The sequence below is a fragment of the Vulpes lagopus genome, chromosome 4, assembly GCF_018345385.1.
Source record: "Vulpes lagopus strain Blue_001 chromosome 4, ASM1834538v1, whole genome shotgun sequence".
In the NCBI taxonomy this organism is placed as follows: Eukaryota; Metazoa; Chordata; class Mammalia; order Carnivora; family Canidae; genus Vulpes; species Vulpes lagopus.
In genome coordinates this window covers 38,602,549-39,728,808 of record NC_054827.1, presented here as the reverse complement: position 1 = coordinate 39,728,808, position 1,126,260 = coordinate 38,602,549, and the positions used below count along the sequence as shown (strand labels likewise).

Sequence of the window (1,126,260 nt, the reverse complement as noted above, 5' to 3'; positions counted from 1 at the left end):
CGTGTGCCGTCCATGGGGTCCACCTGCCCGCTGCTCTCCCTGTGCCTCCTGAGGGACACTCCACTACGCTTGCTGCTGCTCTGTGGCCCTGGTGACCTTGTACTCTGAGGACGAAAGTGCAGGGAAGGAAAGGGTTCATAGGCTGTGGGAAGTACCCCATCCCTTGTCCCTCCCACGATGCCCCGGGGACAGAGCTGGCCCCAAGGGGGTGGGCAGGCGGGGCCAGGCTAGAGGAGCAGGTGGTGGCCAGATCTGGGGTTTGCCCTTCCAGTGGGAGGGAGAGAGGGGGCATCGCCTGATCCCAGGGCCCCGGAGCTGCGCGGGGCAGGGGGGGGGGTGTGCAGTGACAGGGGCGGGGGGCTGGGACCGATTCTGCAGCCGGGGTTTCTAGGAGGAAGGGGACGAGGACTGGAGGCCTGTGACGCTGATGAGATGGGCACAAGCTCGGGGGACCCCACGCGGACATTTTGAACTTGGGTCTCTGGAGCCTCTGGGACCCAGGGCTGCGGGAGCAGCCTGGGGCATAGGGAGGGGGCTCGTTGTCCCATCTATGTCTCTTCTGGCCCCTGGCTACCCATCCCCAACTTGCTCTGCTTCTCCAGGGCCAATCAGCGCCATCCACCCTGTGTCTTTGCTTGCTCCTGTTGTGCCCAAGATCGTGAATCCGAGAAACCACCAAGGAGCCGACACCGATGCAAACACACGAGGGTTTATTTACAAGCTCGAGCTTGGGTCCAAGTGTACCCGACACAGCCGAGCAGGGACTTGGACCCCGAGGTGGGTTCCAGCTTAGTTTTAAGGGCTGGTCTAGGGGACCTCCAGAAGGGCTGGAGCAATTCCTCAAGTTCTGTTTACATTCTGATATGGGGCTTTCAAGGGCATTGAGCTCTGTTCTCATTCGAATATGGGGCTTCCTGCCACTGGCTTGGGCTCTGTTCTCATTCTAATATGGGGCTTTCTAGGACGTCCAGCTGTAAGCTGTTTCTTCCTGTAACTGAAGTAAGGTAAAGTTCAGCTTATTCACAGGGGCCTGGGATGGCTGTACTTGTGCTAACGCTGAACTTAAAGTGGAATGGCCTTAATTTCCTCGGCCTCCACAGCTCCGACTGTCACCATCCTCCGGTTTCATTCCTCAGGAATGCACCTGTGCCCTCCCATGCAGGACTGGATGGAGGAGCCCCAACAAGAGCCCTGGGTCTAACCCATGGAGACCTGGGGCTCATGGGGAAGCAGGGCCGTGCCAGAGCACGAGCCAAGCGGGGGACACAGGGAGGCAGGAAGGAGCAGGTGCCGAAAGGACCCTGTCTCAGGAAGCTGGGGTGGGGGGCACCCGAGGGCCTGCCCAACATGGCCCCTCACTGATGGCACCGTAGTCCTTCCCCTCCGCACATGGAACCTGATCCCAGGACCATGACCTGAGTGAAGGCAGAGGCTTCCCCGACGGAGCCCCCCAGGTGCCCCCAGAAATCAAAATGTTTTTATTACATGAAGGAGCAGACATGCAGGGCTGGAACCAGGCAGTTCGGAGCAGCCGCTCAGGCCTGGGGCTCCCTGGGCACCCCCAAGTGAGGCAGGGCTGCAGCTGGCGGGGAGCCGTGGGCTCAGTGACCTATGGCACCCTGTCTGATGGCTCCCCCACCTGGGCCGTGCTCTGCGGATGGTGGGGGCGGGGAAGAGCGTGTGGCATGTGTGGCCCACCCGGCGTGTCCCCACCCTGGGCCCCAGCCAGGTGCGCCCACCCTGTTGTAGCCGCCCCCACCGCACCTGCATGTCCTCCTGCAGGAAGGCCCGCTCCGCGCACCACCTGCACACACCTGCACACACCCGCACTCGCCCAGGCCACACCCTACGGCCTCCCCCCCCCCCCCCCCCCCCCCCCCCCCCCCCCCCCCGCCAAACACAGGGCCCGCGGGGCCAGGGAGGTGGCAGGAATGGAGGCAGTGAGGACCTGACAGGTGCTCATGGTCCAGATCCGGGAAGAAGTCGGAATCTCTGCCCCGTGCCTTCCCGGAATCACGTTCTGGGGCGTTTTCACTATCCCCCTATTTCCCTGCCTTAAGCACTGCTGGTTGCCCATAACAATAAGGCACCATTTTTCTGTGATAGGGTCATGGGAAACATTTGAGGCTTTCTGTTTTGAAGATGCGACACTGAACACCTGGCTCCCTGTGGATGGTTCCCTTAGGTCTCCCACAGTCATGCCAGCATCTCTCAGACGCCTGACTCCGCATCGTGGAAAATCTAAAAAGTTTGGTCTAATAATGAACGTTGTGTTACTGGCGCATCAGAGGACCTGCGGCTGACACTCCAACCCGGGGGCCCTGGTCACAGGGTAGGCTCTGGCCACCAGGGGATGGTCTCCCAGCACGGGACCCTCCCTCCCACACCACAGGACCTGGAGGCCAGGGGTTCGTGGGGGGCGGGGGTCCCCCCTCGGAGTCAGGCTAGCCAGGGCTGCTGTGGGCAGGCATGACTCACAGTGGCAGCATCCAGGCCCCATCAGGCATATCATGACGACAGCGGCTCCCGGGGAGGGTGCCCATGTCACTCCCACTCCCACACCCACACCCAGTTCCCCAACTCATCCCCACCATGCCTGCCATTTCCACTCCAGCCTGTGCGTCGGCACCAGGGGTGTCCCCAGCCAGCCCATCCTTACGCTGAGCTTAGGCTCTAATTGTCCTAAGGGAATCACAGTCCTTTTTCCTGTCTTACTGGTTTCTCAAATGATGATTCTTGGGATTCCGAGAAACATCTGTATTTCCCCAGAACCGGGAAGGAATTGCAGGCAGCGCCACTGGTGGGCCAGTCCCAGAGGGCGGTGTGGGCAGCACACCACAGGCCTCACCGCACACCCGCGGGAATGGCCGTTCACGGAGACGGTGCCAAGGCGGATCCGGCCACCCACCCCAGTCCCGGTCCCACCTTCCCAGGATCTTAAAGGTCCTCTCCGCGGGCTCCATGGAGCCAGTGGACCTTAAGGTCGACTCCACAGGGAGAAATGAAGGGTTCTGTGTTGATTTATTTTTCATTAAAAAATAAAGGAGGGGCAGCCCCGGTGGCTCAGCGGTTTAGTGCCACCTTTGGCTTGGGGTGTGATCCTGGAGACCCGGGATCGAGTCCCGCATCGGGGTCCCTGCATGGAGCCTGCTTCTCCCTCTGCCTGTGTCTCTGCCTCTCTCTCTCTCTCTCTCTGTCATGAATAAATAAATAAAATCTTAAAAAATAAAAATAAAGGAGGAACACCTGGGTGGCTCAGTGGTGGAGCATCTGCCTTCGGCTCCGGGTGTGACCCCAGGGTCCTGGCATCAAGTCCCGCATCAGGCTCCTCAAAGGGAGCCTGCTTCCCCCTCTATCTCTATCTGTGTCTCTGCCTCTCTGTGTCTCATGAATAAATAAGATCTTAGAAAAAAAACAAATAAAAGAATACGTAAGCCTGATGCGTATTTAATGTACAAAATGACCTTTCTTGGCGCCTTAGCCCAGGTCTTGAACCCTCAGCAGGAAACACTGCTCCCTCACAGAGCTGGTGACGTCCTCCGCCGGGGTGAAGACTTTGCACCTGGTGGATATGCGAGTGCTTCCGGCCACCTGGGCACCCAATCCAGGTTGGGGCCCACTCGATGTACAAGGAGCCGAGGAGGTGTACCCCGGGTCCACAGGGGCACCCAGCTAAGGGATGGGGCTCGACAAGCTGCAGGGGATCCCAGGCCCCCCACCCTCCTGGGGCCTCACTCTCTGGGGACTGGTTTAGGTCAGGACAGTGGGTGTCCCTGGGGGGCATCCTGGGTCTGGGCAGGGCAGCGGCCTTCGCAGGGCTTGCCGGGAAGGGGAAGCTGTCACAGAGACCCAGCTCCCACAGAAGCGGAGGGACTGGGTGCTCCCTCGCCTGCCGCCCTCCCACCCCCCGCTGCGGGTGCCCCCCTCACTGGGCGGCTCTCCCAGCTATGCTATGCTCCAGCATCCACTGCGGGAAGAGTGTTGTCCACACAACCAGGCCACTGCAGGACCCCCCTGCCCCCCAACGTGGGCCCCCAGCCTGCACACTGTTGCTCCATTCAGCTGAGGGCCTCGGTTCGGGGTCTGCTGAGCACAGCAAGGGGTGAAGCCTGCTCTGGGCCCAGGAGTCTCTATCCTCTTCTAGAACTTTCTGCAGGTGGATGCTGCCCATGCCCCTGCTTGCCCAGCCCCTTCAGGAGAAGGCTGCCCTGCTCTCTCCCCGGACATGTCTGCCCTTTGGGAGCATGAATGGACAATGCTTCACCCACAGTGACAAGAGCCAGGTAGCCAGCCTGGTTTCTAGATGCAGGCAGAAGAGAGGCCCTGGGTCCAAGCCAGGGTCTGTGTTCCTGCTGGCAGTGGCAGGGGACCCAGCACCAGGTGGGTCTGGCAGCTTGCCTCCCTGCTCCCTGCCCCGGGGACAGGAAGGGCACTGGGCACTGCCCTGCAGGATGGAGCTGACCAGACAGCAGGAGTGCACACCTGACCTTCACAGCCTGGGGTGCTCGTGGGTCTCCAGGGAGAAATAACCTGAACCGAGGCAGCTGGTATCCCTGCTCCTGCTGGCAGCACCTGCAGGTGTGCAGTCATGGGGCCCGGCTCCCAATGGGGCCAGCAGTGGAAGGGGAGCCTGGGAGCAGGGCCAGGAGTGGGCAGTGCTGGGCCGAGGTGGGACAGACGCCCCCGGGCCGCATGGAGGAGGTACTATGCCCCATTGAGGGACCGCCCTGGACAGAATGTGCTGGAAGTGGGTTCTGAGGCTGGCTGGCGGTAGAAGCACCACAGGGAGCAGAGACCTGACCTCTAGCCCCCTCCTTGCCTCCCCCAAGTGTGTCTGTGGGCAACCTGGGGCACTGTGCCCCCGCCGTTGCTCCCCTCTTCTGGGGTAGCCTCCTCCCTGGATGGGTCCCTGCATCCCAGCCCGAGAACAAACCAGCTACTTGGAACCAACAAGGGTGTCAGTGACAGCCTCCCAGGCAAAGGGACGCCCACAGGGCAGGGACAGGTTTCTTTAGGGGCTGGGGAGGTGGGGGTGGCTCCCCTCCAGGCCTGGGCTGCAGGAATGAGGGGCAGGGGCAGCTAACTAGGGCGCCGTGAACAGCTCCTGTGTGGGGGCAGCGGGAGGGGCAGGAGAGGCCAATGCAGTGAGTCAGGGCAGGGACGGCAAGCTGGTTCGCCTGGCCATTCCAGAAGCAAGTGTGGCGGGCGTGTCATTCAGCAGAACTGGGCTTTGAAGCCCAGGGCCTCCCAGAAGGGCTTCTGTCCCCAGCTCTGGGCCTGACTCCACCAGCCCTGCACCCAGGGCTCCCGAGGCCCCAGTTACCGTGCACGTGGGCACACCCAGTTTCCCCAGATCCCGGCAGCCAGGAGGCCATCTCTGAGGGGACAGGTCAGGCCGGGCGGAGGCCACTCACTGGGCACCCAGGACCCTTCCTGGAGCTGCGGTGCAAGGTCACAGCCTCTGCCTTGGCTTGGGGGGAGGGGCCAGAGGCCTTGACCCCCAGGAATCCTGGTCTCTGTGGGATGAGGGGGCGGGACACACCTGCGGCACCTGCAGGGCTCCCTCCCCCACCAGCAGCTGAGTGGTGCTCAAGCGTCACCAGGTGTGAGCCATTGCTTTGAGTGTCCCCTGAGCTGATCCGCAGGCCCAGGACATCTGGGAGGGAGGGGATGGGGGGAGTGAAGGAGGAGAGGATCCCTGGGCCTGGGTCCAGGTCCAGAGGGGTGGGGGGCCAAGAAGGAAGAACAGTGAGAGCACACGCGGGTGGGTCATCAGCCAGAGCAGGACGGGGCCTCTGACACACTCCGGACATCAGGCCTGAGGTCTGGACTCCCTCTGAGTGACCCGGGCCAGGCCCAGGACAGCGACGCCATGTGTGACCACGGCCAAACCATCCTTGGAGGAGCCAGGGTCACACACAGGTGAGCGTTCACCGGGGCAGAGGTTCCACTTGGGACCAGGGAGATGTTCCGTGGTGGGTGGTGGCCATGCAACAACGTAAGTGTCCTTATCGCCCCTGAAACGTGCACATGAAAATGTCACAGGGGTAAATGTTATGTGTATTTTACTACAGTCAAAGCGAAAGGAAAAAGAAAAAAAATCCTAAATAAAGATACAAGTTAGCAGGAGGAGGGCATGTGTCCCGACCCCCTGAGAGCTCCTGGAAGGCAGTGCCTGGCTCCGTTGTTGTCCCCACTCGCTGCCCCCACCCTCACCCCTCAACCTGGGCACCTGCTCTGGGGGACCGGCAGGCGTGTCCAAGCAGCAGGAGGCCCTCCCACCAGGAGGGTAACAGGACACCACCTCTCAGAGGGCTTCCAGGAGATGGCATGGCCCACCCCCGCGGCAGCAAGGACATGCACACTCGCCGTGCCCCCTTTGTGACAGGAAAAATCCCAGAGCTTGTTCCCGTTCCCGAGTCGTGTGTGAGACATTTTCAGACGGACAGTGACTGCCTTTGGGGTATAGGATGCACCTGTCGCATCTGCATGTTTACTTTGGGCTCACGTTACTGTCACATCTCAAAGCATTACTGTTAAAAGGATGTTATGTAGAGTCGCACCTTAGGCTGCTGCTATGCGGACCCCACTGTCCCCAAACCGCAGTGATGAGCCACGCAGTTCACTGTTGAGTGCTAGTGTTACTTATTCATCTGTTTGTACATGTGTATGCATGTGTGTTTGAATGTTGTGATTATGTGTGAAAGCACATGTGTACAGGGGTATGCATGGGTGGGTGTGTGCTGCTGTGTGTGCATCGTGTGTATTTATGTGTGTGCACCAATGTGTACATGTGAGTGTGCCTCTGTGTGTGTACACATGTGTGAGTGTGCCTGTGTGTGCACCACTAGGTACATGACTGTGTGTGCTGATCTGTGTACACGTGTGTGTATGAACACTTGTGAGTATGTGCTTGTGCATGTGAATGTGTGCTAGTGTGTGCGCGTGTCAGTGTGTATACATGCGTGGGTGTGTGTACGTGTGTGTGAGTGTGGGGAGTGTGTGGGTGTCAGCATTTGCCAGTGTGTGTATGTGTGTAGGTGTGTCTGTGGGTGTCAGCATGTGCATGTTCCAGTGCATGTACATGTGTGGGCGTGAGTGTGCGTGCATGTGACAGCCCTAGGCTCCTTGGTCTGCCCAGGCCCATGGGACACCAGCCGGGGAGTCCTGGACAGAGGCACCCATAAGGCCTTAGGCCATCACCCTGACCTCGGGCCCAGAGCTTCAACCTTGGCTGCCCCTGCAGAGACCATGGCCCCAAGGCAACAGTCCGTGTCCGACCGGCCACCCAGCTGGCCCCCCAGCCACCCACAGGTCAAGGACCTGGCGGAGGTCACCGCTGTGTCACCCTTGCTCGGGCCTGGGAGGGGTGCGTGTGACCCCGCAGGTAATTCCCAGTCCAGTCCCAGAAGCCCTGCCCCTGCCCGGACTCTGGCCGGTCCCCGTGCGGGAAGGTCGGCCATCCCTGGGGAGCCCCGTGCTCCGGGCAGCAGGAGACTCGCTCTGCGCTGGGGCTGCCAACTCACCGTGGGTGCAGCACCCACACCCCCACGGGAGAGGCTCTGAGTCAACGGTTGGGTGGGGGCCCGGTGAGCTCATCCTCCCTGGGCTCTGAACAGGGAGGGCCGGGCTCATGGAGCTGGTGCTGGACTCCCTGCCCCCAGCGCCGTCTCCTGGTCCTGAGGGTGTGTGGTCCGCCCCCAGGAAACATCTGGAGGGCCCTTCTGTGAGGGGTCACCCCTGTGGATCCCCGGGAGCAGACTGAGAAGTCGCAAAGACCAGCCTTTGGTCGTGGTGAGTGTCCTGCTCAGCTGTCAACAAGACCTTCCGTCAGGTTCCCTCCCGTCATTTGCTCAGTGCACAGCCCTAGTGGCAGCATGTGGGGGTCCGCAGTGTGCCCCTGGCTGCCAGGACACACGGACGCTGAGCACATGGTCCCACATCAACTGTCGAATGACATGTGTTAAGTGCCACGGGTTGTAGTGTGGACGGTGCATGGGGCCAGCCTGTGGCAGTGATAGGAATTTGGGGGGTGGAGGGAAGCCACAGGGAGGGACAGGGGGATGGTGCTGGAAGTGACCTGTGGTCGGGAGGTGGTGATGCCCAGGTGGGTCGCAGGGGCCCTGCCTGGCTGCCTGGGACCTAGGACCCTTGGATGAGGACCAGATCCTGAGCCACAGGGCCGCTGTGACACAGTAACCAGTGTTGGACCCCGGAGCCCTCAGATGACTGCTGTGCCCTCTCACGCTGCAGGAGACATCATAGGGACCGTCGTTTCCAACCAGTCGGCAGTGGCAGGGCTTGGGAAGGGCACTTGCCCACCCCAAACCCTTGATCTTCCAAGGAGACACTTGGGCTCCTGTGGCACTCCCTCAGTCCCCCAGGCCAAGCCCACCTTACACAGGGGCCCCGACTCCAAGATCTGCCCCTTGGCTGCAGGTGCAGGTCCTGGTCCCTGAATCAGTGACACCCCCCCCCCCCCCCGCCCACTGCCCCAGGAAGATCCTCAAGCCCCTGGTGCTTCTTTCTGGGGGGAGGGGCACCGAGGTGCTGTGCTCTCTGCTCACTGACTGAGGTTATGACTCACTCCTGGGAAAGCCCCCAGTAACCCCAGCCCAGGGCACGATGCCTCCCGTCTCCCTGCTGGCACGCTGGGATTCCCAGAGATCCCCATTTCCATGCCCCGCAAAACTCAGAGACCTGTTCCAGCCCAAATCCCCTAAAGGTCATAATACACAAGAGTAGCTCTGCCAGGGTCGTTTTATGGGAGCAAGACACACCCCTCCCCGGCGGGGCATCCATTCGGGCCAGAGGTGCCTGTAACCTGTTACCTGTGGGTCATCCTGATGCGGCAGGACTTCTAGTTGCAACCATGGTGAGAGACGGGCTACTGGCCAGGAGTACCCCCATGGGAAGTGGCTGGGTTGTCATCACAGTTTGCCCTCTGGGTCCAGGGTCCCACAGGAGCCCATCTCACTGAGCTAGAGCATCCCATGTTTACCTTAGAGGTTGTGGGACACAGGGAGTGCGGCTCATGCAGTGTTCGAGTACGGAGTCGGAGTCCGTGTTTAACATCAGGAATTGTCATGGCCTGTCAGGTAGATGCAGCTGTAATCTGGTCATTTATGGAAGGAGAAAGTTCCGAGGGACCCAAACTCCACTATAAATTCAGTAACATTTAAAAATGAGTTTGGGGGGGATCCCTGGGTGGCTCAGCGGTTTGGCTCCTGCCTTTGGCCCAGGGCATGATCTCAGAGACCCGGGATCAAGTCCCACATCAGGCTCCCAGCATGGAGCCTGCTTCTCCCTCTGCCTGTGTCTTTGCCTCTCTCTCTCTCTGTGTCTTTCATGAATGAATGAATGAATAAATAAAATCTTAAAAAAAAAATAAAAATAAAAATGAGTTTGGGGACACCTGGGTGGCTCAGCGGTTGAGCATCTGTCTGCCTTTGGCTCAGGGCTCGATCTCGGGGTGCTGGGATCAAGTCCCACATCGGGTTCCCCGCAGGGAGTCTATTTCTCCCTCTGCCTATATCTCTGCCTCTCTCTGTCTCTCATGAGTAAATTAAAATATTAAATAAATAAATAAAATAACATACAATGAGTTTGTAGGGAGGGGCGCCTGGGTGGTTGAGCATCTGACTGCTGCCTTGGGCTCAGGTCACAACCTCGGTGTCATGGGATTGAGCCCCGCGCTTCCTGGGGAGTCTGCTTCTCCCCCCCACGCGGGCCCCCTGACTCTGCCCCTCCTCCATCCCCATCTCTGAAGAGATGTGAGTTTGCATCTTGTCCATCAGAATAGCCGACACATTTTGCATCATGCATTTACAGGACACGTTCTATTCATCTACAGCCAAGTCCAGTCCGCTGTGTGCACGAATTTGCATGACTTAGGCAGACTCCGGGCCCAGGGCTGTGCACCACCAGGAGCAGCCTCTGATCTGCAAGGATAGAGCCTGGGAGGGACAACAGGCCATTTTAAATGGGTACATATGCCCCTGGCACCAGTTGTCAGGGGTTGAATGCTGCCCCCTCAGGAGGATATGGTGAAGATCCAACCCGTGAATGGCACTTCATTTGAGAATAAGGTCTGTGCGGATGCAATTAAATTAAGGTCACACTGGATGAGCTCAGGCCCTAAATCCAACGGCGGCCGGTGACCTTGGTAGGCGGGAGAGAGATGAGCTGCAGACACACAGGCAGAGGCAGAGGCAGAGGCAGAGATTGGGGCCCGATCCAAGGTCTCCCGGCCAAGCAGAAGCTGAGGACAACCTTGGGATACGGACCCTATGGGAATCCTAGAGACTGACCTCACATGTGCATGGATTTCCAACACCTGCCCTGGGACCGAAGAAAATCCATTGTGTTGTTCCAAACCCCCCAGCTGCAGTACTTGGCTGTGGCAGCCCCTGGGGACCTCATGCAATGGTTTTGTGGGTTTTGCTTTTTTATAGAAATAATTGTATCTTCACATGCAGTCATGACAATAACCCAGGGGTGCCTGGGAGGCTCAGTCAGAGGAGCGCACGACTTCCTCTTGGGTCCTGAGTTCGAGCCCTACATTGGAGGTAGAGTTTACCTAAAAAAAAGTTTTAGTTGGGGCGCCTGGGTGGCTCAGTGGGTTAAGTGTCTGACTCTTGATTTCAGCTCAGGTCCTGGTCTCTGGGTCATGGGTTTGAAACCCTACATTAGTTATAGAAATTATTTAAGTAAACTTAAAAAGATAATAATACCAAGATGCCCGTCCCCTTGGCCCAGTTTCCCGCAGTGGCAACACCTTGCGACTGTCACCACACAGTACGCTGACCCGGAACGCAGCCGCCACCGCCACGGCCCAGGTGGGCGCTTGGCTGCTCTCCAGTGAGTGTGCCTGCACGTGTGTGTCCGCACATGTGTGCGGCCGTGCTGCCCTCTGACCCTCGAGTAGGCTCACCTTCCACCAGCACAGAGTGTGTGTGCAGCCCCTGCAGGGCCCTGCCGGGGCCTCTTCGGCCTCCCCACCTCCTCCCTCATCCTCTCCGCACCCCCAGTCCTTGTCCATCTCCAAAGTGGTGTCACTTCGAGACCGTTACACGGAGCATTCGGCACATAACCTCCCAGGACCGCGTCTGCGACTCCACTGAGCTTTGCGGGATCCAGGGTTCGAGTCCCGCTACTGCCGAGCCACGCTGGGCGAGGGGCTGGCTGCGCGCAGGTGTTGCGTTGAGGGCTCTGCGGCCGCTGCTGTGAGCATCCGGGGAGCTGCCTGTGTTTCTCTGCAGTCGGTGTCCGGGACAGCTCAGTTCTGGGCCCCCGAGTGTCTCCGCGTGGATGAGTCCCTCCCGGAGAGGCTGGAGAGCCCTGCCCGGGGGCCCGCGCCTGGCTCCGCACCAGCTCCGCACCCGGCCCTGGGGCTGGCAGCCGGGGCTTTGCTGGGTGGCCTGCAGGCCAAGCTCCATCTGGGCTGGAAGCCTCCTCGGCTGCCTCCGAAGGACACCCCAGCTGCAACCCTGCGCCTCCCCTTTCCGGTCCTTCCCAAACCCAAATTCCAGGGGGAAGCCTCCCATCTGCGCTCTGGCCAGAGGGCCAGGAGGCCTGGGAGCCTCGGAACGTCGTCGGAAGGTCGTCGTAGTTTTTATAAAGGGTTGCAGAACATGAACCAACAAGAACATACGAGACCGAATGTGAGCCGAGCCCGGACAGCTGTAAACCCCGTGGGGCCCCCGCCTGAGGGTCCCGGGCAGGGGGTGGGCAGGGGGGAGGCGGTGCGAGTGAGCCGCCCACCAGCCCGACCCTCAACCGCCCGGACCCGCAGGTGCAGAGGGAGCCCGTGGTTCGGGCGCAAGGGGAAGATGGCCCGGCCCTACTGGCAGGAAGGGCCCGCTCTGTCCCTGGAGGAGCACAGCTGCGCGCCGGTGAGCACAGCCCCGTCCGGTGGTCCTGTGAGCCCCGAGGGCACGGGCTTGTCTGCAGGTGGGGCCGGGGCACCTGCCCACCCCCGCGCAGACACTGGCCCAGGCGCCTCCCACAGCGACAGATGCAGCTACGGCCCGAGACCCTGCATGGAGAGGGCTGGCTCCCGAGGCCGGGCGACAGTGGGTGCAGGCCTGTCATGGTCGGGACAGCCGCCTCCACCGGGGGCCTCGCAGCGCCCTCCCACAGCTGGCGCCTCCCTGCCCGCGCCCCGTGTGTAAGGCAAGTGGTCGTGCAGGATTAGACCCTCAGTGATGACCAAGTGACCCTACCGACGTCCCTTCACCCTGGCCCCCCTGTAGGGACCTGCTCCACGGTGGTTGGTGGTTAGATTCCAACGTGTGACATGGTCTAGGGGACACGGTTTGGTCCCCAACACAAGGTTCTCCATGGGAAGGTTTGGGGTTTTGTCCTACAAGAGTGGGGTGAGGGGCGCCTGGGTGGCTCAAAGGTTGAATGTCTGCCTTCAGCTCAGGTCATGCCCCCGGAGTCCTGGGATGGAGTCAGGCATCGGGCTCCCCACAAGGAGCCTGCTTCTCCCTTTGCCTGGGTCTCTGCCTCTCTCTGGGTCTCTCATGAATAAATAAATAAATAAAATCTTAAAAAAAAAAAAAAAGAGGATTCCATTTTTAAAAAAGAAGAGTGGGGGTGCTCTTCAAGTCCCGAAGGGAGCTGGGGCAGCCCATGAGCTTCTGGGTCCTACCCAGTGCCAGGGGTAGCCGAGGCTCCATGGGCGGTGAATCCATCACCACCCTCCCTGCCTGCAGAGGAAGCTGCTTGGTCCTGGAGACCAAACACACTCCTTAGTGACAGTCACCAGAACCTCACACTCCTGCCTGCTGGCAGTTGTGATCACCCAGCACCGGGACCCACTGATGCTCTGGCGGCCCTGGGGCGCACAGGGAAGCATCCCCGGTGGTCTTACAGATCTTTCTGCCTGTGGGTTGTTGGACCCTGGTTCACGGGTGCCAACGTGTCCTGGTGGACGCCCCAGAGACTCAGACCCCAGACAGGCAGATGCAATTAGCAAGAGGGTTTATTGAACGTTTGCACAAACGGGCTCTCCGCCTCCGAGGAGGAAGAGAGAGGAAGAGAGCCCCGATTAGCAATTACAGGTATCTTTTAAAGGCAAAAAAACCGCTTAAAGACAAAAGAATCGCGGGAGTCACATAGCATTCAGGTTATTGATTTCTCAGAAGGTCAACATGAACCTATTCAGGGACATTTCAATCAGGGCGTGGGGGGAAATGGTTTTATCACAAACAGAATGCTTTTTGTTGCTAAAATTCCAGGAAGGCACCTGGATGGGCTGCCTCCGGATTAGGGTTGGTCCTACTCACGGGGGGGTGGGGGGGGTGGGGGTGGGGGGGTGTCTTCAGGGTCTCTGTTTCTTTCTGTTTGCTTTGGTTTTTATTCTAGTTTGTAAAATATGTTCCTGTTCCTATGACACATAACTACATGATCCTTATGACAGTCAGACAACGTCCCCAGTCAGAGCATTGTGATCTACGTTCTTTCCAAGGGCCACACATACTCCCATCACTTAGCCCTTCGAGATCGTTCTGTGGATTCCTCAGTAGCGAGTTCTTACTGTTGTGCCCAAGATTGCGAACCCGAGAACCACCAAGGAGCCGACACCGATGCAAACACAAGAGGGTTTATTTACAAGCTCGAGCTTGGGTCCAAGTGTACCCGACACAGCCGAGCAGGGACTTGGACCCCGAGGTGGGTTCTAGCTGAGTTTTATGGGCTGGTCTAGGGGACCTCCAGAAGGGGGGGAGGAATTTCTCAAGTTCTGTTTACATTCTGATAGGGGGCTTTCAAGGGCATTGAGCTCTGTTCTCATTCTAATCTGGGGCTTTCAAAGGCGTTAGGCTGTTTTTTCCTGTAACTGAAGCAAGGTGAAGTTCAGCTCTTATTCACAGGGGCCTGGGATAGCTGTGCTTGTGCTAACGCTGAACTTAAAGTGGAATGGCCTTAATTTTCTCGGCCTCCACACTTCCGGATTCCAGTTTTTGCTGCTGTGATGTCTCAGCACACGTGCAGCACATGCAACAGAGTCCCCTTGTGTGGATGTGTGAGCAGTGAGCCCCAGACCTGCTGGGTCAAAGGCTGTGTATACTTTTCTTTTTCTTTTTTTTTTTTTTTAAATTTTATTTATTTATGATAGGCACACAGTGAGAGAGAGAGAGAGAGGCAGAGACACAGGCAGAGGGAGAAGCAGGCTCCATGCACCGGGAGCCCGACGTGGGATTCGATCCCGGGTCTCCAGGATCGCGCCCTGGGCCAAAGGCAGGCGCCAAACCGCTGCGCCACCCAGGGATCCCTGTGTATACTTTTCTGAGTAACACATCACCCGCTGATGTGAGCTAGTGATTCACATGCATGGTGATGCTGTCGTGCCTAACAAAATTTAAATTGGTTTAAAAGGGAGAAAAAAGGGGATCCCTGTGGTTCAGTGGTTTGGCGCCTGCCTTCAGCCCAAGGAATGATCCTATGGTCCCCGGATCGAGTCCCACATCAGGCTCCGGGTGCATGGAGCCTGCTTCTCCCCCTGCCTGTGTCTCTGCCTCTCTCTCTCTCTCTCTCTCTCTCTCTCTGTTTCTCTCATGAATAAATAAATAAAATCTTTTTTAAAAAATATTTTATAAATAAATAAATAAATAAATAAATAAATAAATAAATAGGAGAAAAAAGAGATTTCTTTCATATGAACTGTCCAGGAAGAGGCAAAAGTACAGACACAAAGTCTATGTATGTTTGCCAGGGGGGAGGTAGGACACGGTGGGGAAGCTCTGTACCTGGACAGGTGTTATTTATTTGAGAGAGAGAGAGAGAGAGAGAAAGAAAGAAAGAGCAGGAGCTGGGGCTAGGGGGAGAGGCAGAGAGAGAAGGAGAAGCAGACTCCCTGCTAAGCAGAGAACCCAATGCAGGGCTCGACCCCAGAACCCCAAGATCATGACTTGAGCCGAAATCAAGAGTTAGATGCTCAACAAACTGAGCCCCCCAGGTTCTTCAAGGATAGACTTTATTTTTTTTAAGGATAGACTTTTTAAAAAGAGCCTCAGACATGCAGAGTATTCCAACATTGTTCTAGATAATGTTTTATAAAACTACAAGTCATCTCTGGCAGCCCCGGTGGTGCAGCAGTTTAGCGCCGCCTGCAGCCCGGGGTGTGATCCTGGAGACCCGGGATCGAATCCCACGTCGGGCTCCCTGCATGGAGCCTGCTTCTCTCTCTGCCTGTGTCTCTGCCTCTCTTTCATTCTCTCTGAATAAATAAATAAATACATCTTAAAAAAAAAAAAAACTACAAATCATCTCAATTATGAAGCTTCTAGAACGTATTTGTTGGTAATATGGGATTTGGATTGGCAAGTAAAAAATTTGGGAGAAGGGCACCTGGGTGAGTCAGGCATCTGCATTTGGCTCTGGTCGTGATCCTGGGGTCCTGGAATCAAGCCCCATGTCAGGCTCCCTGCTCAGTGGGGAGTCTGCTTCTCTGTCTGCCCCATGTTCATTCTTTCTCTGTCTGAAATGAATGAATAGGGGCACCTGGGTGGCTCAGTGGTTGAACATCTGCCTCCATCCCAGGTCGTGATCCCGGGGTCCTGAGATCTGTTCCCATGTCAGGCTCCCTGCATGGAGCCTGCTTCTCCCTCTGCCTGTGTCTCTGCCTCTCTCTCTCTCTCTCTCTCTCTGTCTCTCATGAATACATAAATAAGATCTTTAAAAAAAAAAAATGAAATGAATGAATAAAAAAAAAGAATTTGGAAGAAGAGGATTTGGTCAATGGGAGAATGATACAGATAAGGATGGTGTCTACATTCTCCTCTTAGTTCCTGGGAATTTGCTAGAAGAGGCCCCATTAACTGCTCATGTAGGGGTGCACTGTGGGAACCTGGTGGGATGTGAGAGGAAAGGCTGCTTTGTGTACAGAGCAGTAGCAAGGCACCAGGCTTGGTGTTCCTTCTGTTGGGTCATGAGTTCCTGGCACCAGGCAGAAGGAAGAGGAAGTCAGCCCCCCTGGGGGCCCACACCCCTGCCCCCAGGCACTTCGGGGAAAGCAAGAGCCCTTGGTTCTGCAGGCCTGGCCCCTCCCCCCTTTCCCTGAGGGAGGCCTCCACCTGCCTTCTTCCAACTCAGCTTGTGAGGGACTGAGGACGGGGAGGCTGCTGCCTCCAAGCCTGCGGCCCCTTGGGCAGCCCCTTAGTCAGAGGGCCGACAGATGAAGCCTTCATAAAATGGGAGGAGGCAAGAACGCAACCCCTAAGATCCTGCGTCCCCAGGCCCAGACTGAGTGGGTGTGCAAGCTCCTGCAAGACAAGCCTCATCCCAGGGAGCTCTGCATCTGTGTCTCCAGGACTCAGCAGAATCGAGAAATGCCTGGACCTCCAAATATGACCATCAATTCGGGGTTCTAGAAGGGGTGAGAATATGGATGCTGTGAGGTGACCCCTCCAGCCTGGGCTGGTCTGGGCCTCCTGACAAGCTCCCTCAAAGATGTTGCCAGTCACTGCTCTCACCCACCCTCCAGGAGGAACTGCACTTTTTGTTAATTGAGTTGCGGGATATGAGTTCCCTTAGGGAAGGGACCATGATCTTACATGTCAGCACCCTCCTCAAGGCTTTTCAGGATGGGGTTTTAGGCAGGTGTGCATGATGCTAATTAAAATCTGACCATGGCCCATGAGCTCAAGTTCTTGATCTTGGGGAGGAGGAAGAAAACTTTTACCTCTACCCTCTCAGGCTCAGTCCTTGGGGCACAGCAAATTAAACTGACAAAGGAGATTAACAAGAAGAAAAAAAAAAACTCTTTTATTTCCCTGTGCAACAAACACACGTACCCACAGGAGAACTCAGACATGAGTAACACAAAGGGGGTGATTAGAACTGGGGGCTTACTTTCCATGTCAGTATGTGGAGGGGAGAAGGAAGAAGGCACGTATGGGGCAACAAATGCCTCTCTGGAGAGAGAAATGATTTTCAGGAGAATGAACGGGAGACAGTGTGTGACAATGTCTATCTACGTGGCTGTGAGTAGGCTTCCATCTCCCTTCAAGGCCATACAACTCTTCTGGGAAAGGATTTGGCAGAGGTTTTGCTCTCCTTTCTGGGGGTAGATCTGCCCGGAGGAGGAGTTTCTGGCAGCCTTATTTCTGAGAGGTCACCCCTCGTCGTTGGATAAGGAAAGCTCCAAGAAGGCCTTTCTCTTTCCATCTCTTGTGTCTCAAATGTCTTTCAGCTTAGTGTAGCAAATGTCTTAGTTTGGTGTCTGATCCCATCAACCTCCATCTCGGTCCCAAACAAACTCCCGGCCTGCCCAGCCCATTGGCCCACTTCCCAAGAGGCTGTGTCTTACACCCCAGTCACTCCCCATCCAGAACACTGAGAACTGTGGTTCTCAACATGAGGTTCCCTGGACCAGCAACCTCGGGGAGAGCTGCCAGAAATGTACGTCTCAGGCCCCACCCCAGACCCCACTCAGTCAGAAACTCTGGAGGTTGGAAGGCCAGAAAGTCATGTTTTTACAACTCCCTGGGTGATTCCAATTTACATTTACAGTTTGAGAACCACCAATAAAGCCTATGGGAGAAATGTCTGGCACTTGGAGCTAAGAAAATACTCTCTGATGTAGGAAAGATGTTGAGGTTCGAAGCCGATGGCCAAGAAAGATTTCTGGACACGTCTTTGAGGCAACAAAGTTGATTTTATTAAAGCACAGGAACAGGACCCGTAGGCAGAAAGAGCCACATCCAGGTCCTGAGGAGGGGCTGTTATATACTTTCAAACTGGGGGGGGGGGGGGGCGGTAGGGAGGGTATGGCTCTAAGGAATTTGGAAGCAAGGTTTCCATGACCATGAGGGGGCTAGCTGCAGTTGGGAAAAGGTCATTTGTTATCCTCTAATAAAACCTGAAGCATGAGACCCTTCCGATGGCTATGGGCGCCCATATGCCTGGAGGATGGTTGTCAACACTATCCTGGGGGATTTAGAGATAAAGGAAATTTCTAAAGGAATGTCTACACCTTAAAGGACATGTACAGGATCCTGGGGGGTGGGCTAAGATTGCCTGTTGTCGCTCTCAGCAGAGTATTAACACGGAGGCAGTATCCCCTTCAAGGAGGATCCCGCTGCCTATCTCAAGGACTTGTCAGTGGGCTGCAGGCAGTAAGGACATCTAATAATTCCTCTTCTGTGTTTGTTTCCCACATCACTTTCCATTAAGAAAAAAAAAGTACCACAATCATAACAATATAAGCAGTGGCATTCTTTACCTATCAGACTGCAGAGAGTAAAGCAAAGAGTGGGAGGGAACAGGCTTTCTCCTCATTGTTTGGTGGGGGTGTGAAGCAGAGCTATTTGCAGGGAAGGCAATATGGTGACATGAATTAAGATGCAAAATGTGTTTGTTTTCCTCCAACAATTCTATTTTAGAAGTGAACCCTTAGGAGATAGTAAAAGATAATTTTTAAGAGGATATAATCATATATAGATATAAAGTGAATATGTGTCAACATTTTTTTTCACTCACGAATTAAGCTGCTATAGCTGGTTCAGAAGAGTTCCAAGAACGGTGCACAGTAGAGAAAGGAGGAATTCTGGTATGAATTTGCAGGTGGAGGTTTAACAACAAGCAGCAGAGTTCCCCTGGGCACCATTAATCTACATTTCTATGGACCGGCCGCTGTATTATCAGCTTTCCACAATCCGAGTCACAAAGTATCTCACAATAAAAGGCCTAACTGTGGCCTGTGCTCCCCCTTAGAGAGCCTGCAATCCGCTTTCCACCCCTTTCAGGACCGTTCAGGATCTCACTGACCTCAAAAGGTGGATCTAGAACATATTACAATGGAAGAAAAGCTAAAAACACCTGAAATGTCTGAAAACAAGAAGTGGCTTCAGTCGATGCTGGGGTGGGCTTAGAGCAGCGGCCACCACTGGCGCCAGAGGTGACAATGTAGGAAAAATATAGGTGGGATGCGGGCAAGGAAGAATTCCCGGGATCCAGTCCCACATCGGGCTCCCTGCATGGAGCCTGCTTCTCCCTCTGTCTCTGTCTCTCTTGTTGTCTCTCATGAATAAATAAATAAAATCTTTTTTAAAAAAGAAATAAACAAAAAATAAATAAAACTTAACAGTGGGAATATAAAGTGAAGGGAAAGAAAAGACCTCAGTGGCCCGAGTGTATCAAGGTCAACCTAGATCTCTAGAACCGCGGCACCAGGCAGGTGGAGGCAACCTGGCTCTTTCTGGGGCTGTGAGGCTGGTGATGTGCTTGTTGCGTACCTGTGGGCCTCGAGGTCCTGAATCCAAGCCCCACACTGGGCGTGGAGCCTCCTTAGGAAGAAAGAAAGAAAGAAAAGAAAGAAAGAAAGAAAGAAAGAAAGAAAGAAAGAAAGAAAGAAAGAAAGAGAAAAGAAGAAAAGAAAAAAAGAAAAGAAAAGAAAAGAAAAGAAAAGAAAAGAAAAGAAAAGAAAAGAAAAAAGAAAAGAAAGAAAAAAGAAAAAAGAAAAGAAAAGAAAAGCCGGGATCAGGGGTCAGGGCTTACCCTGCTGCATCCTGGTCTCTCTCCCCTGGTCCTCGTGACACCCTCATGGGCTTGCAGTGTTGGGGTGCGTGTGCGTGTGCGTGTGCGTGTCTCTATGATCATGTACTTGCGACGGTGAAAGCCAGAAAGCTCTGACGTGTAAAATGTTTTCTCACAGCTCATCGGTCGTGGAACCTGCCCAGGTGACCCGAGGCTGTTTATAGCCGGTGTAGACGTTCAGACATGTTGCCACAGACTGCCCGGGCATGGAGTAATCTTTCTAAAGTGTGGGAAAAGTCAGAATTCCAAACCATGTTTGGGCCCAAGAGGTTCACAAGAGTGTGCGGACCCACAGTGTGTACCGCGTTCACCAGATCTGGGGTCTGAGGCTCCAGGTGGCCGCCCGTGTCCCGGCCCCGAGCTCTCCCTCCTCACCGGTCTGGCAGGGCTGCGCAGGGTCCCGGGATTCATGGGCAGCCAGGGCCTCCGAATGGGAGCTTATCTGGACATGGGCTCTTTGCAGATATAAATGTTTTTTTTTTGTTTTTTGTTTTTTTTTTTTTTTTAATTTTTTTTATTATTTATTTATGATAGAGAGAGAGAGAGAGGCAGAGACACAGGCAGAGGGAGAAGCAGGCTCCATGCACCGGGAGCCCGACGTGGGACTCGATCCTGGGTCTCCAGGATCGCGCCCTGGGCCAAAGGCAGGCGCCAAACCACTGCGCCACCCAGGGATCCCTGCAGATATAAATGTTGAGGTGAGGTCACACTGGGTTAGAGCGCGTCCTAAATCTGGGGGACTGGCGTTGTAAAGAGAAGCTATCGTTTTCACTCCTGTCACACACAACACTCTGATGACTGCTGGCCCTTCTGTCCACCTCACTCCCCAACACTCCTGTTGATGTGGGAAACAGAGGCAGAAGAGGAATTATTAAACGTCCTTCCTGCCTGTAGCCCATTGGCATGTCCTTGAAATGGGCAGAGGGACCCTCCTTGAGGGACTCAGGTGCCTCAATGTCCAAACTCTGCTGAGGGCAACAGGCAACCTCAGTCTACCCCTCAGGATCCTGTATGTCTCCTCTTACATATAAACATTCCTTTAGAAATTTCCTTTATCCCTCAACCCCCGAAGATAGTGTTGGCGATCATCTCCCAAGCACATGATCCACCAGTACACATCTGAGGGGTCTCAGACCTCAGAGTTTATTAGACAGTAATAACCTTACCAGGGACACCTGGGTGGCTCAGCAGTTGAGCGTCTGCCTTTGGCTCAGGGCATGATCCTGAAGTCCCAGGGTTGAGTCCCACATCGGGCTTCCTGCATGGAGCCTGCTTTTCTCTCTGCCTATGTCTCTGCCTCTTTCTCTGTGTGTCTCTCATGAATAAATAAATAAAATCTTTAAAAAAAAATATTTCCCAGCAATAGCTAGCCCCCTCCGGGTCCTGGGAACCTTGCTTCCAAATCCCTTACCCTCTCCCTCATCCCCTCCCAACTTGAAAGCCTATAATGGGCCCCAGGATCCTGTGAGTCTTCTTTAGCATATGAAAATCCTTTTGGAACTTCATCTTTACTTCCCACAACCCCAAAGTATATAATCAGCTGCCCCTCATCGTCCAGGGCAGCAGGTCTTCCTGCCCACGAGGACTCTCTGCTTTAATAAAACCACCTCTTTGCACCAAAAACATCTCAAGAATTCTCTCTTGGCTGTTGGCCTCGAACCCTAAAAGTCTCTCCCACATCATGGTCACCAAACGTTGCGGCGGAAATTGGGGGAGGGGTTCCCACACATCAAGCAATTCTCTGACCCCAGCTAGGTGTCCTACAGTTTAACCCAATTTTGACATCATTTACCCGGAGATAGTGTTATATCACAAAAGGTTAAAGGCTCAGTCTGAACTCAGTTTCACCCCTTCCAGGGAGGTGGAGGCAAAACTAAAGTTCCAACCCTCAAATTACAAGGCCCCCATCCCCACCCCTATCTTTAGGGGCTTTCCAAATTCACCTCTTAACAGGAAGCTCAGTTGTGACTGGCAGGAGCTTTGTTTTGCAGATCTAAAATCACCTGTCGCCTTAAAATCACTTAGGAAATCCGGGAGGGGGTGGTTGTTCTGGAGCTCTGTGTGCCACAAAAGGAGGAAGATCAGATATCTACTTATTTTTTTTTTTAAGATTTTATTTATTCATGAGAATACACTGAGGGGAGAGAGAGGGGCAGAGACACAGGCAGAGGGAGAAGCAGGCTCCATGCAGGGAGCCTGATGTGGGACTTGATCCTCGGTCTCCAGGATCACGCCCTGGGCTGAAGGCGGCGCTAAACCGCTGGGCCACCCCGGCTGCCCCAGATATCTACTTATTGTAAGTCAGAGAGGACAAGTCAGAAGGCAAAGCACCCGGATAGGAAACCTCCTAAACTGACATTCTCATCTTCTTTGCTGTCTATTCTCCTACAGGCCCACTTATCTTTCCCAGAACTCTGTGTTTTCCTGGAGGTGGACCTCCTCTCCACCTAGTAAGATAGCAGATTACCCCCAAATTCTAACCACCTCCTGGGGGCCAGTTTTTCCATAAACTCTCTTGGAGTTACTTACACGGATGGATAAAAGTCTATCATTTCTTTGGCTTGTCTCATTGGTTTAATTGGCAGTTTCCCTGAACAGGAACTAAGAGGGTAGAGGAAAAGTTTTCCTTCCCCAGCAGATATATTTGTTTTGTAAGCAAAGAGATAAAGCAGGAGGGATGCTCATCACAATGTTAATGGTGGTTTCATTTGGCACAACTAATGATACTCTGATGACTGGTTTCCTCTCCTCTTTGTATTTTAGTGGATTATTTGAATTTAAAAATTAACTGTCATAAGTAGATTGACACCTTTAGATCCTGGAGATGAGAGTGTTGCAGGAGGTTTCTGGGGGCACCTGGGTGGTGATTGCAGGTGTGGTGCAGCTCATCGGCAGCAGTGCAGTGACAGGTGTCTGTGTTAGCATAGTTCTGGGTGAATCAGTGCTCATACACTTTGTCTCATGACTTGGTACAGAATATAGACTATTTAAAGTTTGGCTTAAACAAAAACATACTTAGGGGTGCCTGGGTGGCTCAGTGGTTGAGCATCTGCCTTTGGCTCAGGGATTGAGTCCCGGATTAAGTCCCACATTGGGCTCCCTGCAGGGAGCCTGCTTCTCCCTTCCCTGGGTCTCTCAGAATAAATAAATAAAATCTTTTAAATAAATAAATAATAAAAATTTAAAAAGTCATACTTAAATTTTAGTCACTATATATTAGGTTGAACCCAATGAAATTGCCAACGTTTGATGGTTTTTGATGTCTAAAATGGCAAATGTATTTGGCAGATTTTTACCATCATTTGAGTTTTCACATAATAAAATAGCAATTTCATACAATTAAAGATAGCTCCTGTATGAGCATCTCATGTCTCACTGTATCAGACCCTGGGGCCGTGCTCTGAGACAGCTTGTGTCCTAGAGGAGGAGTGGTGACAGACCCTGGCTCTGCAGGCCACTGGGGTGGGAAGGAACACTCAGCAAGTCCCTATGCAGGAACATATTCAAGAGCAAAAACCAAGTTAGAAATCCATGCATTTGGGTAAATTGCTTCTGCCTCAACCACAGGTGCACAAAGGAAATTCTCAAAACTCAGTCCCCAGCCCCTGTGTGGGGCTGGGCACAGCCTGTGGGGGGCCTGCAGATGAGGCCTAGGGCAAGTGCCAAGGTGTCCCAGCTAGATCCCGCCCTCTATGGGCCAAGCCTTCTGGGGGAGACTGTAAGCTCCTGTGCTAGCTCCAGCACCACCGGGATGCCTGGGGCAGCAGAACTTCTACCCCTGGCAGTTCTGAGCCCAAGTTGCGGGGCCCAGAGCAGAATCCTTGCCTCCTCCATGTTCGCCTGGGCCTTCCAGGACTCGTGGCTGCACCCGCCTGCCTCCCCGGTTCTCACCCTGCAACCCTGGAGGAGTCTGTCCCTTCCTCCAAGGACTCTAGCCGCGGGCCAAGCTCACTGACCCAGCACGACCTCACTGTAACCAGTCCCAGGTGCAGCCAGCTTGCTTTCTTTTCTTTTCTTTTTTTTTTTTTTTTGCCAGCTTGTTTTCAAATAAGACCCTGATCAGGACCCCCGAGGACCCTCCCCTCAGCCCTGTCCCAGCTGCCCTTGCCTTCAGAGTGTGTGCACCCAGGATGCTGCTTTCCCACGCTAGGATGCTTGGCTTGGAGTCCACAGAGGTGTCCTCGGGGCACAGGGTCATCTCGGCCAGGGTCACCCACTGTCCCTGTGTTCATGAACTCAGTGATGGTCCCAGAACCACACAGAGCCAGGTTCTCTCACTCTCAGGCTGCCCCCTTCCTGTCCCCTGTGACCCCTACTCCCACCTGCCCCATCCCCCATCCTTCCTGTCCTCCCCCACATCCCCCCCATGCCTCCATTCAACCACAAGACAACCTCTTACCATCTACAGACATTAACTGAGTTGAATTGAACTGAACAATTCTGAATTGGACTTAATGTATTTCGAGGATTTCCTGCTGATGTATATTTGCCCTTTTGGGACACTGACCTTCCATAAAGTGCTCCCTATATTTTATTTTATTTTTATTTTTTAAAGATTTTATTTATTTATTTATGAGAGAGAGAGAGAGAGAGAGAGAGAGAAAGAGGCAGAGACACAGGCAGAGGGAGAAGCAGGCTCCATGCAAGGAGCCCGATGGGGGACTTGATCCCGGGAATCTGGGATCATGCCCTGAGCCAAAGGCAGATGCTCAAACACTGAGCCACCCAGGTGTCCCTACTTTTCTATTTTTAAGACATCTCTACGCCCAATGTGGGCCTAAAACTCACAACCCCAAGATCAAGAGTCACAGGCTCCATGGACTGAGCAAGCTGACTGTCCTATGCTTTAAATTGCCATCACCAGTTGGGATTCATTTCTACGGATGGACAGAAGGACTAAGTCGCCAGCACAGCTGCATTCATTAAAGGGAACTGAGATTTTAGGATGACAGAGAGTTGGGCAGAAAGTTTGGCTTAAATGGCATCACCTGCAGGGTCTCTAGTCCCTAGGCCACAGGAAGAGCCTGACAAGAGGCAGGATGGCGACTCTGGGGACTTCTGGAGGTGAGGGCAAGGACAGACTGTCACGCAGTTGTCCTGCCTCTGCGGTCATGTCCCTCTCCTGAGCACCACCAGGTACTGGTCCTCTTGGGTGGTCTGGGACACCTCCACTCTGGGCTCCCTCCAGCCTGGGACTGCTCCCACCCCACGGCCTCGCTTGGCTGCCCGCCCTTGTCTGCCTCCTAGCTACCTTTTAATTTATTTTTTATTTATTTTTTAAAGATTTAAAAATTTTTTATTCATTTGACAAAGAGGGAGCACAAGCAGGGGAGAGGCAGAGGCAGAGGGAGAGGGACCAGCAGGCACCCCGCTGAGTGGAGAGCCTGATGTGGGGCTCAACCCCAGGACCCCAGAATCATGGCCTGAGACAAAGGCAGTTTCTTAACTGACTGAGCCACCCAGGTGCCCCTTTTTTTTTAATTAAAATAAAATGTTTTTTAAGTTTTTATTTAAATTCCAGTTAGCATGCAGTGTAATATTAGTTTCAGGTGTACAATACAGAGATTCAACACTTCCAAGTAACACCCAGTGTTCATCACAAGTGCCCGCCTTAATCCCTATTAATCACCTATTTATTAATCCCTATTAATTAATTAAATTAATTAATTTAAATTAATTGATTTATCAATCCCTATTAATCACCTATTTAACCCACCCCCTAGCCTCCTGCACTCATTGTGATTTTCATTTGCATTTCTCTGCAGATTAGTGACAGTCGAGTATTTTTGCGTATGTCTGTTGGCTATCTCTAGGTCTTCTTTGGAACAATTATCTATTCACATCCTCTGCCCAATTTTTATTTTATTTTATTTTATTTTATTTTATTTTATTTTATTTTATTTATTTTCTCTGCCCAATTTTTTTTTTTTTCTGCCCAATTTTTAATTGAAAGTTTTTGTTGTTATTTAATGGAATGAGTTCTTTATATATTTAGGATATTAACCCCTTATGAGATCTCACATGATTTCCAGATATTTTCTCTCATTTGGTAGGTTGCCTTTTCATTTTCTTGATCATTTCCTTTGCTGCGTGGAAGGTTTTTAGTTTGATATGGTCCCACTTGTTTATTTTTGCCTTTGCTTTTGAGGCTGGATCCAAAAAATCATCACCAAGACCCAGGTCAAGGAGCTTCTCACCAATGTTTTCTTTTAGGAGTTTTTATGGTTTCTGGTTTTACATTCAGGTCTTTAATCCATTTTGAGTTCATTTTTGGGTATGGTGTGAGATAGCGGTCTAGTTTTATTTTTGTATATGTGGCTGTCCAGTTTTTCTGACACCATCTACTAAAGAGATTATCCTTTCCCCACTGTCTATTCTTGGTTTCATTGTCATAAATTAACTGACTCCGTAATGCACGGGTTTATTTCTGGGCTCTCAAATGTCTTTAATAATCAGAAAGAATGTCCTGTCGATGTTACCTTTTAAAGAAAGTGCTAAGCCTCATCCCATTGGCCTGAGCTCGGCGCCAGGGATGCTGGGCTGCAGGCTTCATTCTCCCTGGGTTTAATTCTGTGCACAAAGGGACAATGGTCACTGGGGGACACAGCAGTCCCAAACAGATCCACTCTGGAAACAATGATCACCCAAACCCAGTGGGCTGAGGTCTCCAGCCCAGTCCCCTGGGCTCCCTAGTGGCCAGAGAGAACCCTGCCAGGAGGCAGGAGTGGCCCACCAGTGGATGGAGAGCTTGGAGGGCCGTCCGGCTCTGCCAACTGTCCAGGGAAGCCAGCCCCGCCTTCCTACAAAGGCCTGACTTCCTTCATGGCCTCAACTGCAACTCCTGTGCTCGCAAATTATTTAAATGTCATCCAACCGGAATTTGGTCCTCTGATTTTATTGTCCTGACCCTTGAGCCCTGCTAATGCCACAAATATTTGCCAAGTGAGCAAGGAGATTGGCCGAGGAAGGTGAAGACAGTGCAGCTGGTTTGGGTGCTGCTGAGCCTTGTGCAGTTGCGGCTGAAGATAAGAAAGAAAGGAAGGTGCTGTCCCGCGTCGCTGTGGGTAACTGGGCCCAGTGAGAGCACCTACGTGGCCTGGAGAGAGTGGCAGCCACTCTGACAAAGTAACAGCAAGAATATTATAACTTCATGTCTTGTGAATGAGTGGCATAATTGCCATGAGTTTCCAGTTTTGAAACTCTTGTTACTCTGCAGAAAAAGTATCAGATTAAGAAAATGAGAGTTCTTCTTAAAGCACAGCTGCCCTGAATTGCAATTCTTGTTTGTTTGACGATGTCCATTTTTCTGCTGTCATCGTGTCTGATAAACCATCAGTGACATTCACAGATTAGGCCTTTTTGGAATGGCTCTGGATGTCTGATGGTATTGTTAGGAGGGCAGATGGATGTGCACAGTCCCTAGCCCCTTGCCATTTCTTTTTTTTTTCCTTGCCATTTCTATAAATAACAAAGGCCGTGTCGATGGTTCACGCTGGTGATGTCCAGCAGGTGCACCACAGACTGTTAACAGCTTGCAGGACGGGGTGAGCCAACGCTGTGAGGTGCACTCACCCACATTGGGGTTCTATCTGGGAGGCTTTTGGGGCCCAACTGTCAAGGCCCAACCAGAGAAGTTTGATCTCTGCACATCTTTAAACCACTGGAAGCTGATGTCCGGCTGCTTCTTCCCTATCCCCACACCGTCTGGGCATCCGAGGGCACAGAACGAGAGGATCCCGCAGACATGAGTGGTCAGGTGCACTTGCAGGGACACACGTCTGTGCATCCGAGAGCAGGAAAGCCGAGAACAAAGAAATGACCTGGCCCTGGAAGACCGTGCAGTGTCTCTGGCAGGCACTCCCTTCCCTGCCCACACCAGGGGCTGACACTGGGCAGGAAGGCGGGGCCTGGGTCCTGCACGCCCCATGGGAGCGCCCCTGATGGCCTGCCCTGCCCACAGGCCCATTGGTCCTCTCAGCAGCTGCACCCTGGCCCTCATATCCTGGACCCCCCATCCCCATGCTGCACAAGCCCATCCTCTTGGCCCCATGCGGGCTGTCAGTATTCCCCAAATGGTAAGGAGCTCCCCAAGGCTCTTGCACAAGAAACTAGCCTCTTTGTCCATCCAAGAATGGATCCATCCACATTTTCACCCCATCGAGCTACTGATGCTCACGGAGCGCCCACTCTGTGTCTGGCTGTGAAGGCCCAGAGGTTCCCTGGGGATCGGGTCCACGTGGTGTGTCTCTGGCCAGAGGGGCAGCCAACCCTGCAGAGCTTGGGCTGCACCAGGCAGGAGGAGAGTCTGGTTCCATCAGTGTCCCACGAGGAAAGGCTTGCTGCAGTGACAAGAAGCCCAGGAGGATTTATTTACACAGGGGCCAAGGAGCAGGGCAGCTCTGGGCTCAGGCACAAGACAACTGCCACACCTCTAGGCTGAAGGGACAGGACTGGTATTGGCTGAGGTGACTGTGGTGTGGGCGCCCCCGCAGTAAATGCCCACTCGTACCCCAAGCCCGGCATCCACTGTGGACCTAGGGGCTTCTCCTTCTCCTTTCTTCTCTCTTTGAAACTTTTGGAAACATCTCCCTCAGAATTATAAAAGCAGGACCTGTTGATTGCAGAAGATCTAGGAAACACCAAGCATGGTAAACAAGAAAGTAAAAATCAGCCACACCCTCCCAAACTTGTACTTTTGCAATCAGGAGTGTCTTCTGGTCACCAGCCACCCACCAAGGGGTCACTCTGGGCTCTCCTTAGCAGAAGAACAAGATGGGTCCCAGTAGGCCCATGTCACATCTATAAGCTGCTCTTGCGGAACAATATTTATCTAAGTCTAGGTGGAAGTGATTAGACAAATCCTGAGTGTGTGGCATCCTGCAGCCTGTAAGGCTGCAAAACTCAATGTCATGGAAAACAAAAGAAGGGGAGGAGACTTGGGGGACTGTTCTAGAGTAAAAAGACAGAAGAGATGAAACCAAGTACTATGCATGGATCTTGCCTGGATCCTACATATAAAACCAAACTGAAAGACATTTTGAGACAAAGGGGAACATCTATAAATGGATTCTGCAGGGGAGGGGGACATTTTCCTTATTCTCTTCCAAGTTCTTTGGCTGGTCTAATAATAAAATTGACGTAGGACAGATTAACAGAGAAAAACCAGTTTTGTACATGCAGGTGCCCCCACCAGCATAGGAGACTCATGGCAGTCAGACAATCATGGCTTCTATACCATCCTGAGGGAAAGTGTGGGGAGTGAGGGCCTGGGGCTTCCAAGGAAAGCAGATCCTTTCCTCAGTGTCTCTGAAGCCCGGCATCCTTGTCTAGATCTGGATCTGGATCTGCTGGTGTCTACTGCCCCATCTGGCTAGAAATCTGATGGCCCTGCTGGGTGGGGCAGCATCATCACAGAGCTGGCTCTTTATGGTCCCCGGAAGAGAGAGAACGGAACTGACCAGGGCCTCTGCAGAACTTTAGGTCTTATGTCAGAATCCAGGTCCTGAGTGTGCACGCATCTGTCGGTCACAATTCCCTTCAGGAGGTACTTCCAAAGCTGGAGAACAGTGTATCCAGAGGTGGCTCTATGCAGCAGAATCAGGATTGTGTCCTACTTGGTTGTGATCATGACTATGGGTGCTGAGCTAGGTGCTTCATGTCACTAATCCAAAAAATGGGCTTTCCACAAACAGCAGAGATGGCTTTCTGAAAGTGCAAGCCTGACGGCTTTCTCTCATGCTCACGGAGCTGTGAATACGTCCCCTGCAGGAGATGTACTCTTCGAAAGTCCTTATCAGTTGCCTGACTCTGCCATTCAGCGGTTCTGCTTGGCTTGGCACACGTGGGAAAGAGGAAATGTTGGTCATGTAAAGAAATGCAGAGCGGAAAAGGATCCTAGCTGGGGGGATCCCTGGGTGGCTCAGCGGTTTAGCGCCTGCCTTTGGCCCAGGGAGCGATCCTGGAGTCCCGGGATCAAGTCCCATGTCCGGCTCCTGGAATGGAGCCTGCTTCCCTCTCCTCCTGTGTCTCTGCCTCTCTCTCTCTCTCTCTCTCTCTCTGTCCATCATAAATAAATTAATTAATTAATTAATTAATAAAAAAAAGGAACCTAGCTGGTTGTGTTGGGGCTCTGGGAACCCACGGATGGAGGTTATCACCCACAGAATCCTGCATTTTCAAGATGTTTGGCTTCCTTCCAGTGCAGTCCTCATTGCTTCAATATCCTCTCAAATTTCCTGACAAATGTCAGTTTGCTGTTTGAATGTTTCCAATGATGGGGATCTCACTACTCCATAGGCAGCTGTAACTCATTTTGGCAATGCCTTGCCTCCTCTGTGAGTCCTGCCTGGCTCTGCCTCCCCTGCTGACTTTCTGGGGCCAGGATAGGGTCTGGCGGGCTGTTCATGGGGCCAGCTCCAGAGTGAAGACTGAAATCTGTGAGAGGGACAAAGCCTCATGATTGCCTGTGGGCAAACCTGAAAGATCACACATTAGATTTTTTTCTCCATTTTTTTTTTTGTGGTAAAATACACATAATATAAAATTTACCATTTTAACCATTTCGAAGCCTACAGCTCAGCAGCATTAAATACATCCCCTTGCTGTGCAACCATCACCACCACCAGCTCCAGGACTCTTTCCATCTTGTAAAACTGAAACTCTGTTCCCATGAAACACTAACTCCATCCTCTCCCCAAGCCCCCCAGGGCCAACCCTCTACTCTCTGTCTCTGGAGATCTGATGGCTCCAGGGACCTCCTAGAAGTGAAATCATAGAGTATTTGTTGTTTTGTTTCACTGAGCATAAAGTCTGAATTTCATCCGTGCCGTAGCATGCTGCAGGGTTTTCTTCCTTCCTTTTTTTTTTTTTTTTTTTTAAAGATTTTATTTATTTACTCATGGGAGACAGAGAGAGAGGCAGAGACACAGGCAGAGGGAGAAGCAGGCTCCATGCAGGGAGCCTGAGTGGGACTCTATCCCGGGACTCCAATATCACACCCTGGGTCAAAGGCAGGCGCTAAGCTGCTGAGCCACCCAGGGATCCCAGATTCCATGTACGGATGGACCACTTTTGCTTCTCTATTTATGTGTCAGTGGACGCTTGGGTTGCTCCCCCGTCTTGGCTACTGTGACCATTGTTGCATGAACACGGATGTGCACATTATCGTAGAGAGCCTGACTTCCATTCGCTGGGTTCGCACCCAGAAGTGCAATGGCTGGGTCACAGGGTAATTCTATTTTTAACTTTTTGAGGGAGGAGGTTCCTGTTTTCCACAGCAGCTACTCCCATTGCCCATTCCCACCCAATGCACAAGGGGTCGGCTCTCCCCACGGCCCCACCAACACCCACTTTCTGGTTTTTTGATAGCTATCCCAGTGGGCATGAGGTGGGAAACAATGTGGATTTTTGTCCTGGAGGTGGACTTCTCAGCAACTGGTTTGTCTTCTTAATTTTGTCATAACTGAGGTTTTTGAACAAAAGTTTTAAATTTTAATAAAGTCCAAAATATCTTTTTTTTTCTTTTATGACAAATGCTTTTAGTGTCCTGCACAATCTCTGCTGATGAAAGTCTTAAAGACTTTCCTTGTATTGTCTTCCAGAAGTTTTCTGTTTCAAATTGACGTCTAGGTCTTCAAGGCACTCCAATGTATAAATATGGTGCATCTTCTGAGAATGTCACTGTAGCTGCACATAGTGTGCAGGCCAACCACTTAGCAAGATGAACCAAATAATGAAGCAATTAATGGACATTTTCACCACTTGAATTCCTCGAATGCATGGTTTGGTGATGTGACTGCTGTAGTATTAGCACACAGGGATCAAAGAAAGCAATTGGAATTAATAAGAACCTACAGAGAGGGATCCCTGGGGCGGCTCAGCGGTTTAGTGCCTGCCTTTGGCCCAGGGTGCGATCCTGGATTACTGGGATCGAGTTACACGTCGGGCTCCCTGCATGGAGCCTGCTTCTCCCTCTGCCTGTGTCTCTGCCTCTCTCTCTCTCTCTCTCTCTCTGTGTCTCTCATGAATAAATAAATAAAATCTTAAAAAAAAAAGTATCAGGAAATACGCAACCACCTCCAGCTAATACTTAGCATGACCACATGCAGGACTCCTCATGAGGAGATTACTCAGCTCCTCTTTTCCTGGGCCTACTGACTCCGTGTGGGTACCTTCCCACAGTACAGGACTCAGACAATAAGCATCAGCAACCAGCTTCACATCTCACCCACATTTACTCAGCTTCTCGGGCCCAAGCCGCCACTCATTTTCTACTCCTGTGTATCTGCCGGCTGCCTCCCTCTGCCCGCCCCATAACTTTTTTGAAAAATATTAAAGCTATAGAACAGTAGAATGAATATTTTATATCTTTCACTTAGACCCATGAATTAGTAACATTTTCCCACATTTTCTCTTTTTATATATCCAGACAGGCATCATGTCTGAGGCTCACTTTAGATGACTCAGGACGTGTGTGTGTTTGCTGGATGTGTGTGAACACTTCACAAATGTCACAACTCTTTACTTGCAATGTGTAGCACCTGGGAATAAGGACAGTACTCTTAATTTTTGTAGAATTGTAACCAGCACATGGTCATGAATCCTAAGCAATCCAGGAGAAAAGCTTTCTCTTTTTTTATGTTATTTTTTAAAGATTATTTATTTATTTATTATTTATTTATTCATAGAGACACACAGAGAGAGAGAGAGGCAGAGACACAGGCAGAGGGAGAAGCAGGCACCATGCAGAGAGCCTGACGTGGGACTCGATCCTGGGTCTCCAGGATCATGCCCTAGGCTGCAGGCGGCACTAAACCATTGCGCCACTGGGGCTGCCGGAGAAAAGCTTTCTAAAGGTATAAGTTTTTATTTTTAATCCTTGAACAAAATACACATAAAAATCTCCAACAAAATCTAAATATAAATGAAAACCCCCGTTGCCCCAACCCCAGCTGTCCCCAAATACTTCTTTTTTTTCTTTTTTAAAAGATTTTATTTATTTATTCATGAGAGACACACACACACACAGAGGGAGAGAGAGAGGCAGAGACACAGGCAGAGGGAGAAGCAGGCTCCATGCAGGGAGCCCCATGTGGGACTCGATCCCAGGTCTCCAGGATCACACCCTGGGCTGAAGGCAGAGCTAAACTGCTGAGCCACCCGGGCTGCCCCCCATATACTCCTTGTACACAATGGCATCATATGGCACATTCTGTTCTGAGCTAGACGATGTGTGTTGGAGCTCCTGTGGTTACATACAGATCTATCCCGTTAATGTTTTATTTTTAAAATGGTTTTGGAAAAGTTTCAATAGGTGATATGTTCACTAGTTTAACAGTGTAACTAGAGAAAATGTTCAGGAAGAAGTCTCATTACCATCCTTGGTCCCTCCCTCCCCCACCCCCTCCCCTATGTTTAGGGTTTGATCTCAGAGCTCCCTAAGCCAACTGGAGCTCTGGTTCTTCCTTTCTCTTTTCACACAAAAGGTAGCAGGGCACACACACTGGCCACTCTTTTGGCTTTTTTTCCAGTTAGCAATATCTTTTTTTTTCTTTTTAATTCATGAGAGACACACAGAGAGAGGCAGGGACACAGGTGGAGGGAGAAACAGGCTCCATGCAGGAAGCCCGATGTGGGACTCGATTCCAGGACCCAGTCTCTTCAGGGCACGGAGTAAATTCAGGTGTCACACCACTGTGGCCACCACTTGGCAGCTGGCTTTCCTTCTCTGGCTTCTGGGTTAGTCCTTGCTCTCTCCCGCCCCTGAAAAACCAGCTGGCCCAGACACATGGCAGTATGAGCGCTTCAAGACCCACTGAGTTCCTCTCTATTCCTGTTTCCTTCCAGAATACCAGGGAACTTTTCTACTGCCCGACTGTCACGCCTGTTCCTCGGTCTGGCGCCCCCAGCACCCCTGATGATTGTCCCCTGCCTGTCGTCACCAGGAGTCCCACCTCTGTGTCCACCTTTCCTCATTCCTGGCTGCTTTGAAGGAACAGATGTCAGTCCCTCTTTTCCAAGGTTAATCATCCTGCACCTGAGACCTCCTCTGAGAAGGAACTCCTTTACCTATTGCTTCTCTCTCCAGCATCTTCCTGTCCACTGGCTTTGGTTGTGGGTGAGGGACAGATAGGCCTGAGGCCTGGGAGGGAGAGATAGGTGGGGGCTGTATGATCAGGCTCACAGAAATCCCCCCAATGTCAAGGCATAAGGACACCAGAGATAAGGGAACACTCTAAACCACCCTGCCCCAGGTGTGGGTGGGGATGATGTCTTTGTATGACAGTCATGTGTGAGGGACAAAGAACAACCAGATCCCAAAGAAGACATAAGCCATTGAAGATGTTATCACCAGTCCCTACTCAGTGGTGATATCAGCATATAATGTTTGGGTTCCCTGGTTGGCTTTCAAAGAGAGCTGACCCTAAAAGCCCCCGGTGGCAACCGTGTGGGGCCCTCTCCCTCCTGAGAGCTGTCTCTGTGTCTCTGCTTAACGAAGGTCTGTCACTTTGCTCACGCTCCTGTGTCCACAAGATCCATTCTTTGGCTCCGTGAGATAGCACCTCGCTGTCCTGTACCAACCTGATAATATTAACCAAGCCTTTCTCTGGGGAGATCTCCTCTTGTCTGAGGGCCTTCCTCGTCTTCCCAGTGAGGAGGCTCTCAGACCTCTACTCTGTTGCAGGAAGTGTCTGCCTTTGGTGCCCGCGGTTCTTGGTCCAGCTGCTTCCAGGAATGAAAGGTTGGCCCACCCAACAGCAGTGGCGGGGGTGGGGGTGGGAGTGGGAGACGGTGGCCACTGGAGTTTCTAAGTTTATGTTTTTTATTATTATTATTTATTTTTTTATTTTTTATTTTATTTTATTTTTTTTTAATTTTTTAAATTTATTTATGATAGTCACAGAGAGAGAGAGAGAGGCAGAGACACAGGTGGAGGGAGAAGCAGGCTCCATGCACCGGGAGCCTGATGTGGGATTCGATCCCGGGTCTCCAGGATCGCGCCCTGGGCCAAAGGCAGGCGCCAAACCGCTGCGCCACCCAGGGATCCCTTATTTTTTAATATTTTATTCATTTATCCATGAGACACACACACACACACACACACACACACACAGAGGCAGGGATACAGGAGAGGGAGAAGCAGGCTCCAGGCAGGGAGCCGGATGTGGGACTCGATCCCGGGTCTCCAGGATCAGGCCCTGGGCTGCAGGTGGCGCTAAACCTCTGAGCCATTCGGACTGCCCCTGTTTCGGGGTTTTTATGAGCTCTCTGTGGAACTGTCTTAAGCAACCAGGGTGTACGGGATCGTGCCAATCAGGGCTTTGGTCACTATTAGTTTAACATCTATGTGCTGCTGGTCTTTCCTTTGCTGCCCCCCTCCCCCCGGGGGGGCTTATGTCTTCACTGCCCCTTGCCCATCCAGGATTGGTGATGTCACTTTTCAACGTGTTTAGGTGAGGTTTGGTGGGGTCTGGAGCCGACGGCCAAAGAAGTATTCCTGAGCCATCTTTGGTGCAAAAAGGTGGTTCTGTTGAAGCACAGGGGATGGGACCCCGGGCAGAAGGAGCTGCTACTGCCCCGAGCTGGCGAGGGTCCCCTGATTATAGATTTTTGGGGTTGGGAAAGTAAAGATGAGGGGAGTTCCAAAAGGACTTTCTTTTTTTTTTTTTAAACTTTTGTTTATTTATGATAGTCACACAGAGAGAGAGAGAGAGAGGCAGAGACACAGGCAGAGGGAGAAGCAGGTTCCATGCACCGGGAGCCCGACGTGGGATTCGATCCCGGGTCTCCAGGATCGCGCCCTGGGCCAAAGGCAGGCGCCAAACCTCTGCGCCACCCAGGGATCCCCAAAAGGACTTTCATATGCTAAAGAAGACTCACAGGATCCCAGAGGCCTTGCTGTGGGCTAACTGAGGCTGCTCTTCCCTCTAGCTAGGCATCAGCCTGAAGAGAGGAGCTTCCTGGGAGAAGCTTATACTCTGCCTGTCTCGAGTATTCGTCAGTGGGCAGCAGTTTCTTTCTTTCTTTTTTTTTTGGGCGGCAGCAGTTTTGTTTTTTTTTTTTAAATATTTTATTTATTTATTCATGAGAGACACAGAGAGAGAGAGCAAGGCAGAGACACAGGCAGAGGGAGAAGCAGGCTCCATGCAGAAGCCTGATGTGGGACTCGATCCCGGGACTCCAGGATCATGCCTTGGACCGAAGGCAGACGCTAAACCGCTGAGCCACCCAGGGATCCCCGCAGCAGCAGTTTCTAAGGACATTTAATTCTGCCCTGTTTCCCACATCAATATGGACAAATGCCCTGTGGTTAATTGTCTTATTTAAGGGTGTTTTGCAGAAGTCATTTCTGCAAAGGCTGCAAAACAGAATGCTCGTGTGTGCGGTGCCGTCTAAGATGTAAAACAGGATGTCTGTGCTGTTTTGTCTTAGCTGTCCCCCTTCCATATTGTCTTGCTGGGGACCCTGGCCCTACCTCACTCACTGTCCTGCTGACTCCGAACGGTTTCAGTCTTCGAAGCCCCAGGTGATAACTGGTGACACAGTCTTCCACCGCTCCCTCCTCAGGGCCCATATCTTAACTCTCTTCTCCCGCGAAACTGGCTCTTCCCCTCAATGACCCATGTCAACTATGGTACCTCCTCCTGGTGACTTTGACTTGATTTCCCTTTCCTTGGCCCGACCACATCCGGGCAAGCACTAAGCCTCACCGTTGCCCTCACGGAGTCCTGAAGCATCTCCACGGCTGTCGGCATCGTGGTTTCTTCTGGTTGTCTCAACCCGCCCTGAGTCTCCTCCACAGAGGCTGGCCGCCTTCTAGGGACCCCGGGCAGGCGTCCTTTGCTCGCACGGTACAAACCCTGGCTCTCGCCCATCCCTCAAAGCCCCTTACGTTGCAAAGGGAACCATAGGCTGCAGAGGTAATACTGTTCCGGGACTTCTTGAGATGCCACAGAAGGAATGAAGTCTGGAAACATCATATCATGGCCCCTGCCCGTTCTGCAAGGTGCCCACCGTCAGCCTCCGTCCTTGGCTGCCCACTGCCACCAGGGAAGCCTGTGAACTTCCGCACCGTGCTCTTCTCCTCAAGGTGGCCTCTTAACCGAAACAGAGCTGGGGCGCAGGGGGCGGGAGTACCTGGTTCCGGAGGCCCCAACATACCATGCTTGGCCACGTGACGCTGGCAAAACCCAAAGGCAGAGACGATGGTGGCAAAACAAGAACTTATTTCAGTGGAGGCCCACGCTGGGCCTCAATGCGCCAGGGTCCCAAAGACTCAGCAAAATGCTGGAAGTGCTTCTGGGTTTGTAGAAGGGAAATACGGGGGAAAGGAGGGTGGTCCGTGCAGGCAGCAGCGAGGATCAGAGGGTCCCTGTCTGGGAGTCAATTCTGCAAGGGGCCCGCTGGCCCAGGGCAGGCCTTAGGATCCAGGGGATAGTTTCGGGGGCTCCCACCGGAGGATGCTTTGCTCTAGGGCCTCCCGCCTGAGCTGAGGACCAGCTGGAAGGTTTGAGGTGAAAATGGAGGCCACTAAAGTCCACTTTCATCCTCTGTCACACACACACACACACACACACACACACGGATATAATCTTGTAAAGATGGTACCACATTTTACCCGCTATCTTCATGTATCTTGGGAATGTTATATTTGTTATCAAGAAATAGAATGACATTGTTATTTTTATGGCTGGGCCTGGCATTTCCTGGTGAGGAGGAGCTGGTTGTCCGCAAAGCTGTGATCAAAAACGTTGTATGTATACTTTTTTTTTCTTTCTTTCCCAAATATATCACTTTAGGGAAATTCCTATGGAATGTTGTTCTGGAATAGAATGTACATTTTAGTTTGATAAAAATTGCCAGCGGTCATTCAGGACCTTGGGCTAGGGTTCTCAGACTCCTGAGTGCGCGGGGCAGGGTGTGTGTGTGGGGGGGCGTGGCGGGAGCCTGACATTTGTTGATTCCCTGCTATCACTTGCATGTTTCTTCTGGGAAGTTTGGACTTTCTATTAGTTTCTCAAAGAGGGCGTGACACAGAAGAGCCATCATTTACTGAGTATTACTGTGTGCTAGGCTGAAATGCGCACATACCATCAACTCTCACCACAAGCCTATTAGCTCCATTTTACAGATGAGACAACAAAGTCACGGAAGTCTCCCCACTCTCTTCTACTCATCTTGCAAACCACAGTACAGGAGGGCTTGGGTACCCTTTCCCACCAGATAAGGAGTAAAGCCCTTGTCCTGTTGTCCACTCTGGCAATTACTTCCCATCCTCGGGGGTTAAAGTCCATGTGCACCATCCCCGCAGGCCGACTTTGTGCTTCTGCACTTTGCCTCTTCATTCTGTTCTTTTTTTTTTTTTTTTTTTTTTTTAATTTTTTATTTATTTATGATAGTCACAGAGAGAGAGAGAGAGGCAGAGACACAGGCGGAGGGAGAAGCAGGCTCCATGCACCGGGAGCCTGATGTGGGATTCGATCCCGGGTCTCCAGGATCGCGCCCTGGGCCAAAGGCAGGCGCCAAACCGCTGCGCCACCCAGGGATCCCCTCTTCATTCTGTTCTAAATGTCCTTCGCCCCAATTTAAATCCTGATCGTCCCCTGGACTGGACTTTCCAGTAGCACCACCATCTGGGGTAACATTAATGTTGGAATAAATCCTCCATCTTATTCTGAAAGATCCTTCCTCTTGTTTACTTAAAATAGTTTTTTTTTTTTTCTTTTAAGGGTCACTTAAATATTGCCGTGTCGTTTAATGTTCAGGGTGTTTATTCCTGTTCAGCCAGAGCACCATGTGATCCCATCAGGGCAGGAGCCTTGTTTGGTCTTACTTGGTTTTTCTGATAATACAGCTCACTGCAATGACAGATGGTTTTGGTTTTTGTTTTAAAGATTTTATTTATTTAAAAAAAATATTTTATTTATTTATTCATGAGAGACACACACACACACACACACACACAGAGGCAGAGACACAGCCAGAGGGAGAAGCAGGCTCCATGCAGGGAGCCCGACATGGGACTTGACCCTGGGACTTCAGGATCACTCCCCGGGCCTAAGGCAGGCGCCAAATGGCTGAGCCACCTGGGCTGCCCAATGACAGATGTTTCATTTTTATTTTTTAAATATTTTATTTATTTATTCATAGAGACAGAGGCAGAGACACAGGGAGAAGCAGGCATCATACAGAGAGCCTGACGTGGGACTCGATTCAGGGTCTCCAGGATCACCCCCTGGGCTGCAGGCGGCGCTAAACTGCTGAGCCACTAGGGCTGCCCGACAGATGTTTTAATAAATATATATATATATTTGGAGGGAGGATGAAAAAGTTATTTGTGGCTAGCCTGCCACTTACTATTTAAAATTCATGCTTCTGTCCTGTCTGCATTTCAAGATGAGCTCATACTTGCTGTAGGGACTTATTTAAATGTGAAATGTCATGTGATAGTACCACCAGCACTGGAGGGGACAGGAGACTCCTGCCAGCAGGCTGGTGTATAGTTACAGTGACAGTGCCAAACTGTGCACACACCTGAATGAAATTCCAGTCTTAAAGATTATCTTTTATCACCAGGTGTCAGTACCAAAAGCAAATACCATGTGATTCCTTCCTTTTGACCGTTTATATTACTTTACCTTCTAAAAGAAAGAATAGGAAATTGACTCAGAGGAATTCTTTTGTTTTCTTATGCTAACTGGTCACTTAATAAAAACTATAAGTGATACAAGGAGTGTTTAAGAAACACAAGAAAACTGGGATCCCTGGGTGGCGCTGCGGTTTGGCGCCTGCCTTTGGCCCAGGGCACAATCCTGGAGACCTGGGATCGAATCCCACATGGGGCTCCTGGTGCATGGAGCCTGCTTCTCCCTCTGCCTGTGTCTCTGCCTCTCTCTCTCCCTGTGTGACTATCATAAATAAATTAAAAAAAATTAAAAAAAAAAAAAAGAAACACAAGAAAATATAAAGCAATCTTTTAAAATTCCTGTTCTCTTCAAGGTCCTTCTACCTGGATGAAGGATCAAATTAACATGAGGTAGATTAGCAGGAAAAACCCACATTGAGTAGCTTACACACTGGGAAGCCACAGAGACATGGAGGTTCCAGGCAGTTGGACAAAATGAGGTCTATACATCATCCTGTGCAAGATGGGGGGGGGGGGCTGGACTTTGAAGGGAAGAAATAAGAGCACACCTTTTGCTAAATAGACATTTGTTCTGCCATTTCACGGGTCACTCAGATAAAGCTGATGTCTGGTAACAACCAGTGTTCAGTCCCAATATAGATTCTTCCCTGTAGATGGCCAAAAAGCTCTGTTGAGCTATAGGGTCTCCAAGGCCTTCAGCTCAATGATCTCCAGGGCCAACTGGCCATCTGGGGGCAGCCTGCCCTGAGCCTCTCCAGAGTAGCAACAACTAGAGCCACTGCTCCTTCATTAAGCCTTCCAGATGCCTATAGTGAAGATTATTAATCAGATGTTACAAATTAAAAGTGTTGAAAATTAAAGGATCTCAAAGGCTTAGATCAGCTAGGGGAGGAGCGGTTGCCCTTCTTCCCTGTGTTCTTGCTCCTTTAGTAACAGGAAGAAAGCAAACACAAGTCTAACAATGTGTGTACCTCCCACACCTACAGGAGACACCCAGGAAAATGGAGGCGCTCCCTGAGATGGCCCAAGGCACTGCCTTGGATGAAAGCCAGAGGATGCTGGGGTGGGGGATCAGTTCCAGGAGGGGAGAAGCTGAGGCTCTGCAGGTGGGGGTGGGGGTCAGTTCCAGGAGGGGGGAGGGGAGGGTCTGCAGGTGGGGGTGGAGGTCAGTTCCAGGAGGGGGGAGGGGAGGGTCTGCAGGTGGGGGTGGAGGTCAGTTCCAGGAGGGGGGGGGCAGGGGAAGCTCTGCAGGTGGGGGTGCGGGTCAGGGAGGGCAGCTGAGGCTCTGCAGGTGGGGGTGGGGGTCAGTTCCAGGAGGGGGGCAGGGGAGGGTCTGCAGGTGGGGGTGGGGGTCAGGGAGGGCAGCTGAGGCTCTGCAGGTGGGGGTGGAGGTCAGTTCCAGGAGGGGGTCAGGGGAGGCTCTGCAGGTGGGGGTGGAGGTCAGTTCCAGGAGGGGGGCAGGGGAGGGTCTGCAGGTGGGGGTGGGGGTCAGGGAGGGCAGCTGAGGCTCTGCAGGTGGGGGTGGAGGTCAGTTCCAGGAGGGGGGCAGGGGAGGGTCTGCAGGTGAGGGTGGAGGTCAGTTCCAGGAGGGGGGGCAGGGGAAGCTCTGCAGGTGGGGGTGGGGGTCAGGGAGGGCAGCTGAGGCTCTGCAGGTGGGGGTGGGGGTCAGTTCCAGGAGGGGGGCAGGGGAGGCTCTGCAGGTGGGGGTGGAGGTCAGTTCCAGGAGGGGGGCAGGGGAGGGTCTGCAGGTGGGGGTGGAGGTCAGTTCCAGGAGGGGGGCAGGGGAGGCTCTGCAGGTGAGGGTGGGGGTCATGGAGGGCAGCTGAGGCTCTGCAGGTGGGGGTGGGGGGTCAGTTCCAGGAGGGGGGCAGCGGAGGCTCTGCAGGTGGGGGTGGGGGTCAGGGAAGGCAGCTGAGGCTCTGCAGGTGGGGGTGGAGGTCAGTTCCAGGAGGGGGGCTGGGGAGGCTCTGCAGGTGGGGGTGGGGGTCAGGGAGGGCAGCTGAGGCTCTGCAGGTGGGGGTGGGGGGTCAGTTCCAGGAGGGGGGCAGCGGAGGCTCTGCAGGTGGGGGTGGGGGTCAGGGAAGGCAGCTGAGGCTCTGCAGGTGGGGGTGGAGGTCAGTTCCAGGAGGGGGGCTGGGGAGGCTCTGCAGGTGGGGGTGGGGGTCAGGGAGGGCAGCTGAGGCTCTGCAGGTGGGGGTGGGGGTCAGTTCCAGGAGGGGGGCAGGGGAGGCTCTGCAGGTGGGGGTGGAGGTCAGTTCCAGGAGGGGGGCAGGGGAGGCTCTGCAGGTGGGGGTGGAGGTCAGTTCCAGGAGGGGGGCAGGGGAGGCTCTGCAGGTGGGGGAGGGGCTCTGCGGTCCCTGGAGCCGCGGTCACCTTGTTTTCCTGCTACTAGAGGGGACACGACAAAGAGGACTGTCGCGGGGGGCGGCGGGCGCGGGCCCGGCCTCCTGACCGGCCGCCCAGGCTGAGTGTGTGTGACGGCCGCCGCTAGGCGGGGTGGGCGCGGGACAGCACCCCCGGGGGCGCCGGGACGCCGCGGCTGGCCCTTCCCTTCCACCCCCGCCCAGGCCGGGCCTCGACGAACCTTCGGGAACGCGGGCGGGGCGGGGCGCATGCGCGGCGTCAGGGCCGGGCGGAAGTGTACGTCGCCGTGCCGCCGCCGCGTGACGCACTTCCTGTTTGTTGTCGGAGAAAGGAGAGAAAGGAAAGCGCGAGGAGCCGCCGCCGCCTCCGCCGCCGCCGCTGCCAGCGCCGCCGTGCCGGAGCCGAGGGGACCCGGGCCGCCGCCCCGCCGCGCCTCCTGCCCGCCGCCGGCTCCCTGTCCTGGGTGAGCGTCGCCCTCGGGCGGGGGGCGGGCCTGGGACCGGTGTGGGGCCGGGCCGGGGCGGGGGGCTCGGGCCGGGGTCGGGGATCTGGGGCCTGCCGTGGGGCCGGCCTTCGAGGTGAGCGTCGGGCTGGGGTGTCTGCGGGCGGCCGGGGCCGGGGGCGCGGCGGGTGGGGGTGGGGGTGGGGGTGGCGGGGCCCGGGCGGGCGGTGAGGCCGGGGCGGCGGGGGCCGGCGGCGGGCGTGGGCGGCGGGCTGGGTGCACGGGGGCCCGGGGCGGGGTCGGGGGTCGGGGCCCGGGGCGGGGGCGGGGTCGGGGCCCGGGCCCGGGGCGGGGGCGGGGGCGGGGGCGGGCCCCGGGGTCGGGGCGGCCTTCGCCCTTGGTTCGCCCCGCGCCGGCGGTTGGGCCGGGGCTCGGGCGGAGGGCGGGCAGGGCGGGCTCGGCGGGGGCCCCGCCGCGGGAAGGCAGGTTTTTACTCTTCATGAAGCCCCACGTGCATGACTCCAAAGCCAGAGACGAGGTAGGTCTGCAGAGGGTGGCAGTCGGGGGGAGGAGCGCCCCGAACACGGAGACCAGGAAGCGGCTCCGGGAGACGCGAAGCCGCGTTCCCGGAACTTCCCACTAATTATTTAAAAGTTTTCGGATGAGCAAAACGCCCGGATCTCACCCAAACAGCCGGTTTGGTCTGTTGCTTCAGAGTGTGTCATGATTTATAGGGGCGAAGTTTACGTCAGCCTGTGCCCAAGGAAGGGGGTAATGGAGGCACGGGGGGTACGTGGCCTACTGTGTGGTCCCGGAAGGTCTTCCGAGCGAGCCCGGGGTTGGCTGGGGGCGAGGTTCGGCTCTGCCCGGGGCTAGTCGGCTGCCAGCGAGAGGAGAGGTTAGCAAGCCCGTGGAACTTGTTGCTGCTTTTCTGCTGTAATCGTGTCGAATAATGATGCGGGTCCAAAAGTTCCCGCGTCTCCCAGATACCCCAACCCCCGGTTCGCTGGGAAGTTCATAATGTACACTTTAAACTACTTTGGGGTTAGTACTTGCGTGTTTGTGTAACAAAAGGGTGTGTGGTTTTTATGCATAGTAGCCGGTAAGCGGTGGAATGTTCTGGATAAGGCTCATGGGAGTTGGGGAAGTACATGGGCTTGGTGGAGTGGGCTGAGCCGCCTCAACTTGTTGCTTAGGGTTTGGGACTTAAGGAGCCGTTAGGGGATTTCACAGGAGTTAAGCACCCACTTAAAAATCTGTGTTTTAAATTTGTTTCCTTGATTTGAGATTGGTGTATTTGAGAGGTTTTTCTGGTTGCGGGACAGACTTATCCGGAGGGCTGGGTGGAGAGCGGTGTTTAATATTCTGAAGACTAAATTATGGACGAGGAATGATAGTACACCTGCAATTAAGTGGCACACAATAGCTTTTGTCTTTCAGCAAGCCCTTTAGTTTTCGTAGGTGTAAATATTAAGAGTAGAACCATTTCCCTCTGTATTCACTTTGTTTTTGGACACCTTTATTATTTATTTTAAAGGATGTATGTTTTTTAAGATTTTATTTATTCATGAGAGAGAGGCAGAGGGAGAAGCAGGCTCCATGCAGGGAACCTGATGCGGGACTCGATCCCAGGACTCCAGGATCACACGCTGGGCCGAAGGCAGACGCTAAACCGCTGAGCCACCCAGGGCTCCCCTGTTTTGGACACTTTTAAAACGATTCTACTCCCTACCATTAGTAGTTTCTGACTCGCAAACTCAAAAACCAGGTTGGGGCAGGGGATGGTATTTGCTTTATTTAAGAGGGCACTTTAAAATTCAGTAAGTTTAGAATTTTATTTATTTAACTTATTTTAAAGGCTTTATTTATTGGAGAGAGTGAGCTCAGCAAGGGCAGAGGGAGAAGCAGAGTAGGGAGCCTGCCCTGGGGCTCCATCCCAGATCTCAGGACCCTGGGATCTTGACCTGAGCCATCCAACTGCTCTTAGTGAGTTATTTTAAATTCACTTTTCAGGGTTGCAGTGTACTACTGTTACCTTGGTGATATTCTGTTACCTTCCACAGTTGCTGGGACTGCCCATTACAGGTCATCTGCTGTGTTAGTTAATGGTTGAGGGTGATTGCATGCCTTTTCTGTTGCAGGTTGGTAAGGATTAAGTGAATGGAATCAGCCTCTATTTGTAAATTAGAAAGGCTTTTTTTCTTGGAAATGAATCTAAAATTTAGAGTGGGGGTGGTCTGAGAACTCTGGTTTGCTTTAAATTTGTTCGGAACACCACCTAGTGGTGAAATAGGCCTAATTGCAGGTTTATTAGGGAGTTAGGATGGGGACAGTGGCCAACAGGAATTAACAAATGCTGTCGTTTCCCTTTGATAAATAAGATTTGTGAGAACTTGAAATTCAGGAGGTAAATGAGAAGAACAGCAAGGTTGGTGAAGATAAGAATAGTTGTAGAATTTATAAGGTAGGAATGGAAGGACGATTGACTAATTGTAATCTCTACCTTGAACTCGGCGCTTGAACTCACAACTTTAAGATCAGGAGTCACATGTTCTACCAATTGAGCTAGCCAGGTGCCCTGGAAAGACTATTTTATTTTATTTTTTAAAAGATTTTATTTATTTATTCATGGCGGTGGGGGGGGGAGGCAGAGACACAGGCAGAGGGAGAAACAGGCTCCATGCAGGGAGCCCGACGTGGTACTCGATCCCAGGTCTCCAGGATCACATCCCAGGCTGAAGGCGGCGCTACACTGCTGGGCCACAGTGGCTGCCCTGGAAAGACTATTTATTTATTTATTTATTTTTAAAGATTTTATTTATTTATTCACGAGAGACACAGAGAGAGAGCAAGAGAGGCAGAGGCACAGGCAGAGGGAGAAGCAGGCTCCATGCAGGGAGCCTGACGTGGGACTCGATCCTGGGACCCCAGGATCACGCCCCGGGGCCGAAGGCAGGTAGTAAACCCACTGAGCCACTCAGGGATCCCCTGGAAAGACTATTTTAAAGCCTAAATGGAGAAAATGACTTATGGATAACTCCGTTTGGAGAAAAAATTTTTTTAACCATTTATTTTTTTTAAAGATTTTATTTATTTATTCATGAGACACACAGAGAGAGAGGCAGAGACAGGCAGAGGGAGAAGCAGGCTCCCTGCAGGGAGCCCGATGTGGGACTCAATCCTGGGACTCCAGGACTAGGACCATGCCCCCGGCCAAAGGCAGGCACTAAACCACTGAGCCACCCAGGGATCCCCCCTTGTATTAATATCCTGCTTAGGAAAAGTAAGTTTAAAAAAATACTTCACTATTACTATTTTTTCACTTCATATTTAAGGTGGGGAAAATTAATTTCTGAAAAAAATTATAAACGGGGCACCTGGCTAGTTCCATCAGTGGTGTGCACAACTTTTGGTCTCAGTTGTGAGTTGGAGCTGTGTTGGATGTAGAGATTACTGAAAAATGTTGAAAAAAATTATAAAGTAGTTAGGTTTCTTTTTTTTTTTTTAAGATTTTATTTATTCATGAGAGACACAGAAGAGAGGCAGAGACACAGATAGAGGGAGGAGAAGCAGGCTCCATTCAAGGAGCCCGACATGGGACTTGATCCCAGGAATTCAGGATCACATCCTGAGCCAAAGGCAGACGCTCAACCCTTGAGCCACCCAGGCGTCCCGGTAGTTAGGTTTCTAAGGGTTGCATTTTATGTCGTAATGGAGAGGAGTCTTTTATTTATATACCTCTAATACCTTATTTCAAAAGTTGTCTCTTACTTGGGCATAGCTTGGTTTTCTCTGAAAACTGTTACCCTGACATCAGTCTTTTTTTTTTTTTTATTTTTTTTTTAATTTTTTTTTTTTATTTATTTATGATAGTCACAGAGAGAGAGAGAGAGAGGCAGAGACACAGGCGGAGGGAGAAGCAGGCTCCGTGCATCGGGAGCCCGATGTGGGATTCGATCCCGGGCCTCCAGGATCGCGCCCTGGGCCAAAGGCAGGCGCCAAACCGCTGCGCCACCCAGGGATCCCCTGACATCAGTCTTAAGTAAAAAACAAAACAAAACAAAACAATAGCCATTGCGAAAGACTGTGAGGTAGTAGAGCTGCATGGAGTTTTTGTGTTTGTTTGTGTGTATTTGTTTATCAAAATACTCCAGTTATTTTAGGATTCTTAAGTTCAGTTGCAAGGATTAGTTGTATTTGGAAAGCTAATTTCTTCAGGTAGCATGTGATTTGTATCCTTTAATTCTCATTCTACTTTTCACCAGCACAGGTGGTTATAGAGCCTTCTGTGTGTTTCTTTAGGGTAGGCCTGGAATTGCCACTTCTGTGCTCCCTTTGTGCCTAAGGCCCACAGTGCTGAGAAAACATGATTTGGGGTGGATCTTTGTCCTGCTTACTCTTCGTGTGTCATAATGGAATCCAGACTTCAGGAGAGTTGGGGGCGAAAGTACTCCATTTGAGTTCACAGGTACCAGGACTGTGTACTTGCTATGTGTCCTGTTTATTTTAACAAGAAGAGCTTAGTTATGTCTGTGAGGGTCTAATAGTTGTTGATTACTGGTTTTGGCGATCAGTGGTCTCAGATCTTGAGTTGAATGGAAATAGTGTCCTTGCTTATTTCAGGAATAGCTGATGGCATATTGGCTCCCTAGGTAAGTAGATGGCCTGTGATAAGCAGTGATAGTTCACGACTGTGTCCCATCTCATGTGTGCAACCCAGTTCCCTCCCCTCTCCCGTCCCCCAGCCATGTATTCTGGGAATTCTCATGTAACAAAGTGACATATAGGAAACTTCTCCAGATTTATTAATTTATTATTAAAGGTCTTGCCTGCTTCCATTCTATTAAGCAAATTGCATTGCCCTAAATTAGCTTGATGCTATACAAGAATTAAACATTTAAAAAGACGGTTTCTTGGGGCGCCTGGCTGGCTCAGTCCATAGGGCATGTGACTGTTAGTCTTGGATTGGTTGTAAGTTCAAGCCCCATGTTGGGTATAGAGATTACTTAAAATCTTAAGAAAGAAATGAGAATGTTCTTTTAATTTTTTTTTTTTTTAAAGATTTTACTTATTTGAGAGAGAGTGCAGGAGTGGGGAGGAGAGGGTGAAGCAGGCTCCCTGCTGAGCTCGATCCCAGGACCCCGACCTGAACTGAAGGCAGACACCCAACCAACTGAGCCACTCAGATGCCCCATAAAAATGGTTTCTTTACAGTTAGCTCTTTTTTGAGTTAATAGAAGTAATGAGTATTTTGATTTGCTGGGTTTTTAGGCTACAGCTAGGAAATGTGTTCAGTGGATATATATGACCTTTCGCTGGAATTCTGTTATAACAATGTATAATGAGAGGCAGTCTGTGGGTGGATAAGAAGAAAAGGCATTGTGCAAGGAGGGTTTTCTCCCTTCTCGAACATTTTCAGCATTTAGTCTCATAGGTTGGAAAGGAACAAAGGAGGTTTTTGTTTTGCAAGCAGAGCAAGGTTTCTTAGATGTTAGGTGAAGAGGTATTTGCGAAAGGTCTTATGGAAAGATGGTCACTTCTGCCCAGTAACATCTTATGGTAGGTGGCCAGTATTTGGGGTATGGAATAACAACATCCTGGGCTGTGGAGAGGTCGTTTTTTTTTTTTATTGTGGAGGGGTCAAGTCATCCACCAGGCTTGAGGATCTTGACTCAGGGATAGTCTGTAGAGGTCTGAGAGGCTAATATATAGCAGTCATGTTGGGCACATACTTTTTTTTTTTTTTTTTTAAAGATTTTATTCATTTACTCATGACAGACACAGAGAGGCAGAGACACAGGCAGAGGGAGAAGCAGGCTCCATGCAGGGAGCCTGACGTGGGACTCGATCCGGAGTCTCCAGGATCACACCCTGGGCTGAAGGCGGCACTAAACCGCTGGGCCACCAGGGCAAGGCACATACATTCTTGAGGTTTTTTTTCTCCTTTAGAAAAAGCAAAACCAAGGTTTCGTAACTGAAGGGGGCCAACTAGGCTGTGCAGAAAACTTGCTTTTTTAGAGCTAACTCATCCTGGAGCATCTCACATAGCTCATCAGATAACTGATGTATTTATAGTCAAAGCTGATAGTAGAGAAGTTTCAGGGACGAGAGTACAGGGAGGCCAAGCAGTGCCTCCTAAATCACATGAAGCTCTTTGGGTAAAGGGGCTGGGTAAAGGGGATATCGAGATGGATCTGATCCCACCTTTTCTCTGAGGCCAACCTTCATTGCTGTTTCCTCATCTTTGCCTTATCCCCTACAGATCATTTGTTTCTGCAGCTAGTTTCTGGGGCCAGGTGGGGGAAGGTGGTATTTGGAGAGGGGTAGTAATTTTGTACTGGCTTAGCTGTGTCCTTGAATAATCTGTTATATTTCACTTACATCTTTGTTGTGGAGCAAGAGTGTTCTTTCTGTAGTTAGAACTTTTCTTTTTCTGCAGACTGTTTTGCCTGCAGTTGAGTATTTTTTTTAAAGATTTTCTTTTATTTATTCATGAGAGACAGAGAGAGGCAGGCAGAGACATAGGCAGAGGGAGAAGCAGGTTCCATGCAGGGAGCCTGATATGGGACTCGATCCGGGGACCGTGGGATCATGCCCTGAGCCAAAGGCAGATGCTCAACCGCTGAGCCACCCAGGCATCCCAGTTGAGGAGTATTTGATTCAAGGGGCTGTATCAGATCATCCATGTATTTAGAGAAGAATGAAGTGGTTAGATTGATCAGAGGAAGTCTTAAAGTGGATAAGGTGAGTTTTTGAAGGTAACCAAGAGGTTCGAGAACCTGTAAAGTGCCTTTCTGGTATTTTTTCAATGATTCATAGGAATAGAAGTCAGTAAAGGCAGTTTGGATGGATATTCTATGTAATTTTTTCTCTTGATAGTAAAGGGGAAATTTCAGACACTTAGGAAAAATGACCAGACTTATTTTACCCAGAATTCTGCTTGTAGTCAAGAATGCTCTAGTAATAAAACTTGTAAATAAAGATGGCTTAATTCTTCTGTAGAGTAATTGTAAGAGATGATGGTAGCTGACTTCACTTTGGGAATCAGACCTGTGTTTTGGTATCAAGGTTATGGTACGTGGGTTCAAGTAGCAAGCAACTATAGGCAAGTGGGTACTTGAGCTACTAGCCTTCACTCCGAGGAAGCATCTTGGGTACTGAGTATGTTTATGCTCTCATTCATTTGTTGTGATTGTAGTCTCCATGGAAAAAGTGAGAGTCTTAATGGGCAGGCTTGGACACTTAGGAGTTAGATGAGAGTGACCCTTAATCCAAAAGCTGAAAGGAGAAGGTGTTCACACTTAGTGGGCTGGTATGTTGTGAGGACTGATTTTACTCCGCAGCCGTATCCTCAGAGGAGCCAAAGACCAGAACTCGTCTCTTGTTGACAGGACTGTGGACACATAACCTAGGTGACATGGGAAGTCCTCTTTCCAGAGAGAAACTAGTCCATGATCATTTGGGTACAGTGAATTGGGTGAGAAGATGAGATTAGAATGTATGATACCTGGCATATGTTGAGTATGCAATAACATTTTATTTTTTATTTTTTATATATATTTTTAAGATTTTATTTTATTTATTCATGGGAGACACAGAGAGGGAGAAGCAGGCTCCATTCAGGGAGCCCGACATGGGACTCGATCCCGGGTCTCCAGGATCACGCCCTGGGCTGAAGGCGGCGCTAAACCACTGAGCCATCCAGGGATCCCCCTCAATAACATTTTAATATTTTGCTAATTTGGTTTAGTCAGAATTCATTCTGGTAAGTAGACTGGCAACCTTGGATTCACATTCTGTTTCTTTTTTTTTTTTTTTTTTTTAAGATTTTAAAATTTATTTCAGAGAGCATGGGGGGGGGGCAGAGGGAGAAGCAGAGTCCCCGCTGAGCAGGGACTCCCCCATCTCCCCAGTAGAGAGTTCTGATCTCTGGGATCCCTGGATCACAACTGGATTCAGCAGATGCCTCACCGACTGAGCCCCCCCAGGTTTGCATTCTATGTGAGTATTTGTATGGATCATCTACCTGAGGTACTTTTTTTAAAGTGCAAATTCACGGGCTCATGTAGTATTAGGGGAGATAGCATCTTCTGGATCAGGCCTAAGAATCCTCAATTAGATGTTTTTCTTTCGCCACGAATATGAGGTCACAGTGGACTGCAGTACTGCTGCTTGGGGCCCCTGTGTGGCTGGTTCTGGTGCCTGCCCTGTGCTTTCCCTGACTCATTTCAGAGTCTGAGTTGCCCTCCATCTCACGTGGGTAGGAGCACTCTGTGTTGACTGACCACTTTTTTCAGCCCTAGCAACATGTACCCAGTTGACGAGTATTCCCATGTTGAAGCAACGGATATTAGGAGACAAAGCTTGGCTTCTAGTGGTCTCTATGATTTGGTTTAAAAAAAAAAAAAAGGTCACAAACACCAACCATTAGGTAGAAAAATGGGCAAAGGATGCAGATCCAGTCGTTCAGTGGAACCACATCAGATAGCTCTTGAATATGAAAAGTTGCTTCATTTTGTGGGTGCAGAACAGAGCGGGCTTCACTTAATCGGTTGGAAAGGTGTTTCTGAGCTCCTGACCCCGGGTAGGGTGTAAATTGGTGCAGCCTCCCCAGAACCCAGATAGGCAGTGTCTTACACATTTTTCTGAGGTAGAAATTCCTACACCGGACCTCGTGAGATACTTGTGTGGCACTGTGGTGGTGACGAGGGCGGCCTCTGCATGGTGTGGGCCTGGGGCTGATTTGGACTCCTGGTGCGCCACCACTGTGGTGCATGACTCTGGACCTCAGGCTTCCTGACGCAGCAACAGGGACAGCGGTCCTGGCCTTCTGGTGCTTGAGCACGTGCTGGACACAGGATGGGCTCAAGTGTTAGCTGTGTCAGGGTGTTTGCGTATCCACAGTGCCTGTTGCCCTGTAAAAGGGGAAACTGTGGCCTGTACGTGTTTGTTCTGAAACTGCCCTGCCAGTATCTGAGCCACTGTAGGGCCTCTTCCCTGGAAGCTGGGTGTACAGGCCTGTGGCCTGCTTTCCAGCTGACCCTTAATTCTGCTATTGTTGCCTCTGCTTCCATATTTTTTTCTTTCTTGTACTACATATATATATATATTTTTTATTTTGGTGATTTAATCCTGAATTTTTTTTTGAGATAAAATTGGTATATAATGTATGTTTTTGGTGTATGTGTAGGTGTTGCACATTTGTATAGTGCACTGTGATTATAGCTGTGTAGTTAATACCTTTATGAGGATACATTGTTACCTTTGTATATTTTTATACCTTATAATGTTCTCCTCAGATTCAACTTGGGGTGCTTTATGTAAAGTTTAAATAGATGCTATTTTAAATGGCTTTCACTGCTTCAGTTTAGCCTTGTAGGCAGCAGGTGCATTCAAGTCATACGCATGTTGTTTGGCTGAACACAGATTGGGAAGAAATGGTTTTAGAAATGCCTTTCCAGCTTTAGCACAAAAATTGACCTTAGGCAAGTAGGTAGTGATGGTCTCTGTAGAGTCCTCAGTGTGTTACGGACCCACGGAATGTGAAAAAGATCATATCATGGTCATAGACTAAGTGGCAGCCAATCAGAATGTTTGCTAATTTGCTAATAAGTCTCCCTAAAAATGAAACCGTTGGAAGATTTAATTAGGGAATACAAACTCTTTATGCACCAGCATTTATATTACTAAGTATAAGATACTGAGTTTTCAGCTTACTCACCTGTTGGAATGTGAAGGAACTTTGGTAGTTCCCTGAGGTAGTGCAGAGTAACTCTGTACCCTTTCAGTAAGCCTCGTAATTTGCTGGGGACTGGATTACTGAGCTCACAAAGGTAACATGGTGTGGGTTCTGCCCTCAAGGAGCCTATGGATATGATAAAGTGATAAATGTTATATAAGATCCAATCCAGGGTCAAGAGGGCTACTCATAAGTGTGTCCTCAGGTGAGGAGGTAACCTTGACTTCAGATATGGATGAGGAGTGCACCTGTGAGGGGCACAGAGCAAGAGTTCCAGGCAGAGGATACACTCAGGCCAGAGTGCAGACAGGAAGTGAAGTCTGCTTTGCACAGAGGATGAAATCTGGATGCCAGCCTTTGATGCCTTTTTCCATCTAAGATGATGGGTGTGATGGTTTTTGCTACTGAAGTAATGAAACTTACTGCATCCAAGTTGTTTTAGAAAAAATAATTAGCATTTTTAACTTCTGGGTTTTGTGGATATTACATGTACCCACTTGCAAATCAATTTTTAAAAATGTTAAAAAAAGTAAAGATGATAGGCATGAAAAGTACAAATCAGACCAGAAATTGGTAAAATGGGAACCCTTGAAGGGTTTGTATGGGGCTCAGCCCTGCCCACTGTGGTTATAGCTGTATAGCTGTGGTGGTTCTGTGGTGGGCTCAAGGGCAGGTGGGGAGAGGTGAAAGGGGGGAGGGGATGGGGTGGGGAGGCAGGGGTGGTAACTGGTGGCTCTTGGTGATTGGTTAAGGCGGGCTGAGAATGGAATGGGTCAGTCAGTAACACAGGAGATTGTGTCCAGATTTGAGAGTGCTTTGTTCAGGCCATTGAGGTCCACAGTGACTGTTGATTCAGTTGGATTAACCTCTAAAATTGTCACTGTTCATCTTTTTTGCCTCATATGTTGCTGCTTTTGTACACATTTTCTGCATTTTGTAGTTTTAATTGAACATTTTATGTGATTCCATTTACTTTCCTTTTTAGCATTCTTCCTGGTTGCCCTGGAGTCTGCAGTGTATATTTACAACTAACAAGTGCACAGTCACGTGACCCTACAATGCTGTGGTAGTGTAGGTGCCTTAGGACTGCAGCTCCTAATTCCCTCCTGCCTTGTGGAGTTGTGTTCATTTCATTTAGATAGCACAGTTTGCACAGAAGCATACATAATATGTTGTTGCTGTTACTTGAACTGTTCTCTTTTGCACCAATTAAGAATAAGAAAAAGTTGGGAAGTCTGGGTGGCTCAGTGGTTGAGCCCTAGTGGTTGAGCATCTGCCTTTGGCTCAGGTCCTGATCCCAGGGATGAGTCTCGCATTGGGCTCCGTACCAGGAGCCTACTTCTCTCTCTGCCTGTGTCTCTGCCTCTCTCTATGTGTCTCTCATGAATAAATAAGTGAAATCTTAACAAAAAACAGGGGATCCCTGGGTGGCTCAGCGGTTTAGCACCTGCCTTGGTTTGGCCCGGGGTGTGATCATGGAGTCCCTGTATCGAGTCCCACATTGGGCTCCCTGCATGGAGCCTGCTTCTCCCTCTGCCTGTGTCTCTGCCCGCGCCCCCCCCCCCCCCCCGCGTGCTTCTCATGAATAAATAAAGTCTTAAAAAAAAGTCAAAAAACAAAAAATAACCAAAAAACACCCAACCATTTAAAAAATTTATTTTATATCCACTTTAAAAAATATTTATTTATTAATGAGAGACTTAGAGAGGCAGAGACACAGGCAGAGGAAGAAGCAGGCTCCACGCATGGAGCCCGATGTGGGACTCGATCCTGAGTCTCCAGGATCAGGCCCTGGGCTGAAGGCGGTGCTAAACCACTGAGCCACCCGGGCTGCCCCTATATCCACTTTTTTCTGATGCTCATTACATAGATCTGCATTGATCAGTTTTTGTCCTATCCTTTTCCTTCTCTTTGGAGGACTTCAAATATTTCTTGTTAGGCAGATCTACTGGCAACAAGTTCCCTCAATTGTTGGTCAGAGAAAGTCTTCACTTTTGAAGGGTGGTTTTACAGGCTGCAGCACTGGAGGTTGGTCCCCTACCCCTGGTAAAAATACTTCACTCCTTTCTTTCTTGCATGGATGCCATTCTTACAGTTTTTTCCTTAGAGGTAAGGTGTTTTTTTAAATCTGGCTTCTTTCAAGATTTTTTGGTCTTTTATTTTCTGAAGTTTCAGTGCGATATGTGGATGCATAGCGTTTTGGCATTTATCCCACATGGTGTTATCTCATCTCAGATGTGTGGTTTGGTGCCTGATGTGAATTTGGAGAAAATTGTCAGTCATTTATTGCTTTAGGGTTGATTGATGCCTCAGAGCACTGTCTCCACTTCTTCCTTCTGCTCTGGCACTCCCTCGACCTGTCCTGCACCCTGCTAAGCTGTCCCACAGCTTGTTGGTATCCTGTTGCCTGCTTTCCCCCTTGTTTTCCAGTGTTCTAAGTTTTTAACCTTCTGTTGTATTCCCCAGCCAGGTCCAGTTTACTAATGATAATGAGCTCACCTAATTTCTACTGGGCTTTTGGTCCCTGGCATTTTTGACTCCTAGAATTTTCACCTCTGCCTGCATTCCTCATCTGTTCTAGCATAGGTTCTACATTTGGCATTTAAGCTTTTAGTGTAATAATCCTAGTTTTACCAAATTCTTGGTTTGATGATTCCAGTGTTTCTGCTGTGTCTGCTTAGGCTTGTCAAGACTGGGTCTCACTGTTTAGTGTGCCTTGTAATGTTTAAGGGTGGGCATGATGTACCAGCCCAAGGAGGACCGCCCACCCACAGGCCTTTCCCAGGTGGGGGAAGGGGGTGGTTTCCGTCCCCCCCCCCCCATAGGTGTCAGTCTATTGTCGGCCCACTTCAGGCCCACTTCACTGGTGCTTTCCAGTCCGCACCCCCCTCATGTCCCACCCAGGCCAGACAGGAGGCCAGGACCACAGTCGGGTATTTCCCCTCATGTCCCACCCAGGCCAGACAGGAGGCCAGGACCACAGTCGGGTATTTCCCCAGGTGGGTTGGGCTTTGGTAAAATGGTTTCCTCTGATGGTAGATCTCTAGAAGAACAGGAAATTTTGGTATTTTTAAATGGTTCTTTCCCCCTTCCCTTGCCTAAAGCATCAGCGTGTTTTTGTTCCTATGTTTCCTGGGAGGGCTTGGTAGAGCTCCTGGATGTGAAACTTCAGAGGGCATATTAACTCAGCCTTGTCCTCCTGTCCACCCGAAGCTGCTAGCAGTCCACCCTAATGACACTTCAATGTCCCTACCCTTCACTGCTTCCTGTGGAGGGGTCTCCTGTGCAAATTGTGGTCCTGTCTACCTGTGTTTCTAGTGTGGGGACATACTTTTGTTGGCAGATGTCAAAGGAGCTATTGATTTCTCAGTTGAACCTTTTACTCATGAGGATGGCTTGGTGACTACTTTGGTTCTTATGTGCTGGGCTGGAAACTAGAAGTTCTTGTATTTTTTTTTTTTAATATTCTTTTAAAAATCATTTAAATTCATTTTGCTTAGTTCTTTTTTTATTTTTTTAAATTTTTTTAATTTTTATTTATTTATGATAGTCACACAGAGAGAGAGAGAGGCAGAGACACAGGCGGAGGGAGAAGCAGGTTCCATGCACTGGGAGCCCGATGTGGGATTCGATCCCGGGTCTCCAGGATCGCGCCCTGGGCCAAAGGCAGGTGCCAAACCGCTGCGCCACCCAGGGATCCCCATTTTGCTTAGTTCTGTGTGTGTGTGTGTGTGTGTGTGTGTGTGTTTTAAAGATTTTATTTATTCATGAGAGAGCGACCGAGAGAGAGACAGAGAGAGAGAGGCAGAAACAGGCAGAGGGAGAAGCAGGCTCCATGCAGGGAGCCCGACGTGGGACTCAATCCCCGGTCTCCAGGATCACACCCCAGGCTGCAGGCGGCACTAAACCACTGAGCCACCCGGGCTGCCCAGTTCTTGTGTTTTTAAGCAAAATTTTTATGTATGTTTCAGGAGGAGAGAAAGTAAAATATGTCTGTTTTATGTATGAAACCTATATGTTTATCTCAAGATGTTGACCTTATGGATTTATCCTGACACCCTCACATACCCATTGAGATGAACTGGGCACAGAGAGACACAGTCCGCTTGGTGCAGGCACAGCCATCATCTCCATATATAGATTTTGCAGCATTTGTAGTGTAGGTGCTGGGGCAAGAACACTTTCATAGTAACTTGCTTCAACTGTTTTGTTAGTCTGATACTGGTAAACTGGTCAAGGGGCTGAAAGACTTAGGGATGACGTCTACACTTATAACTCCACCCCGTCTCCTATGCTGTAGATACATTCACCATAGATGTACCTTGAGATATTCATAATTACTGTATGAAACCGTACTGATGGGCAAGCACCTACAAATATTTTTAATCCTGTCATTGGAAACGCACATGCATGTATTTATTTATTTATTTATTTATTTATTTATTTATTTATTTAGATTTTATTTATCTATCATGAGAGACACACAGAGAGGCAGAGACACAGGCAGAGGGAGAAGCAGGCTCCATGCAGGGAGCCTGATGTGGGACTCGATCCTGGGTCTCCAGGATCATGCCCTGGGCTGGAGGCAGTGCTAAATGGCAAAGCCACCCTAGCTGCCTGGAAACTTTATTTATTTATTTAAGATTTTAATTATTTGTGTGAGAGAGGCAGAGACATAGGCAGAAGGAGAAGCAGTCTCCCCTCAGGGAGCCTGATGGGGGGCTTGATCCCAGGACCCCGGGATCACGACCTGAGCCAAAGGCAGGGGCTCAACCACTGAGCCACCCAGGTGTCCCTATTTTTGGTTTTAATGTACATAATAGTTTAGGTATGTAATTTTTAATACATATCATGGTGTGTATTGGGGAGGTATAACTGAATTTTCCTACTGATGTGGTACTTAACTTGTGTTTTGGTACCAATGATCTAGACTTCTGAAAGTCTTGACATTGAGGGTTATTAAGTTTATTAGAAGTAGTTCCTTTGAGGGACTAGTTTCTTTTTTTTTTTTTTTTAATTTTTATTTATTTATGATAGGCACACAGTGAGAGAGAGAGGCAGAGACACAGGCAGAGGGAGAAGCAGGCTCCATGCACCGGGAGCCCGACGTGGGATTCGATCCCGGGTCTCCAGGATCGCGCCCCGGGCCAAAGGCAGGCGCCAAACCGCTGCGCCACCCAGGGATCCCGAGGGACTAGTTTCTTAATGAGGATTAGGTTAGTGGGTTTTCTAAAGAGATGGAGTTAATTTTTTTCACTTAACATGTTTTGTTGGGCATTTAAACAGATTAACAAACTGGTTGTTTTAAGCATTTTTTAAGTTTTTATTCATTTAAGTAATGTATGCCCAACATGGGCTCGAACACAAAACTCCAAGATCAAGTTGAATGCTCTTTCCGCTGAGCCAGCCCTACACCCCAGAAGCATTTGTTCTTAACTGAAAGAGTAGAAAGTGTTGATTTTCTTTAGCTTCCTTAAAATACAGTAGTAGGTCCTGTTAGTGGGTCATGAGAGAAGTTTCAGAATATCCACTAGGAAAGATGTAGTGAGAGAATTGAATTATCTTCCCATTCCTCATCTGACTTCCCTTTAAGCTTGAATTGATTTCTGTTAGGCAGCTTTAGACCAGCCCTGTGCCTTGTAGAGCTCTGTTCTCTGCCAATGCTTTCCATAACGGAGGTCAGTAGCCACATGGGGCTGCGGGGCCCTTGAAATGTGGCCAGTGTGATCAAGGGACTGAGTTTCTTTTTTATTTATTATTTATTTTTAAGGGACTGAGTTTCTAATTGTATTGAATCATAATGACGTCAGAGTTAATGGCTGCCTGTTGGGAACAGTTTGCGCCGTGAGGCAGTGTGGTTTCAGGGTTTTCCTGGGCCCAGTGGAACCTGCCTAAGGCCTTTGTGGGTACCTGTGCTTTTAGTGTACATGGTCTGCTCTTTCACGTGATACATGCTTCCTTTTTGGCACTTGGATGCAGGAGAGAAGCCGCTTTCTCCAGGTAGCATCTGTAGGTAGTGGAAGGCGGTGGGTAGGCACCATGTTCCTCCCTGGTCCTTGGGTACCCCTGTGAAGAGAAGGCACATGAGGGGGCATGTGTCACACACACATCCCCCCACCCCCAGGACTTCCATTTTTCTGGTGTTGCCTGGCCTCTGTAATGGCAGTTGCACATGGGAGATGGGATGGGGAAGGTGGGACTCTGGTGTGTGTGTGTGTGCGCGTCCGTGTGTGTCCTAGGTGACAGCCCAACAGCGAGGCCTTACTGCCCCTCTCACACTCCCTGGCAGTTGTAGCTGGGGAGCAGGGATGGTTGGCTGATTTTAGGAGAGAGGTGAAGGTCATTTTGTTTGTGTATTATTAATTATTCAAGAGAGACAGAGAGAGAGAGAGGCAGAGACACAGGCAGAGGGAGAAGCAGGCTCCATGCAGGGAGCCCGATGTGGGACTTGATTCCGGGACTCCAGGATCACGCCCTGGGCTGACGGCAGGCGCTAAACCGCTGAGCCAGCCAGGGATCCCTATTTATTTTATTTTATTAAAGATTTTATTCATGAGAGAGACAGAGCCAGAGAGAGACAGAGACCTAGGCAGAGGGTGGAGAAGCAGGCTCCCTGCAAGGAGCCCGATGTGGGACTCTGATCCCAGGATTCTGGGATCACGACCTGAGCCAAAGGCAGGCAGTCAACTGCTGAGCCACCTAGGCATCCTGGTGAAGGCCATTTTAAAGGTTTTGTTCCCACGCACATATTTTTTTTTTTGAGAATAAATGGATGTATTTGATGTTTTAGGAAAAATGGATTAAAGATTCAAATTAGTTTATCTGTGGGTAGGGAAATTGTATATAAAATCTACTTTATCTGCACATCCCGTGATTAAGCAGTAAAGTTGTTTTGGAATTAGATAGTATTTCTAATTTTCCAGATTTCTTTTATCCTGTATTATACAGTCAGCCATATGTTTAGTGTATGGATTTATCATTGTCTTAGAAAAGGCTGTTAATATTTTGAAATACCGTGTTCTGTAGGGAAATTACAGATACAAATTTGTATGTGGCATTTATATATATAGTCACAGATAATCTGTGGATGTTGTTAAATTTAACTTAATCCTCTTACCCTTACTTGCTCTGAAGCTGTGAGCAGGGGGTGGGTTACACAGCCTGTGGCTGATGCTGCATGCTGCATGCTGGATGCTGTGGTGTCAGGACCTGAGTCTACTCTGCAGGTTCCTAGGAGATGCCCAGGGTCTAAGTGGCTTCTTGGATCTTTATTTATTTTATTTTAATTTTATTTTAATTTTTTATTTTTATTTATGATAGTCACACACAGAGAGAGAGAGAGAGAGAGAGAGAGAGGCAGAGACATAGGCAGAGGGAGAAGCAGGCCCCGTGCACCGGGAGCCCGACGTGGGATTTGATCCCGGGTCTCCAGGATCGCGCCCTGGGCCAAAGGCAGGCGCCAAACCGCTGTGCCACCCAGGGATCCCTTGGATCTTTATTTATAGGCCTTAGGGTATTTTCATTTTTATTGTCTTTATAGAGCATATTTTTGAGTTTTTTTTTTTTTTTAAGATTTTATTTATTCATGGGAGAGACATAGAGGCAGAGACACAGGCAGAGGTAGAAGCAGGCTCCATGTGGGAGGAGCCTCCTCCATGTGTGCAGGGAGCTCGATGTGGGACTTGATCCTGGGACTTCAGGATCATGACCTGGGCCAAAGGCAGGTGCTAAACCGCTGAGCCACCCAGGGATCCCATATTTTTGAGTTTATGGTAAAACTGGTTGGTCTTTTTGGCATTTGATAGAAACGGAAAAGGTAGTGTTGATGTAAGAAATGTCCTTCTAGCATCAAGTGTTTGGCTCCCACACTCACAGCACAGTTTGACATAGGCGGGAGAATTCTACCCTCAAACTTGGGGATGTGAACTGATGGAAACCTTGGGCAATTGACTGTGTTCCTTTGAGCTGCTCACGGCTGTGGTCGTGACTCCATAGGTACTTGTAATGCCTGGCACAAGACAGGGACATATTTCCTCCTGATTAGGCTAATGATTCAGCCTGAATTATTACTAAACCAAATGCAGCATCACTAGTACAAACATGTGGATGAAAAAGTTTTTAAAATTCTGTTTTCAGTAGAAGTTGAAGAAAACCTTTCATGAGATGTTAGTGGTTGTGCATGGAATCCTATTAATGAAATCCTGCTGCTTTAGAGGGTAACAGGTTCCTGAATCTCACTTCCCTTGACTACTTTACTCCATTCCTACTGTCGTTTTTCTGATTCAGAAAATGCATTTCATTTGGAATACTTTTTTAATGATCTCCCCAACACTACACAATCATATTTTCTTTAGAAGTTTACTCATCTCGTACTTAAAAGTGATTTTTCTCAAATACACCTCTAATATACCATTTCTTTCTTTTCTTTTTTTCCCCTTAGATTTTTCTTTATTCATGAAAGGCAGGCTCCTCAGGGAGCCTGATGTGGGACTTGATCCCCGGACGGGCATCACGCCCTGAGCCAAAGGCAGATGCTCAAACTGCTGAGCCACCCAGGCATCCCCCTAATATACCATTTCTTAAAAACTCCTTTGCTTATAGTCAAAATGACCTATTTCTTTGGCGTGTTCTTTTTTTTTTTTTAAGATTTTATTTATTTATTCATGAGAGACGCACACAGAGAGAGAGCGGCAGAGACATAGGCAGAGGGAGGAGCAGGCTCCCTGCATAGAGCCGGACGGGACTCGATCCCCGGTCTCCAGGATCACGCCCTGGGCTGAAGGCAGGCTAAAGCACTGGGCCACCCGGGCTGCCCTCTTTGGCATGCTCTAAAATTATTCTTGAATAGTGTCTTCTTCTTGAGCCCCAGAGGTAAACTTTGTACTAAAAGTCTTGCCTTACTAAATTGTCACTTCACAAGTGGGCCGTGTGCTTTCATAGTTTCGTCACTGCATATGCTGCTGCTTCAGCTGGAGATAATTTTGCCTCTGCACAGGGAGCTGCTTTCTGTTTCCAGTTTTTCAGGAAGTGGCAGTATTCTTTTACACTTTTGCCTGCACTCTCCATACCCTCTCTTCCATGCTCCTCGCATGTTTATGTGAACTGTCCATGACTAACTTGTTCATGCATCTGTCTGCTAAACTTGGTGACTTATTCCCAGAGCTAGTGTACAATTGTTTTAAATAGTAAATTTGTATGATTAAATTCATTCAGAATTACATCATTGTTTTCCTTGAAAGTAAATATGTTGGTGGTAGAATTGGTATCAAAAAGGTTTTGATTAAAAGAAAAAAAGGTTTTGATTGATTAGAACAATGGGCCAATGTCACCAAGGTGGAATTTATGGGGCAAGCTGTGAAGCTCATGTGTCTGAAGAACCACAGTTGCACAGCGGCCATGATGGGAGGCAGGACAGTGAACACATACTCACAGGGACATAGCTCAACTTACGTTGATCATTGAGTTCAGGTATGTTTCCTAGGAGAGTTGATGATCTGATGATCCGGGTTCAGAGGAGAAGTGCAGTAGTCTCCTTACATTTTTGTTGGTGACATTTGGACCGTGTCTGCATCATCTTGCTGGATTCTGGGTACTCAGAAATTGCAGCCTTGGAGCTTGCTCAAGGAGGAACTGCCAAGAAATGTAAATCTGTATTAGTTGAGAGTGAAAAATTGAAGATAAAGCCCCTGAATGTTTGAAGACCTCTGTGTGGAAAAGAAATTGAGCATGCGTTGTGTAACCTGAACCAGGGACCAAAGGGTGACACTCCCCGGAGGCCCCATCTTTCAGTGTAAAGAATCCAGTAACTGTTGACAGTTGAGGGCTGCTCCCTGGAATTTGTTCAGGCAGAGAAAGTTTGGGCTTCTTAGTAGTTATTGTAGTAGGGATGCCTTTTTTTTTTTTTTTTTTAAGATTTTTATTTATTCATGAGAGATACAGAAACAGAGAGAAGGCAGAGAGAGAGGCAGAGGGAGAAGCAGGTTCCATGCAGGGAGCCTGACGTGGGACTCTATCCTGGGTCTCCAGGATTACACCCTGGGCCGAAGGCGGTGCTAAACCGCTGAGCCACCGGGGCTGCCCCATGTAGTAGGGATGCTTTGAGGCAGAGTTGAAACTAGGTTACTTTAAAAGTCCTTTTGGGGCACTTGGGTAGCTCAGTGGTTGAGAGTCTGTCTTCAGCTCAGGTTGTGATCCTGGGGTCCTGGGATCGAGTCGCATACTGGGCTCCCTGCAAGGAGCCTGCATCTCCCTTTGCCTATGTCTTGCCCCTTTCTCTGTGTCTCTCTCTTTTTAAATAAAATCTAAAAAAAAAAAAATAAGTCTTTTTATTTAACAAGAATATACTGGTTCTGCTGGCCCAAGTCTATGCTTTGAAAAGCACTAGGTTATTTTTAGAATGATAGTTTTTTAATTCTAGCATTTTTTCTGTATTTGTTAGGTGGAATTCTTTTTTTTTTTTTTTTTTTAAGATTTTATTTATTTATTTGAGACTGAGCATGAGCAGGGGGAGGGACAGAGGGAGAAGCAGGCTACCTGCTGAGCAGGGAGCCTCACAGGGGACTTGATTCTAGGACTCTAGGATCTTGACCTGAGCTGGAGGCAGAAGCTTCATGGCTTCATTGACTGAGCCCTCCAGGTGCCCCCAGAATTCTTTAAAAAAGAATGTTGCTCTGCAATTACTTTGTTGCCAGTGTAGTTTGTACAGGACATGTAGCATAGGAAATCCTTGATTCTTTTACTGGTATGTGTATTTTATTTTATTTTTTTATTTTTTATAAAATCTTTTTTTAAAAAATTTTTTATTTTATGATAGTCACACACACACACAGAGAGAGAGAGGCAGAGACATAGGCAGAGGGAGAAGCAGGCTCCATGCACTGGGAGCCCGACGTGGGATTCGATCCTGGGTCTCCAGGGTCGCGCCCTGGGCCAAAGGCAGGCGCTAAACCGCTGCGCCATCCAGGGATCCCTGTTATGTGTATTTTAAATGCATGGTAGTCATTCTGATGGTCAGATTCCCGTCTGGTCTGTGAGTTCTCCAATTTTGTTCTGAGGTCTTTTTGACCTGGCCTTACTTTCCTTTGACCTTTTTTCTTTTAACTTTAGAGTGATTTGAGGTTTACAGCAGAGTCTTCAAGACAGTATGGGCATTTTCTTTTTACTTTTCATCTGACTTTCCTTAATCATGTAACTACAGTACTGTCCACTGAAACGAAGAGGTCAGCATTGCTACAATACTATTAACTCTGATCTCTATTCACATCCTGCCTATAATCCACTAATGTCCCTTCCCTGCTCCACACACCAATCCCAGAGCCCAGGTAGTGTTTAGTTGCCATTTATTCTTAGTCACCTCAAGATGTTATAGTTCTAGTCTTTCCTGTGGTTTTTGTTTTTTGTTTTTGTTTTTTATTTTTGTTTTTTTGTGACCAGGCCTATAATTTTTGCTAGCATTTGTACTTGAAGAGCTCAGTAGGATGTCTTAGGCTTGTCTTGTCCTTTTCCTGCCCCGGAGTTAGTATTAGCCAGTGAAGTAAAGTCTCACTCCATGTAATCCCCAGTGGAGCCGACCATGTCCTTATAGTTGGTTATGTCCAGTGCTGGACACCATATTGTGTCTGCTCTGATAGCTCCTGTGTATTTATAGCTTACCTTGGCTGTGAGAGAAGAGGATATGATTAAGAGGCTCAAGCAGTAGGAGAGGCTGGTGCCATTAAAGATAGAGAAAAGTTGAAGGGGTTTGAGATAGCTCCAGACACACCAGACAGAACTGTGGTTACTTTGTGTGGGTGTGTGTGTGTTGGGAGGTGAAGGGGGTGGATAGCAGTGATGAGGGGAGCAAAACTTTCCAGTTAACAGCGTGGAAGTGGGAGGCAGAATTTACTAGAGAATGACAAGGAGTAGGGTAGGGAGCATCCAGTGAAATTTGGTCCTGTTCTATTTGGGATGTCTGTCATAAGGCCAAGTAGCTATGTCGAGTAGTCATCTGTCTATTCATGTCTGAAGTGCCAAACAGAGACCTAGGATTGGAGCTTATATTTGGGAATCATTGCGAAACAGATGGTATTTGCACAATAGGAGTGGATGAAAAGACATGAGTAGCAGAAGTTTTGAACCCTAGCTTCCCCGCTCTGTGTTCACAAGGCTTGTTGGGAGAGCAAACCAGAACTGGGACAGGACTGGAAAGCCTCTGTGTGCTGAGGGCTTTGGAGAGTCAAACTGCACGAGCTCTGAAAATGTCTGCTAGGTGTTAACGGGGATTTTTCTCTTGACCTTCCTAAGTGAGCTGCTAGTCCTGCTACTGGTGTTGGGCGGGAGCTAGACAGGGCTGGGCGGAGGTACCAACAGCCACCTGCTGAAGGGACAGTGGAGCTGAGGCTTTGGACTCCGGATGATTGGTCTCATTCAGTTCATTTGCATTTTCTTTAAGGGGTAGCTTTCTTTTTGGAGGGACAAATAGCTGTCATTCAAGTGGTGTTTCCCAGGTCCTGTTAACTGCTGGGGTTCATGTGCTCTCCCTGTCCCAGTGACTGCCCTGGGGGATGTTAGGTAAAGTAACCAGGGCCTATACCAACTAGCAGGTTGAGGCCATGTTCCCACTCACATCTGCATGACGCCTTGGCGATCCTGCTGCCACACTACCGTCCTCATTTGCACAAAGACCACCACATCAGTGCAAATAAAGAGAAACTGCCGAACTTGAATCCCAGCTTTGAAGCAGTACCAAGGACATCTTAGCAGTGGCATCTGACACACCAGATGACCTCTGACCACGTGTGGCTCTGGTGATGGTTCAGCTGTTACAGAGTGGGAGCCTAGTCTCATTCCACGTTGGGAACGGTGGATTGACAAGTCCTGTCCCTGCTGGCCACTCTCGGGGTGCCCCGCAGATGGTCACAGCAGCAGCTGGAGCTTAGAGGGGATCGGGATCTGGCAGAGTTATTTACTCGCTCTTGGAAGTAGAGATGCTAGGGGCTGACTGCTTCCTCTGCTCTTTCCGACTGCTCTTGCTGTGTTGTGGCTGGTGGTCAGGTTTTTACTTCCTGGAGGTGGATGCTTGCTGTGCTTCTTGGTCTTTTGGAGCTGGGAATTTTGAGCCTGAGCTTGGCTGCTGTCACTGGCCAACTGGTGTGCTTTGAATGTTGAAACTGCCAGAGAGGAAACTTTTAAAATTGGGTGCTCACTCCTATATTGTGTAACTGATTGCCTTTCAAACAAATACCTTATGTTTTATGTTGAACATGTTCAAACAGAACAGCAGAAGCTGTGTTGCAGTGAACAATGTTCTCGGTACATTCTCCAGTTAATACCGAGGGGCTCATGGCAGGCTGCCCCAAGGTGGGCCACTTTGGCATTACCTTATATTGGAGTCCTCAAAACCCAGCAGATGCCCGGGGTGGGGGTGGGGTGGGGTGGTGGTGGTGGTGGTGGTGGTGGTGGTGGTGGTGGTGGGGAAGCCCCCTGCCTCCCCCTCTGTGGCCTAAATTTACATAGAAAAGGAGAGCCTGCACCAGGCTGAGCCCGTTAGGGACCCTCCCCCCTTTTTAAAATATTTTATTTATTTATTCATGAGAGACACACAGGCAGAGACATAGGTAGAGGGGGAGCAGGCTCCCTGTAGGGAGCCTGATGTGGGACTCGATTCCAGGACCCTGGGATCACGACCTGAGCCAAAGGTAGAGACTCAACCACTGAGCCACCCAGGTGCCCCAGGGACTCCCCTTCAACTAAGCAACTCCGTGGGCACCGGTGACCTTGGGCTTCCAAACCTTCTCTCCTCCTTGCTTGTCGCCTTCCTCCCCCTTGTGCCCTCAGACCTGCCCCTCTCCTGAGCTCCTACAAGCTTCCTGCTGCCTTACTAGTCTTTGGAATTTCCTACCCACGCCTATGACAATGGATTTTCTCCTGTTGACCTGGCTCCTGTCTCTGTGGCTCTTAGGCCCTCCTAAAGGACCATAGGGCAGAGGCAGCCTTTCCTCCCCCGCAATATCCTATTTTACGTGTCTGGCAAAGCTAATTGGGGTTTTCAGGTTAAGTCGCAGGAATTGCAAGAAAATAGTCACAATATAATTTTCTCTAATTTGTAATTAAAAAAAAATTCTGGAAATCTATTTGAGAAAAGTACATATTTTGATGTTCTAAATGGCAAGTCGAGTTCAAAAGTCTCTTCTGAGTTCTTAACCTTCCAACCTCTAGAACTGTTACTGCTGTATTTGAGGTTATACTTTACCTTGTAAATTTTTTTTTCATTACGTGATCAAGTTGATATATTTCACCTAAACACATCCTAATTTCCTATATGAGATCTTTGACCCAAGGGCTTTCTGAAAACTAGTTTTGTTTCCCCAGTCTTTTGTTTCTGGTTTTGTGATAATGTTTTCCATTTTTCCATTGTTTTTGTAAGCATTCCAAAGCTTAGATGTTTAAGCTTTGCCAAATGGGCACATGTTTGATAAAAAACATGGATTCTCTTTTCTTTTTTAAAAATTTTTCAATTTTATTTCTTAAAAATATTTTATTTATTTATTCATGACAGAGAGAGGCAGAGACGTAGACAGAGGGAGAAGCAGGCTCCATGCAGGGAGCCCAACGTGGGACTTTATCCTGGGACTCCAGGATCATTCCCTGGGCCAAAAGCAGGCGCTAAACTGCTGAGCCCCACAGGGATCCATCCCCTCTTTTTTTTTTTTTTTTATAGATTTTAAAATTTATTCATTTGAGAGAACAGACAGTGCAAGTAGGGGGAGCAGCAGAGGGAGAGGGTGAAGCAGACTCCCTGCTGAGTAGGGAGCCTGATATGGGGCTCTATCCCAGGACCCTGAGATCCTGAGATAATGACCTGAGCCACCTAGGTGCCCCTGGATTTTCTTTTCAAAAAGTTTTTTAATAAGAATTTTATTTTATTTTATTTTTTAAAGATTTATTTATTCAGAGAGAGAGAGAGGGGCAGAGACACAGGCAGAGGGAGAAGCAAGCTCCATGCAGGGAGCCCGACGTGGGACTCGATCCCAGGTCCCTAGGATCACACCCTAGGCTGCAGGTGGCGCTAAACTGCTGCGCCACCAGGGGTGCCCAGGAATTCTATTATTATTATTATTATTATTATTTTTTTTTTTTTATTGATTTATGATAGAGGCAGAGACATAGGCAGAGGGAGAATCAGGCTCCATGCACCGGGAGCCCAACGTGGGATTCGATCCCGGGTTTCCAGGATCGCGCCCTGGGCCAAAGGCAGGCGCCAAACCGCTGTGCCACCCAGGGATCCCAGGAATTTTATTTTTAAGTAATATCTACACCCAGTGTGGGACTCGAACTTAAGAGGTTGAGATCTGGGCAGCTGGGGTGGCTCAGCGGTTTGGTGCCTGCTGGGGTGGTCCCGCGTCGGGCTCCCTGCATGGAGCCTGCTTCTCCCTCTGCCTGTGTCTCTGCCTCTCTCTTCGTGTCTCATGAATAAATAAATAAATCTTAAAAAAAAAAAAAGTCACATGCTCTACCGAATTAGCCAGCCAGCTGCCTCAAGAACGTGGATCTTCTTTTTCTTTCTTTTTTTCTTTTAAAATTTTATTTTTTTTATTCATGAGAGGGCACAGAGACACAGGCAGAGGGAGAAGGGGGCTTCCTGCAAGGATCCTGATGTGGGACTCAATCCCAGATTCTGGGATCACACACTGAGCCAAAGGCAGACGCTCAACCGCAGAGCTTACCCAGGTGTCCTGCATGTGTCTTTTTTAAAAAACGTTTTTATTTGGGGTGCCTGGCTGGGTCAGTCTGTAGAGCATATGACTCTTGATCTCTCAGGGTCGTGAGTTCGAGCCCCACGTTGGGGGTAGAGTTTACTTAAACTTCTGGCATGCCTGGCTCAGTTGGTTAAGCATCTGACTCTTGACTTTGGCTCAGGTCATGATCTCAGGGTTGTTGGATGGAGCCCTGTGGTCAGGCTCCGTGTTGGGTGTGGATCCTGCTTGGGAGTCTGCCTGTATCTCTGTCCCCCCTCCCCCATAAAAAGGAGGAGGTTTTATTTATTTTTTATTTTTTAAAAGGATTTTTTGTTTTTAAAGATTTTTATTTATTTATTCATGAGAGACACACAGGGAGAGGGGCAGAGACACAGGTAGAGGGAGAAGCAGGCTCCAGGCAGGGAGCCCGACATGGGACTCGATCCTGGGTTTCCAGGATCACACCCTGGGCTGAAGGGCGGCGCTCAACCCCTGAGCCACCCGGGCTGCCCAGAAGGTTTTATTTATAAAAACAATATGTAAATAAATAACATCTATAAAAACCTAATTTTATTTGTAAATCTTAACATCATTTATGTTTTACAAAACCTAAAATGTACCTTGTTAACCATTTCTCAGTGCACTCATCATCAGCATTAAAGGGCACAGTGTCGAGCCTCCAGTGCCACGTCTTCTCTCCTGCATCAGAACTCTGTACCCATTTCACGTTAGTTCCTCCTCCCCAGCCTCCATCCTGAAAGTTCTGTTTGCCTCGATGCTCTTTTCGTTTTGGATGTTTTGAGGCTGTGTTTATGGCAGTATTGCAATTTTATCCTTTCGAAGTTCTTGTTCCCAATAATCTCTTATCCCAGTGGATCCTTCCTAGAGTCCAGGTGCTGTGCGAACTTTCCTAGTGTCTGCCTTGTGTACCCTTCATGTCATGGGAGTTTGAATTCTTCTCTTGGAACAATGGAGATTTTAAAAGAATTCAGTGAAATTAAGGTGCACAGTGTATACCTTAAACTGTGGTATGTTTGGTTGTATCTTACTAAAACTTGAAAATCAAAATTCAATTTTAGGATGTCTTTGATTTTTTTGTTTACAGTTACTGTGTTTACTGAAGTATTTAAATGAGTTAATGTTTGTAGAACACTTAGACTTTTTAGTCTATTGAGATGTGGTTGACTGGAGACATTCTGTATCACAGTATGGTCACCAGCCACTTTGTCACATCACAGTTACCAGGTCTTCCTGTGCTGAGAACGTGTGGTTGTTTTTTTTTTTTTTTTTTTTTTAATTTTTATTTATTCACGAGGGACACAGAGAGAGGCAGAGACATAAGTGGAGGGAGAAGCAGGCTCCGTGCAGGGAGCCTGGTGTGGGACTTGATCCTGGGACTCTGGAATCACACCCTGGGCTGAAGACAGATGCCCAACCACTGAGCCACCCAGGCATCCAGAGAACGTTTTTTAAGATGGAGTTTTCTGGCGGCCCTGAAGTATTCACCACAGTGTTGGCTCCAGAACAGAATCCTCACTGCGAGTCTGTGCCCCTCGAGCAGCATTTCCCCACTTGTCCCAGTCCCTGCCCCTCGTGGCCAGCACTCTGCTCTGTTTTTGTGAGCTGGGACTTGCCGGGACTTGCTTCATGGACCCCTGAGCTGCTCTGGGATGTGTTCCTTGCTGGGACTTGCTTCATGGACCCCTGAGCTGCTCTGGGATGTGTTCCTTTCTATGCCTTCCATACTCCTGGGATGGGGGGCTTCTGTTGGCTCTCTCAGTGCCCCTCTGCTCTTGTTGCCCAAGCCACAGCGTGCAGCTTGGCTTGCCTCCCATAGAACCAGGGGACCCTGTGGAACCAAATAGTAGTTGGTCTTGAGAAGGAAGGAAACACTGGTGGTGTTGACAACATGGGTGGACCTGGAGGGTGTTAGGCTAAGCAAAATAAGCCAGACACAAATAGTGCATGATCTTATGTGTGGAATCTACGAGTGTTGAGCTCCCCAAGAAACATGGGTCGGGGAAGGGAAGTGGGGAGCTGTGTCTGTCAACAGGTACGGCCTTTAAGTTACAAGTACATTCTGGAGACTGGTGCAGCCAGGGTGGCTAGTAACCTGCCGAATGCTTGGCATTTGCTGACAGAGCTCTTCCTATCCTCACTTCTCAAAGGAAGTGGTATCTGTTTGAGGCGATGGGTATGTGAGTTCACTTGACTGTAATCATTTTACAGTGTCTGCATGTATCAGAACCTCCTGTTGTGCGCCTTAGACAATTTGTCATACTTTAGTTCCAGCTGGGAGACAGAGTCGAGCATGCTGTGGGTTTGTCAGCTCTGGAGATGAGGAGCCAGGTTCAGCATCACGTGATCTTCGTCTCCTCTCCGCTCTCGGCCTGCTTGTCCTTAGAATTGTGTTTTACCTTCCGACTCTGTGTGCGAGCCTGTATGGCTTCCTCACGCCACACTTCCACTACACCAACTCTCTTTAGCTCGATTTAATTTGTTTTTAAATTGCAGCAGCCAGGCTAATGATTTCATCATTTGCAGAACAGATTTGACCTCCTCTCCAGTGTGGTTTCCACTGGTTACTGTGATTATTTTATGAATGCCTTTTTTTCTATGTTCCATTTCAAGCTCTTAGCTTCAGATTCTGGGAGGTGTTCTCACTCCTGCTGCTTTCCTGGTCAGCTCCTGTTGAGCAGGGGTTGTGTTTTCTGCTGGGATCTCTGACTTAGCTTTTAAAGCTGTAGTGTGAGGTGCTCGTGTTTGCCTCATTATCTCAGGGTCACACTTGGTGGTTCTGCAGTGTGTGGAGCATCACAGGATAGCAAAGGGGAATCCTTTCTGTGCCTCTCTCTGAGTCCTAGGGCTTCACTGCCGGGGGGGGGGGGGGGGGCGCCACCTCTTTGTAGCAGGTTGGAGGCGGTTTCTCTCCTCCCCGTTTCTTGTAATTACAGCCCTTTGGGAGCCACAATATAAGGGTGGGGGCTGGATCTTCAGTGCAGCCACTCCTTCCGGTGCCTCAAAAGCAAATCCTGTCCTGCAGACACAGGCCTCCTCATCCCCCCACTCAGGATTATCACTTTTGGTGTCAACTCCATGGTTGTTTCTGGCACTTGAGCCGCCTCTTTCTGGCAGCTCAGCTTTCTTCTTCAACTCTGTTTGTTGGATTTTAACATTTCTAGGTATGAGGGGGCAACTATTATATATCCTCTGTGGCATTTTTCAGTTATTTCATGTGTTGAGCTCCTGGGCTAGTAGTGAGGAGATTTCATGTGCTGCTTCTATTTATTTTATTTTTATATTTTTTAAAGATTTTATTTATTCATGAGAGACAGAGAGGCAGAGACACAGGCAGGGAGCCCGATGCGGGACTTGATCCAAGGACTCCAGGATCATGCCCTGATTTAAAGGCAGATGCTCAACCGCCACCCAGGCATCCCTGCTTCTATTTATTTTTAGATTATTTATTTATTAGAGTGAATATGAGCGAGGGGGAGGGGCAGAAGGAGAAGGCCAAGCAGATTCTCTGCTGAGCTGGCTAAAGAGGAAGTGGAAGCAGGGCTCAACCCCACGACCCTGAGCTCATGATCTGAGCCAGAACCAAGAAACTCAAGAGGCAGGATACTCAACTAGCTGAGCCACCCAGGCGCTACCTTCTGACCAATTAAATACAGTTTCTCTGTAATTGCTTGACTTGTACATGTCAGTTATGATGTAATACCAGGTACTTTTTTTTTTGCTATGAGTTGCTACCCAAACATTGGACACAACTGTGTATGCATCTTGTTTTGAGCAGTGGGAATGATTGCTAGTTGACCTCGTTCAGCCTCAGGAAGACTAACTGCAGATACTCGCTTGGAGTCAGAATGTCTCTGAAGTCTGATAGTACAGTTTCTGGGGATGCCACAGAGCCCAGCTTCTCTTGTGGGCAGGGTAGCCTGACTGTAGGGCCTGTTTTCCTGGGTGATGGTAGCGTGACCATCAGAGGATAGGCCTGTTCTTGGTAGGTGTCTGGTCAGTGGCTGAATGAATTGCTTTAGCCAGAGTTAAAGAAGTAAGCTCATCAGCTTTCACTTAGAGGCAGCATGTCCTTGGTTTCTGGGCTCCAGGGCCCAGCCCTATTAGAGGTGGCACAGGCAGAGTCGACTGTCACTGTCCTGCCCTGTGAAGTGATGTGGATAACAGTGAGGCCAATCTCTGCTGCTAGTTTGCCACCGAAGGCGTGATCTGTATGGATGCTTTTTTTTTTTAAAATAGATTTTATTTATTTATTTATTCATGTGAGGCAGAGACACAGGCAGAGGGAGAAGCAGGCTCCACACAGGGAGCCTGATGTGGGACTCGATCCCTGGTCTCCAGGATCACACCCCGGGCTATAGGCGGTGTTAAATCGTTGCACCACCAGGGTTGTCCCTCCCCCCCCCTTTTTTAAGGATTTTATTTGAGAAAGAGAGCATGAGTAGGAGAAGGAGCAGAGGAGGAGGGAGAAACAGGCTCCCCGCTTAACAGGGGGCCCAATGTGGGGCTTGATCCCAGGAACCCGAGATCATGACCTGAGCCAAAGGCACATGCTTTTCTCACTGAGCCACCCAAGCACCCTACCCTGTAAGGCTACCTTCTAATTAGTGTTGACAACAGGGCAGCAATCTATGTGTGTGGTGGATGGCTGGGACTTGGAAGCCAGGGGATAAAGCTGTGTTGTCAGACATTTTTTTTTTCTTTCCCTGGAACTTTGGGATGGGGGGTTACTGTTCCTCATCCCCAGTCTTTGTGTGGGTCCCATATCGCTGAGACAGTGTGTTCATTCTGGTGGCTGTGCAGTCTTGCCCAATGGCTGGCTTGGGAATGCACTGAATGAAGGAGGTAACCAAAGCTCCCTGAGCACAGCTCTTGTCAGGAAAACAAGATACTCACACAGGGCCTGTCAGCTGGTGATCAAGTGGGCCCTGAGTGTCTGCCTCAGAGTCCTCTGTTTTAGTGTAGGCAGCTATTATTAGGCTATTTCAGGGCTTTTTATTCTATATCTAGAAGGGTCTTAGGGCACAAGTCTTGGAATCTGTTCCCAGTCAAGGGCCCAGTCTGACAGGCTAGTGGTTAGTGCTCAGGTGAGGTGATGTCTTCCCTCCAGCCCCGCCCCCCCAACCCCATGGAGTTCCTTCCCCCCACAATGAACCCAGCCTTGGCAGTCCTGTCATTGACCCTGGATTTCTAATTGCAGGACTCACTCCAACAGCCTGTTAAAACATGGTGGATTACTATGAAGTTCTAGGCGTGCAGAGACATGCCTCTGCTGAGGATATTAAAAAGGCGTAAGTAATTATATTTATGAAGTAATAAATCTGTTGTGCACTGGTACTTGGGTATTGTAACTTTTTATCTATCGAAATGGACCATGTAGTATAACACTCTTTCAATGCTGCTGTGTAATTTTACCTCCAGACAGAGTAGTTAACAAATTAACTCTTGCTTTCTGAGACCTAGGCCATCCTGTCACTTGTCATTGAGGAATAAGAAGGTCGCCTGGTTTCCTGTTACTTTGCCTTGAGACATGGATTCTGTTGGCTGCTTAAAGTAGATCAGACTTACTGAGGATGTGAGATAATCCTGGAGAACTCTGACATTGGATTTTTGGAATGGAGTTGAGTTGGCACCTGGCACTCTTCAGAGTATGGTGTTATAACCACCTTGGTGTAGTTGCTTTAAAAAATCATTGTCATGTGGTCCCTGACTGTACCACTAGAACCCATCTGGTCCATGGTACGGTTTGTCAGCCTTACCCATGCCTTTGTGACCGGCCTGGCGCCTGTACAGGGCAAGGCTGAGGGCACAGGTGGCCAAGGTGAACTGGATCTAATTCATTTGACCTTCATGTGTAGCAAGAAATGTTATGAAACAGATTTTAGCTTGGAGAGACTAATAAAACTCAGCTTGGAATAATTCCAATTTGTTATAGGAACCAACATTTTTATTTATTTATTTATTTATTTATTTATTTTTTTTAAATTTTTTTTATTATTTATTTATGATAGTCACACAGAGAGAGAGAGAGAGAGAGAGAGGCAGAGACACAGGCAGAGGGAGAAACAGGCCCCATGCACCGGGAGCCCGACGTGGGATTCGATCCCGGGTCCCCAGGATCGCGCCCTGGCCCAAAGGCAGGCGCCAAACCGCTGCACCACCCAGGGATCCCCAACATTTTTATTTATAAAAAAAACTTTTAAAAAAGATTTTATTTATTCATGAGAGAGAGAGAGAGAGGCAGAGACACAGGCAGAGGGAGAAGCAGGCTCCCTGCAGGGAGCCCAATGTGGGACTCCATCCCAGGATCCCGGGGTCACGCCCTGAGCCGAAGGCAGACGCTCAACCGCTGAGCCATCCAGGCGTCCCAAACATTTTTATTAATACACAAGTCTATGCTACTGGACTTCATAGATCTCAGATGGAAATTAAGGGTTTTTATTTGAAGATTTATTTATTTGGTAGCAAGCAAGAGTGAGAGAGCCCGTATGCAGGGAGGAGGGAGAGGGACAGGCAGAGCCCAATACGGGGCTTGGTCCTGTGACCCTGGGATCATGACCTGAGCCAAAATGGAGAGCAGATGCTTAACTGAGCCAATTGAATAGTTCATTGAAAAATGCTAAAGATAGTAGCCTGACTGCTACAGCCGGCCTACCTGAAGCTGTTTGCAGAATATCCTTGTGTTAAACCTCAGCCAGGAAATTCAAGTAGGTGGGCCCCCAGGAAGTGCCTTTGGGCTGTCACCAGTGGGCCTTGGGGCTTCTCACTTCTGTTAACAGTTCTGCTCACAGCTCGCGGGCAACAGTGGCTAGTTGGAAATAATCGTATTCTTCCTGAATAGTATGTCCACAGTATTTTTATTTTTATTAACCACTGGAAAAACATGCCTTTGTTACTCTAAACACAGAAAGTAGTTGGTTTAGTTACCTATGAGAATAGGGGTCGATCGGCGTCTTCAGGATGCTTTGAAGTATGAACTTAGGAAATGCTATTTCCTGTAAATAGAGTAAGAGTTTCCCATTAAGTGTGCAGTTAAATTAATACTAACTTAGGCTGGATTTAGCTTTATTTATTTTTAATGAGAACTGGACCTGTGAGTGGTGCATGTTTTTAGTCCATTTTGTGGATTCTAGGCTTTGTTCATGCGTAGTGACCAGAAAAGCTTCTATTGGAGGAGTAACCGTGTGTGGCTGCTTTCACTCACCATTTCTCCTGAGGAACCTACAATCTTACCTGGCTCTGTGTCCCAGGCCCTGTGCTTTTCCTCGCTCCACGGGTTAGCCTGCCTGCGTTGGTGCTCAAGTACTGCTGTGAAGTCACACTTCAGTCCAGAGGCTGATGCTAAAAGACATCCGATACTCTTCCCATTTCATGGATTGTGCCTGGAATCCAAAGAAGATTGAGTAGTCTTTCATAAAACCTGTACAGATAAAGCTACCCTGGATTCTGCTACATTTCTTTGTTTTCAAAGAGCACACTAGTGCAAATGAACCGTTCTTTCTCCTTGGTCTTTTACATGGTCTGTCAATTTTTGCCCAGGATCTGTTGCATTTCAGGGGTTTTGGTCTGCTTATTGCATGTTGAGGTCCATGGTGATAGAAAGATAAAATATTGTTTTAGTGTTGTAGAGTCCAGTGTTAATCAGATTTTAAGAAGTTCAAGCCAAGGTTTTTGTTTAAAATGTTAAATTGAACCACAATAGCCTTATGTTAACAACTTGCAGGTGTGAAGAGGACTGCCTGGTTCCTCATGTTAGGTTTTGCAGGGCCTATCCCTCCCCCGCTAGCCCGCCCCCACCTCATATCATATGTGGTGCTGATGTTAAGTAGAAGAGATTTTTTTTTATTGTATTTATAAAGGATTTTTTTAAAAAAATAAATCCCTGTAATTGTTACTGTTAACCGGAGGCTTCAGTGAGTCTTGAGCACAGAATGGGGTGGCTTTATAAATGGAGTTGCTACAGCCCACCCCTGCCACACTGCTGTGGGAGGCGACAGGCTGGGGACCAGGGCTGTGGTGCTGGACCCTTGGCCCCTTACCAAGGCTGCCTTCTGCCTCTGCTCTCTCAGCTGCACGACCAGGAGTTCACCTGCACACATTGATCCTCAAATGTTGTCATTTTTTTGTATCTCTTGGTTTTGTATTGTGCTGTGTGGATTTTAGAACTTGTTTGTCTTGTGGTGGGGGAAAGGGAGATTTTACTCCTGAATTGACCCTCATCTCACAGATTTATGAACCTCATGATGTTTCATAGCCGTTGGATTTCTGCACATGGAAGTGACCTGCACGTGGAAGTGACCAGTGCCCTTTTACTCTTTCCAAGGTACCGGAAATTGGCCCTAAAGTGGCATCCAGATAAAAACCCTGAAAATAAAGAAGAAGCAGAGAGGAAATTCAAGCAAGTAGCTGAGGCGTATGAGGTGTTATCAGATGGTAAGTTAACCTACCCAGAGCTCGGACTCTCCCCAGGGCTTAGTGAAGTATGGATTTGGCTGATTGAGGTTTGGGCACGGAGAAAAGTTTCTTTCCTTGTGAAGCTTTGACCCATGTCCCTGGCAGATACTTGATACAGTTACCCGTCAGTGCTGTGGGGTACCCTGCTTCTAGCAGTTTCTTTCAGGATGGCTATTTTAAACAATTACTCACACTGATCTGAGGACTGACAGGATGGATCAGGGCGTAGGACTCCATCTGGGTCATTGCGTCTCCAGACTTTGAGGTGTTGCTTCCCTCGCCCCTGGGTCTAGAGCATAGATACTGGAAAGTGTAGGCTTTTGAAAAGTCCGATCCATTAGTCTGGTTTCACGAATCAAGTGGAAGGTGAGCTGTTAGATTCAATCAGCAGGTTCTTGGTGAAGAAAAGTGTGTGTGGGCCCTGGGTTTGGGAGAGCAGTGTGGAGCTTTGTTAGAAGACTGGAAATGTACTGACATTGCTTTGCCAGGAAGGAGCACTGAATGACCTGGTATGAGTCAAGGCAGGTACCAGAAGGTTGGAGTAGGGTTCACTGGCTGCAGGGCGTCAGTGCTTCCTTCAAGTGTATCCACAGGGGGTCAGGGTCACCAGTGAGGTTTACTGGCTGCAGGGTGTGGGTGCTTCCTCCAAGTATATCCGTCGGGCAGGATCTTCAGTGAGAGGCAGTTCTGAGTTTAGAGGAACTCCGTTTAACTGCCACTTGCCTTCCACTGCTGCTAATAACACGTGGAGCATCTTTGTTTTATTTGTGAATACGTCTCTTCTATTTTAAAGAAAGTCCCAGATGTTTTATTTCATGAGCAGCTTGTTATTAGGAAACACATAGAGACTGATAATTGCAGTCTTTTAAAAATGTGGCATTTAAGATCTTAAACTGATAGCAGGTTTATCTTCTTTTAAGATTTAAAAAATTTAGGGACGCTTGGGTGGCTCAGCAGTTTAGTGCCTGCCTTTGGTCCAAGGGCGTGATCCTGGGGTTCTGGGATGGAGTCCCTCCCACATCAGGCTTCCTGCGTGGAGCCTGCTTCTTCCTCTGCCTGTGTCTCTGCCTTTCTTTCTCTCTCATGAATAAATAAAATCTTTAAATTAAAAAAATTAAAAATATTTGAGGGAGCATGAGCAGAGAGGACAGGGAGAGTGGACTCCCTGCTCAGCAGGGAGCCCGATGCAGGGCTGGATCCCTCGACCCTGGGATCATGACCTGAGCTGAGGGCAGATGCTCAACTGCCGAGTCCCCCAGGCACCCTGATTGCAGCTTCTAAACAGACTGACTTGGAGCACTGTGGGACCTCAGTGTTATTATTGTCTTGTTTGGTCCTTGTTTGTGCTGATCAACACTTCCGGATTTGTGGATTCACAGACCAGGAATGATTAAAAGCAATGGAGGAGGAAACCTAAACTGTTTTTGTTATTTTAGTCAGCTGATTCTCTATTTTTAGGTTGAACCCAGACTTGATTTTTATCAGGAAGAGAACGTTTAAATTCTCATAAAGACGCTGTTGTTTCCTCCTACTCCCCCTTTCTGAGGGAGAGTGTATTTTCATGTCTCTTATGCAGCCTCCAGCATAGGAGTTACCTTCACAGGTGTGCTTACCATTCTTACTAGTGCTCTGGTTACCCCGAACTGACTTTCAGTGGTTTGTTTGTACACCTGTTCTCCTCTATAACTCTTATTATTTTATACCACATGGTAAAATAAATTATACTTTGGGGGGAAGTATCAAAAAAAGGTGTCTGTCTCTAAGAGCTGCAGTTGCAGTTCTTTGTTTTAGAAGGTAGAGAGTCAAGAGGACAGAGGACAGTAGAGCATCCTCAAGGCTTGGTTGGGCTGTTGCTCTTCCAAGGGGATTAAGCCTGCGGGGTTGGGGTTGGCTCTTCATCTGGCTTTTACAAGTACCACACGCTAACAGATTGTGCCACTGGAGCACCTATCATCTGGCCTTTTTTTTTTTTTTTTTAATTTTTATTTATTTATGATAGTCACACAGAGAGAGGGAGAGGCAGAGACACAGGCAGAGGGAGAAGCAGGCTCCATGCACTGGGAGCCTGACGTGGGATTCGATCCCGGGTCTCTAGGATCGCGCCCTGGGCCAAGGGCAGGTGCCAAACCGCTGCGCCACCCAGGGATCCCTATCATCTGGCTTTTAAGTACATCTGTTTCCTGCCCCACCAAGGCCCCATCCTGTCCAATGTGTGCCACAGATCTTAGTCCCCCTCCAAATGGACTTGGTTGTAAGACGGTATACGTTGAGAGTTGGAATAGTTTTATAACTTGTGTGATTTTAATGTATGTGTGAGCCACATCTCTGCATAGTAGGCTGAAAGAAGTACTATTTTATTTTATTTTATTTTATTTTATTTTATATTTTATTTTATTTTATTTTATTTTATTTTATTTTATTATTATTTTTAATTTTTAGAAGTACTTTTTTATAATCACATTTTAAACTTCACACTATTTAAAAATTTTTCTGAGTTTGTAAGGAGATATATTTTGTTTTTTCTTCCCCCTTTTTGTGTAAAGTAAGGGAGGCCTAACTCCTTAACACTGAAACCCTGAAAACTGCATTGTTTTGTTGGTTTATAGCTTTGGAAATAATGTGAATTCTGAGGGAAAAAGACCTTGGTCTTGTCTTATGCTCTTTCCTTTTTAAATTTATAGCAAAAAAACGGGACATCTATGACAGATACGGCAAAGAAGGACTAAATGGTGGAGGTGGAGGTAGGTAAAAGTTGACTTTTCTCTTGGCTTTGTAGTGAGCAAAGGAAGCCATCTGGCCACCGAAGGTCTTGGTCTCTACAAGGGGTTGGACTTTGCATTTTCCTTGCATCGGGCGGGCGTGTTCACCATGTGACAGGGTGTCACACCAACGGAAGGGGAGGACTGGCCGTGTGTAGCGGCCGCATGAATGCTGACCTCCCTTCTGTAGCCCTGGAGGCCGCTACAGCCCTGCTCCAACGCACTGAGTTTGTGCACCCACATCACTTACCTGACCCTGTGTCAGAATGTCCTCAGGGCATAACAAACACACATACCCACAGACCTGCTGCCTGTTGTGGCGGCCTCACACAGGTGCATGTGTCAGGAGATGTCCCATGATGGCCCGCATCCTCAGCCCCACAGCGGGCCTTGGGAGGTCAGTGCTGCAGATTAATTAAGCACAGACCCGGGTGATGAGTGCAAGTGAATGTTTCTTTGCTTGGTGTGCATGGCGCTTCTTGACAGAAGAGAAAACCATGTTATCCGTGTGCAGGTGGCGGTTGTAGAGATGGTGCGAAAGTGCTGGTGGCCATGCTGCTCTGACCTCCCCGTCAGCCACTGGCAGTCTTTGTGTGGCAAAACAGATCCATGAATGGATGAGCCATTTTCTTTTACATTAAGGTCCCAATTTTATAGAATGTTCTGTAGATAAGTGACTGCATATTAAACACCAGAATTCATAAACTAAAAGTTGTGCTTGTATCATGTAGGTGGAATTCATTTTGACACTCCATTTGAGTTTGGCTTCACATTCCGTAACCCAGATGATGTCTTCAGGGAATTTTTTGGTGGAAGGGACCCGTTTTCCTTTGACTTCTTTGGTAAGTTCATTGTTCCTTTGGCGTGTCCATGACTCTGATGAGATGGATAGCCTTTTCTGTTCCATCATCGTGGCACTGTATTTGCCTTTGTTTAAGCAGTGTGGGTTTCTAACATCCTGTTCCTCCTCTCTGGAAGATGATTCTCAATACCATGCGCATTGCAATAATAAAGGTTTGAACATACTCATTTTCTTCACTATGTATGGCCCTAATTAACTGCCGTTTTTCCCCTCAGACAATGGTAAGGATGCAGATGCTGGGGCCTTGGAAGTGCCGTTGGCTGTTGAGCATGGAATTGTGTGTGAATTTGCCCCGAGTTGCTCTGGGGAGTCACTGGGTATTGTAGCAGATCTTGTTCAGAGGACACTGGCTCTTTCCTCCCACTGTGGTATGTTGTGACTGTTGAGTTCACAGTTTGTGTGAAAAGACGTCTTTAGAACAAGGCAGCATAGATACTCTTTGCCAAGAGTAGTTTTTGCGAAAGGAGATCGTGGTGTTCCAGCTGATGATTCGTTGCAGAATGGATTTTCCCATCAACTGCACATCTTGGCACTGATGCCCGATGCCAGGTTTTCATCTGCGGCGTAGGCAGGATGTGGAGCGGGTGTGCGCCGCCTGTTGAGAGAGCTCTGTCCGTCTCCAGAGCTGTCTGGGGTGCTGGGAAACACAGGAGGCCAGGGCTCGCTGTGTCCGGCGCAGCCATTTCTGTCTTGGTTCCCTGTGGGGGACCCAACCTGTGTTTTTGTCTGTTGTGGTCTGGAGCCTGGTCAGAGAGCCCGAGCACCACCTGCACCCCTCCAGGAGGGAAATGAGAAGAGAGGTTCTGTCTACACATAATGGGGGAGAAACCGGTGGACCCTTGCCCATCCTAAGCATGAAGGAGAGTAATTCACTGCCATATCTGGTAGGTATGGGGCCCTTTCAGTGGTGTGGCCCTTGAGTTTATTTCAGGTGGGGGTTCATAGAGATTTTCCTTATCTTTTACCGCGGTATGGCCTGACTTGAAGAGTAGCTGATGGAGGGAGATGGGTAGTAGTATAACACATATCAGCATAGATGAGCATTTTCATCCACAGACGTTGTAATGAGGCTAAAGTAGGGGTGGAAAGGAGATTGGTCTTTTGAAGACTTCTGCTTTCATACTGCTACCATAGACATGAGAGAGGATGGATCGGGAAGGCTCCCCTTTAACTTATGAAATGTATGATATTTCTTAGGTATATCCTTGACTTGGCTTTTGTGTATGTAGGAAATCTTACTGTAAGGAAAATACAAAGAATTTAATGTTTCCTGTTTTAAAATTATTTCTGTGGGGCAGCCCAGGTGGCTCGGCGGTTTAGTCACGGAGCCTGCTTCTCCCTGTGCCTGTGTCTCTGCCTGCCACCGCCCCCCCCCCCCCCCATCTAATGAATAAATCTTTAAAAAAAATATTATTTCTGTGTCTCATCACAATCTTTAGCCAACTTCACATGTGGTATTTTCGGGGAGCCAGGGCAGTGTGGGGTGAAATCCTGTTTGGATAGGGTGAATCTCCTGGTGGTCAAGTGAGGATCTTCTGCCCCTGAGGGTTTTGGTTCTCCTTCCGTCAGCAGTGTGGGGTGGGGGTGGCAAAGTAGGCTGACCTTGGAGCTTGAGGCCACGCATGCTTTATATTCTCATGACTTATTTTGAGGAAGAGTCCCTTAGTGATTGAATTATAACCAGATTTTGCTTTCCTTGGGAAAATGGTCTGACAGGCCAAGCTTTCTCAGTAAAAATGACTTTCATTGAGCAGTTCTCTCTAGAGTGAAGATTGTAATTAGGTGTAAATGAGGAAGTAATTGTGTTTTTTTTTTTTAACCCACTATCAGCTATTTAAATCTCCTGACTTTCACATCTTCTAAATTGAGATGTGTGTGTGTGTATGTCTATATATAGATACAGATATAAAGTGTGCCCCTCACCATCACTATATCTATATATACACACACACACATACACACACATGTATAGATCTTTATGTACGTGTGAACTTCGTGGAGATTGTGAACACAAGGAACATTTTGGTGGAAATTTCTTGTTTTGGACTCAGTCCTGTTTAAGAGGTAACTAGTCTTACTGTAGTTCTAGCCTCTGGGACCTCTGGTTTAGATACTGAGATGTTCTGGTTTAGATTCTGATATTTTAACAGTAGGCATTTCCTGTATATTGCCCATGATTAGTGTGGCAGTGATACTTTTTCAATCCGTTCTTGTAGGTGTTCTAGGGGACTTCCATTTTCAGGCTCTAAGGATTTCCACACAGGAAAAGAAGCTTCTCCACGGCTACTACATGTATGAAGTTACGGTACAGCCTGCGGGGGGTATGTGTAGTCTGGGTCTCCATGTAGGGCTGGGGGCTTCGGCTTTGGCAGTAGTTTACTTGGCGTGAACCAGCATCTACATGCTACTTACTCAGCTCTGTTGTGATGTCCATTTGTAGTAGCACATTGTTTTTAGTCTTAATTTTTCACACTTGTCCCCCCTCCTCTCCTTGTGCCTTCCAAGAAAAGTAGGTCAAAATCTAAGCCCTTTGCCAGTATCAGAATATAAAATTCCGTGTCTGACTTCAGACTCCCTAAACCAAACTTGAGAGAGCTAGTGAACGAGCACATGGGAAGGATTGAGGTGTAGAGGGTGTTGGATGGAGTATAAGCAGTTCTGTGCTGAAGGACCAGCCGCTGAGAATTGTCGCATGCTGGGGGTGCACTTGGGCCTGGGGCCTGGCTGACTCCGAAGCCCTGGTGACCACAACTGCCCCCCACCTCCCCAACCAGAGAGGCAGTGACGGGGCTTCCAGAACCTGCACGCAGTGCTGACCCTGAGATCCAGGGAGCAAGCCGTACCTTTGCGGGCAGCCGATTCTAATCCTTTCCCAAATCCTGAGCATGCCAGAGCTAGCTCTCGTCCAAATGTGAATTGGAAGGGATTGCATTAATCTGAGTTAGGGTGATCTGTTCATCGTTTACTTCTTTCAGGGCACTGTTACTCAACACTCTCAGATGGATGAGTAACTAGTATTAGTATCTCATAGTTATTAGAGCCCCAGAAGGAATACTGTTGGGAAGAATCGTCTGGGTATAATTTCACATTTTTATTTACTCTTATTCTCATGGTGGATAGCGAGGGGCACACTTTAAAACCTGAAACCATGTCCAGAGAGCCCATTCAGGTTAGCCTGTTTTCCTTTCATAACGGCATCAGTCTCGTAAGCCTTGTCTGTGAAAAAATCCTTGGCCACGGAGAAAGGATCATGCAGGTCACCTCAGGGAAAGCGGGCTTTTGGAGGGAAGTGGAATTTTATTGAGGAGGGAAATAGCTAAGTGTTGAGAACCAGCTCTGACTTTAACGTAGTGAGCCCGTCATTTTGCTCTCCCAGGGTTCGAGGAGGTGGCGAGTGAGGACTTGGACCCCGGGTTTGAGGACTCGGCCGAAGACTCCCAGAGCGAAGAGAACAGCGAGGTTTTGGATGTGATCTCTATCGAGGAGCTTGATACCTATAGTGAAGATGAGCCAAGTGAAGGCTGTAGCCGGGGCCAGGGCGAGCTGCTGAGTGAGGAGCTGGAATTTGTGTCCAGCGAGGATGAGGCGAGCCCAGGGGATGAGGAAGAGCTGAGCGAGGAGTGCGAGGAGCTGCTGAGTGAGGACAGCGGGCCAGAGCTGGAGGGGCTGCCTGCGCAGCATTGAGGCAGGGTGGCCGGCTAGAAGTGCATATGGAATAAAATGTTTGTGCCCACTGACTAGTGTCTGAGATGGTCCTTGTTCAGGCACCGGGGCTGGCCTGGAGGGAGTGGAGGCAGGGGGTGGGGGGTGGGTAGCTCTAGGAGGAATGACGCTGACCGGGATCCAGGAGCCAGTGCTTTCAGGCCCGGATGGTGTCCTGGGGTGGCTGCAGCAGTCCCACAGGCCAGGGACTGACAACAGGAGCCCATGCCTCCTGGTCCTGTAGGCGTGGGGGTGGCTAGGACCAGGTCCCAGGGCAGAGCTTGTCTGTTCCACCAGGCTCTCTGTCTGGTGTCTGATGGCCTCAGATGGTCCTTGCGTGTGAGCATTACCTCCCTGTGTCTTCACACTGTGCCCCCTGTGTTTGTGTCCCTGTCCATATCCCCCCCCCCCCTTGTGGAGACCCTTATGATGCTGGATTTGGACCCCCCCCCCCCCCCCCCCGAGCTCATCTTTACCCCGTCATCCACCAAGACCCTGTTTTCTTTCTAAAGAAGGTCACGGTCAGGGGGCCTGGGGCTCAGGGGACCTACATCATTTTGAGGGGCCACAATCCATCCTATAATGTTGTTTCTCCATAAAGAGTTGTCTGCTTTAGAAGCAGCACATTTTGGAAGGAGAAAGGAGGAGGAAGTGTTTGAAGTGAAATGTGCTAAGAGAACGTCAAAGTCAGAGGTGGGAGAGGTGCAGGTGCCCCCTCTAGTTACTCAGGGGCAGACTCCACCCTTGGGCATCCCTGCACACGCATAACTTGACTGAAGGCAAGGAATTAGACTTAAAAATCCACATAAATACATCGTGTTAGTTAGACTGGTTTCCTGCTATAGTTGGTGTCATGACCACAGAGCCCATGGTCCTAAGGAGTGATGGAGGAGGCCTAGTGCTCTGGTCAGATTAGTAACAGTGTATGGTTCTGTACTTATTTGAGAACTTTTGCTCTTAGTATATGGAACTGGCGTTTGGAAATAGTCCATCTTCACTTAAAATTATGCTGGCGAGTGAGGGTGGATGCTCTGCTCATGATCCTTGGCTTTTCACTTGTTTACTGTGTGCTTTGTAGGGATTTGGAGTCTTTTATTCCTGTGACTGCCTTCAGTCTCTTAGCCCTACCCCCTGGCAGGGAGCAGGAATGGCTGGCTTCTGGAGAAGGGGGCTCTGGGCCATGAGAACAGCAGGGCTGGCCATCCCATCACAGGTGTGGACCCTGTAAGGAGATCTGCATGTCGTGTTTGAGTCACACTCCCCGGGAGGCCCCCTGTGTTCAGCTTCCTTTTCCAGGGGAAGCTAGTGTCTTGACTCTGTTGATCCTTAGCTTTAATGTAGTTTGTTGGGCTGGCCTGGGTCGTAGAGCTGCGTCTGAGTTGGAGTCCAAAGGCCATGAGGCCGGAAAAACCAGTTGAAAACCCATCAGTCTGTAGAATTCTCTTTCTTACTTTGTTCCCTTCAGCCTTTGAACAGATTGGACGAGGCCCACCCTTGCAGGGGAGGCCAGTATGTGCTGCTCACTCTGCTGATCTGTTAACCTCATCAGAAACACACTCAGAGACACTCAGCGTAATAACTAACCAAAGACCTGATCATCCTGGGCCGCTTCAGGTTGCCATGTGAAATTAATTTCATCACCTCTGAATTTAGCGCCCCCCACCCCCAACTTGATACCTGTGCTCATTGCCTTAAGTTATGACACTTAAACTCCAGATAAAGACAATAGCACAGGCTGACTTCTTTGCCCAACATGATAGCTATCCTGTCTGTGCCCGAAAATACACTTTTTCCCCTTATAGGGAGGTGAGATCCTGAAATACTATAACAGGTGTGTGTCTTAGGTTACATGGTAGGGGATAGGAAAGGCGAGAAAACAAAGATGTTTGCTTAACATATTAAAACATGTGCACAGACCTCCATAACAAAATAAAAAGGGGACACTCCTGGCGGTCTACTAAGGAGTCGCATGTGGTTGAAACGGATGTTTGTAAGTATAGGTCTGAATTGCGCAGGTCCACTTTTGTAGGTTTTTTTCAATAGATTACAACAGTATTGTAAATCTAGGATTTTCTTAACATTTGGTTTTCTCTAGCTTACATTATTGAAAGAATACGGGGTGTAACACAACATACAGAATCTGAATCCGCTGTGTTCTAGGCTAGTGTTCTAGTCTTCCTGTCAATGGTAGGCTATCAGCAGATAAGCGTTTGGAGAGTCAGGGGCGCCTGGGTGGCTCAGTAGTTAAGCATTTGCTTTTGGCTCAGGGCGTGATCCCGGGGTCCTGGGTTCGAGACCTGCATTGGGTTCTCTGCAGGGAGCCTGCTTCTCCCTTTCCCTCTCAGTGTGTCTCATGAGTAAATAAATAAAATATATATTTTAAAAGATTTTGTTTATTTATTCATAGAGACACACAGGGGCAGAGAGACACAGACAGAGGGAGAAGCAGGCTCCATGCAGGAAGCCTGATGTGGGACTCAATTCCGGGTCTCCAGGATCACACCCCAGGCTGCAGGCAGCGCTAAACCGCTATGCCACCGGGGCTGCCCATAAATAAATAAAATCTTAAAAAAAAAAAAAAAAGTTAAACTCAGATTTTTGACTGTGTGAGGGAGTCAGCGCCCCTAACCCTTCATCCTTCAGGGGTCTGTTCCTCCTCTGCATGCTCCACATTTCCTTGGCCTTGAGCAGACACCTCAGCAGGCTGTGGTTTATATGCCCACTGGCTGAAAGGGAAATCATACTTGATAGTGTATATGATTATGTTACATTGTCTTAACTACAATTTATTTCTAAAATATAAATAAAATACTTAGGCTTTTTAATCTGAAAAATAATATACTCAAGAATTTGGGAAATGTAAGGAGGGATAATCAACATTTGTCTCGCTACCAATAAAAAAATCCACTTTAACATTTTTCACGTATTATAATTGTAGTGTGTTACATAAATATTCTCTTCTGCCTTTTTCTAAAGCCCAAACTTTAATGACCATTTAAAAATGTGCATATAAATGTGCATTTAAAATGCTCTATTTTACCACCTCCTCTTTTGGAAAATTTGGTTATTTTCAAATTTTAGTACATAATTAATGCTTTGAATTCTCTTAGTGCAGTGACGTATTTCCATGTTTGAGATGAGTGATGTTCTCTGAAATAGAATTGCTGGGTTGAAGAGTTTTTAAAAATTGATTGTATTTAATTTGGGGTTGAAGATTTTGTTTTTTGTTTTTTTTTTTTTGTTTTTTGTTTTTTTTTTTTTTGGGTTGAAGATTTTGAAAGGTCATGGTTACATACTCCTTAACTGCTTTTTAAAAGAGAACAAGAAAAAAAAATGAAAGAGAAGATAATCTCTTAATAAAGATTTGTCTAATTTCACAGTGGTAACTTGTAACAACATCTGCATGATATTAAAAATATGTTTCTTCAGGTCACCATGACTGTTGTAACTGAGGCTTTGCATTTCCAGGGTTAAACTTGTGTAACTTTAATATTTGAAAGATGGTAAAGTTTACAGACTAAAATGACTACCTGAATTGTAGAAAAGCATTAGGCTGTATTAATAGAAACAACAAAATAAGATAAAAGATACATTTTTATTTTTAAAAGATTTATTTATTTATTCATGAGAGACACAGAAAGAGAGAGAGGAGCAGAGACATAGGCAGAGGGAGAAGCAGGCTCCTCAGCCTCCATGCAGGGAGCCCGATGTGGGACTCGATCCAGGGACTGCAGGATCATGCCCTAAGCTAAAGGCAGATGCTCAACCGTGGAGCCACCCAGGCATCCCAAGATAAAATATCAAAAAAAAAAAAAAAAAGAAAAGAAAAGAAAAGAAAATACAAACTGAAAAGTGACCAGCCTTACCCCTCCTTCTAAACCAGCTTTTGAAGTAGCTTCAGAAGAATGGGCTCATGTACTGGTGGCAGGCCTTCATTTAGCAGTGTGTGTTTGGGCCCATGTGTTTGGTGGTGGTTCCACGTGGCCCCTGAACAGTGAACAATGCTGAGAGTTTGATTGCTGATACTATGACTGAGTTTGTTAGGAGGACAAACCTGGTAGGATTTATTGTGAATGAAGTCTCGGGGTGCAGAGCAGCGTAGTTTTGGGGATTCCTGCATGGGCCCTGGAAATCTGAAACAGGCTGCATACATCGTTTTTGGTGTTCACTTCACTTCTTCTTCTTCTTCTTTTTTTTTTTTTTTGGTGTTCATTTCTAAGTGAGAGTCAGAAATTACACAATGAGCTTAAATTGCATTTGTCATGTTTCTGTTTCTCCATGTGAGTGGTGGACATCAGGGTAACTGACAAAATGTGGCATTGCGGGTGTTTAAGCTGTGGTATTAAGGAAAAGAGTGCTTTCTAAAGACTGCTTGGGTTTTTTTGAATAAGGTCTCCGGAGAAATTCACAGTATTACTGCTTTAGTAAAGTTTGGTGATGAACTTCTATTCATACTTACGTTACGGGGAACTGTAAGTGTGGCCCCATTTACAAAGTAGGTTATAAATGGTTTTCAAAAAATTATTTTGTGAAGGGCAGCATTTAGTTGTGCAAGGTGGGAATGAAGTTGCCACCCCAGGGGTCTGGGGTTGACTTGCCAGCAGTTAGCCCCTCTAACCCCGTACCCTCTGTGACTCCCGCTGTCTCTTTGGGGGCCGATGGGGCCATGTCTCTGTACTGGGATTGCACATAGGCCATCCTCCTGCCCCTGACATCTCCTTTCTAGAGCTTTCAGGATGGCAGTAGTAAGCAGTTTCTCTAAATGTGTCTTCAGGCCCATCTCCCTAGATGTGTAGTGTTAAATAAAGTAGACCAGCCAACATCTGCCGAGAACAAGGTTTTTGTATTCACACTCTTTCCTTGGCCTTATCCTGACCTGCTGGAAGCTGCCTTGCCCAGCCATCTGTTCTTACCCTGGCTCTCCTCAGCCATCTGTTCTTACCCTGGCTCTCCTGTGCATCTTTGCGGATCGAGGCAGTGTTCCCTGAGGGGCCACATCTGTGTTTGTGCCCTCTTGCATCGTGAACCTCCATTTCTGCGTGGGGCCAGTCCTCATTACCTGGTGCCTGGTCATGTGGACTCTCGTTTTCCTTCATTTTTCCACCCCACTGTATGAGCTTTCATGCTTCGGTCACTCTTGCCGGATGGATCAGAACACACCACCCTGATTCTGTAGTTTCTGTGCTGCCTGGGGTGTGTTTCTGTTTGGCATGCATTTTTTTTCCTTACCCTCCACTGGGGTTCCTTGTTTTATTTCATGCAGAATTACTTTATTTCTCTGAAAATCCACCAATGAATTCACAGAGCTGCAGTGTATTTTTTAAAAGTTTGTATAATTTCTTTGTTTTTAGCTCACTAACTGATAACCAGAAAAATATCAGGGCTAATCTTATTTTTATTTTCAGGAGCATTTTGGTATCTCTAATAAGAACACGGTGCCTAGCTGTTTTATTTTTATTTTAAAAAATTTTTTAAAAAGTTTTATTTATTTATTCATGAGAGAGAGAGAGAGGCAAAGACATAGGCAGAGGGAGAAGCAGGCTCCATGCAGGAAGCTTGATGTGGGACTTATCTGGGTCTCCAGGATCATGCCCTGGGCTGAAGGCAGACACTCAACTACTGAGTCACCCAGGCGTCCCAGTCTTCTGTTTAAATAGAGCACATTGTTGATAATGTCTGCCAATTAAGATTTATTCAGATTTGACTTTAATTCTTTTTTTTTTTCAAAAAATATTTATCTATTATTTACTTTTATTTATTTATTTATTTGTTTGTTTGTTTATTTATTTATTTATTTATGAATGATAGAGAGGCGGGCTCCATGCTGGGAGCCCGACGCAGGCCCCGATCCTAGGACTCCAGGATCACGCCCTGAGCCAAAGGCAGGCGCTAAACCGCCGAGCCACCCCAGGGATTCCCTTGACTTTAATTCTTTTTAAAATGTTTTTGAGGGATCCCTGGGTGGCGTAGCGGTTTGGCGCCTGCCTTTGACCCAGGGCACGATCCTGGAGACCCGGGATCGAGTCCCACGTCAGGCTCCCAGTGCATGGAGCCTGCTTCTCCCTCTGCCTGTGTCTCTGCCTTGCTCTCTCTCTCTCTGTGACTATCATAAATAAATAAAAATTAAAAAAAAAAAGTTTTTGAGTCTTCTGTCTTACAAGAAAGTAAATGGAATTCTTAAACCCTTTGACTCAGCTGTCAAATTTTGCCTCACTTGCTATAACCTCCATGTGTTATGTAAACAAATGTTAGAATAATCCATTTTTGTTTTTATTTCTGAATTATGTTGAGTAAGGCAGCCCAGGTTCCATGAAACCAACAGTATGATATATATGTGCTAACTTGAATTTAAATAAAATCTTGAAAGAAAAAACCCCACAGCTCTCTGAGTTTGATATGCACTTTAGTGATCCGATTTTTATATTTGTATATAGAGTGATTATATCAATAGTCTGGTTATTTACTCCTTTAATGTATTCTAGCTGTAGTTGAATTAATGAGTAAAGCTGCTGATTATTTAGATGAACTTTGGTTTCTCTTTAGCTAAGCTTCTGATGGAATAATGTGTTATAAGGCATTAACCCATTTCTCCTTACTGCAGCGCTCCTATGAAAAAAATATAAAGATTTTACAAACTATGTCTTTGTGTTTAGAAGATCCATTTGAGGACTTCTTTGGGAGCCGAAGAGGCCCCCGTGGGAGCAGGAACCGAGGCACGGGGTCGTTCTTCTCCGCCTTCAGTGGATTTCCGTCTTTTGGAGGAGGGTTTTCTTCTTTTGATACAGGTATTAAATCCTTAGATTTAGTGTCCAATATCTGAACAGACATTAATACTGATAAATTTTCAGAGCAGTTTGAGTTTATTCCTTTGTAGAATAGTCATGGTGTAGTTTTATGTGTATATAGTCTGTGCTTTGTTAACCTACATCCCCCCCCCCCCCCCCCCCCGCCATGTTCCCAGGAATGTTTTACCTGAAAATCCACTTCTAAGGTCAACATTTAATGAAATTTCTGTTTAAAAGGAATTGATTTGGGGTAAATACCTGAAAAAACCCACTTGTACACAGTCTCTCTGAATTCCTTTTTTGTCTAACCTTGGCAGCTATCAAAACAGTGGTATTCTAAGAGAGTCCAGGGTGATGTGATCAGAAGGTAGGTCTATAACACAGCCCTTCTGGCCACTCCCCCACCACCCAGTCTGTGGGTGTCTGTGGCCACGTGGAGTCCACTGGTGGGGGATTTACAATCGTTTGTGTGTGTGTGTGAGAGAGAGAGAGAGAGAGAGATTGCCCTGCCCACACACAGTGGCCAGTGGTCTTTTTAAAAACAGCTCACCTGGGTACCTGGCTGTCTTAGTAGAGCATGTGACTTGGGGTTGTGATTGTGAGCCCTACGTTTGGTATAGAGATTACTTAAGAAAAATAAAATCTTTAAAAAGAAAAGGCAGCTTATCAGAGCAACATACATGTGGCATAATATATAAATATTTTACCTGAAGATTAAGGATCTTTTCTTTGCATTTTGTATAGTTCCTCTCAAGAGGAGCTCTTGTTTTTTCTGATGCTCTGATTCTTATTTCAAGTGCTACATGGTAGGAATTGGCAGTGCTTCTTAAGGAAGGCTGCCCTGCAACACAAAGTTCACAGTTTTCTTCCCCTTCAAGTGCTGTGTTAGCACCATGGATGTAAATGGTTGGTTTGATTGGACTTGGGTAGGGAGGGCTACTGTAGGTGGCCTCTACAGCGGACCCTTTTGTTAGGGAACATCTGTGGTATGCTGAAGGTGGACTTGGCTCAGGCTTAAGGGGGAGTCAAAGAAAGCTGGTTTAAAATAACAACATAGTACGTGATTTAAGAAATGTGTGGCTGATGGGTCATGAGGTATGTGTGGGTGCAGACCTTCCAGCCTTGTTGAGGGAGTATGGGGATTTTTTTTTTTTTTATAGATTTTATTTATTTATTCATGAGAGACACAGAGAGAGAGAGAGAGACAGAAACACAGCAGAGGGAGAAGCAGGCTCCACTCAGCCTGATGGGGGACTCAATCCCGGGTCCCAAGGATCACACCCCAGGCTGCAGGTGGCGCTAAATCGCTGTGCCACCGGGGCTGCCCCGGGGATTTGTTCTTAGGTAAATATTTTCAAAGTGGGACAAGTAGTAAGCTCTTGAAATAAGTAAAACAGTCTCAGTATGTTGGTTAGCTTTAGTGTAACTTGTGGAAATCAGGGATTTTTTTTAGCATCGTAGTGTGATTGCCATAAATGAGAATGTTGTCCACAAATGAATTATGTAGATCTGTACTTTTTCAGTAATGGTTGGCAATATTCTTTCTAAAATTACTTGAGGTTTTTAATAATTCAGAGTTTGACCCCTTACATGGTCCCATTGCAAGGAGAAGGTAAGCAGGTTGGGTTGGCATTCTGTGCTGGCGAAGCTGCTCTGTCCTGCAACATAACACATATTGCCATCCTACTCTGTGGTGCGTAGTGCCGAGTTGGTCGCCTGTAACTAGGGTGAGATGCCAGTGGGCTCAGGACAGTGCTGGGTAAGGGAGACAGGAGAGGAAATAGAACCCAGGAATGCCTGGGGGGTGGGGGGTTATCCTGTTATCCAACATCCAGAGGAGCACCTGCCCTCCTCCCTCCTCCTCATGGTTCTGTGGCCGCTCTGCTTCGGCTCAGCTCTCCTTGGTTTGCTCTGTTGCCCTGTGGTTTTCCTGTTACTCATACTTGCGTTATATTAGTAATGGACATATTGGTCTCTAATCTTCCTGTCTTCCCACAGGATTTACTTCCTTCGCATCACCAGGTCACGGGGGCCTCACTTCATTCTCTTCCACGACATTTGGTGGTAGTGGGATGGGCAACTTCAAATCTATATCCACTTCTACTAAAATGGTTAATGGCAGAAAAATCACTACAAAGAGGTACAGTGGTTATCTAGATACACTTTTTAAATAAGTAGGTAGAATGTTTCATGGTGCCATGTTTCCTTTGCCAACCCCTCCCGCCCCCGAGTGCGAAGTACAGGTTGTATGTTAAATCTGGCACCGGTGGGATCTTTTATTTTCAATGTCTGAATTAGAGCTTTCCCTTTTAAACTGCTGCTTAATGTTACATATGAGAAGTAATCTTTATTTAGAGCCACATTTAAAATATGCAGTAACAGTAATACCTAGTAATTTTGGTTTAGCACTGCTAGAATGATAAAATCAAAAACCAGTAAACATTTACTGTTTTCATTATTGGTACATGTGCACGTATGTAGTGTTCAGTTGTGTAGTATCTGAGACAGAGCTTTTATCTGTTAGAATAAATGTATTTTAAGAAAGAAGTCTTATCAGTAGGTTGCTTTTAGCTGTGTATTTTAACCCTCAAAATTTGTGGTTTGATCTACGTCAGTGGGAATTATGCTTTTTTAAAACAGTTTGTGTGTACTGACTTTAAAAACAGTTTGAAATGCAATTTATCTTTCAGAATTGTGGAGAATGGTGAAGAAAGAGTAGAAGTTGAAGAGAACGGCCAGTTAAAGTCCTTAACGATAAATGGTAAGGAGCAGCTGCTACGCTTGGATAGCAAGTAACAACGCACGCGTGTAGCAGAAATGTTAGCTGTAACGGGCACCATTGAGGACTGACAGGAACGCTTTTTTTTGAAGATTTCAAACGAACTCAACTTTCAGTATAACTGTACCTAATCTAAAGTATTTATACACAGCTCATCGGAGCCCTATTTGTCATAGACTTTTGAGTTTATTGTTGGGACCACATAATAGGACCATTGTTTGGGGGTTTTTTTTGTTTTGTTTTGTTTTTGTTTTTGTTTTTGTTTTTTTTGTCTTTAAAAATTGTTGTAAATCTCTGTATGCACTTTGCTTTTTTATTAAACATAATCCAAGGTGGCCGTGACTCTTTCGTACACTAACACCAGCACGGACCTGCTTTTCCATTGTGTTTGAAACGTGAGCCAAGTAGAGTCAGCCTGCTGTGAAATTAACATTGCCAGGATGAATCTTCCACAAAAATAATTTCAAATTTTTTCAGTATTTAGTAGTGAGAGATATTAATGCATTAATGGTAATACATTTCTCGTTTAATATAAATTGAGGATGTTTTTCTAGTCGTGCATGAACGCTGGCAACTTAGTAAGATTTGACAATTGTTTAAATATGTAATGTTAAGCTTAGGTTTAAAAAAAAGTAAAGCTGGTAAACTGGGTCTTTGTCATTTGCTTAAAAAAAAAATAAATGCGAATGTGTTTGGTGCATTCTTTTCTGAGTGGGGCCTGTAGCCTTCTTGTGTCTGTGTATGATTTTGTTCCTGGGCTTCCAGTGTCACTTCATTATTGTTATTTCTGTTCCTCGAGGTGGATGCCAAAACAAAGTTACATGTATTTCTTTTCCTCAGTATATTTGGAGGGTTTATGAAGATTTTTCTATTTATGTTATATAATGATTAGCAATTTATTGAAGCTTCTCCTATGGTAACATTTTTATGGGGAAGGAAGAAATAGCTATATAACTTTTTCATTCCTTCCAAGTAGTTTCTAGTTTTTTGGGGTAAGTTTGATGGTGGCTCATTTAAAAATGTGATACATGTGGCAAAGTAATGGGGTGACATAGATGTGAACAAAAATAAAGGTCTTCTTTGTTTTTCAACGTGTAAAATCTGTCATAGCCAACCATTGACAACTAGAATTCCAGCCAGAGGAATGTTAAACTGGACTTGAGTAGCTTTGTTTTGGGTAAAGCAGTATGGTCCTGCCAGAAGGACAGGAGCAAGGGTAGTTCCTTCACGACAGACACATTTCTCTGCGGGCCCATTCGGAAGGCATATGGAAATTGCCCAACTACCATACAGTCTTTACAGAATCAAATGTATTTTTGTTGACAACAAATAATATTTTAGAAGATTCATAGAAATTTATTCTAAAGAAAGCACTACAGAATTAAGTATAAGTTCTCAAAGACAGTTGTACTAAGGGAAGCCATGAAAGGTAGAGTGTGCTGTCCTAGCTCTCCGCCTCTAGATAAGAGAGGCATGGAGGTATGTCACACAGAAAGGGCCCCTGTAAAATGGAAGTTTACAAACTGAAATTCTGATATTTGAAAGCTTATTTCTGTTTATGCTGTTAGAATAGATGATCTCTCTGTCATTGAGAAACTGCAGTAAGTATTTGGAACTAAACATGTGGAATTTTATAGTTGTCATTAAAGGGTTGTGGGGTGGAGCAGGTTGATGGTCCCGTAGGGACACCAGGTGCTTGATGAGAAGTCTTGTCTAATCCTCCAGTAGAGCTTCCTGGGAGGCATTGCACTGGGACTGTGGTTTGCCATTGTCAGCCTCTTGGGGGGGGGGTGGGTACTGGAGACTGTTGGGTGCGCTTCTTCCCTCACTATGAATGGTACAGACACGAGGTTCCTGGCTTCCAAAGGGGCTTTCTGCTGAAATTTCTTTGTGGGGAGCATCCCAGTCAAATGTTCATTGGCATTTGAGAACATGACCTTTGTTTTGCACTTGTGTTGTTGCTGGGAGTGTTCATTTTATAAATTTGTGGATAGGGTGAAGAACTTGGCTGTTGCTGAGGTATTTAAGGTAGTCACTGACCCCTGAGCCTGGAGCCACGAGGCATCTTCCCGGCATCAATCAGCAACATCACTCACATGAGGAATGATGCTCAAGAAGAGCTTGTGATGCACATTTTGCTGGTTTGGTCACGTGCTGGTCTCTGCACTTCTTTGTGTTTCTGGAGTCTTGGGTGCCTCTGTAAACAGGAGGGCGGAGTGCCTGCCTTGAAGGGCCTGCATCCAGTGTGCACAGTCTGTTTCACATGATCTATGTCCTGTTTTGTGTGTGCTTCATGTTTTGGGGGACAGGAATCCTTAGGGTCTTTGAAGATGGGACATCTTTGGTTTTAATTCTCCAAAGCAAAGTTTTGAGGGGATGTCAAGGCTGCTGTATTTCCCTTTAGCTCCACATGGTATTCCTCTGTTGGTTTGATTGAGTTCAGATGGATTTTGCCTCCTGTTCCTGCCCTTTACAGCTCCAGAGGACCCAGATGTGAGTTTGGAAAACCCAGTAACTTTATAATGCAGTGTTATATGAATGGTGATTTGTGTGTCCTCTTTTTCTTTTCTTTTCTTTTCTTTTCTTTTCTTTTCTTTTCTTTTCTTTTCTTTTCTTTTCTTTTCTTTTCTTTTCTTTCTTTTCTTTCTCTCTCTTTCGTTCTTTTTCTTTCTCTCTCTTTTTTGTGAAGTTCTTTCAAGGATAGATTGTGGAAGTTTGTAGAGTTAGCTTTTTTTTTTTTTAAAGATTTTATTTATTGACTCATGAGAGACCCGCAGAGGGAGAAGGCGGCTTCCTGTGGGGAGCCCAATGTTGGATCCGATCCTAGGACCATTGAGATCACACCCAGAGCCAAAGGCAGACACTCAACCACTGAGCCACCCAGGCTCTAACTCTATAGAGTTAGCTTTAGATTTTACTAAAGTTACTCTTAGAATTTGTGTACCTAGTCTGTTGAAGTCTGTTCCATACAGAATGGCAAAGCTTGGGGGGGGGATAGCATGTTTCCAATCAATTGTCATTTCTGTTTATTATCTTCTAAACATTTAAAATTGCTCCTTGAATGACCTACCTACTAGCTATCACTACCTTCTTCAGGGACTGCTATTCTTGTTTTTCTTTGAAGCATTACTTAAGTTACTGAATATGCTTTTATTTTAAGAGAATCCAGTAATTTACAATTGGTTTTATTGTGTCTGCTGTTGCTTCTCGGTAGTGACAAAAGTTAGCCATCCGCACGCTCAGTAACAGGGTGGAGGTAGTTGTTACCATCTCTGGAGGTATTCAAGCACAGAATAGCTTAGTAAATTTGAACACTTGATACTGTGTGGTCAAGAGGGGTTGACCTATGTATGATCTCAATGGCTTATATTAAAAAAAATGCAGATACGCGATTCTGTTACATCTTAGGTGTTTTTGAGGTGGTCAGTACTTGAACATTGGGTGATTAAATGATGCAGGTCCTTAAAGAAACACTGGCCTAAATTATTCTCCAAGATTTCCTGTGTCCTTATATTCAATGTAATAATGCTTCACTTTGGTTTTCGATCCTTTTCCCAGTCTGGTCACGTGGATGACTTTCTGTTCTTGCTTCATCAGTGGTGAGTTGAGTTGTGAGTTTCATTAATTAGATGTAGACCTTGGCTCTCTAGTATGACTAACAGTTGGGGCTGCTATAGGCCAGATACTTTTCTTTTGGCTCAGTTACTACACCTTGAGATTTGAGAGGGTCGGGGGAGGGAAAATTACAAGTTCTTTTTTTTTTTTTTTTTTAACTGTTCTTAACAGTATAATCAAATCTGGAAGTCACAGTGATCACTGATTTCCAGAGACCAGAACTAGCTGGGACTTCAGAGTTTTGCTTGTTAGGGAGAAGCGGATGTCTACCAAGAGGCCCATCAGCCTGCTCTTCACCCTTGGGTGGCACATACTGTCTTTTTTTTTTTTTTTTTTTTAAATTTTTTTTTTTTTTTTTTTTTTTTTTTTAATTTATTTATGATAGGCACACAGTGAGAGAGAGAGAGGCAGAGACACAGGCAGAGGGAGAAGCAGGCTCCATGCACCGGGAGCCTGATGTGGGATTCGATCCCGGGTCTCCAGGATCGCGCCCTGGGCCAAAGGCAGGGGCTAAACCGCTGCGCCACCCAGGGATCCCCTTTTTTTTTTTTAAATTAAAAAACTTTTTAAAAATTTTTATTTATTTATGATAGTCACAGAGAGAGAGAGAGGCAGAGGGAGAAGCAGGCTCCATGCACCGGGAGCCCGATGTGGGATTCGATCCCGGGTCTCCAGGATCACGCCCTGGGCCAAAGGCAGACGCCAAACCGCTGCGCCACCCAGGGATCCCACATACTGTCTTCTTGCCCTTGTGTTAGGCAATCTCAGACTACCTGGGTGGGTGAGTCATTTATTGGGGAACCCCGACTGCACTCTTGACCCTTTCCTGCTGTTGGAACACAGTGCAACCACCACGAGAATCGCGGCCCTTGGGGGCACTGCTTCCTGAGCCTGATGTGGGGTTGCTGTCCCTCTCCGTTCCTCCTTTTTGACCTGGGGAGCATCGTCCCTTGGTCCTTCATGCCAAGGAATGACCAGGTCTGGTTTGGTAGGGCTTGGGGTGCATCTTGGTTTATGATATTTCTTTGCCGTGTGGACCCCTGAATAGTAAACGTTGAGTTTCCTTATCTAGTAAACTGCAGTTTATTACAGACGGGCTTGATGTGTGTCAGGAGAGTGGGTCTTGCCATCATGCTCCATCTCACCACCCCACCCTCCTCTTTGACCGCTGGAGTTTGCATCCTGATACTGAAAGCACTCCACACAAAGATAGAACGTGGAGAACACAGGCCTTTCCTAGCAGGTAGCAGGGAGCCTTGCCAAAGCCCCTTTGAGCTGGAGTGATGTTGCAGAGTCTGATTGGTTCCTTTTTCCTGCTTTGGGAAGACCACCTTACTTGCTAACCCTGGGGCATGACCCTCTGCTCTGCACCCTTGTCTCCCTCACCCGCGCCCACCTCCTGCCCATAGACACAACTGAGTGCACCAGCTGCTTCGGCAGCGCTGGGTGGGTCATAGGATATTGGTTAGATTTCTGTCTTTAATGGAGGCTGCCGGACATGTTGGCGGAATGACAGCCTAAGCAGATGGCTCCTGGCACTGTCCTCCTGCTGTCCCCAGACAAGCACTTGGTGACATAGTACTTGGAGTCTAAAGCCTGCGTGAGGCTTCTCAGGGATTTTCCCCATTTTGTTTTTCATAATAATAGAGTTAATGATGGTTTTGAGTATTAGTACACCAATATTCCTGTATGTATAGAATTCTCAACATATGTGCTAAGTCATAGTTGTGTTTCTTTCCTAAACAATTCTTTTTTTTTTTAATTCGTTTTTATTTTTTTTTAAATTTGTTTGAGAGTGAGAGGTGAGCACAGAGAGAGAGGGAAAAGCAGGCCTCCCCCAACCCCCTGCTGAGCAGGGAGCTGGATACTGGACTCATCCCAGGACCAGGAGATCAGGACCTGAGCTGAAAGCAGTCAGCTGAACCACCCACGCACCTCTTTTTTCAAGGTAGTTAACTAGGTAGTTACTAAACTAGTATTAGTTTCAGGGGTAGAGTTGAGTGATTCTTCAGTTGCATATAACACCCAGTGCTCATCGCATCACCTAGTTACTCCCCCCTGCCCGCCCCCCCCCCCCCCAACTCTCAGTTTCCTAGAGTTAAGAGTCTCTTACAGTTTGTCTTTTTCTGTTTTTGTCTTATTTTTCCTTCCTTTCCCTTGGGTTCATTGAACTACGGAGCACTTTACGAATCTGCATGTCCTCCTTGATCAGGGGCCATGTTAATCTTCTCTGTGTCATTCCAGTCTTAGTCTGTGTGCTGCTGAAGTGAGCATCTAGTGACTTTACAGCCTATCATTCAGCGGTAAATTTCCTTGAGAAGGTACTAAGTACTAGTATTTTCCAGTATCGATCGGTTGTTCCATCCTGAATGTTATGAATACACAATGTTATATGCACCATATACTTACATATGTTAACAAAGATACTAGAGAAATTGGAACCACCGGAACAAAGGTGTTCAGTCAACATCTCCTCCAACTGCCCCCGTGGCATACTTGACCCTCTTTGGCATTGAGGTGGCAGGGAGGACGTGCTGAGGGCTTCGTGAAGACAGGCTGCCGAGCCACTGTGCCCGCCCCTAGGTTAGGAACGTGGCTGCTCATCAACCCCAAGCCTGAGCAGATGACCTCTTATCTGAGACTTAGGGGTTGTTTGATAGGTTGCCAGAGCACTGATAACATTAAATCCAAAGCTGGAAGAGAATGAGCAGTGGGCTCAGTGTGTCCTGTCCACCATCTCTCCTTGTCTCTCTCTCATCCGTGTCCCGTGGACCACTTGAAGGGTCCATGCAAAGTCTGTTGAGCTGCAATCATGTGTTTGAGGGCATTGGGAAGGCATGAGGAAATGTTCCCATGGTCCTCTGTCAAGCAGGGGTTGGACAGTTGAGCCTACGCGTGGTATGTGCTGGTGTGCCTCTTGAGCCCCTTGTGGTCTTGGCCTGATTGTCTTGTGAACCCCAGCAGAATGTGGCTGTATTTTCTCCCCATAAGGTTTGCGGTTCTTAACCCAAACTTCCAGTAGGAGTAGTTACACTAAATTAGGTTTCTAGAAGTTGAATATTTGGGTTGAAATGTGTGCATGAAAAATGGCATCACTTTACACAGAGACCACTTTTCCGTCGTCCGTGGCTTCCTCACATAACTTATAAAGACTGTTAATGATTTCTGAAATGTGCATTTCTTCAGTTAATTGGCTGGAGTATAAGGTGTGCTCTTCCAGGTGGGGGGGGTTCTGGAGGTTCCCATTGTGGTGCTTGCTTCGTCCTTGGCCTGCTCCGTTGAGGGGATGGTTCCTTGCAGGGCCTGTGGTTCATCGGCCTTACTGTGTAGTCACTTTGTTCTTCCCCAGAAAGGTGTCTCTGTTTTGGCCTCGGTTTAACAGCACGGTTTTTTGTTGTTTTCTTGTGCTTTCACACATATTTCTGCTCCTTTAGTTTACATGGACTTTGCCCCAGGTTTCTTTCTTTCTTTCTTTTTTTTTTTTTTTTAAGATTTTATTTATTCACGAGAGACACACACACACAGAGGGGCAGAGGAAGAAGCAGGCTCCATGCAGGGAGCCCAATGTGGGACTTGATCCCGGGACTCCAGGATCACGCCCTGGACCAAAGGCAGGTGCCAAACCACTGAGCCACCCAGGGACCCCCTTTCTCCAGGTTTCTTTCCGTATTCCGCTCTTGCGCATTCTGTTAGACGTGTGGCTGTTATGGGATTCCTCTCTCCTTCTGGTATTTTATGCCAGGAGTACCCTGTATCGGTTGCTGTGGTTACCGGCAAGGGCAGCTCCTCCTCCAAACCTGTCTTGGGTGAAAGGCAGTCAACGCCAGCTCCTCCCCATCCTTTCCTAATTGGTTGTTGTCTTTGAGAAAATAAGTTCTTATATTGCCTTTCATCTGGTCGCTTCACTGTACTCTTGGGTTATTCTATTTTAGAGGTGGGAGAAAGGCAGAAGGAGAGGCCATCTCAAGTTGCCTCCATGCTCAGCGCCGAGCCAAACAACGGGCTCAACCCCACCACCCTGAGATCATGACCTGGACTGAAACCAAGAGTCGGATGCTTCACCGACTGAGCCCCACAGGCGTCCATTAGCTTACTCTTTTTTTAAAGGTACCTATTTTTTATAGATAGAAAGCCCTACTAGTTTTCTCTTAGCCCCTGTCCCCCCATTTTGTCTTATTTAATTATGAATACTGACAGGGGTGGTTCGTCTAGTAGGCTGGTTTTAGTGGTTGGCTTTGTGGGGTTATGTGCTGCTATTCCATCCTGTTGAAGGAGAAAGCTGGCTGCTGATGCAGGATTCTGTGACTTGAAGTCCCCAGGGTCCAGCGTGTGCAGGACAGTGTGGCCTGGATCTTTGTTTCACTGAGAAGCAGTCTGTGCTCTTCTGTCCCCACGAGAATCAGTGCCTTGCCTGTCAAGTCCTCTGGTCCTGGCAGGTTTTCCAGTTACTGAGGTCTTGAAAATTTTCCGCTGTTTGATTTGTTTTTCTCCTTGTCGGTTGAGTGAGTTGTGTTTGCATTGAGCATGTCCATCCCGTTGAGGCTAGGGAGGGGTGGTCCACTTGAGCTGAGAGACTTTTTTTTTCCCCGTGAGTGCTTACCTGTTTTATTTTAGTCCTTCTAGAAATAGTAGCTTTTAGAGTTTTCCTGTTTATTAACAGATACTTAATTTTTAAAAGATTTTATTTATTAATTCATGAGAGACAGAGAGAGGCAGAGACAGGCAGAGGGAGAAGCAGGCTCCCTGCAGTGAGCCTGATGTGGGACTGTATCTCGGGACCCCGGAATCAGACCCTGAGCTAAAGGCAGATGCTCCTGCATGGAGCCACCCGGGTATCCCCAGATACTTAGTTTTTTTTTTTTTTTTTAAAGATTTTATTTATTCATTCATAGAGAGAGACACACACACACACACAAACACACACACAGGCAGAGAGACACAGGCAGAGGGAGAAGCAGGCTCCATGCAGGGAGCCCGACACGGGACTCGATCCCGGGTCTCCAGGATCATGCCCTGGGCTGCAGGCGGCGCTAAACCGCTGCGCCACCAGAGCTGCCCCAGATACCTAATTTTAATCGTTTTTCTTCCCATTCTCTTTGTGAGTTGCATGTCTGAATTTTTCTTTACAGCTTTTTTCACAAATGTGAGTTTTTAAGTTGACTTCTGAGTTCAATGTATAAAACAGTCTTCATTTTTGCTGATTTTAAGTCTATTGTGCTTTTATTTCCATTCAAAACACAGCCTGGAAAATATGAAACACCTGTTTGGGAGGAAGTGTTCAGAAACTGCAAGTTTTTGCCTAGTCGATTCTGTGAACTTTATTTTGCTGGGGTTTTTCCTTTTCTGGTTTAGTTATTTCTGTCCCTGTATTATTCACCTTCTATAGACGTTTAAAATATTAACCCATCTAGAATTTTCAAGTGAAGTTATGGAGTCTCATTTTTATTTTCTCACATGAAAGTCTTCTGTCCTTTCTCCACTGTGAGTTGTGATTTCTTAATAATTTGCCTTCGGGTTTTTTTTTTTTTTTTTAAGATCACAGATCACAATTCTCCCTATAGTGAATAACTCCATTAAGGACGAATTTTTAAAGAGGGAATACCTTGGCTCTCAACTCAGTTACAGCGTGACAGGGCAGACCAGGGATGGGCCTGCCCGTGGGCCATGCTAGGGTTGGAAGTGCAATTGAAAGGCTCAGCCTTCTGAGCGGCATGGCCTGGGGTGGACTTCGACCTGAGAGAAGTGCCTCAGTGCCTCCAGTGTGCCATACTGTGCACAGCAGGGCCCAGTGCAACGCCTGTAACACGCATTCATGGTCCTCTGTGTAACCGACTTTTAAAATTCGTATGTCCTTTAGTTTTGCTTTACATTTTCTCTTATAGAGAATCTCATGGGAATGTTACTAGTGAGTCATGTTCACTCACGGCTGGTGTGGTGTGGACACAGGAGCCGAGTTTGGGCCCCCGGCACCGCAGTGATGCCCTGGCGAAGGGAGACTTTGCTGGGGACTGGTGCCACTTGAGCCTTTTCCTATTGGGCGGGGTGGGGGTGGGAGTGCTTTGTAGCCCCTGGGGGCTACTCATGGTGTGAGATGTGATGAAAACAACTGCAGGAGTCTGTGGCACAGACGCTTCATCTAAAATAGGCTTTTGAAAGATGTAACAGATGTATTTCATAGAACACTGAGTCACTTTGAGTAGAAACTAGGAATTTGTGGCTTGAACTGCATGTCTTCAGGGAAACCAGATTTTATGAATATGCAAACCTGTGGAAATAGAATGTTCATTGTGTCGTATAAGGTGTCTTTCCAGGATCGACTTTAGTTACTGTTAATCAAGTCCGCTGCCTTCGTCTTGGCAGGAGGCCTGCTCTAGACCCATGGTTAATGAGGCCAGGCCCGCGCGTGGTCCAGCCTGGTGGGGAGGGTAGCGTTTATAGCTCCTTCCACATGAGTCACCGCTTAGGTGGCAGGTTCCTTCCCTTTGCCCACACGGACCCCGTCCTCTGGAGTCCCTGCTGCAGCTAGAGTTAGGGCAGTGTGGCCCCGAGACCTCCACCAGGGTCACTGCAGGGGCCTCAGGGTGGCTGGGCACAGCTGGCCTTCCACCTTCCACACTGCTTGCTTTCTGCACATCGTCTCCATCTTCTGCCCTGGGCAGGGTGTACATGGGGCCTGGCAGCCTCCTGCAGCGGGGGTTTAGGCAGGATCCCCTCGAGAGGGGGTGGGCTCCAGGGAGGAGGCTGAGTTGACTCCAGATGAGCCCAGATAGTGAAGAAGCCCTAGCATGCCCCTGTATTCTTCAGTGTCCATCACAATTGTCCTCTGACCCCCTGGACACCACAGGGTGTGGTGATGGGGTAATCGTGACGACCCCGTGTTTAGGCCCTGCAGCCCTGTCGGGTGGACCTGTGACACGCACGCTTGCTGCTGGGGCTGTGGGTTCCAGCCCAGTCCTCCCTGACCCGCATGTGCGTGCCCCAGGGGGCACTTCTGCTAGTGGAGGGATCCAGAGCTGGAGCTGCGTGGGCCTCAGGAGGCTGCTAAGCTGCCCTGTGCCGTAACCGACGTCATCAGGCCTACACTGCTGCCGAGCATCTGAGGTCCCAGCAGAGGCCCGTCGAGGACCCTCCGCTGCTTGCCAGGCCCTGCGGCCACACGGCCCGGCAGGTCATGGAGGCCGGTGTGGGGATATGGGGACACGGTCAGGAGTTCTGATACGTGCTCAGAGCTGGAGGGAAGCCCGTGGCACTGGGGCCTCCACACCCTCATAGGCTGCCTCGTTGTGGCCCCTGGCGTGGGGTCCCATGCACTCTTCATCTTCTGTGCCGGGGCCCCAGCAGGAACTTCCTGTGTGTGCTCCTGGCCTTAGCCCCGGACCCGTGGGCACCTCCCTGCTCCTGGCACCGCAGCCCCCCCAGCCAGGGCTGGGCATCCCCGTGATGGTTTCCCTTCATGGAATCGGGGTCCCATTACTTTGACAAGTAGTCCTTGCCTCCCCTAATGAGCCAGCACACCTGTCTGCCTCCTGGGTGTGGCCTGCACATTGTCTCTGTGTCATGTGTCCACCTGTTGGCTGGTGCTCAGGCTGCGTTGGCTTAGGAGGCCTTGTAGAATCTGTCTTGTGCCTCTGGTCCACTTGGTACCGTGTCCCGGTCACATCACAGTCTGTGCTGCTCCCTGTGGCGTTCCCTCATCTCTTTTTGCCTTCCTCGGGGCTGTTGCCCACTGGCCGGTGGTCCTCTGTGCTATGGATTTGCAGGGCACGAGGTTGGCGGCCCTGACCTCATCATGGCACCGTGTTCTGAGGCTGTAATAACAGGAGCTGCGTCCCACGCTGGTCCCCAGGCCCTGAGCTTTGAAGGAGTCCCCCAATGGGCCAGAGGTACATTTTTGGATGTTTGTGTAATCTCACGTTATGTTGGCAGTATTCATGATTTGAGTAAGTATGGGATTGACACGCTGCCCTTGCAAGAAAGCGGCCAGCACCAAGGCCTCTTGGATTGTACTTATTTGGGAAAAGTGATCCTGTTTTTATCTATGGAAGTTTGTTTTCATTTGCATATTATCAAGCCAGCTTGCCGCTCACTGTATCTGGACTCCATTTGGGGAAAGAACGGAGGCATTTGACAGGACGGCTGTGTACACGGAGCAGCTGCCGAACATTCCTTTCATAGCTTCCCGATGATTTCAGTGTGCTTTGGCCTGGGACACTGGCAGCCCGTGTGTTTGTTTTCAAATTTTATAACTTGGTGCTAGGGGCAGGACTGATTCTGGTATATATTTAGTTTTCCAAATGAAAAAAGATGCTTGGACTGTCAGGAGCAACATAAAGGTCAGTTAATTCATGCACAAGAAAAAAGGCATGCAGAGCGTCTACCAAAATGGGATGTGAAACTAGATGTGACTTACTATTTTTTTCCAACTAATTTGTTATTACCTTCATTCAGCACAAACCGACCAGCTCAAGTTGTTTGAACAGTGGTCATAAATGCCACAGAAGAGGAAGAGTTTAGCGAATAATGAGCTAGTACAGAGCGTGTGGGAAACGGCGTGGGAAGAAGTCAAAGCCGTGGCTTTCAGGAAGCATGACACTGGCTTAGGGGGTGAGGTAGGGATGCAGTGATCACCCGTTTTATCTCGGAGGGTTGTAGGGTTGTGCCAGGGCACTGTGGGGATTCGTGCTTGTCATCATGGCTTGGGTGAGTGACCCCTCCCCAGGCCACCTGACCCAGCGGCTGCTGCCTGAGGACCTGGCCTGGCAGTGGGAACTCCCCCGACCTGGCTCTTCAGCGTCACTGGGCTTTGGTCTGGGTTTTGGTCAGCCTTGCTGGAGCAGACCCTCTGAAGAGGGGGCTGGGGGGAGGTGTGCTCTCACCCAGGCACTGATTTCCATGGCAGGTGCTGGGTCTAGGTCTAGTGTGTAGGGGGAGGAGATGAGGCTGCTTTAAAATTGGGGTGAGGTAAGGCTGGGTCCAATCCTGTAGGACCACCCCTCCCTCAGAAGCTCCCTATTTTGTCACCACGAGGCCAGGACAGTTGGGGTCCTGATGGTCCATCTGACCCTGGGCATGGACATTCCTCCAGATGTTCGTCTGTCCCTCTCCTTCCTGTGTCTTGTTGGCTCCCCCTCCCCATGGTCCAGCCCTAGCAGTAGGAGGGTGGTGGGTGGGAGGCAGGCGGCACAGGTCAGGGCACTGAGGGACACTGGGGAGTTTGCAGCGCTCAGCCTGAGAAGTGCGGGCTTCCCACCTTGGGAGGACCAGAGCCTCCACCAGGAGGGATGGCCTGGCCCTGGGTCAAAGTCCATCGTAGCCTTGGTTCTAACCAAACCTAACTCAACCTTGGGGGAAAGGAGGGGGGAATGTCTTCCCACCAGCAGGTGGGGGATGGTGGCCTCCTGTTGCAGATGCCTGTCCATACCCACGGTGGCGTTCCTTGCACGTGGTGGGTTGAGTGCGTCCTTGCAGGAAGTACCCAGTGAAGACTTTTGGGTGAGACCATGATTGAGTCTTTGCTTCTCGTTTCCTTCCTCCATCCTCTTTCCCTAAATTATTTTTCCTGGTACCTGATCCCCTATAAAGTTTTGTGGGAACTTTGTGGGGTCAGTGACTCATTCGTCTCTGTTCCAGACCAAGGACTTCAGGAGCCCACGGTGTGTGGGACCTGGGGGCACATGGTGGTCACTGTGTCCCTGGAAGGGTCAGGAAGACTGTGACACGTGGGTCAGCAGCACATCCTACCACGGTTTCCGAAAGGGTCCCTGTGGCCCGGGCATGCCCTGATCACACAGTGGTTCCCGACGCAGGGGCTGTGTCCAGGGCTGCAGGGCAGGAGCATCGTGGGGCAAGGTCCCAGCTGCAGGGGCCCTCGGGTGTGCCCGAGGGGGCAAGGCAGAGAGGCGCAGGCCTCTGGCGGAGCTGGCGGGCAGACGGGGCAGCTAGGGTGGTGGCCTCATCCCTGGGACCGTCCCCGGGTCCCCGGGGTCCGCCCTGAGCGGTCAGAGCCCAAGAGACCCTGGACCCACGGCGCCTTCACCCACCTGGGGCTGTCCACGTGCTATGCCTGCCCCGGGAGCTGCATGTTGGACACGTTCTCAGGATGTTCTTGAGCTTAACGCCAACACTGAGCATCACGTGGCCCTGGAGTGCGGTGTGAGCGCTCGTCCTGGGGCTGGGGTGGGCACAACGGCCCTGGACTGAGGGGCACGACTGGCCTGCCCTGGGGGAGCCTGGCCTGTCTCCACGAGCTAGTGTCCCCCCTGCACCATAAGTGAGGGAAGCCCGGCCGGCGGTCTGCACCCAGACAGGTTCCCTGCTCTTCATGGGGAGGTGGCCCATGGTGGCAGTGGGTGCTTCTAGGGGCGGCAGGAGAAATGCCACTCTTGTCTCCATCGCGTGGTTGAACCACTCGGATCTGAGCATTCCCGAGGTGCGGTAAGTGAGCTGGGCAGGCGGTGGCTCCCCTCATGCTTCCCGGTGCCCTCTTCGCCAACCCCGGGCTCGCCGCTTATGAAGCCAAGCCCGCACGGAGAGGTCAGTGACCCCAACTGGGGCGGACAGTGCGCAGCACTTCACTGTGGGCTGTGGGCGATGGGGCATTAGGGGTGATGGGATGGGGCCAGGGCCAGGAGGGGGCAGTTGGCCTGCAGAGGTTTCCCACCTCTTTCCAAGCTGGACATAGCTGAGCCTGTGCCTTGGGTGACATCCAGGGGCCAGGGGTTACCCCGTGGCCACCAGCCCCTCCCTGAGGGTGGCTCACAGTTGGGGTGCACACCCTATGCCACTTGCCCCCTCAGATGCTTTGAAGTCAAGCCACTGTCCAGCGGTGATTCCTTAACACCAGCTCCGCAGCTCCTACTGCATGTGTTTACAAGTCATAATTTTGTTTTATTTGCCAAAAAAACAGTACCAGACATCAAACCACAGACCCCTGAGAGGTGGGCTCCGCATGAGGGCTCTCTGGCCTTGACCTTGGCCCTGCTCATGGATGCCCCACTGACTACCCTCCTGTGGCAGACACAGGGTGCTCCAGAGCATCTGTGTCCCCTCGGTGACTGGATTAACTCTGAGGCTTAGAGGTCCTCACTGGAAACATCTGTCCAGGCCACGTGCTCGGGGCCGCCAGGTGCCCTCTCCCCACTTGGATGATGGCTTGCTTAAACGGCTCCAGAACCTTCGGGTTTGTCTAGCAGGTGGGCTGTGTGTGGTGCCCAAGCGAGAGCTGGATGTGGGCCCTTGGCCAGGCCTGGCTGTGGGGCGGGGGTTCCAGGTGCCAGAGGACACGGAGTGCACCTGTGTGGCACCACTGTGTCCAGAGCTGTTGGGCGTTTTCAGATCCCCCCGGGGAACCCAAATCTGATTTTGGAGAACCTCTAAAACAGAAGCTGCATGGCATGGGCTTCCCCAAGACCTCATGTTTCTCAAGTGATTTCTGTGCTTGGTGTGGGTGGGGACACCCTAGAGCCCACCATCTCTCACCAGCATGGCTCTGGTGCCCCGGGTGTGGGCACAATTGGCGCCAGGGCTTGGGGGCTAGTCCTGGCAGCTCAGAAGTTGGGTCCGTGAGAAGTGCCTTCGTGTGCTGCAGGATAACCTTGGTGGGCTGTGGGGGAGGTGCCCAGCCTGGCACCTGGGTGTGAGTGTGTGACCGTGAGGCCCGTGTGCCCGTGTGCAGCCCTGACCCTGCACTTCAGGACCGTCCTGGAACGTGCTCCCCAGCATGGGAAGGGGGAAACAAGGGATGAGACTGTGTTGTGCTTAGGGAGGCACCCGGGGTTTGCCCTGGATGGGGGTGGCCTCTCTTTATTTCTCGGGACTCAGGGTGTTTGGTGGCAGTTGCCCCCTGGATGGTAGATGTCCCCTCTTCCCTCTAAGGGGCAGGGTGGGTATGAGGCGCAGGGGAGGACCTCCCCAGGCCCATTGTTGGAGAGACGGCGACCCTGACATCGTCGTCCTTCCTTGCTCTCAGGTGCTCGCCTGCTCCTCAAAAGCTTTCAGACAGTGAAACTTGGAATCATTCAGTGACTATTACAATTTGTTTTCTGATTTTATTCCTGGTATTTAACTAATGTGCAAAACTGTTTTCCACTTTTTTAAAGGACCGGGGGCTCAGTGAAGCATCTGCCTCTGGCTCAGGTCGTAATCTTGGGGTCCTGAGGTGGGGTCCTGAGGTCGAGCCCCGTGTCGTGTCGGGCTCCCTGCCCTGCGTGTGTCTGCTTCTCCCCCTCCCTCTGCCGCACCCCCCTGCTTGTGCTTGGTCGGTCTCTTTCTCAAATACATAAAGTCTTTTAAAAAGACCAGTGGCTACACAACCTTGAGAGCAGTGAGACCTGTCCCACGTCGGATGCATCCCTGAGGTGACCAATGGCCAGTGCAGGGCAGAGAACTGGGCCTGCCAGGCCCCTTCCTCCATCTGGGTGTATGGGCAGTGTCTCGGGTGCACAGATTCCAGAACTCAGGTTGCCCGGGAGTGGGTTGGGAGGCTGCATCTGGCACCCTTTCCTTGCAGGGTGATAACCTTGGGTTGATTCAGACGAATTTGTTGTGGGCAGTCGGGCCCCTGACAGACCTGATGCGCCCTGTGCGTGGAGGCACGGCGTGGCCCGTTGGCTCCTCTCTGAGGTTGGGTGGCATCTTCCCTCTCCTCTGGCGGAAGCACGAAGGCTGCAGCTCTGGTGGCCCCAAGGTGGGGCCACAGGTCGGGGCAGAGGGTGGCGCAGCGTGAGCTCACGGCCGCCCCGTCCTCTGCTTTCAGGTGTGGCGGACGAGCTCGCGTTCCTGGAGGAGTGCCAGCGCAGAGGCCAGAGTGCGCTGCCCTCCCAGCCCGCCGGCAGCAGCGGCCAGTCGCCGAGGGCACAGAGGCCGGCCTCCCTGCCCAAACCCGAGCCTCATGACATCGCTGAAGAGGACGAGCCGGGCCGACAGCGAGCCACCCACAGCCTCTGGGACCCCTCACTGCTCTCTGCAGGTGTGCAAAGGGAAACCGAGGCAGAGCTTCCCCGCAGGGACGCCTCCTTGCCCTCCCGGGACCAGAGAGGACAGAAATCGCTCCTGTGCTGTTGTGTACTGACCTGATGATGGGATGGGCTGGGCGGGGGCATGGGGGCTGCTTGGAGCGCGGCGGCAGTGGTTGGGGCCCCTGCAAGGTTCCTCAATTAAAACGGGGTGCCAGTCCTCCACGACGGTACGGAGTGTGTTGTCTTGGCAGAGGATGCCAGGCGCTGCTTCTACTTTCCATGTTCCTTTTTGTCACTTCCCACTTGGTGCTTGGGCTCTTGCAATGTGGCCGGGACACAGGCCCCTGGCCCCCCCCTTAAACCTCACAGCGCTTCCTGCCGCTCGTGCCTTCACCCATGCTTGGTTCCCGGGTTGCAGACAGAACGGAGCGCCCCCACCCTGGGCATCCTGCGCCACCTTCCCCTGGGGCGTTGGCTGGGATTCCTCTCCCACCTCTGACACTCTGGATGCTAATGACCCCATCTTTCCAGAGCCCTGGCTCTGCTCTCCCCCAGCTTCTTGGCCTGTAATTTCTTATAAAGCCCCAAAGGGTCTTCAAAGAGTCTTTCCCCCATTGAAAGTTCTGGATGGTTTCTGAGAGGTTGGCTGTGCTTGTGGCTTCGACCTGTGTTCTGAGGTCCGGTCTGTTTATTTGGACTTTTTCATGAGTGGGAAGCACCTGCGCCCATGTTTGCTGACATCCCCCCCCCACCCCCGGGAGTGGCCATGGTGACCCTCGTGCACTAGGCGGTAGGAGACATCGGGGTGATGGCGAGGTATGTGGCAAGGCTGCTTCTGGGTATTGGCGGAGCACCCCAGTGCAGCCGGGGATAAGGCCGAAGTCTGTCGGACCCTTCCTCCCCTAGAACCTTCTCCTGGGAAGTTGGCCCCTCACGCTTCTTCTGTTCTTAGGGACAGACAGATACGTGGTGGGTTTTGCTGAGGACGGAAGGCAGGTGTCCCCTGCCTGATACTGGGCGTCCTGGGGCTTTGAACCCTAGCCAGAGCGTCCTCGGGGCTGTGCTCTCACAGAGTGGTGCTGAGCAAACACATGGATCACAGTTTGGAGGCATTGGCCTTCTCGTCGTGGGGTGAAACATTGGGGGGTTGCAGGGTCGTGCAAGTTCAGAGGATGTGTTCCATCTTGAGTGGGCACGTGGACATTTCCCCAGTTGATTGTCAGCTCCTGGCACTGTGTGGTTTGGGTAAGGGGCCGCGTGGTACCCAGGGGTCTTGGTAAGGGACACGTGGTGGATTCAGTTTGCCTGAACCAATCACCATTTGGACGATGGTCTTTAATGAGCAGTGTCTGGTTGGAAGGACGCCGTCAACCTGCGTACCTGGTCCGAACCCCGTTCCTGAGAACAAGGAGTGTGGCCAGGCCTCCGACCCTCCCTGGTGGTCTTGCTCAGGGATGGCCAGGATCTGGGGCAGGACCTGGGCCCGTCACCAGCGCCATGTGCCCAGAGGGCACATCCCGAGTCCAGCGCGGGGCTGGGGCTTCCTGATGAGGCCGCTTGTTGGCTCGAGGTCCCCAGTACGTGGCCCCAAATCACAAAGTGGGATGCAAAGCTGGTGAATGCCTTCCCAGGCGGTGGGAGCACCCCCCTCAGGGCATTCTTCCTGCCAGCAGGGTGCTTCACTTCTCTGCACCAACCATTTGCAGCTCTTGATTCTGCTTTGCAGATCCGGGCACCAGGCAGCAGTAAAATGGTGCTGGGGCTCCCCCCGGGAGCTCCGCCCGAGCTGGGTCCCTGGAGACCTGGACAGTGCCAACCCCGGGCAGGATGGCCCATGGGCCCCAGGGTGGTCAGTAGGGGCCTCACGCCTCCAGCTTGGGGGTGGATTCTTCTGGAGAACAGTGTGCATGGAGGAGCTCCGTTCCCAGCTGCTCAGGTGCCTCCCGCTCGTGCCTCAGCACTGGAGCTGCCACTAGATGGAGGGGCCCCACCCACGGAGCCCAACGGGGGGGGGGGCTGTTGGGACACAGGGGGCACGGGAGGAGGGGGCAGCGGAGGCAGGTGGTGGCAGCGGCTCGGCTCCCAGTGCCCTCGGCTTCGTGGGCTGTCCCTCTAGTGCTACTACCTGATGAACCTAACATGCTTCTCTGCCCAGAACTTTCACCGAGTCTTTCCAGTGTTTCCTTCTGTGAGCGATGCTTGGTGCGTGAGCCTGTTGGAAGACGGCCAGTGGACCTGGTGATCCCAGTGACGGCTGACAGGGGGCATGGCCTTGTCCCGGTCGCAGACTCTGAAGGAACCTGCTTCCCTGTGGAGCCGCCCCTGTGCCCGCTGGTGCCCCATGGCCCTTCGGAGGCCTGGCCTTGGCGCTGCCATCCTGTTGGCTTGTAGTTTTAGATCGTTAACATCCGACGGGCATTTCTGTCCCCTTAGTCACGTTACCACCTTGTCGTGTGGGAAGGGGGCCCTGGGTGAAGGTTTGCTTTGCCGCCGCACTGTCAGGGGCAGAGCAGGTGACCCTGGGTTTGTGCCATGGGTGTGGCAGGGGCAGGGACCTGGGAATTGGGCTGCCTGCTTTCGGACAGGCATCCCCGGCCAGATTGCGATGGAGCCCCTGCTCCTGGCCGTCCGCGAGCACCAGGCATTTGGCTCCCTCGGTTGGAGCCCTGGGTGCGCATGCAGCCCCCTGAGGGGTGTGCCGGCTCAGGTGCAGGATTGCTTATTCAGCACCTGTTTCCTTGTGTGGTTTTGAAGACCATCCCAGGCCGTCAGAGCTGCCTCTTGGGGCAAATCAAACTTCCGGGAACTTGCGTCTGTCGTGACCAGAGAGCCCTGGGCCTCTGAGGGCACAAGCAGGAGGGGTGGTTGCAGGTGGTGCTGGAGTGTGGTCCTGTGGCCGCAGGCTGGTTGGCGTCCCCCACATGCCCCAGCTGCAGAGGACCTGCTGGGGGGGTGTGCATCAGCTCCACACCCCCAGAATCTTGCCATTGGTGCTGGAATTCCTTTAGTTTGTCCCAAGTTATTTTTTGGTCATCATAAAATTAAAAATGTCTTGTAGCAGAAGTGGTATTTTATTTATTTATTTATTTTATTTTTTAAAAGGTTTATTTATTTATTTGTTCATGAGACCCACAGAGAGAGAGTGAAGCAGGTTCCACGCAGGGAGCCCAATGTGGGACTTGATCCCGGGACTCCAGGATCACGCCCTGGGCCGAAGGCAGGCGCTAAACCGCTGAGCCACCCAGGGATCCCCTAGAAGTGGTATTTTAATGAGAAATGTATTTCCTGGCCCTGTGCTGGGCAGCGGGTGCTCCCTGGGGAGGGGCCAGGGTGGTGGTGACCATGGCTGGAGCCCAGCTCTGCCTGACGTGTGCTTGGGGGCTTCGGGGTCCCTTCAGGGTCAGGGGTTAGGATCTCATGACCAGACAAGGGCACTCAGGCCAGGCCAGGCAGGCCTCCCGTGCTCTGTCCTGGAGGCAGGACGGGGTCCTGGGCCCCCCGTGCTCCTCTGGGTCCATCTGTTCCTCCTCCTGGTTGTCATAGTCGGGCCAGGAGATGACAGCTCGGTAAAGCCAGGGGAGTGCAGGGGCGTGCAGGAAGTCAGCAGGTTTTTCTTTTTCTTCTTGGGTTATTTTACGCGTAATTGGATCTGGTAGGGGGAGAGGGGGCTGCCCTCCCTCTAAGAAATTATGCCTCAGCCCCACAGTCGGCCACACCCCCAGAAGGCACCCGTGAAGCCTCTGAACCCCACTCCCTGTGTGTCCTTGAACCCCACTGGCACTTGGCTGCCCTGCTCACAGCCGGCCTGGGAGCCCATCCTGGGAAGAATCCCCTCTGGAGGTTTCTCCACAGAAGACCCTCCCAGGACCGAATGGCCCATCCTGATGTCACCTCACACCTCCCGTGTGTAATCACATCTGAGAAAGGACCCAGGGACATGTCCCCAAACTAGCTCTGGTTCCCTGTTTGGTGCCTTGGAGGCTGTTCTTGTGCCCCCATTGTGGCTGTTTGGGTCTGTTCACCGGATTCGCCCCTGGGTGCGGCTGTGGGTGAGCCCTCTGCATGCCCACGCCCTCACCTGCCGGGTGGGTTAGCCCTCTGTCTTCTCCCTCCTGTTCAGAACTCTGAGGCAGCTTTCCTAAACACACAGCCTTGGATGACTTAGCATCTGGCAGGTGTCACAGTCTCCGGGTGAGACAGGCAGGCCACGTGGAACCTCAGGTGCACGGGCTACAAGGGAAAGTGGCCGGTTGCCTCAGGGGGTGAAGGAGTGGGGCACGTAGGGCCTCCTGTGTCACTTGCGTGAGGACCAAGTGGATCGGAGGCCTGTTGTCTTCGAGGTGTGTGTGGTCTCTGGTGCTGTCACGGGGTCAGCAGACTGTCCACCTGGCAGTAGGTGGTGAGGCCATTAGCCAGGCCTGGGGCAGGTGTTGGGGATCCTTGTGCATTGGCTGAAGGTCCGCGTCTGAGGAACTGAGCCCACGTGTCTGGGACTGTGGTTCTGCAGACAGACAAGTGTCGTGCCCCTGTGGCATCTGATGACTGCGTCTGTGTCCCATATGGATGGGAAGTGATGCTCCAGAACATGGCCTCGTAGTTAAAAATCCTGAGGTGCTTCCAGGTGATCTTTGAGCAGGCTCGGGGGCGTGCATGAGTCCCAGCCTCACAGCGACGGGGCTGGTTCGGTCCCTTGTCCCATCAAACACGGCTCTTTGCCCTGCAACCAGCACCCAGCCCATCTGCTGGCTCATCATTCAGCACGCTGTTGAGACAAGTGAGCACAGGGCCCTAAGTTATTTCTGCACAACTGGAGCCGGGGCTGTTGGATGAACCCTCTGGGGGGTGAGCGGGTGCACATTTACCTGTCTCTCCTCCGCCTTCAGCCAAGCACAGGCTAAACATACAGCATGGGGAAAGTGAAAGGTTCTTGTCCTTATATGAGAAATGGGAATGGAGAGCCCAGAACCTGCAGAGGGGACTCTGGACTGGCCAGGGCTGCAGGGAGCACCCGGGGTGGGGGGTGGGGTGTCCAGGGGGCGCGGGGTGGGGTTGCAAAGGGCAGATGTGAGAACTCAGCAGCGTGAGCAGAGGGGCGTGTGAGCTGCACGTTGCCGCCTGCATGGCTGTGACGCCCTTTGAATAATGTCAGAGGCTCCTCTGCAATTTAAAAAGTCAGCTCATGGTTTTGTTGAGCTTCAGACGTGGACTGGAGACGAGTGGAGGCACCTGTGCTCACTGTGTCTTTTTTTAAACACGGGGGAGAATTTGGAAACCTGTTTGCCTCTTAGTGGGGAAGCAGCCGCTGTTGTGCACAGTGTTTCACGAGCCGTGTTTCCTTAGGGTTCAAAGAAGGTGGCAAGAGGAAGAAGCAGAAGCAGAGAGAGGAGTCCAAGAAGAAGAAGGCGACCAAAGGCAACCACTAGACGGACTCGCGGCCTCGCTGGCGCCCAGGCTGGCTCCGTGCGGCAGTGCGCACGCGTTAGGTAGCGGCACCTGCTTGGCCACTGTCCCAAGACCACACCTTCTCTGCACGGGGACGCTGGTGATGATCAGTCAGCGTAGGGACGGCAGGAGATGGGAGTGATGGCTGTGGGTGGCGGTGGCACGGGCGTGGAGCCTGCCTGGATTGTCCCTGCTTGTCTCCGCACTAAATCCGATAGTGTCTCCTCAGGAGTGGTTAAGAACCCAGCTCCTTTTCAACTCTTCAACCACGACACCAGCTCCTGAGGCGCGTAGAGCTTTAGAGCTGCGACGGTGCAGGCAGATAAGCGAGTGTGTGTTCACGGAATGACTTGTGGCGGTAGAGTTCCTGGAGCTAGCGCGTGGTGAAGGGCAGGGTGACTGGGCGGGGATCGCACTGGCACGTCAGGGCGCAGCTGCCAGGTGCTCGTCCTTCACACAGGGGGGCGGGGGGGATGGGGGTTAGGCTTCGAAGCAGCTCTGCACAGGGCCCTGGCCATACCCGTGGGGTCCCTGGGGGTGAATCACTTAGATATAAAGTCATTCCTTATATTTATTGTGGTTTTAATCTCTAGCCCAAACTTGACTTCAAATATGCTTTGATTTTTGCTGAACCCCATCTTCTTTCTTCGGACCCATAGTTCATCTTAGTGTCTGCACAGGAGCCTACAGAGTTTTGTTGGGTCGTGCCGTCTCGGCGCCTGGCTGGGTGGTGCCGGGGAAGGCCAGGCGAGGTTCTTAGGGCCACGCGCCCTCTCACGGTGAGACGTGAACCAGGAAGGGGAACGAAATGCTTCAGTCTGTCAACATTGACACCTTTACAAACATCGGTTTTTTTTTTTAAACGATTTTTTAAAATTCTCTCCTGCTGCCCCCCCCCGGCCCCGCCCCCCCTCCCCCCGCCGCCCAGCAAGACTCTGTGCGGTTTTTGTGCTTATGCCTCTGCATGATCAGCTGCTGCTCAACCCCTTCTACTGACTAGATCCTGAGCTGCCTCAACCCTCCTGCACGCACCCTGCCTGGCCCGCTTCCGCAGCACGCGGGCCTGCTCACGCCACTCGGCTTAGGGGCCCTGGGGCAGAGCTTGCACGGGATCCAGGGGTGCTGGTGACTTGGGTCTGGTGGTGTCTAGCCCGCCCAGCCCCCTGTGGCCGTGTCATGGGCGTGTGAGCCAGAGATGAGTGCAGCCTTCGTGGTCTTCAGGTGACTGTTATAGGGAAATTTGCTTTGCTTGGCTTTGGTGGGGTGGCGGTGTGGACTGCTGTGGACTGCTTACCGTGGGACACGTGCCCTGGAAGGTGTGATGTATTTTAAGTGTTACCTACATAAATAAAATGTCAACGCAACATGGTCCCGCTCACTTGACATTGTTCCTCACATCTGCAAGTTGCACTGTTGTTAGGAATTAAAAGTAAAGACCGTTGCTGTCTGTCATTTCAACGGTGAAAGATAAAGTGATACATGGGGCAAGAGGCTGGACTCGGAGGTCACCGTGAGATGCGGTGTTGTGTTCGGGCCATCCTCCCACCAAACCAAGCTCTGTGAGCCCAGGAGCCTGGCTGGTGGTGCGGGAGCTGCTGGAGGAGGCGGGACATGTCTGGGCCGTGTGTGTCCCGGGCCCCAGGACACACCATAACAGGGCCACAGGAAAGAGCCTCTCCCAAGGGGACGTCTGGTTTGGGGGTTCATGGCAGATCCTCACATGGGGAGTCTGCTGTCGGCACCGGGGAAGGGGGGAAGCCCAGTCCTGGCCCGTGACCCTCCCTGTGCTCCACGGCTGGTCTCGTCGGGACAAGTGTCCCTGAGAGTGTGTCCTCCAGTCATCCCAGAGCGAGCTGCCATCGGCCATCGGGCCCCTGGTCCTCACCAGGCCTGCAGCGGGGCGGGCAGCTTACGACCGCGCTTCCCTCTGGACAGAGGCCCTACGGGCCTGGAGAGCAAGATAGGTGCTGCTTCCCAGGCTGCGAGGGGAGCATGGGACAACCCGGCCCCCAGCCTGTGCTGAGAGCGTGTGCGCTCACCCCGTCAGCCCTGCCCGTGTGGTGTGTGCCCCACCCCCTCAGAGTGGGGCTGCTGTGTAGAGGCTGGGAAGCCAGCGCCCAGGCTGACCCAATTCTCTTCAGGGCAGCTGCTGAAGGCCCGGTGCCTGGTGGCCTCTCGGAGGGGCTGCATGGGTGCTGGGCAGACATGACGGTGCTGGAGGGCAGGACCCAGCCAGCCTCCTCCTGCTGCACCCTCACCCGGAGGGCCACGTGGGGCTGGCTGGAGCTTGTGGGTGTGGGCTGGGAGGTGGTCCCAGCAAAGGCCCCCACATGTACCCACGGCTGTCCGCCAGCCCATGCCCCTGGGTTAGGACGATCACTGCCTGCAAACTCCCTTTTTTTTCAAGCCATGGAAAGCATTTTAATGACAACTGGCATCACAGGTATAAGTAAATAGCTCCTGTCCGTCTATAATATGTGCTAGAAATATCTTTTTAAAAGGTCCAGCTAAGGTTACGAGGCTTCAGGGACCCTTTCTTAGCTACCAACTCCCTTTTAACAGGGATTTTCACACATTTATGTTGAAGTTCTTGCACAGACAGGCCCAGGGTGGCTACACCCAGTGCCTGGAGAGTGACACGGTGCCATCTGAGACAGGTAGGGCCGTGACCTTAATAATCACATGCCCGGGGCTCCTTTGAGGGCCACCTACCCTGCCCCTAGGAACCTGCTGCCGGGCCCGGCCCCTCGGGCTGTGTTACTCCCATGTTGCCACAGTAAGAATGAGGCTGGGCCTGGCTGCCCCTCCAAGGAGGCCACTGGTGCAGGTGCCTGAGGTCCCCTGGCCCCTACTGAGCCCATAGCCGATGACCAGCGCAGGTCACCCCTGGTGTCACGCTCTCTCCTGTCTGCACCTGGGGTGCCACCTGGTGCCCCCACATTCCCATCCTCGTCTCATCCAAGTGTGTGGGTGACCTGGTTCCTGGCAGACATCGAGTGGTGGGTGGCCAGGAGCCCTGCCAGGGCCGTGCCCACTGAGGATGTGTGGGGAGGCGTGAGGACAGAGCCTTGGCATGGCATGGGTGCTGAGGTGGGTGCTTGGTGCCGGTGTGGGCTTGGGCGGGCTCTGGGCATGCCTCAACAGGTGTGTCTGTGCCTCTGACCCATGGCTCCTTGGAGAAACCTCAGCACCAGCTCCAGGCGGCAAGTGGCCCCAGCATCTTGTCACCAATTAGGAAGTAATCCCGTAGCTATGATGTGTCCCAGACCTGCACGGACTGTTCCTCTGGGGACACCGAAGCAGCAGGGAGCCCCCTTCCTGGATACTGGACTGTGGCCACATTAGGAGGGATGGGCCGTGTCACTGGAGCCACTATGCTGCCTTCTCTGCGGTGGCTCTCCACCCGGCCCTGCCTGGCCTGCTGCACCCTGGGCTGTCTACAGGCACACCAACCACAGCCTGGCAGCAGCTGGCGTTAACCCTTCACCTTTTGCTTCGGGTTTTTATAGGTTTTGCTTGATCAGCACCATTCATTCTTAGTGAACAAACAGAATTCAGTTTTTATGGCATGAAAATTATTGTTTCTCTGACTGACTAGCCATTACGCAGTGACACGGGGCGACCCTGGATGACACAGGATGATGAATCTTCCCGTTCCTGAGAAATGAGTGTGATATACGGGACAGCAGTCAATCATCTGGCTCTAGGAGGATGGGGTGGGGCTTCCAGAGATCCTGGGCTTTTTCCTGGCCAAGGGCCTGGTTTGGGGAGGACCGTACATCCCCCTGCCTACCCCTGGGGGTACCTGCCACCTGGCTGTGTCCTGTGTCCCTCCTAATCCCAGGGCAGCAGGCCCGGGCCCAGTGGGTGGAGGGCAGGGAGGGCAGAGCCTGCCCCTCCTGGGGCAGTCGTGTGGGCTGCGATACCATGTTTCTTAGGGAGGCCTATGGCACGGGGGCATGGAGGACGCTCTGCTTCTCCTGTCCCTTTACAGAGGAGAGCCCAGACTCCAGGATGTCATGTTGGTTTCCTGGAGTCCACAGAGCTGGGCCTGATGGGAGCCGGCCGTTCTGCTCCTGCGGAGCAACCCGCATGCTGCAATCTCTCCCCGTGCGCGTCCAGTGTCTCTCCCTCTGCTTTCTCGCTTGGGATCTTGTAAAGATGAATTTTCCTGGGTCCACTCTGGGTCCATGAAGTGCACTTTGTACAGAAAAGCCTAATAAATGCGTCTTTCCTTCCCAGGTCTCTGAGGAACCACTTGGTGCTCTGTGTACCCCCCCAACCCCCTGCTGGGGACGGCGTGACAGCCAACTACTTCCTCTTTCCAACCCCCCAATGAATGTGCAGACTTTAAGATCTTTCTTGTGTTGCATCCAGTGTAGTCAGTCCCAGACACTCTGAATCTAGGCTACCTAATCTGTCCAGAGGGGTGTGGATACCGGTGATCGTGAGGAGTGTGTGTACTTAATGAGGGTTACCCAGGACTTGGGGTAGCTGTGTGTGCCGGGCTGGCCTGGTGGGCCTGAGAGGCTCAGCGAAAGCTCTGGCCTTTGCGCACCCCATCCCATAGGAGGGCATGGAGGGCCCCAGTGGTGACAACAGAGTGTGGGCTGAGCCATGAAAGGGATATCAGTTTGCTCTCAGGGACCAGAGATGTTAAAAGCCTTTGGGAAAAACTCAGGGGTGATACAAGTAAAATGAAAAAGCAACATAGCTGCCCCCACGTTCTCATTTCCCAGGGTAGCTGTAGGCCCGAGGAACTGCAGGCCTGATTTCTGGATGCCTAACAAAGGCTGGAAACCAGCTCACCCTTCTCTCTTCTGCCAGCTTCTGCCACCAGCTCTTTCTAGAGCCCCACTGTCATTGGTCTAGTGGAGGAGAGGCCACCAACAGTGGGTCAGTCCACCCATCCACCCATGTACCCATCCATGGAGGCCGCCTGCCTGCCCTCCCTCCCTCTAACCCTCCCTCTATCCACTTATCCATTATCCATCCATCTATCCATTCATCTACCTGTTCATCCATCTATCCATCCACCTATGCATTTATCCACTCATCCATGTACCCATCCATCCACTTATCCACCTACCCACACACTCATCCATTCACCAATACATACCCATTCGTCTACCCATCCACCTATCCACCCATCCACTATCCATTCATCCACTCATCCACCCACCCACACATCCACACATCCACCTACCCATCCATCCACCCTCCATCCATTGATGCATCCATCCATCAGTTCATCTCATCTATCATCCATCCACCAATCCATCTACTATCCATACACCCACCCATTGTCCACCCATTTATCTATTCATCCAACCGACTACCACCCACCAACCCACATGTATGCTCATTCATTCACCCATCCATCTATCCATCTACCCTTCTGTCCTTCCATCCATCCATCCATCCATCCATCCATCCATCCATCCATCAATTTACGCACCCATCTACCCATCCACCCATCCACCTATCTGTCCATCCATCCATCCACTCATCTACCCATCTATCTGTCCATCTATCTACCCAACCATCCATCTACTTATCTACCTACCCACCCACCCACACATCCATCCATCCACCAATCCATACTCATCCATCCACTCATCCACCCACCCATCCATATCCATCCATCCATGCACTCATCCATCATCCATCCACCAGTTCATCTACCCATCCATATACCCACCCATTGTCCATCCATCCATCTACCTACCCACTGACCTAGCTACTCATCCATCCATCCATCCATCCATCCATCCATCCATCCATCCATCCATCCATATATCCACCCATCCACTCACTCATCCAGCTGTTCATCTACCCATCCATCTACCTAACCATCCTTCCATCCATCCATTCATCCACCCACCCATTGTCCATCCATTGTCTAATGCACACTATGTGTCCAACATGTGTCAAGCACAACTGTATGTGTTGCAGCCCCACCCTGCAGAGGGGACAAGAGGTGATGTCCACAGGCAGGATAAGTCACCTCCAGCCCTACCCTTGTGCTCTGGCCATGGGCTCAGACAGCACAGGAGGAATTCAGAGGAGCTCATGCTGGTGGGGTTATTGAGGAGCTTCACAGGTGGGTTTTGGAGGGCAGAGGCAGCCAGACCTGTGTGCAGGCAAGGGGAAGCCTAAGCCAAGGCCTGGGGTGCAGGCTGGAGGTAGAGAGGTAAACCTGCAGAAGGGGAGGGGATTGGGCGAAACAGGAGGAGGTGAAGCTGGCAGGAGTGTGGGCCAGGTTGGGCAGCCTCCAGCAACAGCTAGAGCTTGGAGTGGGTGCTGAATACAGCACGTGGTGTGGCTGGAGCCCAGCAGAGCCAGCCTGGCCTAGGCGCAGACTGTTCCAAGGAGAGGATGGCGGGCTGCTGCTTTCCTGCCAGGCCCAGGGGCTCGACTGAGTGAGCAGTGGAGAACGAGCCTAGCCTGAGGATCACATCTGTGGTGAACAGTGGTCACCTGTCACTCAGCAGATCTTTCCGCCTGATGATTGACTGTCACTGAGAGGCTCTCCTGTCACGTTTGGCTCTGGGAGTCCCAAGTCCTTCCTTCCTGTCCCTCATCCCTCAGGACCGTGACCTGGGGAGCAGCCAGTGAGGAACCAGCCCAGAGTCATCGGCCTGTTAGAGTGGGGACAGCCCCTTGCTTGTCACCTTGTGAAGACAGACCTTGACCTACACAAGGCAGTCTGTTCTCCCTGTTTCAGGCGAGTCCCATGTTGCCCACCTCAGGTGGGCCCTGAACAGGGCCTGGGGTCTTGATAGAGGCAGTGAGGAGGGTCTGCTCTGCAGAGAAGGGCCCTGACAGCAGAGTGGTTGGAGGGAGGAATCAATAGCTCCCTGGGCAGAGGACCAGACCAGTTGGGCCACAGAGGTGCCCTCCTCCCGCCCCCCTTCCACCCCAGCTGCCTGCTTGCCCAGCCCCTCCCTGAGATCCCATGTCACCTGCAGGGGTTGATGGTGGCCCCAGAAACGTACATCCCCTTCCTACCCTGGGACCTGTGAGGGTCACCTTGTGTGAAACCTGGGTCTTTGCAGGCACGTTCAGCCAAGGATCTTGAGATCACGAGGATTAAGGTGGCCCTAAATCCAGTGATGGGTGTCCTAAGGTGAGGAGAGGAAGACATGAGACACAGATACAGATAGGAGGAGGCCATGCGGAGACTGAGGCCACGCCTGGGGTCACACAGCCATGAGCCCTGAGGTGCCTGGCGCCAGCGGAGCCAAAAGAGGTGGGAAGGGGGAGCCTCAGCAGGCCTGGACCTCAGACCTCAGTGCTCCAGACCTGCTTTAGGGACCTCAGGGGGACGGGCGTCAGCATTATGAGCACTTGGTGCCTGGAGATGTGTTCAGGGCCGAACAGATGGCATGCGGACCCTGCTCTCAGAACTTCCTCTTAAAACGTGGGTTCCCTGGCTTAATACTTGAGCATCCTAACGTTTAAAACCCCAAGTCGGGTATTTTCGGAGAAACTTCCCTGTATTTCTGTAGCTCAGTGTTGGAATTCCTCTTTACCGAAGGTGCTCACGAAGGTGCTCACAAGGGAGGTCAGCCTGCAGGTGTGTTGTGGCTCGGGGTTTTGTGGTGCAATGTTTCCTGTGGCCACAGGAGGGCGCCTCCATAAAAGAAACTGGGACTGGGCAGCTGCCACCATCACCCTGACGGGTGTGTGTGTGCACATGCGTGCACGCATGCTCACACGCATGCTCACACGCATGCACATACACTGCACACACGCATGCACACACGCAGCAGAGTAGGTTAGTCTCAACCTTTCATGTTCCAATTAATCAAGACTAAAATGGGCTGGAGGGGGTGGAGGCCTGAGCCCGTGTGCGGTCCCCTAGGTGAAGTAAAATAATTGGTTTGATTAGAGAGCGGGGAGTTATTTTTGTTGGACATTTACCACCTATTCTCATAACCGTATAAATAACGCATCAAAGGACTCACAAGAACACAGTTTGAGAAGATAAAATTAGGCTGTACCAAAAGTTTGGGATTTTTTTTCCCTACGCCCACATGCCAATAATATTTTCAGTTTTCACTCCAGTGACATCTGACAAATGGTAATTCGTGTGGCTTCCTGGGCTAACGGGGAAAAATAAAATCTATTGTTAATATTTCCAGCGCCCCCAGAGCTGGGCGCCTGCCCCTTGCTAAGTGGTGGTAGGGAGGAGATGTCAAATCTCCCCAATGGGAACCAGAGCCCTGCCCGCACCCCAGAGCAGATGCAGGGGCCCTTCCATCCTTGTGCTTGACAAGACCCGTCCAGGAGTTGTTCAGAAACCCCTGGTGTGAAATGGGGCTGGTTCACAACCCGGGCTTTACGATTAGTAATATCCTAGTAACAGTGGAAGTCTGCTTGTGTCTGTCCTCATTTGGGCACGCCGACGCTGCGGGACATCAGAGACGCTCCACATGTCCTCTACCGTCCTTCACTTCCTGCCAAATCGTCATTGAAACTGAGGCAAAACCTGACGCCGATGGAAGACATAAATAAGGGGAAAGAAACCGAGGTCAAGACCCAAGCTGCCCTGTCCTGGTCACACTCAGGGGAGAGCTGCTTGGCCTCCCCCACCCCACACTTGTAGAGGACGTGGAGCGCCCACTCTCAGGCACCTGCTGGGGCCTCTCGCTCTCAGAACAGGATCCCCATCTAAGCAGAGACAGGACCTGACACCCAAGAAAACTGTCCGTGGACGCCCACCAGGCCAGGAGAACACATACCTCTTATTATTGGTTTCAGCTTTATTAACTGAAGGCATTTTACCTAAAACTGTTGAAATTGAAAGTAGGAATAGGTATGGGAGTAACGCCCGGACTTCCAGCGTCACAAAAGGCAGGCTTCGTTTGGGTGAGGGCAGCCCTGGGCCATGTGCACACTCCGCACTGTGCTCCCCCCGTCGGCGTTTGTGTTCTCAATGGGTTCGGGATAGAGAGGCCATCGTAGTCGCAGTGAACCTCGCCATCCAGAGTAGGAGCCAGGAAATAGAAACATGGTCTAGGATGCCCAGGGGGCTCATTGGTGGAGCACCTGCCTTCAGCCCAGGGCGTGATGCCGGGGTCCTGGGATCAAGTCCTGCATCGGGCTCCCCGCAGGGAGCCTGCTTCTCCCTCTGCCTGTGTCCCTGCCTCTCTCTGTGTGTCTCAGAATAAATAAATAAAATCCTAAAAAAAATGAAAGCGTGGTCTGGAAAGAAATTAATCTTTCTACCCCCTTTATGGGCTCTTAAATATGCTTTCTTTACGTTTTTAGCTGCATTGACAAACCTGTAAGTACTGAGTGTCCAGGGACATGTCAGCATGCATCAGATTTGCCAGCTAAATATATCTCCTTAGAGCTGGACAACCGATGTTATTCCGGATCTGGAGGCTGCCTATGGATTTAGGGGGTTTCAGTGTTTGCACAGCGTCCCCACAGTTTACAGGTGTTTGAGCTACCGTCTGCTGTCAGATGAGGGCAACAGGGCTGGCCCCGTGCTGATCACTGGGCGAATGTAGAATTCCTCACGTGGGCCTCTCTCCCGGACAGTGCTACAGATCAAATCTGCCAGAAGTGACCCTGCAATCTCTGCACTGGTTATATTTATCACAGCTGGGTTAGGAAGAGTTGGAATCAGTCAGAGAACATCTCAAATGTCAGATCTTAGATGAAACAGCAGAAAGTAAATGGTAGTCATTAGCATGGAAGCATTTCAGAGTCTAAGATCCCTTGAATGAGATGGTCATGCTCCGAAATATAGAATTTATCACTGCTTTTAGGGACCCAGGTTAACACTCTAAAAGTTTTATTTATTTATTTTTAAAAGATTTTATTTATTCATGACAGACACACAGAGAGAGAGGCAGAGACACAGGCAGAGGGAGAAGCAGGCTCCATGCAGGGAGCCCAACACGGGACTCGATTCTGGGTCTCCAGGATCACACCCTGGGCTGCAGGCGGCCCTAAACCGCTGGGTCACCAGGTCTGCCCCGTTCTTTGAATTTTAAAAACCATTTACTAAGAACTCACTATGATCACGTGCAAGATATTGAAATCTGATTTTAAAATGCAGGAATCTTCCTCAAATTGAGCAGCCACGCGGGCATGACGCAGCCCGGGCAGCCAGCGCAGTGACACGGCAGTGGCGGCAGCAGCAGAGGGCTCCTCATCCATCACACACCATCTGCAGAGATGCGCGGGAAAGGGTGACCAGTGATTTCAGAAATGTCCCCAGACTGAGAATCTCGTCTCTTCTCTCTGCATTCGATTCCGATGACACAGTTTCCGTCTCGATGCTCTGATGTCTGCAAGCAACGAACTGTGGCGAGCATGCCCAGGACGGCGTGTATGCAGAGCATGTGTGCTTGCCCCCCTCCTTTTGTCCAGTCGTCGTAGGTGAAAACACTCCTTTTTCAGGGTGGAAGGAGTTGGTGCAGGACGTATGAGACACATGCGTCTATAGCAGAGTCTGCCAATTTGGAGTCATCGAGCGCTGGTGCTAACACACCAGCCTGCGGGGTGCGCACACTCGGGGGCTCAGGCCTGGTCGTGTGCAGGAGCCCGGTGATGGTGCCAGACACCTCTTGCCCCTCTGCTGGTGACAGGGCCCTTCTGGGGCTGTGCAGATGATGCCAATGTCCAGAAACCATCCTCATGACGAGGGAGGAGTTCCTGCTCCCGGTGGAACAGTACAGACTTTCCTGGGGGAACTGTAGAGCCCAGGGTGCTGTCACACGGACACCGCTGAGTCTGTGTGGCTGGTGTGCGGCCTCCCTGCCCTCAGGCATCAGCCTGAAGCCCAGCAGTTCATCTGCACAAAGGGAGCAGGGTTAGGAAACTTGGGGCCACGACAGGTCATCACTGCCATACATCTCCCGCAGTCTGGTGGCCGTTGGGGAAGAAGGCGCACCCTGGATGCTGCTAGATGTTTCATGTTTTTAGAAATTATTTTTTTTTAATTTTAAAAAAGATTTTATTTGACTGAGAGAGTGAGAGAGCATAAGGAGGGGAGCAGGGAGAGGGAGAGGGAGGAGGTTACCCACTAAGCAGGGAGCCCGATCCCAACTTGATCCCAGGACCCCAAGGTCATGACCTGAGCCCAAAACAGATGCCTCCCTGACTGAGCCTCTCAGGTGACCCCGCTGGAGGTTTCAGGAAGGAATTCCCTTCGTGAAACGGTCAGATGGGTCCCTTGCCGGGCCTCCTGGTTCCTGGGGAGGCTCTCAGGAGCTGCTGTCCAGGGCATGCACTTGGGGATGCAGCTCCCACAACCCCCTGGATGCTCGTGTCCTGTGAGCCCCAGTGCATGCCAGAGCCACAGTCTGAGCATCTCACACACACGCGTGGCATCCAGGCTGACCTATACTCTCCAGTGTGCTACTCTCCCAAGCTGTTGCCTCCGGAGGGGTATGATGAGCTAGGCCCAGGCCCTGGAGGAGGAATGGAATCAGGCAGGGCCAGTCTGAGCTCTGTGGGAGAGTCCAAGCCTGGGAGCTTGGAGGCCACCAGATGGGGCAGCGAGCAGAGCCAAGGGCCCCGGGCCCCTGCCTGGCCTGCCACCAGGTGTGTGAGGTTCGTGAGCAGCTTACAGCAGCATAACCGGCCACGCCCTGAGTGGGGAGTGCAGCCGGTGACGATGAGATGTTCTGGGTCTTCAGGGCCGGAAGTGGTCTGACGGGTGGACCTCCTCTCACAAGGCCCAGGTCAGAGCGGGCCTTCAATGCCCGGGGCCTCTGCTGTGTGTCCTGGGAGTGGGATTGTTTCTGGTCTCCTGGTGGTGGTGGGGCACATCTTGTCCTCCAGGAAGATTGGGTGACACCCTCACCCCAAGAATTTGAATGTGGCCTTAGATGGAATAAGAGTGACAGAACCGCAGACGTCACAGCAGGGTGGCCCCAGCTCCCCCAGGACGACAGAGGCACAGGCTGGTGCCATACACTGCACCCAAGGGTTGCCACCACCACCACCAGACACCAGGACGTGGGGAAGGCCGCCACCGTACCCCTCACCCCCTGAGCCTCCAAGGGCCTCCAGACTGAGCAGGACATTTCTGAGCTGTGGTGGCCACGTGGCAACCAGCCTGGGGCTGCAACACCACACTGGGCCTCTCTCTCTGGTGTCCTGAAGGGATGCAGCATGTGGGGTAAGCCCCTGACAGCCATAGGGGCAGGGCTCAGGGTGCAGGGCTCAGGGTGCAGGACTCAGGTTCTGGGTGCAGGGCTCAGGCTCAGGGCTCAGGGTGTAGGGTGCAGGGCTCAGTGCTCAGGGCTCAGTTCCCAGTTCTTAGGGCTCAACGCTCAGGGCTCAGTGCTCAGGCTCAATGCTCAGTGATTGGTGATCAGTGCTCAGGGCTCATCTCCAGAGGCTCTGCTCCAGCTGGCACGTATCCCTGGGGGAAGCCAGTGTCCTTTCCTTCGTGACTCTGCTCACTGTGCAGTATGGGTGGTGCTGTCACAGCTCTTCCCTGGCTTCTCACACTGCCGCGAGGCTTCCTGTCTCCTGCGGAGCCCATGCCCTGGAAAAAGTGCAGCCAAGGGCATGGGACTGTGCATCAGAGTCCAGGCCACACTCCGCAGACTGGGGCTGAGTGGGGCCAGGTGGGCAGGCAGTGTGGCCATCCCGGGGCTATACACTCCTCCCTGCGCGCTCGGCTGGGTCGCCCTGGTGGCTGCTCCACGGTGTCGGTGACAGGACAACAGGGAGTGTCTCCTGAGGCTGCGGGGTCCTGTCAGGGGTGCGCAGATGGCCATGGGAGGGAATACCTGCCTCCAGGACTGCTTAGGTCGCCAGAACCTAACCCTTGGCCTCATGTCGACTGTCAGCATGATGCAGGCACAACGTGTTAGGCAATGGGGGACGTGCCTGTTTGAGACTTAACGGACTTAGGCTGCTGTAGATGTTGTAGGGAAGTGGAACAGTGTGATTTTCTTCTTTGGTTGTAACTTACATTCTTTTTAAAAAAGATATGTATTTGTTTATTTATTTATTTTAAAAAAGATTTTATTCATTTATTCGTGAAAGACACACACACACACACACAGAGGCAGAGACGCAGGCAGAGGGAGGAGCAGGGTCCATGGAGGGAGCCCACAGCGTGGGACTCGATCCCGGGATTCCAGGATCACGCCCTGAGCCAAAGGCAGGTGCTAAACCACTGAGCCACCCAGGGATCCCCTGTTTATTTATTTTTAAAGAGAGAGAGAGAGAGTACACCTGGAGGAGGGGCATAGCGAAAAGCAGACAACCCACTGAGCAGGGTGCCCAATGTTGGGCTCTACCCCAGGACCCTGGGGTCCTGACCTGAGCCAAAATTGAGAGTTGGCCACCCAACCGAGCCCCCAGGCAGACACCCCTTAACTTATGTTTTTTTTTCTTTTAGATTTTATTTATTTATTCATGAGAGACAAAGAGAGAGAGGCAGTCACAGGCAGAGGGAGAAGCAGGCTCCATGCAGGGAGCCCGATGTGGGACTCGATCCCGGGACCCCAGGATCATGGCCTGGGCCAAAGGCAGGTGCTCAACTGCTGAGCCACCCAGGCATCCCAGAGCACTGTTTTCCTGTCTGGGAATAACTTGACCTTCAGGGATTCCATCCTGTAGGGATTCACCCAGTGGTTCGCTTGCTTCCTTCCTTTTCTCCAGGTTTCTCTCTGTGTTGTGGGGATGGTGGAGGCCCTGCGCACCCCTGGCATCTGCTACTGTCATATTGGGGACAAGAGTGGGCTGAGGGCCGGGGAGCGGCCCATCCAGTGGCTGCGGCCTCTGGGAGCCCTCGGCGTGGGGAGAACCAGGCTTGGGCGAGCTGTGCGCCCTGGTGGCAGTGATGGGTGGGGGATGCAGACCTTGGGGGAGCCCCTGGCCCATGTCTTCTAGAGAATTCCTTATGGATGCACAGCACACACACCAGGCAGTACACCTACCGGCCCCAGGACCGGAGCAGACGCCGCAGCTGCTGTGACTGCTGCTCCCACCACAGCATGTGTGAGCTTTGTGCGCGTTTGTTCTTTCGGGGCATTGTGGGTGGTGTGGGCCTCTCATCCGGCGTCCTCTGTTCACCTTCTGTGGGATCCCGCGCTGCTGGGCTCACCTGCCGCTTCTAGCCCTGTGGGGTCTGCAGGTCCCAGGGCTGACGGCCGGGGTCCCAACCTCGTGGGTGGACCGTGCTTTCTGGGCAGCCCCTCTGGCAGTGGTGGCCTCACTTCCCCTGGCCTCTCCTGCCACGTCTCTGCCAGCCCAGCATGGACCATCCTAGGCTTCCATGGGCTCTGCGATGGGATCTGATGGGATCCAGCCCCCAGTGGTCGGGACCCCTGTTCACACTGGTGACGCACCTTCTGCCCAGAGCCTGCTGTGTCCCTAGGTTCCAGGGGTGGGGTGACGTCCCTGGGGTGCTGCTCCATCTCCACAGGTTTCCCCAGGGTTGGGCTACAGCAGACATGCTGCCACCGAGGTCCTAGGAGGTGGCGCTTGGTGGAGACGGGAGCTCCTCTCCAAGGTCGGGCGCCCCAGAGGGGGTGTTTGTGTGGCGGTTCGTTGCCAAATGTCATCCAAAGCCGCGGGGACAGCCCCTACTTGGGGCTGGGGCCCTGGCTCCGATGGGAAGTGGGAGCCTGCCTGGAGCAGCGAGGGGGCCTGGAGCCGTCCTGCCCCAGCGTGGGTGGGGGATCAGCGTGAACAAATCCCAGGGGCGTGAGTGGGAGGCAGCTTGTGGGCGCCGCCTCCCGCCTGCCCATGGGTGCTGTGATCATCCCGCGGTTATCCTTCCTGGCACAAGTCTGAACTTTGCATTTCCCTACACGCTTCTTTGTGCTGGTCCGTCCAGTTGCTCAGGGGTGCGCACACGTGTTCCCTCGGAGGCAGGTGCCCCCTTTTATTGTCCTTTATCCAGGACCCAGGGAGCAGGGCCTAAGTGTGAACTTACCAGCGTCGAAATGAACAGCTGGCTGCACTTCCCACCCGGATGCCCGCAAGTTCACGCTCAACACTTCGGTGATTGGGGTGATTGGGGGTCATGACTTCAGGTCCTGAGGCTTTGTGCCTCAGTGGGTTTGGGAGGGTGGCTAGTTGCGTGCGCAGCCATGGGAGCCACGTGTGGGTGCAGCGAGACCTCGGTCCTGCCCTCTGGGCCCCAGGAGTGCGGGCGAGCCTGCATCAGGGTGGGACCTGTGGTGACAGCCCCCTCACTCGGTGCTGTGGCCACACTTCTGTAAGGGGGCATTGCGGAGCTCTCTGAGGTCCCATGGGCACAGAGAGGGTCCTGTCTGCCAACCCCCCCCCCCCAGGAGCCAGGGTCCCAGAGGGAGGCTGTTGATCCATAGGTGGGCAGAGCAAACCATCCACAGTCGGAAGCTCTTGGGAGTGCCAGAGGTGAGGGGCACCTGGGATTTGGGTGGTGGAGAAGCAGCGTGAATGTCCCTGGGAGGCTGGACTGGCGGCATGGAGCCTGCAGGGGTAAGAGGTGCCGCCAGGAGACAGGTGCCAATAGGATGGAACATGGGAGGGGTGAACAGGATTGAATAGGCTGAAACGTTGGAGCCCTGTGTTATAGACGATGCAAGGCCGTGAATGGTTCTGGAACCAGGGTGCAGCTCACTCCCCTCCCTGGATTTAGTGGTTCAGAATATCCTGGAAGCTTTCACGTGTCTCTTAGCTCAGGCACGTGGATGGTCCTAGGAGGCTGTAGGCCATAGGGATGTCACCTCTGCTCAGCAGCAAAGGCCAGTGTCAGTAAAACTAGCCGAGCTGTGGGCGCAGCATCTCCTGGGCCAAGAGGTCCCCGGAGTCCCATGTTCCTGTCAGCCAGTGTCCCCCTTCCTGTGGGGTGCCTCTGCCTATATCCCCTCTTCCCCCAGAGTGTGCCCCTGCCAGCCTCCTCCTCTTATGGGAATCCTGGGGGCCATTCAGAATTCCAGATGCAGGGGATGGGTGGTCAGTGAAGCTGTCGGAGCCCCAGGGTGGGTCTGTGGGGAAGAAGTGGGGCTTAGAGATCCAGGTGACCAACTGTGCAGGTGAAGCTGAACTCACCCTGTGCAGTGGGGGTTATGGGCTGAACTGTGTCCCCCGATTCATGGGTTGGGGCCCTGAACCCCCCCATGCTGATGTAATGGATGTGATTAAGGTTACTGGGGTCCCAGTGTGGGTCCTCCACAGGTTCAGTGTCCCTCTGAGGAGAGAGACACCAGGGCACACAGGGGTAGGCCACCATCCTGGAGCCAGGATAGCAGCCTCAGGGGGTGCCCCTGCCCTGGCCCTGCTTCCAGCCTTCAGACCCCAACGAGGGACCTCAGGGGTTGGTGGGCCTGTGAGCCCTGGCTGTGCTGTCTGACTAGTGCGGGCCGGTCTGAGCCAGTGGAGCTGAGGCCTGGGGGCCGGGGCAGGTGCCGTCCAGGGGAAGAACCACCTCAGGCCTTGTCTCCACTTGAGCTCCTGCTGTGTGAGCCCTGAAACCCCAGAGTGGATGGAAGGAGAGATTTGAATATTTTCAATTATTTAAAATTTTCTTTTTTAAAAAAATATTTTATTTATTTATTTATTCATGAGAGACAGAGAGAGAGAGGCAGAGGCACAGGCAGAGGGAGAAGCAGGCTCCATGCAGGGAGCCCGACGTGGGACTGGATCCCGGGTCTCCAGGATCAGGCCCTGGGCTGAAGGCGGCGCTAAACCACTGCGCCACCCAGGGACCCCAAAATTTTCTTTTTAAAGCTGATGCTGTTCAATAACGGAACATCATCAGATGTTTTCCACACAAAGGTGGAAAAGAAGGCAGATCCCCCCTGCCCCCTGTAGGGCCCTGCACCAACCCCACGGGGGTCCCTGGCACCATGAAGCTCGCTCTCTGGTCAGGCTGGGCCTTTACCTGCCAGGTTCTCCTGAGGAATCCAGGTGGGTGGGGCCTTGGCGGCTGCAGAGCAGGGGCAGGAGCAGGGACCCTGGGGGACAGCAGACCCGACTGTGGCTGTGCACCTGTGCCCACATACCCTGTCCCCTTGTCTGGGCTGCAGGTGAGGATGGTGGTTCGTTGACCCTCCACGCTGGGTGCCCGGGCCTTACATGTTGGCTTTGGGATACACCCAGTGGCGGGTAAGCTCTGTCACTGTGAGGGGCTGGGCCTGGCATCCCATCCAGCAGACCCTGAAGCCTAGAGCGTCTGTCGCAAGGGACAGGCCGTCTCCATGGAAGTTAAAGTACTGTTCCCTCGCTTGTGGTATCATGGCATCTGGTATACTGAATACATACATTTTTGTTTTTTTTTCTGGAAAGGTTTGAACCGGTCAGATATGACCGTCTGGCTGTGGTGTCAGCCAGTCCTTAAGTCCCGTTGCAGTCACTGACCTCGGAGGCCAGGCTGGAGCTCTGCCACGGGCCTGCGGTATTTCTTTCTTTCTTTTTTTTTTTTAAATATTTTATTTATTTATTCATGAGAGACACACAGAGAGAGAGAGAGAGAGAGGCAGAGACACAGGCAGAGGGAGCAGCAGGCTCCATGCAAGGAGCCTGATATGGGACTCGATCCGGGGTCTTCAGGATCACGCCCCGGGCTGAAGGCAGACGCCAAACCACTGAGCCACCCGGGCTGCCCCCTGCAGTATTTATAGCCCGGGATGGGGACAGGGCGCTGGGTGAGCACCAATGGACCCGAGACGGTGAGTGAAGAGCTGGGGGGAGTGGGCGGGCGGTGGGCCACGACCCCACACCTGGGCCAGTCTGTCCTGGGCCAGCTGTCTGACTGTCCTCAGTCCAGGAGAGGGGCTCTGAGCTGCGAGCTCCTCTCATGCCCCATCTGGGCATCAGGCAGCTCTCCATGCCCAGCCTCCTGATCCTGGTCCGTGGGGTCAAATATATCCCCTCATGCCCCCCCAGGACTTCATGGCCCCTCTGGCTGTGCGGTAACAGCTAACCCCGTGCCTCTCAGGGTCTTGGCCCTCCTGCATATGGAAGTGCTCCCCCTACGGGAATGCTCTCCCCTATGGTGTGCCCCCTATAATGTATTCCCCTTGAGGATAGGCTCCCCCCAAGGATGTGCTCCCCTCAAGGACATGTTCCCCCAAGGATGTGCTCCCCTTGAGGATGTACTCCCCCCTGAGGACATGCTCCCCCCGAGGACATGGTCCCCCTACAGACCCAATCCCCCCATGGACATGCTCCCTACACCTCCCATGCTCTGGCGTCCGTGCCCCTCTGGTCTTGTGCCGTGTCACCCCCACCTCATGTGCTCAGGATGCCCCTCCCTCTGCCCAGCAGGCCAGCGCCACCCTTGCTGGGGAAGCCTGGCCGCAGGTGGGTTTGGCTCTTTGAGGACAGTGGCCTGTACCCACCATGTGCTTCAGCGCCGGGCATGGAGCCGCCACAGGGCAGGAATTCCGTATGTGGAGACTGTGCCTGAGCCCTGAGGCTCAGGTGTCTGCTGGGTCTTCCTCCTGTAGCTCAAGGTGGAAGGAATCGTGCAGGTGGCTTGGCCCACCCTCTGTGTCCCCCAGTGTCCCTGGTTCTGTCCTTGGGCCAGCTCACCCGGCCCCACCGTGGTCCAGAAGCCGCAGTCCCGGCGAGGCCCTCTGTCTCCTATCTGTGCCTTTGTCTGTACAGGTCTGCACCAGAGATGTCCTGTTCATGCCTGGCGCATGTCCCCGATGGTTAGGATGAGTGGGACATGGACTTGGTGGTAAATTGTCCCTGACCCTGAAGATGCTCCTGGCACAACCTGCCAGAAAGGGGGGTGCGACTGGGAGGCTCCAACATGCCCCCTGCGGGCAGCTGTCCCCCTGGAACCTGAGTCCCTGGGCTCGTGGGGGGTTTTGTGTTTCCAAGGTGGGGGATGGAGGTGGCTGCCCCCTGGGTTTTGCTCATCATGTGTCACCCCTCGTTTGCTTGGTGCTGGGAGCCGCTGGGAGGAAAATTGCAGCACTTGGGGGAAGGAGGAGCCCAGAAGCTCCTTAAACATACTTTGGCAATTTGTTCCTTAATCAAAACCTTCCTGATCTGTGGCTCAGAGTCTTGATTACGCCTCTCCAGTGGGTGCCCCTGATTCTGTGCCATGTCCTGATTTGTTTAATTTAATTTCTCCACTTTCCTTTCTGATTTCTGGGTCAGGAAGTCGAGACTCATCTTGTTGCATGTGAGCTGGGCCCTGTCGTTTGTTGTGTGCTTTCAGGGGCAGGCGACAGGACTCAGATCCACTCGATGGCACTCCCAAGCCTCACGGGGAAGGTGCAGGCTCAAAGGCTCAGGGCTCTTCTTCCTGACCTCTCCTGACCCTGAGCTCCTGCCGAGCCTGGGGGCAAGGGTCATTTTCCCAGCATCCCCCTGGCTGGCAGCAAGAACTAGAGGTCAGAGCAGAACACCCCCCCCCCCCCCCCCCCCCCCCCCCGCCCTGTTTGAGACACTTTCTGAGTCCTAGCGTCTTTGGAAAAGGTCCCTGGGGCTGAGGCGGGGGCGCACAGCAGGCAGTCTCCTAGGGGCAGGCCCTGGTGCTCTAGGAAAGGGCATGGGGAAGAATGAGAGCAGGAGGATGGGGAGGATGGAGAGGAAGGGGAGGACAGGGAAGAAGGGGAGGAAGGAGAGGGAGGCTGGCTCTGGGATGCATGGCCTGCCCTGGGCCTGGGGAGGAAGAAAAGTCTGCATTTGGATCAGTGGTGACCTGGTCACCTGCAGGAACAGGGCCAGCAAGGCCACTTCCTTTAGTGCCAACCGTGCATGTGCATGAGGCCCCCACCGTAGGCGGTCCTCCTGCAAGGGGGAGGCCTTGAGGCCAGACACTCCCCGCCACCCCGATTCTGGGAGGAGGTGCAGACGGGCAGCCGTGCCCAGCCTCTCTCTCCAACGGGCTTCTCCTCAGAACATATGACTTGAGATCATGGAGCAAGGCCTGTGGGGTCAGCCCCACCCGTGAGGCACCTGCCACTGGGATGGTGGACCATGTGCCAGGTTCCCAGCTCCTCTGCAAGCTTCTGTTGGCTTCTGTCCTGGCTGCTCATGTCTAGAACTTTCTGACTGAAGGTGAAGGTCCGACACTCCAGCTCTTGCTAATGGCACTTCCACGATAGTGCAGATGCTTGTTTCAGAAAAGCTGGGAAGCAGGGAAGTTGAGCAGTTGTAGGAACCATGGGTCACCTCGCCAGCCAGGGAGCACTGTGGGAAATGCATGGGGACAGTCGCATCCCCTGCCGACTAGTTGGCGTATTTCCCATGTGTGCAAGTTCATTACACACGAAGGTGGAACCCTACACACAGCGGGCGTTCCGTCTCACCTGCCGTGGAGGTCCTGCTCTTCAGAGGTGTCACAGTAGAGTGAGTCGGGGGACACATGCCCCACTTGTCCCCCTCATGCCTGGGGCAGCAATACTCTCTGTGTGTGACAAAGCCAGCTGATAGAGAAGTACACGCTTGTGTGTACTTCTGCACATACATGTGTGCAAGTGTGCATGTGTGCATGCGGTGTATGCATGCATGTGTTCATATGCGCGTGTACGTGTGTGAGTGTGCATGGTATGTGTGTGCATGCAGTGTGTGTGTGCATGCATGAGTGTGCATGTGTGCGGTGTGTGTGCATGTGCGTGTGTGTGCACGAGCTCAGACAGGCATGTGGCGAGGACATGGAAGTCCTTGGAGAGCTTCTCTGGAAGACTGGCACTTGGGGACACCCTCTCTGGGAGGGTTCCATGCTTGACGGGGGCTCCCGAGGTGCTGACCCAGCCCTACGTCATGGTCACAAAAAGCCTACTGACGTGACCCGGTGGGGACCCAGAGTCCACGTGGGCTGCTGGTCATGGCTGGGCAGCAGTTGTGCCTCCAGAATGCCTCCTGTGGTTTCCTGCTTCTTGTCCCATGGCTAGAAAGAGGCCGTGGGGACGGCTGAGAGCATTCAGGCGACGTGGTTCATGTTTCCCGAGCGGCCGCGGCCCCAATCTGCCGGTGCTCATACTCATACCTTTCATCGTGGAGTCAGCGTGTCCAAACTCTCTTCACCATGGTGACGTGCACGATGGCTGGTTAGGAATTAGGTTCCTGCCTGTTTCAGGGCTTTTTGGTCGTTTTTAAGGGAGCACAGAGCGTGATAACAAGAAATGTACAATTACTTAAAAAGCAAATAATCTTTGCAGCACCTGGGTGGCTCAGTCAGTTGGGCACCTACCTTTGGCTCAAGTCATGACCTCGGGGTCCTGGGATTGAGTCCCACACGGGCCTCCCTGCTCAGTGGGGGTCTGCTTCTCCCCCTCCTTCTACCCCCACCCCCTACTCCTCTCTTTCTTTTTATCCCAAATAAATAAAAAAATTTTTAAAGCTGATATCTTTGGGTTTCTGCTATACTGTTTTATTGATAGGAGTGGAAAAGCACTGCATTAGCTTTAGTGATGCTAGTGGCCGTGTGACAGTGAGGGCTTCTCTCCAGCGCTTGTGTGAAGGTGTCCCTGACCGACCCTGCAAGGCCACAGTTGCTCCGGCCCCACAAACCAGAGGGATTTTCATGCAGACATCCAGGGCAGAGAAGCAGAGTCGCATCCTTGTGTTTCAGAACCCAGTAGCTTGTTGCATGCCCGTGTTCAGGACCACCTTTGGGCTATGCTTGTTTGTCTGGGCGTCTTTAAGGCTGGGTGAGCTCTGTGGGGCCCACGTGGACCCTGCAGAAATGTAAGAGTGGTCTTCACTCTCAATTGTCGCCACAGGCGATGGCTCCATGGGACTTGAGGAGAAAGTACCCATTTCAGACAAAGGAGAAAGCACTGGGTTTTCAGAGATGAGAGGATTTTTCCAGCAGGATTGGAAGGACCGTCAGTATGAGTCTGAAGGAGGGGATACTCTCTCACACAATCTACTTTCAAGAAGGCTCGGCAGGTGGACCCTGCCCGGGAGGGTGTTGGGGGCGGGAGGCGGACCCTAAGGACATTGCCTTTTCCTTCTCGTTCTTGGCAGCTTGCCCGTGCTCCCGCTGATCCAGGTTCAGGACAGCTCAGAACTGGGCAGTGGGTCCCCAGATGTAGCATGAAGGGTCTGTAAAGCACGTTGTCAGCTTCGCTCTCGCTGTCTGCACCACGTGGGCCGTGAAGGGACATGGAGGGCTTGGCGGGGCGGGGGGGGGGGGCGCTGTGCAGAGGCCAAGTTCCCCCCGCCCCAGGGCAGACCAGCAAGCTCTTCATTTACCTGGAAGATGAATGCAGCCCTACCACGAGCTGCTCTGGCCACCGGCTCGCGTCTATGTCCGGGGAGGTGAGTGCGGCTCCGCCTCGTGTGGCCTGGCTGCCGAAGAGCTGCGTCTTTGGAAGTCTTCACGGCGACTGACGCATGGCCTGCTCCGGCCACAGCGGACGAGGTGTCATCTCATTACTTTGGCATGAAAGCAGGAAAAGGTGGTGCCGTGTGTCACTGCATGTTCTTGCGTGTCACCATGTGTCACCGTGTGTTCCCATGTGTCACCGTGTGTTCTTGTGTGTCACTGCATGTTCCCATGTGTTCCTGTGTGTCACTGCATGTGCTACAGCAGAATTCAGAACCGCAGACAGGATAGGCCAGCTGAGTGTGGGCAGAGTGGCACCTGGAAGCCCGGCCTAAACTGCTCGTGGGTGCGTGCCTCATGGGGTGGAGGCTGGAGGCTCAGACAGTGCTCTTCCTGGGGCACAGGGTGGGGGGGGCGGGGCTGGGGAGGCAGCTTAGCAGAGGAGGCCCAAGATTGGAAGGCTGCCGGAAGGAGTCTTTCTAAAGACAAAATGAATCCATTATTTCAAAAGCAAGACTCCACCTTTTCTATTCATGGAAGTCAGTGGCATCCAGGGTGGTGTGGGGGGGGGCGTGAGGGGCATTCAGGGGGGCCTTCAAGGGAGGGCTCCATGGGAGGGTTGGGGGGGCCCTTTCGGGAGGTGTGGGGGTGCTTCCAGGGGGTCCAAGGGGTTCTGGGGCCCCTCGCCTGGGTGTCCTCTGTGGTGGCAGGGCTGGGGGTCCATGGGGCAGGCTCTGCTCACACCGCTTTGTGCCCCGGCCTGATAAAACGTGAGGACTGGGGGGCTGTTGGTGCGATGGGGAGGCTGCCGGCGCCTGGGGCACATGGAGGACGCTTCTGGGCGGAGCTCTCCAGGCCGGGCGCCCAGGACGCCGGTTCCCACCGCCCCTGGAGGCCCCTGCAGGCCAGGCCCTGGGACGGGATGGGGCGCCGGGGGCCTCGTCTTCACGCCGCGGCTCTCGAGAGCCGGCCTGGCCCTGGCCTCTGGATCAGCTTCTCGGGCTGCCATCCCTCCTCGGGCGAGCCCGGGCCCACCCACGGAATCGCTCATGAAAAGGCCTGTGCAGATGCCCAGGCGGCGCGGGCTGCAGGCGGCCCCTCCCGGCGGCGGAGCCCAGGCCCCCGCGGATTGGCTGCGCCGCGTTGCCAGGACTCTGTTGCTAGGCTCAGGCCGTCTGCAGCCCCTGCAGGAACACGTAATGAATTATGGATGGTTGATTTTCTCCAAGAGGCCTGATCTGTAATGCAGATGAGCTCCGAGTGCCCCCTTTTCTTCTGGCTTCTTAAGAAGAAAAAAAAAATTCCAAGTTTTAAATCAGAAGCTGGCATTTATGAAGCCCGGTTGCTGCTAGTGAGGCTGGGCTTGCTGATGTTAATTCTCATGCAAAGAGGGGCCAGGGGTCAGTGTCTGTTATTTGTTCTGGAAAAGCTTGTAGGATTTTCACTGAACTCCATGACCCTTTGGGGGCATTCTTGTTTGCGTGCGATCAGAGACAAAGTGGGATAGAAACATGAGGAATGGCATTTTCTGAGTATTGGGCACTTTCCCTCTAGGCCTGCTGTGCTAGGGGCTGGGGGCCCAGATGGGACCCTCCCTCTGCTCCCTGGCACCCTCTGCTGCCCCCTGCGCCCCCAGAGGCAAAAAACTACTTGGCTGAGAAAGGCCAGGCGCGCAGTGTGCACAGTGCTCCCCGTGGAGCCCCCGAGTCTTCGGGTGCAGGGGCCTGTGTGCTCCTTCTCTGGGGGGCCTGGTTCCCCACCGCCCGTGTTGCCATCATGTACGTGGATGCCGCGCCACCTTGATCTCAGGGGGTGGGGGGCCAAGTCCCCTGCCTGCCCTTTCCCTTCTCAGTACCTGCTGGTTCATGTCCACCTCGGCAGGGCTGGGCAGGGGGCCGTGCTGCCTTCCCCTTGGCACAGAGGGTGGGCATCTCCACCAGGACGACCCAGGCCCCCCAGGAGGGCTGCGGGCCAGAGGCAAGGCCGGGCACTGTCCCGACAGCCTCGCCACCACCACAGTAACCAAGCCAGGAAGCAGGAGGGCCAAGTCAGAGCCGGAGGTAACATGGGTGCTGATGAGCATGGGCGAGTGCCGGGCAGAGCTGCGCGCCCCAAGCACTTCAGCCCTGCCTTCACAGGGGGACAGAGCCACAAGTGTCAGCTCTGGGGCTCAAACGCCACTAAACCAACAAGCCAGCTTTCTGGAGAAACGCTGAGCTCGGTGTCAGGACCATCAGAAACACCTGTTATTACCTGCCTCGGCCGTGGGGAACTTCTTGCAGCTGCCAGGGGCCCACAGTTATTAAAAGAGAGGAAGGGGAGAGAAAGAGCTTCATCTCAAAGATGCAAAGTGTTTATTCCAGAATGTGAAGAAGCACGTTGGGTGAAAACATGTGTCACCCCAGTGGGAACATTGCCGGAGTCGCGGCTGGGGCAGGAGGGAGGCGCTGCCGGGATCGGCTCCTTCCCAGGCTGCCCGGCTGTGTCTGACCTCCCCTCTTTCCCTCCATTCTCTGGAGGGAAAGTCCGGGTGTTCATTTCCAGAATCTCGGGTGCTGTTCTCGCAAAGAACCCCGGTGGCCTTCTCTGTTCAGGTCCTGCCCCGATGGTGATCTGTGGTCGGCTATGGGCAGCCACCCTCTGGGAATTTAAAAGGCAGCAAAAGAGAAGAGCCCGGAGGACTCGCTTCCCGGAGTCTGTGCCTCGAGGGTGGCGTGAGACAAGGACGGCTCCCCCAGGGCAGTGGCAAATCCCAGGGAGGGGACTGGGCGGTGCGGGGTGCCCGGTTCTGCCTGGCATCTGCCTTCCCTGCCCTGCACAACCCCACCCCACGAGGTGGGCCACTGAGGCGGGGCTTCTGAGGCTTGGGGTGACTGTGCTCGCTCACGACGCTGCACGTCGGGTGAGCGCCAGTGCGTCTGCTAGACACGGCGTGCAGGGAAGTGATGTTGTAAGAAACAAGCCTTGTGCCTCATAGTTTTCTTTTTGTGAAAATAAGACAAAGAAAAGTCAGGTTTAATTCATCCAGGCCGCGGATTGTGACTGTCCTGCAGGTGTTGAGTGTCCCCTCCGGCTCACCTGAACACCTGGCATGTGCCTGCATTCCTGTATTTGCCAGAACAAGCAGGCGGCACGTCAAGGAGCCGTGATCCTCTTACAGAAACGCGGCCTGTTAGTTTATCAGACCATCACGCTTATTAACCGTTGTTAATTCTGTGTCAGCTCTGGCCTGTCAGACCCATCAGGCAGAGGGATGGCGCTGGAAGGAAGGGACCTGTGTTGCCCGCCGCCGCCCCGACGGAGGGAAGCTGGAAGGAAGCTGCGTGGGGCGACCGGGGCCGGCCACGCGTGGTGGTGATGGTCACATGGCCGAGGCCGCAGAGCGTCTTCAGCGGAGCAGAGAGACAAAGATCGGACTCGGACGAGGGGTGTTTCTGGTGGAGACTTTGCCATGTTTGGGGCCATTTATTTTTAAAGATTTATTTATTTATTTATTATTCATTCATTCATTCATTCATTCAGAGAGAGCAAATGCCCTCTGTGTCTCTGCCTCTCTCAGAGGCAGAGAGAGAGGCAGAGGCACAGGCAGAGGGAGAAGCAGGCTCCATGCAGGAAGCCCGATGTGGGACTCGATCCTGGGTCTCCAGGATCACACCCCGGGCTACAGGCGGCGCTAAACCGCTGCGCCACCGGGGCTGTTTGGGGCCATTTTTAGTCGCGTTTATGAAAAACATCCAAAGACAAATGCTTTTCCAACCGCCCAGATGCTGTTCCTGGGATCGTGTGACCACCAGGAGACAGAGGTGTCAGGAGCAGGGTCAGGTGGCAGGCATGAGCCAAGGTGAGGGGGGCCCAATGGCACCCGGAGGGGGGTGCAGGGCTGGAGGCTCTGCTTGGAGGGCCCGCCACCTCAGCGCCCAGCGTCCTTCCGGGGGGACAGGACGACCTACTGGGTCTGATTTGCTTCAGTTGCTTGGGTTCTTGCTGTCTTTCTGTACGTTCATTCCCTTTGCTGCGATTCAGCGTGGCGATCCAGGCTGAGCGAGGGACTGGGTCTGCCCCCCAGACGATGCTGGCTCGCCCCCCCCCATGCGGGGTCTACAGAGGACTGAGGGGGGTGAGTGGGCCCCTGGGGCTTGCATCCCTCTCCGGCCTCAGCCCATCTGTGCAGAGGTGGGTCAGCAAGAGCTACGGCTGACACTCCTGCCGGTGTGTCAGGGTCCTTGGAGCTGCCCTGGGTTTCCCATAATGGGACCCCCCACGCTGCCCAGCAGGCACAAACCCAAACTGAATGCCATGACTGCAAAGCCCGAGGACGGGTCATCCTGGGGACAGTGCACTGCAGGCCAGGCCATGCTAACTGTGCGTGGGGAGCGCAGGATCCGAGACCCACTGTGGTCAACACCTCCTCCCATGGAGCCCGCTCTGCTCTCTGTGGTGCCTTGCCAGCTTCGGGGCACTCACTATGGGGACACACAAGCTTGTGGTCTTCTGAGGCAACCAGAGCCTCCAGGACCGGCCTGCACTGAAGAGGGGCTCCCCGTGCCCCAGAGAGGGCATCCAAGGCTGGGGTGCTGTGGGAGGACAGGCACACAGTCCCACCACCTTGGCCCTTTGTGCTTCTCTCCCTGAGTCAAATTGGATGTTTGTTAACTGAAATCATGTTAACATAAACTGGCTCATGGGAGCAATCACTAGGTCTGCAAAAATCTGCAAAAGTCTCACCCAGAACCCAGCGAACTCTGTAAACCTCACAGCCGCAGACGATGTTACAGGGCCAGGGGCGGCAGGGCCCAGACGCTGCCCAGGGACGCCCGTGCTCCTTGCACTGGGAAGGGTGGGGGCGCACGCCCCTGGAAGCCGCCATTCCGTCTGGCACAATCATTCACAGATTATCCCCTTTGGTTGGATTTTGCAGAAGTGGGTCCATGACGAGTGGCTTGAGCTGCTTGGGTCCGATCTGCCCTTTGGTTTCCGAGGCCCCATGTCAGGCACCAGCGGGTGTGGTTTCACCCCCTGCAGTCAAGACACATTGCCACCCAGCGGTTCCTGCGAGGTTCCAGCACAAGTCCCGGCCATCCCTTACCTCTCTCCGCGCAGGAGGCAGCACCCATGCTCCCCAGCCGGGTTCAGTGATTGGGGCCCAGGGGTTAGGGCGGGCGTTGTCGGAGGCCCAGCTCTACGGGGCTGTTGTGAGGAGGACGGCTTCTCCTCAAGTGCCACCTGGGACCTACGGACACGGCTGTCTTGCCCGCAGCTCCTGATGGGGAAGGTGTACACCCCCGAAACTCCCGTGACACTGTGTGTGAATCACGTTGCACTAAAGTAAACTAACTTGAAAAAAGAAGGTAGGTCCCTGCACAGATTTGTGAGCCTCTAGCAGGAGACCCAGGCCGGGTGGACTCAGGACCCAAGACCCAGGTGCACCGGCACCTGCCGCCCTGGCTGGGGAGCACTTGGGGCACCTGCCCAAGCTCCTGCAGGCTCAGGGGCCAGGAGAAGGGGGCTTTCTGCACTTCTCAGAAGGTGCCGTCTGGACTGGCCACAGTCTGTGTGGTGCTGGTCAGCAGGTGGGGGATCCCTTTCAGATCCCCCCCAGGGAAGAGTCTGGTTTGAAGGAGGACGAGAGGCTAATGCGTGACTGACGGGAGATGAAGCCCAGGTCTGTGGCAACAGCAAGGACGCAGTTGGGGTCTGTGCCTCGGACGCTGAACCAATAGCATGGCCAGTGGGGGCTCTGTGCTGCCATCACCCCCGGCTCCCACACCGTCCCTCCCCACAGTTTTGCCCAGTGCTTTCCACTTGGCTTCTGTCCAACCCCTGGGCCACCCTTGCCCCATCCGCCCCCAGAACCTTTGCTTACATCTGCATGTGCGTGTGCGTGTGCAACAGGAGGCGGGGACACCAGCATTTCTGTGGCGTCCCCAGAAACCAGTCTCGGCAGGAACAGCAGTGTGTCCGTCCTCCCCTCTCACCTCCTGGCTCCTTCCTGGGAGCAGGGCCTGCACGCGGGCTCTCTGGGCAGCGCGGAAGGACAGGCCTGCGTGGTGGCCGGCACGGAGCTGGTGGGGGTCAGAGCCACCAGGCAGGGGGAGGAGTGGGGGGGGCTGGAGCCCGGTCAGGGGACAGGGCGAGGGAGAGTTCTGGTCCGTGGTCATGCTCTCCCCACCTGGAGGGATGGCTGCTTCAGCCCCCCTAGCCCCCCCAGGATCCGGGAAGTGAGGGCCAGACAGTAAGATTGGAAGGAAGGAAGGGCTGCCAGCCCCGGGGAGGAGCTAGGACATCTCCACGAGGGCACTCTGGGGGAGCGTGCGGGCTGCAGACACGCTGGTGCTGGTGTGCTGGGTGGCGAGTGTGGGGCGAATGTGGGGCTCCCTTTCTGGAATGTGGGCTCTTGACCCCCTGGGCAACACAGACTCAGTGTTTCCCGATTTATCTTTCGAGCCTCTGCTTTCAGTGTCTCAAATTATTTTCTTTTATACTTGTTTCTATAAACTATGCTTTTTAGAAACTTCTGATTGGAGATTCCATTTTACCTGATGATTCAATTCAGTGACCTTGCAGGCAGTAGTGGACGCCTGGGGTCTTTGTCTACAACCTTAGCTTGTGTGACCTGTTGTGGGCTTTCCTCCCAGGTGGCCAGGGCGTGCTCTCCGGCCTCCAGTCCCTGGACTCCTGTCCTGTTCACAGCTGCCTTGCATCTCCCGCCGCTGCCCCAGCGCCCTGGCTTCCTTCCAACACCATGAGGCCCGTGAGGCCCATGAGGCCCGTGGGGACGGTGAGACCTGTGAGGCTTGTGAGGCTTGTGAGGCTCTTGAGGCCGCGGCCGCGCTCGCCCCTCCCCCATGGTATGGGCCCTGACGTTGTTGTTGGTTATAAATCTGCCCCAGTCATCCTCATACGCACTGCTCTTGACCCTGAAGTCGTCACCTTACCCCACAGACTCAGGCAGGTTCTCTTTCTCCTCACAGGCTTCTTCCTTCCTGCTTATCTCCCCCCAGAAATGTCATCTATTTATTTGCATTCTTTTCTTCCAACTTTTATTTGGAAAAATTGCAAACCCACAGGAACATCTTAACTTCCACCTGGATTTGCTATTGCCATTTTGACGTGTGTCATCTGTCCAGTGTGCACACGCGTGTGCTCCTCTACATGTGTTTTACTGGCTGAGCCATTTGTGAGTGAGATGCAGATATTATGACACTTGTTGGTTTTTTTTTAAAGATTTTATTTAGCCTGGGTATCTGGCACCGCGGCTGCGCAGTGACACAGGAGCCCCGCTGGCTGGCGAGGCGGCGGCTGCAGCTATGGCAGGGAAAGAGTTGGAACGATGCCAGCGGCAGGCGGATGAGGTGACAGAAATCATGCTCAGCAACTTCGACAAGGTCCTGGAGTGCGATGGGAAACTGGCCGAGCTGGAGCTGCATTCAGACCAACTGCTGGACATGAGCTCAGCCTTCAGCAAGACAACCAAACACCTGGCCCAGAAGAAGAGCTGGGAGAATGTCCGTTGCTGGATCTACTTGGGGCTGGTGGTGGGCGTTGGCCTGCTCATCATCCTGATTGTGCTACTGGTCATCTTTCTCCCGTGGAGCAGTGGGGACAGCAGTACTCCACACGCCCAGGACGCCGGCGCTGCCTCAGGGCCTGGGGGCTGACCCAGCTGGGCCTTGAGGATAGGCCGAGGGGCCACACTGGCTGGTTCTGGTCTCCAGAGAACCCTGGCGTTTGCTCCCATCTGAGCCACCCAACTGAGCAATGAAGAGCAACTCTGATGTGTGCACTTTTGCATCTCCTATCACACCACAGACTGGCCCTTGAGGGCAGCCTGCTGCACTAGCTGTGCCAGGCCAGCCCTACCTGGAGCTCAGTAAAGGCTGCTGTTTGGTAAAAAAAAAAAAAAAAAAAGATTTTATTTATTCATGAGAGACACACAGAGAGAGGCAGAGACACAGGCAGAGGGAGAAGCAGGCTCCATGCAGGGAGCCCGATGTGGGACTCGATCCCAGGACCTTGGGATCACGCCCTGAGCCAAAGGCAGACACTCAACCACTGAGTCACCCAGGCATCCCGTGACGCTTGGAAATACTGTGTATCCTGAGAACAAAGGCGAACATCTATACGACCACAATGAAAATATCACATGTAGGAAATTTAAAATGATACTTTTATTTGTGATCCGGCAGTGTTCAAAGTTTTGCTGTTATGTCCGTAATCTCCTTTGTAGGAATTGCTCTAAATAATTTAAGATATTTTATTTATTTTATTTTTTTAAAATTCAAGATATTTTAAATATTTTAAACTATTTATTTTTTTAAAATTTTATTTATTTATAATAGTCACACAGAGAGAGAGAGAGAGAGAGAGAGAGAGGCAGAGACAACATAGGCAGAGGGAGAAGCAGGCTCCATGCACCTGGAGCCTGACGTGGGATTCGATCCCGGGTCTCCAGGATCACCCCCTGGGCCAGAGGCAGGCGCCAAACCGCTGCGCCACCCAGGGATCCCTATTTTAAGCTATTTAAATGTTTAAATCAAAGATCCCATGAACCATGTTACTGCTCGTGTCTCTTCTCCTTCCTTCCTTCCTTCCTTCCTTCCAGAATAGTCCTTCAGACTTCGTTTTGCTGCCTTTAGTGGTGGTGACATTTTGGGGGGTCCAGGTGGTGGATGGCTCACAGCAGGTCTCCGCGTCTTTCATGGGCCTGTGGTGACACCCTGAAGGCCTGGGAGCCCTGGTGCCTCGACTGCCCCTCTCCCTGACCCTGGCCTTAGGACGCTGAGGCTCGGCCCCTACCCTCCCACTCGTGCCCCCACATGGTCGCCTGCCCTTCCCACTGTGCCCACGTGCACTGCTCATTCTCCCCGGAGCAGGCACAACTCTGAGGGATGCCTTCGCTACCATGCAGGAGGGGGAGCCGAGGCAGGTGCCTCATTTCTCTGCTGCCCGGAGGCCCCGATGGCCCTGGGGAGGCCTCCATGAATGGCTTTCTCCTGCGGGCCGGTGTTCATCTGCAGGGCCGCGTAACAGATCCCACAGGCAGGGCCTTAATTGCGGGAAATTCATCCCTCTCGGTGCTGGAGGCGGGGTGGGGGGTGGGGGGGCCGTGGTGCAAGTGTCATGGGGGTGGTTTCTCCTGAGGCCTCTCTCCCCACCCCATGGACGGCCAGTGCTCCCTGCATTCCCACGTGTCCCCACAGGCTCCTCCCTGTGTGTGTGCTCATCCACCCCTCCAGCATTTCCTGAGCAGGCTGTGTACAGGCTGCCCTGCTGGCAGGGGGTCGTGGGGGTTGAGCGATATTGAGCTTGTGACACAGGATGGAATTCTGAGGCCGCCCTGGGCAGAGGCGAGGTAGGGGACTGCTCTCCGTGTGGACCTCGGTGTGGGTTGGGGCGCTGTCCCTCCCGCCCAGCTCCCCTCAGCTTCCCAACCCACTCCCATCCTCGTGGAACCAACTGGTCTCGCTGCATCTGTGCCGACACTCCTGGTCTCTACCCATGCGTCTCATCGTGAGTCGCTTCTCCCCTTTGCAGGTTGAGAGGACACCGGGTGAACATCCCATCAGGACCCATTCTGAGGCTCTGAGGCAGAAGTTCTACTACTTTAATTTCTTAAGTCATTACATTTTTTTTTTAATTAAATAAGGCAAAATTCACCTCTGTGGATGTGATCTGTCATGGATTTGGTTAGCAGACTTTTGTCATCGATGCAGCCAAGGCCAGCTGGTCCAGGCTGGGCAGGTTATTATTATTTTTTTTCAACAACTTTTTTTAAAAAATTTTTAAAATTTATTTATGATAGGCACACAGTGAGAGAGAGAGAGGCAGAGACATAGGCAGAGGGAGAAGCAGGCTCCATGCACTGGGAGCCCGACGTGGGATTCGATCCCGGGTCTCCAGGATCACGCCCTGGGCCAAAGGCAGGCGCCAAACCACTGCGCCACCCAGGGATCCCATGGGCAGGTTATTATAAGTCACTAGGGCTGGCCTGTGAGTTAACGCAGCCCAATGTGCCTTATGCTGAGGGGGCTGGGGACACTGTGCCGAGGGCGGCCACCCCCGCTGGAGGCCTGGCTACTACTGTGCCCTGCTCCGACTGTTTGCCAGCTTCTGGCATGCTGGTGGCCACTCGGAGGCGTCCCTACCAGGAATGTGCCTGCTGGCCGTGTGGACATGGCCACACACGCCTGGAGTGCCACTGTGTGGTTACAGCGTCTGCTGTGGGCTGGCTCACTGCTCGGCAGCGTGCCTCTCTGTCTTTCTAGACTCTATGTCTCCAGTAGATCCACCTGGACACACAGTGTTTAATTTTAATAAAGCTCATCTAACACATGGTTATTAGCATATATTTGCAAAGGGCCCCAGCATGACCTTTCCTCCAACGACTCAGTTCTTGAGGGAAACCGGCAGATTCCCATCTGCTTTTCCACTGTGACAAAGGTCCGTGCCGATCAGGTGACAGGGAAGGATGGGTGGGCTGGGCGGGAGCGAGACCTGGGCGAGCCTGGCACTCCTCCGCCAACAAACACCTGCCCTGCGGCCGGTTCTGCTTCTACTGTTGCTCGGACAAACAGGTGAGACAGGGTGACTAATGAGTGGTGGACATTCCCACTTGACTTCTGCGGCTCCCTGGTGAGGGAGGGATTCCGATGGGCCCTGCTCCGTGTTGGGTGCCCTGGTTGGTGCCCGCTGGGCGCCAGCGTGGGGAGGTGCAGCCTGTGCTCCACTGGGACTTCCAGGATGCACCTGCAGTGCACAGCTGTCTGCCTGCGTGTGCTTCCTGCACCTTCGCCGCCGTGGTGGACACTGCGTTGTGCCTGGCAGGACTCGGCTCCTCCGATGCTTTGTCTGGGAGGCGACCTGCCACCCTGGCCTTCCTCCGCCGCTCTTCCTCTCGCTGGATGCGGGGCCCCATGTGCACTGTGGCGCGTGGGCCGCTCCCGAGAGGCCCGGGCACTGTCCACCCGGGGGGCCATTCCTGCGCACGGCGTGGGGACTCCTGGCGCTGCCATTTCCCCGGTGGCCACAGAAACAGGAGGGAGAGCACAGAAGAGCCTGCCGATGGCCAAGGGGCCCCAGAAGCCCGTGTTCCTGAGCAGTGGAGGCTCCGGGGTAGGCAGCCAGGGGCGCATGCCCAGGGCTTCGGGGTGGAGAGTGCCGCCAGGCTTCCGAGGACGCGGACACAGACGTGTGGCCCGGCGGTGCCGAGCCAGCAGAGAGAATCACAGCAGTGACAGCTGCCCGTCTACGCCTCCTTGGGGACACTAAGCCCGGGCCAAATGAGTGTGGGGCAGACACAGAGAAATGACATCCGCCCCCACCTCCCATGGCTCCCTTGGGCCTCGAGGACGATGGGGTGACCCCATGCCAGTGTCCATTGGGAAAACCTGCTCCTGAGGGGTGGGCATGTGGTGGCCGTGGCTCCAGCAGCTCCCACGCCCAGGGGATGGCAGCAGGGGCAGAAGAAGGGGGGGTATGACCTGGTCTCCCCACCCCTGCTCCCCGGGGGCACCCTGCACCCCCGGCTGCCCCCAAATCTCTCCAGGTGATTTTTGACCTTGGCCACTTACTTTTTAATCAAAATAATTGACATAATTGACAGGGACATAGTTTCACAAAACCATCTTGCTTTACAACGAGGCAGGAAACTTTCCTTTCTCCTGCTATTTACTCTGTATTTGTAAATAACAAGCTTATGTTGCCATTCTTTTTTTTTAAAATTTATTTATGATAGTCACAGAGAGAGAGAGAGAGAGAGGCAGAGACACAGGCAGAGGGAGAAGCAGGTTCCATGCATCAGGAGCCCAACGTGGGATTCGATCCCGGGTCTCCAGGATCGCACCCTGGGCCAAAGGCAGGTACCAAACTGCTGCGCCACCCAGGGATCCCTTATGTTGCCATTCTTGAGTTTCCCTTATTGGCTCCTGTTATGAAGCCTTTGCTCTCACTTCCCTCCCTCTCCCTCCGACCCCCCCCCGCCCCCCGCCCTGGAGCCCACAACCATAGGATTCCTTGAGCTCACAGTATCACACTGTAAATATCACTCAGCGCTCAAGGCGCTTGACACACCAGGATTGTTTCATTCCCTGTATTAAATGTTGTTCTTTCATGGATACAATGAGTGCTCTCTTTTTAAAAAAACTTCATTTTTTGAGGAAGCCCAGGTGGCTCAGCGGTTGAGTGTCTGCCTTAGGCTCAGGGCTATGACCGCGGGGTCCTGGGACGGAGTCCCCCATTGGGCTCCTCGCATGGAGCCTGCTGTTCCCTCTGCCTGTGTCTCTGCCTCTCTCTCTGTGTCTCTCATGAATAAACAAAGAAAATCACCCACAGCACCCATGGCACCCACTGCACCCATGCTAACCACCTTCCGCATCTGTTCTGTTCTCTTCTTATGACTGATCCCTTATAAGAGCCCCCGTGGCGGCTGCAGTGGTTTGGAGCAGTGGAATTGAACGCCTGTGTGGATTCACCCTAGGGCATTGAGTGTCCTGGGTTTAGGGGCTCTGGGTGCGGGTGCTAACAGAAAGGAATCCTTGGGGACCACGGCGGGGTCTGGGGTCCTGCAGGCCAATACTTAGGGGAGCTGGATGGCGGCTTCATTTTGGGGACACTGCCCCAGACCCTGATGTGTGTGTCAGGGTTTCCCGGGAGGGATAACAAGGGGGTGTTACCATGGGGGCATCACATGGAAGGCGTCATGGGGTGCATCACAGTGGGGGTGTCATAGTTGGGACGTCACTGAGGGGCTGTCATGTGGAAGGTGTCACAGTGGATCTGGCATTCCCGGGTGTGGTGCGTCTCCTAAGCAAGAACTGAGATGTACTTGGGGTCACCCGCCCTGCTGTGTGGGTGGGAGTGGGGACAGCTGCTCCAGGGAGCCCCTGGCCATCCATCCTTGGGATGTGTCCTTGTCACACTGAGTCAGATGCAGCGGGGGAGGCACCTTGTAGTGTATAGGTGCACCCTCCCATCACACATACTCCTGGACTATCTTGTTCTGTGGGGTCAATGCGACATTGTCTTATTTATCCAGCGAGGCCAGATTCCGAAGGCAGGTGCTTCTCCCCCTTCTCCTGGTGGACTTCTGGATCCCGTGAATCTGGTGACATTTATTTCTGCACCTGCTGTGGAAATGCTGGGAACGAGCCTGATTCCCCCACCCACCCAAGGTTTCCCAAAGCCTTTGGGGGCAGGCCATTGGCGGGAGTGTGGCTAGCGCCCCACGGCGGAAGCAGATGAGGCCACACAGCCACCCGTGGGGGTGGGCGGGCAGGGATCCTCTCACACTCCCGGGGCAATGACAGTGGCTGGCACTCCACGCGGGCTGGCGGTGGATTCGGGAGGATGCAGCCTCCAGCACGGGCACCCAGAATGTAGCCCCTGAGCCCGACTTGGAGGTGTCCCTCCCATGGTGGGGTGTGGGGGCCCCAAACAGCCTCGCGTTTCCAAGGCAGTCACACGCTGCCACATGGGTGGAAAAATTATAGGAACTTTTTAAGGTGAGAACGTGCCAGTCAACTTTGTAGATATTCAATGGGAAAGGGGGTTAAGGATTATGTCACAGTATATGGATTTGTGTTTTAACAGGAGTGGAGGACCGTTTTCCTGAGGCTCTCAGATCATTGTGCTTCTCAGTGGCCGCCCCAGCGGTGGGAGTGGCTGTGATGCAGGCATCTGGGGGCTGCGGGGCTGTGGGGCCGAGGGGCTGGGGGGCTGCAGTCAGCCTCAGAGCCACTGGGGGCCTCTGACCCTCAAGTGTGTCACAGTGAAGTTGGGGAAGAGTGACAGCAGCAGGGGACAATGGTTTCTGTGGGCCCCACATGGACGCCATGTGTGGGTTAGGGCAGGAAGGACGCATCTCATTAAGGAGCCACATCGAAGCACAATCCCTGAACCGCTGTAATCAGATGTAAAATCTGGTTTCCGTCTGAATTATGTGTGGTGGACACTGGCTGTCCTTGGAAAAGCCTAGAACACACCCTGCTCTCATTTCTTCTCTGATGTGAAGAGTCCACACCCCAAGCGTCCTGGAGGGTCTTCCTTGCAGGGTTAAGCTGGTCGCTGACTTTTGTGCGGGGCGAGGGGGGGGGTGGTCACTGCAAGATTTTTTTTGACAAGCTGCTGTTCCTCTGCAGTACAGTAATAGCCTAATTAATTTTAATATTCGCCTGACTGTGCATCTAAACCAGTTGGAGGATGTGTCACAGGAGGAGGTACAAACAGGAGACATGCCAGCAGCAACGTGAGGGAGGTGGCCTCAGGTGGGGGCAGGGCCTTGGGTGGGGGTTGAAGGGCCTTGGGTGGGGGTTGGGGGGCCTTGAGTGGGGGCCTCGGGTGGGGATTGGGGAACCTCAGGTGGAGGCAGGGGGCCTCAGGTGGGGGACAGGAGCCCCAGGTGGGGGCAGGGGGCTCTGAGTTAACCCCCAGCACCAGAGAGCAGCCTCCAGACACGCTTTCAGCCCATTGAAATTCCAGGCATCTCCTCACACAATTCCCACCTATGTAATTGTCAACTGGACCTTATCATCATTTATTATGCAAAATTGAATTTTTTTGAAGCGTGAAGAATGAAGTAATTTCGTATGCAAACAGTTAAAACTCTCATGTGTATTCCGATTACGTACATGTTGATAAATTCACTTATGATGAGTGACAGTGTGAGATTTTTGGGGTCGGGCGGTCAATCCGTGGAAGACACTGATGAAAATGATAAACTGAACGCCAGAAGTGTCCCCAACGCATTGTGGAGGAAATGTGTGAAATGTCAGTGTCTAGCGAGTGTCTATTAATAACTAAAAATGATTGTGTGTAATGAGCAGAGGTTTTTGTGGTGATTGAAGTGTGATCTCTTCTGCTCTTCCAGATGCCGCTGCTTAGAAATTCCTATTGCTTCTTACTGACAAATGCTAATGACCCCTCCACCTTCTAACTGTTTTCCTTCGCCCCAGTCAAGCAGGGGCTGATGCTGGAACCCACAAGTCCTCTTTTCCTGCTGCCTACCGTGTCCCTTGGCGCGAGGCAGAGGCACCTGCTCAGGGGCCTTGGGGGCTCCTGGCCCCAGGGCTGGTTTGGCCTCTGGGGAGTGCAGGGTTCCAGGTGGCTCTTAGGGTCTGACCCCGTCTCCAGGATGCAGTGCCTGGTGACATGGTGGAGGGGTTGCATTCTGGAACCCCTGGGGAACCCCTCGGGTCCAAGAGCAGGAGTGGAGCTCACTGGGTTCAGCATGGCTTGTCTGGAATCAGAGCAGCCCAGGGTCCCGCAGGGATGAGGGGCGCTGAATGTGAGTCCTGGACGAGAGCAGAGGTGGGGGGTCTGCACATCTGAGGCAGAGGAGAGCCTCTGTGAGCTGTTCTGGGCATCTGGGAAGTAAATGTGATTGGTTCCAATCAGGAGCGTCTCATCCTCAAGGGGAGCAGACATGCAAGCAAGGAAAGGCGACGAAAGGTGGGCTGAGCTGGGGAGGGAGGGGCCGGTCTGCATGAAGTCCCTCCTGGGGGTGCTCAGAGGCTGCACAGCATTTGGGGTTGGCTGGCCTGGGGTGGGGAGCCCGCTTCATTCTGATTGTGCAAGTGCACAGGGGTCTGGGAAGCGATGTCCACGCTCTGGCCGTGGGCGTGGGGACTGTGGTCTCCCCTCCACATTGAGGGGTACTTGGCCCTTCAACCATCCTGTCTGAGGTGGATGCCCAGGTCAAAGCCATGATGACAAAGGAAGGAAACTATGTAGTAGTTCATAAACACTGTGCTTGTCTAGTGCTCTGTGTTTATAGAATGAAAACCTGAAGCAAAAACCCCCAAACCCTGAACAATTAAACACAAAATAAAATTAATGAAAACAAAGGAAATAATACTGGAAGCAATGAGGAACATAAGCCAGTTGGTCAGCAGGACCCTTGGAAGTGACACAGGCCACTGCTTCCCAGCCCTGCCTCCCCACGCCAAGAAGGTGTATTCAATGAAATGCGCCATAAAGGCAAATTCTTGTAGCCTGTTGGGGGGTGGATTTTGTGCCCCTAAAAGATACGTTCAAGTCCTAACCTCCATGCCTGTGTATTGGCCTTATTCAGAAATAGGGCCTTTGCAAGTGCCATCAAGCTTGTACTGGACCAGGTCCTAGGTCCAATGACTGACATCCTTAGAAGAGGAGGGACGTGGACACCCAGGGGGCACCACGTCACAGTGGAGGCAAGGGTTGGGGTGACATGTCTATGAGCCAGGGAACATCAAAGGTGGGAGCAGACACCAGAGGCCGGGGGGGCTCAGCCCTGCTGATGCCTCCCCTCTGTTTTGCGGCCCCAGGCTGTGGTGGAGATCTGGCCACCGTCCAGTGTCATGGCCGTCCCAGCAGCCCTGGGAATCGGGTGGGTCACCCTGTGGGTGGGTTCAGGTGCATTCTAACATTACCAGGTTGATTGGGATCTAATTCACACCCACCAGGTCACCCACTGCAAGCGCACAGCAGCTGGTCGCCGCTATCTTCTCAGACCTGTGCAGCTGCCACAAGTTGGGGGCATCTTCGTCTCCTCAAGGAGAACCCCGAATCCTGCGGCTGTCACCCCCGCCCACCTGTGCCCCTCAGTGCCGAGCACCTACCTCCTCCTCCTGGTCTCCGTAGTGTCCCCCCGCTGGGCCCTCAGTGTGCATGGAGTCACGCGGTCCTGGCCTTTGTGTCTGGCTCCCTTTGTCTGGGGTAATGTTTTCAAGATCCACGCACATGGTAGCAGGTGTCACTACTCTTCCATGCTGTTGTGCAGCCGGACCACGTTCTGCTCCTTTGCCCGAGTGGGCTGAAGGCTGGTCCACCTTTGGTTGTTATGAGTCATGTGGCTATAAATGTCGGAGCACCAGGTCGGGTGTGCACATGCTGCCATCCCTCCTGGTGTGTGCCTGAGTGTTATGGCGGGTCGGGGGGAGCACGGCCAGCTGCCCTCTGTTGTACACCGCCAGCGACACATGCAGCCTTTCCCTGTCAGGTGTGACATTGGCGGTGGCTCCCAGGGATGCCCTGCAGCAGGTGGAAGTTCCTCCTGTCCCTCGTCCCTCAGGGTGTCTATCATGAGAAGACCTTGGGATGTTGCCAGATGCCTTTTCTCTATGTACAGGGAGTGATCGTGTGATAGTTGTTTTTTTATTCTACTGATAGGAGATATTATTACGCTATTTGATGTTTGGGTGTTAAGCCAGCGTTGCCTCCTTGTGGTAAATCCCACTTGGTCATGGTGTGCAATGCCTGCGGTAGGCCGCTGGAGCCTGTGCTGGCATTTTGCTGAGAGCCAGTCCCTCCATATTCATAGGACAGATGGTTCTGTACTTGTCTTTTGTTGTGATGTCTTCACCCAGAGCTGCTACCAGGCAACACCATTCTCATAAAAGCTGCATATTCTTTAAGAATAAAGATGACTCCTGAGCCATCATTTAATGGAGTGCTCCAGCATCCAGCTAAGGACCGCCACGTAGGTGCTGAACGCCCCGTCCAGAGCACCAGGGGCAGCAGGGAAGCTGGGAACTGCCCTTGAAGTGTGTCAAAGCCACGGGCAGCTGCCACCAGCGGTGGCCTGCTGGGGGAGCCTGGGCTGTTCTGGGCTGTGGCTGGGCTCCCTTTGCTTGTGAGCAGTCCTGTGCCCAAAGTGTGAGGTGCACAGGCTGTGTGTCTTCTTCTGTCCAGCAGGGCCTGTTCATGTGGGTGTGGGCACGCTTCCACACCTTGCCACATCGCTTCTAGGAAATGCCGAGCAGCCCAGGACAGCTGGGAAGAGTCACTGAAGATGAGGAGAGTGGTGGGTTCAGGAAGCAGGACACAAACCTTGGACAAGGGGGGCTGAGCAGGACCACCAGGCCAGTCCAAGCCCTATGTTTGGCTTTTTCCCTGTGCCATTGGCACCCAGGATGAAGTATGGCTGGCTGTGGCAGGGCAGGGCCACCAAAGACCAAGTTTGCCTAATTTTCTTCTCCAGGGTGGATCCCACAGAGAGCAGGAGAAACCAGGAGGGCTGGTAAGTGTGGGCAGAGAGAACGGCAGCCTTTTTAATGGGAAAAGAAGGTGAACACGTGGAGTCATAGACTGTTCTAGAACAGGGCCTCCAGACCAGCGTTCCATCCTGACCCCATTCCCTGAGCTGCTCAAGATAAAGCTCTAGGAGACCTCCCTGCTCCTCCGTCTCCCACATGTAGCCACCACAGCACCCACACCCGCAGGACAGCCCCATGCTCCTGTCCTGGGTTGTGAAGCTCTCCCCATTCCCCACTCAGTCCTGCCCCAACCCTTCCCCAGAGAAGCCGCTGGTCCCCCAGCCCCACCTCCTCACCCTGCTTCGTGGCTCCCACAGCGCATGGTGGCCTGGCCTTGTGAAGAGCAGGTGTCTCCTGGCGCAGGAATGTGCCACGGCAGGAGTTCTGCTCCCCTGTCCATGGTTCTGCACCCCCGTCCTTATACAGTCTCACACGGGAGGGTCCAGGACACGTCTCCCAGCAAGGCCAGGACCAAAGCTTCCTTGGGGCCTTTCCGTGTGTGGCCTCCGCAGAGGTCTGAAGGGCTGGGGCTAAGGGCTCTGCGGGCCGGGTCCCACGCCGAATGCTTTTGGCAGTCTTTATTAATCTCGGGAACATCCTTGCCTCCCCCACGAGGTTTTCCTCAGTCCTCTTGTGTGAGCCGCAGCGTCAGGATTCCAGAATTCTGGAATTCCAGAGCTGAGACACACTTTGGCGGCATCCACTTCAACTTCCTCTTTAGGGTGACAGGTATGAGTCCCGAAGAAGCAGATTGCATTTCCCAGGTCCCAAGGTGGGGTGGCAGTCAGGGCCTCTGCATCCCCTCCCCCTGGACCCCGAGCCGTCTAAGTACAAGCTTGTGATCTGGACAGAGCAGCTCCTTTGAAGAGTGTTCTTAGGGTTAGGGCTGGGGAGGTGATATGGGGCCGGTGGGGGAATGGGTTCTCAGGGGATAGTGGCTACTCCCCACCTTCCTCCGGGGACCACATGCGAGCATGTTAGCTCACACCCACCCCCAGGGGCCTAGGGTGAAGCTAGACATGGAAACTCGTGGCCCCGTGTGGACTGAACCTGTTCTCAGCACTCAGAGCTGAATAAAATATTTGCTGATTGATTGAACGGGTGAATGTATAATTTTAAGCCTCTGGCTCTCAGCTAATCCAGGACTCTTGGGAAATCAGACTTTGTGAAGTTTCGATCGAAGTTACCTCAGATCCTTCTGGAACAGGCAGGATAGAATAACAGTTTTAAAGGTAGTGGATGCCAATGTGGGGGAAGGGCAGGACGGATGTGGCTCCCCACCTTCAGACATTCACTGGCCACCTACTACGTGCAGCACTGGGGTCCCACCATCAACAATGCAATCCCCACAGTTACAGCCCAGCAGGGCTGGGGGGATATGTGCCTCTGTGGGGGGCGGGTGTGCACAGGCGCCACCAGTGGTAGCCTGGGTGGCGCTGGCTGGGGCCCTGGAGGATTAGCACAGGGTTCCCACAGGTGCTGGGAAGACCTGCAGTGTGGGAACAGCCACGGAAGAGGCGGGTGGCTGGCTGGGGTCCAGCCTGGCTGGAGCAGGCTGAGCATGGGGAGCCCCCTGCCGGCCCATAGTCCCCTAAGCCATGCGGGCCTCAGTTGCCTGTTATCAGACAAGGGGGAGCCGCTGACAGCTAAGGTGATGTGCTCCGTTTGCCTTTGGGAGCCATGGCGTGGGACATGAATTGTGAATTAGGGGCAGAGGCCAGAGGGGAGGTTGGGAAGGTTGGGGGGTTGGGGAGCCGAGTGTTGAGGCCATGAGGTGTGGGGATGGGTGGAGGGGTAGATGGGGAGCCTTCCTGGGCACTTGGGATGTCCTTTATTTGGAACACAAGGCTTTGGGACGGCGAGTTCGTTTTGTCACAGCGAGTCTGCGGGGCAGTGGATTTCCGTGGAAGGTCTGCAGCTTTAGCTCCGAGACCAATGTTCAGGAAGGACGGCGTGAGGTGGGGGACACATTCCTCACCTCTAGCCACACAGAACGATCCCATAGATTTAAGTAACACTTCTCCGCTTGCACAGGGCCTCCTGTGATTTCCTTCCTGGTTATTTCACATGTGGTTGTAACACTGTATAGGAGTTTGCTCACTTCTGCTCACATCCTCCCCACACTGCTCCTGGTTAGCTGTCCATGCACCCCTCCGCGATGCCAGAGCCACATGCGCTCCGCAGGCTTCGTGCAGACCCCACGGGTGAGGCCCACCCAGTCTCCCTTGGTGCCTCCTGGGCCCACCACCACTACAGGCCTTCCTCTAGCCTTCCCACGAGCCGGCTTCTATAATTACCCAGAATGGTAACTTCCAGGGAAACAGGGCTAACCTTCCCCACAGCCCAGCGTCAGAAACAAGGTGGACTCCGTCGCCCAGGGAGGCAGAGCTTGTCGGGAAAGGGACAGGATTCCTTCCCTGTCTGCGACCTCGGGACAGCGAGGAAGTTAGTGTCTGTGCGGGCTCCAGGTCAGGGCAGGTGTAGGGCCTTGGGGCGCTCGCCCGAATGCAGAGCCCTAGGCCAGGAGGGGGGCCGCGGGGGCTGGGCCTGCAGCTCCCAGGAGGGCTCCCACGAGGGACGCACCGGCACCCTTGGCCTCCCTTGGCCAGGACGGCCCCCGCCCCCGTCACGCCCGCTTTACTGCGCGGCGGTCTCGGGTGACCCCTCCAGGGAGCTCCCAGGCTCCAGCACCTTCCTTCCCGGTGCAAGGGTGAGGCTGCCCTTCGCCGGCACCTGCGCCGCGGGAACTGCCCCCCCCCCCCCCGGGACGGACTTGCAGGCGGGGGCACGCGGGGGCACGCGGCAGGCCCCAGGCAGCGCAGGGGCAGCCCCCAGAGCCCCCCACGCCGCGCTCAGCTCACGGCGCGCTCCCTGCAGCGTGGGGCTCAGCCTTCGCAGGGCCTGGGCGCCGCCCACACTCTTTGTTCCGCGACGCGGAGGGTGCGGGCGATCCCCGCGGGGCGCGCGGGGAGGGGGAGGGGGAGGGGAGGGGAGGGGAGGGGCCGCGCTCGGCCGCGCGCGTTCGCGCCACAGCGGGGCGGTCCCAGTGCGCAGGCGCGGTCGGGGCCGGGGGCGCGGTCGGGGCTGGGGGACCCGGGCGGGGGAGCTCAGCCGGGAGCCAGGAGGCGCCCCCTCCGCGCCTGTCCGCGGGGCCAGTGCCGCTCCCCGCCTCCCGCCGCCCCGGGTCGGCACCGGGACGCCCCCGCGCAGCCCTGGCGCGCCCCTCCCTGCGCCCCCCGCCCGGTGGCCTCTCGGCAGACCTAGGAATCGGGGTGGGCGGCGTGGGGGGACGGTCCCGACAGCCTGTGGCATTAGGGAAGGTATTGGCCAGTGAGAGGCCACCCACGCTGCTGCCGCGCACCCCGCCAGGTGATCCCCCCTCCACCCTGGCCTTCCCCCGGCCTTCCTGCAGCACAGGACACACAGTGAGTGGAGCTACTGACCGCTCACATCAGGGCGGTCATATCCAGGTCATATCTGGGGGTCTGGAGGTGACCCCCAGAGTCAGCGGGGGAGCCAGCGGGGGCGGAGACCCGGCAGGATCCAGGCCCCGCGCCCAGACACCCAGCGGCTACGTCCGGGCGGAGGGGGCCGGTCCGCCAGGCGGGGCGCAGGGGCCGGAGGTCCGCGGTCCCTCCCCGCCAGCCCAGCGTGCTTTCGGGCAGAAGACAAAGGTTCAGCCGGGGCTTTAGCGTTCCACCCCCGGGGCGGCAGAAGCATTAGGTCTTCTGAAGCCCTGGAGTTTGCATGTTGCACAAAGTGAGATGGGGCTCCATGAGGATGTGAGCCGGGAAGCACATTCTTGGTTTCTTCCAAAAGAAAACACCACGAACCCGGATAGAAATGCTTCTGCCAGGAAGAGCGCACAGAGGGGGCAGTTCCGATGGAGAGGACGTGCCCCAGTTGCTCGAAGGGAAGGAGTGCAGTGAGCCACCCCATCTTCACTTCTCTCGGGTGTGAGAGGCACGCCTGGGAACTAAGTCACCAACCACCAGCGATGGGCGTGGATGGGCCAGGCCTCCCCGGGGACACACCCGAGTCCAGTGCTGGCACTGTGTGTTGCCACCTGCATGACCCAGACAGAGCTTCAGTGTTGCCATCTGTAAAGTGGCAACGGACTGGAAATGCCACCAGATGCTGCAGGTACTACGCAGTCCCCGATGGACCTTCTTGTGTTTGGTGGGTGACACGGTGCCTCCTGAGCCCAGGGGCTGTCTGGGGCAGCGAGCCAGGTGAGCTGGCATGGGGAAGAAGAGGCAGTTTGGAAGGGCCACTTGCACTGGCTGGTGGATGTGGCCACTTTTCCTTGGGGACGTGTGGCTGAGCTCTCTTGGTAGGAGCAAGTCTTTGGCTGAGCAGCCCTCTACCCCGTGAGCTGCTGTGTCGGACATGGGGTCCCAGGCCAGGCGAAAAGGCCATTGCACATCCATACAGTGTGCACGTGCTTGGGTACGTGGGATTCTAGTGATTTCTAGGTGAGATTTTCTCCCCTTCCCAGATAGCACCCAGATACAAGAAGTCTTGTAGCCCCTGTGGGCCCGCACGTTCCATTTGTGCACGTGTGTGTAGGTGTGCCATGTGTATGTATGTACATGTGCATGTGTGCATACATGTGTGCGTGTGTGTGTGTATGCACATGTGAGGTGGCAGAGGAAGACGTGGGCATAGATGGCCTCAGAAAGATCTTCTAGACCTAAAGTTCTCTGATTTCATCAGTCTTTTTAATCAACAAATTCTGATGCCTGCGTCTTCTGTACCTGACACTGTCCCAGGAGTGCCTGTGTCCCCTGTGCCATGCTCTGCCCACCCCGACTTCTGCATTATCTCACCTCTGTTTGCTGCCTTCCCTCCTGCTTGCTCATCCCCATTTCCTCTCTGTCCCTGGATCAACCTCTGTACTCCACGCCTGCCCTGCCTGCCTCCATCCAGTGACAGGGCTGCTCCAGGTATGTCCCCTCCTGCAGACAGTCACATGGCAAGCAGCCAACTGCAGCAGAGCCCACCCCCAGCTCGGGCGCATTCGCTCCACACACTCACGGACAAAGGTTCCCACTCTGGGGAGGCCACCAATTCCACAGCAGGAAGGAGAGCAGTGACCCGTTTCTGCCATCTCTTGGATTCTCTCCTCCACGTTGAAATATTCAGAGTTCCATCTTTTGTTAGCCAAGTGGAAACTCACTGTTAGAAAAAAGGTTGAGGTGCTTGGAGGACACCCAGAGATTCTACACCTTGTGCTTTATTTCAAGAAGCTTTACAGTTTGCCACAGATTCCATATATTTCAGACCTTTGTTAATTGGTGTGCTTTGAACCCAAGCCGTGACTTGAGAAGTAGCGGGCCCTCTGCGGGATTGTTGGGGATTGAAACCACTACTATACAACAGAACCTGGAAGCACATTATTCCCGAGCCTTTGAGGGGATGGAGCCTTTTGCGACAGTAGCTTCCACTGAGTGAAATGGTCAGGAAATGGGTTGTTTTAGTTAAATTAACATTTTGGGTAATCCCAAATTCTTACATGTACCACTTATGGAGTACAAGTTTCCAAAGAATTAAAATGCAGACAATGCTTACAAGCCAATATCCTTATGAATATAGAGGCCAAAGTCCTCAACAAAATATGAGTGAGCCAAATTCAAGAATACATCAACACACACACACACACAAAAGAATACATCAACATGATCATTCATCAGAATCGACTGGGATTTATTCCAGGGATGCAAAGATGTCTCAACACCCACACATCAGCCAGTGCGATGCACCACGTTGACAAAATGGAGCATAAAAAAAAATCATGGGATCATCTCTAGATGCAGGAAAAAAATCTGATAAAATTCAACATCCCTTTATGAAAAAAACCTCAATGGAGCAGGTATAGAGGGAATGTATCTCAACATGATGAAGGCCATATATGACACCCCCACAGCTAACGTCTTCTTCAAACGTGAAAAGCTGAAAGCTTCTCCTCTAAGATCAGGGACAGGATGAGGATGCCCAGACTCACCACTTCTATTCAACTGGAGGTCGCCCTGGAGCAATTAGGTGACAAACAGAAGGCATATCCCACTTGTAAAGGTCGAGGTAGCGCTGTCACTATTTGCAGATGACGTGGTATTATATAGAGAGAACTCTACAGACCCAAACAAAAACTGTGGGAATTGATGACTGAATTCAGCAAACCTGCAGCACACAAAACCAATGCAGAAAGAGCTCTTGCATTTCATTTTTTAAAGATTTATTTATGGGCAGCCTGGGTGGCTCAGAGGTTTAGCGCTGCCTTCAGCCCCAGGGCCTGATCCTGGAGACCCGGGATCAAGTCCCGCATCGGGTTCCCTCCCATGGAGCCTGCTTCTCCCTCTGCCTGTGTCTCTGCCTCTCTGTGTCTCTCATGAATAAATAAATAAAATCTTAAAAAAATATTTATTTATTTACTTAGGAAGAGAGAAAGGACATGAGTGGGGGGAGGGCCAGAGGGAGAAACAGATGGGAAAGGGAAGCAGAGTTCCCACTGAGCATGGACCCTGACATGGAGGTTGACCCTGTGACCCTGAGATCATGACCCCCCAGATCACAACCTGAGCCAAAACCAAGAGTTGGACATTTAACCAACTGTGCCACCCAGGTGCCCCTTGGTGATGATTTTTTTGAATCTGGCATCAAAAGCAAAAGCAACAAAAGTAAGAATAAACTATTGGGGCAACATCAGAATAAGAAAGCTTCTGTACAGTGAAGGGTACCATTCACAGCATGAGGAGGCAACCTACTGAATGGGAGAAAATATCTGCAAATCATATGTCTGGTGAGGGGTTTGTATCCAAAATACACAAAGAACTCATACAACTCAATAGCAAACCAAACAAAATTTGATTAAAAATGGGCAGAAGACATGAACAGACATTTCTGCAAAGAAGACCTCAGGTGGCCAGCAGACACATGGAAAGGTGCTTGACATCGCTCATCATCAGGGGAATGCAGATTGAACCATGATGAGCTATCATCTCACACCTGACAGAATGGCTAAAATGAACAAGGCAGGAAAAAACAGGTGCTGGCGAGGATGCAGAGAAAGGGGAACCCTCGTGCGCTGCTGGTGCAGCCGCTCTGGAGGACAGTATGGAGGTCGCTTAGAAAGTTAAAAATAGAACTACCCTATAAACCAGCAGTTGCAGTCCTGAGTCTTTAAAAGAAATGAAAACACGATCTAGGAAATATATCTGCACCCCATGTTCACTGCAGCATTGCTCACAATAGCCAAGATGTGGAGGTGACCCCAGCGCCCACTGATGGATGAAGATATAGATAACATGGAATGTTGCTCAGCCATAAAAAGAAGGAAAATGTCTGCCATTTGCAACGATACAGATGGACCCTGAGAACATTACACTCAGCAGAATAAGTCAGGGAAAGACAAACACTGTGTGGTCTCCCTTGTACGTGGAATCAAAGACCGAGCTCACAGATGTGGAGAGTGGACTGGTGATGGCAAGAGGCTTGGGCTGGAGGGCGGGAGAAATGGGTGAACCATAGGGTTAGTGGTTTTGTTTTAGCTTAAAGAATTTGAATTTATTTAGGCTTAAATACGTTTGAATAAAAATTTTAAAAATGTAAATGGCGTCTCGCGTCCCAGTGGGAAGTGTTGTCTGACAATTTAGAGCGTATTTTCCACAAATGCAATGTCACGGATGGTGTCGAGGTTCTGGCCGCTTGTGGAGAGCTCTAGTAGCAGCAGCAATGCTGCTGAACCGTCAGGAATGAGACAAAGCAGAACGCAGTGGCGGAGAATGAGACTGTTGGCCTGATTCTGGGCCCCATGGGTCAGAAGGAGGGATGTGTGAATGCAGGGTTCGTGGGGGCAGGTCGGGGGTGCTTCTGGGGGGACGTCCGAACCCCTCAAGGGCTCTCGAGGTGAAAGGCACTGGTTCATGTACACATCGCTTGCACTTTCAAATGTATGTGGCTTCACCTGTGAGGTTTTGTATAAATGTGTCTCTTGCTTTTTTTGTAGGCTTCTCAGCAGCAGTTCATGCTTTTAATTTTCAAAGAAGGAAAGAAAAAGGGACTGGGAGGAAACTGTCTAGGTGGGGATTTCCTGAAGTGTCAGGAAACGGTCAGTCTGGCTCCGGATGGCATCCGGCCCCGGGCAGCTTGGCGTGCTTCCTGGGCTCATGCCTGCCAGGTTGGTGGGGATCCTCACGGACTGTGTGGGTCCCGTTTCTCTTCGGGACCCCTCTCACTTCCCAGGGGCCTGGTAGCTCTGAGCGTGGGTAGGAGGCGCCCAGGGATGGACCCCAGGGACCAGGCTCACCTTGTGCTGCTCCCTCGCTCCTGGTGAAGGACGCCTGCTGCCCCTCGCCGACCCTGTCTTCAGGGAGGATCTTGGTTTGTCCCCAGAGCTTTGGCGTCTGCAGGGCAGTCAAGGGAGGAACTTACGTGGCCTGGGCAGACAGACAGATGGAACTTACTGACCCTGCTTTGCAGATGAGGCACCTGCAGCCCCAGCCTGCCCTCCCCCATCCTCCACACCTCCCTGCATGAGAGCCGCTTTAGGAAGTCTGGGCCCACATGCTCGCGTCTTCAGGCTGGTCACATGCGTGCTGCCGACTTGTCTAGTTTCCAGGGGATACGTCTTCGTTGCCGTGATTGCAATTGTGTAGTGCATGTCCTGTCCTCCTGTTGGCAGTGGCCCTGCTCACTTGCTGAAGGTCCCTCTTCCCCACTCCCTCCCCTGCTAACACCAGCCTCCAGCGAGCTGTCATTCATTCTGGAAGTCACATCCAACCTCACTTCTAGGGAAGGGGCCCCTAGTGCCCTTTAGTCCTGGCACTTACCCCTCCTGAGGCGCTTACTGTTGGACCACCTGGGAGTAGGATGATGTGTCTGGAGCAGGTGCCCCGAACACCTGTCCTCAGCAACTGGCCATGCGACCTGGGGTGTGCCCATCTCTTTGTGCTTCAGTGTCCCCCTAAGTCCCGTGGGACAGGCATGAGGGTCCTGGGCATAGAGCAGTGGACACGGGCGAGCGCTTGCTACTGTCATCACTGTGTTCCTGTTCCACCCCTCACCCACTGAAGTCAGGGCATCCACACACATCCACATGGCAGGTGGTGACAGGGCTGTGCTCCAGGCGGCTGTGACCCTGGTTGGGGGGGGCAGGCCCCCAGGCCTGTCACCATCTGCCCCCTAGGTCCCTCCCACAGCCACCTGTTCCTCCCTCGGGCCCTGAGGGCAGAGGCCATGCTCCTGCGGCCAGCGCACCACCCGGGCCTTTGTCGGCCCTGCCCACACAGGCCATGCACTGCCACCTCCAGGAGAGCCACTGCCACCGTGGAGGGGGTCTCACCTGATCCGTGCACAAATTTGACAAGGATTTTTTTTTTTTTTTGCTAATAAAACAGATTACTTATCATAGGCTTTCGTTGAAAATTACTCAGTCTAAAAATGTCTGGTGAACAAAGGCTTAATTTTAGCAAACAATTCTTGTGAAAGGCAACTTTTGTTCCCAAACCAAAAGGACGCCCTCCCCCTTCAGATAAAGAGAGAGCTTGCTCCTCCAGGAGAGATTACATCGGGTGACCACCTCCTCTTGCACAAGTCAGGGCTCCTCCTGGGCCTCTCCTGTGTGAGCTAGCCCCTGGAGGGGCCAGGGGGTCCCCAGCTGCTGGGTTGGGGAGTCCCACACCTGCTGGGCTGCAGCTTCTGAGGACAAAACTAGTGAGTGATGTGTATGTGCGGGAGACAGAGAGAGACAGGCAGAAAGACAGACAGAGAGAGACAGAGAGACAGAGACAAAGAGAAATACAGAAACAGAGACACAGAAACACAAAGACAGAGACACAGAAACAGAGACACACAGAGACAAAGACAGAGATACAGAGACAGATAGACATAGAGATACAAGAGACACAGAGAGACAGACACAGAGATACAGAGATTTAGAGACAGAAAGAGAGACATAGAGAGACAAAGAGACAGAGACAGAGAGAGGGAGCCATCAAATGCTCTACATGAAGGGGTGGCCAGGAGAGGGCTGCTGGGTCTCGGGGCACCCAGAGGGTGGCCAGTGCTGTGTCCTGGGATGCCCTGCAGGTGTCAGAGGTGGGCCTAAGTGGTTCAATCAGCACTTCTGAGAGGCTCACCACTTCGGAGGGGCCAGGTCCCGGGACTCCCACTGGATGAGTGAGCAGTAGCAGCCATGCCCAGGCTGGTGATGCAATCCTAGAAGACAATGGGAGTAGCACCACCAGCCCCTGAGGCCCGGCTAGGGAGAAAGTGCTACAGTGGGCTCAGAGGGCCTCGGGGAGTCAGGTGTGGGCAAAGCTCCATTCCGAGGCGGGTTGGAGTGGACGTTGTCACTCCCCTGCCTCCCAGGAGGATTTGGGATTGGGACTGGAGCAGGCTTGATGCTGAGTGGGGATATGGGAGAGGGGGTAGGCCACGGGTGGGGGGGTAGCCTGGGAAGGCACCGAGGGGCTAGCCTGGGTGGGTCAGAAGCAGCTCCCTACCCTGTTCCTGCGTGCATGATTTGGCATGTTGGGACCCATCTGGATGAAGCCTATGTTCCCATCACCTCCTAACCCAAGGACCCATGGGAGTGGCCCTGGTCTCCAGTAAGCTGGGTTGGGGTCGGCAGTGGGTCCATGTGTAACACCTCTTGTCACTTCTGAACCAGCCCAGGGGGTTCTGGTGGGAGTTCCAGTAGGATCCTGCTGTAGTTGCCACCCACGTGCTGGGTCCAGGGGGTCTCACGGTGACCACACACCTGCTTCTCCACTTTCCCTTCTTGTGCTAGCTGCCTAGTTTAGGGTGGTCACAGCAGGTGTCCATGCAAGCCACCCATCCCCTACCCCCAGCCTGGGGGGCCTGCCCCTGGGCTGCCACCGGAGCACACAGTCTGCTGCAGGAGGTCAAAGGCCAGGTTGTAACAGAGCCTGCGGGCGAACTGCTCCTGGACCAACTTTGCTGGTTGAATAAGTGCAAGGGACAGAAAATGAGACTGTGTAGGGAACGAGGGGCAGGAGGCACAAACACTCTGCGTAGTCGAAGAACAAAATGGGGCCACTTTTGCCAGGTGGGCAGTGGGCAGAGGGGCGCTCTGGGGCCAGGTGTCCAGGGAAAGGGAAGGCACGGCAGGCTGTGCTGGGGGCAGTGGGCAGGGCCTGTGGATTGGGGGGGGGGCATTGCCAGAGGGCAGAGCAACCCTCTCCCCCCACCTTACACACCCCCCCGGCCCCGCCAGGGCCCTCCAGGCAGTGGTTTGGTTCCAGTCCTTCCTTGGGGCCAAGGGCTGCAGGAGCTGCAGGCTGGAGGAGGCAGGGAGCGGCCTGTGGAGCAGGAAGCCTGGGAGCCGCCCTGCGGTGCCCGCATTCTCCAGGAAGCTGGCGCAGGGACCTTATACCAGGAATGATGCAGCGCTGTGCAGGGGAGGCACTCAGCGGTACCCCAGAGAGGCTTGGGGCCTGGAGCCCCTGCAGGGGACATCTCTGCTCCAGGTGATTGCATTAGATGGGCTGCCCTGTGTCTAAACCCCCAGGGGCGTGCGGGGGCGGGTGTGTACGGGTGTGAGCGCACCTGTTAGACGGCTGTGTGCAGGGCAGGTGTGTGTGAGGGGGTGGGGAGCAGGGGAGGGCAGGGCCCTGGGAGAGCAGAATCATCCCACCTGCCTCTTTCACCCTGACACCCTGGCAGCCCAAGAAGGTGCATGACGGACCCTGGAGGCTGCCAGGCCACCTGTGCCGGGTGGTTCTCAGGCCTGCAGATTCTCCTGGGGGCAGGGACCGGTCCCCATGCGTGTCCCCGTGTGTGTCCCTGTGCGTGTCCCCGTGCGTGTCTGTGCAGCGCGGCCCCCGCACACGCCCTGCGCCTGGCCGCAGTGTGAGCATCACCGGGGGCTGCCCTGCTCCAGGGGGCGGTGTCCGGGGAGCAGCGGGCTGCGTCCCTCCCTCACCCCCGCCCCAGGGAGCAGCACCGAGCAGGGGACGGCACCCCTGGTCGAGGGCACCTGCCCGAAATCGCCGTATGTCTAACAAACAGCCAAGGCCATTTCCTAAACAAATACCCTAAATAAAAGGAAACCCAGCCACTGTGTAGGAACAAAGGTCTCATCAAATTCTAATTTTCTATTCCAATAAACATCTTTGAATTAATGCCTATTCCACTAATTACGAAGGTTTTATTACTGTTCTACTTGATTAATAAAGCACACAACACAGATCACATAAAATATTACTGTCATTTCCCCACGGAGTGAATGTGAGAACAATGGCAAGAAAGACAGTGACAGAGCAGAGGGCTCGCAGAGCAGCTCTGAGAGCATGGAGACTACTTTCCTTTTTCTTTTTTGAAATATATTTTTAAAGATTTTATCTATTACTTTGAGAGAAAGTGTGCATGAAGTGGGGCGATGCAGATGCCCCACTGAGCAGGGAGCCCCTCGTGGGGCTGTGCCTCGGGACTCCAGCATAATGACTTGAGCCGTGGCAGCTGGCCAGTGACAGAGTCCCCGAGGAGCCCCTGAATGCACAAAGGTAACTTTCTAAGGAACATACAGCCTCCTACACTCAAACCTGAGGTCCCATTGGGGGAGTCCCCGAGCCTACCCCGATGCCTGGGAAGGGCCTGGCGACCTGTGGCGGTCACCTGGGACACTGCAGAAGCAGATGCTCCTGCCAGCCAGGGGGCAGCACATGGACTTGCCCCAGCCCCCCTACAGGACCTGGCCCTGGGTGGGTGCTGCGGCAAGTGGACTTGGGGTCAGTGGACAGGGCTGTGCCAGCCCCCATGACCATGGGTCTTTAGTGGAGGATGACAGACTGTGCCCGCAGTGACATGCCCCCGCTGCCTGTGAGACAAAGCTGCGTGGGTCCGGCCAGTGAGGGTGGAGTGCAGCTGGCCATGGGGGTGTGTGTGGAGCTCTGCTTCAGCAGGCCAGGCTGGAGCAGAGCTCAGTGTGGCATGAGACGGCCAGGCTGTGAGCCCAGTACCCTTACGGTCCTGGGACGTTACCCCGCAGCAGGTGTGCCTGTGAGCACACAGGTGAGTATTTCCAAGGACTCGCGGTGACCCTGGTTCCAGTACCCAGAGCACAGAGAAACGATGTGTTTCTCGAATTGCTCAGGTTATAGAATTGAAGCACACAGCTGTTCCATTTCCTTTCTATAAAATTTTTTTTTTTTAAGATTTTATTTATTTACTCATGATAGACACAGAGAGAGACAGAGACACAGACAGAGGGAGAAGCAGGCTCCATGCAGGGAGCCTGATATGGGACTCGATCCTGGGTCTCCAGGATCATGCCCTGGGCCAAAGACAGGTGCTTAAACCGCTGAGCCACCCAGGCTGCCCTCCTTTCTATAAAATTACATCTAACAGTTTTTATTTAAAAAAAAGTCTCAAGCAACAATTTCATAAAAATGCATCCCTGAATTGCTCAACGGTGAGGCCCACAGTGTGGAGAGGGGACTGGTTAGAACGCCCAGATGTAACGGGGTTGGGGGGAGGCGGGTGAATGCAGAGCCTCCTGGAAGGTGGGTGACTCAGTGCTCACTGTGCCCTGCCTGCTCCAGCACCGAGCTCACTGCCCCCTGGTGAGGGTCTGGGGCCAGGTGAGTGCACATATTGTTCTCTTTAGCTGCCCTCTGCCAGAGTATACACTTGGTGCACACTAAGTGCTGGATATGGTCAGGGGGAGGAAAGCGCTCCCCATGACCAAGATATGCACATCCCAGGTCAGTCCAGAAGGAAGTGCCATTGTGATCCCATGGACCCCAGCAGGTGTCGCAGCAGGGGGGGCTGGGCCCTGGGGTCACAGGGGCTTCTGTGGGGTCGCCTGCTGGCTGAGTGCTGGAGCAAAGGGTCTGCAGGGAGTCCTCACGCCCGTTCTGTTTCCTTCCAGAATGCCGGCTCCATCCCGTTTCATGACTTCTCTTGCATGTTTTCGTTTCACGAAGGGTCTCCGGCTCTGTCCTCTGCTGTTCCCAACCTGTTGCTACCCAGGCAGAGGTGTCTACCTCAGCTCGGACCACCTCAACGTGCCTTCCCCACTTTCTAAATGATCGCTGCTCTGGAGTTCACTTCCAGAAGCTGTTGGGGGGCACCTGGGCTGCTCGGTCAGCGAAGCGGCCGACTCATGGTTTTGGCACAGGTCCCGATTTCAGGGTCGTGGGATTGAGCCCCACAGGGGTGGAGGGGGGCCTCTGTGCTCAGTGTGGAGTCTGCTGGAGATTCTCTCCCTCTCCCTCTCCCTCTGCCCCTCCTCCCGCTCAAATAATCTTAAAAAAAGAAGTTGCATTGGATTCTTTTTCAAATCTGCTTCCTTTCCCCCGCACTATTCCCATGTGCCATTTGAAACATCCAAACTCCTTTTATGGCCTTTTTGTATTGTGTTATCTGCATCTCTCCCCCATCAGATGTCCCTGCATCTCTCCCCGTATCAGATGCTTCTGTTTCTGCTGCTGTGGTCCTGGTCCTCGTGTGTTTGTCATTGTGGGGAGCCATGCGATGCCCTGGGGCATGTCTGTCTGGGGACTTGGCTGTCCACCGAGTGGTTTTGCCTTCACTGGTGCTTGGCACCGAGGGCTCCACTGGGCTCACGTCACATTTAACCCTACTCATTCCGTGTGGGTTTTCCGTGCTGTAGGGGGCACCCCGGCCCTCACACCTTCTCATGGCACCCTTCTCTTCCAGCAGGACAGCTGCGCTGGCCACTGTCCAGAGTCCACCCTTGGTTGTCCGGCCCCAGGGCAGGGATGTGCCACCACTGACTGGTTCCAGCTGGAAGGGGTTTCACAACCTGGTTGTTAAATACAGCTGCTAAAATGACACTTAAAAAAAAAAAAGATTTTATTTATTTATTCATGAGAGACACACACACACATATACAGAGAGGCAGAGACACAGGCAGAGGGAGAAGCAGGCTCCATGTAGGAGCCTGATGTGGGACTTGATCCCGGGACTCCAGGATCATGCCCTAGGCTGAAGGCAGGTGCTAAACCGCTGAGCCACTCAGGGATCCTCCCAAAATGACACTGTGTTAAACAAAAATTTATATTCACACACGAGGGGCCACTTCCCAGTTACTCTGACTGCCTTCCCCTGTCTCCAGGAGCTGTGTTGGAGTCTCTGGCCACTCCGGCCACTCCCTGCCCTTCCCTTGTGGGAATCACTCTTCGGGAGGGTATTTCCATCACAGAGATCAGCAGGTACGACAGTCTGGGGATTCATCTCTCATTATGTTGACTTCCAGACAATCATCATGGGTGGTGGAGAAGACGGGGCTACATGGCCCTGATTGTGAAGGGGGCATGGTGTGTTACTACTCTGTGCTGGCAGGTGCAGATCTAGGACGAGCTCGGCACACCTCTGCAGTGGACACGTAGGGATGACACAGCTCTCGAACACGCCGCCTCCCAGGGCTGCCATGCAGGGTCTGAGTGGGCAGCTCTGAACCCTTAGCCCTGGTGCGGCTGGGTGTCCACACTCTGCCCACACCGATCCCCGGTCCCGGCTACGTCCTGTCTTTAGAGCTGGTGTGTGCCACGTATTAGTATTTTGTGCAGCATTCCTGCATGCTCCTGGTGGGAGGGAGCCGTTTCATGGCTCTGCAGCCTGCCACGTGCCCATTCAGACACGTGCTTGGCGTGAGCAGCCTCCCTTGTGTGACGCCTGCATCTGCGAAGCATCAGTGACCCCAGCGTCAGTAACTTACAGTGTGTGGGGAACATGAGTCTGCACCCAGGCAGGGTTTGAACGCGAGGCTGATTCAGGAAAGGGGAGCCTAAGAGGCCTTATAGCTGGGTGCTCCCCCAGCGAGACCTGGGGGGCTGATCTCTTGAGAAACACACACCAGTGCTTGGGTTGACGCGGAGAGCCTCACGCCGGCAGGCACAGTTAGCCGTTACCTAATTCCCGGACAAGCTGACACATGCAGCCCTGTGTCTTTGGGGTTGCTGAGGGGGGTAGAGGACCAGCCACAGCGCCCCGCCCATACCGCTGGCCCCTTTGTGGGGAGAAATGTCCCGAGCTACCAGTGTGTGTCCTTTGGGGGAGGCAGCCGCCTTGGTTTGCTGTGAGGGGTGGAGCCCGAGGCCAGGAGGGAAGGGTCCTTGGGGCTGCCCCTGCACTCACACTGCGCAGATGTGCATGAGAAGAGGACGCGAGGACACTGCGCACACCATGGCCCCGGCGTGTCACCAGGATCCTGCAATCACTCTTTGATGCTCTGGGCCTTGGTGCACAGCTCACCCCACAAAAGCGGAATATTCTCAGGCCTGGACTTGCTTCCCAACATCTGGGGGCAAAGGATGGGCAGGGAGAGTTGCTCTGTACTCCCCAAATGAAGACCACTCGAGTGTGAAATCAAAAGTTTAATCTGACACAATTAAATATATTCATATATCTCACGCTGGAGGATCTCTCTCGAAACATAAGGAGTTAGAAATTACAAGTAGGTATATGATTCCTATACTCAGATAAATTAGTTTCTATTCATTATTTAGATTCCAGATAGGGAGTAACAACTCTGGCAAAAACTATAGATCTATAGAGCAGATGACATGACGGTACCACTTAAAGACACAAACAGTATTTTGGCATCTTCCTCCCCAGGCACAGGCCGCTCTCCCAAGGCTACTGGTTTTTGGGACGTAGAATCTATTTAGGGTGGAGAGAATGTGCGCAGGAAGCAGGACGTGGAAAGGGACTGGGATGTGCTCATAACCACTCCTAAAACGGAAGCTGCAGCATCCGGAGCTATCTGCACGCCTTCTTGGAAAGTGTCGTCCCGATCCCAGAGAAATGAGTTCCTCCGTCTCTGGGGGGTGGGGGGCAAATCGGAATCACCCCTAGATGCTCGCGTCTGTGCGAGTTGCACAAGTGCCTGACCTAGGTGACTGGGGAGGAGGCCCGGGGCTGGCACTGCCATCTCCACTTTTCTCCCTGGTGCTATGATGTCACACCCAGCAAAGCAGAAAAATACATGTCACCCTGCGTCACCTCCTGGGAATGGGGTACCCAGGGTCTGCTCTGGAAGCCACAGGGCCCAGGACACACCCTGGGAGGGCAGCAGAAGTGCCTGATGGTGGCGGGGGTTCCTCATGCTCCTCGGGGCCATGGAGCTTCTGACCTGCCAGACCGGCTCCCCTGATTCTGGTTACTTACCCCCAAGGAAAGAGTTTGTTGGCTGCATCTGCTTTTGCAGTGTGGAAACCCATATTTTAAAGTTATAAGTGTGTCTCTAGACTGGCTGCCGATGTGAGGCCTCACTTGGGGTGGCTGGCCTGCGAGGCGGTGCCCTGGGGCCCCTGCCCATCCCGGGGCAGGTGTCAACAGTGCCGGGAGTGGGCGTCGGGGAGCGTGGGGAGCACGGGGGGAGCAGTGACGGTTTTATTATTATTTACCCCAGAGCAGCAGGGCAGTAACAGTCTGTTGCTCTAGTTCCTGAATAAGCCAGGGGTTCCTCCCAGTGATAAGTCGTCCTAAAGACAAGTGCCACGTCTTTGCGGTGCCCTCGGCCTTCAGGCGGTGCCCGGCCAGCTTTCCCTGGGTCCCCTCCCTGCACAGCTGACCCAACCTTCAGCGCTCCCTGGAGACAGTCCAGGGCACATAGGACTGCGTCATTGCTACGACACAGTTTGCAATTGAGAAGGTGAGTATGTGCTTTAAGGAAAAGTAATTTTTCTTTCAAGGAAGCGAACACAGAAAAAGTGACTGTCCCTGTGATTGGACGATCCTACAAACCTCTCCCAATTATGATTTGGCTGAACACAGATGCACATTGTACCCGGCAGACTGCATTGACGGTGATGGCGATGAGGCAGGGGCACCGAGGACACGGCCAGGGGTGTGGGGTCCTCCCGGCCAGTGGTGGAGGTGGACGCTCACTGTGGGAGGGCCCGGAGGATGGCGTTCACCTCCTCCGCCACGGCCGTCAGTGCAAACTCAAACTGCTCCTGGAGGGACAAGAAAGGGAAGAAGAGGTGAGTGGGGCCACTTTCCTCTCAGCTCCGCCCTTTAGCTCTGCTGTGTTATTTTGCAGAAAGAAATAGTTCAGAAAAACAAAAAACAACAAAAACAACATAGGTCATGTATCTCCACAGAAAGGAGAGGGCAGTGGTTTGCAAGATAAGGCCCCGGGTTGGACGTCTGGGGGGCTCAGTGATTGAGTGTCTCTCTTCAGCTCAGGGAGTGATCCCAGGATCCTGGGATCGAGTCCCATATCGGTCTCCCTGAATGGAGCCTGCTTCTCCTTCTGCCTGTGTCTCTACGTCTCTCATGAATAAATAAATAAATAAATAAAATCTTAAAAAAAAAATACCCCATGTTGATGGCGATTAGAATTCGTCACGTGGGAAAGGCTCATCTTTCATTACCGGGAGGAGCTGCCGAGGCCCCAGCAAGCAGGAGCCCCCACCTGGCACCCTCTGACTGTGCGGTGACAATGACCACGGTGGAGTGCAGGCCTGGGGCAGATGCCACATTGGCGCTCTGAGCTCCAGCCTCCCCTCCAGCTGCGTGCAAACCTGCCGTGGAACCCGCCATGCCACTGCCCCTCGGAAAGGGAGCAGGGTAGTGTCCTCGCTGTCACGGGCATCAGCCCCACCCTGTTCCATCTGCCAGGAGACCCCACCTCACCCGCAGCATGGCCAGCCTTAGACGTGCGTGTGCACATGCGTGCTCCTAGCCACACGCTGGACAGGGCAGCTGCCTCAGGCCAAACCCTGCAAGACCAGGAGGTAGACATGAGGGCAGTGTCAGGACTGTTCTGTCCTCTGGGAGCAGAGGCCTCAGCAACGGGAGGGTCACAGACCATTCCCCTGCACACACTTGCCACACGACACCCCTGACGCTGCTCGAGAAACTCCAGGTGGGCTGTGGGCACATCTCAATCGTACCAGCGAAGCCCAGGACTGGCAAATGATGGCCACCATCATCGATTGGGAGTTTCTGGGCAAGGAAAGCCCCACTGATGGCTCAATACTTGACAATTCAAGTGGCAGAGTAGCTCCAGATCCAAAAAATCATGACCAAAGTCCACTGTGGATACCCAGTAAGTAGCAGAAACAATAGAACGGTGGGGTAATTCAGTGCTCGCTCTGGGACAACAGGCTGTGTCCTCTGGCATGCTCCTTGCACTGGCATTGAAGCGATGACCTGCATGGACTAATACAGTGCCTCTACCAGGGGCTGGGGTGGCTGAGGGGGATAGAGGACCAGCCACAGCGCCCCGCCCATACCGCCAGCCCCTTTGTGGGGAGAAATGTCCCGAGCTACCAGTGTGTGTCCTTTGGGGGAGGCAGCCGCCTTGGTTTGCTGTGAGGGGTGGAGCCCGAGGCCAGGAGGGAAGGGTCCTCGGGGCTGCGCCTGCGCTCACACTGCGCAGATGTGCATGAGAAGAGGACGTGAGGACACTGCGCACACCATGGCCCCGGCGTGTCACCGGGATCCTGCAATCACTCTTTGACGCTCTGGGCCTTGGTGCACAGCTCACCCCACAAAAGCAGAATATTCTTGCCCCTCCCAGATCTAGTGGGGGGAAGGCTCCACAGGCTGAAGACTCTACTGTGCCTGTTTGTGCTGAAATGTGGTTGGTTGCTGGAAGCACTGGTCTCCCTCCCGGGAGGGGCCCTTGTGTCCTGCCTGGCACCTGCGTGTGGGAGACCCCTGTCCCCTTCTCTTGCCTTGCTCGGAAGCAACCTCAGAGAGATGCCCCACCGTCTCTCCAGCTAACAGCTCGTTCAATGGGATGTGTCCTTTGGAGGATCCGGGTTTGTTACGTGTGAACAGCCACACCAGACCATTTCTTCCCAAAACACTTGCTTGCCAATGGGTGGACCAAGGCTTTGTGATGATTTAAAATGTGAAAAAAATGAAGAGACCCCCTGGAACTCTCATGTCATATGTCATATGCCTGCTTCCAGCTTGAGACACACCGGAAGTCCATCCCAAGACAACGTTTATGGGAAAGTGGGTAAGCATGAAGACAGATGTGCGTTCACGCACTTGGAATCCTATGCAGCTGTCAAGAGTACCTGGTGGGGAGGCAGAGAGGCAATGTGTGTGCCACAAGGTCAAGTTGCAAAAGCAGATGGCAGACTTGCACCTGTGCCTTGACCATAATCATCCAGACACTGTGTGTTCGCAGGATGTGTGACACATGACAGGAGGCGTGGCTTAAATTGTTACAGTATTGATCGTGTGTCCCCTGGAGTGGATGGGCCTCTGGGATGCACAGGTTTCATGGCGCTGGGTCCTGCCACAGGAGGCGGCTCTGGGTGCATCGGCTGTTGGCGGGGGGCAGTTCCTGTGACAAAGGGCCTGCGGTAGAGGCGTGTGGTGCTCCTCAGGGCCGGTGGGCGATGAGTCAGGGCTCATCAGCCACCCTGCTCCTGCCTTGAGACATGTCCACGAGTGGTAGTTCCGAGGCGTGGTGGTGCCAGTGCCTCACTGGTCACAGGTGGAGACCAGGCACCCCCACTTTCGGTGGCACCACCTCCACTGACAGATCTGAGCTGGCCCCTCAGTTGTTTGGGTGGGCCTCGAAGAAAGGCTGGGCAGACGCCGCACCTGACGTGCTTTTGTGGTGGTGGCTGCGAGGGTCATTGGAGGTGTTGGGGGTGGCAGGCTGCGTGTGTGTGTGTTTGCATTTAGAGTTACACTCAGATTCCTGTTTGGATCCTCATGGCTCGCACAAAGGGCTGGCTGGACCCACAGTACTTTCATCGTTCCCAATTTCAAGGGGAGCCAGAGCAAGTGGCTGTTGCCTTCCATGGAGGGCCAACGACCCCTCAGGGGCAGCACTTCCTGCCTCTCCCATAAGGCCGGTCCAGACAGCATGCCCTCTGTTCCCCGGGGGCAGCCGTCCTCCACAGGGACCAGCCCTGGCTCCGTCCTTGACATGTGTTAGCACAGCAGGCCAGGGATAGGGTGCACGCGTCTGCACACGTGCATGGGTGTGCACGTGTGTATGCACGAGTACATACGTGTGCACATGTGCACACATGAGTGCGTACATGTACATGTGTGCATGTACATGACTGCACGCACATGCACATGTGTATGTGCATTACACACACGATGCACAACTGTGTATGCATGTGCACACCTGCATGCATGCACACATCTGTGCATGCATGAGTGTGTGCACACGTGTATGTACGTGCACATGAATGCAGGACTGTGTGTGCATACATGCAGGTGCGCACATGTGAATGCGCACATATATGCGCAAGTGCACACACATGTGTATGTCTATACAGTGCATCCATGTATGTATGCATGCAGGTATGTGTGCATATGTACGTCTACATGTACATGTAGGTGCACAGGGGAGACAGACACAAGGAGGGATGGAGGGGAATGATCTCAAAGTGATGAGGTGGGTTGTGATGGAGCAGGGGAGGGGCGGGGCCAAGGGCTCTGCACCGGATTACACTCATTTCCATTAGTACTTGCCGCTCCAGACTATGGGGAGGTGTGAACACATGTGGGACGGTGCCCTGTCTCCAGGAAGGTGAGTCCAGCCTTAGGGAGACGTGCTTGTGGAGTGGAACATGGACAGGGTGAAATCCAAATGCAGAAACAAGCCAGGGAGGTGCAGGGGGCATGGACATTGCCTGTATACACCGTGTGCATCCCCCCCCTGCCCCGGGCCAACCAGACATCACTGCTTCCTGGGGACACACAGGTCAATGAGCTTTCATTCTTAAGAGTGACCAACGTAAAAGAGGGAATGTTGTTACGGAGAGCGTTCAGGCCTTGATTAAGGAGGCACCTCTCCCGAGATGCCCTGCAGGGGGTCGGGGGAGCCTGTCCCGACACAGGCGGTGGACGATGGATGCTCAAGGCTGACAAATGCGTGGCGATGGGGACCGGGGGACACGTCCTTCTGCTGGAGTCTCATCCCTGTGACAGATGCCAGCTGCGTGGCCAGGGCCGTGTCTTCCGTGCCTGTCCTCAGGTAGACACGCGTGATATGTCCATGTTTTGTTCGGCCAAGGGTTTGTGTCCAGGGGGAAAAGCAGCTGTTGGTGGCTTCTCTGAACATATGGATGAGGCTGTGCAGTCAGGCTGTGTGCCGGGGTCGGGGCTCCGCTGGGTCCTGGTCCATGGAGCCCACCATCTGTCCTTCATGTGGGGCAACCTGACCACCGTGTTTGAATGAACGGCCCATGGGAGACCTTCTCTTGGCTTCTATGGAAGAGTGTTTGGGCCGTGCGGCACTATCGTTTCCCACAGAAATTCTCCTTTTGTTAAGTTGAACCTTAGGGAAAGTTCAGTGTCCTGGAGTCATGTTGGGTGAAGCTGTCATAAACTAGGATGGGATGTCAGCTTTGATGTGAAAATCTCGGGAACTACCTCTACGCGCACACCGTAGGACAACTTTTAAACCCCTACCTGTAGGAAGAGGGTGGGTTCCTGCAGGGAGGCTGGGGAGGCAGGTGCTCTGTCGTCTGGGCGACAAGCGACAGCTAAGTAATCTGACCCAAGGTGCTATAGCGCGAATGTTTGGTCATTCACTCAGTCACTAACCTGAGCAGCTCTGTGACACACAGTGGTCACGACTACAGCTTTATCTTCCTTCCCGGCAGGGCCTGGCGGCCCCCGCCCAGGGCACCAGAGTCCGTTTTATCAAACTGGACGCAGACCAGAGGCCTGAATGGCTTTTGTGCTGAGTCGGGCATCGTCCCTGTAGTTTGCTAGGCCCACCCCGGAGTGTGTTTGGGGCATCCTTGCACTGGCCGGGGTGTAGGAGGCCTGCTGGAGGTGCACCCCAGGGCGGGGAGCGCGAGGCACCTGAGGTTTCCTGCAGGTTGTCAGTAGAGCAGGAAACAGTCCCAGGCAGCACCAGGATCCAGGCAGATGCAGGATCTGTGGTTCACCCCTGCTGACAGGTGGCGCTGCTCTCCCACCACCATCTCAGCCACCAGGTGCGGCCAACCCTTCAGGGGTGGTGACCAGACCCTGCCGTGTTGGACCCCACTCCGCCAACTGGGTGGACCCTCCGTGAGCACAAGACCCAAAGGTTGTCACCGAGGCAGAGTCACTTGCTGAAGTCTGACAGCGAGACAGCAGAGAGACATGAGCGGCGCCCTTCAGGGGTGGTGACCAGACCCTGCCGTGCTAGACCCCACTCCGTGTACAGGGTGGACCCTCCGTGAGCACAAGACCCAAAGGTTGTCACCGAGGCAGAGTCACCTGCTGAAGTCTGACAGCGAGACAGCAGAGAGACATGAGCGGCGCCAAGCTTCTCCTGCAGGACACTGCCCATTACCAAGAGGAATAACTGGGTGGATGCCCCCTGAGCCGAGCAATCCAAGGAGAGAAAACAGGGTCATGTGCGACCTTCTGGGATGTTCCTGCCCAATAGGAACAACTGGAACGATCACAAGAACGTCAGATAAACCCAAGCAGGGCAGTCTACCAACCCCAAGCCATGCCTGCCCAGCTCTCCAAGACCTCTTGAGGCCACCGAGCCGTCCCACTAGGGAGATGCATTGGGGGGCAGAACATGACCACGGAATGCATGGGGGGGCGGTCCTGTCCAGCAAGGGCTCACTGGGGACACGGGTGAGCTGGGACATGGCCGATGCCTGAGTCAGTAGCTCATACTGATGATGGCTTCCTGGCCTCCATCTCCTGTGGTGACGCTGGCAGGGGGAGCCTGAGGGCGTCTGCCAATGACGCGGATTATTTCTGCAAGTGTTTTGCAGGTCTAAAATAATTACAAAATTGCAAATTAAAAAACAAACCCTAAGAAAACAAAATGTATCACCATCGATAAAGTCTTCACGCTAATCACATGTGATTCTCATAACAACCTGTGGGGGTGGGGATGGGGCAGGCACATGGTGCTGGGGAAGGCCCTGTGAGCTATGGTTCCAGTTCAAAATGCGCAGCGTAGCCCTATGAAGCGTGTGGCTTCGTTGTTCTCAGCAGAATGTGTGGATTTGGCTGTCTCCTCTCCCACCCAGCTCAGACTGGGTTATGTCTGATTTAGACAGAGGGGGGACTTGGGGGCCGCTGGTATGCTCCGGGGGGGAACAGTGAGACCCTGGGGGTGGGATAACCAGGCCAAAGCCCATCCTCGGGCCCTGAGGCCAGCTCCTCTTTCCGGAGCGCTTGTTTAAGGCTTCAAGTCCCCTTAGGCAGGAAGTAGCGGTTCTGCGAGGGCTTCTGCTACTGACTTTGGTCTTCTGTGCAGGTGTTAGCAGCACCAGGCGTCAGGAGTACCCTGAGGAAGACAAGACTGGTATCTTATGGCTCAGGCCTTTCAGGGAACAGACGTGGACGCTGGATTTTCCAAACGCTGGAGGAACATCATGCCACCCTTGCTGCTAGCTCTGCGTAACCCAAAGCCACCCCGCAATCTTGTGTTTACTCTCGTTGCACATAAGTCCTTTTCATTAAGTATACAGACCAGCTACTTTGAGGCATTGGAGGCCCTGAGGACCCCGCGGGGACCTCTGATGACCACACAGCAGAGCTGTGGTTCCGAGGGCCAGAGGTGGGGGAGGCTGGCGGGATGATGAGTGAATCTAGAACATTCCACGACAAGGTGCTGGGGTTTACCGCTGACCTCTTTTTTTTTTTTTTTTTAGATTTATTTATTTTAGAGAGAGAGAGAGAGAGCAAGAGGAGCAAGAGAGCGAGCGCATATAGGGGGAGGAGGGGCAAAGGGAGAGAGAATTCCAAGCAGACCCCGCATTCAGCACAGAGCCCAGTGTGGCTCGATCCCACGACCCTGAGATGCTGACCTGAGCCAAGACCAGGAGTCACTTACCCAACTGCACCATCCAGGTGCCCCGATCACCAACTTCTTTTTATAAAGATGTGATGCTCTCACCCCTCCCAGATCTGGTGGGGGGAAGGCTCCACAGGCTGAAGACTCTACTGTGTCTGTTTGTGCTGAAATGAGGGTGGTTGCTGGAACCACTGGTCTCCCTCCCAGGAGGGGCCCTTGTGTCCTGCCTGGGACCTGCGTGTGGGAGTCCCCTGTCCCCTTCTCTTGCCTTGCTCGGAAGGAACCTCAGAGAGATGCCCCTGACGCCCCCACAGTCCCTGAGGACTGGCTGCCCCTGGTGACCCCATAGTCCCTGAGGACGGGCCGCCCCTGACGGCCCTGCGGCCCCTGAGGACTGGTGAACAGTACCTTGGTCTGGACCATGCCTGGTCTCTGGTCTCTCAAGTGCTCCAGGGTCGCGGCGATATCAATCTCCTTAGCGCCTGCAACAGACAACACACAGATGGCGGTGAGCTCAGACACAAGGTGACCGCTCTAGGCTGTCCCACTCCTGTAGCCGGGCTCGCATTGGGCTAAGAGGCCAAGTCGAGGTGACTACACTCCTCCCTCAGCAGGCCTGACAGGCAGCAGTTCCCGCGTGCATCGGTTCAGGAGCGCGGCCTGAGATGTTGCTGTCAGGGGTCCATCTAGGTTACTGACCATGCTCATCACCATTAGAAGCTACAACTTACTGTTCTTTTTCTTTCTTTTTTTTTTTTTTGGTGGCGTTTTCTTTTTTTTCTTTTGAAGATTTTATTTATTTATTCATGAGAGACACAGAGAGAGAAGCAGGCTCCATGCAGGGAGCCCGATGCAGGACTCGATTCCGGGACTCCAGGATCATGCCCTGGGCTGAAGGCAGGCGCTAAACCACTGAGCCACCCAGGGATCCCCTTGTGGTGGTGTTTCCAAGAATGTTTTTGAAATAGGAAGCATATAAGCTTTAATTGTAACTGCACAGGATTTAAAAAAATTTTTGAGTCATGAGAAATTAGACTAATAAATGTTATATTACATTGGCCTTTAAAGACGAGGCATCCAATGAGGGTTTCAAACGCTAAGGAAAGGTAATGATGCCCTTGGATGCGTTCACTGGCCGAACGTCACTGACAGACCTTTCCCCAGAGAGCATCGTCTCACAACAGGGGATCTGAGCTTCACAGAAATAATACTATTTGGGTTTGAAATTTTGACCTTTTCATTAATTCAACGTGTGTTGTTTTTCTATTTCTAGGAGACAAAGAGTTGAGACACATCCACCAGTACAAAAATGCAAAATGTGGGAGTGGGTGGCTGCCTCCGAGGTAGACGAGGACCCACGTGCCACACGAGGTGCCACGTTCTGCGCATCATCTCAACTCACAGCAGGGTGGAGCTGCCCCTGCTCCTGCTTGTCTAGGCAGGACGGTGTATCCCTGGTCACCAGAGCAGGTGGCTGCCATCATCGGCAGCCAGGCTGCTCCAGGCGGAAGGGGCCCTGCTCGTCTGCACGATCTGAGTGAGTGCATCGCTGCCTTGGCACAGAGCCAGGAGATTAATGTGAAGATTTCCAAGGTTGTCATAAGTTTGAAAGTCCTGCGGTTCAGTGGCATATTCGGGTGGCGCCCGAGCTGCCAGTGATGTGTTCCCGGCGCGGCAGGTGAGACAGGTAGAGAGGGACAAAGGTGGGCAGGGGAGGTAGTGGGAGGAGACAAGGCTGAACCACACGTACCAGCACAAAGGGAACAGTTGTCTCTGGCAACGTGTCCCCTGGGGGAGGAGGGATGGCGGAATGGCCACCTGCACCCGTGTCAATCCCTAGTCCCCGTCCTTGAGCAGACAGGATGGAGCGCCTGCCCCTCCTGAGGCTGTGGGGATGGTGCTCAGCCCCTCGTGAGCTCCCAGCCAATATAGTGGCCTTACAGGAACCTTCCAGGTAAGGAATGCACCCTATGGGCGCAGGAGCGTTACACATTTCCCCCGTGTTACATCAGGGCCTTCGCAGGGAGGAGGAGAAAGCTCTCCCTGGAGCAGCCAGATGGACCCTCACGGAGCTGGGCAGGTGGGGTCCCCGGAGAAACTCATTCCAGGAAAAGACAGGACTCAAGTCCTGGGAAGCTGACAGCAAGGCCTCAACACATCTAATCTTGTTTTAAAGGGAGCCCACGTTTCCCCTGTTCTGTTCCGTTGCTCTGCGTGTTTTTGTGCCAGGACCACACTGTCTTGATGATCACAGCTGCTTCGTAATAGACCTTGGAGTCCAGTTCGTGATGCCTCCTGCTCGGCTGTTCAGGGTTGGCTCTGGTCCTGTACGCACTTTAGGATCATTCCTGCCCTGTGAACGAAGCTGGTGGTACGCCGATAGGGATTGCGTTAAATGTGCAGGTTGCTTTGGGTAGTATGGACGTTTTAACGGTGTTTTGTCAAAAGCAGATGAACACAGGGGAAGGGGAAGAAAAAGGAGAGCGGGAAGAGAGTCGTGAGACAGAGAACACCTGGAGGGCGGCTGGAGGAGGTGGCTGGGCTGGGCTGCATGGGGAACGGGCACGCATGAGGCACCTGTCAGAGGAGCACTGTGACAAATCCCTGATTTCTGCCCCTGGAGCCAACACTGTTCTGTGTGGTCACTGAAATCTAAATAAGAAAAATAAAGTTCAATGATGGATTGAAAACAGTAAATAGAAATAAAGGGAACCCGTGCCCCTGAGACAGCCTAGAACAAAGGGTGAGTTTGCCCCACTGCCCAGTGGGGAGATGGGGATGAGGGGGCGCTGGGCCAGCGGGTCCAGGGGTCATGGGGTGTGGGGTCCCCTACGGCGGCCAAGGACTGAGGCCCTGCTGCTTCCGGAGTAGGCCGGGCGTCTGGGGCCACATGCACACTTCGGGGGCAACGGCACACAGGACTTGGCCTCTTCCAGGAACGGGCTTGCAGTAGGAAGGTTAAAGCCTACATGGAGGGGGTGGGGAGACGGTTTGCAACACCCCACACTCGGCGCTGCCTCTCTCTAGCCAGTGTGGTCAGAAGCACCCTGGGGGCCATTGGGCGGAGGCCCCGAGTGTGGGCTCTGTGGGACTGTCCCCCACCCGTGGGCTGGTGATGGGGCTCAGGTGCTCTTCTTCCCCGGCCTGAGGCTCCTTGCAGGGTCTCACGCGGTGCCACACCAGCTGTTAGAATTCTCAGCACCGGGCCCTTTGGTGGCTCGGTGGTTGAGCGTCTGCCTTTGGCTCAGGGCGTGACCCCGGGGTCCTGGGATTGAGTCCCACGTCGGGCTTCCTGCGTGGAGCCTGCTTCTCCCTCTGTCTGTGTCTCTGCCTCTCTGTGTGTGTAAGAGTATGAATAAAAAAAAAAAAAAAAAAAAAAGAGAATTCTCAGCACCCATAGCATGTCAGGAGCTCTCGGATTCCGAGATTGGGCTCTCCCGAGGGAGAATCTGCTCATTTACGGTCTACACTGGCTTCCAGGCACGCCCATGGCTGCTCCCTCCTATGGCCGGAGTCGCAGATCCTGGAGCCTCTGGTGTGGGGTGGACCCTGGTGCAGCAGGCAGAGACCGAGGCCTAGTCCTTCCGGAAAGAAGTCTTGAGGGTTTAGTGTGGGATCCAGACTCTGATAAAACCTCTCTCATTTTAAGGCAGTTTAGGGCACTTTCTTTTAGTCCTTGAAGCTGTTTTTTTTTTTTTTTTTAAAGGTTATTTGAGAGAGAGATAGAGGAGAGAGAGAGCATGAGTAGGGGGTGGGCAGAGGCAGAGGGAGAAGGAGAAGCAGACTCTCCACTGAGCAGGGAGCCCGACATGGGGCTCCATCCCAGGACCCCAGGATCATGACCTGAGCCGAGGGCAGAGGCTCCACTGACTGACCCCCCCCCCCCTCCTTGGAGCTGTTAAAACCTCTTCCAGCAGCTCTTGTATCCTGAGGGCTGCTCTGTGTGCTGGGACCCTGTGGACCGTCCCTGCTGGAAGCCACAGGAGAGGGCTGGGGACATGCGCCCTCCCTCCTGGGTGGCCGCCCCAACCCGCCCCTTGGATGAAATGCTACGAGTAACGCCCTCTGGACCAGCACCTGAGAGGGGAAGGGTGGGAGAGGAGGGGACGTCTGATGGGCTGTCCTGGGACCAGGAGGGCGGCTAGCGCAGAGCCAGAGTCGGACACTCAGGAAAGTCAAACCGACGCTTAGAAACTTCCAGAATTAAATTCTGGGAAGCGATGTTGTCGGCATGGATGGCTCACAGTCCTCTGCTTGCTAGGATTGTGATACTAAGTCAGTCAGCGGTCGGTTGTGAGTGGTGGGGACACTCCGGAACGGCGCCACAGGGTCCCCGGCCCATCCCCGCTCTGGTCTCAGGGCTACCTCTGACTCAGAGCCGTGGCCACGGGGGGAGGGGGGGGAGGGGCTCTCAGAGCCACGGCCTGGGGTGGTGGGGGGGCGGGGTGCCAACGGTGAAGCACTGGGCCCTCTTCTGACTCCTTGCAGCCTCAGGAAGGAGATCAGATCCTTCGCCCCTCGGGAGAGAGCCTGGAGGTCGTCAGGACAGCGCGGGACTGTTAGCACTTATGGGGTGTGTCCTTCCTAGGTCAGCCAGCCAGCCCAGGGGACTGGGGGGAGGCCCTTAGAAAGAGTCGCTAATTCAGTGGGATAGAGCACTGTCCCCAGTACTGCAGCCCAGCCAGACAGCGCCCTTTCCCGTGAGAAGCCTCAGGATCCTACTGAGCACAGCACGTGAGCTGCCACTGCCCAACAACCCAGACAGCTGTGCTGGGGACTCCCTGCCACCAGGACGGGACACGCCCTGGCTGTGTGGGGAGGAAGTGAGCACGAGCTCCCAGAAGGGCTGGGCGCAGGCAGCCTCCCTGGGGCCGCTGGGGTCTCCAGGGAGAGGCTCCTGGCCGGGGGCAGACACCCAGGCCCCGCAGAGGGCGGGCCACGGCACCAGCAGGCTCTGTAGGTGCCCGTGGGGCTGGCAGGACAGACAGGTGGTGATGCCTGCAGGGACGGGGGTGGGGACAGGTGGATTGGCTGCTGGTGCCCATGGTCCCCAGAAGGGCTGGGCCTAAACACCAACTGAGTGAGGCTAGGCTGAGCTGGTCTGTGCTTTCTCACGTGCCCCCATGGACGGGCCGGCCTGGGCAGGGGACTGCGGGCGACTCCAGGAGCAGACCTGACCCAGGAGGGCTGGGGGAGCGGGCAATGCATCTACCCGCTGGCAGGTCTGTGCCCTGAGCTATCCACCCAGCCCCGCGCTGCTCGTCCATGCTGCCAGGCCCCTGGGCCAGAGACCAGTTAGGAGCCACCGTAGGATCTTGGGAGTACCCGACCCGTGGTGTCTCGTTCTCTCCCCTGCCCAGTCTGGCCAGGTCCCAGCTCCATGGCTGCCTCTGACCCTGTCTGACCCGTGTGCTGGCAGCTTGGTGTGGGAAGCGCGGAACATGTGGCGACAGCAGATGACGGAAGACTGCACACCCCAGCTCTCCTGTCCAGACCCTGCCTGCACTGTTGCTTCCCTGGTGGCTCCAGACTGACCCAGGTTGGGTGTCCTTTCACCCCGGGCCCTGTGCAGGCTCCTCGGGCCCCTCCCCTGCTCCCGCGTTCATGACCACTCCTGCTGCCTGAGTTTCTGCAGTGCTGACTCTGGGGCTCTGGCTGCCCTCTAGTGCCTCGACCTCGGCTCTGCCATTTGCAGAAAGACCAGGGATCTATGTTGACCTGGTCGGCTGGGGGGCCCTCTGGCCCATCACCAAACCTCTGAGCTCTGTTGCCTCAGTTTACAAGGTGTTGGAACGCAGGAGCCTCATATCCCATTCTGCTCCGAAGACAGGAGTCCACAGCCCTGCTCAAGGCTCTGCCCCGGGTGGGGAGTGAGGTACCTCCCAGGGCCCTGCAACCCAAGTGAGGGTACTCCTGGTGCTCATGGCCCTGCAGACCGCAGTTTTGGGCTCCGTCTGTTTCTCCCCATAGGGGAGAACCTCAGGGAGGATGACAGGGTTGTCCTGCCTTGTTCACCATCCCTTCCCTGACACCAACCCTGGCAAGGTGTTCAATAAATGCCAGGCTGAAACAACACTTCCGTGGCTTTGCCACGAGAGGGTCACCGTGGCATGGCGACCGTGGCCATGAGGTAGAGCAGGATCCATGAGAGGAGAAAGAAGCTGGGGAGCCATGGAGCAGTATGTGCAAAGGCCCCGAGCTCCACAGTCAGAGGCTGCAGTGGTGAGATGCGAGAGTCAGCAAGGCTTCTGAGGGCTTGCTCTTTCAGACACCAAGTAGATGCTGTGTGGATGTTGTGTGGAGAACAGATGAGGTCAGAACCCAGCTGGGGGATGAGTCCAGAGGCTGCTGCTGTGGGGCTGGAGAAAACGGGGTGGCGGGTACCTGGGGATGCCCACCTTCAGCGCAGTTCCCTAGAGCCCCATGGCCCCGGCCCCGTGAGGCTCCCTGTGACGAGGTGCTATGTCACCCTCTGTGGCAGCCACGAGTCATGTGTGGCATTGGGCGCGAGATGTGTGGCCAGCACGATGGAGGTACCGATTCCCAAACTTTAATTCACTTGAGTAGACACGTGGGGTTCATGGCTGCGTACTGCGCAGTGCATCTCTGGAGGAGCAGCAGCTTTCAAGAAGCTCAAGGAGCCATGAACTATTATTAGTCAGGAAAGGTATCTGGATAGCTCACAGCACGATTACATGCTTGACAGTCACTGAAGGAGCAGACCTTAAACGTTCTCGCCACAAACAGAATCACAACCATGTGAGGCAGACGAGGTGCTAACTAGCCTTACTTTGGCCATCGTTTCATAACACACACATTTGTCGATTCACCACGTGGTGTACCTTAAATTTATACAGTGTTTTACTCCAAGTATATCTCACTAAAGCTGGGAAAAGCTTAAAAGCTTTTTAAAAAAAGTCATCTTGATATCATTACTTATAAGAGTGAGTCATGGTGTACGGGCAGGATACTCAGCTAATCCGTTTAATCTTTCTGCTTGGTCATCTCTCATGGTTCCCAAAGCTAATATTCCACCTTCTACCTTTAACTGATATATTTTTTTAAAGATTTATTTACTTATTTGAGAGAGCGAGAGAGAGAAGGGGGAGGTAAAGAGGGAGAGGGAGAGAGAACCCCAAGCAGATTCTCTACTGAAGGTGGAGCCCAATGTGGGGCTTGATCCTGTGACCCTGAGATCATGACCTTAGCTGAAATCAAGAGTCAGAGGTTTAGCCAACTGAGCCCCCCAGATGGCCCTATTTTGACCTGCTATTAAAAGTTAACATCTCTTATGAGAAAATGTGGGGGGAAATTTTCTTTTCTTTTTCTTTCTTTTCTTCTCCCTTTCTTTTCTTTTTTCTTCTTTCTTTCTTTCTTTCTTTCTTTCTTTCTTTCTTCTTTCTCTTTCTCTCTTCTCTTCTCTTCTCTTCTCTTCTCTTCTTTCTCTTCTCCTCTTCTTCTCTTCTCCTCTTCCTTTCTTCCCTTTCTTTCCCTTCCTCCCTCCCTCCCTTCCTTCTTTTAAAGTAACAGCTACCCTAACAGGTATAAGATGATAGCTCATGGTGGGTTTGATCCGCGTTTCCTACACCAGACAATTTGCTGTGGGCTTTACAAATGGGGTGGGTCTGTTGGTTGGCAGGGAAGAGGCAACAGTACAGCATGGCTATCAAGGACACAGGCTGTGACATCACATCCCAGGGAGGTCACCTGATGCTGTGTGACATTGGGGGAGGTCAGCCCACTTGTCTGCACCTGGGAAATGGTAATCCAAGTGTTAGAGCACACAGAGCCATGGTACATCACCACTTTAAATGTAAGTGCATAAGAAACAAAGTTGGGGACAGGTTTTAAAAAATTATTCTCATGTGCATTTTCCATATTGGTCACAATGTGCTCTAGGGAAAATATCTCTAATCAAGCTAAATAAGTAAAAGTTGTACATGCTCATATACAAAGGTCTAAAGTGATGCACACTACAGACTTCAAGACTCATCCCGTCTGCAGATGAAGGCGAGGAGGTGAGAAAACTTGCCCTTTTTTGCTTTATATATTTCGGTGATTCTTTGACAGGCATGTGAATGTCACTGCTTTTATTTATTCCTGTGTTTATTTTGAATGTAAAACTATTTATTGACCCCCTGTGGGCCAGTATTTACAATAAACAATATACAGTTTGATACCATTCTGACTACAATGTTATTGTTTTTCCTGGTTTCTGCTGAACCAGTAGCTCAAATACTGAGAAGACAGCTCACATATCAGGAATGAGTTGGGGCCATGAAAAAACTTGGAGGTCAAGAACGTGGGTTCTAGAAGTCTGTCTGCCCATTTATTCCAGCAGGTGAAACTGCCAACGTTTCTAACCATCTGATTATGGTTGGGTTTCCATGTGCAACTCCTTGGGCGGTCCACGAATTGTGACTTTGTTGTCAACGCAGCACAGGGACTTTCAGCTTCTTGGGAAGGAATGGTTCACCAGAAGGAGGCTTTCAATGTCCATGCAACCAAGTTTGCTCACCTAATTAAAATACACCAGGACTTGTCTGGGTTTGTCCTTCAGGTGGGGAGGTTGTTGGTGGTGATAAAATGCTCCTTTAAGGGACTTTACAAATAAACTTGCACTTATATGACTGTAAATATGGATATGGGTTGACATGGCTGCTTTTAAATTGTTTGATTTAAACTGTCTACATTATATTTAAATTGGTTAATTACAAAATTTGAAAGGTTAGGGTTTCAGGAAAAATTTTAGTTTAACTGATTTATTTTTTTTCTTTTAATTTTTAAAAATATTTTATTTATTCATGAGAGACATAGAGAGAGGCAGAGGAGAAAACAGGCAGAAGGAGAAACAGGCTCCCCGTGGGGAGCCCAATGTGGGACTCCATCCCAGGACCCCAGGATGATGCCCTGAGCCAAAGGCAGACGCTTAACTGCTGAGCCACCCAGGTGCCCCTAAATAATTTATTTCTTAAGTCCCCGAAAATGATGGCATCCCAGAAACAACATGGGCTTGTCCCTGGTTATAAAATTCTTCTCATTCACTACACATCGTCCCAGCACTTTTTCCACCACAAATTCTTCAGGCTCTGCTGCTTCTACTTTTTCACTCTTTCCACTCTATTTCTTTTCCATCGTTTGTAATGGAGTTTTGCTGGAGGCCGTTTTTTATTGACTTGAGCTATTAGTCACCGCCTCCAGGCTGTCCTGGGTCTGCAGTGTCTCCTTATTTGTGTTTTTAAATTTTATTGTGTTTTAAATTTTAATTCCAGCATCGTTAACATACAGTGTTACATTTGTTTCAGGTGGACAGTATAGTGATCCACGTGGGGAAAATCTTCATGACATTGACTTTGGCAAAAGATTTCCTGGATAGGACACTAAATGCACAGGCAACGACAGGAAAAATAGACAAATGGGACTTCATAAAAACTAGATGCTTTCGTGCACCAAGGACATCATTAGGAGAATGAAAATATTTTCTCCCACAGAATTTCCCTGTTCTATGGGAGGAAATATTTGCAAATCACATATCTGTAAGGGATTAATATTCAGAATATATAAAGAACCTCTATAGCTCAGTAACAACAAAAAGCAAACAGTCTAATTAAAAAATGGGGAAACAACTTGGAAAAAAAAGGGAGAAATGACTTGAATAGACATTTCTTCAAAGAAAATATCCAAATAGCCAACAAACATGAAACGATGCTCAGCATCACACTCATTAGGAAAATGCAAATCAAAAACGCAACAAGACACCATTTCACACACATTAGGATGGTTACTTCCAAAACAAGAAAATAGTAAATGTTGGAAAAGACGCAGAGCAATTAGAGCCCTTGTATGTTGTTGTTGTTGGGGATGTAAAACGGTGCAGCCGCTGGTGAAAACGGTGTGGCACATCCTCAAAAAGTTAACCATACAATTGGTTCGTGATTTGGCAAGTCCACGCTGGGTCTGTACCCAGAAGAGGTGGAAGCCGAGGCTCCAAGGGTACTTGTGCGTCCACGCGGCAACATCACACATGATAGCTGCAGGTTGGAAGCAACCTGAGTGTACATCAGGGGGTGATGGGTAAACGAAATCCACACGACAGACTATGATCTGGCCTTGAAAAGGAAGGAAGTCCTGCCACTGGCGACCTGGTGAGCCTGAGGACATGATGCTAAGCAAGCCAATCCCGCCCCAAAAGGACACATGCCATGTGATGGCACTCGTGATGTCCCAGCACCAGGAGTTTTCAGCACAGCGGGCAGGAGGGAGACTATACATCCCCTCACATGAGCAGCTGTTGACTGAGGTGCCCCATGTGACACAGAACAGGACAGCAGGTCGGGCTGCTGAGGCCTACTGGGGTGCTAGACACATAGCTGCCTGGGCATGCACACCTGTCCACGTTCCCACGGCATGGTCACAGCACAGCACATCTGTGTGCACCGGCGGGGCAGGTGATACCTGTACTGTGAGGCCCCCAGGCCCAAGGCCCTTGACAGACAAAGGAACAGGCCTCTGTGAGCACACTCGGGGCCTTCCTGAATACCAGCCAAGGGGGCGATGCCACGAGTGCCTCAGGCTGCGAGTGCCTCAGTGCCCCACAGCTGAGGCTTGGGGGCCGGTTTCTGTAGTGGCCCCCTTGAGAGTGACATGGCCAACTAGCTGCGGCCGCCTGCGAACCAGCACACACGACTTCCCACCCACTACCATTCCTTTAAAAAATTGCGACGAAAAGAAAAAAAAAAAAAACCTGGCCGAGGAGATGTCACGGACACAGATTTCCAAGGCACAACTCTGGAAAACGTCTTGGCTGCAGAAGCATCACGGCTACACTTGAGCCACGTTCTCCCATGAGAGAGGAGCATACGAGCACACTCCCGGAAACGGTGCCCATGAAAATATCAACTGTGAGTGAGAAATGCACTCATGGCAACGGAAGAAATGTGCAGGAGGGTCTTATGGATTGGGCAGAGAGCATGAGCCCGTGGGCTTTGATTTCCGACTGCATTGTTGTCTGCTTGCTAATAAACTAGACAGCGGAGAAAGAGCCCGGATTACGCCTCGCTCACTCTCAGAGGCCTCTAAATAGGATGCAGGCCTTAATCCCCAAGAGCCTGTGTGAATGAGTGGGGTTTGCGTCTGTGGCAGCAGCTGGCCCAGTGAGCGATCTCGGCTTTCGGGGCAGGGCTGGAGGCTCGGCGGCCGTGCAGTCCGTGCAGGAGAGCTTTGGAAAGGCATTCTTTGGTCCTCATGCAATTCATTCCTTCTAAGAAAAGGAAATGGGAAGAAAGGTTTCGAGCCCAGACTTTGGGCCTTTGATCATTTGATGAACGAGGGGTCTGCGGCGCCAGAACAAAACCCTGGGCAGTGGCGCAGTGTGTCGGCCTGGGAAAGACCCACCTCAGCCGGCGAGGGGCCGCCTGCCCTTTGATCTCTCCTGAGACGGCCCAGGCCCTAGGTCAGAGGATTTCACACTGCACCCCCCCCCGGGCAGAGGGGAGCAGGTCAAGAACAGGATGGGGGTGACCCATCTCAGCTACAGCCTGGAGCCTGCCTTCTGGGGCTGGTTCCACACGGCTGCGCTCCATTGTTGGACGCTGCCCACACCCGAAGTGGAATCTGACATTCCATGTGACAGTGGAGCCAGTAAATGGCAGGCTAGGGCTCGGACAATGAAGTCAGCCCCGCCCCCAGCTAGCTCTTCGGGCCAGAACATTCTTCTGCACGGCTGCTTCTTGTGAAGCCGGCCTGCACCTCTGAAAATCCAGGACACCAAAGTGACCCCCACAGAACTGAGAAAGCAGCGGTGTCCACCCCGCTGCCAGCGGGGGAGCCGGTTCCATTCTGATGCAAATGCATACCCGGGGTTTATTGTGTCACATTGCTGGTCATCAACACAGGGGTCGTCTTAAAGACGAATGGCGGTCTGTGTCCTTCGGAAGGAATTTTGGTTTAACAGAAGGGAAAGATTACATGTGCAACAGGCAGAAGGGCCGGCAGGTATAGGGGGAGAAATACAAATTCCTGTGAGAGCTCCAAACTCCCAATAATTGGAAATTTGCCAAGGAAAAGATGCCATTTGACACAGACACAGAGGTATTAAATGGACAGGAAACTTGTAATTAAAAAGGTCAGGGTTGTGTTATGATCTAAAATCAAAGTACGTCACTGAAAACAGTTATCAGATCATTCGTCTTTCTGCTTTGGTTTCTTTGTTTGCGTGTTGCCAGCACTCAGCTAATTTAGGGTGCTTAAAATAAGATTTGATGGTGCAGAGCCAATGTCTTGCTGTCCCCAGTGGCCAGCCTGGGTGGCTGCACACACAAAGCAGGGTGTGGGCTGCACAGCTGGTCTGGTCCTGGTCCTCCAGTGGCTGCTTGGGTGGCGTTAGGTAGGTCAAGGGTGCTGGTCCTCAGGCATAAAGTGGTGGGCTAAGCTTGTATCTTCAAGCATGCAAATCCTCAGTCTAGAGATGTGTCCTACTTTTCTCCTTCTTTTCAACCAGAAAAAAGGGCAGTAAGGAAAATGCTTGAGAGTCGCCAACAGCTGTGCGAAAATGTACTGAATCTCATTTCTATAATCAGCATCTGCTTCTGGGCACAGGATGAAGGATGGGTATTCTGGAAGGCAGGGGCCTGTCTGTGAGGACGTGCAGCGGCGTGTGTTTGTATGTGTGTGCGTGTGTACGTGCATGTGTAGGTGGAGAGAACGTCATGTTTGTGGGTGAGAGAGATGGAAGGCGTGCCTACCTCGGCTGGATGTCCGTGCAAGTCCCATGGGATGCTGACGTGCACTGGGGAGAAGCAGTTTTCTCGGAGAGGCTTAGAAGTGCTGTGGGATTCCTTGGTTGCCATGGTAATTTGCGTGTGACTGTCCAAAATATGGGTTTTTCCCCGAATGTGACCGTGGAGCATGCTCCCTGTCTCTAAAGAGACACCTCACAGCTTTGGTCCAGGGACCACAATTGAGAGGCTGGATTAGCCCAGCATCCACACCTCCACGGAAGCAGAAGGGCCAGAGGGTGAGACTCTGCCCCAGGAGAAGCTCCCAGGCCAGCCCTGTGTGCACTGCTGCTGGACGTGCACCCTGTCTTCTCATTAGGATGTGTCCATGCAAGTGCCAGAGTGCCGTGCGCAGCAGGGAAGGCCTATTTGTGCAGAGGCTGCGTAGGTGCAAGTGTGCTTTACCAGGCTGTTCAGGGCTTTACCAGGCCATTCAGGGAGATAAGGCCGTGCCAGGTGTGCAGACACAGCCTTAGTAACAGGGAAGGCTCCTACCAAACGCCTGATGCCACAGCACCTAAAGATCCGAAGGCCGTCTTCGCCTTGACTGCGATGTGAGCCCTATGGATGCAGCGGGGACTCAGCTAGCACTTACCGTGCGCTTGGCCCAAGCGCCACACGGGCAGCAGAGGAGCAGCCTCGGAAATACCCTGCTCACTGCAAATAGTGCTCACGTGACCCAGGAAGGGGACAACAGTGGGCTAATTTCCTCCAAGGCCGAGAGGATCGCCCCCCCCCCAGGTTGCCACAGCAACGCCATCCCAGCTCAGCTGCAACAAAGCAGCCACGCTCTGCCCCTCACCTTTGGCCATCTTGTTGAGAACCATGTCGATCAGGACGTATGTGCCACTCCTGCCTGCGCCATCACTGCCAATGGAAGAGGAGAGGTGAGAACACCATCCACCACACGAACCCTACGCCCACCAAAGCCAGCGACAGTATGTGGCCCTCTGTGTTTAAGTGGGGCTCATGAGGGGAGAGGAAGGTGTAGTTTTGAGAGAAAGAGAGTGTGGGGTGAGGAAGGATCACAGGATGGGAGGGGGAGGGAAGGAGGAGGGGGAGGAGGAGGGGAGGGAGAAGAGGAAGGGGAGGAGAGGGAGAGGAGGAGGAGGAGGCGGAGGAGGGGAGGGGACCCAGCAGCAGCAGCAGCAGCAGCAGCAGCAGCAGCAGTGTGGATTAGCTATGGTGACCATGTCGATTTGCTCTGGTCTCCCGTTCTCTCCCTCTTTGGCAAATTTCATCAGAATAAAGAAAGGATGAGTCTGGCTATGTCTGTGTCCAGGCTTTGCGTTGGTGGGGTACGAGGTCATCGCAGCTGTGACTGCGGGGTCCCTGGGCAGAGGGCAGGGAGCCTCCTTTCTGGGAAGGCTATGTTTAGTGAGGCGTGTGAGAGCATGTGGCCTGTGTGAGAGCATGCCCCGTGAGAGCGTGCCCCGTGGGGGAGTGTGTCCCGTGGGGGAGTGTGCCCTGTGGCGGAGTGTGCCCTGTGGGGGAGTGTGCCCCGTGGAGGAGCATGCCCCATGTGAGAACATGTCCCGTGGGAGTGTGCCTGCCACCAGGCTGTGAGTCGCTGGGAGCTGGGGATACAATTGGTGCAGCTCCTGAGCTGGAGGGGCTCCATGTCAGGGTGGGGAAGGACATGAGCAGCACCCGGACACTCGGCAGAGGCTCACAGGCTTTACAGGGCCTTGGAGCAGTGGCTGTAGGAGCTCCCGGGACAGGCCCAACCTGTAGGTCCCTGTGCATAGCCCGCTTGCCACCCTGTCCCCGCCACCCGCCTCTATGGCCGCTGTGATGCCAACACACACCCAGCGACCGCCATGGCCACAGGGACACCTGTGCTCTAGGCTGGGTCCTCCACTCTCCCAGGGCCCGCAGCCTGCTTGGGTCCTTGGCACAGACCACGCAGGAGCACAGACAAATGCCCCAGCACACGGACACACACACACACGGACACACAGAGATACACACAGGGATACGGCACATGGACACACATACACAGACACACACAGACACATGGACACACACGGACACACGCCACATACCCCAGCACACGGACTCCCACATGGACACATATGGGCACACACCACATGCCCCAGCACATGGACACACACACACGGACACAGGCAGGGACATGACACACACACCATTGCACACGGACACACACAGACACACAAAGAGACATGCCACATGCCCCAGCACATGGACATACACATAGACACACACAAATGGACACACATGGACACACACCCACCAGATACACACACGGACACACACTGACAGACATATGGACACACACCCAACAGACACACAGTTACACCCCCACACATACTCACATACACACCTGATAGATACACACACCTGCAGTTACAGACACCGACACACACACCCCCTCCACAGATATAGTTCCATGCCGCACACCCTGACGCACAGGCCCTGGTGTCTGATCCTTGGAGACAGATTTCCTTTCTATCTCAGCAGGAAGTAACATATGCACAACTGTCCCACAGCACAGAGTGTGGCTCTCCACCCAAGCACAGTGGGTGTGAAGCGCGGTGGGGGTGATCCCCGGGGGAAGGGGGCACCTGGACAGGGAGTTATGAGCAGACCTCTGCTTATGGGTGTGGGTGCAACATGCCTGAGGAGCCCCCAGATTGTACCCAGAGGCCAGGCTCACGCACCACCTGGGGGCATCCCTGTGGCTAATGGGCCCCAAGCGTGCCTCGGCATCTGGGCTCTACACCTCAGCTGAGCCAGCTCGTGGCTGCCACTGCGCCACTTGTCAGCACTACCGTCTCAGGGCTCTGTGCGGGGGCAGCAGGAGGCCCGAGCAGGCACTCGGTGGGTGGACCGGAGCGCTGGGCAGCCAAGGGCAGTACCCTGTGGGCAGTACCCACGTGGTGTCTGGCCAGGCAGGTTGTGCAGGCCCAGCCTGCAGCATGCATGCGGCACGTACACGGCATGTGGCCAAACTGCCGCCAACACCCCATCTGTGTCCTTGCTTTCCCTCAGAAGTGCCAGGAAGGTGCATTTATGAAGCAGTGAGAAAGCTCGACGTGCATATTTAACTGTGGCTCCTTCTGAGGTAGCGAACACTGGTGAATCCACGTAAAAGTCGTACTTGCCTGCAGTGAACAATTATTGGACAAGAGCGGCCCCTGTAGCACTTGTTTACTTTTCTGAAACAGAAAGAGACAGAAATCACAGTCATGCACCACGACCCTTGTCTTCCTTGTCTTAACGTCTTGCAAAATAACTCCTAAGCCAAAACAAATAGATTGTATCTTTCACATTGTTTTGTAATAATAGCCTGTTTTGACAAAGCAAATCAAAATTACACACACATTTTCAGAGATTTATTTTTCTTTTTCGATATTAAAGTATTAAACAAAAAAAATAAAGTATTAAACAGAGCTTTAAAAACATTTCTGACATTTTCACAATTTCCCTTTCATTTTCCAGGCGAGAACCCGGGGCCTCCATCACCAGCCTCCCCGCCACCCCTCTACCCTAGGCTGCTGTTCCTGGGCTGCTGCTCCACTTGCTCGGCTGGGCTGTTGGGTGGTGACATGAGTATCTAGATGCTTTGCTACAATTGCTAAGTGTTGCAATTTATGCTCAAAATTTCTTACATTTGAGACATCCTACTGGAATGTAATATGACTCTATGGTCTCAAAACTGCATCTTAAAGGTCTGTTTGATCCTTTCTTTTGGTCGGAGCTCTGAATTGTGGAGAAGCCACAGAGATCCTTCCTTTGTATAAATCTGCATATGTTTACAAACAACTCTGTTATGCAGATTTTAGACCAGAATTTATGAAAATTAACAATAAGCATAGATTATTTTGTAAACAAGCCCCAAATCAAAACAAAGCACTGATTTAAAATTCACTGGATAAGCTCCAAAATGGTTTCTTTTTCCCAAAAATTTTTAAAGCCAGTGACACCAGTAAACACGTTTGCAATGTACATGAAAATTTTTGGTAAGATATTTCTGAATTGAAAAAAGTAAATGGAAAAAAAAAGTGTGCAAGGGCTGTGTTCTAAAATTCTCCATGTTAATTTCTACCATGTATGACACGAAGCAAAATTCAAAACTAGAATGACAGTGCAGAAAAAAATCTTTGTCCTTGCACCAGACACAAGAACATGTCCCATTTCTCTGTGGAGATTTGCCCACTCGGCACCGAGGGGTCTGCGGGAAGTGCACATGCTGTCATCGGTCTCGAAGGCCCAGAGCTGAGAGGGATGGCAGGCAGCAGGGAGGAGGGAGCTGGCAGTGGGCCTGGGCGCCCAGCGGGGACCGTCACGTCTGCCCCCAGAGCACGGCTGGTTGTTTCCAACTCTCCTACAGAGTGAGGTCCACACGCTCCCAAATGGCAGGACAGGAGCCTGGGTGTGAGTGCCCCTAAGATGGGCCACACTGTCGCCCCCCAGGGCGGCAGGCCATCCCTGGCTGCCTCCTGCAGCATCTGCAGCTTGCGGGCCACCCAAAATGTCTTAAAAATGAGCAGACCCAGAAATGTGGGTAAAACAAGCTGCTCTGTGTCCCTGCGGCCACATCACTATGTCTGTTGGAGCTTTCTCTTACTTCCAACGTACACCACGATGTTGGGGTTTGGGGGAAAAGTGAAGGAAGTACAAGCAAATTTGCTAAAATCAACGGTGTGCCAGAATGCTGTAAAGGTTCTGGGGCCTTGGAGAATAAAACAGATTGGAAAATACATCCATGAATTTCTCCTAAAACCTCCCATTCTTTGGGGCGCCTGGCTGGCTCAGTCCCTGGAGCGTGTGACTCTTGATCCCGGGGTTGTGAGTTCCAGTCCCAGGTTGGGGTAGAGATTACTTAAAAATTAAGGAAAAAAAAATCTTAAAACTCGCATTCTTGACTCACGTTGTAAAGGCAACATGAGCTTTCGGTCTGACAACATAGACGCCAGACCCCTAGGATGTACCTGATACATGGGTGGTCTGAGGCCCACCAGCTCAACCAAGGCCGTGTGTGCCCATGGGCTATCGCCCTGTGTGTGCCTGTGTGTACACGCACTGTGTGCCTATGCATGTGTGCTCGCCCTGTGTGTGCCTGTGTGTGCACACGCACTATTCTGTGTGCTTGCCTTCTGTGTGCCTGTGTGTGCACATGTGCTGTTTCTCTGCACGCTCACCCTGTGTGTGCTTATGTGTGTATATGCACTTGTGTGCATTCGCCCTGTATGTGCCTGTGTGTGTATATGCAGTGTGCCCGTACATGTGTGTGTTCACCCTATGTGTGCCTGTGTGTGCACACACTCATCCTGTGTGTGCCTTGTATGTACCTGCCATGCGTGTGTACATGTGCAGAATCCAGCAAGGTCAGGGGCAGACTAGATCAAGGGCGGCTTTATTTCTGTAGGGCCTTTGACATTCACACAGAAGACTTTACTAGAAAGCTGTCAGGCGCTGAAGGCTTTAGGTGAGCACCTCCACCATCCTGTTACATTCACTCTTGGCCATCCAGGCCACGTCCGGACTGGCTAACCTCAATGTGTGCCTGCTCGCACGCTGCTCAGTCCCTAGATTTTGGTCATTTTTGCTGATGGGGCCAAGCACAAAAGTAGCACAATAAAAAAAAAAGACCAGCCTGTGCACAGCCGGGCAGCCCCATTTCAGGTCAAGTGCATTAAGGGTCACCTTCCTGGCAAAGAGATTCGGCCCACAAAGGAGTCCTGGCATCTCTGGCTGCAAGCCACCCTCCTCTCCTGTGCTCCCTGCCCTTGCGTCACACAACATTTAAAACAGTATTTCCTCCAACACGCTGAGACTGGCTGCCTCGGCAGGACCCAGGGAGGCTCCACGCCAGCCCCGCCCCGGCTCAACCCATGTGCAGACAGCCACAGGCCATCCAGGACCCACGCGGTGCAAATACCATGTGCTGCCGGGGTTCAGAATTTAATTCACAAAGAATCAGGTGCTGGTATTTATTACAATGGAAACCATCACAAAGAGAAAAGAAAAAGCATCACATAGTCAACAAAAGCATTCACCTGGTTGACCCCAGATAGAGATGCAGATTATTCATGGAGATGAGCAATACACAGCTGTCTTGTTTTACGCGATTAGCACAAATCAGCAGTGAGCAAAAGGTTGAAAACATGAAGAGAAATGGATATTATATATATTTCAACAGGAGGAATTCACTGAGAAAGAACGGTTAGTAATACAAACCAACCCACGGGTCACTGAGTGAGAAGGACCGTCATGCAACCAACCGCAAGCAAAGGTCAGAGGTCGTTAGAGGCTCAGACAGGGGGCTTCCCACACTGCCCTGCAGCAGAGTCACAGCCTCCAATGATCACTTTTGTGACTATGCAACTGGGCTCATATTACTAGCTGCAACATCACAAAAATGACACTGGCCACCGCTCATTAGCTGGCAAAGTAAGGGTCTGTCCATGTCTACAGGGATCAGCGTTGTGAGTGCCGCTGCACACAGCAAGAAGTGAGAGAGAGAGAGGGAGAGAGAGAGAGAGAGACAGAAAGAGAGAATCCGTAAAAGCAAAGCCCTCACATGTGATGCTAATTATCTCTTGGCTTTAGCAGCTTCTCTTTAAAGTGTAAATATGCTCCCTCTGGGCTCCAGAAGTGTGTAATTACACGTCTCAATGCCTGACGCACACACTGGCCAGAGCACGGGGAGGCTGAGCGAGCGTTTGGGGCGGGGATGGAGGGAGAGACCTGCGGGGAGGGTGACCAGTGTCTTCGGAAGCCGATGCCCCTTTCCGATTGCTGGACTTTGGATGGCTCTTTTACACAGAAAACCGCAAAGCGGCAATCTGTGCCTGGGTGTGATGCTCCTGAGAACGCGCCTGCTCACGCCCGTTGTCCACGGCAGGCAGGCCGGCCTGGATGCTGGGCGTTGCCAAGTATGGCAAGCAAGCCAGGCTCTCGGTGCTAGCAGACTTGCAAATTCCAATTTAATAAAAATCTTTTGGAGTCTTATCTCCTAAGCCTCTGGGGAAAGGGAACTCGGGGAGTCCGTGTTTCTTCATGACAGGTTGTAAGCACAGAGGGTTGGTTGTGTATTGTTCAGATCCATATATGGATATGGGTTTCGGCGTCCACCCATATGCATATATGCACAAACACACTGGATGAGCGTAAAGACAGGGGTTAAGATGAACTGCTATCTTTGTAGCCGCATCCATTTTGCCAGTAATGACTGTTTCTTGAAGATTCTATCTCAGGAAATATGCCCTGGGTTAAGATTTTTAGATAGCGAGTCTTTGAAATAAATTTGTATCAAGAAAAGGTATACAATAGCCAGGACACTGCGATGGATTGAGAGGGAGCTCTGTGTAGTCAGTGTTTGGGGATGCGTTCAGGACTCGATGCATTGTGGGTGCTCTGCCTCTCCAGGCTGAGATGGTGGAGCAGGACTGGGGCCGGGGCGGGGGGGGGTTGTCACCGAACGTGCACCATGGCTGTGATGCCTCATGCATGTCTCTCCGTGAGCTCTTTCACATGCTTTATGATCCAAAAAACTATTCAAATAAAACATTTGTTTTGCTTTTCAAAGTAGACTAAAAGGCAAAAGAAACAGTATCACGATAACTTTGAGAATGTCTAACACACAAATTCCAGAAATCCAGAGAGAAGCCTGAACCCCCACTCCCTCGAGCGACACAGCTGCAGACTCAGGGATGGGTAACTGTTCACGCACACCTCACTTTGTGATTGCGCACAATACTGGATTAAGGTGAGTTCTATTTCCTCGTCCTTGTTTTGGGTATTTGCGTTTGTTATGGGGCAGGTTTCCATCGGTCAAACGTGAGAGAGGCTCTACAGGCCTTGCTGCCCAACACCTGCCCCCTCTCGGCGGTTGCTCATTCTTTACCATGTGCAACAGCCAACGCCGACCACTGTGATCACCGCATCCAACGGACAAACTTCCATCTTAACCCCCCCCCCCCTTTTTTTTGCCTGGTCAGTATCTTCCCGGAAGATGGAGCTCAGCATCCCTCTCAACAGTTCCATAAACCCACTTTAATCCAAGACAGCCTCTGGGGGTGATGGGCTGACCCTAGTGTGAACAGGGGTGGGATGTTTTCAATTGTCCGCTTTGATACTGCACTAAAATCTGCAGTCGTGCGCTAACTCCATACAGCTCTCCCCTGAGGTCTAAGGTCACCGAGGCTCGTTATCATGTCCAACCACATAGTATCCAAACTAAGAATCTGCCTTTTCCTCATCAGGCTACGAAGCATGAACTTTGAACTTTGGGACTCTACTGCTCAGATAATCTTATCAGAAATAATGACCACATTTATATAATTCTAAGGTATCTGCGCACTCCCCCCCCCATTTTAACGCCTGTACAACCAGAAAACATCTTGCAGTTAATATGCACCGTTAGTATACTCTCCTTCCCCTCCACTTTCCTATATATGATGTGGATACAGGTGACCCTCGAACAGCATGGCTTTGAGCCACACTGGTCCGCTTACATGGGAATTTTTTTCGACAAATACAGGATAGCACTGAAAATGTATTTTCTCTTCCTTGTGATTTTCTTCACAGTTTTTTTTCCTCCAGTGCACTTTATTGTAAGAATACAGCATATAATACAGAGAACACATAAAATACATGTCCACTGACTTTTGATGTTATTGGCAAGGCTTCCAGTTGACAGTAGGTTATTCGTAGTTAAGTTCTGGGGGAGTCGAAGGTTAAACATGCCTGTTCAGCTGTGTGTGGGGGGGTGGTGTCTCAACCCCGTGTTGTTCAAGGATCAGCTGTATAGTCACAACACGTAAATTTCAAACAGAGGGCGTTATCTTCCAGCAAATGGCCTCTCAGACATGGGAGGTCTGGTGACAGACCACATTCCCTCCTACCTGACGCCCACACTCTCATAAATGCATGACCCTGCCAAGCGTGCTGTTTGTCATACCTGCGGAAATCCAGGAGGGACCTCGCGGATGAAGGCACTCCCTGGTCATACCAGCTCAGGAAGTGGAACTGGGTCACGGTGCGTGTCTCATTGGTTTGAAGGTTCTTCAGATAGAAGCTCCTCACGAGGAAATCCTCACACCAGATGTGCTCAGACACCAGGTTTACCTGGGCAGGAGGATAGGGGGGCATCGGGAATGTAAAGCATTGTCTGAGTACAGGGGCCACATGGGGGAGCGGAGGGCGAGGGCTGCGAGGACGGCCTGAGGTTGGCCTGCGGGTCAGCAGCTGCTTAGTGGCCCTGCCCACTGTTTCCATTCCAACATGCTTTAAGCAAAAGATAACTGTGGTTTTTAATGTCACCTTGGTGCACCAGCCAAACTATTAGAAAACTGTTACCACCCACAACTACATCAGCTTTCATCTTTCGTACCTCTAAGCTATATAAACCTTCTAGAAAAGCTGCACTATTGAACAGAAACCCTAGTGGCTTCCACTGTAACCGAAATCCCACTGTAGGTGGTATCACTTAGAGGTGGAGGGGATACCACCGGATTCACACAGACGGGGGGGGGGGGGGGGCCCGGGCTGCTCAGGGTCTAGCCCGTTCTCAGCGGCCTAAAAGCCACGACTGCGTGATTTAGGATTAATCTTCACACTTCCACCCAGGGACTTTGGCATGCTGACTAATTTTTAATGCAAAACAGCGGATGCATGCTGGCGTGGGCTGAACTGCCCGAGCTCACTCAGGACATCATTGGTGTGGGTGGAAAGTCCAGCAGGAGCAGTAAGCTTGCCAGTGGGTGACCCTCGACGAAGGTCAGACCTACAGGCACACAGCCCTGAACGCCGCGGGAGGCATGGCACAGGTGGGGGCCCCAGAGTTCTCCACATGGCAGCAGGGCTCTTCCTAAAACAGACCCACTGATGGCCCATCACTCGGGGCCTGGCTCAGTGGGCCTCCCCATAAATGTAATATGAAGGTAAATGGTTTTTTTTTGGTTATTTCTGTCTGGATTTGGAATCATACAATTTAAAAAATGAAGACCACACTACTTCCACCAGAGCTGTTTGGAGGGTCTGGGTATCTACAGCCTTCCCAGGGTCGGGGGCAGCTCCAGGAGGGGACGCTCCTATTCTCTGCCATCCTACAGGCAGGCGATTTGGGGAGTACCTCGTAGACATGGTAGAGGTTGGAGCCTTCATCTGGCCAGTAGTGGTAGCACTGCCGGACACCGTTCTCCGAGAGGGGGGTCAGCATGACGATGACCACGCAGCCACTCTCCCACACCATCTGCAGACAGAGAAAGGCCCGCGGCCACAGTGTGATGGGTGGGTCCCCACACAGCACGTGTGCCCCCGTGCTCGCCATGCAGGCCGGCTGTGCTCCGCGCAAACAGCTCTTTCACCAGACAGCTTCCCTCCACAGCGGGCCCCACATCTCTGAATATGATGGCCCCAGAGTTTCCCCATCCCATGAGATGTTCAACCACCACCAGCACCACCACGGATTCGTCCCTTGCCTTTTAGGACCTTTTACAATCCCCACTCTGTGGCTTGGCTTCCCACCTTGGCGAAGGGAACTCTGTACAACAGACAACCCAGACTCTGGTGCTTGCCCAGCAGTGGGTGGGCAGTCAGGTGGGCACTGCTCTGGACACGGCCGCCCCTCTGCGCCTCTGTGCGGGCTGAACCTGGTCAATGTGATCGTCTTTTGGTCGTTGTCCTGATTCTGCATGACCGGAAAACCGTTTTGCTCTGTGAGGCTGCCATCCTACTGGAAGGCTTTCCTGCTACAGGGAGCAGTTTCAGGGTTGGGGTTTCACTTACATGCACACAACACAGCCGTGCCTTCTCTGAAAACAGAATCCAGTTAATAATTTGTGGTAGCTCCCTGCAGAGCATCTCCCGGACATGGTGAACTAATGGACGTGTATCCACAGGTAGACAGGGCAGCCACCGAGGCCTCCATGGGCCCTCCTTGCCAGTCTGACTCCTGGCCCTGGGGCTGCGGCCCTGCATACTCATACTTGGAGCATAACCCCCAACACCGTTCATCCTACAGGGCATGCTGAGGTGGCCCCACAGGCTCATATTAACGTATTAAATTATAGAGTGAAGAGGAGTCAGCTTTTCCGTGGCAGGTTATAGTGACTCCATGGCAATGTTTATAAGCAACCGCATTTAGATGTAAACTTAGGATCTAAGGGGCAGCATCTGTGTCTTTTAAAGACAGATATAACAATCCAATTAAAATCTTGTCATTAAAAAAAAAACCCACATCTCAAATATAAAATGCTTTTCCTTCATAGTTCACGTTATTAAATAACCCCCTTTAAATTATATTTTAAAGAGAGACACGTCTATGATGTTTTCCCCCTTGAATATTGATTTATACACCCATGTGATAGGAATAGTTGATGCCTTTTCGGCACCGCATCGTGTCCTGTTTGTGCTGGAATTTCATGGAGGTTGCTGGTGTTTATGAAACAGCCCGCAAATAAATACAAATTATGCCCAAACCCGTACACCTTCATTTATCCTTAGTGCAAAGCCAACGCCAAGATGAGAATTCAAAGCATGCGTCTCACTTGCAGCTTGCAGGCTGTCAAGCCAGCCCCACTAAATTGGCCCTTCCAGAACATAACAATTTAATGTGTCTTTAGAAGGTGGAGAAGCTCATTGAAGCCATTACGAAAATGAGGAGAAACACAGATTTTATGAGTGTAATAAAAATACAATGATCTAGACCATAAACTAATCATCTAACACTCTGCGTGTGCCACCCAAGTGTGACATTAGGAAGCCCCTCATTTGAAGAGGGGTCCTCCCAACCGGGCAGCCTGCCTCATTGGTCCGTGCACGCGGTCCCTCCATGTAGGAGCCCGCGCAGCTCTCTGAAGACTCAGTTAAGATTAAATCCAAATGAAAATTTAAACAAACAATCCCAAAGGCACTCCTGGGGATATTTCTTTTCAGGTCACTGTATCTAAGAGCAGAGAGGGGGATTTAGTAAATCAAACAAACAGGTGGCCCACTCGGGTGCCAACATTACAAGGCCAGGCACGGCTCTGAGTGTGACCACGTGCAGGGCCTGAGTGGGTGTGCAGGGCGCTGGGGGTGTCCTCGCTGCACTTCCCTCTGGCTGCCACCCATCTCGTGCCCCCAGCTGATCTTCACGACAGGCTGAGCAGTGACTGTGGGTTCTGGTGGGCTCCAGGATGCCACAGATCAGTTTATTGATTTATTTATTTTTTACAGATTTTATTTATTCATGAGAGACACACAGAGAGAGGCAGAGACACAGGCAGAGGGAGAATCAGGCTCCCTGTGGGGAGCCTGATATGGAATTTGATCCCAGGACCCCAGGGTCACACCCTGAGCTGAAGGCAGATGCCCAACCGCTGAGCCACCCAGGTGCCTCCACAGTTCAATTTCAAGACAGGGACAAGGTTCTCTGCTTCCTCTCCCCCAGGGCAGCATCCCCTCCAGGAAGGGCTGTTTGTGTGACTCGTCTTTGGGAAACCCCAATCCTTCTCTTCTAGGAAGCAGCTACCCACCCAGAGGCTCCACTGGATCTCAGAATGGAGGAGGTTTGCTGAGCGAATGAGCTAAATGTGTGAATGCCAGACATGGTGATTCCTACAGCACTTTTCTGGTCATCTCCTGGTTTCCAGAGTGCCCAGCACTGAGTCAGGAGACTCAGAGGTGAGTAAAGGTTGCTGCTGAGCATGGGGTGGGCACAAGCATCCTGCGGCCCTAGGAGTCTGCAGCCCTGCCCACAGCTCCCCTCATCGGGTGTCAAGTGGGTCAGTTCCCACCCAGGAAGCAGGTGCTCCCATCCCTGATGGAAACAAAGCCATCAACAGATTAGAAGTGAGCGGGATCCTGGGGCCCCGAAGCACACCAGTGCTGCACTCAGGGAAGCCCCGCCAGTCCCCCCTTTCTGCTGAGCATCCTCTCAGACGCACCAGTGCCATGCTTCAGGAGCCCCCCGGAAGGCCCAAATGCCTGGGGCAGGAGCCAAGGCGGCCTTTGGTGTTTCTGGTCCCTGGCAGCCTCTTTCTGGGTGACGGTATGCTGCAGGAATGGATGTGGTCTGCTTGGTGTCATACGCCACCACCTGCTGCCGATGCTCAGGAGCCCGCCCAGGACATACTCTCCATGCCAAATTGTTGCCCACAGGGACCCACGCATGGTTTTCAGCACCAAGCTGGAGGGTAAGTGAACACCCAGTGGCTCGGGTGCTTTGGCTGCTATTCGACCCAACTGAGTAAGTTTATGGACTTGAAAAGAAATGCCATATTGCTTGTTTTATGGGCTGAATTCTGTCCCCACCAAGAATATATGTTAAAGTCCTAACCCCTGGGCCCTGTGAATGTGACCTTATTTGGAAAGGGGGTTTCTGCTGATGTCGCTTAATCAGGAGTAGTGTGGCCCTAATCCAACATGACCAGGGTCCCTATAAGAAGAGGGAAACCCTGTGCCAAGACCCATACACAGTGGGAAGCCTTGGGGATGGAGGAGGCAGAAAGCCAGTGACACGGCCATGGCCCAGGCCTACGAGGGGCCCGAGACACTGAGAGGACAATGCCCCTCCCAGCACTCAGAGGAGGCACACCGCAGCCACCGCCACCTTGATTGCAGGCTTCTGGCCTCCAGAACTCTCAGAGAATACACACCTGGTGTTTGAAGCCCCCTGGCTTGTGGTAAATGGTTAGGGCAGCTTGAGGAAATCATACGGCTGACCCCTGGACAACGCGGGGATGAGGGCGTCGGCCCCTGCACGGCGCAGAATGCATGCTTAGCCTCTGACTCCCCAAAGCTGCACTGCTAAGAGCCAGAGGCGCTGGAAGTCTTACCAATAACATATGCAGCAGATTGACTAGTATCTGATCTGTTATACACGTGTTGTCTGCTATGTTCTTTCAGTATAAGCTGGAGAAAGAAAGTATCATTAATAAAATCGTACAGAAGAGATACTATGTTTGCAGAGCTCCCGGCAGACACGCCTGTAGAGACCCCAGGCAGCTCAGCCTTGCTGCCAGCGGTGCCCGAGCACAGGCCTGCCAGCTCCAGGGCACACACAAGAACTGGACTGAGGTAGGTGGAAAGAAACCTCGCTCTGCTCATCCAGAGTCTTTCTTGAGTGCTAACTATTCAACAAACCTGACTCTTTCAAAGGCCTGCTGAGACCTGATGAGAGGAAGGAGGACCCCTCTGAAATTGCCAGCGGCCCAGGCCATGTTCTGTGTCAGGCACCTTCCTTTACCTAGACCTCTTGTGATGCATCCCTTCCTCCCTCATACCGTCCTTATCATGTGCTCCTGTCGTTCTCCCACCAGGCTGGCATCTCCGAGAAGACCAGATGTTGGTCTGGGCACTGTTTCCACCTCCTACGGCAGCCAGGATGGTGATTTATTATAGTGGATGCTCAGTTGAAAACAATGCGTATGTTTAAAAGAGACTATTTGGGGCAGCCTGGGTGGCTCAGCAGTTTAGCACCGCCTTCAGCCCAGGGCGTGATTCTGGAGACCCAGGGTCGAGTCCCACGTCAGGCTCCTTGCATGGAGCCTGCTTCTTCTCCCTCTGCCTGTCTCTGTGTGTGTGTCAATAAATAAATAAAATCTTTTTTAAAAAAAGAGAGACTATTTGAATATTTCTTTAAAAAGAGAAAACTCAAAGAACATGCTGTCAAAGCATGCCTGGAAGTTCTCTCAGGACCTGCTTAATGGGCAGAAAAGCTTTTTTATTTTTTTAAGTTTTTTCTTTTTCTTTTTCTTTTTTTTAGCACATAAACCATTTGCGTTGTTGGAGCTGCTGGTATGTGAGGCAGCTGGCTCTTCCCTGGAGCAGGCTTTGCATCCCCCTGCAACCCTTACTGTACCGTGTGCTTCTGCGGAAGACTTATTTTTATAGGTTGAATGGAGATAATCTGAAGTCTGGCCCTGAGGAGGCTGACTCATATTTTAAAATAATAAGAAGTCAGTTAATGAGGTTTAATAACATTTGCATTTTGCTCCTTCTGAGCTCACTGACATCACTCTGCTCTCATGGGGTCGGAAATAGATCAAGTGAGGAGAGAACAAGTGTCTGTAATGCCTTTTGCAGTGGGGACCCCCAGCCTGCCCTCCCCCTGCCCCAAACACCCATTGGGTGCACTGTAGCAAGCCTCCTGAGGCTGCAGAGGGTCGTGGGCATGCATCAAACCACACACTCTGAGGAGGATGGTCGAACTGGGGATGGGTAAGGAAACCTCTGTTACGTCTTCTGCACACCCACCTGACCTGCTTTTTAGGACACAAGTATGTCAGCATGGGCTTCCCTTAGAGATGAGGTGATGGCAACAAGCGCATGTCCATGCAGGCTGTGCTGACTTCGGCTGCTGAGCAGACTAGGGCAGGGGTGAGGGCACCCAGCACCCAGACCAGTTGCACAGCCCACGAGTGGCACCTCCACCTGTGAAATCCTTTCCCACCAGAAGCATTTCTGCCCAGGGCAAGGAGGAAGCATCCACGTAAGAAATCCTTGTTGTGTCCCTGGAACTTGGTAGGAGCTCGCTTGAAAAGGTGTCTGGGCTTGCCGCACATCCAGCAGATTCCATGTGGCTGCATGTAAACACATCACTCAGGGGACTCCAGAGCCAGGCCATATACTTCCAGGCCGGATATGTTCACCTGGCCTCTGTGCAGTCACCGCAGGGCACTCGTCATAGGCCTTCACGTCCAGGAAGTTGCCCTGGTGCCAGGGAGCACTGCCACTTAGGGCCCCTCACAGTCCCTCGGCCTTGCCCACCTGTCAGGTTAAATATCCAGACATTTCCTTAGAGTGCACTCAGGCTGTCACTTGTCCTTCTGAGATGAGAACCTGATACCAATGCATCAGATGGAGCTATGAATCCCAGAGGAGGAGGAGGGAGGGAGGAAGGTGCAGGTGGGACAGGGAGGGAGGTTGGAGGGAGAGAGGAAGAGGGAGGAGGGAGGGAGGAGGGGGAATGGGAGAAGGAAGGGAGATGCCGCTTGCTTGGGCCTGTTACACCTACCCTCCTGCCCCTGCCCCTGCCTCTGCTCCCCGAGGAGGTGCCTGGTGCTTGTGCTCTTGGCATCCCCTCCCCTGCCGTGGGAGCTGGTCATCGAGGGACACAGAGATACAATCACTATTGAAACCAAGCCCGTCACCGTGGGAGAAGAGAAAGTGTGCTTCCTGGGAGCCTCCCAGCAGCACGCCTTTGGAAAGTGGGATGTGGAACCATGGGCGGCCTCTTCTTGGTGACATGCTGATAGTGGTGTCCATGAGGCGTCCCCAGGCAGTGGCTGGACCCCGGGACCGGGCCGAGGTTTCTATCCCAAAGAGCTCACCCGTCAAGCAGGATGGAAGCCCAGAGATCCATGAATTGTCTTGGCTTGTGGAGAACAGGGTATGGTGTCCTGTGCACGTCCAGTGGGGTGCGGCACGGTTCCTGGGCGGAGGTGCTGCTGTAACCTCCTGGGGACTTAGTACCCAGCTATACTCCGCATCTGTAAACAGCCCTCATGGACCCCAACCTGGTGCCCTGTTGCCTGAATTTCTGGGTTAGAAGCAACTGGTCTCCGCCTTGGAGGGACCCCTCCCCCTGTGCTGGTGATACAGTAAAGCTGCCACCGAGGGAAGCACATGGAATATGACAGGAGGGGTGACCTCCTTTCTCAGATAGGGTCCCTGAGGATGAGGTGGGTGACAGGGCATGACGGGGCCGCAGGAGGAGCTCCAGCTCTGTTCCGGGATATAGGAACCTGTGGCAGGAATGGCAGTGATGGGCCAAGTCCCCAGGGCTGTCCCTTCCTCCTGTAGCCCGGTCGTGGCCTGGCCATGGACCATGGTCCCTGCTATGCCTCACAGAGATGTCCATCCTCCATGGAGGCCGTCCTGGCAATGCCCTTGCCCCGTGGGCCTATAACCCTGGCAGGTGCACGGAGCTCACCCCGTGGCCGCTTGAGACAATGTCTACACTCCAGGCCCGGGGATGGCGCACAACACAGCTACCTGGTCAGGGACGGGGCGATCCTCTGTGCACGCGGACTGTCCCAGCCATCAGACCCTAGTGGGCATGCCCGCAAGCCACGCCTCCAGCACGGTGCTTCTCTCCTTTCTGAGGAATGTGCGGAGTAAAACGCACCTGAGTCCCACAGAGCTGAGGGGAGCCCTGGGCGGCCTGCAGCAGGCTGTGTAGATCTGGGACATCAGGAGGCCCCGCGCACCAGCCGTCAGTGGGATGCGGATGGTGATCTGCTTTTATTGCCGTAAAACACACACACCATGACATGAACCCTCTTCGGCATTTGTAAGTGCAGACTTGAGTGGCACTGGTCCACTGGCAACTATCACCACCTTCCTCCCACCTCCAGAACTCTGCTCCTCTGGCACCCACCCTGGACTTCCTGTCTGCCTGGATCTGATTCTGCTCAGACCTCGTGGGGGGGACCCTGGGGCTCAGGTCCTTGGGGGTTCTCAGGGGTACGGCCCAAGGTCCCCATACCCAAAGTGCCGGTGCAGGGGTCACATACAGTAAGTGCTCGGAGTTACTTCCTTCTCTTCCTGCTCCTTTCCTTGCATGACCTGGACAAAGACATCCTACCCCCCACCCCAACGTGTGCGTGTGTCTCTCAGGGCAGTTACACAGCACCCATTACACAGATGGGGACGTCTTCCCTGGTTCCAGCCTCAGGAGTGAGGCCCGTGGACAGATGACCTTCACCACTTCCTCCTCCTCCTCTGCCCTCCTGTCCTGACTTCCCCCACCCCCACGCAGCTCATGGAGGACGACAACTAGAGCTTCTGGGTGCCTGCAGGCAGCCCCAGGTGTCATCTCCTTCCTGGAAGTCAATGTAGAAGTACTGGAAGCCTCTGCATCTGGATGCGCCAGGCCTGGCTTGCTTCCCACTCCTGCCTGGCTCCTCACCCCCCTGCCCCAGCCCAGTGGCCTCTCTGGATCCCCACAATGCCCACGCGTCTGTCACAGCAGCAGAGTATTAGCCTCCATCAATGCTCTTTTCTGAGCCTCTGTAACAGGCAGGATCGTGTCCCCAAACGTCACATGCACCTGGAACCTGTGGCTGTGACCTATGGAAGCAGGGCCTTGCAGGTGCGCCCAAGAGGAGGCCACGCTGGCCAGAGGGACCATATGTTTAATGACCAGGACCTTCCAAGAGGAAGGGTGTTTGAGTACAGAACTGCAGACACCCTGTGGAGGGCCAGCATGCAGATGGGGGCAGAGGTAGGAGTGACGTGTCTGTGAACTAGGGGATGCTGAGCAGGGCTGGCCATGACCAGCAGCTGGAGACACATGCGCGAACAGGCTCTCCCGCGAAGCCTCTGGGTGGAGCCCCTCGACCCATGCCTGAATCTCAGGCTGCTGGCCTCCTGTGGTTACGGCAGGCAGCCGGGTGAGGTCGTGCCCCGCATTCCTCAAGGCTGTGGCGTCTGGGTCATGGGCATTTGGATGACACAAAGTTCCGATGGGACTCCTCAGCAGCCCCGGTGTGCTGTTGTGTATGATAACCCAGGAGGGCGAGGCTGTTGCCCGCAAAACCTTCTTGTCCCGGGACACTTGCTGCCATGTGGAAGGATGCCCGTGGTATCCTTCCAGGGCAGCGTGACCAATGCCGGGAGTGGCTCCCGATGTCCTGCACTTGGTCATTTTTCTCACCTTACTTCACTTAAAGATGGCTTCTTGCACCCATGGACGTGCGCCCCTCGACATCAGACCTCCAGACCCTCAGGAGGCCACCTTATGGACCGCAGACCCTGACCCGATGACTCACCCCAACAGCCACATCCGTCCATAACAAGTGGCAAGAAAAGCATTGCAGCCGTTGCACTCGCAAACCGCATGGCGTTGGGCAAAGCATGAGCCTCGATGTCTTGCAACGGCAAAGACTGTCAAAACACACACAGTCCTCAACATGGACCTGGTCTGCAGTTGGCGCTGGTGGATATGAGTAACCGTTCCACTGTCCAGTGTTTGAGTGCCCTAGAGAGCCCCATGCGTGCAAGGTGGTGGCTGGCCCCGACAGCTGGGAGAAGTGCCTGCCGTGTGATGGCCAGTGCTGGAATCCTGTGGGTCTCCCCTGCTCTGCCACACAGCTTGGAGCCCTCTGTGCCCTTTCCTCCTGAGTGTCAGAGGCCAGGGAAGCACAAGTGAGTGGCAGAGTATGCAGCGGGGTCTCTCGGTGGGCTCCTACAAGTGTCTGGAGAACCTCAGCACGAAAGTCCTACATGAACAGACGGCCCAGGGGTGCTGAGCTCCCCGGGCTGGGAGGGACAACCTGCTGGGTGTGACACAGAGGAAAGTCGGTGCCTTGAGGGTAATGGGACAGCCCGTCCCCACATGGCTCTAATGCCAGAGTTGAAGGGCTGTGAGCCACCATCACAGGTCTGGACAACGTAACGCTGAGGTTCGTTTTTTTTTTTTTTTTTTTTTTTTTCGGGAGTGTCAAGGCCATGAGGAAGAGCCAGGGGCTGGGCAGATGTGCCCCAACCTTGGTGTCTGCTTGTCCTGTATGCATGCATCGACACACTTAGATGGTCTTGGAGCCCTTCCCGACGTCTCTGGACCCCCCTCCTCCCCGCCCAGGCCGTCCACACAGTGGAGACAGGAACACTTGCCCTCTCATGGGTGGAGAGGCTTCAGAGGCCTGACTGGCAAGTTGGGGAATGGGAAGCAGGGGAGCACCTTCAGCTGGGTGAGGCATTTACTCTCAGAGCTGCCACACCAGATACTGGCATCACCACTGGGGATCTGGAACCACCTGGGCTTTATGCCTCACCCTGTGGCCATGGGTGTGGGGCTGGCTATCTTGGGCCTGACAGGTGCTCTGTCTGCATGGCCATGGGTGCAGGGCTGGCCGTCCTGGGCCTAACAGGTGCCCCACCCTACCTGTTGCTGCTCTCTCAGCCTTGTCCCCTGCTGGCTCTTCTGGGTGGAAGCCCAGCGGCGTGCCTGACACATGGGGGCAAGTGTGCAACCGTGCCACCTTCAAAGCCCATTCCCACTTGGCCCTGTGGCATGACTGAAGCCTGAGGAGGATGCGGGGGCAGGAAGGGAGGCCTCTTCCTCTCCCAGTTGTGCACCTAGTGGCTCATGCTCTTGGCGTCCCAGCCTCGGTCCAGGCGACCAGGACTGTGCCGGACAAAACACACTCGCTTGGCCTTTTGAATGCGTTAAAGAGCATCGACAAGGAACAGAAACTAACATGTGAGCACTGTTCTCTCCCCTCATAGGAGAGAACAACAGATAAGGACACATTTGAATGTAATACAATCATTTAAACGCTTATTAACTCCACTTCTTTACGTTTCATGAAAGAAAATTGTACAGTGGTTAGAAAAGCAAGAGTCTCTAGAGCATTCAATGTCTCGGAGGGGACGTTCATACTCCAGTTTTGAAAAACAAGAGACTGATAATAAAAAACATTAAAGGACTCCCATACATCCTGAGGTTGTAACATCTGATGAGCACCACCTATAAACAAGTTTAAACTTACATCACTGAACCCATGGCCTTACTCACGATCAATTTATCAAGATCCCATTTTCCGAAAAAGTTTTGATTACAAAAGACTCACCTGCCAGAAGTCGGTGACGGTAGCAGGCAGTGGGCCCTGGGTTGCGATGTAGGCAGGATTCCTAGGGTCGTGATCCATCTGTAGGGATTAGATGATAGGCACAAAGATCAGCTTAAAAACTAGTAAAAACCAGGAAAGAAAGCAGGGGCTATGGAGGAAGTGGAGGTGGCATGTCGCATATGCCAAGTGCCAGCCGCGTCAGCACCAGAGGCCTGCGGGCGTGACAAGGGCAGACTGGCCTTCCTGCTCTCCCTTGGGATTCCAACGGAGCTGGGCTTTGAGGCGGAGCCCCGGGGGCCCTGCACCTGGAGCCCTGGGACGGCACTGGCGAGCCTTCTTTATCCCTGATACTGGAGTGGCAGAGGCAGCACAAGCCAAGATGGAGACCAGGCCACTGAAGAGACCAGATGCCAGTAAACCAATAGGCTGGGCCGAGGCCGGGTGCGGGAGCACAGGGCAGGGTGCCACCAGGGGTCTGCAGCTGTAGAGCGCTCAGCTACAGCCAGCATGAGTGGCCTCCACCCCAGCCACTGGCCTCCCCCACGCCACAGGCCAGCATGAGCAACCTTCCCTCTGGACATGGGCTCCATCTTGGCCACAGGCCTCTACTCAGGGCACCTGCCAGCATGAGTGGCCTCCACTCTAGCTATGAACCTTGACCCCAGCTGCCTGCCAGTGTGAGCAGCCTGCATGCCCACTACAGGCCACGTGCAAGGTTCAAATCCACAGGACCTCTGGGACAGATGCAACCTCGGCTCTCTGTGGTCAAGGTCCAGGCCCCTGAACCACCCTTCGGGCTCCTGGAAGAATTAATGAACGAGTGCATTCGGCCTCCCACGAAGAGTTAGCTCCTCTCATACGGGAGCTTGTTTCTATTACCTGGAAAGGGGCGCTGGCTTGCCGGGTCACCCGGGGTCTGTGAACGTGGTGTGCGGGCACTCCAGGGGAGATGTGCCCACCTTCCAGCAGGTCGCACCTGATTCACTGCTGGGCAAGGGGCCAACAACGCACCAAAGGCAGCACGTGGTTGTGGGTTTCCTGGCTGGTTGATTACAAGCAGCCTGCGAGCCTTACAGGAGCTGGCCTTAAACACCTTAATTACAACATTCAACGCAAAGACCGTCTAAGCAGGGAAAAGAAGGAAAATGGGCCCAGGGACAGACCCTGGGCACGGCAGTAGGGTGGAAGTGTGGTCTGAGAGCCGTGAGATGGAGGGCACTGCCCCGCACGGCCCCGCCGTGGTCCGGAGTGCAGGGGCGTCAGCATCTCATCCCTATTGGGCAGCCTGGACAGGACCGCAGAACCCACCCCAGATGGGCAGATGGGGCCTCGTGCAGGAACCCCACCCGGGACCCTCCCCCCAGGTGCCAGGCAGCTGTCCACCTGTCAGACCAGATTCCTTCCCATCTGGCGCCGGAATCCACTCTGCTGCTAGTAGGTCTTGATTAAAAGTGTAAGACGCTCTGTACTTATTAAAGACACTTGTGGAGAACACATTTCCCAATACAGTGAAAGAGGAGGGGGTTTCAACCATGTGTGGTGTTACGGTGACACACGAGGACACGGGCTGTGCGCCCCGCAGCCACCTAAACCACATGGCCCTGCACCGCCTCGGGGGGCAGCCCGAAGAGGCGCCGTCTCTGGAACGCGAGTGTCCCACCAGCGCTTCCCGAGAGGATGGCTGTCAGCATAAAAGGGTGCGCGTCGCACCTTATAATTACGCACATTATGGGAAGAGCATCTAAGTCACTCCCACATGACAACGGTGGGACGCTGGCTGGTGAGGGGAGGAGGGAAATGCTTTCTCTGTCTCCAATTTAGCGACTCCCAATTAAAACTGGACCTCGCTTCCAAATGCACCACAACAAACACAATACAGGTAAAATTACGTTACTCTGGCTGAAAGCCCCAATTAAAATGTTTCAGGAGAAAAAGCTTAGCAGAAAGAAGGGAGTTTTGATTTTTCAAAATACGCATTTGGGGGCGACAGCTATTTACAACAACCCCATCTCTTTCTAGCAAACAATTCTGCATAAAGAGCAAAAACCCCACCTCCCTTTGAAATCTGGTTTTCTTCTTTCTCGCCCAGAGCAATCTGGAGAGCACCACACTTGAAAAATCGTTAGTGTGTTCATAGCAGCACACTTAGTCGCTTTCAAGCTGAGAAATATGTGATTAATAGTAAAAAAATGAGCAGGCCTTTGGGAGGGTAAGACAAGGCAGCCTAGTGTGGGGGGGTCTCAGCTGCGTGTGCCCGTTGGAGCCCAGGCAAGGCTGCTGCCCTCCCAGCCCCCTCGGCTGCAGCCCCCGGCGGCCACGTGTGGGGCGGTAGATACCTTAACGATCACAGAGCAGCCAAAGTGTCATCAATTTAACAATGATTCAAAGACAATTAGAATTATTCCATCCTGTGCACACTCTGTTGAACAGAAAATAACTCTGGGCAGAAGCACTCGGTGCACGTGGCCCTCTTGCTGTTTGGTGCAATCTTTGGCCGGAAAAAAGTAAAGCATATATTTAACTAAATGAACAGAGGCTTTATGGTTAAGATTTCCAAGGCAAGATGAGTGTAATGAAAGGCAATGAGATAAGCTTCTACCAACACCACCTGTTCCACCAGAAACCCCGGCCCGGGACCCCAGCACGTGGACCCTGGGCGGGGAACATGGGGCTGCAGCTCCCAGAGCCCCAGGCTGCCTCTCTCCCCACCCCCCATGGCTTTCCTGTTCTGCGTACAATGCTCTTTACTTGCACTTCCCTTACATCCCCAAACATAAACTCCTGTCGCTGGCCCTCAGTCCCAGTGCCTGTAGGGTGGAGCGGGGTGGGTGGGGGGACAGTTGCAGGACCTCTGGGGCCTGCTGGCTCTGAGACTCCATGTGCAGATATGTGCACACTCATCTGTATGCCTGTGGGAGTGTGTAACTCTGAAGCTCTCCGTGAAAGTCCATGCGGGTCCACGCCTCGCCCTGGGGAACTGCGTCAGACAGGACCCTCCCCATGGGACCACGTGTCATGCCAGGCCACAGGGTGCCGGGTCCCAAGTACGATGAAGACACAATTTTGCTTTTACTGTGTTTGTTTGTTTGTTTTACCCCCAGAAAAAGGGAAACTGTTGGTGTTGAATCCCATGTCCTGTGGCTGGCTGGTTCTTATGTGGCAGGTATGGGAAAAGGGTGTTCCTGTCAATGTTTAAACGCACCTACATAACACCTCACACCTAGCCGTCTGCTCTAAGTTGCGAATGGCATTTATTAAATAGGTATGAGTGGTTTTTAGAAACTCTGAACTGCATTAAAAACTCAGCAATAGGGATCCCTGGGTGGCGCAGCGGTTTAGCGCCTGCCTTTGGCCCAGGGCTCGATCCTGGAGACCCGAGATCGGATCCCACATCGGGCTCCCGGTGCATGGGGCCTGCTTCTCCCTCTGCCTGTGTCTCTGCCTCTCTCTCTCTCTCTCTCTGTGACTATCATACATAAATAAATAAAAATTTAAAAAAATAAAATAAAATAAAAACTCAGCAATAGGGACACCTGGGTAGCTCAGTGGTTGAGCATCTGCCTTGGGCTCAGAGCATGACCTCGGGTCCTGGGATCAAGTCCCACATCGGGCTCCCTGCATGGAGCCTGCTTCTCCCTCTGCCTGTGTCTGTCTCTCTCTGTGTTTCATGAATAAATAAAATCTTAAAAAAAAAACACTCAGCAATAATTTCCCCAGTAGTACAAAGAAAAAAAGGTTTTTAAACTTGAGCATTCATCATGTCAAGACCAGGGACCTGCGTCCTGAGGCTTAAAGAGCTCGGCAGAGAAGCAGGTGGGCTGCTGCCATGTCCTGTGGGGAGAGCAGCTCTGTCCAGCCCGATGGCCTCGCCATGACTGTGACCCCAGGAGGGGCACACATGCTCTTACTCTGAAATCTCGGGGAGTAAACGTGCATGTTTTCCTTCTCTCGTCTATCTGCCTGCCCCTGCACCTGCCTTTTCTGACACTTAGAGCAAATTTCACCAAACGTTTTCTTAAAAACAAGTGACTATCAAGCCAGAGGTTTCAAGTTACAAGTTATTTTCTAGATGTCCAGTCTTCCTATAGGAATTTACTGAGAAACGGTGGCTTCCGTAATCGACAGCAAAAGAGGCTGACTTAGGAGCTGAAGCTATTTTCATATTTTCTTCTGAGTTGAGATTTAAGTAAATTACAGAATGTAACACACACACACATAGATGCCTGCTTGCAAATACTTCCTGAGAACCAGAAAGCTGGCCCCCATATTTGGCCAATTTCTCCTGATATTTGGGACATCTAACCGGTCACCCTTTCGTGAGGAGCCCACGTACACCTACCCACATTCTGAATTAAAATGTCAAACCATTTTTTCCCCTCCCTCCATAAACAGAGGAATGAAGGAGAAGTGTGGTTTCAAGGGCTGGGGCCATCTCAGGCCTGTCCCCGGCAAGGACATTTGTGTGCTGCTTGGGGTGCCTGGATGCATCCTCAGGAACAGCCAGGCTGCAGGCCTGGGCGGTGCTGATGGGCTGCCCCACACACATGCTGTGCAGGAAAACAGAATTCCCATTTACTTTGGTGACCTTTGCTCACAAAGCAAAGACTGCACGTTATTTACCACTGGATGACTTCCCTGGAATTTAATGAGGACCTTGTACAAATATGACAGATGTAATTATTGTAGTTTTATTCCATGCAGCCAGGGTCTTCTTGGGCTATAATTGTTAGCTTTGCATTGGGAATGCTGCTAGGAAGCTTGTTATCACGGCACCTTCGGTTATTTCAGAAAGAGGATGTACCGCGGTTCATCCTCACAACCCAAATTAGGAAAAGAGAATTGTGGCATGAATGAAGGGGAAAGAAAGGTTGCCTTAAATCCCTTCTCTTCCCTGGCAGCGCCTCCGGACCGAGTGCCTGCCCGGTGGGGTTGGGGTGGGGGGCGCCATCCTGCGTTTCCCGTAAGGGAAGGGTGGCGGGGATGGCGGAAGGTTCCGGAGCACCCTCACTGCTGAATGGCTCCCGGGGAGGATGCGGCTCCTGCACTGATGATGCATTGCAGCTGGGGGTGACCGACAGCAGGAAGCTAGAGCCCATGAATGGGGGGTGGGGTGGGCATGCCCCAGCCTTGGACGTTCATCTTTTACACTTGAAAATAATTGCTTTGCTTCCCTTCCCAGCCCTGTCACATGGTTTGTGCCTGAGATGAGGCCGCCAGTAGGAGGGCATGGCTCTCTGGGCTGATCTGCAAGCCATCACCACGGCCCCGTGGGGACCCCATTGAGGCACATACAGTTCCCTGCCTCACCAGAGACGATGCCCTACCCATGGAATGAGGCTTTGGCTTGATTTCTGAATCAGAATTAATGGAAAAATACTAAGCACAGCAGGGCATTTATTGAGAAAGACAGGGCGGCTCTGGATGAGAGCTTCGGGAACACAGATGGGACTGGCTCTTGGGGTTTCCTATGCTGGACCTAATGGAGCCACTCCTTAAAAATCACTGCAGGAGCTGAGCTCTGGGCTCAGGGAGTGTGGAGGGGGCAGCCGACCAGCCCTTAACCCAGTTTCTGGCAGTGAGGATGCTACTGTGCTCTCGCTGTGCATGGGAGGGGCTGGGAGAAGGGATCCGACCCTGGCATACGGACTCCTAAGAACACACTTGATACAAATCTAACCAGTGGCTACAGGAATGTTCTAGTAGCAGCAGCAGCAGCAGCTGCTTGAGATCAGGTGGCGGATGTTCTCACAGAAAGCCTGCTCTGGGGCAGGTGGGGTTGTTGGGGCACTGCGGGGTATGACTCACTGCCTTACCCAGCCCCCCACGTGCCCCCAGCAAGCTCCCAGGGCTGGAACCCTCCACACCTGGCTCTACCACATGCAAACTTGAGATTTGGTGAGACATCCTGACACTTCTCTGATGACCAGGGTTGACATACACACTTTACAGGGTGTGGAGGGGGTGGGGGCACACCCAGCCTCCTGCAGAAGCCCCACCAGCTCCCTAAGTCTCTGCCACCAACCACGCTCCTTAACACACTCATCCTGTGGATGGACGCTCATTCCATGTACAGTCATTCTTGCCCCACGTGGAAGAGCCAGGCTGGCGCCTGGGTCTGACCTTGGAGATGGGATTGGTCACCTCAGGGTGCTCTGACTTTCCCTCCTATTGCTCTCCCGTGGGGTTCATGACAGGGGACACTGCTCCAGGTGTGGGCTGCAGGGGACTCTCTGGAAGCCAGTGCCTGGGGGTTATGGGTTCTTCTCCCGGGCTCTCTGTTCTCAGAAACAGAAAGCCCGGCCCCGGGAGGCATGGTCCTGTGCATGGCTGCTGCTTGTCTTGATGGGAAGGCCTGCCTGGAAACACCCCTGGGGACCGGCCCGTGCACTCTGCCTTGGACCCTCCAGGTCTTTAACAAGGGCACAGTTTGGGTCTCATTTCTTCCATTTCTCCTGAATACATAGGGAACCAGTGGGTCTAGAAAACAGGAATGCAACAAATGCAACCCACCACGGATTTTCCTAAAAGTCACGGGTTCCAGTCAGTAAAACAGCAGTAAACCAGCTGCAGCCATTGCTGGGCCCCTCAAGCCAGCGGACCTGGGGCTGCTCCCACCTGGGGAGGACCCAGCCCAGGTCAGCTGCTTAAAGCTGGTCACCTGGTTAAGACTAATTACCCGGTTCACTAGTTGCCTAGTTGAGACTAACCCGCAGTTGAGCCCAGTCACCTGCTGAGATCCCCCGGGCTCACGGCCCCAGGAGCGGGCCCGCCAGAAGGTACTCACGATGGGGCTGGCGTTGATATAGTCTGAGCTGCTGTGGCTGTTCTCTGACTTCAGCAGGACCCTGGAGTGATCATCTGCAAGCAACCCCAAAGGCATAAAGTTAGATCTGCATACAGGCCTGTGTCACGAGGTGCCACTCAGGGAAACAGCAGGTGTCAAATACGCTTCAAGGGCTGCTCGCTGTGACCCCAGTGGCCCTGCCCGGGACTCTGTGTCCCTGCCCTTCCATCCTCCATCCAGCTCCTTCCCCGTGACGGGCGGAGCAACAGGGCGCATAGGTTTCACCTGCAGAATTGAGGTATTGTTATGTTTTTTTTACACAGAATCCTCAAACCAGGATCAGGCGTTCCTCTACAGTATTTTATTTTATTTTTTTTAAAGATTTATGTATTTATTCATAAGAGACACGGAGAGAGGCAGAGACACAGGCAGAGGGAGAAGTAGACTCCCTGCGGGGAGCCGGATGTGGGACTTGATCCCTGGACTCCAGGATTACACCCTGAGCCAAAGGCAGATGCTTAAATGCTAAGCCACACAAGCATCCCATTTCTGCAGTATTTTATTTAGGGTTTCTCTGTAACCAGCAGACACGTGTGGAGGCATATAGCAAACGTATGAGTACTAAGATATCAGGCAACTGTTCTCCACATACACTCATGTGCTCTGGAAATGGTCAAATCAGGCGATTATAGGACTATTCAGGGGAGAACAGGAGAAAAAGACAACGCAGCTAAAGAAGGAAGAGAGATGGTGCAGGGGGGAGGCTCCACACCCACGTGCCTCCAACATGCATGACGGCTCAACTGAAGTGGCAACTGGATGCATTGGTGGGGGTGAAGGGAGTGGGGCTGTCAAAGCTTGGAGTTTGACACAGGAATTATTCTTAATTCTGGTTCTGGAACAACCACCTCCCCGTGGACAGTGACTTTGCCTATCTTCAGGAACTTTCTAAGCCGCATCCTGAGGGACGTTGAGGAGGGGCGCGGGGAGCAGGGCGGTGCTGGTTCCTCCTGCTGACAGGCTCGGGGTGGTGTGGGGGATGTCTTGACAGCCCCTCCTTCTTCCCATTGTCTCTGGGGCTGCGGTCACTGTCTCTGTCCTCTGTGAGGTGCAGCTGGGAACCAAGGGCCACCAAACATGGCAGCACGCCCAACTCTGCCCTCTGCTCTGGTCCCTGCCTTTGGGCGCCACACACAATACCCATTTCTTCTGAGACACTGAAGACAAGCTGGCTGGAGCCTAGGGAGCCAGGGAAGCACGGGGTCATGTCTCGCCCCCAACCCACATCTTAGCAGAGCATCCGCTTCTAGGCCCCCACCTGAGAGCAGCTTGGGCAGCAGGGGCAGGAAGGCATGGGGACATGGCTGTGCCTCAGGTTTCTTCCATTTCTCTTTCTCTAGGAGATTAAAAAAAATTTTTTTTTTAAACAACTCTGGGGCTTGGAAACTTGGGTGAGTCCACTGGCCTGGGGTCTTAGTGGGATACTGACGTTGGCTTTCTCCAGTAGAGGAGAAGCACCCAGAGATGAGCAGGAGCACACAGGTGCTCATATATGCATGTCCACCCCACCCAAAGGCAGTGCAAACACTCAGAAATCACAATGGCAGCTGCTGAGGCCTTCCCCTAAGGCGTCAATAGTGATACAGAATCCTACTGCTCAGGCAGTGAAAATTGGCACAATTTCCAGTGGCTGGAAATTGAGATAAGATTTACCAGAAAAGTTGGTCAACTCTGACATCCCCACACGCCACAAATGCTACCAAACGTACCGGGAGGGCTCCATGCACCTGGTTCCATGTTGCCCCCGGCTCCCTTGTTGCTGTGACCGGTAGCCTGGAAACTTTGGCTCAGCCCTGCATGCTGGCATGCTAGCCATGGAAGGGCTTCTGCTGAGACTTGGGCAAACCACCCCTACCCGAGATCCATGTTCCTCCAAGGAGATGTGGAAGTATGGAAGGCAGCTGCCCCATCCAAGTAACAGGAGCATCGCAGCTGGATTCCTCTTCCCAGAGATGAGGCGACCAAGGACAAAGAAGTTTCACCGTCCTCCCCGGACCCATTCTGGCTCCTGGATGTCTGCAGTCATCAGTCACTCGACTCCAGCCCTTCCCCTTCCCATGTCGGCATCTGTACTGAGGCTGGAGGGTTCTTCAGGACGCCAGGCTGTCATCTTGGTCTGCAGCTTTCCTTACCCCAACACCCTGCCTCTTGGCCTACTGGCCTGTTGTCCAGTGAGTGGAATGAGCTGGGACCCCATCACACTATCCCAAATGAAGTTCAGGAAGCCCAGTTCTTATGCATACCTCAAGATGGGAACCACGATGTGCTGCTCAGAAGCAGTTGCCTTCTAGCAGGATGCACCAGGTCTACTGTTGCGGCCTACACAGAATGCTGGAATAAAAAAAAGCAGAGCTTCTGGCTGCTTCCAGAGGGTTCCAGACGGCCTCCCGGGGGCCCTGCTCCATGGAATATAGTCAGCACAGCTAACTTCAGGCACTGCCGAGAGTGGCAATGGGGACCCGTCCTGACTGTCAGAGAACCTTTCACAAAGAACAGTCACTGGCCAAGGGACGGCAGGTGTATCGGGAGGAAGGACTGCAGCCACCAGCCTCTGGCTTCAGGGGCACGCCGAGATGGCGCCAACATCACCCCGTTGGACAGGTGCAGGCTTGGGGGCTGCTGGGCGCCCTCTACCTCCAAGGGGATGGATGGCACTGCCTGGCCTGAAAGCACCTGGCCAAGAGAACAAGTGCCAGTTGACTTTCCTAGTCAGAAAATTAAGAAAACACTTCACAAATTTGGGCATCTTGGTGAAATAAAAACGCAATCTAACATTTTTGTTTGGCACTCAGAGCTTGGCACTCTAGCGGCTGAGGGGATGGGCTGTTGGAGCACCTGAGCTTGGCTGTGAGGACAGCTATCCATGAAGCTCATGTCCTGCAGGCCTAGGACAAGGGCTTCCAGAGCTGCAGAGTTCTGGTGCCTTCCCATTATGTCCTTGATTTTGTGGCAACACGCCGATTTCAAAATTAACAGTGAATTTCTTTTGTTTTTAATATTGGTCCATCTGAACTTCCATCTGAAACACCTAGAAGGGTCGGAGCGTGGCAGAGGGACATTCACATGGCAGGGACGGCCCAGGGGGTGTTTCCATGGGGTGGGCAACTCTCGACTGTTTTGTGGTTCACTTGTCCTGTTCATCTTTTTCACAAAAGCTGATATGGAAGCCAACGAGCTGATGTCAGATTGAGTCTTTGTAAGGCAAAGGGTGGGCAGGGTGGCCTGGCAGGATTGCAGGTTCACTCAAGGTCGTCGGAGCAGGTTAGAGGTAAGGGTGGGGTGGGGCTCGGGAGCAAACTCTCCTCTCCCTTGCCTGTGCCCAGCAGACTAAGTGCTGTTCCTTGGGACGGCCAGTGTGAACACACACGCCTGCCTTGGCAGCAAATGACAATGACCCCAGCCACACAGCCAGGATTTGCAGCCACCTGGGTGCTTGCACTTCAGCTGAGGAGGGGGTGTGTCCTTCAGGGCCTTGGAGACTTTGCTGGGAAGCCGGGAAATGGCAACTTGGAATCTTCCTGTCTGCATCTGGGCCTCAGATGGAGTCATCTCTTGTGAGAGCCACGACTGTGAGTGTCACCAGGGGTGGGGGGAGCAGAAAAACACCCACCAGGAAGAAACTTGTTGGATTATGCGGCAGTGTGGTGCGGGGTCCTTTCCTCAACCCTTGTTTGAGGCGACATTCCAAGCATCTCCAGCACTCTACATGCCCTACAAGTAGTTTCACACATCTTCTTTCTTCCTGGAACGCTGTGCATTCAGAACAGGGGCCGTGTCCCCCTTTTAGATCGAAGAAACCAAGTCCCAGGAAGACCCACTGATTGTCTTGGCAAAGGCCATGCAGCCAGTAGCTAAGAACCCGGGGCTTGAATCTCAGCGCTGCCACCTGCTAGCCAGGTGGTATTTGGGTAAATTATTCAATATTTGGAAGTGTCAGAGGTGTCATCCAAAATGTAGGCTAAGGGTCTCTGGCCTGTGGGGTTGCCATGATGCTGCGTGCACTGTAATGTGGCATAAGTCCAAGACGACTGCTGGACACATACCTCACTGAGCAAAAGTCAGTTAAATTGGCAAAATTTATTTATGGTACGCTGTGTCATCAGTGAATATGAAAGGATTTTCATAAATGCCAACAGAAGACACAAGTTGTAGAATTTCTTCTTGATTATCAGTGGGACAAAGGACACGAGAAGATAGACTGGATGCTTCTGGATGGCTGTGGCTGAACCACGAGTGGGCACGTCCCCACATGTGCCGTCGTCTGGAACACGTCCCCCAAAACCCAAGGACGGAGCGTGGAGGCTCCCTTTGTCCCTAATGTGTCTGGTAACACGAAGGGTGGTGCTGTTTTAGGCGTCCTGGTTACATCATTCAAGCCACGTGAATTGATGGATATGGGTCAGCAATCTTTACCCCACCGGCAGATGAGTTCCTGGACGCTGTGTGCCTACGGATCGGGTGTGCATGGGTCTCTGGAGGACATGGGCTCCGCACGAGGGAAATCTTCACCTGAGCGCTTTGCTAATGTCCTCATGGGGCTTTCCAGGGGTCTTGACCCTCTCTCAGGCTGGCTGGATGCTGTTTCCTTTACTTTGATGGTGTGGTGAGTGACCCACTGGTGCTCTGTGCTGCGGGGTCAGAGTTCCGAGTCTTTAACTTCAGAGAAAGAAGCTCAGTGGTGTCTGCGACCACCATTTCTGACTTCATGGGTCCTCGGGTGGTTTGGTGTCCTGCAGGCATGTAGCCTGGAGCTCTCCGCTCCCATCAGTCTACCAGCTGTTGAGGTTGCTCTAATGATCCTCGCCGTCTACACACTTGATGGTCCTCACTGATTGGGACTCGTCATAGCAGAGCAAAGCCATACATTTCTGTACTGTTTGCTTCAGGACCGAGTGGCTTCACAGACAGTGGGACCCTCCATAGCTCTGGGAAGCTGAAGACCACAGTGAGATTAGGGCACATGCTTGCTCTGAAGCCTAAGTCCTCTCTGGGAGGGCCGGCTCAAGCTTCTCCCCATGGGCTTCCCTTCCTCAGTCAGTGAGCTGCTGGACATTCTCAGCTCAAATGACAGAGATCATCAAACCTCCAGGAGAGAAAGCAACAGGGCTCTGCTCGGTACCTCCTTGGACCAGCACATGGTATTGCATTTGGGGTCCAGCCTCACCGCACCCTCCTGCTTCCAGAGATGGTGAGAGTGTGATCCCTTCTGTCTCTCTGCCCGTCACCCAGCACAGAGGCTCATGTGGGCACCCATGGCCCCAGATGCAGCAGAAGGACGTCTGAGGGTCCCCCAACAGCCTGCAGTGGCTGGTCACCAGGGCCAGTCTCCCATCTCGTGGCTTCAACACTTTCACTCACACCTTGACAGAGCCCCAGAGATATCCCCAAATAGGACTGCCTGCATACTCTGCAGGTGAATAACTGTGCAGAGGATGAGGAGGTGCACAGCGGGACACCCATACCGGAGGCAGTTCCGACCACATGCTGGCCTCACCCTCCACTGTACAGCTTTGAGGAAGGGGCACAAATGGGCACGGCTGGTGTGCGGAGCATGGCATGAGCAGGAGCCGACTCCAGTGGTTCCAGTGTCCATGGCCTGGTGCTGCCCATCCAGCCCTGGTAGGCAAGAGTTGAGCCGTGTAACCCTGGTCTCCATGACAAAAGATACACTGGCATCCCTGCCCCCAGTACCTGAAACGGGGCCCCATGTGGAGGTGTCTGGTGTCCTCACAGGAAGAAGGAATTTGGACACAGACAGATGTGGAGGACAATGATGTGTGTGCACGCTGAGTAGAGAGGCTGGAGCGTCCCACTCCAGGACTGAGAATCAAAGCCTATCGTTTCCACTGAGGCCGGTGGTCTCACAGTGTCCGGGCCCCCCCACCTAGAGTTGGGTCTCCCTCCTGCTCTGGCTTCCTCATGACTGGCTGGCCTGCCCTGCACCAGGCTTATATCGCCTCCTCTGACCCAGGTTTTGAGAGAAGAACCCAGATGATTAAGATGGGTCCTGCCAGCAGGAAAGCATCAAGATTCGCTGGGAGCACTCAGTCAGCAGATGTCTGTGGCGCCCGTGAGCCGGGTCCCAGGGGAGGAGTGGGTGCTGTGTGAGTGCCCTTCCCATGCTGGTCATGGGGCCTCGTGTGCACAGCACCCACGCAGGGTGTCATGTTAGGCACGGAGACCAATGTGGAGGGAGGCGATGAGGCCAGCTTCTGGCGGGGATGGTCTACAAGCAGTTACAAGAGTACAGACACCACCCAGCACAGCCGGTGAGACCAGCAACTGGGGCACACAGATTTCACATCTACTCACACGAGGAACACATGTGGCTGAGCTGAGGAAATGCACAATCTACAGGTGGCAGAGTGAGCGGCTCCTGCAGCCTCTGGGCGATGGGTGATCACGTGTATTCAGAGTCGAGAGAGCTGTGTTTTGTTGAGAACACAGGCCATCCCACTTGCCTCTGTGCTGGCCGGGGTGGGGCAGGCACAAAAGCTGTCGTCCTCCAGGGATAGTCCTGACACCAGAAGGGGACCTGGGCTGGCACAGTGATCCCTGACCTTGGTAACACTGAGACATTATCACCCCCAGGCCTTGCCAACTAGGACACTTCTATGAAAGCGGAAGAAGAAGGCTCAGCAGGAAGCTCGCTGATAAGCACCACAGAAGATTAAAGCATGACGGGTAGTGGGGGGAGCATCCAGACGACCCACAGAACAAGCCCTCTATGAGGGACCAGGGGTGTGGCTCTGGGGTCGGAGGAACATGGAACAGATGCAGGAGTGGCTTCCTCCGTCCCTGTAGCAGGGCCTGAGTGGCCAGCACCCCACACCCACGGGAGCACCGTGGCTGGCCTAGTGCCACCAGGGAGAGTGAGCTGCCGGAAAGCAGGTGGATGTCGGGCAGGATGAGACTGTGTCTGGGTGGACGCTGCTCACTGGGGATATGGGGTGCCCTCCACGTCCCAAGGGACTGGCCTGGGTTCTCCCTGCAGGCCTGAGCTCAGCTGATACTGCTGCAGGTGACTGCTCTGTCAGGCACAAAGGTATCCCCCAGACCATCTACACCTGAGACCCTGGAAGAGCCCCTCAGGATGGGACCAGGCCATTGTCTGGGCCAGCAGACAGTTGTGCAGGTGGTGTGGCTGCTCCTTCAAGTCCATCACAAGCTCTGCACGGTTCCACGGTCCTCTGTGGGAGCTACGGCAGCTGGGTGAGGAGAGCATGGTGGGCAGAGGCATGGACAGGCCAGGTACATCTGGCTGCAGACACCTGACAGTCACTCATTACACGGCTGCAGTCAGAAGCCTAAAGTGAATTTTAATCGAGATTCAGGCAGGCTGGTCCTGAGGGTCCAGGGAGAAGGCGCCTCCTTGCCTTCTCTGGCTGAGATGCGCCCATGTTCCTGGCTTGCAGCCTCTCCCCTTGGCCTTCCTCCTGCACGCACCCCTGCCCTAAGTCAATGTCCACTGATCAGTAGACCCTTGTCCTGTCTGCCACGTAATCCTCCTCCCTCGCAAGGACACAGTAACAGCATCTGGGAGGCTGGAACATGGGCATCTTGGGGCCACTACTCTGCTGGCTACGCTCAGCAAACTGACATACAATCCATTGGAGACTCAGGGCCTCTCCTGAAAGCAAACGGGCTCTGTGATCCCAGGTTCCCCCGCCTGTTACGGACCGTGTGGCCAGGTGGGTGACGCTGTTCAGAAGGCACCGTGTGGGCGAGGTCAACCTCTGAGCTGAAGGAAGGCCATCGTTTGCTGGACACCTCATTGTGCTATGGGCATGGGGGCCCTCCAGGCCAATGGGAGTGACGTGGACAAGGAGCAGAGGTGGGGGGAAGCAGAGGGGGAAGGAAGGAGGGGAGCATGGGGTTAGGAAGGGGAAGTGCAGCTTTAAATCCAGACTCCCTGCTGACACCTGCATTCTAGAAGTCCACCAGGCACCGGTGCCACTTCTCACCTGCACTGAATTCTAATAAGGAAAAAGACCTGCTAAATGGATGGTGACCCTGAGTGCAGAGCGGCCGACTTCTCTGAAAGTGTTAGGCTGCCAAGAAAGAAAACACTGGCTGGACATTTCCTGTAAGCAGATAAGAGAACCTTGTGCCAGGGGCTCTGGAAGGGAGCCCGGCCATAGGGAGACGGAAATCCTCAGTATCACACTCTGAGGCACAACCGCCAATATCCCAAGTATGGAGAGGAGAGCCAGGCGCTGAGGAGAGGGAGCTGTGTGCAGACGCACGTCAGGACGGGGGCACATGCGGGCACAAACCTCACAGGATCAGCATCAGGCAGGCTGACGTCTTCAGTGGGTTGGTGACAGAAACAGTCTTCTTCACTGCGTTTGTTTAAAACCTAAAGATCTCACTGGGGACAGAACCTCTGTTGGTGTGAGTGAAGGCATCGTAACAGGCAGTGTAGACCAAACGGGTTGGATCATGGTTCTGCTGCGACCAGGAGGCACAGAGAAGGGGGCAGGGTTGGCAGGGGGTGGGTGGACACCACTCACTGACCGCCCGTCTTCCAGGAAAGGACACAGGAGCACGCTCACTGCTCATGTTCACGGCAGCCACGTGGAGACTGGCCCAGATGCTGTCAACCTCACGGTGTCCCTGGGCCTTGCGCCTTGGCTGTGTGGCCACAACGGGGGTGGGCAGGGGACAGCGGGCCTGCACCCTGGCAGGTGAGCTTCCCGCTGGCCTCCCAAAAGGCCCATCTGTGACACGGGAATGGGAATGTGGTCAGTAGGACAGCAGCTTCCTTCTGGACAAGTCACGTCAGGAAACAAACGGGGGTTTTTTCAAAGAGACTACGGAGGTGTAGAATCCAAAGGTGATGAGCCTCGGTCGGGTCATGGTAGTCCAACAAATGGCCGTTGGGAGGTGCCCGGGATGCGGGGGACCCTGAAGATGGGCAGGGATCGGGTGCTGTCGGGGAGCTACAGCTCACGTTCTTAGTTGTAACAACTGGTGGAGAAGGCGCTCACTTCTAGGAGGCGCAGACTAACGTTTTTACGTAGTGTCACGATGCCTAAAACTTTGAAATAGTTCAGCTAAAAAAAAACAAACAGAGGATACACACACGTTGAGCAGAATCAGCCATGTCCTGACTGGCAGCCAGGAGTCTGGGTGGGGGTGTGTCAGGGACCCTGCGGTCATTTCTCTCTGAGAGTTTCAGAACTTCCATAGCAACGCGTGTGGAGGAAAACCCTGCCATGCCTGTGACGTCCCTTGCTTGCAAAGGGCTGCAGGGCTGCCCACAGGAACCGCCCTGGTCAGTGTGGCTGCTGCGCAGTCGGCTGGCGGTCAGGAGGCCGGCCCCGAGCAAGCTGCTTCAGCTTCTCCAGCTCTGGCTCTTCTCCTGCCATGGGGAACATGCAACCAGAGCCTCCCCAGGCTCGTGAAGACAGAGTCTGCCGCGCGTTCCCCCGTGGCTGCTGTGTGAGCACTCGAGGAGCAGCACAAACGGCCACCGGCCACCGGCCGTCCAGCATGGGCCTGCGTCTGCATGATGGGGGCCTGTGTGGGGCAGCGCCCCTTGTGGACCTGCCGGAGGTGCTTTCACAGATGACTCAGAGACACATAAACGTTTATAAAATGTGTGGACAGCAGAAAGCCGAGACAGGGTTGCTTCTACATTGAGCCCAGAACCAAAATCTTCCTGTTTCTGAACAAGGATCTGCTGCCAGAGAGGAATGCAGAGCGTCTCTAAAGCACGTCTGCAAGGACGGGTGGGGCTTGGGGACCCGGTGACAGAAGACATGAGCCAACCTCGTGGCCTGTGATGCGAGCCCACACCTGCTGCCCTCGGCCCTCGGAGGAGCCACGGCGGATCGCTCTGGCCCAGGAAATGGCGCTTGTCCAGAGGAGGCTGGGCCAGCTGCCGGCCGTCGTCAAAGGCCCCGGCCCTGCACCTGCCCTGGGCCCCCCGACTCTGGGCCCTTATGCAGCACTGGGTGGCAAACGCTGAGCCGTGGGGGCGGCTGGGCTCTGCTCCAGGGAACGAGTAATGAGCTTTGAGGGGTTCACTGGTGCCGACAGTCACTGCCGCCCTGTTCTCAGAGGCAGTGGAGTTGGGGCAGGTGGGGACAGGGAGGAACACCCCTCCTAGGCCCCTCGGGACACGGCCCTGCCAGGACCATATCTTGTCTCCTGAAACACCATTTCTGCCTCTTCCTGGCATTCCTTAAAGACAAAGCTCCAAACCCCAAAAAGCCACTTCTGCCTCCTCTGGCCTGTGATGCAGCGGTTGGCCGGTCATCTTCTGTTCCGCACCAGCGGACTCGTGGCTCCGACACTCACAACGGCTGCTGTGTCAGGAGTGCAGGAGTGTCTTGGGCCCAGGAACCTCCTCATCGGGGTGACGTGTGTGCAGAGCCCTTCACATGAGGGCAGAGGTCCCACGTTAGACCCGGGAGGCATCCCTTGACCCCTGGTGACCGGCAGACCAGGGTCCCTGGCTGACCCAGGTCCCTCCTCCATGGGGAGACTGCAGAGACTCATTGAGAAAAACTCTTGTAAATCAAAGGGTTGTTTGGAAGGAAAGGACTTCCCGTGTGTTCTAAGGGAAGCAGGGCTCAAAGTTCTAGCGTCATGTGTGAATTTGGGGTATTCATCTCTGAGGAAGTTTGACATTTTTGCGCATTTTTTCCGACCCGGGTGAGGGCACAAGCACACATGGACCCCAGCAGCGGGCATGGGTTTAAGTCCCTGGGTTGTCATCTATGAAGTGCGGGGTGATGCCCACCTCCCCAGGGGCTCGGGACATAGGCCTCACACGGGTTCCCCAGGGAAGGAGCAGCACCTGCTCTGCTCAGGGGGCAGTGTTCACGAGTGGCTGAGCCTACTGCTGCCCTGCTCTCGTGGTCTGCCCTCACCCCCGCCTGGCCCCGCTGCCAGGCTGAGCAGGGGTCACTTAGCAACAAAGCCCCAAAAAGCCAAACTGGGGCAGTTCTGTGTGGGGTGTCCTTCACTCTGTCTCCACATCTCTGCGTCCTGAGCTACTCGCTCTGTGCTCTCCCCTCTACGTATTCCCAGGTCTCCACCTATTTCTTGGTCTTGTCTTTGTCACACAAAATTAAAAATATATATATACATATTTTTTGTTTAAGATGATGCACCAAAATAGCACCATATTCCCGTTCTTAATTTAAAGAGCAGATGAGCAGAATATTGCATAATCCTTGTTAAAAATTCAAACACATTTAGAAAGCGCCTGAGATTCTTTAAACTTCTGTGATGACACAGCGCCAGTTAATCGCCTCATAAATTCTCCTTTAAGAGATAGTTTGGAAGAAGTAGCTGGGAGGTCCAGGCTGTCGGGTTGGCAGGGTCCACGTCCTGGCCACTTTTGAGTTTCCACAGGACCTGCAGGGCTGAGCTCCAGGAGGCAGGAGAGGCATCTGAGGTGGGCACGGGGGCAGCGGGAAGCCCCGAGAGTCCAGCTGGTAGACTGTGGATGCCAATGGGCATGCATCGTGGATTCAAGCAGGCACTTTCCTGGGTGGAGGAACCACTGCAGGAGCGTGTCCTCGCAGGGGGAGGCATGGAAGCAGGAGGATGGGAGGCCCGGCCACGGAGGTCCTGGCCCAATGCATCCAAGGCCCCATACCAGGCAATGGGGGAGCTGAGGGTCTCAGCGCAGGAAGCAGCTGCAGGGGCAGCTGGCTCCCCCCCGCCAGCCCCAGGCAACAGCAGGGGGACACCGGGGAGGAGTACATTCTGTGCCGATGGACATCAGCACGGGCCTGTGGGGGCCGGGGGTACAGGGAGCCCACTCTTCTCAACACCTTGCACGTCCACTACGGAGCCGCTTCTGCACCACAGAGTGAGCGCCTGACCACGGGAAGCAGGATTTCAGAAAGGGCAGGCAGTGACCTCCGGTGGATCCTGGCGAGACCAAGAAGGTCTGAGCCGTGGGGGCAGCTCCAAGATCCTGGCGAGACCAAGAAGGTCCACGCCGTCCCCCTTGCGTCCCGCCTGGGAAGGGGCACAGCTGAAATCCGTGGGAAGGCTCCCCCTACAAGTGGACAGGGTGCAGGCGTGGAAGGCACAGGGGTCCCTGGGGGGCCCTGGGGGTCATCACGAGAATGCTTCTGAAGCCCTGACTTCCAGGACCGGCAGAAGGGTCCCTCCACGACCCCAGATGGTGAGGAGCCCTGGGCCAGGCCACTGTGGCGGGGGTGCCGGCCACCTCACCCCAGCATCACGAGGAGGAGAAGGAGGCTCTGGTCAAAGGGCGGGGGTCAGGGCTCCTGGGGCCATGGGGCAGGATGCTCTGCTGTCACTGAGGGCCTAGCCAGCGGGCACCTGCCACCGCCGCCTGGTCTGCGTTTGCACTGTTGGGGGAGAGGCTCTGAATTTTAACATTTAACCACAGGGCGCCTGACGGTCCCTGTATGCAACCGACCCAAGGAGATGCGCCAGCAAAGCCTGCTGCGCATCCATCTGCCCTGAACAGCAAGTGTTCAAGACACAGGTGGAGGCCTCCCCCTCACAGCCCAGGTCATCTGCAGGCCCATTAGATCATCACACAGCCCAGCATCTGTCAGTGCCCCCCCCCCCCAATGCACACAGTAGGTACTTAATAAATATGTCAGTCAACTGCAGGTTTTTGTTATTTTTTTTCTAGATATAAAAGCTCCTGTTTTCAAAGCTCTTCAGGGAAAACCCCCAGATCTCATGAAAGCAGAGGGCCTGGCCTGAATCCCCACTGAACTGTTAGAAAAAAATCATGCCCAGACATGCATTCAGCTTTCAAGGGTCTGCAGTGCCTCTTAGTGTCCAAGGCAACACAAGGGGCCAGCTTTTAATCTTGTGGACCTGTAAACTTGGATCAGATCCCTGCCATTTACCGTCAGAACATCCATCTTGGCCTCTGCGGGGCCAGGTGTGGGGGGTGGTCAGGAGAAGGTTTGCGCCCCGGCTCTGGGGGGGCACCAAGCTCTGAAGGGCCGGGACACAGCGTGTGGGACACAGCGGGCTCCCTTCCCCTCCGTGGATCCCAATCTTGCAGAGAGTGTGGCTTTGATGTGCCCTCCAAACTGTCAGCCAACAACAAACGTGTCGTGATGTTCAAGGCATGCACGAGTACGTGTTGTCTGCAGTCACTAGGATGGCCATGGGGTAACTCCGCATGCACTTTTGCTGCTCACTCAGTCAGCATTCGGTGAGTGTCTGTTGATGTCCAGCACTCGGGACATAAACACAGCTCACAACCCTTTCCTCTCTGCAGGGTGGGCTCGTGCACTAATCAGAGTGCAGGCCCGGCCTGGAACCTTCTAGAACAGAGGTTGCTGCGTTTAATCACTAAGCGACATGAGAGCGGAAGGAGCCCCGGTGGCTGGGGAGGTACAGGCTGAGCTGGTCTGTTTGCATCCTCTGTGGGCCTGTCCATCTGGATGTCATTTATGGAACACACCACACATGATATGAGCCTGTCTCCTACTCCATGCAGGTGGCCTCAGGCTTTAAAGAACTGGCGTCATTCTGTGTCTCTTTCTGTGGGTGATTCCCAGCTGGGGAGGGGGTCCTCCACATGCGTGTTGGGATAAGCGTGCGGCTGCAAGGTCACTGCTACCACCACCACTCATGTTGTGCCCGCAATGTGATAGGCGCTGTGCTTGCTGTCCTCAGGGCCTGAGGATCTCAAGGACAACGGGGGGGATCCTAATTACAGGCAGAGAGGAGGCTCAATGAGACTAAGAAATGACTCTCAAATTATGCAGTAATGGCAAACAGAGCAAGTGTTGGTTGGGATGTCGACATCCTCAACCCTGGGCTGTGCTACTGGACCACTACGGAAGAAACTGATTCCATTTTTAGGCTGGGGACAGCCTCACAGCCATGAGAACAGCAGCAGAGACACAAGAGAGAATGGGAAGGTACAGTCCAGCCCTACCCAGCACCCACCTCCCCATCTCCCACCCCACCATGGCCCAGGAGCCCCACACTGGCTACGTACAGGTCAGCACCGCCGGGCAGCGGTTCTTCGACACATTCTCCTCCCTCTGGGCCACGAGCGAGCTGTTGGGCTCGGCCTGGTAGGCACACAGCGCCTCCCACTCCTTCTCTAGCCGGTTCTTGTTGTTCAAGTGGTCCTCCATGTAGGCCTGAAATGGAAAGCAGAGGGTCAGGGATTGCTGCCTACAGCAACATCGGGTCCCTGGCGTGACCTGGGACATGCTTGCAGCCCACAGAGATCACAGCCCTCGCTCCCCTGAGTGCATGAGTTAGGAAGCTGCTTCCTTCCAGATCCAGGAAAGACACAGACTAGCCAGATGCACAAATGTGGGAAAGGCTCTTCACATATTTTGCTGTTTGGTTCACAGGTGTTTGTGACATGTTCATTCTGGGTACAGAGCCTGGGCGGCAAGAACACTGATATGGGGATGTGGCCTTGTCAGCAATTATGAGCTGACTGTGAAAAAGGAGGACACCGGGTAGACCAGATCCCAGCAACTCCCCCAAAGCTGGTGTAGGTAATGTGTCTACACAGAAGTCATCTTATAATTGACCCACTTTTCTGAATCCAGTGGGTGTGATGTATTTAATATACAGGACTGCTCAGATGTGTGCAAAATGCTAAACAGCTTGTAGTGGTAAAATAACAACACCAAAAACAATGGAACCCAATAGCCTGACTCCCAGCTGCACGGATCTTCATTTTTCTGGACGCTGGTCTATCAGTAGTGAGCACCAGAAGCAGACAAGGAAACACTTCCAGAGTGTTCCCTCCCACAAAGACCTCCATGCTGGCCAGCCCTGTCTGTGTGTCCCTGCCCATCCCCATCTGTGCAGCTGAGAAATGATCATTACTTTAAGGAAAAGCCAAACCCCAGCCTGATGGAAATGGTGGTCCTGCCCTGGGACACCTTGTTCGTGGGTCTTCAATGTGTTGGGTATGGACACAGGTGTTCAGCTATATCCACAAACAGAATAATACACGCATACATAGGCCCAGGTCCCTATGGTTAGGCACCTGTGTCAGGGACTGGTACCTGAGCCCCCTGAGCCCCTGCCGGCCCTCACTGTCCTCTCACTCTGAGGAGCACCTGGCCAGGTTGGGCCTGCCCCGTCTCTGCCCTGGCAGCTGCTCTGGGCTTGGTGGCACCGGAGATGGGAACGCACATCGGTCTCGTTGGCTTCCTGCTCTTACCACGGTTTGGACTAGAGTTGACTTGTTTTGTGTTTTTCACTTAACAAATACCAACTCTACCCATGCTGGTCTGCAAATCATGGAAAGCCGCTGCCCTGGGTGGGTGCTGTGGGTGAGAAGGCATCACCTGCAGGTTCTGCCTGGCTCAGCAGGTAGGGGGTGATGGGGACACCCTGCCCACATCACCAGGAGGGCCAGCAATGGGCTGTGACCAGGAGCCAGGCCCCGGGTTCTCTCACCTATCCTCTGTGGCCCCTGCTGGAGCCACGGAGGAAACCAGTGGATGGCCTTTTGTGTAGCTGGCAGAGAGCCACACGAGTCACTCACTGAATGCTTTTCTGTGACATACTCATGACCCTCTGAGGCACATGCCATCCTCAGGAACAGAGCCTCCAGCTGCTGTAAACTGAAGGAGAGGAGCCTGCCCACCCTCCTTGCCAGTGCCCTATGCTGTGACCTCCACCCAGACAGCCCCTCTGGGTTCTTCACAAGAGGAGGAAGTGAATTTAAGTGGCTCAAACCCAGAAAACATCAACTGTAAACTGCTTTTTGTTTGAGACAATCATTATGGAATATTGAATATAAATTTTTTTAAGATTTTATTTATTTATTCATGAGAGACACACAGAGAAAGGCAGAAATGTAGGCATAGGGAGAAGCAGGTTCCCTGCAGGGAGCCCGATGTGGGACTTGATCCCAGGACCCCGGGATCATGCCCTGAGCCAAAGGCAGACACTCAACCGCTGAGCCACCCAGGTGTCCCACAAAGTTATTCTAATAAGGACATTTTTGCATGATATAACACATTTAAGTTTTGTGAAATATCTGTCTAGCTAAGATATGCTGCGTGAGGGGTCTGGTGGGGAGGGATAGTTTTGGCTGAAGTGTATGGTTTCAGCATTTCTGTAGTTACTTTCCTCAAGATGGGCTATTGTTTGTAAAAGGGGCATTGGATGTCACCTTAATCCCTGTAAATGGCAGGTGTTTACATTTTCACATTTACCTCCACAATGGGAAGTGAAATCATGCTGCAAGCTCACTTGAATTTCTAAATTTATAGCAGTAAATGCAAAGTAGGGCTGTAGTAAGCAAGCTTGAGTGGTAAGAGGGAGGAAAGTAGATATGGGCTTTTTAAGATTGAGAACAAAGTCACGTAAAGATACACTTGATTGTGTTAAACTTGAGATGACTTTTTCTTTCTCTTGGCACGTGCTGCTCTGGTCATGTTCTGCTTATCTCAATTTGATCTGTTCTGTTAATATTTTATATCATTTATGATATTAAACTGATATAATTTCCCCATTCAAGGTTTTGGCGACTTTCCTTTTTCATGTTTGTGGATAAGATGCTTTCACCTGTGACATGAGAGTATATTTTCATGTTGTCTGTGGGGAAGCTAGGCCTTGGTTGTAAAATAATGTTTTAAACAAAAACAAAAACAACCTGCCACAATAGCTTAATCCTGGGAGGTCCTGCCTCTCCAGGGTGTGAGAAGTGTGAATTACAACAGGTATAGTACCATCCTCAGACATAGTCACCTTCTGGAATACTTAGGTAAATTAACATGTGATGAAACACTACTCATGTTTTTTCCCCCAGAGTGAGCATGTAGCTGGAGCTGTTTCAAAAACTGACATTCTAATACTTTTGTTTTATATATGTGTGTGTATGTGAGAGTGAGAATGGTGTTGATGGTGGGAGGGTATAGTTTTTAAAAAAATTTTATTTATTCATTCATGAGAGACACACAGAGAGAGAGAAGCAGAGACACAGGCAGAGGGAGAAGCAGGCTCCATGCAGGGAACCCGATGTGGGACTCGATCCCGGGACCCCAGGATCATGCCCTGGGCCGAAGGCAGGCGCTAAACCGCTAAACCACCCAGGGATCCCCGGGAGGGTATAGTTTTTAAATAAACTGCACATTTTTATTATACACATAGCATTCAGAGAAAAGAACAGAAAATGAAAGTAAGCAGAATGAAAACAAAAGCTACTAATAACTCCACTACCCAGAGCTAACCAAAAGGCTTCAATAAACCCTACTCTTCTTGGCACGTGTGTGGGCTGCTTTTCTTCTTTTTTTTTTTTCAGTGCTGATCACCAATCACTTCAGCTTTGGACAATATCCATATTATTAGGACATTCTTGTCTGAGTTGGAAAGAAACTGAGATGAAACTTTCATCTTATATTCAGAGGAGCCAAGGCCTAGATCTGTTAAACCATTAGCCTGAAGCCCCCAGCAGCAAGGTGCAGTACCAAAGCTTGTGTCTGCTGCCTGGGACACTGCTGTTTTGTCTTGACTCCCTGATGCAGCCTCCTCCCCAAACCCCTACCTTCACATCCGCCTCTCAATTCATTCACAAAGCAACCAGATCACCACTTCTGGTCCCGATACCATTGATTTGAAAAACTACCAATGGAGCCTAGACTAGCACAGTCCTTTGTCCAAGCTTTCACTAACCTGCTCCTTTCTATCTCAATAGGACTATTTGTCAATGTTTTGGGACACCCCCCCACCCCCACTGCACACCACTCCATCACCATCATCCTCTACACTTTGTTTATGCTGGTTCTTCAGTAATTAATCTATCCTGACTTTAAGGTCAGTGCAAATGCCACTTTTGTGAGTCTGGGATGTGCCTATTGCCAGCCTCTCTGATCCTCATTTCCTACAACCCCACCCTCTTTGTCGGACACTTACTATTTTAAAAACTATGTCTCTGTGACATTAATCACGTTTTGCTTTGCGCTATAGCTTGGGGGTGTCAGGATGTTCTTCCTCTCAAGAGATTAAGATTTTTGGGAATGGAGCCAATGTCTCATTGGCATGTGCTTTGGGCCCATAGTCAATATTTGTTAGATGACTGCTCATAACCTGGAAATTTCTAGAACTAATTTGTACTACAGATAAACATTTTATGTCAATGATGGCATCCAAAAAATTGCCTTCCAATCTTCTGAGGTTGGAAGGATTGCCCCAAAAGGTAACATAAGGACTTTGGAATGTTTCATTTTATATTTCCTCACCTCCTTCTTCCTTTCTGGGTTATCCAGCTAGCATCTTTATAATCCACGCCAAGTAGGTGCTGCCACATTCTAATGCCTTGTGGCACCCCTGATGTAATGCCACCCTTGGGAACTTGGAGGCACCACAACAGTTCAGAAAGCTCTTCCCCCCCCAACCCTCCTATTTTTCCTTCTGAGTGTAGGCTGCACACTGTCTCCTCCAGTCCTTCTCTGTCATCGTGTGAACTCTGTGCACTTGGCAAGTACCTCTTGTTTGGGATGTAATAGGTGTTGTCACTGGTGTGATGAGGGATGTTCTAGAACCTGTTGCACCAGGAGCTGTAAGCATCTGCTGGTTAGGTACCCACATTACTTTACACAGCCCCCATTCCAGGCTCTTGTACCTCTGAATTGAAACTTAAAGAAAAAAGCCCTGGGATACGAGAAATACTAGTTCATAGTACTAGTTTATAGTAGTAGAAGGGAACCGGCCACGTGCAGGTGGGATCCTGCCATGATGCACACTCTGAAAATGTAAATGAAATGAAGAGTTGGTGGTCAATATTGATTCAATTTGAAGAGCTTAGATCAATTAATTTTGATAGCTACTGCTGGTTTTTAAAGAATATTTGAAAGCATGTTTTTAATCTTTTAGAGTTGCTCACTATACCCTAATATTTTGTGGTGACAGAGGTAGAGGTTGTGCAAAGGTTCTTGGTTGGAAGAACTCCATCAGGGGGATTTTACTCAAGCTGGTTTTAGATGAGTCCTGAGTGGGGAGCTGACTAAACTTTCTTGAATTTTGATACTTCCCTGGAACCTAGAGTTAATGGGCTTGCAGAAAGGATAATCCCCAGATAAACTGTGGGGAAAAGCCCACAGGTCCCAGAATGTGGGTTTTCTGAGTTAGTAACTGGCACACACTGGCTGATAGTGGCCTCAGGCTCCATGGCATCAGCAATTACAGCAGGCTGAAGATGAACCAGCATTTCTTTTGATTTTTTTTTGCCCAGTAAGAATGACACCAGTTTTCATAAGCCCTATTTTATGAGATATTAACCCAGTCAGAGGTTCTGTTCAATCTCCCTCATATGAGTCCAGTTCCCCATCTTGTATCTGTTTTTCTAGCTCACGCTACTACACCGTTTGGTAGGGAGACTATAAGCACTTTCTAGGTCACAAGGACTATGTGCTACCAGATGACAGAGTGTCCGTGTGTCAGACAAACTGAGTGGCCTCTACATTTAATGGGATGATATTACACAGAATCCCAAACCTTTGGGACAAAAATGTTACTGCTTGGAGACATGTCCACAATTTGTCAAGATAGCTTAAATATTTTCTGCAGCATTTTCTGATCAAATTGTCAGCACTGTGAGGTTAAGAAAGCAATTTCTAGAACTATGGGGCATTTGGGATGCTCTGGAGCATGATGAGGTTTTATTAATAATCACAAGAGCACTTTGTATCTTCAGGAGATGATTTTAGCTACCGTCCACAAAGCCTTTATGAAAGCCTCAAGGAGCTTTTGCTGAATTGGAAAGCAGTAAAATGGAGCAGGTGCCAGACTTGATTTTGCAAGCCTTCTCAACAGTGTAATACACAAAGGGTCGCTCCCCACACAGCTACTTTTTGGCAAACCACCTCATCTCACTGACCCTTAGCTTACTGTTACTTAACATGGGGATCATAGTCTGTATTTCTGAAGGTGGTTCTGAGGGTTGACGGGGTCACTATGGGAAGTTGCTTTTGAACTATAAAGTGTATACAAGCAGGAAGGATGCTGATCATGGTGGGTCTCAGCTTTTCATCAGAAAAAGAGGGAATCTCTTAAATCCTCTTCTGTATTCTGTGACTTCACTGCGTGTTCTGGAGAATGCTTCCTGTTACCTAATGAAATATGACCAGTGAATCTCCAGAAATAGCAGCCATGTAGTGCAGCCTGAATGCAGAAGTCCAGGAGCAGCTGCAGAGGCGCCACTGCTGGGGATGCGCCATCGCTGTGAGTGTAGCGACACCACCGTAAATACTACCAAAGAGGTAAGTAACATGCAGCTCCATTGAAGCACGTAGTTCATAGCTTCACAGTTGTATTCTATTTACCAGGGACAGCGGTCTTCCTAAAAAACTCAGTTTCTGCATTGTGTGGATAGAGCCAACACGTGCTCAGATTGCCATGTTGAGTTTGCACCCACTCGACCATGAAATCATGGATGGTTCCAGAACTCGCCCCCTCCTCCTACGTGCTCCCTTTTGTTGATTACTGCTTGGAGAGGGAGGTATTTCATGGCCAGTCTTGAGGTGTCACTGGAAAACACCAGCCTAAGGGCAGGTGTGAAATCAAGCTGCTAATTAAAAAGATATTTTCCAGTGTGGAAAGAGGGTGCTAATCCTGTGGTGCTTCTGACTTGGCGCCCTCAGACCGCGGCCTGATTGGAGACTGTTTCATGGGAACCGTTTTATGTTTAGTGTCAACAGCAGGGACCAGTTTCCAGGATCACTAAGGAAATAATCCCACTTATTAAAACGATTCTGTTTCACCACCTGCGACAAGCCAATGTCCACCCTTCGGTGCCACGGTAACAGAGCATGCAGGCTTGTCAAGGGTTGTCTGTACCCAGGCCGCAGTGCCAGGGCCACACAGATTATAGCCTCCAAAGGCCCTCTGCCAAATCCACGTGGAGCGGCTGGCTGGGCCTGAGGCACAGCAAAGTTCAGCTCCGTTAAATGTCAGAGAATTGATATGCTACTTTGGCATCCCTTACCACCAGCAGTGGAGGGGTGAGGCGCTAGGAAGTGCAGGTGGATTCATCATCATTAAAGAGAACAGTAGAAACACGTCGCTTTCATGGAATACCAACACTCACGAGGATGGAGGACTACGTGGAAATAAGCAAAACGGCATCCGCTCAGCGTCACGTCCCCTCAGTCAATATCTACGAAAACTGTCAACATTAGCACAAAACAGTGTCCTCACAAGTGTCTGGAGACCTCTACTGCACTGTGGGTCCTCAGATATGAAGCAAATAGAAAGCATCCCAGTCAAACTTCATTTTACGACAACGCTGCCAGAAGGAAACACCTGGCCATTGTGGCAAAGGTATTGTAAAGAAAGCTGGGGTTTTGGAAGACCCGATTTTTATGAGGGAAGCTTTGTTCCCATTCCTTTCTTTACCTTGATGCCCATTACTACATGACTTTATGGATGTGACAATCAAACCTTTTGTCAGAGTGAAGAATACAACCCATTTACCTTTCCCTTCCTCATGAGAAGACCAGAAGGCTCGTGCTTTAAAATCAGGTAGAGGTAGATTAATGCCTTTAAAAGCAGGGAGTAAGCTGCTTCTGCTGCCATTTGGGGGAAAGGTGGGCCTTTTTTCTCTCTATAAAAATAAACATTGCCAGCTGTCTTCATTAATACATTAAAGGGAAATGTTTATGTTAAATGTTTGAATTCCCACAGTAAGAGGTTTGAATTCTGAGCAGAAAATATGAAAAGAGGAAAGGAGAACTCTGGTAGGGTCCACTGTCCTGACTTCGCTTCTACAGCCTGGGAGCCGCAGTGTCAGCTGGCGGCTTGGTAAGGAAAGAGGCTCTGCCCGTGTGCACAGCGCTGCATCTGACACGCTTTATATGTTACTCATTAACATTATGAGGGGGCATCTGAAGATACTTGAAATTCAAAATTAGGAATTCAAAACAGCACATTCAAACTCAGAGGAGGACAGATCTAGTTAAATGATCAGAGGGTAGTTTTCTCAGCTTAGAAAAGATTTGCTAGAAACAGGAATCATAAACCACACGATTATATTCAAATTGCCCCTGACTGTGAAATGACAGAGCCACGAGGTGAGGCCCCACGCCAAGGGCACTATCTGCCTGCCCAGCGTGTCTCTTCCACGTGCCCAACCTCTGCACTTCTTCTCACCTGCCACGGGGCTGCTGGTCTCACTAGGTGGTTACAATACGCATTGCTCCGGCTCTGCAAACATACAGCAGATAGACAATGTTTTGCCTTTAAAATGGCAAAAAACATAGACCCAGAAAAGGCCAACTCAAAGCATGTTCCTGTGTTGTCAAGACGGAGTTGACTCGGGAAAAGCAAACACAGTTTGGCATTCAGCCTCTGGGTCATGTGTACAAAAAACCTAAAGAAGTATGCGTGAGGAATAAATGAAAGGCCACGTGGTTCTCCTTTTTATTGCATTTTAAGAATCGTTTCCATGGAAATTCGTTTTGAGGAGGGAAATGTTCCACGCATATTTGCAGTGAGTAATTCGCCTTGTTTATCCTGGTGAAGTTGACCTGCAGGAGCATCATGTGAGCAGAACTAGCTTCACCAGCAAGTGTGAACTGACATCATTTCCCCCAAATTTTCCCTATGAAAGCTCCCTGGGTCACGCAGTCTCTGCAGCCCAGGAGTCCCTGAAAGCTGTTCTCAGGGCTCTCTCCCCATGACCTAGCCATGCACTCCCACGCTTCACAGGGTAACCAAGCAGACTGGGGTCTGGATGGGAAGATAAAATTGTGGACACAGTGGAGAAAAGTTCAAGGCTCGGAGAGGGAATGCCTGGCTCACACACTCAGCTCAGGCGCAGAGGGGAGTGGACATGGTGACAGAACGACGGGCAGAATGGACAGAAAATAAAACATGCTGGCTTTGAGGCTGTGAACACTGAATTCTCTGTTGTATTTAAATATCCTTCTTTGTAATTGAAAAATAAAACACATGCAAGAACTAGGAAAATAAAAGCTGTAAATAAAATGTCATGTTTTGTAAAGAACGACTGGGAAGCCCCCCTGGGCAGGAGTGTCCGGGGCCGGCATTCCCTGGGCTTTTGGAGGGTCAGAGAGAATGCAAGGTGCATCTCTGCAAAGCCACCAGGGAAAGGCACGTGACAACAAATTGAATCTGAGTTATGCAGACTTTAACTAATTGGGAGCTTTATTAGAGTCTCGGGTCTTGGTTTTCTACAGCTAGAACAAAGTCCAGAGTCACAAGAAATCGTATTAACAATACCGAGGTCTTGACCAGGGATGAAAGAGACTGCAGGGCATTTCCCGGAATCAGTGAGTGAGCAACCAAGCGGCAGGATGGGCTTCCTGGGTGCTGGATGGAGCCCGGCCTCCTTGGGAAGACCCCCTGCTTGCGGGAATGACACCCGCTCATCGAATACGTGCGTGACTTCCACTAAGCATCACTTGACAGAGGTGGAGAAAAAGAAAACCACAACTTTCTGAAGACTTATGACGGAAATCTCGATGGCAAGTGTTAATAACGAACACAATCTGTCCCGGACAGGTTCTGATGAATAATAAACTTCAAGAAATAAGCAGGTCGGTCCTTTGCACCTCCTCTTATTAAGCAGGACAGAGGGAGGAGGTTTGCTTCCTGCGGGGCGCCGTGCAGCATGACGCAGTGCTCCACGTGTGCATGCAGGCGCCTCGCTCTCTGCAGAGAGACCGAGGGGGGAGCCACATGCGGTAGCAGCAAGTGCGCTGCTCTGGGCTTCAGGATGTCACTCTCCAAGGAGCTCCACCAGCTTTATAAATAATTTTCTGAATCTTACCTCATTTAACATCTTAGAAATTAAGGTTATGTGTACACAGGTTAACATACAAAGATAAATACTTACAAGCAATGGAAAATAATCGAGAGAATTATACCGTATTTCCCACACTTGTATGGGTACTGATGTTTAAATTTAGGGCAAGGAGGGTCCTTGACATCATGAGTGAAAGCTGAAGTCCTCCTCTCACTGTAGAAGACAGACCCGAGCCACACTATTTCAGACTCCTGCCCCTGTGTTGGTGGGTTAGTGATTTATTCCTCTGTTATTCACGTAGTGAGCATGTCGGAAGAGCCAGGGCACTGGTGTGTTCAAGGACCCAGCAAAGACTCTGTCCTCATGGGGTTGGTTTGTTCAGGTGGAGAACATACACATACAAAATAAACACACACATTAGAAAGATAACAGTAACGCGGTAGGAACACACAACAAAGAAGTGAGGGGTGCGGGAAGCAGGGGGTCAGATCCCAGGAAGGGAGACCCCTCTGCAGGGCTGAGTCCTGAGGACATCCTGCAGGACAGGAAGGGCTCATGACACAAAGCCCCTGGGGGCATCACAGGGAGACAGAGCAGCCAGGTGGAGAGCCCGGGCGGGAATGGGTCTGGCACAGTCCAGAACCAGAGAGAAAGCCAGGGCAGCCTGAGCCAGGGGTGGGAGGCGGGGCAGTGGCCAGAGCCTGGGCCCCAGGTTGGGGGGCAGATTGCAGGCATCTGAGGCCTGCAGTGAGTGCAGTGGGAAGCCACCAGAGTGTTTTCAGCAAAGGGGCACATAATGGTGACAGCGATTTTGAAAGGTCATTGTCGCTCCAGGCAGAGGCCATCCACACATGAGCCTGGGGGCTGACATTCAGACATACCAGCGAGGGTGGGTGCGGGGGGGAGCTCGGAGATGCGGGTGGGGGTGTCATCTATTCTAGAGGCGGAACTGCCAGGATTCACTCACGGAGCAAATTAGAGGATTTTAGTCTATTTGATAGAGATTGCTCATTTGATTATCCAAGCTGTTCTCCCTTATATGCCTGAATTTCTATAATCATTCAGTCTGTAAAATATTCCACGACTGGCTCAACTGCAGTGGGGCAAGGGCCTATGGATCTGGTCTGAGAAGCAAGGTCATGGTCTTCATCTACCTCAAGTCAAAGGTTGAGGTAAAATCTGAGAAATTCCATCAACACTCCTGGTGTTTCCATTGACCTTTGTCCTTCTGTCGCCTGGACGAAATGCCCAGGTAGTTGATAGCACTACCTGGTTGTCGACATCACGGCAGTGCCTCCAAAGTACCGCAGAAAAGGGATCCCTGGGTGGCACAGCGGTTTAGCGCCTGCCTTTGGCCCAGGGCACGATCCTGGAGACCCAGGATCGAATCCCACATCGGGCTCCCGGTGCATGGAGCCTGCTTCTCCCTCTGCCTGTGTCTCTGCCTCTCTCTCTTTCTCTGTGTGACTATCATAAAAAAAAAAAAAAAAAAAAGTACCGCAGAAAATTAACAGCCAAGGGCTTAACCCAAAATTCAAAATGTAAAATCAAAAAACTATATTAACCTGGACTGCTCTGATGTATGTGTCCATGAGTAAGGCGTAAGTAAAACACAAAGGTGTGCAATCACGTGGCACCCATGGACGCCAGCATGGCAGTGCCAGCAGCCCACAAGGGCCCGCCATGGTGCCCTGGGTCATCACTGCCATTGTGACCTGCTTCCCCGATGACACTAAACAATTCCAGGGAGATCCGTAAACTGGAGCAGAACGATGGCATCAGTGCACCAAAACACATTTTTAAGAATATTTTAAAGGTGGAAACCAAGAAGGCAACAGGTTTGAGGAAATGAGACTTTTTAGGAAGCAAAGAGAGAACACCTCAGTATCACCGATCACCACCTGCCTGGGCTCCCTGGGCGCCGCATAGAGGGCAGCTCAGAGCTGTCCAGGAACGACAAGGGAGCCCCTGGGGGCCACCTGCCCGCCTGTCAGCACATGGCTCCAGCAGGGCCTGAAGCCCAGGGACCGTGCCTTCCACACCAAGCTTCCTGGGCTTCTAGAAACCTGAACATTGAACCTCCTGTTCATAGCGACACTGGGTCTAACCAGATGGTGCTATCAACTTAGTATTTTAGTCCATGCCATTAGCTCAGTGGGAAAAATCAGGACAAAGAAATAAATATAAGATACATCTTAGGTACTCCCAAGAGGCCAATTATTTCACTCCTTACAGTCTCTGCACTGCTGGCATGGAGCCTGGCACAGCCTTGGTGGTCAATAAATATTTGTTGTCTGAGTCCCAGGCTTGAGAATGGGCGACAGCTTGGCGAACCCTGGCATTAAGGCTGGCCCTGCATGGGGGGCACCTGAGTTGAAGGTGATAGAACCACGGCAGCATCTGGAGGAAATCCTCCTGGATGAATGGATACCAGAGCTCCATTTAACAATATTTACTATTTATAATCTTAAATGAGCACTCAGAAGTGGGGAAAGGCAGGTTTCTCTACTATTAGACAAGTTTCCATTTATTTTAGAATAGTCTCATATATTTTGATTTGTTTCAGCTGTGGCTCCTTTCCCTTGGCTGGCTTACAGACTCTCTCACCTTTGCTGGGATATTCGGAAGTATTACATAATCCATTCCTGGAATGCATGAGCAGCTCTGGAGCCTATAAAATATTCATTCACTTTCAAAAATATTTGCACCCTGCTGTCAACAGGGACAAATTCATACAGAGTAGCAGAAAGTGGCTGCTTTAATGGCACATGTGTCCCTCAAACCTCAAACCTCTCTTTCCACTAAAACATTTTCTTCGAAATTATTTTCATAAGAAAGATTAACAATTTCAACATTAGCTGCTAATCCCCTTTCATTTAAAACTCTGCTGATAAAATTCTTTGCTTGTCATTCAAATAGTAAGTAATAATTATAGATTTGAGGCTTCCATCTCTGGCTTCATTAATGGTAAATTGCATGCAAGTCTGAAGCATAAGTCCGCTTTGATACATCTCAAAATGCAATTTCCACAGCTTCCCTGGGCTATGTACAATTAATTATACAGTTAATAAGGGAAATATGTTAATGAAAGGAACATTATTCATCCAGACCACCTGCCTTTACCAAATATCTTTTGTGTGTTTCTCTTCTTTTTGTAATTTTGGTCTATAGACAGTAACAACAACTGCCACCCCCTCCCCACAACCCCACAACGGACAATGTGGTGATTTTTAAATGTCTGTCTGCTAGTCGGCAGCCCCTACAATTAACATAAGTGTAAAGAAAAAGATAATTCAATTTTATGGTATTTCTACTAATTTCTGATTTTTAGGAGTTTAAAATGTCTACCCATGGCATTTGGAACTCTCAAAACAACTGTAAGAATTCGCTGCTAAGGAGTCTAGCTTCTATCAACAACATGTTCACCTGACAGACAAATGGGCATCAGAGGATCTGCACGAAAGACAACGCGGCCCCCAGCTGCTCTCCACCCCTGTTCTCTCCTCACCCATCTCCTAAACCCCTGTGCTTGGCAGTAAGTAAATCGTTCGATCCATAAAATCCAAGCTTGACCACAGCCACCTTAGCACAGGAACTGATGCTAACTTTAACAAAGGAAGTTACTGTTTCTGACACTTTGATGTAGAACAGAAGTCAGAAGAGTTTAACTGGAAGAGCAAACTGTGGGACAAAGCTACCTTTCTGCTTATTTGTTTTAATTTTATTTATTCATTTAGGAGAGATGGAGAGACGCAGGCAGAGGGCGAAGCAGGCTCCCTATGGGGACTTGATCCCAGGAGCCCGGGATCATGCCCTGAGCTGAAGGCAGATGCTCAACCGCTAAGCCAGCCAGGCAACCCTCTACTTCTGTTTTATAAATTACTTGAACAACTTGAAAGAATGTGCTTGCAAATGGCTTCACAACAAATCGTTGTCAATATAAATTAATACGTGATCTTTAGAATGAGAAAAGAAGACTTTGATTTCAGCTGCAGCCATGTCCCTTTGACATATGAGAAATCCTTAAAGCCGCAGGGTATTTAGAAATTCCATTAAGATACAGAAGTCAACAAGAAACCAATGCTGGGTTCCAAAGAGCTGCCAGGAAAGGCAGGGATACAAGAGGAAACAAGTCACGGAAATGCAGCTCTAAGATAACCAAGCCCTGGAGTGGCCTCCTGTTAAATTCCAGCAGAGAAGCTGGGTCTCCAAAGCGGGCAGCACCCAGGGCCACCTGTGCACCCGCAGGTTCCTGAGGCCAACACTCAGCGCGGAGTGGTGAGATGGAGGAACCGGGGTCCCCCGTCTGCTCTGGCCACGCTGGCATCCATGACTCGGGCAGCACCATTGTCTTGAAGCCCTTGAGGAGCAGGTTTTGAAGAGCTACGGCCGCAGGCTGTGTGCCAGCAGGCCTGTGCGTGTGAGTGACCGGGCACCCCCTCCCCACGTGGATGGTCAACTACAAAATTCACATGGCCACTTCCAGGCCACTGTTACAGGAGCCGATTTTCTCAAAGGCCCAACACCATCGCCCTCCCCCTCCTGACAAGGCAGCCCTGGGGACAGCGTCTTCACTCAGAGACAACAATGGTGGGCTAACAGAAGACCCTGGAGAGGAGCAGGGTGGTTGCCTAGCAGCACAGGCCGCCGCCACCACCACAGGATGGCAGGTCTTCCCTGGGCAGTGCCTGGGCGCCCTGAACCAACAACAATGACTTTCCCGATGACTCCCTGCTGAGGGGCTTAGGAGAAGAGAGTTCCAGCGAGTGCAGCCTGGGCAATGTCTGCCGGCCCCACAGACACGAATTTTCTCTCCTAGAGTTTGGATGGGAGACGCTGGATCCTATAGCAGCGCGTTATCAGGACAGACTCACAAAAATTCTGAAAGTGCCCCTTGCATCCAGGACGTTTCAGGTTTTAATTGCCTAGAAACAACAGGCTACGTGCTGTGAGGAGTAAACAGGAATGGGGCAGAATCAATGGCACAAATGCCTGGAAAAGCTCATACAAGAGCCCGCATCTCTCATCCCCTCTCACTCAGAGGGACGAGGCCAGAGCCTCCTCTACTTTCCTGCAGCTTCCCAGCAGCGGGACCGCTGATGTGTGGGGAGGACACAGAGTGGGGCTTGGTCGTCAGCCACCACAGCCAGGCGCCGGGTGGCAAGTGTTCTTCATTCGATGCCTTTGACATGAGGCATGTGAGGTAGAAAAGAGAAGGGAGGCGATCTATCAGAAATTATCTTCACTTTCTTAGGGTGAACAGTTAGACATAAGACTATCAAATATATTTTTAACCTTTCTCCAGCTTAACTGCCAATCCTACGGCAGACTGCCCGCACCCTACACCCACGAGTCCTCAAGGTTTGATGGGTGAGGTGAGACTGTGCTGTCAGATGTCATCCCGCCTGCTCTTCTGTCCCCGTGCATGCAGCTCCAGCACCTGGGGCCACCCCTGCCAACAGCTGCTTTTGTTGTCGCCGCAACATGGATGCTATCTGGATCCTGTCCGCGGCTGCTGGCCATCGGCACTGAGGGTCCACTCGGCTGCCCACCCTGCCCACTGGCCAAGGCTCCTGGCAGTGCACACCTGCAGACAGCTCAACATGGACGCATGGGGCAGTGAGCACCTCCTGATGCAAGGTGACCCCTTCGCCTGCACACGGAAAGGGATGTGTGGGAACCAGTCTGAACGACGTCACTGCCTGGCTTCCTCTGATAAGAGCTTGCCACCGGTACAGGTCTCATGAAGCTGGCTCTCACGTGTGGCTGTCAAGATGATGCAAAATCAAAAGGCATCTCCCCTGTTCCCTTTGTTTAACTCTCTGTAAGTCTTCTATTCCCAGGGACGTGAGCAATGGGGTGACCTGAAGAGCCTCCCCCACAAGACGTGTAGAAACACTGATTAAGGGCACAGCCAGATTTTCATAAGATGAAGGGAAATCCTCTGAAATCCAGGATGAGGACGACAGTGACATGGGTAGCTTGTGACCTGAAGGCTCTCAAGCCCCCGAGAAAGGGAGGGCACACAACTTCCTGCACCTCAAACCCAGGTGTTGGCTTTCCTGTCCATGTGGGGTTTTGGGGGCAGAAGGTAGAAGGTGGATGTAGGAGTCCACACCCCCTACCCCTCCTTGCATACCAGAGCCCTGGTGAGACCCTGTCCCCAGGGAAAGGGCTTGCTTGCAGCACGAGAAAGAATGTCTGTTTCCACATGGATTCAGGATGGGAAAGTGTTTGCACCACAGGCCTCGTCTAGGACTGAGGCTCAACCGTACAATATGTGGGTAGTCTGAAGGCCTCCAGGAGAGGAACCAATATGAACATGGTCCGGCTCCACGGGAGCCCAAAGTGTCTGGCAAAGTAACCCGAGAACCTCTCTCGAGGTGATCACCCTCGGCATGGTTTCATGAAATTCTGGAAGTCACAGAACCTGCCAGAAACAAACTCCCATGAGCAACTCAGAAAACACATCAAAGAGCAGGATCAGATTGAGAAGAACCTAGATGACAGAGCATTAGGCAGAAACAGACAAATAATACATCTATGAAGACTGAAGATATTGCAATGGGGATCAACAGGAGAAGAACAGCATGGCGGGCAGATTCGAAAAAGAACGAAGAGATCAACCATAAATGAAAATGATGCTCCTTGCAATCATCCATGCAATGGGTGGATTGCATACCAATTAGACACTGCTGAAGAGAAACAGTGCAAACTGGACAACAGCCCCGAGGGAAGCCCCTGGAATGCAGGTGGGGGTACAAAAAGAGGACACGTGGAAGAGATGCGAGGGCACAGGAGCACACATGCCCCAGATGCTTCTACAAGAGCAGAGAGCACAGACGGTCACTTGTTGGCTGTGAATGGCCTGTCATTTCTGAGGACCAATGCATGGCGGTTTTTTCTTTTCTTTTCTTTTCTTTTTTTAAGATTTTATTTATTTATTCATGAGAAACACAGAGAGGAGAGAGGCAGAGACACAGGCATAGGGAGATGCAGGCTCTATGCAAGAAGCCCAATGTGGGACTCGATCCCAGGTCTCCAGGATCATGCCCTGGGCTGAAGGCAGTGCTAAACTGCTGAGCCACCTGGACTCCGAGGACCAATGCAAAACAGGGATTCTCTGATGGAGGAATTCAGTCAGGCTGGAGCGAAAGTAGGAATAGAACAGGTCTGCACCAAGACCGGGCCCAGGAAGACCCCAGGACAAGGGAGTGGGTTCTGGAGGAAAGTGGAAGGATGTGCATGGCAGCCGCTGTGCTGGTCACAAACTGCCTCCTCAATGGCTGCGGCATCACAGATAATGGGATTTTTAAAGTAATGAGAAACAGTTAACGAGTCTTGGACCACTGGCTAGTCTACTATGCCAGCAGGAGGATTTGCCAGAACATTTTCAGGCAAACACGTCAGAGTGCGGTGGTCTAGACCCTGTGGGTCCCCAGCTTGTTTGTCACATGTGCTCTCATCTCCTAGCAGACAAACATGGGTAAGTGGACAAGTGGATGCCGCTTTCCCTATTTTCCTGTTCAAGGAGCCACGGCCATCGTGTGAGGATCAGGCATGAGCCTGCACGTAGTGGCTCAGTCTGGCTTGGGTGTGGTCCGGGTTCACGCTACTTAGTCCTCCACAGACTGCGGCCCTAGGGACTGCTGCAGGGCTCCCAGGAGCTGTGCTGTTGCCTGCCCTGCCTCCCACTCACCCCAAACAGCTGCTCCTCTCTGACCAAGACTGTGCGCAGTCAGTACCCTCAGGGCCAGCTCCCCTCAGCCTCCCTGTCCACTGCACACCTTCACAGGGAATGAAGAAATCTTCCCAGCAAAAGAGCATGACTTGGCCTTCGGATGTTCCAGCGTTTTCTAGACGTCCACGCCTCCTCAGATGGACTGTAAACTTCTCCGGAGTGAAACACTCATCACTACTTCACTCAGGCATGTGGACGATTTTTATCCAATGCCGGCTGTGTGCTCGATGCCAAGGACATAAAGATGAGCAAACTCAATGGATGCTTGTCCGCGTATGAGTTATTTGTGGAACGACAGGCTCTGTGCAATTTCAAGAACCACGTTTTAGACAGCGTTAAATTTTTGCGTTCGTTTGCACAGACACAATCACATTGCTCCATCCTGGGCCGGGAACCGTGCTGCTGCTGGTGCATTCCTCTGCACCGTCTAGAGGCAACTGAACAGGCCAGGATGGGGATGGGGGGAGGTGTGTGCATCTCTCTGTGGCTTATCCTGTCAGGTTGACATCAGGGAAGCCCCAGTAGGTCCCTGGACGGTCAGAAAGTATTTCCTGCTCACATATATGTGAATGAACACTCTCCATGTCCTGTTTTGGGCACCGATTTTGATTTTTCATAGACATGAGCTCCTAGACCTGCTAACTACCAAATGCAGTGTTTGATTATTTAATTTAATTCAACGAATATAATTGTATGTCTGACTTCACTTATTCTGCTTTACCCAATTTACGTTCCACGAGAAGGTCTAACAAGCAGGGGAAATGTTCTAGCCTCATCCTAGCACTTTAAATAATAAAGCAGATGTTAAAAAACAACACAGCAGATCACACTCCTCCATCAAAAACACAATAAATAATCCACGCGTCCCTATAAAGACTGAACAACAGAAATGACACTCTTTGTCTTGTGTCAAGATCAAGCTGCTGAGAGTCACCATGTCCCAGCTGCCAAAGGAGCCTCGGGTGCCTCAGGAGCGGTTGTGGAGCAGGGGCAGCAGCACGGATACAGGGCACCGTCCCTCCTGTCCCCAGCAGCAGGGAACCTGGGGGTCGGGAACGTCTCTGGTGCAGAGCACCTGGCTCCAGGGCTCAGCTCCCAGAACATCCGGCTGGGTCAGGCCACCCCCCCCCCCCCCCCCGCCCCCGTGCCCCTTCCACTAAGGAGGTGCTCCTGGCCTGTCCCTCCTGCCCTGAGCACCTGTCCCCAGGGCCTAGCTCATGGGTAGAAACTGTCAGGCCCGATATAAGGGCGGCCACATGCTGTTACTGAATTAAAGCCCAGTGGCTACTTCCCTTCCCAGGTGGCCTCCTGCAGAGCTGCCTTCTCCCAGAGTAACAGTGACAGGCAGGGAGGTGGGGCCAGGGTGGGAGGTAGGGATTGGGGGCGGGAGGCAGGGAATGTGAGCCTGGAAGGAGCAGGAGCTGTGAATGCTTTGCCAGCCCATCTCTGGGGCCCTGCGCAGCTCTCAGGGTGCGGGGTGTGTAGGCTGCAGAGCCGGGCACAGGCAGTGTCATCGCTTGCTCAGGCCCTGCAGTGCATGGGAAACACGATGGGAAAGACCAGGGCCTGGCACCTGGGTCAGCTACAGAAGACATGGGGTAGTTCAGGCACCGGCACTTGTCACGGGCTCACAGCGTCCCCACCTTCCTGCGTGGAAGCCCCCACCCCTGGGACTCAGGGCATACCTGTATTTGGAGGTGGGTCTTGAAGAGGTAGCTAAGGTAAGATGAGGTCACTAGGATGGGCCCTGACCTGGGGTGCCCAGTGTCTTGGTAAGAAGGGGACATGAGGACACATACACATGGAGGGACACCCACTGAGGGTGTCCAGCCCTGTGGAGGAACCAGCCCTGTGCACGACTGGATCTTAGCACTGTGGCCTCCAGGACCATGAAGAAGTCCATCTCTGCTGTTCCAGCCCCCAGGACAGGTCCTTAGGGAGGAAGACCAAGCAGCAGCCAGGCACTCGGGACTTTTGGGGGCGCCCTCCCCACTCATGTCACCAGGGACATTGTTTTTAGAATAGGAAACGACACTCCTGGCCCACCTCACAACGCTGGTGTGCACGGGAAACATTGTGAGGCTTGGAGCCTGCCAGCCTCCCAACCTGGTGACGCATGTCTCTGTTCCAGTGGGACCTTGCAGAGGGTTCATTTTTGTGGTTCGTACTGAAACTTCCTCCAGATCCATCGCTAGCAGAGCCCCTCCCACAGGTGGAAGAGTCAGCCACACAGGGGACAAGAGCACCTCGGCTTCACTACAGTGCCGAGGTCGGTACACTGTCGTCAGCATGAATGCGCAGAACGTGTGCACATTCAGAGGCCCGTAGCCCTGCAGCCCCGAGGGGACACTTCTGAAGCCGTTCTCAGGAGGAACAGTAAGAGCTCCCAAATGTTGGAAGAGTTGCTCAGTCTTATGTACAATGAGAGAAATGTAAATTAAAACTGCTTTAGGGGCATCTGGATGGCTCAGTCAGTGAAGTGTCTGCCTTCCAGCCAGGTCGTGACCCCAGGGTCTTGGGATCGAGCCCCATGTTGGGCTCCCTGCTTCATGGAGGGCCTGCTTCTCCCTCTGCCTCTGCCGCTCCCCCTGCTTGTACTCTCTCTCTCTCAAATAAATAAATAAAATCTTAAAAAACCTGCTTTAAAATATCATTTCCACACACCAGCAGCAAAGATGAAGGCTGGCCATACCCAAGGCTGGGGAGCATCTGGGGTACAGGCACCGTGTTTTACCGAGCTGGTAGAATGTCCATCAGTCAAACGTTTGGCAGGAAGTTTGCTGATACCTCCCCAAATAAATGAAATTGCATCCTCAATGACCCAGGGTCTTCTAGACGTTTAGCCTGGGATTATTTTCACATATGCTGTGTTTGAAGTGGCAAAATTTGAAAACTGCCAAATCACCCCTAGCAGCATAGTTGACTGTAAATGGAGTAACAGAGAACTACGGGTCTGTCAAGACATGCAGAGCAGAGTCATGTACTCCTATGGAGTCCCCTTTCAGACCCTGGGTCCCATGAAGGACTGTGTTCCGCTCCAAGCAGCAAACACCTGACAATAATGTTCCGGGGTGGGGATTGAGGGGCAGTCACCTCACGGTGAGGATGGCGGCCAGAGTGCCATGATGCTCATTCAGGCCTCAGGGAGGGAAGGAGCCTCACAGAACTGCATCCTTTTAGAAAGACTATGAGGTCCTGGTTGTAAGCTGCCCGAGGCCATGCTGTGCCAGCCTGCAGTCGGAGCACCTGCCGCCAGCCTTCCCAGGTAAGCAGGGGACTCGGGGCCTGAGGAGTATGAAGGAGCACTCGACCCAGGAGGCCGCTGGGATGGAAATGGTTGGGGAGGCTGGAGAAGGAACGTGGGACACCCAGGAGGCAGAGACGTGGGCGAGGCAGGGCTCTGCCAGCGCCGGGGTCCCCACCGTGGGCACAGTGCTCGCCAGCCCTCGCAGGCCTTCCACAGCCCTCAGTCAGCTGCTGAGCTGACACCTGCTGCAGCTCACTCCCTCTGTTCTCGAAGACGCCAGGCCTTTCGTCTTTCTTCCTGGGGTTGGGACAGTCATTTGCATGTACCACTCAGTCCCGTGGTCTCCATCTGTGAAATGGGGTGCACGACGGCTCCCACTGCATGGCTTCCAAATGGCGGCTGTCCCCTAAACGGTCGGGATGCTCGTTCCTGCTGCATTGTGTCCAAGGATGCAGGGAAGGCAAGGGTGCTATGAGGTGAAATCCATACCTCCTACGGGGACCAAGACGCTCTCCAGCACCCACGTCCTGGGTTAGGTCATCTATCCTTACACCATAACTAACGGAGCCAGCAGCAAGCCAGCTTTTGCTCAATGTTCCCGCTCCCCGCACTCAGGAGAGAAGTGGAGAAGAGTGTGGCCGAGCCCTGTGGCTCCTCTGTGTCCACTCACTCTCACGGCACTTCTCCATAGGCTCCTGGCCATCAGCAACTCTCAGCAACTCGCAGGATGCTGACCTGATCTCAGCATCTACAGGGCCGCCACGCTCAACTTCTGAGGACAAGTGTGATGTGGAAACAGACTTCTTTAAAAATTAAACTCAGGGTGTCTGGGGGGGCTCAGTGGTTGAGCATCTGCCTTCGGCTCAGGGTGTGATCCCGGGGTGCTTGGATCAAGTCCCACATCAGGCTCCCTGCATGGAGCCTGCTTTTCCCTCTGCCTGTGTCTCTGCCTCTCTCTCTGGGTTTCTCATGAATAAATAAATAAAATCTTTAAAAAAAAACAAAAATACTAACCTCAAAGGTGATCCTTTACCTGCAGCTCTGCCCTCAGACACTCAAGGTATGAGGATGTTTGTAATGCTTCACAAGGTAGGCTGCATGGGGTTGCGTGTTTCAGACTTTGCCCTTGGCCCTGATTACACGCTACCGTGCTCCCTTGCAAATGTTCCTTCAGGCACCAGCCAGGCTACTGACACAGGTGTTTCCCCCCAGGGCCTGGCTCCCAGGGGTCCCAACCCTCCTGCAAACACTTCCCACCTGGCCCCACGCTCTGCAGGCTCCAGGAGTAGGTGGGCCCACATCCTCTGCCCCCTCCATCCCTGGGCTGAAGGTGGGGGTGTTCGTGACCCTCTCGGTGCCCCCGCAGGGCAGCTCTGATGCCCCTGGGAGCAGCCATGCCCCTCCCCACGTTCTCACCCCATGGCTGCCAGAGAATTCCCTCTACTTCCCTGCCCCAGCCTTTCCTCTCAACCCTGACCCTGTGGTGTCTCTGGGCCTCGGTCAGCATGTACTCCCCTGACTTACCTCTGGGTGGACCATCCATCCACCCTGGACCCCTTGAGCAGGGGTACTAATCCTTCCCCTGCTCAGCCTCTTCCCCAAGAAGGCTACCCAGGCCTAGCAGGCTAGTATCACCAGTGCTGTCACTGTAGAGTAGTAGGTGACCTGCAACCCCTGACCCCTGCTGACCCATCAGCCCTTGATCTCCCTTCTTCCATGCAAAGCCTCAGTGCCTGCTTCCTCTCTCTGGTCACTTTCTGGCTGCAACGTTTATTTCTAGAATTCCATTCCTGTGGCTTTCAGGCAGGAAACCCTGGATTCTACAGCAGAGTAACCAGACCAAGAGGGGGCTGGGGACTGGGAGGTGGGGGCTCCTTCCCCAGGTGACCCTCACCCTGGGTCAACCTGCTTCCCAGGTCAGCCCTGCCCCCAGATAAGCCCCACCTCTGGGTCAATCCTGCCTCCAGGTCACCTCTACCCCCAAGTCAGCCCTACACCCCCCCATCAGCCCCGCCCCTGGGTCACCTCTACCCCCAGGTCAGCCTTGCCTCTAGGTCAGCCCCACCCCAGGTCTGCTGCCCCTGCTCTAGCGTGTCAGGTCCATTTTGCCTTTCTTTCTTTTTTTCTTTTCCATTTTGCCTTTCTAACCTCGCACTTGTTCCTTCCAACACACTCTCCATCCTTTGCTAACGGAAACATTGCACTGTTGCGCACTGGCCACAGGTTTTGGTGAGGAGCGTGTTTTCCAGATAACTCGGCCATCTCCTCTCCACCTTATGGGATGCTCCTGCTGCCACCCTGCCCTGGACGCCATCACGTCTGTAAGTTGAGGTGTCACAGGTGCATGACGTCCATGGTGCAGCTGCATATCTGGAACAGCTGGTTCCTGGGATTCATCTGGACCTCGTGTATTTTATCTGATGGTCTTTGAATCCTTCGCATGTAGTTTGGGGAGATCATCATGTTGCTGTCTGATAAACATGAACGTTCCCTCACGGAGGGTTGGGCTGACTGATCACCGAAGAATTATCTCCCTTGTAGCCTTAATGAGGTAGAAGGTCAGGCATCGGCACATCCCTGGGGTTCTGACACACGCAGGTTTGCAGCGGCTGCCTCGGAGGACACGGCCAGGCAACATGGAATGGGCCCTGGGCCGGCCACACTGTGCCCGTGGCCTTCCCTGCGGGGACCCCGGGCCCAGGGCTCCCCACGAGGGGAGGTGCTTGAGGTGGTCAGCACAGGGTGGCCAGAGTGCCTGACGCCGCCCATCATGCTGGGTCAGAAGACAGAACGTCAGGACGGGTGCACAGGCAGGAAGTGCCTAGAGGCCCCCCAACGCATGTCACTGTGCAGACCGTGCTCCCGCCACGGGTCAGGATGTGAGACGCAAGGCTTGGGTGGCAAACCACCAAGTGGCCGCCCCGAGACCCCCCCAGGAGCCAGGAGGACGCAGCGAGAAGGGGGCAGCTATGCACAGGGAAGGGGCCTCCCCAGACTCCCACGCTGTGGTCCCTTGATCTTGGGCTTCAGCCTACAGGGCTCTGTGTGCGGTGTTCCCCTGATGGCGGCCTCAGGAGTGGGGAGACCACGCTCTGCCTATCACCCCAGGAAGCCTGTCTCCAGGAGGACAGTTGTGGCTAATAGCTTAGGGCTGTGCTTTACAAGCACCAACAGGAAGACGCGTGTGGCCCAAGGACCCAGGAGCCTTCAGGAGACAGCCAGTGACATGGACACCTCTTAGCATAACTCAAACAGCAACTGTGTAGCACGGCTATGCACCACCTCTCCACACGTGGCCCTCTGAAGTCAACATGCAGTTTGTGGAAAGATAGGATAGGGAGCCGGACAGGCAGGAGGGGGTGTCTACACCAGGGCCTCTGGAGGGCATGTCTACACCAGATCCCTCAGGGGGGCATGTCCACACCAGGAGCTCCAGGGGGCGTGTCTACACCAGGGCCTGGGGCGGGGTGTCTACACCAGATCCTCCAGGGGGTGTGTCCACACCAGGGCCTCCATGGGGGATGCATCTACACCAGATCCTCCAGGGGGCATGTCTACACCAGGGCCTGGGGGAGGGTGGCCTATCTACACCAGGGGCTCCAGGGGGTGTCTTGCCAACCAGCAAGGCTCTGAGCCCCTACCTCTGTCCCCCTCACTGTTAAGTAGAATCAGTGACACCCCCTTGCCTCCCCGACCACACCTGGTGATCTGCCTTGGAGGGGAAGACACCATGATTGTGTCCTGGTGGATCAGAGGTTGAGCGACAGCAGCACACACAGCAGGCGCTCACTGATGCAAATTCCACACTGAAAACAAAATGACCAGGGCAGAATCCCATGCGTGATTAGGTGTGTGCGGGTGCACATGCTCACCCTCCCCTGAGCCCAGAGGACCAAGCCTGAGGTGCTCTGACACTGGGTTTTATCTCGCCGGCAGCTGCCTGACCAGTTGGGTTCGGTGGCCAGCATGTTGTCACCGCGGCTTCTGACACGGCCTGGGTGTGTGATGGGAATCAGGGGACGTGTGTTGGCGGGAGCCCCCTCCCCACATGCCCACCCTTGCTCCCCCTCCTGCAGGCATGTGCCCTGCGGTTCCTGGTGGAGAGGACCGCAGCCCTTACCAGGACCATGTGGCCAGTGGAGATGTCCATGTGGGGCTGCACGGGCTCCTCGGACCAGGACGATGTGCTGCTCCTGGCAGAGGGGCTGGGCATCGGCCCATCACTGAACTGGGACGACACGCTGTTGATGCGCGATGTGTGCGGGGCCTCTGGGCGTTCGGATGGGCGCATGGCCATGCGCTGCCGGCACAGCTCCTGGGAGACGGGGAAGGCAGGTCAGTGCTGCTCCTGTGGCTACTGTGTGCCCCCAGCCCTGCCCCACCGAAGCGCTATGGGCCACACGGGTCTTTTGTGGCCATGCCCCCCCCCCCACAGATGTCACACACACACATGCACAGGTGTACATACACACGGATACACACATGTGTGCATGCACATACAATAGTAGACATGGATGCATGATACACACAGATATCTCACACATGGATATACACACACAGAGATGCACACATGTATATGCACACCATATACACAAATACACATGGATTTATACACACAGATACACACATGTATGTCCACACACAAAGATGTCACACACATGAATGTACGCCCCTAGCCGCACAGATACACACACGAATACCCATACACAGCACACACACACACACACACACACACAAACACACGCAGTGCACACACATAGACAGTGAAAAGGGCGCTGGACCCACCGGGGCGGGGATGCTACACTATCCTTGGAATGAGGCAACGTATGTGCAGGTGGGGCCGTCTTTCCTTCCGTGTTAGGATCGTGGTTGCGGAGGGAGAGATGGGGTTTACACGGTGCTCTGAAGTTGCTGCTGTGCTCGGGTGTTCAGGAGCAACCCTGCAACCTTTCTTTGGTTCTTCCCTTTTTTCCCCAACGACACCCGGACTGATGAGGGCCCACATGAAAGCGAGCAGAGAATGTCACGTATGGACAGGAAAGCATGTGCTTCAGTGTAAAGGATTAGTTCTCTGACAATATCCTAAAGACAAAGTGTCCAGGTTTAAAGGAAAACCCCAGCATGTCGGGTGAACGAAGCTACTGTCGGGTCACTGTGGGGTCGGGCCGTCCCCACGCAAGGCGGCGTGTGAACCCGGCGCTTGCAGGTGGCGGCGCTCAGACACAAGGGACCCAGCGGAGCTGCACACCAGCTGCCGCTGTCACCCAGGGTGGGTCGGCCGGGACCCCCCCATCTCACTAGCAAGACACCCTGGACATGCTCCTGCGTCATGACCTGATGAATTCCATCCTCCTGCCCCCTGAATCCACCGTGGGAACCTGAGCCACCAAAATAAAATGATAGCAAGAAAAACTTTGTAAGAGAAGCTGAGCCCAAGAGACGAATCAGAAATGCATTCCTGGGAAGAATCCTCTTCTTCCCAGCTTCCATGCTGGGGAGATGCATGGCTCCCGTGTCTGTGTCCTCCCCCGGGGGGTGCCCAGGGTCACCTGTGCCACCAGTTCAGGTGCCCCAGGGCAGGGTAAGGCCCGTGGAACCCTTCACGCAGCTGCCCTTTCCTTTGGCGTTGAAGACCCTCCTGAGGCGGCTGCCACCTTGGAGGAAAGACCCCGTTCAGCGCAGCTCCCCGGAGCCAGATGGTGCACACAGCCCAGCACAGGTACTCTCCGGGGACCCTCCTCCTGGCAGAGCAGCGGGTCTTGGGGAGCAGGGCTGTGGGCATTCAGAGGGCCGGGGGACTTCACATGATGGGTAGCGGAAGGGCAGGAGGAGGACACCGGGCTGCACGCCTGCGGCGCCCCCTTCATCCTTCTGCTTGCTGGCTCACACGTGGTTTTCAGACAATGAGGTTGTTTAACACTCCCACCTCCAACACAGTGGGGGTTCCAACAGGTGGGTGGCTCTGGTCACCACTTCTCTCTATGGACACACGCAGGATCCTACTGGATTTTGTTAGAAACACCCGAAATGCAATGTCTGCACTCACTACTGTGGTTTATTTAACACAGTTCACCTGCAAGAGTAAGCAGTGAGTCCAATGGAAGCAGAAGGACACCTGCAGCACAGCCAGAAGTGCTCAGAACATGTCCTCCAGGAAGGAGCACCTCTGGCGGAGGAAGGTTCCCGATGGCTGGGGTTTATTTACAGAAGCCGGGGTCACACCAGCTACGTGCCCACCCCACACCTGTGGAGGGAAAGAGGAGGACGACCACAAACCCTGGGAGGAGGATGTTCAGGGTGGGCCACCACACACAGCCCCGAGCCCGCCTGTTTCCACTTTGAAGATGCAGGTACCAGTCTCGTCCCCGAAGACGTGCGTGCTGCGCTGCCATGGGGAAAGTCCTCAGTCGATCATGGGAACAGTGCAGGTCTTCGCACAACAAAAATGAGAACAGCTCTCAGCCCACACGAGCATGCAAGCGCTCAGTGAGTTTGATGGTGTCTGTCGAGGGAGCACAGCATTGTGGGGTTGGGGAGGCATCTGGTTGTGTGCTCAGACTTCCTCGTGGGACAGGGGATGTGGCGGCGGCTGACTATGGACGCTCTGCGGGGCCCTGCAAGGCTGGGACCTGGGGCCCGGTGCTCTGATGCCTACTCAGTGCTTGTATGTCTTTCTTTAAACAAACAAAATGCTTAAAAACAGAGGAAAAGCTCCAAGAAGAAACGGTTCCCAGCCCATATCCAACAGCGTGCGTGCCCGAGAGTATGGCGGTGGCCTAGCGTGGCTGGGCAGGGGTGGGGGGTGGCATTTGCGGGGGCACCTCACCCGCAGAGCTGGAGCGTTCCTGGGCCAAGGAAGCCCACTGCCTCCCTGCAGAGGCTGGGCCTCATCCCCACATCCTTTACATTGTACAGCAGGTCACAGCTGGGGCCACCTGCTCAGGTGGACCTGGATTTTGGACTGACTGTGCATCCTGAACTTAGAGCCGCCAAAACGAGGAGTGTCCTGACACAAGGGTTCAGTTGGAAATGGGTTCTGGGGTTTGAAGCCAGTCTGCCTGTGCAGCCCCTGCAGCCCCGCTCTGTGGGCGGCCACCTGCAGCATGCTCCTGGGCTTCCCAAGGACGGGGAGGGGGCACATGCTGGGGGAGGGTCTGCGCCTTGGGGCATGTGTGGCAGGGCCCTGAGTGCAGTCTCAGGGGGAGGCTCTGCCTAGAAACCAGGGTTCCAGAGACCTGAGCTGATTCTTCTCCTTGGATTCCGGGAAATCATCCACCTGCTGATAGCACCTGAGTGACAGCCTAACTGTGGTTCTGGCTTTGGGACCTGAGGGCTGTGTGACCTGGGGGAAGCCACCTGGCCTCTCTGAGTCCTCATCTGAGGGCTCAGGTGCTCAGAACTTGCACAGCCCGTGAACAGCAAGCACTAATCACTCAGCTCCAGCGACGCATGCACTGTCCCTAGGTGCCAGGAAGACCCGTCTAGGAGGACCAGCTGAGTCCAAGCTCCCTGGCTCCTGGACCTGCGCACAGCACCAATGACATGGACACCATCTGCTGGGTCTTTCGGGGGGACAGGAGTCGGCAGGTGGGGGCCTCCAGGATGGGGCACGGTGGATCTGCCAGGTGTGCTGAGATGCGGGGGGCGCCGGAGAGGCTAAAGCATCCTGGCGGCCAGAGCACAGGGGAGAAGACCCCACCTGGAGCTCTGTGTTCTGCAGAGACTGCGCTTCAGGTCTTTGCTGGGCCTGCGGGTGGTGGCCCCTGCTGCAGTCAGCTCTCTCGGGAGCAGGAGGTGGACAGCGGGGTGAACGGTCCATCTGGTCGGAAATGCAGTCGGAGGCGTGGTTTTCTGTGCTGTGGAGGCTCCGAGGGACGCTGCTGTTCACATCAGCCCCCTCCCCCATACTCCTCAGTACCCCCAGGCTTTGCTTGTGTCCAAAGAGAACTCCACCTGCCCTTTGCACCTGCCTGCAACCCGCCGTGGCCGAGGCACCACTTCTCATGCCCGAGGTTCATCCGCGACCAGCCCCTCCTCTCAGGGGTTGCTCTGCCCTTTCTGTGGTCTGGGGTCTGCTCTCTGCCCTGAGGAGGCCACTCCTGTGACCTTGGGAAAACCGTGTTCCTCCCCCACCTCATCTTCTTAACCTAGGACTCTGGAAAGAATGGGAGGCTGGCCCCTCGTTACAGGGTTGCTGCAGCAGGTGTGAGCACGTGACAAGGTGGGGGTGCTGGCAACTCCGTGGCTGTGGGGGGCCAGCCCCAGCCCCTGGGGTCTCCCTCCAGGCCGGACACAACAACGCCATGCCTGTCCATCCACCAGGAGAGGACACCTGCCCGGCCTGCTGTCTCGGGGAGGGGGCGAGTGCGCGTCTTCGCAGGAGGAGACGGCACCCTCCTCTCCTGCTGCGCTCTCTGAGGGAATCACCATGTGTCCTCTAATTAGTGCTTGAGGCTGATTATGGTTTGTAAAAGAATAACAGAAATTCTGCATTCTAACCAGTCTCTGCACTGCTTTAAAATTAAAATTTCCTAAGGACAATGGAACTTCTTTTTAAAAGACAAGATACAGACTATGAGCTGACTTAGTCGTGGTCTGGCCAGGGTCAGGCTCAGGGTCAGTCTCAGGCTCAGGGTCAGTGTCAGGGTCAGGTCAGGCTCGGGCTCAGGATCCTGCGCTATGCAGATATGAGCCTCTCAGCAGAGCCGTCTGGCTTCCCCAGCCTCCCCTTTGACCAGAAAGTTCTGCTGGCCTCTGGACAATACCACACTCTTCATGTAAAAGTCTCATCTAAACCTAAAAAAGGCGATTGCGGTCACACAGAAACACCTGGGGATGTGATCCTTTGGACCCCATAGGCAGTGACCCAGCAATGGTTTAGGCACAAACACTGATTTAAACTGTACTTGAAGTCCGCAGCACTGTTCCCACTCCCTGTACTGCTTCCCTGCATTTACTGCCTTGTATTCACCATCAGCTTGCGGGGGGCCCATGTGGGACAGAGCAAAAACTCACGCAGCCGCTGACAAACACTGCATTCCCAGCCAACACTCTGTAAGGAACGATCTGGTGAGTGTAGAGCATAGGGCTGGGGCCATCTACAGGGAGCGTTTCATTTGTGTAAAGGAGGACGGGCAATGTTCCATAAATAATGCAAGTGCTCCCCGGAAGGAACCTGGGGACCCACCCAATGCCGCTCTGAAATCTGTATCATTCAGAATCCTGGCAGGAACGCAGGTTCCTGGGGCCGCGTTACACATGCCATGAACCGAGGGTGGGAGCAACGGGGGCATGGACCCCGCACAGTCTCAACTCCCTTCACCCTGGAGCCCAGCACTGCCTCTGGGACCCCAGCACGTGCTGTGTGGGTCACGCCTTATCCTCTGCACGGCACAGATTTTCCCCAAACGTACCTTCACTTGGCTGGAAAAGGATGTTCATGCAGGGCCTTCCAGGGCCTCACTAAAAAATAAACAACATTTAAGGTCCAGACCAAGTCCATTCTCATGTTTCAACGATGCTCGGGGTAGCACCACATTAATGAAATTGGGCCTGAGCATTCCGCTTGACCACCTCGTTTACGAGACAATTACCATCTTCACGTAGTAATTCATGGGATTCAACAACCAAGAGGCAGTTAATCACGAAGGAGGAAGAAAGGCAGGTCTCATCACATGGATCTTCAGGTCACAAACCCACACGTGGGGTCGACCCGCAAGTCACTTAATCCTCTTCAAATGGCTCTGTCGTTGGGCTGCCCCAAGCACCCAAGATCCAGACCTACTGCAGGCTGCATCCTATACGCACCTGGGGTGCGTCCCTCTGGCCCTGAGAGTGCTCAGTGAGGGTCCTGAGTCACTCCTCCAGGGGGCTTCACCAAAGCCGGTTTCTGTTGTCATCCGACACAGAAGGAAACGCCACTGCACGCGTGAATTAGAGATTCTAGGTAGCAAAGGGGAAGTCACTGGTTTTCGGAGCGTGCAGCTCTGTGCCTTCAGGACGTCTGCCTCTGGAGATGGGTGTCAGGTCTTCCTGGAGAGATCGACCATCTCCGCATCTTTGCTCTGTCCCTTCTTAGTTATCTACCCTCCCACCCCAGGTGTGAAGAAGGTTCTTGAGGAAACAACAGATGCAAATCATTTCATGTTCCTGTGGAGAAGGGTGCACGCACAATAATGAGAAGATGACATGGTTCTGCAGGTGACCTCCCCAGGGCAGCCGTACATGGTTAACAAGCACGTGTCCTAGACCACTCCCATCTTGGGGAAAATCCGTGGCAGAGAATACAGGTCCGACACAGACCCCAGTCCACATGAACCCCCCATTTGCCACAGCGACCAGGGGCCAATGGCCAGGACCGCACACCCAGAGCTGTGCAGTCTGGACTGCCCTCTGCCTCCAGCTGCGTGACTTGGATGAGGTGCTCGGCTCTGTGTCTCCGTTTCACGAACTGCAAGGTGGGGTAATGGAAGAGTCACGCAGAGCTGGCGGGCAGATCCTCGGGGCGGGTGTGGATGTGGCCCTGAACACTGCACCCCCTCACCACCGGGAGCAGAGTGGGTCAGGACACCAGGCCAGGCCCCACTGCCCGGATGCCACCCCTGCCGGGTCATGGCCCCACGGGCCAGGTGGAACCCAGCATGACCACTGACCACCGTCTTCAACAAGAGGACTCCCTCTCTACCCTTCCTGTAGCAACCAGAGTAACAGGATTTCTAAAACGGAAGGGTCAATCACCAATTAGACATGAGAAGCTTGTGCCGAGCTGTTTAAAGTGGCCAAAAGTTTCCTTATTTGTCAGGAGCAACGAGAACACTCGTGCCTGTGCCCGGGTGACCACAGACTCTCTGAGGAAACTCAAAACCTCAGCCTTTGTGCAGTACAGGGCTGCCTCCTGCATGTCTGGAGCCGGCGCACTCTTGGGCCCGGGGCAGGACCCCTCTGGGCAGGGTCAGCGTGGGGTCTGCTGGGGCCCAGACAGCCCCACATTTTCAGGGAACAGGCTAAGGAGACGGGCCTGCAGGCCACGTTTCAACCCCATGGCTGCCACCTCCTGTGAAGCCCTCGAAGCCCAGGCCCTGGGGTATCTCTGCAAGAGCCTCAAAGTATTTTCTACTTCTTTGTAACACAATTTGCAAAAAATAAGTTGAATAGGATTCTGGGGGCAGAAATCCATCCACACACATAATAATGCAAATGTCTCACTTCTCAAATCTTTATCTGATGGGGGAAAATTGCAGAGAGTGGGAATCGCTCCAAGAGAAAAGACCTGTCATTCCCAAATTCTGCCAAAAGAAAGACCAAGACGACAAAGGCTTAAGAAAAACCGCTTTGTACCTTTCAAGGAACAATCGGAACAAAGCCGCGCGCTGCCTAAGTGTGTACACAAAGGGTGGCTGGAGTTTTAGGGTTATTTGGAGAGCATAATTTGTGGTAACAGAGCAGAACTGAGGAGTGCTGCACAAAGCCGCCAGAGCAGGAGGGGTGGCTCATTAGGGTGTGCCGGGGAGGGGGAAGGCCAATTACTTTCCAGGCTGCATAAAACACTGAGCGAGCACGCTGAAAAGGAACCAGCCCTCTCTGGGGAGGGACCCTGTCTCCAGCTCAGAGGGCACTGCAGCCTCCCACAAATACAGCACCGACAATGGCGCACAAAGCACCCACAAGGCGGCCTCATGGGGGGCGGGGGTCCGCATGCTGTGATGAGGCGTGGGGGCTACAGAGCACACAGCACGGGGAGGTCTCTATCCAGACCCTCTGATTCCGGAGCAAACACACGGGATCCCCGGGAGGCACCGTGCACGCAGGATGGTCTGGACCTGCGGAGGCTCTGCTGGGGTGGGGGGGGGTGGGGAGGCAGGCAGTTTTGCTTTTCTTTTTTATTTTGCTCATTTTTCCCCCTAAATAAAGCATGTGTGACTTCTGTAGTAAAGAACACCAGAACAAGGTGCATTCAGAATCCATAAAATTCTTCATTCCATATGAAGAAGACTAAGTGAAATGGTTAGAAACTACGTGTAGGTTAAAGTGCAGGAGGAGACATCCCAGGTTGTCAAAGTGGCGATAAGGTTGCGTTAGAAAACCAGGCACATCGGGGAAATGTCCCGTGTGATCACCTGTGTCTGTCCATGGCGGTTTCATTGGTGGGTTGTTACCTCTTCGTGGATACGGATATGGCCTAGGAGGGACTGCTGCGCTCTGGGCCATGGGGCGATGGTGCTGACACTGGGACTTCCCAGATGGTTTACAAGAGCTGCTCGACACACGCCCCCCCACCCCCCGTAAATCACATACATCATTGGTGCTGCGGAGGAGGAGGAGGAACGTGAGCGCCAAGCCCAGTGCAGGCTGGAGAGGCTCTCCCAGCATCCCCTGCACACGGGGTAGGGGGCTCTGGGGGGCACACAGGGCACACACACGGCCACAGCCATTCCTGGGTGACAAACAGAGCCCTCCTGCCCCCTCCCTCGGAAGTCGGAGCCGTAGCAGAAACCCAGGGAGGCCCACCTCTCAAGCCCGGTGGGGGCTGAGCTGTCCTTGTCCTCTGTGGGTGCCCCTGGATGGCGCGTGCAGAGGACCGAGCTGGGGCTCGCCACAACTGTTCCTAGGATGGGGGCGCTCGGTTGGTTCACAGCTCACCCATGGGACCTGGCTTTGGGTGCATGGCCACCGCTGCTCATCCTGGAACATCCTGGAACGTCACCTCCCCACCCCCGGGGGGCTTCTCAGTGGTGTTGACGGAGGGAGTCCGGCCCAAGCCCCCCAGGAGGGATGCTCCTCCAGGGCCCCAGGCAGGACGGGCGCTCACTCTGCCCCACCACCGACACCCTCCTAATGCTCGGGCCGCAGACGGCGCTCCTCTGGTCCAATGTGCAGCTGCATTATTTTAAGTGCTGGGTTCCACAACATTCATAAACTAACCCAAACAGCTCCGCGATAAACGTTGTTTGCCAAGGAATAGCGAGTAATTTTATCCCATTTTGCAAGACGTCTTCTCAAAATAAAAAAGGCACATTTTAAGTTGGAGAAGTGAAAATACTTTTCAACACTCTTGTGAATTTAGAAGGGTCTTTGAGCCATCCAATGTCAGAAGGAAAAAAAAAAACGCTTTTTTCCACTCTTCTGCCCCCGGCCCTGGCGCCATGGCATCGTCCCTCTTCCCTCCACTCCTCCCTCCTTCCTCCCTCCACTCCTTGCCCCCATGCAGCCAGACCCCCCAGGGTGGCCCTAGGTAACAGCCATCACGCATCATTCTCCAGCTACCAGGACAAGAACTACACCTCACCTCCCAAACTTGAGAATGGAAGTCATTTTCCGGTGTTTTTCATCTCCTTCGGTGTCAAGCACAGGGGGGAGGCTGCAGAAGATGCCTGCTTGTGGGGTGCACCGTTGGTGTGCCGCCCTGGACAGAAGGGCCACCTGGGAGCCGGCATCATGTCCAGCTGCAGAGAGGGGAAGGTGGTATCCTACCCCCGGGTACTGACTACCACCGGCAGGCAGCAGCTCAAGAGCTTTAGTAAGTTCGGAAGGTTCCTACAGTCTTTTGACCCTGGCAGGTGGCACACAGCCCACAGAAGAGGCCCCAAAGGCAACTGGCGAGTGCGCGCCACTCTGTCCACCCACATGTGGTGGCCTGAACCGCACGGGGCTGCCAAACCCACTCTTCTTGGAGGCCGCTCTCCTTTAAGAGCAGAGGTATGCTCATTTCTCTCAGCTCTGCTCTTGATAAGCATCAGGCTCAAGTCAGAGGAAGGAAGCCATTGTTTCCATAAAACGTCTTTCTCCACCAGCACATAGGGACCGAGGGCTTCTGCCCCGACCGCTCGCGCTGTCACCTGGAGCTGGACAGGACCTGGAGATGGGCAGTTCCCGCCGGACGAGCCGCCCTCACAGCCCCGCACAGCCCCACCTGGCCACAGGTGTGTGGCAGGGCCGACCACAGACACGAAGCCCAGGCCTGGAGGCCGCTGCAGCCTGCCACCCTCCTACCATTAAGTTATCATCTTGCCCAGGAGTCTGCGATGCCTTCAGAGTTCACAGATCCAGTGCCACCTCCGTGAGCAGGGCCAGTCTTGGGTGGCCCACACGCACATCCCAATTTGGACCAGTTAGAGTAGCCAAGTCCATCCATCACCAATAAACCCTGAGAGCCTCCTGGCCTGGCCAGGCAGAGTGGGCTGCGAGCTGTTTTCTACAAGAAACGTCTGCCACTGTCCTTTCTTCTTGCTGAAAGGTAATGATGAATCATCATCCCTTGTCGTCATCGCCACCATCATGCTGGGCAACACCTGCAGGACCTGACCCCGGTGCTCCCCTGTGCGGGGCGCCCCCCCAGATGCTGCACATCACCAGGGACGGCTCACAGAGCCTCCAGCACACCCCGCACTGGCCCCGCTCACAACTGAAGCTTAGTGCAACATATGGATTAGCTTTTATTGAGCACCAGAAGGTCCCCTGCAGGGCGCTGTGCATTCATCACACAGATCTGGCATTTCAGGGAAACCAGGGTGTCCTCACATTCGCAGAGCATGTGATGGGGAGGGACAGGACCAGGCCTGCCAGCCCCCGTGCAGAAGGAAGCCCAGATGCAACCACCAGTGATGGAGAAGTGACCACGGACTCGTGCGGCAAGGTCAGGGGAAACAAAGGGTCCTGGTGCTGAGAACTGGGCAGGATGACCCAGGGCCAGGAGAGAAGGCTTGGTGAGGGTGTGGGGTCTGGGCAGGCTGACAGATGGGAGTGATCTGGAAGGATAAAGACGAGTGGGAGGGCTTTCAGTGTGAGGGGCATAGTCCGCACAAAGGTTCAGACACAGAAAAGCACAGGGGATATTCCAGGGGCTGTGAGGAGCTGGCCAGGGACACAAAAGGTATTCACGTCCATGCATTCTGCAGCGTTGCCTAATTAAGCCAAAGGGCAGGGTCTGGGGGCAGGGCCTGGGGGCGGGGCAAGCCCCCAGCAGCTGCCTCTCTGCTTAGGGGCTGCACATGTCCAGGGCCCAATTATTCCATGTGACACCACTCTGAATGGTGACCTGCCTGCACAAGGCCGAAGAGGGTCCTGAGGAGGCCTGGGCTGGGTGGCTTCAGGTGACCCCCACCAGCCCCTTCCCACCTCAGCTTCATCTCTGCCTCCTCCGGCATGATGCAGAGGAAGGGCGCTGGCCTCCGAGGGCTCATGAGGATCCGAGACAGGTCCAGGATGGGGACAGGTGCTGCCCTTCCGAGGAGGCTGGGGCTTCCAGTGGCTGTCGCATGAGTCCAGCCAGGGTGCCGGCCTGTGATTTGGGGCGAGAGCTGAGCAGAGCCAGTACCAGGGTTGGTGGGAGAAGAGGCACCGAGAGGCTCCAGGGCACCAGGCTCATGGGGGCAGCTCTGTGTCCCCCGGAGATGCACAGACTCACGATACACCAGGACCACAGAGCAATGGCTCAAAAGGCCAACAGGACGGTCTGAAGTTTCGTCCTGGTTTCCCCTCAGGTTTCAAAGTTTGGGGCCACTGAGCTCAGGATTTTCACTGTCCTTGACTGTGGTGGAGGACAGCAACACTGGGGAGAGGGAGACCATCCCAAGACATGCCAGCTGGGTGGGGCATCCCTTCCCACCCATTACTTGGTTTTGCAAACAAGTCCATACTGTACTTCCCCCCTCTTGGTTTCTGTGCTGGTTTATGAAAGGTGCAATTCTAGGCATACCCCCTTTTGGGTTATCCTTCTGCTCCATTGTCTTCACAGAAAACCAAAGTGACACGATGCTCACTTACAGAACAAATCCTGACTTCTGATGTTAATTCGAGAACCTTAGTCCTCTGGCTGCGCATGGGTGCTGACTTCCTGCACAGTTAGCAACCCCAGCATTTACCACCCAAACTCCGCCAGCCGTCAAGTCCATCCAAGCCCAACGCCGTCTCATGTTCGTATTCTCCAAACACCATATGGAATCACGCATTTTAAAACATTTGGCCTTCCTTGCTAATCGCAGCGTCTCTGAGTCGGCTTTCCCCTGTTTCCCAAATAATCATACACACAGACACACACAAACACACACCCAGACACATAATCAGGCTGGTTGCTTTATTCTTAAAGCTTAAATTTAAAAATCGTTCAATGTTCTTCAAGAAAGGTAGACTAAACACTGGCAGCACCTGGTTTGGATGTGTTGGAGTCTCGGGCCTGGACAGCCCTGTGTTCTCAAGCAAGCGCCACTGCCACGTGTGTGCCAGGGCCCGAGGTCCTCCTCTGTAGGGGAAGGGGGTCCCCTCCAGTCAGCGCGGCTTCAGGGAGGGAGGAAGGGGACACCTGCCTCAGCGGCCAGACCCACCGGATCAACCCAGCAGTCAGTGGGGTGGCAGGGGTCGTGGCCTCAGTGCCCTCACATCCTGGCTGTTTATTTTTCACCATCAAAAATCCCGACTGAATACTTTGCACAAGTCACCTTCCTACCTGGAGATCGTTTGTGTGAACATCTTGTCCTGGTTAATAGACAAATGACCTACCAAGATTCCATTCTTAATTATCAGCAAGATTCCCAAAGCAGAGAGCCCCAGTGGAGATTGGAATATTCTGAGGAACAAAGTTTAAGAATGACTAATTAGGCGGAGAAGAGAAATCCAATTATGCAGCTTCTCCAATGTAAGAGGAAAAGCTGATACTGCTCGCTGCCTAAGACACGACTGGGATGCTGCCCAGACCACATCACCGCCTGAGTGCCTCTCTCCCTCACCTCCTCTGAGAAGCCCTCCCAGGCCCCCCAGGCTCCCTGGGGACCCTCGCGGCACTTCCATCCCATGCACAGGCTTCACACAGGTATAATCTGGTCCTATGTGTGAGCAAGGTCTTCGCCAACCTTCTTGTGACAGAAAATGTGATTCTTTCATTAGAAGAAATGAGCGTTCTGGAGAGAGACCTATGGGGCCACTTCTGCGTTCGGCCATCCAGCCTTTCCCAGGCTTGGGCACTGTGTTCCTTGGGGGTGACCCACATGCCACCAACCCTGAATCTGCACGAAGGCAGGGTGGGAGGTGGGCAGTGGGGCACAGGGGGGCCGTGGAGGAGTGTGAGGTGAGGACGCATGCGCACCAGCGGGCCCTTGCCTCTGGGAGTCTGCGGGCTGACTGGATCCTTCCCTCATGACCTTGAATGTCCCTCCTTGACATATAGAGACGACAGTCATCGGCCCGAGTCTCCTGGGTGGGAGTGTAAACACATGGCCTGGGCCCTCTCAAGGGGCATTCCCGGGATGACAGGGATGGCATTCCCCCTCAGTGTCATCACGTGTGGTCTCAGTGTCATTCCTGTGGTCAGATGGCAGACTCCTTGCCTTGAAGAAGCCAGAGACTGAGCTGAGATGTGACTTTGACGTTCCCAAAGTCCCCGGGGCCACGTACACCCAGAGAGGCAGAGGGCCCTTCCCCACCCATACTTGCAGGATGGCTTCCCCTCGTCCCTGCCACGGGAGGGGCCCAACTGGGCTTGCCTATATTTGCCAGGTCATGCACTGCACTGCGGACAATGCCACTGGGCTTGGGACACACTTCCTCGTCCCCCTGGGGGCTTGGGTCAGAGTGCAGGTCCTTGCACCAGCCTCCTGGCGCATGCATGCAGGGCCCGACGGCCGGACTCTACGCCAGGTGGACTCTACGCCAGGTGGCCAAGCCCAGGATGTCCCTATGTCAGGCTGCAGGCCTGGGGGCATCATTCTCCCACAGGGAGGGCCTGACTATATGGAGCCATCCAGGCCCTGCCCCCTGCAGGCATCAGTCCTCCCAGCAGGGAAACCAGGCGACATAAGCCCCTCTGAAGGGGACGTGTGTGTGTGTGTGTGTGTGTGTGTGTGTGTGTGTGTATGTGTGTTCAGGGCCTGGACTGGGTGGTGCAACCTGGTCCCTGCGGTTGCCCTTGAGAATGCCTTCCCCCTGCTCCTGCCATCTTCGCCTCAATCCCCATGAAGCCCATTTTTCATCTTTCACTTGACTCTCCAGCTTCTCCTGCCAGCACCCCTGTGATTCAGGGCCTCGCCCCTGACAATGTGAGGGCAACACATCCATCCCTGGGCACACGCTGCTGCCTGCACGAGGACGGCTCCCCTGCACAGGGTCCCTGCGCTGGCCCGGGGGGCGGGAGGTGGGCAGGGTGGATGGAGGTGACCTGGGCCAGGCTTGCACCCCCATCCGCCTGTCGTCAGGGCTGTATCCGAGGGCTGGCCTTGCTGCTCACTGGTCCTGGGAAAATGGGGGAGAAGCAGAATAACCCCTTTTCACCCTACCCTAGCCACCTTCACAGACGTCTGGATGTCCCTGAAGCACATGATTCCTTTGCAGACTGTTTGTCTTCAGCTTTGGTGTAGATGATGTGCCCACCTCTCCGAATCGGGGCCAGGCACAGAGGACCAGGTAAGAAGTACACATCCAGAAGAGAGGCGTCCCTGCCAGGACCCTGGCGCTTAGGCCGAATCCCCAGCCGCCAGCAATGAGTCTGGGCACCACTAGCACCACAAGTAACCGCTCAGACCTGATATACATCCATACTCCTGTGACCTCCTGTGACCTCCTGTGACCTCGGGCAGCCCCCGAAGATCCCACAGCTCCTCTCATCCCATTCTGCAGGTAGGTGCAGGCAGGAGATCCAGGAGGAAGGGCAGCATCAGAGGATAGGCATGCAGGTGGCTCCCCCACAGGGCTGCCGCAGTGCAGGGGAGCCGGCCTGGCCCCAGGACGACAGACCTGGTCCCCCGTAGGAGCTCACGGGCTGGGGGCCTTCCTGGGCCAGGACTTGCCCCGTCCACACTGATCCTGCCTCCAGGATGCCCACAAAGGATGTCCTCCATGCCCTACTGTCCTTGTGGAGACGTGGCCACAGTGACAGGGATGGCATTCCCCCTCAGTGTCATCACGTGTGGTCTCAGTGTCATTCCTGTGGTCGGATGGCAGACTCCTTGCCTTGAAGAAGCCAGAGACTGAGCTGAGATGTGACTTTGACGTTCCCAAAGTCCCCGGGGCCACGTACACCCAGAGAGAGGCAGAGGGCCCATCAAGTCTGGGCCCAGGGACAGGTTCTGCGTGTGAGGGCCCCCCGGCCCATGACATAGTCTGGGCAGTGGGAAGAGCGCTGGCCTGGGGCCCAGAAGGTATAAATCACCCTAATTCAGCTGCACCACCCATCGGCGGTGGGACTGGGACAAGTCACAGCTGATCCGACGTTTGCTGTCAGAGCACCTCCCTGGGTGCTGGCAGGCAACTGTGAGCACCAGCTGGGAACCCCAGGGTCTGACCCCAGGAGCCCCCTGAGCACATAGGGTGCCCTCGAAGGAGCTCCCGCAGCCTCCGAGGGATGGAAGCAGCTTTGGCTTCCACAGAGACCAGCACTGGAGCAGGTTACCAGCGCCGACCTGGGCCCTCCCTCGGCAGCCCCGCCAGGACGTCCCTGGCCCCTCAGGGCCCCTTACAGACAGCATGACCCACGCTTGGGGACGTGGCCCGACGCAGTGGAGGTGAAGCTAGTGTGCCCTCCCCTCCCTCGCTTGCCTTCCTTAAAAGACAGTTATTCAAGCGACATCCAGATCCGCTAACCAGCCACCAACACGGCAACAGAACCCGGCAACACGGTGATGGAAGGAAGCCCTGAATCCAGGTCTTGGGATGCTGCGCACCAGCCATCCCAAGCTTTTGTCTTCCAAGCAGCTCACTGAGTGGTCTGTTATTTTCAATTAAGTCTGATCTAATTATTATCGTTTGATCAAGGGAGATGGCTTTGCTATATTAGGACAGAGACATATCTCAGTTTGGTGTTTAGATATGTTTTTGGCAATCTTTCCAGCCTTCCGCCTCCTCTAGACTTATTTCCAAATCTCAGGAGCTATTTCTGAGGAGACACGTTGGGCAGAGACTGGAGGATGGGCTCGCGCTTGCGGCTTTTGGAAACGGCATCTTTGAGAATTTCAGGTTTATGAGAAAGGCTGCACTAGAGATTCATGCCTTACGGAATGGCACTCAGACTCAGAGTGCAAAGGAATCTAGAAGATTCCGTGGGGCTTGCTGGCCCTCACTTGAAACTGCACACAGGCACAAAACGCACAGGCATTCCTCTCTGCAGAGCAAGGGCCTGCTTGGTTCCCTGAGGCTGGCACGTGACTGGGGCCGTGGCATGTGGCACCTTCAGGCAACAATACGGCTTTTACTTAATTTGCAGTGGAGCTCAGGCCTCTCTCTGGGATCACGGGGTGCACAGCACCCCAGCACAGGCCTTCCCCCTTAGGAGCCTAGCTTCTCCTTGACCAGATGAGCCATCGACTCTGTGTCTGGAAAGCTTCTAGAGAATTCTCCCTATAGACCCACAGGTGCTAACAGCTTCCTGCAAAGGCAAAATGAGCCAGAATCCCAATTCTCAGGCTTGCTTGGGTTGGGATAAAAACGTTAAGTTCTTTAATGATACTGGAGGGTACTTTTCTGTTTTTGAAGCAGGATAGACTTTGCTTGATGGGAAGTTGCAAAAAGAAAGAAAAGAGAAAGAAAAGAAAGAAAGAAAAGAAAGAAAAGAAAGAAAGAAAGAAAGAAAGAAAGAAAGAAAGAAAGAAAGAAGTTATTTTGACCTGAAAATTTAAATGTAAAGCAAAGAAAGGCCATGCTTTCAGACTGTAATGGGCTATTTCAGGAGTTTGTGGTGGGGGTCAGGGAAACGTCAGCAGACTCCCTGTTTTCTACTGAAATTGGACAACACTTCTCTAACTAGTGATTGCGCTACTTACAAAAGATTCAACTGCCTTAAAAAAAAGAAGGTCCCTTGATCCAATGTGCAGAGGAATAAGCCAGCTGGCAACATGCCCCCTCCTCTGTGAGGCACAAGCTCTCCCCTGGCCCTGGGCTGTGGAGTTAGGCTGGGGCCCCAGGGCACCTCAGCCCGGGCGGAGGGAGCACCCCAAGCAGCTGCCACCACGCACCTACTGCATAGCCAGCGGGGTGAGCACCGCAGCCAGTGTGCAGGCCGCCCTGCACCCAAACGCATGCTCTCCTCTGGGTCTGCTTCCAAAGGCCTCCCAGGGACAAGGAAGCCTGCTGGGTATTGTGAAGCGAACCATCAAAAGACGCTTGCTGGAACTTCCGCAGGGTTCTGTGCCCTCACTTGGGGACAGGCAGGGTGGGAGCATGGGGCTGCCCCAAGGTGATCAAAGCCTCAGAGAAACGGAGGCAACATTCAAAGAGACTCCAAGAGAGGAGGGGGATGTGTCCTAACCACCTCATCACTTCTTTCTGCAGTGTCACCCAACGGCCTTCCCCAGAATCAGGACTTCCCCACAAGGAGATGCCCATCCCATGCAGGACACAGCTCCACGCCTCCGTCCACACCGATCCGAACCCCACCAGCTTCGAGCAGGTGCCGTAGACGTGCACACACGTATACACATGACACCGATGTTATGTCCTAACATGCCAGTGTGTGTGTGCGTGTGGGGGGGTAATAAAAATAAGAAAATTATCTTTTTAAATAATGAAGTACAGATTTAATCCAAGCATGTTATGTTTTATATATTTAGGAGAAAAAATAACATGAAGTAACCACAACGGGGAAAAGTTGGCAGCCGTCGTTAAAAGAAATGTCCTTTCAAAATGTGCTTCCGTTTTTCTGAAAGTTAATACACCCAATTCTTTCAGGCTCAAGGAAATGAAACTTCAATAGATTATCTGATAAGACTGATCTCTGGGTAAGTGTCAAAGTGTAAGAGTCTATCAAGAAATACTTGATTTTCCAATAGGTAGAGTGACCAAAGTATCACACAAGTACACGTGTGTAAACTAAGCTTTGAGATGCTGACTCTGTCTATGAAATAGCTTCATGCTTAGGAAGAAGAGGAAGCATGTTTAAGCGTGTTTGCACTGGGACCTAATAATGCAAATGACTCACTGTTTTGAAACAATTTTAAGAGAAGCCCACTGATCATTCTGGAACAGTCTCTTGGATGCCCTGTAACTCACCCAAAGCCACAAACCGTGAATTATGAGCACGTGGGGGCTCTGCATCGGCTGCCAGGAGCCTGGGAGGGTAAAATCTAGAAGGTGTGCATTGTCAGGGATGGCAAGGACCAGGGCCTTCCAAAGGGTCTGCTGCATGGGGGGCCTCCCCACCTGAGCTCCCTTGCAATGAGGCCATTGTTGGCTGTTCACCTGGGCACATACGGACTCTTATCCTTGGCTCCCTGGGAAGAACTCCTGCTCCAGAGGCCACCAGCCCGGAGCTCCCCCCGTCTTCACTGCTGACCAGAGCCAGGCTCCTCATGTTCTGATAAGAACACTCAGTTCCTCTATTTAAAGGGTAAGTTGATAATCTGATGTAAGTAAAACTTATTGCGTTGCCACCCACAGCTCCTCACTCCCAGGCTTTTAACCTCTGTACACAATAACCTCTGTCTTAAACATGAGAGACTCCTGACTCTAGGAAACGAACAAGGGGTAGTGGCAGGGGAGGTAGGTGGGGGGGTTGGGTGACTAGGCACTGATGGGGGGCACTTGACGGGATGAGCACTGGGTGTTACAATATATGTTGGCAAATCAAGCTCCAGTAAAAAATTATACATACCAAAAAAACCCAACCTGTCTCTTGGAAAGTTTGAGTATGAAATAACGTATGATGTTAAATTGCCAGTTTTCCTCATCACCCGGTGTCGGGAATTAACAGGAGGTTTATCCAAATCTCACTTGCATTATAGGATTAGCAGAGCGCAGAAAAGTTCAATGGTTGAAAAATGAAGAAAGCGTCAAAGCAACTTCTCCTGAGACTGTTTTTATGTCTGCAATACTTTAAAAAACCCAGACGGTGGTAGCTCTAGAAAAGCCAGGGTTAGGGTGGATGCATTCCTGAGTTAATACCTGCTCCCTTCACAAATGTAAGCACCCTCTATTTCTAGTGACACTTTTGAGAGCCTTCATCCATGACTCAGCGAAATCTAGCGGTAAAAGTCCTGAAATCCCATCCCCATTTGCTGAGTCCTGCTCTGCGGCAAGCCACAAACCCAAACAACTCAACAGCTCAAGCAGTAACATCTCCCCAGCAGAGAATCCACTTTGGGTCAAACGTCTAGAGTTAACCAGAGTTGTTCCCTAAAAGTATTTCATGGTGATTTGGAAACTAAGCCCATCAGAAAATCTTTGTAATAATTTCATTTCCAAATTTTCCTAGATTGTATTTTTAAAGCAAAAGTTTTTTCTGTGCTTTCCCCCCTCTTTTTATTAATCTGGGTGGAAGAAAAGCACACATTTCATTTATTGTCTGGATTACAGATTCTTATTAAACAAACCAGAGCTCATTATAAAATCAATATCAACTTAACCACCATGCCCCCAGGAGGAACAGCAGAAAGGTCACTCTAAGAAATTCAAACAATTTTCCTGCTGGAAGGGCATGATTTTAATTACAGATACTATTAATTAGAGCTGTCACCGGGAAGATTTTTTTTCTGTTAATTATCACAAACTCGGTTCTAAGTATGCAATTTCAACCTGCATTCTTGCCAAACTTAGTCACTTTTGCATGCAAGCCCAACCTTTCCATTCTATCAATATTTTATATTTGAATTTCAAAGTATATCAAAGGATGCCATGCTTTCTAAAAATCCACCCCTGTGTGATCTCCCGTCTCTTGCACACAGAACAGAACTGGTGTGATAATTTATTTATGTCCTGGCACAGACACAGCCTAGAAACCCCGGCATCCTACACTGATGGTCTTGCTCAATAGAATTTCTGGATAAATTCTTACTAGTTTATGTGACTTTTTTTTTTTTCTGGGCTGCTTCTTCAAACGTGATTTTTTTTTTTTTTTGCTTTGAAGCAGAGCTGTGCACTGAGGCTGAAATGCCATCTCCCACACATTCGAAGGTGCCATTTCTTTATAAGAGAAGATCCTACTGACCTGCCTTGCGACCTCCTCCAGAAAACCAGAGTTTTTCTCTATTCAGTGGTGATACCAAGAACTTTCTAACAAGGGCCAGGGGGAAGCTATCTCTTGGTCTCTTTTAAGCATAGTGATTTTATAAATTCATCCAACTCCTTTTGTGGGCCAGCGCCAGGGTGGCCAGTGGAGCAAAAGCAGCCAGCTCGGACAAGCTCTGGGGGGGCACCTGGCAAGACAGTATGGGGGGAGGGTGGTTCTAGGAAGAGCTTGGGAGCCCCCTGTGTAACTGTGATACTGAATATTCAACTTATATGTTATTGTAAAATGCGATGCATTATTTACAAGACAGACGTGCCACACATCATAATCCCCAGACTAGAAAAAAAAAAAGAATCTGGCCCAATGAGAGAAGATATTTCACAAGTATATACTGATTGAATTTTCAAAATGATAATTAAGTATTTTACCTTCCCAAATGGGAACGATGCTGATTGTTGTCACCTGACTTGTATGTGCTGTGGGCTGGCCCATTCTCATTGCTTTAGGATGTCACTAAATGTGAAGTGCATGCTACAGAACTCCCAAACATTCTGTGAGTGTTTCCCTTCTGGGCTGCACCCGCCTTCCTCACACTCTCAGGGGCTTCCGAGTTGTTTCCAGGTGTGTGTGGAATGGTCGCATGTTTCAGCACACACCCGCCACCATTGCTCTCATGGAGACGTCCTTGGTGTACTTCCCACCGCTCAGCACTGGATTGCCCAAATAATAGTGGGGGGTGGTGATGGGCCAGGTCAAAGGGTCTTTTCGTATAAGACCTGAGGAAGTTGATGATCTAAGAGACATCTTCAAATGTCTACATAACCAATTTATCTTGCAACTTTGGCATCTTTCATGAATAGTGGCCAAACTAAGATAACAGGTCATACATAATTCATGTTTTGTACTTTTTTCCACATTTCTATTGAGCAACCTGTTCTCACGACTCATGGAGACTAGCCGAGAATAGAGTAGGATTCATACAAAGCAGTAAACCTGTGGTTATAGGGTGTTTACATGAATGCTGATGAGTAGCTGCAAACTATGAATAAATGAACCGCTGGGAACAGAGGGGACAAACAGAACCCATACCTGATAGGCAGCTGTAGCATCTGGGCCAGAGTGGTCCCCTACTCCCGAAAGCTTCTCTTGCAGCCTGGAGTGGGATGTGTGGCGCAGGCAGTAGATGACACTCGAGGCCAGCAGGACCCCAACCATGGCCACCACAGAGACCAGGGTGAGCACGATGAACGGGGTCGAGTCCTCTTGCTCTGCTCCTTGTGGTAGAAACTTGAGCTTGCTTTTCTGAAGAACAAAGAGAAGGTGCATGTTAGGACCTAACAAATTAGGACCTCCTAGAGACCACCCTTCTCCGAGGAGACATAAGTGTCAGGCTCAGCCCAGCACTATGCTACCATCAGACCATTCAGAACAGCAGCCCTCAAACTAGCACACTACAGACTGCAATGTTCTCAAAAGGACCTGGAAGCATCACTTGTTTCCCTTATGGACACCATTTTTCTAACCATAACAACGTCAAGCCTTTGGCAGCTGATTTGCTGCCTTAAGTAAAAGTGCACATCCCTTCCTCTAGACAAGTGTGAGGAAAATACAGCAGTTTATCCCGAGCACACACCACAAATGTTTGGGGGGGGGGGTGCCTAGAGCACAGAAAAGTCAAGGCGCACACAGCACACAGGGGAGGCAGGTTCTCCTAAGCTTCACATCTGCATTCTTGAAGACAACTGCAGGGGGGCCGCCTCCAGAGGAACCGGCTGCCGACACCCCCACCGACCTGCCCCTGCGAGCACTCGCGGGACACAGACCCCAAGGGCACCATGCACCGAGTGCTTTTCCCTGAGGGAGCTGCAGGGCTTTTGCAACCCGAAGGTCCCGAGTTCCCTTCTCATGGTGCGGACCCTGAGGAGACCAGCCATCAGATTCCCGTTGCCCTGGGGGCAGGGGAGAGCCTCCAGGTGTGCTTCCCTAGGCTCCACCGGCGACAGGGCGACAGGTGCCTGGCGCTCCCAGTCAGCTCGACGGCAGGTGTACGGGCCACAGTCAGGGCAGGGAGGAGGGCCCCTCGGGCAGCGCGCCCTCCAGCCTTCCTGGGGACCTGAATGGAGACGTGCGCCCCGCCTCATCCCAGCTTGCTACAAGCCGAGAACAATTAGCAAACTCCTTTCCACCACCTAATTTCGCGTGGTAACAAAATGGATTTTTCCCCATGAATGCCTGGTCGGCCTGTTCATTATGTGTCTTCTATTAGTAATCTTCTGCTCCGTATCCAGCCTCCCACCCGCTCGTTCGCTCCTGTCCCCGAGTGTACACAGGGCCTCCTATGTCAGGCCGGACCATTTTTATCTTGTAATCATAAAGGCCACCAAAGCAATTATCGCCGGTCTTGACTGGAAAAGCTGGTCATTAATTAGCCTCCTTTTGCCTTCCGTGCAGCGGATTAGCTGGTGCCGGGACTGAGTTAATGGAAACGCGGGTTAAATGAGAAAAAGCGCTGGATTTTCTTGCCTGGATGCGCGGCTCCGAGGACCGCGGCGAGGCTGGCAAGCGGCGGGAGGTGCACGGAGGGGGGGCTTGGGAGAGGGGAGGGCTGGCGGGGGAAGGGAGGCGGAGGGGGAGGGCGGAGGGGGAGGGCTGGGGGGGAGGGCGGGGGCGCGGGAGGCGCGGGCAGGGCTGCCGGAGGTCTGTGTGGCGGGTCCCGCGGTAGCCCCCGGCGGGGACCCCTCCCCTCCCCCCTCTCGCTCGCCCCTCCCTCCGCGCCCGCACGGCCGCCCCCAGAAGGTGGAGGCTCCAGGAGCCGCGGACCAGCCGCCCGCCCCGCCGACCCCGTCCCCTCCGCATCCCGTCCCCGCCCGGGCAAATAAACCGCGTGGACCCCGCCCGGCGCAGCGAGGCCCAGCAGTGCCGGAGGGAGCGCGGCCGCCCGGGTCCTGGCCTCCCCGGCCCCGGTCCCCGCGCCCCGGTCCCCGCGCCCCGGCCTCCCGCTCCCCAGCTCCCCAGCTCCCGGCCCCGGCCTCGGCCCCGGCCCCTCGATGCTTCGCTCGCGTCCCCGTCCCCTGTCCCGCAGCGGCTTAGCGCCCGAGGGCGCAGCGAGGCTCGGGCCAGGGTCCCCGCCGCCGCCCCGGGTCCGCGTTCCGCGGCTGGGGTGGCCGTCCCCTCTGCGCCCCGAAAGAGGCCGGAGGCACACCTCCGTGACGGGCGTCCCCAGTAGGACGGCTCGCCCCCTCCGCCCGCGCCCCCCGCGGGCAGCCTCGCCGCGGCAGACCAGCGCGCACAACAAAGGAGGCGGCGCGGCCGAGACGGGCGTCCGAGTCCCTCCGCCCCGGCTCGGTCCGCCTGGCCGTCGCGGCGCGTCCCCCCAGCCCGCCCGGGGCAGCCCCGGGAAGTCCCCGTGTCCCCGCTTGGGCCGGGCGCCAGCGCGGGGGATGCCAACCAGGCGGGAGGACCCCTCGCGCTCACGTGGTTGCCGGCGCCCGGGACGGGGACTTCTGGGCCTTCCTGCCTGGCGGCGCGGAGCGCACACGCGGGTGCTGGCCACCCGGCCTCTGGTGGACGCTCGGTGCGCGCCCGACAGGGGACCACCGGGCCGTGGGTGCCGGGCCCGGCCGCTCACCGTGTGAGGGGCACGGGGCGGGAGGCCACGGAGACAAGTGGCAGGCGCTGCCCACACACCAACCTGGCCCGGGTCGGGGGCAACGGAGAGACCCCAGGCTGGACCTGCAGCTTGGAGGCCGCCCCGAAGCTCTTCCCACCGTGGCCGGGGCACCGACGGGTCATCGGTCGTGGTGACCCAAGATGCGCTGGGCACGCACGGGGACTGGAACAGGGCCTGCCGGCTGCCCCTTCCTCAGCGCCAGAAACTGACTCAAAGGTCAAAGAAAAATGTCAAGGAGAGCGGCGGACTGTCCCTCCTGTGGAGATCCTGCTCTCCCTCCTCCCTGCTCGCCGCCCAGCTCCCCCCCCCCCACCCCTGCGGGTCCCAGGTGCTGCTGGGGGAGGAGGGGAGGCGGGGAGGAACAGGAAGCAACCCCTCTGCCCACAGAGTCTCATTTTCTCTGGTCCCCTCTACTTCCAAGCTGTCCTGCAAAGAAGGGTGACCGTGGTCCCGGGCAGGAGGGAGGCACCCTGGCTGACATCCCGCAGCTCATGGGGGATGGCTCCTCCTGCAGCCAGGAGAGGGGTCGCTGAGGCTGCTGATGGCAGAAGCGCTGGGTGACCCAAGCATGGGCTCGGGGTGGAGGGGGGTGGGGGCTCGGAGGGTGTGAGCCAGAGGGACACCATGCACCCTCCCTCCCGTCCTGGCTGTGATGCTGAGGTCGCCAGTCCCTGCGGGGCTCGGAACCCTCCCTCCTGCCGGCCTTGGGTGCCACCGCTGGAACCAAAAGTCTCTCTTCCTTGTCCCTCCCCGCTCCCAGCCCGCACCTCAGTGGGTGCCCACCTACCTAGCGCTGAGCTGCAGGGCCCAGTGAGAGGAAAAACTGGTGCTGGTTGCTAGCCTGGTCTTAAGAATCCCGGACGAAACGAAAATTTATACAAATTTTTCAAAAAAATAAAAATTAAGGAAAGTGAACTCTCCTTTTTGGCATAGTGATTGAGCTTAAATAACTTGATTATTTTATCTCCTTTCTTTTTGTGGAAGTAAGAAAACAAACAAAACTTGGAATCCCTGCTAACCACCAGCCTGATATGTGCTGGGAAGTGAGTTTGATCCTGTCCTGCTCCAAGTGTGACCTGGGTGGAGGGGGGTGCTCAGTGCTCCCCCCTCTTTGCCCCCCTCCCAAGGCTGTGAAACTTGAATTATTTGTGCCTTCCCCAAATTTTTTCCTGGGGCTGGGCCCTGCAGAGAGCCCACGACTAATTAGAGGTATCCTGTCAGTCTTGGCTTGGAATTGAAAGAAAATAATGCTCAAATATTTATGACTTTGACATTTATAGTCAGGCATCCTTTAAAAGCGGAACACCTCCTTCTGTACAGTGGCAGAGAGGTCACACAGGAGCACCGGTAGCTGTGTACCCCAGCATGCAGGAGTTACACACACAAGCACTTAATGCTAAGTTCCAGATGCAGGAAAAGTACGATTTTAAAAAATAATCAGGAATAATGAAGTCAACTTTAGATCAGGTTATATGTATCTTGGCAGAAAACTGCAGTACAATATTGCATATTTCTTCCACTCAAACATTTCTACCTGCAACTTCTTGAGTTTAGAATATAAAATATTGCAGAAGCTGTGATTTGAGATAAATGTGACCACAGAGACAATTTGTGGAGTTGCTCTTAGAAATTAGAATCTACAGATGTTGTCCTGACCTATTTAAACTATTTTGATCTGTGCTTGTAATGTGAAGCGTGCATGGAGCTTCCTTTACATTGTCTTCTGAGCCATTTATGGCAAAATATCTTCAAAACTTTTTTTCTTTAGCTGTCCATGTGGTAAGCTTAAAAGAGAGAGGAAAAAAAAGAGAGAGAGAGAGAGAGAGAGAGAGAACATTTTATGCTCAAATGCGGTTGTGAGGACTAAGGCAGCCACACAAACACAAAACTTCACAGTAACAAATATTTATGGACCAGGAGCTACATTGAGCATGTTTCCAAGCCTGTGCCCAGTGAACAGTTAACAATAGCAGTCCCTTACCTAAGCCACTGACTTCAATTGTAAAATACACTTGTATCCAAAACTTATGGGCACAGGCATTTAATTTCATTAATATGAAACTTCTAGTCTGTGCATGTTTTCATTTGTATCATTCCTAAGGACTTGGCTTTGCAAACCAAGCCTCATGCTGTGCTCCTCTGCACTTTGGTTACTATGATTGTAATGCTCTCTTTCCCTGTAAAATTTAGAATTTGATTTTAGACACTACTAATGAGTTGCTACAACAAATCTGTCTTTGCTTTCCCAGATGAAAAATTTTAGGATTATTTGGAAATTTCAAACAGATTTACTAAGATGTATTTACTAAAATATAGTAGCTATCACTTTAAGGCTGATCAAAAATTTTAATAGTTTTTGGGCCATGGGAATGACCAAACTTAAAAATATGGGGGAGGGGGGACGGTAATGTCTTAAAATATTTTAAAAGTATTTTTTAAAGCTGTTAACTGAACTATTTTTAATTTGGAATTTGCCACAGAATTCTCATAAATGAGAGAAGTCAGGCGGAAATAATCATGTATTAATTCTCTGCATTACAAAATCTTTTCAGAAGCTATTATCAGAGCAAGAGGCATTTCGGTCTGAATCCAGGGTGGGAGAAATCCTTTGTGCAAGTGAAAGCCATTGTTCCTAGCGCAGATGAAATTGTACTTGCAAATCTGCCATTCAAGTAGCCAAAAAAAAAAAAAAAAAAAAAAAAAAAAAAGGCCTATATAGGCAAGAGAAAAGAATGCCCAAGAAATAATTATTCCTAAATGAAAATAAGAGGGGATACCCTATTTTAAAATAAGCCATTTGTTTATTTTTTTTCAGGCACAGACACAAAAATAAATATGCAAAAGATAATAAATTATCTACTTGCCATCTTTAAGCACTCCTAGGACACCAGTTTTGGGGAACTACTCTGTTTTAAGACATCAGGGAAGATTTACGATATTTATGTTTAAAGGGGGAAAACCACCGTTGTGTGAACTAATTTTTAGTAGAGCTTGATACATAGCAAATTGTCTTGGGGAGAAGAGAGAGCTACCAGCTGAGAACAGACCAGGAACGCTGGGCCCCCAGAGGAACCCTGACCCTAGCCATCTTTCCCGTTTTCCGCGGCATTCCCACCGCAGACATCACACACGGCCAACACACTCGATGTGCCCGCTCCTGCTCCGTGTTTACCGCGGGCGGGTAGTCCGCTCCCGGAGGCCTGCTCCGACGCGCGCACTGGCGCGCCTTCGCGGTCAGGTGTTTCCCAGGAGCCGAGGTCTCCAGGAAGGAGTCCTCCCAGCAAGGACCAGACCCTCTCCAGGACTGGAGTTTCGCCCATCCTCTGGCTCCGAGGCCGAGAGGCTCCAGCCAGCGTACACGGCCTGGCCCCGGGATTGGGGGGGGGGGGGTTGTTGGTGGTCAGGACCCCACCGTGGTGGAGCGCAGCTGTGCTGCAGTTTCTCTCACCTCCCCTGCCGGGTCCCTGCCGCGATCTCATTTACAGGAATCCCGCAGAGGACCAAGGGATCAGGCTGCAGGGCCCCGACGAGGGCTCCTGGGAGCCACAAGCACTCGAGGCAGGAGGCTCTCCAAGAAGTCCCCAGCCCCCTTCCCCGGGGGACAATGCCGTGGCCCAGACTCCCTGCCACAAAGCACTTGGGCCGCTGGGCACCGGGTGGTGTCCCTAATGATGCCTGCATCCTTCCACCGGGAGCCGCAGAGGCTTGCCAGGCACCTCTCCGCTGTGGCCCCTGCCCCCCGCCACGGGCAATCCTGCTCCAGCTGAGTGGGTGTGCTTGCTTGGGTGGGGGGCGTTTCCTCTTGAGTTGATAAAAAGAAATGAGTGTCCCTCCCCCTCCTGCACACAACTCAGCACCACGACGCACTTTTGCTCGCGTCTAAATTCAGGGAACGCTGGCTGGGCAGAGACCACGTGGACACACCGCACCCTGGACCCCAGGAGGAGAGGCCGCCGGTGCCCAACAGGGACGGCCACATTTGGACTTAGCCCGGGGAACTGGGAGCCAGAGTGGGAGGACGCACAGGGGCAGGGGATCAGCAGCAAGGCCGGGACAGCAGGGCCAGCACCGTGGGGCAACCAGCGCCGAGAGGGTCCTTGCTGACCCCTGCGTGTGCATTTGGGAGCCCTGGCAACTGTGCCAGAGATCCCCCAACCTTCCAGCGGGCAGTGCGGTAGGTCAGTGCACTGGTGACACAAAAGGGCAGGAGACCCTTTCAGGTCCTAAAAAGCCAGTTCCGCTGTGGTTTCCACCTCTAATTTTGGGGTCCACCTGACTCCTCCAGGGAGACTTCTCTAGAACCTCGAGGAGGCTGCAGTTCAGAACCACACAGGTAGTTAAGGCAGGCAGGCGATGATGTCCCTCCTTGAGAAGTTTCTCTCTGCAAGCACGCAGCTGCCTCACCTAGGGGTGGGAGGGGGGGTGCTGAGAAAGCGCAGGTTCTGTTTTGGGGAGGGGAGGTGGCCACACCAAGGCGAGTCTCCAACCAGCGCGGGGTTGGGGGCAGTGCTGGGGGGGCAGTGCTCAGAATATCCTGCAGTCTTACCACGGCCCCACCTGCCCATTGCTTGCTCCTCCCTGCGACCCCATCCCAAACACCCCCAACTGCACACAGGCTTGCGCACTCACGGACCCAGAGAGGCAGTGAGCAGTGCCCAAAAATGGGCTGGGAGGGAAATGCCCCCCGGTGGTGCCCCTCCATCCTGGCTGCTCTTCCCTCAGTTTCCTCTCCTCTTCCCACACCTCTGCACATCAGCATGCGCTCCCCCTACCCCCACGCCCCTCTCTCTTGACGATCTGAACGGCCCAAGTGGCTCCCAGCAAGTCCAGGAGGGAAGGCCCCAGCCAATACTGCCGGTCTCCAAGGTGCGGATGTGTGTGGGGGGACGGGACAGCTGTCACCCCCCTCCCAATCCTTGCAGCACCAACCCGGTCACCCTGGGATGTCCCACCCAGACCCACTGAGGGGGATGACCTCAGACCTCCCCTGCCAGCCAGAGCCTTTGACAGGTGTCCTGCTTTGAGTCTGAGTTAGCCCTGCACTGGGCTCTCCGACGTCCAGGTTGCCCATCCAAGCCCCCAAGCGCACCCTCCACCCTCCACAGGCTCTGGTTCCGCACACACCCCCACCCCAGCTGCCCCGCTGCCGGCCGAGCCCTCCGTGGGTCCCTCCTGCCTCCTCCCTCCTTTCCCCCAGCCCCTCTCCTTTCTCCTACAACCTCACCGGTGCCTGCGCCCCGCTCCCGAGCTCCCGGTTACCTGTAGAGGGGCCGGTGCCCGGCGCCCAAGCCGGGGAGTGGGGGGGCGTGCTCCCGGCCGATCGGCCTCGGGGCGCGGCGGCCGCGGGCAGCGGCGGCGCCATCACCACTGCCAGCCGTTTCCCTGCGCCGGAGCCACAGACGAGCGGGTCCATCCTGCTTCCGACTTCAAACTTCTCGGGAGGCCGGCGTAGACAAAGGTGCGGTGCGCTGTTGGCTCCCGCGGCGGCTGCGGCACCAGCTCCGAGCCCGCGGGCGCCGGCAGCTCTGCGCGGCCGCTCCGCTGGGCTCCGAGCGCGCCGCTCTGGCCGGCCCCGGGACAAGGCGCTCCGGGCCGGGGCGCGGCGAGGACGGGCGCGGGGCCGACGCGGGACGGTCCCCGCAGGGCCACCGGCCGCGCGCGCAGCTCCATCCAGCGCGGCCGCCGCGCCCCGCCTTATATCCGGCCCCGCGCGCACCCGGCCGGCGGCGGCGCGGCTCGCGGCCCAGCCACCGGTTGCTATAGCGATGTCCCCCCCCCCACATGTTGCTGACAGCAATTGGCTAAGGGGCCGCGGCTCTCCGAACACCCTCTCCCGCCCGAGACTATGAATGGACATCGGCTTTGTCAGTCATTCGTACATCGCCCGGGCCTTCGCCGGCTCTTTCTTTTCAGCCGTCCTCCCTCGCACCGCTCGAGTGCACTCCAAACCCGGCAAGTTCGGGGGAGCGCCCGGGGCAGAGGGGGCCGGCCAGAACCGGCAGCCCCCATGGCCTGCGACCTCTGCCCGGGAAAGGCCGGGGGTCGAGACTGCAAGGGAAGCAGTCATGGCACCGCTCTTTCGAGTTAGTTTTTCCACTTCTGCCATGGTGGGGGGCGGGGGGCAGGTGGTTGCTGTCTCTCCAAATTGAAGCAGGCTGATCACGCTGGTGAAACAGGGGAGGAAATGCCCGCCCTCCCCCTTTACTCTCAAGTGTTTAGGTCTCCAGTTCCCGCACAAAGCACCTTGCAGGCCGGGCAAGGAGTGAGAACTTGGCCACCTCTTGATCCAGGCGCACTGCAGGCCACCAGCTCCAAAAGATGGTCTGAGGCGGAGGTGAAAACCGGGAGTCCACCTGCCCTCCTGCTCCCCAGGTCAAAGGCCTGGCCTGGATCACTGCTCGTGGGCCCTGCTGGAGTCTGGGGGCATCCAGGCCCTCTGAGCTCTAGGATGGCCTCCTGCATGCAGCCACCCCACTGCCCCCCTTCTTTCCCTCCAAGCCCTGGACCCCTGTCTCAGCTACAGGTTGGGGGACCCCAGTGTGCACCTCCCGGGGCGAGCAGCCGAGCCCCTGGAGCTGAAACCCAACATCTGTGTGTATAAAGCGTTCTCAGCGGCCTACAGCTGCAGGAACAAGGGGAAGAAAGAAAGGAGTGGGGAGAGACCTTGTCACATGCAGATGACAGTCTGCGCAGGGCTCTTTAGTTTCTCCTTTTCTGGAAACCCTGGCGCCCTCCCTGTCTCCCTCTCCCATTGCCTCACCATTGTTCCTGGGCTCGGGACAGCTGGAGACGGCAGCCCCTCCTCAGCCCACAGCCGGAGACCTCCCCCCCCCAGCCACACTCCCTCCCCTCCAGGGCACACCAGACACCCTCCCTGGGCCCTGCCCTCCCCTCCCGAGCACTGCCCCCAGACCTGCCCTGCTGTCACTCTTCTCTCCAGGGTTGCCTGGACTGGGGCTCAGGGGAAGGGGTTGTACACAGATGGGAGTGGAGTCCCCACTGGCCTCTAAGAGTGTCTGAAGGACTCACTTCCAACGACCCCAGGCCTGGGTTCTGCTTTGATTTGGTATTTACAGTGGCGGAGAGCCAGCGCTCAGAGAGGGCCTGGGCTAAGAGGTGGCGCTTCCACCCCAGCCCCTGCAGGCCACTGCCAACCCGCTGGTCGAAGGGCAGGGTGGCCCAGGCTTCCAGAATGAGGTCCAGGGGAGGCGGAATGGGCAGACTTGGGCTTCTCCTGGATTCCCCTCCCACAGTGCACCCCAACCGCCTCACACATCCAGTAGGGTGGGAGGTGCCGGGAGGCCCTGGCTTCCGCAGCCTCGAGCCAGGGCAAGGCCTGCAGACCCCCAGCAAATGCCCTCGGGCCTCGGGTCTCAGCCTGCCACCCCCCCCCCCCCCCTGGGCCTCCCGGTGGTCCAATCCCGACACCTGTGCCCCGGCACTGCGCCCTGGGCAAAGACCCGAGTAGTGGTGGCTCCCGTCTCTCCTCGCTGCCCTCCTCCGGGCTGGGGCGCACCCGAGGGCCCCAGGCCTCCACGCACTTCTCCAGCCTCCGGGGCGACCCCTGGCTCGGTCCTGGGAAGGGAAGAAGGAGCGGAGGGGTTGCAGGCAGGGGCCGCGGAGGAGGTGGGAGGGGCCCCGGAAGCTCCGGCGGGGCGAGGGTGGAGGTCGGCGGAGGGGGGCCGCAGGCAGGGAAGGGAGGCCCGGAGGAGGGGACCTGTCGCCCTCAGCCTCGCTGGTAACCGGCCTCTCCATAGCAACGGCCTGCGCGCGCGCCTGTGTGTGTGTGTGTGTGTGTGTGTGTGCACGCGCGCGCGTGTGCAGAGAGCTCCTGCGCCTCCCCAGTCCTGGGTGGGGGTCTCAGAGCCGGGGCGCGGAGGACAGGGAAGGCCCCTCCAGGACCGCAGGGCCGGCCTCCAAGGTGCTGGGGACGCCGCGCGGGGCGGGGGACGGGGGTAGCGCGCCCGGGCCCCGCGCTCCGCCGAGGTCTCCGGGCCCGCCCGCCCGGCTTCGGAGCCCTGGGACATCGGGGGAGTGGCGCTGACGACGCTGCCTTCACTGGGACTCCGCGCGGCGCCTCGCGGGGCGGACTCGGGGCCCGGCGGCTGCGCCTCCATCCTAGGCCGGCGGGCTCCGCGTGCAGCCTCAGGGGCGCCCGGCCCGGCCCGCGGGCACCGAGGGGAACCCACGCCTGCTGCCTACCCGCCGAGACGCGCACAGAGGCTCCGGGAAGCCGCCGCCGCTGGGCCGTGCGCGCTGCAGGCCAGCCGGGTCCCCAGGACGCGGCCTCGGCGGCCACCCTGCGCGCGGGCCACCCCGGGCCGATAGGCGCCTCGCGTTTCTCTCCCCGCCAGCAGGTGTGAAGCCCCGGGGTGTCCACCCCCCAGTCACCGAGGTGGTGGGACCCCAGCGCCACCCCGGCTCTCCCACGGCCACAGGAGGTGCTGGCTGCGTCGTCCAGGGCTCCCGGGGTGGCCAGAGTGTGGGCGATCCCAGGAGAAGCTGGAACCAGCACAGAGCGCAGCTCAAAGCCAGATGGACTGGTCTGTGCCCTGGCAAACATGACATGACGTAATACCCGAGGAGATGGCTACACTTATTTTCTCGAGCTAGTGTTTCACTTGTCCCAAAGGTTTCACTTGCAACATCAAAGCCCCGCATTCCTGACTTAATCTGAATTTAATGACCTACCTGTCTCTCTGGAGCTCTCAGGAAGGGTGGGTGGGCAGGTGGTACCCTGTGTGGGCGTCAGGTGGACCCTGACCTCTTCACGCAGGTGTCCACAGGGACAGAGGTATATCTCCTCCCTGACCTTGGGTCTTTTTGGGTGGGCCCCCTCCCCCCTCCCCCCTCGCCTCTGCCCTCCCCTCCCCCTCTCCGCCATTCTGCCTACCTCGTCGCAGGGCTGCTGATCCCGCGCTCAGAGCTCCGCCGTAAACGGATTCCCAGGGAATTCATTAAAGGAAGTATTTGTGTTTTAGGTACTGATCTTTTTAGTTCTACTGTTTCAGAAACTGATAGATTAATCCACCAGATTTTCATTCTATTTTCCTTTATTTTAAAATCCTTTCTTATTTCCAGGGCAGGAAAAAAATGTGTCTTTTAATTCTTGAAAATACTTTAGAAAAGTGTCCTTTCAGTCATGTGAGACTAGGTTCAGCTAATATTTTGGAGGATGAATGATGTTAGCTGGTGGGTTGGTTTGCTTTTTTTTCTTTCTTTTTTTTTTTTTTGGTCATGAGAGCTTAGATCTCATTTAATAATAAATTTCAATTTTCAATTTCAGTGACATTTACAGAGAAAACTTTTAAACATGATACAAAATGTTTTTGAGAGGCATGTTGATGGAAGTCATTTATACATGATAAATGAGTACATTATTCATACAGAAGTTAGGATTGTTTGGCTGATGAATAAAAAATATAGGATATGTAAAATTCCCCAAGATCTAAAAAATGTCTAAACAATATAAATAGTTTGAAATGATTTGTTGATCCTGCTAATACCTCTTTAAAAGAGCAGTTCACATTTGTTATGTGTAGAACCTAATGTTCTGTGGTAAGTATCTCATTTTCAATTTAGGAAACACCAAAATATTATATATCACATATTTAAGTGATTAGGATAAATTTCCAATGTACTAAATTATCAAAGAAAATGTACTTTTAAAGAAAATAGGGAAAGACAGTCATGGGAAACATGATTATTATAAAGCAAAACAACACCTATTTCAGGAATTTTAAATAATATGGTTAGATAGAAAATGATAAAAAAATACCTCTGGGATACCCACTTGACTTTGGAAAATCTAAACTAATTTTGTTTAAAAAATAAAACAATAATTTGTAATGATTATATGCAAATTATATTTAAAATATTTCCGATTTGTAAATCCATTTATAAAAATGACTTTAAATTATAAAAATGAAATTAGGTTCTTTTGAATACTGTAGTTATACATATATGGTATTTTCATGCATAGTAAAATGTTAAAATAACATTTCAAAAATATCAATGAGTGAATTTTGAAAAGCAAGATGTTTTAATTGGTCAGCTTCCTAGAGAAAATAGTCATTGGCATTGTGATAATTTTAAAAAGAAGATACTTGCACAGGTTAGTATAGATGACTCTAAATTGAAATTCATTAATTGTCAATAAATAGCTGTTTACAAGGGCAATATTTGTAAAAGGGTTAGGGCACTAATGGCAAGTCCTTATTCATCATGAAAGAAGACAAATCCACTGTGGGGAGAAGGACCTGCATGCCACCCACCCCTGTGTGCTGGAAGTAGGGACAATCAAATTCACCAACTGGAGAGATTCTTTAGGATAAGCTTTTGCTGCATTTCATATGTTACCAGCCTTAAGATATTTACCCTTCACTTTAAAATTGAGAGGAATTGAGAAATAGTAAAATTATTGGTTCAAATATTTTTACTTTATTTCCAAAAAATGTGAATTCTGTACTCTAAACAGAAAAATAGTCTTTTTATTTTTTTAAATTACCAAATTACTATGGCCTTATTATTAGTTCTCGTGTTGGCTCATATTCAGATTGACCTGGAAGTTTTAAAGTCCAAAAATAGGAAGTCTTTTACAAAATAGAGGTGACACCCTCTCCAATGGCCCTAACATGAAACTATTTTATTAAAGAACAACAACAACAAAACAACAAAATGTATGCAACAAAATGCAAAAAATAAAAAAATAAAAAAAATTATGCTTGAAAGAGCCGTTAACAAATATGTAGGAATTTTTAGACTTCCTCTCTCAAACTTTGAAATGACAATTCCTGTGAGAACAAGAGAAGCTGCAGAGACTAGTGTTGCTTTTGGTAGCTCCTGGGACAGCCGGAGCTGGGCTGTTCCTGAGGCCACATGTTTGCAGACAGCTGCCCTTCAGGTTAATCTGGTGCTTAACCCCCAGGCCCTACAATCTAGAAAGCCTATCACTTTCCATCCACCTCTTTGTAAAGATCTAACCTTAGTTATTTAAAAAATAATGCTATAAAATACATATTTAAGAGTTGGTGCTCAGTGTGTGTGTGTGTGTGTGTGTGTGTGTGTGTGTAGTATGTTCACGGTTAGGTTTTATTCTTCTTTACAAAATTGAGCTAAAATTCCTTAGAGTGAATGTTTGTAGGAAAAACTCATTCTGTGAATGAGAATCTGACTTTTTTTTGCCATTATCTCCAGATGATGGGAAACAAAATACTGCCATGGAGAGTGCCCAGGTTTGTGCTATTTTTCAGCCCAAAAGCTCTTCCATGAATTCTGTCAGTTGCATGCTGCTGGTCCATATAATTGTTTGGGAAAAGTTTTTTTTTTTCCCTTAAATGGGCTTGGAGTTAAAAGTAGAACAGCAGTTCAAGTGATGTTTATTTCAATTATGTAATTCAGCTTTGTGCTGTTTACATATACTTTCAGGAATGACTCTGATGTCTGCTTTTATGTGTGAAAACAGGCTGGGGTTAAAGGAGAGAGCGGCCCTGCCTGGCGGCCCGGGCCTTGCTACCTGGAGTCTACAGAGGGGGAACCACTGTAGAGTGCTGTCCCCTGATTTTGTATCGCAAATATATGTCCATGCATTTATTTTATTTTATTTTATTTTATTTTATTTTTTTAAAAGATTTTATTTATTTATTCATGAGACACACACACACACACACACACACACACACACACACACACAGAGGCAGAGAGAGAGAGAGGCAGAGACACAGGCAGAGGGAGAAGCAGGCTCCATGCAGGGAGCCTGATATGGGACTCGATTCCAGGTCTCCAAGGCCCTGGGCTGAAGGCGGAGCTTAAACTGCTGAGCTACCAGGGCTGCCCTAGCATTTAGATCTAACGGGGCATAAGCGCTGGAAACAGCTGGACGCTTCTTATTCTAATACAACGTGGAGCAATCCAGAAGGTTCAGGGTCAGCCACCCCCCTCAAAAAAGTTCGGTAGCGGTATTTCAGAATTCCGTATGAATTCACCCATAGTTACCAAATAGCCTAGTGAATAAAAAATACTCAGCTCTTCTCTGTAGATGCTGTATGTTGGCATTTTACCAAGGATGGTACAAAATTAGCATATAATCTTAAATAGGATGCTTTAGCGTACTGAGACAGCTTTTAAAGTTTCTTATAAACCTCTCTGATATATATATATATATTTTTTTTTTTGAAAAAAATTACCAAATTACTTGGCCTTTATTATTAGTTCTCATGTTGGCTCATATTCAGATTGACCTGGAAGTTTTAAAGTCCAAAAATTTGAAGTCTTTTACAAAATAGAGGTGACACCCTCTCCATTGGCCCTAACATGAAACTATTTTATTAAAAAACAACAAAATGTATTTCAGCAAAAAATTAAAAAATTATATATATATATATATATATATATATATATATATATATATATATATATCTCCCACCATCTTTCAATTCAAACCCTTTAGGAAGTTATTCTATGTTTACTTCAGCCTTTCTCCATCCTATCTAAAATTCCCATTAAAATTGTCTGGAATATGCCCAAACAAAACTAGAAATCTAGTCTCATATTTTCTAATAATGTTTTACTTCTGGTTTCCCGCAAACTCTGTTGCTTAACTGGATCACCCCGTGCCAGCATCCTGATCTCTCTAAAATACTTGAGTATTTTACTTATATATTTTTCAGACACACAGAGAGAGCGTGCGCACAGGTTCTGGGGGGGTGGACAGGGAGAGGGAGAGAGAGAGAAGGTCCAGCACACTCCCCACTGAGCACAGAGCCCGGCACGGGGCTCGATCCCATGACCTGAGATCACAACCTGAGATCACTGCTGGAGCCCAAACCCTAAGTTGGCCACTCAAACGACCAAGCCACCAAGGCACCCCTTCTTGAGAATTTAAAACAATAAAATAAGGCCTTTAAGGAAAGATCGCTGCTGACCACTAAATATTTCTTGCAAGGCTGTTCCACAACAGCGGTGCCCCAGGGGAGGCCTGGTCTCAGCTTGCTCACTGGCACACCAGTCACTCTTCCTCCCTGCACTACTCCCCCCACCCCATGTGCACCTTGGGGTGCAGCTTCAGCTTCCCTGCCCTCTGCCCCCTGTGGGGCAGTTCCTGCTGCTCAGCAGCCTTGATGCGCTCCACCCGGCCCGCGGGGGCCCCCCCAGCTGCTGTGCCCCGAGCTGCGGCCCCCCCCACCCGCGTCCCATCTCCTCGAGCCCCCTCTGCATCCATCTGCCTACATCTGCCTATGTCCCTTCTCTCACCACCAGCTCCACAGGCCTGCCCTCCTCACACCCACAGAAGGCTGGCTGCCCTCTTTCCGCTGACTCCCCCCCACCACACGTGGTCGTGCTTCCAGAGCACCCTTGCTTCTCTGCTGCCCCTGCTGCTCTGTCCCTGAATGCAGCCCAGTCTTGGGAGCAGGGGCGCTCAGAGTCCCTCACTCACCACTCACCAAAAACCCAGCACCAGGCCCCTTGGCTGCAGAGTGTAGAACGGTCCAGGTTTGTCCTCCCCTCACATGTATGCACGCACGCCATCACACAGGTGTGTACACATATCACCTACACACCAGTGAACAGTTTACACTCCCACATACATCCCATATCAATTACATGCAGACACCATTGTGATATTTTCCCACACGCGTATGTCCCATCTCACACACTCACCATCATACAGATATATATGCTGTCAACCTAGATGTACACACATGGCATACACACACACACACACACACCTTCACGCACAGCACCTCACACACAGGCTCTCACACACATACACACGGTGTAGGGGAGATGCCACATCTGGCCTCAGGCTCCTAGGCAGGCTCAGTCCCCTTCACCCCATGAGACCCTCCAAGCTTCCCCGTAAAGTAATAATAATCCTGCTTGAGTAACAATTCACAGTAATAATTGTGTTTGAAAAAAGACAGTTGGCTTTTGTTCTTTTTATCAGTTCCACACACCTGTGGTTTTAAAAATGGGTCTCTGCAGAATGAGTGCAACATGTGCACACCAGTGCCATCCACTCTAGGTCACTGGCCCCCTGTGGCCCTGCCCTGCTGAGCCCGTCCACGTGGTGACCACGGCCAGTCCCTGTCTCTGGGAGGGGTGCGTGTCCATGAGACGAGGATGGGGTGTCCGCAGGGGATCCAAGGGGCCCTTACTCTGGGAGCTGTTATTTTGGAATAGGACTGGTCCTGGGAGATGGCTGCTGATGGAACTCTTTGTGGAAAGCCTTAAACTAAAATTAAGGAAAAGAATGTAACTGCTTTTACACCCTGAATATATCCCAGAAAGTCTGGAAAACTGAGGAAACACAAAATACTCGTGAGTCCAGCCTGTGGCAAAGCCACCTGGGTGGCTCAGGGATTGATCGTGGGGTCCTGGAATCGAGTCTCACATCAGGCTCCCTGCCTGGAGCCTGCTCCTCCCTCTGCCTGTGTCTCTGCCTCTCTCTGTGTCTCTGATGAATCAATCAATCAATGAATCTTTAAAAAAATAAAAATACGAAGAGAATGAACAACCCCTGATAAAGGGAGTGTGCATTTGTGTTGGAGGGTCTGACGGCTGCTCAGGGAGGGGCTCCATCTGGGGACTTCCTGGCTCCTGGCACTGCTGGCCCACAGTCCCTCTGCTGGGAGCGCAGGCGGAGCAGTCAGTTCTCAGGTTGTCCCATCTGTCTGCCTACTGGCACCTCTTGGGAAGGCAGAGGACCAGGCGGGATGCAGTCAGGCGCTCTGCGGCGATCTCCAGGTCCTGTGGCTGAAGGGACCCATTTTGTCCTTTTGTCCTTTCCAGTGCAGACTCAGGGTCCTTCAGAACTGAGACATGTGCCTACTAGAGTGCTCCTCATGCACCTGGAGACCACCTAGGACTGCCCAGCCCTCCCCATGCACCTGGAGACCACTTAGGATGGCCTGGCTCTCCCCACATGCCCCTGGAGACCACCTAGGATGGCCCCCCCCCATGCACCTGGAGACTACCTAGCACAGCACAGCCTCCCATAGCCCCTGGAGACCACCTAGGATGGCCTGGCCCTCCCCATGCACCTGGAGACCACCTAGCATGGCCCTCTCTCCCTCCCCCATGGTCCTGGAGACCACCTAGGACGGCCCAGCCGTCCCAATGCACCTGGAGACCATCTAGGACGGCCTGGTCCCTACCCCCCCCATGGCCCTGGAGACCACCTAGGATGGCCTGGCCCTTCCCACACAGCCATGGAGACCACCTAGCATGGCCTGCCCCCCCCACCGCCACAGCCCTGGAGACCACCTAGGATGACCTGACCCTCCCCATGCATCTGGAGACCACCTAGGATGGCCTAGGATGGCCCACTCTCCCCACACAGCCCTGGGGACCACCTAGGATGGCCTGGTCCCCCAACACGCCCCTGGAGACCACCTAGGACAGCCCGGCCCTCCCCATACACCCCTAGAGACCACCTAGGATGGCCTGCCTCTCCCCGCCACACCCCTGGAGACTGCCGCCGAGGCAGCCGTGGTTCAAGAGTGGCTGAAAACCCCCCGGGGTCATCCATGAGCCCAGAGCACCCATGCCCCATGCCCCAACAGCTCTCAGCTGAGCCTGGACCGCTCATGGTCTTTGCTCCACGTCTGACGTGGCCGCAGCTGGCCCAGGCCCCCTGTGCTCAAAACTGTGCAAAGCCGCAGGACAGAGTCAGCTCTCTCCTGTTGCACGTTTTACAGCAAGTCAGTCTACATTTAAAGGTGGCTGTGATGGGTAATTCTCTCTGTGGGACTTTTTTCACTGAGGCTCATAAACCAAACAATGCAATATAATCACCCGTAGGCATATAATTCCTCTATCCTTTATATCAGACATAATATGGGTCCTGGTCACAACTTAATGACAAACCAAGTGCAGCTCAGTAGAAGTTATCATTAAGACCTGGAAACATTTTTCCATCAACTTTGCTTTACCAGCGCCTGGATGTCACACGTCGTCCCCTGCAAGCAACCCCCTTCCAGGGCAAGGGGAGTCCACCTGGGGCCCGAGGCTGCAACCTGGTCCCTCCACGCAGACACTGGCCTGGCAGCAACTGCAGCTTCCACATGCATCCTGTAGCGGGCAGGGGCCCCAGGGATGTGCTGTTGGGGCTGCTGGAGCCGTGGGCTGGATATGCACCTCGCGGTCAGCATGACACCCTCACGCTCCTGTTCTGTTCAGAAGTTCCCGGTGGGCGCATTGTCAGCAAGGAGCTGCTGACTTTTATGTCCAAGAAAAGCGCAAATGAGACCCTGACCTCCAACAGTCCTTCCAGCCACTCTCCCCTGCACCGCCCCCCTCCAGAAGGAACGAAAGCCCCGGCCATGAGAGGAAGCACATGGACTGGAAAGTATCTGCGGTAGACACTGCAGGGGGTTTGTCATGGTGCCAGACACGCAGCAACACGGAGGCTTTCAGTATTTTCACCCATGGGGCTGGGAGCCCAGGGCTTGACGCACCTGCTCTGAGGGCCCAGGGCACCTCACGCACTGCTCTGATCATCCTGATGTGCACGGAATTGGGAGTCCCAGACGGCAGGACCCCGCCGCCCCTAAGTGGCCTGGGACAGTGAATAACTGGGATACAGGGAAGAGCCTGGAAGCCCAGAGTGGCAAGTCACGACAAACAAACCGTACGATGATGTCTGGCATCAGCACCGGGGCTGCGTGGGAAAAGGAACTGCCTTCCTTACAAACGAGCCTGCCTGAGTTTTCCCTCAGTCACCCTCAGCTGGGAGCAAATTGGAGGAGCCTCAAAGAGGAGGCTGTGGCCTCCCTGAACACCTGCCTCATGGAGCCTCCTTTTGTGGGACCCAGGAAATTTTAACAAAAATCCCCTACCCCTGGACAAGCAGAGCAGGACTGATTCCATTTTGTGCTACACCTGCCACCTCCTGTGTGACCCCCACATGACCTGCTTATTGCTTAAGGCGTTGCCCCACCCTAGTCAAGCCCAGGGCACACCCTAATCGGAAATCGGCTCATAACAATGTAACCCCGCCTTGTGCCCGCCAAAACTGCGCGCCGATTCTGACCAAAGTAATAGGCCAGCTCAAATGGATACTATAGGGTAAGATGTAGTTCAATCGGCCACCTGCGTGTGGACCGACAGGGCTGTGCAAATATCTGCGTATCCCATTGGCCACTGGCCCCTATAAAGCTGCTACGCCTCTTAGTCTTGTCCAAGTCCCTGCTCCGCTGTGTTGGGTACACTTGGACCCAAGCTAGAGCTTGTAAATCAACCCTCGTGTGTTTGCATCAGTGTCGGCAACTTGGTGGTTTCTCGGATTCGCAATCTTGGGCACAACACTTTGAGGCCTCAGGTGTGCTCCTGGGCCTGGGCCTGCACCACTGTGGCGTCACATCACAAGAGGCAGTGGCAAGGCGCAGAGGAGGAGGGAGGGAGATTGCATGCAAGGTGAGTTCTGCTCTGGGCCCCAGAGGAGCCAAGGCAGGCGTGGCGGCAGCAGCCACGGGCAGGTGAGGAGTGTGAACCATGTGGACATTGAGCATCCCCGTGCCGGGTGGCTGGACATCGTCAGGGCCGGGGGCACCCAAGAAGCATCTCTACAGTGAGGCAAACATGGGCTTCTGCTTCTCTCACTCGTGGCTTTCGGAGGCACACCCCCCGGCCTTTCACACCTGTGAGCACATGACCAATCGTGCACCCACCTGCACTGATTTCCCTGCTGGGTCCCCTGACTCAGCACCATCTGCACCCGGTCCCCAGGGCTCTGGGCCTCAGCTGTGGTCCCTGCCCTGTCGGTGCCACGGGCCCAGGTCCTGCCTGCCACCTTGCTGCCGGTCTCCCCGAGGATGATGGTGGGCTCACACAACACCTCCCACCAAGGCCCCCTGAGAGAGCCCAGCTCAGGCTGCTGGAGGAATCGGGAAGGCGCTTGAGCCCCCTGGAAGCCGAGATCCCAGAGAAAATGGGCGCACACCGACCTCTCTGGGGACTGGAGGGATGGGGCCCCCCTGAGGCCAACATTCTGTTGCTCTTGCTTGACTTCCAAATGGGGGCGGGAAACAAGACTCCCGGGTGCAGCAATGTTACCACACCAAGCAGGTTAGGCTCTCTCTTTACCTGCGTGCTCATTAAGGGCTTCCCTGGGCAGAGTAAACACTGGTCATCCCCATCCCCTCGAACGTTAAACCAAGAGTATTGTTATTCTGCTTGATGTCTGTTGCCTCAGTACTGCTGACATTTCGTCCATTTCTCTTGGGTAAGAACAATGCCCAGGCCTCTTGGGCAACGTCCCACTGTGTTTGGTGGCAGTGACAGAGCTCTGACTTCCCACTTGTTCTCTGAGCCCCACTGCGCAGATGAACTACGGGGACCCCGTACAAGGTGCTGGCAGGGGCAGGGATCCTGACTGCTGGGCCAAAACCCGGTGCCGACTCACATGGACGGTTGGGTGCTTCTGCAGCTGCATGGGCATCTGCCATATGTGGGCACAGTTTTGGGGGCACCGCTGGTGTCCACGGGGTGGAGGATGCTGCTCACATCCTGCAAGGTCCAGGATGCCCCCTCCCCCCACAGGATGCATCACTTGGCCCTCAGAACTCCTGGCATCACCAAACTGGGCCTGGGGGGCTGTGTGCCATCTCGTAGGTAGACTTCTGAGCCTCGCAGGCTTCTGTCTCCTCCCGTGACCTCACAGACCCATTGGATTTTATCTTTTCTGGACACAACATCATCTGTTTAACCCCCACATCCATGCAAACACTGTCCCTGGGGCCCAGGCCACTCGGCCTGACCACTTCCAGTGAGTGGACGCCACAGGCACTTGTGTTATTACTTGAAACTCCAGACCCTAGAGAGCCCATATTTACGGTCCTGAAATGAGGCTTTTTTACCTGTGTGCACTGCGATCCTTCACCCTCTGCAGCCACCAGGAGGCTATGCCCTTGGCCACAAGTGGCCACCTGATGATGGGAAGGCCCTAATCCCGGCCCTTAACCTGCTCTTTTCCTTCCTGGGGTACACACGGCCCCTGTCTGCCCTCCCATTTGCCCTGCTCTACTTCTGATTCTCCTCTGCCTCCCAGGCTGCAGTGGACGGCAGGGCCTAGAGCTGAAGGCAAACCCACTGGTGCCAGGTTGCCCACCCTCCAGCAGGTCTCCCTCATTGAGACGCTGCAGTTTTGCCAGATGGCTTGGCTGCCTTGGCACCTTCCCGACTCCTGAGGGCATGGTTCTCTCCTCCTTTGACTATTTCATCCTGACATCAGTGCACATGATCTTTCTAAGAGATGCCTTAAATCCTTCTGGGGCAGAGCAGGGTGGAAATCAGGGTCTGGGACCACCTCACTCCCAGGGGCCTGGCCAGCCCCAGACATGTAGTGGTAGGACAAGGCAGGGTGAACTGGGGGTGTCTGCCTGCCCCAGGACCCCACCTCTGCTCGGCACAGATACCAGGAGGGCAGGCGGCCTGCAGCTGCTCACAACTTTTGATTTTATTTTTTTAAAGCGAGTGTCAGACATCCGGATTCTTTATGTAAAATTTCTCAATTTTGAAAACCTGCGCTTGCGCTACACTCTCCAGAGCCAGGATTGGAGCACGTGTGCTGGCTGGGGCTCCAGAGTCACCCCAAGCCGTTGCAAATGCATGCCTGGCCTGCTCTCCTGGTGGCCCTGCAATGCAGGCCCAGGGCTACATCCATGAGAGCAGGTGACAAAGCCATGCTGCCCATTTGAGGGCAACTGCCCTTCATGAAAGATGCAGAAATAGGTAGAACTCCATGTGCTGAGGGGTGTAAGTCCAAGAGGGTCTAAGACCAAAGCATTTCTTCTGATCCTGCTCCTGATGGCCAGATGGTGGCCGTCCTCCGGTGAGCTGGGAGTCTCGTGTCCTTCCCTCCGAGACATCTCACAAGTGACGCTATAGTGCTAAGAAAATAAAAATGGATAGCAATACTTTTAAAACCTATGTTCGTGACCGGGTCCCACTGAGGCACTACAGTGCCAGGATAGGACCATCGCTTCCACATACTCGTACCATCACTGACGACAGGCCTCAGGCCGCCTGACTCAGGCTGCTCCTCTATCTCAGGGGCTGGGCTGTGACCACAGGAGGCCCTGGGAACTGAGATGCGTGTTCCCGTTCCTGGGACCTGGAGGGCACCCGACAGGGCTTAAAAATAGAAAAGCTCATGAATTTAGAGATTGTGGTACATAATTGCTATTGAGTACAACTTCAAACTATTTTCTTCCTGAGAAAATCAATACCCTACAACCTCAAGAAAGCCGGCCTCCACTCTAACGGGAGTGCTCACCGGCAGCAGTGGTGTGAGAGCGCTGCGAGCCCGTTTCCCATGGAAACTCATCACCAGGCCTCGTGTGTTTCTCCTAAAAATACTCTGTGTGTCTAGCTTTCCAATAAGACATATCTGGTGTCTTTTGTGTCACCTTCATTCTGAATGAATGAAGTTTCGCTTTGCTTAATGTGATCTTTCTCGAGAAAAGCCTCACACGCAGGTGGGGAGAGAAACAAGTGAGAAGAGTGGGCGGGGGGAGCGGCCGGTGAGACGGAGGGGCCCCGGGTCCCAGGGAGCAGCCCTGCTGGCCAGGGAGCCCCAGGGAGCCCAAGCAGAGGAAACAGGAGGCCCTGGGGACAGGGATAGGGGACAGGGAGGGGGGAAGTGGGGAGGGTAGGGAGTTGGGGGGGCAGGGGTGAGGCTGCCATTGCCCGCTCCACTTGCCCATAGCCCTCCATGAAGTTGCTGCTTTTTGGCTCTGCGGGCTGCAAGTTTGACCGGAACCCACGACCCCTCCACTGACACTCCAGGATGGCAGCTGGTTGCCTGACCCCCCTGCATCTCAGCCATGGCAGAAACAGGCTGGCCCCGGCTCAATAGAAGGTTGATGGGTGACTGGGAGCAAATCCGCTCCAGGAGAGAGGGTAGGCTCTGGCACGTGGCACCCCATGCGCAGGGGAACGGTTTCCTTGACTCCCGCCAAGTTGGAAAGAAATGGGCCCCCCGACCCGGCTGTGCTGTGGTCACATCCTGGAGGGAAATGAGGGGCAGCCCAGGGAGGCTGGGCACCCCAGAGGGTGAAGCCAGGAGCCACAATGTGGTGACGCCCAAAGAGAGTGCTCATGAACTTTGGGGTTAAATACTCAGGTTTTCTCTCTTATTTTTTCAACCTAAAACAATCTGAGATACCAACTTCCAAGAGGACTTCTCCAAAAACTAGGGATGAAAAACAAAGCCCTGGAGCCTGCATGGGCCACACAGCCCTGTGACCTCCTGGCCTTGGGAGCCCTAGGTAGGGGGTAACCGCAGTGACCTTGAGGGGGGCCGAGGAGGGACACCCCAGGTCTCCTCCGAGGAAGTGCAGGTGATGGGTGGACACACGGGCCCAGGACACCTGCATGGAACACCAGAAGTCAGAGCCATGATCCACGGTGCCATCAGCCCGTGACCTTGAGAAGGCGCACACACACGTGTGTGTAAAACCGTGTGGTCTGTTTGATCACGACCGTGTGGAGCAGGAGGGCAGCTAGTGATCTGCACTCTGGCTCTGAGCTGGTGAGGCCCGCAGGGCAGGGTGGCCTCCACAAACCTGGGGGTTTGCCGCCCTGGACGTGGCCTGGAGCTGGCTCCCCAGAAACGGGAGCACGGAGGCCACCAGAGTCACTGGGTCACGAGCTCCCAGCAGGTGCCCGTGCTCAGACGCGAGTGCGAAGCCGGGGCTTCCTCCGAACGGAGGGAGAGCCCTCCTGCACCGCTCCCGGAGCCCGCAGCCTCTCCTCCGTGTGCTTCCCACCGGGCCGGGCTTTCCTGACGCCGACGCCGTGGCCCACTGCTCCGGGCCGCCCCCGCCGCGCTCGCCACACGGCGCCTGCTACGAAGCCTTCAGGAGTGCCGGGCATTCATCACGGCCCCGGCGGCCAGACCCTTCAGGACTGAAGACAATTAATCGCTCCTGCCACTGCGTGACTTTAGGATGTTAATATGAAGCCATTTGTCACTGTTCCTCCGAGTGACTGTGGAACACACGCAACCACTTCATTTCCAGCTCCGCGCCGGTGGCCACCAGCCCGCCCCCATTTCCCAGGAACCCGCCGAGCCCCTGGGCACAGGCCGCTGGGCCCTGACTCTTCCGCAGGCGGCTTCTCCTTCGTAACTACCAACCACTTAGCTTTTGGAACCCCTCCTGGGCCATTGTACAGAAGAGGGAGGAGGCGGCAAAAGATGAATCTGCAGTGGGTGTGGGATTTGGGAAGGGCGATAAGATCAGAGTAATTTGAATGAACTTGGCAAATAAATTTAGAGTTTCTGAGCTATCAGCTAATTCTGTAGATAATCACTTGGACAGAGAGAGAGAGGCTGTTTTAAAAACAACCCGTTTTCTCTGCTTTTGCGGCTGCTACATAAAACAAGAGATTAATGAAAGCCTTCTTTACATGCTCACTCCCCCAGGACCCACAGACCCGGCTGGAAGCTAAATGGCTCCACAGGCCGAGTACTGTTAGCTCTGGGGCTGCTCGGGCAAGGTTTTCTACAGACGCATGTTTCTTCTGGATCCACTCCAGGGAAGGAGGTGAGGGACCGGCCCCCCCAACCCCCTCTCTCCAGGCTTGGGGAGCAGAGCCCCCCCAGTGGGAGTGCAGGGAACGTGTGGGAGCACAGGCTGTCGTCTCCAACTCCAGCACTGCGCTGCCCGCATCCCACCGGGCAGCCCGGTACAGCCACCTCCACTGCCAGTCCCATCTGGGGGACCAACCTCTTGCTCTGGGGTGCAGGAGGACCTCCCACCTACTGCCTGGTTCTCAGCAGGTAAAAGCTTCGCAGAAAGGGTGGCAGAGAGAAGAGCGCACCTAGGGCTGTGCTGGCTACAGGAATGGGAGCCCCTCGCTGTGGGGGTAGGCTGCAGCAGGGAGGTAGGGGGGGCTGGTGGAAACGTTTTCCAGAATGCAAATGAGAGCTCTTTGGTCTTGGTGTCTCTTCTATGCCACGGACCGTGGTGGGGTCTCTGGACTGAACTTGTGCCTCGACGCTGAGAAGCAAACTCGCCAGGGTGAGTGGGCCACCTCCCATTCCTCCTTCCACGGGGCCTCGTGTGTCAGCCACGCTGGATGAGGCAGACAGGCGAGGTTGGGTGGGTGTCACGAACCTCCTTTCCCAAGAAAAACCTCCTTTACTAACTTGCCTTCTGGAAATTTCTACCTATTTCCCTCATTCCTCATTGTGACTGGATGAGAGATGTGTTGCCCATATCACACAGGAGGCAACACGTCAGCTGATTGGTTCACTGGTGCCTATTGATCAAACCTTTACTGATTCTGTATTTATTAGGCACGCAGGCTGTAAAAGTAAGTAAGACAGGGAAGCTGTTTCTGAGGATCTGTCTGTCCAGGGAGGCAGGCATATGGCCGTCTGTGTCAATGACCCTGAGGCGTGGGAAGCGGGAGCTAATGCTAGAGGAAACAAAATTCCTCTGGAACCCAGAAGAAAGAACAACACCTTTGTCTGGGGGGCAGAAAATCATTCCTATGATGGACTCTTTCCAGCGTGGTGGGGGCCAGTCCCAAACACCTTCAGTGTCGAGCAGGTCCAGTGCCCTGTGTGCATCCTTGTACTGTCTTAGGTCTGGTGTGGGACTCAGGTTAGGGGGCAGAAGTGGTGCTGGTGACTGCTGGCAGGTATTCCCTATCCGTTTGGAGACAATACTAAAATATCAGAATGTATTCCTGAATTTCTCTCCCCTGTACAAAAGCAGACAGCACTCTGAATTACTGTCATGGGTTGAGATGTGTCACCTCCAAGGGAGACGTAGGTTGAAGTCCTAACTTTCAAGTTGCAGACTGAGTTCGTGTCTCCCTAAGACTCATGGATTGAAATCCTTACCCCACCCCTCTGCCCTGGGGTGGTGGCATCGAGAAGCAGGTCTGCTGGGAGGTGATTAGGTCATGAGGTGGAGCCTCAGGAATTGGATGAGTGTCCTCATAGAGATCTGTTCCACTGGGCGGGGATACAGTAAGAGGATGCCGTCCATGAACCAGGAAGTGGACCCTCACCAGAAATGGATCTGCTGGGACCTGGGCCTCCAGAGTGTGAGGAGTAAATGCTGTTGTTGAAGCTCCAAGTCTGCGGTGTTTTGTTACTTATAAAACAGACTAAGACACCTCAGTACCTTACAACATGACCTTATCTGGAGTAAGATTGTGGCTGATGTAGCTGGTTAAGATCAGGTCATAGGATGGGTCCTGATCCAATATGACTAATGTCCTTATAAGAGGACAGAGGTGCTGGGAGAGCCCCATGTGAGGACAGAGGTAGGGACCGCAGGGGTACAGCCAAGGAACACCAGGTACTGCCAACCACCAGAACCCATGACACACAAGGAAGGTCCTTCTGAACAGACATGTTTCCAAAGGGGACACACAGATGGCCAACAGGAACATGAAAAGGTGTTTAACATCACCGATCATCAGGGAAGTGCGGATCAAGACCACGATGAAATATCACACTTGTTGGAATGGCTCTTATAAAAAAGACAAGAAATAACAAGTGTCGGTGACGATGTGCAGAAAAGGGAGCCCTTGGGCACTGATGGCAGGAGTGTAAATTGGTATGACCCCTATGGAAAACAGGATGGAGGGTCCTCAAGTAGTTAAAAATACGATGTCATCCAGCAATCTCACACTTCTGGGCATCTATTTGAAGGAACTGAAATCAGTATCTGGAAGAGACACCTGCACCCCAGTGTTCACTGCAGCATTATTCTCAACAAGCCAAGACATGGAACAACTTAAATGTCCAGGGATGGATGAATGCACAAAGAAAATGTAATGTGTATCCATACAGTGGAATATTACTCAGCCACAAAAAAGAAGGAAATCTTGCCATTTGCAATGATGTGGATGGACCTTAAGGTCATTATGTTCAGTGACATAAGTCAGACAAACAAAAAAAAAATACTGTGTGAACTCTCTTATATGTGGAATGTAAAAAAAAAGAAGTCAGACTCATAGAAATAATAGAATGGTGGTTGCCAGGGGCAGGTGGAGGGGGTAGGAACAGGGAGACATTGGTCAAAGTGTATAAAATCTCAGTTGTAAGATGAGCACGTCCTGGGTGTCATGTACTACATGATGACTGTAGTCAATAATACCGTGTTATATACTCGAAAGTTCCGAGAGGATAAATCTTAAATGATTTCACCAAAAAAAGAAACAAAACCCCAAAAAGATCATCTAGAACTTTTGAGGAGAGCGGGTCTTGCCAACACCTTGATTTCAGACTTCCCGATGGTGTCCAAACCATGAGAGGACACACGTGTGTGTGCACATGCTCAGTTGTGGCCGGGGCAGCGCCGGGGCCTAGTGCAGGCAGAGGAAAGTTCGCTAGGATGGGACTGTTGGCGAAGCAATTTCGTGATGCCTACGTGTATCTACAGCCAGCTAGAAATCCAGAGGGAGAATCAACAGGAAGTCCTCACTGGAAATGAGGTGTTGGGGGGATACAAGCCCCCCCCCAAGAGGTTTCTCCAGTTTGCAAAGCTCACAGGAGAAAACTGAAGAAAGAATCACCAAAAAGCAAGAAATAATCTGTTGGATGTTTTTTTTAGAACATTGACTTGGTTTTGGCCAATAAAAGTGAATCATACTCTATCGTTTTTGCGGGCATATGTCAAGTTTGTGCCTCGATGAGCTTTTACAATGGTGAGCACATTGGGGTCGGGGGCACGCAGGTCTGAAGGAGCACACCCCAACGGCTTGCGCTACACAGGCCTGCCCCGGGACAGCACCCTGCTTCCAGGAGGGCCAGGGCCTGGGGGTCTCCGGCTTCAACACTTTCCTGGATGGGCTGGGAATGCAGGCCTCGGCTGTCTGAGGGGCGGGGGAGAGTCTGCCTGGGACCCTTGGGGACTCCGAGGATGGCAGGGACACCGTGGCACTGAGAAGAGGGTGAGTCAACGGGGGTAAGGGGATGCTGCTGGGGCTGAGGTCTGACCACGGGAAGGGTGGCTGCCCTAGCAGGAAGAGAACCGGCCTTCTTGCATGTGGAGCAGGAAAGGCACTGGAGGGACAGACATGGGCATGGGTGGAACCCAATGCAGCAGGGATGGCAGGGGGCGAGTGTGTTTAGGCTTCTGTGGGGTGCCAGGCTGTGTCTCCGGTGAGGGGAGCATGGGGTCACCAGTGTCGGCAGGGAGCTCACACCTCGACCCAGAGCTTGTCCTGGAGAGGAGAAGTGGGGATGGGACAGGATCCGGAGGGGCTGCGGGGAGGTGGGTGCTTCTCTCCCTTGGGCCAGCATGTGACCTGCACGAGGTGCAGGGCTGAACGCTCTTTCCTGATGTGCAAGACCCCTGCAGGGGGCTAGGCAGACAGCCATGCATCACGCTGTACTCGCTCACACACACCACTCTATCAGACGGCTCACTAGGCACATGTCATGCCTCCGCTGCATCGCAGAGCATATCCCAAAGATCTCCATAAACCCGGATTTTTCCTCATTTGGATGGCCACCTGGTTCTGGTTAATGAGGGGAGATCTGCTGGAAATTCAAGGTTGAATTAAGGACTATTCAGATTAAAGGGGAAAGGAGAGAAAATGAGTGGGGAATATCAGAGAGGGTGACAGCACATGAGAGACTCCTAACTCTGGGACACGAACAAGGGGTAGTGGAAGGGGAGGTGGGCGGGGGGATGGGTGACTGGGTGACGGCACTGAGGGAGGCACTTGACGGGATGAGCACTGAGTGTTATACTATATGTTGGCAAATTGAACTCCAATAAAAAATATACAAAAATAAAATAAATTAAACAATACAATAAGGATTTCAAAAGAAAAGAAAAGAAATCCTCTTTAAAGAAGAGCTGCCTCTGTCAGGATGGAATATCAGGGCTGGGCCAGGCTGCAGGGGTCCCGGGTAGCAGAGGGCTGCTCTCCACTCTCTGTCCTGGTCCCTGGGCTCCCCCTACGCTGCGCTGGCTGCACGCCTCCCTCTGTGTCCCCTCCGCCTCTTAGGACACAGTCCCCACGGAGCTCACGGCAGTGTTACCCTGGCCCAGCCGCCCATGGGGGGTGGCACCTAGCCCAAACCAGCCCTTGGAGGCCCTTGACCTCTGCCCTCCTTCCCTTCGTCCTGTCCAGCAGTTGCCACACCTCGCAGCCTTTATTTCCCAGACAGTTGCTCCCACCCCCATTCCCTCCACTGCGAGCTCAGGCTTCTGAGTTTCTGGCCTTGAGCTCTGGGGCAGCAGCTCCCGGTGCCCCCAGCGCCGCCTGCCTGTGTTGGCTGGAGGATGCACGACAGGCCCAGGGTTATGTCGTGAAGTCAGCTCTTGCAAGGAGCACTGAGCGGATGCGGGGTAGGGGTAGAGCGGCCCGAGTGTGCTGGGTGAGATGGGAAGCAGCCCGCCTTCCTGCAGGCTCCCCACAGCTGTCGCGACCCACCTCGTTCTGCCTCGTCCCGCCTCATCCTGCCCCAGTGCATAAGGTGCACCCAGGTGATGCTCATGCTTCAAAACCAGCACTCAGGGCTGAAGAGTTAAAGGCGAATATATCCAAACGGGCTTCTAATTTAGTAAGGATTTAGATTTCCCATGACTGAAGTGTGTTTATTTGCAGAAGCTTACTCGCAAGTAGTTGCTAAAACTTCTCATTTTATAATTCATAAGCAAAATACAGGAATGATAAATATTAAAAATTTTCTGTTTGAAAAAGTAAGACATTTCAAGCATCAGATCATTAAAGTATCTTTTGTCTAATAGCGAGGCCATAACACCTAAATTTATTTATTTATTTATTTTTTAATTTATGATAGTCACAGAGAGAGAGAGAGAGGCAGAGACACAGGCGGAGGGAGAAGCAGGCTCCAAGCACTGGGAGCCCAATGTGGGATTCGATCCCGGGTCTCCAGGATCGCGCCCTGGGCCAAAGGCAGGCGCCAAACCGCTGCGCCACCCAGGGATCCCAACACCTAAATTTCAATTGACACGGTAATATGTATCCAGCTCCCAAACTAAACATGACATACCATTGGATTTACTTTTCATGAGTTGTGCTTTTTCCCACATTATTCATTTAAGACAAATTAGAAAGTACTCCTCATATGTTAAATGGGGCAAAGTCAATATTTGGCTTTATAGATTATCAATATTTTTAAGATCATCTAAAATGAACTTCATAATGTAATTTAAAAAATATACAGTCTGGGGGCACCTAGGTGGCTTAGTGGCTGAACATCTGCCTTCAGCTCAGGGTGTGACCCCGGAGTCCTGGGATTGAGTCCCACATTGGGATTCCCCCAGGGAGCCTGCTTCTCCCTGTGCCTGTGTCTCTGTCTCTCTCTGTCTCTCATGAATAAATAAAATCTTTAAAAAAAATATACAGTCTGAAACAAAACTTCCTTTTACTTAAAAATTACTTGTTTTTTCCATATACTATACAAAAATAAACTGACTTTGAAAAAACCTTTGAGGGGGAGAACCATCTTCTCTGTAGATGATACTGGGAAAATTGGACATTTGCATGCAACAGAAAGAAGCTAGACCCTACCTCATGCCAGAGACAAAAATCAACTCAAAGTGGATCAAGTACTTAAAGGTCAGAGGAAAAAATATAAAAATCTTAGAAGAAAACATAGGGAGGGAAAATCTTTGTAACATTGAATCTGATCATGATTTCTTGAATATGACACCAGAAGTACAAGCAATAAAAGGAAAAACAAAAGAGAAATTGGACATCATCAAACTTAAAAGCTTTAACGCATCAAAGGATACCATGGGAGAGAGAGAAAAGGCACACCACAGAATGGGTGAAAACAGTTATAAATGATATCCTTACTATGGGATTAGTATACAGAATATATAAAGAACTCCTATAATAAACAACCCAGCTCGAAAATGGACAGAGGACTCAAATAGACATTTCACCAAAGAAGATGTACAATTGGACAGAGAGCACAGGGATGAGATGCCCAAGTGAGGATGGTTGTCAGGGAAATGCAAATCAAAAGAGATACTGCTGACAGGATGAGGGTGGCTACTGGCAACTAAAGCAGAAAAAGACACTTGGGGGACAGTGTCTCAGCTGGGGACAATGACAACATCCTGGAGATGATGGTGGTGATGGTCGCACAACAATGCAAATGTTCTTAATACCCTGAACTTTACACTGAAAAATGGCTAAAATGGTAAATTTTAGGTCATGTATAATTTTACCAGAATAAAGACAAAAAAAAAAGAAAGATAGGATAGAAGAGTGGGAAAAACAGCAAGTAAGGGGCTTCTCCAGATTAGGCATTCCTGAGAGAGGGTTTGACAGGCGGAGAAGCAGACAGTGAGGTGGGGTGGTGCTGAGGGGCCTCAGGGCAGTCCTGCTGACCCAGCCTTTGCCCCACCCTCCAGCCAGCACCCCAGGGATGATCTCCAAGGTCTGCAGGGCAGCAGCCTGGGTCTCTGGCTGTGTCTAGTGCCCAGCAGGTCACCCCTCCCCATTCTGCTGGGGGCTCCACCCTGGGGATCCCATGGGCCCTTGTTCCACCTGGCTGGCCCCGTGGATGGGCCACAGGCTCATGCAGGCCCCCCATGTATGTCTTCAGTGCGGGAGCCTGTGTCGGGTGAGTGTGTTCTCTGCCCCGCACCCCTGTACCAAAGCTTGGGTGGCAAGAGTCCGCTTACTCCCAGGGGTCTTTCCAACGAGCAAGGCCAAGGTTGTGCATGTGTGCTTGACCCCACGGCTAGCTATTCAGATGTTAAGACTCCTCAAGTCCATGGGGAGGGAAGCTGAGAAAATCTTGTTTGAAAGGAGGCAAGAGCTGCAGCTTTCTGAAGTTGTGACATTTGCCTCTGGATGATTTTCCTGGCCTGCACCCATTGGGGGTCGGAGGGGAGGGATGGAGATCGCACAATGCTATGATGGTGTCACACGGTATCTTTTGGTTCGGTAGACAAAACAGCTTTAAAGTTCAAGGCTAATTCAAATTGGATTTTAGAAACACAAAGTCTTACAACATTTGTACCAAACTAAGGGATTACACTCTTATCTTATCCTCAGAAAAGCTTTTGAAGAAGTGAGGGGGGAAAAAAGAGGGAGCTCACATTTTAAATTGGGCCCTCAAAACTTGCCTGCGTGCAGCTCTCCCTCCGGCCGGTTGCCTATTATCAAAAGGTAAAAGTCTTAGACGATTGAAAAAAAGGATTTGCATAAATTGCTTTCACCTGCTTCTTGTATGAGGTTAATGAAATCGGGATAAATAGGACCGAATGCTCAGGCTAGTGCAGACCTCCAGGCCCCAGCACATGCTCTTGGGGGCTGCCGGGAAGCAGGTCCCGGGAGCAGGGGTGCCTTCATCATGGCTCTCCTGTCCCCCGTTCCCCTGGGAGCAGAGGGGGCTCAGCCCGGGGTGGACTCGGTGTGCACAGCCGCGGCTCAGCCAGTCCCCAGAGCACAGATGACAGGTCCCGGGTGTCACCTTACGAGGGCCATGGACACAGACAGGGAGGCACATGGGAGGGACGGGAGGCTTGGGCATCACCCTGACGCACAAGTCTTCCTGGGGTACAAGCTTCACTAGACACAACACAGAGTATTTCACTTTTCAAGTGCCCACCGCTGCCACTTCCAATGTTTGAAGGAGGGACTCTGGGCACTGATCTAGGTCCAGCCTGGGCAAGAGGCCTGCGGGGACCCCCCACACAGCCATCTGGGCAGCCCCCCACCTCAACCCTCCAGCACTCTCATCCTAGAAAGCTCCTCCCTGAGGAGCGGCTGCTACTGCTAAACCTGTGACCTCGGCCCTTGGCTAGAATGCCAAGCTCGGGAAATCTGAGTGTGGGACAGACTCTACCCCCTGTGACTGCAGTGGTCCCCGCAGGGGCGCCATGGGTTGGGATGGGTGGGCACTCTGCAGGAACAGGCTGCCCTGGGCCAGGGGGACACCCTGGAGGAGGCGCCAGGTCTCTCCCTCCCTCTCTCTCCTTTAGAAGAAAACAAAGTACATGCGTTACAAGACTGCAGGATGTATGTCTGACTCCTCAAGGCTCCTGAAGCCACCGGGTAAATGTGTCCACCGTCTTCGAGGGTCAGGTTATCAGAAGATTTGGGGAAATTATTTTTACGTCACACACATGACGTCACCCAGGGCAGGGGATGGTCCAGCAGTTCTAGGTTCTAGGTCTGTGGCGTCTGGGCCCTGCCCGCAGTGTAGGCCATGCAGACCCTGTGGAGCAGGCCATGTAGATGTTTGGGGCAGGCCATGTGGACCCCGTGGGGCAGGTCATGTGGACCCCATGAGGCAAGCTGTGTGGAGCCTGGGCATGGCTCTTCCTGGGGTCACAGCATCCTGGGGTCCAAGCGCCCAGAGCTCCCCTGGAACCAGGTCAGGCCTTCCTGCTTCTGCTGTGATTCTCTTACTCGGGATCAGAAATTCCCTCAACTTCCCTGCAAAGCTACAGACCGCTTCCAATAAAGGGTCCGACCCAGGGAATGCACACGAGGTAATCAGGCCTGGGAGGATCCGCAGGGTCCCTGGAAACAGCGCTGTCAGCCTGCTTGGAGCCAGGGATGGCCGCCTGAATCCCGCCCTGTGGCCATGCCCTGGCCTCCCCTTGGCATAGCCTCCCCTGGCATGGCCTCCCTGGGCATGGCCTCCCCTGGGCATAGCATCCCCTGGCATGGCCTCCCCTGGGCATGGCCTCCCCTGGGCATAGCCTCCCCTGGCATGGCCTCCCCTGGGCATGGCTTCCCCCGCCACTGTCTCCCGCCCTAACGGCTCCCAGAGCATCTCTCCCCTCAGGGCTTCTCCCAGGCTACCCTTGGGCGCCTGCTTCCTGATGGCGATCTCACCCCCTCTCCATCATCTTTTTGCTCCCCTGCAGCCCCGTAGTCTCCTCCCGCATGGAGCCCCCCCTCCCTACACGACATACAAACACCTTGGCTTGTGTAAAAACAAACTAGAACAAGTGCAGACAATCCAGGGCGTCGTGGGTTTTGCCCCTGGCAGGCCCCTGGACGGCTATGCAGACGCAGGAGACCGAGGCCAGGAAGCACGGCCCTCCCTCTGGGGCGCCTGGCCTATAGGTTGCCGGCCCAGAACTGTGTCGCTCTGGGCAGACTGGACCTCGTCTGCTGGGCTCGTGGCTGCACACGATGACTCGCAGGCCCGGTTGGTCAACCGTGTTACTCCACTGCGCTTCATCCTCACTTGTGTTTTGTTGATGCCGGTATCAGTTTGAGAGTTATGCCGGGGTGGACGTGGCCATCAGGGGCCTCCCCTCCCCTCCACGCTGCACGAGACTCAGCGGCTCTGGGCGGATGCATCGCTGTCGGGAGGTGAGGCTGGCTCGGTGGCTTGCGTGCTTCCTTCTGTGTCTTCTCTGTTCAGTACCACGGTGTTCTAGGCCGGCTTCACTCCTCCCTCCTACTTAGGACCATCACCCCGACTGGCCTCCTTGTGTCGGCCTCCCTGGTCTCTAGCTGATTCCCAAAGTTTTCCCAAGATGCCAGTCTGTTCATGTGCCTTTTTGAGCAAATTCCCCCCACCCCGCCCCCAGGCAGACACGTCTGAACTCCCAACGTGGCTGGACATCCTCGAGCCCACCTGAGAGTCGCCTCCCCAGCCTCTGGCCATCACGCCTCAACTGGGCACGCCTGCAAATCCACGTCCCCCTCAGGGTGGCACTGACAGTTCCCTGTGTCGCCTCATTCCTATGCGGCTCTTGCCAGCAACACCCACTCGTACATCACTTTTAACATTCGAGACCCTGCCCGTGGATCATCCTCCTTGCAGTCCACCCTGGAGCACGCCCGGCTGACCTTGGCAGCATCCTGCCATTTCTGTGCCATGGAGGAAGGCCTACGACTGCAGAGGGCATCCTGCGGCAGCTGCTTGTTTATGGTACAGACTGGGCAGCTGCCAGCTCAGCATCTGCATGTAACAGGTGCTCAATGAAACTTTGCCGAAGGAATGAATAAGTTAATTAATGGGGTGTCCTTGGGGACAGAGACTCTGTGTCACTCATCTCGGTGTCTCTAGCATTCAGCAATGTCATGGACAGAGGAGAATGCTCTGCAACGGTTTTCCTTTTTTTTCCCCCCAGGAAGATACAACTTAATCTTTATTTTTATTTATTTATTTTTTAAAGATTTTATTTTATTTATTCATGAGAGACAGAGGGAGAGAGAGAGAGAGAGAGAGAGAGAGAGAGAGAGAGAGGCAGAGACACAGGCAGAGGGAGGAGCAGGCTCCATGCAGGGAGCCCAAATGTGGGACTCAATCCCGGGACTCCAGGATCATGCCCTGGGCCGAAGGCAGGCGCTAAACTGCTGAGACACCCAGGGATCCCCCAACTTAATCTTTAAAAACCATTTCTAACCCACTTCAGCAACATGTGAACTTTAATAACTGGTATATCTTTGGAGTGGATTGCAGCTGCTTGGGTCTGCGGAGGAGAAAGGGGGAGAGAGACAAAGACCGCTCCAACATCTCCCACTCCCAGAGATGTACAAATATTTTAACAACATCCCAGTGACTAAACGGTGACTCAGCCGAGACTCCCCGAATACATAATTTTCTATTCTTAACTCTGTTCCTGTCTTATTGAAATGTTACGAGGCTGTACATACACAGGGAACAGACATTTGCACTTAGCTTTGAAACAGTAGTAAAGTGCCGTCATGATGACCCAGAGCCACGTGGGTTGCCAGCGATCACCCCCTAACCCCGCCAGGTAGGGGACGCTGAGCACAGGGCCAGGAGGTCAGCCGGCCACAGGGAACCCAAGGTGGTCGGCTGTCAGCCAATGTCCCTCCCCAGTCCGCGTTGGTATGGGAACCAGCCACGTGGCTTCCCAGGGGACACATATGCCCTGTTACCAAATAGAAGCCACACACTGGCCCATGAAGGAGTCATCTCCCCAAGGAAGCTCCAGACCTGATGCCAACCATGCCCCAGACGGTGTGCTGACTTAGTGCCTCGGGCATGCCAACCTTGATGGACCCAGCACAGAGCCCAGCACCCCGCCGACACTGGCCCCATCTCCAATGCTGCCAGTAGGCAGCACACGTGGGCATCACTTGAAGACGGCTTTGGTGGATGCAGGCACGCCTCTTGCGCAGTCGAGCCACCTCTACTGACCACTGCTCCCCGGGGCCCTGCCACCACAGGATGTGGAACATTTGCAGCGAGATTGGCTGTGGTGGCCAAACAGGCCAAGCAACTCTTGATGGAGTTTGGAGAATCCATCAAACTTGTCATTGGACCAATAGACCGACAAGTCAGTTAGGTGGAACCAATCCCCAGCCTGTGCCGGGGGCATCAGCTGCCTGGAAAGGGTTGCCAGGTCCCCAGCACGGCCGTTTGCATCTTGTCCGGGAGCTCGTGCTCCCACCAAGACGGTCGCCACGGAATGCACTCTGTGTGTGAGCTGGGTCTGCAGATGAGATTTTGAATCTGCCCCCAGAGATGCAGAGGGCGCTCCAAAGTGAGCTCTTCTAAAGGGGCAGCTGGAGCTAAAGTCGACGGACATCTATTAAAAAAAATATTTTTGAGAAACACAAAGAGATCCAATGGCCTCAAAACACTTGAAATGACAGAACCTGACGTGACTCCTGGGCTGGTTCTAAGGTCTGAGGGCAGGTGGTATATGTGGCGTGTGCCCATCTTGATGTCATCCCCACAGGAGACATGCAGTATGAGTCCTCCGCTCACCTGTCTACCCAGAAGCACCCGCTGGGGGGCTCCCAACACACATGTGGGTCAGAGGACTTTGGGGGACATGTGAACCCAGGACAGTATTGACATCGACCCTGATCACGATCAGCAAGAGTCAGGACATGATGGTCCGGAGTTCACACAGGCCTCATAGCAGGAGGTGGTGACAGCTGTGCAGGGTGGGGGCCTGGGACACTGCTGTCAGCGTGGTATGCTTGGTAGGCGACGTGGTGTCCTGGGTGTGCGGGGTGGGCCTCCTGCACTGTCCCAGCGTCTCTGGTGGGGGTGACTCCCATGACCCTGCGAGGCATGGATGGCCCATCTTCACCGGCCCCCTGGGCTCCCCTCAGCTGCTGCTGCCACCACTGCCAAGGGACGGCACGGTCAGCTGGAAGGCCAGCCTGTCAGCATGGGCCTTGCTGTTCTAGAAAGTGCTATGGACTGAGCTGTGTCCCCCAAGTCCTGATGACGAAACTCTGACCCCCTAACATGACTGTATTTGAAAATGGGCCTTTAAGGAGATCCTTAGGGTCAGATGAAGTCATTGGGTAGGCCCTCGATGTGGCAGGAAACACGGAGATGCCAGGGATGCTCACCCAGAGGGACGACCCTGTGGGGTCATGGCGGGGGGGATGACGGTTGCCTGCACATCAAGGAGAGAGGCTGCGGCGTGGGTGGGGGAGTGGGGAACAACCTGCGGCATGCTGGGGTGGGCCTCTTGCCCCTGGACTGCGGGCAAATCAGTGTGTGTTTGTTACGTGGCTGCCCAAGTGAAGACAGGGCATCAGCCTTGTGCATTTGGGTAATGCAGTGTCCACCTTCAGGTGAGGCACACATGGCCTCTTCCTGGGACCCCTGGCACCACGCTTCATGGAGCATCCAGCTTCCTGTTCTTTGTGTCTCCTCTGCTATTCATCTGCTTCAGTGTGGGCTCTCCACTTTTGGAGAAAAGAAGAGGGTCTGCCTGAGGTAGGGGAGGTGGACACACATGGTTCTGGAGCCACGTGGTAGTGGCTCTCCCAGGAACAACAGCTCCTCTCCCTCCTGGTGAGACTGGAGGTGGCATTTCTAGGTGATGGAGGGCATGTGCCTCAACCTCAGCTGCCCCTGGCAGAGGCTGCAGGACGCGTCCAGGGCGGCCCACCTGCTCCAGAACCACCACACCAGGCACCTGGGATGAACATAGGCCGGCTCAGGCCCGGTTCCAGCAGCATGAGCTCCACACAACCGCCTAAAAAGTTAACATGACGAGTATCTCCTGAGGCCCCGGCGCACACGTTCAGGCTGGCCCTGATGTTCATCTTTGTGCCTTTTCCCCTTCTGCGTCGTAGAAGTGCCAGGAAACCCGAGTCCCCCGCCACTGCCCCATACAGTTGGGTATTGGGGGTGGGTGCATCCCCCCATGACATCAGCCCTGCCCACACCCAGGGAGTCTGCAAGCATGAGGGAGAGCCAGAGGCACAGGGTAGTCGGCGATCACGTCCAGGCTGTGCCTGAGCTTTGGACCTGGCGGGGCTCTGGGGACGGCAGACTACCGGGGCTCAGCTTCTAGGAAGTGAAGATGCGACAGGCATGGGGGTCCCCAGGGAAAACAGGTCAGGGTGGAACCTGTTTCTTCCCACAGGGAGTCCGGGGTGGCAGACAGGGGACATGTGCGTTTATCTCCTGGTGCATCTAGAGTTTCCTGGCTGCAGAACTGGCCATAATGTCCAGGGTAAAAATGCATTGTGAGTCCTGCAGAGGCTACCTGGAATCTCTAGAAGGGCTCCTGCTCATGTGCCGAGGAACCATGCATCGACTGACCAACAGTACCGCGGACTCCAGCAGTTCCCTGCGTCTCAGGCGGTGCCAGAACTCTGAGAGGCTTCGATGCCGTGCGGCACCTGTGGCTCCAGCGGGCCAGGCTCGGCCAGCAGCCTCAGGGGAGCTGGCTCACATGACACCAGGCGAGAAAGGAGAAGGCCCTGCTCTTTACCCTCATGTGCGTGGCCCTAGTGAGGACCCTGCTCACACGTGCTGTTGGGGGGGGGGGGCTGGCCACCCAGGCCCTGGCCCAGCCTCCTGCATCTCCTATGCGAAAGGCCTCGCTTGTTCTTCCGGATTTTAAATTTCATTTCACCATAAAAGCTTTCCCTTTTACACACTATGAAGTCCTCTTAGTAACTGCATTACTTAAAAAAAAAAATCTATTAACTGCTCATTGCATCGGTTGGAACGAGGCCATCATCGCCAGCTGATGACGGACCCGTGGGAGTCCCACGCGTGAAGCACAGACGGTACACGCGTGGGCGCCAGGAAAGCCAGCACTTCCTCCTATTACCTTTGGGGTCTAAGTGTTTCTAGCACAAGGAGACGAGGGCACGGACGCACTGGGCATGAACAGCTGCTGCAGGAGGTTTGCCAGCAGAGCCACCAGAGGGCGGGGGAACACGCACATGTGGGGTTGGGGATACGGTGTGGGGTTTGGGGTTCTGAGGAAGGTCACTGGCGTGCCCTTTGCTCTGAGCCCAAACAGAAGATGGCTAGCCCAGCTGCGAAGACGGAAGGCTCGGTCTGCGGCGGCCCAGGGTCGCCTGGCGCAGCCAACGTGCAGGCCGCAGGAGACCCAGCTTGTGCTTGGGTACCCACGTTGTGCTATTTAAAATGACATAACTTGGTGTGTGGTGTTTTAGGCATCAGTGTGAGTCATCTTGGGCAAGAGGAGGGCTCTGCTCCTTCTAGACCCAGGTTCATGGTTTCGTGCGTGTCATTTTTAGTTTTGTGAAGGGGTCGGGGCAGACCCCTGAGGCATTCACAAGTCAAAGTGCGACTGTTTGTCCAGCTGTCCGCCGCCGCTGGTAGACCTTGGCGTCCGCTGAGGAGGACGGGGGGCGTCGGGAGCAGAAGGGGCAAGGGGAGGGCAGGGAGCCGCCTTCACCCCTTGGAACGAGCGGCTTCGCTTTGCACCAGGTTACTTTTTGTAGGCACGTCCTACTCAGGGAGGGACTCCCAGGATCTTGACCTTTACATGCCCCCCAGCCCCTGTGACCCAGGGATGTGTTTATTGCAAAGCCCTTTGGGGTGAAGGTGCGTGCCTTGCCCGGGGCCACACAGCTGAGCCACGCTGAGCTGGAGGTGGAGGTGCCCTGGGGCTGTCTGCCGGCCTTGTGCCCACGTCTCATCTCTGTGTGGCCCACACAATAGCAGCTCAAGACGAACATGAGAAGCAGCAGATGTCACGCCGGCCTGGGCCGACCCCAGGGACGGCTGTCAAACTTGTACCACTTGTGTCAGTGGCACGGCCGCCTGTGCTCAGTCCCCCTTGCTTCCTGATGCCTGCTTCCAGAGCCTTCCATGGCCCTACAGAGCGCAGTGCTGTGAGCTCTTCGCACCTGGGACTGCAGGCCGCTATGCTACCTCCCATGTTCCATCTCATTCTTTCCTAAGAGGAGGAGACAGGCATCCTGTGAAAGAGCTGAGGGTACCAGGTACCAGCAGGAAGCCGAGGGCGACATCTAGGAGCATGGGGACGATCATCTTTCCTCAATTCTGTGGATGCAGTGGACCCACTAACACCCCAGCCCTGGGTGGCTGACCCAATTCCCCGAGCTCTGGGACGTGGGCCTCTTCCTTCTCAAGCGCTGACCCCACAAGGCTGTTACCAGGTCAAATACCAAGTATTGGAGACGCTCACCTCCATCACCATGCAAACCCACCACCCCTAGTGCCACCATATTGGTGTTTGTGGGAAAACCAAAGATGGATGCACTTTGAGTGTTGATGACACAGAGCAGGGGGCACTCACAGAGCAGGGAGTCCAAGCCTGAGCTCTCACTCGCACACACATCCAATCTCTACATCCCTGTCCGGGTGGGGTACCCGCTGACAGAGCCCCCACCAGACAAATGGCTCTCCCCACTGACATTGCCTTGTTCAGGAATGAGGAAGCTTCCAGGTTGGGCTGCGGTGGCCCAGGGTTGCCTCTGGTGTGGCCGATGCTGCAGTCTGCCGGAGACCCAGCTCACACTCGGGCACCCACGCCTTGTTATTTTAAACGAAATGGTCTGATATTTGGTGTTTCAAGTGTCGGAGTCACCGTTGAGAATCACTATGGGAGAGATCAGAGCCCTGTGCTACGCTGGCTCCCACACTCTGCGTCGTTGGAAGTTTTTATTTACAATTGTTTAAACACATATTTTGAGTGCGCATTGAGGCCAACAGGACTCCCTTATTCCCGAAGGGTGCGGGAGACCACCCCTCTGCTGCAACTCGCTGTGCTACCTCGGCCAAAGGATCCACCCCTGGGCCCTGGCCTCTCCATGGTGCCTGAGACCTTGAGTCCCGCAGCTAGTGGCTCCCGTGGTTTGCAGCAAGGCGCTAAGTGGGCCCAGGTCCTGCCATGCGCTGAGCCCAGGGGAAGGGTTTCTGCCTTCAGGGGATGTGGCTTCCTCCCTACCTGCTGATGGTGCCTCCAGGTCCAGGGGAGGGAAGTGCTCAGCTGCGTGCAGGCAACCCTGCTCTGGGGACCCACTCCTCAGTCTGGATGAGTGACACTTGCAAATGAAGTAGGCTCCTGGCTGTGTCACCGCCAGTCCCACAAGGCCCAGTAAGAGGGCAATGGTGGAAGGAGGCCGCTGGGGGTCTCAGACCCTTGCCCACCCAACCCCAGGGCACACTCCATTTTATCCAGTGTCCGTTTATTGGGGTACGTCTTCATTTCTTTTGAAAACAGAATTTGAGAGACACCTAGGTGGCTCAGCGGGTGAGCATCTGCCTTTGCCCCAGGGCATGATCTTGGATTTCTGGGATCCAGTCTCACATTGGGCTCCCTGCAGGAATCCTGCTTCTCCCTCTGCCTGTGTCTCTGCCTCTGTCTCTGTGTCCCTGATGAATAAATAAATAAAATCCTAAAAAAAAAAAAAAAAAAAAAAGGAAAAAGAAAACAGAATCTGACAGCTGGAAATGCCTCTGGTGTCCAACTCCTGGAGTACCCCCCTTGGCTCCTGGCTGGTGTCCAGCCCACTGTTCCCAGTAGCCCGAGGTGTGCCAGGGTGTGGAGGTGCTCAGGGCAGAAGCAGCTACAACCCGAGCGTTCTAGAGTGTCTCTGAGATGACGGAGCCAAATGAAAACTCACTCGCAGAGGTGCCATGTGCTTGTGGTGCAAAACGCGACCGATCCAGGTCTGGGGCGCTGGGGGCTCGGGGCGCAAGGGTGCCTGACTGTCCTGCTGGACAGGATGGAGCCCACCCTCAGTGGCAGGGAGTCCTGGGCCCTGTCTCCTGCCTGCACAGAAAGGGTTACTGGGTCAGAGGTTCCCGAACACATCACTGGCAGCAGGCACCCAACCCCCAACCCGCATGGGGGCAGATCACCTGCCGCTGCGCCTGGCTGATCGTGGAGGTGGGAAGAGGAGCTGGCGTTCCAAACGCCTGGTAATGGGCTCGGGGGCTCTTGCGTGGCAGCAATACGGGTGGGTTGATTTCTTTCTCGGTTACAAATTGCAGATGGAGACATCCTGACATGCAGAGGGAAGCTCTGGGATGGGGGTGCATGGAGGTGACATCCAGCCTAAAGAGACGGCTGCGGCCCTGTGTGTGCGCACTGGGCAGGGGGAGGGTGGGGTCAACGAGGGAGACGGGCCAAAAGGAAAAATCCATACCGTGAGTGCCCTGTGCACAGCGGGGGCGGCTTTGAAGGAAGGCTCTGGGCATTTAAATTAAACGTCAGAAACAATTTATCACAGAGGCATCACGCAGCTGGGTGGGGGGGGGGGTGGTGCACCCTGCGGATGGCACTTCGGAGCCACTCCCTGCTGCCTCCACGGCCCACCACCCAGCCCCGCTTGGAGCTGGGCCCTGCGGCCTCTCCTAGGGCAGCCTCCATGGAGGTGAGGATCGGGGTGGGGGTGGGGAGTTGGGGGGCGGCTGCAGCAGGAGAGGCCGCCGCCCCCTCGCTCCCGACTGCTGCAGTTCTAGAGGCCCGCCCTGGCTCTGAGCCAAGTGAGCGGGTAGTGCAGCAGCACCGAGCCCTTCGTCACCCCACACAGAGGACTGGGGTGCCTGCGGGATGAGAAAGTCTTCCTGCATGTCCTCCTGGAGGAGCTGAGGACGAGAAAGGGAGGGCACACACATGGCTGCTGCAGCGAGCCCATCACACGTGTGCGGGGCTCTGAGTCCTGCTGGAAAACCTGGCCTCACAAGATTTCCAACCCCGTTTTGATGTGTACCAATGAACCCCAGTTCCCCGGCTCCCAGCAATGGCTCTGCCTCTCCCTCTTGGCCCCTGCCCCTGCCTGCACTCACTCAAGGACTTAACCCACCCACGTGGGGAGGCCGGGGGTCACCAGTAGGAGGACGGAGGCAGAGGGAGCCACAAGGGTGCTGCCCCCGCAGCGTGGTGATTCCCCTGAATCCCACCCTTTCCCGGGAGGATGGGGCAGCAGGTTCCTGTGAGTCCCAGAGGTCAGGCCCAGCACAGCAGCCTCTCCAGGGTTGCGCTTGGCCCTGCACCCCACCCCGCCCCCGGGGTCACTGCCTGACTCCTCCCCGCATGTAGCTCTTGCCCTGTCAGACCACATGGGCCCCTTAGGGGCAGTCGTGCTGCTTGCTCCCAGTTCCCCCTCTGCTCCTGCCACCAGCATCCAGCTCTGAGAGGACAAATGAGCAGGAAGGCAGTGAGCCAGCGGCCTGGGAACCATGGTAACCAGAGGCGGGTCTGTCTCCGGGGAGTGGGGGCAGCTGGACAGGCCTGGTTGTCACCCAGGAGTCCTGGGACCCCGACTGGGCTCCCGGGTCTGCATGGTCATGGCACCTGTGCACGGGGGAGGTGACAGCACACACAGTCTCTGCAGCTTCCTCTGGGGCCCAGGTGTTGGGCCCAGACTGCAGGATGGGCTCCTCGGTTCTCGGGGCCACCTCGGGGCACCCTGCCCGGGACTGTGCAGGGTACAGTGCAGATCCTCAAGAAAGGGGGGTGCTGAGAGGGTCCCTACAGATACGAAGGGTCCTGGAGGGGACTTGGACTGTCACGAATAAAGATGACTTTTTTACCGTGTATCAATTTATTTTTCCATCAGGATGTTTTCCCTCATGCCATTAGAATGTGGCTGTAGAAGGAAGCGCACCATAAACATGATCGGTACAGCAAGAGCTCCATTTCCACCAAAATCCGGGTTCGGATCCCAGTTCCAGGCCCTCACCACCTGAGCCCCTGCTTGCTGCGTGCTGACGGCAGAAGTCAACACTCACGCTGATGCCTTGTTACTGAGGCACCATCCATGCCAGGACGGGAGCACCTGTCCATTTAGTACAGCGTCCACACGTCCACCCTGGCCCAGCCCCACAGCCCTCCTGCCCACCCTCGCACTGGCCCACGCCTTGACCCACATCCTCGGAGAGCCGGCTGCTCCAGCCCCCGTCTGTCTCCCAGCAGGTGACCTGCGGGGTCAGGACAGTTGGCCATGCAGTAAGGAGTCATCCAGGGTTGTGAGGACACAGCAGGCGATGGTCCTATTCCCCGTGGGTCCCAGGAGAAGCATTCAGAACCAGCACCCGGAGGTCAGGCAGGCCCTGGAAACACTGCATGCCCTGCCTGCTGGTTCCCGGTCTCCTCCAGGATGCAGCCCCACTTCCTGGGGCACACGTGATGTGAGGCTGACCATAGTTGAGGATAAAACTTAGAACCACTCCTGACGTGGAATTCAAGGCCTGTGCTGAAGCCTGCAGTAGGTTTGCATCCACGCTAGCAACGTCTAACATTATAAAGTTTTACTGTGGAAGAATTCTTCCTGGAAATTGCAAACATTGACGTTTTCGATCCCACGAGCCAGGAAGATGATCCACAGGAGTCTGAGACCTTCTAGTCATTTGAGGAGACAAGAAAAGCTGTAATGGGAAGCGCTGACCTCTAACAGGTTTGTTATTTTTGAACTGGTTAGCCCTGAGCTGCCGACGAGCATTTCCAGAGAACCTTCCTTTGGGAAGCGGATCACTCGTCAGAGCTTCACAGTCACAGTGTCCGCGTCTCCGGGGGGTTTGGTAAACGCGCAATCGTTTCCATTTGTTTGGCAGAAAAACAGGAGCGTCTTTGACATCTGGGCAGCCCCCAACATGGCCCATGGCGGCAGAGTCAGATGCAGGCCTCCGGCAGTGCCAGGGTGGGGATTCGGGGGGCCCAGGTACACGGACGGCTGGCCCGACAGCTCTGACAGCTGGTGGGTAGATCGGCGTCACCACGGGACAGTAGCGTCAAGCAAAAACACGTAAAAAAACATTCAAAGCATCGTGCCAATGTAAGGCCTATTTAGGGTATGACATAGCTACGTGTGTCTTTTCTAGAGTGGAATTCTCTGGAACACCGGTATTTCCCAAAGGTGTTTCCACAGTGAGCACAGTGCTGGGGGATCACAGGTGTCCGCAGTGCAGTCCTGTCCCAAGCGGGACGCAGTGACCGTGACCTTAGACCCTCGTTCCTCAAGGTGGTGACAGAGTGGTGGGCGGTAAAGGAGAGTGTTCAGGGCGCGTAATGGGCACGCTGACCCACAGGCCGCACTTCTTCCTGTGTGCGGGAGCTCGGGAGAGGCCTCGGGTGGGGGGGGGGGGGCGGGAGGCAAACAGACAGATGGCTCTTGCCTCCCATCCTGCTGCTCCTGAGCTGACACAGAGGGACCAAGGAGGACCGCAGATTGCGGCTGCCGGAGGAGGTCGCCGTGGGCACACAACTGGGCTGCATGGACAGCCAGGGGCCGGGCGTGGGGGCAGGCCTGCAGCTCCTGGCAGGAAGTGGGGGGCGCCCAGCAGGGCATGTGGAGAAACCCAGGTGGGCAACTGGGCATGAACGGAGCCAGACCCCCAACCCTCCAGGAGGGACTGTCGCGCGCCCACTGCCAACGCGGCCTCCCCCGTGGTGGGCCAGGTGACATGGTGAGGCCAGGCAGGGGGAAGGACACCTAAGGAGACATGGGATCCCTGGGAGTGGAGAACACCCCCTCTAAGAGCTGAGGCCCTAGAGCCCGGAGGGAAGTTAGTGCCTGGGACGGATACCCCCAAGCAGCGGCGCGTCTAAGGGGTGACTGGCATGGAGTGGGCCTGCTGGAGGGAGGAAGGGCTCTGATTACCCGCTGACTGAGTGCTGACTGTGGACACGCAGACCGTGGCCCATGGTGCTTCATTGTGCTCTGGGAGCCTTCGCTTGTGCCGCCCAGGAGCATCCAGCCAGGAAGGATGGGCCCCAGAGGGCACACAGGGAGTCCACGGGTTTGTGGGGGTCACATGCCCGTGTCCCTGGCTGAGCTGGGCATCCCCCGGGGCCCTGTTTCCCCTGTGGGGCTGGTGCGGGTGGGCTCCTGGGATGGCGCACTGATGTGAGGGCAGTGGGCTCAGGTAGCACGACAGCCACGTCGGGGATGGCCAGAGAGCCCGGGTGTCCCTGCCTGAGGGCAGCTGCAGCCCCTGGGTCCCCACGATGCCCCCCTGCCCCGTTCAGCCCCTGGTCCTGGGCAGGTGTCCAGGACTCTGCCCCTCCACACCCTGTGTCTTCTGGTCGGGCCCATGGAGACAGTAGCCAGGCCCATGGCAGCTTCATCCAGGCTCCTCCCCACTGCCCGCCCGCTGCCGGCCAACCTGAGGGACGTGGGACCCATCTCCCTGACGCACACGCAGTGGCTTCTAGGGCTTCTCCACTCCCATGACCTCAACCGGCCCCAGAGATGTGGCTTTTGAGCGGCACGACCACGATCCCTACTGGACACCCTGCGTCACATCATGGGCAGTGGTTCTCCTGCCCTAGGGGCCTCGTGGCTGCACATGCTCAGCCCCGAACTTGGTCCCTGGCCCGCCAGCTCCCGCCTCATGCCGATGTGGGGAATAATCCAGGGGGTGATCCATTCCTCAGTCTTCATACTTAGCAGTTTCTCTCACTCTCAAAGTTTCATAGGTCACGCCAGCTGAGCTTCACAGGAGAGGGAAAGGCAGGTACCTGCTACTCTTCCTTGGCCTGTAAACCCATGACATGCAGCCTTCAGGCCACCTTGCGGTGCCCTTGCCCTCCCACGGCAGTCTCGTGGGTAGGTCTGGCCCACACTGTGTCCTCTCTGTGCAGCTCTCTGCCACCCGTGACAGGAGCCTGTCTCCTTGCTCCCTGCCTGCCTCTCCCAGGAAACTGTCCAAACACTGAATGTAGCCCAAGCAGCAGGACACACATTTCTAGGATGAAAGGGAGCAACTCAGGCCTCCACTCACAACTGTTTTCAGGCCCCTTGGGCCTGTCCTGTGTGTGGGGTGCAGACGTGTGGCCACTCCGGAGGGAGCTCTCATGCGCCTCGGGGCACTGACACCATCACAGACCTGGTCACCGATGCGGCTCCTCAGACCCAACTCCCAGCAGCGGAAACAAGGGAGCATGGACAGGCTCTGTGAGTGTCCTCTGCTCGGAGCCCAAGTCCCATCTCCAGGGCTGACTCACCTGTGCGTCCGATGGCAAGTGCAGCCACCAAGCTCCTACTATTTGCTTCTCCTGTGCTTATTTCAGGGCTAAATTGCATTGAAAGGCTCATGGCTACCAATGACTTGGCCATATTATTTATATTTTTAAGTTGGACGTTGTTTCATAAAGGCCAACAGGCAGCGTCCTGGAGTCTCTAGGGCGGGGGGAGGGAGGGTGCAGGGCCCCACTTGCCACACAGCTCGATGGTGCAGTGAGTGTGGGGAAATCCAGGTGCAGAGGGGCTCCTGAGTTGAGTCCTGGGGTCACAGTCACACAGGCACCAGTGCACTACCCATCCCATGGGCGCAGCGGGTTTGACTCCGTGGGCTGAGGAGGTTTCTAGGGCTGATGTGCTCTCATCTGGGATCGTGACTTCTCCTAGTTCTTGGCTGCGTGCAGTGTGCTGGGTGCCTGGTACCCAGACTGGACATGCCCCTGTGCCCATGGAGCACCAGGTGGAGCTGATCCTGTGCCCCGGGAAGGCTGCTCTCTGCCGAGTGTTCCGTCCTGTCCACAGCTACCGCGGGAATAGGAAAGGACTTGGAACAAGCAAGGAGCTCGCCCTTCAAATGGCTCCTTCCACCAGAAGCAGGGATGCCCAGCTCCAGGGGTGGGTGGGGGGCCCTTCGTCCTCAGCACTGATTCATTGGCCCATGACTTTCACGCTGAGGTCTGCATATGCTGGACTTGTGACTCAGAGGTTTAAAAAAACACTTTAAAATGACCTGCATGCCGAGATGGGCACCTGGGCCAGCCACTGTGCTGAAGGTCATCGTGTCCTTCAGAACATCCCCCCCACCCCTCCAGCCCCAGGGAGCACCGTCCTGACCTGCCCCACCCTCGGGGACCCAGGCACACCTGTCAGGCAGCTTTCAGGCCCCTGCAGGTCATGTACATCAAAGTGCCAGCATGAACGTCCATTCCTTTGGAAGCCAGGTGGGGCCCTGGGGATGAAGACCAGCTGCCACGCCGTGGGCTGTGGGCCGTGAGACATGGGCCATGAGCTGTGGGCCTTAGGCTGTGAGCCGTGGGCCTTGGGCTGTGAGCTGTGGGCCGTGGGCTTTGGGCCATGAGCTGTGGGCCGTGAGCTGTGAGCCCTGGGCCATGGGCTGTGTGCACGCACGAGTCCGCCCTCCAGGAACCGGAGGGGCTGTGGGGCTGGCTACCCCGTGCTGCCCCAGGGGTCTCCACATGGCCCCCGAGCTCCTGTGACTGCCCTGCCAACAGTGCTCATGCCCCACTTGCCCGGTGTCTCCTACGGCCGTGGGCACAGGGGGTCCCTCTAGGCCTGTCCACATGGGGCATGTGGCCGGGGGTGAGAACAGCACTCTCGCTCCTCCAGAGAGACACACACACAGGCCCTGCTCCACAAACGTGACCCCAGACTTCCCGAATGCTCACAATGCAGGCGGAACCGCGCGTGTGCCCTTGAACCCACCACTGTCCGGGCAGGGGCTGACTCCCAATCTCCTGAAGGAGAATAACCAAGGCTTTGCCGCCCCACCCTCTCAGTGCCCTCACTGTCCCCTGGCCTCGCTCCCGTCGTTCAGTGGTCCAAGCCCATGGCGACCTCCTGGGATACGTGCCTTCTAACATCTCAACTGCAATTTAGGAAAACCATTAAGAGCCCAGGAAGTGGACTGTGAGGGCAAGTCCAGGGGGTGGCGTGCCAGAGCACCTCCATAGGAGCAGGCCCCTCGGCCAGGCCTGAGGTGACAACCCTGCCCTTCCCCCGATCCTATGGCTGCCCAGTCATGCGACCAAGGAGGGGGTGCCACACGCTCGGAGTCAACAGCCTCACTCTGGTCTGCCTCTGCAGGCTGTGGCCTGAGTGGGTGCACCTTTGCCGTCCCTGTCCTCCCTCCCATTTTCCAATGAGAGAGCACCTACTGTGTGCTGAGCACCTGCTGTGTGCTAAGCACCTGCTGCTCAGTACAGAGATGGGGAGCAGCTTAGTGCTCAGCTCCCCAGAAGCCATAGGTCTGGACTGGAGGGGGTTCCCCAGCTGCTGGTCACTGTGGCTGTGGCTGTGGCTCTGGCTGTGCCAGGTCATAACCCCAGCTGTGTGGCCACCCCGGAGCACAGATCCTCGAGTGGGCCAGGCTGGGTGGAGTCAGTGCCCCTTGGGGGCTGGTTCCTGTCCTGCAGCAGCACAGCAGAGGCTCCCTCCAAACCTTCATCTCAGCCCCAGAGCTAGGAACAGGGCCCTCCATTACCCACCCAGGGGTGGGTGCCCCAGTGGCCCTGGGACGGCCATCTGCCCGCAGATTAAAATCTCTTAAAGCCTTAGTGGGCTTCATTGGTCGGTTTCTCCATCAGGAATTAGTTCTTCGCCTGGGTGGTGGGCCTGGCACACGTTCCTCCCCCCTCCCCTCCAGGGTCATGTACAAGAGCCGGCTGAAGGGCAGCCCCGGCCCTCATGTCCTGGGCAGGAAGGTGGCCTCCTGCCCGGCTTCTCGGCTGCGGGGTGGGGGGCCCTGCTGGGGGGCCTTGCATGCCCATGGAGGGCATGGCCCCTGATGTTCTCGTGCCCTGGTCATGCATGTGGATGGCGGCTACACAGGCACAATCCTGTGGCTCAGACCTCAGACAAACCACAGCACCTAACCTGTGACCTACCCCATGACCTTCCCAGGTTCCCCATGACCCAGGCACCGTGTGGCTTTAACTATAACCCTGTGAGATGGAGAAGCAGCCCCCCGCCCCAGAGGGCTGTTATTAAGAAACGAAAAATAGGAACAGGTGTTGGGGAGGATGTGGGGACATTGGATCCCTGCACACTATTGGCCGGAACACAAACAGGTGCAGCCACCCAGGAAAACACTGTGGAGGCTCCTCTAAAAATTTGAGAGAGAATTACCCCACGACCCAGTAATCCCACTTCTGGGCATTCACCCCAAAGAGTGGAGAGCAGGGATTCACGTAGATATTTGCTCGCCTATGTTCATAGCAGCCAGGAGGGAGAGACAACACGCGTGTCCACTGACCCATGCGTCTATTGCATACAGAGTATTACTCAGTATTATGCATCCTGACACCTGCTACCACATGAATGAACCCTGAGGACATGACACTGAGATAAGCCAGCCACACGGAGATGAATGCTGTGACTCCAGGTCTGCTGTCAGACCCACTGAGGCAGAGAGCAGAGGGTGGGGGCGCCTGGGGCGGGGAGGGGGCCGCACTTAGTGTCTTCAGGTGGGACAGTGGAAGGTTCTGGGGGTGATGGTTGTGGTGGTGGCACGACTGTGGACGTGCCTCCTGCTACACTCAGAGATGGCTGAGAGCACAGGTTTCATGTTACATGTTTTACCACAACAAAGAGACAGGAAGGGACAGGATCATGGTGGCTGACAGGGTGGGGAGGCTGGGACCTTGGTTCTTCTGTCTGAGGCTCTCCTGGGTTTGGAGCCCCAGGCCCCCCGATGCATTCCTGGGGTGGTAGGTCAGACCCTCTGGGGGATTCATGTCAGCAGCATGAGCCATGGGCCCAGGAGGCCACACCAGATGCCTTAATGGGAAAGCAGGGTGGCCAGCCACTCAGCAGGCTGTGCTTGTTTCCTCACTGTGACCCACAGGGAGCTATTCAGACTGTCCTCCCCAGAGAGTTTGGGAGGGTTAGAGAATCAACCTGTGTGACCTTCATGCCATCTCTGACCTGCCCTCTTGCCCCCTTTCTGGCCAGACATTGGCCAAGGGAATGGGTACCCGCTGCCTCTCTCAAGCCTCCACATCTCGGAGCTGTGAGGATGCTGGGGGGAGGGCCTTGGAGCATCCTGTGCCCTGGAGATCATCAGCGGGGAGGTGGGGAGCTTGCACCTGGACCCAGGAGGTCCTGTCCCCTGCCCCCGGGGAAGCTGAACCCCAGGCCTCACAACAGAACTGCACGGGGTGTGGGTGAGGCTGCTCTTGGACTTGGAGAACAGAGTCCGCTCTGACCCCCATGGTGTCACGGGGCTTGAGCTGCCCCCCAGCTAGCTACTCTCAGGAAAGGGTTGGATAGCCCCCATCTCCCTGAGGGCTGCACGCATGTCCTTAGGGCTCCCTTGGCTGCTGGTGAGCTGCTGGGTGAAGGGGAAGGGTTCTGGACCTGGGACGGGCAGTGACGTGGAGGAGGGCATCAGAGTGCTCCCAGCGCCCTCAGCCCTGGGACCCAGGAGAGAGGCAGGCTCGTCAGGAGTCATGGGTCTCCACAGAGGCTGTGGCCATTTGTAACATGTAACATGTAAGCCATCCATCCGTACATCCATCCGTCAGTCCATCCATTCATCTACCTGTCTGTCCATCTGTCCATCTATTCATCCATCTGTCCATCTGTCTGTCCATCCATCCATACCTCCGTCCATCCAATCATCTGTCAGTCCATCTCTGTCCATTCATCCATCTCTTCATCCATCCATCCAATCATCTGTCTCTCCATCCATCTGTCCATCCAATCATCTATCTGCCTGTCCATCTATTTGTCCATCCATCCATCCATCCATCCATCCATCCATCCGTCCGTCCATCCATCTGTCCATCCATCCAATCACTTATCTGTCCATCTGTCAGTCCATCCACCCATCCATCTGTCTGTCCATCCATCCAACCATCCATCCGTCTGTCCATCCAATCATCTATCTGTCCATCCGTCTGTCCGTCCATCCATCCGTCCGTCCATCCAGTCAGTTGGCATTTGCATGGCAGACACAGCAGTGGACACAACCACAGCTCTGCAGGGAGCTTCCACTCCAGGGAGATGTTGCGTCATGTGCAGAGTGTGTGTCTGTCCATGTAGCCTCATGCTGTGGGTCCTGTGCTTGCTGTGCTTCACAGCAGGCCAGCCATTCACACGAGATCCTCGGCATTTGGTTGTGACACAAGCTGAGCCCACAAAACCTCAGTGGCTTGTGACATTCTGCCCCCAACCCTCCGGGATCACCCCAGCTTCCTTCCCAGCTTTCTGAAGCATGTCCTCATGGACCCCACTGCAGCCAGAGTGACGCACAACCCGTCCCTTGCTCATCAGCTGATGGGGTCCCCAGCACGAGAAGAACCGTTTCTGGGTTACGTGTGCTGGAAGGAGCCCCCCTGTGTCCTGGGTTCTGTCTGCACCCCAGTGGGAAGCACCTGTCTGTCTCCTAAGCCCAACAACATTTGATGGTGGCACCATGCGCCCTTCCTCTTTCCTCTACTTGGTAACCAGCCAGGCCTTGGCACACAGCACCTGGATCCTTGCCACTTGCCCATGTAGACGAGGGCTCCAGGCAGGTGGCGGGGCCTCCCTTATTTACGGGGCAGGGGTGACAGGCACCCTGCTCTGCCTGATGCAGTGAGGCTCAGGTGACATCGGGCAGCAGGCGGCACCCAGTGAGCACTTGGCAGTTCAAAGATCACCTTCATGTTTGTTTACCACTGACCCGCACAAACACACGGTGCTGGCGTGTGAGCACAAGCGGGCTTCCCTTGTCTTCACAGTATCGTCGGTGAGCATGGGGCTGGCCACCCAGGGCCCACTTCCTCAGGGTGAGCACCTCCTGGGGTAGCTCACGCTTCATGCCTTTGCTTGAGTGCTTCTGCACATACACGACTGGGATGACCCCTCACAGGATGTGTGCAGGGAGTCATGAAGGCTTCCGGGTACCCGCCCGGGAGCACCGATGGCACCAAGTGGGTGCGTAAGCCAGGATCACCAGCTCCTCCAACTCAAGACAAGTCCTCCTTCCGCTCTCGCACACTAGCGCTCTGCTCCATTCTGTGTCTGGGACTCGGGGGTGCGCTGAGAAGTTCCTCACCCTTGCAGATTCCAGTTCCTTCTAGGAGCAGAATGGGGTGGAGGGAGTGGTGGCGAGCACGGTGCCCCCATGCCTAAGCAGCGGCTTCCAGCCGTGGATCCCTGGCCCTTGGCCATGCTGTAAGTGGGAAGGTGGGTGGACTTGGCAAGCGGGCTCCACGGAGGGGCGTCCAGGACTCGACAACACGGAGGGCGAGCCACGTGCCATTCCTGCCGGCCCGGAACAGGATGGCTCTGGCAACCACATGTGGCAGCGAGGCAGCCAGTCCCGCCCTTGCCAAAGGTGTACCACTGTGCATGTGCCCTCGTTTAACAAACCAACAACAAAAAGACCTCACGCGTGAGGCTCCCGCCTACATTTTTAAGGATTTGTATTTAAATTTCCATTAGTTCATATGCGGTGTCGTGTTGATTTCGGGTGTACAATAGTGAGTCAGCTCTTCCTTATACACCACCTGGCGCGTGACACAGCAGGTGCCCCCCTCCATCCCTACCCCCCTCCATCCCTGACCCCCCACCACCCTCCATCTGCACCTCTTCCATCTCCCCTCCATCCCCATCGCCCCTGCATCCCTGATCCCCCATGCCCCCTCCCCTCTGGTGTTAGCAGTGTGTTCTCCACAGTTAAGAGTCTGTTTCTTGGCTTCTTTCTCTCTCTTCTGTTTCCCCCTTTGCTCATCTGTTCTATTCCTTAAATTCCACATGAGTAGAATCGTCTGGTAATTGTCCTTCTCTCAGTGGCGTATTTCACTGAGCATGAGACCCTCTAGGTCCATCCACATCACTGCAACCAGCAAGATCTCACTCCTTTTGATGGCTGCGTAGTACTCCACACTGTGTCCCACCTGTTCTCTCTCTGCTCATCTGTTGGGGGCACCTGGGCTGCCTCTGTACCTTGGCTGTGGTAGACCACGTGGCCCTACATGTGGGCCCACCTGCCTGGCTGCTGGCTATGGCCTCTGTGTGCGGATCTGTACAACTTCTCCGAACCCTCAGAACCACAAGTCCAGCCCCTGGATGTGTGAGGAAAACGAGCCCTGCTAGTTCATTTTGCAGTAAATAAATTGTCATCAGTTCCCCTGAGCAGCTCATCTGCATTTATCTGCACCTCTTAGCACATCTACTCAGGCACGGCATGCACGTGCAGAGCGCACATGTGCTGCCTTCATCAGGACCCAGCGGGTGACCCCAGCAGGTGACCCCAGCATGGTGACAGCATGGTTCTGGCCTGGACACACTCTGTCCCTGGCACATGGCACCTGCGCCCCTCAGTTTAGTGGGGTCATCTTCCCAGGTGACGTGACCCACACATGCGGCACTCTCTTGGGCTCATGTGGAGCCACAGAGGCCAATGAGCCACAGAGGGTGGCTACCCTGTCCCAGCCCCGGCTGCACCCCTAATGTTTCAGTCAAGAGAAAAGCCACTAATAAAAAAAATAATCACTTGGAAATGGTACGTACTGATCCCTTTAACAATCTAAACAATCTAAAAACACTTCGATTCATCTTGTTCTCGCTCATTCTATCAAGGGGGGCGTTTTTGCCTTACTAGTGGTCTCTTCTCCGGTAAACAAGGAGACGTGGCTGGAGACGCTTCCTGGCACCCACAGTCTGATGCCACCTACCGAGGGTCCGGGGAACAAAGCAGGCACTCACTGGAAGGGATCGCTCAGCTCGCCCAACGCGCATGTCTGCGACTCAGACATCTCCCGGCATCCCGGCCCCATCTGTCAAGGCACAATTACTGTCACCACTGCATGGTGCCACTGGGTGCGAGGTTACGTGTGCCAGTCAGCACACAAGAAATGGCCATAATGTTGGCATAATTTTTCACGACCGTCTACATTAACCGCAGCTCGCGGGAGGAAGTTTGCCCATGCCCCGTCATCGTCATGACAACACTTTGAAAGCTCGCCTGCCCAGTGTCCACCCGAGAGGAGAGGCTGAATGTCCTCATTATTCTGCCTCCCGCAGGCCCTGCCCGTGCCAAGAGGGAGACGCTGTGCACGGGCCGGTGATTTATCCCCTGCGATCCCTCTTGACAGCCTGGTATGGTGTCTGGGCTTAAGGCACTGCTCTGATTTCACAGTTTAATTACTGCTAATCTGAAGGGGGGGGCAGTGCTAATGAGCTGCCAGCAATCCGAGCAACAATGGTGCCACTCGCCCTGTCGGGCCCCCAGCCATCCTTTCCTCCTGCAACCCCACCCCCAGCCACTCTGCTCAGGTCCCGGAAAGCTGCTTGTGTTGGTTTTGAGGTGTAATGGATGACGCAGCAGCTGCGGAGATGTGAAGGTCAGAAAACTAAACGCAAACGTGCATCCTGACCACGTCGAGGGCATGCTTACGAGTGCAGGCATCCAGGATGTTTGCTCCTACAAGCCCCCAAGGGGCCACATGGGTCAGGGGGGTTCTGGGTGCACCCTGAGGCTTCAGCAGAGGTCGGACAGAAGCAGGGCCTAGTCACATGTAGACACCGCTGCGGCTGGCATCTCCCCCCGAGCAGGGGGTAGACAGTGGCCGTTTGTTGAGTGAATAAACACCACTCATGGTCTTCATGCTGCCCTAGTTAACGCCCTTGCCAGGAAACATTACAGGCATGATGCATACCCAATGGCCAACTCCTCCAGCGGTCACCAACGTTAGGAGGCTTACTTACATACCCAGTTATCTGGGCACTAGTATTTGTTTATATCTTATTCTAAAAATATCACTTTCATGAATACATCCCATACATTGGAAAAGCATGTAATTAAAAAAAATCAGGTTTGGGGGAAACATTGATAAAAATAAGAAAGAAGGAGTTCCAGTGATTGCTTAGGCTGTGCACCCATCCCACGCAGCTGCCCAACCCTGGGCTGAGAACTTGAGCCTGAGCTCATGGCCAACATGATGAACCATCGCGCACGAGTCACAAGGTCTGGAGGAAATGTGCTCATCCCAGCTGTGATTCAGCAAGATCTCAGGGGCAGGCTCGTTTTCTTGAAGGCCCGTCAAAGGAGTTGGTGGGAAGGGAGGGGGCAGCGGCGCCATGATCGCAGGGGCCACAGGCTGACCGTGGGCGGGCCCCAGAGGCCGGCAGGCCCCCATCGGCTGCAGACACATCCTGCACCAGGTGAGCTGCACGGGGATCTCATGCAGACTGTGGCCTCGGTGGGTGCCTACTTTGGGGAAACGTCCTTGAGTCCCATGCAACCCGTCCTTTAGGCATGGAGCTCTGGCACCCTTGATGCTATTTGTCTAACCCATGAACTGAATTTCAGAGACATCCTGGAGCTGTGCTTGGCCTTCGAGCAGCGAGTCTGCAGGGAGAACTGGAGGCTTCTGCTGGCTCACGTGGATCTGTCACAGAACGCATCATGTCGTCACCGCCAACGTGGTAATGCTAATTAAGTATCCTTAACAGCAATATGGAGAGGAACCACATTTTCAATTAAGCATCTTCTGTGCTGAAGGAACAGCAGCTTTCCTCTTGCTCTGTCTGTTGAGCAGTGAGGTTCTGTGCTACTAGGCTCCGGGCTCCCCAAGAACGTGGGAATCATGGATGTGGGCAGCTCATTTCTCTCATTTTCTTTCACAGGAACCTCGAGCCTTGGGAGGTGGGACTCTCTCCTCCAGGGAAACGCTTTTCGTACAAGGTTGCAAACCCTGGGGGTGGAGGAGGTGCCTTCGGACAACAGGGGTTCTCTGGAACCGCTCCTCTTGCCCTCCACAGGCTACCCCAGAGCCACCACACCAGACTGATGTGTGTGGGGACAGCCGGCAGCCACCCCGATCCCGCGGCCACCCTAACCTGGTGGCCACCCTGACCCCATAGACACCCTGACCCCGTGGCCACCCCAACCCCATGGCCCAGCTGTATCGGCGTTGCTGAACGAAGGCAGAGGCGACTCATCCCAACTCTCCTGCCCCAAGCGGGACCTCTGTCCTCGCCAAGTAGCCACTGAGTCCCAGAAGTGCTGCACCCCCAGGCTCCGGGCCTCGAGAGGATGAAGGGTGGACCTGGACACCTGTTCCTGGATGCTCCTACCACCCTGGCAGGGAGTCCAGGCAGTCGCAGAGACAGCCGCCAGCCAGCCATGTAGATGGGCCACCCTGCAGCTGAGCCCTCCAGCCCCGGCCACACATGAGGAGCCATCCCCACCATCCCCGTGGAAACATCAGCTCTACAAGCGGCCCCTGAGCTTCAGGACCACCTGTCCGGCACCAGCAGATGCACTATGGGGACACGGCCTCCACCTCCCTGGCTCAGTGCTCCACCTGCACTACCCAGGATCCCATGGCTGGTCCAGCCCTCCCACTGGCCTGTGGTACCGCATCTTCCCTTCCTGCCTAGTTCCATCGGGCCTACTAGAGCCCCACAGCCTTGTGCTGCTTGGGGGCTCACGCTGAGCAAGATGTGGGCAGCCCTCCAGGAGCTCACAGCTGCAGGGAAGAGACATGGCAGGAGGCCCATCATGCGGCCAAGGTCAGGGTAGAGGCAGAGACAGAGAGAGAGATGGAGGGAGAGACGGAGAGAGAGACAGTGAGAGACAGAAATGGAGGGAGACAGAGAGAGAGAGAGACAGAGACACAGAGGGAGAGATAGAGGGAGAAAGAGAAACAGAGAATGGAATTCCCTCCGAGGAGACTCAAGAAGACTTTGTGTCTTGGAAAGAAGTAGGGTCTAGGGAGACAGAATAGTAATGACGGTGTGAGGCCTAGATGCTCCCGCCTGCATGCAGCACCCATGGGGGGTCACAATGCTCTCATGATGCAGTCTGTCCCCACATCCCCAGCCTGGATGAGGAGATGAGGCCTGGAGCCCGCAGGTACATCTGCTGATCCCCCACTCCCTACCCCACCAGCCCAGGTGCCTGGGAGGATGAGGTCTGTGAGGCTCTGGGGCAGGAGCAGCCAGTGAGCGTGTATAGGTGGAGGGCCCGGCCAGTGGAAGGTCCTGCTCTGCCCGTGGGGTGGGGGTGGGGCTGCTGTACAAGCCCCCCCGCCCCCCTCCGCCCCGCCCCGTGCTGCCACCATGCTCCCTGGGCTCTGCGCTGTAGGCTCCATGGTCTGTCCCCACGGACGGCCATGCTCAGACCTCCCGCGGCCATAGCCTGACATGCCCACCCTCCTGAGCATGTCTGTATTTTAAAAGAGAACAGTGTGCTTGAAACAGAACCTTCCAGGTGGCTGTGGTGGCCGGGCCCCAAGAGAGTGGAGAAACGGGACACATGATGTTGGGCAGCAGAGCCGCCAAGCACCAGGCTGTGGTGTCTAGAGCGCTCATGGCCGGGGGTCCTGGGACTGTGGGCTGGAGGGAGGTCAGAAGCTAAGACCAGCAGGAAGCTCTCGCATCAGCTCGCTGCAGTGGTGATGTGCTCCCTCCAGGAGGAGCAGGTGGAGATGAAGAGCACAGGAGCCAGAAAGCAGCACAGGTCTCCCCACCAGGTCTCCCAGGACTGGCTGACCATCTCTTCAGATGAATCCGTGAATCTCTGGCTGCTCCCTTGCATCACCTGCTGGAACTTCCTCGTCTGGTCTCCACTCTCTGGCCAGCTACGTTTGAGGCCCGTGCATTTCAGGGGGGCAGCGTGGCTCCCACCAAGCCAGCCCCCAACCTGGGGACCTGCATCACAGGCCGCAGGTTGGAGGTCACAGAGCCGACGCCAGTTCAGACTCAGCCGGAGGCTCTGTGCAGGACATCGGGTCTTCCTGGCAATTCCTGGTGAGGCCTCTGTCTGGTGTTTCTAGCAGAACAAAAACAGGCCCTGGATTCCCTCTTTTGTGGCTCTTGGGTCTTCAGAACGAACAGCTCCTGGTCACGCTCCAGGATGGCCTTCCCGGTGTCCGGGGTGGATGGCAGCGGCATGAGCAGGTACGGGGGACAGAGCACAGTCTGCAGAAGCTCTGAGGAGTCGTGAGCAAGGCAGACAGATGGCTCCTGCTTCCCCACGGGGATGCTGTGTCTCAGAAAGCGGGGGGCCTGAGGCTTCCTGGGTGGCTCAGTGGTTTAGCTCCTGCCTTCAGCCCAGGGAGTAATTCTGGAGACCGAGGATCGAGTCCCACATCGGGCTCCCTGCAGGGAGTCTGCTTCTCCCTCTGCCTGTGTCTCTGCCTCTCTCTGTGTCTCTCATGAATAAATTAAAAAAAAAAAAAAAGAAAGCTGGGGGCCTGCAGCCACAGGTCCTGCCCCTGCCCAACAGCCCACTCGGGCCCTGCTCCCGTCCCCACCCCCGCATTGCCCACGTTGTCTCTCAGAGGACGGGGCATCTGCTTGCCACAGGAGGGGCTGCAGCAGTTGGGCATCCTCACCCGGTGCCGCCGGCGTCATCCTCAACTAGCAGCTCCTGGTAGGCGGAGGCCTTGTCCGTCCTGCCCCTGGACGGTAGCGGCCATGACTGGGCTGGTCTGGGCCAAAGCCGGCGGCGGAAGACCTTGTTACCCCAACCCAGAGTTCCACGCAGCTCTTCCTAAGGGCCACATGGGGCGCTGGCGACTTGTTTCTCATTTATGCCTCAAGTTATTCCAGAAAGACGCATACAATACAGGAAAGTAGGACCCATAAAACTGGGTGAGGTGAAAATCAAACAACAAAGACAAGCAGGGACATGAGCAGCTACAAAGCATAACTATGCCTGTATTTTAAAAAGAACCACCCCAGGGGTCCCTGGGACCTCACTGGCGAGCCAAAAGGAGGCAGCAGGTCACGGCTTGCTGGCCACCCATAGCGGAGTAGCTCAGCCCTGTGGGTGCCCTCAAGACCTGGGCACATGCCTCAGAGGTGCGGGGAGCCCGGGCCCAGGGGTGCACCAGGGGTCAGCTGGGTTTGCTCAGGCTCCCTTGCATCAGTGTGACTCTGCTCAGCCAGATGCCACCAGAGCTCCAGGTGGGGTGACTTCAGCAGGACGGGGCCCCGTGGCCTCCAGGTCAGTGCCCAGCCCGGCGTTGGGGGCTCTGTGTCGGACACGGGGTGCACATGGGGTGCCCAACACCCCAGCTGTGGAAGCCGGCCTGCATCAGGAGAAATTGCCGAGGCCGAGATGTCGCAGAGGAGGTGGGCTGGCTGGACCTTGGCACAGGCAGGCATCCTTGGGACGGGTGGGTTGGGGGACAGGTCTTCTGGGAGGTGAGCAGCCCGGCTGACGGGGGCATTGTGGGCCGTGAGAGCCAACGGTCCTCCATGTAGCTGCCCAATACCGGGCTGTGCTTCATGGGCACCTGAGGGTCTCTGGAAGCTGTGATCAGAGGCGGCTCAGTGAAAACCGAGGTGGGGACCCCGAGGGGGTGACGGCGGCACTCTCTCACACGCCAGAGCCCCTTGGGCCTGGAGGGATGCCCCACGAAAACAGAAACGGCCTCTGCATGCTTCCATTTGTCAGGACAGAGACATCCTAGCTCATCCCACTTGGGGCAGGAACGCCGCTCCAAGGGGCCGAGTGGTGTCAGCCGCTCCTCTGCGCTGGTGGCTGCCGGGAGTGGGAGACTCGAGGTGTAAAATTCAGAGGATTTCACCTCCAGCAGAACCTCTGAGCTGTTTGCTTCTGCATGGACACCACCTTGTCCACCACGGGGATGCAACAGGCAGAGAAGGTACAATGCCCGAGACGCGTGCCCTAGGAGCTGGCCTGGTTCTGGGGGCACGGGTGACGGCTGATGGTGGCCCCATTTCCAGGACAGCTCCAGTGCCCAGACCGGAGAGTCCAGCAGCCCCAGGGACGGAGGGCACACTGGGTTTGCAGGACGTTAGTATGGGACGGACCCTCAGCTTGTCCCGCTTTCCAGGATGTCACACAGAGCCGCCTCTCTGAGGGGGGCTTCGCTGGGGGAGCACAGTCCTAGACAGGTGGGAAGGGGGCTTTGATTCCTCCCCCCTCCCCTGCTTGAACTGAACAAACCTCTCCTGAAAGGAGGAGGAATGGGGAGGGAGACGAGGGGAGAGGAGACAGAGAGGAGGAAGACGGGAAGGAGGAGATGGTGAGGGGACCATCCCGCCAATGGCCTGTATGCACACCCTGCCAGTCCTGACTCGGCCGGAAGGCACTGCCGGCAAGCACCTGCGCATCTGACCATGCAGATGTCGCACCCAGTGTCATCAGCTGGTCCGTGCTGGAGTCAGATCCAGGCCCCAGTGCTCCAACCAGCTGAGCAAGGGGGCGAGTTGGGCACCAGAGGCGGGGAGGGCAGGAGCCAGCGCCTGGAGGGGAGACGCAATCATGGGAGGTAGTGTCAGGACTGCACGCCGCCCGGCCCCCCTGGCCCCCGGCAGGGACAGTGGCTTGGTGACAGACACCAGGCTGTGTCCTGTGCAATCATCACAGCAACAGAAACACAGGGAGGAACTCATGCCCAGGTCACGTCCCCCTGAGAGACAGATTCTGGTTTCTGTCCCCAAAGAAACGACGCAGCAAGCGACTACCCCGGAAACAACCTCACAACACCTCGTCAGCTTTCAGCACGTCCTCTTCTCCAGCTCGGAGGAGTCAGAGGCCAGAACAGGAGGAAGGAAATGGAATCCTCTCCCTCAGGAGCAGGGCACCCAGTGGTGGAATCAGCTGGCTTCTCCACAGACGGAACGCAGTGTGTACCACCTCCTCCGCCTACAGGCAGTCAGTGTGACTTCTGTGACTGTGTCGCTGGGAAGTGTTACAACGAGAACTTCCAGTGAGATGCTTGGAAGCCTCGGAGCATTCTGGACATGCCTTGGGGCTGCGGCCCATGCAGTGGGGCTTGCTCAGCCTCAGGACTGGCTCAGCATGAAGGAGTGCACAGGTGCCGCTGCCGAGCGCCACTGCGTGGATGTAACGGAGTCCAAAACGATCCCTATGGTGGGCACTCTGCTAATTCAGAACTTACAGGGCCCGACAGGTCCACACCCAAGCTCACCGATCCAGTCAGTAACAGGTTTCCTCCAGGAAAATCTTTGTCATCAATAAGATTCTGGCAGCAGCTAAGGCTCGGACGGTACGTGGCTTCTGGCTTGAATGGCCCCCAGGCCCTCAACACACGTGGAAAGGGCAGCCTGGAGTGTATGAGGTAGGGGCCCTGGCACCCACCCCCCTGTGGGGTCCCAATGTCCTGACTGAGGGGGACAGGGTCGGGCGGTATGCTGAGAAGGCTCTGGGCACCACCATGGATGCAGCTGAGCCCCACTCACCCAGCAGGGACCCCTGGCCACATGTGGGTTCCCATCTTCCTCCTCTCTGTCTCCTCTCCCCCTCGTTCCCCTCCCCGTTCCTCCAGCCTCAGCCTGCTGACTCAGACCCGGAATCGGTGGGACCCCAGGGCCCCTGGGTCCCAAGCCGCATCTGGCAGGAGGAAGTACACAGGTTGGGCTGGCCCCGGTGCAGATGACGGCTCGGATGGCAGAGCAAGCCTGCAGGCCCGCCTCTGCTGTCCACAGGGAATGCTGCCGCAGGGTCGATGCCCCTGCCCCGTGTCGGTTCCAGGTGCCAAGGGCCAGACTGGTAATGGAGTCGGGATGTTTTTGAGAACCTGTCAAACTGACAGGTGACCCTTCTTTCAGAGCCAAGTACCACCTCCCCTGACACTAAATCAGGCAGCAGCCGGGCTGGCGAGGGGTGACCTGGGCAGCGGGGCCGGGGGATGGGAGCTGGCCTCTGACCTTGACTGATCAGGATGCGGACAGCGCAGAAGGGACCTCCTGCCTGTGTGAGTAAGCAGGGGCAGAGGGCAGGGTTAGCACACAGTGCAGGGAAGCATGTGCTCTGACCACCAGCCGGGGCTTCATGGTCAGCAGTGGGGGGCTGGTGAACTCTGCCCCTGGGTGGGGGGCAAGGGGAGCCAACAGCTGGGTCTGCCGCCACGGGGAAGCACCTTTAAGGAGCAGTGATGCCTGTGTGCCCAGCAAGGACCATGACAGAGGCTGCGCAGCTGACGTGATGGGGAGTTTTACATACAGGTGCAGTGGGACCTAGATAGTTGGTAAACCCCAGTTGAGATGTTGCCACGAAGGGGGTTTTTAGATGAGGTTAACACCGACATTAGTGAACTCAGGATAAAGTGGGCGGCCTTCCACACCATGGGTGGGCCTCATCTAATCAGGTGAAGTCATGAAGAGAAACAGGACCCACCTGCCCCGAAGAAGTGGGAGCTCTGTCTCCAGGTGGCCCTTGGACTCTGGTGGCAGCATCAACCTTGTTGGGGCATCCAGCCTGATGGGCAGCCCTGTGGATTCCAGCCTCGCTGCCCACTCGGCTGCAGGGACCAAGGCCTGATGACAGGCCTGTCCCCTGCCCCCGGCCCTGGATCTCTGGGGCACCTGTGCTCTGTGGCCTGTATTCCCAGGACGGGTGGCCGTGCCCACAGAAGGCGGCATCAGGGAAAGGGCTTTCCCAAAACCCAGAACAAGTCGTTTGTCCATGGGAACGTTTCTGTCATGAGAAGCCAGGCCAATAATAACTTCCTAATGTCAATAGTTAGGACACATGTCCAGGGAGATTCTAGAGCTGAGTGTGAGTGCATGACTTGGTACTTTGGTTCTGAAGAGCATTTGGATTTGGGTCCTGGAAGAATAAACATTTAGGATTGGCCTAAAGAAGTTGGGGGAAACAGAAAGAGCAACCCGTGCGCACAGATCTTGAGCTATGTGACAAAGCAGGAGGTGATGCGACATGAGGGATAGGACAGACGGCCAGGAGCGGAACCTGCACTCGAGTGTGGCCTTTCACACCCATGCGCGAAGAACCCACTCCCCAGTAAGTACAGCTGAGAAGTGAAAATGAGGTGAACCCCCCACCACATAAAACAATCGGATCAAAATCTAGATGTAAAGGGCTCCTTGGGGGCTCAGAGGGTCTGCCTTTGGCCCGGGGCATGGTCCTGGAGTCCGGGGATCGAGTCTCGCATCGGTCTCCATGTGGGGAGCCTGTTTCTCCCTCTGCCTGTGTCTCTGCCCCTAACTCTGTGTCTCTCATGAATAAATAAGTTAAAAAAAAATCTAACTGTAAAAAATAGCTATGAAATGCTTGGGAGGAAATATAAAATACTTGCTTATGTTGGGGCTCGATTATCACAATACCCAAGCTATCTGGAAAAATCCAGGAGTCTTAAACAGTGACTACAACTGCCGTACGAATGGTTCCTACAAATCGGTGGGGGGAAAAATTAAAAGAAAAATTGTGCGGAGTACAATCAGGTAAATCACAGAAGACGACACACAAACAGAAGTGAGTTTGTAGAGACGTGTGACTTTGTCATCATTACAAAATAAAAAATCAAGCATTGGGATCCCTGGGTGGCGCAGCGGTTTGGCACCTTCCGTTGGCCCAGGGCGCGATCCTGGAGACCCGGGATCGAATCCCACGTCGGGCTCCCGGTGCATGGAGCCTGCTTCTCCTCCCTCTGCCTGTGTCTCTGCCTCTCTCTCTCTCTGTGACTATCATAAATAAAATAAAATAAAATTCTTAAAAAAAAAATCAAGCATTGTTTTGCCTATGACGTTGGCAGAAGTTAAGAAGCCTGATGAGATCCTTTCTCCACACGCCACTATTAGGTGTTTGCATTGGGAAAGCCCTTCTGGGGGGGTGGGGAGCTGGCAATGAAACACATGCTCCTCACAGACCCACATTCCCTACGAGCCAACTCACAAAGATTACACACAGAAATAGCAACAGCGAACGAAACAGCCAACGAGCTACGTGAGGATATTTAAATGTCTCACATCATCGGCCGGGAGGTGGTCTCGGGGTTCTGATGGGAGGAGAGACCCCTGCTCTGTGGCGACTTGTCTGGTGTTTTAGGGACAATCACAGGACAGTGGCCAACAGCTGATTTCCTTCTGAAAACAACAAAGTCCAGTAAGAAATAAGATTCGAGCTGCTTGGAGCTGGTGTGGGGTGCCCGTGTGTGCCCCTGGGGCTGTGGGGGCCTGGGGCGGCCTCAGAGCGTGGCTGCGAAGCCCATCTCCTCTTTCTTTCTTTGGGTGCTTTTCCAATTCTTAAGAGGAGAGTGCATTTGCTTGCCAGCCTCGGCAGTGAGAAACTGACCCCAAATGAGCAGTGTGGACATGGGTCCCCCCCTTAGGGGCCAGGGAGATGCATGTTGATGGCTCTAGGCGGCACGGCGGACGCAGGGACTGTCCCCCTGAGGAACCTGGTCCCCAAGGCTTTGCAGGTGTGGTTGCGTGAAAACAGGCTCTCCCACTCTGAGGGAACGGCGGTCACCATGCTGGGGCCATGGCCCCAGCTCTCCAGCTGCCCTCCCCACACTGGGGTCTCATGTCTCCGTGGCTCAGATGCACACACAGTAAAAGCACGAAAGGGAAAAACCGATGCCCAATGCACTTTGGATTTTTTATTGTGTCATTTACTCCGAAGCAGCCTGAGGACCCTGGAAATCCCAGGACTTTTTGGTGGCGGCTGCGCCCATCTCACCAGCACGCCGTCCCAGGACCCCTCCTTCCCTGTGAACCTTTCCAGCGAAATGTCTCCCAATACTGCAGCAGGCGTCATGAGCGCTCACGCCCTGCCATCTGCCCCCGAGGAATTCCAGGCCGCGAGCTCACCTGGATGTCCGTGGGGCCTAGGCCTGGGCGCAGGCCTCACCTGGCTGCTGGAAGCCCCGAGTGCCACCTCCAGGACGGGGCCAGGCGGGTAGGTGTCACCTCCGGAGACGTGGCACAGCTCCAGACACCCTTGAACAAGCGCCTTCTGCCCATCCCCGAGGTCCACCCATCTCACATTTGTTCAGGGAACCCGGCTCCACGCAACTTTCACGATGTTACTAATGACAACGACGCCTCCCTTGTGGGGCCTGGCTTTCCACCACATAGCTGTCAAAGGAAATGCCGAGGGGTCCCCACCCACGAGCTCCTGGGCCAGGGGAGGAGGTGAGATGGGAGGCGCCGAGGCCCAAGGATGCTAGAGCACCCAGCCTGTCCAGCCATGGGACCCATGTGTCTCTCACACCTTGGAGGTCGGCACCTGTGACACTGAGGCCCCCTTCCTGTCCCTCTCCCTATCTTCTCAGTCTCCAAGACAGGTGAGACACAGCAGGACTGAAACATGTGCCCCCACCAGTGCCTGGCACAGAGATTTCAAGGGCTGCCTGTGTGTGTGTGGGGGGACACCGCCATCTGGACCCAGGTCCCTGCGTAGGTCGTAGGAACAACGCTGTCTGTGCAGCACCCAGCTGGTGGTGCTGACAGGCCTCACCTGCCCTGCAGTGTCCCTTTCCCCACAGGTGCCATGCCCAGGCCGAGTGGCCTCTCCCCCTCTGCTCACTTCTGCCCTGGTTGCTCCCCAGAGGAGGCTACCGGTCCAGACGGAGGGCTGAGCTCCGCTCAGGGGCTACCTGGCGCCGCATCTGTGTCCCACCCCTGGGAAGCCGGCGGGTATGGGAGGGCAGCCGCTGGAGTGGTGACCAGAGAGCATCAAGTCCACGTCCCATTGTGGGGCAGGGACTCCCTGTCCAGGGAGCAGGAGGGTGTGGTGGGCATGCACAAGACCTGGGGAGGACGGTCCTAAGTTGTTGGTGCATCTTCCTACAAGAGACCAGGGCTTTCATCTATGAAAGTTCCATGGCTTCCCTTTGCCCAAATTAGGACTCCAGACCCCACTGCCAGGAGCTCAGTGTCTGCCGCCCAAAGTCCCAGGGCTTCGTGGCTGCTGGTGACGCTTCTTCCTGATGCACAAATTATTTGAGGCCGATCATCCTTTTCCTTGCGTGAGAAGCAGCTGCCTGTCCTGCAAGTCCAGGCTTCCTGCCAGGGCCTCCCGCCACGGCCACATGCTGGCCACCCAGCTCAACCCACCCCCTTCTTCTGATCAGCACGCACACCATCAGACGGTCAGGTGCCAGCTCCTTCCAGACAACAGCATCTGCGCATCCCTGCACCTCAGGGGGTGAGGGTCTGGGGATCCGCTGAGGACTGAGACTCAGTCTCGGGTAGGCCCATCCTACCCTGGGGTGGTGACCATGTTGAGGGGCTGGAAATATGAGCTGCCCCCCCAATCACAAGGGTGAGAGAGGTTGTCGCTGAGATACCAATCGGCCTGAGTGGGCGAGGCTCCCGGGCGACTCATCTGCCCAGGTCAAAGGGCAAAAAGGGCAAAGGATGTGGGGCTCTCAGGGGCGTCACTGATGATGTGATGATGCTCCTGCAGCCATGATGCAGGGCTGAAGGTGGAGGCTGGCCTCTCCGTGAGGGTCCTACCCCCTTCCCCCCTGAAATCTCCTGCTTTGCCCTGGAAGCATCATGGCTTTGAACGGCACAGGGCACCACATGCTGGATGGGCCACTGCTGCACATAATCAGCACGCTGATGGGATGGGGGGGCAGCCTGTGGCAGGGCAGATGTGGATGGAGCCACACAGGCCTGTGTCCACCTGGCCTGGTTGTAGATAGTGCCCAACACGCTGAATGAGCAAATAAACACATGCCTTCCAGGCCTGGGAATACAGCTCCCATATAAATCAGAGGGGATGGCACATCCCATCACTTTCCATCAGAAAGACATGAATATCACCACCAGCTTCAGGACGGAGCCCTGGCCACTAGCTTCTCCGCAAGTGCTACGGCACTTCGCCTCCCCACAAACTTGCCTATCAACATGCGCGCCAAGCAAACCACTCTCCTCTCTGCTGATGGCTCAACATTTGACCAGCACAGCGGCATCGCTCATAGGGTTTCAGCCCGGGTGTATTTACGCTCCTGACAAATGGTGCTGCTCCTCCACGAGCGAGTGGTATTCCTGGGCTGGTGGCTCCAGGTCAGCTGGGTGGTTAGTCCCACACTCAGATGTGGAGGTCACCGCCCCGGCCCTGGGAAGGCACAGAAGGGTCCGAGAGACTCTCGCTCTCAAAAAAACTAGACGTGAGCACACATTTTCCCGAAGGAGACATCAGATGGCCAACAGACATATGGACAGATGCACAACATCTCTTAGCCTCAGGGAAATGCAGATCAAAACCACAGTGAGATCCCACCTCGCACCTGTCAGGATGGCCAACATCAAAACCCCAGGAAACAACAGGTGTTGGGAGGATGTGGAGAAGAAGGAAGGCGCCTGCCCTGTTGGTGGGGACGTAAAGTGGGGTGGCCTCTGTGGAGCACAGGAAGGAGGGGCTTCAGAAAGTTAGAAGTAGAGCTACTCTGTGATCCAGTAACCCTACGACTGGGTATCTACCCAAAGGGTACAAAAGATATGGATCCTAAGGGGTACATGCACCCAAAGTTTATAGCAGCGTTGTTCACAACAGCCACACCATGGAAGCAGCCCAGGTGTCCCCGGGCTGATGAACAGAGAGAGGATGCGACACATACACACACAGATGTGTCCACAACATACACACACTGGAACATCACTCAGCCGTGAGGAACAATGAGACCTTCCCACTCATGACCTGGATGGAGCGAGAGGGTATTGTGCTAAGTGAAATAAGTCACAGAAAGACAAATCCCACATGATCTCACTTGTGTGTGGAATGTAAGACACAAAACAGATGGACAAACAAGGGGAGAGAAAGACACCAACACAAACTCTTCACTCAGGATAATAAGAAAAGAAAAAGCCCCACAGAGGATGCCCATCCTCCAGCTTCTGTGTAACATGCAGGAGCAGTGAGACCCTCGGTATGAAACTGCACGTGTGACGCGGAATCAGCAAACGGGCAAGATGTAGAATCAGCCCCCAGAATGTCTCACTGAGGACGCGGTCAGGCCCTGGGAGGAAGGGTGTCCGGGCTCAGCATCCCTGCCGCACTTCCTATGAGCGACAGTACTGACCTCATGTTTGCTGAGTCACTGACAGAGGTTAAGAAGCCCAGCCTTGGAGCCCACCCCTGGGATGTCCAACAGCTGCCACCTGGCCACTGACCAGTGCTCGTTGGTCCTCCACCGGCTGCAAGGGGATGTGGTCCTACCCATGACTTTGTTTCCCTGCAGAACATAACAGCAGAGCTGCTGAGTGGGCCAGGGGTGAGGCTTGAGACCTGAAAACAGTGGAAGGAGCCCCCTGACGGGATGTATGCCCAGTGATCCCCTGGGCACCCTGAAGGGACATACGTCTGGTGACCCCCTTGGCGCCCTGAGCCCCCTGATGGGACATACACCCAGTGACCCCCTGGGCCCCCTGACGGGATGTATGACCAAGGACCCTGTGGGTCCCCCAACGGGACGTTCATCCAGTGACCCCCTGGGCACCCTGCGCCCCACGACGGGATGTACGCCCGGTATCCCCCTGGGCCCCCTGATGGAACATACACCTGGTGACCCCTGGGTGCCCTGGGCTCACACAGTTCTCCGAGTTCTCCTGCATGCCTGGCACAGGTGTTTCACTGGCTCACCTATTAGCTTGAGCTCTCAGGGGTGATTTTCCGAATTCCTTCCCTTGAAAATGAACCATCCCCACATCTGTCCCTGTGTGGCACCCCCTCTTTCCCACATCACCCAGAACAGGCCCCATATTTTAGGACGAGGTTACTGCAGTCCTGGGAATCCTGGCTCCTGGGCCTTCTGCAGTTGCACTTGCTTGCACCGCATGTGCACCTGCTGGCCGTGCTCCAGCCCCTGTGAGCCTCGTCTTCCTGGCAGAAGGAGTGGGCTGAACTGTCCCTGGGCGGGCGTCATGCTCATGCCTGCGGTGGAGGCGTCTCTCTGGCCCTCTTCTTGCTCTGGCCACAGACTTGGTACTTTCCTCAGGTCTCATTCTATTGGGGTTTCAGCCATAGCCAGAGGCAGCAGCTGGGTTCCAGACTTCCCTACTCCCTTTGGGACTGGGACCCCTAACCATCCCCTCGAGAGGTGCTGACCCCAGACCCGGTTAGCGTCAGGGATGAGGGTCCTCGTATGGGGAGTCGAGACCTTCCAGAAGGGTCATGCACGGAGCTATTTCACAAGAGGCACTGAGGGGCTGTCTGCTTTTCATACCCCTTCCAAGGCTGGGGGCTAGACACCTGCCTACCCCCCACCCCACTGCCACCAAGGGCGTGCCCGACGGCCCCATCTGATGTGCGGGGGAGGGGGTGACCCCATCTGATGTGTGAGGGAGGGGGTGCCTCACGGGCAGAGGATCCTTGGGGTCCCAGGGGACAGACACTCAGGCGTCGGCCAGGAACCGTGCTGGCCGGGGTGAGAGGAGGTCCCATCACCCTGACCCCTGAGAGCACAGCCTGGGGCCACACCCACCCGTGCTGGCCTCCTCATCGTTGTGCAAAAATGTTTCCACGTATCTCTGCTTCCTTCTTTGGGTCCAGTTCACCTCCATCCTCACTGGTCCCCTGTGCGGGTTTGTATTGCGAATGACCTTCAGGGGCCCCTCGAGCCTTCAGGACTGTGAACTCGGGGCCGTGACCCGAGGTCTGTGTTCCTGCCTTGTTTTTAGGAATTACCTTCCTGTCTCCGGAAAGTGAAACTGCCCCTGAGACAACCCTGCAATGTCGCCTCCGGGAGATGCGGGGTGGTGCGTCGGGGGAGTGCCTTTCCCCACCCTCGTGCCCTGGGGCCATATCCTCCTTCTGTGCCCCAGTTGGCGGCATCCTGTCCACGTGCCGGTGCACATCCCCACACACGCATCACATCCAGCTGGAGAACGTCCGCCCCGTCTCTCCCCCTCCTCACAAAACCCGTCCCTCATCTTAATGATGCCGAGGGGAAGTATTTACAGCTATAATCAGAGCTTCACGTTCCCCTTATTAATCACCTCCTTCCTGCTGCAGATATAGGAACGGAACCCAGGCTGTAAAGTACGACTCTTCCCCACCTGACGTTCCTGAAGACAAGACGTTGGACCAGCAGGCTGTGAGTCGAGGGGGGACTGTCGCCCTAATCCCTGTCTGCAGGGACACATCTTCTCACCCAGTGTCACCTTATCCCAAGCCTGTCTCCTGGGAATGCAGCCACGAAGCTGGCAGCCCACCACGCTGACCACGAGGCCCAGGTGCTCCCCAGGCCTCCTCTCTGCCCCATCCCCAATGACAACATGTCCAGAGATGTCACCCACAGCCCATGACCCCCAGCCCTTTGGGATCATGCTCCCCGTGATTGCCCCGGGTCCCAGGCGCTTGTTCCGTCCCATGTCTCAGATGGTGGCCTCCATGGCCAGCATGCTGGCTCTTCCCTCCGGAAGGCTACATAGGAGGAACGTCAGCTCAGCTGCACCCCTGCAGGGTCCCGCCTCTGGCATAACCTCCCTCCTTGCCCGCTGTGTGTAGGGACAGTGCTGCTCTTGCCCCGGAGACTTCCCACATAGAGGGTCCCCAAACCTCCCTCACCCTCCCACCCTTCTCCCCTGCGTGACCTGCCCTCAGCCCCGATTCTTCATCCCTTCAGAAGAGGCCTGTGATGGCTCGATGCCCCCAGGCCGGCCGACGGCATGGAAAGACTCACACGAAGCACAGCATGGTTTGGGCAGAAGGTCCTGTGATGGCACCAGACACACACGGGAAGAGGGGTAGTCAGTGTCTTGTCCAGAGGTGCACTGTGCACAGGGGCTGGGACCCAGCTGCCTGCTGGCCTGAGTTCTGGGGTCTCCCTGGGCTCCCAAGACAACTGGGGTGCACATCTTTGGCATCGAGTCTGTCCACTGTTCCCAGAGCCTGTGAGAATGTCCCAAAGGTGACAGTCCATGTGCAGCCACCCATGGCCCTTCCAGAGCTGACCGCAGCCCTCTCAGCATGTGGCATGGCCATCACTCACCCAGGGGGCTCAGCCTAAAACCCAGGGGCTTCTGGTTCCTCGTCCCCACCGCACAACAGCCAGTCCTGCCCCCTGCCCCTGGCTGACCTCTGAGCTCACTTATCCCTACTCGTTGCTGGCTCGGGTGGCAGAGCACGGCCTCTCCCTGCAGGGACAGCAGACATTGCTCCAGATCAGCACCTCGACCGTGGTGTGAACACCTGTCAGCTTCCCGGCCCGGGACGCGCAGCATCCGAGGTCACTCAGTGCCCAGCAAGTTCTGGTCATTGGCTTTGCCACGTCTGGCCCAGCTCTGTCTGTGTTCCGGGTGGGCCCCCTGCTATCTCGCCTGGTCAGTTCAGGCCAAAGAACTCTCTGGCTGGGGGTGTCCTGCCTGTGGGGCATTGGTGGCAGCTCCTTCACGCGCCATCGGTACCTTGTCCCTCTGCTTACTTGTGGTCTCAGCTCCGGGGTGAGCCAGGCCCCCCAGGGATGCCCCCAGTCCCCAGCCCCGGTGAGCACACCCAGATTACAGGCCCGTCATGAGGGAGCCCCGCGTGGAAAGAGTTTGGCTTCTCAGCTTACTTACTCCGTGTTCATTTAAAATTTAAGCAGTACTTTGTTCAAGAGAGAGGGTTTAAAAAATGACCTTAACATTCTAAGACCCAAGGCACAGCTGGCTCCTCATGGGGGTGTCCCTGGGCTGCTGGAGCATGTCCTGTGCATCTAACCCAATTAAGTGACACAGGTGGCAGTCACTTCTAAACCAGAGACTGAAACGCGACGGGGCAATGACTTCTGCTCAGCACCTCCCCAGACCCTCTGCTTCTCTTGTTCTGGGGTGATGGCAGCAAGTCGGATCAACCGCCCGGCCTCCTGGGTGCTCCTGTCTCTAGGAAGAACCGTGGTGATTTATGCACCAGGGCTCTCGACTTCCTGGGGATGTGGCGTGGGAGTCACTTGTTAATCCGTCAGAGGGAGGCCTTACGCTCCCCTGTGGGGGCAGCCGCACAGGTGTTTTTAAATGTCAGACTCCACATGAACGCAGCGCAAGTCCCCATCGCCGCCTCACTGGCTGGAGAAATCTGTGGGTGACGGGGTGCAGCACAAAACAAATGTTTTCCAGGCCGTTTGAAAACAAATGGTATCTCGGAAGAAGGGCAGAACCACCATCTCACAGGTATGTGACGATTACTTACTCCCGGCGAGCATTTGAGGGACTCGATCCTGTTTATTCCAGGTGAAGTGTGAGGGAGTCCACAGAAAGCAAGTGGCTGCTGGGTGCTCAAGGGGAAGCAAGGTCGGCGACACCAGGGACAGGAAGGAGGCCGCCGGCCTAGAAGGGTGCACGGGGAAGTGCTCGGCCCTTGGGCTCCATGGGGTCCCTCCAGAATGCTGTTACAACTCGCATGATCTTTTTCATTTTTTATAGCTAAAAATAAAAGCAGATTTGCTGTTTTACAGCTTTGGAGGCAAGAAGCCCAAGATGGCGTGGCTGGGCTGGCGTCGCGGTGCCGCAGGGGCGCAGTCCCTTGGAGCTTCTGGGGTTGGGTTCCGGGTCTGGGGCCTGAGCCTCTGTGTCACAGTGGGTCTGCTCCTTCCCTGGGGGTCCTCTGTGTGGCGAGGGCACATCCCGCGGGATCCATCCTCTTCCTGCTGCTGATTCTCAGCCCACCGGTGTGCAGTGGGTGCCTGGAAGTTACTCATCGCACCTGCTGAGGCCCAGTAACTCCCCACTTCCTCCCTGCAGCCCCGGGGGGCCATCCCCCTCTCTGCATCGACGGTGGGACCACTTCCGATGCCTCTCGTGTCCATTCCTTCACGCAGCCTTGGCCCTGGGGAGTGGCTTATTTCACTTGGCACCAAGTCCCCAAGCCTCACCCATACCATCCTCCTCAAGGCTGAATACTCTCTGGCCATGCATACAGGCCACGTCCTCTCCATGCAATGGTCCACGGTGGGCACCAGGGTCATCCCCATGTGCGGGTGCTGGTGAGTAATGCTGCAGGGTATGTGGGAGGGCCGAGAACTCTTCCAGATCCTAATTTCAGTTCTTTTGGGTAAACACCCAGAGCGGAATTGCTGGATCATACGGGAGGTCTATTTCTAGGTTTCTGAGATGCCACTGTGGGTTGCAGCAGTGCACACTCCCACCAGCAGTGCCTGAGGACCCCCTTCTCCGCACCCTCACCAACACTGCTGTCTCTTGTCGTCTTGCCACTAGCTGTCCTGACAGCTGTGAGGTTTTGACTTACGGTCCCTGATAAAGAGTGATGCTGAGCATCTTCTCAGTCACCTGTCAGCCATCAGGGTATTTTCTTTGAAGAAGGAATCTACCCAAATCCTTTGACCAATTTTAATCAGGTTATTTCTATTTATTTATTTATTTTTTTGCTTTTGATTGTAAAAGATCCTTATGCATTTTGGATACTGAGCCATGATCAGGTCTGTGGTTTGCAAATATCCCCTCCCACCCCGTAGGCTGCCTTTTACCCTATAGATCGTCTCCTTTGCTGTGCAGAAGCTTTTCAACTAGACATAGCTCACCACTTTCGCCAATTTTGTTGTTGTTGCTGGTGCTGTTGGGTGTCATGTCAAGAAATCATTACCAGATGGGAGTCATGAATTCTTTCCTCATGTTTTCTTCTAGGAGTTTTATAGACTTGGGTCTTATATTTATTTTATCTTATTTTATTCTATTTAAAATTTTACTTATTTATTCATGAGACATAGAGAGGCAGAGACACAGGCAGAGGGAGAAGCAGGCTCCCTGCAAGGAGCCCAATGTGGGACTCGATACTGGGATCCTGGGATCATGCCCTGAACTGTGGGTAGACGCTTCACCACTGAGCCACCCAGGCGTTCCAATTTGGGTCTTATATTTAAACCTTGACCCACTTTGAGTCGATTTTCATGTATGTTCAGTTTCCCCACCATTAACGGAAGACACTCTCCTTTCCTGGTGTATATTCCTGGCTCCTTTACAGAAGATTGGCCGTCCTATATGTGTGGATTTATACCTGGGCACCAGGGTCATCCGTTGTATCCCATTGGCCTATTGATCTGTTATTATTCGACTACTGTACTGTTTTAGTTACTGTAGCTTCAAAATAGGTTTTGAAATCAGGAAGCGTTGCGTGATTAATGGGCATCCTGGGCAGGTTTTTCATGACAGAAAAACAAGCCAACTTTTCCTTTTGGTGTGATTTCTTTATTGCCAATCACATTTTCCTCCTAAAAGCTACTTGAGGGAAGCTATTGACATTATTTGGTGTAAACATGCACGAGAGTGAGTGGTAAGCGTATCCTCAATGTAATTAAGAGTTGAAATAAAAGACCCCTGTTAATGGGAATAAGGAATTGTGTGGGCTGGGACTTGCTAAGACACAGGTGTAAGCCTGGGCTTTTCTTTCTTTTTTTTTTTTTTAAGCCTGGGTTTTTCAGTAGTGCGCATCCCTGATCATGCGGAGACAGCCTGCTGGAGATGCTCCCACTGTTAGGGTTTGCTAGTGCCTAGAAACACCAACTACCCCAACTCCCAAAACAATTTCATAACATTGGAATTTGCTCCTGGAGAGGATTTTAAGTTCCTAGCAAAACGGCTCTCAATGAGGCCGTGCTGCACACAGTGAGTGCTCAGGTGCATGTGTGTGCACACCCAATGCACACTCCTCCCCTCAAGCCCTTACCCCATCAGGTGGTCCATGGACATAGTTGAGACCAACAGCCCATCACCCAGTCACAATTTGGAGGCATCCTGACTCTTCACAGTGCTGTTTTTTTCAGACAGGTCTGGTGCCACCTTTCCCCTGCCCCAGCCAGCTCCATGTCTGAGCCCTGTCCTACCGCCAGCTCCATGTCTGAGCCCACCCAGGGGACAGGACTCATTTTCTCCCCACTGTGGGGCCCTGGCAGGACCTCCCTCTTCCCTGTGGGAGACGTTACTGGGATTCACATTCCTATTCCCATATTTGTTTCCATCGTCCCAGGCTCCAGAGGGACCAGGGGCTCCCGGTTATCCCAGGAGGTGAGGAGATCCCCTCTTCCAGCTCTTGAAAACCACCACAAATGGCACAGGACACAGTCCACAACCTGATCAATGCTCTCAGATACGTGCTCCCTAAAACCAGACACTTGCAGATTCCATAAGAAGGAACATCTTTGTTTCTCTAATGATGAAATCATTAATCTCCCTCCCCTGCAGTACTTTTACTATCCACCTGGAAGGTCTTTGTTAGGCCTTGTTTCTTTAAGAAGAAAAGGAAAAAAACCCAGCAATTCAAGGTTTGAAAGAAATAGATGTCAGCGCATCAGGAATGAAAGGTAGCTTATTCTTCAATAGCTTAGTTATAAGTTGAAGACAGATTTTTCCTACAAATTAGGCCAGAATAAAGTTCAGGAAAATGGGAAAAGGAGAAATAAGGTTTGAAAACATGCAGAGAATTTAAATGGACAACAGGGAGGAAAATCAGATGCAGGGAACAGGCACCAGACATGCAATCCCCGGCACACCAGGTGCGGCAGGATTATGCTTGGTGCCAGTGGGCGGCCTCCTGGCTTGTTTGCTAGTCAAGGGGCAGGACACAGTGAGTAGGAAGTAGGAGGTAAATCTTTGTTAATTAGCTCTACCACTTAACTTCAGTGAAAGGAGGATGTTTTGCAAAGCAGAGCAGAAGCCACTCCATCCTGGGAGAGGCAGAGACCCAGCCAGGCGGGGGACCCAGGCCGTCCCACTGTGGGTGGCCCCACATGTAGGATCCGGGGAGCCTGGCTCTGCTCGAGAGGGCGGCAGGGCCCAGGGCACTTGGTGTGCTCCTTCCAGTTCTGCCGCCACGTGAGGACACAGCGGGTCCCAGATGCTGGGGTTCTGAGGGCTCAGCGCCGAGAGCCTGCCCCACACGAGTGGAGGCTCCAGGGCTCAGTCCAGGCGGACCGTGAAGCCCATGTGGTTCTGTGTCAGTCCTGGTGCCATCCCAGTGCCCAGGAGGCACCCATGCACATGTCTAGACGGATGTCTGCATGTGCACGTGTGTATAAACATGTGGAAGTACATATGTGTGTGTGCATACATGTATACAATCTCTCAGTTTTAGCCCCAACAGCCCCCTATCCTGGGAACCTGCCCGGCCCCAGGCAGGCCAGGGCAGCTAGAGACAGCCACCCCCAGGGGGAGGGTCCTGGAGCTGCCCCCCAGGGGCCCCAGCTGCCAGATGGCCTGACCTCTGACTGTGGCAAGGCCCCAGGCAGCTTGGGCTCTTCTACCAGAGACTCCCCAGGTCCATGGCCCTAGCACCAGCGGCAGCCCCGAGGGCCTGACAGCAGGCAGCTGTGGCTCTGAAGTCATCTATTTTATTTTTAAAATTGGTGTGGTTTTTTGCGCTCTGCTTTCTATCAACCTCCGTTTTAGTAGATCTGGGGGTGTTTTAGTATCAAAGTAATTTTATCCCAAGTTTTAGCATTACATCGAGATTCCCATCATCCTCTGTTGTTCCTGGCCCTCACTGCATTCCCCAGGCAGGTGCGTCACTTTGGGGGTTGTGAGCAGAGGCAGGTCAGCCTGTGGCTGGCCCCAGGTCCCACATGCCACCTGCCTGCCATGCAGGTGCTCTGCGGGGATGCACTCAAAACACGTGTCAGATGACAGGTGCCCACACGCCGCCGAGCTCACAGAGCTCTGGTGCAAACCAGCATTCACATGCTCCGAGACAGCCACAGATCTGAGGAGAGGAACAGGCGATTTCGGCTTCTAGCCAGGCGCCTGTCCAGACAACGTCCCGAGGGTAGTTCGCTGCTTGGGACCTTATCACGGGGTTCCCTTTCCAACCCATTTTCTCCACTTGTGGGAGCCAAGTCCTGGGTCAGTCCTGATTTAATGCACCAAACGTCCAGTCTGCACCTGGGACTGCTGGCCACACGGCCACCTGCTTCTCTGTGGTCACCAGTGCCTTTGCTCCCCGCCCAAGGTGCCTGTGGCTGGCGGGGCCCACAGACCCTGGTGGGCGGGTGGGATGTACCATGTCCAGTCTGTCTCAGGGGCTTCCCTCTCTCCTTCCCAGATGAGCCCGAGGGTGCAGGGGCTGGCACTGGGGTAGCTTTGATGATGAGGATGGAGCCTGAGGAACATGAGCATTTGGGCACCGAGCACATCCCTGATGCTCCCTGCTGCAACTCCTCCTCCCATCAACTCTGCTAAACAAGCATCACGAAGTTTGTTTTTCACAGACAAAATATACCCGCTCTGGTCAGAAAGGTCTATAAACTGGCTCAAAGGTGGGTCATTTTTAAACTATTTGAACATTTAAACCTGGAGAAGCCGAGCTGGGCGGGAGAGCGGGTGCTCACTGCCCATGGGTGGTCTTTGCCGCGCGGTGTCCTCTGCTCTGGGAAGAGCCCCTGCATGTCACCACCGGGGGGTAGCTTGAACATGCTGAAACCACCCCCTTGGGAATGGGTCGGGGTCCTGAGAGGAAGCAGGGGCAGAACTATGTCCCCAGATCCCTCTGGTGGAAGCCCTGACTCCCAGCACCTCAGAACACGACCTAGTTTGGAAACAGGGCCGGCCCTTACAGGGGTGATTAGGGTGAAATGAGGTCACTGGGGTGACCCTGACCGGACTGGTGTCCTCGTGCAAGGAGCACAGGCACACGTGGCTGGACTACCACGTGAGGACACGGGAAAACACAGCCGTCCACATGCCCCAGAGGGAGGCCTTGGAGGAACCAGTTCCTCATGATCTGGGTTCCAGACACCCCCCGGGGGACCATCCGGGTCTTCACACCACCCAGCATTCTTGCAGTTTGGGAACACACCCAACAGCTAGTTTCTGCTGTTTGGCTAATTACCTGGTGCCATCCGTGTGTCCCCCTGCCCCCAGAAGGCAGACGTGTGAGTGCACCCTGCCACCCTCCCTTCATCTGCAGAGCGGGGTGCAGCTGTCAGGGTGCTCAGGGGGCCCTGAGGCATTGGAGGCCCTGTGAGCCTGGACCTGCCACAGCTTCACACACAGCACACCCAGCCAGCAGTGGAGCCTTGTGCGTTGACGGCTCTAGAGGCCCCTGCGGCGAGCGCACCTGCATCAGCGCGGGGACCTGAGGACAGGAGCTCTCCACTCTCCCAGTACATTCAGGACACAGACAACAGCCCCAGCCCCGGTCAGTGTGTCCACCAGGCGGCAAAGCTGTTCCTGAGCCCCCTGGCGGCCCCCACGGAGGTCTCAGACCCCCTCCCGCACCCCCCTCCCCACGGCCACGGGCCTTCCCTCGTCCGACTGCTATCCTGGCCCCAGCAAGCAGGGTCCTCCCCTGGACTGTGCGCCTCCCTTGGGGGTTCATCCACACTCCAAGCTTACCAGGTCTGACTGCAGCTCCCGATGCCCTCACCTGCCCCAACAGCTCCCCCTGTCCTCCTGGCAGACCCCAGAATCCAGAGCCCCCATCCTCCACAGCCCTGATGAGGGCCTGACCAGTCCTGAGCTCTGGCCTTCACTTGACTTTCCAGGACCTTCCAGGACCACGTGGAAAACAGCCCCCCCTCCACGAACCAGCAGAACACATGGTCTGCAAGTCTTTGTAAGCTTGTTTTGCAGCAGTGGCTGCCCCTCCAGGCATGGCTCCTCCATGGCCTGAGCGTGGAGGCACTCTCAACACTGGCCACACAGGAGGACCTGAGGTTGCCAGGGCCCTGGATGGCAGCGCGCAGCCTACATACACCCTGCGGCTTCCTGGAGGCAGCAGCCTTCCCCACCAGCCCAGCAGTGCCCCTCAGCACTCCCCGCACCAGGGCCCGAGGTTCTGGAGCAGGGGGCCCGGCAGTGGACGTGCGGTCCACCGTCCTCACTGCACTGGGGCAGAGATGCGAGCTGGCCTCATGCCCACACGTGAGGCTCCACTTCATGCCGCAGGGCGCATGCTGCCCATTCCTGGCCCCGAGGCCTGCACGTCACAGTGTCGCCGGAGGCCACGGGAAGTCTGCACCTGGGGTCATTCACCTGCAGCCTCTCACCTAGGGTGCAGGTCTTCCTGCCAACTTCCGTGTGTGCGCCCAGAGCTGCTAGAGTGCCACCGGCTGCCATGGACAGCAGCAGATGGGTGTCGCTGGGGTGTCGGGAGGGGGTAGAGGCGTGAGCAGGTCAGGGAGGTTGGCAGGGCTCCGGGAGCCTGGCCCGGGGGCCAGAGGGTGTCCACCACTGCCACAGCTTCCCCGTAAGAACACGCTCTGCTCTGAGGGGTACGTTTGTATACCTGAAAATTTATACAACGGACTTACATTGTTTCAGAGCAGGATCAGCTCCTTATAAAATGACATGTAATTTGTGGATGACCGAATTTGCACATTTTGACCGTAAATGCACCCAAGCTGTGACCTAAGGCTCTGCTTGCCTCCGAGACGGGAAATGCACTGAGCTCAGAGACGTCGAGTGGATTTCTTGGGTTGGGCCTCGGGGTAGCACATGGGCCGCGTCTACCCAGCCTAAGCCCATCTGCGACCCCGCGCACCACTGGCTGTTTGCGACAGGCTCCAGTGCCCGAGGATGGACTGAGGTGTGGAGACACTGGCGGGAGGTGGGGGGAGAGGGGCTCCAGGTGCAGGGAGCAGCCGGTCAGGACGCCAGTCTCCCACTGTCCTCCGCCCCTCAGCTTGGGCATTTCTGCTTTGTTCTTTGATCTTAAGAATCTGTGTCTAGATACCTTATTTAAGTAAAACCCCAAACTCTGAGCTGCCTCTTTGTGGGGAAAGGGTGTTAAGGCAAGGTGCCACCAACGAAGAACTGAACCGGTTGGAGGTGAGGATGGCTCCCCAGACCCACCAGGACCAGCTCTTGAGCAGCGCCTCCACTGTCTTTCTAGAAGGAGAGGCTGGCACAGAGCAGCTGCTCCCAAGACACGCCTTTGCCAGGCGGGGGCACACCAGGGCAACACAGGGCAGGCCCCTGTCGTGTACTGCCCAGGCCCAGGGGTAAGGGTTTGGGTGGAGGCACCCCTCCCTGCTCGCTGACAGGTCTCAGTGGAGCTCGGGGCAGCCGGGTGCTGGTTCAGTGGGTCACAGGGCCTCGGGCCTTGGACCTGCTCTTGCAGCTGGGAGCAGCGGCACGGCCCCCATCTTGGCTGAGGTTTGGTTTACAGAGGCTGGTGGGCGGGGCTCAGCCTGGGTCTCGTTCCTCCTGGTGCATGCAGCAGATGTGACACAAAGCACCAGAGAGTTGCTTAGGACTGCAAAGCAGGATGCGACGGGGAGAAGGGACATGGCACGTGGCAGTGGTGGCCCTGCTGGGTCACCTCTTGTGGAGACAACAGGCTGTCTTCATGCAGGTCCCACTCCTCATTGCCTAGCGAGTTCCTCATGGACCTAGGAGGTGACTGCAGGTACCTGTGAAGCCTGGGAGCCCAACTAGGAAACTCCACATGACACCAATGACTAGTGTGTGAGTGTCGCCCCAGAAGGCAGGGCAACCGGAAGGCTCAGGCAGGAATGTGCAGACGCCTGGGGTGAGGGGGGTGGCATCAACCATGCTGCCGGAACGGAGTGGACTGAGGGACACGGGTCAGCCAGGCGGACGGGAGGCCAGGGATGGCTCGGTGGGTGTTTCGAGAGGGGGAAGCTGACCCCAGATGGACATTGTGCTCCCTCAGAGGGGAGTGGCCACCAGGGAAGATGCAGTCCCCGGCTCCTGCAGTTACTGCACCATGGGCTGGGTCTGTCCCTGGGTAGCTCCTACACCTCAGGTGTGCTCTCCACTGATTCGGGCACCTGATCGTGAGTTGGGGGTCATGGAGGTTTGTTGGAATACCCCAGAGTTTCTGCACTGCCGTCAATCCCTGGGGGGTGCTGGTGGTGCTGGTCTGGGGACCCACAGTGAGAACCCCCACAAGCACCTGGCATGCTTGAGGGGCTGTGCCTCCCTGTGGGTGGGACCCAGCGTCCAGCCTTGGCACCACACAGGCAGGGCAGACAGGCCTTCTGACACCATTTCCAACCCCACACCTCCTCTGTTTGTCCCCAAATGCTTGAAGCCCTTTGTGCACCTTAAACACGCTTGTGCACGTGAGATGTGGCCACCCCCGTCGACAGGACCTAAACTCAGGCGCACTCACACGGCAAGCTCTCGGCCAGGATGATTTCCTCAGGCCCTGTGCAGAGGGAGTGTGGGGAAGAGGAGCCAGCACCCTGTGGGCTCATGGCTGTTGCACAGGCTAGACGACGTCTCTTCCTCCCAGGGCCTCTGATGGCCAAGCCTACCCACCCGCCCCATGCCTGGAGCAGCTCGCAGGTATGTGTGGAGGGACTGGCTGGCTGTGTGGGGTCCTGCCCAGCAGGGGACGGATGCGACCACCCTGCAGAGCGTCCAGGGAGAGAGGCTCTGGTGCCGGGCTCTCTGGGTCCCACGGCTGCATTTCTCCTGGTCCACGACCCCTCTGTGGTCCAGGTCAGCGAGGTGAAGGCCAAGGGCTCTGCTGTTCCAGTGATGTTTAGTGTTTGTGGAGTGATGTACAGAACTGTTACCACACAGGGAACGTCCAAGGCCTAGTAGGAGCTATGGGCTGAATCGTGGCCCCTCAAAATGATGTGGATCCTCTGAGCCCCAGGCCCCCTGAGCATGACATTCTTTGGAAAGAAACAGGGTCTTGGCAGATGACAGGGTGAAGATGAGCTCAGGAGGGGGGGGTCCAAATCCAGCATCATGAGGGTCCCCACAAGGGGGGGACATGGACAGGGACACACATGTGGGGGCACAGTGTAAAGACACAGGAAGGAAATGCCCACACGTAAGGACCATCTGAGGCCACCAGACACCAGACAGAAGGCCTGGCCGAGCTGCTCTGCCCTGGGACCCAGTTCCAGTCACCCCGCCTCCAGGACCAGGAGGGCTCCTTGTATGGCCTGAGTCACCAAGAGGGCTGTGGGCCCAGCTCAGGGCCTGTAAGGAGGGAGGTAGCAAGGAGCCTTCGGCACTGGGCCTCCAACACACAAACTGGAGCAGACCAGGTGCACCTGCCATCAGAAATTCTCTCTCTCCACGGTCTCTGGCAGCATTGACATGTATCAGGGCAGTTTGCTGGATGGGCAGAGAGGGAAGGGGGTGGGATGCCCTGTTCCCTGTGACCTGGATACGTGGGCTCACAAGAATACACATGCACACGCATATATATACATGCACCCCCCCACATGCATGTGCACATAAGCATGCACATATATACTTGCATGCACATATGTGCACACAGCATACATTCATATACAAAAACCTGCACACACAAACTGCTCACATATATGCATGCACACATACATGCACCCGCACACAAGCACACACACATGTGCACCTATACACACATGCATGCATACATGTATGCATTCATACACACATACCTGCTCGCATATATGCATGTACATGTACATGCACCCACACACATGCACTCACATAGACAAACCTGCACACACAAAGCACATTCATACACCTACACACACATTCATGTACCTGCACACACACACAGAACATTCATGCACCTGTTCATATTCATGCACCTGCACATACACATGCACACACATATAGGCACCTACATGCACGCATGCACACTCTGACCTGAAGCCAGGCCAACCCACATGGAGGAGATTTTGAGGTGTTCACAGAGACCCCATGGGGTATTCCTGCATTTGAGGTTTCCAAAATCCCTGAGTGCCGTCTTGGGGTAATTCATCGTTTCACATGTGGAACCAGGAAAGGTGAGAGCAAAGGTGTGTTCTGAGCAACTGTGTGCAGAGGCAGTGGCATCAGACGCTGTGTCTCAGGGCCATGTGGGAAGGAAGAGATCCCAACATGTAGTGAGCACCCACCACGCACCAGGAATATTTATACATGTGGCCTTGTCAGAGCCACACGACCCTGCATGAGAGGCATTGGTCAGCTCACCCGAGGCCATGAGGTGGGCAGGGACCCAGGCTCCACTCAGATGGTTGGGCTCCATCCACTACCTGCTTGATGCAGACACCCCGCCCAGAACTGGAGCCCCGGGCACCCCAGGGTGTCTGGAAGCAGGGTCCCAGGCACCTAACTCCCAAGGTTACCGGTTAGCGCATCAAGTTCCTATGACAGCTGAGGGCAGGTTATGTTTCTAGATTTTTCTTTCACTCCACGACTAGCATTCCATTGAATTTTTTGAAGCCTGGGTGTCCAGTGAGCCTTGAACCCTCAGCGGCCTGATGTCCTGAGACTTCAAGCTCTTTCTGATGGTGGAAATGGTCTGGTGGTTGAAGCGCTCACCAGCCTTCTCCTCCAGGGCCGAGGGTGTGCATCAGGCCCTCACTCCTCTGCTTCTTCCTGGGGGCCTGGGTGTAGGGCAGGGACAGGCGGCAGCACCACACTCTTCTCTCCCTGCCCTCTCTAGAGATGGACGGATGGACGGACCCAGCAATGCTGAGTAGATGGAGTCCACGGCCCTGCACTCCCGGGAACTGGGACGGCTCTGCCTCCCAGGGAGACTTTCCGTCCGTCCGTTCCCGGCATTTGTGCACAGCGCCCTGCCTTCCCAGCTGTGCTCGGAGTGGAAGCTGACCACCTGTCTGTCCAGCACAGGGATGGTCTTGGGGGGTGGCTCCCCATCAGGGTTATGGCTGGGTCTCTGCTTTGAATCTGAACATTACGCAGCAAGTCTGTCTTAAGACATTAAGGGCAGAGACACTGAGTGACCCTCCTGTTCCTGCAGGCGTGGGCTTCCTGGGGACAGGTGCACCCGGCAGGGTGAGTGCCACTTGGTCCTGACCCGGGGATTTGTCGCTGGCTTTGTGAGCATAGCCTCTTGGGCCCTGTAAGACTGCGGTGGGCTGAGGAGGCTGCCCTCTGTCCTGGATGGTGAGGGGAGGTCAGGGGTTCACAGGCCAGCAGCATGTCTGTGCCAGGATGGGGGCTCCCCAGGCCCGCCAATGAGCACCGAGTCCCAGATACCCCTCCACCTTGCCTGGAGTGGGTAGTGGTGGGGGGAAAACCTCTGGAGGACCCCCCCCGGGGCCGGGGCCACTCGGGCAGCAGACCATCAGGTGGCAGGTGTGTACAGGCCTTGGGGTCCTCCCCTCCTAGGAACCCCAGTCTCCAGCTGGCTTGCAAGCCTGGCATCAACACCTGCTGGTGCTCTCGTGGCTGATGTGAGCCTGGACTCCGGCCTGTGGGGTGCAGTGAGAACTGCACGCAGCGTCTTGTGGGAGGGAGGGAGGTGCTCTCTGTCCACCCCCTGCTAGTCCCGTGGGCAGGCGGCCCAGAGGGCAGGAGGTGGGAGCCGTGACCCGCAGGCTGGCATCTCTGGCTCTCAGATGCCACCCAGCTGCACGGCCTGCTGCAGGTTTCTTTCTCCCCGAGACGTGAACACAAACCTCTTGTTGTTCAAGCCACTATTACTTTGGATTTTGTGTCAGTCACATGATCGTGACTAAATCACGTGTTTGCTGGTAAATGGATTATCCTCTCAAATGCATCAAAACGCCAAGTTGGCTTCCAAACCAAATGTGCAAATGGCAAAGGCTTCCATGTCAAGAGCACAAGTGGAGAGACCGTCCCCACGCTGCCCATGATTCAGTTCACCCTGGGGGCAGATGCTCGCGGGGAGCTGGGAGCCCTTTGGGCCTCTAGGGGTTTACAGAGGAGTGCCTGGCTGGCGGCCCTGTCTCCCTCCCAGGCACGATCGCTAGGGCTCCCGGGGGTCTCCAGGTGCCAGGAAATGGAAAGTAGCCTCCCTGTGGAAAGCTCTGGGCCATCCACGGTTCGGGTGCGGACAGAAGGCACAGAATGGTACCCGTGCATACACCTCCCACGTGCACGAGGGCTAACGTAACCCTGACCTAGGGATCCCATGTGCTGGCGCTAAGGACGACGCCGTAGCAGGTGCGACAGCTGCACTTAGCTGTGTGCCTGCCAAAACCAGCACCACGTACACAATGTCCCGCCGTCCAGGTGACAGCCAGGAAGTGGAGCCTTGGGAGCCAGAACGGTGAGTCCCAACACAGCAGGGGGAGGACCGGGTGGCCTGCACACGGGCTGCGGCATGGCTTGAGCAGCAGGGCTCACCCCTGAGACCATGGGACATGGAGCAAGCCAAGGCTGGTTTGCAGGAAGCTTGGTGCCACATACACCCTATGTTTAAGACAGGCGACCCACCAGCAGCACCGAGGTCCGTGCCAGCCGGCCTGCCCCTCTGAGCATTTCAAAGACGAGATGCAGCTCCCACCATTGAGTACTTAGGCAGCGGCAGGCACCCTGCACTGAGGAGGACGCAGCCCAGGTCATCCCTCGAGGCTAGCCTTTGGTCTCGGCCAGCCTTTGGTCTTGACCGTGAGAGGCCACTGGTATCCTGAGGTCCCACCTCCCCTAGGTGAGCTGGCTGGCTCTTACTTTTCACACCTAAGTATTGCCCCAAATCCAACCTGAGCACATATCAATGTTTCCAAAGAGTGTAAACCAACGAAAGCCCACACATTGGTCAGGCCCATGGACCCCACAGTCGTCTGGAACCACCTTTCCCTGGGGAGTTTCGACAAGACCCTGTGTGTGGGGCTCAGCAGCCCCCACGGTGCCCCTGTAGCCTCTCTCATCCAGCAGACTGGAAGCAAGGTGCCATGGAGGGCGGGCACAGACAGATGCCACGGTGTGCCCCAGAGTGCCGAAGAAAGGCTCGGGTGGCGGCAAGGGCAGTGGGTTCGCGGACCTCCCCCAACACGAGAGCCCAGGGATATCAGTTCTGCGGGTGGTCCTCCCAGATGGCAGGCTGTGCGCCGGACCCCGGGGTGGGGCAGGGGAGCCATGGGGAGGAAGGCGGCACCTGTGACCCAGGGACCCTCCCTGACATTCCAGAACCTGTGACCCTGGGGCCCACAGCCCTGCTCTGCCCTCCCCCAAGCCATGATGCTCTGGTTGGGATCCCTACTTTCTCACCATTTCAGAGGGACAGTGGTGATCACGGCAGCCCCACGAGGCTCCTCCAGGGGGATCTTTTGCTGAGGTGAGCCCCAAGCACACAATATGATGTGAAAAGCTGTACCTAGACCCTCAGGGAGGCCAGGCGGCCTCAGAGCAGCCAGCTCATGCTCTCAGTTCACCCAGTGCCTGGCGTGAGCTGCTCGGGGTTCCCAGGCCTCGGTTTACCCCTCTGTAAAACGTGGCCACACCAGCTGCACCCAGGTCCCCGAGGAGGCTGAGACTCCACCTGGGGCATCAGCCTGCACACGCACCATACTTTCTATGTCCCACCAGGCAGGTGAGTGTGGATCCAGGGCTGGGAGTGCTTGTCCCAAGCCCACTGAGAACCACAGTGGGGTGGAGGGAGGAATGGGGAGGCAGCTTTCTAGAGCACGGCGTGGGGGGTCAGAAGGTGCCAGAGGACCCTGCACAGCGTGGAGACTGCTCCCAGAACCCCCACCCTGGGCTGTGGCCACCTGCAGCGAGGCTCCCAGGGCCAGGCTCTACCCGTGGGCGTGCTGCTGGGCACCAGCCAACCCTGGGCACTTGGGTCTCCTCTTCCCTGGAATGCAGGACGGGAGTGGCAACCTTCTGGGCACGTGGTGATCGTGCAGTGAGTGTGCAGAGGCAAGACCTGTAGGACGGGCCGCAGGGTGTGCACGGTTGGGTAACGCCACAGGACCAAGTCCACCTACTGCACTGTGCCGGTGCCGGCCCATGCCCCACGAAGCCCACGGGTTGACACACGGATGCTGTGCAGATCCCCTGTTAGAGCGCTGGTAGCCTGAGCTTGGCCACGAGGCAGTATTTACGCCGTGGACAGAGCCTCGTGCCAGGGCGAGGCCGCCATGCAGGGCTGGGGTCACCTCCACCGGGCCAGGCTATAGCCGTTTGTGTGGTGCCCAACCAGTGTGGGGCAGGGGGGCCAGGCACATGCTCGGGGGTGCTCTGAGAACCGAGGGTCCCGCTGGGTTGCTCCTGGGCCAACGCTAAGATGTTCTGTCCTGGGAGTTTGCCTCCTCCAGGCACGTGTGCCGGCGAGCGTTCCAGGGTGAGGCCCTGGCTGCCCCCCTGCCTTGCAGATACCCCAACCCCACATCTATGACCTTGGGAGCCTGCCCTTCCCATCCTACCTGCAGCGGGAAGCTCGAGCCTCAGGGGAAGGGTTGTGCTGGGCCTTTCTGGGAGACGTACCTCCCGCCCAGATGCAGCTGCTCTTCTCTGGCGACGGCTCTTGTCTTATCTGTGATCCAAGCATCCTTTGACCAGACTTCATACACAAAAAGTACTTTAAAATGAATAACCGAAGGGTTTTTACAGGGTCTTCCTAGGTACAAGGCCGTTACCTTCCTTAAGCAAAACATGAAAACACAGTCCAGCCTGGTCATCGCATGTCTTTTCTGGAAGAGGAAAGAAAGGCTGAAGGTTTGGGGAGGGACCCTGCGCTGATGCTCGTGGTCCCGGGGCAGGAGCACGGGGCAGAAGTGTGGGGCCAGATTCTGGAGGTGCCCACAGGAGGCCATTGGGCGGGCAGTCAACCTAGTAGGCAGGGAGGGCCCAGCACGCTGGTTCTGTGCCTTTGCCGCCTTGCTGGCTTCTGCACCGCTCCCAGGTCAGGGTGGGACTCGTGCCCCTGCAGGCCCGGTGTGCGTGTCACTCATGCAGGAAAAGCAAGGAGACTCACAGGGAAATGGAGGCTCGAGTAACACCCTGTGGTGAGGTACCTGCCCTATGTGAGCCCTGACTTCCTCCTTCCTCCGATGGTCTTCCCACATCCAGGTGGGAGCTGGGACTCCAACATCCTGGGTTCAAGGGAGACTTGGCATCTGCCATCCCAGTGGCTCACACAGAGAAGGACAGGATGTCCCGGCGCCTCCCTGGGTGTGGTCGCTGCCGGCTTGGGCACCGTGAGGCGGGGTGCACGTGGGGCCAGGTGGATGCACTCTAGGGTGTTCTTGCTAAAGGGAATGCAGAGCGACTCTGCCTTTTTAGGAGGAGAATCCCTGGCAGTGAAGATTGCATGATGAGCACAGATGCAACCCCCCTGCCGCCCCCCCGCCCGAGTGCCCCAGGGCGAGTGCACAGCTACCCACAGCCACAGGCTCCGCATCCAAGAAATGGGCATGACTCCACGGCCTTGTGACGAGGCCGTAGGTGGGACGGTGCCGTGGCATCCTGAGCTCAGGGCCTGGCTGATGCTGGCTGCAGCACCACTGCATGTGTCCTGCGCCACGATGCCAGGGGGAGCACAATGTGAACCTGGGAGCCTGGCACCACCCACGAGTGCTTCATGGCAGTGATGCAGGGACCACGAGTCAGAGGGCCAGCTGCCTCCCCCAGGGGCTCGGCTGCTTCCAGACCTGCAGGGAGACAGCAGCTGGTGGTCAAAGCACAGAGGGCTGCCCTGACACAGGGCGCCGGCCTGTCTCTCCGGGTATCAGGGCGCTGCTGTGGGTTGTGCACGCCAACAACCCATGACGTGTAAGTCCTGGTAAGTCCTTCTACCCACGATGTGCATCCACCCTTCTCACAGGATTAATTCTCGGCTCCCTCCCTATGCGGGGACAGAGCGGGGTCCTGGTCGGGGGACTCAGCCTCGCAGGGGCTCGGGGCAGCTGTGGGCATATGGTGCCCATCTGGACACTGCAGATCCTCTGAGCTTCAGATGGTGACCGTCCCTGGATGGGATGCCGATCTGGGTGCTGCCAGTCCCCTCCCATCACAGGCTGAGCACTGCAGGAAGCCAGCCCCTGGGCTCCTGACCCGCCTGCACAGCAGACGTCTGTGTGGTCAGCACCCCCAGGATGGAGGACGGGGCACGGGAAAGGCGCTCTAGTAGCTCATGCAGCTCCTGACAGGAGGCCCCACTTACTGCACACGTGAATAATTAAATACCTGCCATGAGAAGTCAAATGAAGCCTGGCCAACACACAACTAAGGCCAAGAACCACCTTCCTGCAAAATGGGTGACAAATTACCCAGGACCTGCTGGGGTCTCTGGGGGGTGGTGTCCCCGTCTGGACTGAAAGGCAGCCTTCGGTGGAAAGCTGACTGATAGGTCCCAGTTTCATCTGTGTGGCCCGCAGTGGAAAATGATCTGCAGGGTGAGTTGTTTTAAGTCATGAATTCAGGGATGCCTGGGTGGCTCGGTGGTTGAGCATCTGCCTTTGGCTCAGGTTGTGACCCTGGGGTCTTGGGATCGAGTCCCACATTGGGCTCCCTGCAGGGAGCCTGCTTCTTCTTCTGCCTGTGTCTCTGCCTCTCTCTCTCTGTGTCTCATGAATAAATAAATAAAATCATAAAAAAATAAAATAACGTCATGAATTCAGTAAAAAGATAGCATCACTATGTCTTCAAACCACATTTCTTTACGCGTTCCGGTTTTTATTATTTTCTAAAGGAAATTGATTACATCCTCGTCTTGAAACTAAACACAATTTTAATTTCAAATGCGTTCAGAGCACTTCCCGTCATGCTGTGTGCTGATGCCAGCATAAGATGCAGCCAGGCACAGCGTGCTCGTGAGCGGAGCTTTAATTTGAAATATGTGATACATTTTTAATAAGGGCGACTAAATTTGTTTCCCCAGAAACGTATTTTAGAGAGTCCGCAATAAACCATCTCCCACAAAGAGCAGCTGTTTAAAGCCAACATGAGCATCCCAGGACCCTGCCCAGCCCCTGTGGGCACCATGCTGCCCAGGCCCCTGTTCGGTCAATCGGTCGGCGCACAAAGCAAACACCCAGCTTACTGGTGGTTCGCAGAGTTGCTTGGGAAGAGGAATTGTAGGAATGAGGAACCTGGGTTCCCGCTGGGGTCAAACAGGTCAGCATTGGGAAGGAGTCCACACGTGTGAGCAGGGAGCTTGAATGCGGCGCTAAAGGCACGTGCGGGGAAAAAAAAAAAACCCCACCAGGGAAGCTCTGTCTTTAGAGGCTCCAGCAGGAACAACAAGGTCCAGTGGCGAGTCACTTTCACGGGGGACTCACGAAAAGGCGCAAACAGCAGCAGAGATTGGTCAGCGATGGTGTTTCTATGACAGACGGGACGAAGAAGGGGCCAGGCACACTTTCCTGCTGCCCCACAGGCCGGGGACAGGCTCTGTGCAGATCCTCCATGCGTGCCAGCCTGCGGTCGGGACCCTGGCCCCGGGCTGACGCGGCCTCACCCAGATGGGGGCCCCCCAGGCCACGGAACCACCACCACTCCCTGCCCCTCTCAGGGTGCACCCTGATTCTTGAGCACCGCTCCTCCAGAGATGCTGCAGGCTGGCCCCCTGGCGCCAGCCCTCTCCAGCAGCGATGGCTTCCTGGTCTGCAGGGTCTCTGCCGCCCCCCCCCCACCCCATGGAGAGCTCCCCTGGGTGCGAGGCCTGCCACTGACTTCTCTGTGTGTGCACATCGGCTGTCAGGTGCCTCAAGGTCCCTGCTGGTGGGTGGCCTCGCCCTGGGTGCCACAGTGCCACATGCCTGGCTTCCCTGCTCAGGCTGCCCTGGCTCCCTCTCCTTTCCAGCGGCTCCAACAGGCATGTGGGAAACGTTGCTGAGGGCAGGAGAGCCTCAAAGTCACTCCGAATGGTTCACTGACAACCCAGGAAAAAGGTCACCGTTGTAATGGAGTGAGGAGGTGTCGCTGCCCTCAGCACTGGGTGTGCCTCTGACATGACAGGAGGAGCCCATGAGAGACCAAAACCTTCCACCTGAGTGTGATCAGTGGGGGAATGGGCACACCTAGACCACGAGGAACGTGATAGGACCAGGGGCCTGGACTGGGGGGGGTCACTCGCGGCAGAACCAGTAGGCCAACCACAGAGCAAGACAGATGGGCAGGAGGCGTGCGGGGAGCAAACAGAGGCAGGAGAGGTGAAGACAAGAGCTCTGCCTCTGGCCTGGGACGTGGACGACACGCAGGAAGGCAGTGGGGGGACCCTGTGCCGAGTCTCCAGGCACATGGCGCCCTGCACTGACCTGTCCTGGGGGTGATGCAGCACATCTAGGTTCTTTGGAGACATGTACACGCAGATGTCCCACGCAGACCAATGGACAGATGATGGAGCATAAGACCAGGGAGCTGAAGGCTCACAGTGGGTGAGTCTAGCTGAGGAACAACGGATGTTTATTGTACTGTTCTTTCAACTCATTCAAAACTTTGGAATTTCCAAAGTAAATAAGGAGAAGGAAAGACCCATCCTTTCTGCGGTGAGCCCAACTGTGGGAGGAGGGTCGCCGGGGGCTCTGCCCCAGCATCGGTGACTGGGGGACAAGCATGAAGACAGGTGAGGCGCCCACTGAGCTGACCCGCTGCGCTGGGGCCTCCTGCGGGGTAAGGAGCCCTTTCTCCCCGGTGTGGCTGCTGTTTCCTCCGAGCGTCTCACTGGTGCGGGCTGATGTTTCCAGGGAAGAGCCAGACAGCCAGGGAGGGGTGGGCAGCTCGGGCGCGTGGGGTGAAGAAGGGACAGCAACGGTGATGAGGGCGCCGGGGGCGGGGGGGGGTGCTGCTACGGGGTGGGTTTCCAACAGCCTGCACCTGGTTGGACCCAGAGGGCATCGTGCTGTCCTACAGCCGCCTGTCAGGGGTTCTGCATCGGGGTCCTCCTGGCCCTGGGAGAACAGTGGCCAGGTGGAGCCCTCGGGCAGCCCGGGGTGTAGGGTGTGACCCAGGGCAGCCAGACGCCACTGCTCTGGTCAGGGTAGCCCCAGTCCTGCTCCCATGTTGGAGCCGCCTGCACCCCCGCGGGACTGGGGCAGGAATGTTCCCAGAGCTGAAAGACACCACGACCGGGAGGTTTGACACCCGGGCATCCCCGACGGGTGGGGGTGGCACCCACTCCCTGGAGTGGCGCAGGCTGACACGCGGGGGAGGAGACGTCTCCCCGGCTCCCAACCGCATCTGCCCGAGTCTGGATGGCGGCCGCCCAGCGCCCGCAGGATTATCAGTGGCGCTCGGCACATTCACGGCGTCTGGCGCCCCCGCTAATTCCCGGGGATGAGAGCTGCTCCTGTGACCGTGTGATTAATTCCTCGGCAGTTGCTCCCAGGCGGCACCGAGGGGCTGCACAGGCACGGCGGGCCCGCGCGGACGCCTGGCTGGCCCTCGGCTCGGCAGCCCGGGCCCCACTTTGAAACCGTGTTACCGGTGTAATTGGCGTCGGGCTCGGTGCGGTGACTCATGTTCTGTTTTATAAACAGGAGGATTATTTCAGATTGATCAGAGGCGACTGCATTTTGCAAATTACCTTGGGCTGCGACGGTTTCACGCGTTGCTAAGTGGGCTCCGCTGATGTAGGAGCGCTAATCCGTCTGGGCTTGTTAGGGATGGCTGCCTTTTAGTAAACGGGGGACAGAATAGTTTTGTTTTTATTTTAAATATGAATTTGAGGAGCAGGTGGGAGGCAAGAAAGTTCAGTGGTTCAGCTGAGTGGACAGATATGCCCACAAAGTCCAAGTTTTATCCTGGGTGATGGATGCATTCAAGCTCTCCTAAAACCCGGAGATTTGTGGCGTCCGTTCCCAGAAACCACAAAAATCGCCATTAAAAAAGGAATAATGGGGGATGGGTGGGTGGGGGATGCACAATCTGTCCTAGTTTTCAGTCGCGTGCATCTCATGCAGGCATCGGGCTGATTTAAGGGCTGGGTTGGGGCAATTTCTGTGGCTCCCTGCCCCCCAGCAGCAAAGGCAAGGAGAGAACCAGCTGGTTGGGGCCACGCCGACACTCACAGGGAGAAGAGCGACCATGGCCTCCCCTGACAGGACAGATGGACAACAGTCAGGAAAGGCTGCATCCGCCCAGATTCTGCAGAAGGGACGCAAGAAGACACTCACCCGAGTCTCTAGGGGTGGGGTGTCATGGCTGGGTCATAAAGATGACCGGACACGAGCAGCGGTATGGTGCTTGTGCAGCCCATGTTTTGGGGTCAGGCTGAGGGGCCACACATGAACCTAAGGAGCACATATAGGATTTCCTGCATATAAGCCAGTATTTTGCATTCCTTCTTATGCAGAAGTTTTAGGACCAAGTTGTTAGCTTCTCTGAAACTGCATGAGTCTGAGAAAGTCAGAGCAGAAAGGGGCTGGGGTGGGGAGGAGGAGGGAGGGCGGGCACACGACTCTGTGGCCATGCCCGGGGCCGTCACCAGGCCTCATAGCCAGTACTGTGGTCTGACACTTCGCAGTTGCCCACCAGCCAATTGGTGAACTTTAAGGAGAGTAACTCACACCCCAGTAAAGTGGATTGAAACACACTTTGGCTCGTGGGCATCTGCTGGGAGCTGTGACTGCTGAGCTGACCCTTGCTCCCCCAGTGGCCAGTCTGCGGAGAGGAGCCAGCGACATGGACAGATGGCTGAGAGGATGCCCCACGGCGGGAGGGCGTCATGAGCGGGGCTTCCCCACGGGCCTCAGGCACCAGGACACAGGTGGGTGCAAGGACTCACGACATGTGGAGAGGAACAGGTGGGGACATGGTGACGGGGCAAAGCCCTGCGGGGACCTGGACGTGACAACAGGGCAGGGAAACCCCAGGGGCAGAGTTCCAACCAGTCAGGGGAAGCCAAGCAGACTGCCACAGGGTCGGAGGTGAGCCTGGGGAGCTTCCAGGAGCTTCTGGAACAACATGGGATGAGCATCGGCATGGGGACACGCATCCCTGAGGGACCGGCATCTGGGGACATGTCAGGACAGCCAACGGGAATAATACGTCTCACAAGTGGAGTGAAAACCGAAAGGATTTAAAAAAAATATCCGGCACGTTCTCTCTACCTTCTTGAAGGTGTTTTAGGCAAAATCAGTGATGGGGCCACAGGCAACACTGAAACAGCGGGAGGACGCAGGTCTTCGTGGCACAACACATACCTGACCCTCACTGCACTGGCTGTGGCAGCCAGCGATGCTGTGGGTGTGTGAGACCGTGGAAGCGGGACAACGTGGGCTGTTGACGGGAAGGACGAAGAGTAGAATTTGTCTGCTTGAGTACAACCTGGACGCTCTAGACGTGAGAGCAGTCGGCAGGTCCCTGAGGAACGGCAGACACGGGGACACCAGAGCTCAGTGTCTGCAACTCCAAGCCTTGTGCAGGTGAGCCAAGGGCCCCGCACATCCACTGTAAGCAGCAACGCGTGAGGGTCACTCGCACACGTGGGGCAGGAAATGACAGAGTACGATAAATATGCTAACTCCATGCGAGATGAAAACCACAAATTCAAGCAATGATATGATGCCACGATTTACCCTGAAGAATCGCAGGAAGGGCAGCAAAGTCTGACCCCCGGTGCTGCTGAGGGTGTGTTCACAGGCCTGGGGGCAGGGTGGATGCTGCCCGTGGTCAGGGTGGACACAGCCCGCAGTCATGGTGGGTGCTGCCTGCGGTTGGGGTGGACGCTGCCCGCGGTTGGGGTGGGCACTGCCCATGGTCGGGGTGGACGTGCACTGGACTGGATGCTGAGGACGCAGAGACTTAGTAGAGTGGGCACATCTAGCAGGGTCCTTACGTCCTAGAGGCGACACCATGTAATAAGCCGTGTGTAAGTACAACTACAGCCAGATTTGAAACTGCAATCCTGGCAACACCCAGTAGTGGCAGGGGTTAGATAGCAGGGGACAATTGAACAGAGAACCACGCTCCTCCAGACAGCACGTGAGACTATCTGATGTGGCTGTGTGCTAAGAGCTAGATGGTACCCTCTGGTGCTCTGGTGTAGCTGCTGGAAGCACACACGTCTATGTGCGTCGATGTTCTGTAAGAATGACACTGGTTTTAAGTTTTTAGATTTTATTATTCTGCATTTCCCAAGTTTTCTATGTAAGTATTCCATAAAGCAAAATAAGCATTTTAACAGAACTATGCACTTCCTGACCCGAGATGCAGAAGGCAGCATGTGGTCACTATGGTGACACAGGTGCTGGTCTGGACCACTGGTCTAGCTCCACAGACTTCCCAATAAATGCCTCCAAATGTACGTTTGCATGGTCACCCCTTCCCCATCCACCCCTCAGTCACCTGCCCTCTACCTCGTCCCCACCCTCCTCCCTCTCTCCCACGAAATGGATGCTTCCTCGGGGTGTCCCTGGGCCAGGCTAAAGGACTGCGGGCAGTCAACCATGCCCTTGGGTAAGTGCAGGCTAATGGGTGCCAGCTGGAGGGAAAGCAGTCGGCTCTTCCCTATATGTACATCCCACGTCGGGCACGCCAGGCATGCTGGGCATCCACCACCCCAACCCCCCAGGTGCATACTCAGGGCCTTTCTTGTTCTTTGTTGGTGTCCTCTGTGCTGACTTAGCCAGGGACCTTGTACCCACCCCCCGGCACACGCAGCCGTCCCCCGTACATGCCCTCCTGCGACTCCCCAGGGCTATATCCATGCTCCCACTGCCCTGGGTCCCACTCACCTTATCCTCACTGCTCTGCCTGACGTAGGGCATGTGAGCCCCTTGGTGCTTGTCTGCCGAGCACTTGGATAAATCTGCCTGAAATGTGCCTCCTTCTCCATTATGTCTGTTCATACCCCTCTCCTCTTCCCAGCAGCCACTGAAACTGTAATGTCTTCATGGAGTTGCCTCTGATTACCCCAAGCTTTTCTGATTACACCCTCTCCAAAAGCCGGTGATTCCCACTCAGCACAGGCAGACTAGCACCTACCTAATTGTTGTTTAATTATTTAATTTGCGTGTGGCCATGGCAGTGCATGGACAAGTATGTGCGTGTGCAGGAGCACGCATGCTTTTACCAGCACAGGGCCTGCTCTGGGCACAGACAGTGCACTGTCTTTGCTGCAAACCCGCTTCAGCTGGAACACTGGATGTCCGTAGACCCTGGAGGGTGGGGTGCCAGCACGAGGGCCATTCCGGTTCACAGGCGATGCTGTTCCAGACAAACACCATGAGCCTGGCTGCTACTTGTCTCCAACCGCCCAGGGGCCAGCGAAGGAGAACTGGCCCCCAGGAAGGCTGTGGGGCAGAGGCCTGGCCTCTGACCCCTCCCTGCAATCAGAATGGGTCCCCTTCCTGATGCAGTGAGGGCCCAGGGTTGGCCGTCCTCTGTCCCCAGGGGAAGACCAACAACAGCTGGAGCGATGTCAGCCAAGCGGTGGGTGGCCAGCCAGGGCCCAGGTCCCCCCAGGAGCCGCTTCCCGTCTGCTTCTACAACAGGTGCCCCGGCTCACGCCCAGCCCCCCTTTGCTCCTTCTCACTGCCACTGCCGACCCCATGCCCAGGCGTGCAGGCCAGACAGGGTGCAGACAGCGGGCTCTCTGAGACCTAGTGACGCCCTTCTGCAGGAAACGGCCCAGGACGCTGGCCAGGACTAGGGGGCAGTACTTTTAAGTTCCCTTAGATACTGTCTGAACAGCACATAAGGTCCCAAAGTGTCATTGTCATATTTGTGCTTCCTCTGCTGTCACAGCCGGCAGGCAGGTGCCGCACAGAATCCACCAGGTGCAGGCAGACGTTCCCACTCAGGCAGTCACGCCTGGACACCCAAGGCCCATGTCACAGGGCAGTCCTCTCTTTCCCCATAGTTATTTTAAACTTACAATCTTGTATTTAGGTTTTATTTTATTTTTTTTAAATTTTTTTAAATTTTTATTTATTTATGATAGTCAGAGAGAGAGAGAGAGAGGCAGAGACACAGGCAGAGGGAGAAGCAGGCTCCATGCACCGGGAGCCCGACGTGGGATTCGATCCTGGGTCTCCAGGATTGCGCCCTGGGCCAAAGGCAGGTGCCAAACCGCTGCACCACCCAGGGATCCCTGTATTTAGGTTTTAAATGGAACTCAGGTGAGGGGCCCCCTCATCCCCCACAAGCACAAAGCTCTCCTAAAAAATCCCTAAATAAGCAGTTCAGAACACATATGCATCTGGGGCAGGGAACTGCCCCTTAGGAATGGTAATAACCTCTCCCCAGAGGCCCCTGAACCGACCCCTGGCTCTGGCTTGGGACTTTTGTGCCCTGGAGAGCAAGCCTGCTCATGCATTATTCAGGAGCCTGCGGGACAATGAGTCAGCAGCTTAACAGGAGAAAGGAAGTAAAGCTGAGAGTAAAAAAAGGGTGCTCAAGGAACCCCAGTATGTTTCCCACAAATTATGAAAAAGTTGTTGGCTTTTAGGGTGTGGGCCACTCTCTCGGTCACCACAGGCACCCCTTGCCCTGGGTCAGGCTGCAGGGTGCCCAGGACGCAGGGGGCACTGTGTGGATGTGCCCCCACCACCTTCTTCACCCTAACACGACGCTTTGTCAGGCCGATACTTTAAGGATCAACACTGAGATTGGAACTTTCTTTCTCTAGCCACATCCAATTAAAAGTATCTCAGACCTCGGAGCAGTGACCCCTCGGGAGCGGCATGGCTCTCAGGGCCCTGGAACCACACATATGTCTTAAATCAATGTGAAGGTCTCCAACCCATACACCGCATTATAACTGGCATTATTCACAGGCCCCTTTGTGCACGGAGCTGTGAATCGATGCCGCTAAATCACACGATTAAACTGCACCGCCGCCCGCACAGCCCCGTTTATGGAGTCGTTTCAGTGCAATCCAATTAGGCATCTCATCCACCTGACCATCTGTTGATTACAGATCTATTTGCTCTTATTTTTCCTGGGGGAAGAGAAGAGATCTTGGAACGTGAATGTACAGCAGGGCCTGAATGCCATTCTGTGAGCCATTCTGTGAGCCATGGTGGGAGGCTGGACGTTTGACGTCTGACCCACCCCCCCCCGCCCCCGCACCAGGGATGCAGGGAGAGGCCCCGCAGAGCGTTGCCCGGGTTGTCAGCGGCGGCATGCAGAGCCTCCCTCCTGCCCGGCAGGTGCCGGAGAGACATGTACGTGGGCACCCGCGGGGCCACGTTCCTCTTCGGGGGACGCAGGGCATACAGAAACCACGAGCAGAGTGTGTGCCAATGTCTTCCCCAGAGAAGGGGCTGTGATGACTCCATCCAAGCTAACCCAGGATCACCGCGTCTGGTTGGCGCTCCTCTCTAACATCATGTTCTGTGAACATCGTCATGACAGTGAAAAACAAGATTTTTCCCTGTAAAATTAAATGTCACTCTTGATAGTGTAATATCAGAAACATCACCTTCCCAGGTCCACACCAATACTTTGCACAGAAAATTAAACTCTCTCTGTTTATTGAGTGGATAATGTAGCCTTCCAACGTGTGAGAACCCCTGCTAGGTGAGAAATTAAAAACGGCACTATAAACTCTAATGGTATGTATGAAATACAAAAAAAAGGTGACTTAATTGGTAATCAGAAGAAATCATAAAACTAATCATGCAATTAATGTCTTCAAAAGCAAGCGTACGAGGTGTGTATAATTACAAGAAAACAATGCTGCGGTGGCTGGGAGCATTAATGAATTAATGGTCCCGAGGGGGCCATCGTGTGGGTTTTAGAGGCTGGTTTCCGGCTCAGGCACCCTGCCTCCTTGCTTTGCATCCCCACCTTCCTCCACCTGGAACCCTGACGAGCCAGAGCCCCCCCGCCCCACGCCATGAACTGGCACGCTCCCCCTTCCCGGCCGCTGGGATCCAGGTTCCCAGGGCAGAGCTAAGCCCATGACGCGCAGGTGTCAGAGAAGCAGCGAGGGCGCAGTAGCCGCCGTAAACACCTTTTGGGCTTTCCCCTCAATGCTCCACAACAAGCTAATAAACGCAGCTCCTTGTTCCGTAAGCCTCGTCCTGGGAAAACAGAAGCCTCTGCTGGGGTGTGACAGACCGCGGGCCGAGGTCTGATGCCAAGGGTGTTGGTGGCTGCTGAACTGGGTGGGAGTTACCGTACTCTTTCCAGGCAACCCCTGTAACCCGTTCCCTTGTCAGGGACCCTTTTGATCTGATGCTACTACTGTGGCTTCCCGGCGGGCCACAGGGAGGACCAGCAGGTGGGCTGAAAGGTGGGGAGCCTCCGCGGCCAGGGTGCTGGGAGGCAGGGCTGGGCAGGCAGGAGCTGGGCCACTGGGGCCATGTCCTTTCCACCACAAACGCAGCCAGATGAGGAAGGCATGCTCTTTGCCAGGACACAGCATCACTGTGTTATGATGAGTCCCAAGAGTGTCCTGTAGGGGACACTGGGCTCGGGGCCCCATTGGGGTTAGCCATTGTGCAGGGGCAGCCAGGTGCTGCTGGCTGGACCCACATGCCCCTTCGGGTTCTCCAGTCACTCCGAGGTCCTGGAAGCAACAGGGGGCCCGTTCCCATGTGCCCCTGATGACTCTGCTTCTTCAATTTATTAGTATTATTTCTGTGGGTTCCTGGGTGGTCTGACTGGTGGTTCCACGGGAGGCCTGGACACCTGGCTTCCTGGTCCACCAGTGGTCGGTGCTCTGTCCAAAATAGATGGAGGAGAAGCAGGGGCTGGGACACCAGGACATGCTGTCCTGACCCTACAGGGGCCATGCAGGGAGGGCAAGGAGCCCCAGGAGCCACAGCAGAGGTGCAGGTGAGGCCGCGTGTCCCTGGAAACTTGATGGCAGTGCTGGCAGCTCGGGCAGGGTGTCTGGGGGTCGGGGCCAGTGGGAAAGGCAGGAGCACACCCGTCAGGGTCCCTGTGCTGCAAAAGGTCAGACTGGACTGTGGTTCCCCACTTGGACACCAACCCCGGCACATGAAAGCCTAAATGGGAAACCAGGATCGTAAATGTTTCAGAGGAAATAGAGGAAAAGATGTAAATACCCCCTGAACCAAGGGCAGCACCGACCACCAAGGTATGGAGGGTAGGACGGACTAGGTCAGAGGGCGAGTCTTTGGTGCCACAAACTCATGCCCAGACATGGAGGGGGGTATCCCCAGCCAGGGGGAGGCGCTGGCTGACCTCGACCCCTGGGACAGTCACAGCCACTGTCCCTTGTCCTGGGGATGAGGTGAAGACACAGAGGCAGAGCGGCCAGTGTGTGGGAGACAAAGAGGAGGTGGCGGCCTGGGGACGGGTGGCCTTTAAGTTTGCACCATGGAAACCCAGACCTTCATCATCCGCCTGCCCTGAGCACACCGGACGCTGTCTGCCTCTGCCATTGCGATGCTCTGAGGACCTCAGCTTTTTAATCAGCAATGGGGACCCACCCCCGGCCTCCTCCAGGGACCTCGAGGGGCACCAGAGCAGGGTGGGCCTCCCCAGGGCGTCCTCCTGGGCCAGTCAAGGAGCTGTGTGGAGAGCCAGTCCCCAGGGCTGCTGTTGCCATGATGACTACACCAGCGGCCGTGTGCATGCTTGCAAAGTGCTTCCATGATACACTGGATTCAGCAGCCCCAGCGGAGCCCCAGAGCTTGCCCCGGGACTCTGGCCCCAGGGCAGGCGGTGCTGAGCCTTCTCTCCCAAAGGGTCACCCACAGGCTGCCTCTCCTGCCCAGGGCTCACACACCTGAGAGCTGCAGCGCTGGGCCAGGCCCCCGTAGGGCCCAGATCCATGCAGCCCTGGGGGCACCATCCAGGCCCCGCTCACCCTAGCGAGGCGTCCACAGCATGGGGCCCCGAGGTCGACCCCCACCCTGACCCCGACTCTGACCTGGCTGCGGTTCCTTGGGGCGAGGTCAGCGGATGGGCCAATGGCCAGCGTGGCTGGTCTCCAGAACCCTGCGACCTTGGACGGACAGAGGTCTCTGGGGTGATGGGTGACTCTCTGGGTCCTTTCACTGAGGCTGAACCTCATTCCCACTGGGCAGCCTGGAGACAAGGGTGGGCTAGGTTGGGGGTGTGCAGCAGGCACCCCTTCGTGTGAGAGCCAAGCCACTGGGAGCTCCTGAGACATTGCAGACCTGCCCCAGGTCATGGAGCTAAGTCGTCCAGAAGGCCAGTTGGCCCCCTGGTTATTGCCAAGTGGCTTCCCTGATGTTAGAACCCAACTTGGCACCGGGGACGGCCAGCCCGGGGTAGCCCTAGTACCTGCTGCCGGGAAGAAGCGTCATTTCAGAGGATCTCAGCTGTGTGTAGCAGGAGAGCTCTAATAATTCTGCCTTTTTCCTTCTGTTGCATGGTGCCAACCTGGAGGGGCAGCCAGGTACCGGGTCGCCTCCTGCTGCCCTCCAGCCTCAGCCCCCTGATGACTCACTGTCTCCTAAGTTCTAGCCATCGTCTGCCTTCCAGACCGCCCGGGGGAGTGGCAGGTGTCCATGTCCCTCCCGGAGCCGTCCACTTGGACGGGCAGTGCACCCACTGTTGTGTCCTCCTAGGTGCATGTTGGGCCCAAAAGGGTGGGGAGATGGCAGGGGTGGGGACAGTGTGAGGGCTGAAAGGGCCTCCTGGTGAGACCCGGCCCGGCTGCCTGTGCCTCCAACGGTCTTGCAGATCCAGGCGGGTGAACTTCCCTTACTTTAGTTCACACCACCTTCTGTTCAAATGCTCTTGGTTTAAATGAATTCCTTGATCAGGTGTGCTTGAAAGCACATAAGGTGGGGGGAATAGTAATAAACAGACGGTGCGTTCTCTCCACTCCAGGAGCAGGAGCTGCAAACTGTATCTGTAGGAATTTTCTGAGAAGCCACCGTGGGCCGCTCCCCACATGGGGCACCTCGTCCAGCTAAGGGTCTTGCCCTGCGCAGGGGCATGACTCTGAGTGGCACGCTGGGTGTCCTCACCTGCGCTCTGCAGGGAAGCTGTCATCCCACTACGTCTGGAGCCATCCCTGCCCAAACTGCCTGGGCTGGACTTCATCATATTTCTTTCCTGTGGGGGCTGTGGGGAGACCCTGGCCCTCATCCCCCCTCTGGGGGACCACATGGTCTGCATGCTGTGGGCTGCCAGGCGCACGGGGATTGGCAGGCTAGGTCTAGGTGGGGCCCAGGCAGCAGGAGGCTGCCTCCCAGGGTAGACGGGGGATCTGGGGTAAGCTCGCACAGCATCCGGGAGCAGCTCTGTGCTGGACCCGCCTGTAAGAAAGCACTTCTTCTTTTGGGAAAGGGAGCAGTCACCTCTGAAATACGCCTTCTACGTCAGGGTTTTGTAGCTCTTCATTCTTCTTGGTTTGCCCCTAGCTAGGGAAGTTCTTGCAGGGCCAGAGGTGGGGCTGGCAGGGGACAAAGCCAGGGACAGGACGTCCCGCAGGCTCCTCCCCTCGTCCCCATCCTCAGCTCAGCCTCCTGCACACACACACACACACACACACACACACACACCCCAGCAGCAGGCCTCTCCCTTCCCTTTTGCCTAATGAACGCCAGTGGTAATTACCAAGCCCTGGAAAGGGCCCTAAAGAGAGTCTTTTCATCATCCTCTTAATGAGGCCATTTTGGGTCCCCCCTCCACGGGGTGGTAGCTAATGCTTAATAAGCACATGCATTATTTAAATAATACAAAGAGCATTGACTGAGAATCCAAATTATCCCTTAACTTCTCAAAATATCGTAACATGTGTCTGAAAACTCCCACCAACACAGCTCACGAATGAATCCTGTACCGACATAGAATCCTTGAAGCCCACCTGCTGGGCATCCCCCCACCCCACCCCGCATTGGGTCCTGGCGACAGAGGGGCCATCCTTCCATCCCACCCACAGATCTGCTTGAGTCGAGTGTCCCTGGTGTTCTATAGTAGGCGGCAAACCCAGTCGGGGTCACAACCCCGTGAGTCCATCCTCAGGCAGGGCTGACAGGCTTGCCTGCTGTGTGGGCAGACCCACCGCATGGTGCCTCCTTGAGGCAGGTATGCGGAAGCAGCAGGGTGGGAGCCCGACACGGGGTGGGGGTGGTGGGGGGTGGTGTTATGGGGGCTCCATAAGGTACCCTCGGGGTTTGCTTTCTCCCACTGGGATGGAAGCAAAGGGTCTCTGTGGACACAGAGACCCTTTCAGGAAAGGCCTCTGCTGTGAACGCATCTCATGCTCACAAAAAGCAGACACCCGTGTTGCAGAGCTTCTTTTCTTTGGCACCAAACCTCAGTGCTCATGTATTTATAATTGAACGAAGTATTTTCCTCTTGTGCCTCTGGTATGCGTACCCGCCTCTGTCCGGACAACATCCGCTTCCCTAAAAGATTGGCCAGTGAGCTTGGTGCCAGACTGTAATTTAAACAGGACGTGTAACTGCTCAGTGAACAAACAAAACCTTCTGTGTTGGATGTTTTGTGTTGAAAACTATACCTTAAAGCTTCCAGATTTTATAGAGTCAGCTCTGCTTTGAATGCTGCCTGTCTGTGCATCTGGATTTTTGAATTATGCTAAAACTACCTCAGGGTTATGGCAAACAGAACCAAGGAAAGTTGTACTCACGTAGGAAGTATTTTGTTAAAATGGTTCTGAGACATCCGCTAATTCTTTGTCCGATTACCTGAGCTTTCACCCAAAGGCACTAACATGTTTTTAGAGAGTTACTCTGTGTATCTCTGTCGAAAATAATATGACAACAGGTGTCACGCAGCTGTCACTTCAAAGAGAAGGATGACAGCTGCTGGGCTGAGGCAGCCCTGCGGACGCACCCCTGACAGCTAGGCCTCAGACCAGCTCCCGAAATATTAATCCTGTGATTTCTGAACTGAGCCTCCTTTCCCCACCAAGATGATGACTCTCAAATGTTTAAATAACTATCTTAAAAAGCATATTTTCCCAGGCAGGGTTGGGGGTTCAAAAGAAGGGTTCAAGTGTTTTCTGAACGACCAGGGGGCCACCCACAGCCAAGCACTGAAATGTGGGGCTCAGGCGGTTGATGCTAAGCACCTGGTTTGCAAGGGTAGACACATCCCTGGATCCCTGGATGCCTTCTCTGTTCACCGTGACTGCGTCTGCTTTCAAGGGCACTCTCATCACTGTGAGGCCAGGTGGGGCAGCGATCCCCAGGCTTGTCCTCGGGAGCCCCCGGCCGACACGAGGCAAGAACAGGGCCGTGAACCCCCACCCCCCCCGCTGCCACAGACGCTGCTCTTCCCTCACCTGGGCCCATGAGTGCGCCCGCCCGCATCGCCCTGACCAGCTCCTGGGGGTGGGCCCGGACCACTCCTTTTGGCCAGCCTGAGGGGGATCCAAGGGGGACTTGAGGCAGAATCGGACCCCCCGACAGCCACTGCCCCCGACGAGGCTGTCTGCTGGGAGGGACCTCTCCCTGGAGAGAGGAGCTGGCCAACGGGGGGCTTGGCTGGGGTCCTAGAAGGGGAATTTGCTTCATCTGGCTTCCTCCTCATCCCCAAACACCTCAATGCACAGTTTTCTTTGTGGTTGCAGAAGTGGGAAAGCCTCGAGATCCATACCCTCCACCCCTTCCCAATGGGGTGGGGGCAGCCCTGTGTCACAGGTCACAGCTGAGCCACCTCCATGGGTGATGTGTCACTGGAGATAGGCCTGGAAGATGGGACAGAAGCAGCATGGGGCCCAAGCTCTGTGTCGGGACTCTCACGTGTCATGGCTGGTGGTCCCCCATGTCAGGGGCTGAGCCAGGTCCCTCAAACCTGGACCTCAGCATGTGATCTTAGGTGGAGACAAGGTCTCTACCGAGGCAGTCAGGTGAAAACGAGTCCACACAGGTGGCCCTAATACCCTGTGCCCGGGTCCTGGTAAGTAGAGGATGTCAGGGCACAAATAGGCACAGAGGAACGGGCACGCTAGGATATGGGGAGAAGACGGAGTCCACACGCCAGGGACAGCGGCCCCGGGAGGAACCAGGCCTGTGACACCTGGTCTGGGAGGTACCCCCCCTTCGCGTGCAGGATATGAGCAGATGAACATCTGCTATTAAGCTGCCCCTTCTGTGGTCACAGATACGTGGGGACTCATGCATGATGTCCTCTCTCCTGTCAGCCCACACCTGACACTGCTCACTGATGACCCGCATGGGGCCTGCGCCTGGTGTCCAGCAGCAGCTTGCAGGGCTGGGAGGCAGGGTACGAGCTATGGGATGATCCCCCTCCCCAGTCTGCCTGCGCCCATGTTTCTCCGGCTCTGCTGTCTACATGTTCACACCATCCCGGGAAGAAGCGGCTTGCGACAGGGCTGATCACGTACAAGTAAGGAAGTCAGTATCTCCGCGTCCAGCTGCTGCCTTATGGGCTGGACGCACGGAGTCCAACATGCAGGCTCTGGAAGGAAGAGGAGGTGACCAGTGTGGGCCTCAGGGCTTGTCTCTGGGCGGGAGGGAGACGAGGGGCACAGGGGCAGGCCAGCCCCCAGTCCCCAGGCAAAGCACTGGGGCTGCCGGCTGGCCCGCTGCTGTCCAGGGGCGCAGCGGTCGGCATGGTCTGCAGGCCTCTGAGCTCTGCCTCTCCCGTCACGGGGGGCGGGGGCTGCTGTGTCACCGTCACCAGGAGTGGCTTGTGGAAGGGACCGCAGAGCGGAGTGGCGTCGTTGCTGGGGAAGCACGAGAAGCAGACCAGGGGGATGGGTCAGGAGAGGAGCCCCAGGCATGGCTGTGGGGCCTGAAGGCTGTTCTTGAGGGTGAGGGTCGTGCAGTCGGAGCGCGTAGCGCCTCACAGCAGCAGGGCTGTGGTCAGCAGAGAGCGGGGGACGGCAGCCCGGGCTGCGCGGGCCCTGAGTGTGAGGAAGACCCGAGCACCCTGAGGGAGGTGTCCCCGGGCGCGCTCTACCAATGGTCCCCTGTCCTATCCGGGATGCAGCCTCAGCCTCGTCCACCTGCACCCCCACCCCCCGAAGCAGCAGAGACGACAGCTTCCAGAGCCCCACATCCTGATCTTGCAGTGCTGCTCGGGGCCCAGCGGAACAAGGGTGGGATGTGCGAGGGGCCACCTGGGTCCAGCCTGCCTACAGGGTCCCACACGTGGCTTCCTGGGATGGAGGATGGTTCCCCTGGGGCGCCGCTGTCTGCAAATGCTGAGCTGAGGGGAAGCCGAGGCTCCGGGGTCGAGCTTGCCGGAGGGGGTGGCCAGGAGATGGGGGTAGGTGGGCAGTGGAGGCCCGTCTCCGCCTCCTCCTCCAGTCTAGCTCAGACATGAAGTTGCACAAACAGCAGAGATATAAACATGAACAAGAAAAAATCCCAACCCTCAGTTAACTATAAATCATCTGTCTGGCTCAGTTTCAAATGCTTTCTACCTGTAACTTCTGAGCACTTGCTAATATTTATTGATTTATTGATAATGTATCTGCCTGCCACGGTACACACGTGTATGTTGTAGGACATCTAGGAAGTTGGCTTTACACGAGGAGAATAGGATGAAATAAGCAGCATTTAAAAATGTCATCATGTGATGGCAGAGAAGGCATTTTGCTCTAGGAACTACTTTAATAATCAGTATTTTAGCGAGAGTCATATGGTTGCGTGCGCTTCATTATTTTTGCAAAGGCTGGTTTGATAGTTTGTCCTCAAGACACTGAAGGTCTGCTCCTCCACCCTTGTGCTTCCAGGCTGGTGCTGGCGGCCCTGGCAGCTGCGGAGTGCCCCCAAAGTGCACGCGGACGTAGGTGGGACAAGTCAGCTGAGCCTCCTGAATTGTGGCATTCATCTGTCTCGTAGCCACCAGCTGTACAGATTTTTTTCTCCTTGTCTGATGTCCATTAATTATTTTTCTAAAGGACCAGAACTTCTTGTGTTTTCACTGTGATTTTAACACCTATTAAGCACAGTAAACACATCACTTGGGAAGATGCTGAACTAGAAAGTCCTGAGGTGCTTAGAAATGTAACTATGAACACTTTTTTAAAGGGCACAATCTGTTGTCAAGTGCCTCACACGGCAAGGAAAGTATCTCTGAACGACCCTCACTCGGGAAGTTCCTTTCACTCGGACGTGTCTGCTCAAGGACACCCATTCCATTTGTGGCCTGCGCCCCTGGACTGTGGCCTGCGTGGCTCGGCCACCCGTGTCTGCCGGACAAGCAGCCAACCTCTGTGTGGCACATGTTGTCTGGTTTCTTCCAATTTTATTACTAAACTTATTATAGGGGTTATTCAATGGCTCAAAGGTCTTGTTTATAATTGCTAAAAATAAAAATATATTGTCTAAAATAACTCTTTGCCGCATTCCCTAAACTAACGTAGGGAAGGGGCTTCACGTGTGGCGCTCCTTCTGCACTGTGCCCAGAACTGTCTCTCGTGTTCCATCAGAGCTGTCTCCTCACCCATGATGATTCTGCCCACAGAGAACTGCAGTTGCTGGAGAAGCCGGTCACTCTTTTTTAAAAGACATTTATTCATTTATGGGGTCCCTGGGGGACTCAGTCCATGAAGCGTCTGCCTTCAGCTCAGGTCCTAACCCTGGGGTCCTGGGATTGAGTCCCTGCTCAGTGGGGAGTCTGCTTCTTCCTCTGCCCTTCACCCCTGCTTGTGCTCTCCCTGTTCCTCTCTCTCTCCATCAAATAAGTAAATAAATAAATAAATAAATAAATAAATAAATAAATAAAATCTTCAAAGAATACATTTATTCATTTATCAGAAAAATATGTAGAAGGTTGTATACGAGGTAGAAAATCAGTGCATGAGATACTCAAAATCCTGCTTTCAGGAAGCTCACATCCTTCTCATTGTTGAGCAGAAAGAAGCACGGTGCCCTCAGCACCAGGCACAGCTCTAGGCACAAGCAGTGATCCTTTGATCACCACAAAGTCCTGAGATTTACTGTTATTATTATTCCATTGTCCACGTGTGGATGCGACTGAAGCCTTGATTCAGACCTCATCTGGGTCATTCCAGCAGGCTTCCAATGAATTCTGCTGTCTCCAGATCTGCCCCCAATCCATCGTCCACCACGCTGGGAACATGAGCCCTAAACTGAACTCACCAGCAGCTTTCCGGTACTTTCAGAGCGAAGTCCAGTTCTCGGGGTGGCAAGCATGGCCCCTTGCCCACTGACCCCCACCCACAAGGTCCGGATCCTTGGGGTGGCGAGCAGGTTCCCTTGCACACCCTCACCCCTAACCCACAGAGTCACAGGCCCTGACCCCCCACCCCACAAAGTCCGGGTCTGAGTGGAGATGTCTAGTAAAATGCCAATACTGAAAATGAGTTTATAAATCAAGAAAAGTCTGAATCACTTATGCATTCACACGACCATTTAGTAAATCCCCTCAATTTAGACTTTGAGAGCTGCTTCAAATCATTGCTAACATCTTCCATGCACTTTCTGAGTCTCTGCGAGCAGAAGGAGGTGGTTTGAACAACGAGCATGACGGCCTCGCTTCGGGGAAGGCACGGCGTGCTGGCCCGTCCCTGCTGGGGGGGAGTGAGGGACGCAGGAGGGCGTACGCCTGGACAGCTGGCCACTACAGGGACAGGAAGGTCAAGGTCAACATTTCCCTGAGTCCACACCACACGGGCCTCACGGTCACTGCTTTGCACACACTTGGGCTGGACCATGGCAGCATACCTCTCCTCCCCCTCCCCTCCCCCTCTAGGCTGCCGTCTTACCTCCCCAGCCCCCTGGCTCATGCTTCGGGGGAGCCTGCCCCACCACATAGGCCTGACCACTCTGCCCCTGCCTGTCCCAGCCCACCGGTGCCCAGGTCAACGTGACAACTACCTGCCCCTGTCCTAAGCATGAGAGAGATGCTGTTGACACTCTGAGTCCACTGGTGTCCCCCTAAATACAGCCTTGGTTGGGACAGCAGCTTGCAAATGACTCTTGTTGGCTCAGGCTTGAGGGCCCCCTGCTAGAGTGGGGGGTCTGTGTCCCATTGTGGCCCAGACAAGGTCCCAGAGAGGTCCCAGCCTTCGGGGGTGGTCTGTGGGATGGACAGCGGCTCTTCGCTGGGGGCTCCTCACATTGTGGAAGCTGCCTCACTGCTGACCCTATGAGGAAGGACTACCTGCCCAGTTCAGCACGTGCTCGACACCTGAGGCAGGGCAGCACCACACGGTTGGGCCATACACAGTCGGGCTGTTCAGAGTCAGGCTGTACAGAGTCGGGCTGTACACAGTCGGGCTGCATAGTCGGGTTGTACACAGTTGGGCTGTACAGTCAAGCTGTACAGAGCTGGGCTGTACTGCTCGGCTCGAGGGGCCCAGGGCCACGCACCACAGAGGCCTCTAGTGACGACACTAATGTGACCCCAGAGCCATGGCCCTGCCCCACGCCCTTCCTTCTCTCCCTATAGGAGGCCAGTACTATTTTGCAAAAGAATCACACATCAGTTATCATCACTCACGCACTTCTTGGAGATCTACAACACTGCATTTTTTTAAAAATGGAAGAGTTCATATTTTTTGGGCCTAGTAATGAATTTTTAACTTTGTTTTCCTATCTGGTTGTTTTAAGGCTGGGTCTCCAGATACCTAATTGTGTGCTCTGTGAGTGCATTTCTGGTTTCGAATTAGATACTGCTCTATGCAAATCTCATTTCTGTGCTGTAATGATGCCTTTTAATATCTAATCTTCTGCTTTAATATCTCACTCACTAATCGCATTGAGATAATTACATGGTAGACGTAGACAATTGCTCTGTGCACTGAGCACACAGTTTCTTACATTTATATAAATATACATCCTTTAAGTAAAATACAAACTGACTGCATTCATGGCCCTCTAATGCAGGTGGCTTGACAAATCATCTGCCGGCATGGGCCGATCGATTCAATCAGCAACTGGCTGGTTGGACTCATTTTTATTTTTATTTTTTCATGGAACTGACCAGGCAGTTCAGTCAATAGTTGTTGAAATTGGAGTCCAGAACTGGCTCAGCCGGATCAGCCTAAAGTTAATTAAAAATCAGAGATGGATACTTGAAGGTGGCTCCTTCAAGGGAGCTACAGGCAGGGGAACATAAGACCCATCTCTCCTTTTTAAGGGGGTTCAGCAGGCTCTGGGGAGTAGGAGGAGCATGGAGCCCTGGGACCTGGGGCCCGGCGCTGCCTCCTCATGGCAAGGAACGTGGCATGAGGCTCCCCAGGCCCCTGGCATCCCAAGAATCCTCACGCCTTCCTAACGAGCAAGTCAGGTAAGGACATGGACACCCGCTGCAGGGAGTCCTGTGCGAGCAGGTCCTGGCTGCTCCATGCCCACAGGTCCCTGCCTCCTACCCATCTGGCTTCTCACAGCCACGGGACTTCCTGAGGCACAGCCTGCACGACCTTTGGAAGCTGCTGCATCCCCTCCCTGTACCTGCCCCCTGTTCTGGGACAGGCCTGCTCACCTGCCTGCTGGGCCCCACGTGGTTTCCAAGCCCTGGTCCCACCATCTGCCCCCGCCTCTTCCAATGGGTGCTGTCAGCGTGGGAACATCCCGCTACTGCAGGGGCTGCCCTAACAGAATCCTTCAGACAACAGAAATCTGCTCAGTATGGATGCCCAACGTCTGAAACCTGGTGTTGGTGTGGCGCTCCCTCTGAGGCGCCACGGAGGTGCCTTCTTGCCCCGTTCTGCCCCTCCAGTGGTCAACCCTTGGAGAGCCCGGTCTGCAGGTGCATCTCCCAGTGAGTCTGGGTCCTTGTGTGGCCATGGCCTCTTAGGAACAAGGGCCCACCCATTCCAGCAGGCCCGTATCTCAACTCACTGACACCTGGAGCCACCCTGTCCCCAAATAAGGTCACATTCCAAGGTCAGGGGCTGGGATTTCAGCCTGTCTCTGGGGGGACATAAGGTAGTGACAGTGGCAGTGTAAGGATCTGCTCTGTCAGGAAGGCCCCAAGGCCACAGGCTCTCTTCTGAAAACAGAGACTTTCTTATTTAATTCCATGGGTATATTAGCTCATCACACACTCACTGCTTACCAATTTTTAAAAGGCATTTATTTTATTTCTTCCACTAGATTATAGACTAATGGGGGACAGGATCCAGGGATTTCCATTTTTGTTTTATATTCACCTCTATTTTTAGAACATGAATTGGCACCCAGATAGCTAACAGGTACCTGTCACCGTGCTTGAATGTGCTTGGAGAATGAACCCCCAGCATGTGCGTGGTTGGCACAGAAGCTGTTTACTCACCATTTTGTCAATCACGGTTCCCAAGGTTAACAATTAGATGCCTTATGGAACAGATGAATATTTAATACTCACAAATGGGCTAAAAAAAGCAGTGCAGAGCCTTCTGTGCACACAAAATGCTTTTTAAGAAGGGATCACAAAGCTTACACAGATGCGTAGCTTTAACCAGGTGGGAAGCACGTGGTTCAGACGTGGCCCCGGAAGGAAGTGTTGCTTGGTGATGCATAGGGGTGCTCACTGGCAGCATTGTGCAGACACAGCAGTCTCTTCCTTGAACAGGGAAAGCGGGGGGCAGGGACGGCCCCAGCCGAGCCATGTGTTCCCACGGTGGGCTATCTGTGAAAGCCTCAGAAGCAGACGCTGCCAGGAGGGAGCTCGGACTCGGGGCCCGGGCCCCAGACACAGGCTGCTTGCTTAGGAGATGGTAGGGTAGTCGTGTGCCCGAGTGGGCTGAGCTCCAGGCCTGCTCTGCTGTCCTCCAGGCCTGCTCTACACTCCCCAGTGCGTGACCCCAGAAATGTCACAGGAAAAGTAGGTTCTGGGGTCAGGGGAGCTTGAGCAGTCAGGTCACCACCGCTGTAAGTCCACCTGCACTGAGCTGTCCCACCAGGGCCTCCCCATGCTTCTGGTACCACGAGGCCCTCTTCCTGGAATGTTCCAGAGCTGGCACTCTGGAGAGCACATACGGGAAACGTCAGGATGCCTCTGACAATCTCCCTCCTCGTCTGGGCAGGGACCATTGTGGTCATGCTGGGCCAGTCCTCCCAGCATCTGACCTCTGGCCAGCTGGACTGGACCTGTTCCCAACACAGCTTTATACACGAAGTAGTTTCTAAAGGAAAATAATATTATCTAGAACTCTGATAATATTTTTAAGGCCTTATTTATTTATTCAGGAGATGCAGAGAGAGAGGCAGAGACAGGCAGAGGGAGAAGCAGGTTCCCTGTGGGGAGTCTAATGGGGGACTCAATCCCAGGATCCTGAGGTCACGCCCTGAGCCGAGGGCAGACGCTCAACCACTGAACCACCCAGTTGCCCCCAAAACTCTGATAACTTAAACACGATTCTTCCAAAGGCAAGTGTCAGGGCAGCCACAGCATGATCTGCAGCCCTGGTACGGTTGGTCCTTTCCCCACCGAAGCCCCTCAGGACGTGACTATATTTGGGGACGGGCTCTTCAGAGGTGACATAGGTGATGATGGGTCACTGGTGGACTGATGTCCTCACACATGCACTCAGGGAGCAGCACAAACACCCAGACCAGGGGTCTCCCACGCAGGCAGCCCCTGGAGGGAGTGGGCAGGTTAGCAGCCTGGTCCCTAGATGAGAATGCCACTGGTCTCCTGGATGCACGGCTGGCGGGTCCCAGCTCCCCAGACAGGTGGCGTGGCCCGGGACAACCTTCAGCCATGGGATGGGGGCCACATGCATCCTGCATGGCCCCCACACACCTCCTTCCTGCCGGGTCCTCGCAGCCGTTTCCCACCCTCTGCTGCCTGGAGGTGGTGACTCCAGGGCCAGGTGACAGCTGGGCCTTGGGGCTGGAGCAGGGGGTGAGGAGCTGCCTCCACAATGTGATTAAGCCCTGAGCTCAGATCTGGGCCGCCATCCTGGGGGGTCTGCAGCTGGGGTGCCCCCCCCAGAAGCCTCCCTCCTGGTTTGCGGATCAGGCTCTGGGGGCCCCAAAGCTGATGGGTGCTCTGGCTTCTAAGAACAAGTGTGATTTTTGGGTCCTGCACCATGTGGGGGCCTGGCCCTGCTGCACAGAGCCTTGTCAAGAGAAGACTAAGGGAGGCTTGCGTCGTATGCCCAGACATTGTCAGAACCACTCAGTTAAGGCTGGTGAGGTCCCTGTGCTACTGTCCTCCCAGCATCGCTGTGGGAACTCAGGCTTCACCTGTGTCTGTCCTCGTGCACCTGTCTCCTGCTCCTGGGCAGCCTGTGCATGGACTGTGGTGACCCGGAGCCGCAGCAGGACCGGAGGCTCAGAGCACGGGGCTGGTGGGGTGCCACTTGGCAGCTGGGCCATGGGCTGCAGGCCTCGCACATCCACCTCCTTCCCCTGTCTCTGCAGCAACCCGTGGGACAGGTGCTAGAAACTGAGTCAGAGGCTCTGCTTCTGCCATTTTTGTTTCCCTTCCTTTTATCCAAACGTGGTTTTGGTGACAGAGGCATTACAAGCAGCAGGACTAGTCATCTGTGGGTGCCCTCCCCGGCCAAGGCTCCCATCCCCCTGCACCTGCCGGGGCTCCCTACCCACACACCCAGTGCCAGAGAACAGCAGGTACACTGAGTGTGCATACACTTCACACCACATGTGTCACACGTGCATGTAAGACACAGACACATACTAATGCATAGCCCACGAGCACACATAGACATGCACCACACTCCCCTGCCGCACCACACACCATGTATACACACACACACCACACACCCACACACCCACATACACATACACACATTTGTTTACACACATGCATATGATACACCTGTGTAGGGACACAAACGTACAAACACGCACGGCGCAACTGCAGAGACACGCACATGTGCTCGCTCACACTCATGACCCGCTCTAATCTCTGTGGACCTTTCTCAGTGTTTGAGCAACCCCCCGCTCCCTGCAGCCACAGCACTGACCCGGAGGAGCTGAGATCAGGTCTCATACCCCAGAGGAGGTGCAGCCCGTGTGCCTGGAGACATGCGTCCACAGCCCTGCTCATAGCACAGTGGGTGGTATCCTCGTGGGGGAAAAGACAGAAAAGCTCACATCACCAGAGGTCACTTACACAAATCAACACGGAAAATCTCAAAAACATAAAGTGGATGGAGAGGCTGGGGAAGCCTGGGCGCTAGCACTCATGTGGACAGACAGACAGATTGCCAGACTCTCCCTAAATCTCACCCTGGGACCTATGCTCTCTACACCCCAGGGCAGCCAAAGGAAGGAGGAGCCCTGGAGGCACTGAGGGAGGGGTAGCTGGGGGCTAGACCCCAGGGCACAAACCACTGGTGCCACAGCCTCTGGGTGGCCACTTTGTGAATAGCACCCAGAGGCCCTCCTGGGGTCAGCTGGGTCTTGGCGACAACCATCACACATCCAGGAACGGTAGGATGTGCCCACCATCCCGGGCTTCAGAAGACAAGAGGATGCTCTGCACCTTCCCAACCATTGTGCGATGTAGTCAAACCAGGCAAGGTTCACTTGGTGCTTCAGATGCCAGTGACCCGAGCGCTCATGTGTGGGAACGTCTCCTCTCCAGATGCCACCAGGTGAGCGCTTTGGCACTGTACTGTGACCCACTCATGGCCAAGTGATGGGGGAGCATGGGACCCACAACTCCTCTGAACCGTGACTCCTGCAGGACATGTTGAGGGATGGAGTGTGCCGAGGGATGCTTCTTCTCAGGGTTACAGTGCACCTGTTTGTTCCCATGATGGGTTGTTTCCATGATAGAACCACATCTTTGCAGGGCAACACACTGAGGCCCGTGACTCCATGGGGTCCTCGGCTCCAGAGAAGTCCCTGCTTTCAGATGAGAGCCACCCCGAGAGGAAACTGGTCCCATGAGTTTCAGAGCTGCACTTGTCCAATACCTATATTCTCTCTGGTGTAATTCAGTAAAACTACCAATTTTAAGAAATTACTATAATTTTTTAAACGGAAGAAAAATATGGCATATAGAAAAAGATTTTAAGTTCAAGGATAGCTCTAGATAATGAACTCTGAGTCATCCAGATGAACAGCTCATTCACCCATCTAACCACACATCATTCATCCACCATCTACCATCCATCCATCAGCCTACCATCCACCCATCCATCATCGTCCGTCAGTCAATCCATCCACCATCTACCCATCTATCATCCATCCTTCCATCCACCAGCGTATCTATCATCTACCCTTCCATCCATCATTTATCCTTCCACCCACCTATCTATCCATCTACCCATCATCTATCCATCACCCACCAACCCATCCACCTATCCATCCATCCTTCCATCCAACCACCCATCCATCATCCATCATTCATCCTTCCACTGTCCCCTCATCCTTCCATTCTTTATCCATCCGTCACCCACCAACCCATGCATCCGTCCACCAATGCACTCATTCATTATACATCTATTATCTATCCATCCATTCATTCATCCATCCATTCATCATCCATTACCCACCAACCCACCCATCCATCTACCCATTGACCTATCTATCCATCCATCCATCCATCCACACATCAACTCATCCATCCGTCCATCCATCCATCTGTCATCTATCACCCATCATCTACCCATCCATCCAACAGATATTCATGGAGATCTTGGTGAGCATACATTGTGTTGGCTATGGTAGGACGGGTCAGCCTGGGCTCTGAGAATATGCCCTACCTAGGGGCTCATTCAGTGCAAGTGGGCAGGGGCAGCACACCTCTGTGTGTGTGTGGGGACTGTTCCCTTATGTGCCACATGGCACTGCTAACTACATAAGACATCACTGGACACAAGCAGCCTCTGAATTAGGCACCAATTTCTCTCTGTTTCACCAGGCAAGACCCAGATGTTCAGAGCAGGGGTTCTCAAAATAGGGGCCCAGGTCGCAACATCATGGAGAACTTTGGAAGAGCACATTCTTAGGCTCTGCCTCAGCCCTAACAAATCCGAGAGTCTGGTGGGCTGAACCCTGTGGAATGAAGGGTACAGAGTGTCCCTCCCATAGGCTGGCGAGCTAGTAGGTGACAGGACAGTCACACTCACCAAATGTCTGTCAGTGATGGTGTCCTGCACTTCACTCTGTCCTCAAACCGACTACCACCTCCTGCTTTCTGGGCACTGCGCTCTCCTCTACTCCTCACGTACTTACTCCCAGCCCCAGCTCCCTTCTCTGCTTCTGCTCGTCTGGCTCCCCCTGGAGTGTCTTCCTGCAGCTGATAACTTCACAACTCTCTTCTTTCAATGAGGCCCTATTTTTATCTTGGAAGCTTCTGGACTCACTCACAGGCGGGCTCTGGGGTCTGGGAGACAGGGAGAAAGGCATAGAATGTGGCCCTGTCGGAGTCCACTAGCAGCAGCTGGGTATGCTCGCAGAAGTAGAGCAATGCACTCTCATGCACACACACTCACACATGCGCTGACAAGCTTGTGCACACACGCTCACACATGCATGCTTGTACACACACTCATATACACACATGCGTACACACTCATGTGCTGACAGGTTCGTGCATGCATGCTTGCACACATTCATACATGCATACTCACACGCACACACACGTGCTGACAGGCTTGTGCACACATGCTCATACATGCATGCTTGCACACACACTCATATACACACTCACATGTGTAGACACTCACACTTGTGCTGATAGGCTCCTGCACACGTGCTCATACATGCACACTCACACAAACACACTCACACACACACATGCACACACATGTGCTGACAGGCTCGTGCACATATACTCATACATGCATGTTCACATATACACACACTTATATGCATACACCCTCACTCATGTGCTGACAGGCTTGTACATGCACACTCATACACACATGTACACACAAGCGTTCACATGCTCTTGCTCAGTCTTGTGTACACATGCCCATATACTTATGCTTGCGCACACACTCTTATACATGCACTCATACATACACTCATATGCTCATGCACATATGCTCATATACTCATGCACACAAGCTCATACACTCACACACACATGCACACATGCTCACAGGCTTATGCCCAGTGCTCACACACATGCACACAGGGTCATGCTCACAGGCTCATGCACACATGCACACATGTGCTCATACATGCGCACTGGCTCACATGTATACACATATATAGATAAGTAGAAAAACCTGCAGAAAATCCTCCTGCCAAGGGCAGGGTCCCTGGAAAATGAACAATCACTCCACTCATTTTTGAGATGAGGATTTTGGTCTTGGGATTTTCGTTGGGAGGCTGGTGATGAGTGCGGTCAGTGCTCTCCCAGGAGCTTCAGGGACTCCCCAGTTCCTCGAACAAGAGGAAACCAGAGAGTTTACAGGCTTCTGTGGGCCAGAGGGAGATGCTACTTCCTTCCTTTGGGCCTCAAGTACTTATAGCAGAAAATGGGGAGATCCCCGTCAGCAGTTTCTGATACCCTTCCTCCAGGCAGGGAACTCTCCTCCTGCTGGGGTGATGTGAGCCTGGTTGAGAGCAGCCGTCCAGGACTTCCAGAGTGTGGGGCCGCCCCACCAGGCTTTCCAGAGACTGGTGGTAAGTGTGTTCCTCCAGTTTCTGCACATCTTTCCCGTGGCCCCTTCTGTCCATCCTGGCAAACCCCTTGCCAATGTGTGGAGGTCCCACCACCCAACAGAGGCCCCCCAAGGGGGTAAGAGATGTCAGTGTGATCCTAGTGGCTGCAGCACACTGGCCTCTCAGGGAGCCTGGGGGTTCAGGGGTGGCGGGTCCTGCCTGGACCCAAGGAAGGCGGCGCCGCTGCCGGGGCTCCCTGTGGGGTCCAGGGGCTGCGTGGGGTCTGCACCGTGGCAAGCCGCAGCGAGCTGTGCTGGCTATTTCTCTCTCTGGGGATGCACTGGCTCAAGCTCCACTCAACAGGTCCCGATTCCCAGCCATTAACGTCCACTTCCAGCTGCCCTCGCCCGCCTCCCAGTCCCCCTCCTTCCACAGCCACACCCGGGGAGCCAGGCTGCAGGGATGAGTGCCCATGTGAGCTACGAGACAGTCCTGTGGGAAGACCCTCATGTCGAGGCCCCTCTTGGCCATGGCCTCGGATGCATTGCATGGGGTGGACGCTGAGGGAGGAATTGGCGCTGGAAACAATTCTCAGCACCAAGGACGCAGAATTCACTAGTGGCAGTCCCGGGACAGTTGCTTCATGTGTGTGTCTAAAACCTAACACTTTTCTGCTGTGGCGAATTACCCTTTTCCTTAAAATGATAGAACATTAGCTCCACTGCAGATAATCCCAGTTATTTAACTTAAATAAATATTTACTTAAATTCCCCTTCACGAGACTACACCTTCCACTCCCCACACAACCACGAGACCTTGGTCCTTCCATCCCTCATCCTTCTGCTCCTCCCTATACGGGGTCCCTCTCCCCACAGTCCTACACAGCCAGTGCAGGCCACAGGTGGGCCGGTGCACAGAGAGCCTGCAAGCACATGGACACCTGGGCGTGTGCACCCTCGTGAGTGAGTTCTCCGGCAGGAAAGAGGAAGCCAGGCTGTTGCAGGGAGCCCGCCAGCACCTCAGGCCCGGCTCCCTAGGGACGTGTCCCAGCCCTTGCACAGCTGTGGACGGTGTGAGCGCTGCCTGACCTCCACCCCCATAGCTGCTGTTCTCATTTGTGTGGAAGCAGGAGACACATGAAGCGACAGGCAGACACGGGAGGTTGTGGCGGGTGAGGCAGTGGGCCCGGTCCTGTGGGTGGTCTGTGTGCTGGTCCCACGCACACTGGCCATTGAGTCAAGAGTTGGAACAAAGTGTGGGGGAGGCCAACTGCTGTCCACGGACCTGGCCATGCATCCTCTGCACCGGGCATCCTGCTCCTAGGTTCGGGGCCCTGGACTCGGGTGGGACTCCGGGGCCTGCGGACGGTGCACGGGGCCTGGCTGGTGTCCACACGACAGGCCGGCCCACGGCTTTCCTCTCTTTCTCCCTCTATCCCCACATGCACACATCTGGTCTGACGTCTCTCAAGATGACACAGCACGATGCCCTGAGACAAGGGTGCAGCACACGTCTCACCTGCCACCTGTGGGGACGACCAGGGTCACATAGGGAAGGTCAGCACGAGGGGAGGTTGGGGCAGCCTGCACGGAGGCTCCAGGACACAGGCAGCTGGCTCTAGGGTGGAGGAGCATCTTGGGGGGAAAGTCGGGGACAGACATCAGCACCCCATACCTGAGGGGTAGCGTCTACATAGGCATGTGTGGAGCTGACTCCAGGGACCCCTGAGAACGACAGTGGTGGGCAGGGACACACACCAAACCTGACATCTAGGAGGAACGTTTTCTCCCAAAAAAGACTCATTAGTTCCCTGTCCATATGGGAAGGGATGTCGGCAAACCACAGGTGGAGCCCAGGAGACCTGAGCGTGCCCTCCGCCCCCTCTTCATGCCGCATCCCTACACGTGTCTAGGAATGAAGTATCTGTGGACCCCACATCAAGCCTCAGGTCCTGACGATGCAGGAAGAGGGCGGGAGGGAACAGGGTGCAGCTCTTGTAGGACTCAGACCTCTGTGTTAGGGACACGGTGAGGCACTGAGCAACACACACGGAAGGAAAGGGTTTCTGGTCTTCCTGACTTTCCTGCCCCAGTACAGAAGGAGCCGTGGGAGGAAACTTCTATCCAGAGAATGCTGTCCATGTGTTTCTCCAAAATAACCAGACTGTCCCCTAAATCAGCTCCCCCGAAAGGGTGGGGATACAAGTGAATGGGAAACAGAGGTCAGGGTTGTAATTGAAAACAACATTAACATATATGTTGAAAACAACATTAATATATGAATTCCCCGCTCTAATAGATCGCATTGATCTAAAGAAAGTCCCGTGTACGTAAGTAGGACACGTTGATACACAGTGAAGCCACACGGTTATCGTGTCCCTGCTGCGTTTAAGGGCATATTTGGTCCTTTGCTAAGGATGAGCCGGCACATCATTTTCCTGCTCTCTAGGAACTTCCATGAGGGCTGCAAATCGTTCTGCTTTGCTTGGGGCCTGCAGCCTCAGGACCACCCGGGTGCTAGGGGCTTGGTCGTGGCCTGGAGCACTCAGACCTGCTGAGGACAGGGTGACCCTGGCGGGGCCAGGATCGGGATGCCTTCATGGGCCGACCTGCCCCGTGTTTGCCAACGCATGGCCATTTTATTCAGATTTTCCACATGCTTGTTGACGTGTGGGGAAAAGTGTCGTCTTCAAGAAAGTATCAGGGACACACACACATACACAACATCCTGCAGCTACTATCTTTTCTTTTTAAAATCATACATATTTCATTAAGCTTCATGCAGAGTGTCTTCTGATTTATGGTAATTGTCAACAAAAGCAAAAACACAGATGATTTTAACCCTGCAGTAGCCAGAAGTTAACTGGCATGAAATCATATTGTGTTTTTCTTAAAAAACAAAGGGAGGGACCAGAACACTGCATCCTGTTCAATGCCTAGGACCCTGAGTTCTGCGAGGTGCTCATGTCCGATGCGGGTGCTGGCCGTGGTCAGCTGCAGTTACACCTGACCCCGTGGACGCCCCACCCCGTGATCCTCACGTGCTCATGGCCTGGAGGACTCCAGTGAGACTCATTTCCATATCAAACCCAATTTAGATAAAACATCTTGGTTTAAAAAAAAAAAAAGCCAGCGCATCAATAGCCCCTTGATTAGATTTTCATCTCCTGAGCAGACAAATATGAATATTTATTACCATGAATGCAGACTTTCCTCTTTCCATGGCTCTGATCTTGAATATTATCCACCGCTAATTTTTATGAAAATTTGGGCAACATAATGTTTTCACATAAACTGACAGTTCTTGAGATAATCCCGTTATTGTCTGGTTGAAAATGACAGCTTCCGCTTATTCATGTGTTAACGAGGGATTAAATATTGTTTTTCATCCCCATAATCTAAGATGGACTGGAAATTAAAAATTGAACATTGTATATTAGCAGGGCTTTGAGGACCAGAATTTGTTTGCATTCACTTAGAGAAGATCTGTAAATTAGCTGTTTCACAATCAGTCCCTTTTATGTCGCTGCCGAAGGCAGCATCATAAAACATCACTGACATTTCTAAAATAAATTCATTTCTCTACCTGCTGTATGCCAAAATGAAAAGGCTTCCATCAGTAAATAAGCCACAAAGAAACAGGCAACCCTTTGCCAAGGAAATAAAATCACAACACGATTTATATTGTTTTAATGTCAAGAATGTTTTGGGCCCCCATACCCCCCCCTCCCCCGCAAGCTAGCGGGGCGTGTCTACATCTCGCGCTGGAGGAAGGAGGCCAAGTATGGCCAAGCCACCCCGCTGCTTAGGTCAGCTGGCTCTTCCCACCTCAACACCACCACTGCTGAGACTTAATTTATTTGGGCCATGTGGTAATTTTTACTTAATGGCTACGGCTGGATGTTAGATCAAACTGCAGATTTGATGGGTTTGTGCACAAAACTATCTCATCGTGTTTCTAAAAATGCACACTCTTATTTATTTTTTATCTCCCTCATTGGCTTGGTACAATGTTTTCCTTTTCTGACAGTCATTCAACACTAGAAACACAGCATGGGATGTTTCTCCGAAGTCAGCTTATTGAAATGCTATCTTTTGGAGCGAATACGCACAAGGCACCCTAAGTTTAATCAGACACTCACGAAGCAGATCTGACTATGGGTTGGTGTTCCAGGCCCAGCTGCCCCCCACTCCCCAACCATACGTTGGACCTCAGAATGTGGCCGCTTTGGAGCTGGGGACTTAGATGACTAGGTTAGAATGAGCTCCCTCATTCTGTGTGGGGCACAGATCCCTCACGAGAGAAGATCAGGACACAGACACATTCAGATGGGGACCAGTGAGGACATGGTCACCCACACAGCAAAGGGGAGCTGCCTCAGAGCAAACCAACCCTGCCCATGCCCAGGTCTCAGGCTCCAGGCCTCCGGGCCGTGAGACAACGAGGGCCAGGTGTTGCAGGCACCCCACATGCGGTGTTGAGGCTGCTGCGGGAAACTAATAGGGTGGGAGGGGAACAACCCCTCAGGCTGATGTCCAGTATCTGTGGTACGTCCTGCCCAGGACAGGGCACGGTGCTGGCATATGACAGGAAAGATGTTTCTATTTCAGTGTGGCATTAAGTCCAAGTGCTTGTCAAAGGAATGAAGTTTCTTCTCAAGAATTATCTTTTTGGGGATGCCCAGGTAGATCAGCGGCTGAGTGTCTGCTCAGGGCATGATCCCGGGTCCTGGGATTGAGTCCCACATAGGGCTCCCTGCAGGGAGCCTGCTTCTCCCTCTGTCTGTGTCTCTCATGAATAATAAATAATATCTTTAAAAAAAAGAATATCCTTTTGCTTTATGTTCTCATGAAGAAAAACAGCTGTAATTCCATAAAAAGCCTTGTGAACTCAGAGGCCTAATTACCTGCTAACTCGGTGCTTCATTGCACAGGAAGAAAAGGCAAAGTTATGCCCATGCAAACTGAGGAGGAGTGGCTGGGGGCCGGGGCCTTGGGCCCCCCTTGTCCCCTGCCTGCTGGGTAGCTTGGTGCTGTGGCCCCAGCAAATTGGAGGAACCCTTGACACAGGATGATAAAGCACGTTGTGTAAACGGGGAGGGCAGCCCTCAGGCTGGGGCCCATATCCAGCGTCCAGGGAGCTGAGATGTCCTGTGGGAGCAGCAGGACGCACCCCTCCCTTCTTCATCCCTGGTTACTGGCCCACAGTTAGTGCACGGCAGGCCCAGACTGCATAGGGTGCCCGGGAAGAGGAATGTCCAGTTGGCACATGGACACACCTGCACAATACCAGATCAGCCCAAGGCTGCACTGCCAGCGCTCCTCCATCAGTTGCCCCACTTCCTAGTAGGGGCAGGTTGCTCAGAATCTGGGAAATTAGGGTTTTGCACTTGTAGCTCATGGACTTTGCAGGTGAAAATTTTATGTAAGCATTTACCCTACATTCCAGCTAAAAATTATTTCATATAAAAAAAAAGAAATTTCCTGTCATAGAGTACAGCAGGTACTCATATGCCCGAGGGGTAAACTAAGGAGATTATGACTTTTAAGAATCTTGACAAGAAAAGATAACAATAGGACAGTACAAGAATTCACTAATTTAATAAAAATAACATTAGATTTACTGCTCATGTTTACCTGAAAACATGGAATTATCAGAGGGCTCTGGGTATCTTTTCCTCCTTAAAGTTCCACAGGACAAGTGTCATCCATGAGGACCATCCATCCCCATGCGGGCCCTGGATCCCCCAGTTGTGTCAGCACCAGCAGACAGGAGTGGGTCTGGGGTGCGTGTGGTCTGGGGGTCAAACTGGATTAACAGGGAAATGTATTTAGCCAGAGAGGTGAGGTCTGTTCATACAATCAGAAGAGCAAAGTACTGTAGCCCCAAAAGGAGAAAAATTCAGTTGTAGGTCAGCCACGGATCAGTGCTGGGGCTTGGAGTCCAGAGGGTGGGGGACATCTGTGATTTCAGGGTGGTTTGGATCTAATATGTGTCCCCCCAACAAAGGTATGTACAACTCATAACTCTCAGTACCTGTGAGTGAGGCCTTACATAGAAACTAGTCTTTGGAAATGCATTTGAGTTAAGATGAGGTCCTTCTGGGGTAGGACAGGCACAGCCTGCAGTGATAGGCGTCCTTGTAGGGCAGACACACAGGGGGAGGGCTGGAGGGCTGGGTCTGTGAGCCAAGGGCCCCCCCAAGGCCGGCCAGCAGCACCAGGGGCAGCAGAGGCAGAGGCACTGGGTGCAGGGGCGGCAGGGGCAGGGGTGGTGGGGGCAGTGGGGGAAGGAAGGACCCTCCCAGAGCCCTAGGGAGCCAGCCCAGCCCACACCTGGATGGTGGGCTCTGGCCTCCACAACGGGCAGAGGTCAATTCGTCCATTAAGCCTCCAGTTTAGGGCCCTCTGTCACAGTGGTCCCAGGATACTGACCCTCAGGTCAGTGGGATCATGATCTGGCAAGAGCCCGGTGGGTGGCAGGATCTACCTGCCAGCTGTAGGTCCCATGCAGGACGGGAGCAGGTGAAAAGTCCCATCCTGCAGGCCAGCTGTGGGGGTGCCACATCAGGGGTGCCCAGGTGCCAGAGCTTGTTAACGAGGTTCCACCTTGGGGCACAGAGACAGAGCGGGACCGCCTGGCCCTGTGTGGATTTCGGGCCTGGAGTGGAACTGCGGACGCTGGTGTGGACGGTGCACCAGGACCCGGGGGAATGAGAGGAGAGGAGGCGTGCACCCTGCCCCCTGGATGCTGAGCACAACCCCACACGCGGGGACCCGTCATCCAGCCCTGGCCACCTCGCCCCCTTCATCACCGGTCAGATGCGGGTTCCTGCACTTACTGGTGGTGAACAGTTGTCAGCGTGGCTGGGGGGAGGCGCCTGGAGACGTGGGCCGTGCTCCGAGGGACCTCATCCTGGCCACGGGGACATGTGCTCACCTACCGATAAGCGGAGAACTGCGAGTCGTGTCCGCCTCGGCCATCCTCGACAGCCATCGCCTCGACTGCACGTATGTTTCGATAGAAGTGTTTGAAATTTCACATTTGATTATATTTTGTGTTATATGGATTACTAATTATTTCGTGTGGATGAAACGAACCTTTTTATAAAAAACAAAAAAACCCAAACCACCCGTGGATTAAGCATAGAGGAGGTATTCGAATCAGTTGTCATGGAGATGAAGCCCAGCTTAGCAGGAGAGAAGCTGTGGTGCAGCAGAGCGTCCTGTGCGATTCTGTGACAAGGGCCAGAGCGCACACAACAGGAGGGAGGAATCCTTCCAGGAGTCCTGTGTTTTCCGCGGAGGTTTCAAAGCCCTGAGAAGGGCAGCCTGGACGATGCACGGACGACGGAGCAGAAAGGCGCCAGGCGAGCTGACCAGGGCATCTACCCTGCAGCTGGGGTTCACGACTCAATCCCCCTCAAGGCATGGTTACGGAGTTTCTGCTGTGTGCCAGGCCTCGTGTGGCATGCTGGGGACACCGTTTTTACTCTCGAGTGCACAGTTACACGCCGCAGACATGAGATCACACAGCCACACTGTGCTCTGACAGCCCCCACGGGGAGGGGTAGCAGGAGGGGACGGGCGCCCTGCGCTCCGAGGCGCCAAGGGACCCTGTGTCCTTTCAGTGGGGTACGGACGGTGCGTGCCAGACCCTTCCTGACAGGAAAGCAGCTTCTTAAAGCCCAAGCCCTTGGGTGGAGTGGGGAGGGGGATTAGCAGCTTGTCAGGGACGACCTGTGTCCCTCCAGAGGGTGTGTCAGAGTCCCAACTCCCAGGGCACGGGGCGGGGCTGGCGTTGGACACAGGGTGGGTACAGACATCCTAACCCCATACGAGAGGCATCCCTGTGAACGGGGATGTGAACTGGACGTGAATAGCAGCGTGCAGGCCGAGGAGGCCATCCACGGGACGCGGACAAAGCACAAAGGGATCCCCCCCAGGGCCCCGGGTCAGGCCCCAGGGCCGTGGGAGCCACTGGTGCGTGGTGCTCTGTGGCAGCCGCCCCAGTATGCACGCACATGGCTCCTCTTCCGTTCCCACCTAAACCCCTGAGGGGCAGGATCTCAGGTGGACGCGGGTCTGTCTGCAGGGCCAGACGCCAGCGTGAAGCTGTCCGCCGTGGGGCTGGAGCCACCAGGTCCCTTTCACCAGAGGGCGAACCTGGGGCCTCTTGGGTCTCAGAGCCTGTGTGGCGCAGCCCAGGGTGCAGGACGCAGGTGTATGTGTGGGGCCGCCCGGCTCACCACCTCTGTCCCTTGGCCTCTCCCTGCCTTGCGTAGGAGCTGCATCCAGCTGGCGGCCGTGGGGCTGCCCTGAGGGGCCGGACGAGGCTCCGGTTGGTGGCCGTTCCCTCCCATCGTCTTCATTCTCCTCCAAGAATCTTACCTGTTGAGCCTTAGAAACGGTGTCTGAACTATTTCCTCCTGTGGACTCCCGGGAGTTTCTGCAGAGCTTAGTTTTTAAATGAAAAGTAACGTCTGAGGACACACTAACCGGCTCTGTAGATGCAGCTGCAGGGAAACTCTACGCTTTATTCAGACGGACCCTCCTTTCTTGCGGGGACCCCGTCAAATCAACAGCTCGGAGGAGCCCCGGGCCGGCCCACTTCCACTGCAGCCGGTGCGAGCCGAGGCCAAGCGCAGACTCGGGCTGGCCGAGGTGTGGGGCCGCCGCAGCCAGATGCCACCTACTTCACTTCAGGTGACTATTTACTCTGATATTCAATAAAAATTGAATGTGTCACTATAGCAACTGCCACATCACAGGGCGGCTCTCCTGCCTTTAAATCAGGGAAAGTATTGAAACGACATCCGTGGTCCACGTGACATGGTATTTACACGCATTTCAGAAGGAAAAGACATTCTTTCATGAGGAACTCGTATTTGTCAATGTGTCAGGTGCCGCTGATTATATTGAACACACATCTGTGTGGTTTTCCTCAGTTCTAAGAAAGATGAGGATGGGACGAGGAGCAGCAGTGAGGACAGGGTATGGGGGCAGCTGTGAAAGCCCCCGTGGCCCGTCCATGGAGTCGCAGGACACCTCATCCCGCGGGCTGGCAGAGAGGACCCCCGGGAGCTGTGGCACGTGCAGAGGAGGAGGAGGATCACGGACTCCTGAAAACACGTGAGCAGCATTGCAGAGTGAACTCCTAGCATCTCCCCGAGAGGCCCTGTCCACCCCGATGCCCCATTTTCTCACACTCGTTCCGCCCATCCTAAAATGCTACCATCTGTCCCTTCACAGGCCAGAGCCCGCAGCTCCTGCTCTTTCGACAGCAGCACCCCCAGAACCCACCGCCTCCACGTCAGGCTCCCGCTGCCTGGGTAGGTGCTTGCGGTCCACCCTGCTGGCCCCCAGCATGCACCCACACCCATGGCTCTGGCCCCTGGACTTCAAGCACGTGCCTCCATCCAAGCACCAGGGATACTTTAAATTACTCGTGGGGCCCCCCCTGTGCAGGATGCCGAGCAGACAAAGACATTGACAAACACGTGGTGACTTGGGTCACTATCAGTGTTCTCTGTGACAATCCACGAGGCTGACAGGTGAGGAGGGGCTGGCTCAGCCCTATGGAGCTGCTGGGGCATTCACGTATCTCTAAGCACAAACATGTTCTCATTTACTTTAGTCGCAGGTCTGTTCTTAATCAAATTTTTAAGAAGTGGCATCAAAGATAAAATGACACACACGCAAAAAAAAACTCTACGCACATGCTGAGCCACCATCTACCTTCTGGTTTTGCTACCAGCCCGCAGTGACGGGGGCGCTGGTGTGGGGAGACTCAAGGGCAATGGCACACATGGCATCTTGGCGCCGTCCTTCTGTCTCCCTGTGAACCCATAACAACTCAAACAGTCAAATGTCAGCCTGAAGAGCCTTCTAGAAAGGGGGAGGACTTGCCTGGAGTCCCAGCAGCTCTGCTCGATGCTGAGCCCCACACATGCACACACCCACAGCCGCTATGGTTAGGGATTCGAGTCCTCAGAACGAGTAAGGGAATCATCAGAGTCCGTTTGCCTGTTCCCATGTAATTAGTTACCTTCCTACGGTCTCATATTTGTTCAGTTTTAATTTTTTGCAAAGCTCCCATGAGATCAACTCTCATGATGGCAACCGCCCCACCCCGCGGAGGCACCCACTGTGTGGACGGCACAGACCTTCTACGGGGTGAGAGTAGGAGTCTTAGCACATTTGCCATTTACTACAGAAGCCAAACAGCGGCCCTTGAGCAACTCCATCAGTGCTCCTGATGGCGCTCTAGGATGCATCACAGCGCCACCACGACCCGCACCTCCCCACTCCCCACAGGGCCAAAGGTGGTGTGCTCATGGGGTTCCCAGCCACCCGCTGGCAAGGTCATGGCCAACATGCCAAGAGCTGGGTCAACCATCCTGCAAGTCAGTACCAGGAGTGATGAAGGCAGGTGCCTGTGCCACCAACGATGCAGAGGGTGACAGTTTCCCCTCAACCTGATGTCCCATGGAGATTTCCCCCACCTATTCTTGGGGGAAGCTGACCTGGTGCTCTCCTCACCCTGTGGGCAAAGGTCCCTCCACGTCAAGTTACCTCCTGAGTCCAATCAGAGCCCCTGAGCAGAGCCTCTGGGGGGTGGCCTGGACCAGGGGTTTGTGCCCACGTGCCTCCCATAGGACTTGGAGCAACTGGATGGCAATGGTGCAGGAGGGTTGTTGCACCATGCTGCACAGCACCGACTGTCATGTGGTGAGCGCACACTCACTCCAGCAGTGGGAGCACAACTATAGACTCACAGACTTCTAGGGAACTTTTAGAATCAACCTAGTCTTGGCCACAGAATCCTTCCTTGAACAAAATCGTGTCTGAGAAGCGACAGGAACAGGGGACACACACACAGTGGGGGCGACTGTCGGGTTGGGGTCCCTACCTCCCCACCTCACTCATCAAGGTGCTCACACTCCAGGTCTCTTTAAGATGTATATGGAAACCCCACGCCTAGGGGTACCCGGGTGGCTCAGTTAAGCGTCCAACTTGATTTCGACCTAGGTTGTGATCTCAGGGTCATGAGATTGAGCCCTGTGTCCGGCTCAATGCTGGGCGCAGAGCCTGCTTGAGATTCTGTCTCCCTGCCCCTCCCTTCCCCCACATCCACTCCTTTTATTTAAAATAAAATAAAATAATTAAAAAAAACCACACCTAACATCACAGCGCAGTGGGGATGGGGTTCAGGGCATGCTGCCCCAAAATACAGTGCCTGACATGTAAGTATTTGAAGCTGAAGGTGTTGGAGACGGTGCCAGAGCAGGACAGCTATGATCACCCTTCACCCTGAAGCAGGTCCCAAGACCCTCACGACACAGGTGCCCTCACTGCCCCACAGGAAGGGAGAGCCCATATCTCCTGGACCGAGGGACCCTGAGCAGCACCCCAGCCGACAGGCCTCCCTCGTCTCTCCACATCCTGCCCTCACCACACACTCCTGAACCTTCCGTGGGCCCCACACCTGTCTACCTTGCATCAAATCCAGCATCACAGACTCAGTTCTCGCCATTCTTTTGGGTTCTTTCCTATGTTCCCAAGTCACCTGAAAGTTGTCCTGAACATACTTGGGTGTTTTCTTCTGCTTACCTGTCTGTTGGTTACACCGTCAGACCCAGCCAGGGCCCCTGGGAGGTTGAGGAAAACTACCCCCCCATACGAGACGGAAAGACTTCCTTTTTTAGAATCTGAGCAGATGGCCATCCCTGTTTGGCCTAAATCTGCTGGGTGATGGGGTGCTTGTACCCCCCAGGGCAGTCAGGGCAGCCCCTTCTGTGGCTGACCCGCGGCACTTGGCGTGAACCAGGACCGTGGCGCGGTGACATGTGCTGCCTGGGAGCGATGCAGAGCCTCTTTGAGGGTCCGTCCTCTGCCTCTGAGATGTTGGGCAGGTTAATCTGGTAGCTGGATATCATCATACGACCAAGATCCAGAAAATGGCTCTTTATTTCAGATGCATTCATGAGCTGCCCTCCTGGTGACAACCTCCTATGTTATTTTTCTCCTAAATACTTCAGCTTTTCTTGTAACATGGTAGGTTTCCTTTGGAAGAAATACGACTTTGTAAATTTTTTTTTTAATAAATCACAAGATTTATTTATGGGATTTCTACATCACATTGTGGTTTAAAAGAAGTTCTATATGTGTGATATGAAGACAATGATGTACAATCAATATGAATCTTGTCAAATCTCTCTTCCACGGACTTTCTCCCATCTTCCTGCTTAGCAATAAAAGGCATTTTTAGGTTTATATAAACTTTCTTTACAATTGCCCTCTTAACAAAAATTAGTATATAAATAGCACTAGGCATTTAGTAAATAAATCACAGGCCAATAAGTTCAACTGTGCAGTTGTGAAATGTAATGTGAAAGAGTCTGAAACCTTAAGACTGGGTGATCTGCAGCGTTTCCAACATGTCTTCAACTGCCTTAAGAGAGTATTTAGCTTCCTTCTTACTTCGACCTGCAAACTGAAAAGCTCTGTTTATTTGACTAGCTGCCCAACTAGCATATTTCATGTTGCCCTTTTTTGTTTTTGCACTTGCCTTTGGATTAGAAGCAATATGACTTGCCGACATGTAAAGCCCAAACAAAGCTCTCATATTTCTGTTGTTCAGTTTCAGTGCCTGTGCAAAATACTTTCTTGAAAGTTCGAGGTTTTCAAGTCCACCCTGGGTATATTTAACTTCAGCATACTGCTGACAGTAGAAGTGGTTGTGTGGATTAGTCATCATTAGCTCCTCCAAACAAAAGGCTGCTTTAGCATAGTCGTGTTCATTGATATAAAGTTCTGCAAGTTCATGCCAGGCTTCTTGGTCCCCAACAAATTGTTCCAGATACTCATTCAGTTCCCGAATGGCCTCCACATTTTTCCCCTGGGCTTTTCGAATGGCAATCTTACGCTTTCTTGCAGCAGTGTTAGTTGGATCTTCTTGTAAAATTCGATCATATAGTTGTATAGCATCATCATATCTTTCCATGGCTTCAAATCTCATGCCTGTTAGTCTCTTGACTCTGTGGCTGCCAGGAAACTGTCTTCTCAACTCCTGAAGACAAAACAATGCCAAGTCATCTCGACCATAGTCTAGGGCTGCAATCATCACTTGTTCATATATGATCCAAATATCATCTCCAAGCTTAGAAGCATATTCATTAATTAATTCCTCTCCAACTCCCACAATTTGCTCACTGTTTCGTGAGTTTTCTCTCTCCATTTTCTCATTTTCTCTCTCATTTCTTCCCAAGTGACATCGTAAAGCTCTGAGACCTTCGCCATCTTCTCAGAACCTCCGACTTTGTAAATTTGAAGAAAATGCAAACACTTTCAAGATGTCAGAGATTAGATCTTGAAATACATCAAAATAGCCCCAGTCTATCAGGGTAGTGTGCGTGCATCTGTCCATTTCCGTTACATTTTGTTTTGAGATATTGCCATTTGGCTTAAAGGGCTCTTGTTCTGCTGTGATCGCATGTGTGAGTTGTGCACTTCAGAGTCAGGAAGCTGTGGAGATGCTCACGTTTGATAACACTCAAAAACCCAGAATCACCAAAATCAGGTTTAATGCTGCACGAGGTGGTTAACATCCAAGAAACACACATTGTTTGCTTTTTTAAAAAAATGTTTCCATTTGCCCCATTTGTTCCCATTTTCAGTTTCCAAAACTGGCTCCTGATCTCTGAGCACCTGTGTCTCTGTCAAGAGCGGCTTCTGAACACGGGTTGGTTTGACAGAAGCCCAGGGGGATGCAGGGGTCCTGGGCTGGAGACCCCACCCAGAGCTTTCTGGGTCAAGGTAGGGGAAAGCGTTTGGAGAAGTGGTCTCCAAAGCTCTGGCACACAGGAGGCCCTGGGGCTGCAGGGAGGACAAACGGCGCTCTCGGGGGTGGGGGGCCCTCACAGCCAGGTTCCAGTGCGTGGGCGTGGGTGTTTACGCCCCCGAAGATGGTGGGTCAGGCTTTGGCCACTCAGGGACCAGAGAAGGCAGCAGACCAGGTGGGTGGAAAGGAAGGAGGCAGCGCCATGGTGGTGGGCTCACTGGCCCTCCTCACCCCCACCCGCCAAATCTCCAGCAGCCCCCGACCTGGGCAAACCCCCACTGCCCCCTAGTGAGAAGGGCGGACATCCAGCATGAGTGGAGGGCAATTTCTGCAAGTTTGAACAGTCATCGTCACAAACAGTCCAAGTGCAAGTCCAGTTCCTGGAGTTGGGCTCAATCCAGTGCGTGGACAGTGCTAGTGACCAACGGTGATGCCGTGTCTGTCACCCAGTGGGGCCTGGGGCAGAGATGGCTGGTACCTTGTTTCATCCTCTAAGGACAAAAGTGTGGGGCTAAGAGACATAGTGATTGTGTCAGTCTGCAGAGCTACATTTGGGGCCAGCATCCCATGAAGGAGAATAAAGCCAAGGCCGGGACCCAGCGATCCCTCAGGGGGCAGTTCAGGGAAGACCGAGACAACTGTGCCTGGGACCCATCAGAGACCAGGGGTCAGAGCGGGGCCCTCAGCATGCTCACGGTTCCAAAAAGCAGGCTGAACGGCTAAGAGGACAGGAAGCTCAGTCTAAGAAGGGACGGTGGCTCTGGTGACTCCAAGTCAGAGGCCCAAAGATTCTGAGGGCAGAATTTTCCACTCCTGGTGGAGACCAGGTGGTGACGGGGGCACCAGGGCAAGCACGCAAGGTGCCACATGTGGGAAACGTGCACCAGCGATGTTGGGCTTTGCTGTGCAGGGATGTGGGGTCAGAGCTACCAGAGGGGCCTGGGGGCGGGGGGTGGTTCACATAGTGGCGGGGGAAATGCCCCCGCAAATCTGCACACTGATGGTAATGAGCCAGGAGCCCAGTGTTTGGCTGCAGAAAGCTGGTCTGCGGGAAGGCCGGAGCAGGTGCCTCTCACACGTCACAGTGAGTGCTTGGAGTTTGGGCACGTGAGCGTCCTTGGAAAGGACAGCTCGGCAGTGACCCTCCAGGGTCTGTGGCAGCAAGTTTGGTGAATCAGCAAGGAAGGGGCAGGAAAGCCAGGAGCTCACCTGCTTCCCAGAGACGTTGGGGGGGGGTGGCACACAGACGTGGGTGGGGGCCCGGGGATGTGGGCAGGGTCCTGGGGACGTGGGGGGTTATGGAGACGTGGGGGGAGCACAGAGATGTGGAGGGCGGGGTCCCGGGGATGTAGGGAGGGTCTTGGGGATGTGGGGGGCGATGCGCTGAGGTGTGGGGGGCGGGTCTCCAAGACATGGGCGGGGTCCCAGAGACATGGGGAGGGTCCCAGGGACGTGGGACATGGGCGCTGAAGAACACTGGCGCTGGCACTAACGCATGGACACTCCCGATGACACGCTGCCGTGCTCCACGTTTGCTGATGGGGTGAATGGACGGAGGAGGTCCTGACTCTGGTGGAGAGCTGTGCAAGTCACGGGAGGGGCCCCGGTAGGGATGGCCGGGTGTGGGGGCAGCGAGGAGGAAGCCCGAGGGACCGTTCAGACGAGGCCCGGTGTGAAGTCCGTCCAGGGAAGGGACAGAAGAGGCTGCTCACCCGAGACAGAACCCAGTAGATGTGATGGGAGACCCTCAGTGGACCCCAGCTCGGGGAGGGGTGAGCTCCACGGCTGGGAGGTGGGAGATGGAAGGTGGGAGGTGGTCCCTGCTCACTGTCCAGACCTGGTCCTGCACCGTGCCCAGCGCACAGGAGGCACTTGGCTCGTATCCTACGGATGAGTGGACTGTGCATTGGTTGGAGCTGCGTCGGCGCCTCTCTGTGGAAACGGGGAAGCACCAGAACAAGGGCAACCTGCACACCCCAGAGTGAACAGGGGAATAAAGACCTGGCGCGAGCAGGCACTGGTCACTGCGGATCGCAGGGGTCTGGTGCCTTCACACAGGCCCAGGTGTGGGTGGGCTGGAGGCCTGGGCTTCCGTGTCCACACGAGGGAGGACGTGCATAGCACCAGGGCGGTGGGGGCTCCACCTTGAGCCCGGAACCTGGGACGGTGGCCTTGTCTGGGAGTGGATATTGGGATGGCGCCCCTGGCTGGCCGTGGAAGCAGAGGGGCGGCGAGTAGGGGCGGTGAGTAGGCCTGCGCCTCAGCCACCCTTCCCAGTGACCCCAACCTCCTCTGAGACCAAGGACATGGAGTCGGGTGGTGAGAACAGAGACGGGAGAGGATGGGCATGACTGTGTGGGGCCAAAGCAGTCCGTCCAGTACTGGGCAGGAGGACGAGGCCCCAGGTCCCTCAGACGGGCAGGTCGTGTAGGGCAGATAGGTGAGCGGCGGGGGTGGGGGGACAGGGGCTGTTCACGGAGCAGGGTTCGGCCAAGATGCAGGGGAGGGGCAAGGACACGCAGCCACAGTGCCCAGATCCTCCGGGTCTGGGCAGCTCCTCCTTAACAGGCCTCGCGAGGGCTCAGGTGTTCCTCCCACCAAAGCGTGGGGGTCACGGTGTCCAGCAGCCAGTGCAACGGGCTCCCGGGAAAGCTGTGCTCACCTGGAGGAGCCCGTGGGCTCAGCCCTCACGTGGCCTCTCTCCTTCCCGATGCTGCAGGAGGCTGTGTTTCCCTCAGGAGAGGACCTCTGGGTGCCAGAACCCCCCAGGCTGGGGTCTGGGGCACTGCCGGAGCCCCACCCACACCACTCACCCTGCCCAGGCACACTACGAACTCCTCTATCTCGTGCCCACAGTCCGTCCCATTGGCCGGTTCCTCCCTGCCGCGCCTCGGCCCCTCACCACGTGCCAAGCCTGGAGCACAGGGGGATGAGATGTCCTGCCTGACACAGGCTCGCCTCCCGCCCAGGCGGGCAGGCTGGGAGAGAACCAGGCATGGGGTGGGTTGGTCCCACCACGCCTCTGTTGATGGGCTTCCACCAGACCCGCCTGACTCCTCGCCTCACGTAACTGGCACACCAGTGCCCGGCACCAGGTGCCTCCCTGCAAGGCTCTTCGACCTGCCTGCTGCCTGCGAGCACACGAGCCCATCTGTGAAGAAGTGCGTCCTTACTTCAAGACCAGGACTCCCGACCATGGAACAGATCTCCCTGGGGCTGTGGTTCACCATGGCTTTGTAAGCGACGGGCCCTCACAAATGAGCTGCCCGGGACAGCTAATCACCTGTAATCACGAGTGCCCTGAAATCTAAAATTTCAAATGCAATGGCCCATGTTGGTTCGGGTCCACACCGCCTGACGCGTGGCTGGTGCTTCTCCTGTGGGCAATCACGTCTGCCATTCCACCCACAATTCATTACACTGCCCCAAGACGGAGAGGGAGCGGGCAGTGGCCTGGGTTCCAGGGTTCCAGCGGCATTGCTACCAGCTCAGATGGCTGATGGAGTGTTTGGTCAAGCGACTCTTCCCAAAACCAACTCGGCCCCATGAGGGCACATCTGCCACGTCACAGACCAAGTCACATCCCAGAGGCAGCTACATGCGCACAGTGCCCTCACCCCAACGTGTCTTTAAACAACAACTCCCTGCGAGGAGAACCGCCCTCAGCTGGATTGTGTCCACACCCCAGCGGTCACTAAACCTCTGAAGGAGGAAGCCTGCGTTCTCTGCATTTCAGCGTTTTCTGACCCAGGACGGCTCCTGCTCAGGGACGCGCGGGATTATGGCTTCAAATGCAACCAGAACTGGCATTGCACACACTGGTGCTGTGGATCAGGGTGTTCAAGCAACGGGAGGCCCCCCAGCAGCTGGCCGCCTGCCGACCACGCACGTCTGAGAGGACAGCGCCTCTGCTACTCACCAACCCGCTTCCGACGTGAAGAATTTTCAGTCCGGATGCCGCTTCCAGTTTCTCCTTGTTGTTAACTGTTAGGAAAAGCCAAGAGGTACAGGGTCAGCGTGCAGAGCTCATGGTTCTCAAGACGCCCTGCACGTCCTCTCCACTGAGAAACACGCCATGGAGTTGCTGCAGGGACAGCCTAATCACCCGCAGAGCCAGCCTGCAGCCAGTCCCCCGGGGTGGACGCCGGTCAGCCTCCCCACGAACCTGCACCCCCGGCACTGAACGCCATCACGGGAACCCACGGGACTGTGGCGAGGACTGTGCATTATTTTAGGATGATGTGCTGGTTACTTGGTGTGTTATCACTGGGAAGCGTGCCCCGTGAGCCAGCGTCCCGAGCTCGCAGGGAAGGCTGCCTGGACTGTGTGCATGCACCCCGTGGCACCGGGGCAGCTCACTTCCCTAATCCGCAGCCTGACCAGGATCGTTCTGTGACAGTTTAGCTCCCACACAAGCTTTGTCTTCATGCGCTCCTGACTTAGAATGAGGCTGACTTGCAGTGGACGAATTACCCTCCAAATCAGCGCGAGAGAAAGTTGCTGCGGAAACCATTAGCAGATGTAAATGGAAATGCACTCATGCTCACGCCAACACCACAGACCCGGCCGCCCCCGCCTTGTCGAGAAGAAGTTGTGTCACCAAGCAGTTGACCTTGGTTTACGAATCTGTAGAAACTGTTTTTTAGGCAAAGCCCGTGTCATCTTGGAAACGAAAAGCAGGACAAATAGGATTTTACTGCAGACCCCCAGAACGAGGCGCGCCCTGCCACTGTGGTTAAGGCCGAACAGGAGTGAGACAACACCGATTACTTCCACCTGACTGTCCTCTGCCTACATTGATCTTGGTGACAGAATCATATCTCGCAGAATAAACGACCAAGATCCCGTCAGCCCGCCTGCCCCACCCAGGGGCCTCCCCTCGTCTCGCGTGGACAGTCTTTCCCTTTGAACAAACGAACGTTATTGTCACATGCAGGTGATCATCCGTGCACCAAGAGAATGAGGCAAACACAGACCCTCACATGGGTGTGCGGGAGCACAAGGGGTGGGTGGAGAGAGAGGCAGCAGTCCCAATGGAGGAGAACACCCCTTAAGAGAGTACAAAGCAATAGATTTTAATGTTCTTCTGTGAACAAAGGGAACATTTTACTGAATGGCAAGCTACTTTGGGGGGAATAATAGTGAACTCTTAAATAGGCTGAGGAACAGAAAATGCGTAAGAATGGAAAATCTGCTCCATTTATGGCCGCAGAGCAGTAACAGACATTAGGGGTCAGCCCCAGAGCAGTCATCCAACTGCAGCATGTTGGGCAACCCGACCTGCGACAGCAAAGCTCCCAGAGGGGCCGGGTGGTCAGTCTCCCCCAGCTGCGCAGGCCAAGGAGTGCATCTGCCCCAGGGTATGACGGTGACCAGGGACGTGCCCTGCAGGCCCCTCCCCACCCACACGAACAGGATGTCCCATGCTAGCCATTCTCTGCCTCAGTTCCTGCCCAGGCACCTGTCTGCAGGATGAAGAGCGGACCCTCCCTACTGCGGACCAGCCCTCCCCTCGTGTCTCTGGTGGATGCACAGCTTTGCCAGTCTGTCAGGCCCGGGTGCTCCTTGGGCCCCAGGCCATCGGGCAGGCCCTTTCCCTGTGCCAGAAATGCAGTGCTGACCTCAGGTCACTGAAAGCAAGATCACCTTCCAAGCAGGCTGAGACACCAGGTGCCGGGAGGCCTTCCCGAGGATGCCTGCCCATGTCTGTGTGCGTCTTCAAGCTGTGCTGGGTGGGGTTCCCACACGCCAGGAAACGTTGGGTGCCATGTCGTTACCATGTTCTCACTGCCTGGAAACAGTGATGCACATGTTCGAGTGGGCAGATAACAGGAAAACGTGGTGAACATGCGGGCACCTGGCCCCTTTGTTTTCAGTGTCACGTACATGTAAGTGTGTGGAATTTTATGCATCACAACTGGCTCACAGAACCACTGAGAACATGGCAGTGAAGCCCCAGTGAACAGAGAAAACAGGCTCCATCACAGGGGGGGAGAACTGTGTTCACATCCAGGCAAGGGCCTGATGCGTCACGATTCCCTGCCTCATGTCAGACCCATCACTGTGTCGTGGGCAGGTGTGGCCTGGGGAGCCGTTGCTGCCCACACTCTGGCCATTAGGGGTCACCGGGGAAGGGCTATGCGTTCCCATGCCTGCCAGCAGCCACCTACCAACCAGCTCCAGAACATTCTGGAAGGGGCGTCGGCCACCTGATGGGCTCTCAGTGAAATGCGGTGTCACTGAAACGGACGGAAAAGCACAGGCAGCGTGCGGGTGGGGGACAGTGAAACCTGACCTGGGGCTGTGCTCACGTGTGTGTCTGGCATCTGCGAAGCTGCCCCAGGTGATGGCTCTGAGCCAGCCCCACGTTCATACAAAGCTATCGGGTGATTGGAAAGTATCACGCTACGGTCCTTTTGCTTGGCTTTGTCCTAAAGCAAAGGAAGGGTGCCCGAGACCCAGTGGAACCGGGGGGGTGGGGTGGGCTGTGACACTCCAGAGGCTGCTGGGCAAAGCTCCCGCTTTTCAGACTCTGGGCAGCCTGCAGGTGCTCACACAGTGACTGTGGCGTACACAGGAGACCCGCTGGCCCAGAGTCTCTTGGAGCTGCCCCGACCTTGCCAAGTGGAGTTCACTTGGTTCAAACCAGTCGGCAAATGAGACAGACGACCTAGATTAGGTGAATCTGCTGCTTCCCGCGTGTTAAAGGTTCTCTAGAGGAGTGGGCTGCTTCGCTCTCCTGAACTAATCAACCTGAAGGCCAAACCATCAAGTCCGTGATAAACACAGTGGTGAGACCACCACTGCCAGCCCCCAGGCATGAGCGCTGCCCAGCCTCAGCTCATCCTCAGACCCACTGGGATCTAGATGGCTCGGTCTCCATCTGAGATGGGGAAACTGAAGAAGCCCTGAGTGTGGCATTGCCCAGAGCCACGGGCAGGTCAGACTCCAGCAGCGCAGGCTCACACCGGACACGTGGACCCCAAGCATCTCCCAGAGCCCAGGGGTGCTGCGTGTCTGGGTAGGGGACTGAGGGGTGGGTGTGGGCTGAGTGCCCTTCCCAGGGGTCTGCCCCAGCTGGAGGGGCTTCTCCCTCTTCCAGGGACTGCAGCCCTGCTGGCTTAGGCCCCACCCTGGTGACTTCATCTGACCCTTACTGTCCCCATATCTCCAAAGGGATACCTGCAGGCTGACCCACCTGGACCCCATGGCCTGAGAGGACCTGTCATCAGGGCCACCCGACACCGCAGCAGCACAGGCCGGCCACCTGTGGAGCCAGGGTACTGAGGTGTGGGGAGCCTCCCGGCAGGGCCCTCCTCAAGACCCTGGACACCCCTGCACCTGGCCATGGCACCCAGGAGCATCAGCCTCCCCACCCAGTGCCCCACTGGCACCACTTCCCTCCCCCTGCCCCTGAGGGGCTTGTGTCCTGGGATGTCCCCAACCTGCTGCCTCTGCTGGGCACCCGGCGCCGGCCTGACTGGTTCTGCGGTCCAGCATTGTCTCCAGCCTTAGAAGGACACTGAAGTCACCCAGAGCCGCTGCCCCAAACTGGGCGTGGACGGGACAGCTGCTCTTCATCCACCAGCATTTCCCTGGCCTCTGCCTTAAAGTCCAAGCAAAACCTGTTCAAGAAAGTTTCTCGCAGGGGCAGAGGCTGAGGCGACACCCATGGTTCTGGAGTGACCTACTGACCGCTCTTCATGGGCCATGGCTGGCCGTACCGCAGGGTGGGTCCCCAGGGAGAAGAGGGCAAAGGGCCTGCAGGCGAAGCCAGTGGTGGTCCGGAACCAGGGCTTCGCTGCGCACCCCCCCCAGCTCTGGTTCCCCTCACGGGATGGCCCTGGGACGCTCACATCCGGTGTCAGGGTCAGTGTGAGACAACAGTTCCACTATCGCGTTACAGAACCTGCCTGCTCATCGTTCTGAAACGCCAATAATCTCCGGCCTCCCGTCCTCAGCATGCCGATTGACACTGCTGTTGTTCACTGCCAAGGCCCAAGGCGAGCGAACATCCCTCCATGGGTGGCATGTCGGGTGACCAGTTTCAGGTGTGGCCAGTACAGCAGCAGCACGGTCTCTGGGACCCCTGGCCTGAGTGCCACCTGCTTTGAGAGCCGCCCTGGCCTCCTGCCCCACCCCGCCCACTGCAGGGTCCTCGCCTTGGGGTCCTGAGATGCTTCAACTTCAGGTCTTCACAAAAGTGTTGTTTCCTGGCCTCAGCAGACCTTTGAGTAAGAAAATCACGGGGTGGAGCTAGTAATTATATTTCCTAAAAATGTGCATCCCTCCCTATTACCAGCTGATCTTTAGGGTTAGCCAGCATGAGGTGTTGTGGGAGACAATCACTGTCTGTCCTCTAAACTTTGCCCCCAGCCGGCCACTTGGCACTCTGCATGTGTGGCCGGGCGGTGTGCCAGGGGCTGGGCAGGTGGTGAGTGGGCAAGCCTGGTGAGCTGACACTCTCGGAGGGCAGGATGCACGCGCCCAAGGTCCATGGACGGGCCTCCAGACATGACCACACTGCTTCCGGTGTGGCCTAGCCGGGGTCAGCCCTGCGGGATCGGGGTTGCTCAGGGGCTTCCTTGAAAGAGTCTGGGAGAGTCATGAGTGCGCCCTGCGGGCTGCGTACTCACAAAGGACGGGACAGGGGGTGTACCCATCACTGCCAACCCCGGTCATGCCATTACGTCTATCCCATTATAATTCACTTTGCGACATCCAGCCCATCCTTCCATCCTCCAGGCTCTTCACTCAGGATGTAGGAGGAGGTCACCCACCCCTGCTGCAGGCAGGCCTCCTGGCCTCTCCTCCGTGTGAGCATGTGTTCGGGGGTGCGTACGCAGACTCTACCAGGACAGGCCCAGGCACTGTGTCCTGCACTGTGGACCCATCTTTCCGGTTTATACTAACCCTCAGATTCTCTATTTGGCTCCGGTAGTTCAAGAAGAGGTGAATCTACCCCCAAATACTCCTCTGTGCACATTTTTGCACGTTTTCCACAAGCTATTACGAGCAGCGGGGTGTCCTGCTGATGCCGTCCTGGCCCCAGGGCCCTCAGGGCCATCATGATGCTGTGCCCAGAATCTGAGGCCGTGTATACCACCTGTTGCTGATTCCAGAACGTGGCAGCCTCCAGGGTTCACTTGGTCGTCGTCCAGAGCCAACAGCACCCTGCGGAGTCACCACCTTCCAGGGCCCTGTCCCCTGCGATTCCCAGGGGTGCCCTCGGGGTGGGTTTCCCACCAGGTCTGTGGGCCTCGGGGCGGCTAGGGGCTGTGCACCTGTATTCCAGTCTCTGTGCCCTCACGGTCTTGGGGTCAGTACCCGTCGACAACACTGGACTCACTCTGTCCTGTTGTTTGAAATCTCTCATTGGTGGAGATGATGGAGAAGTGGAGCCCCGCGGACCCTGCCTGTTTCCGGCACCTGCACAAGGCGCTCAAAGCATCCTGCACGTAGCCCTTCTCTGCCTCTTTTTAGCTCAGAAGGGCCTGAAGTGGGCAGACCCCGCAGTCTTCGGTGAGATCTGCACCCCCAGGCTCTCAACATCCTTCTCAATGCCGTCCGGGGGCATCTGCGGTCTCACGGGCTCCTTTTGGGTGCCCCCAGCCACGTGGATATCCTTCCAGAATCCCCTCTGCAGGGTCGATGGTGACATGAATATCCTCTGCCTCACGCCCGTGCTGCATCCCTGGGCACCTGCCCTACAGCCCCAGTGCTCCCTCCATGAGGCTGTGTACCCAAGGGACCATGTTCTGGGAATGCTGCAGTGACATTGCCATTTTTGTCAGTCTTTGGCTAGAGCTTTTTGATGGGAGAAAGAAAAGCCTCGCTTCCAGCAGATGCTCTGTCAAATGTCAGCTCCGAGTTATTTGGAGGGCCTGGCACAGACCCTGGGTGGGAGGGCAGGGCTGGCCAGGGGGCCGGGGGGCAGAGACCCTGGGCCAAGCCACTTTCATAAAGCCCAGAACGATGCACAAAGCCCATTTTTATCTTCACGGGAGACAAAAAGGGTTTCCAAACAAAAAAAGAAGTCCTTTAAAATTAAATTCGCTAGATGAAGGATATGCAAATTACCCAGAGAAGCCGAAGCCTACAATGTTCTCAAAATGCTGCAATAGCCTATTTAATTAGTGTTTTAATTTATCAGAACAGTTCCTTGTGCTGGACAATGTATGCAGCACTCCATGTAATTAAGCGCGTAGCGGCGGTGTGGTGATTTCGTCTTTCTCTTTGGCCCCTGATAGGGTGTGCAGGTGTCTCCTGTGATCCGAATGGGGACAGGAGGACCGGAGGGCTGCACTCCATGGGAAAGACGGGGCAGGGGTGGGAGCAGGATGGTGACCCCTTCAGGGAGCCCAGCAGCCCCTGAGGTGGAGTCCAGCTGCTGGCGGAGCTGAATCCCCTGCTCCAAGGCGCACATCTGCCCCCGGACCTACTTCCGCTTTTGAAACCCTCATTCCCTCTGTCACACGTTTTTAGCCATAGAGGTGTCATCGAAGGGGCCAAAGCATCGGGGTAGTTCAGGGCCCCTCCACCTGGGGGCCTGGCCCTGTGGAGCAGCACGGTCCGGCGGTCACTGTCCCCTTCCCTTAGGGCTGACTCCCTGCTCGGAACCCCTAGCTGGAGCCCAAGCCAGGAAGGGAGGGGACGAGGCCCGCCTGGCGCAGCAGGTGCCCCAACCACCCCCCAGGCACTCCCCACCTTGCACACACCCTCCTGTGCTCGATGGGGGCAGAGAAGTATCATGGGGTGAGGGGACCGCCCTGGAAATAGCTCTGCACCCAGTCTTCTCAGGCAGAGCATCTTCTTGTGCAGGAATCAGAAAAAAAATAGAAAACGTCAGTGCTTAACTACTGTCCATTCTTCTCCATGAATGCCCTTTCTGAGAAGCTGCCAGAGTCAGCTGTGGAGGCCCCATGGGCCATATTCCCCTCCTGCCTTAGGGCGCCGGCTGAGTGCCTCTGTGTGAGCTCCAGATCCCACGGGCGTGCCCCCGGATGGAAACGGGTGCTGGTGACAAGTGGCGTCTCAGATCACACAGGCTAGGGAAGTACACGTAAACACACCTGCTCGCCTTCTCAGGGCCTTTACAGTGCTTCTGTGCCCAGTGGTCCCCCGGAGGTGGATGCAGCGACCCTCACAAGTGAGGGACCAGTTAGACCACAGGGAGGAGAACCTCATCACCCTGACCTGCGTCTGGTTTGGGGCCCACAGTGTGCGCCTCCCGCAGGGCAGGGCCCAGTCCTCAGGCTCTGGTGCCAGGCCCCTGTTGCAGGAGCCCAGGGCTCTCCATCAGAGAGAAGAGCTGTGGCTTCAGCGTCGCCAGCCCTGCCCAGCCACTAAGGGCCTAGCGCCCAGGAAGGAGCATGACGGCAGAAGAAGGAAGCCCTGACATGTAGGGAAGGTGGGCAGCGGCCCCTGGGAGCAACCATGGGCCTGTGGGTCACTGTCCCTGTGGGAGGGCGGGAGAGGGGCCTGAAGGTAGGGCCAGGGCGCCGTGGGGCAGGGGAGGGCCGATGCCACAACAGACAGAGGAGGAGGGGCAGAGCAGGACAGCCTGCCCCCGGACCTGGATGCCAACCCCCGGCCTCACCCCTGGAGCTTTCTCGTGAGGAACCCTGTCTGGAGCACCCATGCTGTAATGAGCCCTGCAAACATGCTGCGTCCTGTCTCCGGTACCTGAGAGAGCTCTGGGGCTGAGCACATGTCCGTGGCTCATTCAGAGTCTTGGGTTGTTCTGACCTGAGCAGCAGACCCAGGCTGGGCCTCTCCCACTGAGGGGACGTGCGCATCCTCTCCCGCCCACAGGAAGCGAGCCCTGTGCTCCAGGAGGGGATCTTTCTCCTTTGCCCGCCAGGTGCCCTGGGGTGGGTGTGGGGCACAGGCTGGCTGCACCTGCTGCCCTCGCCCCGCCTCCCATTCCCGTGTGTCCCACTGTGGCCTGTGTGCCCTGGGATCCCTGGCTGTCCTGTCTCTGCTCGGCCCCACCAGGGGGGCTGGGGCTGGGGCTCGAGTCTGCCCTGTGAGGCCCCTGGGAGGGGTCAGACACACGGGCTCCCCATGTTCCCACCTCTGTCCTCTCAATGCAGCACGTGACTGCCGCCCAGTGCCGGGGCCTGGGGCTGGGGAGGGTCTAAGCCATAGAAACATTGGATGGAAAGAGACACACATTAATTAACTTGTCAAAGCTCTTGGAGCCAGAAAGCATCCAATTCTTGTCTAAAGAAGCGTCATTTCCCAGCCCTGCCGAGCATCCACATGCTCGTCTGCACATCTCAGTCTGTGGTTCCGAGATTTTCCATGGGTAAGCCACATGTTTGAGCCATTATACATGGTGGCAGAGAAGCCGCTGCACTACCAAATGATTCCTATCACTTACCACTTTGTATGTGTGTCTGTCTACACGTAACATGCACAAACCGTGCTCCTTTCCAATGGTTCCACTGGACGAAATTCTCAAAATACAGAATCAAAGATTCACCTTTATTAACATCTTTAAAGCTTTGTTATCTATTATTATATCTTGTTTTATACTTTTGTCCGTTATGAGTATTGTTAAGGAAAAAGAACCCTTTTGGAGATGGACACCCAATTTTAATTTCAGTTTCATAAGCATTTTGTATTTTTGATGAAAACACTTTCACGTTTCATACTTTTTGTAATTATGCTTGGATAGTTTCTGTCTAAATGCATAGATTTTACGAAATCTTGCTAAATAATATAATTAGTGATTTTCTGAAATAAGTGGAAGAAGAGACATTTATAAATAAATACGCACTAATTAGCAACTACACATGTTTAGGTTATTACCCACCAAACTCCGCTTGCGCGGTGAGAGAATAACCACACATGTGATAAGAGCATGATCCAGCTGTCTTTTATATTTGGTTGATTTTAAGAGATTAAAACTATACCTCTATGCACATTTAAACATCATTTTTTCATTCTGAATATATAATATATCACGAATACATATTTCAAAGTACAAAGATCAAACTTTAGTAACAGCTCACAGACTTGATGTAGACATTTAAATATTAGAAACCTGGCACGGGGCTTCCACGAGCAGGTGCCTGGGTCCCTCCAGCATGATGGTCCCTCTGACAGGCAGCGCCATGGACTCGTGGCCCCGGGACAGTGCAGGTCATTCCATTACTCCTCTGTACCTAGGGATCCCCACTCTCTAGGGTCCACACTGCAGGTGTGCTGTATGTTCCCAGGGCCCAGGACCCGCAGGGCACCCTCTTCTCATGTGAGCTGCTTGGATTGCCCACCCATCCCTTCTTCCTGCCTCCCTCGCTAGGATGTGAGCACAACAAAGGCAGGATCTGTTGTGTGTGTAGGACAGGCCAGGTGCCCAGAGCAGAGCAAGGCGCACAGGAGGATGCCAGTGACCACCTGCTGAGGAACTATCGTGTGATCTGTGGCATGGATGAGCAAGTGCACCATGACCATGACCATGCCTCACCGCTACTGTTGCTGTCACTGGCACCTGATTGCTCCCCTGCCATTCTAGTTCTGGAACCAATGCATCTGTCCAAAAAGGCACTGAGGATGTGCTTCTGGGATCCCCTCACTCTCTGATGGGAACTGCTGCTCCATCAGCTCTGGTTCAGGACTGAGTCCAGAGGCAAATGTGTCCTCATGTGCTGCTAGACCGTCAGGTCTCCCATCTCCCGCGCGGCCACACAGAACCGTCTGCGTACACAGCAAACCAGGGTGTCACCGTCCAAGCACTCCTGGACCACTGTGGGCACAGGGTGCTGGCTCTGGCCCTTGTGACCCGCCCGGTGGTTGGGGCATGTCTGTGTAACGTGAGGCACAGGAGAATGTTTTGATGCTGATTTCAACTCAAGTTGTCTGAAAGTAATGTGTTACCACAATATTTGGATATTTAATTTTGCAAACTGTCAGGAAGAATTAAAATAACCCTGAAAGCTAACTGCTGTCCTGACAATTATTTACCACAGGAGAAACCAGTTAAATCTTGATTCTAAGGAGAAAACAGAAAGGGTGGTGCTCCCTGTCCTGTCTTTGGCTAGAAACGGGTGCTCCCTCCACTTCTCGGCTCTCCAGGGAGAGGGAGCTGGGACTCATCCGTCCCAGGGAAAGATGACAGGTGGCCAGAGAGTCTGTGTCACCGAGTCCAACCCCAAGGAAGGGTGTCTGCAGAGCAGCTCATCTTCCTACACACTCACCTCCAGTTTGAAGACAAGCCCCCAGGGACCTGACTCCCCTCAATTCTGGGGTGACAGTTTCCTTTTGTGTAGACTTTTCTACATGTGTCTATTGATCAGTTTTGCTGGGTTTGAATATGGATATGGAATAATGACATGTATGTTCTCTTAGACTGGCTTTTTAAAAAAAGATTTTATTTATTTATTCATAAGAGACACACAGAGAGAGGCAGAGACACAGGCAGGGGGAGAAGCAGGCTCCCTGCGGGGAGCCCGATGTGGGACTTGGTCCCAGGACCCTGGGGTCATGCCCTGAGCCGAAGGCAGATGCTCCACTGCTGAGCCACCCAGGCGCCCCTTTCTGACCAGCTTTCTTTGCTAACTTGTTTCCCAGGCCACAGGCAACGCGATCTGCATTTCTATCCTGCCCCGGGGCTGCACTGTGTGCATGTGGTGCGCATGTGCTCCCTGCCGCGGGGCCACTCCAGGTGCACCCCGAGAACCATCATCTATGTTCATGCAAACATCGGATCCAATGGCCAACCCAGTTGTTCCTTCCTCTTCCCACCCGGGGCCACCGTGAACATTCTGATTCGCATTTCTAGCACTGGACAGGCTTTTCTACAGTGGAATCGCTGGAATACATGTCCCACTGTGACAGCATCAATCTACAGTCCCTTGGTCAGCTTGTAAGACTCTGCACCGCCCCAACCCAGCCAGCACGTGAGATTTCAACACCGTTGCCAGTTTGGTGGATGCAGCACTGTCTCACAGCGCTTACACAGAGCTTTCCTTTGATTACGTATCAGTGTCTTTTGTGTGCTATTTGCCATTCGTGCTTCCTCATGTGCAAAATCCTTGTTTGCCTCTTTGCCCATTTTCCTATTGAATTGTCTTTTTCTTCTAGCTTTGTGGGAGTCCTGTAGACATTCTGCATACTAACTCTTTGTCAGGTAAATGGGTTATTACTAGCTTATCTCAGTTTGTGGTTTGGCTTTATAAATTTCCCAGGTTTTTTAAAAGATTTTATTTATTTCACAGAGAGTGTGAACAAGCATGCGTGCAGGTCCACACACATGAGTGGAAGGAGGGGCAGAGGAATACGTAGACTCCCCACTGAGCAGGGAGCCTGATGTGGGACTCAATTCCAGGACCCTGAGATCATGGCCTGAGCTGAAGGCAGGTGCTTTACCCACTGAGCCACACTGGGTGCCCACACATATCCTAGTTTTAATACACTCTAATTTGTCATTTTCTTTATGGTTTGCACTTTGGGTACCTTGTTTAAATATTCTCCTGTATCCCAAGATCATAAACGTATTTTCTTGTAAAAGATTTTTTGTTTTGCCTTCATGTGTAATTCCAGGAACTGATCCTGTGTATGTCTTAACTGGACACCCAGTCCTCCCAGGACAATTTACCAAAATATCCTCTCTCATCTGCAATGCCAACCCCAATCAGTTCCTCAGCCTCAGGAAGGTGGGCTTCCCATCATCTGGGTCCTGAGTCTCCGTCCCCAGGCACCCACCACCTGCTGCCCTTCAGAGTAACGCCCCGTGTACAACCTCACAGCAGTGACAGCTCACATCCTTGGTGTATTTCTGCCATTGAAGGGAATATTTTCAATGTTTCACAATGAAGGAAGATGTTTCTGTAGGTTTTTTTTATATAAAGTTAACAAACTTGTCCTATTTTAAAGCATTTCTATTATGAATGAATATTTTCTAATCGAAATATATCACAAAACCTGATTATTCTGTAATCTATTAATGTGGTCAATTACATTAACTGTCTCATGTTAGAAATTCAATTGTTCAGGACATTTAAAAAAAATTTATTAATGATCGACAAAGAAAGAGAGAGAGAGAGAGACAGAGACAGAGACAGAGACAGAGAGGCAGAAACATAGAGAAGCAGGCTCCATGCGGGGAGCCCGATGTGGGACTCAATCCCGGGACTCCAGGATCACGCCCTGGGCCAAAGGCAGGTGCTAAACTGCTGAGCCACCCAGGGATGCCCAATGTGCATCTGTGTTTTTGCAGGAAATTGGTTTCTTCTTCTTTCCCCTCCTCTTTCCTCATTTTAGCCATCCTAACTGAAAGACAGCCCCTCCTGAACATCTCTGGGTTGATGACTGTTCCACCCTCAGTACACGAAGACATTGCTCTTCTGTCCCTGCTCCCACTTTGGCTGCTGAGAAACAGCCCTCCACTTGGACAGCCGTCTTTCTTCTCGGCTGCTGGGAAGTCTTTCTTTGACATCCTGCACTTACACTGTCTGAACCCTTTTCACTCCGACAGACTTCTTGAATCTGCAGATGGCTGTCTTCCATCCGCACAGACATTCTTCAGCTATTCTATCTTCAAATATGGCCTCAGCTCACTCCCCTCTCCTGAAACTCACATTCAATGTGTATTTGTCTGTCTATATTTTCCTTTTATCTCTCTCTCTGGTGCATTCTGGATAATTTCTCGGTTCTATCTACTGGTTCTTGTTCCCTCTTCAACTTTACCTAACTTGTCACTAAACTCACCTCCTGAATTTAGAATTTCTAGTATATCTTTCATTTTGAAAAATTCTATTGTTTTAAAAACATTTTTTTTTTTTTGCTATTTTGAGGACTCACTTTATCTCTTCCCTCTTGTATTTCTTTAGATGACTAAAATACATGAATTTATGTTCTGCATCTACTACTCACACCATCTGAGGTTTCATTTCTTTCATTCTCTCTGTTTTCTTCCCTCATGGTATCTTGTTCTCTGGCATGTTCCGAAATTGTTTATTGTGGACTCCTACTTCTTGGTATTTTAACTGTGGGAATCCTTTGCATTTCCTCCTTCTGGATTCTGGAAGCCCTGCCAACTCAAGACCACTTTAAATGAAATTCCTTGCTTGAGATTTTACAGACCATGCAGGAGGTGTACATGTGGTCAGCACATTGTTGTGAGTGCTGACTTGTGGTCAGTGCCATGAGGGCACACCCAGTGACAGCACTGCAACCTCACATCCTCCAGATCAGATGGAAGGTAGAAGGGGTCGCTATGGTTTCCCTATTAGGAAAATAGGGAGATGGTCCTAGCAGGATGTGGTATTTACTTGGTTTAGGATCTCTAAGAATTTGAATACTGCCAGATACCTATGATTAAAATGCTATCTATACCTTTGCATTCAGCATTTTGGGTTGTTTTTTTTTTTAAGTCTTTTTTTTTTTAAGATTTTATTTATTATTCATAGAGATGCAGAGAGAGAGAGAGAGAGAGAGAGAGAGAGGCAGAGACACAGGCAGAGGGAGAAGCAGGCTCCATGCAGAGAGCCCGACGTGGGACTCGATCCCGGGACTCCAGGATCATGCCCTGGGCTGCAGGCGGCGCTAAACCGCTGCACCACCGGGGCTGTCCTTTTGGTTGTTTTCTGAACAGGGGTCAGCTCCATATCTGTTCTTCTGTTAAGGCGATGGAAACAGGAAGACCCTAGCAATTCTCTGAGAAGCCCCCACCCCATCCTCAACCTCTATGCTTATGGAACAGCAACAACATTAATGCAGGTTCGAGCAAAACCTTGTGGGAAACTATAAGGTGTGTAAAACATTAAACAATTTGGCAATTTTATATTACACTAAACATAACTAAATAAATGTGCATGAAACTGTCAGATTATTTAGTGTTTTCATGCAATTTGTGTAGGAACTCTTGCTTGGACTGTGAAGAGGAAAAGCCAATACACCCTCTCTGCAGAGTACTGTGGTTGTGGACGCGGGTCTCTCCCTTGCTCACAATCTGCACTTCCCTCACACTCCGTCTATCTTCAACACCCCTGGGGCACGCTGCTGGATCTAAAGCCTGTACCCCAAAGTACCCACTTAACACACAAGCAAACTCATCTCCTCGGAGGGGCTGGCATTTGCCTGGTGCTGCCACGTTCTGCAGGAAGCAAAGTCAGGATGTCTGAGCTTGAGGCCACTTCTCGCCTCACTCCACCATGGATATGAAGGAGCGTGTGTGCCCATGTGACAATCCTTTCCTTTAATGATCTTTTATTCATGAAACAGATGTAAGGACAGTTCTCGAAGCAGATGTTAGAGAAGCATGAAAGGAGCATCGTCAGTGTCGCTACATTTGCATTCAGGAGGTGTGAGGGTGCCTCATTACAGACGCTCACCCCAACTTGCCGCACAGCTCCTGGGTGTGCACTTCTGCTGTCCCTGCATGGACCCTGCTGGGGAGCTGCTGGCCACACATCTGCCCACTTGCCACTGGTCACCACAGCAGGGAAGCTCCTGCTTCATTTTCTTTGCCATCCCAAACTTGATTTTATTTTTCTTTTTAATGCCTTGTATAAACGGAAGGCAGTGAGCACATTCCAGCCTCAAATGCAAAGAAAGGTACCTATTGGAGCAGAGGGTCTGGAAGGCACTCTCTCCTTGGAAACTGAAAGGTCAATTTGTCAAACTCCACACCTCGGGTCCCCAAGAAAGGTTCTTTCGCCCCCATCTTCCAGCCATAACTGAGTAAATAAATGAGACTTTTATCTGCCAGTGTCTTGTGAAGTCTCCCGAGAGCAGGCAGGGCTTCTGTGAAAACGCAGCATAGCTGTGCGGTAATAATAATGACAGGCTGGTAAAAGCTAATGTCAGCTTCAATTTCCAAGTCATTTTTCAAATTATTTTAATTAGATATTGTTTCAATCTCACTTACATTAATTTAATATCTGATATCAACATTTCAGTTTTCAATTTGTTCAAATGATTTTTTCCAGCCTGCCTGGTTGCCTGTAGTAATTTAAAATACAATGTTTATCTGCAGCAATTTTCAGCGTGTGGGTCCTGGCGAACTGCTATGTTCAATAAAAGTGACGGGGAAGGGAGGGACCGTGGTGCTTTGGAAAAATAGAAATTTATCTCCTTCTCATTTATCTCTAGACATTAAAGTAAGCAGGTAGAGCTGGGGTGAGGTGCTCCTAATAATAAGATTTTCCACCAATTTCACTGTGTAATTGACTTTCCCAATGCAAATCTCAGTGACATCTGATGAAGGTTTTTTATTATTATTATTATTAAAAGGTACCTGGATAAACAGCCACATCTCATCAATGCATTTTCTGACAATTTTCCCATAAGGCCTGGAACCTCCCCACCAGAGTCCTCTTTCCAAATTCGGAAAGCGTATGGTCCTGAGTTTTGTTTGCCTCCAAACTCATTATCAGCACAGACTTCGGAAAGACACCCTGTGATCACGGCAAACATGAGGTTAAACTCAGCCTCACATTACAAAGTACGGGAGGAGGCAGATACCCTCAAGGGCCCTTCTAAGATGAGAGAATCTGTTTCCTCTTGAAGTTCATAGTTAGAATATGTGGATCCAAACTGCTTGAAAAGTCTGAAGAGCTTACAACGGCAAATGCACATTCCAAATCACTTGAGAACAACCTGACACCCAACATGATCTACGTGACTGAAGACAAACACTACAAGAAACAGAAAAGAGGCACAGGCAGTGGAGAGCAGGAAGCAAGATGATGAATTAAAAACATGTGTAGTCATGAAAATAAATGTAAACAGGTTAAATTTTACTCCCAGGACAAAGTGTTTCTCAAAGTCAAAAGTATTATCTACAAGAAACAAATCTAAAACAAATCAGGTCAGAAAGGTTAAAAATTTAAGGAGTTGGGAAAAAATAAGTAAATATAAAGGAAGAAATAAAGGAAGGACCATGCTATTCATACCAAGACAACATACAATTATACAAAAAGTTATTTTTACGTGAAATAAATAGGGTAATTTTATATTAATGCTTAAAAAAATCTAAAATGAGGGATGCTTGGATGGCTCAGCAGTTGAACATCTGCCTTTGGCTATGGGGCGTGATCCTAGGGTCCTGCATCAGGCTCCTTGCAAGGAGCCTACTTCTCCCTCTGCCTGTGTCTCTGCCTCTCTCTCTGTGTCTCTCATGAATAAATAAATAAAATCTTTAAAAAAAAAAAACAAAATGAAGGTACACTGCATATGCCAAGAAATAAAACAAACTGTTGAAATGAGTAAAGAAGAACTTATGTGCTTCCCCTGGCTTGACAGACAGAAAACCCAATGGCAGCCAATATGCATGGCTTCCCATGTTCTGAGGACTGTGCCCAGCACTCTCATTGCCTTACACAACACACCCCTCAAGACAGGGCCTTTCATCTGTCCCATTGCATGAGGGAGGAAGACTGAGCTTTCTCCAGGAGAAAAGTACCTTCCCTAAAGCCACACAGCTAATAAATGGCAGACCATACTTGACATGAGTCTACTGAACCCACGTGGAGGATGTACAGAAGTGACTGTACAGTAGTGACAGATCAAACTCTATGGTGTAGAAACAAAATATAGATGATCGGGTATTGGGCTTCAAAGGAGGCCTTGAATTCCAAATAGTAAATCTTATATAGGTAATCTAATAAAATTAAAAATTAGTAATCATAGAAAATAAAGCTGTCCAAGCAGTTGGGTATTGAAAAATACATTCTTCAATAACTCTTAGGTTAAAGAAGAAATCAAAACTATGGTTTCAAAATATTCAGCAAATAATAATATGAAAATGGTAAATCTGAGCTATGGGAGGGAGGTAACCAAAGCTTCATCATGGTAGGGGTGGGATGGCAATGTTTCCATCATCACCGAAGAAACAAGGGAAACAAAGTAGGTGTTCAAACTAAGGAGTAGAACTTGAGGAAAGGAACAGAAATAAGTAAAAATAGCATGTATAAACTATAAAAGAAAACCAGAACTGATGAATAAATCCAAGAGCAAGATTTTAGGAGAAAAACATATAAACTCTTCCTAGAAGTCTAATCCAGAATCTTTTTTTTTTAATTTTTATTTATTTATGATAGTCACAGAGAGAGAGAGAGAGAAAGAGAGGCAGAGACACAGGCAGAGGGAGAAGCAGACTCCATGCACTGGGAGCCCGATGTGGGATTCGATCCCCGGTCTCCAGGATCGCGCCCTGGGCCAAAGGCAGGCGCCAAACTGTTACGCCACCCAGGGACCCCTAAAAGTCTAATTCAGAGAAAAATAAAACACCTCTAGTCCTAAAGTTACCAAAATTAATAGTGAAAAAGGAAATGTAACCAAAGATACAGTGAAAATTTTAGAGTTACAAGCTAATAATATTACTTATGTATAAATATTCAGAATTCTTAAGGAATTGAACTATAAACAAAGAAGACATAAATTATTAAACTGCCAAAGACTGAAGAAAGAATCTGAATAGATTATTATGAAGAAAGAGAAGAAACTGCTAAATCTCCTTCAGGAAAAATATGAGCCTGGCACCAAGTTCATCCAGGACGTCGAGGAGTCAGCAACCCCGTGTCAGCACCTCATAGGCCCGTGGCCAAGTGAGCGCACCCCAGGGGGTGTGGGGGTCAACGCTGGGGGCGTGTTCAGTGACCACAGTGGACTGAGAGCGGTTTGGGGTCCGGCTCTTCTTCCCTTCTTTCTTCTTCTTCTCTTCGAATGTTCAGGACCTGAAATGTTTGGAGCCTCCCATAACCTCTTGAGCAAGATACCCGTTTGATCAAGACATCTTCCTAAGTCAGAAGTTGAGTCTGCCACATACCTGGCCAGCTGGCCTAGGGCGGAGGGGCCATGACAAGTCACAGGGGGAAGAATGGTCTTCAGCAGATGGCATGGGACCAAGTAGATGTCCCCACATGGAGAACAAAACTAGGCACAGACCTCACCCCTTCCACAAAAACAAATTCATGATTAAATCCAGATGTGGAATGCCAAACTATGAAGGTCCTTGAGGAGAGGATGGGAAAAAATCCAGATGACCTGTGTTAGGGGTGGTGTTTAAATACAACACCAAAAGCATGATCCATAAAAGAAAACATTGGTCAGGGCAGTCCAGGTGGCTCAGCAGTTTAGCGCCACCTTCAGCCCAGGGCGTGATCCTGGACACCTGGGATCGAGTCCTGCATCCGGCTCCCTGAGTGGAGTCTGCTTCTCCCTCTGCCTGTGTCTCTGCCTCTGTCTCTATCTCTCTCTGTGTCTCTCATGAATAAATAAATAAATCTTAAAAAAAAAGAAAACATTGGTCAATGGGACTTTGCTAAAGTTAAAAACTGCTCTGCATGAGAAGTGGTCAGGAGAATAAAAAGACAAACTAGGGCAGCCCAGGTGGCTCAGTGGTTTAGTGCTGCCTTCAGCCCGGGGCCTGATCCTGGAGACCTGGGATTGAGTCCCACATCAGGTTCCCTGCATGGAGCCTGCTTCTCCCTCTGCCTGTGTCTCTCTGCCGCCCCCCCCCCTCTGTGTCTCTCATGAATAAATAAATAAAATCTTAAAAAGAAAAAAGAAGACAAATTAGAAGGTAGGAGAAAATGTTTGTAGAAGACACATCTGACAAAGGACTTGCATGTACACAAAATAAAAATCCTACAACATGTGCACAAGAAACCTCTTAAAACTCAACCATAAGAAAACAAACAACACAAGTGGAAAATGTGCTCATGATATGGACAGACCCATCACCAATGATGGCTCACAGATGGCAGATAAGCAGGTGGAAAGCTGCTCCACATCATGTGTCACCAGCAAGATGCGAATTAAACTAACGAGACACCACTATTGGGATGAGAAAAACAACTGTTTTTCTGAGTTCCTGTCTAGGCATTTTCCAGTGTGACAACCTGCCCACACTGAGTTGGGGCATTTACACAAGACCAAGGTTCTGCTTATTTCAAAATAAGCACTTAAAGCTGAGCCTCAAAGAATAAGTGACCTCCATCCCGGCCACCTTGTAGATGGAAGGCGCTTGCTAGCCTGCTCTCCATCTCCTGTTGCTGGCTACGGGGACCACCTGCCCTCCCTCCAGCACTGTACCTCCTGTTCTGGGACCTGTAAGTGTGGATGTACTGAAACTGTATCTTTAATCAACATGACCTCCTGGGTATCACTTCCCAAGGTAGAAGCTCGGATGCTAAGGGAGCCACCTGCCACCCCCATGTGGGGGGCTTGTGCCCTCATGTGGCAGGTCAGAATCTGCATGTTCCTGAGTTAGTATACCAGCTGTGGGCCCCCCAGCACAACCCACACCTATCAGAATGGCCAAAATCCAGAGAAATGACAACTACAAGTGCCAGTGAGGATGTGGAACTGCAGGAGCACTCACACATGGCGGCTGGGATGTGGAACAGGTGCTGGGAGTTACTGACAAAACTAAACACACGTGTACAACATGATCCAGCAACCATGTTCCTTGTCATTCGCCCAAAGGAGCTGAAAACATACCCACATAGACACCTGCATGTGGATATTTACAGGAGCTTTATTCATAATTGTCAAAACTTGGAAGCAACCGAGATGCGCTTCAGAAGATCCTGGATAAGGTGTCGTCCATCCAGACGACGGAATGTCATCCAGCATGATAAAGGAGTGAGCTGATATCAAGCCATGAAAAGACATGGAAGCACCTTAGACGCATATTACCAAGTGAAGGAAGCCAATCTGAAAAGACTACACGCTGTGTGATTCCAACTCTAAGACATTCTGGCAAAGGCAAAACCATGGAGATGGTAAAAAGACCGGAGTCACCAGAGATCAGGGGAGGGGGGATGAACATGCAGAGCATCAAGGATGTTTAGGGCAGCGACATTGTAATAGTGGACACTTCATTCCACATCTGATAAAACCCTCCGAACGTACAACAGCAAGACTGAACCTGGATGTATCCCTATGGACTTTTATCAATAATGATGCGTGATGATCGGCTTGTCCAGGCCAAACAATGTCCTACAGTAGGCAACAGGTCAGTGACAGGGAACCCATGAGCAGGTGGGAGGTACATCAGAGCACTTTCGACTTGCTGCTTGATCTTTCTGTAAACATAAAGCTACTCTGATAATAAAACCTATTTAACCCCCCCCCCCCCACAAACACAAGGGTTAAGAGTCTGTTGTTTCTATTTGAAGTTCAGATGCCCTGACACCTGCAGGTAAAGGGCATCCCATCGCACAAAGATCATTACTACAAAGGAATGGCCAGTAGGAGTTTGAAGCGTGATTATCATTTTCCTACTCAGCTGACTGGTGTTCTGTGTCTAACATCGTGTTATGGGATTTTTTAATTCTTAGAAACCAGGAGACAGGGTGCAGAGGAGGAGAGGCCACCTGCAGAAGGGCACAGCTGTGGCTGGCCCCCCTCTGCGGTGTCCTGGGGCCATACCTTGGGCCTCCAAAAAACACAGCAGGAAGAGAGGGGGCACCTGTCCATGGGCCTGTGGTGCTGAAGGTCAGCGGCGGTGCCAGGATGCCCCCGGGAAGTACTGGTGGGACCCACACAGGGACCTGTAGCCCTGCTAAGTACGGATTGGAGTGAGATGAACATGGTCTTTGGTGACAACAAACTGCCACGTGCAATTCTGCTTTGATGGCTCTCTGGCGGTGAGCTTTCTTCGCCGGGGGAGTGGGAGCAGCATGTGTGCTAAGATTAGGTTCTGTCCCTTCCAAACCATGTAAGGCATGTGGTCTTCCCTATTCATCAGGAGGGGCGATGTCATGCCCTCACACCCCACGCTGAAATCACACTGAGTTGGAAAAACATTTTCAATATTTCAACTGACTGCTTCACTGAGTCACAAATAACGCAGCTAATCCGTAAGGTCACTGGCTTACAAAAATCTATTTGCTCTGCTTCGGAGCAAAATGAAAATATACATTACAAATGATGGCACCAGTATCAAGCCAGCCCGGGACCAGCCATCCCCATGGATGCCTATCGCTGGCACGTAACACATTCCTCATCTCCTTAAAGCCATTTGAATAAAGACCCCAGAGACCGTTTACTCAGGTGAACACATTTATTTGTAACCAGGGTCTAATGTAAAGTTTTAGCCTAAACTGTGTGTTTCCATACAGGTCTATAAATAAAACATCATTCTGGGTTTTCATGTTTATCCTAACACTGTAAAGTGCACGACAGTACAGTGGCCCCCACCCCCCAGGACGTTTTCTAACCCAAACCGGAAATATCAGGGGAGTCACCCTGCAAGCTGGTGCAGGGGTGGGAGCTGCCGGCAATCCACTCCTGCTGCTGCTCAAGACCAAGGAATTGCCAGTGGGGTGCGTCTGGGGCAGGACAAGTTTTCCCCAGCACCTCAGAGACCATCCACACCTCAGGCTGGACCTGCCTGAGCTCTGGCATAGGCCGTGTGGAGCCAAGCTCATGTGTTATGGGAGGCGCAGTGTGGGACGTTCAAGCACACTGGATTGGAAAAAGCATAGAGGACGTTATCCATGTTCCTCTGCATGTGCCAGTCGGTCCCAACTGGGGCCAGAAAGTAACCTCTGAAGATCCTGCGCAAAATCCGGGGGCCAAAGTCAATGAACATCACACTTCTGAGGGTCTCACCCCTGATTCCTTCACCCAACAGATGAGAAGCCAGGAACACAGGTCATTTCTGTAAAATGGCCCTGACAGGTAGATCAGTGGATCCAAACAAACCAACAAGAGGGAACTGCAAAGGATGATGTGAAATCTATTGCTTTAAGTCAAGAAAACCACCTGAATATGGTTTCAATTCCATTTAGGGGCCCCCTGGCCTGTGGCAGGGAAGGACCACTAGGATGGAGAGCTGGACACCCCATCATTAAGGCTGTATGGGGGGGGGCCTCAGAGGGGCCAGCCATGACCACAGCAGGTCTGGCAGAGGCAGCTGCTCCCTCTGGACACTGCCTGACCCCGGAACCCCCATCCCGGGATGGCCTCAGACACCCCAGGGATCGGAGCTGGACACCGGGCAGCAGTCTGCTCAGGCCATGGTGGTTTCCACTCGGGAGCTCAGCAGGAAGATGGGCTCAAGTTCACATGGGCTGTGGGGAGGACTCCCTGGCTTGTCCCAGCAACGCCAGGGCAGGAAGCCTAATGGACCCTTGGCCGTGAGGCCTGCCCTGCCCGGCAGGAGCCTGCCACTCCACAGCTTACCATCCAGCTTGTCCAATTTTGCGTCATTAACATTTGTAATCCTCATGGCTCTTTAGGTGACAAAAACTTTGCAGTCCACCTTCTAATAGGCAAATGCAGCAGGCAACATAGTCAAGACGCAGGGCACCTGTGCCCATTGCCTCACTTTTAGGAGCTTAAACCTCTCCCAGAATCCCACAGGGTCCTGAGGAGGATGCCTCTATTTGCAGCACCCAAACTGCCCGAGCAGCTCAGGCCAGGCCCAGGCCAGCTAGGCCACATGCCCTCCAGTGGCTGAGCTCCCCCATGCCCCTGTGGCTGGACGGAGCCCCACCTGGGTGGGGAGGCAAGTGGAAGCCAGGGGGCACCTTGGGGGGGGTGCTTCTCGAGTGCACAGGAATGGCCTTGGACGTGGCAAAAGTGCAGATTCTGACCCGGGGGCAGGGGTTGCTGAGATCCCCCTGCGTTCCCAACCACTCTGACATCCCGGGGGGTGGGGGGAAGCCAGAGTGTGGTCAGCGCCAGGGAGGCATCAGAGGTGCTAGCCACCAGCTGTCACGCTCTGGAGCCACTGGGAAAACATGAAACGATGGTAAGAAGTGGGAAAGGGTGGAGGAGCAGGTAGGTGTCTGCAGCCTTCTGCACCCAGAGCACCCACAGATTGCTCCCTCGCTGCCTAATCTTAAAGCCTCTTCTCCCGGAGCTGGGAGCAGCATCTCATGATTGTCAGGACCCGCAGTGTAACCAGGACATCCTGGCATAGACTCTGCCGAGCTCTGGAGGACACGCAGCACCAACGGAGGGGTCTCTTCTCCTTTGTGTATCGCATGTACCGCCCATGGCGTGCTGTCCATCGTCGTCCAGCTGTCCGTGTATGTGCGGCAGGCCACGCCATTACCTCCCCCCACCGCAGCCACGGTAAGCAGAGGACGAGAAACCACTCGTATGCAGCATGTGCCAGGGACCGTGTCAGAGCCTTACACGCATTGCCTCAAACTCTGAATTCACAGGAGAGCCACAGCTCCATAGAAACAAGGAGAGAGCAAGAGGGGATTTTAGAAATCACCCAATTCAGTCCTCGTCCTACTATGGGTCTGGCCCCTGGCCATGGGTCTCTGGATAGCAGCCTTGGAGCACACTGCGCCCCCCTCTCTTGCCCACTCCTCAGCCCTGGAAAGGACATTCTCAGCCTCCCACCTTGGAGACCGTTTGTCCCATCTGTGGGCGAGAGGCCGGTGAGTGGTGCCTCCACTTGTGTCTGGAACTCTGGTTCCTGGGGTCCCGCTACCAGAGTGCTCCTGACGCGTTGCCCCAAGGACAGAGCACCCAGGGACGCCGAGTGACTGCATGCAGAGGCCCGGCTGTGGTGCGGGCAAGCTTGGTGGGTGGGATGTAAGGGGCAGGAAGCCAAATGCAAATGTTTACCCTGAGCACGAGCATTTCCTGCTCGGTTCTGCTGCGAGTTCATGGGGTTGTGATGAGGTTGGGCCCTTCCCAGTGTCTCCTGTGTGTGAAGGTGCTCTCAGCTCATGGCTTGCAGAGACCCCCTCACGCACACTGGGAACGAGAGTGTGGACCCCAGGAAGCAGGCACAAGCCCAGGCGGACATGCTCTGTGCCAGGACTGCTTGGGCATCACCCAAGCTACGTCTTACCACAGGCCCTGAGATCGTGAGCTCCTGGGGAGTGCACACCCCAGTGCAGGTCTGACCCGGACCTGCCCTCTGGTGCCTGCAGGGGGCAACAACCTGGTGGGGTGACCAAGCCCAGGCCTCCTGTCTCCCTGGATCACCCGCCCACCCACTAGTTGTGCCCCGCGATGCTGAGAAAGGGGCACCAGTCTGGTGTCATCTGCTCAGTTTAGGACACAAATGTGACGATTGATCTATTTAGGGGAGCCCCTTCCCCAGAAGCGGACCATCTGAGCCCATGGCTGCCAGTAGCACCGGCCCAGCACAGACACCATCCCTGATACACCCTGGGTCCTAAGCAGCTGGGGCTCCTGTGCCCTCTGGCAGGCACATCTCTGAGAAGGGCATGCGGGTTCAGGCCTGCTCAGGACACCAGGACAGGGGTGACTCTCATCTGCTTGTCTATGCGACATGCAGCGTTCCTCCAAATAAACACTAGGAAGGCAGCTCACCAAGGCCAGCTGGGCTGGGAGCTGATCTCAGTCCATCCTGTTTTCAGGAAGCATCTGCACTTGTGTGGGGCCCGAGCTCAACTCCTGCACAGTGCACATGGCTCCGGGGGCTCTGGGGGCTCGCGGGTGTGTGTGTGTGTGTGTGTGAATGAACCACGGATGAGACTCCTCCCCCTTTTGTTTTATGGGTGATTCTACGGACTCTTACTCTTACGTATGATGAGGGATTATTCCAGTAAGTCGTAAGACTGTTGAAAGTTTAAGCTTTAGCAAACTACGCTTCACAAGTGCCTGGAGCTTGCCATGGACTAACCCATGGAAAACCCATGGACTAAAAACCCAGGGTTTTTACCAGGATCTGGTAAAAACTGGCTGCAGGGCAGCGCTCGGCGCTATATACACACAAACCAGTTCTGGTAGGAAACTGCAGGGAGCCATGGTTCTCTATTGCTGCTCTAAGTGACTTTTTCACCTGATTTAAAAAAAAAAATGTTACTTTGACATATGTCAGATTTATAGAAAAGATGTAAGAATATTGTGCTAGCACCTTGCATGTCCTTCATCTGGATTTCCCAAATGTAACATTTTATTGCACTATGCTCTCTTCTGAATTCCCTCGATAATGATATTTACACTTTAACTTCATTACTCTGAAGCATGACATCCCTACAGAGGCATCTCTTGCATGACCCAGGACCTTCCCGAGGTCAGGAAATTGACATTGATATGCTACTAATACCCAATCAACATGACTTACTCATATCTGTCCAACTATCCCAGCACCATGGTTTATGACAAAACCAAAGCCAAGATCATGCCTTGCATTTGGTCCTCATGTCTTCCGATAGTTAAGATTTTATTTATTTATTCATGAGAAACGGAGAGAGGCAGAGACATAGGCAGAGGGAGAAGCAGGCTCCACGCAGGGAGCCCAACGCGGGACTCGATCCCGGGACTCCAGGATCATGACATGAGCCGAAGGCAGATGCTCAACTGCTGAGCCACCCAGACGTCCTGTAACATTGAAATTTTTTAAATGTGCTGATCAGTTATTTTGCAGTGTCCCTCACTTTGAGTTTGTCTCATTGCCTCCTATCAGATGCAGGGGTTGCACTTGGACAGAACAATGCAGAAGTGGGACATGTCACTCTCCATGCATCACATCAAGAGGCACAGGCTGACGGTCCCCCTGCAGGGGATGGGATTCCCGCCCTCGGAGGAAGCTGGCTGCCAGGTCTCTGTACCGTCAGTGTTATGTTCCCACTGTAGCTCACACATCTTGTGCTGGGACTCTCCCTGGTGCCCCTCAAGCTCTGACCCACTCGTCTCAGGACGCATTGATGATTCTTGCCTCAACCAAATATTATTTTTTTAAGATTCATGTATTTATTTTAGAGAGTGGGAGGGGCAGAAGAAGAGGTAGAACCTGAAGCAGACCATCCCCCCGAGGGTGACATCATGACCTGAGTGGAAACCAGGAGTCAGATGCTCAACTGACTGGGCCATCCAGGCGCCTCTCAACCAAATATTAAGATTTATTTGATTTTAATACAAAGGATATCAAATGTGAGAAGACTTTAAGTATGAAGGGCTATGGACAGTAAACATGAGAAACTCCTATGCTTATTGCAAAGAGTGATGGGATGGGGGTTGGGGAGTCTGAACAGAAGCATGCTGCACACGCAACTATCCTGCCATCATCTGCATGTAAACGAGCACTCGGAAGTCCTGGGCATGCAGGGTTCCTTTTCCACTGAAGTAAATACTCCACCTTTATTTTTGTTTCTTTAAAGGAATAAAGCTGAGCTTTTTCCTGTTTCTGCTCCTGTGTGCGCCCCCTCCCCCCCCCCCCGCCCCTCAGGTGTGGAGTCTTCTGCAGCCTGTTGGCTCAGTAGACGTGCACAGCATCACCCACACTGGGCGCCTTCCCAGGAGGATCACCTCACCTTCTTGCAGCCCAAAGCTCCACCTGCAGCCTGGTTCACCAGGCCATTGCCATTTCCCAAGCTCCTGACTGCGCCCCGTGGGTCCTGTTTGCACCTGCTGCATCCATCTGCCAGCGGAGCCCCCTGCAGCCTTGTGCATGGTGATGCTCTAAGGCTGCAGGTCCTCTCACTATGTGTGAACAAGACACCACTCACTCCACCCTTATTTGGAAGAAGAGCTTTGCTTCTTAACATTAGAGATGTTAAGCTATCTCCAGGCCTCTATGTTTCTGGGGAGAAGGGGAAGCTGCTGTCCCTGTTGCCGCTCCCTGGGAAGTAACGTGCGTCTCTCTGGGCGGTTTCTAGTTTCTAAGGGTTTCTGTCTTTGAGGCCACAGCAGCCTGAGGCGGATGTTCTCAGACCACTATCTTTTTGTCTGTCTGGCTCGGGGCTCCCCGGGGTTTGTCTCCCACCATTGGGGGCGGCCACACACCAGCTCTTTCCCTGGCCCCCAAGACCCCTGCTACCGGCACAGGAGTCTGCTTGCCACTCCTCAGGTCACTTGGGCTCCCTTTACGTTTTCTGTATTTTTCTCTGTTCATCAGGCTGGATGGTTTCTGACTGCCCGACGTGGAGTTTGCCAATCCCTTCTTTTGCCACATAGTCCACACAGTGAACCTTCCATCTGACACGTGCTGTTCCTTTCTAAGACCTCTGAGTCCCTCTGTGGAGTCTGCTCTTCTGCTCAGGTCCCATGCGCCCCCATATTTTCCTTTTACGTTCTTGGGCACATCTGTAAGAGTTGTTTTGAAGTCCAGAGTCTGTGTCTGTCGACCACTTTCTTTCTTTCTTTCTTTCTTTCTTTCTTTCTTTTTTTTTATGGATCACAGTTTCCTGCTTCTTCATATATTTAGTGTTTTTTGTTTTGTTTTGTTTTGTTTTGTTTGTTTTTGCATACTGGACATTTTGATCAGAACATCATAGGGACCTAGTGACACCTCATTAATTCTTTTAAAAATTAGAAATAACTGAGTTATTGGTGTCTACACTCATTAGTATCTATTTTTCCCCCTTTACACCTATTTGGTTATCCTGGCCGTGTGTGCCATCTACTTTAACACAGGCTTTGTCTTCCCAAAGCAAACCTGTTAACTACAGTAAATGCAAACATGCTCTCCTGCTTTAACTTACCCCACATTTTCTTACACGGAGGTGCTTAATAGTCGCTGGTGAATTTTACTGGAGCTACAACTACAGTATGTCAAAGTCAAATTGAGAGGAAAAGGTATTCTGCTTCAGCTAATTTAACAAGTCCTGAGAGTCACCAGCTTAGCTCTGTTTTGTTGAGGACACAACACACGAGATCATGGGCTCTCTGGGTGTCAATGCCGCCCACGCCTCCCAGACCAGAACCTGCCAGCTACGTGCCTTCCTTCCTCTGCACATCCAGTCATCCACAAGCCCTCCCGAGGGTCCCGCCAATAGCTCTCTGGTTACCCACCCTTCCTCTCTTCTCATGTGGAAGCCATGGGGGGTGGGGTGTAGTGTTTAAAATGTGGACCCACTCACATGAAACCCTGTGCAGAATCACCAGAGGCACAGCACGCACACCATCACACACTCCTCACCCCATCCTTCAGCAGCACCCACCACATGACTTTTCTTAAACACACCATGCTCCTATTCACTTATGGGTCTTTCTGCATACACCTGCCTCTTGCAGGGTGTCCTCCCACCTCCGTCACCCATGCTAACCCCCCATGCTAGGTGATCCCATGTCATTCTTCAGAATCCAGCCAGGCACCTTGTGGGAAGCATTTCTGGCACTTCCACGACCTGAGAGCAGATGCTGGTTCTTTGTGAAGGCCCCTGACAGCAGTCAGAACATGAGCTTGGATTAGTCATGTGTCAGTGACTGAAGCCCAAGAAGACTCTGAAGCGGGACGCAGGATCTCCTGTCACCTGGGCATGAGGGAACCCGAGGTCATTGATGATGAAAGGAAAAGGAGAGAGAAGACACTGATCCCTGATTTCTGGAGCAGATCGTGTGGGCTCCCATTCAGTTGGCATCATCTACCTTGGAACCCGATGAAGAGTGTTTGATGAGAGAATAAAACCATCGGCGCCCAGTGGCTTCACACCTCAAGTGCAATGCTCTGGGGTGACTCGGACACTGAGGCTTTCATCTTCTACTCTTGGGAGAAAATGCTTAAAAAGCCAGAGAGGAGCTGGACTCATTAGTCCAAAGGTTTTGTTCCTGTCACCAATCCTATTCATGGAGAGAAGGAGGCACAGCCCCCTGAGTTTCAGGGTAAGTCTTGGCTTGAAAGGGACTGACCACCCATCACCCTTGGAGCTAGAAGATGAGGGACTGATGTCTCAGGAAGCCGCAGAGTCTGTCTGCAAGTCCCATGCATCTCTAGCTCATCTTTACCCACATCCTCACAACCTGATGATGCGAGCCCAGCAGCAATCTTGCTCAGCAGCACCATTTACAACCGCTGTGACTTGGGCCTTAATAACTGTTTGACACATGTTCCTTCTCTCACTGGCTTGCTTTATTTTCCTCTGATGCTATCAAGCTAAAATTTGGAAACAGCGGTGATATATGGAATCTTCCAGATCTGAAGTGAAATGCACGGTAGGACTATTTTGATATGATTTTATTCATAACTTGACCCCAGCTGTTCAAAGACAAGAGCCATTCTCTGTGAGATAGAGCACTGTGGATGGAGGTGGTGGCCGTGGAGTGGGCCTGTCACGGGAGGACACCCAGCGTGTGGCAGACTGTGCCTTATGAAAGGTTTCCTTTGCTTTGAGGCATTGGCAGTCTCAGAAAAATTGGAGCACCCACGGGATTGAGGTTCCCATATCAACTAAAGTGAAAATGCGGGGAAACACAGAGGACAAACTGGGAACCACGATGAAGAGAAGGATGTGTGTGCAGCAATGGGCAGATGAGTGCCACCGGCGGCAGTTCTCAGGGACACTTGGGTCTGCCCAATGACTATGGCCACAAGTCCTAACATGACTGCTCAGCCATGTCAACAAGAAAGGTAGGTGGGGACAGATGTGAGACACAAGCCATTGTACGTGCAGACCACCTTCCATGCTCTGCCATGTGCTGGGCACGTAGCATAGGTGTTCCTCCTCCCCTTACAGATGGGGAAGGGAGACCCGGGGAGGTCATCTATCTTCTCACTGCCACTCGACAAAATGCAGAGGCAGGATCTGACCCTGGATCTGTCTTGCACCAAATACCACCATTTTCAATGGTAGACCTGCCATATCAATACATTAAAGATTAAATATTCAAGTTGTATCAAATTGACAGAATTATGGGTCACTCTCTTCCCCAAAGTTCTATTTAATATCAAAGATAGATATCTTTCTGATATGCCAAATGTGATAATATTTTAATAAAGCTAACTACCTTTTCGGGGGTTCAGCACTTAGGCAGAATGATTTCATTTCTAACAGTGAAACAAAGAGTTCGTACATCTGTGGGTGTGGCCCACAGAGAAGTGCCATGTCAGGATGGGCACAGGGCACTGAAGGCAATCGGGCTGGGCTCTCCAAGGCCACGATGACAGCGTGAGCACAACGTGAACCTTCCAAAGCTGCACTGCTATTTCTGCAGCCACATGGATCCACGTTAAATGAACTACAATGAAATAACATAAAAAATGTAGCCCCTCAGTTATATTAGAAACATCACAAGTGGCCAGTGGTTTGTCATATTAGATAGCAAAGATCTAGAACATTCCCATCATTGTGGAAGTTCCAGGCCAGGGCTGCCTTAAGGCACTTGGCACTGGTCCTTCCCTAAGTGCTAATGGGAATGTTGGGTGGAGCTCACCAAGGATCAGAAATCTCAGTGGGAGACACCTGGGTGGCTCAGTAGTTGAGCATCTTCCTTTGGCTCAGGGCATGACCCTGGGGTCCTGGGATTGAGTCCCATATCGGGCTTCCTGCAGGGAGCCTGCTTCTCCCTCTCCCTCTACCTCTCTCTCTGTGTCTCTCATGAATAAATAAATAAAATCTAAAAAAAAAAAAAAAGAAGAAAGGAAAACAAAAATATAAAATAAAATAAAATAAAATAAAATAAAATAAAATAAAATAAAATAAAATAAAATAAAATAAAATAAATCTCCATGGGCAGAGCTGCATCTGCAGTGAAGGGATGGTCATGAATCCAATTTACCAAAACCGATAATCACAGAATAGTGGAAGCAAGGTCCAGGGGCCTTGCATCTAGCACCAGTGTGACCTACAGCTTCTGGTAGAAATGGACATAGAATTTGACCTCTTGTCTCCTTGGCCCTGCATTCTTTCAGGGATAACCTGCAATTTACTTTTGTATCTGGGTGTTTAAAATGTGCTTGTACACCTCACACCTCTAATTATGGCAATTACCCCAAAAAAGACAAGTGTTGGCAAAGATGGAAAAACTGAAACCCTTGTGCACTGCTGGTAGGGATGTAAAATGACCAGGCCACTGGAAAAAACAGTGTGGAAGCTCCTTAACAAATTAAAAGTCAGATTAGCACACGACAGCAATTCCAATCCTGGCTATTTACCCAAAAGAATTGCAGTGAGAGTCTGGAAGGAGAATCTGCACCCCCACATTCTCCGCAGCATCATTCACAGCAGCCAAGATGGGGAAGCAAACAACGTGTCTGCCAACTGCGGAACGTATGGAGAAGACGCCGTACATGTCTATGTGCGCATCATACATGCCAGGGATTATCATTTAGTCTTAAAGAAGGAAATCCTGCCCCATGGGACAACGCAAATGAACCCTGAGGACATCACGCTGAGTGGTCTGTCATCATTGAGTGATGACAGCTTGTGTGACCTCACTTACGCGAAGTATCTATGGCAGTGAAGTTGTAGAGGTGGAGAGCGGAGTGGTGGTTACTGGCCAGCAGGCATAATCCTCAATCACGCCAGACACGTCGGTTTGAGCACCGCTGGGTACCCGGAAGCTGCAGTGATGGGCTACAGGGTGGGCTCGGCTTGCCACTCCTGCCGTCCATACCCAGACCGATGCCTACGGGCGCCAATCACAGCTCACCTTGCCTAGGGACCCTCCAGGACAGACAGGTCCCGTGAAGGGACTGCGGGCACCTCTGGGTCCTGGACTGCGGTCTCTCTGAGGCCTGTGCAGAGCTGGCGGGCAGTAGATGTGGCCCTCGGCCCACCTGGTGAATGGGGGGCGGAGACCACGCATGCCCTGAGTCTGGTTCCAGTGGGAGTCCAAGAACATGCTCATGTGGGCACCCCGAGGGAGGAGACCAGCTGTCTCCAGGGTGGAGCCCCTGGACCTGCCACGTGTCGGCGAGCTCCTACCCTGTCATTGATCAGGTGGGTGCTTTACTTTTCCATCCCTTCTACGCACTTCTTGGAGCCCTGCTGTCATCCTGCGGTTGCCTGCCCTGGCCTGGCCTGTGTTCTCTCCAGTCCGTGGCACCAAGGGCCAGCAGTCGATGTACTCCTGTCCCCTGGAACATGCTGATGAGCTCCCACGGACCACCAAGGCCACCGACTCGGGGACCGGGTCTGAAAACACACAACTCTTCCCAGAGACAAACAGCGAAGGAGAGCATTTGGCAAGAGCAATGAGCCTGTGAGGAGGGGCCCCTTAGCACCTGGGGACGCACCCACCCCGGCCTCTGCCACACGCCCATGACCTGTTCCCGGGCTCTGCACACTATTCCGGGCATGTAGGTACATGAGGCTCTTAGAGGCTTGCTTCTGTGGAGGAAGAGCAGAGAGCAGCTCCCTGTAGGGACCAGAGGCCACTTGAGAGCGAAGATAAATGTAGGAAGTGAGGGCTACCTGATCCAGGGGCACAGCGGTGGCAGGATGTGGGGCCCATGCACGGCCACCAGGGCAGCCCTGTCATGCACTCTCCCCAGTCAGACGTGGGCTGCATCTGCCCCAGTGTGCTGTCCAGGGCTCGAGAACGTCTCATGCAGCGTGGTATCTCCAGGGCTTGGCACTGAGCCCGGAGCACAACACGCTCTGTGACACGCACAGGCAGCCGAGCCCCCGATGGCCACCATAGTCCTTCTACAGAAAGGAGTGGGACGTGCTGCTGAGCAAGGGCCGCTGTGCCCAATTCCCTCAGCTCTGACCCAAATCCTGCCCCGGCTAAGGGGACCGCCATGTGCAGGACACATTGCTCTGGCTGTGCTCGAGGCATTGGGCTGGCGGCAGACAGAGCGGCTTCCCCAGTCCCCCTGGGAGCCCTGCTCTGCTCTCATGGACATGATGTGAGCCCCTCTTGAGGGGGCTCAATATGAGACTGAGGACCAGAGGTGACTACTTCCAATGTGTTTCAAGTCAGAGTCTCAGAAACTGTCTTCACCACACTTGGGCGACGTCATGGTTAGCTATCCTTCCAAATGCATGCTGGCTGTCTGGGTCCCCCGCCAGTGGCCGAGTGACACGGCATCCCAAGAAATGGAGAGGAGTCCCAGGCAAGGCTAGGGTGCCAGCTCCAGGTGACCAGGGCTCAGACACCATGGCTTCTGCTCTGGAAGTTGGGCTCTGCTGTCCCCTTGTCGTGCAACAACCCAGGCAGTGTCTGCTGTCTGCTATGGGGCCCCTGGGAAGCACGAGGCCATGGCCAGGCTGCAAGGGGACCCCATGTTCTCAGGGGTCCTCACAGGCCCTGTGGATGGGCTCGAACCGCCTCGGGAAAAGTCAGCTGTGAGGGACCCTGTGGAGCAACACGATGACATCCAGTGGCCCTTCAACCATTTCCAGACAGTTCTTCCTGTCACCCCAGCCCACAATCCAAAGGCCCCCAGCTCTATGGTAGAGGGCACATAGAGGGCAGGACCAGGGCCCTGATGCCTCCAGTCCTGCCCCAAGCTCTGGCTTCGCCACCGTGGCTGGTTGCAGGCCGGCTGGGCAGCTGACCTGAGTGTGTCCTGAGATGCTGCCACCTTGGGGGCACTTCTGCAGGGCAGGTCCACTTCCCACCTGGACTAAATGCGGGCAACGGAACTGGGACAGCCAAGTCCAGGGGCGCACGTAAACAGACACAGGGGAGACACAGCATCACACCAGGGTCCTGCACGCCCACGGGGTACTCTACACCCACGACCCCAGGGCCCAGTGGCTGCACCATCCCCAGAGAGCCACACACATGTGGCTCAGCTCAGCGTCTCGACCCCAAGCTCATGGCTCCTCCCCAGCTGTGCTCCTGTCCCAACAGGGAACCCACCACTCCCAGCCTCAGACAGGACACCGGACAGGAACTCCTGGCTGCCCCCTCCCTGGAAGTCTTGAGGCTCCAAAGAGCTTGCATTTCCAGGAAGCACTTGTCGTGTTAAGCTGGAGAAGAGAATGGAGACACGCTGGACTTCCCCAAGGAGATGGTGTTGTGACTCCTTGTGCAGCATCCTATTTCTCACCACAGAACCTGCACTTTATACTAGGAACTCAAGACCGCCCCCCAGCCTATCACCTCCGCCTGAGTAGTCCCTCAAAGCAGCCTTGTCCACCCTCCTCTCCAGCTCAAGATTCGGGGTGCTGACCACATCCAGGCTCACAGCCACCACCGGCCAGGCAGCCTGCTAGCTCCCCTCCCCGACACAGCCCACAGGCCCCCCTAGACCCCATGGGCCCTGAAACCATGCTCTTTTGCAGAGCTGTCCCTGCACCTGTGGAGTTCGCATTGCTCCAAGCTGTCCTCTCCCCACTCCCAGGTCCCAGCCCTGCTGATGCCCCCCCAGGCCCCACACTGCCCCACTGGCACCACATGGCCTGGCTTCAGGGGCTCCACCTGCAGAGGATGGCCTCTGTGAGGGGCGGCACTGCCAGGCTTCCCCCCAGGACCCAGGGCACCAGGCATGACCGTGGGAGGTAGGCTGACACATAGGAAGGGTCTTACTGCATTCTAGAAAGTTCTGCAATCTCGTTTCAGGCATGCATCCCAATGCTGTGTGCCAGCCCCAGGGCTTCATGGGTTGATCTGCTGGGAGTGATTCCCAGTCTGCCTCTTCCAGTTGCTGGCAGCCCTAGGAGCTCCTGATGCTCCCCCCCAACCCCCGGCCTCTGCCCTGGAGCCCGCAGAGAGCTGGTGTGATGCTCTTTGTCAGGAACAGAAACAGCTCCCGCGGCCACCTAGGCCACCTAACTTCCCCCGTGTCTCCTGTCCTACGATCCTGGCAGCCCGAACATCTGGACTCAGCTGGAGCGCTCACAGGCTCTACGACGATCTTTCTGCTCTCAGAGGCTCCTGTCAAGAGGAAAATTCACTAAGACACCGACTCCTGTCAAATCATAGCTGAACCGCCTTCTGCCGTGAGCCACCAGGAGAGCAGCCAGCCAGAACCAGTTTCCACGGGCCTCCAATTGGCAGCTCCCATAGCGAGGAGCACGCACACGGCTGGCGGAGGGTGTGAGATGTGCCAGAAGGGGGGGGACCAGGGAGAGGAGGCCCGGGAGCCCACTGGCACCACAGGTTCCCCCACACAAGCGTCTGCTACTGCTTCCCGACCTAGGCCTGCCCCCAGGTCCGGGGCCCTCACTCCCCATCTGGTCACTGCAGCCAGTAAACAGGTGGGAGCAAAGCCACGAAGAAGCTGTTTGCAGATGGGTGGCCTGTACCTTTACTGCCCACCTTGCCTGCTGTGGCCTCCTGCTTCCCGGTCCCTGGGTCACGAGGCTCAGCGCAGGGCACCGAAGCCCCAGCAGAGAGGAACCTTACCTCCCAGCAAGAGGCTAGAAGACGACAGGAAAGGTGAGGAGAGTCAGCCATGACATCTCAGAGGAACACGGTGAAGGAGCAGCTGCTCCCAATCTCAGGACTCACTTGGGAGATGTGAAAAAATCAACTTTTCTGCCCTTGTGAGGTAACCAAACCACTCAGCTGACGTCCCTCCAGTTGGCTTACACCTCCTGGGAGAGCTTATAGATCTTTCTCTCAGGAAGACATGCAAAAAAAAAAAAAAAAAAAAAAAAAGGTATGATCCAGTCAGTCCTTAGGGAGAAAGATTTCTTCAATCAGCAGGGAAAATATTGCTTATGTGCTGAGTGAAGCCGCAGAGACTAAGAATACTTCAAGTTATTTTTTCCACACCATTTCACACGGGCCTATTTTTGCCTGGAGGCAAGGATTATGACATATCTGTATACAAATGAGACACTTTTAATTATTAACACGTAACCCAGATGCCAAGGCCCACACACAGCAAGCAAGGGTTCGCAACCCTGAGAACCAGGCACAGGCCAACTGCTGCAGCTGCCCAGGCCCCTTGCATGAGTGCCTGCTCCACTGAGGGCTGCTGGTGAAGGGTGACCCGCAAGCCACAGGTATGGGGATGTCACCACTGGAGGATTCAACACGAAGGGCTGTAAGCAGAGGCTGCTTTAGTTTGTGTTTCCACATGAAACAGGGACATGGCCACAAGCGGTCTGTCGCAGGTGATCCCAGGAAGCACCCTGGCTGGGGCAGGGGGACACTATTGAAGGTGCATGGATAAGCACCTATAGGCAATGGGACCATCCTGATGCGTGCTGTGAGCCTGCAGAACGCACCCCAGACCATCCCGCATACCCTGGGGGCCTCTGTGAGGAAGGGAACTCCTGAGCAGCCCTGGCCATCTGTGGGCCTGGACCCGCTGTCCCTGTTGAGCCACGGAGATGCCAGGACCTGACCCAAGAGCTGCAGGTGGGCCGAGTGGGCTGTGGGGACGTGGGCAGGGCTTATGGGTCTGTTAGGAGTTCTTCTATCAACCCGATGGCACCATGGACCTGTCCCCCCACTGAAGTAATGATTTTGGTGACAAACATGGATAGGATCAACTCCTCAGAACATGGGGATCTAGTGGAAAAGGCAGACAGCAACCAAGGGAACGGTCATAAAAGGAAGTGATCACCGTAATCTGGCAGAAAGGGCCACAGTGTTTTGCTCACCCACCTACTCTCCACACCCTCACCAGCTCAGCAGTGGCCACGTGGACAGTGGCCTGTACTCCAGATGTTGCTGGCTGGGACCAGGGGTAATATTGACTTTGTTCTCAAGAAAAGTGGTGCATGTTTGCAGTGTCTGGTGGTTCCCCGAGGGACCAGTGCAGAGAGGAAGCTTTATTTTGCATCCTGTGGGCTGGATTGGCCTTCTGGGAAGTACATGTTGAGAGCACTGCTCCATCCAGAGCCAGAGATGGTGGAAGGCCAAGCAGCAGAGACCTAGAGGAGGAGGACCAAGCAGCAGAGACCTAGAGGAGGCAAGGAGGAGGCCGAGAGGAAGGTGCAGGGCAACCATACAGGTTTTGGAGGGCTGCTGCACACCCCGGGGAATTCGGAGTAGGACATGCATGCCCAGGGCCAATATGCACTCGGAGAGGCCTGGAGGGATCCTAGCCTTGGCCTCGCTTGACCTTTGGGCTCTAAACAATGGGACACAAAGGTGAAGGCAGAGTTTTGGGTGGCTGGGCACAGCGCTGAAGGAGTGACTAGCTCAGAACCAATCTGCAAAGGCTGGGAGAGTACTTCCCCCCTCCTGGCTCCAAGACTTTAAGGAAACCTCTTTCAGGTTCCTGGTTGATGATAGAAATAATGGACAACAGGGCACCTGGGTGGCTCAGTTGGTGAAGTGTCTGCCTTTGGCTCAGGTCATGACCCTAGGGTCCTGGGATTGAGCCCCGCATGGGGCTCTCTGCTCAATGGGGAGCCTGCATCTCTCTCTCTGCCCCTACCTGCAGCTCTGCCTATTTGTGTGTGCTCTCTCTCTCTCTTTCTCTGTCAAATAAAATAAATAAAATCTTTTAAAAATGGCCAATAATAGCTCAAATCTGATGATAGACATAAACATGCATATCCAAATAGCTCAACAAATTCAAGGATAAAATCAAAGAGATCCACACTGAATCATTATAATCAAACTGTCATAAGCCACAGACAAAAGAATCCTGAAGGCAGCAGGAAAGAAGTGGCTTGTCACTTCCAGGGGCCCAACCAGACTGACGGCTGCTTCCTCACCAGGGGCCATGTGGCCAGAGGCTCTGGGGGGAGCATATCTAATGTGCTAGAAGAAAGAAGCTCATCCAAGAATTCTGTATCTGGCAAAACCATTCTCCAGAAATGAAAGTGAAGTCAAGACATTCCTAGATAAAAACTGAAGGGATTTGTGGTCTCAATGATCTAAAAGACAAATGCATGACACACGAACTATGAATCTAAGTTAAATGCAGCTGGGGCAGTTAGTGTCTGGCTCTTGCTCTCGACTCAGGTTGTGATCTCAGGGCTGTGGGATCAAGCCTGCCCATCAAGCTCCTTGATCACCGCAAAATCTCCCTCTGGCCCTCACTCTCTTGCACTCTCTCTGTCAAATAAATAATCTTTTTTTTTTTTTAATGGGTGCACAGCTGATAAAGAGTTCACGTATCACAATAACAATATACAGCTGGGGGGACAGAGCCATGTAGGATTTAAATCTTTATAGGCTTTGAAGCTTTGGTATTAATTCCAACTAGGTCATTGTAAATTTGGGTTGTTAGTTTTAAGTCCCATGGTATTCACTTAAGAAAACAACTTTAACAAGTACAGAGAGTTTCCTGTACTGTTCACAATGAACAGACTGAGGACAGGTGTGAGGCAGAGGAGATCCAGCAGCATGGAGGGAGGGGCCGTCCTCACCTGAAATGTAAAGGGATCACCCCACCAATCAGAAGATAGACTGGCCAGGACAGATGTGAAGTACAATCCAACCACACACCATCTCTAAGACCCACCTTATTTTTATTTTTAACTGAAATTCTAGCTAGTGAACATGCAGTGCAGTATTGGTTTCTGGAGTAGAATTCAGGGATTTGTCACTTCCATATGACACCCAGTGCTCCTCACAACAGGTGTCTCCTTTGTCCCTATCCTCCATGAAGCCCATCCCCACCCACCTCCTGCCAGCAGCCCTCAGGGTGTTCTCCATCGTGAAGAGTCTCTTACAGTTTGTTTCCCTCTTTCTTTTTATCCCCCTCCCTGATGTCCATCTGTTTTGTTGCTTAAATTCCACATAGGAGTGAGATCATACTGGTTTTCTCTTACTGACTTATTTCACTTACCATAATACCTTCTACCTTCGTCCATGTGGTTGCAAATGGCAAGATCTTTCTTTTTTTTTTTTTTTTTTTGATGACTGTGTTACATTCCATTGTACATATACAGATCATATCTTCATTATCCATCCATGTGGCAGACATCTGCGCTCTTTCCACAGTTTGGCTGTTGTTGATACTGCTGCTGTAAACATCAGGTTGCATGTACCCCTTTAAATCTATATTTTTGCGTCCTTTGGGTAAATACCTAGCAGTACAATGGCTGGGGGTCACAGGGTAGCTCTATTTTTAGCTTCTTGAGGAACTTCCACAGTGTTCTCCAGAGTGGCTGCACCAGCCTGCATTCCCACCAACAGTGCAGGAGGGTTCTCCTTTTTCTGTATCCTCACCAATTATAGCCCTTCTGACAGGAGTGAGGTGGTATCTCATGTGGTTTTTATTTGTATTTCCCGGATGACAAGTGATGTTGAGTATTTTTTCATGTGTCTGTTGGCCATGTGGATGCCTTTGAAAAATATTTATTCATGTCTTGTGCCCGTTTCTTAACTAGTTATTTGGCTTTTGGGTGTGGAGTTTGATAAGTTATTTATAGATCTTGGACACCAGCCCTTTATCTGTCATTTGCAAATATCTCCTCCCACTCTGTAGGTTGACTTTTAGTTTTGCTGATTGCTGTGCAGAAGCTTTTTATCTTGCTGTAGTCACAATGGTCCATTTTTACTTGTGTTTCCCTTGTCTCTGGCCACATGTCTAATAAGAAGTTGCTCTGGAGTCAAGGTGAAAGAACTCTGTTGCCTGTGTTCTCCTCTAGGATTTTGATGGATTCCTGTCTCAGATTTAGGTCTTCCATCCATCTTGAGTTTATTTTTGTGTATGGTATAAGAGAGTGTTCCAGGTTCAGTCTTCTGCACGTGGCTACCCAATTTTCCCAACACCATTTGTTGAAGAGACTTTTTTCCATTGGATACTCTTTCCTGCTTTGTCAAATATTAGTTGACCATAGAGCTGAGGGCCCTTTTCTGGATTCTCTGTTCTGTTCCATTAATCTATGTGTCTCTATTTGTGCCAGCACCACACTGTCTTGATGACTAAAGCTTTATAATACAGATTGAAATCCAGAATTGTGATGCCTTCAGTTTTTTCTTTTTCAGAACTGCTTTGGCTATTTGGGGTCTTTTGTGGTTCCATACAAATTTTTAGGATTGTTTGTTCCTACTCTGTGAAAAATGCTGGTGGTATTTTGATGGGGATTGCATTGAATGTGTAGATCGCTTTGGGCAGTACAGACATTTTAACAATATTTGTTCTTCCAATCTGTGAGCATGGAATGAATGTTTTTCCATTTCTTCGTGTCCTCTTCAGTTTCCTTCATAAATGTTCTATAATTTTCAGAGTACAGATCTTTGGTTAGGTTTATTCCTAGGTATCTTATTTTTTTAAAAAATTTATTTATTTATTTATGAGTGACACATAGAGAGAGGCAGAGACACAGGCAGAGGGAGAAGCAGACCCCTTGCAGGAAGCCCAATGTGGGACTCGATCCCTGCACCTGGGATCATGCCCTGAGCTGAAGGCAGACACTCAACCACTGAGCCACCCAGGCATCCCGGTATCTTATTGTTTTTAGTTCAATTATAAATGGGATCAATTCCTTGATTTCTTTTTCTGCTGCCTGTTATTGGTGTATAGGAATGCAACAAATTTCTGTACGTTGATTTTATATCCTGTGACTTTGCTGATTCATGCATCAGTTCCAGCAATTTTTTGATGGAGTATTTTGGATTTTCTACATAGAGTATCATGTCATCTGCAAATAGTGAAACTATGGCATCTTCCTTGCTAATTTGGATGCCTTTCAGTTCTTGTTCTTGTGACCTGATTGCTGAGGCTAGGACTCTAGTACTATGTTAAATTGCAGTGGTGAGAGTGGACATCCCGTCCTGATCCTGACTGTAGGGGAAAGCTCTCAGTTTTTCCCACTGGGCATGATATTAGCTGTGGGTCTTTTGTATACAGCCTTTGTGACGTTGGGGTATGTTCCCTCCATCTCAACTTTGTTGAGGGTTTTTTATTTTTTAATTTTTTTTAATTTTTTTAAAATTTTATTTATTTTATGATAGGCACACAGTGAGAGAGAGAGAAGCAGAGACATAGGCAGAGGGAGAAGCAGGCTCCATGCACCGGGAGCCTGACGTGGGATTCGATCCCGGGTCTCCAGGATCGCGCCCCGGGCCAAAGGCAGGCGCCAAACCGCTGCGCCACCCAGGGATCCCTGTTGAGGGTTTTTATCAGGAAAGGATGCTGTATCTTGTCAAATGCTTTTTCTGCATCTATTGACAGGACCATATGGTTTTTATCCTTTCTTTTATTAATCTTATGTGTCACATTGAATGATTTGCAGATATTGAACCAGCCCTACAGCCCTTGATCATAGTGAATATTTCGTTTCATGTACTGTTGAAGTTGTTAGTATTTTATTGAGAATTTTTGCATCCATGTTCATCAGGGATATTGGTCTGCAATTCTCCCTTTTAGTGGAGTCTATTGTTTTGGAATTAAGGTAATGCTGGTTTCATAAAAGGGTTTGGAATTTTTCCTTCCATTTCTATTTTTTGGAACAGTTTCAGAAGAATAGGTATTAACTCTTTAAATATTTGGAAGAATTCCCATGGGAAATCATCTGGCCCTGGACTTCTGTTTCTTGGGAAAGTTTTGATCACAGATTCAATTTCATTGCTGGTTATGGGTCTGTTCAAATCTTCTGTTTCTTCCTGTTTCAGATCTGGTAGTTTGTAGGTTTCTAGGAATTTGTCAATTTCTTCCAGTTTGCCCAGTTTTTTGGCATATAATTTTTCATGGTATTCTCTTATAATTATTTCTATTTCTGTGGTATTGGTTATTTATCCTCTCTCATTTATGATTTTATTTGCATTCTTTCTCTTTTCTTTTTGATAAATCTGCCTAGAGTTTTATCAATTTTAATTCTTTCAAAGACCATCTCTTAGTTTTGATAACTCATCCTATTTTTTTTCTATATTGTTTATTTCTGCTCTCATATTTATTATATCCCTTCTTCTGCTGGCTTTAGGCTTTATTTGCTGTTCCTTTTCTAACTCCTTTAGATGTGAGGTTATGTTGTGTGTTTGAGGTCTTTCTTGCTTCTTGAAGTAGGCCTGTATTGCTATATATCTCCCTCTTAGGACCGACTTTGCTACATCCGAAAGGTTTCAGACTATCATGCTTTCATTTTTATTTACTTCCATGTATTTGTTTTATTTCTTCTTTGGTTTCCTGGTTAACCCAGTCATTCTTCAGTAGGATGGTCTTTAACCTCCATGTATTTGTGGTCTTTCCAGTTTTTTTCCTGTGGTTGACTTCACATTTCATAGTGTTGTTGGTTTAAAAGCACGCATGGTATGATCTCTATCTTTTTGTACCAATTGAGGCCTGATTTGTGACCCAGAATGCGATCTATTCTGGAGAATGTTCCATGTGCGCTGGAGAAGACTGTATATCCTGCTGCTTTAAGATGAAATGTTCTGAAGATATCTATTCAGTTCATCTGGTCCAGTGTTCTAAGATCCACTTTAGATCCAGAGATATAAGTAGGTTCAAAGTGAAAAGATGCATTTGGGAGAAATGTTTAGTAACTGGTTAGAGGTGCCAGCATTTAGCGGTACTAAATGCCGCTAAATTGTTCATTTTAAAATGGTCAATTTTATGTGATTCAAATTTCATCTCAAGTTTTTTTTTTTCTTAAAGCTCCACTGACTTAGTTGTGCTGCATTGTTTCCTATTTATTTGTTCCTCCAGATTCTAAGTTTTCTCAAACATGGACAGAGCCTTCCTCCTCTTCATGTGGTGCCTGGCACAGAGAATATGTGTTGAAGGCACTACTGAGCATGAGGCCAACATCACTGAATGACTCAGACACCAGTGGTGCAGACATTTCCATGAAACGAACAGCACAGATGACCTTGCTGAGGCTCAACCCTGCTTGGGTGCTCACAACTGCAGTCCCCAGAAGGATGCGGCTCGAGAGACCCAGGGTATGTCAGGGCAGGCTGGCTTCCTGCATAATGGGCTTGCCCAGCCCCTCTCTGCCTGTCTCCCTGTACCAGCTTGTCCACTAGCTGTGGTTCTGCCAGTCATGGCACAGACAGAAATGCACAATTGTGAGGAAGTTCTAGAATACCCATTTTCATGCTAAGTCTAACAAGTTTGTGAGCCCTGCTGGCTTTTGTTTCCTGTGCCATCCTCAGAGCACCAAGCACAGGGCCAAGGGTCTCCAAGCCCTCAGCAAACCAGTGAAGGAACAAGACGGTGCCCGGGCACCCCGCCCTCACTCCATTCTGTCTGTGACATAGGAGATTCTTAATTTCTCCTGCTGCTGTGACTGATTTTTGGTTGTAAAAACAAGACTGCAAAAGATCAAGTGTTTGGAAACCCAGAGGGCATGCAGACCTTCCTTCTCATAAATATCCACACACATTCACGGAAGGACGCACGTGGGGAGGAAGGGCTAGTGTACGTATCTGGAAAACAAAAAACTCGTGCACCTTTCCTACAAATTATATTCATTCGACAAGACTGTCTTTACTCAGAGTCAACATACTAGCTTTACTGGAAGCCACAGAGAGGTAGGGAAGGAGATGATGTTCAAAATACTCAGTTTTTCTTCTAACAGTATTTCTTACAAATACTAAGATTCATTCACAGCTTTTAAGTCTTAATATTCAAATATAAGAAAATGATTGGCCTGGTCGCTATAGAAACATGGCACCCAAAGAAAATAGAATATTTGACGTACTCGACAGGTTTTCCAAACAAGACTAATTGACCATTTTATTTTCCTGATTTCCTGATCGCTATCTATGTGCCAGGCACAGTTTTAGGGTCTGGGGCGTTGGTAGAGAACAAAATAGACAAAATATTGATCTCATGGTGGTGACATTTTAGCAGGGAAGGCAGATAATAAAATAAATAAAAATTCATGATGAACATAAAGAAAAAAATCAGATAGGAAATAGGCTAGGGGAAAGCTATTACCCTTCTGGGTAGAGTGGCCAGGGGAGCCCTTGCTAAGATGATGAGGCATGTACCGAGTGGATGTTTCAGGAGGAGGCTGTGGGCCATGTGGACATCTGGGGAGCAGGTTACGGGCCACGTTGACATCTGGGGAGGAGCCCCCCAGGTGAGTATAAGGATGACAACTGGGCCTTCTATGTTCCCAAATCAAGGTGGCCAGTGTGGCTGGAGAGGCCATGCAAGGTCTAAGAGGTGGGGACCCACGTCACTGGGCTTCAATCTCGGTAAAGAACTTGGCTTTGACTCTTGAGTGTACTGGGGAGTTGTGGATGATGGTGAGGCCATGTCCCCAGGCTGCTCATGTGGCTCTGATGGCCACTCTGTGGGGCTATGCATGTTGCAGAGTGACAGACAGTGTGGGTCTCACCTTGATGGAGCTTAGGGTTTGGTGGGGGAGGTGAGACAGGTGGTGAAGCAGACACGCAACAACACAAAATAGCAGAAAATGAACGCTGAGCAGACTCAGAGCAGGGAGGGCTCACCTGTCCTTGCAGTGGCCCAGGGTGGGAGGAGAAGTTGAACCCCAGCTGTGCGGCCAGAGAGGGACAGAACTCCCAGGCAAAGAGGAATGTGAGCAGAGGTGCAGAGGGGTGCGGGTGGATCTGATGGGCTTGGGGACCAGCAGGGCCACAGGGCAATCTGCAAGGAGGCAGGCAGGACAGACGGTGGCGAGAGCCCAGGTGCTCCCCTCACGGCCTGAGGGTAAGCTTCCAGCACCTCCTCCTCATGATCCAGCACCCATCCAGCCCCCAACCTGGCTGGCGGGGTCTCTCGGCAGGAGGCAGGACATCATCAAGGATCTCTCCCAGCTGATCCCACGAGTGATGGGGCCCCGGAGCCCCGCAAGCTCAGAAGTGTGGTGCTGTGGTGTCTAGGACAGGAGCAGGGATCATGGCACAGCCTGGGGCACCCACCCATTGCTCTGGGCCAGCTGCTCTATTATGTCTGCTGCCCAGGAGGTTCCCGGCACCCAGCATTTGGAGACAGGTACCGCTGGGGTGAGAGACGTATCCCACACTAATGCTATGTGGTTCCCAGGGACACATGGGAGCCCACAAGTCATTCTGGACTTCTTCCAGCCACCCACAAGGATGCAGGCGGGCCCATTCTCTGGGCCCATATCTAATCTTGCTACAGCTGAGGACATGGACTTGTGTATGCTCCACCAGCTGGCCTGCATTTCCACCTGCCTGAGAGCACACAGGGGATGCTTGGTCACGGTCATAGCTCATGGCTTGGCAGCTGGTTGACCACCGGGGCACGCGGGATGGAGAGACAGGTGAGATGGACACTGACCAAGGGGACAGAGAAACACACTGAGTCAGGGAGGGGAGGCTGAGGCAGACACAGGCTCGTCCTGACAAGAGGGCCTCATCGTGTCACATGGAAGACAGTGGGCAGCAGGCTGGGCCTGATGCTGCCACATGTCTGTCTGCCGTCACATCGGGGAAGCAGCCCTGCCTGCCTGACCCAGCTTGAAGGACAGCGTGGTGAAGAGAGCCGTCAACAAAGGATCTCAAGCCTGGCCTCCTGGGGCATCACCGGGGTCACACCCTGGTCAAGAAGCCCTTCGATCCCGGGGGAGCCCCCATGGCTGTGAGGGTGTGGCACCAACTCCATGCAGAGCTCACATGCGCCGGCCTTGATAACGAGTGCTCATCACATCAGATATGTGTGCACATGTTTTAGAAGATCTCTGGCTCAAAACCCAAGATTATACAGTGAATGTGGCCCCAGGGGTGCCCTAAGCTCAGATCCCAAACAGGTGGAAGAGCACGTTTCTGGTGCATGGTGGGCGTGGGCCGGTGCCGCAGCTCCTCCTAGGGCCATCTGCTTGGCATTGTGGCTGTGTGTCCGTCTCCACAGTGTGAGCCCCTGGGGGGCAGACAGACACGCTCTCCTCCCTTTTCCCCAGAGACCAGAGAGCTTGGGGGTCTTCTGCGGGCACCACACAGAATAGCTGCTCATGTTTTATAGAAAGAATACACATCTGGGAACAGCAGCCACAGTGTGGAGAGATACCTTCGGTGGAAACCGAGCCAGAGAAGAAAAGAACCAGTCACTTCTCTTCTGACCTCTCTCTGTTTTAGCAAGGAAGACCAGGAGCTTATAGGCTTGGGGCCGAACCCCAGATATGCTTGTAGGTGCAGCGGCCACGAGTGTCCATGGCAACACTGGAGGGATGGACGGATGGGGGGCCCAGAGCCAGGGCTCCTTCACCCAAGTAGGACAGGTCTGGGGGGCTCCTTCAGTGGCTGTTCTGTGGAGGCCCCATGCCCCAGGACAAACTGCATCTAAGCAAATCCAGTTGCTGGAAAACCAAACTCTTAAAACACTATTGAGGAGACGGGTTGCGTTCTCCCTGCCCGGTATAATTACAGCAGAAATGGAACATGTTGATGACTGCGCCACAGTCCATCCTGTGAGCTGGAAACAGGACAAACCCAGCGAAGGAGTCCTGCTTGCCGGTCATTGGTCAGGACCCCTTCCCTCTGTGTTGTTCCTGTGAGTGGGGCCAGCCAGCCACACGTGTGGACTCTGTGCACCCCACAGTTCCAGGGGCAGGTTGGGGGCTGGGTCTGTCTCCCACAGGCTGATGGTGCCTGACCCCATGTGTTTGTGGGGCCCTGAACGGGCCAGCCCCTGGGAGGAGGCGCCTCTGTCACAGGGTGGCCTCCACACCCTCTTGCGCGCTTTCCCCGAGTGGTTTCTGTGCGGACTCAAGCCCCCGTGGGCTGGGCAACCCCTCCGCCAGCCGAGGCCTCCCTGGCCCTCCCTACACACTGACGACAATGACGGCCGGGCAAGGAGGGCTTCCACGAGGCACTCGTATCCTGAGCCTGCTATCTCTTACTGCCGAGCGGAAGGTTTCCTTCTCTGCTTTAGGGGTCTCTGGAACTTTCAAGAAAACGAGACCACTTTGGTTCATGGTTTGGGGGACCTTCCAGTGTTTCTGAAAGTCACAGAGTCCTTGGATCAGAGCACGGACAGGGGTCTCCTTCTGGTGCCGGGCTGGATGTGCTATTGTGAGAGACTGTGCCCCAGATCCCAGGCCCACACTCCACATTCTTGAGCCCTTGCGACCCCTGGCACCTGTCCTGTGTCGTCCAGGCCTCTGCCTGTCACCGACACACCCTTACCTCTAGTGTGTTGTTTTGTTCGAAGCTTCTGCTTCCCAACCCCTTCCCCGGAGATGCCACTTGGGTCTTTCGGATATGGAGCCCATCATCTCCCCCGTGCCCTCCAAACCCCGTCAGGGCCTCTGCTGCCCACAGCTCCCTGGCCCTGGCTGCATGTTTGTCTGCTGCTGCCAAGCCCCTGAGGCTAATGGACACACACGTCCGATCTCCCGGGGTCGGGGTCACCTGTGCAGGAGGACCCCTGTAGCGGCCATGTGGACCACTCCCCCCTCGGGACCCTTGAACACAGACCTCACTTGTTCACGCATGTGCCGCCCGCTGGCCCAGAAGCTCCCAACCCGTGGCCCCCGAAGATCATGCATCCCGAAGTCCCCAACCGCGCGACCAAGCATGCTCCCAGACGCCTTTGCCACCAGCAGCCGGCCTCCTTGCCTCCCGGCCTCCAGGGCGCTGGCATCTCCTCAAGCGGCTGCTAGGATCACACTCCCTCCAGCACCTCCAGCCCCTCTCGGCTTCCTCACCAACTTTAAATTAGAGCAAAACTTTTAAAGAATTGAGCTAGAACCAGCCCTGATTCTCTAGTGTGTGGATCACCAACTTTTTATGCATTAGTGAAAAAAACTATATTTTTGAAGTTTATGTTTCCACAGATTAAGTATTTAACACTCCCCATGCCTATGTCAAGTGGAGTGATTTCCTCACCATCTTCCCCGAGGCCGTAAGGCCCGCGGGGTCGGGACCCAGTGTCCCTGCCGTGACCTCCAGCCCTGGGGGCGCCCAGCCCCTGAGCGTATGACATGCCACTGCTGGCTCAAGGCCCTCTCCTCGCCCGCAGCATTCACACTCACATTCGCTCACATTTGGCATCATTGGCTGTACTTCCGCTCTGGGACCTCCCACTTCTCCAGCATCTCTGTCTGCTCTGGGCCTCGTGACTCCAGTTCTGATGGTGACAACATCTGCCGCTAGCGTCACCCTCCTGTGTTCTCAGCTGCCATTCCCTGAGAGCTATTTTATAAAAGGCAAACCAGGTCCACGTTCACCGGAGCTCTCTGTTTTCCAGATGGGGTTCTAGAAATGATGGAGACCGTGTTGTGACAATGGCGCAGCCAGGCAGGCGGCCACGGTTACGGGAGACCCCCAGGTGGCCCCTCTGCATCCCCATTTCCATTTCCTGCCCATGGAGGGGCTCCTCATTTATTAGCAATAAAATAAAATAGAAAAGTGTCTTATCTGCCCTCCATGCACTCAGGCTCTGATTCCTCATGGGGACTATGCCCGTGTGCCTGACCTTGGCGGACCCCTTCGCCCAGGACAGCTGTATTGTGTGCAGTGGCCCACCTCCCAATGGGAGCACACATGGGTTTCAGAAGGGGCCCCCCAGAAGACCTTCCGGGGTCCTGAGCCCCAGGCTGGCCTGCCCCACATTCCAGCCTCATTCCTTAATCTGGGGACAAAACACACAGTTCAGGGACGGTAGCCTGTGGTCTGAAACGACTATGATAAAACCTTTTTTATTTAAGACGTTCGGGAAATTAGAATCTTACTCCTCACCAAGAATCTCTCTGGTCAAAAGAGGTAACTGCACAGTCACCGTGTCACTGAGGATTTGTAAAATCAGCAAAGCAAGCCCATGGGCTCCGTCCTGGGGTCAGTGCAGAGCCGGAGACCATGACCGCTGTGTGCAAAGATGGGCACGGCTCTGCGTGGCTCATCCTGGTGAGGATCCCACTCTGGTTTAACTACGGCCACACAACCTGCTCCTGGTGCCAGAATCAGGAGATGCACCTCCACAAGGACTGAAGCAGGAATGCTGGGCTGGCTTGACTCCTGTTTGGGCAAAGAGAGCTCCCGTAGGGTGCGTTTGGCCGCGCTGCCGGCCGCTGAGCTCGTCCACACCACTCGACGAGCCCACACTCGGCTTGGCCTCCCACAGTCTCCCCATCCACGCTTTCCCATCTCTGACCCCCATTCTCTCTGACCCGCAGGCTTGCCCTCCAGCCCCGGGGGACCGGAGCCTGGCGGAGGCGGCTTGCGGCCCAGCTCTTCCGAGGCGCTGGTGAAGTTCGGTGCCCTGTCCTCACCCGCACAGAGCGGCTGCGGGGCTGATCCTGTTTCTCCGGATGCCGTTTCATGTTGTCCGGGTCAGGTCTCGCTTTGTGACTTGCTGCCGTGTATCTTCAAAGCGCGAGCACTGGTGGCCGCAGGCCTGCCGTCCCGCTCTCCGGCGGCCTCAGCACGCCCTGCAACAGGCTACAGTCACGGTGCAGAGGGCAAACCAACCCCGGCCGGAGTCAAGGGAGGCGGCAGCGGCGCCAGCAAAGCCCGTCCACGAAGCTCCTCACGGGCCAGTCTGCTGCCTGGACCTCGCTCCACACCCACACCCACAGCAGCTCTGGCGCACTGAGGCCGGAAGCCTGGCAGGCAGAGGAGGGAGCAGGCGCCGCGTGCTGGAGGCCGGGGGGCGGGGGGCAGGGAGGGCTCGGTGACAAAGCCAGAGACCGAGAGAGAGGGGAGGGGACGAGAGACGGTGAGACTAACATGGAAGCGAATACTGGCGACCAGCCACGTGCCAGAGGATACACGAGGCCAGGCCCCTGCATGCTCTGATTTCTTTCTGGGTGGGGTCCCTGTGTCTCCTGCTTGGACACTGCAGCCAGACCTGACGCTGCATGTGCAGTTGCCCTGGGACAGATGTGCATGGGTCTGCAGTTTGCATGCTGCTGGATGCCACCTGCTCGGACCAGCCCTTCCAACCTGCATACAAAGCTGAGGGAGGAGGGGCAGGGAGACGGGACGCCCCTGGGTCTGGAGCTGCCCATGGCCATTCGGACCATGGGGAAAGCTAGGCAGGAGTGCTGGGCACACACATCCACATAGCCCAGCACCCCGCACATGGCCTGACCAGCTCATGCAGCTCCACTCCTCTGTGCGTCTCCCTTCCTATCAGGTTTGTTTGCAGCCGCACAGCCACCTTGGGTCCCTGCCTGACACCTGCAGTCACCACTGTCCCTGGAAACTTGGGGCACCCCAAGGGTCCCTCTGGATGCCAGGGTGGGGCCAGGTGCTCCTGCCTCCAGGGGGTACAGACCCAGGTTAAGGGGAGGAAGAATCACGTCCTGCCCAAGTGACCTTGTATCTCTCCTGCCACGTAGCTCTGCTTGAACGCCCCCCATGGGGCCCTGCTCTTTTAGGGGCAATGGACCTGTGTTGGCGCAGCCCAGAGCAGGACACCCTTCCCTGCACCAGGCAGTCCTCGGGGGTCTCTCTCCCTCTGTGACCACCAGCTTTGTTGTTTTCTGGGCCCCACCCAGTCCTCAGGAGGGTGCCCCACATTCTCCATGGCCCCCCAGGATTGACGGTCATCAGGGACTCCCAGTGCACATGGGACCCAGCGGCGGTAGGGGCAGCTCTGTTTAGCAGGGTCACCCAGGCAAGATCTGTTGTGAGGGGGAAAGGTAAGCGCGAGGATGGAAGGGACCGTGTTGTCACTGAGGGAACAGAGGAGGGTCGTGCTGGGGAAGCAGAAATCCCAGGTGTAAGTGCTCATCTGCGTCCCCTGTAACCCGGGATGTGTGTGCCCTTTGAAGACAAGCATGTGACACCAGTTTCATCTAGAGAATGCTCTTAAAAGGCAGTTCAAAGAGTTCTTATTTTTAAAAATGCCACATTAATGGGAGTTCCAGCAACAGTGAACAAGTTTTAGCAGCTGAGCTAAAAAGTGAATGTTGCACATTTGATCTTAAATTGTTATTTTATTCTTAATTGCCTAGAGGACCTTTAGACAAGGGTTGGGAGGGATGGCAACAGGAATAAACGAAATGCCCAGGCCCTGACCCGGCAGACGAGGCGTTTAGATGTCCCCTATGCTTGTCAGTTATTATTTTATTTCTGCAAAACTATATTTTAAAATAAAGTAAAAGAATAATAAATCACAGTATAGATTTAAAATCTAAACACTGGAGAATTCTCCTTGGCTTCACCAAGCACTGCATTTTTATCTTCATGTCTGCTGTGGGAGGAGGTGGCATGCCGCAGGGTCGTCACCGTAAGTCTCTTTTTTCAATGAGAAAACCACCCCTCTGGTGGTATATTCCAAAATATTGATTCACTGCAGCCAGCCTTGTGCACAAGAGCAGCACATGCATGAATGCTGCTCTGTCTTGCAACTAGAAATGAGCTGGAATGACGTGGTAGTCCAGAATCTTCTGTCCAGGCACATTGCTTCCCTGCCAATTAAACAACCCCCTTTTTGCCAAAAATGTCCTAAACTTATGCCAGATCACAAGTGGTTTGCTAGAGAAAAGCAATTCCAAGTACAACATCCAGAAGAATAGTTATGTTTGTGATTATTAAGATTTCTTGCAGCCGCGCGCCCTACACGAAAGGCTTTTACATCCTCCCTGGCTGGAGCTACCTCCAGGTCTAATCAGGTGATGGAAGCTCCATCAGCAAGTTTAAACCATCTCAACTCCTCTAAAGGCAAAGCCCAGGAAAGCATCCTGGGCCCCTCTCAGGTCCCTGGAAAAAGGGGGCCCTCAAGCCTGCCACGCATCTGGCTCTGGACACCATGCAGCGGGGGCATCCATGCATCCAAAGGAGCGGCCTCGGGACCACATCCCAGCTTTATACAACCCCTAATCATTTCTGTGTTAAGCACAGGGCCGAACTCAGAAGAGAAAGACAAGGGAGAGGAAGGTCAGTGCTGCAGCTCCGCACAGGGGCTGACTTGGGGGTTCGTGCAGCTCAGGGTCCCAAACAGCACCTCTGAGAAAGTCTAGAAGCTGGCACAATTTTTAGCAACTAAATTGGCCTCTGCAAAGTTCTAAGGAGTTCCAGGGGTCAGCAGAAACCCAGGAGACCACAGAGGACACATGCATATTTTGATAGCCACGTTCTCAGACAGTGGCATCTGCCATGGTCCTCCTGGCCCTACGAGCATCCCGCCGCCTGCGTGTGATGACTGGTCTTCCCCCATGCCAACAGCCTGCTACCTCATGAGAAGAACGGAGGAAGAGGCCTGGTTGTAAGCTGAGAGCATTTCTGGGAGTCCTCCGAGTACGGGGCATGGGGCAGCAGGGGCATCAGAGCAGAGAGGGCAGGTCCCGTGTTCGTGGACACGCAGGAGCTGGAAGACACATCTGCAGGGGCTGGGCTGGACCAGCTCCTGTCCACACCCGGGTTCATGTGCCGAGTCAGAACGGAGTCGATGGGGAGGGTCCTATGCGAGCTGGTGTAAGCAAGGCTGCACACCAGTCTCAGGCAGGTAGGGGGCCCACGAGGGCCCAGTGGCTGCTGAAGAACACAGCTCTCCTCGGACATGGACACATGCAAGGGCCCCGATGTGCGAGGATCAGGTGTGTGAAGACGGGGTCCCAGCAGGTCCTCAGGGTCCCATCAGTGTGCATCAGCCTGTTTCGGTCACTCGCCAGGACAGGCGTGTAACACAGCAAAGCACACAGAGGAGCCTCGGCGCCCTGACAGCAGCACGGCACTGAGCTGGCGCCCCTCCTGCCCCAGTGCACGTCCAGTTGGCAGCCCTGAGGATCGGAGGCTGACAGCCCAGGGTCAGGGGTCACTGTTTCAGTGTTTAATAAAAACCTTACTTTCCCAGAGCATGCATTTTTATATACAGGGCCTGATTTATCTCAGCTCCTTAGCCAGTGAGTTGGAATTAATTTGTGTGACTAATTTATGTCAAGGATTCACAAAAAGAATGTTTCCATTGCCACAAACCAAAAGGATTATTTAAATATGCTTCCTGGCTAAAACATCTGATTGATCCCTTTGTGAAAACCTGAATTTGAGCTTGTTCTGTTTTTAGTAATGGTTCCCTAAAAAGGAATGGGATGGAAAACAGGGAATATCCTGCCTGATGTAAGAAGGAGATAAGCAAACAACCCCTCAGAGAACACAAGTGTGTCTGAAACTGTTGTCTTGGCGAGTGAGAGCCTGCAGGGTTAGTGAATAGCTGTGGGGGTTCATCCTTCTAAGCCCGCTGGACATTTGTGCAGGAGACCAGAACAATGCAAGGCAACTTTAGATCCCACGAACTCACTGGACGTGTGCCCCAGAATCTGCAGTGTCCCCACACCAATCCCCACTCACTCTCCACAGCAGAACAGTGCATTCCAACCCTGTGCTCAGGAAATGCTTACATTTGGCATCTGGGACTTGAGTATTGATCCATATGGATGAATCCCATAAACCAAAGACTGGGCAGTGAGTGGGCAAGAGGTTTAAAGGGACGTATAGCTACGGGATAGAAAATGAATCAGACTATGGTGAAACAATCTCTGGAGAAAAACATTTATAATACACACAGATAAAAAATTAAAAATAATCAAATGATTAAGTAATATTTTAAAATAGTAATATTTGATACCTTCAAAGGTAGAGTAAAAAATAAATATTATAAGACAAAACCATGAACGTGTATATGTCAACAAATTGGACAACCTAGATAAAATGTATAAATTCCTGGAAATACAAAACCTATCCAGACAAAATCATGAAGAGACAGGAATCTGAACAGACTGGGGACTAGCAAGGAGATTGAATCAGTCATCAGGGACCTCTAAACCAACAAATAGCCGTGAATTAGATGGTTGCACAGGTGAACTCTACCAAACATTTAAAGCAGAATTAACATCAATCTTTCTCAAACTCTTTCAAAAATTGAAGAGGAGGGGACACTTTCTAACTCATTCTATGAGGCAAACACTGTCTTAATACCAAAGCCAGATAAAGACACTACAAGAAAAGAAAGCTATATATCAGTATCCTTCATAAATACTGATGTGGATAAAGAAGATGCAGTATATATACAAAGGAATATTACTCAGCCATCAGAAAGGATGAATACCCACCATTTACATTGGCATGGATGGAATTGGAGGGTATTATGCTGAGTAAAATAAATCAATTGGAGAAATACAATTATCATATGTGGAATATAAGAAAGTGCAAGAGACCATAAGGAAGGAGGGGAAACTGGAAAGATCAGAGAGGAAGATGAACCATGAGCGACTCCTAACTCTGGGAAACAAACTGAGGGTCGCTGGAGGGGAGAAGGGTGGGGTGGGACAGTGTAACTGGAGGATGAGCAGGAGGGACGGCATGTGATGGGATGAGCACTGGGTGTTATATGCACTTAATGAATTATTGAAAACTATATCTTAAACTAAGGTACTATATGTTGGCAAATTGAATTTAAATTAAAAAAAAATATCTCAACAAGATACCAGCAAACAAATGTCAGTAGTTTGTTAAAAGAACTCTACAGTATCACCAACTTCTTCTTGGCAATTTCTTCCTGGCATTCAAGGATGGCCAACGTATGAAAGGCTGATCAATGTACCACACCAGTTTGACAAAATGAAAAGGGGAAAGAACTCAACATAATCATTTCAATTAATGCATAAAAAACATTTGACAAATTCAACACCTTTCATGATCAAAAAACTCAGTAAGTTAGGAAGAGAAGGAGACTGTCACACACTACAGGTCACATATTATAAAGGTCACATAGAAAAACCTACAGTAGACATCACATTCAATGGGGGAAAACTGAGAACTTTTCCTCTGAGATCAGGAAAAAGACAAGAATGTCTATGTTTGCCACATCCATTCAACATAATATTGCAAGTGATTACCGGAGCGACTAAGCAAGAAAAGGAAAGAAGAGCATCTAAATTAGAAAGGAAGAAGTAAAATTATCTGTTTGCAGATGACCTGATCCTATATGTAGAAAACCCTAAAAACTCCACAAAGAAGACTATTAAAATTAATGAATGAATTCAGAAATGTTGCAGGATACAAAATTAATATGCAAAATGAGTTGTTTCTATACACTAACCATGAACAATTTGAAAAGGAAATTAAGAAAACTCCATTTACAATAACATCAAAAGTATTTGATGTAATTTATTTATAATTACATTTATAATTATTATAATAATTATTTATAATTACTTATTTATAAATAATTTATTTATTTAGGTTTATTTAAGTAAATAAACCTAGCCAAAGAAGTGAAATACTTGTACACTGAAAACTACAAAATTAGTCATTGCTGCAAGAATTAAAGAAGACCCAAATAAATGGAAAGATCCCATGTTCACGGATTGTAACACTGCATAGTGTTAAGATGTCAATACTACCCAAAGCAATCTGCAGATTCAGTGCAATCACTATCAAATTCTAAATAATGTTTTGCAGTTCCCCACTTTTTGCAGTGCCCCACTTAGGAAAAGTCTATCCTAAAATTCACATAAAATCTCAAAGGACCCTGAATAGAAAAAACAATCTCGGAAAAAAAGAACAAAGTTAAAATCACACTGATTTCAAAACTTACTACAAAATAACATTAACCAAAGCAGTGAGGTATTGGCATAAAGACAGATGATCAGAACAATGGAATATAATAGAGTGCAGAAATACTGTCACGTATAGGTCAAAAGACTTTTGACAAGGTGGCCAAGAATACTCAAAGGAGAAAGGACAGTCTTTTCAACAAATGGTGCTGGGATGACTGGATATCCACAAATAAAAGAATAAATCTCTACCTGTACCTTACACTGTATTAAAAAACAAACCCCAAATGGATCAAAGACTCAAATGTAAGAGGTAAAATTATAGCTCTTAAAAGAAAACATAGGAGGAAGGTCTCATGATGTCGGATTTGTCAATGATTCCTCGAATAGGACACCAAAAGCACAGGTAACAGAAGAATAAATAAGTAAATTGGACTTCATTAAAGTCAAAACCTTTTGTGTATAAAGGAACAATATCAAGAAAGTGAAAAGGCAACACACATAACGGGAGAAAATATTTTCAAATCACGTGTCTTACAGAACATGAAGACTCCTAACTCTGGTAAACAAACTAGGGTGGTGGAAGGGGAGGAGGGCAGGGGGTGGGGGTGACTGGGTGGCAGGCACTGAGGGGGCACTTGACGGGATGAGCACTGGGTGTTATTCTGTATGTTGGCAAATTGAACACCAATAAAAAATAAATTTATTATTAAAAAATCACGTGTCTTATAAAGGATTAATATATAAAGATTCTTAGATGCAACAACCACAAACAAACCCAAACAAGTCAATTTTAAAAATGGGCAAAGGGGATTTGAATAGATGTTTTTACAAAGAGGATATACAAATGGTCAACAAACACATAGATACTGAAAAGATACTGGACATCAGTAATCACTAGGTAAATGCAAATCATAACCACAATGAGATGCCCCTCAGGATAGATACTTTTTCTTAAAAAAAAAAACAGAAAAAAAATAAGTGTCAAAGGTGTGCAGAAACTGGACGCTTTGTGTATTGCTGGTGAGAATGCAAAATGGTGCAGCTACTGTGGAAAACAGGATGGCAGCTCTCCCCCCATTACACTCACTGCCACACGATCCAGCAATCGTACTTCTGAGTGTATACTCAAAAGAATGGAAAGCATGGACCCAAAAAGGTATTTGTACACATACGTCCCTATCAGCATTATTCACAACAGCTGCTGGTGGAAGCAATCCATGTGTTCATCATAGAGGAATAGATGAACAAAACGTGGTTTACACACAATGAAATACTATTCAGCCTTAAAAAAGAAAAGAAATCCTGACACCCACCTAAACATGGACAAACCTTGAGGACATTACACTGAGAGAGACTACCAAAGGACACCAAAGGACAACTACTGTAAAAATACGCTGATGTGAGGGGCCTGGAGTCCTCAAATCCATGGAGACAGATAGTGCAATGGTGGTACTGGGGACCTAAGGGAGGGGAAGGTGGAGCTAGCACTGAGTGGTTGTATTCCTGACAAAGAGGCCCATGGTGCCCTGTGGGCATAGACACTGTGTAGTGGGAATCCAGAGCCTTCAGCCTGCCCCAGTGGACACCTCATTCATGGGAGGATTTTATTAAATGGTTTAATAAATTAAGGAGAAAGATGTGGATCATTGTGTGTGTGTGTTTTTTTTAAATCATTATGTCTTCTATTTTTCTTGGTACTTGAGGGAGGAAAAAACACACTTTAAAATTTGTTGGTGCATTAGCATAAACAACCAAAAATATTTGTGTGTTTTCTGGTTGTGACTGGAAATCATGGTGTAAGTAGGATGAGATCTGAATTTAAATGTACACATTTAATAAGTCAGTCAGAGGAAGATAAATACCTTATGATCTCACTCATATGTGGAGTTTAAGACAAAAAAAAATGAACGAAAAAAGGGGAAAAAAAAGAGAGACAAAGCAGAAAACAGAGTCTTAACTACGGAGGACACAGGGTTGGTGACCAGAGGGGAGGTGGGGGATGGGTGAGACAGGTGACAGGCGCACATCTGTCGTGACTCATCTGGCGGTGTCCAGTAGTGCTGAATCCCCACACTGTACACCTGATGTGAATATTACAGTGCATTAACTATACTGGAATTAAAATTGTTTTTAAGTCACATGTGTACGAGTAGGGAGGTCATGACCTCCCAGCGCCCAGTCCCTCGGTGTTGGCTTTAATGCAATCGCAGAGGAATGCAGTGGAGTAACAGCAGAATGTTTAAGCTCCATCACCAGCAGGTTGGTTTTCAATAATAAGTTTTGTCCTTTGAAACCAGAGGGCAAACTGATGAAATGCTGACACTCAGGGGTGTTTACATTTCAGGCAGGATTTGATGCGTGGGTTATTTTACGTAAGTCGAGACTAAGCTCCTGGAATTTGGAGCCAGGTGTCTTTACAGATCCGTCCACATCTGGAGCCTGGCACAGCCTGCACATAGTAGGAACTCAACAAACGGGTGTTGACACGGTGAGGGAAGAACCCTCTGGGAAGGCTTTCAGATGGCAACCACTAGAATAGTAACGGCTCCTGAGGCCTGCCTTTTGACATCCCCATGACAAGGTCAAGGGAAAAGTTTGAAATAAGCAACCAGGGGAATCTCAACCACAGCCCAGGAAGGTCTGCAAGAGTTCACCTCACAGGCCTTGCTTCGGGCAATCTCTACTACCTGATCTGGGGACCACGGACTGCAGGGACTGTGCGGACACACAGACCCAACACCACTCCTGGTCCCACGTCGCACGGTTTGAATGACCTTGTGATTCTGACCCATTACTGAACCCATCCCTTCCGCAGTTTCCTGTCATGGGGATGATGTGCTCATGTCCTAGGATGGCGGAGGATACATGCATTCAATACCGACCACTTGGCCTGGTGCTCCACAGATACCCATGCTCACTGCCTGCGACCTGCTGACTGTTGTGTGTCCACGTGGGGAAAGTGGCAGCACAAGCAGCATGCCGTTCCCTACAGCGGGCTCCAGCGGGGGCGCCGACCAGAACAGAAGCAGATGATTCTGTCGTCTGGGATAGTGAGCTGGAGCACATCGGAACTAAAGACCATGTAAGATGTTTCTGCGATCTGCAGATTTTATGCATTGAGGGCGTCCCTGTGTTCTAGGACTACAATAATTAAGAGTTGATTCAGTTTTATTATTTCTCCCTAAGCAGAGACTTTGCTGTGGTTAAGACTCAGTTCTTAAGAAGAATTACACGGTCTATGTGTTATAGACATCAGTTCTGTTGCTAGATAGCCCATTAGCCTGGATTTAATTGCTTCATGTTTTCTCAGAGGACGTGCTCTGATGACACCTGGGCCATCTTAAGTGAAAACAGTTCCAGTTGGGGGCAGAAGTCCCAGGGACTGAGGCTGTGTTGGTCAGGTTCTCAAGCTCCTTCTGGAAGCACACCGACAGCTACTTGCACTGAGCACCACGGCACGGTGGGGCCACACTCAGGATGCCAAGTCAGGATTAACTCTAGTCACTAGGAGGCTTCCGTTTACCTTTCCAGTTGAGTGGTGACTGAGACACTGACGAACCATCATTTCTACTACTAAGTCCTATTTATATGTCGTGTGCTCTGGTTAAGTTCAAACTATATGTGTTTTTGGATGAAGATGATTCCCAGATCTTATTCCTGACCAGTAAGAGGCTGTTGAGGGACTCTCTGTGGCACCGTCTCCCTTGGGACTCAACCATCTACCCCGCACACTGTGGGGAGTGTGGGGGTAAAGTGCTGGGAGCTCTAGCTGGCTCCCCAGTGCCCACACTTGACTCCTGGTCCCTGGACATCCTCCCATTTGTAAGGAGTCCAGACCAGACAAGGGATCTTGCCCCTCTGTGCACAGTGCCCCTGGTACAGTGCCAGTTCCCACTGCCTGGAGTCTGATTCACTTGTTGGGGGTAGGACCTGGATCTCAACATTTAAAAAATCCTCCCAAATAATTCCTAAGTGCAGCAAGAGATGGAACTACTGGGTTGGGTGGTTATTAAGCTACAGAGATGGTTTTGGCCCTAACATCCTGTGGCTCTGCCACTAGGACAAATAGGAGGATCACTTGAATCCGTCAAGACAGCAAAACTTGAGGACAATTTGAAGTTGAGGTGAATTCATCAATCTGGATATAAACTGATGAAATCTGAAGCATCCCACTCTAAGGATCAATTAAGTTGGCCAACTGATCCCTTCAGGACCTGTGTGTAGGCCGTAGTGCAGGGGGCAGGTGCAGACGGCGTGGGGGACAGTCTACAGCACCAGCATCTGGGGCCGACCACCTTCGTTCGACACATGTTGCTGCCATCAGCACCAGCCTGGGGCAGACCTGTGAGCTGACCACGGCTCTTGCAGCCATGCAGTCCCCGGGCCTTGCTCTCTTCCTTGGGGAGCTACAGGGGCATGTCCTCCTCTTGCCCGTCTCCTAGCCACACTGTGGGTGTGAGATTTGGCAGCTGGCACTCTGTTCTCTGCAAATAGGGTCACAACACAATGTACCTTCCAAAGAGGGAAGCATTGAGAGTGGGTGCCAGCATCAGCCAGTGCTGCCCTGGGCAAACTGGGGCACATGGTCACCCCTAATGCCACATTTGCATTTAGTAGAAAATACCAGGATTTACCTCATCACCTCCAGACACAACTGAAATGCTGAAGCTGGCACTGGGATCAACACTAGCATGGAGGGAAAGCTCTGGGTCCCTTCCCACATAGTCAACTCCTACCCATACCCGGTCCCTGGGGGCCCAGGCAAGGTCAGAGCCCAACAGGGGTTGTGGTCTGAGGTCCTGTCTCTCCATATCTCTCTCTCCTAGATTGCTGCCAATCTCTGCTCACACCCAGCGCAGTGTCCCAATGCCCAAATAACATACTGCCTTTTTTTATGACTTTTAGAAGATCCTGTTGCTTTAAAAACAGGAGCCTCCCCCTTCCCCACCCCAGGGCACCTGTGTGGCTCAGTCAGTTAAGTGTCTGACTCTTGATTTCCACTCAGGTCATGACCTCAGGGTCATGGGATCAAGCCCCCTGTCGGGCTCCATGCAGGCCATGGAGTCTGCTTGAGATTCTGTCTCTGCCCCTCCCTGCCCCATTCTCTCTCTCTCTCTCTCTCAAAATAATGACGACTAGAGGAGCCCCCCTATTACCAACAAGTTAAAAAGTATGTTTCCAAAAACATCTCCAAAGAAAGACCATGGAGCCTCCACAACCCCTGAACACTCGCAGAGCCTCTGTCTTCTCCGCTGTGCCCAGCGCTTTGGCAACCCCGGGAGCCAGCCTGCTCTGGGTCATGTGTGAGGACACGGCCCTGTGGCTTTGCACACATGGGGACACAGACGCGGGGCTCCTGTCACACATGGGTCACAGGAAGATGGCAGCTTACCCCACGGGGTCCTCACAGCAGTGCTCTTCCAGGGTGACCTGCCCCATGGCCTAGAGCAACTTGACGAATTTCTCTGAAAGCATGTCCTTTCTCTGAAAGCACGTTCTTTCCTGGCAGATCCATTGTTCATGGCTTACTGCCTTCCCATGGGAGAGCAAGGTCTCACTTTGGTCCCTGGCAGCTCTTCCTCCTTCTTCTTCTGCGGCCCCTCCTCATCCTCATCAACATCAACATCGTTTTCTAAAAGGACTGAATTCTAAATGGTCCTGAGTTGAACGGGTCCTGGCTTTCCACGGCTGCCATGCCAAATCACCATAAACTCATGGGCCTGCAGGTGTCCGCAGGACGGGCTCCCCTCTGCAGGCTCAGGGAGACCCCGTGCCCTGCCCTGCCCTCCTCTGGATGCTTCCTGGTTGCCTTGGCTGCATCCTTCCCCCATGGTCATGTCTCCCACTATTGTCGGTTGCCCCCTCTCCCATCTTTATGGACCTGTGATCACACTAGGTCTGTGTGGACAATCTCCCCTCTCAAGGCCATTAATTGAGTCTCATTTGCAAAATCCCATTTACCATGTAAGGTGACACACTCACAGCTTCTGGCAGTGAGGATGAGGGCATGGGGTTGCTGCCCCCCTAATGTCAGGGGCCTGTGGTTAATAAAAGCAGATGAGGAGCTGAGCATGCATTACCAGGGCTGCTGCTTGTCACACGGCACTCAGGGCTCCTGGCCCTGCCAGCAAGGATATGGCATGACAGCCTGGTGCCCCCGATGCATCCTACAGCTGCCAAGGACTTTGGTTCACCGAGTGGTCTGGGTTCTGCAGCATTGCTCAGCACTTTGCCAGGTGTGAGACAGAAGGCAATGAATGCAGGTGACACTGAGGTGGGAAGGACCATGTCACATGGCTGTGCCCTGTGCTGTCGCCTGTGGTTATCCAGACGCCATTCAGGCCTCCAACACCTCAGGGCTTCTCCCCTGAACACAGATGATTATAAATAGGATGGGGCAGTGTGGGCGGATGTCTCTGCAGGGCGGTTTATACCTCACTTGAGGAGTTTGGATTTGTAAACAGCATTAGTTGCTCCTGTTGGTGAGACCTTAGGAAAACTGCAATTTGATGTTTCAGCCGAGGAGCAGTGTGTACCTGCCCTCGAGGGCCAAATGCACCCACGGTGGAGATACGTGCTTACTTGATCCCAAAGTGACCAGATGGTACAAGCTGAATATATGTCCTTCATGGGGTGTTAGTTCCCCCAGAAAGCTGTGAGCAATTAGAGAGAAAGCAGGACAAATCAACGAGCAAGAGAGTGGAAACTGAGAACAGTGGCTGTCTGGCCTGTCACTGAAGACAAATTGACCTTGGGATAAGTTATCAGGAAACACAAAGATAACTAGAGTGAAGATGCCACAGCTCCTCGCCCAGAGCACCGAAGCCAGCCGCTCCTGTGTTTGTTGAGGCCTGACAACCAGCAGCACCCAGAGCTATGAGGACGCGGGCTGCCTGAGTGACAGGTAAGTGGACGGCACATGGGGCGGGGGCTGCAGCAGTGACTCCACTGACCTTGGCAGTTTCTCCCCCTACGCAGGGAGGGGACGGCACACATGGTGGTACTGCAATGCCTTGTCATGTGCTCCCCCACGTGACGTCAGTGCTGCTGTCAGCCCTTCACACCCAGGGCCACCCAGCCGCAGGGCAGGGTGAGGAACCCTCTGCCTAGTGCTGTCCATGCTGGCGTCCCCTTCGAGTCAGCCTTAAATGACAGCCAGGTGGCAGTTCATGGTTTACGGTGTCTTTGCCTCCCTCACACCATTTGATTTCACAGTGAGAAGAGGCAGCGTGGTCTGGGCCCGGTGCAGAGCCCTGGAACAGCAACACTGCGGCTCAGAGCTTCCCTGGATGGCCCTCAGTCCAGTTACAGCCCAGCACGCCCAGGGGCGTCTCCGCTGACTTTCCCGCAGCAGAACAAGCGAGAAGTGACACTGTGAGCAGTGAGGGGTGCGTGGCAGCCATGGCCATCCAGGCGTGTTTGCTGCACACAGCTGGGAAGAGTCTCAGTGTCCCCAGGCTGCAGGGGTTCAGCGCTGCCCACGAGGACCGGGGCCAGCCTCCCACCCTGGCCCCCGGATGTCGGCACTCCTGCTCTGCATCTCCAGCAGCACCAGCGAGATGGAGGAGCCAGCCTGCCGGCCCAGGAGGAGGCTAGCAGTCGTGCTGGTGTCTTGTAGATGAATTCCTGGGGCCGTTGTACTTCCACATACACAATAAGAAGGTAAAGAAGGACAAAGTGAGAGGAAAATCTTAAGTGGATACTGGTGATCTGCGTACGTGGGAACTAATCCTGTGTCACAGGGAATGCCGAGGGGCTGAAAGTGGGGTCTCCCACATGCTCACCCCTGTGGGGCTGCCCTGTGAAGGTGGGTGCTTTCTTCAGCTCAATGGAAGCTGCCGGAGAAAAAACAGGACACCTCTTTGTCCCATGAGTCACGGAAGATCTCCTTTTAAATACACTGTTTAAGCTTTTGATCCAGGCTAGATTACAAGTCTGCGCTGCCCCCCCGCCCCCCCACCCCCACCCCCCGGCCAGAAGCTGCATGTGAAAGCAGAATGCCTTGTCTTGCCACCCAGTCACAATTTCCACCTCCTGCTCTGGGTTTGTCCACAGGTTCTCCCTCTCTTCTAAATCCTGAAATGAAATTGCCCTCGTTGTTGGAAAGGTCTGGAAGGGCAGGCGGGAGAGCTGACAGGCTCACCTGGGGAGGTCTGGGTTTGCCAGGCCTCAGGAGACCCACGGTAACCATGGCAACGTGGAGGCCCAGGAAGGGATTGCAGAGAGGTTGAGTGTGTGGTCTGAGCCTGGGTGTGGAGGGGAGGGAGGATTGACCTGGGGCTCCCGTCATCAAGGGCAGCAGGTGCCTGGGCAGCAGACGAACTGGGAAGCTTTGGCAGGGAGGTGTCCAAGTAGAAGTACAGGGAGCCCTGAGCTCCTCAGGGACAGAGAAGAAGGCTCTGGGGGGTGCCCGTGGGGTGGGGTGGAGGAGCAGCTCTGCAGTGTCACAGCCATGGGACCCCAGAGGGACAGGAATTAGGAAGTGAGTCCAGAGGCAGGGACAGGCCCAACCCAGGAGAGCACAGGCACCAAACAAACAAATTTTCTACAAGGTGAAGGCCCCCCAGCTCAGCTGTTGAGAGAACCGGCACCCACTCCAGTCCATGCATCGGCAGACCACTGTGCTCTAGGTCCTCTGCTCACAAGGACCAGGGAACCAGAGCCAACGAATACAGGGACAGACCAGGGAGGTGTCAACTCCCATCCAAGAGCTCAGTGTTGTGAAAGGAGAAGCACTGTGAACCGGGACAGCAATTGAGTCAGGAAAACAGAGGCCGGCCATCTCCAAGTGTGTCCACGTACCATTCATAGGCGCTCTCAACAGGCCCGAAGGACCAAGCATCTATCAACACCACACGTCTGGAGGGCCATGACACTGACAGCAAGCTTCCCTCCCCTTTACAACCAACTGGTTTCCAGAGTCTGGAAGCCACTTGGGGTCCACAGGTTGTCACCAGGACAGCTGCTTGCTGCGCTGGGTGCTGTTCCACTGGGTCTCTGACATGCAGGGACCCCCAGGCACTGCAGGGCTGACCATGTAGTGGGCAGGTGCACACGTGGCTCTGCCCCCCACGCACCCCTACTGCTGCTCCCACCGCGAGTAAAGGAGGCTCTGAGCCCACTCCATCCCTGGGGCTCCCTGTGTGGTCCCTCCTGGTCACACCTGTCTATGCACACAGCCTGGGCTCCAGACATACTCCAAGTCATCCTGTCTCCCAGGCATTCAACTCCACACCTCCTTCGGCTCTGTCTCTGGCAAACTCCTCATTTACAGGAGCAGCTGAGGTTTCCTGGCTCCCGTGAGCTCTCAGAGATGCTCCTATTCCTACCCGGGCCCCTGGGTGTCTCTGTTCCAGCTTTACCAACACATGCTTGTAATGCACCTTTTATGTGGGTGCCTCCCTGCCTGGCTCTTCAAGGAATGCAGCCACACTACATGTATCTTTGGTATCACCCTTGAATACATAACTCTAGGCCTTGTACACAGTACACATTTGTATTTGTACTATGTTTAAGAATGAATAAATGAAGCATCAATTCCTCAAAAAAAATAATAAAAAGAAGACTGAAAAAAATTTTAACCCATCACAAACCTGAATTCGAAAATCTTGGGAAGAAAAATGAACTGGAAAGCGAACATCACATGGCGAGTCCAGGGACCCGTTCCACAGAAGCCTACACGTCCAACAGGCACACATCACAGCAGAGAAGCCAACACGGGTGGATTTTCTTAAAGCTCTTGTTGTGATGAGTAAAGATCTCGGAATGTTCAACACCACTTGGAAGTAATGGCCTAATCATTATTAATTCCTTTGGTATTTCCTATGATAGCATTAATCACAGCAAACTCATTTGATGTAAATGGAAAATCACGCGTTCTTCTGCAACTTTCCGCATTAATTAACTGAAGCACCATGTAAAAGTGTCACCGTGTCTGACGATTAAGTACATTTCTTGCACACTTTGATTAAGACACAAATCCCAAGCCAATAAAGAAAAAAGGTGGGAAGGGAAAAAACAACACTTTATTGGAATGCAGTAATGAAAGCCTCCAGGAAGCGTCCGGGCCGTCGCTGCCGGCGGCAACACACGCTGCCACTTGAGCTGGAAAGGAAGGGAGCTCCCCCGGGAAGGTGCAAAGTGAAAATACCTTCTCTTGTACTTTAACTTATTAACTGCATGTGTACAGAAGCAATCTCAAAATGTGTTTTAAACACTCGAGTGAAATAAAAGGATAATTTGCAAAGATATGCGTTCCGTATACAGGAATTAGAAATATGGAGGCAGAGATTTATATGCAAACTTATATCAAGGTATAGAAAACACCTTTTTTACCACTTAAAGTAAATGTTCAATTTCTAGAGGGTAAATTGCATGCTACCTCATTCAGTCGCATAATTTTCTTCCCGATGATTGGCATTTGGTTATCAAGGTGGGAGAAAAGGGAGCGTGTGGCAAGATTGCACAGCTTGCAAGTGTAAAAGGCATTCATTAGAACAGGTTCTCCAGCAAATGGCAAGCCGAAGTCCTGACAAAAATCATGTCAAAAGTCACGTCAATCATGCTATTTTTTTCTCTGCTGGTTCAAATGTGCATCTTCTGAGGGATGACAGACACACAGAGAGACACCTAGAATGCAGCAAATAATGCCGCAGATCTTAAAGGCTGAAGCCGGAGCACCCAGGCGGTGCATTAAATTGCTGACTGACAAACGGTCAGGACAGGAGAACACTGACACCAGCCAAACAACAGAGGATGGTTGTGGTCCCTCTGGGGGAAACCACTAGAATTTCACAGCAGGAGAGCAGAGCACCCACGGCAGGACAACGGGGCCAAGCAGAGCCACCCGCTAGGCCAGGGCCAGAGGAACGCTCCTCGTGGGTGGCAGGCAAGGTTGCATCCAGAACTCCAGGCCTGGGGCTGGGGCTGGGGGACAAGGGAGGGGAAGCCACACCCCCAGAGAGGGGAGCAGGGGTGATGCCCCCAGAGAGGGGAGCAGGGGGGGAGAGACCGCAAGAGAGATGGAGCAGGGGGTAGATGCCCCAGAGTGGGGGAGCAGGGGGAGATGCTCCCAGAGGTGAACTCCCCACCCACAGCTGTTTCAGGGTCACAAACAGGGGAGCAGGTCCAAAGAAGACAGCCACACCTTGTGACAACGCAGAATGAAAAGTGGACTCGCGACGTGTGAACCTGCCAGAGACCCATTTCGGAGGTTTGCCAGTGAGCTTTTCCAGGGGATCAACACTGAGCGGCACATTCACTGTGAGGCCTGACAACCACTTCTCGCCCAGATACGGAGCTGGCACCAGGGTTTTGATGAAGAAGGTGTTCCCACAGGGCTTTCTCCTCAACTCCCAGAAAAACGTCCAGCATTTCAAACAGCAGGTTTCTGATGTGCTTGTGAGTCTGTAAGATAGCTCTGGGGTAGCGAGTGCTACAACCACAAGGCCCTACCATGGGAGCTCGGGGGGCTACCTTGAGAAGACAAAGACGGTGAAGTGAGGACGGAGCCCCCCACTGGCAGGGAGATGTGCAGGGCCTCCCAGTCTGCATGAGGCCCTGACGCTGTGGTGCAGGAGAGATGCCCTCCCATCCTCAGTGTGGACATGTCTGGATCCAGCCATCACAGACTTAGCTTGTTTGAGCAAGACCTCAGACCTCGGAGGCTCCTGGTCGGGGATGCAGGGGTAGGGGCCTGGAGTGAGCCTGACCAGGGAGGGGAGTGTGGAAAGAGCAGAGCTGCAGGTGGAAAATGATGTCCAGGAGGTGGGGGAGAGAACAGGTGAGAACAGGTGAGCACCTGGTAGTGGGGGAGATGAGGCCCGGGAGTGCCCAGGAAGCCCAGAGGCCCATGATCCGGCCACAGACAGGGCTCCCAGCAGCACAGAAACCCCCCCTCCATTCATTGCCTTGTTCCCTCATATGCTTTCACCCTCCCCGCGGAGTGGGAGGCGCTGAGGGAGACCAGAGGCAGGACAGATGGATCTGTGGAGAAGGTCTAGGGTGCGTAAAACTGTGGTCCGAAAACTGGAACACACAACCTTGGAACAGGGCTGGTGATGAGCCAGAGGCCGGGCTGGCTGAGGGCAGAGGGCACAGGTGTTTCTGGTTGAGCCCAGCACGTAAAGGCATGGACTTGGCCTTGACATCCTCCTAAACCTTGACCTGCAGGTTGCCTCAGTCCTGGCACTCCTCACGTTCTCTGCTTCCCCCCCTGCCCCCCTGCCTTGACCTTGGCATCTGTCCCCAAGGCCTGTCCACGGCTCCCCTTCTGCCTACACTGCTGTCCACACACCACTTCCAAGCACCTGCTCTCTTACTCACTTTCCTATCCCCAATTCCCTTCCGAGTTCCAGAGGAGGCACATCTGTCCTGACAGGTGGCAGGGAAAAGGTGGCAGTGGCTGAGGGACCCAGGAGCCAGTGCCTGGTAGTGATACAGCGGCACACTCCAGGTCCTCACTACCCTGAGCCATGGGGGTCCTCACTGACCTGACACTTGTCACCAGTGTCCTCGCCATCCTAAGGCTGGGTGGGAAGCAAAGCCACAACACCAACACACCGCCCGACATGACACCAGTCAGACCAATCCTCAGTCAGGGGCCAGCTCAGCTCAGCTTCTGCCACTTGACGGGTACACAGATGCTCCCTCCCCCCAGCAGAGCTCTGATGCCAAGGCTCTTCTGATCTGGAGTCCTCCATGGCTTCCCATCAGCTGCCGCTGCTTCTCAAGCTACGAGACCTGGAAACCAGGGTCCTCCAGGTTGGGCCTTTCCTGTACACACTGCCCCCTTTGAATTGGGCCATTTCTTGTCCCCAAACACGCTGTGCTGCTGTCTGTGCCTCTGTCCTTCTGTTTCTCCTGCCTGGGGCGTCAGACCCCAGCCATGAGCCCTCCCCAGGGCCACATCATCTTGCAGGGCCTCCCACGCAGTCTCTGGCGGTCCAGGTCTGCACCCAGCAGTTGGTGGGCATCCTCACGTGATGCCCCACATTCTGCTTTCGATGCTGTCCTCAGCACACTGACTCTCACCCCAACCAGGTCCTAAGGGCCCCAGGCTACCAACCACTTCACTTCTCCTGGGTCTCGCAGAGCAACGGGGTGGCGCCTCGCACACACGAGGCTCAAGCACTCAACAAATGTGTTGAGCTGAGCTGAGCCTCCAAGGAGCAGACAAGTATTCAGATAAAATGCTCAAGATAAAGTTAACAATAAAACTAAGTAATATTTTGTTTTTAATTGTATCTAAACCTATTTAATCTTGTTTAAACTATGTGACCGTGGTGGGAGCACCTTACTGTCACTAGAGCATAGGAAGGCTTTTGCTGAATCCCCAGAATCATCAGAGCCAGGTTTAGGAAAAGCTAGTTAAACCAAACCTGAGGTCTTTAACAAAGGTAACATACATTGTGAGTTGTTACAGATTTCACCAAACTTCAAAGGCATGTAATTATGAATATAGCAACAAATAGAGCAGTTATCCCCAAAACCACTTGTAGATATGGAAAATAAGGTAGATGCAAGGATACAAGCCAGGCTAACTGTCCTTGCATCTAATTAATAATTAATCAGTGGGATAAGTAATGAACTATGCATAACTGAAGCACATTCACAGAACCTGTGAGAGCAGGTGCTCTTCCAGGCACCGGGCCCAGTGGGGTCCCCAGGGGAAGTGGCTGCCCTCATGGAGCTTGCATGGAGTGTCTCATCTCTGGCAATACTGATCCTAGGCAAGCAGATGGATAAGTGAACAAGATAACTTCAGCTCATGACAGGGCTCTAAGTTGAGTAAGGGAGGTTGACATGCTAGGGGTATGTGGCAGGAGGTTGTTTGGGTCTGGAGGCCAGGAAAACCCTGCTGAGGGGCTCTCTGGCTGGCGTCTAAAGCACAAGGCCAACTGAGCAGATTCTGGGATATGCTCTGCAGTCCTGGAGCCCACGGTGGGGATGAGCTGACTGCCTATCCAAGAGTAGGTGCAGGGGGAGGGGGTGTCAAGGTATGTGCGTGCCGGGCTCGCTGTGGTACAGGGTCAGGGCTGGACGGCAGGATGGGAAGTGGTGAAAGGCGTCAGCATCCACAAGACCTGAGTATGCTCTAAAGCTCCCTGTGGCAGCAAGACCTGCTTCTCTGAGGTGGGGGGCGGGGGGCCCAGGCACAGCTGGGGCAGATGCAGCAGGGCAGCAGACCCCGGGTTCCCCATACTTTTGTAAGTAGGTTAAATGCCCCATCCTGACTCTCAGTGTTTCACATGAACAACCTGCAAGATTAAATCCCAAACAAGTTTAAAAAAACAAAGGTCAATGATAGGTCAGGCAGATCCCAATTCTTAGCACTACTTAAGCCAAGGGGGGCCACGGGGATGCCCTTGGGCACGGCGGCTCCCAGGAAGGCTGCAAGCAACATCACGTTGCCCTGTGCTGCCCATGCCATGCCCTCACAGGGAGGGGCTTTGAAGAGTCCCTTCTTGCTGTGCAAACCACTCTCCTTGACTTTACAACATCAGGCTTTATAATGGTCTTATGAAAACTTGTTACATTCTCACATTTTTCTTGACTTTCCTTTTTCGAGAGCCAAAACTCTCCTCGTGGATGATATGCATCAAAACATTTGATGTCCCCACGTCCCAAGCAAGGAACAATCACAGACTACTGAGGAAACTAGTCTCCAGAATGGAGTCTTTTCCTCCTGAGAAGGTTTTGATACCACCCACCGTGGCCTTGTTTCTGGCAAGGTGGCCCATTCATTCATTTGTGAAAATAATAAAAAGGTCTTAATTTTGGCCCCTTTAACAAACCCGTCCAGGTCACAAACCCAGGAAAATAGAAACCAGAGTTAAATGCCTCCAAGGTGAAAGCGGATCACATCTTACATATTTTCAAGGATTGGTACTTTAGAAAACAGGAACGACCCCACAGCTTCCTCCAGCTGGCCTTGGGACTACGGGACTATGTGCTCTTCCTTCCTTTCTTCACAACAGCCCTTCTGTCCTTTCCTCCATTCCTCCCTCAGGGTGTGATGCAATGCTGCCCCTGGTGAAGTGTGTCTGGGTTGCCTGAAGCCTAGCTCACGGTTCCCTGAAGGACCAATGTGCTTCCCCTGTCCCCCATAGCACAGCTGCTGTAGAAAGAACAGTCAGGTGTGCTGGGCTCTGTGCTTTGCGACAACCTAATCCTCACGACCGCTCTGTAGGGCCAGGTACTTTACCTCTATGATACACAGCAGGTCTGAACGTCAGAGAAGTACATTGACTTGCCTACCTACAGGCACCGAGGGTGCTATTAATAATATGCAGAATATGGACTGTGCTTGCTCGGGGTTAGTCCCTCCTGAGTCTCACAGGATGCTCATGTTGTCAGGGATACATGTTTCTCCCAATAGTGGGTATTTCTACGGGGTATTTCTTTCCTAATAGAGATACATGTTAACTACAAGGTACAGTTTAGAATTATCCTTACTTCCATGGTTTTCTCTGGAAAATTCACCACTCTTGAGAACTTTAAATATCTGGAAAAACACTCTTTGTACAATTGTCATTGCAGCAGCAATAACAATAGATACAGCAATGATGGTGATGGTGGCGATGGTGATGGTGATGATGGTGACGGTGATGATGTGATGATGATGGTGATGGCAGTGGTGATGAAAATGGTGGTGATGGTGATGATGGTGATGGTAAAGAAGAAGTAGTGGTGATGGTGATGATGATATCAGTAGCAACACTGTTTTTGCTGAGTGTTCACATCATTTCTCCAAGTTCTTATATCATACTTAAATTCATCATAATCCTATGAAGGAGGTTCTCTTATAACCCACATTTTACAGTTGAGGAATCTGACGTAAGCTGTCCGAGGTTATTTGGTTAACATGTAGAAAAGCCAGCATCTTAATCCTGATAGTCTCACTGCAGAGTAGTATTACCTTTCCAGTTCCCTTATCAATGGTATGCATGGTGGTTTTATGATGCCCACAAATTGCTTAAAACTGCTCTGATCAAGAAATGGAGTCAAATTCTCTGGGAACGTGGGCTGGACTTAATGACTAAAGTCCAATGAATAGAGTAACATGGAAAAGACTAGGTCATAAAAGGTCATATGGTTTCCTACTAGCTCTTCTCTCTTAGAGCACTTGTTTCTGGAGCAGCCAGCTATCCTGTCCTGGAGATCCCTCTGAAGAAGCTCACATGGTGAAGAACTGAGCCTTTGGCCAACAGATGTGTGAGGGCACTGCCTTGGAAGTGGCTTCTTCTGCTGTCAACCTTCGGATGAGATATCAGCCCACTCCTGCAGCCTGACAATAACCTGAGGAGGAACTCTCAGCTGGAACCATCCAACTGAGCAGCTCCTGGATTTCTGACCCTCAGAAATGCTGCGAGACATGAATATGCCTCTTGTTTTAAGCTGACAAGTTTTGGGGTAAATTGACATATAGCACTAGATAACTAATGCAGTACATCTCCTCAATGGATGAAAAGAGCTTCTGGAGAGTTCTGTGAATATCATCATTGGGTGCTTCTTAGCCTATGTGATATAATCCTACTTTCATTAAAGTTCAATGACCATCACATTTTGATAACCTGGTAAAAATTCAGCAGTGGTGGAAATGGTGAGAGTATTGCCACATCACTGAGATTTTTCTGCAAAAGATGAAACACTGTGGTCAGAGGATTCAATTTATGCAGTTGTGACTCTTACACCAATGGATGAGGCTGGACATTGAGACTTATCCCAGATCTCTGCCTCTGGGTAGGAAAATTCTTAAATGATTTGCTCTTTTTATTCCAACTCCTGGGGAAAATATTCTTCAAATATCTTAGAGTCTGTCAAATTTTCTCAAAAACCAAACTACATAACCCTGGCTCTTTGAGGAGGGGAAAGCAAGACTTGTAGGACTGAGGGGCACGTGAGGGCACTGGTATGGTGCCTCTGGGGACAGGTAACAGTCTCCCCTGCACTGATGGGGACGCCAGGGTACAGCCAGCCAACATCCACCTTCCCACAGAGCCCATCTCCCTCCTTTACACCAGACCCTCTCGTGTTTTGGTTAAAGCAGAGGGATGAGAGTTTTCTTCTACAAGGAGACCTGAACTGCATGAAATGTCAGTGCTGTATCTATATGAATAATGGAGACAAGAAAAACGTTCCCCCCATGAAGCCAGCCTAAGTGGCAGAAAGAGGTGTTGAGGTCAAAGCACTAGGGTTGGGGCAGCTCAAAGCCCCTACACTTACACCAGGGATGCACAGAGCCACCACCGACCATACCTTTCTGTAGCGTTGCCCTTAGACACCACAAGTTTAGATCAGTCATATGCAAGAAGGATTTCCCCACACCAAAGTCTAGGGGATAAATGGGCTCTTACCCCAAGGGTGACCTCAAAGTTTAAGAGAACCTCTATATCTCTTGGTCTTCACACAGATTCATAAGAGGACCTGGCAGGCAGTAGCATCCAGTGAGACCCCGTGAGGCAGTAATGTGTGCTGATGGAGGATGGGGAAACCTTCCAATGGTGTCAAGAGCTCTGTTCTAGTGCAGATGAAACTCATGCCAAAGAAACCAGCTTACAAATTTTATTTTATTTTTTAAATAGGCTCCATGCTTGGCATGGAGCCCTGTGTGGGGCTCAAACCTCAGATGCTCAACTGACTGAACCACCAGGTGCCCCTTTTTAAATTATTTTATTTATCTACCTCTCTATCTGTCATCTACTTAACTTTTAAGCAGGCTCCATGCCCAGCACAGAGCCCAACACAGGGCTTGATCTCACAACCCTGAGGATCATGACCCGAGCTGAAATCACGAGTTGGACACCTAACCAACTGAGCCACACAGGTGCCCCAAAACCATAAATTTAAAAATGTACAAAAAATCTGACTCTGGTCATAGATACAGTAGGAGATTTTAAAAAAACAATAATTTCTTTACTGTTTTAAAAGTAATCTTTCCCTTTTACTTTACTTACAAGGAGCTGTTCCATTTCTTTGTTTTTTTATTTAAATGTAGTTCACCCACATTAAAAATAAATTCAGAATATCAAATGATTTAATAATTCACTGCAATAAAATTCTATTGACTCCTAGCTTATCAGGACCTGTATCTACCACATAAGGCAAGACTTGCTCTAAAATTGCATTTGGTTGTCACGAGTGATCCATTTCCAAGTTAATTAATTCACAGCACTTTCAGAACAGCACAAGTTATGATTTGAAGACCTCAAGTTAATATAATTATAGCTCCTTCATCAAAGGAAGCAATTTAGGGTTTTGTGAAGCAGTGGTTCTCTGCAGGTCGCCCATAGACCAGGTGTCACCTGGGAGCTGTCAGAAATGCAAACAAGGAGGCCCCACCCCAGACCCATTGAGCCCTGGCCGGCAGAGGAAGGAGTCAAAGTCACTACTTCAACAAAACCTCCAGAAGTTTCTGATGCAGCAAAAGTTTGCAACTACTATTCTAAAGGCTGTGCCCGCTCTCCCGTTCAGTTACCTCCAGCCACACGTGGCCGTACAGCCCCTGGGTGGCCTGCAGCCCCGGACTGAGGGTTTGGAGCAGCCAGCCTGCATGGGTGGGGAGGGTGTTCGCGTGTGTGCACATGCGTGTGGGAGTTCATGCACGTACCCACGTGTGTGTGTGCGCCTCAGGACAAAACACCACCGGGTTACGGTACTGACCATTGGTCAGGGACGGAGACTGGATATAATGAAGTTCATTAACTCAAAAGGTGCAGGCTAGGCCCTGGTGCAAACAGTGTAGACGCTCTGCCACAGAGATGGGTTTTCTGGTACCGCCTCTGAGGCACTGCACAAGCATCCCCCCAGCTTGACGGGGACGCTAATGAGGTGCCAGGTCACTCCTCCTGACTCATGCAGGGCCTACGAGATCAGAAAACAGAGTTCGTGTCTGAGCACTTGTGAGTCCAGGTACAGAGGCAACGTGTGATTATCTGTGGACAGGCTCTAAGCCCCGTGTCTTATCTCCTCTTTACCCAGAAGACAATGTCTAGCTAATGATGACTTCGTCTAAAAAGCATCACCTGCCTCTGAGGACTCCTTATCCAAGGCCACCCTCCATACCCTCAGCTCCATCCGGACCTGGGCCCCAGCTGGGAATCTGGCGGCTTGGACTCGGGTTGCAGAGCACACGGCCCCCAAAGTGCCCAGGGGACCCGGCACTGTGATGGTGCTCCTTTTACATATCCCTACGGGTGTCTGACCTCCTGCCAGTTCCAGAGCACTTGACCATCCTCATCAGCAACAGCACCAGGTCCTCTGGCTGCTTCTCCACGAACTTGGTTTTCCTGCCAGCACGTCTCCACACACAGGCCCCACCTTCTTCCTCGATGAGGCAGGTGCCAGGGTGTACCAGGCACACAGGGCTGGCCTCACGCCCCATGTTGCCCTGCTCAGACCCCTGGACCTCTCTGCCGAGTCACAGCCTCATGTCCCCTGCCCTTGGCACCTCTGACCCCATTCCTGGTCTGTGGCCCCTCCTGAGCCCAGCTCTTCACTGCGATGCCTACATTTCCCTTCCCTTTGCCACGTCCTGCCCATCCACCCAGGTGCCCACACCATCCCTTTGCTCCAGGAGCCTCACCAAGAACCTACTACAATAATCCTTTCTGCATTTCTGAACCTCAGTATAAAAATAATACATTCTGAGCCCCCTTTACTTTAAAACCACACATTTATGCACAATCTGCATAAAAATCTTGCACCAAAGGAAACTAAATAACCACAATCCATCACTTCCCCATCAATGAGGCAAAAGCTGTCTTTTTATGGGTCTGTACCGGAGAGGCCAGCACCAGCCACTTGTCTCCTGCAAGTTCTAACACATCTGCCTGTTGACACCCACACTCGTGCAGAGAAAGTTATTCCGAGCACGTGGTGTGCTTTCACAGATAATTTCTATGGAAAACAGCAGTCAGACAGTAATACGGGCCCAAGGTGACCTCATTACCAGAATTTGTTCTAGTTGTCATTAGACATATCACACTGTGTCACTCAAAATGGGAAAGAAATAAGAGATACTGACAGGAAGCAGCCATGATTAGAGATGAGAAATGCGGTCATGCTACAGGACCCCTCGGTTAGACAGGAATATGCATTGTGTTTAAGATCCAATCGCCCTCAGATCCATCACTGTGGTCTCAGAGGCCCTATCCCTCTACTCACTTCAATTCTTCCTTCTGTGTGCGATGCAGCCAGTGGGGTTTCCACGCACCGCAAGGCTGCCTTCCAGGTCATGTGGGTGAGGCCACCAGGCCAAGTGCCAAGAGCAACTCAGGGCAGCAGACCTCCCACATGGTGAATGGGATGGCCGACCTCGGAGCCCAGACCCCTCCTGGAGGTCAGGAGCTGACCCGCGGCCCATGAAGCACCACTGGCAAGGGAGGTTGACCCCCAGGCCCCAGTCGGGTGGCAGCCAGGGGGCTGGTTGGCTGTGGCAGCTCCAGAACCACAGGCCCAGCAGCGGGGAAGGCCCAGGAGCCCCTTGACTTCAGAAATGTGGGGAGTGAGGCCTGCTGTGACCTCAGCAGGGGCCTGGGGATGTGCTGGCCGTGGCCACACTGCAACTCTGGGGCCCCGGCCGTCGTACACCTGTGGGGCTGCAGGTGATGCTCCTCATTGTGGTAGGAACATGTGTGCGTGAAGAGGGCATTGGATGGCATCACGTTCCTCAGCCACCACACAGCCACAGCCGTCCTTCCGCGTTCTCTGAACAGGGGAGTGAAGACAGGGTGGGAGGGGTGGTGCAAGCTCCCAGGGTGCCCTGTCGGTTCTTGCTTCGCCAGAGAGTCGGTGCCAGCCACCGAGCACTCAGGACCCGGACCCTAGTGCTCTGCCGAGCCACCCGCAGGGGCAAGGACAGGCAGGGGGGCCAATGGTCACCTTCACACATAGCAGAACAAAGAGCCCGGTCTGAATGTTCACCAAGAACCAGGGGCTTTCCCCTGAGGAGTGAGGAGGGACCCCAGAGCCTCTGGTCAATGACAGGAAGCTGCAGGTTTCAACTCTGTCTGTGGCCACTGAGCCCATCTGACAGTGGCAGGTGCCAAAGACACAAGCCGTGCATGGACCCCTGGGAGTCCAGGGAACCCCCTGGCTGTGGTGTGAGGGGCCCACAGTTATGAGGTGTGTGGATGCCTGCAGATGCCTGTAGGTGCCTGCAGTGTAGACACCTGGGTGCCCATGGCATAGATGCCTGACACCTGGGTGCCTGCATCAGACACCCCGGATGCTCAGTGTAGACACCTGGGTGCTCGCAGTGTAGACATCTGGGTGCCTGCAACATAGACACCCGGCTATGCGAGCCCTGGCCTTGTAGAGCCATCCGGGACAGGTCCCTCGCTCCTGGAGGACTGTGAGTCCCCACCAACGCATTCCTCAGAGGCACGGCTACCCCACTGGGAGGGCAGGTGCCCGTGCCTCTGTGTCCACCTGGCTTGACCACCTGGACCAAGGTGGCTGAGGCTCCCTCTGAGGACAACCTTGTGGGTCCCTGAAGAGCCCAGCACACAGCCAGGGGCACCTGACCAGGCTTGCCCTCCATCCCCTCTGTCATCCAAACACTGGAATTCTGACTGTGACCCCAGAGGCGGTTGTGCAAGGAACGCACTGGGCACCACTGAGGTCCAGGTGGAAACTGCCAGCCTTTCAGAGATACCGTCTCCTATGCAGAAACAGACTCTATTGGGTTCTGCTGCTGCAGGTTGTGGCGGCCCAGCCACTGAATGCAGGATCCCTTTTTCCGTGGCATCTCCATTGTCACCAGCTTTACGGGAAGCCTCCCGCTCAACCTCTGATCTTCCGTGGAAGCCCCCCAAGAAGTAGTGGCTCTTGTGCTGCTCTGCGTGTGCTCAGGGCCAGGGAGCCTCGGTCTCCTGAGCACCTGAGGCCTAGCGGGAGCCCGAGACAGCATGTGTCCTGGCTTCTGGGATGGACCTGGGGCTGCGCATGGATCCATTCGCAGGAGAGCCAGCGAGCGTCGTCTCACAAGGCCTGGACCAGGAGAGCAGGTTCCTGCAAGAGGGGACATAAGTGGGGCCCCTGGCCGGGGTGTGTGTGTGTGTGACCTTGCAGAGCTCCGTGCTGGCAGAAGGCTGCATCCCCTGTGTCCTGGAGAACAGAGGTGGCTTTCAGGATAAATGAGTGAACACAGTGCAGTGGTGGCTCAGGACGCTTCCATCCTACCCACACGCTACCCAAGATACCGTTTGTGACACGAGCCTCTGGAAGTCTCACTTTGAACGCCATACATTAACGTGATGGGCAAGATGCCTATCACGACTGTGATGGAAACTGTGTCACCGCCCCAAGAAGGCCACCATAAAGGTGGGAACGGTGAGCAGAAAGCACAGCGTTCTATTGATTTTAGCAGACAACACAACGCCGCAATACGGGCTCCCCAGCGAGCGTGGGCGCCTGCAGGGGACAGGGCCACGGAGGATGAAGTTCTGGGTCACTGGCTGGCCTGAGCGTGGGGTTGGGAGCAACTGCGGGCGGCAAGCCCTGGGCGGCCTCCGAGCTTCAGGGCAGTCCAGGGGAAGACCCGGTTCTCCAGCGTGGAAGACGTCCTCTTGGGATCTGCATCAGCAGGGCTTCATTCCAAAGGGCAGCACCTCCGAAACCGTGGCTCCCAATGTGAGGTTTTAGTAACATGTTAACACAGCACAGAGGAGCTGAAGTGAAAGCCCCTTGCCAGGGTCCTCCCTGGAAAAGACCGTTCAGGCGGCGTTTGTCTTGCTCAGGGCTCATGGTCCCCCAGCTGAGACCCTGAGGGGAGGCGTGGGCCCAGGCAGAGGCCAGGGGAAGCTGGGGCACCCTGGGTCAGGCATAGTAGCATCAGTGGGGTTCCTGGGTGGTCTCTCTGGACAGCTTGGGAGTTTGGGTCTCATAACTGCAAACAGCTCCACTTAGAAGCTCCTTTCCCGTCGTCACTTAGGAAGCATCAGAGTATCTTCTGTATAGTCCATGTGGATGCCTTCGGGGGGCTGTGCGGTGCAGGGGTGGCAGATGCATCCCTACAGCCCTCTGCATGTCAGGCGGAGCAGCCGGGGCCCAGGTCCCTGCCCTCCCGACTCCCGGGAAGATGGTTGCTGGGTGCCGAGCCTCCACTGCATGCTGCACCACACCTTCCACACCTGACAGCAGCTCAAACTCATTTTCCCACAAAGTAGGATGGTCTGCTCAAAGATTTTCTACCAAAACATAAATAGATTCAGATTTCTCTGGAGAGCAGCTTTCTGTATGGGCGGACCAGTCCCTGTGACGTCGCATCCGCAGAAGAAACCAGGTTTTCTACCCTAGGGGTATGACTTGGAGAAGTTACAAAAGTAGGATCTGAGCAGCAACGAGCATCTGCAGAAAAGACCTGCAAGCTCATCCCTGCTCCTGGTTGGAGCCGACGTGCTCACCATGGGCATCATTTTTGTTTTCCTTTCAGAAAAGGAATTTCTGTGATGTATCCACCCAGGACCAGGAAGCTGCAGATGGGAAGCACAGCAGGAAACCTGCAGCCTCCTGGCAAATGTGCAGGGGACACAGGAAGGACTGCACTCCATCATCTGCCTGGACGCGGAGTCGGAAGCCACCCAGCCAGGAGGGCTGACCTCTCCCACAGCCCTGCCTCTGCTCAGGGCCGTGTGGAGGTCCCCAGCCATCCTATAGGCCAGGACTTCCCCTGTTCAGGGCCACGTGGGGGTATGGGGGCTCCCTGGCCATCGGAGAGCATCTCCTTCCCCACCCCTGTAGGCCAGGCCTGCAGGTTCATACGGCCATGGGGAGACTAGTGTTGCCCACACACGGGAGTGAGCAGAAATCTCCAGAGCCAGAGGAAGAACCCTTAGACACTCATGGCCAGGAGAGGACTGTCCCGGCCGCCCTGTCAGCACTCAGTGATGAGCACCTGTCACATGCCTCCACACGCATGGACCTGGTTTTATCGCCACAAATGCACATGCATGCTACATGGTGATCTGCGTGATTTATCGTTAGGCTCACAATATTACTGAACCATGTGTGGGTATTTCTTTGAAACCAGCAGAACGAGCCTAACATATCAATGACATTTTCAGCCTCTTTAAGTATTTCCAGCACAGCAACGCTCTGCTACAGGCCACCAATAATCTGCTTCGAGAGGGAAATGTAATTATGCAGCATGAGGGCAGGCACCTGCTCCGAGCTCTCTCCCCTGGCTCTCCTGGCTGCAGTTATGGCCCACCGTGGTCTCCTTCCCAATTTATTTCAATAAGAAGCCCAGGGAAGCCTCCTAATATTTCTGTCCTTAAAACTGACAAAAACACAAACACGCTGATGGAAAACTAGCATTGTGTCCCTAGAGGGAACGTGAGATGGGAAGGCCCAGGGAGTCCCGAGAGGGTGCAGGGCCCACCTGCCCCGAGACGCTCCTGGGCCAATGGCTTCAGCTCTATGCACACACCTGACCCCTCGCTCTTAATGTTAATGGTCGTGCTCCCAACTCGACAGTGTGGGGCGGTCGGTCTCTGCCCTCACCACACTCTACCCTCTCCAGACTGTCCTGAGGCTGCCTGCCTTCCATGGACTCATGTCAGCCTGGCCACATCTGGGAGATGAACATGTCCCCTTGATTCAATCAGCATTTATTAGACACCCAGACATCTGGAACCAGGATCCCAAATTCCCACAGGGCAGCAACTCCCACACCTCAGGACGGGAGCTACTGCATGGTCTTAAGCCCCAGACCACCTGTGCCAACGCTGCGGGCGGTTCTCAGTCCGTGAAGCAGGAGCAGCCAGTGCGGGGCTCAGTCTGGGCTCACAGGTCCCTGCCTGACACCAGGACACACTCGACACGGAACACCCGCATGCACAGAGGCAAAGCCACCCCACAAAACCCAACTTCTGTGGCATGTACTCAAGTTCACGTAAAACAAACCCTTTAAAGTGGAACCTGTCCTTCAAAAGTATGACTAAGAAACACCTGTTGGTCTGTTGTTTGACGAAGCTCACCCAACACGGACACACACTTCCGTGCACAGTGGCTGTGTTTTCTCACTTGGCCTACATGCGTTCCCTCCCGCGGCCAAACCATGAGGAGCTGCACAGCACAGAGGGCGGGGCTACCCCCACGGGCCAGCAGCACCTGCCCCCCGTGTTTCACCCGGCCCTGCTCCACACTCCCAGACGCCCTGTGGGGCAGCCAGGACCTCCTTCCTGGGCCTGGTCCTACATCAGCCCCTGGGCTCCTGCGCTCTGAGGAAGGGGCAGCTCAGGCCCAGCCCTGCTGGGTTCCTGTCCAGCCTCCCTCTGCAAAGGGTGAGCAGACCCCCACAGCTGCTTTGTGCCACCCTGGGGAAAACCATGGTGAGGGGCCCCCTGAGGGTGGGGTGTGCACCTGCCCCTCCTCCCAGAGCCCCGTGCCCCCCCCCCTTTTTCCCCAGCACACACCTCTGCCAGATGAAGCTCATGCGATTGGTTCAGACGAGCACCTCGTGTCTGCCAGCAGGACCCCCAAGTGTCAGTGAGGCATCCAGTCAGCATATCTCTGGCGATTCTGCAGGCTGACAGTGTCTGCGTCCGTTACAAGGGTCAGTTGGGCGGTCCCGGAGTCCATCTGCTCCTGCCCCCCCCCCCGTCTTCCCTCCTGTGAAAGCCTGTGTTGTCTATCCTGTGCCATCAAACAGTGAACCCAGACACATGGACCTGGGGGAGGTAGGAAACGGCTACTCAGACAGCTAAGCGTGAAACCACCATCAGAGGATGTGGGAGGGAGGCCTGGGAGCTCCTTGTTGGGGCCATGAGGGGCCATGAGGAGTTCAGGAGGAAGGGGCCATCAGGCTGGGATGCAGAGGCCGAGGTGTTACTGAGGCTGCAGAAGTCGGGGCAGAGGGCAGGTGGGCAGTCAGCAGCCTTGGGAGGAGCACGTGCAAAGGCCGTGGGGTCAGGGGCAGGGCATGTCCTTTGTCACAGCCCCCTCCCATGATACTGCTCTGAGAAGCCCAGGGCACAACCCGCTGTGACCCCGACAGGGCCTAGGCACTGGCGCTCCAGCAGGGTATGGACCCTAGATGTGAGGTCCCCCGACAGGAACCACTCGGACTCCAGAAGGCCCTGCGTGGACTACGTGCCCAGGGACGCATCTCTGGCCTTCATAGCTTAAGTGCTTTCGGAACCTACTGTGTACGTCACTCCTTTTATTTCCATCTCCACCATTTACACCCTTCAAAACACGAGTGTTTGTATGTCTCTGCGCCTCAACCTCCTTACTAGCCATACTTCATGTTCAGGCAGTGGGCCACACGCTTCTGCCCGTGGCGTCAGAGAGCGCTGTACACCGGGCCTCCTGCGGTGGTGGAGTGTCACCCACGCCATCCTGTCCAGAACGGGCGTCTCCTGCCACAAGTGGCTATGAAGCACTTGGACTGTGACTGGCCCGGTGGACGGCCTGACTTTCTACTTTAAGTGGTTCAAATGGCTGGTGCTGCCATCCAGGCCGCGGCAGGTCTAGCACCTCGGGTCTGTGGCTCAGGTTGATACAATGATGTGTCTAAAGCTGAGACTGAGAACCATCTAGAAACCATCACGGCTTCCTCTTATCCTGAGGCCACTTTTCACGGCCACCTCCAGGAAACTACTCATTTGCTGTAAGAATCCTGTCAGTGGTCTCTGTGGGCAACGGACCCATGCTCCTCTCCTAGCCACCACTGGGTGAGGACAGCGGCCATAGGGCGGCTGCCTGCCTCTGGACTGAGGTTGCGGAAGAGGCAACCCAGGGCCAGAATATTGGCTGGGCTGGCAAAAAGGGGATGCCCCGCAGCACAGGGGACGGTGGGGGGAGGGTACTGTCCGAGGTCAGCTTCCCTCAAACAACACCCACCTGGGCAAGACCCCCGGGAATGACCTCCCACAACCAGAAGCAGCACGCAGCCCTGTGCATGGTACATGATGGTGCATGTGCTCACTTGCTCACAGGGCAGCTCTCATAATGGCAGCCTGGGGAAAGCCAGATGGCCTGGACAGTGCCCAGGGTGGATGGTGCAGGGGGTCGTGCAGTGGCCGCTTGACAGCACTGAGGAGAAACGGTGGACGCGAAACCCCTTGGTGCTGATCACCTTGTGTCCTAGGTCCCTAGCACTGTCGCTGGCATCTAGTGAGCTTAGTAATGCCAGCCCAGCATATGTGTGAGCAGATGAATAAAGAACCCAAATGACCACGTGGTGTATGAGGGCTCTGACCAAATGCACAGGAATCTGGGGGTGGAGCAAACACAGAATCTGCTTGCCCATCTCACCTCCTAGGAGCTCGTGGCCGATCCCAGGAGTGAACACAGGTCATAAAGGGCAGTGACACATGCTGGCAGGTTTGGGAGCCCAGTGCCAGCTCAGGGAGGGGCCTTTGGATCATGAGGGCTGGGCTGCAGGGAGATCTGAGGGTCAACGGGGAGCTGGATAGGGCCCCTCAGGGGCCTCTGCAAGTCCATCGACCTGGGCCTTGGCCACCATCCCTATGGAGATGCTCCACTGCAAGCCGCTGGTGCCAGCCCTCCTGGCACACAGGTGGCATGCCCTGGTCCGCCCCGCCTGGGTGCCTGCTGGCACCTGTGGGTTCCTATCCATGGGAGTCACCGGCACAGGCAGGATGGAGGACAGACGGTGGGCCACATCTAGGCTGTGCTGCGGGCTCAGCGGCATCCCCTCCCCAGGTCCATACGCTGAAGCTCTAACTCCCGATGCGATGGTGTTTGGAGATGGGGTCTTGAGAGAGGTCACGAAGGTTGAATGAGGTCATCAGGGTTGTGGCACAGGTGTCCTCATGAGCGCAGACACAGAGGGACGGGGACCACTGGCTGACCACATGCCAGGGAGTGCAGCCCCGGGGGGAACTGGCCTTGCTGGTGCCCAGACCTCCCAGCCTGAGAACGTAGGGCATAGATGTCTGTGGTTAAGTAGCCTTGTCCGTGGGACCCCGTCATGGGGTCCAGAAAGTCCAAGGCTGGGAGAGAAAGCCTTAACTAGGTCTGTCCATGCTCCACTGCGAAGGCCTCTTTCCTCAGTCACTGTAGCGTTTAATTTGTGCTTATCAGCCTCACCCCACCCAACACTTCTAAGGTCATTGATAAAGTGGAATAAAATTTCTCCAGGCTCGCTCGCACTCTTTAAGAATAGCTTGCTTGTCTAATTACTTTGAGAGGATCTATTAATTTCATCACCCTCGCCGACTTAATCAGCCAACTCCATTTACAATTCTATAAACTGCAAAAATCGTTTGCTGCCTTCATATCATTAGAGGAAAGTTGTCAGCACCTTGTAAAACCTGGTCCATGTTTCTCATTTTACCGAGTCCCAGAAAATCCATATGGAGCCGGAACAAATCAAGTCTGAAGGGAAACTGGTTTTTAGCTTCCTGTTTAAGATGCCTGGTGGCTTGGATCCTTGGAAAAATTACAGATTATTTTGTTAACGGTTCCAGTGTCCAATCAGGGGGGTGGGGAGTGGATTTTGTCACCAAAAAAAAAAGAGCGTGTTAGTGACATTTGTGCCTGAGAAGAGCATGCAGGGCTCTGGTGGGGTCCTCAGGGGTCGTAGTGGGGGATATGTCCGCTGATGCCGTTGGCCCGGGATGGAGCCCTGGCACTGTGTAAGCCACACTCAGAATGGCCCGTAACGGGACGCCCATCTGCACCTGTGTGCCGCCACTGTCCTCGTCCACGGAGAGGTGGCCACTTCTCTCAGCAGCAGGTACAGAGCCGACAGGTGTACGTCCATAAAGGGTTGTGAGCAGGTACCTCTTTGCCGTGAATGACATCTCACTTAACACAGGAAAAAAGCAACTAGAAACACCGACCATGGTTTTCCACATAGTTTTGCCACTCCTTTATATTTCTCCGAAACAACAGAAATAGGCAGATCTTACCGTTTCGCTGACACTTTAATTTTCAAGACCACATAACAAGCTATCCTTGTACGGGGAATGCTGCTTACATTCCGCTCTCCCTAAACGTGTTCTCATTTTTAAAAAATTCATGACAATCTTTGATCCGCAGAGGTTCAGTAAGCTGTGTCCTTCCAGCCAACTAATGTAAATCTCACTCTGGTGACCCTGAGCTCATTTTCAAGGAATGGTTCTAGAAGCATCATCACCCCAGCTACCAAGGTTTCCCTCTGAAACACCTCCTTCCATTCTTCCTGCAATGATGCTGATTATGTGAAGGCGTGTTTACAGCTCTCAGGTAGAAGACATGGCACGGACATGCCAGCTGCCCATGGTGCACAAGCAGCAGAGCAGAGACGCGAGGACGTGTGGCTTCCTGTTCACCCCCATGAGCCAGTGAACATCCAACCAGAGCAAACGGGTCCAGCGTCCAGCTGCCATTGAGCGCGGTACCTGGGGACCCACAGGTCCTGAAGGTTAGTGCAGCTTTATGATAACGAGCACAGCAAGTTGTCATCGTCCTGTGTAGCCTCCCCCTAGGACACACAGTGGGGGGATGGTCACTAAGCAGGGGCCTCTGCCAGTTTGGAATGCACTGATCCAGCACTGAGTGAAACAAAAGAGCAGGGCTAATGGAATCCACTTCAGATGCAGAAAATAAGACGAGAAGAGGCGTTCTGGTTTCCAGGCCATCCCCAGAGAGGTCAGAGGTGGGGCAGGTGTCAGGAGGGGAAGGAGGCTCCAAGTGCAGCCCCTGCGGAACAAGGCCGGGAACACGCACCAAGCAGCTGGGGAGCAGCCACAGGCACGGGGGCCGTCCTCATGCCTGTGCCACACATGCTGGGCCAGATGGCAGCGGCGGGTGGTGCCCGCACTCCGGAACAGTCCTGGGTACAAGTGTGGGTGACAGGAACACATGCAGCAGTGGGCCGCCTGAGTCGGACACTCATATCACTCTACGTACACATGCACGGACCCTGGGGGCTGAGACGGCCTTGTGCGGGACCTGAACTGGAGTTTCCTCTGAGCGCTCAGCACAAGGCTGGACGAGGATGGCCAGGTAAGCGCTTTCCACGTTCGTTCTCAGGTTCCTCTGCTGTTTCCGACATCAGGACTCGCTGCCCCCACAAACCCTCCCTGCTGAGGCAGCTTCCCTATGCATCCTCCTCACCCCTGGGCCCCGCACCAAGTGGCTGGCTGGTCTTCTCAGCTGCTGGGAGACAGTTGTGACAGGATGAGCGACCTATGGTCCACGTGAGGTTATTCATCACCGTTCTCCTTTTTGAAGCGAGATGGAGGTGACCTGGGCACCATGAATGGAAGTGACCAGGAATGTATAGCTTTTTACAAACTTCTCCAAGAACAGCCTGAGCCCCTGCCCTCCTGGGCGTGGTGTGGCTGGAGCGCCAAACCGGCCTGCGGTCAGACATAGAGGCACCACGACGTGAACCCGCCATCCCAGCCTGTTTCCCAGACACCAGGTGCCTGCAGGGGCTGCTCCCGGCAAATACAGCAAAAGGAAACGCTGTCTCTGCCACACCACTGACCCTCCTGTTCCCTCTCTGGACACTGCTTCTGTGTCCACTGTCTCTCCCAGTGGCTCCCTGAATGGGAGCGGAGGTGAGGGTGTGGCCGGGGGCTACTCCCAGGTCAGCAGGCTCTGGTCTGGTCTCACCAAGAGAAGGAGGCTGGACTCACTTCCTCAGGCAAAGACAGACGTGTAACCTGCCCGTGTGCCACCCGGCAGTCACTGCTGTCCAAGACGGAACACCAAGCTTGCAAGTTGTTCAGGACACAGCAGTGAAAATTCAAGGACTATCATGCAATCACGGTATCTTAGGGGAATATGACCTTCCAAGCAAGATCTACGGCGTGTGGATCGTTCCCTGCGTCATCCACTCACAAGCGTGTTACCAGCTTGGACCACCGCAACAGAGGGCCCGGACAGGGTGGCTCACCCAGCAGGCTCGCCTCTGTTCTCGGCAGGACATCCGAGACCAATGGGAGGGCCAGGCTGTCTCTCTGTCCCTGTGTCCTCACATGGTCTCTTCTGTCTGCATGGCCACATTCCTTCTTCTCAGGAGGAGGACATGGGTCAGATTGGCCTGCAGTCCATCCACATGGCCCTAACGTACCTCCCTGTTCAAAGCTTCCGTCTCCACGTATACCCGCTCCTGCACCTTGGAAGTCAGAGCTTTGACACAGGAATTCGGGGACATACCAGTCAGCCCATCACAGGGGGAACTCACAGGGAGCCGAATGACTTGTGCCGACCCTGGATGCGGGTGTGGGGCGGGGGGCGGGGACCCTCCCAGCGGGGGACGGGGCATAGGACATGGGGGTGGGGAGGAGCATGGGGCACGGGGAGGCAGGCGGTGTCCCATGTCCAAGTCTCCTTCTCCTCTCTCCAGCTGCACCTGGGCCCACAGCCTCACAGATGGGTACACAGGGAATGGTGACTCCAATGCTGTGTGTGGTGCTTCCAGGATTCACGGGTGCCAACACTTGTTGTCATCGAACGCTGTTCCCAGTGTCATGAAGGGATCAAACGGGAGCACAAGAGGAACAGGGACACTGGGCAGGAGACTCTTCAAACGTGATGTGTGTGGGCGTGTGTGCACAACTTCGCACGTTCGTGATGCTCAAGCACCTCTAGGTGACGAATAAATCCATGAGTCCAGGGCAACACTGACCGAATTGTGTGCTGGCCTCACGCCAGGTGACTACCCTGGAGCAGACGTGGGATGCCCCGGCCCATCATGCGCACCTTCACTCTCTCACCCACGGCACGTTTGCCCGACTTCACCGGGAGCACCAGGTCCAGATGCCTCAGGTGCCATCTTGTCCAAGGAAGGTTTAGAATCTTTTCGTCTTCCACTGATTTTTATTTATTTTGCAAATTGCACCCTAACAACAAAGGAAATCATTTTAAGGGAAGAAAAACACCATGCTGCCCTCCATGCAGTGCTGCTGTATCCCTCACGGCCGCGGGAGCCTCCTTCTCATCGGTCTGCAAGGCCTGGCCCATGGCAGGCACTCCCGATGTCTGTGGTCAGACCATGCCCCTCACGCACCCCCTCCCTGCCATGAGCACCTCTTCTCCTACGGTGCTCGGTGACTTTGTCAAGAACACTGACATTCCCAACCTTCTTCTGAAGGTGAAGACACAGATTTTCTCCCTTCACCGTGGTTTGTGAGCTCCTCCATCAGAGCTGGAGCCATCCGGAGGCTGAGGCCTGCAGACCCGCCCGTGTCGTCCACGGGTGCCCCCTGGATTCCAGGCCGCCCACGACATGTCCCCAGTCTGCGGTCAGCCGACTACGGGCCTCACACATCGCGTGGCCAGACTGCGGGCACCGTCCTTAACCACGGAGCGTGTCCCAACCTAACCAGAGTCTAGCATTTTGGAGGCACATGCAGTCTGTCCTGTGAGCGGCCACCGCGCCTCTGAGTCCAGCGCTGCTCAGGGATTTCTCCGTCCATAGCTGCTTGCTGTTACCTGTTCACTTCAAACGTAGATGAAGTCAGCTCGGCATTAGGGAGTGGAGCCCACTAGGTAACGCCACACTAACCATATAAAAGACAAATGGGTTTTCAGTGGTTATGAATGATTATTGACTGGGCAATCTTCACCAGATGTCTGAGGTGAGTCCAGTCTTCACATCTTACTGAAAGTCGGGGGACGATTAACGTCTGGCCAGAGGGCACACCCGCTCAGGGCCCAGCACTCCCCGAGCACCTCCCATGTGCCCGGGAGTCCTCTCTGTCGTCCCTGCAGCGCCTGCCCAGGTGCAGCCCACCACGCTGACAAGGCACCACCCAGAGATCTCTTGTCAAACTTCCAGGGGAGACCACAGCCCAGCACCAGGTGTTGGATCCCACTTTCCAGATTGGGATTAGGAATGCAGCTGACGACCCATCATGGTACACCTGACACGACCTTGACTTCTCACATTCTTTACTTAAGGGGCGCCACGGCCTTCTCTGACCTGGCCTCCTCCTACTGAGGGGGTGCTCTCCCTCTTCCGTGGCACGCCACTGACCCCCACCTGACCTTGAAGATGGCTTGCCGCCTGTGGGGCCTGGGCCGTCCCCTTCCTCTCCACTTCCTGCACCACCAGCCTCTGCAAGGGCAACTCTACTTGTTCGCGGCTCCATCTCTGAGTCCAGCTGCGGTCGGGAGGTGCAGGTGAGGGAGGGCCACCCTCTGCAGCACAGCATTGCCCGAGGCCCACACGGGTAAGTCTCGGGATGGCTGGAAAAGGATTGGGGTCTCCTTCTCTCACTGCTCCACCCCCCAGCTTGGCTCGTACCCTGTGCTTCTGCGGAGCCCAGGACAGGTCCCCAGACAGGCGAACCCCGTCTTCCTGAAGTCTGACAGCTCTGGATGCCTCCCAGGCGACGCACACATGGACTTTCTATCCTTGGAAAGAATCCCAAGGCCAGTAGTTCGGGTGGGGGTGCAGGGCGGAGCCTCACACAGAGGATTCACTCAAACCTCAGGGTGATGCCCACCAACGTCCAAGCTTGCTCCGGTCCACGGTCCATGGTGACCCTGGCCCATTGCCTCAACAACGAGTTTCATAAATACTGAAAACTTGCATTTTGGAGAAATGGCACCTCATTTATTTAGCGTCAATTAGGGAAAAGTTATTCCAGATCCATGAGTTTCCAGGGTAACTTGACATCCTTACCTAGGTGCCTGAGAGGCATATATGCTTTAACCTGAAGTCTGTATTTAAAAAGTATTTGCTGAATCACTGATGTCTGTGCTGCCCTAACTGTGGCGGAAAGAACAGATCCTGAGCATTCTCAAGGACTCAGAGTCCTCACTTCCAACATTGGCAAGGGGCCCTCTGGTGCCATGCTGAGGGTCTGGGGTGTGTTCAGACAGGAGGGCCAGCACCTCTAGCCCCAGATGGTCCCCCCTCGCCAGCCCCGAAAGGGGAGGACCAGCCCCACTTTCAAAACGTCTCTGAGTAAAAATCACTTCTATAGGCAGAAAATTTTAGGGGCTCATCGACTTGGGAACACAGACGCGATCATGGCAGATGATGGCCGTGGTATTCTCGAAAATGACCAAAGAGTGACCACTGTGGGGGTCCCCATGGTGTCGCCACGAAACGAAATGCCACTGCATGTCATCGCTCAAGGAAACGGGTGCCTCCGATGTCATAAACAACATTCAAGGTGGGCCTCTGCTTCTCCACGACACACGGAGAAGGGGGGACTCACAAAAGGATGGAGCTATTGTCTCTGCTGGGACATCATCTTTGCTCCATCATCTTTGTTTGGAAACCCTCTACTGCAAATAGTATTTGAAGGCACCGACGTCCTAAATTAGGGAGGCACGCGTGTTTGGTTCCACTCCAGTCTGAAGCATCCATCCAACCAGAAGAGGGAGCACGTGTTTAAAAGAAACTCGGAACAATTGTATCATCATCGGAACCTGAATAAGCGCCCTCAGCAATGGAAAACCGCAGGGACCGGGAAAGGAGCATAATGGCACTGGGGCTCTTCAGGAGACACAGGCAGGGAAAGAAATGAGACAAATGAGACAATAGGACCCAACGCAAAAACAAAAGTAGGACCCATGCCTTGCAGCCTGTCTGCTGTGCTCCTTACGGGAACTCACTTTCCAAAATGGTGACGGTGACACAGGGTAGGCCAGGCCCCGCAGTGTGAACAGACCACAGCCCTCTGTCTAACCTGGATCTTCTCCCCAAGAAGTTCCACTGAATCTCAAGAGAAAATGAAGATATGGGCAAGAATAATCTCCACCACCCCTCCCCCCCAGTTTTATTGTAACGAGGAGGTGGAGAAAAGTGAACCTTGTACATCGTTGGTGGAGGTGTGAACTGGTGCAGCCTTCACGGGAAGCAGGATGGAGTTTCCTCAGAAAATCAAGAGTGGAACTACCCAGCAATCCCACTGCCGGGTACTCGCCCTAAGGAAACGAAATTGCCATCTACAGGGGTGTCTGTGCCTACATTCACCGCAGCATTGGTCACAGCAGGTGAGAAAAGGAGATGGTCTGGACGTCTGTCAGTGAACGGAGGGATGAAGAAAATGTGGCTTCGTATAAATGGAGTATGACTCAGCCTTTAGAAAGCAAATCCCGCCATGCGCACTAACGTGGATGACCTTGGAGGATACGATGCCAAGAGAAATGATTTACCAAGGATTTCCAACCAAACCTGGGGCAGAGAACAGAAGCTTTTAACTGCTTGTGGATGAATTCGAGGCTCTAACGAAAGTCACTCCTGCTTCTGCTTCACGTAAGCTCACTTGTTACATGATTATTGGGTGACTGTTCTAGAACCTTCGCCCAGCGATTGCAGATGCGGGAGCCTGGGGCCCATGGCTCACGTATTCGTGTGTGTTCTCATAGTGTTTCCTATGCACTTTCCATAAAACAGATGTTTGAGAATTCTGCTAAGTGGGTGAGGGAAGAAGAGAAAGGATCCAAGAACGGACATGTGACCATGAGGCTGGGGTGACGGCACGCGGCATGCAGACGCCCCCAGAGTCAGCAGGCTGACGCAGGCATGCCTCCGTGATTTAGGTGGCACTGTTTCAAAGGCAGAAAGGCTACAATGCTCAGTAATCCACGGCAGAGGACTTTAAAGTAAGGGAGGAATTACCGAGATGCACAAAAAGCAGAGGGAGACTTTTTAAAGTATATCATGTACTTAAGCCGAGGTGCGGTGGGCAGGCTTCGGTGGGCAGGTGTGGCGCGGCCCCTGCGAGTGTTCGCTCTGGCTGCAAGCACAGGAGAGGCCGCAAAAACAACCACTGGGCCCATGCGGCAGTCTCGTGCATCTCACACGACATAGGAGGCTGGTTGTTAGCACAGGCCCCTTCCTGCCTGCCGACGGCCACCCTCTCATCATGCTCTTCCCTATGGGACAGCGCAGGGTCTTGTGTCTCTTCCTCTTTCTTAAGGACACGGATCCCATCACGAGGGCTCCACTCTTGAGACCTAATCATCTCCTTAAGGGCCCCCACTAATATCGTATCGGGAGTTCAACATTTGGCTCAGTCCATGGCAATCAGAGCTTTCAGACAGTCCACGCACCCAGCACCCCTCCTGCAAGCCATGCCAGGCACGCTCACGTCTGTCCTCTCAGCCATGATCCAGAAGGGACACACACATCCCTTAGAACCTGCAGATGACGCCCATCAGGGGAGCTCACTGTTCAGTCCATGACCAAGAGGCAGGATGCCCACTATGGGAGTATGGGTCCTATCCACCCTGGGGAGCCTCCCACCAGCCGGGAAGGACCCCACGGGGCTGGCAGAAACCAAGGAGGGCGAGTACTGGCACTGATGCTGGGCCCGGGTCTCCCCAGCTCATCCAGGCTCTCATCAGTCACCACCAAGCAGGATGGGCAAGCAGCCATGACGGCCACTGCCCACCGCCAAACATCTAGTGTTTCCTTTCTTCCAAGCACAGATTTGAGGCTGCCGTGTTCATGCAAAATTCAAAAATGTACTTTCACTTCCTAATTTTTAAGAGGACACAAACTCCAGAATAACTTTCTTCCTCTCTCATTTTTTTTTTTTTAAGATTTTATGTATTTATTCATGATAGAGAAAGAGAGGCAGAGACACAGGCAGAGGGAAAGCAGGCTCCATGCCGGGAGCCCGATGCAGGACTCGATCCCAGGGCTCCAGGATCACGCCCTGGGCCAAAGGCAGGCGCCAAACAGCTGAGCCACCCAGGGATCCCCTCTTCCTCTCTTATTTGTTCCTCTTCTCCTTCCCTTCTATCTTGCAAGTCACACTGAGGGAAGTCGAAAAGGGAGGCTCATACAGAGCAGAGGAAATCGTCCTTGGCCCCAAGGAGCCCAAGCAGGCAGCAGGCGGTTCCCTGCGGGCAGGGGCAGCTGGTGGCTCTGACCACTCCCTCCCCCCACCCCAGGTCTGTCCACTTCTTTAAGCTACAATACCTTCAGCTACCGTTTTTCCATTGGTGCTCATTGTTTTGTTTGCTCGTTTGGTTTGTAAGCCCAAATCCTAAATAAACAGATTTCTAGTCTAGTGATAAAAGAAAAAAAATCGAAGGTATTTGAGATAATTTGTGGTAAATGGGGCACGGCTCAGGATTGAAGCCAGGAGTGCGCGTCCCAGGATGAGGCCGGGGCGAGTGGCTGGAGCTGGAAGCACCTGCAGGTCTTCCTTGGAAGTCTGTCCCACTTCTGCATCCAGTACAATCAGGCTCTGTTTCACGCCGCTCTATATTACCCGCTGAGGACAGGTGAACACCCCCGCCCCCGGGTCCTTGCTCTCCAGGGACGTATTTGGAATCCAGTTTCAGAGGCCCCATTGCCATCTTCTCTGTACTCACCAGTGGTTCATTTTGTTATTTTTTAACTAAAAAGAGCTGTTGTGTTTGTTTTTGTTTTTGTTTTTGCCACTAGCATACAACATATGAGGGGGTTTTGGGCAATTAAGCAACTATCTATTTGTAGGAGTTCAAAACAGGAAACAAAGGTGTCCATCTATCACAGGGCGTCTGATAGTCCCCAACACGTTCAACACTGAGGTAGGCATGTCTGTTCAGTAGAGCCTGGTCATCTAGACAGAATGTACGCACCCTGGGGTCCAGGAGGAGGGGCAGGACGGGAGGAGGGGGAGGATGGGGAAGGAGGGGGAGGACAGGAGGGGGAGGAGGAGGACAGGCGATGGGGAAGAACAGGGAAAAACAAGTGTTTGGCTAGTGAAACCTTGTTCACATCACTGGACAAGCTCGGTCTCTGTCCTTGTGGGTCCCGGGGCGGCAGCTGAAGCAGTGTCGACGACACCAGCTCTGACCCAAGCCTCCCCAGGAGCCCTGTGGGGATGACACCCGGAACAGCAACCACATCCAGGAACGCTTTTATTCAAGCGAACAACCAACAAATCAGACAGTGTTGATTTCTCTAGAAAGGAAAGGCTCCTCTGCAGGCACCATGTGACTACGCCGAGGGCTCAGGAGTGGGAAGGGACGGGAAGGATGGTGCAGAGGTGGAGGAGGCTGGGTAGGCAGGCGTGGGAGGAGTTCCACGGTGACGTCTCCGCACCTCCACACGGAGCCCCTTGAATCTCCGCCACTTCCCCAGCCACACACATGGCTTGTGCGGGATGTGTGGCACCACAGCACTACCCGAGGCCGCACGAGGAGGGCTGGCGCGCAGGGCAGTGGCAGCAGGGCAGAGACGCGGAGCCCCAGTCTAGCGACTGTGAAGGGAGCTCCGAGTGCTGTGGCTCGGCCTCTGCCAGGGGCAAGAGAGTCTCTGCAGCCCACTTCCTCCCTGAAGGTCACCAGGGACGAGTCCCAGGGAACACACACACCCTCATCAGATTAGCAGGCAAAATGGTTTCCGTGGCAACGCCTGGACAGAGCAAGTTGCCGGCATTCGGCATTAATTTAAAATATTTTCCCTGGCCTCCTTGGAGTCGGTTCTGTGAAACACAAGTGCTCCAAGGCCTCCCAATCTGCGGCATCCTTTGAAATCCTACCCCGTGTGTGTTGGAGCTTAGCCAATTAACAGGAAGAGACTTGGGTGGATCCAGAGAAGCTGGCAAGACTGTGTTTACCAATTAGTTTTTTTTATGATGCAAATGTTGCGCAGCATGCAGCAGAAATAAAAGCTAGCTATGCTGAATATGAAACTGTTAATTGCATTTTCGGAGACACAGCTACAAGGTGAAACTAATCATACAAATGATAACTGAGTCTTACCACCTACGGAGCTCCTCTATCGCACTTCCACTAATCTGTATTAAAACAGCCCGACACGTCTTTACAGGAAAGGAAAACACAGCGTTTGGCATAACCTTCCATTTTAAACGGGGGGGGGGGGGGGGGGGGGGGAGAAGTGTGTATATATGCAAAGCAATACAAAGGATCATTTTCACTTAAATCAGATTAATAATGTGAACAAACACTATGGCAAAGAGCAGGATGGTTCTTCTTGAAATGCACTTCTTGCTTTGAAATCACAGAAGAATGCATCTGCAAAAGAACACAGGCACCTTCGGACAAGTGTATCCCAGAACCAACCGGCTCCTCAGAGAACAAAAGGGTTGTGATCTGAGCTGGCCAGAGCGATTCCCAAAGGGCTGTGGCCCTGTCCCGGTTCAGCTTTGGTTTAAGATGCCTGAGTGGGTGACAGGTACTGAGGGAGGCACTTGACAGGATGAGCACTGGGTGTTATGCTATATGTTGGCAAATTGAACTCCAATAAAACATAAATAAATAAATAAATAAATAAATAAATAAATAAATAAATAAATAAATAAAATGCCCCAGAGCAGTTTATGTTTTTCTTATTTCTGCAGTAACTGCCTCAATTCTGTGTGAGTTCACATTAAAATGCACGGACAGTAATCGAGCAACAGGGCATAGCTGGTAAAGGGCCAGACACAAGCATGGCCTGTCCCCCAGTCAGGCAGGCGTCCTTGGGGGAGCCCAAAGTGCAGACACCGGCGGGTTCTGTGTGGAGGTTCAGGGCGCTGCTTGACCCCTCGATGGTCGAACCGCAGGTGCCAGCCAGGTGGAGCTGTGTGTCCTCACACTTCCCTGCCCATCCCCTGTCCCTTCTTCCTCTAGAGTTAGGGGGCCTGGATGAGGGGCAGGTGGCTGCCCGCGGTCGGGGCCTGCACCAGGCATGCAGTCAGTGGTCAGTGGGTCCCACAACCACTAGAGGCAAGACCAGCACGGCATCGGGCCTTCTGATGCAGCTGGTGAGGTTCCCAGGCCTGGCCCGGCCAGTGTCCTGAGGACTGAGGCAGCCACGGATACTGGCTGGGGATCAGGGACGGAGACAGGTGCAGGCAGCCACCCTGAGTCTTGCCTGCTGACGGCAGGTGCGTTCCCTCTCAACACTGCAATTACCCCCTTCTCCCTTGCCTTCACTTCCTGCTGCATCTTGGGGTAGGGGTGGGGGCTTGCCTGTCTCTTCTCCTCCCCCTTCCCCCCCTCCACCCCGGGCTAGACCCAAAATCACCTGGAGGGATTCTTCCACCATGGACATCTGCACAATCAGCTCCTTTCTCTCCTGGTGATTCAATTTACTCTACAACTCTAAAATAATTCTCTGTCCTTGGGATTGCCACACTTAAAATTCTTGGCAGTGTCTCTACCCCGCCGTGGTCACCCCTTGGCCAAGGCTAATGCACTTGGCTCATTTACGCTTTTCTGGCAGATAAAATCCTCCAGCTTCTTAACTATTTCTGTGCTTTTCTCTAAATTTCCTCCAATTTGTTGACACCCTTTGGCTTCTCAGGTTTTAAATGCCTTGTATTTACTTTGTCAGAGTGCAGAAGGTGTGAGGACGGAGCTGGATGGGATCCACGCCACAGGAAGCATAACAGAAAACAAGTTTAAACAAATACCTTCAATGAAAACAGTATGTAAGTGGGGAAAGAAAAAGAAATTGTGATAATCACTGGTGGACATAACACTTTCTAATTTGGGACAAGACAGTGGGAAACTCAATCACGGATGTTGGTCAAAGCCAAGTATGTACATTCAAGGGAGAGACTGTCAGGAGGTGCCTACAGAAAGCAGGAGGACGTATTCCCAATGGTAGAGTGGAGGCTCTGAGGTTCCCCCTCCCCCCCACCGAATCTGAATGCTTTAGGGGGACACACACTCAATACTGAGTGTTGCATGGATGGACTGTTGTGGGTTCTGTTCTGAGCCCAAACCCTGGTCCTTGGGAGTCACTACAAGCTCCATATTCTTGCTTCCCAGGGTGGTGGCTTTCATATGGACACTCAAAGGACTTGAGATCAACCTCTGCACCTCAGCTTGGCCACTGATGCATGAAAATAGAGGCTAAAGATGCACAAGAGAAGTGACTATGTTCTCATCAGGGCGGCAAGATAAAGTGACATTTCCAGACAAACCACAATTTCATATGAGTAACAATTTTTTAAGATACGTATGTTCTGTTCTATGCATAACTTGCTGTTTAACTGAAATTCAACTTAATTGGCATCCCGTATTTTAATTTGCTAAAGTGACATTATGGGATGAATCGTGTCCCCCGCTAACCCAAAATTCATATGCCGAAGCACTAACCAGGACCCAATACACCAGGACGTGGCTATGTTTGGATACTGGGCCTCCAACAACAAGGGGGTTCAGGTCAAGTGAGGGTGGGCCCTAATCTAATCTGACTGGGGTCCTTCTAAGAAGGGGAAATGTGGACACACAAAAGGATATGAGGTCTTTGCATGCAGAGAAAAGACCCCAGGAGAACAGAGAGAGTATGGACACCCACATCCCAGGGGGCGAAGCCTCAGGAGAAGCTTGTGTCCACCCTGACACACCCTGTTCAGGACTTTCAGCCTTCAGGACTGTAAACAAGTTGTGTTCTCTGGTTCCAGCACCCAGAGTGGGCTCCTGCTCGGGCAGCCTTGGGAACACTATTTCCGATAGAGCTTTATTTCCCTAACAGGTGCCTGGCTTGTGGGCCAGGGTCTCCTAGCCTCCAGGTTGGAGACCATCTGAAGCCCAAGTGAGGCACTGTCTTGGGGTCCCCTTGGGGGAGGGAGACAGGCGTGCAGAGCAGGCTGGCAGTCAATGCCCCTGCCCCATCTGCAGGCCTAGCACGAACACCTGCTGGGCCTCCCACTCCGCAGGGGGACAGGTGATGGGAATCCCAGAGCACCAGTCCTGGTTTGCTGGCAGGAGAGCTACAGGCAGACTCGGGGAGACCAGCATGCTCTGGCACCGACCCACGGGGTGTGACCCTTTCACTGTGTGCATCCTCCAGAATGTGAGGACACGTTCCCCATGAGCTCTGAAGCTTCCATCCTCATGGCACCCTCTGTGGTCAGCCCGTGGCCAGGTGTGCTATGAACCCAAGAATACCTCCCCACTCAGCTCCATCGCCCCCCAGGGGCTTTAGCGATGGAGAGAGGTCAAGCCCGTCTGCGCAGATCGCCGAGCACTAGCGCCCAGCATTGGCGCAGAGGCAGCATCTGACTTTACTGACAGCACAGCAGCAAGGATGACCACATCCCACCTGCTTATGGAGCCCCCTGGGCCCTGGGGCCATCTGAAGGTTTGAGTCCCCCCAAAGCCATGTTCAGGTCCTAACCCACAGGGTTGAGGCAGTAGGAGGCAAGGCCTTGGGGCGATCAGATCATGGGGAGTGGCTTTCCTAAATGGGGCTGGCCCCCTTATGAAAACGACCCTGGATGCTCCCTCCTGCCAGGGGAGGGCCCAGGAAGAAGCTGTACCCGTGACCCTTGCCAGGCCACACTGCACCCCGATCTCCAGCTCCCAGCCTCCAGAACGTGAGAGCGAACGCCCGTGGTTGACAAGCCCCCATGTGCGGTCTGGTCACAGCAGCCGAGAGGCCTGACAGGGAACCTTGGCCCTCAGTAGCAGAGTTTGCTCCCTAGGTCTTTGCCACCATGGACAGCTGACCAGGAACCGCCATGCGAGAGCCCGCACAGCCCAGATTCCATCGACCCTGAGCATCTCCCATTCACAGTGGCATACCCTGCTTCCCAGGCATCGGTGGGAAGTTATCAGGGACTTCCTTCTCCACATAGGTTTATCTCTAGTAAGTAAAAAGGCATAAAGCATAAAGCACATGGTGATAAACTGAGGTCCACCTGCCAAAGCAACAGCTGTTTCCCCGTGATGCATTACTGATGAACAGACTCATCACTGGACAGCCAAGCCCTGGTTCCTGAGAGGATGATCCTGCCTCCCACGTCCACACTGTCAGCCCAGCACACTCTCAGACTCATGGGGACACCTCTCTGACGTCTTCTGGGGATGTTTGTTGTTGTTCTGTTTGTTTGTAGTAACTAATGTTTCTTTTTAATTTTTTAAGAACTTCTGTAATTTCAAATAAGTAGAACCTCTCCAACACACGGGCCTATCCCCTCCACCCACAGGGCAGAGGCACGCAGAGTGATTCCTCTCCATGCCCCGCCCACTGCCCTGGGATTTGCACCAATAGATGAGAGCATCTCCAAGGCTGCAGGAGTGAGGGCTGAGTTTCTCTGAAGTTGAACCTGGTGGGTATGTGTGCTCATAACACGAGCCAGTCTTGCAGTTAGTAAGAAGGCCTGGCTTCCCCATTTCCATCCCAGGACTGCCTTCCCCAAGTAATGCCACTCCCCGCGCAAGTGCACACACACGCTTACACGTGTGTGCATGCAGCAAGGTACTAGAGGTTTGTATTTGGCAGGTGCGGCCTGCACCTCTAATGGAACGGCTACATGCTCACACCCAGCAGTTCCCCTTGAAGCATAAGGGCCCCTTTCATCTTCTGTGAAAACACCCAAGAGTGTGCCAGCAAAGCAGGTGGTGATGGAGGAATACCTGCTGCCACCGGGTGCTCCTGCACCCAGAGCCCTTGAGTCTGGATGGGCTCTGGGCTTGGATATAACCGACCAGCCAGGTTGGGCACACCCCTAGTCAGCTCATTCCCAGAAGCAGATCAATTAGAGGAAGAGTTGGCTACATGGAACAGTCCACTCGACTGACATGTCTGCTTGCTGGTTCCTGAGTCCAAAGGTTCCTAGGGAGACACATGCATTTGATTTCTTTTTTAATTGCCAAAAGACTGCCAATGGCACTTGAAAGGGGCATAACGATGTGACCTGGACTCAGCATTTGAGCGGCACAAACACACCCCACATGGCCCACAGCCTTCATCCCTGCAGCCTTCATCCCTGCACATGCACCAGCATCTACGGGCACAACTGGGACAGATGTGCCTTCCCAGGCCCGGCTGATGGCCCCCGGGAGTGCCCGTCTGGGGGGCAGAGGCTAAGGCAACCATGACCAGTGGAAACCGGATTGCAGATCTCCTCGGCACCAGGCAGGGGATGAAACCCCTTGCTGGCAGCCAGGGCTGAGAAGGCCCCCAGGACTGAATGTCAGCAAACTCGGTCATTCTCAGACTTGACCCAAGTGGCTTTCCACTGTTTCCTTCATTCCTGCCATTGCCCTTACACACATTAGGTTCTCAATAAACAGCTTTTACCTAAAAGCAGAACGAGAACAAAGCGAGAACACAAAGCTTTAGTGGGGCCTGGGTGCTACAAGGCACCTGCTTGCCTTACTGGTGGCAGTTGTGTGGCTTTGAAACGACATGTTCTCTTCCCAGACACGCAGGGCAGCAGGGCCTGCCATGACTGTGCCCAGGGGTTGAGGGTGAGTGCTCTGGTTCCACTGGCAGGCGGAGAGACATGCCCAGCCTGCCACAGCCCAGCAGAACCCAGAGGAGGCATGATTCCAGAGGCAGAGATGTGCCTGCCCACAACCCACCGAGAGACGTCAGGCTGGTGGGTACTGGTCAGACTGACATGCAGAACAGCAGCCAGCCACACCCTCACCTGCCCTGCTACTGAAGGTCTAAAAAATATTTTTAACATATTAAGAAATGCAGACAAAAAATCTCAAAGGGACAATACACTTGGACTGGCTTTTGTTTCCAACTACCCCTTGGGATAGTGCACTGGTCACAAACTCACCCGCAAGTCTGAGGGCTTCTCGCCCACCCTGTGGCCACCACACCCCAGACAATGGTATTGGATATTCAGATCCTGGATTGTGCAGCCTGTGGGCTTGTCTGGTCACTGCAAGAGTGCAACTTGTACACGAGGCCTTGGGACACGGAACAAGCACAGCCTTCTCAGAACCTCACAGAAACTGAAGCATGTGCACACATGCAGACACGCTCTGGGAGGATGATGGTTTGCACATCTGCATCCCCTACTCAGAAGGTGAACCCTCAGGAAGGGTCAGGCTGGGTCTGCAATTCCAGGCCACACAAATGCATGGGCTGCACGTGAGGCACGTCCAGGGCAGGATTTGCGCCCTGGATTAGTCCTGTTGTCTGGGTCTTATTTTTACCTTCTATCACTTTCATAACAACGGCAGCAGCTGTTACTGACAGTGAGTATGAGTCTTCAAAGGTGGTCACTTTGTGAGGGGCAGCTTCCTGAGTCCCTGTCCACGGCCGCGGGAGCGCAGCTGTTTCTCTGTACCACACACGCACACACTGCGCACTGTCGAGGCCACTCATAGTGATTGAGGTGGGAACGGGGGCCAGGGTGGTGGGAGAAACTCCACTGGCTCTCCCAAGATGATACATTATTTAGACTTCGTGGTTCTATCTGGAGCAGTGTCTTTTTTAGGGAAAATGAGAATCCATATCCCTCCTATTGATGTATTTCCCAAAAATGTTAATTTGAGGTAAAATGCCAGGGATGATGGAATCTGCACATCCACATATTCGAGGGGAAGGGTCTGGTCTGATGAGTGGCCCTTTTGAAGATGGCACATAACACGGGGCACACGGAGAGGGTGAGCTGTTGGAAGACAGGGTGGGGCTGGCCTGGTCCTCAGACACCGGTGATGGGGACCACAGGGCACGGTGCCTGCAGGACGGAGTCATGCATGATCTCGGATTAAAGCCACCACAGTAGGGGTTTGACAACGGGACACCATGGACCTTCCCTACACAGTAACCACTGGTCACTCCACTTGCTGCCAGGGTCAGGCCCAAACCTCTGGGACGTGGGGCCAAAGCTGCCATGACCAGACTCTTCCCCACCCGTGTGCTTCCTGCTGAGGGCATCCCCACAGCTGCCCCAGCTCTCTGATGCCTGGAGCACCCTGGGCCCTTCCAGCCCGGCACCATCTCGCTGTGAGACCTTCCCGAGTACCCTCTACATCACCCCCCAGAAAGGCAGTCATGTTGTCCCCAGGACCCCACTGCAGCTGTGTCACATGCCTGCTTGTCATTCTCCTCGACCACCCCGTTAATCTTGTGAGCTTCTGTGTCTGGCTTCCACCATGTAACATCTGCCGCAGTCAGGTGTGTCTTTAGCACTTGGCTTGCAGTACCCACATTGGGGGCCTATGCCTTCAGGAGGGGCAACGTGGGTGACAGCAGGCTGCCATCCATGGGCACTTGGCGCTGCCCTCCACCCCACCTCCCCCTCAAGCAGACATGCCCAGGCCCAAGGTCCTTGAACAGCCCCAACAGGGCAACAGAACCAGGCCGGGGGTATAAAACCCTCAGGCGGCAGCCTGGGCAGCTAATTACAGGAGGTCGGCAGCTGCCCAGCAGCTCCCACAGTACCACAGCCCTGATCTGGGCTCCCCACAGGCCATCTGAACTGCTCATGGGCAAGCCTGGAACCCACAGCAACATGCAGGAGACAAATGAGTGATGCAGAAGAAGGACCCCGAGAAGCCAGTTCATCCACTGGTTCCACCAACAGTAACAGGAACTCAAGTAGAATGAACTCATGGGACACGACTTTCAACAGATAAGACATAAAAGGCCAGGTGTTTGTTAGACCTTGATAGGAGGAAGGAGAAGCAGCTGTGGGAAGTCTCAGGACTTTCTGTGGCCCCAGCAATGACCCCTGGGGCTCCAGGGACATAATATAAGAGCCATTGCTCTTGGTCAAACCCTGAGTTTCAGAGCTAAGGAAACAGGGTCAGAAACTTGAGCAACAAATTTGGAGGCAACTTGTTGTCATAGTTGCCAGTTGTTTGGAGGCAACTATGATCCAAACACACAGGCCCCTCACCACCACTTGGTGACCCCCTATACAGCTTGCGATCTCTCACATCACCTCCTTTTTGCTTAGTCCCATATTTTCACAGTTGTTGTGTTATTCTCTAAAGGTTCTTAGGTGTGTAAGTCAACCAGACACACTTTTTAAAAATACCATTTTGAAACCAAGGCTGTGAAGTGCATTTCTCCAATAAAACAAACAATGCTATTCCTGTGAAATATATCACGAGTGATTACAGCCCACAATACAAAACCATAATCTTATTATTAGAGAGGAAACAAATCCTACACCAAGATAACCAACTAGGATGTCCTAATTACCCAGGACGCCCTAACCACCAGGGATGTCCTAACTACATAAGGATATCCTAACTACCAAGGGCATCCTAACCACCTAGGATGCCCTAACTACCTAGGGATACTCTAACCACCAGGGGCATCCTAACCACCTAGCATGTCTTTACCACCAGGGATATCCTAATCACCAATGATATCCTAACTACCAGGGATGTCCTAACCACCAGGGGCATCGTAACTACCTATGGATGTCCTAACCACCTGGAATGTCCTAACCACCACGGATGTCCTAACTGCCTAGGGATGTCCTAACCACCCGGGATGTCCTAACTACCTGGAATGTTCTAACTACCTAGGGATGTCCTAACTACCTGGGGATGCCCTAACCGCTAGGGATGTCCTAACTACCTGGAATGTTCTAACTACCTAGGGATGTCCTAACTACCAGAGATGTCCTAATCACCTAGGGATCTCCTAACCACTCAAGTATTCCTAATTACCCAAGGATATCTAAGGCACACAGATGTCCTAATCACTGAAGATGTCCTAACCATAGGGTTGTCCTAACATCCTAGGGATGTTTTAACTCCTAGGGATGTCTGGCACATTTGTAACTCATCAAGAGAGCCAGATGTGACAGCACCCATAAAGTCAGGAGGAGGAGGATGTAGCCATGATCAGGATGGAAACCCCCCACCCCCACCCCATGGTGTTGTCTTTTTATTCAGACCCAAGAAATTTGCAGCATTTCTGAGCTGGTTACATTCAAAGCAGCATTAAAAATCTCAACTTTCCAGTAGTCCTAAGATTGGAAGCTTCAATTTTATTTTAAAAATTTAAACTAAACAGAGAATACATCCAATTTGAGCTTCTGGCAGAGAACATTTTGAGAAATAACTAGCATATCACAAAAACATGGCTGAATGAAGGAGTCCCTGTAGCCCCTCCTTACTTCCAGTGTTAGAGATCCACTGTACTAGCCAATGTGACCTGTGCTAATTCCTCCCTGTTAGGGTTCCAGGGTCCCAGGTGGGTCTGCCCCCCCTACTGTCTCCTCCCAGTGTTAGGATCTCAGGGTACCAGGTGGTCTGCCCATCCTTCCATCTTTCCCAAGTGTTAGAGTCCCAGGGTACAAGGTGGTCTGCCCCCCCTGCCATCTCCTCCCAGTGTTAGGGTCCCAGGATACAAGGTGGTCTGCCCATCCTGCCATCTCCTCCCAATGTTAGGGTCCCAGGATACCAGGTGGTCTGCCCATCCTGCCATCTCCTCCCAATGTTAGGGTCCCAGGATACCAGGTGGTCTGCCCATCCTGCCATCTTCCCCCAGTGTTAGAGTCCCCAAGATACCAGCTGGTCTGCCCATACTGCTGTCTCCTCCCACTGTTAGGGTCCCAGGGTACCAGCTGGTCTCCCCACTCAGACGTCTTCTCTCCTGATCATATTAAAATTCTCTTAACGTTTCTATGACTAGAAACCCCACGAAAACATCTGTCATTATTGGATTTTTTCCCCTAAAGTCTCCAGGGATCAGGTTATGTGGTACACTGTTTTGAAGGAGAGGCTCTTGAAAACCTACATGAACAAAAACAGGTGAAGAATGTGTTTGAAGGACAAAGGAGGAGGAGAATGGAATAAGTCAAAAACATGAAAACTAAGAAGCGAAGTGAAGAGAGGGAGCTGAAACATGAAGTGGCAGCAGGGCCTGCTGATCCACTTTCCACCCCAAATCCTTGAAGAGAGCCACCAGATGAGAGAGAAGAAAACAGGCAAAAAAACAACAGGCAGGATACCAACACAGCCTAGAAACACAAAGGATTGTGAGGCATAGGATGGAAATTAAAAACAAGAAAAAGAGAAGTGAATTAGATTAACTGATGCTATTTGGGGAAGAAAAGACTGGAGCTTTGGAAGGAACAAGGAGTTTTGAACATCTGCAGCCTTAGGAGGCAGGCCCTGAACTGGTGAAACACTGACTGAAGGGCTGCTCTTTCCCCAGAGCCCTGTGTCCTGCCCTGGGGCATCACCTGCGTGGAGGGAGGGGTGTCACCTGTGTGGAGGGAGGGGCATTACCTGGGTAGGAGGGAGGGGCATCACCTGGGTGGAGGGAGGGGCCAACCCTGCATGGAGCGAGGGGCAGCGGCAGCCAGTAGCACCAGCATGGAGTGAGCACCCGTGTAGGGGAAGCATCCAAAACCCACAACGGGGGATCCCTGGGTGGCGCAGCGGTTTGGCGCCTGCCTTTGGCCCAGGGCGTGATCCTGGAGACCCGGGATCGAATCCCACATCAGGCTCCCGGTGCATGGAGCCTGCTTCTTCCTCCGCCTGTGTCTCTGCCTCTCTCAATGTCTCTCTGTGACTATCATAAATAAAAATAAAAATTAAAAAAAAAAAAAAACCCAAAACGGGGAGTGAGCACAAACCATAAGAAAGCCACGCCTTTCCCTCTGCCTTAAGCGACCAGGACCTCTGAGAGGGATGAGGCTATAGCCCTGCCAACATGGCAAAGGTCACCTGTTGAAAATCAACCTAGTGAAAACAGCTATCGTAATATCCAAACCAGAGCATCGGGCTATGAATTCAAAGCAGTTGGCCCGTCCTCATCCCTTAAGAAGAGTCAAAAATGCTCCAGCAGAGGATGGAGAAGCCACACTGCACACTGACGGCCCTATCACAGCAGCCTCCGCTCCTGCTCAGGAGGGCAAATCACTGGGACCTACTGTCAGCTCAGGTCCAAGCAGAGGTGGACAAGCGGCACTGGACAACATGGCATGAACACTGGGAAGGGCGAGAGCTTGTGCCCACTGGCCCCCAGCAGACGCCTCCAGGGAGTGAGCATAAATCCCAGGGTTGGAGCTCAGTTCCCTGGGTCCACCCAGCAGTGAGCAATAACCAGACCACGTGGTTCTCCTCTGCACTCCCCCCAAAGCATAAAGTATCTGATGAAAATGGAAATATTCTGTTCCTTCTTACCTTCTAATTGAGGCCAGGTACTATCTAAAGGCAGAACAGTACAGAAAGGAATCCTCCCAGAGGCAAGTGGCATGAACAGGACAGAGCACAGTCCTGTGCCCTCTGTGACTACAGAGCTGAAGCTCTGCTTTGGGCTGAATGCTACCCCCCTCAAGAGGCACGCTGGACCCGAACATGCTGTTCCTGTCACCGAGGCTGCAAGAAAATTGGATCTTTACACAGGTGACAGGGTAAAGTGAGGTCATTGGGTGGGTCTGATCCAAGATGACTGGTGTCCGCATGAGCACGGGGTCAGGGACACATGGGGAAGATGGCCAGGTAAAGACAGGTACATCTACAAGAAAGAATCCAAGCCCTGTCAGCAACGAAAATCTCCTCCCCAAGAGCCCTACTGACACCCTAATGGCAGACCCACGGGCTTGGGAACTGTGACACAGGGCACCCCTGTGGCTCTCAGGCCCCGAGCATCCCAGCCCAGCACCTCAGCCATCTGGAGTCAGCAGTGCTGGGGACCGGCTAGGGGCACCCCGGGCCATCCCTATGACCCTCAGGTGCTCTTGGGCTGCAAGGCTTTCTTTCCTGCTCTGTGTGCACTGAAGTGGAGATGGAAGAGAAGGATGCGTGTTACATCACACCTTCAGGTCGTCTGCACCACATGCTGACCCCCCAAAGATGACGTTAAATCCCAAAGGCCACAGCAGGGGATGCAGAAACACCACCGTTCAGCCACAGGGGCCACTGCTGTCTTCAACATGCTCCTGGTTTTCCCAAATTTACTAACAGAAGCAAGTGTCCATTCTAGAAGACTCTCTGATGACAGACCACCATGGTCCTGGAGAGGAGAAGCTGTCCCGACACCTGTCCTGACACCTGTCTCATTCTTCCTCGTGCTCTGCGCTTACTAGTTCTCACATGTGATGTGCGGGGTCTGTGTTGTTTTCAAGGAAGGACAGGTCTCACCACAGGGTAGAGCAGCAAACAGTAACCCCCTCAGGAATGCCCTTCATTTTCGTAAGACAGGTGTTTACCGCCAGAGTGTCTGCAGCAGCCCTGCCTCTCTGGGCAGGAACTGTGTCCACGTGCTGTGAAGCTCTCTGCTGCCTTCTGTTTATCTTTGAAATGGAGAAATATAACGATGATGCATTTTAGGAATTGGGAAATTAATGCTTTTCCTGACTTCAGAAAAAAGAAATAAATGAAGGGCAAGCAGCAAAGGATTTTTTCTAGGAATAGCATTCTCACATAAACTTTTCAAAAGGCATTTTAATCTTCAGTGGATGTTACTATTCATTTGTTTAAAAAAAAAAAAGAAAGAAAGAAAAGGAAAAAGGTCAGGAGCCACTAAAAAGTGACAAAGCCGGAAAACAGTTTAAATCATTCAGGAGGACAGGGGGACCGAAATCAGAAGGTGAGCTGTTTATGGGACGGTATTTAAAATGTATTAATTATCGTTGGAGTAAAACTACAAAAGAGAGAGTCTGCTTTGAAGCTGGAAGCTCCGAAGGCCCCAGAAACCTTTGAAGTCTCTCCATGTCCTTTGTTTCCTACTCTTGATTCAGGAGGATGCTCTGAGCAGCTGAGCTTTCAATTTCAAGGGACCTTTGGATGTTTTCTGAGGCAGGATGTGCACAAAGATATGTTTCTGGAGATACAGGCCATGTGGAGCCTTGGGGCCCATCCCTAGACCCGGGGCCGACGCCGATGGGGCCTTCCTGCTCCCGCCAGGCTCCAGGACCCAGCTCCAGAGGAGCAAGGGGCACTTGTACCCATCGTAATCACATGCTCCCATGAGTAAAGGCCAGGGAGGGGGTGTGTGCACTCTGATGAAGGGTGGGTACGCCCCCTGGGACCCTCACTCGTTGGGGAGACACTACACCCAGGTGGGCCCTGATGAAGGGCGGGTACCCCCCCCAGTACCTTCCCTCCTGGGGGAGATGCTGCACTCAGGCGGGCCCTGATGAAGGGTGGGTACACCCCCCAGGACCCTCCCTCCTGGAGGAGATGCTGCACTCAGGTGGGCCCTGATGAAGGATGGGTACTGCCCCCTGGCACCCTCCCTCGTGGGAGAGATGCCGCACCCAGGTGGGCTCTGGTAGCTCACAACAGAATAGTGTGGGATGTCACCTCGAGGAAGCACAGCCTCTGCTAGTTCAGAGGGGACCCAGAGGGAGCCCAGGGCACCTCATAGCAGACCCTGTCCCAGGCTCCTCCTGCTCACCACCCTGGTCATAGCACACAGCTACACCACGGTTCATGGGGACACAGCCCCCACTGGATGCACCCCAAGATCAGGCAGGAAATCCCGTCTCACGTAGACATGATGTGATGGGGCCACATAACAGGTGACTTCTCTCAGCTCCCAAGGAGGTAACACCGGGCCGTTGAATAAACTCTCATAATCCACTTATTTATGTGTATAAAACGTAGCTCTATGAATCAATTAACCAAAAGCATATATTAGTATCTTTTAAACAAGGCCCTGTAAGTGCCTACGGTTGAAAATATTTATTGGACCAGTTCTTCCAAAACTGTCATGTAGACACTGGACAAGATACAAGGACCACAGAGCAGCAGGGCCTGTCGTGTCATCGGGCAGGTAGGGATCTTGGCACTCTGAATCTCCCTGCAGCACCGATGAGAAGCAAAAATCCCAGGATGACTTACAAGTTAACAGTTAGGGGCTTCCTGGTGCTGAGGTCACCTCGAAGTTAATTTGGGAACCCATAATTATTTCCAGAAAAAAACAGTGAGCGTTTCTAGTTCCATCATCAGGGGGATGCTGGGGAACCAAACCGGCTTCGGTTTCTGTGCCTCGGCTGCCAGGTACATTTGTGCGTGCACAGGTATGCACACCTCGGGTTAAAATAAAGTCTGAGGATGGCAGGGCACATCAGAATAATGGAAGAAAGTCTACAACAACAGTTCTTCTGTCTGAAAACATGAATGCAGAAGTGTCAGACACAGCTTACACAGCTTTGAGTTGTATGTACAGAGCACTCAAGGGCATATTTAGCATTTTTTGTGTGTGTTAGAATTAGTTCGGACCTGGTGGGGGTCATATTGGACACTTAAGACAGCGGGCAGCAAGTCTATACACCTGCAAGTGTACAGAACCCTGAGTGTGCATGGATGTAAACTCACAGGGTGGGGGCTGGCCTGCCAGTGGAACCCGGCACAGCCTTGTCGAATAGGGAACACGGAGTCACGTGTCTCCTTCTGTGGCTCGAGGTGGGGCAGCCACACCAGAGATACGGACCATGAGATGGAGGCTGGGGCTCTGAGCCACATGGTGGCAGCCTGGCCCCCAGGTAGGGGCCTGGAGACCACACTCATCCCCCCGGCTGCTGGTTCATGGGCAGGAGTCTGGTCACGGGTTCAAGTGAGCTTCCCTGGTGGGCAGGACCCTGCAAACCTCTGTGAGTCTACATGCTAGGCAAACAGGATGTCGGGCTCCACAGGGAGAGCACAAGGCAGCATCATGCCGAGACCCACCCAGACCTCATCCTCCACTGGTGGTGGAACCCCACCAGCTACAGCCGGTGTCTGAGTGGGGGTAGCCTTGTGGGGTTGGTGTCGTCACCCCTGAAGTTTGGCTAATTCTGAGTAGTTGGAGCCAGAATTGCCCTGCAGCCTCTGCAGTTTCTGATCTGTGATGTCCCCCATCCCCGAGGGGCTGGGACCCAGGGACCAGGAGTCAGGGTAGGTGGCTGGATTCCTGATCCCAGCTCCTTCGCCCTCCCAAACCCTGACGGGCCTGAATTGAGTCTGGGGTCACCGCAGAGGCTGGGCCTCCTGGGGGCTCTCACATCGATGGCAGTGGAGGCAGGATATCGACCGTGGGATGGTCAACATTTGGCACATAGAGGTCATTTCCAGGGAGGGGGCTTATATACCTACACCTGGAATCGACACAGAGCTCTTCTCTGCTGTCTCTGTCAAACAAAATGGCATCACTGAAAGCTGGGATCTATTTAGTGACTCTTGTTAAACTAGTCACCATTTCTTTTGGACTAAGAACACATGGCCCGGCTGACACAGTAAGCTCAGGAGAACCAGAAGGCTGAGATCAGACTGGAAAAATCTCAGATGCACAGGGGTCTTTTTAAGAATCCATGTGGTGAAAGTGTGTACCTTGAAATGCTCTAATTTTGTCATCAACAGGCATCCTAACTCTGAAATCACAGAGTCAAGAGGGACTCCAGATGGAAGCAAACAGCAAAAACAACATGAGTGTCAAATGCATCAATATGCCAAATCCAAATACAACACAACAAAGACTCTGATACACAAGTGAACTTGCAAGGAAGGGAGGGAATCCCCCAGATGCCCAACACAGAGCAAACCAAGGCTGGACTGATGAGCATGCACGGAGACAGGCTAGGGAGCAGGTGGTGTCTGCCCCAGTGGAGAGTCTATGTGCGCGGGGCTGACACCCGCTTGTGGGCAGCAGGCTCCATGGCAGCGAGCCAGGCCGACTCCCAACCACGGCCTCCAACCTGCCCTTCCCCTCCCATCTTTTCTTTAGCCTCTGGATCAAAATAAAAATATCGCCCATGAGAAAGAGAAACCTAGAGTCTGTACCACACGGGAGTGTCACACCCTAGTATGATAAAACCATCCTATACTCAACGTAATAGTCTAGTCAGAATCACTCCAATTAAAATCACTTTAAAGGAACATTTTCAATAATGAGGGTTCTTGGGACTTCCACAGGATTCTCATAAGAAAAGGCATCAAAGATAAAATTACAATTAAAAAAACCCATAAACATCATAAGGAACAACCCACAATGAAGAAGTTTCAGGAAAATTCAAAAGAACAAGCAAACAAGAGAATTAACACCATAAGAAATCGAGATGATATAATAATCTGAAAGAGACACTAATAGCAAAAAAGTAATAAAATGAAAAACAATAAAAAACACTGACAAACACATAAAAGCTGGTTATTTGAAAAGATAAGTAAAACACGGAAACAGCTTATCAAGATGATCATGAATGGAAACAGGTAGAAATAAGTACTTTAGGAATGAAGAAGGACATAACAGCTTCTACAGCAGGGACTTACAGACGGAAAGAATGCCATGAACAGCACAAATGTAATCAGGGAACAGAAATGAAATGCATGATTTTTAGGAGGGAAACACCAAAAATACCAAAATCGAATCAAAAAGAACAGAACCTGACTGTACAAAGCCACTAGCCAGGGACACCAGCATTCACGCCATAGCACCCGTGGAGGGCCACAGGCCCTGACAGCCAGCCTCAGAGCGACGGCCCCTCCCTGCTTTGGGCAGGGGTCTCCCAGCTGAAGGCACAAGGTACCCTATGGGGTTAGTGTTACCTTGTACTAAAACAGGACAAGAAAAATGAGTGAATTTCAATCCCCCCCAAAATATTATCAAACTGAATCCAATGAAGGAAAACAAAACTTCATGACCAAAAAGAGTCTGCCCCAGAAAGGCAAAAATCTGCATCAGATCGTCTGTCAATGTGGAGCGCTCAGATGGCTCAGTCAGTGAGGCACCTGCCTTCGGCTTGGGTCATGAGCCAGGGTCCTGGGGTGGAGCCCCATGTGGGGCTCCCTGCTCGGTGGAGTGTCTGCATCTCCCTCTCCCTCTGCCTCCTCCCCCTGCTCATGCTCTGTCTCTCTCTCTCACATAAATAAAAAATAAATAAAGTCTATCCATGTTATTCACTTTATTAAGAGATTAAAGAGAGGAAAACCCAAATAACATCTCAGGATTCAAGAATAAGCATTTCATCCATTCAAAAAAGCTTTTTTTAAATTTTAAGTTACTGGCAGTACAACATCCTTAATCTAGTAATGGTTATCTACTCAAGTCTTTCAGCAAAGATCGTCCTTTGTCAGGATGGAATACTGAAAGAGCTTTTCTTCAGGTCTGACACAGACACTGACACCTGCCATCACTCCTTCTATTTACAGAATCCTATGTAATTAAGAAAAAAAAAACCAGATATATAGGATTTGAAGGAACAAAAACAACTCTAAGCTGGAGATATGCTTTCCTACATATAGAACCTATAATCAAGCAATTATAACTAATAGGAATTTTCTTCATAGGTGCAAGACACAAGGTCAAAGCAGAAAACAATGTGCCTATCAGCCATGACTAATTATAAAATAATAATTGTACATTTCTTTTTTTAAAATTAAGCTGTTAAACTGTTTATTATCTCCCCAGCTTTATGGAGATATAATTGAAATATAATATTTTTTTAAAAAAAGAAATATAATATTTTGTAAGCTTAAGGTACACAATGTGAAGATTCAGTGCGCTGCAAGCTGTGAAATGATGGCCACAAGGTAAGTGAGCACTTCCATCACCTCACAGGTCACATTTTCATGTGGTGAGAACATTTAAGATCGACTGTCTATGCAACTTCCAAGCACATAACATGGTATTATTAACTACAGTCCCCACACTGTATATTAGATCCCCAAAACTTATTCATTTTATAACTGGAAGTTTGTACTCTTTGGCCAACATCTCCCCATTCCCAACCGCCCCTCCCAGCCCCTGGCAACCATCATTTTACTGTTCTATAAGTTTGGTTTTTAAAAATTACACATATAACTGAGATCATATGGCATTTGTCTTTCTCTGCCTAACTTATTTCACTTAGCATAGCACATTCAAACTTCACGTATATTGTTGCAAATGGCAGATTTCCCTATTTTAATGGCTGAGTAATATTCCATTGTGTGTGTAGACCAAATTTTCTTTATCCATTCATCCATCAACAGACACATGCTGTTTCCATGTCATGGCTATTACAAATAATGCTTCAATGAACACAGGGGTGAGTTATCTCTTCAACAATGCCATTTTGGGTTTTTTGGATAAATACCCAGACATGGGACTGCAGGATCATATGGAAGCTCTATTTTTAAAATTTAAAGAGCATCCATACTATTTTCCATAATTCCTGTACCAAAATAATTTTAGATTATTTTTAACAAATATTTAAAATTATTTTTAAATGACTAGAAATTAATTTAAAAACAATACACTCCATGTTATAGTACTTCAAAAAACTAAACAAAATATTTTAAGAATTTTATAGGGAAAATAATAAAGCTTTGTTGAATGACAAAGGAATAACTAAATAAATGGCAATATAAACCTAAATACACCATGTATATGGATAGGAAGACCTAATATTGTATATATGCCAATTCTGTCCAAACTAAGATATGCAATAAATAGAATTCTGATTAAAAAATCTAATCAGTCTTTCTTACAAACTTGATAAGCATGGTATTGGGAAGACTGATAAATACACCCAACAGAGTAAAACTCAGAAGCTAGGAAGATAGAACCTGCATGTGGGACTGGGGTACTCATCAGACGTGATGTCACATGTGATGTCACAGAACAGGTGTGATGTCACCAAAGGAAGGGAGGATATTTAAACCATTCAGGGAAAAGTGCCAGGAAAGTAGACTAAGTAGAAAGAGATAAAATTCTATTTCACATTAACAGCAAAAAAATTCCAGATGGATTAAAGACTAAAATTCTAGAAAAGAATACTGGCAAATATTTTTCTGACATCGCTGTAGAAAAAGTTACCTTAATGGAGACCCAAAAAGCCCAAACTCTAAAGAAAATACTGATCAATTTTGATAAGATTAATTTCTAACAAATTCTGTGCAATAAACGATACCATATAAAAAGAAAAAACATGAGCTGTATCTTTATTTTTGTAATATACATAATTTACTAACAAATGATTATTGTCCAAATATAATACTACATATTTATATGAAAAAATCTTATGCTATATGTAATGCAAAGTGTTTACATATACAGAGTGTGTATAAATGTATAACATTTAACACACCTTAAAAACACAAACACAAGGTCTTATCATTTATAACCTTACAGATGCTGCACACATGTGGCTCATTCCAGCCCCTGCAGCCCACCTGTATCCTCTCAGGGAGAGAGGCCCAAGAGGCACATGGGAAACTCACAGCCTCAGGGTGCTGGTCACTCAAAAGCTATGAGCCCTGGCTGCCCCACCCCCTCCCCCCACATCAGTGACCTTCCTGTACAGTTATGGGGAATCACAGCTACAAGAACCCCCAGCTCAGACCTAGGGAAACCCACAGGAAAGGAGGGAAACAAAATAAGGACCCAAGAAGAAATCCCAGCCTCTGCCACCATGGCCACAGCACACACAGCCGGATACACACACGCCTCAAGCCAAAGGCCCATGTATGTACCCATTACTTTGTCTGGTAGACCACGTCTGGCTTTAAACAAAAATCATAAGGTGTGCTAAAAGGCAAAGCCAAAACAACATTTTGAAGAGACAAAGCAAGCATCAGAATCAGACTCAGACATGGCAGAGATCTTGGAATCATCAGACCCGAAACTCACAATCACGGTGACTACTATGCTAACAGCTCTATTGGAAAGAGTGTGCAACCTGTAGAAACAATGAGTAATGTAAGCAGAGAAATGGAAAATCCGAGAAATAGTTGTTAAAATACTGGAAATCAAACATCAAACATGCTGCAGCAGAAACGATGACTGCCCTTGATGTGCTCATGGGTGGGCTTGGGCATGGCTGATAGAAGAGCCAGGGAGCTTGGAGAGACGTTGGCAGAAACTTCCACAAGTGCCTTTCAGGGAGGGGAGATATGAAGAGGACAGGGGGAGGTTACTGTGAGCTGTGGGGCAGGTTACTGGGAGTCTGCCCCACGTGTGATGGGACTACCAGGAGGACAAGGAAGGAAGGAGCAGGAGAAACACTTTGAATAACGATGGCTGAGAAATCCCAAAACTAATGACAGACACTCAACCACAGATGCCGGAAGCTCAGAGAACACCCTCCGAATAAATCTACCCCCCCACCCCCTGTCTATCCTGACATATTATATTCAAACTGCAGAAGATCAAAGAGAAAGTCTTGAATAAGCCAAAGGAGAACACACCTAACCTACCAAAATGCAAAGGTGGACTTCCAATGACTTTGTTTCAGAAACCATGCAAGATGAGAATGAAACTAAATATTGAAGGTGTTAAAAGACACGCACCAACCTAGCAAATCTGTATTCAGTGAAATCATCCTCCACAAGTAAAGGAGAAATATTTTTACAGATAAACAAAGAAATGATGGATTCTGTCAACAGTGGGTTTGCCTTGAAAGAAATGTTACAGGAAACTCTTCAGAGGGAAGGAAAACAGTATAGCTAAAAATCCAATCTATGTACAGAGCTATGCAAATATCTAAGGGGAGGCATCCCAGGCTTTGGGAAGAGCAGTGCAAAGGCCATGGGGCACTTGCTCGGAATGTTTCAGGAACAGCAGAAAAGCCGGGGTAGTTCAAATAGACCTATTCATTATTAGAGGAAGTTAAAAGTATGAATAAAAATACATTACCTGCATAAAAATTTATTCCCCCCCCCAAGTAGTTCTTAATACCACTGACATAAAGAAACAATTGAAAACTGCAAATAGGGATCCCTGGGTGGCTCAGCTATTAAGCACCTGCCTTCAGCTCAGAGCGTGATCCTGGAGTCTCAGGATCGAGTCTCACATCGGGCTGCCCACATGGAGCCTGCTTTTCCCTCTGCCTCTCTCTCTCTCTCTCTCATGAATAAATAAATAAAATCTTTAAAAAAAAAGAAAACTGCAAATAGTCAATATTTATCCTCTTGGGAAACCCATGGCCAAAGAGACACCTGAGGATATAATTGGGCCCAGAAAAAAGGATCTGAGTTTAGGTGGGTTCGGTTCTTATAAGGTCAGCATCCTCTCCCGTAACGCGCCCCCTCTGACAAATGATTAAGTCCATGTTTGAAGAGACAGACTTCTTTCAACCCACGTCTCGCTCCTTTATTAATTCTTGTGTCTTGCAGCGCTCTTATTAATCTCATAGTTCGAGTTCTTTGTATCTAGATATTACCTGTATTAAGCCTTCGAGAGATCAATGTGGAAACAAAGACATCTGTATTAGGAGGGGATGCCATTAAAACCCCGAGATTCTGACATTTTTTTGTATGTGTTAAAATAATTTAATTCTCCCTGTACATTTCTGTCCACGTGAGCCAACAGAAATCAAGAATGCGTACTTTTACAGCATTTACCTTTTCTGAGACATTCAAGTCAATTCAGATGGCAAAGTAGAATTCAATCACTAATGAAATGTTTAAAAAATATATATTAAACAAAAAAATGTTTTTACAAGATAAAAAATAATCTTCCACAATGCAATAAATTGCAGATCACCGAAATTTTAACTCTTTAGATGATTTCAGTTCAGTTTTTGGTTTCAAAATCTAGAGACAATCAAAAAGAAAAAGTGTTGGCAGAATTTCTGTTTTTACGTTTCTCTTTCTTGCTTCGACTACTTGTTACTCTGCCTAAAGAACATGATGAAGGTGCTCTTGCATGACCTGTGGCTTTCAGATGGTCGAAAAGTTTATTCCAGGATGGAAATCCACTATGGCAGGTTGTACAGCTGATAAGAACATCACCCACTGTCTGTGGTTCAGCAGGTACTTTGACAGATTTTTTTCGGATCTTTGGCTTTCCTTTGGGTTTAGGAGCATTCTCAGCTTCACTTTTTGGATCATCACAGAGTTGGACAGTCTCTGTGACACTGCTATTTGCTTGGGGACTACCTTCCAGTTCTTTGGCACGGTCTTGATTTAAATTGGTATCTTCTGATTCAACCTTAACTCCTTCTTCAGTTCCATTTTCATTAAAATTATCATAATTCTGTGCTGGTTTCTGTTTCTTTTTCTTCTGCTTTTTAGAAAGCTTTTGTTTTGGTACATCTTCTATTTCTTCCTCAGAATTGGCATTCAATGGATTTTCATCAGTTTGAGGTCCTGAAAAATTTTCTTCCTCCTCCTCCAACTGTTGTTTTAACAAAGCAACTATTTCCTGATGCTTCTTTGATTTTTCATGATTCCTCATAGCCTTTTCAGTATTGAAAGATTTGTCACATGCTGGGCAGTAAAGGTCATCGTACAGCTCAGCATCCTCAGCTTCATCACTGTCTTTACCTTCGTGCCCATCTTTGAGTTCAGATTCCTCCATCTCATCTTCATCTGATCCATCTCCAAACTCCTTCTCACACAGTGTCCCTGGAACCACATGCCAACATCCCTCTCTGCTGGCAGGATGCAGCCTAGCACACCCGCCAAGCACCTAAACTGCGCGGAGACGTCACATCCAGAGAAACAAGTGAGTGGATCTGCAAACCTGTGGCATGAAGAGGCCGGGGAGGAACAGCACACCCGCCGATACCGCACACGGTGATGTAGGAGCAGCTCTGGTCCGTTAAAGTTCCAGTTAGCAAGAAGTCACTGTAGACTGAGCCCAAGACACCTGCGACCATGTGGGTGCCAGGCGGGAGAGGCTAGGCCCTTCCCACGACGGGGATGACAAAGGCCAAAAGAAATGTAAGATTCGGGTGCTGTAAATGATACCGAACGTAACAGATACCAACACTTGGGTTTACGCAAACTGCTCTTAATACTTTCCTCACATCCTTTCACTGTGGACCACGTACTGCTCAACGGTTCCTTGCTGCTGCTCCTACCTCCTCAGGGAAAACTCACCGGGAACAGGGATGCTGCAGGCCCGCTGCTCCCTGTGCACCTGGCTGGCCGGGGCACACAGTAAGTGCTTAGGAAACACCTGCTGGTTGAGAATCCCAACGGACCTCTGACTGACGCCTTGGGTGACGGTGATGGACACCTGCTGCCACTCCACTAGACAAGGAGGAGGGTTGTGTGCAGATTGGTGGCTGACACAATACTGGAAAACATTCTAACAGACTACCTAGGCATGGATTTATATTATGCTCTATTATTTTTTTTTTTTAGATTTTATTTATTTATTCATCAGAGACTCAGAAAGAGACAGAGACACAAGCAGAAGGAGAAGCAGTCTCCATGCAGGGAGCCCAGTACAGGACTCGATTCCAGAACCCTGGGGTCATGAAGGCAGATGCTCAACCACTGAGCCCCCCAAGTGTCCCCTATGCTCTGTTATCATTACTGAAAGGAAAGCTTGTAGTTTCCACATTGGTAAATTCCATATGTCTGTATAAAAGAAACAAAAATATATACCCATGAAGTTTCTGGAAGGTCTGTGAATCATCTGGCCATTCCACAGCTGTGAGAAAGGTGGAAGACTGCGAGGGAAGCTACATTCTTCGTGGCCCCAGCGGGTTGAGATCAAGGCCCCAGAGTTAGGATCACCCACCCTGTAAGGGGAAAGCTCTCCTCTGATCTTCGTGAACAAATGCAAGGCTTTACTACCTTCTGCAGACAAGACTGTGGTCCTTCGTAATTGTGTCCAGGGTGTCCAGCTATGCAGGTTGGGGATGTGAGCAGGATTTTCACTCTTGCTGCCTGACATGAAGGTTGCTAAGCTTTTCCACAAAAACAATCAATCATCTGCAAGACTGTGTCCCCCACAGCAAACTCCACACAGGAGGAGTGGCGTCTGGGCAACGGGGACAGGGGTCTGACCTCGCCCCCACGCTGTCTACAATAGACACGGGCTCCAGAGCACAGCCAGGATCACCGGCAATGAAATGGGGCAGGTACAAACCTGCTCATGGAAGTCTGTCCCAAATCCCAGGGCAGCCGAGTGAGCAAGCCTTTCTACAATGCAGGCCACTCAGGATTGACTCCACGAGGACATTTCCCCGGGGGGGCAGGATGCACACGATGGGGTTGGTATTTCACTGTTATGTAAAACCTGCACTATTAATTCATTGTCACTCCCTCAGAAGGTGTGTGGAACACCTACTAGGTGCAGACATGGTGCAGCAGGTGGAGGATGGACCAGATCCCAGCACTGCTGGCAATGACAGGTCGGCAGAGTAGACCTGACCTTTTTATAGGACATCATGGCACCACAGTTATAAAAGTAATTAACCCTCAAAGCAACCCTGTGGGGTGCTTAAGATCAGGAAATGTAAAGTAACTTTATCTGAGTTATAGGATTTTACAAACCAAGAGCCAATGCCATGTGCATGGCAGCCTTTGGTTGAGTGGAAGATGACCGGAGGCAGAAATGCACAGGAAGGGAGGAAGAGGGCCTGGGAACTGAATGAGCTGGAGGACGGGAGGTGGGGTGGGGTGGGGTGGGGTGGGGTGGGGGGGCGGGAGGAGGGGGCAGGGGGATGAGGGGGCGGGGGTAGCAGGGGGTAGGGTAGGGGGGCAGGGGGTGGTCCTCTCCAAGGCTCCATCCGTCAGAGTCCTGCTCCCTCACCCTTCAGAGGCCTCACCTCCACAGACAGTAAAAACAGCAGCATCCGACACGTGTCCCGGTTCCTACTACAGAGGGAACACTCAGGAGCCAGTTCTACATTATTTGCACCCTGGGCGCAGATGGGGCAGCCACGGCAGGAGGGGCAGGGCACTCCAGTCCCTGTGAAAAGGCCCCGCACCCCATATTCCACAGGAACGCGTGGACCAGGCTGCAATGGGGCAGGAGGCTGTGCTTCCACAGGGACCCAGGGCCACTCTGGGACAAGCACAGGGACTCCCTCAGCCATGCGCCCAGGCTGCTCATGTCCCTGGTCACCAGCCTCAATGCGGCACAGATGACGTCCTCTTCTGCACACAGGTTGCCAATGTCCAGCCTGACCATGACAAGACACTAGGACTGGGCCTTCTCACAAGGACCACCTGGAAGCCACTCCAAGAAGCGTGCTAGCTGAGAAGATGGCAGGTGTGGAGGGTAGCCAGAGACGCTGAGTGAAACCCCACTGACCTCCTAGGACATGACTGAGATCCAGCTGGATGATCATTGGAGGGTTTTTCAGTAAATGTCCCTATTTGAAGAACAAAGCGAGGTCTGTGGTTCCACCAGGGGTGAACACACACACGGGTATCAGCCCCAAAGCGACCGGGGTCTCAGGCTAAACCCTCCAATGGCTGACACACAACTGGAGATCCCGGACATGACTCGGGCTTTCTAGAAATCAGTTACTTCATGTGCAGCAAGGGTGCATGTGTTTCTGGCAAAGATGCCACAAGTGAGTAAAGCTAAGCTAGTCCCCATGCCACGAGGCTCCACACGGCTGGAGAATTAAGGTTTTTATTAAAAAACATAAATTGGAAAGATGTTCAAATTCTTATTTCCTATTTTTCACTTTTTGGCAGTAAAGGTCCCAGCAACCTGGGTAACGCCACCTGCAGTATCCCAGCTCCTGGCCTGGGTCGATGGAAGAGGAGAGATGGGGATGCATGGGCACTTGGCACCACAGCCACTTGTTCAGGGGAGGGGGCGGGAGCAGGTGTCGGAGTCGGTGCAGTGAAATCTTCCTATTGATGCATCTTGAGCCTGACAAGCAAGAGAGTAAAGGCTCGCTGATGGTGGGCAGGCTGGTGGCGGCCAACCTGGAGCAGAGCATCAGGTCCCGGAGCCCTGGCACTGGCCCTGGGGACCTGGGGGTGGTCCCCCTGTGGCAGGTTCCTCCGGCTGACACTTCTGCGAGGGGTGCATCTCAGCTCTCGTGTGTCCTACAGCACATTTCCCAAACCCCCACCCCGGGAAGGTGGGGACGCACCTCTCAGCAGTAATCCCTCCACCGCCTCTGCCCTCCCGCCGTGTGCGCCCACCGTGTGCGCCCCCCGTGCCACGCCTGCCACCCACCTGCTGGGAGGTCCGTCTACATCTGTCACATGCTTCCTTTTAATTTATCCTTAATCCTTCCAGATCAGTTGCGGGGCAGTAAGCAGAGTAATAACGAGGGAGGGGAGTGGCAAGGAGGCCTGGTGCCCCTGCACGTGGAGCCTCCAGGGACACTCATCCCCCAGTGCTTGGTGGGTGCCTGCCCTACACAGAGCACACCCTGCACACTTGGGCGCTGTCTCTGAGGGACGCAGAGGGAGGCGTCGTGGCCACTGGAATCGGAGCCGGAAAACAAGCACCACACTTAGTAACGAGATGAGCCAAGGCAGGTGCTTTGTTTCCTTCCCCTCATGGGTGGGCCTCAGCCCAGGAAGAAAATGAGGGATGCACATAGCAGCTTTGTCTCTCCGGCCACACGGAGCTTCAGGGGGACGCACTATGTTCCCAGGGGCTGCCAGGTCTCTCCTGCCGACCCTCGTTTTCTCAGACCCAGTCCTTGTAGCGGCCTGGCAGCGTGCCTGGCTCCTGGCTCCGCAGATGTGACAGTTCACGTGTAGGCACGTTAGCGACCCGGTGTGACGTGCGCACCCCTCCCACTACTGGCAGCATCCCCGCCCTCACCTCAGGGATAGAAACCACTCTGCCTCGCTCTGCACGTGGTGGGGTGGCCCCTCTCCGTCTCTGGGGTCCAGTGTGAATCCAAAGCTCGTCTACTGGCCACCATGCTGATGATGACAGCTGGCGTGCCTAAGCCGCTGCCACGTGCAGACACTGTTCCTATCATGTTTGGAGGTGGAAGTGGGTGTGGAAAGGGGTAACAACTGCCAGCTCAGGTCTCCAATGCCAAGGCTCCATGGATGCCCCTCCATTCCCAGCACCCCAGGCCCGCCATCCTGTCACCCCTCCAGCCTTTCCTCCTGCTGCCTCCGGTCGAGAGCCCTCTGGCTCCACAGTGACTGGGCCTGCTGCACTTCACCTTCTGCCCTCCCGGCCCTGCTGTCCCCAGGCCCCATGTCCCTGGGCAGCCCAAGGGTGATCCCCATGGTGCCCTTGCAGAGACCGGAGACCCCTCTTGGGGAGGCTGCCCACACCCCGCCTTCTCCTGCCCTGTCTCCTTCCTTGCTCCTCCTGACCCATGGACCAGAAGCCAGGACTCACTGGCCCGGACCCTCTGCTGACCCTGAAGTTCCTCGGGGAGCTCGGCCAAGTCCATGGTTCCTACCACGCCACTGGCCAACCCTCTGTGCACCTCAGAGAGCGCTGCCTGTGGGTGGACACCCGGTGCTCAGTCATCACTGTCCACTTGCCTTCAGTGCCAGCAGGAGTTAAGAGAAGACAGTGGTCCAGGCACACAGCGCCCACTGTTAACCATCCCACCTTATTAGGCCAAAAAGAAGAAAGAGCAGAGGGCAGCCCAACTCCTAAAACAAGCACATTTCTGAAAAGATATGTCCAAGCCAATTTACTTCTTAAGTGGCCTAAGTTACCGTTTAAAACACTGTTGACAGAATTATGTTGAAAGAGCACAAGCATTCAACGGATGCAGACTTTCATGGGTCATTCACTTTAAAAGCAATTATGCTTTTATTTTTACATTCACTTAGACTCAGAGAAAACTGTAATTCACAGAACAAAAGCTGTACTAAATTGCGTGTCATCACTACTTGTGGACGGCTTCCTTCAACCTCTGGGCTCAGGCTCCTGTAGCCCTCGCAGTGGAAGCAAGCTCACGTCCACGTGGACACGTCTCTCCATGCTGACCTCAGAGGCTCATGCCGGCCGCCTCCAGGAAGTCCTCTGGCCGTGCACACAGGACGGCGAGTGCCGGCTCGCTTGTGGGCCGGGCTCCCGACTCCTCGCTCCAGGCCTTTCCAGTACCCACATGCTCCGTGCTTTGTACCCGGTGCCCGGCTCGCCCAGGCTCAGGTGGCACGGCCACACCTCGGCCCTGCGAGCGGTGCAGGTGACGGGACCCTCCCTCTGCGGCCGGGCTGGTAAGACCCGCCACCATGCCCTCCCTCCCGCGGCCCTGCTGGACTGGCTCGCTGGTGCCCCGCGGGCTGGCCCGCCGAGGGGAGGTCTCTCACGTTCGGCGGGAAGAGGACGCTGGGGACGCGGTCGCCGCCCACCGCATCGCTGCGCAGCTGCACCAGACCCGCCACTCACACCCACGGCTCCCTTCTGAGGAGCCTGCCGGGGTTCCACCCCTGCACAGGACGCGTGCTGCGCCTGCCACGTACACAGGCACGTGTGCTCATGGGGTGAAGAATCCAGGGTCGCTGAGCCCCCCACGCCCGTCGGGCACAACAGGGCCCAGGAGCTTGGCTGGTTCGCTTCCTGCTGCGGGTTTCTGGGCCGAGGCTCCAAAGGCGGGGTGAGCAGGGCACCGGGCAGCAGCCGTGTCGGAGGGGCGGGGGCTGGGCTGCCTGACCTCAGGCCCGCTCACGCTCCTAAGCCGAGACCGGACTTGGGGAGCGGCAGGGAGGGAGGCCCCTTCCTCCACACTTGGGCCTGCACGCACACTCACACACACCTATGAGTGCTCACTTACAAGCTCACGGGAGCTCACGTGCTTACACATTGCCACTCACACAGGGTACAAACATCCTTGCACACTCACACAGCTCACACACACCTATGAGTGCTCTCATACAAGCTCACAGGAGCTCATGTGCTTGTACATGTTCACTCACACCCACACAGTGTACAAACATTCTCACACACTCACACATGCTCACACACACACTACAAGTGCTCACGTACAAGCTCACGGGAGCTCATGTGCTTCTACGTGCTCATTCAGTGTACAGACATCCTCGCACACTCACATGCTCACCCACACACCTACGAGTGTTCATGTCAAGTTCACAAGAGCTCATGTACTTACACATGCTCACTCACAGTGTATAAACATCCTCACACACACATGCTCACACACACACCTACAAGTGTTCATGTACAAGCTCATGGGAGCTCATGTGCTTACACATGCTCACACCCACACAGTGAACAAACATGCTTGCACACAGATGCCTCCACAAACCTATACACACACCCACATACACTCAAACACATTGACACCAGGCTCACACTCACACGCCAGCACTCCCACATGCTTGCATGGCCACACACACTTGCCCGCACGTGTACACTCACAGCAGGCTCATGTGCTCTCGCACATGCTTGTACACTCAAATGTGCCCACATACACATGCCTCTGCACACACATGTGCACACAGTTGCAGACACATTCACAAACCGACAAATGCTTACGTACACACACATTTGTATGCACTCACACTCTTGCACACAAGCATGCTCACACTCGCACATATGTTCACATTCACTTACAGACTTACCCACATGCTTGTACATGCTTGCACACTCAATGGATTTACCAGTCGTTCTGGTGTAAAGTTATTCCGAGTGATCTTGAGGGCCAGCACCGAAAAGACCTATGACACGCCTGTTGTGGTCACTATGCACACACGGAACCCTGCCCATGTGCCAGGGCCACCAGAAAAGCTCACCTGAAGTAGGGCCAGCATGTTCCCCCCAGCAAATACCTGGCACCTTTATCTTCACATTTTGATGATTCACAGCACTGATTACAAAGTGCCTCAGCTGGTAATAAGGCACTTCATTTTTCTTCAAATGTGCTTTTTATTCAGTTCACAGATGAATCCAATTAGCATATCATTGTGACTGATTAAATATGCCTCATGTAAATTTACATGTCAAAACACTCTGAACTTAAACAGATAGACAAGCCTGCCAGGCGTCCATAAACAGCTTTGCAGGCACAGCCAGCTTGAAACACAAAAGCTGAAGTTTAAATTTGCAATGACGACCAGGTAGAGACAGAGGAAGAGGAAAGAGCTGGTGTTACTCATGCATGAGGAGAGAAAATGAATATAGACATTTGCCTCTCTTTGTCTCTGACGAAAAGCTATTGACAGGAGACTCCCCGTCTGCATCCAAGGCTGTCACATCAGATGAGCTCATCAGGTGATGGAAATTCAGCCTCTGATCCAGGAAAGGTCCCTGGGCACTAGAATTGAGGCTGTTTCAAAGAGATTATATTATCTTAGACAGCAGGATTAAATTAACATGGGAATGACTTCTACAAGAGGAAATTTTTTTGTTAAACATGTGCTAATGTTTATTATGCATAACATTTTCTTATCATAAGTGATCTCCTTTGATGTTTGATTCATTTGTTCGTTGGTTTCTGACACTCTTTTCAGAAGGGAGCAAAATCCTGAGGATGACGATGAGATCGTGAGCGTTGATGGAAAAGCCTTCCCTGAATTCCTCTAAAAGCCACGGTGGCCGCAGCTTTTGTGGGTGATTTGGGGGAATTTTTTTTAAATCACAAATGATATGAAGTTTGGTGAACAGCCAGAAACACTTCCTGGGGGAAGCCCTGGGTCTGTGGTCATGGGGTGGGTGTTGTCACTTCTCTGTCACACCTGGGTGCCTCCTGCAGAGAACTTGTCCCTGGCAGCACCGATGGCCGCCCCCCCCCGAGGCATGTCCCCTTGGGGCCACACCTTCCCAGGTAGCCACCAGCCAGGATGGAGGGCATGGACCGGGGGTCTGAGACCCGCCTGTGTCGGGGGCTGCACCTTCCTCTGCCTGATTCACAAACCCTGCAATCATTTGCTCCATCTGACCCCATACACACCTACTTCCCAGCATCCCAAGTGGCATGTCACCTGCTACAAACATGGCTCTGCTCTCTGGTTATCATCTTGTGGGTGGGTTACCCTTTCAATGACGAACAAGGTCAGTGAAAGTGATTTTCATGAACTAACCCAGGAAGGGGTTTGTGGCTGGGTAGACGTATGGTTGCTTGTGGGGGAACCTCAGAGAACACTAGGGCAGTAGGCTTCCAACCAGCAGGGGTGCAGGCAAGCTTGCGGCAGGCCAGACGCCCCACGGGTAAGTGCCAGGCGAGTGCCCGGCACTCAGGGCGGCCCTTCAGCTACGTCTGGGCTTAACTGGAGGACAAACGGGGAGGCCTCTGCGTCTCCTCTTCACGTCACTTTGCTGCCAAAGCTCAACTATTCAATCAGTGGAAACAGTACAGGAGGAGGGGATCATGTTCAGGGCCAACCGTGGCGTCTGACACCGAACAGGGAGCTCGGCAGAGGGATGAGCTTTAGGACAAAGCAGAAAACACATTTTCTTAGTGTGCCTTATCATAAACCAATAAAGAGATTAAATTTGATGAATGTGGTGAAAGAAAGGCATTAAACCTAATAGGCATGTTCCAGAAAGCTGCATATAAATAAGTCCCCTTTCACGGAAGGAGTGTTCCAGCCCACCAACGAAGACTGAAAGATGCCCCAGAGCAAGCAAGCAGGGGACCCCGTGAGACTCCCTTCCAAATTAGGCTGAGAGGGACCCCCAGCTGGGGTGCACGTGAAGGGGGTGGCCGCCGTCAGGGCATCCCCACTGGATCCTTCCTAGGCACCTGCCTCTATGGGCGTTACTCCCACCAAGGACAGTAGCACAGAAACCCATGTCCAGAGGGACTGGGTGGCCATGGGAGGGAGGGAAGGAGGATGCCTCCATGGGGAGTGTGGTCTGGGGATATGCACATGCTCTCCTCCAGGATGCAAGTGTTCAGACACCTTCAGGGGCCAGAGGGAGAGGCCCCTGCACAGGCCAGGCTGTGGGGTCTGATGTGTCCACCTGAACACACCAGGCCTCACACACAACCTGTGCCTCCAGAACAGATTCTTCTGCAGGCACCAAGGCCCTGACCCTTCCCATCCCTTCATGGGCTGAGGTATGGGCTTCCATACCTCAATGTGAATGGAGCTGGGGGCCTGGCAGCCACTCCTTCCTGATTGTACCCTCACTGCTGTCTTTTCCTCCATCCCCTCGATTACCAAATCCTACCGCTGTCACTTCCTGCCTGCGTTTGGAGCTCTGAGCCCCACCTGCCAGCACCCATTCAAGCCACACTCCTCCTGGGGTTCTCCAGCCCTGCCTGCCCTGTAGCTGTCCACAGAGGACAGCCATTGGCAGCCCGGCCTTCCCGCACCCCGTCGTGGCGCCTACCGCAGCCGGGACACCTGCCCACACTTGCACAGCTGTGCCGGCTCCCTCAAGCTGCTAATTGTACCCCCAAGTGGTGTCAGTCTCCCCCAGACTCAGGTGGATCCCCTTAACAATGCTCCATAAATATGGATTATCACATCTTAACAACTGACACCTTGGTGTGCAGTGGCGCAAAGTCTGTCTCCCACCAGCTAGCCATGCCTGCAGCTCCCCAGGATCATGGGAAACAGGGGCTCATTCCATCCACCTCCGTGGGCCACACGCAGGCACTGGGAAAACCACTTTATAAGAGTGCACCATTTCAACAGAACCACATCAGCCATGGGCCCAGGGCTGGGCTGGCCTGTAAAATGCTGTGAAGGGTCACAGGGGTCAGCTAGGGTACATTCACGAGCCACAGGTTGGGTCACTTCTCCACAAAACGAAGTACCGCAGGAGAAGGAGTCTGCCACATTGGTTTCTCTGCTCATTCAATTTTCCAGCATCACTATTAACCTCAGTTAAATCGTGTGGGCTGTTTTTAATTTGAAGGGTTGTTCCAGGACACCCAGTCACTCCGACAGTTGAGAACGTGGCCGACAGTGCTCACTGTATTAACACCCCCGGAACCATCACAGAGCTCCTCCTTTAATTGTTCACAGGCCAGAGTTTTCTCAAGTGAAGACATGAAACAACTGCCCAACATATGGAAAACCAGGAACGTCAGCACCTTTTGTTAAGATGGTGGCCGCGTGCCTCTGGCAAGTGCCATTTGGACACTCAGGGATTTCATGTTTATCTGGCATGTGTCTGTAGAACTGGTAATGCTCAGAAACAAAGACGAGCTGCAGACGGACACAGTGGCCATGACAGGACAGCTGCCCCCGCAGGGACAGCTCCGAGCCTGCAGCCTCTGGCTGGCTCAGGCCGGTCTGTCCGGTCTTATTGGGGCCACTAGGCACAGGAGCTGCCATCACCACTGCCCTCCATTTGCGATTCTATCTCCTCATTTAGGGGAAGGACAAGAAATGGCCACCAACCCGCTGACCCCCTCCCGCATCCAGGATGGGGTGCAGCCGACTGACTGTGAGGTGCCTGCATCCCTCCTGGTGGGTGAGGTCCGACCACCTCATGCACCTGGGCCTCGGGCCTGCCCCACCCTCCCTTTGTTCACACGTGGCTGTAATCCACACGTGTGTCTGCACCTTCGTTCTGCCCACAGAGAGATGCCGTCCACGGTGACCTGCTATGTGCTCCCAGAGCCCCCCTTCCTCCAGGGAGCCACTCCCAGATGCTGGGGCCACACTCTGGGTCTCTGCTTCCTGCGCCGCACATCCAGCCTCTTCCCGCCGATCCTGGGGGTCTCCACCCTGAGCATCTGTGCTGTCGCCCCAGTCAAGCCTACGGAGCCTGGGACCAGGACTGCCTCCCGGAGCTGTGACCTCCCTTCCCTCATGCCTGGTTGGCACATCACACAAACCAACCCTGTTCAGGTTTTCAGGTTCACGTCACACCCGCAGCTTCTCAGCTCATACGACATAAATGCCCAAGTCCCACTGGACACGCAGCCCTCGGATGTGGATCAGGAAGAGGCTCTAAAGGCCGTAGTGCGGGGGAGCACCCCAGGGCATCACCCGTCCAGGGAGGGCTGTGTCACAGAGCTGACTGGCGACACGCCTGGGTCACCTGTGCTGACACAGATTCGCCATAAAGTGCTCACCAGTGCCATCCTGACTGTCCACGATCAAACACTGCCCTCCGTTACAAATGCAGCAGCTGCAGTTCCCCATGGAGGGAAGAGAGGTCATCACAAGGATGGGCCGTGCTGGAGCTCGAGCAGGCCAGGCCGCCCTGTCTGACCCACCCTGCCCTGCGAGGCCAGTGTGCTCCCCATTTCACCAAGGGTACCTAGAAGCTAGGAATCTCCCAAACCGCCAGAGCTGGGAGGTGAGGCACCTTCTCCTGGACCCCATCCATGTCCATCCTGCTTTGGGGGTTTACACAACAGGATCAAGCTCTCACCCCACACACTGGGTTCCACATACACTCTGCTGGTTAAATTCGGCCACTTTCCACCAACAGGGTGAAGACTGGGGAGTAGGGTGGGCACATTTACTGAGCACTGTGTGTCTGGTGGGGAGGAGGGACCCCTGGGACCCACCCCTGCCACCTGGCCTGGGAAGCCCCCAGGTACCTGTTCGCAGCTGTGAGGGCAGACAGGGGCTTGCTGGGCCAGCGAGGTAGGTGGGCTGTTCTCACAGCCGTAGGTGGAGAGGCTGGGGCTCCAGTTCCCATCACCCTCCAAAGGGGTGGCAAGCACGCAGAAGCTGGAGCAACAGCAGGAAGCGTCCAGGACCGCCAATGCCCAGTGAGCACCACCGACCCCTGGGGACCTTGTGGCACAGAGCTGTGACCCACTCAGCCACCTGCAGGGGGCATGTGCTCCTCCCACAGAGCATACATGTCACTCTGTGTCGGCCTTTGTCTGGGAGGAAACGAGTGTGGATCGAACAGTATGGTTTGTCGTGTTTGGTCTACATGCCACCCCGGCCCTGCTGGAGCACTGTCCACAGATCCGAGCAGAGCTAACCACGCCTGTGACTGCCCACAGAACCCATGGAACCCCCGGCCACATCGACTCCCCTACGCTCAGGGTGACACCGTGAGGAGAACTGGCCTCTAATCAGAGAAACGCGGCTCTGGGAGGCTTGTCCAGTGGGGCTGCTGTGCTGTTGGCACCACCTCCTCCCGGTGAATGCTGGGAAGGTGCCAGAAGCAGTTACCTGGCTGTGCAGGACAAGGGAGGGGCCAATGCCCATCCCGCCCTCACCCAGTTGCCTCCTGGAGGCCGCAGCCAGCGGGCACTGGTTCTCAGGCCCCCCTTGCTAACCAGCCCTATGGCACCCCCCTGGCCCCACGGGGTCAGGTCCCCCAGCCCCCTCAGCCCACGAACAGCCCGGATTTCCAGGACAGGCCTGCACGCCTCCCGAGGTAGGATGGCTGGCTGCCTCGGCTGAGAGACACCCCTTCGCCTTTGCCCGGCTCCTTCTCAGAATGCTTGGTGCTTCCTGATGACGATGGGACAGGTCATGGGCATCACCCCATCGCGCTTCCATCCTTGCGCGGGAGGCATTCAGACTCAGCACCACATGGCAGGGGCACACGCTGGACTGGCTGTGCTGTGTTACCTGATGTAACACTGTCCCCTCAGCGTCCACTTTGCCACGTCACACTCAACATGTCACCCCCCCCCCCCATGATGCCATGTCCCATTACCGCTGGCTCACTCATCTTCCACCTTCCCTGGGGGAGCCTCTACAAGGGCAAAGTCACTTTCACTCAGCCAGTGGTGCTGCTGCTACACGGTTCCTGGTGCGAGGCTGACGTCCAGTAGGTGACACTTTGGGGGGCGAGTGCGCAGGAAACTGGACTCTGACTGCAAAGGCGACTCAGGGGATCTACTGACCCTGAGATGACGGGACTCACTAACCCTGGGTAAGTGTCTCACCGACAGGGCAGGTTCCTGCCTGGGTCCCATGCTGGCCCGCGGCCCAGGGAGGAAGCAGGGGCAGGGCCAGGACCTGGCCTGTGGCTGAGGTCGGGCCAGGTGTCCTGCACATGCACCCTGGGTGGCTCCTTGGGTTTCTGCCTGCCCCTGCTGCACCCCCAATGCACCCAACCCCCGAATCCACTTCTGCCTCCCCAGCACTCCCAGCCCCAGAAACACATTTCTGGATCTGCCCCACAGTGTGACCCTGCTGCGTCCCTGCGGTGGTTCCATGTCGGCACCCAAGTCCTGATGTGCCCAGGAAGCCAGGCGACCACCTGTGCATGTGCAGCTCACGAATCACTCCCAACACCACGCATCACCCCAGGTCTGCATAGGCCAGTCCCCGCGTCAGGAGGAAAGCCAGCCCCTACCATAAGCGAGGTCCCCGTCCACACCTGCTGGGTGGGCAGAGCGGCACGTGACAAAGCCAGCACAGGGGAGAGGGGCGTCTCTGACATCCCCGTGCACAGAAGCAGAGGTCGCTGTGCCCGCATGAAGAGGAGAGTATGCCCTGTTGTGACCACAGCAGGTTCCTGAGGCCCCAGACGACCCTGTGGCCGACTCCATGATCTCACTTCTCTGCAGCAACAGGAGGCCCATCATTCCCGTACCCCGTCCAGGCCCCCTCGCCCATCGCCCGCTCTGCACTCCCCAGGAACAAGGACTGGCGCCCCAACTCCATCTGTCTGCTCTCGTCCTCATGAAACAGTGGGAAGTCCTCATCAGGGCAGCACCCCAGGGAAAGCCGCCACTCCCAGCCTCACAAGTGCCCTGAAGGACACAATTCTGTTCTCCGGGCCCCACGAGACCAATGTGTCATCTCAGGATCTTCAAAGGGATGAGAGGCCTCTTCCTACATTTTGCTTTTGAAACTTGTGACCTGTCAGTTCCATGGATGCTCAGCACTTCCTGTAGAGCAGCAACCACATAGGACGGAGCGGCCAGAGCCAGAGCACAGGCTGCACCCCCTACCGCGAGGACCCTCTCCAGCTGCACAGTGCACCTCACTCTCTATGTCCTGCCTCCGGGCAGGCGCCCATCTCCCAGCATCACAGCTTCTGTGTCCTTGTCCGCCACCTGTGGCAACTCCCCCATGCCTCGTTCTGGAGTTCCACAGGCCTAGCAGATGCTGACACAGTGGCCTCACCCTCCCGTGCCATCCACCACCAGCAGCATGCTGCCTGCTAGCCTCACTGGCAGACCCTGACCACTACCTGGGACCCCACAGGCCAGCCAGGCCTTGCAACCCCTCAAGCTGGAACCTGCCAGAAGCCGCTGCACAAACAGGAGCACCCTCCCGCCCCTGAGTGCCCCTGGACCCTCAGCCAAGGCTGGTGTCTGAGCAGCAGTCCCACGTCACTAGAAATGACAGGTGAGCCTGTCCCATCCTTCCTGCTACGGGCACATCGGGCCTCTTTGGGAGCACCCCGCGGCACCTCAGAACCCCCACCCCGCCGGCTGCCATGACCTGGGGCTCTGCTCTGGGAGGAGTCACGTCTCAGAAACGTGCACAGTCCCTGAGAACTTTCTACCATCACAGATCTTTCACAGGGATCTCATTCACCTGCAGGCGAGCATAGATCTTCCTGGCACATGGGCCCCAGTATTTCCAGAGCACCCTGCCTGTTCCCTGGAGGAGTTCAGCCCCCCTCCCTGCCGAGGGCCACCAGCCCGTCTTACAGGGCATGCGATCCAGCCACAGTGGGACTGCAGCTACTGCAGACGGGTTCCCCCCAACCCCCGACCAGTGACACCTGCACCATGCAGCCCCGTGTGCTCACCGGGGCCCAGAGTGGATGGCACACGGTGTGTGTGCCACCCAGGGTCCCCCTCTCTGCCCGTGGGCCCTTGGCAAGCCCGCCATCACCGGGAGGAAAGCACATTCCCTCAGCCACAGGTAAGCCAAACTTGAGGGCTCCCTGTAGGTGCTAAGGACAACACCCCACACTACACAGCCTGATTCAGGACTGACCCTGGATTCCAGCCCCCACCCTGTCCCTGGCAGGTGGGCCCCGTGCATTGGCCCTGTCCCTCATGTGGCTGCCTGTCCTCACCTCCCCACCCACCTAAGAGCCAGGTTGCTCCTGGTCGCCCACCCGAGGCCAGCTTCTTTGGGTGGCCTTACCTGGTGAGGCCCCTCCCCTGGGCACCTGGCACTGCATCCAGGCCTCTGGAAGGCAGGCCGACTCCTCCTGAGGAGGCTTCTGTCCTCTGGGTGCTGACACGGCCTAGGCCTGTGCAGTGCCTCCCCTGGGAGAAAACCTAAGGAAGCCTGAAGCACAAGGCTCGCTTGGAAAGACAGTTTAGATGGTCAGACTAAGCATCTCAGAAGGGCTCCTTTCACTGGGCCAGGTGCGACTTCATTATCCTTTCCAAAATAAACATGCCCACCCCCTTTACCCAAATGCCAGAAGGCTGGGCAGCACTCACTGTGGACAGGGCTCTGGGGTCGAACACCCTGCACACAGGCACAGCTGCCTGACCTCCCACTCTGTAGCCCACATTTGATGTGTGTTAAAGCATTCCTGTATGGAGGCGAGCCCCCAACCTACGCTCCCGGAGCCTCAGAGTCCAGAGCTGAGCCACGAGCTAGTGTCCATGAGAGATGCCACAGGAGACACGGCCTTGCCCTCTTCTGTGCAGACGATGCATCCATCAGAAGCAGGACAGCAGCACAGCAGAGAGGAGACTCACTAACCCTACAGGTGCTCAACGGGAAAATGAGGGGGGCTGTAGGAACAGGTGATTTCAGAGGCAGGGCAGCCCACCAGGTGGCTCCCGGCAGGAAGATGGGGCCCAGGGTCACGGGGTGTGTTGTGCTGCTGCCGACGGGAAGGAAGCACTTCTCCTAGGATGGGACTTAACCAAACCTTCTCTCGAAGGAGAAATGCAAAAACCTATTAGAAATACACTACTTGGAGTAAAAGACCAAGGAAATGCGGGGTAGGAAGGGATTTCTCTGTCCTGCCCAAGACGCTGAGATGGCGTGGCTGGGAAGGTTACAGGGCACGACCAGGTGTGACGCCTCCACTTGCGACCGTTTCGTGGTACATACAGATGTTTGATTATAAACCCACATGCCCGACACACACATAGCACAACATGGGAACAGTGGGCGCTCCTGCACACCCGGCGACACAAGGGCGCCTCGCCAGGAGGCACCCACTGCCTTTGCACACCTCAGGCACACCATGTATTCATGCCCAGGTTCACAAATTCAGCAGAATGTCCAGAAGAGAATCACATCACTCACGGAAGGCCAGCTGCATCCACCCCTCAGGCACACAGCTTTCATGATTGACAGGAGCCATGTGGTGTTGATTGCACCCCTATTCATTCTGGTTTGTTCCATTCTGCACGAGATTAGCACAAGAACTCCCTGTACGTCCCCTCAGCAGGGCTGTGCCACCTCTGTGCCCCTGGTGCGGCTGTCGGGCCAGAGGGGACCAGACGTGGCGCTGGGTGTACAGGCAGCAGCCCACCACCACCACCACGGCCCCCAGCACACAGCGTCCACCCCATCAGTGCCACTGGGCCGCTCGCACCACCAAGGGCTCCATGCCGTCTTTGAAACAAGAAACTACCCAAAGTTCTTTTCCTGCTAACACGTGACTAAGCCTCATGCTTGGTGAGCTCGGTTCTCTTCCTGGGACCCATTTACTCCCCCAGGGACTTGGCACGTGGTACCTGCTATGCATTGGCATATCTACTACCAAACCACAGAACCCTGATAGTCACAAATGTACTTTCCATCCTCTTTCTCCTACGTGGCATCAGCTATGCTCTTAACATCATAAAAGGACTCACAACATAAGAGAACTAAGTTTTGAGACTAGATATATATGTCCTTTTGCACGTGGTTGATGAGCTACAGCTTGCACAGCTACGAGAGCCCATACAAGCACATGCTGTAATTCAGCTGATTCAAGTGTATGGAAAGTTGTTGCAATGATGTTCAAACATACAATCGATGGGGAACATCCCGTCAGCACACAGTACCTCGGTGCACATCACGAACACGTTTAAAATAACCGAGAAACTAGATTTTAGGTAACGGACCTTGTTTTCCCCAGAAAGCAATAAAATAAACAGAAGGCTGTTCAGTGAGTGCGCGTCACCATGGGTACCAAAGAGGAAAAGGCTTCCTTCTGCTGTGTTCTGCTCGTCACCGCAACGTGACGGGCCAGTGAATCCAATGTTGACAGCACAACTGCCCAGCGCTGGGAGGAATGGCCATGGACACAACAGCTGTGAATGTGTGTCTGTGTCTCTGCATGAAAATGCCGGTAACTGATTTGGCCTCAAACATGTTCAATAATCTCTTGTTGAGCAGCTAGGACCATAAAACGGATGCCGGAGGGAAGGAGGGAGCCCGTGGTCATGAGGGGTCGGAGCTGCTGACACCGAGTCCCACTCCCTGTTGGGAGGCAGCGTGTCTGCATGAATGTGGCTGGCCTCCCTTGCCGGGGCCACATCAAGCTGCCCCCATACTCCTAGTCAGTTAGCCCGACACCCGCGGCCTGATGGTCACACAGGACCCTAGAGGGAAGCCTGGGGCCCTCGGCGCTCCACAGAGCCTCCTGGAGGAAAGGCAACTTGGTAAGAATCCTCCCTCTACCAGACGGGACTGGGACCCAACATCATCACTTTCAGGAAAAGAGCTATGAAGGGCACCAAGACGTCTGGCAAGTCAAGTTCACCAGCAACCAAAGCAGGTGAGACAGCCCGACTTCTAGCAGCCGGAGCCCCCCAGCTGCCCACACCCCGGCCGACACCATCCCACTGGAGGTGGCTTGCTGGGTCTCAAGGCAGGTGCGCAGGAATCTCCAGGGCCTCGAGGGCGAAGCTGGAACACAGCTCCCTGTTTAAACCGTCCTTCCTGCCCCGTGCAGGTCCCTGACAGAAGATGCACCGGTGGGACACCAGGGACATGGGGTTAAAGCAAATGCATGTGTTCTGTTCACACAGGGCCGCCGCGGCCCCTGCTCCCCCACCCTTGCCCCTCCATCTCAGAGGGCCCACATGGTCTTCATTACACACACCCCCGCCCCGCAGCCAGGCCTGTGGACGGTGGCAATGGGGATCTGGGGAGACTGGGCCTCCCTGTCCACAGGGTGCGTGGAGCAGCCTTACCTGTAGCCTGCACCACGTCTGCTGTCGTCAGGTTCCAGATGCTGGCGCTCACCCTGAAGGTCACCGCTGGGCCCAGAACACTGAAAGAGAGGAGGAGAGAGGAGCTCAGAACAGCCCCAGCATCCTGAGCTGCTCCCAGCGCAACATGGCACACATGTGTCAGAGCCACCGCTCACACCACGCGTGACCTCGGCCAGGCTCCAGAGTCCTGGGCACCGTGACTCTCCCCCCTACGTTCCAGCAACTCCACCGGTAAGTGGTGCTTCTCAGACCCACACACAGCAACTTACAAAACATTCAGATCACCCTCAACAAACCACCAAGAACAAGCAGAAAAGGGAAAATTGCGATGGAAACAGATTTGAGTATTCGGCCCCATGGGAGTGGCAGGGATGAAAAGCAGGAAGGAAAGACACTGGGGTTTTTAAATTTCTCTTGACAGGAACCATTTAAAAACCTATCAGTCATTAAGAACTATTTACTATAAAAATAACTAGCAGGGAATTGCCAGATAGGGATGATTAAAATTTTCAAAGCTCCTTAAATACTATGTTGCACATGAGCTTAAAAAATATATTACTTTTTAAGTAATTTTATTCATCTGAAGAGAAGAGGGAAGGAGGGAGGAGAACAGGAAGGGGCAGGGTGGGAGGGGAGGGGATGGAAAGGGAGGGGGAAGGGCAGGGAAGAGGAGGGGAGGGGGGGGGGAGGGAGACCGGAGGAAGAGGATGTCCTGCCCTCCCCACCAGCCCTGCTCTGGCCTCGGGAACCACCCCCAGGTCATCGTGGTCCCTGCCCTGCACCTGCTCCTCCCGGGGTCCGGCTCACATCCCCGTGCCCAGCCTGCCGCCCAAGGCCCTGCCCCTGGAAGACCCTCTGCTGCCCATTCGCCACCAGCATGGCCCTAGGATGCATCTTCCCACAGAAGGCCCAGTGTGGCTTCAGGCCCACGAGACCTGGGATGGGCCCCTGGCACCGTTCCCGCAGCTCCGGGTCCACCTATTCCAGCCCACAGATCTTCTCTTCCACCTCCTTGCACAAGAAAGGTCTGCATGGTCACAAAGCGCTGACGACCACATCCCTCCTCCCCGCGTGTCCCCGGCACCAACAACTGGACCCTGGCTCGCGTCTTGGCGGAGCCACGTCCTGGCCCCACACATCCCCATGGCCATCCCTGCCCTCCGGCACATGGGGTCCCAGGCCCCTCTGGAGCCCCCAGTCGCCAGGCTGCCCTCCTCCCATTCCCAGTGGGAGCCCCAGGCCCTGGAACCATGGCTGCTTCTGCCTCCGTGGCTCACGTGGGTAGTTTTCCTGCCGCCTCTCCCGCTGCCCGGTGAGTGAGGCCCCAGCGCCCCTCAGCACCTCTTGTGGCCTGACCATCATCATGCTGACTGCGGCCTGATCACTGTCAGGCCCTGACCACCATCACGCCCTGACCTCAGCAGACCCTCCCCAAGACCGCCTGGCAGGTATGGCCGCACTGAGCATCTAGCACCAGGGATCTTATAGGATGCTCCCGGCTTCCTGGCACGGTTGGCTCTGGGGGCTGTGGGGAGTTTGTGGCAGCACCTCACACCCAAGTGGGAGGACAGACCATGGCTGTGCCTGAGTCATGATGGCATATACCTGCTTCTACATGGAGGTTGGGAGGGGCCTCGGTGACTTGAACAGGCCTCACCTGCCATCTCAGCGGCCTCACAACCTGACCTCAGTTTACACCTCAAGTGGGGGGGACATCTCTAATCCATCGTACACATTTGAGAAATCCCGAGCAATCATCTGGACCTAAATCCTCCCCCAGCTGCCAGGAGGCCTCTCTCAAGACCCCAGAGGCTGCAGGTCAGGGAGCAGTGTGCAGTCACACCCTCCTCTCCCTGCACAGCAGGAGGACACCCCTGCCCCTGCGAATGCATCTAGGACTCTCGGGAGCACTCCCACATGTTGGCATCATTGTCACCAAGGCTGTTACAAAAGTGCTGGTGATGATTGCTGCCCCCCCCCCCACCCGCCCAGCCCTGGCCCATCACCTCTGGGGCTTGTGAGAATCTTGGGATGGAAGGAAACCTACCGTGCAGAGCAGGTTCAGAGAGGCTCCGCAGTCCAGCCCAATGGCACGACAGGGCCTTGCACCCTCCCCAACACCCTCCCCAACACCCCCATTGACATGGAAATGGCAGTCTCTTTCCAGACCCCTCAACCACACCTCTATGTCCTGTGTCACTCTTGTCCCCCCCCCCCCCCGCCCTCTAAAGCTCTGGCCTCCATTCCCTCGGACATATGGGGAGGCATGTTCTGGCCAAGGGGCTCCGGACCTGCCTGCAGCAGCTGCCGTGAGAAGCCTGACTGCGCCAGGGCGGGGAGCGCATCCTGCAGCACCAGGAAGGGAAGAGAGGGAGGGTGTCCAGGGCTGAGCACGGACCACTGTCCTCGGCCGTGGTCAGTTGCTCCACACGTGTCCCCATGGCCCTCTGACCCCACTGCCCACCACACAGGAGCACACCAAGCTTCCCTTCTAAAATGTGAAGCCCTTGAAGGAGTGCAGCCGGGCCCCAGGGGCAGTCATGTGCCAGGGACCCGTAGCCAGAGAGTGTCTGATCCTCAAACAAAAGTTTGTGTGGTAGACGTTGGCCAGAGCCCACAATCCCCCGCAGCAGCGCCTGGAGGGCCTGCAGGATCCAGCAGGGAGCGCCAGTCCTCCCAGTGGTCCCCCCCTTTCTGCTCTGTGACTCTGGGAACTCCCATCAGTCCAGTGCTTCCTGGGTGCTTTCTGAGCCTGTTTGCAAATAGCGGGTGGAGACACAGGCTTCATCCCAGCCCCAAGGGCGCAGAGGCTCTCTCCTTGGGGAAGGGTGGGGGAACTCCTCGGCCCTGGGGTGCAGGCTGAAGGCCCAGGAAACAGGCCGAGGAGAAGGAGGACTGTGTTGGGAAAGGGCTTAAAATATCAGACACAGAAATGGTAAGAATGCTGCCGCCCGGCTCTGCTGGGCTTCCTCCGTCAAGGTGAGCGGGTGGAGGTGCCCCCCACAACGTGCCAGTGCCACACTAGACCCTGGGGGGGGGGCGCTGCTGCAGCTCAGTACTTCTGCTGCTATTTTTTATGAGCCTTACATTGCTCTCAGCCATAAAAAGCAACATACTGCCGACGGTCACCCTCTCTATCCTGTGTGTGGGGATGAGGCAGCAGCCAGATGACGCAGAAATGACTTGGTGACTAATTCCTGAAGGGATGCCTTGCCTACCCTTCCCCCCCAAGCACAGGCCCATCCCGGCGGAGGGTGGACAGAGCGCACAGACGTGGTGGCTGAGAGAGGAACACGGTGAGACTGGTGGGCAGGGTCGAGGGGTGAGGGCGAGCGGGAGTGCACCTAAGTGTGAGCCCCTGGGCATGCTCCTCTCTGGCCGTCAGGGCTCCCGTACTACCCGGGGCTCAGCTGAGGAGCAGGTACAGCTTGAGGCCAGCTCGGCGTCCCTGGGCAGGCAGCGACAAGGAACAAAGAGATCAGCGACCTTCTAGGTGACAGGAGGGAAAGGAAGATGGTGTCAAGAAACAACGGAAGAGCTCAGAGTGGGTGCAGCGCGTCAGGGATACGTCCTGGGGGAGCTAGCGCCTTGGGCTACGCCATGCCAAGTGCTGCGTCGCCCCAAGGATGGAGTACGCATCCCCTGGGTGAGGTGCTCCATGTCCTTCCTGGGAGCCAGAGGATAGACTCTGAGGTGCCCCGGGGGGCTCCGTCGGTGAAGCATCACCCTTCAGCTCAGGTCATAATCCCACGTCCTGGAATCGAGCCCCATGTTGGGTGCCCTGCTCAGCAGGGAGTCTGCTTCTCCCTCTGCCCCTTGCCTCTGCTCATTCATTTTCTCTCAAATACATAAAATCTTAAAAAAAAAAAAAAAAAAAGATGAACTCAGAAGCAAACAGTGAACCTCCTGGAACCTTGCTGTCACAGCAGCCACTCGGGGGCAGCCTATTGGCTGTGCTGTGGGCCCCCGTGCCCTCCAGGGACAGAGACAGAGAGGGTGTGGCGTCCTTTCCAGATCCTGGCACCAGCAGGGACACCAGCCGCCAGCACGGCCCAGCCTCCTCGTACACGGTACGTAAGACGCACTATGTGCACGTGGGGGCCGTTTCCAACAGGAAATCACCCACAGAAGGCACGATGACAAGGAGAATGTGGCAGTAACAGTGACAAGTGTGTGTTTACGGTGTGGGCTGACACAGAAATGTGGGTGCTGCAGTTCAAACTCAGCCGGGAGTGTATGAGACAGTAGGGCTCTTCCCTGCCCCCCTGTGCCTGTCCTCATGTGACCACGGGAGCACTGCACAGATTTCGGGGTTACCATATATCCGCAAAGATGGGATCACAAACAGTGGGGGAGCACCGTGTCTTCTGGGGTCTGTGTTCACACACATCCGTGACCTTGTTCTTGTCATATCCTACACAGACTGTTGTAGAGAGAGCCGGGGCCTGAGACCCCCTTGGCACCTGCCCTTCCTTGCTGTGTGCTCTCAGCACTGGACACTCGATAACCTGCAAGGTGAGGATATTAGTACATACCTAGAGGGGTGTTTGGGTGTCCTCTAAACCGACCCTCTCACCCTCTGCCCTATCCGTCTAGAGCGGTCTGCTGCTCCCCCAGACCCTCTGGAGAGGTCCACACCTTGGGCCTTCGTGGGCTCACAGCACTGCTATTGGCCATGGAGCCTCACAACCCAGGAGGTCATCCTCCATCTGGAACGACAGGGTGGATACAAGGAAGGTCAGCCACTTCTCACCTGACCCTCCGGCTCCAGGATGGCAAGCTCGTGATGGGTCTGGTGGGGTTGCCACGTGCAGAGTGGGCAGGTGCACTGTACATCAGCTATATGAGGTGCTTTGCTCTGACAGCACACGTGCCACTGGAGGCCATTTTCCTGTAGGACCACAGGCTTTCTGGCCGCCCAACTCACTTCCTGTGACAGGGGCTCCCATTTGTGGTGGAAGAGATGCCACAGGTGGAACCTGCCTGCCCAGACACAAACCCTTCCCACTCTAGTGAGAGAGAGTCTCCATGGTCTCAGCCTAGGAAACCATAGGGGGTATGCGGGTCCCCAGGGATGCTGCCCAGGCCCCTCCCAGAGAAACATCTTTATGAGGAGTTAATTCCCCATCAAGCTGGAAACAAGATGAAAAGGTATCTATCTCCCTGGGACACCTGGGTGGCTCAGTGGTTGAGCATCTGCCTTTGGCCCAGGGCGTGACCCTGGGGTCCTGGGATGGAGTCCCATATCGGGCTCCCTGTAGGGAGCCTACTTCTCCCTCTGCCTGTGTCTCTGCCTCTCTCTCTGTGTCTCTCATAAATGAATAAGTCTTTATTCCCTTTCACTATTTTTTATATTCCCCAAATGAATGAGACCATATAATGTTTGTCCTTCTCCAATTGACTTATTTCACTCAGCATAATAAAGGGGAAAGGAGAAAAAATGAGTGGGAAATATCAGAAAGGGAGACAGAACATGAAAGACTCCTAACTCTGGGAAACAAACTAGGGGTGGTGGAAGGGGAGGTGGGCGGGGGGTGGGGGTGACTGGGTGACAGGCACTGAGGTGGGCACTTGACGGGATGAGCACTGGGTGTTATTCTAATGTTGGCAAATTGAACACCAATAAAAAATAAATTTATAAGAAAAAAAAAAAGAATAAGTCTTTAAAAAAAGAAAGAGGGATCCCTGGGTGGCGCAGCCGTTTGGCGCCTGCCTTTGGCCCAGGGCGCAACCCTGGAGACCCGGGATCGAATCCCACGTCGGGCTCCCGGTGCATGGAGCCTGCTTCTCCCTCTGCCTGTGACTCTGCCTCTGTCTCTATCTCTCTTTCTCTGTGACTATCATAAATAAATAAAAATTTAAAAAAATAAAATAAAATAAATAAAAAAAGAAAGAAAAGGTATCTTCCTGAGATCTTGCACCATTCACTGATTCAAAATTCATTCACTGATTCAAAACTCCCTCTAACCAATTCAAGCCCAGCACGTGCGTGTGCAGAGATGAAGGAAGTCTCATCACCACCATTCCAGCTGGAGTCACCTCTGTGTTAGAGGGAAGTCCAAGGGGCCCTGAGGCTGTGTAAGACTCAATGTTTCTACTTGACAGTTACTATAATTTCAATCATATGTGATGTTTATGTATTTATAACACGTGGTTATGTATTTGTAAGATCATATATGCAATCATGCATCAGTCATAACACTGACAATCACTCCTGTTTCATGGTCCCAGGACAGGCTAACAAAGAACAGAAGTAACTTTGAGCATCTTAATATTGACATATTTTGCTGGTTTTCTGGTGTTTCCACCTGATCATTTGAAGAGGATGGAACGAACAAAACCCCCGCTAACCCGAGTGCTGGGGGTGAGAGCTCTGCCTACATGGTGTTTTCTTTACATGGAGACTTCAGAAATCCTCTTTTCCTGCTTTTATTGCTGGAGTCGTTTTGCATACTCGGGTGTTCTGCCTTTATGGTGTCAACATGCTGACAGACACGTCTTCTTGAGGATCCTGTGTCTTGAAGAGATCGTCCACCTGCTCATTGTAATTACATGAGACCCTAGTCACACGAGTCAGAGGACCCTGTGCTCACACCAATGTTTCAGTGGAGAATGAGGAAGGCAAGTGATTCCCTGATGAGATCTTATCTCTCTCTCTCTCTCTCTCTTTTTAAACACCATTTCCAAAACGTAGAACTCAAAAATTCCCATCAATTAATGATTCTGCTTGCTTTGCTTGATCTGGGTGTTGCTTCTCCTGTGCAGCAATAGGTTATACATGAACGGGATTTTTTTTTAAGATTTATTTATTTATTCATGAGAGACACAGACTGAGAGAGAGAGAGAGAAACAGAGGGAGAAGCAGGCTCCATGCAGGGAGCACGATGTGGGACTTGATCCCAGGTCCCTGGGATCACGCCCTGGGCTGAAGGCTGACACTCAACAACTGAGCCACCCAGATGTCCCTGTGAACAGGATTATTTGCATCAGGTTGACCTTCATGGTCTACCGTGAATACAACAAATATGATGACAGTTTTCCTTGTAAAGATGGGCTAAACAGCCCTTTGTACTTAAATTTAAATAGAGACAAGCCTCAGGAAACTGGGCCCTCTCAACGTTGGGGGATTATAGAAGATGGCAAATCCTGTTTGACACCAAAAAAACAGTTATAGAGTTAATGTTGAAGCTTTTACAACTAACATAAAAGTAAATGCTGCATCTTCAACTAATGCACTTTCCTGAAAGATGTTTAGAAATTTAAAAAAAATACTCCTGATGGAATATTTAATTAAACATTTTTTACTATCATGCTCCACCTTGGCTTGTGCTTTGTCTGTTTGATTCTGGATTTGGAGCAAAACCCATAACATGGATAGGTGGACAGGATGGAGGAAAGGCAGGATGGAGGGACCGTGGCTGATGGATAATGGATAATGGATACATGACAGATGGATTTTATATATTCATATATACAGAGAGAGGGAGCACCCCGATAGCAATGCAAACATAAGACATTTCCTCAAAATCCTATCTATGGCTTAAGAATCCTTTTACATTAACTTTTCTCATCCACAGGTGATACATTTGGTAAGTTGCTCATTCTGTACCTTATTATTAATTAAAAAACAAAAAAAAAAAACAAAATGCTAACACAGGTCCCAAAGTCAGCAAACAAAATCAGTCATCTAGGAGATTGGCTGTGTCTGACCGAACACCAACTGAGGCCACGTAAGAGTAAGAAGATCTCTGCGTCTACACACACAGGTCTGAGGGGCTTCTTAAACCAGCCCGTCAACCAGCCTCCATGCTCAGGCACCGGAGAGGCACCCCCGTGCCACTGCTGGCCTCACGCGTGTACACAGAGGGAGGGTGTGTTGGTGGAGAGCTGAGCACCGTGATGGCATAATTTAGACCCAAAGCAATTCACCTGCAATGCCCTCAGTCTATAGATGAATTAAAACCATGGGTTTTTAAGGACTTGCCCCAGAGTCCAGTTCTAACAGAGATGCCTCCGTGGGAAAAGAGATTCCTGGATTCTCCCCTGAGAGCTTGTAGAGAACCACTAATAATCCCACCCTGCTGTGGTGCCTCCGCCAGGGCCCCTCCTGCCTCCTGGGTCCAGACCCACATTGCTTGCCCTCTTTCCCTGAGGCCTGTACTGACCCTCAACTGTTTCTGAGAATAACCTTGCTCATCCTCCTCTGCTGCCCCTAACCCCAGAGAAGCCCGCAGTCCGGTCCTGGACTGACCCAAGCCGCCAAGAGAAAACCAACAGAAAAATGTCTGGTGGCTACGGCATCATCCTCACATAGCTCATCCCTTCCCTGTCAGATTGCAAAAGCTCTAGAATTCCATGAAATAGCAAAGTAATCCACGCGAATGTTCCAAAAGCATACTTTCCATTACTGTATTTTCTGCACACACATTAAGCCATTGCTTTCCAAAATATCTGATTTGAGGGCTGACCAGGAGGGAAGACAAGAGAACAGGTCATTTCCTCTCTGCATGAGGAGGTGGAGGCTTAGGAGTCATTGCACGACGACGTGATACGAGCCTTCACCGAAACATACCATCACGATGCTCCATCTTTTCTAAGGCCCAAGCAGCTGCTTTGCTGCACAGATCGCCTCTTATGTGCAATCACATGTGGTCACGTGAAACTTGGGAATTCCTCTTTGTGGTCAGAGAATGCCTCACATTGCACTCCCATGAAGTATTTGGAAGAAAACAGAAATATTCCATATTCACGTTGTGACTTTGGACTCCTAAAGCATTTAGTCTGTAAATCCCAGGACAATTTACTGCTTTCCAATTGGGAGATGTGGGACGTGATATGTTTGGTCACAGGAAGTGGAGCTCCAGCAGCAGAGCTGTGGTGGCCGCTGGGCCCGGGTGACCCGAGGGAGCATGGCCTGCGAGCCTGTGGGGCCCAGGGCCTGTGGGGATGGACCTCCCATTGCACCTCGACTCCCACGGTGCTTAAGGATTCATGAATTAAACAAACAAATAAACAACTGAATTATTAGTGACAAACATTCAGAAACCAAGGCAGCACCTGAAAATCTGGACAGAGGCTTTTGGCCCCAGGAACCAGGCCAAGGGCCAGCAGCGCTGCGGGAAATCCTGACCCGACACACAGGGTTGCCAGCCTGCTGCACCCCGCCCTGACCCGCAGCACCTCCTGGTGCCGACGACGCTCACTCTGCTCCGTTCCTTGGTTCAGTTTTGTTTCTCTGGGCACCAAAGCCGCTGGCTGCCCAGCCTTCACCTGAGCATCAGCTCCTAATCCACGAAGTGATGCGACACTGGGGCTGGTTTCCATGCGGGAAAGAGTCCCTGCATTCGTCACTTAGGAGAGGCCACACTGTGTTCTCCTCCCATCCTTCCTCACGGAGATTAGTTCCCGAGTAGAAGGTTGGCCTCCTGCCAGATGCTAATGTGTCTTCTCAGGACACATCCTGACCTGCCTCCTGCACAGCCTCGGGGACATCAGCAGGCCCAAAGCATCTCTGACTCAAGAGTGGAAAGCAGGAGAGCAAAAATAAGTTTTACTTTGTCCTCCTGAGAGAAATAAGGGTGAAGCTGAGCAGAGATAACGGCCACTCACAGCACAGGCAATAAGTAAAATCCATAAAATCCATATTTTACCACGGTGTTTAGTTTTATTTCAGTATAAGTACAACTGCTTTCACGTGCTTACACATTTCATGGTTTAAACATAATTTTCATGTCTTTTAGCATATTGTACACAGAGCACCCTTCCCCCCAGTGCTGGGCACCTGCACATGCCTAGCGCTCATCCCACAGCTCTCTGCAGGGGCCACAACGCCCAGCCTGCAGGCAAGCCAGTGGAGGCAGGGCAACTTCAGCAGCTCGCCCATCATCTCAGGGCAGCGGAAAGATGGCTAAACACTCAGCCCACACTGATAGACTGGCTCATTCATCCACTGCTCGCTCAGTGACTGAGCAACTACTGAGCGCCTGTCACATACTTGACACCACTGTAGACACTAAAGATACATCACGGAGTCTCAGAGGCCCAGGCCTCGCCATCAAGGAGAGCATCATCTCCTGGGGCAGATGAAGGCTCAACGCTTCCAGGTCAGAGGATCATTAGAAGGAACCACGGTGTCTCTTAAGAAGCCCCGAACACTGAGACATGCAGTCCAACACATGATTCCACCACCTACCCAACGCTTCACACTCGAAGTGTTAGCACAAGCCTGGGAAATGGGATTGAGTGGGTTCTTCTTGACAACCGAATCTTTTTTTTTTTTAAAGATTTTATTTATTTATTCATTCGTGATAGTCACACACAGAGAGAGAGAGAGAGAGAGAGAGAGAGAGAGAGAGGCAGAGACACAGGCAGAGAAGCAGGCTCCATGCACCGGGAGCCCGACGTGGGATTTGATCCTGGGTCCCCAGGATCGCGCCCTGGGCCAAAGGCAGGCGCTAAACCGCTGCGCCACCCAGGGATCCCTTGACAACCGAATCTATTCACAGTTAGGAGTTTGGGAAGTTTAATAACAATGGAGATAATGTTAGCAAAACGGTACAGGCCTGTCAAGCCGAATGCTTACATGCAGGCAGGGCCTATGGCTCTGGGATCGCTTCTAGGATCTGCACAGAGACCCTGCCAGCCTTAGAACCGGTTATGCAATTCGTGGGGGCCTCCTCAGAGCAGGACTGCACATCACAGCCCACGGGACACCCTGACCATCCGTATTTTACAGGGAGGGAGGCTGAGGTTTAGAAAGGTGAAGCATTTTAACTCTTCTCCCGAAAGCTGTGATGTCATTTCTCAATAGGAAAGATGCTCCACCAATCCTTTAATTATAAACATCTTTACCTGAAGCACAGGGATTTACTGAAGATGAGAAAAGGCCCTCTGTCACCCGACAACTGCCAGCTGTGAACACACCTGCCCATGCGCCCTGCCCACACTCTCATCTTCAGTCTAACAAGGGGGACAGGGCAGCTCTGACACACCATGACATTCCCCAGGGCCCATGGGGCACCATGTGTAGCACTCTGAGGGACCCTGGCGGTCTTGTGGCGTGTACACAGGGCACAGCCCGTGCTCCTGCTCCGGGAAGACCAGACTCCAGAACAGGAGGCCCTCCATCTCTGCTTTCTTAAGGTAGCATCCCGGAAAACACCCTGGAGCAAGCGGAGCAAGGTGAGAATGTCCCCCTGCAATCAGCAGTGCAGGCAGGCAGCGGGCAGTTGGCAGGGCTTCAATCCCCTCCCCTGGGCCTCCCATGGGGCTGCAGGCCTTACTGCAGGGGACTTGGCTGTGGGTGATCTTCGTTTATCCCAAGCACTGCCTCTGTCACTGCAGTGCCCTGTAAACTCCCCAAAGTATCCAAAACTTTGTCATCACTTGGGCCGCAACACAGTGGGGTCAAGGCCAACCTGACCCTTTCTCTGAAGGCTTCACTCATCAGAGACAAGATGGCAGGCAAATAAGCCGAGTTCTGCCCTGGGGAACAGAAACTCCCACGGATCCTCTCACCAGTGGATGGGTGTGTGTGTGTGTGGGGGGGCGGCTTGGGAAGGAAGGACTAAGAGGACTTGCATGGCTGGGACTTGGGCCCGACCTGGGCTGACACCCACCCTGGCCCTGTGCACCAAGGCCCTAACCAGAAGGCTCAAGGCTGTGCGTCCCCACTACCGCTCCTACAGCAACCATCTTGAACAACAAGAATGCCATGTCTTCCTCAAGTCCATGGATCATGCAGATGAGAAACTAAACTGCTTCCTGCACCAAGAGATGGAGGAAGATTGATCACAGGATTAGGCTGTTCTCCCGCAGTGCCCCAGGCTGATCCGAGCCTTCTTGGGGCTGATTGAGGGCTCTGCTGAGCCCCTGAGGAGGAGTGTGGACACCTCACCGCACCCCCCCGACAACGGAGCCTCCTTATGGATCCCCGAGGCACCGCCCACCCAACGAGCCTGGAGGGAGCGGACCGCCATCCATCAGAACCGCCTTGGACAGCTATGATTAGATTATAAAATTATAAGTGAGATTGTGGTGTGTCTGCTGGCGTAATTACATCAGCATGCTAATGCTGTTTTAATGGTCTCTAATGATGTAATAAGAAATAATGGAATTTACTTGACAGCTACATAACCATTAACAAAACATATTAAGTATCACTGGTGCTTCCATAAAAATGCAGACGGTCTCTGAAAGCGCCAACTTGCGCAGCAGCCCCTCTCCTCTCCTGGAATGGCCGGCAGCCCTGAGAACGTGTCCGTGGATGCCCCAGTGTGGGCCATGCAGTGGCCCCTCCCCGAGGCCCCAGGCCCCCTCTGGCCTGTGCACTGAGCCCAGGAGCACAGCTGGTACCAAGCACACGCATGTGCATGTGCATGTACAGTAAGGACAGGCCAGAGCTGTGGCACCCACAGTAACGGGGAGAACTAGGGCTGCAGAGAAGCCCCTGGCACCTGGAGGACCCGTGATGGGTGAGAGACACGATGGCAGGGGACACTGGGGACTCCCTGTGCTGGGCGGGGCTGGGGAAAGGATCCCTGGGCATCTTGCTCACCCGAGAGCTACGGAACTATCTCACACAAGCTCAAAGACCGGGTGATGCTGTCAGGTCCCCATGGGAAGGAGGAAGCCCCCTGTTTTCTGACGAGGGAGAGACTGTGGCAGGAGACCTGCTGGGTCACCAGCTCCACCCAAAAGTGCTCCCTGGAAGCCTGTGTCCCCATCATCCTCAGACATGACACAGGTGCAGGGGGAAGGGGCTGAGACATGTAAGAGACATGTAAGCAAGCAGCAGACCCAGTTACGGGCCAGGGACAGATGGAGTGCAGCCAGCTCCCACCAGATGTGCCACAGGGCACCCCCCACCAGATGCCCTACAGGACACACTCCACAGGGTGCCCCTGCCCTAGGCACCCCCCACTGGATACCCCACAGGACACCCCATGGGGTACCCCCCACCAGACACCCCACAGGGCACCCCCCACCCCCCAGCCTGCATCGGAAGCCCCTCCAGGAGCCTGACTTGCCCTCCTGACCTCCGGCTGCTGCCCTGAGGCTCTGGCTAAGTACACGAGGACAGGGAGGTGGCAGGTGGGTCGTGTAGAATCAGGAGGGATCCAGACCCCATCCAGGGCTAAATGTCCTCTGGACCTTGGACACTGCGTCTCCTTGTCTGTGGTGACCCCTTCCTTCAGTGGGAAACGCCCAACTGCTGCTGCCCTAGGGGCATAGACACATGGCTACCACCTGGACCTGGGCTGTTCAGCGGCTGACCTGACCCGACTCCCAGCCTGGCCCCAGCGCGGTGGCCCTCCCCGGCCTGGAGAGCTGCACGTCCAGAGACCCCCAGCCCACACGCTCCCGCCTGTTCTGCACACACCTCCCCACCCCCCCAACCTGCGACACCTGCAGCACAGGGCTGGGCCACTGCATGAACATACGGCCATGTCTAAGGAATGAGCAGCGGCAAGGCGCCGCCTCCAGGAGGCACCAGGCCTGGCACAGCTGGCACCGATGGCAAAGGGAAAATAATGATGGTTCAACGAATCCCCTCCCTGGCAGCCTCACCAAGTCAGCCCTGCCAAAGCTCACACTAACGCCTCTCTGCCCGATTACTTTGCATCAAACGTTCTCGATCGTGGCCTAAGCTGTAGCAATATTGTCCAAATGCTTGGGCTACCCTGGCTGCTCCCTGAGCTCCTCCTGGAGACGTGTCTTGTTACCCCTTCTCCTGGCTCCCACGACCTCTGTCCCTTTGATGGTGGTGGCTCTCATTCGTTTGCCTGCTTCCTCCGTGGCAGCTGCATTTCCTGAGCCCATGGAGGCAGGGGCCAGACCTGGCGTCTCCTACTCATGGACCAAGGGGTGAGCAGCGCCCCCCTACTTGGGGAGGCCAGTCCTGGCTCCACAAGTCCTCACTCTGCTGCAGGCACAGTCATGGCGCTAGGTGCCCGATGTGAACACGTGCCGGGGTTGCCGTGACCCCTGACCTCAGGTCACCAGTGGACGCTATAGACGACTGGCCATGTGGGAGGTACAGGCACACTCTGGAGACCTCCCTCTGCTTCTCTGCAGGGAACAGCCAGCCAGTGCCACCAGGTCAGGCCTGGCTCTGCCTGTGCAATCCTGTTCACCGCACACTGTAGAGACCATGCCCCGGGCACAGGACCTGTATGTGCCGCCAAGGGCTGCAAGCCGCCAAGTGCCCATGTCCAACGGCCAAGCCCCTTCCACAGGGTCGGATGGGGATGGGCAGTGCCTAGATGCATGAGTGCACCTGGCAGGGACTTCTGCATGGAAAGGAGCACACGTTGACACAGGGTGTTCTCGAGGGCATCAGGGAGGACAGGTGGGAATACGAGTGGCTCCCACGCGCCTGGCATGCAGTGTTACCAGACAGGGTAATGGATGTCTCCCAACCTCACAGCTACTGCCCACACCCACAGTGTCTACCTGGTATGGGGTCAGCATCACTAGCCCTCAGCTAGAAGTCCCTGGGCCTCCGCTGCATCCTTGTAATCCACTGTTCACATAGCTGGACACATGCTCCCCTGGTGGGTGCTCCTGGTGGCTTCCCAGCCCACAGAAGGACGGGCTCACAAAGGACCAGGGGCCACCTGAGCTGCCCTGCTTGTCCGCACAGAGCACCTGTCCCTCCTGCCTGTGGGTGGCCTTCCTGGCCGCGCACCCGCTCCCCAGGCCCCGCAGCCTCTATCCCTTGTTTCCACGAGGACTAGGGCTGCCTGACCTTTCCCAGCTCCACTCTGCATGTTTTTGCTAGAATGTCAGCTCTCTGCTCCACCTTGGCATGGTGCTCCATGAATGTTTGTTGAATCAAAGTATGCAGATGGTCATGTTTGCCAGGGCAGACGTGGGCCAACCGCCCTCAGTAGGTGGACATGGGCTGGACAGTTGTCGGCTGCAAGGAGCCCAAGACGTGAAGCTGGGGTCCTGTTCAGTCCAGGACTGGCCTTGGCTCCTCTCTCCCAGCTTCTGGCTCCTTCCTACTCAAAGGGGATGAACCACACAGGAGCTGATGGCAGCAGGGAAGGGTGTGCGGAGGCCCCGGCGGCGAGGTGGGTGGGCAAGACTTGTTGACGGTCAGATGAACCTCCAGGACTGAAGGCCCCAGGCCAGCCATCCACATCAACAGACAACTCAGCTGAGCCTCTTCTTTCCAGGTCTGAGTGGTCCTGGCTCACACACAGATCCATCCCCACGCTCCCCTCTGGACTGACCTCCACATCCAGAACCCCCCTTCCCCTACCTGGGACATGCGGATCTGTCCACACCTGCACTCACTTATGCACCAACCTGCTCCTCTCCCAGGCACCTGCTCCTATTCTGTGCATTCCTCAAGAAATGTGGAGGCAGTGGCCCCTCATGGCTGATGTGCCACGGGCCAGCACCCCAAGCCTCCAGTGTCATCAAATCTGCCTACAACCTGTGCGCTGATGACCAGAGAGGCTGGTCGTGCTCCGGTGACCCGGTACAGGGAGCACATGGCAGGGTCCATACACTGTAGATACTCCATAGTGCTGACTTCTCGTGGACATGTGCCATTCCCTGGGTTGACTCATCTGCAGTGGGGTGGGGCCCAGGCTGGAAAGTTCTAGAGCCTCCCAGGCAATTCTAGGTGCAGCAGAGCTGAGAACCACAGCTCCGGTGGGCACTGCCCCTCCAGATTATAGTTTTTACAATTATGCTCCTGTATCATCTGTGCTCAAATAACTCACCAAACCCACCTAGAATTCTCCTTCTGGTTCTCTCCTGAACAGCTTCTCTGATATAATTAACAAGAACCCCAGGCACACAGTTCTTTCTCTTGCAAACCAATTTATGAAACAGAACCTGATGCGCGTGGAGAATAAAACCCCAAGACCCCGTGCCCGGCACTCACGTGATGTCTGCGAAGACGCTCATCGGCACCTCCAGGAGACGCGCGACGCTCACCAGCAGCTCCTTCCCATCTCCTGGGCTCAGGGGGCTGTGGACAGAGCGGGGGCAGCATCACAGAATGGAACTCATCAACACTTGAGAAGCCGCGTGCCCCCGCGCCCCCCGCCTCAGCGCCTATGGCATTCCTGTCACATAGTGACCAGGCTCCTGGGGCAGCTGGGATCAGGTGCTTCTTCAGGCATGATGAATCACCTGAATTTCCAAGCAATGAGACAAACAATACAGTGCAAATGGAATTGTTAGGGGCGTAATGGGCCCATGATCCTGCAATGGCTCAGCTCGGCCTTCAATAAAAAATATAATGGGGGGGAGAGGGGGAGGGGAAAGGAGATGGAAGGGAAGCAGGTGCTGAGAATCCAGGGTGGGCTTCAAAGATACAAAGGAAACACAATTTTAAATGGACTTGTTTCTAAAATGAGTGATGTCCTGAGGACAGAGACCTGATGGGATACATTTAGAGGTAAACGGGGAGACCAGGGGACACTCTGCAGGGACCCTGTTGAGGGGAGCAGGTGTGCTCTGGGAGGATGAGCCCCAGGCCCCAGAGCCTCAGGAAGCCGTGCAGGGGGAGAGCTGTATGATGTGTGGGGACTCAGAGAGGGGGTCAGCAGTGTCACCCGGGTTACAACAAGTCCCACCCACAGCCACACCAAGCCCTCCTCTATGATGTCGGCATTGGCAGCACCAGCAGGGCCAGAGCGAGGCCACAGCTCCAGTGCCCCTGCCCACAGCACCTCTGAAGGCTGTTGTCCCCAGGACCAAGTCCAGCACAGGGTGGGTGGACAGCATCTGCAGAAGAGAGTGAATGGGCCTGACGAGGCCAGTGGGCACTCCTGAGCACACATCCCCCAGGCCAGACGCCCACGCAGGACCTGGCCTGGCCTCAGGGACCCCCACTCCAACCCCACCCCCTCAGTTCCCAGCTTGCCCCCAGAGGCCCGGCCCCACCACACTCTGACAGCCAAGCCTGCCGCCTGTGCCTACTGCATCTGCTGCCCACCTGGCGGCTCTCCGCTCCGGGCCCCGCTGACCTTGGGCATGAGGACAGCGGCCACTGAGGCCTTAGCATTGGGGCTCATCTTCCCTCCACAGCCCCCCAACCCAACTGAGAGGCCGGCTCCTGTATGGACTCATGGCAGCGCCGACAGTAAGGCTTTCATTTCATTGTGTGGGCTTCAGGCTTTAGTCACCGACACAAGCAGACGTGATGGATGTGTTAACAGCACAGATGTGTGAGTACACGAGAAAATGTCAAAAATTTGACATTTAAAATCATTAAAGTGGGGGTGCCTGGGTGACTCAGGGGTTAAGTGTCTGCCTTCAGCTCAGGTCATAACCCCAGGTCCTGGGATCGAGCCCCTTGTTGGGTCCCTATTCTGCGGGGAGCCTGCTTCTTCCTCTGCCTCTGCCCCTCCCCCTGCTTCTGCTCACTCATGCTCTCTCTCCCTCTCTCTCAAATAAATATAAATCTTTACAGAAAATAAAAAATAAATAAAATCATTAAAATGTAAGTTCTTAAAGGAGTCCCACGTAGCTGGCAAGAAGACAATCAAAAAATAATTGTCGCCCTTGGAGCAGGAGGACCTGCCGTATTCCTTTCCTGCCCATTCTCACTGCCTGTTCCCCAGGAAGGAGCGTGATCTGCACCCAGGCAGTGCCAGTCCCGAAACACTGTCCAGCCCGCAGTGGGCACGGGGCAGCAGGAGTCTGAGATGCAGCATTGACAGAAGGCCCTGCACATGTCGCCTTGACGATCACCCGAGAGACCACAGGGCCTGATGTGCTGCATCTGGGTGCTGTCCTCACAGTGACAGAGACGAGCAGGGTCATGCCCAGGGTCACTGTGTGAGCCCAGAGGGTTCCACCCGGGTCAGGCATGTGAACATTCCTGAATGAAATAGCTTAAGGTGCCGCCCGGAGAAATCCTGTCTGTGTGGAGGGGGTCGTGGCTGGGCAACGCCTGCGGAAGCTGTGGCTACCAGAATGTGCCCGGGTCCCCAGGCAGACACCCCGCAAATGCTCTCTGGCAGTGCCCCGAGTGACGTGCATGTGCTGGCTCCTGCTGATGGCCCACGCTTCACTTACTCCTTCCCGCCCCACCCCTGGATGTCCCCGGGGACTGGCAGGGCACCTCCCAGTGCTGGATGGAGGTTTGGGCCCCGAGCATCCAGCAAGCAGAGCACAGGTGTGCACAGAATACCGGGCTACAAGGTCTCAGCCCCATGCCCTCCTGTCTCCAGAAGTTTGAATGGAGGGGAGGAGTACCCGTATGTGGCCAAGCAAAGAGATTCAGTTAAGGGGTGGCAGCAGGTGCACAGCCCGGACATGAATGACAGGTGGGTCTAGGAAAATGGCCCACCAGGTGACAATTATTTGGTAAGGAGTAGGAGAAATGAGGCTCAGTTTGCTGCCGCATATGCCATGAGGGTGCCCCCGACAGGCCCATTCCTCCATGACACCCCTGCTCAACGGTTGTCAGGCCACCCTCTTCCTGTGGTCACTTCAGGACATGCTGTGCCTGCACATGTGCCTGCGTGTTGCCAAGGCCATGGTCAGTGGCTGGTGTGCAGGGGCCTCCCAGTGACTGTGAGGCCACAAACCCTGGTCACCCAGACAGCCTTACCCCCGAGCCTGCACTCGGAAAAGCAAGCCTGCACTGGCCCTGCACTGAAGACGAGCACGGCAGGCAGCTCCACATGGGCTGGGACAGTGGGCATCAATTGGTGAGACTCCTAGGACCCCAGGTCTGCGCACACACATGCACGGACCCAAGAGGCTGCAGCATACCTGAAGGGGGATGTGTGTGCGGCTGTGTGCAGGAAACAACGCACCTCTCACCAACAGGGGCATCAGCCCTAAAACCAGTGAGGTTGTGGGGATGACAGGCACTAGTAGGCCCACTTGCCTGCCCCCTCCTCCCAGGGATCCTCAGCTCCCCTCCTGCAGCCCCCTGCATGCTCCACACCCAAAATGCCACAGACTGCTTCCTCCCTTCATCCTGGCCAACATCCAGGCCTCACCAATTCTAACCACAGAGCCCTGGGGGACTCCCTCCTTTTCCTAAAATGCCTTCTGCTGCCATTCGGAAGCACCCAGGCCACCACTTACCATAGAAGGTCTCTCAACCACTTCCCGTGTTTTACTCCTACTCCACTGCAGATGCAGCAAAGGCGTTAATCACATCTGATCCACTGCCTACCACCCCACCCTGAACACGAACCAACCAGGTCGCCTACCGGATCCCATAAAGACTTCACTCTAGCCTGTTTTAAATCCAAGGGCGACATGATGTGGGGGGACGCCAGGCGCTCTACCATGAGTCCTAGCCCCACTCCAATCTCATGACCAGCTCCTGACCCCTATGTTCCTTCACTCCATAATGCACAGTTAGCACTCATTCTCGTAACAAGGTTATTTAAAACAGCCTTAAAGATGATGAAATTCACTGGTTCAGAGAACATGTATGAGCGCCCCCACCTCCACGACAAGGCCCTGGCCCTCTCCTGGGCTGCTGCTGCATGCTGTCAGGGCCGCAGCATGGAGCACAGATGGCTTACGACAATACAGGGTCTGGTCAATAATTAGACCACTAAGATGGTGCTGAGTGTCCTCAAAATGGGCATGCAGTTATTTCTATTTTATTTTTTTTTCTATTTTATTTTTAAAATACATGGCCATCATCTGTCATCTCATGATCTGAACTTCCTTAGAAAGCAGTTGGAGTTAATCTCAAAAATCAATGGACAGATATGGCCCACACAATTGCATCTGTGTGCCTGTGACAGCTGTCACCCTGATTACCTGGACACCTGACACTGCTGTGGAGGGAGAGACACATGCAGCACTGGTGGCTCAGGTCCTCACTGCCAGCCTCGACATCTAGTGGCAGAGAGGGTTCTCGAAATCTGGATGCAATCTCCTTTAAGGCTTTTTCACTGAGGCAGAGCAATGTGTTAATATGACTGTGGAATCAGATGCCCCTAGGGACCTACTAAATAAGCAAAATAGGAGAAAATCTAAAGCATTTACACCATTCACGTGATGGGACACCCAGATGAGAAGTGACCGTACACCCATTTTTCATGAGGGCCTTAATGCCACACACAGCAGGGGCCGTGGAAGTCTGTGAGGGTTCCCCCATGCTCACCCCTGTGCTAAGACCTCTCACCAGTGTCTCTTCATGCACAACAGACTCGTGATGAAGCTGTTGTCATTAACCTCATTCTGGAAATGATGGATGGAAACTGAGACTAGAGAAATTAAATTCATGCCCCGGGTCATGCCACCAGTAAGCCCCAAAGCCCACATGTTACTCATCAGTGAGTGCTGTGATGTGGGCTTCCAGGCTATGGGCAAGCCCAGGTGAGGGCCACATCCTCACCTGTGCTCTACCTTTTAACTAAACTGAGGAGTGCCTACACCCATCGTTTCTCCAGGTCCTGCTTTTGCAACGGTGTTCCCGTCTCCTCCTTATGGGCCCACACAGTCCTACCAACCACACATCCGTGCCTAGGACTCTACATTCAAAGGCTGACCTTTTATCCTTATGCTGCTTCACTTCCTGATTTCGGATTATTTTTATTATTCACTCAATAATTCACCCAAGGTAAGGAACCAGATGATGATGGATTGCAAAATGGTAACAGCCAAAAAAAAAAAAAAAAAAAAACCAAAATGATAACAGTCAACTTTCATACAATCTTTTTTGATGAGATATTTGAAACCAATGGATAGAATGAGGTTTTCATGGGATTCCCCAGTTATTCCAGCAATTCACATATATTGTTATTAATGAGTAATGATATTCATTCTATTTAAATAATCTTGTAAGCTAGTTATACTTTTACTAATCCATAACAATTCTCCCCAGTGCAGAAAAAAGATGTTTCTGATGAGGAGAAATGAGACAGGAGCTGTCATGATTCAAAATCCCAACTCTAATTCAGTACTACCTTTCTTTCCTGCAGAGAAATAAAGCCCAATGTTTTCTGGAGAATGAGTGAATGAGCTCATGGTCATTTGTGCAACCAAACGGATTCTTCTGACTGCTGAGCCTTCAGGCTTCTAGAGCACATTCAAATTCATGTGGTGGCACCAGTAACCCTGAATTATTCTTACTAGCAAAGCTTTTGATAGCTACCAACTCTTCATAGGTAAAAAAATCAATTGGTGAAAAACTGTTGTATTTCAACAACTTCAAGTATATTTATTTCTCTCAACCTTGGGGGGGGAAATTGCCAACAGCCTAACACAAATCTAAGTATACAATGTCTTAGTTAGTTTTACACAAAGTGTATTGACATCAAAAAGATAAAATGAGGGAGATAGCACAAAAATGTAGAGCTTTAGTATGTGTTCAAAGCTGTTATCAGCTTGAAACAGGCTGTTCTAGACATAGAGTATTTCATGTAAGCCTAATACTGACCAAAAAGCAAAAGCCTTTAATACGTACACAAAAGAAAAAGAAAGAAATGGAAGCACACACTACAGAAAATCATCAAATCACAGAGGAGGAAAGAAAGGAAAGGAACAAAGGAATTGCCAAACAGACAGAAAATAATTTACTAAATGGCAAAATGAAGCCCATACTTATCAGTAATTACTTTAAATGTAAATGGACTAAAATCTACGATCAAAAGACACAGGTGGCTGAATGGATAGGGAAAAAAAAACTCAACAGTGCCCAACTCCATGCAGCCTATAAGAGACTCCATTCAGCAATGAGGACACTGACAGACTTACAGTGAGGGGATGAAGGAAGACGGCCCACAACAAGGAAGCCAGAGGAGAGCAGGGTAGACAACATGAGGGGAAGGAAGATAGTCCATGATGAGGGAGCCAGAGGAGAGCAGGGTAAACAACAATATGAGGGAAAGGAAGATGGTCCATGATGGGGGAGCCAGAGGAGAGTAGGGTAGACAATGTGAGGGAAAGGAAGACAGTCCATGACAGGGGAGCCAGAGGAGAGCGGGACAGACAATGTGAGGGGACGAAGGAAGACGTTCCATGACAAGGGAGCCAGAGAAGAACGGGGTAGACAAACTTTCCTTACACAAAACAGACTATAAGCTAAAGTTTGTAACAAGACAAAAAAAGATTAGTATATAATAATAAAGAGGTCAGTTCATCAAGAGAATAAAACATGAAAAATATTTATGCACCCAGCCCAGGAGCCCCTAAATACATAACATATACCAACATATCTGATGAGAGAAACAGCAATATAATAGCAGGGACCAGGGACCTAAGAGAACATGAAGGACTTCCCACCCAGTAGCAACAGAATACACACTGTTCTCCAGCATGTGGAGCATTCTCCAGGACAGATTACATGACAGTCCACACACAAATACTACTAAGTTTAAGAAGATTGAGATCATACCACACAACTTTTCCAACCACAATGGTTCAAAACTAGAAATAAATAAGAGGAACTGCAACATTCGCAAATATATGGAGATTTAATGATATGCTGCTAAACAACCAATGGGTTAAAGCTGAAATAAAAAATACCCAAAACAAGTGAAACTGGAAATATGACACACCAAAATGGGTGGGAGGCAGAACAGAGTCCAAGAGGAATGTTTATGGTAACGAATCCAGCACTGTGAAAAAAGAAAGATCTCAAGTAAACAACCTGGGTTTACAATGCAAGGAAGTAGAAAAAGCAGCATAAATGAAGGCCAAAGTCAGCAGAAGGAAGGAAATAATGATCAGAACAGAAACAGATGAAACAGAGACTGAAAAGACAATCAAAAAGATAAATGCAACTTAGAGCTGTTTTTTTTAAAGATAAATAAAATAGACAAACCAAGGGAAAAAAGAACTCTCACAAAATCAGAAATGAAAGAAGAGACATAAATACAACAGGTCATAAGAAAACAACTAGGAACGATTATATGTGAACAGACCTCCCACCAAGAAGAAAGAATAAATTCCTGGAAACAGCCAACCAACCGAGCTTGAACCACAAAGAAAGAGAAAATCTAAAGATGCCAACAAGAGACTGAACCAGTACACCAACATCTCCCAACAGAGGAAAGCCCAGGACCAGATGGCCCCCTCCACAGGTGAGTTCCACCAAATGTCCAAAGAAGAATCAGCACCAAGCCTTCTCAAAGTCTTCCAAAAAACAGAAGAGGAAGGAGCACTTCTAAGCTCATCTTATGAGGCTACCATCATCCTGATACCAAAGTCAGAGGAGGACACCACAAGGAAAGAAAGCTCAGGACAAGATTCCCGATGCAGCACAGATGCAACATCTACAAATAAAATATTGGCAAAATGAGTTCAACAACACAGGAAGAAGGTCACACACCATGATGAAGTGGGGTTTATTCCAAGGATGCAAGGATGGTTCAACATCCGCAAATTGGACAAGGTGTCCCAGCACACCAGCAGGATGAGGGATGACAAGCCACGATCCTCCCAGTAGATGCAGGAATTGCACATGGCAAAATGCAACATCCATTCATGATAAAAACTCATCAGGGCAGGTAGGGGGGGGAAGGGCAGTGCAGCCCCTGGACCTCGCCTGAAGCCCCATTGGTAAAACTGTCTGGAAAGCCGTAGTGAGGCATCTGGGCCAGTTCGTAAGCGCAGGTGACATTTTGCAGATCAGCCTCATGGTGCAGAGAGCGTGAGGGGGGGGGGACAGAGCTGGGGGAGTGGCCCAAGCACGCCTGCTGTCCCTCCGTTCCTCTGCACCTTCCTCTCATACTCCCTTCTCCACTCGGCAGCAGAAGCATCTGGGACAGGGGACCCCAACCCCACCACTTGCTGGCGTGACCTCCAGCGGTGTCCTGCATCTGCGGGGGGCCAGGACCCAAACCCCTGCTGGGACCCCGCAGCCTCACCAGCCTCCCCCGCACTGACGGTGCCCACCTTCCCACGGCTGTAGTTCAGCTCCTCAGGTGTCCACGCTCCTCCTGACATGATTTCCTTCCCCCACCTGCCCCCCGCCCCTACAGAGCTTGCAGTAACAACCAGACAAGTCCATCAAAAGCTTGAAAAGGACCTTTACGTAACTAGAATCCGGGAGGTAGTGCTGGAATTCAATAACCCATGGCCAGCTCTTCCGAAAGACGTTCTTCTTTAATTTTTTTAAGTCATTAAAGTCCCAGGGAAGCCAATATTCCACAACTGAGCTACGTGAGGACACTACCTTCTCTAATTCTTCCTTTTCCTTCTGCCTTCATTCGTCATCTGCAGTTTACTTCAATTTTGACAGCCTAGCAAATCTCTTTTCATATGTTTCACCCTTTTTCCTCTCTCCCATATAGGAGTGATATTTAAACTGCTTAACTCAGACAGATTTAATTGGAGGTCAACTTATAAAGCAGATGACACTTTTCAAAAATCAATTGCTGTGGTTGAGCTCTGAAGGTCCCCGGGGATTCCTACTATGGATGCTTTTCCTGAATAGGAAAAGCAAAACTTCCCCAGCAATTATAGAAATCCGATACCAAACCAGGCCGTGCGGCTATAGACGGCAGACATGACTGCCTGCCACGGGGACGAGGCAGACATACGGGCAGAGGTGGAGCAGACACAGCTGAAAAAGATAACACAGATGTGAAGGTTAAGGGTAGATCAGGGGTGATACAGGTGTAGACACAGAGGGAGGTGCACGTGTGGATGTGGGTACTGATACCAACACACGTGATTAGGAGACACACGTGTTTGGATGAGGGCATAAATGTAGATACAGAAATCAGATGCTGATTGAGATCCGTGATGTAGATGGACACAGATATAGACCCAGGTAGACCATGTGGACCCGGTGTAGACACACGTGTCTATACCCGATGTAGGTATAGACATGCAGATGCTGACAGAGATACAGTTCAGTACAGACACAGGTATATGATGTGGATGTGGATGTGGATGCAGATATACCCTGGAGATGTAGGTGTAGACACAGATGTAGAGGCAAGTATTGGTGGTGACCCCCTTGCTGACCCATCAGATACGAGCATGGCCCATGGAGTCCCAGCATCACCAGAACCCTTTGAGGCCCTCTTGCATCTTAAGCCCCCAAGCAGAGCTGCAGAACCCACCAAGGACAACCCTGGAGTGGACAGTGTCCAGGTCCCAGGCTTGGTCAGAGTGGGCTGGGCGGTTCCAGTCGTTCCTTTTCCTCTGTGCAGCCTCCCCCCCCCCCATTTCACCTTTTGCCGTAACAGAGAGTGTCAGATGTGGGAAAGGGGGGTCCACAGTCTGGGACCATTAAAGAGCCCCTTCCTGGTGTGGTGTCACGTCTTCAGGCATCTCCTGACTGGCGAGACATGGCTAAGCCAAATCAGGAACCCATTTGGTCCAAGAGGCCCTGGACTTGTCTTTAACACCCATCGTATTTGCATTTCCATGGTATTTCCTCACTGTGCTTCCCACCATGGTCAGAGGTCAGACAGGTTTGAAATTCCCTCCAGTTCTAGGATCCCAGCCCATAACAGACATCAAAATCCAACACATCACCTGAACCTCGACAATGGGGCGAAAGCAGGCCTGTGAGTCAGGGGCACCAGAAAGCAGACCGCTGGGGCAGGGGGTGAAACGTATCTGGATCCGGTGTCAAATGCCAACCAATGAACAAAGCTGTGACACGGATGTGACACCGGAGCTAAACACGGGCTCTGCACCTGACGCTACTGAGGCATTGTGGTAGGTTAAAGGAGGCTCCTTATATTTCAGAGCTATTTCCCGAGATGCTTCCAAGAAAGTGGGGTTTGTTTGAAAGTGGCATGAGGGGCGGGAGCAAATGGGGGGCAGATGGGACAAGGATGGGCCTGGGTCGTTGTCTTCCTGCGCTGTTGGAAGTCCTGCATCATAAAGAGTGAGACATATGGCCATCTGTTGCCTCATGAAAAATATGAACCTGAATGGCCAGGGGAGCCATTGGATGACGTGCTTGGAGACAAGCCAGGCCCTAGGGACACGGTGGGTGGTTCCAGGATGGCTGCCTAGGCACCTGCAGCCAGCCTGTCAGAGGACTTCGTCACGATACCTGTGCTTCCATCAGGGTATGTGGTGGAAAGAAAACCCCAGGGAACATGTGGAACCAATGGGTCTCCTCATAACTGGCAGGTGCCTGGGGCCCCTCCACGAGGGCCACCCTCTTCACCACCCTCGCCGGACTTGGCACTCAGCCTGCAACCTTCTCCCCAGACTGAAGCTCCTTTATCTCCAGGCCAGCTGCATTCTCTGTTCCCTGCCACCAGGCTGCCACCCTCGGCCACGACCTGCTCGAAGCCAGGAGGCTCTCTGTGTCAACCACTCTTCCCAGAGGCCCTTGGGGCACCACCTGATAGGTGAGGGAGCTGCCCAGGGGCCACTGCCCTGCACCTCCCCCCAATCCCCACCCTGCCACCCCAGCAGCCGGGCCATCCCCACCCCTGGGGCTGAAGGGCAACTGCGGACCAAAGCTGGACCACGCAGCAGGCCCTCTGGTGCATCTGTGCAGGGCTTCTCATGGTCCCCACACGAGCTGCTGCCGCCCTGAGGACAGTAGTCACTGTCTCCTGCATCAGCCTGGCAGCCGCCTAGCCCCCACCCCCAACCCCACAGGCACTCGATTCCCCAAAGCCAGTCTTGTGCACGCAAATGTCCATCCACACGAATCCACCCCCAATACCAGAAGAGCCACACGCTCCCGAGCATCTCATCAGGCATAAAAAGTGGTTTCTCCTTTGCCAGGACCCAAATGGGTCCCTTGGCTTCAAGTTCGCCTTCCGTGTGCCATCTCTTCTGAATTCAGAGCACCTATAAAATCAGCCTTGGAGGACGGGGCGGCCGTTTGGACCTGCAGCCAGTCTGAAGGGTCCCCCGGGGGGTAGAGGGCAGGATCGTGCACAGCAGGAGAAGCGACGCTCTATCAGAAGGCGAAAGAGACAGCAGCGCAGAGCCAAGCCACTGCCCGGTCCAAGGGAAGCTGCTGCCCGGTCTGAGCCCCCACGGGGAGGACAGGGTCAGATGCAGATCATGGGTATGAGGACCACCAGGTGTACGGAGGTCCTTTTTTTAAAGAACAGCATCAAATTCTTGTCAATTAACAGCTGATTCATTAAGCTGAAGCTGAGATCTGGGAAATCTTGTCCCAGAGAATCCCACATCACCGACTGATATGATAACAGAGCGGAAACCGCAATCTGTCTCCACAGAAGGGAGGGAGCAAACAGAATTATTGATGTGAGGCCATGTTATCAGCACCGTATATCTTCCATCCAATTGAGGGTGCAAAAGAAAAGGGAAATGAGCCGCGATAATGATTTCTCTCTGACCCAGGCTTGTAGCAGGTAAGCGTCCAAGTCCCCAAGTTCTGGCCCAGGAGGACGCGACAGGAAAATAAACTCTGAATGCAAAGACAAACCTGCCCTGCCTGTGGCCTCATTCCCTCCAGGAAGCCAGGGAGCAAGAGGAAAGGCAGATGCGGTGGTCCCTCCACTTGAGAAGTGCTGGCACCTCTCACAACCCAGTCGTTATCCCTCTGAGAGTCACCTTGAGGTCCAGGGCTTGGACTGCTCTAAGGGCACCATCTGCTGTCGTCCGTGGCAACTTGCGGTTGCCACTTCGAAGAGTCTGACAGACTATGAGACCCCCTCTCCTGGCCCTGATGTGGGGCGTCTGCCGCCTTCATGAGGCCGCAGAGATCCCGGGCCCCAGATGTTGGAGCAGCAGCTACGCCTCCCTGCAAGCAACCTCCCTGCACAGTGGATGAGCCCTTGGGAGTCTGGAACATGGGGACCGGTGTCCTGGGGCAAGAAGACTCCCAGGGACGCTGTGCACACACACACGTACTGTAGTTCCCAAAGGAGGAAAATGTCCACAAAGGGCTTTTGACAGTTTAGAATAAGTAACTGTTGTTAGGATGGTTGGATTCACGAGGAGCCAAGGGGTGTTCTGCTGTGCCCCCCACAGGACATGCCCAAGCTCCCATCACACTTCCCTGGAAGGTACATGCACCCCCAAGATTTCCCACCCTGGAATGGGGGTGTGACCACGGAGATGGGTGCACGGAACTCCCCACCCAGGCAGAGAGCTCAGAGACTGGGGGGTGTGTACTCGGGAAAACGGAGTCGGTATTTGGTGCAAGCTTGAGGTGTCAGCTCTGAGGACTTCTGTCAACACACAAGTAAAAACACACCCAGAGCTCAGAAGTCTTGAGTTTTATGCTGGCTTTGATATGTGGTCTGTGGATTGAGCTGAAAATAAGATACTTCCCGCCCAGGAGCAGAACTCAGTTCTGGCTAATGATGAAACCTACCATCTGCACTGTGACCAGTGCTGCACATCAGTGGAGGGACTGGTCAGGAGGTGTGAGCACAGAACAAAGGTGTGCAGACCCAACATGAGAAACGAGGGACTGTGAGTGGGAGTCCTACGCTCTGTGTAGTCACTGACATGGGCAACTCAAAGCTGCTGAGGAGGACATGGCTGGACCACAGACACTGTCACGCAACTGCAGGATCTTACATAGCTATGTCTGTGCACATGCACACACTTGCACACCTGCACACATAAACAGCACCCACCACACATGTGCACACACATCACACACATGCCTGCACACGCACATGTGCATAACTGTGCACACATTCACATGCACATGTGTGTGTAAGCACAGCACCCACCACACACATGCACAGCACACAGTGCACTCATGCACAGCACCCAGCACATGTGTACTCACACATGAGCATGCACACACATCACACACATGCCTGCACATGCATATGCACACAAACACACATGCACGCACACGCACACACAAGCACATGTTCCCATGTGTACAGCCAGATATGTTTTTGTTTTGAAACAGTGTTTTCTGTTACTTGAAGAAAACATAGTTTTGTCTTTACCGAGTGTCAGAAGCCAGAGTCATTAGGGAGAGGACCCGAAAAACGGGGCTGAGCATGCGCCACCTGCTGGGTATGCAGTGTGGGGACGGGCCCTCAATACAAGCAGCTCAGAACCAAGAGGAGGAGGAGAACCCCATTACCGCGAGCAGGTCCTCCCAAGAGTGAGTCCCAGCGCCTGGGCAGCTCTCATGTGACACAGATAAAACTGGCTGGGGTTCCAAGAGGCATGGAGGCAGCACACGGGCATCAATCCCAGGCCCAGCCACAGCCAGGGGCAGCCGCGTCCACGGGCTCCACAGTCCAGGCTGCGGGTACAAGGCTGGGAGTGGCTTTGTTTTGTGGAGAATCCCCTCAAGCTGGGCTCATAGGTCGCACTCTAGTGATAGATGGGCTGGATCCCGGCTGCCCCCTGCCCCTATGACACCCGGAATGCATCCCGTGTCTCCAGATGAAGAGCCCCCCACCCCCCTGCCGTCATGGGTGCCAGGAAAGAACCAGAGCCTCCACTTACTCATTCCCAGTCACGATGTAGCCTAGCTCCTCCTGGGAGGGCCTGACCTCCAGCCGTAGGCCTTCACCAGGCCGCCCCTGGGCATCGAGGGGGGCATCATCCTGTGGGGGCCCCAGAATCCAGGGCTGGAGCTCGCTGGAGCTGCCCCATCTGGACTCTGCAGGATGAGGGCTCTCCAGCCGCTCCTTGGAGTAGGTCTGACTCCTCACGTCCTCCACCCCTGCGCCCTCCTCCTCCCATGTCGGGACTGTCTGTGGGGTCTCTGACTTCTTTGTCTCCGAGAGGAGGGGGGTGGCCAGAAAGAGTTGGGATCCAGGATCCAGCAGCTGGTCTCCGAGTTCAAGGCTCAAACGATGGACCTGCAGAAAGGAGGCTCAGTGAGGTGACATTCAGGAGTTGGTGGGTAGCCTGGGAGGGGGGCAGCGGGGCGGCAGGGCGGGGTGGCACCCTCATGGCCACATTCAGAGTCACATCTGGATGGGACATGTTCAGCTGAGGGGAGGACAAGGGCCTTGCATGTCTGCATTACTCTGCAGTGCATCTGCCAGTGGGTCTCTGCATCTCTGTCTGTGTCTGTCTCTGTCCCTATGTCTCTGTCTCTGTCCCTCCATCTCTGTCTCTGCTCCTCTGTCTCTCCATCTGTCTCCATCTCCATCTCTGTCTCTCCATCTCTGTCTCTCTGTCCCATCTCTGTATCTCTGTCTCAGTCTCTATCTGTCTCTCTGTTCCATCTCGGTCTCTGTCTCGCACACATATACACACACTTTCATAAAGAATCTCATTGTATAAAATCAGTGCAGGTGTTTGGCATCTATGTTTTCAAAGCCAGCCCACGTGGGGGCACCCGGGGGGCTACAGAGCTCAGGGGCTTGGGCGCCTGGCTCTTGCTTTTGGCTCAGGTCATGACCTCAGGGTCCTGGGATCCAGCCACACATTGGACTCCGCTCAGCTCTGTGGGGCTTCTGCGAGTGATTACCTCCCCTTCTGCCCCTTCCCCTGCTCCTACACTCTCTCTCTCTCTCCCCCCTCTCTCTTTCTGTCTCTCCCTCTCTCTCCCCTCTCTCCCTCTGCCTCTCTCTTTCCCTCTCTCTCTCCCTCTCTCCCCCTTTCTCCCTCCCTCTCTCCCCTCTGTCTGTCCCTCTCTCTTTCCCCCTCACTCAATCCTCTCTCTCTCTCCCTCCCTCTCCCTCTCCTTCTCTCTCCCCCTCCCTATCTACCTCCCTCCTCTCTCTCCCCCCCTCCCTCCCTCTCCCCCTCTGTCCCTCCCTCTCTCCCTATCTCTCTCTCTCTCCCCCTCCCTCCCTGTCTTCTCTTCCTTTCTCTCTCTCCCCATCTTGTCCCCTCTCCCTCTCTCTTTCCCTCTCTCCCCCTTTCTCCCTCCCTGTCTGTCCCTCTCTCTCTTTCCCTCGCTCAATCCTCTCTCTCTCTCTCTCTCTCTCTCTCTCTCTCTCGTTCTCTCCCTCCCTCTCCCTCTCCTTCTCTCTCCCCCTCCCTATCTATACCTCCCCCTTCTCTCTCCCTCCACCCTCTCTGTCCCTCCTTCTCCCCCTCTGTCCCTCCCTCTCTATCCCTCTCCCTATCTATCCCCCCTCCGTCCCCCTCCCTTTCTCTCCCTCCCCCTCTCTCTCTCCCTCTCCCCCTCTGTCCCTGTCTCCCTCTCTCTCTCTCTTCCCCCTCTCCCCCTCCTTCTCTCTCCCCCTCCCTCTCTCTCTTTAATAAATAAATAAAATCTGTAAACAAACACACAGAACACACCACCCAAAAGCAAAGTACCAAGGCCCTGAGGATCTGGAGCTGCTGTCCTCACCCGGAGACACAGGATCACGTCCCCCCAGTGCCATGGCTGCACAGACACCCCAGCCGTTGGCCCTCATGTCCCCCCAATGCCCTGTGCTAGGAGCTGGCTTGCCTGTCCCCCAAGGGCATGGACACGGTGACACGTGCATCCTTACGGCCCCTGGGGGACCTGAGTCCCTCCCCACAGCAGCTCCCTGCCTCACCTCCACTTCCTGCACAAGGGGACCGTTGTCCCGCATGCTTGGTGCAGACAGTGGTGCGCCAGGCTCTGTGCTCAGTGCACGTTCCCTCCCCACCTCAGCCACAGGCTCGTCCTGGACTCATGTCTAGTCCACAACCTCGGGGCTTACAGGGCCTCCTCGTCGGCCCCACATCACCGAGGCTGAGGCTGGCGGATCCGATGGTGAGCAGAGTTCTCACCGGGGTGCTACCTGGGCACAGCGCCCATGAGCCGAGCCTCCAGCGCTGCATCCCGGCAAGCAGGCAGTCATAGGGCCGCTACTACACAGGACAGAGACTTCCGGAGGCTAACGAGAGTGAGGCGTCATGCTTTTGGGCAGGTGCCTCCTTCCCATTGTGAGACCTCACCTCTGAAGTGAGGTTACACGGAGAGATGAGAGGATGATCCCCGGACCCTCACCAATCACAGGTTTTTAGGAAACAAGGAAGCACTAGAAAGGGAAATAAATTATTCCCTGCTCACTGGATATGGGACCTCATTCTTCCTTTTGTGTCTTGAAATATTTAAAGAAAATAGTATTTTGATAAAAACATTTGCTCCAATTTGGATCCTGAATGGTGCCAGTTAGCAGGGAGGGACAGAGCCCCGTCCTCAGGCTTTGGAAGGAAAGACAGTGGTGTTTTCACGCAAACTGTGCTCCATGAGATGAGGAAACAACAGGTGTTAATGAACAAACAAGAGCTCAGAAAATACGATGCTCAGATGCCCTTTCCAAAAAATTGCTTAAAAATGTACCCCAAGTAACAGAAAAATGAATCAAAATCTAACTCAGGATGTGAAGGTAGGGGCCTCAGACCCCCAAGATGTTCGCGGAATCAGTGTCGGCCGCAGCCCTGGCTCCTGCTGCTCAGCCAGCATGGCCCACGTCTCACCCTAACTGCCATGTCCCCTCCTCACTGAGACACAGCACCCCACTTCCGGGAGATGCTAAAGAGGACCAAAGAGCTCTTCTTTTGCTATGTACTCAAGGCACTAAACCAAAAACCCCTAAGATGACCTGGAAAGAGAAGTGCTCACCAGGACATGTTTCCCACACTACGAGAGAGGGGTTCGTGGAACCACATCACACACTGTCATTACTCCGCGTCCTTACCAAGGAGTGAAAGTTCCCAAGCAGGAAGCGCCCACAGAGCCCTGTGAGGGTGTCCCCCGTGATGGAGCACAGTTCTGTATGGCCTTCCTGACCAGTAGGAGACATCCCCTATCTGGACCATCCCACCCACGCGTTATGAAGAACACCTGAGTGCAGCCAGAGCATCGAAGGAACTGCATTTTTATTTACTTAATTTTAATGAATTTAAATTTAAATAGACACATGGGGCTGGTGGCTACCACATGAGACACTGCGGGTCTACATGACCCAGGGCCTGTGAAGGTCTGACCTAAATGAACTTCGGGTGTCAGAGCTCATGGGATGATCTCAAAGATGTAAGTGGGGATGCGATGGTCTCAGCCCATGTCCCCAGGGAGGAAAATTCTAAGGAATATTATTTTTTTCATTTGTATTAACCCTATTTTCCATATTTCTACAACAGGTAAATATTACTATACAATCTGAAAGTAGACATGAGTATAGATCGAAATGCACACAGCTTTTTATGCTCTTTTTATGCTTTTTCCCTAATTTAGAAATGTCCGAGTTTTTCCAAGGTTTTCTGAAAAAAACTCAACCAACTAACACACGTTTGAATCATGCACATGTCCGCAAAGCATGAACAGAAAGGTTACCAGGACAGCTCTAGGTCTAGGGTGAGCCCAACATGCAGACACGTGCCAGCATACCTCTTTGTAACGTGCATCTTCCCCGTCGGGCACTCGGTCACCTGTGAAAGACACAAGCATGTATCAGAACCCATGTGGAGAACACCACCGTCGGTGGAGCAGCACACTGCAGGACCCAACAGTCCGGGACAGAAGGGTGGGCAGAGCAATGCCAGCCAGGTTGCCACCAGGAAGGAGCACTTTCCTGTCGACAGCACAACCAGCACTCCATCAATGTCATGGATGGCGAGGGCCTCACCAGCTACAACACGTGGATTCACTGTGAGCTGCGTCCCCAGCAGCATACAGCTGTGCGCCACCCTCAGCGGTGGGTCTCCGCTGGTCCCCACGGCGCCCGCAGCCACCACGACTTACAGAAGAGCAGACCAAGGCATCTACACCAGACCCCGCAGGTTAGGACATCTTCAGAGCCCATTACTCTGCCATGACGGTTGTTTCTCTAAATATTCCATCAGCGGTGCCGTCGGTGCGGAACTTGTGTAGGTGAAGCCCCAGAGCCCGGGCACCGGTGAGATCCCCCCTACCAGCACAGAGGCACCCGTCTCCGTGTTTGTTGAGTGACTAGCAGTACCTGGTCCTGCTGGAGCTCTGGCTCCTCTCCACGCCCCGCCTCCAGCCCCAGGCCAGCCTGTCCCCAGGGGGAGGGATGGAGGACACAGCCATGCGCCATTCCACTTGTGCTTTGGCACACATGTTTGTGCGCCTACTGCGTGCCAGGCATTGAACAGATGCTTTCATTTGGTTCCTGTGACTCCAAGAAGCAATTAGGCAGAGACAAGGCCGTGCTCAGCCCTGCTCTGCCCTCAGCTCCAGGGATCCCACAGCTGTACAAGCGCTCGCGGGCATGGGGGACTGGGGTGGAGGGGCAGTCTCTGCTCTGCTCTGTCCCGGGAGCAGCCTCAGAGGCTGAGCCTCAAGCACACATTTGAATGAAGCCTTTTCACGTATTATTCAAATATTCGACTCTATCCACTCGCACAATCCAAACAGAAACACTTTCTATCACTCCCGTGTGTCCCTGACTCTGAGCCTCAGCACCAAAAGTGATTTGTCTTCCAATATAACTGCTTCACAGGCTGCACCTGTTATGACAGCTTTTGGAGGAGGACGTTCAAACAGGTAAACCCTGTTGCTACAGATCCATGTCCTGGCGGCAGAGGGAATGCTTCACGGCCTGGTGAGCCAGGCCCTGCATAATGCAGCCTCATGGCACACCCCCCAACCCCACCGACCACCATAACCCGGGCTGGGAGGCTCACCTGGCAGACCGTCTCCACCCTGCATGGCTTCTTCTGGCTTTCCTGGGGCTCCCTTCTCAGCACCATGAAGCTCTGGGTCAGTACCCACACCTTGCATGGCGGTAGCAATCATGTGGGCCATGTTGCCAAGGTCCAGGGGGCTCACACCCTCTGCACGCACTGGTGGCTTTCCCAGGTCCTTCAGGAGACTCTGGATCAGTGCTTCTGGGGACACAGAAAGGTGAGCACAGATGACACCAGCAAGGAACAGTCAGCACTGGAACCAGGAGGCAAGGAGATAAACGACTGATGCAAACAGCGGTGTTGGGGGCACTAGCCAGGTCAGCAGGGACACAGGGCTCGACCAGCAAGCGGCGGAGGTTCTATGCATGACGAGCACAGATGTGCGATTTAAACACTCGCTGGAGGGGCCCAGCCACAGACGGGCCTCAGAGGGCGATGGTCAGTGAATGTAGAGAAGAGACTGATTATCTAAGAACAGGGTGGAAAGGGAGTACCTGGGGGGCTCCGCAGTGAAGTGTCTGCCCTTGGCTCTGGTCATGACCTGGGGCCCTGGGATCCAGTCCCTGCTCAGCGGGAAGCCTGCTTCTCCCTCTGCCCCTCACCCTGCTTGTTCTTTCTCTCTCTCTCTCTCAAATAAATAAATAAAATCTTTATTAAAAGAATAAAAGAATCGAAGAAGACGGAGCAGAACATCAGCAGCCTGCAGAACCACATCAGGCATGACAGACAAATGGAGCAAGAAGGAAATGGGACAGAGAATGTGGCCAGAGAACTGAAGGGGAACAACCAACCCTGGCAAATCCCCAAACTGGTGAAGACCATGAACTTCAGAAGCTGCGGCTTGAATGCAGTTCAGAAAGAAGAGAAGGAAGGAGAAGCACAGGATGACTGTCAGAACAGCAGGTGGAGGAGACCCCCAATGGCAGCCAGGGCCCAGGACGCCAGGGAGGTGGGGGAGGAGGGTGCAGGGAGAGCGCGGGAAGGGCACTGGGAGGGCGGGAGGGAGGGCGCAGGGCAGGGCAGGGCAGGGGCAGGGGCAGGGTGCAGGCCATGGCTGACTTAAAGCAAAAGAGGGCCCGGGACAGTACACGTCCTGTGGGGATGGCGTCTTTGACATCATCTTGCCCACGTAGTTGACCATACACACACAAATGATGTATCTGAAGTGTCAAAGGAAAAAAAACATTTCATTCAGAAGTGGGTATCCAGTGAAAATGCCCTTCAAGCATAAGGGTGAGGGGAAGACGTGTCCACATGACAGGGGCTGAGCTGACCAGGAGGGTGATGCCCGCTGTAAACAGGCCTGGAGCAGGTGCAGAAAAGCTGCAGGGTGATGGCAGGTGCGGGGACCGTAGCCTGCCCTCCCTCAATGCCCCTGAGGGCAGCTGATGCCACAAGGAGGGGCAATCTCTTGAAGGTGGGCTTTATAGGACGTGTTGGTGTAAACTTCATGGCCCAGGAGGAGGACCTAACCACCTATTGTAAGGCTGGTCTGCACTTCCCATGCGGTGTGCAGCGGTGACTCTACACAGACTACTTCCAACGAGGTTCCCTAATTCAAAGGCATTTCAACGGAAAAAGGAAATGCGTTCTTAAAAGGTGATGAAACAAAAATCTCTGGCATAAGACTCTTGTCCAGAATGTGTATTTAAAGACTCCCATAACGACAATCAATAATAAAGAGGGAAACACCCCAAAAATAAGCAAAGAAAATACACAAGTGGCCCGGGAGTGCATGGCGAGTGCACAGGACTATGAGCAATCCCTGAGAGGCTAATTAAAACCATATTTCATGCCTGCTGATATGACTCGATTTTAAGAGACTGAGAACAAACTGTGGAGAAGACGTGGAGCCAAGGCCTCATTCGCCCCAGGTGGCGGGAGGTGGAAGCTTTACAGCCCCCAGGATGTCCTGTCCGCAGTTACTTAGTGAGCGTGGCCCTCCGTACACCTAGAAATGGGTTCAAGATCCATTGTCCACCAACGATGCCCAGGAGACCATGTCAAGCAGACTTCTTCACAACAGCTAAGCAAACAGAAAACCCTCTCAAAGCCCCTGAGTCCACCAACAGGAGAGAGGATGAATGGCCCGCCATCCATCTGCGTCAGCAACGATGAGCAACTGATGCGTGCAGAAACAGGGATGAGCCCAGAAGGGATTTCATCACCGAAGAGCACACATGATCCTCTCAGAAGAAGGGGACTTCAAGACTGGGTGGGGCCAGAGGGGGCGGGGGCAGGGACCCTCAGAGGTGACTGGGATGTCTCACGCGTCCATCACATGTACACACACCAACGCTCTTGGCATCTGCGCATCCCAGGGTACATACATCGCCCTCCGTAGCTTCTGGAATTACCTGGCTTGAGAAAGTGGACAAGAAGCCCCTGCCCGCAGCAATAGGGCTCATGACCAATGTCATCCACACAGAGAGCAGATGCGGCCTGCACTGTCCTCCTGTCTGCCTCCGTGGGCAAGGCCTCTGCTCACTCTTGCCTCCTTCCTGCGCCAGCCACTGTGCCCACCTGTCCCACACACCATGTTCTCCATATCCCTGTGTCCCCGCATTGCAGGAACGGGCAGGGGTTCATGTGGTGAGGGAGTGGGGTGTTCTGTGGCAGGATTTCTGTCAGGATTGTTATTGGCTACAGCTGTGGCTGAGACATTGGTTTCTCAGGACACATTCAAAATTCTCCTTGGTCTCATCACATTCATTGAGCTGGTGAGCTGGATTCACATGAAGAAATGTGGACTTCTTTCCGGTGGGGCGTGCACTGTGGCCACTTAGGAGAAAGAGCACTACACTGCACCCCAAACGTTCTTCAGGAAGCCAAGAGCTGATGGCGCTGCCATTGGATTCCTCTCTCCCCTAGTTCTTCCACTGTGTGGTCCTGGACAAGCCCCTAGATCTCCCTGGAGCTCAGGCCCCTTAAGTGTGACGGGGACAAGTAAGGCAGGCCTAGAAATCACTTATCCAGTGGTAGGCATACCATAAGTGCTTAACAGCCAGAACTATTATCATGATGATGAGGCGATGGTCAGGAATAACCTAGCCCTCCACTGGTTTTCATCCCTTACAGTCCACTGCACATACACAGCCTGGATGTCCATGGTGAGTGCTAGCTACAGTTCAGCATAATCCACACACAAAAAGCAGAGAACACATTCCCTGTCCATCAGAATGCTTAGTTGTGCCAGGTGACTACTGCCTCCCAGTTTCTTCAAGATTCAATTTAGGATTATGCTTTCTGAGATGGTTCTCTCCAAAGTATTAACCCTCATTTAAAAAACTGTTGACCTCAGTTATTAAAGTCAGATCCCAGGCTCCATCTACCCACCCATATACCCATCCATGTATCCATCCATCTACCCACCCATCCACCCATCCATTCATCCAGCCAGCCAGCCATCCGTCCAGCCATCCATTCAGCCATCCATCTGCCCACTCACCCATCTATCCATCATCCATCACCCATCCATTCATCCACCCACCCATCCATCCACCCACCCATCCATCTACCCATCCACTCAATTACTCATCCATTTACTCATCCACCCATCCACCCACTCATCTATCCATCCATGCATCCATGCATCCAACTACCCATCCACTCACCCATCCATACACCTGTCCATCTATTTAACCATCCATTCACCCATCCACCCATCCAGCCACCCATCCACCCATTTACCTATCCACTCACCCACCCATCCACTCTCCCATTCACCCATCCGTTCACCTTTTCACTTCACTAACTGGTACTGGGTACTTATTGTGTTCAGAACCTTGAGTAAGAATCACTATGAGAAAGGATAATGAATTAAAGCAGTTTGCTGCAGAGCTACAATAGGATTCACACATACATATCAAAATGTTTTAGAAGCCAGAGAGACTTGTCTACTGGAGAGTATTAAGCAAACTTAATATATGGGATAGACCAACCATAGAGACCATGTAAGAACATCAAAGGACAGCACAACTCAAGAAGTCATTTTACTTTCCTCCTAAAACAGACAAGTATTTGAAGTGACATGTTATTCAAACTGTCACTTATTACCCCATCTGTAGGCAAATGTCTTTCCTGAAATTCAACCAACCTCCAAACTTTAAATCTATGTTTAAATTTTACTCTCAGAAATCAATAATTAGGGATGCCTGGGTGGCACAGTGGTTGAGCATCTGCCTTCAGTTCAGGGTGTGATACTGGGGTCCAGGGATAGAGTCCTGCATCAGGCTCCCTGCATGGAACTTGCTTCTCCCTCTGCCTATGTCTCTGCCTCTCTCTCTGTCTCTCATAAATAAATAAATAAAATCTTTTTTTTAAAAGAAATCAACAATTAAATTGACAAACTTAGATCTGACAAAGTCATTTACAAAACTTGTAAAATATAAAAATATAAAACTTAGCTTTTGCTAAAATAAAATTTTAAAAATTCTTATTTATAATTTTTAAAATTTTATTTATTTGTTTGAGAGAGAGACAAAGAGAGAGAGAGAGAGAACGAGCACACAAGCAGGGGGAGTGGCAGAGGAAATGAGAGAAGACCCCCTGCTGAGCAGGGAGCCTGACATGGGGCTTGATCCCAGGACCCTGAGGTAATGACCTGAGCTGAAGGCAGATGCTTAGCTGACTGAGTCACTTAGGCACCTCTTATTATTTATAATTTCTAATGAAGGTAACCCAATTAATTTACTGATTTTTTTAAAAAAAGATAAACCCAAATCATGTCTTTTAAAAAAATTTTACAGTATAATTTTGGGGTCTGAATTACCCTGAGCAAAACTATTCCATTAAAAATGCCAAGAATGTATTTCAAATAGAAAGTCAATAAAAAACATGAAACAATAACCTAGACTAAAAAGGAAGCACAGGTCTTTGCTGTTTATTATATCTCTAGCAGTATCAACACATCCACTTTCAAGTGGCCTGCATTGTTGCAGTGATGGCATAGAAGGTGAGAAAAGGCAACACCTAAAATTAGAGACCATGCAGCAGGTGGCCAAGGCTTGTCACAGTGGGGTGATGCTCCCTGTGTGCCCCCCTCCTTTGAGGGGGGGCAGTGTGCTGAAGAACACACCACAATGCCCCCAGATATTCACCAAGGTGCAACACATTTATGAGAAACTTTTAACAGGTGTTGAATCAAAAATATGTTTCTGGTGAATGCAAACTCAATCAGAAAAATCACTGGATAAAAACATTCCATTCCCAAGCACCTTGTTTAATCGAGGATTCATGCCCAGTCTCTGTTAGACCACCCCCATCTATCCTAACAGGGCTCCTCAAGGTGGAATCCCTGCATACCCTCACTCTGCACCTAATGGCAGTGGGCAGAGGACATCACATACCTCCCCGTGGCAACACTGCAGACTAAATTAAGCCCCTGAATCAAAGTTTACTGTCTACCTGGGCAGAACATTTCCTCTCAGAGCCCTACTGTCTCCAGATGTAAGAACACACCCTGATGGGATTATTGGGCTGGAACTACCAGGTAAAGGGGCCAGAAGAATGATCACAATGATGATTCAGATCCTGGGTTGCAGCACATTGGCCTTGGATGAAGCTGTGAAGCAGGCTAGACTCTCACATCCCTGCCCGTGTGTGGCAAGGTTTGTACCCCTCACTCTGTGCATCTTCTGTGTAGGAGTCCAAGGTCTGGTCATGTCCCCAGGTGTCCAAACAGCCCCTCACTTTTGCCCTCACTGACCCACCCAGGTTGCTCTTCAGGCAGCCTCTCTCTGTGTTGCTCGTGGTATGGGTGACTCATTCCAGGTCTCACTAAAGTTATTGATAATCAGTGATATATGCCCCCCAGAGGTACTTGAATTTAAACAGAAGAGTTCAGGAGATCCTCTCTTTCCTTCTTCCCTTGCACATTTTGTATGCACAGCTACTTTTCAAGTGCAGGAATAAGGCAGTTAACAAAGCCCTAGCTTTCATGAAACATTCATCCACATCAGAAGAGAAAGAAAATAAGCAACTGAAAACACAAATACATAGAATATCTGGTGCTGACAGGAGCTATGGAAAAATAATCCAGGGTCTGGAAGATGGGGGAGGTGGGAAGCCAATAATTCCCACTTGAAAGGTTTACTGTAAAAACTAAAGTGTGTAGATTGTCTACCACATTTCTAATACACTGAATGTGAAATTGTGTCCCTCTTCTAATAATCTGTTCCAACATTTAAGAACTCAGAGAAATTCTTATTGTTACCATACATCTTTTTTTCTTCAGCTTCCTTCAGTCTGTTCTCATTATCTGGAGAAGAACAGGAATAGATCCCCACATGATAAAACTCATATTCTTTAAGATAAAGATCAGAGAACAGGGAAGACTTGTTATGGGTCTCTTAGAACGGCTATAATATGAAATATCTGTCTCCAAAATGGAATAATAAAATATAATTCCCAAAATTGTCTCCTCTCATCCAAAAAAGAAACCTTTCAGGTTTCATTAGTGAAAAACAACTTTAAAAACATTCAAAGTGGCTGACCAGCTTATGATGAGAACAATTAACACATATCAGAAGTCATCTCTCATGCCACCTCTGTAAACCACACTGAGTTATCTCAAAGGCATCCACTGTCAATCATTTGAAGATGAACAGAAATCAAAAATCCTTTTTAAAAAGTCCAGCTATCCCTGGTGGATTGAAGAGGGACCGTGGCCCAGAGCACAATCAAATACCACGTGCATCAAAGTGGAACATTCTTTTGTTCCATCAACTGCACCATATAATTCTGAGACCCGGGCAGCTAATAATGACATTTTAAGTAGCTTTCAATGCTCCAAGTGGGCTCTAGCAGAGCAATTACACAAATGTCAGGACATCAAATATGTAAGTCCTGGAGTAAGAGATCAACCCACAAGCACAACTGCTACAAGCCTGACCTACTGAAATTATATGTCTTAATAGGGTCCCTCAGACAAAATGTTATAAGCTTTAGCGAATAAGCAATGTTGTGTGGATAATCTCACTACAAAATTGCTTTAACAAGGAAGATGTGGTTCATGTATAACAGCTCTTGCTCTTAAATGCCTTTATCACCATGCATATATGCAAGTATACAATGTAGCCATGTCCAAACACACACCATCATCATCATCAGAATCATCTCTACCACCATCATCATTACCACTGTCATCATGATCATCATCATCACCACCACCATCATCCATCATTGCCACCACCATCATCATCCATCAACACCTCACCATCACCACCACCACCACCACCATCATCACCACCACCACTATCATCACCATCACCCAGTCTCTCTATTACATGTAATACTAAGACAAAGAACAAAAAAAATCAAATTAGGTTTGGATTAACTGTGTCACTTCAGTTGGTGGTGGAGTTGGTAGTCCGATTGCCTTCTTAAAGGATGCTTCATTGAAATTCCTACTAATAAAAACCTTCATACTCAAAATGGTAACTGACATGACAAGGGAAGGTGGCCTGGACATGTGCTGGATGGCAAATGCCAGACTAGGATATAAAACTGTACAGAGATGGCCAAGAGTACTAACTGAATTTTTTCTACATTAGCCAAATAAGCTAACCAGCAGAATATTTGGATCCCAGTCATAGAAACACCCTCTGAATGGCAAGAGTTGTTAATTCCCTCCTAGTAGCTCTATCTGGTGGAGGACCAGTGTGCACAGTTAATACATATCTGTAGCTAAGAACTCAACTTATGATCACATCCAAACCAGTCACTACCCCACAGTGCCCTGGGGACTCAACACCCTGGCTCCTCTCTGTGGGGGGCCACTGATATTCTCACATGAGAGAAAGGGAAGTTGCCTCTGACCCTTCAGCTCTTTCCTGAGACCCATTCTATGCCTTAGGAAGGTAAAAATCACTAGATTCAGTGGTCTCCACTAACCCAGAGTTTTCAGTTGGAAATGTGTCAGGAAGCTGACATTATATGTGAGGGTTGATAGGCAGCAAGGAGAGTGCACTTGTTCTGTGTTGTTCCAGGAGGCCTTCCTGGTGGAAAGCAACAGGAATAATGGTTGTAGTAAGTTATCTTTAGGTGCCCTACCCATTATCCATCTAAAAAGGCAAATTTTAACTCCATACTACTCTATATAAAGAACTTTCTAGAAAACACATCCGGTTCCTTATGGAATGACCTCCCAGGGAAGCAATGAGGTCACAAGTGCTTAAGGGAAGGCTGTAGGTTCATCTGCCAGATATGTTGTTATATGGGAGCAGAGTGTATGACTCCCCAGGCTCCTTTCAAATATGAGCAGTGAATCTTTGCTGGTGCAGAAGTCAAGGAAAGTGGTGTCTGAGGCAAGGAGGAAGGCATGGGATTGGGGCGATGTGGAGTTAGGATCTCTGGTCACACCAGCTGCTCTCCCTGCACAGCTGAGCACCCCCATTCAGGTGCCTCCCACTTCAAGGATACTGGGCAGGTTGGGTGGGATCAGAAGACAAGATAAGAGGAGCCATTTTCCTGCTGCATAAGCCACAGACTGATACCCAGAGACTCCCTTGCCCTGCTTCTGCTTCTCCTCCACCCTGGGAAAGAGTAGACTATTTGCTGGCCCCACAACATGGTGATAAGCTAAAATAAAAGCTTCAGGCATTTTATACCAAATGTGAGACTAAATTCCACTGAAATGAGAGGTATTTTGGTAACACAGGTGCCTTCTTCCTTGTGTCCTAGATAAACCCCAGGGAAAGGCATGTAGCCAGGATGAAGAATTTATTGACACTTCCTCATGGAGCAGGCTCCGAGAAGCAGACTCTTTACTCCAGTGACTAAGTGATCAATCTGGTCCTGTTTTTTGTTTTGTTTTGTTTGTGTTTTTTGTGTTTTTTTGTTTGTTTGTTTGTTTTTTTAATCAAAAGTTTAGAGCAACACTGGTCTTCACTCAAATGTGGATGGATTTTTTTTTTTTTTTTTAGAAAATGAAAAAGGCAGCAGTACTTCCTTTAAAGTGAAAATGACTGCAAAATTGTGGGCATATATTCTCCAGGGCAATAGAAGCACTTGAATCTGGTTTGTCAATATTATAATCTATGAAAAGACCTGGTTCAGTACTCTCCTGAGATTGAGGGATGCAGGGTATACTCTTTGCTCTATATGAATTTTCAGGTTGGGACTCCCACCATCAACACAAATAGAAAAGTTAACAATACAACTGGCAAATGCAGGACTTCAAAATCATGGGAAGTTCGAAGAGGCTTAAAAATATACTTATCATAACACTCTTATCTTGAATGAAGGAAGAGAATAAGGCTATGTGACTGGCTAGCACTCAGCAGGTGTTCTGCAAATGAGTGAATTCATGAGTAAACTTGCTAAGAGTCACATAGAAAACTGCACAGCCAGTAAAGAAAGGCCTTCAGACTTCCGCCCCAGTAAATGTTACATATCAGCACAACAGAATCCATTTTAGTACAGGTGGTGGTGGGGTGGAGAACTCATTACCTTGGCCATTCAAACTATAATGTAGTAAGACACCTGACTAGGAGAAACAACAAGGCATGCTGGGAAGAAGCTAGCATACAAAATACCTAGACCAAAAGTTCGTAGAGCAATACTCTGAATTAAATTATCCTATTTCGAGTGAGAAGAGTTCGCGCTTCTATCAAGGTAGGAAGACGGGGAAAAAGAAATAAAGACACAAAAGGCCTCCGAGGGGGAGGGGCCCCGCGAGGAGCCGGGCTGAGGCCGGGGCGAGTGTCCCCAGGACAGGAGAGCCCCGTCCCGGAGGAGCAGGAGCTGCACCGACCTTCCCCGAGGAAAGGGGCTCCCCGGGAATTGGAGCAGGATCCCCAGAAAGGCGGGGACGCCCTCGGGCTCCCTGGGACAGTAACAGAGGAACTGCGCCCCGGAGAGTGCGCCGAGCTCCCTAAGGGCTGCAGCGCTCGGCGGGGCCCGGAGCAGCTCGGAGGGGCTCGGGCGGCGGCTCCGCGGAGGGGGCTGCGCGGCTCCGGGAGCAGCTCGGAGGGGCTCGGGCGGCGGCTCCGCGGAGGGGGCTGCGCGGCTCCGGGAACAGCTCAGCGGCTCGGAGGGGCTCGGGCGGCGGCTCCGCGGAGGGGGCTGCACCGCCGGGAGCGCGAATCCAACAGCGCAGGCCCCGGAGCACAGGGCGCCGGAACACAGCCCAGGATCCGGCCTCCCCCGGGACAGGCAGAGGCCGGGAGGGCCCAGGACAGCAAGGACGCTCCTGCCTGGAACTGAGCAGATCAGCGGCCCCGCCCCGGAGCCCCCAGGCCCTGCAGACGGAGAGCCCCGGAGCTACTGCGGGGGCTGGATCCAGGGTCCCAGAGCTGCCCCCGCCACTGTGGCTTCCTCCCGGGGCCTCACGGGGTGAACAACCCCCACCGAGCCCTGCACCAGGCAGGGGCAGAGCAGCTCCCCCAAGTGCCAACACCTGAGAATCAGCACAGCAGGCCCCTCCCCCAGAAGACCAGCGAGACGGACCAGTTCCAAGGGAAGTCAAGGGACTTAAACTACACAGAATCGGAAGATACTCCCCCGTGGTTTTTTTTTTTGTTTTTTGTTTTTTTGTTTTTGTTTTTGTTTTTGTTTTTTTTGTTTTGTTTTGTTTTGCGCTTTTTTTTTCTCTCTTTCTTCTTGATTTCTGATTGCTTCCCCCACCCCCCCTTTTTTCTTTTTTCTCCTTTCTTTCTTTTTCTTTCTTTTTCTTCTTTTTCCCCTATTTTTTCTTCTTTCTCTTTTTTCTTTTTCTCTTTTCTTTCCTTCTCTCTCTTTTTCTCCTTTTCCCAATACAACTTGTTTTTGGCCACTCTGCACTGAGCAAAATGACTAGAAGGAAAACCCCTCAAAAAAAAGAATCAGAAACAGCCCACTCTCCCACAGAGTTACAAAATATGGATTACAATTCAATGTCAGAAAGCCAATTCAGAAGCACTATTTTACAGCTACTGGTGGCTCTAGAAAAAACCATAAAGGACTCAAGAGACTTCATGACTGCAGAATTTAGATCTAATCAGGCAGAAATTAAAAATCAATTAAATGAGATGCAATCCAAGCTAGAAGTCCTAACGACGAGGCTTGACGAGGTGGAAGAACGAGTGAGTGACATAGAAGACAAGTTGATGGCAAAGAGGGAAACTGAGGAAAAAAGAGACAGGCAATTAAAAGACCATGAGGATAGATTAAGGGAAATAAATGATAGCCTGAGGAAGAAAAACCTACGTTTAATTGGGGTTCCCGAGGGCGCGGAAAGGGACAGAGGGCCAGAATATGTATTTGAACAAATCCTAGCTGAAAACTTTCCGAATCTGGGAAGGGAAACAGGCATTCAGATCCAGGAAATAGAGAGATCCCCCCCTAAAATCAACAAAAACCGTTCAACACCTCGACATTTAATAGTGAAGCTTGCAAATTCCAAAGATAAGGAGAAGATCCTTAAAGCAGCAAGAGAAAAAAAGTCCCTGACTTTTATGGGGAGGAATATTAGGGTAACAGCAGACCTCTCCACAGAGACCTGGCAGGCCAGAAAGGGCTGGCAGGATATATTCAGGGTCCTAAGTGAAAAGAACATGCAACCAAGAATACTTTACCCCGCAAGGCTTTCATTCAAAATGGAAGGAGAGATAAAGAGCTTCCAAGACAGGCAGGAACTGAAAGAATATGTAACCTCCAAACCAGCTCTGCAAGAAATTTTAAGGGGGACTCTTAAAATTCCCCTTTAAGAAGAAGTTCAGTGGAACAATCCACAAAAACAAGGACTGAATAGATATGATGACACTAAACTCATATCTATCAATAGTAACTCTGAATGTGAACGGGCTTAATGACCCCATCAAAAGGCGCAGGGTTTCAGACTGGATAAAAAAGCAGGACCCATCTATTTGCTGTCTACAAGAGACTCATTTTAGACAGAAGGACACCTACAACCTGAAAATAAAAGGTTGGAGAACCATTTACCATTCAAATGGTCCTCAAAAGAAAGCAGGGGTTGCCATCCTTATATCAGATAAATTAAAATTTACCCCGAAGACTATAGTGAGAGATGAAGAGGGACACTATCTCATACTCAAAGGATCTATCCAACAAGAGGACTTAACACTCCTCAATATATATGCCCCGAATGTGGGAGCTGCCAAATATTTAAACCAATTAATAACCAAACTCAAGAAATACCTTGATAATAATACACTTATACTTGGTGACTTCAATCTAGCTCTTTCTACCCTGGATAGGTCTTCTAAGCATAATATCTCCAAAGAAACGAGAGCTTTAAATGATACACTGGACCAGATGGATTTCACAGATATCTACAGAACTTTACATCCAAACTCAACTGAACACACATTCTTCTCAAGTGCACATGGAACTTTCTCCAGAATAGACCACATACTGGGTCACAAATCGGGTCTGAACCGATACCAAAAGATCGGGATAGTCCCCTGTATATTCTCAGACCATAATGCCTTGAAATTAGAACTTAATCACAACAAGAAATATGGAAGGACCACAAACACGTGGAGGTTAAGGACCATCCTGCTAAAAGATGAAAAGGTCAACCAGGAAATTAAGGAAGAATTAAAAAGATTCATGGAAACTAATGAAAATGAAGATACAACCGTTCAAAATCTTTGGGATGCAGCAAAAGCAGTCCTGAGGGGGAAATACATCGCAATACAAGCATACATTCAAAAACTGGAAAGATCTCAAATTCAAAAGCTCACCTTACACATAAAGGAACTAGAGAAAAAGCAACAAATAGACCCCACCCCCAGCAGAAGAAGAGAGTTAATTAAAATTCGAGCAGAACTCAATGATATCGAGACCAAAAGAACTGTGGAACAGATCAACAGAACCAGGAGTTGGTTCTTTGAAAGAATTAATAAGATAGATAAACCATTAGCCAACCTTATTAAAAAGAAGAGAGAGAAGACTCAAATTAATAAAATCATGAATGAGAAAGGGGACATCACTACCAACACCAAGGAAATACAAACGATTTTAAAAACATATTATGAACAGCTGTACGCCAATAAATTAGGAAATCTAGAAGAAATGGACGCATTCCTGGAAAGCCACAAACTACCAAAACTGGAGCAGGAAGAAATAGAAAACCTGAACAGGCCAATAACCAGGGAGGAAATTGAAGCAGTCATCAAAAACCTCCCAAGACACAAGAGTCCAGGGCCAGATGGCTTCCCAGGGGAATTCTATCAAACGTTTAAAGAAGAAATCATACCTATTCTACTAAAGCTGTTTGGAAAGATAGAAAGAGATGGAGTACTTCCAAATTCGTTCTATGAGGCCAGCATCACCTTAATTCCGAAACCAGACAAAGACCCCACCAAAAAGGAGAATTACAGACCAATATCCCTGATGAACATGGATGCAAAAATTCTCAACAAGATACTAGCCAATAGGATCCAACAACACATTAAGAAAATTATTCACCATGACCAAGTAGGATTTATTCCCGGGACACAAGCCTGGTTCAACACTCGTAAAACCATCAATGTGATTCATCATATCAGCAAGAGAAAAACCAAGAACCATATGATACTCTCATTAGATGCAGAGAAAGCATTTGACAAAATACAGCATCCATTCCTGATCAAAACCCTTCAGAGTGTTGGGATAGAGGGAACTTTCCTCGACATCTTAAAAGCCATATACGAAAAGCCCACAGCAAATATCATTCTCAATGGGGAAGCACTGGGAGCCTTTCCCCTAAGATCAGGAACAAGACAGGGATGTCCACTCTCACCACTGCTGTTCAACATAGTTCTGGAAGTCCTCGCCTCAGCAATCAGACAACAAAAAGACATTAAAGGCATTCAAATTGGCAAAGAAGAAGTTAAACTCTCCCTCTTCGCCGATGACATGATACTCTACATAGAAAACCCAAAAGCCTCCACCCCCAGATTGCTAGAACTCATACAGCAATTTGGTAGCGTGGCAGGATACAAAATCAATGCCCAGAAATCAATGGCATTTCTATACACTAACAATGAGACTGAAGAAAGAGAAATTAAGGAGTCAATCCCATTTACAATTGCACCCAAAAGCATAAGATACCTAGGAATAAACCTAACCAAAGAGGTAAAAGATCTATACCCTAAAAACTATAGAACACTTCTGAAAGAAATTGAGGAAGACACAAAGAGATGGAAAAATATTCCATGCTCATGGATTGGCAGAATTAATATTGTAAAAATGTCAATGTTACCCAGGGCAATTTATACGTTTAATGCAATCCCTATCAAAATACCATGGACTTTCTTCAGAGAGTTAGAACAAATTATTTTAAGATTTGTGTGGAATCAGAAAAGACCCCGAATAGCCAGGGGAATTTTAAAAAAGAAAACCTTAGCTGGGGGCATCACAATGCCAGATTTCAGGTTGTATTACAAAGCTGTGGTCATCAAGACAGTGTGGTACTGGCACAAAAACAGACACATAGATCAATGGAACAGAATAGAGAACCCAGAAGTGGACCCTGAAATGTACGGCCATCTAATATTCGATAAAGGAGGAAAGACTATCCATTGGAAGAAAGACAGTCTCTTCAATAAATGGTGCTGGGAAAATTGGACATCCACATGCAGAAGAATGAAACTGGACCACTCTCTTTCACCATACACAAAGATAAACTCAAAATGGATGAGAGATCTAAATGTGAGACAAGATTCCATCAAAATCCTAGAGGAGAACACAGGCAACACCCTTTTTGAACTTGGCCACAGTAACTTCTTGCAAGATACATCCACGAAGGCAAAAGAAACAAAAGCAAAAATGAACTATTGGGACTTCATCAAGATAAGAAGCTTTTGCACAGCAAAGGATACAGTCAACAAAACTAAAAGACAACCTACAGAATGGGAGAAGATATTTGCAAATGACATATCAGATAAAGGGCTAGTTTCCAAAATCTATAAAGAACTTATTAAACTCAACACCAAAGAAACAAACAATCCAATCATGAAATGGGCAAAAGACATGAAGAGAAATCTCACAGAGGAAGACATGGACATGGCCAACATGCACATGAGAAAATGCTCTGCATCACTTGCCATCAGGGAAATACAAATCAAAACCACAATGAGATACCACCTCACACCAGTGAGAATGGGGAAAATTAACAAGGCAGGAAACAACAAATGTTGGAGAGGATGCGGAGAAAAGGGAACCCTCTTACACTGTTGGTGGGAATGTGAACTGGTGCAGCCACTCTGGAAAACTGTGTGGAGGTTCCTCAAAGAGTTAAAAATAGACCTGCCCTACGACCCAGCAATTGCACTGTTGGGGATTTACCCCAAAGATTCAGATGCAATGAAACGTCGGGACACCTGCACCCCGATGTTTCTAGCAGCAATGGCCACAATAGCCAAACTGTGGAAGGAGCCTCGGTGTCCATCGAAAGATGAATGGATAAAGAAGATGTGGTTTATGTATACAATGGAATATTACTCAGCAATTAGAAACGACAAATACCCACCATTTGCTTCAATGTGGATGGAACTGGAGGGTATTATGCTGAGTGAAATAAGTCAATCGGAGAAGGACAAACAGTGTATGTTCTCATTCATTTGGGGAATATGAATAATAGTGAAAGGGAATATAAAGGAAGGGAAAAGAAATGTTGGGAAATATCAGGAAGGGAGACAGAACATAAAGACTCCTAACTCGGGGAAACGAACTAGGGGTGGTGGAAGGGGAGGAGGGCGGGTGTTGGAGGGGAATGGGTGACGGGCACTGAGGTGGACACTTGACGGGATGAGCACTGGGTGTTTTTCTGTATGTTGGTAAATTAAACACCAATAAAAGTTAATTAAAAAAAAAAAACAAATGTAAAAGAGGAAAAACAATAAAAATGAGACCGGGAAAAAAAAAAATAAATAAATAAATTATCCTATTTCCTAGTCCAGGCTCCACAAGATGTAGACTCAAGATGATAAAGAAAAAATTCCAACAGATTGGTTAGAAGTTTTGTTTCTTATGTGGTTGTGTTTTGAGTATTATCAGTGAGCAAGAATTAGATTGGGAGCTTCTACCAGTGGACATACTGCATATTATTTGTCATTAGCTCCAGTTAACTGTTTAGAAAATTGTAGATGATGCATCATCATCCCCTCAGGTGGTTTGCATAATTATTTAGTTGTCATCATTGAGACTTGAGTTGGAAGAGTGACTTTAGCCAAAATGCTTATAAAACCCATATGAAGAAAACTACACAACTCTGACAAAAGAAGTCAAAGAACTAAATAAATGGAGAGATATTCCATGTTCATGGATAGGAAAACCCAATACTGTCAAGATGTCAGGTCTTCCCAACTGATCTATAATTCAATGCAATCCCAACCAAATACCAGCTAATTATTTTGTGGATATTTACAAACTGATTCCAAAGTTTATATGGAGAAGCAAAAGACCCAGAATAGCCACCCAATATTGAAGAAGAAAAAGGATGGAAGACTGACATTACTCAATTTCAAGAGTTACTATAAAGCTACAGTAATCCAGACAGTATGGTGCTGGTAAATGAACAGATGTATGGATCTGGAGAGCCCAGAAACAGACCCACATAAGACTAGTCAACTAATCTTTAACAAAGGAGCAAAGGCAATACAACGGAGCAAAGATAGTCTTTTCAACAAATGTTGCTGGAACAGCTGAACATACACATGCAAAAAAACTAAATCTAAACACAGGCCTTCATGCTTCACAAAAATTAACTCAAAATGTATTACAAGCCTAATTGTACAACACAAAAATATAAAACTCCTACATCCAGCAACCACATTCCTTGCCCAAAGGAGCTGAAAACTTATGTTCACACAAACACTCACACCTGAATGTTTGTATCACAGCAGCTTTATTTGTAACTGCCAATATTTGGAAGCAAACAAGATGTCCTTCAGTAGGTGAGTGGATAAAGTAAACTTTTGTACACTCAGACAATGGAATATTATTCAGTGCTAAAAAGAAATGAGATGTCAAGTCATGAAAAGACATGGAAGCACTTTAAATGCATATTACTAAGTCAAAGAAGCCAATCTAAAGAGACTACACACTGTGTGATTCCAACTCTAAGACATCCTGGAAAAGGCAAAACTATGGAGACAGAGACAGTAATAAGATCAGTGGTTGGGGATGGGGAGGGATGAACCAGGAGGCACAGAGGACTATTAGGGCAGTGACACTACTCTGTAGGATCCTATCATGATGGACATGTCAGTGTACATTTGTGCAAGCCCAAGGGTGTAAAACACCAAGAGTGAACCCTAATGAAACCCTAAACTACAGTGATAGTGATGTGTCAATGCAGGTTCCTCAGTTGTAACCAATTTAACACTGGTAGAGGATTAGAGGATGTTGTTTATGGGGGAGGCTCTGCATGTGTGAGGCCTGAATTTATATGGGAAATCTCTATACCTTCCACTTCACTTTGCTGTGAACCTAAAACAGTTCTAAAAAAAATAGTCTATTTAAAAAAAAGAAAAATAGTGACTTTAAAGGGCTTCATTAAAACTCAGTGACCAATGAGCCTGGTAAAAACCACAATCGAGGTTCTATGGTTTGAAAAGATTTATGCATGAGGATGTTAATTACAGCGTTATATGAAGAGCAAAGATCAACAACAATATATATTTAAATTTTTTTTTAATTTTTATTTATTTATGATAGTCACAGAGAGAGAGAGAGAGAGAGAGAGGCAGAGACATAGGCAGAGGGAGAAGCAGGCTCCATGCACCGGGAGCCTGATGTGGGATTCGATCCCGGGTCTCCAGGATCGCGCCCTGGGCCAAAGGCAAGCGCCAAACCACTGCGCCACCCAGGGATCCCAACAATATATATTTAATAGATATGCAGTTGACCCTTGAGCAACATAGCTTAGGCCTGGGCAGGTCCACCATCCATGGATTTTTTTATAGTACAGAGTACTGTAAATACATTTTCTCTTCCTCATGATTTTCTTAAGTAACATTTCCTTTTTTTTCTAGCTTACTTTATTGCAAAAATACAGTCTGTAATATACAGAACATACAAAATATGTGTTAATCAACTGTTGATGTGATGAGTAAGGCTTCTGGTCAACAATAAGCTATGAGTGGTTAAGGTCTTGGGAGTCAAAAGTTATGTGCAGATTTTCAACCACACAGAGGGGTGGCACCCCCAATCCCCACATGGTTCAAGGGTCAACAGCATAGATACAGAACCAATTTAAGTGTATTACGGTACATACATACAGAGACTGTGATGCCTCCATAAAAAGTATAATGGAAACACATTTAGAGATGCAGCAAAATGCTAACTAATATGTACAATGAAACAAGAATGCTCCAAGGTCATTAACTGGACAACGGAGCAGCGATATGAAGGACACTGCATCCTCCAGCAAGGAGGCAAGTCGAGAAATACTAACACAGAGGGACACCCAAACTATCCAAAACTCAAAGGGCAAGTTCCAGTATTCCAGTATGGAATCCAGTATTGGATTCCATTTGTGGAAACACAAATGTATGGGTACATGTATGGATCTTTGGTTTTGGGTGGGAAATCTGAAAGACACAGACACACAGGACAGGCATTTACATCTGAGCGTGGAGCAGTCATAGAAGGACCGGTTATGGGGAGGGACACTTCAGATTTCACTCTGTATACTCTGTACTATTTGGATCTTTCTGAAATATGCAAATTTTATAATGCAAAAGTTAGTTTAGAAATTCAAATATGTCATAGCAGCAGGATTCACGATAGCCAAAAGGTAGAAGCAGTCCAAGTGTCCGTAAGTAGACAGACAACATATGGTGTTATCCATACAATGGACTATCACTCAGCCTTAGATGGGAAGGAAATTCTCACACCTGCTACAACATGGAAGAACCCTGGGGACTTTATACTAAGTGAGATGAAACCGTCACAAAAGAATAAATACTGTGCAATTCCACTTCTACAAGGTCCCTGGAGTCATCAAACCCATAGAAACAGAAAGTAGAGGGTGGATGCCAGGGGCTGGGGGAGGAAGATAGGGAGTCATTGTTTAATGGGGACAGAGTCCAGTTTGGGGTGATGTAATGTTCTGGGGAGAGATGGTGGTGACAGTCGTACAACTACTTGAATACCTTTAATGCTGCTCAACTGTACACTTAAAATGGTTAAGATGGTCCATTTTTATCATGTAAGGATGTGCAGAGTTCCCAGGACCTGCCTGAGTGGTACTCTCTGGCTGGAGGAAGGACTAGCCCTGGGCACAAGTACACAGAGGTTAGAGGGGTGGACATACCATTGTGACGGCCCTCACCTCAGACGAGACACGGATGTGACTTTTGTCTTCTTTCTACACACCCATTATTCATACTCTGCACGGTAACCATTTGTTCTTTTGTAACGGGTGGAAAGCACAACAGATCATCTCTAACAAACCAATTTCCACAGCAAACTGATCATCACGGAAACACAGACGTCAGTCTATGGAGGAGTTCGCATGTGGGCGGCCACCAGGGCTCTGTCCCTCATGGCCAAGGCCAGACGAGGGAAGCTTGAACCCTGCTTGGGAGCCCTGCCCCATGCTGTCTCCTTTCCTTTCAGGCTTACCCCACCGTAAAGCTTTTTAAGAGGATAAGGTGTCGCTAACAAGTGACTGAAGGAAGAGAGCCTCTTTTCTACCCAAAATTTTTACCAAATGAGTATTTGCCACATAAATTAGGTGGATTTCTCCATCGCTTCCTTGGTGATGGGTATGTGGGGTCTTCCCCTGGTTCAATGCAAAACCTGAACTTGGTGTTGCGGTAGGACTAGACCGTGCTGCAGACAGCAGCCTTGTTGTGGGGTCACACAGGTGCTCCTGGCCCTCAGCACCACCCACTTCCAGGTAGCCACGTCCCAGGGCTCTGGGACACCCAGCCGGCCAGGCCGTACCACCCTGAGGGGTTGTGGAACCCTCCCCTCTGACGTGCCGGCAGTTGCTTCCAGAGAAACAGGGTTTCTGCTGAGAATGGCCCATAGAGACGCTGTGCCCAGAGGCACTGAATCCACCGGCACGCACGTTCTACGGGGCCACGGCTGTTTGGCCAGTGGCACCAGGGGTCTCCAGGCGGTCGGCTCCCTGAACACCAGCTAAATCCCAGGAGTGCGCTGAGGCAGAGAGTTACTTTCAGGAAGCCTCTGGACTGCAAATTTAGAGGAAAGTTGGTCTTTTCCACTAAATATGTAAGAAGAGAAATCTTTACCCTCCGACACTGGACACCTTGCCACGTGATCTTCTCTATGCTGCTCCCGCTAGAGGACACGCACACACTTTTTTTAAAAAATTCAATTAATTCAATATAGTACATACTTAGCTTCAATGCAGAGTTCAGTAATTATGAGGTACATGCTTCTGCACAGCAGAGAAAGCTAAACTGTGCAGCTGAAAGGTTATTTACAGCTTTAGAATCCAGGTACAATTAGCCAGAGAAACAAAGTAAACTGTGTTCAAATCTATATTTAATACAGTTGCCTCTTAGGAGACCCAACCCTGTCCTCAGTGACCTGATGTCGGGGTGACCCCAACTCTGTCTTTGGTGACTTGACCATGGGGGTGACCTCAACTCTGTTCTCAGTGACCTGATGTCAGGGTGACCCCAGTTCTGTCTTCCATGACCTGACATCGAGGTGGGTGCTACCATTTAGCCTCTGAGCTGCAGCTTCCTAAACAGCAAAATGAGGCTGAAAATAATACGGTATTTTAAGGGTGATATGAAAATCAAATGAGGCTGTTTACGTGGAAGAAACTACTGGCTCATTCACTCAACAAACAGGCTCCGGGTGCTGGGATGCAGACAGGGACAGGGGAGGGTGTGCCATCTTCCGAAGCTGACAGTCTACGAGGGGAGAGAAGCATTTATCAAATGACCGCACGCCACACCCTGTGAGATGTGTTCTGGGGAAGGTACGGTGCCACAAGCTCATCACGTTCAAACGGCCAAGCCAAAGTCTGCCAGCAAGGTCAGGCAGCCCTTGGCTACCGGTGCTAAAACAACCACAGAAGGGACGCCCAGGGAGCTCAGCAGGTGAGTGTCTGCCTTCAGCTCAGGGTGTGACCCCGGGGTCCTGGGATCAAGTTCCGCATCAGGCTCCCTGCATGGAGCCTGCTTCTCCCTTTGCCTATGTCTCTGTCTCTCTCTCTCTCTGTGTCTCTCATGAATAAATAAATTTAAAAATCTTAAAAAAAAAACACAGGAGACTGTGTCCTCCTCACAGAAGGGCACATTGTCATGGTCTCTGAAGCCTTCTTGCTGGGCAGTGAACACCACGGTCAAATCTCTGGGCTAGCCCCTACAGCTCCAGGTTCACACAAAGTACAAAGCAAAGGAACAAGGTACGTGTTATCTTCAGGACACAATCAGCAAAACCAGAATGTGAAAAACTCTACGAGAAAATGTGTTTTTAAAAAAATGTTGTTAGAAAAATAACTAGATAAATAAATAAAATAAATTTAAAAATGTTGTAAGGAAAGGAAGAAGGGAAGAACCCTTCTGCAGGGTTATAGACCTGCCACTTCAATGGCTCTCTTCTCTGGATCCTGCTTCAAAACCAAAACAAAACAACTGTGAAGAACATTCGTGACCACTAAGAAACATGACCGCTGATTGGGTAATGATATTAAGACACTAGTACTTATTTTCGTACATGGTAAGACTCTTGTGGTTAGGGTTGTACATGCATTCTCAGCTTCCTGCAATGTGGTACTGAGATACGGATGGGACCAGCTGAGGGGGGGATGGTGACTGGTGCACAGAAGTAGCAGGAGAGAGCAGGAGCTGCCCTTTGCTAAAGCCCCAGGATGCAGCACACAAGGTTCATCTTACGGTTCTCTATTCACATCATGATTGACACTTTACATGTCTCTTTTTAAAGCACACAGTGCAGCTGGGAAGACCGTGTACATAAGAAGATAACCAACATTGCAAGTCAGCATGGAAAAAAAATGCAGTTAATAAGGGTCAGAGGAGCATGGAGAGTGTTTTCAGAGACGATGTTCTCAAAGATTGGCACCTCTGGAGACACCAAGAAGAATGGAAGGTGCCAAAATAACAGGGAGGCAGGAAGCCCTCCCCCTCCCTGCCCCGGGCAGCAGCAGACACACAGAGTACGCCACGTTCCATGAACACATCTGGCTCTCTAATGGACTTAAGTCCCCTCGGTAGGGGCTCCCTATGTCCAGTAATTAGGACAGAAGTAGCTGATAAGTGGGGTTTTTTTGTCATAGGAGATAGAAAGGAGACAGAGAGGGGTGGTTACAGAGACAAGTAGCCCCTATCGGAAAGTCTGGAGCTCAAGAGCACACGGGTGGTCAGCACCACGGAGAGGGCCTAGACATGGGCGCAGAGGCCACTGCCTGGCCGGAGGGTGGCTGGTGGGTGGGTGGCCAGAGGGTGGCTGGGTGTGGGTGGCCAGAGGGTGGCTGGGTGTGACTTTCTGCAGCATGTTCACAGCAGAGGCATCAGGGGAGGCTGAGCCAGGGGGATGGAAGGTGCAATGACAATGGGAAAGCCAAATCAGCGGATGATGCCCGCGCGCCCCCCTCACCAAGAGAGTCTGGTTCTTAGGAGGGTGCAGAAGGCAGCAAGCCAGGGAAAGGGATTCCTCCGAGCAGTACACAGCTTAACGCAGAGGAGAAGCAGCCCCCAGAGGAGGGAGAGGTGCTGGTCCAGGTGGCAGCCTTCCTCAGAGAAGCACCTGTCGCACCAGCGGTGCATTCATGGGCAAACAAGTCATAAGCAAGTGCAGTCTGCATTCTTTCCCAAGACGAGTATGAGAAGAAAGCACTGGTAACGGCCACACACGCCTCCCTCTGATTATGACTTTGCATTCCTTCCATTTAGAAGGTGTCATCATGGCTTTGCGGACAGAGAGAGAGAGAGAACAAGGGACCTACTTAGCTGAAGAGCAGCCATAGGTTTAAAAGATGACTGCCAGAGCAAATCCAATTAAGGCGTCACTTAGAGAAAACCAACTGCTGGTGTTAATGTGATTCTCGATTCATTTTTTAGAAGTTTAGAAACCCTTCTCTCTGCTCAATTTTATTATTTGTGTATCTTCAAAGACAAAGACCTATATTATCAGTCTCATTTTCTATTTTTATGGTCTTAGAACAAGGCTGCTAGAAGATAAAGACACCAGAGATGGAGCCGTGGGAGCCAGTCCGTACCCCTTTCCTTGGACAGGGTGCAATGGCATAACCCGCATGACAGCCCTAAAGGAGCAGCATGGAAAGCTAGTCACTTTGAAAGCCTGAATGGTGCCCTCACTGCGGGTGGGTGGTGTTAGCTTCAGACTGGGTCCTTCTGGGGACAGGAAACAACCATAACTCTGTGAGGTGGCCAGCATTGGACCAGAAGGAGTGTGGGCATGACCTATGCTGAATCCAAACGCCGTCATGCTCCATTTTCCAAAACGTTCTGTGGCCAACATGGCCTGGGTGCCATATCTGGCCATGTTCCCCTGTTGCAGCACCTTCATCAGTGAAGCAATGAGACGGACACTGCAAGGCCAGGGCCCACACAGCCGTGCCTCAGCCACCCCGGAAGGGCCCTTTCCTGTCCCCTGTGCCCCCGCCACCCCGCCGGGTATGACTAGGTCCATCTTTTCTGCTATAGCAGCAGAGAACGGGAGGGTGGGTGGCCCTTCCTCACACCCCACTGGCTTCAGCCGGGACCCAGGGGGCAACGCTGCCACATCACAAGCCATTTCCAGGACGGGCAGAGTACAAAGGACTGGCCCTGGGCGGGTGCCAGAGGAACAGAAACAACAAAAACTCAGGGGGCTGGGAGGCTGACTTACCATCGCCCAAGGCAGGGGGGTTCTTGGGGTCTCCTGGAGGTGAAGGCCATTTCTGCAGGGCTTCCGGGGCCGAAAGGACCCTTGCTGCTTTCCAGGGTGCACGTGGCATGTTTTGGGGCCCCAGGTCGCCTTCACTGTGGGGTGCTGGGGACTTCCGAGCTGCAGAGGTGCTCAGTGCAGCAACCAGGCTCTGCCTGTCAGTACCACCATCCACCTTGGGGCTGAGCTCGTCAGGCTGCAGCTGGCCACGGGTCCACAAAGGGCGGCCCCCGGGGTGATTGGCTCGGGGCCCCGGAGCATAAGTCAGGGCAGAGGTCTGTGCCATGAAGGTCAGAACGCTGTCCGCACGGGGGTCCTCACCCTGCAGGGGCCAAGGATCAAACACAGCAGGTAAGCCTCCGGGTCAACCATATGAGAGGGCGTCTGACCTCAGTGCTCAAGGCTCCAGGTGGCACCAGCATCTCTGAAATGCCCACCCCAATCCTTAGGCCCAAAAGACCAAACTCCAAGGCCCGTATCCATCTGGCACTGGTTTTCTAACATCAGCTTTATGGAAACGGAATTCACAGACCACAAAATATACCCGACTCGGTGTTTTCAGTATATCCAGGTAGTGAGAGCACCACACGGTCATTCATTCCAGAATGTTTTGATCACCCCAGAAGAAACCTCGCACTTGTCCCCGTTCCCCCAGCCCAAGGCAACCACCTGTCCACTTTCTGTATCTACGGAGTCATCCATTTGGGACGGGTCATGTAAACGGACTTGTACACCATGTGGCCTTTCCCAGCACCCAGCACACCCAGTACTGCATCCCTTCCCGTGGCTGAAAAAACACTGTTGGACAGAGAAAGCACGTTTTCAATCAGTCGGGGTGATTTCTCACTGGGGGCCATTATGAATAATACTACTATGAACGTCCATCTACCAGTTTTGGGGGGGACACATGTTTCCAATTCTCTTGGATTTATGCCCAGACATGAAACTTCCAGGTAGTACGGCATCTCTGCATGCCAGGATGATTCCAACACGGTGCACCGCGTTACGCTCCCACTGGCAAAGTGTGAGGACTCGTCTCCCTTGCTCCTGGTCAGCACTTGTCATCAGCCATCTGCTTCCTTGCAGCCCTCAGTGGGGGCGATGGGGTGGCTTAATGAGGCTGTGGTTCACATTTCCCCAACAGTTAACGACGTGGAGCGTCTCTTCATGGCCTTCTCTCTTATGCAGAGAAAGGTTTCTCCAGGGCCTTCACCTGCCCTGGTGTTTGTTGTTGCTGCAAAAATAGCTCTCTATCCGTGACGGACTGTCTTTCAGTAGAAGCACCTACCTCTCTGTCTTATGGTCTTCACTTCACTCCAACTCCTTTCTGTCTCCCTTTTAACCACTAGATGTGATACGAAGTCCACGATCCAACCAGCAAGGCCTCTTACGGAGTCCCCACCTGTAGGTCCTCCTCATTCACTGAGTCCATTTTCCCAGGAAGGGACCTTCTCATCAGACTCTTGCTATTAGACAAATCCAGGCCTAGTGGTCCTCACCCTGGAACAGCCATAAACATGTTAGGAATTTCACTGTTCCACTTCCGACTATGAGACCATCAAAATCTCATAGACATTTCCAACATAGACATTTCCAACGTGAAGATTCTCAGGGAAGTTATAGCTGTCCCAGGATTATTCAGAGCCCCCTTTGTGGTCTGCAATGGCTCCATGAATCATACATTTTTAAAATCTTGCCCATTCACATTTTCTAAACACACCTCACTGGGGGGCCAAGATCAATGTCGAGTCAGTGGTGAGCAGACCTTGGGATCTAGTTAAGATGTGCGGCCATCACTGAATTTAAGCCACATGGTTCAGATTCCCAAGTCTGGGTATTTTCAAAGATATGTGGGTTCAGTCATCCGAGAGGGATTTAGGGGGTAGCAAGTCAAAAATCCGAAAACTAGGGTTGATAGGGGTTCTCGTTACTGTTCTCATATGTGAACTTGAGCAAATCTGTTGACCTCCTGAGACTCAATTTCCATCAAAGGAGCCTGGACATCACCTCTGAGATGGTTTTTATGTCTCAAGCAATGTCACTTTATTCATTGAAATGGTTTATTTTTTAATAATAAATTTATTTTTTATTGGTGTTCAATTTGCCAACATACAGAATAACACCCAATGCTCATCCCGTCAAGTGCCCCCCTCAGTGCCCATCACCCATTCACCCCCACCCCCCACCCTCCTCCCCTTCCACCACCCCTAGTTCGTTTTCCAGAGTTAGGAGTCTTTATGTTCTGTCTCCCTTTCTGATATTTCCTACCCATTTCTTCTCAATTCCCTTCTATTCTCTTTCACTATTATTTATATTCCCCAAATAAATGAGAACATATAATGTTTGTCCTTCTCCGATTGACTTACTTCACTCAGCATAATACCCTCCAGTTCCATCCACGTTGAAGCAAATGGTGGGTATTTGTCATTTCCAATGGCTGAGTAATATTCCATTGTATACATAGACCACATCTTCTTTATCCATTCATCTTTCGATGGACACCGAGGCTCCTTCCACAGTTTGGCTATTGTGGACATTGCTGCTAGAAACATTGGGGTGCAGGTGTCCTGGCGATTCACTGCATCTGTATCTTTGGGGTAAATCCCAAACAGTGCAATTGCTGGGTCGTAGGGCAGGTCTATTTTTAACTCTTTGAGGAACCTCCACACAGTTTTCCAGAGTGGCTGCACCAGTTCACATTTCCACCAACAGTGCAAGAGGGTTCTCCTTTCTCCGCATCCTCTCCAACATTTGTGGTTTCCTGCCTTGTTAATTTTCCCCATTCTCACTGGGGTGAGGTGGTATCTCATTGTGGTTTGGATTTGGATTTCCCTGATGGCAAGTGATGCAGAGCATTTTCTCATGTGCATGTTGGCCATGTCTATGTCTTCCTCTGTGAGATTTATGTTCATGTCTTTTGCCCATTTCATGATTGGATTGTTTGTTTCTTTGCTGCTGAGTTTAATAAGTTCCTTATAGATCTTGGAAACTAGCCCTTTACCTGATACGTCATTTGCAAGTATCTTCCCCCATGCTGTAGGTTGTCTTTTAGTTTTGCTGACTGTATCCTTTGCTATGCAAAAGCTTCTTATCTTGATGAAGCCCCAATAGTTCATTTTTGCTTTTGTTTCTTTTGCCTTCGTGGATGGATATTGCAAGAAGTTACTGTGGCCCAGTTCAAAAAGGGTGTTGCCTGTGTTCTCCTCTAGGATTTTGATGGAATCTTGTCTCACATTTAGATCTTTCATCCATTTTGAGTTTATCTTTGTGTATGGTGAAAGAGAGTGGTCTAGTTTCATTCTTCTGCATGTGGATGTCCAATTTTCCCAGCACCATTTATTGAAGAGGCTGTCTTTCTTCCAGTGGATAGTCTTTCCTCCTTTATCGAATATTAGATGACCATAAAGTTGAGGGTCCACTTCTGGATTCTCTATTCTGCTCCATTGATCTATGTGTCTGTTTTTGTGCCAGTATCACACTGTCTTGATGACCACAGCTTTGTAGTACAACCTGAAATCTGGCATTGTGATGCCCCCAACTATGGTTTTCTTTTTTAATATTCCCCTGGCTATTCGGGGTCTTTTCTGATTCCACACAAATCTTAAAATAATTTGTTCTAACTCTCTGAAGAAAGTCCATGGTATGTTGATAGGGATTGCATTAAATGTGTAAATTGCCCTGGGTAACATTGACATTTTCGCAATATTAATTCTGCCAATCCATGAGCATGGAATATTTTTCCATTTCTTTGTGTCTTCCTCAATGTCTTTCAGAAGTGTTCTGTAGTTTTTAGGGTATAGATCCTTTACCTCTTTGGTTAGGTTTATTCCTAGGTATCTTATGCTTTTGGGTGCAATTGTAAATGGGATTGACTCCTTAATTTCTCTTTCTTCAGTCTCATTGTTAGTGTATAGAAATGCCACTGACTTCTGGGCATTGATTTTGTATCCTGCCACGCTGCCAAATTGCTGTATGAGTTCTAGCAGTCTCGGGGTGGAGGCTTTTGGGTTTTCTATGTAGAGTATCATGTCATCGGCGAAGAGGGAGAGTTTGACTTCTTCTTTGCCAATTTGAATGCCTTTAATGTCTTTTTGTTGTCTGATTGCTGAGGCTAGGACTTCCAGTACTATGCTGAATAGCAGTGGTGAGAGTGGACATCCCTGTCTTGTTCCTGATCTGAGGGGAAAGGCTCCCAGTGCTTCCCCATTGAGAATATTTGCTGTGGGCTTTTTGTAGATGGCTTTTAAGATGTTGAGGAATGTTCCCTCTATCCCTACACTCTGAAGAGTTTTGATCAGGAATGGATGCTGTGTTTTGTCAAATGCTTTCTCTGCATCTAATGAGAGTATCATGTGGTTCTTGGTTTTTCTCTTGCTGATATGATGAATCACATTGATTGTTCTATGAGTGTTGAACCAGCCTTGTGTCCCGGGAATAAATCCTACTTGGTCATGGTGAATAATTTTCTTAATGTGTTGTTGGATCCTATTGGCTAGTATCTTGTTGAGAATTTTTGCATCCATGTTCATCAGGGATATTGGTCTGTAATTCTCCTTTTTGGTGGGGTCTTTGTCTGGTTTCGGAATTAAGGTGATGCTGGCCTCGTAGAACGAATTTGGAAGTACTCCATCTCTTTCTATCTTTCCAAACAGCTTTAGTAGAATAGGTATGATTTCTTCTTTAAATGTTTGATAGAATTCCCCTGGGAAGCCATCTGGCCCTGGACTCTTGTGTCTTGGAAGGTTTTTTATGACTGCTTCAATTTCCTCCCTGGTTATTGGCCTGTTCAGGTTTTCTATTTCTTCCTGTTCCAGTTTTGGTAGTTTGTGACTTTCCAGAAATGCGTCCATTTCTTCTAGATTGCCTAGTTTATTGGCGTATAGCTGTTCATAATATGTTTTTAAAATCGTTTGTATTTCCTTGGTGTTGGTCATCACAATGGTTTAAAGTTGTCCAAGTACCAGCTAAAATCAACTGCTTTTCCTTTAGAAAAGGGGGAAGTGAGATTCATTAGGGAAAGGGAGAGGAAAATAAAATGCTACCACACAAATAGCCCCTCCAGCAGTTTCCCACAAATTGGGTGCAAGTGTCAATCCTGAGCTCAGCCCGAGCTCCTGCTCAGAGAGGCTGCCTCTGAACACCCCATCAGGTCATGGTGCTGGGGGCCGCAGAGAGTGTCCAAGTGCCTCATTAATGTGCCCACCAGCATCTCTCCTCTTTGCTATGGGTGCAGCCTAACCCACAGCTTCCATTCAAAGGGCCTTTAATTATGGTCCAAGAGGAAGGCTCCAGGTAAGGGACAAACCAGGCTGAGCACCGTGCACAACAAATTGCTGAGAACGTCACCCATATAGTCGATGGGGACAAACAGTCTATTTTGGGGTCTGTTTATCCGTGAACCCAATTAGAAGTGGGGAAAAGAGTGTTTCCATGGGCAAGCTGTAGAAATAACAGAGAAACATCAGTTTCTACAGGTCATACCGGGTCTTCTGCAAAGGACAGGCAGCACGATGGTGTCCTCAGCGGAGCTCAGGGGACCCAGGGGCAGGGCCCCCAACACTACATGTAGGAGCGCCGGCAGCTGGGAGACTCACAGTAAGAGTAGGCTCACGCCAGTGGCAGGTCCTAGAGGAGAGAGCGGCGGGTGGGGCTGGACACCCAGGTATAAATCCCACCTCTGACCTCACAAGCCCCAAGAACCATGCTTGCGTGACTTATTTAACCTCTGGGTCATCTGCAAAACGGGGATGACCAGCACAGTGCCTGCCGGGAGAGCCAGTGGCAATCGCTCCTATTGTGATTACTGCTGTTACTCACTTTACCTTCTGGGACTTTCCTTTACTTTAAAACAGTAGGTATTATGCTGAGTGAAATAAGTCAATCAGAGAAGGACAAACATTATATGGTCTCATTCATTTGGGGAATATAAATAATAGTGAAAGGGAATATAAGGGAAGGGAGAAGAAATGGGTAGGAAATATCAGAAAAGGAGACGAACATGAAGATTCCTAACTCTGGGAAATGAACTAGGGGTGGTGGAAGGGGAGGAGGGCAGGGGGTGGGGGTGAATGGGTGACAGGCACTGAGGGAGGCACTTCACGGGATGAGCACTGGGTGTTATTCTGTATGTTGGCAAATTGAACACCAATAAAAAATAAATTTATTATTTAAAAAAAAAACAGTAGGAAGTCACGGACTGACTGAGCAGAAGCCACTCCCCCTTTTGAAGATGTTTTAAGTCTGAATTGAACAAACCGAAGATGTCAGGTTCCCTAAAATAATGCTGAAACCCCTTTAGGACCATAGTTGCCCAAACCTGGAAATCAGCAACATAAAGGGACAAAAGTTGGCCACTTCCTGGCACATGGTAGGGCCACTCCGGGTGCATTATTCTCTGTGTCACCCATTAGAGAAATCTTGCAGGGCATCCTTGGCACAGGACACGTTGATCAAGGCAGCTGAGGGGACCCTTGGGTGGCGCAGCGGTTTGGCACCTGCCTTTGGCCCAGGGTGCGATCCTGGAGGCCTGGGATCGAATCCCACATCGGGCTCCTGGTGCATGGAGCCTGCTTCTCCCTCTGCCTGTGTCTCTGCCTCTCTCTCTCTCTCTCTCTCTGTGACTATCATAAATAAATAAATTGAAAAAAAAAAAGGCAGCTGAGAACAGCCACCACAGCCCGGCAAATGTCGCCCTGAAATGACATTCATCCTGGCACGTCCTTTACCCACAGTGAGGCTGCAGGAGAGGAATAGAACCAACTTCTGAATAAACTGGGGGCATACTGCTCTTGTGGGACAGCCTGATCCACCAGCACAGTGGCTTCGGCATGCCACTCTGAGCCTCCCTCCCACTATGTCCAGCCCAGGAAACAGTTACTTTACTTCTTCCAGCAAGACCAAGGATTAGGGAGTGAACGGGTGGGTCCCCAGGCTCAGCACACAAATTGGAGGAGGTGATCCACACCACCACCACGGTTCATCACCTCTGAAAAACACGGTCCCCATAATGATCCCACCATCAGTACCATCACCACTCTCAGCACTGCGCCGTCATCACCTCCATCAGCACCGTCACCACCCTCAGGACTGTGCCTTCATCACCTACATCAGCAGCACCACCAACAGTGCGGTCATGACCCTCAGCATGACTATACCCCCATAACCTCCATCAACACCACCATCAGTACCATTACCACCTTCAGCACTGTGCTCCCACCACCTCCATAATTACCACCATCTGTACCAACACCACCCACAGTACTGCGTCCTCATCACCTCCAACACCATCATCAGTACCATCACCAGCCTCAGCACTGTGCCCTCATCACCTCCATCATCACCACCATCAGTACCATCTCCACCCTCAGCATCACTACACCCACATAACCTACATCAATACCACCATCAGTACCGTCACCATTCTCAGCACTGCGCCCTCGTCACCTACATCATCACCATCAGTACGAGCACCACCCTCAGCACTGTGCCCCCATCACCTCCATCAGCAGCACCACCATTAGCACCCTCAGCATGGCACCCTCATCATCTCCATCAGCAGCATCACCAGCACCAGGATGTGGTGCGTCATCTCTGGACTACCTTCTGGGGAAAGAAGGTCTCAGACAAACCGCAGACGGAAGTAAGAATTAGGTCACAGACTATGTAACATTCAAAATCTGTTTGTAAGGAGGCCCAGTCATATCGACTTGGATGTCAGAGGGAAATCAGAGCGGCTGTGAGGAGCCAGCTGATGCTCTTCCTAGAGCCACAGACCACCCGGCACCCCTCTGCCCACCCCTGAAATGGGCATGAAGCTCCCCTTCCTCCCAGCTTCACCAGTACCCGGGCACCAGAGCAGACATCAGTCCTCCCTCCTCTCCCGGCACCTGCCCACTCCAGGCCCAGTCAGTACAATTATGGATTCAGACAGCCAGGCAGGCCTGGAGGCTCTCAGCCACCCTCACGTTGCAAACCTGGAGTGCACGAGGTTCCTGTCTCTCCACTGGTCTCCAATGCTTTGCAGGTATGCTCATAGGCTGGGGACCCAAAACAAATTAGGAAATAGACTGGGCCTCCTCTGACCACACAGCAGTGTCCCCCATTTGTCTCACAGCCTGAAGGCAGCATTGACAAGCCCCTTGATCGAGATGAGCTCGCTGCTAGTAGCAAGGCCCACAACACTGGGACCATCCACAGGCTTCCTACTGAGGCGACCCATGATGCCACTGGATGGGCAAGATTTTGCATCCCCATGGGGGCCAGAGGCCCCCACCTCCAATTCATCAGTGTAAAGAAGGGATTACCCTGCTGTGCTTTTCTGTGCTCAGGCCTTAGAGGAAGATTGTGGTCTCTTCCTCCCTGTCAATGTCTCTGCTTCTATCTCTCTCCCTCATTGTCTTCTCCCCTCTCCTCCCCTCCCCTCCCTATCTCTCTCCTTCCCTCCCTCCCCCCCCTGCCACCTCTTCCTCCAACACAGAGAAGGCTATCCTGTCCAGGTCCTCAGGCTCCAAGCAGCCAGCCTGCCCCACGTAGGAGCACCATTGCCAGGACTAAAGAAACGTCTGCCTTTAGGGGAGACTCACACTGGTCTGTCTTTCTCTGCAGCTGAGACCCAGAGCTTTCACTTAAAAATATCGTCCCCAGGCACTTTTTACAGAGTTCACAATCTCCATGTGCTTGAAGAGATGTTTGGTTCTAAACTCAGGACCAGTGAATTCTGCAGAAAGTTGAGGGTAATATGAGCTATGGGTTTTAAATCGGGAGTGTGTGCGATGATCCTGCATCATGCCCGTGTGGGATGCTCCTAGAAACAGCAGGTGGTCCGAAGCCAACACCTCTGCTCCTCCTCCCTACCCCACCCACCCTGCTGCTCCCCCCTGTCACAGCCACTTTGCCTGCTGCCCAGTTTGTACCTTGTCCTTCCCAGCACCTGCCCAGACAGCCTCACACACAGCAGCTCACAGGTTACCTGGAGTGGACTGAGGCCGAAAGCTGCATCCCCAGTCCTGTCCCCAGGGATGAGCGTGAGGCATGGAGTCGGAGGCCTGCTGCTGGGGGTGACCACCAGGATACATCCAGGTCATCGCCAAGGGCTTTCTGCTCTTGGAGTGCTGCTGCCAGGCTGTTCTTTGGTTTTATGTGTTTTAATTCTTTTTGACCCTCTCAACAACCCTATGGTGTGGACACAGCCACAGCATTTTACGGAGACAAAGCTGATGTCCTGGCAAGTGAGGAGTGGGCCTGGGGCATAGCCCATGCACCTGGCTTCAGACTCACCCTCGTTCTGTCTGGAGGAAGGGACAGACCTGCTGTTCCATGGAGTATGGAGGAGGAAACCTGGTGACCTTATTGTTGGCTTAAAGACTAAACATGAAACTCTGGACGAGAGTTCAGGGCTCTGCCACCAGGTAAGAGTTTGAAAGTGGACATGTCACTCTGCCTCTTCGGCCTCCACGTCCCCCTCTATAAACCACGAAACATCCCTGGGAACTTCAATCCTCACAAAGAACAAGTCTACAGAAAGTGCAGTCAGCTTGACACTGCAAGGCTGAGGCTCTTCCGTCTGTCCAGTTGCTCCCAAGAGTCCAGACGAGAGAAGCAGACAAATGTCAGAGAACACTGGAGAAGCTTCTCTCACACGGTCACATGGGAAGTTAGATCAAAACTAAAGACAGAAAAAGAAGATCTTCTGCACACACAGATCCAACATGAAAGAATAGCAAGGACTAATGACCCCTCACAAAGCTGCTTCGTGGCTTCCTGCTCTGTCCTCTCCCACCAGCAGGGCAGCTGTGGGAGGGCTGGGCTGGCTGCCTCGCTCTAGGCAGGACCTGGCTTGGGGTCCTAAGGACAGAAGGTGGAAGCATGAGCCAGGATGGGGTCAGGCCACAGGTCTGGGAGAAATGGTGTGTGGGCAAACATACCACGTTGTGGCCACCACCTGGTCTCCCGCCCTGGTGACTGACGCCTCAGATGCTCCACACCTGCCAGGTGGGCAAATGTGCAGAGACAGGTAGGTTGTCTGCCCAAAGAGCTCAGGGCTGAGTGCGTGGGGTGGGCTGGCAGTCCTAGTAACTCTGCTTCACCCCTCCCGACACAGTAGGACAAACCTGGGAAGTGCTCCACCATGAGATCGCAGCTCCCTCTGCGATATATCCCTTCCTTCCCACTGTGTCCATCCCTCACCCTCGGGCAACCATCGATTTCCTTTCCGTCGCCCCTACACTACTTTGTATTTTCTCACACTGCGGACAAATAAAACTATAAGCATGTGCATGTTCTTTCTGTCTGTCAGCATAATGATCCGGAAAGTCACTGAGCTATGGCACACATCAATAATTCATCCATCTCAACTGCTGAGTCGCATGCCACTTGTTTCTTCACTCGCTGTTGATAGGCATTCAAGCTTCTCCAGCTGTTAGGAATTACTGTTACAGCGGCCGTGACTATTCACGTTCAGTTTTCTTTTTTTTTTTTTTAATTTTTTTTATTGGAGTTCAATTTGCCAACATATAACACCCAGTGCTCATCCCGCCAAGTGCCCCATTCAGTGCCCATCACCCAGTCACCCCAACCCCCCGCCCACCTCCCCTTCCACTGCCCCTTCTTCATTTCCCAGAGTTAGGTGTCTCTCCTGTTTTGTCACCCTCACTGATATTTTCACTCATTTTCTCTCCTTTCCCTTTCACATTTTTATATTCTCCAAATTAATGAGACCATATAATGTTTGTCCTTTTCCGATTGACTTACTTCACTCACATAATACCCTCCAGTTCCATCCACATCGAAGCAAATGGTGGGTATTTGTCGTTTCTAATGGCTGAGTAATAATCCATTGTATACATAAACCACATCTTCTTTATCCATTCATCTTCCGATGGACACCGAGGCTCCTTCCACACAGTTTGGCTATTGTGGACATTGCTGCTAGAAACATCGGGGTGCAGGTGTCCTGGCATTTCACTGCATCTGTGTCTTTGGGGTAAATCCCCAACAGTGCAATTGCTGGGTTGTAGGGAAGGTCTATTTTTAACTCTTTGAGGAACCTCCACACAGTTTTCCAGAGTGGCTGCACCAGTTCACATTCCCACCAACAGTGCAAGAGGGTTCCCCTCTCTCCACATCCTCTCCATCATTTGTGGTTTCCTGTCTTGTTAATTTTCACGTTCAGTTTTCAAATGGACAAAGCTCTGATGGCTCTTGGAGAGGAGTGTGACAGTGGCTGCATCATGGAGTGGGCATATCTCAGCCCGCAGTGGGTAACAGTTCCATGTCTCCACCGCCTGGCCAACACGTGGTATGAACACTCTTTTAAATTTCAACTGAAATTTAAATTCTAGCAGGTGCCTGGTGGCAGCTCCTTAGATAGTTTTATTTTATTTCCCTGATGGATAATGTTGAACATTCCACTCGAGTTTATTTGCTACCATTTATCTGCTTTGGTGAAGTCCCTTTTCAAACCTTTTGCTCAATTCATTACTTGCCTCCTCTTTTTCATTTTAATATGTTTTGAGAGCTCTTTATACATCTTAGAGAAAAGTACTTTTTCAGGTGTATTATTCACAAAGTTTTCCCCCCAGCCTATCCTGTATCTTTTCATTCTCTTATCAGGATCTTTCAAAGAAGAAAATTTTTAATTCTTTTGAAGTCCAACTTATGAATTCTTCTCTTATCGACTACACTTTTTGGTGCTGCATTTATACATCACTTAGGGGGACCTCAATAGTTTTGAGCTTTCTGACATATATTAATTATTTCCATTAATTCCATTAATTTAGAATTTCTCCAGGCACTCTTATCAATGTTTTTTTTAATTCTCAGTATACAAAGCCTTACACATACTCTGTTACATTTCTAATTGTTTCATAATCTCCATGCTACTGCAAATGACTTCTTATAATTTTAGTATCAAATTGTTTATGGATAGTATATAGAAATACAATTATTTTTGTACATTTACATTGCATTTTATGGCATTACCATTCTCATTTATTAGTTTTAGTTGTTTTGTAGATTCCACCAAATTTTCTGCAAAGATGGTCATGTAATCTGGATGCTTTTTATTTCTTTTTCTTGCTTTATTGCACTGGCTAAACTCTCCAATACAAAAGAGGCAAGAGCAGTCCTCCTTGTCTAATTCTCGATTTTAAGTAGAAAGTATTCAGTCCTCTTCATTTCATCAGAAATTGATGAAATTGATGACTTTTGTCAAATGCATCTTTTACAACTATTGGATAGTTTTCCTTTTCTTGTTAATGTGATTATACTGAATAACTTTCAAATGTAGACAACTTCCCTGTACCACCATGTATTATCCTTTCTTATATAATTTTGGATTTGATTTGCTAAAATTTGTCTAGAATTCTTGCTTCTGTATTTCTAAGGGATAATGATCTGAAGTTTTCTTTTCCTTTATCTTTCTTTGTATGATCTTAATCCTTTGGTATTTATTGATTTATTTTATGGCCTTGGACATGATCTACATTGGGAAATGTACTGTGTATACTTGAAATTAATGTGTATTTAGCAGTTTTTAGACACAAACATTTTATTAATATCAATTAGTTTAAGTTGCTTGATGGTATTGTTCAAATATTCTATATCCTTAATGTTAATTTATCTACTTGTATAAGAAGTTCTTGACGCCTGGGTTGCTCAGTGGTTAAGCACTTGCCTTTGGCCCAGGGCGTGATCCTGGAGTCCCAGGATTGAGTCCCATATTGGGCTCCCTGCATGGAGCCTGCTTCTCCCTCTGCCTGTGTCTTTGCCTCTCTCTCTCTCTGTCTCATGAATAAATAAAAATAAAAATAAAAATAAAAATCTTTTTTAAAAGGAAGTGCTTGAAAGAGGAGAGTTAAAATCTCTAAAAATGACTACGGGCATAGTCGTTTGATTTTCTTTTTGATTTTCTCATATTTTTGTTTTATGTATTTGAAGTGCTGACATTAGGTTCATAAAAAGATTTTTATGTCATTTAATGAATTGATCATTTAGTCATTCTTAACTGCTCTATCTCTGATTACGCTCTTGTCTTGAAGTGTTCTTTGATTAAAATTAACATAGTCATAGCAACTTTGATACTTAGATTTTCTATTGTACACATTTTCCATCTTTTACTTTCAACTTATATATGTCTTTCTAATTATATGTGCTTTAGCTTTAATAGAATACAGTTGTTTTCTGTTTTTATTAATTCTCTGCTTTTAATTTGGAGGGCTTAGTCCATTTGTATGATAAAATTACCAATATGGAAAAAAATTATCAATATGGGTGGACTTAAGTCTACCTTCTTGATATTTGTTTTATGTTCAGCTCATAAGGTCTTCATTTCTCTCTTCCTTTCTTTTCTTCATATGGATAAACAAAGCATTCCATTTTATCTCTGAATTGACTTTTAGGTATAACTATTTTTGCTTAAAGATGCTTCCTATGTAAGTTATAATGTATATATTTAATTTATTACAATGTACTTTCATATAATATTAGAGGACCTCAAAAATCACTCTTATGCTCCTGTTCCCATATATTTTTCTTCCACATAAGCTATAAAATCCACAATACAATTTTTAAAAGATTTTATCCATTTGAGAGAGAGTGAGAGCAAGAGAGCACATGAGCAGCAGGGAGAAGCAGAGAGGAGGGAGAAGCAGATTCCCCGTTGGGCAGGGAGCTTGCCGTGGGGCTCGGCCCCAGGACCCCAAGATTATGACCTGAGCTGAAGGCAGACATTTAACCGATTGAGCCACCCAGGTGCCCCAAACTTCACAATATTTTTTATTATTTTCTTTTAAATATCCAATAATCTTTATCAAAATTTTGTATATCTTATGTATTTATATCTTTTATATTTACTTGAAAATTTACCATTTCTGGTCATTTTCATTCTATTTTTTAGATATGGGCTTCTCTATGACATCATTTTTCTTAAAGCCAAGGCATACTTTTAGCATTTCTGTAGTAGGGGTCTTCCAGAGAAAGATTTTCCCTGTTTCACCTATAGTTCTGAACAACATAGAATTCTAAATTGACAGCTTTTTTCTTTTCTTTCAGTACTTTAAAGATGTTCTATTGTTTTCTGGTCTCCTAATGAGAAGTAAGACTTCATTCTTATAATTATTCTCCAAGATATAATATGTTTTTCTTCCCTTTGAAATACCCCTAGGATTATCTCTTAACTTTGGTTTTCCTTAGATTTTGTTTTCTGTTTACCCTCCTTGGGGTTCATTAAGCTTCTTGCATCTATGTTTTGCTATATTCTATCAATTTTGGGAAAATCCCAGGCATTATTTTTTCAAATACGTTTTCTATCCCATCTCTTTCTCTCTTTCCCTTCTGGGATTATAATTACACATGTTAGAGTATTTAATATTGCCCCATGTATCTTGGATGTTTTGTTTCATTTTTTTACCTTTTTTAGGATTATTTGTTTATTTATTTATCTGGCAGAGAGAGAGAGAGAGAGAGAGAGAGAGAGAGAGAGAGAGAAAACAAGTAGGCAGAGCAGCAGGAAGAGGGAGAGGGAGAAGAAAAGAAAGCTCCTTGTGGAGGAGGGAGCCTGATGCGGGACTTAATCCCAGGACTCCAGGGTCATGATCTGAGCCGAAGGCAGATGCTCGACTGACTGAGCCACCCAGGGACCTCTTATGTTTCTTATGTTTCATTTTCGATCATTCCTATTGATCTGACTTGAAATTCACAGACTCTTTCCTCTACTGTGTCTGGTCTGTTACTAAACTCATCAAATGAATTCTTTATTTCTGATCTTATTGCTTTCGATTCCAGCATTTCCATTTGGTGTTCTTTTTTTTTTTTTTTCAAGATTTTATTTATTTATTTATGAGACAGATAGAAAGAGAAAAAGAGAGGCAGAGACACAGGCAGAGGGAGAAGCAGGCTCCATGCAGGGAGCCCAATATGGGACTCGATCCCAGGACACCAGGATCATGCCCTGGGCCAAAGGCAGGCACTAAACCACTGAGCCACCCGGGCATCCCAATTTCGTGTTCTTTTATTGTTTCTATCTCTGCTGCAGTTTTCCACTTGTTCATTTATGTTTTTTTTTTTTTACCTTTCCCACTCAATCCTTTAATATATTTCATTATTAAAGCATCATTTCCTAATCATTACAACACCTGAGTCACATCTGGGTATTCTTTTATTGCCTCTTTCCTCTCTTGACCATGAGTCACATCTTGTCCCTTCACACGTCTCCCTGTTCTTGATTGTAAGCTGGGTTTTATATGAAGAATAATAGAGAATGAAGGAAGTAATATCTATCCCTGGGAAAGGGCAGATCCTTCTCCTGTTGGTCTGCTATTGTGGGGCTGAATTCATGTGAGATGTACTTGACAAAGGTGTTGGTTTTGTTGCAGAGTCAGATTCAGTAACCTACTGGTGATAGTTATGTTGAGGATGGAATCAGGCCTTTTCTTCAGCAGCGCTGGGACCTCAGCCCTAGTGTGACTCTGAGGATGGCTTTATGCTTTGCAGACAGCTGCCACTGTTATGACCATGGGAGCTATCTCTGATTTATAGCCAATACTGCTCTGTGGGCCCCACCTTTCTACTCCCCATCAGTGGAACTTATCCTACTACTCTGCCTTGTCCCAAGCCTCCAAAGGGCTACTGAAGAGTGCTCAGGAGGGTCTGGTGTTCCCAGTCTCCCCCTGCAGTATGCTGTCTTCTTGTACACCCAGTGTTCTGTGCAGCTGCTCCTGGGGCTCCTGCCCCTCATGCCAGTCTCCATGCACTGTCAGTGGTTCCTTAAAGTTGGGGCCATGCTCTTCCCATCCCTCCTACAGCTGGTTCCCCTCCTGCTGTTACAGCCAATATAAAAGTAGTGGGGCCTCTTCTCCCCCTAGAATGACCTCAATAGTTTTTGGAATTCAGTTCATTTTGGTTTCTTTGTATCATCAGCAATCCAAGAGGTTTTCTAAAAGCAGAGATTGGTCGCTCACTTGGCCTGTTCATGCTGTTCAGGTGGGACTGAGGGGTCTCCTGACATTCTGCACGTTGAGTCTATCCAGTGACTTCTAGTTGCTCCTCCAGTACCCATCCCAAGAAGCCCTCACTGACCCACTCATCGTCTGGTTCACAGGCCTTCTTTATTTTGAGTATTCCCTGCACTGCCTTGCTGCTCCACCTTTAACTGTACCTGCGTGTCTTTCCTTACCTAGGAGGACTTGTGAGGTCCCAGCAGCAGGACTAGGGTTTATCTTTCTAATCCCAGCTCCTAGCACAGCCTATAGAACATGAAAAATGCTGAGACAATGTTTACAAAATAAATCAATTTCAAAGTAATGATTTTAGGATTTAATCTCCTCTACAGCATAGTGTAAGTTAAGAATTTACTGTGTTCTCTAGAGTGACTTACAAGGACATTTAACCAATGCTGCTGTGGTCCATAAAGACAGGAGCTGCCTCCACCCCAACAACACCCAGGGAACAAGGATGCTGCTTGAGAAAACAGAGCAGCACTCCTGTTCTACTCCCTTTGCTTCTGTTATGAAGTAAAGAGTATTAATGCCTCTGAAGATAATAAATTCACAATGTTTCTCTCTCTATGCTAGAGTTAGATCTTTGAAGACACACAGAAAGAGGCCAGCCCTGGTGGCCCAGCAGTTTGGCGCCACCTTCGGCTTGGAGTCCCGCATTGGGCTCCCTGCGTGGAGCCTGCTTCTCCCTCTGCCTGGGTCTCTGCCTCTCCCTCTCCCTCTCTGTCTCTCATGAGTAAATAAATAAAATCTTAAAAAAAAAAAAGAAACACAGAAAGAAAAGACTATTTATAAAACAATTCATTGGAAATTGGTTGCACCTTGAAAGATCATGAGTGTATAAAGCTGAAATTTCCAACTAAGATTTTCAACACTTGAGAGGGCAGAAATCAGAAAACACTGCTCAAAGCCTTAACTGGGTATACTTTTGTGGCAAAAAAAAAAAAAAAGTGTGTTTTGTGTAGATGGGTAACATCTGATTATGGATTTCTCATACTTTATCCAGGCTTTCTTCATTAGAGAGATTACACTGGACAGAGAAAATAATAAGTTCTAAGTTTTCATGCATTTTTTAATACTGAAAAGCACTTATCTCAACATAGAAGAAAAAAGCCTACGCCAAAAATGCCACGAAGTACTCATTTTCTTTTCTTCTTCTTTTTTCCCCAAGTGCTCATTTTCTGAATAGTCCTTGTGACTGTGGTGCTAAAATGGCCATGTGGTAGGACAACCACTTATTCATGATTCACCCGGAGACATCTGTGAGGAAAAGTGCCCAGACAAACCATGGTATGTGGCCATCCTATTGGGTGGGTATTTGGGGACTGTGGAAGCCAAACTTGGCCATGTCAAATGGATGGAATGTGTGGTAAGACCAGCGCCAGCCCCTCTCTCCCATTTCTTTCTCCTGAGATGGAGCACAGGCAGGGATGGATACCACCCCTCCCTATGCCTTCAGTGGCCCTTGGGTAGAGTCAGAGGCAAGGGCCCCACAGTCTCAGAGCTCAGCCCACCCCACATCTTAGTCAGAGGCTCTCAAAGGAATTAGGGTCCATGCAAAGACACCAGTCACACATTCTTCTAGAACAGGAGCAATCCCAGGATATGCATCCAGACACTCAGTGGTGGAATCACAGCGTACATGAACCAGGCCTGGAGAGACACCACAGCAAATCCTACTGGCCAGTGTAAGGAAGCTACAGATTCACAGACACGCCCAGGCCTACCAGGACCCACTAGGCAGAGCTGGCAGTTATTTACTACCTGGGAGGTCACGCCCTGGGTCTACCCTGAGAGCCCCCAGGAGCTCCCATTGGGCACCTGCCATGGCATTGCCACAGCTGCTCCCAACACTTGTGGCACAGACCTTGCCACAGTCTCAGAAGCCCCACTTCCCAAGGCTCCACAGTTGGTGCAGTTTATCTGATCCTGACGTCATGCTCTCAGATCACTCGTAGCAGGTGCCAACAGCAAGACAAGATAGCAGAGAACCCAGGTGCTGCCCATGCCCCTCCACATCCAGGGAGCAAATTCTATTCTAAAAACTGGACTCTCCCCATTTTAGTGTGAGGCTAAGTGAGTAGATGACCACATTACAGAGGATCATGGTGCTGGGTTTAGAATGGACACTGAGGCTCCCACTGCACAGGGACAGCTGCACTGGACGGGGACAGCTGATGGGGCTTCACCAGGGTCCCAAGGCACAGAGGTGAGTGGCTGTCCTGGAGCCAGCAGAGAAGGTCCCAGAGAAGGTCAGGGGAACATGGTAAACCATCCCACAGGCAGATTTCAGCGGGTTCCTATCATTCAAGTGTCTTCTGAATCTTCTGGGTCTTGGGAACTTTTAATGAATGACTTCCTTGCCCTTCCATCTGCCACAGCCACGTCCATGTCTGACACACAGGCACACGCAGCAATGTCTCCATTGCAGCAGCCCAGGAACCCCAGCAGAAGCCAGGGCTGAGCGCGAAGGTCCATGTCCCTTTCAACGAAGACATGTCAAGGGGCAACAGGGCTGACAAAATGATGATTTTACATTTGTATGGACTTGAGTCACCCATGTTCAGGACTGGGGGGACACTGGAGGTCCAATGTGCGGTGGAGTCAACAAGCAAGACCCGCAGAGCTTGTGGGTTCTGCGTGCCAGGGTGCAGCTGGAAGCAGCCTTGTCGGCACAGCCGTGTCCTCAGCTCTCCTCAGGAGATGGGGGCCCCACCACGGAGCAGCTTATGCTTCCTAGACTCCTGACCACTTTCCCCATGGGTCTGAAGACCATTTATGATGAGAGGTAACGATGACCATTAGCTGAGGCCTTCCCTGTGAGCTCGACAGGTGCCATCTTGCTAAATCCTCACAATGACCATAGGATAGTTACAGCCTGACTTCCAAGCCAGGTCCTGGGGCAGAGAGGCCAAGCAGCAGCCCTGAGGCCACACCACACGGGTGGGATCCAGGTCTGAATCTGCTCCAGGGTGTCTGGCATCGCACCCGCCACGTCCACTGCCAACTTCCCCGGGAAGAGGTCCTAACAATCCCAACCTTCACCCAAGCCTTCAGTGGAGCACCTGGCTCATAGAAAGTATCAGTGAATTAATAAAAAATCTTAACATTTTAAAAAAGTGTTAAGTGGACCCAGCTTACTCAGCGTTAAGGTCCACATTGGGAAGCTGGCCAAGGGTCCAGGCTGTCAGGGGCTCACACCAGGCACAGTGGGCCCTCCCAGCTTCTCCTACTCTCTCTCGCCAGCAGCTCACCTGTGGGGACCCAAGGCCTCGCTATTACGGTGGAAGCTGGGCAAACACGTTCCCATGACCCAGCATAGAAACGTGACTCAGGAGGAACCCCCAGCCCACAATACCTTGACCTCACCCCACAGGCTCGCAGCACCCAGGAAAACATGCACCTGGTTTGGACATCCCCCCTCAGCAATCACTCCCACAAGAAGGCAACTCTGAGGCCTCATCAGCACTGCGCCCTCTATGAGGAACTTATGTGACCACTACCCAGAATCCCAGCCCCGGGTGGGCTTCAATCATTTCTGTGGCTTCTTGGCAGGAAAATCATCAACGAAGGTACCCATGTTGCTTCTCCCATGTTTTCCGGAGCCACGACCACCTTCTGATGAAGCCTCAGAGGAAGGGGACCTTTGTCCACCAAGCATCACTTGCGGGAAGGAAAACAGGTCAATCCCCAGTGGCCATCGCTGAAACCGGAAGGTGCACACTGCAGCAGATACCCTACATGCCCATGGTCACTCTAGACTTCAACATGCTGCCCAAACCCCCTCCTGGGATGCAGGAGGGTCGCGGGCTCTGAGGGTCGCCAGCACCCTGTGCCTGCTCTTTCCAGGTGAGTCAAAACCCGGCAACCCCAGTGTCACAGGCGGTAGTCTTCCAGCCTAGAAGCTAACTGAGAGTTGTCATTCTGTTTCTTCAAAATGATCTTTTGAAGACACTGAAATGGCTCAAGGGCAGTTTCAGTGTTGGGACAGAATGAACTTCTACCCAGGAACCTGGCGCCAGCCACTCCGCACCACATGGGATGCCTGCCCCGGTTGGTGTCCCCAGGACGGACATGCAGTGTGACCCAGCATGGCTCAAGGCACTCAGGGACAACCGGCCACCCCCACAGAGCTGTGTCCACTGCTGCCCAAGTCCAGGTGGTGAAGGTGGAAACACCCTCTCTGCTGTCTCCAGGGCTCACATCTGTGATTAGTGGTGAGCTTCCTACAGCTCCCTGGCTCATCCCGAAGAGGACACCCTGAGGAGCCTCCCCCCCAGGGGCCTGGACCACTGGCTGGCCCAGTGTTGATTGGGGGGTGGGGGAACAGCCACTGCTGGGCTCCTGATATGTGTGTGACTCACAAGGGTCCAGGACATGTCTGTGTGTGCCAGGCCCTCCGTGTACCACCTAAAGCCTGGGACATGGGAGAGAAACCCCGTGCATGCCAGAGGAACCTGCACATGCCCCAGACCGCAGAATAAGCCATGAGAGTCACCTGAGTCAGTGGTTGGTCGTGCTTTGTCCTGGGGCGCATGTTCAGAGCCACAGCCTGGGACAGGGCCTGTAGGTAGCGTTGGACGGCCTTGGCCAGAGCACGGTCATCCTCTAGGCCATACCACCTGTCCTGATCCACGCTCAGCTTTGACGTCCTGAAAAACAAAAGAGAACCACGAGCTGGTCATATGCTTGTTCACAATAATGAGCTGCCTGGGCCTTGGCTTCATGTGAAATGCACGCGGATGGTGTGGGGGCCGAGTGAGGACACTCACCTGGTGGCTAGAGAGCCAGTCCCTGCCCTCTTGGTGACCCCTGGCCATGGGCTTGGATCTGTCATGCGCCCCCCGAGCTGCTGTGGGGACCTGAGTGACCCCAAAGGCGGGTGAGGCCTGGAGCACATTCTCAACGTGGCCCCTCTGACCCACTGGACACGACACAAGCTGACAGACATCTCACTGTCAGTGCAACGGGAATCTGAGAAGCAGAGAGCAGGGCTTCGCGCAGCCACGGGCATGGACGTCTCCACGGAAGGGGGTTTGAGGTCTGAGTGTGGTTGAGGAAGAATGGACAGCTGACCCCCACTGACCTCATGACACACAGGGCAGGTGGGCCTTCCCCAGCCATGGAGGCATGCGTAGCGGTGCAGGAGAGCCCTGGGATGGAGCTCCCGGGTCCTGCCCAACACCCAGGGGAACACCCCACATGCACAGCCATCCAGGGGCGCCACAGCTACGGAGCAGGGTAAACCCCTGGACAGGGCTGGGTGCCCGCAGCTGCAACACAGCAAACCCAAGAGACCGTTCCCAGCCCTGCCAACAGTGGGGTGCCACAGCTCGGGGCCAGCAGGTGGCAGGACGTGCTGCTCCCAGACCTTGGGCTACCTAGTGACCCCATGTGATCACAGGGCATTAAAAGAGGCCGGGTGGGGGTCAGAGTAATGTCGGGGAGAGAGACATCCAGCCACAGAATGCACCAGGGAGAAAACATTCGTGGCCTGGCCCCAGAGAAGGTGTTGAGGCTATGATGCCCGGGCAGAGCCTCTGCCTCCAGAACTGAAAGGCAACAGATGTGCGCTGTGGAAGCAGCAGACTTGGGGCTGCAGGCTACACTGTTCCCCTTTCTCTTCTCCTTTCTGTGCTCACACATGGACACCGTCCTTCATGGGACCTGGAAACATGCCCTGTATCCACCCTTGGCTCCTGCCTGCACTGCTGCCTCCCTGGGTCACGTGTGGCCATGCGTGGGTGGCCGTGTGGCAGAGGGTGCAGGTGCTACTACTGTCACACCCCTGCCTGGAGCCCCGCAGCCTCTGCAGCAAGTGCACCAGGTCCCATCACTCATGGGGAAAAGCTCCAACCACGTCCTATGTCCCAGGCCATTCATGCCCTTTGTGGCCCACACATGCCTTTGCCAACCCTCCACGACGTCCTGGTCCCCGTCTAGTACGTCCCTGAAATCACGGTCTGGATCACATTTATTACCAGCTGGAAACACTTTCCTTATTTAACGTGTGCTTTTTGTTGCTATATGTCCTTAAACCAGAATGAAAGCTGCCTGAGGGGAAAGGTCACGTCCCTCCATGTGCTCTTGCTCTCTGCTCCAAGCCCAGAATTATGCAGAGCTTAACTCAGCAGCTGCTGTGAGTTCACATGGACCGAATGAGTGAGCACAGATACAGCCATTAACCTCTAAGTCCACGCAGGGGTAGCCCAAGACACCAGCACTTCACCTTACTAACCTATTAAATGACACTTGTCCTCTGAAATCTAAAAACTATTGTCAGTGAAAGTGAGTTCAGCATAACAGAACTGGTAATTGTGGTGTAGTGGGGGCGATCAAATTATGGACTGGTCTGAAAGGAGAATGTCTTATTTCCTTTCTTTTTTAAAGAAAATAAGTTTGGGGGGCACCTGAGTGTCTCAGTGGTTGAGCATCTGCCTTCGGCTCAGGGCGTGACCCCAGAGTTCTGGGATTGAGTCCCACATTGGGCTCCCTGCATGGAGCCTGCTTCTCCCTCTGTCACATGTGTCTCTGCCTCTCTCTGTGTCTCTCATGAATAAATAAATACAATCTTAAAAAAAAATCTTAAAAATATAGAAAATAATTTCCCAGCCTCTGTTAGGCACCTTTGACAACCAGAAGTCTGCTTTGTGTACAAAGAACTGGGCACATTTCCTATGGCAACTCTACACAACCTCAAACGTACCCTCTGTAGTGCATGCTCCCCAATGTGGCAGCTGATTTTTGAATAATAAACAATTGTAAGCAATTACAGCTTTGACATTTACGTAGCGATATACGTGGGTGGGTTTCTTCACATACTAAAATGCATTTGACCTTCACATAAGTAAATACCGGGTTTTAAAATTTGTATTGTTTTTAATTATCTGCCAGAAGTAGCCTTGACGTTGAACAAAAATATCCCCAGGCTGCTAGGAAGGCAGCACAGCTTACCCAACGTCCAGACGCAGTTTTAGAAAATCAGTGCACACAAGGGCATGGACTCACCTGCCATGTTTTTCATTTCTTCCTGTCCTTTCTGTGGAGATTTTTTTTTCATTTGGAGAGATTTAACTTTTATGTAATCATTTGATTTTCATTTTTATTTATACGTGTACCACCTATGATAACTGTCTCATGACGATCCTAGAAACAAGGTGTTCTGGTGTGCAGACAGGAGGGCCTTGGTTCCCCAGGCACAGGACATAGGCCTTCGAGCCCAAATCAGGAGAAGTGGGGGCACAGCTTGAAGCCTGAGAATGCAGGGGGTTTGTCCCACTCAGGGTCGTGTGTGTGTCTGTGTGTGTCTATGTGTCTGTACATGCATGTCTGTGTGTCTCAGGGTGTGTTCATGTGTGTGTCCATACCTGTGCATCAACACCTGTGCATCTGGTCTGTGTAGATGTCTTGCAGGCTGTGTTAGCACAAATAAAATGTTCAATGTGCTAATAACAGTATCTACCTTCAGGGACCAGGAAACAGTGTCTTGAGTAGTTTATATAAACATGACAGTCTGCTCCTTACATGTAGGTCTTTGGTGTGATTCTGACATACTTCAGGAAACGTGGCTTAAGGTGGGTGTGTAACTCATTATAGATTTTCCACTTAAAGTAATGGAGAGCAGGGTCCCAGCTAGTTTGTTCACATAGGAAGTCTGATTTCTAAGAGCGGATCACTGACATTAGGTGTGGTATTTGTCTATATTTCATAAAATCCGGGACTTACAGGGATGCCTGGGGGGCTCAGCGGTTAAGCATCTGCCTTCAGCTCAGGGCGTGATCCCAGGGTCAAGTCCCACATCCGGTTCCCCCACAGGGATCCTGTCCCTCTGCCTGTGTCTCTGCCTCTCTCTGTGTGTGTCATGAATAAACAAATAAAATCTTAAAAAAAAAAAAAGCTGGGACTCACAGAAAATCCTCTTATTTGCATTTAATTATCTCAATCAGATAAAGTTGTCCTACTTTTATTTCCCATGCCTTTTAAGTTACACGTAATCAGACCTCACAGGTGTGCCAATAAGGACGTCACAGGTCTTTGATCTCAAAGCATGGCTAGCATTTCTTGGGCCATCACTGCCTGGATGGATCCCATGTTCTGTGGGTCAGGGTAATTTTAACAGGTCAGTTCACTTCTCCGGTAGTTTGTCTTCCCCCAGGATGAGTTGCTAACCTCATAAACGTGCCTCTAACTTGTCTTGTTCATCTTCCTGGGGTGACTGTTGCTGGTGGGTTTGCTTACGACCCTGTGAGATGCAACACTGATGAGCACACCCGTTGTCAACCCTGGAGCAGTTAACTTACAAATGGGGCTCTCTTCTGTCCTTCAGCTTAAAGTCGGTCAAAACTACATAAGTACATATTTTCCACTTCAAGAAAAGTAAAAATATTTTACGTGTAGGACTTCACTACCCTCTTGCACTTGCAGGCACCGGCCTCTGGCTCCAAATAATAGAGAGGCTTTCAGCTGTCACCCAATTTGTTGAAGGAAAAAAACCCAAACCAGGAACAAAATCTTCACAGAGAGCACACGGTGAACCTGGTCGTCACTCCTCTCTCAGTCATGATAACTGTGGTTAACAACAGCCCCGTGGGAGCTCACCGGAGCTACATACACACTGGCCTCCTGCCCATGGGAGTGTCAGCAGAGGGCTAGCTTCCTTCCTATGTTCTCATGACTCCCAACGCTTCCTCTCAGTTCCTTAATTACCTCTGGGCCCACTCCCTGGCTTTCACTTGCTGTCAGCTTGAGTAGGGCTGGGCATTCAGAAGATGGTTCTAGCTTTATCCGAGCAAGCTCACTCCTCTAAAGGTCAGCTGTCTGGTAGGAAACATGCTGAGTGTGTTTCTGGCCAACTGCAGATACCCACAACCTATCCAGAATGCTCTGCAGAGTGTAAGCAGAATGCATTTGCCCTGTGCAGTAAAAAAAGCAAGGAAGGGCTCATGGGTGGCGGAGTTACCCATAAATAATTCAAAGTCACCAGTAGTTTTCATTCATTCTCTCCTTCCTTCACTGATTCAGCAAATATCGACCGAATGTCAACCTGGTGAAAGGCTTGGGCCAGGTACTGGAGCTCTGTGCCGGAAGCAGCACCGGCAGGGATGCCAGGGGGGCAGAAGGCAGCCATGCACACAGGGTGATAGACAGCAGTGACTTCTTTGCCAATAATGACTCAACCTGTGCTCTAAAAATATCTGCAAACCCAAACAGTGATGGTCACGAATTGAATGCAAACCCTGAAGACAAGAGAGGCACATTCATCCCGCCCCCCAGAGGAGAGATGCCAGGGCCCCCGGGGGCAGGAGGAACTGCCACCTGCCTTTCCCAGGAAGGCTGCATGGAAAAATGGAAGAATCCAAAGGGTGGACTTTTAAAGGGCAGCCAGATCAACGAAGCAGCAAATAAAAAGAGAGAAAACAGGAACGCAGCACTAATTTTAGAAAAACGGACTCCAAGACCAAAGGCATTAATGGCAGCCAAGGCAGGCTTCCGAAGTGACTGTGGGCATGGCTCGTGCCGATACAGCTGCAGTGTGGCAACCTCCATGTGCCTGACGTCAGAGCCTCTTCCAGGAGTGAGATCCCCCCAACATCAAATGGAGTAATGCTGGTACTGAGTACACTGTGGAGTCCACTGGGGTCTTCACCATCATGGAGAAGGCTGGGACTCACTTGAAGGGTGGAGCTGAGAGGGTCATCGTCTCTACCTCTTTTACTGAAGCCGCCATGTTTGCGATGGGCATGATTCATGAGAAGTATGACAACTCCCTCAAGACTGTCAGCGATGCCTCCTGCACCACCAACTGTTTGGCCCTCTAGCCAAGGTTATCCATGACAACTTTGGCATTGTGGAGAGACTCATGGCCATTGGTCCATGCCATCATTGCCACCCAGAAGACTGTGGACAGCCCCTCCAGGAAGATGTGGTGTGATGGCCGAGGGGCTGCCCAGAATATCATCCCTGCTTCTTCTGGCACCACCAAGGCTGTGGGCACAGTCATCCCTGAGCTGAATGGGAAGCTCACTGGCCTGGCCTTCTGTGTCCCCATCCCCCAACATGTCAATGGGCCTACAATGTCAGGGCTGGCACTGCTCTCAATATCACTTTGTCAAGCTCCTTTCCTGGTATGACAATGAATTTGACCACAGCACCTGAGTGGTAGACCCTATGGTCTACATGGCCTCCATGGAGTAAGAGGCCCCTTGACCACCAGCTCCAGCAGAGGCACAAGAAGAGGAGGCCCTCAGCTGCTGGGGAGTCCCTGCCCCGACTTAATCCCCCAACACACTGAGAATCTCCTGACCTCCAATTTACATCCCAGACCCCCCGAGGAAGGGGAGGGACTTGGGGAGCCCTACCTTGTCATGTAGCATCAATAAAGTATACTGTACCCAGCCAAAAAAAATCACAATATTGATGCCGGTAAGAAGGCAGCCCCTACGTGTCCATCCAGTGGCCTCACCTGTGTGCAAACACGGGTCCCTGAGTGACGCCCTATTCCTTGGTGGGATAGGGAGCCATTCTTTGTTCATTGTGGAGTTCAAGGTCACCCAGGACAATGCGCTTCACACTTAGTGAAGTTAAGCCCTCACAAGGAAGGAAGGAGCAGTGGGCAGCACAGAAACGCCCAAGTGAGATTTAAAGACCATGCAAAGAGCATGCAATCACACGAGACAGAAACAGAAATTCAAGACAGCCTGACTTTGGTTGGTGGTGGTTTCTTCTTACAGAGAGTCTTGCACACACCCATGGGCGGTCACGGCACATCCTCCGACAAAGGAGGCGCTCCAGTGGACAGGCTGGGCACAAGAAGCAGGATATGCCTTCTCCCCTCCAGGAGCTCGTCTGGCTAATGAGGGGGTCAAGACAATGAATGTGTCCTCGGTGCACATTAATTCTTCATGGGCATCCACTCACGTCATCTCACTGGTTTGCAAATGAACTTCTTGGCTTAGTTGCTTCACTTATGAGAAGAACATGAGCTACAGGCAGATACTCTCATTTCTGTGTTACTGAGATTTTTCTAACTAAACTTTCAGAATAGTCTCTGAAAACAATGGACCTTCCAAACTGCCCTAAGTGTCTGGGGAAGGCCCTTTTCCTTTTCCTTTTTCCCAGTGAAATGGGAGACGAGAAATCTTGACTTTTCTGCTTTTGGCCAAGTCTCTGAAGATGCAGGGCTTTCCAAGGGTCTTGGGAAAGGGAGGGGAAGGGCCCCTGGGACGTCCATCAGTGAGGATGGCATCTGAGTAAAGGGTCATGCCAGGGCAGGTTGCTCCCCAGGCTAGGACACGGTGAAGAGGGAAGCACCCATCAGCTCCTCTTTGGACTTTCCAACCCTCCGGACCCTCTACACCAGAAAGATAATAAATTCGAATAAAAATAAGCTTGATGAATGGATAAAGAAGATGTGGTCTATATATGCAACAAAATATTATTCAGCCATTAGAAACGACAAATACCATTTGCTTCAATGTGGATGGAACTGGAGGGTATTATGCTGAGTGAAGTAAGTCAATCAGAGAAGGACAAACATTATATGGTTTCATTCATACGGGGAATATAAAAAATAGTGAAAGGGACTAAAGGGGAAAGGAGAGAAAATGAGTGGGAAATATCAGAGAGGGAGACAAAACATAAGAGACTCCTAACTCTGGGAAACGAACAAGGAGTAGTGGAAGGGGAGGTGCGCAGGGGGATGGGGTGACTGGGTGATAGGCACTGAGGGCCGCACTTGACAGGATGAGCACTGGGTGTTATACTATATGTTGGCAAATCGAGCTCCAATAAAAAATATACCAAAAAAACCAAAATATACAAACAAGCAAAAAAAATGAATAAACTTGTAAAACAATAAAAAGAACACAAAAATTCACCAAAAAAACAAAAAAACAAAAACAAAAACAAAATAAGCTTGACAGATGCAGGCTGCAGGCAGAGAGCCTAGAGACATAACCACGTCTGCTTACCTGGCTGTGCTAGGGGCATCCAAGTGTCGCGGGTAGGTCTGGGGAAGATCTGAGAGCTCCTGGGCCATCATGTTCTGGGTGTAGTCGTCCTGCCACTTAAAGCCTGGCGGAAGTTGCAAAAGCTGTGTTATCAACCCAGAAGTTGAGCCAAAGGTCTTATTTCAGTCTCAGGATAAACTTCTGCCATTTCAAAGTTTGTCTTCAATGCCATCAACAACCCAGGGCTCCCTCTCACTGCAGTTTATTAAGAAAGTCTCTTCTCATACAAGTCCCCGTCTTCTGAGACATCTGGCCCAGAAACAAGACAGGCACTTTACTAGATGAACAACATGAGGCTCAGTAGTGTCCATGGCTGGGCAGCAAGGAGGCCTTGAGCAGGTGTCGTTTCATCTGCAAGATGAATGTACCCCAGCGAAAGACACAGACTTTCTCACAGAAAGGTTCCTAGCACATGTGCTCAGCCACTGTCCTGCCCACTCACGGCCAATCTCGGGCAATTCATTCTAACTCCATCCTGCCGAAGAGCCACACAATTGTGATGAAATAAGAATATTGTTACTGTGAAGGCAATTATCACAGGGCTTAATGTGCTGTATCTGGGAGCCAATTACATTATATTTATACGCAAATGTTATGACAAAGAGCTTTATAACAAGAGTGAAGTAGTTATGAAGGCAAAATCCATGTGATTATGCATTAATTACATGCACTGCAGATCACATGATAATTATGCTCAGAATTACCAAATAACTCCCAAGAATAATTATTATGCAATTTGTACATTTTAGATCTTATGGTAACACTTTAGCACTTAGAACTACCCCATGCAATTATCCATAATTATCTAATCACTAAATATCATGTAATTACAGAGATATATTTTTATGCCCTGTTCAAAAACACATTACCAAAATCTTCAGATCAGGACAGCTCAGTGCCTGTGTGTGTGAGTGCAGTGCAGGGAAGTCCAGAATTTGCTGAGAAACACATGTTCTGGGGAATAAAGGGAAGGAAGGACTCAGCAGATAGAAGCCGCCTTCACGAACACACTTGAATTCTTTTTTCAAATGTAAATCTAACATTTTTTTTCATACTTACAAATGGCAAGATTCAAACAGTTGGAACATTTCTAAGTCTCAAAGGCTCTGTGGCATTACCCAAAAGGGAAGCTGATGAGAAAATTCAGCAAACAGGCCGGCCTCCTATGGCAACTTGTTCCAAGCAGCTCTGCTTGAATATGGCATTTAGAGAACAGGTTGCTGCAGGGAGACCCAGCCCTACAATCACTGTTACGCTTACTTTGGGATTAAATGTACTTAATAATAAGCAAGAATCTTCCATTTGCCAAAAGCAACTTAAAAACCACCCATAAGAAATGCATGCTTATGTGGCTGTTAACCATTGGTTCCCTCCCAGGAGTATTCTCAATTGAAAGCACATTTGTAGTATTAGCATAATATTTAGCATTGTGGATTTAGAAAATAAGCATAGTTTAAACGTGCCATTCCCAAAAGGGTGGTCTTAATATCCATCAGGAAACCAAAAAAATCGAGAGCACAAAAAGGAAGTTCCTATAAAAAACCTTTAATTTTTAAATTTAAAATAACAAAACCTCAATGATATATATGTATGTTTTAAGAAGCACAGAAGTCTGAGCTGTGTCAATTCTGGGGTCCGTGAGGAGGGCTCAGTCACAACACTTGGCCAACTGACAAAGGTGTTACAGACAGGCAATCTGAGGGCAACCCCAAACCCCTAGACTGGCTTCTAAGCTTTCCTGGGAGCACGCAGAAACTGGGAATTTGGATTCCAAAGCAACGCGTAGGCTGGGGGTCAGATGCCCTCTCTGGACTCATCTCTAAGGCATACTGGGAAAAGACGACCTGCTTACAGGGAGATGGGAAGATGTACTTTCCCTGCCCTCCCCACCAGGCACGATGAGATCCCTGGAGATTTCGTGCACAGAGGGCTGTGAAGGGAGGACGGCAGATAGACTGCTGCACTCCCATGGAATCCGAGGAACCACACAGGCAGCATTCCCTGGGCTGCCCTCTGGCCCTCGTGCCTCCTCACACTGGAGCTGAGTCAGCAATCTGGGAGTACCAAGTGCAGGTGAAGCCCTGACAGGTCACCTCTCCCTAGCCAGTGGACCAGACCAACATGGCACATGTTAGATAATAACAGCTCTACTCCCATCAAACACCACCAAAAAAAGCAGAAGCCAACCCACAGCCAAGCTAACAAAGGCCAGGGGACCCTGGGCATCCTCTCGTATGAAGCTGGAATGAGGCCCTCTGACCCCCCCGACCCTGCCAGGGTCAGCAGAATGGCCAAGTATGGAAGGGATGGTATACCCACCCACCCCCATGTCAAGCCCCAGTGGAGACCACATACAGAGTTCAAACTCCCACCACCTACCCTGCCCAGCATATGGACAAGACCCCTTCCCTCAGATGTCAGCAGAAGTCTAGTGGAGAACCTAGACTTCCTTCTACCCCCATGTTAGTGACAGAGACCCCTTCCCCAGGCCTTGGCAGAGCAGTGTCAGAAAAAGCTATTAAAGCACAAGGCCTAAATGAGATCCAGAGTCTCATAATGGAATACAAAGAATGTTCAGGGTTCAAGAGAAAATCACTTGTCATACCAAAACCGGGGAATATCTCAATCTGTAGCCACAACACTGATGCTTGAAGATGTTAGCATTACCTGCCAAAGATCGTAAAGCAGCCATAATAAAAATGCTTCAATGAACAATTATGAACATACTTGAAAGAAATAAAAAACTAGAAGGCTTAACAAGGAAATAGAAAGTCTCAGTAAATACACAGATATAAAAAGAACCAAATGGAAATAATGTAACTGAAAAATATAATAACCAAAATAAGCAATGCAGCAGATGCACTAAATAGAAGGATGAGAGACAGAGGGAAAAATCCATAAACTAGAAGAGAGAATAACAGAAATTACCTAATTCCAACAACATAGAGAAAACAATCTGGAAAAGAAATGGACAGAGCCTCAGGGAGTGTGAGACTATAACAAAAGATCTAACATTCATATCATCAGTCTCAGGAGGGGAAACAAAGACAACAGGGCTGAAAGGGCATTCAAAAAGATGATGGCTAAAACTTCTCAACTACGGCAAGAGATATAAATCTAAGTATCCACAAAGCTGAGCACCTGAACAGAGTAAACTCAATCTCCTCGAAGACACACAGTTAAACTTCTGAAAACTAAATGTAAAGAAAGAATCTTGATGGCAGCCAGAGAAAAATGATACCTTACACCTTTGAGGGAAACACAATCCGAATGACAAAGGATTTCATTTCCCATCAGAAACCACAGAGGCCGCAAGGAAATCACACAACATCCTTCAAGCACTGGAAGAAAAGAACCACCAGCCCCAAATCCCAAAATCTACCCAGATACCCACCAAAAACATCCTTCAGAACTGACAAGGAAATTAGGACAGTCTCAAAAGAGGGAAAATGAGAGCATTGTTTGCAGCAGACCTGCCCAAAAACAATTGCTGAATGAACTTATTTAAACAGAAAGGCAAAGATGGAAGAAGGAAGTCTGGAACACGAGGAAGGAGAAAAGAATGAAAGTAAAGGCGATGAGTTTTCCTTCTCTGGACTTTTGTCAATTATGTGTGACAACTGAGGCAGACACAACAATACTGTCTGTTGTGCTTCTAAATATATGCAGAAGAAATATTCAAGATAATTATAATAAACAGGGGAAGAGCCATAAAGCGAACTGGTAAAACAATGATAGTATACTGTGATTAGTTTTGTATATATAATGCAATATCTTAACCAACCACTAAAAAGGCTATCAAGAGATACACTCAAAAACACTATAAATAAATATGGATTTCTTAAAAAAAAAAAAAAGTCAACATAACCCTAAAGGAGTGCAGAAAAAATAAAACAGAAAAAATAGAATAGTAAAATAGGAGATTTAAGCCTTAACATACCAATAATTATAAATGTAAAAGGACCAATGTATATCAATAATGTATAAACGTAAAAGGGCTAAATATACCAGTGAAAAGACATTGACTAGGTAGATTAAAAAAGTATGATCCAACTATATGTCGTTTATAAGAAACTCACTTCAAATATAATGCTACAGACAGGCTGAAAGTAAAGGCTGGAAAGAGATGTATCACACAAGCATCAATCAAAGGAAGTAGTAGAGGCTACAGTAATAACAGATAAATTACTCATCAAAACAAAATTATGAGGGACAGAGACACATTATATAATGATAAAAGAGTAAATCCACCAAGACGACATAGGAATCCTAAATACATATACACCAGACAACAAAGCTGCAAATATGTGAAGCAAAAACTGATGGAACTGAAAGGAGAAATAGGTAAACCCACATTTACAGTTGAGACTTCAGCATCACTTTTGCAGCAACTGAACAAATAAAGAGAAAATCAGTAAAGCTGGGGAAAAACTCAACAGCACCCTCAATCAATAGTTCTAATCGGCATTTATAGAACACTCCACCCAACAAGATCAGAACACACACTCTTTTCAAGTGCCCACAAAACACGGACTGAGACCATATCCTGGACCATAAAACAAATCACAGCAAAATTAAAAGAATCAGAATCATTTGAGGTGCATTCTTCTATCACAGTGGAGTCAAACTAGAAATCAATAACATATCTATAAGAAGAAAATTTCCAAATGCCTAGAAATTAAACCAAAAGCTTCTAAATAATCCACGGGCCAAAGAAAATCCAAGGGAAAAAATACACTAACCTGAATAAAAATGAAAATGCCAAACCAAAATTTTGCAGGACTCAGTAAAAGCTGTGGTAAGACTGAACTCTTTAGCACTAAATGTTTACATTAGAAAAAGTCTCAAATCAATCATCTGAATGTACAAATCAAGAAGCTAGAAAAAGGAGAGTAAAATAAACTCGAAAGCAGAATGAAGGCAATAATAAAGAACAGAAATTGGTATAACTCAAATCAGAAAAAAGAAAAACAGAGAAAGTCAGTGAAAACAAAAGCTGGTTCCCAGAAAAGATCAGTAAAATTGACAAATTTCTAGCAAGACCGACAAAGGAAAAAATGAAGCAATCCCAAATTACCAGTATCAGCAACCAAACCGATATCAATACAGACCCTGCAAGACCTCATAAGGGAACAAATAAGTCTATGCACATAAACATGGCAACTTACATGAACTGGACCAATTCCTCAAAAAACACAAACACCCACATCTCATCCAATATGAAATAGATAATTTGATAGCCCTACAACTATTAAGAAAATTGAATTCATAATTTAAAACCTCCCCAAAAAGAAATGTGTGGTCCCAGCTGATGTCACTGGATAATTCTACCAAATATTTAAGGAGCAATTAATATGAATTTTATGCAATCACTTCCAGAATATAAAAGAAGAAGAAATAATTCCCAATTAGTTTTGTGTAGTGAAGATTAACCTGATACCAAAAGCAGACAAAGACCAAAGAGGAGAGACAGAGAGAGAGACCCATAGAACAGTATCCCTCATGAATACAGATATAGAAATTCTTAAGGAAATTATTAGTATATAAAACCCCACAATATATAAAAATAATTATTAAGTCATGGGGTTTATTCCAGAAATGCAAAGCTGGTTCAAAATTCCAAAATAAATCAATGTAATCCACCATATTAATAAGCTAAAATAGAAGAAAAAAAAGCACATGATCCTATCAATGCAGAAAAAGTATTTGAAAAAAGTCAACACTCATTCAGGATGAAAACTCTCAGAAGAATAGGAAATGAGGGGAAATTGACCAACTTGATCATAAACATCTGCAGAAGCCCTACAGCTAAGATCATACCTACTGGTGAGAAACTGGCTTTCCACTTATGATCTGGAAAAGGCAAGGATGCCTCCTCTTCACTGCTCTTATTCAACATAGCTCAAAGTTCTATCCAGGACAACAGGGCAAGATAAGGAAAGAAAAGGCAAGCATATGAAAAAGGAAGAAATAAAATTCTCTATTTCCAGGTGATGTGATTTTCTACATGGAAAATCCCAATGAATCTTCAAAACACTCCTAGAACACATAAGCTATTTTTCTACATACCAGCTATGAACACACTGACAGTGAAATTAAAATACTATTCATAGTCCCTCAAGAAATTAAATACTCAGATGTAAATCTAACAAACATGTGCGGGACTTGAGTGCTAAAAACTCTACAATACGGATGAAAGAAATCAAAGATCTAAATGAATGATGGACATGCCATGTTCACAAGTCAGAAGTCTCAACATAATAACGATGAAAATCCTCCTCAAATTGGTATAGCAGTTCGACACAATTCCCATCAAAATCCTAGTAAGATTCTTTGCAGATACAGACAAGCAATTTATATGGAAGAGCCAGGAAGTCACAGTAGCCAGAACAATTTGGGAAAAGAAAAATAAAGCAGGAGGAATCATGCTACTAATTCCAAGTCTTGTTACGCAGGTACAGTAATCAAGACTGCATAGTATTGGGGAGGCAAACAGATCAATAGAACAAAATAACTCAGAAATAGACCCATACAAATATGCCCAATGGATTTTTGACAAAGGTGCAAAAGTAGCCTAATGTTTGACAGATTATCTTTTACAAAATGGTGTGGAGGCTACTGGACACCCAGGGGCAAAAACAGAAACCTCAACATCAGTCTCACAGTTTACACAAAAAAAGTAACCAAATAGATAATGGATGTAAATGTAAAACATAAAACAATGAACATTTCAGGGAACAAAAAGCAGAAAAATCTTTGGGACCAAGGGCAGGCAAAGCATCCTTTGGCTCAGCACCAAACAGGCGTGGACAAAGATGGCAGACCGGATGGACCACCCCAATATTCACACAAAGGACCAGGACAGGCCACGCAGCTGAGAAGCGACCAGGACCTGGAACACAGAGCTCTCAGAAGTGAACATTTTAAAAGGTCAATTAGAAAAAGAGTCAAAGACACAAAGAGACATTTCCCAAAAGATGGCAGATTAGCTCATGAAAAGTTGTCCAGCATTGTTGGCCATCAGGGAAATGCAAGCTTAAACCTAGAGCAAGACACCACATCACTCTACCAAGAAGGCTAAAAATAAAAGTAACACCACCAAATTCTGGCAAGGACGTGGAGAAATGGGGTCACTTCTTCATTTCAAGTGGGTCTGTAAAACAACATAGCTGTTCTAGAAAAGGGTTTGGTGGTTCTTTAAAAACTAAACATTTGTTTTTCGCACAAACCAGCAAATGACAGCTCGCCATTTACCCCAGAGACATGGTCACATACAACTTGTATATAAATGTCAGAAACAAACCAAATGTCCTTCCATGGGTAAGTGGGTCAAAAGACTACGGCTGCACCCACGGTGGAGTGGTCCTCAGCAACGAGACCAATAGCTACACTACCAATGCAGCCACAACTTGGACGGGTCCCCAGAACAGCGTGCTGAGTGAGAAAGCCAGTCCAGAGATGTCACACACCATGTGATTTCCCTCCTCCAGCCCCATTCTTCATGCTCTGTATCAGACACATGTCACCTGGGAAAGGACATGACTCCTGACCTCTTACCCGTCGTAGTGTAGTGCTGACACAGACAGGTACATAATTCATTCAGAACTCAGTCAGAGTGTGGCAATTACACAATAAAGTTACAAGTAAACAGTTGCAGGAAAATAGAGGAATGAAGAGATTCATTTGGGGTGCAAAGCCAGGAAAAGCTTCAAAGAGAAAAATGGTCTCTGAACCAAGGTAGGAAGGAGAAATAGGATTCTAACAGATGGCACGAGGCTGGGGGAGGATCGCAGAAGAACCGGAGAGCAAGAGAAGAGGTGAAGGTTAGGATGTCATGTGGTGTGCCCCGAGGACAGGGCGTGACATGGTGGGAAGGCTGTGAGTCTATTGAGGGCCAGAAGAGGGGTCAGGGGACAGTGTGCAGTCACAGGACGCCCTGTTTTCCAACCAGGAAGGGCTTCTGCTTTCTTGTGGAGCCACAAGAGCTTTCGACATAAATATCCAACTGTGTCCTGCAAGCGTGATAAAAATAACAATATGAACATAATAGAAATTGTAAAAAATAATAGTATCTACTGACTGAGCCTTAATGCTGGGCCAGGCCAGGCCCTGTGCTAAGTGTTTCTTGTTTAATCCTCATGATTTGTGAATAATGAATGGAAGGAAGTAGAGAGAAGGGAAGGGGGTGTAAACACACCCTGCCCCAGAGATGCTGTGGCTATAACTCAGAGTTCAAGAGTTTCCGGAAGCAAGACGGCCAAGCACGAACAATCCACTCCATGCAGGACTGAAGGAGGAGGGGTCAAGGCCGGTGGCTGCCCCACGGGAGATAGGGAATCCCAAAGGAGGACGAGGTAGGGGGCACACCAGCCTGTGCATAGACCCTGTGTTTGTTTTTCAACAGGATTGATTTGGGGATGGAGGCAAAGGACACAGAAGGGGGCAGGTGAGTCAACGGGGGCCAAGCGTGAAGCTGGCAGACCAGCAGGTTAGAGGAAGAGGCCCTGCTTCTGGGCAAGAAATAAGTCAGCCAATGACCAACAGAATACACAACAAAGATGTCTGAATTTCCCATGAAAAAGTAAGACCACAGCTTTCAACTCTCCTAGCCGTGTCAGGAGAAGGTGTGCATTTGACGGTGAGACCCAGTACAAGCACCTGTTATCACTCCCCCAACACTGGTTTGCAGTTCATATTTAGCTGGTCCTGCTTTCTCCTCTTCCCTCTATTTTACTTTACTTTCTAGAACTTCCAGCTGCAACACCCTAAAACTTTCACAGTCTTCACTGGGTCATGGCCTGCAGCCTGGCAAGTACGCCCACCAGTGGCAGGTCCCTTTGGAGGGATAGTGCCAGGCCAAGGAGCAGAGTGCAGAGAGGGGCAAACAAACAGCTTTGGAAGAATTATCATAGTTCCACTAGGAACTTCCAGGAGGTGTCACCCACCCCAAGCAAACGCCCAGAGAGAGAGAGCCTGCCCCCAACATCATGTGACAAGCACAGCCTTCGAAAGCACTCCTCAAACCATGTAGAAAAACAAGAGTCCCAGAGAGTGATGAGGAGGGAGATATGGAAGGATGGAGAGAGGAGATATGGGAAAACAGAGAGGGGAGGAGCTATGAGAGGACGGAGAGGGGAGCTATGGGAGGACGGAGAGGGGAGCTATGGGAGGATGGAGAGGGGAGCGTCTGTCCAAGGAAAGAGGCATGGATGGTCCTCTGTCAGTGTTGGGAGAAGGATCTAGAGGGCTCTGCCAGCATGAGGAGAGGGTGCAGGGTGGAGGAGGAAACCAAAGACAGAGACAACTGGGAGGAGGAGACTGTCCGGGGGGTGAGGGAGAGGAGTTACTTCTAGCTCGATAAAACCCAGGGAGAAATAAAAAATGGAGACAGTTGGCATTTTATTTCACAAGGGATACTGCTAGTTGGTCAGTCAGCAGAGCGTGAACACAGTCGGGGCTATAATATGAGGTGGGGGATGTGCAGCACATCTGAGGACATGGCTAGGAAGACCACAGAGTGACACCAGTGAACAACACCAGAGTGTGCGTCCTTCAACCTCCACTAAGGAGGGTCCTGGTGAGCGGCAGCACGAGGAGGGCTGGCAGCAGAGAGAGGTCCTCTCAACATGGTGGTGTGAAGAGGAAGACCAGGGGTCAGCAGGGCTCTCCTCGAGCAGGCCGTCCCTGAGGCCCAGCACATGAGCCCCGTGTAGAGGCCAGGGCACCAGGTGCCCGGGTAGGGCTGACTCGCCGTTCACAGCCCCTGGAACACACTGAAGCATCACTGTGAGGCACGGAGACTTGTTTGTAAGTCACGTCGGAACCTACACACCCAACACTTCCAAACACAGAGCCCCAGCCTCTTTGGAAAATGTTTTCAAAGACAGTTTACAAACCACGCAAGAAACCAGTGCGGCTGGCACACGTTCACAGCTATCTCCAGATGGGAAGCAGTGTGACAAGCAGCCTGCGGAGCTGGGGTGCACACCTTGGGCCCCACCTGGCACCAGAGAGCTTGACGCCACTGCCCACAGACTTGCCACCCACGAGCAGAGGCCCCGTGCCTGGGAGATGCAGAGACACCCATGTCAGTGAAGAAAGAGCCCAGAGAAGGCTCATAAGTGTTCTGAGCAAGACACATCTTTTCCAGGGCAAACTCTGAAAACTAAAGTATGTTACATGAATACATTGCATACTCAGGTATGTTTGTTTAAAATTCCAGTGCAGGGGTGCCTGTGGGGCTCAGGCAATAAAGCACCTACCTCCAGCTCAGGGCAAGATCCTGGGGTCCTGGGGTCGAGTCCCACACTGGGCTGGGGGCTGGGGAGAGGCCCCTGCTCAAGGGGGAGCCTGATTTTCCCTCTGCCCCTCCCCCCATGCTCACTCTCAAATAAATGAAATCATTTTTTAAAAAGCCAATTAATTAAACATCCAGGGTGCCCACTCTGCTGTAATACGCACTTTGCAAGATGCCAGATCTCAACAGAATGTGAATTCACTTTGGACCCCCGCAGCAGCAGAGTAAATGCCATCACTGTTACTGGTCACCGCTAGAACATCAGGTTCATCAAAAAAGGAACCCCCTGAAGCAGCATTAGGAGATTTAAACTTGATGTCCACCCTGTGTGCTCGTGACCTGCACCAGCCCTTTATACCTGATGGGAATTTGCTAAATATTTGGAAATAAATGGATAAAGTAGAGGGAGTCAGGTGTGTATTCAGCACTCAGTGCTCCCATTGGCGGAGACCAGAGTGTGAAGGAGGATCCAATTCCTACTCCTGTTGATGAACGTACATTCCCACAGAGGAAGACACAATAATCATAAACTCACAGATAAGAAAATATTGGTCTGTGGTAAGTGCTGAAAAGAAAGCAAACTGGTAGTGGGTAAAGAAAGATGGGCAGTGGCAGACCATGGCAGACCATGGCAGACAGGTGAGGATGTGGACAGGTGAGCACAGTGGACAGGTGAGTATGGTGGACAGGTGAGAGTGTAGACAGGTGAGCACAGTGGACAGGTGAGTGGGTGCACAGGTAAGGGTGTGGACAGGTAAGTGTAGTGGACAGGTGAGAGTGTGGATAGGTGAGCACGGTGGAAGGGTGAGTGTGGTGGACAGGTGAGCACAGTGGACAGACAAGGGCAGTGGACAGGTGAGCACAGTAGACAGACAAGGGCGGTGGACAGGTGAGCACAGTGGATAGGCGAGCACAGTGGACAGGACCCATTAAGAAGACAGCAGGAACGGCTGGAGTGTGAGGGGCAGGGAGCAAGCAGGGCGGGGGCTTCAAGGCAGAAGCAAGCCAGGCTAATCACCCTGGAACCATAAGGCGGTGAGGGGTGGGCATAGAGCATGGGAAGGGGCCAACATTTCAGGCTGGAGACGCGAGGCCCGAGGCAACACCCTGGACCCAGGCAGGGCGGTCATCAGGGTTGAAGAGGGGACGTGCCGGGATGGGGCGCAAGGCCGTCCCCAGAGAGAAGACAGGCCCCTTGCCCCGCTGGCTGCACTGTGACACGAACCTGACTGCCAGGCTCTGGGAAGGCGCCGTAGGTGACTGCAGGCCTCCAGGAGGTGGACGATGGGTCGGGCCGGGTGGTCGGTGCAGGAAGGCCCTGGAACTGCCCATGCAGTGCAGCCTCCTTCCTGATGCAGCCTTCATCCCGGCAGGGCCTCCTTCCTGGTGCGGCCTCTGTCCCTGCACAACCTCCTTCCCTGTGCAGCCTCCTTCCCCGCACAGCCATCAAAGCTTCCCCAGCTGTTATCTCTCATAAATCTTTCCAACGCCAGGTCGATTCTCAACCTCCCCCCGACTGTGCCCCCGCAGCCCCAGCTTTAGCAATATTTCCCCTCAGATGTGTTGACAAACTTTATGTTTTCATTAAAATCTCTCACCTCCCCTGCTACAGCCTCGGAAGGACGGATCATCTCAGCACACTTGGCCTGAATGATCTCATGTCCTGAAATCCTTGCTCCCTCTGGCTTTGCTCCACCTGGAAAGGAAGCCCTGTCTGCCTCTGTCTGTCATGCCTCAGCCTAGAAGGGACTCAGGTAAACGTCTGCCCACCCTCGGCACTCCCGGTGACACGTCACTGCCTGACTCCCTCCCCCAGCTAACTAAGGAAATATATGTGGACACTTTTCGAGCGTCCAGGGAATGATCCATATGGCTCCCATGATCCTACAAAAGCACAGTGATCTGAGAAAGGAGAGGCCCGCGGGGCTCCAGCGTCTGACCCACCCCTTTCCTGTCATGGTCTAGACATGAGACGTGGTCTCACAGGGACCCTGTGTTCTCCTCCTGCCAAGCTGGTTGCTTGTTTTGGCTGCTGTTTGTTTTCAGATCTTCATTGATTCTGATTGGACCCAAACTACATCCTAAGGCCTGGGGGCCCCGGTGACCCCCAAGCCCACGGAGATGCAGGGCTGCCCACTGAGCCTCCATGGCCTTCCCCAGCCCTGTCGTTGCCTCACCCCAGCTAACTGCACACACATCTCCCCAGCTGCAATTGGAGCCAAACCCCCCACCTGCTTGGCTCAAGGTCCTATGCAGCCCAGATGTCCGCACAACGGTTACTCAGGAGATGGGTTCAGCCCCATGGGTCAGAAGTGGAGTAGACACCAGGGTTCAACTCCCTACAGGAAACAAGACCTGTTGGCCCCGGAGGTGGGGCCGGAACGTTCCACCATGCAGCACGGGCTGCTACAATAGAAGCCCAGCCTCCAAGGAGAGCTGAGCGCCAGCAAAGTTCTGGGCTTTCACACACCAGAGTCAGAGCACAAAAAGTGTCTCCTCCTCAGAATTAAAGCAAGAGGAAAACACGGTTCAGTGTCTACACCAGCGCAGCTCAACGGGCTCTCCTGCCCGGTCTGTGTGAAAGCTCTCCACAGCGTGGCCTCCCATATGATCTGTGTCCAGCCTCAGCCCTGTAATGAGAGAGCAAAGAACACGGAAAGCCATTGCTGCTGCTTCGTGAGAGGAAAAGCCCCATGGAGAGCTGGTTCCTCATGTGTCCAGGTCATGCTGTAGCCCAGGCCAGGCCACAGCCATACTCGCCACAGAGGCCTTGGGGTCTCAGCTGGGGAACCCAGGAGGCCAGGTCCCTGCACAGAGAGAGCAAGCTTACTTAAGTCTAGGTCTGAGTACTTCTGAGTACTGAGTACCTCCTAAGTAGCAGATTCAGCTGAGGACCAAGTACTGCTGAGTCCTAAGCACCTCCTATGTAGCACTCTGTACTCAGCACGAAGCAGTCCTGAGTCATAAGTACCTCCTGAGCAGCCGCTGTTGCATAGTACTAAGCACCTCCTATGCAGCACTCTGTACTTGGCATGAAGCAGTACTGAGTCATGAGTACCTCCTACACAGCACTCTGTACTTGGCATGAGGCAGTACTGAGTCTTAAGTACCTTCTGAGCAGCTGTCTCTCCTTAGGACTGAGTACTGAGTACCTCCTACAGCACTCTGTACTTGGCATGAAGCAGTACTGAGTCATGAGTACCTCCTACACAGCACTCTGTACTTGGCATGAAGCAGTACTGAGTCATGAGTACCTCCTACACAGCACTCTGTACTTGGCATGAAGCAGTACTGAGTCATGAGTACCTCCTACACAGCACTCTGTACTTGGCATGAAGCAGTACTGAGTCATGAGTACCTCCTACACAGCACTCTGTACTTGGCATGAAGCAGTACTGAGTCATGAGTACCTCCTACACAGCACTCTGTACTTGGCATGAAGCAGTACTGAGTCATGAGTACCTCCTACACAGCACTCTGTACTTGGCATGAAGCAGTACTGAGTCATGAGTACCTCCTACACAGCACTCTGTACTTGGCATGAAGCAGTACTGAGTCATGAGTACCTCCTACACAGCACTCTGTACTTGGCATGAAGCAGTACTGAGTCATGAGTACCTCCTACACAGCACTCTGTACTTGGCATGAAGCAGTACTGAGTCATGAGTACCTCCTACACAGCACTCTGTACTTGGCATGAAGCAGTACTGAGTCATGAGTACCTCCTACACAGCACTCTGTACTTGGCATGAAGCAGTACTGAGTCATGAGTACCTCCTACACAGCACTCTGTACTTGGCATGAAGCAGTACTGAGTCATGAGTACCTCCTACACAGCACTCTGTACTTGGCATGAAGCAGTACTGAGTCATGAGTACCTCCTACACAGCACTCTGTACTTGGCATGAAGCAGTACTGAGTCATGAGTACCTCCTACACAGCACTCTGTACTTGGCATGAAGCAGTACTGAGTCATGAGTACCTCCTACACAGCACTCTGTACTTGGCATGAAGCAGTACTGAGTCATGAGTACCTCCTACACAGCACTCTGTACTTGGCATGAAGCAGTACTGAGTCATGAGTACCTCCTACACAGCACTCTGTACTTGGCATGAAGCAGTACTGAGTCATGAGTACCTCCTACACAGCACTCTGTACTTGGCATGAAGCAGTACTGAGTCATGAGTACCTCCTACACAGCACTCTGTACTTGGCATGAAGCAGTACTGAGTCATGAGTACCTCCTACACAGCACTCTGTACTTGGCATGAAGCAGTACTGAGTCATGAGTACCTCCTACACAGCACTCTGTACTTGGCATGAAGCAGTACTGAGTCATGAGTACCTCCTACACAGCACTCTGTACTTGGCATGAAGCAGTACTGAGTCATGAGTACCTCCTACACAGCACTCTGTACTTGGCATGAAGCAGTACTGAGTCATGAGTACCTCCTACACAGCACTCTGTACTTGGCATGAAGCAGTACTGAGTCATGAGTACCTCCTACACAGCACTCTGTACTTGGCATGAAGCAGTACTGAGTCATGAGTACCTCCTACACAGCACTCTGTACTTGGCATGAAGCAGTACTGAGTCATGAGTACCTCCTACACAGCACTCTGTACTTGGCATGAAGCAGTACTGAGTCATGAGTACACCCCTGGACCTGGCCATCTCTGTTAGACTGAAAAGGCTTCCCTGGAAAGTGGTTCCCCATTACATGACTTCCAGGTACGTCAGGGCACCATGCGGGACTGTGAGACGCCTTCTCCACCTGCTGCAATGAATGCCATGTGATGTCATCGTCCAGTAATGACGCAAGATGGTGCGGTATTAAAACACATTGAGTATTCCGGCCAAGGTTGCATTTGCAGGCAATCGATGTATTTATTAGACTTACTTAAAATACACGTTTTCTAAGCCTCTGGGTCTGTGCAGCAAAACACAAACGCTTCACGTGAGCTGAATTCAGATCTTCTAGGAAGGGACAAGTGTTGGTACATAAACGCCATCGTGAAGCTGGGGTGAGTCTGCTGGTGCCTGAGAGGTGCGTTGAGTGGTGCCCCAGACCCACACGAGAGAGCACAGCAGGTAGCAGTACTGAGTCATGAGTACCTCCTACACAGCACTCTGTACTTGGCATGAAGCAGTACTGAGTCATGAGTACCTCCTACACAGCACTCTGTACTTGGCATGAAGCAGTACTGAGTCATGAGTACCTCCTACACAGCACTCTGTACTTGGCATGAAGCAGTACTGAGTCATGAGTACCTCCTACACAGCACTCTGTACTTGGCATGAAGCAGTACTGAGTCATGAGTACCTCCTACACAGCACTCTGTACTTGGCATGAAGCAGTACTGAGTCATGAGTACCTCCTACACAGCACTCTGTACTTGGCATGAAGCAGTACTGAGTCATGAGTACCTCCTACACAGCACTCTGTACTTGGCATGAAGCAGTACTGAGTCATGAGTACCTCCTACACAGCACTCTGTACTTGGCATGAAGCAGTACTGAGTCATGAGTACCTCCTACACAGCACTCTGTACTTGGCATGAAGCAGTACTGAGTCATGAGTACCTCCTACACAGCACTCTGTACTTGGCATGAAGCAGTACTGAGTCATGAGTACCTCCTACACAGCACTCTGTACTTGGCATGAAGCAGTACTGAGTCATGAGTACCTCCTACACAGCACTCTGTACTTGGCATGAAGCAGTACTGAGTCATGAGTACCTCCTACACAGCACTCTGTACTTGGCATGAAGCAGTACTGAGTCATGAGTACCTCCTACACAGCACTCTGTACTTGGCATGAAGCAGTACTGAGTCATGAGTACCTCCTACACAGCACTCTGTACTTGGCATGAAGCAGTACTGAGTCATGAGTACCTCCTACACAGCACTCTGTACTTGGCATGAAGCAGTACTGAGTCATGAGTACCTCCTACACAGCACTCTGTACTTGGCATGAAGCAGTACTGAGTCATGAGTACCTCCTACACAGCACTCTGTACTTGGCATGAAGCAGTACTGAGTCATGAGTACCTCCTACACAGCACTCTGTACTTGGCATGAAGCAGTACTGAGTGACCCACTGCAGCCCCTGGCATGCCACTGCTGCTGCTCGGTGGCTGGAGCACCTGCCAGCAAGTACCCGCAAAGAGAAACGCTCTCAGGGGCCAAGACATGGATGGCCTCCGAGGCAAATGTGGACTTTGTCTGGGGCTGAGGTGGGAAGAAGCCGTGTAGGCACCACTCCGGAGGGCGGTGCCCATGACCCGTAGAGTTTCCTTCAAGGGAGGGCTGCGTGGCACAAAGGGGCAGACACTGGCAGCCTCCCCAGGAAATGCAAAGGAAGCTCCAAGGGGACAGCAGGAGAGCGGGCCCATCACACAGGACATGCGCATCGCACCTGCGCCATCCCACAGTTCCGACACGCCTTTCGGGGCACCCACTGCACAGGACGAACATGAGCTGCCTAGATGGGCACCCTGGGACCCTCGCCTAGGAAGCAACATGCCCAAAGGCTCACGGCTTGGAACGGCAGTGCAACAACATGCCCCGGGGTGGGCGCACGAGATGCCCACCCAGAAACGAGCACCAGGGGAAAGGGAGAAAAACTATAGTATCATCACAACTACTACCAGCAGAGGAAACTATGAACTTACTTCGTAAAATGACAACACATTGTTCCCAAGGATACAGGATGAGGGATCATCGCAAGGGGAGAAAAGGAACAATGCCCTGACATGCTTCTAAGGTAAAATCTTGAATCCAGAGCCCAAGTCAAGAGCCTGTAGAGGCTAAGAGGCACAGGGCGTTGTGGGGTGGGACCTGCACCTCCTCCCGACTCAGGCACCTGGTCTGTGAGGTCAGCCTGGCTTGGTGCCGCATCTGCCAGCATCTACACCCACCTCCTGCATCTTGGGGCTCAAGCACATCCTGCTAAAAGCAAAGGTGGAATATTGATTCCCTTTCTGGCTCTCACCAAGACGGGGCCAGGGCCACCAGCTCCCGACAGCGGGAAGCCAACACGTGTGTACCTCCCCAGCTCCCGACAGCGGGAAGCCAACACGTGTGTGCCTCGGAGCTACGGTCATCAGGCAGCAGTGAGGCTCAGGCTGGGGAGGGCCACCTCCTTTGTCCAGAGGAGCACAGGCTCAGTGGGCCAGGCCTCTGCCTTCTCCAGAGAACCCATGAGTTATTTCTGTTTGAACGATTTAATATGTTTGCAATGAACTCAAAATTCCTAAAACACTATGTAAGATCAAATAAAACAAAACAAAAACATATGCATGCACATGCATGCACACAAATGCACCCTTGTGCACATATACATAGGTGCCCTTGCATGCATGCTTGCACACATACACACATGCACACATATATACATGTGCCCTTGCACACACACACACATGCACACATATACCCACATGGCCTTACACACACACGTACACATATATGCATGTGCCCTTGCGCACACACACATGCACGCATATACACATATATCATTGTATGCATGCTTGCACACATACACACATGCATGCATGTATGTGTATGTCCCTTGCACATATGCTTGCACACACACGTGCACACCACCACCTGTGATTTGGGTCGGCCTGCAAGCCTCTGGTTTGTAACTTGTGCACAACTGAAAACCTGAAGAGGGTTCTCTTGGGCCAGCTGGGCTGTGGTTTAGGAGCAGAACTACCAGAGTCCTCGGGGCTGGGAAGGGCCCAGCACAGCCTGTTGCAAGCCCTCTGTGACGTCCCCACCAGGCGGCTGGTCAGCGGTGACCAACATGCATTCGTTAGCAGTCGCTCATTACTGAGTTGTAAACAATTCTACCCTAATTTGACAAGACACGCCAAGAGCCTCCCATGCAGTGTGGGGTAAACAGGAAACACACACACATGCACACATTCTCTAAACTTAATGTTGAGAAGTGTAGTGAATATTATTTATAAAAGTAAAAAAATTGTTTCTATGCCTGACAGTAAATAAAATATTACATGAACTATCATACGTCAACTCAAAATGTCTCACAATCATTAAAATATTCATGAAAATGCTATAATAACACGGAACATGCTCACCCCGTCAGGTGAGTTAAACAGATAGTGTCCAAGGCAGCTGTGGCGGGCCCCAGCTCTGCATCAAGGTGCAGACAAGGTGAGGTGCCAGGAGCCTTTACCTTTGGGAGAAGTCCATGCAGACATTCTCTAGTTTCCACTTATCTGTAGTTTCCAATGATCATGGATTATTTTCCTTTATTTTCATATGTTGAAGGCATAATGCATGTGTATTGAACAAAACTAAAACCAAAGCAATGCAGAAGTTCTATAAAACAGAGAGGGCTATGTTCTGCTCTTTCCTGCATGCACACAGCACACATGCATGCACAGTATATATACACACGCATGCATGGTATACATACACACAGAGCACATGCACACGACATAGACACAGCAACATGCATGGCACATCCCACACATATGCATTGCACACACCACACGCATGCATAGCATGCACACACACATAGCACACATGCGCACACACAAACACTCATGCATCTGCAAAGAAAGAGAAAACAAAAGATTCTCATAGAAAAAAAATCTTTATTTTTTTAAGATTTTTAAAAAATATTTTAATTTATTTATTCATGAGAGAGAGAGAGAGGCAGAGACACAGGCAGAGGGAGAAGCAGGCTCCACGCAGGGAGCCCAACGCAGGACCCGATCCCGGGATACCAGGATCACGCCCTGGGCAAAAGGCAGGCACTCAAACTGCTGAGCCACCCAGGCTGCCCAAAAAAAGAAGTTTCAGGGCACCTGGGGGGCTCCGTCAGTGAAGCGTCTGCCTTGGGCTCAGGTCATGATCCTGGGGCCCCAGGTTCAGGCTCACTACCTAGTGGGGAGTCTGCTTCTCGATGCTCCTCCCCCTGCTCTTGCTCACTTGCTCTCTCTCTCTCAGATACATAAACAAAATCTTTAAAAAGAAATAAATTAAAAATAAGAGAGAAGCTTATCTTTATGACTCTAACTGAATTCTTACAGTTTTCACTCTCTTGTTTCTTTCTGGATGTGACACAAAACACATTTAATTTTTGAGCTGTACTCCTGATATTTTCTTACAACTTGACACCACTATTTTGTATCATTTTTCAGCCACTTATAAATTTGCCTTGTGAACTGTGTGGTTTAGGAAAGACAATTTCTGTGAAATGCTATCTGGTAGGGGAAAAATTAACAATTCACTTGTTAATAAAATGCTTGTGGGAAATTTTCCTGAAAGAAGACAAAATATTGACAGTGATGTGAATACTTTGTGACTGGATTATAACAGGTACAGAGATTAAAGCAGCGCTGAAATCTTGGTGAAAATCGAGTTCGACTACAGTAGAGGCATGAGGGCAGAGCAGCGGTAACGAGGCCCGGGTGGTGTGGTGTCATTTCGTGGACACCCGGGACCTCGAGGCACGGCAGGGACACAGACCCGGGGCAGAAGGAAATCCCGCACGTGGGGAGGGAGGACCCCAGTCACTGTCACTGGGACCTCACAGTCACCAGCAGTGAACTGGGAAATAACTGCCTTTCCTTCACGTGGGCATTATTGCTGTCACTGTGTGTAGACACTGACAGACTCAGAACATGGCCTGTGAGTGTAGGAGCACGGGACTCCTGGGCTCTGGCACCTCTGCCCACACATGATGAATACCCAGGAGGAGGTGAGGAGACCTGCCCCCATGGTGAGGATGGCAGCTTCCCCACCTGCAAACACTCATCCTCGACCAAGCAGTCTGGCCACCTCTCACTTCCCATCATGCTCTTATTTCACAAAACATAAAAGACTGATGGAGAGTGAGGCTTGCTGTATTGTTTGGCTGAGCAGCGGCTTCCCTAGTGCCATGGCAGCCCAGCATCCCTGGGCCCAACATGCCCGGCCTCAGCATCCCTGGGTTCAGCATCCTCGGGCCCAGCATCCCCGGCTCTCAATATCCCTGGGCCAAGGATCCCCGGGCCCAGCATCCCTGGGGTCAGTATCCCCAGGCTCAGTATCCTCGGACTCAGCATCCCTGACTCTTAGCATCCCCGGGCCCAGCATGCCCAGGCCCAGCATCCCCAGGCTCAGTATCCCTGCACTCAGCATCCCAAGGCCCAACATCTCCAGGCTCAATACCCCCAGGCTTCCCACATGGAGCCATGGGAGCCATGTGGGAAGCTCAATGTGGGACTCGATCTCAGGACCTAGGATCACAACCTGAACTGAAGGCAGAATTTAGAACAGGCATGTCATGGGGGGCGCTGGACTCCCATTCTCCCGGGACCCAGGCTTCATGCTTGCGAATATGCGCAGAGGGATGCCCACCACCATCTGCCAGCCCAGCTTGCGATATGATGCGCTGATGCAACAATACATCCACTGGCAACGCCGGGTCCCGACACAGGCGTCCTCTGGCCTGGCCACCCAGGTGCCCATGGCATAGGGACGCCAGCTTGTCACTCACTTCCTGCCTGTGTCAGCTCCATGGACCCTGAAAGTCTTATCCTGCAGAGCTTCGCCTCTGTCCTCAGAGTCCAGGGGCTGAAAGCATCTGCCCGGCATGCCGGGTGTGGGCCATGCACTCTAGCCTCGGCAGGATCCATTCCTGTTTTGTCCCCGGAGATCCTGCCCAAACATGATCTGGGAAGGCCCTTTGCAGCAGGTCGGCAGGCTCCCAGGACACCAGACCCAGCCACCCCCCACCCCCAGCTCACCAGGCAGCCTGGGTCTATGGTCTCCTCCCTTCCCTGCCCACTCCAGCGCCGCCCATCATTGTTGTCTCTGGGCCCTTGGTAACCTGGAGGAAGGCATCCCCTGAATTTCACTCCATCGCAGCCCCTCCCACCTGGGGTCTCGGACTAGCCTGAGATCTCCAGGGTGACACTGACTAACCTGGGGTTTCTGGGGAACGTCGACTAGCCTGCTGCCTCCCCAGCCCCTGCCCAGCCCCTGCCCAGCCCACGCAGCCCTCCCGGGAGCCGAGGCTGCCCAAGGACCCACTCCCACCACTGATGTCCTGCCCAAACACAGGTCGGCTCCAGCCAAGAGCGAGTTTGTCAAAGGGGACTCTCCGGCTCCACATGTACACAAAGTAGACCCTATGTGTCCTTCCTGTTCAGCGTGTCCCAGAGATCCATGAGCAGGAGCACAGGCCCTGCCCTTCCCTTAGGAATGCCTGGATGAGGCCCCAAATGGGATCTGCACCCTGACACTGTCTACACCACAGGCAGTTCTAAATTCCAGTAGCTTATGGGTGGGAAATGGTGCAAGTCAGAATACAGACAGAAACAGGAACGGGCAAACAAAGGGACGGGGGCTCATGGAATGAGAAAGACAGGGTCTGCACATGCAGGGGCGGTCCACCCCATGCCTCGGGCACCCAGGCAGCTACTCGCAGCAGGATGGGCTGCAGGGTGAGGGGTGCTCCCTCAGGACTGAAGTGTCCAAACTGTTGGGAGGGATCTGAGATAACCCCCCTCCCCTCGCCCCCCGAAGGGAGCACAAAGGTGAGACCCTTGGACAGTGAGCTAGGGCATCCAGGCAGAAAGAGAACACAGGCCAAGGGAGGGAGCCTCGCATGGGGCCTCGTATGGGTGGGAGGAAAGGGGATCCATCCAGAGCGGCTGAGGGGACCCAGATGGCAGGGCAGAAGGCAAGGGGACAGAGGGAAAGAAGAACACAATGAAGGCTGGGGCTGTGCTCTGGATTGCGGCCCCTAGGGATCTGCAATCATGGATGGACGCCACGCCCACCGCCAGCTCTTGGCCACATGGCAATGCTGGGAGGTCCCCACCAGGATATCCTGGTTACCAGCAGGTAGCACAGGTGGACTCCTGGTGGAGGCATACGAGGTCAGGTGCCAGGGAGACTCACACTGAACAGGGAAGAGCCTCCTCTGGGAGTTGCCGGCTCAGCCTCACCAGTGGCGGGTGGACTATTGGACCTCCCTCCCCCCAGCACCGGGCAGAACCCCAAGTCTTCCTTTTGTTGATCTGTTATGTAAACGCTCGTATCTCATGGTTGTTTGGTCTGTTTCTCTTCCGTTATGAGTGAGGCTGAATGTCTTATGTATGTACAGGTGACTCAGGTCCTGTTTCTGAAAACCGCCTGCTGGTGCTCGGCCACGTTCTGACTGCCTTGTCCTGCTTTTCACGTCTGTTGGTATAAGGCACCCTTGCTTGAAAGGCTGCATTGTTGCCAGTCCTCTACTCTTGCAGCTTTTTATATAAAGCCTCCTTCTGTTCAATTTTTTTTTTTAAGTTTTGTATCATCAAATGCACTGGTCTTTCCATTGATGGCTTCTCACTTCTGGGTCACAATTATAAAGCCCCCCCCAATACATCGAATGCATACTTTCTACTACAACAGTCATCCATTTAAGTTATTGGTCCAATTAAAACTCATTTTTGCTTAAAAAAAAAATAAGAACTCGGATACTTTCCCCCAAAACAATTACAACCCAATTTATTGAACAATTTGTCTTCTTCCTATAGATCTAAAAATCCATCCTTCTCATACTCGAATTCTATGTGTATTTGAGTCTGTTTCTGGATTCTGCTGTTTTACCAAAACAGTATGAAACAAAAGTGCTTGACTTTAAAATTTCCAATATCTATCTATCACCTGGAATACTTTCAATGGCACTGAAATTACCAATTTCTTGAAGACCTGAAATAATTTACCTGTAGGACTGACAGGCCCAGTGGGCCACGGGGCAAATCCAGCAGCTGTGGTCGCTCAGGCAGCCTATGTGGTCTCCACTGAGATTTTATGACTTGTTTCTTTAAAACAAGAATTTATTTCATTCAAACTTTTTAAATGCATCTTCATGTGCTTACAAAGTACTCAGTTGCAATCATCTTCTTTAATACTATTACGCTATTCTATTTTTAATAACGTTTTGCACCTAATTTTATGTATTTGTGTCATCTCTCTCTCTTTTTTTTTTTTATTAGGCTGACAGTTTATTTGTTTTCTTGTTTTTTCCTCCTAAAGAATCCTAAAGGACTGGCTTTTATCATTATTCATTAATTCTACTGAGTCTCTATAACTAACTCATCCATTAATTTGTTTATTATTTCATTTTTTTAGAGAAAGAGAGAGAGAGCAAGGGAGATGAGTGGGGAGCGAGCAGTAGAAGGAAAGGGGATCCCAAGCAGGCTCCACACTCAGCGCAGAGCCTGATGCAGGGACTCGATCCCAGAACCTTGAGATCACCTGAGATGACCTGAGTCCAACGAAATCAAGAGTCAGACACTCAACTGACTGAGCCACCCAGGCGCCCTTTTATGCTTTCCTCAAGTGCATCTCATTCTTTTTCCAAGTTCTTGACTCGTACACGTCACCCACACACTACTAACCTGCGTGTCTCAGGTAATGTGGAGACAACTCTTGACAGCTAACCTCTACCATCACTGTCTCAGCCCTTATTTCCCCAACACGGTTGGATGCCCACCTGGGGGTCAGCGGCGACCCGACCTGGCTGCTGAAAAGGACAGTAGTTTCAGGGGACAGATGTGCTTTGTCTCTGCACTTCCCTCGTTTGTCACAAATGTGATGCGAGAACAGCACAGACATTCAGGAATGACATTCCTGACATTCCAGACATTCAGGAATGACATTCCTGACATTCCAGACATTCAGGGTCATTAGGTAACAGGAATAAGGATGAGAAGCTTGAAGAAGAGCTGATATGCTTAGGGCTATGGACCACGGGAGCATGCGTGGGGTCTTCGCTGACCTCGCCGGGCCACAGAACACCGGGGCCTTAGTGGGTCTTCGCTGACCTCGCCGGGCCTGGCCTGGTCAGCGGGCATCACCCGCAACTTCCTGCTGGGGCAGCGATGACTCTTTCTCCACTGGTAGTCCCTGACTGTGCTGAGAACATCCCTGCCCAGAAAGCAGTGTCGGCAATAAAGGCCACGGCCCTTCCTCTGAGCCCTGCTTTAGCCAAAGCCCAGCAGTTGCCAGGACAAATCTTTTATCACAGCCACCTCATTCCTTTCTACCTGGAGCCGTTCATGAGAAAGCTTTTACTCTGCAGGCAGGGCAGGGGCCCCAGGTCAGGCACCAGCTGTCCATGAGGACCGTCCTTGAGGCCCTTCTCACTCAGAATTCCCCTGTGACTCTGCTGAGCATCCATGCTCCATGTCTCACCCACTCACTGCTGGGGGCCCGTTCCCAAAACTCCACCGAAGACCTCAGTCCCTGCCCCCAGGGATGGCTTCCTCACGGTGCCCCTGACCTCAGCCCTGGGTCCCCGTCAGCCTCCCAGCCTCCCACATGCAGCCTGGTAGAGAGCCCCTGGGGAGGCTGTCCTTGGGTGCCCTGGTCTAGGGAGGCCTCCTCCCTGCCCTGGTTCTCAAAGAAGACCTTCTCTGCTTCCCATGGTCCACACCCTGATGAAACTTCCTGCATGGTGGAAATGGATCTGCTGTCCACTGGGCTTCTGCTCTGCGCCCCCATGGGGACTTCCTGGTGACCACATACAGAAGACGGTCCTGCATCCTGTTGGGAGGATGAGGAGTGGCCCAAGTGGACTGTGGGTCTATCCTTCCTAGGACCGGTTTTCCTTATTCCTATGTACTTGTCTGTTCCAGCCTGCCTGTCCTGCATCTTGTGAAACTTTGGGGAAATGCTCTGAGACGTGGTTTCACATGCCGTGTGAACCAGAAGCTCCCACCACAAGGGTTCTCCCACGATCAGGCGCCAGCAGCCCCACATGGAGCACCCTGCTGGTCTTTGCAGTCGGGAAGGAAATGGCATGGGATGCAGTAAAGGGCACGCAATAATTCCAACACGGTAAGCAGGACGCGGCAGGAGTGGGGTACCCGGGAAGGCCTCCGGGAAGCAGCTCTGTGCACACTGCGCTCTGGAAGGCCCCCTCTGTGCCTGCTCCTTCCAAGGCAGAGCACTTCTACAATCACGGGCTTCAGTTGGGTGGACACAGAACTTCCAGGGGAACTCAGGGAAGTAGAGGATGGCCCACAGTGCACCAGGACAGTAGATGGCTGACACACTGAGAAGCAGATGCGGGGAACGCAGGGAGGGTGAGCAGTCTGTGACCCCGTGCCCTCCATCGCCCCCACCACGTGCTGCAGGAAGCAGTACGAAGCTCAGGACACCCCATAGGAGGCAAGAGGAAGAACCTACGTTGGCTTTGAGAATGTCGGCATCAGGCTCTTCACCAAGAGCAGAGATACCCCCGTGGGAAGTCAGAGCAGAACATTTCTGTCACCTCAGAAACTGCATAATGAGAAATACTTCATGGCTTGGAAAGTCTGCGAGGAGGACCCCCCCAAGAGTCCCAAGAGGAGTGGCAACCCCCTTCCTGCTGATCCCACCTCCTCCCAAGCTGGGATGAGGGTGATGCACTCCCTCAACCTCCACCAAAGAGCAGCATGTGTGTGCATGCATTTGCATGTGTACATGTGTTTGTGCATGCATGTGTCTGTTATATACATGTACATTGTGTGAGCATGTGTGTGGCTGCACATGTGTGCATTTGTCTTCATGTGTGTATGCCTGTGCATGTGTGCTTGTTGTCCATATATTGTCTTGTGTGTGCAGGGGCATATATGTGTGCATCTCTGTACACATCTGTTTGTTGCATGCTATCTGTGTGAGTGCATGTAAGCATGTGTGCATTTGTGTGTGACATACATGTGCATTTGTGTGTTCATGCTATCTGCATGAGTATGGACTGCATGAGGGTCTTTGTGTCTGCAGGTTTGTGCATTTGTATGTGCATGGGCATGCATGTATGTGTGTTTTATGCATGTGTGTGCATGTGTTGAATGCATGTGCATTTGTGTCTGTCTGCATGGGGGTGTGTCTTTGTGTGTGAATGCACATGCATGTGCACACATGTGTAGGAGACTATAATGTGCCCAAGAGATTTGGAATGCCTACATGTCTACCAGGCAAATGCCTTTCTTCCATCTGTGGGCTCCCAGGCACACATCAGGGCAGCCCCCAGAGGTCCCAAAACTCACCAAAGTGGATTCTCAATACCACGGGCTCTGAAGCAAGGGCATTGCCCGGAACTGCCCTCCCATTTTTGCTGCTGGCTTGGCTCAAGATTTCCTGTGGCTTCCCCTGAGATTGTCTCCTCAGCACACAGCTCAAGTGTAATAAATAATTCCATGGGGGAATAAGGTTTTATATACAAAACTTTGCTTCATAAATAATTTGTCAGTAATGTGTAGGAACATGTACTGTCATAAATCACAGATGAGGGAAGCCATGGCCCCGGCAGGATATAGCTCTTCCTGAAAACCTGAAGAAACAGTCTGCTGACCGAAGCCCAGAAGGGCTGTGAAGCTGACACGTGAGCTCTCAGGATTTCCACGCAAAGGTGACCCTGACATTCCCTCTTACGTGTTCTTACACTGAGGTTCAAATCCCCGCACTCCTAACACACTCACGCACAAATACACATCAGCTGTCCCACTGCAGCATTGGGAGTCGATCACAGCGAGATAGCCCTGACCCAGGGCAGGGTCTGCGGGGATGCCCAGCCACCACCACTGGACACCCCACCCTCATGGCACCGGTACACGGGGTCGTCGTCCTGACTGTGGGAGAAGGCAGGCGTGGAAACCCACAGCCCAGACCAGCACAGAAGGTGCTCAGCGGCATGGGCAGGGAGGGGACAGAAGGCCGTGGATCCCCACCATTGCCTCCCTGAACACAAGTGCAGCAGCCAGGAGGCGGCCGGTGGGCCCTGCAGGATGCCCCACAGCCCCGGGCCAGCCCACACCCACAGCCCTTGCTGCATGCCCCAGAGAAGCTGCCCGCACACAACGTGCACGCCCGCACTTCCATGAGCCGCGGACAGTGGGTTCCTCCCTGATGGCGCTGGTACTCAGTGGGCCAGCAGGGTGGCTTCGGTGGGCGGAGATGCCTCTGGGAGGGCACCGAGGACAGGGGGCTGTGACAGGGGATGAGGACCCCGGGAAGCAGTGGCAGTGGAACCAGGGGCGGCTCCTCCCTCCCCCAGGGCAACTGGAGGGAAGGCTGTCCAAATCCTACCAGCGTCCGGCAAGGACGAGAGGGTGCTGGGGGGGGGTGTTGAGGCACGTGAGGGACACTGAGGTACAGGGGGGACACTGAGGCACGTAGGGACACTGAAGCACGGGGGACATTGAGGTACACGGGGGACACTGAGGTACAGGGGGGACACTGAGGCACATGGGGGGATACTGAGGCACATGGGGATACTGAGGCATGGGGGATACTGAGGCATGGGGTGGACACTGACACATGGGGGGGTCACTGAGGCACAGCAGGTACATCATACCCACACCATTGACACACAAATACATGTACACACTCGTTCACATGGCTTGACGTACTCAGTCATGTGCACACATGCCTCCACATGTACTTTTACACAAAAGCACATGTGTGCACGCACACCCACACACACACACCACCTGCCAAGGTGAGGTTAGGGCAGTGGGGCTGCGGGGGCCTCAGGGCAGTAGGCAGGCCCTGCAGCCACGGCTGGTGCTCTCTCACCCTGTGACCCCTGTGACCCCATGACCCCGGCCTGGGCATCCTCAGAGCTGCTGTCAGGAAGGACCCTGCCCACCCACAGGCAGGTGGGCAGGGCCGAGCTGCCCATATGCAGGTCTCCTTCACCTGGGCAGCTCCAGCGCTGTCGCTGGCTGTCCCTCCACTCCAAGTGGCATCTGGGCTTTGCACCTGCGAGCTCTAGCTCTGGTCGCAGGTGGGCGAAGCTGTGGGCTGCTCAGCGCCATGTGTGGCTTGGCTCCCCCGGGCCCTGCCCTCCCAGAGGCCCAGTGGTGCCCGTGGTCAAAGCCCAGTCTCCAGAGGACCAACAGCGTTCAGACATGTGGGAACAACCGGGAAGCCTGAGGACACGCGGTAGGGACACTGGTGTGGCGCCAGCACCTCTGCCCGCATGCACTCAGTGTCCGGTGCTGGCCTTGCAGGTCATTCCCAACCCTCCTGAACCCCGTCCAGCCCTGCCATCAGCCTCCTTGCCCCGTGTCCTGGGGAGGGCCCTCCCAGCAAGGCCTCAGGCCAGAATGTCAGCCTCCCTGCCTGCGGAAGTCCCTCGGGGCAGGCGTGCAGGGCGGTATGCGGCACATAGGGACCTCCAGGGTCAGGCGGAGCTGTGGTGGGGGAGCAGGGCTGGGACGTCCAGGGCGGGCCTCCCAGCCTTCTGCTCATGCTCCCCTCACAGTGATGGGGCATCGAGGCACTCACGCACTGGGCACCACTTGCACACTCTAAGGTCCCCACAACCTGACGCTTCTCAGGACGTTGCAGCAGCCTCCTCAGCCTGGCCCCCGTCGCCCCATGCACCGCCCACCACAAGGGCTGCCACCACACATCCCACGGGCATCTGTGCCAGCCACAGGTGGGCCTTCTTCCCTCCCTGCTGCCCTGGCACCTGATCCTGCTGTAGCCGTGCCGTCCGTCCACCGTGGGGGCCCCAGGGCTCCCACCATCCCCTCACACGTGCTCCTGGAGCAGGCAGCCTGAACTGCACACATGTTGCCCACGAGGGCCCCGCCTGCAGCCTGGTCTCACGAGCATGGGGGACAGGAATGAAGGGACGACAGGCAGGAGGAGGGCTGGGCTCCACAGGAGCCACGCACACCCCCAGACAAGCGCCACGTCAAGACCTCCAAAGCCTAGCACATGTAGCCGAGAACCAGAGTGCCTGCTGTGGGGCATGGCTGCCCGGCTCCTCCCCAGGGGCTGGCTGTTAGGCCCAGAGGGGGCAGAGGTGCCCTGCCCGAGGGGGACAGCACGCAGGAAGCATCCTTCCAGAGGACATATCACGGCCTCTCGAAGGTGTCTACAGCCTGTTCACTGGAATCTCAGTTCTCTCATGTCTGTTCCTTGCTCCAGCCTCACCAAGCCCATGAGCCCCCAGGCCCTGCTCCAGCTCTAGAACCAAGACCTCAAGGAAGAAACAGGAGAGAGGCGTGTGTCCCTCTCCTTCCTCCTAGGGGGTACAGGGCTGGGTTCTGAGGACAGGGAGACTCCTTGGCTGTTAGACCCGGCAGGAGTGACATGGGGCCGGTGGGGGGGGGGCACCCACAAGGACGCAGCGGCACAGGTACGCCCCCCCCACACACCCCCCTGGGCCTCAGGCGGGCACTGACTTGCTGTGCAGCTCAGTGGACCCTCACAGGGCAGCAACGCTTACCCTCCCCTCCAAGGGCCTGTCCAGGGCTCCCAGACCATCTACCTCCTCTTCTGACCTATAAGCTGCCCCATTGGCCTCCCCGTGGCTTCTCCCCATGAAGAGCAGCTGTGACTTTAACCCACCGTGTCTACGTACTCCTTCATGGAAGCCTTCAAAACGCTGTACCCAGCAGGCCTCGTGTGCAAGGAGGATGCTCTGTAAACTCTGATTTTAAAGCTATTTGAGCAAATTCAAATTGGGTTTTTCAGTCCCTGAGAGAAGGGAGAGAACAGGAGAGCAGCTGGTGCTTTAATGAGAAAACGTTCTGTCCTGGAAGTGAAAAAAGTGGCAAAACAGCCACTGGCAGGACGAGCCGACAGGATACGAGAGAACACAGCCGGCCGGGCAGCAAGAGCCCGTGGGTGAGCTTCCCACACAGAGCGGGGGACGCAGTCTGCGGGCGGCGTACACAACGGCCTCTTCTTGTCCTTCTCTGTCTCGGGCCCAAGTGGCAGAGCTCTGAGCATGGGAGGCGACGGGCTTCCCCTGAGGAGGCTGTGACCGTTCTGTGCTGACATGAGATGGACCCAGGGCTGCAGCTGCGGCCTGTGTGTGGCCTCATAGGACCTTTGGCCCTGCCCACATGCCCTGGACCAGGACCTGCCATGGGCAGGAAGGCTGTCACCCATGGACAACAGTGCAGGGTGAGACCCTTGGATACCCAGGACACACAGGGGGCGAGCTGGGGCCAACACAACAGGAGACAAGGGGCCAGCCTGCAGGAGGGATGCTCAGGAGGCCTGTGACAGGAGGCCAGGCTGTGGTGTGTGCTGCCCGGGCTGATCCCACAGGCCAGCGGCAGGGGACGGACCGGGGCGAGACCCATGGAGCACAGCACCACACTCCCCAGAGGTGACGGTCAGAGCTGCCCTCCTGTAGGGACGTGGGTGCTCCTCTCAGACACCACCCCAGTCCACGGGCTCACTGCCACAGGGGCCTGAGTTCATCAGAGCAGCAGCGCTGGGAGTCCTGGCCACGACTGGCTGCATAAGGGCCAATCCCTGGGCCCCTGTCCCTCCCAGAAGAGGGGTCCATGATAAAGCCGCCAGCCAACCTCACAGGACAGAGGACCTGCCCCATCCACCTGGACCTCCAGCCAGGATTCTACGACCACATGTGCTTTCTGAACACACCTGCGTCCCAGCACTCTGCCTGTCCCTACTGAACAGCCGGGAGAGCTGGCCTCACAGCAACGTCACAAGGAAGCGGGTCGAGGTATAACTGGCTGTGAGGAGCCTGGACCAACCAGGGCAGCCCTCAGGAGACCTGACAGATCAAAGTCCGGGCCCCTCTGCAGCCTGCAGGGGGTGACCGTGGATGGCAGGTGCTCAGGCGTCTCTGCAGACGTTGAGGGTGGGTCCTTGCATGTCAAGTTCCACAAACGTTAATGGCTCAGTTGGACTGTTCACACACGTAGGTACCTTTTATTTAATTTATTTATTTATTTATTTATTTATTTATTTATTTATTTATTTTAAAGATTTATTTATTTATGATAGACACAGATAAGAGAGAGAGAGGCAGAGATACAGGCAGAGGGAGAAGCAGGCTCCATGCAGGGAGCCTGATGCGGGACTCAATCCCGGGACTCCAGGATCGCACCCTGGGCCAAAGGTAGGCGCCGAACTCCTGAGCCACCCAGGAATCCCCACGTAGGTACCTTTTAAGGATATGCCCAGTGAATTTCTTGAACTTCTTGAAAGGTCACAGAATGCACATCCATCGACTGGACATGTCACAGCCCAGAATGATCCGTCCAAGAGCACAGCTCATGGCCTCTCAGGCACAGGCCTCTGCTCGGCCCGCTAATGACATTCAAACACAAGCAAGGGGGATCCCTGGGTAGCACAGCGGTTTGGCGCCTGCCTTTGGCCCAGGGCATGATCCTGGAGACCCGGGATCGAATCCCACGTCAGGCTCCCGGTGCATGGAACCTGCTTCTCCCTCTGCCTGTGTCTCTGCCTCTCTCTCTCTCTCTGTGACTATCATAAATAAATAAAAATTAAAAACAAACAAACAAACAAACACAAGCAAGGAGGGGAGCGAGTGTCCGGGAGCAGCTACAAGCATGAGAGGACTGGCCGCTCCCCGGGCCCTCCTCACTGTGTCCTCCAGGAATGACTCTGGGGACAGGTCTGAACACCCACATCCACCACCAGCACTGCTGACACCCCCCTACACACATGTATCAGAGGTGTTCTGATGCCGGCGCAGCCCAGGGACTGAGGTCTGTCACTGTCCTGTCTGCTGGCCTGAAGGGGTACGGGCATCTGACAGCTGTGGGAGCGTTTCCACCTGTGACGGCCAGCTTGGTGCACGGGGCTCTGACGCTCAGCTCTTATGAGTAGATTGTTGGACCAATTGCACTATCTGTCCTGGAGTCCTGGGTGCACGTATAGGAGACTCATGCTGGGGGAGGGAAGGATCTAGGCTGAGACACATCTGCAGCCAGAGGTCAGGGGCCCCTGGACACTGAAGCCTGGGGAACATCACGGCCTGGGGATGAGCCTGCCCAGCTCGGGGGCCAGTGTTAAGTCCTACTCTATAAAACTATCCAATGATCCCAAATTTCCCTTAACTTCTCACATCACACTACAGCCACTAAGGAACAGAGTACACAGCCTCAGTGTGAATTCACAAATTCTGGGGATCTCTGAGGACAGCTCCCTCATGAATGCCAAGCTTCTGCTCTAATCGCCCTGCAGTGCCATCACAATGTGTTGTAAGTCAGCCTCCCTTAGACTGTGAGTTTCCTCCGTGTCAGGTTTGGGTGACACTATGGCAACAAATTAACCCCAACACTTCCGCGGTTTAACACAAGGCTTCGCACCTGGTCCACGCGAGCCTGTATGGGCCGGGCAGCTCCCGGGATGCCTCCTTCCATGGCCTGTATCTCAGCATCCTCACCGGACAGAGGAGGATGGCGGGGTGGTGGTGGTAGTGGTGGTGGTGGTGGTTTAATGCTTTGCCCCAAGACACCATGGGACCAGAAGGAGCCCCGCCAGCCCAAGGTCACCTTTCCTTAGCCCACTTCAAGGACTGGCATGCAAGGTGGGCACACGGTGGCAGTGAGCAAACATCTGCTGGAAAAAATGAGATGCAACTGCGTGCTTAGCATTTGTGGAGAGAATGGTGGAAGGGTTGTGGGCCTTTCCACAGGCTCTTACCTCTTCTTTCTTTCTTTTTTAAAAGATTTTACTTATTTATTCATGAAAGACACATTACCTCTTCTTTTTTGTCTTTGCTTCGTTTCTATGTTGAGAGCACAGGCTGGTCCTTGATCTTCAGTCTTTACCTTTGCTTTCTCTGCTCAACTCTGTAGAAGGGGAGTCTACTGCCCTTTGCTAGCCTTGCACCCCCCTAACTGTTTTGCGTGAAGAGACGTTGGCAGGTGCAATTGCTGTTTCTACTCAAAGACCGAGTCAACAGATACTGAAAAGGTCAGAGCCTGCCCAAGCTCCCAGGCTGCCGCACAGAACTGCCCTTAACAAAGGATCCAAGACAGGGAGCACCACACCTGCGGCCTTTCCGGGGCGGGAGGACCCCTCTTGCTGCAGTAATTCATGGAGCGGACTTGCCCAGTGAAACTAGCTTGGCTTCCTGGTGGCCCTGTGGCGTCCCCATCACTGCCTGCCGGCAGCCCAGCCACAAACATGAGCGGAGGAAGGAAGGGCTCCTGGTGGTGGGAGGAAGCACATCACAGGGAGGACACACACAGGCCCTGGTGCGCACCCAGAATCCAGTCCCCACGTGGAATCTCAAGCAGGACTGCAGCCTCCAGGACACAGATCCCTCCTCCCCATCGTCCTGTACCAAGTATGCATCACAGCCCAGAAATGGTGCTGGGCCCTCAGCACGCTCGGGAATCATTTTGCGTTGAGTCTGCCATCCCCTGGGATCCCAGGCCAGCATCTCGTTCCAGCCGAGACCATGTCTACACAGTGCATGCACGTGCCCGAGATGCATGCTGGCCTACGCTCATTTGTCTTCCTTCCAGCTCTCTTTACATCCTAGCAATATATTCATTTTTTTTAAATCATCGCATGTTGGGAATTCTGTTATTAATTTCATATTAAAGCAGGAGAGGAGGCATTCCAAGTGTTTGCTATAAATAGGATCCTAGTCCTGAGGAAGTGAGACTCACCGCAGGAGCCAACGTGAGATCCTGGGGAGACTTTCGGAAGCCGCCATGGACTTGAGCCTTGAGGAGCTCAGGCCAGGGGCCGGGAGGGAACTTCGGAGTTGGCAGAGGATCCCAGGCAACAGGAGGAAGACAGTGCAGGGGAGCCCTGAGGGCACAGCGATCCTGGGGGCAGGGGTGGGGACGGGACCCCCAGGGACACACATGCCACCCTCGCTGGCCCAGGGACTGGGAGGGGCTGGGTGCACAACCCCGTCCACCTAGGGGACAGGGCTGCTGCCCAGGAAGTCCTGGACCACCCCCCAAGAAGCCAGCATCGCGCACAGAGGCAAGGGCAACACTCGAACCGTTCCAACAGAAGATAAATACAGGAAGGCCGTTCACTCTCCGGTTTCAATTACTACCCTGGGCAGTGGGCAGTCGTTGTGCGTGGTTAAAAGGACTAATTTGCAAGGGGAATAAAGCACATTCCCAGATATACCAAGTCATTTCATTTCTGAAGAATTTAGTCGGAACATTTATTTGCTACTTGACAAAGGAGATGACAAACTTCATGGGGTAAGATCCCCTCGGGTGGAAGACAAAGACAGTCTCTGGGCTGCTTTTCACATGCAAATCTGCTGTGATTAGGTTAACTCACTGGTCCAGCCCTCCCAGCACACCTGCCCCCAGAGCTCAGGGGGGAAGTCACGAGGGTCCACCCCAGGCAGCATGGTGTCCAGCCACTGCCCTCTCTCCCAGGCCCAGCCCCCAGCGCGGGCCACCTGCTGCCCCAGCCAGCTCACTGCAACCCCGCGCCCTGATGGACAAGTGGGCTCCTCACAGGGGTGACCCTGCAAGTCAGCAGAGGGGTGGCAGCTCTGGCAGGGGTGGGGGGGGGGAAGGCCTGGGCCCCCCAATGGCACACGGTCCTACCCACAAGCCAAGCGCAGTGCTGGGGCCTCGGCCCGTGGCAGTTCTGGATTTCCGCCGTACTTCCAAGATTTGGTTACTTCACTCGCCCCAAATATCCCACCCGGCGCATTTTCCTGAACAAAGTGCCTGGAGAAAAGCGCCCAGTGGTACAATCAGACGCACCCCCTGGAACAAGGGTATCACCCAGAAAATGCACTAAATTGGGATTTAATTGCTAGAAATTACTTTCAATTACTAAAAATTACAACAAATTACTTGTTGAATAGACACATTCTTTTACCACCATTAATAATTTAAAATTGCTAATTGCATGTAATAGTGAGTAATTTTTGTTCTTTGGTAAGAGGCAAGGTGCTGTTTTCCACCAGCCTCTGAGCTGCCCCCCCTCAGGCACCACCAGGGGCACAGCCACCCACCAGCCAGACCACCCAGCAGGAAAGCCTCTGGGCTCAGGGGGTCCGCCACTGCCTCCGACGTCACATGAGGCAGGGCACAGCAGTGTCCCAGGGAGCCGTCCATCCACGTCCTGAGAAGGGTGGACCTGGGCTTTCACCTGAATCCAGAGACTCCAGGACACATGGCCTCACCCGCCCACATCGCCCTGACCTTAGCCCTAGAACCGCCCCTCTGACTCTGCTACTCTTGTTCTCAGAGAGCAGAGTCCCCAGGATTGCTGTGGGATCCCCAGAACACCGCTCTCCTCCCCCCTCAGAGCTCCTGCAGCCTGGAAGGCACAGCTCCTCCCCAGGGGCCTCCCAGTCTCTCGTGCCCTAGGAGATCCTCACCCAGGCCCAGTTCCCTTCCACGCTGTCCCCACTGCAGGCCTCTCGGTTCCCCTCCTCCTTTTAAACCACCCCCACAGCCACTTGAAGCTCCTGCTGTCCTGGCACAAAGTGTGCTCAGAGCTCCAGGGACTTGATGCTCGCCAGGTTCTGATCCGGGGCACAGGGAGCCAGCTGCGGGGGGCCCACACTGACTGCCGCCCACAGGGGCCCAGCAGCCTCTATGGCAGCCCCAGCCTCCCACACACACACATGCAGTACCCCGCAGTCTGGCGTTGAAACAGTGCCCCCCAAACCCACTGGCCCTAGTGCCTGTGTGGCTCCTGGGACACATGTGCACAGGAGCAACCAGAGCCATGAGAAGCCCAAGCCCCACCCCCAGGTGGGGCGGCTACGTGGTGACCGTGTCCTGGGTCAGGGGACCCACTCAGTGCCCAGCCTGGACATGCACGTCATCCCCCAGGTCCACCTGAGTCCGCGAAGCCCATGCTGCTCTCCAGAGGAGACGGACCTGGTAACCACAGCGCAGGACCCCAGGAGGGGCGAGCGGGAGTGCGATGGGACGGGCACTGTGGGCTCCACGTGTCATCTCAACACAGCAGGCCCCCCGCCCAACCAGAAACACCACCAGGCGGCACCTCTGAGTGACTTCGAAGGACAACATAGCCGGCCCTGCAGCCGGCCCCACCCGGGCACTTGGCGTGTGCACCGGCAGGTTCCCACAGCACCCCTACCCCATGCCCAGACATCTGGCTCCAACACTGAGCTGGAAAAAATAAACAAATATTCTCTCCTCCTCAGGTCTCTAATTTTTTGCCCCTCCCAGCATCCATTTGCCCCTCCTCGCTGACCTGTGGGGTCACGTCCCATGAGGCCCTGACCCGGGGACACACGCATGCAGGGAGGGCCGCACCTGTCAGCCCCCTTCCCCTCTGGCCTGTTCCCCCTCCCACTGTAGCTCCAACAGCTCGTCCCTGGATGGCGTCCCCCCACAGAGTCCTTGCGGGGGGATCGCCCATGTGAGGAGAGCAGGGTGGTCCCCACGCCTTCTCTTCAGGTTCAGCAAAGGGAAAGGAAGCCCAGTGTTGGAGAGAGCCCCATGTCCCGCTCAAAGGCACCTTCCTGCGGGGTCCCCGGGCAGCCAGAGGAAGCCCCCTGCTCCCCCAGCCTCCCCGTGATGATTCCTGAAAGACAGAGCAGGGGTGCCTGGGGGGTTCTGCGATGAAGTATCTGCCTCCAGCTCAGGGCATGATCCCAGAGTCCTACGTCGGGCTCCCTATAGTGAGCCTGCTTCTCTCTCTGCCTGTGTCTCTGCCTCTCTCTGTGTCTCTCACAAATAAATAAATAAAATCAAGAAAGAAAAGAAAAGAAAAGAAAAGAAAAGAAAAGAAAAGAAAAGAAAAGAAAGAAAAGAAAAGAAAAGAAAAGAAAAGAAAAGAAAAGAAAAGAAAAGAAAAGAAAAAAGAAAAGGAAAGGAAAGGAAAGGAAAGGAAAGGAAAGGAAAGGAAAGGAAAGGAAAGAAAGAAAGAAAGAAAGAAAGATAGATAGGGGAGCACCCTTCCAGAAGGCAATTCCTCACAAATAAAACAGTGGGACCGAGTAGTGCGGGGACCACCTGCCTCCTATAGGTGACCTCCCACCTCGCTCCTGAAGATGAGGGTCAAGGTCAAATCACAATAATTGATGCAATCAGTGACCAAAACCATGCCACTCGCTGCCCGACTGGAGCTGACCTGCGTGCTTGACTTCCCCAGCATACCCAGCTGCACAAGCCCCCGCGTGACCTGACAGCCCGAGCTGCCCACGTCACCAAACAATAAGGTGTTTGCAAACAGCTGAAGGTGTCTGAGGCTGGGTTTGTCAGTCAGTCTGCTCTCCACAGATGGTATATGTGCACACGTGAGAACGCCACACACCCGAGGCCCGCATGCCCCGTGTGTGCCTGCCTTGTGTCCGATGCGGGGGCCCTGCCAGAAGCTGGAGCTCCGCGTGCAAAAGCCCAAGCTCTAAAACCAGCCAAGTGACACTAAGAGTGGCGCAGCCTGGAAGGAGGAGGGGCATGCTGTGGGCGGCCCCGTGGGGATGGGGTCCCCAGCCTGTGGCGTGAGGACAGTCTGCAGAGCAGGACCCGGGAGGGTGAGGCCAGGAGGGCGCAGCAGGGGCCCTCCACCTGCAAACTCAAGATAATCTTGTGACCCTGAAGACTCCAGTCTTTGCACACGGACCATCTTTATGTGTTTAATTGGCCCTCTCTGGGGGATGTGTTTTGAAACTCAGCCTTTGAAGGCCTTTCATTCTGGTTTTGAGATAAAGGGAGAACAGAGCAGATGAAAAGAGGAGCAGCAGATGAAAGGAGTGTGGGAACAACAAAGGAGGAAGAGCAGGCAGGCAGGAGGCCCGCGGAGGCCAGGCCGGCCTCTGGTGTTTCTACCCTGCTGGATCCTCCCGGCCACTTGACTAATGGAACAGGAGGAAAATCATAAGCCTCTTGCTTTCTGAGGATGACATTATCAATCTTTAAATTTGCCCAAACGTGAACAACGGAAGAAGTGCTTTCTACAGAGAGAGTTTAACTACCAGGTTCAAACTACAGAAATAAAAGCCTGTGGGGGTGAGAGGGAACACGGGGGCGTGGGGATGCCCAGAGAACCTGCTGCCCAGCCCTTCCTGTGGCGAGTGCCTGCCAGGACCCCAGGCCTCCAAAACCCCCGGCTCCCATGCCCCCAGGCCTCCAGCCTCCAGGCTCCCAGATCCCCAGGACCCCAGGCCCCCAGACTCCAGGCCCACAGGTCGCCAGACCCCCAGGTCCCCAGGCCCCCAGAACCCAAGGCCCCCAGACTGCCAGACCCCCAGGCCCCCAGAACCCCAGGTCCCCAGGCCCCCGAGGGAGTGCCCTGAACCAGGCATTAATGTAAGGACACAACCAGTGCTCACACCCGTTGTTTCTACCCTGCATCCCATGTTTCTGGGATTTGGAAACACAAAGGACATGGCAGTACGCATTCCTAAACACTGAGGTCCAGTGAGAACACTGAGTGCATCCCGGAAGGTTCGTTCAGGGAGGATGGGTCACCAACAAACCCAGAGGTCGGCCACAGCCATGTGCACAGAGATACCTGTAGGAAAGCCCTGTAATGCCCTCATCTCCCACAATCCCCCAACCACGTAAGTTTAATTTTCAATTCTCCTAATTTGACAGAGGAAGCAACAGATCCAGACTGGCAGGCCAGGGAGCAGGGGGTCCTGGAGCTGGGCTCCCCTGACCTGAGAGTCTGCCCTAGTTCCTTCCTCTGAGCCACACAGGTGCCAGATGAGCAGTGCATCCTGGCAGCACGTCCTCAAGGGGCCACGTCCCCATCTAGGCTCCTGGCAGAAGCGCATCTCCATCAAGGCTTTGGGTCAACGACATATAAACCAGAGTAAATCCTAATTCTCCTGAGACGTAAAGGGTCTCTGACGGCCCTGTGGACTCGCCTCTCCTGGGGAGAGAAGCGGGGCTCCTGGGTCATACCCGGCCACTGGCAGTAACTCCAAATTCGTGGCCTCGTGGAAACTCACCTTTTTTAAGAGACCTATGTGAGGTGAGGTTTAGACGAGGTCAGGGGCGCCGAGTCTGAGCCGTGGCTCTGGCCTCTGGGCCCATCCCTGCGAAGCCTGCGGAAGATCCCAATGAGCCTGCAACTACCGTCCCATCATGGGCGGTCCAAGTGCCCCCAGGACTGGCTCCGTCTGTGTACACCCATGGAGCACAAGGGTTGGGATCTGCCCCACGAAGCTTCAGGTACATTTTCTGTTTGTAAACAAAAATTCCCACCCACATCATAAGCACATCATCCCAAAAAACAAACCAACTCACTAGCCTTTCTCTGTGTCTTGGGAAAAGTGACTTATTACCCAAAGTCACAGGGAAAGGGAATATCTCATATTTGACATCAAGGGTGGGGCAGACGTGGGGCTATAGGGCAGGCGTGGAAGAGTCAGCACCATGCTGGGGGCAAAGGCGGCTGCCTGGGGTCCCTGGCCACATCCGTAAAGCTCAGACTTTGACACGCGATGACACAGGTGGCCCGTCCAGTGACCAGAGCCTCCCTTCTCTACCCCCCCCCCCCGAGCACGGCTTTGGCCCCCGGAAGGAAAAGACTCGGAAATCAAGGGGAGATGGGTGTGCCCTCCCCTGGAGGCTGTATTCACCGTGTATGCAGAGGAGACCACATCAGCTCCTACCGTTTACAATCCTATGTTCGTCCCTACAAGACTCTTCATCACAGTGCTGCCTCCACAGCAGGACAGCGAGCCCGTCTCAGGGGATGGAGCTGGCAGCCCAGACCCCCAGGCGGGAGGACAAAGCAGTGGGCAGGGGGCCAGCTGGCAGCGGGCACTCAGGGATGGCACCAGGGCACACATGGGCTCAGCCACAGTCTCCCTGACACCAGGGCGGAACCAGGGAGAGACGTGGACCGAAATGCAGCTCAAGCAGCTACCTCGACCAACTGCGTCCTTGAGTCCACATCACAGAGAAGCAAAAACTGAAACAGCACTTTCTGCAGAATGACTGTTCTGCTTTTAAAACATTCTTTCATTTAAGGAAATGAAAATCAGGTCATATGTTAATCAATCACATGTTTAAAATATGCTCTAGACAGATGATCCCAGGGCACCTGGGGCTCCGTGGTGTGTGCCTGACTTTGGCTCAGGGCATGACCCTGGGGTCCTGAGATCCAGTCCTGTCTTGGGGCCCCTGCTCAGTGGGGAGCCTGCATCCCTCTCTGCCTCTGCCCCCGGTTTGTGCTTGCTCTGTCTCTAAAAGCTCTTTCTCTCTAAAAAATAAATAAAATCTTTTTTTTAAAAAAAGAGCCAATCCAAACTGTGTTTCCGTGACAGACATTCTGGACTCTCCCCAGCACATGGACACACGTGTGCATGTGTGTTCATCGGTGTTATGTGTACAATCCACGTGTAAGCTGAGCCCACAGGACTCAAGACCAGCTACCGCCTTAAAGGAGTAATAATCCCAACAAATGGCCAGCCGACAGATTGCCGCACTTCTTGCACGTTCCTGCAAGTCCCGCTCCTACTGAGCGGACGGCAGCGGCGCAGGACAGTGCCTGCAAGCCCAGCATCACACGGGCAGCTAGGACGGAGAGGGGACTTGACCCCAGCAGTCTCCGGGCCCCTGGTCACCACACCACAGACACACTGAAGATCCTTATACCTGTCAGCACATTTCCTCACGACCGCATAGGGGACGCAGCTTGGCAGCCCTCCTCAGGTTTGGATCTTCGGCCCCAATTCCCAGCCCCCCGCAGAGTGCCCTGACCCCCCTGCCCACAGTGGTCACTGATTCCCGCCTCTCCCCATACACGCTCCCCGAGGAGCTCACGTCCTCTCCCGCTGCTCCAGCACAATGTCCCCAAGCAACTCGGAGAGGGCCCAGGCCGGCACACAGGAATGATTTTGAAGGCTTCATAGCACCTGTATATGTATGGCACCTGTGTATATATGGCACTAGCATACATATGGCATCTGTGTACATACGTCACCTGTGCATATGTGACATCTGTAAACACAGGGCACCTGTGCATGTATGGTATGCACATATAGCACCTGTATACACACACAGCACCTATACACATGGCACCTGTGCACACATGGCACCTGTATATGTATGGCACCTGTATACATACAGCACCTGTATACACATGGCACCCGTGCACACATAGCAGCCCTGAATAGGCTACCAGAGGAGTCTATACCTCATTCATGCCTGGCCTCCTTACCATGCCCTCTCTGTGCACCTGCCTCCACACCATCTTCCGTGCCCACTGCCAACCTAACCCTCCTGGACAGCCAAGCAGTGATGACACCTCCTCGCCAGCACTCGCCACTTCAGGTGTGCTTGCCCCGTGTCCTGCTGTCCTGGCGAGGCTCCCCGCTGCCACACTCAGCCCGCTGTCACACCCCCGTCGAGATGCTGAGGAACAAGACCAAGGACCAGGCGTCACCGGGTAATGAAAGGTGGCAAGAAACGGCAGCCGACGGCATGGCCTGGGGACCAGGGGCCTCCTGAGGAGCCCTACAGGCCGAGGTGGGACCAGCCCCTCTCTGCCCTCCTCGGGACCCCTGCCCTCTCCCTATCTCTGCACATGGCATGACAGCTGTTGTGACCCTGTCAGTATGAGCAGGATGCTGGCACCACATAAGAACGGGGCACCTCGCCCCCCCCGTCTGCATGGCACCAGCCCTTGGGAGGTGCCGCCGGGGGACACCGGGCTTTATGCCAGGAAGCCCAGCCAACATTAGGCTGATCTGCTGTGGCCTCTGGAGGATGCATGTAGTCACTGCTGCGGCCGTGCACTCAGCCGCCGTCTGCCCTCCGTACCGTCACACAGAAGCCACTCCTAGCGGTCAGGGAAACCAAGAGCATGAACATGCCCTGATGACGTTCAGGACCCACTGCGACCACTCCACGCCCTGACCAGTGAGCCCCTTCCACGTGGCCCGGTGGAGCACTGTACCCTCCTGCTCCTGACATCCATGATTGTCCTTCCCCCATCCAGGAACAGCGGGAGCATCCCCTAAATGCTTCACATCGACTAGACGGGGTTTACTGGGAAGTGTTTAGGGGAAGGGGCATCTGACCCCTAAGGAAGCTGGAGGATAAACTGTAGGACACTTGGCCAGGAGTGGTGACCACAGAGCCAGGAGCGGGAAGCGTGTCCACTTGCGGGGGGGGGGGGTGTCCATCCCCATCCTGTTGTTAGGTCACATAGCAGCTTCCCTCTATATGCGTTCTGGAATTCTCCTCCTGCAGCCACCCAGCCGGCCTGCTGACCTCCACAAGGACCTCCTTGGCGAGGACCTAGCTCTGTCACTGGTACTGTGGACGACTGCCTTCAAGCTCGAGGATTTTGGATAGTCAAGGACGAAACTGCACTTACCTACAGGTGTGCGTGTGCTTCTGTTTTGTGTTGTCTTAATTCCCTGAGGTCTGGGGACCCTCTGCTCTGAGTCTTGGTGAACAAACCAAGTTTTGGGTAGTTTCTAGTATTTTCCCTAAGGTGCTCATGCACCTGCCCTTTGTCTTGAGATGTGAGATCCTGGAGGGGCCTGGTGACTGCTCTTCACAGGAGATCCCGGCGCTGCGAGCATTCCATCCACACCGCATGTCTGCTCTTCATAACTCTCCTCATGGCCTCTTCATATAGCCTCACATCCACGCCTGCGACCAGAGATCACCCCCAGAAACCGACAAAATCACAAGAGGTTTAGTCCAGATGAGAGAGGTAAATGAGGGAGAGAAAGAAGATGAATAAAACCCTTTCCACCAAGAGGTCCAGAGTCCGTGGTGATTCTCTGCCACCTGAGTCCAAGGCTTTTGTCCCATGAGATAGGTAACCCCGCACCTGAGGCTCCAACTACCTCACAAAGGCCTGATTGGCTCCATGGCTGCCGGCCCCTGACACATGTAACACGTAAGCAGCCCATTGGCCCCCTGCTTCCTGCTTCTCCACATGCAGAGTGTGCTACCCGCCGGGGGTGGGGGGGCTCCCAGGCTGCCCAGGCCTCAACCGCTGTCCCAAGGGTGCATCTAATCCTCTTGGGGGTGGGGCCCAAGGCAGAGACGGTCCTCACCCAGGGGTGCATCTAACTCTCCTGGCAGGGGAGCCCTGAGGCAGAGATGGTCCCCACCCAGGGATGCATCTAACCCTCCTGGGGGGGCCCAAGGCAGAGATGGCCCCCACCCAGGGATGCATCTAATCCTTCTGGGGGGGGCGAGGCAGAGACAGTCCTCACCTGGAGGGTGCATCTAACACTCCTCAGGGGGGCCTGAGGCAGAAACGGTCCTCACCCGGGGGTGCATTTAACCCTCGCCGGCGGGTGGGGAGCGAGGCAGAAACAGTCCTCACAGGGGTGCATCTAACCCTCCTGCGGGATGGGGCCGAGGCAGAGACGGTCCTCACCCAGGGTTTCTAAAGCAGATGCCAGCAGCTTCCTGAGGTCGTTTCCATTAATGCTCAAGAGCACCCTCAACGAAACTTTCACTTTCATAGTTTTAACAGGGATGAGGCTATCTGGCTTCATGCATTAAAATTAAAAAGCAAAATCTCTAGCTTATATGAGAAAAAAATGCAAGCCTTCACAGTGTCCAAAGTTAAGAAATCTACTTTTTAATCATAGCAAAGGATTATTTCTTGATATCCATTATCTTTTAAAAGGCAAAACCCTGATTCTCAAATACGTGTAAAGAATGACTCTGGTTTGCCCCCTAAGGACAAGCAGGTCCTCGTTCTCTCTCCATTCCCACATGTGTGGTACGTCTTCCAAGTAATGAAAGGTTCCGTCCAGTGTCAGCGAAGTGCATCCAAGCCCAGGAAGACTGATTCCTGTCTCCTGCATCTATTCTGCCCGGAGAGTCAGTCATGCAGTTATCCACTATCAGCTCCCAAATGCGCAACATCGCAGGTTTGTGTAGACGAGCCCTTGCGGGGATGCCACCACACAGGATGGGACGGCAGGCTGGAGTTGAGAACCAGGGGGATGAAAGGAGAGTGGGAGAAGACAAACTCTGACAGGTCATGGAACCCAGCTCCTTCCACATCCCCCCTCTCCTTACTGAGAACCAGGTGCGTGCCCACTGACCCCTGCCTGCCTGTGTGCATGTGCCACTGCACCTCCACTGTAACACGGACTGGGGCCAGGTCTGCTGGTAGTCATCAAATCCCACCAGCTTTCTTCAGCAACTATCAGATACCACGGAGGAGGTGACTCCACAGTCCCACATGTGGAAGATGAATCCATCAGCTACTCCAAGCCCTCCTAACCCATCGTCTGGAATTAGCTGTGTCTACCTTCTGGAGGCCGCCAACAGGGCATGCAGTGGTACATGGGCACCGAGGTCGATCCCCAGGGCACCCAATGCTCCTGGGAGGACAGCAGCCCCCTGGACAAAACAGGGAGAGCCGTGGGGGGGGGGGGCAGGTGCACAGCTGGAGTGTGGCCAGCAGCAACATTCTGGATGCCCTAGAATAGCACAGAAAATATGAGCTCTCTGCCCCCAAAGACACACATTTCCCAGTTACTCTGCTCCTCCAGAGACCATGGTGGAAATGCGGCAGGCGGAGAAAGGCAGATTCTCTGAAAATGGAGTTCCTAGAGGAATGGGCTCAAACCATGTAGTTTCTGGCATCACAGCTCTAAGGAGCTGAGGAAAAATGAAGCTTTAAAAATCTATCATATTATCCCTTCTGACTATAGAACTGTTTTCTCTTTATTTCCAAATAATCAACATTTAGAAGTGGCTGCTAAGTCTTCAGCTGTCCCAAGTTTGTCCTGGTATCAATAATCTGGAAACCAACACTGACATGTACCAGGGGAGCCCTTTGTTCACAGGAAATCCACCAAGAATGCTTCGGGAAAGTGGAGAGGCCGTGTGAATGACACTGCGGGCCGTGCATCTGACGCTGCATTTCCTCTTAGCTTGGCCAACCTTGGCCCACCATGCACCAAGCTCCCTTGGACTATTATTTCTACTTCTTTAGAGAGAAAATGTTTGTCTCGGAAGGACTTTCCATTGAATGAAGACCCCTCACTTCGCCTCTGATCGCAGAGCCCTCCAAGAGGGAGGGGTGCATGAGAGACAAGGAGGAGAGGCTGCAAGGAAATACGGACTTGGGAGAAAAATGTGGTTCAGGAGGATTCTCACCCAACAGGAGAGGATGGTCAGTGTTGGATTGCACGAAGGCTGTGGCGGACTCCGGGCTGCTACCTGCATATTTAAAGGAACACAGGCTGGGGACAGCTGGGTGGCTAAGTGGTTGAGCATCTGCCTTCCGCCCAGGGCATGATCCTGGAGTCCCGAAATCAAGTCCCACATCTGGCTCCCTGCATGGAGCTCAGTTCTCCCTCTTCTTGTGTCTTTGCCTCTCTCTGGGTCTCTCATGAATAAATAAATAAAATCTTTTAATAAATAAATAAAATCTTTTAAAAAATAAATAAAATAAAGGAACACAGACTGGAGGCTGTGTGTGTCTACAGCATGCGCCCTCTTCTACATGTGGCTGGTCCTCTGTCATGAGAGGATAGTTTGTGAACAGAATGGATTCCCCACAATATAGATAATGTTCACTGAATTCACAAAACCAACTTCTTGAAAATGTACATATGTGACTTTTTAAGCGATTTTAGGCCTGTCAGGTGTTGTGCATCATTCTGAGTCACTCTTACTGGTTTTTGAGGCTGTTTTTTTCACACACTTAGAGCAAAGCAATTGAGCCCATCCTCCTGTCACGTCCACATTCAGCCCACCTACCCTGACGCCTCTTTCTCCGTTGTCGGGCACCTACTCCTGATCCTGGTCAAACGGGGGTCTCTCTGCTTTATAAGTCATGTCGAAGACCCCAGCTGTTTATCTCCTTGATGTTTTTTTTTTTTTTTCTCCTTGATGTTTTTATGATTTCTTTAGCCCTTCCTTGTTTTCTGCTGTTTCCCTCATCGGTTCCTGGTCTGTAATATCTTCTGTGCGCTGTCAGCCTTGTTAGTTATTGTATCGCCAAGTGTTTCGTGCACACAAACAGGAATAAAATAACCTCATAACTGGCCTGTGCTCACCACTGTTTCAGGTAAGATGGAAAGCTCTGTATTCAAGACCCTTGCCTGCCCAAACCTCTCTCTTTGCCTCACCCCAGAGGAGACAGCTGTCCTCACGTTGTACTTGGCCTCGTGTTTCCTCCCTTCCACACGGGCCACATGTGTGACTTCTCCTAAACACTGATGGTGCGGTTCTCCTCTGTCCGCTTCACATAGTCTTAGGCTCTGCATGTCTGGTACAACCTCGCTTTACTTGCTCAACATGTTTGTGCGATGCAGGGATGCTGATACATGTGCTTCCGGTCTGTTGGCCCTGGTTACATATAGCGTGGAATCGCATCCTGACTGATGGGTGCTCGGGTAGGTTACCTCCATCGGTCCATATCACCACTGAGGTGGCAATGACCGGTGCAGATGGAGCAGATATATAATCTGAGTGCATAACTAGAGGCAGACAGCCGGGATGCAGGACATTCACTTCATCACTTCTGCTGCTGCCAAAACAGCTTCCAAACTGGCTGCAATCCACTGTGCCTAAGAATTTCCAATGGGCCCTAGATTCTGGCCAATACTTGGGATTGTCAGGTTCTTTCATTTTTGCCATCTTATAGTTAATGAAACAACCTCTTACGATCTGACCGTCCATTTTTCTGATTACTAGTGAGGCTGAGTGGACTTTATTTCTTCCTGACTTAGGAGTATTCTCTACATCCTGGGCCTAACAGTCCAGCTGCCCCTCTGTCCCCTTGGCCCTCTCATGGCCTCTCCCTTCACCTCCTGTCGTTCACACTCAGGGGCCCCTCCACCAGCTTCTCACCATGTGCGGATGTCCTGGGAAGAACAAGTATCAGCTCTGCAACTGTACGTGCCTTGCATGGGCACGTCTCCATCTCCCTGCCCCGCATCTGCCTGGAACATGGGGTGGCGGGCCTTAGCTGGGCCTCAGAAAGGTCTCTGCACTCTGCAGAAAGGAACCTGCACTCTGCCCCAACCACTGGGGCAGAGTGCAGATTCCCGAACAAGACAGGACGGGTTAGTAAGTGGGGGTTGGCTGCACACAGAGATGGATCAAGGAGGAAAATGAAGAAGCCAGCCAAAGCTCAGCTTAACTGACTTGCTGCACAAAGCAACCTGGTGTAGAGCGTGCATGTAACGCAGGGCCAGCAGCCAGCTCCTCCGATGGTCATCAAGTGTGGCCATCACAGTGATCCACACCATTACATGATCTCTCTTCCTTCTCTCTTAAGGAATTATAAAACTGAATTAGATTTTTTTTTTAATTTTCTTTTTGGTTTTGACGTACAGCTCAATACAACAGGAGATTCTTGCCAGGAAATAAATCCATAGTTGTTTTCATGACAGCAAATTATGTGCCAACGAGTGACATTTAAATGCTGGATTTTAATGGGCTTGTCAAAAGAAGTGAAATGTATTTTTTTAAAATTTAATACATGAGAGAACAAGGAAAAGAACCCTTCTTGTAGGACACAAGAATGGTAAGCAGAAAGTGAACATATTTTTTCCTTGATGTATGTATTTACATGGAAAAGGAAAATTACACAATTAAATCACATCTTCCCTTCCTTCTTCATGAGGAAGGCTCCCCAAAGGCACTGCAAGCAGCTATCAATGAGACCGGCAAAACCATGTCACCAAACAGCAGCCTTAATGTGTAAAACTTGCAACCCGCTCTACTTCAAAGGCACCTGCCTGGGTAGAATGATCTTAAGGGATTCTCAGAAAGCTCCCTCCCTAAAAACCATCTCATATCAGGCTAACCAAGTTCAGGAAACCAGCAGGATTAAAGGTTGTTTCCTTCCTAAACTCCCCAACACCTCCAGAGTGTCATCCCATAGTGAGCCTTTCATTACCAGGGTGAGAAACCCAAAACAGCCAAAGAACATTTGGAGAAGACAGTAGACACCACTGATCGAAAAAAATCAGAGAAAGAGTCCAGATTATATGGTGCTGCTGGAAGCAAGCAGTAGATGAGGGATTCCAAAGTGGTGGGGGCACATACATGTGTGCATGTGTGTGTACGTGTGTGCACATGTAGGTGACCATACCAGTGTTCGTGTGCAGCCATGTGTGTGCAGATGGATGTGTGGGCGTGCGTGTGTGCATGTGAGTGCATTAGCCCATGTCGTGGTACATGTGTGCACACGTAGGTGACCATGTGTGCACATGCCAGTGCTCATGTGTGTGGTTGTGGTCGTGTGTGCACATGGATGTGTGTGCGTTAGTTCATGTCGTGGTACATGTGTGCACACACGTATGCGTGACTATACTCACACATGCGTGTACATGGATGTGTGTGTGTGCACACAGGTGTCGATGGGAGAGGAGGTGGTGACCCCCACTGAGCAGCAGCGAACTGCATTCACACTAAGGTTTGTTGTAGGACAAACATCAGGCAAAACAATCCAGGGTCACAATTACCCAACTTTAAATTCATGCTGGAAAAAAAAAATTTTTTTAAATAATAATAAATAAATAAATTCATGCTGGTCGGGTTGACATGGACCTGTCCCCATTCATGTGCAGGAGCAGCAGGGGGGCCCTCGGACATGGTCTAGGCAGAAGGCTAAGACACGGCAAAGGGCCAGGGAGGACCAAGCCATCCGGGCACAGGTTGTCCCCATGCTCACTGAAGACAGACTCCCAGGCCCTGCTCAGAACCACTGGGATGGGGGCCCTTAAACCTGCATTTTCCAAGTTCCAAGGATGAGTTTTCCGTCTAGGGAAACCAACAGCCACAGGAAAGAGAGGTCACAAGTGGGAGGCCGACGGTGCTGGGAGAGCAGGCCTAGGTCAGGGCCATCCCCAAAGGCCTGGCTGTCCGGCCACTGTGCTCATGTCCTATTGTCTGTGACACAGCAGGGCTGATGTTCAGTGGGTGTAGCTCTGCACCCCGCTTGGCTGCTGTGCCCTCTGGCTCCAAGGAGAAGCCCCTTGTCTCCAAGAGCCTCCACTGGCGATACAGGAACAGTTGAAGCCAATCTCAAGGCTCACACGGCATCAGGAAGGTCAGATGGTCCACGGTGTAGACCGAGCAGGTAGGCAGGCCCCAAGCAAGATAGTGAAGAGTATGTGCCACCCGGCCTCCCGGGGCCACTTCCCTGTCGGCTGCCAGAGCCAGGCCTTGGCTGGGCAGGGGGCTGAGACGAAGCCAGGGGCGCCCAGTCACATAAGGGAGCAGAGCCAGAGGGGCCTCAGCCTGGGGCAGGGCAACATCCTGCCACCTGGAAGTGCCGTTCCTCTGTCTCCCTGTCCCTCCTGGGTCTGCTAAAGGAAGAGACAGGACTCAGAGTGAAGGGGGGCAGCTCCTAGGGAGACGGCCTGTGGAAATTTCCCAGTCTTGCCCCGAAGCAGGACTCCAACTCCAGCTCCTCATGAAGAGCAACTGAGATGCATGCCCACACCTCACCCTCTCCAGTTGCATTGTGATTTTCCCAGAGAGCCCTCATCCGACGTGTGAGAACTGCAGGCCCAGCCCAAGGCCTGGGGCCACACCCACCTGCCACAGTTCGGAGGCAAGTCCACCCCAAGCCCCGTGGGCCACGGTTCCCCAGGGCACTGACCGGGGAGGCTGGAAGCACAGAGGAGAATCCAGCCATCAGCGGGAAGGCGGGCAGGGGGTAAACCAGCTGGGGTGAGAAGCTGCCAGGGAGCCCAAAGGGACTACAAAATCATTCCAGAAATTTCTAGGACAGTGTGCTTCAGAAAAGCACAAGGACACTCCCAGGAGGCTAGACCATAAGCCCACTTCATACTCACGCCCTGGCCCTACTGGGACATGACTCCCAAGCCAACAAAAAGAGATGCAATGTGCCACCCAAGAACAAGCTAATGGAGGGAGGGGTACCTCCATGACCCAGTCCATCACTTGACTGCCCTCTGGTGACACCTGCCGCAGAAGCAACCTACCACCTCCAACACAGAACCCTATCCCCACCAGACCTCTCCCAGCCTCTATGGGCAGCGCCAGGTGGCTCCGGAGGAATCTGCGCACCTGCTCCAGGACCCACCAGAGGGGTTCAACTTGGAACCGGGGAAGGGGTTCTAAAGCAAGACAGATGTCACAGGGCAGAACTAAGTGTCATAGCATGGGGCGGGGCAGGGCGACCTGGGGCGGGGCCAGGTGACCTAGGGGAGGATTTTGAGGATTTTGTGACCCAGGGGAGGGCTGGGCAATCTAGACTGTCCATTACCAGATGGAGAAATTGAGCCTCCAGGAGGTTTAGTGACCCCCCGCCCCCTGCCGCCCACCACCCCTCCACATCTTCCTCTGGAAGACAGTTTGGTGGTTTCTTATAGAAGTAAATCTACCCTTATATGAACCAGAAATGTACCCCTTGGTATTGACCCAAAGGAGCTGAAAACACGTCCACATCAGACACTTCAGAGATTTATTCACAACTGCCAAACACGGAAGGAAGCAGGATGCCCTGAGCTAGGTGGACAGATTACCAAGGCCACTCCTCCAGACAACTGGATATTGCTCAGAACTAAAAAGACATGAGCTGTCAAACCATGAAAATGGAGGCACACGAGGAACTTTAGACACACAGGACGAAGTGAAAAAAATTGAGTCTGAAGAGGCCTCGTACACGTGTGACTCCAACTCCATGACGCTCGGGACAGAGCAACACTAGGGAGACAGCATAGAGATCAGCCGCCAGAGGACTGGAGGGGATTGGGGGTGGGGGGAACGAACAGGGCAGACTTTTAGGGCAGTGACACTACTCTGTAGGGTCCTCATGATGCTCATGTCACTGGACACTCGTGCAAACCTGCAGAGCGTACAAAACAAAAAGCCAACCCTAATGTCAACCACGGACACTAGTTAATTATATCAGCACAGACTCATCGATTGCATCAAACACACCGCGTCAAGGCAAGATGCTAGAAACGGGGAAATCTCCCGGGAGTGGGGCTAAGGGAGTATATTCCGACTGTTTAACCTTTCTGCAACTCTAAACTGGCTCTAAAAAAAAGAAAATCCACTAATTAAAAAGCTATTTGCCTCCATGTTTAACCACGTCCACAAAGTAGCATCTGTGTGGCTCCTACTCACGTGGACATTAAAGACACAGTCCAGCCCCTAGGGGACTGAGCTGCAAGGCCAGTGGGTCCCCAGCTTCACAGGTCTTCCGCACACTGCTTGAGGGGGGACATTGAGACCCAACCTTTCACTGTTACACAGGAACAGATAGATGGTCTCCTGGAGTCTTAACGACTTGCATGAACAGGAAGGTTCTAGATCTACTCAACTGAGGCCTGGCTTGAATCACCAAGACAGAGTCATAGCTCTTCCAGCTATTTCCAGACTTGGCAACCCCATCTCACAGACCAGAGCCCATGGATGATGGGGAGCTGAGGACAGGTCCCCTGAAGGCTACACGAGCCATACATTCCCACTGTTATCCTTCTCCCAACCTTGTCCAAAAGGACCTGTGGCCTCCGCCAGGATGACTGTGCACACGGGAGAAGGAAAGAATGAGAATTTTCCATGGTTGTCAAGCACCAACTCCGAACTGACACCAAGAGCAGAAAACCCAAATCGTCGCCCTGGTCTACCGGTCAGAGCAGAGGCTTACAGGGGTCAGGTGACCAAATCCACCCTGTAGTTATTTCCCCAGTTCTGCAACATGTAATGGTCACAGACACCCTTGGCAGCTGGCGGGATCCCCAGGCTCATTCCTTGACCTGTGGAGCCAAGGCCCTTCTGGTGGGAAAGGTGGTAGGACTGCCTGGACTTACAAAACCACAGGCTTCACCAGTGGAGCCCCCCGAGTGCATCTGGATGAACATAACCCTTTCCCGCAGAACTTTCCAGCATCTTACCCGGCCAGCGTACGTTATGAACAGAGCAAGTCCTGTTTCCCAAACTTACTGGACCACAGATTGTCTTCATTATGGAGCCACAGATAAGCCCCATAGGACGTGATGCAGAAGGAAAGCAGACTCAAGGGCACGGCCGTGGCTCTCCTGGCCCCCAACCGCGAGATGGGCAACCTCGCCTTACAGGAGCTGTGCCCCCACCGCTCTCCCGTCGACCTCCTGCCCCAGCTCTTGGGGCCCAGGAGGGAGGCCGCACAGAGTAGGAACAGATCCCAGTAACGTACGGATACAACGTGGCTTCCCCTCCACTTTACAGATGACATACATGATATAAATTATACATGTTATAAACATGCATGATAATCTTTAGATTATTGTCATTTTTAAAATTATCTTCTTAGCAGGCCCTGAAGTTAACAGGGAACAGGTATCTCCTGTGACAAAATCATGTAACAAAAACCTGCATAATCACTGTACTTGGGGGCAAACTGGTTTTCTGGAGGCTGAGGAGCCACAGGGTGGGGCGCCGTCTAGCAGCACTGAACAGGCTGCCAGCCCGTCCCCTGAAGCATGACAGAATCACCATGGTTCCTCTCCATACAGCAGCCCATGGGGCCTCCTCCAACTCCTGCCGGAACCTTCCATGAACAAGCTGGCCTGCTCCCAGCCCTCTCTTCTCCATTGCAACCTTGTAGAGTCAGTCCTTGTAATTCCTCATCACCTACGAGGCCCACTAGGTGCGCCCGGGCGCTTGGCCCAGTCCCAGGGCACGGTTTGGGCCAGGCCAGCCTACCTGTGTGGGAGAGCCTCTGCAGGGTGGCTGTCAGGCGCTGCAGGACCACCGGCGGCACTTCATACTGGTCCGTGTCTAGTGCTGGAACCTTCTGGCATCTTCCGAACACTCCGTCTGCGGAGAAGGGAAGCAGAGAAGAAAGGGAAAGTGACATTTCATTTTCAGGGAGAAGAAAGGTATTAAACACATCCTTGCAATATATCTAATTATGCACGGCAGCGAGGCCCCAGAAAGTCACCACAACTCATTAAGAATTCAGAGCACTGGGAAGGTGATGGTTTACTTCAATAAGAGACCATCGTGGAAAACACAACTGCAAAGGTAGAGAGAAGAGGACATGCATTCGGGAGAGTTTGCGTTTTCTCTTCAACTTTCCCGTCCCTTCCCCCTGGCCCTCCCCACCATTCATGTTTTATCATTTCTTGCCCCTGGCTGTCCCCTCTCTGACCCGAAGCTTTGCTGCTGACAATCCCATGACAAAAAAAATCAATAACATTCAGGGCCGGTTTTCCAGATGAGAAACAGGACACCCAGGAAATATAAATATTAATCTGCAGAAGCTGTGAGGACCGGGGTGGAAGGGCTGTCTGCCATGCAGGAGTGGGCGGGGGCAACCTGGGGACAGCAGCGAGGTCAGTTCCCAGGGAACCTTTTTTTGCAAGGTGGCCAAGGAGAGGTGCTCCAGGACGGGGACACATTTATCTAGCTCTCTTCCATTTGTCTAAAATGACAGACTCTGCTCACCATCTTTTCAAGCCACACCTTCTAATTAATTTAGGCCCCAATTAGTCTTTATTCGGCAAATTGTTCACTTTGAAATAAGCTTCCTGTAGGGGGTTCAAACTTCCTAATTACTGTCTTTCATACACACAAAAGACTAATTCAAGGGCCAGTGCTTCATCCACAGGGCAGCCATCTGCAGTTTCAGGCCTGGATGGAAGGGGAAACACATCTTTATTGTTTACCACGGTCTCATTGCACCAAGTAGAGCCGAAGAAAGCCATTCAAATGCAACAAGTTTAATTAGCAGAAACACATTTGCCCAACGCCAGGCTGACTGGGTAATTACTGGTCTGATATTACGTGTGTGCTCAGGGCGGTCAGGGCTGTGGAATTAGCAGGAAATCACCTCAACTATTGGACGCACGTCGTGGATTTCTAAGGGGACTCTGCAAAACCCAGTGGCTCTGGGAGGACGACCGCTGGGCGCAGGCAGACAATGGCCGTGGAGGGAAGTCAAAGCTCCTGCAGCCACCTCCGCCACGCTGGGGTCAACGGCGCCACCCTCTGCCTCAGGGACTCGCTTCCACCACCAGGATGGCCACCGTGAGCCAGAGGGAGTCCCAGCCCTCGTTATCTCGGAGGAAGGGCCCTGTCCTCCTGCCATCACCCATGACAGGCAACCTGCTCCGCACAAACACAGCACGTGTCTCTGGTCCTTGATTTTACCTTGTGCAAAGAACTCTGTGCCTGTGGATGGCACATTTATGAGAGAAAAACGAAGAACTCTTTAGAATGCACCTGACATGTTTTCTTCCCTTTGCAGATGGAGGGTCTCCAGGGCAGAACCACAGCACATGGGGACTAGACCAGTAAGATGGCCTGACCCCACTTTCACAGGTGGGCATCCTGACCAAGGCCTCGGGGGCAAGAGAAATCCGGCTCCGGATATGCAGTGGCCGTCCTCACCGGAGAAGAACCGCCACAGACATTGCCTATTTCGGGGTATCCCAAGCGGATGAACTCCCTTCTGAATTATAAAGGCATCATTTGTTCAATTTGGTCTGTGCTGCACAATGTTGTAAATATGTTCTCAGAAAAATATTTTTTGGATGTCCTTGAAATCTTTCTCTTAAATAGGTATTTAAAACACACACATATATATAATGTAATACATAGGATCTTTTCGTGCTTTTAAAATTAGTTTTAGCTAAAAATTTGGTTTTAATGATTTGAACATTGAAACTAAACTATTAATTCTCTTTGCTGCTAGACCACAGCCTAGCTGAGGAGGTAGGTCACACCTTTCCCTGGTACATTTAAAAAAATTTTTCTTTTAAACTTCTTTAAAATTAATTAATTTATTTATTTGACAGAGAGCCAGTGCATGTGTCTGAGTGCAGGGAGGGGCAGAGGGAGAGGGAGCCCAAGACGGGGATCCATCCCATGACCCTGAGGTCACAACCTGAGCCAAAATCACAAGTTGGACGTTCAACTGATTAAGCCACCCAGGTGCCCCGAATGAACGTTATTTTTTTTTTTTTTAAAGCAGTTTTAGGTTCACAATGAAATTGAAGGGAAGGTACAGAGATTTCCCATATGCCTCCTGCTCTCACGTATGCACCCCTTCCCCATAATCAGCAGCCCCTGCCAGGGATGTACCTCAGCCACAGCTGATAAGCCCACATTGATTCGCCACCATCACCCGAAGTCTGCAGCTTTTAGCAGGGTCGTTCTATGTGGTGTACATTCTATGGACAGATGCACGATGGCGCGTGTTCACCACTGCGGTGTCATACAGCATGACTCCCTGAAAGTGCTCTGTGCGCCACCTATTTATCCCTGTAACCCCTTCACCCCCCAACAGCCACTGATCAGTTCACTATCTCCACTAGCATCTTTTCCAGAACGTCCTGGACAGTTGACCCTTGAACAACAGTAGTTAGAACTTTCTAGGTCCACTTTTACACAAAGATGATTTTCTTTAGAAATACAGCACAGTGTAGACGCACACGTGTGGATGTGTTTGTGTGTGCATGCGTGCATCTACATGTGCATATACAGTGTATTGTGACCTGCATACATGTGTGCGTTATTTTCATGAGCATGTAAGTTTGCATCTGCACATGTATACGTGTGTGCACATTGCCTACATATGTATTGCATGGATGTGTCTGTTTCCATGTTTTGTGCTGTGCACATGTGACATGTATTTACAGATGTGTGTGCGCACATACACACATGGGCCACCTCTACCAATTTTTTAATTGCCAAACCGCATGTAAGAACCAAGGATACTACTATTCCAACATCATGAGTACATCTGAGAATCAGATATTGTTAATACTTCCCTACTTTGAAACCGGATTTCCATATTTACTTCTCAACAAACAACTCCACGAGCTTTCTCTGTGTCCTCGGGATGACTGTGCACACTCTCAACATACTTCTCATTACCTCCAGGCCCCCATCTGCTGCGCATTGCAACACTTCCTCCCCTTCCAAAGGGTAGATCCTGTCCCTCCCCACACAGCTCTTACTGGTACTCCGGCCCCAGGAAACGTACAGCCCTGCTCCCACCTCCCATCTGCTGGACAGATGAACAGCTGCAAGTCTTGCATCTGGGGCGGAAGCAGACATGCAAACTATCTGCCTGTAACTGCGATACCAGCTATAGAGGGATGCGCCAGAGGGCAGCATGCGGCAGGGGCCCTGACCTCACCCTAGAAAGTGGCATCTGGCTGAGCTTTAACCTCCGCAGAGCAGGGCTGCCTGTGTGGGGCTGGGAGGATGCGAGATAGGCAGCAGGCTCTGGGGGGGGTGGGCAAGAAGCACCCAGTCCCTCGGCCTCCGGGACCAAGGGACAGAGCTCCAGGTGTGAAGCAGGTCAAGCAGGGTCCACAAGGCCTGAGGGCATGGGGCAGTATCAGCCCCCCACCTCCGCCAGCTGCTGAGGCCTGACGGCTTGTTTTGCACTTTGTCAGGAGTCATGGGGTCACAGGAGCTGCCTGTCCAGGGGAGCATGGGTCAGCGAGGGTGGCCGCCAGAGAACAAGAGAGCAGGACAGATCCACAGCCCCATCAGAGATGAACCCAGAGGATGCCAATGCGCCCAGCCACAGGACAGTCCCTTCCATGCGTCCGTGGTGCAGACAGGTTCCGGGGCTCAAGGGGACACCCTGACGATGGCCCACACAACGTGAGTTCTTCCAAATTAGTAATCTGTCTCGCTGCCACCTAGAGAGCTGAGGAAGCTGACGACCCAACAGCCCCTGGGCAGGGGAGGGGGTGACTGCATCCTTCCTTGGGGCGTCACCTCCAGACCTGCGTGGGCAACGACCACATGAACCACAGATCGGGACACATACTCTTAACCCCCAAACCTGCTGACCTCAGTGGAATTCTAAGGCCATGCTCCCAAGTCCAAATTTCTGGAATGGTGATCCCCCCTTGGTTTCACAGAGCAGAAGACTGGGCCTCACTGCTTCCAGACACCGGAGAATACACGGTCTTAAACACCAATAAAGAGGGGATGTGGTGGTGCTAAGAAAGTGGGTGCTACTCCCCCCCACTAAGCATCACTGACCACAACTGGGTAGCTAGCATCTTCCATTAGAAAGAGAAACCTCAATGGGGGTTTTTGCTGGATTTCTGGAAAAATGGGAGAAAACAGCTCGTATAATATTGTCTGTACGTTTGTCGTAACCAGTGTTCCTGGGGCATTAGTCCCACTGCCAAATGTCATTTTCACTCATAAACATCAATGTCCCTTAAATACTGTTGGGGGCCTGGGGCAGTGCCTTCATCCCAGACCGCTTCTCCCTTGATGTGCGGGGCTGAGCATCTCCAGGCTGCACGCACAGGCTGCATGCACAGGCTGCACAAACAGATACACACACAGGTGCATGCACAGGTGCACACAGAGGCCGCACACACAGGTACACACACAAGCTGCATGCACAGGCTGCACGCACAGGTGCATGCACAGGCTGCACACACAGGTACACACACAAGCTGCACACACAGGCGCATGCACAGGCTACACACACAGGTGCATACATATGCACACAGGTGCACGCACAGGCTGCACACACAGGTGCATGCATTGGTACATGCATAGGCTGCACACACAGGTGTACACACAGGCTGCATGTACAGGTGCACACACAGCTGCATGCATAGGTACACACACAAGTGCACACATATGCTGCAAGCACAGGTGCATGCACAGGTGCACACACATGCTACATGCATAGGCTGCACACACAGGTGCACACACACGTGCACACACAAGCTGCACGCACAGACTGTATACACAGATGCACACACAGATGCTCATGCAGGTGTACACACAGATGGCTCACACCGGTGCACACACAGGTGCACACACATTGCACATCCCTCTGGCACTAACACTCTCCTCTACCCCAGGGCTCTATGGGATCCTGCAGGCAGGCATCGCAGCTCCACCTCTTACAGCTCCCACATCTGATACCATAGTCTGTACCCACTGCAGGCTCAATAACTAATTGTGACTGATTAACTGGTGTTTTTCCATCTGCCTGAGAAGAAGCTGAGATGCCCACAGAAACTTATAACACCATTAGCTAGCTCTATAATTTTCTGAAATCTCGCACTGATTTAGATGTCTACATCTCCCAGCAGATGACCAGGCTGGACGAAGGACCAGGGATAGCTGAGACCAAGCCCAGGAGGCTCATGGTGGGGCCTGCAAATGAGGGCATGCGCCTCTACCTTTCCTCAGCAAACACACAAACCCTGTTCCTCCTCCTCTGTGAACTCTGGGTTCAGGGCACTGGTTCTCCCCAGCACGTCCATTCCCAATCTCATATGTGGAGGAGGCGGTCCTAGTGTACTCCTGCTCTGGGGAAGGGCCTTCACGCCCAGAGACCCTGGGCCTTTGCTCTCAGGACGCTGTGGCTGTGGGGGCTGCTGAGTGTCAGGCCTCCAGGTGGCCATGGGCATGAAGAGACTGGTTTAGGTCTCTACAGGAGGGAACACTTCTATTCACTTTCCCTTATGCAATTCGCCTCAGGCTTACATTAAAGGACATTCTAGAAAAAAAAAGCCTAGGAGCCTAAATTGTACACCTGCTGAGATGCCCCTCACAGTATCATCAGAGACTCATTCAAAAAGACCCATCCCAGGAAGAACCCCCAGCCCCAGGCCCACAGGCACCCACCCTCTGCCTCCTGGGGCCTCACTGCCTGCTCTCGCCTCATTGCTGACCCTTCTCACCATGCGGGCTCCGGCAGTATTTTTTCAAGGAAGTAACCGTGTTCTTTGCACCCATGATACTTAATCCTCTCTTCTTCTTTTTCTAAAGTCTTTACCTGTTTTTATTTTTTATACACTTTTGTTACATTCCTCTAGGAAGAAATAACAAGACCAGCTAATTCAGAAACACAATGTGATCACTGTATTTAGAGGTTCAGGGTGGGATAATTCGTTTAGGGCACATTTAGAAATGTTTGCAATGCATATACCTGTTCAATAATTTGTGTAAATAGTTTATTCATGTAAACAATACACATGTGTAAATTTATTATCTCAGTTTCCTGGAAACCTTAAGAACAATGTTCTTGGAATAAGAAGGGAGGGGCAGAAAAGGTGTCACAATTATAAAGCCTTTGCAAGTGAGGGTGTACCGGAGGTGGTATTCAAAACATTATGGGTCTATAAGTTGTACCAAAACATCTACTTCTTTCGTTTGTATCATTCCTTCAAATAAAGTAATTTGGTACCCAAAAAAAAAAAAAAAAAAAAAAAAAAAACATTATGGGGCAGGGGCACCTGGGGGGCTCAGCCAGTTAAGTTTCCGACTCTTGAACTCAGCTCAAGTCTTGATCTTGGGGTCGTAAGTTCAAGCCCTGTGTGAGGCTCCACGTTGAGTGTAGAGACTACTTTTTAAAAATTATTATTATTGGGATCCCTAGCTGGCTTAGCGGTTTAGGGTTTGCCTTCGGCCCAGGGCGTGATCCTGGAGTCCCAGGATCGAGTCCCACATCAGGTTCCCTGCATGGAGCCTGCTTCTCCCTCTACCTGAGTCTCTGCCTCAATCTGTGTATATCTCATGAATAAATAAAGTCTTTTTAAAAAATTATTATTATTATTATTATTATTATTATTATTATTGGGCAAGGGGGAACATTACATAAATCCTCCATATGCAGAATTCCTTGCAGGGGTGAAAACAAGAGCTTTCAGGGGTCTAGTGAAGGGACCAGCCTGGCTTCTTTCCACAATCACAGAAATGATGGCCTGTGACATGCATTCAGGTTCTCAACATACTATATCCAGTAAACACCAAATGCGTTCATTCACCTTATGACATGGTGGCCACCCCCGCGGAACAAAAGGTGCAAGAGGGCTCTGTCTAGAACAGCTCCCGTGAGCTTGCATGGGAAGCCCAGGAAGCAGGCCCAGGTCTGACCATGGGACCTCCTGGAACATTCCAGGGATTCACAAAGGCTGAGAGATGTGCTCCAGGGAGCCCCATCCCCATGCCTGACCCCGTGGCCGTAACTACCATATCTGGTATCCGAGTGCCCACAGCCGCCATCTAGGGAGTACAGTGTATCTCACACCTTGTTCACCGCAACCTGCACCCCCCCCCCCATCCCACTTGGCACCAGGCGGCCTCGAGGATGAAGCAGCAACAGTGACCCCTCGTGGCCACCTCCCCACAGCACCGCGTCCTCATCAGCCACGGCCGCCTGGGGAGCTCCAGAGAAGCCACAATGGCCCAGACCCTGTGTGCACCCAGTGGGGCAGCCCCACGAGCTGGCTGGAGCCCCGCCGAGAGACGGTGGTGGTGTCCCCCAAGGCAGGGGCAGGGTGAACACGTTCCTGCACACCTGCATGTGTACATGCTCACACCCACACAGGCCCATGCGCTTGCACTCTTACACAGGTGCACACAGGTTCACAACCAGGCCAAGGGCCTCCATCTGCAGGCAGATACCTCACCCAGCTCAGAGACCCCGGCATGGGTGTGCTGCTGGGGCGTGCCCACGCATCCCTCTTCTCTGGCCTGCACTCCAAGGCCCCTTCAGACCCCAGCCTTCCTCCCCCTCCAGGTAAACCTGGCTTCCCCAGTGCGCTGCCCAGTGGTCTCCTGCCCTGGTCAGAAAAACCAGGGCCCAGAGAGGCTGAGTGACTTGCTGCAGGTCACACAGTCTGTGGTAGGCTGGCCTAGGGCTGCTCACCATCTGTTACTAAAACGGCGTGACTCTTGTGCAGCTGAGCCAGCCGGCCCCCAGCCTGGGCAGAGGAAGCAGGACCAGACACCTAAGCCCATATCAGAAAAACATAACCCACTGAGGTCCTGAGGAAGGAGTTGGAAGGACCAGCACACAGCTGTTTTTAGCCAAACGATGCCAGCAGTAGTTTGGGGTGGACTTCTCTGCACCGTGACAGGCCACCCCGGCCAGAGAGTTCAGGGCCCTCCCAAAAGTGGTCCCCACCCCCACACCAGCTGTGGGGTCAGTTCCCCTAGGGTCTCCCAGAGCTCCTCTTGGCAGCCTGGAGCCCAAACGCGCAATGCGGATGGGTGTGAGCAGGAGTCCCGGACTTTCTCTGGCAGCGGTGAGCCACCCTGAGTAACTGATGCACAGACCACACGGGAACCCCCCCAGGTGCTCGGGCCAAGCCTGCTGCTCAGACCTGGGTCGGCACAGCTTGCAGCCTAGACACTGCCAGCTCTGCTCAAGGCAGAGAATGAGACAAGGGCCGAGAACTTGTGTCACATATGCCCCGACAAGTGTCTGAAAGAACCAAGAGCTGTAAGGAAGCCCAGAGTGCAAGAGGCTAACAATCTTGGTAAAGCATCTAGACAAATGTGATTTTTCCTTAAAAAGCAAATAATTAGGAGCAGCTGGGGGCTCAGTCTATTGTATGTTCGGCTCAGGTCGTGACCTCAGGGTCCTGGGATGGAACCCCCCTGCTCAGCAGGGCGTCTGCTCGACCCTCCCCCTCAGCCACGCCCAGCTCACACTCATGCACACTCGCTCTCTCCAGAAACGAATGAATGAATCTTTAAAGTAAATAAATAAAAAGCAATTAAAAAAACAAAAATCCTCGCATACTGTTGGAGGGGATATAAGTGGTGCGGCTGCTGAGAGACAGCATTTCGCATTTCCTAAAAAAAATCAAACCACATGACCCAGCAATTCTACTTCTGAGTTTACACTCAGGAGAATTAAGAGGAGGGACTGCAGACTGACTTGTTTCCCCCACAGCACTATTCACAGTAGCCAAGAGGCAGGAGCGGTCCAGGTGTCCAGCAACAGGAGAACAGTTGTCTGTTGTCAAAGCGTGGTCCGTCCACAAAATGGAACATTATTCAGGCTGTGAAGGGAGCAAATCCTGCCACCTGCCACCCAGTGAGCATCACAAGAGGTCAGATGCTGTGCCATTTGACCCGAGGCCCTCGGAGTGTCAGACTCACAGACGCAGCAGAGGAGCTGGGGCAGGAGGATGTGGGCCGGGGGGACACAGAGGGGTCAGTGTTTAATGATGACAGAGCCTGGGCTGGGGGAGACGGAAGGAGTTCTGAAGAGGAAAGTCAGCGGCAGCTGTGGAACAGCAGTAGGAATGTCCTTAGCACCGTGAGTTGTAGATTTCAAAAAGGTTGATGTGGTGAAATTTAAATTATGTTACAGGAAAATAACTTAAAAATTCCACAAAAAACACAACTGGAAATAAGAGTTAAACGAGCCCGTGCTCAGAGAGGAACAGGGTGAAGCCAGCCCACTTGGCAAGGGCCACGTCCACAGGGAGCAGTTGCGTGGGCTCCTGAGACCAGTTACACCTGCTGCCAGTGCCACCCCCACAACCCGCCTGGCGATAGGTGCGCCTGGGGGCAGTGTGCACGTCCAATCACCAGACGAGTTCGAATTAACTGTAGCTTAGACCATGAGCATAGGTTTTGCGCCCACCTATGCTGTTGTCCACACGCCGGGCCCAGCCACTGGAATTCAGGGAAACACCACCCCCCACATTTGAAGAGACTTGCACATGCCCAGAGAGAGCCCAATGTGCTGAAGAAGTCAGGGTTGATCCAAGAGGGCTTTCTGGAGGAGGCAAGGCCAGGGCACTACACAATCACTGCCTACCTGAGGGGGCTGAGAGGCCCCAGGCTCCCAGCTGCTCTTCCACAGCCTCCTGGGGCCGAGGGCAGGCGTCCAGCAGCCCAGGGCTGTCTGAGCCGCAAGCACCTGGAGACAGTGCGCTTTGCTCCGAGGACTCTTGGTGTGACAGGGTGGCGATTCCAGCCTGTCACGGAGAAGTAGGGCCACCTCACGTCTGCCCCCCGACAACATGTCCCTATGTCAACAGTAAACAACTGCTCACGGCATCTGCATCAGGGGTGAATCCAGCTGACACCCCCTGGGACCTGACATAGGGGCTCTGGGAGTGTCGGCTGGCTGGTCGCACAGGAGCCTGGGAAGCCAGGCTGCCCGCTCAGTGGTCAGTGAAGACCAGAGAGGCCCCAGTACGACGGCTCCAGGAGGGCCAGGGTGCAGGCGGCGGTGGCACCTCCATCTTCCGACAGTGCTTGGCCTGGGGTGCAGAGCATACAGTGGCGGCACCTGTGAGGCTCCGGGAACCGGGAGGCAGCCGGGCCCCATCTGGCAAGGAGCCCCAGGCCTTGCACAGACCCTGTGGCACACAAGCAGCTTCCTGGAATCATCCTGCCCTCAAACACCTGCTCTGGCCACAGCGTCCTCCATCGCCTGAAGTCACACCCGGGGAGGAGGAACCCAGCAGCCCACCTACCACAGATACTGCCCCGGCTGAGCTCCAGGTGGGACGCAGACCCTGGCCCACCAGACCCCAGGCTCAGACACAACCCGGGACGCTGCGAGCTGCAGTGCCTGCGCACAGGACGGCCCAGAGCACAGGGTCTGTGTCTGAGGGAGAGGCCAGCTCCACTCAGCATGCCAGGACTCCTCCCAGCTTGCCCTAGGCACTGGGGACCTGCGTGGGACACCTTTAGGTGGGGACGGTGCAGTCGGCTCTGGAAAGCCCTCCAAGAATGATCACTCGGAACCAGCTTCCTGAACTCATGCGGATCTGGGGAGCATGCGCGGCATGACTCGAGAACCTCGTTTCCAGCCTTCAGATGCAGGCCGCGGAGAAAACTGCAGGGACGCAGCAGAGGAGCCTCTGGTGTTGCAAAGAGAAGGTGCCCCTGCCCCTGTCTCCGGCAGCCACCGCCATCGATGCTGAGATGTCTGCACAGCCATGCCCAGAAGGACATTCTGCTGCTGCTGCTTGCCTGGAGAACCAAGCAGGATCAGGTCCAAACAGCCTTGCTGTCACGTGCAGCTGCATTTTGACTTCTGATTTCTGACCCCTGGGAGGAGGGTGGCCCTGCAGCGTTTGGAGCAGTGGAATCACCAGGATGGAACATTCTGGGCCCCAGGGCTTCCCAGGGAGAGCAGCCGGCGCAGGCTGCCCTTACTGATACACAAACGTGAATCATGCTGAGCCTCAAAGCACGAGCCCTTCCCGCCGAGTAAGCTCCCCTCTTACTGTCACCAAGCAGGTGTGAGCAGGAATGCACATGCGAATGGACACACTCACATCCTGTGCTATCGGCCCCCTCGCGCTCCAGGCTCTGCCGGCCGCAGCTCATTCCTGACACCATGGCCCTGCTGTCGGCTCATCCCATGGCCCCGGGGAGCAGGTGGGCAGGTTGGGCCATGCACCTGAAGAATAAACTGGGTTCTGCTTCCAGTGGAAGACAACAGGGTGTGCACGTCCCTAAGGCCCTCATGCTGTGTAGATGAGAAAGCATGGGCCTGCGTCGGGGACCAGCAGGCTGCCCGAGGCGCCCCACCCCCACCCCACAACCCTGCCAGGATGCTCCGGCAGCCAGGTGCCCGCCAACAGGAGGAAACAACAGTCAGGGCCTGAGTGGGGACATCACAGTGCCACGGGCCACTGGCCAGAACTGGTGCTCTCGCTGCCACGGCAGGGCTCAGGGTCCACGCCCACGGTCACTGCCGTCCTCTGTGTTCACCACGGGGCAACACCATGGAGCAAATGGCAGGGACGAGAGCAGCCCGAAGACGCCAGGCCCCAGCTCCCCATGGTGTACCCGCGGGAGGAGGTATTTCCTGGGGGCCTTTCTCCTGGTTCAAGTGCTGTTTGCAGGGAGCACCTGGGCCATGAGCTGCCTGAACCCAGGTCCCTAGATCCAAGAAAGGCTGTCACTGTGCCCGTCGGCGCACGAGGGCCCAGAGTGGAGCAGCCCTCCCAGCCCAGAGCTGCAGCCTCAGGGGGTCCAGCCGCTGGGTACACAGTGGCCTCCCAGCACCCTGGGCAGGAGGAGCTGGCCCTGTGGCCATGCTGGGTAACCGTCCTCTGCTGGTCAGTCTCTCTGGTCGGTGAGGCCTTGGCGTTTGCTGTGTTTGCTTCTTTCTGAACATCATGGGAGGAGCCGAGTGGTCTGAATGCGTTTTCTGCGCCCAAGTCCAGTGGTTGGGCCATTGGCAGGAGGTGTGCTCCCCCATAGCTGGGCCTCAAGCCTCCCACCCACACCAGGGAGGCTGCTGGGAGCACCACCCAGTTAGGACACAGAAGAGGCAGCACCCAGACCAGCCCGGCCCGTGTGCAGGCCTCTGCAGGCGGCATGCCCACTTGAAGTGCCTCCGCTGTGAAGCCCCAAGCCTGCCCTGCTTTCCTGCAGGACCTAGGTCGGGCGAGCACAGCAGCTCCACTTCCAGGATGCCTGCCATGCTCTGTTCCCAGAGGCAACCGGAGGGGTACAGCCCCCACTACGAGCCGAGCAGGCACCTGGGGCCAGGTCAAGGGAGGGTCCCACACGAGCATCCCCAGGGGTGCATCCCCCCTCCCCAGCAGGCAGGCCCCAGAGTGCTCCCCTGGCCTCAGAGTCAGGAGCTCAGGCCCCACCCAACCCCACGGGCTGTGTCTGCTGTGGGTCCACAGATAAGCAGCAGGGGAGGAAGGAGGCGGTTTATCTGCGGCTAATCTCCCCATCAGCAGCCCTGCGCTCCAGCCCGTTGCCAGGTAACCTGCCGCTCCTCTTATCAGCCCCTAACGTTCCATCGACTATTCAGACAAGAACCGAGAGGCTGGCATGGGGGCTGCGAGCAGCACGGAAGGAAAATGGCACATGATGCAGGATGAGGGGAAAGAGATGCTTAGTCGTCCTCTGACGGGTGCTGGCAGCCATCCATCCCTCACCCCTGCACCCAGAGACTCCAGCAATAGAAGGGCTACTGCCCAGGTTGGGAGGGGGGACAGAGACCTGAGGGGGGGGGACGGAGACGGGGAGGGGTGGAGACAAGAGACAGAAGGAGGGGAGAGGAAGGGAGCCCATGGGTGCATGCGAATCAGCCAGGTTCACTGTGTGGGGAGCCCTCTCTGCTCCACTCTCCCCCTCTTCCCCCCTGCCTTTCCCCACCCCTCCCCTCCTCCCCCTGCTCCATCTCCTTCCCTCCTTCCCCTACCCCACCCCCTCGCCTCTCACAGGCTTCAGGAAGCTCCTCAGGATGCAGGTCCCACCTTCCAAGTCACCCACACTTGTGCCCTCCAACCTGGCGTGGGGCACAGCCAGGTCCCAGCCACCTGGACACCCCTAGAGCCTGGAGTCTGGGTCACCTGCAGGGCCTGCCCCCGCATGAGCCTCAGGAGGACACCCTGACCTCCTGTGACCCAACCCAGGGCCCCCTCCACTCCTTGCCCCTGGCCCTGTTCTCACTGGCAGGACACATGGGGCCTGGTGGAGGGGTGGCCTGTGGGAAGGGCCAGGAGCCGCATCCTTCCGCACGGCCTTGCGGCCCCCAGCCCCAAATCCAAGTCCTGCCCTTGGGCCCACCAGGGCCTGGTCCTCTGCCAACGTGGCAAGACAGCGATGCCCACGTGGCCATGCTGTCCTCACTGACCACCGTGACCTAGCGAGCCACCGGCACTGGCACAATGGGGTCGGGTGATCCCAAGACCCCAGGGGCCTGGAACACCAAGGAAACACGGCCACCAAGTCCAGGAGACCCAGGAGGGCCTGTCCAACCCCTCATGGCCTCCACGTCAGGGAGCCCACTATGGGCAGAGGGTGGTGGGCGCACGTCCTGCCGGCCGAATGGCCCAGTTTTGAAAGCCTGTCCTTCCCCCAAATGTCTTCCTGTGAAGCAGCATGGCTGCCTCCGTGTACCTTCCCCAGTGCATGGTCATTGAGGAGAAATAGGCTTCAGAGAGCCTGCCCAGAGGTGTGAGCCCAAAGTCTTAGGAAATACTAACTTATTAGAAGAAACTCAATTCTGTCTGTACAAAGCACATTTCTGTATTTAAAATAACTTTTCACTACTAGAAACAACTACTACCATCTGGAGTCTGGGCCAATTATCCACCACATAGGCTGGGAGCTGATCCATCCACCTCAGTGTGTGAGGCTGGGAACGCTGTGGGGGCTGTGCCTCCCTCCCCCAGGACTCTCTCCTCTGACCTCAGCATCACCCGTCCCACCCCCACCCCGAGCCCTGCGAGCCCTGCATCTGGAATCACCTGATCGCCCACCTGAGTCCTTCTGACGATGGAAGGCTGGGTCCCATCTCCCACAATGCTTGGCCCACAGAAATGACCTCATAAGAATTAATCAGATCAAAAGCAGGGATTCAAAGATACACTTGCACACCTATGTCCACAGATGATGGGTGAAGAGAACGTGCTGGATCCACCCAATGGAATAGCATCCAGCCTTAAAAGAGGAGGGACCTCCTGACAACTGCCATGACATGGATAAACCTGAAGGACACTGTGCTCATGAAACAAGCCAGACACAAAAGGACAGAGGCTGCATGGTTCCAGAATCCAAGGTTCCTGGAGCTGTCAGATCCATAGACACGGGGTATAGAGAGGGGGCTGGGGGCAGTGTCTGATGGGGACGGAGTCTCAGCTGGGGACAATGACAACACCCCAGAGATAATGGCGGGGACAGTTGCACCTCAGTGCAAATGCACTTAGTGCCCTGACCAGCGAGCTTAGAAATGGTTAAGATGGTACATTTCAGGGATCCCTGGGTGGCGCAGCGGTTTGGCGCCTGCCTTTGGCCCAGGGCGCGATCCTGGAGACCCAGGATCGAATCCCACATCGGGCTCCCGGTGCATGGAGCCTGCTTCTCCCTCCGCCTGTGTCTCTGCCTCTCTCTCTCTCTCTGTGACTATCATAAATAAATAAAAATTTAAAAATTAAAAAAAAAAAAGACGGTACATTTCATAGGTCTATTTTATTGCAGTGTTTTAAGAGTGAGAAAAAAAAATTGAGTGAGTGAATGAAAAACTGAACAGAAGACATGCCCCCACTTCAGGAAGAGCAATAGAAGGCCTCTGACCAGCCCACACCCCAGAACCCCAACAGTCCAAACTGATCCATGCAGAGATGGAAATACATTATCAACATCCCGAAATTTCATTAGAAACAAGCATATCCAGTAGAAAGCTCTTCACTTTTAAAATATCTTGGTTTCCAATCTGGATAGGTCAGCTCTTGAGGGGAATGAGTTAATAATGGATCTACAAAAACAACTTAATTTGGTTTTGTGTTGGCAAGAGATCTTCGGTGAGGCTGACAACCAGGAACACGTGCCCGACGCCAGCCGTGCCAGACACACCAGATGAACCTTCTGATGAAGGGACCAGGGGAACCATGGAAACCTTCTCCAGATCAAGGTCAAGGACAGTTCCCATCCTCATGTGGCCTTCAAGTGTTTCCATTGCAAGGCCCAATTTCAGCAGCCCTCTAAGGTTGTTTTCCCAAAGACTACAAAAAATAATAATCCCTGTAAACCAACATGGATCATCCTTAATTACGGCACTGTAGCCATGGCTATTTAAAGACCCACCGCAGCAAAGTGCTGACAAACATTAATGAGCAGTGATGCACACACAGTATTGTAAATGAAAGGATAATGAAAGCAATTTATTTGAAAATTAAAATATGATTAAGAATGGCAGGCCGTGCAAGAGCCCAGATGCCTAAGGAAAGCGCCCGACATGCAACCTGCTCTCATTAACCAAGGAGCCTGGTGAAACTGCTTTCCTTTCTCTGATAGTTTTTAATATAAAGGAAATTCACGAATAGGTGGGCGCGTCCCCTCAGACCTCATGACCCGTAAGACACTTCGGAGTGGAGCGTCCAAGGGTAAGTGCACCCATGCGGGGTCTCACTGACCCAGCTCTCCACAGAGCAACCTCTAACGGCCACCAGCTGCATCCGTATACACCAGGATGACAGGGAGGCCAAGTCTCCACTCACACCCAGGGTGGCACAGATGCCTCCAACAGGATTCCAGCTACTTGGGATACTCCAAGGCCTGGGGTCTAATTTTCAGGCCAAGGGAGCCCTGCTCTCGGAGAGCAGCTTCCTGCAAGCCTTCTGATATCAGAGTTGGTCTTACTTCAGTGCAGGCACTGCTAGTGGGGTCCTGACCCTTCGTAGGGAGGGTCAGACTAGGGGACCCTCCGGAGAGGTCCTGGCGCAGATGTGGATGCAAAGTCACCAGGAGATTGGCCTCTGGTGCCCCCTGAGCCTCACCAGGGACCCCACTGGGGCTCTGGAAGGAGGCACCCTCAGGTGGGGTAGACGACCTGCACCCTACCGATGTCTGGTCATCCTGGGGCCACGACACAAACTGGGCCTTCCTGGCGTCCACGTCAGAGCCATCCAGTGCATGTTCTCAGCAATAGCATGGAGCACATCCAGCGCCTGCCCTGGGCCCACCTCCTGACCTCTCCCCGTCCATCCAATTCCGTTCTCACCTCCCTGCTTGGTACTCAGGCTCCTTCTCCCTCTCACCAGTGTCTGGTCTCCCCTTGCTCTCTCTGCATACAGGTCATCCCTATTTATACCACCACCGACCCCTCTGATGAAAGCACGATCCAGCTGCAGACAGGAGAGGTGTGGAAGCCACCACCCCCCACCTGGCCCAGGGCCCTGGAGAGCCGAGTGTGGCACCGAGCCTGCCGCCGCCTCCCAGACGCCCAGCCAGCTGACGGCCACCCAGCCCCGACTAAACGTCACCATGTCCATGGAGCTGGAAAGCAGAGACAGGCAGAAGGAGCCCCCAGCCCGGGTGCTCCTGGTGTAACGCTGCTCCATCAGCAGCATCACTGGACACACACAAAGGAACAACTCTCCTACTTTATCTGTAATTACAGAGCTGCCAACTAAGGTAACATGACAAGTTTGCCCATCGGACCAGGTCTCGTGTGATGCTGATTTGGGTCGCTGCTGTGTAACGAGCATGACAGGCTCGTCCACTTTAAAGCCACATAATTACTGTTGGAAAGTGTGTGCGTGAGACACGCCCCTTCTGAAGGACAGTTCTACAATATTATCAGAAACCTTTACAAGAGCTAAACCTTTCCTTAAAGTGCTTCGAGCATGCAGAGCCTCATACCTGGTGAAACTCAGAGCACCCGTGTGTGTAATTTTGGGGAGCCCAGGACTTACCTAATAGGGCCGCAACATGGTTCAGAGGTGAACTGTTATTAAATGACCCCAGTAAGTATAGCCTTAGGAAAAGCTGCCTTCTCCTGCTGTCATCACACTGTCATGACAATAACAGTGTAAGGTCTGCAGGGTTTTCTTTTTAAAATTTTATTTATTTTTTTAGGTCTGCAGTTTGAATAAATTATTCCAGATTCCTTAAATAACATCTCAAAGTACATTGCTATCACATTCAAATAAGACTAAGATATTTAGTGCCTTGGTTTATAGGGAGCATTCAGCTGTGTAAGAAAAATTCCTTTTAATTCTGTAAGAAAATAACACATTTGCAAGTGTGAGATGTTATTTTTGTTCCTTGTTCCAGGTTGGCAAGTATGCTTTATTTTCCTACAGAGAGTAGATGATAGGCACACTGTTTTTTCAAAAAGCTTCTAGAGAGGAGAGGTATATATTTTCATACTCCAGGCCTACATGGATTGATACAGGATTTAAAAAGCTGTGAGAAGTCTCTTCTACTTTGCTACCTCGGTGTTGTGAGGACCACCTCGTACTCGCAGGGACAGCTTTCAGGAACCCCGAGAACTTGCACACATCTGGGGCACACTCTCAGCCAGGGGCGGGGGGCGCTGCCGGAGGACACAGGGTCACGGTGAACACATTCTGGAAGTCACCAAGCACCAAGCACTGATTCACCACATGAATCGTCCAGGTTGCTGCTGGACACATGCACCTCTCCCCATGCCCCAGTAGCGGACAGACACCCCTCCTTTCCTGTCTCCCTGCCAATGCTCTGTGTTTAGATTTCCTCATTTTTCCAAACTGATGGATATGAAGTGATAACTCCCTTTCATTTGCATGTGGCTATTGATTTGCAATGGCTACTAATGAAGGTGAGTATTCCTTTATACACTAGTTATTTGGCCTTTTACTGCCATGATTTAAGATTTAACATTAATTCTTCCAATCCATGAAGACAGAGTATCTTCCTGTTTATGTCTTCTTCAATTTCTTTCATCAATATCTCAGTTTTCAGAGTACAGGTCTTTCATCTCCCTGGTTACATATATTTCTAAATATTTTATTATTTTTGATGTGACTATAAATGAGATTGTTTTTCTTATTCCTCGGAGAGCTCACTATCACATCTAGAAACACAATCAGTTTATCTGTGTTAATTTTGCATCCTGCAGTGTTACTGAATCCATGCGTTCATTCTAATAGTGTTTTGGTAGAATCTGTCTACAGCATCAGACCACCTGCGAATAGTGACAGTGTCTCTTCTTCCCTTCCGATTTGGATGCTTTTTATTTCCTAATTGCTGTGTCTAGAACTTCTAGTCCAATGTCTAATAACAGTGGTAGGAATGGGCATCCCTGTCTTGTCTCTGATCTCAGACTGAAGGCTTTGTCTGAGTATGATAAGTATGACTATGACGTTAGCTATGGGCTGTCATAAGTGGACTTTGTTATAGTTAAATGTTCCTTTTGTACCCACTCTGTTAAGAGTTTTTTTTTATCATGCATGGATGTTGAATTTTGTTGATGCTTTTTCTGTGTCTACTGAGATGATCATATGATTCTTAACCTTCATCTTATTCATGTGGTGAATCATGTTGATTAAGGTGTGGATGTTGAACTAATCCTGGAGTAAATCCCACGGATTGTGCTGAATGATATTTTTTAATGTATTGTTGGTATTTTATTGAGGATTTTTTACATCTATGTTCATCAGAGACATTGGCCTGTAGTTCTCTTTTTGTGATAGCTCTGTCCTGTTTCACAATTAGAGCAATGCCAGCCTCGAAAAATGAGTTTGGAAGCCCTCCTTCCTCTTCCATCTTTTGGAATAATTTGAGGAGGATAGGTCCTAACTTTTCTTTAAACATTTAGTAGAATTCACCTGTGAAGCCACTTGGTCCTGGACTTTTATTTTGGGGAAGTTCTTAAATCAGTGCTCCAATGTCATTACTTATAATCAATCTATTCAGATTTTCTATTTCTTCATGATTCAGGCTTAGAAGGCTGTGTGTTTCTAGGAATTTATCCATTCTTCCAGATTGTAGCAAATCAATTTTTAAATATTGCCCAAGATCTGAGAATAGAAGTAAAGAGGCAGAGAGTCACATGTAAGTTTAATAAAGAAGTTCGTATTAAAGCTGGGTAGATGTTCAATTAAACATCAAACTTCACACTGAAAGACCGTGCAAAAGGCTCACCATGCATAATTCCCTGCTCAGGCATCCAGCCACTTGAGCTTTGCCCATACAGCTAGAAGCCATCGCCCATGCCCTTGATGTGTGGGGGCCCGCCTCTGACACCCGCTGTCTGGGTTCTCTGCACACAGATCACCATGACACATTTATCTTTAAATATACACACCCCTGCCAAGAACTATTATCTGTAGATCCACAGGCTTGACTTCTACGAGGAAAGAACAAGAGCCAGAGCTGAAGCGCTGGCTACGGTGACAGATTCGTTGAGTCCGTGTTTCTCTGTGTTCACCTTAAACACACTCCTGTCATTGTCCTAAAGTGAGAGTCGGTTCAGGGTGATTTCTCCCCACATGCATCATCCCTTGCCCCTCACAGGCAATCTGCAATACCCCAGTTCTGGGTCAGTGAGGACTGGGGAAAGGAAGAAGGCACCGGAAGGCACACGGGTGGAAATGCCCCCTTGGAAGCGCCTTGTGGGAGGCCCACAACCAGAAGAAAAAGTCTCCACTTGCTGGAATGGTCACTGGGGATTTGTCAGGGCTCCAAGCAGCTAGACTTGGCACTTTTGAAAAATGAGACTTTTTAAGCTGCTTCTAACCCACAGAGTGAGACTTTTCCTTTCTCTCCTCCCATCCTTCCCCATCTTTTTACATAAGAAATCATGGTACATCTATTCCATGATTCTCAGAGTTCTGGTCAACCAGCTGCAGTGCTTGGGAAACACACCTGCCCCGCCCTGAGCGGCATCTACCCGGGCAGAAAACCCATGACGAGTGGCAGTGAGCAGAGTCATCTCCTTGATGAATGAAGCTTCTGTGGGTGCACACATGTACTCGCACAGGCACATGTGCACATGCACACACATGCGCGCACGATCATTACTGGAAGAAGCAGCAGGACACACATCGGCTGTCAGTATCTCACACCAGCCTCTGCTGGCAATCATGAGGAATTCCCACAGCAACCCTGCGCAGTGCCCACTGCCCTCGTTTCTCTGCACGTGGTGCCTCAGCAGCACCTCCGTGACCGGCACACACTGACCGACAGGAGGCCATGCCATCGTGGGCATTCCTCCCGCCGCATCTGGTGGGACTCGTTTCAAGGACACTTTTCTTTCACAACCAGCTGTCCTTGCAGCCAGGGCCCTTCACCTGGATTTTCTGCTTTGCCTCTGGTCACCGGAGGTCCCAGCACAGCTGCCATTCAGCTGGCTCCTGCTTCAGGGGCCTTGTAATGGGAAAGAAACCTGCAAAGTAACCAGGAAGTCTCAAGGAGAGCAACGAGCAAAGCAGTTCCTGCAGGGCTGTCACAGGCCAGGCAGCCATTCTCTCCCACGTAGCATGTGAACAGGCCGCAGTGGATGGGGAGGGTCTGGGGGCACTGCCAGGAAAGGCAAGTTCACACAGGATGACAGAGATAAACTTTGGCTGCAGGGGACCCCGAAGATCCAACTCAACATGGCCCTGCCACTCGGGAGCCACCACACGGCAATCAGGAGAAGCCTCCTCCTGCCAGAGGGCGTGGCACCCCCTGGCAAGGCCACTGTCGGTGGGTTGGGCTGGGCACGCTTCCCACGTGGCCTCCAACAGGCCTCCCCCAAGCCTCCTCCAAGCCCACACACCACCCAGAAGGCGAGGACTGGGTGAGAGGAGGTCTCTGCGCTCCTGCGTCATGGGGCCTGACGGGTGCTCATCCAGAAGGGGCCTGGGGCCTTCAGGAGCAGGGGGAGCAGGGCCACGGACACCGAGCCAGGACATCACACGCATGGTGAGCACACTTGCTGTGTGTGAGTCCTGCGGAGCTGTCCATGCAGCAACCCATCCAGCTGCTCTGGGGCAAGGACGAGAGGGGCGGTCTGTGTGGAGGCAGTGGCAGGTCAGGTAGGTTCTGAGAAGGCTTTGCCCTGAGAGTGGGAAAGCGCCCCGGGAACACCTTCCTGGCATCAGAGGACCCTCTCCCGCCAGGGGTCCCTCTGCACATCCACATCCTTCCCGTGGAAATGCAGCTTCCACAGCCTGAATTCATGTTAGAGGCTTGAGGACCCCAGCGATCTTCGGGGCGGCTACAGCCAAGAGCGCCAGCAAAACAGTGCGAGTGGCGGACACTTGACACGGGGCCACTTTCTTGCTGTTACAGGCTGAATGCGAGTCTGACCTTCCCTCCTAGATGCACCCCAGGGAACCAACCTAGTGACACGGCGCACACTCAGGAGCAAACCAGGTCTGGCAGACATCAGGAGCCACCGATGTATCATAATATAGCACAAACCTCCGGTGGGGGGGTAACCACATCAAGATTGCTCCTTGTCTAAGGAACACGCTGCATCCACTACTGTAACAGGACAAGGTTTCACACTGTGTGTTGACTCAAGAACCCAGCTCTCTGGTGACCTCCTGGGACCCAGCAACCACCACCGCCTCCAGCCAGGACAGACCATGGTCCCCTAACTGTCATGGGAGCTTCAGGTAGCACACATTGAGAGTGCTCACTTTAAATAACCAGATCTTGATGCTTCATAGCTCTTGTTTTGTCCCAAACCTTGAGAAAAATTTCTTATTCCTGCCAGTGTCACACCTCGGGCTGATAAATTATCAGAGAAATATCAAGTTGACAAAATTCCATACACAGCAAATGTCAGACAACAAGCCCACCTGAGAAAGCGCCAAACTCTCCCGTCCTCGATCAGGACCTGAGAGGGAACCAGGAGCTGGCAACGGTCAGCTGGACCATGAGATGCACGTCCAGTAAGTGCAGCTTCATGGGGAGGGGAAGACAGGGTTCTGCACCCCCCCCCACCCCAGGGCCGCACCATCCATCCCCAGTGCCTGGGCTGTTCCCGGTGCTCAGCCCCACGAGACCTTCACAGATAAATAATAAATAATAAAACTATGATTTTAGGACAAGGAATCTGTGGTGCAAAAGTGAAGATACAAGAACTGAGCCTTGCCTACTGTTTACACGCAGGAACAGCTGTGTGGTGAGCCAGGGTCCAAAATAGCCCCTCTAGCACTCAGTCAGTGGTCAGGCGGTGGGAGCTGCCCAAATTCCCCAAACACAGTGCCTTTTTGGTGGCTCCAGACACTGAGAACCAGTCAGGACAGTCCTACTGAAAATCAAGGCAGAAGCTGGACCAAGTCCACTGACAGGTGGGCAATCAGGGCCCGGCGCTCAGCAAAAGCAGAACCTCAAGGAGTTAGACCCAGGGGCATCTTAAATCAAGTATTTTCACGCAAAAGAAACTTGTGCTGATAGGAGCCAAAGGCAGCTTTGTCTATAAAAGACTATTAACATAGCCATTTATAAAACTAATATGGAAGCAAATGTGGCTCCCATCATAATGCACATACACTGCAGAATCGCATTATGGAAATAGAATATCAAAATTGATGACTTGACCTCGGGGCCCAGCCTATTCTAAATGAAGATGACTTCTGAAATGAAATTTTTGCTATAATTTGCTCTTGCTTTTGCTAAAAGGTTGAAGGCATTTCTATTCCAACTGAGTATGAATGACATTAATTTCACAGCATTACCCACCATGTTCTTAAATACATTCATCTTCAGCAAGTTATATTGATTTAAAGAAAAATATATTCCTTTTTAGTAAACTAGTTGACCCAAAGGCTGCAAGACCATTTCTGCAACACACGTATATTCACTAAGAGTCCCTTCATCTCCTCAGAGTAAAAAATACACCAGGTACCACCTGATCAAATAAAGTCTGTCTCTCCTGGCACAGTTATTGGTTGTTGTTGGTTTTTTTTTTTTTTTTTTTGGTTTGGAGATTGCTGTTGCCTGTTGAATTAATGTGATTTGTCCATCTCTGAGATGGAGAATTATACTCCACTGTAGCCAACTCCCAACAAATGGGAGCTAAGGGAAAAACAGGATTCGGAAACATCCAGATGAATGACAACCATGTTCTAGAAAGACACAACTCAGGGTGGCCCCATTAGGCAAAGGGACCACCCAGAGTGGGAACCCAGAGTGTGGTGAGGAATGCACCTACTGCTCCAAGGTTTGCTTCCCAAGACAGCCTGGCCTTCTGTCTTCTTTTTTTTTTTTTTTTTAAGATTTTATTATTTATTCATGAGGGAGAGAGAGAGAGAGGCAGAGACACAGGTAGAGGGAGAAGCAGGCTCCATCCAGGGAGCCCGACGTGGGACTTGATCCCGGGTCTCCAGGATCACACCCTGGGCCGAAGGCAGCACTAAACCACTGAGCCACCCAGGCTGCCCCTGGCCTTCTGTCTTGCACTGGGTAGCACCCAACCACTATGGAGCAAATGCATCAGAATGAGATGCCCGTGTGCCAAGCTCTTTGGTTGAGAAAAGGCCACACTACATTGGGCCATTGGGAATGGAAGTTAAAACCACCATGTGATCCCACCACATCCCAACCAGAGCAGCTAAAACCACAAAGATGGAAAACTCCACCGGTAACAAGTTGGAGAAACAGACACATGGGTTCCTGATAAACCTGGAGAGCTCGCCACCACAGGGAACCATCTGCCCTTCTCAAAAGATAAACATACACATACCCAGGACCCAGCAATTCTGCTCCCAGATACCTGCCCAGAGAAATGAAACATATGTCTGTAAAAACTATCATGTGAGAACTTTCAGAGGAACTTTCTTCTTAACAACCAAACTGAAAAAAGAGAACATCCAACAGGAAGACAGGGTTCTAAACTGTGGTGTGTCAGTATAGCGCAATGAGGCTCCACAATAAGTAGAAGCCACTGTGACACAGAGCCACCCACACAGTGACCTGGGCTGGAAACAGGACCCATGTACAAGTGCAGAGGAAGCTACTTACACAATGTGTCAACACGGGCATGACTAGTGTGTAGTAGGAGAGATAGGCCATTTCCTGGCTGTGCTGCTGACAGGAAAGAGACACAAGGAGTCTTACAGATGATGGCTTGATAGAGGAGGGGATAACGTGATGTGTGTATTTGCAAAAGTTCACAGGACTGTGCTTAGATGTAGATTTCTACTATATGAAAAACTGGAAAAACGTAAACAACAAATAATAAACTAAAGGGAGGGAGAGGGATCCAGTCTCTTCCTATTTAAAAATGAAGGAGCAAAATGGCAAACAAAGCCTGGCAGCACCGCAGATGCACAGAATGGTCAGACGGGAAGATTCAGCGGTCTACCTGGTAGCGAGGCTGTGGTGACATTCAGGGCATGCAGGTCAGAAAAGCAGAACACACCTTGGGGGGGGGGGCACCAGGATGTGTGACAGGGGGCTCCTCATCCTCCTGACCCACCGGATCCACACCAGCTCCCATACTCAAGGCTAGAATGGCGGGAGCTCAGGGCCTCATCGCTCCCAGCAGGTGCCATCTGGGGCCAGCATTCCAGCAGAGGTTTTGCTCCTGTGCACTTGCTTTGCTGGTTTATCCCTTCACTCAACATATATTGACTGAGCGTCTGGGAGGCAGGCACAGAGAATGGGGGCCACCTTTATGTCCACAGCAGACGTTCCAGCAGAAGGTGGAGAGCAACCAGGCATGAGCCAACAGGAAGGCCAGACCCACTAGCATCAGGGATCGGACAGGATCTCTTGTGTTTCTAAATCCCATAGACTTAAGTCCATTAAAAACTACAATTTTCCCTGAGAAAAGTATCATGAGTATGGTAACTATTAGGATCATCCATGTTAATAAAATACGCACATATTCTTAAACCCAAGAGAGGGAAAGAGTTGAATCTAAAGTGTCTTGGCCTTCACCAAAGAGACAGGATGACAAGTAAGCACATGATGACATGGTCAACAGCATGAGTCGTAAGGAAATGATCACCATAATGAGATACTAGACCCACTGCGTGGAGCCGAAAGCTACATACAATGCGCCCAGGTACAACTGGTCCTGTCCTACTCCGCTGGTGGGAACGTGAATGGTTCCACAGCTACTCGGGAGCACACTGCAGCTGTCTCATAACATGACACACACACTTTCTGCCTGGGCCAGCAACTTCACCCTTAGCTACTGGCCCAGGACAAATGAAAAGTTTTGTTTATGACAGCATCTGAGAGCAGCTAAGTATTTTGGAAGGGAAGGCAGGTCTAGACTCGAATTCACGGTGATGATGGGGGAGGAGTCATGAGAAACGGCACAAGAAAGCAAATGCTTTGAAACACAGGTTTCAACAGGATAAATGACATATCCACAACAGGTTCTCTGGGACATGGGTTGCGGGGAGACGGATTCTAAAATTAAGTAGATGCCAAATCTGCCCCCTGACAAGAGGCCCAGGGAGCCAGGCCTCAAGATGAAACACAATGAGCTGAGCCCAATCTCTGCCTCTCAGATGGGATACATTTGTAGGCAGCTGGACATGGCCTTGGCAACTCCAGAAGCCCCATGTACAGCAGCACGAGGGGTCATGAAGGAGGTCAAGGTCTCAGGACTGTATCTCAGAGCTGAGGGTCCCCTGCTGTGGTAACAGACACCTGGGGTGAAAACCACCTCCACTGCCCCCCTGAGGGTCCCCCTGAGGACCCTAGGCAAGCCTTGTAACCCTGCCCAAATTGTAATATGAAGTAGGTGAGACCACACTGAACTGCAAGGTCTCCATAAACGCTTGTCTTCTTCCAATCTACCCCATTTCTCCCACTCAGGAAACCACAGTAGGAAAGAAGAAATGCTTAAGCCTTTTTTCTACCCAGAGAAAGACATTTTTCTCTCTTGTCTTTCCTCTTAGAATATGTTAATAAGTAACGCTCACTCCTGTGAACATCCTCCTAGTGTATCAGTGTTTATCACTGCAGGCTACATGGAGAACATTAACGTGCATAGTAATATATCAGGGTACCTGGAAGACACATCTCCTGAACCGAACATCTGACCAGAGTTCAAAAGACAGACCTAATGTAAAATTATTAATCTGGGGTACCTGGGGGGCTCAGTGGGTTAAATGTCTGCCTTTGGCTCAGGTCATGATCCCAGGGTCTGGGATTGAGCCCCACATTGGGTTCCCTGCTCAATGGGGAGTCTGCTCCCTCTCCCTCTGCTCCCCCTTACTCATGCATGCTCTCTCTCTCTCTCTCATTAAATAAACAAATAAAATCTTTTTAAAAAGAATTCGTTTTAAATAAAATAAATTTTTAAAAAATTCTTATTAAACAGCTTTGAAGAATTATTTTTATAACTCATTCCAAAAACATGATCATAGGCAAAATGACAGATAGATCAAGGCATTGCTTTTCCACTACTGAATCTACCTGTTTGATTTAATCTATGGAACCAATATTTGCTTCAGAACACAGCAATGATATAAATAGGATCACTCTCATCAAAGAACAGAAAGTAACATGCACTTAAAATTTTGAAGTACAACCTTCCAAAGAAGAGCCCATGGAGTTGCCAGTTTAAGGTATAGCACTTGGTAGAGTACATGCTTTTCTTTTCTTATTAATTACATGGAAGCAAAGATGCTAAATATCCCACAGAGAATCCAAGAAATAATTGTTAAAAGTGAAGTAGCCAGAGTATCAGAAATTTAATTTGAAGGGACACCTGGATGGCTCAGTTGGTGAAGCATCTGCCTTTAGCTCAGGTCATGATCTCAGGAGCCTGGGATCGAGCCCCGCGTTGGGCTCCTTGCTCAATGGGGAGCCTACCTCCCCCTGCTACCTCCCTCTACCTGCTTGTCTCTCTATGTCAAGTAAATAAATAAAATCTTTTTTAAAAATTTAATTTGAAGTTCAAGAGTCAAAATAATACTCTCAATAGAGTTATCAAGACAGAAGGTCACAGAAGAACTTTGAGTGTGAAGAAAGAAAGGTATCATCAATCTACATTCAAGTGCCAGAAGAATGGGAATTTACCAAAACATTAACCTGGCCCTGGGTGGCAGGACATGGGGGCTGTGGCAGCGTACTGTCTCAAGAGGAATCTTCTTTCTCATGAAGAAGTCTAAGTCCTTAAGAGATGCATAGACACTAACAAGCAATGGTCATTAACATTTTTAAATCCTCCAATATAAAAGAATCACTATTATCCAGAAAGTCTGAGCACACTGGAGGAATCATCTTTGCTGGAATCCTTGGTTTGAAAACGCTCTCCATTTTGCACCATCGCTTTCTGTTGCAAACTCCAGCCCCAAACATCTTCAGAGTAAAGAACATTTTAAATGAAGAACATAAATGGTCTTACAGATAAGAGATCACAGCGAGCATTAAATTCTGTTGGAATCACCCCAAAGGATCCCCTGCTCTATCACGGATCATCCACACGTTCTATGCCAGTGACTTATGCGTGGCCACCATCACACACTCTGCCTTTATTCAGTCAACATTGTGGGATGTGTATGTGTCCACAGATATCACCTACAGAGCAGTGTCTGAAGTCACCACGTAGGACAAAGCCTGGCCAAGAGTCTGCACCACCACAAATTTTCAAAGCAGAGGAGTATGCTCGCTGTGAAGATCCACGGTAGCCCAGAGAGCAGAGAAGACCCCTGACCATCCTCATATGGATCTCAAACTCATGAGACAAACAACAGTGGGAGCATGTACCCAACTTTCTGGGGCCAGAGCCATAAAATCATGAATTCAGGACTACAGAAGCAATGATCCCGTATCCACGAGCTTTTCCTACTGAGAGGAGTTAAAGCTAAGCCTGTCCCCTATGGTGAGGGGAGAGGGTTCCCTGACCAAAATCTCGGCAATATAAACCAAAGCACACAATGAAAACAATGGGGAAGATCATGGCTTAGGTCAATACAAATGAGTTCTGAATAGTGGAACCCCACTTCAGAGAAGGGATTGAGCCAGAGGAGCATTTATGGGACAAAATGAATCTTCCTTTTATCAAAAGTCACCACAAACTCTATACGCATAGGGAAGGCCCATCATATGTTTAAAATAATTTGATCTACCAAATATGATTATATGTAACTCTTGAATATGCCTTTATTGTAAAAGGTACCAAAAGTACAGACGTTGAGGTACTAATGCTCAGAAGGCATTTTCATGAGTCAGAGCCCAACCAAACACAGGTAGATGGTATCAACTAAGCACTGAGTGGGTCTTGCTTCTCAAAAGTATAACCTCCACATCTTTATTTTTTTTTAAAGATTTTATTTATTTATTCATAGAGGCACAGAGAGAGAATGAGAGGCAGAGACGCAGGCAGGAAGAGAAGCAGGCTCCATGCAGAGAGCCTGACGTGGGACTCGATCCAGGGTCTCCAGGACCACGCCCTGGGCTGCAGGCGGTGTTAGACCGCTGCGCCACCGGGGCTGCCCACCTCCACATCTTTAAAATACTGGGGTTCACTGGAGCAGCTTCCACTCAGTATTTTCGCTTCCCTGAATGGGGATTTCTTACTTGTGAGTTTCCTATTCTCTGCTTCCTTGATGCCTTTGGGCCTCTGGATGGTAATGATAAGACCATTTACTCTCTTCTGATGACCCAGACAAGAACCTCAACTTTGTCCACATAGACCAACACCACTGGAGTCCCATAATTACAGAAAGTTGCTGAATGCGGGCAGCTCTGACGACCAGGTTTTGTTCCATTTCAACTAAAGTAAGACGCCACAGAGAAAATTTTTTAACTGCACCCAGGAAAATTTACTCTGATGAAATTTCAGCTTTCCAAAGATTTGAGGAAACACTAAAAGTACACATGAAACAACCAAAACAGAGTAAACGTCTAGGTTTATTTCCACAAAACACATGTCTCTGTATGGCAACCACAGAGAGCGGCTGGGAGGTGATCTAATGGAAAACCCACCTTTTCCCACACAAATGTAAAACATCCTCGGTAAACAGAACGTCAGAGTCACTACTATCAAGATCATAATAGCATTTTTCTCGGTGATTATAACGTCAAGTCATCCCATCTTTAATTTTCAAGTTTCAAAAAAATGTCCTTTTCCAGGTAACAGAGGCCCTGCCACATTGGCTGAAGTTATTACGTGATGACATCCGGGGTCACCCCCAAACCCCCAGGAGACCTCAGACCATCGGGTCAGAGATAACTCCGTTCCCCCATTTCATCAGCACACCCTCAACACAGGGAGGGGCTAGGATGGTAACTCTGGCCATCCCAGCACCACCTGAAGGGAACAGAAACTTCAGGCTGTTCTCCTGAAAACTGAGATCTCCCTATTTATCAAAATCTTCTCCCCAGATTAAGTGTGCTTCAAAGTGTCCTCCCCCACATTTGATAGACAAATCCCCATCTCTTCCTTTTGTCTGCACTTGCTGGGCCGACAGGGGGTTGGGGTGGGCCCTGGCCCTACTCCCCAGAGCAGAGTCTGGGCATGGTGACCCCCAACTCTGGAGGGCAGCCCTTCACCCCAACTCATTCCTCCATCTGAGAGGACAATTATGCAGAAACCTTCTCAGCACCTGAACAGGACTGCAGACCCTATAAAAGGCACTGGCTCCCGAGAATCTGTTCAAGTAGGTGTCTTGGATCACAATTCTGCCCTGGCCGGTGATTAAAATAATCCCTTGATCCTCAGCCTACCTTGAAGGGAAACAACCCCGTCACCAAATGTACACGTACGACCTGCCAAGGACCACACGGGGGTGAGAAGCACGTCTAAGCGCTGCATCCTGAAGCTTCGGATTCAGCACCGCATCTACAGCTGCTGACGTCTGTGGCCCAGATGACATTATAAGCAACCTCCTATTGTCGTCTTTCCTTATTTCCTGTATTCATAGTGGGATGTATTACCAGATCATTAAATATGGTTTGGGGGGAACTGAAACGCCCCTCACGTGCAATTTTGGAGCTCTCTCATCTATTCATATTCTCCACAGTTGGTTGATACTTCATTAGTTTAATGAGTGTTTTTCTTCTCCTCCAACAAATGTCTGTTACTAAATTAAGCACAAACGTCCAACGGAAGGGTTTGTCTGGGACCATTAGCCTCCACCCCACCCCATCCTTCTTTCCAGCTGTCAGTGTGGACTCGTGGTACGTTAGTTCATGAGAGTTTAGAATGTGTTTCTCCCACTTGCCTGTCATACTCCCCCAAACCAAGGCAAGGGGAAGAGAAATTTATCTGTGAATAAAGAATGTGCATTTAAGTGCACCTAATCATACCCAATATTTGCCTGTATTGCAAGAACACAGAGATCATTTATCTCCTCTGCCCTCACCCTCTGTTCTCATACTGCAGTGGCTTCTGGGCTTCTCCTGGTGGCCTTGATGTGGCTGCATCCTGCGGAGTTCAACCAGCAGCACGCCGTGCACCCCCCACCCCCCACCCCAAGCAGGGCCCCACGGCCCATGCAGCCTCTGAGATGACTCTTCCTGGATAGAATGAACACTTTTTCCCTCCCCTGCGACTTTCCCTTCAGGGAAGGCAGTATGTCACCGTGGCTCATGTCCCATCTGTGAGCAAAACTGGGGTGAATGAGCACCTTCCCCAGGGCTGGGGGAAAACGCCTTCCAAAACGCACACTCGCCCCACCAGGTCCACTGTTGCCACGTGCCTGTAAGGGGGTCTGGAAGATTCACCCTGGTGTGGACCGCCGCAGGCTCTCGCAGTCGGGGCTTCCTCCCTTCTCTCTCTCAGAGCAGCAAAATGATCCCAAGCAGACAAGGAGCTTTGTGAGGAGGAACGTCCCCACGCCTGGCCTGACACTATGGAGCCCGTAAACATTTATCATTACCACTACTCTGATACTCAAATCAGAGGCTTTGAAATTGAGGCAACAAAGGCCTTGGAGTCACAGGTTGTGGGTGACCACAACCAGACACTGGTCCGGGCTATCCCATGAGCTTTGACCACCAGCTATAAATCAGGGGTTCCCAGCACGCCCTGGTTCAGTGATGTGCTAGAGTCGCTCACAGAACTCTGGGAAACAGGTGACTTACTAGATCACTTATTTATTATAGAGGATATGACTCAGGAGCACCAGATGGAGCTGATGCCTGGGGCCAGGTATGGAGGTGGGTGCAGAGCTTCATGCCCTTTCTCGAGGTGTGCCAGCCAGGAAGCTCTTTGAATCCCTTCAGTTTGGGTTTAGGGATGTTTTTATAGAAACTTCACTACATAGACATGATTGATTAAGTCATTAGCTATTGGTATTTATTTAAGTTCAATTTGCTTTGGGAAGCCTGGGTGGCTCAGTGGTTGGGTGTCTGCCTTCAGCTCAGGTCGTGATCCCAGCATCCCAGGATCGGGTCCTACATTGGGCTCCCTGCATGGAGCCTGCTTCTCCCTCTGCCTGTGTGTCTGCCTCTCTCTCTGTGTCTCTCATGAATAAATAAATGAAGTCTTTTAAAAAATAAATAGATAAGTAAAATAAAAAAAAATAAAATAAATTCAATTTGCCAACATATAGTATAACACCAAGTGCTCATCCTGTCAAGTGTCCGTCACTGAGTTATCCCATTCCCTCACCCACTTCCCCTTCCACACCCGTTCATTTGTTTCCCAGAGTTGGGAGTCTCTCATGGTTTGTCTCCCTCTCTAGTTTTTCCCACTCAGGTCCCCTCCTTTCCTTTATAATCCCTTTCACTATTTCTTATATTCCCTGTATGAGTGAAATCATATGATGATTGTCCTTCTCCAATTGACTTACTTCACTCAGCATAATACCCTCCAGTTCCATCCACGACAAAGCAAATGGTGGGTATTTGTCCTTTCTGATGGCTGAGTAATATTCCACTGGTAACTGATCTAACCCCTGCTCCCCCTCCCCTCCCTGGAGGTCGGGTGGTGCTGGGAGTTCCAATCCTTTAATCACCCCAGTCTTTCTGGGGACAAGCTCCCATCCTGAAGCCATCGGGGCACAGCCACAGGCCATCACATTAGCGTATGAGAGACACTCATCACTCAGAGACAGCGAGGACCCTGGGAGCCAGAACTGAGACCCAATGCGCTGCAGCCCGGGGTCACCACGCAGGTTCACTCCCTGCGGGTTTCCAACAAATGCACAATGACACGTGTCCACACAGAGGTGTGCTGTGGGAGGGGTATGAGAGAAACTGGCCCTATCTACGTGGTTTTGCCGTGAACCTCAAATTGGTCTAAAAACCTAAGTCTGTACTCAAACACAAAGACCAAATATATCTTTTTTTGTTGGACTGCATCCAGATTCTACTAAACTTCTCTTTACTCTGCATCCTGATTGCCGAGCTCAGCCACGGCAGACCTGAAGGAACGGGCTTTCCCCAAGGGTGACTGGATCCTGCAGGGATGGGATATTAACCCCACATGATGAAGACACAGCCAATGGTGACGGCTTCCCCAGCGTTTCCCAACAGAAGACGTGGGGACAGAGGTGGAAGCAGGTGGTGAACGCAGAGCCTAAGTGATACCACCAAGCTTTCCCGCATCTTGGTTAGCGATTCCTAGACACACCTGCTTTACCTGATTTAAAAAAAAAAATCCATACAGACGTTAGAAAACACACGGATGACACATCCCTGCCTTCATCAGCCATGCAAAGCAAAGTGCACGATGACTGGAAATGGCACCTATTTCAGATTTAAGCTCTGAAGAGTGAATTCACTAGCAGAGAGATGTATTGTGCCTTCTGTTTGTGGTGGCATCTCAATTAATTGTCTGGTCTTTGAGCAATGGAAGTCATCAAGGCGCAGGCAGCCCCTCCCCCCCAGATACTGAAGCTTGTGTGAATCATCACGGTTCGCCTCTGAATTATGAAACACACACTCCTTTTGTTAAGCAAATTAAACATAATGGCATCTGTGCGAGATCGATAAATGGGAAACACACATAAAAATAAAGAGATGCCATATTCACAAATCCAATTCTGGGTCCCAGCGGCTGATAGCTCGAGAGGACCTGCCTGGGACCCATGGTCAGTGCACGTGGCGGCCCTCAGAGCTCCCAAGGGAAGCAGGACAGCAGGGAGGGAGGCGCAGGCCCTCACACTGTCCTCCTGCTGCGTCTTCTCAGCTTCCACAGACAGACGACCTGGGACGGGGAAGAGCTGGGGCCTGGGACCTGGCCAGCCCCACAGCCCGGGTGCTTCTCCCGCAGCTGATGCCATGGCACTTCCATCCACCCGCCAGCCTCCTGCCTCCCTCTCCTGTCCCCATGTGTGCCATGGCAGCTTGCCTTCTCCCCCACCCCTGGACACCCACCTGACCTGGCAGCTCCCGAGCCTGCCCCAGGGGAGCAGGGGCTTGCCTCAGCAATTGTTGGAGGTGGTGGGCCTAGGCCACGGTCAGGCACCCTCCCTACCCCATGGGAACCAGACCAGCTCACAGGGACCACACAAGGTAGAGGGACCTGAGGGGGATGGTGGGGGGACACAGGAGGGGGCAGCAGGATGCAAGGGGCCCCCCAGCACTGGCGGCCATCCTCTCCCTACGCCCATGATTCCACTGCAGTTACCTAAACCTCGTAGCTCAGGACCCTTCACACGGAAGGACGTGCAGCTAGCGCCCTGCCAGGGTGGTGAGGTGCCCATGGGTCACTGAGGGCGTCCCCAGGTCCCCATGCAGCTCGGCCACACCCCCAGACAGCCCAAACCCCAGGCGGGCTCGCCCCAGGCCTCAGCAGCATGCCTGCCCCTGACAGCAGCTCCCACATGAAGGTCCTCCCCAAACATGACACCAGGACAACACAGGAGCTGCTAGTGTTCATACTCCAACAACACGGCTTCTCTTGGCCCCAACCTTGAGTTCAGATCTCCCGCAGACCTCCGAGAAACCTAAACACTGTGGCGATAAGCTGAGAAAGCCAGTGTGGCACCCTGTCTGAGCACACCCTCAGGAAGCCAGTGCAGCTTGTCCCACAAGAGCACCCGGGGCACCCAGGGGACCCCCGACAATGCAGACACAGCTCCCAGGGGACAAGGGCAGGGCTCATCAGGTGCTGCAGGGGTCCCTGAGCACACGCGGGCCCCTGCCTGGTGCCCCTGGGGGCTGCAGTCTCTCACTCTGCAGAATTTGGACCTGGGAACCAAAATTCTCCAAATGTAATTTTCATCAGATGAAGTTTCTTGTTTTTCAAAGCAACTTCTCACAGGTTAGGGGGTGATCCTTGCAAATGCTATAGTCACCGTAAGGGTGGTCACTAGCGCCCAACTGTCTGACCCTGAGCAGTGGCGTCATGGTGTGTGACTGTGCCGCACAGCCCCAAGGCGCCAGCTCCTCACATCAGGGACCTTCCACCACAGCTTCCACCAGGTCCCGCCAGCTGGGTTCAAGCCCCAGTGCCTCCCTACCCCCCCTGCTCTAACCCAGACCGGGGCTTTCACAGCTCTGCTCCCATCTCTTCTTCCCCCTGACCCCCCCCAGGTGGCCCCGCAGCAGCTCACAGGACCAGCTGGGCCCACAGAGCCCCAACCGAGCTACCTCAGTCACAGAGCACTGGGGATGGAGACCCCAGAGCCAGTGGGAGCAGGGGATGTTCTGGGAGGAGGCAGCAGTTCAGAGGATACCTGATGACGGTGGGCAATCCCCCGGGCAGAGCCCCATCCCGAGCTCAGGGTGGCAGGGACAGGCCACAGGCCAATCAGGAGTATGTGGCCATCACTCCCTGCAGACAGGCGACAGGCTGTGCTGGGGGAGCGGCTCCGGGCTCTCCATTCACACGGAGGGGCCACATGCCTGGTCTCCTCCTGTGGGTACCGGGGCTGCTAACCTGCTGTGCCTGGTGACAGTCCTGCCCCACCCAGAACACAGGAAGGAGGCCATGAAGGCACAGATGGGAGGATGGGGAAACTCTTCCTGCAGGAATGAGAAGGACCCGAAGGCCATGGAGGACGGAGAGAAACGGTGGGTGCTGCCTCTGCCTGGCCTGAGCCGAAACCTCCCGAGGCCCCAACATCCCGTCCTGCCCTGGACGGCAGCCCATGCCACCTGCCACACTGTTATGGCCCAAGCCAGGACCTGGTCATCAGTGGAACTTCCTCAGTCCTGCCCTCCTGCCAGGTCAGCATCAAGCAGATCAAGCAACACATGCCCCAGCCATCACACAGGACGCTGCTCCTGAGGTGCCCCTGCGGCCTCAGACCAGCCACCCCACCGGCCCCAGCAATGCCCCCTTGCCACCGTCAAGCAGCACCCCTGCCCCCCAGCACAAGGCAGCCTCAGGTCTCCCTTATTCCTAGGCGTCTCCAAGGTCTGAGGCAGGACCACCATTACCCGCTGGGTGGCGCGGGCCACAGGCTGCAATACCAGCACGTGGCCACGAGATGGCACCGGGTCAGGAGGGATCTGCCCCTCTGGTCTGAGTCGGCGGAGGGTGTGGGACCACAGGCCCGCCCCCGGGCTACAAGTTGAGAGAGTTCAGCTCCTGTCTGGCCATCCATGGTGGGAGGCCAGGTCCCCATCACTGGCCGCCCCAGACCTCTGGACCCTCTGGCCAAGGGCCCAGGAGGAGACAGTCTCAAGCTGCCCAGGTGGTTCCGGCAAGTCCCAGGTAAGTGTGGTGGGAAGGCGGTTCCCTCCCAGACACCCTTCACACTCAGGCTGGCTGTGACCTGCACTCCACATGTTGGGACCAAACTGCCCAAATTCTTAGAAGGGGAGGCTAAATGATGCCTCTAGATGGCCTGGGAACAGCGTGGGGACAGCCTGGGGACCCTGCTCGAGGGACAGCCCAGTCCCACTTCAGGATATATGGCAAGTCACTGCGGCCCACAGGGCCGAGGGCCCTGGGAGAGACTCTGGTCCCAACCAGGCTGGTTCTCTGTCAGTATCAAAGGCCTTTTGAGCTTTTTCACCAAAAAAGAAACTGTTTGAAACATAGAACGACAGTATTTTGAGATAAAGGTTACAGTACATATTTTCTTTCAAATATGCAAAATGGCCCCAAACAGAAAGTCCTTCAGAAGTGAGCACAGGAAGGGTGAGCTCACTGAGTTGACTCTGCTGTGTTCAGGTGTCCCTCTTGTTGTCTCTGCAGTCTTGGCCTGGGGATTCCGCCCCAGCATCTGTTCGGGGGGGAGGTCAGGACTCAACCCCGGGCTGCAGAAGCTCATCCCACTAACAGATGCAGCAGAGCTGGATTTCCCACACCTCCCACAGGGTCAGCAGCAGGCCTGGCCTCGGAGCATGACGCTTGGCCCAACACAGGCCCCACAGCCCCAATTCCCCAGCCTGTCCCAGAACCTCTGCCCTCCTTCCCGAGGGACAGCTTGTTGTGTCCCAGTTTAAAAGAGGACTGCCCAGAAAAGGTCCAGATGCTGCATTATTTGGGACTCTCACATCTTAGCAATTCACCACTGGAACTCGTAGGAGTAAGTTAGGGAGTGAGACTGAAAGGAGGATGCTGGTCTCAAGATCCCAAAACACGACTTTGGGCCTCGGTTCTGCCACGTGGGAACCATCTCTCAATGTCTCCCTGCCTCTGCCTCCTACGAGCACCCCACTCTTCTCAGGGCTGGCTTCCTCACCCACGAGAGGGGAGGAGCCTTTGGAGGGCCTTTCAACCAAAAAGATACGAGAAACAAATAGAGAATAAAAGTATAACCATGAAATATAAACAGCTCCACACGTAGAGACAAAACAAAGCACCCTTTAAAAGGCACACATGGGATGGTGTGGTAAGTAAGGAAACCCTGGGAATCGTGAAGCAACACGCACACAGGACGGTGACAGAGCAAGACGCCGAGGGAGGTCCTCACTCATCCAACACCAAGGCCAAGAACCGTAAAAGATGATGATGAGACTTGTCTGATTTTGAGGTCGGGGGAGTTCAGACCCCTCAAGGATTCTTTAGCGTGGACGTTTTATACTAAGTTCCCAGGGTCCTGAGGGGAGGTGGTTCTAGTTGTAAATATTTAACCAGACTAGAAACATATCAGTCATCGTGCACAAGCCAACCCAAAACTCGCCTCACATTCGATGTGTTCCCCCAACTCATTGGTCACACGGGAACAAACCTGTTTTGAAAATGCAGACGGAACAGCAAAATACATCATGCCCAATAAATACTAGATATTATCCTATCAGAAATAGAAGGTGTCCCATTACTGGGTTGTGTTTACCCCCAACAGCTCTACAAGGGTGGAGGCGGCAGTCTGGCCACCTACCTCCCTCTCTGCACCCCCACTCCCTCAGCTCCAGGGAAGAGCTGAGGCCTGCTGAGCATCCACCAGGCCTCTGCCAGTACAAGTACAGCAGCCACGACTTCTGCTGGCAGAGGCTCCTGACACATTTGCCGCCACAACAAAAAGAACACATATATTGTATTTGTTTGCTTTGTGGTCATTACTGTTGTCAAAGTTAACTCCTCTTATTTTAGGATTTACTTTTCAACATTATGCTGCCTATAAACTGAAAAATCTAGATCTGTTAGGAAAACCAACAAACCTCTTAACTCTCCAACACCTGCCCTGTTCCCTACAGGAACACATTTTCAGTGCATTTAATTGAATATTCTGGTATTCATCTCCATTTCTCTGAATGATACACTTACATTGCTACTTCTCAAGTTTTCAGATTTAGGCATTTTCTATTGACTTTTCCTACACTATGAAGATGGGGACCTACCTCTCAATCACAAATATATCCAGATCTCTTTCTCTCTCTCTCTCTCTCTCTCTCTCTCTCTCTTTCACACACACACACACACACACACACACACACACGTTCTCTATAGTCCCATTCAGTTTTTTTTTTTTCCCATTCAGTTTTATTACAATTTCTATCAGGTTAATATTAGACCCTTACAACATTACGACTTTGTAAATGCTACTCCCAGCTAGGCCATGTAGTATACCCTGATTAGTATTCCTTTCTTGCACTCCTTTTTGATTTTCCCGGAGTTATAAATATCTTATTTGTTTGCTTGGTTTCCACAGTCTGGCCATTTCGTCTTCTCTGTGTTTTCTGGGAGGCTCCTATCTTTTATCATAGGCGTTCTGTAAGTGTCTGATGATCCCGGGCTCCCTACTGATATTTAATACGGAGGCAAGAAGAAGCCAGTTGGGAACTGTGTGTGCCTGGAGAATTGGTGATAGTGGTATCATTACAGGCAATCACATTAAGCTCTTTCGATGGGCAAACTTTTGTCCTTGTTTCCATTTCCCTAGAAGCAGGATAAGAAATTACCACACTGGGGAAGGGAGACAAGAAAGGTCAGACTTCCAATAATGAATGTGCTGTCCAGCCAGCAATCACTGTGGGTGCCCGGAGCATAATTACCCCATGGAGAATCTGTGAGCATGCACATCAGAACCATCCCACCAAGGGGTAATCACACTCCGTTTATACCCGACCATCCTCCCTCGGCCACTAGTTGGGGCTTCTGTGGCAAGAGGGGCAGCAAGTGAGGCAGTTAGTCCTCCAAACTTTTAATCCCACCAGGGAGCAATGTCAAAGGATCATAATGAGGGGAAGATACAGTATGGGGATGGTGGGGGGATGCCCTGACGGGATGAGATTGAGGCATCAGTACCTGCCAGACCAGTATTTCAAACTATCTGTAATATTAAAAATCTGCTTTGATTATAACACATCTGATTAAAAATAAAACCACATCTGCATTGCACCTGTACTTCCCTTCATTTCAGGTAGTTAAGTAGAGTTGGTAGTGTGATAGGTTTTTTCATGTAAATACTCCAGGAAGCAAAGGGCCAGAAGGGAAAACATCCTAAAAATGTATCTTTTGCTCCGACAGCCCAAAACTTAACCTTTAAACATTCTATTTAACAAACAGTTCAGGACACCTGGGTGGCTCGGTGGTTGAGTGTCTGCCTTTGGCTCAGGGCATGATCCTGTGTCCTGGGATCAAGTCCCACATTGGGCTCCCCGCAGGGCGCCTGCTTCTATCACTGCCTCTCTCTGTGCCTCTCATGAGTAAATAAATTAAAATCTCTAAAAAAAAAACAAAAAACAAAAAATGAAAAAGCCAAACAGCTCCCCCCAATTTCATGTGTTTTTCCCAAAGTAAAAAACACAAGTGATTAATATTCCTCCTGAAGCCACTATCTTGGTCACCTTTGGACCAATTCATCAATCCATCACATTTTTAAAAGGAGCATGAACTCATATGCTACTTTATTTGGACAAAACAGGCATTTGTAAACAACATGTTTTCCTATTATCTCCCTACTTCAGGTTTGCACAGATTTTTGGTTTTGTTTTTATTCTGGTGTATTGTTGTGTTTATCAGACATCCGACACCTCAAAACCCTCCCAGGAAAATTTCTTCATATCGCAACAAAATAACAACCATAAAAATCAATAGGATCACTTTATGATCTCTCAAGTCCATTTCTCTGAGATTCAAAGCTGTCTTGACATAATGTCGCATGGGCCAAGTCAATGCAAATCTAATAAAAACAACAAAACTACATTAACCTCTGGTGTCTGGTTTCAATTAATACCAAATTGAAGAATAACTGGAAGCACTGTCCTCGCAAGCTCCCCGTCTCCTAACACAAGCGGCATCTCTCTAGCTGCCGGGACACACCTCACCAGTCACAGGCCACCAGACGAGGTGGCAACCCCCAGCCACAAACGCAGGCAGGGTGCAGCAGGGTGAGCACTTCAAACGCCAATCCAGCAATCACCCCCATTCCAGTGGCTCCCCTCCCCCAGATCCTGGGAAAATACCCCGATTTAGGATATTCACCCTCTGAGCCAAAGCCAAGCAGTGAAGCTGGACCCCTCTGTACGCACTCCATCCTGCTGTGTGCATCACAGAGGGGTGGCTTCTGCACATACTGCATGACAGGCAGCAGAACAGGGAATGGGGGAGGCGGGGGCAGGAACCAGGGTCAGTGTTGCGGCTGGCAGGGACTCTAGGTGGCCCGAGGCTGCCCAAACTCACGAGGTCCTCACCGCTTCTTGGGAGCCCGACCAGTTGGGCAGGCCAAGCTCCATCCCGTGGGGCACAGAAAGGTGCAGACCAGAGACCTCAGTCCTCTTCTGTTTCATTTCTGCGGCATCCCATCCCCTGGTGCTGAGGAACCTTTCACGGACTAGAGCCTCTTTCCTGTTCTGCTGCCACAAGGGAAGCACCTGGGTCCTCGGGGAGCAGAGGCTGAGGGCGGTGACAGGAGCACTCACAGGGGGCAGGTCATGGCCCAGGGTGTCCCTGGGGCCCACGTGACGCTGTAGGTCCCTATGCGCCACGTCACAGTCACAAACGCGTTCTTCTATAGAGCCGTTGTTATCACAAGTAGGGGGAGAAAATGCCAGTTTAATAGCCAAGAATAAATTCTTATGGAAAAATTCGTGATTAGCAAAACATCTCGATGTATTTTAATGGAGAAAATGATCTCTAAGTCATGGCCTGACGTGGCCGCCAGGAGGCAGGTGGTGGAAGGCCCGGTGCCTGTATTGATGGGATGTGCAGGGACCCTGGGTGCACCTAGGACTGCAGAACTGGGGCATGAAGCACACCTTGCAGGCCGTTCCCATCTGGGCATACCTGCCATACAGCCAGATGCCTGGGGAAGGATGTGCTTGGAGCCCAGGAGGGGAGGGCATGGGAGAGGTACAGCACATGAGGCTGAGCTGCAGGACGGGGAGTCTCCACAGCGGCCCTCACTCCAAAAGCAGTGGCAACGGGACCCGGAGGAATCTGGAGCCCAACCTGGGGAGAGCACTGACCACTGTCCTCATAGGACCAGGTGCCCGGGCTGACCTGGCTTCTTCGTGTCTCAACGCATGGACCTCAGGGCCACCCTCAGTAGGCCCACCTGGGGGCCCGGCCCATGCATATTTGCTCAAGGACGGGGCATCGCGCAGAAAACACAGGCCACCCAGGACCATGCCCACACTGCCCCATCGGTGGAAACTCCACACCCTCCACTCTGGCCAGTTTGCAGAGGCTAGAATGAGGGTCTAGGAGGCACTCAGGAGGACGCACACCTGGGGACAGCACATGATGCCATGGCACCCGTGAATCCCAGTATCTTCCATGACAGGGGCTCAGTTGATAATTGCTGGAATAAATTAAATCCTTCCCCAAAATTCACAGGACCGCATCATGAATCTCCTGAGGCTAATTGGCTGGTGGCCTTGGGATCGTCACCGCAACTCTGTTCCAGGCTTCACCAGAGACCCGCTATCGTCCCTGCAGCTCCCACAACTGGTTCTTTTTTTTTTAATAAATTAATTTTTTATTGGTGTTCAATTTACCAACATACAGAATAACACCCAGTGCTCATCCCGTCAAGTGCCCCCCTCAGTGCCCATCACCCATTCACCCCCACCCCCCGCCCTCCTCCCCTTCCACCACCCCTAGCTCGTTTCCCAGAGTTAGGAGTCTTTATGTTCTGTCTCCCTTTCTGATATTTCCCACACATTTCTTCTCCCTTCCCTTATATACCCTTTCACTATTATTTATATTCCACAAATGAATGAGAACATACACTGTTTGTCCTTCTCCGATTGACTTACTTCACTCAGCATAATACCCTCCAGTTCCATCCACGTTGAAGCAAATGGTGGGTATTTGTCGAGACTGAAGAAAGAGAAATTAAGGAGTCAATCCCATTTACAATTGCACCCAAAAGCATAAGATAACTAGGAATAAACCTAACCAAAGAGGTAAAGGATCTATACCCTAAAAACTACAGAACACTTCTGCAAGAAATTGAGGAAGACACAAAGAGATGGAAAAATATTCCATGCTCATGGATTGGCAGAATTAATATTGTGAAAATGTCAATGTTACCCAGGGCAATTTACACGTTAATGCAATCCCTATCAAAATACCATGGACTTTCTTCAGAGAGTTAGAACAAATTATTTTAAGATTTGTGTGGAATCAGAAAAGACCCTAATAGCCAGGGGAATTTTAAAAAAGAAAACCATATCTGGGGGCATCACAATGCCAGATTTCAGGTTGTACTACAAAGCTGTGGTCATCAAGACAGTGTGGTACTGGCACAAAAACAGACACATAGATCAATGGAACAGAACAGAGAACCCAGAAGTGGACCCTCAACTTTATGGTCAACTAATATTCGATAAAGGAGGAAAGACTATCCACTGGAAGAAAGACAGTCTCTTCAATAGATGGTGCTGGGTAAATTGGACATCCACATGCAGAAGAATGAAACTAGACCACTCTCTTTCACCATACACAAAGATAAACTCAAAATGGATGAAAGATCTAAATGTGAGACAAGATTCCATCAAAATCCTAGAGGAGAACACAGGCAACACCCTTTTTGAACTTGCCCACAACTGGTTCTATGGCTGCCATGGCATGGACCGGACAGCTCCAGTGTGGACCAAGGCTGCCCTGGGGGCAGGGACAGATGGGCACAGAGGCCATCCAGCCACAGCAAACACGGTGTGACAAAGAAGAGCATGGAGCAGCAGCAAGAGGCAGCAGGGAACAGAGGCGGGTATGAAGGAAAGGGGAGACCAAGTGGGACATGAGTGACCACCGGGAGGCCCAAGCCATGCGCTGATGGTTGCGATGCATGGTGTGGCTCACAGTGGACATGCTCCAGGTCCTGGGGCCCCGGGCCCACAGGACCCAAGGGACATTGCTCCTCTCAGGAGCGCTCAGTGCGGAGGAACAGACACACAGTCACCCTCAGGAGAAAGGCCATGAACTCCTCCCAGGTTAAAATAAGAGCAATAAGGTCCTCGCTAAAGTAGGTACCTGTAAATTAGGGACCCGTTCGCAGATGTGGGAACAAAGCCCTGCCCTACCTCCGCCCCCCTCCACTCTGCTCCAGGGACAGAGTGGGGAGGGACGAGGAGGGGAGGGGGGCAAGCACGTGATTCTCACCACACCTGCTTCCCCCACTCCGGGTGCCCGGGCCCACCTGGCCATGGGTGGGCACCTAGGACCCGGCCCACTACTGGGCTGCATAGCAGCCTGCACATGGCTGTACCCCACCCCCTGGCACCCTGAGCCCCACAGCACCTCACCACCCCCTCAAACCCTGGCCCGGCCCCTGGTGAGCACCTGCAGTGCCCAGTGCTCCTGTATAGTGGCCACCCCAAAGCACTGGTGGAGGGGAGGCCTGACAGCACAGACACGGGAGGTGGTGGCGTGGAGCCAAATGCTGCAGGCCACCGAGTGCGAGGACCAGACGCCACCCAGTGTGGTGTCCCTGCTGCTGGCACCAGCCTGTTCCAGGGCTCACGGAGCCAGTGCACTTAGGACAGGACACCGTGCAACCTGCAGGCCCGACGGAAGCCCGGAAGCTCTGGAGTACAGACATACTGCTCAAACTTCAGAGGTCAGATGGTCCCCACCACCTGCCCGCCCCCCACGTCCACGAGTCTACAGGCCACCTCTACTTGAGGCGGGGGTAACTACCCATCTTGACCTCAGAGCCCTCCCAGCTGCCAAGCCCTCCGTTGTCACAGCCACCAGCCCCACAGAACTCCCCTGATGTGCACACATGAGGACAGCACCCCGAACCCCAAGGGCATCTGCACCCAGGTTCCAACTCCCCCAGCTCTTCGTTCCATTCTCTATATGGAGCTTGGCCTAACCAGGGCCCTGAGCGGGACCGGAAGGGCCACCCCTCTATGGCAGGGAGAAGCACATTGTCAAGGCCACAGGGGAGTGCCCACTACAGGTAAACCTGAGGGCAGCAGAGGTGAGCGCAGGAAGCGCAGGACACTCAAGATGGCCCGGAGTCCCAGGGGCCGGCAAGGGACATCCGCAGGGTGTCCAGGCAACCCCAGGCACACCACATTTGCTCCCCGAGGCCCTGCCCACACCAGGCTAGCCGAGGCCATGTCCCAAACCACAGAAATTCAGACCTGTGGCTTCTGCAGGCCTTCCCACCCCAGCTTCCTGTTGCAGAGGGCCCCCATGTGTGCTGGGGCAGCGCCAGGCACACGTGGGCAAGCTCACTCCCCTCTGCCTTAGGGATAACCGGGCCACAGGCAGGCCTCACGCTACCCCTGGAGATCCGTCTTATTAATCCCATCCTACCGCTGGGGATGCAAGGCACGGACCAGCTCGTCCCTTTTAAGGCTCCTCACAACCTTCAAATAAGTCATCACCCGCTTCAAGTCAGGCGTCACTGCCTGGTAGGAGAGGGAGTGGGCAGGGGTGCTAACTGATGGGCACGTCTTATCAGCCAGTTCCAGTTGGATCAATGCAGTCATTAGGACTCGTTATTCTCATTCATGCTCTCCCTCCGCCCACACATGTCTGCTAATGAATGACCAGCCACTCAAGATCATTTAGGACCATTTTACCTATGGTTCTTGTATCAGATTATGCAAATAAATCAATTCCTCCCTAACGGCCTGGTTGCCTTTGCAATTCATCAAAATCCATTCTCAAAACCTGCATATCTTAGTACGTTATAATGATATCATCGATTCAGTTGTTTGTTTTTCCTGCCTTTATGGTGGCATAATACCCACAACGTAAAATGCTCCACCTTAACCACTTCCATGTGTCCAGTTCACAGGTATTAAACAATTCACACTGCTGGGCAACCATCACCACCATCCATGCCCGTAACGCCTCTCAGCCTCTTACACTGAAACGCTACACCTGTTAAATACTGACCTCCCATTCTTCCCCCAACCCAACCCCTAGGGATACCATCCTACTTCTCGTCTTTATGGTCTCAACTTCTCCGGGTACCTCACAGAAGCGAAATCACACAGAATCGGTCTTCTCATGACTGGCTGAGTTCATGAGCATAACGTCAAGGTTTATCCATGTGGCAGCAAGTATCAAGATTTGCTTCCTTTTTAAGACCAAAAAATACTCTTGTATGGATATACCACATTTGGCTCATCTGCTCATCCATCAGTGGACACTAGGGTTATGTCCACATTTTAGCTCTTGTGAATAATGCTGCTGCAAATGAAGGTATACCGGTACCTCTTCAACACCCTGCTTTCCATTCTCTAGAGTACAAACCTAGAAGTGAAACAGCTGGTCATTGTAGGTTTAACTTTTTGAGCAATGTCCACTATTTCACAAGGCAGCTGCACCAAAGGTGGGACGTTCCCATTGACAACGCACAGGGGGCCCACATCTTCACGTTCTTGCCAGTACTGCTGTTTTCTCTTTTGTTGAGAGTGGCCACCCTAATGGGTGTGACGTGGTACCTCAGTGTAGTTTTGATTTGCATTTCCTAATAATTAGTGGTGTTGAGTAGACTTGCATGTACTTTTTTGGCCATTCGTATATCTTCTTTGTAGAAATGTGTACTCAAGTCCTTTACCCACTTTTGAATTGGGTTGTTGTTGTTGTTGTTGTTGAGTTGTAGAGGTTCTCTGTATATTCTAGGTATTAACCCCTCATCGCCTAGGGTTTTCAAATATTTTCTCCCATTCTGTAGGTTACCTTTTTACCCTGTGGACAGTGTCCTTTAATGCACAATTTTTGAAAATTTTCACGAAGCATAATTTGTCTATTTTTTCTTTTGTCACCTGTGCCTTTGGTGTCATATCCAAAAAAAATCACTGTCAAATCCAATGTTATGTAGATTTTGTATATTTCCAAGAGTTTCATTGTTTTAGGCCTTACATTTAGGTCTTAGATCCATTTAGAATTAATTTTTGTATGTGGGGTTAAGCAAAGGTCCTAACTTCATTCTTTTTCATCTGGATGTTTAGTTTTCAGATTTCACCTGTTGAAAAGACTGTCCTTTCTCCCACTGAATGCTCCTTGTGCCTTGTCAAAAATCATTTGACCATACATATGAGGGTTTATTTTGGGGCTCCCTATTCTGTTCCACTGGTCTATATTATATATCTATCGTTATGCTGATACTACAACTGTTTTGATTACCACAAACTTTTGAAATCAGAAAGTAGGAGTCTTCCAGTTTTAGTCCTTTTTCAGGATTGTTTACCTATACAGAATACCTTGAAATGTCATTTGAATTTTAGGTCAAATTTTTCTATTTCTGCAAAAAACGTCATTGGGATTTTGATAGGAATCATATTGAGTCTATAGATCACTTTGGGTAATTGGCATTTTAACAATATTGTTTCCAATTCATGAACATGAGATATATTTTCATTTATTTAAATCTCCTATTTTAATATCTTTCAGCAATGTTTTATAGTTTTCATTGTACAAGTCTTCACCTCTTTGGTTAATTCCTAAGTATTTTATTCTTTTGATGCTACTGTAAATGGAATTGGTTTTTAAATTTTCCTTTTCAGGGATGCCTGGGTGGCTCAGTAGTTGAGTGTTCTGCTTCGGCTCAGGTCGTGATCCCGAGGTCCTGGGACTGAGTCTCACATCGGGCTCCCTGCAGAGAGCCTACTTCTCCCTCTGCCTGTGTCTCTGTCTCTGTGTCTCTCATGAATAAATAAATAATTTTAAAAATTAAAAAAATAAAATTTCCTTTTCAGATTATTCATTGCTTATGTGAGAAATGAAACTATTTTTTGTATGCTTTTGTATCCTGCTACTTTGCCGAATTCATTTATTAGATCTAACACTTTCTTTAAGAGAGTCTTTAGATCATATAGATTTATATATGGATGCCTTTTATTTCTCTTTCTTAATTGCTCTGACGAGATTTCTAGTGCTATGCCAGATAGAAGTGATGAAAGTAGGCACCTAATCTTAAAGGAAAAGCTTTCAGCCTTTCACCATCGAGTATTATGTTTGCTGTGGATTTTTCTATATGGCTTTCATTATGTGGAGGGTAGATGACTCTTGAACAACTTGGGGTTTAGGGACACCAACTCCCCACACAGTTGAAAAATGAGTAAAACTACTAATTCCCCAAAAGCTTTACTAATTTCCTAATCTTGACCAGAAGCCTCACTGATAACACAATCATTTGACACATATTTTATATGCTATACACTTTATTCTCACATAAAGTAAAAGAAAGTGTTACTGAGAACAATCATAAGGAGGAAAAAATACACCTACAGTAAGAAACTGTATTTGTCCAAAATATCTGCATATAAGTGGAGCAAGGCAGTTCACATCTATGCTGTTCAAGGGTCAACCAGATTTTGTTGACTGTTTTTATCATGAAATGTTTTTGAATTTTGCCAAATGCTTTTTCTGCATCAAGTGAGATGACCATGTGACGTTTCTCTCCCTTCATTCTGTTCATGTGGTGGAATAATACACTGATTGAGCTTCCCACGTTGAACCACCCCTGCATTCCAGGATAAATCCCTGTGAATGCTGTAGAATTCAGTTTTCCAGCATTTTTGCATCAAGGTTCCTAAGGAAGACTGGTTTATAGCTTTCTTTCCTAGTATCTTTTGCTCTGGTATTAGGACTACAATGACCTTGCAGAATAAATTAGAAGTATTCCCTCCTCTTTGATTTTTTTTTTGGAGAAGTTTGAGAGGACTGACATTAGTGCTTGTAGACTGTACCACTGAAGCTGTCAGGTCCGAGGCTTTTCTTTATTGGGAGATTTTTACTACTGGCTCGACCTCCTTTCTACTTAAAAGTCTAGTCAGATTTTCTATTTCTTTGAGATTTAGTCTTTGTAGGTTTTGTGTTTGTAGGAATCTGTCCATTTCATCTAGATTATCCAACATCTTGGCATATAATTATTCATAGAATCATCTTGATCCTTTTCATTTCTGTAGAATCAGCCATTTTCATTTCTGATTTTGGAAATTTGGTCTTCCCTCTTCTTAGTCCATCTGGCTAAAGGTTTGTCAATTTTGTTCATCTTTTAAAGAATAAACTTGATTTCATTGATTGTCTCTATTGTTACACTCACCTCTGCCCTAATATTTATTATTTCCTTCTTTCTGCTAGCTTTTAGTGTACACTTTTACTGATTCCCTAGTTATAAAGTTAGGTTGTTGATATCCTTTTTTTTTTATGATAGTCACACACACACACACACACACAGAGAGAGAGAGAGAGAGAGAGAGAGAGAGAGAGAGAGAGAGGCAGAGACATAGGCAGAGGGAGAAGCAGGCTCCATGCACCGGGAGCCCAACGTGGGATTCGATCCCGGGTCTCCAGGATTGCGCCCTGGGCCAAAGGCAGGCGCTAAACTGCTGCACCACCCAGGGATCCCTATCCTTCTTTTTTAACGTAACAATTTGTACCTATAAATTTCCCCCTTAGCACTACTTTCACTGTGTCCCATAAGTTTTGGTAAGTTGTGGTTTTGTTTCATTCTCTAAGTATTTTCTAATTTCCTTTGTGATTTCCTCTTTGAACCATTGGTTGTTTAAAAGTATATGGTTTAATTTCCATGATATTGTGAATTTTCCAGTATTCATTACTGATTGGCTCCATCCTGTTGTGGCTGGAGGAGATACTTTATATAATACCTGTCTTTTAAAATTGATTGAGACCTAACTGGTCTAACGTATGGTCTCGAAAATGTCCCATATGCACTTGAGAAGAGGATGTGTGTACCTGTTGGGTGGAGGGTTCTATAAAATGTCTGTTAGATCTGGTTAGTTTATAGTGTATTGAAGTCCTCTGTTTCCGTATTCATTTTCTTTCTGCTTTTTTCTATCTATTACTGTGAGTGGGGTATTGAAGTCTAACAACTACTGTTCCACTTTCTCCCTTCAACTCTGTCAGCTTTTGCTTTGTAGATTTTGATGGTCTGTCATTAGGTGCATGTTTATACTTGTTGTATCTTACTGCTTTATTGAAACTTTTCTTAACATACAATGTTCTTCCTTGTCTCTTGTAAACTTTTTGATTTAAAGCCTAATTTTCCTGAAATAAACATAGGCACCCTTGATCTCCTTTGATTACTGCTTGCGTTGAGTATCATTTTGCACCCTTTCTCTTTCAACCCATTTGTGTCTTTGGATTCAAGTGAGTCTCTTGTAGATATCATACGGATGGATCATGTGTTTTTATCCATTCTGCCATTCTCTGTCTTTTGACTGGAGAGTTTAATCATTTATATTTAAAGTAATGGCTGAAAAGGAGGTATTTCTTTCTGTGATTATACTATTTGTCTTTTTATGTGACCTATAGCTCTTTGTCCCTCACGTCTTGCATTCCTGTCATTTAGTTGATTTTTTTGTAGTGAAATGCTTCAATTTCTTAATTTCCTTTTGTGTATATTCTAGAACTATCTTTTTGTGATACCATGGGGATTACATTTAGGATCCTAGAATTATAGCATTCTAAATTGAATTTATAATACATTAACTTTTAATATTATATAAAAACTCCACTCCTAACTAGGGGTGGTGGAAGGGGAGGAGGGCGGGGGGTGGGGATGAATGGGTGACGGGCACTGAGGGGGGCACTTGACGGGATGAGCACTGGGTGTTATTCTGTATGTTGGTAAATTGAACACCAATAAAAAATAAATTAAAAAAAAAACTCCACTCCTTTATAGCTCTATCTCCAACCCTCTCAGCTGCTGTCACAAAATTATATCTTTATATATTATATGCCAAAAAAATAATATTTTTAAATGCATTCATTGTGTAAATTATGTAGAGAATAAGGTTCAGAGTTAAAAACCAAAATTATAGAAATACCAATTATTACTTTTTACTGGTATTAGCTTTTATACTAGTAATTGGAGTTTTTCCATTAAATGTATTAGTCTCTTAAACTATGGAGAAAATGGGCAGTCCTGGTGGCTCAGCGGTTTAGTGCCACCTTCAGCCCAGGGCCTGATCCTGGAAACCAGGGATCAAGTCCCACATCAGGCTCCCCGCATGGAGCCTGCTTCTCTTTCTGCCTGTGTCTCTGTCTCTCTCTTTCTGCATCTCCCATGAATAAAATAAATAAAATCTTTAAAAAATAAAAATAAAAAAATAAAATAGACTATGTAGAAAACAAACCACTGTTAAAATACTAGCTTTTATACTGCTCATGTGTTACCTTTTCTGAGATCTTTATTTCTCCATACAGCTTAGAGTTACTGTCTAGTGTCTGCTGTCTGCGTGCATTTCACCTTGTAGGATTACTTTTAGCATATCTTGAAGGGCAGGTCTATTCATCATGAACCCCCTCTGCCTTTATTTACCTGGGAAAGTCCTGATTCCTCCCCTCGCTTCTGAAGGACAGTTTTGCAGGATATAGAATTCTGGATTTTAGGGGGCAAGATGGTGGAGGACTACAGGTCCTCAACTCACCTGGCCCCACCAACTTAGCTAGATAACTTACAAACCATCCTGAACACCTATGAATTCAACCTGAGATTTAAATAGAGGACAGCTGGAAAGCTACAGAGAGAAGGGTTTCCACTTCTAACAAGTTTCTTCCCTTTTAGACTTTCATATTTCTAAAATTACAGGTCTTAGATATATTTTCCACTTCTAGATTCCCTTCAAAATACTCAACTTAACTTGGGGAGATATACAAGATACATTTTTTTTGTTTTGTGTTGTGTTGTTTGTTTTCTCTGCCTCATTTTGTTCTACAATGGTGGAAGTTAATACATTCTAAAACATGACCAGCATGCACCCAGAATCAAGTGGTATACCATGCTGGTTCATTCTGTGAGATTATATTCTCTCTTCATTCCCATTCTGCCCCTCTCTTTTATCTCATTTATGTTTTGGTGGTCACTGTTGGGGCTTTCTACAAGTATTTCTGGTTTATAAAAATTTGGGAATAAGCATCTTCTAACATGCAGATCATAATATACTCAGAACCAAGAGGATCCTCCTCTAGGGCCCCTCAAGGTAGACTACATTCTCCCTCCACTACAACTTCATCAACTACCATCTTCCAGTACCCCTACTTTTTTTTCTTTTCTCCTCTTTCTTCCTCTTTACTTTTGCTTTTTTCTCTTTTCTTTTTGTTTTTTCTTCTTCTCTTTGGGATTCTTGGCCTCTTATTTTTTACTACTTTGTTTTAAAATTTGTTTTCCACTTTAGTGGTCCTTTTGTTTTTATTTCATTCTGATCTTTGTTTTCAATTTCTGGTCTTTGACCTCGCCAGAATCATCTAGGGTGAAATTTACTTAGGTCATGGTTGATATTTATGACTCAGCCTGCTCATACAGCCACTCTGCACTGAGCAAAATGACTAGAAGGAAGAACTTACCACAAAAGAAAGAATCAGAAACAGTACTCTCTGCCACAGAGTTACAGAATTTGGATTACAATTCAATGTCAGAAAGCCAATTCAGAAGCACAATTAAAACGCTACTGGTGGCTCTGGAAAAAAGCATAAAGGATTCAATAGACTTCATGACTGCAGAATTTAGATCTAACAAGGCAGAAATTAAAAATCAATTAAATGAGATGCAATCCAAACTGGAGGTCCTAACGATGAGGGTTAATGAGGTGGAAAAAAGAGTGAGCGACATAGAACACAAGTTGACGGCAAGGAAGGAAGGTGAGGAAAAAGGAGAAAAACAATTAAAAGACCATGAAGAAAAGTTAAGGAAATAAATGACAGCCTCAGAAGGAAAACTCTACGTTTAATTGGGGTTTCAGAGGGCGCTAAAAGGGACAGAGGACCAGAAAGTGTATTTGAACAAATCATGGCTGAGAACTTCCCTAACTTGGGGATGGAAACAGGCATTCAGATCCAGGAGATAGAGAGGTACCCCCCCCCAATCAATAAAAACCATTCAATGCCTCAACATTCAATGGTGAAACTTGTGAATTCCAAAAATAAAGAGAAAATACTAAAAGCAGAAAGAGACAAGAGATCCATAACTTATATGGGGAGAAATATTAGCCTAACAGCAGACCTCTCTACAGAGACCTGGCAGGCCAGACAGGGCTGGCAGGATATATTCAGGTCCTAAATGAGAAGAACATGCAGCCAAGAATATTCTATACAGCAAAACTCTCATTCAGAATAGAAGGAGAGATAAAGAGCTTCCAGGACAGGATAGGCAGAAACTGAAAGAATATGTGACCACCAAACCAGCTCTGCAGGAAATATTAAGGGGGACCCTGTAAAAGAAAGAGGAAACCCAAAGAAATAATCTACAAAAACGGGGACTGAATAGGTATCATGATGACACTAAATTCATATCTTTCAATAGTTACTCTGAATGTGAATGGGCTAAATGATCTCCCATCAAAAGACACAAGGTTTCAGACTGGATTATAAACAAGACCCATCTATTTGCTGTCTACAAGAGACTCATTTGAGACCTAAGGACACCTCCAGCCTGAAAATGAAAGGTTGGAGAACAATTTACTATTCAAATGGTCCTCAAAAGAAAGCTGGGGTAGCCATCCTCATATCAGATAAATTAAAATTTATCCCAAAGACTGTAGTAAGAGAAGAAGAGGGACACTCTATCATACATAAAAGGTCTATCCAACAAGAAGACCTAACAATCATAAATCATAAATATTTAAATCATAAATATTTATGCCCCTAATGTGGGAGCTGCCAAGTGTATCAATCAATTAATAACCAAAGTAAAGACATACTTAGATAATAATAATACACTAATAGTAAGAGACTTCAATACGGCACTTTCTGCAAATGACAGATGTTCTAAGTACATCTCCAAAGAAACAAGAGCTTTAAATGATAACACTGGAACAGATGGATTTCACAGATATTTACAGAACTTTGCATCCAAATGCAACTGAATACACATTCTTCTCAAGTGCATGTGGAACTTTCTCCAGAACAGACCACATACTGGGTCACAAATCAGGTCTCAACTGATACCAAAAGACTGGGATTGTCCCCTGCATATTTTCAGACCACAATGCTTTGAAACTAGGACTCAATCACAAGAAGAAATTTGGAAGAAACTCAAACACATGGAAGTTAAAGAGCATCCTGCTTAAAGATAAATGGGTCCACCAGGAAATTAGATAAGAATTAAAAAGATTCATGGAAACTAATGAAAATTAAGGTACAACCATTCAAAATCTTTGGGATACAGCAAAGCAGTCCTAAGAGGGAAATAAATCGCAATACAAACATCCCTCAAAAAAACTGGGAAAAACTCAAATACACAAGCTAACTTCACACCTAAAGGAACTGGAGAAAGAACAGCAAATAAAACTTACACCAAGTAGAAGAAGAGAGTTAATAAAGATTTCAGCAGAACTCAATGAAATAGAGACCAGAAGAACTGTGGAACAGATCAATGAAACCAGGAGTCGGTTATTTGAAAGAATAAGATAGATTAAACCATTAGCCAGCCTTATTAAACAGAAAAAACTCAAATTAATAAAATCATGAATGAAAAAGGAGAGATCACAACCAATACGAAGGAAATACAAACAATTTTCAAAATGTATTATGAGCAGCTATATGCCAATAAATTAGGCAATCTAGAAAAAGTGGATGCACTTTGGTAAACCACAAACTACCAAAACTGGAACAGGAAGAAACAGAAAACCTCAACAGGCCAATAACCAGAGAGGAAATTGAAGCAGTCATCAAAAACCTTCCAAGACACAAAAGTCCAGGGCCAGATGGCTTCCCAGGGGAATTCTATCAAACGTTTAAAGAAGAAACCATACCTATTCCACTAAAGCTGTTTGGAAAGATAGAAAGAGATGGAGTACTTCCAAATTCATTCTATGAGGCCAGCATCACCTTAATTCTAAAACCAGACAAAGACCCCACCAAAAAGGAGAATTATAGACCAATATCCCTGATGAACACAAATGCAAAAATTCTCAACAAGATACTAGCCAATAGGATCCAACAGTATATTAAGATTATTCACCATGACCAAGTGGGATTTATCCCTGGGATGCAAAGCTGGTTCAACCCTCATAAAGCAATCAAAGTGATAGATCATATCAACAAGAGAAAAAACAAGAACCAGATGATCCTCTCAATAGATGCAGAGAAAGCATTTGACAAAATACAGTATCCATTCCTGATCAAAATTCTTCAGAGTGTAGGGATAGAGGGAACATTCCTCAGCATCTTAAAAGCCATCTACGAAAAGCCCACAGCAAATATCATTCCCAATGGGGAAACACTGAGAGTCCTTCCCCTAAGATCAGGAACATGACAAGGATGTCCATTCTCACCACTGCTATTCAACATAGTTATTAGAAGTCCTAGCCTCAGCAATCAGACAACAAAAAAGAAATAAAATGCATTCAAATTGTAAAGAAGAAGTCAAACTCTCCCTCTTTGCAGATGACATGATACTGTACATAGGAAACCCAATATACTCCACCCCAAGATTGCTAGAACTTTTTTTTTTTTATGATAGTCACAGAGAGATAGAGAGAGGCAGAGACACAGGCAGAGGGAGAAGCAGGCTCCATGCAGGGAGCCCGATGTGGGATTCGATCCCGGGTCTCCAGGATCGCGCCCTGGGCCAAAGGCAGGCGCCAAACCGCTGCGCCACCCAGGGATCCCAGATTGCTAGAACTTATACAGCCATTTGGCAGTGTGGCAGGATACAAAATCAATGCAATACAGTGGCGTTTCTATACACTAACAATGAGACTGAAGAAAGAGAAAGTAAGGAGTCAATCCCATTTAGAATTGCACCCAAAAGCATAAGACACCTAGGAATGAACCTAACCAAAGAGGTAAAGGATCTATACCCTAAAAACTACAGGACAGTTCTGAAAGACATTGAGGAAGACACAAAGAGATGGAAAAATATTTCATGCTCATGGATTGGAAGAATTAATATTGTGAAAATGTCAATGCTACCCAAGGCAATTTACATGTTCAATGCAGTCCCTATCAAAATACCATGGACTTTCTTCAGAGAGTTGGAACAAATCATGCTAAGATTTGTGTGGAATCAGAAAAGACCCAAATAGCCTAAGGAATATTGAAAAAGAAAACCACAGCTGGGGACATCACAATGCCAGATTTCAGGTTGTACTACAAAGCTGTGGTCATCAAGACAGTATGGTACTGGCACAAAAACAGACACATAGATCAATGGAACAGAACAGAGAACCTAGGAATGGGCCCTCAACTCTATGGCCAACTAATATTCGACAAAGCAGGAAAGAGTATCCACTGGAAAAAGGACAGTCTCTTCAATAAATGGTGCTGGGAAAATTGGACATCCACATGCAGAAGAATGAAACTAGACCATTCTCTTACACCATACACAAAGGTAGACTCAAAATGGATGAAAGATCTAAGTGTGAGACAAGATTCCATCAAAATCCTAGAGGAGAACACAGCCAACACCCTCCTTGAACTTGGCCACAGCAACTTCTTGTAAGATACATCTATGAAGGCAAAGGAAACAAAAGCAAAAATGAACTATTGGGACTTAAGAGAATAAGCTTCTGCACAACGAAGTAAACAGTCAACAAAACTAAAAGACAACCTACAGAATGGGAGAAGATAATTGCAAATGACGTATCAGATAAAGGGCTAGTATCCAAGATCTATAAATAACTTATTAACATCAACAGCAAAGAAACAGACAATCCAGTCATGAAATGGACAAAAGACGTGAAAAGAAATTTCACCAAAGACACATACATGGCCAAGAAGCACATGAGAAAATGCTCTGCATCACTTGCCATCAGGGAAATACAAATCAAAACCGCAATGAGATACCACCTCACACCAGTGAGAATGGGGAAAATTAACAAGGCAGGAAACCACAAATGTTGGAGAGGATGTGGAGAAAGGGGATCCCTCTTGCACTGGTGGTGGGAATGTGAACTGGTGCAGCCACTCTGGAAAACTGTGTGGAGGTTCCTCAAAGAGTTAAAAATAGACCTGCCCTACGACCCAGCAATTGCACTGTTGGGGATTTACCCAAAAGATACAGATGCAGTGAAAGACCGAGACACCTTCACCCCAATGTTTATAGCAGCCATGTCCACAATAGCCAAACTGTGGAAGGTGCCTCAGTGTCCATCGACAGATGAATGGATAAAGAAGATGTGGTCTCTGTATACAATGGAATATTACTCAGCCATTAGGAACGATGAATATCCACCATTTGCTTCAACGTGGATAGAACCTGGAGGGTATGATGCTGAGTGAAGTAAGTCAATCAGAGGAGGAAAAACATTACATGGTTTCATTCATACTGGGAATATAAAAAATAGTGAAAGGGATTAAAGGGGAAAGGAGAGAAAATGAGTAGGAAATATCAGTGAGGGTGACAGAAGATGAGAGATTCCTAACTCTGGGAAACGAACAAGGGGTGGTGGAAAGGGAGGTGCGTGGGGAGTTGGGGTGACCGGGTGACGGGCACTGAGGGAGGCACTTGATGGGATGAGCAATGGGTGTTATGCTATATGTCGGCAAATCGAACTCCAATAAAAAATATATATACAGAAAAAAAGAATATAGAACTCTGGTAGACAGCTGTTTTCAGTCAGCATGTTGAATAAATGGGCCCACAGTCTTCTGGTCTCTAGAGTTTCTGAGGAGAAATTTGCTGATAGGCTTATTGACAATCCCTTATATGCAACAGTTTGCTTCTTTTTTTGCTGCTTTCAAGATTCACTTTTTGTGTTGTTTCACTGTTAGATGATAATGGGTCTTAGTGTGGATTTCTTCGAGTTCATCTTACTTAGGAGTTTATTGACCTTCTTGTACATTTATATTTATGTATTTCATCAAATTTAGGTATTTTTAAGCCATTATTTCTTCAGATATTCTCTCTGCCCTTCTGTCTTCTACTGGTATTCTCACAGTGGGTATATTGTTCTCCCTAGATTCTTACAAGTCCCTTAGGCTTGTTCACTCTTCCTCAAATGTTTTTCCTGCTGTTCCTCAGATTCAGTAATTATCATTGTCCTGCCTTCACAATCACTGTTTCTTTCTTCTGGCTGTTCAGATCAGCCTTTGAATTCCTATAGTAAAATGTTCACTGCAGTTACTGTGCTTTTCAGCTCCATAATTTCTTTTCATGTTTTCTATCTCTTTTTGAAAGTTCCATTTTGTTCACACATCATTTTCCTTTTTTCCACATCTTCCTTTAAGTTCTTTAAGCATCTTCCATTAAGACAGTTGCTTTAAATTCTTTATCTAGTAGATCTACCATTAGACCTTTTCCAGGGAATTTCTGCTAAGTTATCTTTTTTCCTTTGAAATGGCCATACTCTCCTGTTTCTTTGTATGTCTTGTGATTTTGTTGTTGCCATCATTGTTGTTGTTGAACACTGGACATCTGAATCTAATAATGTGGTAATTCTGGAAATCATGTTCTCCTTCCCCAAGACTCACTGGACTTTGTTACTTTTTTGTTATAGTTTTTGGGTTTTTTTATTGTTGTGGGCTATCTCTGTGCCAAGGATCAGCCAGAGGTCTAATATATTTTCCCCATATATGTCTTGTTTTCTAATGTTCTAGTCCTTAATGTCTGTCTCTCAAAAGGTGAAAAGTGACAGGTGAAGGGAGTAAAAGTGGGGCACTGGCCCTTTAAATCCCGTGTAAGTCACAAGCTGGAGGGGGAGGGACTTGGAACAGAGGGAGGTGCAAGAGTGGCCACCCCCTCCTTATCTGCATAATTGTGATCAGAAGCAGAATCAGTCATTAGAACACATACACTCAGTATTTGAAAGCATTTTACCCACCCCGGCTTGCACAAGCCACGTGCAAATGTTTCCAGAATGCGTTCACAGCTGCCTGCCAGGGACTGAGGGTGAGTGACAGGTAGCTGCTCCTGCGCTAAACTGAAATTTAGCTGAAACTGACCAAAATTAACCCCAATTTACTTCCCCTGGAAGTCCAAGCCTTCAGTAGACTCCAGAGTTACCAGTGCAGCTGTTGTCCAGGTGCGAGGCATCTGCCTGGTGCTTCCTGCTCTGTCATCTTCCCAGAACCCTTCTGCCTGCTTTTTGTAAAACTATCTCCTCAACTGAGCTTGGACTTCTCCAAGGATTCTCAGACTTACTACTGAATGGCCCTAGACAATATTTGCATGTAATTAGAGATTATGTGATTTAGTGTTTTGTGGATAGATATTAGCGATCCCCAGTCAGTCTTGTAATAACTGTAATCTCCCCTTACTTGGCCTAAACTACCACTCCCTCGGCATTATGGGGGCCAACAGAGAATAACAACGGGCCTGAACTTCCCAGGTACGGGTGTCTTCGCAATGACACTTTGCAAGTAGGGCTGTTAGAAAATTAGTTGGAATTTTCACATCTTGTAATTGCAGATATAATTATAGTACAAGGTCCTTCCTGAGATAATAAGTAATTATCCTTCACAAGAGAACTAAAATAGGATCCTCAGGTGACTGCCTGCCATTAGTGCCATTTTCTACGATACACCTTACTATCTCATGGCCAAATTCAGGTTGGCTGAAAAACCATGCAAAACAAAAGATAAAATTCCTTTCCAAGGCTTCATGCACAGTGGATTGATGGCCTGGCCTCCAGTCTGAGAGCCCAGCCAGCAGTGCGGTTGGTTGTGTCTCAGACTGTACATGGGGTAGAGCATGCCAGAGTTCCCATTCTTCCTCCTGTAAGTTTCAGGTGATTGAGCAAGAGTATAATTCAGAGCACCGGTTGTTTATTCACCTCCAAATTCCTTTCCCATCTGACTACCTCTACAGTTATTGCAAAGAGGCAGAAAACCAGATGCTCCTCTTGCAACCCAATTACCTTGTTGTAGTCTCCATCCCATCAGCTTCCCAGGAGGGTATCATGACGGATGCCTTTTTCATTTCAACCCTCCAAGTGTATTCAGCATGTGCAGCACTAGCGCCAAGGTGCCATCTGAAGCAGAAAGATAATTACAGGTGGAAAGAGGGAACTTACCCCTTCCACCCCACATCTCTGCCAGCCAGGCGGACGTGCACACATGTGGACGCTCTGTTATACAGAAGACTACATGCATCATGCGATCATGCATGGGCCACTGGAGAGATGAAACACGTGATATGTCCAAATTCCAGTTTTAAAAGTGTGGAAGGGGAAGTGTTCCTTTCATCAAATTACAGTATGCCACCCACTAGTATCTTCTCTTGATGGCTGCAGATTCTGGGTTAATTTCAGGGTTTGCAGTAATTGAAGAAAAGAAAGAAATGGGAGTCCTTCACCAAACAAGAAATAGGCAAACTTGAGGGTTTTCTCAAGACCCAGCATTTAAGTGGATTATCCATGGTTCTCCCCTCTGGGTCCCAGCATGGGGCCTTCAGGTCTTCACCAGCCAGACATGAAGTATGTGTTAGGACACAGGTGGCCGCTGCCTTTTCCTGGTGCCACGTCACAGCTTGTGACTTGAAAGAAAAGCCAGGCTTCCCCACTCCCATGTTTTCAAGGCCCACACAACCTCATATCCAGTGTCAAAGGATGCCGGGGAGGCTCCAGGGCTGGCCTTGCAGCCTCATCTGCAACTTCTCTTTCCTTCCAAAACACATGACTCTGTGTGTATCTACTTTAAAACTCTCAGAGATTAGCTCCCAACACCACAGGATGGATGTGGCAACCTTGTCAGGCCATTAATTCTGCTTCCAAGGGAAGCACTTCACTGATTTTGCCTCCTCTTGTCACTTTAAGAACGGCTGCACAGACTTTCAAAAAAATAAAAAATAAAAGAGATGCTTTTGGACCAAAACTAAGTGAGTATTTTTTTTCCCCACTCAAGTGGAAAGCTGAGTTTTTCTGGGTGTAGGACAGGAATGCAAGGAGCTAGTGAGAAAAGGTGACCATCTGAGGTCAGAGACCCAAAGGCAGCTGGGAGAGAAGCAAGAAGGTAAGCTGACATCCCAAAATAGACCAGGGGCTAAATCTCAGCTCAAGAGCTAGAGCTGGTGTTAGTCCCCTGGGGTGCAATGACAAAGTCCCAGGCAGTCCCAGGCAGTCCCAGGGCTCAGAACAGGAGAAATTTATTTCTCCCAGTCCTCCTGGAGGTTGGAAGTCCCAGCCAAGGTGTCAGCAGGGCTGCTTTCTGGAGAGGCTGCTCTGCTTGGTGCAGAGTCAGCTGTTTCTACCTGTATCCTCATATCGTTATCCCTCTGCGTCTGTCTCTGCATCCAAATGGCCCCTTTCCAGAAGGACATCAGTCATATTTGGATCAGGGTCTGCCTTACTGACCTCATCTTAACTGACTGTATTTGCGATGACCCTATTTCCAGATAAGATCACATTCTGAGGTACCGGGAGTGAAAATTTCAAAATGTAAAATTTGGAGGGAGACACACTATAGCCCCTAATAGCGTTATCACCCAGAAAAACTGAAGAGCAGTCAAAGTTGTTTATTAGATACATCTGTCCTTTTATACCAATCCTGATTTCAAGCATCTCCATCAAATATGTGGGGTCACCAAGATTCCTGCTACTCTGTCCCTGACATGTTTGCCATGACCCAGAATGTTCTACATGCACCCTACCCGAGGCAGACAAGACAGGCATTCTGCCCCTTTCTGGGAAGGCTGTTCAGAGGTTTTGGTAAAGCCTCTCCCATGAAGACATCGTGGTGCTTTCACAGTGCGCACAGAGGAGGCAAAGCAGGGCAGAACCCACATCCAGGCCCATAACAGGAACAGGCCTGCCCAGCAATGGTGCTCAAAGGGCCTCCCAAGCAAACCAGGGGAAGCAGCCTTTTGTGCTAACGAAACAAATCACACAAAAACACCTGTTAGGGAATTTCCTTTTTCATACCAGTTTTTTTAAAAAGTAATTCCAGCATGACAGCCCGGCAGCAGCATGACCAAGAAGAGCCCCCTCCTGCCTGGTTGTGCACGAGGACAGATGGCAACACGCAGACAGACTGGGCTCTCCCGGGCAGCAGTTCTGAGAACCTGTGGCCACAGCAAGCTCCTATGAGGCTCAAACTCCTGAGAGAGAGAGAGAGTTTATTCACCACAACACATTCACCTACGGGTGGCCTGGAGTGACAGCAGTGGGCGATGGGAACAGGTCAGGAACCACACCTGAGAGTGCCACAGAATTGAGACATCTTTTGGATCCTCCCAGTTCTGAAATTCTGATTCTAGGACAATGAACTTCGGAAAACATCAGCAATAATTGAAAGGGAGCAAATTGAAAGGTATTTGCCTTACCTCTTAGGTTAACATAACAATTCAACTAATCAATGTAAGACCATTTAAAATGCAGGTAAGAGTCACCAAGTTCACTGTGACTTCACATTTGTGAGTACTCCTGCACCCGCCCGAGAAGTATGGACGAGACACATGGGAAAACAGGAACAAAACCCGGAGGGACGGGGGAGAGCCCACAGTGACCTACGTCTAATTGATCATGTCAGTCCTCTAGACCTTCCAGAATGACAGGTGCCACTGGAACAATAAGAAAAGTCAATTTTACAAAAATCACTTAATCCGAGTGTACTATCACCCCCACCAAAGATTTTTTTTTTAAGATTTTATTTATTCATGAGAGACACAGAGAGAGAGGCAGAGACACAGGCAGAGAGAGAGGCAGAAAGAGAGAAGCAGGCTCCATGCAGGGAGCCCAACATGGGACTCGATCCCAGGTCTCCAGGATCACGCCTAGACTGAAGGCAGGCGCCAAACCACTGAGCCACCCAGGCGTCCCCCCACCAAAGATTTTAAACATCAGTTTTACTCACTATAAATGCGATACCCCAACACTGGGGCTGGGAGAGTCATAGATATCTAATAGCACGATGAAAAATAAAACGGGAGTTTCTACAAAGCAGGTCAAGATGAGTCACCAAAGGAGAACTTAGGACAAGCAATGCTGTGAGCCAAAAGCACACACAGGAGCCACTACTAGAGGTACTTTATCCCATCAGAGTGATGACAGCCCGACAGCGGGCCCGAGGACAGAACACAATCCATAATCTTCGGTCTCCCAAGGAAGAGTCCCTCCTGCACCTGCTGACGCTGCTGCCACTGTCCCTGGGCAGCAGACAGGCCTGAGGTTTCGGATGAAGACATGTCCAGATCCCCCCAGGAGGCCCTGCTCCAGGCACCTGTTGGCTGTATTTCCTACACAGAGTTTCTGCCGCAGGACATCCAACATCCCACTGCTGCCCTGACCACCTAGCGGGACCTGTCCCTGTTCGAGCGGCAGGGCACTATGTTGTGGCCCTGCATTCTCTGCCCAGAAGGGCGCCATGAGCCCTCTCTCTGGGGGTGCGCCTGTCCCACGTCCCTCCGGCAGAGCAGACACTGGGAGCTGAGCAGATGTGGCCACAGTTTGCATGGCCTGGAGTAAAACCTCCAAATCTTTCACTGGGTTGCAAACCAGCATTCTGGGCTTGACTCCAACGGGCTGAGGTCTCCTTATTGACAGCACCTGAAAAGCTTGCAGCTCCAGGACAGGCCTCTAGGGAATGCTTCTCACCACCCGCCTGCCTACCTGAGACTCGATGTGCTGCGGGCTTGCCTCCAAAATTGGCAGGCAGCAAACAACTTTCAAGAGTTTTTCTAATGAACAGTATTTTACCTACACAATTCTCCCTGCTGCAAAGCAGGATTTAGCTAGTTCTATAGCATCTGTTATTCTCTGCATGAGCTTTTCTGACCTCAACCAAATCTGTATTCCTTTCCATCTTAAAAAGGTAGAACTCATCTGACTGTGGAGGCTCTGCTGGGGAAACTGAGCACCTTCCCAGTTGGGAGGCAGAAACACACTGTGTCCTGGCTGCAGATGATGAGACACACATGTGAAGGAATCTTTACCTTCTCCAGTGACAGGGCAGTCCTGTCCAGGGCAGTCCTGTCTACACACCTTTGAAAGGTCACTTTCTCCCCTCGCTGTCCTGCTGCACTTTCTAACCTCGGTTCTGTGCCACCTTTTGTACTCAAACCACATTCCTGGTTTTGTTTCCATTACAGGTTTGTCTCTGTCGCCTGCTATCAGACACCGTGGACAGCAAAGCTTCAGAAAGGCACAGACGGGACTTTAGGCAAAGGGATTTTGCTCAACTTTGCAGACACTGTTACAGACACAGAATGGACAAAGTACACAGTGCACAAGTCCTTGCTCACAGGTAACACTCTGCCACTGGCCCCAGAAAGCACATAAGTGCATATCCTCAGCCCTCCCCATCAGCCCCCCAGAGCTCTCAGACTTGGGACCGGTTCAACCTTCTGGGTCCTGGGCCCAGAGTAAGACCAAAGATCCCCAAGAGCCCAGGCACAGCACCCACCATGACCCTGACCTGGGAGCCAGTGCTCATGGTTCAACAAAACCTTGATCCTAAAATGTCACATTGCTGAGAGGAACGGAGAACAAATTCACAATGCATTTATTAAGAAACAAGCCTTCAAGAGCATGAAAGCAAGATGTCTCCCACAACATCCACAAAGTAGCGGCCATGAGGACGTGTATGCATGCTCCCTAGAGCTCTTCCTCGCCGAGAAGTCGGAACAGGAAAGAAACATGCGTAGACGGAATGACAAAGGCACCAACACGATGAGATTTTATTCGTTCAGTTACAGTGACATCTGGTGGTCTCCTATACCAGATGGAAATACTCCCAGGCTGAAACCAAAACACATCCTTACAGTATCTTTGGGATTGAAAGCAAAATACCATCAGAGGCATCATAAAATATTAATAAAATAACGAAAAAATTAATAAGAATATGTTTATACATATTTTTAATAAACAAAAGGAATAAAGCACAATTTTCCTCTTCCTAGGCCACACCATGTTAAGGTAGCTTGGATTAGAGTAGCTCCCTCTATAGTGGAACGCTTCAAATAGAATTTTAAAAAGCAGCAGCAATCAGTCCCTGAGGGCAGGAGCCCACAGGCCTCCCCTCTGTGAAAACCATTCATCAGCATCTTTTTTTTTTTTTAAGATTTTATTTATTTATTCATGAGAGACACCGAGAGAGAGGCAGAGGGAGAAGCAGGCTCCATGCAGGGAGCCTGATGTGAGACTCGATCCCGGGTCTCCAGGATCATGCCCTGGGCTAAAAGGCGGCACTAAACCACTGAGGCACCCGGGCTACCCTGTTCATCAACATCTTACATGAAGCTCTTCTCCTTTTGAGTGAAATTGGGAGGAAGTGGATATTTATTACTTATTTCTGCAAAATGATACTTATTACTATATATGTCAAAATTAAATGGGTAATTCGGTGGCCTCAAAAAAAGTCTAAATGATAAGAAAAGGTAACTGCAGAATATAAATGTTTCCCCTGTGTTTGCTGAATTACACTTGAACTTATAACCAGGTCTTTGCAGTTTGACTATGGTGATAATGTAAAAGATGGAGGAAGAAGGGGAGTCAGATTAAAATTTCAGATTTCGATCAAAGGTGAAAAGTGTTTTTTGTGTTTTGTTTAAGATTTTAAGTCATCTCTATACCCAATGTGGGGCTCAAACTCACAACCCCGGGATCAAGCATCTCCCGCTCCACCCACTGAGCTGGGCAGGTGTCCCGAAAGTCAAATATGTTTACATAAAATACGGCTGGCATAAACACTGGACTTCCTCAGTAATATGTACATCTGGTTGTATATTCCTATAGATACGAAAGACAGTTTGGAATTCTAACAATGTTATTTTAGAAGATACAGAGGTAATCTCCATATTCACCACCCATTCTAGCAATCTTACCCTCTTTAAGTAAAAAAGAGAAAGGCATCAAAAGGTAATCATCCTATCTCCCTCACCATGCAGTCTTAATTATCACAGCGCTCAGAAGTCACACATCCTTACTCAGAATTCCCATCTTACAGTGAATGGGTGGCATCTCCACAAGTGGATGAACATCCTAGGTTTACTCTCTGGCCCCAGGGGACTATTTCCATCCTCCAGGCCTCCTGCAGGGGTAGCACCTGACTCAAACTCTCCTTCCCACCCACCGGGCCTCATCTCAGTGTCCACCCTCTGCACTCACATACACTGGCCTGTGCTCAGGCCAACATCTGCTCTCTGGACAGTGTGCAGAGCTTGCTTCCCTCAAGAAGCAGTGGCCCACCAGCTGGCTACCGTGCTGCCCAGGGCTACATCCTCTGTCCACAGTCAGGACTGAGATGTCTGGCCTGGTCCCTCAGCAGCTCTGGCTGGATGGCAATGTCAGGGTCACCACACAGACCAACAGGGTACCTGACACCCGGAAGGCACTTGAGAATGAGCAAAACTACAAATGACAAAACCAAAGACTCTGATCTTGCCTCATTGCCTCGCTAATGCGACTGAGAATCACTCCACTTAGTGCTGGCATGACGACTCCTCTTGGCTCATGCAACTCCCAAGACAACGAAATGGCAGGAAATGAAGGGAAGGCTATGTGTAAGCAACCAGCTTCTCCTCCAAACCCCTACCCCCCAGATTCATTCTGCAAGCAACAATCCCTTCGAGTTAACAAAACCTGTGGTGGCCCTGAAAATACCTCTCTGGCCCTGAAGAGGTGAGGGCTCACCCAGGCCTGCTGCATGGTCAAAGGGGACTCCTGAAAATGGGAGATCTTCAGGACTGGCCGGGCAAAATCCATAGCTGGAAACCAACCACTCTGCCCATGATTAGGGATTCCTGGGCCTGGTGAGGTAAGTGCAGAAACATGCACAGATCATACACTCCATCTCTTCCTGACCCAGGGCCGCTGACCCAGGCTGGGCGCTGATGCGCCTATGACTCGAACCTGAGCTCTGCCTCCAGCCAGGCCTGGCACCTTCGCACTCCTGTGGCTTCTGAAGAAATGACCAGGGCCACACCAGCAAGGCAGAAAAACTGGCCGACCTCCACACAAGTCACCCACGCCTGAGAAGGGGATGTGTTGTGTGTCACCCCACGGAGGGGCACTGACCAGAGCCTGCCCATCATTCCTGCAGAGAGGGTTCATGTGCCTGCCTGCTGGTTAGATATGTTTAACATGGTCCCCACATCCCTTGGCTATGAGCACTGCTGGCTAGGAGTCATCAGCAAGAAAACCTGTCAAAGGGCCTAGGAGGAGACACCTGGGTGTGTGAGAAGACCACACACAGGGCTCCATTTCTTAGCTGGCTTCTGCCACGATTCAGCTGCGGGACCGTGGGCAGCGCTCTCCCTTTCCGAGCAGTGGGAGGCTGGACACAAGCTGGGCTGGATGGGGATGGGCAGCAGGGCAGGGATATGTTCTCTAGTTGCTGCCACATGTTAGGCTGACAGCAATCCCTCATCCTTAGGACCGAGGCCTCATCCAGGTGCAATGTGGGGACAGCCACAGACCATCATTCACACAAAAGAAAATGGCAGCTCACAGCTAAAACCAAACCAACCAAAGTCAGGCAGGTTCTCCTGCAGCTGCCCTTGCTGCCATCTTCCATACTTTGGAAAAGGCCCAGAGGGAACTGTTCAAGCTGTTGAGACCAGGCTGTGCACAAGAGTTTAGGAAGCATCACAAGTTAATCCTCTGAGCAGAACAGAAGGTCAAGGACGTCCCTGGAGGTCTCAGGAACAGGTAACATCTGGCTGGCTTTTTTCCTCACCTGCCTAAGGGCAGGGGCTTGGCGAGCTGATGGCTCAGGGCTCCTCCAAAGCCAGTGCTGGGGACAAAGAGGGGCTCTTGCAGAGGTACAGACATTCAGAACATTTCCTGCAGGATCTGAGAAATATTTTAAGAACTGAAGTCAAGAGCTGAGAAAAATGTGTTGACATCGCCTGTCAAAAAATCCAGTTTTAAGAAGAAAGAAAGCTGTTGCCTTTTTGAGTAGATGCCATGCACTAGTTTCCCAGAGCTTCCTGAGGATGGGGAGCATGTCTACATGGTTTCCACCACTCCAGATGCCCACCTGAGAAGTCTTCTGACTAGGTTCAGGATCCAAATTTCATCTTGGACCTCCCCTGGAGGCTGCAAGCATAATTGGAGTGCTTTTGCTGATGACTGCCAAGGTCTTTGGATACCTTACCCATCCAGCATCATTTAAGAAAAACACAGCCCACTGCCAAATCACCTTGGCCCACCCCTCCCACCTTCAGGCGTGTTCTGGGGGGCACTCCCAGCCCAGCATGCCATCTTCTTTCTATAGTTCACTTCCCAAAATCAGAGCATCACCCTAATACAATGATGAGAACATGGGTGTTGTCCCCTGGGGTAGAAGCAGGATCAAACAAGCACAAATCAGAACACCAGACTCCATCACTGTCCTGCCAGGTAATCCTAGACTAACGAGTTTCCCTACTCCTACAGAGCGGAAGTGATGGAGTAGATGCCCTCTGACTTCCAGTTCCAGCAAGGGCTCCTCGGCCCTGGGAAGCACTGTGGACAATAAACGGCAGAAGCTCCCAAACAGGCTGAAGGCTCCGAGCAAGACCATCCTCTCCAAGTATCTGTGTCCTTAAACCTAAAGTGAGAACAGAAATGTCAGTGGCTCTTTACTCCTTTGGGAAGAGGGTCCTGTGATGGGTTGAAGAGGGTCCTGTGATGGGTTGAATAGGGTCCCCACAAAATTTGTGTTCAATCAGAACCTTAGAACATGACCTCACTTGGAAGCAGGGTGCTTGCAGTTGGTATTAGTCAAGCATCTCAAGATGCAACCACCCTAGATTTAGGGTGGGCCCAGGATGCAATGACTTGTGTCCTTCTAAGAAGAGACACACGGAGTACAGAAAAGGCATGTGACCATCCTGGGTCATCAGGTCCCCACGTGATGGTGTGGGGCCTTTGAGACAAGGAATGTGTGTGAGAAGCCATTTGCATGGTGTCATGCCTCAGCGATTTGGCAGCCTGGGCTGTCCTCGTACACACAAGACCATCTTCTCCTCACTGTTGTGGGCTCTCCCGAGACCGCATTTGTCTCCTTGATTTCCGCAGCATTCAGCATAACCTTTCCATAGAGCAAACACTCAGTAGTTTGTGGAGTTGGTGGTAAGCCAGCCAACAACATGTACACTACAATGAAAACTCAACTTTATTCTTGCCTCCTGCATTTCTTTGGAGCTTTTTCCATTGGGAGGGGGAGGTGTTTCTTCCTAACCCTGCATGAGGACATCTGAAAGCCCATGGTTATAACCCTGAAATCAGAACCGTACTTCTCTTGGCTCTGGGTCTCTCATGGCTCCACCTTCCCAGAGAGGTTTTCATGTCCTGAAAAGTCACCCCTTATCATCGTTCCTCCAAACAGCACATATGGGATAAGAAGCCACAGCTGCTGTGCTCACTACTGAGCAGCCTGCCAGGCTTGCACGGCCCTCGTGGGGCCAGGGGTCAGACCTCATACTGGAGGCTGATGCCAGTCCTCGACATCCTCAAGAAACCACTTCAAACTGGTTGAGTCATCTACAAAGCCTCTTACAGGCTTGGGTTTCAAGGTCACACTTCCTTAGGCTTACCCAAAGTTGGGCTGGAGCAGCTTGGCAGGAGTGCTCTGTGAGGAATGTGCTCCCCGACCCCTCGCCACACGTCCTCAGCCCTGAGCCTGCCTGGGACCAGGCCCAGATGCCCAGAACCACGAGGCCAAGGGCAGGGCAGCTTCCAGCTAGGTCTGTGCCCACGAGACCTCAGTCAACAGCAACGGTGGTTTGCAGCCACTGAATGTGCAAGTGTGGCCATGAATGGGTCAGCTCATACTTCACACCCCAGGGGCCCCCACAGTGTCCTGCCGTAGCAGCTGTTAGGAACCTCGCATTTGTCAACAACTCTAAATAGCATCTAAAAGCCACTATTTTCAGGCCAAAAGACCAGCAACTCATTAGTGTATTGTCTGTTAATAAAACAATCCTATCTGGTACCAGGAAGCTCATTATTCTTAAAAATACAGGCACTGCTTTTTATGCAAGGCTGGCAGATGTTGGGCATTCTCCAAGGACCGAGGCATCAGAAGATCATGGGCAAGACATGGCAGTCAGTCAGCCTGCTGCAGGCCAAGCTTCCTCTGCTGCCAAGAGTGTGGGCCAAGCCCCCAGGTGTCCCTAGCCGCTTGGCTGCTCCCTCCCAATGCACTCCCGTCCCCAACAGAACAGCAAGGCTGCCTGGACACCCACTGCCATCACCCTTGGATCTATGCCAGGTGCAGGCCCAAGGGAGCCTGAGGAGAGCCCCTCTTGGTCCCTGAGATGTGATCGCCCTGCTAAAAAGGGCTGCTGTCAGGAGATAACACAGATTCACTCCCCTGACATTCAGAGCACTCTGTACCTCATGTTGGAAAACTCAGCCAACAGTCAACGGGGTGGAAAAACCACCCCCCAGCTCCTGCTGCCCCTCCAGGAGCCCAAGGTGAGGAGCTGCCCTGAGCTTAGGAACTTTCTGGGGTCAAGGCTCCCTTGGAAGCTGAGCTCTCCCCAGAGGTCAGTACCCCCCCACCCAAGGTCAGGACCACCCAAGGTTCCAGCCTCACCCACAGAGGTCAGGATTCCCCGCAGAGTTTCAGCTGCCCGCCCCCACCCCCCACCCCCAAGGGGACAGGCTCTCTCGCTGCCCTGGAGGTCAGGGCAGAGCTCCTGGGGGGCGCACAGCCAGCCTGGACAGTGTCTGTGTGACCCTGAGTAAGGGAGTCTGCAACCCAGGAAGACCATGGCCCCATCTCCTGAGGGTGCTATGCACACGACATGGGCTCACAGGCGCCCAGACCCAGGGGAGGCCCATCAACAACTCCATGGGTCTCAGGCCTCCCCGCAAGGGCAATTGCTTCTCCAAGGCCCACAGAGCATTCATCTGCTTTCTTACTGCAATCTAAGAGATCGACAGCTAGCTGAAGACCTAGTGGATAATCCACAGCAAGACAGACAAATTTGCACCTAAAGCGTAGCTCAGGATCAAAACCACCCTTTGTCTCTAGTTTGTAACAAGTTGTAGGGGGTAGAAGACAGAGGAGGGGAGCCCAGCTGCTCAGTGCCTATAAATATGCAGCTCACTTAGCCTCCGAACACAATACACACAAACCTGAAATAAAACATCACCTCTGAGCAAACATGATGTAAATGAGCCTAACGTGCATCTGGTTGGCTGCCCCCCTCCTCCTGCCCGATCCAGACCTGAGGCTGATGAAGGGGCGACAACCACGCCTCTGTCATTTCCAGCCTGCGCACCCGCAGCATGTCCAAGGCCAGGGCCACAGCTGGAGCACCCCTGGTCACCGCAGCAGCGAGTGAGGAGATTCTTCCCACAGAAAGCTCAGATGAGTTACTAGCTCAGGGTGCACGAGGTTCTTCTTCATCCCTGAGCCCTACGTGAGGGGTAGGCCACCTGAGAACTTGGGAGTTTGCCTGTCAGGCTCAGCCAGTGCTGCACCCATAAGGACCTGCTGCTCCTGACACTTCCCTCCTCTGCCTGGCTGCACCTGACCCTGAAGTCAGGGCCCCAGCCTCCACCACCCCCTACTCCCTCCCACCCCCTACTGTGTGCAGGGCTATAAGCCATGTTCCAGCATATCTGGCGTGATGCAGGATGCCAGAGTGCTCTGTTAAGAGCGAGGCCTGCAGGGACCAGTAACTTGCCGCCCACCCCTGAGCAGAGAGGCAACCCGCACAGCCACGCATAAGTCAGGTGGGCAGCCCTGAACCCCGAGGGTAAGACGAAGGAGCTGACTGGGGTGATCACCTGGGAGAAATTTAAAAGAAGGTAATGGGGTTGAGCCATTGAGCCCAAAAGGACAGATCCGGGAGGGTAGCAGGGTGTTAACAATGGCCATTCAGGCTTCACCACAGAGAGAATTAACCTTAAAATAGAATCTCATCACATCCTCCAAGACCAAATTTCACTCCAGTAATTGCATGTGTGAGCAAAAGGACTGCAGAAGAGATGCGGCATTCTCCTGGCTCCACTGTAAGTAACGCATCAGAACCACCCACTGAGGATCCTCCGTGAGAATAAGCTACCCCCTTTCTCTGGCCAAAAAAGCCTTCACCGTGAGGTCTGAAGTGCAGCACGCTTGTCCACACTGCACTGCTCCCCTGCCCAGGCCACACCAACATGGTCGCTGCTTCAGGGGCTCCCACCAGCACGGCAAAGGGCGGTGGAAAGCAGGTCGGGGGGATGGGCAAGGCATCCACCAGGGACAGCCTTACAGTGCAATATCCATCCTTCCCAAATCCATCACACTGACGAATAGCCACCAGCTTGCTGGAGGAGAACGTTATTAGTCATCCACATTTGAGGGACAAGAAAGAGACCCTCTGGCCTGAACTGAAATGGAGGGGGGTGCTCTGGACATAATTCCATGCAACAGAAGCCAAGCAGCTCAGTCTACTTTCCCAACTGGTTGCATGGCTATAACCTGCACTTTCCACTTCATCTTTCCTAATTCATCTGTCTCTCTGATTACCCTCTGACCGCTCAACCACATTGGCAAACAGCTGGAAACCCAATGAATGAGAGCCAAACAACAAAACCCTCCAGCACATCGACCCAAGAAACCCACCTGCTGTAGCTGGGTAGACGACCAGTGCTTTGCCGCAGGGTCTGGGGGATCCCCCAGGCCCCACCCACACGCTGGCCCCCAAAGCCTCCACCATGCTCCTCAGCCCCAGCTGCACACACCAGCCACCTGGGTCCCACCTCCATAGGTTCTCCGTCTTTGGTCTGGGGGCAGCCTCAATGCCAGCTTCATTAAAACCTCCCCGAGTGATTCTGATGTAGGGATGAATTAGGGGCAAATAGGGCAAGGCAGGGAAAGATAAGGGGGAAGGTACAAAGTCAGGCTTCCAGAAATCTGTGGGCTCCCATAAGCCCCAAGGACACTGAAAGGCCCAGAGTCAGGCTCCTACCTATCCCAAGGAAACAGAGATAAGACAGTAAAATCAGAAAAATAAACCTGGCTCCCCAGCGCCACAGTGTTAGGGAGTCTCCCCCTTTTAGAGCTCCTAAGTGATCACAGAGACCTCAGATGTAGAGAATAAATGTTTATGGAGGAGACAGGAAGCCCTTGTTTGCGCTCAGCGTATTTACAAAGACCCATCTTGTTTGTTACAAGCCCAACGTGTTTGTTCTAGATCCCACCCCGATGTTGATAAGAAGTTTACCAGTCCCCCGTCAGTCTCCTATAAAAGACTGACCCTACAAGCCCTTGGTGGCAACTGTGTCGGGACCCTGCTCACTCCTGAGAGCTCTCTCTGCTTAATAAACCTCTATTGCTTTACTGACTCTCTGTTGTCCACGAGATTCATTCTCCGACTCCGTGAAGCAGGAACCAAGCTCCCCGTACCAATTCCAGAAGCAGTAAAGACAACACTGCCCTATTTTCTCAACACAAATCACAGGCCAGTTCCCACGTCAGAATTATTTCTGCCAACTTCTTCCCCACCCTCCAGTGGCTCATCGCCATCCCACACATGGGGACACCCTGCATCAAAGACCCTCCACCAGGCTCCTTGCCTGATAAATGAGAAAAGTCTTAAGGAAAATTAAACTAATTCGGGTGATTTAGCCTAGACTTAGTCACCAAGAGGCGACTTCAGAGTAGCTTATGAAACTGCCTCTACGAGGCTCTTCAATGAGAGAACATGATCCGTAGGAGCTGGACAGTCACCTCAAAGAGCTGCAGCTGTAAGAGCTAGAATTTCCTGCACCTGCCCTCTGGGGCCACGCCCTGGAGCACATTTTCCTGTCATTTCCATCTCTGACATCTCCAGCAGCAATCATTGTCCACTGAGCTCTTGCTCTCTTCTCTTCCAGATCAACTCTGCCAGTGGTTTCATGAACATGAGATCCCATACATCAATGTCTCCCAAACCTGATGACACATCAAAGCTGTCCTGAGACTGTCGATATATGTATACAGTTTAGTTACACTCAGTCATCAGCCAGGTTGGGGCCCTTCTATGATAGGTGGGCCTAAGGCAATACTCACTCCACCAGCTGAGAACGCACAGTCACCAGAGCTTAGCTACCCAGCACCAGCACCCAAGAGTGTGGTTCACATTCCATTTCTCAAGGGATATCAGCCAGGACAGTCGCCAGATGGAGAGAGGCCTCAGTCAACAAATCACCGTGTGCAAACAGTACTGTACCATGGCCAGTCACGGCACCCCTGCCATAGATCGTCAGTGATGGGTCACCGTGCTTGCTTCTTCCTGTTCACACACAGCCCGCAAAGCAGGCAGGTGTGCTGGCTCCTTATCTTCCACTGATAAACCACAGGATGCTTCGCAGGAATGGACACCCAGAAAGAGGGCACCAACCAAGAAAGAGGAGAGTGAAGAAAAGAAGTAAAAGCTCATAGTATAGGAAGTGAAACTGGAACCAAAGGCCAGTGGAATTGGAGAAGACACGGCTGGCCTGGTGAATATGGATACAGCCTCATCTGAGGGACACTAGTTGTGCAGCTGTAGGAAGTAGTAAAAAGTCATCCACATAAATGAGGGATGTGGTTGTGAGGAAAGGGACGCAGAGAGGAGATGGAACCAGCCAAAATACATTAAAGGAACACTCAGAGAATACTCCACAACATTCAACATGCAAAGGATAAATTGATGGAAGCTGATCCAAACTTAGAAAAGTGCATGACAATTTACCCAGTCACAGAAAAGATGCTCACTTCGGATCTCCGAGTTAGAATACAAGACAGAAAGTGCAGTCCAAAGGAGACTCGGGACACTAACTCTCAATGTTTCTGATGGTTTAAGTCCCACCCTCCTAAACCAATGTTAGTGGTTTTCACACCCGTATCCACTGACAACCAGCAGGAGAGTTCCAGCCACCGTAACCCCCACTGATCACTAGCGATCACTTGGCCCAGTGTCAGCGTGGTGGTCCTGGGAAAGGTCCTGCACCGTGGGGCAGAGCAGGGATGGTCTGGCTCTGGTTCCATGAGCGACTCCGCCTCTCTGGCCAGCTTGCGCAGCCCTCCATTTGAGCCCTGCATCCAAGTACACCTGCAACGTTGCCGGGCTTTGACGGAAAGACTGTCCGGGCTAAAAGCCCATGTCCTGGGCAACATGGTTCCCATGACCGACTGCCAGTGAGCATCTTTGTGCACTTCCACCACTTGGAGACATCACTAGGATGACAGCACAAGCCTAAGAATCTTTCTTAACATGAAGCCCTTCTGGCCAAGGAGGCCCCATTTCAGAAACAGCTGTTTTGCAAACATTACACACACTGTAACAAGCCAACATCCCTTCTCTACTTTAATTACGCGCCGTGGATGCAGGAAGTCTGTATCAAGGGCACTGGGGAGCCCTTAAGACTCAGAAAAATGCAGGGCTGCACAAAAACATTGTTAAAGTGGAAAGTCAAATGAGCATCAGCTTTTTCTTTCCCTCATTATTCCTGAAGAATTGATACTGATTCGCACAGAACTCCCGCTTCCACTTCATGCCAGGCTAGTCAGCAATGTACTGCCAGGCAGAATTAAAATGATATATTTGTCTTGAGCGCTCCAAGTAAACAGTACAATTAACAAGCCCACTATATTGCTTTAGTTTGCCAATATTCACCAACAAGAGATTTCTAAGATTGCAAATAATGTCTTTGGAAGCTTAGCATTTTATTATTTTACCATCTCCAAATGTAGAAGCAAGGAGTAGACTCTTTTCCAAAGGTTATTTTTGAAGGAGAAGACCTTTCCCACCAGTATAGACAAACATAAAATCTACCTTCTGTAGAGCCTCATAATGAACGGTCAAAGATTTTTACTACCTGTTATTTATTCAACAGGGATTCACTGAAAGCCCAATATGTTGCTAATTGTTATGCTCTCGTGCACAGAATTTCATCCAAAATATCTCCACAAAGAAGGACACTGTATAATAATAAAAGGGACAATTCAACAAGAAGATACAACTGTAAATATTTATACAATCAACAGGGGAGAACCCCAATACACAAAACAAAGGAAGTAATCCATAGAAATACAGTAATAAAGAAGTGTAATGCCCCACTTAGATAAACGGAATGATCATCCAAACAGAAAATCAACAAGGAAACAGTGCCTTCGGATGGCACACTGGACCAGATTGACTTAGTAGATATAGTCAGAACATTCCAACCTAAAACAGAATACACATTCTTTTCATTAGCAGACGGAACATTCTCCAGAATAGACCACATGTTAGGCCACAAAACAAGTGTCAACAAATTAAAAAAGACCAAAGTCACATCATGCATCTTTTCTAACCAGACCACTATAAAACTAGAAACCAACCACAAGAAAAAAATCTGGAAAGACCACAGGTACATGGAGGTTAAATAATATCTACTAAACAATGAATGGGTCTACTAAGAAAACAAAGAAATAAAAAATTACATAAAAACTAGTGAAAATAAAAACACAACGATCCAAAATCTTTGAGCTGCAACAAAAGCTGTTCTAAGAGGAAAGTTCATAGTAATGCAGGCCTCTCTCAAGAAGCAAGAAAAAATCTCAAACAACCTAATCTTACACCTAAAGGAGCTAGGAAAAAAATAAAGTCCAAAACAAAAACAAAAGCCCAACAGATTGAAGGAAATAATAAAGATTGGACAGAAATAAACAATAAGAAACTAAAAAAACAAAAACAAAAACCAATAGAACACGTCAATGGATCCAGGCCCTAGTTCTGTGAAAAGATCAAGAAAACCAATAAACCACATCTTCTTTATCCATTCATCTTTCGATAGACACAGAGGCTCCTTCCACAGTTTGGCTATTGTGGATAAAGAAGATGTGGTTTATGTATACAATGGAATATTACTCAGCCATTAGAAACGACAAATACCCACCATTTGCTTCAACATGGATGGAACTGGAGGGTATTATGCTGAGTGAAGTAAGTCAATTGGAGAAGGACAAACATTGTATGTTCTCATTCATTTGCGGGATATAAATAATAGTGAAAGGGAATATAAGGGAAGGGAGAAGAAATGTGTGGGAAATATCAGAAAGGGAGACAGAACATAAAAACTCCTAACTCTGGGAAACGAACTAGGGGTGGTGGAAGGGGAGGAGGGCAGTGGGTGGGGGTGAATGGGTGACGGGCACTGAGGGGGGCACTTGACGGGATGAGCACTGAGTATTATTCTGTATGTTGGCAAATTGAACACCAATAAAAAATAAATTTATTATTTAAAAAAAGAAAACCAATAAACTTATAGCCAGACTCAAAAAACAAACGAGAGAGAGAGAGAGAGAAAGAGAGAGAACTCAAAACTACAAATGGAAAAGGAAAAATAACAACCAACACCATAGAAATACAATTGTAATAATTATGAAAAATTATATGCCCAATTTGACGTAGAATTTCTATGAAGAAATAGATAAAATTTCTAGAAGAAATAGATAAATTCCTAGAAACAAACCAACTCTGAAGCAGGAAGAAATAAAAATTTGACAGACTGATAGCCAGCAATGAAATTCAATCAGTAATCAAAAATCTCCCAACAAACAAAGGTCTAAAACCAGATGGCTGCACAGGTGAATTCCATCAAACATTTAAAGAAGAGGTAATAAAAAATAAATAAATAAATAAATAAAGAAGAGGTAATATCCATTCTTCTCAAACTATTCCAAAAATTACAAGAGGAAGGAAAACTTCCAAATTCATTCTGAGACCAGCATTACCCTGACACCAAAACCAGATAAAGACACCACAGAAAAATAGAACAGGCCAATATCTCTGATGAACATAGATGCAGAAATCTTCAACAAAATACTAGCAAATCAAATCCAACAATGCATTTTGAAAAACCATTCACCATGGGACGCCTGGGTGGTTCAGCAGTTGGGCATCTGCCTTCAGCTAAGGGTGTGATCCTGGGGTCTTGGAATCGAGTCCCGCATCGGGCTCCCTGCATGGGGCCTGCTTCTCCCTCTGCCTACATCTCTCCTGTCTCTGTGTATCTCTCATGAATAAACAGATAAAATCTTCAAAAAAAAAATCATTCACCACAATTAAGTGGGATTTATTCCCTGGATGCAAGGGTGGTTCAATATTCACAAAACAATCAACGTGATACATCACAGCAATAAGAGAAAAGATTAAAAAAATATGATCATTTTTAAATAGATGCAGAAAAAGCATTTGACAAAGTAAAACATCCATTCATGATAAAAAAAAAAAATCCTCAACAAAGTAGGTCCAGAGGGAGCATATTTCAATATAATAAAGACCATCTATGAAAAACTCACAGTGAACATCACACTCAACAGGGGAAAACTGAGAGCTTTCCCCCTAAGGGGAAAACACAACAGGATGAACACAACAGGGATGTCCACTCTCACCACTTTTATTCAACATGGTGCTGGAAGCCCTAGCCAAAACAATTAGACAACAAAAAGAAATTTAAAAAGCATCCAAATTGGTAAGGAAGAAGTAAAACTTTCACTGCTTGCAGATGACCTGATACTATACCTAGAAAACCCTAAAGACTCCACCAAAAATCTATTAGAACTGATAAATGAATTCAGTAAAGTCACAGGATACAAAATTAATGTACAGAAATCTGTTGCATTTCTATATACAATAATGAAACAGCAGAAAGAGAAATTTAAAAAACAAACTCATTTACAATTGCACCAGAAATAATAAAATACCCAAAAATAAACTTAAACAAGGAGGTGAAAGACCTGTACTCTGAAACTATAAAATGCTGATGAAGGAAACTGAAGATGTCACAAACAATGGAAAAGCACATCATGCTCACAGACTGAGAGAACAAATATTGTTAAAATGTCTATGCTGCCCCAAATAATGTTTAGATTTATGCAATCACTTTTAAAACACTAACATCATCTTTCACAGAACTAGAACAATCCTAAAATGTGTATGGAACCACAAAAGACCCCAAATAGCCAAAGCAATATTGAAAAAACAAAACAAAACAATCCTGGAGGTATTATAATTCTGGGCTTCAAATTATACTACAGAGCTGTGGTCATCAAGACAATATGGCACTGGCACAAAAACAGGTGCATAATCCATGGACCAGAAAACCCAGAATAAACCCACAATTATATGGTCAATTAATCTGTGACAAAGGAGGCAAGAATGTCCAATGGCAAAAAAAATGTGTTTTCAACAAATGGTGTTGGGAAACTGGACGGCTACCTGCAGACAAGTGAAACTGAACCATTGTCTTTCACTGTACATAAGAATGAACTCAAAATGGATTAAAGATCTAAATGTGAGACCTGAAACCATAAAAATCCTAGAATAGAGCATGGGCAGTAATTTCTGACATCAGCCATAGTAACATTTTTCTAGAAAGGTCTCCTGAGGCAAGGGAAACAAAAGCAAAAAATAAAGTTGGAACTAGAGCAAAATAAAAAGGAAACAATCAACAAACTAAAAGGCAACCTATGGAATGGGAGAAGATATTTGCAATGACATATCTAGATAAATGGTAAGTACCCAAAATATATAAAAATTTGATACACCTGGGTGACTAAATCAGTTGGACATCTACCTTCAGCTCAGGTTGTGATCCCAGAGACTCTAGATAGAGCCCCACATCAGGCCCCCTGCTCAACAGGGAGCCTTCCTCTCCCTCTGTCCCTCCCCCTGCTTCTTCTCTCTCATACTCTTTCTCTCTCTGTCAAAATGGATAAATAAAATATTTAAGATATATATGTGATACATCTCAACACCAAAAAAATAAATAATCCAGGGCAGCCCCAGTGGCTTAGTGGTTTAGCGCTGCCTCTGGCCTGGGGCCTGATCCTTGAGACCCGGGATCGAGTCCCACATCAGGCTCCCTGCATGGAGCCCGGCTTCTCCTTCTGCCTGTGTCTCTGCCTCTCTCTCTCTCTCTATCTCTCATGAATAAATAAATAAAAACCTTTAAATAAAAATAAATAATCCAGTTTAAAAATGGACAGAAGACATGAACAGACATTCTCCAAAGAGGACATCAGATGGCCAAGAGACACATGGACAGACGTTCAACATCTCTCAGCCTCAGGGAAATGCAGACCAAAACCACAGTGAGATCCCACCTCGCACCTGGCAGGATGGCCAAGGAACAACAGGTGTTGGGAGGATGTAGAGAAGAAGGAAGCCTCCTGCACTGTTGGTGGGGATGTAAAGTGGGGTGGCCTCTGTGGAGCACAGGAAGGAGGGGCTTCAGAAAGTTAGAAGTAGAGCTACTCTGTGATCCAGGAATTGCATGACTGGGTATTACTGCAAAACACAGAAAAACACTAACTCGAAGGGGAAATGCACCCCTATGTTTACTGCAGCAGTATTTAAAACAGCCAAACTAGGAAAGCAGCTCAAGTGTTTATTGATAGATGAATGGAGAACGATGTGGTGTATCATCTACAAGGGAATAGGAGCAGTATTTATGCTCGGCCATAAAGAAGAGTGAGATCCTGCCATTTGCAACTACACGGATGGAGCAAGAGGGTATTGTGCTAAGTGAAATAAGTCAGTCAGAGAAAGACAAATACCACATGATTTCACTCATGTGGAATTTCAGAAAACAAAGGAGCAAAGGAAGGAGCAAGAGAGATAGAGGGAGGGAGGGAGAGGGAGAAAAAGAGGAAAACCAAGAAACAGACTCTAGCTACAGAGAACACCCCGGTGGTCGGTGGTCGGCAGGGGGAGCGGTGGGGGTGGAGGAAACAGGTGCCGGGGTTGGAGGCAGCCCTCACCAGGAGGAGCAGAGTGCCCTGTAGAGTTGCTGAATCCTGTACCGCGTGCCTGAAACCAACACAGCGACACAGTCCGTCAACTACACCGGAATTAAAAAACTTCGTAGGAAAATGTCTCCAAGGGAAGAGCGACCTTGTAACTGGTTCTGGCCACATCTGCATACAAGCACTATAGCAAGTGAGCAAGGACCACAGGCAGCAGCACCGTCTCCCCCAAAATACCACTGTTTGCTTCTCTTCACAATGCAGTGAGCTCACCTGGGACCCAGCACAGCCCGTGGAGAGGCAGCAGAAGCCCGGGAAAGACCACCGGCGGGAAACCAACCCTTGGGGCAGTGGTCCTGCTGCCAAGCATTCCCTCAGACCTTTGCGCCTTTGGTCCCTCAAGGGCTCTGTTCAGAGTACAAACCCTGAGCTCGTCTTTCCAAGGGTGGGAGCGTCCAGCTGAAGAGTCAGCTCGAGTTCTCCCTCTTCCTAGAAGGCAAATGAGATTCAGCCTATTTGCAAAGCTGTCTTATGCTTTCAATTAAAGAGATATTTCCAGGCAGAGGAGGCCTAACGGGTATCATGCCTAATCAATTCACACGTGTAGGCATAATCTCACTGATTTCCCTTCCCAAAGACTGGGGACTGTGTAAATCATGAAAACGGGATCTTCATTCTCAACCAAACGGGCTTTCCAAAAAAATAATCCCTGCCACACGGCCCTCGCCTCCCTCCCCTGCATCCCCGACCATGACATATGCACTGCAAAGGCGTCTGTCATGACCATAGTGGAATGAGGCCATCCCTGCCCCATCTCTGGTTAGTGAGCTGTGGCCCTGTCCCCAGCATGGCCATGTCACAGACGTGTCATGGCCAATGGGGCCTCGGTTCTCACAAATAAAGTACCCTAGGTTCCAAAAAGAGTCATACAGAGAAAGTTGACCCATTATCTTCTTATAATTTCCAAAACCTGTGCAGCTTTCAGAAGGCAACCACATGCCCAATTCTGCCAAGGTCCTCCTGTGGTAAAATTAAGTGAATCCAAGTTAATTGCTGGAGTGACAAAACCGTATCGACTGAGCCTGTGTGGCTCAGATTTTCATCCAGTCTTTGGAATAAAAATAAACCAGTTATACACACTCACCAGTCACATTACCAATTACTGATACGTTAGTACATACACTGCATACTATAATTTCACCTCAGGTCTTTGCATAAAAATTTCAATTGGATTACACTGAAAAGGAGGAATTTTTTCATAATAAATATATTTTTTATTGGTGTTCAATTTACCAACATACAGAATAACACCCAGTGCTCATCCCATCAAGTGCCCCCCTCAGTGCCCGTCACCCATTCACCCCCACCCCCGCCCTCCTCCCCTTACACCACCCCTAGTTCATTTCCCAGAGTTAGGAGTCTCTCATGTTCTGACTCCCTTTCTGATATTTCCTACCCATTTCTTCTCCCTTCCCCTCTATTCCCTTTCAATATTATTTATATTCCCCAAATGAATGAGAACATATAATGTTTGTCCTTCTCCAATTGACTTACTTCACTCAGCATAATACCCTCCAGTTCCATCCACGTTGAAGCAAATGGTGGGTATTTGTCGTTTCTAATGGCTGAGGAATATTCCATTGTATACATAAACCACATCTTCTTTATCCATTCATCTTTCGATGGACACCGAGGCTCCTTCCACAGTTTGGCTATTGTGGCCACTGCTGCTAGAAACATTGGGGTGCAGGTGTCCCGGCGTTTCATTGCATCTGTATCTTTGGGGTAAATCCCCAGCAGTGCAATTGCTGGGTCATAGGGTAGCTCTATTTTTAACTCTTTGAGGAACCTCCACACAGTTTTCCAGAGTGGCTGCACCAGTTCACATTCCCACCAACAGTGAGAGGGTTCCCCTTTCTCCACATCCTCTCCAACATTTGTGGTTTCCTGCCTTGTTAATTTTCCCCAATCTCACTGGTGTGAGGTGGTATCTCATTATAGTTTTGATTTGTATTTCCCTGATGGCCAGTGATGCAGAGCATTTTCCCATGTGCATGTTGGCCATGTCTATGTCTTCCTCTGTGAGATTTCTGTTCATGTCTTTTGCCCATTTCATGATTGGATTGTTTGTTTCTTTACTGTTGAGTTTAATTAAGTTCTTTATAGATCTTGGCAACTAGCCCTTTACCTGATACATCATTTGCAAGTATCTTCTCCCATTCTGTAGGTTGTCTTTTAGTTTTGTTGACTGTATCCTTTGCTGTGCAAAAGCTTCTTATCTTGATGAAGCCCCAATAGTTCATTTTTGCTTTTGTTTCTCTTGCCTTCGTGGATGTATCTTGCAAGAAGTTACTGTGGCCGAGTTCGAAAAGGGTGTTGGCTGTGTTCTCCTCTAGGATTTTGATGGACTCTTGTCTCACATTTAGATCTTTCATCCATTTTGAGTTTATCTTTGTGTATGGTGCAAGAGAGTGGTCTAGTTTCATTCTTCTGCATGTGGATGTCCAATTTTCCCAACAACATTTATTGAAGAGACTGTCTTTCTTCCAGTGGATAGTCTTTCCTCCTTTATCAAATATTAGTTGACCATAAAGTTCAGGGTCCACTTCTGGGTTCTCTATTCTGTTCCATTGATCTATGTGTGTGTTTTTGTGCCAGTACCACACTGTCTTGATGACCACAGCTTTGTAGTACAACCTGAAATCTGGCATTGTGATGCCCCCAGCTATGGTTTTCTTTTTTAAAATTCCCCTGGCTATTCGGGGTCTTTTCTGATTCCACACAAATCTTAAAATAATTTGTTCTAGCTCTCTGAAGAAAGTCCATGGTATTTTGATAGGGATTGCATTAAACGTGTAAATTGCCCTGGGTAACAGTGACATTTTCACAATATTAATTCTGCCAATCCATGAGCATGGAATATTTTTCCATCTCTTTGTGTCTTCCTCAATTTCTTTCAGAAGTGTTCTATAGTTTTTAGGGTATAGATCCTTTACCTCTTTGGTTAGGTTTATTCCTAGTTATCTTATGCTTTTGGGTGCAATTGTAAATGGGATTGACTCCTTAATTTCTCTTTCTTCAGTCTCATTGTTAGTGTATAGAAATGCCACTGACTTCTGGGCATTGATTTTGTATCCTGCCACACTACCAAATTGCTGTATGAGTTCTAGCAATCCTGGGGTGGAGGCTTTTGGGTTTTCTATGTAGAGTATCATGTCATCGGCGAAGAGGGAGAGTTTGACATCTTTGCCAATTTGAATGCCTTTAATGTCTTTTTGTTGTCTGAGTGCTGAGGCGAGGACTTCCAGTACTATGCTGAATAGCAGTGGTGAGAGTGGACATCCCTGTCTTGTTCCTGATCTTAGGGGAAAGGCTCCCAGTGCTTCCCCATTGAGAATGATATTTGCTGTGGGCTTTTCGTAGGTGGCTTTTAAGATGTCGAGGAAAGTTCCCTCTATCCCAACACTCTGAAGTGTTTTGATCAGGAATGGATGCTGTATTTTGTCAAATGCTTTCTCTGCATCTAATGAGAGGATCATATGGTTCTTGGTTTTTCTCTTGCTGATATGATGAATCACATTGATGGTTTTACGAGTGTTGAACCAGCCTTGTGTCCCGGGAATAAATCCTACTTGGTCATGGTGAATAATTTTCTTAATGTACTGTTGGATCCTATTGGCTAGTATCTTGTTGAGAATATTTGCATCCATGTTCTTCAGGGATATTGGTTTGTAATTCTCCTTTTTGGTGGGGTCTTTGTCTGGTTTTGGAATTAAGGTGATGCTGGCCTCATAGAATGAGTTTGGAAGTATTCCATCTCTATCTTTCGGAACAGCTTTAGTAGAATAGCTATGATTTCTTCTTTAAACGTTTGATAGAATTCCCCTGGGAAGCCAACTGGCCCTGGACTCTTGTGTCTTGGGAGGTTTTTGATGACTGCTTCAATTTCCTCCCTGGTTATTGGCCTGTTCAGGTTTTCTATTTCTTCCTGTTCCAGTTTTGGTAGTTTGTGGCTTTCCAGGAATGCGTCCATTTCTTCTAGATTTCCTAATTTATTGGCGTACAGCTGTTCATAATATGTTTTTAAAATCGTTTGTATTTCCTTGGTGTTGGTAGTGATCTCTCCTTTCTCATTCATGATTTTATTAATTTGAGTCTTCTCTCTCTTCTTTTTAATAAGGCTGGCTAATGGTTTATCTATCTTATTAATTCTTTCAAAGATCAACTCCTGGTTCTGTTAATCTGTTCCACAGTTCTTCTGGTCTCAATTTTGTTGAGTTTTGCTCGAATCTTAATTAACTCTCTTCTTCTACTGGGCGTAGGATCTATTTGTTGCTTTTTCTCTAGCTCCTTTATGTGTAAGGTTAGCTTTTTGTATTTGAGTTCTTTCCAGTTTTTGAATGGATGCTTGTATTGCGATATATTTCCCCCTTAGGACTGCTTTTGCTGCATCTCAAATATTTTGAACGGTTGTATCTTCATTCTCATTAGTTTCCATGAATCTTTTTAATTCTTCCTTAATTTCCTGGTTGACCCTTTCATCTTTTAGCAGGATGGTCCTTAACCTCCACGTGTTTGAGGTCCTTCCAAACTTCTTGTTGTGATTTAGTTCTAATTTCAAGGCATTGTGGTCTGAAAATATACAGGGGACTATCCCGCTCTTTTGGTATCTGTTCAGACCCAATTTGTGACCCAGTATGTGGTCTATTCTGGAGAAAGTTCCATGTGCACTTGAGAAGAATGTGTATTCAGTTGAGTTTGGATGTAAAGTTCTGTAGATATCTGTGAAATCCATCTGGTCCAGTGTATCATTTAAAGCTCTCGTTTCTTTTTAGATGTTGTGTTTAGAAGACCTATCGAGGGTAGAAAGAGCTAGATTGAAGTCACCAAGTATAAGTGTATTATTATCTAAGTATCTCTTCACTTTGGTTATTAATTGGTTTAAATATTTGGCAGCTCCCACATTCAGGGCATATATATTGAGGATTGTTAAGTCCTCTTGTTGGATAGATCCTTTAAGTATGAGATAGTGTCCCTCTTCATCTCTCACTACAGTCTTCTGGGTAAATTTTAGTTTATCTGATATAAGGATGGCTACCCCTGCTTTCTTTTGAGGACCATTTGATAAAATGGTGATCTTTTGATTTACCATTTGGTAAATGGTTCTCCAACCTCTTATTTTCAGGCTATAGGTGTCCTTCTGTCTAAAATGAGTCTCTTAAAAAAATAAAATAAAATAAAATAAAATGAGTCTCTTGTAGACAGCAAATAGATGGGTCCTGCTTTTTTATCCAGTCTGAAACCCTGCGCCTTTTGATGGGGTCATTAAGCCCTTTCACGTTCAGAGTTACTATTGACAGATATGAGTTTAGTGTCATCATGATATCTATTCAGTCTTTGTTTTTGTGGATTGTTCCACTGAACTTCTTCTTAAAGGGGAATTTTAAGAGTCCCCCTTAAAATTTCTTGCAGAGCTGGTATAGACGGCACATATTGTTTCAGTTCCTGCCTGTCTTGGAAGCTCTTTATCTCTCCTTCCATTTTGAATGAGAGCCTTGCTGGATAAAGTATTCTTCGTTGCATGTTCTTCTCATTTAGGACCCTGAATATATCCTGCCAGCCCTTTCTGGCCTGCCAGGTCTCTGTGGAGAGGTCTGCTGTTACCCTAATACTTCTTCCCATAAAAGTCAGGGATTTCTTGTCTCTTGCTGCTTTAAGGATCTTCTCTTTATCTTTGGAATTTGCAAGCTTCACTATTAAATGTTGAGGTGTTGAACAGTTTTTATTGATTTTAGGGGGGGATCTCTCTATTTCCTGGATCTGAATGCCTGTTTCCCTTCCCAGATTAGGAAAGTTTTCAGCTAGGATTTGTTCAAATACATATTCTGGCCCTCTGTCCCTTTCGGCGCCCTCGGGAATCCCAATTAATCGTAGGTTTTTTTTCCTCAGGCTGTCGTTTATTTCCCTTAATCTATCTTCATAGTCTTTTAATTGTTTGTCTCTTTTTTCCTCAGTTTCCCTCTTTGCCATCAACTTGTCTTCTATGTCACTCACTCGTTCTTCCACCTCATTAACCCTCGTCGTTAGGACTTCTAGTTTGGATTGCATCTCATTCAATTGATTTTTAATTTCTGCCTGATTGGATCTAAATTCTGCAGTCATGAAGTGTCTTGAGTCCTTTATGGTTTTTCTAGAGCCACCAGTAGCTGTATAATAGCGCTTCTGAATTGGCTTTCTGACATTGAATTGTAATCCAGATTTTGTAACTCTGTGGGAGAGAGGACTGTTTCTGATTCTTTCTTTTGAGGTGAAGGTTTCCTTCTAGTCATTTTGCTCAGTGCAGAGTGGCCAAAAACAAGTTGTATTGGGAAAAGGAGAAAAAGAGAGAGAAAGAAGGAAAGAAAAGAGAAAAAGAAAAAAGAAAAAAGGAAGAAAAAAAAGAAAAAAGAGAAGAAAAAGAGAAAGAAAAAGAAAGAAAGGGGAAAAAAAGGGTGGGGGAAGCAAACAGAAATCAAAAAGCAAAAACAAACAAACAAACAAAAAAAAAACCACGGGGGAGTATTTTCTGATTCTGTATCCTTTAAGTCCCTTGACTTCCCCTGGAACTGGTCCGTCTAGCTGGTCTTCTGGGGGAGGGGCCTGCTGTGCTGATTTTCAGGTGTTAGCACTTGGGGGAGCTGCTCTGCCCCTGCCTGGTGCAGGGCTCAGTGGGGGTTGTTTACCCCGTGAGGCCCCAGGAGGAACAACCCCAGTGGCAGGGCAGCTCTGGAGCCCTGGAGTCAGCCCCCGCAGGAACTCCGGGGCTCTCCGTCTGCAGGGCCTGGGGGCTCCGGGGCGGGTCTGCTGATCTGCTCAGCTCGGGGCAGGAGCGTCCTTGCTGTCCTGGGCACTCCCGGCCTCTGCCTGTCCCGGGGGGGAGGCCGGATCCTGGGCTGTGTCCCGGCGCCCTGTGCTCCGGAGCCTGCGCTGTTGGATTCGCGCTCCCGCCCCGCAGCCCCCTCCGCGGAGCCGCCGCCCGAGCCCCTCCGAGCTGCTCCCGGGCTGCGCAGCCCCCTTAAAAGGAGGAATTTAACCTGTTGTCTATTTTTGAGACCCAACCCATTAAGAAATATTAATATAAGATTTATTTTGTTTCTTGAAGACTTCAGATTTAAGTTGAAGTAAGAGCAGTTATTGAATCCTAAGTGGAATATAACTTAATTATTTATGCAAAATGCATCGACAAAATGTTATCTAAAGTTTCTGACATATTTTCCTTTTTGTAATTTCTCCAAGTGAGATATGTCAAGAAGCAGCTTTCCCATGATGTGCCTCAAAAATAAATGGAAAGAAAGAAATGTAACAGATGGCTCAGATTAAATTTGAACAGTGATAAGTAATGGCTTTTAGGACAGCTGGGTAATGTACTCTTTGCTCAAAAACATGTTTGATCTGAAACACAAAAACAATCTTATGGTTTCCATGAAAGTGGAAAAAAAAAATGAAGCTGAATAGTGGAGCAAATTGCTGTGTTTCTCTCCAATATGTTCTGCGCTGCTCTGAGAGCCATATGTTCTGTTTGATATAAATGGGAGATAACTGAAATCTAAAATTCTTACATTTAGAAGTAATGATCAAACATTTTACTGCCACATATTCATCAATAGCTGTGGAGAAAATAAAGAATCAGTATAATCCCTAAGGTCTGGAGAAGAGCAATGAGGCCATGTTAACAACCAACAATGCAGGTTTTCCTCCCTCTCCAGGGGCGTGGGTGAAATCTTCCACAGCACAGGTGCTAAGGCTGCCGACCACGTCACTCTAACAGAGGCAGTTCAGTCGTCAGCAATCAAGGTTCGTCACACAAACCCCATAGAATCCACTATCCAAAGAGAACCTACAAAAGAAGCGTTGTTAACATGCAATTTTGTTGGAAGCTGGCTGAGCCCTGCCTCCGAGATGGACAACCGGGTCAGCACTGGCCTACAAGAGGTTCAAGGGCCACCGAGAACAATCTATGATGTTGAAAACCTGCAGCAGGCTTGGGATCTGCAAGGACAGCATCCCCACGTGTGGGACAGGACAGGGGAAGACACACGTGCAGAGGTACCGGCAAATCCCCTTGGTGGCAGCTCCAGAAGCCATCGGACTTCACCAAGCACAAATATGGACGTGGAAGGAGCTGGAAAATTCTGATGCATACACAAAGCCTGGCACGTCTCAGAGAACTCTGAATAAAAGGAAGACTGGAAAAGGAAGAGAGGAGCAGCAAATGCCACCTGCAGCATGGAGTGGGGCCTGAGGTGGGAGCACAGGCGATTCACTTGCTTAGGGCTGGAGGGGTCTCCCCTGCATGGAAGGTGGGGAAGCAAGACCCCCCCCCCACTGGTGGCCCTGGGTGCTCCTGGGACCGCATGATATGGGGTAGCCATGGGGCACAGGCCAGCTTCCCACCGGAGCCCCCTCTAACCAGCAGAGCTTCTTTCTGTGCTGTCACCCCAGTGCAACAAGAAACCCCACGTCAGCTCCTTGTGCAAATTCACCCTCCATGCTGTCACTTTGTCTTCTTTTCTCTTTCATTTTGTTTCAAGGTAGAGGTCAGGGAATTCATCACTCCCCTGCAACACCCCGGACTCGTCCCATCATGTGCTCTCCCACATGCCGGTCACCCTTCAAGCCCCCCCCATGACCCGTCCCCCCCCACACCCCCCCAGGGACCTTCCGTCTCTTTCCCGGAGTCCAGACTCTCTCCCGGTGCCTCCCTCTCTGATTCCCCCTGACTTTCCTCCTCCCTCCCTGTCCATGCCCCCGCTGACCACCCCACTGACCACGCCCCACTGACCATGCCCTGCTGACCCCTTGCTCCTCTGTCTTGTTTCTTAACCTGCACATGAGACCCCACGATCATTCTCTGTCATCACTCTGTAGATGCCAAGGTAAGCGAGGAGCTAACAGGGAGCAGCATGGAGAAAGTGCACCCGTGTCTCTCCTGTGGGCTGGGTCCCCCCCACCGCAGGTCTGGGCAGGGCAGGCTGCTCTCCCAACACCACGGGCCCCACGAACCCTGCCCAGGGGCCTACAGAACCCTGCGGACATTGGGGCACTGGGCAGTAAAATCTGCAGGGATCTCACTGGAACCCTGCGGACATTGGGGCACTGGGCAGTAAAATCTGCAGGGATCTCACTGGATCCCCCTCAAGGGGCCTCACTGTCCAGGGGCCTACAGAACCCTGCGGACATTGGGGCACTGGGCAGTAAAATCTGCAGGGATCTCACTGGATCCCCCTCAAGGGGCCTCACTGTCCATCAGCGGGTCCCAAACTCTGACTCATCACTGAGCACTCCGCTTGGCCCCACATGCCTCTTAGAGCAGGTCCTGGAGCTGAGCTTGGTGGCCCCTCTAGGTGACAAGGTTACACAAATGCCACACACCCGCCAAGACCAGATGATTGAGGCCAGACGGGAATTTAATTATAAAAACTGCTGGGATGCACGGAGTCTGTGTATTCGATACTTTGTTCTATTTTATGTCACCCTTACACCCCCTGTGAGGTGATAATTTCTTACTTGCCTTAATGGATGAGGAAAATGAAGCTGGAGGACATAAAGAGCATGCTCAACATCCAGGAGCTTCCACCTGGCAAGGCCGCCCTGGGAGCCACCTGCTGGGCCAACCCCCCGCTGGCCACGTCCCAATGGCCATGCCCCAATGGCCATGCCACACTGACCAAACAGGCTGTCTCTCCCACCTCAAGACACCGAATGGTGTTCACAAGGCGAGATACAGTGACATGTGGCCCAGGAGTGCCCTGTCCTTGTGCATAGTGTCCCCATGTGGACACCCCACGCAGACACCCACGTGGACACCCACTTGATCACCCCACACAGACATCCCATGCAGACACAGAGGCCCAGGCACCAGGATGGGTGGTATCACCAGCTCTACTCACTAGGCAGCCCATTCTCCATGTGGCTTTATTAAACTGTGGCCCAAGTGGAAGAGAAGCACCGATAAACAAGAAGCCCTATCAATGACTCCTGTACTCTAATGCGATTCAGTCAAGGAGCAAAGTGGGGCATTGTTTTCACTCTGCCCATCAACACTTGCCTACTCCTAGAATCTGTAATTAGAACACGTTGGCTGTGCATGGGGGAGAGCGCTGCATTTCATGCAGGAACAAAGCTGGACCATGGGTGCTGGAGACCAAGAGTGATGACAGACCTGGCACTCTTGCCACCCTCCATCCGCCAGGGACTGCAGGTGCAGCTACAGGTCCCGGATGATGGTTACAGAGGTTGGCCTGGAGAAGCCCCCGCACCCAGCTGTTTAAGCGAACACTAATGTGGGGGTGTGGCTGTACCACTGTGTTCCAATGTGAGCACCTGTGAGCACCAACCACCACTGTTCCTTCCATAACATGGGTGGGCACCAGCCAGCGAGTGGAGGGTCTGTAGAGCAAGGCTGAGGTGTCCAGGAAAGGAAGTCCACCTCATGCGGAAACCAGCTCTGGCCTGAGTTCACAGACCCAGACCTGCCCTACAAGTGGTGGACTTGTGCCCCCCAATCACATGAGCCAATTCCTTAAAATAACTTTCCTCACAGACACACAGGTGTGCACACACACCTCACTGATTCTGTTTCTCTGGAAACCTGTCTGACACAGTGGTAGAGAGAGATGGAAATACGTTGTCACAACAAAATACTGCACAAGAGACAGACACGGACCTGGAGGTGCATCCGAGTGCACGGGGGCAGCCTCATGAAACCCTCTGGGAGGGGGCGCACTGAGTAGGTGACCAAGCAGATGTCTCAGGTAAGGAAGGGAAGGTGCAGGTGCAGAGAGAGCAGGTGTGCGGCCAGAGGTCTGGGGTGTGGGTGAGACAGGGGCTTTCCTGGGACGACATGCACGTGTGCTGGAGAAGTGCACACAGAGGAAAGGCTGCAGAGGCCAGAACGGGTCTGTGGCTGCAGCCCTGGAGCTCTACCCTGATTCACCATCAGAATGAGGCTAAAATCCTGCGCCTTGTTAGCTAATGTCTCCATATCTAATCTGCCTTAAGTTCTGTTTGTTTTCCAAGTTTCAGTGTTCTCTTCACCTCTGACCACGGGTTAGGTGCGGTGCTATGGAACCCAACAAACCCACTGAGAATCTTTTCATGGGAGCCATTGTGAAACTGGCTCCCACAACACTGGACACGGAGCATTTTATTTCAGGCCAAAATTTTTAAAAAGTAGTTTTTTAAATAAGGAAGCATGAGGTGCTGGGTATACAAAAGGGAAGGTATGATTCAGCTCCAAAAAGTCTGTTCTCCACAGCTCAGAAACAGGCAGCAATGCTGAGACCCTTAAAAAGCCTTTCTGGATAGTCGCTTAGGTTGTTCTTTTAAAGAATGTTTGGACACACAGAAAATACAGAGAAGGAAACTACAATTATTCGTAACCACCAACCGGAGGAACTGCCATGAACATTCTGGCACAGTTCCTTTTTTTCCCATTCACACACTCTTTACACATTTGAGATCACATTATTTCTATAATCCTACAGCTGCCTTTTTCATTTAACATCATTTCTTAAGTGTTGCCTTATGTCCTTGGAACACTCTTTATCAATATCACTTTAAAAACACCTGAAACTAATATCAGCACTGCACATTAACTAACTGGAACTTAAGAACTTTAAAAAAATAATTTTAAGAACTCCTTTCGATGGCACACAGTACCCGTCATGTGCTCCTAATTCACCATGCTCCATCTTGCCAAGGTAGATGATGTCCAGTTAGTAGATCCCCTGAGTGGCCTGTGGGAGTCACAGTTCAGTTGTGACTGTCATTCCTGCTCTTTCTGGGAAAATTCAGTTTATTTGTGTTTGCATTTTACTTAATCATTTCTTTTGGGGTCTTTTCTAAGAAAAACAACTGTTTTCTATAGCAATAATGATTTATAGCAATAAAACGATCTATGGTTAAAAATAAAAAATGTCCTGCACTCACCGCCCAACCTCCTGCTCCGTCACCTGGTGTCAGCACATCTCAGGGGCAAGAAAAGCAGCCGGTGAATAGGACCTGGACTCTTCCACAGATGCCAGATCAGATGGGATCATTCTGGGGTGACGTGACGCTTGGCAGTGAGGCCTGTCCTGGGACCCGAGACCCTGACTCCTAGCTCTGGCTCTTTTGTTAATGACTCATAATGTTATACAACTGCTCTGCTACCGAAGAATCTGCTTCCTGATCCAGTCTGTGCCTTGCAGTGGGTTCCAGGGGCCATGCCAAGGACAAGCATCTACCCATGGGAAGGACAGCTTTTCAGCACCAGAACCACTTGGAACCTGGTTTTGCCCCTTTTCACAACAGGACAGGCTACTCAGTGTCTCCAGGAAGAACACACTTCTATCCAAACCGATGGCACATTCTAGCAGGTCCATGGAGGTGGCTGTGCACCAAGAAGCCTCAAGGGAGGTCGATTAGCAGGGTCCTGATGCACACTCCAGATGCCGCCCTCTGATGTGAGCGCCCCCAGGCGCTCCAGCACTCACCTGCCCTCCCAGCTTCCTGCCCTATAGGCTTACACTTCACCCCCAGCTCCGTGATGATCTCCATGTCCCAGCCACTGTCCCATCAGCTCTAGTCCTCAGCCCTGGTCCTCAGCTTCTCCAGACTTGCGCAGGCACCTCGGCTTCCCCGGGATCATCCCATTCCAGCTCAAGGTCCTATCCCGGCTACCTTTTCCCATGCTGCCCAGGGCTCAGGACACAAAGTGCCCTTCCAAACAGCAGAGTCCACCAAGAGGAAAATGCTCCAGTCCAGAACTGCAAGCATGCAAATGTACGGAAAGATGGAGGTAGACTGGCTTTCTGGTTTTTCACTAAATGCGATTTAAATTCAAATTGATGCCGGAGCAGATTCCCATCGTATGCCACAGACTGGGAGCTAACGGGGTCTGAAATGGCAAGCCTACACCTCCACAGAAAAGCAATCACTTAGAAGGAGACAAGCAAGGGGGTCGAATATGAAGGATCCACAGAGGGCAGAGATGTAGGCCCGCTCCCCAGACCTCGCCAGCAGCCCCTAAGACAACACGAGGTTAAGAAGCTGTCTCATGCAATGTGGAATTTGCTCCAACCACTGTACCCCGTAAGGAACCCAACAGGCAGGACAATCACACTGATGGTAAGTGCCTCAGTTACGCAGCAAGGGCGGTTTGCCAGCCCCTGCCAGCAGGTGTCGTGGCCTCCGAGACCTGCAGGAGTGAGAACGCTCAGTGCCATGTACACCTTGCAGGCTCACATGGGCTCAGCTGTCCTGGGAGGGCTCCACACCCATGAGCTAGGGCCGCTCCATGAGTGCCAGCACCACGTCTGCTGACACGGTTTAGTGGGAAAGGATGGGACTGAGACACACGTACCCTCTGATTCCTGGCTCCGCCGTCAGTGGTGTGGTCTTGAACAAGTCAGAGCTAATCAGAATCTTCATCCCTGGAACAATCAGGGCGTGGGAACACCAGCCTGACATCAGGAACATGCTGGTTCACTCAAACCAAAGCACTGGAGAAAAGGGCTGACACCAGGGGGCCAAGGCTGACAGCTCCACCAAGCTACCAGAGCACTGCGCTCTCTCTCCCCCATCTGCCCGTGTGTGTCGGGAGTCACCTAATGGCTCGGGCGCACCTGCGTGCTCTCACACCTGCCTCCTTGTCCACCTGAGGAGACAGAGGGCTCTCTCGCCAGATTTCTCCAACTCCCATGATTCACTCTGATTGGATCAGCGTGTGTCCCATGACCCCTCCTGAGCCAACTGCTGCACCCAGGGCCTTGGAATGTAACTGGTGCATTTCCCAGATTCCCCGACTGTGCGTACCTTTCATGGAACAGGAAGGAGGAGAGAAAATGCAGCTTGGGGAGGTCATCATCGTGTGTGCTCTCCAGGGATACCCTGGAGCCTAAAAGCAGTGCTATGCGGAAGCGTCTACACGGTGGCCTGCGCAGGGCACGGGACAGGTGCTCAGACGGCGTTGCCGTGTTCCCTAAGTACGTGTCTGCACGAACCCAGCTCAGGAACGGCACTAACAGCAAACCTCTCACTCAGGCCATGGCTGCTGGGGGAGGGAGCGGGGACGCCCACGATAGCTGGAGCTAGGGTGCGTCTGCCTCAGGCCATCCTCCCTGGAGCGGGAAGGTCACTGAACACTCAGAGTCTCCTTTTGCAAGGTTCCCTGTGGGGATCAGCTAGGAAAATATTTTTCACGGCCCACGGAATGTGTCTAGAGTGTTATGAATGCAAACCACAGTGAGAGAAATATTTTCATGAGCATTAAAATACCACATGCCTTCCAAACAGTGTGCACATGAGAGGCATCCAGCCAGATGGGTCCTCACAGAGTGCCACATCCATGGGAGCCCGGCTCTTTACCCACAAGCACGCTCCCCATCCCCACCAGCCACCGTCACCCTGAATAACAGCACCCAAGTTCCACCTCAACTCTGAACCCTACGTAAGTGGAATCATGCTCTGAGGTCCTCTTTTCCATCCAGCTCCTCTGCTCCATGCTGTGTCTGTGAGATTCATCTATACTGTTGCATGTGACGCTTTGGCTGTTCTTGTGTATCTTCTCTATAGTATTCAGCTGTGTGAACACATCTATTTACACACCCTCTGTACATAAATGATAGACACACTGAACATGTTCCAGTTCGGGGTGTTAGAGATGGAGCTACCAGGAGCGCTCCTGTACACAGCCCTCATGTATCTATGTTTGCACTTCTGTTCGGAATACACACCTAATATACATGCACCTAAGTTTGCCACTCTATCTGATTTATAGACAAAACTGTTCATGATATTCCTTCATTGTCTTATTAACACCTACAGGATCTACAGGATCTATGGTGACGTCCATTTGAAGAGAATGCGTGTTCCATTTGAGCGGGTGCAGTGTTCTGTGGGTGTCACATTGTTTGCTCGCCTTATTCTCCAAATCTCTCACATATTTAATGAGTTGGTTGGTTTTGTCTTGTCTCTTTGTTCTATCAATTACTTAGAAAGATATGCTAATATGTAACTGTGCTCATTTTTTCCATCTTTCCTTTGATTCTCTCAATTTTGTGCTTTATTTATTTTGAAGTTACATCAGAGGCATTAAATTTATGATATTGTGTGTTCCTGCTCAACAGACTCCTATGTTCTATTCTGATTTCTTTTATCTCTAAACATGTTTCCCCTCAAAATCAACTCTATATATTAGTACAGTTATGCCAGTCCTCTTAGGTGTTTTCAGGGTACCCTCTTCCATTCTTTTATTTTCCTGTCTTGTATATCCCAACATTTAAGATGGCCTCTTGTAAGAGAACATAATACAGTTGAATTTATGAATGTCAATCTTTAATTATCAGTTGAAATATTTAGCCCAGAGGCATCTGGGTGGCTCAGCCAGTTAAGTATTTGACTCTTAGTTTCAGCTCAGGACATGATCTCAGGATTGTGAAGCTGATCCCCATGTGGGGCTCCACACTAGGCATGGAGCCTATTTAAGCTTCTCCCTCTCTGTTTGCCCCTTTGCCCAACCCCTTAGTCTCTCTCTCTGTTTAAAAAAAAAAAGACAAGAAAAAGAAATATTTAGCCCATTTCTTTCCTTTTTCTTTTTCTTTTTTTTTTAAACAGAGAGAGAGAGAGAGAAAGAGAGAGAGAGAATCCCAAGTAGGCTGTATGTCCAACACGGAGCCCCACACAGGGCTCAATCTCACACCCCTGAGATCATGACCTGAGTCAAAATCAGAGTCAGATGCTCCACTGACAGGGCCAGCCAGGCGCCCCCCCCCACCCACCCATTTCTTTTCAATGCCATTACTGGTGTATTGGCATTGGTACCTACCATCCTGTCACTGATTTTTTTATCTGTCCTGCCTGCTTTATGTTTCCTTTTATCTTCTCCCTTATGCCTCCTTCTAGATTGAGTATTTTTATTACTTCCTTGTTTCCCTTTACTAGCATATGATTTTTGTGACCACCCTAGACTTAACAACAGGACCCCTGACTCATGACAGCATCAACACACACTGCACCCAGCATCGTGCTAGAACCTAAGGACATGTCACTCCCACCCTGTCAGCACCTGGGTGAGTCTGCCACCTACTTGCCTCCCTCACTGCTCTGCATTTCTGCCTGCATTTCCCACTTCCACAAGGAACACTTTGTCAGGGGGAACTTCTTTGTCAGAAGAACCCCCCTTGATGTTTCTGTGAGAGTCTCCTCTTGATGGAACATCTCCAGTTTTGTCTGAGGTATCTTTATTTTACCATTATATTTGAAAAATAATCTCAGTGAGCATTATATTTCTGAGTCGACAGATATTTTCTCTGGCTGCTTTCCAGATTTTCTCAACTTTGGTTTTTTACTCATTTTACTGTGATATTCAAAGGTGTGGTTTGATTTGAATTCATTCTATGATGCTGAACCACATGAAACTGCCAATAGTCAACCTCTCCAGGCCTATATAATGGCTATTTAGTAGCTCTTTTAATATCCAAGGTTTGGTAAACTTTCTTCAGTTATAAAAAGAAATCTTAGACATTCTCTCCTCAGACATTGTCTCTGCACTGGCTTCTCTCTATTCCAGGACTCCACTTAGAGGACACACATACTAGACCTTAAAAGCATATCCCACATTCACATACTTTTTTCTAGAGTTTTTTATCAGCTTTGCTCTATTATTCTTTTTTCTGAAGTTTTATTTATTTATTCATTTAAGTCATCTCTACACCCAATGTGGGGCTGTAACTCACAAGCCTAGGATCAAGGAGCTCACATGCTCCTCTGACTGAGCCCACTGGGCTGTCATTGTGCCTGGTTATTTCCTACTGACCTACTTCCATTTCAGTGATCTGCTCTTCAGCCATGTCTAATCTTTGGTTTTACCCATCACTAAATCTTTAAGTTCAGTCCTATATTTCAATCTGATTATTTTATTCACAGAATTCATTTCCCTGGGGGCATCTGGGTGACTCAGTTAAGTGTCTGACTCTTGACCTCAGTTCAGGTCATGATCTCAGGGTCGTGAGATCAAGGCCCACTTTGGGCTCTGTGCTGGGTCTGGAGCCTGTTTAAGATTCTATCTCACCCTCTCCCTCATCCCCTCCAAACCTACCCCCCCCACCACACACACACACACACACACACACACACACACACTCATGCTCTATCTCTTTAAAAAAGGAATCCATTTCACTGGTAAAATATTCTATCTTGTCATGTATTTTCTTGGACATAGCTATCACAGTTACTTTAAAATTTAAGTGTGATAAGCACAATAACTATAAGAATTCTTTATTATCTGTGCTTGTGTTTTGGTCTTGGCCATTCATTCTTGACAACTGAATACCAGACATCATCTATGAACCTGCAGAGGCCCTGACCGACTTGATCTTCTTACCTTCTTCCTTGGTCACCCAGCCAGAGTATGGCCAGTTTGCTTAATTCAATCAAGGCCTAACCCTCCTCATCACCGTAAGGGTTATTCTATCTCTGGTTTATTCCCACACCTTGGGTATAACTCATCCAGGGTTTCAGAGAAGACCTAGGATGTGGGCTCTGACCCTCCTTTCTTAGAAATTCTGGAATTCCAGTTTTCTCTCTTTGGCATCATGAGACTGCCAAAAATTCTCTCTGCTCTCTGAATCCTTTGGATTTGCCTTCAGCCATGCAACTTAAGAATTAGGCAAATGCCTCAGGGGAGAAAGCCATAGGTGCTGGACTCTCTTCCTGCATCTACCTCTCCTCACAATCTGAAGAATTACACATTTGAGTGGGATGACAAAATGCTCTGCTGCTTTCTCTCTTTTCCATGCCTTTCCCCAACAACTCCTCCCCAGTTTCTCAGCCTCATTTTCCAAGAATTGCAAATGCATGGAGGGAAAGAGCAGCTTGCAGATGTTGGCTCTCTATTGGCCCCGTCTCTGTTGGATATAGGCCTCCCCACTCCTAGTTGCTTTAGCAGCTGCCCAGTCCCTTCAATCCTATGTTTGTTATCCAGGTTTTCTAGCCGTTCTTTGCAGGAAATCTGCTCTGCTGCAAACTAGGTCATCCGAGCCAAAAGAGAAGTCTGTAGCTGAATCCTTATGACCATAAATGTTCTTGGAAATCGCCAAATATGAATACACACTGTGTGAAAAAACAACCTTTAAAACCCTGGTGAAGCTGCTCAGCTGAGTGACACAGGGATCAGCAGAACTTCCACTGCCAATGACTCTGTAGGAGAGACTCTGACCATAAGTCAGCAAAGTACAGCCCTCAGATCCAACCCTGGCCTTGGTCTCTCCTTATAGGGCCTTTTTAAAGGGTTGAAGAAGATGAAGAAAAGAGGAGGAAGAAGAGACAATGACCTTACATGGCCTTCAAAGTCAAAAATATTTATTGTCTGACCCTTTATAGGAAAAATTTGCCAACCCCCATTCTAGGGGAATTTAAGTACCAATTCTTAGTGTGTGTTAGTATAGATATTAAATATTAAATATCTGTTAAATAGATATGGAAAGTATAGGATACAGAAATAATTTTATATTAATTGCAAGATGTGTTTTGAAAGTCTAACAATAGAGCTTATGCAAAGCCTTCTGGGCTTAAGTGGTATATCTCACAGCACTTACAGGGAGGCTAGATCTTCTGGAGCTCATTTTCGAAGGTGGAAATGTTGAGTCCTGGGAGTGACCAGGACTGAACCACAGGAAGGGTAGTTTCAGACTCTGTGGTGTCACGCTATAGCACAATCTGCATTTCCTTCTCATAATGTATTAAATCACTTAAGAAACAGCTTCATTTACATGCATTCACATGAATCCTACTGGGTCCTGACAACTTCGTGCCCTCCAACATGTCATCACTTGTGAGCTGACACTCTCCCCAGACTCAGTCTATAAGAACAAAGAATACACATTAAACCTACCAGGATTCATGGTGGCCACAGCCCACAAAGGTGAAGAACCATACTAGAAAACTCTCTCTTGTCGGCAAAGACACCACCTCAAAGATATGTTCCAAGGGCTTGGTGCTCCTAAGAGCTAGATGCTTTCCATAAAGGCTCCAAATTGGAGACCTTGGTACCTAGGAAGGGTCATAGAGTTTACATGAATGAGTACATTAGGGCCTAGCACCAGGCAGACTCACTCAACATTGATAATGATAGAGACCATTCTCTGGCCACCTGATACAGTTAAACAACTGAGAATTATGGTTTCCCCAAACAGGAGATGAGAACCTCATCATATGCTGGTTAAAGGGGCTGAAATAGAACAGAGAACACTGAAACCCACAGTATTTTCCACCTGTTCCCTTCCACATGCAAATACACAAGGGCTTAGGACAGATCTCATTAATGGTTAGTATTCTGTTACTCAAATTCATCACTAGAGGATTGCTTCAGTAAATATCCACATTTCCATATAATGGGCACTACCTCTCAGTACCTGCCCATGGAACACTATTCAGCAGACCAGGGTAAAGGAGTCTGTATTTTTACAAGGGACAAGAAAGATCTAAAGAATTATAGGATTCTATTTTTGTGCCCCGAAAAGTATCTGAAAGGATATTCACTCAAATGTCAGTTACAATAATTCACAATGATTATTTTGGTATTTTAGGATAAAGTGAGTGATTTCGATCTCACTCCTTACACCTTTCTGTACTGCCCAAATAATCACCATTTGGCATGTTTCCTTTTTTATTGTGTAAAATGCTTTAATTAGAAGATACATGCATACAAAAAAGGCATGGAAGGAAATGTATCTACGATATTTTTTTATCTGAAAGCAAAATAATACATTTCCATTGTTGAAATAATTAAAACAGATTTCATCTACTTCCATTGTTCCCACCGTATGGGAGACAATAAGAGGAGAGGGTCCAAACACAAACTTCCCACATTAGTTGGTTAAAAAAAATTGCTAAAAATACAAAGTGTGGGATCCCTGGGTGGCGCAGCGGTTTGGCGCCTGCCTTTGGCCCAGGGCGGGATCCTGGAGACCCGGGATCGAGTCCCACATCGGGCTCCCGGTGCATGGAGCCTGCTTCTCCCTCTGCCTGTGTCTCTGCCTCTGTGTGTGTGTGTGTGTGTGTGTGTGACTATCATAAATTAAAATAAATAAATAAATAAATAAATAAATAAATAAATATTTAAAAAATAAAATAAAAATACAAAGTGTCAGGCCTCCTGGGTGGCTCAGTCAGTTGAGCGTCTGACTCTTAATCTCAGCTCAGGTCTTGATCTCAGGGTCATGAGTTCAGTCCCCACACTGGGCTCCACTCCAGGCATGGGGACTTAAAAGAGAAAAAAAAAAAAAAAAACACCAGGTGTCAAAGGCATTGGTCCAAAAATATAAAACATAAGCGCTAAAGCAGAACAGAGCCCTTGCAGGACGGAGATATATATAGTTGTTCTGTTTAATCCTCCTCTGTAAGCAACTACTGTTTCTACAGGATGATCCAGATCATGGGCCAGATTGGTCCTCGTCAGCCCAGAAATTTATGTACTGATGCTACAGAAGACGCTGCGCCTCCAGCAGCACCTCAAAGGGCATCTACAGCCTCAGCCATCTCCTCTTGCCTGATTTGTCCATACATCCAGTCACCAATTGGTAACAAACTGATACACAAACTGAATTTCTTGGGGAAGGATCCAATGAATCAAGGGAGAATTAATGAGATTCTTCCCACAGATGTTTACGAACTAAGGCCTTGCTCCCTGCCCACCCGGTCAATCTCACTGGGGAGCTGGAGGCCAAGGGTGTAGGCAGAGTGTCTAGGCCATGCTCAGGCAAGCTCTTTGTCACTGGGCATCAGCAGCCACTTGTCCCCACCTGGCAAGCCACCATCTCCCTAAAGCCCGCCCCCTGGGTCCCTTCCTGAAAGTCAAACTCAGCAGAAATGACCCCAGAAGTCCACAGTCACTTGGACTGCAGCGGAGCATCCCGAGTGTGTGAGGCCCCGGTCAGGTCCCAGGTGCTGAGTCCGAGGGCAGCCAGGGTGACTGGCAGTGCGGTGGACAGTGCAACCACTCGCAGGTGGGGGAGCACCCTGCATGCCCAGAACATCCCAGGGTCCCATCACGGCACCCTTACAGCAGGCTTACCCCTCACTCCTGAAGTGCTCCCATCTGGACTCTGAGTTCTCCCCTGCCCCATACTGAGTCCTCTTTTGGCCACACCGAGTCCTCTCCCACCCAGATGCCAAGTCCTCTCCCTCCCGGACGCCGAGTCCTCTCCCTCCTGGATGCTGAGTCCTCTCCCGCCAGGATGCCGAGTCCTCTCCCACCCGGCACTGGCCTGAGGGATGGGCGGAAGGTTCTGCAGCCATTGTACTCTGTCACTAGCCTTGCAAGACATGCTCAGCTCCAGGTGGAGGTGAAGCAACTGGACCCCAGGTCCCTTCCCACCCCATCCCCAGCTCAGCCACAGCTTCAACCTCTAGACAAGCCCTCCCTACAGGCAGCAAGCTCCCACCAGACACCTACATCCATGTTTCCTCTAAAACCTGACCTGACCTGCATTTGAAAGCTTGATGCCCTTTAACAGTGTCTGCTGACCACTCCCACCCCCAAATCTTGGACAGAGGCCCCTCTCGCCCCAGCGAGTGGGCAAGCTTCAGAGGAGGGTGTGATTTTCAGGCAGAGACCCTGATAAGAGCTTCTTATGTAACAATGCCAATTTGTCTGGATCCAGGCTAAACCCAAAGTCCACAGGAATCTTCCAGATGAAGTGCAAGTAGCCAGCTATGTTGAGTGTGCAGCAGAAGCAGGAGAGGAACAGGAGAAGAGGAGGAGCTAGAGCAGGAGCAGGGGAAGAGCAGGAGTAGGAGCAGAGAAGGAGAGGAGCAGGAGCAGGGGAGGAACAGGAGAAGTGGAGAAGCTAGAGCAGGAGGAGCTAGAGCAGGAGCAGAAGCAAGAGTGGAACAGGAGCAGGAGCGGAGAAGGAGCAGAGCAGAAGCAGGAGCAGGAGGAGCAGAGCAGGAGCAGGAGAGGAGCAGGAGTAGGGGAGGACCAGGGGAGGAGCAGGAGAGGAGCAAAAGCAGGAGGAGGAGCAGGGGAGGAGCAGGAGCAGGAGAGGAGCACGAACAGGGGATGAGCAGGCCCCACCTCCGACAGGTGCCTCTGCGAAGCCTCTGTTTGCCTGGAGTGGGTGCTGGGTCCCTGCAGAGTCACAGGGTAAGGCAGTGTGCCACGCTGCTGGAAGTTCTAGAAGAAAATCGTGTTCTGATCTTCACCCTCCCCATCACCCATTACGAGAACATTCAAGCCTGGAACTGTGATGTTTCCACAGTTCTGATGGCAGCTGCACACCCACAGGGTCCCACAGGGTACCACATCCTGAGATGGTCCCCAAGTCGGCTATGCCCTGGGATCACCACACATGGAAAGCAAACACCTGTGCATTCAGCTGCCCCTGGGGTTACAGACACACAGACTCACACCTCCGGTCCCCCCAGGCAGAGACACATATGGGCCCCGCCATGTCCATGTGGCAAGTGAGTGGAGCTGGAGCCTGACCTGACAAGGTTACAGGCATCAGGGGATGGGACTCTTCTTGGCTCAGTTTTCTTGAAATTCCGCCACACGGTCATGTAGTAAAGCAGAGCAGCGTTGGCAGAGACCTGCCTTCCACACGCTGGCAACCTAGATGGTGGGGCTAAGGAGGTGCAAGTTCTCAGCACTATGTAAACCCATGACCAGGGGGCGCCCGGGGGCTCAGTAGATGAGCGTCCAACTCCTGGCCTCAGCTCAGGTGTTGATCCCAGGGTCCTGAATTCAAGCCCCATGCCGGACCCTGTGCTGGGATGGAGCCTCCTTCAAATAAACTAACTACACTTGTGACCTTTAATTCACTTCTGCAGTCATGTAACCCTCTGTGATTTCCCAGCAAACAGAAACACTAAGATCTCCTTTTGTTCCTAAGTTATTAGGTTTTCAAGGTTGTATTACGGCTGGAATTAAAATGAAGATGGCAGAGCTAGGACCCGCCTCCAATGCCACATCGGCAGAGAGGCCAAGTGACGGCAGCTCAGGGAAGTATGATCGCCGCACATGTCCCTCCCTTCCGCCTCCAGATACGTGACCATACCTTTCCCATGAGGGCAACAAGTATCTGCCACCTTCTCCTCCCACGCACACCCACCCGCCCGTGTCTGTGCTCACCTTGTGAAGCTGTGGGTTTTCCTCAGTGGTGTCACAAGTCATACAGCGGGGTGAAGGGCTCAGCTGAGCACAAGCTTGACCCGCAGGCCGTGTCCCCTTCATGCCCCAGCCACAGCTTATCCTCACCTTCATCCCTGGGACCCTCACATCCTATGGGAGGAACGCCAAGGGGCCAATACAGTTGTGACCAGGTGACGTCTTCTTATGGTCTCCAGCTTTACAATGTCCCAAAAAGGAAACCTCAAATGCGTGTGATTTAGACGATGGCTGGGAGGTGACGAAGGTGTCGGCAGTGTGAACATGCCTGAAAGTGAGCCTGCAGCGGTTTCTCTCGGGCTCCCTGGCCACCAGGCCTCACCCGGATCACTGCCTAGACTCAGGAGCATCCAGGTGACCTCAGGATGTGGCAACGAGCACTGCAAAGCTTGGGGACAAGGCAGGGAGGAGACAGGTGACAAGCTGCTTCTCTGCCCGTCTCCTGGAAGAGTCCATCACAGAGAAAGGCTAGCCCACTGCTTACGTTACAATTCTACTGTCTACAATCGTAGGTGCTCAATGAACACGAGCCATGCTAGTGCATCGGCAATGTCTGCTCATCTCACATCACCAGAGACTGTTGGGAGGCAGAAACGACTCAGGAGACTGCTCTCCGAGAACTCCTCTCTGCTCAGCAGAACTGCACCTGACCCTGCACAAAACAGCAGGGTCCCCTGTGAACTCACGAGGAGACCCAAGCATATCTTTGTGTATTAGTTTTTCTCCCTTAAAATGGAACTTAGACCATGGAGGAGGGCACTTGACGGGATGAGCGCTGGATATTATACTGTATCTTGGCAAATCGAACCTCCATAAAAACAGATTTTTAAAAAATGGAACTGGACACCTGGGCGGCTCAGCAGTTGAGCATCTGCCTTTGGCTCAGGGCATGATCCTGGAGTCCCAGAATCGAGTCCCACATCGGGCTCCCTGCATGGAGTCTGCTTCTTCCTCTGCCTGTGTCTCTGCCTCTCTCTCTCTCTCTGTCTCTCTCTCTCTCTGTCTCTTACGAATAAATAAAATATTTTTTTAAAAAAAGGAACTTAGACATAAACTACTTCTTAGTTGTAAACACACTCATTATTGTCTGCTGGACGTGCAGAAACAGTAAGCTAATTCAATAAATTGTTTCCTTTGCTCAGAACAAGGAGAAACACCCACTGTAGATCAGTGCAGAGCTTACAGTGTAGACAGAGCCACTCGGCCATGTGCTGAAACGATCACAATGAGCTGACCCTGGGTGGGCACATTGTCTCTCTCAGGACGGGTCCCATGGTGCAGCTCAGACATGAACTCTGGCCCCCTGAGCACCCTGCAAAGTCATGCCAAGAGCAACGCCAAGTCACTGCCAAGAGCAACACCAAGAGCACACTTAGCTCGGGTTCCAGAAATTCTTCCAACAGATTGTCTTGCCGTTTTCAACCCCAGCAGCACACACCAGCATGTCCCAAAGCGGTCCCAGCAGCAGAACCCATGCAGACCCTGGCCTCGCCGTGGACAGATGCCCGACTCAGGAATGCAAGACCCAGGCCTGTACTGAGATATATGCAGGGAAGCTGCATCGCATTTAAATATTTGAAATTACATGGTTTTAATATGCATTGTAGAAGTCCAAAGTGACTTATTTTCCCATTAAAAAAAAAAAAGCAAAAACACAAAAAAGAATTTACAAGAAATATAAATTTTCTTCCTATTCCATCACCCAGGCTGCAGACTTCTGCCGGCTGATTACTGGCACCGTCCTGAACACCTTCCCGCAGGGACACACACACACTGGCCACACACACGGGGACACATCCCGCCTGTTTACTCCGCCTTCATTCCACCACCAGGCCCCAGTTCTCATGCTCTCAACTCTCACAAACATCCAAAATTTGTAAACTTCGACTTTTTGCGAGTTTGAGCAACTGATGTACTCTATTTCATGTGGCTTCATGTGTTCTCCTGGGGCGCCCGGGGGGCTCAGGCAGTTAAGCATCCCTCTCCTGATTTTGGCCCAGGTCATTGTCTCAGGGTCGTGAGATCGAGCCCTGGTCAGGCTCTGAGCCGGGAGTGGAGCCTGCTTCAGATACTCTCTCTCCCATTCCTCTACCCTCCCCCCTCTACTCCCTCTTTCTCTCAAAATTAATTAATTAGCTAATCGATTGATCTTTAAAATGTCTTTTCCCATTCTGTTACCTTTTAACTCTCTTTCTAGTGTCTTTTTAATTAAGAGATGTTCTTGATTTTAATGTAGAAATTAGCTTTCCTCTCTTTTGTGGTTAGTCCTTTTTAGGTCCTGTTTCCAAATCTTTGTTTACCAGAGTCACAAAATCATTGTATTTGCATCTTAAAGTCTTTATCATTTTGCCTTTCACACTTAAGCATATAGGACTTGACTTTTTCTACAAGAAATTAGTTCCAATTTCATTTTTTTCTCATATGGATCCTAACTACTCTGCATCTTCGTTTTTCATTCGAAATGTTCTGAGGTCTTTCTAAATCAACACATATGCAGTTCCAGCTTCAGGATGAGCCATAATTTGAAGGATACTTAAGATGCTCATGGTTTTTCTATTACAATGTTCCAAAGAATCATTTTACATTTGATTCCTTATGCATACACTTAAGCACATTCATCATGTAATTTCGTAGGAGTGGGAATGATGAACTAAAAGTATATGTATTTTAAATTTTCATAGCTAATGGGTTTTTTGTCTTGCTTAAAATACTTATTCCTTCTCAAAATTATTAAAAATTCCCCCAAGGTCCCTTCTAGTACTTATAAAATCCCATTATACTTTAAATCTTTGAACCATCTGGATTTTATTTTGGGGTTAGGAGTTTGGGAGGAACCCAGCTCTGTATTTCCCAAATGTCTGGCCAGTTGTCCCCAAATCATTACTGAATAATACATCTTTTCCCCCACTGATTTCAAATGTCATGATTATCATATACTAAATACCCATATGCATTCAGGTCTATTTCTAGACTTTCTATTCTTTTCCTTCAATCTGCCTGCCTATTTATGATCACAACCACTTGGGTTTGAACACCCCATCATCACAAAACACTGCTGCATGGGATGGTCAGTCAACACCCAACAAACAACATAACTGTTTTGTAACTTTCCTCATAACTTTCAGCCTCATACATATATCTCAACATGAACTTTGAGACTAGCTTCCTTAATTTTAACATAATTTTTTCATGTTTTATCATAATTGTTTAAACATAAAGGTAATTTGGAGACAACTGACATAATATTAAATCTTCCTACCCAGAAACACTGTCTTGCCAATTATCCAGCTGTCCTCATGCCTCTCAGAAGGAGTTTTGGATCTGCCCATGCATCTACCTCCTCAACCCTCTTCACCTCTTCTCCACCATGCTTCCCTCTCGGGCCACAGATAATCTATCCATTTATTTCACCTTCTTTTTAAAGTTAATTTATCTGGGTATAGAATTTTAGGTTGGCAGCTACTTTGTTTCAGTTCTTTAAAGATACTCCTCCATTATCTTCTCATTGCCCCTCCTGTGGAGGTCAGCTCCCAAATGCAGAAGGATCCACAGACTTCAAACGACCATCCTGTGAGCAGGAGAGGTCCCCAGTGTCAAAACCAGCACCTCTGTTATTTCCTCCTCTTCATACTGGCCACACTAGCAACTGAGCCCAGGATAAAACAGTAGGCAGGAGGGCCATCTGTCACACAAGGTCACTCGCAATAGGTATGTGTGCAGGTAAAAAAGGAAGATGTGGGATAGATATGCAATCTGCCATGGAGTCTTTCATAACCTAGGAGGCTATGTGCCTCTTCTGTTTTTAGGTCTTATTTTTAAATTTTCATTTTCAGCAATTTTTCTACACTGTTCCCGTGTGTGTATGAGTGTGTGTGTTCTTCTTAGGGTTCATAAGGCTTCTTGAAGTTTTGCTTGATGTCTCTCACACATTTTGGAAACCTATTAGGCTTTGCCCCTTCAAACTGGCTTCTCCCCATTCTTGTCTCCTCCCCCTTGTGGACTTTAATCCACAGTACATTACCTCCTTGCAATATCCATATGTCTTCTCTGTATTTTTCCATCCTTTCCTCTCTGGATATGGCCTCTGACCTACTTCACATTCACTTTGTCTGGTCTGCTGTTAACCCCAGAGATTGTATTCCTAAATCTAGGTAGTGCATTTTTCAGGGCTAGAATGTCCATGTGGTTCTTTTCTATAGATGATTGTATTTTTCTGAAATTCTCCACTGATCAACTTGTTTCAAATATATTAATCACCATTATTTCAGTGTCAGAGCCTAATGACTCCAATACCTGGATCACCTCTGCATCTGTCTCTGCTGTCTGGCTGGTTTCTCTCAGTTCCGTCACTCCCCAGGCAGGGCAGTTTTGACCACATGCCGATATTGTGTGTGAAACATAGAAGAGACTCAAGCTGATATCTTACCCCATAAAGAGCTAGTCTTCATCTCTGGCAGCCAGCAGTGCAGGGCAGATTACCCAAGCCTCTGCAGCCAGGCCGACTGGAGATGGGGTTCTTTCTATCCATCCTTTCTCCTGCTGTAGGTACTCCCAGCCTTCCAGAGGTCCTTACATAAAGCCTAGGGTGTCCTCCAGAGGTTTCACACCTTGGCAGGCCCTGAACAACCACTCTGAAACCCCCAGCAGCTGCTTTCTCTCTTGCCCTCCCTCTGCCAGCATTGATTATTGATTGGCAAGTGCAATGACAGTGGGTCACCTGAACTGGTTCTACTTCCTGCGACCATGGCTATCTTTGTACCTCGCTGGTATCTTCCACAGGTAATTTTCTGTCATTCATCCAGCTTTTCTATTAGCTTTAGGGTAAAAGTCCACTGCAGGATGGTCACCATACTCAGACCAGAAGTCCCTCAGCAGAGTTTGAGAGGGTTTCCATACATGACCTGCACATCCTCCAGATTATTTCCAGATGGTTTAAGCATCTCCCATTGTGTTTTCTGTTGGTTGTTGATATATAGGAAAGCTCTGCATCTCTATATTAAATGTGTAACCAATCGCCCCACCAAATACTGGCAATAGTTACTTAATGGGTTCATTTTGGTTTTCCAGGTATATAACCATATTACCTGGAAATAATAATCATATTGTCTCTTCCTTTTGGTTTTATACCTCTTAAATTTTTCATATTTATTGAATTTGCTAATACAGTGGTCTCAATCCCAGAGATTCTGATTCCAGTGACCTGAGGCAGAATGGGGACAATTGAAGCTCTTAAAAGCTCCCGGGTGATGCCCAGCAGCAAAAGTTCCCAGTAGCAAGGGTGAGTTGCCATGGGTTGATGTTGCCAAAGCAATGCTAAATAACAGTTGATAGCTTATAGCTACATGTACACACGTGTATGCACATATGAATGCTGAAATCCGTTTCATTATGCTGGGTTCTAACACTTGCTCTATCAGTTTCTCTCCCTACCTATAAAATTTCTCCTGTTAAGGAATTTTCCATCTCTTCCTTTTATTAATAAGAATCTTTATCAAGAAACAGATGTTGAATTTTCTCAAATCTTTTTGTAAATAAACACCTGTATTTCTCCTTTAACCTATCAATAGGGTAAACTGTATTAATGGCTTACTATTGAATCATTATTTATGGAATGAGCCTACGGTTGGTTCTGACATAGTATCCTTTTAATGTGCTACTGGATTATATTAGTTAATATTTTGTGTAGGAATTGTTTAAGAATATCTGAGTGGCACTGTACTGCATCATCTGAATGTGTGTTAATTTTACAGCTTGCCTACCAATGCTATCTTTGCAATAGGGAATTGGAAAGGTGTGTGTGTGTGTGTGTGTGTGTGTGTGTGTGTGTGTGTATGCTCCAAGGCTGTCTAATTACCACTGGATTAATCAATTCTTTGGAAGTTCAAAAGGAAGGTGATATTTTTAAAATGATGTCCCCACAATTAACTTGTCCTACACATTTCATTTCTTCTAAAGTGAGCACTGATGGGTGTACAGCATACCTACCATGGCCCTACTGACAATGGAGGATTGTCTGGACACAGAATTGAGGACCGTGAAAGCCTCCATTTTCTCACACTGCACCAGTGAAGACACTGCAACGCAGCCAAATGACTGGCCTCCATGTCCTTGCCCTGGATCGTGGGAGATAGGAAACTCCCCCGCCCTGGGGGAGGAACACGGATACAAACAACCAGCATAAGATCAGGGAGGAGTCCATGAGACAGTGACCACAGCTTGCAAACGCTAAGTTAATGCTTGCCTACAACTTCCCTCTAGAGCTTGCTCTCCTTCTCCCCATCCTTAAGGCTCCACGCCTCAACTTTCCTCTTTCCCCATAAGGTGCAGTCAGCAGGTCAGCAGAGTGTTTTCCCATCGTTGTTACTCAGAAGTCTGGCACTGATACTTGCTCAACCAAAGTCTCCTCACAAAACGGTGAGCCAAAGGCACCCGTGTGGCTCAGGGGGCTAAGTGTCCTACTCTTGATTTTAGCTCAGGTAGTGATCTCAGGGTCCTGGGATCAAGCCCTGCATCGAGCTCTGTGCTCAGTGGGGAATCGTTTGATATTCTCTCTCCCTGTCCCTGTGCCCCTCCCCTGGCATGTGCACACATGTGTACTCTCTTGCTCTCTCTCAAGTAAATAAATGAATCTTTTAAAACAATGGTGAATGAATCTTCCAGTTAAAGGGGATTTTGATTTTCACATTAATTTTATGGCCCCAAACGACTCTGGTGAAAGTTATATTTAGAAAGAACGTGAAATAACATGGGAAAATATTTATTACATAATTCCAAGACAGAATTCTAATAACGATTATGTTTATAAATGCATAAACCATGTCCAAGTGTAAAAATACTAGGAAAAAAATGGTTGAAAGCAACAATGTGGGCAGCCTGGGTAGCTCAGCAGTTTAGTGCCACCTTCAGTCCAGGGTGTGATCCTGGAGTCCCAGGATCGAGTCCCATGTCAGGCTCCCTGCATGGAGCCTGCTTCTTTCTCTCTGTGTCTCTCATGAATAAATAAATAAAATCTTTAAGAAAAAAAAAATAGCAAGCAACAATGGTTGTATCAAGTGACAGAACCATGAATCCCTTTGTTTTCTTGCTTTTCTGGACAGTTTCTCTTTAATAAAGAATATTACCCTTAGAATGGAAAAAAGTAAATAAAGTTTGCATAAAACTCCGCCCTTTGGATTTTGCTTCATAAGCAAACAAGCCCCTTATTCTGCAGGTGCAGGATGATGTGCTGCCTTCTACACTAGTGGAAAGGGGGTCTGCCTCAGGATAAATGGAAACAAATGAAAAACAAAGTACATTTTTATTTTTTATGAAACTTCAATCTCAAAAAATCAGTTATAATTTGAGAACAGGATCACACAGAACAAAATCACTCTTGAACGACTTTTAATAATTATTAGTCTGTATCACACATTTTTACCTCTTTCTACAAACAGAGAAGTCTGTGGGGATTAGAAATTTTTTGTTTGGGCCTCACCTCCACGCAGTATCCAGCCTCCTCCCATGCCATCCCCGTCGTCAAAGACAATGTTCAGCAAACAAACTTAATGGTCACAAGAGGCGAAGTACTTACGTCAGGAGGCTTCATCTCCCCTAACACTTTCGACTTGCACTTTCTCCATGTCAGGATGGATAACCGAGAACTGAGTGCACTACTTATGGGGAATATTCTCAGGAGTCCACAAGGACTCTAGATGAATTGGTTCCTGCGGATCCTGGTAGGGATGCTGCACCACCCCCACCAGGCCTAGGGTGAGGGGCAGGTGAGGGTTCCACTGCTTCTCAACAGAACTCAAGGGCAGACACTGCAAAGCACGGTGCCCACGTGTGAGTGGTCAGCAGGGCTGCAGGACGTGATGACAGCTGCTCTGTCCCAGACAGGTAGCTGGGAAATTCTGAAGTAGGGCTTGGCAGAGACAGTGGGCAGCAGGCCCAGGCCCATGGGGTCATGGGCACACTGCCCACTCCTAGGGATGCAAGCACTCCCAGCAGATAGTGGGGGCAGGCAGGGGACGTGGTGTCAGAGCTGAGCAACCCCCTCTTATTCCTCAGCAGAAGGGAACATGCGCCAGCACAGGGGCAGGTGATGTCTCATGGCCCTGAGGGCCAGGAGGCGGCACTAGAGGCTCTGCACCACAGCTCAGCCTGGCCCCCATCTCCTAACCTGTCCTCCCTACCTGAAGACAAGCCCCACCCATGAGCCGCTAAGAATCAAGCAAAGAATCAAAACCGGAATTTCCCCCATTGTCAGGAGAACGTGCTCTTCTCTGCTCCCTGTCTCCACGTTGCAGGAATTCCCTGCAGCCTGTCTGCACCTTGACCATGCCTGTGCTCTCCACGCCCCCAGGAACCCCCCACTAAGTCCAGGAGTCCCCACGGCAACGTCCCTGCCACCCCAGGGTCAGCAGACCTCAGCTGGTGCAGATGCCCTGAGGGGCAGGGCCCTGGGGTGCAGATCGGCCACGCCCCATGACACCTTAAACCCCGTGGCCAGTCCTGGCATCAGGCATGGGCATCCACGGCCTCGCTCCACAGGGTGAGACTTGCCCTCCAGGCATAACCACAGTGCCCAGTCTACCTCCCGGGGGCTGCGTAGCCCTCACCCCCTCGGCCCAGCCTGAGCCCTGTGCTCCACATGCAGGAAGTGGGGTCCTCGCCCATCCCAGCCAGGCCTTGGCTTTGCAGCCCATGTCCTGCCGCTCACAGGGGACTGCGAGAAGTCCCCTGACACCTGGTGCGGGAGGAGGGCCCACATGGAGCTCGAGCCAGAGCCCAGAGCCCAAGAGCCCAGATTCCAAGAAGAAACACTGTGGGCACAGGACTTGAGAAGCGGAGGGTGGGAGCAGGGGCCAGACGGACAAGGATGAAGACACTCGGGTAAAGCAACCAGGAGCTTAGAAATGAAACTGAGAGAGCAGCCTCTGGAACTCAAACCCCTAGAGGCACAACTGGGGCAACAGTGAAGGGAGACAGAGACCATCTGAGCTGACAAAGCCCCCACTGAGGGCACGGGACTCGACACCCAAGTGAGCCACGATGTCAGAAACCTGCCCGAGGTCCGCCTGCAGCCATAGTCACAGACAGGTGTTAGGGCTTCACGGTGAAGTACAGTGTTGGCCAAATGGCCCAGGAAGTGGACGGGGAAGGACGGGGTCCCTGTGGGAGGCAGCCATGAGCTGGGGGAACTCCACGAGGAAGGGCCAGGGGGCCCACAAGAAGAGGGGACAGCGTGCAGTGAGATGGACAAGCAGTGCTCCCAGGGCTGGGGGACCCGGGGGGCCTGGGGGGCGGGGTCTGTTGCTTTGATCATCACCTTCCATGGACTGAATGTTTAAAACCACTTATATGCACGAGTTTGGTCAAATTAATTGAGAGGAAATTTAAAGCAATGTGTCTCATACACACGAAATAAATCCTAACCGTTGACTAACAGGTGCTTTGCCCCAACTTGGCGGCAGGTGGCCGAACAGACCTGGGGACACAGTCGGCAGGACGGGCAAGGCCCCCAGCCTTGCAGCTCATGTTCCAGATGGTAGATGGTGCAGTGACATCCAGACTGTGACAAGAGCCCTGGATGAGGAAGCACAGATGGGGTGCACGGGGGTGGCGGCCACTCGGAACGGCCAGCTCACAGAGAAGCCCTGTGAAGGAGGGTGGCTCCCGGCAAGGTGGCAGTTAACAGGCCTGGGGATCGTGTTCCAGTTGTAGACAGCGGGGTAATGCCGACATGTGTGCAAACCGTTCCATCAATGTGCCAGATACATGGATGAGAAGCAAGGTGCCCCATGCTCCCACGCAGCAGTCTCGGAGACCCCCGCGGCCCGCAGCACCCGAGCCTCCATGCACCCCACCCAGGTCCCAGCCGGATGCAGTGGAGCAAACAGCAGGCCGTCGGCCAAACACATACCATCCCACCCATGGAATGAGGATCAAAGGGACAGGCAAGTGCGACAAACGACAACGCCCAGTCCTCACACTTGCATCATGGCCATGGCAGTGGCTCCAGGGATGCAGAGGGCAGAGGCTTGGGCAGGAGGCTGTGGTCTAGGGCCGGAGGTAAAAATCAAAAAGAGTCTCTCGATGGGCAAATATACAAACTGTGATAAACCACTGAGAAGTCCCAGCCAAGAGGCCCACGATCACTTGTGTGGCAAGCCTGCGTGTGCAGCGAAGCTTCCAGCGGAGATGGTGCCTCTGCCTGAGGTAAAACCACACAGAAAAAGGAAATCCTTGTGTAAATCTGGCAAGAAATGGAAACAAGACACAGAGATGGAGTAACATTCTTAAAGCTGCTTGTCTCTGTGACAAGAGTGGTTTTAACAGGTACCTCAGGCTGATGTGTCAGGAAGAAATTATTTTACTTACTGAATCACAATCCACTAAGGAAATAATCAAAGAACACACCCTTGCCCCAACTTGGCATATCTGTGCTTTAGATCCGGCGACCCATTCACCCAGACTACAGTGCACACCTGAAGCCGGCAGATGCCAGAGGCTGCCCACCCCAGGGAGACAGGCCTTCACTGCCCCTCCCTGCATCTCCCCTCCCTGCATCACCTGCATCACCTCTCCCTGTATCACCTGCATCACCTCTCCTTGCATCACCTGCATCATCTGCATCACTTCTCCCTGCATCACCTCCCCCTGCCTCACCTGCATCACCTGTATCACCTCTCCCTGCATCACCTCTCCCTGCATCACCTGCACCACCTCTCCCTGCATCATCTCCATCACCTCTCCCTGTGTCACCTGCATCACCTACACCACCTCTCCCTTTGCTGGCTCCCAGGACAGTGAGGAAGCACTGCCCTCTTATCCCTCCCAGCACAGCTGGGCTCAGAGATACCCAGGCGCCCATCACTCAGAGCCCAGCCTGGACCAGCCAGCCCCATGGGGACACAATCACTGCATGGTGCAGCTGCCCTAGGAACCACATGGTGGGGACAGCACAACACTCCCACATGATGATACAATTGTCTTTAAAACTATTCCTTTTCTTCAACCACAAAATATTGACATATTTCCTCCCACATCCAGGGTGCTCCCTGGAGAGCAGAGCATGGGCAAGCACAGCACAGAGCCTCTTGGGGAAAGAGTCACACAAATAACTACGGCAACGTACGGCCAAGCCTCCTGCCCCTCTCTGGCCCCCATCAGACATACAAGCTGGCCGTCACCCTCTGGCTTGCAGACCAGGGCCACTCCCCACCAGAGGCCACCCTGTGGCAACGGCCACCCTCAATTACCTGCAGCAACACGCTGCAGCCACAGCACCAATCGCTCACTTATACCTGGTACGTTGTTCACTCAAGAGTGTTCGGTGAGTAGCAAGTGAACAGGGGAAAGTGAGTGAACCAAATGTCAAAGATGACAATTCCATTTATCTTTAGCCACAGAAGAAGTGCAGCCATGCGTCAGATCGTCAAAACAAATTGCAGGAACAGACCCCACTCCTGTCAATGCGTCCAACACCAGAAGCATAGATAATTCATCCATGAGCATATTCGGTAAGGCCTTTCCATGGGCGGGCACTCACACTTCCCACGCTTTGCCCGTGGCCATCACCTAGCCCCACCTGCAGAGTGTCAAGAATGCGGTCCCCACCCCTTTATTTACTGCTGTGTGCAGAGCCCACTTTGGGAAGACACAAGAGACGGGTGGCCAGGCTCCACTCCCTTCTGGGTCCACCTCGCCCCCACCTCCGGGAGCTGCCTAGGAGCAACCACTCCATCCTGCAGAAACAAAACCCACTGCCCTAGGACCAGAGCACCCAGCCTGGTGACATGCACACGAAGTCTCAAGCACACACCAAAGTGGGTGGACAATGTGATGACATACATTCCTTCATCTTACTCCTGCTTCCCACCCTGCCCCTGGGAAGACCTGGCGTCAGTCACAGGAGACCTATTACATCATACGTGCCTTCAAAAGATGTAACTACAAACCCATGATCACATCTAGCAAAATGAACAATGGTTCCTTAATAAATTTCTAGTATCCAGTCACTATTAAATTTTCCCCAATTAACTTTTAAAAATGTCATCTTGAGGGCAGCCCTGGTGGCTCAGCGGTTTAGCGCCGCCTTCAGCCGAGGGCATGATCCTGGAGACCCAGGATCGAGTCCCACGTCGAGCTCCCTGCATGGAGCCTGCTTCTCCCTCTGCCTGTGTCTCTGCCTCTCTCTCTCTTTCTCCTCTCTGTGTATTCTAATGAATAAAATATTTTTTAAAAATGTCATTTTGGGGCACCTGGGTGGCATCCAACTGTTGATTTCAGCTCAGATCACGATCTCAGGGCGGTGAGATGGTGCCCAGTCTTGGGTCAGTGCAGGTTCCCTCTCCCTCTGCCCCTCCCCCACTCACACATGATGTCTCTTTCTCTGAAATAAATAAATAAAATATTTTTCAAAAATAAAAAAAAAATGAGACACCTTGGGTGGCTCAGTGGTTGAGCATCTGCCTTCAGTTCAGGTTGTGATGCTGGGGTTCTGGGATGAAGTCCCACATCGGGCTCCCCACAGGGAGCCTGCTTCTCCCTCTCTCTGTGTCTCTCATGAATAAATAAAATCTTAAAAACAATAAAATAAAGTAAAATAAAGTAAAATAAAATAAAAAATTTTATGAAAAATAAAAATATCTTATAATTGAATTGTTTGACTCAAGAACCTAACAAGATCCACATATCTTACATACAGGATGGACTTAGTAAGCCCTATTGTTTCAGTATGAACCAGACGAACTGTAACTGGTTGATGATGAGTTTCCTGAATCCTTTCCCAGAATCTTCACTTCGTAAAGCCCTCACTATCTGACTGCAAAATCCTCATTATCATTGTTTCCTACTTCCACTCCGGCAGAGCGTCTCTGGAATCACCAACGATGGAAACCCCTGCACCTTGGCAGCTCTCAGTGATGCTGCTGGTCCCTCCTGCAGGAGCTCCCACCACATCACTGGCCCAACAGCAGAGATGCTGACACGGGTGGGGGGGGGAGGTGCTGGCAGTCCCACAGTGAGCCCGCAAGGAGGATGTCCTCTAACCCTCTCCCAAGTACCTGACCCGGGCCTCCCAGGAGGGATGGTAAGAACAGACTCACAGTTTGCATCATCTGGACTGCATTACTCCCATCTTGAACCTCTCAGCACAGCCTCATACATCTGTGCCTAAATTGCTTCCATTTGGAAATATTCCCAATCTCCCCCAGCTCTGCACAGGTGGATTTTCACATCTTTCCTTTGGTTGTAGAATCTGGGAGTTGGAAGAAGTGGTTGGGAAGGGGGAGTGAGTGGGCTCGGGGGGAGGGGAGGGGAGGTTCTCCCCGGCACCTGGCCTCGCTGTGACTCCGACTCTAAACTTGGATGAAGCAAACCCCAGTGCAGACTCTCTGGGCACAACCCCCCCCCCCCCATCAGCCTGCCTGCCCCTCCTGTTGTCTGGCGCCGGGCCCCAGCCCGACTCCAGAAATAGCTCTGTGGGCACCTGTGGAGCTCGGGCCTCACCTCCAATTCTGACCTAGTTGACAAGGCTGTGGCCCAAGGACCAGGAGCTGTCACATTCTCCTACTCAGATGCCACCCCCACACATGTCCCCAGGTGAGGGCGGGAGCCATGGGGGGAGCCCCGCAGCTCATCCTCATCCGTTGCCCCAACTACCCCGGGGTGCCCCATCTTCCACGTGAGCAAACGGAGGCCCAGAGAGGCTAACTGGCTGGCAGTCTCGGGATTCAAGCCCAGATAGGCCTGACCATCCAGCCTGGGGCCCAGAGAACCCAGTCTTGCCAGCTCCCCCTCCGCCCCTAGGAGGGGTTTGCTCCCAAAGCCTCACACCCCGGCAGCGGCCTCGGGTCTGGCTGAGCCGGCACAGAGCAGATCCAGATCACACCCCATCACTAGCCAGTGGCTTAGCTCTGGGGGCACCATGGCTCTGTGCGTGCAATGGCAGATGATGCTCACAGCTAGAGAGGAGGGGGGATATGCAGGGAGCAGGAGGGGTGTGAGCACAAGGGAGCAGCACCCGTGGGGAGATAGAGCAAGGCCATCACCCGGCGACAGCGCGGCCTCCGCCTGGCCGCCCCAGGCTGCGCTCACCGCACATCCAAGGTGACAAGGACTGTGGAGACCACACTTTCCAATGTCTCCACCTCCAGGGAACACCCTGAGGACAGACAGCAGGACACGACTCACCGGAGGTGCCCACAGACACGGCAGCACAGAGGACGCAACCTGGAGTCCCTGTGGCCCTAAGACACCACGCCTGCCGGGTCCACACCATCCTGCCGAGACCAGCAGTGCTCAGGCCTTCTCTCTGTGCACAAAGGTCGCACAGAAGCCCTGCAGCCAGGGTCCCCAGGACCCCACTGCCCGCGGGTGCTCCCCCGTTACCACAGGATGTCCCTTGGGGGCCCGGCTCTCCCTCCACCTCCCCTCACAGAACCCCTCACAGCAACAAGGAGACCAAGCCCCAGGCGCCTGGGGCATTCCCTGACCAGCCAGGCACCCACCCCAGGAGACATCCGTGTTCTTGCTCTTGCCAGGAGTCCAGACGATTCTCCACATCCAGCCACCTGCACACAAAAGTTCTTCAGGACAAACAGGAGCTGTGCAGCTAGAGGCGCTGGCCCTGGTGGGTCCCCAGGACGTCAGACAGCCCTCCCAGCTGCCCACCGAACTCCACCCTCCACCCTGCAGGCTGGTGAGAGACACAGCGTCTGAGGGGGCAGGCTATCTCAGAACCGCAGGCCTGGGGGCGGGGGGCGGGCCCGAGCAGGGGGGCAGGGAAGGGGAAGGCGGACAGAAAGACCCCCACTCTCCGCAGAGGCTGTGGGGAGGAACCTCCTTGCACACAGGGAGCACCAGCTTCCTCATCCCCACGACACGCTGCCAAGAAACCACAGTACTTCCTACAAGGACGAGTGTCCCCAAAGGCCATGCGGTTTCACCTAAGGTTAAGAGATCCCCTTGTAAAAAAGCACAGAGGAGACCTCAAGTTGCCAAATTCCCAGTTTTTGATGACTTTTTTTTCTCATTATATGAGCAATAAAATCTTACGGCATAAAATTGGAGTATGCAGAGAAGCATGAACAAAAAAAATCATTATAGACACATTTTCTTTTAATGTTCTTCTCTGCATAATTACTCATTTTTAGACATAGCTGAGCTCACCAAACTGCAGGCCGCCCCCTGCCTCCCCTATCAGACATCGCACTCCATCGCGAATGCTCCCTGGGCCATGCGGGGCCCTCACAACCAGCTCTGCAGGCTGCCGGCAGCTCTCCTGCAACTCATCTCAGCTGGTACTGGTCACACGAGTGGTTTTAGTTTTTCTACATTATAAGGAAAGTTGTTAAACATCCTTACACATTAGTTTTCAACCCTGTATTTTAAAACATTTCATTAGGATAAATTACTCCAATCTGAGTTACTGAGTCTAAAAAGTAGTAGTGTATTTAGGACTTCCACGAAAAACAACTAATTCTCTCATTAGTCGCATATTAGACTTCTAGCTTACTGAGGTACCAAGCATCTGGGTGAAAATCTTCCCCAACTTGGTAGAACAGCCACGGCCTCTCCAATGTGCATTCCTCCTCAGAGGCATGGACCGTCTGTGCTTCCCCCACTTGACTCACTCACACCCTTCCCTACTTTCCTTTCTATCTATCATCTACTATCATCTATCTATCTATCTATCTATCTATCTATCTATCTATCTATCTATTTATTCAAGAGAGAGAAAGAGAACACGGGAGCACACAGAAGGAGAGGGAGAAGCAGACTCCCACTGTGTAGGGAGACTGACATGGGGCTTGATCCCAGGACCCTAAGATCATGACCTGAGTCAAAGGCAGATGCTCAGCAGACTGAGCCACCCAGGCGCCCCAGCTACTCTCCTTTCTGTGTCCACACAGCAGAGCCCCTAAGCTGGACCACCTTCCACCATGCCTAAATCACAACCCTCCCCATATTTCTCCAAACATTAAACAAATTGTTAGACTTTCCTGCAGGTGCTTGGGTGAATTTATCGATCACCTCTCAAAAGTGGTGCAGACCTTCACTCGCGGCAGCCAATGCTCTCGACCGGATCCTGTCACAAGACCTCCAATTCCCTCCCAGCAGGCACTATCAGACCACGCCCTTCAATAAAGAAGTAAATAACTGGAAGTCCAAAGTCCAGGTGAACCCATCATCTCCTACCTCCACTTTCTCCCAGTTTCTTAATCCCACTTGTCATCACCATCGTCACCACTACCATCATCAGCATCAATAGCATCACCATCATCACCACTATGACCATCAAATTGTCATCACCACTGTCACCATCACCCACCCCAATCACCACCACCACCAGCACTAACATCTCCTTATCATCCTTATCATCATCATCCACCATCAGCACTATTGTGACCATCATCATCACCACTATCACCATCATCCACCCCCATCACCAACATCTCCATCACCATTCTTATCATCATCACCATCAGCACCACCATCGTAACCATCATCATTGTCATCATTATCACCATCATCATCAGAGTTACTGTGCCATTTATTAAAAATCACCAGTGTGCCAGGTTCTATGCGAAACCATTTATGCTCTTTATCACTTAACCTTCAGATAAAGAGTATTATCCCCATTTTGGACATAAGGAAGTTGAAGTTCTAAGAGTCTCTTAGGCTATAGAATAGCCCAGATTACAGACAAGTACAAATCATGATTCCAGCACTAATTAGTGGTGTGATCACGGGCAGTTCCTAAACTACCCTGGGCCTCCTTGCCTATCATGGGAAGATACTATGAGCGCCCACCTCAAAAAAACTGCTGTGAAGAGACACAGTGGTGTCTCTACAGCCTTCACAATTTCCTCCCCTTCCCTGAGTCTGTCTTGATTCTCACTGATGTCGCTCCTGACCTCCCCTTCACAGAGCTTCCCTAACCCAACTTCACATACACACCCATCGTGTGCTGCTTCTCCGTCCATAGACAGATGTTCACTGTGGACGTTTATTGTCATAACAGTTTTACCCACACTCACTGAGTGTCCAGTACTTGCCACTAGATACTCAACATTTTCCTGGCAATACCCCATTTCACCTTTGTACAAGAAAGATATTATCATCCTCACTAGCAAACTGGGGCTTAGAAGGAGGCAGTAGTTCTGAGTCCCTAGGAGACTCAGTTCTTGGTCTTGCTGGACCCCCATGGCCCACGCTCATTACCGAGTCCACTGCCCCAGACACTACCCTGAGTATGTGTCCAACAGCCTCCAGGACATGCTCATTAAGAGCCGGCTACATGCCAGGCATATGCTAGACTTGGGCAGCACCTCCAACCTCCTGAGCCTATGGCACAGGGAGGCCCTGGTCGTGTGTGCTCAGCTGCTCAGCCTAGAAATACAGTTTCAGGCCTGGAACCCAGATCTTCTCCCATGTTGCCCAGGAGTCTTCCCATAGCATGACACATCTATGTTGTAATCAAAAGGATCCCATAAAGCAAACACAGAGCTTATCTCCTCACTTTACATGGTATATGTTAAGTCACCGGCCTCCATAACTTGGTTAATTCTACCGCTAAAGACCTTGTAGGTCTTGTTATGTTGTATTATCATGTTGTAGCCAACTGCTCACCTGCCTGCTTCCCCACTACCCTGTCCTACTTCCAGCTGACAGAGTAACAGGCTGACAAGCAGCCAATCTAAGATACAACTGGAATTTTGTGCCTCCAGTGAAATAAAGCATACAAAATCTCCTATAAATTGTGAAACACCATGCAGGTATCAATAACAACTGCTAGTTTTTTCATAGTCTTCCTGTGTCTTATGCTAATATCCTTAAAAATGAAAACCAGAAAGCCATCACTCAATTAGACTCGGGTTATTTACCTAAGACGATTTTACACTGTCATCTGCAATTTGTTAAATGACAAGTTAGTCATCTGCATTGATTTGTGTGTCCACAGAGAAAGATCGTTTATGCTGGTGCTGTTCTTGCTAACAAACCACAGAAGGAATAATGAGGAGACTGAATTTCCCCCATGCCTTTGGCTTCATCGCACAAAGCACAGCTGGCATTTTAGTGCAGAGAACATGGAATTTTTAGGGCCAGAAGGTTTTTTAAAGATCAGGTGGCTCAGTGCTTCTCCACTTTAACTACACACTGGAGCTCACTTCAGGGAGCTTAAAAAAAGAAGAAAGGAAGAAAAGACAGCAAGTGCCCAGGCCCCACTCCTCAGAGACTCTGATTCAAGTCTGCCAGGCCATGTCCGAGCACCAGTGTTACTGAAAAGCTTCCAGGTGTTTCTAATGGGCAACCGAGGTTGATAACCTCCGATGTAGTCAAGCTCCTCACTTTACAGGTGAGAAATCCAGCATCTTCATGGAGAAGTGACATGAATAGAGAAGCTCAAGAAGAAGGCTGGTAGGGATCCCTGGGTGGCGCAGCGGTTTGGCGCCTGCCTTTGGCCCAGGGCGCGATCCTGGAGACCCGGGATCGAATCCCACGTCGGGCTCCCGGTGCATGGAGCCTGCTTCTCCCTCTGCCTGTGTCTCTACCTCTCTCTCTCTCTCTCTCTCTCTCTCTCTGTGACTATCATAAATAAATAAAAATTTTAAAAAAAAAAAAGTCCCTGCCTAAGGAATTGAACCGTGCACTGACCGTGAGTGCTTTTCTAAAGCTACATAGGAATATTTAAAAAAAAAAAAAAAAAAAGAAGAAGAAGGCTGGTATCCCAGACTGGCCCCACGTTCTTGACCTCCAGGCCAATATGTCTGCACCAGAGATGGTGACCACAGTGTGCACAACGGTACACATATGCATGTGCTTTCAGGTTAAGAAAGTGAAAATGTGAATTCACAATAAACAGACTCAAAAAGGTATGAAGCTTGATTCTAGTTGCTTTGTGTTTCTTTTCAGACAATGAAGAAACAAAATATGAACTGCTGATACACCTTCAGAAGGTTGGTAGAGAGAAGCCTACAAACCCTGCTGGAAAAGGGGGTGTGAGCAGCTCAAGACTCCCTCGACTTTGACCCAACTGGACCAGGAGACACGTGACTCAGTGGCTGGAGTCTGAAGACCGACCTGAGCCAATCAGATTAACAGACAGAGCCGATGACTCAAGCACCCGTGACATGGCAACTAGCCCTGTGCCGCTCCCCTGTCACCCACAGTGGTCTTATTAATGCTTAAGTGAATTTCTGTTCCTTGAAACAAACAAGAAAAGTAAATTCTTACCCAGGTCATCAGAGTAGCCGAAGAACATTTGTTCATGCCACACAGCAGGTGAGGCAGAGACCTAGCCAAAGGAAACCATAAGGAATGGAGAGTTTCCCGACCATCACAATGGGATCTGACTTGTTGGAAAATAATAAAGTCGAAGTGGGAGAGTTTTATTTGGACACAGATTATCGTCAAATATGGTTATAATGTTTTGTTTCAACAACTGGAAAAACAAGGATAATTTGCTCTGTTTTGCCGGAACACTAAGACTGAACAGCAGGAGAGACGACTTGAAAGACAACGAGGTGTGGTTCTAGTGGCTCATGGGACCATCTACTTTTTACGTATTTACTTTTATTTCTTACATTTCTGCATCCTTCCAGACTCTCAACTAACCTGAATGAAGGAAACTTTCAGGTGGTTCCCGAGCTAAGCACCCCCCTCCAGCTCACGAGGTCAGCAGGTCCCCAAAGGCCCACACAAGGGCACTCCCAGCAGTCTTCTTACAGCTTCCAAACCCTGGGAACGCCCTGAACACAGCCCACTCCCCCAGACTAGTGTTCAGGAGCAAACAGATGCCCAGAGACTGTGGGAGGGAAAGGACGACACCAGTCGCACCACCCCCACCACCCCCGGCAGGACACACCTTGAGTGCACGCCACGGAGGACACGAGGGATGAGCTGGGATGCCTCCTGGTGGGAAAGCAGAGAAGACATGGGCGGGGGGCGGGGGGGGAGTCTTCTCCTTCCCAGGTAAGCAGCACCCCACCCCCAGGGACTCCAGGGTAGACCACTGGCCACAGGACCTACCCGGTGATCAGAGCGTCACCATCTCCCGCTCCCTGTTGGGAGGAACCTGAAGGCCATCCTCAATTCTGATAAGGCCAGCGCTCACCTGAGCCAGGGCACCAGGTGATCACTACCTGAGCGCGTCCATCATCTTGTACTAGCTGCAGTCTCTTCACCATGTCACATTGCTCAGACACCCAACACTCTGCCTGGAGCTGACCTGGGCTCTGCATGGACAGACGGCCCCCCTTCTGGAGCCCGCAGGGCCATCCACACCAGCTGCTGATGCTGAGAGCCCTCAGGCTGTGGGGTTTCCCTCCTCACTCACTCCTCTTCTTTCAGATGATCAGTCTTATTTTCAGCAAAAATATGAGAGCTTTGTCTGTTTCCCAAAATGGAGGCACAAACAGGAAAGTAAGTTGTCCCCATCATACTACTGCACAGGACTTGAGGCCAGAGGAAAGCCAAGGAACAGCTCTTCTCCACCATGAAAGATGCTGAGGGCCCGCAGAGCGGAGGGCCTTCTCCCGGCATGTGCAGGAGGCCTACAGGACTAGTCCCTGGCTCCCATCCCGCCGACCACCAAGCCTCTGGCTCCGCCAGCAGTGTGAACCTGCCTCACACATGCACCTTTACCCACTTTCCAGTCTCTGAGATTTCTTCCAGTTCTGAAAACAAGCTTAAAACCACACAAACAATATGGATTTCAAGCCAAATGAATAGAAGGAAGACCTTTGTTTACTTTTATTTCTAAATGTAAAAATAACCAAGAACCTCCCCAAGCGGGTGGGGAGCCTGGCCACAGAACTTGTCCAGGGAGACTCCTGACTCACTCTCTTTTTTTTTTTTTTTTTTTAAATTTTTATTTATTTATGATAGTCACAGAGAGAGAGAGAGAGAGAGAGAGAGAGAGAGAAAGAGAGAAAGAGGCAGAGCAGAGACATAGGCAGAGGGAGAAGCAGGCTCCATGCACCGGGAGCCTGACGTGGGATTCGATCCCGGGTCTCCAGGATCGCGCCCTGGGCCAAAGGCAGGCGCCAAACCGCTGCACCACCCAGGGATCCCCTGACTCACTCTCAATGAAATTTATTTTCTTTTTTTTAAGACTTTATTTATTTATTCATGAGACACACAGAGAGAGGCAGAAACACAGGTAGAGGGAGAAGCAGGCTCCCTGCAGGGAGCCTAATGTGTGACTGATCCCAAGACTCCAGGATCAAGACCTGAGCCAAAGGCAGACACCACCCGTGGAGCCACCCAGGTGCCCCTGAAATTCATTTTCAGGCAAACAGAGATATTCAGTTATAAGGCAGCCTGCAGAGGCAGCAGGAGTTAGGAGGTTCCTGCAGAGGGTGTTGGGCATGCGGTTATTCACACTTCAACACTCATCTAACCCACACATGACTGTTTCCTCTTCTGTTGGCTTCAAAAAGAGTTCACGAGGCAAATAATGGTTAGTGTGGACCTTTGTGGAGAACCTAGAACATTGATCTTCACAGGGAACCTAGAACATAGATCTTCACAGAGAACGTAGAACATGGATCTTCGCAGCAAACCTAAAACATGGATCTTCGCAGGGAACCTAGAATGTGAATCTTTGCTGTGAACCTAGAACATGGATCTTCAAAGAGAACCTAGAATGTGGATCTTCATGGTGAACCTAGAACACGGATCTCTGCCACGAACCTAAAAGGTGGGTCTTCGAGGTGAATCTAGAATATGGATCTTCCCCGTGACCCTAGAACATGTATATTTGCCATGAACCTAGAATGTGGATCTTCGCTGTGAACCTAGAATGTGGATCTTCATGGTGAACCTAGAACGTGCATCGTTAAGGTACATGATTCAGTCAGAAGAACCATGGGCTGGGTCAACTGTGGGTTCCTGCGTCTCCACATTTAACATCCAAGGGACCAAGTTTGTCATCTGTTAAATGAGAACAAAAATGCCTCAGGGAGAAAAAAAAATTGCTCAGTGATGTTGCTGAAATCTAACAACAGATGTGAAAACACTCAGGAACGTATAACCCATGCAAACACATTATTATTATTGCTTAGTGATGCTTCGGCAACGCAAGAGACCAGTGGGATGATAATCCAGGAGGAACAGCTCACAAACTCGCACCCTCAAAGTGCGGCAGGTCCCAAGCCAAGCTTGATCTCCTGAGCTGAGCAGCAGTGAGGAACACCTGCGTCAGCGTGAACAGAGACCTCTGGCCGCCTGCCCCTTACCTGGTGCTCCACTGGGAGCCCAGCCTCTGTGGAAACTGCTTCCAAACTCCTCCAGATCAATGCCCCAAGGTGCCAAGGGTCATCCAGGGCCCCATATGCTGAATGTCACATGTCCTCTCAAAGCACCTGTAGTGGCATCATGTTGGCTGGAAATCAGCCTCCTTGGCCCCTCGATCCTGGCTGCTGGACATTTACCAACACACCACTACCTTGACCACTGGAACAGGGCTAACAGTCTCCCGTTCATCAAAAATTAAGGTTATTTTTTTTTAAGTATAATCTTTAGAGCGAAAGTTCAGTGTAAAATTTTGCTTTAAGGATAAAGAATTTTGGGGCTTCTCAAAGTGGCACAACCACTGATTTCATCATTAATCCAGCTTCTTGGTTGTATCTGAAAATATCAACAACTTTTTTTTTCTTTAAGATTTATTTATTTGAGCAAGAGAGCATGAGAGAGAGAGAGAGAGGGCGAGAGAGAGTGAGAGCACAGAGGCAGGCGTAGGGGCAGAGGGAGAGGGAGACTCTCAAGCAGACTCACTGCTGAGCACAGAGCCTGACCTGGGCCTCGATCTCACAACCCTATGGTCATGAGTTGAGCTGAAATCAAGAGTCAGATGCTCAACCCACTGAGCCCCCTAAGCCCCCCAACAGCTTCTGATCCCTAATGCCAATTTCATGTCTCCCCCCAACACCTCCAGCAAAACTGAATCAAATTTAAATCAGCCTTTACAGGAAACAACAAATGTTGGAGAGGATGCAGAAAAACGGGAACCCTGTTGCACTGTTCTGTTGGTGGGAATGTGAACTGGTGCAGCCACTCTGGAAAACTGTGTGGAGGTTCCTCAAAGAGTTAAAAATAGACCTGCCCTACGACCCAGCAATTGCACTGCTGGGGATTTACCCCAAAGATACAGATGCAATGATACGACAGGACACCTGCACCCCGATGTTTCTAGCAGCAATGTCCACAATAGCCAAACTGTGGAAGGAGCCTCAGTGTCCATTGAAAGATGAATGGATAAAGAAGATGTGGTTTATGTATACAATGGAATATTACTCAGCCATTAGAAACGACAAATACCCACAATTTGCTTCGACGTGGATGGAACTGGAGGGTATTATGCTGAGTGAAGTAAGTCAATCAGAGAAGGACAAACATTATATGGTCTCATTCATTTGAGGAATATAAAAAATAGTGAAAGGGAATAAAGGGGAAAGGAGAAAAAATGAGTGGGAAATATCAGAAAGGGAGACAGAACATGAGAGACTCCTAACTCTGGGAAATGAACTAGGGGTGGTGGAAGGGGAGGTGGGCAGGGGGTGGGGGTGACTGGGTGATGGGCACTGAGGGGAGCACTTGATGGGATGAGCACTGCGTCTTATTCTATATGTTGGCAAATTGAACATCAAAAAAAATAAATTTAAAAAATAAATAAAAATAAAAAAATAAAAATAATAAAAAATAAATAAATCAGCCTTTAGCAGATTCCTCTAAATACTGCAATTCTATTCTCAGCGTCCTAGTAAGGGAGGAGGAACAGCCTTGAAGATACGTTAAAACTCTAAACCATTCCTGCCACAACCCATGTCCGTTCTCTGTCCATACGTTGCGCTGGGACTGGCTGCATCCATGTGGGTGTCCCCCCAGCTGGCCCGCATGACCCCACTCCTGGAACGGCCTACAAGTGGGCCGGCCCTCAGGAGAGCAGATGGGGCCTGTGGTCGGACATGAACGTACACACCGTGTCAGAGACGGATAGGTGCCACTGCGCCCTGGGAAAATGTGGGAAAAGGCAGGACACTAAGCCCCCCCATTCTTGAGGGTGTTCTGATCTCCATGGCAACCAGACTCTGGGGTGGGGGAGGAAAGGAAGCCAAGCTCCCCGCTCTGAGCACTGACAGCCACACAGACCACAGACTCAGGCTGCTGTGGGGAGCACAGCCACCCACTCGGAAGATCCAATGTGGCCCTAAGTGACCTGATGGAACCGCCGTCTTGGCTTTAAGAGACAGCCCAAGCCATCCAGCCCTCATGGTGACCGTGGCAATGTGGACAAGAATGAGCTATTGCTTCTGATGTTAATTTTACATTGTTTTATTTCTTAATTGCTATGCTTCAGAATCAACTTGTGTGTTAGGCCCCTCCCCCCAGCATTGTAGAGCAAGTCTTGTGTTAAAAGCCCAGTGTGACAGTGTCATGATGTAGTAGTGTCTTACTGGTTTTTTAATAAATCCTTTTTTTTTTAATAAATCCTTTTGTATAAAAATAAAATAAAATAAACATCAGGTTGGCTGCAAGTATCACAAAAACAAACTGTTTTAAGCATTTCAAAGGAAAAGAAAAAACCTGCAAAGCAGAAATGACTGTAACCCACAATTCTTGGCTCTGATTTAGTTAAATCTGCTTGGTCTGTCCCCTGAGGCACCGAGTGCTCCTTCACAGCAGAGCATCTCCTTCCTTCTGTGCTGGTAGCATCCTTAGGACCCGTAACACTAAAGTGACCTCAGAGCACAGACTTGGGCCAGAAAGGCAGGCAGTGCAAGTGTGGGGGGTGGTCACAGTCCTCATGGACCTTGGCCGTGTCACCCATGCACAGCTGACCATGCATCACCCAAACTCTGAACCAGACGGAGGGGGCCTGGTGTATCTGGAGACTCCCTACGTGGCATCTGCTCACCCATCAGAACGCTGATGAAGCTTCTGGAGCGACAGCGTGAAGGCTACGGGTTGTGGATGCTGCAGGAAACACAAGTGTAACCGGCACTTCCCAAGAACTCCCCCTGGAGAAACACCCTCAGTGGCTCTGGGTTTGGATGTGCCCTGGAAAACATGCATACGGGCCTCCTCTGCCAGACAGCTGACTGTCCTACCCCAACCTCACAAGTGGAGACTGGGGAGTGATTCAGTGAGCTAGTATATCACCCTAGAAACTGGGGACACAAGGGAAAAAGAGTATTTCAGAAATGTCCTAGAAATGTGCACATCCACGGTCCTCGAGGTCAGCAACCAGCGGGCCCCGGGCAGCCTCCCTATGCCCCACCGCCTCTGTGGGGGGGCCTCCCAGGGGAGGCAGGAGGGACTCCATGGCAGGATGACATGTGAGCATCTAGGAAAGCAGGTGCCGGGCTCTGGATGACACCGGCCTCTCAGCTGAAGGAAGCATCCTGAGAAGGGTCCAGGCAAGGCCAAAGGAGGCCAAAGCCAGCAGGTAGTACGTGTAAGCTATATGGTGTGCGCAGGCAGCATCCTGGGGGCCCCCCAGTAGCTAAGGACAAGAGCGACAAGGAGCTGTGGCAGGCCCCCATGGCACGTTGGGGACGGGCCAAGGAGCCACTGCAATGGTGACGGCAAAGTCCACGCGACCCTGTGGGCCCATCTTGGGTCCTGGTTAACCGCCTCAAGCTGCAAGATGCAGACACGTCTCTGTGAGGGTCAGCAGGCAGTGTGGCGGGAAGGTGTCTGGGGCCCCAGTCCTCAGAACCGTGATGTGCAGAAACACAATCCACCAGAGCCCACGTCCTCAACACCCAGCCTTGGGGCAGGAGGCCGAGCTGCAGGTACACACCCAGCCCCAAACCCGCTATTACTGCTTATTTGGAACGATACGTGCTCACGTTATTTCCCCACTACTGGTTATTTTAGTTACACAGACACACCCAGTAGGACTAACCAGGGCCGTATTTGTGATGCTGCATGTGAGTGTGCACAGGTGGGAACACGCACGTCCAAGGCTGTGCACGGGTGGGAACACATACATCTATAGATGTGCACAGGTGCACAAATGGAGCTGAATCCAGCTTAACTCAAGTGATTAATGCAGAGGCTCAAAACTGCATTTCTCTTCCTGCTAATAAGCCAGATGAAATTTTGCTTCACACTGTTTAACTCAGTAATTAATTTCCATTCCTTTTAGGTTTGATTAATTGGCATTTAGGAGCACCACAAGCCTCCTGGTCACGCAGGGTGGTATCAGCACACATCCCACAGCCCTCCCGTGAGGATGAGGGGGCATGATCCTGCCCACGGAACAGCCCCTGGTGGTACGTGTTGTTTGGGCAATAAGTTCACTGAGCACAGTCCAGGGGGCAAGCCCAGTGAGTTGCACTTGCTGGACCCTTATCATGAACAAGCGCCTGGCACATTCCATGTTAAGGGGCATGGACATCAGCCAGGTGGGGCACGCGGCCACTGGTAACCACCACTGCCTGCAGGTGGGGTGATGGCTGGCCGAGGGAAGGGATACGGAGGAAGATCTTTCCCCTGAGGTCGATGTATTTCCAAAGCGTTCATTTTCCAGGAGAATATGTCCATACACTATTGGCATAATTTATTTTTGAAGCAACATGTGATGAACCTAAAAGCAAGGGAAGGACCCCAGTGATTAACACTTTCTCTTTTTATAAACGAAACTTGCTTCCATCTTCTGTTATCAAAATAATTCCAAAGTGGCTCCACTAATGACAATGCTCTCCTTCTCCCACCAGGCGGTGCACACCAGGCACTCACATACGTGATTGGAGCACGTCGAACGTACATATTGAATGTTTCATTTTTTTTAAAAGATGTTATTTATTTATTTTATTTATATTTTATTTATTCATGAGAGACACAGAGAGAGAGGCAGAGACACAGGCAGAGGGAGAAGCAGGCTCTGCAGGGAGCAGGACTTGATCCCAGGACCCCGGGATCATGCTCTGAGCTGAAGGCAGATGCTCAACCACTGAGCCACCCCAGGCGTCCCCATATTGAACATTTCAGAACAACAAAGACATCGTGCTCAAAAGGAAGAACTAGAATGAGTTATGGTGTTATCTTTGGGGTAGTTTTTTTGTGTCCTTTAGTCTTTATTTCCAGATTTTATAGGTCACCATTAGGAAAACAAAATATTATTATTATTATTATTATTATTATTATTATTATTTTAAGGATTTATTTCCTTTTTATTTTTCGTCAATATATTTCATTTCATTTTTCACATCAGCAGAGTTGGGCTTGGTGAGGGGGTTTCCCAGGAGAGCAAGAGAGATGGATGGATCCCTCTGGGGGTGGTCCAGGGGATAAATAAAACCTTTTATTTTAAAAATCTGTGTAACAGATGCAAGTATACATTGTGAGAACCTATACACTGTGACTGAGCATAGGACTACGCCTTTCTGTCCCTTCCTTGATCTCTACAACCTCCTTCTATCTGCCAACACCGCTGGTGCCTGCAGTCAGGTGGCTTCCTGGCCCCCAGAGTACAGACACTCCCCAACCTCAGGAGCACATGAGCACTGGGTAATCAATCACCTGGGGCATGTGCTGCCTTTTCAGAGAGGAGGAGGGGATTCTAGGTCAACCAGGAGGACTTTCTGACAGAGGAGAGTCCTGGTGCCACCATGGTAACATTCAGTCCATGGCATGTGTCAGCTAGAAAACAACACATCAATTAGAAATTAATAAGTTTTCTCTAAGTTCACTTCACAATGTGACATCCTTCTCAGGTCCCCAAAGGTGCTTCCTCGTGGCGGGCATGTCTCCGGAAAACTGAGGCATGTGAGAAAGTTCTGGAAACAATCACCATGTAGTTTGAGAGATAATTTTTGCATTGCATTTTATGGATAATACATGTGTGGTGGCTCCTCAAACACTGGGTTCTAATTTCCTACTCTCCAAACAGCTATTCAGCTTCAAACCGACAAACATAAGTATCTGAATTGTTGGTTTTTTTTAAGTGTGCCAAATTCTCTATTAAAGTAAAATAAAACAAACAAAAATCTTTGAAATCTCCGTAATATGTCCTTTCTGCACATTTCTTGAAATCTAAATAGATTTAACAGCTCTGGCTGGAGAAGCTGCAGGAAAGGGCCCCACTGTCCCACACCCAACCCCTGAAAATGCATCAGAGAGAGAGGACAGTTAGTGTCGCTGCCTGGCTCTGAACCCCACAGATCGCAGGTTCGCAGCAGCTCGACCACAGAAAGCGGGCAGATGTGACGGTGGCAGTGGCAGCGGCACAGACCCCATCCTGAACAAAGACTCACCTTTGGGTCACCCACCAAATGGAAACCGTCCGGGAAGAAACATGAGCTGCGCAGGTGCCCTACTCTCCCACCTTCCGCTTCCACCCTTGGGACTCAACCAACACGCAAGAAAGACCCAACACAGGAGCAGGACATGGGAGGGCTGCCCCTGCACTGCACATGTGAGCCACCCCCTGCACGACCCTCCTCAGGCGTCCCCCTCCCTGCAGCTCCCCCGAGAGCCGCCATCAGGCCCACACTCATGCAGTCTTATCGTCTGGCCCCAAGCAGGGTCCCCAAGGAAGTCACAGAAATGCCCTCTGAGCAGAGCAGTCAGCTCCAAGCCCCAACCAGCATCGGCTACCCCGAGAGCAGGGAGAGCGAGCTCACAACTTCCTCGTGCCCCAACTGTGGCCTGGACAGAAGGAGGCCCAGTGACAGGAACAGGCAGGTGCCTGGGTTGGAGAATGAGGGCAGGGTGAGGAGGAAACAGCAGGCAAGAGCAGTTGGGCATGTTCCCGCAGACATGAGCTAGGCTGACACAGGGTCGTGCCCTTGCCCATCACCACCCCCTGCACTTCAAGGCACAGGGTCAGCAGAGCCATGAGTGTGCCCACATGCACACAGCAATGAGCAGCAGGATGGCAGCACTCCAGGGCTTCTCGGAAATCTTCAGTCTGGAAGGGACGTTAAAGTACCAAGTGCCATGAGCAGGACAAGCCATAGTGCTGGTGCTGAGCAGTGGAAGGCAGGCAAGTCAGAGCACGAACGGACAGCAAGGGTGACGGGACACGGGAACCGGACGGCATGCGGGCAACGGAGACAGAGCCAGATACAGGGCGGTTGCTGCCACGCACCCCTGATGTTGGAGCCACCTGGCTGTGACCTCAAACACCCAGGCTGGCCTCTGGAGTCTGACCTCACCCCACGGGTGGCTCTCGGGCCCCGAGGAGCGGACAGGAGGGCGAGACAGGTGAGACACAGACACCACTGCCGAGAAGAGCTGGCAGGAACCGTGGGACGTGTGCACCAGGGGACCCAAGGCCAAGGAGGAAACAAACAGGACGCACAAGTCACAGAGCAAACTCAGGTAATTCTGGCCATTGGAAAAGAGCTGTCAGAGCTCCAGAAGTGCCACCCTCATGTCCACATAGAGAAGGTTCTAGAAATGCGTTTACACGAAGCGGTACCGGTGACCTAACTACTATGAAGGTAGATTTCTGAATTCTTTTTTTAGTGGACTTGGGTCCATGGCCAATAACCCTAAATGGGAGACAAGCAAACACAGATGCTATGTCCTAAAAACAGATTCTGAAGGTATAATCATTGATCCCCCCCCCCTCAAAGCCCCACAGTCCACGATGCACTGATCTGATTTGTAAGAATATCTCATTGGAAAACAACCAAAATACTAAAGAAAACATCAAGCACAAAGCTCTCTTCTGCTTTGATATGTGAACATATTTTAAACATTAGAAAAGATGCAAATGCTTTTAAGGTTATGTTATACTCGGGAGCTCCCAGCACAAGCACAGAGTACAAAGCAGGTTTGCAGATGGCTGTGTACAGCTTCAGAAAATGCTGGTGATGGAAGGGCAAGTGACAACCCAGGACCCGCACCTGCAGCATGGGGTAAAGGCCACAGGCAATGCTGCTAAACCACAAGCAGACACTGTCGACGGAAATGCCTTCTGCTTTCCTGCTACTTTCCATTTTTTCAAAGCTTCTGACGTGAGCACATCTCCATCAAAGGATAAGAAGTGAGAGCAGGTGAATAACGAAGCCGAAAGGAGGAGGAGGACGTGCGTCCAGGAGGGGCCCGGGCACAGGGTGAGCCCATCAGCTGGTGCGGGCAGACGGGCACGTCCACATTGTCTGCTGGAGGGATCCAGAAGCATCAAGAGGCGCTGAGCCGGCAGCAAAGCCCCTGCCTGCCCGCTTTCTGCTCAGCTGGCTGCGGCCTAGTCACACGCAAGGCCTTGGGGACTTGGGCCCATGTGGGGTTTCCCACAGGTCAGCAGGTCATTGCAAGGACAGAGCCCTCCCTCTGGGGCCTGGTGAGAGGAAGCCCCTGGGGGCAGCTGTGGGGCCTACACTCCCTGCTCATGTCCAGAGGCAGTCCCCCAACCCCATGGTCGGGTCAACCCCCTCCCTGCTCTCATTTCCATGCGGGCAGATCATCATCGTGGAGGAGCAGGCACATGGCGGAGAGTCGTGCTTCCTGAAAGAAATTCTTTCTCCTCCGCAGGCAGAGGAGCCCCCAGGACACTTAAGAAAATCCAACGCAGGTCAAGCAGCCATCCTGGGCACACAGCCCTTTAGTGCGGCTTCCCCCCTGAGACTCAGGAAAATGCCAAGGAAATACCGGCCCCTCAGTGGGTCCAAGGGCCTCGGGGATCAGAGAGCCCTCAGGCTGCCCCCAAGGGAAGGATTTAGAATATTCAGACCCTAAACTTTTTCCTCATTTCTGGGGTCTCAGGATGAGTCTCACTCACATCCCCGACCACAGGGACCACAGTGACCATAGTGACCATGCCGACCATGCCAACCATGGCAACCACGGCATGCCCAGTGGGGGCCTCCAGGGGGAACGGACTTGTTGAGCAACTGGATAAAATTAAAACTGAATGGCCACGAGTTATCACTTCTGCAAGGCCAGGAAACTTCACGGCAGACATCCCCTACCCTTGAATAACGGGCTGCCATACAAAGCTCACCTGGTAACCCCAAAACCATGCTCAGGAATTGCCCAAGAAAAGCAAGTGAAGGTCAAACCCTGAGGATCTGGCCTCTACATCTTGCCATTAAAATGATCTTCACAGATGTTGCTGGGTTCCCCAACCCCTTTATTTTTTTAATTTTATTTATTTATTCATAGAGACAGAAAGAGAGAGAGAGAGAGGCAGAGACACAGGCAGAGGGAGAAGCAGGCACCATGCAGAGAGCCTGACATCAGACTCGATCCAGGGTCTCCAGGATCACGCCCTAGGCTGCAGGCGGCGCTAGACCACTGCGCCACCGGGGCTGCCCTTCCCCAACACCTTTATCCAGAATTTTTGTCTATCCAGACAAAAACATTATCAAGTCTATGTCCTTGGCGTCTAGGAGCGCAGTCAGGACAGCCAGTAGCTCCACAGTGTGGCCTTATGACCTAAAAAGTCAAGACAGAGTACCTCCTTCCAAAACACAAGTGAAATGGTTCCCACAAAGCTGATGTTTAAAATCCATTTTACAAAACCCGCTGCTCGGCTCCCTGAAATGACCCAGAGAAGTCGGATCTGAGCACCAAGCTTGGGTTCCCGGTGAGCAGAGCCCTTCCCACAGAGCCAGCTGTACCCAAGAACCTCCTTGGCTAGGGGCATCAGGGTGAACAGACCCCACAGGACAGGGACCAGGGCCTAGGGTGTCCACACCCCAAAAGACAAGGACCAGGGCCTCAGGGTGTCCACACTCCACAGGAGAGGGACCAGGGCCTTGGGGTGTCCAGACCCCACAGGACTGGGATCAGAGCCTCGGTGTGTCCAGACCCCACAGGACAGGGACCAGGGCCTCAGGGTGTACAAATCCCACAGGACTGGGACCAGGGCCTCGGGGTGTCCAGACCCCACAGGACAGGGACCAGGGCCTCAGGGTGACCAGACCCCACAGGACTGGGACCAGGGCCTCGGGGTGTCCAGATCCCACAGGGACCAGGGATCAGGGCCTCAGTGTGTCCAGACCCCACAGGACTGGGACCAGGGCCTCGGGTGTGCAGGTCCCACAGGGACCAGGGCCTCAGGGGTGTCTGGATCCCACAGGCTTTCCCAGCCTCTACAGGGTCGGGGCGTAGGTTCTCCTGCTACTACCTAATCTCTTCAAGCCGACTATACTTTTCATTGTTCCTGGTGTCAAATTAAAGCTTCCTATTATCCTATTTTTTCCAGAGCCATAAACCAGAGGAGCCTGTGGGGCACCCAGGAGATCAGCACCTGCTGCTGACAGGCCCAGTTCATGATCACTAAACACGAAAATGAAAAAAAGTGTTGTGAGCACTTTCAACAAATACATTTATTTGGTCGTCCTCCTTCACAGCCCAAGAATGTTTTGGAAGGAAACAAAGGACACAGGAAGGAGGAGGAAAAACGAAGGAGTCCGGGAAGGAGGCCCCTTCACATGTTGGGGCTCAGCCTGTGCCCTCAGGGGCCAGCTTCCATGCCCCGGGAAGCGCCGTTGCAGGAATGAGGCTGTGGACCGACCCCGGCCACCCTCTCTCTGGACTCGGCCCAGCTCCAAGCCTGCACCTGATGCCCCTGTGGGGCTGAGCGCTTGGTGGCACCCTGGCCAGCAAAGCTCCCTTCTGTTCATCCAACGAGGGGCATGGACACAGGCTTTCCTAGAAACAGGATCGTATCATGACTGCTGCTCTGACAGTTGCTTTTAAGACATTTTCCTGGTTAGCAAACAGATATTTAAGTCATTTTTAAGTATATACATAATTTCTCAAGCTGCAGCCCGTCCATAATTCACAAGACCTCTCCCCTATCAGTGGACTCACAGGTGTCACAGGGTTTGCCACCACAAATACGGGCACACAGCTTTGCTTTTATTTATGTGATTCCCCCAAACAAACTGAATTATATTATATTATTACTATATTATTATATAATATTATTATGTTATTTTGTATTGTATTATCATAATATATTATGTTATGATATTATTATATTTGTCACTTAATGGACATCACCAGATTATACAGCAGAGACTGTGACCACCTCATACTCCACGGGGGTCTGTGCCTACTTCCCCGAGTTCTCACCAGCACTGGATGCATCACTTATCTTTTTAATCTGCTAATCTGCTGAGTGTGGTTTATGTTTAAATTTCCCTAAACCATCTTCAGGGTAAACATTCCCATTGAACACATGGACCATTTTCATTTCCTCTTCTGCAAATCACCATTTGCATCTTTGCCCCAATTTCTTATTCAGGGCTCTGCCTTTTTCTCATAAGGAGTGGGAGTTCTTCGCAAGAATGAGACTCTCTGGTCTACCGATAATGGTTCTCCCAGTCTGGTTATCTTTTTTCTTTTTTAATTGTGACATTAGATAACATAACATCCGTAACCTAAACTGTAGCATTGAATCCATGTCTAAGTTCAGCAGCACTGAGCACATTCTCATGGTTGTACAACCATCACCTCTGCCATCTCCAGAACCTTCTATCTCCCCAAACTCAAATGCTGTCCCTGTCAGACACAAACTGCATCCCCACCAACCAGGCCCCTGCTGCCTACCTGCCTCAATGGATCGGACAGCTCCAGGGACCTCGCTGACATGCAATCACAGAGCATCTGCACCCCCGCCCCCGATATTTTTTAAGAATTTTTTATTTGAGAGAGAGAGTGAGCATGGGAGGGGCGGTGGAGGGGGAGCATCTCCAGCAGATGCCCCGATGAGCAGGGAGCCCAACGTGGGGCTCAATCCCATGACCCTGAGATCAGGACCTGAGCCAAAACCAAGAGGCAGACCCTCCACCAACCAAGCCCCCAGGTGCCCCTGAGCACGCACCGTTCGAGGCTAGTTTATATCCCTGAGCTCCTCAAGGTGCATCCATGTCGGAGCAGGTATTGGAAATCCCTCCCCTTCGAAGCTGACACGAACCCACGGTGTGCACATGGCCCCGTGTTTACTGCGTTGAACACTGGCGCTGCCCCTCTCCTGGCTGCCGTGCTCGCTGCCACTGTGACACCGGGTATGCACATGACTACATGAGTCCTTGCCTGCCACCCTCTAGGGCATCGCATGGTGACCCTACGTCAGACTTTCCGAGGACCTTCCACACCCCTTGCTGGCAGGGACGCAGCCTTACACTCCCACCAATGGTGCTCGAGGGGACGAGGGGTCAGATTTCCCCACAGCCTCACCCACACTCCTTCCTGTTTCTATTTTAGGTTTTGACAGTAACCGTCCTGGGAGGTGTAAGTATGTTCATCTTTTGTCTTTCTTTATAAAGTATCTTATCCCATGAAACCTTTTGGCTTGTGATTCAGAAAGCCTGGGGGACACTGGAGAGCATCTCTGAGGCTAACAGGCTTACCTATCTCTGTTTCCAAGGAAAGGAGAGGAGTGGAGAGGAACAGAGGGAAGCTGTGTCTGCCACAGAACATTCTGGACTCCACAGGGTGGCCCGCCCATGCCCCCAGAGCTGCGAGGTCACACCTATCTGCCCTGGAGCCAGCGGCCTGGACGATGCAGTGGCTGCCTCGTCCTCCTCTCATTCCCTCTTAGCTACTCAGAGACACGGCTTAAGACCAGATGACACCTACCCTGCTGCCTCCCAGACCCGAACTGTAGAGAAAGACAGCAGACGCCATCTACCCCAGAAGTCACAGCCATCATCCTGCATGACATCAACATGCTTCCATGCAGGGAAGGAAGCAGGGAAGGAAACCCCCACAGTGTCATGACCTGAGGCCAGGTCTTGTCGAGGACGAGGGATGGGAAAAGAACTGTAGTTCTAACTATGTTGGGGCCACTTACATCTCCAACTTAAACACACACCCATCTGCTTCCTTCATAATCAAATTTCACCAAGGGCAGGTGGCAGATTTTTAAAAACAAGATTTCTTAAAAGCCATCTCCAAATAAAAGCTGCATGAGGTGAATTCACAAGCCACCCCCAGGGTGGGGGTGGAAGGCTGAGGGGGAGGCCCGACCACGGGGAAGGGTTGCAGGCACCCAGCCAGCAGGACCCCCTGCGTCCACCATCAGGGAGGTTTGACCGCACTGTCTCCCCCCACCCCCCTGCCCGGGTCACCGGCACCATGATCTGCACAGAATTCTTTCCCTAAACCCTCCCCCAAACCACACAGAACAGCACCGTGCAGAGCTGTAGCCATTCGTCCCAAGGACAAAGCAGGAGTGTGGGCAGCCCCAAAACCCCAGGTGCACAGGCCCATCCTCTCCTGGGACACTCACGGCAGCAGGTACTGGCATTTGGACCCTCAGGGCTGCCCCACGCCAGCCCTGCGACAACCGGCCAGGCCCCCAGCAGCCAGACAGTGACCAGCACCTGTGGCTCGTGCATAGCCTCCAGGGACCGGGCCCCTGTGAACCGGGCCCCACCTATGGCCTCGTTTGCACACACGCCTGGGGGAGTGAGCGGCACCTGTGCCAGGACCCAGCAGGGAGCCCAACACGCCCACAAATGACCTGAGAGACCAGCACAGCAGGAGTGGAGCGGCCACACCCGTCACACTCATTCCTCCCACAAACCCAAGGCCGCTGCACACCCGTGGGGTCCAGGAACCGCAGTGCCGGGCAAAACTCCGAGCAGGTGTCGGACTCAGTCCTCCCCCAGCAGGTGAGGGCCGCCACGGACTGGCGGCGCCCAGACCTCCAGCCAGCAAACAGGATGCCAGGGCTGCCTGGAGAGGCCAGGCCACTGCAGCGGGGAGCCCTGGGGCTGCCCCCGACCCTGCTACTGGGGGGACACCAGCCCTGCAAACCCAGAACCCCGAGCACATCTGTCTGTGCCTGTGAGGGAAGGAACCAGGGGTGTAGAGGACGCGTGGCTTCTGCCAGAGGCACAGAAGGGGCTGCGGGCGGGCAGGGCCCCAGACCCCCACCTACTGTGGGCAACTCGCAGGAAGTCCTGGGGGCTCGCAGACGTGACACTGACACCCCCCCCCCCCGCCTGCAAACGATGTGGCGCGTCCACCACGCCAGAGAGGTCTCGGCCGCACAGCCCTAGGAGTGCTGGGGAGAGGAACCCACCCCGAATGTCTGCCCCATGTGGCAAGCCCGCCCCAGGCCCGCAGGGTGGATACACACCTGCCCCACACACTTACCGTTCACACAGGTCTCAGACGATGAGCAGAGGCCATCTTGGAGCAAGCAGCCTGGGGAGGACAAGAGAGAGGGGGTAAGTGCCGCTGCCCTGGCCGTACCAGCCGCAGACTCCCACGCGTCCACCCAACGGCCCTTTGGGTTTGGCTCTTGTGAGATAAAGCTGAACTCGGGAACCTGGTCCGAGTCCATGAGAGGACACACACGTGTCCGCGGCCTGGCCTCTCCGCCAGGATACACTCACAAACCTCCTATCTCCGCCAGGGGAGCAGCAGAGGGAGGGGGCTGGGGAGAGGGCGTCCATGCAGACACATCCTCGGCCCCACCGAGCCCTGTCAACAGCGCTGGGTCATCCCAACCAGCACTGAGCCTAATGCCCAGGATGAGGCCCCACGTGGACAGACGGCCCCAGGTACTGCCAGGAACGCAAGGAGGAGGCGGGGAGGGGCCTCTCATTTTCCAGAAACAGTCAGGAATGGGGAGTGTGACCCCAAATGCCTGTACCCACCACAGAGGGTCCAAGAAGGCAGATGTCAAACAGGGCGAGCCGGACAGGGAGGGTGCAATGGAGACCCAGGGGAGGGGGAGGCCGAGACTCGGATGCTCTGGCCACACACCCCCGCTGGGAGCCCTCAGGCCAACAAAGCCGGATGTGTTCTGAGCACGTCAGGCCTCTAGCAACGCGGAGAGCGCATTCCCAACAAGCACCTGCATCCCCGCGGCTCCTCCTAACGAACTCTGACCGTCCACTCAGCGCACCCAGGCCGTGGACTCTCCCAACCCGACCAGCACACGAGCACTGGCCACCGGCCCTGCACACTGCGGTGACTGTCCACATAGGGCCGACCCTCCTCTGCTGGCCAGGAGGTTCCCGACAAGAGGAACCACGTAACCGCGTCCTTCGATCCTCTGCCATTTCCTCTGTGCACCCGGGTCGGCCTGCAGCAGGTGCCTGGAGCCGGATGCACAGGAAGGAACGGCAGGTAGGGGCATCTCCACTGGAGGAATCCATCCCTCGCATCACCATGAAGTTCCTACTACTCACATGCTCTAAAACCCCTGGAGTCGGAAGCTTTCTCTGAAACAAGGAAGGGCTGGCAAGGCCCAAAAGCACATGTGGCTCCAGAATCAGAGGCATGGAGTCAGGAGACAGGTTACCATGAGGTCACGAGGTCATCTGCCATCACAGCCACTGTAGAGTGAGAGGAGATGGTTCCGTGTCCCCCAGGAGACACCCCAGGAGCCGCTCCTCGGCGGGCCACCCAGGACCGCAACCCCGAGCCAGGACGGCTTCCCTGGAACACAGACCCTCCTACGCCTCCAGGGGTGGCTGGAGCACATGTCCACCCCCGCTCATCCATGAGCCACCCTGAGCCGTCCACCAGAGCCACATCCGCACAGCTCTGTCCCAGAGCTGCTCGCTCCCACTCCTGTCTCACCTGCAACCCGAGCCAGGCCCAGGAGGCCCGGCGGGAAAGCAGCCGGGACCTGCCCGACAGCCAGCATGTCGCCTGGGCACTAGCAAGGCTGCGTCCAGTGTTGTTCCTGCGAGGGCCCAGGGCTCGGCCAGGCTCAGTGTCACAAGCAACAGAGCCCAGCTGCTGGCCCTGGAGACACCCCTCCAGCTGCCCGGGGACGGTCTGCGGGGAGGACAGGAGGTAGACGCCTAAGGGGCTCTGCAGTGTCAGGTCCTGCTGCCCCTCCCTCCGCCCAGGTTCACAGACACCGCACGATCCCTCTTCCGTGGCAGGATCCTTCCGGGCGTTTCCAGGGCCCACAGCCTGACTCACTTACACGAACGACCCCGCACTGCTCACGTGGCAGCCACAGACAACAGGTCCTGCGAGGAGAGGGCGCGGCTAGAAACCTGGACTCGCTCTCCGAGCCCCGCTAACCACAGCTGGCAGCTGGACTCAACAGGAACGAGACGGCAGCACAATGAAGCCCTGAATCCCGGCTCCGGCACCACTGCCTGCTGCCAAGGGGCCTCACCCTGTGCACCCGGGGACCCAGGACAACCGCATCAGACAGATGTCGCTGCACGTGAAGCTGTCGGCCAGCAGTGCTGCTCCAGCAGGCGTGGGCTAATTTTATGGATTTATTCATGTTGTTATTTGCTCAAGTCATAAGAGGCCACATTTCATTTTAAGTACCAGCCGCCTCCTAATACTAATTGTGACTGTGAACCACAGAAGAAAGACTCATCTATGTGGCACACACTGCCCCGCCCCGGGGTCTCCGTGAGACGCACTCCATCTCTACCCACTCCCCACCCCCGCAGGCTGGGTGCAGCGCTGAACCCAATTTGTTGGCACTTCGTCTCACAGTCGGGCTCGTGAATGCTGCCAGGACCAAACCCCACTGCAGGGCCAGCCCGTCCCATGCAGGAAGCAAGATCCTGGGTGTGCACCTTCATGCCTGGTGCCAGAAACCCGAGTGCCTCAGTCCTAAGGCCATTACCCCCCCTTCCCATGAACCTGAGGCAATGTTCCCAAAATGCTCACACTGCCCCCTTGGCTGAACCCCCGGCACTCGGCTGGGAAGCTGGGTGCACCCCACTCGTCACACCACAGCTTTCCTGCCAGCTTCAGGACGCACATGCGCACTTGCTGTCATGCGCACACATGCACACATTAACTCAGGCCCACACACACAGCCACACTCACAACCACATGCACAGACACACATACCAGCCCTGTTTAGGTCTAATTCTGTTCTCTTCCTTATTTTCCCAGAACACTAAGCAAGATTGTGTCACCGTCTCGACGCCTCTTTCTCTTCCTGTAAACAGAGGGAACACAGCACTTCTGCCGGAGCCAGGCCCCTCCCCGCCACCTCCCATCCTCCTGAGGTGCTCAGGGATTTGTGTTTTGCGGTGGAGATGCCCCTGTGAGCAGAAACACCTCCCCCCCCGCTGCCGGGACCCCACGCCAGCCCTTCTGTGCCCAGAGTCCCCTCCAGGCTGTGACGCTGCCACAGAGGGTGCATGGCCGCCCCATCACTGGGGCCCAGCCATCCCAGGCACATGCCCCAGCACACTCCTTGCCCCTCCAGGCACGGTCCCACTCCCCCACCATGCACACTCCTCGCCCCCCAGGTACACTCCTCACACCTGGCCTGCTCTTCCCGCTGCCCCCCACAACCCAGGATTCTGCAGAAGCACAGGGATGGAGCCCACGCCTGAGAGCAGAATAGGGAGGATCTGTGACCAAGTCACGGAGACAAGGATGGAGGGGAAGTAGGTTCTCTCAGCAGATAACAAAACCGTCTCTGTCACAAGGGCCCCAGGAACAGGGGCAGTGGCCGCATCTCCTCAAAGCCACTGGAAGATTCTCAGAACCCAGAACTCTCAGGAAATTTTCCTAAAATTGAGAACCAATAATGCTACTAAGCCAGAAATGGTTCAGTATCGTAGCCAAATAAGACGACGACCACAGCCAGCCAGCAGCGGGTTCTGCGCACATGCACGTTAGCAACGACAAGGTTACCTCATCCCAAAGGCAATTTCTCAAAAGGAACAGTGTTCCCGTGCGTGGATTCTCTCACAGGGTCCCTTCCGTCTTCCCACCGAGTGCTCCCCAGTAGGCCCCGCACAACCTGACAACCCAGTTCCCACCAAGGACCCCGCCTCACAGATGAGGGCCCTGCAACTCAGCATAGTGACCAGCACACCTGCAGCATGCTCAAAGCCCGGCCCGTCTCCCCCCACACCCGCTCCACCGCGATTCCAGGTAAGGGGGTGGGCGTGTGTCCCTCAAGGGCAGAGCCACGTGACGCCAGGGACTTGACAGAGCGCCGCGCCCAGACCCTCAGCCCACTACCCACGCCCTCTGTGGCCTGGAGGGAATCAGAAGGCAGGAGGAGGCAAGTCGAGGCTGTGGCTCGCCCTGCAGGGAAGGGGGCCCTGCTCCTGTGCATGCTTCTCCTTTCTCTTTGGAAGATCCACTGGTTGGTGTTAGTGGGTGGTGTAGGGACAGAGGGATGGGGACAGAGTCCCAAGTGGGCTCTGCGCTCGATCCCACGACCCCTGAGATCAGACCTGAGCTGAAACAGAGTCGGACACATCACAGACCGAGCCCCAGAGCAGGAAGCTTTAGTGATGGGGCTGATTCAGTGTGTGAGGCTTCAGGTGTCAGCCTGTAGGGACAGGAGGCTGAGCAGCACCCACCAGAGCCCCAGCTCCCAGATGGGAGCCCACATTTCAACCGTATCAGCCTTCAGTTCAGCAGCTACAAGACGTTTGGGCATCGGCATCCTTGCAGCATGGAGGAAAGACCCGCCTCCAAGGGAAGAATGCCCCGCACATGTGCCCCCTCCCTGTGCTGGGCCCCTAACCCGCCCCCTGCTAAGAGCAGGAGGTGGCCCCACGTGCAGGCAGAGGGCCGGGTGCACGACGGTGGCAGCAGCCCCCCTCCTCCAGCAGGACACCCACATGCCCAGGGCGAGGGCAGCCCCCTGAGGGCCAGAGGGGCAGACGCTGGAGTCCTCCCAGGCAGGGAGGGCTCATGTTCCTGGGAGCCGCGGGTGGGAGCTGACAGCCATCGAGGGACAAAGGAGCCTCTGTATAAGGTGTCCACTCAGCTCTGCAGAGGCCTGTGCCCAGGTGATGGGAGCCCCAGCCACAGCATGCACCAGAACACCAGCCGGTACTGGTGAGGCCGAGACAGCCAGCAACTGCCCATAGGCACCCGGGGCCCAGGCTGCCACCTGCCAGGTCTGCGGGCCACGTCTTCTCCAAGCAGTCCAGTGCTCCCCAAGCAGCCCACCGTCGCTCCTGCCATGCACAGCCACTGGGGAAGCTCCGGAACGGCGGGCTCCACCATGGCATGTAGGGTGACAGCCAGACCCAGGAAGGCTCCTGTCCCCAGAGCCACCTCCCCAGTGCTGGCCGGTCTGTCAACACCAGTTCCCAGGATCGAACACCGACTTCATGCTATCACACAGGTATCAGGTAGGGATGCCAGGCTGCTCAGTGGCAGCACGTGCAGCTCTCTGCGTGCCGGGCCAGGGTCCCAGGGTTTCCCTACAACACGCACACGGCAAAGCCACATGATGTAGGCTACCCCTCCCTAACAGCCAGAGGCCTATGCTTTCAGAGCAGCAGGGCATCTGGCCTCTCGTCCTCTGCAGGCACTGACCCCCTGCTGCAGTGACCCCAGTGCGCTCCAGTCCCTCGGCGAGGAAGACAGTAGCCTCTGGGCCTGCTGCTGGGGGGCCTGAGACCCAGGCTGGTCACAATGGGGCCAGCGAGGTCCCAGGCCCTGCAGCTGTGCGGCCACCTGCCCAGGAGAGCAGAGAGCAGGCCCTGCAGCAGACACATGGCCCTACTCCCTTGTGGGGGCCACACACTACCCACTCACTGCACCTCAGTACCGACCTCCCTGACCTTGACCTGCGGGCCGTAGCCACTGCCCTCAGAGCCCAGGCTTTCTTCTCTGCCAGCCACACAGCCACACACACCTGTGTGAGCTGGTGCCCGTCTCGGGGGGGAAGGGGGCCCTGGGACCAGGCTGGTCACCGGGTCACCGCAGTGCCCCCCCACCCAGCTCTGCTGGCTCCATCCCTGCAGGTGACATTTGCATCCATGGGGTGTGACACACGCATCCTCTTGTGTCTGAGAACATGGCTAGTGTCTGAGGCAGGGGCCACGATCCTGACCCTTGTCCTGCTGGCCCCCTGCAAAATCAGCCTCTCCCACATGGAACTGCAGCACCACGTGGGGGACAGCCTGCAGCTGCCACCCGCCAGCCAGTGGCTTCTCTGACGGTTTTCTAAAATAAGGGAAAACTAAATTCCTTTCTTTTTATAAACTTTATTTTTATTTGAAAGAGAAAGAGAGAGCGCGCACACGAGCAGAGGCAGAGGGAAAAGCAGGCTCCCCGCCCAGCACAGAGCCTGATGGGGGACTCGACCCCAGGACCCTGAGATTGTGACCTGAGCTGAAGGCAGACACTCCACCGATGGAGCCTCCCAGACACCCCTCAGAAAAAGTAGATTCTAATCTTGAGTAGCTTCCTTGAGTTCAAGTTCCTAACTGTGTGTGTTAATAAATACACAAGAATGTATGTATGAGTGACAATTGTTCCAAGTTCAGGGTTTCTACAATATCTTTGTGTTTTATCTTTAAGGTGCAGGAGCCGATTATCGGGAAGCGTGCTGCCAACACGTGACGCTCCTGCTTTACTACCTCAGTGTTTCCAACACGCCTCACTGAAGTTAGGACATGGCTGTTAACAACTTGCTGATGCATCTAATCTGTGACGTGTACTGAGGGACACTTCGCTCGGCCCTTCGGCGTTTGTCTTCAGTTTCCTGAAATGGAATAATATCCTCAAGAGAAGGGCATCTTCTGACTTGTTCTGTGGGATTAAGAAGCATTTCTGAGCTTGTTTCCATAGATACGGGAAAGCCCCAGCCAGTCTCTAACTAGAGCCTCCAACATCAAACACGGAGAGTGCGGATGGCCACACCATCAGACCGGGCGCAGGGAGGCTGCTGCAGGGAGCCCCGGGGTGACGGTCATGCGCACGCCCATGGGGAGCCTCAGGGAGGCCAGGGCAAAGTGAAATCTAGGGTCACTGAGGGGCAGGCCCACAGCCACACCTGCCTGGACACGTGAGGTGCGTGGCTTATGGGGCAACGAGCCTCTCCGTCTTGCCGGGCCGACTCACTGGACCCTCAGCCATCCTGGGTGCAGGCCCACTGTGACCATCACGTGACCTCAGGACCCTCCCGGGGAGATCGAGGTCACTTGGTCCTCATCACATGACAGAACGTGGCATGTGTCCTATTTCAAGGTCCACGCAGGTCAGCGGGGTCCTGATGATGTACACGTTTGATTCCCCCCAGACCTGGCTCAGAGCCCACAGCTCTCCATCTCCCGCATGAAGCAAGGGCATGGGCTTTTAGAAATAATATTCATCTAAAAACAAGGATTAGGGAAGTGGTTTAGCGCCGCCTTCAGCCCAGGGCATGATTCTGGAGACTCGGGATCGAGTCCCACACCGGGCTCCCTGCATGGAGCCTGCTTCTCCCTCTGTGTCTGTCTATCTCTCTCTCTCTCTCTCTCTCTGTCGCTCATGAATAAATAAAATCTAAAAAAAATAAAATAGGGGATCCCTGGGTGGCTCAGCGGTTTAGTGCCTGCCTTTGGTCCAGGGTGTGATCCTGGAGTCCTGGGATTGAGTCCCATGTCGGGCTCCCTGCATGGAGCCTGCTTCTCCCTCTGCCTGTGTCTCTGCCTCTCTCTCAGTCTGTGTCTCTCATGAATGAATAAATAAAATATTTTTTAAAAATAAAAAAATAAAAAATAAAATAAAAAATAAAAACCGGGATCAGCGTATCAGTAATGGTTGTATCATAAAGTAACTATCACAAACGCTCTGCAGTTTATTTCTTTGGACCCAAATTCTTTCTCATCCCAAATGACAAGTGGCACAATTATTTCAAATTAATTATGTAAGAAAAACTGGGCACCTGGGAGTCTCCATCAGTGTGCAGAATCTGTCTTCAGCTCAGGTCATGATCCTGGGGCCTGGGGTCAAGCCCCACGTCCCGCTCCCTGCTCAGCGGGGAACCTGCTTCTTCCTCTGCCCCTCACCCCTGCTCGCACTCTCTCTCTCTCTCTCTCTCTCTCTCTTTCTCTCTCAAATAAATAAATAAAATATTTTTTTAAATCATATGTTGGGGCGCCTGGTGGCTTAGCCGGTCAAGAATCCAACTCCTGGTTTCAGCTCAGGTCATGACCTTGGGGTCCTGGGATCAAGTCCCACGTTGGGGTCTGCGCTCAAGAAGACACTGCTGGGGATTCCTCTCTGCACCCCCCGCCACCCGGGGCACAAGCATTCTCGATCTCTCTCTCTCTCTCTCTCTCTCTCAAAAGTAAATAAATCTTTAAAAGAAAAAGAAAAATTATATGTAAACTAACTTTTACATTTATACTGGGCTCAATTGTTTTAAATTTAAATCCAACTGGCCAACATAGAGACTTCATTAATCTCAGACGTAGAGTTCAGTGACTCATCAAACGCAGAAAACACCCCATGCTCAAGACGTCACGAGTTAAGTTCAATGTTAAGACTAGATGTATGTTTAATGTACATAGTAACGTAATGAGGATTAAAAAGCAAAACCTGCTCCCGTGGCCCAATATAAGAATTCTTGCACTGACAATTTTCTGGGTTTGTTTATAAATAATGAGATAAAAAGTGTTTCTACCACTGTTTCTGAGCACTTGTCCCCCAACAACACATGGCAATGTGCTGCCCCCAACAACACATGGCAATGTGCTGCCCCCAACACTGGAAACCGAGACACATACACACCCTTGAACACTGATCTGAAACTAGAGGCAACTGGGGACATCACAGGGGAACTTCTCCCATCTTTTTGATTCCCGCACAGCTGACATTCAGCATCATGACAGTTTCAGGTGTATGATACAGTGACTCAACAATTCCATGCATGACCATCACATGGCTCATCACAGTCCATGCAGTCTAATCCTCATCACCTGTTTCACCGGGCCCCACCCACCTCCCCTCTGTGATCATCAGTTTGGTTTCTCTAGTTAAGAGTCTGGGGCTGTTGTCTTTCTTCTTGGTTTGGTTTTGTTTCTGAAATTCCACATATGAGTGAAATCATGCGGTATTTTCTTTCTCTGGCTGACGTATTTCATTTAGAATAATACTCTCACTCCATCCGTGTGGTTGCAAATGGCAGGATCTCACTCTTCTTTATGGCCAATACTCCATTTGGTGTGCATGTACATACATATATCCCACTGTGTACCCACACACCATGCTCTTCATCCATTCCTCGATGGATGGGCACTTGGGGTACTTCCATAACTTGACCATTGTAGGTATTGCTGCAGTAAACATAGGGGTGCATGTATCCCATTGAATTATTTTTTTTCTGTGTTCTGGGTAAACACCTAATTGTGCAATTCCTGGATCACAGAATAGCTCTATTTCTAACTTTCTGAAGCCCCTCCCTCCTGTGCCCCACAGAGGCCTCCCCACTTTACATCCCCACCAACAGGGCAGGCACCTTCCTTCTTCTCCACATCCTCCCAACACCTGTTGTTTCCTGGGGTTTTGATGTTGGCCATCCTGACAGGTGTGAGGTGGGATCTCAACCGTGGAACAACCTGAGACCTCACAGGGAAAGTCATCACCAGTTCCTTGTGAAAATAACTCTTCCCTCTATAACCTCATCCAGTTTAATCTGTGTTATTCTCAGGTCCTTTTCTGTCCTCTGCTGTGGCCAAGCAAACTATGCATGCTTAGTGCCTTCTAACATCTGAGAACCACTGGTTTTCCAAGTATCTGCAGACGGCATTCATGGCTCCTCCACCTGGAATGTGACTACTGGGCCAGCTGTTAAGTGTGAGATCAGCCTGCCTTCTGCTGGGCATCCCTGTGGCTAAGCCCATACAATCCAAGGGCAAGGTTCTGTTCTTTCAGGTCCTCCCCCAGCCCAGATCTAGGAATCCTAGAAGAGAACAGATTTGTTCCCAACTGTTGGGTTCCCCCTCCCACCTCCAGCACACACACACTAGCTACTCTTGTGTGTGGGTAAGAGACACAGCTGTAAGCTCTGGAGTGATTGCCAAGGAGAAGGTCCTGTGGCTGATGGAGCCACACCTGCCTCCCAAAGAAGCCACATCCCTGGGTAGGCCACCCCCTGAGGGACACAACCAGTCCGGATAGAAACATCCCTCATGACCAAGGGGGCAACTCATGTTGGGACAGCTCTATTTTAAGGTTTTAGTCTATTGAGTATACGTCTATCTCCTGGAAGCTTCCATCACAGATGCTCCCAATACTTGGCATTCCACAGAGCAAAGCCTCTCCCTGTTGAAATGAGGTAACAAAACACCCCCCAGAGTGACAAGCCTACATTATCTATCTCCCAGTGGATGCATGCTCCTCTCCCTCTCCCCTCTTCCATAGGGCAGACTTTCCAATGTCTGGATCTGTTCTTCTTTAACTAAAACATGTGCAGCTGTCACATAATATGGTTTCACACCATTCTGCCCACCTAACCTCCCTGCTCTCAGCACTGCCTGTGTGGATCTGTGCTGAAACAGGGTGCACATGTCAGAGCTGAACGGAGCTTCAGGACTGGCACAGCCACCTGGGCACAAACATTCTTCCCCATTGCTCTGATTCTCCCCTCCTATCACCAGAGCCGGAGTCCATGTAGCTGCCAGAGGTCTGCGAGAGCACTCAACTCTAGCACATTCTGACAGAAGAACAAGTGGCTTGCTCAGGGCAGGCGAGACGGCCTTGTTTTTTTGTTGTAGACACAGTGTTACTGGAACACAGCCACCTCCCTGCTCACCCTGGTGAATGGCTGCTTTCGTCCTGCCATAGCCAAGTCCCAGAGCTGGGACAGACATACACACCAGGAGCCCCAAGAGCCCTGAAGTCTTTCACAGAAATACTTCGCTGGCCCTGGCTCACTGGAAGCGGTGCACACTCCTCAGAAGACCAACAGGGGGCTAGAAAGCTGGCCTGGAGAAATGGGCGGGAACCAAAACAGGGTCCCACATGGCTCCGTGAGTGGCTCTGTGTCTGCCTGGCCCACCGCTGTCCCCCGAGTCCCCATTTCTCATTGCCCCAGCTTCAGACGTCACAGGAGCACATGACCAGCCTCACCTATAGCACATCCTCCTATGGGCAGCCATGTACCCTTGAACCTGGACTCTGCCCGGGGCCTTCCCAGGCCCCATCACACCATGGACCTGACTTCATGTGACAACACAAGCTGTCTTCTTTTCAGACCATCTTGACCATTCCCACCACCAACCTCCCAACCCCAAGAACTGGACTCTGTCTTCATTCCCTTAGGAGGTCACATCCCCCTTGACCCCGTTCCCAGCCTACATGTTTCTGGATTCCCAGCTGTGCATCCTGTGCAAATTTACTAAACAGACGCTTCCCATCTGTGTGTGAGCTGTGGCTGCACACCTGCAGGGTGCTGGGGGGTAGCAAGGCTGGGGGGCTGAGAAAGAGGGAGAAGAAGCCGGAGAGGTTGGGAGGTGCAGGACGGAGCTGTCCCCACCCAGCAGCTCGGCTTTCTCCATGATGGAAGCTCCCCCTTCCTTGCAGGCCTCTGAGGAGGGTCATAGTGGGCACCATGATGACAAGGAAACAGGAATGATGGAACTGAACACCGAAAATCCAACCTCAACTGTTGGAAAGGGCTCCTGCTTAGAGGTAGAAGGTGCCAGAAATCAGTCCCATGTCCATGGACAAACTACACATTCTCTGAGCACCTGTTTACTTAAACTGAAACTATTATCAGAGATTTTTCATTCATATAAGTCTCAAAAATTGAGAAAATGCAGAAAATCCTCAGAAGGAAGTCGTACTAGTTACTTCCTCATCCAGAGGTAACATCCCTATTTCCAGGCACCTTTCCTGGCATGTGTCAGAGAATTGCCATCACACCGTGCACGTGATTTTATGAACTGCTTTTAATACATTGTAAACAATCCTGCATTTGATATTTCTTACTGTCATCAATGTCAATCACTACAAAATAATGAGCTCTACTCGTGCACACCAACTTTTTAACCAGTTCCGTCCTGAAGTGACCTCACACATCTTCCAATTTCCCCACCACACAGAACTGTGTAGTCAGTTCCTGGCTGTCAGGCTGTGGGGTCAGCGCTGCTTCCCTTCCCCTCACGCTAAAGTCCTACAAAAAGAGCTCCAGGGGCGCCCAGCTCGCTCTGTGGGTGGAGCAGGCAACGCTTGATCTCAGGGCTGTGGGTTTGAGCCCCACACTGGGTATAGAGATTACTTAAAAATGAAATTTAAAAAAAAAAAAAGACCTCCAGATTTTGTAAAGGTGTCATGTGTTAAGATTTTAGAAAGATGTTTACAAACCGCCTCTCACCCACATAACGCGAGTGAGAAACCTCCGCTTCTGAATTCGCTGAAGGATCAAGTATCCCCCCTCCTTCCATCACAGGGGCGCTGGGGGAACTCAGGGACATAGCCAGAAGACGGCAAAACATCTTAGAACATGAGGCCTGCAGAAGAGCGTCGCTGCCTCGGGCTACTCTGCAACACCGGCCTCCCTTAATTCCTTAATTGGAATTTAAGATTTGAAACAAACAAAAAAAGATGTTTAAAAAATATATTTAGGGACACTTGGGTGACTCAGCAGTTGAGCATCCGCCTTTGGCTCAGGTCGTGATCCTGGGGTCCTGGGATCGAGTTCCACATCGGGCTCCCTGCAGGGAGCCTGCTTCTCCCTCTGCCTGTGTCTCTGCCTCTTTCTTATGTCTCTCATGAATAAGTAAATAAATAAATAAAATCTTCAAAAATATATTTATATATATATAGAATGGACACACAAAGGAACTTAAGAAACCATCAAGAACGCTGTATGTTGCTACAAGCTATCTACAAACATTTCAAACATTTGGGGTGTAAAAAGCACCAAATTCGCTGATGGTCCTCTACACTGGGCAATGGGAATATATAAGCATTTTATTCTCTTCTTTGCTTACCCATGTTTTAAATTTTCTCCAAGGAACGTTACCATCTTTGTAATATGAAATGTTCTACACATTATCAATTCCTGGATTTATAAACATCACCGGATAAAAGAGGTTCAGGAAACAATCCTGATTTCTTCCCAAGTTTGAGAGATGTGATTTTCATTGTGTACTCACTCTACCCATTAGCACAGGAAGACCCCAGAGGTCTGGCTCACCTTTAAATCACCAAACGCAGTTCACTGATAAACCTGAATTCAGAAACTCAGATACAAGAAGCAGAAGCTAGAACCATGGTACCATCTCCTGCCATCGGAGCCTGACCCCAGGAGGGATCTCTGCGTAGACCCCAGCTGCCCTCCCAGGGCCACCTCTCCGTGGGGACCTCCCTGACACCCGGCAGCCAGCGAGAGGGCTCACCTGGGGAGCACAGGCTGCAGGGCAGTGAGGAGGACGCCCTGCAAGCATGGGGCCTGCAGAGGCCCACCTCAGAGGTCTGCAAAGCTATGAAACCTGCACAGCCCACAACGGAGGGCTGTCCCTGCTCATCCAGCTGGGCCTCCCTGAGGGATGGGATATCCCCATGGCCAGGATGAGCCCTAGGCCCCACTGGCCCAGAAATCATCTCAGTAGCAAGGGCCACACTCATGGGACAGGGTCCCTGAAGGCCCAGAGGCCAAGCCATGGAAGCAAAGGCGAGAAGAATCAGGTGTACTTTGCAAAACACATCTCCCGTCAACAAGCAAACACCTGTTTACTTGTGTTTGCTTCTTCCTCACTTGAAATTAATGAAATGATTTGAAAATATTTATGAAAAGAGAACATAAGACAACCAATCTGCCCCATCTGTTTAGTCAAAAAGAAAATAGAGACACTTTCTGTAGAATTTCAGGGTTAAAAGTTATGCCAGTCTAAAAATTTACCTTTCAAAATATGCAATTTCTTTTAAAATAAAGAAAATGAAGATTGGAGCAGAAAAATACCTCACGAATGTACTGTTCATGGCTGACTTCTCCAAAGAAAATAATCATCTACCTGCCCAAACTGTCTGTGGCACGTCCAAGGCTCAGTGACCTCCTGGACCTGCTTCCTTTCATCACGAAAGTCTCTAGCAAGTCAACGGGAAAATCAGAAGAAAGCAATGCCATCCACACCGCACCATCCATACTTTTTTCCCTCAGCACTCTGTCTTAATCAATCAATTAACGATGCAGGCTCAGTAAAGGTGACGAGGAAATGTGGGAACGGAAAAGAAGAGTGCCAAGAGAGGGTGGGCGGGTGGGGAGCAGGGGTCCCAATTGGGCGGAGCGCCAAGCATACCTTCCCCACCGGTGATGCCACTGTTGGCAGCGTGACATCACAACATTAGAGGAACCCTTCCCACTCGAGGCAACTGCTTTGTGCCGACCCCTCCCGGATGCACCTGGGGTCTCAAGCTGCCCCCTCCCCACCTGTGCAGACTCCTAGGTGAAGGCCTGATGACCCCCGCAGTCACTCCCCAACCCCATTTCTGGTCTCGAGCCCTCTGCCCTTTCCCATCCACGGCCCCCCAAATGTCAGTGTCGCCCACACTCTATTGTTGATTCTTCTTCCTTGCATGTTGCGCACTTTCCACATCCACGGCTCTAACCTGGATCCTAAACATGCCTCTAAACTCTGCCAAGATCCCCAGATGTGCAGTCCAGCTGCACAGCCCACGGTCATGGCCCGGACCACAGGAGTGGCCCCTCTGAAGGCCTGTCCTCAGCCTCTGTCACCATCTGCTGCCACACGGCCTCCTAACCCATCCTGTCTGCTCCCTTCCGGCCACACTCCCTGGGACCACAGAAGCCCCCAGTGCCGGCCAGCCGCATCCCTAAGAGCCACAGGCCCTCCTGCCCAGCACCAAGGCCCCCCACCCTTCCCCCCAGCCAACTGTGGGCAGTGGCGTCCCCAGGCCCCGGCACCCTCTGCCCAGGCTCTGTGGCACCTTCCTCCCTGCCTGCCCCGGCCTGCATGGAAGGCTTCCCCGACCTTCCCCATCTGTGTGGGCCCCCCTCCCCCTGCCCCCGGCCATGCTCGCCACAGCAGGCTGCCACACCCAGGCTGCAACACCCAGGGGTGTCCCCATGAGCTCAGAAGGTTCCCGAGCACCAGGCATGCCCACCCCACAGGGCATGGAGCAGACATGCACCGGGCAGACAGACAAGCGAACAGAACGTGCCAGCCGAGTGGGCGCCACGCACTTGCCCTCCCCCAGGGCCTGCCAACCTCCAGGAGCGAGGGGCAGCCTCAAGGCTCTGTGCGTCAGGGGCCTGCCCTTCGTATTCTCGAGACCTCTTTCAATCCTGTTGCCGGAAACGAGGGCTGTTTCCCCGGGGCTAGGATGGTCTCCACACTGCGAAGGCCCCCATGACGGCCGCACTGCCTTCACCTCAGGACCATCACTCCCCATTCCTTGGCAGCGTCTTCGGAGGCACAGCCTCCACACTCCCACCACCTCCGTGTCTTCACTGACCCTGTGAACATGGGCTGTAGGCTAACCCCGCACCCACAGGCAGCCCGCCTGGCACAGGCGACAGCAAGCCCCGAGCTGCTGGACCCAGCCCAGGTGGCCCACAGGTAGAGCCCAGGGGGACTCACCTCACTCAGCACCTCACACTCAGGCTGACACAGGCACTCAAGTTCTCAGGTATTTTCCCTTAATCCCTCTGCCAATCCCCTTGTATTTCGCTGAGCAGCCCCCAGGGCCTCAGAGGAAACAGGGCAGCAGCACCTTCTCCCTACAAGTGCGGCCACACGCAGGACCTTCCAGAGGACGACCCTGCACTTAACCTCCCAACAATCAGCAATCTTATCACCTCTGCTTTCTGGGTATCTCAGCAGTCCGTTCTCTCCGCTACCACCTCTCATCCAGCTGCTGCCCGGCTCCTCTCACTGCCCACTTGGTCTCCAGAACAATCTTTATAAAACACTTAAGTGGGGGCCCCTGGGGGACTCAGGTCATGATCCCAGGGCCCTGGGATCGAGCCCCGCGTCGGGCTCCCTGTTCACTGGGGAGGCTGCTTCTCCCTCTGCCCCTCCTCTCTGCTCATGTTCTCTCTCTTTCTTTAATCAATCAATCAATATCTTTTTAAAAATAAAATAAAATGCAAAAGGGACTGCATCACTCTCCAGCTGGAATACCTTCAGTGGGTCCCAGCTGCCTCGAAGTCAGAGTCGTGGCCTCAGGGATGGGGATTCCAGGCCAAGCCAGACAGGACCTGGTCCTGCTCATTTCCAGACTCACTAACCCCTGCACCCCGCTACATACCCTCCTTGTGTGACACTGATGGCTTTGGGCATCTTAGAGGCACCAGTCTCTGCACTGGTTTGGATGGTTCTGGAACTTAGTCCTAACAGTGTTCAAGAATCAGTGGCCACACACTGTCCCCAAGGAGAAGAGGGCTCCTTCCTCAGTGCTCCCAAAATGTCTCCCCATAAATGCAGTGGGAGAGCCACATGGCTGGGGGAGATCCAACTGCCTCCTCTGGCTGCTGCAGGTGAGGCCAGCGCAGCAGGGCTCCTCAAACTAAATCACCACTCTCACCGCATCCTCTGCCTCACAGCAGATAGCACCAGCCACCCTTGCCAGACGCCCGAGTCCCAGGAAGGCCGTGGACCACAGAAAACACTGCAGGTGACGGGCCTCCCTGAGGCCACACACAGAGATTTGTAGATGCCTGGGCGGCCCCAGCTCAACACTGACCTTTCTTCTTTTTTTTTTTTTTAATTTTTATTTATTTATGATAGTCAGAGAGAGAGAGAGTGAGAGAGGCAGAGACACACACAGGCAGAGGGAGAAGCAGGCTCCATGCACCGGGAGCCTGACGTGGGATTCGATCCTGGGTCTCCAGGATCGCGCCCTGGGCCAAAGGCGGGCGCCAAACCGCTGCGCCACCCAGGGATCCCCTGACCTTTCTTCTTACAAAACACCACAGCCCAGAAAGGAGCACACATCCAGCTGTGAGGCCGCCCCCTCCGTCCCTGAGAAGAGCACAACACGCAGGGGCCACGGGGCTCCCATCCCTGCAGGAAGTGTAGTCTGGAGTCTCAAACGAAACCCCGCCAGCACCCTATGGCTGGGGGGCAATGGTGCAGGATAGGGTGGGGGGAGAGCTGCTTAAACGACCACAAAATACGTCCTCGCCCCGAAATTAAAGAACCAAGCAGTTCAGTCCTTCATAGACACTAGCGTTCACATCAGTCTGGGGGGAACATCTCCTATCCACGTTCCTGCTATGAGGAAATTATTTGTAGTCTCCAGGAGGTGGTTTCCAGAGCGGTCTGCCCCAGGGGCTTGACACGGATTCCCACCTCCAGCAGAGCATCCTTCAGGCACAGCCCACGGAGCAGGTGCAGGGGCAGGTGCAGGGGCAGGTGCAGGGGCAGGTGCAGGGGCCCCGTTGGGAGCAGCGGTTCCTGACTTCCACCGCCCTGAACTATCATGGCCTCTAGCTGTTCTGTGGGATGGCAGCAACACACCTAAAATAGCATTTACATTTTTTAAAAAGCTGCAGCTCCTTGTTTTAAAAAATGTGTAGCCAACAGAAACAGAAATACAAAGACGCAGAGAGAGGCACCGGGTCAGAGACCGTTTCTGCCCAACCCAGCCCTGTAGCTTCTCCTGGTTTCCCACCTGTAATGAGGCTGCCAGAGGAGTGGAGGGCATGCTCTGGGGAAAGCCGGGGCCCACCAGACACCGCCACACAGACCACGATGACATCGCTGGCATGCCCACCCAAGGATTTCCCTCAGCTCTACGGACAAGAGAACTCAACCAAACTCCTGTGTCCCCACCAGGACGGGATTGCAGGTTTCTCTCCATGGAACCACCAAGGAGCACGGCTGCTTAAGCCTCCAGAGATGGGGGCTGGGTGTCCTCAGCCCCCCAGGAGTCTGCGCTCTGACCCTCACTGGAAACTTGCCAACCACATAAAGCAAGCGACCCACCTGCCCAATCTGGACACTGCACACCTCCTCTGTGAACGGCCCGCAGTTCCTGACGTCACACCTAGTGTAAGACTGCGGCTTTGTGACCCTCTCGGCCCCAGACAGAACGTGTCACAGCTGCATGTTGCCCTCAGAGCCCAACACGTCGGCGTCTTCACAGGAGCCGAATATTAGCATCAAGTGCAAGAGTCTCCAGAGCCAGAGTGTGGACCTCCCGCCCACTCAGCACTGTGGCCCAGAGACCCCACCCTCCATGTGTGACTTCGCCCCCCACCCTCACCCCCACCCAGCAACAGGTGTGAACTCACTGGCCACTGAGCAGGATCTAGACTCCAAGTTCCGGTTACAGACGCACACGAGTCAGGCCGACCGAGTTCTCACCCCCTCCCGGAGCTGTTCCTTTGTGAGGCAGCCGCTAGAGGCCCATCTCTGTCAGCAACACCCAGGCTAAGGGAGACCCTGCTGCACACAGCCGCCCTGCCCCAGGGAGAAATGCATTCACAACATTTGCTCTCTATGTCCTTCAAAGAAAGGATACAAAACTTTGACTCATTTGTTTTACAAAAAGCAGATTTCCGCGGAGCATCTCGAGCACCACACGGGGATGCTGGTGGGGAAGGCAGGCAAGGGCCTGGCTCCGCAGAGCACGGGTCCCTGTGAATTAACTGAATGCGTGATGCTTTTTGTCAACAAAAATCATGCCTTATGCCATAACCACTACCCTAATGGTCAATAAAGTCCAACTGCACCACCCAGAGGGTCCTGAGAGAGCCCCTGGGCCGATTACACAGGGGCCCCACAGGCCGTGGAGCTCGACAAAGAACCAGGCCTCTTGCTTCCAGGCAGCCAACCATTCCTACTAAATGGCTTTCCCCTCTGCTTCTGACTCTAACCACAAGGCCTATTCACACCCAGCAAAATACTGAAGCTATAACAACCCCAAAATCGATCTGCAGACAACTGTAAAGAATACGTTGATGGGTAATGGCTCAGAAAGGACCATCCACATCAGGATAATGTACCATCTGGGAGGGTACATACCCGTGTGCATCCAAGTTAACCATCCTCCTCTAGCCTGCCCTCACCGCCAACAGTGCATCAACGAGATAGGATGTGCTGCAGGAGATGCTGACCGTGGGCATGAACAGAATGGGGTGAGTGGTGTCTGAGGGAACGGCCCTGGCACAGCACCCACTAGGCAAGCTCTACGCACAGAATTCAGCGTCCACTTTCCTCCTCCCTAACACTGCTCATCACACAAGATCTTCCTTCTAGCCAACCTCACCCTTCGTTCCACGCGATCCAATTCCATAGCAATGGATGTGGAGACTAAGAGGACAGAGAGGCTGCTGGGTAGGGATGAATGACACACTCCCCTTGAATGGTTGTGTCTAAGATGATCACAGACACTGGGCGGCCTGGGTGGCTCAGCGGTTTAGCGCCGCCTTCAGCCCAGGGTGTGATCCTGGAGACCCGGGATCGAGTCCCATGTCAGGCTCCCTGAATGGAGCCTGCTTCTTCCTCTGCCTGTCTCTGCCCCTCTCTCTCTCTCTCTCTCTCTCTCTCTCTCTCTATCTGTCGTGAATAAATAAATAATCTTTAAAAAAATCTTAAAAAAAAAAAAAAAAGATGATCACAGACACCAAGAGTAGCCAAGGGCTGAGGGGAGAGGACAAGACTCAGATTTGGGAGTCTCTAGCTTAAGGTGGCTGCTGGTGTCTAAAAACTGTAAGATGAGGCCTTAGAAGAGCAAGACGAGAATGAGGGAGGCATGTGTGCTTCTGGGGAACAAGGGCAACACAGCACAGGCAAGAACCAACTAGGAGAGGCCAGGATGATCCAGGAGTGTGGTACACGGAGTTGGTGGCAGGAGGTGGGAACAGGTTGTGGCAGCAGCAGGCCACGCAACGGGGCAAGGGAGGCAGAGGAGGGCCAGAGAGAAGCTGCCACACGTCTCCCTAGGGACGTGAGACGCGAAAGCACCTCTCTGGGGGTCATAGGCTGAATTCACTATGTTCCCCCCCCCCACATGCACAGGCTGCAGTCCGAGTCCCCTGCACCTCAGAACCCGGCCGCCGGTGGAAGCTAGGGCCCCACAGACGTCATGCGCTGAAGTGAATGTGGTCCTCAGGGTGGGCCCGACCCGACAAGGCCGTGTTCCCAGCCGGGGAGACCCGGACACACGTGGGGAACTCCAGGTGGAAAGGAAGGCAAAGATTCAGTGTGGCGCGGCTACAAGGGTCGGTGCAACCACCCCAGAAGGCAGCTGAGAACCCGGAAAGATCCCCTGAGAGCCCCCGATGGAGCCAGGCCGGCCACTCTGCTCCTGGACTTCTGGCTCCCAGACTGAGACCAGACAGCTGTCTCGTCCAGCCCACTGTCTGTGGGGTCTGTCACAGCAGCAGCCTGAGGGGACCCGGGTGGAAAATGAGGTCGTGGCAAGAGAGCGTCCCCTCAGGTTCCACCACAAGGAGGAAGAGGAAGGGGCCTCTTGGGCAGACACAGGCAGGTGTGAGCAAAGAAGGCGGTGCCAGGAGCAGGCAACAGAGCATGGGCATGCCCAGGATGGACATTGCAGGATCCAACTGCCTTTCCAAAGGGGGATGCGGTGCCCGCCCCTGTGACTTCTGGAAATACAGCCCGTGTCAGCCTGGTCACCATCAGCAAGGACATCAGAGCAAACGTCAGCCTAAGCAGCACCCCAGGAATGGGGGCGGGGGAGCCTGGGGCCTCTCCAGCCTAGGCCCAGACCCTCCACTGGGTCCTGCTCGTGCTTCTGCAGGACAAGAGCTACTCCTGGGACATGGTCTGGGGCTAAGGTCGAGCTGTCTGGGAAGCCAGGTCCCTGCCGGAAACAACACCTAGCTGCCCCACATGGAGCAGGACTGGCAGGGACAGCAGCAGGGACAACAGCCTCAGCCCCCGGACAGCGGCAGGGACAACAGCCTCAGCCCTCAGAGGCGTGTGCGGGGAGCCTGCACTTCCAACCTTCTGCCCTGGGGGTCCTTCCAGGTTGAGGAAGGAAAGAGGGAGGAATTGGACATAGAGACTGAACTCCCTCCTGGCACCCACTCTGCTCTGTAGCTGTGTGCACATCTCAGCAGAAACGGGGACAGGTGTCCTCCTGCCGCGGCTCCTGTGTCCTCAGGGGGCGACACCTGCTGCTCCCAGTCCCCCCACCCCCCTTAACTGCAAGTTCTTGCGATGCGAGTATTAATAGATGCAATGTTTAATTACTATTTAGTATAATTAGATGTATTATGGGGATTTTGAAGTTCTTCTCCTGCTCAGTCCAGAGCACCCCACTCAGGGGCCTCCCCGTCCACCCTCATGTCAAGCAAACACCTCTGCGGATCACTCCCTCCCAGATCCTGAGCTACAGCCTCCAGCCACCCCGTCCCCAGAGGCCATGCCTCACAGAAGGCCCCTGGGACAGCACAGAGACATGTCGCCCTAAAACGCCATCCCAAGCCCAGCATGCTGACCTGAAGGCTCCATACATCTGGGGCTTAAAAGCCAGGGACCCCCAGGGCCAGGCCCGCAAATTCCCCTCTGGACATGGCTGCCATGGACCCCAGGCTCTGCTCAAGCCACCTGCTCACACCAGGCTTCCTCCTCAAGGGCTGGAAATGAACGTCCATGAGTCCTGAGGAGACCCCAGTTTCTAGGGACATCTGAATGGGGCTTCCCTGAAGCTCGTGAAAGAACCCCCCAGGACCCCCTGTACCAGGGGTCAGCAGACAGCCAGGACCCCCTGTACCAGGGGTTAGCAGGTGGCCAGGATCCCCCAGGATCCCCCATACCAGGGGTCAGCAGGCAGCCAGGACCTCCTAGGACCCCGTACCAGGGGTCAGCAGGTGGCTGAGACCCCCTGGGACCCCCTGTACCAGAGGCCCCAGAGGGAAGGAGGATCCTGTGAACAAGGAAAGTGATCACCACACAGAATGAAGGAGAGAATACAGTGGTTGGAATTTCCACCACGAAGAGCTGGAAGCAGAGGAAAAGAAACACATATTCTTGAGACAGACTTTACACCCAAATCCCCATTTTTCCCCCCTTTTTAGGGGAAAAGGTAAAAAGATCCAGAGTCAGGTAGTTTCCTTCCAGCTCCCGATGACAGCTCTCACTCACAGCAGCCCAGGCCTGCTGGCGTTGTGGGGGGACCATGTGGCTGAGTCACCTCCAAATGTACGTATTCATGTGCATGCATGTGAGAGCAGGGAAAGTACAGGACAACCAACCTGTGTGGACACAACCAGTCTTCGTAGGTCAAGCACCACTATTTCCTTGACCAAAGCAACTGAATCCAGAAGCCAAAGAAGATTCTTTGGAGCTGTTTCACATTCCAATTTTTTGGAATTTGGAGCTCCAATTTGGAGCTGTTTCACATTCCAATTTTTAAAAATTTTAAAAGAGAAGAAAAAAAAGGAAAAACCAGTAAGAAACTTTATCGTTGGGATCCCTGGGTGGCGCAGTGATTTGGCGCCTGCCTTTGGCCCAGGGCGCGATCCTGGAGACCCAGGATCGAATCCCACATCAGGCTCCCGATGCATGGAGCCTGCTTCTCCCTCTGCCTGTGTCTCTCCCTCTCTCTCTCTCTCTCTCTCTCTCTCTCTCTCTGTGACTATCATAAATAAAAAATAAATTAAAAAAAAAAAGAAACTTTATCGTTGCAAATGGAGCTCATGTCTCTCTCTTCTGCTCCAAGAAGTGAGTAAGCACTTCTTTTTCTTTTATTTTCTTTATATTCAATTAATTAACATATTACATATTATTGGTATCAGAGGTAGAGTCTCATGCAGCACCTGGTGCTCATTCTGTCACATGCCTCCTCCATGCCCGACACCCAGGGACCCATCCCCACCCCATCCCCTCCAGCGACCCTCAGGTTGTTTCACCTCTGTGTTCCCCATGATGAGCATGTAAGCTTATCCATGGGAAACACTCTAACTCCAGCTCAAGCCAAAAGGCCAACAACAAACAAAAACAAACACCAAAAACAAGACCATGTTTCGACCAAGAAGCCCTAAGCCGTACTTTGGCCCATGAAGCTTAGGTCTCCATGTGAATTCAGTGTCCGGGGGCCGCCAACCAGGTGGCTCTCCAGAGCTCGCGGGAGCCGGCACAGTGCATGTTCCGTTCCCCAGGGGTGGCTGGGTAACAGGCCTGCTCACTCGGGCCCTCCCGCTCCCTCCCAGTCCTACCACATCGTCCAACTGTCTCCAGCCTTGCCCCACCTGCTGCTGCAATTGCCTTGTGGACTGAAACAGAGGCAGGGAAGGGCCCCCCACCCCGATTCCAGTCCTCAGCCACGTTCAAGCCCGAGAGGCCGGGCCGGGCCCTCACAGGCGCAGAGGATTCAGGAAAACACAAAACCGATGAGCCATTAAAACATCATCCTTGGAAAAATAACTAAGGAAGTTTTTATCACGTGAAAACAATTGTAAAACACCAGCTCAATCCCAGCACACGGCCGCCCCAGCCTGTAGTAGATAATAAGAGATCATGATTAGGCCCCAGCACATCTTATCTCATTTTTATACAAATATGTACCGAATCACATACACGCTGGCAACTAACACAGTAAGGCCACTGGCACCATCCACCCCACCCCTTCCAGAACCATCCAGGACCCATCCTTACAAACCTACTGCACAAATATTCACCCAGGGCCTGAGAAGCCCGAGTGTTCATGGTGGTTGTTCTCTTACGGGAACAGAAAAGGCAAAAAACCAAAGCAGTCTGGGTCCTCCCATTTCACCGATCACATAAACAGGCTGATTCTGTTCTGAGAATCAGTTTATGCTGCATTAAAAACTACAAAGTTAGGGAGAAAAAGGGACACGTTCATCCACAAACTTGGACCCCGTGTTTGGGAGAGGTCCTCAGAAAAGGAGGCGCTGGGTGATGCCCTGTGCACCTGAGGGGTCTCCGTCCTGGGGACCCTGCAGTCCCACCAGCTCCTTGTGGACACTGAGCTGCTGTGGAGACCACAGGAGCGCCTGGGACCCAGAGGTTATGGGACCGTGCGATGAGGAACATGCCAGTCGGCCGTCACACGGCTCCCTCCCTGCGAGCTCCCCAAGGCTCCCCGACAGGCTCTCTGCAAGATGTCTCTGGAATTTCCTCCCGCGATACAGAAGCTGAGCACACAGACCAAACATACAAGCGACAATAATAATGACAACCCCCCCCCACTGCCTACATCCAGTTAATGGGGCTCCCACAGTTTGTGCCCTTGGCCGGTCTCCCCATGCAGCAGACAGCCTGCTGGAGGGACACCTTGCCCAGAAATGCCTGGAGATGTTCCTGCCCATCCCCTCGGTGTGCAGGGCCTGCTGTGGGGTCCTCACCACCCCCGCCCCCTGGGGCAGGGGCAGGGGCAGGGAGCTTACCAGTGGACTCGCAAAGGTGGCTCCGCCCACCCTGCCACCCTCGCACTCCTGAGAGCCCCCATGGATCTGTAGGACAGGTGCACCCAGGCCACCGCCAGAACCGCCTCCCAGGACATGCTTCTCTGCCAGCGTGGCTGTCACCAGCCAGGCCAGAGCCGAGTCACCGCCCAACGTCACTGGCAGCCTTCCCAACATGAAATTTGATGTCCAGTGTGCCACAAGCCCCTGAAGACAAAACACTCTTCCTACATCCCACGGGTCCGCACGGCTCATCAGCAAAGACGTGCTGCTAGACCAGGAGCCGCAGTCCCTCCATCTCTCCTGCCCCGAGGTCAGGCAGGAAGCGCACGACAGACCAAGATAGCGGGTGGGCTGCAGAAGGTTTCATGTTGATGGTTTAAGGAACAAGCGGGACTCGCCAACACGGACCCAACTCCCTGTCAGTGCTGAGCACCCATGCAAGCCCTCAGAGGCCTGAGCCACCCCCGCATCCCTGTGTCACCACCCAGACAATCTCACAATCTGGTGCTCAAGGCCCCAAGGGCTTCCTCCTGGCAGCTCTAGCTCACACATTCAGGGAAGTGTTTAAGCTCCCAGGCACCTAAAGCAAAGGCTCACGCCCTCTGTCTACTATGCTGTCAAAGAGAAAGGCAGCTTCGGCCTCTAATACTCTTGGCAAATAGTCTGGCAGGAAACAATGGGCTTTCCAGCAAACAAACCTGATTTAAATCCCCACTGTACCCTTATCCAGCTGTGTAAACCTGGGGAGATGACTCATACCATCCTGGGCCTCAGTTTCACTCTCTGTAAAACAGGGATTTGCTGGGACCTACATCATGATTGTCGGGAGCCCCTGTGGTGCTGATTACGATGCGAGCTTAGAGGCAGCACCTGGCCGGGTGCTTCTGGTATCCTCGTTGCATTTCTCCCAACACTCAATTGCCTCTGAAATCTGGCCTCCCATGGCTGATGCTCAGTAGAGAGAGCAGAGGAACCCTGAGGATGTCCTGGGGGATCGGCCCTTTCTCATGACATACAGGGGTTATTTACTCAAAACGTATGAAGACAGCCATTGGGCAACCACACTGAAGATGAGATTATGAAGAGCTTTTCAATTACTTGATAAACTGCTTACCTGATGTAAGAGGAAAGAAGCAGGACATGTATGGTAGATATCGTGCATCCTCAACCATGTTGATTAAAAAAAAAAAAGATTTTATTTATTTACTCATGAGAGACACAGAGAGAAAGGCAGAGACACAGGCAGAGGGAGAAGCAGGCTCCATGCAGGAGCCCGATGTGGGACTTCATCCCAGGACCCCGGAGTCATGACCTGAGCCAAAGGCAGACACTCAACCGCTGAGCCACCTGGGCCTCCCCATGTTAATTTCTTTAACCAAGCATTAAAAAAGACAGGAAACACACACCAAACCCTAATATCATGGTTACACATGGTGCTATTGTTTTTCTCTTCTTCATTCTCTATAGACATCTAATGCTCTACCATGTGCCTCTGTTATTTTTATATCAAAAAAGAATATTTCAAACATGAATAACCCAAAAGCCCAGTTTCATACCAGGTAAGATGAACAGGAAAATTAGATTTTAGCTCACCCGAAAGGCTAGAATATTCTAAAGCAACTACACGCCCAAACCAGCCCCAGACGAGCTTTGTTGTTGTTGTCGGTGATGTTAAGGCCCAAAATCTCATTGATCCGGTCAATTAAAATATTAATCATAAAACTAATTATCATCACCGTCATCATCATCGTCGTCATCATCATGACAACATGAAAACTTGAGCCAAAATGTCTGAAATGCCTTTTCAGTGAAAGCTCTTCACTGCGGGTCAGGGTCCAGGGCTGGGTAAATGAACAGAGGCCTGCTGAATAAAACAGAAGATTTTAGATTTGAGGCTTTGATAGGGCTCATAATATCACTGTCATTTTCAAGAACACAGCAAATAAGAGAAAAAGTGCATGAGCGAGTCTGCTTGGGCCAAGTCTTTATTGCACAACAGGTGCAGAGGAGGCCACCTGGGCAGCCGGGCCATCCTGGACTTGAGAACCCCTGTCAGCCGAGATCAAACCCAGGAAGAGACGTGCTGGATCCAGCAATCAGGAAGGCAGGTCAGGGCTCATAGAGTTCTGGATGGCCTGCCTGGTTCCTCCCAAGCTCCCAGGAGGACACAGTAACCAGCCTCACACCCCGGTCTCAGACGTGAGGCCTCTGGGTGGGGACTGGGCCATGCAGGCTGGCATCCCAGGATAGAGTCCAGCCGGGTCACAGGAAGGGACTGGAGCCCGCTCTGCCCCCATCTGCCAAGTGAGCACACCATGCAAGGCGGCAGCATCTGCAAGCCCGGAGGACACACACCAGACACCAAATCTGTGGCCACCTTGACCCTGGACTTAGTGCCCAGAGCTGAGGAACCAATGTGCCATTGCAGCCACCCAGGCTGAGGCATTTGCTCCGCAGACAGATGGCTCAGGGAAATGAATGTCTCTCAGAAGGCACCAAGTGACAATAGGGGAACTGAGTCCTCACAGGGGGTGTGCAGTGTCCGGGGCCGCACAAACCGCAGAGGAGCAGACCTAGGCTGGCAGCAACACAGCACGGGGGCCCTGACCTACAGCCCAGGGCCGCGGGCAGGTAAGGAGGTCACCACGGAGAGAGAGTCAAGGAGGAAACCCCAGGCATCCTTCCTCCTCCTCGGTGCAGGGCTCCCATTGCCAGCAGACTGGGGCCCATGGCAGGGGAGGGCCGAGGGGTGCTCAGCACAGGTGCAGGCCCAGGCCGGGCCGGGGAGGAGGGCGGACTGTGCCCCGGGGGACATGGAGGCCCCAGGCCACCTCCCACCTGCCTATGGAGCCACCCGCCGGCTCCGGGCTCTCCCACCAACCTGTTGCATGCATAGAAATCCAAAAACTTGGTCTTATTACCCCGTATCCCCGTATTCCTTGTTTTCCTTCCCAGAACTATCAGGTCATGTCTTACTTAGCTCTCTGCTATATGACTGTCCCTTCATTTGCATCTACAAATGCTCCTTTCCTTGTAATATTTGCGAGTTTCCCCTTGACCTCCCACATTTTATGTATTGCTTCCAATTCCAGCAGCAGAACTGCTTTTCCAATACAAATCAAAACCACAATGAGATACCACCTCACACCGGTGAGAATGGGGAAAATTAACAAGACAGGAAACCACAAACGTTGGAGAGGATGTGGAGAAAGGGGAACCTTCCTCTTGCCCTGTTGGTGGGAATGTGAACTGGTGCAGCCACTCTGGAAAACTGTGTGGAGGTTCCTCAAAGAGTTAAAAATAGACCTGCCCTACGACCCAGCAATTGCACTGCTGGGGATTTACCCCAAAGATACGGATGCAGTGAAACACCAGAACACCTGCACCCCAATATTTACAGCAGCAATGCCCACAATAGCCAAACTATGGAAAGACCCCTTGGTGCCCATCGAAAGATGAATGGATAAAGGAGATGTGGTCTCTGTATACAATGGAATATTCCTCAGCCATTAGAAATGACAAATACCCACCATTTGCTTCAACATGGATGTAACTGGAGGGTATTATCTGAGTAAAGTAAGTCAATCAGAGAAGGACAAACATGATATGGTCTCATTCATTTGGGGAATATAAAAAATAGTGAAATAAAGAGGAAAGAAGAGAAAATGAGTGGGAAATATCAGTGAGGGAGACAAAACACGAGAAAATTCCTAACTCTGGGAAACGAGCGAACAAGGGGTACTGGAAGGGGAGGTGGGCAAGGGGTTGGGGTGACTGGGTGATGGGCACTGAGGGGAGCACTTGACAGGATGAGCACTGGGGACTATACATATGTTGGCAAATCAAACTCCAATAAAAAAAAAAAAAAAGAACTGCTTTTCCAAAATGCTGAAATGTCATCCTCCTGGAGAGAGAAAATAGTGGCTTTGCTCAAGATTCATTTCTTCCAGCTTTGGAGGCAAACCTCTGGCCTCCCAAGACCTGAAGAGAGTAAGACACCAGGGCAACCTGCAGTCTTCCTGGGGCAATGAGGATGAGGATCTGCACGGTGGCAACCACAGTCACACAGGTGTCAAGGTTTTCAGGAGCCTTGCGTCTGTTTCACGGCCAGGCTGTCCGAGGCATCCCATTTTGAAGCTGTTTTCAAGACTCTACTTTGTTTACCAAACAATCGATGAGCACAATCATAAACATTTTATTTTCAGTACTTTCTCTCCTAGCAACTGCTGCCGTTACTGTGCTGCAGTCTCCCTGTGGAAACCTGTCAGGGTACGGTCTCAAATCTGAGTCTAGTTGTTTCATGTGTCTGCATTACTAATCGGGGTGTCACTGCGTCTCCAGAGAAGCACCACGTCCCGTATTTCACGATCCTGCAGGTGTCCAGCATATTTCTCCATATCTGTATCAATTAATAGATGTGATGGATTCGATCCGCGGAGTCTCATGCTTCGCCAGGCTGCCCAGGTTCCACAGGAGCTGAATCTCCCCATGCCCCGTGCAGTGAGGACAGCAGCAGGTGCCGTCCCCTGCGACAGGCTGAGTCTGTTCTGCACCCCTTCTGGACGTGCCCATGCCCACCGTACCATCCAAACCTGAGGACAGAATGACGAGGCAGAGTGGCCGGGCCTGCCAACATCCGTGAGTACTGACTGCGCACCCGTCAACGCTCTACATCCTCACCTCGTAAAGGAAGCAACTACACGAACTCAGCATTTTATTCCCATTTGACAGACAAGCAAACATATTTGAGGCAATTCATGCAACCCACAGCCTTGGGGGCATCCAGGAAGGCAGCCCACACCCTCAGGTCTCACACCTGAGTTGGGCCTGCTCACCTGCTGGACGGGAAGCAACCTCATCCCTGCAGGTCAGTCTTCCCAAGTACAGCTTGGAGATCATCATGCTTTGCTCTCTCAAGGTTCTTAAAGAAACTGAATTACAGATCCAGAAATGTTTCATGGATAATAATGCTCTGAGTGTTGGCTGTAATTCCCCACAGTTAGAAACTGCAAAGAACTACATTGGGTTAAACAAGCAGCACATTTTCTCACGAACTATTTCTCTAAATCTCATCTAAAAATATGCTATGATTTCTAATGAGCTAGAGAATCATTTAAAATTGATATTCAAATGCACTAAGGTGTGGATTTACTATTCATCTTATTCATGTCTGAAGTACCATTCACTGCAAGTAACAGTAATATTGGTTGTGCACATTTGATTATCATAGATTTACCCTGCAAACTGGTGGGATTGCTGCTGCTTGTCTTTTAAATATCCTTGGGGTTTCTCCTTTAAAACTAAGCACTTTACGGGGCACCTGGGTGGTTCAGTCAGTTAAAGCATCCGGCTCTTCTGGCGTCTCATGTGTCTGGCAGTGAAGTGTCTGCCTTCAGCAGGTCATGACCTCAGGGTCCTGGAATCAAGTCCCACATGGGGCTCTCTGCTCCGCCGAGAGTCTGCTTCTCCCCTTCCTTCTGCTGCCCCCCCCAACTTTCTCTCTTTCTAAAATAAATGAAAAAAAATATTTAAAAATAAAAATAAAAAAAGTATGCACTTTCTCTCCATGGATAGATAAACATGAGCAGCTCATCACTGCACACTGGAATACTGACCCGGGCCGTGCACCTGATCCTGCCTCCCCAGTCCCAACAGGCCCCTCATCATGTGGCACCCCCCCCCACCCCTACAGAGTGCAGCTCTGACTGCAGGTCGGCCCCTGGCAGAGCAGAGAAGGCAGCCAGGTGTCCACTCCAGGAGAGGGGCTGAGCACAGGGAGCGGCTCCTTCAGGCTCAGGTTCAGGGCAGAGCCATCTCCATGCACCTGCCTCATCTGCTGGAGGCACCTGGGAAACCTCACAGCGTACCATCCACCAGCAGGCACAGGTCCACGCCTGGGCACCTGCGTCCCCCACAGCCTGAGGACGCCTAGGATCCTGGCTGGCCCCAGACACACCTCTCCTCTCTGCTTTCTTGCTGGCCCTTCACTCTGCAGGGTCCTCCTCCCCTGGGTCCCTGGCATCACATCTGGACAGAAGACCCATGGGCCCGGGCGCAGACCGCAGGAGCTGGCCACAGCCAGGCTTCCCAGGCTGTGATGAAGGTTGGCTGCACTAGCTCATCTACACCACAGGTTTACAGACTGGGCCTCAGGGCAACAGGGAGCCAGGCTACATACACCCTCCATCCTCCGAGGAACAGAGGGACTCATGCCTCGGGAGGTCAGGTTTGTGAGAGGAGCCTCCCTGCCACCCACCTTATGGTTCTGCTATGCATCACTGGAACGAGGATCTGCTCATGCCACACCCTCAAACCAATAGGCCTAGGCTGCTGGAAACTCCGAATACCAGATTGTTCTTCTCCTAATATTACTTTTTTTTCTCAGTTTCTCAAATGTTAATGATGAAAAACTTCAAAATTCTGTTTTATTCAATACTAACATGTTGATAGCAAACCGGTGCCCCTTTCCCACTGCTGAGGATTTTGCTGTGGAATTCCAGAAGTCTCTATGAAAGGAAGAGCCAGACCATTGTTGAAAATCAGAGCTCATGGATCCCTGAGTCTGCAGGGCACTGCCCAGGAGGGGACCCACAACAGGGAAGGGGCACACCCCCTGCGATGGTGACTGCCCCCCGACCATGAGCTCCGTGCCCTGGAGGACATGCACATTTTAAACCGCTCATCTGAAGGAAGAACAGGTTCTTCTGCTTTAGGAACAGGGTCTCATCAATCCACTTTCCAACAAGAAAAATGAGACCTGAAGAGATGAGGGTATAGCTAAGGTTCCCAGCTGATGCTTCCACGTTGGCCGTGCTCACCAGGGACAGCCTCTCCCACCCTCAACCCATGGAGGCCACTCAGAAAAGAGGTGAAGAAGTGGACGGGACACAGGGAAGGTAATCCTCAGCTCAGAGGTCTGAGCACCAGCACCACTCAGATGCTCCTCGCTGATCGTCGGTTTGATTTCATAAAACCCTCCAAAAGGTCTGCAGTCTACAAATGGGGCATTTTGTTTTGTTTTGTTTTTCATCCCTTTTTATGGCAACTGAAAACCTCCTGATATGTGATGAAAACACAGGATTGAGGGTAACTGCATCATCTCTATCCAAGATGGCAGAAAATTTAAAATTACAAGACTGGCTCTGCAGATACGAACATGAGCCTACATCAAGTGCTGCATTATCCAAAACCACATTTTATGTGTATGAGGCCTAACTGCAAATGTGATAAATACCAGGAAATACTGAAGACAAATCCTCAGAGCCCTGCTCATAGGCCACATCAAGCCCTGTTCAGGGTGCCCAACATGCCTCAGAGGGGGACAAACCCTTACGTGTAGATCTGTAAGTGGCCTCAGAGAGCCCACCAGAGGAAGGCATCAGGACCCCCTGAGGAAGTTAATGATATCCTTCACCCAGTCCTTAACGTGAGGAGCCAATTCTATGTCCTATCTGGAAGCTTACCCCTCCTCCGCCAGAGGCACAATTAAGCTTTAAGACTACCCCACGCAGGGCTGACATATCTGACACTTCTCAACAGCCTCAGAGGCTGTCCCTAAGACAGGAGTGCAGCCCGCCACCCCACACGATGCTCATCATTAGACACCGGAACTCATGACCCCACACTTGGTGCCCACCTTCCCCAGAAGGCACTCCAAGTGCCAAGACCTCAAACAGGTGTCTGAGGCCAAGGTGCATCATCTTCTTCAGGGAGGAATAAAGGCAAGGGGTTGGTTGGGGTTTTCTACAAACACAGCACTTAACAAGTGGTCTGTACAGATTTCACTCTGGAGCCCCCAGTCACCCAAGCCCCAGATGAGGACACACCATGCTGCCTCAGCTGCCCAATCCAAATGTCCAAAGCCATCCAACATCTCTCATGAGGCTTGGTTCACCATTGCTCAGAAAGCCCATCTCCCCAAACTTGGTCATGACCCCTCAGCACCAAGGCCAGGAGCCTCCTCATTTAGTTAGCTTTGTTTGGGAATTTGACCAGTCCCTTTTTCAAGTTTTTAATTTTTTCTAAAGTTATCTCACCACCATCCTTCTAAAGAATTAAACAAAAATAGTTTAACTCCCCAAATCTCAGTATTTAACCCTCTATCCAGTGAGTAACATCAGGGAGCAGCTAGACAAAGAAAAACATGTAAAAAAACATGAAGTCAGCTGGCTTTTTGGGGAACAATCATTCTGCTTCCTGTCTGGCTCTCATCAGCACACTTGGATATGAACCAGAGGATCCTTCCAGAGGCAAGACAGGCAGGTGGTACACATGGTTCCATCAACAGCCTTTCCGAGCTCATGCTGCCACCACCGAGCCAACACCCAGTTGAGCCAATGATGGTCCAAAGAGCAGGGCACAGCCACTGGCCCTGCCACTGGCCCTGCCACTGGCTAAGTCCATGTCAGTGTTCATCAAACACTTCATCTGTCCCCAAAATAACTTATCAGATTACATGTAAACTCCAGGAAGATTTCTCATCCCTTATGCAGACGCTCCATGGTGTCATTTTTTTCTCTTTTCTACAGGCTTCCCAGGATTGATATGGTCTGTCCCAGGTTGGCCCCTGTGGGGCCATCTCAAAGTTTAATCCATGGAACTGCTTACTGACCCCTCGTGCTGGTGAACAAAGGGGTGCAGCAATGCGAGACCCTCGATGGGGAAGTAAGAAGCTGCAGAGAAGGAGGGACCAGCACATTCTCTGGCACCAGGCATCTTATTATTTTCCTTTTTCCTCTAAGACTCTCACGTTTTACAAGATGTAATTTAGCAGTAATTTCTTACAAGGGCTGTAAACCAAATGTGGGCAGATGCCTGGAACCACTTCAGCCAGGTGAACTGGGGCCCGCTGGACAAAGGAGCAGGCCGCTGAGGCTGGACCTGGCCCTCCACCCTCACTGTGTGTCCTCCTCTGTGCAGCTGGACACACATCCCCCAACAGGGCTCAGGTCTGACCTGAGGCCAACTCTGTGAATGCTTCCTCACAATCTCACTGGTAACTCCGTGTCCAAGGGAGGGGATTTTGCCCAAACAGAAGAGCATGTCCAGTTTCTTTGTAATGTTTTCTTGGAGCAGCCTGCACCAACTATGTCACCTATTGAGTCTGGGGGCTTTTTGCGTTGGCTGCCAGCAAGACCAGAGCTCCCTTTATCGAGACACAACTGTGTCACCACCATTGACAAAGCATTTCCACTGCAACATCTGCACTCCAGGCCTTTGCCAAAATGCTCGGCCGTGAGCAGCCGGCAACTGAACCCCAAATGACTAGCTCACTGACGGTGACCCTATGGCCCACCGAGTAGTTCGGGTCTGTGATGTGCTCCACGTTGTCTTCTTTACTCTCCCCAGCCTTACAGGGTAGGACCTCAGTCCTCAATTTCCTTCTGGGGAAACTGAGACTCAGAAATGTCGCACGTCAACCCACAGCCAGGAGGAATTCCAGGTCCTACCCTAACACCCAGTACATCACAAGAGTGCTGCACACAGAGCCCCTCACCAGCACCTGGGAGTGGACGCAATGTGGCTGGAGACTAACATCCAACCTACCTCATGTCTTGAGGGGGACTTTCAGATGGTGAAGGAGCTCACTGACAAGAAACAAGGGATCTGTTTCCCTCTGGGAGAAGAAAGGAGGAGTTGTGGTCATTTAGTTCACCCTCCTGGGTGCCAGGTATAGAGGAGTTGGCGTCAGTTCAGCACATAGAGAACTTCCTGGCATTTTGAGGTTTCCACTTGCCCCAGAGATTGGAGGTCTTTGCAGCATGAACTTTGAGCACAGTCTCTAACCTTGTCATAAATCGTTGCCAGCAACATGTAAATGCCTTTACAGGTGAGTCCAAGTGTCACTCTCCACGAGCAAGTGGTCACTGGACAGACACAGCTTCTGTCCCCCGAGTTATAACAAGTGCATTATCTCTGAGGCACTTAGAAGGCCAACTAAAGAGAAAGCAAGTGGCCAGAATGATCCTGGATAGAAACCCCAGCCACTGGCCCCATCCAGAGGCCCAGCTGCCTCCGGGGCCAGCAGCCAGCAGGCATGAGGGCTCACGTGTATTCTAACGTTGAGGCCACCATCATCACACAATCACCATCCAGGGAGGTGTCTGCAGGGGGTATGAACGAGACCAGCTGGGCAGGAAGGCAGCCCAGGCGTCTCTAGTGCCCTCACCTCCCAGGTGACAGAATCTAGACCAAGTTGTGGGGCACACAACTGAGCAGCTCCCAGAAGTTCAGGGTGCTACCCTCATGCCTGCTTTTCCTATCTGCAGACCCCAGGCAGTGACCCTGTCCGCAGAGGTTTCTTCCCGCTGCACACTGCACCCCAACGTGGAGACTCAATCCCATCACACTGAGCTCTGTGCAAAGTCAACCTCCTTGCTACTGCTTGACTTATCACCGTTTACTTTTCTTGGAGAGCAGAGCCCCTTAAAAACACTCCTGTGACTTTCTAACGGGTCAGGCAGCTGAATCATGTTGGAAACACAAGGACCCTTTGATGAAAAGTACTCCCAGGAAAGCTGAGTTCAGTGCTGGATGCCCACAGGCCCTGTCCGGCTTATGAAGCTGCCTCAAATGTCTTGCCCAGCGGCACTGCTCCACCCACAGTATTTTGTAGACACTTTTTAAGGACCGTACATCAAGACTAATCAAAATGCCCTCAAAAAGCCGTGACTCCAAGGCAGGACATACCCTTGCCCACCCACAGCGCTGGGTACCCAGGAGCCAGGGAGAAGCCCAGCAAGCAGCTGGCATGAACCCAGAGGCCCCCAGGCTGAGGGCCTCCCTAACACCCAGACCAAGAGGAGGTGGTCACTGCCCTGGCCACCACCTAGGAAGCAACAGGACTAAAGGGGCTGAACCAGGAAGGGAAGCTTTAGGACTGTACACAGTAAGATGGGCCTCGTGGGCCCCTCTGCCCTGGCTCCTCCTCAAGGCAGCAGAGCCTCCTTCCCTTGGAGAAGGACCAGCCATCTGCCGTAGAGCCACTCTCTGACACGGGGGGGGGGGGGGGGGGGCAGCAGAAAGCTGGCACCAGGACAGAGGCCTGAGGACAGAGTCTAAGGCTGATCTGTAGGTTCCCTTTGTCCAACGCCAGGCCTGGCCTGCACCAAGAGGCCCCAGGGTTCCAGGGGAGAAAGGTAGATAGGTAGATAATGTTTACGTGAATGATTCAGGCTTTTGTTTAACGAAAGACAGAATCTTATTTTTGGAACCGAAGCTGACATGGACCTCCCACAGTGAGTCACTCGGGCATGATCCCTCCCACCACCGTTTGGCAGCAAATGAGCCCCCTGACATCAGCTGAAGACCCATCCCATTCTACCCACAGTGCTGGCCAGAACTGGGTGGGGCTGGGATGGGGCACAGGAGGGTGCTGGCCAACCTGTGGCTCTGTGGCACCCAGGCAACAGCAGCCGAGACCAACGCTGGCCCCCCTGCCCAGGCCTCTCCCTGCTGCAGGTCTACGGGGTGGATGCTCTCGTCTCAGCATAAAATCTGTCTCTAAGTCATGTGTGCACTCGGAAGGCAGAGACACAAAACGGACCCCTTGCTTCTCCCCCTCCAGGAGATTTCTTTCTGGGTCCAATTCCTCCGTGACTAATGCAAGGGCAGCAGATTCCCGACAGGCCAACAGGCCTATAGACTCCAGGGGAGGAAACCCAGATGGCACAGAATGAGGCCTGCTATCAGTTACAACAGCACTGAACCTGGCCTCCGGCCACGAAGGGCCCGGCAGCAGGGAACAGCTGAGTAGCCAGTCCCTGGCCATGTCCCCACAGTCAAGCCACTGCCCCCAAAAGAGGGGCCCCACCACCGCCCTCCAAACTCATGCAGGGCTCGGAGGCCCACCGGGAATTCCAATGAGACCCCGGGAAGAACATAATTAAAAATGAACAAAACTGGGGCACCTGGGTGATGCCACTGGTTGAGCATCTGACTCCTGCTTTTGGTTCCAGTCGTGAGCTCAGCATCCTGAGATCGAGCCCCACGTTGGGCCCACACTCAGCCTGGAGTCAGCCTGAGACCCTCTCTCCCCCTGCCCTTCCCGTATGTGCCTGCGCACCCTCACTCTCTCAAATAAATAAATAAATCTTAAAAGAGAGAGAGATTTAATTCTTTCCCTTAACTCTAGCCTGATGCCCAGGGGCTGATTGGAGCCACAGCTGAGAGCCTGAAGCTCTGATGTGCTTCCATCTCTGGTCCAGAAGGATCATGAGCCCTGGATGGGGATCCGGGGGGACCTTCCTGCCCCACCCACCCCCGAGCCCTCTCCCCAGTTGCTCAGGATGATGAGCTGCCCATGACGAGCCCTGGAGACCTAGGACTGCACTGTGGGGGGATGTGCCAGAGGGGCTCAGCACAGACAGGGCCGCATCCTCCGGTGGAATCTCCTGGTTGCGGACTATCACCTGGAATTGGAGTCCCTGCTGCTGGGGTTGTCTGTCGAGCCAGGGTGCTCAGACACAGCCCGTACCCAGATGACGCCTCAGGTTTTCCTGAGCAGCTCCCAACAAGAGCCACATCCCCCCAAGGCCCCACTGCCCCGGGGTCTGGCTGCTGGTGGCCCTGGGGGGGGTGGGGGGCTCCAGGGCAGGACCTGGGAGTGGAAGGGATCCCAGAATCAGCAAGCTGCCTCCATAAGACAGACAGATCCCAAGGCTCAACATGAGCAGCTCTTCATCCAGAGCAACAAAACCATGAGACGACAGGAAAGACACAAAACCAAGGGCGCCTGCAGGAGAGATGGTGGAGAGGCTACCCCTGAATTCAGAAGTGGTGAATTTAGGACAAAATGCAGGACGTTAAACCCAGAATTTAGGACAAGATGTAGGACGTTAAACCCAGCAGGTCGGGGAAACCTGGCCTCCTAAGGGTAGGGATGCATCTGCTGCCAGCCCAGCCCAGGACGCAGCAGTGGGTCCACAAACATGGGTGTTTCAGAGATCACACCAGTTTCCGTTTCTGTATTTTTATTCTCTTCCAAAAGACTAAGGATGCGGTAGAAGCATGGTCCTTCCTCAGAGAGCAGAATCCTTGGCTCTGCTTCCCTGTTACATGCTCTGCTGTGTCCCTACAGGAAACTGCTCAATCAGTGTGCACCCTGGACCACCCACCCCTGCACGGTCCACATGAGCGCCCAGAGCTGCTCGACACCCAACATCCCACTACTCACATAAAAGAAGCGAACAGGGCTGAGTTGCTCTTCCCATGTTTCCTGCAGACAGACACCTCCGCTGTTTGCTCCATGGGTAAGGCACTAGTTGCCCAGCCCACATCCCGCACTTGGCCTTGCGGTGACCGCCAGCAAGGCCTCCCTGTGGGAGCTGCAACAGCCCAGTGCCAACTGTGCCCCTAAGACCAAATGCAGTCCTGCCCGCCTCGCACCCCGACACCCCTTCCCACCCCCGTGGCTGAGCCATGGCCTAGGCCACTGACCCCCCAGCCCTCTCCCTCTACTTTCTGTTTCTAGGCCCCTGACAACTCTAGGACCTTCTAGAGAGAGTGGAATCATACAGTATTTGTCCTTCTGGAGCTGGCTTATCTCACTTGGCATAATATATCCTCAAGGCTGGTCCATGGTGCAGCAAGTGTGAGAACTTCCTCCTGTTTTTAAGGCTGAGCAACATCCCGTCACCCAGCAGTACACCCGGGCTGCTCCCCCTGAGTGCTGCTGCTGTGAGCAGGGTGTATGATACCCCACGTCCAGCTCCCAGAGGGGGTACGTGTCGATTCTTACACCGTGTGGCTTCTGATGATTTGTGAGACCTGCGGAGGAGCAAGGGAATGTTTTGACCTATCCAGGGGACAAAATAAAGGCATTTTTTTCTAATTAATGGTTAGATGAAAGAGGAACTGACATTTACTGTGAAGTGACTCAGAATAGAACTGTCAGCCTAGCATGGGCAATGGCCAGCCTTGCCCACTGCCTGCCTGGGATGAAGCATTTCATCTAATGTTCACAGTGGCCCTGAGATACAGGTCCTCACCTGGCTTCCAGTGGAGGGAACCTACCACGCTCAGCATAAAGAGTACGGGGCTCTTACAGGAATTCATCGATTGCCCTCTGAGAACAGAACCGGACAGGGAGCAACTGCGCGTCATTCCCAAAGGCAGAGCTGAGAAGACCCGGCTCGCCAAAAAATGAATGCAGAGCTGCCGCAAATGCCCTGTTACAAGAAGTCCGCTGTCCTGACCTCCGCACCACCTGACCTAAAGTCCTAAAGTCACCACTGCGTCCCTTCAGCTGTGCCTGGGCCCTGGTCAGTGACTGCGATGGCTGGTCCGTCCACATCGAGAAGCCTCACAATCTTGGCACCCAGAGGCAGCCTGCACACAGAGCTCTGTGAACAGGCTGGGGTGTCAGGAGCCCTAGGTTCTGGTCTTCAATCCCCCCACCCTCACAAACTTGACTATGTCAATAAATCTCAAAAACTCAGAAAGATTAAGGGGATCAGGAAAGCATGATTATTCCCATAGTTCCTGGAAGCCAGAATATTCCTATGGTTCTAGAAGTAACAACCCCAACAAGTCTCACTAACATTTCAGGAAGTCTTTCAAATTATAAATCTGCAACACCTATCGCTGTAGGAAAGCAAGCACCTCCAGTGCACAAGGTAAAGACCTGCCTGGAAAACTGGCCTCTGGCAGATGTCTGGGAGTGGTTTCTCCACCTTCTTTAGTAATTTGGGGAATGTAGGACAACCTCCAAAATCTGTACAATAGATTTTTTTAAAGAGAAGACCAAGTGGCCTCACACACACACACACCAGCAGGGCTTAGTGTTATTTCATTTTTTTCTTTTAAAGCAAGTGGAAATGTTTTTCCTGATCCCCAAATAACAAGGCTCTTACTGCTTAGTTTGTTGGTTCTTTTTTTTTTTAATTTTTTTTTATTTATTTATGATAGTCACACAGAGAGAGAGAGAGGCAAAGACACAGGCAGAGGGAGAAGCAGGCTCCATGCACCGGGAGCCCAACGTGGGATTCAATCCCGGGTCTCCAGCACCGCGCCCTGGGCCAAAGGCAGGCGCCAAACCACTGCACCACCCAGGGATCCCTAGTTTATTGGTTCTAACATTAATCTAAACCTCGCTTTCTAACTGTGGCCCCAGAATTATAAGGGAAAGGACAGGAACGGAGAGGGGAAACTAGAGAGGGAGACAATCTATGAGAAACTCCTGACTCTGGGAGACAAAAGGTTGAGGAAGGGGAGGTGGGCAGGGGGATATGGTGACCGGGTGACGGGCACTGAGGAAGGCACTCGATGGGATGAGCACTGGGTGTTATACTGCATGTTGGCAAATTCAATTTAAATTTTTTAAAATGTAAAAAAAAATTAATTTTAAAAAAGTGTGGCTCCAGAAGTGCAGCCCTGAGGGTCCAAATTTGAATCAGAAACTGCATTTTGCATGCTTCCCCCTCAACTCGGGCACATGTCAGTTGAGAAGCCCCATGCCAGATAGGACCCCTTCAAGGGGCAGCAGACACGCCTGAGATCACTGGTGTCCCCGATGCTGCTACTAGGTTAACACCGGGGTTGGGGGGGGGCAGTGAGAGCTCGGTCACAACAGAGGAGCCTCAAGGATAGTCCCAGGCCTCAGAGCCCCAAGATATGGTCAACAGGTGTGAGACCTCAGCCTCCATGTCCCTCCCTCTCCCTGCTGCCACGTGGAAGCAAACAAGCCCATGGATGCGCATCTCCAGGGGTTTCATGAGCCTGGCACAAGTCTTCGGGGCTGGGGACACAGTACATGGCCCATGTTCACCTTCCCTCTGCTTGAGAAGCGCCTGTGAGACCAACAGGGATGATGGCAGCAGACAAGAGCCAAGCAGGTGCAACAACCCCAGGCCTGCCCACGCCACAACAGCGCCTCTGCATCCCACAGTCAGCGACACATTAAAGCCCCTGGTCACAAACAGTCCTTGCAGCTCCTAAGGCTGTGGCACTGATCCTCACACAAACGGCCCACGTGTTGGAGGCCTGGGGAGCACACGGAGCCACACAGGAGGCCCAGTGGTCCCCGCGGCCTTCACAGTCCACGAAGTGTGCCTTCCATGCCACCCACCCCATGGGATCCACAGAGCGACAGGCAGCTCGGGATCCATGCCATGACGGGCACTGCTGGGGCCCATCCCAGAGCATCACGGAACCGGGCTCAACATTCCACATGTGAACAAAGTGAATCAACTCAACACTGAACCAAAGACATAAAAAGCCTTTATACCGAGATCAGGTCCTGCAGAAATGCAGTGTTTCCCGGTCTTTCCCTGCGTCAGTGTGGCACAGGCTGAAGTCCCGTCTCTGCTCCGGGAAAAGCGGCCTCCAGGCTGCAGACAAGTGGCCCACCGAGGCTGCACCAGACGTGCACAGAGCCCGCTGCCACCTGCAGACGAAGGTGGTGTCTGGTGGAGGGAACGCGACACCCCTGCCGTGGAAGCAGACCTACAGACACGCAGCTACAGGCAGGGGCAGGGGACACCCAGAGAGGATAAGCCTCCTGGACGAAGAATCTCGAGGACTGATCGTCCGGCATTGACAACTCACCAGCGGCCTTTTCTACAACTGGTAGGGGAAAGGTCAACATGGAACACACACGGGGGTGGGGCAGAGAACCACAAAATTCAAGTGGGTTCACACAGCAGTTTGCAAATGGACCCTCATGCTTCCTAATCTGCGATTGGGGTGAGACGGTGCCAACCCCCCGCTGGTACAAGCAGAGAACACGACTGGGCCGTAAAACCCTGGAAATACAACTTGATGACAACAGAGATCTCTCCCAGACAGAGCTAATTACACAGCGTTCAGCTGCTCCTGGCAGCACGACTAGGACCCTGGATGTGCATTCCTGCCTCCAACACTCGGGCATCCGGGCAGGTTCAGGCCACCCTCCGTGCCAGGGCCTGACCCAGGTGAGTGGGGTGGCTCCAGGGGAGGGGGTCCCACGACCCTGCAGGGCCTCCAGAGGCCCAGTCTCACCCACCTTCCTCTTAGCTCCTAAGACACTGAAAAGATGGTGGGGGGGGGGTCTTTGATAAGATTCCTGTTTTCACTTTTTATTTTTTTATTAAAGATTTTATTTATTTATTCATGAGAGACACAGAGAGAGGCAGAAACACAGGCAGAGGGAGAAGCAGGCTCCATGCAGGGAGGACCATGTGGGACTCCATCCCAGGACCCTGGAGTCATGTCCTGAGCCAAAGGCAGAAGCTCAACCGCTGAGCCACCGGGTGCCCCCAAGATTCCTGGTTTTAAATAAAAGACCTTCCTTATTTACAGGATCCAGTGCATATTTTTAAAGCCTGGCAGTGAGTTCACACCTACATATTTACTATGGTGGTTGAGGGCTCTGAAGCCAGTGCCCGAGCATCTGAAGCACATCGCAGACTCTCCCGCCTGGTCCTGCATGTCATAGGAGACAACGGGAATGGAGCCCTGATGCCAGTCACTCTGTTACTAATGAGATCTCTGCAGAGTTTCCACCTTGTTCTTTTTAACAACTGCAAGATTCTCTGTATGAATCTGATACACTTACCCAGCCTCCGGTTACAAAAGGTTACAAAACATGACGTTGCTCCTCGTGTTATAACAATGACTCCAGCAACAAAGATCCTGGAGAGACACACTGAGCGTCCTCCCCACACCAGTGGTCGTGGGGCAAATTCCCACAAGTGGAACCCGGGGTTGTACGGTGGTGTGTTTTGTGGTGAATAAGATCGACACCCAGTAAGAGGTGAGGAGGCTGCACCCCACCAGGAGGGCACAAGTGGGGACACGCCTGTGCTCCGTGAGGCCTGGGGGTCACACGCGAACACAAGCAGCCTATAGCCTTGGGCTGGCACACCCAGAGACCAGGCAAGGGTGCCTGCCAGCCTGCTACCCCAGGGCCCAACCCCTGAGCACACCGGGAGCACCCACTTTCATCCCCTCACCTCCCACCTAGTCCCCATGTGTGTGTGGAGCTGTTCCACTGGAGCTTCACCCGGCACACACCTGTCTGCAAGGCAGGTAAGAGTCTGACAGGTGGGGCCCAGTGAGGAAGGGGCTCCCCAGGCCCCAGCAGGGCTCCCCAGCCTGTATCAGCGAGGAAGACAAGGAGGATGAAGGCCGTGCTAGGGTTGGGCCGCAGGACAGGCGGGGGCCCAACACCCCTCTGTGTGCATGCCAGCTCCCTGGTGGGACGTGCACCCATGAGAAGCCCCGGAGACCCTTGGTGCAGGCCCGGCTGCAGCTGTACCAAGCACACACTCTGTGAGAGGCAGAGGAGGCCTGGAGAACCAGACTGCAGGGAGGGCACAGGGTGGGGTGGACAGCCGGGAGCCCAGGACCAAAGACGGCCTGGCTACACCTGCATCTCAGGCCCAGGATCCGGTGGCATTTGGAGCACCATGGCTCACAGGGCATCACTTGGGCCACTGACACCGACCGTCAGGATGGAGCAAGGGAAGCCACTTCCATGTAAGGGGCACAGCGTAGAGGCCGAGGCACAGCCTTGGGGGGACATGGGGCCACCCCAGTCCCAACCCCATCGGCCGTCGGGCTCCACCTGGTCCGGTGCTGAGGGGCCGTGGGCACGTGGGTGCAGCTCCCCTTGGACTCTGGTGCAATGAGGACCCTCAGGCCACAGCAGAACCCGCTGGGCATGGACACTGGGTACTGGGGTGCCAGGAGGCCCCTCTGTGGGCTCACATCCACACAAGGCACCAAAACCACCAAAACACCTGCCTCGGGCCTCAGCACGACTGCTCCCTCACACTTGAGGCTGCGGCACAGAGGTGCTGGGAGGCTCCCGCATCTCCAGGCTCTGGACCCGCTCCCTAGCCACTGCTCTGTCCCCATAGGTCATTTCCTGTATCCCAGCCACCCTCCCTCCTGTCCCCCATAAAGCCCCTCCCTGGGATTATGAACAGCCTTGCTGGCGCTGAAGATTGGTGACCTGCTTGTCCACAAACATCAGAAGGTCCTTCTGGCTCCTGAGCACCTGGAGAGCAGGAGCCAGAGGGTCAGCAGGGGCACCCAGCCCCAGCACCACTGGCCCGGCAGTCTGGCCAGCATGGCCCCAAAACGCCACGGACCCAAGGACCCTGAGTGCCTAAAAGTGAGGGGCCCCAGGCTGCTGATACAAGGGGCCCTTCTGAGCTCCTCGGCTTCCTCCCATTAAGCGTCTGCAGCACATCTTCCTCAGCATCTTATCTGGTGGGAGGTGGGTGGGCACAACCCCATAGGAGGGTCACGTCTGTCCTCCCCAGTTAGCTGTCCTGGTCCCCATGGGTTCCCTGACCATCCTGACATCATGGCAGGTCTGATGGCAAACACTAAAACCACAGAAACGATAACAAATTAAAGAAAGCTAAATGGCTTTCATCCAACGAATGAATGAAATGTAACTTGCACTGCACCTCCCTGGATATTTATGGTGTTTATTCCAATCTCTCCTAGGCCAGAAAATTCCTGAGCTCACAACAGGCCGTCCTGTCACCATGACAAACAGGCTGGCTGAGACTGGGCTGTGCCTGCGATTGCATTTTCCACCCTCCAAACAGAATATATTAGACATTACGCAGGCAGCACTTATTTTAGGAAGGCTTTTCATTATGGCAATGTAAAATGTCAAGGCTGAGTCGCAGCGGGCTCCTTCCAGACCTGCAGGCTCCCTCATTATCTGACAAATGCACAAGTCCCTGCCATGTGATGCACAAGCTGGCCCACCCCCCAAAGCAGGCAACCCAACATCCAAGTCAATCAACCCACGGGAGGTACTGGAGGCATCAGGCATGGACGTGGCCTCCAGAACAAGGCACGGGAGGTATCGTGTGCAGGACAGAGGCAGGGGACAGGGCACTGACAGGGAGGAGCAGCAGTGTCAGCGTACAGGCCCAACGCCATCCCAGACACGCAGGACGAGGTGCAGGTCATCCTGCAGGGACACACAACCAGCTCCATCCCCGACTGCTGCTGACGTGTGCATTCAACAGGGTGACTCTCATTAATAAAAACTAGTGTTTGAGGCACCTGCAGTGGGCTAAGGGCGTGACCCCAGGGTCCTGGGATCGAGTTCTGCATCAGGCTCCCTGTAGGGAGCCTGCTTCTCCCTCTGCCTGTGAAAAAAACTGAAAGAAAAGAATACTCCATAAAATAATGGTTTCTATTTTTGTTTGATTTTATAGATGAGTAACCATATTTGTTTGTTTTTAATTTCAAAGGAACCTACAGAAAGTTGCCAAATCTTTAGATTTCCAATTTAGAATACTTAAAAATACACACCTACCAGCTGCTATCAACAACCCCTAACCGGGCAGGCTGCCAGCTCACACGAAAGAGTGTGAGGCTCTTGAACTCGGGTTGGGTGGAGTGATCACTTAAAAAAAAAAACCACAACATAATAAATAAATCAATAAAATCTCAGAACTTTAGGGGGATCCCCGGGTGGCTCAGCGGTTTATCGCCGCCTTCAGCCCAGGGCGTGATCCTGGAGTCCTGGGATTGAGTTCCACGTCGGACTCCCTGCATGGAGCCTGCTTCTCCCTCTGCCTGTGTCTCTGCCTCTCTCTCTCTCTCTCTCTCTCTCTCTCTCTGTCTTTCATGAATAAATAAATTTTTTTTAAAAATCTCAGAACTTTAAAAAGTCTTTCAAAGTGAATCTGACCTGATGGGAAGGAGTCGCTCCCCGACCTGCAGCATCAGAGATTCTCAGTGGGTGATGGGTCTGGGCCTCCACCGGCTCAGTGCAAGCAATCCACACGGTGCACTCCCCAGGGGGACCGCCCGGCCACTGAGTCACAGACCAGGCCTCTCAGGGCATGTGCACTGACCTCCCAGAACCAGATCACCACACATCTCCTGGAAACACAGCCCACTGGGGCCTCGGGGAGACGCAGGGCGACCCTGGACGTGCTTCGCTCCACTGCCTGCCACTTGAGGACCTAATGCCAGTCCACGGCTGCGAATTGGGGCAGACGGCCGGATACGGGGTGGCCTGGTGAGCCTGTGGGTGCAGGACAGCCGTGCACCGCCCACCTCGCTTCCCACAAAGAAGGTACCAGGCCGCTGGCTATAATAGAAGCAATGCAATCAGTCACACTGTAGAGGAGATGAAGGAACAGAAAAGGGGGAAGCCAGAGCCTCAGCACAGAAGGCCAGGAGGATGGGCGCCTGTCCCTTCCCCAGCTCCCAGGGCCTGGCCGCCCTCCCGCTCCCCAGCAACAAGCAATCCCAGGTCACGGCCACAGCCCCACCACCGCCCCTACGCTCCTTCTCGATTTCCTGAGCATACACATACGCACCAGCCGGGACACTGTGTCCTCCTTCCTCCCACCCTCACCATACCTCGCACCTCAGCCCCGCACACAGGGGAAGCTGGGACAAAAGGGCAGAGGTGGCTCCAGAAGATGGAAAAGCATCTGCCTCAGGGCAACGTTTCCTTCCTCTCTATGGGTTACAGAAACTGGACGGCGAGCCCAGTGTCCGGGGCCTTCACGCATCATAAAGTAGGTGTCCTGGGTTTCCCGCCTCTGCCCCCACTTCAGTCCTGGACCCACGCCCCTCCACCTACCCCTTGAGGGGTGCTGCCCCAGCCCGGGGACCCACATACCACAAACTCAGGGGCTCTGAGCCACCAGGTCACCAAGGAGGAAACCCCCGAGTCTGCGCCCCAATCCAGTAGTCAAGCACTGCACTCACTCGCTCACAGCCTGGACCCCAGGCCCAGATGGTCATGACTGAGAGAGCAGGGCCCCCTGAGCACCCACACCCCTGCCACATGGCCCAGCTGTCAAGCCTGCATCAGAGCTCCTCCTGCCCACTCTCCCTCGGGCTGCACGACCCATGACCTCCGGCCCCTCCCGGCTGCCACGCCATAGCGCAGACACGAGCCCCTGCGCTCACCACCCCAGCACAGACACTGAGGACAACGGGGACCTCAATCCCTGACGCTCATCATAGAACCGAGGTCAGCCACAGCCTGTGGCCAGGAAACAGCTCACAGCACCACACCCATGATGTCATATCCTTGGGGGCAGCTACCCCACGCAAAGCCACGGCACCACAAACAAGGAAGAGGAGAGGGAGAAAGGCCGCGACGTAGGACCCACCCCAGTGACCACTGCCCTGCAGCCAGGACATCCTGAGCTTCTCGGGCGGTGTTTTCAAGCTGGACCCGACAACCCAGCTCATGTGTCTTCAATCTGTAATCAGTTCCCTATAGCATTTCACTTTATTCTGTGATCCTTTCGTAAAATATTTCCACATTACACTTTGTGATGAGGCCTGCGTCTTGGAAAACGTCTAACAGAAAGCATCTGTTTACAGGTCCCCAAAGGTAAAAAGACAACTTCACGGGTGCTGCTTCCATTTCCTGGCAAGAACTAGGAAACACAATGAAATAAATGTACATGGAATAAAAAATGTAGTGTTTACTCACCAAAATCTTGCCACACAGAGAAGAACTTCCCAACCCAAAAACAGGATATGTGACATTGAATATTCCCCAGAATTAAGTAAATTACCTTTAAAATTTTTATTGTAGAATAAGCACTAAAGATGCACAAGAAAGGTCCTGGTGGGCTTCTGGAGGCAGGGAAGGTTCTGGAAGGCTGGGAAGGTTCTGGAAGGCAGGGAAGGTTTGGGAAGGTTTGGGGTGGCAGAGAAAGTTCTAGAAGACAAAGAAGGTTCTGGAGGGCAGGGAGATTCTAGAAGACAGACATGTTTCTGGAGTCAGGGAAGGTTCTAGAGGGAGGAAACGCAGGGAAGGTTCTGGAAGGCAGCAACACTGCCTTGTCCATGTTTGCATATCCAATGCCCAGGATAGTGCCTGACATATAGCAGGTCCTCAGCCCACAGTATTGACCAGAGGTTTTCTTCCCTAATATTATAGGTCAGTGGGAAGCTGGCATTCTTTGTTCATAGAATGAAGAAACCGGGCAAAGGATAAGCATCTGAATTCCCCGCAGAATGTCATTTTGTTTGGTCCCGAGCATCAACATGAAAAACCGTGGAGCTGCCAGGAAATCTTAATGATGCCATCGCCTTCCAAAGTCGACGGGGTTCTGGTGGCTATGGATCCAAGGGCCCAACCGGAAACTACGATGACCCATACCCAGGTGTCTGCCCTGCGAGGACAGCTGGCCTGCCTCGTTGGACCATCCCTCCCAGCGTGCAGCCCACTGGGTCCCCAACTCCCCTCCAGGAGGCACACCAGGAACCGCTGTGGTCCCTCCCCAGAACTGACTGACATGCTGCTCTTTCCTGTCTTAGGTGTCAACTCCCAAAGTCTTCACTCTGACCCTTCTTGTATTTCCTCCTGTTGGCCCGGATTCTCTCATGTTCTCAGTGATTAGTCAAAGCCACCATCCACAACTATTGGACACGGAACTTTATCCGGGATCTTTGCCACTGAAAAGGCTTCAGAACTTGTTCTTCGGAAAATGAGAATTTATATTTTCTGAGTGATCTACATTTTATTCCAACTGAAAAGTAAATCTCACTCCCTGACACTGTCTAGGCTGAAGAATCGTCATTAACTTATTTGGAAGTGTTCTTAGGCTAGAAACCTAAATGTTAAAGGGTTGTTCCAGAGGTTAGAGTGACGCACAATGAACAGCAGCAAGAAAATCTGATGTTGGTCACCTGTCCCCACCAACTTACCTAGATAACTTTCAAATCATCTTGAAAACCTATGAATTCGGCCTGAGATTTAAAGAGAGAACAGCTGGAATGCTACAGTGAGAAGGGTTTGCACTTATATCAAGGTAGGAAGACAGAAAAAAATAAATAAAAAAGGTGGAGGGGCCCCCGAGAGGAGCCAGGCTAAGGCCAGGTGGAGAAGCCTCCAGGACAGGAGCGCCCAGTCCCGTAGAACCAGGAGCTTTACCAATCTTCCCAGACAGAAAGGCGCTGACAGGGAACTCGGGCAGGATTCCAGGAGGGGCAGAGATGCCCTCCATCCTCCAGAGGCACTAACAGAGGAGGCGCGCCACACACCGTGGCCGAGCTCCCTAAAGGCCTGGAGTGCGCACCTGGTGGGGCCCAGGAGCACCTCGGGCGGCACAGGCCCCGGAGCCCAGGACACGGGGGGACGCAGCCCAGGATCCTGCATCTCCCCAGGACAGGCAGAGGCCAGGAGGACGCTCCTGCTGCCGGGCAGCCCTGAGCTGTGCAGATAGGCGCCCCCACCCCCAGAGCATCCAGGCCCCTGCGGACTGGGAGACTGTGGTAGTTACTGTGGGAGCTGACTCTAGAGCTGGAGAGCTGGCCACCACCACTGTTGTTGGTGAGCTGGCCACCACCACTGTTGTTCCTCCTGGTGTCACCTTGTACCAGGGACTGAGCGGGGCCACCAGGGAGCAGGGGCCTCACAGTATAAATAGCTCCCACTGATCCATGCACCTGGAAGGGGGCTGGGCAGCTCCCCCAGGTACACACAACTGAGAATCCCCAGCACAGCAGGCCCCTCCCCCAGAAGACCAGCTGGAAGGACTGGGGAAGTTCTTGACCAAGCAGTGCTGGAAAGTTCCAGGGGAAGTCTAGAGACTTACAGTATATAGAATCAGAGGATACCCCTCCTTGTTTTTTGTTTTCTATTTGTTCCCCCCCCCTTTTTTTTTCTTTTTCTCCTTTTTCCAGTACACTTTGTTTTGCCACTCTGCACTGACTAGAAGGAAAAACTCACCACAAAAGAAAGAATCAGAAACAGTCCTCTCTCCCAGAGTTACAAAATTTGGATTATAATTCAATGTCAGAAAGCCAATTCAGAAGCACAATTATAAATATAAAGCTACTGGTGGCTCTAGATAAAGCATACAGTATTCAAGAGACTTCATGACTGCAGAATTTAGATCTAATCAGGCAGAAATTAAAAATCAATTAAATGAGATGCAATCCAAACTGGAGGTACTAACGATTAAGGGTTAACGAGGTAGAAGAACGAGTGAGTGACATAGAAGACAAGTTGGTGGCAAGGAAGGAAGCTGAGGAAAAAGGAGAAAAACAATTAAAAGATCATGAGGATAGGTTAAGGGAAATAAATGACAGCCTCAGAAGGAAAAATCTACGTTTAATTGGGGCTCCAGATGGCGCCAAAAGGGACAGAGGACCAGAAAGTGTATTTGAACAAATCATAGCTGAGAACTTCCCTAACATGGGGAGGGAAACAGGCATTCAGATCCAGGAGATAGAGATATCCCCCCCTAAAATCAATAAAAACCATTCAACACCTCGACATTTAATAGTGAAACTTGCAAGTTCCAAAGATAAAGAGAAGATCCTGAAAGCAGCAAGAGACAAGAAATCCCTAAACTTTATGTGGAGAAGTATTAGGTTAACAGCAGACTTCTCCACAGAGACCTGACAGGCCAGAAAGGGCTGGCAGGATATATTCAGGGTCCTAAATGAGAAGAACCTGCAGCCAAGAATACTTTATCCAGCAAGGCTCTCATTCAGAATAGGAGAGATAAAGAGCTTCCAAGATAGGAGAAACTGAAAGAATATGTGACCACCAAACCAGCTCTGCAAGAAATATTAAGGGGGACTCGGTAAAAGAAAGAGGAAGCCCTAGGAAACAATCCAAAAAAACGGGGACTGAATAGGTATCATGATGACACCAAATTCATATCTTTCAACAGTAACTCTGAACGTGAATGGGCCATTTTAATGATCCCATCAAAAGGCTCAGGGTTTCAGACTGGATAAAAAAGCAAGACCCATCTATTTGCTGTCTACAAGAGACTCATTTTAGACATAAGGACACCTCCATCCTGAAAATGAAAGGTTGGAGAACCATTTACCATTCAAATGGTCCTCAAAAGAAAGCAGGGGTTGCCATCCTCATATCAGGTAAATTAAAGCTTATCTCAAAGACTGTAGTAAGAGATGAAGAGGGACACTATATCATACTTAAAGGGTCTATCCAACAAGAGGACCTAAAATCATGAATATTTATGCCCTGAACGTGGGAGCTGCCAAGTATATCATCAATTAGTAACCAAAGTTAAGACATACTTAGATAATAATACACTTATACTTGGTGACTTGAATGTAGCGCTTTCTACAATCAACAGGTCTTCTAAGCACAACATCTCCAAAGAAACAAGAGCTTTAAATGATACACTGGACCAGATGGATTTCACAGATATTCACAGAACTTTGCATCCAAATGCAACTGAATACACATTCTTCTCAAGTGCACATGGAACTTTCTCCAGAATAGACGACACACTGGGTCACAAATCAGGTCTTAACCAATACCAAAAGATTGGGATTGTCCCCTGTATATTTTCAGATCATAATGCTTTGAAACTAGAACTAAACCACAAGAAGAAGTTGGAAGGATTTCAAACATGTGGAGGTTACGGACCATTCTGCTAAAAGATGAAAGGGTCAAAATAAATAAATAAATAAATAAATAAATAAATAAATAAATAAATGATGAAAGGGTCAACCAGGAAATTAGAGAGGAATTAAAAAGATTCATGGAAACTAATGAGAATGAACATACCACCACTCAAAATCTTTGGGATACAGCAAAAGCAGTCCTGAGGGGGAAATACATCGCAATACAAGCATCCATCCAAAAACTGGAAAGAACTCAAATACAAAGCTAACCTTGCACCTAAAGGAGCTGGAGAAGGAACAGCAAATGAAACCTTCACCCAGCAGTTGGAGACAATTAATAAAGATTTGAGCAGAACTCAATGAAATAGAGACCAGAAGAACTGCAGAACAGATCAACAAAACCAGGAGTTGGTTCTTTGAAAGAATTAATAAGATAGATAAACCATTGGCAGCCTTATTTTTTTAAAGATTTATTTATTTATTCATGAGAGACACAGATTGAGAGGAGAGGCAGAGACATAGGCAGAGGGAGAAGCAGGCTCCTCGCAGGGAGCCTGATGTGGGACTCGATCCCGGATTCGGGGATCACAACCGGATTCAAAGGCAGGCACCCAACCGCCGAGCCACCCAGGCATCCCTTTTAGCAGCCTTATTAAAAAGAAGAGAGAAAAGACTCACATTAATAACATTCATGAATGAGAAAGAAGAGATCACTACCAACACCAAGGAAATACAAACGATTTTGAAAACTTATTATGAGCAGTTATACACCAATAAATTAGGCAATCTAGAAGAAATGGACACATTTCTGGAAAACCACAAACTACCAAAACTGGAACACGAAGAAATAGAAAACCTGAACAGGCCGATAACCAGGGAGGAAATTGAAGCAGTCATCAAAAACCTTCCAAGACACAAAAGTCCAGGGCCAGAGGCTTCCCAGGGAAATTCTATCAAATGTTTAAAGAAGAAACCATAGCTATTCCACTAAAGCTGTTTGGAAAGATAGAAAGAGATGGAGTACTTCCAAATTCGTTCTATGAGGCCAGCATCACCTTAATTCTAAAACCAGACAAAGACCCCACCGAAAAGGAGAATCATAGACCAATATCCCTGATGAACACAAATGCAAAAATTCTCAACAAGATACTAGCCAATAGGATCCAACAGTACATTAAGAAGATTATTCACCATCAACAAGTGGGATTTATCCCCAGGATGCAAGGCTGGTTCAACACTCGTAAAACCATCAATGTGATTGATCATATCAACAAGAGGAAAAACAAGAACCAGATGATCCTCTCAATAGATGCAGAGAAAGCATTTGACAAAATACAGCAACATTCCTGATCAAAACTCTTCAGAGGGACAGAGGGAACATTCCTCAACATCTTAAAAACCATCTATGAAAAGCCCACAGCAAATATCATTCTCACTGGGGAAGCACTGGGAACCTTTCCCCTAAGATCAAGAACAAGACAGGGATGTCCACTCTCACCACTGCTGTTCAACATATTAGAAGTCCTAGCCTCAGCAATCAGACAACAAAAAGACATTAAAGGCATTCAAATTGGCAAAGAAGAAGTCAAACTCTCCCTCTTCGCAGATGACATGATACTCTACATAGAAAACCCACAAGACTCCACCCCAAGATTGCTAGAACACATACAGCAATTTGGCAGCGTGGCAGGATACAAAATCAGTGCCCAGAAATCAATGGCATTTCTATACACTAACAATGAGACTGAAGAAAGAGAAATTAAGGAGTCAATCCCATTCACACTTGCACCCAAAAGCATAAGATACCTAGGAATAAACCTAACCAAAGAGGTAAAGGATCTATACCCTAAAAACTACAGAACGCTTCTGAAAGACACTGAGGAAGACACAAAGAGATGGAAAAATATTCCATGCTCATGGATTGGAAGAATTAATATTGTCAATGTTACCCAGGGCAATTTACACATTTAATGCAATCACTATCAAAATACCATGGACTTTCTTCAGAGAGTTGGAACAAATCATCTTAAGGTTTGTGTGGAATCAGAAAAGACCCTGAATAGCCAGGGGAATTAAAAAAAGAAAACCATAGGGAACCCTGGGTGGCGCAGCGGTTTGGCGCCTGCCTTTGGCCCAGGGCGCGATCCTGGAGACCCAGGATCGAATCCCACGTCGGGCTCCCGGTGCATGGAGCCTGCTTCTCCCTCTGCCTGTGTCTCTGCCTCTCTCTCTCTCTCTCTGTGACTATCATAAATAAATAAAAAAAAAAAATTAAAAAAAAAATTAAAAAAAATAATAAAATAAAATAAAATTTGCCTAAAAAAAAAAAATTAAAATTAAAAAAAATAAAAATAAAAAAATAAAAAAAGAAAACCATAGGGCAGCCCGGGTGGCGCAGTGGTTTAGTGCCGCCTTCAGCCCAGGGTGTGATCCTGGAGACCCAGATCGAGTCCCATGTGGCTCCCTGCATGGAACCTGCTTCTCCCTCTGCCTGTGTCTCAGCATCTCTCGTGCACGCTCTGAGTCTCTCATGAATAAATAAATAAAATCTTAAAAAAAAGAAAAAGAAAAGAAAACCATAGCTGGGGGCATCACAATGCCTGATTTCAGGTTGTACTACAAAGCTGTGGTCACCAAGACAGTGTGATACTGGCACAAAAACAGACACATAGATCAATGGAACAGAATAGAGAATCCAGAAGTGGACCCTCAACTTTATGGTCAACTAATATTCAACAAAGCAGGAACGACTATCCACTGGAAAAAAGTCTCTTCAAGAATGGTGCTGGGAAAATTGGACATCCACATGCAGAAGAATGAAACTAGACCACTCTCTTGCACCATACACAAAGATAAACTTAAAATGGATGAAAGATCTAAATGTGAGACAAGATTCCATCAAAATCCTAGAGGAGAACACAGGCAACACCCTCTTTGAACTCGGCCACAGTAACTTCTTGCAAGATACATCCATGAAGACAAGAGAAACAAAAGCAAAAATGAATTATTGGGACTTCATCAAGATAAGAAGCTTTTGCACAGCAAAAGATACAGTCAACAAAACTAAAAGACAACCTACAGAATGGGAGAAGATACTTGCAAATGATGTATCAGATAAAGGACTAGTATACAAGATCTATAAAGAACTTATTACACTCCACAGCAAAGAAATAAAGAATCCAATCATAAAATGGGCAAAAGACATGGACAGAAATTTCACCAAAGAAGACATACACGTGGCCAACATGCACATGAGAAAATGCTCCGCATCACTTGCCATCAGGGAAATACAAATCCAAACCACAATGAGATACCACCTCACACCAGTGAGAATGGGTAAAATTAAGAAGACAGGAAACCACAAATGTTGGAGAGGATGCAGAGAAAGGGGAACCCTCTTGCACTGTTGGTGGGAATGTGAACTGGTGCAGCCACTCTGGAAAACTGTGTGGAGGTTCCTCAAAGAGTTAAAAATAGACCTGCCCTACGACCCAGCAATTGCACTGTTGGGGATTTACCCCAAAGATACAGATGCAATGAAACGCCAGGACACCTGCACCCCGATGTTTCTAGCAGCAATGTCCACAATAGCCAAACTGTGGAAGGAGCCTCGGTGTCCATCGAAAGATGAATGGATAAAGAAGATGTGGTCTATGTATACAATGGAATATTACTCAGCCATTAGAAACGACAAAAACCCACCATTTGCTTCGACGTGGATGGAACTAGAGGGTATTATGCTGAGTGAAATAAGTCAATTGGAAAAGGACAAACATTATATGGTATCATTCATTCAAAAAATATAAAAATTAGTGAAAGGGAATAAAGGGGAAAGGAGAGAAAATGAGTGAAAATATCAGTGAGGGTGACAAAACATGAGAGACACCTAATTCTTGGAAAAGAACAAGGGGTAGTGGAAGAGGAGGTGGGCGGGGGATGAGGGTGACTGGGTGACGGGCACTGAGGGGGGCACTTGGTGGGATGAGCACTGGGTGCTATGCTAAATGTTGGCAAACTGAACTCCAATAAAAAAAATTTTTTTTAATAAAATAAAGTTCAAAGAGAAAAAAAAAAAAAAAGAAAGGAAATCTGATGTTTATATCCGGGAATGTATTTCCTGCCCTCATCTTAGCTTTATAAAAACACGGGACAGGAATGAATGAATGACTGCTCCTGGTACAGATGCCTCAATGGATAACCAACATTCTGTCATGTTTCATTGATGTTTTATGCTCGTCTACAGAGAAATGGGCTAGGGGATGAGAAAGGGAATCTGTGCCCTAGAAATGCAGGAAACAGTAGCCTTCAGGGTGCCTGGGGGGCACAGTGGGCACAGCCTCTGCCTTTGGCACAGGTCATGACCTCAGGGTCCTGAGTTCGGGTCCATGTCAGGCCTCACGCTCAGTGGGGGTGCCTGCTGCTCCCTCTGCACCTCCCCCACTCGTGCTCTGTCTCCCTCTCAAATGAATAAATAAAATATAAATGAAAAAACGTTTTAAAAAGTAAACATCAGCTTTTAGTGTTGATGAGGCCAGATACAGTTAAGACATTTTCAAGATAAGATGATGTTATTTGTGACGATAGTCATTTCTCAGTATCACTTTTGAAAACAGAGTCTGACCATAGGGGAACCAGAGGGGTCCTAAAGAATCATGAGGCCACCTTCCTGACTGTAGCCAGGGCTCCCCACACCCAGCACATTCGTTTGTCACATGAAGATGTCCCTGCTCGGTCCCTCTGTCTGGGTCAGTCTGGGAGGCCGCCCGACCTTGGCATCCCTCAATCTGAATCTCCTCACTTCGTACTGATAACTTGCTGACACCGGACCAGAAGACCTTTTCCAGCTCTAAAAGTATGTGATTGGGATGCGTGAGTGGCTCAGCAGTTGGGCGTCTGCGTTTGGCTCATGTGGTGATCCCAGGGTCCTGGGATGGAGTCCCACATCGGACTCCCTGTGAGGGGCCTGCTTCTCCCTCTGCCTGTGTCTCTGCCCCTCTCTGTATCTCTCATGAATAAATAAATTTTAAAAGTCTTTTTAAAAATTAAAAAATAAAAAATAAGTAAAAGTCTGTGATTGTTGTACTTATTCAGCAGAGTCAATGAGTGTATGTATTGGGATAAGCCCATCTCAACACTGACTCATCATTAAGTAGACTCGATATGTGTGTCTACTAACCCACAGCCTTAGGAGGTCCCCTGAGGTCTGGTGAAGGAGGAGAGAAGCCCCTCCTCTGGTCCTCACAATGCACAGCAGCTCCTTGTACTGCCTTGTGCCTGGTGAGGCCAAAACGGACCAGAGGACCCATATTAACTAACTCGATATGCAGCAGAGATTCGAACGGATTCTTGCAAAGAGATGACGCGTTGTTGACGACCACAGACACAGACAGTGGGGTGATCTTCTTCTCCTAGTCACACGCTGAGGTCAAAAGCAGAGCAAACTTAATTAGACCCAAACAGAAGGTGGCTAAAAAGATCATAAATCATCCTCCAGACTTTTCCAAATGTGGATTTGTCTATATTATCATCAGTAGTAGGCACTGTTCTAACAGCATCTTGTGACTTGAGATAGTAGACGACAGCATGACACCACCAGCTTCCCCACCTGCATATCCTCCAGGCTGCAAGTCAGAACAACCCTCTGTCCCTTCTTCAGAGCCTGTCCTTCCTTCCAGCATTCACTTATTTGACATGGAGAAGCAGCAGCGTCTTTTGATAATTCTGGAGGAACTACAACCACAGGAACACAATAACAATACATCCAGACCCAGGGAGAGTCTTTCAAAATAAGGTTCTGATTTTGGAGTGAGTACCCGTTTAATCACAATCTTTGTGAGACATGTTAGTTTATGTAAGATCGCCTCTAACAGTCTAGAACATTATTTTTTCTACCGTGCTTGACTTTAAATCTACCCCAGATGTCTGGTGTTCTTTCACAGTTCTTATGAAGAATATTTAATTATTCAACAAATACTGTATGCTCTTCAACAGTATTAAGACCAAAAACATCACTTTTTAACTAATGACTTCTTCATTAATGCACTGATACTATCCTAAAATAGGTTTCACAATGATATTTTAATCCCTCAAAACCTTTGAAAAATGAGAACATGCATATCTATATAAATACCCAAATTTTCAGCCTGATTGCACATTTTTATCTTCTCAGAATAGCACTAAATCAAGATGTTCTTTCAGAACTGCATCTTACTTCCCAAAAAGACAAAATACACATAATGAAGCAAGATCTCATGTCGTCGCTAACATTTGGTCCTCTTTTGTCTGAATGCTTTTTACCAGTAATTATTCATATTCCCACAGTGTTCTTTGGATATTGCCTTGGTCCATCCTCCTAGACGTTGGCTTTCCATGTGTGAATGATAGTTTCCAGCAACCAGCAACATACCTTACTCATTTCTAGTTACTCGATCTGCACACGTAGACCCCCATCCTCGATGATAAATGAAAATATAAGTTCACTATATGTGAGAAAGAGACAATTATTGGAAATTGTCATAGAAATTAGAAAATAAGGGACGCCTGGGTCAGTGGTTGAGCATCTGCTGCCTTTGCCTCAGGTCATGGGATCGAGTCTCACATCAAGCTCCCTGCAGGGAGCCTGCTTCTCCCTCTGCCTGTGTCTCTGCCTCTCTCTCTGTGTCTCTCATGAATAAATAAATAAAATCTTTAAAAAAAAAAGAAAATAAGTAGATCTCGCTTCTTAGGGGGCTAAACTAAAAGTCAAATCTTTATTCTGAAAAATAATATTTCTACTTAAAAAGGTTTCTTGGGTGCCTAATGGCACAGTCGAGTAAGTGCTGCCTCTGGCTCAGGGCTCAGGCTGTGATGTCAGGTTGTGAGATCGAGCCCTGTGTCAGGCTCCCCACTCAGCATGACATCAGCTGGAGATTCTCTCTCCCTCTCCCTCTGTGCCTCCCACTCAGGCTCACTCTCTCACTCTCTCTAAAGTAAAACAGTCATTCTTTAAAAAAAATTGAAAGGTTTCTTTATTCAAGTGGTCAGAATGCTTCCCTCTGTTTCGACTCCAAGCAATTAGAACTTCATGTTAAACAGCATCCTCTGTAGAACTGGAGAGTATTATACTGAGTGAAATAAGTCAATCGGAGAAGGACAAACATTATATGGTTTCATTCATTCGGGGAATATAAAAAAAATAGTGAAAGGGAATAAAGAGGAAAAGAGAGAAAATGAGTGGGAAATGTCAGTGAGGAAGACAAAACATGAGAGACTCCTAACTCGGGGAAACGAACAAGGGAGAGTGGAAGGGGAGGTGGGCGGCAGGATGGGGTGACTGGGTGACAGGCACTGAGGGGGGCACTTGACGGGATGAGCACTGGAGGCTATACTATATGTTGGCAAATCGAACTCCAATAAAAAAATATACAAAAAAAAAAAAAGAGCTGGGTTTTGAACATCCACACTTACTAAGCTCTCTTGAAGTCCCTGCTTCTTGCTCCAAACAAAACAAGCAAACAGGAGACCCAAGGCCCAGCATGGTCGCTGCCAAGAAGATGTGCTCAGTGACCCCGAGGAGAAGCCAGCCATCGTGCCTGAGCACCCTGCCGGACAGGGTCCACTGGAGGAGGCAGTTCAGCCTCTGCACCGTTTTTCCTTCTGACATCATAGTTTTCCTTTTCCAGCTCAATTGTTACAAAGCCCTCTGTTGAAGCATTTCCAGTTTCCACGGGAACTGAAACAGACATTAACAGGTCCTTGGGGCTCAGAACCTGGCGGTTCTTTCTGGGCAGGTCCCAGAGCCTGGCCCCCCAGCATGAGGCTTTTGTGGGGCTGCCCCGGCCGCCCCCAACCCATGCACCTGACTGGCACCTCTGCTCACTTCCTCCCGCAGGTACTCCTGCCAGGAGACTCAGGCAGCCCGAGTCTGGGGACTCAGGTGCTGCAGACACAAGCTGCACATGACAGAAGTTCACCAACAGTAACAAAACACAAGTGCACCATCCCTTGCACGTGGATGTTAAGGCTGTGGTCATGCAGGAGCAGAGTGGCGCCCAGGTGTTAGGCACCCATGGCTCACTCAGCCTCCTTGGTGGCCCACAAACATCCAGGGAACCTCACAAAGGCCAGAGGAGCAGGGGAACAGCCTTTGCTCATCTTTTCTCTGAGAGAGAGGCTGTGGGGAAGAGCCCAGTAAATACAGGGAGCAAATGATGGAATAAGGCCCAGCCCCAGAGGCCACAGACCTTCCCCAGGACTATGAGCAGCCCCAGGCAGGTCAAAGGGCGCACGGGATGGTAACAACCCAAACCATGGGGCCCCCCCCAGCCATCCCACAGGCCAGCCCAACCTTGAGCCCACGAGACTCACCCCCGGCTGCACCCTGGGCAGGCAGCAGGGCCCCATAAGCAGGGGAAGTGGGGAGTGGCCCCAGGTGCAGGGACAGGCAAGGCGGGACACACAGCAGGGGGTGGTGGCTGCTGGACACCACCAAGGCCGTCTGAGAAGTCAGAGCACTTGCGGAGGGGAACTCGGTTGGCAGGCCCACAGCTGAGCCTCAAACCACAACATCCAAGCCCAGGGCCCATGGAGAGAGAAGCTTCTAGAGTCTGAGCCCCCAGAGGCGCTGGCCCACCCCTGGGACGCCACCCCTGTGGCCACCACAGCCTCTTCTGGAAGAGCCCAGGGCACAGCTGAGCTCGTCCTCACCCCCCAAGGCCTCGGGTAGCAGTACAGACCATGCAGACCTGGGAGGCCTGCGTGGGACAAGAGAAGACTCAGCCCTCACACTGCTCCAGGGATGCCATCGGGGCCTCTCCCTCACAGTGTGCACCTGCTGTGCCCCGTGGGGGGCTCCAGGAGCAGGGGATGCTGTCAGTGTCTCCCCTTCACAGTGGGGGCACCTGCTGTCCCCTGCAGGAGCTGCAGGGCAGGGGACGCCATTGGGGTCTCCTTCTCACAGTGCACACCTGCTGTCCCCCACAGGGGCTCCGGGGCAGGGGACGCCATCAGGGTCTCCCCCTCACAGTGCACCTGCTGTCCCCCGCAGGGGCTCCGGGGCAGGGGACACTATTGGGGTCTCCTCCTCACAGTGTGCACCTGCTGTCCCCCACGGGGGCTCCCGGGCAGGGGACACCATCAGAGTCTTCCCCTCACAGTACTTACCTGCTGTCCCCCACAGGGGGCTCCAGGGTAGGGGATGCTGTTGGGGTCTCCCCCTCACTGTGTGCACCTGCTGTCCCCGGCTGTGGGAGGTAGATACGCACACCACAGCGGGACCCTTCGGTGTGACCCTCGATGCTTTTACAAGACCACGTGAGTCCTAATATTTTTCATGCCTCAGTGATAAGACAAAAATCCAAACATCTAAAAACAATGCAACCTAAACGCATCAAATATACTAAAGAAGTACTTTGATTTTTGCACTTATCAAATATTACATAATATTTTAAAAGCAAATTCTAGTGTACCTGAGGGAGTACACACAGTTTTTACTCTAGTTTCCACTCAAACATGTAAGAAATATGCACAAGTACCATTCAAGCCGGTTCCTTTATTAAAGGGCTTTCTGCTATTTGAAGGGATGATGTGAAATAAATGCTAGAAGGTGCTCTCACCACTGGTCATGCTCATTACAACATGATCAGGTCTGCCCCCAAACTGTTTAGCTATTTAAACATGCTTATCAAAAAACCTAAATGATATTACTATTTAAAATGTAACAGTGGTGGGGCACCGGGGGGGGGGGGGGCTCAGTCAGTTGAGCACCCAACTCTATTTCAGCTCAGGTCATGACCTCAGGGTCATGAGATCCAGCCCTGAGTTCAGTGGGGAGTCTGCTTGGGAGTCTCTGCCTCTCCCTCTAGCTCTCACTCACCCCCACACCCCATGTGTGCACATGCACACTCTCTCTCTAAAATAAATAGATCTTTTTAAAAAATAAAGTGTACTGGTAATGCTTTAAAAAATCTCAATAGTCAATTTAGCTGAGACTCGGACTCACCACAGTACTAATATTTTCAATAATAACAATATTCCACCCTGTGTGGCCACCAAACTCCAACATTAACTGGAAAAAAAAAAAATGGAACCTGCAAGAATAGTAACAGCTGGGCCTGCCATTACCAAGGATCTGCACCATCTCATAGAATCCTCTCAAAAACATGAAGAATTCGGTACTTTGCTCATGGTATAAATTCAGAAAAATTACAGGTGAAGTCCTTTCTTTTCCCTTGACTTTTCCCCCTTGACCTCTAATTTAAGTGCAAACTGTGAGGACTACCAGATTGGGAAGACAAGCAACCCCTCAGTCTGCCAACGTGCTGCATGGAAACATTATCTTTTATCATTTAATTTGTGTTCTGGACCCATATCCACTCATCCCCACCATGTTTTCAGAAATCACCTGTTTCCTTTCCGTGTTTCTTATTTCACGGAATCAAGGACGGGACCACGGTGAGGCTTGGTCACACAGACGGACGCCCATCCTCGGTATTTCCCATGTGGACTTAGAAGCCGATCCACATGCTGCTCATACAACACTTAGACGGGAGACGAGTGACCTTAACCTAGACCTGTTTTTAGGCAAAAAATGGAGAGAGACTGAGGAAGTCGTGCGGTCTATTTTGGTAAAAGCACGTGTGCTTCTGCAGGAGAGAATGTGCCTTCAGGGGGGAAGGTGCCATGCCCCTCCTCAGGCTGGACCCCACTCCCTGCGTGGCCCTGAGCACTAAGCTCCCGCTGGTGCCTCGCCTGCCACCACTAAACACGGGCTGTGTCAGGGGACACGCGACTCCCCATGCCAGCTTCTGGCCCTACCTCAGCGTAACTACCACCTGCACTGCATTGAAGCCACTGCCCCAAATGGAAAAGCATCAGCTTCGCGTGGCCAGTTTTCTTGGCAGCTCTGTCCCCTGGCAAGTTGACCGTATTTCGCTGCTCGACTCAGAACCGACTCGCGCCGTTAACATGAAGTCCTTCTCCTTTTGGAAACCAGGTGGGCCTTCCTTCTGAAAATCCCTTCCACCAAACAAACCATTTCCAAACACCCTCGTACCTCATGTATAGACATTGCATCAGAGCCTAAAGGCCCTTCAGGACACACGGGGACACAGAACGCCCGTGTGCCGGGCGGGGGCAGGGGGTGGACAGTGCGCAGGAATCCTGTTCCTTCCTCTACCAGATGCCTTGGAAAGTACGGGGCGGCTGAAGGTCTCCCTGGCTTGGGCGCCACTCAATGTCCAGCTCAGGTGGACTCTCTGCGTACAGTTTTCTCATGAGAACAACCCCTCCCTCACCCTTTTGTCTGAAGCAGGCTTCTTCTTGTCACAGGTCTGCTTCCCAGTGTCGTATTACCACACGGATGACTGATGGAGACAAGGAAACCCATGAGCACACAAGGCCGCGAACACTACGGTGGCCCCTGCACTCCTGCCCCAGGGGAGGCCAACGGTGGGAGGTGGCAAAATCCAGTTTCCATATCTGACCATCAAGCCTCCCTCAGAGAGGCCAACCAGGTCCTGGAACTTGACACCTGGAGCAAGAGGCAAGAGCCAAGCCAGAGAGTCAGCCCAGCCCCGCCACTCTGGACCAAAGAGCAATTTCAAATTCTGTCCAACAGGCCCACAGAGCCCCCGGGCCCTGAAGCTCCTTCGGAAAGGCAACCTGACAAGTGGAAACCCCTCTGACCCGGCAACAGTAAGAGGGAGACCTTCCTGTCCCCGTGGCATTACAGAGACGCGTTGCTGCAAGAGTGCACAAGTCCCTCCTGCCGGGCTCTGCATCCCAGGGCCATCCCTGCCTCATCCTGGGGTTGCCCGCTGCAAGGAGGAGACTCGGGGCCCAGGATCCAATCCCAGCACCAAGCGTCTCACGGCACTCTGCTGGGCCACCACAAGCCTCAGTCTTTCCATCTGTAAAACGGAAGATGCAAATGCCCACTTATCGGGGTGTTTCTGGCTAGAACCTGTGACGGCACGTGGAGGGTTCCAGAGGTTGCCAGGGGCTCAAGGGACAGGGCAGGCTGTCCCCACAAAGAGAGAGCATAGAGCCACGCTGGCCAGAAGGGGCTGTTCTATCGCCTACCGTCAGAATCTATATCTGGAACAATCCACCAAAACAAAAAGCTCCATTTCACTGTACGTTCACTTCTAATTAAATGTAAAAAGAGAAAGTGAAAAACAAAATAAAATAAAAAGAGGAAGTGCCCCAATCTGTTTGCTGACTACCCCCTCGCCACCCCCTCCACCCCCGCCCATTCCACGGCCCTCACAGCCCCATGTCTTGACAGGGAGCATCCCTGCAGTTTCTGAACCATGGGCAGGAGCTGAGGGGACAGAGGAAAGAGCCACAGCACCCTGTTTTCCATCTCCTCCCGCAGACGTGAGGCCAAGCGATGGTCACCGAGCTTACTTATTTGTTCACATCGTGCACACACAACAATCGCCTTATAGAAGGACAGAAACACATCAGCTGCCCCCGCCCCTCTGTCCAAAGTTCAGAGCCCTCCACGTACAGCGGCGTGTCCACTCATCAGCCAGAAGCCACTAACAAACAAAAGACTCACTGAACAAGTGAACAGAGGTGTTTCCAAGAGAACCGCACCCCGTTTCACTTCCTGCCCTAAATATTTAGATAGCGCTTGTGGCCAACCTGCTGGAGACAGCACGACGTAAGAGAAAAAAACTTCCTTCTTCCTTCAACAAGTAACTGTTTCCAGCCACCAGAAAAGTGCCCGGGGTTATTTTCTGCTTCTTGGCTTTTCTGGCCCCCTATCAACCAAAATTAAAAAAAAAAAACAAGTCCAGCTGGGTTCATATTCATGAAGGTCAATTTAGACTAATGTGGAAACAGCTGCCAGGTGCTTTTATGTGGAGCAGAGAGTTATCTGCTATGGATTCAGCTGTTTGCTCTCTCAGGAAACGGAACATTTTGTCAGTAACGATAAGACAGGTTCTTGTGAAGTGAGCCTCTCTGGGCCTGCGTCTACTAGGATACATCTGAATTCAGACCCTTTGGGCCCATTTCTTAAGGTTTTTATGTTTTGGTTTTTGCCTCTCCACACATAAAAGAATCCTTGAACTCGCAGTATGTACATATATCCAGAGTATCTTAAATATATGCCACCCTCAGCCAAAGGGTTATTTTTAGTTTGGGTTACATCTAGTCACAAACATCTTTTCATCAGGAATTCTGATATTCTAATGTAATGTTCCAAGAGATCATGGTCATATAAACCTTTGTTTTGTTTTAAGATTTATTTATTTATTTATTTGAGGGAAAGAGAACAAAGTGAGCATGGGGAGGGGGGAGCAGAAGGAGAGGCAGGCCAGCAGGCTCCCCATGGAGCAAGACCCCGGGATCACCCACTGAGCCCCCCAGGTGCCCCAACAGAAACATTTCTTAATAACACCATGTACAAGGACCACTCAGCTAAGCCCATCCTTCTTTCAAACTTCTCCTCTTCCTCAACGCATATTCCTGACTTTTAAAAATTTTTTTTTAAAAAGGGGGAAAATCACTGCATTCACAATTTAGGTAATACTGTCTGCTTTAAAAAAAAGAGGGGGGGTGCAGCCCCAGTGGCCCAGCAGTTTAGTGCTGCCTTCCACCAGGGGTGTGATCCTGGAGACCGGGGATCAAGTCCCACGTCAGGCTCCCTGAGTGGAGCCTGCTTCTCTCCCTCTTCCTCTGCCTCTCTGCCTCTCTCTCGGTCATGAATAAATGAAATCTTAGAAGAAGAAGAAGAAGAAGAAGAAGAAGAAGAAGAAGAAAACAAAAGGAGATCAAAATAAAATGAGAATGCAGCAATTATTATCACGTAAAGGAAACAGTGACTGCTGTCACCTGTCAAGCTCCCCAGCGAGGGCCTGGCTGCACACCCCAGCCTGACTGTGGGTTTACCCTTCTGCACGGGAGCCAGAGACCCAACAGGTCTGCACATTTAGGGCCTACGCAGGTTCTGCACACACACGCCACAGGGCCTGGCACCACCACAGAAGAGGCCATAAAGCCAACTACCAAAAATTGGACTACTTGGTGCACACCAGGACCAAGGTCCTGGGAACCAGGTACAAACACAGAGTGGCTTCTTAAAGAAGAGCTGCAAGATGCAGGGATGCACAGCTTGGCTGAGAGGAAGCCATCTCAAAACCTTCTTTATTCCCTGCACGTTCCTCCAGAGTCTGACACGTGCAACTGCATCTCTGGACGCGGGAGAGGGCAGCACTCGATGCACCTGGCCCTGCAGAAGCCCGTGGTCTGCCAGTTCCCTTCCACAGAAGCCCGGGTTCCCTTCTGCATGGGGACAGGAGCTACGGATGCTGGAGGAGCCAGAGCAGGGGACAGAGCAGGCAAAGATGGCTCGCAGCCAGAAAAGAGGGTGCTCTAGGGGAGGGGAGGGCTACTCCTCACCACACACACCACAGAATCAAGAGCCATGGACCCAAGGACACAAAGTGGATGGGTGCTCTGGCAGCAGCAAGGGTACTTTGATTTCAAGTAAACAATCTCACTATCTAGTTCCCAGAGCAAGCCTCCTGCTCCTTGCTGCCCCCTCCCCAGCTCTGAGGGGACTCAATGGGAGTGACAAATACACGGGGACAAATCAGGCCCAGGGGCACAAAGGAAACACCTCCCTCTAAGCCAGAGACACCGTGACCTCTGACTTCGGATTCTTCCAGAAAAATGTGCGTGAAAGGTTGACTCTGTCCTTTGGCAAATAGGGTCCTTATTTCTTTAGCAAGAGAAGGGTCTTTTATAGGATTGCTCTTGAGTGTAGGGGCTGTTGGAGCTGGTTCACGAACTGGCTTCCCAAGACTGAAGCATGGCTTAAAGACCAACAGCCTACACTTGAATCAGAAGTGCATCTTCCTGAACACCTGACCAAAAGGAGGCCCTGAAACCACAGAGAAAGGCAAGGGGAGGGAGCCAAGGAGCCCCCAAGATGGAACAAAACCGCTCCGCTATCCTGGACGAGGGCCTGACACAGCGATGGGATGTTGACTGGAAGCAATGTCAGATCTTCTCTCTAACGGGGATGCCACGATTCCCACCGTGTGGCTGATAAGGATGGGAAACTGTGTCACAAAGAAGCCTCCTGCACCAGAATGACATGGTCGCATGGGCACGAGCAGGGAGCTAAAGCGATTATGGGGGAGGGTACCCTGGACGACAGGGCAAAGGTGGGGTGTCCATGCACCGGGATGCTGCCAGGAGCTGCTGTGCAAACACAGAGTCACAGGACGTGGCTCAGAACAAAGAGAACAAACTTGCTCTTACTACTGTTGATCCTGGTTTCCCTGTCTGGCTCCAGGCACGACAGCCTGTACAGCAAGACCTGGTCTCAGGCCTCAGCGGTATCGAACCCCTTGTTCTAACCTACAACATTACAAGTTAGGTTAGGTGCAAGCCAGGAGCAGAAAGTCAGGTTTCTGTGAACGGTGTGTTCACTAGGCACTGACTTGAGCTAAATGAGTAAACAGGGTACCAATGGCATGGCTGAGGCCAAGACTAAGGTCTCCAGGTGACCGGTCACGGTCACTGTGCCTCGCGTTGTGATTTGGACCAACATACTGAGTGTGACCACAGACGAGATCCCAACGGCTGCGGAACAGAACAATGGCGACGTATACCTCCCAGGGGTGATCGCGGCTCCCCCTGCACTTTCTGGAGACCGTACATGAGTTCTGAGAACACGGGAGCCGCGTTCTGGGTGCATAGGCCGTGGGGGCCTCACACGGGTGCACAAAGCTCCGTGCCGCTCCAGGTTGGATCCCCACACAGGAAGACCACACCTAGCGCTTGCTCTCTGAAGATCTGCTGGGGCACTTCCAATCACACGGGAAAGCAGCAGGTTAACCCACCAGCTGGAGCCCCTGAGCAGACCCGAAACACCTATGGAGCCCGCCTGCCCCAAACAGAGCCCACATGCGGGACGCTCCCTGGAAGTATCAGCACGGAGGGAAAATGAGGCAGCCTGGAGCCAAGATATCATTGCTTTGTTGTGCAATATCGTCCATGATAGGTTAATTTTCTTCTCTTGAGAGCCTTCCAACTCTGGGTTTTCCTTAGCTCCCTCCCTCAGCCACCTCTCCCTTCTTCCTTTCTCTGATTAAAGCAAAATGCTCTGACCTGGAATTCTAACACAGAAGGAAGAGTCAAGGACGGGGTCCCGCAAACCCCACCGAGCTGCCCTCCTAGAAGACACCGCTGAGCCTGGTTCTCCCTGACCTGAGGCCGCCGCACCTGGCCAGCTGACCAAAGGCTCTCACACCGGGTCCCACCAACCTTCCTCCCCAGCTCCCCAGGTTGGGGCAGGGTCCCGGAGACCTGGATTCCCCCCCCCCCCCCCCGCAAAAGAATGACCCGCTGGGCTGGTAGGGCGCCCTCAGGGGCACGGGGCTGACAACAGCACCCGACGCGGGTAAGGGGTAAGGGGTAAGGGGCGCCCTTCCAAGCAGCAGCTCGCCCTCCAGCTGGGCCCACACCGCCCCCGGCCCCACCACACGCAGACATTCAGGGCGCTGGTCCGCGTCACCGGCCGCCGCCTGCGCTCTCCCCGCAGCCTTTGTTCGGAGCCCGGAAGGGCCAGCCCAGGCCCAGGCAGCCGCCAAGCCCCGCGCACTCTGCACGCCCCGGCCCGCCCCAGGCCCGTCCCGACCTACCGACCACCCGGCATCCCGCCTCGTTCCACAAAGCCTGCGAGCAGGGCGGTGCGGGAGGGCCAGGCCGAGGTCGGCCTGCAGGGGCGCGCCCGGACCCGTCCCGACCCGCTGCCTAACGGCCCGGGCTGGCGGCGAGGCCGGGGGCGGCAGAGGTCACGCGCCCACCACGCAGGCCACAGCCCCCGCCGCCCCGGCCCCGCCGCCCCCAGACCAGGCCCCGCGGGGCCGCCCGGGCGGAAATCCCGAGGGGTGGGCGCCGCCGAGGAAACTGAGGCAGGCGCACAAGCAGGCGCTGCCCCGCGCCCCCCGCCGCCCCCGCACTCGCCCCACGCACGAGACCCCGCCGCACGCCCTCACCGCGCCCGCCCGAGGGCCCGGGCCTCCCCTCCCCTCCCCCGTCGCCGACAGGCCCCGCCCTGCGCCCCACGGCTCCCCCGCAGCCCGCCCCTCCCCCCACTCCGGCGTCCCCTCCCCCCGGACCCCGACACCCCACACCCACGGGCACTCACCGAGAGGCCCCGGGGGCGGCCGGGCTCGGGGCGCGGGCGCGGCGCGCGGCAGCACCAGCAGCAGCAGCAGGAGCGCGGCCAGCGGCCCCATGTCGGCGGCCCGGCGGGCGGCGCTCAGCGCATGGCGGCGCGGCGGGGGCGGCGGGACCGACTCTGCCCAGCACCGCTCCTCCCCGCTTCAGCACCGGACAGCGCCGCCGGCCCCGCCCCGCCCGCCCCGCCCGCCCCGCCGGCCCCGCCCGCCCCGGCCCCGCAGCGCGCGCGCGCCGGCTCCGGCCCCGCCCACTCCGGCTCCGCCCCCGCCCACTCCGGCTCCGCCCACCCCCGGCCCCGCCCACTCCGGCCCCGCCCACTCCGGCTCCGGCCCCGCCCCGCCGCGATCCCCCCAACCTTGCAGCCCAGCGGCCTCCGCGCCCCCGTGCCCTCGGCCCCCTCCACTGGCACCCCTGCCCCGCCAGGCCGGGCGTGGGGGTCCTGGCGCCCCGGAGGTCGCACTGCCCCGCCCCAGCCGCGGCCGGAGACAGAACCGCACGGCCCAGCCCGGCCCTGCTGCGCTCCGCTCGGCGCCTGGGCAGGTGCCCACCCGCGCCGACCCACGCAGGGACGTGGCTGGTGCCCACAGGGAGTTTTCTTTAATGTGGATGTAAGTGCCCAGCGTCATGGGCCCGCGAGAAAGGGGCCTGGAGCCGGGTCTGGGGGTGTGGGTCCTCGGCCACGGGGCGGAAGTGGGGGGAGGACACTGCGGCCCCAGGCGCTCTGCTGCAGTCTCCGCCGCCCCCCACCCCATCCCACACCGTCCAGGGGTCCGTAGGGGACGGGGAGGGGGGGCGCTCGTGGAGCTCCTCCCAGGAGCCTTCTACCCCTGAAAACCTGGACAGGGCTGCAGGGGTCCTGGGGGGGCTTGAGGCATCAGAGGGAGCTGTGTGAGTATGAGGGTGAGTGTCTCCAGGAAGAGTCCTATGTGTGTGGCTGTTGTGTGCCGGTGTGGTTTGTGTGTCCATCCCCTGGACGTCCCAGTCCCCACCTGCTCCACTCAGCACTGGGGAGGCCTGCACCTCCTCTCACCCCTGCAGTCCTGCTAGCTGGGGAAAAGCTCCTTCCAGCTGTCAACCCTGAGGTCCCACTGGCCTGGGTCAATGCTTCTTCATCCTCTCACCCCTGCAGTCCCCCTGCCTGGGTCAGTGCTCCTTTCTCCTCTCACCCCCAGGGTCCCACTGGCCTGGGTCAAGCTCATTCCTGCTGCATGCACCATGCAGGTTTGTCTTTGCCGCCTGCCTCTCAGCGGCCAGCCTCCCTGTGTCCTCTCCCTCCTTGCCCCTTATCACCCCAACAAGGCTGGTCTGGGCAGGTGGGGTAGAGGGTGAGGTGGCTTTGGCTCCACCCCAGCCATCTACAGTTGGGACTAGATAGTGGGCCTGACTGCCCCAGCGTTTACCTCCTTGCTGACGCCAGGGCCCTTCCTCATCCCATCCTGCCTAACCCTCTGTTCCTGTGCCCAAGAAAGCACTTCCTCCTTCTGTCTCCATCTGATGGGCAGGGACTCTGTCACCCAAAGGCCTGGGGAACTGCCCCCAAGAGAGGGCGCTGGTCCACCATGTGGGGACAGAGCAGGAGCAACCATCGTCCTCCTGCTCCACCTTTGCCAGAACTACAGAGAGCCAGCTGCCACAGAAACAACGAGAAGGAAAATAGGATCTAGATGGGCCAGAAGGTAAAGCATGTTTGTGACAGGCCCACAGGGTGATGCAGAAGCATGCGGGTATTACAGGTGACTGGTCAATGACGTCACTGTGTGGTACCCAGGGACACGTCAGCAGACAGAAGTGGACTTACCCATTCTGTGCTGTAGGTGACGGTCACCACGGTCCAGCTGCAGAGGGCGCCAGCTGGGTCTACCTGTGCCCACCTGGACACGGAGCTCACTGGGATGCTCACCCTGGGCAGGATCTCCCGTGAAGGACAAGGAGGAGCCATGGGCCCCTCCTGAGCCTGCATCCTGGGGGACCATCCCTGGCATCGTTGAGCAGCCCCCCCCAGGAAGAGCTTGGGGTGTTCTCATTGTCTGCTGGCTCTGGACGGTGGTCTCCTGCCCCCAAGCCTGCTTCACCCCAAGGGATGCAGCATTGGGGTTCCTGCAGGGTCTGCACAGCTAGAGGTCAATGCCCGAGAAGGGGAGAGTGGAAGCATAGAAGCAGAGTAGGGAAGGCAAAGAGGGGCGCCTGGGGGGCAGAGTTGGCCTGCCAGCAGGGCCTGGTGTACACCTGAGGTTTTGGCTCAGGTCATGACCTCGGGGTTGTGAGATTAAGCCCCAGGCTGGGGTCCACACTTGGGGGAAGGGGAGTCTGCCAGAGAGGCTCCCTCTGCCCCTCCCCCGCCCTGGTGCTGACTCGCTCTCTAAAATCGATCAATCTTTTTAAGCAAATTTTAAAAAGAAAAGAAATACTGGAGGAACCACAAAACCCACTGCACTGTGGACGGCTTCCCAGGTGCTGGGCTCTGCTTCACATGCCACGAGATCTCCACGCCACTGAAATGACAGGAGCAGCTGACAGCAGAGCCAAGGAGCACAGGCCGGGTCCAGGGCTCAGTGTGGGGCAGCCCAGCTTTCTGATCTAAAACAGGGCTGTGCATGGCTCTTTCTGGAGCACAAGCCAGGCAGATGGTCACCACAGGAATCCTCAGTGCATGACCCAGACACACGAGGAGGCAGCAGGTGCGTGTCCTTGTGAGCACATGTGTGGGCGTGTGCATCCATGTGCACCTGTGTGCACATATGACTGCACCATGTGGAAGTGCGTGCATGTTCGTGTGTGCTACGTGTGCCCAGCCAAACTCTTGGCTCTTGGCGTGAGCCAGTGTGCGTGTGAAAACATGCATGGATGCGGTACCAGGCACACGAATGCATCTGTCTGCTGTGTGTACAGCTCTGCAGCATTTCCAACACCTGCTCATTCCTGAGCCCTTTACATAGCGGCATCCCTACCTGCACTTACACTTCGCGGCTTTCACTGACGAAATCCCTTAGTCCGTTATTGTCACACTTACTCTTGATGATATATACGCACAGTGTGCCACGGTCTGCTCTGCACGGCACCACCTTACAGGTCACATGAGAATATATTCGCATTCATAGGTCAGTCCCTCATCCACGGAGACCTGCAAGCTCAGACACAGCCCTTGATCCTCACCTTTCTCTGAGGACCTCCTGTTAGGCTGAGGAGATAAGTGGGGTGGAACTCCCAGGGAGAACATGGGGCCTGGGGTTGGGAGGTCAGGGTTCAGTTCTGAGGCCGCCTGTGCCAGCTCTGTGGCCTTGAATGTTGCTGAGCGGTGACAGATCAAACCAACCTGACAGTTTTGACAGCATCGGTCAGGAACTTGGGAGACATCAGAGTTGACATCACAGAATAACTGACACCCATTTAGGACCAGAATATTCCCAGCGGGGCAGCTGGGCCTCTGATTGTACACTGAGAAGGTGGTCAGCTGTGGGGGATTCCATGGGATGGTGAGAGCTCAGTCGCTGACTGCAGGGCTTGTGTCCGGCCTTACCCTGTCCCTCAGGGGACAGCCAAGTGTTCAGTGTGCTCATTGGGTTCCCACTCGACAGGAAATGGCTTTCTCAAGGAGGAGAGATCTGCACTGTGATTCAGGGTGAGCACAGACCACTTCTGCACATTCTGTGTGAATGGAGGCACCCGAATATGGGGTAACACACATCCTCAATTATTAGATGCACTTTGGCCCTTCCTGAACGTCATAGCAGTTTGGTTAGCTGTGACGAAATTGGAAGTATTGACTAAAACAGTTAAAACTGCCAGATTGGCCATTTGTAATTGGCTCATTCTCATCACTTAAACACAGCTAGCTAGCCGGGTGTCTGTTTGAACTGTGAACAGCGTGTGAGTCATCTGACGGTCCAGTGGCACCTGAGAAGAAAGGCAGCTGCTGGCCCCAGAGAGGCACCCGAGGGCCAGAACCAACCACTGCCACCCCCACTGCTGCACATGAGGCAGCCCACACAGCTCTCTGTCACCGGGAAGCACTGGCCACTCCTGAGCTCTAGTCACAAGCACACCCGCCTCCTCTCACCTCCGCAGCACACCTCTCTGTCCCCCAGGAGGGACAGCCCCAGAGCAGGGGGAGGGAACCTGCATCCCCGAGACCCCAGAACTGGGAAGAGTTGGGCTGGGCACACGGGATACTGTGTTACCGGCCTTTTGCCAGTCAGCAGAGGCCCAGGGGGCAGAGGCCCAGGGGGCAGGAGGGGCCCTGTGTGGCATACAGCTCACATTGTCTGCAGGCACCATTCTTGTGGCCAACGGCAGTCCTGTTTGTATTTGTGGGCCTTCTCCCACCAAATGTGTGTTTGTCAAGATGTTCCACCAGGTAACGACTCAGGTGTGAACAAGCCCAGGCAGATGCTCTGTCCTGGAGCCTGGGTCATCAGAGTGACATGAGCTAGAAACGTGCAGTGCTGGCCCTCGGGGACTGCCTTTTGGTTCCTGAAGCCAAGTTCCATCCCCAGGCCTGCATCTGGGTCTTCCTTGGCTCTGCAGGCTCCCTGCCTCCCATGCAGCCCTTCACTTTGCCAGGTTTGCTGGATGCCTCTCAGTCCTCTGCTCATAGGCTTGCAGACCTATGTGAGGGAGCTGGCCTCAGATTATTTATTGCCAGTAAACAGTCATGAGTATATAATTATGAGAGAAATGCCCAATTTTATAAAGCACCAGCAAGATGCCAGACAGTGATTTCAGTGACGGATGGGCACTGTGGCTACCCCCATTCTACAAGTGAGGAGATCAAGCTGAGGAGAACCCAACCATCCTCCTAAGATTCTACAGCCAGTTTAAGTGAAAACATCAGGGTTCAAATCCATAGCATCTCACCGCAGTCTAACATCCCACTGCTGCCAGCCCTCCTGGTTCACCATCTGACAGTTTGGTGAGAAAGTTCTGGCTATCACAAGCCAATCCTTGTGATAGCATCTAGTGCTCTCCAGAGCAGGGGTCAGCCTGCCCAGCAGGACACTGACTGGGTGCTGTTTAGGGTGGTGATGCTAGAGACATTTAGCATCACGAGGGGCTTCATGTTTAAATCAGTGTTGGTTTTTAACTTAGAGTCAGAAGGAGATGCATCAGGGAACATCTGAAGCAATGTGCCATTAGCGAACTTGACCAAAAGTTAAGCTTCACAGAAAGTCACATTCTCCCAACAAGCTGGCTAATCAGTCTGTTACTGGAGGACATCCATATCCTATGGTGCTTTCCTAGCATGTTCTAGATGGATGAGTCGTACAAGGACCTGGCTGAATGTCTCCCAGTTGTAGAAAAAAGATTAAGCCAGCCTTGGACATTGCTTCACCTCTGGGAGACCTTTTCCAACTACCTGCTTTCCCTCAGGTTATCAGCCAGAGTTCATGCCCCTGGACCCAGAGGGACCACTGTGCCAAAGAAAATATCTGGTGTGGTCAAGCACTTCAGACCAGGGCTACAAACAGCCCGGGGCCTCCTGTCAGTTCTCTGACCAGCTCGGCTCTGGGCCAGGTTGGAAGCCAACCATCTGCAATCTGATGTGTCTTAAATGTGCCAGCTTGAGGGTCCTTGGGCCACATTCAATTAGAGTAACTATGAGTATTGCCATTTGGATTTCAGAACTCGAGTTCCCACAAAGTGAGACTCCATTGGTTCATTTGTAATGAGAGAGCCTCCTCATTTACAATTTGTGTTTCAGCCTAAGGATTATAGAAGACCCTACAAGCCTCAATTAATTAAACTACAGTCCCCTCCGGAAAGGCAAGTATCTCTCTGACCACATGGAACAGAGCTAAGACCACATGGGGTGGTGGATTAGTCCCAAATCAGAATTCAAATGATACCTATTGGCAGAGCCAAACCAACACAGCCTTATATCTGATTTATTTATTTTATATTTTTTATAAATTTATTTTTTATTGTGTTCAATTTGCCAACATGTAGAATAACACCCAGTGTTCATCCCATCGAGTGCCCCCCTCAGTGCCCATGACTGGGTGATGGGCACTTACATCTGATTTAGACTCTAATTCCCAACAGGTATCATTTGAAAGCCAAGTAGCTTTGGGAATGAGTTAGAGAGGAAATCCCAATTTGAATGCCATGCACTCACACAACACTCTAAGATATTAATAACACCTTCCCGAGCACCACCTTAATGGCCTCACCATGTGTAAATTATCAGTCGGTAAGCTTCATTACACAGCTACCACCTACTTGGCAAAACACTACAGTGCATAGGAGGGATGTCAAGAAATATACTCTGAAATAAGGAAAGGGGAAATGTTTCAGATGCACTTCATATCTATAACCTCACTGATGTGAGATGAGCATTATTATCCAGATTTTAGAGATAAAGTGAGGCTCAGAAAGTTTTTATAAGTTGACATATAATGTCTCACAAAAATCCAGAACTGAGATGCTCCTAGTGTGGAAACTTTTAAAGGAGACCAGAGTCATGTCAAAAGGCCACAAAAACAAACTTGAAAAAGGCTACTACTGGCCAAAGACAGGAAAATCTGAGCATTTAAAAACAAAACAAAACAAAAACAAAAAACCACGAGTGCAATGGATTAAAATTTGCCAGACTTATAAAAATGCACTGCTGACAATGATACTAAGAAAGCATTAATAACCCTTTAATAGCTGCTAGGGATGGAGATCCCTGGGTGGCTCAGTGGTTTGGCATCTGCCTTTGGCCCAGGGCATGATCCTGGAGTCCCGGGATCGAGTCCCATGTTGGGCTCCTTGCATGGAGCCTGCTTCTCCCTCTGCCTGGGTCTCTGCCTCTCTCTGTGTGTGTCTCTCTCATGAAAAAAAATAGCTGCTAGGGCACCAACTCATTCTCCTAAAAATTGGAAAATAAAGAAATCAAAGCATTTATCCTGACTTTTCTGCATGAATAATGTTTCAGGGTAACCAAATGATTTTTTATTAAAGATTTTATTTATTTATTCATGAGAGACACACACACAGAGAGGCAGAGACAGGCAGAGGGAGAAGCAGGCTCCATGCAGGGAGCCTACTGTGGGACTCTATCTCAGGACCCTGGGATCACGACCTGAGCCAGAGTCATACACTCATCCACTAAGCCACTCAGGCGTCAAATGATTTTTGAAGGAAAGTTCTTTGCAGAAGACACCCAGGTGACCAATAAGAAAGAAAGACATATTTAGAAAATCAGCATTTTGTAACTCCTAGTAAAATAATAGATCCAGATTAACAATAATCAAATGTTGATCGTTTAAAGTGAAGCAACACTGGATGGATCTAACAGATATATTCAGAACATTCCAACCTAAAATAGCAGAATACACATTCTTTTCATTAGCACATAGAACATTCTCCAGAATAGACCACATATTAGGCCACAAAACAAGCATCAACAAATTTAAAAAGACCAAAGTCACACCATGCATCTTTTCTGACCAGACCACTATGAAATTAGAAACCAACCACAAGAAAAAAGTCTGGAAAGACCACAGATACATGGAGGTTAAATAACACCTTCTAAACAATGAATGGGTCAACCAAGAAAACAAAGAAATAGGGGATCCCTGGGTGGCGCAGTGGTTTGGCACCTGCCTTTGGCCCAGGGCGCGATCCTGGAGACCCGGGATTGAATCCCACGTCGGGCTCCCGGTGCATGGAGCCTGCTTCTCTCTCTGCCTGTGTCTCTGCCTCTCTCTCTCTCTCTCTCTCTCTCTCTCTCTCTCTGTGTGTGTGTGACTATCATAAATAAATAAAAATTTTAAAAAAGAAAACAAAGAAATAAAAAATTACATGGAAACAAATGAAAACACAATGATCCAATATCTTCAAGCTGCAGCAAAAGCTGTTCTAAGAGGAAAGTTTATAGTAAAGCAGGCCTCTCTCAAGAAGCAAGAAAAATCTCAAGCAATCTAAACTTACAACTAAAGGAGCTAGGAAAAGGAAAAAAAACAAAACACCAAAACAGCAGAAGGAAGAAAATAATAAAGAGCAGAGCAGAAATAAAGGAAATAGAAACTAAAAAAAAAAAACAATAGAACAGATCAATGAAACCAGGAGCTGGTCCTTTCAAAAGATCAAGAAAATTAATAATCTATGAGCCAGACTCAAAAGACAGAGAGAGAGAGAGAATTCAAATAAACAAAATCACAAATGGAGGAGAAATAACAACCACCACCACAGAAATACAATCGTAACATTATTATGAAAAATTATATGCCAACAAATTGGACAACCTAGAAGAAATGGATAAATTCCTAGAAACATATAACCTACCAAAACTGAAGCAGAAAAAAATTAAAAATTTGGACAGACTGATAACCAGCAATGAAACTGAATTAGTAATCAAAAAATTCCCAACAAACAGAGGTCCAAGATGGATGGCTTCATAGGCAAATTCTATCAAATATTTATTTTTAGGTTTTTAGATTTTTTTAAATTTATTCATTATCTAAAAGAAAGAGCACAAGCAGGGGAAAGGTAGAGGGAGAGGGTCAAGCAGACACCCCACTGAGTGGGGAGCATGACATGGGGCTCGATCTCAGGACTCCAAGATCATGACCCAAGCCAAAGTCAGATGCCCAACTGACTGAGTCACCTAGGTGCCCCAGAATTCTACCAATCATTTAAAGAATTAATATCTATTCTTCTCAAACTATTCCAAAAAGTAGAAGAGGAAGAAAAACTTCCAAATTCATTCTATGAGACCAGCACTACCCTGATACCAAAACCAGGTAAAGACACCAAAGAAAAATAGAACAACAGGCCAATATTTCTGATGAACATAGATGCAAAAATCTTCAACAAATTCTAGCAAACTCAATCCAGCAATACATTTAAAAAGAATCCTTCACCACAGGACACCTGGATGGCTCAGTCAGTTAAGTGTCTGCCTTTGGCTCAGGTCATGACCCCAGAATCCTGGGACCGAGTCCTAACATCGGGCTCCCTGCTTCTCCCTCTGTCTGCTGCTCCCCCACTCATGCTCTCTCTCTGTCAAATTAATTAATTAATTAAAATAAAATAAAATCTTTAAATCATTCAACATAATCAAGTGGGATTTATTCCCCAGATGGAAGTGTGATTCAATACTCACAAATCAATCAACATGATACATCACAGCAATAAAAGAAAGGACAGAAAATACATGATCATTTAAAGAGATGCAAACAGGGGATCCCTGGGTGGCTCAGTGGTTTGGCACCTGCCTTCAGCCCAAGGCATGATCCTGGAGATCCAGGATCAAGTCCCACGTCAGGCTCCTTGCATGGAGCCTGCTTCTCCCTCTGCCTCTTTCTCTCTCTCTGTGTGTGTGTGTGTGTGTGTGTGTGTGTGTCTCATGAATAAATGAATAAAATCTTTTTTAATTTTTTAAATAAATAAATAAATAAATAGATGCAAACAAAGCATATGCCAAAGTAATACATCCATTTATGATAAAGACTCTCCAACAAAGTAGGTCCAGGGGGAGAATACGTCAATATAATAAAGACCATCTATGAAAAACTCACAGTGAACATCATACTCAACAGGGGAAAACTGAGAGCTTTCCCCCTAAGGTCACGAACACAACAGGGATGTCCACTCTCACCACTTTTATTCAACATGGTGCTGGAAGCCCTAACCAAAGCAATCAGACAACAAAAAGAAATAAATCATCCAAATTGGTAAGGAAGAAGTAAAACTTTCACTGTTTGCAGATGACATGATACAATACCTAGAAAACCCTAAAGACCACCAAAAATCTATTAGAACTGATAAATGAATTCAGTAAAGTGAATTCAGTAAAGTAGAGCAGGATACAAAATTAATGTACAGAAATCTGTTGCATTTTTATATACTAATAATGAAACAGCAGAAAGAGAAATTTAAAAAACAATTCCATTTACAATTGCACCAAAAATAATAAAATATCCAGGAATAAACTCAAACAAGGTGGTGAAAGACCTGTACTCTGAAAACTATAAAACTTTGATGAAAGAAACTGAAGATGTCACAAACAACTGGGAAAGCATTCCATGCTCATAGACTGGGAGAACAAATATTGTTAAAATGTCTATATTGCCCAAAACAATTTACACATTTAATGCAATCCCTATCAAAACATCAACATCATTTTTTCATAGAACTAGAACAATCCTAAAATGTGTATGGAACCACAAAAGACCCCAAATAGCCAAAGCAATCCTGAAAAAGAAAAGTAAAGCTAGAGAGGGGTATCACAATCCCAGATTTCAAGATATACTACAAAGATGTTGTGATTTAAAAAAAAAAAAAACAAAGAAAACCAGTGTGGCACTGGCACAAAAACAGGGGCATAATCCATGGACCAGAAAAAGAAACCCAGAAATAAAACCCCAATTATATGGTCAATCAATCTGTGACAAAGGAGGCAAGAATGTCCAATGGCAGAAAGACTGTCTCTTCAACAAGTGGTGTTGGGAAACTGGACAGCTACCTGCAGAAGAGTGAAACTGGACCACTTTCTGCCTGAAGAGTCTCTCCCTCTGCCCCTCACCCCACTTGCGCATGCGCTCTTTCTCTTCAAAAATGGGTAGAAGACATTCTCCAAAGAAGACATCTGATGGCCAACAGACACATGAATGGATGCTCAACATCTCTTAGCCTCAGGGAAATACAGATCAAAACCACAGTGAGATCCCATCTCGCACCTGTCAGGATGGCCAACATCAAAACCCCATGGAACAACAGGTGTTAGGAGGATGTGGAGAAGAAGGAAGCCTCCTGCACTGTTGGTGGGGATGTAAAGTGGGGTGGCCTCTGTGGAGCACAGGAAGGAGGGGCTTCAGAAAGTTAGAAATACAGCTACCTTTGTGATCCAGGAATTGCATGACTGGGTATTACGGCAAAACACAGAAAAACACTAATTCAAAGGGATACACACACCCCTATGTTTACTGCAGCAATACCTACAATGGTCAAGTTATGGAAGTACCCCAGGTGCCCATCCATCGAGGAATGGATGAAGATGTGGTGTGTGGGTACACAGTGGGATATATGTATGTACATGCACACCAAATGGAGTATTGGCCATAAAGAAGAGTGAGATCCTGCCATTTGCAACTACACAGATGGAGCAAGAGGGTATTGTGCTAAGTGAAATAAGTCAGTCAGAGAAAGACAAATACCACATGATTTCACTCATATGTGGAATTTCATAAAACAAAGGAGCAAAGGAAAGAGCGAGAGAGATGGGGGGGGAGGGAGAAAGATAGGAAAACCAAGAAACAGACTCTAGCTACAGAGAACACCCTGGTGGTCGGCAGGGGGAGCGGTGGGGGTGGAGGAAACAGGTGACGGGGTTGGAGGCAGCCCTCACCAGGAGGAGCAGAGTGCCCTGTAGAGTTGCTGAATCCTGTACCGCGTGCCTGAAACCAACACAGCGACACAGTCCATCAACTACACTGGAATTAAAATTAAAAATTTCAAAAAAAAAAATGGAGCAGGACATCATCACGATGGCAGAAAAAAAGTTTTCTAGTGTCTCACCTTAATCACCCATGGAAGAGACAGCCTTTATGGAGTCCAGGGGTCTGATGGAGAAGTTCCAGCATGTTGTTGGAGCACAAAATAATAATAATATTAATGGTTATTCTTCATGATTGGGTGCACTGGAGACGCCCCCCTCCACCACCACAGCACAGCTCAGGGCAAGACAGCCCTCTGGTTCCCTCCATTCAGTGAAGGCCTGGGTGACATCCAGCTGCCCCCACTGTACGGGATGCCACCAAAAAACCTATGTCTTTCTCAGTGCCATAGAATACTGAGTGTGCTGCAGGGCCGGGGGAAGGTGGGGAGAACAGAGGAGCACCGGAGGCCTGCTGACATGCCCTGGGAGGGTCCCATGACCAGCTCCCCGGGTGTGCCTCCGTGGGAGCATGCTTGTGCATGTGGGTGCTGAGCACTGTTCCAGAGAGAGCTAAAGGACGGCCATCAGCACCAGTCCGGGCCTGGGCAGGGCGAGTGCTAACACTTCTGGGGACGGCAGCACTATGGGCTAATGCGCCCCCTTGGCGAGCCAGGGTGTCACTGTGGTCTGCCACCACAGCCCACCAGACACACCCCATGTCGTTTCCCGGATAACTGAGCATACCCCTGGGATGTCAGCCTTGGTGCTGGGAGCTATAGATTAGACCCCTGCCGTGGGAAGAACAGGTTCTGAAGCTGGAAGCAAAGAGAAAGTCTCTTTGCACCCCCTCCCTACAAAGATATTGAATCAAAACCAATACTACACGTGAACAATGTGGTATCTTGATAAAATCGAATAGCACTCAACGATAAAGAATGAACAATAAAGACGTGCAAAAAGGGAAACAGCCAGACACAGAATACATTTGTGTGATTTCATTTCATGAAGCTCCAGAACCGGCAACAACACCCAGTGACAGGAACCTCCAGGACTGAGGGCAGGAGAGAACTTTCTGGGGCAATGGAAAGGTCCTCATTGGAAGGGGGCTATGAGTTGTGTTGTTGAATATACTTTTAAAAACTCATGAAACTGTAAACTTAGGATTGGTGAGTTTTACCACATGTAAGTTATTCAGTTTTTTAAAAAGTAATAACAATTTCTCTAGATTTTCAGACACCTGTCCTCAAAGATTGGAACACCTCCAGGTGGTGACTCCCGCCCCATGACCTGTACCCCCCAGCAAGGCCGGCGTAGCAGGCAGAGGTGTCTTGGAGGGCAGGAACATCCTCATGACCACAGCAAAAACGCAGGACACAGCCCGAGTCTGAACTCAGCAAGGGTCACGCCCGCATCATGCCACAGCCAGAGTACAACGCACAGCCAAGCCAAGAAGCAGGTGGGCATGACCCCAACGTGGGAGGGCCCCGCGAGTGGCGTGGGGAGCTGTGTGGACACACGGGAGCTGGCACAGCCCAGCACCTAGAAGGAAGAGTAGTCCTTGGAAACTCTCAGGATTGGGAGCTGCACATTCTTACAGTTCCCGGATAACCCTAAATGCCCTCCAAGCACAAGGTCTTCCAGCCACAGGGCAGACTGCTCTGCCATTGGCCCTAAAGCCAGCCGGCAGAGGCTGCTGCACAGGTGGGCCTGCACGCTGCTGCAGACAGGGTAGCATGACGCCAGCCGGAGCGCCTTCGTCTGGAGCACCAGCAGGCACTTGGCAGTGATTATTTCCTTCTGGAGAAGATTATCTCGGCTTGCCATGGACCCTCAGAAATTAATCCTCAGGGTACCCCGCAGGAGACCCTCGCCAGACACCCAGGGGGCTGTGGAATGGGTGCAAGAAGGGAGTCACAGAGCTCCGGCCACCACACAGCGCTGGCCCTAGGCCATTTCCCCTCATGCCACGTGCATCTCATGGTCCCTTCCCGTCACCCACAGCTGAACACAAGCAGAGCACCACCGGGCAGCGTCCAGGCAGCCCTAGAAGGGGACCAGAAGCTCCCTCCAGGAGGGTCTCCTGCTGGGGAGGCAGCTCAGATGCAGGACTGCCTCCCCGTGTTGGCCAGGAGACCCTGCTCCACTCCTCGAGCACTTGGCAGAAACAGCCTTAGGAGCGGGTGGCCAAGAACAAGGGTGCAGCACAATGCAACTGGCATCTTTTTGGGGAAGCTGCCCAACATCCTAGTTTCCTACACCTGTGTGCATTTCCTGTGGCTTCGACGACAAAGTACCACAAGCTTTGGGGCTTAAAACACAAATGCATTCTCAGGGTTCTGGAGGCCAGCAGCCAGCGGTCTCACCGGCCTAAATCGAGGTCTTGTGGGGCCACGCTGCCTCTGAAGCCTCAGTGGAAGGCCCCTTCCATGCTTCTGCCAGCTTGCGCTGGCTGCCTGCAGCCCTCAGCTCGTGGCCACATCCCTCGTGTCAGCCCCTGTGGTCACTCTGCCTTCTGTGCGTGTGGCCAGTCTGCCTGGCTCCCTGATAAGGGCCCTTGGGATGTGGCATCAGTGCCTGTAGGTAGACCAGGATCACCTCCCCCAACTCAAGATCTCGACCTTCATCACATCTGCAACATCTGTTTTGCCATGTGTGGTAATATGGGCAAGTTCCAGGGGTTAGAACACGTAATGTGGGGCCATTACCCAGACTACCACGGGGCCCCTCAGAGGGCATGAATCCACACACTGTGTTTATCCCAGGAATTTATTTATGTCTTGTAAAACAATCTACCCTAGAAACTTAACAATGGTCTTTCAGCCCCTCTACCAGATTCAGGACAGGCCCAAATTGGCATGGCCACAATGTACCGCGTAAGTAGAGGAAACTCTTCTCCCTCTGGGCCCCATCCCAGGCGTGGAAGGGCTGGATGAAGGTAGAGAGTCATGGAGGTCATGACGCATGGGGTCAGCACACTGTGGGGTCCCTGAGGCTCAGTGGGGGCAACCGAGGAGCTGGAGTGAAGACTGCCTCAGTGGAACCTGGAGAGGCCATGGAGCGAGAGTCCATTCTATTGTGTGAGTTGATTCATGGGCAGGAATTGGAAGCCTGGCTCATGTCTGCCCCTTGTACACATTTACACACTGCACCCATCAGTCTGTAAGGCAGGAGATCCAGAACCCTTTAGAAACGGTTCTGCGTGAGCTTCTCAAATACATTCGGGCAGCTTATTCACATTTGTTGTTTGCTGTGTCAGCAGTGGGAGGCGCTTCATGTGCCATGAGTGATAGGCTGAAGAGATGTCCCCAAGGGACACAGGACTCCCTGTCAAATGCTGGGGCCAGGAATCTATGGGGAAATGTAAACTGGGAAATTTCCTCTTGCTAAAAAAAAAAAAAAAAAAAAAAAATTTCCTCTTCCTGGAAAAGAAACACCAAAAATGGCTACAACGTGACAGAAAAGCCACATAATGTAACATGTTAGCAGGAGAATGAAGACACCTCTGCTGAGATTAATCCTACAGAAATGTCCTTTATTTTACAAAGAGGTGTGGTTCAGACATGAGTTGGCTAAAAAATTTGGCAGAAGGTCCGTGAGGACGTGGGCCTGAGGGGCGACCACAGGGCCTTCAGCCAGCATGTGCTCCTGGAGGAACAGTTTCTAGTTTACCGTTTTGTGTTAAGGCAGTTTTTAAAGAACAGCCACCTGTCTTCACGGATCTGTAGATAGCAGGGGACTGACTAGCGTGCCAGATGGTCCCCTAACGAGGGCTGCTGGGTAGTGGCAGCACTGGATAGCCTCCGCACGAGGGGGTCCCCTTCCCTGCCCTGGGGCTGGTGTTCGTGCTGCCTGGCCAGCCCCGGGAGTCTGATGAGTGAGGTGGTCACATGACCAATCAGGCCTTGTCACGTTGTCTCCATTGTTTGCTGCCTCATCCCTGGAGGGTGCTTTGCTGTTGGACTGTGGTGTGAAGCCGGGTGTGCGTACATGGTGGTACAAGGCTTAATGCTGGATGTTAACAGGTGGTGCCAGGTCTTCCGTCCCTCTTGCTGCCTGGCCAACTCACGTCCATGCACACACCTCTGGCCTCTGACCAGCTGGCCACCTTTCAGCTGTGCCCATGGAGACAGGGCTCCTCTTGAGCTCATACACAATGTATTGCACCGGGAGACCGCCCCAATTGGGCCTCCAGAAGGCCCAGCTGCTGCACCCTGGCCACCCCAAGGGGCTCGGCATGTACTGAAGGTGGATGGCCATGTGCACCAGCAGAAGCTTTGTCCTCAGGAGGACGCTCCCTCACCACTGTCCTCTGAGGCTGACCCGTGTGGGGCACGAGTCCTGCCCTGTCCACAGGGAGGACTACACCTACTCAACTGGGCTTACACCCAGAACATTAGCACAGCCAATTTCCTCTTCCCTCACTGGCCATGAGGGATCCAGGCCGCGGTGTATGAACAAAAGCACGACATGGCACATCCTTAATCGCCCAAGACTTACTTCCCAACCCCAGAGTGCGCAAGGCCCCACACCCAGCCATCTCTTGCTCACAAGGCCCTATCCAACATGATGCCCTAGAATCGTGAGACTGGCTGGCCTCCAGCAACATGTCCACGTAGGATTTCTTTGGACTGAGGGTGAGAAGGTTACGAGTTTAGGGGAAAACTATGTAGATTTTTGTTCATTTCATATGTGAAGAATCCCTCATATTCTTTTCCAAATAAGGATGGAAGAGATATTTGGCCACCAGAACCCACCAAGGCCAAGTCCGAGGCCATCTGCTAACCCTAGACCAGGTGGCAGCATCCACGCTCGTCTTCCAGGATCCATCTGGCTCTGTGGGAGCCAAGCAGTGAGCTAAAGAGAAGGGGGATGGCTCCATCCATTTATCCTCCTCAGGTCTTCCTGATGGCACCATTTCCACCACTCCTCTGACATGTCATGCTTCACTTGCTGGCTCAGTGGGGCAGGGCTGTTTCTGAGGCCTGTGGGTCAGTTGGCCAGGCTCCATTTATGACCTGCAGCCCAGCGCTGCTCCCCACTTAGGTCAGCTCAGACCCAGGGACCTCACAATATTTGGGGATCACCTTTTCGTAGAGTCCCAGAGCAGTCACAGGCCTCTTTGGGGAGAGACTAAGTACATCTTCTTTTTGGGGAATTGGCCCCTTGGTAACTCACAGCTCAAGTCTGGAACCTGGACAAGGATTGAGATTTTTCACTGGGAGCCACTTCTGAGAGGCCTCTGGCTATACCCCAGACTTCCTCAGGTGGTAGAGATTGACCAGAGCCCTGGCTGCCCACCTACAGTGGGACACTGATCCAGGACCCCCCTCAGATCCCGACTCCCCCGGGCAGGAACAAGACCTCCAGCCTCGCTGTCTTACGACCATTGCACCCACCTGCCCGACGTTCACTTGCTGCCACCGGGTCCTGTTGTTCCCGGCCCTGTAATGCCATGGCTGTCCAAGAGCCTGGCTCCTCAGCGGGCTGTCCTGTCAGCCAGGGAGCCACTACTGGCCTGTTGTGTGGCCCTGGAGGCCTGCCCCCAGGGTAGACATCTGGCTTCAGCGAGGGCTGTGTCCCCCCATGGAACACAGCCCCACAGGGGGTTACCTTGCCTTAAGCAGTGCCCACACTGACACAGGCAGCTCTCTGAGCCTCCTTCCACTGTCTGCACAGTGGTTCTGGCATCTTCACTGTGTGTGGCCATCACTTCTTAGAGCTGGCCTAGTGGTGATCACAGGTACAGAGATCTGTATCTGAATGCTTCCAAGTCCTGTGCCAAAGATATGTTTGCTTTCTCTTCCTTACATTTGATTGTTTACATTTGTTTCTCTTTATGTTGTTAAATAGTGAATACATAAGAATATAATGTGTGTAAGGTTATAAGCAGTAAAACGAGCACACAAATATCTATTTCCAGTTTATTTCTGCATTTGCTTTGAAGAATCTTACATGCTATCCACCCTTCTCTCCCATACTCAACATTCTGAATTATTTTTCCTTGCTTATTGATGTTATCAATATGTTAATGATGGGCAGCCTGGGTGGCTCAACGGTTTAGCGCTGCCTTCGGCCCAGAGCATGATCCTGGAGAACCAGGATCAAATCCCGCATAGGGTTCCCTGCATGGAGCCTGCTTCTCCCTCTGCCTGTGTCTCTGCCTCTCTCTATCTCTCTGTGTATCTCATGAATAAATAAATAAAATCTTAAAAAAAAAAAAAAACTCTCCAGAATGAAATCACACTATGTTAGTCTGTGACTTGTTTTTTCCCTCGATACCATGCTCCTGAAGTGCCCTCCCCATCCCCACCTCATCATCCCTAACAAAGCAGAAGCCACGTTCCCCCACACCCCAGGGCTGCCTTGCTCACTACTTCCACCAGCTGTTGTAGACACTGATGCTCTGAGCGTCCTCATGCATTCACAGGATTCCTCTAGGATTTAGACTTAGATTAGGATTTTATCAACTGTTTTAGCCGGAGAGAAATTATTTTTTCACAAATTGGATTATTTCTCCCATCAAGACTGACACAAGGTAAAGAGAAAACCTGACTATTCCGAAAACTCATATATATACTTAAAAAGCTAATTAAATGTTTAATTAAAGACAGAAAACACCAAGCTCTTCCCACACAGAAAACACCAAGTTCAGACAGACTGAATTGAGTATTATAACAAATCCAAGGAACTATTTCTAATCTTACAGATTTCTAACAGAAATCCAGACAATTCCAGGAATCCAGAAAGACAGAGCATTCCTCATTCATTTCTTTTCTTTTTTAAAGATTTTGTTAAAATCTTGGGCCCAACATGGGGCCCAAACTCACAATCCCAAAATTAAGAGTGGCATGCTTCACCAATGGGGCCAGCCAGGAGCCCCTCAGTTCATTTCTTAATACTAAAATAAACATGAGCAAGGGCAAAAAAGAAAGAATAAATCACATTTGCCAATACAGAATAAAAGTCTTTGTTCAAAACTAGCTAAAAGAGGGATGCCTGGATGGTCCAGCACTTAAACTCTGCTTCCGACTCAGGGTATGATCCCAGAGTAGGTCCTGGGATGGAGTCCCACATCAGGCTCCTCGCATGGAGCCTGCTTCTCCCTCTGCCTAGGTCTCTGCCTCTCTCATTCTGTGTCTCATGAACAAATAAAATTTAAAAAAAAAAAAAAAAAGCTAAAATAAGTAACCCTCACCTCCCACTTCTCAGCTATCTCAGAAAAACCTTACCCTAACTGCTTTTAACTATGGTAAGCAGTCCATTATGGTACTTTCTTAGAGAAATAGTGAAATTGGTGTTTCTTTACCATTTTGCTGGGGGCAGAGGACAGAATGAGCAAGCAACTAAAGTCTCATGTCCCATCTATCACAGGTGGCTGCTCTACCACGACACGGGGCCCGTGGCTAACGGACTCACAGACCTGGTAACTGGGAGCAGACAAGCCAGGGTCTTGGACGATGGGCTGGTCCTCCACTGGCACGTCAGCTCTCAGAAAAAAAAGACAAAATAACAGTGATTCACCTCCAGGCTGAAGGACTCTGTTCTCTGACACTCATACTTAGAGCCACTGGGCCCATCCTGACATCCAGTAAAACAGCATCAAGACCAGAAGGGGAAGGGAGGCCATTGTAGGACCCCACATGTGGCTCCTCTCCCTACATCTGGCACAGCCACTCCCTCTGCTTTAACACCTTCTACTTGGCATAATTCAACTCTTGTCTCTAAAAGGGAAGCATCATATATATTTTTTTAAAGATTTTATTTATTTATTCATGATAGAGAGAGAGAGAGAGAGGTAGAGACACAGGCAGAGAGGAATAAGCAGGCCCCATGAAGGGAGCCCAATGCGGGACTCGATCCCAGGACTCCAGGATCACACCCTGGGCCAAAGGCACTAAAGGTGCTAAACCACTGAGCCACCCAGGGATTCCCATATAATATTTTTAAATAAGGTACACAAACAGATGTTCTCATCGCTTTATTACTCATAGCTTCAAGCAACATTTTATATATATATATATATATATATATATACACACACATATATGTGTGTATGTATACACACACAAGCACATATATAAGTAATTTTTAAAACAACCATGTTCGCTAGAAAAGTGTCTTTTTTTCTTTGCACCACAGGTTTCTGCACTGCACCAATGATACCTAGAGTCCTTTATATTAAATATATTATTTATGCAGGCACCTGGCAAAAGCGTAAGAACCTCTGAGTTTCCTACTTATAATTCCCCAAATAAATCCCACCCCTATGATACGGGTTATTAATATTAAAAACCTAGGAAAATACACATTCATTTCATTTTTACTAAGTCCTTTTTCTCTGTTTTCACACAATCATAGATGTTGGCTTAGTTATGAATTCAAAAGTGCCCCCAGAATTCTTGATGATGATTCATAGAGAAACCTAAAACACAAAGAAAGACAATTAACAGAAATCAGTGACCAAGATACCCTAACGTATACTTTCACAAAATAAACCTAGAAACGTTTCGCAACTGAATACACACTGAGAGAGAAAGCTGAAATACTCAGTAACTTTCACCAATTGCTTCTCATATGTAAAATGGAGCAAGAATCCTGATCAGAGGAAACCAGAGTCGTCATCACTGCTCCTGTGGCCAACAGCAGTTCACAGAGACCCAAAGCACATTTCGTGCAAACAAAACACCAGGCCAGATTTCCTATAGGTGACCTCCTATTTATTTTCTCAGAAGTACTCTCATTTGTGAGGATTAAACCATGACTCAGATACACAGCAGATTCATAAATATGATAAGTACATTTCACAGTCGTGGGCTTTATTTCCTTTCACAAAAACACAAAACAAATGGAAACTATTTCCCCAAGACTGGCTATTACACTGACACTTACTTCAATCACTTTTCAACGTACCTCACTTCCCCTGGCCGTCCCCCACACCTGTCCCAGGAGATACTTGCTCCTCCCTATCCCACAGAACCAGCTTTGGACTGAGCCCACTCTAGCTGCTCCTACTATTTGTTATTTTCTCCTACTATTTGTTAAATGACTGCTTTTTTGGGTCTATTTCTCACTTGTCTTTACCCCATGACTCCTCTTCATCCATAGACCTGTGTTCTGAGGTTCTCCTACCACATGATCTTTCAGACCATCTGGAATCTGAGTCTCAACAGTGACATCTCTCCAGTGCATCAGGGACATGTTTAATTTAGGATTTTTAGTTCTAATTCAGCCTTTTTGGGTATAATTGATTTTTCCTTTGAAGATCATATTATTAATGGTCTGATTGTGCCCCCCCCCTGCTACTTGAGCAATGGCTGTTCTGACTTTCTAACTGCTGGGCTACCCTACATGTGTGGCTCTTCTGTCGTGCCCTCGTGACACCGCAGAGGCAGGATGGTGGACAGTGAGAGGCACAGGCCTGTGGAGGTCACTATCATAGCAGCGAGAGGCGGCAAGCCTTAGCCAAATGACCTCCCTGGGCCAGGGTTCTTGTGACAAGATGTTGAAGCCAAGTGAGATGCTTGCCTACCTGAGCTCTCAAAGTCTTTTTTTTTTTTCTCAAAGTCTTTAAATCTCTCTCAGCAGCTGAGACTTGACCCCATCCACCATCAGGCCCCACGGCCTCCAGTAGGGTGTGGTGTGTTCATGCGCTGAAGAATATCCAACATGCCACAGGAGGGGCAGACAAAATCAATTTTCCGAGAAAAACAATTAATAAGATAAACAATGCCTGTTTTTATTTACATCTAGTTTTAAATTATCTATACCAAGGTCCACTGGGCATTGATGATGACAGAAGCTTGCTTCTAAATGAGGTATAAAAAAGCATCCTGTCCCAAAATCATTTTTAAAAGACTATTAAAATTTCATGCAGCAGAATAAAATGCTTGATAACCAAACAGAGGTGATTTTGTCATGGAGAACCCCTTCCCTTCAGGTTCTAATAACAAGGCTTAATGCTGGAGGTTTATGCTGGACACTATACAAGTTGCCTACACACAGACATAATTAATATTGGCAAGTAATTTGCTTATGATTACAGTCCATTTACTTGGTGGGAAAAATTCATGATATAACCTGAGCCATAAGAAATATTTATACTTCTAAAATTTCTAATTATAAATTTATTGCTATTTCCATACTATTTATGAAAGTAATAAATATAACATACTTGGCATTTAAATGCACCACTGTGCTGGCAAACGTATGCTGTTCCTCTTGAGAAATTATGTCCAGTTTACATTATGCTATACTGGGTGAGGCAATTAAAATGCAATGAGAAGAATTTTTTATTTAGCGCCCAATAGACCAGTTAACAAAATACTAACAGTGTTGGAGAGAAAAGTAGTGCATTCGTCAAGAAAACAGGGCTTCTGGGCCGCCCCAGTGGCGCAGCGGTTTAGCGCTGCCTGAGGGCTGGGGCGTGATCCTGGAGACCCAGGATCGAGTCCCACGTCAGGCTCCCTGCATGGAGCCTGCTTCTCCCTCGGCCTGTGTCTCTGCCTCTCTCTCTGTGTCTCTATGAATAAATAAATAAATAAAATCTTAAAAAAAAAGAAAGAAACAAAGAAAAAGAAAATAGGGCTTCTGAATTAATGCCCCATTGCCTAAAATATTAATTGGACCAAAGGGTTTCCAGAGTCTTAAAAGAGAGGTTAACTTGCCTTAATGTCTCTACCTCTGCATTAAATCAGTAGTATTTTTGTATTTAGTCTTAAATCTTGTCTATTTTAGAATGATTTTTCTTTAGATGCTGGTTTTCTACAGCGTGTTTCTCGCACATATAGGAAGCCCAAATTTCATGATCTAGTCCTATTTTTACTGGATGTTCCCTCCTTAAAGGGAAGAACTCTTTTTGCCATCTTTGTATCAGCGTTAATATCTGCAGGGAGCCCAACCTGGGGCTCAATCCCACGATCCTGAGAGCATGACCTGAGCCGAAACCTAGAGTCAGATGCTTAACTGACTGAGTCACTCAAGATGCCCCAAGTTTTGAACTTCTAAGGCTTTTCTTTCTCTCTCAATATAACTAATGTGATTTAAGTACTTACCTTAAAACTCTGTGCAAGTGGGAATAAAAGAAATTTCTAATAAGGAGCAAATAGCCCTGTTCTCTAACATCTTCACAATAGTACACACACAGCATTCTACACCCAAAAAAGTTATCCTTGCAAATGGTATTTCTAAGAACAAAGAAATCTTGTAAAATGTTTGCACTTCTGGGGCACCTGGGTGGCTCAGTGTGACTCTGACTGCAGCTCGGATCATGATCTAGGGTTGTGGGATCGAGCCCCACCTTGGGCTCCTCACTGGGTATGGATTCTGTTCAAGATTCTCTCTCTCCCTCTGTGTCCCCACCTCCCCAGCTCACACTCTCTAAATAAATAAATAAAATATTTTAAAAACTGCTTGGACTTCTGAGATTGTTATCACATCCTATGAAAATAACTTATCATTTATATAGGTTATAATTTTTTTTAAAGATTTTATTTATTTATTCATGAGAGACAGAGAGAGAGAGAGAGAGAGGCAGCGACACAGGCAGAGGGAGAAGCAGGCTCCATGCAGGGAGCCCGACGTGGGACTCAATCCCGGGTCTCCAGGATCACGCCCTGGGCTGAAGGCGGCACTAAACCGCTGAGCCACTGGGGCTGCCCTATAGGTTGTCTGATGCACCTAGTAAAACTATTTATACTGCCATGTGTTTTCTGAAATATACAAACATTCCTCACTTCCTCCAAATCAGAAGATCACTCCCCTCTCCCCCATAAATGTCTAGAAATAAAACAAGCTCATAAAACCTAAGAGTCTGTTGGGTTTCTCCATCTCATATGCGGTGGCAAACCTGCCTTTATTAAAACCACATGGTAAATATTCATTAATTTTTAGGATGAAGTATATAATTGAATACATTCCCTCTGCTCACAACCGAGGTCATGCAATCCCCTACCTACTCCAGTGCCCTAGTCAATGACCTGGTCTGTGGGGACTTTCTCTTCCCAGTTCTGATCACTGTAGAGACCAGACTTTGCAGTGCCCTGTCATGCAAGGCCTAGCCTTCTCCAGGAGACTCTCAGGCCACTGTCCCCACTGGGCTCCCGACGGCGGCTATCTAGCCAGCAGCTACCTGCCTGGAACAGCACATGGAAGCTCACAGGCTTGGCAGAAGGCTCCAGCTTTGGTTCCAGCAGCTCCCCTGGCCATTCCCCTGCCCCCTGGAGACCGGAAATCCAGTGAGTCCCATCAGAAGGCCTCAGGACTTCTCCATCCATGGAGCAGTCTCAGCCTGGGGTGTGCATTCTCCCTAAGAGCACAGTTGCTCTTCACATCTGCTTTTTCTCTCTGCTTTAAGGTTGGCTTTAACCTTCACTAGCCAATAACCTGTTATACCAAAACACCCTCCTAAGAATTTCCGACACAGAGATTTCCCTGTCCTAGTCACTATTTGGTTTCTGCCTTCTGACTGGAACGCCACAAACACTCAGGAAACACTAAACAAGGCTGGTACTGTTGTCTTAATACCGAAGTGGACTTTATGGGGAAAGCATTTCTAGAAATAAAGACTCTCCATAAAAATAAAAGGGTCAATTCACCAAGAAGATATAGGAGTTCTAAATTCATATGCACCTACAATCAGGATCACAAAAGATATGAGGCAAAATCCCTCTTATCAGAAATGCATGGATCTCAGGATGCCTGGGTGGCTCAGCAGTTGAGCATCTGCCTTTGGGTCAGGTTGTGATCCGGGGTCCTGGGATTGAGTCCCACATCGGGCTCTCTCTGGGGAGCCTGCTTCTCCCTCTGCCTGCCTGTGTCTCTGCCTCTCTGTCTCTCATGAATAAATAAATTAAAATCTTAAAAAAAAAAAAAAAGAAAAGAAAAGAAAGAAATGCACAGATCTAGCAAGCAGAAAATCATTAAGAACATAGTTGAACTTCACAGCACCATTAATCAACTGCATACGATTAATAACAACAGTGTATAAAGTATTCACCAAGACTAAGTGGGATTCCTTCTAGGTATGCAGGGCTGGTTCAACATTCAAAAATCATTTAGTATAATCCATTACAACAACAGTCTACAGAAAAAACAGCACACGATCACATCAGTAGATGCAAAAAAAGCATCTGCCAAAATCCAACACCCATTCATTAGAAAAACTCTCAATAAACTAGGAATAGAGGGGAACGTCCTCAACTTGATGAAGAACATCCACAAGATATCAGCAGCTCACATCATTCTTAAAGGTGAGAAATTAGCTGTTTTCCCACTAGGATCAGGAACAAGTCAAAGATGTCCCCTCTCATCACTGCTTTTCAACACTGCACTGGGCGACCTAGCTAATGCAGTGATAAAAGGTGTACAGATTGGAAGAAAGAGCTAAAACAGTCCTTGTTCATAAGTTAGCAATTTAGGTTTTTGAAGCCTTTCTTCAAAGGAGAAAGTAGCTAAGAAAAAGTGGCTACTTTCCCAGGCATACCTAAAACTATTACCTAGTTCAGAGCTCTATAACACTTAACTTTATGAGTTCATAAAACAGCACGAAAAACACTGTTTTTGCAGTTGGTCTGAGAATCAAACACAGGTAACAACAGTGTCTATAGAAAGCCATATTGCATGTCAAACAGCAAATGCAACAATAAACACACTTGGCTGGAGGAGCCCAGTGAACATCTTCCTGGGAGCAGTCCTGTGGCAGCAACAGGCCACCCAGGAAGCAAGAAATGACCAGTATTTCTTCAAAGTTTTGGAGGGACCTTCCCCATCCTCATTGTGGATGCCTGGGGACTGGGCAATTATGTCTTAGAAATGCCCACGATTTCACAAACAGCAAACCACTCACAATAATCTGTCTAGTTTTAAAACCATATAAAATAAGTTTGTATGCCTTTTCTGGAGTAATATTTATCAGATGACAATTTTGTTTTTGTTTTTAAAGACAAAATTAGGAGGTAAATTAAACATATGCTCAAGGAGTTTTCCAAAAGAGATGTTTCTGTCCTTATAATCCTGTTTTCTCACTGCCTGGCTGTAAATGTGCTTGTGGAGTACCCACAGCTCTTAGAAACATCCATCCAGTGCATCTAGTGCTTTACCTCTCTGTGCTGTCTTCCTCCAGCGTGATCTCCATGAATGTCTTCAGTTTTCTGTGAACAGTGGCTGCAACATCCTTCATTTTTGAACTCCTCTGTTTACCTACAGGGAAGTTATAACCAAAACAGAGAAAAGATTTTAACGTGGGCACTGTGGTGGTAACACAAGCATACTCTATCAGTGTAGGTCAAATCCAGGAAGACGAAGCCTCCCCACCCTCCAAGTCCATCTACCCAGTGACCTGTGCAACAGTAACTGTCCCAACAGGGATGTGAGAAGGTCAAGGAGATGCTTTCTGAAGCACCTCATCAGCTCTGAGGGAGAGCTCCAGCAGACATGATCCTGTGAGTTCTGTCTATGCCATCAGAGACTGGATCCTCACCTGTACCTCCGCCACAGATCACAACTACCACGTTTCAGTGTCATCATCTGTGCAGCATGAAGTTAAGTACTAGGTGCTCATCAGCACCCCACCATCACTCCCTCTTGTAGGGAATATTCCCTTATTCTCCAGACCTCAGCTCAGTCCCTTAAAGAAGTCTTTTCTGGGCAGCCCCAGTGGCGCAGCGGTTTAGCGCCGCCTGCAGCCCAGAGCATGATCCTGGAGACCCTGGATCGAGTCCCACGTCAGGCTCTCCACATGGTGCCTGCTTCTCCCTTTGCCTCTGTCTCTGCCTCTCTCTCTCTCTCTGTATGTGTGTGTCTCTATGAATAAATAAATAAAATCTTAAAAAAAAAAAAAAAGAAGTCTTTTCTGATGTCTGCCCTGGGTAACAAAGTAGTATCCTAATTCAGTAGACATGCCACATGATCAGACTTATGGGGACAGCTTGCTGTGACAGAAGCACTCTCTGTTATGTCTTATACTATGTCAATATGTTGTGTCTTAGAAAATTATTTCAACATTAGTAAAACTGAGTAAGAAATATAGAAACTCAACAGTAATATGCAGGGACATTACTCCACTTTATACTGAGGTGAGCATTTTAGAGGCGTCTCCCAACTATTTTCACAGTACTATTTCAACTGGGTGGGATATTCAAAACAGGCAGGTATAAGGTTAAGTGGAACAACAAGTATGTTAAGAATTAAGATCAAGGGCAGCCCTGGTGGTGCAGCGGTTTAGTGTCGCCTACAGCCTGGAGTTTGATCCTGGGGACCCTGGATCGAGTCCCACATCAGGCTCCCTGCATGGAACCTGCTTCTTCCTCTGCCTCTGCCTCTGCCTCTCTCTCTCTCTGTGTTTCTATAAAAAAAAAAAAAAAACCTTAAAAAAAAATTAAGATCAAAACACTATCATTAGCAAAAGTAAATTCAGACTTTTAAGCACAGGTAACAAATGACAAATCAATAGAACTTCAATTCTGAGGACAGAGAGGGACATGTAATCAGTCCAGTGGGGGAGGGAGACAGGTGTGGATAGGACTTGTTTCCAGGCCAGAGCAGGGTTAGCTGAGCAGAGGGAGTCTGATTGGCAGGGGACGCAACAAACATGGAACAGAGTTCCTAAACATCCCTGTAACAGTTCTGTGTGGGATCACACCCAACAATAACCCAGATGGTAGGAGAGAAAGTTTAACCTACCTTTATTAATAACCAAAATAATACGCATAACAGCTGAGAGACACACAATGCCTTCAATATCATCAGAAGTAACACACACCTTTAATTCATCTAAAAATGACCTGCAAACAAATTAATAAACATCTGGAGTTATTCTATAGTATATAAATCCTAATACTTTATAGAAAGACTAAGATCGTTAAGATTCATCAACCACCATGAATTCTAACTTTCAGGTAACATGGGAAGTTGATTCAACTCTTCTCGTAATTCTCACTATCACACAGGTAAGATATTAACATCTGATGATGCTTTCTTAGAAGGGGAACAGGGACGTTCTGGTCATTGAAAACAGCTACTCTGTATACACACAGTACACACAAAAAGTTGAGTATCACCGAAAAATAACTCACAGCTGCTAAGTATGATTATTTTCCAGTTTTCGTTGAATAGACCTGCTATTACGGTTCCTCGGGTATCAGACAACTAGGCCACCAGTCCTGGATTTGCCACAAGCCCTGGAGCTCCAGCCAAGTGACACAGGAACAGCCATGTGCCCAAAGAACCCACAAGGGCACTGACTTCATCAGGCATTTGGGGTATACTTAGTAAGCATAACCAGGGACTTTTCAGATAGACGTATTTGAAAGAAAGTTAGAATTTCTCTTTGTAGAGGTATAATGCAAAATTTTTAAATAATGCAACTACTTTTAATTGCTGATGAGAGAAAATTCTCTGAAACCTTTTTCTCATGGAAAAAAAAAAGCATTTTTGAGAGCTGAAGGAATACAGCAAAATCTACCGAGAGCTTCAGTCACAAGAAGAATCTCAAAGCAATAAAGGGAGCATGGTTACCTGATCACATCCGGAGACTTCATTATTATTCCTATTAAACACCTTGAAAATGGTGGGAGGTCTGACAGCCCCTCAGGAAGAGTGAGCTCTTCTATATTAGAAATCTAAAAAGAAGGTCCAAATCAGTAATTTCTAAATTGAGACTGAGACAGAGCTAATGACTTGTTTTCTACTGCTGTGGATTTTCATCCAAAAACTCAAAAGAATAGTTTTTATTAACTGTTGAAATGAGTACAATAATTATGATTAATCTATTATTGTAGATAGGGGTATATTATTCATCAGCTGGAAATGAAAAGATACACACAATCAATAAGCCTTTTGTCAGATAGCCTTTAATGTAGTAGTATTTTCTGTAAATAATGCGTTTTTATGCAAGTCTAACTAGCTATTCTTACTTATCCAGGATCAGGTTTTCTCAGTCTCAGCATGGCCAACATCCTGGACTGAATAATTCCTTGCTGTGGGGCATCTTCTGCATTGCAGAATGTTGAGCAGTGTCCTTGGCCAAGAGCACCCCCGCCCCAGGCACTGCCAGTGTCCTCCAGAGAACCAGCCATAGGGCAGTAACGTTGGCCTGGACCCACGTAGGGGCTCTGCCTAGATTTATGCCCCTCATCATCAACCTTACAAGTTTAAAGTCACCCATTAGTGGTGAATGAACTCCACGTGCAAATGGCTCCTTGGAAAATCTAAATCCAGAACCATGCTCTGGAGGGGGTGGGGGCCAGGGATGCGAGGAGCTATGTCTTTGTTTCCTTTTTTTTTTTTTTTTTTTTTAATTTTTATTTACTTATGATAGTCACAGAGAGAGAGAGAGAGAGAGAGAGGCAGAGACACAGGCAGAGGGAGAAGCAGGCTCCATGCACCGGGAGCCCGATGTGGGATTCGATCCCGGGTCTCCAGGATCGCGCCCTGGGCCAAAGGCAGGCGCCAAACCGCTGCGCCACCCAGGAATCCCTATGTCTTTGTTTCCTGACCCCACTCTACCCCCATCACCTCTTCCCTCATACATCCCACTACTATCTCTCACCTACCACTTGGCTATCAGAGGACTCGACTCAGGTCTAACTACACAGTACTCCTAAAGAGCCTTTCCACATGCCCTTTGGAGGATTCATAATACTAACATGGATATCAAAGTCAATCATTATGTTTGAAATAGCTGTTTCTCATTAAAACATCTTAAATGTTATAAATGCATTTCTGATAGACAAATAATTATCGATGTGTTAAAATAAAAATGTATCTTGGGGTCCCTGGGTGGCTCAGCCAGTTAAACATCTAACCCTTGGTTTCAGCTCAGGTCATGATCTCAGGGCAGTGGATCCAAGCCCATGTCAGACTCTGAGCCCAGTGCAGAGTCAGCTTCAGATTCTCTCCCCCTCTCCCTCACTGTCTGTCAAATGAATAAATAAAATCTTTAAAAAAAAAAAAAAAGGGGGGGGGGATGCCTGGGTGGCTCCGTGGTTGAGCTTCTGCCTTTGGCTCAGGTCATGATCCCAGGGTCCTGTGATCAAGTCCCGAATTGGGCTCATCATCAGGCTTCCTGTAAGGAGCCTGCTTCTCCCTTTGCCTCTCTCTGTGTCTCAGGAATAAATAAAATATTTAAAACAAAATAAATTTTAAAAAATATATCCTGATATTTTTAGCATATGTAGCAGTAAGATACAGAACAACAGCACGGAGGAGAATGCTAACTGGAAGAACGTTGTTACAAGACTTTACTATGCACAAGGACATTGTAATTTCTGTAGGGAGACTGGTGAGTTAAATGAACATACTAAAATCTCCAGAAAAACCACTAAAACAACTATACAAAGGACAATATAAAGCCAACAGAGAAGATAAAATGGAACACTACAAACATTTCATCCATCAAATGGCAGGAAAAGAAGAAAAGTAGGGAGACTAATAGAAAACAAACACTGAAATGGTCAAATTAAACCCAAACATGTCAAAGATCTCATTAAAATCAAATGGGCTGGGCACCTCAGGTAAAAGGCAGAGACTATAAAACTGGACCAAAAGAAAAAAAAGGGCTGCCCATGTGGTGATTACAAGAAACACTCTGAAACACATGGAAAAACCGGTTAAATGAGTGGGAAATATCAGTGAGGGTGACAGAACATGAGAGACTCCTAACTCTGGGAAACGAACAAGGGGTGGTGGAAAGGGAGGTGGGTGGGGGGATGGGGTGACCATGTGACGGGCACTGAGGGGGGCACTTGACGGGATGAGCGCTGGATGTTATGCTATATGTTGGTAAATTGAACTCCAATAAAAAAAAATAAAAAAAAAAGGGAAAGAAAAACAGGTTAAAAGTAAAAGCATAGAAAAAAAAAAAAAAAAAGATGCTAGGTACCCTTGAAAAATGCCAGAGCAGACTATAATGAGAATACAAGGAAGAAGAGCCATCTCCTAAACAATCAGACAGCCACAGCATCACAAAGACATAGCAGTCCTGGGGATCCCTGAGTGGCTCAGCGGTCTGGTGCCTGCCTTTGGCCCAGGGTGTGATCCTGGAGTCCCGGGATCTAGTCCCACATCGGGCTCCCTGCATGGAGCCTGCTTCTCCCTCTGCCTGTGTGTCTGCCTCTCTCTCTCTCTCTCTCTCTCTCTCTCTCTGTCTCTCATGAATAAATAAATAAAATCTTTTTTTTAATTTTTTTAAATTTTATTTATTTATGATAGGCACACAGTGAGAGAGAGAGAGGCAGAGACATACGCAGAGGGAGAAGCAGGCTCCATGCACCGGGAGCCCGACGTGGGATTCGATCCTGGGTCTCCAGGATCATGCCCTGAGCCAAAGGCAGGCTCTAAACCGCTGCGCCACCCAGGGATCCCAATAAATAAAATCTTAAAAAAAAAAAGACATAGCAGTCCTGAGTGCGTCTGCACCTACCAACAAAGCTCCTATATACATGCCAACTAATGGAAAGGGACGAGTCCACCACGGAGCTAACTTCTCATGATTGGAACAAGGACACAAATCTTTAAGGATACAGAAGAGAGGTCGGCAAATATATTCCATAAAGTAGTAAAATATACTGGCTCTGTCAGAACTACTCAGCTCGGCAGTTACAGAAAATCTCTAAGTAGTAGGTGTGGCTGTGTACAATATAAGTTCGTTTAAAAAAACAGAGTCACTGGTGAGTCAGGCCTGGCCCAGGGGCCACTGATTTATTTATAGTTGTTAGCTATAAGGCTCAACGGAGTTAATAAATTCTACTTCTTATTCTATATATAATCTAGTTACTAGTTTCCTAAACCAAGCTTTAAGGAGAGCCCTAAATTCTATTAATGTTTTAGGAATTTAGTTCGCTTTTTTATACTCATGGTCTTACGGTACAGAATTTATATAATACAATGCCACTGACTATCAGATTCCATCTTTTCATACTGAGAAACATTTATCATTACCTTTCTATCTTCTAAGTCACTACCCTGTGCCTTCCCTCCATGCTTCGAGGATTTCACTGAAGAAACAGAGCTTTCTGTTCTCACATGAATTAACATTTTGTTTATATCAATCTTTACCCAATTAGGCTAACTGTAAAAACTATGTAACTGCTAGGAAAACACCAGTCCTTTACAGAGTAGAAATGAATAAGTTTTGTGCTTAAACTCTTATCTAAAGTTCACATATCCTATGTTTAGACATGAAAAAGAAACGTAAGGCCTATCCTCCAGCAAAGCTGTCAGGTGCAAACTACCCCAAACTGCAGGGCAAGCACCATCCTTACCCTGCTCCACTGACGATGGCTGCTTTCGCCTTGTCAGGAAGTCTTAAATATATCACTCAGGTAGATCTCTAAAATACAGGAAGAAGGGACACCTGGGTGGCTCGCAGTTTAGCACCTGCCTTCGGCCCAGGGCGTAATCCTGGAGTCCCGGGATCGAGCTCCACATTGGGCTCCCTGCATGGAGCCTGCTTCTCCCTCTGCCTGTGTCTCTGCCTCTCATGAATGAATGAATGAATGAATGAATGAATGAATAAATAATCTCAAAAAAATAAAAATATAATGCAGGAAGGAAAAAAAAGTTCATAATGGAAGTACTAGCTTGGTCTTAATCAAAGATGACAACACCCTTAACATATGTACCCAGTAGTCACATGACTTGAGTCACCAGCCAGCTATGGAACTGTGAGAGGACTGTGAAGGCTGGAGGAGCAGGACACCTACTAAACTTTGAGCTCTTAAAAAATACTTGGGAAAACATGACAATGTGCTGCTAATAGAGAATAGCATGTTGTACAGTCAGGAGCAGACAGGGTGGTTTCAGGATAAACAGACTTCACCTTTCGTAGTTGGTGACTTATCTCCACCACAGATGCAGCGATCACAGTTGAGAGCATGCCCCGGTGGACGGGTGTGTCCATGTGCCAAAACTGAAGAGTCATTATAAACTCATGAAGAGGAGACTGAACTGAATAAAGAAGCTACGAGAAAACACACCAGTCATCTTTTAGTGGTCAAAAAAAGACATCTTATAGGACAAGCGTTCCTACTGTCCTCCCTAGGGGTCCAGGAATCCCCAATCTTATTTCTTGCCCTTGCTACTGCTGACTCAGATCTCTCAGGCACTGTGGCTACAAAAGGACAGACAGGACCAAAGCCTACTGGGAGCTACTTTTACACCATTCTTTTCCCAAAAGCAAAGAAAAAAACGCCAAGAATAGACACACCAATAACATAAATAAAGAAAAGATAAAGAAATACCACTAACAATAAAAGAAAACCAAGAGGCCATGTGTTTTGAGAGGAACTGCACAGCCAATGGTAAAACATCTGGTGAGAAAGTAAAAGATTCTGGCACAAACTGAATAGATAAGACACTTGAACCAACTCATCAAAAAAAGAAACATTTCAAATTAACTCAAAGATGAATTGGTAAGCTAGGAAAAACATGGCCAGCAACCTTCCATCACCTTCTATCAGCTAAGAACAGAAAAAAATTGAAAGTCTTCAATGTTTCATAACAACCTCCCACTTCATCATTTTTTAAAGCTTCACTTAAAAAGAACAGCTAATCTGCATTTTTAAACCACTACTTAAGACACCCTCTGATGGGGGAGCCCCGGTGGATCAGTGGTTTAGTGCCACCTAGAGCCCAGGGCGTGATCCTGGAGACCCAGGATCAAGTCCCACGTCAGGCTCCCTGCATGGAGCCTGCTTCTCCCTCTGCCTGTGTCTCTGCCCCTCCCCCTTCTCTCTCTTGGGTAATTCTCATGAATAAATAAATAAAATCTTAAAAAAAACCAAAAACAAAACAGACACCCTCTGATGACAGGATGACTTCAGAAGGAAAGCAAATGTGGCACATGGGTCAGTATCTGCCACATGAACTGGCTACTCAGGAGTCCCACTTCACAGGAGCTTTGATCAGCAAGGGAATCATTGCCCCTCCAGCTTTGTGGCTCTCACTCCCAATAAGGGGGAAGTTGACACATGATGATGATAGAAAGTAGTATAAAGTCCCTGTCATCTACATATAATCAAAATCAGCATTCTCAAAAGTGTATTTTAGTTGGAAAACTCTATGAAATAACATTTGAGCATTCACAAGCCAGATGTAATGTGTTATGTGTCTCCTGTCCTCTCTGGCAGAAGGCCTGCTTACCTGGGCTTATTAAAACCTGTTCTAAGATTAAGAGTCAAAGATGGGTGCCTAGCCATCCTGCCCCAGTGCAGACAGCACCACCTCTCTGACTGCACCACACACTAAAGAAGGTCGGCACCTGGTAATCATCTCCCATACGGGGGTGCGACCCACCCAACAGCCCAATGGCACAAGCAAGTGCTGGCTGAGCCTGTGTGTGAGGTGACACATCCCCATGCACCCTTGCCTTCTGGGTGAGCATGGTCTAATGACTGGGAGGGCGTGAGTACCCGTAGGCCTTCTTCTGGTTGCTTCCTGAAGCTCCATGCCATACATTCCAACATTTTCTGAAATACTTTCTGGACCATATCAAACAGCGTGGCAACTTCTTCACCTGAATCTGGTGTCTGCTTCAAGGAACTTCCAGTTATCTCTTTCAAAATGCCAAGAAGTAATGACACATAAAAGAAGCCCTTCACTAGAAAGAATATTGGAAACATCAGTTATCTAACCATAAAAGTTAGCTTAAATTATTACATTTTCACACAATACATGTGTATCATGATAACTTAAATTGTTACTGATAAGCCAATATCAGGTTGATGAGATTAATCTAAATTTTAACATGCACAAATTTTAAAATAATAAAATTTAAAAACTTGTTCCTTTTAAATAGAACAGCAATACCTTCAACAACAGTAACAATCTATTTAACTTGATCACTGGTGGGCTTACTACCCTTGTGGACAGTGTGGCCCCTGGAACACCGGGCCTAGAGAATGTGTCTCATTCTCTTAGGTAATGGCAATATTCACACCAGCTCTACTGGCACAAGCCTGAGAGGGATGGCCCAAGAGATTTCAAATGTGATTTACAAATATCATGGGCCAACTGTGTTAAATTTCCAACATTTTGTAGTTTAGTACTGATTTTCTCTTCTGAATCACTTCCTTTACTACGTGTGTGTATATGTTGCATCAATTTGGTAAAGCATTTTCCACATGTGAGCTTAATCCCAGTTCATCCTAGAGATCTTGAATTTCATTTCAGACTCTATGCCATCTTGATTTTAAGTTGAGCTGTAAAAACAGAGCCAGGGAAGGGTGAGTGTGTGTGGCAGGGAGTCTCAGTTGGTTGAGTGTCCAACTTTTGTTTTAGGCTCAGGTCATGATCTCAGTGTTGTGGACGGAGCCCCATGTCAGGCTCCGTGCTAAGGGTGTAGAGCCTGCTTGGGATTCTCTGTGCATCCCCCGCCACTCGCATGTTCTCTCTCTTTCATAAATAAACAAGCCAGAGCCAGGGGTCTCATCCTCCAGGAAGCTTCTCAAGTATCTTCACTGTTTCTTTCTTTCATTTTCTATTTTATTTTATTTATTTATTCATGAGAGACACACACAGAGAGAGAGGCAGAGACACAGGCAGAGGAAGAAGCAGGCTCCACACAGGGAACCCGATGCAGGACTGGATCCCAGGTCTCCAGGATTATGCCCTGGGCCAAAGGCAGGTGCCAAACCGCTGAGCCACCCAGGGATCCCCCTAACCTTCCTTTTTAAACAGGCTGGCTTTCTGCCAGGATAACCATCTCCTAGTGCTCTGGCACACAGCATTCTCTTAACAACCTGCTCGAGACTGTGTTTTCCCACCAGCCATTACTTTTTAGTCACTGATTTTGCAGAACACATGGTGTTTGTTTGTTTGTTTGTTTTCAAAATGTACATAGCTGAAACACCTACATTTGTGTGAGCTTAGATTTTTATATTTGGGTTGTGTGGGGACTCTGCTCCTTTCAAGGACACCTCCTCTAAATATGCACTTTAGCATGGAGAATGTCATATTATAACAATAATAATATAAATGTGACTGGTTTTATAACTTAAATGTTTTATTAGAATTCTGTCAAGTAGAGCAAAGAGCCCCATCAACAACAGACTCTGGGGGCACCCTGTTAAGTTGCTAAGTATAACCCTATTTTGTGACAGGGTTACAAAGGATGGCCACAGTTGATTCCCCCTGGGAAGCCTATAAATGTTGGAATATATAAATGCAAAGTTCACTTCAGTTTGGTTCAGGTAAAGTCAGCAGCTTACGGTCTTTTTTTGGGGGGAACAGATACCCCTTACGTAATGAAACTGGCAACATCAGAGATCTAAACTTCCAGCTAACGCTTGGAATTACAAATTTTATAAATACTAAGAGTAGATTCAGTCCTTAGGGGAAAACAACTCCTAAACTCTAAATGAAGTTAGAAGTTAAAAAAAAAAATACAAATCAGGGCAGCCCAGGTGGCTCAGCGGTTTAGTGCTGCCTTCAGCCCAGGGCATGATCCTGGAGACCCGGGTTGGAGTCCCATGTCGGGTTCCCTGCATGGAGCCTGCTTTTCTCTCTGCCTCTCTCTCTCTCTCCCTCTCTCTGCCTCTCTGTCTCTCATGAATAAATAAAACCTTAAAAAAATACAAATCATTTTTCATTGTTTCAATCATTAAACTTAAGTCAAAAATGTTTCACAACAGAAAGTAAAAAAAAAAAAAAAAAAAAAAAAGTAAAAGTGATACAAGATTTAATGAAGAAAAGCCAGATTCTGAAACAGTATTTGTTCAGTTTCTACCTGTGGATATTTAAACAACTCATCCACACTCTTCCCTGCAGTTCAGGTGCATTTTAAGAAGTGCATATTTGGAACAGCAGAGCAGAGGGGCTGGCACCCAAGCTTCAGCACCACCCAAGCACGACCCCCTGTCAGACCCCAAGGCTGCCTGCACGGGGTCAGTACCACCACGCACGACTCAAGAGCTCTATGTTCAAACCTCAACACTGAATCTACAAATGATGACATCATTCTCAGCCTCTTCAGGCAGAAACCACCAGACATAGCGTTAGGATGTACAGTGAGAGCAATTCAGAAATAGTTCTATACCCAGGGGGAGGTAGTCGAGGAGAGTGGGGTCATATGGCAGCACTCTCAGCTGAATTCTGCAGACAGACGGGAGACAAAGCCTGGATCACTCCCCCACTGGCTGTGAGAATCTGGCCCCAGGGCCTCTGGAAGGAGGTGACCCCTCACTCACTTACCACACTGAGCAAAGACCCCTTGGTATTCGTTCCTGTGGGTCCCACCATCACCCTGTCCCTCAGGGAAGCAGCAACTTCCCAGTGGTCCTGAGGGGGGTTTACTCCCCACATGGTGAGCAGATAGGCTCAGAGCTGCCACTGCCCCGCCCACCACCCGGCAGAGCACAGGGCGGAGAATCTGGGAGAGGAACTGCCTGACACCAGAAACACCCTTGGGCTTCCCAGCTGCAGCAGCATAGGAATTCCTTTGTTGGTATGAGCTAGTTTGTGTTATGTATCTGTCTCCTGAAATCAAGAGTCCCAATTAGCAAAGCAAAGGAGGTGGAGATGACTGGTTTGATGACTGAATGCTCTAAATGAGTCCTTTAATGAAAGAAGTATACCTGTTTGCATGATTCCGAGACTCCACTGTAAAAGCTGTATCTGAAACTTGTAATCGCCAAGGCCAACCATCACAACATCTTTACACACCATCAGGTAGGTCTGTAAGAGACACAGATGTGCTGGTGTGATTTACCAAGAAACTGAGAGCCAAGAAAGGAGAATAAATTCAGCCTGGTAAAGCTTCTAATATCTTATTATATTACTAATTATCTCCTAAAGCAGGTATTTATAAAGATATTTTACAAAGGAATTTTCATAAAGATACATTAGTTCTCATTTTTATTTCCATAAGAAATATGGAAACTCATTTTATGCCATTCCACAAACATGAATGAAAACCTATTTCATGCTTATGTTTTGGGAAAAGACAAGCTCTGGATGTTGAATGATGCTGTGAGTATTGGAGAACAATATTACTATCTAAAGTTATAACTTTAAAACAGAAAATAAAATCTGGAAGCACGTCTCAAACTTGGTGAAGAGAAGGCTTCCATGTGGTCAGACTTCTAACCTGGATGATCTGCTGATAAACCACCTTATGAAGCTTGAGATATTCTTCTTCTTGATCTTGGATAAAAGACAGAACTTTGTTTTCTAACCAAAACCCAGTGTCTTCCAAAATAGACAGGTAAACCTTCCCCTGTGAGCAGAACTGTCCAATAACAATAGAAAGAGAAATTAGTAACGGACCCTGCTTTGTCAACATGCATCGTGTGTGGTCAGGCAGTGGGGGACAGACTCACCTGGTGCTGAAGGTGGACACTCAGCCGGCAGTGGAGGCTGAAGGCTCGCAGAGCCATGGCTTCACTAAAGTTGTGAGGTTTCCCACCTGGCAACTGCAAAATCGATTCCAGATCTGCCTACAAAATAAAACACTTATGTGGCCATGTTCCAACTGAGATGTGTACAGTGAGGACCATCTGGAGAACTTGACACATAGCTGCCATTGGAGGTGATTTAACTAAACCACAAAACCATCTGAGAAATGGTTTTCCCTTTTTCCTTCCCTGCCCCAACAGATCCTCCTGTTATTTTTTTTGTTTTGAGTTTTTATTTAAATTCTAGTTAGTTTACAGCGTACTCCTGGTTTCAGGAGCAGATCCTTCCTTCTAAAGAACAAGATAAAAACTCCTGTTATTGATCAGGATCAAGCACACAAAGCATTTGCCCCTGGGGCAAACTCTGACCTGCTCCCAGTCAGGAGGCTGAGAGCAAGAAGACCATCAAAGGAAGAGAAAGAGGGATGCCTGGGTGGCTCAGAGGTTGAGCATCAGCCTTTAGCTCAGGGCGTGTGTGATCCTGGTTCCTGGGATGGAGTCCCACATCAGGCTTCTTGCATGGAGCCTGCTTCTCCTCCCACTGCCTGTGCCTCTGCCTCTCTCTCTGTGCCTCATGAATAAATAAATAAAATCTTTAAAAAAAAAAAAAAGGAAGAGAAAGAAAGGCAGTTCCTCCCAGGAACAATGCTGTCACCACCCAGGCAGGGTCAGAGCCTCAGCGTGCTCATGGCTCCGTAACCTTGTACCCTAAAAGGAGGAGCACCTTAGTGTTGGGAAAGCCTGTGTTTGGTTGTCACACAGGGAGGAGGTCCCACTGGCATTAGTAGGTAGGGATGTCATCTGTGCCCCCTCATAGCAAAGCCTTCATGGGAATGCACCCATCCGTCTTTCCCAAAACCCACAGGCAGCCTTACTTTTGCACAGTAGCACAGCCAGTGCCCAGCCTTGTCCATGGGCAAAATCCCAGCTCTGCCTACAAATGCGGGGCAGCCAGCCCTGGCTCATCTCCTCTCCTGGACAGTTGTGAGCCTCCTTCTCCTCCTTCAGATCTCTCCCTCCCCTTCCCCATCTGATGCTGATGCTAAGTACTGGATACTCTGCCTCTGGCATGACCAAATTCAGCAGCAGTCACAGATGCTGTCTCTGAGGGCTGGCCCTGGAGGAGACGGCCAGAGAGCCAGTAAGAAAGAAGGAGATGATGAATTCACAGGAAACACCCTTCAAAGATTCCTAGTATTCCCACATCAATGTGCAGGAGTACAGCAAGGGAAGTGCAGGAAGAAGTCTTCCTTTAGACTGGCATGTTCTGAGAAACAGGGTTAACCAAGGGCCCAAATTGTAAGCTGGCTCCTCCCCTGCCCCGCCAGTGAGTCACCTGAGTGTCACGTCCCCACCTGCAAATTGAAGGAGGAGGGATAGATAACTCTTAACTCCTTTCCAGACGGAAAAATTTTATACTCTTTTTTTTTTTTTAACTTTTATTTATTTATGATAGTCACAGAGAGAGAGAGAGGCGGAGACATAGGCAGAGGGAGAAGCAGGCTCCATGCACTGGGAGCCCGATGTGGGATTCAATCCCGGGTCTCCAGGATCGCGCCCTGGGCCAAAGGCAGGTGCTAAACCGCTGCGCCACCCAGGGATCCCCAAAAATTTTATACTCTTAAGTATGAAAAATTTAGAGCTTATTTTGTCACTCCTACTAATTACATGGACAACTTTCAGTGTCCATATCTGTTCTATAAAATTACCTTTGACATTTCAAGTGCTTTCAAAAGGTGGTTAAGTTTCTTCTGGGGAGCAGAGAGCAGGCACTGCCGATTCTTTGGATGGGTCAGCAAATACTCTATGTAAGCCAGAGCCAATTCAGGTTTTACTGGGCGTGTATCATGGATTTTCACCTTCCGTTTAGATGCTGAGTTACTCTGAAAAAACAGAGTGATAAAGTAACAATTAAAATACATGTTCTCAGGAAAGCATATGATTTCTAACACACATATCCTCACTCAGCAATTTTAAAGAACCATAACAGAAATACACCTTGCTCTGGGGCTGTTCTTCTGGCAGCCAGTCGAAGATAAGTTCCAGAATGTGTCCCACTTGTCCCCAGGAGCAGAGACAGTCCAACAAAGTACAATAACGCTTGTCTGCTGCTTCTTCTTCCTGGTTTCTTAATGTGGAAATCACACCACAGCTAAAAATGTCAAATATATAAAATCAGATCTAACATTTCAGTAACAATTTCCCACATTGCAAAAAGGTGAAAAAAAAATAAGGAAGCTAAAAACTAAGGGTACTCCTGGATATTCTCCACTGCAGGAATAAACATAGTTTCCCCACAATTACTACACAGGGTAAGTTCCAACAGGAAATACGGAATCTGAGGCAGCTTCAGGAACACGGAAGTCAAGGCAGTCCCATAGGAGTATTAAGTCATCAAGGACATGCCAGTTCCATAAAACCCCTGGCTTTTCTTTTCTCTGTCATCTGCGTAAGACTCCAGAGCAGAGACTCCTACTTTTTGGAGAATAATTTTTGCTTAGCATCAAAACATTAATATTTTCCATAAATATGAATAAAACTGAGCCATTTTTACTGAGATAGTAACCAACACTTTAGAACACCACCATCCAGTAAAAAATACAACATGAGCCACAAAAGCAAGCTACTTATGTCATTTAAAATTTTCTAGTAGCCACCTTTAAAAAAGTAAAGAAAAACAGGTACAATTAATTTCAATAATGTATCTTCTCTAACCCACTGTCTCCACAATGTTGTCTTCAGGTGTAACTGACAGAAAACCACCGGCTCCTCACATTCCTCCTTCCAGGCCAGGCCCCGAGCCCACGTACACTCTGAACCCACGTCATGCCAGACGCACAGGCAGCATGACTCCTAAGGCCCTTCCTGCTGGGCTTGGAAGCACACTGCTTGAATTCCATGTAGCCTCTTCTATATCCCTTAGCAACTCCAGAGCCCGCTGGAAAATGTATCCTGCTGCTTTCCCGCCACCATTGTGAACTTAAAACTGAAGCATGACAATCTGTTGAATGCCACACTAATAACCAAGCACAGGGATGCAGGGTTCCCATTCACTACCTCCCGAGAGAGAGAATACCTAAATGCAGGCACTGTGGAGGCTGGCATGAAGGACATAAGCATAAATAAAGGGATCTTGCAGCGATCATCCTAAAAGCATAAAAAGGGGGAAAAAGGTATTTCAATGCAATGACATTTTCAAAAGATGTCCATTTAACTTCCTAATAACTTACCTTTAGAGACACCCAGTAAGAACTAGAGCACTCCTGTCAGTGGTCATGGGACACTTAAACCTACTGGGAAGCCTCATATTTGAGAAGCAGTTTCAAAGTTTTAAATGACATTTTACCACTGTGTGTGATGTATTATTAATTTGTGACCATATTTAAGCATGTACTGTGTATGAATTGCCAACCTAGATCTCGGGGAATTTATCCGTACACAGAATAGACAAATCCTTTGCTATCAAGGCACTGATTCCTATTTTAGAAATAATACTGATGAAAGGGGGAAAAAATGAACTTTGTCCACTTGGTATCCTGAACATAAATGTCAAGAGAATGAACTAGTCAGAGAAAAAGTTTTCCATAAAATAGTCAGAAAATCTTTGGAAAGACAGTATAGTTCAATGGAAAATGTTTAGGCTTAGGAGGTACCAAGCCAAATCTAGGTCCAACCAGACTCCACAGTTTTACCAGCTGAAACAGCACCGAGGAAGAGGCAGCAGTGAGGTCCACCTCCTCCTCTGCAAAAGCGGAGGGCGCAGCTGGAAGGACCCAGTGAGGCACACCACAGCACCCCATCCTCAGTGGCACTTAATAAGCTTTAGCCACACCAATGTTACTGTGATTCCCCATTAAAACAAAGAGTAAACCAGGCTCAATCAAGAACACTTAATAGAAAATATCCTTGTTTTGCAAGAGAAGAGATGGTGGACTCTAACAGGAAAAAAAAAAAAAAATTACAAACTTCCTGAAAACATACATGCAACAAAAGCAGAAACAACACTGAAATTTGACCTGCACTTTGCATCTGGTTGGAGTGGACTCATTCCCCCCCGCCCCAAATCCCAATACAGAAAATGTTTTCTTATAGTTACAAAAGTAGACTGAAAATGACCACTAATTCCACTCTGTATGGGTTATAGACTGTTTATTCTCTTAAAAAGAAGAGCACAATGTCCTTAGAGCAACTGAGGGCAGGGACGACCACTTGCCAGAATCATCTGAAATGAATGGCCTTCCTTGGGTCCCTAGACACCTGCAGGCCACACTGCTCATCTATCATCTCATCCAATATACCACGGGCTTCTGTGTTCTGGTCTGACAATTTTGAGATAGTGCTGTTTTCTCAATCCAATGTAATTATTTAAGCTTTTAAATGTACTAATAGTGGCAATTTAGATTATTTACCTTCCTGAATAGGTCAGAGTTGCATTTCAGGGACATAATGAAGCTTAGAGACTTGATAGTCACAGAAATGCAGCTCAGAAAAGCTAAGGGGTCAAGGTCACATAAGCAGTTTGGGAAGAGCCCCAAAGTACAATTCACCAAGAGAAGGATGGTTCATAAAACCTAGGATCCTGAGCAGCCCTGGTGGCGCAGCGGTTTGGCGCCGCCTGCAGCCTGGGGTGTGATCCTGGAGACCTAGGATTGAGTCCCGCATCGGGCTCCCTGCATGGAGCCTGCTTCTCTTCCTCTGCCTGTGTCTCTGCCTCTCATTCTGTGTCTATGAATAAATAAATAAAATCTTAAAAAAAAAAACAAACCCTAGGATCCTTATAGTCTATACTTAAACCATGGCTGCTTTATAATTGGGAGTACATTTTCATCTCTCGCTCAGTCTTATTTCTATTTGTTTTGGAAATATGAACTTCTCTCAGAAGTAAAAAGTCAAGAAACAAGTTTCCTTCATCCAAATAGAAGTTACACGCATGGTTCTATTTGCAGACGCAACTCAAACACTACAGAAGCCCATCTGCTTACACCATCAAATGCCTGAAAGTGCCCACGAAACTTAGCCACTCTGATATTGTGTTTGCAAACTCTTCCTTCTCAATTCCCAGCGAATCAAACTAGATTCTCAAATAGTGTTATAGACCATTGAAGACAGAAAAACTGAGTATTCAACGCCACGTTTCTCTGAGTGCTGGAGATATAGAACAGAAGGACACATGGCCTCCACTTGCAAAAACGGCAAGAGGCCACTTACCCTGCCAGGTATGTGCTGGCTCAGCACTCTGCCCTTACAGATGACCAACCAGGTCCTGCCAGGTTAAGTGTGTTGAACACTTCTGCTAACACTGCACAAATGTAATCTTAATATACCCACCCACAGTGTGAGCAGGCTTACCTTGAAGACTTTCAGGTACTCAGGAAGCACAGAGGCAAACTTGTTAATGGTATAAACTCTGGCTTCCTTATTATTTTCCATACTTCTGTGAATACTTTTCCAGAGAATCACAATGATTTCTAGCAAACCGGCCATGGATGCAACATCGTTTACAGACAGTGTTTTGTCCAGAACCTAAGACACAAATAATTTGATTGTGAAAGAATTAAATCAGAACAATTATTATGACAACAGCTCTATCTTTAAAAGTACATCTCAGAATTTCAGACTTAAAGCAGAAACATAAAAGATTATCAAGTCTATTTTCATTTCATGAAAATGACTTTATCCTCTACTTGAAAATCTCTAGAGACCCCTGGGTGGCTCAGCGGTTGAGTGTCTGCCTTTGGATCAGGGCGTGATCCCAGAGTCCTGGGATCGAGTCCCACATCAGGCTCCCTGCATGGAGCCTGCTTCCCCCTCTACCTATGTCTCTGCCTCTCTCTCTCTCTCTGTCTTTCATGAATGAATGAATTAATTAATTAATTAATTTTAAAAAATCTTTAAAAAAAAAGATTTACTTCCTGCCATAAACTTTGATGTGAACAGACTGGGGGAGGAGGGAAGAATTTACCTAGATGTGACTGCTACTGAGAGTCAGCTACACACTTGGACCATCAGATCACCCCAGGCTGTCTGCCAGCCACTTCACTCTGCAGGCCTGTTGAGGGCTGATGATGACCAACTCCCACTCAATCACTGGCCTCCTCAGTCTGTTCTAAAATAACATAGCATTCATATCTGAGGTTATGCTGGCCATAAGGAATAATCGCTATGTTCTTCTGAATGCTCCACTTAAACCACAAATGCGCTCTGGCCAAGTCTTCTACACAGAACATAAGCCCCAGAACACAACGAGCTCAGACACACATGGATGGGGTCTGTTAGCCAGTCCTATAATGGGACTGTACCAAGACAGTCTGACAACCTGAAAACAACCACTACAGACAACTTCCTGAAAAGGGACTACGATGCTTGTAAGTAATATATGTCTAAGCCTTAAATTTCTTGTAAGTGGTCACTCTGGATTCTGAAGAAATAGCAGCTAACCAGTCCTTCTGATTAACTACTTTTTATTTTCTAAACTTTTATTTTTTTTTAAGATTTATTTATCTATTTGAAAGAGAGGATACACGCATGTTTGTGGACAGAGGGAGAAGGAGAGTGAGAATCTCAAGCAGACCTCCCAGTGTACAGAGTCAGACTGGGGCTCTGTCCCAGGACTGTGAGATCATGACCTGAGCCAAAATCAAGAGTTGGATCCTCAACTGACTGAGCCACCCAGGGGCCCCAATTAATTACTTTTTAAAAGGCAATTCTAAATAAAGTTCATTCCTAGATATTCAACCCCCAGATGTTTCTAGTAGAATCTCACAATAGTGGCTATGAGTAAGTCCTTAAGAACAATAACACTCATGAATTATAAAATTTGGTAACATCCAGAATCCAATCCAGGTGTATGCTACATCAAAGTAAGAATAAAATACACAGAGAAGCTTAAGGCCAAGAATATTTGGGAGTGTTACCAGTAATAAATTTTCCTCTGAATTAAATCTGCCCCAATTCCACAGTGAACTACAAAGGATACAGAACAATTATTTCAAAAACACTATTTATGATCTTCTAAAATAATTAGTTGAATTATCAATACTAAAGGAATGGGAAATAAAAATATTGCCAACATAACAGTCCATGGAAATGCCAGCTTTGATCTAGCATTCTGCCTGTCTCTAAGCATGGAGCACAGAGGTGTTGTCTGCCTCAAAGGTAACATGGCCACAGGCATGGCTGAGCCAGGGCAAAACGGACCACACTCACGTTCTCCTTCTCCCTCTCCTCATGGCTCTCGTGGCACTCAAGCACTGCCTTCCGGATGCAGGCGTTCAAGCAATGGCGAATCACATGGATCAGCTTTGCTAAAATGTTTAAGATAATCAATAGTTAACGTTTGTTTCTTCAAAAAAATGGTCTTTCTAATAGTAAAATTATAATCCCAAACCATCGAGAGTATTATTTCAAGGGAAATCGTTAAGAAATGCACTAAAGCACGAGGCTTATTAAAATGACCAATGCTGAGGTTACATAGCATTGCTTATGCTTTAGGGAGACAACATAACAAGCACTGAGATGCAGGTGTCCCATACCTATATTAGTGCAGGCGGTGTGCTCATGGGCATGCTGATAGAACTTCCTGGCGGCTGCATGGTTCATCTGGATCAGCGTGACACAGCGCTCACACCACACCTCCTCCGGCTGGTTCACGGGCAGGAAAGAGTTGAAGATAAGGTTCACCAGGCGCCGAGACACTGGCCGGGAATCTGATTCCAGACGAGCCAAAATATGCTCCATGGGGCATATTTTCCAAAACTATGTATGGAGCACACACACAAAAGGAAATAGTCAATTGTCCCTACAGTCTTAAAAACACTTTTTAAGCAAAATTTCCTGAGGAAAGTCAAAAAGGAACTAATTTTTATATTCAAGAGAACTCATTTCAAGTGACTATACCAGAACCTGTGACTCTTCCGTAAAGAAATTAGAATAAATTTATATTGTAAGAAGCACTGACATTAGAAGGTACCTAAGTATAACACTTTTGGGAGGGTTAATTACAACTTGTTAGTAACATGTTTGCTGTAAACTTTCAAATGATAGCTGTGATTATCAGTCATAAAATTTAAAAATTTCCTAAAACACCATAAGCTTTGGCCCATTAATGTGAACAGTGAATAGAAAAATTGACAACAGTTTGGACATAGAAAGCTACAGCAGATATGCCATTCCCTAAGTCGGAGACACAGAGACATCACTCCTGACCCCCAGAGGTACCTGGTCTGCATCCCACAGTGGGCGGAACCCTCTGGCACAGCGTGGCCTCCCCCTCTGCAGGGCCAGCTTGCCTAGAGGACCACACCAGCCTCCTCTAGCCCACCTTACAGCTGCTGTTTGACCACAACTGTCCTATAATCCCTCTGCTCAAAAGCCTCAAAGTCATCTACTGCCTAAAGAAGAGGGCCAAACTTCTAGGCAAGACACTCCAGACAAGAGAAAAATAGTAGTAGAAATAGATTCTAATGGTGAAATGTTCAAATTCTGTCCTAAGTCACTTCTCAGCTGGCAATCCGGTGCAAATACCTATGTCTGGGTAGTTTCCTCCTCTGTATAATGGGGATAATATTACTGACATGCATTCTCCTCAAGGACCTGGCTCTAAAAATTTGTCTCCTTTCCAGGACTTTCAACTGATCTTTCTCATCAGCAATGAAAGATTTTCAGGTCATCTCAACTCTTAAAAGAAAAACCACCCCACAAAACTCCCCCAAAACTCAATTTCCTGACTCCTTGCAGCTCACCTTTCCTTCCACCTGGGACCTCTCTCTGCCTCTACTTCCACTTCCTCACCCCACTTATAATTCAGCACACAGTAGCATGGCTTCTACTCTCACTGAAATTGTTCTTGCCAAAGTCCTAATGGCCTCTATGGAAAATCCAGATGAAAATATTCATACCTCCCCTTCCAGGAAATCTCTGAGTATCTGACACTACTGATTACTTACCCAGGAAACCTCCTGGGATACTTCCACTCATACCTCTCAGTATTTCCAAAAAAAGTAATTGAATTAAAGACAATAAGTCCAAGTCCCACAGTCTACTCGGCTGGTTCTGGGGAGGCAAAGAGCACCACAGTGCTGCCAGCAGTAAGTCAAACAGAGAGGATGGCATGGTGGCCCACCTCTCTATCAGCCCTTGCCCCACAGAGCCAGATGGCTTCAGAGGAGAGCGTCTAGCCAACTAACTACAAAACTAAGGCTGGCAATTAGGTGACTGGAGACTTTTACTCAAGGGTGAGAGGCAGTGCTTTCAAGGTTTAAGAGAAGGGGGGTGATGAGTCTGAGGATCTGACAACTCTAACAACTTCCCTTACCTTCCCTGTTCCCCTTCTGCCTGCGTGTCAGTCCAGATGGGCTATTGGGTATACTGAGCTGTAATCCTGAACAGCACATCTGTAGCTAACAACACCACCAGCAAAGAACACTTGCTAACACACTCCAGTGCACCTAACTATGCAGTGCAAATTCACAATCACCACAGAAGCAGATTCAACCCAAGACCAAATGGCCAATGCATGGATTCACCATTCACCTGCTTTGCTACACTGCTTGCAACATAGCGTTCTTTCATTCTGTGAACACAGCACAGGTCTATATGGTTAACCCGAGACTACTGGACATGTCAGGTTCTTCCCAAATTCTGTGCTGGGACAAAATAGCATTTTAAAGTCAATATCAGAAAAGTACTATGTGGAGGAAGAAAAGACATAGCGTTAACAAATGAAGTTAAAAAATCTAATACTTTGAGACAAAAGCTAAATTGGATTCAAGCTAAGGGAGCACACCCTCACTGTCAAAGTTTACACGATGTTAAATGTACACCACAGCACAATGACTCCTTCCTTCTATAAAATGAAGGGAATTCTCCTAGTAATATTTAAGTCGTTGCTGAGTGGCAAGCATTTCAATATTTGAACAAAAGCTTTTATGCATATGATAAAAATAAAACTTAAGGGATCCTTGGGTGGCTCAGCGGTTTAGCGCCTGGCTTCAGCCCAGAGCGTGGTCCTGGAGTCCTGGGATCAAGTCCCACATCGGGCTCCCTGCGTGGAGCCTGCTTCTCCCTTTGCCTGTGTCTCTGCCTCTCTCTCTCTCTGTGTCTCTCATGAATAAATAAATAAAATCTTCAATAAATAAATGAATAAATAAAATAAAAATTAAAAAAATAAAACTTAAGATGGGGGTTGTTTTACATTAATGTCTTTCAGAAAGAAAATACACTGATGATATTTCTAGAAACTTCAGTGAAAATCACAAAACAAAATTTTATGACACAAATAAATTGGCAGAACATACCACACATCCACTAGTTTAAACGTGATTAGTAAAACTCTTGGAATTAAAATTGCTTTGTCTTTTGCTGATGAAAACGAATATACTTAATTTCACATCTTCGATGATAAAGTCCTGCCTATCCTACCTTAGCAGCCCGCACGGCTTTCACTTTCAGCAGCATATCCACAAAAGCCACTCTCACTTTCTCTGAATTGTCATGGAGACTGTATTTCAGTGCTGGCAGAAGCTGTTCTAATAGTGGGTGGCTTAATTTGTTATCCAAAATTATCGGCAGACACTATCAAAAAGGAGAAATAGAAACAATTCAAATTTAGAATATAAACAATAAAAAGTTAAGAAAATACTCAGTTCCATCTTTATTAGTGAACTACTAGTGAAATAAATATACCGACAGGAAACTTATAAAACTGTTTCATATAAAAAGCAAACTTTTAATGAATTAGTATAGTTTCAACACTGATAATCAGCTCATCTTTTGTTCCACCCAAACAAAATTAAAGCAGTTATGAAATAATTCTGAAATGCTTTCTCTTTGTCAAATTTTATTTATTTATTTATTGATTGATTGATTGATTGATTTAAAAAAGAGTTTATTTATTCACAAGAGACACAGAGAGAAAGGCACAGACACAGGCAGAAGGAGAAGCAGGCTCCCTGCAGGGAGCCCAATGCAGGACTCGATCCCAGGACCTTGAAATCACAACATGAACCAAGGGCAGATGCTCAACAACTGAGCTCCCCAGGTACCTCTCTTAGCCAAACTTTAAAGGATTTCAGAGTTGAAAGAAATACAGAACAAGTGCTGGTGGAGGGCTCCAAAGCCAATTTGTGTCCAAAGCTAGGATTCAACAATCCTTTCACATTTTTTTTAGTAGCCCATGAATTCTCCTATTTCTTGACTCAATCCTACATGACAACCAGAGATTACAGAACACCCGCCGGGGGCACTCATAATGCATACCTACAGACATGTGTACCTTTGACAGGTGGTTTGAGTGACTTCCCCAAGCTCAGACCAGGCAGCAATCTGAATATCTGATATACTCCACCTTCACTTGTCCACTTATTAGGAAAAACAATTTTTTAAAGAGACCTCTTTTTTGTTTGAATTATAGTCAGTTGTATAGACTGACATTATATGTATAGACATACAATGTTACATTAGTTTCAGGTGTACAACATAGTAGTTGGACAATTCTATACATATGCTATGTTCACCACAAAATGTGTAGTTACCATCTGCACCATACAATATTATTATCATTAACTATAACGAGACCTTATGTTTTAATCATCATACTTGAATAATTACAGATGAGCTGATACAATGTCCAGGGTTTGTTTCAAAGTAACCAATAGTGGGAGACAATGGATTGGCCTGAGATGAAACAAGACGAGATGTATTTTAGACAACTGTTGAAACTAGATGATGGGAGAAAGGACAGTTTTGTAGGTTCTTGTTAAAAGTACATATGGTACACCAAAAAAGTCAATTTTAACTATTAATTTAAAAAAAAATTTAAGTACTACATACAGTTCCTGTTTTAAAAGCACTGCCTACCCATCCTGGCTATACATCAAAAACTGGTATTATTTCCAGTAGGTCTTTTTTGTAGAAGACATTTACAATTCCTTACAAGTGCCCAGAGTTATATCTATAGAGCAAAATTACAAGTGATTTAAAAATTGTTCTTTCTCTGTATTTTTTCATTATTCTGTGATTAATATTGCTTTATCATTTTAAATCCTACCTTAAAGACAGAACAGCGCACATCAGCTGAGCTTGTGTCAAATGCCAGTTCCCCAGTTACTTTCTTGAGGAGATCAATAAGAATGGTTGGAGGCATCATTTCCCAGTATTTGGAAGTTATTTTACAAACACCAAGGATCCCAGTAGAACGGACCATCGGATAAGGATCTTCTAATAGGCTCTATAAGTTGGAGGGGAAAAAAAGACTTAAAATCTTAAATCAGTTTCCTTAATATCAATACTGGCTTTACAGATTAGCACTCCGTGCATTCACAAAGAAGCAGTCATTTCAAGTTACAGAAATACTGGTCCTATACAGATTCACACATTATTTATCATTTCTATATCATTTCTATTTATCATTCTATATCAACTATCATTTCTATAGTTGAGCATTTAAAGAGGACAATCCAGACATGTGTGGTGCCATATCTGTCAATCCCATCTATAGGACTTTGCTGACAGCAGAGCCTAAAATACCACATTCAGTGAGGTATGCAGACTTCAGCCGATCCTACAGGCACAGCCCATGTAAACCACTCTCTTGAATTTCCAAAATTCTGTAATGCACTAAGCCCAAAATAAAGTAATTCTACCTGTAATGAATTAATCCAAGAAACAGTCATTAGTGGTTGCTAACAATACAAAAAGAGGAGGCACCTAGGTAGCTCAGTCAGTTAAATGTCCGACTTTTAGTTTCAGCTCAGGTCATAATCTCAGGGTTGTGAAATGGAGCCCCCCGTCAGGCTCCACGCTGGGTGTAGAGCCTGCTTAAGATTCTCTCTCTCTCTACCCCTCACCTCCCCCTTTAAAAAAATACAAAAATAAACGAGATGTTGTTTATCTCTGAATGGAAGTATACAACAGCCCCATGAAGAATCTGACACAATAAACAAACTCCCCACAAAAATAACCCATCAACTCTACACCTATTGACATTCAGGAAAGACAAAAGGCAGAGGAACGCAACACCACAGGGCTATGTTCTATAAAACCCAGAATGAAAGAAACAAAAGAATAATTTGGCTTCTTCAACAACAACAAAAATAGCAAGCCAAAAGGAGAAAGAGCCTGAGGCTACCAGGTCTTACCAATATATTGGCTGACCACATGCGTGGGTCTTAGACACAGATTCAAACAAAACAGGAAAAACTGTATGAAATATCACTCAAAAACAATGACCCAGGAGAATCTTGGCTGGCCCAGGTTCAAGGGAGCGTGTGACTCTTGATCTCAGGGTCCTCAGTTCAAATCCCATATGTGGCACAGAGTTTACTTAAAAATTAAAAACAAAATTTTTAAGTGTTTAAAAAACTAAGCCACCACTCAATATTTGATAACTTCAATTAATAATTTTTCTTTAGTTGTGATGATGGCATGATTATCCTTTTTAAACAAAAAAGCCACTGGAATGCCTGGGTGGCTCAGTGGTTGAGCCTCTGCCTTTGGCTCAGGGTGTGATCCTGGGGTCCCAGGATCGAGTACCACATCGGGCTCCCTGTAGGGAGCCTGCTTCTCCCTTTGCCTATGTCTCTGCCTTTCTCTCTGTGTCTCTCATGAATATATAAGTAAAATCTTTAAAAATAAATAAATAAATATCAATATCTTTAAGTAATTTCTACTGAAATACTTAAGAATTAAAATGATGTATCTCAGATCTGCTTCAAAACAAAGAAGAAGGGCAGCCCCTGTGGCACAGCGGTTTAGTGCCACCTGCAGCCCGGGGTGTAATCCTGGAGACCTGGGATCAAGTCCCCCATAGGGGCGGCTCCCTGCATGGAGCCTGCTTCTCCCTCTGCCTGTGTCTCTGCCTCTCTCTCTCTCTCTGAATGAATGAATGAATGAATGAATGAACGAATAAATAAATAAATCTAAAAAAAAAAAAAAACAAAGAAGAAATAGATTAGGCTTGGGCCAGTAATTACTAAACTGTATTATGGGTATACAGGGTTCATCATACTAGGCTTTCTACCATTATGTGCAAATTTTTCTATTATAAAAGTTTAAAAGCACAAATAATTCTTACTCTGTAATCAGGGGAAAAAAGCTGTTCAAGTTAAGATGAATAAGCACCTACTTCCTCTCCTCCCCAAATCTGACAAAAATGACAAAGTAGTAGAGATAGTAACATTGAAAACGAAGGATTTTTTTTTAAGGTTTTATTTATTTGAGAGAGAGAGAGAGAGAGAGAGAGTGCACAGAGTGGGAATAGTCCTGAGTATAGTCCAACGTGGGCCTCAATCCCAGGACCCCAAGATCACGACCCCAGCCAAAGGCAGATGCTGAACCAACTGACCCACCCTGTGCCTCTAAAACTAGAGATTTCTACAAGAAGGAAAGTAAAAACAGATTTCATAGAAAGAGCAAAAAAGGTTGTGATCAGACATTCCTATACCCTGCCAGAGCTCAGACCTGCCCCCCCCCCAAAAAAAAGCCACCAGGAGGAAAGGCCCCTCCCCTACCTTGGGGTCACTGGCCTCAAGTAACCCTCAGCCACAGAACCCAAAGGGAACCGGATCTGCTGACAAGCCCTGCCCACTTGTGCAAAACAAGCCACTTACCATACAAGGAAAATGCCTACCCAACTAGAGAAAAACCCCTGCCAACCACCTCATCACCCAACTCTTCTCAAAAATAAGGACAGAAAAGTAATAGGTCATCAGAGAAAAAACAAACAGCACGATAAAAAGGGGGTAAAAAAGAGAGAGAGAACTTTTGCAATTTGAAGAACTATCTTTGGAATTCACAGGTTTTATAGATTTTGTTTCCTATGAATTACTTTCAATGTCATTCTTCAAAAATATACTCTGGATAATTAGCTTATTAGCACACAGTCTCATACGAGTTCTGGGCTCATCTCTGTATCCCCAAACAATCCCAGGACTGCCAAAGTCACTCAGGGTGGGCACTTGTGATGCGGCTTCTCCAGGAGAGTCACTGTGTCTCAACACCCACACGCTCACAGGACGCTTCAACATTTGAACTTCAAAAGAAACTCTCTACACTACTCAAGTTTGAGAAACACCAACAGAACAAAAGTATGAAAGAACAGCTAAGGCACATGGAGGACACCAGGAAATGATCACTGCTCTTACGTATTGGATTATCTCCTTTATCAGTCCTCACGAAAACTTGTTTCCATTTACTCAGTACCTGATCCAAAAAGATCACGAACTCTCAGCCAACCTGGAGGCCAAATCCAGCCCAGGCCCGTCTGTGTGTGGTCCACAATGCCTAAGAATGATTTTTCATTTCTAAATGCTTAAAAAAACAGAATAATAATATTTTGTGACATGTGAACATTACATGAAATTTAAATTTTGGTGTTCTCAAACACAGTCTTACTGGAACAAACCACACTCACTCACTTCTATGCAGCCCATGGCTGTGACCACATGGTCCACGGACCTACCCTCATTATCATCTGGCCTGTCACACAGTTTGCCAACTCTGCTCTTTATTATACTGCACTGCCTCCTAAAAGGAGTTAGGAAAGAACAAGCAACGAGAAAAAGAAAATAAAGAGATTACACTAAGAAAGCTTCATTTGCCTAAGATTCAAACGAATAGACTAAGATTCCTGGTAAACTCAGCAGAGGGGAGGAAAAAAATCAAGACACAGAAAAACATCCTGGGGACGCCTGGGTGGCTGTGGTTGAGCATCTGCCTTTGGCTTAGGGCATGATCCTAGGGTCCTGGGATGGAGTCCCACATCCGGCTCCCCAGAGGGAGCCTGCTTCTCCCACTGCCTATGTCTCTGCCTCTCTCTGTGTGTCTCTCATGAATAAATAAATAAAATCTTAAAAAAAAAAAGAACTTTAGAGACTATTATTGTCCAATCTCTTAAAAAAGAGAAAAACATCCTGAAAGTTTCAGAAACACTTGATGCTAGAAAACAATACAGACTATTTTAACAGTCCTAGAAAAAAATGATTTTGAACATAAAAAAATTCTCTCGATCTGGCCAAACTACAAATTAGGTGTTAGGGGAAAAAATTAATACTTTGGGATTCAAATACTCAGAAATCTATGCCTCCAAAAAATACCCTGCTGCAGAGCAGGGCTGATGGAAACTATTTCAGCTCCTAAAGCTCTGATGACTGCCCACGGGTTCATTTCACCCCCAGACGTGATTCACAGCCTCCACAGGATATGTTGCTCACACACCAGTCCTTTTCTGCTGGAGCAGAGACTATTATTATGTTCAATTTTGAAACTATTATTTTAAAAACCCATTTAGACATTGATATCTCATTTTTATGAGACTGCCAAGTTTTGCTACTTGAAATACACAAACACATCACTAAGAAATACATAATTTTATTTTTTAATATTTTATTTATTTATTCATGAGAGACACACAGAGAGGCAGAGACACAGGCAGAGGGAGAAGCAGGCTCCATGCAGGGAGCCCAACAGGGGACTCAATCCGGGGTCTCCAGGATCACACCCTGGGCTGAAGGCAGCGCTAAACCACGGGGCCACCGGGGCTGCCCAGAAATACATAATTTTAAACTATACCACTGGTGTTTTCTATCTGTTAAACTTAGAGGAGTCATTTAGAACTTAATTCTTGTTCTGAAAAAACATTTAACTTCAATCATCTTTTAGTTTTTTCTTCCTTTCTATTCAAATAAAATATCATTTAATAATTTTTTTAAAAAGATTTTAAGTAATCTCTACACTCAACCTGGGGCTGGAACTCATGACCCTGAGATCCAAAGTTGTATGTTCCACCAACTGAGCCAGCTGGGTGCTCCTAACATTAGGTAATTTTTATTTTTTAATAGGTAATAAAACAAAAACAAAATTAACAATGATTAATCTGAATATAGATGACTGTGTTTTAGTCTTAATACGGCCTACCTGTTAGAATCTAACAGAGATTTGGCATTTCTTTTAGGTATTTTCTCTATTAAGAATCTCCATTCCGATATATAATTTATTTTTTTCTTTTTTTTTTAAAGTACTCCACATCGTTATTTATTTATTTATTTATTTATTAATTAAAGATTTTATTTATTTATTCATGATAGACATAGGGGGAGAGAGAGGCAGAGACACAGGCAGAGAGAGAAGCAGGCTCCATGCAGGGAGCCCGACATGGGACTCGATCCCGGCACTCCAGGATCGTGCCCTGGGCCAAAGGCAGGCACTAAAATCACTGAGCCACCCAGGGATCCCCCTAATTTATTTTTCATTGTAAAACAATTATTTCATAGGTCCTGCCTCTTAAACTTATTAACATGTACATATCACACATTTGCTAAAATTATATGAACCTCTGTAGTTTGGAAACATTTTTATTCAAACAATATTTCTACCAACTATGAGGTTCTCACAGTACGATTTCTCCAACTTACAACATAAGGGATTTTTAATGGAATAGAAAGAGCTATAGTTACACCAATCACTAGCCAATATTCTAAGAATATCCAAGATACCAAGTACTTGATGGCATCTACTTCTCTAAGAGACTAACAGCTCCCTATACACCTCTAGAAATTCATTTGTTTCTAGTACAAGAGACATAGGATTCACCAATATGCTCTTCATATTATATGGGATAATCACATCACTTTACATATTTTCAACGATCCTATGGACAGTAACAACCACTGTCATTTTTTATACAATATTTTTTTATTTTAATTCCAGTGTAGTTAACATAGTGTTATTAATTTCCAGTGTACAATATAGTGAGTGATTCAACAATTCTACATATTACTCGGTGCTTATAAAGATAAGTGTACTCTAAATCCCTTTCACTTATAACCACTGTCATCTTAATGCTAGGACTAAGCTAAATGTTTCACTTATAATTTTTCATTGAGACCTTATCATAATCCTACAGAATATTATTTCTAATTTTAAAGAAAAAACAGGACTAGAGAGAGGTTATGCAATTTGATGAAGACCAAACTTATTAAGTGGGATTCAAAACAAAATGTGTGGCTCCATGCTCTCCATCGCTATGTGTGCTGCTGCCCAGCACTAGGGCTAAGGAGGTCCCCAGCAAGATATCTATACAGTCTGCTTGCACGTGTTCTGCTCAGGAGCATGGGGGCCATACCCTCCCTGTGCATGTGTGAAATGGCAGGTACTGTAGAAAACTGGCAGCACACACCCCATCACCACATCCAAGGCAGACATTTACACATTTAAAAACAACAGTGGTTCACAGATTTGGACACCTGAGTTAAAAAGAGCAAAAGTTGGAGCACCTGGGTGTCTCAGTCAGTTAAGTGCCTGACTTCAGGTCATGATGAAATCCCAAGTCAAGCTCCCTGTTCAGCAGGGAGACTGCTTCTCCCCCTCTTTGCCCCTCCTCTGGCTCATGATCTCTCTCTCTCTCAAATAAATAAAATAAAATCTCTACTAAAAAAAGAAAAAAAAAAGTTTTCATAGATTTTTTGGCTAAAAACTACCAAAATCTAGCTTTGATTTGCCTACCAACATTAGCCCCACAAACTTAATGATTCTCAAGGGGAATTTTACATAAATATACATGCAAATAAGGCACTTATAGCAAAATACCAATCACAAAATACCAATCACAAAATACCAATCACTTCATTTTAGATGTGTGTCTGTATGGAGGTGTGTATGTACGTATATGCACACGTGTGCACATATGTATATATGTATGTGCATACAAAGAGCCAAGTCTATACATATTCATTATACTATTATTTCAACTTGTTGCATGTCTGAGATTTTTCATTAAATCAAAAACAAACAGGCAGCAAGGTGCTCAGTTAAGTATCTGACTTTGGCTGGGTCATGATCTCGGGGTCCTGGGACTGAGCCTCATGTCAGGCTCTGCATTCAGTAGGGAGTCTGCTTCTCTGTCTTCCTCTGTCCCTCCCCCAACTCGTACTAGCTCCCTTTCTCTTAAAAAAAAAAAAAAAAAAAAAAATCCTGAAACTTAAAAAAGAAACCAACAAAAGGAAGTATTTTGGGAATGCCATGGTTAACCACCTTTATCATGGCATTTTTGCTATTACTTCCTAAAATTTTATTCTACTAACTAGGACAATAAATAATGTTTTTTAGCTTGTGTTAGGAAGCCCTGAAAATGTAAGGGAAGGTAGAGAAATAGACAGAGGATAGCACTTTCCAGCCAGATGAAGAAGATCCATGTATCTTTGGAAATAAATGTGGCATCCTAATGCTCTAAAGTCTCATTTGAAAAATCAGTCAGAAGAAAAAAAAAAAAAAAAGAAAAATCAGTCATTTGAAAAATCTATTGCAGCAGGCATTATTCACAGGCTTGCCTTAAAACATCACCAGTGTTTGTTCATCCACACTACCCCATAACTTGAGAGCAGGCAATACCAACATCCCCGATTCACAGATAAAGACAGAAAAGTTAGTGGCTTGCCCAAAGTGATAACAATTATAGAGAAGTAGCATCAAATCTGGGAATCTACTATAATTACATATTATACCGCCTCCGTGCTGGGGACACAAGAAGACAGGGAAAACATTTAAAACTATACAGAATAATAAATAATTAGATGTTCCAAAGGTGACAAAAAGAATAAAACTATTGGGTCCACACTGTGAGAGAAGGCACCAGGAAGAACATGGATTTCTATGAAGTGTCAAGATCTAGAAAGCCTGCCATCAGAGGGCAGCACACAGGTAGTTATGGAGTGGTGGGGGTGGGGGAGGAGGGGGCCAGGACCCACAACAGGCCCAGACATAGCTGACATCATAGAGGACTCAGTCACATGCAATACATACATAGAGTTCTTCAAACTGTTTCTGAATTTCACTATCCATTTCAATAGCATTGAAATTTGGATCTCTAATAGGAAATGCTTCAATGAACAGTAGGGCAGCATTTGACCGGACCGCAGAGTTTCGGGCCTGGAATAAGAAAAGAGTATTTCAGAATCCAAAAAGCAAACATTCAAAGGCTTCAGTATAGATTTCCTAAATGGTTCTAAGTATCTCAATATAGAATTACTTACATATTAAAGACAATTACAACCTTTAAAGTGACCAAACTTAGACAATCCATGGGCTAAATCAAACCCTTGGCTCAGTAAGGACAGATATTAAAAGGCCTGGGGGCACCTGGCTGGCTCAGTTGGTTAAGCATCTGGCTTTTGATCTCAGCTCAGGTGTTGATCTCAGGGTCATGAGTTCAAGCTCCATGCGTGGAGCCTACTTAAAAAAAAAAAAAAAGAAAGAAAGAAAGAAAGAAAAGAAAAGAAAGACAGAAAGAGGGTACAAACCACATGTTTTGGGGGCACCTTGGTGGTGCAGTTGGTTAAGCCTCCAACTCTTGCTTTCAGCTCAGGTCATGATCTCATAGGTTGTGAGATTGAGCCCGGGGTAAGACTCCCTGCTTAGTGGGAGTCTGCTTGAGATTCTCTTCCTCTGTCCCTCCCTACAGATGCACACACTCTTTCTAAAATACATACATAAATCTTTAAAAAAAAAATAAAGACCCAATTCCTCATCTCAAAGCCCATCTTATGTCACTAAGAAACAGTGACTCTCTCTCTTCCAACACTAGGTTTACCATGTAGAAAATCACTCATGTTAATTCCATCACTCCCCGACAGCTGTGATTCTGTGTCTCAGTCATAAGCAGAAGGTTCTGAGAGCCAGGATGGCCCAGCTCAGCTATGCAGAACCTCAACACCTCTGCTGGTTTATATGGCATGACAAATGCCCTTCCTGCTGTGGAATCTGCACTAAACCAATTCAAATTCCCAGTCTAATAGGCCTAAAAATGTTTTTAATACAAGAATAAAACATTTGTCCCAGGGATGCCTGGGTGGCTCAGCGGTTGAGCGTCTACGTTCGGCTCAGGCATGATCCTGGAGTCCGGGGATCAAGTCCCACATTGGGCTCCCTGCATGGAGCCTGCTTCTCTCTCTCTGCCTGTGTCTCTGCCTCTCTGTGTGTCTCTCATGAATGAATCTTAAAAAAAAAAAAAATGTGTCCCAAACTTCAAAAAGCCCCCAGCTTCCAGTATCATTTATACTGCCTTATCACAAGCCTGATTACAGCACAATAAATTCAAAAGCATAATGAGCACATTCTTAACATGGATGGAGTATTTAATAGGTGTACCTTTAGTCCTCTCCAAAGGATGGGTTTATACAATCTGTAAAGCATCTCTTCCACTCCCTGACGAACTTTCTTTTGATGATGAAAATAACTCAGCACCTGAGATCCAAGAAAAGAAAAAAAGAAAGGTAATGTTTTCAAAAAGAGCATTTAAGATCCTACTTTGAACAGAGAGGGCAGGTTGTCCTCTACACCAAAACAGGCCCTCATGCTTCGCAAGTCTTGACAACTCTTCCCTAAGAGGAGAAGATATAACAATAGATATTGACTGTACTAAACACATGAGAGAAATCACATGAAAGAAGCCTATGAAGAAACAAAGATCAATGACTTTGGGTCATAGTTACTACCCTTCTACCAAAAGTCAAATAACCTCAAAATGAGTTCAGAGACCTCTGACCTTCAAGGTGAAGTGGAGGAGTGTGTGTAAAGGAGTCAGCCTGAATGGTTTCTATAGCCCCTTCTGGTTCCAAAATGAGCTGGCTACAAGTGTCTGGTTCAAAGAACCTTGAAGAGCATCTGAAACATGCATATATCTCAAAACGGGTGTTACTGCTCCGTGAGCCTTTACCGTACCAGCTTAACTTAGATATTGAACATCCCCAAGCTTAGGAACAATCAAAGGATGGGCTGTACACTCAGCTTCCACTCCTTTGTCCTATTGCCCTCTTCACTAGCCAGTCTTCCCATAACTCTTCAGACTCTTGTCTCCAGCAACTCAGTTTTGCCAAAATTCCTTAATTCACCACTCTTCTTTAGAATTAAAATTCTATTAGTGAAAAGTGGAAAATAAAAACTAAGTTAAGCTATCCAACAATAGATTATACTTTAAGTGTTTGAACCTGAATCAACTTTATCCTAAACGAACTACAGTCTGGGGGTTATTTTCTGATTAATTTTTTATGTAGAAATTTTTATTGATGGTGGTGATATTAGACTACAGTTCTTTTGTGTGTAAAATATTATCAAGTTTTGGTATCAATCGTATACTCACTTTACAGAAAGGTAGGTTGGTAGGTATTTATTCATTTATTCATTCATTTATTTATTTTGTAGGCTCCATGTCCAACCTGGAGCTCAACTCAGGGCTTGAACCTATGATCCTGAGATCAAGAGCTGAGACCACGAGTCACACATTCAACTGAATGAGCCACCCAAATGCTCCTTATAGAAAGATTTTTTTTTTGTATATTTTTTTTTATTGGAGTTCGATTTGCCAACATATACTATAACACCCAGCGCTCATCCTGTCAAGTGCCCCCATCAGTGCCCATCACCCAGTCACCCTGTCCCCCTCCCCTTCCACTACCCCTTGTTCGCTTCCCAGGGTTAAGAGTCTCTCAAGTTCTGTCACCCTCTCTGATTTTTCCCACTCATTTTTCTCTCCTTTCCCCTTTAATCCCTTTCACTATTTTTTATATTCCCCATATGAATGAAACCATATAATGTTTGTCCTTCTCCAATTGACTCACTTCACCCAGCATCATACCCTCCAGGTTCTATCCACACTGAAGCACGTTTCTAATGGCTGAATAATATTCCATTGTATACAGAGACCACATCTTCCTTATCCATTCATCTTTCGATGGACACCGAGGCTCCTTCCATAGTTTGCCTATTGTGGACATTGCTGCTATGAACTTTGGGATGCAGGTGTCTCGGTTTTTCACTGCATCTATATCTTTGGGGTAAATCCCCAGCAATGCAATTCCTGGGTCATAGGGCAGATCTATTTTTAACTCTTTGAGGAACCTCCACACAGTTTTCCAGAGTGGCTGTACCAATTAACATTCCCACCAACAGTGCAAGAGGGTTCCCCTTTCTCCACATCCTCTCCAACATTTGTTGTTTCCTGTCTTGTTAATGTTCACCATTCTCATTGGTGTGAGGTGGTATCTCATTGTGGTTTTGATGTGTATTTTCCTGGTGGCAAGTGATGCAGAGCATTTTCTCATGTGCTTGCTAGCCACGTGTATGTCTTCTTTGGTGAAATTTCTGTTCATGTCTTTTGCCCATTTTATGATTGGATTGTTTCTTTGCTGTTGAGTTTAATAAGTTCTTTATAGATCTTGGATACTAGCACTTTATCTGATAGGTCATTTGCAATTATCTTCTCCCATTCTGTAGATTGTCTTTTAGTTTTGTTGACTGTTTACTTTGTTGTGCAGAAGCTTTTTCTCTTAAGTCCCAATAGTTCATTTTTGCTTTTGTTTCCTTTGCCTTCATAGATGTATCTTGCCAGAAGTTGCTGTGGCCAAGTTCAAAGAGGGTGTTGGCTGTGTTCTCCTCTAGGATTTTGATGGATTCTTGTCTCACATTTAGATCTTTCATCCATTTTGAGTTTATCTTTGCGTATGGTGTAAGAGAATGGTCTAGTTTCATTCTTCTGCATGTGGATGTCCAATATTCCCAGCACCATTTATTGAAGAGACTGTCTTTTTTCCAGTGGATAGTCTTTCCTGCTTTGTCAAATATTAGTTAACCATAGAGTTGAGGGCCCATTTCTGGGTTCTCTTGATCTGTGTGTCTGTTTTTGTGCCAGTACCACACTGTCTTGATGACCACAGCTTTGTAGTACAACTTAAATCTGGCATTGTGATGCCCCCGGCTCTGGTTCTTTTTCAATATTCCCCAGGCTATTTGGTCTTTTTTGATTCCACACAAATCTTAAGATTATTTGTTCCAACTCTCTGAAGAAAGTCCATGGTATTGTGATAGGGATTGCACTGAATGTGTACAGGAAGATTTTTAAACATTTTTATTGTTATAAGTCACAAACCATGAAAGTCACCCTTTTAAAGTACATAATTCAGTGGCCTTTAGTATATATTCCCAGAGTTAGGCAACCATTAAAAGCACCTAATTTTAGGGGTGCCTGGGTGGCTCAGTCTGCCTGAAGCATCTGCCTTTGCTCAAGTCATGATCCCAGAGACCCAGAATGGAGCCCTATGTCAGGCTCCCTGCTCAGCGGAGAGCCTGCTTCTCCCTCTCCCTCTGCTGTTCCCCCTGCTTGTGTGCTCTCATTCTCTCAAATAAATAAAAAATATCTTTAAAAAAACCCCAAATACTTAACGTTAGAAGATTTTCATCAACAGTATAGGGATTTTTACTTTCAAATGTCTGAAGCATTTCCTAAACCTTCTTTCAACATATCAGTAAAATAATTTATTATACAAATGTGATGTTTACCCAAAAAAGGGATTTGAGGAAGAAGCTACAATGTGTTGTAAGCAACAATAAGAATTAAAAGTCCAGGAACATACTGCATTCAAAAAGTGAAATATAATTAATGCTCTTCTTTTAATTCTATGTATTTTCCCACAGTTTACCAATCAGTGATATCTATACTTATATCTTAATTACTCAGATTACCAGAGCAAAAAATCAAATATCAAAAGAAGCCTTAGGGAAAAAAGTCTTAACTTATTTGGTACCAAGAAGGAAGCAATCAACATCACAAATTTATCTAATTTAACATGCTATCATTCTTTATGATTAAAGAGAATCTTGCCTCTCTGTCCCTCATGAATAAATGAATAAAATATTAAAAAAAAAAAAGAGAGAGAGAGAGAGAGAGAGAATCTGAAACACCAAATAAATGACCCAAGCTGACCTACAACTTACTGAAGCCACACTAGGATTGTGTGTCGTTGGGGCTGGAGGTCTAGCATCAACTGGATATATTTATCTCTGGGTTTATCTTTGGATAACTCAAAGTAAAGTATCAATAATGTAAAGAAATGTTTCCTTATCCTTTCAAGCTTAATAGAATTAATGTATGTTTACATTCTATAAATAATAGTAATTTCACTACACTAAAAAGATAAGTCTTTATTCATTTAGCTTCTTGATACACAGTTGCCAAAACTAACAGCAAACACACAAGGCATCACTCCTGGTTCAGGACACTGACCCTGTGTCCTAAACAGACCACATTTCCCAATTCCATCTGCCAAGATCATTATGATTATCAAACACCTATCAGTGTCATTAAGACATTGAAAATAAAGCCTTATTTAGTCAGATCATTTACAATGTAAGTATAAAATTCACATCTAAATTCTGAGACTAGCTTTAAAAATTTTTTTTAAATTTGTTTTGGGTAAATTCTACGCTACACATGGATGGGGCTCAAACTCATGACCTTGCCATCAAGAATCCCATTCTCTGGGGAAGCCTTGGTAGCTCCGCAGTACAGCATCTGCCTTCGGCTCAGGGCGTGATCCTGGTCCAGGAATCAAGTCCCACATCAGGCTCCCTGCAAGGAGCCTGCTTCTCCCTCTGCCTATGTCTCTGCCTCCTCTATGTGTCTCTCATGAATAAATAAATAAAATCTTAAAAAAAAAAAAAAAATCACATGCTCTACTGACTGAGCCAGCCAGGCACCCTTGAGATTAGCTTTTAAAAACACACAAGAAACTACCCAAACATTTATTCCATTTGGTTTACAGAATATCAAAACGAAAATTTAACGTATGAAAATAAATAATAAAAATAATTCCAAATATTCTGTTTTTGAAAAAGTGGTATGGCAGTTAGAAAATAATGATTCTGAACATTTTTCTGTCAAAGAATTTAAAGATTATTTGAAAAAAGTTCTGACTCTCAATAACATACCTTTCTTCTAGTTAAAACTGCCAGATACCAAATACTAAGACTCTGAGAAAGTCTTTTAGGCTGATGCATGAGAGGGGTTAACTTAATTTTTAAATTTAACAAAAACAATAATCTAAAAACAAAGCTAGGACTTATCAGCTTTATCAAAAAATCCATGACTAGTACCACAATGGTTTGCTCACCTCACGCACCCTAGAGTGCACAGGAGACCTGCGTGGAAGGTGGATCCCGTGGTGCATGAAGTCCTGGATGCACCTGTTTTCAATGGTCTGGAATGGCAAACACAGTGTTAGTACTTGGCGCACGTGCTCCGACAGAGGTCAGGACAGGCAGCATAGCTACTGAGGTGGCTCCATGGGTCCTCTAGATCATGAGGGAAAGCACCAGGATCCCTCACTCAGAGCATTCCTATTTCAAATCTATACCTCTTGGAATCCCCTTAGTTTTGATATTCCTTTGGTTTCTTCTACCTTGTTTGATGAAATACCAAATCTGTGCCAGGTGGCACAGCAAGCTTCTCCCTACCACCTGAGGCTAGTTCAAGCCAGATGGCTCAGAGACTGAGCGTGCCCTGAGGGCCTCTCTTCTGAGTCATCCTGAACCAGACGACCTAGGGATTGAGTCTGTTCCAAGAGCCTCCCCAGAGCTGACGCTGAACTACCCTCAAGATGGGGACAAGGACTCCAAAGTGCCTGAAACAACATCTTTCAGGGCTTCCATGGAGGGCAGCAGGGAGTTAGCTGTAGGGAGCTCTTCGGTTAGCCCACAACACCTACAACCTCCAGAACTGGGCAGAGAAGGCAGACCCAACCACCAGGAGCAGCCGAAATCCCCTGCAGATCCTCTGGTCTGTTACCCTGGACTCTGCCTCCAAGCCCTAGGTTCCCATGGCTTTAGAGAAGGACATCAGGAAAGCCTGTTACTACTATTAGCCCCCTTTATTATCTCTGAAAATACTTCCTTCACCTGAAGCCACTAATCTTAGCATCACTACCAACGGGGAACCACACGCTGACATGGGATACATGGCACTACCTACTAAGTATTTGTGCCACAAAAGTTGAACCTTTAGAGTTAACTATCAGAATATGGACATTCTACAGGACAACCGACCCAGTTTCTTCAACATATTCATGCAGGGCACAGGTTTTATTTTTTTTTTTTTTTTTTCAGGGCACAGGTTTTAAAAACAGAAAAGGAGAGAGGGAGGAATGCTCTGAGAGATTTAAATGACATAACAAGGAAATGCCATAGACTTATTGGATCCTGTTTCCCTAAAAAACTATAAAAAGACATTTTTGAAACAAAGCAGAGAAATTTAAATGTTTTAAAAAATACCCAAAACTGTTAATTTTGTTAAGTATGTTAAAGGCCGTACATAACCCTATTCCTTAGAGATGCATACTAAAGCACATAGATATCAGATGTCCTATTTGGAACTTGCTTGAAAAACTGGAAGGGAGCGGAAGAGGGAAGCCGAGCCTGAGAAGTACAGAGCTGTACTAAAATTCAGTACAGATTCAATCAATTATGTGTGCAACTATTAACACTTTTTTTAAAATTGGGATTTATTTATTTTTAGTGATCTTTACACCCAATACAGGACTCAAACCCACAACTAGAAATCAAGAGTTGCACATTCCACCAACAGAGCCAGCCAGGCACCCCTACAAACATTTATTTATTTTTTTTTTTTTAAGATTTTATTTATTTACACATGAGAGACAGAGAAAGAGAGAGAGGGAGGGAGGCAGAGACACAGGCAGAGGGAGAAGCAGGCTCCATGTAGGGAGCCCAACGCGGGACTCGATCCCAAGACTCCAGGATCACGCCCTGGGCTGAAGGCAGCACTAAACCGCTGAGCCACCCGGGCTGCCCAACATTTATTTTTAAAACCACTATTGGAGGAACACGTGGTTGGCTCAGCAGTTGAGCCTTTGGCTCAGGGCATGATCTGGAGTTCCAAGATCCAGCCCTGCATCAGGCTCCCTGCAGAGAGCCTGATTCTCCTCTGCCTGTGTCTCTGCCTCTCCTCTCATGAATAAGTAACTAAAATCTTTAAGTAAACAAACAAATAAATCCACTATTAGAGAAAAGGGGGACCAATATTCTTTCCTATGAACAAATGTCATGAATAATAAAACTGCAAAAATGTATAGCAATGTCCTGGTTTTGTCCCTTCCTCCAAAAACTTTTACACTGCAAAATGACTGTAGATGCTGTCAGCAGTGGATATGAGAGATCATTTTCTCTTCTAGAAGCGGAAGTCAGTGATAAACCAAGTTTAAGCTGCACAGGAGCAGAGTGGACAGAAGGAAGCTCCAGAGATCAGTAAAGCTCTTCCCAACCCACCAGCTCAGGGCCTGCTCCCCTCTCTGACTTAGTTTAAAAATTTTACTCTCAGAAAGAAAACATGTTTGACAGCCTCGTATAAGAAAAACACAAAGGATATTGACAAAAAGTATTCTGATATTTTTCCAAAAGAGCCTTTGAGCCTTACTGTGATTGTGAATTACACAGCCACATCTTCATAATGCAGATATTCCACAGTCATTCAAGGTTAGCCAAAATTCAAAACAAATGTCTTTAATTTCTCAACAATAATGTAACTGAAAGAGGCAGTTTGAGGTTCCAGAGCAAAAAAGCCCAACAGAAACAGAACCCTAACCACAAACTCAATTTTAAATTTTCTAGTGGTGGGGTGCCTCGTAGGTTCTGTCATTTAGACATCTGCCTTCAGTTCAGGTCATGATCGCAGGGTCCTGGGATGGAGCCCCACCTCAGGCTCCCTGCTCAGTGGGGAGTCTGATTCTGCCTGCAGCTCACCCTGCCTGTGCTCTCTCTCTGTGTGTGTCAAGTAAATAAAATCATAAATAAAAACTTTCTCATAGCAATATTAAAAACAAAGAGACAAGCAAAATTATTTTAGTAATATATTTTGTTCAGCCCAATATAGCCGAACACTATCATTTCAACATGCAAGCAGTATTTTTAAAACATTCTGAGATATTTTACATTCTTCTTCCCCCACTATGTCTTCAGAATCTGGTGTGTTTCTTACACTTATAGCACGTCTCAACTCAGACTAGGCACATTCCCAGTGCATGGCAGCTACAGGTGGGTGGACATTACAGATCTAATAAACCTACCAAAATGATATGGGGCAAGTCTTGATTTCTCTCAAACCACACATCTCAATGAGTGGCAGGAATCCTGGGTCTCAGACTGAGCATGAACATTTGTGGGAATGGGAATGAAATCTCCATCCCATGGAGTCTCATTATCTGACTTTATTTTGACAAAGAGCATCAACACAGATATTAAATGACTATCCATGACAACTTATTATTTACTAGAATACAACAAAAATGAATGTTAACATTTAATAAAATGAAAAGAAAATACCTCCAATATGTTTCCTGAGGCCTTTTTCCAAGCTCTGAAATAAATTTCTGCAATGTATACCATCAAATTTCTATGGGAAAGAAAAGAAAGTTAATGCATGTTCAAACCACTACACTTTTTTTTTTTTAAGTTTATTATTTATTTTGTTTTTCTGACAGAGCCAGGGACTCCTGGATCTCGAGGTCATGAGTTTGAGCCCCACATTGGGTATCTCTTAGTTCAACCCCAATATTCTGCCAGTAGGGAAACAGGAGGAGAAAGCATTCTAGCAAACAGCAGGAGCTCTGTCATAGAGTCAGAGTCAAATCTCAGCTCAGTACTTAACCAAAGCTAGCTGCCTGACAGAGGGAACTCAGCAACCAAGCCCACCTCAACAGTTGAAGGATTCCATTTGAAAATGCACACTAAGTACTCAGCTGCAGAGCAGATTACGCACTGAACTCTACACCTGGCAAACAGAAAACATTCAAACATTCACCGTGACAGCTCCAACTGCTGTGAGGTTCCAAGAGGCTGAGAGCTCCGACTTGTGCATGCATCCCTAGACTATTTGCCTGCAGGACTCTTCCCACCCAACCACATAGCTCAGTCCACAGTAAACAGGAAAGTAGACATTACATTCAAATGGTATCAGAAGGGGATCCCTGGGTGGCTCAGTAGTTTAGCGCCTGCCCTCGGCCCAGGGTGTGATCCTGGAGACCCAGAATCAAGTCCCACGTCTGGCTCTCTGCATGGGGCCTGCTTCTCCCTCTGCCTGTGTCTCTGTCTCTCTCTTATGAATGAATAAATAAAACCTTTAAAAAAAAAAATGGTATCAGAAGTACTTGTGACATGGAATTTATTCCGTGTCCATGTCCATACTGCAACTGAGACTAAGATTTAACTGGTAAATATTTTGACTATTTAAAGAACAACCACGAGTTAAAATCTTAACTTAAATGTCATTACTGAAAATGACTTCCTACAGCGGGGAAAAAACTATACAGTGATACAATAATACATAATATGTAGTTAAAAACAACACATAGTAAAAACAGTACATCACAAATAATATAATCTAAGAGATAATTTTTAAAGCTTCCAATACATTAATATAACTTTTTTTTTTTTAAGATTTTATTTATTCATGAGAGACACAGAGAGAGGCAGAGACACAGGCAGAGAGAGAGAAGCAGGCTCCATGCAGGGAGCTGGATGTGGGACTTCATCCCGGGACTCCAAGATCACACCCTGGGCGGAAGGCAGACGCTCAACCGCTGAGCTACCCAGCTGTCCCAATTAATATAACTTTAAAAGTCAGGTCAAATAGCATATTCTAAAATCATCAAGACAACACAAAATACCAATTGCCCTCAATACTTACTTTTGTAACCCCTGTAACTGGTTTCTAATGGTCTCGTGGATCATTTTAATAAAATTTACATTCCAAATGAAGAGTGAACTAAGAAATCTTCTTCCCTATAAAGAAAAATAAGATACAATGTTGCAACCAAATAAAAAGTTCAGATAACTAAAAAGGAAACAATTCCTTGGATGTTAGTAACAGAAAAGTCTGTTATTCTCAGTGAAGGAAGCATATATAACTACAACTCAGGGCCTCCGTGGGGGTGTCGGAGGGATAGAGCTCAGGAGCAGGGCCACGGCAAAAGGATCTCCCCTCTGGAGGGTCCAGCACTGACCTCCTTCTGTGCTCAGCCACAGGACTGCACAGACATGTGCCATGCTGCTCAGTAGCTCAATTTGTAAATGCTCCACAAACATTTCATTCTGGCTCTGTCTACATTGGCTAAAATCAAAGAATCCTTCATTTCATCTTTTATAAATGAGAAAAGTGAGGACTTGTGAAGAGGCTTAGTATCTGCCAAACTAGAATTTTCAAATACACACAGTCCCCGTGTTAGTTTATATGCATACTACTAGATGACACATGGCCCTAAAAAGCAGTAATACGATACTTACACTCTACACAGCACATAAAATATATCTAAAACTTTTCCTGCAAACAATACCCTCACCTCTTTACTGCTTACCAGTCCACCAGTACTGTCTCTGGAATCCCATAGAAATGCAACACACTTTGATATAAATAGCAGGGCACCCATGCTTGCAAAGGCATGGGTAATACTTTTTAAATACTTAAAAAGTATTTACTATAAGTACTTGCCATGATAGCACAAGATATTTGTCATTTATCCAGAATGAACTAACCAAAGTAAGGACTCATTAGGAAACTAAGTTTAGATATCATAAATTCAAAAGACATCAATTTAAAAAAAAAAAGGGGGAGTGTTAAAAGAGACATACGTTTATGCCTGTACTACCAATTGCACCTCCACACACACACACAGGCTGACATGCAGGTCAGCACCCACTATGTACAAGTCACTGTAAGTGGAACTGACTTGTCTGGCCCCCTCTGCTGCTTGGCTCTGAGCCTCACACTCTATCACAGTCCTGGAGATGCTGAGGGCACAGGCCTGAGGCATCTTTACCAACGACGATGAGTTGGTAACAGCAATGAACAGTTGGAATACCTCCCACGTGCTCAGAACCTGCCAGGCGCTATGCTAATGGCTCTAGGCATGTATGCACAGCACTTTGTCCCTCTGGAACCGTGACAAAGAACCACTGTGCTTCCTATTTTACAGAAGGAAACAAAAGGTTCAAAGTAGTCTCATTAAGGCCACCATCTAGTAGGTGAACTGACAGGGATCTGGTCAGTATGATCAGTGACCACATATGGCCCTTTTAACCTCTTTAGCTGGAGAGGGTATGCTCGAGCAAGCAAAGCAAGGTCAAACCATGTCTTTGCTCCTGACTAGCTGTAGGACCTTCATTTATGGACCTCAAATCCAAGAAGTCTTTCTCACCTACTTCAGGGAGGAGTGGCGACTTCCTCCTTTTGCCTCATGTATGTATGAGGCAATGACCAAACAAAGGCTATTTTCTGTAATATAAACATTCTTCTTTGCACTTCTAGCATGGGAATATAGTCCACATTCAGTAAAGGACTACATCCGAATCCTAAGATAACAAGTCAGAACTGTTCAAGAGAACTATACAAGCCACTCCATAATTTTTAATTTTCTTTTTTTTTTTTTAAGATTTACTTATTTATTTATTCATGATAGAGAGAGAGAGAGAAGCAGAGACACAGGCAGAGGGAGAAGCAGGCTCCACGCTGGGAGCCCGACATGGGACTTGATGCCGGGACTCCAAGATCGCGCCCTGGGCCAAAGGCAGGCGCCAGAGTGCTGAGCCACCCAGGGATCCCCAATTTTTAATTTTCTAATAGCCACAGTAATAAAAGGAAAAAAGATTCAATTAATTTTAATAATATATTTACCTAAGCCAACATAGCCAAATTATTTCCATTTAAATATGTAATAAGTATATAAAAATAGCTAATGAGCTATTTTACATTCTTTTTCATAATAAATTTTGAATCCATGAAGCTTATAATTTGCTGGCCACAGTCCACATGCTCAGTAGCCTCATGTGGGAATGACCACCAAAACGGACCATGCAGCAGTGGCCAGAAGCTGCTCTTTGGATTGACTGGATGGCAGAAAAAAAGAAATCTGAGAATATTATGTGATGATGGTTCTGAGTATATGCCAGTTAGCCAGGATTAGGGCAGAGCGTCAGGTTCAATCCACTGGGAAGTGCTTTCTCAACCTTATTTTTAAAATTTTGTTAGTGAGGAGATCCCTGGGTGGCTCAGCGGTATAGTGCCTGCCTTAGGCCCAGGGCATGATCCTGGAGTCCCGGGATCGAGTCCCCAAGTCGGGCTGCCTACATGGAGCCTGCTTCTCCTTCTGCCTGTGTCTCTGCCTCTCTCTTTCTCTCTCTCCCTCATGAATAAATAAAATCTTTAAGAAAAAAATTTGTTAGTGAACATACCATGCAATATTGGTTTATGGTCTGATTCATCACTTAAACACAACATCCAGTGCTCATTGCAAGTACCCTCTTTAATGCCCATCACTCATCTAGCCCATCTTCCAATCTTTTTTTTTTTTTTAAGATTTTATTTATTTATTCATGAGAGATACAGAGAGAGAGAGAGACAGAGACACAGGCAGAGGGAGAAGCAGGCTCCATGCAGGAAGCCCGATGTGGCACATGATCCCGGGACCCCAGGATCACACCCTGGGCCGAAGGTAGGCACTAAACCGCTCAGCCACCCAGGGATCCCCGATCATTCTTAATTTAAAGTGTAATCCCAGCTCCCCTAGGATTCACAGCCACCTATTACCATCTGATTTAATGATGAAATAAGCAACAATTTATAAAATGTATGCATAATACTACTATGTGGTAAAAATATAACAACTCTTGAGAGCTAGGCTGACTCTTTCATTAGAACACTGACTGTGGTACAAGAGCAACTACATGAACCCAGAGAAAAAACAACCATTAAAAAGCAGTTCACAAAAACACCAAAAGAGAAAAACCTGGTTACCTCCTCTTTCTTGATATATTTAACACTTATGAAACACTCAAGTAGCATATCTTTAATTTCTTTACTTTCCTCTAAATCATAATCAAAGCAATATAAAGCCTGATGAATACGCCAAAGCCGACATATGTCTGTGCCCTAGGAATGACATAAAGAAAAATGTTAGTTTTTTAATAAACTATTAAGGTCACATTTCAAATTTACAATAAAAACACTTTATGTAATAAATAATTACAACTCTAGATTATTCATCAAAAAGGAAAAAACCATGGCAAAAGCAAAGAGAAGCACCAATAGGCAGCACTATCTGGTTTCTGCAATGCCGAGTGCAGCAGCCACCAGCCCTGTTAGGCTACAGAGCACAGAAGTGTGCCTAATACGATGAGGGACCTGGTGTTTAGTTTTCCTCACTACAAGTGAAACTTAAATAGCCCTGTGCTGCTGGTGGCGCCCACATGCTACCACACAGGTGTAAAACACTAGAGACATTAAGTCCTGATTTAAAAGCTAAACAGAAAATAAATAAATAAATAAATAAATAAATAAATAGCTAAACAGAAAGACAGGAAAAATGATTTTTTAAAAACAGTTTTTAAAAAGATAAACCAACAATGACAATCCTATGACAAACTGTGGGAGTAGACAGTCTTTTCTGTCATCAAACTGGCAGCTCCTTGGAGGTCGTGGTGAGACAGACCCAGATAGTGGGAGTGTGATGAAGTGCAAGCTTGCTATGAAATTGGCAATGAGTATCAAGGTCAAACCCACTAACCATGAATCTCATTTCTAAGAATCTGTCATAAGAAAGTAAAGGTATGAGGGGAAGAAAGAGGAAGAGAAATTCCTAAATATCCCTAAAATGGAAATTCCTTAGATAGTGGAATTACAGAGGATTTCATTTTCCTCATTTTCCCTTCTTCACTTGTCCAATTTTCTAAGATGAACATTAAATATCTGTTGTTCTCTTGATCAGGGGACAGAAACAGTTCTCTTTCTGGATATCTTAACTGCACACCAAAGATGAACGGCTGAGAAATGCACCAAGTTAAATCCAATCCTCAAACCTGCTCTCTAAAACTTTAGGTCTAGGCTTTAGTCTGACACGACCCCCATCCTACAAGTGTGGATGTACTCCACGTGGGCCCAAGGACTTTCTCTACCACTCCTGCCCCATCACCCTTCACCACACACATCCAATCCTATGCAGTCTCAGAGGACCACACTAACATGGGCAGCCATTCCTACTTATCTCATCCCTTCTTCGCTACTAAAAATATCCACTTTTGCTAACAGTGGCAATGTAACCCTTCAAAATCCCATCTGCAGCAGATAGATGTGGCTACAGGTTAAGAACTTCTGAGTTCTGGCCCTTGCTGCTTCCCTGCCTCTTCCTCCAGCCTGGAACTCACACAACAAAGTGGAGGTGGAGCAGCCGCCTTGCTACCATGAAGTGGTGAGAGAGGGCAAGGACAACACACCTGGAAGGTAGAGGAGAAAGCCTGCATGAAACTGCAATGTGGAGCCATTGCCTGCTGCCCTCCCCCAAACATCTTAAAAAAGACCCTAACCCGGGAAGCAACTGCAGTCAGGCCACTTATGAGTGAACATAATTCATAACTGGTATAAACACATGCACTATTTTAAAAAGTAAACATACTGTTTTAGTCTCCAGGCTCTTCCTTAACAGCATGATAAAAGCAGTCTTTCCCATATCTTCCTTGGCAGGCAGACCTTTCTCCCACCACATGACACACAAATCCTGAATGGAACTCTGCAGCTTTCTTTCAGATTCAGGTAATGCATATAAAATACCTAAAACAGAGCACAGTAAATGTTCAATTAGTAAATTACTATAAACTAATATTAGCTCAGAGTCAATAGTGTAAAGTACCATGACTCACAAAGGTTTGCTAAGCAAACATTAGTTTACATCTAACTTGCCAGAAATTTATATACATTATTTATAGAATACAAATGATAATAACTTTTAAAAAACTGTTAACTACTGTTATAAAAGCAGATCCAATAGAATACAGAATTTTAGTACTGTAAGACTCAGAAGGGTCACACTGTTCAAACCCCTTGTTTAAGAGAGGCAGGTATTCACACTACCCACCCACTACAACACCCACAGGTAATACTCAACACCAAACCCAGGTCAGGTGACCAGTAACCCACTACAACTGTCCTTCATAAGTTGGCCTCAAATTCTGGCTCACTGGCGAAAAACAGTAAAAGAATTATTAAAATGAAAAAAAAAAAAGAATTATTAAAATGAATACAAAAACTGCAGTGCTTTTATTAATTGAAAAGCTCAAGAATGAAATGAAAATACTAATAATATGTTCATAATTATAACCCATAGATATCTGAATGCCATTACATACACGTTAAATTCCTGAATTAATGGGAAGTTAGAAACTAGGGATCCCTGGGTGGCGCAGCGGTTTGGCGCCTGCCTTTGGCCCAGGGCGCGATCCTGGAGACCCGGGATCGAATCCCACATCGGACTCCCGGTGCATGGAGCCTGCTTCTTCCTCTGCCTGTGTCTCTGCCTCTCTCTCTCTGTGACTATCATAAATAAATTTAAAAAAAAAAGAAAAAGAAAAAAGAAACAACTACAATATCAGCACTAATCATTTTATAAAAGTTATTTGGAGACTGAAAATAAACTATGGTTACATTCACAAAACACTGGGAACTATTTATATACTGATTAGGGCTAACATCTTAATCAGACATTGTATTTCAATGCAAGAATTCTGAATTAAACATCTACATACATCTAAGTGTTAGCACTAAGAATGAAAAGTCTGATGGGAAAGTGTGTCAAACAGAATTAATTACAATGTGAAAGTGAGGACACTTAGGTGATTTTTCTTCTCATTACTTAAAATCATTTGTGCATCTTTTATATCTGTAAAATAGTTTTCTGTATTTTATAATTAGATATTCTCATTAATTCTTAGTGTTCCTCCTAAATTAGAAACTACAGTTTCACAGTTTAATTAAAATCTGAAAAGCACCATGATACAAATTGTAACAGTAAAGTTTCCCTAATTGTCAACAACTATTTCTCAGGTCACTTTCATAACATATTTAAAAAATGATGCAGCGTCACAAATGCTTGGTTAAACTGAAACTTTCTGGCAGTAATCACCAACTGAGGAATTTATAATCTGACCATTTTTCCTTAATAAGCTCTTACCACTGTTCCCATAGGTCAAAAAAGACGTACTGGAAAATCTGGGAACAGCAGTCAGTTGTTCAGTAATTTACATTCTAAATCAGTACATCAGGATAGCCCTTAAAATAATACTTCTTGGGACACCTGAGTGGCTCAAGGGTTGAGCATCTGCCTTCAGCTCAGGGCGTGACCCCGGGGTCTTTGGATAGAGTCCCACATCAGGCTCCCCGCAGGGAGCCTTCTTCTCCTTCTGCCTGTGTCTCTGCCCCCCTCTCTGAGTCACTTATGAATAAAAAAAAAAACTTAAAAAAAAAAAAAAGAATACTTCTTTGCTCTTTTTCTAGCTGAAGTAAAAGAGCTTAAAAGTAAAGTTACACCTTAATATTTCTGCTTCTACATGAAGACTGGCTCCTTCCACAGAGAACCAGTAGATGCCCACCTCTAAACATGCCACGATATCACAAATGCAACTCACCATTCAACATCACTGCACATTCCAGTAAGTCTTCATAGTTCTCACTTTCATTTATTACAGATACAGAAGCAAGAACCACACATGTAATTGCATGAATTATTTCTATGCTGTTTTTCTACAAATGAAAAAAATTCAAATTCAAGTGACTTAAAATCAACTTAAAATAGAATTTTCAAAAGAAATGTGAATGTTACTAACTTTATAAAAATTAACCCACACTTCTAGCTTATTCAAAAAAGTAAATTAAATTTGAATACAGGTCAGTTGTCCAAAGAGAACAGCAACATTGAATAGCAGATTAATAATGGGCAGGATTAAAAAAAAAAATAATAATAATAATGGGCAGGATTGTTTAAAGTAAAACTATAATAAACATACTCCTAATATTCTTTCTTAAATTCTAGCTTTTTTTCATCACTTAAAATTCAATTACATACAATATTTTTTTTTTTTTTAACAAATTAAAGGTAACAGGTTTTCTATTTGAAAAATTACTACTACCATTTTTGATTCATGCTCTGTTTCCATAATGTCTTCACCCTGGACTTCCAACGTCTGCCACTCAGCCACAGGGCTTTCTAACAATACACCCGTTAATAAATTCTTGAGCCTTTGCCATAGCTCTTCTTTCTGTTTCCTTGATAATTCATCTAGTAATTCATTTAGGCTGAAAGGGTCAGAAGCATCTTTCTGCAAAATAAATAGCAATTGTTATATTTCAATTACAAAAATTAGTTCTATCCCCTTTATAATGGCATCAAAAGGAAGTTTTGCTAAATTAAGTGCATTCATTAAGTGCTAAGCTAATGATCATTTCAAGAGTTGAGCTGTAGTTTTGAAATACTTTTCCTAAGTGGAAAAGTACAGGAATTATGAGACAGAAAGTAGCAGATGCCAGGGCACCTGGGTGGCTCAGTAAATGAAGCATCTGCCTTTGGCTCAGGGTGTGATCCCAGGGTTCTGGGATGGAGCCCCGTGGAGCCTGCTTCTCTCTCTCCCTCTGTCCCTCTCTTCACTTGTGTGTACACACTCTCACTCTGTGTAATAAGTAAATTCAAAAAGTAAAATAAGAAAGTAGCAGGTTTCTCATCTACATATTCAGCCCTAGTAACCTAGTCTTTGGAGTTTAAAACTTTACCCACTTAGAAATATCCTCTCTAAAATCAATCCATCCAGACATCCACCACTCCAGGCCTATCATCAGGGCACAAAGTATGTTGGAGCTGTACAATAACAACAACACAGCCAAGCCAACTGAGTATACTTGAAGTTGCTGATCTCTAACCCAACTTGGACCCTCAACACCCCCTCTTACTCATCTCTAGACATCATTCTCTTCTTTTAACCAGTGAGATTATATCAGATCCTCTCAACTATCCCTAAAACCTCCGAGCCAACCATTTCTTCTCACTCTGAGCTGATGAGCTTACTCTCTGATACAGCAAATAGAAACCATTACCAAAGGGGTAGAGCATTCATCTTAAAGGGACTGCGTGCAGCCAACGTGAGCACCAAACAAGTGACCGTAACGGATTATAACCCAATCAATAACCAGTGCAACGAAACTGATAATAAATAAATAAATAACAAACAGCATCAGCATGCTATAGATCACCAATGAATAAATATGGAAGGAATATGGGGTTAGAAAATCACAATTTTCTATACTATATACTATAATAGCCATTATAGTAATAAATGTTTCAGGCAAGAATCATCAAAACCAGTAGGCACAAGTCTGATGAAGAGCAGGGTATTTACCTAATCTCAACTTACTTCCCCAATTAAGATCACTTATTAATTATGAAGGTGGAAACAGCAGCTTGACAGTGCAGAAATCTGGTATACCCCAACCTAAGTGACTGATTAAAACTAACCTCAGCAATAACAGGACAAACGGACATCATGTGCCTCCACTGAGGAAGACAAAACACCACTTATGCAGCTCCTGTCAAAACGCATAAAATGAATTTAACCAAATCATCAAAGAAGAGCAAACCGAAGGATATGCCACCAAACAGCTGCCTACACTCAACTATTCTGACCTACAGAATGGCATTTCATATCATTCAACTCGAAGAAAACAAGTGATGCATAATCCTACATCTTCTCATTTTCGTGTTTAACTAATAGCTACACGGTGATTAAGATACTAAATAATTAAGTGTTAATAAGGCTTGCTACTCATAAGCTAAAAGGAATGACTATGAATACAATGACTAACTCAGCATCCTCCTGAGATATGTGCTGCTGAGCAACAGTCCAAGGCACTAGGGCATGTGACCAGGGGTAGCTGCGGACAAGGAAATCAAAGGGCGCCCTGTCACTACAACATCAGCCTGATCCTGTAGGGACTGTGCTACCCAGATGTTGCTATTTTGGCCTTTTGATTTTAAATTAATATTAACTAGCTTCATCATCATCAATTTAGTTTGTGATAGTAGTTAATACTATGACAAAAGTTTGCAACAATAATCTTGTAAACTTTAAAACACACGTGTATGGCACACATAACAGAACACATATCATCTACACTCCTACTAAAACAAGTGTTTATATAACATCTAAATAGTGTGCTCTCAATAGACACTTCTGAGATGTGCTGCCTGTGAGTTTGTACTGACTATTTTTGTTTACAGGTACAGGTACTATTTTACAATATGAAATCATATCATAATTCATTTCCCTCTTAAAAATAATTCCAGGATGCCTGGATGGCTCAGTGGTTGAGCGTCTGCCTTTGGCTCAGGTTGTGACCCCAGGATCCTGGGATAGAGTCCTGCGTCGGGCTCCCCACAGGGAGCCTGCTTCTCTCTCTGCCTGTGTCTCTGCTTCTCTTTGTGTCTCCCATGAATAAATAAATAAAATCTCTTAAAAAAGAAGAAAAAAAAAAAACTTCATAAATGTTGCTAGCAACAAATTTTCTACTAGGTTTCTCTCCACTTAATTACTACTTTTTTTTTTTTAATTACTACTAACTTAATTTTCACTGCATGAGCAAGACAAGTGACATATGCATCTTCTGACCCAAAGTCACAAGTGTTTTAGAATTGATACCTTTACTGTTGGGGTTCCTCAGGGTTCTGTCCTAGGCTTCTCTTCTTACACTACAGATGGTCCCGTTGCATTCCCATGACTGAAGCTTCCAAGTGTCGCTGAGGACACCCAAATCTGTCTCTATGCAGGCCTCTTTCTTGGGCTTTAGGTACAGCTACTGATCCACCTACTGGTCATCGTGTGCATATCCCCCTGGCAGTCATCCACAATGTCCCAAATGGAGCCTATCGTCCCTCTAAAACCTGCCTTCTTCCCACTGAAAGGCACCACAAGTCAGAACCTGGCATCCACCGTGGCCTACATCCAGTCAAGAGCACCACCACCTTGCAACCTGACAGCTTGCAAAGGCACCCACATCTCCTAATGCAACCACCATTGTGCAGGGCACAGCCTCTTCACTACTCTCCAGGCTCTTGCTGCCATCTTCCACCTATGTGTATACAAGCCCCCATTCCTCTCAGGATAACATGGTAAAGAAGGGCTGTCATAATCCAAATCTCAGCCCCTGCCTCTTCTGCCTGACCTGGCATTTCTATGCCCTAGCCCTACCAAATATCTTCAAGTTCAAACACAGTGTATCTTCTCTGGTCTTTAAAGTTATCTCCTCTACTTGGAGAGGTCCTTCCCCACATCCCTCTTTGACTGGCTGACTTGTTTACTCTTTAATCACAGCTTCCATACCCTTTCCACTGGGACAGGAAGCAGTCCGTGGCTGAATGTGGGCCCCCTCCCGTATCCTTGCCCCAGCTTAGCCTTGTTACTCTGCTACACTTACACACCTGGATCTACCAAAACATTGTAAATAACCTGAGGACCAAAAAAGTTGTCTTCCTCATGCCATGCACAAAGCAAGAGATCAATAAATATTTACGTAAATAGAAGCACCTTGTGCTACATCACTTAGCATTCTTACAAGTCTCTTAAAAGAAGCAGGAAATACAGTGTGTGCATCGCTGCCCATCAGCAGGTGTATTTGAGTATAGTTCTTTTTTTTTTTTTTAAATAGACTTTGGTCCCTAAGGATTCACTGAGAGGATTATATTTCATTTGTGGATGTAAACAACCAAATCATAAGAAAACTAAACTTAAAACTTACATCAAGTTGAACAAACTGCAAAAACTCTCCAATCAGCTCCTTAGACACTGCTTGTACAAATGTCTCTCGCTTTTCCATGACAGATGAAACTGTTTTTCATGTGGCATTTACTCTGTAACCCTAGCAGAAAACAGTCATACTGAAACTTGAATTTGCAAATATAACTTTTCCTACAAGATGTAATTTGGTACTAACATCCAAAATTTAAAAAAAAAAAAAAAAAAAAAAAAAAAAAAGATCCCGTAACATCTACGGTAAACGGCTTCTAACAATATTATGACACAAACGTTACCGTATCTAAAAAATAACTATTACTTTATCAAGCAAGGATGGTATCAGCATAACATTACTAACGACGTGACCAACGAAGGCTCTAGGAGGCTCACCTTCTCTCCTTTCCTTACCAAGATGCTCAGGCGGGTCTGAGTCAGCTCAGAAAAAGGAGGCTGATCCCATCAGAACAGGAACACCAAGTGTTAGAGTCAATGAAAGAAGGTACTAACAGGAAAAAAGAAAAAACACAAAGGGAGAGGCTGACCTCCGCTGCTAGATGCTGAAGGCCGCCATCCTCTGACAAGAGCATCACCGCCACAGCGGCGCGGCCACCAGGGAGCTTGTTGGCAGGGCAGGTGCGGCAGGTGCTCCCCGGGGCTCCGCGGTGCTCCGCCGTGCTCCACCCACCCGCTGCGGGGCCTGTGTGCAGCCCCCGCCCGGGGCCCCGGGGGATGCTCTGCTGCACTCACAGCCGCTGGCAGCGCTCCGTCTGCAAGACTGGGCAGGAGCCCCCGGGGGCAGGGGCTGCAAGCGGCACCGGCGGGAACAGTTACGCCCCGTGGTCACGGCACGGCACCCGGGCTCCGCGAGCTGCGAGCCGCCTGTCCGTCGGCCCCGCGGCGGGGAGGACCCGGCCCGGCGGTGATGACTAACCCCACACTCTGGCCCGCTCTCCGGGACACCGCCCCTCCCCGCCAGCTGTGCCCTCGGGGCTCCCGCGGGACGCCGCGCTGGCGGGGAGCAGCCACGTCCACCGCAGGGGGCTCGGCTCGCGGGGGCGGGCGTGCGCCGAGGTCACCGCGGGTCAACGCCCCCGACCGCCCCCCGAGCGGGCCGTTCCTGCTCGGGTCCTCACAGACGCGTGGGGACAGGGTCCCGAAGCGGGGCCCCGGGGTCAGAGCTGGGGACTGAGCTGAGGGGGGGGGCGGGGGGCGGGGGGCGCGGGCGGGGCGGTCCTCCCCGAGGCCGGTCCACGGTCCTCTCCCCTCAGCCCGGGGCCGCCTCACAGCCGCCAGCCAGCCGCGGGCTCGGGCGACGGCCCACGCGGACCACCCCCCCGCCGGGCTCCGGCCGCGTCCCGCCCCCCGCCCCCCGCCCCGGGCCCGGGCCCTTCGCCGGCCGGCACCGCGGCGCTCACCTCGTGCAGGACGGCCACCGTTTCCCGCGCTCCGACCAGATTCAAACCCGCCCGCCCGCGCCGCGGACGCGCTCTGCCGGCCCGCGCGTCATCGCGCGCCGCTCTCGCGAGAGCCGAGCGTGCCTGGGTGGGGCGGGGGCCGGCGTGCCCGGGTGGAGCCGCGGCCACGCCCTCGGCCCCGCCCCCGCTCCTGGCCCCGCCCCCGCTCCTGGCCCCGCCCCGCCGCCGGCCGCACCCCTCCGCGTCTGCGCAGGTCTGGCCTCTTCGGTCTGAAGTCTCGATGTTTTACCATTGGTTTACACAGCCGAACTGATTGCCATCTCAACGTGATAATAAAGATTGACTTTAAGGTGGCCCCATGATCACAAATGTGAAGTGCCATCCGAATTCTCCGGAGCTGGGCCCCCGCGCCCAGCCCACCCTGCTGCCACCGTCGCTGGTCCCACGCGAGGACGTGGCTCCCTCATGCTTGAAGGATCCAGAGGGGATGCTGCTGTCCTGACTGCAGCCGCCGCGAGGCCGAGGGAGGAGGGGCCGCGGCTGTCCTGGCCCAGGGGTGCCGGGTGGAAGTACCACGCGAGCCACAGACATAGCTGCAGACCTCCAGCTGCCGCTCCAGGAAAAATAAAAATAGTCAAGCAGGGACGCCTGGGCGGCTCGGCAGTTGGGCGCCTGCCTTCGGCTCAGGTCGTGATCCTGGGATGCAGGATAGAATCCCCGCATTGGGCTCCCTGCAGGGAGCCTGCTTCTCCCTCTGCCTGTGTCTCTGCCTCTCTGTCTGTGTCTCTCATGAATAAATAAATAAATCTATTAAAAAAGTCAAATTTTAATCACGTGCTTTATTAAAAGAATAAATGAATCAAAACTTTTATCATTGCACTGAGCAATATAAAATTTTGGGCTTTGGGGCAGGGTACTGGTCTGTGGGGAATTTGGTGGCCACAAGGCAAAGGGAAGGGCCCGATGATAGCCTGGGAAGTTCTGTGCACCCCCCCCCCCATGTCACCCCAGCACCAACCCCTTGGCCCACCCCTCCCACCACAGAGCAGCATCTCCTCCCAGCCCCGGGCACCCTGGGCTCCTTCCTGATGCTGTCGCCCTGTCTCAGGCACCACCTGCCATCTGGGAGCTGCGGAGCCCCCCCCCACTCACTGCCCACCCCTCGGTCAACCTGCCGATAGCCACACCTGAAATCCAGCTGCCCCTCCCAGCCACGGAAGCCTTGCCCCATCTCCGCTCCATCTCACAGCACCCCATTACCTCTTTCTGGTGGCTCTGCCTCCTGAAGAAGAAGCAGACACTTTGGGGTGGGGGTCTGGACCCACACCATCTGGGCACTGAGCTGTGCCCCTCACTACCATCGGTATGACCTGGGATGGGACAGGCGGTGACCGGAGTTGGCTCCCTCACACACACAGTGGGCCTTTCCTCATGGATGAAGCCAGGCCTCCTGGAAACCCTTGACACTTCCCATCTGTCCTGAGCCCTTGGAGCACCCCACACATACACAGCCCTGTCTGTGCCCCTGTGTCAACACCACAGCCTACTCAGCCCTAGAGCCTTGCAGTGAGTCTGGCAGCCTTGCTTCTGTGTGTTTTTGTCAAGTAGGCTCTGTGCCCCACATGGGCTTAAACTCACCACCCCAAGACTAAGGATCTCATGCTTTGCTTGAGCAGCCAGGCTCTGCACCGCCCCCCCCCCCGCCCCATTTTAGTTGCCTAAAGAAAATGTTTTCAGAATAAATGAATGAATGAGTTTTGGAGTGATCTGTCTTTTGAGAACCTTACCATGTGGTAATGAGAAGAGGTGGAGGATTAACATTGGACCCCATGGCAAGGCAATATAAACTGAGGCTGAAGATAAAATTCAGGTTTATTAAAAAAAAATATTTTGTAGGGATGCCTGGGTGCCTCAGAAGTTGAGAACCTGCCTTCAGCTGACCCCGGGTCAGCTGAAGATCAAGTCCGGGGTCCTGGAATCGAGTCCAGCTTCGGGCTCTCCACAGGGAGCCTGCTTCTCCCTCTGCCTGTGTCTTTGCCTCTCTCTGTGTCTCTTAAGAATAAGTAAAATCTTTTTAAAAATTATTTTGTATTGAGCAAGTAAGAAATATCACATTGTTCAAATTCAGTGGGAACCACTGTTACCAGTTTCCTGGTTATCCTTCCAGAAATAGTCTCTGCCTCATAAGAAAACACAAGATTTGTCATTTAATCATCATATTCAGAACTGGGAAAATAATCTAAAGAGAAGGAGGCCACTGGTCAGATCATCAGCTTGGTGCTGACGCCAGTAGCATTTATTTCACAGGCATCCCGGGCACACCGGCCCAGGGGGAACCCGCAGATGAGTCTTGAGTCTGGATTCCAAGAAAGAGGGTGGGGTGGTGACTCACCAGGAGGCCACAGAAACTTCCCTTCCTCTTCATGCTTTTACGCTGTAGCATCTCTAATGTTGAACCAGGGAAACATGGCTATGGATGTGTTTGAACCCTGGAAGGAAAAGCAGTAGCAACTGGGACCTCGCGGCGCTCACTTGTCCTCTCTGCTCCACACCTGCCTGCATGGACATGAGCTCTGGGGAAGCCCTGAGGGTGCAGAGGTGAAGTGTCCCCTGCTGAAGCCTCCTGGGTACATGGGTGGAGGAAAGCACGAACCCCCACCTCGCACCCAAAATTTCACTCCTAACTGACCAGAGATTGGCTATAAATGTCTTCCTTCTTCCTTCTCCTTTTAAACCTTGTGGGTGGATGGCCAGCCCCTTCAGCCAGTCCTCAGCCTGGCTGCACCCCTTCTGGGGTGGGTTGGGGGCCTGAGCCCCCGTTGCCCTCACAGGCCCAGCAAGGCTCAGCTGCCTGGGCGTCCCTGGCGGCCGAGAGCGCCCCCCCCCCCAGAGTGCCCTGGGTCCCGCAGGCTCATTGATTAGAGCCCCTGATGGTGGGTGAGGGCCTGGCATGGGTCACTGTGCACCCCCCAGGGCAGGACCCACACTGTTCTCCACACTCCAGCATACAGGAGGCACTCACTGAATGCATCGGAAGATGAGCATCCACTGGGCTTGGCAGGGACCCTGGTGAGTGGCCCTCCCTGCACCACCCCAGGAAGGCACGCACCCCAGTGAAGCCACAGCAGCGTCATCACACCTGTGGCCACTGATCCCTTACTGTCATGTATCCATGTCTTGTTTACGGAAAAGTCACATTTGCCTTTCATAACCTTCTGGGTACATAAATTCCAAGTGTACTGATTATATGTGGCTCCTAGACTAGTCTTGTTTTATCCAAATAAATGCTGACTTGTTAACTCACTTCGTGTCATATATTCTGTCCTATACTCTTGGAAAATTTCCTATCCATTTACGAGCTAGAAAATGGACTATCATCCTACTGGCTGTTACTGCATAATTAAATGCAAAGGATGGTCTAAATATTTGTGATAATAGGACAGTTTAGTAAAAGAATAACTGATGTAATGGGCTGTCAGGGCATTTCACTTTACGAAGAATGATCTAGTTATTTAAAGATTTATGGATTCATTATTTGAGAGAGCGAGCGAGCAAGCGTGCTCACGGTGGTGGGGGTGTTCCTGCCTCTCCCTCTCCCCGCTGGTGCTCTCTCACTATCCCGGTGTCTCTCTCTCAAATAAAATAAAATAAAATAAAATAATAAATATAATACAAAGAAAACTGGACACAGTATGACAACTCTGTAAGAACACTCCTTGACTTTGTTGTTTCTGGTTTAGCAACTTTCTTGGGCAAATTATCTAAAAGCTGGCTCTGAAGTCTGCCCAGCTGGCTGTTTGGAGCTAAGGATTGGAGGGATTTCCTTGACTAAGGACAGAACACCCATGGTGACTCTTTGGGCCCTGGGCTTCTCTGGGCCCCACCCAGCTCGGCAGGTGCACCCCGCCCTCCTCCACGTGCAACTCATTTTCCAGACTTCCCTTGTTTTGGCTGGCCTCATGTTTCTTGACTGATATCCCTGCCCCATGCAACCACCATGTTGCATAAATGCCACTGAGGGTTTTTTTTTTTTTTTTTTTTTTTTTTTTTTTTTTTTTAAATTTTTATTTATTTATGATAGTCACAGAGAGAGAGAGAGAGAGAGAGAGGCAGAGAGAGAAGCAGGCTCCATGCACCGGGAGCCCAATGTGGGATTCGATCCCGGGTCTCCAGGATCGTGCCCTGGGCCAAAGGCAGGCGCCAAACCGCTGCGCCACCCAGGGATCCCCCACTGAGGGTTTTTGATAGTTTTCCCAGGAGCCACACAGGTCATGGAGGGCAGTTCCCTGAAGATGAGGGCGCCTGGGGGTGCTCTATACCCAGGCTGCACGCTCCCTGGCTCGCTGCAGTCACCACTAGCAGAGTCCCAAGGCTGCTGCATGACTTTTCCCATTATATTTTTTTCCGTTTGAATTTTTTAAATAATCTCCACAGCCAATGTGGGGCTCAAACTCACAACCCCCAGCTCAGGACCCACTGAGCCAGCCAGGCGCCCACCATTATATTGTCTAGTAGCTGGTAATAGTATATGAGGCAGAGCTTTGTATGTTTTCATGACTGGCTCCTTATTAAACACTTGTTTTAATAAGTTTTCAGATTATTTTCTTGGATTTTACAGGTAGACAATCTCGTATTTTGAAAACAACTTCTCCCATTTATCATCTTTTTTTGGTCTCGTAGCATATCGCCCAGGATTTCCAGAACACAAACTAAAGGCAGACTTCTCCGCTCCTTTCCCACCTTTGTGCTCAATTGTTTCAGATAATTACACTGTTGGCTTTTTGTTGCAATAGTACCTATTCTTCATGTTCATCATACCTTTCTCTTTAGGCTTTACTAAGAACTTTAGGCTTTACTAAGAACTGTCAATAGGTGTCTTTCTTTAAACGGAAACTTAGGACAAATCAGCCAAGGTCTGCCAAACGACGTACCACCACCCAACCTCTGCCCCCGGGGGCTCACAGGCAGCTGGGGTGATTATATTAAGCATGCATATGAGGTGCTGAGAGGCTAATGGGGGGTGCTGTGAGGGGTGGCCCAGGAAACGCACCCTGGGCTGAGAACCCAAAGGCAACAGGAGTTGGCCAGGCCCACGTGCGAATGCGCTGGGGGCACAGAGGTGGGAAGGAGCGCAAGGTGGACGTGTGCAGCAATGGGAGGAAGTGTTATGGCGAGCGGCGGCGTGGAAGGAAATACAGGTGAGAGCTTCCCATGGCCTGATATGCTCTTGGTTTTTATTCTGGCAACAGAGACGTGTTTTCAAAGATCCCTCCGGCTGCTGCACGGAGCTGACAGGCAGGAGAAAGGAGCCGAGAGGGTGCACTCTAGCAGAACGCAGGGACCCAGTATCTGAACATGGGAACAGCAGAGGTCTCCATCTCAGGCTCCCAGGCAGACCTGACAGGTGGACAGAACACCGTGTGGAAGGCACACGAGGCCCGGCGGCATACACTGCAGATACACAAAACCACAGCATGTCAGTGCTACAAGCAGAATGTAGAGTGAATCCCAAAAATGAGACAGGAACAAAGCATGTGTCCGTCCACACTTACAAGGTGGAGGTGGTATGTGAGCTTTATTGGCAACCAACAGCACAGAGGGGAGGCCTATGTGTTGGCATGGTCGCAGGCACCAGCGGGCCGGCCGAGGGCTTCCAGACGGGAATGTGAGGGCTAATGTCAACCATCCCACCTTCTTTTGAAAAGGAAAGAATTCACAATTAGCACGTATGAATAACATACTGCATCTACTTCTCAAATTATTAGATCCCACACCAAAAGCTTCATTTCAAAACACAAAGGAAAAACAAATCCCAAGTGAGCTAACACAAAAGTTTATTGAATAAATACATGCATTGTCATGTAAAATTAGTTGATCAAAAAGGACATTTTCTAATAATAATAAAAAACCCTCTGCCGTTCTCCACTTGCAGCGGGTGATAACCCGAGTATAAACACACACACACACACACACACACACACACACAGGTCTGCACTGAGCTGCGGTCCTTGAAGAGCTGACCTCCCAATGAAGTGTGTCTGTAGAATGAGTTCTCCAAGTACACAATTAAGTTGCAGTGAATACAGCTGTGATCTGAGATTTGGAAACACCACCAGCACTTCCATACTTTAAGGCACAGGATAAACCACCCACGTGTACACACTCACAGAATTAAAATCCATTTAATTTTCCTCCCATTGGTTTGGCTCAATATAAATAAGTCAATGTTCCCTTTTCCTGGATGAAGCAATGATTAAGAACCAGTGATGAACATCCTGAGAACTCACCCTGCAGCACTGGGTGTGGCCTCAACAGTGGGTTCTCACCCATCCCCAAAGAGCATTAAGAGCTCCCCACTGAATGCTCATCTTGCCACGAAAGACAGAATCACATCTGGAAACGTTTTATGTCTTTAGAATCATCCCTTTCCATTCTCTCTCTCCTTCTAAACAGAATGAAGCCTGCTGCCAAAGGCCTCAGGACCTGCAGACGGGTCTGTTCCCAGACTCCCTGTCCCTGCGTCACAAGGCAGGGGTCATGCTAACTAACTAGCTTTATATCTTCCGTTGTATTTATTTTGCCTAGCTGCTTAAATTAAGCATTCCATAATGTAAATATGTACCAAATAGGTGAGCATATGATTGCAAAACCCAAATGTTTAGGATGTTGCTAAAAATTATTGGTATGATGAATTTCAGTGAGTGGTTCTCTTTTTAATAGATTATGCCAGAAGCCTTTCAACAGACCAAATTAAGAAAACAAATCTTCAATAAATCTAATACCATGAGCAGGCAACTAGATGTAGTAAGGAGTTACCTGCCTTTATCATGCTACTAAAATACCTGTTAAATTTTTTGTGTGCATATATGTTCATGTGTGCATCAATATTAATAAACTTCCTCCTGTACATTAACATTGGAAATGGTTTATAGTGAGGCTTCATTAAATAGGAAACAATGAGATTATACTAGTCTTTATGATTACATGAAATGTGTTGTGAACTATAGACTCCATTATAAATAAACCCCTGGCTCCAAGGGTAAATCAAAACAAACCTAAAAATCTGCTGGAAGGCAGAAGTGTGCAGAAGTAACAATCAGCGTCCACCACAGGCACTTTGGTATGTTTGGTCATATGAGCAGTCCATGAGTCCATGAGACGATTTATGGTAAGATCTCCAATTTCAGTCACAAAGCTCTATCCCCCCGATATAGTCAGATATGATTCTAGAATGTTCTTATGGTTAAGGAAGTCATTTGCATCATACAGCTTAAAATATTTAAAACTCTTTCTGCATCCGTTTCTCATAGACGTGCACAGCTTACAACACTGCTGCAGAAACTCATCCCCCAAGAAGTTTGGGACTCGAGTATATAAAACATGCTACAGTAATCCAAAAAAGGAAAAAAAATTACAAAATAAAAACGATATAACAATATCCCAATACTGAGGTCACTCATGGCATAAATGAGGAGACCCAGGAAAAGGTTATTTACAAGTCAATAGCCGCCATGCTGGAACGCTCTGGCCCTCTGTGCAGGGGCCAGAAGCTGAGCGCCGTGCAGGGGGTCCAATGTACGATGTCACACTGATGGACAAATCAATGAGCTGTTGGTGTTTAAACCACCTTCTACCTGCTTCCTCAGATCTAGCCCACAAACTTTATGGTGATCCCGTGAGCCTGTCTTCACAGGCTGGGACAACACTGAAAATCAACAAGCTCATGACTGACTATTACAGGCAGCCTAACTGCTAACATGGAAAATCTGTATTATATTTTAGGAAGTATAATTATGTATTTGTGTACTATTTAGGAATAAGTTATATCAAGCAATTAAAAATAAACTTAAGACATTTCATTTTACATAAAGAATTTCAAATTAGTGCACCATGATTTATGAACCATGACAATGCTCTTAGTATTTTGTATTACTCAGTTACACACTTTTCCTTATAAGCACTTCAACTAACTCTCAATAATACATCTTTACATTCATAAAACTGGTAATATTTTGAATACTTTTATCATTCATGATGGGCAGAAGTATACTAATATTTAATCTTTCAGCTTTTCTTTTTAAAAAGAAACACCATAAAATTGGTCACTGAGAACTTTATCCTGCAAAGACAAAATGATTATCTGTCATAAGAATTTAATACATTTTAGAAGAAAAAAATATATTTCCTTAATCCATTTTCTTCAGAATTCAAACCAGCATGTAGAGATTATAAAAAATAGTCTATTTACATGGCATAATGTACCTCAGTGTGTACAAAACAAGGCAACAGTAAAGCATGTACATACACCTGCTTCCTAGTAGACATGACTGACAGACACACAGCTCTATGAGACACAGTAATGAGCTGCTACTCCTTTACATACTATAGTAACTGGTGAAATACTACAGAAAATTAAACATACAAAATCTAACGGTAATATTGGCCAAATATGCCTAAAATGTCAACATGGCTTATAAAACTATTAAGATTTATGTAACTAAATACACTGAAATTATAAACGCAGTCCTGATACACGTGTGAGAGGGTGGAGGGCACAGCGCAGCAGACTCCTCACATCGGCACAGACTACGTCACCACGTGGGGTCTCGTGCCATCTTCCGTGAGGTCGTACCTAGGGGCGCACAGGGGATGAGGACAGAAGTGAGGTCAGCTGGGGAGAGTGCTGTGCAGCAAACACACCAGGCTTGTCTGTGTGGGGAACTCACCACTGGGTCCAACCCTTGGCTAGTTCTTCGGATGCCAGACCCACCAGGACCTATGGGGCAAACGACATCTTCTGCAGTGGGTGGAGCAGCCCCACTCACCCTCCGCCAGCCTCCCGGCCTTTCCTCCTGCCGCAGTGGAACCCGCTCCTCCGTGTGTGAGACCCTGGGTCACTGGGTCCAAGGGCTGCACCCCGTATCCAGCAGGCTCCAAATGCAGATAAGAACCAGTGCAGATAGTTTACTGGGATACTGGCTCACATGCCACTCATGGCAGCACAGCTGGTATGAACAGTCGGTAACTGCTATCGATAGCTGAAAACTCCTCTTTCCTAACCTGACCTCTGGGTACATTTAATATTAAAGAATATGCAATCTTGTGTAAGAATTACGTGTGAATTTACACAAAAACTAGAATAAATTCAGAGAAATAAAGCTACTAATTTGTTAGATGAATATATGCTATCAATATGTAAAAACATTGAAAACAAAATAATCTTGAAAATGTACTCAGATTTAAGACAACAGTCTTTGTCTATTATTTTATAAATAAGCATTAATCACACAGGGAGCTCACTCCTTTCCACTTATTTAAGTATGGTCTAAAAAAATGCATTTTTGCTAAGTGTTTACTATTTATAAAAAAATAGGAATTAACCAAGGATAGTTTTCAAACTTACCTTGCCAAGAAGCCCTTTATCTTTGGACAGGAAGCCGCCGCTGTTCTTTACTGCTACATCCAACGTTCTCCTCTGTACTTCTGGTAATGAAACACTGAAATCAAAGCTGACATGGAAAAAAGAGGACCTTCCTTAAATTTCCCCTTAACTTTGTTGTATTTTACTATGACTAAAAATGACATTTCTGCTTATGAGACAGTTCTGAATCTTATGCTGGTTTTTATTATACAATTGAGTTTTGTTCAATGTTTGGATTTGGCATTTCATAAAGACTCAAAAACAAATTTTTCCCATCATTTTCCAAATGTGAGGCTCTAAGTAGGGGAAAGGCCCTCATGTATGGGGAGGGGTGTTCTTGGAACATCCACACCTGAGCCTCCATCATCGTCATCATCCTATCGATGGGGCCTGTGGATGTTACAGGGCACGGCAGGGAGTGCAGATGAGTTCTCTCATCCAGGCCTAACAACCAAAGAACAGTGATTACAAAGCCTGGGTGAGTGAACTGAAGGAAGGTATTATGTGACAGAGCTTCAGAGAAGGGAACAGATGTCCAGTGCACTTTCTAATGGCTGAAGTCAGAGGCTGCAAACCAAAATGCTTGCAGGGAACCACGTCCTCAAAGCTGGCTGGTGTCTGGCCATTGTGAGGTAGGGTCTCTAGTAAACCAGGGGACAAAGAGCCCCCAGCCCCACAGGGACATGGCTGGAAGGTGGCCGGCTTGTCCACGGATTTAGAGTAGCTAGGAACCTGGCAGGTCAGGTTTCTGAAACCTTAAATGCTGGGGCTTCATGAGAACACAGTCAAGACACACTCATACCAGGATCTGGTGCACATGTCAGCTTTTTTTTTTTTTTAATATTTTATTTATTTATTCATGAGAGATACACAGAGAGAGGTAGAGACATAGGAGGAGGGAGAAGCAGAATTCATGCAGGGAGCCTGATGCAGGACTCGATTCCAGGACCCAGGGGTCACAAGTCGAACAAAGACCCTCAACCATGGAGCCACCCAGGTGCCCCACACCTGTCAGTCTCTGTCGGTTAAACAGAGCTGTTGGCATGAAAATATGATAAAGGACCAGTCCTTTTACAGATAAATGTAAACAGAAGTGACAGATATTGACACCATTTGACTTTATTATTTCCCAAAATGCTGGTGGACTTTTAGCTATGGAGACTCTAATGTAAGGCACCCAGTTTGCACAGACTGAGGCTTATTTAAATGTGGCTCCTGAGGCTCCCAAGCCCCCAAGGCCCTCTCTGGAGATGAGCACATCAGAGTGACAGCAGAAGCAGATAGGACCTTCATTAAGACATGAATTAAAGAGATCTGCAAAAATGTTAAATAATGCCATTTATTTATTTTTACTATTTTTTTTTTCTTTTTTTTATCTTTTTTTTATTGTTTTGGAAACTAGCTGTTTTTCAGAAGAGTATTTTAAGATGTTATAGGTTAATTATTGTTATTTATAATAAAACTTAAAATTGAGCCCTGGGTGTTGTATATAAGTGATGAACCACCTAATTCTACTCTTGAAACCAATACTGCACTGTATGTCAATGAACTAGAAATTAAATAAAAATCTGAAGAAAAAAATTAATATATACTTATTTTTAAATTCTTAGTTTAGCCACGGTGCTAGTGTGACTTTTTATTGATACTTCCTGACAGAGCACTGGTTTGAATGCATCAGGGGTTCAGAGGCACTGATCCAGCCTTCCTGCCCCCCTCCCCTCACCAGTGAACACCATACCTCTGGTCAAACACAGGGTTCAGTGTTTTCTTTGACACGTGTGTTTTTCTCCTTCCTGATCTCCTCTTGTCTGGTAACAAATACATGCGGACATATGGGTCAGAGCCATCTTCAGAGAAGGCAATGAGATTTCTTATGACACAAACCAGAGAACACTAAATATTAGAATCTAGGAAAATAGTAATTAGTGTCACATTCAAATTAACTATTCTGAATTCCTATTTATCTAAAATGCTGAGCAGCACAAAGGAGCAAAGTGTGCTCCTGTCTTCATACTCTGCTTGCTTGTTGGCGGAGGTGACTTCTGCCTCCATTTCTTGAGCCCAGTATTTATTTGGAGGACATTCTGACACTTACCTCTGCTGGCATCAGAGCAGAATGTGCTGCTTCCCTTTCCACGGTACTTACCCTGGCTGTCATCTCTCCTGAGGGAGAATGGTGGGCCTCACAGCTAAGGGAAGCACCCGCTGGGACACCCCAGCAAGGACACCCACATTCCACGGGTATGGCTGCTTGGGCTGCTCAGCCCACAAACCCTCCATTCACCAGAACCCCTCACCTCCTTTGTGCAGCTCATGCTGCTCTTGTCCTAGGACAACTGGTCTGAGCCAAACACAGTCTAGTATTTAATGATCAGCAACTACTTCAAATTATTCACCTACTGATCACCTTGGAAATCCAGTCAGGGGACTATTTGGTGAAATTATCTCATAGCAAGAATGCATAAGGTGCCAATAAACAGGTATGAAACTAAACTCTACATTTATATATGTATTTCTAAATGTCACTCACTTTAACTCCTGGGCTTCTAAGAGCCTTTTAGAAGATGCAAATACTTATGTCATACCTTAACATCATACCTTCTACTGGGATGGACAAGTCTCCTAAAAGGGAACTATTTATTTGGCTTCATATCATCATCACTAAACCAATACAAATTATTTTTTAAGATTTTATTTATTTATTCATGAGAGACACAGAGAGAAAGAGAGGCAGAGACACAGGCAGAGAGAGAAGCAGGCTCCATGCAGGAGGCCCAGTGTGGGACTTGATCCTGGGACCCCAGGATCACACCCTGGGACGAAGGCAGTCACTAAACGGCTAAGCCACCCAGGCATCCCAATCAAATACAAATTAAAGCAACACTGTCATGTCCTTACACTTACTAGATCAGTACACTGAACAATGAACTGTCCTGACTGGGGGTGGGAAAGGCACGCCTGTACACTCTGTGCCAATGTCAACTGGTTTGCTCCAGAAACAGTCTACAGAGACTACTGGCAATACCAACATGATCCTATAAAGTTTTCTGGATCCTTTGAATTGATATAAACTTATTCCTGAAAGGTTAATCCCAAAGAGACAGTTAAAGAAGAGAAACATATGTTCATTACTTTGTTACACATAATAGGACAATTTAAACATCCAGGATGGCAGCTCAAGAATGTATTTCAAAGCAACCAAAATGGCTATGAATATAAAATACTTATGAAACAAATATCAAGAACACAACACTGAATACTACGGTTATGGTATAATCTCATGACTTTGTTCTTTAAAGATAAAATAAGTTCACCTAGTTGGTGAGGCTACAACTAAGTGTTTTGCAACCTGTTTAGTGCCCAAGCTCACCTGCAGGAGTGCACGACCACCACCAGCTTGTTTCTCTGTGAGCTGTGCCGGATGGTCAGCTGGATCTGCCCCAGGGGCGACTGCCCCAGGGTCATCCCACTGGGGAAGCAAAGCAGAGAATTACAGCTCTCCTCAGGACTGAGGGGTGTGTGTCTCTGGCACAAAAAGGAACCAAATTACCCATGGACTTGAAAATAATTTAAACTTTGAACTTGGAATCAACCAGCTGAGCTCACGTTTCAAACAAGGTTTCAACATAACTGAGTTATTCAGCATTGACAGCATTTTCAGTTAAGGCCCATGGTAAAAATGAGACTCAGAGGTCCCCTAATAATTCCTTGGTCTCCGCAAAGCAACGTCTGGCCTATCTGTACCCAAACCTACATATGTCTTCTCAGAGCCCCACACACATTGCTTGCTCTGATTTTTATGGGCAGCCTCCTGGATGAAGCACCACCTCTTGGCTTTCTCTCTCAGGGGTGAGGCACAGACTCTCAAGATGCAACACCCCCCAGGATTATCCCAGCTGCTCCCCAAATTTGGCTCCTGAGAAAAAGTACTTTCTTTTTTTTTTTTTTTTTTCAAGATTTATTCATTGGAGAGAGAGAAAGAGAGAGCGCCTTCGTGTGTGAAAGAGACCACAAGCAGGGGGAGGGACAGAGGCAGAGGGAGAAGCAGGCTCCATGCTGAGCAGGGAGCCCTCCACCCCGATGTGGGGCTTGATCCCAGGACCCTGAGATCATGACCTGAGGCAAAGGCAGGTGCTTCACTGACCAAGCCACCCAGGTGCCCCAGAAAAAGTACTTTCTTATTTAAAATTCAATTTCCTTTTAAAGCAAGAGAGGAAGGACTGGCTTTTTTTTTTTTCCCCCAAAATAGTGAACCCAAGAAAGTCTGAAGGAGAAAATTGTGCTGAGTATGGATCACAGACCTGCATACTCCCTCTAGACTCAGGAGCACAACCTTTATCTCTGCCTCCATTTCTGATTCCTCAACACACCTCTGAGAATAAAAACAGAAATAGTAGCTTCCAAGTGCACATTTATTCCTTCTGCTGAAAGCTAAAGGCTAAGGTCTGAAGCCTGTGACAACTGTCAGCTATTTTCCTCCTCCTCTGAAGACTCTGGAGCCTAAATAAGCATCCAGAGACTAGATAACATAGGGCTAGTGGTGCCATGCTGAGCAAACAGGACTCTTTCTGGGAGCACAGATACAATCGCAGGGCTAACAGCAAACATCAGCTCAGGGTCCTGCCTTCCTGGTATGAGGACAGGAATGCTGTAGCTTCGGACCCTTTCCTATTCATGGAACCTGCCATCCCACTGCTTCCTGATCCTTAAATGAGTCAAATATTAGGTCCTAGAAAATGGCAGGTTTATTTTAAAAGTCAAAGACTCTGAGTAAAAGGCCAAGGCCACTGTAGGTTCTTTTAACTTAAGACGATGTTCCATCCTTGCAGCATGAGAGACATGTACTCTGACTTGACAAGAACAAAGAGCGTGTCTACTTACTTCTCCAGCTGCCGCAGCCTCTGCCGAAGCTCCTGGGTGGCAATGGGCAGTGATATGTCAGAGGCGATGCTTGGGGTGGGCTCCTTGACGGAGATGTGGCTTGGGGAGCAGGTGGCACCAGCCTGGAGGCTGGAGGAGCTCCTGCCCAGGTCCCGGGGCCCCTGGGGGCTGGCCTCCACAGGCTGGGCTCTGTCTTCCACACCAGGCTTATCACTGCTCCCAATGACTGGTGTGCATGGGGCCGTGCTGCTGTCACCAGAACCTGGTGATGCAGACATATGAGATCTGACAGACACTTTCCTCCCTTCTTTAGAAACAGAAGGTCGTTTTACTTGAGCTGAGTGTTGGTGGTTGGGAGACCTTTCTTGCTTTTCGAGGTGGAGTACCTAGAGGTGGAAATGAACATGAAATTAAAATCAGCGACACTAGGACAGCCTGATACCTGTCAGTACGTTCAACAACTCTTATTACTGAAGCAATGCCGTATTACAGTTTAGAAAAGGAAATCTAATCAAAGGATCACACTTTCATCATGAAATGTCATTTCTGTGTTTCTCCTCAGCCTCTTCCATTTGCACGCATTTTCGCACAGTTGTGAAGCGATGTCCCTGCTGGGTAAACCTGAGCTGAGTGCCCCCAAGAGAGGATGAGAGGCAAGGACATCTTCCCCAGTGGCCTCCATACACACCAGCCTCAATGCAGGAGCAGGCCTCATGCTCATAGGCTCGTGTGAGCATGCGGACCCTTTGCTTTAGCTGGCTTTCCTATGTCAAGTGTGCAATACTCACACTCACTGAGCAGAGCCTATATTCCACAAACCCTGCACTCTGGCATTACTGTGACAGTGTCACCTTTTCCCAGTTTTATAAAATGAAGCTGTGGCAAACAGCTTTATGTTCATGGCCTGTCTGCATTTCTTCTTACGGAAAGTCAGATTTGCAGAGAAAGGGTTCTTGATTCAAAGGGCTCTATGATTTAAGTCCTGGAGACACTGCAGGCCTTTCTGGAGAAACTGTGCTGATCCCCAGGGTTGGGGCCAAGTGGAAAGAGACCACGTACACTGCATTCTCCACAGACTAAGTTTGCTTTAATTTTTTTAAAAGTGGATTCTTCTTTTTAATTTGCATTTAAAAAATCTGTGAGTTTTAGCATTTTTATTTTATTTGAGTATTTCCTTAGGCACACAAGAATCACTGTCTATCTTGGACAAAAAAAAAATTTTTGTTTGTAGTTTCTACCACCCTGTAGAGTTTTAGTAAATTTTCTCTCCTGAATGACCTTTAAAATTTTAACCTGGTCTGCTTAAGCAATCTGGAAATACCAACTTGGGCGGATGTCCCCTGGGCACTGAGATGCTGCCAGCAGTGGTTTCCCTGCTTCCCAGACAAGTGCGTGATCACCATCCACGAGTGTTCCATGCCTGTTACCACACTCGGGAGCAGTGTTCACGAGCCCATCCACTCCTGGACATGATGCAGAAGACGACAGTACCCTGAGGGCAATCTTCATCTTTAGAGTGCTGTTGGGGCCTGAATTACTGAGTTGGAATCGCTGATTCATGGTCATGTCATCACTGGTAAGCAGCTGACTGAGAGGGATCTTCAGATGCCCCAGAGAACACTGATGCTGTTCATCTTTGACCTGCAGGACACACGACACAACACACTTAGCTCTGAAGGTAAAGACAGAAAATGCATAAATATCTAAAATCCAATCTTTAAAAAACACTTCCACCATTTCTAAGTAGGTTCTCATAAACGACGGACACCATGGCCACCCCTCAGAATCCTGTGACAAGTGAGGTTACAATGTGCCCAAGCCCATGTGCCTGCTACCTCCTGATCACACAGTTACAATGAGCATGAGACAATACTGTGTTTAAGGAATCCACTAGAAGCGTGAGTTAAGAGACAGTAGTCTATTCAAATCTGAAGATTAGGGAGAAATGTCTTAAAGTCTGTGAAAAGGATGACAAATATACATTCATAGTGATATGTCTACCAAGTTTCTACTGGTGATACTTGCTTTTGGAGAAAAACATTTCTAAGTACCTTTTAAGCATTCTCTATTCAAAATCTACCTGCTTGTTTCAAAAATTCACAGTATCCACTTAAATCCATGGTAATGTGCAACCTCGGTGGTTCAGCGGTTTAGCACCGTCTTCGGCCCAGGGTGGGATCCTGGAGACCGGGGATCAAGTCCCATGTCAGGCTCCCTGCATGAAGCTGCTTCTCCCTCTGTGTCTCTGCCTCTCTCTCTCTGTCTCTCATGAATAAAATCTTTTAAAAAAATAAATAAATGCATGGTAATTTCTGTCTCCTGAATAATCTTTCAGCATTATTTCTGTAACAGGTACTATTCCTGTTAGGTTGTTTTTTTCCCCACAGTTTTCCTTGTTTCTTTAAGTAGGCTCCACGCCTATGACCATCATGACCAAGTGGAGCTTATCCCCATATATAGGTTTGGAAGGTTTAACATTTGAGAATGAACAACATATTTCACCCTATTTACAAACATAAAACGAAAAACCATATGATCATCTCAATAGCTGTAGAAAAGCCTTTAAGAAAATTCAACATCCATTCATTAAAAAAACACTCAGCAAACTAGTTAGTAGCTGGAGTGGAAGGAAACTTCCTAAGAGACTTCATGGTGAAACTCTGAGGCTCTCCCCTTAAGATCAGGAAGGAGGTGGAGGGGACTATTCACTCCAGAGGTGGGAGGGCCACAGCAGGGTGACAGGCAAGAAAAGGAAATGAAAGGCACCCAAATTAGAAACACAGAAGCAGAAAGGACACTATTAGCAGAAAACATGACTGCCAGATTGAAGACAACCCTAAAGTATCCATAATAAGTTATGTGAACAACTCAGAACAATAATATATCAATATACAAAAAGTCAGTTGCATTTCAAATACTAGAAACAAGCAATCAAAAGTTGAAATTTGAAAAAAGAATTTACATGTCAAAAAGTATGAAATACTTAGGGATAAATCTGACAAAGACATGTCCATTACAGTGATGGGTCCCCTAAACTGTACTTTTTAGATCTGTGCAGCAACTTTTATGTTGGTTATATTTCAATGAAACTATTTAAAAATGTAAATAAAATACCTCGACTTGGAGGTTCTGGCGCTTGGGATTGTGGATGAAGAAGGTGAAGTTTTCTTCCCACACGGGTTCATTGGTTTTGTATCGAATCTGAAAGAAATAACCAAGTATCAGCTCTGTGATATTTTCTGCAGAAAAGGGCTACTGAGACTGTGTTTATTCATTTACTGTGTTTGGAAGCTTAGGATAACTTTAATTAAATTTCAAGACATTTATTTACTCAACATGTATTATTACATATTAGTTGTGAAAAGTGTTCAAAGGTGGGTACAGTCCAAAGTTTTCAGAGTGGGTCAGGGGAATGAAGTGTTATGAAATCCCAACTGTGTGCCCATCCCAGTGACAACCTCAATTGCTCTGTCTGGCCGCTGTCCTACCTCTTCCCCAGGGACTACAAAATGCTGGTAAGTAAGGAAGCTTCCTAAATTGTGAACATTTAAAAGTGAACAATGGGGGCATTCCTGGGTGGCTCAGCGGTTTGGCGCCTGCTTTTGGCCCAGGGCGTGATCCTGGAGTCCCAGGATCAAGTCCCACATCAGGGTCCCTGCATGGAGCCTGCTTCTCCCTCTGCCTTGTCTCTGCCTCTCTCTCTCTGTGTCTCTGATGAATAAATGAATAAAATCTTTAAAAAAAAAAAGTGAATAGCCTGTAGCTTTAAATAATTCACAAAATGTTTTCTCTTATATTAGGAAAGTGGAAGGCATTACAGCAACAGCAATACCCTCTCAATTCTTAAGCAGAATTGTGTTTGTTGAATTTTAAGGACTGCTGATTATCTCTCCAACAAAATAAAAGAGCATTCCAGGGAAACTCAGAAATTTATCCTATGTCATTCATTCACAAAATTAAGCAAAAAACATGTATTTTTAATGCTATTTTTAAAAATGAACAATGTGTTTGTTGACCAATAAAGAAGTATGGTTAACTATGAGATGACTGATTTGAGAAAACAAGAGAAAATATGGAAATCAATGATCTCATGCCCACACCATCAGCCAGCTGACAACAGTTCTCATCTGAGACCGGCAACAGTGACATCCCAGAAAACTAGTGGGCAGCTTTACCTTGCTCTCCTGGGCCTTGTGTCCAACTGACATCTGCACAAGAGGATTTGGATTGCTGTTTATTTTCTTCCCTGACTATCCAAAAAAAAAAAAAAAAACAAAAACAAAAAAGAGAAAATAAGTAAGCATACATCTTGAAATGGGGCTTACTAAAAATGAGATTATTGGCTCATATTAATAATCACTTCTATTTATTTCTGATACTTCAGTTACAAGGAATATCTGGGAATAATTTAATTGGAAAAGAGTTGCTGAGTATATCCCGAAGCATAATTGTATCTACCATGAAATAAATTTAAAAAATTCCTGTTTGTATGCATTTTTTAAATGTTAAAGTCCTTCATTTTTAAAGCAAATTATTTTGGAAAAACAGAATCTGCCAAAAAATCTTTAATGCTAATTCCAGTTCTCAAAACTTATCTTACTGGGATAAGAGGATGATTAATTGCAGCGAATGGAAACAGAAAAGCATGAGGAAGGGCAAAGGTAGAGTACAATTCAGAACAGTTCCCTGGTTGGAATAATAAAAATACTACAAAGTATCAGAGACCTCTTCATGTTTTTAACTGAGTACCTTCTGTGCAAACATGTAGCTATCAGGTATTAAATCTTGCTTACCAGCTCCTAAGTTAATTCTGACTGGAAGAATAAACATCAATCTAGAATTGCATTAAATTAAGCAGATATAAATATGAGAAATATCCCAGAATGAGAAAAAATGGTAAGAAGCATACTTTAGCAAACAGGTGACAGAACACGGTAAAACACAACATATATGGGACATGAGGTTTATTTATAACTTAGCCCCACAAGATGAAGTTAAATATCTGTGTTAGTGGGAATTAATTAGGTCATAAAAATGTTTTTTAAACAATTTCAGAGTCGATCCTCAACACTGCAGCAATTATAAAAATAGGCATCGAATTAATATTATCACCAAAATAAAATATTATTAGCCCAAACATACTGTGACAATTTATTTTCTGGTTCATCTTTTTGATGTGAATAAATTCTGCAAAATGAAATAAATATTGTTAAAAAAAATATCCAAAGCTATAGACTACTGGTAGAGAATACTAACTTTTCTCCTAAATCCTTCCTTTAATACTGGAACCCTGGAGTTCCAGCAGAGCACAAGTGCTCTGTAATTGAAAATTCTATTTCTGAACTCCCCGTGCAGCTGGATGTGGCCAGATAACAGTCCGGCTTTCAATGAGGGGCGACCGCCCTCCACAGTGCCACTTTGGGCTAGAGGTATAGAACGGCAGAGCCCTGGGTCACGATTCTGTTATAGGGAAATAAAATTGTCTTACTTAAGCTATTGCACCTTCTGATAAATCAGCTGCTTTGATATAGAAAACTACTTCACGGTTAATGTAAGTTACTTCATCTCTGAAAAAGCAGGCATTCATTCCTGAGTTACTATACCTTATCAATTCTGAGACACACATCTTTTTTTTTTTTTTTTTTTTTTTTACTTTCTAACCTCTCTTGAAAACAGAATGCAACTTACAATTGGTAACTTTATGTATTTATTTTTGAGCAGGTCCCAATTGTGAGATAGCTGTTCTTACTTTAACTGATTTGTTTTACTTCTATTTTCCTTTTGTTGTATGTGATGTAACAAAAATCTGTATTTATCCTAAACCTAAAAATTCTTCTAATAAACATAAACACTATCAAACCTTAACTGGACCTTTTCTCTCTTTTTTTAGTAGTACATAAAATAATGGTGTATTTTTTAATGCATGATGTTTTAGATTCCATGAAATAAGGTTAAATCACTAAGTCTCCTACCGTGATTCAATATTTAAAATGTATGAGCATGAGTCAGAGATACAAGTATAATGAAAACATGAATTTTTATTTTGTTAGTTTTTAAATTTTAAGTAGGCTCCACGCCCAAAGGAGGTTTGAACTCACGGCCCCAAGATTGAGAATCACATGCTTTACTGACTGAGCCAGTCAGGTACCTCGAAAATATGAGTTTTTAAGATAGACTGTCTTGAATTATATTTCAGCTGTTTGCAATTGATTGAGACATACATATTTCAACTACTTGAACTTTGGTTTTCATGTCTAAAAAATGTACACAATACAGTTTCCAAAGCCTTGTTAGGTTTAAATGAAATGATGTCCTAACAATAGCTACACTAAGCTCTCTTACATGCATAATCTTACTCAATACTCCAAAAAAGATCGTATCATTACCAGTCTCTAATTAACAGACGATTGAACATTTTGCCATAGGTCACATTGGTAAGTGTTCACACCGAGACATGACCTAGAGCCTTCGTTCCAACCATAATGTCTCGCTGGCCGATGACCCTCCAATATCACAGAAATGGTGAAGAGAGACTGTCAATCTAATTCCTTCCAGTGTACTGGGGGCAGTTACTTCAACTGCTGTGCCAACTAGTACTGAAAAGGAGTAATTCACTGCTAGGCCACACCTCATCTCAGGGTAGGTAAGGGCTTAATAAATATTATATTGGAAAGTAGACACTGTTTGTCTTCCTCTCTTTTAAAACTGAACTATTCTTCTAGATGAAGCTGATTAAAAGCCATTCCTGATTCCTTTGGATAGAATTTTCTTAAGACAATTACATTTAATCCATCCCCTCCCCAATATTTAAGCCTTAAACATTCAAAGAAATCAGAGAGAAATAAAACACTGTAAGTCATAGAAAACAATTTAGCCAGAAAATACATGTTCATGTTGTTTTAGGGAGTGGAGCTTAGTTTTCAATATACCTCATTTAACGAAATGTAAAGCTTCTCAAAAGATCTGTCACCCAAACCCAGCAGCACCAAAAGCCATGAGGCAACCAACTCAGAGACAGCCCTAACTCAGCATATTGGAAGAGGTGATTTCTAAATGGATAGTCACACTGCACAAGGAAGGAATATCTTGAAATCATAATCTAGAAATTGGTTAAGTTTTTAAACAGATCTTCTATTTCACCATTTTCACAAATTTAAATCCAAATAAAATGCAGATGATTTAAAACCACCTTAGATACTGCTGCCTAAGGCCAATAAGACAGAAGTCTAGTTTACCATATTGGTACTTTATAAAATTTATTTTCACAGTTGACAAATTCTAACTAACAACTCTTGGGTAACAAAAAAGCATCTAATTAGATAACTACTACATTAGTAGGGAGGCAATTTGTCAATAGACCCATGAGAGTTAAAAAGCATCATCTCTTTCAATATGTTTCAATTAACTTTTCAAAGGGAAGCTTTAGTTTACCTTTAAAGCTTTCTGAACTGCAGACTTCTTCAAGACATCAGGGTTAAATTCTAATGGGTTACTCTTTCAAGTCAGAAGAAAATGAATATACCAAGGGTTAATAAAACATGCAATGAGTTTTGTAAGGTTAATGACATGAAAATTTATGAGAACAAAAAAAAAATCTTTAAATGAAGACCACCAACAAGAATGACACAAAAAAACCAATAAAACTGATTGTTAGCACATAAAATCCTTCTTTATGACTAAGATTTTATCTGAGAATAAACCTTTAATCTATAAATATCAAAACGTATTTCCTCTATGATTACTACAATCCTTTAGGATCACTGTTCTTTTTACTCCCAGCCCTCTTTTCTTTGGGATTTGAAAAATCCAGGAGTTACACTTTAAGAAAGGGTTCTATTTACTATCCTTTACTTGAATAAAACCCTAAAATATCAACCATAAACACACTACAGGTTTTATCTGAACTACAAATGAATGGGCTGTCAATGCCCAAATTGCTCGCAAGTCAGATCATATCCTACCCTAGCAGATGCAACTTTACTTCCTTCTTTGTGCAAACCCACAGCAGGTGTGGGCCTTCTCCACTTCACTCCCATTCTCTCCTAAGCATCAAATGCAGAGGCATCTTCTGATCATATCACTTCGAAAGTTTGTCCTGGCTTTAAAGTTCTATTATGGGTTTTTTGTTCTACTTTTATCGACTTTTTTAATTAATTGATTTCTTGGCTTCAAGAGGGTGACTAAGTTGTTCTGTAAGCTCCTTTATGGACTTCATATGACAAACTGCTTTTTTATTATGTTTTCATTAAACAGATTTCATAATGAAGAAAGATGGACAACTGGCTTCCCTGTCTCCTGTGGCCAGGTGGGCCAGGTGAGAAGATAAAAAAAATTTGGCCATAAGGAATTAATGTGACATAAAGGCCAGAACACTGAGGTGGCCTGTGGAGCTTTAAAAATGGGACCCATCAGATCCCCGGGAGCCGGGGTAGGTGAGGCTGGGAACCACTGCCCTGAGGTGTGAGGACTGACCATCTTCAGGTGTCATAAAAACCTTTTCTGAATTTCACTTTGGATGGATGTGATCTAGGCTAAGTGTATATATTATTCTAACATGCATCAGTGAAAGCAAAATGAGGAAAGAGGCCGTGGTGTGGGTCAGGGTGCTAGCGGAGCACTGTGAGATCGTGTAAAGCTGTATAGGCTTCAGGGACAGGCAGGCCAGATCACACCACTGCACTAGGAGCCCACAGTGAGCCCTGGGTGTCACTGCATATTCTGCCATTGGGCTATTCACTGTAACAGCTACCTGCACTTTTAAAAGATTTTTAAGTAATTTCTACCCCCAGTGGGACTTGAACTCACAATCCTGAGAACAAGACTCACACACTCTCCCAACTAAACCAGCCAGGTGCCCCTGCTTTGTTTTTAAAAGATTTTTAAGTAATACCACCTGTACTTTTTAAAAGTGAGATGGCACCTGGCATCATCACACCCTGTGGTCTTCACATCAGCTAGCATATTTATATAGTAAGTAGAAAGTATATAGAACACTCATCTCAGATAAGCTTCATGGACAGCTCTATGAACTTACAAACTTGAAGTGATAACAAATATACTCTAAACTAGGAAGGAGTAGACAGCTGAGTTTAAATTCTGCCTGTGACCTTGGGTCTGTCCTCAGTCCCTCCCACTCTATGTGCTGTCTGAAAGTGATCACGAGGGCCTGAGACTAAGTGAGCCATATAGGTAGAGCCCCTAGAAGGTGCTTAGCAAATGTATGCTACCATTTAAGTCTCAGGCTGTAAAGCCAGCCACTGGGAGCCAGAGAACACCCTCCATGTTCCAGGTTCAAATTCAGCCTGAAATTTCATCAAAAGAAAGAGGCAAAGTGCTGACAGTCTATATTGTCAAGAAGCTCTTTCCCAGAGGAGAAAGTCCTGTAACACTAAGGGCTTGCAGATGGCCTCAGTGGTGGTAACACATGCCTGGGGTTGGAAATTAAGTATTCTCAATAGGTAGAAGCTAAGAGTCTTCATGGGGCTGGCCTAAATATCATGTAAAGCAATTAAAAAATCCTGACACAAGGTCAGAAATATTTCCTAAGAGTTAGAGAATGAGAAGTAACTGAGGAAAGCTGCTGTAGATTGGAGCTTCTGCAGCAGCAGCAGCAGCTCACAGGACCATCTTCCACTAAAGAAATGCCTAAAACAAAGTCATTTTATAAAAACATGGCAGAGAATGGTTGCCATATGCATCAGTGGTCTCATTTTGACTTTTAAAATGCCTTTAACAGGAACAAGCTAAGAGTGAGGAGCCCGTCCATGGTTACCATTTCCTGCCTCTGTGACTCTCCACAGCGCAGCAAAGCCTTCAGGGTCTGGGTCTTTATTTCCCTGGCTATAAAATGGGACAGAACACCTAGTCTTCAAGTTTTGCCCCACCCTTCTTTTTTTTTTTAATAAGAATAAACTGAAAATGCACGTGGAAATAGAAATGGAAATTTTTCAAAAATGCAAAGCACTACCACTATTAGATCCAAAGGCTAAAGAACTTTAAGGACCTCACTATTTATTGAATTAAGTCAGTCTGGAAAGAATAACTTTCTAGACTGATGACTAAGCCATTGGTGACCTTCTCTGACCTCAAAGCAAGGCAGAATAACTGTCAGCTAAAAGCACCAACAGTACTGAGAATCAAGGCCCCAGGAAACAGACATAATGAGATCGGAATCAGCTTCCCAGAGAAGGGTTAGAAATGTTCAATTATCCACTCCTGGAAATTCTGTAAGTTCCTTAAAAGAAGCTGAATCCCAAACCCAATATGCTTTTTTCTCCCGTAGAAGCTCTGGGTAAAAAGTGAGGGAGAAGGTAAATTTCCAGGGTGACAGGTGGACTTCTGTCTTCACTGACTATCCGTGAGGCCACGGCTTGCACTTTAGGGAAAGCCAAGTTCTGACACTCCTGTGTTTTGTCAGGAGGAAAAAGTAGATTTAAGGAAGTTTTTTGAAAGCTTGCAAAAAAAAATATTTACATCTCACACTGAGATGAACCACTGTGGCTTCTTTATGACTCACCAGGTTTGTTCATCTCATCATCAGATGCAGTCACCAAAGTTGGCTACAGCAGTGTTACTTTTACAAAACAAGCACAAAAGAAACACACGGACAGTAACTGAAATCATGCAAGAAAGTTTAAAAAGCATGCCACACCATTCCACCAGAGCGTTGATGGCATTAGAAGTTCCAGCCCACATTCTAGCAGTCTCCATCAAAACAAAAGGAAGAAAGAACACTGAAGAACTCACAAATAGTGCTCTATAGACTGAGGTAGTATTTTCACAAAACACTAGTCCCGACGCTCGCCTCTCTTTTAAGTAGCCACACCCAAAGTTTCCCTCGTAGATACTCTTAGGAGAGTAGAAACAGGAGGAGAAAGCAAAGAACGGTGGATTGCGGTCAATGAACGCACAGGAAGCCGTAATAAACAGGAGTGCAACGGCAGAGTCAAAGCATCCCACAGAAACGCAGGAGACCGGTGGGCAAATGCTCCCATTTAAAACAAACACCCAACAGGGCAGCGGTTTCACAAAGATCCTTTGCCTCTGACACCCAGAGCATACTTCATGCACACAGTGCCATCTTAATAGATTAATAAATTCACTTTTGCTTTTGTTTTGCTTACGTGATGTTATTCAAATTTCAATTTAACGTGACAAAATATACAGTTTGAAAGAGGCCTAATTCTTTCTTGCCAATTCACTACTACTATTCTTTGTATCCTAAAATATACAACAAATTCACTTCCATCAGGCATTATAAAAGACTTTATAACAAACATTACTATGATTATAAACAAAGTTCTGCTGTATGAGAAATTCTGTAGGAAGGTTAAATTAAATAACAACTTTCCCCAAATTGAAATTATAACAGAAAAGTCACAGAGTTCTAACTGGAAGACAGGCCAAAAGGTTAAGTAACACTTTAAGAAAAAAATAAGGATTTGCAAAGTTAAAATCAGTCAATCTGTACTCTTCACTGAAAGAGTACAGTCATATAATACACACAGTGCTCAATTACATCTTCTTGGTATTAAAAAAATGATCATTTTTAACATTTTGTTAAAAACTTTAAAACAAAGAGATGCACCAAGTATATTTATTTCTTTTTGAGCTAAATGTAAGTAAAACACAATTTTAAAACCTTGAAAGGTGCTAAGTGAAACTAGGGCATTTCATGAGATAAAGGAGATAATCTAGTTGTGTGAGGTGAGGTAGAAACAGCCCAACATGACACTCAGATGCAAACCATGAAGGGCAGTGAACACACTGTTTTCTTGTCTGTCTCCACCAAGTAGATGCCAACAAGGGGAGCACAAGGGGAGATTACATGCAAATGCACCTGGACGGGTGAGAATTTATTATAATTTTGGGAGAAAAACAACCTGTACCTTATGGCTATAGTCTATGGTCTTTCTTTCACCAAATTTCACAAAACTAGTGGTTGACACAATGAAATAAAGAATGGCCATCTCTTGAATAAGTGAACTGGCACTCAGGAGAAATGATCAAAACAATATGTTTATATAACGGTCACACTATCCTAAATAGTGAGTTTAATGTATGGTGCTCCTAGTGAGAATGGTGAAAATTAACAAGACAGGAAACAACAAATGTTGGAGAGGATGTGGAGAAAGGGGAACCCTCTTGCACTGTTGGTGGGAATGTGAACTGGTACAGCCACTCTGGAAAATTCTGTGGAGATTTCTCCGAGAGTTACAAATAGAGCTACCCTATGACCCAGCAATTGCACTGCTGGGGATTTACCCCAAAGATATAGATGCAGTGAAAAACCAAGACACCTGCATCCCGAAGTTCATAGAAGCAATGTCCACAATAGGCAAACTGTGGAAGGAGCCTCGGTGTCCATCAAAAGATGAATGGATAAAGATGTGGTCTATGTATACAATGCAATATTACTCAGCCATTAGAAATGACAAATACCCACCATCTGCTTTGACATGGATGAAACTGGAGGGTATTATGCTGAGTGAAATAAGTCAATCAGAGAAGGACAAACATTATATGGTCTCATTCATTTGAGGGAATATAAAAATTAGTGAAAGGGAATAAAAGGGAAAGGAGAAAATGAGTGAAAATATCAGTGAGGGTGACAAAATATGAGAGACACCTAACTCTGGGAAATGAACAAGGGGTAGTGGAAAGGGAGGTGGGCGGGGGGTTGGGGTGACTGGGTGGCGGGCACTGAGTGGGGCACTTGGCAGGATGAACACTGGGTGTTATGCTATATGTTGGCAAACTGAACTCTAATAAAAAAAAAAAAAGTATGGTGCTCACGTGAATGAAAATAGTATGATTTTTCTTCCCCACAGTCATTACCTTCAAAAGCTGTACTTCACAGTTTTTTCTAAGAGCAAAACAGTTATGATGCAAATGAGTAGGGGCACTTGCTCTGAGCTCCAGGAGCTGAGTGTGACAGATAACCAGGACAGTGTGCACCAGCGGGGAACACCAGAGGCTGCACTCCGCGGCCCTGCTCTTCCAGGCTGCCTGTCTGTCATCCTGCCAGGCTACAGCCAGGATGGACTCTGGGCTTGTAGGCAGAGCTGCTTCATTTTACTTTCATGACAATTAGAGACAGCTTCCATCTTTAGGTAACTCTATTTTAATAATTAGTGAGTTTCTACAGAATATCTTCTCCTCTAACTACGAGGAACATTCCTTTCCTATGTGACGGAGATGTCTTCATAAAACATGTCAGAGTAAAAATAATTCTGAACATCTGGATAAATCAGTAAAGTGTATAGACATAAATTATAGTCGTGAAGCAAATACACACTGATCCCTTCCCTTTGGTGCTCTCCAGGTGGGAGTGAAGTGAAAACACAGGAATAGTAACAGGTGACACAGTGTGGCTGAATGCAGCAACATCTGCTACCAGGAAAGGAGCACCCAAGGGAGCTCCCATGGCATTACCTACCGGAAGGTTCCTTGCTGAATCCAAATACAAGATCAGCAATGAAGAGGAAAGACCATCATTGGCTTGGTCTTTGTCAGCCCTGATGTCTGTTAGCACCTATGAGGAAAGGACAAGAAGCCTCAGCAGGTGTATTTCCATAAGATTTTAGACTATTTCTACCTGATTATGTCTGCAATGCTCAAGAAAATAAGAGGGGTGGGGAAATAAATCATCCAATACATGCAACACAAAGAGAATGAACACAATAAATATACTTTTAATGACAAGAATCTGTATGAATCAACTAAAGAAAGCAAGATAATCTGTGGCTCTCCACAGCCTCCATAATATATCAAGCACAAAGCATGAAGATCTCATAAAACAGGTGGGAATGACCTGTAAATCTGTCTTTCAAAAAAAATTCCATTATCTTTATCCCTGACATGACTGTAGTGACTTATAGCACAGTAATCAAAATTACTGCTGTTATTTTTTAAGCCAGTAGCAAAATACCCTGAAGAAACTACTCTTAGCTATGAAGGGTGGTGGTTGTCATGGGAAACACATCACAGCACCTTGTCAAGGTTTGAAGCATTTGGCATTAACGTGAGCCACTCCAGCTTCAAGTGTAGCTTTCCTCTGGGGACCTCGTCCAGGGCGAACCACTGCGGAGAGAATGCAAACGTTCACACAAGTACTCCTGAGTCAATCTTTCCAGTCAAGCAGCTTCCACAAACATCAAGAGCTTCTCACATGAGGCACGGACAGTTGGGGATTAGTACTCAAGGACCAAGGCCTACCATAGTTCACTTTGTGTCCTTCCAATGAGCCAATGGCCCCAGAGGACACAGCAGCAGCAGGCTGGAACCAGCCCAGGACAGCCTGCTGGCTGGGGGCCGTGCTCAATGCTTCACTTACATGAAGGGAACCACTGTAGAGTAAATACTATTTTCATCCCTAATTTATACACAAGATTCAAATGTCCTCTAGTACAGTCCAGTATTATCAGGCTTCCATGCATAGATTTAATAGAATTTATGGGCCAGGAGATAATAGAACACTGATCCCAAATACTGAATTTCATTATCAAAAAAGTTCACATGCTTGTTTTTAACGACCACTATACTACTTAATAAAATAGCACACGACTATTTCAGCTTAAAAACCACAAAGCAATTAATCAAAGATAGTCCCCAAATCTCAGTGTTGAGAGATTGCCCTGAGTGCAGAGGAAGGAAAATGTGTTACTCTGAAAGCAGTGGACCTCAACACTTACTTGGTTAATCACGCCCTACTTATCCCAATTATATCCATCTTTTAGAAGCCACCTCAAAATTTTTTTTAAGAATATTTTTTATTCTGATAGCACTATCTTGAAGTAGTGTCTGCTTACTGTCAATTCTCACTGTATTTATAGGCAGCTTTCACGTGACCATTTCCCACCAACTGCACTGTGCTAGCTGTTATTAACTCTAGCTTTCTTTAAAAAGCCCACTTTTAGGGGGCTTCTCATAGCCTCTATCCTGACTCCCAAAGGAAGCACACGCCTGCCTGAAATAGTAGGTCTGTGCTTGTACTCTTATGAATTTCTAGCACATGGGGGGGCACTCAGTACATACTATCTGATTGAGCTGTTGAACTTATTTCTCTTCACTTTGTTTTTACTAAAAGGCCTAAGTTCTCAGAACATTGTGTGGGGGCAGCAGGTCTATCAATGCTCATGAAATAGAATAATACTCAAAGAAAACTTACTTCATCTAAAAGGCGCTCCTTTTCAACTTCAATAAGATCAATCATAAGACTATAGAAATAACAACACAACAACTTTAGAACATAGAAACACACTTCTTACAACTGAAATAACCTTAAACATTTGTCTACAAAAAGTGCTCCGGAAATGCATCAAAATGCTACAGTTTATCAAGAAAAAACCTCTTCCAGCTCTTCATGCTTATCCCAAAACTATGAAAAGAAGTAAGGAAACAAGCCAGGGTGAGTCTCTGGGAGGTGAGGACCCTTAGTTTGGCAAAGCCAGGATCAGGTGTAAAAACTGCGGTCTGCCCCAAAATGTAGCTATTTACAATGTGCCAAAAATGTCTGCAAGCCCCTCAGCGCTGCCATTCGTCGTCACTGCAGGGCAGTCACTGGGGCCGCCTTCCCATCCTCGCTCCATAGCCCTGGACCATCGGGTCTCTGGAGCCCCACAGGGGCCTCTGGCTCCACTGAGAGCCCCTTCCATTTCCCCTAAGAATCCTGCTCTACCGCAAAGCCTGGAGCTCCCCCTGCAGAAGCGGGAGATGAGGATGGGACGATGGCATTCCATCTGCTCTAGCACCTGCCCCTACACCAGGTGAGCCCACCCACCTCTTTCCTGAGCTATCGCCACAACCCCCAGTCTCAGTCCCTGGTCCTCTGGGCCACACAGTGGCTTTATTAGAAAGTACATTTGATCTGTCACTGCCCTGCTTATAAGCTTTCGGTCACTCCTTGTTAAACCTCTTCATGAATGAACTCTGAAGTCACAGCATAATGCACAGGCTATTCTTGAAGAGGCCAAACCTGTCCAATGTCATCTATCCCTTTTTCTTTTTGCTACAAGAAATTCAGTTAAGTAATAAAGATCAGGGTTAGATATATTTTTTAAAATCTCTTTTTTAGCTGTAGTGGTTATTCTAAGTAAGCAAGTCAAATTTATTTTTCCAATGTGTAGGCACGGTATAAATTACTATCTCTCCTGCTCCCTAAATAACTCAACAAATGGAAAAAGTTTAAAAACTCGTTTCTTCAATCTAGAGTGAAGCTGCCAGCATGGTGTGAGAGCTGAAGAGCCTCATAGGCATCAGGGCCACACTCCACATGTGGCTTATGAGCACTTCAATGGGGGCAGTACAACTATAAAAGTGAATTTAAAATTCTATTTACTTGATTAATTTAAATAGCAACATGTGGCCAGTAGCTGCTGTGACAGACACAGATCTAGAATTTTTCCTTCTTGTCTTTAAATGTAAGATGTTTTAGGAATAAAACATACTTGAAGAACTTTAAGGTGAAACAAATATTTTACCTAAGAGCCACGTAAAAATACATGCAACACATACATAGGCCTATTTTTTGAAGCGGTATTAGTTTTATGTGTGATCACTCAGAAGAAAGGTACCCTGTGTTGTCCTTCCCCAAGGGTTTACCTTCCTAGGAAGTCATCCTTGTCTGGGTCTTCATCAAAGAGCTCAATCTCTAATTCCTGTCCAGGATGTTCATAGACTAAAGCCTGAAAAAATAATGAGTAGTTATCTCACATTGTTACTAACGTTGGCAGCAGCTGATGATGATAGTTAACAGCACGGTGTATTTCTCTCTCATGCAAGTAGTTGTAAAGCACTTTCACATCATCGTCAAACCAACATGGGAAATCATGATGAAGTATGTGCTCACATAGTAACATTCTACTGTTTCCAGTTTTCTGGGATTGCGTCTCCACTGCTCCGAAATGAAGTCCCAAGGCAGCACCCACGAGTGGTACAGGCTTGGCACATCTCTGTAGTCCTAAAGCAGCTCTGGTCAAGTGCTGCTCCTGGGGTAGCTACAAGTGGTGCTCCATTTACCACCACTTAGAGAGTAAGACATCTAGCAATAAACAGAATCAGGAAGATGGGGAGCTGCTGAAGTATAAAGTGGATAACTGTTCTGGGAAAAATTTTGCAAAAAAAAAAAAGCATAATGAGGTGGTAATTCCACTTTGAGAGGCTGATCTGGAGAAAAGTGGTCAAGTGAAGAACACTACCTTCACGTCGCATTGGTAACAGCAGTGGTTCCAATGCTGACATGGACAGCCAGGATCTCTTTGGGTAAAGAAATGATGGGATCTACTCAGTGAATGGCAATGACAGGTCAGGTCCATCTCTATGTACTGACACAGAGATGTCTACATGTATTAAATGAGAATTTACAAAACATAATCTCATGTTTGTAAATGGTTACATATGTTAACAACCACAGAAATCATTTTGTCAATTATTTACTGTGACAGTTTAATGCAATTAAAGTTTAAAATTTGTGTTGTTTATGTGTTAGCACAACAAGAACGTTGTAAGGTAGGGACAGAGGTACAATACTTTAAAGATGGGAAGTTAAAGCAAAAATGATTTGTTACCCTCTAAACCAACCACACTTCTGTGTCACAGAAGTGGAATCAGAACGTGCGGAGAAGCTAACTGATGCCACTGGACATATCTTACCTCATATACCTCATTCCACTTTGGACTGAGGCTCTCTTTGATGACCTTGCTTTGGAAGATTTGGTTGCCAACTCGAATAATTCCATATGGGTCTGACTTTCCCTTGACGAGTCCCTTAAGATAAGTATCTTTCCCTTGAAGATCCTGAGCTTCAATAAAATGTATCCTTAGAACACCCTGAAAAGGAGAAGAATGTGTGGATGGTTTGCTGGGTCATCTGACAGACGTGGAACAATGACTGCATGCTCACAGAACGGAGAGGGAATGAAACAAAGACCCTTTTCCTGCTCAGGGAGCAATAAGGTAAATGTGCAATGTGTCAGGTGGCAGTGCTGAGGGAGACGAAGCAGGGTGAGATGACAGTGTTCGAGTAATAGGATCTTGAGTTGGGAGGCCAGACCAGGGAGGGGGGTGAGGTGTGAGCCTCCTGGGGAGATTTCTGGCAGGGCCCAGGGGAGTGTGTGCTCCAGGAGCCTGAGCTGCAGAGCCCCAAGGCTCACCCAACAGCCATCCATTTCAATAAGACAGTCACTGAGAACCACCACTACAGGAAGTCTCAGGTGTTACTAAGCCCTTGACAGGCACTCATGACTTCAATTTTTACAACAATCCCATGAAAAACAATTGACCTTGGAACAAAACAGGTTTGAACTGCACAGATCCACTTACACATGGATTTTTTTTGATACACAATTATAAATTTTCTCTCCCTTATAGCTTTTTTTTTTTATGATAGTCACAGAGAGAGAGACAGAGAGAGGCAGAGACATAGGCAGAGGGAGAAGCAGGCTCCATGCACCGGGAGCCCGATGTGGGATTCGATCCCGGGTCTCCAGGATCACGCCCTGGGCCAAAGGCAGGCGCCAAACCGCTGCGCCACCCAGGGATCCCCCCCTTATAGCTTTAATAACATTTTTTCTCTAGCTGACATTATAATACAGAATAGTGCATAATATACAAAACATGCGTTGTTTCTGTCATTGGTATGGCTTCTAGCCAAAACTAGGCTATTACTACTTAAGTTCTGGGAGAATCGAAAGTTATATGCAGATTTTCTGCTGCTCAGGGTGTCAGTGGCCCAACCCGTGTTATTCAAGGGACAACTGTACTGTTGTAATATTTATTTTACAGATAGGAAACTAAAACTTTGAAATACATACTATACTACTCATGGAGTTTTTTTTTTTTTTTTAAGATTTTATGTATTCATGAGAGACACAGAGAGAGAGAGAGAGAGACATAGGCAGAGAGAGAGAAGCAGGCTCCCCACCAGGACTGGGATCATGCCCTGAGCTAAAGGCTGACGCTCAACTGCTGAGCCACCCACGCGTCCCTACTCATGGAGTTTAAAGCAAAATTTTCTTTTCCTAAAATGTTTAATTGGTAAAATAAAAAATATTTACTCACACTTCTTTCAGGGCAAACAATGGCGGTAACATTAGCACAGGGCAGCACTGTCCTCCACAAACCCTTTTAAAATTACCAGGTAATAGTACTGACCCAATCAGCGAGGCAGCAGGGAAGCAGCTGGCTTCCCAGCTGCTGCCAAGGCAGGAGGAACCTCCCTCCCACCTCGGGGACAACCCAGCGGCCTCCCCAGGGACACACGGGTCTCCTCCTTTGGGTCTGCAGCAGACATGGGGCAGTGGTGCCAGAACCCCCTGCGGCCTCCTGGCTCCGGTTCCCTTTATTTTTAAGGGGAGTGGAGAGGGAGGCGGCGGGGGAAGAGAGGGAAGGAGGGGGAGACAGACAGGCAGGCAGGGAGAGGGAAAGAGAGAATCTTAAGCAGGCCTGAAGCGGGGTTTGATCCCACAACCCTGAGGATCATGACCCAAGTGGAAATCAAGGATCAGATGTTTAGCAGACTGAGCCACGCACGCACCCCTGGGGGTTTCACTTTTAAGGGTAATGCTCTCACTAACCTGTGAGGGTTCATGCACGCCAAGCACCTCCTCTCTGACCAGTGGAAGAAATTCTGTCCCTGACTGGCAAGTTCTGTCTTTGAGGCTACGTAGTTTATGTAATTGAAGGCAACCCCAATATCTGTGACCTAATTGTGTGTGCTAAGCATCACCCCGAATTTACAGATGAATAAACTGAGGTTCACACACGCCAAATAATATGCCCAAAAAGCAAAGCTGCTGTTAGACTCCAGGGCTGTGACTGAGATCCACACCTTGCCTTTTCCATCCCGTCCAGGGCAGCTGTAACACCAGCACTGTCTCTGCCCTGGTGCTTATGAAATGACTCCAGAGGTAAACCATACTCTCACAGCTGAGAGAAAACAGTCATTATACAAAGTGCCCATCACTTAGACTAAGCTGTTATGTTCTGATAACACAAATAGTACGTGTTTTCTGAGGTAATTAAGCTGTCACAGTGATCTTTCATGACTTGCAGTAACATCTGCAGAATTAAATCCCTATAAGCACCTTGGATGTTCACGGCTGGGGTTCAAGAATTGCCCTGAAGTCTCTGAGATGCACACTGGCCAACCTCCTAAGGAGTGTGATAGGACAAACTACTATATCAAGATCCTCGTGGCAAGGTCACTGTTAAGAGAATCATGAGAGGGCATCTGTGTGACTTGAGTGACTGTGTCTGCTTTCAGCACAGGTCATGATCCCAGAGTCCTGGGATCGAGTCTGGAGTTGGGCTCCCTCTGCCCTCCCCCTTGCTCGTGATTTCTCAAATAAATAAATCTAAAGAGAGAGAGAAAATCACAGGAAGTTATAATACCCAAATATGTGATAAGCTTCTTTGTGTCTATGTCTTAAGTGTTAATGAGTGCTCAGGCATACTTACCTTTGGTATAGGAAACCGCAATTGAGCTATTTGAACTTCACTGACAAGAGGAACAGTGATCCGATTGGGAAGCACCAGATAGTTTGATATTATATCCAGAATGATAGTATCCGACAGACCACTATCAGGTGGGCAGTAAAAAGAACAAACCAACTATCAGGCATATCAACACTAGTTATCACACTTTTAACAGTTAACTTAGCACAAACATGATAACAACACCCCATTTACAAAGACAGAATTGTCTAATTTCTTAAAGACAATATTTAAAACAAGCAGTTCAATACTTTAGCTGCAATATGGCTACGATGACTATTATGTGGGATACATACATAGCTGAGAACATGCGGTAATATTCTGGCTACATTTCATAATATTCTAAATAATGTTTCATATATCCCTACGTAACTTCATCATTGACTTAATATTGACTAAGACACATTACATTTTTTTAAGCATATTTCAAACATCCAAAAAACTGCAAGGAATACCGTAACAAACATCTACCCTACTCATTCCATGTTTCTTACATTAAATTTCTCCCCTTATATATTCACAGCTCCCAAAGAAGTAGAATAATTTAGTTTATTCTCTCTTCACACTGTATTTGGGAACTGAATACTGTCACAATTTTGAAATTCTATTTACCACTGCACAGAGAACTCAGTAACATGAATAAAATGTAGAAAATAAACATGTTTTTGGCTATTCTTTGGGGGGTAAATGTGAGCATTGAGGACACTCTTTCTGAAAGCACACATCAATGAAGTTTCACTGATGCAGAAGAACACTTTTAATCAGAACTGAGAAGTTTGAAGAGAATCTTACTTCTCGCCCATACTTCTGAGATGTGAACACAGAGAAATACCTACTGGGACAGAGTGAAAGGCACAGTCCTGCAGTAATAACTGAACATTTACTGGAAGCTGGGTATCCAAACACAGTAACAAGATAAGAGGTCTTACCTTACTTAGGACATTTCAGTTCAAGATGGAAAAAAGACTGAAATACCCCAAACCCCACAGAAAACACTGCTCTTTTATGAAGAGATCAGTTAATTAGACATTAATACTCAAAAGAGACAGAGAGGATTTCAGCTGGCAGGTAGTCAGATATATGTCCATTAAGCAGTAGTGTGAGGTGGGCCTTCAGAGCTTCAAGATCAAGCATATTCTCAGTTTAGTCATTTCCTCCCCAAAATACTGGGTTTGTTTATATTTAAAAAATTTGCTGGAACAGAAGATCCTTTGATGATGATATGCTTCAAATGCCTTGGGCCAACCACCTCACCACCACCCAGCCATACAGACTGAGGCCTAACACCCAGGAAAGCAGCAGCAGACCCATTCTGATGCCTCACTCCTGCTCACCTTTCTACCCTACTGCACATCCACCAGCCTCCTCAGAGCTGCATTAGGGCTGCAGTGCTGCTCCTAATCACTCCCAACATATAGCGGGCCCCTCTGCTGGTCCTGGCTGCTGTCATGGTCAGGAACAGCTATTGTATCTAGGCCTCTGTCTTTCAGAACTGCCTGTTCATCACTTTGTTTCTTTTCTTTTTTAAGATTTATTTATTTATTCAGAGAGAGTGAGAGAGAGGCAGAGACACAGGCAGAGGGAGAAGCAGGCTCCACGCAGGAATCCTGACGTGGGACCCGATCCCGGATCTCCAGGATCACACCCCAGGCCGCAGGCGGCGCTAAACTGCTGCGCCACCGGGGCTGCCCTTATTTCTGTTTCTACCATAATTCTCATCCCTTCCTATACCTTTAGCACGGAGTTTAGGACTCTTCACTGATAGGGGTAGCCAATTTATGGTGAAGTACAGTAATTCAGGCAGTGTTGCTACTTTATAATACCTTGGGTTATGTTTTTATTTTTCATAAAGATTTTATTTGACAGAGAGAGAGAGTGAGAGCACACAGCAGAGGGAGAGAGAGCGAGTGCACAGCAGGGGGAGCAGCAGAGGCAGAGGGAGAGAAGCAGGTTCTCCATGTGGGGCTCAATCACGGGACCCCAGGATCATGACCTGAGCCGAAGGCAGATGCATCACCCACTGAAACACCCATGTGCCCTGGGGTTCTGTTTTTAATCAATGAATACAGCAAATAGATGCTCATTTTGTAACCCTCAGGGCAAAATGTGTTAGGTTCAAAGTTACTGAATATTTACTCTTGTAAGATTTGCCATAGCAGTGATTGCTAGAAAATCTTTAAGTGAGAAAAGCACAGCCCAAGTTTTAAGTATATATGTATATATTATGTAACATTTATATAAATAAAAAATATCTTTTATTACATAAATTTTACATAATTTTGTTTAAATTATATACATCCTATATATATAATTTTATTTAAAGGGGATGTTTTTATATATACCTTTTATATCATAGCTCTGGTTCGAACTAGCGTGTATTTCCTTCCAAATGTATATATTACATTTATAATATACATGAGTATATATTTTTAATGACATATATAATTCTCTACATACTAAATATATTTTATATATGTGCATAGAAATCTATATATAAAATAGCTTGAAGCTATTACTGTATAGAGAATCTGTCATTATCATTAAATACAACTGAGTGTATATGTTTCTCTATGTGTATAGACATATATGTGCGAGTGTGTGTATATATTTGTCTTTTACTTTATTTTTAAAGATTTATTTTTGTGAGAGAAAGAGAGAGAGAGCGTGCATGAGAAAGCAGAGGGAGATGGAGAAGCAGACTCCCACTGAGCAGGAAGCCCAACATGGGGCTGGGTCCCAGGACCCTGGGATCATGACCTGAGCTAGAGTCAGACACTTAACTGACCCCCCAGGAGCCCTTTCACTGTATTTTGTATTTTTTAGTAGGCTCTATGCCCAACATGGGGCTTGAACTCAAAAACTCTAGATCAAGAGCTGCATGCTCTACCAGCTGAGCCACCCAGGTTTCTCTCTTTTAAATAAATGATTTGAGATTGACTCCCCCAGGAGCAGGCTTGTCAAAGGTAAAATATGCCCTCTGGCTCACTCTCTAAGGGAACTAATATAATGCTATTTACAGGGTAGCTGCTTGACAAGCTTGCATTTATTTCAGTCCTCCCATGATGCATACAACAGGAAAGCAGAACAAACACATTTAAAAAAAAAAAAAAGATTTATTGATTTGAGAAAGAGAAAGTCTACGGGGGGAGAGGGAGAGTCCTCAAGCAGGCTCCCTGCTGAGTACAGAGCCCGATGTAGGGCTTGATCCCTGGATCCCAAGATCATAACCCAAGCTGAATGCAAGAGTCAGCTGCCTAATCAACTGAGCCACCTCAAACATTTTCTACACTAAACAGCAGGTTTGTTGTTTTGCTGGCTAATCAGCATCTGTTCTCACAGATGCAAGTAATGGTGAAAGTTCCTCCTTGGTTTCTCCTGGTGCCCCTGTTTCTCCTCGGGATGGGCATGAGACCCACACCTAATCATCAGAATCACAGGGTTTGTCCAAGGATGGGTGGACAAACAAGTCAGCTCTGAGACTTTTGCCAGAACTAGCAGAAGGAGGTTCTTTTCAGACTGAAGTTGCTAAGCATGAAGAACAGAAGGTAGAAGCTGCTAATTCACAGCAAGGGCGTGCTTAACAACAAACCCACGCAGAGAAAACCAGAGTTGGGCAGGGAGTCTTCAGGGCATCGCATGGACAACAATGCCTGCCTGTGACTGATTTCACCCAGAGAGTGCTCCAGACTGCTCAGTGACACCAGCTAGGAAGAAGCCAGTGTGACAGGAGCCCCGCAAGAGCAGGTGTGACAGTTCTGTTCACAGCTACACCATAGCACAGAAAAGTGGCTGGCTCATAGCAGGCACTCAATACCTACATGTTGGATAAATGAATAAAAAATAGTATTTATTTACTCATTTACTTTTTAAAAATGTTTATTTATTTAAGCAATCTCCACATCCAATATGGGCCTTGGACCTCAATCTCAGAGTTGCACACTCCTCCAACTGAGGCAGCCAAATACTCCCTGCTCATTTACTTTTTTTTAAAAAAGACTACTTGTGTTGGTCTTGTAGCTTGCAACCAAGTATCCTAATGAATACTTCAACAATTAACTTTAAGTTGTCCTTTCTTTGTAAAGATCTTTTAAAGATGAACAGTACTTTCTATGTCCATTAAACCACAGTATCTAAGAAATATTTTTATTATTAGGACCATGCCTCATTTTATTAAAGTCCTAAATTTTCCCTGATGATGAAACAAAATAAAGCTCTTTCTAGCAGTCATTTTAGGGACCTAAACAAACACATGGGAACAGAAAAAAAAACAGACTAGTTTCTGACCTAGTTTAGAAAAAAAGAAAATCCAATTAGACAAGTTATCTACTAGGAACATAGTTAACTGTAACCAATAAGTAATGTATTCCAACCTTCAAATAATATAAGAGTAAACCACAAAAGCATGTTTCCAGAATTTCCTGCTTGGCAACAACTAATAGGTTCACCGCACACAGGGACCTTCCATCAGGTGAGATGATGGTTGTGACCTGAGGAAGATTTCACTTTCCTCACAGCAGGGATGTGACCTTCATGGTCTCCTAAGTTTATTATGGGCAAATTTCCTCATGTTTTAGATGTGACATTCCAACAGAATAATGAAGAGACTCCAGTGATGTGAGGCAGAAAGTCCAGGTTTCTCAGCTCTCACAGCCAACCCTATACATTCTAGGTCTGGTACCTACATTTACCCCTCTGTGAGGAGCTGCTGGAGGCATGCAAGGCAGTAGCGCAGCCTGAAAAGAATCCAAAGGGCCTGTTCTGAAACATATATTCACTTTTTTTATTATTTTTTTATAGATTAAAAATTCTTTTTCATAAATTCACTTCTGAAGTTCCATTTTTCTGGGAAAATAAGAAAAAACAAATTTAAAAATTAACTTGAAGGATATTAAAAGGCTGCCACCTTTCTCAAACACCAATGCTTGGGGCACCTGGTTAGCTTAGTTCACAATGTGACTCTTGATTTCAGGGTTCTGAGTTCAAGCATCACACTGGATGTGGAGCCTACTTAAAAAATAAAAATGAAAAGAAACAACAAAAGCTGGAAAGATGCTTCATGATGAAGGAAAAGTAAAACGAAGGGTGAGTGATGCTGTTGAACCCCCTCACTCACTCTCCTTCCAGCGTCTCAGATGCAGACAAGAGTGTGGAGCCTACCCATATCTCTTCGCCTGAGTCGTACACAAGGGCCAGCCTGAGGGGCATGGATTTTGCCTGGTGCCCATTCTGTGTTTTCATGACACTAGAAATGCACATTACACCATCAACAAGCTAACCTTAGGGCATGAGATCATACTTACTTTAATCCTGGGATATCAAGAAGATTAGTCAGTCCTGTCCAGTTAATTTCTATAAGCTGTTTAAGAAAAGGGCAAAATATTAAGTTTCCAAATTATTTCCAATTATCAAATCAAATCATACAGGTTTCTTTATAAACAAAATGCATGAGTTCATAACACTGTCCTACTACACCTTTTCACTTTGTCAAATATCAAAGTCATTGTCCTTTGTTGGTGCGCAGAGTGTTCTCTCTTGTGTGTTTTTGATAGCATCTGTCCCTCTGATAAAATCAAGTAATTTATATACCTTTCATCCTATTAATGGACACTTAGAATATTTATAATTTTTATTATAAGTAATGATTCAGTTAATATCTTCTTATATACACATTCTTATAGCACATGCAAACTAGTACTCAAAAAGTAAAAGTTTTGGTCAAAGACATATATATATATATATGCATATATGTGTGTGTGTGTATATATATATATATTTTTTTTCTTTTACAAATTTTTGTTTTGGGAGTGCCTGGGTAGCTCAGTCCATTGAGTGTCTCACTGCAGCTCAGGTCACAATCTCAGGGTCCTGGGGTCAAGCCTCACATTGGTTTCCTTGCTCAGCAGGGAGTCTGTTTTTCCCTCTCCCTGCTCCACTTGTGCTCTCTCTCAATTAAATAAATAAAAAAATTGTATTTTTTTAGAAGATATTGGGAGTGAGTGAGCATGAGTGCACATCTGTGTGTGTGTGGGGAGAGGGCAGATGGGAGTGGGAGAGAATGAACCTCAAGCAGAGTGCACTGAGCCCAAAGCCCCATGTGACGTTCAAACTGATCCCACGACCCTGAAATTAAGACCTGAGCCAAAATCAAGAGTCATATGCTTAACCAACAGAGCCACCCAGGCGTCCCAAAGATTATTTAAAAGATCTCTACACCCAACACGGGTCTCAAACTCACAGCTCGGAGATCAAGAGTCTTGTTCCACTAAACAAGCCAGCCAGGTGCCCTTACATGTTCATTTTTTTAAAAATAAATTTATTTTTTATTGGTGTTCAATTTGTCAACATACAGAATAACACCCAGTGCTCATCCCGTCAAGTGCCCACCTCAGTGCCCGCCACCCAGTCACCCCCACCCCTGCTCCCCTCCCCTTCTACCACCCCTAGTTCGTTTCCCAGAGTTAGGAGTCTTTCATGTTCTGTCTCCCTTTCTGATATTTCCCACTTATTTTTTTCTCCTTTCCCCTTTATTCCCTTTCACTATTTTTTATATTCCCCAAATGAATGAGACCATATAATTTTTTTCCTTCTCCGACTGACTTATTTCACTCAGCACAATACCCTCCAGTTCTATCCACGTCGAAGCAAATGGTGGGTATTTGTTATTTATAATGGCTGAGTAATATTCCATTATATACATGTTCATTTTTTTATGCTCACAGATGCTACCCAATTGTCTTAATAAACAAGATACTGTACTGATTTATATTCCCACCCTAAATGTAAAAACGTCCTTTTTTTATACTCTCACCAAAAACATATTAAAAATCAGTCCATTTGGTAGTTTAAAAATGGTACTTTATCCCTGTTTCAATTTGCATTTTCCTGGTATCAGTGGAACATATTCTATCCATTCAGTCAACATATGTATTTTATTTGCTCAATATTCTAGTAGGTATTTGGGTATTAGAATAATTCCTATACAGTTGGCTAAGATAAGATTCTATTTATTGGATACAGATGGGTTTTATAAAAAAGCTTGATTGGAAACACTGCTTTCTTGTCAAAGTGTATATTACACATAATAAAATTACTTGTGCTTTATATTTGTAGAAAAAATGCTGAGATTGCATGATCTCAATTACCCATATAGTTACAGTAATAAAACTGCTCAAATCCCTTTGGGAAATACACAGTTATAAATAAATACAAACTAGAAGAGTCAAGATTCTTTTGGATAGACCAAAACTGGAAATTCTTTTTTAGTAAGTCCTAAAAGACTTAAGATTTTTCAGAATAAGAGAAATGAAATGTAAATTTATTGCAAATATCAGTACAAACTCATATTGGTGCCCTTATGCCCCCCCATCCCCCAAGAACAGGTGTGGAAGCAATGGCAGTCTGGGACAACCAGCACTGGCCAGCCAGCACCCTGATCATGATCTCTAAATACATCTTCCAAGGGATTGTGAAGCAGCAGGTGATTCCAGGACTGGTGTGCAAACTGTTAACATAAGAGGGCTTCCTTTTATGACCCTTGTCAAAATGAGGAGATACATTTAAATGCTACCCAAGTTCAGAGAAACAACACCAGGGAGGCTAGAACAGGAGTCAGCTGCGTTTGAGAAGAGATCCAAATCCAAGAATGGAGCCCCCAGGGAAGGGGCCACTGGAGGCCTAAGGGAGGAGCTCAAGCACAGGGGAGGGAAGGAGGAAAAGAAGAGTCCAGAGCCACAGAGGAGGGGTAGTGAGAAAGGAGGGAGAGCAAGCTTGTGTGTGAGCCAGTGTGTGAGAGCATGTGAGAGTGAGCACGTGTGAGAACGAGGATGAATATAAGCACACGTGAGAACAAGTGTGTGTGTACCTGAGAATGAGTGAGAGAGGTTTGGAAAGTGAGCACAAAGAGGGGGAAGCCAGGAGAGGGCAGGGAGCAAGGCAATGCTTGGGAAAAGCAGCACCCCTAGATCCCCTGCCCCCACCTTAAGTGCACTGGGACAAATTGAAGAGACAGTGAGATGTTTCCCAACCACCCCTCGGGGCTGCTGCAGCTCTTCTAGGACAAATGGAAGCAGTAGTGTGGTTACAACTCAACTGAACAACACAAATGAATCTGTGTACTTCATGAAAACCACAGACATCCCATCTCCTCTCTGCTTTTCCATCAATGCATGGTTGGATGGACGGAGGGAGATGGACAGTTCAACTGTTTATTTCAGCACTTACGATACGCCCGGTGTTCAAGGTACATTAAGTTGTACAGTACAGACCAGAGGCTCCCACCCTTCTCCAGAGTTTTTCAATTAGTCACTTTTCACTGGTGGTAAAGGTCAAGAATGCTTTTATTTTGAAACTCCTGGGACTTCCAGCTTCCACCTAGGATGCTGAAAACTGGAAAGGCACCACTGCTGAATGCACAGGAAAGCTGAGTGACAGGGCCACCCGCCCCAAACCCTTTCTTACAGGGTGGCTATGGCTACCCCAGGGCAGCTGAGAGGTTCCAGCTGGATCGTCATCACTAAAGACCAAGTACAGGTGAGCTAGAGTAAGCCCTCTGAAATCCAGACACAGGGCATCTGCAACTGCCCTGCCCTGATGGGCTGAGCAGCGAGCACGTTCTACAGAGACTACCGAGAACACTTCTAGCAGAGGTGAGGCCAGGGAGGGAACAGCTGCTGCTGGAAGGACACAAACTCCACCTTCCATGGTAAGGAAGAGAAGCCACTGGGAACAGGGACACAGAGGAGAAGGCTCACTGCAGCTGGGGGACAGGAGAAGACACCATCTCAAGCCCTGACCGTTACAGATCCTGTATTACTAGAGGTGGATGTGCAGACTCTTTCCTACATAAGACCCACCAAAGACACAAGCAAAAGGAGAAGGCAAGGTCACTTGAAAGGGCGCCAGCCATGAAGCCCAGTACAGGTCAGGGCAATGAGGAGCTCCGGTCCCAAATGGGGGTAGGGCAAAACTATCCAAAATAATAAAAGATACCAAATACCTGGCAGGATAAATACCCCCAAAGCTCCCAGATGACTTAATGTGTGGTCTAAGTCTGGGACCTTCCCCAGTCTGGCAGGCCCTGGTGGACCTGTCTGCCCAGCCCTGCCTCTCCACTCACTGCTGCCGTCTACATAGGGTTGTAGAACTGGCTTCTGGGAGCCTGATCCAAACACTGCAACCTTCCTCCTCCCAACAGTCTAGGAGTCTATATCTGACATAGCTGGAGTGGGGAATGGAGCAGGGAACGGAAGGCAGGAAGAGCCACTACCTCCTGAGTGCACTGGCAGCCCTGTTTTTGGCATGTGGACTGGAGAACCAGAGGAAGCTGGTCTCAAAGGGAAGAAAGAATGCAGCAAGGGCATATCAGGCCTGTGTGACAGTCACAAAGGCTTTCAAATTCTGCATTCCAGTAGGTTTCGTGAGAGAGCAATACATGCTATTTTCATTTAAATAAAGCCTTTCCTTTTTCCTGTCCTTTGATCAAAGTATCTCAGTTGCTGGATGTGTAGCAAACAGAACTCAAGTTCTTCTCATGGTTGCTGTAAAATAAAGATATTTCCATTTTTACAGATGGAGAAATGCAATCTGTGGTTCAGACTCTGTTGGCCGGGAGGACTGTCTTAGGATAAACACATTATGGGCATGCCCTGGATCATCTTCTGAATGAGTTCTGGAAGAAACCTCCTGGATTTACTTGAGGCTAATCTGTAATCCTGGAATAGACCTAACAAGTAACTGAGGATTCTGAAACATCTCTCCCAGTGTATGCCAGAGGCAGTTTCAACAACAGTCAGGTTAGCATGAGTGAGTGACCAATTCCCTGAGACGCCCAAAGGGAGACACTGGCTTGTTATGGCCCTTACCAGAACCTTTACCCAAGGTTCTCTGTTTAACCAAAACTTGACTTCTAGTGTTAAGACCCACCAGAATGCTAAACTTATGTGTAGGAAAATACTTAATATCTTAAAAGCCTGAGGACTTACTATGCCTTACTATGCACCAGGCACCTACTGTTTTATACCTACTAACATTTAATCTTGTGAGACAGTAATTCTCATGCCACAGATGGGGAGACATCCTCTGACATGTGGTCCCCGTGTTACAGATGTGGAGATGCCCAGTGACATGTAGTTCTCATGTCACAGACAGGAGATGCCCACTGACATGTGGTCCCCATGTCACAGATGAGGAGATTTGGTCTTAGATTAAACAAACTGTTTACAGCACAAGGCACATGGTCAGAAGAGAAAATCCAGGTGCGGAAGACCAGGCTGGAGAAAGCCAAGTCTGTCACTTAACCATCATATATACTGCTTTTACTGTGCTCTGAAAGCTTGTAACTTTTGAATTTTTTTTTTTTTTTACAAGTAGCATATCATCAAACCTAATTGAAACAAATCAACAAGAACAAAAATGTGCAAAGGTTTCATAAGAGTCTCTGACACTATATTTCTAAATCATCTGGATAGCCAAAAAAACCCCAAATCTTTGTAGCTGTATTTTCCTTTGGGTGAGGAAGAATTTCTTGGCAACCAGTAGTGAGTTCTGTTCTCATATTTTCCAGTCGAAAATAACTGAAAAAAAAAAAAAAAATTCCCTTCTCTTCAAAGCATATGTGTGATGACTTTACTTACCATATAAGGAAATGAATAATTCTGAACTTTTCACAGCCTCATCCATTTCTGACACTAAGATTTTGTCTGGAAGTTACATGGCAATGTTATTTTTAAAGTAAATATACCTATGGAGGACCCAACCTAAGGAAGAGTACTACTAAGTTTTGAGGGAGATTTAAAGACTCAGATTTCATTATTTTCTGAACTGAAAAAAAGGTCTTTAACTATTAAAAATTCTCTGTAAATCAAAAATACTTAGCCATTTATTAAAGATTAGTTTTTTATATTCATTAATGAAGTTTTTTTTTTTGAAAGACTTTATTTATTCATTCATGAGAGACACAGAGAGAGAGAGAGGCAGAGACACAGGCAGAGGGAGAAGCAGGCTCCACGTAGGGAGCCTGACGTGGGACTTGATCCCGGGTCTCCAGGATCAGGCCCTGGGCTGAAGGCGACACTAAACTGCTGAGCCACCCGGGCTGCCCTGAAGGAAGTTTCTTAAGCATAATGGCTTTTAAACAACTGGTAGGTGAGGGGGAAGAAACATGAATTTTAAATCTTTTATGAAGCTCTCCATTTCTCAAAATTTTAATTAAATTTTTACAAGAAATTCTTTTATTCCTTTTAATTTTACTGTGTTTTATGTAGTTAAAATACATTCAAAATAAGCCTGTTATTTAAGCAATAAAAAGCAAATCAGAGTAATACTTTTAGAGGTAACAAAGTGAAGACACAAAAGTCTTGTGGTTTTACACATAAAAAAATGCCACTTGTAGTTTGGTCTAAGCAAACTTGTATATTAAAAACCTAACAATAATTTGTATTAAGTTATTTAAATCAAATTATAAAAATTAATATTCCCTTTTTAAACTATACATGATGTTAACGGTACCTCAAGAAAAGGACTCACAGAAGTTACAAAAAGGGTATATTATGAAAAGTTAACTGAGATACAGATCAATTCATCCATCAGACATTTACTAAACTGTAGGAGACAGATCTGGCTGTAGCTTTCAAAGAGTTCATGAGAAGTATGCCACAACATAGAGGCCACTATGGCACTGGGGAATATGGGGAAAGCTGACTTCCTGTGTCTCTGGAAGGGACTGCACAAACGGATGAAGACAATGTTCTGGGAGGAGGAAAAGACAAAGGGAGGTGATGAGCAATGAGGGGGGTCAGTACAATCCTTGGGTTATGATTCTTCCTTGTGGCTGGAAATTGGGATGCTCATCAGAGCAGTGCCAGGAAATGAGGCTGGAGAGAGACCCCACCTAGATTATGATGCTTGTCTGCAAGAAAGAGATGGTCCCTATGGTCCGTGTGCACGTTGGGAGGTTAACTCTAGTGAAGTCTACTGACGACAGAGTCAAGGCAGGAAGCCAGTCAGAGGCTGCAGGAGGCCACATCAGGAGGAGCCTGGTAGGTAAGGAGCCACCCAGGTGAGTGGGAGGGGCCAAGGTGAGGAGGAGACTAGGCAGGAAAGACATTTTTGTTGTCTTATTTTTGAATTAATAATGAGTAATAAGTATTGACTATTTATAATAAAATGTGGAATATACATATATGCCTAACAATGTGAACTGATGATTATTATCGTGTATCCAAGTGTTAGGATATAATTCAGTAGGGGTAGTGGAGCCTACTTAAAAATATCATATATATATATATTTTTTTTTCAGTCAAAAAGCCCTCCAAAACCTTTATGAATCTTAAAAGCCATGTACTATGTAGTTCGTTAAACATACCACGACAGAAAGACAATGCATGTGAATGATGGCAGCCTTCGTTCGTGGGAGTTGCCAAGGAGATTTATGGGTTAGTATGAGAATAGCAACTGTCAGCCTGGGCTCCTGGAGTTACTGGTTTTGTAACTTTGACAAATTAGACTCTCAGTTCCTGGTCAGTAAAAGGAACCTACATTAGTATTCAACTGCAGAGTTAATGAGGATTAGATGAGCAAATATCTATCAACCACACTCAGTGATAGGAGCTGAATGTTAGTTACAACCCACACTTTTAAAAAAATCTAAGTTTTCAAATTTCCTGTAAGAAACATACTACTTTTATAATCAGGGGGAAAAAAGCTGTCTATTAAGAGATGAAGCCCTCCTTTAAGAGCATAAAGAAGCATAAAAACACTCACAGGATTCATGTAACAGAAAAGGGAAAAGTGAGAGAAGGACAAACTATGTTTCTCTCCTTACATATCTTTGTCAGTTAACTGGAAAAATGAACTTAATGTTGACTTACTGGTTTCCTAAGGAAGAAAATGGACAAGGCTCCCACTAAGGGCATGTCTCCAATCAACGGTTCCAGGATCACCCGCATTGTACCATGAATCTAAATTCAAACGGGAAATCAGAACATGTCACATAAGACAAACCCACAGGCCACCTACTGATGGAAAAAAGAGGACACATGGTCATCTCAGTGACTTCTGAGCATCTGACTTCAAGTATAACCTACAAATAAAAAACTTAACTTCAAAGAAATTGAGTTAATAAAAACTTGACAGTTTTCATTTTGAACAGAGCATACAGAATTTCAGAAGACTATGAAACTTTAAAAACCTTACCTGTATACTCTGAACACCGGCTCTACAAAAATATCGCTTGATCTCCAAATCAATCTCACAGTTTCCTACAAAACTAGCAAGAAAAAGTTCTGTATTACTGTCTCTTAATCACCACAGACATGCAAGGTATATAATCTGAGTAAAATGATAGTAGAACAACCAAAATCAGCCTACAGGCAAAACTGTGACCTGAGGCCCATGCCCGAGTATCTTACTGCCCAGAATCGCAGGCATCCCCACTAGCAGATTCGACGCAGCCACACCAATTACACATGTCACTTCTCAAAGTGCAACTTCTGGATCTGTTTCTTGATGGAATGTAGTTTTCACTTGTTTTATAAACAACTGAGTTTGTTTAAAACATAAAGAAAATCTCATATTATATTTCACCATAAGTAAATTTTACACCTATGCTCCCTGGTAGTGAGAAAACTACCAACAGTGTTCCAGGGCTCTGTGACATCAAAGGTTAGAAATGATGCATCTTTTGGGGGCACCAATTTTACTCAATGATTAAATAATTTCAATCATTAATACAAAATGAAACAAATGAAACAAGAACAGAGTATGATGCTGAATGCCAGGCTTGCTATTCTCAGTATGAACATGAAACATCATCTATGTTTTGTGCAGGATCTCTGATTTGACTCCCACCTTCAAAGGCAGCACACCATGCTCCTGTTCCTGCCTGAGAACATGGGGCAGTTTGAGAGATGTTGCAAAGAGAATATCGAAACACACAAGTAGGGATCCCTGGGTGGCGCAGCGGTTTGGCGCCTGCCTTTGGCCCAGGGCGCGATCCTGGAGACCCAGGATCGAATCCCACATCAGGCCCCCGGTGCATGGAGCCTGCTTCTCCCTCTGCCTATGTCTTTGCCTCTCTCTCTCTCTCTGTGACTATCATAAATAAATTTTAAAAAAATTTTTTTTAAATAAACACACAAGTAAAATACTAATGAAAGGCATTTGGGATGAATTCTCTCAATATTTATGTCCTGGTGTTAACGTCAGCATCTATGGATTCTTCTTACTGAGCATGATTCTGGATCTAGCTGATAAAATCACCTGTTAAAAACCCATCTCAAAACTTTTCTCCTCTTCACCCTAAGACCTGATCTTTTTATTTCCTAGTATCTGCCAACTACTCCTTCCCCATCTCCACTGCCAATAACCTAATTAAAGTTCCAGCCTGGAACATACAAAAAAGTGGAATGCAGATTTTTTTTTTTTAGAGACATAAATATCTGAGCAGCATAATCTGCATATGTTGTTATGACTGCTAAAACCATGAAAGCCAGACTGCGTCTTCACAATGGCGTCTATTAACTGATACATTCAAATGTTTATTTAATAAATGTGTATGAAATCCTCCCTTGGTGCTGGAACCAGAGAACAAAGTTTCCATCCTCATGAAGCTCATTATCAGCCTAGTGGACAGTCCCAGGGTACAGCCAAGCTGAAGACATAGGGCTTCCTTTTATCCCACTGATGACAACAGTGTCTGTAGTAATGCCCGATACTTTAAAGATACAGATTTTTCAATCAGATCATTAGAGGCAGTCAATGCTCTTTTCTAAAGTAAAGGTCGTTGGTATAAACTCTGTACGTTTACTAGATTTATATACTCTAGAAACTCAAAGATGACATTATAAAACAAAAGGATCCTCAGTCAAGGACAAAAGAAAGAAAGCTATGAGTGGAGTCTGTCAATTGACACCTCAGCAGCTCCCCTTCCACAGCTGTTTAAGGCCTCAGAGAGATGCAGGAAGCCATGAGAAAGTGCACAAAGAATGAGGACAAAAACTAAACAAAACCACCTTTATCTGCCAGGTGTGGCACCTGGCAGACTGTCAATCTTTTTCTCAATTACTTTTTATTGTGGTAAAACACACAGAATGTATGTTGTACAATCTTACTCATTTTTAAGTTCAGTGGTATCAAGCACATTCACCTTATTGTGCAACCATCACTAGCATCACCTCCACGACTTGTTCATCTTATAAAACTGAATATCCCTGTGAAGCAACTTACCACACACCCTGATGCCCACCATTCCAATTTCTTCCTCTATGCATCTAACCTAAGTACTCATCTAAATGGAATCATACAGTATTGGTCTTTTTATGACAGGCTTATCTCACTCAGCATAATGTCCTTACGGTTCATCCACGTTGCAGCAGGTGTCAGAATTTCCTTCTATTTTCTTTAGCGTTAGGATGGTATTAATTAGCAATATCCCAAAGTCACAAAGTCTTTTATAAGTTTTTATTTTAATCATCTGGTGTTCATCATGAAAATTTTTTTTAAAGGTGAGTAATATTCCATTACATGTACAGACTACATTTTCCTTATCTACTCATCTGTCAATGAACACTTGGGTTGCTTCCACATTTTAATGGTTACGAACTGCTACAAATGTGGGTGTACAGATTATCTCTTTGAAACTTTGTTTTTGGTTCTGGGTATAGCCCCAGAAGTGGAATTGCTGGGTCTTTTTTTTTAATTTATTTATGATAGTCAGAGAGAGAGAGAGAGAGAGGCAGAGACACAGGCAGAGGGAGAAGCAGGCTCCACGCACCGGGAGCCCAATGTGGGACTCGATCCCGGGTCTCCAGGATCGCGCCCTGGGCCAAAGGCAGGCGCTAAACCGCTGTGCTATCCAGGGATCCCGAATTACTGGGTCTTAACAGTGATTCTATGTTTAATTTTTTGAAGGACAACTATTCTGTTTCAACAGCAAACTGCACCATTTTTATATTCCCATGAACAGTGCACATTGGTCCAGATTATCCATGTTCATGCTAACACTTGCTGCCTTCTGTTGTCTGACAGTAGCCATCCTGATGGGTATGAGGCAGTAGATCATGATTTTGATTTGCATCTCCCTGATTAGTATTGAGGGGAGGATCTTATGTGCTTACTGCTCATTTGTATATCTTCTTTGGAGAAATGACTATTCAAGACCTTTTGTCCATTTCCAAATCAGCTTGTTTGTTGCTGTTGAGTTTTAGGGGTTCTTTACACCCTCAGATATTAAACCCTTACCTGATATGTGATTATACGGACTGTGCAGATTCTATGGACTGTTTTCAGTGTTGACATTTAATAATATTAAGTTTTCCAAACAAAGAACATGGGATGCCTTCCATCTACTTGAGTCTTCTATAATTTCTCCCAGCAGTGTTTTATAGTTTTCTTTGTACAAGTCTTTCACCTTCTTGATTAATTCCTACAAATTTTACTCTTCTGATTCTAAAGTAAACAAGACTTTCCTTGACTCCATTCTGGGACTGTGCATTGTTACATAACTGATTTTCTGTGTGCTGACTTTATATCTTTATATTCTGCTACTTTGCTGAATTTATTAGTTCTCCGAGGCTTTTTTGTGGAATCCTTATGGTTTTCTACATATGAGATCATACCACCTGTAAACAGAGACAATTTTACTTCCTCTTTCCCAACCTGGATGCCTTGCCTTTTTCTTCCTACTTAGCAGCTCTGGCTAGGACTTCCAGGGCCATGTTAAATGGAGGTGGGCATGCCTGCTCCTGATCTTGGAAGAAAAGCTTAGTCTCACACCACTGATACAATGTTTGCTGGGGGGTTCTCACACAGGGCTTTTTTTTTTTTTTTTTTTTTTTTTTTTTTAGTATTTATTTATTTAAGTAATTGCCACATCCAAGTGGGGCTGGAACTCATGAACCTGAGATCAAGAATCACACGCTCCTGCAACTAGCCAGCCACACACCTCTTACCCTTTATTATACCTTTTATTCTTCTGTTCCCAGTTTGTTGACTGTTTTTATCATGAAAGAAAACTGAATTTTCTCAAATGCTTTCTCTACATCAACTGAGTTGATCATGTGGTTTCCCCCCCTTCATTCTATTAATGTAGTGCCTGATTCATTTGCATATGTTGAAGGATCCTTGCACCCTGAGAATAAATCTTATTTGGTCATGGTATATAATTCTTCTAATATGCTGCTGAATTCAGTTTACTAGTTTTTTTTTTTTTAAAGACTTTATTTATTTATGATAGAGAGAGAGACAGAGAGACACACACACAGGCAGAGGGAGAAGCAGACTCCTCGCAGGAAGCCCGATGTGGGACTCGATCCTGGACCTCCGGAATCATGCCCTGAGCCAAAGGCAGACACTCAGTCGCTGAGCCACCCAGGTATCCCTCAGTTTTCTAGTATTTTGATGAGGAATTTGGCATCAGATATGGGCCTGTAGTTTTCTTGTAGTGTCTTTATTATTTTTTTTAAAGATGACTTATTTATTTATTTGAGAGGGAGGAAGTGAGAGAGAAAGAGGGCAAGTGAGCATGCACATGTACAGACGCAGAGGGAGAAGCAGACTCCCTGCTGAGCAGGGAGCCTGATGCAAGACTCGATCCCAGGGCCCCGGGATCATGACCTGAACTGAAGGCAGATGCTTAACCGACTGAGCTACCCAGGCACCGTCTTTAATTTTTTTAATTTAACATGCTTATGTTGGCAATTATCTAGGCTTTCAAGAATTAAGACACAGAAAGTAAATAAATCTGGGTCTTCAACAATTTAGTCAAATTCCACCAAACAGGTAAGAAATGTGCTCATTATATCCTCCACTTTATGGGTACAGCTAAATGACATTGTATGTCATTAACCTATGATATAAATATAACACAAATAAAAACTTACCTAATCTGAAGGTCCAAAATAATTTGCCTTTTGTCCACATTTTCAGTGTACACCTTAACACCATTGATCCTAAGGGGCTGAAACAAGAGGCAAATTATTTAAAAAAAAACCCCAAACTTTGCAATATGGCATAGAAATGAGGACAAATTTAGCCCTAGGCTATAGGAATTAAACTTCTACTTTCAAAGTACAAGTTATCAGGCCTCCGTTCTCCAAGGTCTTCATCTATGAAGTATGGGTCACAATGGCATCTATCTCACAAGGCTACTGTGAAATCAAAGGACAGAGGGAATGTGTCTGGTGTGTGAGCGCTTAGAGGTCAGACCTCTTTTCCCTCTATTCTGTCCTGACATGGCTTGAAACATAGCTTTTATTCCCTTTAGGTCTTATAATTTTTCATTTCTTAAAATTTTCACAAAATGGGGCTTTTTGAATGAAATAAAAAATACTGGCTGTAGGTAAGATTTTAATCTAATCAATGCAATCTAATACATGATACAGAGACAAAAATCACATGACTGTAAGAAGAAACAGCAGATAATAATACACGCCATGTTTCAAGGACCCAGCTTTAATACCATTTCAATAACCTATTCTCATTTTAGCACTTTGAGATTGCTTCTAGAGAGGTTCTCAACCTCACATTTGAGCATCAAACATTCAAGCTGAAGAAATGCCTTCCCTTTGGAGTATTAGAGCTTACTATGAGGTTTAGGTGCCCTAACATCTTACCCCTCAACTAGCTGGAGGACTAATCTCTAAGTCTTTGTGCATCTACATTTCCTGCTGCCCTAGGTTCCCAGCCTTTTCCCTAGTGAATCACAATTAGCAGTTCAAATCATTATGCTGAGGAGTGAAAATGGGGTATAGGGGCTTAGGACCTTTAGTTTAACTGTCTGCATTAGATAATATTCCCTTTATCCCCTTAACATGACATATGAGATAAGGAGAGGCAGCAAGGCCAACCCCACTCCAGATGACTGGGCATTAGCTCAACAGAGTGAACACCTGAAGGCAATAGAACCCCGCTGACATCACGTGTGTACAAAGCACCCTGCTCGGGGCTCTGCATGTCCTTCTAGCCTGTTCCTTCCTCAGAGAGCCCGGGTTCACCTGTACTTGTAAGATACTGGGGCACTTGGTAACGATGCCATGCTGCCTCTGATAAGTCAGCACTACTCTTAACATTCTTCCTATTTCCCAAGGATAATCTCAGAGTGTGTAATAGAAAATGAACATAATTCTCCCTAAAACAAATCCAGCTGGGGTTAGAATTCTAAATCTCCATAAACACAAGCATATCATCTTACATTATGGGACTGCAAACCATGGCCTGCAGGTTAAATTTAGCCTTTGGCTAAGAAAGGTTTCTATATTTATAAACAATTATAAAACAAATGGGGGGAAAGAAGAATATGCCTCAAAGACTTCATGTGGCTGTCAAAGCCTAAAACATATAGTACTTGGCTTTTTACAGAAAAAGTGTCAACTCTTGTTTCATACTCACATAGCATTCTACCTATAACTGTGTTTTCCTATCTGCTGTTATTGTTTTAGGTCAGAGAAGGTAAGTGTTAGGTTATGCAGGCACTTCTGCGCTTCAACAAGAGGACGATCAGATCCCGGGCTTCTAATATATTTGGACACCTCATAGCCAAGAGGAAAGATGGCTAAGTACAACATGTGCCTGCAGTGGAGACCCCAGTTTTTGAGTAACTGCAGATAAGATGGAGCATTCTCCAGACACAGAAAATCATCTGGTGTTGGAGGAAGGTGACAGATGGCCTAGGGAGTAAAGGATGGGAATGGACCTGGGAGCACTGACAACATAACACCGCAACCAGGTCAGACACTCCTGGCCACATTTATTAAAACCCTAATGGTGTGAAGCAAGAACATCTGAACTACAGCACATGGCGATGGTGTGTTGTTTGGCTCTATGAACGAGCACTAAGTGTGTGTAAACTGTATGTATTTAAAAGTAATACTGAATTCTGAATTTTCATTAGACATACAAAACAATGTTACCTTGGAAAGTAATACGATGTTACATGTCAATTATACCTCAGTTAAGAAAAATGTTACCCTGCACTGTTGCTAATCACTGTAAACACTGACTTAAATAAAAAAGGAAGCCAGCTATGCTCAACTAATTCAGATGTTGTCTTGAGGCTTTCACTAGTTTAGGAATTAGTAGTTTTTCTTTCTGTATGATTCTAATAACAAAATCTATCTTTCCCTTCATCCACATAGTTAATGTGATTCTACAAGCCTGGCACCAGAGTCCTTAATGGCTGATTTTAAATGTCCTGAGGTGTAAATGCCTTTAAGTTTGTTGTCAATTATTAAACCTTTATTATGAATTCACATAACAAACTCCCTTTCCAATGAGACAGATTGTAAAAAACTGCAAAGGTAATTCTGACAGAAGGCTGTAAGGTACAAGGACATACTGGGAACTGAGAGAAACTGCCCAAGGAGACTGAACTGGCCCCAGATAGCAGGAACAGAATGAGTACAAGGTGAGGGGAGGGTGTCCCACATGAGGTAGCACAGGGACAAGCTGCAGAAACACCCTGCCAGGCCTTCCTCAGGAACAGGTTTTTCTCTAGAAAGTAATTTGAAGTAGTTTTCTTTTCCTTTTTTTTTTTTAAAGATTGATTGATTGATTGATGATAGACATACAGAGAGAGAGAGAGAGGCAGAGACACAGGCAGAGGGAGAAGCAGGCTCCATGCCAGGTGCCCGATGCGGGACTCGATCCCGGGACTCCAGGATTGCGCCCTGGGCCAAAGGCAGGCGCCAAACCGCTGAGCCACCCAGGGATCCCCATAAAGTAGTTTAATATATATTTTTTTTAAGTTTTCACACCAATTCTACCATACGCACAACTGAGAATACTTAAGAAACTAACCTGTTGGCCCACGTCAACTTTTGTGAAACTGAAAGTGCTAAGGTGGGTGTTTGCTCCCCGCACAGCTGGCTCAATAGTTTCTCGAAACAACTTCTCTATAAACTGGCAAATAAAAGGCCACATATGTTTTACAGTCTGTAAAGAAGAAAGAACCCATGTCAAACAAAATGCTCTAATACATAATAATGTACTTATGTCATCATGAAAAATTACACCTCTATAGTTTACCAGAATTTTTGAAAGTTAAAAGAGCGGGGAGTGTCTACTTTTGTTACGCAAAATAACATGATCTGAATTTCAAAAATGGACCTCAACAAAAAACTAATATGCTACAGAAATTAGTTATTCTGGGTAAGCACTCAGAAGTACATTTAAAGTTGCTTAGGAAAAATAAAAAATAAATAAAGTTGCTTAGGAAAAAAATCAGAAAGCCTTGTGGTTTCAATTCATTTTTAAAAACCTAAAACAGATCTGTTTTTTTTAGGCTTTTTTTTTTTAGTAAAAAAAACTCATTAATATGAGTTTTCTTTAATAATGGACTAACTTCTGGTGCTGTAAGGCAAACATCAATTAGTTCCTACTCTGTAGCTCTAAGAACATATAAAATACAGGGACAAACATCTACTTCAAAGTATATGATCTTAAAAAATAACCTTTAAAAATAATTATTAATTACTAAGTTTCTTGGTAGTTATACTCCTTTTTGTAGTATTTCAAAAAATTGTGCTTGTGATTATTATAAATTAATAGACTTGAGGACTAGCCAACCAGGGAAGTAGACACAAGACCAAAAACACAACTATGAATATATAATCAATTTTTTACATTAAAGACACAGTTTTCACCATTTAGGAAAGTAATATATTAGTTATGACTCAGTGTTTTGGGGAGCAGGAGCCAGCCCACTAAGTCCAAATGAGTTCACATACTGTCAACATCCAAATTCCCCAAAATGGAAAGATGGCAACTCATCTTCTAACTCCCGTTGATAATCTGGTATTTAGTATATTCTACTCTTACCTTATTTAGCCATTCTGCTCTTTCAGTGTCTGGAAAATGAACCTAAGAGAAAAAAACATACACATGACTTATGGACTCCCAGGAACTGTACATAAAATGTCACACAGGCTCTTTGATATTGTTACTGCATGCTTGTTTAGATAATGCTTCTTTACCTGCCCCCCTCTGAAGTTCTGCACAATGGCTTCTGAGGAGAAACTGAAACGTGTCACACTCTGGTTCTTTATGTCCCAACACCACTTTGGGGCAGAAAAGTCTAGTGACCACCAATGCCACAGTCCCCTCTTTGTATCTCTGAGGTCCAGAAGGAAACTCAACATTGGGAAGAGTATTCCGCTGTAACCTCTTCCTTTTGAAGAGACATATTTCTCCATTCCATGGCCAGCACTGCCATCTGTATCCAAACATCTATGCTCTCAGGCTTCAAGAACCCACTTTTCCCTCTTACTTTCCTCTTTTGGCCCAAACCAGCCAGCAGATGCTTTTCTGTAACTGGCTCCTCTCACACCATCTCCTAAATGAATATTATAGATTATAGTTCTAGTTCTCCATGAGTAGGGCCTGTAAACTGCAGAAAATGAGTGTTTGCAGATAGAGAAACAAACTTATTTAGAAAAAAGATGAAAAGGTATTTTCTTTGCTGTTAAAATAAAAACCCTGTGCAGAGGAAGGCTAAAGCTGTTTTGGGTAAGGAGTTCTCCTCTGAGAAATGCTAGGTACTTCCTCAAAGAAAGAATACCATACAGGCCATACCAACGTTCTGAAAACCATATTTTTGGTTTAGAGGTACAATGGGTCACAGGCAGTTCTGTAAGGATGACTGAGAGATGGTCTGAGAAACATTCTGATTTCGAGAACTGCCACACTAGCAGCCAGTGAAAGACAAACCCCCTACCCCACAGTCCAGCTCAGAGGAGCTGGCCAGAGAAAAACAGAGTGGCAGGGGGCAGGGAGGTTCCCAGGAAGACAGTGCTCTCATGCTTCGTCCTGAGGAGCAAAGCAGCAGCCGCAGCTGGTTCCTGGGGGGAGGCCACATCACTGCCCCACGAGAGGGGACAGCAGGTTCCTCCTCCTCCTGTGTGTCTGTCCACATGCCTGAGCAGCCCACCCCTCCATGTCACAGACTCAGGATACCCAAAAAACGAGGGTGGGCTAGAGGGAACGGAAATAATGCCTTCTAAGTCAGTTAGCTTGACTCCATCCTGGGACAAAACCAAAGGGAAGGCAACCTTCCAGAATTAAGAAAAAGTCTGGAGAGTTGGGAGGGATAATATTCAAGAAGGCAATGATTTAGGGAAGAGAACAGCTGGCAAAGACTGTGTAAATCCAGAGGACAAACCCCTGTGGAACTACTTTCTGCAAAGAAGCTGAAAATCTGGGGGCGTGTTAGAGTGACTGGGCGGGGTACAAAAATGAAGCTGTGTGCTCTGCTGTGTGCTCTGCTGCTCCCTCACAGGACAGAGATGGTCTTCCCTTTGGCCCCTGTCCCTCTGAATCCAGCTAGCCACAATGGCAACAGGAAGGACCAAAAGCACAAGCAGAGCACCTACCAGGGGAGAGCCAGAACCCCTTCACTGTAGGTGTGTTTCTCCTACAATTTCAGGGCAAACGATAGAGTCGGCAATTCTCGCGGCAGGCTTGCCTTTCCTGGTGATGCCGGACTGCTGACACCCACTCACAGGGAGGCCTTGCTCGGCTTCCCAGCCACACATGATGCTAGTTTGCCTAGCTCTAGAACTCTAGGAACACAGGAGCTCCATTTCAGTTACCCTCACTGAAGGCTATAAACTCCTACATGTTTATCAATCGGGAGATCAAAGACCTGGTTCAAATCATTTTTTCTGACTTGCCATGCCCAAATCTTGTCTTTATCACAGCCCTGTGGAATTCAACCAAACAATAATGGCTCCTTTGTGCAGAAATATATTCTTCTTTATTTACTGGTTACCTTTTTCCTAACTTCCCCTCTCGGCCATTTCCCCTTATAATCAGCTCACCTCAGTTCCAAACAACTTTGCAAACATGTCACCATTCACAATCACTCCTCAGCCCCATGGCACAGTCACACTCAGGTTCTGTCCAGAAATCTGCATTTGTCACAATCACTCTGTGTACCCAACCCCTCCCTCTGGCCCAGTGCAGAACATACTTGTACAAAGGAAAGAAGTGTCTCTAGAGAGATGCTCTAAAGAGAGGCTGCTCAGAACTGACCGACTGCTCAACACTCCACCTAATAACAACACTCCTGACTCTTTGTGTGGACTTTGCTTTTTCAGAGACATCTATATTTGTGGCTATTTAGAATATTACTGAAATTACTGTAAATTCCTTCTGTAAATTTCTCTACTTTAATGTCATGTGAAGGGTAAAACCACAATACGGTGTTGGACTTAGATTAAAATTCTGTATCATTCCACACTGAATAAAAATAGCAGCAATCCACATCAAGATAATCCTTAGGACCACATGGGCTTGCAGATGATGCCAGGATGTCAGTGAGAGAGGCCTGCACAGGAGGTATGGCCTCAGTTCTAGAAATCTTAAACTGCTGCTCTGCTTCATAAAGAAATATTCCCAATGTCAAGTTACAGCAAGATGAGTTTAATCTGTCACTTAAGACTTCCTTTTACCTGTTTTCAGATCTTTTTTTGTTCCCAAATATTAGGAAGTGACAGGATATGTTCATTTATATCTTATCCCCAGTAAACAAGTGAAACACCATCTGTGAAAACAATGACTTTACCTGTTGTGATTCTAAGCTTGTGATGCCACAAATCATCACTTAAGGCAAACATCAGAATGTCCATCCCTACTGAGAACATGGTAGGCTCTTGGGGGGCTGGTCCCAGCACCTCTATAGATGGATATCCCTCAATAACCAGGAGATAGACTCAGGTAGGATAGGATAGACTCAGGTCTTCCCAGACACATCTGGGCCAGATGGGCTGCATCTTTCTCCAGTGAGCAGGGAGGAGGTAAATGGTCAGTTCCTTTTCATTGACTGGTAGAGAGCCATCTATTAATCACACATACTTCAGAGAAACGTTCTCTGTAGGTGCAAGGTTCTCTTTCTACTACTGAGAGGTAAAATGTGTTTATAGCAGTTTTCACTTTTTTCTTTAGGATTCTTTAGTTTCTTTGAAGAACTGAATTCTTGCTAAGTTCTAAAAGCCCATAACCACCTATCCTAAGTACAATGCCTCACACATAGAAAGCTTTGACTAATCTAGATTTTCTACCCACTTCAAATTTAAAGCTCAAAGATTAGGGTCCTGTCTGGGAATCCACACACAAAGCTGTATGTATACAAATTTACTTAAAGATAAATCATCAGATTTTTAGAGCCCACAAATCCAAGAAAGCTAAGATCATATGATGAGGTAGTCAATAAGGTTGAGGTCCCTTCAAAGCCTTTCATATAAAAGGTTTGAAGAAGGTGAAGGAAGGCAGATGCTGAAGACCCCGTCCTTGGATGGCTGAGGAACAGATAATAAATCTCTGTCCATCCGTGTTTCTGGAAGATGAGTTAAGGGCATTATGAGTTTTCAAACCCAAGTATACTTGGTGGAAATAATAGAAGTAACTGGTAACCAGGTTAGGCAGGCAGTACTATGTGCTACTATGTGTGTGGCAGGTTCTGTGGTAAGCTATCAAAATACATTATCTGAGCTAATTCTGTGTGTGTGTGTGTGTGTGTGTATTTGTAGATTATAAGGTAGACACAACTAGTTTGCACAACCCAGGACATGGATCCATGCCCATTATCCTCAGATATTTGCTGCAGAAGTGCACGTGTCCACGTTTCTTCCTTCTTCTCATCCAACTGCCTTCAAAGTAGACTGAGGAATTGTCTCAACGAGTCCATGAAGCTTTTCATCTCCCAAGTCACATATATGGGACCTGTGTTAATTTTCTCTCCTGCCTTGCACCTGAACTATTTCTAACCATCCACCCAATTGAGCAAACCAGAAATCTCAGAGTCACCATTTCTGCCTCTCCTTCACTCCCCAACCCCGGTCAGCTTTTCCTTCTAATGCTCTGAGCTCATTCTAAACAGCAAATCTACAAATAGGAATCATTAATACCTCCAACGTACAGGATAGCTACTAAGTGACAGAAAGGGGATGGAAAATCAGATCTGTCTGCCCCTGCTGTTGACCACTCTATTACTGAGGGATGTAAAGAGTGGCATGGAGATAGTCAACCCAGAGTACATCAAGTTCTCAGTAGGGCAGACTCCCATTGAAGAGTAAAGCTCAAAACTCAGGTTATATGCCTTAAATTATAGGAAGTACTAAGTCAGAAGTAGAAAATTTTGTATTTAATAGTGATCTACTTATCTGGACTCTAGATGTCAAATACAGTACAAGTCCTGAAATAGCTGATAGCAAAGTTCAGCAAGCATGATAGCAATTTACAATAAAACACAATCACTAGACCCAGTATTTCACCCAAGACTAAGAAAAGTGCAATTTAAAGACTGGTTTTACCTAACATTTGCATGAGAGGGCGATGATATTTAAATAGTAATGATAAAATCCCAAATATATTTACCCTATGACCCAGCAATCCCATTTCTAAGCAACTTACTAAATACAAAATGACTTCTGCAAAAAACATTCCACAATGAAGTCATGTGCCTTCTCTAACATTATTTGGTTTCTTTAACTTCACTGGTATTTTTCAAATTGGGTCCAATGGTATGCTAACAAGTTCCTACTCACCCTGTGGTACTTAAAGACAGAGTAACCGAGGACACCTGGGTGGCTCAGGGGTTGAGTGTCTGCCTTCGGACCAGGGCATGATCCTGGAGTTCTGGGATCGAGTCCCACATCAGGCTCCCTGAATGGAGCCTGCTTCTGTCTCTGCCTATGTCTCCACCTCTCTCTGTGTATCTCATGAATAAACAAAATCTTTACAAAAAAAAAAAAAAAAAAAACAAAACCGGGTAACCCTATAAGGTTATTGACTTTTCCTGCAAAACACACAACAGTCCCACAAATTGTCTACAGAATTTAAATTTATGTAATAAAGCTTCTCTAACTCACCATCATGCACCAGAACAGAAATACAGTTTGACTAGTGTGAATTCTGATTTTGTTACTGCATTTGTCACCATGCTATTATTTCTCAAACTACTGCACACGTATAGACTGCATTTTTGAAGCATGGGCTGAGGCAGCCATTTTTTGACCAGTTAACTTCTGACTCTGTCCTCAGAGCTAAGGATACTACCATAGACTAAGAAACACTCCTGTCTCTGGGAAGCTCACAGGTGGTGGAGTAGGCTGGTGTGGAAAGGTGTAACCACTGGTCTGTGAGGGAAGATCTGGGAACCCAAGGAATTTATCTGATGCTGCCTGGAAGAGTCCATAAGAAATTTGGGAAGAACAGTGTGTAAGATTGGTTTGGAAAAATCAGTTGGGGCTTGCTATGTAAAGAGACTATTCTAAGCAGAAATAACAGCATATGCAATTTATGCTGGCTGGATTTGGAGATGGGAGGAATGGTAAATGCTGAATCTGAAAAATAAGGTCAAGGCCAGACTGAATGCTGTGCAAAGGGGTGCTGATTTTATTCTACAAGCAATGGGTCAATGCTAGAGTGTTCAGTAGAGAAATGATGGAAGATTAGCATTCAAGGAAACACTTCTGCAGTACCCCCAATCTATTCTGAAAATATAAGAAAGGAGAAACCACCCGTACAAATAAGCCCTCAACGCAAGTGAACTAGCTGGCATTGAGAGTCAAGCCATCTCCTTGTAGTAGGATCCCAAAGCACTCAATAGTTCTGAGACTTCTAATTTATAAGGGATTATTTCAAAGTGTCAAAGAAAAATATATCAGAATTAAAGAAAGTAAATCTGTTACCAAATTTTAATTCTATTTACTAAGTCAAAAAATCTGCTTCTAATACATATTCATAAACATTTGCTTCTGTTCCACCAAACAGAATTTAAAGTAGCAAAAACATCGAAGATAAAAACTGGAATGTACAGAGAAAATAGAAAACACATTCCTATATCACAGAAGAGTCTATGAACACACATCATTTGGTTTCAAATCTTATCTTTGAACTTAAAAAACACAAAAGCCACTTAAATTTCCTTTCTAAGTCCAATTAAAAAACAAGTTTTTATATTTATTATTTATATTATCTCTACAAACTAGAAAGAATCATTGTATGGTTACTTAAGTTTTGACTATATTTAAAAGTTGACACTACACAAGAAATCTCTTTTTAATCTTTAAAAAGAACAAAGACATATTTTGGATTCTAATGTTGATATTACCAAAGTTGTTTTGTTTTTTAAAAAAAATTAAACCAAATATACAAAGACAGAACATTGTGTGCCAAGAACATACAGTATCTTGTTTAATCCTCCCAACACTTTGAACCATCAGTGGCTCCATCTAATAGGTCATGAAACAGACTCACAGAGGATGACTAATTTGTTCAAAGACACCGGGGAACAAGCTGGAGGGAAGAGACTCTCCTTGTCCCACCTGCTGAAGTACAAAGGGTGCTGCAAGTCGGAGCACAGTTAAACTTTTCTCACGGTATCTTTTTCCCCATTTCTGAGCATTAAAAATAGTGTAGGCTAACACTTAAAATTGAAGTTCAATTAAAGGACTGAGTTTTTTCTTCAAACAGTACTCCCCTTGAAGACAATGTGGACACTTAGCACTTGTGTGGAACATGAGTGCTCAATCCAGCACTGGCAGAGGACTGGGCACCAGCAACTACACAGGAAGCACACTGAGTGTGGGGTGTCCTTTTAAACTTCACTCACGGTACCAGCACTGAAACATACAGTATAAGTGCTGTGGACTCCTTCCCTTATTAAAAAAAGAATCTATAATAAGGTAATCATACTCTGGGAAAATATGAAGATATGTAACTATGACACCTGAAGCATGATTGATGTAATATTTTTAAGTAAAAGAACAAATGAATAAAGTGATCATTTTGGAAACCAAATGTCATTAAACTTCAAACAGGAAACTGGCCAATTAAGTTCATCAAATTCACTTACGTTCAGGTTCTTCCTCATCCTAAGAAAGATTTGAGCTTTGCTCATTTTTGCATTGTCCTTTAGGCACTACTCAAAAACTAATAAAAACCAATAGCAAAACCATACCCAATACCAAAAACTTACTAAATTCTTACTTGGAGCAGTGACTGGTTCTAGTGAAAGAATTCTTTCACTACTTCGGGGCAAAGGAAAAAGGAATTCAGTCCTTCTGATACAGCTATTCTGAGTGTGCCTTTGGAACCTGGGGGAGGTCCCAACCAGCACAAACCCAAGCCAGCCTTTCCTCAGCAGCCATCCAGCACAAGTGAGAGCCACCCACATATAGGCAGTCCCAAAACACCAACCTTCCTACACCATGCAATGAGTTCTACGTAAGCCTACAAATTGAAAAAAGACTTTTCAGCAATTTCCTTATCTAAAATTAACATTTGCCTCTCAAAAATAAGATCAAATTAGGCAATAACAGGACAACCACAGATTCTAAGAAAACATGATATGCCTATACTTTATTCATTATATCACAAAAGAAACTCTGTTTTCAGAAAACCTTTAGGTAATAACGCATACCTTTGCCTGGGGGCACACAGCAGGTTTACTTAAATAGATCTGAGCTGCACTCAAACAGTTCATAAGCTGGGGAGATACTAACTAAAAATCTTCAAATGTTTAATATTGTCTTGTCTGCATACTGCTTAATTTTAAAATCAATGCAAATGGAAAAAGACTTGCAGCAAGTTAAAATTACCCAGAAAATTTCCGGTTAACTCACAAACCAACCAAAAGGAGTCCAAGGACCCAGTGTATAGAATCCAGGATTTGGAACTGCTATCAACGAAGATGGAAGTATAGGACACCAGTACAAGAGTGTCAGAAATTGGTCTCACTCTCTTGACCTTGGATCAAGTGGACATCTACAATTCTCCATGCCGGTGCTTTCCAGTCCTGACAGACACAGACAACAAAATATGTATAGCCTGCTGAGATAAGTGGAGGGGACCTGGGGACTTCTCCACAGAACCTGGAGGGGGGAAAGAAACCACAATTTCTTCCTATTATATAGTTATGAGGGGGAAAAAAAGGCATTAGAGGGATGCCTGGGTGGCTCAGCAGTTGGGCGCCTGCCTTCAGCTCAGGTCGTGATCCCGGGATCCGTGTTCGGGTCCCACATTGGGTTCCCTGTGAGGAGTCTGCTGCTTCTCCCGCTGCCTGTGTCTCTGCCTCTCTCTCAGTCTGTCTCTCTCATGAATAAATAAATAAATCTTAAAAAAAAAAGGGATTAGAAAAAGTATTAAGTACTAACACTGGACAAACTTCCAAATGAAAGGATTTCAAAAATTTTAAACTGTAAGTCATCAGTATCTTCCAGTGTACATGTTACCTCTTGGTAAACACATCAGTGAGGAGCTCCGAGCATTCTGACAGATTGGCTGCTGAACATACCAGAGAAAATGACTCCAGTGAAACTGGTATCAACATAAATTTGTGCCCTCCAATCTTTTTATATTTGAACTTCTTCACCTATTTCCCAGAAGGGTTATTGTAAACTACCTCTATCTTTCCTCACAATCTGCCCTGCTCCCACCTTCCCCAGAGGCTCCATTCAGATGCAAATTCTAAAAACTGGAGTCAAGAAATCTTAATACTATAATTTTCTCTAAGATACTGGGGTGCTTTCTCCTAAAAGCTACCCCTACAAAGAAAATATTCAAGGTTAAAAGCATGAGAGAGGAATGTTTCTCTCAAAACCTAACAATCCTGTAATGAAATATTAACAGTGGTCAAATTAGTCATTTAGATGGTAAAAAGAAACTACAAAATAACTGGGTTTACTTATTCCTTGTCTACATAAAAGGGAGGCAATCAACTAATTCACGCAGTAAAGAAGGCAATTAACCTTTCTCAAAGTCCACACAGTTGTACCTTTCTCAGTAGTTTGGGTCCACTTCACGTGGATTTGGACTGGACTACTGTGTAACAGTGTAATTTCATACACTAGAAGGAATAATATTGCACAAAGACATTAAAATACAATGGTCATGCTGGAAAATCCACCTTTGTTTAAGGGCCTTTTCCCACCAGGAAACATTTTAAAAATTCTCTCCTTGGTGCTTTTTACATTAACAAGAAATTTCACCAGAAATCTGAGAAGCACTAATATTCCTGCAGTGTTTACCTTAGACCAAAGGCAGTAACGTAATCACTTTTTTATTATGCTCACCACATACCTAATGGAGTAAATTTGTTGCTTTCTTCTGTGGTCTCAAACTCTTAACAGTTTGAAATAAGAACTAGCTGCTGACAAAGGAAGTCTGGTTGAAACCCCAATGGAGAGCCACAGTATGGACCACACCTCAGCTCCATGATCTTGACACTCTTCTGGCTCAAGCAATGGCAGAGAGGGGAAGTATTTACATACATAAATGTTTGCTTAAAGCATGTTTATCTACAATAATGCATTACTATTGTTATTATATGAATGATCACTACCTATATTTGTAAATCAGGAAAAAGTAAAACCAAACTAGAAAGCTAGGTTTATCCCAGCACATCTTTTATAATTAACCAAGCTGTCTAAATCATTTGAAAACCAATTCTTATTTCTAATTCACTAATATATACATTAGAGAAATTTTACTATGAAGCCTTCTGTAATTTCACATAGTATTATTTGCCCTGGTTAGATGAACTATTTGTTCATCCATTTATTTTTGAAGGATGAGAGGGGCATAAGTTTCAGTGCATGCATGGGAGAATTTAAGCCAGGGCTAATATTCAATGGCAGAGTCAAAACAAGGGCACTTCATAACTTCTACCCAGACAACAATTAGATACCCCTTATCAAAATACTAATGTCAAGAGATTTATGTAATGCCTTACATACAGATGCAGATCCATGGATATTATTCAAGGGTTAGAAGCATAATTTAACAAAATTCTAAAGTCATTTAGACATTCTTTCTGCAACTGTTAAAGAAAGTCAAACAGATTATGTGATAATCTTGATTTAGAATTGAGGTTCTGGCATAAATTACATCAATCTTACAAACTAAAATGAGTCTAAGAATAGGAAACATGTCTTCTCATCTCCTTCACTAACACATTTAAGGACAATCTGGTTGTTTTTGGTCTTAAATTCAAATCAAATGCTACTATTCAAATTTATATGCTTATGTTTTGACTGAAACGGACCAGAAGATACATACGTAATCATAGCACTGACTTAACTGCACATGTTCTATATACCACACGGAATCAATCCAGCTTTGTTCTACTATTGAAGGAAGAGCAGCAGTAGCTACTACTACTATAGGAGACTGGGTCCCCGAATAGCCAGGGGAATTTTAAAAAAGAAAACCATATCTGGGGGCATCACAATGCCAGATTTCAGGTTGTACTACAAAGCTGTGGTCATCAAGACAGTGTGGTACTGGCACAAAAACAGACACATAGATCAATGGAACAGAATAGAGAACCCAGAAGTGGACCCTCAACTTTATGGTCAACTAATATTCGATAAAGGAGGAAAGACTATCCACTGGAAGAAAGTCTCTTCAATAAATGGTGCTGGGAAAATTGGACATCCACATGCAGAAGAATGAAACTAGACCACTCTCTTACACCATACACAAAGATAAACTCAAAATGGGTGAAAGATCTAAATGTGAGACAAGATTCCATCAAAATCCTAGAGGAGAACACAGGCAACACCCTTTTTGAACTCGGCCACAGTAACTTCTTGCAAGATACATCCACGAAGGCAAAAGAAACAAAAGCAAAAATGAACTATTGGGACTTCATCAAGATAAGAAGCTTTTGCACAGCAAAAGAAGCAGTCAACAAAACTAAAAGACAACCTACAGCATGGGAGAAGATACTTGCAAATGACGTATCAGATAAAGGGCTAGTTTCCAAGATCTATAAAGAACTTATTAAACTCAACACCAATGAAACAAACAATCCAATCATGAAATGGGCAAAAGACATGAAGAGAAATCTCATAGAGGGAGACATGGACATGGCCAACACGCACATGAGAAAATGCTCTGCATCACTTGCCATCAGGGAAATACAAATCCAAACCACAATGAGATACCACCTCACACCAGTGAAAATGGGGAAAATTAACAAGGCAGGAAACCACAAATGTTGGAGAGGATGCGGAGAAAAGGGAACCCTCTTGCACTGTTGGTGGGAATGTGAAATGGTGCAGCCACTCTGGAAAACTGTGTGGAGGTTCCTCAAAGAGTTAAAAACAGACCTGCCCTACGACCCAGCAATTGCGCTGTTGGGGATTTACCCCAAAGATTCAGATGCAATGAAACGCCGGGACACCTGCACCCCGATGTTTCTAGCAGCAATGGCCACAATAGCCAAACTGTGGAAGGAGCCTCGGTGTCCATCGAAAGATGAATGGATAAAGAAGATGTGGTCTATGTATACAATGGAATATTACTCAGCAATTAGAAACGATAAATACCCACCATTTGCTTCCACGTGGATGGAACTGGAGGGTATTATGCTGAGTGAAGTAAGTCAATCGGAGAAGGACAAACATTATATGTTCTCATTCATTTGGGGAATATAAATAATAGTGAAAGGGAATAGAAGGGAAGGGAGAAGAAATGGGTAGGAAATATCAGAAAGGGAGACAGAACATAAAGACTCCTAACTCTGGGAGAAAATAATCACAAAAAATGTACATTTCTTGATCAAACGAACTCTAGGGGTGGTGGAAGGGGAGGAGGGCGGGGAGTGGGGGGGTGAATGGGTGACGGGCACTGAGGGGGGGTACTTGACGGGATGAGCACTGGGTGTTATTCTGTATGTTGGCAAATTGAACACCAATAAAAAAATAAATTTATTATTAAAAAAAATAAAAAATAAATAAAATAAAATCCCCTGGAGTATGGAACTGACAGGAATACCAAACATCTACATGGACTCAGAGGTCATTATATGTTTGAAATTTTACTATGAATTTTTCATTTTTAAGAAACAGGTTTACATATTTCTAAGAGCTTAATTTTATTCTCTCACACAAACTATATATCTGAAGCATTATAAAAATGAAATTTAAAAAAATAAAAATTAAGTCAAAGACATTTACAAACCCAAAATCTACTTGTTCTCTCTTTTTTATTCCTTACTGGTATGCAATGAAGAACAATAAATAATAAGGCACCTGAAAACATTAGGACTTTTTTCCTAAATATCATTTTTACTAGATGTTTGAAACCAAGATTCTGATACACCTCCCATTATGCCTGTCATCAACTGTGACAGAAACACCTAAAAACAAAAAACAGCACCCAAAAAACCCACACCTTCGATTTTGATGTTACAGGATTTCCCAGGGAGAAATATGACAGGCTTACTCTATCAGTCTCTTTTCCATATAAGAGACTTAATGTTGGAAATCTTGGAGAAAATAATCACAAAAAAATGTACATTTCTTGATCAAATCCTGGGCTCTCTCCAATTCTCCCTAGAAAACCCACTAGTTTATTCACTATATGTGCATCATTACATACAGAAATGATAAGATCACTGTTTATTCACTATATATGTGTAACTATACGCAGAAACAATAACTAGATCCCAAGAGCATCTTCAATAATTTCTACCTTTTTAAAAAAAGATTTAGTTTATTTATTTGGGAGAGAGAAAGAGAGCACGCAAGCTCCAGCATGAGGGGCAGAAGGAGAGGGAGAAGCAGCCTCCCTGCTAAACAGGGAGCCTGAAGTGGGGCTTGATCCCAGGACCCTAAGATCATGACCTGAACTGAAGGCAGATGCTTCACCGACTGAGCCCCCTACGCACCCCATTCTATTCTTCTGAAATAATTACAGGCATTGCAAGAAGCACCATAAGGTCCTGTGTGCACTTTCCCAGTTTCCCCAATGAGTGTATCTTCTACAACTACAGAGCACCCTCAAAATCAGGAACTGGGTATAATATCTACCACTTCTCTATCAATCACATATCACCTCTCATTTTCTATCATCTATCTACCTCTCTATCACACAGGTAGTCCAAGTCACAAAAACCACATACTGACTCTTCTATCATCTATCTACCTCTCTATCACTCAGGTAGTCCAAGTCACAAAAACCACGTACTGACGTCTGGACTCAGGCTGTCCAGAACAAGTAAGTCTATAGAGACAGAAAATGGATCAGTAGTGGCCTAGGGCTAGTGTGAGAAACATGGAGGGAACGGGGAATGAGCGTTAGTGGGCATGGATTTGCTGATGTTTATTTATTTGAGAGAGCGAGAGAACATGAGGGGGTGGGGTAGAGGGAAAAGCAGGCTCCCCACTGAGCAGGAAGCCAGACGTGGGGCTCAACCCCAGGATCCTGGGATCATGACCTGAGGCCCCTGGGTGCCCTGTGGGTGTGGAGTTTAACAGAGGACGAAATCATCCTAAAATCAGACACTGGTGATTTTAGCTCCACAATCATGGAAATCAGACACTGGTGATTTTAGCTCCACAGTCATGGAAAAACCATGAATGGTATATTTTAAGTGGCTGAACTGTATGGTATGTGGATTATATCTCTAATACAGCTGTTAAAAAGGAAATGAATATTCCATTCCCTGGAATATACAGTGTTACCATACTTCATATATTTTATTCTGATATTTCCCCAAATAATACCAGAACCAAATATGTAATTCCAAAGGCCTAGAAACAGTAGCCTGATGGAAGGTTCCTTGTCAGTGGATAAGCCAACAAACAAGGACATATCAGTGATCTATGTGCCCTTACTGGATGCCTGGCCTAACTAACCGTTAGTGAAGCAGGAACACTCATGCCACTATGGCCCTAACTTGTTTCTGAAGTTACAAACTTGTATACATGTCAGAGCTATTTGGTGAGGCCATAAAGATACATGAATAAATTGTTTTACTGCATCATAGGCTGTATATTTAACAACCAATGGTTATACTTACCCAGCACAACCTACTCTTTCCCTTCCTCAACCCCAACTCCTTCACCACCTCACCCCTTTACTCTTCCACTCTCATCCTTTGCTCCTGGTACATTTTTATTTTTAAGAGGGTGCATGGACCTGACAGATCAACCAATGCACTTCCTCACCACTTTGCAGATGAAAGATCTGAGCCCCATTAGGTTGATGTTGGCCAAGAGCCACTGAGCTGGGGTCCATGGAGGTCTGGACTCTGACCCTGACTCCACATCCAGAGCATACACCAGGCAAGCTCCCCCGAGGCAGTGCTAGCCAAACTATTCTGTAGGGCAGCCAGATTTCCCTCCCCTCCTTATATACAACAAATGGGACGCATGTCAAGGTTTAAAAATCCATTTTTCTCCTCTACTTATAATTCACATTACCAGTATCTTCAGCCTGTCTTCCTCCTGAAACTATAAAGTATAAAATAAATGAAACAGTGCTTGTGACCCATGAAAACATAAATTCACTCAATGGTCATGTTTGACACGTATTTCCCAAGTTTACCAAACTTGTCAGGTACCATTTCACAGGTAAAATAAGTGAAGCCCAAACTGGATTTTTCTATATCTGTTTACTTCAAGTTCTACCACTTAAAATTTACAGGTTGCCTCACACCCAGTGCTAACAGTAACAGTATTTTCATTTAAAAATGAAATTTTAGGGACGCCTGGGTGGCTCAGTGGGTTGAGCATCTGCCTTTGGCTCAGGGAGTGATCCCAGGGTCCGGGGATGGAGTCTCACATCAGGCTTCCTGCATGGAGCCTGCTTCTCCCTCTGCCTGTGTCTCTGCCTGTGTCTCTGCCTCTCTCTCTCTCTCCCATTAATAAATAAAATCTTTAAAATAAATAAATTAATTAATTAATTTTAAATTTCAATTAAAAATTGAAATGGCTGGCTGGCTCAGTTGGTACAGCGTGTTGCTCTTGATCTCAGGGTCACAGGTTCAAGCCCACACTGGGCATGGAGCCTACTTAAAAATTTTTTAGAAAGTACTCTGTAGTATCCAAGGTATATAAAGGACTTACAAGAATCAACACCCAAGAAACAAACAATCCAGCTTAAAAATGAGAAGACATGAACATTTTTCTATAGAAGACATCCAAATGACCAACAGACACATGAAAATATGCTCAACATATACAATGGAATGTTATTCAGCCATAAAAAAAGGATGAAACCTTGCTACCTGCAACGACATGGATGGAACTAGAGGATATTATGCTAAGTGAGTTAAGTCATTCAGAGAAAGACAAAACCATATGATTTCACTCTTGTGTGGAATTTAAGAAACAAAACAAATGAACACAGTGTAGGGTAAGGGGAAGAGAGGAAAACCAAGAAAACAGACAACTGAACTATATAGAGAACAAACTGTTACTGGAAGGGAGGTCACTGGGGGGATGTGTTAAATAGGTGATGGGGATTAAGGAGGGCACTGGCTGTAATGAGCACTGGGTGTTATATGTACACCTGATACTAATATTACACTTTATGTTAACTGGAATTTAAATAAAAAGCTGAGGGGAAAAGTACCATGAAACCCACATAAATGTAAAATATTTACCCAGGGAAACATTTTGAAATAAAATCATATGAATAAAACTTGACACCTATGGGATGCCTGAGTGGCTCAGCAGTTGAGTGCCTTCAGCTCAGGGCGTGATCCTGGGGTCCTGGGATTGAGTCCCACATTGGGCTCCCTGTAGGGAGCCTGCTTCTCCCTCTGAGTATCTTTCTGCCTCTCTCTCTGTCTCTGTCTCTGTCTCTCTCTCTCATGAATAAATAAAATCTTAAAAATAAAAAAACTTGACCCCTAATCCCTTTCTCCTGAATCTATCTTCCCATCCCACTTCCAAATCACACAGTCAACAAAATACTTTTTTTTCTAATTTTCACAGGGCAATATACTAGGAGTTCACAAACCCATTTTTCCCTAAACATAACACTGGCTTCAAGCTATGAGGATAGGAGTACCTTGCAGCAGACCAATGAGAGAAGCCAGATGAAAACACACTCAGCACACATGTTCACATTCTCACATATGCATATATGCACTTGAAGACGCTGGAAATCTGCCAAAGCAAGAAGGGCCAGAGGGGCTAAAATGCAGGGGAGAAGGCACTACAGTGGTGAGTTGACGTTCCAAGGCTGTCTTCCCCCAGGGGTGTGGTCTAAAAGGTTGAGAACATGCCTAAGAAGCAGAGAAGCCAGAGTAATGGAAATCCCACAAGACAAGAGTCAAGAATGGGGAGTTGGGTGGGGTCAGCTGAGCAAGAGGACCCCAGGTTCAAGATCCTTGGCAGAGGGAAGTGAACTTACTCTTATAGTTTTATCCTTGAGATGTTTGCCAAATTCTTAAACTACTCAGGACCAGGAACTAGCCTCTAACAAGCAAAACAGAGCTTTTGGCAGGTTCCTTATACTGAGAAAGCATAATGTGGACCCTAAGATTGAATGAAGAGGGACTTAGTCAACACAGCATGTCTCTAGTTACAACATTTGGGGAGCTATGCCTGAAAGTGGATGAGATCAGACGAGATAGAGCTTTTCCCTGCAACTTGCCCTGGGCCTAACTCAGAACCTAATTAGATTAAGGTGACCTGTTCCCATTCTGCCTTTAAAGGACAGGTGAGCCCTGTCTGGAAGAGGGGAACATCATTCAGAGCAGTGATATGCTGCTACACATTTACGACCAGTTCTGAGATTGCCAACTCTAGGATGTAAATATTCTCAACATAGCCAATTTTAAAACTACCCCCAAAAAACTCATTAAATGTGGAGTTAAGTGCTTTCCCTTTAAAAAAAAAAAAAAAGTGGAGTTGGGAAGAAATGCACATTATCACATAAAGGTGGTATTTCTTATTATGTAAATGCAAATAAACTCACAATGAGATACCACTTCACATCTACCAGGATAGCTATAATCAAAAAGACAAAAAATGAAATGACAAGTGTTCAGAGCACCTGGCTGGCTCAGTCAGTATAGCAAGTGACTCTTTTATCTTGGAGTCTTGAATTTGAGCTTCACATTGGGCACAGAGATTACTAAAAAGAAAAAAAGTTTTGTAAGTTCCCACTGGTTAAAAGTTGAATAAATAGGGGATCCCTGGGTGGTTCAGCGGTTTGGCGCCTGCCCTTGGCCCAGGGCGTGATCCTGCAGTCCCGGGATCGAGTACCACGTCAGGCTCCTGGCATGGAGCCTGCTTCTCCTTCCTCCTGTGTCTCTGCCTCTCACTCTCTCTCTCTCTCTCTCTATATATATATATATATCATAAATAAATAAATAAATCTTTTTTTTAAAAGTTGAATAAATAGTTTAAAAAACAGCAAGTGTTGCCAGGCATGTAGAGGATTTGAAACTTTTTTGCATTGTTGGTGAGAATGTAAAATAGTCCCACTATTGTGGAGAACAGTTTGGCAGGTCCTCAAAAAGTCAAACCCAGCAATTCCACTTCTAGGTATATACCGCCCCCCCAAAATTGAAAACAGGTATTCAAATAAAAATTTGTCCACATATGTTCACAGCACAATTCACAATGGCCAAAAGAAAGCAACAACCCAAATGTTCATCAATGGATGGAATGATAAATGATAAACAGATTGTGGTATATCCATATAATGGAGTATTATTCACCATAAAAAGAAATGGTGTATACTCTAGGATAAAATCTTGAAAATATAATGCTAAGTGAAATAAAGCAGACACAAAAGGTCACATATTGTATAATTCCATTTACAGGAAATACTCAGAATAGGAAAATCACGAGACAGAAAGTAGATCAGCAGCTGCTGGGGCAGGGGGAGGGCGAAGTGGGAAGGGACTGCTAATGGGCACAGGGTTTCTTTTGGGGTGATGAAAATGTTTTGGAACCAGACAGAGGTGATAGTTGCACAACACTGTGAAGGTACTAAATGACACCGAACTGCACATGTTTTAAAAGTTAATTTTGTTATTGAATATTTTTGCAATAAAGATAACCACAGACTACGTAATTCCAACTACCTGACATTCTGAAGAAGGTAACTCTATGGACAGTAAAAAGACCAATAACCACGCAGGAGCTTGGAAGAGGGTGGGAATAGAGGGATTTTTAGGGCAATGATACTATTCTACAAAATAAGGAGAGATTCTTGGTGCGCCTGGGTGGTTTAGTAGGTTGAGTGTCAACTCTTGCTTTCGACTGGGGTGGTGATCTCAAGGAACTGGGACTGAGTCTGGCAGGGGCTCTGCCCTCAGGGGGAGTCAGCTGATCCCTCTCCCTCTGCTCCTCCTACCCACTCATGTGTGCATGCTCTAAATAAATTAATTTAAAAAAATAAATAAGGAGACTCCTAGTGTAAACTGTGGACTTTAGCTAAAAGAATCAACAGTTTCAATAATTGTAACAAATAACACGGCACTAATGCAATATGTTAATATAAGAAATTGTATGGGGCAGCCCCGGTGGCGCAGCGGTTTAGCGCCGCCTGCAGCCCAAGGCGGGATCTGGAAACCCTGGATTGAGTCCCACGTCAGTCTCTCTGCATGGAGCCTGCTTCTCCCTCTGCCTGTGTCTCTGCCTCTCTCTCTCTCTCTCTGCATCTCTATGAATAAATAAATAAAATCTAAAAAAAAAAAAAAAAAAAGAAATTGTATGTAGGTTGGAATATGAGAATTCTGCATTATTTGCTCATTTTTTTCCTGCAAACAAACACAAACAGAAAAGTCACTGCTGGCTGACCTGCACTAAAAAAAAATATGAAAGTGAGTTCTATAGTCAGGAGAAAAATGATCCCATACAAAAACTTGGAAATGTAAGGAGGAAACAAAGACCACGAAGAATGTTTCTATTATTTGTCCCAAATACTTGCATAGATCAAAAACATTTGAAATATACACCCCTGTCCACTTGTTACCCCTAACATAATAATTAAAAATGCTAATGCTGGGCAGCCCGGGTGGCGCAGTGGTTTAGCGCCGCCTTCAGCCCAGGGCATGATCCTGGGGATCCAGGATTGAGTCCAAATCGGGCTCCCTTTGAGGAGCCTGCTTCTCCCTCTGCCTGTGTCTCTGCCTTTCCTTCTCTCTCTGTCTATCCTGAATAAAATAAATAAATAAATAAATAAATAAATAAATAAATAAATAAATAAATATAAAAATAAAAATAAAAATAAAAATAAAAATAAAAATAAAAATAAAAATAAAAATAAAAATAAAAATGCTATATAAACTGAAGGTCCAATCTGCTCCTGAGACAGGCCATGAGAGTGTGCTAGTGGGCTCTACTGGCAGCAAGGCCACCTTCACCCTTGCAGGTGCCTGGGCCCAGCTCTCTGGGCCCTGAGAGCAGTGGAAAGGGTATGGCAGGCAGGGACACCTGACCTCGCAGCCCAGCATCACTCTGGTACTTGTGTGACTGTGGGTAACTGCTGAATTCCTAAGGCCTTAGCTTCCTCCTCTGAAAAGTGGAAATTATCAAAATGACTAGATAAGACAATGTCTAATCCCCAGTATCTTCTTCACTATTATCAAGAGAAAGTGGAGAACAGAAAAACAATGGAGCAACAGCTAGCAAAGGTACCAGTTCAAATTCTGCGCCTGTCACTTCAGATTCTGGGACCAAAGGCAAGTCACAGAACCTCTCAAGAGTTAGCATGGTGTCAGTTTCTCATCTGTAAAATGAGGGTAACAGGTCTGTGGGGGTTAAATGAGTTCTACATAGAGCATTAGATAAGCACACAGTATAAGCACTAAATGCATTAACCGTGTTCTTTACCTTCCCATTCTGAGTTCCTCCAGAATCACCAAGGGTGTGCCCCAGGCCATCAGCTCTTGTTATGCTATCTACATGCGCTTCCTCCATCTCCCTCTTCAAGCATGACTTCAGCCACCCATCACCTGTGAGCTGAACACATGCTGATATGTGTCTCTTTGATCTCATCTACTTCTCATTGACTGATGTTTGTTTTTTGTTTTTTTTTTAATTTTTTTTTAATTTTTTATTTATTTATGATAGTCACAGAGAGAGAGAGAGAGGCAGAGACATAGGCAGAGGGAGAAGCAGGCTCCATGCACCGGGGGCCTGATGTGGGATTCGATCCTGGGTCTCCAGGATCGCGCCCTGGGCCAAAGGCAGGCGCCAAACCGCTGCGCCACCCAGGGATCCCTCATTGACTGATGTTTGGATAATACCTCTTGGAATTCCCCTAGGCTTCTTACACCTGACATATTTATAAAACAAAATTAATAATCTCCTGTCCCTAGCCCTAGGCCTCCAAACTGCTGCTCCTATATATCCTTCTTGGCATAATGGCAACATCCTCTCCTCTCCCAGGAGCTCAGGCAAGTAACCTGGAGTCATCTTTCACTTTTCCATGGCCTCTTCTTCCTTCCTTCTCAATGTGATTCCATTGAGATTCAGGCACTCCTTCCTTCCACATGCTCAGACCAACCACAGTCTTTGTCCTCTCGGTCTGTCTGGATATCACTCCAAAATGTATCTTGTTACACATGCCTTTTTAATTTTTTGTTTTTTTAAAGTATTTTTAATTACTTTAAAAAGTTTTTTTAAAAAAGTTTTTAATTCCAATGCAGTGTCCTATTAGCTTCAGGGGTACAATATAGTAATTTAACACTTTCATACATCACCCTGTACAGGCCCCCTTTTAAACTTGAGACACACCACTCTTTTAAACGTTTTGATGCTTCCCTAATGTCTACACTGACACAGTGCAAGGCCCTGCTTCTTGTGCTTGTCTCGTCATCTACAATGCAAAAACACTGCCACTTGTAGGCCACCCTTATTCCAAAGACTCAGCTCTTTCTCCCATTTGTTTCTACTTATACCATCTCTTCAAGACCACACATAATTCTCAGCCACAGAGAGAACAGGAATAGCCATAGTGTTGAATCCAAGACGAGATCAATTATAAAACAGACATTATTTTCTATGCCCTAAGAAGGAAAGAGCATGCTGAACTCAACAATGACACATGGTTATGAGATGAGTCCACAGATAGGAAGTGGGGGGTGGGGCTGGGAGTGTCTTTCAGAACTGATGAACTACGGCTGAGCCACAATTACCATTGTTTAGCCATCCTGGTTGCCGGGTATCCCAAGACACAGGGCAGCGTATGTAATGGCCCCCCAAAAGATATACATATATATATCCTAATCTCTAGAATTTGTGAATGTTGCCTTATATGGCAAAAAAGACATGACAAACTAGGGATCCTGAGTTGAGAAGATTATCCTGGATAATCCAGGTATGCCATAACACAATCACAGCATCCTTTTGAGAGGGAGCCTAGGGAGATTTGATATAGGTGGAAAGCAGAAAGCAATGGTTTGAATTATGGTTTGAGTTACATTTGGGCTTTTGCTTTTAGAAACCTAGTACTGGATCCCTGGGTGGCTCAGTGGTTTAGCGCCTGCCTTCGGCCCAGGGCGTTATCCTAGAGTCCTAGGATCGAGTCCCACATCAGGCTCCCTGCATGGAACCTGCTTCTCCCTCTGCCTGTGTCTCTGCCTCTCTCTCCTTCTGTGTCTCTCATAAATAAATAAATAAATAAATAAATAAATATTAAAAAAAAAGAAACCCAGTACTTAGACATTAACTTAGAAACTATTAACAGATCTCATGTATTCATTTGCTAGCCATTTAAATACTTATAGCAGAAGCATAATAAATTAGCTCAGTAGACAGTTCACCTCAAACATGTACAATAATGGCAACATGGACATTACATAACAATGTACAAACTGGGTATAGGAAGTCCTAATGAAACAAGCAACCCGTAGTTCACTATTCTAAAAATTTCCTAGGTTTACCAAGTAAATTATATATAAATGCATTCTGCTAGATGCTATAATGAATATTAAAAGTCCTTGTCTTCAAACTCCTAATTCTACACACAAGTACAGGACAAAGCAGATTTAACTAAATGCTTTAGTAAATATGAAAGCAACATTTATTAAGAAAATAGAAAATAAGAGTATTGCTCAGATCAATAATTTTAGCAGTTTGGTGCTGGTATCTTAGAATGTAAGCAGCGTAACTGAAAACCAGCTTATAACATGTACTCCAGTGCAGTATTTATGGCATGAAACAAGTTGGACAGTGTTCTCCTCCCACATTATCAGGTTTATCTAGCACAGTTCTACCTTATTTTAGGGAAACCTAACACATATCACCCCTCAGATGCTAACAGAAGGGAACGACTCCACAGATACTATAACTGACCCAGAAATAGGAGATTTTCAAATCCCCACTTTAGTCATTAACCAACACTTATTCACAAGAGGAAGGGAATGAGTGTGAGAATGAACCAACTTTACAACATGATACGGTTGGAATGCAACTATGGTTATCTACTGCATCAGGGCAGTTACTTCAAGCAGAACCACGTCCTCAGGGTAGCATGTAAGGAAACACCAGGAGGGAAGCAGATTAATAACATAGGTTCCTTGGTTATCATTTTAGAGAAGTACAGAGAAGAGAGAAATTAGTAGTAGTACTTTCCACTGTGAACAATAACAAAGCATTAATGTAGATAAACTCTTAGCAACAAAACAAACAAACCACAGCAAACAGAAACAAAGAGAAACTCTAGGTCTCATCTGCCCCCTTTCAGTTGAAGTGGGTAAGAGAAGTGACACAGGCAGCAGGAAACTGGCAGCAACACAAGGGCAACTGCTAGGAACCAGGAGCCACTCAAGTCACCAGCTCAAGGGCACCCTGGGCAGCCACTGCCCTCCCAGGCCCAGCACTTCCCTGGGCCTTTCCTCATTCCAGTCTCATAGCCACACCACGTTCATTTCACAGCTCATTTCAATGCTTACCTAGTGACGAGAAACCTAAGGTCTATGAGGTGTGGCCGACTTGCCCACATGCACAGTTAGGAAAGGACTGGATTCAGTTACCAGGGCCAGAATCTGCTTCTCCAGCATGCGCCCACGTAGTGACGTCCTCACGTGTCGGAATGGTCGTGCCACACACCACGCAGTGACCAAGGGCTGCCAGATTAACTGGTCACATGGCTAGTGACAACCCAGGGAGTCTTCTCAGCAACCTTCCAGTAGCCATCAGGACACTGTGCTACCTGAAGCCGCTACTTCAGTTTAAAATGTTCTTCCTGTTAACAAACTAATATCCCAACACAGCAAAGAAAAAGCTACTTAAAAGTTGTGACTCCTCGTGAGGGGAATGCTTTCCTTCTCAAGGTTATTTACATACGAGGGCATCTGGATGAATCGACTATGCATTTGAACATCAACACCATATGAAACATGGTCCTCCAAAGTGAGTTTTCTCTATATAAAATGATCATGCTATTCTCCTGAGTTCAGAAATAGTTCATGTGTCCCAGAACAGATCTGATATATAGCTCAAATAATATTTTATAACTTGAAAAGAACGGAATCTTGGATATGTCTCAAACTCTAGTTTTCTTTCTCACCATATAATATCTAACAATCTTGTTTTTGAAATCTATCAGACATCATTTAAATAAAACCCAGCATCCCCATTAAATAGGTAATATTGCAATAACCGAAGTCATATTCTGAATAATGACATATGTCCACAACATAATGCACAATGAAGAAAGATACAACACACACACATATCCATATGCATTAAAGGTTCAGAAAATCATCAAAAGGTTAATAGTGGTCATCACTAGTTAGTAGGATGCAGGTGACTTTTTCCTTTTGACTCTTCTCCAAAGCTTGAAATGTTCTACAATGAGGTTGCTTTCTCCTCATACTAGAAAGATTGTATGTTTTGGGGACATAAAAACACAACTGTGTGTTCATTAAAAATAGGTAAGAGGAACTTCACTGAGTAAAGAAAAGAACTTCAAGTTCAACTTCAATGACAATCTTGCAAATAACAAAAAGGAAAGCACAGTGTGAACTGTCAGGTTAGTATTTTCACATCTGCTGTTGGTGTGGCTGTTGCCAATTCCCATATGTAGTCACTAGGAAACAAAGCACTGCTCCTGACACGCGGGTGCATTCAAAATGTGCTGTTATTTTGCACTGATACTTTCATCTGCATACCCTGCTGTAATCCGCCAGGTGCTGAACTGTGGCTCACAGAGGTGTCCACTGTGAATAATCATAAAACTGCCTTTCACAAAGCAGGCAAAGACAGCAAGAGCGTAAAACTGGACTTCTATGCATAGCTAGTTCAACAAAACCTAGAATAAAGTTTTAATCCTCACCAATAAAATCTTTGTTTTAAAATAGATTGATTTAGGGGTGCCTGGGTGACTTAGTTAAGCATCTGCCTTTGGCTGGGTTCACGATCCCAGAGTCCTGGGATTGAGCCCCTCTGCCCCTCCCCCTGCTCGTGTGCGTGCATGCACACACGCTCTCAAATAAAATTTTAAAAAATAATAATTATCAAATGCATTGATTTAAATACTCCAGATTTGGGACACCGGGGTGGCTCAGTGGTTGAGCGTCTGCCTTTGGCTCAGGGAGTGATCCTGGAGTTGGGGGATCATGTCCCACATCGGGCTCCCCATGGGGAGCCTGCTTCTCCCTCTGCCTGGGTCTCTGCCTCTCTCTCTGTCTCTCATGAATAAATAAATACAATCTTAAAAAAAAACAACTCCAGATTTACCTTAGAAAATGTGCAAAATGCTCTAAATGGCAGTTTTTAAGAAAATGAGCATACCACTTTACCAACAGAAAGACCTAAGAAAGGCCTGCCTTTCTTTTTTCCATACACAGTTAAAAGTAAAAAAAAAAAACTTAAAATCTAAACCACATTTTCCTGAACAAATTATTTTCAGTATGGTTTATCACAAACAGAAAAAAAAAAGTCACAATAACAATTCCATTCAAGGTTGTTTTAATTCTCCATAAACTACAATTATGGGTGGTTTGGAATTATGATGTTTTTAATAGATTTTTTCCAGGATTAAAAAAAAATGAGCTTGTATTACTTTTTAAAAAAAAAAAAGAACTACAAAAGCACACTATGACTAAAACTAGAATTACACACAGATCTGTGCTCTTACCAGCTAGTAAATTTTTGAATTTGTAAGGCCTGTCTTAAACATGTCCATCTCTAGCACCTAGCAAGAGACCTGAACATTGCAAATGCTAATAAATGTGGGCTGAGTAACTTGATGAATCCATAAAGGCTCATTTCTAATCCCTACATGTAAATTGAACTACTACTTCCTTAAAATGTAATCTACTCCAGGAACAATTAAAAAAATAAATGGTTTCCTTAAAAAAAAATTAGACTCTTGTAACAGCTAAGAAAAATGAAGAAAAGTCAGTGACCAGGAGAAAGATCACAAGAAAACTCTCAAGTAAAACACGTTGAATAGAAAAATGACTCCACACAAAAGAAACCACTGATACTGTTTATGTAAGAACTGTGCCCCACCCAACTCCAAAAGAACACAAGGTGACTCAGTATAAGCACAATAAGATCATTAGGGTAAAAGAGAATGGTCTATTTGGGGGAAGGTGGCTGGGTACTTTAAGCTACCTCCTGGGGCAAAGCACAACAATCCAGCAATAATCTTGGCTTGTTTTTTTGGCAGCTAAAGGAAGAAGAGAACACCACTCCCACTGCACAGGGGCTTCTACTTTATGATTTCAGAAGCTTAATTCTGAATACATCACTATCTCCCCTTTCTCCCATGCTAAAACACTGAATTTAAAAAAGCAGTTATTTATATTTATGACCAATACAGGCTCCCTGTGAATTGGGAGAGCTGCCCTGAGAACTTGCGCCCCAGCTGGATGGAATACATCTGCTTCTCACCCCTGAGCCTCAATTTATCACCTTCCTTCCAAACAGCTTCCTCCAGATGGGACAGTCCAGGTGGGCTCTGATGTTCCCGCCACAGGATATGCCCGATTTCCTGCTTCTGCATCTTTATTGTGCTGTTTCCATAGAGTACGTTCCTCTATTCTTAAATGTCCACAAAATTTGTCTATATGCACTGCCTCACCACTAAACACCTCCCATCCTCTGTTCTGACAGCTAGGGCACTGGGGCCATCACATCTTGCCTTGTGTTTACCTGAAAGACAGCACACACATGAAAGCAGGATGACCTCTTCTACTTTTGCATACAGTAGGTGCCCAGATCTTTAAATGGAGAAAAAAAATTCATCTGAGGTAGCACTGTGTCATGGAAACCAAAACAGATAGTAACTTAACAAAATATAGTAAAACACAAAAGACCATAACAATCTGAAGCTGATAATACACTATGTCAATCAACTGAATTTTTTTCTGAATTTTTTTTTTTTTTTTTTTTATGATAGTCACAGAGAGAGAGAGAGAGAGAGGCAGAGACACAGGCAGAGGGAGAAGCAGGCTCCATGCACCGGGAGCCTGATGTGGGATTCGATCCCGGGTCTCCAGGATCGCGCCCTGGGCCAAAGGCAGGCACCAAACCGCTGCACCACCCAGGGATCCCAATCAACTGAATTTAAATAAAATAAAATAATATGGGACACCTGGGTGGCTCAGTGGTTGAGCTGCCTTCAGCTCGGGGTATGATCCCAGGGTCCTGGGATCAAGTCTTGCATCGGGCTCCCCGCAGGGAGCCTGCTTCTCCCTCTTCCTGTGTCTCTGCCTCTTTCTCTGTATCTCTAGTAAATAGATAAATATCAATCAATCAATAAAATATTTTAAAAGCCATAAAGACTCAACAACATTCTAAAATCATGCTATGATAAAATGAATCTAATATAAAACCAATCTATACCCTAAAATTTTATACATAATTATGTATCAATACCTTGAATCAAAGTCTAGAATAATCACAGAAAAACACACATTTAAGCTATCTATATCTCTGCATGATTTCTGCATCATTTACCAAAATTGTTTGTCTAGCCAATGTTTATGGTAACATGAGTGTTAAGGTAAAAAAATTTATTTTGCTAGTTTTCATTCATAAGCCCCCACTTTTCATTAAACATTCTCTAAAATGTAAATGCCTTGAAATTTAAGTTGGAACAATAATTTTTTTAAGGTTTATTTAGTTATTAATAAGAGACAAAGAGAGAGAAGCAGACTTAGGCAGAGGGAGGGGCAGGCGCTCTGCAGGGAGCCTGATGCAGGACTTGATCACAGGACCCCAGGATCACACCTGAGCCAAAGGTAGACGCTCAATTGCTGAGCCACCCAGGTGTTCTGGGAACAATAATTTTTAAAAGTTATAGCAGTTTTACAATATATTGTACACCTGAAACTAATATAACACTGTATGTTAACTACTCTAGAATTTAAATAAAAAGCTTAATAAAATTTAAAAAGAGTTGTAATAGTTTCTGCTGAAATTCCATAAGCAAGGGCATATGTGTGGCTTACTTTGTATTGTAACTAATTACCCTTTTCATTTATTTTTAAAAGAAATTCAATATCTATAATACTTTTTAATAGCACTACTGATATAATGTACATACCCTGCAATTTGCTCATTTAAAATGTACAATTCAATGGTTTTTAGCATATTCACAACGTCTGTGATATCATTCTAAATTAAATGTTGGGATCAGTGTAAAAATCATGAAAGTCTACAGAAAAGATAAAAGGTTCACTAGACCTAACAAAAATACCACATTACTAACTCAGTTTTTCATACTTCGGTTCTTTGGTTCTCTACAAGATAGAGAGCTATAGTATATAAATATACTTAATATAACATTAATTTAACATATCCCATATATTTCTAATTCCTAAATTTATTTATAGTTCAGTACTAGCTCTATAGTTTCCCATCTTGAAATACAGACTATTAATCTAAAACAAGTATTATTAAAACCAGAGCATACAAGTTGATATATTAACATATATCCTAACTCTAAATCCATTTTTTACTTCAAACTAAAAAAAAAAAAACAGACATTACTACTCTATGTTTAGTACTCTTGAGGCATTCTGTTCTAACTTCATGAAGCATTTAGACCAAATAACTCAGAGCAACATTCAGTCTTCCTCCTTTTTAAATTAGAGCAGAAGCACCAGTATAAGTAAACAAACAAACAAAAACCACCAAAGCAGCATCCACATCTCCTTCACAGCATGAAGAGGTAGGTCTCTAACATCTTCTGGAAGCACATAATTGCTCTAAGAGCTAACTATAAAGTGGCAACCACAGTTTAAAAGAGGTAAACCGTGGTTCCTTATATAGCTATGTGACTATTTTTTTACAAGTATTCACCAAATTTTATTAAAGTGTAAGTCAATGATTAACACTAAGAATAAAAAATATTTGTCCTCCTTCATAGGAGACCAAAGTGTATTCTTTTCTCTTGTTCGTTTCTTAGCCCACACAAACTCAATTTTGGCTAGAGATAAATTCTCCTGGACTTCCCAGAATAACTACAGGAAAAAGAACTCTCCCCAAAGAAAAGCTTGTACATTAAGAGTACACAACTGCCTAATAAGGAAGCTGGCTGCTTTAAATGTTAATCATCAAAGTATGAGAGCGATAAAAGACCAACTGTCAAAACAGTTAAGTAGTACTGCATATGCCAGATTTGAGTTTCTACTTATGTGCAGCCATCGAGTCAGCATTTATGGACAGCCGTAAAAGCAGGAAAGGGGCAGACTTCACCATACAAGTTCTAATATTTCGAATAAAAATCTCACTGGAAAATTGTCCTTGTTCATTTCTATAAAAACTCTTCAATAGTATTCCCTTCACCCCTGGTCTAATTTTACAGGGCCCAATTAACACTGTTGGACAAAAGGCCAGTCCTCATCCACCGATCCACACTTGTCAAGCATTTTCCCTGTTGACCGGGAAAACAGTGTAGAGTGAGTAACAACACGGTTTATATACAAGCTATAGGATCAAGGCCTAACAGAACTTTCACAGGGTTAAGTGAGATCCATGTTCCATACCCCGGTAGCCCTCCCCCCACCTGCCCCCCTTAATTCAAAAGTGTACATGCTCTTTCTCAGAGTAGTAACCCTACCCCAATCGTCCACACCCCGCATAAATCACTTTATGGATGCACACAACCAGAGCGGGTTAGGAAGTGGGTACCCGCTGGTTCATGACTTGCTAGCGTCCACCCCACGATGAATCACCGCTGTCAATGACACACCACGAAGACGTGCACGCACATCTTATTCACAGCAGGGCAGCACCCTGAAGTTCAGGAGCCCCAGAACGACGCCCCAGTACTGCCAAGATGGGAGGAATGCTCGCTTTCTCCTAGCAGGCTGCTCCTCCTGTCGAGCCTCACTTCAAACCGTGTGACTCGCTGATTTTACGCGAAAGAAACAGAAAGCGTGGTCTGCCCCGCAAGGTGGTACCGAGCAGGCTGGCCCTCGGCTGACCCCGGCTCTCACACCCCACGCCCGACCTCGCAAGGGTCTCGGGGCTGCAAACAGCCGCTCCTCTCCAGGCCCTCTGCTCCTCCAAGAAACAACCACCCCTGCGAACCTCACTGGCTGGCCGTGTCACGCCACGGTCACCCCAAGCCTACGGGGACCGCCGTTTATCGTAAAATGACCACGATTTCCTGCATCTGAAGCTGTCACAGCAACTCCTGCTTAAGAGTTGGGAGTGAGCAGAGAAAGGGGGGAAGCCAGTGCATTCCTGTGCTCACTGCAGAAATCCACCCTGCACACGACCTCCCGGGTAAAAGCAATCAATTAACGAGACTCGCTGTCAGTGCAAGTGCCCAAGAGCTCTGACCCCTCCTCCGAAACTCATGCAGGAGTCACGTCCACCCTACAGAGGAAACGAGTGAAACGGGCTTGCAGCCCCCTTCTGGGGACCCTCCCCGCTCCCTTCCCCGGGACCACGAGCGCCGACGGTCCCAGGGCTGGGCAGGGCGGCGGGACCCGGCCGGACGCTGGGCGCAGCACCCGCCGCCGCCTCCCAGGGCACATTCCAGAGGCGCGAGTCACTGCCAGCGGGGCCGGGGCCGGCCGGGGCCGGGGCCAGCCGCCCCCCGCCCCCCGCCCCCAAGCGGGCCTGCCCGGGCTGCGGGCCGGGGATGCGGGTGGGGGTCTGCGGACCCGGAGAAGGGGCGGGCGCGGCCCTGGCCGCGGGGACACCTGCCAGATAACGGGGGCGGGGAGCCTGGCGGCGCTCGGGACACCCGCAGGTCCCCGCGGACGGGGCACCAGGCGCACTCACCCAGGCCGGCAGGTCGCAGGCGCGCACGCCCAGGCGCACGGCGCGCTCCTCGTCCTCCAGCAGCGCCAGCGCCCGGCACAGGCGGGTCGCTTTGAGGCCGCGGCTCCGCCGGCACCACACGAGCAGCCCGAGCGCCAGCAGCACCCAGCTGAAGCTCAGGCCCAGGTAGCCGAGCGCGTACACCGGCAGCAGCAGCGCGAAGCTGCGTGCCAGCTGCGCCAGCAGCCCCGCCACGTCCACGCTCAGCCCCGCTCCTGGGGGCTCGGCCCGGGCAGCGCCGGCCTCGGGGCCGCGGGCCCCCGCGCCGCTCATCGCGCAGCGCTCAAGTCCCGACCCGGCCGCGGCGCCTCAGCCCGCGCACCAGCGCCCCTCCGAGGGGACCCGGCCGCCGCAACCGCCCGCCCGCGCTTCCGCCCGCAGGCGGCGTGCTACGTCAGCACGCACGGTGGGCGGGGCGGCGGCGGGCGCGGCCCCGGGCCGGGCCGGGGAATCACCACGCGGGGTGAGGCGTGGCCTGCTGGGTGACGTCATCCTGCGGGCGCCGCTCCCCCACCATCCCCGGAGGCAACAGGGAACGCGGGGTCGACGTGAACGTCATCGCCCGGTGGGGCGCCGAACGGGGGGGGGGGGGGCAGGCGACGCGGTTCTGCACCCGAGCCGCGTACCCACGGCGGGTGGGCGGGGCCATCATGTGGCGTCATCACGGGGGCGGGGCGGGCGCCCTCGGAGGCGGGAGTGGGTGGGGCCGACGTGGGAGGCGGCGGGCGGGGCGCCGCTGAGGCGGCCCGGAGAGTCGTCACCTGAGGCGGGCGAGGCGGGGCGCGCCGTTGCGGCGCTGGATGCGGCCCTGAGCCAGGGCACATCCCTTGGCTGCGGGGGCGGGCCCGACTTGCTGACGCTTCCGGGGGCGGGGCGGGGCCTACGAGTGACGTCAGAAGGGCGGGCTGAGCTCGGCGGTTGGGTCCTGCAGCGCGAGCAGGGCGCGTGGCGTGTGCGCCTGTTCCTGCGAGGACCTCCCGAGGGGCGGTGCGGTGCGGGCTGTGAGGGCACGGCGTGGGGCCGTCCTCCTCCCTCCGTGGGGCCGTCCTCCTCCCTCCGTGGGGCCGTCCTCCTCCCCCCGTGGGGCCGTCCCCCTCCCTCCGTGGGGCGGTCCTCCTCCCTCCGTGGGCCGTCGCCCTCCCTCCGTGGGGCCGTCCTCCTCCCTCCGTGGGGCGGTCCTCTTCCCTCCGTGGGGCCGTCCTCCTCCCCCCGTGGGGCCGTCCCCCTCCCTCCGTGGGGCCGTCCTCCTTCCTCCGTGGGCGGTCCTCTTCCCTCCGTGGGGCGGTCCTCCTCCCTCCGTGGGGCCGTCCCCCTCCCTCCGTGGGGCCGTCCTCCTCCCTCCGTGGGGCGGTCCTCTTCCCTCCGTGGGGCCGTCCTCCTCCCTCCGTGGGGCCGTCCTCCTCCCTCCGTGGGCCGTCCTCCTCCCTCCGTGGGCGGTCCTCTTCCCTCCGTGGGGCCGTCCTCCTCCCTCCGTGGGGCGGTCCTCTTCCCTCCGTGGGGCCGTCCTCCTCCCTCCGTGGGGCCGTCCTCCTCCCTCCTTGGGCCGTCCTCCTCCCTCCGTGGGGCGGTCCTCCTCCCTCCGTGGGCCGTCCTCCTCCCTCCTTGGGCCGTCCTCCTCCCTCCGTGGGCCGTCCTCCTCCCTCCGTGGGCGGTCCTCTTCCCTCCGTGGGGCCGTCCTCCTCCCTCCGTGGGGCGGTCCTCTCTCCCTCCGTGGGGCCGTCCTCCTCCCTCCGTGGGGCCGTCCTCCTCCCTCCTTGGGCCGTCCTCCTCCCTCCGTGGGGCGGTCCTCCTCCCTCCGTGGGCCGTCCTCCTCCCTCCTTGGGCCGTCCTCCTCCCTCCGTGGGCCGTCCTCCTCCCTCCGTGGGCGGTCCTCTTCCCTCCGTGGGGCCGTCCTCCTCCCTCCGTGGGGCGGTCCTCTTCCCTCCGTGGGGCCGTCCTCCTCCCTCCGTGGGGCCGTCCTCCTCCCTCCTTGGGCCGTCCTCCTCCCTCCGTGGGGCGGTCCTCCTCCCTCCGTGGGCCGTCCTCCTCCCTCCTTGGGCCGTCCTCCTCCCTCCGTGGGCCGTCCTCCTTCCTCCGTGGGCGGTCCTCTTCCCTCCGTGGGGCGGTCCTCCTCCCTCCGTGGGGCCGTCGCCCTCCCTCCGTGGGGCCGTCCTCCTCCCTCCGTGGGGCGGTCCTCTTCCCTCCGTGGGGCCGTCCTCCTCCCTCCGTGGGGCCGTCCTCCTCCCTCCTTGGGCCGTCCTCCTCCCTCCGTGGGCGGTCCTCTTCCCTCCGTGGGGCCGTCCTCCTCCCTCCGTGGGGCGGTCCTCTTCCCTCCGTGGGGCCGTCCTCCTCCCTCCGTGGGGCCGTCCTCCTCCCTCCTTGGGCCGTCCTCCTCCCTCCGTGGGCGGTCCTCCTCCCTCCGTGGGGCCGTCCTCCTCCCCCCGTGGGGCCGTCCCCCTCCCTCCGTGGGGCCGTCCTCCTCCCTCCGTGGGGCCGTCCTCCTCCCTCCGTGGGCGGTCCCGCTCCCTCCGTGGGGCCGTCCTCCTCCCCCCGTGGGGCCGTCCTCCTCCCTCCGTGGGGCGGTCCTCCTCCCTCCGTGGGGCCGTCGCCCTCCCTCCGTGGGGCCGTCCTCCTCCCCCCGTGGGGCGGTCCTCCTCCCTCCGTGGGCCGTCCTCCTCCCTCCTTGGGCCGTCCCCCTCCCTCCGTGGGCCGTCCTCCTCCCTCCGTGGGGCCGTCCTCCTCCCTCCGTGGGGCGGTCCTCCTCCCTCCGTGGGGCCGTCCTCCTCCCTCCGTGGGGCCGTCCTCCTCCCTCCGTGGGCGGTCCCGCTCCCTCCGTGGGGCCGTCCTCCTCCCCCCGTGGGGCCGTCCTCCTCCCTCCGTGGGGCGGTCCTCCTCCCTCCGTGGGGCCGTCCTCCTCCCCCCGTGGGGCCGTCCTCCTCCCTCCGTGGGGCCGTCGCCCTCCCTCCGTGGGGCCGTCCTCCTCCCTCCGTGGGGCGGTCCTCCTCCCTCCGTGGGCCGTCCTCCTCCCTCCGTGGGCCGTCCTCCTCCCTCCGCTGGGCCGTCCTCCTTCCTCCGTGGGCGGTCCTCCTCCCTCCGTGGGGCGGTCCTCCTCCCTCCGTGGGGCCGTCGCCCTCCCTCCGTGGGGCCGTCCTCCTCCCTCCGTGGGGCGGTCCTCTTCCCTCCGTGGGGCCGTCCTCCTCCCTCCTTGGGGCCGTCCTCCTCCCTCCTTGGGCCGTCCTCCTCCCTCCGTGGGCGGTCCTCTTCCCTCCGTGGGGCCGTCCTCCTCCCTCCGTGGGGCGGTCCTCTTCCCTCCGTGGGGCCGTCCTCCTCCCTCCGTGGGGCCGTCCTCCTCCCTCCGTTGGGCCGTCCTCCTCCCTCCGTGGGGCGGTCCTCCTCCCTCCGTGGGCCGTCCTCCTCCCTCCTTGGGCCGTCCTCCTCCCTCCGTGGGCCGTCCTCCTCCCTCCGTGGGCGGTCCCCTTCCCTCCGTGGGGCCGTCCTCCTCCCCCCGTGTGGCCGTCCCCCTCCCTCCGTGGGGCCGTCCTCCTCCCCCCGTGGGGCCGTCCTCCTCCCTCCGTGGGCGGTCCCGCTCCCTCCGTGGGGCCGTCCTCCTCCCCCCGTGGGGCCGTCCTCCTCCCTCCGTGGGGCGGTCCTCTCTCCCTCCGTGGGGCCGTCGCCCTCCCTCCGTGGGGCCGTCCTCCTCCCCCCCGTGGGGCGTCCTCTCTCCCTCCGTGGGCCGTCCTCCTCCCTCCGTGGGTGGCCGTCCTCCCTCCCTCCGTGGGGCCGTCCTCCTCCCTCGTGGGGCCGTCCTCCTCCCCCCGTGGGCCGGTCCTCCTCCCTCCTAGGGCCGGTCCCCTCCCTCCCGTGTGGCGCCGTCCGCCCTCCCTCCGTGGGGCCCGTCCTGCCTCCCCCCGTGGGGCGGTCCTCTCTCCCCTCCGTGGAGGGCCGTCCCTCTCTCCCTCCGTGGGGCACGTCCTCCTCCCTACCGTGGGCGGTCCTCTCTCCCTCCTGTGGGGGCCGTCCTCCTCCCTCCGTGGGCCGTCCTCCTCTCCTCCGTGGGGCCGTCCTCCACTCCCTCCGTGGGCGGTCCTCTCTCCCTCCGTGGGCCGGTCCCTCCTCCCTCCGTGTGGGCCAGACTCTCTCCTCCTGTGGGGCCGGTCCTCTCTCCCTCCGTGGGGCGGTCCTCTCTACCTCCGTCGGGGCCGTCCTCCTCCCCTCCGTGGGGCCGGTCCTCCTCCTCCGTGCGGCGGTCCTCGCTCCCTCCTTGGGGCCGGTCGCTCCTCCCTCGGTGGGCCGTCCTCCTCCCTCCGTGCGGTCCCGCTCCCTCCGTGGGGCCGTCCTCCTCCCTCCGTGGGGCGGTCCTCCTCCCTCCGTGGGGCGGTCCTCTCTCCCTCCGTGGGGCCGTCGCCCCTCCCTCCGTGGGGCCGTCCTCCTCCCCCCGTGGGGCGGTCCTCTCTCCCTCCGTGGGGCCGTCCTCTCTCCCTCCGTGGGGCCGTCCTCCTCCCTCCGTGGGGCCGTCCTCTCTCCCTCCGTGGGGCCGTCCTCCTCCCTCCGTGGGGCCGTCCTCCTCCCTCCGTGGGGCCGTCCTCCTTCCTCCGTGGGCGGTCCCGCTCCCTCCGTGGGCGGTCCCGCTCCCTCCGTGGGGCCGTCCTCCTCCCTCCGTGGGGCCGTCCTCCTCCCTCCGTGGGGCCGTCCCCCTCCCTCCGTGGGGCCGTCGCCCTCCCTCCGTGGGGCCGTCCTCTCTCCCTCCGTGGGGCCGTCCTCTCTCCCTCCGTGGGGCCGTCCTCTCTCCCTCCGTGGGGCCGTCCTCCTCCCTCCGTGGGGCCGTCCTCCTTCCTCCGTGGGCGGTCCTCTCTCCCTCCGTGGGGCGGTCCTCTCTCCCTCCGTGGGGCGGTGCTCCTCCCTCCGTGGGCCGTCCTCCTTCCTCCGTGGGGCCGTCCTCCTTCCTCCGTGGGCGGTCCTCTCTCCCTCCGTGGGGCCGTCCTCTCTCCCTCCGTGGGGCCGTCGCCCTCCCTCCGTGGGGCGGTCCTCTCTCCCTCTGTGGGGCACGTCCCCTTCCGTGGGGCGGTCCGTGGGCTGCTCCCATCCGCTCTGGCTACAGAGCACGAAGACCGGGGACTGGAACCCAGCGGCGTCCCGGGGAGGTTGGATCCCCGCGGAGGCGCGCGCCCGCCCGCAGGCCGGTCCCCCGGTGATTTTGGAGGCGCACTCACACTGCGTGGGTCCTCGACTGTCCAGGAAACCCGGGGCCACTCCCCGCTGGTTGTCCTTGGCGCATGAACTCCAACCAAGGTCCCTCTGGGTACCGCAGAGCTAGTTTGCCCTCCTACCCTTGGGAGGGCGGGGCCCCACAAATCACAGGACACCTCCGGCCAGTGCAGGCCCTGGCCCTGGCCGCCTGTGCGCCTCGTCCCCGAGGTCGGCCCAGACCCCCGTGGGGACCCTGGTGTCTGTGGCGACCCTGGGACACCCCCGCCGCAGTGCCCGGAGGGGACGGGGAAGCATGGTCAGGGACCACCCTGCAGCGGCCCAGCCCTCCAGGCGGCCTCTGCATGCCTCCAGGGCAAGGTGCCATCTCCGCAGTGCTTCAAGCAGCCTGTTTTATTAGTGTGTCATGTCTGTCTTGTCTTCAGGCTGGCTCGGCACCTGGGTGAGTGATACCCCCGCCCTGTCTTCCGTGTGTATATGTGCGGGCGGCCACAGAGGTAGACAATCGAGCTCCTACCAGAAACATTGCCTCGGGGTCTTGGACACCAACTTTGGGCAGGGACACAAACCTCAAGCAAGGGAAGAAGTTCTCTTTTCTTGCTTGTCCCCAAATTGCACTAAATTGTAAGTGTAGAAAATGGCATATCTCAAACCTTTTCCTGTGCAACAGCTAAGTGTCCTAACACCAAGTCTCACTCAAGTCTGTTAGAAACTCCAGACCCTTAATTCCCTTCTGAACACAGGAAGGGGCATGAACCTTTCTGTCCTGCGGTCTTTCCTGCAAAGAGCAGTAGACTCACATCCTATAAAGATTTGAAGGAACACAAGCCACGTAAAACATCTTGCACCTCTGCAGTAGAGTATTTGACCTGCGTGGCCTAGGGATGTGAGGTGCCCTGAAGAGACATGTCTGCGGTGCACAGCACTGAGCTGCCCTCACGGCCAAGAGTGCCTGGCCTGGCCCCTTCCTGTCCTAATCACCCCAGCGAGCCAGAAGCCCTCTCATTCTGTAGAGTCTAGCAACAGGTGCAGCTTGGTTCTTGGGTTTCTGCTAGTATTTTTTTTTTAATTTTTATTTATTTATGATAGTCACAGAGAGAGAGAGAGAGGCAGAGACACAGGCGGAGGAAGAAGCAGGCTCCATGCACCGGGAGCCCGACGTGGGATTCGATCCCGGGTCTCCAGGATCGCGCCCTGGGCCAAAGGCAGGCGCCAAACCGCTGCGCCACCCAGGGATCCCTTCTGCTAGTATTTTTAAACCTCCCGATCTCCTGCAAGCTCTCCACGTTACCTCCTTCCTTTTTTTTTTAATTTTTATTTATTTTATTTATGATAGTCACAGAGAGAGAGAGAGAGAGAAAGAGGGGAAGAGACACAGGCAGAGGGAGAAGCAGGCTCCATGCACCGGGAGCCCGACATGGGACTCGATCCCTGGTCTCCAGGATCGCGCCCTGGGCCAAAGGCAGGCGCTAAGCCGCTGCGCCACCCAGGGATCCCCCTTACCTCCTTCCTTACCTTCTGTGCTGACATTTCTCCAGTGAAAGGTACTACTTTCAGAGGAAAGAACGTCATTGTGAGTGATGTAAGAAAACTATAAAGTGTCAGTCTCAGCCCTCAACCTTTCCAGTTTCAGAGGAAAGAGCTGCCTTCTGTTGAAGTTGAATCCTTTCTGCTATGTTTCACATCCCCTTTCGCCTGAGTCTGGGCCTTACCAACTACCTGCCCTAGCTCCTTCACTCTCACCTCCCTGTAGGTTTCATTGTAGACCGTGGGAGCATACTTTGCTCTCTTCCTTTCATACTGCTCACCAAGATGCCAATCTTTTCTGAGATTCTCCTTTGGTGACACAATCATACATTCATTACTGGAGCTACTTGAGTGGGCTTCTGTGCTATGTGACCAGAAGAATCGAAAAAGGCTTGGTCCTTTCTTGTTTGCTCAGATCATTACAAAAATCTCTTACTTGACTGGTAGCCCTTTAATCCTGCCCTTTCTAAAAGGTCCACAGAGAACTCCCCTCCCCACCATGGAGGAGGCAGGCCTATCTGGGGTGACAGGTGGACTTTCTTTAGCCTGGTTATATTAGCAAGTCACCACATAATGTTGAGGATAATGAGAGCCAGGGTTCTTGCTGTTGGAGAAGACCATACAAGTGTGGAAAGGGAGAGTCCAGAAAGAACCCTCGTGTGTTGGGCTGAACTTGGAGGAGGTATGAACTCATGTGTTTGACATATATGTAGAGAGACCCAAAAATAGTTTCAGATTGTCTGTATTAGTGTGTCTATAGGTTATATGTTCTCTATTGCTGTCTACTGAGAGTGTCCAGAAGCAATGGTACCCCACGACCAATAAGCAAAGTAATTCCCAGATCTTGGATTCTAAATACCATTTTCTAATAAGAAACCAGAGATCTCTGGAGAAATAGTTGACTTCAGGGCTGGAGCAGTGAAAGTACAAGGCAAGCCTGGAATATCTTGTTGTGCTGGGAGGTAAGAAAATGCTCAAAGAATCATGTGCTGTCAAAGGACATGGAGGCAACGTGAAGGACTCTCACTGTTTAAGTCTGGGACAACCTGAACAGCAAAATCAATGGGGATTGGCAGATTACAGGCCAGGGAGTAAAACAGGAACCCATGAGTCCATTCTGATGTAGATGAATGAGTGAGTGAGGAATGCATGGAAAATAAATCATAAGAGCGAAAGAAGTGGAAGGTCATTATTGAGCTGTCATTGTAGTGCAAGAGCAAGTCATCGACAAAGGCTGAGGATGGTAGGTGAGTTTGATGAATAATACTGGAATCCTTTCTACAAGATACTTATCAATTGTGAAGGGAGAGGAGCAGAGCAGCATTTCTGGGGCATTTTGCTGGAAAGCATGAGAAAGTTTGACCTGACTATGGCCTAGGGACTTGGGGACAGATAACAGTGTGGGTCCCCTTGTGGGTTTTTTTTATTCATGACAGAGAGAGGCAGAGGCAGAGACACAGGCAAAGAGAGAAGCAGGCTCCATGCGGGGAGCCCGATGTGGGACTCGATCCCAGGACTCCAGGATTACACCCTGGGCTGAAGGCAGGCGCTCAACCGCTGAGCCACCCAGGCGTCCCCCCCTCTGTGTTCTTACTGAGGAACTATCCCAGATCGTAAGAGACTGAAGAGACACAACTATGTGCAATGCATGTTCCTCTGTGGGATCTGAAGGAAAATGAATGTTTTGGGGACAGTGAACAAGGGGCTCCTGTGGACTGGACAACAGACCTGTATCCATGTTGACGCTCTGACTGGGAGGGCTGTGGAGCAGAGGCTGTCCTTGTTTTGGAAAAACAAACACTGGAGTATTTCAGACTGATGAGTAATCATAGCTGAAGCTCTTTGTCAAATGACTCAGAACAAGTCTAACGATAATGGGTAAGTGTATGTGTAGACGGATGAATGCTAGTTGATAGACAAGTGGAGTGAATGTGCTGGGAGGTTCACGGTGGGAATCTGGGCAATGGAGATGGGGAGTGCTTTGTACTTGCATATCTTCTCTAAGTATGAAATTAATTCAAATGTCATTGGTAAAAGTCCATATTTCTATCAAATGGCCAATTCAAAATGCAGGTTTGATTGAATCTCTTCCCTCCTTATGTTTCCTTTGCCTCTAATGTGAAGTTATGGCTCTTGTGCGGGACAGGCTCCTGTCCACTTTTGACCCTGCTTCTCACCTCTCCTCCTGATCTAGGGTCTACACTGCTGCCCATCCCTCCTCCATCTGGCCTACCCTTCGCCCTCTGTCCTGATGCAAAACTCCTGTTCATCCTTCAAAAACAACTTGTATATCTCCACTTCTGTGAAACGTTTTGTGGTATTTCCTTCCTCAAGTTAGTCCTTTGTATACTTTATGCTTATTTCCATGACTACACTTTTTGCTGAATACAGCTCAGCCCTCAGGAGCCCCAGAAGCAGCTCTATGCAGGTGAGGGGGAGCTCTGATGTTCTTGGGAGGGGGGAGTCTGAATTAGATGGTACGTGTTAGAGCACCCACTTGGAGCCATCTAGAAGTCACAAGCCACATTCTAGGATTTTTTTATGATGTATTTTTTCAAAAAAAGATTAGAGAGAGAGCACGTGCATAAGCAGGGGGAGTGGCAGGCAGAGGGAGAGTGAGAAGCAGGCATCCCACCAAGTGGGGACCCCAGTTCCAGGACCCTTGGTTTATGACCTGAGCCAAAGGCAGACGCTTAGCCAACTGAGCTACACAGGTGTCCCTCCCACTCCCATTTTTTTTTCGATATTGCAGATGATATTTGCATGGTTTCATGAGGGCTTCTGCTCAGGTCTCATTAGGTGAAAGCAAGTGTTGGCTGAGCTGTGGTCACCTCTGGAGACTGTCATCTGAGATCCCCTCCCCAGTTCGCTCAGGGTGTTGGCAGAATTCAGTTCCCTGCAGCTCTAGGGACAGGTCCCTGACTTCTGCTGGGTGACAGCCAGGGGTCACCTATGTTCCTTACATATGCCCCCTCTGGCCTCTTCCCAGACAGTAGGAGTGGCCCACATAGGATTACCTCCCCTTTGACCAGTAGCCTGGCCCTGGGAGTAGATCCCGTCACACTCAACAGGTCTTGCTCACACCCAAGGGCAGGGCGTGGATGCCAGGGGCAGGACTCCTGAAGGAAGGGCTCCAGTTAGGGTTCCAGGCAGTAGCAGGTAATTTATACGTTTGTGAAGGAAGGCCCCGAATCTGGCACCCACCTATTTTCACCTGCCCTAGGTGTTTATAACTCCAGTGCTAGTCTGTTGGTAGCAGTGGTAAACCTGTTAGGCCCTGTGCTGCATTTGCACTCAGTGCTGTTCTGGGTGCTTTACGTGATTGCTCCTGTCATGCTCATGGCTGCTGTACAGGAGGGTCACCTCATGATCCCCAGGTCCTGAGGCTCTGGCTGAAGTACGAGGTGCTGAAACACACCACCTGGTTTACACAGCCAGTGAAGGGCCCACCAGACTCCATGAGCAGGCTGGTCCTCCACAGTTAATCCCAGTTAATCCCACAGGCAGGTGTTGTAGCATGCCTGTATATGGGTTGGGAGTGACACCAGCTCTGCCTGACCTCCAAAACCAAAAAGGCTGGGAAAGGAAAGTTCTTGACTCTTGTGACAAATTGCTTATTACTGTGAAAAAAGGTCCTGTTTTTATCATAATCTGGAATCATAAGCTGGCTTACAGTCCAGCAAAGGAAAGGGACAGACATGTTTAAATTCTAGAAAAAGGATGTAAGAGAAATCTACCACACACGTGGGACCAGCGTGAACAGGGGAGGGTGTGCAAGGTGCTGCTGCTGGGGCTCCAAGGGCCTGGGGCACAGGTGGCTGGGGGAGGGCAGAGGAGCAGAGCCACCAGGAGGCCCCACCCTGGGCTGGCCACAGCCCTGTCCTTCAGCCTCAAACACAGCATTCTCTTCCCACCACCCAGCGGCACTTTAGTCTTCACCTCATGCCATTTCAAGGCCCTTCCCCAAATGGCCATGTCCTCCTCTCAGCGTCCTCTCTGCCCGCCTCATGCTTCTCTAGGACCCTGCCACCTCCACACATGTACCCTGCGCTCCAGACCTGCCCTGCTGCACATGGGGGTGTGAGCCCCTGAACTGTGGCTGGTCTGAACTGAGCTGTGCCTCAAGAATAAAATACACCCTAGGTTTTGAAGATGATGTAAGAAACATGTAAAATAAGTCTTAAATCGATATGATAAAATGATAATGTTTGTGTGTATTTGGCTAAATACATCATTGAATTTGATTTTGTGTGTTTCGTTTTAAAATGTGGCTGCTAGGTAATTGATAATGATGTACGTGGCTCACGTTATATTCCCACTGGCAGCACGGTTACAGGTACAGTCACCCTATTTTCTGGAGCCCTTCCTGTCTCTGCATTTGGGCCCTCAGACTGTTCTTCCCAGCCCGTCTGGGAAATTATGCATCCTTCCTGACCTCAGTTCTTCCAGACAGCCGTCCCTCACACCCTTGCTTTGCATTTTCTGGGCAGCTGCCTGCCTGTTTCTGTGTCCTAGCAATTAGAAGCCTCCAGAGGTCTAGACAGTGTTTATGTAGTTTCCTGTCTCTAGCTTTCCAGGTCATCAGATGAACTTAGGAAGGCATCTACCCAGTACACAAACACAATAGAACATTACAGGATGCAGTGGGACTGTCAAATGCATCACTTAGAAGATGGTTGTGTGAGGAAAGATGGGCTGGTAGCCATGTACTGGGCACTGGTGGTGGGGACATGAGCCAGAGGACACAGCATCCACCAAGCCTGTGAGCACGATGCATCTGAGGAGCTCATGAAGGAGAGCTGGTGGCCGCGGAAGCAGGGAGTGAGCACACAGGGGGGCTGCAGAGTCAGCACCGAGTGATCTGGGAAGGAGTCTGGCTGCATTGGGAGTTGGGGGAGCAGAGCAGGGTCTCAGGGCCACACCCAAGTTGGTCATGTGGAGTGCATGACCACAGTCTCCTGTTCCACAGGGTCGAGGCTTTCCCAGAGTCAGCTGTTTCCTGGGCTGACAAGAGTGTGGACTCTGGCATCAGAACATCCACCCTCTGGCCTTGTGAGTTTATTTTTTTAAAGATTTATTTTATTTATTCACTCAGAGAGAGACAGGCAGAGGGAGAAGCAGGCTCCACACAGGGAACCCGAGTGGGACATGATCCAGAGTCTCCAGGATCACACCCTGGGCTACAGGCGCTAAACCGCTGCGCCACGGGGGCTGCCCTGGGCTTGTGAGTTTAGGCAAGTGCGTTAACCTTTCGGAAAAACAGTAACATGCAATTCCCTGTGTCACAGCCATCACTGAAACTGCCTTTCCAACTGATGTCTTCTGTTACGTTCTTCCTAACACAGGAGTGTTCGTGAGCGAGAATGAAAAGGGGGCACTGATATGCCAGGGACCAGAGTACAGTGGAATATCAAACGCTCTTTGTATCCATTATTCGTGTCTCTCAGGCAAGAAGCTAGGTAAATGGCCAAATACCATGTGATTCAAAATGATCACATCTGCAGAATACATTTTTTATCTGCAGGAAGGCAGACAGTTCATATGATTTGAGAGTCTACTCTGCTTGTGTGCCTGAGAACCCAAGTGCAGTCTGTCACTTGTGGTGACTGGGCCGTACAGGTGGTGGAAACAGTAACCGAGGTCACACCGCCCCGCCTTGGTACAGGGCCACCCTCCCTGGCCTGCAGGCTCAAGGGGACTTTTGTATTAACCTTCCAATAAAATAATTCTGGTAAAGTAAACCTGGAATGCAGAATAGCCCTCTCAACGTCTCAGTCCTCTCGTCTTAGATAAAGAACCGTGAAGCCGTGCGTCCAGCTGTCAGATACCTGGGATCCGCAGCATCCTGCGTTATAGCGAAACCGGCAAACACTCCCAGGTGCCGAGCGCAGAGAGGAAAATCTCTTCTCCCAATCTGCTGTGTATTTGCTCAATCGAGTTTAGGGTGCCTAATTTTCTTGCTTCTAAGAGGTGGGACGAGAGACGGTTCCTGAGGCTGCTCCAGAACCTGAGTGCACCTGGTCCGTGGGCTCTGCGGATGCAGGCAGCCGTGCCTCAGTTTCCCCGTCGTGGCTCGTACACCCGGTCGGTGGGCTCTGCGGATGCAGGCACCCAGGAACCGAGGGAGCTGCTGAGGTAGCAGGCGGCTCAGAAGCCGTGCCTCAGTTTCCCTGTCGTAACTCCGGACGTCCCAGCCAGGCCGGAGGGTCAGCCCGCCTCGGTTCCCGCACGGAGGAGGCCCGCGCCTCCAGCCAACCGAGCGCTGACCGGGGCTTCGCCCCGCCCCCGCCACCTTCCCAGCCCACAGGGGTCTCTGCCCGCAGCCCGCCCCTCAGACCCGAGGGGGAGGCGGGGAATCTACGGGGTCAGCAACGGCTCGGCCTTCCGTCGCTTCTGCCTGTCGGTTGCTAGGAGCCGGCCGCGGGGTATTCTGGGACAGCGATGGCTCGGCGCTCTTCTGCTCGAGCCTGCCAATTGCACGGAGCTGGAAGTGGCGCGAGCGCGCTAGGCCGCCGCGCGGCATGCCGGACAGCGGTCGTTCGGCGCTCGGCTGCCAGGGCCTGCCAGTTGCTAGGAGCCGGGGACGCCGGCGGGCCTCCCGGGCCTACCAGCTGCGATGGAGCCTGGGAAGGTGGGTGCGAGCGGGCGGCGCGCGGGGCGGGCCCGGGGGTCTCCCGTTGGCCTGGGGGCACGGTTGTCGGTGTCCTGGCCTCCCTCCCGCCGTGGTGGTGTCGCGCGCTGGGCGGTGTCGGGGTTGTTCCCGGGAGTCGTGCGGCCATGAACTTGCAGTCCTCAGAGGGGCGCGGGCGTGGGGGTGGGGGGGGGGGGCGGAGAGACCGCGGTGCTGCCGGGAAGGAGTCTCTTCTCCCCTCCCGGAGCTGAGTGCGGCTCCTCCTCCCTCCCCTGGGCTCAGTGCTGCGGGGCTCCTCCTCCCTCCCGGGGCCGAGTGCGGGGGCCGAGTGCGGGGCTCCTCCTCCCTCCCGGGCCGAGTGCGGGGGCCGAGTGCGGGGCTCCTCCTCCCTCCCGGGGCCGAGTGCGGGGGCCGAGTGCGGGGCTCCTCCTCCCTCCCGGGGCCGAGTGCGGGGGCCGAGTGCGGGGCTCCTCCTCCCTCCCGGGCCGAGTGCGGGGGCCGAGTGCGGGGCTCCTCCTCCCTCCCGGGGCCGAGTGCGGGGGCCGAGTGCGGGGCTCCTCCTCCCTCCCGGGCCGAGTGCGGGGGGCCGAGTGCAGTGCGGGGGCCGAGTGCGGGGGCCGAGTGCGGGGCTCCTCCTCCCTCCCCTGGGCTCAGTGCTGCGGGGCTCCTCCTCCCTCCCGGGGCCGAGTGCGGGGGCCGAGTGCGGGGCTCCTCCTCCCTCCCGGGGCCGAGTGCGGGGGCCGAGTGCGGGGCTCCTCCTCCCTCCCGGGGCCGAGTGCGGGGGCCGAGTGCGGGGCTCCTCCTCCCTCCCGGGCCGAGTGCGGGTCCCCCGCCCCTTCCCCGCCGGGGCTCAGCGGCCCTTCCCCTGGCGGCGGCTGCAGGCCGAGGCCCTGTGGGCTGGGGAGGTCGCGGTGGCGGCGGCGGAGTGAATTCTGGCTCCTGAGCTTGCTTCTCTGTGTGGGGAAACTGACCACACGGCTTTTCTGGTTGGAGACGGGGATAACAGTAGCGACCTTGGTGGGCGTTTATGCGGATCGAATCAGGAGTGTCTTAGAAGCGCGTACGACAGTGCTTACTGGGGGGACACTTGACGGGATGAGCACTCGGTGTTTTTCTGTATGTTGGTAAATTGAACACCAATAAAAATCAATTTAAAAAACAAAAACAAAAAAAAAAAATAAAATCAGTAAAAAAAAAGAGCTTACCGCAGGCTCGCTAACCCGTTTGCCGTTTCCTGTGTACTGATTGATGAACACTGAAAGGCGAGGGCTCTAGTTCCCCTGCGTTTCCTACCTTTCCTATTATTTTTTTTTTCTATCATTTACTTTGACAATGTTAGATAATGTTCTTTGTTTCTATTTTGCGTTATGTCCACTTTAGATAGTATCTTTGAACTTCCCGCTGGTTAGGATCAGGAAATTTCTACCCTACACCACCACCCTCCGTCTGTCTTTTAAGTCCTCCAGCGTACTGGCCTCTGTCACTTTCTGTGCCATTCCCTTATGTTTTCATAAATCATTGTTAACTTGCGTTTTCTGACTTTTTTATACGTAGCGTTTTTGAACTAAAAAATCTGTGCGTACTGTGATACCCTGGTTGTATAAGCAATATTCAGTGCAAAACTAAGTAAGCTGTGCGAATAGGCTGATAGAGAAAAAGTGGTCCTGTATCCCTCAGCTTGTGGTGCTCAAGGAAGGATGTTCCTGGGAACAGAGTCAATAGATCAGATTTTCTTGCCTTCAATAAATTGTACCTTAATGTAGTTTACTTCATATTTGGACCCTGCCTTTCTTAAGTGGTCCTTTGATTTTCCTGTAGGTCGTGTTTGCCTTCTCTTTGGCAAAACGTAAGCCTTTTTCCTTAACCTTACCACTTACATATTTTAGCTTTTTAATCAGTCATATTATCTGTTTGTTTATTTATTTATTTATTTTAGAAAGATTTACTTGTTTATTTATTCATGAGAAACACACACAGAGAGAGGTAGAGACACAGGCAGAGGGAGAAGAAGGCTCCATGCAGTGAGCCCGATGCGGGACTCAGGACTCGATCCCGGGTCTCCAGGATCACGCCCTGGGCTGCAGGCGGCGCTAAACCGCTGCACCACCGGGGCTGCCCTATTATCTGTTTAATAAAATCTGGTTTAAAAAATTCTTTCCAGAGTTTGCTTTCTGTTCTAATTATGGCTAATTTTTTTTCTAGACCTTCTCAGAGCTATCATCTGGGAATTTCTTTTCTTTGTACTTTTGGGTTAGGTGTACTGTTTTTTGGATCCACTGTCATCAGCAGTCTTGAAATCCTCCCTTTTTTCCCTGGAGTAAATCCTTGAGTACCTTTTTTTTTTTTCCCTCGAGTACCTTTTTTTTTTTTTCCCTCGAGTACCTTTTTAACTAAAATATGTAGGGAGGAAACTGTACTCTAAGAAAGTTTTTTTTATTATACTAATACACTTGTTTGAAACTTTGGCTTAGCATAGAATTCTAGGATCAGAATTAATTTCTCCAGGACTTTGAAAATTCATTTATTTATTTGTTTATTTGAGAGAGAGAGCGCGCACACATATGAGTGAGGGAAGACAGAGAGGGAGGGGGAGAGCAAGAAGCAGACACCCCTTGCAGGGAGCTTGACATGGGGCTCAGTCCCAGGACCCTGAGATCATGACCTGAGCTAAAGTCAGACACTTAACTGACTGGGCCACCTATGTGCCCCATACTTACCTCAGGACTTTGAAGGCATTCTTTAAATTTTTTTTTAAATTTTTATTTATTTATGATAGTCACGGAGAGAGAGAGAGAGGCAGAGACACAGGCAGAGGGAGAAGCAGGCTCCATGCACCTGGAGCCCGATGTGGGATTCAATCCCGGGTCTCCAGGATCGCGCCCTGGGCCAAAGACAGGCGCTAAACCGCTGTGCCACCCAGGGATCCCCCTTTGAAGGCATTCTTTAATCTTCTGTCAACCAGTTGGGCTGATAAGATATTTTTGAAAGTAACTTTTTTTTTTTTTTTTCCAGAAGATTTAGTCCTTGGTTTTCTGGACATACGTGGCAGTATGTGTATTGTGGATCTTTTGTTCATTCATTATTTTCAACACTTAAGTATCCCTTTCAAAATGAAAACTCAAGCCTACTTTTACTTCTAGGACATTTTTTGTATTCTACGTTTTCTTCTTTCTTTCCCCCCCATTCTTTCTTGAACTCTGATTCAGTCTCTTGTTAGATGTTGAATTCATGGCTCATGTTTTCCATCTCCTTGACTTTTTTTTTTCTATATTCTGATTTTTCCAACTTTATTGCTAGCTTCATCGGCTTGTTATTTCTAATTTAATTTTGAAATCATACAACTTTTATTGTTTTAAATAAAGAGGGAGATAGCTCTTGAAGCACTGTCTTCCCTTGGGCTTAGAACAGGAAGCGTTTTTTGTTTTTTGTTTTTCATTTTTAAAAGTGAAAAAAAATTTTAAAAATTTTTATTCTAGTGTATTTAACATACAATGTTAAATCATTTTCAAGTGTACAATATAGTGACTTGAAAATTTCATATATCACCCAGCACTCATCAAGACAAGTGCACTCCTTAATCCCATCACCAATTTAACCCATCCCCTCACCCCTCCCCTCTGGTAACCATCAGTTCTCCATAATTAAGAGTTTCTTGATTTCTCTCTTTTTTTTCCCTTATGCTTATTTGTTTTGTTTCTTAAATACCACATGTGAGTGAAATCATGTTGTCTTTCTCTGACTGACATTCTTTCACTTAGCATAATATTCTCTAGTTCCATCCACATCTTTGGAAATGGTGAGATTTTATTCTTTTTTATGACTGAGTAATATTCCATTGTGTATATATACGTCTTCTTTATTCATCAATCATTGGATACTTCAGCTGCTTCCATAATTTGACTAGTGTAGCTAATGCTGCTGTAAACATTGGGGTGCATGTATCCCTTTGAATTAGTTCTTTTTTTTTAAGATTTTATTTATTCATGAGAGACACACAGAGAGAGGCAGAGACACAGGCAGAAGGAGAAGCAGGGTCCCTGCGGAGAGCCCAATGCGAGACTCCATCCCAGGACCCTGGGGTCACACCCTGAGCCGAAGGCAGACGCTCAACCACTGAGCGACCTGGGCACCCCTAAGTAATCAAATTTGATAATATAAAACATCTTCTAGCATAAGGGATAATTTTGAATAAGATAGAGGTAGATTATGTCTCAGTCCCAGAGCTGTGTGAGAGCCAACTCCCCCCTTTGGGTCTTCAGGCAAATACACTAGTCAGTCACTTTGTGGGCTTGGGTGGCCACCCTTCTGTGGCCTCCAGTATCCCTGCTCATTCCAGCCTGTAGTTCTGGACATTCCTGCTGATGTCACGAAGGACATCACCTCTGGGCGCTCTAAACAAGAACCCCTGGGTTGGATGAGTGATGCTGCAGATACATAACATGTGACTTCCACTACGTGAAGGTCTGGGCTGGGTTTGGGGCAGTTGGACTGGACAGGGACTATGGATTTCTTTCACTTTAGAAAACATGTTACAAGAAGAAATAGTAGGACTTGGTGATGGGTTGCCTCTGACCTGAGAATGGAATGTGGGTACCCTGCCCACCAGACCAGTCCTGGCATACAGCCCAGCCGCTGCAACCAGCAACTAGTGTACTGAAGGCAGGGGTGCTCAGCCCCCAGGTATCAGGAGCTGGGGCAGCCATTTTCAAAGAATTTATGGAAAACAAAACAACACTTTTAAGCATTTGTTAACACGCAACTAACTGGTTCAACTGACATTTAGCTTTAATGTTTGGCAAGCGCGTGAGCGTTTGCTCTACTGAGATGGTGCAGAGTGTTGAGGGCATCGGATGGCTGCACAGGGTTGCCCGTCCAGGACACCCTGGAAGCTCCTGGGTTGGTGGGTGTAACTGGTGGAAACTACATCCACTGAGGGGTTTGGAGGCAGATCCAGGTGGCTGAGCTGTTTAGTTGGGGCGCAGTGTTCTGGGATCCATGTGCTTTGGGGAACCTGCTTTTTGGGAACAGGGAAGTGGGGCTGGAGGGATGACTGGAGCTAACAGGCCTGGAGCATGACTCAGAGAATGAGGCTCTGGCTTTCCTACCTGAGTCTGGCTCAAGAATAAATAGTACATCGTGTAATGAGGGGAAAGGGCAATGGCCCAGGAGGAGGTACTCTGCAGGCCCTGCCTCCTGAGAGGACATTGGGTGAGGTGCCCGTCTCCCACACCCTCCTCCTGGGTCTCTTGGACTGTCAGCATGAAGTGGACGAGAAGAGCAGGGAATGCCATTGAAGTCCTGCTATACTCTAGGGGCAGATGGACAGCACCTTGAAGGCTGTCCAAGACTCCCTGCACAGTGCTCCAGAGAGCTTCACTCAGCCCGTTCACCAGATGGCTCATGTGAGGTGCCGGCGGCTGTACTGGGGCTCCTTCGGGAGTCGCTGCTTATCTTACACACAGCAGACACGCACCCTGGGGTCACCTGGTGTGGACATTGGCCTCTCAGGTTTGTCTGTGTATGGAGTGAGTAATTCTGTAGCTTGAAGACTTTGATGTATAGGCAGCTCTCCTGACTTTGCCTTTCTATTCTGTACATGGAGAAACCAATTAATTTCTGGTCCACTGGGCAGGGGTTGAAATGCTGGTGGACTTGGTCTTTAAAAAACCTTGGCCAAGTGTAGGGTGAAAAAGACAAAAGGCTCCTTGTCTGAAGTACTTATGTACATAGAATTCCTGAAGGTAGGTGTGACACGGGAGTGTGATAGGACATGCGAGAACTGTGTGTTATTTTACAACATAAAACAATTTTTTTTTTTATAACATAAAACATTTAAAAGTGAAAAAAAGAAAAAGCTTTAGGGCTGAGCAAGGCCGTTGTTCTGATCTTGCAAGAGGCGGAAGGAAGATCCTGTGGTCTATCAGAGAGCTGTTGCCTTCGTGGTTTTTACTTATCAGCAAAAGTAATGTAATTACAGGTGGTAGGAGGTCTGCCCCTGGGCCCTGGAGGTGCCCTTCCACGCTGTAGGGGTCTCTCTCATGGCACACGAGCTCCCTGTGGGGTCTGGACCATTTGATTGGAAAAGGTCCTGTATAAAACCTCTACCCAGGGCAGTGAATTAGAGAAGGAAAATTTCAATCTTCAGAAACTGTGATAGCTGTGCTGATTGCTCATCATCTTATACCGTATCTTACTGAGGTCCCATTTTGTTAAATCAACAAATTTATCAAAAAATATGTTTTCTTGTTATAGTAGATAACAGTAAAGTTTGTGGTTATGGTATGTATTTGCTAGATTCTTATCATTGATGGCTTTTTATTTATTTCTAGTAGGTGTATTTATGAACTATTGCGAACTCTGTTTCCCGGAGTTTTACAACACGAGGATGATTTTTGGTGGCTTATCCATGAATAAGTTTTTGTTTTTCATTTGTACTACATTTGCTTTTAATCTGAAACTTAGGAAAATTTTACTTATTTTGTACCCTCAAAGCAGTGTTTCTCCAAGGGAAAAAGAGAGAACTTGGATAAATCTGCCTTTTGTCTACAGGAAATATCCTTAATTTGCTTAATGAGCTCCTTCATTATCTAAATAAGTCTTGCGCATGGCAGATGGACTATATGTGTGCTGACGCAGGAGTCATGTTGCTGCGTGCTCAGTACCTGGGGGTGAGTGGGGGGAGGCCTGCCAGGCAGGGACATTCCAAGGGCATTTGCTCCCTTGGCCGCCGGAAGCACTGTTGGGAGTGGGTGACACGGGGAGGCAGGAGTGTGGCTTATGTACACTGATGAAGTAGCCAGAGGAACACATTCTGTAGCTGTTTATAGGTAATTTTGGACTAGGGAATACTTTTTTTTTTTTAATTTTTATTACTATTACCTTTTCTTCTAGAAGGTAGTGATTTCTGGCATGTCAAGACCTAATTGCCATTGACTTAAATGGTCTAATGAAAAAGCAGCTCACTAGACTGTACAAAAGTAGTTTTTTAAACTTTAAAAATTCTGACTTTATACTTTTCTTTTTAGAGAAGAACAAAAGATGATACTTGGAAAGCAGATGAGCTCAGAAGACATCTTTCGGTACCGTATTTTAAAGATCTGAGTTGGGGTCCTTTGGACCTTGGATGGTTTCTTCGGTATTTTTATCTTGTTTTCAATGTTGCTTATATGTGGCTCATTCCAGAGATGAGATAAAGGCCTGTGGTTACTAGGTCGGAACTGTGGAGGCACAGGGTTGCTCAGCCTAGCGGTGCACAGCTCTGTCAGGTTTTTGTTTTGGTTCAGGGCTTGGGCCATGTGTGTCTGTGTGTGGGTGGATGCATGTGGTCTCTGGGGTGAGAGTGTGCGCATATGTGTAGATATGTGTGTGTAGATATGTGTGTGTGGTGTGTGCACACATGTGGTCTCTGTGAGTGTGTGCATGTGTAGATGTGTGTGTATGGTGTGTGCACATGTGTGTGTTCTCTGAGTGGTCTCTGTGTGCATGTGTATGCTTGTGTGGTGTGAGGGTGTGTGCATGTGGTGTGTGCACATGCGTGTGGTCTCTGTGAGTGTGTGCATGTGTGGTGTGCATGGAGGCACTCTGGGCTGTGCAAACGTGTGAAAGAAGCCCCCTTGGACTGGAGCCAGGAGGCTGCAGACCCGAAGGGGAACGTGCGTGTTCCTGGGGAGGCCTCTGGGCTATACCTATGGAGAGAGGGAGGTTCCTCCTGCCCTGGCAGCAGCTCGTGGTGGGAAGCCAGATGCTTCCTGGCTCCCGGTTTACACTCGTGGACGTGTAGCCGCTAGAAGCCCCTCCGAGTCCCCCTACCCTCTGTACGAGAGCCTCCTGTCTTTGCAGCATCACCTGTGGTCGTGTCATGGCATTGCTGTCGCAGACCGCAGTTCTCCGCTATTCCCGCACAAACCCAGTTCCCGGGATAGAGCCACTGGCGGTTTTATTTTAAGGTTAACTGGTTGAGATCAGGACCCCGAAACTGTTGCGGGAGTCCGTGTGTGCTGTCCTAGGTTGTGGGGCTGGGACCTTTGGGCCAGCCTCAGCGCCCCATGGTCGTTGGGGGGGACGGGCCAGCCCCTGTGTTCAGAGCCCCTCTCCCAGGCCCACGTATCTGGGGGAAGCAGTTGCGGGAGCGGGAAGACCCTTGGGGAGGGGGACCCGTACCCTGCATTTCACTCTCCTCTTCTGACATAGGCGGTGCCGTCGGGCAGTCCCAAGGATGACAGGAAGCACAGGGAAAAGAGGCTGCATAAGGAGGCAGACCTGGACGTCCCCGAGTACAAAGATCAGAAGCATAGCAAGGCCTGGGACCGGCCCGGCGACAGGGAGAACGCTCTTGGGGAGAGAGACCCAGAGAAGCTGAGGGACAGGAAGAAGGACTCCAGGGACCGGGACCGAGAGAGGCATAAGGACAGACACTGGGAGCCGGATGCAGACAAGTCTCACGGCAGAGGGAGAGACCGCGAGAAGGACAGAGACCGCAGAGCCAGGAAGGAGGAGCTCCGGCAGACGGCCGTCCGCCAGAGTCTGCTGGGCCGGCCGCTCCTGGACCGGGGGGGCAAGACGTGGGCAGGTGTGTGTCCCTGTGGGGGGGAGGGTTGGGGGGCTCTGTGTGTGTCCCTGGGGGGGGGCCCTGTGTGTGTCCACGGTGTGCGTCCTGTGAGGCTCTCAAAGTATATGTGTGCACTGCTGTTGGGTTAGAGGGACTTAGGGTGGGATTGTGGGCTCACGGGGTCACCACTTGGCATGTTTCACAGCATCTCTCTTACTGTACATTGCCTCTTTGTAGGGTTAGTATTTTGATGTTCTTCATGTGTATTTCTAATAGAATTGTTTTTGTTCTCAGATCTTCTTTTTTTTTGCTACCTGATCTTGTTCCTTCACTGCATCATTGATGCGAACAGTTACACGATTAGGCTCTCTGATGTCCCTTCCCCTCCTTGTCTGTTTTTGTGCCTCTTTGCATCTCCTCCAAGCCTCCCCTGCTGTGACGTGTGGCCTTGTTCTGTGGACCTCGGTGGCTGCTCGCTCCCTCCCTCAGTGACTGCACCCTTTCTCATGATTTGCGGTGCTGGTCATCTGTTTTTGACTTCCAGGTTTTGGTTCCAGCCTAGGTTTCATCCCTGAATTCCGGGCTCACAGATCCTCTTGTCCTTTGATGTTTGATAGATGTTGCAAACTTAGCGGGTCCTGGACAGCTTCTGGAATTCCCACAAATCTGCTTCCCCAAAACCTCCCCCATTTTAGTCAATGGCAACCACATCCTTCCCTCTGTCAGGCAGGAAAACCTGGGGGTCAGTGGGACCCCACTTTTCCTCCGCAGTCAGCAGAGCCTGGCCCTTTGCTCCCTGCCCTGTTGTTTTGATCTCTTGAGTCCCAGGCTCCCAGAATAGCAGTCAGTGCTCCACTAGCACTTCGTGAAGGAGTGAGCTGTGTCTCAATGATCTCTTTAATTTCATCCTCATGTTTTAAATTGTTGATTTTCTTCATTTTAAGTCTAATGACTTTTTTTTTTTTTTTTTTGTCTGTACAGATTCAAAAGTGAAGCTCTCCTTTCACCATCAGGGAGAGATCTCAAGTTGTGGGTAGATGTGTGTGCTGGCAGGTGGGCTGCACTTTGCCTCCTTCTCATAGGGGCCACCTCCACCTACTGTACCCTTAGTGGGCTCGAGGAGGCTGTGGGGCTGGCGCAGTTCCCCTGTTGTCTCCGAGGCAGGTGTTTCTTTGCCTCCGAGTACTTGGCAACTGAGCTGGTTCTTCATAGTGGACTAGGCATGTGTGTGTGGGCTTGAGTTTCCAGGGGGTCACTCTATATTTTCCAGGTTGCTTAAGTCGCTGTTGCCATTGTGATTTCCCTCTTTAGCCCATTTTATTAGATTCTAGAACTTTCCATGCTTGATATTGGAGGATGTGTTTTAATTGAAGAATGTTTTCTTATGTGTTAACTAACATACAGTACATTGTTAATGCAAGATGTTAGAAGATCATCGTGATGTGGTCAAGTTTGGAAATGCTAAAAATAATGTTCTATTTTTGTAGTAAGCAAAGTGAGAACAGAAGAGAAGGAGAAGAGAGATCAAGACCCTGAGAGGGGGGACGAGGAGAGAGAAAGACGATACAGAGAAAGAAAGGTACGTGGGCAAGCTGGAGGGGTCCTTGGCGTCTGTAGAGTGGAGGCCATTCACGCATTGTTAGTAGGAGCATTTTTAAAAAGTGTTGTCACACAGGATTCAAAGTCTGAGGAAATTCTCAGCCACTTTCCTTACATGTTGTTCTCTTTCCAGGAGAAATACATGGTGATTTTGGGCTATTTGGAAAATATGAATAAATAAGAAGAAGAAAATAAAAACAAGTTCTACCCCGAGACAATTATTGATAATATTTAAGTATATATCCTAACAAAGTAGGTTTTATGTATGCATTTTTGTAAACGTACATATATACCCACTTTTGGATTTTTACTCTTATTATAAACTTTAAACTGGATACACTTGGAGCATTTTTCTAAGTCCTTTTTCTCGATAATATTTTAATGGCTGCACAAGACAACACTCACTGATGCAGATATGTCCTAGTTTTCTTGATACCTCTGCTTTTGTTGGACACTTCTGTTGCTTCTGATTTTTTTTTTTTTTATTGTAAAGACATCTGTGGGGTAAAGTTTTTGCATTCATTCATAATTATTTTCCTATGGATTAATTTCTGGAAATGAACTTACTGGATGAAAGTAAATGTAAATTTACTCCATTTGCACTGCAGACCAGCTGTGATTATTTATATCATCAGAGTGTGATGATAAGCTTGAGCTAAGCAGCCACTGGCATGGTCATAATTTTTAATCTTTGTTAATTTGATTCAGAACAAAGTACTTCTTAGCATTTTATGAAAGGGTTTACCGCCCTGTTGTTAGTTATTCCCTGTACATTTGTTTACTTTCCTCACGGAGCATTTTATTCTGAGAGTACTTTCAAGATAAACTCCCTGCTAGTTATCTCTGTTTCAAATTTTACTTGTGAAATCTTTGTTTTGTAAGTAAGTTTAAAGTTACGAAGTAGTCAGGTATGTCTTTTATTGTTTGGTTGTTAACGTAATGGTAAAGAGCCTTTTTCCCCCATAAGGGTAATGTAAGTGGTCACTTGTATTTTATTCTGGGTCCTTAAAATTTTTTTAGCACTTCAATCTTTAATCTCCATAGAATTGATTTTGGTGACAAGTGTGTGGTAGTAATCTGACTTTACAACTGAGGAGTTTGGCCATGGAGCTTGCCAGCATGGGAGGTTATCCTGGCAGAGATGAACAGGGTGGGTGGGCATTGGGGGCAGGAGAGGAGTCAGGGCTGCCGGGTGGCCCCAGGAGGAGTGGCAGGAGTGGGGGTGCTGAGCCAAGGAGGAGGTAAGCACCCGGTGGCTGCAGAGGGAGCAGAGACCCACTGTTGGCTGTGAGTAGAGAAAGCCCTGGGTGGAAGGAAAGGGCAGTTCCATTTGGGATTCTCTTGAGGCACACTGGCAATGCTCCCCAAACCGTGAGTCTGACCCAAAAATGTGACGTATCAGCAGCGTGTTCTTCAAAGAGCCCTGTGTCACTGTGGGGTGGATATCCCAGTCATTCCTGAGTGTCCACGGTGGTTTCAGGGATACAGAGATGACTGAATGGTGTGCCCAGTTTTAAGAATCTCCCTGTGAACTACCAACATCAGGGACTGGCAGGGCACGTGGTGCTCTGCTCGCGGAAGCCACACATCTCACAGGCAGGACTGTGGCTGGTGGAGTTCAGGGTGCATTCACAGTTGGGGAGGGGGCACATGTGCCATGCTGAGGACTTTGGATGTGCCTCTCCACATCAGGGGGGAGGCAGGTGTGCAGCGTGGCCACCGTCCTGTGGGTTGCTTGACCAGCAGTGGGTTTTTCTTTCCAGAAGGCCATCCTCAGAGTCAGGGTAGTGAAGTGAGGGGCGATGTAGCCTCACCGCCTTGATTGTAGCACGTGTGAAGGACAGCTACCCGTGGCTCGGATGCTCATGCGTTTTTCAATATGTCCTGTTCAAAGCTGCAGTACGGCGACAGTAAAGACAATCCTCTTAAGTATTGGCTTTATAAAGAAGAAGGTGAAAGGAGACACAGGAAGCAGAAAGAACCAGATCGAGAAAAGAAACATCGAGAAAAAAGCAGCACAAGGGAAAAAAGAGACAAGTATGCCAAAGAAAAAAGTAATTCGTCCTCAGACAAGAAAGGGGAAGAAAGGCACAAGGATAAACGCCACAAGGAAGGCTCTCATTTTGATGAAGAGAGGCACCACAGTAGCACCGATAAAAGAGAGAGGCTGCCAAGAGAAGAGCCTAAGAAAAGGGAGTCCAAGGTACCATTTCTGATGCCCCTTCGGCTCTGTAGGCCCCTAAGACCACAGGGCAAAAACCTGGTTCACGTCTGTGCAATGTGATCAGTGTAGAGAAATTGCTGATCTAGTAGGAAGTCAGATTTTCTGATTATTTTGTGAATGTACTTTTAATGTATATTCAGAAATCTATGATAATACTGAAATTTTGAACCATTAAAAAAGGAGATGATATTAAGTGGAAAAATGAACAAAATAGCAAAATGTTTGAATCAGAATTAGTAGTGTAAGTTTGCAATACCAACAGACACAAAAATAAAACTATTGATTGCAAAGGGTCTAATTTTCCTCCCACATATGTTGACGTAATTTCTGCAGTTGCTTGATGTTTTCCTCTACTGGTGTATCTTCCGTGCTCACATATGTACTTCCACTGTTCTGTTTTTCCAGAAGGAAAGCGATTTTCCTGAAGCGATTTTCCCTTTCCTGAAGGGAAGCGATTTCATTCTCCTGTTTGTTGCTGGTGCTTCCTTTCAGGTGGAAGCAAAGTGAGGGTCCGGTGCCGTGAGGCTCAAGAGAGTCAGGCCTCCGGGGCCAAAGCCTGGGGTCTTTGATTGAGTGGGGCCATCCATCAAAGTGTGTGTCCTTGTGTGTTGAGGAGCGTTTGTTAAGGATGTCCTGAAACATCTTTGCAGTTGCTGCCTGGCCTCGTGCCCACCCTGGCTGGCTCTTTGCCGAGCGGATAAATGATGCCCGCACCTGCCGCCTCCTTGCCTTTGCCCATCCTTCCCTCTGGGCAGGGCTGCGCCCCCACCCTATCACCTGAGACCTATCACCAGACCAAGCACAGGGAGGCCAGAGGTGAGAATGGACCCTGACAAACAGGCATGTGTCCTCTTGTGCTTTAAATCTCCTTCCCTATAACAGGGTCTTTTTAGTGTGTTTTTCCCAATTTTTAGTCATGAACATTTTTAAACATACAGCAAAGTTGACAAGTTTCTGCCACCTAGATCCTACCACTAACGTTCCATTAAAGTTACCTATTTTACATTCCCTGGATCCAATTTAGTCACTAGGAACAGCCTGTTTGGTTTCCCCCAGAAATGCCTTCCTGAGACTTGTCACAGTTTACACATTTGGCTTTTATTGTGGCGGGATGTAAGAAGGGCCCCTTGTTAATAAAGCTACTGCCCTCAAGAGTGCTCATTCCATAAGGGGTAACATAATCTCATGGATGATAAACTTCTTTTCTTTCAATAATTTGTTTATATTTCTGGCGTAGCCTCTCTGTGCCAGTGTTTGTTCTACGTGCTGAGGACCCATCTGTGGCCAGAAGTTTTTATTTTTGTGGCGCTTATATTCCATTGGAGAAACCATATGATAAGGAAATAAATAAGTATGCAGTATATGAGGAATGACTAGTGAGCATTACGTGTTCCACATCTTTCTTTGCCTTGACTTTCAGATGCTCAAAATACGCTTTTTAACTTAGTGTGTTAGCCTAGTGATGGATGTGATTGCTGCTGAGGGGACCGTAAATTACAAGGGGGCACTACTAATAGCTATGCCAGGCCACAGGTATGAATCAGGACCGGTCCTGCAGATTGGGTTCTCCTGGGTTCTCTCTCATTTTCTTCATATGATTTTTTTTTTTAAAGATTTTATTTGAGGGAGAGAGAGCATGAGGGCATGGAGCAGAGGGAGAGGGAGAGCAGATTTCCCACTGAGCAGGGAGCCTCACCCAGGGCTCAATCCTGGGACCCCAGGGTCACACCCTGAGCCAAAGGCAGACACTCGACCGCTTAGCCACCCAGATGTTCCCCCCCCCCCATTTTTTTAATACAGATTTTATTTATTCTTTGATTGTTTTATAGCAATAACTTCCTAGAAGTATTTATAGATCAAAGAAACTATTTGAATATTTTTAACTGTTTTTAAAGCTTTTGATAATGCCCTTCAGACTGACTTTCTTCTGTTCTGCACTCTTCATGGATCGGCCCCCAGGTCTTTGAGCTTTTTCTGCTCCTGGGAGGCATGCCTCTGGTCCCCCTGGGCTCTACCTGTCACACTCTGGCCTCATGATCTTCCTCCAGACTATGCTTCCTGCCAGCACTTACTTCACAGATGCTTCTCTTTTTATTTTATTTTTTTAAGATTTTATTTATTTATTCATGAGAGACATACAGAGAGAGAGAGGCAGAGACACAGGCAGAGGGAGAAGCAGGCTCCACGCAGGGAGCCTGACGTGGGACTCGATCCCGGGTCTCCAGGATCAGGCCCTGGGCTGAAGGTGGCGCTAAACTGCTGAGCCTCCCGGGCTGCCCGATGCTTCTCTTTTTAAATGACCTACTTAGATATGTTGTTTTGCAATCTGATGGTTTTAATTTTATTTTTACAAATTCACTTAATTCAAGAGAATTACAGAAGTAGAATTTATAGATCAGTTTGAATTTTACTTTCTATAGGTAGATGGATCTATGAAATAGCCACATTATTTGTGAAAGTTCATAATTTTAAGCAGTATGAGGAACTAGTCAAATGTATCTGAAGTAATGTGACATTGATAAGCATAGATGTCTTTTACTTACTAAAGTAATGTATAATCACCTTTTAGTATGCCTTTACTCATCTTCCTTGCATTATGTAATTTACTGAAGATAGCTGGTAAAAACAGTTATTTCAGAAGATACCTGTGGTGCAGATGCTTTTATTAAATTTTGAGTCCATGCTTGTTTTACGGAGTTTATTAGTAGTTACTTCATTATGATATACTAATGAGCGTCATGGAATTTTTTGTTTCATAGAACAATGAGCACAGAAATCGGGGTGCAAGTTCAAGGAGAGATCCAGCCGGCAGCCAGGAAGGAACATGCGCTCTCTGGTGACTGTTCTGTGCACTGTGCTTCTCATAGAATGCTTTAAAATGAGTTTTTCTTACTGGGCCTGATTATAGCCAGTGAATGAGAGTGAATTATAGATATACTTCATTTAGTCTTGATACAGCCCCTCCAAGTTATATTCTAGGTGCACTAGGGAAGCTTGGGAACTTGTTATAAATTACTAGTCCTACTTTGCCTTTTTTATATTTGCTCACACCAACTTGAGAATCAGTATTCACTTTGAGGTGTGCATATGTGAGAGGCGGCCCCTGCCCTTGCTGAACTCAATGGCTGGAGAGGGTACAGTTTCTGCAGGTGGCTCCTGGCTCCTCTTTCTGCCAGCCAGTGCCCCCCGACCAGTGTCTGTAAGTCAGAGAACAAATGAAATGTGTTTTCTTTGGCCTTGCAGCCTTAATGACCTGCAGGAATGGCATGCCTGCCTCTACTTGGCATGTTGGGCAGCCCTCCAGAGCGGTTTCTTCACTGGCAAAAGTCTCATAACAGCACCTGTTTTGTGAAGATTACAAATGAGAGTTTGTGGGTAAATTCTCATTTTGTACATAAGCTCTAGATTTTTTTTGGAAGTTTTTTTTTTTTTTTTAAGATTTTATTTATTTATTCATAGAGACATAGAGAGAGAGAGAGGCAGAGACACAGGCAGAGGGAGAAGCAGGCCCCATGCAGGGAACCCGATGTGGGACTCAATCCCGGGTCTAACCACTGCACCACCAGGGCTGCCCGGAAGTTTTAATTTAAGTTCCAGTTGCTTAACACACAGTGAAATACCAGTATCAAGTGTAGAATGTAGGAATTCAGCACTTCCATACACCACTCCTCAATCCTGTCACCTGTCTCACCTACCCTCGTCCCCTCCTCTCTGGTGACCAGCAGTGTGTTCTACAGAGTTAACAGTCTGTTTCTTGGTTGTTTCCCTTTTTTACCCCCCTTTGCTTCTTTGTTTCAATTCTGAAATTCCACATATGAGTGAAAGCATATGGTATTTGTCTTTCTCTGACTGACTTATTTCATTTAGCATAATACTCTCGCTCCATCCATGTGGTTGCAAATGGCAGGATCTCACTCTTTTTAGTGGCTGGGTAATATTCCAGTGTGTATATATAAAACATCTTCTCTCTGTTCATCAGCCTGGGGACACTTGAGCTGCTTTCGTGGTGTGGCTGTTGTGAACAACGCTGCTATAAACTTTGGGCGCATGTTTATATGCACCTTTGGATCCATATCTTTGTACCCTTTTGGTAGATACCCAGTCATATGATTACTGGATCATACGGTAGCTCTATCTCTAATTTTGAGCAACATCCATCCTGTTCTGCCCAGTGGCTACATCAGTTTGCATCCCCACCAACAAGGCAGGAGGGTTCCCCTTTCTCCACATCCTCCCAACACCTCTTGTTTCTTGAGTTGTTGATTTTAGCCATCCTGATAGGTGTGATGTGATAGCTCATCATGGTTTCATCTGCGTTTCCCTGATGATGAGAGATGTTGAGCATCCATCTATGTGTCTGTTGACCATATGATGTCCTTTGGAAAAATGTTCATATCTTCTGCCCATTTTTAAATTGAAATTTTTGGGGGTATTGAGTTTTAAAAGTTCTTTATATATTTTGGATACTAACCCTTTATCAGATAAGACATTTGTGAATATTTTCTCCCATCCTGGAGGTTGCCTCATAGTTTTGTTGATTGTTTCCTTTGCTGTGAGGAAGCCTTTTATTTTGATGAAGATTACAGAGTAGAGTTTGAGTGTAAACTCTCTGGATTTTAATTTGTTATTATGACAACCACATTTGATAATTCCTTTTCAGATCAGGGAAACTCGAGTTAAAAGTACTTTGCCTGAATTTTGAAGTCTGAGCAAAGCTAGCACTTACACTGGGGATGCAGGTTCCCAGACTTTGTGCTGCAGACCTGCTGGGCTGCACAGGGCTTCTCACTTCTCTGTGTCTTCAGAAAATGGAAAATCAGTTTGGAATTCTGAGAGCCTAAATTTTAGGCCCTCACCAATGTATAAAATCTGATTTTAAAAATAGAATGTGGGATGCCTGGGTGGCTCAGAGGTTTGGCACCTGCCTTCCGCCCAGGGTGTGATCTTGGGGTCCTGGGGTCAAGTCCCACATCGGGCTCCCTGCAGGGAGCCTGCTTCTCCTTCTGCTCTGTCTCTGCTTCTTTCTCTGTGTGTCTCTCACGAATAAATAAGTAAAAATCTTTAAAGATTTTTTAAAAATAGAACATATTTTAAGTTAAATCTTTCCCTTAGGAATACAAATATGTTAAATGTAAAATAATATTTGGGATTGACTAATAAAATTACAGGAGTATTCTAGAACTCATAAGGATAGAGAGTCATACATACATACAACTTCGTTAAAACACATAGTTTCTTCTTTCTACTGAGGATATTCTCTTTCTTGAATTGCTGCTGAAATACTAAACATGTAGAAGGACTTTAGTGTCTGCAGTTCTAATGAGACATGCTTCAGAAGTTTGTCAGGCTATTGCAGCCCTTAGTCACATCAGATATTGGTAAGGGCCTTCACTGAAATGTAAAACGCTTCATGTTTCAAGTCTTTGTTTAAAATTAATTTTGAATTTGATCATAATTTCTAGGTATACAGAGAATTTAGTAAGAAATAATGGAAAAGATAAAGACTCAAGAAGGAAGGTAAGACATTTATGTCAATTTTATTATGCAGCCAGGTTAGCCATGAGTCTCAGTTTGTGATTCCCTTGGGAGGCAGAGCCTGAGATAGGCTTTGCCTGCAGATGGGTTTACTTGAGGACATAGTAGACGTATTTAGATTAAAAGACTCAAATAGATTGAAAGTAGAAAACTGGACAAGATAAAGCATCATGTGGCAGCTATGTTGGAGCTTGAGTGGCTTCACTAGAGTGAGACAGGATTGACCCTGAGACAGAAGGTTAGTGAAAGTAAGGACCTTTGTGATGATGGAAGATGTCACAGTTGTAAATGAACACATACCCAACAAAAGCCTCCAAATACAGAGTTAAAGGGAGAAATGGAGATTCTATGATTGTAGAGACTTGGGCCCTTTCACTAGGAGATAAAGTGACAGCATTTCCCACCAGTGCACTAGGCCCTGTAGGGGAAGGAGCAAGCTCCTGGACACAGGGATCACCACGGCTGTCTCCAGAAGAGGTCAGAAACCTGGCAAGTAAGGAAATTGCCTCTGTGGTAAAGTCTTCCCACAGGAAACCCAGTGTCCGATGACCTTGTGGGCACATTCTGTCCATATGTTACCAACACCGGCTCCCCACATGTGGTCCACCCTCCCGCAGCCATCTGCTGCGGATGGAGGGCCATTCCCAGTCCCTGTGTTTCGGAGCACATCATCATTAGTACCATGACAATAGTCCTCATGGTGCATATTTAGGAACTACAAAGTAGTGGGCCTTGGGTTTTAATTATCATCCAGCCATTTTCCCGTCTGTTGTTTTGTTATTATGTGGCAAGCAACTTTGGGTTATTACTTCTGAAGAAGAATTTGTTCTGTCATTTTCTTTGGTAGTTATCTGAAATCCGTGACCTTGAGATAATCATCTGACATTTTGTGCCATGTTTTTATGTATCTCTGTTCTATATGCGAACACATGGAATTTTACGTCAAGTAGATCACAGGGCATGTGTTGTTCCGATGTGGGTATGTTTTATTCATTCAGTTTTGGGGGAGGGAGATGGATCACTCATCATCTAGGTAAAGCCGCAGCTAAGGAAAAAAGTTAACCTTACAACAGCTTCTTCCTAGATAATCTTTTTGCTATACTATCTTTTACTTACAACTGTATGTTAGTCTATGTATTTGGGACTTAGTGATGCCTTTTTTCTGTTTTGCACATGCACCCCCCTCACTCCACCCCCATGCAGCCTCCTGTTTTTCTCAATTCATTGTTCAAATGATGCAGATCTGCCTCACACCTTTTGGGGATAAATTATTGAACTGAAGTTGTTGGATGAAAATATATAGATTTTATAGTGTTTTCCTTACGTCTTCCAATTCTTGTGAGCTCTGGTTGAGCACTGTTAACTAGAGTTATAATGTGAGCCACATTTATGATTATAAATTCTCTAATCACATTAAAAAGGCAAAAAGAAACAAAATTCATTTAAATAACATGTTATAAAAAATAATAACATGTTATATAATGCAGCTCTTCTGGAATATTCTTTCAACAGGTAATCAATATAAAAAATATCAATAAGATATAGTTTACATTGTTTTTGTTTTGTTTTGTTTTGTTTTTTTTGCCAGCAGAGGAAAATATGTGATATATTTTTCCCCTGAAGTATTCTTTTTTTTTTAAATTTTTTATTTTATTATTTATGATAGTCAGAGAGAGAGAGAGAGAGAGAGAGAGAGAGAGAGAGGCAGAGACATAGGCAGAGGGAGAGGGAGAAGCAGGCTCCATGCACCGGGAGCCCGACGTGGGATTCGATCCTGGGTCTCCAGGATTGCGCCCTGGGCCAAAGGCAGGTGCTAAACCACTAGCGCCACCCAGGGATCCCCCCCTGAAGTATTCTTGAATGTGTTTGATAGCTCGCTTTTGCTTATAATTAGGTCCTACGTTTTAGAGCATCAACACTGAGTTTATCTTGTTTTAAGTCTTCAGCCTTATGAGAAGCCTATAATATGCAGGATGATTTTTTTTTAATTAATTTTTATTGGTGTTCAATTTACCAACATACAGAAAAACACCCAGTGCTCATCCCGTCAAGTACCCCCCCTCAGTGCCCGTCACCCATTCACCCCCCCACTCCCCGCTCTCCTCCCCTTCCACCACCCCTAGTTCGTTTCCCCGAGTTAGGAGTCTTTATGTTCTGTCTCCCTTCCTGATATTTCCCAACATTTCTTTTCCCTTCCTTTATATTCTCTTTCACTATTATTTATATTCCCCAAATGAATGAGAACATACACTGTTTGTCCTTCTCCGATTGACTTATTTCACTCAGCATAATACCCTCCAGTTCCATCCACGTTGAAGCAAATGGTGGGTGTTTGTCGTTTCTAATTGCTGAGTAATATTCCATTGTATACATAGACCACATCTTCTTTATCCATTCATCTTTCGATGGACACCGAGGCTCCTTCCACAGTTTGGCTATTGTGGCCATTGCTATGCAGGATGATTTTCTGGATACATGGAAAGCTTCTTATTTTCTTCATGGCAATGTACCATGGTGTCCCCAGTTTTATCCACTGAATAGTTGTGGGTATTGATGTCTCGTGCCAGTGACCACAACAGGAATGGAAATAGTGCTTCCCTTGCTGGGTTACTTTATCAGCCACTGTCACTAGGAATTAGGTCCAGTGGTGCCCCCTTCCCCACAGTTTCAGATGTCGTGGTCAGCAGTGGTCTGGGAGCAGATTATGCTCCCCTGACGCGTTGTCAGAAGCTCAGCAGTAGCTTAGCGCTGTGTCACATGCCTTCTTCCCTCGCCTCCCTTCATGTCATCACATAGGCATCTTATCAGTGCACATCATCCCGAAAAGGGTGAGTGCAGGACAGAGGGATGTTTTGAGAGAGAGAGAGACCAGAGTCATAGAACTTTTACTACAGGTTATCATAATTGTATTATTATTACTATTATTATTATTATTTAAAGATTTTATTTATCCATGAGAGACACAGAGAGAGAGAGAGGTGCAGAGACACAGGCAGAAGGAGAAGCAGGCTCCATGCAGGGAGCCCGATGTGGGACTCAATCCTGGGTCTCCAGGATCGTGCCCTGGGCTGAAGGCGGCACTAAACCGCTGAGCCACCTGGGCTGCCCTGTTGTATTTTATTATTTGTTCACCTTAAATTAGATTTTATCATAGGTACGTATGTATAGGAAAAATGTAATGTGTATGGGAGTTGGTATCATCCACAGTTTTAGGCATCTGCTGGGGGTCTTGGCTTGCATCCCTGGTGGGGGGACCACTGTACTGTTCTGTCCCCATTTCTCAGAAGAGAAAACCGAGGCACAGGTGTTACTTGCCCTAGGTGACCGTGTTTGTATGCCTCAGGGGCAAAATCCCAGTCCTCAACCACTGAGGGCAGCAATTCTGTTGGGGCCCGGTGAGGTCTGGGGCTGCTCTGGATTACTGGGTTATTGCTGGCTGACTGGCGCCTCCCCATGGAAGCTGCTTGGAGGCAAGGAAGACAAAAAAGGGTGGTGAGGAGAGTGTGTTTTGGCGCTCTTCTCCAAAGATGCGCTTTTACTCTTGATTCTTGGCTTTGCTCGTACCTTTTATCAGGGTAATTATTATTCCTTGTAGACAGCAGAGTATTGGCACGAAGGGGAGGCAGATTGCAGATTGTAATGTGAGAGTCCGGGGTGGTGTTAAAGGTGTCTTGGTTCCAGCCTGGAGGAGGTGTGACTCGCTGTGTGCACAGGGACACCACAGCCATTCTCTGTGGGGACACGGAAGGTTTTGCAGGGAGCGTGGCAGGGACATAGTTCCAGCTGAGGGATTCACCAACCTTTTCATCATTGCTCTGTGTTGAAATTCAGGAAAGTTGAGGAGAATTGAAGAGACTAACTAGACACATCTCAAAACATGTGCTTTGTTATCAGTCAGAGTCAAGTAGCAGATTATTTCCAGAAATATACACCAAACCAGGGAGATTGCAGAAGTGGCACTACTTCTAGGAGGAGATCTTTGATAACAGACCAGATCCAATCAGTATCCAATCTGCTTAATGCCACAGAGGAAGGGTGCTTGAGCTGCTGCTGGTGGCACCTTGTCGTCATCATCCCTGCCTGGGCTCTAGCTCTGCAAAGAGGTGATGTGTCAGCTCTGCCACCCCCGGCAGGGAGCCTGGCACATACTGGGGATGCAGCCTTGGACGTAGTGCAGAGTCCCCTCGTGTGTGTGTGTCAGGGGTCCGGGTCACTGAAACAGGATTCAGCAGCAAGATGCTGTGAGTTTTGCTGAAAACTCCTGCACGACATGGCTGTAGGGTATCCGTGCAGCCTCCCTACACCTCCAGAGCCTGACGTAGTGAACCCCTGCTATCCCCAGGCCTGGAGTAATGAGGTGGTGGGGGTGCGCTCCGATTCTGAGGGGCACAGCTCATCTGCCCTTGCTAAGACCCTCCTGTTACAGCTTTTGTCAGAGTTCTAGGGTTTGTCAGAAAGGATAAATTCATGAACTTTTTTCTCTTTATGGTCATATCTACTAGCTGGCATGGGATTTCTTAAAGAAGTTGAAGTTGGGTTATGTTAGTTGTTATTTTATTTTATTTTATTTATTTATTTTATTTTATTTATTTAATTTATTTATTTTTTATTTTATTTATGAGACACACACACACACACACACACATACACAGAGTGAGAGAGAGAGAGAGAGAGGCAGAGAGAGAAGCGGGCTCCTCACAGGGAGCGTGATGTGGGACTCGATCCCAGATTCCGGGACCATGCCCTGAGCCGAAGGCAGACGCCCAACCGCTGAGCCACCCAGGTGTCCCGGGTTATGTTAGTTTTATAAATACGTTTTAAAATTAGCAATATTAAATTAATCTTGGAAAACATTTTCCCAGCCTATTCGCAAGATTCAAATTTATGATTGATTTTTTTTTTATGTGTTTGATTTTTACCTCTAGGAAATTGAAAAAGAGGACATTGATTCAGAAAATGCTGGGGCTGACGAATATGCAGCTTGTTTTGAAGATGATTTTGAAGTCTGTATAAAAGTTAAAATTTTTCCAAGTTTAAAAATAATTTGTTCTTACAATCTGCTTAAGTATAGTAACTACATAGCTTGATATTTCTCTCTTTTTGTTGCTCTTAATATTCCATGTCTGTTTGATTTAGGGTTATTACCAATGTGGTGTGATTACATGGTTTTACAATTTAGCCCATTAAGGGCACTGCATCCAAACATGTATGTGTCTGTTGGAACAGATGTATATATATATATTTAAAGATTTTATTTATTCATGAAAGACACAGAGAGAGAGAGACAGAGAGACAGAGAGACAGAGACACAGGCAGAGGGAGAAGCAGGCTCCATGCAGGGAGCCCAACGTGGGACTCGATCCTGAGACTCCAGGATCATGCCCTGGGCCAAAGGCAGGCGCTAAACCGCTGAGCCATCCAGGGATCTCCAGATGTATATTTGTAAATGTGTTTATATATACACACACTGTCACAGCCTCAGCACAAAAATGTGAGCACTTTATCGTTATAATGGCTGTCTGTGTACATAAATCTATACAGTGTGGTTCATTTTTAGAGGATAAGTTAGCAGCTTATAGAGATTTATAACTCAGTGGCGTTGACATCTGTAAACTATGAAAATCTTTCTTAGCCATAATGAGTGTTTTGTCTGTTTTAAATTCTAAATTGTATGTTTTGTTCCAAATGTGTGTGCTTTAAAGCCAGTTTGTCTTAAATGTTCCAAAAATATGATTATTGTTTGTAGGACTATGAAGATGACTTTGAGGTTTGTGATGGAGATGATGATAGCTCTAATGAGCTGGAACTGAAAGAGAAGATTGAAGAGCTTCCTCTGGCCAGAAAAAGGGAGATACAGGAAATTCATAAAGCCATTAATGCAGAAAACGAAAGGATTGGCGAGTTGTCCTACAGACTATCGCAGAAGCAAGGTCTGCTGGAGGGTGAGAGGAGCTCAGAGACAGGTACATGCATCTGTGTCTCAGGACAGAGGGCGCCACGCCTGCACAGTCCTTGTGGACAGAGTCACTGTTATGAGTGAGGCAGAGATGCAGGCCTCATGTGCTCCTGCAGTGGTGCTAGAGAGGACTCTGGCAATGAGTGTGCAGGGTGGAGAAGCTGCTCGTGGCCTCCCCGCTTGGGTTCATGCCTGCTGCCTGCAGGTGGCTGTGAGCACACATCGTTCCCGGGCACCCACGCAGGAACCAGTGGCCCTGGAGCGGTCCATCTGCGCTGTGTGCTCCTGTTTTCTGGTGCCACCGTTTTTGCGTTTCACAAGGAAAAGGACCTGCTGGCGGGAGGCTCAGAGCAGATGTGGGCCGTGGCTGCAGTGAGGAATGTGACCCACTGGACGTGTCTCATGAGCGCTCCCTAGTGGGCCCTTCCTTAAGGATATCCTGTACGAAATTAGAAATGTGTTCTCAAAAATTCTTGGCATTGCGGTGTGATAAAGTCACGTGTAAAAATAGAAGTGAGTAGCGGATCCCTGGATGGCTCAGCAGTTTAGTGCTTGCCTTCAGCCCAGGGTGTGGCCCTGGAGTCTCGGGATAGAGTCCCACATCAGGCTCCCTGCATGGAGCATGCTTCTCCCTCTCCCTGTGTCTCTGCCTCTCTCTCTCTCTCTGTCTCATGAATAAAAAAATTAAATTAAATTAAAAGAATAGAAGTGAGTATTTTAAAGTTGCTTAAAGGGAAAGCTATGACATTCTGATAAAATAGCATTAAATATAGCACAAAACGTCAATTAGGATAATATTAAAAATATTACTAGATAAGACACTGCTTTAAATTACCTAGTAAAATAGTGATTAATACAACTAATTATGATTAGTAATTAATACGATGTAATAATCCAAATAAAGATCAGGCAGGATGATTATTAGCCTCATTTTTTTAAAAGTTTTGTTTTAAGTAATCTCTACGCCCCACATGGGGCCCGAACTCATGACCAGGAGATGAAGTCACCTGTTCCAGCAGAGGCAGCCGGGTGCCCCAGGACCCTTGGACTTTGTGCCTACCACACGGGCAACGGAACTGAGCTGGCGAGTGCCCTCAGCTTAGAGTGAAACCGGTGTTTCTGTAGCCAGAGCAGCTCCTGCTTGAAAGAAATAGTTCAGCTTCACAAAATAGCTTTCTTTTTTGTACAGATGCGAACAGCTCCCCTTCCAGAGCCCCTGTTTGTGGAATTTTCGTGGATTTTGCAACAGCCTCACACCGTCAGAAGAGTCGGACTCAGGCCCTGAAGCAAAAGTAGGTGTGTTAGGAATTTGTGAGGGGTATCATGGAGTTTTAATAGACTTTGACATAGGTTAAAAAATAGAGCTTTTCTTTTTATTTTCATCCCTGATTTTTAAATTTGTGCTATACTTGTCCATGTTCAGATATGGTGTAACAGTGTAAGCATGCACTGCTGTCTCCCGCCGCGTGGTGTTTAGTGTTTGTAGATTCTAGTCAGCCCAGGCATCAGGCTCTGTGGTGGCAGAGGCAGGCTCCCAGGGCCGTACCTCCCAGAACCGAGCAAGCATGGCACTCGCCGCATCTCGCTGCTGCTCCCCGTTGAGGCACAGCCAGCATCACCTGTGCTCCACACCTGCAAGCTTAGGGTGAGCCCAGGATGAGCTCGGTGTCCCTGTATCTGTTTCTCCGATGAGGAAGCTGAGGCAGCTGTAAGGGTCAGGAGGACTAGGAGCTGGGAAAACATGACATGCAGTTTTCCTCCTGTGCCCTGGGCACGGGCCTCCTGGGTTAGCTGCTCACCAGGCTCCTAGAGCCCCACTTCATAGATGAGGAGAGTGGGCTCAAGGTCCACATCTGGTGAGCAGTGGAGCTGAGTCCTGGGCCAGGACAGCCAGAGGTCATGGTCTGAGCTTACAGCTCAGAAGGTTATAAAAGTCAAGGATACAGTCTCGAGTCAAGGGTCTGCCATATTAAACTCAAATATGATTTAGGAGTAAATGTAAAAATTAAATGGTTTTCTTGTAGCTCAGTACGTGGCCTTAGTAGGTCCTCAGGAAACTTTGCTTAATGAACAAATGAATCATGAATAATAAGAGTAAGTTTTCATATCATTTTTGTTGTCCTCATATTTTGGGCCTCCCAGTGAGGTAGCAAAACCAGTTTTTGCCTCTATGGCTGGGTTTTGTTTTTGCTTTCACCTCATTCAAGTCTTGGAAACTACATATAGTTTAACATAATTTTTATAAACTCAGAGATCATCAGAACCACACAGTGTGATGTTTAGGTATATATAAATGTAAGATAAAACCATGTTTTGCAAAGCATGAAGATGATCGTTACCAAGTTCTGTATAGTGATTGTCAGGGGTAGGGGGAGCCCTCTGTGGGTGCAGGTCACCTGGCGCTGGGCAGCAGACCCTGGGATGTTGCCATATTATGATACGTGGTGTGTATGTGTATTATGTGAATTATTTCAGGTCAGAAATTATACTACATCGGAGGACTGAAGGGACTGATTTGGGAGGATGGTGACAATGGCCAGAGAGTAAGATTATGGGAAGATGGCATTTTTGGTAAAACCCAAGGATGGGAACGAACACAGGGAGAGAGGGAGCAGATCCCATTTGCAAGATGCCCAAGTGGTGGAGGACCATTGCCCACATGCATGCTGAGCCCCAGCTTGTGGAAATCACAGTCCATGAAAGAGAGAAAACACTCTGGCCAGGCAGAGGTCCCTGGGCATGCCACGTCAGGGTAGCCAGAAGGACGGAGAGCCCAGCTCCAGTGGCCGAGGAGCAGTGTGAGGCCCGGGAAAGCTACGCACGGGCAGGCAGTGTGTGGGCAGGCCCATTGGGCAGGGGGCGATGAGCTGTGTCGGAGGCAGCTTGGCCACTTCCTGTCCCGTCATCTCAGAGGAGCGGCCCAGAGAACAGCATGCACCTGGCTATGACCCAGGTGACATCACAGAATGTGAGCCTCTGACCACGATGTCAATCCATGAAGTGAGGTGGTTGCTTTCCATGAAAATTCTAGGTGTGCGCTTGCTACTAGGTGCATGGAATTAGAATACTCAACAGTTTGTTTCATCCTATAATTGCTTCGTAGTGTGTGCTTGACTGTCTTATTGTCAGCAACTATTAAATACCTCAGACCTACACCCACACACACAGTGGGCCTTGACGATTACCTGATTGGATCATGAGATTCCTTACACTCTCCTTGTTTTTCCTTTGCATAGTATTAATTTAACTTTTGTCGTTTCCAATTTATTTTAAAGGACGCGGAGTACAAAACTGCTTCGGCTTATTGACTTGGATTTTTCATTTACCTTCTCTCTCTTGGATCTACCGCCAGTAAATGAGTATGACATGTACATCAGAAATTTTGGGAAAAAAAACACCAAGCAGGTTAGTGGAAGGTGTGTTAACTAAGTGACAAAAAGCACGTAAAGTGCAGGAAGGTGTGCTTATGCCGTTCTGCATCTTGTTGTGGATATTAGAGCCGGGGAACGGTGCAGGGGGTAGAGACCTGAGGGAAAGAGAACCCCTTGGTTGTATGGTGCTCGTGAACATGGAGAGACTGTGCACATACCCACAGATGCCACACAGGCTTGAATGTGGGCAGATGCCCACCCCCCCAGGGGTGGATTGGGGCACTCCACACTTTGTACTTCCCCATAGTATCCTAGGCATTAGTTGCATGGCTGTCCATCTTCCAGCAAGACCGTAGAGGTTCTAAAGTCGGGAGTCCTCTCGTACAGTGTTCTTCTGTCTCCAATGCGGGTGTAAGACTCTCAGCAGGACAGAGGTGCCAGGGCAGACCTCCAAAAGCCGACACGCCCTGGCTTCAGAGCTGGTCCTCCTGGCCTAGGGAAGATTACCTCGCTGTTTTGCGCATGTTCCTCATCGTGGAGCTATTAGTAACAAAATCATCTTTATGGAAGCATGTACCGTTTTGAGATAAGAAATGTTGTGTTGGGACGCCTGGGTGGCTCAGTGGTTGAGTGTCTACCTTCAACTCAGGGTGTGATCCCTGAGTCCCAGGATCGAGTCCCGCATCGGACTCCCTGCATGGGGCCTGCTTTTCCCTCTGCTTGTGTCTCTGCCTCTCTCTATGTCTCTCATGAATAAATAAATAAAATCTTTAAAAAAATAAAAAGAATAAAGAAATGTGTTTAGTCTTGCAAAGCCAGAGTGTGTCATCAGAGACTAGAACACTGGGGGGTGAGGTGGCAGTGTTCTCAGACCAGGGATGTGGGAGCATCTGCCTTGTGTGAGTGGAGGTCTCCAGGGTCCTTGATCCCCCATGAGAAGATTCACGTGGGGGTCCGTGCTCAGATGAAGAGCTCCAGGAGGAAGGCAGCAAGCGTAAAGCAGTTTGTGAAGCCAAGGAGTCTGTGAAGTTGGAGTAGGGGTGGTGGATGCTGTTGGCTATGCAGGGGCGGGAGGAGCGCTGTCTGAGGGAGGCATCCCCGGTCCTTGGGTTTGTACTGGAACCTCCTGCTGAGTCTAGGGGTTCCCCTGGGGCGGAGATGAGGGGCACAGGCCCCGTACCCGCAGCCCTCTGTCATCAGCCCCACGTCAGGTTTTAACGTGGAGCCTTGGTTGTCGCAGTCCAGCCTGGATCAGTTCCCTTCAGGGACTCGGGAGTCTGCCTCGGCCTCAGCGCACTCCCTCCACTGCTCTGTCCAGGTTTTACCCAACAGTTTAGTGTGACTTTTTGAAGACTTTCAAAAATTAGGCCTCTGTCTATCAGCATTTAGGACAAGTGGTCTTTGCATGATTGTTATTTATACCACAATTCTTTTGATGGAGGCAAGAAGACACATTATTAACTTTAATCATTTTAACTGTTTTTTTCTTTCCAGTGATGAGAAATTGCTCTGAAGTTGAAACCTGGTGCTAATTCCTGCATCTCTCTCTTCTTTAAGGCCTATGTTCAGTACAATGAGGATAATGTTGACCGAGACATCCAGACAGAAGAGATTGAGACCAGGGGGGTGTGGACGCAGCACCCCGGAGAGGGCACAGCTGTGTCAGGGGGTGAGCACTCACAGTGCAGCGTCCTTGTGTTGGTGCCGGTGTTGAGTGTGTTCCCCCACCGGTACCGTGTGGTACCCATTTGGTTTGCATGTGGTTGTTAGCGTGAGGCTGGGGGCCCCCGAAACTCTCCATGAGAGCAGACCTGTGTTCAGGAGCCCCCCATGTTAGCTTGAGTAGGAGACCCACTGTGTCCCTTGACTGTTGTTTTTTTTTTTTTTTTTTAAGATTTTATTTATTTATTCATGAAAGGCACAGAGAGAGGCAGAGACACAGACAGAGGGAAAACAGGCTCTCTGCGGGGAGCCTGATGTGGGACTCGATCTCTGGACCCCGGGGTCATGACTGGAGCCAAAGGCCCAGCGTCCCTTGACCGGGGTTTGTAACACTTTATTCCTGAACACAGAGGCGTCTGTGTCCCAAACAAGCACTTTGAAATGGGCCTGTGCTCATTAATAGAGAATTTCATGTGTCAGGCACAGTTTGCAGATGTGTTACTTCTGTGCAAAGAATGGACCCCAGGAGTGCATGGTATCCTGCTGCACAACAGCGTCGTCCTCCTGCCAGCCTATCTGAGGACTCATCTGTGTGCCCCGGGCGCTGGCGCTCCTTTTCCTGTGGGAGACCACACCCTGAGCGCAGAAGATCCCCAGATCTACCCCCACCAAACGCTTGCAAAGTGATTGAATTGATACCTTTAACTTAGTGCTTGTGAGTAGGGCTCTGTGTCCAGACCTTCTGTGAAACAAGATGTAGCTGCTTTTGGAAGCATCATGGTAAATCTAGAGAGTACAATGTAAATTCTCTGGCTTTTCCTTCCAGGGAAAAGTTGGTAACAGCTCTTTGGTCCCTGAGGTGTGTAAGACATGAAGTTAGGGTCAGCTCAGTGGGTTCAGTCCCTTTCTCTCTAGGGAGCGGGAGTGGAGATGTCCGTGAGGTGGCCGCAGCCCCGAAGGTCAACACGCCCAGGCTGACCAGCTTCCTTCGCGCTGCTTGCCAGGTATGCACTGCCCTATGTCTGTCCACGCTCATCGGCCCACAACACTGACTGTGGATTTGGATTCTGTGCTTTAATACCAAATACATTCTTGAAATAAATACTAAGAAACAGGCGTAGCATGCTGTCAGGGCAGGCATGCACCAGGCGTTAGAAATGAGCAAATCCATGATTTTTAGCTGATGGTGTAAATTCACAAAATACAAGATAATGGGAATGGCTGTGGAACCTTATGTGAGCTGCTGGTTATCACCTCGTGGCTGCGGCCTTATCTGAGCCCTGCACTCCTGCCACACGCCCCCGGCTGTCTCTGAACACTCGGCCCCCATGTTTCCGTGTGTCTGTCCAGAGGATCAGCATTCCCAATACCCCCGTCCTCAGTTGTCTGCCGTGTGCAATGAGTGGACCCTGACCTGTGGATTTGGAGGCAGCCTGTTCTTCTGTCCATGTTCTGCACACGTGGTGGCCCCTTCGTCCCTGTGCTGTGTCACGGAGAGTTGCGCTTTATGGAGCGATCATGCTTTGACGTGGTTTCCCCTTGGAGGGTCAGTCCCTGGGGAGCTACGAAGAGACAGCGCTTGGGAAATGGGGCTGGCGTGGGAATGAATGAGGCCTGGAGCTCAGTGGGGTCAGGGTTGATCTCGACCTCCCAGCTGTACTTCCTCCCCTGCCCCAGCCTCCCATGCTGGTGCCTCCATCCTGCCTGGGTGCACCTGACTGTTAGAGCCCTTCTAGCGAGGCACTGCTCATTTTGTCCTTGCCGTGGCCACGTGGGAAAGATGGTGCTGGTGTATGCCTGGCAGTGTTTATACGTCTTCTTTAATCAAGAAACCGGGGTGTCGACTGTTTTCCCCTCCTGTTATTTTTAGCAGAGCATTTACTATAAAAAATGACATTTAACATTAAATAATGACTGTTGTGGAGTTTGTGTTCGTGGAACTTTACCTGTTAGTCTCTTACTTTCAGAAAGAACATTATCCTTTCATTCTGTCCATCTCTGTGATGTCCTGGAGGTCAGTGGCCATTGTCAGGAATGGAGAGATGTGTAGGTCAAGATACATGCTTTGTGTTTCTTATCAAAGTGAATGTATTTTAAATGCAGGTGATTGCGGTTCTGCTGGAAGAGGACCGTGTGGCCGCAGAGCCCAGCTGGAGCCCCGGGGCAGTGGACGGCACCCTGGCCATCAGTGACAGCTCCTCCCAGCTGAACACCAGCCTGCCCTTCCTTCAGGGTAAGGGTCTGTCCTTGCTGTGCTGTCTGTCTGATAGCAGGCATCTATGGTAAAGTGGTGACCCCTCCTGTTGCGTCCTGTGCCCACGTCACGGGGTCTACTGAATACAGAACACGTTCAGTGTCTGCAGTGAAGCGTGAGGCTGGCTCTCAAGTAGAGCTGCAGGCACTGCCGAAGGTCAGGGGAGGCTGTCCTGGAAGGGAGCAGAGGCTGAGCTACTGTGGGTAGTGCAGGTCCTGTGTCTTTCTCAGTCCTATTACTTGGTTTCTCGGAGGGGAGGGCCCCAGGGAGCTGCCTAAGGGAGTGTGCAGTGGGTGTCCAGTGAGCCGTATGAGAGCCGCTTTTTTTCTTTTTAAAGAGTTTATTTATTCAGGAGACACACACACACACACACACACACACACACACACACAGAGAGAGAGAGAGAGAGAGAGGCAGAGACGAAGGCAGAGGGAGAAGCAGGCTCCACACAGGGAGCCTGATGTGGGACTCAGTCCCGGGTCTCCCAGGGCCAAAGGCAGCGCTAAAACCCTGAGCCACCCTGGCTGCCCTTTTTTTTTTTTTTTTTTAAAGATGAGAGCTGCTCTTAATGGGTCTTGGTCCTCAGACCTCAGCTGGCCCCAGAGCACCAGATGCTGAGCGAGGGGAGCCAAGCTGCCATTAACATGCATGACCATGCATTTTTTATTTTTTAAAGATTTATATATATATTTTAATTTATTTTTTATTGGTGTTGAATTTGCCAACATATAGAATAACAACCAGTGCTCATCCCGTCAAGTGCCCCCCTCAGTGCCCATCACCCAGTCACCCCCACCCCCGCCCACCTCCCTTTCTACCACCCCTTGTTCGTTTCCCAAGGTTAGGAGTCTCTCATCTTCTGTCTCCCTTTCTGATATTTCCCACTCATTTTTTCTCCTTTCCCCTTTGTTCCCTTTCACTATTTTTTTTTATACTCCCCAAAAGAATGAGACCATATACTGTTTGTCCTTCCCTGATTGACTTATTTCACTCAGCATAATACCCTCAGTTCCATCCACGTCGAAGCAAATGGTGGGTATTTATTTCTAATGGCTGAGTAATATTCCGTTGTATACATAGACCACATCTTCTTTATCCATTCATCTTTCGATGGACACCAAGGGTCCTTCCATGGTTTGGCCATTGTGGACATTGCTGCTATAAACATTTCAGGTGTCCCGGTGTTTCACTGCATCTGTATCTTTGTGGTAAATCCCCAGCAGTGCAATTCCTGGGTCGTAGGGTAGATTTATTTTTAACTCTTTGAGGAACCTCCACACAGTTTTCCAGAGTGGCTGCACCAGTGATCACATTCCCACCACCAGTGCAAGAGGGTTCCCCTTTCTCCACATCCTCTCCAACATTTGTTGTTTCCTGCCTTGTTAATTTTCCCCATTCTCATTGGTGTGAGGTGGTATTTCGAGGTAGTTTTGATCTGTATTTCCCTAATGGCAAGTGATGCAGAGCATTTCTCACAGAGAAATCTGTGAGATTTCTGTTCATGTCTTATGCCTATTTCATGATTGGATTGTTTGTTTCTTTGCTGTTGAGTTTAATAAGTTCTTTATAGATCTTGGATCCTAGCCCTTTATCTGATAGGTTATTTGCAAATATCTTCTCCCACTCTGTAGGTTGTCTTTTAGTTTTGTTGACTGTTTCTTTTTCTGTGCAAAAGCTTCTCATCTTGATGAAGTCCCAGTAATTCGTTTTTGCTTTTGTTTCTCTTGCCTTCATGGATGTATCTTGCAAGAAATTACTGTGGCCAAGTTCAAAAAGGGTGTGGCCTGTGTTCTTCTCTAGGATTCTGATGGAATCTTGTCTCACATTTAGATCTTTCATCCATTTTGAGTTTATCTTTGTGTATGGTGTAAGAGAATGATCTAGTTTCATTCTTCTGCATGTGGATGTCCAATTTTCCCAGCACCACTTATTGAAACTGTCTTTTTTCCAGTGAATAGTCAGTTGTTCCTGCTTTGTCGAATATTAGTTGATCATAAAGTTGAGGGTCCACTTCTGGATTCTCTCTTCTGTTCCATTGATCTGTGTGTCTGTTTTTGTGCCAGTACCACACTGTCTTGATGACCACAGCTTTGTAGTACAACCTGAAATCTGGCATTGTGATGCCCCTAGATATGGTTTTCTTTTTTAATATTCCCCTGGCTATTCGGGGTCTTTTCTGATTCCACACAAATCTTAAGATGATTTGTTCCAACTCTCTGAAGAAAGCCCATGGTATTTTGATAGGGATTGCATTAAATGTGTAAATTGCCCTGGGTAACATTGACATTTTCACAATATTAATTCTTCCAATCCATGAGCATGGAATATTTTTCCATCTCTTTGTGTCTTCCTCAATGTCTTTCAGAAGTGTTCTGTAGTTTTTAGGGTATAGATCCTTTACCTCTTTGGTTAGGTTCATTCCTAGGAATGTTAGGCTTTTGGGTGCAGTTGTAAATGGGATTGACTCCTTAATTTCTCTTTCTTCAGTCTCATTGTTAGTGTATGGAAATGCCATTGATTTCTGGGCATTGATTTTGTATCCTGCCTCACTTCCGAATGGCTATATGAGTTCTAGCAATCTTGGGGTGGAGTCTTTCAGGTTTTCTATGTAGAGTATCATGTCATCGGCGAAGAGGGAGAGTTTGACTTCTTCTTTGCCAATTTGAATGCCTTTTATTTCTTTTTGTTGTCTGATTGCTGAGGCAAGGACATCTAGTACTATGTTGAATAGCAGTGGTGAGAGTGGACATCCCTGTCTTGTTCCTGATTTATATTTATTTATTTAAGAGGCAGCACAAGCAGGGGGTGCAGCAGGCAGAGGCAGGGGGGAAGCAGGCTCCAGGGAGCAGGGAGCCCGATGTGGGGCTTGATCCTAGGGCCCCAGGCAGAGGCCCAACCCCCTGAGCCACCCACATGCTCCCCTTGCAACCGTTTACATTGCTGTGAGCAAAGTATGTTCACATGGTCAGATTCATGCTTCTTGACCTGCTCACCTCTCTGCTGTGGTTCTGGCTGGTGAGGTCGTTGCCACAGCCTGGTACTGGCTTGCCTTTGGAAGGAGAGGAAGGGTATTTTTTAAATTTATTAAATAACTTGTTTGCTGTATTGTATGTACAGAGAGAGGTATTCTTGTATGAAGAATGAAACTATATTCAGTGCCTGAACTGACAGAAAATAAAAACCCTGTAGTGAGATGGTGGCAGCTACACAGTATTAGGATTGAATTCAGTAAAGGCACATTGTGGTCCTTGGAGGACGGGACTGTTTGGTTGTCGCGTTCCAGTCGGGGGCCCCTGCGACCCGCTCCCTGGCCTGGGGGAAGCCAGGTGTTGCTGCCCTGGCTGGAGCTGCGTCTTCTGTGCTGCCCACTGCTTAGAGATGTAGATTCACTATTGTTCCCTCTGTGTTTGACATCAACAAATGTGGCATTATTAATTTAAAAAACTTGTATTCTTTGAGAATGTTTTAGTTTCAAAAGATTGTATCTGTAGCTCACAGTGTGCCTGTTTGCTCCCACACTCCACCTTACCCTCCTCCAGGCGCTGATGAGGAAGCACAGCTCCCAAGACCAGAGGGGGCTGGGTGGTTCTGTGCACCTAGAGTCACTTGTGAAGGACATGGGACAGTGCCCCTTGGGAGGCGGGTTTGGCTTCCCTGTGTCAGCACTGCGCTTGTTTTGTGTTTCAGTAACAGTCATTTTTATTTTCAGAGGGAGCCAGAGAGAGCAGGGTGATGGGGAGGGGTTAGGGGAGAGGAGAATCCTTGGTGGGCTCCACACCCGTATAGAGCCCAATGGGGCTTGATCTCACGACCCTGAGATCATGAACCCCCAGGTGCCCCTTCAGTGACATGAATTTTGAGGTAACAGAAGGAAATGAGATCAGATGGCAGGTTGCCTGACAGAGTGAGGAGTGGGTCTCACCTGCAACTGGGGGACTGGGTCCTGTTTTCCCCCTTTTCCGCCCTCCTTGGACACGTGCTGCAGAGGGGGCGGCCAATGCTAGCCTGTTGGCTGAGGCAGCGAGGGTGCTGTGCATCTTGCTCGTGTTCCCAGGACAGCACGGGGTGGGGGTGGGGGGCTCTCGGCTCTTGGGGGAGGCCTCGTTGTGTGAAGACCGTGGGATCGAGGAACCCCTGACAACAGCGTCCGGGCCACTAGGTCTTCTGGGAGCAGCTAGTAGATGAGGTGCAGCCTGCGCTGGTGTCGAAAACCCCGAGGCTCGCTTGGCTTCTCCAGGAGCGTGGTGGCCGCTTGTCGAAAGCCTGCCTCTGGCCCAGGCTTCCCTGAAAGGATTCTGCTTCTTTCGTCATTAGCGGGACATATCTGACTGCTCAGTTTGTGAATATCACATGGCTCCTGGCAAACACTAACGTGCAGAAACACTTTCCTCATTTCTACCCCCAGATCGAAAAGTGTCCTGCTTATGTGCCTCCCAGGTGCAGAGACAGATGGTGGTGTCGGTGCACGGGCTGCCTGCAGCGGCCTTTGCCCCTGCGCTGGACAGCAGGCACGTGCTGTGCGTGTGGGACATCCGGCAACCTTCAGGGCCCCAGAAGGTCCTGCTGTGTGAGTCGAAGGTACAGGAGAGTCCAGGGGCCCCGAGATGGGGCCGGGCTGTGGGAGGGGCGGGCGGGGTGCCAGGCGATGGCAGCGCTGGACCCCGGGGACTTCCCAGCTCGGCCCTGTTCCATCTGCTGTGACTCTGGAAATTGTTAGTTCAACACTCAGCTCAGACTGAAGAACTCCGGGTTATCACAGTTTTGGGGGGCCGAGGGCACTAGTGGGCATCAGTGTAGCTACAGACGTCCAGAGGTTGGCCGCCCTTACTGTGGCTCTGGGGCCCCAGGATGGCCTTTTTGCCCTCCATGACTTGAGTTGTGGTATCTTAGGGGTTTCTCGGTGGCCTGAAGGTCTTCAGAGGCCTCTCATGCTTCTTCCAGCCCCTAGGTTTGCTTCCTTTTGGACTGGGAAAATACATATTTGTATTTTCCTGTTCATATGTTCTTTGATCTCAGAGTCACTGATTTTCACTAAAGAAGAAGAATAAGTTTTACAGGTAATAGGTTTTGAGGCTCAAAAATCAGGTTTTGACAAACATGGCTGTGCCATCCTGGGCCTGGCTACGTGGGTTGAACAGAGGGATGGTGGTGCACACCCCATGCCAGCTATGTGTGTGGCACTCTTGTCTGTGAACTCCAGTCCTGCAGTGTAGCTTGTCCTCCCTACCTTCCCCGCAGAGCCAACACCGACTCCAATAGCTCCCGGGTGGAGGGCACATGGGGCACCGTGGGGTGTGGGAGGGCTGTTCCCCTAGGACTATGGCCTTCAGCCTCTGTGTGTGTCATTCTAGGTCACCTGCTGCTGCTTTAGCCCTTTTAAAGCCTTTTTACTGTTTGCTGGGACAGCACATGGCTCCATCATCCTGTGGGACCTACGGGAAGATTCCAGAATACACCAGTATGTGAAGCTGGGTGATTGCTTCTGGACGTTCAGGATGGCAACATTTTCTACTGGTCAGTGATGCCCACCTGCTCATCAGGCATCTTGTAGAAAAGCTGCGACAGAGCTGAGGGGCGTATGCATTTGTGCATTCAGATCACCCCAGAGGAGGAGGTCTGACCTAGGAGCAAAAGAGGCATTGGGTGAATAGTAAGAACAAGGATCTACGAGGCAGTGCTCAGCTTGTGGCCATCAGAGATTAGAATGCTCCTTCTCCTTAAATATCTGGACTCTAAATAAGTCCTCTGTCAAATAACTTTTAGGTTTTTTTTTTTAAGATTTTATTTATTTGACAGAGAAAGAGAGCGCGCTCACAAGTTGGGGGAGGGGCAGAGGGAGAAGCAGTCTCCCCGGTGAGCGGGGTGCCCAACGTGGGGCTTGACCCCAAGCCCCAGTATCATGACCTGAGCTGAAACCAAGAGCCGGACACTCAACAGACTGCACCACCCAGGCCTGCGTGTCTTCTTTGAAGAGGTGTCTCTTCAGATCTTTTGCACATTTTAAGGAGTGATTGCTTTTGCCTCATTGTTGCTTTCTTAAGAAGTTTCTTTCCTTAAAAAAAATTTTTTTTTGGATAACCTTTGCATCAGATGAGTGTTTCTCCCAGGCTGTGGCTCGTAGCCCTTTAAGCTTTCTGTTCCATCCTCCCTTCCGATGACAACAGCACACATCTGCTGCATGTGTGTTTAATGCTCACTTCATGCACAGCTGTGTTTTATACTGAGCCTTAAAGCTGCCAGTTATTGTACCACCACAGGTGGATGTATTTGGGAATGGCAGAGGGTCACAACCCGGGACAGGCATGCAGTGGGATCTATTGGCAAGTGCGGGAAGCAGAGTGGAGGGACGTTATTTCCTGGAGGAGGAGGATGTGGGAGGGTCATTTTGAAGGGAAGTCGCTGAAGAGAAGTAGGGGCTCACAGGGGCTCAGGCTCCTGGAAATTTCTCAGTGGCTGAGCTGCAGCAGGGGTGGCTATCCTGCAGGAGACACGGGGACCATCCTTCCCTGGGGTCCCTGTGAAGGGTTCTGGTGTCAGGGTCTGTGACATGCACCACACGGGGGGCTCCTTGGGGAAGACATGCTGCTGCTGAGGATACAGGGGTTTAGAGGTACCCTAGGGCTGGGTGCTGTCATAGAGGATTGCGTTTATGGTGTGGTTGTAAGTGCTCCTGATGGATCACTGTGCTCCCCGCGGTGTGTTTCCCCTACTGTGCTCCCTCTGGTGGCTGCCTCCACTGTGCTACCTGCACTGCTTCCCCCACTGTGATTCCCCCTGGAGTGCTCCCCCAGTGTGCTCCCCTCATCGTGTTCACTTCCTCTGTGCTCCTCCCAGTACGTGGGCTGCCCAGATGCTGCTCCAGGGCCCCTCCTCCAGCTCCAGGAACTGGAGTCTTATCCTCCCCTGTGTGTTGTTTTCCGGGGTTCAGCCCCAGCACCCCCCCGTCCCCTCCCCTGTCCTGGGTCTGGGGTCAGTCTTATCCTCCCCTGTTTGTTTCCGAGGTTCAGCCCCAGCCGCCCATCCCCTTCTGTCCTGGGTCTGGTGTCAGGTGTGTCCTCCCCTGTCTGTTTCTCGGGGTTCAGCCCCAGCCCTCTCATCTCATCCATTCTGGATCTGGTGTCAGGTGTGTCCTCCTGTTTCCCGGGGTTCAGCTCCAGCCCCCCATCCCCATCTGTCCTGGTTCTGGTATCAGGTATGTCCTCCCCTGTCTGTTTCCCAGGTTTCAGCCCCAGCGCCCCCCCCCCCATCCCTGTCAATCCTGGGTCTGGTGTCAGGTGTGTCCTCCCTTGTCTGTTTCCCGGGGTTCAGCCCTAGCCCCTCCTGTGCCCCCCCATCCCTGTCTGTCCTGGATCTGGTATCAGGTGTGTCCTCCCCTGTCTGTTTCCCGGGGTTCAGCCTCAGCCCCCCACCCCATCCCGTCCGTCCTGGGTCTGGTGTCAGGTGTGTCTGTTTTCTTGCATTGAGAGCACTTTCAGGTAGTGTCTGAACAGGTGTGGTTTCGTCTGTAGTCGTGACTTCTGGGCTCTGCTAAGCGCAGGTTTGGGGGAGGAGAATTTTCATCTCAGTGTCTTGATTTGCATCCTGTATTTCTTTTTTCTGCACTTTTGTATGTGGTTTGTCTTGATTTTTCCCTCCTCTTGGACATTTTGTGGATGGCTCTTATAGGTCACAGGAAGTTAGTTTGTGAAGTGCTGTTTCTGTCCTGGGCAGGCAGGTGGGTGTCTACCCCCTTGCCAGCCTTCCTCCATTCCTCTCTGGAGCTGCTGAGCCCCCCACACCCTGGGCCTGCGCGGTAAGGTGGATTTTCTCTCTGTGGGTGCTAGTATCTCTGTTCAACCTCGGCCCCTCCCCCACAAGAGCCTTCACTTCCTCCGGCCCTTGGTGCCCGTGGACTTGGGACCTGTTGGAATGATCAGTCCTTTGTCTCCTTCCGGGTGTGCTGAGGTCTGGGGTCTCTGCCTCACAGTTAACGCTAAGTGCCATGATCACACGTGGTTTGCTTGCGGCGTCAGGGTGGCCATACCCCACGCAGCATTAGTCGTGCTTGTGACTGACTCCCTCATCAGTCCTGTGTGCTTTAACCCTAGATGGTGTCCTGACCTCTGTGAATCACTGCAGTCCCATCCAAGCGGTAGAATCCATCTCCACGTCTGTCTACAAAAAACAGAGTTTTGTGCTTTCCCCCTTTTCTATGCAAGAAGGTATGTGACTTTTGTTTCTGTAAAAATCCTTAAAGCAGGTTGTGAACTGTGGATTCCTGTTCATAAGCCATTCTTGTTTCTGTTTCCACTAGAAATGTCAGGTTTGTCCTTCCACGTTGCTTCCCTGGATGAGAGTGGGGTGCTCAACGTTTGGGTGAGTAGGCCATGCCCTGGGCTCACACCAGGCCTGCGCCCCTTGCCCGCCGGCCCCTGTGGCAGTCCAGGCCGGGTTGGCACCTGCTGGTGGGACTGCGATGACACGGTGACCTGATGACAGGATGACATGCCTGGAGAGCATGACTTCCTGGGGGCGGGGCCTGGGGAGGGGGCGGGGCTCTCAAGGTAGCACTGAGGCTCTGGCCACTGGTTTGAGTGAAGAGATGTGAAAAGAGGTCAAAGAAAGGGATTAAAGACATTGAAAATACTAGTTCCGAGGTCAACGATCAGTCTCTTCTCTGGAGCAGAGAAGTGTTTTAGTACTGATGAAAGCATGCGGCCCTGGTTAGACCTGCACATCATCAGGCTGTGGCCTCGTCACCCCTGACGCGTGGTAATATGTCAATGTTCTGTTTTAGGTGGTGGTAGAATTACCCAGGGCAGATATCGCGGGTTCAGTGAGTGACTTAGGTAAGTGTGACATAAAGACTTAATTTTAGTTAGTGTTTTGCAGTGAGTGGAGGTTAGAGATCCCGACAACCACTCTGAAAACAAGCACAAAGCTGCCTGAAGAAGAGCGCCACAGTTGAGTGTCATGTAACCTCACCTGCTGCTGGGTGGACACCTCCACATAACTCAGTGACCTTCCTTGGAGCTCACGGTGCTTTTGCATCATTGTGGGCTTGTAGGTCCTGCCTGTCTGTGTGTGTTATTCTGTCCTGAGTGCTTGACACACAATCACTGTGGCTTGTCTCCCTCTGGTTCTTGACATGTCAGTCACCCTGGGCCCGAGCCCTCATCCTGGGACATCAGCGCAGGTGGTGCTGGCAGGGCGCTGGGAGGGCCTCATGTCAGAAGTGCGGTGTGTGCTGAGAGTGGTAGAAATGGCCAGGAGCCCCGAAGGGAGCTCGGGGCTTTGCTGGGGTCTGTGCTAGAGCATCGGGATGCATGGCAGAGGGTCCTCAGGCTGGCTCCCAGGAGCTGTTGGCCATGGCTTTGAAGAAACTCTGGTGGGGAAAGGGTGACATGTAAATGTGTAGGGCACACTCACAGGTCATGCTTCTTTATGCTGCTACATACCCTATGTGTCTAGTTAGCATGTGATGTCCCCATCCCTGGGTGTGATTTTCAGTATGATTATGAGGCGGATGTAGGTGAAGGGTCAGTGCTGGGGTCCATCTTGGCTCAGCGGTTTGGTCAGATTCTCACAGCTGAACTCCCCTTTGAGATGCTGAAGGGTTAGCACTGGTCCGGGATGCCAGATGGGGGTGCACTGGTCAGACTGGGTCTTGGGGGCTTGTTGGGAGCTTGTGGCTTCTGGGGACTGCCTAGTTCCTGGCAGCAGGCAGCTCCCGTGGGAAAGGCTAGAAAATCAGGTGGCCCTGGCCTGAGAGGAGTCCCCGGTGGGACCCGGTCTGCTCCTTGCTGTGCCTCAGTTGTGGGTGGCAGCTTCAGCACTTTGCTGCTTCTGGGCCGTGGCATCCAGGCCCCGCTCCAAGGAGGATGCATCTGGGGGAATTGTTGAGTCTTCTTCTGGTCTGGCGTTCCCTGACTTGCCCTCACGTCGTGAGCTGTCAGTGCTGGCTTTCCAGGGACCAGCCTGGCCAACATGCATCTTTTCCCACCATTTAGAAATCAGGGACTTAGAGACGGGATGCAGCAGGTGCCAGTGCTGCATGTCAGGGCCAGTGCCGGTGGACTGTGCCCCCGGCTGGCCATGAGAACAGGGCGGGGTCATTTTCCTGACTTCACTGCTAACACATGTAAGGCCAAGCATCCAGTCTGCTCATGACAAGACCATTGTCCTGAGTGTGTGGAGCCTCTGGGGGCCCCAGACCCTGGGGTGTCAGGGAGGCGCTCCTGGCCCTGGGCTCACAGTCAGGCTCAGGCTCACCTGCCTTCACCCGGGTGTATGCCCTGGGCTCGAGGACGATGTGGCCTTCGAGCACATCCCGGGGCTGTTGCTCATTTGGGCCATTACCGGGGCGTTTCTTAGGAATTTTAGATGGTGATGAGGACTTAGAGTGTCTTCCACGGTTAGTTTGTGATCTGCCCATAGAGACAAAATCATTTTCCATAAAAATACTTGGTAGTGATGTGGAAAGTTTGTTGTGAAGTGTTGTTGTACAAAAACTCCTTTTATCTACAGGACCACTTACCCAAACTCTCACCATGTTTCCACTTTGCTTTTGGGAAAAGAGGGGATGACATTCGTACCAGAACTCAGTGGAGGAGTGCTGGCCATTAGGTGCCCACGGGAGTGTTTGGGGGTAGTTCCAAGCTCTCATGTGTGTGTAACTCAGGTCACAATTAGAGCTGATCATTCACCATCTTTCCTTGCTCTGCGGAGGACCAAGGGCAAGGCAGGCTTCCCAGATGAGGTTGTGACGTAGGGAGACTCAGCCCTGGAGCTCCTGTGGGAGGGTGGCTTCAAGTCTGCAACAGCAGTACTCAATATCACAGTCGAGACTGTGTTGGAGCTGGTCACGTGTGAGGAATCACCCCACCCCCCGCCCCATTGCCAGTGGAATTTACCTGTGTGGTTACGGTCTCCCCACTCCTACAGTTCTAGGCAATACCTTGCCCAGAACTTGGGTTTCCATCTGCATAAATTTTTAGTTCCCTCATTTGCAGTGATTACACAAAAGGAGGAGTCTGAGAACAGACAAAGGAGGCAAAGCCTGTGAGGGGCTGAGGGTCAGGGTTGGGAGTCCAGGGAAGGGGTGCCAGTGCTGAGGAGCAGGCCCATCGGGCATGCCTCGCATAGTGAGGAGGGAGGTCCTGGGAGTTTCTGACCAGCGTGGGGCCTCCAGTGGGCATTTACAGCAACGAATTCCTGTTGGGACTTGAGGGCTTGGGGTTTTGGAGGTTTTTTTTGCTTAGCATACTGCCATTATTTTACTTTATCAAATCTAAAAATGTAAAGGAGTCTTGACTGGTTTCACACTCCTTTCTTCTAGTTCAGTTTGCAGGAACCGTGCCTGCTTGAGGGAAGGAACACTTCATGGGCCACATTTTGGCATCTTCTCCTAACACAGATATTTAAACAATGAAAAACAATTTCAGGCAACTCCAGTTGGATTCTGATTTAACTTGTATTAAGAGGTACATTTCTATATGGCTTCCTGTTCGTAGGCTTGATACCTGGAGGGAGGATAAAGCTGGTGCACAGCACTACGATTCAGCTGAGCGACAGGTAAGCCTGTGCTGCTCTGGGTCAGGACATCCCCTCCTCTCACAGGACCGATTTCCCACAGAAGGAAGTGACATTAGGTAATTGCATGAACAGAAGATGTTCTGCTGCGTGCTGAAAAATCCAGCCTTTCACATTATTTTTGCTAAATTAGTTTAATATTAATGAGTCCTTGTAGTAAATACAGTTCCCAGGTATAGAGCTAACGATATTTTCTTTGATTAAAATAATTTCTATCTTATAAATTGGTACAATTTGACTATTTTTCACCAAGTTTTCACATAACTCTGAACTTAAATAGGTAAGTTTCAAGAAACAAACCTCAATATGAAAGTTTTATTCAGAAATTTTAATTTCTGCTTTTACTCCTATCACTTTATGTGACACAAATATTAAATATTCGTATATTGCTTGTGGTATTTATATATTCCGTGTAAATTTATTTCCCAAGCATCTTTTCTTTTGCCATCTGTTGTTGGGGGTTACCAGCATACGATTTTCCCTTGGAGAATTTGTTGTATTAGCATGGTTCTTCTTAGAAGGTCTGGGTCGTAGTGAGGAATCTGTATGTGCGCTGAAACTGTACATCACCATTAGTCGCTTGACACATAATTTGGGTTAGGATCAAACATCTGCTCATCTTTGCTGTTACTTTACAGCCTGTGTCAGAAGGGCTGTGAGTTCTGGGGCTGCACGCAAACCCTGAATGTGAAGTTCCTGCCGTCAGACCCTAGTCACTTCATTGTCGGCACAGACATGGTAAGACTTGAAATCTCACTCTAATTCATTTTCCTTCCCTGGTCGCTTGGCAAATATCTTCATTGGCAAATATCTTCATTAATATCAAAATTAACTTCTTGTTTGCTTCTGTTACGACGATGCTGTACCATTGTATCAAGAACAGATGCTTGTCCCACCTCCTGCCTCACTCTCCATGGTCACCACTGCTCTTCTTTGCTCCCAGGGTCTGATAAGTCACGGCACCAGACAAGATCTGAGAGTATCTCCCAAACTGTACAAACCTCAGCAACACGATGTGAGACCCGTCCGAGTGAACGTGATTGACTTCTCACCATTTGGAGAACCAGTCTTCTTGGTAAAGAAGCTGTTGGTTGAAGCACCATTTCTTTTTGGGCAGCAAAACTCGGCTGTGATCTCTGGGGATTATTCTTAAAGTCGATCACTTTGGTGCCAATGGGCGGTGTGGGAGACCGCGTCCTCTGTGCAGCTCATGCAGGTCATTCCACGTGGCTGTAGAATGGGCCTTAAAATTCCTTATCTTCCCATAATTTGGGCTTACAGAGGAGTTACGATCGCCAGCCCCTCACACCACACTTGACCTCTGTGGCTCCGTCCTCACCCTCCCAGTCTGTGTGGATGCACATGCTTTACCACTTGAGAGGAAGTCGTAGAAATGACACTCTGTCCCTAAATGGTTTGGTGTAGTTTTCTAAAGCAGGGTCATTGTCCTGCAGCCGCAGTCTGGCCGCGACCACCAGGAAGTTAGGCCTGGCGCAGCCCCCGCTCTCTGATGGGTGGGTCGATGATGTTCTGGGTTAGAATAAAATCACAGCCAGGGCATAAGCTCACTCAGCTGTGGGACAGTGCCTCAGTCTCTCCTGACCTTGATGTTTTTGAAGGGCATACAGTGCTCCTCAGTTTGAGTCTGCATGATGTTTCCCCCCGACTGGATTTGGGTTTGTGCTGAGTCCTCTCTGTAGCTCCTTCCATGTGGGGTCCCCACGTTCCCTGATTCCCGTGTGTGTGTGTGTGTGTGAGTGTGTGTGAGCTCCCTGCGCAGCTCCCCAGAGTCCGTTGCTGAGCTTGGCGTCCAGGCTTGGCTGCCTCCGTTTTTTGGGTGATTGGCAGATGGTGGTTTTCTAGACCTGCCCTTAGTGTGACATTATCAGCTGTGGAAGGCCTCCCCTCTGTCCTCCGCAGGCCTGCTTGTGTGCCTTTAGGACAGGAAGTGGACGCAGGGCTATTTCCTCTCCTCGCTGGGTTACATCCTCTGCCCTGCCGCCCAGACTGTCCTGGGCACATCCTTCAGGCTGGTTCTCGTGTTTTCTGACCTCATTCTATGCTTTCTGGGACAGCAGACTCTGGGATCAGCCACTTCTCCAAGCAGTCCTGGTTCCCGTCAGTAGAAAAATACCAAGAAACCAAGATGTGGACAGACACAGCTCCATACCCACTGACAGACTCAGTGCTGGCCGTGCACCTTTAATGCTCCCTCCACTCGCCTGGCAGCGGGAGGCCTGGCTTGTTCTGCCCGCACTGTATGTGTATGTGCTCGACCCTAGAGCACACAGGCCATCTCGTGGTTGTTAACTCCTGCTACTGCTGTTTTGGAGGAAGGATGTGAAGGATTAAAGAGAATGATTTAAATAGGAATTAAGCTTCTCTAAGCTAAAAATTTGGGCTTTTACTAAACCAGCCAAGTTTTGTTTTATAAAAATCTCAATCTAACTGGAATATATAACCACAGTAATGGTTTAGACTTATATAATCTTTTTAAAAAGGTGGGTAAATGATTTCTTCAGGGCCAGTCTTAATGGCTGATGGTTGAATTAGCAAAATTCAACTTTGTTAAAGATAAACACCTGTTTTTATATTTGCTGAGTTCAGTATTGACTGTTTGGGAAGGAGGCAGGGGTCCAAAGTGTATCAGCATCTCCAGGGTGAGTGCTCACCTTACGGTTTGTGAGGACAGAGCCAATGCTCTGAAGTGTCTGCCGCTACTGAATCTGAGTGAAAAGGAAGAGAGAACGGAGACCAACCATCTCCACCCCTATTCCCAGGCCGGCTGTTCAGATGGAAGCATCCGGTTACACCAGCTGACCTCCGAGTGCCCTCTCCTGCAGTGGGACGGCAGCACCGAGGGCCACGCGGTCACCGGCCTCCGCTGGTCCTTGACAAGACCTGCTGTGTTCCTGGCCCAGGATGAAACATCCTGTATTTATATCTGGGACCTGCTGGAAAGTGACCTGGGTCCTGTGGCCAAACAGCTCATCTCTCCAGACAGGTGAGTCCCATGATGTGCCTTCATAGGCAGATCCTTTCAGAAGCATCCTGGATGGTCTCATGTGTAAGGTAACTATGCTTTAAGACATGGTTACTTATGTTTAAATTTAACTATTATTATAGTTACATATTTAATATTTTGAAAACCACTTTAGAAAATGTTATTTCATATCCCATCCGGAAAAGTTTGAATGAGAGAATTCACACTCTAGTATCTTCCCTTGATCGTCATTCTATAAACAAAACACTTTTTGTGAGTTCCTTAGTTATGTTCATTTACTAGATGTTTAAATTCAGTATTTGGCCGAGTAACATACAGAGTCTTCCTTCTAGTTTCTAAAAAGAAATGCTCCATGGGAGTCAGTAATTCCCTTAATTTCACATCAGTGTCATTGTCGGCCCTACACCAACATCACAGTCCACCCAGCCTCTGCACAGTTTAATGTGAAACACACTCATGTGAGTAGTTCTTGATGCTTTAAATAATTCCGTTTTGTTATGTTTAATCCAAAGTTGAAATATGTAATGAGTTTTCACTATGAAGGGCTCTCTCTTATCCCCACTTTGTCTCTATACCTATTTTCTTCCTTGGAATTTTATATTCCTGCTGTGAAATGGAGGCTCCTTATGACCTGGGGAGGACGAGGCCACCCAGCATCTTCCACTTTGTGGAAGAAAGAGGACAAGCCATGATCAAACCCAGGGCATGGTTTGACAGAACGTGGGGACACACCAATAAGACCTGGGAAAACAAGAACCGCAGTTGTTTAGGTCCAGAACTCATTATTCTTAACGTTACTCTAGTTCTTAGACCAGTACATCATCGAACTCCAGACTGTGATTCCCATAGAAGCACATGATGCACACACAGTTCATTCCCAAAAGTTTGCCTGTTACTTAGTGAGTCAAGTGTTTACTAAGTGCCTACTGTGCGGGCACCAGGGGTTGTGGTGAACCAGTGGTGGGCTTGCGTCCTGAGGGGCCAGGTGGGTGGCACATGGAATACCATGAACCAGCAAGTCCCACCATCCGTGACAGAGAGAAATGAATGGGGAGGGATCCCGTGTGGGCAGAAGAGTGTCAGGAGTTTAGATGGAGTGGGGAGGGCAGGTCCTACCACAGAGGGGCTGGCAGTCCCTGGGGGGGTGGGTGGCAGTGGGGACTGGGCAGCTGCCAAAGTGCAGCAGGGAGGGGCATGCAAGTTTTCCCCAGATGCACCTCTCCAGTCTCTGGCAAGTGGCCATGTTCTGTTTGTGAAGGGAGAGAGGGGCTGTTTGGCTGCAGAGAACAACAGGAAGCCAGAGATCTCAGGCAGGAGCTTAGGATCAAGGAAGAATCTGTTGCATCTTGGGCGAATTTATAACCCATGGTGATGAGTTGCCTGCTGGCTTGCGGGCAGGGGACAGCACAGCTTCGGGCTGGGCTGCCTGTGGAGCCCGGGTGTTGCCTCCTGCTCTCCACTGAGGTCTGTGGTGCTGACATGTGCTCTTAGCGTGTCTTCTTGGTGCTCGCGTGGACTCTGCAGCCCATGTTGGGCATGCATTGCAGTCACTGTGGGGGCCTTTCGTGTTTGTCACCTGTACTCATGCCCCCAAGTTTGTGGCAACTAAGTTTGACCTGTATTTGACACAAGTAGTTGAACAGTGTTCAGGTGACTCTTGTAATTTTTTAAAATTTAAATCACTTAAAATTTAAGTCACACCCAGTGTAGTATCATTGTTGGGGTGGTGGTCAGGGACTTGTCAGTTGCCTGTAACACCCCGAGCTCATCCCATCATGTGCCCTCCCCCATGCCCCACCCCCTCCAGTGACCCTTAGCATGTCGCTATGATTAGGAGTCACCCCTGGTTTGCCTCCCTCTGTGATGGTAAGTTTTCCTGGTTGGCTTAGCTGCCCTGAACCTGTGGGGCACTCCAGAGCTGGCTTGCAGGTGGGTGTGTGCTGAGCTGCCTCCAAGGGGCCCGGTCCCCGTCAGGATGTGCCGTGCTAGCCTTGCACCGTGGGGCAAGTCTACAGGACCTCAGCGGGCGCTCAGACCCTGGGGGGCCACAGCGGGGTTCCCTGCTACCCGTGAGTGCTGGCACCCCCGAGGGGCTCACCACTCCTTTCGTAGGCCAGCCATGGACTCCCAGCTCATGGCCCCTGGTCATTGCAAGGAGACGACAGGCGGGAGCACTGGCGTGGGCATGAGGCAGGCGTGGCCTTAGCTCCTTGGTTAGTTGTAAGGTGGGATGAGTGTGTGACGGGCATTCCCAGGATGCTGGGGACCCCCAACCAAATCAGGCACGGTCAGGGGCTGGGGGAGACCTCGGGTGGGGAGGATGCCACTGAGCCAGGTCTCAGAGTTATCCTCTCAGTGACCAGAGGAAGACGGGAGATCATGTCCCAGGAGTTTTGCCCATTGGAGCCGTGTGGGGACTGGGGTGGGGTTGGCCCTGACCAGCCAGCAGGCCTCTAGCGCACACGGGGTGCACGCCTCTGCATGTCTGCTGGTGGCCTGGGAGGGGAGAGGTTGGAGACTGGACCCGAACGGAGAAGGTGGCAGTGAGGGGGTGGCAGAGGCAAAGTCAGGGCTGTGAGGCTGGCCTCAGGCTTTTTGCCGGGCACTGTAGGGCCACCTGCATCCCCGTCACTGGGAGGCATAGGCTGGACAAGGCCCCAGTGCTTGGGGCATTGACCTGGCATGTCCTTCATTGTGGCCGGTCGGCTCGCAAACGGTCAGCCGCAGAAGTGCATTTTCTGAGTGGTTTCTATAGGTTTTTATACGTTTATTTCTGGCCTAACCTTTCATTTGACACTGAAATTTTTAGAATTCTCTTCCTCTTTGCTCCCTCCTTGGAGGATGGATGACTTGGGAGACTCACAGTCACACAGCTGTGCCTCTTGCTTTCAGACTGGTGGCCATGACGGTCGTGGGTGAAGCGGAGAAGACCAGCGGCAGCTTCCTGGCCCTGGTGCTGGCCAGAGCCTCTGGCAGCGTGGACATCCAGTACTTGAGGAGGCCTTGGGTGGCCCCCGTGCACGACGAGCTGAGGAGGCTGCAGCGGCTCTTGCAGGAGGCCCTGTAGGGGAGGGGCTGCAGGTGTGCTCATTGCAGGTGAGGGACAGGGCCAGGTGATGACTCATGTGGAGAGACCAGCTCTGAGTGCATGTACATTGATGTAGATAGAAGGCGTGGATTCTGTGTGTAACTTGTTTTATAAGAATGTTACCTCAGTGTTCCCAGTAAATAAATCACTATTTTTGAACGGAAACAACAAACATTTTAGTGTATGTTGAACTTGAGAGGAAATAGTCATGTCGATTATGTTCTTCTCTGAGAATATTTTTACTTATTCTTTGAATAGCTTTAAAATATTAGCACATTTATGTTTTAAACTATGTACCATGAATGTATTTTAATGAACAGTTTTCTTAGTCCTACAGAAAAGGACATGCTCAGGTGTAAATTAAAGGAGTGATGTCATTGAAATAACCTCTGTCAACCGTGTTTTCTTAAAACTTTCTCTTTTTTTCACATTATTTGAATGTCAGACACATTTTACATTATGTTTTAGTATTTTAAAATGTCCATGTATAAAAATAACACAAATAAATAAATTCTCTTGAATTCTGAGATGAGATCCAAGAAAGTCTGGGATGGCCCCTGTCCCACACCCAGTGTCCCTGGCTCAGTGAGGGTGGGATGGTCAGCGAGGGTCCAGGCAGGGCTTCTGTCTTCTCTGGCCACATTGAGCTTCCACTTGGCCAGCAACATGAGGGTTTCACCGTGGAACTGGTGTCCAGGAGGCTCACCTCTGCTTCCTTCACTGGACCGGGAGCTCTGTGGACAGATACGTGTCTCTTTTGTCACTATCATCTCCAAGGGCTGTGTGCCTGCCTCGCACACAGTAGGTGCTCAGCCTATGGTGAAAGAAGGAAGAAAGGAACGCATGGCCATTGGGTGAGGGGTCCATGTGGCTCTCGCTAATGCAGAGCAGAGTACTGTCAGATTGCCATCTGAAGTAGCTGGGTGTGGAGATTTTAATCCTGGAAACAGGCCCGGCCCCTCGGCCCCTCATCCACCACCAGCTCTCAGGTCCTTATTTGTGAAATCTGACCTACAGTGGAATTGAGAGCAGTCTAACTGCTTCTCTAGTGATAACCAGTAACCTCCAGCAGCCTCCAGAGTAAGAGGGCATCAAGTTAGCAGACACACTAACTCTTCTAAATCCCAGTAGAGGCTCAAGAAGATGCAGAAGAGACAAAAAATGGCTACCAAAGACTGGCCCACTGATTAGGAGCAGCTTTGAGATGTGGCATCATTGGACTCTGCCTGAAAAGTGGATTGAAGGACCAAGGTCCTCCTGTTGAAGCCTGGGTCTTAGACTCAAGACTCCTGTGTGCACCCTGCTGCATCCCTGCAGAACTGCTCCTCCCTCAGTGGCTGCCCTTGCTTCCACAGGCGAAGCCCTCCCATGCCCACCAGTGGCACCTCCTTTCTCCCCTCCACATCGAGGAAACACCAAGAGGAAGATCAATGCCAACATACAATTTTGTCAAAATTATCCTTGAGGGCATGGGGATTGGAAGGGCCCTGCCAGCAGTTATACTGGAGAAGCCCATTTGGGGTGGGAGCTGCTGTTTGAAGAGCTTGTTTAGAGCATCTGGAGACAAAAGGACAGAAGAGGAGGCCCCATCTGATTCCAGTGGCTCTGTGCCAGAGTGTGTCTGCTTTGGGCTGGGATTGTGTACACTCGACCCCAGTGTCTAGGAGGGAAGGTCCCGCTGGACCCTGCTCTTGGCAGCCAGACTCCGAGGAGCGGTAGACCATTCGTGATGATTGGAGTGTTGTGAAATACATTACACGGCAGACGAAGGGATCTCATCCTGAGGACTCAGAAAGAGCAGAGCTCTGCAGACAGTTAGAGGAAGAAAAATGGGCAAGCAGCAAACAATGGCAAAATGATAGGCTACGAGGAGAAATGGCTTCTGTGAGAAGGTCTAGAAAGCCACAGGAAAAACCAGGTTTAACATTAAGTGCTAGAGACAATGTGTAAAATCAGAGTTAACCCACACTGAGGATGATGAGTGTGTATTTTCCACAAGGAATGATGGTTCAGCAATGTGCAGAGGGACAGACTGAGGAAACAGTGGAAGACCTGAGGTCCAGACAAGGAATTCTAAGTGTTTCCAAGGACGAACAAATGGAAAAGAAGTAACAATAAACAATTGTAGGAAGAACTCCCTGAGTTGATAAAAGACCTACTTACGTGAGTCAGAAGGCTCACTGGGAGGTGCTCCACAGACAGCAACAAGGTCAGCATTTGCGTCTGCCATCAGTGTGCTTTCAGCGTCAAGGAAACAAATTTTATTTTT

At 50.5% G+C, this 1,126,260-nt stretch overlaps 7 protein-coding genes, 1 long non-coding RNA gene and 1 other non-coding gene across 28 annotated transcripts; 4 read left to right on the top strand and 5 right to left on the bottom strand.

Moving 5' to 3' along the window:
- The first annotated feature begins 41,869 nt into the window (after positions 1 to 41,869).
- On the top strand, positions 41,870 to 116,184 carry DNAJB6 (DnaJ heat shock protein family (Hsp40) member B6). 4 transcript variants are annotated; one of them, XM_041751773.1, is made up of 10 exons: positions 41,890 to 42,014; positions 72,667 to 72,757; positions 75,790 to 75,899; positions 78,602 to 78,661; positions 79,411 to 79,521; positions 89,897 to 90,028; positions 92,027 to 92,168; positions 92,719 to 92,789; positions 109,177 to 109,389; positions 114,719 to 116,184. In XM_041751773.1, the coding sequence occupies exons 2-10, from the start codon at positions 72,693 to 72,695 to the stop codon at positions 114,799 to 114,801; spliced, it is 987 nt and encodes a 328-aa protein (XP_041607707.1). In that variant the 5' UTR covers positions 41,890 to 42,014; positions 72,667 to 72,692; the 3' UTR covers positions 114,802 to 116,184. The 4 variants fall into 4 exon arrangements, with proteins under 4 accessions (XP_041607709.1, XP_041607707.1, XP_041607710.1 ...); XM_041751774.1 differs by lacking the exon at positions 41,890 to 42,014 and adding an exon at positions 49,893 to 49,994; XM_041751776.1 differs by lacking the exons at positions 109,177 to 109,389; positions 114,719 to 116,184 and having other exon boundaries at positions 41,892 to 42,014; positions 92,719 to 93,510.
- LOC121490222 lies at positions 98,590 to 98,696 on the bottom strand. The gene has a single exon (XR_005987550.1). It is a non-coding gene; the product is annotated as a U6 spliceosomal RNA (small nuclear RNA).
- A 28,138-nt stretch (positions 116,185 to 144,322) lies between the features above and the next one.
- LOC121488652 (vesicle-associated membrane protein 5-like) lies at positions 144,323 to 144,732 on the top strand. Its single transcript, XM_041750989.1, has one exon. The coding sequence runs from the start codon at positions 144,338 to 144,340 to the stop codon at positions 144,686 to 144,688; it is 351 nt and encodes a 116-aa protein (XP_041606923.1). The 5' UTR covers positions 144,323 to 144,337; the 3' UTR covers positions 144,689 to 144,732.
- Positions 144,733 to 171,384: 26,652 nt separating this feature from the next.
- PTPRN2 (protein tyrosine phosphatase receptor type N2) lies at positions 171,385 to 894,566 on the bottom strand. Of its 5 annotated transcripts, XM_041753467.1 has the most exons (24): positions 827,058 to 827,108; positions 749,053 to 749,228; positions 747,052 to 747,165; positions 688,339 to 688,452; positions 635,663 to 635,765; positions 628,192 to 628,345; positions 607,663 to 608,023; positions 583,873 to 584,076; positions 582,614 to 582,654; positions 578,794 to 579,152; positions 565,367 to 565,453; positions 549,445 to 549,524; positions 415,462 to 415,526; positions 279,636 to 279,848; positions 258,747 to 258,941; positions 233,892 to 234,039; positions 219,866 to 219,939; positions 213,082 to 213,159; positions 202,653 to 202,772; positions 201,480 to 201,646; positions 195,676 to 195,729; positions 193,353 to 193,417; positions 180,183 to 180,256; positions 171,385 to 172,983 (listed from the first exon to the last, which is right to left on the bottom strand). In XM_041753467.1, exons 3-24 carry the CDS (start codon positions 747,071 to 747,073, stop codon positions 172,912 to 172,914), a joined length of 2,850 nt encoding a protein of 949 aa, XP_041609401.1. In that variant the 5' UTR covers positions 747,074 to 747,165; positions 749,053 to 749,228; positions 827,058 to 827,108; the 3' UTR covers positions 171,385 to 172,911. The 5 variants fall into 5 exon arrangements, with proteins under 5 accessions (XP_041609401.1, XP_041609398.1, XP_041609399.1 ...); XM_041753464.1 differs by lacking the exons at positions 747,052 to 747,165; positions 749,053 to 749,228 and adding an exon at positions 894,434 to 894,566; XM_041753465.1 differs by lacking the exons at positions 747,052 to 747,165; positions 749,053 to 749,228 and adding an exon at positions 894,434 to 894,566 and having other exon boundaries at positions 583,873 to 584,073.
- On the top strand, positions 205,593 to 207,041 carry LOC121489972. The gene is made up of 3 exons (XR_005987474.1): positions 205,593 to 205,698; positions 206,411 to 206,581; positions 206,824 to 207,041. It is a non-coding gene; the product is annotated as an uncharacterized LOC121489972 (long non-coding RNA).
- Positions 409,888 to 411,001, bottom strand: LOC121489971 (ER membrane protein complex subunit 2-like). The gene is given in 2 exon segments (XM_041753469.1): positions 409,888 to 410,932; positions 410,935 to 411,001. Coding segments are annotated over 2 exon segments (891 nt in total). The 3' UTR covers positions 409,888 to 410,108.
- Positions 894,567 to 911,747: 17,181 nt separating the features above from the next.
- On the bottom strand, positions 911,748 to 975,165 carry NCAPG2 (non-SMC condensin II complex subunit G2). 6 transcript variants are annotated; one of them, XM_041750973.1, is made up of 29 exons: positions 975,060 to 975,165; positions 974,035 to 974,146; positions 973,649 to 973,768; positions 969,997 to 970,185; positions 969,496 to 969,610; positions 967,491 to 967,645; positions 965,837 to 965,971; positions 962,735 to 962,829; positions 961,372 to 961,441; positions 958,149 to 958,235; positions 953,353 to 953,448; positions 952,009 to 952,134; positions 944,261 to 944,440; positions 942,634 to 942,786; positions 939,747 to 939,969; positions 939,421 to 939,518; positions 937,564 to 937,737; positions 935,291 to 935,361; positions 934,213 to 934,366; positions 933,924 to 934,097; positions 932,140 to 932,256; positions 931,908 to 932,048; positions 931,396 to 931,495; positions 928,234 to 928,421; positions 926,643 to 926,783; positions 922,340 to 922,443; positions 921,506 to 921,606; positions 919,924 to 920,023; positions 911,748 to 914,249 (listed from the first exon to the last, which is right to left on the bottom strand). In XM_041750973.1, exons 3-29 carry the CDS (start codon positions 973,724 to 973,726, stop codon positions 914,198 to 914,200), a joined length of 3,417 nt encoding a protein of 1,138 aa, XP_041606907.1. In that variant the 5' UTR covers positions 973,727 to 973,768; positions 974,035 to 974,146; positions 975,060 to 975,165; the 3' UTR covers positions 911,748 to 914,197. The 6 variants fall into 6 exon arrangements, with proteins under 6 accessions (XP_041606907.1, XP_041606909.1, XP_041606908.1 ...); XM_041750975.1 differs by having other exon boundaries at positions 974,053 to 974,146; XM_041750974.1 differs by having other exon boundaries at positions 974,035 to 974,094; positions 975,060 to 975,098.
- Positions 975,166 to 980,276: 5,111 nt separating this feature from the next.
- ESYT2 (extended synaptotagmin 2) lies at positions 980,277 to 1,062,225 on the bottom strand. Of its 5 annotated transcripts, none has more exons than XM_041751783.1 (26): positions 1,061,799 to 1,062,225; positions 1,031,665 to 1,031,706; positions 1,030,645 to 1,030,779; positions 1,027,731 to 1,027,807; positions 1,023,046 to 1,023,118; positions 1,022,721 to 1,022,810; positions 1,015,155 to 1,015,210; positions 1,009,819 to 1,009,939; positions 1,007,014 to 1,007,190; positions 1,005,964 to 1,006,046; positions 1,004,531 to 1,004,579; positions 1,003,354 to 1,003,443; positions 1,002,800 to 1,002,895; positions 1,000,108 to 1,000,209; positions 996,793 to 996,855; positions 993,537 to 993,611; positions 992,476 to 992,562; positions 990,853 to 991,002; positions 989,362 to 989,747; positions 987,851 to 987,949; positions 986,219 to 986,350; positions 984,463 to 984,568; positions 983,786 to 983,835; positions 982,115 to 983,691; positions 980,612 to 980,753; positions 980,277 to 980,510 (listed from the first exon to the last, which is right to left on the bottom strand). In XM_041751783.1, exons 1-24 carry the CDS (start codon positions 1,062,108 to 1,062,110, stop codon positions 983,646 to 983,648), a joined length of 2,697 nt encoding a protein of 898 aa, XP_041607717.1. In that variant the 5' UTR covers positions 1,062,111 to 1,062,225; the 3' UTR covers positions 980,277 to 980,510; positions 980,612 to 980,753; positions 982,115 to 983,645. The 5 variants fall into 5 exon arrangements, with proteins under 5 accessions (XP_041607717.1, XP_041607719.1, XP_041607720.1 ...); XM_041751785.1 differs by having other exon boundaries at positions 980,612 to 980,750; XM_041751786.1 differs by lacking the exon at positions 1,000,108 to 1,000,209.
- Positions 1,062,226 to 1,074,894: 12,669 nt separating this feature from the next.
- Positions 1,074,895 to 1,124,374, top strand: DYNC2I1 (dynein 2 intermediate chain 1). Of its 4 annotated transcripts, XM_041752719.1 has the most exons (24): positions 1,074,895 to 1,075,179; positions 1,082,205 to 1,082,258; positions 1,083,370 to 1,083,748; positions 1,085,215 to 1,085,306; positions 1,087,221 to 1,087,529; positions 1,090,310 to 1,090,386; positions 1,093,013 to 1,093,067; positions 1,098,011 to 1,098,088; positions 1,098,832 to 1,099,048; positions 1,100,231 to 1,100,333; positions 1,102,317 to 1,102,446; positions 1,103,970 to 1,104,081; positions 1,104,990 to 1,105,078; positions 1,106,178 to 1,106,307; positions 1,110,734 to 1,110,906; positions 1,111,680 to 1,111,842; positions 1,114,416 to 1,114,529; positions 1,114,622 to 1,114,683; positions 1,115,105 to 1,115,156; positions 1,117,821 to 1,117,881; positions 1,118,538 to 1,118,637; positions 1,118,843 to 1,118,974; positions 1,120,680 to 1,120,903; positions 1,123,796 to 1,124,374. In XM_041752719.1, exons 1-24 carry the CDS (start codon positions 1,075,165 to 1,075,167, stop codon positions 1,123,968 to 1,123,970), a joined length of 3,096 nt encoding a protein of 1,031 aa, XP_041608653.1. In that variant the 5' UTR covers positions 1,074,895 to 1,075,164; the 3' UTR covers positions 1,123,971 to 1,124,374. The 4 variants fall into 4 exon arrangements, with proteins under 4 accessions (XP_041608653.1, XP_041608654.1, XP_041608655.1 ...); XM_041752720.1 differs by lacking the exons at positions 1,090,310 to 1,090,386; positions 1,093,013 to 1,093,067; XM_041752721.1 differs by lacking the exons at positions 1,074,895 to 1,075,179; positions 1,082,205 to 1,082,258; positions 1,083,370 to 1,083,748; positions 1,085,215 to 1,085,306; positions 1,093,013 to 1,093,067 and having other exon boundaries at positions 1,087,391 to 1,087,529.
- Positions 1,124,375 to 1,126,260: the final 1,886 nt, after the last annotated feature.

Coding starts and splice junctions, on each gene's coding strand:
- DNAJB6 (XM_041751773.1), top strand. CDS start 72,693: ATGGTGGATTACTATGAAGTTCTAGGCGTGCAGAGACATGCCTCTGCT. Junction 78,662..79,410: donor ACTAAATGGTGGAGGTGGAG/GTAGGTAAAAGT, acceptor TGTATCATGTAG/GTGGAATTCATTTTGACACT. Junction 92,169..92,718: donor AGAAAAATCACTACAAAGAG/GTACAGTGGTTA, acceptor TTTATCTTTCAG/AATTGTGGAGAATGGTGAAG.
- LOC121488652 (XM_041750989.1), top strand. CDS start 144,338: ATGGCAGGGAAAGAGTTGGAACGATGCCAGCGGCAGGCGGATGAGGTG.
- PTPRN2 (XM_041753464.1), bottom strand. CDS start 894,524: ATGGGGCCGCTGGCCGCGCTCCTGCTGCTGCTGCTGGTGCTGCCGCGC. Junction 635,766..688,338: donor GCAGAGGCTCTCCCACACAG/GTAGGCTGGCCT, acceptor AACTTCCGCCAG/GCTTTAAGTGGCAGGACGAC. Junction 549,525..565,366: donor AGCGTCTTCGCAGACATCAC/GTGAGTGCCGGG, acceptor CCTCTCTTTCAG/TGTTCTGGGCCCAGCGGTGA.
- NCAPG2 (XM_041750973.1), bottom strand. CDS start 973,726: ATGGAAAAGCGAGAGACATTTGTACAAGCAGTGTCTAAGGAGCTGATT. Junction 967,646..969,495: donor ATGTGCAGTGATGTTGAATG/GTGAGTTGCATT, acceptor GCTCTGTTTTAG/GTATTTTATATGCATTACCT. Junction 939,519..939,746: donor CACCGCCTGCACTAATATAG/GTATGGGACACC, acceptor TAAACATTTTAG/CAAAGCTGATCCATGTGATT.
- ESYT2 (XM_041751783.1), bottom strand. CDS start 1,062,110: ATGAGCGGCGCGGGGGCCCGCGGCCCCGAGGCCGGCGCTGCCCGGGCC. Junction 996,856..1,000,107: donor CAGTCTATAGAGCACTATTT/GTGAGTTCTTCA, acceptor CTGACTTGAAAG/AGTAACCCATTAGAATTTAA. Junction 989,748..990,852: donor AGATGAAGATTGCCCTCAGG/GTACTGTCGTCT, acceptor TTCCACCTCTAG/GTACTCCACCTCGAAAAGCA.
- DYNC2I1 (XM_041752719.1), top strand. Junction 1,100,334..1,102,316: donor ACTCAGGCCCTGAAGCAAAA/GTAGGTGTGTTA, acceptor TTTATTTTAAAG/GACGCGGAGTACAAAACTGC. Junction 1,102,447..1,103,969: donor GGAAAAAAAACACCAAGCAG/GTTAGTGGAAGG, acceptor CTCTTCTTTAAG/GCCTATGTTCAGTACAATGA.